The sequence below is a fragment of the Rhinoraja longicauda genome, chromosome 5 (genome assembly GCF_053455715.1).
Source record: "Rhinoraja longicauda isolate Sanriku21f chromosome 5, sRhiLon1.1, whole genome shotgun sequence".
Lineage (NCBI taxonomy): Eukaryota > Metazoa > Chordata > Chondrichthyes > Rajiformes > Arhynchobatidae > Rhinoraja > Rhinoraja longicauda.
The window spans coordinates 51,701,006-52,782,774 of record NC_135957.1 but is presented as its reverse complement, the minus strand read 5'-3'; the positions used below and the strand labels follow the sequence as shown (position 1 = coordinate 52,782,774).

The 1,081,769-nt window shown below is 40.9% G+C and overlaps 6 protein-coding genes and 1 long non-coding RNA gene across 15 annotated transcripts; 3 read left to right on the top strand and 4 right to left on the bottom strand.

Moving 5' to 3' along the window:
- Nucleotides 1-11,865: 11,865 nt before the first annotated feature.
- On the top strand, nucleotides 11,866-24,612 carry LOC144594009 (protein LEG1 homolog). Its single transcript, XM_078400165.1, has 6 exons — nucleotides 11,866-12,193; nucleotides 14,979-15,065; nucleotides 17,229-17,413; nucleotides 18,294-18,430; nucleotides 22,448-22,686; nucleotides 24,440-24,612. Exons 1-6 carry the CDS (start codon nucleotides 11,866-11,868, stop codon nucleotides 24,610-24,612), a joined length of 1,149 nt encoding a protein of 382 aa, XP_078256291.1.
- An 18,252-nt stretch (nucleotides 24,613-42,864) lies between these two features.
- On the bottom strand, nucleotides 42,865-82,669 carry themis (thymocyte selection associated). Its single transcript, XM_078400164.1, has 7 exons — nucleotides 82,546-82,669; nucleotides 59,287-59,445; nucleotides 55,269-55,724; nucleotides 52,331-53,379; nucleotides 50,483-50,642; nucleotides 47,097-47,243; nucleotides 42,865-43,379 (listed from the first exon to the last, which is right to left on the bottom strand). Exons 1-7 carry the CDS (start codon nucleotides 82,634-82,636, stop codon nucleotides 43,369-43,371), a joined length of 2,073 nt encoding a protein of 690 aa, XP_078256290.1. The 5' UTR covers nucleotides 82,637-82,669; the 3' UTR covers nucleotides 42,865-43,368.
- Nucleotides 82,670-109,860: 27,191 nt separating this feature from the next.
- On the bottom strand, nucleotides 109,861-613,425 carry ptprk (protein tyrosine phosphatase receptor type K). 8 transcript variants are annotated; one of them, XM_078399543.1, is made up of 33 exons: nucleotides 613,095-613,425; nucleotides 531,485-531,607; nucleotides 469,914-470,185; nucleotides 422,936-423,017; nucleotides 416,637-416,752; nucleotides 412,381-412,555; nucleotides 353,404-353,697; nucleotides 275,012-275,314; nucleotides 249,775-249,884; nucleotides 242,163-242,364; nucleotides 240,441-240,540; nucleotides 221,718-221,991; nucleotides 219,762-219,798; nucleotides 190,265-190,403; nucleotides 183,302-183,331; nucleotides 180,453-180,613; nucleotides 176,484-176,519; nucleotides 164,826-165,010; nucleotides 154,417-154,504; nucleotides 153,010-153,086; nucleotides 152,838-152,855; nucleotides 147,940-147,976; nucleotides 142,395-142,492; nucleotides 141,147-141,263; nucleotides 136,962-137,116; nucleotides 135,084-135,219; nucleotides 134,573-134,722; nucleotides 132,340-132,513; nucleotides 130,216-130,347; nucleotides 127,454-127,579; nucleotides 117,465-117,628; nucleotides 114,213-114,348; nucleotides 109,861-111,116 (listed from the first exon to the last, which is right to left on the bottom strand). In XM_078399543.1, exons 1-33 carry the CDS (start codon nucleotides 613,168-613,170, stop codon nucleotides 111,063-111,065), a joined length of 4,377 nt encoding a protein of 1,458 aa, XP_078255669.1. In that variant the 5' UTR covers nucleotides 613,171-613,425; the 3' UTR covers nucleotides 109,861-111,062. The 8 variants fall into 8 exon arrangements, with proteins under 8 accessions (XP_078255669.1, XP_078255670.1, XP_078255672.1 ...); XM_078399544.1 differs by lacking the exon at nucleotides 152,838-152,855; XM_078399546.1 differs by lacking the exon at nucleotides 176,484-176,519.
- A 128-nt stretch (nucleotides 613,426-613,553) lies between these two features.
- On the top strand, nucleotides 613,554-648,098 carry LOC144593648 (uncharacterized). Its single transcript, XR_013547275.1, has 3 exons — nucleotides 613,554-613,731; nucleotides 640,878-640,957; nucleotides 647,917-648,098. It is a non-coding gene; the product is annotated as an uncharacterized LOC144593648 (long non-coding RNA).
- Nucleotides 648,099-655,339: 7,241 nt separating this feature from the next.
- LOC144593919 (vesicular inhibitory amino acid transporter) lies at nucleotides 655,340-681,142 on the bottom strand. Its single transcript, XM_078400052.1, has 3 exons — nucleotides 681,066-681,142; nucleotides 675,543-675,822; nucleotides 655,340-656,491 (listed from the first exon to the last, which is right to left on the bottom strand). Exons 1-3 carry the CDS (start codon nucleotides 681,140-681,142, stop codon nucleotides 655,340-655,342), a joined length of 1,509 nt encoding a protein of 502 aa, XP_078256178.1.
- Nucleotides 681,143-703,330: 22,188 nt separating this feature from the next.
- Nucleotides 703,331-995,702, top strand: lama2 (laminin, alpha 2). Its single transcript, XM_078399541.1, has 63 exons — nucleotides 703,331-703,409; nucleotides 775,509-775,679; nucleotides 777,208-777,320; nucleotides 796,852-797,094; nucleotides 800,301-800,480; nucleotides 802,957-803,046; nucleotides 804,553-804,670; nucleotides 812,672-812,850; nucleotides 814,125-814,224; nucleotides 814,315-814,475; nucleotides 815,944-816,084; nucleotides 817,012-817,185; nucleotides 828,202-828,294; nucleotides 830,627-830,841; nucleotides 833,929-834,040; nucleotides 840,171-840,284; nucleotides 846,572-846,699; nucleotides 850,948-851,034; nucleotides 862,160-862,371; nucleotides 870,515-870,621; nucleotides 891,794-891,974; nucleotides 893,462-893,598; nucleotides 896,901-897,134; nucleotides 899,344-899,487; nucleotides 900,392-900,571; nucleotides 905,357-905,542; nucleotides 908,362-908,489; nucleotides 909,342-909,459; nucleotides 910,405-910,539; nucleotides 913,228-913,352; nucleotides 915,338-915,424; nucleotides 918,897-919,090; nucleotides 925,215-925,357; nucleotides 927,972-928,070; nucleotides 928,529-928,640; nucleotides 929,161-929,323; nucleotides 931,208-931,418; nucleotides 932,255-932,371; nucleotides 935,210-935,370; nucleotides 936,965-937,103; nucleotides 941,716-941,818; nucleotides 944,336-944,452; nucleotides 946,603-946,785; nucleotides 950,287-950,441; nucleotides 950,528-950,671; nucleotides 955,611-955,744; nucleotides 962,120-962,279; nucleotides 965,028-965,152; nucleotides 967,909-968,071; nucleotides 968,171-968,315; nucleotides 968,403-968,541; nucleotides 973,968-974,088; nucleotides 974,223-974,399; nucleotides 976,412-976,560; nucleotides 977,057-977,233; nucleotides 979,567-979,741; nucleotides 983,240-983,352; nucleotides 986,676-986,865; nucleotides 990,053-990,208; nucleotides 992,023-992,176; nucleotides 993,200-993,330; nucleotides 993,923-994,145; nucleotides 995,133-995,702. The coding sequence occupies exons 1-63, from the start codon at nucleotides 703,331-703,333 to the stop codon at nucleotides 995,282-995,284; spliced, it is 9,297 nt and encodes a 3,098-aa protein (XP_078255667.1). The 3' UTR covers nucleotides 995,285-995,702.
- Nucleotides 995,703-1,008,064: 12,362 nt separating this feature from the next.
- On the bottom strand, nucleotides 1,008,065-1,073,966 carry arhgap18 (Rho GTPase activating protein 18). 2 transcript variants are annotated; one of them, XM_078400162.1, is made up of 15 exons: nucleotides 1,073,815-1,073,966; nucleotides 1,038,664-1,038,863; nucleotides 1,037,544-1,037,749; nucleotides 1,033,280-1,033,355; nucleotides 1,032,409-1,032,557; nucleotides 1,027,634-1,027,799; nucleotides 1,025,217-1,025,308; nucleotides 1,023,217-1,023,294; nucleotides 1,018,562-1,018,721; nucleotides 1,017,580-1,017,662; nucleotides 1,014,115-1,014,321; nucleotides 1,011,807-1,011,959; nucleotides 1,010,905-1,011,038; nucleotides 1,010,638-1,010,699; nucleotides 1,008,065-1,009,653 (listed from the first exon to the last, which is right to left on the bottom strand). In XM_078400162.1, exons 1-15 carry the CDS (start codon nucleotides 1,073,928-1,073,930, stop codon nucleotides 1,009,562-1,009,564), a joined length of 1,974 nt encoding a protein of 657 aa, XP_078256288.1. In that variant the 5' UTR covers nucleotides 1,073,931-1,073,966; the 3' UTR covers nucleotides 1,008,065-1,009,561. The 2 variants fall into 2 exon arrangements, with proteins under 2 accessions (XP_078256288.1, XP_078256289.1); XM_078400163.1 differs by having other exon boundaries at nucleotides 1,010,638-1,010,696.
- Nucleotides 1,073,967-1,081,769: the final 7,803 nt, after the last annotated feature.

The window sequence follows — 1,081,769 nt, the reverse complement described above, 5'->3', positions numbered from 1 at the left end:
TTCCATCAGGCAAGAGATACAGATGTTTGAAAATGCATACCCCCAGAATCAGGGACAGTTTTCTTATCAGCTGTTATCAGGCAACTGAACAACAGTCTCCACATATTAAGCATTATTATAGACCAGTTGACCCCTGGCCTATTTTCCTCTCCTTTCTTCAATGCTCTTTTTGTTACAGTATATTACTTCTGATACCATGCGTCCTAATCCTATGTAATATTTTTTTTGTGTGGCATCTTATATGTCTTCTGAAAATGAGAATCTATGATATCAACTGATTTCCTCCTTATCTATGATACAATGGTTTCGCTTTTTTGAACCAGTAAAAGATATGTCCAACATGATTTTTCTTGGTGCATTTTCTCTGACCTGACCGATTTTCAAGTGTTTTGTTGCCAAGCTACTAAAATTGGTACCAGCTATTTCTTTATACTGATTGTCCTAATTTGTTTCCCACTCATTGTTTACACAATAGTATTGCATTTGCTACCTTTTGATCCATGGGGACTGTTCCAGTATGTAAGGTATTCTGACAGGTGAAATATTTCATCAGAACTGCCTCTTAATATTCTAAGAGCTATGTCAATTGTTCGAGGGAATTTGTTTGACTCATTAGTCTCATTATTTTCATTTTTTTCTCTTTGCAAATAGGATATAATACAAATGCCTGTCAAATAGTCTTTTTTCCATAGGGAATAAAATGCATGTTGTGATGTTAAATTTTACATCAGTCTTAGTTGTTACAGTTAAGTATTTATGTTCTTTATGGTCATTTCACAATTGGTTATCCACTCACTTTTGCCTTGACGACCAAGTCATGTGAAGAAAAATGGTCCAACGCTGACTTACAAAATGCATAACTGGATGTAAATCAGCAAGTGACATCAATGTAGTGATACCACTCTGTAATACATCTTCAAAATGTATAAAGCTCATGGTTCCACTTCAATAGAAAGAAGTAAATCGTATCCCTGCCACATTCACGAGAATTGCAACAGATGACCAGCACTAGAAGGAAGAGGGAGGTTCCACTAGGAGCCCCATTAGCAAACAAAATGAGCACGGAAACAAGACAAAGATATTCATGAATATATTCGAAAAAAGTATCAAGCTGATGAATGTACTGTTACTCCACGTGATCACTTCACTTCCAATGGTGACAGCGATTAATCAACAGAGCAATTATCATCTCATTTGTTATTTCTTATGCAATTGTGCTGGCTTTATAGGAGTATACATAAACAATCTTAATCTTTTGGGATGAATATTTGCCTATGTATCCATAACCTTCAGTTCATTTTGGTGATTAAACGAGGCAAGACACTTGCCCCTGTTTGTCCCTCCATGAGTATGCTGCTCATTCTAATTATCTTTGCCTGGTGCCTACAGGATTGTAACATTCATAAAATAGATTATTCAGCCTTATCCTCCCTTTATCATTGGAGATGCGACCAGCTCCAATTTGACATCATTGGATGTTCAAAGCACCCTCCTTTTTTCAATGCAAGATCCATTTTTTAAATAATTTACAGCCTAAGAAATGAACATCTCTAATTGCAAATGGATTTACAGGTGCAAGCTGCACCTTATAAGATTAAAAAAATATATAGTCATGGAATTCACACAGAGTTGTGAATTGGTGGAATTCCCTGCCACAAAAGACAGTGGAGGCTAATTCACTGGATGAATTCAAAAGACAGTTAGATAGAGCTCTCAGGGCTAGTGGAATCAAGGGATATGGGGAGAAGGCAGGCACAGGTTACTGATTGTAGATGATCAGCTATGATCACAATGAATGGCGGTGCTGGCCCAAAGGGCCAAATGGCCTCCTCCTGCCCCTATTTTCTATGTTTCTAAGTTAATTCTGAGATCTGTCAGGTTAGAATTGTCATATATACAATGGTGCAATTAAATTTCTGATTTGTACTGGACCAAGTTGGGTCCAAACCTCTCCTCCCTCCCCTCCCTCCCTCCTTCCCCCCCCCCCCCTCCTCCCTCCCCCCCCCCCCCCCCTCCCCGCAGGAGAGATTTGAACGGAGGGTTACCCGGCCCGCAGGTGAGGTTTGGACCCAACGGGGGTTGCCGGGCCTGCAGGAGGGGTTTGGACCCAATGCGGCTTGCCAGGCATGCAGGAGAGGTTTGGACCCAACGGGTCCACGGTCGTCTAGCAAACAATAAATATAACGGGTACAACAACGAAAAATACAATGAAAAATGCAAAACATACAGTGCTACAAAGATTTTAACGCAAACTGAAGTAGTACAAAAAATATGCAGGTTTCAGTTCCATGGCGTACAAAAAATATCCAGGTGCTAGAAAGCACTGGTGACTGGAAGGCTCGACAAATTGAAGAGTTGGAACATAAGAGCTCTTTGAGTGATTTGATACAGGAATGCAGACACCTGTTAATAGTTATGAATATCTTCAGCCAAAAGTGTTGATAGAAGCGATTTGATTTCAATGATCAGAGTTGTCAATAATAAGGGTTAGAACATGGAACAGGGAAAAAAAAATATCTCAGACACTAAATTGTGAGATTGCAAAATGCACTAATGTGCATTTAGTTATTAAAAGGGAGACCACATAAAACATTTAGGAAGAGACTGCATAAGTGCCTGAAGGAAAATATCGTAAACAGATAAAGGGAATAAAACTGACATATGACAGATGATATTAAGACATTGAGGATAACTCCTTGAAGTGGATGAGCCAAATTGTTTCTTACCTTTCGAAGGTATTTATTCACAAAATGCTGTTTATTCATTTATTTATTTCGAAGGTATTTATTCACAAAATTCACAAAATTCACAAAACTCAGCAGGTCGGGCAGCATCTCGGGAAAGAAGGAATGGGAGAGAAGGAGAGAAGCATCCCGAGATGCTGCCCGACCTGCTGAGTTACTCCAGCATTTTGTGAATAAATACCTTCGATTTGTACCAACATCTGCAGTTATTTTCTTATACTATATGTTTCTTACCTTTGTTGCCTTCACTACACAATTCATGGTGATGAAATACTTAAAGTTAGAGATGGAATTTTAAATAGTTTACTAACCAAAGACAATTTGAATGTTATATTGTGGACTACAGTCTCTGCTCAATAATGAACTGAATTTATGCTATAAATGTTTTGGTGCCTACTATAGACAACCATAGAAGAATAAAAGGCAAACCAGGTCATACGCTAAAGTTTTTTTGGGCTACATAAAATATTTGCAAATCTGTATTCATGAGGTATTAACTGTTAAATATTTTATTGTCAAATGATGCATTTTATCAAGTGAAACACAAACAAGAAGTCTATCCAAAATTTATAAAATAATATCTGCTGAATAATAAGACACGAGAACCAAACAAAATTTACATATAAAAGCAATACGCCAAACCAATTCACTTCATACCACATTCTGAAAAAGGTTATGTTTCTCTCGTAACTGTACGTAGAAGTGAAATGTTAAAGTAAGAGTGTAAAACAATTACTATTTTATCGCAGTAGAGATTGCCTGCCATATTGTTAAATCATGGAAAATATACAAATGCTACAGAAGAATTTATGGGTTCATTATATGATATGGCATTAAAAATTATTGCAGATAGTATTTTCTGTAAAAAAGGAATAGACTTTGAGGACCCTGAAGACCTTTCCTAAAATATCTCAGAAATTTAGGAAATGGGCGGCACGGTAGCGCAGCGGTAGAGTTGCTGCTTTACAGCGAATGCAGCGCCGGAGACTCAGGTTCGATCCTGACTACGGGTGCTGCACTGTAAGGAGTTTGTACGTTCTCCCCGTGACCTGCGTGGGTTTTCTCCGAGATCTTCGGTTTCCTCCCACACTCCAAAGACGTACAGGTATGTAGGTTAATTGGCTGGGTAAATGTAAAAATTGTCCCTAGTGGGTGTAGGATAGTGTTAATGTATGGGGATCGCTGGGCGGCACGGACTTGGTGGGCCGAAAAAGGCCTGTTTCCGGCTGTATATATATGATATGATATGATGATAAATTCTTTAGGATGAAATATTTACATTAAATATTACAGCAGCAAAAAAAATCTATAAATTCTATTGAATTTCAATACAGTAAAATGTTTTGCCAGATTAATTATTTTGGAATGTATTTGCAGTTTTAAAGTTTACTTGTAAAGAGTTTTAATGGTATGCTTGTTTTTATAGGTCGGGGTATTGAGTACTAGTCAGGAAGTCATAATGCAGCTTTATTGGACTTTGGTTAAACTACATTTGCAATAATGGCTGCAGTTCTGGTGACCTAATTACAGGAAGGTCATGGAGGATTTAGAAAGAGCGCAGAAGAGATTTACCAGTATGATCAACAGTCAAGAGTATTTTATTGTGATATGTCCCGAAAAGGGAACAATGAAATTCTTACTTGCAGCAGCACAACAGATATGTAAATTTCATACTCTGTAAACACCATAATAAACACCAAAAAGAAGTTCAGGATATAAAAAAACACATAATAATAGTGCAAAGACAAAAACAATGCTCCCAAGTCTATGTAGTTCAGAATTTATTTGGAGGTTTAGTGTTTAAAAGCCTGATGGTTGTAGGGAAGAAGCTACCCCTGAACCCAAATGTTACAATTTTCAGGCCCCTATACTTTCTTTCCGATGGCAAGAATGAAATGAGAGTGGTCAAGGTAATGTGGGTCCTTGATGATGCGAGCTGTCTTTTTGAGGCAACGATTCCTGTAAATCCCTTCGATGGTGGGGAGATCAGTACCTATGATGGACTGGACAGTGTAGGAAGGAACTGCAGATGCTGGTTTAAACTGAAGATAGACACAAAAAGCTGGAGTAACTCAGCGGGGCAGGCAGCATCTCTGGAGAGAAGGAATGGGTGACATTTGAGGTCGAGACCCTTCTTCAGACTGGTTAGGGATAAGGGAAACGAGAGATACCTGTATAGACGATGATGTAGAGAGATAAAGGTGAGATGCTGTTCCTCCAATTTGCATTTAGCCTCACTCTGACAATGGAGGAGACTTAGGACAGAAAGGCCTGTGTGGGAATGGGAAGGCAGAGAGCAGGAGGCATCACAGAGGGGGAGCAGCGAGAGAGGATGTTGCAGATCTCTCGTCGGAGAGAGGAGAACTTCTTCAAAGTAGACACACCTTGAGGAGATTTTGCAGTGGAGCAGACGAAATGTGTAGGAAGGAACTGCTGATGCTGGTTTAAACCATGTGTCTATCTTCGGTTTAAACCAGCATCTGCAGTTCCTTCCTACACATGCCAACTTGTCTACTTTCTTCCTCGACATGTGTAGGAAGGAACTGTATTGGCCGGTTTAAACTGAAGGTAGAAACCTGTAGAAGTTTAACAGTGTATTAATCAATATGTGAAATCTCCTCAATCTTCTAAGTAGAGGCAATGATGGTCTGTCTTTATGATTGAATCAATGTGCTGGGTCCAGGACAGATCTTCAGAGATATCCACACGCAGGAATTTTGATTCTCCCCAAAATGTTGATTCTCCCCACTACAATGAAGACCAGTTTGTGAATCCTCAACCATCCTCTCCTGAAGTGAACAATCAGTTCTGAGGTTTAACTGACGTTGAGAGCAAGGAGGTAGTTCTGGTACCCATTGGTTCTGATTCGCCATCATACTTAATTTGTCCAAAAACGATGATTTCATTGGGGAATTTGGAGATGGAATTGGAACTGATGCCTGGATTAGGGGGTATTAGCTACGGGGAGACACTGGACTGACTCTGGAATACCTGGGATTATGGGGAGATATGATAGAAGTATATAAAATTCTGAGAGACATAGATAGAGAAGACGGTCAGAAACTGTGAGAGGGCGAAAGTTTAAAGGAGATGGATCAAGTCAAGTCAAGTCAATTTTATTTGTATAGCACATTTAAAAACAACCCACGTTAACCAAAGTGCTGTACATCTGATTAGGTACTAAAGAAAAAAATGAAACATACAGTAAGTAGCACGCAAACATAACAGCACATACAAAACAGTTCACAGCACCTCCTCAATGAGCCTCAAACGCTAGGGAGTAGAAATAGGTTTTGAACCTGGACTTAAAGGAGTCGATGGAGGGGGCAGTTCTGATGGGGAGAGGGATGCTGTTCCACAGTCTAGGAGCTGCAACCGCAAAAGCGCGGTCACCCCTGAGCTTAAGCCTAGACCGCGGGATAGTGAGTAGCCCCAAGTCGGCCGACCTGAGGGACCTGGAGTTAGAGAGGTGGGTTAGAAGATTTTTGATGTAGGGGGGGAATGTCCATTTAGGGCTTTATACGTGAATAGGAGGAGCTTGAAGTTGATTCTGTATCGTACAGGGAGCCAGTGGAGAGAGGCCAGAATCGGCATGATGTGGTCCCTTTTACGGGTACCCGTCAGGAGTCTCGCTGCGGCGTTTTGGACCAGTTGCAGGCGGGACAGGGAAGATTGGCTGATCCCAGTGTATAGGGAGTTGCAGTAGTCTAGGCGGGAGGAAATGAAAGCGTGAATGATTTTTTCAGTGTCGTCGAATTGGAGGAAAGGTTTGATTTTAGCTATGGTACGAAGTTGGAAGAAGCTGGCTTTTACCACAGCGTTGACTTGCTTGTCAAATTTTAATGCAGAGTCAAATATCACGCCGAGGTTTTTGACATGCGGTTTGACTAGGCAGGATAGGCTTCCAAGACTGGATGGGCTAAGTATTTTTACACAGAGTGGTAACTGTCTGGAATGTGCTTCCTAGGATGTTGTTATGTGTTGTTATGTTATGTTATGGTTGAGGTAGATACGATAGTGGCATTTAAGAGACATTTGGATTCGATAGTGGCATTTAAGAGACATTTGGATTAGCATATGGATATGCAGGGAATGGAGATGGATTATATGCAGGCATATAATGTCGGTCTTGGCATCATGTTCAGCACCGATGTGTGGACCAAAAAGCCTGTTTTGTTCTGTACTGTTCTATGTTCTAGAAGGTACTAGTGAGCCCTTACCTGTAGCAGTCCTAGTGAAAGTACTCTCAAGTGGCATTGGGTAAGGAGTTCCAGGATTTGTGAATAACGGATGATATATTTTGAATTTAGGATCTTATGCAACCTGAAGGAAACATGTAGATGGTGTTCCTTGTTGCCTTCTGCTGTCCCTGAATCTGGAGGTGTGCATTTTGAAACTCCTGTACTCTTGCCTTGATGGCAGAGGGGCGGAGAAGTAGTGACCGGGATGAGATTGGTCCTTGGTTATGCTGGTGGCCTTGCCGAGGCATTGTGAAGTGTAGATGGAGTCAATGGAAGGGAGGTTGATTTATGTGATGGTCTGGACTATGTCCACAATGCAATTTTTTGTGGTCTTGGATGGAGCTGTTCCCAAACCATGCTATGATGCGCCCTGATAAAATGCTTTCTATGGCGCATCTGTAGAAGTTGGTGAAGGTGTTTGGGACATGCCAAACTTCCTTTAAGTCTTTTAAGGAAGACTTTCTTGGCCATAGCTTTCTTGTGCTTTCTTGGCCATAGCTTCTATAGCTGGTCCAGGATAGGTTGTTGGTGATATTTATTCATGATAACTTGAAGCATTCAATCATCTCTATTTCGGCAGAATGAATGTATACCGAGGTGTGTACTGCTTTACTTACTGGTCAATCTCCTCTCTTGTGGACATTGAGGAAGAGGTTGTTGTCTGGTACCAGGTTATGAGGTTCTCTAACTCCTCTCTGCACTCTCTTGCATCATTATTTGGTATCTGTCCCGCTACAATTTTGTCGTCTGCGAAACTATACATTTCTCAGACTAAAGAAAGCCTGAAACGTCACCCATTCCTTTTCTCCAGAGATGCTGTCTGACCCGCTGAGTTACTCTGGCATTTTACATCTTCGGTGTAAAAAAGCAGCTGCAGTTCCTTCATACACAACCTATAAATTGAGTTGGATTGGTATTTGGTATTTGGCTGCACAGTCATGAGTGTATAAGGAGTTTAGTAGAGAATGCATCCTTGCAGGGCACCAGTGTTGAGGATCATCGTAGAGGATGAGTTGTTATCTACCCTCACAGATTTTAGCGTCATACTCATAGTCATACAGTCTGGAAGCAGACCCTTTGGCCCAACTTGCCCACACTGACCAACATGTCCCATCTACACTAGTTCCACCTGCCTGCAATTGGCCAAAAACCTCTAAACCTGTCCAATCCATGCACCTGTCTAATTGTTTCTTAAATGTTGTAATAGTGGTCTGTTGGTCAAGGATCCAGTTGCAGAGGGGAATTAAGACGGCAGGGAAGAGAAAAGACATTCTGGCCTTCCATCACAGTGAGGAGGTGACTGGAGGAGACTCACTGTGATGGATGTTTCTTTTTTTTGGTTTTGTGTTGGTTTCTGATTGTGTGTGTTATCGCTTATTTTTATTGCTATTATTGTTGGACTGTAGGTAATGGAATTTCGTCCAAAAGACTTGTTTTTTGTGGATGACAATAAAGGCTATTCTGATTCTGACTACAAGTTCCACGAGTTTGGAGATGAGCTTTGTTGGGATAATGGTATTGAAAGCAGAGCTGAAGACAATGAACAGGAGTCTGGCGTAGGTGTCCAGGTGTTCCAGGGATGAGTGTAGGGCCAGGGAGATGGCATCAGCTGTGCTCCTGTTTTAGAGGACAATAATACAATAAATTGTCAGTTCAACTAGGTAACCAAACCATAATAGTGCAAGCTAAAATACACAGTGCAAACTTATACAATTTCCATTTTAGTTAAGTGCTCAGGTTGAGTTCCAGCTATGATGCAGGGCTTCAACCAAAATGTTAATAGTGTTGGACTCCAGAGAGACAGCTTGGCTGACTGAGTCCCTCCAGCAGATTGTTTGTGCTTAAGGTGAAGGGAAGATTTAACATAGAGTCATATAGTCTAGAAACAGGCGTTTCGGCCCAACTTGCCCACACCGACCAACATGATCATGATTTTGTACACCTCCATAAGATCACCCCTCTTCCTCCTGCATCTCCCTATAGCTCAGGCTCTCAAGTCCTGGCGACATCCTTGTAAATCGTCTCTGCACCCTTTCCAGTTTAACAGCATCTTTCCTATAACACAGTACTCAAAATGGAACACAATACTCTAAATGTGGCCTCACCAACATCTTATATAGCTGCAGCTTGATCTCCCAACTTCTATACTCAATATACTGACTGATCAAGGCCAATATGCCTAAGCCTTTTTGACCACTCTATCTACCTGTGACGCCACTTTCAAGGAATATGTTGCCAAATCATGAAAGGTTTTGATAGGGTTAAGGAAGTTTCTAGTGGCACAAGGGTAAGTACCCAATCGATACAGATTTAAGATCATTACCAAAAGAAGCAAAGCCAAAGTGAGGGAAAAGATGCAGTGTGCGCTTACTATGTAGAATGTTTTTGCTGAAAGGTTGTAATAAAAGTTCAAACTGCAGCACTGACTCTGTTTATCTTTCTATTACCAATGCCTGAATATTTACTGCATCTTCTGTTTATATTTCAGCTTTCCAATATCTGCAGTGCTTCTTTTTGGTTCGCAGAAGGAATGATAGAAGCAGGAAAATGAGTAAATGCTGAAAATGAAGCTTGCATTGATGACAAGAGTAGAACAGGGAATTGAGATTGACTGGTGACATTTCTCAATGGGTAGGCATGGGCAAGATGACATATCTCTTTGCTGTATCATCTATGACTATATGAAAACATATCCAAGCAAAATTAATTTATAATAACCTGCTTATTTGTGAATCTATTTATACTATAATTAAAACAAAAACTTAACTGCAAATTTCAATCACAAGGCAGGATTTAACTTTCATTGTTTCATCAATTTAACATATTGCTGCAGATATTTAATTTGCAGAACAAAACTGCCATGCATTCAGCTCCACAAAGTTGAATTTAGGTCAGAAACATAGCAGCTGTTTGATTTCATATCAGTGACCTTCATTTGTACCTAGCAGTTACAGAAAGTTAGGATAAAATTTAGGATAAAGTTTAGCATAAGTGGTATCAGAACAGGAGAGATGAAGGTTATTCATGGCAAAATAACAAGAACACTATGGTGTACAAAAGACTATGTTGAAGAAAAAAAAAGATATTTGCATGGACAGGAATGCTTGAATGTTTCAGTTTAGTTTAGTTTAGAGACACTGTGCGGAAACAGGCCCTTCGACCTACCGAGTCCACACCGTCCAGCAATGCCCGCATATTAACACTATCCTACACACACGAGGGACAATTTACACTTATACCAAGCCAATTAGCCTACAAACCTGTACATCTTTGTAGTATGGGAGAAAACCGAAGATCTTGGAGAAAACCCACGGGGAGGATGTACAAACTCCGTACAGACAAGCACCCATAGTCAGGATCGAACCCGGGTCTCTAGCACTGTAAGGCAGCAACTCTACCACTGTGCTGCCCCTGGTATTTTTTTATTTTTTTTTGTCCTCCTCTCCCCTTTATGGATGATTTTGGAAGCACCTATTTTCAAAAATAAACTTCTAAAATGTCTTGTACAGCTGTAATGTAAAATCCCAATTTCTCTACTCAATTCCCTGACTAATGAAGGACCAGCATACCAAAAGCCCTCTTCATCTCCCTCTTTAACTGCAATGCTACTTTAAAGGAACTATGTACTTGTACTACTAGCTCCATCTTCTCTACCCAGGAACCAATGGCTAATTAAGTTTAATTCAGATAAGAGGTGTTGCTTTCAGGGGAATTGAACCACGACAGTAAAAACAATTATGTATCCAGTTGGCTAGCTCTCCCTGATCAAAGACGTTGCAGAAGTGCACGAGGACTACGTCCAAAATCCTGCCCTCAACCTTCTGGTTGCTTTTTCAAAAAACTCAATCAAGCTTATGAGACCAGATCTTCCATGCACAAACCAAATGTTGGCTATTCCTAATAAACCCCCGTCTTCCCAAATTTCTTATCACAGAATAAGTATCTTTGGAGCTTTTATCCCTAATGTATGTATGTCTCATCCCTCAGAATCCTCTCAAGTAACTTCCCTATCACGGATGTTAGGCTAACTGTCTTTAGTTCCAGATTTGTCTATGCAGCCCTTCTTAAATGAAAGCATAGCATTGGTCACCTCCAGTCTACCATAGTCCACCCATGTTCAACAGTGATTCATTTATCTCGTAGGGCCCTGGTGAGACCACATCTGGAGTAGTGTGTGCAGTTTTGGTCTCCTAATTTGAGGAAGGACGTCCTTGCTATTGAGGTAGTGCAGCGTAGGTTCACAAGGCTAATCCCTGGGATGGAGGGACTGTCATATGAGGAAAGATTGAAAAGACTGGGCTTGTATTCACTGGACCTTAGAAGGATGAGAGGGGATCTTATAGAGACAAATAAAATTATAAAAGGACTGGACAAGCTAGATGCAGGAAAAATGTTCCCAATGTTGGGGGAAGTCCAGAACCAGGGGCCACAGTCTAAGAATAAAGGGGAGGCCATTTAAAACTGTGAGAAGAAACTTTTTCACCCAGAGAGTTGTGAATTTGTGGAATTCTCTGCCACAGAAGGCAGTGGAGGCCAATTCACTAGATGAATTTAAAAGAGAATTAGATAGAGTTCTGGGTGCTAGTGGAATCGGGGGATATGGGGAGAAGGCAGGCACAGGTTACTGATTGTGGTTGATCAACCAAGATCACAATGAATGGCAGTGCTGGAATGGAAGGGCCTATTTTCTATGTTTCTATGCTGATTTTGATTAATTAATCTCTCACATGAATTCGGCTGAAAACTATTACAATCGCTGGGAAATGAAACACTTGTGAACTAGTCTGGTTATCTGATAACTAACTCTATGTCCACGTCTGCAGAGGAGACCTTGGAGTATATATAAAGGGATTTCAGGCTTCTCTGCAAAGCCATCTAAAATGGCAGGATTTATTTTAGCTTGTGAAACATTTGCCATTGTGCTTCTTACTTCACAACTGACAAATTGTCTGACTGCACATGGACAGGAGAGAATGGGAGGAAATAATAATTACCCACCACTTTGGGATGATGTTCCTGATTCACTGGGTGAATTTGATACCATCCATAACAAGACTGTTATCAATCCTTGGAATTACCTCGAACGAATGGGAATGTATAAAACATTACTGAGTGTCACGGCTAAGTACATGAGCAATTTTGGACCCAGCAACACTGGAAATGTGCTATGGGGGCTGCCTCTGCAACATGGCTGGCAGTTTAATACAGGTATGAATTTAATTGCATGGGTCTTGTGCCAAATTCCTGTTCCCTAAGGTAATGTTAATGACTAGTGCATTAACGAATGTTATTTAAAGAATATAATTTTACATTCAAAATATGGATATAACGAATGGCTTGTGCGTATAGTTTACGGTTTTATAGAACATAGAAGAGTACAGTACAGGAACAGACCCTATGGCCCACAATGTGCCAAAATGATGCCATATTAAATGAGCCCCTTCTGCCTGCCCCTGATGACGAACTGTCCCCTGTATATCCATGTGCCTATCTATAAGTATCCTAAGCACCACTATTGTACCTGGCTCCATCACCACCTCTGGCAGCACTTTCCAGGCTCTTACCGCTCTCTGTGTAAGAAACTTGCCCACATTTTGGATTTATTTTTTGAATTTAGAGATACAGCATAGAATCAGGCCCTTCAGCCCACCGGGTTTACACTGACCATCAATCACCCGTTCACACTTGTTCTATCTTATCGCACTTTCACATCCACTCCCTACCTGCTAAAGATCATTTACAGAAGCCAAATAACCTACAAACCTGCATGTCTTTGGGATGTGGGAGGAAGTCGGAGCACCCAGAGGAAATCCACATGATTATAGGAAGAACATGCAAACTCCACACAGTAGCACCTGACGATAGGGGTCAAACCCAGGTCTCTGGTGCTGTGAGGTAACGGCTCTACAAGCTGTGCCACTGTGCCGCCTCTTCTCCTTTAAACTTTCCCCCTCTTATCTTAAAGTTATCCATCCTATGATTTGAAATTTCTACCCTGGGAAAAAGGTTCCGACTACGACCTTATCTATGTCTCCTATAATTTTGTTACATTTTATCAGCTCTCATCTCAATATTAGTTTGTCCAAACTCTCATTATAGTTAATACCTTCTAATCCAGGCAGCATTTTGGTAAATCCCTTCTACAAACGCTCCACATCCTTCATATTATGGAGTGACCATGGCTGCACACACTAATCCTAAACAATTCTTTAAAAGCTGCAACATGACTTTCTAACTCTTGTGCTCAATGCCCTAACCGACGAAGGCAAACATAGAATATAACTACTTTACCATATTCATGTGTTGCTGCTGTCAGGGTGCTATGGATTTGGACCTTAAAATTACTCTGTAAACCTGCTAAGGGTTTTGCCAGTAATGATCTATATTTCCCTTACATTCGATCTCCGAAAGTGCAGCACCTCACACCTGCTCAGCTTAACCCCCATCTGCCATTTTTCTGCTCATATCTGAAACTAATCTAAATCCTGTTAGAGATATTATCGCTATATCCTCTAGGATATAGTAATGTTCCTGTTTTTGTCAGGACAAATATATGCTGTGATTAATGCCTATAGCTGACAAACAGGAAACCAGTTACCACAAACAACATTGCTGCATCATTTATCAAATTTTGGGTAGAACAATATAAAGAAATTATCCTGTTCAGTAATCCACGGGAAAGCTCCATCTGATTGTAAATTCAACCAAACGTGTTTATAATTACAATTGCAACTGATTCCAGACTAGCAACCCTGAGTTATTTAATATTTGCCCCCGAGGAGATGATTAGAGAATGGAAAGACAAAGAAATCAAATAATATTTTTTTCATTCTGCCTCTTTATATCACTGGATTGTTCTATTATAATCCAGAACAAAACGGTTTCAAGTCCTGTAAGTAGGGTCAGAATTTCAGCAGCTGCTCCTAGGCACCACCAGAGTTAATAAGTTCATAAGTTCTAGGAGCGGAATTATGCCATTCGGCCCAACAGGTCTACTCTGCCATTCTATCAGGGCCGATCTATCGTTCCCTCTCAAACCCATTCTCCTATCTTCTCCCCATAACACCTGACTCCCGTAATAATCAATCAGGAGGTACAATTCACAGGGATTTTAGAGGTAAAGATGTGATACCACATCCATCCCACCACCTAATTTTCCCTTTCTGGTTAATCATAAAATGACCACAAATCTTGGAAAACATCTGCCTGAAAGGGATTTCACAAAGGAATTGTTTGTGTGAATCATGTTTTGTTTCCTCCAGTGTTTACACATATTTGTATGCAATCTTTGTCAACATTAATAAGTAACTACATAGAAATTCTATCAGATAGGTTTACCTCTTTAGTCTGTTGGTAAGACCTGCTCCTTCAGCTGTGATAAATTATTTTAGCACATACTGGCTATTCAACAGTTGTGACATCAAATGAGTTAGTGCACAAATAGTTTGTATGAACTGGTGTTCTTTTTTACTTAACAAAGATTAATTTTATTTTTAAATAGTAATTAAAACAAAAATTGAATCATGTAGGACTTTTGCACTTCGTCTATGTAAAACAATAGATTGCCTAATATTTTTAATCTGCTTCAGGAAAATATAACACCATACTCTGATGCGTACATTTTTACCAAACCAAGTCTGTCAACTCTAGTACAGCTCTATAGAGAGAGCATCAAAATTATACAGCAGGCAAGATAATAATTTCTAATTATAAAACATACCATGTTTATGAGATGCCAATGAACACTTTAGTTAGATTATATTGTGCCAAAAAGTAGACTTTATCTGGGCACTCATTCAGGAGCTTTTGCAAAGGGCTCAAAGATAAGGAAGCCACTCTGTTACTTAAAACCAAGTCTCAAAAAGTGTGAATGCTTTACTGTCTGCATTTTCATGAAACTGATAAAATAATTGTTTCATTGTTCCTTCATTTTAAAGATAATGGTTGGAAATACACTCGTTTTAATGACACCATTGAATGTTTGTCTTGTTAGGTAGATTAGCAGATCCATCCAAGGTATCATCCTGTGGCCAAAAAGCTGGTGACCCACTGTGCATCTCTACAAGAAGTTGGTGGTCTTGTAAGTAATATACAAGTGCTGAATGCAGACGTTTGTGGGAGAATTGATTATTCAGTGATGCTAAGACAGTTCTTAGATTATTTCATAATAAAACATTATTACAAATTTAATTTATAATTCTGAGCAACTACATTGCTAGAATTCGTTAAGAGTTTGCTGTGTGCATATATGTTTCCATGACTCTTAAGCAATTTGTTATTTTTAAATTGCTCACAGAAGTTGAATCAGTATAGTTCTGAATGGTTCTATACTTGTTGGATAAACACCCAAGCAGTTTGGATATAAAGATATGCTGACGTGGAGCGTGGAATTGTCAGTGTAAAGGTGGAAATTGATATTGCATTTCCTTTTCCTGAAGAGCAGCATGTATTGTAACTTGATTAAACTAAATTCACATTACAGCCATTAATCCAGTCAATCCTGTAACATATTCACAACAATATCTGGGGATTTGTGCAGAAAGTGGAAGAGATGAACAAGATCACACTTTCAGCCAATGCCTAGAATCCTGCATCACTATCCATGACTCTGACCACTGGTAGAAACAACCCACCTGACAGCGTGGGAGGAATGGAGGAATGGAAGTTCTCAACAATATCATTGAGCCCTGCCATTCACCATAAAGGTCCTGCGTTGATTAAACTTCCCAAAATGCAACACCACACACTTATCAGTGGGAGAGTCTAGGATCAGAGGCCATAGCCTCAGAATAAAAGGACATACCTTTAGAAAGGAGATGAGGAGGAATTCCTTTAGGCAGAGGGTAGTGAATCTGTGGAATTCATTGCAACAGAAGGCTTTGGAGGCCAAGTCAACGGATATTTTTAAAGCGGAGATTGACAGATTCTTGATTAGTACGGGTGTCAAAGGTTATGGTGAGAAGGCAGGTGAATGGGGTTGAGGGAAATATAGATCAGCCAAGATTAAATGGCAGAGTAGACTTGATGGGCTGAATGGCCTAATTCTTCTCCTATCACTTATGAACATTGGAATTAAACTTCATTAGTCATCGCTTGGCTCACTTGCCCGGCTGATCTAGATCCTGCTGTAATTCTTGATATCTATCATCATTGTCTACAATACCTCAATTTTTTTGTGTCATCTGCAAACTTACTGATCATATTCTCACCAAATCATTGTTATAGATGGCAAACAGTAATGGACCCAGCACAGATCCCTGAAGCACAGCACTAGTCACAGGCCTCCTGTCACAAAGAAAATAAACTTCCACCACCACCCTCTTACTGTGTAGATAATTCTATATCTCGTTACCGAGCTCTCCCTGGATCCCATGCAATCTAACTCTCTCAGTAACAATATTTTGAAAATGCTGAAATAAAACACTCTAATCAATCAGAATTTGTTTTTGTTTGATTTAATACACAACGGCATACTAACAGCACATGGATCTGCTAAAAGTTGTGGGATTTACATAGCTCATTAAAACGTAATTGTGTGTAATTGAATCAATTTTCCAAGAGTCCTTGAAAACCTACAAAATATTTTCCATCAGACTTTCGCTAAACTCTTGAGGTTAATGCAATTACTTAAGAGCTGATTTACTTTATACAGTCTTCATGCAGTTTGTTAAGCAATGCAATTAAGCATGCTAATGAAGCAGTCCTTCTCTGTAGCCAAATGCTAGAGCTACTCATTGGTAATTACTTGTAAAAGGGCCAAGTAAGGTCCATCTCCAACAGTAAGAGTCAACTATCCCAATTGACATTTAACTCCATTCCACCTGCCAACTTTTCACCTTTGGTATCTTGGCACCATGGATCAGAAATGTAACTGGATAACTCACATAGGCTTCAAGGGAGGTTGAAATATTCTATATTCCATATTCAATCCCATTACCACCCACATACTGTGCTGCATTATATACTACCTGAACAAGGCAAGATACAGACAGGGTCGTGAAGAAGGCATTTGGCACAATTGTCTTAATCAGTCAGAGCATTGAGTGGAGGATTTGCAAGTAGCTTTTGGAAACCCATCGGATCAAACTTGAACTTGAGTTGATTGTTTTTTTACTACAAAATTTAACAAGACGCATAATACCTGTGTGTGAGGTAATGAGTGTTGACCACTAACCTGAACATTTTTCAAGCTTAAGGGACCACAATGTACCTTTATATAATTTGATATGTATTTTTGTATTAGGTATGAATTACTACTTGGCTACAGTACCCTTTTTGGGAGCAGTTGAAGCAGGCTTCTTTGAGGATTGGCCATTTGAAATAAAAGTCTTGCAACCTGAAGAATACATGGATAATTTTTGTTACACTGCAGCTGACTGCCGTGTACTGAACCCTGCGATGATGGCTACATGGACAACTTTCTTTCAGGTATGCCGATTTACAAACTATTTAAATATTGCACATATTCATATTACCTATATTGATACTGGCATCCTTAAGAAACAGGAAAAGGTGGACATATGATGAGTTTGTATACTGTTCAGAAAGAATATGGCTTGCAGGTTGTATTTCATTGTGTGTGTGTCTTGATGTGAAATGAGTGCCCAGTGAGAAGCATTCTTCCTTTTCCCAATTCCAGATACAAGTTGGATTGGTTGTTCATATGTATGCAGGGCACACCCCAGAGGTAATAAAAAAAACACCATGCAGGTCAGAAGTCTCATAGATCCTTGCTCACTGCTACACCAGTTAGGATATAAAGGCTTTCTATTTCGAGGAGTATACAATAGACAATAGGTGCAGGAGGAGGCCATTCAGCCCTTCGAGCCAGCACCGCCATTCAATGTGATCATGGCTGATCATTCTCAATCAGTACCCCATTCCTGCCTTCTCCCCATACCCCATGCATCCAGAGAATTGGCCTCCACTGCCTTCTGAGGCAGAGAATTCCACAGATTCACAACTCTCTGACTGAAAAAGTTTTTCCTCATCTCAGTTCTAAATGGCCTACCCCTTATTCTTAAACTGTGGCCCCTTGTTCTGGACTCCCCCTTTGGGTTCACAGTAGGAAGTTTAAGGTAATGGTAGTTAGTCATACTTTGTGTGTATAGGGAGAAAGGAGCTACTAGGTTTTAAGGACTACTGTCTCCTTCTTACTTCAAACCCTGAGATATAAGATTAACTTGTAACTGCTCGGCAAAGTGGCCTAATAAACCAATTCACTCAAGGCTTCGTAAACAACGGATTAATTCTGCAAAAATGACACTATAAAACCTGGAATTTAATAATTAATTTATGTGTTTGACAGTTACTGAAAATAACAAAGGAGTATTCCCAAATGGAGATATTACCTATGATGTCATCGGAAGAGGATAATATTTGGCATCATCTGTGGATGGCACATGTTGTATCGATTGAAGCTGCACTTCCAAAATGTTCTGAAAGGTTAATTTAAGTATTTCCCACATTTTCTGTTCCTAATTCAATTTTCTTATTCCTCTCAACGCAATATCATTTTTTTCCTGCTTGATGCATCAGCACTGTGCATGCTGAGCGTAGTGAATCTGTGGAATTCTCTGCCACAGAAGGTAGTTGAGGCCTGTTCATTGGCTATATTTAAGATGGAGTTAGATGTGGCCCTTGTGGCTAAAGGGATCAGGGGGTATGGAGAGAAGGCAGGTACGGGATACTGAGTTGGATGATCAGCCATGATCATATTGAATGGCGGTGCAGGCTCGAAGGGCCGAATGGCCTACTCCTGCACCTATTTTCTATGTTTCTATGAGCTGCACTTATCCCCAGTTTTAAAACTTCCAACCTTATTTTCCAAGCCGTCCAAGCCCTCACTATCCTTAATGTCAGGAAGCACAGTCCTCCAGCTCTACAAACCCAGATATATCTGCACCACTCTAGTTCTGGCCTTCTGCTCACACTAAATGTAATCACTCCATCACCGGCAATCTTACCTTCAGCTGACATGGGTGTAAGTTCCAGCATTCCCTCCCTAATGTCTGCACCCTTCGATCTGTCTTGCCTTCCTTAAATATACTTATAAAAACCTGTATTTTGACCTAGCTTCATGTAATCTGCCTACTTTCCCATGATGCGGTTCATTGTTAATTTTGATTTAATAACAACCCTGTGAAGCACTCTACGATCTTTATGCTATATTACGGGTGCCATAAAAGTGGAAGTTGTTTGTGGAGCAAAGTGCTCAGTGTAATTTAGGGCAAAGGTAGGAGGGTTTGAATGACCGAGAGTTCATGCTTACTAGAGTGGGGGGGGGGGGTCAATCATTAGAAAAGGGATGTCAAGGTTTTCAGTCGTGGATGAGTTAAGGCAGGATTGGAGTTGGACAATAATAATGAGTTGCAAGTAAGCAATCCTACCAATAGTATGAATATGTGTTCCATAACTCAACATGGGATCAAAGATTACAAACATGATCAGCATGGGTATATTATGTCTCACATATTTTATCGTGTTTTGAAAAAGTAAGCCAGAAAGTTGAAGAGGGCATGGCTATAGACATATTTTGTATGGATTTCAGCAAGGCCTTTGATAAGGTTCCGCATGGTAGGCTGCTCTGGAAGGGATCTAGGGAGAGCTAGCTAACTGGATACAGAATTGGCTTCATGGTAGGAAACAGAGGGTGGTGGTGGAAGGTTGCTTTTTGGCTGGAGGTGGCAGTGACTAATGAAGTGGCTCAGGGATCGATGCCGGGCCTATTGTTGTCTGCCATCTAAATAACGACGTACTCCAAAGACGTACAGGTATGTAGGTTAATTGGCTGGGTAAATGTAAAAATTGTCCCTAGTGGGTGTAGGATAGTGTTAATGTACGGGGATCGCTGGGCGGCACGGACTTGGTGGGCCGAAAAGGCCTGTTTCCGGCTGTATATATATGATATTGTAGTGGCCTGGCGGAGGCCAGAGAAAAGGCAAGACGCCAGGCAGTGTTTAGTTAGATTCTTTTATTAGGCTGTGAGCTCCTGCCCACAGCGTAGTTCTCCTAGGGATAAGATACGCCTTCCCTTGGCCTGGCTTTTAACCCCTTTCGCCTGTCCGTCACGTAACGAGGGGGCTGACCCAAGGAGTGGCCTGATCCGCCACAGGATGATATATGATATAAATGGTTTGGATGAGTGTACACAGGGCATGATCAATAAATTTGCAGATGAAACTGAAATAGGTGGTTCCATGGACTGTGAAAATGGTTATCAAGAATTACGTCTGGATTTTGAGTACCTGGGCAAGTGGGCCGAGGAATGGCAAATGGAGTTTACTTCAGGTAGGCTTGAGGTGTGGCATTTTGGGAAGTCAAACTATGGCAGGACCATCAGGGTGAATGATAAGGGTCTAGGGACTGTTGTAGGGCAGGTGAATTTAGCAGTACATGTACATAGTTCCATGAAAATTACATCACAGATAGAGTGGTGAAGACGGCTTTTAATTAATAAGCATCTGCAGTTCCTTGTATCTCGCCTTTTGGTATGTTGGCCTTCATCAATTCTGAGAACAGAAGTTGGGACATTATGTTTCTGTTGTACAAGACATTGGTGAGGCAGCACTTGAAGTATTGTGTTCAGGTTTAGTCACCCTGCTCTTGGAAAGAAGCCATTAAGTCAGAAAGATTCTAGGGAGGATTTACGAGGATGTTACCAGGAAACAAGAAACGGAGCTATAGGTTGGACAGGCTCATCATAGAGCCATACAGCATGGAAACAGGCCCTTCAGCCCAACATTCCCATGCCAACCAAGGTACTCCATCCACACGAGGGCCAACTGCTTGCGTTTGGCCAATATCACTGAACCTTTTCTATACATGTACCTGTCCAAATCTCTTTGCCTTTTATGTCCATTTTGAATAGGCAACCGCAGCTCCATCTTGACATTCACCATTTCCCATTGGTCCTGTCCCATTAATCTTGGTGACAGAATTCAGATCTGCTTTCATGAGGGTGAATGCTCGGAAAGCGGCTGGCCCAGTCAGAGTCCCTGGACACGTTCTGAAATTGTGCAGCAATCAAATGGCCAGTCTTCCCCAACATACTCAACTTCTCACAGAAAAAACATACAATATATCGGGTGCAGAGTGCAGTGGCCTGGAACTCAGTCCCATATCATCAGCGTCCAGAGTAGAGCAAATCCATGGATTTCCTAGTACGTTTCATCAAGAATGGCTACCCTATTTTTTTTGTCTGAAACTACTTTTCTTTTCTGCTTTTTTCCAACCTAACATACCCTGCAAATGAGCATCAATCCAAAACATTTGCAGCTGCAGGTTTGCTGGGCATGTCTAGTTACTAAAGTCCAAGCAACAGTGCAGTTCAGGCTCAACATGAGGCCTGCAGATACCCCACAAGAGAACTAAACACCCCACAGCGAATGTCCCTCAAACAGACCCTTCTGGAAGATGGTTTTGAAATGCATTTTAAAACATCACACTCAAAGATGATGTTGTTAAGCTGGAAAGGCTGCAGAAATTTACAGGGGTGTTGCCAGGACTTGACGGCCTGAGCTTACAGGGAGAGGTTGAGCAGGCTGGGACTTTATTCCTTGGAGCATATGAGGATGAACAGTGATCTTATAGAGGGGTACAAAATAATGAGAGAAATAGATAGGGCAAATGCACAGAGACTGTTACCATGAGTAGGGGAATCAAGAGCCAGAGGGAACAGGCTTAAGGTGAGGAGTGAAAGATATAATAGGAACCCGAGGGGCAACTTTTTTTTTTACACAGTGTGGTAGGTGTATGGAATGAGCTGCCACAGGGGTAGTTGAGGAGGTACTATCTTTTAATGTTTAAAAATATTTGGATAGGGTAGGTTTAGAGGGATATGGGCCAAACACAGGAAGGTGGGACCAGCATGGTGGTTGGAGCTAGCAAGTTGTGTCTAAAGGCACAGGTTTCCATGCTGTATGACTCTGTGATGCCGGAAGCTCAAATATGATTTCATGAACCGAGCTTTATGATGAATGTATGACTGTCAACAACCCCCACTCCAGATAAGAAGCATTTCTCTTCTTGCAATTGCTATGGTGTCGATCAGCATGTCAGCACCCCTCATAGATATGGATTATGTTCCCATTACATTAGTGTTAAAGAAAGATTATTTGGTTGTCAGAAACTCCAGCTAGTTCCAAGGAATTTCGGGATCAGTCTACATGTGCATATGGTATGTGCTTGTAGCCAGGAAGCCAGCAAAGAAATGTGATGTTCAGATATTTCCAGTAATGAGCAGCAGAATTTGCTGCACACAGGATCGGTGAGTTATGTTTTTCTCCTCCATTTGATCATCCCCAGAGGTTTTCGGATGATCAATACTTTTATCCTATATGTTTCCCTGTCCTTTGCACATCCTAAAAAAAAATCAATCATACCAAATAGAAAACAATTGCAGTGGAAATTTGATTGATTTGATTTGGTTTGCATGTTTTATTGGTTTTGTTGTCTTGACAGGTTGACGTACATTTCAGCTCCTGAAGCCCAGTTTGGTGTCAGCTGGGCGAATGCAGTAGAATTTATTGCTCTTACTCATTTTCCCACTAACTTCAATCAAACCAATAGCTTTCAAGTATTTCTGCCCCAACGGATGCTGTTAGCTGGAGATCAGGCACCATCTATTCCTGACCTAAGTAAAGAGGAGAACAGAGTCTTGGTGGGTCTTGACATTTTATACAAAGGAAACCAATTGACAGGTGAGTGGCTAAACACTGAAAGGCTGCTTGACCTGCTGAGAGTTTTCTGTTGTTTCTTTTCCAAATGCATTTTATAAGTGCGGCGGATAATATAAATTCGTATTTACAGCAACATTTTTTCAAGATGTTTTTAAAGCGTTTAAAAAAATATCAATTACAAAGGATACCAACAAGTTAAGATATTTTTGCAGCTACAGAACAAGTAAATGCTGGAAACACTCTACTGATCAAGCAGCATCCGTGGAAAGAGAAACAATGATATCATTTCAGGTTGAGGAGTTCCTCAGATACGGGAATGTGAGAAAACAATAATTGTTTCAGACTCTGAAAGAAGGGTCTTGACCCAAAACGTCACCTATTCCTTTTCTCCAGAGATGCTGCCTGACCCGTTGAGTTAATCCAGAATTTTGTGGCTCTCTTCAGAGTAAACCAGCATCTGTAGTTCCTTCTTGCACATTTTGTCTTTTCTGTGTTGCTTTGTGAATTGCAAAGTGACATTTTCCAAAAAGATAATAAATGGAAAGACTGTGAGTAAAACATATTTTTCTCTTGAAGATCAAGAATAGTATGGATACTCCCAATTGGTTTGAAATTAATCCAGCAGAAATGTTAAAGAACAAAGGAATAAAAGTGACATTAAATTGTTTCTTCTGATGCAGCAGTGCCACTCAGTGGTTACTTGAAGAAAAGCAATGGAATGAAGCAAGCATTGCTCCTTCCAATATTCTAAATCACTTCCATTCTCTTTGTTTATAGCCATGGCAACCTGTGAACTATAATCAAAGGTTGCTATATTTAACGGATTGTTGAAACACATCAAGTAATCCTTTAAGACACTTTTTCTATATCATTTAAGCACATTCAGATTATGAAGAATTAATATTATATCCTACTTGGCGGCACGGTAGCGCAGCGGTAGAGTTGCTGCTTTACAGCGAATGCAGCGCCGGAGACTCAGGTTCGATCCTGACTACGGGTGCTGCACTGTAAGGAGTTTGTACGTTCTCCCCGTGAGTTTTCTCCGAGATCTTCGGTTCCTCCCACACTCCAAAGACGTACAGGTATGTAGGTTAATTGGCTGGGTAAATGTAAAAATTGTCCCTAGTGGGTGTAGGATAGTGTTAATGTACGGGGATCACTGGGCGGCACGGACTTGGTGGGCCGAAAAGGCCTGTTTCCGGCTGTATATATATGATATGATGATATGATATATATTATCTCACTAGGAATATGATTATGTTTTTCAACTGATAATCATATTTATGTCTATTCACAACACTAAACATTAAGAATGGATCACTTTGAATATTTGGGATAATATTTTTTTGCAAACATATTTTGCTATTGTAATCCTAAATTCACAAGAGTACCATCCACTGCCCTTATGTGAATTCATGCAAATCCCATACCTCCAGCTGTGTGGCTTTCATTCTGATTGTGACAAGCTTTTAATGTGTAGATGGTTTGCATTAAGGCCTTACTTGACTAGAATCTGAGATGATATTTAACGTTTCAAAGGAGAGGGGAAAATGCAGCACAACTTTCAAGAAACATAAAGGCACTATTCAAAACAAAATGCAACATCAAATATAGTTTTCCTTTTAGCAGTTAAATTTATTCATATATTTAGAGGATATTGCACTATTTTTAAACATTTTTTGATTTATGTAAAATAGCTTTGTTTACATTTAAAACTGCTTTATTTAAATAAAATCAAGTTTCAATTTTGAGAGTATATCCTTTTTATATTTAGGTGGCTGGTTATTGAAAGTGTGGAGAAGGACCATGTGCTCAGAAAAAGGAAGAGCATTGGGTCGAAACCTTCTGGAAAATGCTGTTGCAAATCCTGACCTCATTTCATCTGGAATATATAATCTTTTTGTGGAATTCATTAAGAATCATCACTGTACTACAATTAATATATAATCTTTATGTTGCCTGATTCTCTGCAAACTAGTAGCTTGCAATAAAGAATACAATTATTCTAAAGAAAAGTTTGAAAGTTAGCAGTTGACCAGTCTAATATACAATAAAATCATAATTTTCACTCCAATATTTGAAACCATTAATGTTAAACTTGGTCACAGGAAACCCATATGTTGATATGTGTGTTCATTCATAAAGAGTTCTGAGCATAGAATTCAAACTTTCTCTTAAATTTAAATGAAAATAGATCTCTTAATGGGGTACAGTAAAGCAATGAATTAAAGGGGAAAAAAAGGAGAGCTGCAGGAGGTACCAATTTCAGATAACCGGAACTTCCTATTCCCTTTCTCTCTACTCCTATCTATCCTGGTCCTCACACACTCCCTTCTTCGCACAATACCCTCCAACCTCACGTCGCCCATTTTCATTCCCCTCCCCCCACCTGCCCCATCTCCCATCACCCATATAGTTTTTCCACTGGATTCTCTCCCCACCCCACTGCCACTCTCCCCTCTTCATCTCTCTCTCTCTCTCTCTCTCTCTCTCTCTCTCTCTCTCTCTCTCTCTCTCTCTCTCTCTCTCTCTCTCTCTCTCTCTCTCTCTCTCTCTCTCTCTCTCTCTCTCTCTCTCTCTCTCTCTCTCTCTCTCTCTCTCTCTCTCTCTCTCTCTCTCTCTCTCTCTCTCTCCCCCTCCCATCTGCCACCATTCCTCCACTCTTTACCTTCCTCTCTTTTGAATTCCAGAATCTGCAGTCTTTGGTCTCCACATCATCTCCCAGCCTCTGTCACTATCCCCACACATCACTCCCAAATCTATTTTGCCAATCAACTCACCGGTATCCACCTATCCCTTGTTAACACTTCCCCCCCCACCCCCTCCTCTTTATACTGGCTACTACCTCTCCATTCTTTCAGTTCAGTAGAAGGGTCTTCACCCATATCCTCCACAGATGCTGCCCGAACTGCAGATTTCCTCCAGCTATTCTTTTTTGCTCCAGATTCCTTAATTCTGGAAACAACAGAGGCAAATACCCAAGACTGCGAGCTCCTCGATGGTGAAATCCACAGACCACGATCCCAGACGTCGATCCCAGGCAAGGGATCGCAGGCTCCGACGGTAAGTCCACGGCCCCACGGTGGGGCTCAAAGTCAGTGTCGAGCAAGGCCGCCAGCTCCATGATGTTAGGCCTTAATTTGGACTTAAATGTAGGAGTCATTGTTAGGAAACTGGTAGATGATACTGTAAGTGATAGTTTGGTAGACAATAGAAAGTTCTAAGTTGCTGGAAAAGATTAGTGGGCACAAAAGTGGCATATGGAAATTAATCTTGAAGAGTACGTGGGAATGGATTTGGGAAAGCAATCAGAGCAGAGAAATACACAATAAATGCCAGACATTGCAATGCTGAGGCATTTTGGATTGCACATCAGAGATCCCCAAAGGTAGCAAAGCAGGCAGAAAAAGTGGTGAAGAATGTACATGGGATACTTCCCTTTATTGATCAATGTACTGAATATTTGAACCATATAGTACCAGGCTGGTCACAGGTAGAGTGCTGAGAAATTGCAGTATCAAAATAGTTTTATTTGTGGCAGTCTGAACACAATAAGCCCATTGGCTTTCTGTGCTGTAAATTTCATTACTTCGATAAAAGGTACAATTTGGATGAGAGAATTTGTTTATTTTACTCTAATACTGTTCACGTAGTACTTTATGTACCTGATTAATTGACTTCTGGAACACCACCTGGTGCTATAAAGGAGTAAGTGTTATTTCACTCCTGTGAATTGTGACTATGTAAACCCTTGGGATGGATGGTGGGCACTGGAATTAAACACCAGCTGCCTGTCATAAACCTCTCAACCAGCCAGGGCTCTTTCAGCTATTCCCCAAAGTACATTTATTGGCATTCAAACATACATTTGTATATTTTAGACAAATATTTCTGTGCAATTAGGAGGTTCTGTTCGGATAACATTTGCAAATTCTGTTGGCGAGCTCTATCTGCTTCCGGATAACTTTTCAAGATTGGTGACAGAGTAATTGCCATGAAATGTAACCCCACAAACAGTACCAAAATATTCTAAAATGACCCTGGATCTTGAGATGTTTTCTCAGAAACCCGCATCCTATGTTCTGTACTATGGACGGTGCCAATGCATTGAATTATGCCTTGTTAGGGCAGAGACATCATAGGTTGATAATGTATGGTGTAACACCGGGTCAGAAAGCAGAGGCAAAAGGGCAAACTTATTTCTGGGTCAAGGTCATCCATTTTGCAATCATAGGCAAAGATAACACAGTTGTCGATAAAATGATCTGTGATGCAACAATCCATCGGGTGGCGCCCTAAGTGCAGCCTCGCCAACAGCCTGTCTTGTCCCTTTCTTCTTTCGTTGTTTTTAGTCTGTTTCACTTGTACGTTTTAGTGTATCTTTAGTTGATGTATTATGTGGGTGGGTGGGGGTTGGGGGAAACTTTTTTTAATCTCTTCCCTCAACGGAGATGCGACTTTTTCCGTATCGTATTTCCATCCGCACTGCGGCCTAACATCATGAAGCTGGCTGTCCCTTTGTTAGGGATCGACTTCAGGAGCTCCAACTGCAGGAACTTCAACCATCCCGATCGCGGGAGCCTCGATCACCCTGTTGCGGGGGCTTCGATGGGGAATTTGAGGTCGTCGAAAAACAAGATGGACGTGCTAACTGTGCTGGTGAGGACTCGGAGGGAATGCCGTGAGTGCAGTGATCTCAGTGTTTGCTGGGACATCGGGCCATGAGAACATCCTGGAGTCTGGTGCGAATGTGGACGGCTTTCTGACTGTTCGGGCGGACAGGGACTGCAGAGAGAGTGACAGCGGTCAGTACAACTCTGGTCACATTATGGTGAAGGAGTGTGTGTGTGGCCCGGACATTGAACTGATGGCTGTGGGTCTCCACCTATGCTATGTGCCCTAGGGATTCTCACACATGTGGTGGCGGTTTATGTTTAATCTTTATGTAGTTTTGTATCTTGTTGTTTTTTTGGTGTGACTGTATGGTAAATCAAATTTCACTGTATATTGGTACACGTGACAATCAAGGATCATTGAACCATTGAACAATCACAAGACGTGGGACCAAATGTATGTCAACGGAAAGTGAAGGTAAGCAAACAGGAAGTGGAGATGTAAGACATTTGATCAGAGAAATGCAGACAGCCATGACCCGATATTCCACCTGTCATTTTGCAAAGTCCAGGAGAGGATACACAAGATGATAGACAATCGATAGGCTTTATTTCATGGCATCACTGAATCTTTGCACTCTTCCCTCTCGTATGGTTAATTCTTGCAGCTCAATCAGTTTTGTAGAATCAAAGGAATCTAAAGAACGTAGTGAGTAAAATGAGTAAAGAACAGAGGTTTCCAACACACGCTGCATCACACTTCTTCCCTCATGTGGCTGATTTGGAAAACCATTTTAACTAACTAGTCTCTTCAGGAGGAAATAGTTTGTTTCTGTGATGCTGTCTTAAATTTGTGCAGAGAACAATGTGTTGCTGTATGGTGCATGTTGTCATGAGGATTGCCTCAGTCAAATCTTGCAGAACTCATATGCCATTTGTGCATCAAATAGCTACATTATGATATGAAACATTTTTGCCCTCTTTCTACCTGCTGTTTTACTGTTACAGAGGACCCCAATTTGACAACTTATGCAAGGTCATTAACTACAATCCTTAACTAGTTTTGAGAATGCACTATTCATTAAACCATATTCAATTACAAATGATGTACTTAAAAGATTAGATATTTGGTAATAGAGCAAACACGGTTTCTTTTTCTTCAAACTTGTGCAGCCATTATTTAATGTCACATTTTTCAATTGTTACGTAATGAGACTAAAGTGTAGGGCACTTGTTAATCATAGAGAAGAACACAATTCTGCTATGTAGAACAGATTCATCCGGAGAATATTTGCACTTCTGTGACATTTTAAGCTTTTGAACTCTCAGATGCTATGTGTACTCTGCTCAAGATGAAACAGGATGAAAAATGACATTTAGGTGTCTAAACACCTAAATGTCATTTTTCATGTACAATCCAAATCAGAGATGTATTTGGTGACTGTAAATGGCATGAGATTAATTTATAATTAAAACCACTAGAAATATGCTGCCTAAATATAATACGAGTTTTCATATTCCACAAAAGCAAAACTGGCAAAAATGCAAACACAGTACGCTCAGCACAGTAGAACAGAACGCTCAATAAAGCTACGCATTGAAAGGTCATTAACCAAAACTATTAACTGAGTTTCTCTTTCTGCAGGTACTTTGGCAAAAGAAATGCAATGCACATGGGCAATAGATTACATTTCTAGAGATAATTTCCTCTTCAGACTGGGACCTAGAAATGAAGGAACAACTTAATTTCGTACGAACTTAAGTACGAACAAAAAGCAGAAATACAACCCCGGGGTTACGCCCAATCAGCTGCTTCCTCTAGTCCGCTTCCACCAATCAGCGGCTTCCTCCAGACCACTTCTTTTAAAGTGTGTGGGAACGTTTTTATCTCCAACCGCCTCCAACCGCTCCTGGGCCTCTGGGTGAACAAGCCCCGCGCTGGGTTTTTAAACCTACCGCCCGGAGGCTGAGGATTGGAGGGTAGCTAATGTAACCCCACTTTTTAAAAAGGGAGGGAGAGAGAAAACGGGGAATTATAGACCAGTTAGCCTAACATCGGTAGTGGGGAAAATGCTAGAGTCAGTTATTAAAGATGTGATAGCATCACATTTGGAAAGTGGTGAAATCATCGGACAAAGTCAGCATGGATTTACCAAAGGCAAATCATGTCTGACGAATCTTATAGAATTTTTCGAGGATGTAACTAGTAGAGTGGATAAGGGAGAACCAGTCGACGTGTTATATCTGGACTTTCAGAAGGCCTTCGACAAGGTCCCACATAGGAGATTGGTGTACAAACTTAAAGCACACGGTATTGAGGGTTCAGTGTTGAGGTGGATAGAAAATTGGTTGGCGGACAGGAAGCAAAGAGTAGGAATGAACGGGTCCTTTTCGGAATGGCAGGCAGTGACTAGTGGGGTACCGCAAGGCTCAGTGCTGGGACCCCAGTTATTTACAGTGTATATTAATGATTTGGACGAGGGAATTGAATGCAACATCTCTAAGTTTGCGGATGACACGAAGCTGGGTGGCACTGTTAGCTGCGAGGAGGATGCTAGGAGGATGCTAGGAGGATGCTAGGAGGCTGCAGAGTGACTTAGATAGATTAGGCGAGTGGGCAAATGCATGGCAGATGCAATATAATGTGGATAAATGTGAGGTTATCCACTTTGGCGGTAAGAACAGGAAAGCAGAGTATTACCTGAATGGTGACCTATTGGGAGAAGGGGAGATGCAACGTGACCTGGGTGTCATGGTGCACCAGTCATTGAAAGCAAGCATGCAGGTGCAGCAGGCAGTGAAGAAAGCGAATGGTATGTTGACATTCATAGCAAGAGGATTTGAGTTTAGGAGCAGGGAGGTTATGCTGCAGTTGTACAGGGCCTTGGTGAGACCGCACCTGCAATATTGTGTGCAGTTTTGGTCTCCTAACCTGAGGAAAGACGTTCTTGCCTTAGAGGGAGTACAGAGAAGGTTCAGCAGATTGATCCCTGGGATGGCAGGACTTACATATGAGGAAAGACTGGATAGACTGGGCTTGTACTCGCTGGAATTTAGAAGACTGAGGGGGGATCTTATAGAAACATATAAAATTCTTAAGGGGTTGGAGAGGCTAGATGCGGGAAGATTGTTCCCGATGTTGGGGGAGTCCAGAACCAGGGGTCACAGCTTAAGGATAAGGGGGAAGTCTTTTAGGACCGAGATGAGAAAACATTTCTTCACACAGAGAGTGGCGAGTCTGTGGAATTCTCTGCCACAGAAGGTAGTTGAGGCCAGTTCATTGGCTATATTTAAGAGGGAGTTAGATGTGGCCCTTTTTGCTAAAGGGATCAGGGGGTATGGAGAGAAGACAGGTACAGGCTACTGAGCTGGATGATCAGCCATGATCATATTGAATGGCGGTGCAGGCTCGAAGGGCCGAATGGCCTACTCCTGCACCTATTTTCTATGTTTCTATAACACTGCTCTATTTTTTCGTATAATAATTTTCCCTGATAGAATCATTGGGCAGATCTATCCCATTTGCACCCACGCATCAAAGTTACCTTGGGAAATCTGACTGATTTGATCTCTTCTTGTTGATCAAAATTAAGTAATGTACTACTCCCTTCAAGCTTCACAGTGCATACTCTCAGCAAGCACAAGACACTTGTGTAAGAAAATAACTGCAGATGCTGGTACAAATCAAAGGTATTTATTCACAAAATGCTGGAGTAACTCAGCAGGTCAGGCAGCATCTCAGGAGAGAAGGAATGGGTGACATTTCGGGTCGAGACCCTTCTTCAGACTGATCAGTATGAAGAAGGGTCTCGACCCGAAACGTCACCCATTCCTTCTCTCCTGAGATGCTGCCTGACCTGCTGACTTACTCCAGCATTTTGTGAATACGCACAAGACAATTAGTGGTTTGGTATAGATAACATACTTTACTGTACAGAAGTGATCTGCTCAAGCATAAAATTAAAGCATAACCTGGCCTGTCCACAGCAAATAGGGAGTCATAGAGTCAGTCATACAGCATAGAAACAGGCCTTTGGTCCAACATGCCCACAACGACCAACATGTCCCATCTACATTAGTCCTCCCACCTGCCGATGTTTGACCCATATCCCTCTAAACCTATCCTAACCATGTACCTGTCTAAATGTTTCTTGAATGTTGCAGTAATGCCTGCCTCAACTATCCTCCAGCACAGGGTTTCTCAACCAGGGTGCCCGGAACCCTCGGATTCCGCGAGAGGTTGCTAGGGGTTCCAAGAGAAATAGTGATAAATAGGCTAATCATACATAAATGCATTTTTTGAGTCATTTTTGTGTTTAATTTCATATTCGTAATTTTATTATACATGTAAGGCATATTCTTGGAAAATTCTAGGGTATTGTAATAAAGTCTTCAACCTGTTATCTATTTACCCTCACCGTCAGCCGCGTTCAACGTCATAATGGGACCCGCCCGAGTGACGGGAGTGGCAGCCAATGGGGGGGGCAAGATGGTGGTGGGTGTGTCGAGTTCGACTTCGCGTTCGCAGTCAGTTGGATGACAATAATCAGAGACGGCACAGACTTTACCTGTTAGTTTATTAGAGATCTCGTGGACAGGTTTCTAAAAGCACACAGAGTTGCGGACTCCGGGGCCAGTGGAAACGTGTCACACCAGCCCCTAGAATTAAGCCCTTTTTATCCCCCAAAACCGCAGAATTCACAGTTATTTACAAGTATCACAACCAATCAATATTGGAATTAAGTCAGTTTTCCCTTATACGGCCGAGTGTTGGAACAGTCAGTTTTCCCATATAAGGTTCTAACATGCTATTGTTCAAGGTTTAGTCGGCGTCTGTTTATTGTTTATGTTCTTTATACATTGTGTTTTTCTCCTCTGAAGACGAGCTGGAACATTCTGCGGTTTGGGCTACTGATTACTACTAGCTTTAGCAAGCTCAGCATTTTTGTGATTACGTAGCCTCAAGCAGGTGTGTGAGAAAGAGAGAGCCTCAAGCATGTGCCTTAACCTAGCACACAATGCTGCAAAACCCATGCGGAGTCTAGTGGCTGAAGCAAAGAAAAAGGACAGATCTCCACAGGTGTATGGAATGAGCTGCGGGAGCGATGTTTCTCAATGCGGGGGTGGGACCTGCCAGAGTGATGGGAATGGCAGCCAATGGGGGGGAGGGGGGGAGGCTGCTGAGCCATCCAGCTGCTGCTGCTGCTGCTGCTGAGCCGTCAAGCTGAAACTTTAATAAATGCACCCCCCGCCCCTGACCTTCCTCCTGTGGTGCAGCGCGGCGGCAGAGGGTCAAACAAGATGGCCAATGCCGCTGAGCTGCCACTGCAGGAGAGGTTTCCACCCAACGGGCCAACGGCTGGCTCTGGCCGACACGATGGCCGCCCGGGTCCGAGGTGAGTGGCTCCCTCTCCCCTTTCCTGTACCCCCTCGCCCGCCCACGTCCCCGGGGGACACTCCCCGGCCGCCAACAGGTCCACGGATCGTCAGTTGGGGGAGGGTTGCCGGGCCAGCAGGCTTTCTCTCCTCCAAGGTTAGTTCTGGTTACCTTTATTTGCTTCAGTTTTATTTGTTTAAGTGTTATTTATCATTAATAAAGATATATAATAATTTTTATGTAGGGGTTCCCTGAGACATGAAAATTATTTCAAGGGTTCCGCAAGGGTAAAAAAGATTGAGAAACATCGCTCCCGCAGCTCATTCCATACACCCACCACCATTTGTGTAGGAAAAACCTTCATGATCAATGTCTGAGGACACATTTGTGTTCTTACTCAACCTTATGCCACCATTACCGTAAATATAATCCTAAATATATCTGCCTTGAGCAGATGACTATTTCTCCCAACACTATAGGGCCTTCTTTTTTAAAAAATCATTCTCGTAAAATCCTGAAATATGTTTCTTAACTTTTCCTCTCATCTTCCAGTCAAACACATCAGCTCTTCGTCATGAGATTCCTGAGCCCAAGCAGTATCTTTTTGGATCTTTCTCTTTCTATCAACAGTACCTCTTCCCAGCATTTGGCTGGAAACAACTGCTCCCGAACTATTCTTTGTCTCCAAGGGAAACCTCTTCATAGTTCCTGCACAGGGACAGACTGCTTGAGGTACAGAACTGGCCTTGAGCAACCAAACTCCCAGGAATTATAATCTTTTCACGCCCAATCAAAAGCAAACTGGATGCATATAGTGCCTGTCAGGCATGAGTCTGGGCAGCTGAAAAAATATTGATTCAGATTTCACTTTTTTCCAAATTACCTCGAGAAAGTATTATTTTGATAGATTCTTGTTGCTCCCTGCCAAAGAGCATTTCACTGATGAAACTTCTGGAATCATCTGCACTTGGGACTCTCACCAGTCAGCTAACGAACAGCTTATCTAACTAAAATCTATTTTTTACTATGAGTAACTGAACCCTCTTCAAATGTTAATACCGTAATGGCTAAAATCACATATTGGAAATTCTTTCAGTTACATCTCTCCTTGCATGGGTATTCTTCACTAATAACAATCTAGGGCACAGGAGAGCTCATTCCCTGTTGCTCTCAGGCATCCTGCTGTTCACCTCATATCCTCAGCAAACCTTTGGCTCTGCAGTCGGTTTTGCTTGCACAATTCAGTTTGCTTATCAGCTCTTAACTATCCACCATGTCCAGTTGAACTCTTACTAGTTAAAGTTAATCTGTTAGCCCCTAATGTTTTTGGCAAACGCACCAATCTTCATGAAAAATTAATCTTGATGGACTTCAATTAACTTAAATCTTAAAACAACATGGGTTTTTGGCTGCTTTTGGCGTGGAGACAACTCTGACTGCTTTTTATTGGAGATCCGAAGGATACTGAGGATACATCAGGTGTAGCAGCAGTGGGCCATGGTGTCCTAGAATCCGGGTGGTGCCTTTGCAGATGCTCGTAGCCAGATCTGACCATTTACATGATGTTGGCTGCAAGTATATCTGGTAATGGATTCCAGGAAGGAAATGGAGAGCTGAATAGCGTGGTGTCGGAACAACAACCTCCCCGTCAACGTTAGAAAGTCTAAGGAGCTGGTCATCAACTTCAGGAAGTGGGGTGGAGGACACACCCTAGTTTGTATTAATGGTGCTGGTTGAGTGCTGAGAACTTCAAAATGTTAGTTATAAATATCACCTTCAATTTGTCCTGTTCCAAATCCATTGATGCTGTGGCCAGGAAAGCACACCAACTTCTCTACTTCCTGAGAAGGCCAAGATAATTTGGCATGTCTCAAATGAGTCTTACCAATATGGTACAGAAACACCATACAAAGCATCCTATTAAGATGCATTACAGTTTGGTATTTGAACTGTACTGCCCATGACCGCAAGAACTTGCAGAGTTGTGATCCATCACATATCAGCCAGTTATCCCTTCATCGACTCAGTCTACTCGCCACTTTGCTTCAGGAGACCATCCAAAATAATCAAGGATCACTCAGAACCCCACTACTCTCCCTTCACCCCTCTCCTGCAAGATGCAAAAGCTTGAAAATATGTGGGGCCACATTTGAGAATAGCTTATTTCCTGCTGTTATCAGACGCTTCAACAGATTTCTTATTTACCAAGGATGAATTTCTGATTTCCCAATTGACCTTGTGCAGCCCTTCCACGTTTTATTAACCAGCACATTTTCTGTAGCTGTAATATTATACTCTGCATTCTGTTTTCTTCTCACTCCTCCACTACCTTGATGTATGATATGATTTGCCCGGATAGCACACCAAGCAAAGTTTTTTGCTATATCTCGGTACCCTTTGCAATAATAAACCAACACCAACAGACCCAAGTTACATCGTTCCTTTGGGTTAATTTTCAACGTTAGGAGAAACTTCAAACTGTCAAAGATGGTACTATATTGTGAAAATTGAAGTGTTTTTTTAAATCAAATTTCTTTCAGTGGATTATATTAATGAAACACCTCTCCTCTGAAGCTTATCTGCACAGCAGAGAGAATCCATCATGAGTTTGGGAATTTTCTGCTATCTATGCTGCTCCACAAGGCGCTAGTCAGACTGCATTTGGAATACTGTAAGCAAATGTGGGCCCAATATCTGAGGAAGGATGTGCTGGCTCTGGAGAGGGTCCAGTGGAGGTTTACAAGAATGATTCCAGGAATGAGCGGGTTAGCACATGATGAGCGTTTGATCGCACTCGGCCTCTGCTCGCTGGAGTTTAGAAGGTTGAGGGAGGACCTCATTGAAACTTACAGACTAATGAAAGGCATAGATAGAGTGGATGTGGAAATGATGTTTCCACTGGTGGGAGAGTCTCGTAGCCTCAGAATTAAAGGGCGCTCTATTATAAAGGAGGTGAGGAGGAACTTCTTTAGTCAAGGTTTTTTCCAAAATCGACGGTACATGGCTACCATCAGATTCCGGTCCACCCGAATGGCATCCCCAAGACGGCTCTCATCACCCTGTTCAGGCTCTTTGAGTTCCTATGGATGCCTTTCAGCCTCAGGATCGCCGCCCAGGCTTTCCAACGGCTTGGACATGGTGACTTTGTGCTTATCGACCTCGACGACCCTCGTCGCCAGCCACTCTCACCAGGAACACCTCGCACACCTCCGGCTGCTCTGCCAGCAATAGCAACTCAATGAGCATGGATTGGCCATCAACCTTGCCAAGTGTCAGTTTGGCCTCCCTTCCATCAGTTTCCTCGGCCACCACATCAACCAGCACAGTGCGGTCGCACTCCCGACCAAGGCTGAGGCCAAAGTTTCCCAAACCCTCTACGACCACATCCACGTCGACATCGTTGGACCGCTGCCTCGATCCAGAAGTGTCATCCACCTTTTCACCATCGTGGACCGATTCACGAGATCGCTAGAAGCCGTCCCGCTCTCGGATACCTCCACTGCGACGTGTGCACGTGCCCTCGCTGCCCACCGGATCGCCCGTTTTGGTGTGCCGGTGGACATCTCCTCCGACAGTGGTGCGCAGTTCACCTCCGAGTTGTGGTCAGCCACGGCCCGGCTGGTTGGCAGGAAGCTGAGCCACACTACGTCCTACCACCCGCAAGTAATCGGCCTCGTGGAGAGTTTTCACCGGCACCTGAAGGCATTTATAAAGGCATGGCTCACGGGCCCGGACTGGATGGACGAGTTGCCGTAGATCCTGCTGGGCATACGCACTGCCCCAAAGGAGGACCTGGCAATTTCCTTGACAGAGTTGATGTACGGCGCCCCGCTTACGGTTCCGGGGGAGTTCATCCCCGTGGCGCGAGGACATCAGAACTGCCCACGATTATGCTGATGAGCCTCCGTGAGAAGGTGGGCACGCTCTCTCCTGTCCCAACATCCCGTCACGGACTAACCACCACGTACGTCCCACCCGCCAGTATGCTTTCCTTCGCCGTGATTCCCACCATATGCCACTGCAAAGGCCTTATAAGGGACCCTTCAAGGTACTGCAATACGGCACCACAACTTTTGTCATCAACATGGGCGGCAGGCACGAGACTGTCTCCAAGGACCGTCTCAAGCCGGCACACTTGGACATTGACCAACCAGTGCAGGTGGCATAACCCCGCCGCAGAGGGCGTCCACCGTTACGACCACACCCGCCCTCAAATCTGCCAGCTGCGACCCCGGACACAGGAAATGCGTACACGAGATCAGGTCACCTCACTCGTCAGCCTAACCGCCTCCATTACTCCGGTTCTGGGGGTGTCATGTGGCGGGCTGAGCCATTTTGGTTTTCGAACTGTCGTTTGTCAGGCTCGAACGCTCGCGTGGACTGGGTGTGTTCTGGGCCGACCAATCACAGGGTCCAGGGGGCGGGCCGTTGTGTGTGCGCGGAGAACAAAAGAAATTGCGGTTGGGATTTGAACTCGGGGATGCACGTGCGAGCGACGGGGCTGTATCGGTTAATGATTAAATGGACTGTTTACACAATGCGTGGACCTCTACAACGTTGAACTTGCAGCAACATTTTCTAAGTAAAATGGTAGAAACAGCATTGAACACGGCAATCTTGGATCTTGATCAGTTGGCCAGGTGGGCTGAAGAATGGTTGATGGCATTTAATACAGAGAAATGTGGGATATTGTATTTTGGGAATTCTAATATGGGCAGGACCTACACAGTGAATAGTGGGACTCTGAGGAGTGTTGTAGAGCAGAGGGGTCTAGGAGTGCAGGTGCATGTTTCCTTTAATGTGGAGTCACAGGTAGATAAGGTGGTCAAAAAGGCTATAGGGGCATTTACCTTTATCAGTCAGAGTATTGAATATAGAAGTTGGGAGGTCATATTGCAGTTGTATAAGACGTTTGTGAGGGTGCATTTATAGTATTGCGTTCAGTTCTTGGCACCATGTTATAGGAAAGGTTGTCATGCTGGAAAGAGTACAGTAAAGATTTACAAGGTTGTTGCCAGGACTAGAGAGTCTGAGCTATAGGGAGAGGTTGAGAGGCTGGGACTCTATTCCTTGGGGCGCAGGAAGATGAGGAGTGATCTTATAGTGGCATATAAAATCATGAAAGGAATAGATCGGCTAGATGCACAGAGTCTCTTACCCAGAGTAGGGGAATCGAGGCCGAAGGTTTAAGGTGAAGGGGAAAATATTTAATAGGAATCTGAGGGGTAACTTTTTCACACAAAGGGTGGTGGGTGTATGGAACAAGTTGTCAGTTGAGGCTGGGACTATCCTAAAGTTTAAAAAACAGTTAGACAGGTACATAGACAGGACAGGTTTGGAGGGACATGAGCCAAACGTGGGCAGGTAGGACTAGTGTAGCTGGAACACGTTAGCCGCTGTGGGCAAGGTTGACCGAAGGGCCTATTTTCAGGCTGTATGACTCTGACTGTAATAATTTCAAAGCATTAATGAACAAATCAAAGAGAATCCTGCATTTCCTGGTCAAACCAATAGAGGATGCAATTGAGACAGCATACTGCAGATCATACCATGAATACCACTCAAAAGGAACCATACAAAATCTAAGAGTTAATATCTGGGTTAAAAGTTTCTGGAAATTTACACATCACTGTGTTGAATTGAAAACAACTCAAAATGTTCCCAAGAATCATTTTAGCCAAATGTTAGTGTTATGTAAACAAATGTAGCAGCCAACCTGCCCATAGCACAGTGTCATCAACAGATATGAATGATTAGTTACTTTGTTTAACTGGCTCTGGCCAAATAATAAATATTGGCTGGAATACTCGGGGAATTCTGTGTTCTTCGCAATATACCATGGAATCCACAGGGGGGCGCCGCGATAGCAGCTTTGCCAACAATTTGTCTGTTTTTTCGTCCTTTTTGTTATTTTTAGTGGATTTTAAAAGTTTGTGTTAATGTTCTCTGGTTTGTTTTATGTGGGGGGGGGGGGGGGGGTGGTGAGGAAGGGGATCGGGGGAAACTGTTTTTCAATCTCTTACCTTGCTGGAGATGCGATTGTTTTCTAGGTCGTATCTCCGGTCGCTCTGCTGCCTAGCATCATAGAGCTGGCGGCCTTGCTCGGGACTTACTTTGAGCCCCACTGCGGGGCCGTGGACTTACCATCAGAGCGTGTGATCCCTTGCCTGGGATCGATGCTCCAACTGCGGCCTGTGGATTTTACCATCGATGAGCTCGCAGTCTCGTGTAGAGATCGATGTCGGGAAGCTCCAGCCGCAAAATATTTCAATAGACAATAGGTGCAGGAGGAGTCCATTCGGCCCTTCGAGCCAGCACCGCCATTCAATGTGATCATGGCTGATCATTCTCAATCAGTACCCCGTTCCTGCCTTCTCCCCATACACCTTGACTCCGCTATCCTTAAGAGCACTATCTAGCTCTCTCTAGAATGCATTCAGAGAACTGGCCTCCACTGCCTTCTGAGGCAGAGAATTCCACAGATTTACAACTCTCTGACTGAAAAAGTTTTTCCTCATCTCTGTTCTAAATGGCCTTCCCCTTATTATTAAACTGTGGCCCCTGGTTCTGGACTCCCCCAACATTGGGAACATGTTTCCTGCCTCTAATGTGTCCAACCCCGTAATAATCTTATACGTTTCAATAAGATCCCCGCTCATCCTTCTAAATTCCAGTGTATACAAGCCTAGTCGCTCCAGTCTTTCAACATATGACAGCCCCGCCATGCCGGGAATTAACGTAGTAAACCTACGCTGCACTCCCTCAATAGCAAGAATATCCTTCCTCAAAACTGCACACAGTACTCCAGGTGCAGTCTCACTAGGGCCCTGTACAACTGCAGAAGGACCTCTTTGCTCCTATACTCACCTCCTCTTGTTATGAAGGCCAATATTCCATTGGCTTTATTCACTGCCTGCTGTACCTGCATGCTTCCTTTCAGTGACTGATGCGCCAGGACATCCAGATCTCGTTGTACGTCCCCCTTCTCCTAACTTGACACCATTCAGATAATAATCTGCCTTCCTATACTTACCACCAAAGTGGATAACCTCACACTTATCCACATTAAACAGCATTTGCCATGCATCCGTCCACTCACACAACTCGTTCAAATCACCCTGCAACCTCATAGCATCTTCCTCACAGTTCACACTGCCACCCAGCTTTGTGTCATCTGCAAATTTGCTAATGGTACTTTTAATCCCTTCATCCAAGTCATTAATGTATATTGTAAATAGCTGCGGTCCCAGCACCGAGCCTTGCGGTACCCCACTGTCTGCCATCCCCACACTTTGCTTTCTGTCTGCCAACCAATTTTCTATCCATGTCAGTACCCTACCCCCAATACCATGTGCTCTAATTTTGCACACCAATCTCCTATATGGGACCTTGTCGAAGGCTTTCTGAAAGTCAAGGTACACTACATCCACCGGCTCTCCCCTGTTCATTTTCCTAGTTACATCCTCAAAAAATTCCAGAAGATTAGTCAAGCATGATTTCCCCTTCGTAAATCCATGCTGACTCGGAACGATCCTGTTACTGCTATCCAAATGCTCCGCAATTTCCTCTTTTATAATTGACTCCAGCATCTTCCCCACCACTGATGTCAGACTAACTGGTCTATAATTTCCTGTTTTCTCTCTCCCTCCTTTCTTAAAAAGTGGGATAACATTAGCTACCCTCCAATCCACAGGAACTGATCCTGAATCTATCAAAACATTAGAAAATGATCACCAATGCATCCACTATTTCTAGAGCCACCTCCTTAAGTACCCTGGGATGCAGACCATCAGGCCCTGGGGATTTATCAGCCTTCAGTCCCATCAGTCTACCCAACAGCATTTCCTGCCTAATGTGAATTTCCTTCAGTTCCTCCATCACCCTAGGATCTCTGGCCACTAGAACATCTGGGAGATTGTTTGTATCTTCGTTAGTGAAGACAGATCCAAAGGACCGGTTCAACTCGTCTGCCATTTCCTTGTTCCCTGTTATAAATTCCCCTGCTTCTGTCTTCAAGGGACCCACATTTGCCTTAACTATTTTTTTTCCTCTTCACATACCTAAAGAAGCTTTTACTATCCTCCTTTATATTATTGGCTAGCTTACCTTCGTACCTCATCTTTTCTCCCCTGTTGCCTTTTTAGTTTTCATCTGTTGCTCTTTAAAAGAGTCCCAATCCTCTGGTTTCCTGCTCTTCTTTGCTATGTTATACTTATTCTCTTTTATTTTTATGCTGTCCTTGACTTCCCTTGTCAGCCACGGGTGCCTCTTACTCCCCTTAGAATCTTTCCTCCTCTTTGGGATGAATTGATCCTGCAACCTGCATTATTCCCAGGAATACCTGCCATTGCTGTTCCACTGTCTTCCCTGCTAGGGTCTCCTTCCAGTCAAATCTGGCCAGCTCCTGCCTCATGCCTCTGTAATCCCCTTTGCTATACTGTAATACTGTAATACTGACACTTCCGATTTTCCCGGTGTCTGATCGCCCGGCGAGGGGGAGCTGAGATCCCCCCCGATGCAGGAGCTTGATCGCCCCGATGCGGAGGGCCCAAACGCCGCCGGCTACGGGAGTCAAGATCGTCCCGTCAATGGAAGGCTCAAGGCCCCTGACTGCAGGAGGACAAAGAAGGGAAGAGATTGAACTTTTTTTCGCCTTCCATCATGGTGAGGAATGTGGAGGAGTCACTGTGGTGGATGTTTATGTTAAAATGTATTTTGTGTGTTCTGTTGCTTTTAATTGGTATGACTGTGTGGCAAAACAAATTCCTTGTATCTTGCAAAACATACTTGGCTAATAAAGTATGATTATGATTATTATGATTATGATTTATTATGTTTCACTAAACAGGAAAGCAGGGCATTAATTTAAAATGCAAACTTTACAAATGCATATCTGATAGTGTGCACTATACTACAATTTTGGTAATCATTGAATTATAGACTAGATACTGCATTCAATTATAAAGAGTTAAGCTTGTATGATCAGTCACAGACCAAAAGTGCTACTAATAAGTATAAACCATGCGTGAATAATGAAAAATTGTGGCTGTGAGTCTCATACATTTCAATAATCTATCAAGTGCACACTTGATTAAGTGTGAATATGTTTCCCTGATCTAACCAACACCTAAAGGTAATTGCACGTAGGTCTGTTATAACATGAGTGTTGCAATCCTAAAAGCTCTTGTGTTATAAAACATTGCATTATAAATACAATCCACGTCAATTCGGGAACGAGGGGTAAGGGCTACAAAGTTTCAGACTTGCAATAACAATGTTATTTTTCCTGCATGATTTTCAAAAATAAAAGGTATTTCAATAGCAATTAGCTTAATTTTGTTACTGCTAGCTAAAAATACTAAAGGCAACATGCTACATTGGTTTATGGAGCATTATTGCACAGGTGTCAATTTCAATGGTCACCCTGTGGATAAAGTGGCAGCTGTGTTCTTAAAAAACACTGGTGTCTGATTACTGACAGGAATGAAAGCAGGTTTTTTTTGGTCCCTAGATTGTTTAAATCCAGGCATGGAGGGCCTGTTCCTGTGCCATACTGTTCTATGGTCTAGAAGAGAGACATTTTTTCCCTGTCAATTTGGTTCAAATGGTTCTCTTGTTCCCAATAGACATGGTGTTATAACTAAGTTGGCCTGCGTAATGGGAATACTGTTCATTTAATCCATCACTTGCGTTATATCCGATAAAAGCATGTGTCATAGCAGAACCACCTATAAAATGTGTACTAATCTGTCACTAATTAATCTACCAGTACAACTTTTACAATCTCAAAAGTTTGTGATCTCAGCCACAACATTTCCTTCTTTGAATTAGGGCAGTACTTGGAATCCTCACGTGACCCAGGGAGTGTCCATATTAAAAATAACAGTTTTTCTGCTCAGAGGAAGGTGAGCAGGTGCAATTTTCTATGGTGTAGCACCAATCAGGTCCCAGGAGTGTTGGACTAGGCTTTCATCCTGCACTTGGTGTTGTTCACATTGTGGGAACAGAGGAATTCCACGAGACAATAACCAACCAATAATCAGTATATATCAGTGATACGATCTGCTCAACTAAGGAAAAAATCTCAAATCATAACGTAATCGTTATTATAGAAATACACAGAAACCTTTTGTTAACAAAAATGATTTACTTTATGTTACATTTACAAAACAATATGAATACAGTTCATGTATTTGAAAGCACTGGTGAAATAAAGATTTACTCAGAAGTAGAAATGCTACAATAACTCACAGCAGGTTCTTGTGGATCATGTATACATTTATGCAAATAAAAATAAATACTTCAATTTTGTTCAATAGAAATCAATAAGTTAATGCTCAAATGTAACATTCAACACATCTATTCTTATTTGGTAAAATCTTCCTAATATTTAGATGAATTACAGTTGTTTGGAATATTTCAGGATCATAAAAATCCAAAGTCAAAAAAGTAACATAACCAAAACTTATCCACTTCCATTTATCCAATGAAGAATGATTTGATTCCTTCAGAATTTCAGCCTGAATAGAAACCATTATCTTCTTTAAACAAGATACATTAAAATATTTGCCCAGGTAACTACAATGTCCTAAGTTTAGCAGAAACATCAATCATATTTTAAAATCAAGTCTGGAGGAAAAATTATTGCAAAGATTCCATGTCTTATACCTAACCTGCTACCTCCATGTTCTCTCAGATGCTAATTCATTCTTCTTATTGGATTTCTAGAATTGAGAAACAAACAGTGTTAGTCAGAACATAAAGTTACCATAAGGCAGAAATTCATATCAGCACATTCTTGACCCCAAATATAAGTCTCCAGAAATGACTAGAGCAGGCAATGGGGAAACTGTGTGGAATATCGAATAATCAGTTGAAGGTTGGGGAATTTTCAACAAACATTCTCGGCTAATTTTTTGTAAATGTTAAGTAAATGTATATTTATGATTTTCTGCTATGTAAACAACTGCAGAGGATTCCAAATTCCTTGCACCTGTACTGACTGCAGCAAGAATGTGAACCAAAATTTGACCAAAAGTGGTGACTGAAAATTTCTATCCAAAGGTGTGGAGTGCCCCAGTGTCAGAGCTCAACCTTTCACTCAGACTGTAAGATGGAGGAAAGGCAATCCTGAAATATTTGAATCCTGAAATATTGTCTATCCTGAAATAGATGTTTATTTAAAAGACAAACTTTGACAGTGCCATCATTGTCACAAGCCACTGCATATATAACAAGCCGACCCCAGGAAACATTTGTTAGCAAGTTATAGACTGCTGATAAATGAAAAAAAAAACTTCTCTCCTTCACAGCATTTTTGTTGTGCTGACTGGACATCAAAGATTGCAACACAGGACATATTGAATGGAGATTGTAAAATCAAAATGGAAGGTTGAGTTAATCAAATTATCACAGGTGTGACTTTTGGATTATAAATAAAGAGTGCTCAGATTGAGAAGGGCAGCTGCAGTTAAAGGTTAAAGTTTAAAGCTGTAAGAGACATTGTGCATGGAGTCAGAGGCAGAATAATCTGAGTGGTCTTCATGAAGTTAATCTAAAGCCATCTAGAGTTAGAGAATAAGTAATGTTGAGAGTTAAAAGGGTATCTTACAAAGCAACTGCAAACAAATTTGACCATCTGTAGGGAGAGAATGACAAAAAGCTGCAATTAAGGCTTAAAGCATAGCATCGAGGACCTGTTACAGTACAATAATTTGCAATGCTTTATATCATAGTTTTTATAATTTCACATAACATCATATGCAATATTGTTTGTAGTGTTTGTAATTATATAATTATTTTGTGTAATTTGATTGGGGTTTAACAGAATTGCCTGTTGCACAGCTCTGTGAATCTTAGTTCATTTCCCCATTGGATGGATTCGGACCAGCCTCAGAATATAGAAACAAATATCTAGCTGTAGGGGAAACCACCTGCACCTGCCTTCCTCACCACTGCCCACACTTCACGAGTGGACCTTGATGCCTGGGCTGGTGTGGTGGAGACATACTGCTGGAGTTGAAGCGAAGCTGTGCAATTTTATCTCAACAACAAGAAGTTTTATTTCCCTTTACGCCTCCACCTGGAAGTAGATCTAAATGAAAGGCATGGTACAGGCAGGGAATGTTGTGGATGAGAAAACAGATCTGACACATGTTTCCTTTTGTAGCTGCGTTGGTGGGAGATTATATGCTAGAGTTGACGTACAAGTTTGCCAAAACATGTAAAACACCATCTGACAGCATGAAGGTGGTGGTCATACTCATGTTGAAGAATATGAGTGTCTTTCACAAGCCTATCTGAGCTGGTCGGCTCCCTTTGCCCCTCCACAAAGTCTCTGGCCATTGTCCTGCTTGTCACAACCACTTTGCCTGCATACCCTCATCCCATATCCATCGCTGCTACCTCAGCATCCTGTGATCATATGACCTCGCATTTCCCCCAACCCATAGGCCCAAATCTCTTGCTTTCTTCCCTCCGAGACACAACAAGAAACTTCCCCAACTGTAATCTTCTGCCATTCCTTCACGACTCTCGTTCTATTTTTTGCCAGATGGATTTTTAGGCATGAAATAGAATTTTAAAAGCCCTGTAATTTGAGGAACTATTACTAAATTGAGCAATACCTTATAAGTCTCCACACCACCCCCCTTCCCTCACCCCATTCTCAGCCATTGTGTTTTCCCCAAAGTGGTGCTCTTTCCTTCTCTACAGATACTGCCTGATCTGCTGAATGTATCCAGCATTTTCTGTTTTAATTTCAGATTTCCAACATCTACAGGCTCTATGGAATATCTATGTCATGCGTAAACAGAGTAAACCATCAAATATGAAAATTAAAACATGTCAGAATAAGAGTATTAATTAAATTAGTAATTGAGGAGCCGATTAACTGTTACAAATATAGTGCACAAGTATAAGGGAACTTAAGGTAAAGGAAGGATTATGAGGTAGCAACTACAATATGATGTTTTAATCTGCAATTTGAGAGGGAGAAGGTGATATCGGATGTGTCGGTGTTGCAGCCGAGCAAAGGGGACGACAGAGGCATGAGAGAGGAGCTGGCCAAAGGTGACTGGAAAGGGAACCTAGTAGGGATGACGGTGGAACAGCAATGGCAGGAATTTCTGGGAATAACCTGGAAGATGCAGAATCTTTTCATTCCAAAGCAGGGACTCTGCAGAAGGACTTGGACAAGCTGGGAGAGTGGGCAGAGAAGTGGCAGATGGAAAGTGTGGAGTCATGCATTTTGGTACTTGGAATAAATGCGTAGTGGGGCGAGAATCCAGAAATCGGAGGTGCAAAGGGACTTGGGAATGCTGGTGTAGGATTACCAAAAAGTTAATCTGCAAGTCGAATCGGTAGTAAAGAAAGCAAACTCAATGCTAGCATTTATTTCACGAGGGCGTGTATACAAAAACAGGGATGTAATGTTGAGGCTCTATAAGGCGCAGGTAAGGCCACATTTGGAATATTGTGAGCAATTTTGGGCACCATATCTGAGGAAGGATGTGCTGGCTCTAGAGAGGGTCAGAGGAGGTTTATAAGAATGATCCCAGAAATGAGTGGGTTAACTTATGATGAGCATTTGTCGGAACTGGGCCTGTACTCGCTGGAGTTTAGAAGAATGAGGGGAGGGGGGGGCTCATTGAAACATACAGAATAGTGAAAAGTGTGGATAGAGTGGAGAGGATGTTAGTGGGAGAGTCTAGGACTAGAGGTCATAGCCTCAGAATTAAAGGACGTTCTTTTTGGAAGGAAATGAGGAGAAATTTATGTAGTCAGATGGTGGTGAATCTGTGGAAGGCTGTGGAGGTCAAGTCTGTGGATATTTTTAAAGTAGATAGATTCTTGATTAGTACAGGTGTCAGAGGTTATGGGGGAGAGATAGATCAGCCATGATTGAATGGTGGAGTAGACTTGACGGGCCGAGTCCCTTATGACCGTATAACTTACACTTCAAATGACAAGGTTTTAGACTTAAGTTTAATATATATCTTCTGCTCAAATATAATGAATACATGCCAATCAATGCCTTGAGTTGTGGTGCAGCTATCAAGATTATTTAAAGGTCAATGCAATGCAACCCAAACTGCAATTTCTGAACATCCATGTTCATCTGCCTTTCACATCAAGTTTCAAGTACCATTTACACATTAAAAAAATATGAGACACAAAGAACTGCAAATGCTAGTTTACAAAAAAACAAAACGCTGAGTAACTCAAGTGGATCAGGCAGCATCTCTGGAACAGATGGACAGGTGATGATTCGGGTCGGGCCCCCTCCTCAGACTGATTGTGGTAGAGGGATTCAAAGTGGGCATAATTTGGAGGAGATTTTGCAGTGGAGCAGTAAAATACCAACAGGAGGAACTGCAGATGTTGGTTTACAAAAACAAAACACAAAGTGCTGGAGGGATAGGAAATATCAAATATAATACCTCTATTTTTCTTGCAATTTTTCTTGCTTAGATGTTCATTTTCATTTAGCTGTTTTCTTAAATCTTCAATTTCATGTTCATTAATATATTCATAGTCATGTTTATCAGAGAAATCCAAGTTTTCAACATCTACAGCAAGGCTTGTGGCTGAAAAAAGATTTATTGCATCGTTTTCAAAGATGACATGAATGGATAATGAAGCATGTGGCAGATAAGTTTCGAATTACATCAACACTTTGCAGCCTACTATTTATAAAGTTGCTTCTACATAATTTCTACTCTTTTAATGTAGGCATAATTTGGCTATTGAATGTAAACAGCAGTTCTCAAACTTTCGAACCTAGGGCTCACCGATAGTATTTCATTCATTTTATCCTATCCGTTTACCTCTACTTCTTCTTCTTAAGCCCCTGGCTCCTCTAAGGAGCATAGGCCATTGACAAATGTCCTCCACCTCACTCGGTTGTTGGCAGTTCTTTCGAGATCTCCCCAGTTGAGCCCACTCCCAGACATTTCTGCCTGGACATCTCTTCTCCAACTGTTCCTGGGGCGACCTCTTTTCCTTTTTCCTTGGGGGTTCCATTTCAGGGTTTGCCGGGTGATGTTTGTGGCATGTTTTCTAAGGGTGTGACCAATCCAACTCCATTTTCTCTTTCGAATTTGTAAGTCAATGGGATCCTGGCTTGTTCTTTTCCACAGGTCCACATTGCTTTTTATTGCTTCCATTTCTTACTCTGCGCTTCCTTCCGCTTGTTCCTGCAACATTATTTCAACTACCTGTGGAATGAAGAGTCCACCAGGGGGCGCCGCACGATGGCTGCCTCGCCTACAGGTCTGTCTGTCCTTTTCAAACTCTTTTTGTTATTTTTGGTAAGTTTTAAAAGTTTGTGTAAATGTTCTCTGGTTCGTTTTATGTGGGGGGTGGGGGAGGGGGGTCGAGGGAAACTTTTTTTCAATACCTTGCCAGAGATGCAATTGCTTTCCGGATCGAATCTCCAGTTGCTCTGCGGCCTAACATCGTGGAGCTGGAGGCCTTGCCTGGGACTGACTTTGAGCCTCCGTGGGGCGTAGACTTAACAACTGAGCATACGATCCCTTGCCTGGGATCGACGCCCCAACGCGGCCTGCAGACTTAACATCAAGGAGCTCGCAGTCTCGGGTTGAGACCAGTTGGGAGCTCCAAAAGCTGCACGAGGTTGGACAAGCCCCGACCCGAGGTAGATCACCAGCGCAAGGATGCAGGAGTTTGATCTCCCCGACGAGGAAGGCCCGCCGCCGGCTATGGGAGTCAAGATCGTCCCGTCAACGGAAGGTTAGAGGCCCCCGACCGCTGGAGGACAAAGAAGGGAGAGATTGAACTTTTTTTTCACCTTCCATCACAGTGAGAAATATGGAGGAATCACTGTGGTGGATGTTCATGTTAAAATGTATTTTATGTGTCCTGTTGCTTTTTATTGTTATGACAGTATGGCAAATGAAGTTCCTCGGATGTTGCAAAACATACTTGGCTAATAAAGTATTATTGTGATTGTGATAGGACAAGTTTGCCAAAGGAGAGGGTAAATTAAGGTGCTCATGGAGATTTGAATAGGGAGATAGAGGGCAGCAATTGATTAACCCCGCAAGCTCTTTAAAGAGCTTACAGAAATGAAAGGCAGTAGGTTACACATAGGCAAATCATAAAGAGTGGACCATAGTTCTCCGGAAGTGAAACAACAGTGCAAGTTGTACAAATGTGCAAGTTTGTAAAACAGATGATCGCATTTAGTGATACGAATTCATCCTCGGACTCGTATATTAAATGTGGACTGTAGTAGTTGCTGCATGTGGAATTCTGCTGCTGAAAATCATATCCACTGAAATAAGAGAACCGCATTCCAGAAACAAAGTACAACAGAAACTGTTGTGTTATGCATTGAGCACATCAAATTTCTATTTCATTGCTTAACAAATAATACATGGCTGTGCCACAATCTTATATCAAATATTCACAACTATTCATCACTTTATAACAACTAAACATAAAATATGCCATTGCTTTCTCACAGCGCAGCTTTTCTACAAAAGTTTGTAAAAAGTTGCTCAAAATCTTTGAAATTGCTGCCCTGCTGATTTTTTCACTACCCAAAGAATAAGAGAAATCTTTAAATAAGTATGCAATAAAGATAGCTATACTCAATTGACATAGTGCTCATTACCAACATATTTAAAAGACCGAGCAATGGTTGACCAGTTAAATATTGAACCAGCTGATTAAGGTGTGTTCATCTTCACTGACATGGTACTTCTGTGAATGCACTTTGGTTGCTTTAGATTTAAATCAGATTTCTACCTTCACACGTCAGATCTTCAAAAGTCAAGAATTGTTCACTGGAGTCACTGAGTCAGATTTTATAGAATAAATATGGGATTAACTCATGGATGCCAGCCATGTGGTATATAAATTCAGGTGAAATTCAAATGAAACTGAAATGCAGAAAACATACAATTTGATCATACCACTTTCCATCTGGACAGGACTCCCACCTACCTTTGGAATGCATTGTGAATGTCCTTACTCTATGTGACATTTGTTGCTGGAAAACAAGCACTAAATAATACTATGTGGCAGTGCAACTATTGGTAAACATTACAGCATTGCTCAAGGGAATAATGAAATGTAACAACTGACAATGGGTGATTTTGCTGTAATGATCATTAGCTGTCTCACAAGACATATTATCATGCTGATATATAAAATGAGAGTACAATGATAATATAATTACAATATGATATTCTTCGCCCTGACCATATTCAAATTTCTAGCAGTTTAATTACTAAAGGAAACCCATTGCGAGATTCAGTGCACATAGATGCCTAAAACACAACAGAATGTTTATGATTGTTCTAAAATTATAAGAAAAAAAGACCATTTCATGAATTTAATGGAATATCACATATAATGAAAAGACCTTAAATATCATGCCCAGAGCAGTCCGAAACTATTTGTTTTAATGGTACAAATAAGGCTTTCATTTTATGCCACAGGAATAAACAGCAATTACAGTGCAAGAAGATTTAATACCTTTAAGAAACATTTGTGGAAATTCACTGAGTTTCTTTTGCATCAACATTTGGCATCTACTGATTGATTTCCAAATTCGGTTAGCCATGGCTGAGATTGCAGTTTCACAATAAATGTAGCACAATTCATGTAATGTGGCACTACCACAAAAGAAGATCTACTCAGAAGTACAGAAACCAAAAGGTAAACCTAAATTCTAGATTTGAGTTCATGTGATAGTGCGCATTTCTAAAAAATAATCTTGTGAGTTCTGACTCTTGAAGATCCAGAAAGTGCAATTGTAATTTAACATTGATAAAAAAGACAATTAGAAAATACAAACCTTTGAGTAGCATTGTGTCTGTTGGCAGTGCACCGGGTTTGGTTCTTTCTTTCACAAGTTCTGTAATTATGGTGGGAGGTATATTCTCTGGTCTTGCAGTGACATCAAGGATGCTTTTTTGACTCTTTCCTTTGTTTCTTGGCATTCCTGTTGGTGAATTCTAATTCAAAAAATAAAAATGGGAAGCAGCACAAAGAAAATCATCATCCAGCATTTAATACTAACATGAAGCATAAGCCCTGAAGTACTTTTGTTAGCTCAGCTTTTTCAATGCTCTCTCTGGAAAGGTCCTGGGTTTTCCCAACACAAAATAGACTAACCATCACATCTGTTCTTGATAATGTCCTTCAAAATCTCTGTCCTCAAATAACCAATTTAACAATAACTATACCAACAGCCTCTCTTACCACATCTTCACAAGTACACTTGTGAGAGGATGTAACTAGGAAAATTGACAGGGGAGAGTCGGTGGATGTGGTGTACCTCGACTTTCAGAAAGCCTTCGACAAGGTCCCACATAGGAGATTAGTGGGCAAAATTAGAGCACATGGTATTGGGGGTAGGGTACTGACATGGATAGAAAATTGGTTGACAGACAGAAAGCAAAGAGTAGGGATAAATGGGTCCCTTTCGGAATGGCAGGCAGTGACCAGTGGGGTACCGCAAGGTTCGGTGCTGGGACCCCAGCTATTTACGATATACATTAATGACTTAGATGAAGGGATTAAAAGTACCATTAGCAAATTTGCAGATGATACTAAGCTGGGGGGTAGTGTGAATTGTGAGGAAGATGCAATAAGGCTGCAGGGTGACTTGGACAGGTTGTGCGAGTGGGCGGATACATGGCAGATGCAGTTTAATGTAGATAAGTGTGAGGTTATTCACTTTGGAAGTAAGAATAGAAAGGCAGATTATTATCTGAATGGTGTCAAGTTAGGAAGAGGGGATGTTCAAGGAGATCTGGGTGTCCTAGTGCATCAGTCACTGAAAGGAAGCATGCAGGTACAGCAGGCAGTGAAGAAAGCCAATGGAATGTTGGCCTTCATAACAAGAGGAGTTGAGTATAGGAGCAAAGAGGTCCTTCTACAGTTGTACCGGGCCCTGGTGAGACCGCACCTGAAGTACTGTGTGCAGTTTTGGTCTCCAAATTTGAGGAAGGATATTCTTGCTATTGAGGGCATGCAGCGTAGGTTCACTAGGTTAATTCCCGGAATGGCGGGACTGTCGTATGTTGAAAGGCTGGAGCAATTAGGCTTGTATACCATGGAATTTAGAAGGATGAGGGGGGATCTTATTGAAACATATAAGATAATTAGGGGATTGGACACATTAGAGTCAGGAAACATGTTCCCAATGTTGGGGGAGTCCGGAACAAGGGGACACAGTTTAAGAATAAGGGGTAGGCCATTTAGAACGGAGATGAGGAAGAACTTTTTCAGTCAGAGAGTGGTGAAGGTGTGGAATTCTCTGCCTCAGAAGGCAGTGGAGGCCAGTTCGTTGGATGCTTTCAAGAGAGAGCTGGATAGAGCTCTTAAGGATAGCGGAGTGAGGGGGTATGGGGAGAAGGCAGGAACGGGGTACTGATTGAGAGTGATCAGCCATGATCGCATTGAATGGCGGTGCTGGCTCGAAGGGCTGAATGGCCTACTCCTGCACCTATTGTCTATTGTCTATTACACTTCTAGAAATGGTTTCCAGGCCTTTCATTTCTTAGTCAAGTAGCAAGCTGTGCTACTTTCATTAACATTCTGGGTGAGCTGACATGACGATGCACTTGCGATCTTCCTTCTCCTTAAGGCTCAGCTACACAATGGACTGTAACACATCTCTTTCACAAGAACGCCTTACCTTCGGAGATTTCGAAGGGTCCTGTTTCCTCGACTGAGGTGGAAGCAGCCTTATGGTTGCTGTCGATGATATAGGTGATTGAGGGTTTTTTGGAGGACGGGGTGGAGGAAGCAAAGTGGAGTTTTCATATCTCCGAAGCATGTAGTATAAGTCTTCACTGATCTCTTCCACAATATGTTTGGGTGCTGGACATGAAACATATTGATCTAGTCCTTCCAAAATCTGAACGGACATGAATACTCTTTTAACTGGAATCTTGAAGCATTCTGATGGATTGTCCAACAGACTAATCAGCAGGCAAGGATCTGTGATTTGCTCTTCAATTCGCAATGAGGGCAAGGCTGCTAAATTGTCATTGATTGACAAATCTCTTATGGATACTTTAACATTAAAGGGAAGACTAAATTCATTACAAATGTCCGAAATATCATACTGCTTTTTATCATGAATGACTTCGACAAAGCTCCCTGCCATGTATGTTGGAAGAATGACTTGTTCATAATCTTTTTCCACAATTCTTTCACAAGCCACAGCTTCAATTAGACACTTCTCTCCATCACGATTGACTTCAATGCTCTGACAATGATGAACAAGAAATTGGTCTCCAAAATAAACATTGGCAAACTCTGCACATTCAGAAGTAAAGCCTTTGGTTGCAATGACATGCAAGGGATCGTTGTTTTTATTGGCAAGCACCAAGTCATGGGCAGTTGGGAACTCTCTTGGTCTTCTTTTAAATCGACCCTTATAGCTTTTGGGGATTAAAAAATGCTTTTTATTTAAATCACTTCTGTTCTCAGAGGCAATTATTGTGTTGGAAATGTCTCTACTGTGAATAACAATTTGTTTTCCTACATTAAGTGAGTTGTAAATGTGCTGGTTGTCAGGCCACTCGATTATTTCAGCCAACAGGGGGAAGTCTTCAATCGGTCTGTTAAAAATATCAATTAAAGACAATGGTTGTACAAATGAACTGAGGTCATGTGTTTCTGTTATGTCTTTAACCTCAACATCGAGGTAGGATGGTATGCGTACTATATCCTTTCGGACTGTAGAAATAAAATACGGAAAAAGCAAATTAGTAATTTTCTTCACTAATGCATAGAACATGTACAGCCCATAATGTCTAAATTGGTCAGAACTGAGAAGATAAGCCAACCACCATTAGAGAGCGGCCTGACAGATCCTTTCTCATGTTGACATATTGCCGATACCGCCTTCCCAAAGATCTACCATCGGATAGCTTGAGTTAGGTTGAAAACACTTTTGTCATGCAGACTGTGGTTTTCTGACATCTATGTGATGTTATGCTATTTCAGAGACACCCCGGACTGACTCGAGACCAGAGTCAATTTTAGCAGTTACAGGCAGTCCCCCGCTTATAACAGAGATCAGTTCCTGAGAACTTTTCATTACTAGAACTATCCTTAAGTTGGAAATCACCAAAGACAGTGTGGGAGAGGATCACAGGAACCGCTTTGACGGGAGGACTAGCAGGCGCGGCCAGAGCCGCCAGTCGGCCTCAATGACTCTGTGACTGAGCGACGAGTCTATTCAGAACTCCCAGCTCTGCTTGGTTTGACCCAAACCACAAGTGTTGCTGCTCGAAGAGGTGGCCGGCGGGATAAGGCACACAGGAATGCCCCATTCCCACACAGCAGAAGATGCCTACAACGGCACAGCAGTCAGCAAATCCATCCTCGTCCTTCTGGCCGGTCTCTCAAATGCTCGTTTGTATGTAAGGGGTTTCTGTGAATTGGCTGTTTGTAACCAGGGAGGCCCTATAGCTATACTAATGAATGGGCCAGTTATTTACTGTGGGGTTATAAAGAGCAGGGTTTTCACTGAGGACTCAACAATTCAACCTGAGCTGCTGGAGAAGCTGCATTGGGACATTATACGCTACAATCAAAATTACTGCAAAGTAGCTCTGCTTTACAGTTGGCCTTGGATGAAAATGTGAATTTTGCAAATTCATTTGTGGGTAAAATTATCGTGATTTTGAAGGATGCACATTCAAAATGGAAATTAATGGTTGGCATGGATCTGGTGGAGCGAAGTGTTGTATAACTATGATTCCACTAGAGTGGAAGAGAATTTTTTTTTTGCATGAGTATTCTGGTTATTAATTTCTTGATTTTTTATTTATTATAAATGATCTATATGTCGTGTTTACAGGCCCCATATGCTGCTACAAGTAGGAATTTCATTGCTCTATGGTCGGGACATACGATAATTAAACACTCTACTCTTGAACAGTGGCATTCCTACTTTACAAAATGCAATGAAAAGGAACTGCCATTGCTGGTTTATGCCACAGATAGACTGGACTAACTCAACGGATCAGGAGGCATACCTGGAGAAAATGGAAACAGGATGAACCTAAGCTCAATTTTTAGTGTCATAGCAAAGGGTCTGAATTCTTATGTAAATGTGATATTTCAGTTATTTCTTTTAAATTGCTTCGCAAAATTTTCTAAACACCTGTTTTCGCTTCTTCATTCTGGGGTATTGTGTGTAGATTGATGATTAAAAAAAAAGAATCCATTTTAAAATAAGGCTGTAACGTGACAAAATGTGGAAAACGTGAAGGGGTCTGAATACTTTCTGAATGCACTGTAGGCGATGTTTCGAGTCAGTGTCTGAAAAAGGGTCCTGACTTGTAAAGTCAACTATCCATTTTCTCCAGAGATGCTGCCTGACCCGCTGAGTTACTCCAGCATTTTGTAATTTTTCCTGCTTTACAGTTGTCTGTTTATTTCAGTCATGGTGAACTATAATTTTGTAATTAATATTCGCAGATATTTTTGTCACTGAGCAATGAATTTCCTCTCAAACATTTTACTGGGCCAACAATCAGTAAAAGAAATGCACAAAAGCAAAAAAAATCTCTAAAACCATGATATTAAATGGTCAAATGCATTTTTGTTCTGCTTACATTTCATCACTGCTTGGATTTCATAGACAGGCAGTAGACACACATCACTTTGGAGATATTCATTGTAAGGATTTTTCTCCCAGGCAGCCAATGTTTTCATAAGCTTCACAACTCGTCTTCTATGCTTGGTGATCTTCCATGCTACGATCTCTTTTAGTGTATAAAACTGGTCATCTTCACATTCATAAAATGTTCCCTCGTACGATAGTGGAATTCTTAATGGTTTGCTTTTGTTACCTTTGATAACTGTACAGTTCACATAATCCACACCATCCGCCTCTTCCAGAGTGTTCAGCACTATATGTTCTCCTTCGTTTATGAAGGTGTCATTCACCTGAATATCTGCATTGCTCCTGAAATGAGGATGACCGAGGCGGTTGTCTCCAATTTTTACTGTTTTGATGATGTCACGAATACTCGTATATGGGCATGGATCAACAAGAAGCTTGAAGAAACCTGATGAAAATAAAATCAGAAGTTAGGTGCTATTCCTCCTGTCAAAAAAAAACTGTATACAAGTAATGCTTTAATTTCTTCTTAGGATTTATAATTTAGCTGTAGATAACATATATTAAATATCCCAGCAATGACAAAATGAATGGCTTCTCCAATTATGTATTTTTACTGAAATTTCCACTTAAACACAGTTCAGATCAATAAAACTGGCAAGGGAAGCTGGCGGAAAAGTTAATGATTAGTGCACTGTAGACCAAAAGTGTACCTATTTTATCATTTGTTAACTTGTCGAAAATAACTTTTAAATCACTGATGTTATAGTGAGATTAACGGCGATGAGTCTTTTAACTTCTTGAATACACACATGTGAAGCTAAGTGCAGAAATCAGAAATTGTTATTATTTATTTCCTGGTCAGCCACTAGGGAATGCTGTTTGTCCACTTTCCTGCATAACCTATAATTGTACAGGGCCCCAGTGAGACCGCATCTGCAGTACTGTGCAGTTTGGGTCTCCAAATTTGAGGAAGGACATTCTTGCTATTGAGGCAGTGCAGCGTAGGTTCACTAGGTTAATTCCTGGTATGGCGAGACTGTCGTATGTTGAAAGACTGGAGCGACTGGGCTTACATACACTGGAATTTAGAAGGATGAGAGGGGATCTTTTTGAAACATATAAGATTATTAAGGGATTGGACACGTTAGAGGCAGGAAACATGTTCCCAATGTTGGAGGAGTCCAGAACCAGGGGCCACAGTTTAAGAATAAGGGGTAGGCCATTTAGAACAGAGATGAGGAAAAACCTTTTCACTCAGAGAGTTGTAAATCTGTGGAATTCTCTGCTTCAGAAGGCAGTGGAGGCCAATTCTCTGGAGGCGTTCAAGAGAGAGCTAGATAGAGCTCTTAATGATAGCGGAGTCAGCGGGTATGGGGAGAAGGCAGGAACGGGGTACTGATTGTGAATGATCAGCCATGATCGCATTGAATGGCGGTGCTGGCTCGAAGGGCTGAATGGCCTACTCCTGCACCTATTGTCTATTATCTATAATGCTCCATGAGTATCAGTGGGTAGAATGCTTTCATTGATTATCAGCATTAAACAGTTCCTTTATTGCTTATTTAGCACAAGCAGCTGAGGACAAATTATTACCCCCCGGTATTTGCAGATTATTCTCAATATAAAATGAGCCCCTAAAAATTATTTTTTCATGTGACATGCAATAGAATTTTATAATACTGTGCACTACATTATAAATCACACTCTTGGATATAACAAAATAATTAATGTATTATTATTCTCTTGTGTAAATATTTCAGAAGTACAGAAATGTTGAAATAATTAATTTTACTTTAATTTACAAGTGTATGTGTATACCATGTTCTCATTTTCATGAAGGGTAGGGACGCAGAATTCAGAAAAAAATCAAACTAATGGCCTTGATTTCAAGAACCACGATGGTCGCTGAAACTTTATGGAGACTTCCCATGGATAAACAGAGATTTTACCAAGGCCACTGACAAAGCCACCAAACCTACAATAACATAGGGAAGACTCAACCCTACATAGATAAAATAACAAGTCGTGCAAGTTTCAGCTTGTACATACACACACCCACATTCCTGAGGCCTGATCCCAACCCCAACCCTGGCTCCAGCCACACACAGAACCCAAATTCCAGACCCCAGCTTCAGACGCAAATCTACCCACATTCTTCACAATGTTCTCACCCCAGCCTTGCAACTTCATGTTCATAGTGATAGGACTAGAATTAGGCCATTCAGCACATCGAGTCTACTCCGCCATTCAATCATGGCGGATCTATCTCTCCCTCCTAACCCCATTCTCCTGCCTTGTTTCCATAATCTCTGACACCCTTACTAATCAAACAACATGAACTAAATAAACTACCCAGATACAAGGTGGTACGTCAGTGGACAACAAAGACATGTGTTATCAGTATTTCAGCTTCTATATATCTGTTGCCTTTAATTCATATGCAGCACTGTTTAATAAAGTAGCTAAGAATAGTGGTTTTCTTTTATTTCTTAGTTTGTTGTACGAAAATTCTTCATTTGGAGTCATCAAGAATTCACTCTACACTCCCATCCCCCACCAGGAAGGTCTTAAAGCCCTCCGTTTCTTCCTCAACATTCACTCTACACCTCCATCCCAACCAGGAGGGCCTTAAAGCTCTCCGTTTCTTCGACAAGACTCTCACTCTGAAGAAGGGTCTTGACCCGAAACATCATCTATTCCTTTTCTCCAGAGATGCTGCGTGACCCGCTGAGTTACTCCAGCATTTTGTGTCTATCTTCAATTCTTCATTGAGCTGGCTGCTCAGCCTGTTTGACCCCTATTTTATTTTTCAATGTGACTGTACACTTGAAATGGCCAAAAGTTACTAAATTCAGAAAAATATCAAACTAATGGTCCTGAAATTTCAAGAACCACAATGGTTGCTAAAACTTTATGGAGAATGTTTGAGGAGGTCAATGAACTAGAAAGTAGCTTCACCACTTTTAACAAATCCTGGACCAATGCATGTACAAAGCACCACTTACATTTCACTGAAAAAAACTGTTGTACTTACAAAACTTTCCATAATACTCTAATTGAACATAGAGCTGAACTGCATAGAAATGGGACCCCCGGCCACAGTGCCTATGCCAACCATTATGCCCATCTATGATAGCAATCTGGAGTTAATTCCATATCGCTCTATGCACTTCCCCTTCAATTATTCATCCAGTTACCTCTTAAATGTCGCTACTGTTGCTGCCTCCACCATCTCCTCTGGCAGCTCATTCAAGACACCAAATGGGTGAAAATTGAGGAATAAATATTGAGCAAAGCACTGCGTATAACAAACTGTTCTTCAAGGTTGTGCTACTTTACTTCCACTGAAGAAGATGGAAGAACTTCACTCTATTACATGTACTCTACCACATAGCTGTCAGAAAGGAAATGGTTTTATAAGCGGTTGCAATTTTTTTTGCAGAAACAAATAAAGATTACATAACTTGTGTTTCCTCATGGGTGAAATGTACAGCATGTTTTATTGTGCACATGTATAATTCTATATGACTTAGTGTTCGGAAAATATGCAACAATAATTTCTACATTTCTAGCAGCTGAAGCAAACTGAAACACCCAAAGGCTCTTTCCAGTAAATTGACAGAAGCACCTATTGGGGCAGATGATGAAATAATTTGTAAAACAAAATGGAAATGGAGGGTTTTCGAGAGGGAATTGCACCATATTAAAGACTCAGCAGCTGAAGGCACAGCTGCCAATAATGGTGTGATTAAAATCAGCAAGTGCAAGAGGTTGTCTGGATGAGTGATAATATCTTAAGGGGTTGTAAGCAGGAAGAGGTTATAGATATAGGAAGGCTTCAGAGTTACCCAGAGAACAAAGGTGACAATTGTAAACTTTTCTTAACCGGAACCCAATGTAGGTCAGTGTGCAGATGGGTAAGGGCAAACGTGACTTAATGTTAGTTGGGAAACAACTGCAAATTTTTAGATGAACTTAAATAATGTTTGATTGATATATAAACGTACCTGGATAATCCAATGGTAACTCCATTGCAGGTGAGGAATTGTTCCCTTCAATCAATTCACATCTCCCCACTTTAACTTTTACTATTTTGAATCCAGTGACCTTAATGATTTCTCCTGTAGACAGGCAACATTCTTGTCCATGCATTTCATATACGGAACCTGGGGAAAACATTTTCAAATAGTTTCAAACTATATCTGGAATTATTATTTTTGCTTACATATTTAATGTGAATAGCTTAAGAAATACAATAGATATTTTAACTAACATGAAATCAAGGAATGGAATTTGTATAAATGATTAACGTTTCAGTTTTTTGCTATTGAATCACAGGTAGATAATAATAAAGTAGAAATTAAAAGTTGTTGCGATAATAAGTCAAAAGCACTATTAAGGTAAAAAAGATCAGAGATGATGGGTAAACAGAACTTTTTGTAAATCAGGTGAAAGAAAGTGGAGTTTTGTATGAGCTCAAGTTAATGGAGGATAAAATGAGTACACTAGAACAGGCCAAATCCCCCATGTTTCAGACACTTGGGTTACAGAAATTCACGTTTACAGAATTCACAAATTGAATCCAAAATTTGACAAATAAAGTTTGCACTCACAGAATTTGTGTCGAGAAAAGTATATAAATCAACACAATTTTTTCTTATATTCACATTTCTTTGCACACCACAGAAGTGGCAAGATTTGACTGTATCTGTTTAGCATTACCCCACAGAGCACTGATTCATTATAATAGAAACATAGAAAATAGGTGCAGGAGTGGGTAATTTGTCCCTTCGAGCCAGCACCGCCATTCAATATGATCATGGCTGATCATCCAAAATCAGTACCCCGTTCCTGCTTTTTCTCCATATCCCTTGATTCCTTTAGCCCTGAGAGCTAAATGGAACTCTCTCTTGAATACATCCAGTGAATTGACCTCCACTGCCTTCTGTGGCACAGAATTCCAGATTCACAACTCTCTGGGGGAAAAAGTTTTTCCTGATCTCAGTCCTAAATGACCTATCCCTTATTCTTATGTTCTAATGTTCTTGGTCCTGGAGTCCAAACATTCAGGAATATTTCCTGCACTTTAAAAAGGACACATACTTGGTTGGGTTGCACATTACTTTGCGGGAAACCTGGTATAAAGCCTGTTCTTCCCAGGTGCTCCAAGACATGTGGAACAAATTATCATTGATGCAGAGGCTGCAGAGGGCCATTTTAGTCAGGCGGGGTGAGTGGTTCAGCCATCAGCACCAATAGGGTGCTCAGACCCACATCCTGGTTGCCAGCGCAGTGAGTATGGGCCATTGGTAGACTGTCTGATTCCTGTGGTCAGTCTTATCATCCCCTGTTGAATGAGATGGAAGCTATTGGAGGGTGGATGTCGACAGCAGAGAACCTGAGACATGGCGGAGTCAGCCCTTGTTATATAGGTGGAAATTGGTAGTCATTGCATATTTGTCAATGGCCTATGCTCCCAAGAGGAGCAACGGGCTTAAGAAGTAAGAAGATAAGTTATTGCATAAATATGTGGTCTGAAGCACATAAAGAATAAAGGCCAGAGATTTGGTACCCTTTTTAACAGTTGCCAGGGAGAAGGACTGAAACTGATTTACGAAATCATGAGAGGAATAGTTCGGGTAGATGCACAGAATCCCTTGCCCAGAGTAGGGGAATCGAGGACCAGAGGACATAGGTTCAAGGTGAAGGGGAAAAGATTTTTAATAGGAATCTGAGAGGTAACTTTTTCACACAAAGGGTGGTGGGTGTATGGAACAAGCTGCCCGAGGAGGTAGTTGAGGCTGAGTATCTCATTGTTTAAGAATTAGTTAGACAGGTACATGGATAGGACAGGTTTGGAGGGATATGGACCAAGCGTAAGCAAGTAGGACTAGTGTAGCTGGGACATTGTTGGCCGGTGTCGGCAAGTTGGGCCGAAGGGCCTGTTTTCACACTGTATCACTCTATGACTCTAAGCAAGATAACTTTACGCTGAAATGCATGCATGAAATGCATTTAAATTTTATAATTAATTGATACAATCTACAACATAATTTGCTATTTATTTAAAACTATAAATGGTTGCACATTCACCCATGTAACATAAAAAAACAAGTGCATTTATGGAAGCCCGTGCATTTTTGCTACATTTTTGGTTTTCCAGCAGATTTAATGTTTCTTGAGTCATCGTTTAATGTTTTTATTTATTTCATTGTCTTTTTAGAATTTTTATTTTGATTCGTATGATAATCGTAAAAGACCGATTAACCTATTCCATTACACCACCTGGCATGTGTCTAAACTCTGGTAATTATTTCAGGTCCAACACTGATTTTCCAGCACCTCCTTTAATCCAGACTAAATTACGAGAGCGCACTTGAAATCCCCCCTGGAAGTCCCCCTAAAAATGTGCCGCCTAGGCCAGGTGAAGTGTCCAATCTTGGCATCATCGGCACTTCCGCGATGGCCGATCGAATTTGATGGCCCAATGCTGATGGGGCACTGGAACACTGGCCCGGCCGGAGATGGCAGATCAGTTTCCATAGCCGACTTCTGCGGCATCGGTGGGTCGCAATTTCCCCCTGCGACCGGGCCTCTGGAACACTGGCTCAGCCGGAGCCGGCAGACCCGTTCCTTGCCAGCAACTTCTGAGGCCTTCTTTGTGGGCTCTTATCTTGGCTTCCCGGCGGCCTAGGCAGAATGTTCCTGTACCCTTCAACTCCTCTTGGAGGTCGTGACCTCTGTTGGTCCGGCAAAGTGGATAACCCAGCAAGGCTCTGGAACCAAGGGTGCCGGAAAATCGATGATGGACCTGTGTCGCCATTTATTGATAAATAATTGCAACATTTTGATCGCCACCATGCTATCCAGAATTCCTAATTCATACTATTTACCATGTAATCAAGTTCTATTGCCTAATCAATCCATCGATAGTTCTCAAATGTAATATTAATAATGTCATGTACATTCTGAAATAAGAAATACAGATTTGTAATATAATTTTCTAAATTAGTCTATTGGAACTTCAGAGTGGTAGGATTTACCATATGATCATAACCATGCCATTATGGGGTAAGAATCGTTCACCAAAGCCAATTTCTTACCCATAGTGAAGAGAGAAAATCAATGGTTTTGGCATATTTTGTGCCTGGTTATACTGCACTAGGGATTAGTGTGCATGTCTGTGTATATATGAGTGAATATGTGCATTTAAATGATTGTGTGTGTGTTAATGTAGGCATACAAATGTCTGTGGGAACGTCTGTGTGCCAACATCAACAAAGGTTTTCAGACTTTAAAATAATTAGAAATGTCCATCTTGCACAACCTTGGATCTTTCATGAATTTTATAATTAGTCACAGGTATTCCCTCTTCACCTACAGAATATTAGTTCTAGAAAGAATTTTAATGGAGTCTCCAGATTTTTCAGAGGAGCTGAGGTCACCAAGAAAAATAGTTAATGAAATCACTGACATAAGAAAGATGAAATTGGTGGCTACATGGATTTTGATTGATCTTTTCATTTCTTACTGTTTTCTACACGTTGCAATGTATTCATTTTTGCTTCTTTAATGTGACAAAACTTAGATGTGGATCCAGACAAGGTTGGAGTTTGGAACCAAATTGTGCAGTCTGTCACAAAAACAGCATAAAGGCAATTTGAATGGCCTGCTGAAGTGTTTGTAACTTAGGAAAGTTAAAAAATGCTGGCTTTATCAGCAATACCCATTTCCTGGAATGTATATAAAAACACAGCTTTAAATATTTATGAAACACTTAATGATTAATTTGAATCAACTGCGCACAGTTGTAGAATAACATGATTATAATATGTGGCTAAATTGATTCTTGACAAAGGGATTTGATGTTGAAACAAGTAGGATAAGCTGAATGACATTTTCTCATTCTTATATTTTTATTGATAAGTGCCTTTTTCCAAAGGATTTCTTATCTAATTTATTCATTAGCTTTTTTCTTTTTACTACTACAGCCCATCTATCGTTTCAAAGATTTTCAATTGCATCGCTTATCTCAGTTAATAATGCTGTTTGATCTCGTGCTCCTTTGATCTAATGATGTAGACTACTGCCATCCAAAAATAAAGGAATTAATTTATATTCTGTTTATGCCTTTTCATTTTTGTGTTTATTCTTTTAACCGTTTCGATATATAATTCCTCCGTCAAGTACATCTCAATTTAACCACAGGCAAAGTATGGAGGAACTTAGCAGGTTAGGCAGCAATTGTGGAGGAAATGTACAGGCAATGTTTTGGCTTGTGACCCTTCTGCCATAGGTCTAGCATCTGCTGTTCCTTGTGTCCCTTTTCACAATACACCATGAAAATCCAAATCCCAATATTAGTATCCACAATTCTACCATATTTAGTTTTATTTCATAGAATTTTTGGTTAATTTATCAGTGTGAATTGTGAGGAAGGCTGCAGGGTGCAATAAGGCTGCAGGGTGACTTGGACAGGTTGTGTGAGTGGGCGGATACATGGCAGATGCAGTTTAATGTAGATAAGTGTGAGGTTATTCACTTTGGAAGTAAGAATAGAAAGGCAGATTATTATCTGAATGGTGTCAAGTTAGGAAGAGGGGATGTTCAACGAGATCTGGGTGTCCTAGTGCATCAGTCACTGAAAGGAAGCATGCAGGTACAGCAGGCAGTGAAGAAATCCAATGGAATGTTGGCCTTCATAACAAGAGGAGTTGAGTATAGGAGCAAAGAGGTCCTTCTACAGTTGTACCGGGCCCTGGTGAGACCGCACCTGGAGTACTGTGTGCAGTTTTGGTCTCCAAATTTGAGGAAGGATATTCTTGCTATTGAGGGCGTGCAGCGTAGGTTCACTATGTTAATTCCCGGAATGGCGGGACTGTCGTATGTTGAAAGGCTGGAGCAATTAGGCTTGTATACACTGGAATTTAGAAGGATGAGGGGGGATCTTATTGAAACATATAAGATAATTAGGGGATTGGACACATTAGAGGCAGGAAACATGTTCCCAATGATGGGGGAGTCCAGAACAAGGGGACACAGTTTAAGAATAAGGGGTAGGCCATTTAGAACGGAGATGAGGAAGAACTTTTTCAGTCAGAGAGTGGTGAAGGTGTGGAATTCTCTGCCTCAGAAGGCAGTGGAGGCCAGTTCGTTGGATGCTTTCAAGAGAGAGCTGGATAGAGCTCTTAAGGATAGCGGAGTGAGGGGGTATGGGGAGAAGGCAGGAACGGGGTAATGATTGAGAGTGATCAGCCATGATCGCATTGAATGGCGGTGCTGGCTCGAAGGGCTGAATGGCCTACTCCTGCACCTATTGTCTATTGTCTATTGTCTAACTCTAAAGTCAACCAATGGAAAAATATTCAGGACAAGATGTGACTTGGCATCACAGACCATTTTCATCTCTGTCCGCACTTTAATTATGTTCCTGAAAAACTCCTCGGGACATTCAATTACTTTGTAAATATATGTTTTTGTATTTCATTTTTCACTTTCTTTTGGTGGATAAAACTGGTGGGTGTAAACTTTAAAGGGAATCAATTAGAAAAATCCATGGCCTCCCCTTCTGCACTGTGGTGCTTCAAATGGGTTTCTACTTTTCCCAAGTCAAACCTAACAAGGGAACGAAGGAACTCAGCACTTGAGTCCAATTCTAATGTGACGGTAATGAATGCCCCACAGCAAACATATATACTGTGCAAATCCTCAAACTTTAACTGTGTATGACACCTGTTCTGCGCCAAGAGAGTTCTTAAATAGTGTTGGTGAGCTGACCTTGCATAACAGGGTACCATCGGCTCATTAGGGAACAGCCACTGACAGAGCCTCTGGAACAGTGTTCCTTACATTGTTTTTTTGGTTGAAAAGAGATTGCAATTGATATTTATTTTGCTCAGTCAGCATGTTCATGGAATTTCTGGAGAGAGCATACTAGTTACAAAATCAGCTTCAATTTCACTGATGAAACTATCAAATGGTTGAAACTAAAGGTGCACAATCTCTGAAGTTTATAATGTAATAAAGAGGAACTAGACTCCATTCCAAGGCGCCATCAGTCCTTCTAGGTGAGTTCATGTGCAGCTCCTCTAACCTCATCTCCTGCATCGGTGTCCTCATTGTGGGCTCCTATATATAGGCGAGATCAAGCGTAGACTCGGCGACTGTTTCACTGAACACTTATGCTTGGTCCGCCAGGGCCGACAGGATCTTCTGGTTGCTAACCACATTCCCATACTGACCTTTCCGTCCTGGGCCTCTTCCATTGCCAGAGTGAGGCCACATGCAAATTGGAGGAACAGCACCTCATATTTCACTAGGGTAGTTTACAACCCAATGGTTTGAACATTCATTTATCCAATTTTAGGTAACTTCTTCAAACACCTCCCTCCTTCCTCTGCTTCCTCCACTAAAAGTCCGTTGACCAGCCCCACAGTTCACAACGATGTATCCTTCTTGGGCTCACACCTCTCTATCCAAAAATCAGCCAATCAGGGAACCTCCTTGCCTGAGGACATCTGTTGCCAGCCCTGATTTTTCCTTTTTTCTTTGCTTCCAGTTTTTTACCCACTCTTCCTACTACAATCAGTCTGAAGAAGGGTACCAACCCAAAACATCACATCCATTTTCTCCAGAGATGCTGCCTGACTGCTGAGTTACCCCAGCATTTTGTATCTATCTCCAAAACAGATCATTGATTGCATTGAGTGTTACAGTTGTAGAGATCTTTAAGCCTGTCCCATTTCAGATGGTGTTGCTGGATAGATTATAGTAACATACTTCATGGTTGGTAAATTCTTTAGCTTCTGTAAATTTCCGCTCATGTAGGTGGGCAGTAGGAGATTTGGGGTGGAGTAAATAGGCATTTGGAGAAAATATGCTTCAGAGAAATATAGGAGGTTGAGATTGTCATGTATTTTGAGGACAAGCATAGTTTTGATGAGCCAAATGGCCTTCATCAATGGCACAAGGAAGATTGGTAATTGTCTTTAACTTATTCAAAACATTTGCTACACATGGATAAAAATGAAAGAAATTGAGGACACAATTGGAGCAAGAATATAAAAGGCAAAGGACAGAACAAATTCAGAAAAGGACACATTGGAAACCTATTTATTCTAACTGCTGAACCGCGATCCATACACAGGAAATATGGTACATGCACAGGTGTCATTTTGAGTGATTCTGAAAAAGCTTGCAAGAAAATATTTCATCCATTGCTTTAGGAGGCTATTCTGGAGATACTGATAACAACTTTTTCCTATTGACGATGTATTACTCCAGTATGATGCATTAACATCTATTAATACATGGATCTATTTGCACAGGTCCTCACTTTCAGTTCTTAATCTCAAGAAGTTTAGATGTTGGCCTTATCTCAGTATAAACAGCTATACTTCAGAATCAAAACTTTGCGGCTTCAAGTCTCAATGCAGAGACCCGAGTACATGACCTGAAATGTCAATCTAACACCGAAGCTGTTGCACAGGCTTCAAAAAAAGAGTTGAATATCAAAACCTACAGCTACTGGAAATGTGAAATAAAACCTGAAAATGCTGGAAACCTCTGCTGAAAGAAAAATATAATTAATATTTCAGGTCAAAGATCCAATACCAGAACTGGGACAGAAGTTGCAGAGAGGATGGGTGAGGGACAGATGGGAATATTTGTGATAGGATGAGGACAGAATTACTAAGTTTTGAAAGAGGGAAAGCAAATAAATGGAAATGTAAAGTTGTGAAATGTACATCGGACAAACTCAATAAAAGATCAAATAATTTCAGGTAACTTGCTTTTTTGGTTTGCATTAGCACTGACTAATTCTGCTGCAAATTTATTAATCTCCAGCATTAACTCCAGTTCTTCCTTTAGTACCTGATGTACAATGCATTTCCAGGATTCTCATTTCATTTCATGTTCATTATTCCTGGTCTCAAGGGGACACACCCTCAAAATGCAATGCTACAAAAGCAGCATCTTGGTTTACTTTGCCTCTAATGTGAGCATGCGAATAATCACTTGAATAATATTATAGTGAGATTCCCATTGGGAGCCATTTCTTTCCACTGCTTTACTGTCCATAATCCCATGAGATACTGCTCACCCATAGAAGGGGAGAGAGGAGAAAGACAATCATAGTGATAAATATGGATAATCTGTCCTGACAGATTTTTGGTTTTGTGTCTACCTCATATTTATCATTATGATTGTCTTCCTCCTCTCTCCCCTTCTAGATAAGAATGGGTGAGCAGTACCTCCTGGGATTATGGGCAGTAAAGCAGTGGAAAGAAATGGCTCTGTATGGCTCACAAGGATGCTAATGTGATCACATAAAGATTCAGTCACTAACTAGTTGCTAGTGAATTACTGATTTCCCTTAAGGAGCTGAGTACTGCATCCCCACATGAATTCTGTGATCTTCTCTTGAAGTAAATAAGGATAGGAATAAGGATCTCTATTCTAATGGTAGCCTACTTGTGGCCATGGTTGTTCTTCAGGAGGATGGATTCAAAGGATATACATGGAAGAGCCAACGTGAAGGAATAGGGATAGCAATCTTTTAGAGTGTATGGAGGAATTGATAGAATTGGATAAGTAACTACTGGAAACATTGCTGGACATTCATTGAGCAAGACATTAAGTTAAAGGCTCCTCATAACTAAGACACACACCATGAAGGATTATTCTATAAAGAGGGTACTCAGAAACCTGAGCTTGTTACTGAAGAAAAGCAAATATGATCATTGTCTTATTTTGCCCATCTGACTAAGATCACTGTTTTATATCACTGATTCTTGCTGGATGCCTGAGTGATATTTCTAAGTGGTCTGGTGGCACCTATAATAGCGTATCTATAGGTCCAGATCTCTGCCTCCTCCAGAATACCTTTGACGTTAGATTCATTGGGCAAAATCTGCCATCAAGTTCAACTTGAGGTCCTGTTTGGCATGGACACTCTCATACATACTGTATAGTATAATGAAGTAAACAAATTCAAGAGAATTAGGTCTGGACTTCTTCCTTTCATATTGGCTTTGTGCAAGTGTGAAGCTAGAGAAACACCTTTTAAAGCAGCAGTGCAGTTTTCATGCAGAAGGTGGCATCAATCGTCAAGGATCTCTACAATCTGGGCCATGCCCTCTTACTGCTACTATCGGGCGGGAGGTAGTAAAGCGCGGTCCCACATCACCAGGCCCGGGAACAGCTGCTTTCCTATAACTATCTGTTTCTTGAACCAACCCACACAAGGCTAATCCAACCTGAACAACGGTACGCCATAGTTTTAATTTCTGGCAATTTGGCCAATTGCCACTATTTGATTATGCTTTATGTGCAGTGGGAGTATTTAACATTTCAACAGCCTTCTTGCAGGATGCAAGGGAAATAAATACTGAATATTAAACATGCAATTGTTAAATAAGTTATTAAATAACTTTGAAGGCTTGGTCCACCGATAAGACAGACCCGGATGGGTGGAGAACCAATCACTGCAACATAGACACGATGAGCAGAGTCCCATTTACAGTCTACCCACATGCACACCTTTTCTACACAAACATGCACACAGGTCACAAAATATATTATTGCCCACTGGCCTACTCCTCAGCAGATCCATCATGGTACAACCTTTCCTCCTCCAGTCTCACCTCCCTCAACCACTTTCCTCAGTAGCCTCCCCCTTCCTCTTCAACTCATTCCTTTCCCCAGTTCCTCTCAGCCAGATCCTCCCACATTTTCCCATTTCCAAATCCATCATTTCCACTCCCCTCCCCTCTCCATCTCTTAATCTCCCTTTCCCATCCACCCCTCTCTTTCCCCATTCTCTATCAGATCTTTTTCACCCACCCTCTGAATTTCCACCCTGGCCCATGTTTAATTCTTCCCCCTTCCCCGCTCTCTACCTTTGTACTCTTCTTTGCCCCATTGCTCTCCAGCCACCATCATTTCTTTAATTCTCCACCCTCCTGGAGTCCTTTAGTCAGAGGGTGGTGATTTTCTGGAATTCATTGCCACTGAAGGCTGTGGATGCCAAGTTAATGGATATTTTTAAGGTGGAGATTGATAGGTTCTTGATTAGGTAGGGTATCAAGGGCTATGGAGAGAAGGCAGGAGAATGGGGTTGAGGGAAGATAGATCAGCCATGATTGAATGGCCTAGGTTTCTTGATGGGCTGAATGGCCTAATTCTGCTCCAACAACTTATGAACTCCTTATCCTCTCCAGCTCTCCACTCTTCTTCACTCTCTCATCTCCATACTCCACCCTCCTTTCCCAACCCACTGCTTCTCCCCTTTCATTCACACTCTCCATTCTCTCTATCTTTCCCACCTTCTCTCATCTCCCTCTCCCTACAATCACCCTGTGCCTCTCCCGTGCTTCTCCCTCTTTCCTCTACGCACCCTATACTCTCTCTCACGATGTCTGTCCTCCTTTTGCCCTCACCCAATTTATTTCCCTTTCACAAACTCACCACTGTACTTCTCCCATCCTCACAGCTGACCTTGAGTCTGCAAGTTATGCCAAAAACAGAGATGTCAGAGAAAGAGGAGTCTGCACTGTGGGAGCATGTGGAGACCGAACACAGTGAAAAGAGCACACACTACACCAAGCAATCCACCCACCAATTCAGCATCACCTGCCCCACCAGGAGTGGATCCTGCAAACTTTCAGCCACCTCAGAACTCAGAGAACTGGGGTAGAAGCAAGCCATCCTCAACTCTGAGGAATGCCTACGAAATGAAAAATTATCTGTCAGGATGGTCTCTGTGTGCTTTTCTTCAATTTGGACCTGGTTACAGCATCACTGGTGGTCTCTAACCCAAATTTATTTTGTACAGTAGCAGGGTTTATACATTTAATCCATGTTGGCAACACAAGTAGATAGAGTGGTAAAGACAGCATATTGTAGGCTTGCCTTCTTTAGTTGGGGCATTGAGTATGAGTCAGGAAATCTTGTTGTAACTCTATAGGACTTGGGTTAGATCAGATTTGGAGTGTTGCATGCAGTTCTGGTCGCCCCATTACAGGAAGGATGCGGAGGCTTGGGAAAGGGTGAGAGGAGGTTTACCAGAATGATGAAGTTTGGGGGAGGGAGTGGAGGAGGGTGAAAAAAACACATAGGTATGATTGAAACAAATTATTATTGTAGCCTTTGAAGCCAAACACTAACTTCCTAAATGAGAGTAACAAATATTCTCATTAATTTAAGTAGAAAAAAATAGAGTTTCAAATTGTCTATTTGATTTTGGATTTCAAGAATATACTTTTTCTGAAGAAGGGTCCCAACCCAAAATGTCACCGATCCACGTTCTCCAGAGATGCTACATGACCCGCTGAGTTACACCAGCACTTTGTGTCTTTTATTGATATAAACAAGCACCGACAGTCCCTTGTTTCTATACTTTGAGTGTGAAAGTCAAATGCAGCCTAAAGGAATGAATTTATTGTGATCACATGTACAATCCACAGGACAAAATGTTGCGTGCGGATAAGGCTGCAAAGAAGCTACCCATTTCAACTGACAGTTCATCAAGTTGTTTCATTTTAAATGGATATTCTTCAGACAGTGACAATTAAACCCTTGGGCTTTTAAGCGAGTCACAATGGATTCTGGTTTTTTTTTAAGAACAGGTGATGATGACCTTTGAGCTGTACAAGATGCAGAAACTCACAAATTTAATAAATTCTTTGCAATCACTAGACATTGCATAATGACAATTTAAATTTAAGACTTTGCCCATCAAGGGATGGATTTGGATCTGTTATTTGTCAGAACAAAATACACAAAGTGAAGTTTACTGTTGTTCTCGGGAATGATCAAATCCTGATGGCAAAAAAGAAAGGCACATTCTGGCATTGTGCACATAATGATTACATTTTTAATTGGGGAAATAAAACTGAACTTGAACAAAACCTGCCAGTCCAATGATAGTGTTTGTTTGTAGAAATGGGGAAAGTGGACAAAGGCACAATATTTCAGGATATGTCAAGACATTAATTGGATTTAAATAATGAAATAACTTAGTAACTTAATATTTTAAAGGTGTTATGGAAATATTGTATTTAATGATAAGTTTATCTCAACAGCAAGTAGGGAAGTTACTCCACCAAATGGAAAGTTTTCCAAAGTTACTTTTGAATGAGGCTACATTAATTCAGTGTAGTTCATTAAAAGATAAAATTTAAATTGGGGAAGGCACAATGAGGAATCATTAATGAATTACTTTCTCTTGGAGAACTTTATATCCTTCTCAATGAACATTTTACGCAAGCTGTATTTGGTGATCTGACCACTGGTTGAAGCATGGTGAGATCTCCAAACACTGTGTTCTTTTCGAGATCTAGAAGTCATATGATGCGCCTTTTAGCATGATATTTAGATACCACAGTGTATCTGCAAATGTGATTTGCTGTTTGTGAGGCAATGACCCTCTGGAAATGCATAGTGAATTTGCACTGAAGAATGGGTCCCAGACATGCCTAGTTACTGGACAATAACATGTTGTTAATGGTGATCAAGAAAGAGCTATATATACCTGTTTAAATCAAGATGTGGACATATACTCCACAGATAAATTAATTTTGGAACGTATCATTGAGACAGATTATAAAATAATAGATATATTTTATCCGGTTGAATCCAACTCTGTTTTAGGCTAGTTAGAGGTCATACTTTTCAATGGTCACCTTCAGGGTGGATTTATTTACAAAGCAACAGTAAAAAAATATTTTATATCCACACTTGCATTGAGGAACTCTGCTTTTCTTGGTCTGCATATTTCATGCGCTAAATTGAGAAACCAAAGAAGCAAGCAGTAACCCAGAAATTGCTAGTAGTAGCAGTATTTGCTGCTATCAGAAACGAACAACTTTGTAGGATTTGTTGTTGATAATTATAACCAATGGGAGATGGACCCTAATGCTGACTACTCAGAACCAGTTTAAAGAAAAGATAGAACATTTACACAGTCAGATTCCATTACTCCTGTTTCAACACAAGTTGGATATTTCTGGATCACACAGAACTATAGAGGTGACAAAAAAATCCACAGAGTTTCTGTTAAAGGTAGTTCCTGCTGGTTAAGTGGTATCTACTTAAATCAGAGAGCGTCTGTCCAGAAGCTAACAAGGATGATATGGAAGATAGACACAAAATGCTGGAGTAACTCAGTGGGACAGGCAGCATCTCTGGAGAGGAATAGGTGACGTTTCAGGTCGAGACCCTTCTTCAGACGGACAACAACCCTGAAAGCTCTGCAGCAACCCTGAAAACCCCTCCTCTTGGACTCTCCCGGATGGCCCTCTACCCTCTTTAGACCTCTTTATTTCCAACTGCCGTCGTGACATATCAACCGTCTCAACTTTTCCACTCCCCTTACCTACTCTAACCTCTCCCCCTCTGAACGTACAGCACTCCACTCAAGTCAAGTCAAGTCAAGTTTATTTGTCACATACACATACACGATGTGCAGTGAAATGAAAGTGGCAATGCCTGTGGATTGTGCACAAAAAAGAATTACAGTTACAGCATATAAATAAAGTTAATAAGTTACTATAGTGTAGACAAAAATGTAGTCTCTGGAGTTATAAAAGTTGACAGTCCTGATGGCCTGTGGGAAGAAACTCCGTCTCATCCTCTCCGTTTTCACAGCGTGACAGCGGAGGCGTTTGCCTGATCGTAGCATCTGGAACAGTCCGTTACTGGGGTGGCAGGGGTCCCTCATGATCTTGCTTGCTCTGGATCTGCACCTCCTGATGTATAGGTCCTGCAGGGGGACGAGTGTAGTTCCCATGGTGCGTTCTGCCGAACGCACTACTCTCTGCTGGGCCATCCTGTCCTGGGCAGAGCTGTTTCCAAACCAGACTGTAATGTTGCCGGACAGGATGCTCTCTACAGCCCCAGAGTAGAAGCAATGAAGGATCCTCAGAGACACTCTGAATTTCCTCAGCTGTCTAAGGTGGTAAAGGCGCTGCTTTGCCTTACCCACCAGTGCAGCTTACCCACTCTGCAGCTACCCCGAAAACCAGCACCTGCAGTTCTTTCTGACAATAGGATGATATGGACATGTACACGGGGTTAATAAGGTTATTAGAAGTTATTTTGTTAATGTCACTGTGTCAAGATTTTAAAAGTTCCTGAAGTTCATTCCAATAAATGTCTCTTGGAATTGGTATTGGTTTATTATTGTCATGTGCACCGAGATGCAGTGAATAGCTGCTAATAGAAAACTAATTTTATTCTCTATATGAAGAAGTGTTATCACAATGCATATATTTTCTGTTGCTTTACTTTAATATTATTAACTCGAATTCCATCAACAGAGAATTCCATCAACTTAATTCTCTAATCCTCTAAATAATTTTCAAATTAATTTGCCAAGTTAAGATGGTGAAACAAAATTTCAGGTGAGGTGCCAATTCTTTAGCAGACTGCCAATTTTGTTCAAATATTTTCTGCCTAGAAACAAAAATAATCTACAAGAGGCGCTGTCTCACAAAGACAGCCAGCATCATCAAGGGCCCACACCACCCTGGCCACACTCTCATTTCACTCCAGCCATCGGGAAGCAGGTATAGGAGTCTGAAGATTGTAAATTCCAGGTTCAGGAACAGTTTCTTCCCAATAACCATCATTCTACTGAACATTACAAACTCCAACTAAACACCAAACTACGAACTGCCTGGGTTCCACTCAGGACTTTGGGCTTTGTATTGTTTTTGCACTACATTGTTTTTTTTGTATTTATTGAACTTTTTGTTTGTTTATTATATTTATTGAGTACGGTGTTTACAAACCTGCCGCTGCTGCAAGTAAGAATTTAATTGTTCCATATCGGTACATATGACAATAAAACACTCTTGACTCTTGCTAAGTGCATTGCACCTAAAACAATTTCTAGGTCTTATTAGAAAGAACAATGGTCAAGAAGTGCTTGGAGTGAATTGGATTTGACTGGTGCATCAAATAACCCTGAAGTACATTTTAAACCAAATAACAAATGGGTTTAAAGCAAGAATTTTATGGATGCACTTGTTGATGATATAGTCATCCAGCACAAAAAAAAGACTCTTTGGCCCAACTTGCCCATGGCAAACAAGATCCCCCAACTAGACTCGTCCGACCTGCCAAATGCCTTTTAACTGGTGTAATTGTAGTTATTATTTGCTTTCCTATCGTTCAAAGCCACATCAGCTTTTCTTCAAAGCTTTATGACTTCAAGTGTTGGAGTGTTTATTTGTCATGAACCAGAACAATTAACTTCCTACTTGCTGTAGCTTTAGACGCATTAGACTCAACAACAACTACAACAAACACATCAGAAATAATCAGTTATTCTATATCCAGTTCCAGTGCAAAAAACTGAAGTACAGTTAACAACCACACTAGTGCAAAGTTGCAAGTAGTTCTGAGTCGAGGTAGGGTTGTGGTCAGGGTTGTGCAGGATCTTTCAAGACCAGATGGTTGATGGAGTGGAGCTGTTCTTGAATCTAATGGTCATGATTCTCACGCTCTTGTACCTTCTTCCTGATGGTGGTAGCAAGAGAGTGTGTGGTCAGATGGTGTGGATCTTTGAAGACATCTGCTGCCTTCTTGAGGCAGTGTTTCCTGTAGATCCCTTTGTTGGAGGGGAAGTCAGTGCCTGTGATGGACGAGGCAACCTTCTGCAGCCTTCTCTTGATCTTGAACTTGGTTTTGATGCAACCAGTCAGTATGCTCTTCACAATACACTTGTATAAGTTCAATTGAGTATTTAACTACATGCCGAATCTCCTCAAACGTCTGAAGAAGTAGAGGCATTGGTGAACTTTCTTTCTGATTGGATCAATGTGCTGGGCCCAGGACAAGTAATCAGAGTTATGTACACCCAGAAACATGAAGCTACTGACTTTCTTCACTGTTGTTCCACCAATGACGACAGGCACATGGTTCGTTGGCTTTCTCTTCCTGAAGTCAACAATCAGCTCCTTGGTCTTGCCAATATTGAGAGCAAGATTGTTGTTCTGGCTCCACTCAACATAACATCGATCACCTTCCTGTACTCTGACTCGTTGTTATCTGTGTTATTCGTCCAATGACGACAGTAACGACGGCAAATTTAAAGATATCACTGGTGTTGTGTCTGGCTCCACAGTTAGGGGGATAGAGAGTGGAGCATGGGATTCAGGATGCAGCCTGAGGTGCCCCTATGCTGATAGTCAGTGAGGAGGAGGCATTTTGCCAATCTGCATTGATTGAAATCTGCTGATGAAGAGGTTGAGGATCCAGTTGCCTAGGAGAAGCAGAGGCTCAATTTCTTGTTTGACGACAAGATGAAAGGGATGATAGTGTTGAAAGCTGGCCTGTAGTTCATGGACAACCATCAACTGCCCCTGCTCCCATTTTCCTGCGTCAATGATTTCCAAAGACTATTGGGCAGTACTCATTTTTTTGAAGGAACATTCTCAAATTTATTCTTCTATCCACTTGATAGTCCCTTGCCATAAGGAAGCTTGGGACAGAATGCATGTTTTAGGAGTCTGGCATTAGGATTACAAACAACCCGGCCTGCCGCTCACAACTGAGTGTAATTCATGCCTCAGTGCTGTGACTTCCTGACTCATACACAATGTCCCGACCAACGAAGGCAAACCTACAATATGCTGCCTTTACCACTCTATCTACTTGTGTTTCCACTTTCAGGGAGTTATGGACTTGGATCCCAAGATCCCTCTGTACATGAATGCTGTTACCATTGTTGTTGCCATTAATTTTAGTTTTCCCCCTTACATTCAACCTCCAAAGTGCCACACAACCCCACACTTGATCGGACTAAACTCCATCTGACATTTCTCTGCCCATTTCTGTAGCTGGTTGAATGTACAAGCCCTGCTTCTGCATAAAAAGATCTGGGTTAGGAACCACCAGTGATGCTGTAACTGGAGGTCTAAATTGAAGAAAAGCACACAGAGACCATTCTGACAGTTAATATTTCATTTCATAGGCATTCCTCAGAGTTGACGATCGCTTGCTTCTACCCCAGTTCTCTGAGTTTGGAGGAGGCTGAAAGTTTTCATGCAGGATCCACTCTTGGTGGGACAAGTGATGCTGAATTGGTCAGTGGGTGGATTGTTTAGTATGGTGTGTGTTCTTTTCACTGTGTTTGGTCTCCGCATGTTCCCACAGTGCAGACTCCTCACTCTCAGACAAAACTGCAGACTCAAAGTCAAAGACCTGAAACATTACTTTTGTTTCTCTCCACAGATGCTTCATGACCTGCTGATTTCTTTCCAGCATTTTCTATTTTTGCTTCAGTCCCAGCACAATTAAGAACTACAAATAATAATTTTTGATAGAAAATTCACCTTTTCAAAATAAACGTTCAGTAATTTTAAACGTTCTCCTGATCTGTCTTGTATACACTGGAATTTAGAAGGATGAGAGGGGATCTTATCGAAACGTATAAGATTATTAAGGGGTTGGACATGTTAGAGGCAGGAAACATGTTCCCAATGTTGGGGGAGTCCAGAACCAGGGGCCACAGTTTAAGAATAAGGGGTGGGCCATTTAGAACAGAGATGAGGAAAAACTTTTTTAGTCAGAGAGTTGTGAATCTGTGGAATTCTCTGCCTCAGAGGGCAGTGGAGGCCAATTCTCTGAATACATTCAAGAGAGAGCTAGATAGAGCTCTTAAGGATAGCGGAGTCAGGGGGTATGGGGAGAAAGCAGGAACAGGGTACTGATTGAGAATGATCAGCCATGATCACATTGAATGGCGGTGCTGGCTCGAAGGGCCGAATGGCCTACTCCTGCACCTATTGTCTATTGTCTATTGTCTCCACTGATCTGTGCTGATTACAATAGCATGGTAGGTCAATGCACCTTTTAAACCTCACAGAAATTACAAACTCTGTTTGTTCCTTGGCAATGCAGTATTTGGCTATTCTCCTACATGCTATTTAAGGACTGCCTGAGAAGCAGGGTGCCAAGATTCCTGAGGTCTTGGGGTAGACGAAACAGCATCTTCTGCAAGCACAGATAATTCTCAGCCCTATATTAATGAGAACACAAGATATGGCCATGCTATTCTAAGTACAATTAGGCTCTCCTGCAGTCCTTTTATTTTGTTTTGAGATGCATCGTGGAAACTTGCATGTCTTTGAAATGTGGGAGAAAACTGGAGAACCCGGAAAAAACCCACGCGGTCACAGGATAAACGTACAAACTCCGCACAGACTACACTTTGTAGTCAAGATCAAACCCGGGTTCAACTACCCAAACCTGGTTCTGGCACTTATATAATGGAGTACACACCTAACCTCACTTGCCGCTCACACATTTCATCTCATCCAAAGCTCGCTAATGATTACACATGAACTGGACCCTAATGATCATCATTTCATCTTAGATGAACAGAAAACGTTGCTTATTTTCCATTTTTATTGGTAATTTAGCTCCAATTTCTACGTTGTGGCAAGATACACAGTGACATAGGATCTGGGATGACAAAATGGGAGTTGAAAATGTCAGCTTGAGTCAGATTTGTGAAGAAGATACTATATCTAGGCTGAAGTAAACTAAAAATAGGATCATTTAAATCACATCAATTTCTGAAATGATGCCTATTTTGCAGTCATTATTTTCCATTTAAAATCAGTAATTGCCCGCATTAACACATTGCAATTCCCTTGCTGTTGGCAGAATAAAACAAGAAAACTTTATAGTTTCCTCAAACGAGACACCAAATCTGAGGATATTACTTGAAACTCACAGGCAAAACACGAACAGCAGATAGATTACAGGAAGGACTCATTGCACAAAGCCAGCACTCAGCTCAGCTTATCAAGAACATGTGCATTTCCATCAAGGGAAATAATGTTGGGGTGCAGCGAGGAGTTGCTAGGAGTTTGTTTGAGGACGCCAGAGGCAAAACATGCACTTACAATGGTACATAACATTAAAAAATATATGTCCCTGCATAAAGTGACCATTCCAGACTATTGGCAGAATTGTCTCTGGATGTTAATTAAATATTTTAGTTTGAACAGAGTAGCTTGAAAAATAAAAGAAAATCATGGGTAGGAAGAAACTGCAGATGCTGGCTTAAACCAAAAATAGACACAAAATGCTGGAGTAACTCAGCGAGTTAGGCAGCATCTCTGGAGAGAAGGAATGGGTGATGTTTCGGGTCGAGATCATTCTTCAGACTGAGAGTCAGGGGAGAGGGAGACATAGAGATATGGAAGGGGAAGGAAGGGTAGGGTAAAGGAAAACACAGATCAAAGCAGACGATGATAAGGAAATGTTGAATGGATCATTGTTAGTTATGGGGAAGGTGACAAGGTGTACAATCAGTAAAATGTAATCAGGAGAACAGCAAAACTAGTTGGAGAACTAGGATTGGGGAGGGAAGGAGAGAGACGGAAAGCAATGGTTACGTGGTTAGAGAAGCCAATATTCGTACTGCTGGGGTGTAAGCTGCCCAAGCGAAATATGAGGTGCTGTTCCTCCAATTTGCATTTTGCCTCAATCAGACAGTGGAGGCCCAGGACAGAAAGATCAGTATTGGAATGGGAAGGGGAGTTAAAGTGTTTGGTAACCGGGAGAACACATATGTCTAGGTGGGTTGAACGAAGTTGTTCAGCGAAACGATCGCCGAGCCTGCGCTTGGTCTCGCCGATATATAGGAGTCCACACCTGGAACAGCGGATACAGTAGCTGAGGTTGTAGGAGGTGCAAGTGAAATTCTGCTTCACCTGAAGGGACTGTCGGGGTCATTGGACGGAGTTGAGGGAGGAGGTTTAGGGACAGGTGTTGCATCTCCTGCGGTTGCAGGGAAAAGTAAACTTTCAATTTGTCATAAGTTAGCCGATTTCAAAAGGGATTACAATTAATCTCAGCACTTTGTATTTAGGAAAGAAAAACTGTCCTGAGTAACCAAAAGAAGGCTGGAATTAACAAAACAGAGAGGACAATCAATATAATTTCTCTAGATACCATAGCTTTCTGATACATACGTTGAGAACTTATACTTGGACAGAGACTAGGGCATCAACAATGGAACTTGCTAACCTGAAGTTAATACATTTAGAAGTGAAATGATGGGTGAGGAAAGGAAACTGGCAAGAAAAACTGGACTGCATTGCTTCACGAAGGGAGATACTTGGGTTACATTTCTACAGCTAACTTTTAGTTTTTACTTTTAGAGATAGAGAGTGGAAAAGGGGCCTTTGGCATTCCGTCCACGCAGAGCATTGATCACCCGTCCATACTAGTTCTGTGTTATCCCACTTTCTCATCCACTCCCTACACACTAGTGGCAATTTCCTGAGGTCAATTAACCCATATGTCTTTGTGATGTGGGAGGAAACCAGAGCACTCAGAGGAAACCCACATGGCCATAGGGAGAACGTGCAAACACACAGACAGCAGCTGAGGTCAGGATCGAATCCAGGTCTCTGGCGCTGAGAGGCATAGAAACATAGAAAAATAGGTGCAGGGTAGGCCATTCGGCCCTTCGAGCCAGCACCACCATTCAATATGATCATGGCTGATCATCTAAAATCAGTACCCTGTTCCTGATTTTTCCCCATATCCCTTGATTCCTTTTGACCTAAGAGCTAAATCTAACTCTCTCTTGAAAACATCCAGTGAAATGGCCTCCACTGCCTTCTGTGGCAGAGAATTTCACAGATTCACAACTCTCTGGGTGAAAAAATGTTTCCTCATCTCAGTCCTAAATGGCCTACCCCTTATATGGCTCCACTAGCTGTGCCACTCTGCCATTACATTCCCGATCTTTTTAAGCAAAGAAAAGTCTGTAATATAATCAAACTAGATTTTTGAAGGGTCACATTGCATTTTACAGAGAAGTATTATGCTATTCAACTTCCCTAGAATAAACCTCCCTCCTTGTGAAAAGATATACATCCTCTGTTACTTCTCAATTCAATAAGACCAATGGAAGGAATATAGCAAAGCAGTAACAATTCTTAGTTAAAGATTAATCCCCATACAAAGACCTGTAATTTTTAACATAATGCAATTTGTATGTACTTCTGTAGGATAATATAATATGGTGCTTCACTACTTAATACTGAATTGTTACACATGTGATTGTTACTTCAAATTACACAAATATTGCTCATATTTGAAAATTGTAAAAAGATATCAGAGCCAAGTCTCCAAAGAAGCTAGTTGAGACTGGGCTGTAAAAAAAATAATTTTAACATTATCTAATATGTTTTAACTGTAAAGTTACAGGCAGTTTCATTTCCAATTGTGTAAGTAGATATTTTACATTTGTTGATTGTGGTAGCTACTTTCCAAACTTCTAAAAACTCAGCTTGTCAGTTCAGTTTAGTTTATTATTACGAGTACTGTGGTGCAGTGAAAAGCTTTTGCTGCTTACATGACATTACACACAGAATACTTATATCAGCTTGAGACAGAAGAAAGTGGCCAATTGAATATTTTAATTCCATGTGAACTATAAGTCAGATAGATATATAAATGTATTCAATCATATAAAATGATAAGTATGGTGTGTGTTGGGAAAAGGCATTGAATTTTTGAGTGATATTTTGAATTCAGGATAAACTCAAAGTTAAATCAAATAGAAAACATTATTTTGAGACAGTAAGATATCTTGGGAATTTATTTTATTTTAACTGTTTTTATTTCCCATTCCCCATATTATTTGTATGTATTTGTTTCCAAATATTGTTATTGATAGAAACATAAATCTGTTTCAACACTTTCATGCGCCCCAAAATTTCAAAATCAATCAAGAATTTTGCAATGGAGGTAATTCAGTAGGCAATTTTTTACAATAGATAGGAAGTTTTGAGTAGGGCCCATCTTCGTACTGATTGTGGAGGGGGTTGGGGAGAAATCTGGAAGAGAGGAGCAGGACAAAACGTGGCAGGTAAAAGCCGTCCTCCATAATGGCCAGGTTATGCCCGTCTTTTAATTATGCTGATTGAGAAATAAATCTCGGCCAGAATGCAAAACTTTTCCCACTCTTTTTCTGAAATAATGTCAGTGAACGTGTGAAAAAGTCGACAGATGTCAGATTTGGTCATTCTGAAACTGAGCAGGGAAAGCTGACAACTGACCTACAGTTGACAGCTCAGTGAGGTTCCGCTGTGGAACGGATAAGTATTGTTCACTTATTAACTGCTTCAGAATCCAGAAGATCTGGATTCTATCTGGTCAAGAATATTCCAAACATCCAGTAATCAATGAAAATAATAGTACAAAGTACAAACGTGAAGAGAATTTACCAAACAATAAGCTAAACAATCGCAATTTACCAAACAATAAGATAAACAATAGCAGGCACAGGCGCCAGGGCGTCAATAAAGGTTTAAAAAGTATGCCATATTATTGGCATGTAATTTTTTTCCCACATAATGACACTGATAGGAAGGAAAATCCCCTCTTGTGATACTTTAAGATCCCATTATTTATTTAACGCGACAAACTCCGGTAAGCAAAAAGCAACCCCCACCCCATCCCGACGGGTCGTTTTTAAGTTACAATGTCACTAAATTTAACAGCAAGGTAAACAATGGAGACGTGGCATCGAAGCGCAATGAAGCAGCGGGACCACTTGACCAGGCACACGATCCACCGATTTTCCAGGGAACTGGAGAGATAACAGAGTCATTCTAGGGACATCTCAGTGCGCGCGGTAAATCCTCTCCTCCAATGGTTCCTCGGATTGCTTTATTTTTGTTTAACTTTTCACAGGTCTATCTTAAATTGATTCATCTGTTAAAGCCCTTTAAAAAAAAAAAGCCCATGCCAAGGGGAAGCACGGATAAATGAAATCACATTGAAACGAAATTAAAAACCCCACACCAAACTGCATTGAGACGTTGCAGAATGGGTGACCCCAATACGAATGCCAACGAGGCAAGACATGTTGTGCTTTGGGTTTTTCTAATATTTCATTCACATCGAATGCATATTTATTTTCAAGAGAAGCAATACTGCTGGAAATTAATGGAAATAACATATTGGGCGAAAGCAGGTGAAAGTTGGTTTAGTTTTAAACGGGGTTTTAGTTCACGTTTAACTTTTTTTTTTAATTCACTGAGGGTTTTCAACGGCTGTGCGTGGAAAACATTCACTCGCGCTAATCTGCCCAACGCGGCGGATTATTAATTAACTGCAGGTAGCAAAGCATAAGCATAGTTAGAAACACCCATGGGAGGTGGGGGTTTTTTTAGGTCAGGGGTGTCAGCGAGCCGGCAACACACACCGTCTAAAATATAAACCTTCACCTTCTGCGTAAATTCCCGACAGGATCTGCAGGACTCTCGGGAGGGTGGAGGGGTCCAGGGCGTCGATGAAGTTCTCCAGGGTCAGAGCCATCCCTGCGCCGCGCCGCGCCGCGCCACTCTCCCCGGGCAACGTTCGATGCAGTGCAGCGCCGGGCGCTGCTCTCGCCCACTCCCGCCCTCGGTGTCTCAGCTCCGCCCTTGTACTCCAGAACGGGGCAACCCTACTACTGACACAACCAGTCTTCCCCGTGCACCTCCCCCCCCCCCCCCCCCCGGCACTTCTGATAGAGACCCGTAACCACGCACAACGTGCTCCTCGTCTTCCCCCACACCCCTCAAATACAAACACCTTCCACCCAGTCAAGCTCTTCTCTCCCCATCTTCCCACCTCCACTTGCCCACCCAATGTTTCCCCAATCCACCCCAGCAAGCTTCTCTCCACCTAAACCATTCTCTCGTGTAGGAAGGAACTGAAGATGTTGGTTTACACCAAAGATAGACATAAAATACTGGAGTAACTCAGCAGGATCGGCAGCATCTCTGGGGAGAAGGAATGGGTGACATTTTGGGTTGAGACCCTTCAGATATTTTCTGAAGAAAGGTCTCGGCCCGAAATGTCACCTAAACCATTCTCTTTCCAGTCCTCCAGTGAATCTACCGCTGCCTGCCGATCTCATTCCACTTCCCCATTCGTGCAGTGTCTATTGGTGGTCTACCCAGCCCAATTCTCCCATCTTCTCTCTGATCAGCACTAGTCTCCTTTACCTCCCAAGGCACTGCACCACCAAATTCATAGACAACTGTCACACCTGAAACTTTGTACAACCATTACCCCACCCCACCTCTCACAAGCATAGGCAGCTCCAGACCACCCACACTGATATACAATCCTCCATCATCCCCAATAAATCTATTTATTCCCTCAACCTCCACAGCTAACTCACCCCTTCAACAAGTATAGCCCCTAATGCCCCTCAAATATTCCACATCCACCCCCATATCTCATGCCTTTGCTTAACCAGTCAGCCTGGTCTCCTGCACAAACAGATTGCCCCTTGGGCTGTGGCTGGTTGCCTGCTGCCCATATCCCTCTGAAGCTATCCTCTCCATATACCTGACTAATTATTTCTTAAATGGTGCGATAGTATCTGCCTCAACTATCTCCTCTGGCAGTTTGTTCCATCCACCCACCACTCTTTGTGCGAAAAAGCTACCCCTCAGGTCCCTAACAAATATTCCCCCCTCACCTAAAACCCATATCTTCGTTCTCAATTCCCCTACCCTGGGCAAAAGACTGTGAGTCTACCCAATCTATTCCTCTCATGATTTTGTGCACCTCTAAGATCACCACTCATTCTCCTGCCCTCCAAGAAATAGAGTCCTTGCCAGCTCAACCTCTGCCTACAGCTCAGATCCTCAAGTCCTGGCAATATCCTCGTAAGTCTTCTCTGTACCCTTTCCAGCTTGACAACACCTTTCCAATAACATGGTGCCCAAAATTTAACATAATACTCTAAATGCGGCCTCACCAACATCTTATACAACTGCAACATGACCTCTCAACCTCTATACTCTTGGAATGGTATAATTATCTTTCTCAGTGTACAGATTATAACTGTTGTGCACTGAAACCTCATCGAGGGTTGGGCTCAGGAACTCATGGAAGAAAAGGCCATTGATTGGCAAGGCTTCCAATTATATGATTTTGTTGACTTGACTTTCTTACCAAGTATAGCATTATGACCATCATAGAGATGGAAACTACAGCAACAAGATAATTAAAGACTTTCAGTCATTGTAGCTGTTGGATGACCATCGAGTTCAATGATGTCAGTGGTGCAACCTGAGTTTGGTTTGAAGACCATCCCTGGAGGCACACACTTAGTGGCAATGGGGGCACATGAAAGATGTTCTGGCAGATGCAGATGCGGAGGACTTTCTGCATTCTCTGGCTCTCGTAACCTGGTCTCGTCGGCAATCTTCAAAGTTGATACAGGCCCTTTTGGTAAAAGCACACCAGCCTGTTCTATCCTGGGACCAGAAGTCCAGCTCTCTTCCAGGAACGCCACTCTGTTTGAGGCTGTGTTTGAAACAATCCTCATATCGCTTTCTCTTTCCTGGACATACTGGTGCCTCTGTACATGAACTCTGTAAAGGATCTGGCCTTATGGATTACGTGGGTTGTCCAGGTAACTGAGTCCTCAGGATCATGGTCTCAATGTTGACCAGGCTGGCTCCATTCAGAACCTCCAAGTCTGTCACACCGTCCTGCCATTTGATGCCCACAGGTGACCTCAGTGATCTCAATCGGCCAACCTGTTTGATGTGTTTCCTGTAAAACATCATGTCACAGCCATCCTGCTTTGCACACTTTGATCTTGTTTGACATAGAAACAGAAACATAGAAAATAGGTGCAGGAGTAGGCCATTCGGCCCTTCGAGCCAGCACTGCCATTCAATATGGTCATGGCTGATCATCCTAAATCAGTACCCCTTTCCTGCTTTTCCCCCATATCCCTTGATTCCGATAGCCCTAAGAGATATATCTATCACTCTGGAAAACATCCAGTGAATTGGCCTCCACTGCCTTCTGTGGCATGTTGATGTTTCTCTGGTTTAGCACACAAGAGTACAGATGACCAAGCGACTGACTGGCATTGCTGAATCAAGCTGCCATCTCCATGCCAAGGCAGCCAGCAAAAGAGGTGCGCCTCCCAAGGTACTTGAAGTGATTGACTGTGCCTGTGAAGCAAGCCCCTAACTCGATATCTCACCAAAGATTGAGACCACCATCAACTACTTTAATTTAGTTTAGCCGGCCTGTCAAAGCCATTGCCTGGAGTGTGGCCAATATCATGTGAAACAGTAGCTTGGAGGCACAGGTGAGAGATGAGTACCAATGCTGGATGAGCAGCCTGATAGGGAGGGGCTTGACAAGCATGCCCTCCAACCAATGTTGCTACTCCTACCTGAGCACCTCATACACCCCAAACCTTCAGTACATTATCTAACATTCAATTTATTAATTATCAAATATAACCACCATCACAACTTCATGCAAACCACAATCTGCACAGCCATCCAATGTCACTATGATTCCATATATAGAATGAGAGAGGGATTCACTGATTACAAGTCTCGACCCGAAACATTACCCATTCCTTGTCTCCAGAGATGCTGCATGTTCCGCTGAGTTACTCCAGCATTTTGTATCAATCTTTGGTTTAAACCAGCATCTGCAGTTCCTTCCTACACAAGAAAAAGACAAATTATTAATGTCAATCTAAGAATGCAAGTCCGTGGAAAAGTAATGTTGTTGCAGGAGACCAGTGTCCAATATAGTTTCCTTTCAACACAAAGTAATACCAATGTGGTAAATCCTGGCAAAAGCCTAGGATGTGGACATCTTGTTTGGTTGTGGTGGTCAGTGTTCAGAAGTCTCTCCATCCCATCAGTATATTCTGATCAATGAGGGATCTTAAGGCTCAAGAACTATACAGCTGAGGAGGAGTATGCCCTCAAATAATAATAATAATAATAATAATATTTTATTAGTACTTTATTCGTCCCACAACGGGGAAATTTGCAGGGTTACAGCAGCAAAGTGGATAGCAAAAATAAATAAGCATTCATTAAAAAATTAAAATAGCAGTAATTATCTTCATTTACTGGTCTGCTGGGAACAGTGCTGATTGTGCAGTCTGACAGCAGCAGGAAGGAAGGACCTTCGATATCTCTCCTTCACACACTTGGGGTGAAGAAGTCTGTCACTGAAGGAGCTGTTCAGTGCAGTGACAGTGTCCTACATGGGGTGGGAGTAGTCGCCCAGCAGTGATGATAGCTTTGCCATCATCCTCCTCTCTCCCACTGCCTGCACTGAGTCGAGGGGGCATCCCAGGACAGAACTGGCCTTCTTGATCAATTTATCCAGTCCCTGTCAGCAGTTGAGATGCTGCTGCTCCAGCAGACCACTCCATAGAAAATGGCTGATGAAGGTCCTCAGGAGTTCCCTCTGCACTCCAAAGGACCTGAATCTCCTCAGCAGGTACAGTCTGCTCTGGCCTTTCTTATACAGTGCATTACTATTATCAGTCCAGTCCAGTTTATTGTTCAGGTAAACACCCAGGTACTTATAAGAGTCCACTCTCTCAATGTCCATTCCCTGGATGTTCACCGGTGTCGAGGGGGTGTGGCTGCGCCTGCGGAAGTCCACCACGATCTCCCTGGTTTTCCCCGCGTTGATCTGGAAGCGTTCCGCTGGCACCAGTCCACAAAGTCCTGGGTCAATTCTCTGTACTCCCTGTCATCGTCATCTGTGATTTGGCCGACGATGGCAGAGTCGTCAGAGAACTTTTAGATTTTTTTTAGATTTAGAGATACAGCGCAGAAACAGGCCCTTCGGCCCACCGGGTCCGTGCCGCCCAGCGATCCCCGCACATTAACTTTTGCAGATAACAGTTGGCTGAGCTGTGCATGAAGTCCGCAGTGTACAGAGTGAACAGGAAAACTACTGAAGGATCAGGTATTCTTTGTACTAACCATTCCTAAGGGGTGAACATCAGCAAGGTCACATGCCTATGCTTAACTAGTCAATTGTGCCAGTACTGAATTACCAATACCAATGTCCAGTAAGGCCACTGTGTGTTGCAACTAGCTATAGTTATAAAACGATAACCAAGCAAATTAATGCTGGGGGGGATGTGGATTTATACAAAATTGCTAGCAAAACCCAACAAATAACATTAATTCACCCTTTGAGGGATCTGAATGTGGTATATAATTCAGTGCCAAACGTCTTTTCCCAGGGTTATTAATTTCTGGTATAAATTGCTTAACTTGTTTTAATTCTTAAAGAATTGCTTAAAGTCCAGAAATTAAAAATGTATCCTTGAGCCTTTGCAAAACATCAATAGCTCATGGATTGACTTTAAAATAAGAATGATTTTGCCCGTGGGCACATTATGCTGTCTAAGATGTGCAAAGTGTATTAGTTTACAATGCTAAAGCCTCACAAATTGAGTTTATTGTATCTGCTGGGATATTAGAGAGTTGTAAAGATGATTTTATTCTGCCGTAGGAAGAAGGTTTTATTCATTTGGGTAGCAAATAGGACTAGAAGATGAAAGAAGTTTGCATGATATCATTTAAAAATAATTTAAACTGGACAATGCATTTGATATGACTGCTTTATATAAATTAATGAGAGAATATATTCAGTTAAAGTTGTGGCCAAATACCAGCAGAACTAAATAGATCAGTTGCTGATTAGGTGGGTGGGGGTGGGTGGGGAAAGAATTGAACTAACAGCCAGCTGATAGTTCATTGAGGAAGTCCCAATGAGGTCTAGCGGGCAGGTCATGAGGTCACAGAATCATAGAGCACAAAAGCAGGCAAAGGTCATTAACCAGCCTTCCTTTATCCTGTTTTGTCCTTCTTTCTAACTGGAATATGCGTAGCCTGAACTCTCGTCATCACATGATTAAGAGCATCTACCTTTATGGTTTACCAGCATGGTGTTCAGTGAACAATCTGGTCCTGAACTCCTCCAAAACAAAGGAACTTATAATTGACTTTAGAAAAACCAGTGGAGATTACGACCCACTCTACATCAATGGGGTCTGTGTGGAAAGGGTACCAGCTTTCAGGTTCCTGGGTACGCACATCGCAGAGGATCTTACCTGGTCTACCAACACCATCACCACAGTAAAGAAGGCACAGCAGAGACTCCACTTCCTGAGGATCCTCAGGAAAACCAACCTGCAGGAGAAGCTCATGTTGTCCTTCTATCGCTGCTCCATCGAGAGTGTGCTGGCATACTGTATAACCACATGGTATGCCAGCTGCTCAGAAAAGGACAGGAAGGCCCTTCAGAGGGTCATCACGACGGCCCAGAAGATCATCGGCTGCTCACTGCCCTCCCTGGAGCACCTGTTCAGCCTACGCTGCCTCAGTAGAGCAGGCAAAATAATAAAAGATCCATCCCACCCCGGCCACCGTCTGTTTGTTCATCTGCCCTCTGGTCGACGTTTCAGGTCGATCAAATCCCGTACAAACAGACTTAAGAACAGTTTTTACCCCAGGGCCATACGAGAACTGAACACTACCTTTGCACTAGGCAACACCGTTAAAAAATCTTGTACTTAATTTAATTGTATTTATGTATTTATTTGTTTTGCATTTATTGCATATATGTTTGTACGCACCGTCAGGATTGGCTATTTTTTAATTTCGTTGTACTCGTTGCAATGACAATAAATGAATATTATTATTATTATTATTATTATTATTATGGATGTCTCTTTTCCCATAAACAACCTATTCCAATCAACTTTAGCAAGTTACTGTCTAATACCATCAAAGTTGATCTTGCTCCAATTCAGAATTTTAACTTGTTGGCCTGCCCTGCCCTGCCTTTATCCTTGACTATCTTGCAGCTAATAGAAGTGTGATCACTGGTCCCAAGACGCTTGCCCACTAAATAGAGTGATCGGATACAATTAATGCCATACCACGCACTTTTATCCAGGCAATGGTACAATGGTTGTCATCTATTTTCGAGAATCCCCTTAGAAAAACCTTTAGACACAGAAACCATTAGGGAAAAATGGAGAGAGAGTGAGAAATGGTATTGAGATAGAAAATCATCCATGATTGAATTGAATGGTGGAGCAGGTTTGAAGTGCTGAATGGCCTAATGTTTCCATATTTCTACATTGGGATATGGACCATTTAGTGCACAATTCTGTCCACTGTTCTGGAGTCATTGAACCATGCAGTGCAGATATAGGCCCTTCAGCCCACCCATCCGTGCCAGCCATCAGGGACTCATCTATATTTTCACCATTTACCAGAAATCGGTCTGTAAGCTTTTTATTCCTCACCTTATCTCCTCTGCCATTTCACTTTTATATACAAGTGGACATGCATGCCACAGGCAATGGGATGAGGGCAGCATTCTCAGTGGAGGTATTCATTTTCGCTCAATGCACGTGAGCTGCATTTTTGATCTGCTGCCATTTCTTCTGGTGAAGATATTCCCACAATACTGATGTGGAGGGTGTTCAAGGATTTAGAGCCAAAAACATCAAGCTATTTTCAAGTCAAAGGGGTGTCATTGAAATATTTAAAAAAAATTTCAGGCATGGCTCAATCTGCCTCATTCAATAACCAATGCAACAAGGCCTCACTGATGTGGGAGTTCAACAGTTTGATGAGGGTGGAGGTAGGGGGATGGTGGGGTGGGTTTTAAGCCAGGTCAAACACACGCTAACCTAATGTTACTTTATTCATTTATGGAAGCGGTTGTACAAAATCTACAGAGTAGAAAGTCAGGTCCTTGACTTTGTTCAACCATGTACAGTACCAGGGGCGAGAATTTTAAATTAAGCCATTGATATGAATTGTCTGTTCTTCATATTTGAGTAATCCATTAAAAGATTCCCATGATGAATTTCATATCTTCAGGCAGGAGCTCAGTGAATTAATTTCCCCCAAAAGACAAAAGTGTGTAGGGTCTTCCAAGACCTATCTGTCTAATCAGATTTCACAACTGCAAGTTTTTAAAAAATGATCATTTTTCAAATTCACTTTTCTCTGTGTATTAGTCTGTTCCATTATGTTTGCATGGGGTAAAGTTTCATTATTCTTTCCGTAGACTGAAAGGCACACTGAATTGAATGCACATCTTTCACAAGCCTGCTTAAACATAACTTGTTTAACAATAACTTCCTGTTCAGATATACATCAGGCCACAAAAATACTGGCAGTGTCAGTGACAAAAAATATCAAAATCTTTGTGGTACGGTAATTCACAGCAGATGCATTATTCTAACAGATACCGGTTGCATCTTTGTTGGGGGATGGCTTCCTCTGTCTCCAAAGCCGCGGAAATGAGAAACTCTTCATCAGTGTCCAGTTGCCTTGCTCAAAATTATTTTTTCAATAATAAGTGCTCCTTAATGCTTTGGTAAGCAATTAAAGAGAGCAAGAGTTGTGCAAGAATGTAATTCGTGAGGAAACCTCATATTAAGTCGTCTCTGAAAATACATAGAAAGAACTGAGGAGTTCCAACAGGCTGCTGGAGGAACTTAGTGCTGAAAAATGAGGTGCCTTCCTAACGAAGGCAGGCATGCTAAATGTCCACTTCACTTCACTGTCCACCTGACCTGCCTGTTTTAGGGAACCATGCACCTGTGCATCCAAATCTCTGTTCTGCAGCATTCTCAATCAAAGTTTCTGGCACTGTAAGGTAGCAACTCTACCGCTGTACTACCATGCCACCCAATATTATTTTACTTTAGTTTAGAGACCTTCAGCCCACTGATTCTGCCCTGACCAGCGATCCCCGTACATTAGCACTATCCTACATACGAGAGACAATTTGTACCAAAGCCAATTAACCTACAAACCTGTTCGTCCTTGGTGTGTGGGAGGAAACCAGAGCACCCGGGGAAAACCCACGCGGTCACAGGAAGAATGTACATACTCCGTAAAGACAGGATCCACAGTCAGGATTGGACCCGGGTCACTGGTGTTGGAGGCAGCAACTCTAGAGCTGCACCACCGTGCCACCCCTACTTTGATTAGGATAAATTCATTGTTTTCTCTTAATTATAGAATTTGACCTCAGTTCAGGTAGTTATAAGAGGATTAGAAAAGAGTGTATCTTTTAACTGAAATGCAAAATATCCTTGCTGCGTGTCTAATTACCCATGGCCAAAGCATTAATGCGAAATTTTGGAAGATGATTCATTTTTCAGAAAGCTACCAACTGTCAGATCTTCCTGAAGGACAGTCTGTCATATTCTTTGGGGAAAACAGTGCAATGACCCCAGAAACCTGAATTATAGCTGCTGTTAATTTTCTAACCTTGGGGTCTGTTCAGAGATATTTGACATTGCATTTTTATCTAGAGGTTGGGAAGTTGGTGCTTTTACAGTCTTGTGCAGTGGCTAACCTAGTTTATCAAAGCTCTGGCTCACAATATTCATCACAGAATAGACAAAGTGTTTCAAGTAGTTATTGGAAATATGCTGAAGGGAATCAATTATCTCCACAAAGCTGTCTGTGTCTCTCTGTCAATGATACAAAAAAAGTAAAATGAAGCAAGACTGCTGAATGAACTGTCAAATGTGCGTTGCCAGGGGCAGGGAGGAGAGAGAGAAACTACTCATCTAGCTGAGGCACAGTCAAAGAGTGTTATGAATAGAAATCTTCATTTTATAGCTTTCCCTGAGGAAACATTTCATTCTTCAATGTTCCCAGTGCAAAGCCTCTCAGAACAGAAGTGCGCACTGGAGATCTGTGAGGGCCACCTGTCATTCACAATCCATTAAATTGAACTGGAAACAGTGCCTGATGCTTGGGTTGGGTTCCTGAAATCACCTTTCTACATGTTTGAGCCCTGTTTCAGCAGCATTTTTGTTGCAGCATGTTCCTATACAATCCCCATACTTCCAGCAAAGAATAACAAGAGGCAGCGTCAGACCCTTCAGCCCACCTAATCCATGCCAACCATCAAGCACCCATTTTCTCCTCACCTACACACCAAAGACAATTTGCAGTGGTCAATTAACTTACCCAACCAGCCTGCCTTTGTGATATGAGAGGAAATTGGAACAGGCAACACACAGGTACAACATGCAAACTTCACAGACAGCACACAAGTCAGGATCATATTGGATCACTGGAACTGTAAGGAAACAGCATAAAAAGTTGCTGCATTGTGCCACTATTATCTTCAATGGTCTTCCTCTCTCCCGATCCTGTGCGCATTTTGGTCAGTTTTGCCCATTAGTGCCGAACAACTTGTACATGCTATATCTCATCATAAAATATAGCTCCGATTTTGCAAGTGTAATGAAATTGTTTGGATTGGTGTCAAATACTACAGGCCAGCAGCGACTGGGATAGGCTGAGGAAGGTAACAGCGAATTTGGAAAGCCTCTTCCTTTCATTCCCATGAGATTGTCAATGGCAAAGTACCAAACTACTGCAGATCAGTGCATTTCTTTGATGGCGGCTGCCTGCTACTAACAGGGATTTCATTAGTGGGTGCCTCCAAAGGGGATGATTAGCGTCAATGCACTGGAGGCCGACCATACAAAGGTGCAGTTCTTTTAATCAAATGTTTGCACAGTGGCCCAAATGACTCTGTGAAAGATACAATGTCAATGAATTTAAAGCATTCAAAAACTGGTATTAGAAAAAAATGTTCATGTGTTAGGTGGATACTTCATTATATAGTTTGCCACACTTAATCTGTGAAAACCATGAAACTAACACAAATGATTCTATCTTGCACTTTTAGACAGCTAACATAATCATATCATTTACATCTTCCTCCAATATGTTTTTGAATGTTAGAATGTGGAGGACATACTTACAGAGGTGCAAAGTAACACTTTGCACAGTTCAACGCAATGTTCAACGATACAAAGTTCAATGCAGCACATCTTCAGCACAGATATCATGATTTTCCACACAGAATCAAGTGAAATCCTTTAAATAACCAAAGAGCATTAATAAAATTTAAGTATAGCAAATTGAGATGTGCCTATAACATTTTTTTGTTTGCAGTCAGATTGAATATAATGCCTTTATGCTTCTAATAAAAAATACCTTTCCACAAAAAGTCATAATGCCCACACTTCACATTTGAGAGATCTCTGGAATCTGTTGAGAGCTGTGCACACTGCAGTTGTAAAATTGTAAAGTTCTTACAAATTGCAAAAGGGCCGATATGAAAGAAACATAGTTAAGATGGAAACACGAACCTTTTTAAAAGTTAATTCCTGCTGCACGAGTTTAACATACGTTTGGAAACCCAGCAACGAAAGGAAGGTCTTTTCTCAGCATGGTTAGTGGGCCAGGAAGAATTAGAATGCTGGGTCTGTAGTCTGGGAATCCTTCCATTTATCTTTGCATCCCAGTCCACTTGCTGAAGGCTCAATTCTACCAGAATAACTGTTCCTAATTCAGATACATTCTGCAGATTGTTTCGTGATGGGTGACACAAGAGCAAGTCTGTCTATCCTGCTGACCACGATTAAGGAAAATCAGGCAAGTTGTGTGATGAGAAATTCTGGCCACAAAATAGCTGCAAGGATTTCTAAAATATTTTCTCTCTTATCAAATCTCTTTTTGGCTAAATATGCGAGCGCCACAGAGGCACAGGTAATAAAAAACACCCTTGGTTACTGTTGCACAAAGTTTGCATCATCTCCTTGTGACCACATGGGGTTTCTCCAGGCACTCCAGTTTCTTTCCATATCTCAAAGACGTGCAGATTGGTAGGCTAAATGGTCACTGTAAATTGCACCTAATGTGTAGGCGAGTAGTGGAATCATGGGAAGAATAATAAAATGGATGAATTTAGGATTACTGTGAATGGGTGATTGCTGTTTGGGCCAGAGAGCCCATTTCCATTTAAACACAAGGAACTGCAGATGGTGGAATCTTGCCTGGAAGCAAAATGCTTGAGTAACTTAGCAGGTCAGGCAGCTTCTCTGGAGGACATGGATAGGCGATATTTAGCTTTGGAACCCTTCTGCTGTCTTTTAGTTTAATTTAGAGATACAGCGCAGATACAGGCCCTTCGGCCCACCGTGTCTGTGCCGACCAGCGACCCCTGCACATTAACACTGTCCTACACCCACTAGGGACAATTTTTACATTTGCCAAGCCAATTAACTGACAAGCCTGTATGTCTTTGGAGCGTGGGATGAAATCGAAGATCTCGGAGAAAACCCATGCAGGTCACGGGGAAAACGTACAAACTCCATACAGACAGCACCCGTAGTCAGGATTGAACCCGGGTCTCCGGCTCTGCATTCGCTGTAAGGCAGCAGCTCCATCGCAGCGCCACCGTGAGGGTCCTGTTTCCATGCTGTATTTCTCTGATTCGAGGACTTTTTCTAAATCTGTAGGAAGGATGTCAACAAAATGGAGAGGGTACAGAGGAGATTTACTAGAATGTTGCCTGGGTTTCAGCACTTAAGCTACAGAGAGAGGTTGAACAGGTTGGGTCTTTATTCTTTGGAGCGTAGAAGGTTGAGGGGGGACTTGATAGAGGTTTTTTAAATTTTAAGAGGGACGGACAGAGTTGACGTGGGTAGGCTTTTCCCTTTGAGAGTGGGGAAGATTCCAACAAGGGGACATAACTTCAGAATTAAGGGACAAAAGTTGAGGGGTAACATGAGGGGTAACTTCTTTCCTCAGAGGGTGGTGGCTGTGTGGAATGAGCTTCTGGTGGAAGTGGTGGAGGCAGGCTCGATTTTATTATTTAAGAGTAAATTGGATAGGTATATGGATGGGAGGGGATTGGAGGGTTATGGTCTGAGAGCAGGTAGATGAGACTAGGTCAGAGAAAGTGGTCGGCATGGACTGGTAGGGCCGAACGGGCCTGTTTCCGTGCTGTAATTGTTATATGGTTATATGGTTATATGTTCATCTCAATTACCTGACACTTTCAGAATCTCCCAAATAAATATGTATCCTCATCTCCAAAAAGAGCAACATAAAATGCAGCATAACCCCCAACAAAAAGCTATATATTCAGGAGAAAAGGAAAAATGAATTGAGAATAAATAATGCATGGATGTAATATTATAAATGGCTGAAAAGAGTCTTCAGGAATATAACATATTCTTATTATAAACCTCCAATGCAATATATTTATCCTGGTCAAGACTGAACCTCCATTTAGTCCAGCAGAAATCTTATTTCAATAAGGTGAATACTTGAAAGAAAAAAAAAAGTAGGAATTTGTATCTAATTCCTAGTACAAAATGTGTACATCTCATAACGATTGCACATGATTTCCTGTTCCCAATATTCAGTGCCATTGCTGGAAAAACTCAGGGTTAGGCTCCAAATCCTGGAGCAGAAAGCAGCCTTTTGTTGCTTCTGAAGCAATGGCACCTAAACACAAATGGGTGCAGATGCTGAACACCGGAGCAAAATGTCCTGGAGGGACTCAGCAATCAGGCTGCATCTGTGGAGGGGAAATGAAGAGTTGACGTTTTGGGTTGAGATCCATCTTATGGACAGAAAGGGTCTGGATGCGAAATGTCAACTGTCCATTTGCCTCTACAGATGTTGCCTAACCTGTTGAGTTCCTGCGGTTTGTTTTCTCACTCCTGATTCCGACTTCTGCAGTCTTTTGTGACTTCTGTGCCATTGCTTCATCTATATACTAAAACTCTTGTTTGTTTGTTCCTGAACTAAAACTAACACGATAGCGGGAGAATTTTAGTCCCACCTTACTCACCGTCGGTGCTAATGGAAGAAGTTTCATTGAAATCGTGTTATATTTTTAAAGTTATTCACATTTTAAAGTTTAAATCTTTCTCCTGGGGAGGGAGGGGGTGGAGGGAGGGGGGAGAGGGGGAGGAGGGAGGATAAAGGTGTTGAGGAGGATGGAGTGTGGAGGTGGGGAAGGGGAGGGGGAGGGAGAGAGAGGGGGAGGGGAGGAGGAGAGGGTGCTACACCAATGCAGGTGAGGTTTGGGCCCAACGGGCCCGTAACTGTTCTAGTAAGCAAGCAAAGGCTGCGTTCTACAGTATTCCTGCATAACCCACATCTTTGCCACTGAGGATGATTCTAATTTGTTGGGAAAGCAATTGCTTCCGATACGAAGCAATTCTTGGATAAAAATGGCATTGAATTTAATAGTTAGGTCTCTCGGTGAAAGAGTCTGCTGAATTACTGCACACTAATGTGCAGACTGCACATTCTTGCAGATTTTTATGATCCATAAATATAGTCAGATGACTTGTGCCACACTGCAATAGTATAGCAGGTAACAAATTAAAAGGGATTTTGTGCAAGGCAATTGCTTCTGCTTGACTAAATCCAGAAACATGGTGCTGACAATCAGTGAACAGTTATAATAATGCTTTTTTAGGTGCTGTTCAGTTTTATTAAAATGTGTTCAACACTGTTAATCCCGTGTGATTGTTTCTGCATCAAACCACTTTCAGATCTTAAACTAAATCCCAATGTTTCATTCAATTACGAGAAAATGCTTAATGAACATCAGTATATCACACAGCGTAACTAACATTGAAGCAGACAATTCAATACATAAATGCATGAAATACATAAACTGCACATTTTTACTCACAGTTAAAATAATACAGAAGGAATTCAGGCTGAATTTGATAGCATCAAAAATCAGGCACAGGAACTGAATGAGTATTTCATCTGAGTGGTGTGATTCCAAAGCTGGCAGTACACCTGGTTTGAATTCTCTGCTACCATTCCTTGATTTCACCCTCCAGCTAGCTTTAACTGCACACTGATTGACTGGACACATCAGCAGTGAGCCAACATCATGGTTGGCACCTGCACATCTTAACAGAGCATGAATTGTGACTGGAGAAAGTGATAGGAGTTATTATATAGAGTCATACAGAAAGGAAAAAGGCCCATCGACCCAACTTATTCATGATGCCTATCTATGATAATCTCATTTACCTGTATTTCACCCATAACCCTCTAAACCTTTCCTGTACATGTATCTGCACATATATCTCTTCATTGTTGTTATTGAACCTTCCACAGGTAGCTCATTGCATATTTATCTACCACTTCTGGTGTTAAAAAGATCCCCCTCAAATTTCTACTAAATCTTTCCCCTCTCACCTTAAACCTATGCCCTCTATTTCTTGACAATCAGCCTGAAGAAAAAGGACTGCATTTACTGTATCTATACCCTTAATGATTTTATAGGCCTTGGTATAATCACCCCTCAGGCTTCTACACAAAGGAATAAAGTTCTAGCCTGCCCAACCTCTCCTTTTAACGTAACAGGTAGACACAAAATGCTGGAGTAACTCAACGAGTCAGGCAGCATCTTGGGAGAGAAGGAATGGGTGACATTTCGGGTCGAGACCCTTCTTCAGACTGATGTCAGGGGAGGGGATGGGACAAAGATAGGATCTAGTCGGAGGCAGGAAGACTAGTGGGGGAACTGGGAAGGGGGAGGGGGTATAAAGGGGAAGCAGGGACTACCTGAAGTTAGAGAAGTCAATGTTCATACCGCTGGGGTGCAAACTGCCCAAGCGAAATATGAGGTGCTGTTCCTCCAATTTTCCTACTTTCCTTATAACTTCATCCCTCGAGTCCTGGCAACATCCTCATATACAGTATCTTTGCACTTTTTCCAGTTTAATGGCATCTTTCCTATAGCAGTTTTACCTAAACCGAGCACAATACTTCATGTACAGCCTCATCAATGTCTTGTACAAGATCAACATAAAACAAGAGGATCTGATTGGGGAAATGGTGAAGTTTGGCACACCACAGGAGTGTGTGAATTACAAAGGTTTCAGACGCTGCAGTGAAATGGTGCAGAGGAGGCAAGATACGAGGAGATAAGTTCATTGTCGAGAGCAGGCGAAAACAATGGACCTGCCAAGGTTAATTGGAAATATCGCAATTTTGCAGACATGTGTCACTCTTGCCTGTATGCAGTTTAAATAAAATTATAATTTTAGCATTTTAGCACAATAAATCCTCTGATTTTTGACTGAATAGTATAGGGTATTCAGCAGGGTTGTACCAATAAAATGGGCGTGGATTTTAATTAGATGCTAGACCAAGTGGACCCATTGGGCCCAAACCTCTCCTGCATTGGTGCAGCACCCTCTCCTCCCCCACTTGGTCTAGTGGAAGTGGCGGCACCTAACGGCTGCGGCTCGCTAGCAGTCTGTTCGTCTTTTCTCCTTTTTTTTTGTTGTGTGTCGGTGTTGGGATGGTTTTTGTTTTTTTTGGTTGTGTATGTGTGGGGGGTGGTGGTGTGGGTGGGGGGGTGGTGGTGTGGGTGGGGGGATGGGGGAAACCTTTCTCTTTTAGGTCTCTTCCTCACGGCGCGGGGTGTGGCTCAGCCGTGGGGCCTTCCATCGCCCGGCGCGGCTCGGCCGCGGGACCTAACATCTTCCGGTGGGGCTTGGCCGCGGGCCCTAACATCGCCCGGCGCGGCTCGGCCGCCGGACTTAACATCGCCCGGTGCGGCTTGGCCGCGGGGCCTTCCATCGCCCGGTGCGGCTCGGCCGCGGGACCTAACATCGCCCGGTGCGGCTCGGCCGCTGGACTTAACAGTGCCCGGTGCGGCTCGGCCGCGGGACCTAACATCGCCCGGTGCGGCTCGGCCGCGGGACTTTTCATCGCTGGTGCGGCTCGGCCGCGGGACTTAACATCGCCTGGTGCGGCTCGGCCTCAGGGCCTTCCATCGCCTGGCGCGGCTCGGCCGCGGGACTTAGCTGCGCACGGCTCGGCTGCGGGGCCTTCCATCGCCCGGCTCGGCCGCGAGACGTTTCAGCGCCTGGTGCGGCTCGGCCGCGGGCCATCCCCTTGCGGGGACTGTGCGGGTCGGTCGGGGACGAGCTGTCTGTCCGTGGGCGTGGGGAAGAGAGTGGAAGTTTTGTTGCCTCCATCACAGTGAGGGGGTGTTTGGAGTCACTGTGATGGATGTTTGTGTTGGGGTCATGTGTCTTGTGTTCTTTCTCTTTTTTTGTGTGACTGCTATGTAGTTTCGTTCGGTACCTTGGTACCGAATGACAAATAAAGCTCTGTTGACTGTTGACTGTTGACTCCCCCTCCCTCCCTCCGCCCCTCCTCCCTCCCTCCTCCTCCCCACCCTTCTTCCCTCCTCCCTCCCTTCCCCCCCTCCCTTCCCCCCTCCGCCCCTCCCTTCTCTCCTCTCCTCCCCTTCCCCTCCCCCCCTCCATCCCCCTCAACCCCCCTTCGCCTCCCCCCTCCCTCCCTCCTCCCTCCCTACCTTCCTAGGAGATAGATTTAAACTTTAAAATGTAAATAACTTTAAAAATATAACACCGATTTCAATGAAACTTCTTCCATTAGCACCAAGGGGACGACGGTGAGTAAGGTGGGCCTAAAATTGTCGCGCAATGGGGTACCGTTTTGGCTGTAGTTCAGGAACAAACAAATAAACAAACGAGAGTTTTAGTATATAGAGTAGGATAACACAAATGCAGGTTGCTCAATCTCTCAGGTGGTAAATTCTAACCGTTTCAAGTCTCAACCTTCTTTAATGTCCTTCTGATATACTGTGCTGGATATGCCTCCTAACCCAGTTAGCAGGGTTTGCAATTCTACAGGTTTGGCCAATTTCAGAAGATGTCAAGACTGATGTCTGATGTCCCTGTGATTTTCAGGAGCCTGGAGCATTCTCTTAATTCACAAAGTCCCACAAAGAAAACTTTGATACATATTTTTCATGTTCTGTTGCAGTACCTTGAGGCTCAACTAAAAAAGTATCCACGGTGCAGGCAAGAGATTAAGATTTTATGAGTATATCCTCACATTTCAATTTACATTAATAAATGGAGGATCGCACAGACTCAAACACATAAAATACAAATATACATCCAAATTAAAGGCAACTTCAAAGTAGAGAACCATTCCCCAAATATTAATTAATAAGCATATTTTGAATTTCAAAGGCCATATAACTGATATACAATAAACCATAATACAATAAATTCTTTGTTGTGTCCTTGTGTTAATGTAAAGTTGCAACAAATAAGAATTTTAATTGTTCCATTCCCAGTGCATACGACAGTTAAACACTTTTGACTCTTGGCATCATTAATTTTGCATGGAAATACAGAGAGTAGAACTACAAATTGCTGGAATAAAATCAATTGGGTTGTGGCAGATATATCATAACTTTCAAAATCTGGCCTCAGTATACCATGCATGTCAAAGAGACCCTTTGGGGGAAAAATAAATGAATAGCTGTTATCAGTTATTACCAACAACATGCCTGTTTGGCTGAAAGTGAAGGAAATGAAATCAGAGTGTTGGCAGATTATCTCTAAACTAAACTAAAACAATGAGATACAAATATAGGTGGCACATTTGAACTGACCAACTTACCTTCCAATCTATAAATTGTACACTGTGAAGTGACATAAAATAAATCCTGCAATCAATGAGATAAATTGGGCACAAAATGCTGGAGTAACTCAGCGGGACAGGCAGCATCTCTGGAGAGAAGGAATGGGTGACATTTCGGTACGAGACCCATCTTCAGACTGATCTGAAGAAGTTACTCCTGTCCTGCTGAGTTACTCCAGCATTTTGTGTCTGCCTTCGATTTAAACCAGCATCTGCAGTTCTTTCCTACACAGTGAGATAAATTGAGTTAATTTTAAGATGCCAGCAATTTTAGAAATTAAAATTAATCTTCCACTTCTTTTATCAACAACAAGCTGTGTTTTTAATCATCTCTTCCATTCCCAGCCTTCTCTCATTTTCATGAAAAACTGCGAGAAACATGTGAATATTTTTGGCTTTGATTAAGGATACCCTCAATTGTCTCTGCTGCACTTTAATTCCCCACTAAGCAAGACCTCCAGTCTCCCCTGATATTAAGCTGAGAACCTCTCCCATCTTTCCTCATTTCCTCTCCAAACTTTTGTTTTTTGATCTAAAACCTTGCTTGGAAATTTAATTAGATTAATATTTTGTCATGATTTTTTGTTGTAATTTCAGGGTTCTTATGCTTTTCTGCTTATGATTCTTTGATTGTTTGTAATCCATCCAGGTCATGACAGGCTCCAGAACTTAATATTTGAGTTTTATTTGGTCTGTAGTGCATACATTTGCCTATTATGACCACAGGCAAAAACAGACACGAGCAGTTGCAGGTTTAATCATCCTCCTTCCTCTACACAGTAATGGAAAGGATCAACAGTCAACAAAATCTTTTTGGGGCCAGTAATGCGCATTTATTTTTTTCCACATACATGAAAATGGAAATCATCATTATGAACTTTTCTAATGACTAATGCCCATGACGAATGGTGTTTTAGCAAGAATCAGTACTGGGACTCTTGCTGTTTGCAATATGTGAATGATTTGGATGTCGATGTAGGAGATACGATCAGTAAGTTTGCAGATGACATGAAGATTGCTGGACTAGTTGATGGTGTTGAGTGTGGAGGCTACAGGGTAATATTGAAGTGTTAATAAAATGGGCCAACACAATGCTGGATGGAGTTTAATCCTGCTAAATGAAAAGTGATGCATTTTGTCAGTACGAATTAAGCTGGAACATATACTGTGAATGGTGGGGTCCCAGGCAGTACTACGGAACAGAAGAAGCTATAAGGAAATGAGAGAGCATGGTGTGCAAGTCTTACTGTACAAGACATTTTAAATAAGTGTTATATTGAAGGTGGCAGATAATGTGGTTAGGTGGCATGTGGGATATTGGCCTTCATTAGTCAGGGCACTGATGGAAAGTTATGTTCCAACTTTGTAACACACTGCTCAGACCTCTTTTGGAGTACCGCATGCAGTTCTGATCATCATATTGTAGGAAAGATGTGATAATGGTGGAGAGGAGATTCGACAGGATGTTGGCTGGGATGGAGCATTTCAGTCGTGAGAAGAGAATGGAGAGGCACGGTTTGATTTCCCTGGAGCAGAGTGTATTAAAAGAGGACGTGATTGAGGTTTATAAAATTGAGAGGTACGAATAGGATAGACTGCAGGAAGCCTTCCCACGTATTAGAGTTATATACAGTGCCTTCAGAAAGTATTCAGACCCCCTTCAGTCTTACTTAAAAATTGATTAAATTCATTTCTATATCATCAATCTACTACACACGACACCCCACAATAAAAAATTGAAAACAGATGTTTAGAAATTTTTGCAAAGTAATTAAAAAGAAATAACTGAAATACCACATTTACATAAGCCTCGTCTTCTTGGGTATCATGCTACAAGCTTGGCACACCTGTTTTGGGGTAATTTCTCCCATTCTTCTCTGCAGATCCTCTCAAGCTCTGTCAGGTTGGATGGGGAGCGTCGATGCACAGCTATTTTCAGGTCCCTCCAGAGATGTTCGATCGGGTTCAAGTCTGGGCTCTGGCTAGGCCACTCAAGGACATTCACAGACTTGTCACGAAGCCACTCCTGCGTTGTCTTGGCTGTGTGCTTAGGGTCGTTGTCCTGTTGGAAGGTGAACCTCTGCCCCAGTCTGAGGTCCAGAACGCTCTGGAGCAGGTTTTCATCAAGGATCTCTCTGTACTTTGCTCTGTTCATCTTTCCCTCGATCCTTACTTGTCTCCTAGTTCCTGCCACTGAAAAACATCCCCACAGCATGATGCTGCCACTATCATGTTTCGCCGTAGGTATGGTATTGGCCAGGTGACGAACGGTGCCTGGTTTCCTCTAGACATGACGCTTGGCATTCAGGCCAAAGTGTTCAATCTTGTTTTCATCAGACCAGAGAATCTCGTTTCTCATGGTCTGAGAGTCCTTTTGGTGCCTTTTGGCAAACTCCAAGTGGGCTGTCATGTGCCTTTTACAGAGGAGTGGTTTCCGTCTGGCCACTCTACCATAAAGGTCTGATTGGTGGAGTGCTGCAGATATAGTTGTCCTTCTGGAAGGTTCTCCAATCTTCACAGAGGGACTCTGGAGATCTGTCAGAGTGACCATCGGGTTCTTGGTCACTTCTCTGACCAAGGCCCTTCTCCCCCGATTGCTCAGTTTGGCCGGACGGCCAGCTCTATGAAGAGTCCTGGTGGTTCCAAAGTTCTTCCATTTAAGAATGATAGAGGCCACTATGCTCTTTGGGACCTGCAGTGCTGCAGAAATTGTTTTATATCCTTCCCCAGATCTGTGGCTCGACACAATCCTGTCTCGGAGGTCTACGGACAATTCTTTCATCTTCATGGCTTGGTTTTTGCTCTGACATGCACTGTCAACTGTGGGACCTTATACAGACAGGTGTGTGCCTTTCCAAATCATGTCCAATCAATTTAATTTAATTTACCACTGGTGGACTTCAATCAAGTTGCAGAAACAACTCAAGGATAATCAAATAATCAAGGATAATCAGGATGAACCTAAGGTCAATTTTGAGTGTCATAGCAAAGGGTCTGAATACTTATGTAAATGTGATATTTCAGTTATTTCTTTTTAATTACTTTGCAAAAATTTATAAACACCTGTTTTCGCTTCTTCATTCTGGGGTATCGTGTGTAGATTGATAATTTAAAAAATGAATTTAATCAATTTTAAAATCAGGCTGTAACATACCAAAATGTGGAAAAAGTGAAGGGGTCAGAATACTTTCTGAATGCACTGTAAAGCCAGAGGGTATAGATTTAGGGTAATGTGTAACAGATTTCGAAGCGAATTACCTTTTTCGTACAGAATGTGACGTGTGCTTGAGAGAGTGGTGGAAGCTGAGTTACTGAAAGCATTCAAGGAATGTCTGAATGCATACTTGAATCACTAAGGCATAGACAGCTATAGACCGAGTACTAAAAATGTTATTAATACAGATGGATGCCCACTGGTGTGATGGGCCAAATGGCCTGTTTCCGCACTTTATGACTAAAACTTTCTACTCAACAGCTATTTACATTGTCTATGTTTAGTTAATTTTTAATTGTTTTCTGCAAATAAAACTGCATAAAAATGCAAGTTTGATTTGCACATTTGAATTCCCATCTCTTCTTTGAATTCGGTTTGACAAAATGAATTAAAAATATATATTTTGCATTGGTTTTAATCAGCATTGTCTAGTCTAACCCCATCTCCTTGTAACATTAAGGACCATCAGCTTATAGTGAGATATATTAATATGCATTTAAATCCTGCAAAAGTAACAATTAATTCACAGCTAACAACTAAACCTCATATATTTCTGAATAACGTTTTTTGATTATATCTCTATGAATAATATAATAGGGTTGTTAAAAAGAATCTGAAAAGGGTGCCATTCCCCTGGTGCATTCCATCCCATTGGGGGAAAATCTTATGAAAATGCTCTGTGAACATTTAAAATCTATTGCTATCTTGGCTTGTAGTAAATGATATAGTGGGAGTATTCAAGGGACAAAAGAGTGGGCCAACAACTCTTCAAAGATAACAGCCTAGAAGGTGTAGAAATTATTGCTGTTGGCTTGTCAATTGAACTTGCAAAGAGATATTTAGTGCGCTTTGGTGAACTTACTCTAGAGAATACTGCTAGTGTATGACCATTAATTACGCATTAAAGTGACAAATGAATTTTGGAGGAAAGAATTTCAGAGCTGCAAAGCCTAGTAAATGTGTCAAACCAATCCTATATGTAATTCAATATTTTTGCAGATAACTATTTTTATAGCATAATCTTGAGGAGGCAATTTGAGGAATCTAATCAAATATTGAGGCCAAAAGCAGCACCATTTCCAAATGTTAAAGGTGACTACACTTGACTCGACATATCGCTACTGTTATATTAAATGTCTTCCTCCCAAAGTACTCCACTCTAAAAAGACTCTAAACAAATATAAACATCCATCAAATTGGTGGTCATGGTCAGAGCAGTGGACCCAACAAAGACGGTTGGAGAACCATAGTTATAGTCCACATTTGTACTTGAACATGAGCCATGCAAATGGCACACTGAATTTTGACTAATGTAGAATAAAACACTGTAATTGTACTTAAAAAACATTGTAATTGTCTCCAAGGTACACTTCCTTTAAAAACATCGAACAGTACAGCACAGGCAAAGGTCCTTAGGCCAACAATGACTGTGCCAAACATGATACCAAGATAAACACATGTCCTCTGTCTGCACATGATTCATATCTTGCCATTCCTATCATATCCATGTGCTTATCCAAAGGCCTTTTAAACGCCAATATCATATTTGGCTCCACCATCACCAGTAGCACATTCCAGGCACCCACCATCCTCTCTGTGAATGGAAGTGTGAAACACACACCTCCAGATTCAAGGACAGTTTATTCCCAACTGTTATCAGGCAACTGAACCCATTATCTCAACAACTAGAGAGCAGTCCTGAGCTACTATCTATCTCACTGGAGACCCTTGGGCAATCTCTAATCGGACTTTCTGGACTTTATCTTTCACTAAACATTATTTCCTTTATCATGTGTCTGTATACTGTGGATGGCTCGATTGTAATCATGTCTAGTCTTTCTGCTGACTGGTTAGCATGCAACAAAAGCTTTTCACTGTACCTCAGTACACGTGACAATAAACTAAACTCAACTTTAAACTTTGCACACTCACCTAAAAGCTATGTCCTCTCGCCTTGACATTTGACGTCTTTAGAAAAAAAAATTGACTCTCTATCTTTGCATTTTATAACATTATATACTTCTATCTGGTATTCCTCAACCTCTGGCATTTTAGAGAAAGCAATCTGATCAGTCCAACCTCTCCTCATAGCGAATACCCTCTAATCCAGGGATCATTCTGGTAAAGAATTTTATATAAAGTGGAAATTGTCCAGATATATATGAGAATGTTACACCATAATGACTTTGTAAACACGATAAGCTGTCAGTATCATACTGAAAGAAATATGGAATTTTTAAAAATAATAATTTTGCATATGGAGAATTTCTTTATAAAAGCTCAATATTTTATTATTTCAGTTCTTGTTTACATTTCCCCTCTCCCAACTGGTTCTTTCCACTCATTATCCCTCCCTTTTCTGGCTCCACGTCAGCTTCCTTCCTTATCAGATTCTAGCATCTGCAACCTCAGGTCTCCATTCGCCATCTTTCGACTCCCCAGTTGGTTCTATTAATCACCGGCAAGCCCTTTTGTCACCTTTCCTTATCACCTCTTTACAGTGGCTATCTCTTAGTCCAGATGCAAAGTCTTAGCACAAAATGTCAACTGTCTCTATGCCTCTGCAGATGCTGCCCGAGTTGTGTTCTTCAAGCAGCTAGTTTCTTGTCCCAGATTACCGTATCAGAAATCTCTTATGTCAAGATTATTTTTGCTCCATTAGCTCATGTCTTTACATTTTATGAAGCCATATTCATCTGTCAGTTTTCCAATTAATTTGCCTGATGTGCCCTTTAGATACTCAGAATATAATGCTGCAAAATTGTTATTAAATTGCCTTTCTCATGATTAAAATAAATGTATGACTTTCATTAACACAAAACTTATATTTTTCAATGGTTTTTTAAATGCCTAGGTCACATGGAGTCAATAGGACTTGAAATGTGATTTAGTTGTTCCAAGGCCCATAATTTGCAAGAGAATTATCACAAGAACATTGTTGATGTTCAATATTATTATATTATTACAATACACAACAGACAATACTCCACATGAATGTGGAAATTTGTGATGTGCTGATAATGATTTTGTGTTATTAGACTGCACTCAGATGCTAGATACCTTTTGAAGATTAACAGGCAGACGGAATGTAGGATATATGCCTTACACTAAGAATTTGAATTCACCAGAGAATACTCATTCAAGGGCATTCTCTTTTTTATTTGATTGAAGGGAAAAGCTTTAAGAGCCTGAATCAGCCATTTAGTAATTTAGAAAGCTTTTTGTAAAGATTAATTCTTTTAAAGTACTCAATGATACAATTTTTTTAAAAACCATCATTAATAATATTCCCAAATTAATTTTTTTGAAGTGTAATATGTTTAGCGGATTAAAAATATCATAGGATTTTAAGTTTTGAAAAGATTCTACAATTTTTTGTTATTGGTTCCCTGCTTTGTCACTTTGAAAGTTTCAAATGACTCAAAAACATTGTGACACATTTGACAGTTCCTGTAAAACATGGGAATGTGGTTTAGCCCATCCTCTTTTTAATCTAATACATAGGTGGAGCTCACTTTACCATTTGGTATATCTCTTTCAATACCAGGACCTTGCCATCAAGAATCCCCATTACAATATCAAACACCTTCCCCACACCATCAGATGGTTCTACATATTCCTGCAGAGTGGTTTGTGACCGATCAGTGCTAAAGATGACCCCAAATCTATTCAGTTGTTGAGGTTTGTCAGAACTCAAATTTAAAATGTTACAACTTAGAAATTTATATCCATATTAATAGTGACCTTAACAATAGTGGTATCACGGTCACCTTAATGCTGTGTCACATGGCCAGATATTGAAACATTGTACCTCCATACCTACAGCATAAATTGATGACTGAGCACTCGTTAAAGACTGTCTGCAACGATGAATATTGTTGGAACAATAAAACTGTAGATGCTAGCCATCCAAAACAGAAGCAAAAAATGCTGGAAGTGCTCAGCAGGCCAGGTAACAATGAGAAAAACAGAATCAACATTTTTAGTCAAGGATCTTTCATCACACAGGAAAAATGAAATGAATGTAAGTGTTAATTTGCAGAGCTAAGGAAAGTCTGTGATAGCGATGCAGTCCAAAGGTCTAATTACTTGATAAACCAATAGGTGTGGAGAGAAGAAAAATAAACCAACGCAGAGTGGCACAACCACATCTGCGGAGAGAGAACAAAAACACGACTATCTGAAATTGGTAAGTTCAATATTAAGTTCTGGGGACTTCAAAGTACCCTGAAAAAAGATGAGGATTTCTTGAGTACACATGACCATCAAGATGCCATTGTGGGATTGGGCAGGGAAGTAAAGTGATTAAAAGCGCAGGTTCACCATAGGGGATTGAAGGGAGCTGTGGTGCTGAGTGGTCATCAAAGATGCATTTTGTTCTTTCACTGCAGAGAAGGATGCATTAAGTGCCCTGAATGTAACACATTAAATTTGAAATGCAAATGAATCACTACATCATTACAAGGAATGGCTTCAACAGTTTTACGGGAAGGTGGTTATAGAATCAACTAAGATGACAACATTCATTGAAATTAACTTAACTTCTTCAGTTGATATCATCTACTGTAATCTAATTTTCATCACTTTCATTGTATTGTTTTATTTTAACACATTGAAGCGAGTGAGAAAACGGGGAATTATAGACCAGTTAGCTTGACATCGGTGGTGGGGAAGATGCTGGAGTCAATTGTTAAAGAGGTAATAATGGCGCATTTAGATAGCAGTAAAAGGATTGGTCCAAGTCAGCATGGATTTATGAAGGGGAAATCCTGCTTGACTAATCTTCTGGAATTTTTAGAGGACGTGACAAGTAAAATGGATGAAGGAGTGCCAGTGGATGTAGTGTATCTATACTTTCAGAAAGCCTTTGATGAGGTCCCACACAGGAGATTGGTGAGCAAAATTAGAGCACATGGTATTGGGGGTAGGGTATTGACATGGATAGAGAATTGGTTGGCAGACAGGAAACAAAGAGTAGGAATAAACGGGTCCTTTTCAGAATGGCAGGCAGTGGAGTGCCGCAAGGCTTGGTCCTGGGGCCGCAACTATTTACAATATATATTAATGATTTGGATGATGGAATTACAAGTAACGCTAGCAAGTCTGCAGATGACACAAAGCTGGGTGGCAGTGTGAACTGCGAAGAGTATGTTAGGAGGTTGCAGGGTGACTTGGGCAGGTTGAGTGAGTGGGCAAATGCAGCATAATGTAGATAAATGTGAGGTTATCCACTTTGGCGGCAAAAACAAAGAGGCAGATTATTATCTCAACAGTGTCAGATTAGGTAAAGGGGTAGTGCAATGAGACCTGGGTATCCTTGTACACCAGTCACTGAAAGCATGCAGGTACAGCAGGCAGTGAAGAAAGCTAATGGCATGTTGGCCTTTATAACGAGAGTATTTGAGTAAAGAGGTCCTTCTGCAGTTGTACAGGGCACTGGTGAGACCACACCTGTATTGTGTGCAATTTTGGTCTCCTAATTTGAGGAATTCTTGCTATTGAGGCAGTGCAGCGTTGGTTCATGAGGTTAATCGCCGGGATGGCGGGACTGTCATATGAGGTAAGATTGGAAAGACTGGGCTTGTATTCACTGGAGAGTGAATGAGAGGGGATCTTATAGAGATGTATAAAATTATAAAAGGACTGGACAAGCTAGATGGAGGAAAAATGTTCCCAATGTTGGGGGAGTCCAGAACCAGGGGCCAGTCTAAGAATAAAGGGGAGGCCATTTAAAACTGAGGTGAGAAGTAACTTTTTCACCCACTTCTCAATCCATGTACTGCATTTGGTGAAAACAATGTGGACTCCTCTACATTGGAGAACCAAATACATATTTTTTTGTCTCCTTTTTAGTTCCGATGAAGGCTCCCTGATATGAAACATTGATTCTGCTTCTCTTCCCACAGATGCAGCGACACCAATGTGGTTTATTGTTCGGGGTTGAAAGTGTCCTCACTCAAAAGAAAGTTCACTTTTTTTTTCCCCAACCAACTACATTTTTACACACTGTACTAAAATTCTAATTAATATTTACTCACCAGGTGTTATTTTTACAAAACACAGTGCCACTTGCATGGAAAAAATTGTCCCCAGCTTTTGCAGTCTACTGAAATAAAGCTTGTGGTGTAAGGTGACATAGGAGCACAAAAATTACCAGAACACTTTCATAAGCCTTCAACACTTCAAATTTCATGATGCCTTTATTTAATCATTTATTCTGCAATAGCCAAATTCATCTTGTTTTTTTTTTACAGCATTTGAATAACTCAGAAAATACATGGCAATCGAATAATTCATTACATCTTTCATACTAAACAGCATTATTCTTGCATTGATTGCCCTGCTAGGTTACCTTTTAGACAGTTTTAGAACATATTGTTTGTTTTTCTAGTAAGTTATCTATAATACTAATAGTTCATATAATCTAATAGTTGAGGCAGTACCTATAATACTGCCTCAACTATTAAAAGTCATGATGTAGGTTTCTAAACAAAGTATAGCTGACAGCAAGTCACATTTAGCTTTCTTTAAACTAGTTTGCTAACACATTGGAGAACAAAACTTCAAGATGTCTGGCATTGGACAAAAACTGCATTTGGTCCCAATTTATAGGCCTCTCAAATATATCAATGTTCTATAATCAAATAGGTTAGCATTTAACCAGCACACAATGTGAACAATTCTAAGCATGAATTAAAATATGACCAGTTACCCACACCAACCACTACATATAAAAGTAAACTACTTAAAAACATTTGAACTTAAAAGCTTTTTAAAAAAAAAAATCTTATTCTGTAAGAAATGATTGTTCAGCTTCCAAATAGGTTTACAAGCAAACAATAAATACAATGTGCTTTCTTCATATAGACATATTTACACTCGTCTTTGGCTTATAATAAAAGTTGCATTACAAATTACCCGGTGTGAACCTGCAGATTCCATTTTAAACTTTAATAAGCCAGCCAGATATTAGCTCATTAACCAGAGCAGTCTGTACATAGTTCTGCTTTTAAATGAGCTTGGTTTTAAACAAGATGTAGCATTACAGCGTACAAATTTGTGCATGCAGAACTACATGATGTTTAATTAGAAAAAAAATCCAAAACCTTTCTGGACTAACACTGAGTTTTTTCTTAATGTATCACTGAGCAATGAAATCTGTAGTCAAACCATATTGTTATGATGGCACCAGATGCTGTCTGGTAATAGTTTGGACACACACAAATACATTGTCATCATGGTGAAGACTCTTTTGTAACAGAATACTTAAGCCAGTTAAAAGAAATCCCTCATTTAAATGTATATGCTTCATGCACAGACTCAGTGATAATTTCCTGTCAAATTTAGCACAACTTTGCACGGATGTAAATGTAATCACTTAAGATGACTCAAGATATTCCAATGCAACATCATAACAGAATCGATATTGATCCTGCAAAAAAAAAGGATAACAACAGTTCAGTTTTTTATTTAAATAAAGTAACCAATAGTTTTTTTGATTATTTTCTATTAATTTTAAGTCACTGAATGAGAATCATCACAGCTATTCTCCTGTAAGTAGTTGATAATTTACACTCCAAGGAGATGCTTCCAACAAAATAGTTTTGTTACTCATTTACAAAAACATTATCAAAAATTACTAATTATGATAGTTAGGCTGATAACAGAAGTAATTAACTTTGTAAATATGTTATGGAAGAAATTAAGGAGAAAACATGCCTACAAACACTCATATAGCTGTTAAATCATTCAATCAAGAATTGACTAAAATGTTGAGATTCATTTTTAATCAAACAATATCCAATCAATGCAATTCAGATGCAACACTGTTATTTGAATTGTATGAATGTACAATAATTAGTCCTTTGGATCAGACAGTGACAACCCATTTCAATATGTTGATTCTTGATTCCTTGGGCTGCGAAGTTAACTTGGGGAATTTTGAGCTGAAAAATATTTCATTCTCAAAAAGCAGTTTTTTTTGCCTAAACATTCCAGCGATTAATTATTAACTGACCATTAACTGGCCAATAATAGCCACATAAGTGTATTTTTAATTATGTGGGGTGGGAGGAGGGGACTTATTTTAATTAAATGAATGGCACAGAAAAGATTGTATGGCTTTAGATGACAGATGAATGGTGGGGATTTAATTTCAGAATAAGGACATAAGACAAATTAATATTAAAATAGAAATGTAACTAAACGAATGAGCCTCAATGATGGGAGGATTTTAAAAAATGATGGTAAGTGGTGTGCAAGATATATAAACTATTCAATAGTAACTTTTATCTAAGCTTAGATATATCTTACTAGCAAGGTATAACCATAGAAGACTATTTTAATAACATCTATGTAATACATGAGGATTTAAACTGCACACTCTCTTAATATATCTACTCTTTATTTTAACTCTATCTTATAGCAGAAAGCAAAAACGTGTACTGTGCATTAATATCATTCTTTAATTTGTGTATTATGAATATTTAGAAAAAACAATTCTGCATAGAATGTATATATAGTTTTATTCAACAGCTTTTCAACTTGACATACAAAAGAACCAAAGTCATCAGAAAGAATAAAGCCATAGATCTAAGGGGGAATCATAAATTGGGTCACAATTTAAATATTTAAACTAGAAGCAGCCTTTATGAATGGGACAATGTAATATTTTAAGAACAGAGAAGAAAGTAATCATATCTTTGTTCATCATAGCAAGCTGAATTTGGTGATAATTCCAGATGCTAAACTTTAACTTACAACAGCATTGTTACGTGATACAAAACATTTCCTGAAAGGATGTGGTTGGGGAAAACCTCTGGGCCAAGTTTGCATGTAGATGTTATCTGATTACTTCTAGATACAGAAAAGCAGCAGACATATCAGTGGTTTTAATCCTTTAGCTATTATTTTTATTGTTTCAGAACTCAGATGCAATGCACAAACTGAAATGAAACCAACAAAAGGCTATTGTGTTTAACAGAACATGTTGGCTGACAGGTCTTGGTTTAGCATTATATGCACCCATAATGCAGCATTTCCAAGTGTTACCGTTACAAATTAAAAAAATCAATAACTTTATTTCAGCATTTCAATTCAAAGCAAACTATGGTAAATATGAAGTTCATTCTAGTCGTGCAACATAACTTGCAACCCCCTTCAGTCCTAGCGTTCTATCTTATTCAAATTACAAACCAAATGCAGAATGTTGTGGTTGAATCCATTAAATGCTAACCAGTGTTGGCAGCTGAACCACAGTTTTTGCAAAACTATTTTGTGCATTTTTTTTAGTATTGATTCTGCAATAAGAGAAATAACTGCAACTAGCGAATATAGACTGTCCATTGAACAAGCTGTAGTTTCTAATTTAAAATTTGTGTGATATGTGAAGAATCTGCCTCGGGGTTAATCTTCAGCACTATTCAAATACTTCTAATCAATAAAACCTCTTAAATGGGTACCTACTTAAATGGGAAATTATGTTCTCATTTTCAGTCTGACCCATAAAAATAGTCATTTTAATAACCTATATTTGAACAAAATTGCAAATAGCATCGATGATTTTGATAGTGTATATAAAGTAACATATTTTAAAACATTTCTAGCATTCCTTTTTATTACCAGAAATTGAAGTATATTGTTCTTTATAATTCCAATATACTTTTATCCTTTGATTTTGTTCCCAATTATCTTCTATTTACAGCTCCTCCATACTGATTAGTTATAATTTTCTTCAAGCTGGCTGCTATTCATTACCCCATCACCCCATCTCCTTCAAATCAATGACATTGCTATTTTATCTTCATACTGCTCCCTGATCCACAACATAAAACTCATTCACCTATTTGTCACCTTCCCCTCAGCTTACATCAACCATTCTACCTTTCAATATCAACAACTGTTTTGATCTGTCGTTTTCACACCCCATCCTTCTGTATCTCTAGACTCCGTCTCCCGACTCAGTCTGAAGAAGGGTCTTGACCCGGAACGTCATCCATTCCTTCTCTCCAGAGATGCTGCATGAGCCCGCTGAGTTACTCCAGCATTTTGTGCCTATCTTCATTCAATTTCTTACTCTTCCTAATTCTTATGTAAGTTTATCACCCTGAAACTACTCTTCTCTCTACAGGTGTTGCTTGACCTAGTTAGTACTTCCGCCATTTTCAGTTTGTATATTTCATCCAAATATGTTTTCAGTCTATGCTGGTTTGCAGTTTTGTGCAGAGGCTGATTATTCTGCTCCCTGGTTCCTTCAATGCTCATTTATCTGGCCATAAGAATAATATTAGTCTGACATGGTATCTTATTAACCAGTACAATGAATTCTTAATCCTTAATCAATTGAAAAAGGCAAGACGGCGACTCTTACATGCAAAGGTACTGCAGAACATTCAACAATGACCCCAATAAAATCTGAATTTTATTTTAATATTATACAAATGGGCAGAAGCTTAAAATGTGATTAATACAGCGTGTTTCATCTATTTTTGTACATTTGGATGAAAATGAAAGGAAAACAACTTCTCACCAAGCTTTCCACCATATTTGGCTTGTTGTTTCGGAGTGTCTTTACTCCGTGGAAAACGTCAACCATACTTTGCCGTTTGATCATTTCACAAATGATGTTAATGGCACTGTACATCCCACTGCGCCCGCCTCCATTTCTGAAATACACAGAACAAATGTACAACCTTCAATCTTCTCAATGTTCCATGTAACTTTCTAGGTATCATGAACCTGCTTTCAAAGAAATATAGAAACATCGAAAATAGGTGCAGGAGGAGGCTATTTGACCCATTGTGATCATGGCTGATCATCCACAATCAGTAACCTGTGCCTGCCTTCTCCCCATATCCCTTGATTCCGCTAGCCCTAAGAGCTCTCTTTTAAACTCTCTTTTAAATTCATCCAGTAAATTGGCCTCTACTGCCTTCTGTGGCAGAGAATTCCACAAATTCACAACTCTCTGGGTGAAAAAGTTTGAATTTGTGCGTGATAAGTTTGCTACAGTTCACTGAGAATGTAATAAACAGCGTAGGCCAATGGAAATGAGATGGAGTCTATCGATTCCCAGAAGGTATTTGATATGGCGCAAAAAAAGATTAATGCATGAGAGGTCTGAGTTTAATATATTGGTGTGAATATATGACTAGCCTTAGAGGAAATGGCGAGAGTCAGAATGACAATCAGTAACCTATGGGGAACCATACAGATCTATGCTGGAGTCTCAGCTAATTAAAACCTATATTGTTGACATGTTTGAAGGGACAGAGTAAATAGCAACCAAGTTTGTGGAGATACAGATTATCTAGTTGTGAGGAGAACACATGGACTTGTGGAGCCCAAGGGTGTGCTGATGAACGGAGGGACCATGGTGGCAGCAGTTGTAGATAGGGCAAGAAGCCAGCATATGTCCCACTTGCATTCATCAGCTGTGGCACAGAATAAACGAGATGTGATATTATATTACACGTTTACAGGTGCACCTGGAGTACTCGAGCAGCTCTGGTTGCCATATTATTAGAATTTAGAGATACAGTGTGGAAAGAGGCCCTTCAACCCACCGAGTCCGCACAGACCAATGATCACTCCGTACTCTAGCACTGTCCTACTGTATCCTACTCCTGAGGGTCAATTTACAATTTACCAATTAACCTACAAACCTGTACGTCTTTGGAATGTGGATGGAAACCAGAGCCCCCAGAGAAAACCCACACAGTTACAGTGAGAAGGTACAAATTGCATACAGATGTCACCCGTAGTCAGGATCGAACCCGGGTCATTGGTGCTGTAAGGAGGCAACTCTCTACTGTGCCGCCCCAATTATTGGAAGGATTTGTTTCACTGGAGGGTGCTGAGGAGATTCACAAGATGCTGCCTGGATTAGAGCATTTCAGTTCTAAGGAAAAACTGGTAATGTTGGGTTTCATTTCCATGGAATGGAAGAACATGAGGGATGACCTGATAGAGGTATAACATTATGAAGGGAATAGCTAGGGTAACAAGCAAGAATCTTTTTTTTCCTTGAGCAAAAACAAAGTGCTGGAGTAACTCAGTGGATCAGGCGGATGCTGCTCAACTCTTTGAGTTCCTTGATGACTTGATCTTTTGCTCATAATTCCAGTATTTGCAGTTTATTGTGTCTCTCTTAATCTTTTCCATTGATAGGGTACCAAAAGCAAAAGAGCATAGGTTTAAGGTGAGAAGTAGTTGATTTAAAAGGGATCTGAGGGGGGATCTTTTCACACGGAGAGTGGTTGGGATCTGGAAATTGCTGGGAGCAGATACTCTCATATCATTTAAAGAGCAGCTAACCAAGCATTTGAATCATGAAAGCAAAGGTGCTTATGGACCAAATGCACGTAAATGGACTAGTGTAGACAAGTACAATAGTCGGCATGGATATGGTAGGTTGAAAGGCATGTTTCAATGACTGGATTGGAGGGATGTGGTACTTGAAGCACAAGTTATCCTATAGGTACAGCAAGTAATTAGGACGACTAATGGACTGTTGACCTTCATTGCAAGAGGTATGTTGTATTAAATAATGATGTTTTCATGCAACTTGAAGGATGTTGGCAATCTACAGCGGGAGAATGGTGGACAGTTTTGTTCTCAATATTTAAGGAAGAATGTACTTACATTAGCGATTCATTTCATTAGGGGATGACATATGAAGGACGGTTTGTCTACACTCGCTTATCAGGTTAGGCCGATACTCATTAGAACGCAGAAGAATAAGAGGGATCTTTAGATTCAAATGGAAATAAAAGGGATCATAAAAGAATGGAAATAAAAGAATAAGAGGGATCTTTAGATTCAAATGGAAATAAAAGTAGAAAATGCTGGGAACACTTTGTTTTGCTGAAGGATCTTCCAAAGATGCTGAATGCTTATAGTTTTTTAAATTTTGGTGCAAGATTCTGAGGGAGATTGACAAGATAGATTCTGAGAGAATGGTTCCCTTGGTCGGAGCATCCAGAACTAGTAGAGCTGGTTTCAGAATAATGGGTCTCCTACCTCAGACTGAGATGAGGAGCATTTTTTTTCCTTTTGAACAGTCATGAATCTTAGTGATTTTTACTCTGGAGAGTTGTGGAGGCCTAGTCATTGAATATATTCAAATTGACAGACATTTAAACCACAAACAGATGAAAGGGTACAGGGAGAATGAGAAAGTGATGTTAAAGCTAAGATTGGATCAACTACGATCTAATAAGTGGCTAAGCAAGCTCAAAGAGCTGATAGTCTTACATCTGTTTTCTGGTCAAATGTGCTTATATATTTTCTAAAGTTTAAAGAAAGCACTCTCCTTGGCTATATCAAATCTGAAGAATAGTTAAATGAATGAATAACAAAGCTTATCACTATGTGTAACTGAAGAAACTTATTCATTCTCAAATCTGTTAGATTAAAAAAAGTTACACTAAACTTGACTGCCCTATGTGCAAATTCCCCTTTCCAAATTTGATGAAATTCACGTAAACTTTTTTTTCGACAAAAGGGATCCTGACACGAAAGTGCTGCTTCTGCTTATTTTTGTGTTTTTTTTCATAACTGTACGAAATTATCTGAGGTTCCCAATTTGAATCTACAAAGAGCTACATACGGAAATATTAACATAAAAATATTAACCACTGCATTAACTTTGTGTAGAAATGACATCCTGTAATTATAAACAGATATTGCAGAGGAAACACAAGCATTGTTCACAGCAGCTTGAAATACTGAACAAATGTAGGAGTCGATAAATAAAAAGCACCCATATGATGTTACTCACAGACAGTGAACAATAGTGCGTCCTTCTCCTTCATCACATTCTTCTTGCCATTTATCAACCTGAAGAATTAACTTCAGAAATGATCGCTTCGAGGAAGGTACTTCCCTATGAGCAGCCCATCCCAAATACTGGAACTGCTGCACCATGAGATAACCTTCTTGAGGCTGAAGGATTAAATAAGGAACAAACATTGATATACCTGCTTCGGTGTAAAAATAATAACTGGCTGTTTTCAGCAAGGCTAATTCATCTTGCTAAAGAAGCTGTAACTGCTGCCAGTGCACAAAATATAGATGGCATTGTATTTATGCACATACATTTCCAACATACCATTCTCCTCCTGCAGCTTTTATTTGTGAAACCATGCTTCACGCATGCTACTGTATTGCAGTGTACCCAGAGAGAGCAAAATCTGTTGCAGGGTGTAATTCCGACTGGGAGAACTACATAAGATGAACTTCAATACGTATTTCCATCCTTACCATCCTTAAGGAACAGTGTGATTACTACTGTCTTCCAATGACTATTCTGTGGTTTGGTAGCCACAACTATACATTTTACTGTCATAATATGAAAATTGCAGCTTTAATTTTCATGAAAGCAGTGAAAGAATCAGTGAAAAAATATCATATTGATATGCATCTAGACAGGATTGAGTTTATATAAAGTTAAAAACCATTAAATTAATTGTGCTACACATACATGTTTCATAACAGTGAAGCAAGATTGCATTTAAAATGAGAAGAGTCAGGGAATGGGATTTTAAAATAAATGATGATATCGAGAGAGTACAACTGTGAATTCTTATGGGATTAATAAACCACAGGCGTAATGGTTTTGACACCGCATAGGCCCAACATTCCTTTCACAATTGATCCCAGTAGCTAACTAACAGCTATTTTCTAATCTTTCAGTTTATTCCTCTGCTCACTGGCTTGTTTTTCTAAAAAGGGCACTGGTATGCTCAGCTGGCCAGTCACAATACCATACACTAGGGCCAATTTTGTAGAAAAAGCCATAGAGTCATACAGCGTCGGTACAAGGCCTTCCGTCCAACTTGCCTACGCTAACCAACATGCCCATCTGCACTAGTCCCACTTGCCTGCATTTGGCCTACATCCCTCTAAATCTTTCCTAGCCATGTACCTGTCTTAATGTTTCTTAAACATTGCGATAGTACCTGCCTCAACTACCTCCTCCGGCAGCTCGTTCCATACACCCAATAACCTTTGTGTATAAAAGTTACCCCCCAGGTTCTTATTAAATCTTTCCCCTCTCTCCTTAAACCTATGTACAGTTACGTATCACTTGAGTTAAGATAGATTTGCAGTGTCAGCTGTGGTTCAACTAATGGCATTTGTTTCTTTGAATCAAAAGTTTAACTCTCGCTTAGGAAGTTGATCAGAAAAAAAAATCGAGACTGATATTACAGGGAAGTACCGCAACATTCTGCATTGTCAGAAACTCCCTCAATTGGATGCAAATGACCACATAAATATTCAGAAGAACTGTGGAACTGCCAGCTTTATTCTTCCCAATATTTAAGTCACTAACTATATTACTGAAATAGATAACATTTACCTTGTTACAATGTCATTTAAAGGATGTTTTTGGGCACACATTTACTGCCAAAGATCTCAGATGCCAACATTGTCAATACTTTTCATTGGCTGTGAAGTGCTTTGAAAAATGACATAAATACAAAAGGGGCTACACAATGGCAACTTGCTGGATGGAAAATATATAACCTATTCAAATGATTCTGAATATGCATAGGTCAGAATCGGCAAAGTCTGGACATAGACACAAAAAGCTGGAGTAACTTAATGGGACAAGCAGCATCTATGGGGAGAAGGAATGGGTGACGTTTCGTGTCGAGACCCTACTTCAGACTAGCTAGGGATAAGGGAAATGCGAGATATTGACGGTGATGTGGAGAGATAAAGAACAATGAATGAAAGATATGCAAAAAAGTAACGATGAGAACGGAAACAGGCCATTGTAAGCAGGTTGTAGGGTGAAAATGAGAAGCTAGAGCAACGGGTGGGGGAGGGATAGAGTGAGAGGGAATGCTGGGGCTACCTGAAGTGAGAGATATCAATATTCATACCACTGGGCTATAAGCTACCCGAGCGAAATAGGAGATGCTGTTCCTCCAATTTGCGTTTAATGTCACTCTGACAATGGAGGAGGCCTTTCTGTCCTCAAAGGTCTGTGTAGGAATGGGAAGGAGAATTAAAGTGTGCAGCAACCAGGAGATCAGGTTGGTTCACATGGGTTGAGCGAAGGTGCTCCGCGAAATGATCGCACAGTCTGCGTTTGGTCTCGCCAATATATAAGAATCCACATCATAAACAACAGATATAGGAGATGAGGTTGGAGGAGGTGCAAATAAACCTCTGCCTAACCTGAAAGGACTGTCGGGATCCCTGGACAGAGTCAAGGGAGGAGGTATAGTCACAGTTGTTGAATCTTCTGTGATTGCAGGGGAAGGTACCTGGGGAGGGGGTAGTTTGGGTAGGAAGGAATGAGTTAGCCAGGGAGTTGCGGCGGAAACGGTCTCTGCAGAAGGCGGAAAAGGGGTGGAGTTGGGAAAATGTGGTGGGATCCCGTTGGAGGTGGCGGAAATTTTGGAGGATTATGTGTTTTATGCGACAGCTGATGGGGTGGAAGGTAAGGACTAGGGCGACTCTGTCTCTGTTGTGACTAGGGGGAGGGGGAGTAAGGGCAGAGCTGCGGGGTATGGAGGAGACACGAGTGAGGGCCTCATTTATGATGGGAAAGGGGAACCCCGCTTCCCTAAAGAATGAAGACATCTCGGATGTTCTAGTATAGAACACCTTATCTTGGGCGTAGAATCGGTGTAGATGGAGGAATTGGGAATAGGGGATAGAGTCTTTGCATGAAGTAGGGTGGGAAGAAGTGTAGTCGAGATAGTTGTGGGAGTCAATGGGTTTGTAATAGACATCAGTCAATAGTTTATTTCTTGTGAAGGTGACTGTGAGATCAGGTGAAGTTGATGAAGTCCATGAGTTCTGCATGGGTGCAAGGGGTAGCACCGATGCAGTCATCAATGTATTAGAGATAGGGCTCGGGGATAGGGCCAGTGTACACCTGGAACAGGGATTGTTCAACTTACCTACAAAGAGGTAGGCATAGCTGGGGCCCATGCGGGTGCCCATAGCTATGCCTTGAACTTGGAGGAAATGGGAGGAGTCAAAGGAGAAGTTATTGAGAGCGAGGACCAGCTCCGCGAGGCGGAGTAGCGTGTTAGTGGAGAGAAATTGGATGGTTCTGCGGTCGGGGAAGAAACGGACGGATTTAAGGCCTTCCTGGTGGGGGATGGAGGTGTGGAGTGACTGAACATCCATAGTAAAGATGAGGGAGTGGGGGCTCAGAAAGCAGAAGCCATAAAAGAGACAAAGGGCATGTGAGGTTTCTTGGACATAGGTCGGAAGAGATTGGACCAGGGGGGATAGGATGGAGTCGAGGTAGGTGTAAATTATTTCTGTGGGACAGGAGCAGGCAGAAACAATGGGTCTTGCCAGGGCAGTTGTGTTTGTGGATTGGATGCCATGTTGTCAATTTGAACTCATCAAATGAAGTTATTCCATTGTTATAGAGTTTATTTACTAGATGTAAAACATGTCACATGTGGCTCAAGTGGTATCATTTGATTTACAAGACATACTCCTTCCCTAAAGGTCATGATTCCTCCAGTAGAAAGAAATCCATGGAAATTATTACAATGGTTTCCACATTAACCAATGTTCTTTCCTGGACAAGACTTGCCTATTGAGACATCACAGTTGATACAGATCTTGTATCTATATCATCCAAATGTGCGCACAATTCTGGTGAGACTCCACCGACACTAAGTTTGTAATCACTTCTTTAATCTTGGCATGTATTTAGGCTACAACTTCCTCAAACTTCCTTTAAATGACAGTGTAACAAAGTAAAAGTTATCTATTTCAGTAATATAGTTAGTTAATTAAATATTTGGAAGGATAGCGCTGACAGTTCCACAGTTCTTACTAATATTTATGTGGTCACTTCTGAGATCAACTGACTACCTGACTGGCTTATTTCTATATCATTCAAGAAATTGAGTGTGTGTGAGGGGGGACATGATGACAGTATAGTGGCACAACTGTAGAGTTGCTACCATGCAGAAATGTAGAGTTGCTACCATGCACCACCAGAAACTCGGGTTCGATCCTGACTGTGGGTGCCATCTGTATGGAGTTCTTATGTTCTCTCTGTGACCACATGGGTTTTCTCTGGGTGCTCCGGCTTCCTTCCACATTCTAAAGACGTGGAGATTTGTTGGTTAACTGGCTTCTGTAAATTGTCTGTAGTGTGCATGTAAGATAGTGCTAATGTACAGGGTGATCACTGGTTGGCAATGACTCGGTGGGCCGAAGAGCATGCTTCCAGGCTGTATCTCTAAACTAAACTATACTCGGATAATACAATTTTGGCTATGAACTGCAAACAACATGCTTGCATGGGGACATGTAAAGGAATACAATATTTATTTAAAATGTTACAGACTTCCACCACAGAATGGATCCAATGAGATAATCTTTCTTCCTTGAGATGTCAATTGGGCATTAGGAAATCACTAAGCAAAATGATGATAACAAGCTGAAATGCACAGAGTTCCAGAGATAATACATCCTTGATTCTGCCCTCTCCCCACTTTAATTTGCCTGTAATGGTCTTGAACCAATTTAAACAAAAATGTTGATCATCCTTGTGTGAAACCTTAAGTGATGGCTACTGTAAATCCACACAGAAAAATGCTATTATATACTGCTGTGATATCCATCTCTACAAAATGTGAAACATAAATCGCACAACAAGGATTCACAGCATTTTCTGCTTCTCCTGAAGACTTCCCCATTTTCCTTCTGTGTAAAGTCAGTTGTGGAAGGCTTGTAGCCGAGGACTTCCATAATCAATAAAGAGTGATTATATCTGTCAAGAATCATATATCCTCATGGCTCACGTATATCAATGGCTCATCTTCTTTCTCTTGTGTTTCTATTCCTGTGGGACTGCTACTTTCTACACTGTCACTTCTTGTACAAAAAAACCTTATTCATCCTTGTTTCAAGGGAGTCAAAGCAATATTTAAAATCTAACCACTCTGGTTTCTAAGCATTTTACCTTAACTTTCTCTTGTGATTTAAAAAGAAATTTATCCTGATAAGCTCCTGCTACACCAATTTTTTAGATCATTGATTATTTTTCGACTGAAAGTAAATGTGCTTCAATGAGGCTTCTCCACCCCCCCCCCCCCCCCCCCCCCAGCCCCTCACTGTAACTTCTTTGTTCTTCTTACACAAAGTTCTATTCTTTCCAAACAAACATTTTGTAAAGTGGATGAGGGACGACATATAATAAAATAATTTATTATGGTTATAAAATCTAATTGTCAGAAAAAAAACAAAATAATCCTTTTCTATGCAAAACTAAACTAAATCTAGATCAACCTTTGTCTGAATAACATTTCCAGGCCCATCCAATTTAAAGAAGCATCCAATTGTCCCACCATAAATTCTGTGCTGTGCATTCACAGCACTTTTAGCTTCGCCTGAAGATTTGCAGAATGCACCATATTTTGTTCTTTATTATTTCAAATATTATTGGCCACTGTTGATATCTTGCATTAGCTATTCTCTACAAGAGTCAGAAGAAGGATGTCAACCTGAAACATCACCCATTCATGCTCTCCAAAGATGCTGCCTGTCCCGCTGAGTTACTCCAGGTTTTAGTGTTTATCTTCGGTTTAAACCAGCATCTGCAGTTCATTCCTACACATCAGCAACTTTTATTTTACTTAATCCAATGTTACTTAATCCAATTAATATAGACCTTACGTGGATATTATGATTATCAATTTGAATGTACCCAATAGCACCGTAAGAGTATTTTCATCCAATGGACTGCAGTGGTTCAAGAAGGTGACCACACATATTAGGTATGAGCAATAAATGCTGACCTTGCCACTGAAAACAAATTTTAACAATCCCTTAGCTCTCTTAGTTTCCAAAGATTTATCAATCTCTGCCTTGAACATACTCAGTGATCAAGCTGCTACAACTCGCTCGAATAAGGAATTCCAATCTTCTATTATAAGAAAATAACTGCAGATACTGGTACAAATCGATTTATTCACAAAATGCTGGAGTAACTCAGCAGGTCAGGCAGCATCTCGGGAGAGAAGGAATGGGTGACGTTTCCGGTCGAGACCCTTCTATTATCTTCTGGATCCTTGGTTATAGACAGTCCACGTAAGGGAAACATTATCACTGCATCGATCCTCTCAACACCTTCCAAACCTCTGACCTCCTTCAGCTCGAAGGTCAGTAAAATTATGAGTACACCACCACTTGGAAGTTGCCATCCAAGTCACACACCCTCCTGACTTGGAAATATAACAATTATCTTAATGTTGTTGGGTCAAAGTCCCAGAACTCACTCTCTAACAGGCTTGTGGTGGCACCCACATCTCAAAGATCGAAACGGTTTAAAAAGGCAGCTCACCAATATGTTAAGGGCTACTAGAGATGGAAAATAAATTGCTGGTTTAGCCGTGAATTAATATAACATCCCATAAATGAATATTAAAAAAACTCCCAAAACAATTTTGCATGTTGCAATGAGACATAGAAACATAGACATAGAAAATAGGTGCAGGAGTAGGCTATTCGGCCCTTCGAGCCTGCACCACCGCCATTCAATATGATCATGGCTGATCATCCAGCTCAATAACCTGTACCTGCCTTCTCTCCATACCCCCTGATCCCTTTAGCCACAAGGGACACATCTAACTCCCTCTTAAATATAGCCAATGAACTGGCCTCAACTACCTTCTGTGGCAGAGAATTCCACAGACTCACCACTCTCTGTGTGAAGAAATGTTTTCTCATCTCGGTCCTAAAAGACTTCCCCCTTATCCTTAAGCTGTGACCCCTGGTTCTGGACTTCCCCAATATCGGGAACAATCTTCCCGCATCTAGCCTCTCCAACCCCTTAAGAATTTTATATGTTTCAATAAGATCCCCCCTCAGTCTTCTAAATTCCAGCGAGTATAAGCCTAGTCTATCCAGTCTTTCTTCATATGAAAGTCCTGCCATCCCAGGGATCAATCTGGTGAACCTTATCTGCACTCCCTCTAAGGCTAGAATGTCTTTCCTCAGATTAGGAGACCAAAACTTTACACAATACTCCAGGTGCGGTCTCACCAAGGCCCTGTACAACTGCAGCAGAACCTCCCTGCTCCTATACTCAAATCCTCTTGCTATGAATGCTAACATACCATTCGCTTTCTTCACTGCCTGCTGCACCTGCATGCTTGCTTTCAATGACTGGTGCACCATGACACCCAGGTCACGTTGCATCTCACTTTTTCCTAATTGGCCACCATTCAGGTAATACTCTGCTTTCCTGTTCTTGCCGCCAAAGTGGATAACCTCACATTTATCCACATTATATTGCATCTGCCATGCATTTGCCCACTCTCCTAATCTATCCAAGTCACTCTGCAGCCTCCTAGCATCCTCCTCGCAGCTAACACTGCCACCCAGCTTCGTGTCATCCACAAACTTAGAGATATTGCATTCAATTCAATTCCCTCGTCCAAATTCTCATTTCTCAGACCACTTCTCATTCCTTGAAACTGAAGAATAATCTTTCCTTGCAGTTCAAGCATCCCATCCTAGGAATCTATTCTTAAATGTTAACTGTATGTTTGTGTTGTCATTTTTTGAGCGGAGCACCAAGGCACATTCCTTGTATATGCATACTTGGCCAATGAACTTATTCATTCATTCATTCAGTTGAACCATCAATCTGTTGAAGTATATCTTTCCTTAGGTAATACACCCAGTACAGTATTCCAAGTGCAGACTCATGAGGTCCCAAATAATTACACGAATTAATTTTTATTCATGTACTCGTATCCTCTTTGAGTAAAGACCAAGAATCTGGTTGCCTTCCTAATGCTTGCTGTACCTGAATGTTGACTTCCATTGATCCATGTATGCTTCTGAACACCAACACCTATCAATCTTCCACAGGCTTACTAGTTTACTCTCAATTTAATTACCTCATTTTCCAGATGAAATTCTACCAGGACTGGGCCTTATTTAACCAATACTTATTTAACCAATATCTCCTTACAGTTTTACAATTTAACAGTTCAAATGCCTCAGCTGGCATAGCATCCAGCAATGCTACAGAGTGAGCTGGGGAACCCATCATGTGGAAACATTCCTACACCAGCAAACCAGGAGGTAAAATGCCCAACTTTTAATTCACTCTTTAAAGGTAGAAACAAACATTCTGGACTAAGGCAGAAGCTAAAATGTTATAAACAAATAGTTTACTTAGACTTAAAGCTTAGAATTTGACAGTGTCACCTGACAGATTTGCTTTAAATACATGTTGTGTCTGTCAAGGTCAAAGTGTTTAAGAAGGAGTAATTCTGGATAAAACCTCATTAGAAAATATAACAATAATATTGTTAATGATATTAAGTTTACTCATTTTGATGGATTTTCTTGATCCTGATGCGGAAAGCCACAAAACAACGGAATAACTGATAGCAACTCGGTATTTCTGGATTAATCTACACACAGACAGAAGCCCCATAGCTATTAATTCCACAGTGTATTGATGGCAAAGTAATGAAGTTTTCTATCATGACAGTGGCAAACCTGACATATGAAACTGATTCACTTGATCTCACTTATTCAGTAATAAGTGGATTGCATTCGTTATTGAATTAACTGGATTCCACATTATAAAAACTTAGTTGCTGGGAAATGAAATACAAAATTAACCTGATGGATCCAAACCACTGCATCACACATGAAGAGATTAATATCTGATTCCAGTGAGTTAAATTAATTCAGTGGATTTGATCCATCTGAATAACAATGGAATAGCTACATGCAGTCATGTAGAATTAAAAGAAGTGGATATATCGCATTTATTCATTGCAAATTAACTTCATTCATTCATTTTTTGGGGATTGAACTTCATAGATAGAGGCTAGACAAACACTGTGCACCTTCAATAAGCAGTGCAAGGATTTTACCCACCCTATTTATTAAGAACATCTTAAGCAAAAATCACAGAATCATCATTAACTTCAGAACATCTTGATGTAGAATACTGATGGAATATCACTAATTATAATTCATATATACAAATCAACATTATTCAGAAGTTTGGTTCGATATAAATTGAAGTGCAGTTGCAACTATGATATTTAATAAGGGTAGATCTGCAAGTTGTAGTTGCATTTGATTTTGAATAAGATCAATGTAATCTGTAATGTAGACAGAGAAGCTCCTGCAAAAACCTTTTAGTAAAATTGCTACTAATAGAATTTTGATATTTTTCTAAATAATGTATGTTAAATTGATAAACTGGGTGACACAAAGGTAGATGGTTACAAAATGTATTCCATTGCTTTAATTTAAAATGCACAAACTTAACACAGTGCTTCCCTTGGGAGACAAGAAAAATAGCTGTGCATCAAAACACATTTAAAGTATGTTTAAAAAATACCATCAGCAGCAGAAATAAATTTTGTTTTATCTTTATCGCTTCCTGTTGTTTGGAAGCTATCAGATGCTTTCAGGGCTAAATCTGAAAAATAGTACTAATTTGTTCAAACTAATAATGGAAAATTCTATCTTGTCCATTTGCCACGACAGACATTTCATATTATCAAAATTAACTGTAAAATGCGTTTGCTTTCAAATAATCTTGATGGGTTTATTATTATCAATAGACAACTGCAAAGAATTAGAGGGGAAAAAGACGGCCATATTATTACTGAACATGCTTGAAATGGAGGAAGAAGAGTGGAGAAGATGTAAAGCCCAAGCAAGTAGAGCAGTTTCCAATATCGAGCAATGAAGGGGAACTTCACAGATTGTTAATAACATTTTCTGCAAAACACTTACCCTTGTAAGATTGCATATCCTGAATAGCCGACTTACTAAATCACAATCCATTGAACAAGATATGCAGTCAACTTGGATTGGCCCATATCGAAGTGTTCCTTCTTCTGGCCAATACTGGGGGCATCCCTAATTTACAAAAACATATTTATGTCTCATGAAATTTTGTGTGCAACAAAATATATGGCAAATATGGACATACAAGGACAATCATCATTTTCAACTCAACCAACATGATAAAGTTAACTTCCATAATATTTTTTACCATACTGGAATTTTGAGATTGTTTTTACAAAATTTTAACAACAGAAATCTAAAAAAATCAATTATATTGGGACCAGGATGGATTTATTGCATGTGTGAACACTCTGTCAATCTCTCAGATGTGCTGCTGTGTGGAATTACCAAAAAGAGGCCACGTATTTTCTCAATGAGCGGCAAAAGACAAGCCAATTTCAACATGCCAAATTAAGACGTATCACAAAATGCTGGAGTAATTCAGCAGGTCAGGCAGCATCTCAGGAGAGAAGGAATGGGTGACGTTTCGGGTGAAGAAGGGTCTCGACCCGAAACGTCACCCATTCCTTCTCTCCTGAGATGCTGCCTGACCTGCTGAGTTACTCCAGCATTTTGTGATTCCTTCGATTTGTACCAGCATCTGCAGTTATTTTCCTACAATGCCAAATTAAGAAATCATCGAGTCCAACTTGAAATGTATACCAGACTAACATGCTGAAAATAGCAGGTAAAATTTCTGCCAGATAATTGACAACAATAAACTTTATAGACACAAAAAAGAGCAATTTTATGTGAACTTGAAATGTATAACACACTAACTTGTGCTGAAAATGGCAGGTGACATTTCTACCATGTAATTGACTACAAATAAACATTATACAACAAAAGTATGTGAGCAATTTTCTGTGAGCTTACATGGTTTTGCCATCACTGAAATCAAACCAGCAACATCTGAGGGGGCATGATTGAATAAGTGGACAAGTCCCATCATCATGGGTAAAAGGGCATGACTGGGCTGAATATCTGGCTTTTAGTGACTTACCACTTGACTCTTCACAAATAACTACTTCAAATGTCAGGCTAGAATTTGAATGGAATACTCAACATGTGTCCAGAAAGCTCAAACTTCACATAATCCAATCCAAAGGTGTAGTGGGATTTTCAATTAACATGATTCATTACCTCACAAAAGGAGTGCTTTGGACTCAATACAATCTACCTATAGAATTCACTCTAACCTACCCATGGTGCCTTTAAAATCTCTGATATTAGAGCCACAACATTATGGGAAAATTATCTTCCAATTTATCAACAATCCGATATTTAAGAGCATACTAGATGGGCGTGGACCCGTTGGGTCCAAATCTCTCCTACGGGCGATTCTGTGGGTGCGGCAACCCCCGTTGGGTGCAAACCTCTCCTGCGGGCCCGGCAACCCTCCCCCAACTGACGATCCATGGACCCGTTGCCGGCCGGGGAGTATCCCCCGGGGCCATGGGCGGGCGAGGGGGGACAGGGAAGGGGAGAGGGAGTATTAATGTATTTTCTGTTTTAGCATGGTGGTTATGATAGATCTGAGAGTCTTGTTCAACAATTGAGAGGGTAGTTAGCGTTAACTACATTGTTGCAGATCTGTGTCTACAAATGGCCGAACCTGGTCAGGACGGCAGACTCCCTCCCTTGAAGAACATTGGCCAAATAGGTGGGCTTTTACGACAGTCCATTTATGGTGATCATCACTGGGACTAATAGCTTTTTAAAAAAAAATCTTAGGTAGGATTTATACTTGTTGGATTGTTAGTCCATGCTTCCAAATCAGTCATCTGTTAATTTAACATAATACCTCATGTCAAAGTTTCAAAGATGTAACACTGTAATTCAATTTGTTCCATTTTGGAAAAAGAAAAGATACATTTCTCACAATGAATAGAGTGCAGTGCAAATGTGAGAAATAACAATCTGGCAGCTACCTACCTATGGTTTACTGAAATGAGCCTTGAGGGACCATGGTTGAGATGCGCATTGTTTATGCTGATGTCAAATGATTAATTGATTATTGACACTTAATGTTGGGCAAGATGATCTGATTTTAGAGCTAATCAAAACTGTACTATAAAATATACTATAAAGTGGACTTCAAACCTGTGGGCAAACAGATTCATGCAAACTTAGTAATTTTGCATGCATGCATATTGCAAGCAAGTTTCATTGTGAGCAATACACTTCCTCTGGAAACAAGTACGTAAATAAGGTGCATAAGTAATAAATTCATATTTCTCCATGAATGAAAATGACAATACAGAAAGTTAATGTAATAAATAAATGATTGGAAATTTACTCAATTCTGGACTAGTTCATGAGGGATTGATTTTGCACGGTTCATTCAAAGAACATTTCATTAAAAATGTGTTCTCCGACTCAAAAGTGCAGATGTTGATAACACGTGGAATCATAACTCCACACAGAAATCACATTTTCATGACTGACCATCCACTATACGAGGCTTGAAACATTAACGGGGCAACAAATGCTGTCCAATAGGACACTTTATTTATGTAAAATAGTTAGCCTTTGCATCGTGAGTTTTATTCATCAAGAAAACTATTCAGCATACAGCCCCAATCCACACATTTATGTGTCAGAAGCCTCTAAATTATACACCAGTAATATTTCAATGACAAAAATCTTAATGGGTGAACATACTAACAATTTAATCATATTCAGATTGTTAACATCACTGTAGGTACCTGAACAAGATCCAGCTCATTCAGCATTACTACCGATGTGCAGCCATAATCATAGACCAGTCTCCAGAAATCTTTGACTGTGTTTGGCAAAGGATGTTGTGTGACTATAAAGGCAGCTGGTTGTCTATAGCTCTGTGAAGATAGGAAGAACAAAAAACAGAATTAAAATGGTTCATAGACACAAAATACGGGAAAGTTTCAGGGATCTAGAGAACATAGATAAGTGACATTTCGGTCGGAAACCTTCTTCAGATCATTAAAATGGATCCGTTTAGTTTTGTGGATGCATTGGTGATCATTTTCCAATGTTCTCTTGACTCTGGATCAGTTCCTGTGAACTGGAGGGTAGCCAATGTAACCCCACTTTTTAAGAAAGGAGGGAGAGAGAAAACGGGGAATTATAGACCAGTTAGCCTGACATCGGTAGTGGGGAAGATGCTTGAGTCGATTGTTAAAGATGTTATTGCAGCACATTTGGAAAGCAGTGACAGGATCGGTCAAAGTCAGCATGATTTATGAAGGGGAAATCATGCCTGACTAATCTTCTGGATTTTTTTGAGGAAGTAACAAGAAGAATGGATAAGGTAGAGCCAGTGGATGTGGTGTATCTGGACTTTCAAAAAGCCTTTGACAAGGTCTCACACAAGAGATTAGTGTGCAACATTAGAGTACATGGTATTGGGAGTAGGGTATTGACATGGATAGAAAACTGGTTGGCAGACAGGAAGCAAAGAGTAGGATTTAACGGGTCTTTTTCAGAATGGCAGGCAGTGAATAGTGGGGTGCCATGAGGCTTGGTGCTGGGAACCTAGTTATTTACAATATATATTAACGATTTAAACAAAGGAATTAAAGGTGATATCTCCAAGTTTGTGGATGACACAAAGCTGAGTGGCAGTGTGAGCTGCGATGAGGATGTAATGAGGCTGCAGGGTGATTTGAATAGGTTGGGTGAGTGGGCAGATGCATGGCAGATGCAGTATAATGTCGATAAATGTGAGGTTATCCACTGGTGGCAAGAACAGGAAGGCAGATTATAATCTGAATTGTGTCAGATTAGGAAAAGGGGAGGTGCAACAAGACCTAGGTGTGCTTGTACATCAGTCACTGAAAGTAAGCATGCAGGTACAGCAAGCAGTGAAGAAAGCTAATGGCATGTTTGCCTTCATTGCAAGAGGATTTGTATTCAGGAGCAAGTAGAGCCTACTGTAGTTGTACAGGGCCCTAGTGAGACCGCACCTGGAGTATTGTGTGCAATTTTGGTCTCCTAATTTGAGGAAGGACATTATTGCTATTGAGGGAATGCAGCGTAAGTTCACCAGGTTAATTCCCGGGATGGCGGAACTGACATATGATGAAAGAATGAGATGACTGGGCTTGTATTCACTGGAATTTAGAAGGATGAGGGGGGATCTTATAGAAACATGTAAAATTCTTAAAGGATTGGACAGGCTGGATGCCGATGTTCCCGATGTTGGGGGGGGGTCCAGAACCAGAGGTCACAGTTTCAGAATAAAGGGTAGGCCATTTAGGACTGAGATGAGGACAAACTTCTTCACCCACAGAGTTGCGAATCTGTGGAATTCTCTGCCACAGAAGGCATTGGAGGCCAATTCACTGGATGTTTTCACGAGGGTTAGATTTTCCTCTTAGGGCTAAATGAATCAAGGGATATGGGGAAAAAGCAGGAATGGGGTACTGATTTTAGATAATAAGCCATGATCATATTGGCTAGAAGGGGCAAATGGCCTACTCCTGCACCTATTTTTCTGTTTTCAACATGTGGGAAGAAAGTTCAAAAGGAATCAATTTTATCAAAAATGTATTGTTCAGTCTATTTTTGCCTAGATTCATTGAAGTACATTCCATGCCCTGCAGCTGGAAGCTGTGCCAGTGCAGCTTGCTATAATTTGCCCTTCAAGTTTTTGTTTTAAATACCTCAGTATCCTGCTCTCCAATTTTGAAAATGGAACCAAAATGCGTTTGGTTGAGGCAATTAGAGGGAAACAAACTTGCTTCTCTCCTTTTCAGTGATGTTGCATTCAAAATGATGATAAAATTAGATTCAAAATACATGGTTCTTATTTATGTTAAATTGAGAGTTAAAATAGATAAACCACATACATCCATAAGGGCAGCATTGATGTAGTTGCTGCTTTCACCATCTATGGTAATTAAAAATGGCAGGCATCTGTCTGGTGGCAGTGCATCCATGTATCGATTCTTCTCGTGATTCCTGGGAAGTAGAGCAATGCTGCAATCTTCAGGTTGTAGTTGTGAAGATACGGAATTGAGAGTCTGTGTGAGAAAAGGAAACAAGAAAATCCATTTGTTTCCATTGTGCAAAATAGCCTTTTAATATGCCTGACCAAAATATTCAGAAGGCAGATACAATTTGCTTCCACATGTATATTAAAAATACAAATACTTTGAGGATAACAGGATAAAAGCCAGAGTTTACTTCAAGTTGAAACTGTTAATTTATTCTTGGAATTTTTGTATTTAATTTTCTACTTAAGTACTGAAAATTAAAGATATTGACATTGATTAAACAGACTAAGGAAGATTTGGAGGAAGTATTATTTTATTTAGTTTGAGATTTTTGAAAAACTAGCCCAAGTTCCCCAAATCATTTTTGGTTGTGTACTGCTGGTAAATTTAACGAAGGAATATGGAAAATCTGTAAACAAATGAACAGGCAATATTGCATCCACCCTCCTTTGGTGTCAGGCGAGTTTGCCACTGCTGGATAAGTACTCTCCAGAGCCACCTCCCCAAAGCACAGCAGCGGTCTTCAAGAGGTTCAGCACTTAAACAGATAATACGACACGATAGAACTTTATTTATCCCTGGAGGGAAATTACAATACATGGGCAACATCTATAATGCTCAGCCCTTTTGACAGACCAGTTAGTTGGAAGGAAATCTGGGCCCCATTTACAAAACATAGAAGGGTACAGCACAAGAACAGGCCTTTCGGCCTGCAATGTCTGCGCCGAACATGATGCCAAGACCAACTCTTATCTGCCTGCATATTATCCATTCCTTACATTCCCGTATGCCTATCTAAAATTCTCTTAAATGCCACTATCGTATCTGCAGCACACTCCAGGCACTCACTATCCTCTGTTAAAAAAAACCTGGCCCTGCACATCTCCTTTAAACATTATCTCTCTCACTTCTAATACTTGATTTTTTCCATCCTGGGGAATAGGTTCTGACTCTCTATCCTATCTATGCCTCTCATAATTTTATACGTTTAAGCTACTTCCTCTCTGTGACATGCTGTTTCTTTCAAATGATGCTGCAGTTTTTGTAAGTAAATAAGTACCACAATGTACTTCCTTCGCAACTCCATCTGGGGACCCCAGCAGTCTTTCCAGGCAGAGGTTCACATGCAATGACGCTGACCTCATCAACTGCATATGGTGCTCATGATGGGGCTCCTGTACATCGGTGAAACCATGCGTAGACTTGGCGTCCATTGCACTGAACACTTATGCTCGGTCCACCAAAACCCACTGGTTCACCTGGTTGCCAGCCATTTTAACTCCCCTTCCCATTCTGACCTGGGCTTCCTCTATTGGCAGAGTGAGGCCACATGCAAACTGTTGGAAAAGCACCTCATATTTTGCTTGGGTAGCTTGCAACGCAATGGTATGAACATTGCATTCTCCAATTTTTGGTGACTTCTACAAACACTTCTTTTCTCCCCTTCAACATTTCACTCTCCTTATTTTGCCCCCCACTCTCTTCCCCTGAACTCTGGCTGACCTTGTACCAGATTTCATCCCCCCCATCCCCACTAGATGTCTGTTAACTACTGTAGCTTATCAGTTCACAACTATGTATCCCTCATGGGTTCACACCTGTTTCTATCCAACAATCGATCAATCAGTGAATCTCCTTGCCCGAAGTCATCTATTGCCATCTGTGATTTGTTTGGCCTCTTTTCACTTCCAATTTTTTCCCCCCTGCTCTCCCTGCTACTATCAGTCCGAAGAAGATCCCAGCTTGAAACATCACCTATCCATTTTCTCCAGAGATGCTGCCTGACCTAGAGTTACTCCAGCATTTTGTGTCTTTTTTTAGTACAAACCAGCATCTGCAATTCCTTTTTATTATTACGAGTATTTTTGTAAATTTTTCAGAATAAGTTCGTACAGATGAGTTCATCCGTTTGATACATTTTTTTTGCAGAACAGTTTGATTAAGCCAATTTGTTAACAGAGATTCATTGAAAATTACTGTCACTGAACATTATCAATGTGATTACTATAAAATAATGGCACACACACACACACACACACAACTGAAAACCACACATATCTATATCTTGTAGCTGAGGCTTGCATACTTGAAATTCATCTTTAAGTTGGGAGGAGTTACTCTGTGAATCAACACGTATCATTTCATAATAAGTTGGCTTGATCTCACAGATTGGTATGGATGTGTCCCCACACAGACAAGCCTCCAAAATAGCATCATGAATGAATATATATTGTTCCTTTAAAACAAAAGCAAATCCAGTGTGAGATTCTGACTTCATGGTTATTAAGTCAGTTAATTGCATACAAGAGGATAACATCCACTGCGGGGTATGGTTACAGGAAAGAGAAATTAAAACAGTTTATCTCCAGCATACTGAAGAGCCTTCAGATCTTGAATTGCTAACACGAAGCAAGTTTTGCCACAGAAATGGCAAGTTAAAAATGCTTGCAAGTTTACTGAAAATAGCTTTCTAAAATTCTATATTAAGCTCGAAGGAAACTATAAACATAAAATAAATTTTTTAAAGGTTTGAACGTTGACACACCACTAACATCTTACCATACCAGGTTCTTTGAATGCAGTAATGTGAATCCTACCTCTGTCTGGACCATATTAATGCGCCTTGATCGTAAAGCCTTAACACAGTTATAGATATCAACAACTCCTTCTCGCTCTGCCATGTCTAACATGATATCTATAACAATGTAACAGCCAGTTCTTCCTGCCCCAGCACTGAAAACAGAAGTTTCACAAGTAGTCAAACACACAGTTATTAGATGATAAACTTCACTTTACTTGATATTATTTGCAATGTTAGTTGGATTCAATTTTTAAAAAATATTCTGCAACATAGATAACTTAATTTCACTGCATTACAAGTATATTATATGCAGTAAATAGTCCATAGCAACTTCCACCAATAAAGCATCTCTAACTTAGTCAAAATAGTAAAAGGAATGCTAATAGTAATGTAGGCAGAGCCACGTGAGAGGCCAGTAAGACTTTGTCCGGGAGGTAGGTTTTAAGGATGAAAGAGAAGCGAGAGAGTGAGGTCAGTTCTTGACAGCTGAGGAATATGGTGACAACTGTGGAGTGATTAAGTTCAAGGATGATAAGGAGGCCAGATTTAGAGATGCACAGACTATTGCAGGGATGGGGGAAAGCATTAGGAAATATAAAAACAAGGAGGATTTGAAAATTATTAGAAGCTACTAGACCAAGTAGACACGTTGGGCCCAAACCTCTCCTGCATTGGTGCAGTACCCTCTCCTCCCCCCTCCCCTTCCCTCCCTCCCTTCCTCATCCCCCCTGCCCCCTTCCTCCCCTACCCACCCTCCTCCCCCTCCCGCCTCCTCTTCCCCCCCTCTCCCTCCACCCCCTCCCCCCTACCTCCCCCTCCCCCTCTTCCCCTCCGCCCCACTCCAACCCCCTCAACCCTCTTATCCTCCCTCCTCCCTCCCTCCCTGCCTAGGAGATAGATTTAAACTTTAAAATGTGAGTAACTTTAAAATGTAAATAACTTAAAAAATATAACACTGATTTCAATGAAACCTCTATTAGCACCAAAGGGACGACGGTGAATAAGGTGGGCCTAAAATTGTCACGCTATCGTGTACTGTTTTGGCTGTAGTTCAGGAACAAACAAACAAACAAACAAGAGTTTTAGTATATAGATGGGTTGCACAGTGCATGCAATGTTGCTGTCTCAGCTCCAACAACACACATCAAACTCCAAAGCTGTCTCTGTTTGCACCCCAACAATGTGTATTCCCCTCTGAATACTCTGGTTTCCTCCCACATCCCAAGGTTATATTAGCTGTTAAGCTAATTGACCACTGTAAATTACTGCAGTGGGAGTGGATGCTGAAAGAAGTGATTGCAGGGAAGTGATTGCACTGAGAAATGATTGTAGTGACTTATGGGCTGAATGGCCTCCTTCTGTGCCATAAGGATATATGAGAGATAAATGAGAAAACATAGATATTAAGATCAAGGCATTATAGGTCAGCAAGCACAGGGCTGGTAAATTAATGCATTTAAACTAGTGTGAGCTGGGTTCTGAAAATGAGAGTTGATCCCGGAAAATGGTTCTCTTCCTTAATGTTGGCGGATTTTGTTTGTTAGGAACAAGACAAGAACCTGTTCACATTGTTTTGATAGGAATTATTACACAACTGTTGGATAATTTACTTTTGAAGGTAAATTATGCAATATTTACCGTGAAGTTTATCACTGAAACAACAATATAAATAAGGGGCAGAGGAATCAACATATTTGTAGAGGATTCAGTGAGTTGACAAGAAGATGGGGGTGACATGAATCATAAAATATTGCTGACTGTGTGAACTGACCGCAATTGGTAAGTTGCCTTCTTGTTCTGTAGTTGTATGTGATGCAGTGATATTGATGCCAGGCACATAAATACACAAAATCAATTTTGCATTGTTGAAATATTTATGCAGAATAGAGCCAACCTGCAATGTACAACTACTGGCCCTGCTCCGGGGGGATTTGAGATTTTCACACGACGAATAAATGCCAGTAGACCAGTTGCATGATAAGGAACACCATGATCAGGCCAGCCAGTGAAATGGAACTGTTTCACTTCCCGAATTTCATCAACTCCTCTCTGAGAAGGAATGAATCCATGTTTAAAAATTGTTTAATTACTGAATTCTTTTGGTAGGTCTGTAAAAAGTATACACTGCTACATTGGCACGGGATGAAACTAAATCTTGGTTTCTAACTAATGATGGTAATCTCAGTGATGCACACAAGATTTTAAACATGGCGGTCTTTGAGGGTGAACATGTCCCCATCACGTTACTGGGTGTCCATGGCCTCACCAGATTACTTTGGGAGGGGGGGGGGGGGGGGGTCATTGCTCCTGTTTTTCTCACCTTGTGCATGGCTCTAGATCCTTGCTTTGATAATAATGAATCCCTATTGTAGTTGACAATTGATCCTCAAACTTTTCCTGTCAACTCAGATTTCATAGAATCGTTGGTGGCACAGGAGAGGTTCACACAGCCCACTGAGTCTATGCTCTTAATACATCAATCATGCTGTCCCATTTTCATACTTCCATACTTTCATAAGTCATAGGAGCAGAATTAGGCCATTCAGCTCAGTCTACTTTGCCATTCAATCATGGCTGATCAATCTTTCCCTCCCACCCCCATTCTCCTGCCTTTTCCCCATAGCCCTTGACACCCTTACAATTCAAGAATCTGTCAATCCCCGCCATGAAAATACCCAGCTACTTGGCCTCGACAGCCGTCAGTGTCAATGAATTCCACAGGTTCACCACCTCTGACCACAGAAATTACTCTTCGTCTCCTTTCAAAAGGTACTTACTTTTATTCTGAGGCTGTGCACTCTTTCCAAGACTCTCCCAGTAGTGGAAATATCCTCCCCATATCCACTTTATCCAGGCCTTTCACTATTTGGTAAGTTTCAATGAGGTCCCCCCACATCCTCAACTTCCTCCCTTTCTCAACATCTTACAACATGGTGAATAACATAGAAAATAGGTGCAGGAGGAGGCCATTCGGCCCTTCGAGCCAGTATAGTGAAGCTGTTCCGTCCAATTGGATTTATGGATATAATTCTTTCCAATCCCTATCCTATTCTACATTCAGCTATTTCCCTCAGATCATGTATCCTGAATGCTTATCTCAAACAATTCTCATGCAGTATTGACAGATGAATGTTATTTGCAATTCCTTCAATAAGGCAATGAAAATCTCATTTATTCAAAGATATAATGTTTCCCAAGATAAGCCAACACCTATGATCTCCTCCAACCCCATCTACTGTATCCACTGTTCCAGGTGTGGACTCTTATATATCGGCGAGACTAAGCGCAGACTCAGCGATCGTTTCGCTGAACACCTTCGCTCAGTCTGCCTCGTCCTACTTGATCTTCAGGTTGCCAAACACGTGCACACCCCTTCCCATTCCCATACTGATCTTTCTGTCCTGGGCCTGCTCCATTGTCAGAGTCAGGCCAAACGTAAATTGGAGGAACAGCATCTCATATTTTGCTTGGGCAGCTTACGACCAATGGTACGAATATTGATTTCTCTAACTTCAAGTAACCCTTGCCTTCCCTCTCTCCTCCTCTCCCCATCCTAGTTATCATACTAGTTTTACTGTCGTTCTGTTGTTCCTCTGTCCGTATACGCATTATCACCTTTCCCACAGCCATATCCTACAGACATATTGTGTAGAGCTCTTAATGATAGCGGTGTCAAGGGATATGGGGAGAAGGCAGGAACGGGGTACTGATTGTGGCTAGCCATGATCACGGTTCACTGGCCCGAAGGGCCGAATGGCCTACTCCTGCACCATTGTCCCACATTTCCTTGATTATCATTGCTTTTTGCATATCTTCCATTCATTTCTCCTGTACTATCTATAAGGATAAGGGGGAAGTCTTTTAGGACCGAGATGAGAAAACATTTCTTCACACAGAGAGTGGTGAGTCTGTGGAATTCTCTGCCACAGAAGGTAGTTGAGGCCAGTTCATTGGCTATATTTAAGAGGGAGTTAGATGTGGCCCTTTTTGCTAAAGGGATCAGGGGGTATAGAGAGAAGGCAGGTACAGGCTACTGAGCTGAATGATCAGCCATGATCATATTGAATGGCGGTGCAGGCTCGAAGGGCCGAATGGCCTACTCCTGCACCTATTTTTTATGTTTCTATGTTTCTATTTCTCATTTCCCTTTCCCTTGACTCTCAATCTGAAGAAGGGTATCAATTATTCCTGTCACCTATTCCTTTTCTCCAGAGATGCTGCCTGACCTGCTGAGTTACTCCAGCCTTTTGTGTCTGCCTATGATCTCCTACGTTGGTTCCAACTTTTAACCATTTTTTCTCTTGGTGTTATTGAAATATATTGCATGGAAACATGTCCTGAAGCCGATGTAACCCTTATTGACCATTAACAATAATTCTATATTAATATATATTATAATATGTAACCTATTATACATATAGAGTACTACTAACAATAATACATTATTCCTATATTTATTTATATATGCTACACACTGGAGGAAAATTTACAGTGGCCAATTAACCAACCAACTAGCATGTCTTTGGATGTGGGTGGAAGCTGAAGCACCCATATGGTCAAAGGTGAACATTCAAACATACAGATAGGATCCAAGATCAGGATTTAATCATCATAAGGTCATGTGATAGGAGCAGAATTAGGCTATTTGAGTCTACTCCGCCATTCAATCATGGCTGATCTATCTCTCCCTCCTAACCCCATTTTCCTGCCTTTCCATAACTCTGATATCCGTACTAATCAAGAATCTCTCTAACTTAGAAATATCAATTGGTTTGTCCTCCACAACCTTCTGAAGCAAAGAATTCCACAGATTCACCACCCTCTAACTAAAGGAATTCCTCCTCATCTTCCTAAAGGAACGTCCTTTAATTCTGAGGCTATGACCTCTAATGCTAGACTCTCCCACCAGTGGAAACATCCTTTCCACATCCACTCTCTCCAAGTCTTTCACTGATCTCTGAAGTTATGAGGCAACAGCTCCACAACTGGGGCAATGTACTGTGTGTTTCCAGATTCCTAACTACGATGAACCCAATGTGAATCCCAATATTGCTGCTGCATTGGCCACTATTATTTTTTTTTCATGTCAAACGTAATGCTGTTCCTTTCAAAAGACCAATCCCTCACATCTGTAGATAGGTTTCTAAGATGTTGGAGCTTCATTTCTGTAGAACTATTTTAGGTACTTCTCATGATCTTTTGGATAAGTTTTAAACAATGTTCACTATCTCGGATGTAATACCATTGGCAATTCTGGACTCCAGAATTTAAAAAAATCAAAGCGTTACTTGCACATTTTTTCATAACATTAAGACCAGTGCTTCATTGCATCTTCCTCCTGCATGCTAGAATTTCAAATCTGTACCCCTATAGGCAATTTATCCTCCCTGCATGCCCACTGTGTGCAGTCAAGACACCCTATTTTAGGATGGAAAAGCTAGACCTTTTCTAATTATCCAATCTATCTATCCTCCTGCATTCTTCATGCTATTTAAAACCTAAATTTAATAATTCCTTTCTAATTTAGATAATTTATTTCAATCTCCTCAAACATGGTTATGCAGCATTTTGGTTTTTAAACATGGTTTTTGAGCAATTAAAAAATATGACTATACATATACACCAAGTAATGTCTTAACCATGATTTTTTTTTGTTATAAACATCTTAATTCCTTTTTTGGAATTTAAATAACCGGTGATTAATGCATTTTTAACAGTCTCCAATTAAATTGTCACAGAAATATAACATCCATTTGGTGCCTAAAGCACACTGCTGACTTGCAAACACATTGGCTGTTCGGAGACCATGGATTAGAATTTAATATATTGAATAGTTACATCCATTAGCATTAAATTGAATTTACCACCATCAACTAGTTTGTTCATAAATTAATTTTCCGGTCTAACAAATAAATGCCTGATAACTGCAGTTATTTCCAGTTCGTACGGTTTAAGTAATGAAGGCAAAACACAATTTGAACTATCAATCTGCCAGAATACCATTTCTCCTAAAAATCATTACGTCAGGGAAATACTAAACAGAAACAGTGAGGGAATTAAGGCTGATAAATCGACTTACCCTTTCTAACGTAAATGTTCGAACAACATATTCTGCAAGTGGCTCATCTTCCACGAATGTAACTTTGAAATCTGCGTAAACTTCGCTATCATCTGGCCAATATTTGTAACACTTCACCTAAGATATAAATGTAAAAAAATCAAGAACTGCAAATAGACATTTATAATGGACCTGGTTCCAAATTGTTATCATAGTCAAACAATAACAATGGAATTGCTTTACACTGCCTTTGCTGAAATACTAAGATGCTTGTGCAGGAATATATTTAGTGTTTGAAAAACAACTCAAAATTATTTCCCATCTCAGTAATTTAAATTTTAAATGATAAGAAAGGTATAAGGGTTTCTAAATATTCAAATTAGGTCAGATTCATTAAAAAAAAGCCTGGGATATCCAAGACACATTTAATAATTTCATATTAGGCACTCCAATGAAGCCCTATTCTGTGTCGGATTAGTTTATAAATATCGTTCAGTACTGATGGACACTATAAAATTACTATTTTCTTCAATTGGCTTGGATAGAGTGGATGTGGAGAGGATGTTTCCACTAGTGGGAGAGATTAGGACTAGAGGTCATCGCCTCAGAATTAAAGGAAATTTAGGAAGGATTTGAGGAGAAATTTCTTCAGTCAGAGGGTGGTGAATCTGTGGAATACTTTGCCACAGAAGGCTGTGGAGGCCAAGTCAATGGATATTTTTAAGGAAGAGATAGATAGATTCTTGATTAGTACAGGTGTCAGAGGTTATGGGGAGAAGGCAAGAGAATGGTGTTAGGAGAGATAGATCAGCCATGATTGAATGGAGACTTGATGGGCCAAATGGCCTCATTCTACTCCTATTCCTTATGACCTAATTGTCTTTTTTGAAGTGAAATTCCTTTCAAAACAGCAAATGAGAACAAATTAATGTGCATGGAAAGGTAAGCTTAAAAGTGGGATTGAAGACAGGGATCAAGGTATGCCAATTGTCTGATCTGTTGGCCAGAGGATATTACTTGATATAATTTACAAGGCACAATAAACTCAAAGTACAAAAAATTGTAATAGTGTTGAATTGTGCAGAGCACCATTAAGATTTAAAAATTAGAAAATTCTGGAAACATTCAGCTGTTTCAACAGCATCATTGGAAAAGGAACTAGAATGAATCCGATTGCCAGAATCGTCTTTTTTTGGCAGTTTCACCTCTTCGATTTATCATCCTTCAAAATATTGAACTATTCTATTTTACTACAAAAACTAGACTTACTCTTCCAACTTCCACCAGATTTGTGACCATGACGATACAAACCGATTGCTCTTGCCACATCATTCTCCAGAAGTCATACACAGTTTCATGTACTGGTCCTGAACGAACAGAATGAGAAAATCAAATAGTTATTTATGTATTATAATAACCAGATTACTGTCTCTTTTGCCTTAACCACATGCACGTTATTCAATTCAAAGTGTTCCCTTAAGGCACAATCCCAGTTCAATAGTACAATAACAATATATGCATCACCTTGCATTTATTCATAAATCGTTGTGGCATTTTGAACATTGAAACTTATTTCAACCAACTTCCACTAAAATATTCATCCTCCATTAATGCTTATTTCCACGTAACACTCATTAAATAATAATGCAGTTTGAAACTCTCCATTTCAGCACCTTTGGGACCCGACTGGTGCGGGACCACAGAAAATCTGGAGCACAGAAGTCGCCTCCAAACATTTTCTTCTGTCATGATCCCCCATTACTCTATTAATATTACTTATAGCTATTATTTATTTATCTTATTACTCTTATTATTTGTATTTTCCTAACTTTTCTCATTGTTCTGTATTTTTTTATGCTCTGTGTAAAGCACTTTGAATTGCCAGTGCTGTATGAAATGTGCTATATAAATAAACTTGCCTTGCCTTGCTTTCCAAGGAGCAGATGGCGGAGATTCTTGATTAGTAAGGGTGTCAGGGGTTACGAGGTGAAGGGAAAGATAGATCAGCCATATTTGAATGGCAGAGTAGACCTGATGGGACGAATAGAAACATAGAAACATAGAAAATAGGTGCAGGAGTAGGCCATTCGGCCCTTCGAGCCTGCACCGCCATTCAATATGATCATGGCTGATCATCCAGCTCAGTAGCCTGTACCTGCCTTCTCTCCATACCCCCTGATCCCTTTAGCAAAAAGGGCCACATCTAACTCCCTCTTAAATATCGCCAATGAACTGGCCTCAACTACCTTCTGTGGCAGAGAATTCCACAGACTCACCACTCTCTGTGTGAAGAAATGTTTTCTCATCTCGGTCCTAAAAGACTTCCCCCTTATCCTTAAGCTGTGACCCCTGGTTCTGGACTCCCCCAACATCGGGAACAATCTTCCCGCATCTAGCCTCTCCAATCCCTTAAGAATTTTATATGTTTCTATAAGATCCCCCCTCAGTCTTCTAAATTCCAGCGAGTACAAGCCCAGTCTATCCAGTCTTTCCTCATATGAAAGTCCCGCCATCCCAGGGATCAATCTGGTGAACCTTCTCTGTACTCCCTCTAAGGCAAGAACGTCTTTCCTCAGGTTAGGAGACCAAAACTGCACACAATACTCCAGGTGCGGTCTCACCAAGGCCCTGTACAACTGCAGCAGAACCTCCCTGCTCCTAAACTCAAATCCTCTTGCTATGAATGCCAACATACCATTCGCTTTCTTCACTGCCTGCTGCACCTGCATGCTTGCTTTCAATGACTGGTGCACCATGACACCCAGGTCACGTTGCATCTCCCCTTCTCCCAATCGGTCACCATTCAGGTAATACTCTGCTTTCCTGTTCTTGCCGCCAAAGTGGATAACCTCACATTTATCCACATTATATTGCATCTGCCATGCATTTGCCCACTCGCCTAATCTATCCAAGTCACTCTGCAGCCTCCTACCATCCTTCTCGCAGCTAACACTGCCACCCAGCTTCGTGTCATCCGCAAACTTAGAGATGTTGCATTCAATTCCTTCGTCCAAATCATTAATATACACTGTAAATAACTGGGGTCCCAGCACTGAGCCTTGCGGTACCCCACTAGTCACTGCCTGCCATTCTGAAAAGGACCCGTTTATTCCTACTCTTTGCTTCCTGTCCGCCAACCAATTTTCTATCCACCTCAACACTGAACCCTCAATACCGTGTGCTTTAAGTTTGTACACCAATCTCCTATGTGGGACCTTGTCGAAGGCCTTCTGAAAGTCCAGATATAACACATCGACTGGTTCTCCCTTATCCACTCTACTAGTTACATCCTCGAAAAATTCTATAAGATTCGTCAGACATGATTTGCCTTTGGTAAATCCATGCTGACTTTGTCTAGAATGGCCTAATACTGCTCCTAGAACATGAATTTATGAGCTGACATATTCTAAGTATGACCTACCTGGGTCAAGCAAGGGTTTCAAGAACTGCTTGCAGCTCAAAGTTTCTCTGAGTCAGAGACATTGTTGGATGAGATCGCAAAGGCTGGTCTGGTAGATTAATTAGCTACAGATTAGCACAAATGCTGGACAACAGGAATTGCCTGATCACAAAATCCTGGACGAGAGTTCAGAGTTGTGCAGATAAAACGAACACAATAGATTCAAACTAATGTTATAATTGTACATGAAATAATTTACCCATGATCACATAACAGACATATTAAATGTTTTCAACTGATCTTGTTTGGAAGGAACTCCAAATGGTTTACACCCAAGATAGACACAAAATGCTGAAGTAATTCAGGGGGAAAGACAGCATCTATGGATAGAAGAAATGGGTGCCCTTTCGGGTCGAGACCCTTCTTCAAGGGTCACCCATTCCTTCTATCCAGAGCTGCTGCCTTTCCCGCTGAGTTACTCCAGCATTTCGTGTCTATGTTCTTGATTGGAATTGACTTGATCTGATACATCTCTCTTTTGTACTCATGACATAGTACTGAGCTAGAATATGCAATTAACAGCAAGGCCCCTCTGTGTGCTGTTTAATTTTGTGCTAGGTTTGAAATTACTTTTTCTGGATTTATCTATGTCAACGTGCCCCTGAAGCAACCTCAATCTAACATAGCCTGTTCAATGCAGCAACACATCCTTTCGTGATCAAATACTTTCACTGTGATGGACTAGAGTTAGTCCTGCCTACCAAGTAACTCAAAAAAGTCTGACAATCAACTAAAGTGAGCCTCCAAATTTAATCTATGCACAACCTCTCAATGACCTTGAAAGTTTCTGAATGCCTCCGATATTTAGAGGTATTTAAAATCTATGAAAACCAATTGCATATTTCAAAAATGAAAATATAAAAATTAAACCTTTAGCTTCGTGCATTTACAACATAGAAGGATATTCAGTCCATTGAGTCTTTATCAATCTGCACCAGAGCAAGGCTATCTGTCCAACTCATATTTCCCAATAACCTATTTCCTCTTGCAGTCCATCAATTCCCTCCTCCATTTTCCTATCACCCACTGTTACGAGGGTGTTAACTTACCTGAAAATCTTTGCAATGTTGGGATTAAATTCCATCTGCCAGTGCTCCGCCTAACTTTCTATTTGATTGATATCCTGCTAAAGCCTTAAAGCACCGTACATGCTATCCACAACATCACCAATTTTCACCACCATCTGCTCCCAAACGGACTATTTTTCTACTTACCCATACAGGGGGTGATTTATAGTAGCCCAATATCCTATTGGCATGTCTACGTAGGGAATGGGAGCAGCCATAGGAAAAGTGCTAACTCCAGACAGATAACACCAGAGATCAGGATCGAACCTGGGTCACTGGAGTTGTGAGGCAGCAGCACCGACTGCTACACTGTGCCACTGATGATGCTGGTTCCACCATCAGATTCTCCCGTTTAAGTGGATGCAAATCCAAGTAAGTTTGTGCTCCACTGCTGAAGTCCATTAGGAGTTCAATGTTGAGACCAAGTGGCTGAATTCCAGAATACAATGTACTACAAGAGGTCATCATTCGCTTAGGATCATTGAACTAAGTGGCAAGCTGCAGGCCTTTAGGATTCCCAGCAAAATCCAGCCTACTTTGTTGCACCTCTAATTCTCAAAAATTTAAAAGCACCAAAACTTTCTTTTAGTAAATTATTAAAAAAACTATTGATACTGTTAAATCATATAGAAATTGTCAACTTCAATGCTTGCCTCTGCATGCCAATGCTCATTCTTTGGTTATTACCCACAAGGAGAGGTTGGACAAACTTAGATTGTTTTGTCCTGAGCACCGGGGCTGCTTGAAGTTTATAAAATTATGAGAGGGATAAATAAGATGGACAACTTTTCCCCAAGGTGGAATTGCCAAATATGAGAGGAAATAGTTATAATGTACGAGGGAGAAAGTACAAAGGAGACGTGTGGGTCAAGTTATGTTTTACACCTAGAAATGTAAGTGCCTGGAATCAGTACCAGGAATAGTTGTGGACGAAGATATAACAGTGATGTTTAAGAAGCTTTTAGGTAGGGATACGAATATGCATACATATTGAATATTGAACACGAATATGTACAAATCATTTTGTTATCCAGTAACAGGCTAAAGATGTACACTTATTTGCTTGACTGTTCTCATAACCTAAAGCAGCGTAGCTTACAATTTTATAAAGTGAGAATAGTCCCATCTTATCAAGCCAACTATAGACAATTCAGGCAACATGGTCATCATTCCATAAAGAAATTAAAAATATTTGCTGTAGTGCCAGCCAAAAATCTGAGTTTTTACCAAATAATATTTGGAACTTGCTGTCTGTATGGAGTTTGTACATTCACCCCGAGACCAGGTGGGTTTTCTCCGAGATCTTCGCTTTCCTCCCACACTCCAAAGACGTACAGGTTTGTAGGTTAATTGGCTTGGTGTAAGTGTAAATTGTCCCTAGTGTGTGTAGGGTTGTGTTAGTGTGTGGGCATCGCTGGTCGGTGCGGACAGTCTCAGAGTCATAATTTCACCTGACTGTAGACTGCATGATATATTTAACAATGTCTAAAGTTATAAAATAAATTCCTATTTAAATAGTGCATGACATGTATAAAGATCATCACCCGTTTATATGCTTTCCTTTTATACTTAACACAAAGCATTGACTTCTAAATTTTTTAACAGAAACAAACTTCACTGACAGAATAAAATGAAGCCTCCATCTCGTGAAATTTACTTCTGCCCGAGCATTTCATCTTAAATATGAAAATAGGTTTCCTTAATATCTGGTAGCTTTTCTTTAGAAGCATTAAAAATTAAAAGGGCAGTTAAATCCGACACTCAAAATGGGTGGTGGCTCAGCAACAACCAGGCCCTTTGCACAGCTCCCAGCCAATCACAGAAGCTCGCGGCGTGCCATAGCCATACCTCGGCGGCAAGCCTGGCTCACCACGGTGGAACCAAGAACCCACCCAGAGTCTTCCAAGGCTTGTCTCCTGCTCGACCCCGAAAACCGGAACCGGTGAGGAGTACGGCAACGGATGCTGGACAATGGGATGGTTTCAAGATGGTGGCAGGCAGACGGAGGAGAGGATCTTTGCCGCTAGGACAATGTGCCATTAAGTCCAAGGCTGCACTCTTAAGAATTTTGAAACTTTCTTGGCACCAGAAACCTGATGAATCTTTTTTGTACTGTCTCGGTGAAGTCTACTATTACACTACAAACATTTAATCAATTCCAAAAAATAACCAAAGCTATTAGGTTACAGAAACTGTTTTAACTATGTTGTGAGATTGTACATGATGCCACTATTTTTTAGAGTCTTAGCTGCACAAAAGTTACACTTTATTAATGAAAGATTCTTACCTTGTGTAGCTATATAATGACTTGGCCTGTGGTACCCCTGAAAGTGAGAAAAAAATCATTCATTCACTTCATTTTACAAAAGGATTGGTCGAGTTTCCACCAGTGCTACTTGAAGAAATGTACAATTAAAAAGCTGACGCTCACCCAGTACCATTGAGATAAAGGCCATACGACTAAATCAAATATGAAAAGTTTTCATCACACAAAAGTTAAATCCAATTAAGAACCACAATTTGAATCATCTGTAATAATTGAAGAGAAACAGATATGGAAAGATAGTTATTTTTATAAAGTTAACTTAAAGAAATAGATTGTAATAATTGCTGCACAATGAGGAGTGGGAATATTTCATTCTAGATTCTCCATAATACTGCAAATTGGCAGCACTGAAGGACCTTAGCAGAATGGCACTTAGGAACAACGTCACCATAAACTTATCACAGGCGGCACGGCACATATGATATTAAAACACAATGACAGTTAAATAACAGTCATGTGACTCTGCATGAATAAAATGATTTAGTTGAAAATGAGAACGTCAAAAGAAAGTTGCGAAAATATAAAAATAATTCTGGTGAGAAAAATGACAACTGGAACTAATGTAACTAATGCAAATAAATTAGAACACGAGATGCTTGCAAATAATAAAACTATATGAACTTCATTGGTGCATTTTTACAGCAACTTTAGCATTGCCATGAAGTAGTTTCAACTTTGTAACAAATTTCAATCTGTAATGTTAATTCCCAGTCAGGCAGGGAGACATTTGCGAGAGCTAATCTTAATCTAGTTTTAAAATGGTCTAATAGATTTGTCATTTTCTAAGTAGAACTGATTTCAGTTTAAATGGTCATAGAAAACCATTTTCATTGGAAGAAATAGTGCATTGTTTTTATTGATATTAACTGTCTTGAGTGTTTTTTCAAGTAACTTTTGCTATTAAAATTTATATCAGTGTCTATAGTTTAGATACTATTAAATATCAGAAATACTTTAAAATGGATCAATAAAGCCGTGGTGAACATTACAGCTTTAGGAGTCTGATGAAAGGGCCCCAACAATAAACATTAAAGTTTATTTTTCCACAGATGCCAACTGACCTGTGACCTGACCTTTTCGAACTCTGTTTTTATTTCCGATTTCTAGCATCTGCTGTCTCGTTAACTAAATGCCTTGCTGGCCTTGACAGGAGACCTCCCCCCATCTTCAAAGAAAGCCAGGGCACTCTGAGGGGGTCAGGGTATTCCGTGAAGGGAGGAAAGGGGGAACAAAACAAGAGGGGCAAAGAGATGGGGGTTGAAGGAAATGTAGAGAGTAAGAAAAGAGGGAAAAGCAAAACGGATGAGGAAAGGGAGAGGGGGGAGTTGAAATGAGAGATTGAGGGAGTGTGTCAAAAGAGAGGGAGAGCAAAGGAAAATAAGGAGAGAGAGAGAGAGAGAGAGAGAGAGAGAGAGGGGGGGGGAAGACGGAGAGGGTAAAAGATAGATAAGGACAAAGTGAGAGTGAAAGGAAAAAGGGAACAATAAAATAAAAGGAGGGGAAAAGGAGAGAGTGAGAGAGGATGGAATGAGGGAAAATACAAAGGGGGAAAAGGAGAGAATGAGAAGCAAAGAAGGGTTGAGGAAGGAAATAGAAAAATAGGAAAGGGGTAAAGAGAGGGGGTATAGGGCGTGTGTGAGAAAGAAAGGGAAAGAAAAAGAGCAAGAAAGGAGAGTGTGAACAAAACAGGAAAAAGCAAGAGAAAAAGGAGTCCGAAATGGCCGACCCCTTATTCTTAAACTGTGCCCCATGGTTCTGGACTCCCCCAACATTGGGAACATTTTTCCTGCATCTAGCCTGTCCAAGGATTTTATATGTTTCTATAAGATCCCCCCTCATCCTTCTAAATTCCAGTGATTACAAGCCCAGTCGACCCATTCTTTCATCATCTGTCAGTCCCGTCATCCCGGGAATTGACCTGGTGAACCTACGCTGCACTCCCTCAATAGCAACAATGCACACAATACACCAGGTGCGGTCTCACCAGGGCCCTGTACAACTGCAGTAGGACCTCCTTGCTCCTAAATTCAAAGCATCTCGCAATGAAGGCCATCATGCCATTAGCTTTCCTCACTGCCTGCTGTACCTGCATGTTTACTTTCAGTGACTGATGTGCAAGCACACCTTGCACCTCCCCTTTTCTTAATCTGACACCATTCAGATAATAATTTGCCTTCCTGTTCTTGCCACCAAAGTGGATAACCTCACATATATCCACATTATACTGCATCTGCCATCCATCTGCCCACTCACCCAACCTATCCAAGTCATCCTGCAGTCTCATAGCATCCTCCTCGCAGCTCACACTGCCATCCAGCTTTGTGTCATCCGCAAACTTGGAGATGTCACCTTTAATTCTCTCATCTAAATCGCTAATATATATTGTAAATAACTGGGGTCCCAGCACCGAGCCTTGCGGCACCGCACTAGTTACTGCCTGCCATTCTGTTAATTCCTACTCTTTGCTTCCTGTCTGCCAACCAGTTCTTTATTCATGTCAATACCCTACCCCCAATACCATGTGCTCTAATTTTGCACACTAATCTCTTGTGTGGGACCTTGTCAAAGGCTTTTTGAAAATCCAGATACACCACATCCTCACACCTTATCCATTCTAATTGTTACACGCTCAAAAAATTCTAGATTAGTCAAGCATGATTTCCCCTTCACAATTCCATGATGACTTTGACCAATCCTGTCACTGCTTTCCAAGGTACATGGATAGGATAGGTTTGGAGGGATATTGATCAAACATAGACAGGTGCAACTAGTGTAGTTGGGACAAGTTGGTCGTTGTGGGCTAGTGGGGGGGGGGGGGAGGGAGGGGGTGATGAGGGGGAGTGGGGCGGGGAAAGGGGGGAGCGGGGCGGGAAGAGGGGGGAGAGGAAAAATAAAAATAAAGGGAAAGAGTGCATAAGGATAAGAAAAGCGACAAAGAATACGAGTATTTCACATAGACACATTTTTTTTCAAATATTCATATCTTTTCCTAATTTTATTTTTCATTTCATTTATAAAAATATTTGAATATTTTTGAATAGCACTGAATAAAATTGAAATCTTTAACAGCTGGGACAAGGCTTTATCATGGAGCAGAAGGATGTCTTAGACAATAAGAAAGCTGGGCTGGTTCTGGCCCACCAGAATAACTCAGTTACAGCATGTAAGCCCCTGATGGTGAGTAGATACCTGCCAATCATATTCACACAGCTTTTGGCTGACAATGTTTCCTGTATAATGACATATATGTGCAGATCTTTGGTGAAGTCAAAATTTAAGTCTGCAACCTTGGCATTGATGAACAGTTTAAACCTTGCTCTGCCATCAAAAATGTTGCGCTTATATACTTTGCATAGGCTTGATACACATGTGCATTTGTTCAATGCTCTGAATTGAAACATTCTGAAATCAGTAGTTTATAATCAATTAAAAGCTGAGAAGATTTTGGATTTCTGGACTGCATCCAAGTTTGCATAAGAAGATAATAAGCAGGTATGGTTTAAATAAAAACTAATACTGAAAAGAATCAGATGACAATCTAGATCCAGAAATAATTATATCCACTTTGAAGAATATAATCTTAATTTCTAATATTTTTCAATTTAAAATGGAGTTTCATTACAAATATAAATGATCATGAAAATGTAATCACAATTACAAAATATAGTAAAATATGAAATAAACTCAATTTTAAATTGAAAATCAAATAGGATTTATACATAACTTCAGTTCAAACAATTATTAAATATTGGACTTGATTAATTGAACTCAGTTGATTGTAGAAATCAACTGCTGGGTTGTCATTTCGATTTGCAATTTATTCACAATTCTCATCTTCACTGATTCTGGAAAAGTTATAGTCCAATGTCGGCGTTGTCTTCAATTTCAATAAGTATTTTTTTCCCCAGCACTAAATTGAATACCAAATTTGTCATGCACCGAAATATTTTGTATAGGCATTGCTTTTCACAGACCCATGTCTTCTTGAGTGTAAATGCATGGATATTTAATTTTGATAAAAGGTGAAAGGAGTTTTTTTTCCTGAGTTTTTTTTCCAATAAACCTCTTACTTGAACAGTTTTTCATTTGACTTCAAGGCAGTGTTAAACAAAAACACACCCACACAAGTGTTTGCACATGTACTTTCAGAATCTAACTTAAAATTAACTAGTTTCTCAACATATGCAAATTTTAATTTAGATTCACATTCACAATGACCATGAAGCCATACAATCATTTCCATTTACACAATAAGCATCAATTTAATAAACCAATGATTTTTGCAATTCACTGTAGATCTGAAAATAGCTACTATATTCACCCGGAACACGTGCAATAGAACAAAATTCTAAGCAGAGCAGAGCAGATAGCCACAGAAAATAGATAAAGATAACTAATTTACATGCATGAGTTCACCACTTGGATCTCTTCATAATGTATGCCTTTGGCCATGGTTCTTTAACAGTATCATTCCAAGTTCAAACATTCTGCGACATCAGCCATCGACACTTTAATAACTAAACCGACTGATGCTTAAAATGTCAGTTTATCCAATAATAAAGCATTACAGAGTTTATTTCAATGTAATGTACTTCAACGACGATATTTTCCTCATTATAAATCAGAATATTGAACTATTTTATGTAATTTATTTTTTGCTATGACTATCCATGCAACACCATGGCGAAGTGTTACGTCATGAGATAATGTGAGGCCAACTGATAATCAAAATTGCTTTTGTATGAAGAGGATCAAAAGGGTTGGCTCCGCTATCTGCTGCAAGTACCGCTTGTTTTAGTAACATATATTTAGAAAAGGTATTAAAATAAAAAAGATCTAGCTTTTTCAGTAATACTCACATCCCTGTACAGCCATATCTATAGCCCAAACCAAAGTCAGATGCGAAAGAAAGCACAACAGTGTCAGTGAGTGCCAGAAAATTTAATATACAGGGTGTAAATTGTAAGAGTTCTAATTTTGAGACAAAAAGAGAAAGAAAAGCTGCAAGTCAAATTGCCGAGTATAACTTACATCAATATAATTTGCATTAATGTAGTCCGATGTCGAATCATCCTCTATAGACTGTAAAATGACTCTGGAATGATCATCTGTTGAAAGAGATTGCAAAATATAAGCTGATGGGCGCAACACTTTATTCAGCAACATAATAAAATGAAAAAATGAAAAATAAACAAAATTAAATGCCCAATATCAATCAGCAATTAATGGCTAATTGGTAATTATCTTCCCTTCCTCAAATGGCTTCAAACATGAGTGTTGGCAATTTTTTAGCTTAAACCATATTACAAGTAAAGAGATGTGTGACAGACTGGAAATATTCAATTGAATGTTCTGCCCATGATAAAAACTTACATTTGAATTATGCTTGACCATACATAAAAATGATCTACTATAATGTGAAATAATTACAATTAAATTACTAACAATTATAATTTTTTATTAAATTAACAGTCTATCTTTTTGCATTTTCCCACCGTGTGTCAGTTTAGATCCATTCAAAATAATCTACATTATTTTGTTTAGAGGGGAACAACATTGACACTTTGAGAGGCGGCTTTTTATATTATTTCTATTCAAAAAGGAAAAAATTTCGGTACCAAGCTGCAGTCAAAAGGAAAGGAATCTGACTTAGTTCCAACAGGTGACCAAGTGGATCAACCACAGCCTGTGGCAGCTGTATGGTGCAGCAGTGGAAGAAGCCCACGGCACCACGTGAGGCCAGGCCAACCCTTATTTAATTGATCTAGTGTATCAGAACACCAGGCTAGGAGTGAGAAGATAAGAAATTGAATATCTCCTCAGGCCAAGATTAGACTTTTCAGAGACTTGGAAGTTGCAAGATAACTTTGGAACATGGTGATTCTCTGTGTGCTGTTCCACAAGAGAGCAGCACACATGCACAGGTACTCATACATAGTATGAGTTGACTGGACTGCATGGAGCATATATATAGATAGAATTAGAAAAGGCATTAAAATACCTTTATTTTCCAACCTCAACACTACTTCCCATTGAAGGAAACGAACACTGACTATGTTGTTATATCAAGTGGTGCTCCCCCAATTATGGGATATTTGTGTTTATTTATTCCATCCTTAATCAGGGATATCTGAATGTATTTGGCAATGGCTAATCATGCTCAACCAGTTTTATGAGACAATCAATAGATTTAGTTAAAGTAAATATGGTAGATATGGATGGATTTTCCAGAACAGTTTGATTTGATGCTACATAAAAGACTGTTGAAATATATTATTAAAGGAAATGCAGAAAAATGAATGTGGAATGCTTCAACGAATAAAAGTAAAACTTCTGAAGGAGCCTAGGTAAAAAAATTAAATGTTTCTAATTGAAACACAAAATTTCAATAACAATAATTTAAATAATGAACCAGAGCAATAATGCAGATCAACTTACAGGCTATAATATTTCCATAGCGATTTTTTGTTCTGTTCTGATCTTTTTTGGCAATGTCCCAAGAAGCAGATTGTCCTTCAAAGAAACTCTGCAAAATAACAATTTATGTTAACTGTAATGACTTTTGCTTTATTATTTAAACTTCAAGCCCAAGTTTTGTGAACTCGTCTAGTTGACAATATGTTCTGACCAAGTTGGTAATAATATAAATTCTACAAAAAGAAAACCTTAAAGTTTATATCTGCTACATGCTTATAATGCAAATGATAAACAACCACATTATGAACTATTATAGATATCTTACTTAAATATTAAATGCGAGGCTCTATCCTACCTGCTAAATCTTACATTTCTGAAACAATGGCTATGACCATTTTAACTTGTTTGTGTCAGTGAATCATAAAAATAATATGATTTTACAATGTGTTAAAATTGGAGAAGCATAATCCCAAGTAGTTGGGAGCATTTTAAGGACTTCCCAAAATCCAGTAAGTGCATACTGTGTAATGCTGAAATATAGAGAATAATAGTGGACATTGTAACTCAGTAAAAGTATATTTAAGATGCTGCATTTTGTAAGTCCAATATATTCAGCAATTTGTCTCCTGTTTTACTTTTCATCATATCATTTTGTGACCAAAACTATACAACAGCTTATAAAGACTAGAATTGCATGCACCATATTTTGATAATATATGTGCCTAAAGCCCTTTAATAACACATGAAACTACCAGGTATTACAATTGTTCCCAATATCTAAAACTTTATTCAGATCCAGATTAGGTTATTGCAATCCCTGCACATAAACACAAACTAGTCTCATTCTTTAATACAACTGCAGTGCAGACAGGAGTTTATTTGTATATCCATGTGATAGTTTAGAAATTGCTCATTAAACATCCAGCATCAGTACGTACTTCCCTTTCTGTGAGACTTTGTGTTTCATTTCCATATTTCATAAATACTTTGTTTAATCTATGTAAACGTGGCCCCAGAATATGATCATTATATTCATAACGAACGTGATTTCTTAAAGTTTTATTTATTCATCAAATGATGTTTAATAACTGCAATTTCTCTGATTCAACAGTTGAAATGAAAGCTTCAAAATGCTTCACATACTTCATGATAACAGTTACATAAATCACCTCTTTATCACTGACTTGTGAAGGTTTTTTCTTCGTAAGCTTCGGAATCAGAAGCAGAATGAGGGAGGTACACCAGGTTTTAGAAAAAAAACAACCCTTGAACCCAAATATTTATTTCACCTTTGTATTTCTGACAAGCTGGAAAAGGTCCCTGATGATGACTTGAGCTGATTGCATCAGATACATGGTAATATTCCTATCAGAAGCTTGTGGTTCACATTCTGCTTCAGAAACTTGACCACGTAGCACAGGCTGACATTTGTGTGCGGAGGGAGTGTTATATTGACAGTGGTTCCATTTTTGACTGACGCATAAATCTAATCTTCTGCTCTCCTAGTTGGACGTGGAGGATTTCAGAAGATTATTCAAAGGAAGGAAGCTCTTCCGATTTAATGTCATTAACCAGACCTCATTGTTAAAACATTGATTATTTGGTCATTGGTATTTCTATGCTTTGACTGCTGTGTTTCTTGTATTCCAACCATGGCTTCAATTGTGCTTCAGTGGTTGTAAATAGTTTGGTGGCATCCATTGAGGGGATGTGGCCAGTGGTTACTGTCTGTCCCCAACACCCCCATGAAGTGGTGGTGATGAATCACTTTATTGAACTGCCGCAAGGGTTCCGGTTAAGATATGCTCACAGTGTTGGTGGGTGGGGAGTTCCAGAATAGGGACAACAGCAATTATTGAGGACAACGATACATTTCCAAGTCATAATGATCAACAAATTTGAATGGAAACCTGCTATTCTTGTTCTTCTTGGTGGCCGAGGTGATGAGTTTAGGAGGTTCTGTTCGATAAGCTCAAGCAAATAATTATTACACATGTAGTGTACTCTTCAGTCCCCTTTATCCCAGATGAAGTTGAGCTTTTTAAAAATGTTGTCAGAGGCGCACCCATCCAGACAAATGCAACAAATTTCTGCACATTCTTGACTTGCCATCATGGTAAAGCTTTTGTTTCATCAGATGGTGAGTCACTCACTACAGGATATCTAGCCTCTGATCATTGATGAAGCATCTATGGATGGTTGGACCCAAGGAGTTCTGATGAACTTCTGCAGTAAAATCCTGGGGCTTAAATGATCACTATGAGTCGAATAAATTTATTCTGAAGTCAGCACTCTGAGGAAAGATCTTGACCTGAAACATCATCTGCCCTTTTCCCCACTCAGGCGTTATCATCATCATATATATACAGCCGGAAACAGGCCTTTTCGGCCCTCCAATTCCGTGCCGCCCAGCGATCCCCGTACATTAACTATCCTACACCCACTAGGGACAATTTTTACATTTACCCAGCCAATTAACCTACATACCTGTACGTCTTTGGAGTGTGGGAGGAAACCGAAGATCGGAGAAAACCCACGCAGGTCACGGGGAGAACGTACAAACTCCTTACAGTGCAGCACCCGTAGTCAGGATCGAACCTGAGTCTCCGGCGCTGCATTCGCTGTAAAGCAGCAACTCTACCGCTGTGCTACCGTGCTCGCTGAGTCCTTCCAACGATTTGTTTAATGCTTCCGCTAGATATATTCCATCCCCCAGATCCACTCATCATCTATTAGTAGGTCTACTCTGCCAGCTGTCAGTTTTGTTGTTGGGGATGCTACCAATCGACTTGTGGTGAATAGTGGTAAAGCTCCCCATAGTACATTCTGTGGCCTTACTATTCTGTGCTCCTTCCAATTGGTGTTCAACATGGAGAATTATTGATTTATTAAATATAATAAGGTGTGCAAACAGCAGGGGTTTATCTGTTCTGTTCTGTGATTGACTTGAAGCCTTGAAATTTAAGGAGTTTAGAGTCACTCCCTCTCATCTGCATATCACTGTGGCACTGTCTCCTGCCCAAACGTTGTAATAGAGGAGTCTTGAACATTCCACAGTTTGATTCTGTGTGTGCAACTATGTTGTTTGACCAGTCAGTGGGGTAACCCTCCAAATTTAGACACACTTTTTAAGAGACAAGCTTTTCAAATGCAACCGTCTTGGGAGCAATTTGAATCTTGCACCTATGCGGACCTTCTTTGGTCCAGCTAGTTTCATACTCACAGGGGGACGTCTCACTAGGAGTTTTGGACTGAGTGTCAGATGATTTCATGTGGAATCGAGTGGTAAAGCATAGCTTCGGTGGGTTTCCCCAGTGTAATTCGAATTTCACTGTACCTTAATTGGTACATGTGACAATAAACTGATCTTGAAACCTTGGTTACAAGGTTATACACAGGTCAAACCTGATGTAGGTCTGGAAACCCCATCTATGAAAGTGGAATTTTCTGGCCAGTTTATAGGAAGCAAAACAGGGGAAATGGATAATTTTAAAAGTTATTTTATTTCAATTCCCTATTTGCAATTATTTGTAGTTTAATTAAAAATGGATAATTAAAAACTTGGTGATTTGCTCATAATTAAAAAAACCCAGTTTTAATAGATATTAAATGTCAGAGTTTAAATCCATGACAGCTTAGACAGATGACACAGATATTGGTCAGCATAGATATTGGCCAAGCCTTTCCCTCGGGCCCAGGTGAGCAAGCATGATGAACTGCAGGTGGTATTCGGGGTGATGGATCAATGGCCTCACATTTCATTGCAAACAGCACTTTACAAGTGAATCCTGTGCTCAGTCAGTTCAGAGGTTAAGAAGTATCTTCCATTGTCAGAGTGAGGCTAAATGCAAATTGGAGGAAGAGCATCTCATATTTTGCTTGGGTAGTTTACAGCCCAGTGGTATGAATATTGATTTCTCTCTCCATTCCCCCCCGCCCCTTCCCAGTTCTCCCACCAGTCTTACTATCTCTGACTACATTCCAACTCTGTCCCACCCACTACCCTGACATCAGTCTGAAGAAGGGCCTCGACCTGAAAAGTCACCCGTTCCTTCTCTCCAGAGATGCTGCCTGTCCCTCTGAGTTACTCCAGCATTTTGTGTTTAAACTGCTAACAATGGCCTGTTCTCTTTATCATTGTTACTTTTTTGCATATTTTTCATTCATTGTTCTTTATCTCTCTACACCATCACCCATATCTATTATTTCCCTTTCCCGTGACATTCAGTACGAAGAAGGGTTTTGAACCGAAACGTCACCCATTCCTTCTCTCCAGAGATGCTGTCTGTCCTGCTGAGTTACTCCAGCTTTTTGTGTCTATCTTCAGAGATTAAGAAGTGTGATTTAGGAGTTACATTTAAGCCCCAAAGTGGATATAGCACTAGATTTCTATTCCAAAAGAATATCTGTGAAATAAATTGTATTTTATAATCCAATAGTTTAATGATCATCATTACAGCGTATATTATTTTGATTATTCCCGACTAGTTTTAACTAACTTAATTTAAATTCCCGCATGCATCGCAGGCATTGGTCACCGAGTAATGGTCAACTGCGAGTCCAAGTCTCTGAATTATTGTTCCATTGAACCCTGTGCCACTGTAACCAATAAGCTCCCAGAGGATTTCAGCTACAAATGAATGGTCAACTAATGCAACACCAAGTACTAAAATTATATGTTTGTTTATCCTTAAAGAAACTTCTAACTTCAAGACCCAGAGGAATGGATCACCCATCCTGTGTGCAAACTGCCTTACAATCTTTCTACCGATGTCACTTAGGCAAACTTCAAGCGACTGCTCAATAGGATAAGGGTTGCCCTTTACTGATAATCACCCAGGTGCCTAAGTTGCAAAGTAAACCAAATATGTGTCATCTAAAAGACAAGTGCTACGCATGACATCAATAATAGACAAAGCACGAGTCTTGATAGAAATAACGCAATCCTTTCTGATGAGCACAATCCTTTCTGATGAAAACAATCCATTTGCCTAGAAAATCCACCTCAGTTAATGACAAGGGTTATGGAAATGGGCACCACGTAATTTGTCCTCATGGTAGCAAAGTGTCGCCAAAGGAAAATGCCAGTGATTGCCTTAGAGCTAATCAATGCATCATAAAATCTCTGCAGTACAGTTAAGGTTAAGGATCAATTACAAATGTTTCAAAATCTATCTAATACAAATCTTGTGAAATCTTACCCCATCATTTTGAACATAAATTATATGTCACCTCTCTGTTTATATTACATTTAATGCTGTTTGAGAAACCTGTTGTGACCTGTGGCTGTCTAACTGCAGGTTTCTCTAGCTTGCAGTACCCTGTAAACAGGAAGCTGCTCAGAAGCAGTACTCTTCGGCACGAAACATTGTCAGTAAAACCACAGTACTGGGTCAATAGTGAATACCATCTCAATTGCTTGAAGTGGAATAATCATGACATAGAAACATAGAAAATAGGTGCAGGAGTAGGCCATTCGGCCCTTCGAGCCTACACCGCCATTCAATATGATCATGGCTGATCATCCAGCTCAGTAACCTGTACCTGCCTTCTCTCCATACCCCCTGATCCCTTTAGCCATAAGGGCCACATCTAAAACTCCCTCTTAAATATAGCCAATGAACTGGCCTCAACTACCTTCTGTGGCAGAGAATTCCACAGACTCACCACTCTCCGTGTGAAGAAATGTTTTCTCATCTCGGTCCTAAAAGACTTCTCCCTTATCCTTAAGCTGTGACCCCTGATTCTGGACTTCCCCAACATCGGGAACAATCTTCCCGCATCTAGCCTCTCCAACCCCTTAAGAATTTTATATGTTTCAATAAGATCCCCCCTCAGTCTTCTAAATTCCAGCGAGTACAAGCCTAGTCTATCCAGTCTTTCTTCATATGAAAGTCCTGCCAACTCAGGGATCAATCTGGTGAACCTTCTCTGTACTCCCTCTAAGGCTAGAATGTCTTTCCTCAGATTAGGAGACCAAAACTGTACACAATACTCCAGGTGCGGTCTCACCAAGGCCCTGTACAACTGCAGCAGAACCTCCCTGCTCCTATACTCAAATCCTCTTGCTATGAATGCTAACATTCAAACATATTAATGTGACAAAAGTCAAAAGTTGTAACTGATTTTAAAAAAGTGCATTTTGGTTTATATTGTTGCCATTGTGTACCATACAGAGAGAAAAAAATGCATTACTAATCCATTCTCAAAGAATTTGACTTCACTTCCAATGATTGCATGAAATTCACGTCTCCTGATGAAAAAGAGCATCATATTTGCGCCCTAACGTTTGTTTTGCTAAATGATTTGTAGCCCTAATAGTTTGTTCATTAAATGTTCTGCACTTTCAGGAGAAACAATTATAGTTGCAATTGTAAATTGTATCCATTGCAATCAACATCATTACCTTAATTAAGAACACATGTAAGAAACAAGTGATTTAGGTAAAATAGATCATTATTTCCCAACTCCCACAGCAGCAGTGATTTTCTGTCATGTGCTGGTATTAATCTGTACTCTATTTGTCTTTCTAGCCATGTAAAACTGAATTTCTTTTGTAACTGCAACTCATTGTTTACGTCCCTTTTGAATTTCATTAATGTCTCATGCTTTAATCTCACAACTTTATCATTAGAATCTCTGTTTTGCCACTCACTGTGACTCATTGTTTTGTGCAGTAGTTTATATAAAATAGATGTTCAGCGAATTCTGTATGATTGGACATCTCCAAAATAGGTGGTAGAAATAAAAGATCCATAAAGCTGAATGTTGAAAAGTGCCCAAGTAGGGCGGCACGGTAGCGCAGCGGTAGAGTTGCTGCTTTACAGCGAATGCAGCGCCGGAGACTCAGGTTCGATCCTGACTACGGGTGCTGCACTGTAAGGAGTTTGTACGTTCTCCCCGTGACCTGCGTGGGTTTTCTCCGAGATCTTCGGTTTCCTCCCACACTCCAAAGACGTACAGGTATGTAGGTTAATTGGCTGGGTAAATGTAAAAATTGTCCCTAGTGGGTGTAGGATAGTGTTAATGTACGGGGATCACTGGGTGGCACGGACTTGGTGGGCCGAAAAGGCCTGTTTCCGGCTGTATATATATGATATGATGATGATATCAAATTCCAAGCTTATGATAGGATATACTTGTAACCTAAAACACATCGGTGAATGAAATGTGAAGCAGTACAGAGCAAATGTAAAGTACTGTATGCCAGAGAACACTATACACAGCACCGGTCCTGGCAAGGAAACTCCGCCACCTTGCAAAATACCCTTGAGGAAGGATCGATGGGGCAAAGGGACAGGTTGAAAAAGAGGAGGGTTGATGGCCGAGCTGCTGGCATTGAGAGATAGTCAATGTTTGGGATGAACAATATCCCCTCTGCACATTTTTAGTTTCTCTTTTCACTTGCTCTCACGTGTCCTCCTGATTCTTGGAACTTCTCACGCAATGTTTCCCCCTCTACCCTCAAGCTTTGTGCCGAACAACTGACACCGGTCGACACAGACATTTTCATCCAGTCCCTGCAAACCTGCACTGTCCCTGCCTGCTTCAAAGTCTCCATTATTGTTCCTCACCCAAAAAGACAAGGATGACTTGTCTTAGTGACTACAGGCCTGTCGCACTGACCTCTGTAGTCATGAAGACCCTTGAAAGACGTGCTGGCCCAGCTGAAAAACATCACAAACCACCTGCTGCACCCTCTGCAGTTTGAATACAGGGTAATAGATCAGTGGATGACGCAGTCAACCTCGGCCTGCACTTCATCCTCCAGCACTTAGACCGCCAGGGGACCTATGCAAGGATTTTGTTTGTGGATTTTAGCTCTGCATTCAACAGCATTGTGCCAGAGCTACAACACTCCAAACTCTCCCAGATGACTGTGCCTGAACCCCTCTGTCAGTGGATCGCCAACTTCCTGACAGACAGGAAGCAGCATGTGAGGCTGGGAAAGCACATCTCGGATCCGCAGATCCTCAGCATAGGAGCACTGCTAGGCTGCGTACTCTCCCCTCTCTTTTACTGTCTACACCAATGACTGCATCTCCACAGACTCCTCTGTCAAGCTTCTCAAGTTTGCGGATGACACAACCCTGATTGGACAGATCCAGGATGAAGATGGATTGGGCCTACAGACGGGAAGTGGCACAGCTGGCGCCTGGTGCCTTCGCAAAAACGTGGAGCTCAATGCTCTTAAGATAGTGGAACTGATAGTAGACTTTAGGAGAGCTCCCCCTCCCCTCCCCCCACTCACCATCAACAACACCACAGTCACGTTTCTGGAGTCATTTAAGTTCCTTGGAACCATCATCTCCAAGGACCTTAAATAGGGTGCACCATTGACTCCACAGTCAAAAAGGCCCAACAGAGGATGTACTTCCTGCGGCAGTTGAGGAAACACAATCTGCCACAGGCAATGATGGTCCAATTCTATACTGCCATCGTAGAGTCTGTCCTCACCTTCTTCATCATGGTCTGGTTTGGCTCAGCCACCAAGCATGACATCCGGAGGCTGCAGCGAATTGTTCGATCAGCCGAGAAGGTTGTTGGCTGCAACCTCCCACCATTGACGAACTGTACACTGTAAGGGCCAGGAAGCGAGCGGGCAAGAGCATCTCTGACCCCTCTCACCCTGGCCACAAACTCTTTGAAGCACTTCCCTCTGGAAGGCGAATCTGGACTGTCAAAGCAGCCTCAGCCAGACATAAAAAGAGCTTTTTTCCACGAGCAGTAGCTCTACTCAATAACCAAAAGTCTGTAGCCTCCTTTTGCTCTGGTATTTTATTTATTTCACATGTTTAAACTATAATGTTTTATTCTTAATGTTTTAATGTTTTATGTTTTATTCTTCTTTTTACCATATGTAGTGTTGTTACTTGCGAGCAGAGCACCAAGGCAAATTCCTTGTATGTGTACTAGGCCAATAAAACGTATTCAACAGTAGCTGACAGAAAACCATGAAAAAAACAGGCAGCTATGTGAACGTTTACTGTTTTATGTTATGACTGTGACGATTGATAAACTGTGACGATTGATAAACTTGAACTGAGGATTTGGGTTCTTTATTTCCCTATGGTGTGAAGTATTAAACTCATTAAGACTCAGGAATGCTAACTAACAGATTGTCCTTTCCAGTCTTTCCTACAGAATGACTGGAAGCTCCAACAAACAATGTTGTAGACAAGTCGACCATTTAATATTGTACTTAATGCTTAACCAGCCTTACAATCAATTAAGGTATTTATTCACAAAATGCTGGAGTAACTCAGCAGGTCAGGCAGCATCTCAGGAGAGAAGGAATGGGCGACGTTTCAGGTCGAGACCCTTCTTCAGACTGATGTCAGGGGGGCGGGACAAAGGAAGGATATAGGTGGAGACAGGAAGACAGTGGGAGATCTGGGAAGGGGGAGGGGAAGAGAGGGACAGAGGAATTATCTAAAGTTGGAGAAGTCAATGTTCATACCACTGGGCTGCAAGCTGCCCAGGCAAAATATGAGGTGCTGTTCCTCCAATTTCCGGTAGGACTCACTATGGCACTGGAGGAGGCCCATGACAGAAAGGTCAGACTGGGAATGGGAGTTAAAGTGTTCAGCCACCGGGAGATCAGATTGGTTAACGCGGACCGAGCGCAGGTGTTGAGCGAGGCAATCGCCGAGCCTGCGTTTGGTTTCGCCGATGTAAATAAGTTGACATCTGGAGCAGCAGATGCAACAGATGAGGTTGGAGGAGGTGCAGGTGAACCTCTGTCTCACCTGGAAAGAATGTTTGGGTCCTTGGATGGAGTTGAGGGGGGAGGTAAAGGGACAGGTGTTGCCTCTCGTGCGGTTGCAGAGGAAAGTGCTCGGGGATGGGGTGGTTTGGGTAGGAAGGGACAAGTGGACCAGGGAGTTACGGAGGGAGCGGTAAACAACCTTCTTTCACATGATCCCAGCACAAAATAGCCAGAGTAGACTTCTCTCTCCACCTGCATGTCAAGTTCAGACTAAATGCCAACAATCCCCCAATGCGGTAACTTAACACCTGTGGGATATAAGCCAATTATGGTTGGGATCTCCAAACACCCAGACTCTGCAATGATCACTCTACTCAGTGCATGCTATCAACGTAGAATGAGCAATAATTTCCTAAACCAAACAAAAAAGATCCTCCGGGATACAATGGAAAATAAACCAAAGAAGTCAGAGAGGTAGAGAGTTCCAGAGGTTGGCAATGATGTCAGGAGAGGCCAAGGAAAGAAAGCAGTACAGGAAGTGCATCCAGCCGTGGGATATTTCACACGTCAAATTTACTGTGTCCATTTTAAAAGGAAGAGTGCTGTTGCAAACTTCATAATTTACATGATTCATTATATCAAGGTGGACAATTGCCAGGTGGTTCTTCTGTTACCTCTAAGATTGAATCATATGGCATCTTCACTTCCTTTGTATCCTTACCTCGTATTCCTCCTTGAAGCCATAGCCCTCTGATGTCTTCATCAAGTTGATATGCTGCAATAAGTCTGCAACCCGAATGGCAGGATGGAGCTGGCCAGTCTGGTATGGAGACTCTGTGGGCTCACCATGAAAACGGGAAACATCCAATAACCTGCTTGACTCTGCTGACACAGTGTGGTTTTCATCTGGGGAAAGGAAATACAAATTTATTCTGTGTTTCTCCATATGTTTCTGACAAAAGATTGCATGGCAGAGATAAATGGTGTAAAATTATAGAGCCTACAAGGACACGTACAAGACCACTTGGAAAGATATTTGTGTTGCTTCGACGCATTTATCATAAGATCCACTCAGCCTTATGATTGTGCAGGGAGCCTAATGCTCTGTCAAGATAATACATAAGACTTATTTTCCTAAAATGTTTAGTGATGATACGGAAAACCAGCCCCTCTCGGTTGCTGCATTTAAACCACTCAAGAACGCAAGGCACAAGGCAATAATGCAGCACTCCATTCCTCGCAAACTAAAGAGCGGTTAAAGCAGCTGGTATGTTTCATTTCGACTTCAATGATAACATGTCAAAATAATCGCAAGTACACTGTCGTCAAATATGACACAAAGATAAACACATTGACAAACTTACACACTGCTGGATCACACCGTCTCTATATATCCTGTTAAGAATAAAATCATTGTTTTCAAATACTCACCAGCAATGGGTACTTTATAGAATAGAGCAGCGGAAAAAAACAAACACGAATTAAGGTTGACAAATATAATTATTTTTAAAATAAGCCCATTAATGCATAAATTTCCATTCTTATTTTAAATGTATGCTTTATAACCAAAGAATAAAATATTTTACATATATGTGCAATGCCTGCCTTATTTGAAACCTTTGAAGTTGAATTGAAAACAAGCTGAAACTGCTTGAAAACTGACTCAAACTTCTATGCTGATTATGAAAATAAAATGACACAAAATAATTTTAAAAATACTCCCTTTAAACAGGGTACAAGATTACATGCCAACATAATTTTGGAAATACTTAACAAATCAGGCAGCATTCACAGAGAAAGAAACAGGGTCATTGTTTCAGGCCGATGGCCTGATGAAAGGTCATTGCTGATTCTTTTTCCAGCAATTTGCCTGGCAGGTTTCTCACATTTTAGGATTTTATTTTAGATCTCCATCAGCTGCAGTTATTTTGGATTTTAGTTCCAACATAATCAAAGACTTCAGGTGACATTACATGGCAACAATATAAATAGATTTCATTCTTCTGACTGGATTTGTCACTTAAATCTGGGGCAATGCATTTCCTTTAAAATACATCTAAATTTTGATTTTGTACTGTGTCTGACCAATGAACAAGAACAGGGATGGAGCTTAGCGTGATAACATAAGACCTAATGTACGTAAACAAAAACAACGATTAATTTTGCCTCTCAGGGCAAGATATTCACTGGACAGAACGTGCAGCGATATCATGCATATATTGTGGATTTCCCACAATAAGGAATTTTCAAATATTGAATGTAATTGCACTTTAATTGCTCTTTATAAAAATCTTTCTCCAAGTAATTACTCAATATAAGCGAGTTAAGTCTCGCTTACTTGGACATCTTCTTCAACTGTAATGTCCTTTGTACATGGCAATTTACAGAGCCACATAGTTCATCTGATTATTACTTACTGCATAGATTTTTCTAATGTATTACCAGCTCAAATAATCAGTAACAAATGCCTGGCATATTTCTGTTCAACTATTTATTTTAGGTGTCCTTCATAAGCCAAGATCACCAATGTTAATAATTAGACAGTAAAACATTGCTTGAGCCACAATGTCCACTTATATCCACAGTTCATCTTTCCACAAAACATGTACCTCATTTTCTCTTTTCCTTGACTAATTATTAAAAGCACAGCAAATAATCGAAAATGTACATTACTGCTGATCAAAATAAAATATAATAGAGGTTATGGGGAGAAGGCAGGAGAATGGTGTTAAGAGGGGAAAATGGATCAGCCATGATTGAATGGTGGGTAAGACTTGATGGGTCGAATGGCCTAATTCTGCTCGTATCGCTTATGACTTATGAACTTATGAAAACAGAAGTCCTCAGCAGTTCCCTCCTTGTACATTGGTCCACTGAGCCTCTGGGTCCTCTGTGCTGGTTCCTGCTGTATGTATTAGAACTGGCCTGATCTACTGTAAGTCATTCATCTGTGACATTAGTGTTTCTCCCTCCACAAATACTTCCTAATGCACTGAGCATTTTCAACCTTTTCCTTTTGGTTTCAATTCTCTGCAAACATTCTCCACCAACTATTACAGGAAGTACAACATAGAGGGCCAAAAATGTTGTACACCATAGTGTGGCAAAAATATCAACTGCAGTGATCGAGTTTGCTTTAAATCAGCCACATTTATAATCATTTCCTGGATGTTAGTCAATGTCATAGTTAATAATAAAAAAAACTTAATGAAACACAAAGTTTATTTATGCAAGTTTGTTAGTTGAGCTGTTGGCTCAAGATTCCAGTGACCTGGTTCAATCCTGACCCTGAGCTCTGTGTCGAGTTCAAATGTTCTAACAGTGACCATATGGGTTTCCTCTGGGTGCACTATTTTCCTCCCACATAGAAACATAGAAAATAAGTGCAGGAGGAGGCCATTTGGCCCTTCGAGCCAGCAGCACCATTCATTGTGATCCTAAAGGCCACCATAAATAGCCTCTAATGAGTAGGTGAGGGAGATAATTGGGTGGGGAGGGGGGATAGATGTGAATGTGGGAAGAAAAATAAATGGATACCGCAGGATTAGTGTAAATGGGTGGCTGATGGTTGCTGCAGACTCTTTGTGCTGAAGGGCCTGTTTCTGTGCTGTATCTCTCTACGGCTTGATGACTCAAATAACTAACATTCTACCAAAGCCTTTTTTTTAAACAGACTTCTCAGTTGGGGATTCTTGAAATGTTTTCAAAGAGGCCGAGCAAAAAAACATAAAATATACCTAGTTTAAGGTTTTGGTTCAGGAGCAAAAAAGATTGTAACTCTAGACTAAAGGGAAATTATTTTGGCAAAGCTAACAGTAACTTAGAAATATCTATATGAAAGTCCAGACTTATTTTTAACCCACTTTAATTTTTAAATCAAAAGAGCAAAGATATAATTAATACCATCATGAATGGGCTACCAGATATCTGGATTCCAATTACGAATACAATGTAAATTTTCAGATAAATCATCTGCTCTTTAATAAAGTATGAGTAAACTTCTTACAATCACAATTAATTGTTCAAAAACCCCATTTTCACTTATGGTTGAATTTCCTTTCCTACCATGTATCATAGAAATTGGCTCCTTGCTTGTGTTTTGTTTGACCATTACTCAAAGGATATAATAACTCATCTAAAATGTTCAGTTAAGAAGAACAAATTTCGAAAATGTCAGCAAGTTATTAGGTTAAAGGTATGAATTTGAATCTGTTCCCAATCCTGCCCTCACCCTGTATGCACATATACTCCCAATGGAATTGGAATTCACAGCAGGCAGAAACGCTGGATCATCCTTGCATCCTTAATGTTGGATCCCAAAAGGAAACGATAAATCTTTACTGAAATCCTGACTAAGAATAATCGAATAATCCAGTAATGCTACCTGATTCACTGACTTACTCCAGCACTTTGTGTTGTTTTTTCCTCAAGAATAACTAGCTTTGTTTGACATGGCATTAAATCAAGATCTGCATGGCTCAACCGAGTTAGTAACTTTTGTATGTAAATTGATGGAAAGCATTGTATTTTAAGGAAGGAAATGAAACGTCACAAATACGCTCATAATTTTGGCTATTTTCCTTAGTTGAGAATGGTAAAAGAATTAAGGGTGTTGGTGACGTCTTCCCCTTTCATAGTTCGTAAGTATCTCCAAAATTAGGAATTGGGGAAACAAAAGAATGAAGTCGTTAGATCAGATCCTCCCGTTCATTTCCCTGTCAGGTTGTCAGGCCAAGAATCCAGTGGACATTGGAAGAATACTTAGGTTTTCTTCCCAGATGTGGCAAAGACGTATACTGATGTTGTAGACCATTGGGCTGCTCCAGATTCTGTGGGCAACCTTCTGAAAATGGATGCACTGAAGCTTAGAGATATTCAAAGCAAGATTAATGATCTGCAACCAGCAACCCAAACTCGCAGCACTCGAGGCAACGGCCATTATGGGAAAGTTGTGGGAAGATGTATCAGTGCCATCATAAGAAAGTAATTCAGTGACTACTGTCATCACACTGAAATGCTTGTGAAAAGTACAAGAGATGCTTCAAATAATAATTTCACAGTTTTGTAATAAACACACTATTAGTAGGCTATTCCGTTCATAAAATATGCAGTGAATAACCACCAAGGGTGTTTTTGATGACAGATTTGCATAACATTTTCTCCCACAGGGAATGGATTATTTTTATTCTAACTGCGTAGAGAACAGTATTCTTATGCAAATGAACAAAACAAAATATTTCTATGAATCAAAAAATATAACAAGATGAAAAATTGATAAAGCCCTAATATTCTGACAAATGGGAGCTCAGCTATAATACTCAGCAAAGACGGCCGAGATATTATAAAAAAAACTTTAAATATCAAATTCACATATGCCTATTACTTGTTTAATTCGCACCAGATTCATATCTCAAAGTTATATACTTAACTATCAAGAGATGCCAACAATTTTTGGACTGCGACAAAAATATGTTGTCGATTTCAGGTGTGATCTTTCAATCAATGTACCATATTTACTTGCATAATCCTTCAAAGATATGGGTTTTCTGGATGCTACCAATGTCATCAAAAGATGCAAGAACATTTATTTTTCCAATATAGCTGTCTCAGTGTCGTATAAAGTACCTTTGGATCATAACACCAAATCGATGTTCAGTAAATCTTATCCATAGGCCACTGATCGATATTAAGAGGGCTAAAAGGCTGCAATAAAATCTACCCAGGGCAATAAAATTTCAAAAATAATCAGCTGTTTAAATCCTATGAAGAACATTGCAAAAGGAGAAACTATCCAGAAACATTTAAGTTTTATCTTTCCTCCAATATCTAGTGGATGAGTTAGAATGTGACAGAAATTAACCTGAAGTCCTTTATATATTCCTTTATTCGTCTCACACCGGGGACATTTTTGGCTTCCACTTTATCACTGACATCTGTCAAAGAATTTCTACACCCTTGTCGTTTTATCTTGTCCTGCGGTAAAGTCGTGACCGGATCTCTGATCCATCCCCAAGAGTTTGCAGCATCAACCAATTACTTCTGGCTCGGACTCCAAATTTACCAATGGTTTTGGAAGGAATAGGTGAATTTCGGGTCGAGACCCTTCTTCAGACAAAGAATCAGGGGAGAGAATGCTCCCCTACATTCTTCGTATAGGCCTGCAAAATTGCAGATGCAGCAGCATTGAATATAGTCATACAGAACAAAAACAGGATCATCGACCCAACGCATCCATGCCGACCAAGGTGCCCCGTAGAGGCATTTGCTCATGGTTGGCCCAGATCACTATGAACCCATATCTGTCCAAATGTCTTTTAAATGTTGTTATTTTATCTGGCAGCTTGTTTCATATACCCACCACCCTCTCTGTGAAAAAGCAGCTCTTCAGATTCCTATTAAAATTTTCCACCTCACCTAAAACCTATTATGCCCTCCAGTTCTTAATTCCCCCATGAGACGTAGTCTTAAAGACTGTACTTTTACCCTATCTATTCCTGCATGATTTTATACACATAAATAAGTTCACTCCTCCCACCCTGCACTAGAAAAAATAAAGACCCAGCTTGCCCAACCTCTCGCTATAACTTGGGCACTCAAGACCTGGAAACATCCTCGTAAATTTTCTGTGGACAATTTCCGGCTTATGGCATCTTTCCGATAACAGGGTGACCAAAACTGAACATAATGCTCCAAATGCAGACTCACCAACAGCTTGTACAACAGTAACATATTGGCCCAACGTCTATACTGTTTCTTCAATGTGCCGAAAAACCTTCTTCACCACCCTATCTACTTGCGACGCTATTTATACAAAACCATGTACGTGCATGCTTAGATCCCTCTGCTCTGCAACAATCCCCAGTATGAAAATCTGGTTTAGACAATAGACAATAGACAATAGGTGTAGGAGTAGGCCATTCAGCCCTTCGAGCCAGCACCGCCATTCAATGCGATCATGGCTGATCACTCTCAATCAGTACCCCGTTCCTGCCTTCTCCCCATACCCCTTCACTCCGCTATCCTTAAGAGCTCTATCCAGCTCTCTCTTGAAAGCATCCAACGAACTGGCCTCCACTGCCTTCTGAGGCAGAGAATTCCACACCTTCACCACTCTCTGACTGAAAATGTTCCTCATCTCCGTTCTAAATGGCCTACCCCTTATTCTTAAACTGTGGCCCCTTGTTCTGGACTCCCCCAACATTGGGAACATGTTTCCTGCCTCTAATGTGTCCAATCCCCTAATTATCTTATATGTTTCAATAAGATCCCCCCTCATCCTTCTAAATTCCAGTGTATACAAGCCTAATTGCTCCAGCCTTTCAACATATGACAGTCCCGCCATTCCGGGAATTAACCTAGTGAACCTACGCCGCACGCCCTCAATAGCAAGAATATCCTTCCTCAAATTTGGAGACCAAAACTGCACACAGTACTCCAGGTGCGGTCTCACCAGGGCCCGGTACAACTGTAGAAGGACCTCTTTGCTCCTATACTCAACTCCTCTTGTTATGAAGGCCAACATTCCATTGGCTTTCTTCACTGCCTGCTGTACCTGCATGCTTCCTTTCAGTGACTGATGCACTAGGACACCCAGATCTCGTTGAACATCCCCTCTTCCTAACTTGACACCATTCAGATAATAATCTGCCTTTCTATTCTTACTTCCAAAGTGAATAACCTCACACTTATCTACATTAAACTGCATCTGCCATGTATCCGCCCACTCACACAACCTGTCCAAGTCACCCTGCAGCCTTATTGCATCTTCCTCACAATTCACGCTACCCCCCAGCTTAGTATCATCTGCAAATTTGCTAATGGTTTGGTTTGACTTTCCCAAAATTCACCACCTCACACTTACCTGAATTAAACTCCACAAGCCATTTCTTTGCCCATGAACCCAGCTGATAAACATCCCGCTGTTACCTTTGATAACTATTTTCACTCTCTACAATACCTCCTATTTTAATGTCACCGGCAAGCTAACTGATCATGCCTTGCACATTCTCATCCAAGTCATTAATGTAGATGCGATGACAAACAGCACTGGTCCCTGAGGCACCCCACTCATCGCAGACTCCAGTCTGGAAAACAACCTGCCAGTACCATGCACTGCTTTCTACTATGAAGCCAATTAAGCATCCAGTTAGCCTGGATCCCATGCAATTTAAAAATTCCAGAGTAGCCCACCATGTGGAGCCTTATTTTTAGTTTAGTTTAGTTTAGTTTAGTGTTACAGCATGAAAACAGTCCCTTTGACCCACCACTTCTGCACCATCCAGCGATCACCTATTCACGCCAGTTCTATCCTACTCATTAGGGACAAATTACAGAAGCCAATTAACCTGCAAACGTGCATGTCTTTGGAAAGTCAGAGGAAACCAGAGCACCAAAGGAAAACCCACGCGGTCACAGGGAGAATGTGCAAACTCTGTAAAGACAGCACATGTAGTCAGGATCAAACCCTGGTCTCTGGCACTGTAAGGCGGCAACTCTACTGTTGCGCCACTGTGCGGCCCTGTTACCAAAAGCCTTGCTGAAGTCCATTTAGACATCGTCTGCAGCCCTGCCCTCATCAACCTTCTTGGTTACCTGTTCAAAAAAACTTAATTGAATTCCCGAGGCACAATCGCCCACATACAAAACCATGTGGGCCATCCCTAATCAACTCATCTATTCAAATCCATGTATGTCTTACCCCTCAGAATCCTCCACTAACTTACCTACCACAGATGTTAGGCTTACTAGATACATAGACACATAGACAATAGGTGCAGGAGTAGGCCATTCGGTCCTTCAAGCCAGCACAGCCATTCAATGTGATCATGGTTGATCATCTAAAATCAGTACCCCGTTCCTGCCTTCTCCCCATACCTCTTGATTCCGCTAGCCCTAAGAGCTCTATTTAACTCTCTTTTGAATGCATCCAGTGAATCGGCCTCCACTGCCTTCTGAGGCAGAGAATTCCATAAATTCACAACTCTGTGTAAATATCTTAAGGGAAACATGACTATCTACATGATCACATTTGCTCTACATTCCCCTTTTAGAAACATACTCCAATCTGTAAGGTGTGGTGCTGAAAGGGGAAAGAGACTGCAGCGACAATCAGGTACCATATTTCCCTTGGGAACACCATCTAAAATCGGTCAATGTCTCTCAGTTGCTGTTGACAGAATGTCACATCCAGACAGAGCTCAGCAGATAACCTTCTAGCTCCAAAGGCAGTTTTCATTTTCACTGCTAGATGAGAAAAGAGGCACTGCACTCCATTGCGATCAGACCAAAATGTAATAATCAAAACACCGCAGACTTTGTAAACAAATACCTAATACTCAAGGAGGTGGCTCTAGAAATTGTGGATGCATTGGTGATCATTTTCCAATGTTCTATAGATTCAGGATCAGTTCCTGTGGATTGGACGGAAGCTAATGTTATCCCACTTTTCAAGAAAGGAGGGAGAGAGAAAACGGGAAATTATAGACCAGTTAGTCTGACATCAGTGGTGGGGAAGATGCTGGAGTAAAATATAAAAGACGAAATTGCGGAGCATTTGGATAGCAGTAACAGAATCGTTCCGAGTCAGCATGGATTTACGAAGGGGAAATCGTGCTTGACTAATCTACTGGAATTTTTTGAGGATGTAACTAGGAAAATTGACTGGGGAGAGCCGGTGGATGTGGTGTACCTCGACTTTCAGAAAGCCTTCGACAAGGTCCCACATAGGAGATTGGTGGGCAAAATTAGAGCACATGGTATTGAAGGTAGGGTACTGACATGGATAGAAAGTTGGTTGACAGACAGAAAGCAAAGAGTGGGGATAAATGGGTCCCTTTCAGAATGGCAGGCAGTGACTAGTGGGGTACCGCAAGGCTCGGTGTTGGGACCGCAGCTATTTACAATATACATTAATGACTTGGATGAAGGGATTAAAAGTACCATTAGCAAATTTGCAGATGATACAAAGCTGGGTGGCAGTGCGAACTGTGAGGAAGATGCTATGAGGTTGCAGGGTGACTTGGACAGGTTGTGTGAGTGGGCGGATGCTTGGCAGATGCAGTTTAATGTGGATAAGTGCGAGGTTATCCACTTTGGTGGTAAGAATAGGAAGGCAGATTATTATCTGAATGGTGTCAAGTTAGGAAAAGGGGACGTACAACGTGATCTGGGTGTCCTAGTGCATCAGTCACTGAAAGGAAGCATGCAGGTACAGCAGGCAGTGAAGAAAGCCAATGGAATGTTGGCCTTCATAACAAGAGGTGTTGAGTATAGGAGCAAAGAGGTCCTTCTGCAGTTGTACAGGGCCCTAGTGAGACCGCACCTGGAGTACTGTGGGCAGTTTTGGTCTCCAAATTTGTGGAAGGATATTCTTGCTATTGAGGGCGTGCAGCGTAGGTTTACTAGGTTAATTCCCGGAATGGCGGGACTATCATATGTTGAAAGACTGGAGCGACTAGGCTTGTATACACTGGAATTTAGAAGGATGAGAGGGGATCTTATCGAAACGTATAAGATTATTAAGGGGTTGGACACGTTAGAGGCAGGAAACATGTTCCCAATGTTGGGGGAGTCCAGAACAAGGGGCCATAGTTTAAGAATAAGGGGTAGGCCATTTAGAACAGAGATGAGGAAAAACTTTTTCAGTCAGAGAGTTGTGAATCTGTGGAATTCTCTGCCTCAGAAGGCAGTGGAGGCCAATTCTCTGAATACATTCAAGAGAGAGCTAGATAGAGCTCTTAAGGATAGCGGAGTCAGGGGGTATGGGGAGAAAGCAAGAACGGGGTACTGATTGAGAATGATCAGCCATGATCACATTAAATGGCGGTGCTGGCTCGAAGGGCCGAATGGCATACTCCTGCACCTATTGTCTATTGTCTATATTAATGATCTGGATGATAGAATTAAAAGTAGCACAAGCAAATTTGCAGATGATACGAAGCTAGGTGGCAGTGTGAACTGCCTTTATAACAAGAGGATTTGAATGTTGGAGTAAAGAGGTCGTTCTGCAGTTGTACAGGGCCCTGGTGAGACCATATCTGGAGTATTGTGTGCAGTTTTGGTCTCCTAATTTGAGGAAGAACATTCTTGCTATTGAGGCAGTGCAGCTTAGGTTCATGAGGTTAATCCCCAGGATGGCAGGACTGTCATATGAGGAAAGATTGGAAAGACTGGGCTTGCATTCACTGGAATTTAGAAGGATGAGAGGGGATCTTATAGAAACATATAAAATTCTAAAACGACTGGACAAGCTAGATGCAGGAAAAATGTTCCCAATGTTGGGGGAGTCCAGAACTAGGGGCCACACTCTAAGAATAAAGGGGAGGGCATTTAAAACTGAGATGAGAAAAAACTTTTTCACCCAGAAAGTTGTGAATTTGTGGAATTCTCTGCCACAGAAGGCAGTGGAGGCCAATTCACTGGATGAATTTAAAAGAGAGTTAGATAGAGGTCTAGGGACTAGCAGAATCAAGGGACATGGGGAGAAGGCAGGCACGGGTTACTGATTGTAGATCAACCATGATCACAATGAATGACGGCGCTGGCTCGGTGCTAAATGGCCTCATTTTCTATGTTTCTAAGCACATGGGAATTCTAAACAGCTCCTTAAGCGCCAAAATCATGGGTTCCCTTGTACAATTGGAGTTGCTATTCAAACAGGAAAGGGGAGGGAGGATGAGAAGATGAAAGAAAGGCAGAGAACAAATGCAATCCATTGATTTCCACTTTTTGTAAATGCAGTTTAAGTTTTCATTCACCTCAAGACTCATCCCTCTTCATTGAAACTCAAATGCAAATACATATGCAATGCCAATTTCAGTCTAACATTGGATAGTCAAAGCATATCCAGTGTTTTGTACAGGTTGCACACATCATTGAAAATGTTCACACATTCGGAGATGCTCTTTTTTGGGAAGATCAGTTAATGGAAACGACAAAAACTAAACTGGAATTATCGGTTAATGTGGTTGAAGAAACAGAGCAAAAATTTAAAAATGTAAATGATAAAAGGAAAGCCTAAAAGAATGGCGATATACGTTAGAATTACTAACAGAAACAGTTATTTTTGTGTCTTTTTTAAATCCTCAATGGGATGAGAGATTTTGTTTTGCATTTTAATGACTATATTAGATACCTACATTGTTACAAAAATGGGTCCGCCCAGCTTAATTTCTCTGGCTCAAGATTCACAAATAAAGCAACAACTAATGGATAACTGCAAATACACTTTGTTCCAAATACACTTGATTCCCAACTGAAGAAAACATGTCTTCCTCATTTGTTTACCCACACACCCATGAACAGTTTGTTTACATAACTATTAAGCATGCAAAACACACAAAGGCATGCAACAGTGGAGGATGTAGTGCTTGGTCCTCACCTAACACTGCAGTCGGTACAAGTGGATCATTAGGCACTGTAGGAAAACATATCTCATGAAGAACACATTTACATAAATTATTTTTAAAGCAAATACAGCATATTACTTCAAAGTGCAAAAAGTACAGGAAGGAGAAAAATCAGAGGCCTTTCATTAATTCAAACTAACCAGTCACAAAAACAAGACTTACAACCTTTTCATCTACAGGTCATATAAAGATTTATTCTTTTGTCTATATTCTGATTACATTTTTAAAAATGAGTGCAATAAAGAAAATGCACACATTAACTGAGGCCATGACAGATGGCCAATTTTCTGGATGATTTAGAAACTAGACAGGTAGTCATTACCAGATGAATTAGGCAAGAAATTACTACAGCTGCAATATCATAATCAACTTATGGTGTCAGATTTGATTTTTTTAAACTGTTTGTTAGAATAGACAAGAAATGCAAATTTAGATTTAAATTAATATGTTCCTCTGTATCTCTTTTTAAAAATAGAAAGTTACTAATTTAGTCGTCACATTTTACTTTGTGAATTTTTTCTCCATGGATTAATTCATTTCTTAAATCATGTAAACCTTTATAGATCGGATCATTCCACGATAAATCATGAACATCACCACCTAGTTTTGAAGCGATTGACACCTTTATCATTACCTATAACTGTGTAAATATCCTCACATTTTCTAAATACCTTGAAATGGTAGCCATGTCAAAATGGGCAGTGATAGCCCTGTTAAAACACTAAATATAATAAGAGACTAACCAATCTCTACCCTTGGCCAGAGGATTGAAAACATCCTTAACTGTTTTGGCTGAGGCAAACAAATACACGTGTATGTGCTGATCAAATGACAATATGGTAACATTGAGATAATAATTTTGAAGAAAATAGTGTATCAGAGCTACCAATAAAAAATGCTTTTTCATTATATACAAAAATGTAAAATTACACTTTCGTCAGATATGTTCTATTCTTCCTAATAATTTAATGAACATAAATAATAAAGTCTGTGTTGCATTCGGCTCTATGATTATAGAAGATTCAGCACTTTTTCTGTTTTGTCAATTGTTTCGCATTTATTCCACTACTCAAATGAAAGCAAAAAAAAACTCCCAACTAATAAAAATAATCTTCCAATCATGGAAAGAACATTACCATTTCAAATATTTCTAAATTAAATAATTTGAAAGTAAACAACATTTTAGAATTAAAGTTATTTTTAATCTTTTTTTACATCAACTTTAACCTAATTGACTTTTTTTCCCATTTTCTACAAAGGGTCAAACAGCTGGAACACACCAAATTCTTTAATCAATTTGTGGCTCTTTGTCTGTGACCTTTGTCACAAATTCAGACTATTTGACACGGGCCAGCATCACCACTAATCTTGATTCCATTTTCATTTGACATCTTCACAAACATATTTTCCAATACCCATGAAGAGATTAACAAATTGACTTTGGCTCATTGTGTTTTCCCAAGTCAAGGACACATAGAAAAGTATTGATTTCTAATTTTGGCTTCAGCCTATATCAGTAACTCAGAACTGAATTCATGTTTGTCTTTGTGAACCAGGTAAGAACTTTGTTTGGGAATCTTGAGCAACGTCTTTCATTTAAGGCTAGGTTGCCCTCTAGGCCCGGCAGTTTCTTAGCCATGTATCCCAGGTCAAAAGTTTCAGCAGTGACGTCAATCATGCACTTGATGATGATTGACATCACCGCAAGGTGTCTAGCATTATGTTATACATGTGCATGTACGTGATCAAGAATAGCAATATACATGGGAGCGATATACCATTGATCTTACACCTTAATTCACTGACAGAACAACAATGCTGAGGAAGCCCTACACAATTTGAGACAAAGCAGTCTGGTTGATTAGCAACCGGTCAACACAAAAAAGTTAATTTCTTCCTTTCCAGGTGCACCCCATAAGTGCCATTCCTTCAGGACTGACAATCATGATGTGTGTTGTCATTCTTTCATTCTAAATGGATCAAAACACTACAACTCCTTGCGCATCTTCCTGTTTGCCCACAATGAAAAGCACCATCAGCAAATAACAGCAACAGAAATATTACACTTTTGTCAGTTACAGAAAATGTCATTTCTAGCTTTGATCAAGATGGATGTTTGCAACATAAGGTTAACTTTTCAGTTTAGCTATTACAACATTAACACTTGAATAGAGAAAAGATCAGTTTTCATGAATAAGTCATAATATCATGTCATATTGTTTGGCACTTGCAACAAGTAATTAAAATACTCTAAAGATAGACACAAAATGCTGGAGTAACTTAGCGGGTCATGCAGCATCTCTGGAGAAAAGAATAGGTGGCATTTAGGGTTGAGATACTTCTTCAGTCTTACCTTCAGTCTAAAGAAGGGCCTTAACCCAAAACGCCAAAGATTCCTTTTCTCCAGAGATGCTGGCTGACCCGCTGAGTTACTCCAGCATTTTGTGTCTATCTTCAGTGTAAACCAGCATCTGTAGTTCCTTCCTACCCAAAAATACTCTAGCTGGATTGATGCAGTTTCTACTGTGCTCTGACTTTTGGTTGAGTCATACACAGTGGCTCATTCTGCCTGTTCAGGTGGATGAAAAAGATGCCAATGGTATAACGTTTTTGAAAAAACCTCAGTGTACTGCTGTTTTAGCGTTGATCAACATCATTCTGAGCCAATGCCAGCAGATAAATAGAAACCACGTTATTTAATGCAGTTATCACAAAATGCTGGAGTAACTCAGCAGGCCAGGCAGCATCTTAGAGAGAAGGAATGGGTGACGTTTCGGGTCGAGACCCTTCTTCAGACTGATGGACATTTCGGGTCGAGACCCTTCTTCAGACTGAATTTAATGCAGTGATAGTTATAAAAACATGGCATCTGTATACTAAGTATTGAATTTAACTTGAGGCAGTGATTGTACTTCAGAAAACACTCAGTGGTTGCCTAATCCGATATACTATGACTAAATAATTTCTTAAATTCAATCAATAGGTCATGATTGTCTCGTCAAATCACTTTGACCAGAAATATGGTCTACTTCAGAGTTCATTTACCTTTGATAAACAATGGATTGGATAAATGAGAATTGGCTTTAGTCAACAGGCAGAGTGAGCAGCAGGGTTACTCCAGTTACTGGAGTTCTTGCTTTGCTGGCTGAGTCTGATGCATTGGAGGCTGATACACCCAGTGAGAAGATGAGAATGGTGGGCCCACTGGGGAAGCGATGGGGAGCTCATGCCAGGCAGAGTGCTGGGACCCCTTAAATGCAGACTAGATGCTCTTCGATATGGTCCACGGTTGATTTAAGGTCCTAGGCACCTTCACCCAAGGCTAGAAGGCACTAGCTCTTTCTAGTTTCTAGCTCTACAGAGTAGTTTACAGTTGAGTTCTTGTATTGACATATTCCTGCTGGCCACAGGAAAATTTGTCTACAGAAAAATATTCCCCTGTTCTATTCACCATGCAAACTGCAGCTGCATGAGGGCTGAAGTCCACAATCTTACTGATATTATTGGAATAGTGAAAACTCTGCTCGTCATATTCATGTCATATAACATGTACCTGTACACTCCGGTTTTGACCATTCTTCAGAACCATTTCAGTGGATAAATTAATGAGATATCATCTGCAACCCTGTTTATTTATCATACTACATTGTTTCTCAAAGATTCATACATTTTGGTAAGGTGCATTTCCGAAGTAAGTTTTAATATATTTTCATAATTTTGATTTTCGAAGGAGAAAATAAATCTCCACCATCTATTGTTTTATATAACCCAAAATGTCACCTATCCATGTCATCCACAGATGCTGCCTGAGTTACTCCAGCAATTTGTGGTCTGTTGAAGATTCCAGCATCTGCAGTTCCTTGTTTCACTATCGTTTTATATGCCTTGAACCGATCCCCAATTTAATGTTTTTAGAAATACTGAGCTTATGTAATACTTACATCTCGGACTGAAGTTGTGCGAGTCCATAAATGTGATGGAAAGGGGCTCATCGGCATGAAGCGTGCTTTGATCAGCATAACTCCTGTCCATTGCATTCACCATATGAGTCATCTCTTGCCGAGCATTTCCTACTGCATCCTTGCGCTTCTTCGCAAGCTTACTGCAATCAGCAGAAGACATGTCATCAAATTGTTCAAGTTATTAGCACAATTTTAGTACGACATGCGTTTAGGATTATCAACAGATATTCTTCGTTAATTTATGCATAAATAGTATTCGCATCTTTTACAAAGACTACTTCGAATGACAAATGCCCGATAAAATTCGCTCTCGCGCTGCTTTATAACATTAGGGCCCATTCACTGTTGATAATTGATAAAACAATTCTTTACAAACAATCTTTTAAACTTAATTTGCAAATAAATGGTCACTGGTGAGAGCAAACTCTAATATAATTATTATAAATCCATAGCTACAGGAATACATAAAAAATTACCAAAGCTATGAACAGCAGACTACTTAGCCAATCGAACTTGTTCTACCATTCAATCAGACCAGATTTTATATGTGCCTCAACACCTAATATACATTACATTTTTAAAGATAAACTATTGTATTTTTCCCCACTCTTGATAGGAATATGGGAAAAATTTAAATTTGTCCTGTACAAATGCCAGAACAGAATTTAGTTTTAATAATTTAGTTTGTGTTGTGCTTCTGGGGAATTTTTAGAATACGATGTACTGTGGTGAAATGTCAGCTTAGTTTTATTTTGAAAGTCGAAGATCTTTAACTTTGAAACTGTGAAGAATTGAATCAGTTCTGTCTAATGTGTTTGCATTTCAACACTCAATTTGCTTCCAATGTAATACATTGATATGCAAATTAAAGCTTCAATAAATCATTTAAAATGAAGTTTAACATTATATTTTGTGATTATGGACTACCATTGATCCATCTTCACACAAAGCAAAAAAAGTGCTGACTATAATTTCAGCACATAGTCAATTTACAACACTGGTTTTGATTTTATTCTTCATTTGATTTTGATTAGGTATGAGTAGGAATTTTATTTTGATTCCAGATGATGTCCGACTGTGCCCAACACTGATCTGATTAATGGAGGAAGATATTTGATTACAGAATGATAAATGCATATTTATAAACAAGTTAACTCGCTTGGATAAGATGAGCCTGCTGTGTTAATATACAGATAATATTATTAACATGAATTGATAAGATTATTTCAGACAATGACAGAGCCCCATATGAATTATTTTGCAATTGTTAATTATTTTACAATTGTTAATAGATTATATTTCTTCAATTCTTAAAAAAATTGATCAATTGCTTTTGTATCTGTAACTCATGTGTCATAACCAAGGTACTAAAATACTGCTAATTGGATATACATTGCCCAGAATAAACATAAATTGTAGTTCTCAAACTTTACAATTTTGTTTTGTACTTTATATTTAGCATGCACGAGTTGTCAAGGGTAAAAGGCCAAATTTATAAGCTTTGACAAAAATTCTGAAAATAATTCAAATGTGTCAAGGTTTCAAATGAAAATTTATATCAGGCAACTTAAAACTGTTCAAACTCCTGACAGTCTCTCTGTATGATTTCAGAGAACATGTGGCATCTTTCAAGCCAAGTACTTTCTATGCATCCTCTCATGATAAATGAAAAGCAATTTAGAAACTATTTGATATTGAATAAACCACAGCCAGTTGTCATTATTTATCAAAACAAAACTCATTTCAATGGAAAAACTGAAGCACATATACAAGCCAGTGGTGCAAGCATTCCAATGGTGAGGGATGGGGATGAAAATCGTTTGATGCAATGACACTGTGCAACTAATCATGCTTTGCTGAATTCAACCTTACTTTATAACCAATTAATATTTTATATTACAGATTATTGCAACAAAGTGCATCTTTATTTTTCGCTCTGCTCACCATTTAAATTTTTTATTTAGGACAAGATGGCATCCCCAAAGCCCAATTATTTTTGGTTATCTTTAGATTTAGATTCTTTTGAGTAACAACATTAACATAGACCTTTGCCATATTGAATAACCAGGTTTATGAGGCAAATGTTCTCTCTCATTAACCTGCAAAATGCATCCAATACATCAGTACATTAAAGTGCAGCTTTGAAAATAAGCACTTTTTTGTGGTGCATATTGTAAACATGGAGCATGTCATGACAATACTTGGAGTCGTCATTGTCTCCTTTAGATGCCATTAATCTGTAAAAGCAGCTTTTTGCGATGGAGTACAAGAAGCCTTTTGCAATTTTATGTGCATAAAAAAATTAATGTAGATTATAGTTATAGTACATCAACTAACTTCATTCAGGTGTTTGTTATACTGTCGAGAATTAGATCCTACAAATATTAGATGCGTTGGATAATAACTTATTAAAATAAAATTTAAGCTAAGCTTCAATATTAATTTAATGCTCCACATTCATATTAGAAAAGCATAAATTTATTACTAAACTGAGAACAGAAAAAACAAAAGCAGAGGTAGGCCAGTCAGCCCCTCATACCAACTCTGCGACACAATGAGATCAGGGCTGTTCTTTTACCTTTTGCGCAATTTCCCTGCACTAGTTCCATATTCTTTGATTCCCTAATATTTTTTACTTTATTTATTAAAATGTTCTGCAAATTTCAAATTTTAAATTAAAACTACAAAGTCAATGTAAAAGGAGTTTTGTGTTTTAACTTTACCAGTGGATTCTTGGATTTGTAAGAGGATTATGTCAAAACTTATCATTTGCACCCCATACCACCCTTTACCTTTAAAATAATAACTTGCTTCTATTGTCTACTTACAGGTAATAAGAATAAGAATAGTAGCTCCTCCTGGCAAGCAAATCAGACAGTGAAGAAAGAATTATTGGTGAATAAAGTGTGGAATCAGTTATAATCAACAAAGCAAATGCTAGCTGGATTTAGATACTGATCAACTTCTGTTAGCATTTTCATGCAAAAATTAATTTTACATTCCATGCAATCATGTGCTGGCAAATAAAATAGAAACAATGTGTACAGAATGACAGTGGACAATTATGCTCCAGATGTTGTTCATTGAACAAAATAAGTGAATAATTAAAATTGATTACACATTTCTTGCATGCACTGTACCATAAGTCAGAATTGCTCATTTTCTTCAATATGTATTTGAAAATAATAACTTCCATTCTATTCAGGTATTTTGCAGAAATATCAGATCAATATAATAATAAACATTCCAGATATTCAATCAAAATTGGAACCATTTTAGCCACATCAATTTATTACAAATGATAAAAGGGCAATGCCAATGATCTGTGGATTAACTTGAAATCAATTGCTGGCTAATGATTTTTATTCAAATTACATTTTCTGAACAAACAGCTATTCCTCTCCTTAATTAACCTGGCACCAGTTTTGATTAATTACATATCATTATAACCCACCCAACAAATTCAAATTACAATTTGCTATCCTGGAAATTTAACAATTCTCTTCTGGTTCTGTTGGGTTTTACTAGTACATAACTCTTTAATAAATTGCTTATTCAGTAAAGATGCTGTTTAGATTTCTTGCCAAAATATCTTGTTCTGACTCTAACCAGGAGTACTGATTAAAGTTTTCTGTTGGTTTATTAACACATCAATATCTTCAGTGCCTTGGTAGATTACATACAATCAGCAGGAACTGTGTGCATAAACTCTCATATTGGCAACTGTGGCACAAATGGTTTGAAGAAATAATCAGATGCAATTGATTTTCCCATATAGTGAAAAGACGTGTGGGGACAACAGACTTTTAAATTGCTGAGGGTATTTTTGGAATCATATTTCTTCAGGAAGTTAAAGCATGAATAGATTACAGGAATACAGTAGATAGTGTATGCATAGATTTCCAAGAGATGTTGATGAAGTGCTTCTTGAAATATTGAAAATATAAAAGCACATATCAGTAAAGATAATATGGCCATCCGCCAAGGGGAATGTCCAGTGGATAAATAGTAAATGTATTTTGAAGTAATAGATTGAGACTTTTTAATTGATGTTAGAGAACATTAAAGAAGGCTCTGTGAAATTTATCACCAGGGGAAAGAATTATACCAAACCACAAAGCCCTTAAATGAGACCCTAGAGAATGCATAACATGCATTACAAGCACTTACAATCCAGCTAGAAATGAAAAGTTGATATTTTCCAGTTATGTGCACACAACTAGAATCAGGGATGAATCTGATGCCTCTTTGGGGAGTTAACATTACTTGCAGATAGCTTCACGGGTTTAAAGGATATGCTCATTAGTAATCGGATCAATAGAGGAGACAGCCTATCGTTAACAGCCACTGCACAAGGTATATAGAAGCACCCAAAAGTCAAGCCACAATATTGGATGGCCAGTAGGTACATGTGGTGAAGTGAAAGAGAGAAGGTAGAAAAAGAGAAATAGCTGTTGAGATTCTTTAGAAGTTCCAAGAATTAATTCCAAACAGTGGCAATAAAGGGGACATTTTCTGGTTGGCTGCCAGTGACTAGCAGAGTTGCGCAGGAGTTGGTGCTGGGACCGCTACTCTTCACTTTGTATTTTAATGATTTGGATGAGGGGACTCAAGGCTTTGTGGCCAAGCTTGCAGATGATACGAAAATAGGTGGAGGGGCAGGTAGTGTAGAGAAAACAGGGACCCTGCTGAAGGACTTGGACAGGTTGGGAGAGTGGGCAGAGAATTGTCAGATGGAATATAGTGTAGCAAAGTGTGGAGACATGCATTTTGGTAGTAGAAATAAAGGCATAGACTATTCTTTAAATTGGGAGAGAATCCAGAAATCGGAGGTGTAAAGGGACTTGGGAGTGCCGGTGCAGGATTCCTAAAAAGTTAATTTGCAAGTCGAATCGGTAGTAAGGAAGGCAAATGCAGTGATAGTATTTATTTCAAGAGGGTTAGGATACAAAAACAGGAATGTAATTCTGAGGCTCTATAAGGTGTTGGTCAGGCCGCATTTGGAGTATTGTGAGCAATTTTGGGCACAATATCTGAGGAAGGATGTGCTGGGTCTGGAGAGGGGCCAGAGGAGATTGGAGAGGATGTTTCCACTAGTGGGTGAGTCTAGGATTAAAGGTCATAGCTTCATAATTAAAGAACATTCTTTTCGGAAGGAGATGCGGAGGAATCTCTATAATCAGAGGGTGGTGAATCAGTGGAATTCTTTGCCAAAGAAGGATGTGGAGGCCAAGTCAATTAATATTTTTAAGGCAGAGACAGATAGATTTGATTAGTATGGGTGTCAGGGGTTATGCGGAGAAGGCAGGAGAATGGGGTAAGGAGGGAGAAATAGATCAGCCATGATTGAATGGTGGAGCAGATCTGATGGGCTGAATGGCCTAATTCTGCTCCGAGCACTTATGACCATTGTGGAGGGTAACATGAGTTTGGAGAAAAAGTTTGCAAGTTTTGGATTGGAAAGTATTATCTAAAAATGGTGCACCAAGGTTCATGGAGCAGATAATATCAGCGAAACAGTGACAGACTGGATCAGATTCAACATGTCTGATCGCAGATTAGTTCAGTCTTTCAGAAGAAATATCCATGAAATTCATCAACACCAAGGGGAACAAGCAACATTTCTATGTGAACAGTGAGCAATATGTAACATCTTCCTTATACAAACTGTCAATATCAATACCATGCCCAAAGTTTAGTTTAGATATACAGCGCGGAAACAGGCCCTTCGGCCCACCGAGTCCGCGCCGACCAGCAATCACTGCACACTAGGGGGTATGGGGAGAAAGCAGGAACGGGGTACTGATTGAGAATGATCAGCCATGATCACATTGAATGGCTGTGCTGGCTCGAAGGGCTGAATGGCCTCCTCCTGCACCTATTGTCTATTATCTATTGTCTAACACTATCCTACACACACTGGGGACAATTTACAATTTTACCAAGCCAATTAGCCTTCAAACCTGTATGTCTTTGGAGTGTGGGAGGAAACCTGAGTACCCAGAGAAAACCCATGCAGGTCGCGGGGAGAACGGACAAACTCCACACAGACAGCACGCATCGTCAGTTTCAACAATAATTTGTAAGGACAGCTTGCTGTTCCTCTATTCTCTCTTTTGGTGAAAATTCAATTTTTCTTCTAATCTCTAATTTCCAGGGCACATTCTACACACTATCTTAAATAAAGACATAATGTATGTCAGTCTTCTGAATTTATACCTCTGCGATTTCTTCTTTGGATTTGTTTACATGTAATCCATTTGGGCACTGAGTTTTATTGAATTATTATTTTTTAAAAATTTTAAATGCACTCACTGCTCAACTCATCATCATCCAATGTCATGCCCACCTGATCTATTATTTATATCCATCCCAACTCTTTATTACTGTCATGACTATCAAACTATTTATGTTCACGGATCATCTAATTTCATGCTTTTGTTTTACTTTCCTTATGACTTTCTTGTTAACTTCTTTCTGAATATCACATTTTATTTATCACGCTCTCCTTTGCTGTCTATATCCTGAATCCTACTCTCTTTCCATTCTCTCTCGTTTCTTTGGCTTTGTTCATCCATAGACTTTCATTGGTGCTATAGACAATAGGTGCAGGAGTAGGCCATTCGGCCCTTCGAGCCAGCACCACCATTCAATGTGATCATGGCTGATCATTCGCAATCAGTACCCCGATCCTGCCTTCTCCCCATACCCCCTGACTCCGCTATCCTTAAGAGCTCTATCTAGCTCTCTCTTGAAAGCATCCAGAGAATTGGCCTCCACTGCCTTCTGAGGCAGAGAATTCCACAGATTTACAACTCTCTGACTGAAAAAGTTTTTCCTCATCTCCGTTCTAAATGGCCTACCCCTTATTCTTAAACTGTGGCCCCTGGTTCTGGACTCCCCCAACATTGTTTCCTTTTTTTTTTGCTGTTTTTGTTTCCTTTTAGAAAAATATAGTTTTCCTACACTTAGTTCACAAAATTTTAAATCTTTCATATTGATACCTATATTGTTGTTTGCCAATATTGTTGCTGCTCAAAATTAATATTTCTTTAATTTATGAATCTGGTTTTCATCACAGTTACATCCTTCTCTATTATAAGCTTGGTGTCTCTTTATAATCCAGATGTTTCCCTTAATTTAATTATCTTACCGTTATAGTTCATTTTCCATTGTTCGATCCAATAGTGAACTGACCATTATTGAGTTACATGGAATATGGGATTATAAAGAAAGAAAGATGCCCTGTATACATTTAAAAAACTCCATTCTCTTACTTCTTCAATCTGTGTCTTTGGTTCATTTAATTGGGGTGCATGAAATCCCTGACTTTTCCATTAAAAAAAAATAATTTCCCTAATTTGTTTGCACATTTTTTCCTCCACCTCTCATTTGTGCAGATAAATTTAATAGTGTTTGATCCCTTGTCCATTGTCTTATTCTATATGGATTATTTTCTGGTATTTATTGCTGGTAGATCCCATTTTGTCACTGCCATTGTTACTCCAAATAACTACTGCTCCTCCACTTTCCAATTTTACCTGTCTTATCTGTTAACATTTATACCCTACTGTGGCCATTCAAAGCAGCCCAATTGTCCATACAAAAACGGGCGCTTGAGCACAACAGCTTCACATCTTTAGTGAAAGATAAGAGCATTCAAAATCAATCTAGATTAATTTACCATGCTTAAGTCAGTTGAGAGTCAGGAGATAACTTTAATCTGAACCACCCAAAAATGAAATCGAGGTGGAGGAGTCTTGTCACGAATTACAGATTCTCAGGAATATAGAACGTCCAGTGTAAACAACATTAAGAAAAATGGCCTACAAGTGCTGCTCAGGTGAGATAGGACACATGACAACAAATTTAGAGACAATGATATACTGTCAATTTGTTTCTTTTCCCAGCAATAACATTTTCATGAACTTTATTTAAATTGTTCTCAAATCTGTTATGGCTTCTGAACCTTTTGGGAGAATCAATGAGTTTCCTCCTATTATGGAAGAGTGCCAAGAGCAGGTTGACAGACAGGTCAGGCTACAGTGTGGCTGCCCTCTGCCCCTCTGCCAGCACGAGTCTTGCACTGACTGTGGTGAATGTCTCTTTTTGGAAGATGACTAATGTTTGTGGAGACTCCTGATCTTAAAAGGGACAGGGATAACAAAGCTGATAGAATGGTAAGATAACAACACTAAGAGATAAACAGATGGCTGCATATTTAAAGCTGCATTGTGTTTATATTTAGGACTGGGATTAGTAGATTTTTGGACCAGAAGAGAATCAAGAGTAATAAAGATTGGTAGGAGTTGAGGCCCAAGATCAGATCATTCTTCAAGAAAGCCTATGGTCTATACCTGCTCCTGTTAGTTCTGATTAAGTGTAAAACTGCCCACTTTTCCAGTAACAGAACATTCCCAGGAAGTCTTGTTTACAGGAACTGACTGAATGACAAGCAGAACCCAAGTGGCTCCAATGGAAAAATAGCACTGAGCATATCTGCAGCCCAGAGCACACCAACAATTAAAGGGATTGCAGATTTTGTGTCCACTACATTTATAAATTCCTTGGTGCTAATTCAAACTGGAGTCTGGGTTCCCATTCCACCAAATTGTACTTTCATGCACAGAAACACTGGTTTGATTCTGGCCCCACATCTTATCCTTCAAACCTGCTCTATGTCAGGGTACATTAACATAAATTGTTCAGTAACTTATAAGAGTTCAACCTGTTGAACAAAAAATGTAATCTTCCTGTTTCGCAACAATATTTAAATCATTTTTGTCCTCTTCATGACCTGTTTGGCTTTTACTTCAAACCCACTTCAATTCCATCTCTCATTCTTGTGACATAGTGCAGATTACAAAGTACTGAACAAAGTAGCCATCCACATTCTGCTCCCAAACCCTTACTTTCTTCCCAAACAGTACTTTTTCCCTTGCTGCTACTAATTATCTTCTTAGTCACTAATGTTGCATACACCACTCTTCCAATATCCTTTAAATTAGATTTCCTCTTAGACAGTTATTCTCCAGTTGATGAGTCAAATCATAATCACTAATTGTTCCTTTCTTGTTAACCTTCAGAATAAATAACAAGGTAGCTACTTAATTCATCTAAAATTCCACATTTTAAAAGTGACTTCACTTGAAAATTACTTCAGTGGGCGTACTAGCTTTCCGACATCATGAAAGGGAATGGAAAGGTGCCATATAAAAGTCGTGTTTGATTCCTTTTTAACTCAGATTTTGTCGAAGTGTCTTGAGTTTCTAACAAGGCACCCTTGATGGGTGACCATATCTACAGTTAAGGCACATTAGAAATTCAACTGAAATGAACGGTGGAAAAAGTATACATCATGCATGCGTATACACATCGCCAGGCACACCACTGCTCCAGCCGCATGAAATCAAGCTCTTGTGGGGCGGAAAGCAAGCCAAGCCCAAATGTGAAACAAGGTGAAACATAATTTGGGATCAGAATTTTTTTACCAAATGTATTTGTTTTATGGTTAATATCTCAAGAACTGGCTGAGAGGATGTCGCTGGTCAATTGACAATTACTCCAATTCCTCTAAAATAAGCAGTTAAGCAGTTAGGCAACATTAGCTAGTTCGTCATTATCCTTTGTGCTACACTGTGATTTTGCCATGTCAAATAATTATAACTTATTTTTCATAGCAAGCCTTTTCAGTGCATAATTACCCTTCAGGTATTTTATGTTGCTTTATTGCCTGATAGTCATTCTGTTACTAGTTAATCAACAGCAGCCAATGTCCATAATTTTTTTACCTTTTCTTAACGACCATTACCACAACAAGGAGAAGTAGGATGAAAACCAGAATTCCGGCACTGATTCCAGCAATTTTCACCACCCGATCACTTTGCTTGACACGATCAGGGATCACCTCAGGTTCTTCAGTTGTGGCTGCTAAATTAATCAGAAGAAGTATTTGCATGAAAGCATGTAATTATTGTTGACAGAGAAATTATATTTAATTTCACTTCATAAATACACCTTGGAAATCCACGTACAGTGCATAAAATAGTTCAACCCGCAATGCGTAATAATTTTACCGTGCTGACTTTTATTAACAGGGTTGAGATAATTTCCGACAGGTAAAGGAGATAAGTAAACGTGTCAGCATTGTTAAAAATCAACAATGCAGTTACAGAAAAATAAAATCACATCTTCTTCAAATTAAACTTACTTAGCTCAATTTCAGACCTGATAATGGGAGCTTACACAAACGTCACACACTTAAAGATAAATTACCTTGCAAATATGTTTTTTAAAATAACCCTCATTTATGAAGAATCTGCTCATCATCTGGATCAAATATCACACCTGAATTGCCAATCTAAGTTATTTGTCAAGTTGACAAACCATCTGTGCTTTTCAATGCTTTTTATTTTTGGTCAGAATAATTCATTGACTGCACTTCAATGACATTGTCAGAATCGGCTATAATGTCGCCATTATGGGAAATCATTTTATGAAGACAAGGTTACCCTGTGGAATTGAATGTTTGGTCTAATCCCTTTAATAACTAACTACTGCAAAACAGTAGCATTCGGTTAAAAATGAGGTATCCTGCATTCATTAATCATCCCTTTATCACTCTTGTTAGTACTTAATGAATCAGGACGATGCTGCTACTTAATCATAAACACATAGTACACAATGAAACAAAAGCGTTACAAAATTAGAAAGTGAATGAAATTTACTGTGGGTGGGAAAATGTAATTTAAATCTCCATTCAATTAATTTAAAAATTAAATTGGCCATTATGGATGGCACCAATTTATCATTTTTTTGAGTAGAATGGTATTAATTACCCCAGCATTTCTGGAGAAGTTTGAATGATCATTGTTTCATTGAATGAAATGCAACCATACCTCATTGCAAATATCATTAATAGCTCTCGCAGAAAAGATATCAAATCAAATTGTCCACGTTCATTTTATAACAACAGAAGTTAATTTAATAATGCTTTACTCATGTAACACAATGGTTATTTGTAACCCTCATTCTCTGCCCATTCACACAAATCATCATTCTATCGTCAATGCAATTCTATCAACTTTGCCAACTGGAGCACACACTACAATTCTTCCAACAAAGGAATAATAATTTTTACAGCTTGGTACATCTATTTTTGGATGTTGAATTTGTAGAAAATATTGTATCTCTAAATTAAAATTGCGATCCTAATCACTTAACTCGATATTTGAGTAACCCTTTAAAGTTGTTTTAGTTGGAGTGGGCTATTGTAATAATTACATTCATTCTTTGGAATGAATAATGTAAATTTTCCAAAATCATTTTCTTTAACTATTCAGCTCACATCAGTCAAGGCCGGTGATTATTGTCCAATCTAAATTCCCCTTTCAGATTTGTTGGTGAGGTAGTCCAAACCACTGAGTCTGCAGGATGAAAGTGCTTCCACTTCTGCTCGGTACAGAATTTCTGGGATTTGATCCAATGGCAAAGAAATTTCATTGAAGACAACTAAAAGGTGCCAGAAATGCTAAGAACTAGGAGTCCAACATGAATGATGAAACTAAGTAAATTATTATTACCATACAATTACTATACGATTGGTGAGATTTAAAGCCAATAAACCCAGAGGACCTGAGATTGACATTCCAATGTTTTGAAAGAGATGAGTACTGAGTTAATGGATGCATTGGTTATCAGCTTTCAAAATGTTATTGACTTTGGAATGGTTCCTGCAGATCAGAGGGCAGCAAATATGACCCTATTCTTTATGAAACAGCGAGAGACAACAATTTATTGTCAGGAAACTGTCAGCCTAACATTTTTTGGCAGGAAACTGCTTGAATCTGTCGTCAAGAATGCAGGACATATAGAAAGGAATAAGCGCATTGTTTCAGCAGCGAGGGGGGGGGGGGGGGGAGAGAGGGGAGGGAAGGGAGACAGGTGGAATATGTTTCCCAAATGTTGAATTTTAATGCTACCAAACAGGTGCAGCAAGCAATAAGGAAGGCAAAATCATTTGTTTGAAGAAGGGTCCCAACATGAAATGTTGTTGAGCTATTTTCTTCCAAGTCTAAGCCACTGAGTTTCTCCAGCATTTTGTTTTTTTTCTCAAGGTAAATAATTTGTTAACTTACATTAAATGAAGTCTAAAATATTTTACTGGATGTCACACAGGGCCTTGTTATGATTGTACCAGCTCCGTCTACAGCTTTGATCTCCTGACCTCATAAAAGAATCCACTGTTTGTAAAAGAATGTCACTGTATATTTGCACTTTGCACATGTGAGAATAAAAGCACCATTGAACCATTGTTCATGTTGTAACAAAGATTCACCATACTGGGTCCTTAGCTGTGGGAGGTGAGATGAACTAAAATAAGCCTAAATATTTTGAAGAATTTAGAAAATTATATGTGCATTTGTACATTTGGGTGTTATTGGCCATGAACCTGGGATGTGCAGTCAATGCAGCCTTGCCTGGAGTCTGCAGTATACTTTGGAGATGGCACACACTGCAGTCACAGTACGACAATGTTAGAGCGAGAGAGCCAGAAGGCAGATCACTTGCCACAGGAAATCAAGGATCTGAATCTGCTCTTTTTGCTGCAATATTTACATGATTTGGGTTATTTCTCTTAAACAAAGGTATTAGAAAAATGTTTATTCACAAAATGCTGGAGTAACTCAGCAGGTCAGGCAGCATCTCGGGAGAGAAAAATGTAATTAGAACAGGCTTGTCGAGATCAGTCACAGATCAACTCTGACCTTACTAGATGTCAGAACAGGCTTGAAGGTCTAAATTATGTATTTCTGTTTTTATTTCTCAGGATTCCATAACTATAGGTTTCATAAGTATACATAAAACAGCAAAAACCTTCCATAGGAATGACTTTATCCATGTCACAATTCTCCTTAAACAGAACTTTTCATCGTCTCTATTACTGTAAATACTACTGACAACAGTTTATAAATATAATTCCTGTAGAGGGCAGCCAACCCTCTCCTCTTACTGTTTGACATTCTGCTTTACACATCACAAGTCTACCAAAAGTGCTTCAAATAATGCAGAGCAAATCATTATCACACGTATAAAAGAACTCTAAAATTACATTTGAAGCTTTCCGAATGGTGCACTTCAGCAAAAGATTACTGCTTATAAAGGCGGCCGTCACAAAGGGTAATCAATCACCTTCAACTGAACGTGATAGAAAAGCTTAACACAACAGAGCATGCAACTACCTTTTAATTTAATGTTAAATCCACCATAAATACTGATAAATAATTTTTAAATGTAACTTTTCAAAGTTCTTCCTGACGGGGCAAATGTGTTCATTCTTTGTTTTCATTTCAGATTTTTGATACCTATATTTCCTTTTAATTAAATTCAAGATTTTCTCTTGATCAAGAACATACCCAAAAACAAAATAATTGCTGGGAAGGAGAATTTTAATCTATTTGCTTTGGAGGTTTCACAGGAAAAGATATTATAACTTTCCCACATCACATAAAGTGTTGTTGAATTTCATTATGTAGTCAATGTCTCCATCAGAACCCAGCTCGGAAGAGAAGCAGTGGTCATATTCACCCATTACAGCATCACAACTTGCACTTTAAAACTAAAATGCACAAAATACATTTTGAGAGAACATTATTATAAACATTTGAAGCAAAGCCCTAGGCTGCAAGTTGCTTAGCAGGAGCTTTGTTCCCAATATATTTCTTTTCAATGAAGCCATAAAACAAGTTTTCATTTATGGAGAAAAGGACACTGATTGCTCTGCAGTGATCATTAGAAGCTTTTATGACCAGATTATAATGTCTCATTGATTGAAATTACATCTTCATGAATTCCATGTTTAAGGTTCTTTATCCTTTCACCATTGGAACATGCATAGATTCCTTCCAGTTTAATCATGAATAAAATTAGTTTTATTTACTAAAATAAATCACTGTTAATATTATGTTTCTCAGTGCAAGTTAGCCAGCTACATAAAACAACAGGACGTTGTTTAGTAACAAAAGCACAGCCAAGACCTTGCCAAAGCTGTAAATGGTTGCCCTCAATGACTGTCATACACAAAATTCTGTTTCTTCCTGTGTCCACCATTACCACCACTTTGATTAAACTGGATGTACACTTGTTTGAAACCCAGTAGTTTCCACAAAAATGAATAGGCATTAAACTTTTCAAACTTGACATAATGGTAACATGGTAATGATCGGATTGCAAATATGAAAGTAGGCTTCAGTTACATATGCTAGAATGAGAGGTTAGTGGAAGCAGTTCTATCCACATACATATTTTTTAATTACCAAGTTTTATCACAAAAATGCAACAGTAATACTGTATCTGTGCTACTGCCAGATGTCCTTTTCTAATGCTCAGGCAAGACAGCTTTTACTGGATTTAAGGCTTGAGGATAGGCAATAAAATGCTATTTCTGGTGTACAAAGAGCTCATCACATTGCAATTCTCACAATGTGAGTTTCTGTTGCAATATATACACAGAATAGATCCTCCTCCTCTAACAAACCTTTTGAATGAAGGCTAAACTTATGAGGCAAACAAGAGACTATATACAACTAACATCTTTTCAGGTCACCGGGGTTTTTGTTTCCATTTTCGCATTGTTTGATAGTTCTTTAATAGTTCCACAAGGCTTTTGAAAAGCAATGTTACCTTTATAATTATCAAATATTTATTTTACGCAATCTAAGCATTTTAGCTGCAAGCAGTTTTACGCCTTAGGAAGTGTAACCATTCTGGGAGATTTTACTCAAAGCTCCAAGGACATTATGACCCTGTTTTCGATGGAAATGAATGGCTGTCATTGACAACTGATTCATTTCTTTTCCATGCTTATCACAATACAAAACAATTCCAGTGATCCTTGAGTAGTAGGAGGTAGATATAGGTTGCGGGAGCATATTGGGAACAAGGCATTGGACCAGAAAGAAAATGCAAGGCGGTCTAATATTACCACTTGGCAATTGTACAAATGGGAAAACTCAATGCAAAAACAGGAGGAATTCCTAAAGGTTTGCAAGGAAAGCAGCAATCTGGCCGATCCTACCATACCTTCCTCCCCTATACTAGATCAATGGAAGATTGTTTTAAAAGGCACTTTCGCTTCCTCCAATCATTATGTTTTCCCATTTTGATGGAAAGGTTTATTCTCTTTTATCCAAAAGAAATCAACTCAGCTCAACTTTGAAATCCGTTTCTCATGTTTATAGTCTCTTTTCAGAAGGATCAATAGATACAACTGTCTACTCTGTAAAATTTGCTTCTTAGTTTACTCTAGTTTATTATTGTCACATGCCAAGGTACAGTGAAAAACTGTTATTTGCGTGCTATCTAGTCAAAAAGGCTATACACCAATGTAATCAAGCCGTCCACAGTGCACAGATAAAAGATACAACATTTAGGGTAAGATATAACATTGCATTCGCAATCCCATAGGGAAAATGATTTCTTCAATTTTACAAAAGATAATTTTTGTATTAAGGTATGTTAATCCTGCACAGGCAATCTTTGGAGCAGTGGCAGTGAATACTGGCAGTGCACCATCACTAAGATTGAATCATCATAAAACTGGAGTAACATGTTGATAAATATCTTTCCCTAAAAGATATTTCTTCATTTTCATAACAGCAGTCATTTGTGATTTTTCTGTAGCTAGTTCATAAACTACCAGATTTATAGATTTAAAATTTTTAACATGTCGTGGCAGGATTTTAACTAATGATCTCCTAATTCATGCCATTTATTCACAAAATGCTGGAGTAACTCAGCAGGTCAGGTCAATCGGCGAAACCAAACGCAGGCTCGGAGATCGGCGAAACCAAACGCAGGCTCGGCGATCGTTTCGCTCAACAGCTGCGCTTGGTCCGCGTTAACCAATCTGATCTCCCGGTGGCCCAGCACTTCAACTCCCCCTCCCATTCCCAGTCTGACCTTTCTGTCATGGGCCTCCTCCAGTGCCACAGTGAGGCCCACCGGAAATTGGAGGAACAGCACCTCATATTTCGCCTGGGTAGCTTGCAGCCCAGTGGTATGAACATCGACTTCTCCAACTTTAGATAGTTCCTCTGTCCCTCTCTTCCCCTCCCCCTTCCCAGATCTCCCTCTATCTTCCTGTCTCCACCTATATCCTTGCTTTGTCCCGCCCCCCTGACATCAGTCTGAAGAAGGGTCTCGACCCGAAACGTCACCCATTCCTGGTCTTGTAGGCTTGAGTCAGAGGGAGAGGTTGAATGGGTTGGGACATTTTTCTTTGGAATGCAGGAGGCTGAGATTTAAGAGTGAGCTAATGGGCAGCTTTTTCACTCTGAGGTAATATGTATCTAGAATGAGCTGCCAGAGGAAGCAATTGAAGCCAAATTTCGAAGACATTTGGACAGATAGGACATTTGCAGGTTTAAAAGCCATCTGCAGGCAAATGGGATTAGCCCAGTATGCCAACTTGGTTGTCATGACCAAGGCTCTGTTTCTGTGCTCTACAACTCCATGATTCTAACATTTGACAGCTCTGTGGGGTAAAAAAGTGCATTGATTGGGTATGCATTTCCTCCTTCTTGCACCTTGCTGACTCCTTACTATCGAAAGCTAAACTTCAAAAAAATCAACAAACTATTGATTTATTTATTGAAAAAGGAAAGAAGCAAGGTTGGAACAGAATTTGATTTCGCTGGTTAGATTCATGCTGCGATAACCAGTAATGTGGCTTAACTGATTTTTGTTTATCTACTTGCCATCCCATTGACAGCTGAGTTATTTCTGTAAGTGGCTTTTACCAGGGATAAGTGCTTTTAATTTGTAACATCTTCCTATGTCTGCACAAATTTAAGATAGGGGGTTGGGGCGGTGGGTTGAACTTTGTACTCGAGCGATCTGTGCATTGTCAAATATAAAAGCCTTTCAATATTTCAGTTATCAGCATCACAGGTTCTGTCAATCTTCCTTTCCGCAGTAAAAAAATGGTTTATTTTAGCTTGCTAAGAAGTGGGTAAATATTTTCAACGGTATGTTTTAGTTCTAAATAACCAGTCAGAAGAGGTACAGGACCACCTCCAACCCCAGAATATGTTATGAAATCCAGCAGCCATCTTGCTCCCTCCACTAAGGAGAAATACTTTGGAAGCAGAAAAGACACAAACTGTGCACAAAGGTAAACAAGAGGATTAAATACACTGAATGTTCCTGCATAGCGTGGAATGAATTAATATAATTTGAGTTCATTAACACTCAACACTCGAGGTTTCTGTTTACTGTGAGGTAAATTAAGTCAAGGACGAAATACTGTCACATTTAATGATCTCAAGTTAGGCTCGAGCCAATGAAGTCACGGTTTTATATTGCCACACTATTAAGTGTTTGTGAAAAGGTACTGGTTACATTTGCAGCTCATTTAACGTTGTCCCCTGTACTGGCCTGACCTTTGCTTTTTGGGCAAGGCTTTTGATACTCAGTCAATGACAATTTTTGTGAATAGTTAATGTTGCATTATGTCTCCTTTGAAAGATACAGCTAAGTAAAATGTAGCGATAAAATGTGACAACCTTTTTTTTCTGGACGACACCTCAACACTGGTCCAGATTGTTTCCATTCTTTTCCCGACAGTGTTCTGGACCCCTACAGCAGCAAGCATGTCATTATTGCCTGTTCCCTAGGGTTTCTTAGTAGGGTGCAGAGGTACAAAAGAACACGCAGAAACAACCAACTCAGTCTATATAACTTCAAAGAACAATCATGGAGTTATACAGCACAGACTTGAACATGATCAATTGGTCCCTGCACTTTATGAAATTATAAAAACACAGGTTCTCTTTTATTGCTGTGCTTTCTTCAGTTGAACTGATATGCATGATGCCAGTACATGTTGCCTTAAATAAAGCATGAGAAAGGTTCACATATCCTGCGCTATGATACACTGCACATTGTGTACTCAGAAAGCCTTCATGTTGAACCCCATAAAATGAATCAAGAAACAGCACAAAAAGCGTAGATCTGAATCCAGTTCACAGATTTCATATTGAAAATAAAGTTATACCTGTTACTATAATTATTTATAAATCCAACAAAGATTTAAACCCAACACAGACCAAAGATGGAAATTCATATTTGCTGCACTTACTAACAATTGTTTGGACTTTTTACTGTACATTTATGTTTTGATACAATGCAATGTGATAAGAATTATTTGCTAATGATTTGACCAGGAATAGTGTATCCTTGGTACTCTGAAAATGCTCGAAGGTACAGAAGTAATTGCAAAGCAAAAGCAATTAACTTTAAATCTATATTGGTTTCCATGCAAGCATAAATAGTTTCCCTGTTGATCTTGCATATCAGTTTATTATTACCCATTTATTATAATGCAGAGCTGTATTAGAAAAAAAGACTTTGAGAGGAGTTACATTTAAATTGCAGAGTCACATCTCAATGAGCAACTGAAAAAAAAAGAAATCCTCTATTCAATCAAGATCACATTCTTTCCAATGGGAAAAAGATAAGAAAATCATTATCAGATACTGTGCTATTCAGAAATGTTTTCCCTCCAGCATCAATTGACCTCTCCCCACTTGTATTCATTGCAGCCTCCCTTAAAGACAGCCACTCAGTTTGCCTTCTCCTTCACTGTGAATGCTGACAATATCTCACACCTAACAATGGAGAAACTGTTTTTTATATTGCCATGCATCCCAAATCTCCAAGGGCCTTTCATTCTTCTGAAAATTAACAAGATGCAAGTTTTCATCAGTTTTCTTATAGTTTAAATCAAAATAATTTTGATCACTATCAACATCACTGTGAAGATACCCTCATTGGTTTGACCTTGATTGCTACAGATATTTTGGGCAAAATTTCCACATTTAAAAACAATATTTCTCCTCAACTCAGCACTAGAGATCACAGATATTGTGTGAATCGGGAGGGAGGGAGGGAGAGGGAGGGAAGAGGGAGGGAGGGGGGAAGAGGGAGGGAGGGGGGAAGAGGGAGGGAGGGGGTGGGAGGGAGAGGGGAGGGAGGGAGGGAGAGAGGGAGGAGAGGGGAAAGAGGAGGGAGGGAGGAGGGGGAGGGGAAAAGGTGGAGTGGGGGAGGGAGGGGGGAAGGAGGGGTGAGTGGGGGGCGGGGGCGGAGGGGAGAGTGGGGGAGGAGAGGGTGCTGCACCAATGCAGGAAAGGTTTGGGCCCAACAGGTCCACTTGGTCTCGTGTTTTACTAATTTAATTGAGTTTTTTTAAGGAGGTGACAAAGGTGATTGATGAAGGTAGGGCAGGGTAAGCCTGGGGTTTTCCATTTCTTATTTGAAACTGAGATTTAAGTAATTCACAGTTATCCTAGTTCTCCTCTGCTTGGCAATGTAATTTCTCATGTTAAAAAATACTTCCATTCACTTCCCCCAACGGAAAGGTGTTGCTGAGGAACCTGGATAGCTCTCAGCTATACATTGTTTATTTATGAAATATGTAGAGTGCTCTATGTTCAATTTCTAAGCAGGTTCCTTCTCGTGTCTCTTTTCCAGTGACCTGATTGATGCAATTTCTTACAATTAATCCTAAACAGGAAAGTGTCATTAATTGCACTTTTAATTTCCAACTTTTTCCTCATCTTCTAGTAGTCTATTCCAGACCCTTTCTTTCATATTCTCAACCCCTCACCAGTCTGCATTACTCTTCCTTACACCCTGAATTATACCAGGATTCAATTCTATTCTTCCTGTGGCATGAGTTCTAAAGATAGTGCTAATGGAAGAAGTTTCATTGAAATCGGTGTTATATTTTTAAAGTTATTCACATTTTAAAAGTTTAAATCTATCTCCTAGGGAGGGAGGGAGGGAGGGAGGGAGGGAGAGAGGGGGGGAGGGGAGGGAGGAAGCGAGCAGCAGGGAGGATAAGGGGGGTTGAGGGGGATGGAGTGAGGGAGAGGGGAGGGGGGGATGGATGGAGAGGAATGGAGGGACGAGGGGAGGGAAGGAGGGGGAGGAGGGTGGGGGGGAAGAAGGGATGGAGGAGGGAGGATAAGGGGGGTTGAGGGGGATGGAGTGGGGATAAGGGGGGTTGAGGGGGATGGAGGGGGGTGGAGGGGAGGAGGGAGGGAGGGGGGAAGAGGGAGGGAGGGGGAGGAGGGAGGGGAGGAGGGAGGAGGGGGAGGGGGGAGAGAGGGAGGAGAGGGTGCTGCAGCAATGCAGGAGAGGATTGGGCCCAATGGGTCCACTTGGTCTATCCCTTCGATAAGTCATCTTTTCTTCTCAATCACGGTGTCTCCTCACCATGTTGACAGAACCCTCAATCTCTTTACTTCATTTCTGCAGCTGCCTTTCTCATCAAGAAATAGGAGAAGCAGCCCACTTAGCCTGTTAAATCTTCTCTACCATTCATCAAAATAATAGCTGATCTTCCGTCACAAGGTCATTTTCCTGAATTAAACGCATATCCTTAAACACTCCATCTGTTCTGAATTGACTTAGGCTTCTCAGTCCTTAGGAGTAAAGAAATCCAAAGATTCACCATCCCAGACCCTTATTCTGAAATCGTGCCTCATGGTCAGAGACTCCAGCGTTCATCCCTTTTCCTGGTAAAGAATTCCATTGGTTCACCTTCGTGAGTGGAGAAATTTCTCTTCTTAGTTTATAAGGTCTGACTCGTATTTTGAGAACATGGCCTTAATCTAGACATGCTATCCAGGAAAAAACCCTTCATCTTATCTGGTTTGCCGACCATATCAGAATTGTGTTTCAATTCGGTCTCTTCTCATTCTTCCAAACCTTAGTGAAAAAAGCCGAGCTAACTCCATTCTCTTCTCATATATCAGACTCACCATCCATCTGATGAACTTTTATTGTACTCCCACCATGATAAATCTATCCATTTTTAAGTAAGGAAAAAGAAAATGCACATAATACTCACTAAGGCCCTACATAACTGCAGAAACAATTCTTGATCCTGCATGTGAAATCTCTTGCAATAAAGAACAACTTACCAATGTATTTTTTAAACGCTTGCTAAACCTGCATGTTTGCTTTTAGTCACTGCTGATAGCTGATCTCGTGCAGTCCCTCAAATCTCTTTATACATTAATATTTTCAATCTATCACCAAGTACATACTCTGCCTTCCGTTTTCTCTCTTCAAGTGGATAATTTCACATTTCACAATCCATATTTTATTGCATCTCCCATGTATTTGTTCACTCACTCAATATATTCAAATTGCCTTGACATCTCGTTGCATCTTCCTCAAAATCTCACCTAGTTTTGTGCCATCAGGATACTCAAAAATATTACAATTACTTCCCTCAATTCAATTATTGATATAAATGTGAATAGTTGGAGCCCTAAGCAGAGATTTCTGCAGTATTCCACAGGTTATTGTCACTTAGGAAAGACACATTCTTTCCTGCTATGTAAACAAATGTTACATGTAAGCCAGTACATACTTCCAATCCCACATGCTTTTAATTTTGTACACTAGTCACTTCTGTGAGACTTATCCATTAAGTCTCCCTTATCGATCAGCTACATCCTTAAAATCTACTACCACTCCCAGTCTGACCTTTCTGTCATGGGCCTCCTCCAGTGCCATAGTGAGGCCCACCGGAAATTGGAGGAACCTCACCTCATATTTCGCTTGGGCAGCTTGCAGTCCAGCGGTATAAACATTGACTTCTCCAACGTTAGATAGTTCCTCTGTCCCTTTCTTCCCCTCCCCCTTTCCAGTGCTCCCTCTATCTTCCTGTCTCCACCTATATCCTTCCTTTGTCCCGCCCCCCTGACATCAGTCTGAAGAAGGGTCTCGACCCGAAACGTCACCCATTCCTTCTCTCCTGAGATGCTGCCTGACCCGCTGAGTTATTCCAGCATTTTGTGAATAAATATCCTCAAAATCTGCAGTAGGTTTGTAAAATACAATTCCTTTTCATAAATTTATGTTGGCTATTGCCATAGATACCTTCTAAGTCTCCAGTTATCACCTCCTTTCTAAGAGAGCTTAATATTTTCCCTCCGACTGACGTGAAACTAATCAGCTGCTTGATTTCTGTCTCCCTGCTTTAAAAATAAATAAATATTGGAATTATATTTGACACTCATCATCCGGCAGAAACTGTTCCATAATTCTATAAGAAAACAGCCGGTGTACGAACTATGTCCGAGGCGATTTCTTTTCAGAGAACTCCTCTCCTTTGTCTAGATAATGCAAGTATTTTCGACACAATGCATTTTCTTGAGGCAAACTACTACCTATGGAAGCAATCACATGAAATTTGCTTTTTTTGGGATGTAAACCAAAGCTGCACATCATTCCAGGTGTAATCTTACCAAGCCATTTTATGAATGTAGTTAGACTTCCTTACGCGTGTATTCAAATCTTGTAATACCAATTAAAATATATCTTTGTCTTCTTAATCACTCACTTGACCTGCACATTAGCTTTTGATGACTCTTGTACAAGCAATGATGGGAGATCACCTCCTGGCTCTTATTTTCTGTGTCACGCCTGACCTTTCATTTCTCCTCCACCACCCAGGTACTCCAATACCCTTTTTTGGTGCAGGGGGTGACTTCTACTTTTACCATGTAGATGATCAGCCATGATCACAATGAATGGCAGTGAAGGCTTGAAGGGCCAAATGGCCTCCTCCTGCACCTATTTTCTATGTTTCTATGTTTTTATTATCCTTCATTGTGCTAACAATGTGGTTTCCTCATCACTGTTCTTACTCTTCCCCTTCAAAATTTTAAATGATTTTTAACAATTTTTCTCATTTGTTTTAAAATGTCCCTTTTCACCTATTTCATTTGCTTCCTCAATCCTGTGACCCTTCTTGGTGTCTGCCTGTCTTTATGTATCAAGCAATGTTCTCCAGCTGCCTCTTCTTTACTGAGGAACACATCCTCCAACCTTTGTTTTTTGTGGATGTTCTCTCCCAATACTCCAACACATCCTGCTTTATTTATGTTCCTGTTTTAATTTCTTTCCAGGGCCACGGGCCAGCCCTCAGGACAAGCAAAGATCTGGCCAGACTTTAATCTGGCATCGGAGCACAAAGGAGATCCAGCAGAAGAAAAATTAAAATGGTCAATGTTATACAAGAATTAATTATTTGATGGGTACAGCCATCTTTAGACTGATTAATTGATACAAATTCTGAAAATCAAGGTTAAATTGCAAAATTTAGAGATGGATAAAAAATGTATTCTTTGCCATTTCCTCTACGATCTGCCTGTGCAAACTATACATGTTGCTACTTTGATTTCAAATCTTCAGGTGCTCACTGGTCATAATTTCATTCTAACAGCAAAAAATTAACAGACTTGAGGGACATTCGGGTGCAGAAAATCAAATACCCTGTTTTACTTCCATTGTGCAATCATGCCATGTGTAAGAAAAAACTACGCCTAGCTGTTAATAAATTGTTTTGCTTAAAATGTTATTAAGATATACATAAAAATATATTTTGGAAATTGTTTTGTTGCTTTGTATCAAAAATGCAATGAAAAGATTATTGCTATTATAATAAAATCTAAAGCTAAAATTACAAAATTAAAGCATTTATGTCAGACAGTTTATCACCTTCAGAGCCATTACATTTTTCTAACCCATTCATTCCAATGGGTTAGAAGACAATTGTGTTTACATTTAACCAGTGGTCCACCCATGTGCCAAGTACTAACCTGCTTTAATGTGAGAAAAAAAACTTCTCGGAAATAAATGCTTGTCGTTTCCTCTCAAATTTAAAAACTAGTCTGACACTATGAAAATTAAAACAAATACTTAGAAATTTACTCAATTTGATAACATTTTCATTTCCACCAATTGCTAAGTAAAAATGTTTTTTTTTTAATATCAATGCAAAATGCACTGACTCTTTTTAAGGTAGATTGCAAGGAAGAACAAGTTATTGAACACTAAATTATACCAATTACCCCGCTAAATTTTCAAATTTGTATAGAAGCTTGGAAAGAGTGGATGTGGAGAGGATGTTTCCACTAGTGGGAGAGTCTAGGATGAGTGGCCTCAGAATTAGCCTCAGAATTAAAGGACGTTCCTTTAGGAAGGAGACAAAGAGGATTTTTTTTCGTCAGGGTGTGGTGAATCTGTGGAATTCTTTGCCACGGAAGGCTGCGGAGGCCAAGTCAATAGATATTTTTTATGGCAGAGATAGATTGATTCTTGATTAGTACGGGTGTCAGGCGTTATAGGGAGAAGGCAGGAGAATGGGGTTAGGAGAGAGCGAAAAATCGACCACAATTGAATGGCAGAATAGACTTGATGGACCGAATGGTCTAATTCTGCCCCTATCACTTATGACCTAATGATTTTGAAAATGCTTCAAAAGGGATCTGTTAGAAAATAGATTATTCAACACAATTTAGCTCATGTATTATTTACAAATTAGTTAGTTTATAAATGTAGTGGCTTGGTATAGCTGCATTACCCTATGATATCTGCATTGAAGGGAGCTATGTAAGATTTTATAAAATTTGATTGTAATCATTGCAAATGTAAAATGTCTATGAGATATATTAAACTGCAAGATTTTTTTCCCTCTTGCACGCCTCAGATATATTCAACAAGCACAAGTTCATTCAGGATTTTTTTGCTAAAGAAAGATTAGCTTTGCTATAAGTCTGAAATATGTTACCGTGCCATTTACATCTTGGTACATATGAAGTAGGCATCACATTAAATATCACACTAAAATTGCCAAAGGTGTTCCACATATATATTTATGAATGTGTATGTATTATATTTACACACACATAAATAAAAACTGCAACACATGGAGAGCACAAGCCTACTCTGCTATGAAAATGTGAAACAGACTTACTGCAATCTAAGGCAAGGCTAAGGCAAAGTAAATTAATATTACATGCACAGCATCTTGATTAAAATAAAACAATTAAATGCACTAACTAAAAAAAATGGGGGGTGTGGCAATTTTAGGTGGGAAGAGGATGTTTGGTAGATAACCTCTAGCATGCACAAGAGAACAAGTTGCCTCATTGTGATCCCTTCATTAAGCCAATAAATGTTCATCTCTCGCATTGGTTCTCAAACAGGCAAGAGCATCATCGAAGAAAATAGATAGATGGGGCCTATTAAAAGCAAAAATTGTGCCAAAATAGAAGCAAGGGATATTTTTGGCCATTATCACTTCCTATTTACTGAATTTTAATGACTGGTGGACCATTTGAGGCCATAATTCTGGGTGTGAATTGATTGAATCTCGACTCTATTCAAGGTTCTAAGTTACATAACCCTCATTGTAACATTTCAGTCATATTCTCCCAAGTGAAAAATAATTTTGTAGTAAATTAACTTCATCTTCATCTGGTTAAAAAATAAATGATTGGTAATAATTATTATGCAGCTTCGGGACGTTCAGAAAGGTCAGTATGGGAATGGAAAAAGTTAAAATGGTAACAACTGGGAGATTCAGCAGGCCTTGGCGGACCAAGTGCAAGTGTTTGGCGAAATGGTCACCGAGTCTATGCTTGGTCTCACTGATGTAAAGCAGGTCAGGTGAGTCAGAGGTTCAAGTGAACATTCTCTAACCTCTACTTCATTCCATTCGGTATTCCTGATGTGGCCCCTTTTACATCGGTGAGACCAAGCGTTGATTAGGTGACCATTCAGCCGAAAACCTTTGCACTCTGTCTACCAAATCTCTTGGTTGCTACCTATTTAATTCCCCTTCTCATTCCCATATTGATCTTTCTATCCTTGGCCTACTCCATTGCCAGATTGAGACCACATGCAAAGTGGAGGATCAACACCTCATATTCCGCTTGCGTAATTTACAACCTAACAATATAAACATTGAATTTTCCAATTTTAGGTAACTAACCTCTCTTCCTTGTGCCCCCCTGGAATCACACCCATTTCCCTTTTCTCCCACTCACCTTCCACCTAAATTCTTTCCTTTAGCTTTACAATTCTCACCTCTTCTATCATATCTCATGCTTATTGTCTTGATCTTTGGCCTTTATCCAACAATCTGCCTATGAAATAGGCTCCCTCACCTGTATCTACTTATCCCTTGCCAAGCTTTGTCCTACCCCCACCTATCTTCCAATTCCTCCCCTCACCACTACAATCAGTCTGGAGAAGGGTTCCGACCCAACATGTCACCCACCTATGTTCACTATAAATAGCTGGAACTTCTGCTTGAACATTGCAACTTTAAATGAATGCCAATAATTCTCAAAAACTAATATTTATTTTAGTTTTTTTAGAGATACAGCATGGGAATACTCCCTGTCGACCCATTCACACCAGTTCTATGTTATCCCACTTTCTCATCCACTCCCTACAATCTGGGGGCAATTTTACAGCGGCCAATGAACCGACAAACCCACACGTCTTTGGGATGTGGGAGGAAACTGGTGCACCTGGATGAAACCAATGTGGTCACGTGGAGAATGTGCAAGTTCCACACAGAGAGCACCTATGGCCAGGATTGAAACCAGGTCTCTGGTGCTGTGATACAGCAGCTCTACCAGCTGCACCACTGTTTCTGTCCTTACTGCGCCACTTTGCAGCCCAGTATCCACCATGTCCAGTTTTATTTAGTCTGTTTCAACAAAACACATTAAGACTAATATAAATAACAGACGACCAGATTTAAAATCATAAACAGCTCAACTACACCAGTACTAACTGAAGATTAGTAATTTTTTAATGCTTACATTGAAATTTGATTTACAGAGTTATATGTAATGGGATTTGCCTATGGTAAAGTCATTGAACATTGCCAGTCCATGATTAAATATTTGTGAAATGGTTTGTAGATACATGTTGAAAATGAAGACTGTGGAGTTCATTTCCTGTGGAGTTATATAAGCATTCTATTCAAATAAGTTTATCAGAGCTTCCAAAATTTTCAATTGAACTGAACTTGTTTTATCAACATTGATTTAGAATAATTAATCTGGAGAGAAGCAGTACAAAAATGAACTTCAATGTTAACAGTGATAATTTGAAGTAAATACATGGGTATTGAGTTTCTGCTTGGTTCTCCTGGTTACATCAAAGTGACTCAGCTGAAGCCGAGCAAAAGGACGGGGAATTTTCTATCTAAGTAAGTTAACCACATATTTTGTGCAATTTTCTGGAATCGTTAAGCAGATTCAAAGTTAATTCATTTGAGTCAAACTATTCCCATAATTGTCTTTGCCCCAAGATGAAAACTCAAAGAATCTGACAATTGTAGTTTAAGCTTCAAACTATGTTCATTTTTGGAGGCATACTAATTGGCAGGTTGCTTTTTATTAAACGGGGGACGGTATTTCCTTCAGCAAGATATAACACCAATTACATAAACATTGCCTTTGCAATAACATTTTATTTTCAGATTGCTTGGAACATACAGGTGGGGGACTGGGCTTCATTGTTCAAGTATCTTTTTGTGCTAAATTCATTTTAAAGTAATAATTTAAAGTAAATGCAAGGGTGTTTAGTTTTTGCTTGGTTCTCCTGGTCACATTGAAGTTCGTCAGCTGAAGATTTGGTGATATAGCTGCAGCAAGTTTCCATACTGAAATACATCAAGTATTACTTTCCAGTATAAAGGAAAAATGGAGCAGTGGTACAACAGGTAATGCTGCTGTCTCACAGCCCCAGCAACAGAGTTCAACCCTAACCTCTGGCATTGAATGGCACTTGTGGTTATTGAACCTGTGACGACAAAGGTTTTGGTTCCAAGATGTGCTGGTCAGTAGATCAATTGACTCCCATACATTACCACTATGGCCCAGTGGTATTTGTGAAGTGTGGAATTACCGCCTTACAGTGCCAGAGACCAGGGTTTGATCATGACTATTTGTGTGTCCGTATGGTATTTGTACTCTCTCCCTGTGACCGTGTGGGTTTTCTCTGGGTTCTCTGGTTTCCTTCCACATTCCAAAGACGTGTAGGTTTGTAGGTTAATTGGCTTCTGTAAATTGAGTATATCGTTGGTCAGCGTAGACTTGGTGGGCCAAAAGGTCTGTCTCCACGGTGTATCTCTAAACTAAAATACCCCAATGTACCACCCAACTAACGTAGTTGGGTGGTAGAAACAAAAAAACTGCAGGTGGAAAGTTAATGAACATGTGAGAAAATGTGTTAAAAGGAAGTGGGGAATAGGATTGATACTATTGTTCTGAGAGCCAGCATAGACTTGGTGGGTTAAATTTCCTCTTTCTATGTTGTACAAAAATGTAAAATAAACTGAAAACAATGATATCCTGATAAGACAGGTTCATGGAATATTTTGGCCTAGAATTTTGGCTGGTAATAACCATGGCATCAACACTGTTAGTAGTAAATTTAGTAGCAACTTCTGGTGACTGCACACAGCAGTTAAATGCAGAGAGGAAGCTGCTGCTTGAGTTGAACACTTCTTTGAAAGCTTTGATCAAACAAGATGATGGATTCAGAAAAAGAAATGGTGAAGCTGTGGCATTTCTTGTTACAAAATACCCGTAAAGTACACGAGGAAAAAAAAAGGTAAAATGGTGTAATTAAATATTTAATGGCAGCATAGTACTTAATTACTGCAAAATACTCCTTCTGGCAAAGAAAAGTTTATTTTAAATATGTGAAAGCTCATTGGTTTATATTTTAATTCTTGTTTGAGACTTAAACACATTTGTTCACCCTCTCTGTTAAAACTCCACTTTCCTTCCCTTGATTTTCTTTTCTCCATATGATTTGATATCAAATTGTCTTCAAATTTGCAATTCCTAATTTAGATTCTACACGTCTCACTGAAGATTCTTCAATCTGATTAGTTCAGGAGACACAGGATCACTTGCCTTCTTCATATGACTCCCTCATCATTAGCAAGGAGCATTGTTTTTTTTTATTTCTCTAATTATTGCAAATTAATGGCCTCCTCCTGCACCTATTTTCTATGTCTCTATGTTTCTAAATCAGTTCAGAAGTTCAATAGAAGTTTCAAAGTGCTGGAGTAACTCAGTGGGATAGACGTTTGAAGGTAAAGTAAAGTTCAATGCTTGAATCAAAATTCCATTTCGTATCTGGTTTGCAAATTTTAGCAGAAACTTGACAAGCAACTTCAAGAGCAAAATTCCAAATTATTTTTTGATCCAATTCCCCAATTGAACCCAAAACAAAAAAATATATTTATTGGTTAGTACTTCTTTATTCTCATCCTCCAATATATGGTGAAAATCATTTGACCGTTAGATATATTGTTTTACTTCCAATACAATTGCATAGTTATGCAGATTGACAGAAGCTCAGCTGGGTTTGAACTATTTCACCTTCCGTCTCATTTAGCAGGCCGGTCATTCCCATTCGCACATCAACAACAATTGTTGGAAGAGAAAGGCAAGATTCTAGTTACTAGACTGAGCAAAAGTCATATTCTTTTTTTCTGAATGGAGGAGGAGAACAGGTTGTACAAAGGTTTGAGAACCCCTAATCTACAGCAACACCAATTTCTAAATTAAATTATTCACGACTCCTTTTAAAAAGGGCATTCTCGACTTCCGGTGGCGCCATGTTGGACTAGACAATCTAAAAAATTAGCTCTCAAAGAAACCAATTAAAACTAGCTCTTTTAAACATTAGTAACAACAGGAAGCGGGCCAATCGCAAGTTATATCGACAACGAAAGTTAACGATAAATAAAAATATGGAGACAAGGTTAAACAAAAAGGATAATGCGGATACTAAAGCTATGGACTCGGCAAAGAGAGCCACGCCAGATAAGGGAACCAGCTGTGGGGAACAAGACTCCGTAATATTGGCGGAGCTACGCAAGTTAAGACAAGAGCACACAGAAGCGGTAAATGACAACAAAAAAGCTCTGGTGAGACTAGAAACTAATTTAAAGGAGCTTTTGGAGAGAACCGCTTCACTGGAGCGACGAACAGTGAACATAGAAGAAAGGTTGGGGGAGACGGAAGACAGGGCAGCGCGGCTGGAAAGATCAGTCGCCTTTCTTCTTCAAAGAGAGGCGGCGTTAGCCGCAAAATGTGACGACTTGGAAGCAAGAGCGAGACGTAATAACATACGGATACATGGGATCCCGGAGGGCGCTGAGAAAGGCGACACCATAGGATTTGTGACTGATTTCATCCGAACAACATTACAAATCTCGGCGGCCGTCGATATCCGCATCGAAAGAGCGCACCGCTCGCTGACTACCAAACCGAAAGAGAGTGCGGCTCCCCCGCGAGCCATCATCGCCCGCTTCATTGACCACCAGGTGAAAGACCGCATCATACAACAAGCATGGAAACAAAAAATAACATATGAGGAACGGACCATTTACTTCAACCATGACTACACTACCGAGATACAGAAGAAGAGGAAACAAGTGCGGGATGTAATAAAAAAGTTGAAGGAGAAAAACATAAAGGCACAGTCCCCATATCCTGCAAGACTGAAGGTGTTTCTGGGAACAGAGACGAAGACATTCAATACACTGATGGAGGCTGCCCCCATGCTGAAGGACATGGGGATCCATGTGGAGGAGGACGAGTGGGAGAAACTACAGAGAGTGAGGATGGAGGGCAGCTGGACTACGGGGACAGGACAGAAGGGAAAGAGGAGACAGCCACCCATCACAGAGGCGGACATACAAGCCCTCGGTCTGTGAAATCTGAGGTTCACAGTGGTAAGGACTAAAAAAAAAAAAAAAACAGCCTGGAACTAAGGGTAAAAAAATAATGACAATCCTGAAGTATATATAATGCGGACAATCTGAATTTATGTTTAATGTTCAAAGAATTGAAAAGGAGCTAGTTATGGGATTTAAGTAACACTTATACTGAATAATGTCAAAATTGGTTGAAGGAGCAAAGCTGGATCTCAATTTGAGCAAGGAGCAACTTAATTCTGAGAAGTTGCAGGTGCACATTGTGCTATTTCCCCAGAGAGATTGCCACACTCTCTGATGACGGGACTTTTGGGAGTCACATGTTATTTTTGTATAGTAGTTCAGAGGGAGATGTGTATTGTTTGTTTGTTTTTTCGCTGTGTATCGTTTTGCACAGTTGTTTTGATTTATAGGAGGAACCGAGTTTATGGCCTACATCTTAAAATGTCATGAATAAGTTGAACCTTGTTTCTTATAATGTGCACGGTCTAAATCACCCTATTAAGAGAAAGAAAATATTGAGTCAGTTGAAGAAACTACAATGTGCCATTGCACTAATCCAAGAAACTCACTTGAGTGAAAATGAACATAAAAAACTGAAAAGGGAATGGGTAAACCAAGTATTCCATGCTTCATATGGCAAGAAAAGGGGGGTGGCCATACTAATTAATAAATCCCTACCATTTTCTGTAGAGAAAGTGATTAAAGGTGATATGGGAAGATATATCATGGTGGTTGGCACAATAGGAGATATGAGTATTTCAATATTAAACATCTATGCCCCAAATGAAGAAAATGAAACATTCTTTAAAAACATAGCCAATATACTTACCAGTAACGGACGAGGGATGATAATTTTGGGAGGGGATTTTAATACCATACAGAATGGTAACTTAGACAGGTTGCCATCTGAGAGGGGACCAAAAACAAAAAAATCCAGAGTCCTAAATAATGTTATAAAAGAATTAGGTCTGGTTGATCCATGGAGACATAATAATCCTAAAGGAAGAGATTTTACCTTTTATTCTAACCCACATGGGAGTTATTCGAGAATAGACTTTTTTTGTGTGTCAAAACAACAGATACATACAGTCAGGGACTGCAGTATAGAATCCATAACTATAAGTGACCACGCCCCTGTCATACTATCCATTGAGCTGGGCAGGGAATCCTTCTTTAAGTACTGGAGACTTAATGTGTCAATCCTATCAGATGAAAAGGTTGTCAAAGAACTAAAACTAAACTTAAAGGAATATTTTCAAATAAATGACAATGGCGAGGTCTCACCATCGACATTATGGGAGGGAGGAAAAGCAGTCATGAGAGGGAAAATAATAGAGATAACTTCCAGATTGAAAAAAACCCGAATGGAAAGGCAAGGAAAGCTAGAAAGTAAAATCAGAGAGTTGGAGTTAGAACATAAAAGAACAAGAAACAACTCTATTCTCGTCGAATTAAAAAAAATGAGACAAGAGTTAGACGAACTTTTAACATATAAAGCAGAAGGAGCTCTTCGTTTTATAAATCAAAGATATTATGAGATGGGTAACAGAGCAAGCCGGTTACTGGCATTCCAACTGCGAAAAGCTCAAACAAATAGAATAGTTACAAAAATAAGACATCCCACTTCCAATTTTATTATGGCTAAGCCAAAAGAGATAGCAAAGGCCTTTGCAGAATATTATAAAAACTTATACAGTGACTCAGAATCTAATCTCACTGAGACCAAAACACAAGAATTTTTCAAAAAACTACATTTACCAGCATTAAAGGTAGAAGAAGCATCTGAAATGATAAAACCAATTTCGTCACAAGAAATAGCCGATACTATAAAAACCCTTAAAAGTAACAAATCCCCAGGTACAGATGGCTTCTCAGGGGAGTATTATAAATGTTTTGCAGAAGACATAACACCAGAATTATGTAAAGTTTTTAATTATGCGCTATCAACAGGAAACCGCCCAGATACTTGGTCAGAAGCCATAATTTCCGTATTACATAAGGAGGGCAAAGATCCGACTTCATGTGAGGGATATAGACCGGTCAGCTTGCTCTGTAATGATTTAAAAATATTAACAAGCATACTAGCACAGAGAATGCAACAACATATAACTAAATTAATCAAGCCAGATCAAACGGGGTTTATCCCGGGGAGACAGGGGGCTAACAATATCAGGAGAACACTAAATCTTATATCATGTGCTAAAAATAATCCCAGACCTACCATGCTGCTTAGCCTAGATGCACAAAAAGCGTTTGACCGTGTGAAATGGAACTTTTTAAATCAAACATTGAAGGTTTTTGGGTTTCACTCAACGTTTATAGACTGGGTAAGAATTGTTTATAAAAATCCCAAATCACGGATCAGAATTAATGGCTGCTGCTCAGACTTCTTCTACCTCAAAAGAGGAGTCAGGCAAGGAGATTGCCTGAGCCCGCTACTGTTTGCTGCAAGTATTGAACCGTTAGCAGAGTCAATAAGACAAAATAAAAACATTAAAGGAATAAAAGATGAAGGGGGCATAGAACACAAGACGTCATTATTTGCGGACGACAAGATAGCGGCGCGCACGGACGCAGCGGCTCACAGCTCTCCCTTTCGGTGCGTTTTATGTGTGTTATCTGTGTTATGTCTGTTAGTCAATTTTAGTCATGCAAACCAGGAAAATCAGGCAAATCCTACCTACAACCGAAAGGACCTTCTGATCATCGGATTCCAGTGCAATCGGGACCTTGTGCGCGAATTTCCACACCCGCGAAATATACCGGAAGAGATAGCCAGGACACCGGGCGCTCCGTGGATAGTTGTCGGCGCGAACAGGCGTCGCAGGCGGAGGAGAAACAGGAAGCAAAAGCGAGGATGCCGGTCCGGTATACTTGCCAAGCTAAAGAGACAGCCACACAAACCACCGCTACCCAGCATGTTCCTCACCAACGCCAGATCCATCATCAACAAAATGGACGAACTAAAACTGCTGATATCAGCAAACAAACTCGTGGAGGACTGTTGCATTCTCTTAGTAACAGAGACATGGCTTCATCCACTTATCCCAGACGGAGCCATTGAGCTAGCCGGGCGTACAGCGTTTCGTTGGGACAGAAACATCGACTCCGGTAAGAGCAAGGGGGGGGGGGTTATGCATTTATGTGCACAACAACTGGTGCACTAACATCCAAATCATAGATAGCCACTGTTCTCCTGATCTGGAGTCCCTAACAGTTAAATGCAGGCCTTTTTACCTTCCTCGCGAATTTACAGGGGTTATAGTAACAGCAGTCTACATCCCACCGAATGCTAACGCTAGCACAGCTTTAGGCTACCTGCTCGGTGCAATAAACTCACAACAGAGCACATATCCAGAAGCAGCCCACATCATAGCCGGGGACTTCAACCATGCAGACCTAAAGTCAGTTCTCCCGAAACTTGAACAACACATAAGATGTGCTACCAGGGGGAAACACACACTAGACAAGGTTTACTCAAATATTAAGAAGGGGTTCAGGTCAGCACCACTACCACACCTGGGGCAGTCAGATCACCTGTCCATATTCCTAACCCCAGCATACACCCCACTCAGGAGGAAAGCTCCAGTCACCATAAAGACTGTTAAGACATGGCCTGAAGGAGCTTCCTCGCAGCTGCAGGATTGCTTCGAAAGGACCAACTGGGATATTTTTGAGGATCAGGACTTGGAGGAGTACACATCAACTGTACTTTGCTACATCCAAAACTGTGTTGACAATGTCACCGTCGACAAACGCATCCGGTTGTACCCAAATCAAAAACCCTGGATGACAAAGGATGTCAGGTCTCTCCTCAAGGACCGTAACACCGCCTTCAGGTCTAGTGATAGAGCTCTATACAGTGCTGCTAGAACCAACCTGAAGAGAGGCATCAAGGATGCCAAAGCGTCCTACAAGAGGAAGATTGAAGACCACTTCTCCAACAATGACCCACGGCGGGTATGGCAAGGCATCCAGCACATCACCAACTACAAGACCAGCAACCGCACGACTGCCGACGGCGACGCCTCGCTGGCTGAGGAACTTAACTGTTTCTTTGCTCGTTTCGAGGTGAAAGCTACAGTGGCAGACATTACACCCTCTCCAGCACCTGACAGCAACACCTTCACTGTGCAGGAGTATGATGTTAAGCGCGTGCTCAGAGCAGTGAATCCCAGGAAAGCTGCAGGCCCCGATGGTGTGACGGGCAGAGTGCTGAGGGAATGTGCAGACCAATTATCTGAGGTCTTCACAAAAATCTTCAACCTGTCCCTTTTAAAATCCACCATCCCTCCCTGCCTGAAGTCCGCCGTAATCATCCCACTGCCGAAAAAGTCTGTCATCAGCAGTCTTAACGACTACCGTCCGGTAGCACTCACACCGGTCATCACAAAGTGCTTCGAGAGACTGGTCCTGCAGCACATCAAAGCCAGCCTCCCACCCACCTTCGACCCACACCAGTTTGCCTACAGAGCAAATAGGTCTACAGGGGATGCCATCGACACTGCTCTTCACACTGCACTGACCCACCTTGAACACCAGGGGAGCTATGTGAGGATGCTCTTCCTCGACTTCAGCTCTGCCTTTAACACGGTCATCCCGAGCAGACTGGTCACCAAACTTTCCGACCTTGGATTTTCCCAAACCATCTGCAAATGGATCAAGGACTTTCTGACCAACCGCCCCCAGACAGTCAAAATAGGCCCTCACCTCTCCTCCACCATTACACTGAGCACCGGCTCACCACAGGGCTGTGTGTTGAGCCCCATCCTTTACTCCCTCTACACTCACGACTGCGCCCCCACCCATCCCACCAACACCATCATCAAGTTCGCGGATGACACGACTGTGGTTGGACTCATCTCAGAAGGAGATGAGACAGCCTATAGGGATGAAATCCAAAGGCTGGCAGCATGGTGTTCAGTGAACAATCTGGTCCTGAACTCCTCCAAAACAAAGGAACTTATAATTGACTTTAGGAAAACCAGTGGAGATTACGACCCACTCTACATCAATGGGGTCTGTGTGGAAAGGGTACCAGCTTTCAGGTTCCTGGGTACGCACATCGCAGAGGATCTCACCTGGTCTACCAACACCATCACCACAGTAAAGAAGGCACAGCAGAGACTCCACTTCCTGAGGATCCTCAGGAAAAAAAACCTGCAGGAGAAGCTCATGTTGTCCTTCTATCGCTGCTCCATCGAGAGTGTGCTGGCATACTGTATAACCACATGGTATGCCAGCTGCTCAGAAAAGGACAGGAAGGCCCTTCAGAGGGTCATCACGACGGCCCAGAAAATCATCGGCTGCTCACTGCCCTCCCTGGAGCACCTGTTCAGCCTACGCTGCCTCAGTAGAGCAGGCAAAATAATAAAAGATCCATCCCACCCCGGCCACCGTCTGTTTGTTCATCTGCCCTCTGGTCGACGTTTCAGGTCGATAAAATCCCGAACAAACAGACTTAAGAACAGTTTTTACCCCAGGGCCATACGAGAACTGAACACTACCTTTGCACTAGGCAACACTAAAAAATCTTTGTACTTAACATAATTGTATTTAATTGTATTTATGTATTTATTTGTTTTTGCATTTATTGCATATATGTTTGTACGCACCGTCAGGATTGGCTATTTTTTAATTTCGTTGTACTCGTTGCAATGACAATAAATGAATATTATTATTATTATTATTATTATACATAGTGGAGCCCTCCACGTCTATACCAGCTCTACTAGATAACCTAAAAGAATATGGTGAAATATCAGGATATTTGACAAATGAAGCCAAATCAATAGCAATGATGCTCTCAGGAGATTGTCCAGTGGAACTTAAAGAAAAAGTCCATTTTAAATGGACCAAAAAAGGGTTTAGATACCTTGGTATAATTATCACTTCGAATACAGCACAGCTATTTGAAGCTAATTATGGGAAACTGATATCTGAGATAAAGGATGATTTGGCTGGATGGGAGATTTTACCGTTGACTCTGGTGGGAAGAGTAGAAACAGTCAGAATGAATATATTGCCAAGACTGTTGTTTTTGTTCCAATCGTTGCCTATTATGATCTCGGGAGCTTTTCTAAAAAAACTGGATAAAATTATATCGAAATTCTTATGGCAAAGTAAAAAAGCAAGAATTAAATACAAGACGCTTCTTAGCAAAAAAGAAAAGGGAGGGTTGAACTTGCCTAATTTAAGAAATTATTATTGGGCAACGCAACTCAGAGCCTTAATCATGTGGACCACTAAAGAGAAAGATTCAATGTGGGTGGAGATGGAGCAAAACGCTTGTAAAAATTTGCCTTTAGAATCACTCCCATTTTTAAACGAGAAGGCCCTGAAGAGGCTCAGGATGGGCAACGAGTGGATTAGGGTAACAATGAAAATCTGGTCAGCAGTAAGAAAGAAGCTGAAGCTGTCAAATTCGGTAAGCAGGGCTACTAGAATAGCAAAAAACCCAGACTTTGTACCATCTACCATGGACTCAGGATTTGACAGATGGGCTGATAAAAGGCTAATATACATAGATCAAATGTTTCAGGGACAAACAATGAAAATATTCACACAACTTCAAAAAGAATTCAATTTACCTGCTCATGACTTTTACAAATTCTTACAGCTAAGAGATTACCTACAGAAACATCAGGAATGGGAGAACATCTGCAAGACTCCATCTAAATTAGAGGAAGTGTTGTGGGGGTTCTCGGAAGACAAGTCAAAAAAAGGGATTATATCAAAAATTTATGAAGCACTACAACATGAATCCAAAGAGAACAACTTACATATCAAAGAAAAATGGGAACTGGAAGCGAATATCATAATATCAGAAGAAGGGTGGGAGGAATCATTTAAAGAGGGACATAAACTAACTAAGAGCCCAACATGGAGGGAATTTGACTGGAAAGTTAAAATGCGTTATTTTTATACTCCATTCATTACATCGAAATATAGTAATACAACTGATTTATGTTGGAGGGAGTGTGGAGAAGTTGGGGACTCCACTCATATATTCTGGGATTGCCCAAAAATACAGGATTTCTGGAAGAATATTCAAAAGGAAATTAAACAGATTATGGGCATTAACTTCCCTCTGGAACCAGCACTTTACATTTTGGGTATAATTCCTGACAGTATGACAGATAAGAGTTCGAAACATTTACTGACAATCCTGCTGCTGATAGCAAAGAAGACGATAACAACTTCGTGGTTGAAACCACAGCCTCCAAGCATAATGCAATGGAGAGATAGGGTAAAAAATGTGTATATAATGGAAAAAATCACAGCAAGGTTACAGTTGACAACAGACATGTTTGATAAAAGATGGTCATTATTAATACAGGCAATGCCGGGACTCGAGTCTCTTCCGTTTTTGGGAACTTAAAGTAAGGGTATTTACATTCAATATGCATCTCCTATGTTTGTTTAGTTTGTGTTTGTATGTATGTAAAAAAAATAAAAATAAAAATAATAAAAATAAAGTAAAAAAAAAAAAAAAAAGGGCATTCTCATCTTGATGGAATTTTAATGAGTAATGTAGAGGCAGGAACAATGCAGCAGTAATAAAGGTATAATCGAATAAAGTGCAAGAATAGATTAATATTCCAGTAAAGTGAAACCATTATTTATCTAATTAAACAGTTTGTATAATATATTTCTGGTAATCATTTAAAATAGAATGCCACGTAAATAATAAGCCTGATATTTGTAGTAATGTGATATCATTGTGTGCAAACATATAACTTGTTTACAAACAATTATCTTGCAAAACGTTCTTGTAAGATGACTACGCTCTTTATTACCAAAGAGAAAAAACAAAAAGGTTTTTTTTGTGGGCAGTGCCCCAGCTAGTGCATCACATCAAAACTTGATGAACAAGTGTTTCCCAATGGCCATGACAGGTAAGATGTGGATGTATTTTTACTTGTCTACAAAATTTGCACTACTCTTTTGACAATTCTTGCATAGCAAACTCAAGCAATAACGACCTAAGGTCAAGATAAAAAATGGAATACTTGGTCTTTGTGCATTCCCGTATCAGAGTACAACAATATTTATTTTGTTTAGCTCTGAATGGAGATTTCAGAACTAGATTTTTTTTTTAATTAGTTTTTTTTTAGTGTGTTGATTGCAATTTGTGAAAATGCAATTTTAAAACAATGATATTTAAACTATCTTACAATCGTAAGCAATTTTCAGACTTCTGATAAGTACATAAAAGCATGATTAAAATATAAATTTAAATCCCAGTGAGATTTAAGAATATTTACTAGGATAACCTCCATGGTTATGTATAATGCGTTTATTCATTAGAGACACCAAAAAATATAATCGCCATTTTTCCACACATGATAACGGTTGAGACAGCTTTATGAATAAAAACTTAAAACCAGCTTTTCACTATTAATACTCCAGCTGTTCAATGTAAAAAAAAAAGGTTTGTAGCAGAAATAATACAAAGTAATCTGCTGTTAATTTCTGTTAAAATCCTGTTTACTAATGCATGGTATTTCTCTGGATGAGGAACACAGTATCAAAGCAAACTCTCAGTCGGATAAGCATATATGAGTCAGAGAAAAAAAATTTTTTTTTATGTACACTTGTTATAAAAGTGTTATATTCAATTAACTTTGAAGTAGGCAAGGATATTAAAACAAGACACATCCTACCTTTTGTTGCAATCCTCACACACTGTGTCTTTGTCTCCTATAAAAGCAAATTTAAATAGTAGTAACTATGAATAATTATAAATTCAGGCAAAAATTATTTAGCAATCCAAAGCCGAACAATCAGTTCATTTAAAAAAAAGTTTCCGCATTGTTTTACTAAATCAGGTATTTGGACCAGCTCTGTGTACATATTTTAGATAAGAGAGTGCATTAGTGATCCAAATGGAAAATCGTATCTGTCAAGTTTTAAGATAAATGAAAATCAGAACAGCATTGAGAAGCTTTAATGAGTCACTATCCTGCTTAGCAACATTGGCTAGGTTGATAGAGTAGCAGCCTAAAGAGTGAAAACAACAGAACTCCAAATTATTAGGTTTGGCAAGACATTGCACCAATGTATGTACACGAGAAACAGTATATATCTATTTTGATGTGTCTGCAGCCATTTGTGGTTTAAATACTACCTGATGGGAACTGGAAGAGGCAACTTCTGTTCAGATCTACTCTAATGCAGATTTAATTTCCTATTTCTTGCATGCAGTATTGTCATAATTGTGGCTTATTACAATAATATGATACAAAAAATCAATACTACAGATGTTAATACATTGTCTTAATAACATGACACCTACATAATGAAAACAAGATGGTAAATGAATTAGCTAGCATGCAACAGGAATATAATTATGGTGCTTAATATCTATAAAATAAAAGCAAAGTCATGCTACTTTCAATGAGCTGCACCAAACCTGAACTCTTGCCCTTTTCTCTGGACATATTAATTTTTATAAAGTATGTGTATGTGTTTAAAATTAAACAGTTGCTTTCGTAATTACATTGTGGAGATCAGGATTAATGTTACATTAAACTTGGGCTGAGCAGTTCTGATCCTATGTTAACAATTGTTTATCGGGTTATATTTCTTCAAGCTGCACGGATGACTGTCATGTTGAAAGCCAGTTGACACACTCTCCAGTTTTTGCTGAAAGTACATTGCCAGATCAAAAAGTCACTTGGGGTGACCATGCTTATCCCCAATCCAAACAAAAATTTATGATGCCATTCTGTGGTTTTTCTCTTTCCTTTAGATCTGCATGCACAAGGAAATTATTAGGAAAATTAGGGATGGAGAAAGTGAGGGAGAGAAAAGTTGCCAATAGGTGTGTTTGAATTCAAACAGAGATATAGGAATCTTCTCTCTCACTTTCCCCTTCCTCTTGAACAAATGTAACAGTTAATGTTTTAAACCCCTCTCCAGCATTGTACAACTTTTTTGCAATTTAAAATACTAACTGAGAGCAAAACATGCGCGGTGTTACATCTGTGCCTTGTTGAATGCAAGATTAATCGTTTGTGACTTATAAAGTCAGTCATGTCTTGAAATATCAAATGATGAAAGGTACTTTCCCATCCAAAGGAACTATAAGTTTGTGTGAAGACATAGGATACATAAAATAAATTATATTGAGAAATGATAAAGTGCCAGAACTTGTCATTTTATGGTAACCAGTGTTGGACAGAATAAATTTGGCTTAAATGAACAAATGAACAGCAAAAGGCCACATTCATTGAGACCCGTTTAATTAGATCGGCATACTTGCTAGTTTGTGGAAGGGGGGAAAACTTTAACCACCAACTATTTCTTTTGATACATTTATAATTTCACTATCAAATATGAGTCTCTGAAGAGAACACAACCATAGGACAAAACATGTTTATTGGCTTCACATTCGCACGGTAAGCAAGCATAGAGAGCAGCCTTGCAAACATTTTCCATATTATCTTGTGAAATGTTGCTTCATCTTTACTGGAGCACTTTCAAGAATGTTCTCACTGGCATTCAAACTGCTGCTCATCATTATGGGCAAGAATGCATGCAGGCACAGAATTCACACTGAAATTCCAGTGAACAATGACACAGGGTTCAAAATTCTCATCACAGAGCACACCACCCACCTTTTCAACACTGCTCACAGCTTGAAAGTGTATGTGATATCCTTTCCTGGGGTCCAAAGGAGGATTCCAAAACCCGTTGTAGGTTTTGTTGTCACCCACTGTAAAAGGGGTTTGTTCAGCAATTCCACTGGGAGGAAGATCTGCAGCGTAATAGTATGGTGAACCTCGAGCTGCGAACGTTTGATAGGTAACTGGAATTTGGAAGCACTCTGCCACTCCTGCCTCCCTTTTAGATCTGTGGGAATTCACTTGTTCGACAACAACTTGGTAGGCACTTTGAAAGAGAAGATGTTTACAAAATTAGTTATTTACAAATTAGTTCAATTTACAAATATAACTGATATTTTTTCAACGTAGAGTCTGAGGGAGATACAGTTTGGAAACAGGTCTTCTGGCCGACTGTGTCTATGCCGATCATAGACAATAGGCAATAGGTGCAGGAGTAGGCCATTCAGCCCTTCGAGCCAGCACCGCCATTCAATGCGATCATGTCTGATCACTCTCAATCAGTACCCCGTTCCTGCCTTCTCCCCATACCCCCTCACTCCGCTATCCTTAAGAGCTCTATCCAGCTCTCTCTTGAAAGCATCCAACGAACTGGCCTCCACTGCCTTCTGAGGCAGAGAATTCCACACCTTCACCACTCTCTGACTGAAAAAGTTCTTCCTCATCTCCGTTCTAAATGGCCTACCTCTTATTCTTAAACTGTGGCCCCTTGTTCAGGACTCCCCCAACATTGGGAACATGTTTTCTGCCTCTAATGTGTCCAATCCCCTAATTATCTTATATGTTTCAATAAGATCCCCCCTCATCCTTCTAAATTCCAGTGTATACAAGCCTAATTGCTCCAGCCTTTCAACATACGACAGTCCCGCCATTCCGGGAATTAACCTAGTGAACCTACGCTGCACGCCCTCAATAGCAAGAATATCCTTCCTCAAATTTGGAGACCAAAACTGCACACAGTACACCAGGTGCGGTCTCACCAGGGCCCGGTACAACTGTAGAAGGACCTCTTTGCTCCTATACTCAACTCCTCTTGTTATGAAGGCCAACATTCCATTGGCTTTCTTCACTGCCTGCTGTACCTGCATGCTTCCTTTCAGTGACTGACGCACTAGGACACCCAGATCTCGTTGAACATCCCCTCTTCCTAACTTGACACCATTCAGATAATAATCTGCCTTTCTATTCTTACTTCCAAAGTGAATAACCTCACACTTATCTACATTAAACTGCATCTGCCATGTATCCGCCCACTCACACAACCTGTCCAAGTCACCCTGCAGCCTTATTGCATCTTCCACACAATTCACACTACCCCCCAGCTTAGTATCATCTGCAAATTTGCTAATGGAACTTTTAATCCCTTCATCTAAGTCATTAATGTATATCGTAAATAGCTGGGGTCCCAGCACCGAACCTTGCGGTACCCCACTGGTCACTGCCTGCCATTCCGAAAGGGACCCATTTACCCTTTCATCATTTTACCCAAACCCATTATATTTTCCTCATATTCCCATCAACACATCCAGATTCTATCACTCATCTATACTCTAGGGTCAATTTACAGTGGCCAAATAACCTTTATGTTGAAGAGACTTTGACCTCAAATATTAATTTTGTTTCTCCACTCACAGATTCTGCCAGATATGCTGCATTTCCAATATTTTTGAAATCACAATTTGACCTTATCCAAATATGCGTACTTTCCCCTATTGCCATTTACCAGGTTTATCAAGAACAGAACCCCCAGTTTATTTATTCCACTATCATAAATCACTTCTCACAAAATGCTCTCAAGGACCCACGTTTGCAAATTTATCTGACATGATAGGTCTGGCATTGTAATTATCAATATATCATTGGCACAATAAGCAATGAATTTCCAATCTTGATATAGATATCTGTTTTGTCAGGTGTGTCAAATTATTTGCTTTTATCCTTCTGGTATGAGGTATCTATTACCATAATTGAACCTCATTATTTAAGATTATTGGTTCATTTATAATCTATACAAAATACAATCACATTGCTATTCAAATGCTGGGTTATAAACGTTATTTGACAACAGAGAGACACTCACTGCTAGCCAACAAAAGTATCAAAAATTGACAGAATTTAAAAAAACTACCATCACAAAAAATCTTTAAAGCATATGAAGAGAATGAAGTTTTGTAGATGAAGCCAACTTGCCTTGAATTGCATTATACCTTAAAAATTTTTTTTAAAATGAAATGCCAAAATTTGAGGAGTGTTTTTAAAGTGGCCCTTGAATATTCTCCCCCCAACTTGGTTTGTATTTAAAATTTACAGAAACTCGTTTAAGTCAAGCAATTTATATTTCATAATAGACACTGATCTTAACAGATATGACTGAACACGAGTTCTCTAACGTTACCTCAATGATTGTGCTCACATATTCAAATTCCAGTACTCTTTGCAGATGCAGTTGAGACAGGAAGTAACCCAGCCATTGCTTCCCTTGTCCCAGCCATCCTTTCTCTTTTATCAGATTTCCATCTGCTTAACTCATTTTTTTTCCGATTCAATTCTGCAGGCTCTGATCTTTTACTCCAACCCCATTCAAAGAGTCATTCCCATCCTTTCTAACACCTTCAAACCCTGGACTTCCGACAACCCCCATTAAATTTATGGTGGGACTTCCTCAACTAAGCAGATCATCTTACCATTCCAGATTTTATGAAAATGGTTTTTCCACCTTTTTCCAGATCTAATGAAAAACTCCTCCTTTTCCCCCTCCAGTTTATTATCAATGATTGCTCTATTTCAATTATCTAATTAAGAATTCTTCCATAGGCCTTCATTTTCCCTATCTTTGCCCATCTTCTACACTAATCCAATGCCCTGGATCATCTTGATTTTGGAATTTGCAGTAGCTTTCTCATTTGCCTCTTGTCATTATTCCATCCCAGGTTGCACGCAGGTCACATTGGAATGTCTGTGTGATGTTCTTGTTTAACCAATATGTTGTGGTTTTGTGCAAGTGTTATCAGTACTCCTATCAAACATACTCTGTTTCAGTTCTGAACTACGTGCCTGGATTGAATGATGCCTCTTTTAGACCACTTGTTTGGATGAGGACACTTCACCAACTGACGTGTGTTGAGCCAATGATATCCCAGCTTGAGTTATTTCTGACTGTCCTTGTTCCCAGTTTCTCGAGCCTATTCATCATAGAGTCATAGAGTGATACGGTGTGGAAACAGGCCCTTTGGGCCAACTTGCCCACACCGGCCAACAATGTCCCAGCTACACTAATCCCACTTGCCTGGGCTTGGTCCACATCCCTCCAAACCTGTCCTTATCCATGCACCTGTCTAACTGTTTCTTAAACGATGGGATAGTGCCAACCTCAACTACCTCCTCTGGCAGCTTGTTCCATACACCCACCACCCTTTGTGTGAAAAAGCTACCCCTCGGATTCCTATTAAATCTTTTCCCCTTCACCTTGAACCTATGTCCTCTGGTCCTCGATTCCCCCACTCTGGGCAAGAGACTGTGCATCTACCCGATCTATTCCTCTCATGATTTTGTACACCTCTATAAGATCCCCGCCTCATCCTCCTACACTCCATGGAATAGAGACCCAGCCTACTCAACCTCTCCCTTTAGCTCACATCATCTAGTCCTGGCAGCATCCTTGTAAATCTTTTCTGAACCCTTTCAAGCTTGACAATATATTTCCTATAACATGGTGCCCAGAACTGAACACCATTCTACTTGTCCTTTCATTGACTCTTAACACAATGTTGAGAAAAGACCACTTTGTCCTTCAAGATGATTTTAATGTTAATTATTGTTAAACTAGTCTCAACTAAGAGCCTGAACTACTTTGGGCATAGGTGACAATTACGATTGAGGTCAGAAGCAAGGACACATAAAACTAGAGCTGATTCAGCATTAAAACTCATTCACTCTATATTGGCAGCACTTTTATCAAATACTCCACTGTAAAAAAGATGTCAAATGTCAAATAAATAATTTGAATCCAGCGATGTCTAAATTTTAAATACATTTACAGTTTTCAGAAACAATTTTCATTACTTGAAATTTATCATGGTGGCCATGAAATCTTGTTAATCGACATGTTTTAAATCAAACTAACAGTTCAGTAATCTTACTCAGTGATGTAGCAGCCAAAACATTCTTTAACGTTAAATTGTTCAAATTGAGATTTTGATTTTATTGATTTTTGAAGTATTCAGTCAATTTTATAGGTATCCTGAGAAACGATTTGCTTCAGTATATTTACTGCACTTAACAGGAACTGCCAAAAATGAGTGAAATGACCTGAATGAATAATGAGGAATTTCAAGGACTTGTTCAGTTACACCATGTTTAAGGTAGCATGAACTTATATCAGTTCTGCAACATTTACAGCGGCATAATTGGATTGTTTGATTCATATGTTGCTAAATCAAAAGTAGAAATGTTAAAGTACACAGACTGCTTTTCATAATGTCTAATCCCCCACTTCCAGTCTTTTGGGAGCAATCGCCGTTTGCAATCAAAAGTGAGAAGGCAGACAACTGTTCCAAGATCAACAAAGGCCTTGAGTCACCTACTGCGAAACAACCACGCTCCAATTTATTCTTGCTGAGATGTGGAGAACCACTTTACAAACGATTTTCAAAGTTTCATTGCTAAAAATAATGTTCTTTTCTACCTACTCAGTGATTTTTCCATCTCTATTTCCTTCACTGCAAAAATGTACAGAATGTCTCGACAAAATACAAGCATCATGTAAAAATGGGATTGATTTTTTACAGCATAGAAGAGACATACGGTGTGGGAACTTTGATGCTATGCTAACTTAAAATAGCATTTATGCATCTAAATCAATGTTCAAGTTAGGCAGGGCCCAGGAGTATTTAAATAGCGTGTTAAAATATTTTTATATGAGTGCAATGTTTGCTGCAGAAATCTTGTATGAGCTGCTCCCTTCAAACTATCAAGCAACATATCACACCAACACATGTACCCTAATGAAATATTATTGAAAGGATTGATCCATTATTAAGGTTCCTTTGATTTATTTTGTTGTTTAACACTGCTGGCTAATTTCAGGAGGTCTGTGGCATTTTCAGAATAGAAGAATTTGTGGTTTCTGAGAATTAGGTTCTTTTGGTACATTACTTGCTTTTCATTCTTCCATCCTATTTTATGAGCATCGTAAGAGCCTTTCGGGCTTGAAGTTTAGGGGGAGCAGCAAGGAAGTTGAGAGAAAGAATAAGCTGCTAACAGAAAAAAGAGCAAACAGCTCTGGAAGCAAGATTAATCGCAGTCCTTCTATGATTGAACTTCATTGAGAAGTAATGGATGGGAGGTTCTCATTTTGTCAAGAAGCTACATCACCTACTGCGGTCAGAACTCGAGTCTCACATAAAGCTATCCACAGCTTTGCCAACATGGTACCAGAGCAAGGCAACTTTGCATGGTGGTGTCAGGAGAGGATTTACAGTAGAGTCTCTCAACCATAACTCTAAACTCCGGCCGTGACTGTTAAGGTCACCGTGATCCTGACCAATAAATGCAATGAACTCTTTCCAGAATGTAGCAGGTGGGATCAGTGTTATCTTAGCATTCTATCAGAGAAATCAGCAAGATTCTCATTGGCAGAAGGAACACCCAAGAATCTTTCCACTTGAAGAGTGGAAGACATCCGTCCTGGGTGTCTGGCTTCCAATGGGCACAAACTTCCCACATTCCCTCATGTGCCTCACACAGCCATGCTTGTGTTTTCTTGACAGAAAGGGATTCTAGCCTCCACCACTTGATTATGCTCTGAACCTGAGCATCATGCAAGTCTGTTCCCAGGTACATGGCAATTGTCACAATTCATTTATTGTGCACCTAGTCTGTACATTTTTCCATTAAAGACTTTTTGGAAAGTCAGGGTGGACAATCTGAAACTAATATTACCTGGTGGTTTCAGCTGCAGATAATTGCCGCTTGGCGTGAATCATGGCAATGTAAACCAGCTGGGCCTGCGGCCTTTCACAAGAACACGGTCAGACTCAGACCAAACAGGTTTTGCTCCACACAAACCACTAACTAAGACCAAACAAAAGGAAAGGTACAAAAAACTGGAGTAACGCAGCAGGTCAGGCAACATTCCTGGAGAACATGGATAGATGATGTTTCAGGTCGGGACACTTCTTCAGACTGATTACAGGGGTGAGGGAAGGAAAGCCAGAAGAGTGGAGAGGCAGGTCAAAGGTGAATGCAGGCGAGGGGGAGTGGGGGTGGAGGGATGATAGGCAGATGGTTGGACAAAGGCCAGAGAAGAATACAAGCAAGATGTGAGACAAAAGGATTAGTTACGAAACGTGAGGCTATAGAATTGATGAGGTGTGGGATAGATGCCAAGTCATCCTGAGCTCAATGGAGGGGGGAGGGAACGAAAGGGTAGTGGGGTTATGGGGGAGAAAGGTAAGGGGGGGGGGGGGGTTGTAGAGGTTATCTAAAGTAGGAGAATTCAATGTTCTGAGAACACACTTTGGTTTGAGATTGTGACTCCACCATGTTCTGAGTGGCTGACAGGTCCTCTTTATGCACCTAACATTTCCTAGCAACTGCCTCCTTAAGTTTGTATGGATGTCTTCAGCAAAAGTTTACAATCTCACCTTCTGATCAACAGCTACTTGTGCTATCTTATTCCCTTACTAAAGGATGTGAAGTCCTTTCTCTAGCTTTGAATATTTGAGCTCCTGTATTACAAAGGTTAGATTTAATGGAGCACATTTTTGAAAAGATTAAAGATACAAGTGACTTGAGTAAAAGACAAACAGCTGGCTGGGATTGAGCTGGACAGGCAGCATGTGTAGAGGGATATGGACAATCAACATTTTCGTCCCAATTTGAAATGTCATCCGACCATTTTGCTCCGCAGATACTACCTGGCCTGCTGAGTTCCTCCGGCAATTGTTTTTTTTCCCAACAAAAAAGACTGGATGGTTCTACCTGAAACAGCATTATCACATCACATGTTTACATGTGAAATAAGACACTGGAACAGTGGTTGGTCTTTACTGTGAAGAGGGAGCAGAGGAGGAGGTTGCTGCTGAAACAGGCAAGATAAGAAAGCAAAAATAGGATATGGTGAGAAAACATCATCCTACATTGCTGGGAGTTAAGCTGTTCCTAAATACCTCCGAATATGATTTCCTCCCATCTGTGTCAAAGATGCTGCCTCCCAGTAGGTTGGGGGAAGTTGAAGTTGAGTTTATTGTCATGTGTACTGTCGTATGTTGAAAGGCTGGAGCGATTGGGCTTGTATACACTGGAATTTAGAAGGATGAGGGGGGATCTTATTGAAACATATAAGATAATTAGGGGATTGGACACATTAGAGGCAGGAAACATGTTCCCAATGTTGGGGGAGTCCAGAACAAGGGGCCACAGTTTAAGAATAAGGGGTAGCCCATTTAGAACGGAGATGAGGAAGAACTTTTTCAGTCAGAGAGTGGTGAAGGTGTGGAATTCTCTGCCTCAGAAGGCAGTGGAGGCCAGTTCGTTGGATGCTTTCAAGAGAGAGCTGGATAGAGCTCTTAAGGATAGCGGAGTGAGGGGGTATGGGGAGAAGGCAGGAACGGGGTACTGATTGAGAGTGATCAGCCATGATTGCATTGAATGGCGGTGCTGGCTCGAAGGGCTGAATGGCCTACTCCTGCACCTATTGTCTATTGTCTATTGTCTATTGTACCGTGAAAAGCTTTTGTTGCGTGCCAGCCAGTCAGCGGAAAGATAATACAGTAACTTATTAACTTATTATATGCTGTAACTGTAATTCTTTTTTGTGCACAATCCGCAGGCATTGCCACTTTCATTTCACTGCACATCGTGTATGTGTATGTGACAAATAAATTTGACTTGACTTGACTTGATTACAATCAAGCCATCCAGAGTATACAGATACAATGCCCTCCATAATGTTTGGGACAAAGACCCATCATTTATTTATTTGACTCTGTACTCCACAATTTGAGATATGTAATAGAAAAAAATCACATGTGGTTAAAGTGCACATTGTCAGATTTTATTAAAGGGTATTTTTATACATTTTGGTTTCACCATGTAGAAATTACAGCTGTGTTTATACATAGCCCCCCCCCCCCCCCATTTCAGGGCACCGTAATATTTGGGACACATGACTTCACGGTGTTTGTAACTGCTCAGGTGTGTTTAAATGCCTCCTTAATGTAGGTATAAGAGAGCTCTCAGCACTCAGTCATTCCTCCAGACTTTCCCATCACCGTTGGAAACTTTCAGTTTCCAAGTTGTGCCAATGAAAGTCAAAGAAGCCATGATGAGTTAGAGAAAAAATAAAACTGTTAGAGACATCAGCCAAACCCTAGGCGTACCAAAATCAACTGTTTGGAACATCATTAAGAAGAAGGAGAGTACTGATGAGCTTACTAATCGCAAAGGGACTGGCAGGCCAAGGAAGACCTCCACAGCTGATGACAGAAGAATTCTCTGTATAATAAAGAAAAATCCCCAAACACCTGTCCGACAGATCAGAAACACTCTTTAGGAGTCAGGTGTGGATTTCTCAATGACCACTGTCTGCAGAAGACTTCATGAACAGAAATACAGAGGCTACACTGCAAGATGCAAAACATTGATTAGCCGCAAAAATTTAATGGCCAGGTTAGTTTGCCAAGAAGTACAGTTCTGGAAAAAAGGTCTTGTGGACAGATGAGATGAAGTTTAACTTGTATCAGAGTGATGGCAAGAGTAAAGTATGAAGGAACAGCCCAAGATCCAAAGCATACCACCTCATCTGTGAGGTGGTGGGGGTGTTACGGCCTGGGCACGCATGGCTGCTGAAGGCACTGGCCCACTTACCTTCATTGATGATATAACTGCTGATGGTAGTAGCGTAATGAATTCTGAAATGTATGTACACATCCTATCTGCTCAAGTTCAGACAAATGCCTCAAAACTGATTGACTGGCAGTTCATTCTACAGCAAGACAATGATCCAAACATACTGCTAAAGCAATAAAGGAGTTTTTCAAAGCTCAAAAATGGTCAATTCTTGAGTGGCCAAGTCAATCACCTGATCTGAAACCAATTGAGCATGCCTTTTATATGCTGAAGAGAAAACTGAAGGGGACTAGCCCCCAAAACAAGCATAAGCTAAAGACGGCTTGGCAGAGCATCAACAGAGAAGACACCCAGCAACTGGTGATGTCTATGAATCGCATGCAATGACTTCAAGCAGTCATTGCATGCAAAGAATATGCAAAAAAATACTACTTTCATTTACATGACATTGCTGTGTCCCAAACATTATGGTGCCCTGAAATGGGGGAACTCTGTATGAACACTGCTGTAATTTCTACATGGTGAAACCAAAATGTATAAAAATGGCATTTATTAAAATCTGACAATGTGCACTTTAACCACATGTGATTTTTTTTCTATTACAAAATCTCAAATTGTGGAGTACAGAGGCAAATAAATAAATGATGGGTCTTTGTCTCAAACATTATGGAGGGCACTGTACATGATGAGGAGCAGAGATATGATTTTCCTTTTTCTCTCTGCCATCTTCTGCCCACTGCATCCAAAACTGCATCTGAAAACTGGGTGGCATGAGACAGAGAGCTGGCTGACCATCAAATGTTCCCTGTAAATTTCAATCAGAATTCACGTTAACAAGTTATAGAAGTAGAAATAAGCCATTCGGCCCATCGAGTCTTCTCTATTTTGAAAATGCTGTTAAAGAATGTCTTGGAAGATGGTTTTCTTAGTAGGTAGAACAGTACAGCACAAGAAGAGGACCTTTGCCCCACAATGTCTGTGCCAAACACGATGTCAAGAGCATCTCTATCTACCTGCACATAATCTATTCCCCTCCATTCCCTGTATATCCATATGTTCACGTTCACAAGTTCAAGGAGCAGAATTAGGCCATTCAGCCCGTCGAGTCTACTCCACCATTCAATCATGGCTTATCTCTGCTACCTAATCCCATTTTCCTGCCTTCTCCACATAACGCTTGACATGCGTTCTAATCAAGAATTTGTCTATCTCTGCCTTAAAAATATCCACTCCACAGCCCTCTGCGGCAATGAGTTCCACAGATTAACTACCCTCTGACTAAAGAAGTTCCTCCTCACCTCCTTTCTAAAAGATCGCCCTTTAATTCTGAGGGTCTGACCCCTGGTCCTAGACGCTGCCACTAGTGGAAACATCCTTTCCACATCCACTCTGTCTATGCACCTCTGTTTAGGAAGTTAATAATAATAATAATAATATTCATTTATTGTCATTGCAACGAGTACAACGAAATTAAAAAATAGCCAATCCTGACGGTGCGTACAAACATATATGCAATAAATGCAAAAACAAATAAATACATAAATACAATTAAATACAATTATGTTAAGTACAAAGATTTTTTAGTGTTGCCTAGTGCAAAGGTAGTGTTCAGTTCTCGTATGGCCCTGGGGTAAAAACTGTTCTTAAGTCTGTTTGTTCGGGATTTTATCGACCTGAAACGTCGACCAGAGGGCAGATGAACAAACAGACGGTGGCCGGGGTGGGATGGATCTTTTATTATTTTGCCTGCTCTACTGAGGCAGCGTAGGCTGAACAGGTGCTCCAGGGAGGGCAGTGAGCAGCCGATGATTTTCTGGGCCGTCGTGATGACCCTCTGAAGGGCCTTCCTGTCCTTTTCTGAGCAGCTGGCATACCATGTGGTTATACAGTATGCCAGCACACTCTCGATGGAGCAGCGATAGAAGGACAACATGAGCTTCTCCTGCAGGTTGGTTTTCCTGAGGATCCTCAGGAAGTGGAGTCTCTGCTGTGCCTTCTTTACTGTGGTGATGGTGTTGGTAGACCAGCTGAGATCCTCTGTGATGTGCGTACCCAGGAACCTGAAAGCTGGTACCCTTTCCACACAGACCCCATTGATGTAGAGTGGGTCGTAATCTCCACTGGTTTTCCTAAAGTCAATTATAAGTTCCTTTGTTTTGGAGGAGTTCAGGACCAGATTGTTCACTGAACACCATGCTGCCAGCCTTTGGATTTCATCCCTATAGGCTGTCTCATCTCCTTCTGAGATGAGTCCAACCACAGTCGTGTCATCCGCGAACTTGATGATGGTGTTGGTGGGATGGGTGGGGGCGCAGTCGTGAGTGTAGAGGGAGTAAAGGATGGGGCTCAACACACAGCCCTGTGGTGAGCCGGTGCTCAGTGTAATGGTGGAGGAGAGGTGAGGGCCTATTTTGACTGTCTGGGGGCGGTTGGTCAGAAAGTCCTTGATCCATTTGCAGATGGTTTGGGAAAATCCAAGGTCGGAAAGTTTGGTGACCAGTCTGCTCGGGATGACCGTGTTAAAGGCAGAGCTGAAGTCGAGGAAGAGCATCCTCACATAGCTCCCCTGGTGTTCAAGGTGGGTCAGTGCAGTGTGAAGAGCAGTGTCGATGGCATCCCCTGTAGACCTATTTGCTCTGTAGGCAAACTGGTGTGGGTCGAAGGTGGGTGGGAGGCTGGCTTTGATGTGCTGCAGGACCAGTCTCTCGAAGCACTTTGTGATGACCGGTGTGAGTGCTACCGGACGGTAGTCGTTAAGACTGCTGATGACAGACTTTTTCGGCAGTGGGATGATTACGGCGGACTTCAGGCAGGGAGGGATGGTGGATTTTAAAAGGGACAGGTTGAAGATTTTTGTGAAGACCTCAGATAATTGGTCTGCACATTCCCTCAGCACTCTGCCCGTCACACCATCGGGGCCTGCAGCTTTCCTGGGATTCACTGCTCTGAGCACGCGCTTAACATCATACTCCTGCACAGTGAAGGTGTTGCTGTCAGGTGCTGGAGAGGGTGTAATGTCTGCCACTGTAGCTTTCACCTCGAAACGAGCAAAGAAACAGTTAAGTTCCTCAGCCAGCGAGGCGTCGCCGTCGGCAGTCGTGCGGTTGCTGGTCTTGTAGTTGGTGATGTGCTGGATGCCTTGCCATACCCGCCGTGGGTCATTGTTGGAGAAGTGGTCTTCAATCTTCCTCTTGTAGGACGCTTTGGCATCCTTGATGCCTCTCTTCAGGTTGGTTCTAGCAGCACTGTATAGAGCTCTATCACTAGACCTGAAGGCGGTGTTACGGTCCTTGAGGAGAGACCTGACATCCTTTGTCATCCAGGGTTTTTGATTTGGGTACAACCGGATGCGTTTGTCGACGGTGACATTGTCAACACAGTTTTGGATGTAGCAAAGTACAGTTGATGTGTACTCCTCCAAGTCCTGATCCTCAAAAATATCCCAGTTGGTCCTTTCGAAGCAATCCTGCAGCTGCGAGGAAGCTCCTTCAGGCCATGTCTTAACAGTCTTTATGGTGACTGGAGCTTTCCTCCTGAGTGGGGTGTATGCTGGGGTTAGGAATATGGACAGGTGATCTGACTGCCCCAGGTGTGGTAGTGGTGCTGACCTGAACCCCTTCTTAATATTTGAGTAAACCTTGTTCTGGCTGTTGTTACATATTCCTAGAGACACCTGAGCTCTGCCCTCATACACTTCAGCAACAAACTGAGCTGACAGCATGGCTAGTACAATGGTTGGGAGGGAAGGAACAGATCTTTAGTTGGCTGCTGAGCTTTTGGGGTTTGCTCTGCTCATGGTTACCTCTAAAGCTGTCAATGCCTCACCCTCAAAAGCTATGGTTTAAAAGATTGATCTTCGCTAATATCCAAAAGCAGTCATGCACTATTCAAATAATACGATCATTAAAATATTTATAATTAAAACTTGATACAATTAGAATAACAAAATGCTTTCACACAATTAATTGAACTCAATTACACCGAATAAAATGGAAATTAAGTTCTAATTACTGCTTTCTCTCCACAGCCTTTTCTCTTGTTGATTTAAATGAGCCCACTGCTGGCTCCATGGTCAGGTTTCCCAGCCAAAGAGTTAGAAAATGGTTGCATTTGAGTCCATGAAGAATCCATCAATGCCACTTTGATGACTAAGATCAGCAGGAGGAAAAGACTGGAGTTTATTTTCCAACCTGTGATCCTGAGCTTCTGTACGGTTACATGGGGAAGAAAAATTAGTAGATCTGCTGGTGTTAAGCAGGAGTACTGGGTCATTTTGACTAGAGGACATCAATTTCACCTGTCCATTATAGTGAAAATAATAATTTAAATCTCAAAGCATAGGCCTGCATACTCTTTATGTTGCATTCAGTGTCACGGATTAGGAATTAATCTACTTGCATTTCTTAGTACACAAAATAAAGCACATCAGATGTCAAGCTCAGTGGAAGCTGCAGTGCCTTTAATGGAAGATCAATATCTGGCTCATTACTGTGTTCTGGCACATTAGTGGATTAAGCCATCCATCCTTTCAACATTGCATTTATAGAGTAGACTCAACATTATAAAACATTCCACATGGGATGAGAAGGCACCGACCGGTATATTTTGGTGAAAATAGATCATGAGAAGCCATTGCAAGCAGAGATGAGATTTAGTGGGAGAGTTGAAAGACTAAGTCGAATTATTGAAGGTTTTACCACTGACGATGCAGCAAAACGGGAGGGATTTGTAGCATCCATACTGGAATATAATTAAGTATGGGTTTATAAATATAACTGGATGAGGATTAATCTTGGGCAAGGTTAAAATTCTTGGGCAAGGTAAACTCAGAGAAAAATGTGCAAATAATGATAACAATGTTAATTCGGTATGTAAAGAGAAACGAATTAGAAGAGGATTAGGGTGGTGTAAATTTGGGACGGTGCGGTCAATAGATTAGTTGATGGAGTTTTCAATACATTGGATTTGTACATGGATAGAGTGCATCAAGAAGGGGACTCAAGACATCTGGAAGCAAGAAAACTTAAGATGCTGCAGAGGAGGCAAGTTAAGGGTGAAGATAGTTTGAGCAATTAGTTGGAATGAGTTTTGAACCCAGCTTAGTGGAGCCAGCTGGAGGGTCATAAAGGAGACCAAGATTGCAATCATCTGTTTCAAACCAAGAGAGATTTTAGTTACAATCTAGTCTTCTTGAAGTCAGTTCAGAGGAAGACCTTACCCATTATCAGGATTCAAAAAAATATTAATTTAATAAAGTGGAGATAAGCAGAGCATTGAAAAACAACAGCGGAGAAATTGAGCCGTATATTGTGTGTAGAAGCAAACTCTGGTTCATGGATTACGTTAATTAGGTAAAAAGGAGGTGGTAACAGATGGAATGTTATCATTTTCTCAACAATAAAGTTGTTGCTTTATTGCTGTTTCTTGATTGACAATTGAAGCAATGCTTCCGGCACTTTGTATTTTACTCAAGATTCCAGCATCTGAAGTTTCGTACGTATCCTACGCCTATCAGATTGAAGAAAGGTTCTGACCGTGAACATCCCCTGTCTATTCCCTTCCCAGATGCTGTTGAACCCGCTGAGTTCCTCCAGCACTTGGTGTTTTGGTCATGCTTGCTGCAACTCATTTGAAGGTAATTAAATTTGCATTTCAAAGCAAAGAGCAGTGAAGAGGTCAATTTAATCCTTCAGCTGAAGTCTATGGTAAATCTGTGTTCAATCGAGTTAATGGGGGCGGTGGATACATTGAAGCGGGACACGAGTGTCAAGCAAAGCCAATGAAGTGGGACACGTGTCAAGCAAAGTTTTCTTTATTATTCAAGCAACAAACAGCTCCCCAAACCTCCAACCAGCTCAACTCCTCCTGGAACTCCATTACCAACTGCTACTCCTCCCCATTCCAAGGTCCGTGACCCCACCCTCCGAGCCGAGGGTTCGCACCACACGTGGCTCACCACCAGGGACCGCCATAACATACATTTTATGAAGAGTGACAAACACCCATCATATCATCAGGGAGGCAGGTTTGACTACCTATTACTTGCAAAGCAAGACCTCAAGTTTGTTTATTGCAATGCTTGTTAAAGTAGTTCTCTTTCATTGAATATTTTGAAATTGATCTGACCCACAAACATGGTCTGATTATAATCAAAAAGTGGCTGAAAGTATGTGACTTTTTTTCTTGCTGCATCAGGTAATGTACCATCTGCTTTAGTAATTTGGGTTGCTTCGTCATTTAGAACCATAGAGCAATGGACAGTCTATTTTAGAGGACTGGACAGATTTCTATCCATCTGTCCCCATGGTACAGTATGTCACTTATATTTTAGATCTAGAGAGCTCCAGGCCAATTTGAATCCAATTCCAAGGTCATGAGTTGGATATGTGTCTCACTGCATTCTGTCTACAGTTTGATGGCAACTCTACATTATTGCTGTAAGCAGCAATTATCTAGTGCCATGTGACAGTGAATTTTATGAAGCAACTTCTGAACCAAACATCCATCTTAAACTATTCACACAAAAGTATTATTAGTGGAAATCAGAAAATGTTGCTGTCGATGAGTATGTGCAAGTAGAATTACAGTAAAATGATGCAGAAATACTGGATTTTGTTGCATCATCAATAGACAATAGACAATAGGTGCAGGAGGAGGCCATTCGGCCCTTCGAGCCAGCACCGCCATTCAATGTGATCATGGCTGAGCATTCTCAATCAGTACCCCGTTCCTGCCTTCTCCCCATACCCCCTGACTCCGCTATCCTTAAGAGCTCTATCTAGCTCTCTCTTGAATGCTCTATCTAGCTCTCTCTTGAATTCAGTGGGCTTTTGCACAATAATTATTTAACCAGCTTCTAATGTAAAGATTGAAATTAGCAATTGTATGATAGCCCTATAGCGATCAAAATCAGCTTTCAATGAATTGTTTCATGATTTTGTGAACATTTCTGTGAATAAATTATTTTCCTTGCCATTCTCACAAATTTCCCCTCATATTTCCTGATATTGCAGCTTTTGATTTAGCTCCACTCGCCCAGTGAGATTGTAACGGCAGGTAGCTTTGGGGTTAATGAACGTTATTTGATGTTCAGTTTTATTCCCCGTTTTGGTCAGTGGATGTTGAATCAGGCGGGTGTGTCGGATTAAAATCAGAGCTTGAGTAGGTGGCTGTCAGTGTTAAGCCATCATTTCCCCAGCCTTCAAAAATTCCATCAGCCCCTTCTCCAGAACTATTCTACCATGACCCCTTGCTCCCTTCAGCTACATATTGATGTTTAACTTTTCCTTTCCCTTCAGTGTATGTTATCCTATTTTTATCAGGAACATGGTCAAATTTCTCTCTGTCCCGGTTTTGTGACTACAGATTGTAATGCTTACACCTTAACCCTCTGCCCTCTCTCCAAGGTATTTCAGCATGATAAATTATGAGTTGCATAAACACCTGGGATTGAAGTAGAAATTGAAATAACAATTTTCCCAAAATGTCTTTACATTTTGAAATATTTGCGTTATATTTAAATATAAATGTTTGCTTGACCGATTGAAAGACAAAGCCTGGAAACAGTCCCTTTGGCCCGCCGAATCCACACTGACCATCGATCACTCGTTCACATTAGTTCTATTTTATCCCTCTTTCACTTCCACTCTCTGCACGCCGGGGGAAATTTACAGAGGCCGATTAACCTACAAACCATGTCTTTGGGACCCGAGTACCCGGAGGAAACCTGAGCGCTCAGAGGAAACCTACGAGATCACAGGAGAATGTACAAACACCACACAGACAGGTCAGGATCAAACTAGTCTCAGGTGATATGAGATAGCAGCTCCGTCAGCCATGCCACCAATGCTACACAAAAAAAGACACAATGTGCTTGAGTAACTCAACGGGTCAGACAGATTCCCCAGAGAACATGGATAAGTGCCATTTTGTGTCAAATCCCATCTCCTCAAGTTAGGAGGAGGGGGAGTTCAACGAGATCTGGGTGTCCTAGTGCATCAGTCAATGAAAGGAAGCATGCAGGTACAGCAGGCAGTGAAGAAAGCCAATGGAATGTTGGCCTTCGTAACAAGAGGAGTTGAGTATAGGAGCAAAGAGGTCCTTCTACAGTTGTACCGGGCCCTGGTGAGACCGCACTTGGAGTACTGTGTGCAGTTTTGGTCTCCAAATTTGAGGAAGGATATTCTTGCTATGGAGGGCGTGCAGCGTAGGTTCACTAGGTTAATTCCCGGAATGGCGGGACTGTCGTATGTTGAAAGGCTGGAGCGATTGGGCTTGTATACACTGGAATTTAGAAGGATGAGGGGGGATCTTATTGAAACATATAAGATAATTAGGGGATTGGACACATTAGAGGCAGGAAACATGTTCCCAATGTTGGGGGAGTCCAGAACAAGGGGCCACAGTTTAAGAATAAGGGGTAGGCCATTTAGAACGGAGATGAGGAAGAACTTTTTCAGTCAGAGAGTGGTGAAGGTGTGGAATTCTCTGCCTCAGAAGGCAGTGGAGGCCAGTTCGTTGGATGCTTTCAAGAGAGAGCTGGATAGAGCTCTTAAGGATAGCGGAGTGAGGGGGTATGGGGAGAAGGCAGGAACAGGGTACTGATTGAGAGTGATCAGCCATGATCGCATTGAATGGCGGTGCTGGCTCGAAGGGCTGAATGGCCTACTCCTGCACCTATTGTCTATTGTCTATTGTCTATTGTCCAGACATAAAGATAGCCTTTTGCGGACAGTTAATTTGCAAAATGATAATATTGGCATTGTGCACTAAGATCTCACTTTGTCAAGCATTAGTTCATAAAAAGTCTAATTTCTGATCATTTAAAATTATTTATTTTATTTGTTGGAACGGTGGCTGCAGCACAGAATGCATAGAAATATTAAATGAAAGACAGAAACTTCTGATATTGCTACATTAAACTATATAGTTTAACTATATAGTTTAATGCAGAAATCGCAGAGGTTTCTGGCTACATATGTCTACGTTAGTATAATAATGTATTATTATTAATTAATTTATTAATAATAATTAATGAAAGGTTAATAATAGTATAATATAAGATATATTTATTTTGAGATTCCTCAACTTCAACTTTGTGGATAACTGAGTGTTTTGCTGTCATTGTTGCACAAAACCCAGACCTCCACAACATGGAGAAAATAATTTTAATCTTTTTTAAATTATAATGCGGCTTCAATTTGGCAACATTCAAGTCAATGAACAAGCAGCCCAGTATCAAGAACTGTTCAGAAAGCAGAGTACAAAGTGGAGTATTCAGATTGCATTAACAGCTGCATGAAAAAAAACTGATCAACAAATTACTCCTCATTAAGATGACAAGTAAATGCCATTCAAAATTAATGTTACAGAGAACGTGAAAGTGAATTGCAGAGACATGCCAAACAAAATGTAATAGGTTTTATAGGATTTCCAGTGGGGGCACTTGTTTTAGATTAGGTCATTTTGTTTCAATTCATCACCATTTTTCTCGTTCCACTTTTAAAGTCCTTTCAAATTCCCCATAAATTACATGAAACCTTAAGCATGATTACTAGTTCATTATTTTGGAGAACTAGAATTAGCTAATCATTCGTATAGAAAAGCTTTGAATTTTTTTTTCCAGTAAAACCACGATGGAATAGAAATAAAATTCTAGTGATAGAATATTGTAACATAGAGCAGGCATATGGAACATTCGGGACTGGAATTTGAAAAATCCCTGAAGACATTCGTCTCATTAACTTCAAGGAGTTTGCTAACGGAGCAAAAAAATCTCTTGATACCAATGTCAAATGAATATTGCTCTAAACTAAAGATCTATATTAATAGTGACCATGCTTCTAATTTGCTGCTGAGAAACTTTACCTGATTGGAGCACCTTTAGCCTGTGCTGGTCTCAGCATGACAGTTATCGTGGTTGCTGTTTCATTAAGAATAGCATCCTCATAATCAGGTAGAGTTGGAGCTGTGGAGTTGAATTAAATAAAAAACAGTTAATTCAACCTTATTCAAGAGAACAAATCCTAAGAATCGTCTAACAGAGGCTGAATAATATGGTCGTTTACATAATAAAAAGTGATAACATTTAACTTCTGATATACAGTAAGGCAATAAAATACCTTTGAAGGCAACATTGTAGGCAAGCTAACATTTTGTTCAGGGAAAGGATGAAAATAATCTGTACTTTCTATTATCACAAAACAGCTGCTTGGAAAAATAACTAAAAACTACTTCCTCTTGGGAATTTTAGCCTTGGTTTGGTGCTTCCCATAAAACTAATGCCAAGACCTGGTCATATTTTGGAACCAGGGCACATCACAGGACATTGATTCCTAAAAATAAGTTGCTAAATTTTAACTGGAGCATGCTTTTTATAAATTAGGGAAATTGGGTTTGAAATGAATATAGTGAAATAAACATACAGATCATAGTTAAAGCTTATTTTTTAAAAAGTGACCATATTTTCCCTTTCACCTTTCACTGCACACTTTCTGCTACCGTTTAGAAGTGTAGAAATGAAGTCAACTTAATACACTCGAGTTATTTTAATATAGATTTTTATAAATTATGTTCTTATGAACTGCACAAATGCAAGATATTACTTTAAAAATATATATAATTAAACAAAGGAAAATATGTAAATTAATGAACATCCTTTGTAGCCTGAGGCTCTTTTAAAAATGTGTCCCCCACGGCAACAATTAAAAATCAGATCATCAATATTTTGTCTTTGTACTGCTGAAAATCGTCAGGTATTCACTGACAGTCACCAATGCTTCTTTTTCAGAAACTAAAGTCCTTTAAAAAAAAATTACAATTAAACAGTTGTGACTTTAGTTCATTTGATCAATGAACATGTATCCCACAGGATACAATGCCTTTCTTTGAAAGCACAGAGGCGATTTTTGACTTGAAGCAAAAATTAGGGGCTTAGTGATCTTATTTGGACTTCAGTGCTCTTACTGAAAAATCAAATTTCCTTACACTCATTAACGTTATCATATTATATTTGAGTTTGTGTATGTTTGTTGAACAGTTTTACATTAAAATATCTTTTAAAATTTAATACACATTTTGATAATGCAAATCAAAACTATACAATTAGCAAGATTGGTTATTATGAGGGGATTCTGAACTTTCTTTAAAGCCTTTGATAAGATTAACAGTTTATATAGGATACAAATTAGAATCCAAAATTCTAATTTGTATCCTATATAAACAAGTGTTTAGTTTAGCTTAAACTAAACAGTTGTTTATATAGGATACAAATTAGAATCAGAAATGACAAATGTATTTCCAAAAAGACAAACTGATTAGGTTAGTCAGTTCGTTAAATTTTGAAAAACAATTGCATAAAAGAGGAAAATACAAATTAAATAATGATAGTGCATGTGTCATGTCACATTGAGTTGAGTTTATTGTCATGTGGACATGTACGGTGAGGTACAGGTACTATGAAAATCTTGTTTGCAGCAGCTTCACTGGCACATAGACATAACACATGGGTTCACAAAATTTAATATGCCAAATCAAATTGCAGTAAAACTGCTATTTCTATTTTATTTTTTACAAACCTTTTTCACTTACCAGATATATTAGTTGTTATGTTGACAACTGTAGCCAGACCAAACCCCTTCACAGTGCTAGCCTTAATGAAGAACTGGTAGGTGGTCCCAGGATGCAGGTGGGTGAAAACATGGTGTGTGCTGTTCCAGAGTTTAGTCACTGTTTGGACAGAACCAGCCACTTGAACAGCAGGGTCAAACGATCTGATGCTGCTGTAAGTGACCTGCCAAAACATGAACAAAATTCTTAAATAGAAGATGGAACAAGTGATTATAGATTTTTGTTTTGTAGATTCATTTAGACTGCAGCCTGAGGTGAAGGTTTTTACATTGATCAGTCCTTGTTAAGTCAGCGTTGCTTATTTGCATTATCTGGAGTTGATTGTAAAGAAGCATTTGATTCTGAAAGAGACAGACAGGGAAATACTGAGGGGTTGTTTCTTCAATACCTCAGTCTCAGAATAATAGATCAGCTTCCAGGTATCAGCGTCAGCTTCTAATCTTGATGAGAAACTGTGGTGGTTCAGACTTTGAATATTAAGAATGAAACTGACTTTTGTCAAAAACGAAAAGGAAGGTATATTGGGAAATGAGCTTGAGTGCAAATAGCAAATGGATTGGCCTTGACAAATGGCCGAAGAGGCTAGAGGGATTGCATGGCCTGCTGCTAATGGTTGCCAGGTTCTTAACATCAATGGATTGATCAAACGCAACTGGTCTCTCACCAAAGTATCATGTAATATTTTTTTTAAACTACAAATAGACAATAGAATGACTGACAGCACATAAATGAATTTTCAGAAAGTGCTACTTTAACAAAATATCAACCATTGCAGAATTGTCAGTAAAAAGAGAGTGGAGGGGGGTGGAGGGTTTAAAGAGGCTTGAACTTAAACATGGCAAAGGGGTGAAAGCAGAGCAATAGTGAACAATTGTTTTACAGAATGTAGAACGTGACAATATTGTCCCCCCTTGTGTCAATATTAGAACCATCGCTCCTTACACTATCCACCAGAATTAGTGTACAAAAGGCATAAAATTAATGTAGTAAACGAAAATTAGAAATATAGTAAATGATGTGAAGCCTCGAGGTGTCTCCGGTGTTTTATGCAGAGACTGGTAAAACAAACAGGCCCATGCAATGTAAAATTTTGTACAGTGAAAAGCTCATGCAGACAATAAATAAAAACAAGGACAAAAGAAAGTAAGAACTGAAAGTCCAGGGATGCACATTGAAGATGGCAGAATGTGTTGGAAAGGTTGTTCAAAGATAAGCAAATTGGATTCTTGGCTTAATTACGATAGAAAGATTAATGCTAAAATTTACTTGCTAAAACTTGTTTAGTTCTGGCTGGAATATTGTCCCCATGTGTAGATATCGCATATTAGAATGGGTCCCTAGAACACTCCCTTAATGTCAGCAAGTCAAAGGAGCTAGTCATTAACTTCAGGAATCAAGGTGGTGCACAAACCCCAATCAGCATCAACAATGTTTACATGGAGATGTCGACAGCTTCTGGTTCCCAGGCGTAAAAACTACCAACAATTTGGCCTCGTCAAACCAAGAAAGCATTCCAACACCTCTACTTCTTTATAAGTTTAAGGAAACTTGACATGTCTCCAACAACTCTGACCAACTTCTATAGAAAACATCCTATTGGGATGCATAAGCGCTTGGCTTGGCGACAGCTCTGCCCAAGACTCAAGAAATTGCAGATTTGGGGATGTCGTCCAGGCTGTCAACACAATCCAGTCTCACTCCTCCTCCTCTGATTCCATCTACACTTTACGCTGCCTCAGGAAAGCAACCAACATATAACAAGAACCATTTTCACCCTGGTCATTCTCTCTTCTCCCCTCTCCTGTCGGGCAGAAGATACAAAAGCTTTGAAGCATGTGCCACCAGATTCAGAGACAGCTTCTTCCTTGTTGTTATTAGATTAATGAATGGGCCCTCCCATAAACTCAGATGTATTCCCAATCTTACACATTGCACTTTTTCCCCTTAACTGTAATGCTATAATGCAATAAAACTATATTCTGCACTGGTATTTTTCTCTTTGTATTACCTGTTGTAATTGTGCGTGGCTTGATTGTACTCATGCAGGGTTTGATTTGATTGAATAGAACACAAAGTAAGCTTTTCAATGTATCTCGGTGCATGTGACAATAATAAATCAATACAAATACTAATAGACCTCTTTGCAGAGAGTGGAGAGGAGATTTATCAGGAGTAAGAACCATCAGTTTTAGCTGAAGGTATTCTCCTCAGTACAAAGGACAAGGAGATAATTATTAGAGGCATTCAAAGCCATGATACAATCAGACAGAACAGTGATGGAAAAAATAGGCACATTAATAAGAGGATTCAAAAGTAGATAGAGCTCTTAAGGATAGCGGAGTCAGGGGGTATGGGGAGAAGGCAGGAACGGGGTACTGATTGAGAATGATCAGCCATGATCACATTGAATGGCGGTGCTGGCTCGAAGGGCCGAATGGCCTCCTCCTGCACCTATTGTCTATTGTCTATTGTCAAAAGCAAAGAGTGTGCATTTCAAGGCATTTGCAAGAGAAGGAGCAGTTGGGTTCTCTTTTCACTCAAAGAGTAGTTAAGATCTGGATTGGGTAAATAATTTAAAAAGAGGTAACAGGGAAACATAGAAACATAGAAAATAGGTGCAGGAGTAGGCCATTCGGCCCTTCGAGCCTGCACCGCCATTCAATATGATCATGGCTGATCATCCAGCTCAGTAGCCTGTACCTGCCTTCTCTCCATACCCCCTGATCCCTTTAGCAAAAAGGGCCACATCTAACTCCCTCTTAAATATAGCCAATGAACTGGCCTCAACTACCTTCTGTGGCAGAGAATTCCACAGACTCACCACTCTCTGTGTGAAGAAATGTTTTCTCATCTCGGTCCTAAAAGACTTCCCCCTTATCCTTAAGCTGTGACCCCTGGTTCTGGACTCCCCCAACATCGGGAACAATCTTCCCGCATCTAGCCTCTCCAACCCGTTAAGAATTTTATATGTTTCTATAAGATCCCCCCTCAGTCAAGTCAAGTCAAGTCAAATTTATTTGTCACATACACATACACGATGTGCAGTGAAATGAAAGTGGCAATGCCTGCGGGTTGTGCACAAAAAGAATTACAGTTACAGCATATAAATAAAGTTAATAAGTTACTATTAGTGTCGACAAAAATTTAGTCTCTGGGGTTATAAAAGTTGACAGTCCTGATGGCCTGCGGGAAGAAGCTCCGTCTCAACCTCTCCGTTTTCACAGCGTGACAGCGGAGGCGTTTGCCTGATCATAGCATCTGGAACAGTCCGTTACTGGGGTGGCAGGGGTCCCTCATGATCTTGCTTGCTCTGGATCTGCACCTCCTGATGTATAGGTCCTGCAGGGGGACGAGTGTAGTTCCCATGGTGCGTTCTGCCGAACGCACTACTCTCTGCAGGGCTATCCTGTCCTGGGCAGAGCTGTTCCCAAACCAGACTGTAATGTTGCCGGACAGGATGCTCTCTACAGCCCCAGAGTAGAAGCAATGAAGGATCCTCAGAGATACTCTGAATTTCCTCAGTTGTCTAAGGTGGTAAAGGCGCTGCTTAGCATTACCCACCAGTGCGGCAATGTGCGTTGCCCACGTCAGATCCTCTGCGATGCGGACTCCCAAGTATTTGAAACTGCTCACCCTATCCACAATAGACCCATTTATCTCCAGTGGCATGTACGTCCTTGGATGTTTAGCCCTTCTGAAGTCCACAATCAGCTCCTTTGTTTTAGTGACATTCAAGAGGAGGCTATTGTCCTGACACCAGAGTGCCAGATCAGCCACCTCCTCCCGGTAGGCCTTCTCATCGTTGTTGGAGATCCGGCCCACCACCACAATGTCATCAGCAAACTTGATGATGGAGTTTGAGCTGAACCTGGCCCCACAGTCATGTGTGTACAGGGAGTACAGTAGGGGGCTAAGGACGCAGCCCTGGGGGGATCCTATGTTCAGGGTGAGGGAGCTAGGTGTGTGTTCCCCCATCCTGACCACTTGGGGCCTGGCAGTGAGAAAGTCCAGGACCCAGGCACACAGAGGGGTGCTAAGCCCCAGTTCCAGCATCTTCTCAACCAGTCTGCTGGGGACTATTGTGTTGAATGCTGAACTAAAGTCAATGAACAGCATCCTCACATAGCCCCCCTGGCTGTCCAGATGAGAGAGAGCGGTGTGTAAAACCTGGGAGACCGCATGATCCTTCTAAATTCCAGCGAGTACAAGCCCAGTCGATCCAGTCTTTCCTCATATGAAAGTCCCGCCATCCCAGGGATCATCCCAGGGATCAAAGGGCAAATGACTGGGATTAATGAGATCATAGGTGGGCACAAAATGATGGAGTAACTCAGTGGGACAAGCAGCTTCACTGGAGAAAAGGAATGGGTGACGTTTTGGGTTGAGACCCTTCTTGAGATCAAATTACTTAAATCCTGGCACAGACATGATGAGCCCTATTTTGCAAGAGGGTTAATCCTTTCAGAACACAACTCGCCTGGGACCTCCACACGTTAGTGGACAAGTTAGAGCTTGGTTGCAGGTGTACCAGGCCGGTTGCCCCAACACTGGACTTGGCAGAATAGAGAGAGGGGCAAGGTGCATCATTTATAGACTCTCACAATTATTCATTTAGTCTAGTTTAGTTTAGAGATCCAGCGTGGAAACAGGCCCTTTGGCCCACCGAGTCCGTGGCAACCTGACATTCCCCACACCCTAACACTATCCTACACACACTAGGGACAATTTTACCAAGCCGATTAACCTACAAACGTGTACGTCTTTGGAATGTGGGAGGAAACCGAAGATCTCAGGGAAAACCCACGCAGTCACAGGGAGAACATACAAACTCCATACAGACAGCCCCCCTAATCAGGATCAAACCCAGGTCTCTAGCGCTGGAAGACAGCAACTGTACTGCTGCGCCACCGTGCTGCACCTTTGGAGTGGCTGATCTTGTAGAAAGTAGGAAAAGTGCAAGGCAGTGTTTGAGTGATTTTATAACCTAACAGTTAACAATAATGCAGATTGCATAGTTAATTATTTTTAAAATTATTTAAATTCATCCAGAGAATTTTTAAATGCCTCTGACAGACATTCAAATTAGAATGTCTTACAAGGACAGAGCTTCGGGATATGCAGTCAGAGGTGAATCACTGCACTGCTCTGCTTCACAGGAGAGGTTTGGCTAAAGTTCAGCTCTTGATGCGCAGATAAGATTAGTTTGGGCAGAAAGAGATGATGGCATGTCCAGGTCGAGTCCAGCAGGATCAGCTTATTTTGTTTTATCAAGGCAATACGGGGAGAAAAGATGAGGTACGAGGGTAAGCTAGCCAATAATATAAAGGAGGATAGTAAAAGCTTTTTGAGGTATGTGAAGAGTAATGAGTTTGGGTTAAAAAGTGGTCAGAGAGTCGGAGGGAAGGAGGAATCACAGAGGGGAGCAGCGAGAGAAGATGTTGCTGAACTCTCGTCGGAGAGAGGAGGAGAACTTCTTCAAAGTAGACATACCTTGAGCAGATTTTGCAGTGGAGCGGACAAAATGTGTCGAAAAGAACTGCAGATACTGGTTTAAATTGAAGGTAGACACAAAATGCTGGAGTAACTGAGCGGGACAAGCATAGAGGGCATAGACCCGAAGTCTAGAGGGCATAGCTTTCAGATGAAAGGGCAAAGTTTAAAGGAGATGTGAGGGCCAAGTATTTTTTTTACAGAGGGTGGTGAGTGTCTGGAACACACTGCCATGGGTGGTGGTGGAGGCAGATATGATGGTGGAGTTTATGAGACTTTTGGATAGGCACATGGATATGCAGGGAATGGAGAGATATGGATCATGTGCAGATAGATCCATATTCGTTTAGCTTGGCATCATGTTTGACACAGACTGTGGGCCAAAGGGCTTGTTCATGTGCTGTACTTTTCTATGAATTATGTAATAGGACTTGCGTAAAGTGGGCATCGACTCTCTGGAAATACCACAATTTGCTATTTCTATGTAATGGTTGAATTAATAACCAGGTGTTTGAGATTGGTCCAATGTAGTAAGAACGCTTCTCTGTCTTTTGCCAATATTTGAAAACCCTAATCCCCATAGGAAAGCAATTATCTCCCTTCTGGTTCTGCAGAAAACAAATATCACATGGAATGTTTACTCTGACATGGCAATTGGAACAAAAGCTAAGTAAAACGTAGTTATCCATCAGAAAATAGTAAAATATCGGATCTGAGAATCTCTTCAGATATTACATTTGAAAAAAAAAGTTATTCAATTCCAAGTATTTTTCTGATCTATTGTACTTGAAGAATAAATCCAGAACTACTGAAAGCTGAAAGGGAGAGCTCTATTTACATTAGCTTTCCTTGTTCTTTTCATTTATTTTGGATTATCCAGTTCCAAAGAGAGGCGCACTTGGGCTTGCTCAAGGCACATATAGTCATAATCATAGAGTCAAAGAGTGAAACAGTGTGGAAACAGGCCCTTCGGCCCAAATTGCCCACACCGGTCAACATGTCGCAGCTATACTAGTCCCACCTATCCGCATTTGATCCATATTCCTCCAAATCTGTCCTATCCATGTACCTGTCTAACTGCTTCTGAAATGTTGGGATAGTCCCTGGCTCCACTACCTCCTCTGGCAGCTCGTTCCATACACCCACCGCCCTTTGCGTGAAAAAGTTACCCCCCAGATTCCTATTAAATCTTTTCCCCTTCACCTAAAACCTATGTCCCCTGGTCCTCAATTCACCTATTCTGGGCAAGAGACTCTGTGCATCTACCTGATCAACCTCTCCCTATAGCTCACACCCGTTAGCCCTGGCAACATCCTCGTAAATCTTCTCTGTACCCTTTCCAGCTTGACAACATCCTTCCTATGCCATGGTGCCTAGAAATGAACACAATACTCTTAAATGCGGCCTCACCAACGTCTTATACAATTGCAACATGACCTTCCAACTTCTATACTAAATACTCTGACTGATGAAGGGCAATGTGCCAAAAGCATTTTTGACCACCTGATCTACCTGCAATTCCTCCTTCAAGGAATCATACACCAGTACTCCTAGATCCCTCTGCTCTACAACGCTCCCCAGAGCCCTACCATTCACTGTGTAGGTCCTGCCCTTGTTAGACTTGCCAAAATGCAACACCTCGCATATCTCACACACCTCAAGTATCTTCCAACATTTTCCTTAATTTGACATCCATAGCATCATGCTGCAACGCGTTTAATCAATGAAAAAATCTGCTAATTACTGCAGAGATAAAACCAGTTCAGAACCAGGTAGAGTTAAAATATTACTACTAACTACTGGAGTTAAGCAAACTGCAGGGGAAAGGAGGTTCTGAGAAGATAGCATAACCCCATTGGAACCTCACTGTGATGTTTGGAAACTGGAAAGATGTTGGTTGCTGTTGGACAACTGATGCTAGAAGGTTTCAAGGATGGCAGTAGATCGCAACGTGTAGCTACCGATAGCACCTGGACTTCAGTACCCTGTATGTCTGGCAAGTTAAACATTCTCAACGTGTGTGCGTCTGAAGGAAGAGTACAAATATCAAACTGACATTGAGCAATTACCAAATATCTATTACCTCATATTGTGTGATGATACCATTTGCTTCGACAGGTTCACTCCAGTGCAGGAAAATTTTGTCCTCAAATGGCGTTCCTTTCAATGAATCACTAGGTATGGGACCAGGTACTGGAAGGCAAAAACACATAATCATTTCAATGTAGATTATGCAGTGAATAAATAAAAACACTCAATAAAGTAAAACATATTTTATCATTTCTCCTGCACAGAACACAACAAATAATTGAAAAAGTTAGAACTGAAATTGATGATGTAAAGCTTTTTGAAAGCCGATGGAACAGTATCAAGCCAGAAAACACCTTATTTGTGCTTTGTAAGGAGTGTAAGTATGTATTTGAGGTGACAGGAGTTGAGTCACTCGCCACAAGAGGTCTAGCCTCTAAACTGGCTCTTGTAACCATAGCGTTTATGCGGTTAGTTTCTGGTTAATGGTCCCCCACAGGGAAGTTTATAAGGTGGAACTCAGTTTGGTCGGCGGGAAGGCTCGGCAGATAGCGTAACCGGGAGGGAGCTGAGACGTCAGACACTAGGAGTGGGCTGGTTTGAGGGTGAACTTGGGTAATTCCTCCAGCGTCTTCAAGGTAGGCTGCAGGAGGCATCCATGGAACACAAAGATAGCTGGACAAGACGAGGGATGCGGGAACTGCTCCAGTACATCGAACACGTGGGCCAACCAGAATTTGGACTTTGAAATATGGTGCCAATAATGGTGGCACCTGCATGTGTAATATATGCAAAAAGAATTTCACTGTGCTGTTCCACATGTGACAAATAACGAACTATTAAACTATTAATAGCAATGCCATTGAACAACGAGGATAGGTGATTAGGCCTTTCTCTTTGAAGGTGGTCATGCCCTGGTATTTCTGAAGTTCAAAGTTTGCTGCCACGTATCATTCCGCATCTGAAGCTGGCCAAATCTTTATATACGCAAATGTGTAATGCTTCATTTGATGAGGAATGCAAATGCAATTGGCCGTATCCATTTTCGACTCATAATCAAAAGGTCATTGATGCAACATCTGAATGTGGTTGGTTTCGGAATTCCTGCAGTAGTGTTCTGGGACGTAGACATTTGGCCTCCAGTGAGTAAAACCATCCTCCAATGTTCAAGGAGCATTCTGAGATTTGACCTCAGCCTGACTTGAAGAGGTCAGTGTTATCTGACCTCAGCAGGCAAGAGAAACAGAGTTAAAGATTCAGACCAACTTCCATTTATTCAGACATCCAGCATTTCTCATATTTCAGATTTCCAGCATCTGAACTTGTTTCTGCTTTTCACCTACTTTTGTGTTTAGTTCTCCTAATAATAAATAATAATAATTGTCATTCTTCCAGATTACTTGCCGCACTTACATACAATCCTTTTGCAAATCATGCACTATGTCACCCACATCATTCCACACTTCAGGGTTCTGCAAACATTCTCTATTCAGGTAAGTGGCTTCTGTTTTATTGTTTCTGTCAAAAAGGAAAGTTTCATTTTCCCTACCTTAGAGAGCAATTGCCAAATTATTACCCACATACTTAATGGAGTTATCTTCCTCCTTTAATTTCCAATGCATGTTTATGCCATTTTTATTTCATCAGAAATGTTAACATAAACAGCACTTTCATTCATTTGTCATTAGAACTGTAAACATTTAAGTAACCTAATGATAGCTCTGTTTTATATTGAACTGAGTATGCCTACACTCTGTTTTATATTAACTAACTAGTCCCCACCACATTTGTGTGTTGTATCCCACATCAAGCTTTTACTTCCTTCAGTAACCTTTGATGTTATCAGGTTAACACATAATAGGTCAACGGCAGATGCTATCTCACTGGCTCTCTACTCTGCTCTGGATCATCTGGATAACAAGAACACATACGTCAGGCTGCTGTTCTTCAACCACAATTCAGTGTTTAATACTATCATCCCTTCCAAACCTATCATCAAGCCCCAAGACCTGGTCCTCGATACCTTCCTTTGCAATTGGATCCTTGACTTCCTCAACAGTAGATTTCTATCAGTATGGATTGGTGAGGATATCTCCGCATTGACCATCAATACAGGTTCTTCTAAAGACTCCATGCTTAACCCCCTGGTCTACTCTCTATATACCTATGACGTGTGGCTAAACAAAGCACCAATACCATCTATAAATTTGCCAACTATACCATTATGCTTGTTCGAATCACCAATGGTGATGTGTCCAACATACAGGAGAGAGATAGAACATGTTCTTGTGCAGTGTCACAATAACAACCTCTTGTTCAATGTCAATAAGACTAAAGAACTGGTCATTGTCTTCAGAAAGGGGAAGTCAAGGGACTACGTGCCAGTTTCCATTGGTTGGTCTGTGATGGAGTGTGTTAGCAGCTTCAAGTTGCTGGGCATTAACATCTCAAATGAGTTGGCCTGGGCCCAGCATACAGATGCAATCATGATGAAGGCATGCCAGTGCCTCTACTTTCTTCAAAGTTTAAAGAGATTCTGCATGTCACCAAATACTCTTAACAAATGTTTATAGATGTATCCTGCATGGTTGTAACATCCCTGGCATGACAATTCCAACGTACAGGAATGTGTGAGGCTGCAGAGAATGGTAAATTCAGCTAATCCATCATGGACAAATCCATCCCCATCATCAGTTGCATCGACATGAAGTGTTGCCTCAAGAAGGCAGCATCTACCATCAAGGATACCCACCATATGGGCCTTGTCCTCTTCTTACTATTACCATTGGGCAGGAAGTACAAAAACCTGAAATCCCACACCACCATGTTCAGGAACAATACAATAGAAAATAGGTGCAGGAGTAGGCCATTCAGCCCTTCGAGCCAGCACCGCCATTCAATGCGATCATGGCTGATCACTCTCAATCAGTACCCCGTTCCTGCCTTCTCCCCATATCCCCTCACTCCGCTATCCTTAAGAGCTCTATCCAGCTCTCTCTTGAAAGCATCCAACGAACTGGCCTCCACTGCCTTCTGAGGCAGAGAATTCCACACCTTCACCACTCTCTGACTGAAAAAGTTCTTCCTCATCTCCGTTCTAAATGGCCTACCCCTTATTCTTAAACTGTGGCCCCTTGTTCTGGACTCCCCCAACATTGGGAACATGTTTCCTGCCTCTAATGTGTCCAATCCCCTAATTATCTTATATGTTTCAATAAGATCCCCCCTCATCCTTCTAAATTCCAGTGTATACAAGCCTAATTGCTCCAGCCTTTCAACATACGACAGTCCCGCCATTCCGGGAATTAACCTAGTGAACCTACGCTGCACGCCCTCAATAGCAAGAATATCCTTCCTCAAATTTGGAGACCAAAACTGCACACAGTACTCCAGGTGCAGTCTCACCAGGGCCCGGTACAACTGTAGAAGGACCTCTTTGCTCCTATACTCAACTCCTCTTGTTACGAAGGCCAACAACTACTTTCCCATAGCAATGAGGTTCTTGAACCAAATTACACAAACTTAATTCTACCTTGACCATGGAAAACTACGATTCACATCTTGCCCCATGATGGGCTTTTTTTTCGAATTATGTTTTTGCACAATGTTCTTTCTTTTAGAAATTGTGATATATGTATATGTATAACTTGTTTGTTGCGTGATTGCCTGAGTCTTTGTGCTGCTTCAAGCAAGATTTTTTCATCCTACCTGTACTTCACTATATTTGTGCCTCTGACAATAAATTCGACTTGATTTACTTATGAAATGCCTTTTAGAAATGTCATAGTACATCCATTGGTTCCATTTTATCTATAGCACGATATATCTTCAAAAAATTCCAATAAATTGATCAAACATAGTATTCCTTTTCTATAACCTTGTAGATTGATTTTTTTTCCAAGACCCTTGCTTTAACAGCTTTAATAATAACGTCCAATTTTTTTCCAATGTCAGGTGTTATTTTAGCAAGCTTGCCTATCCCTGCTTTCTTTTCCCCTCCCTTTTGAATAAACGAATCACTGTTATTTTCTAATCGAATCAGTCTTCAAGACCATCAGATTCTTGAGTCTGAAGAAGGGTTCCAACCTGAAATGTCACCCAACCTTTTTCTCCAGAGATGCTGCCTGACCCACTGAGTTACTCCAGCACTTTGTGTGTCCATCTTCAGATTCTGGGAACTTGTCATTCCACGACTCCAACAATTTGCATAGTACTTCTGCACCGATGATTGTCTTGGTTTCCCCACTCCCTTCCAATTTCTAACTTACAGTCTTTCTTATGATGTTACTTAGATATCGTGGTATGCTTTGGCACGTATCATATTAACTACGGTTTGGCTTTTCCGAAGGATGGGAAATCAGAGGATGAAGTAGCCACTCGGCATTTCTGGCTGAACATGGTTGCAAATGTAGCAACTCGCTGTCATCGTTGTGGACAGGGATGTTCACCATGGTGGCTCCCCCTCTTCTATTTATCAATTTAATTGTCCATTTTAATTATCCTCATTACGAGATATGCCAGGACTGCAGCTTTGATCTGATCAACTTAGCTGTCTATCACATGCTGAATTTGTAGTTTAACATATTGTTTCTCCTATATTGTATGTTCCCCTGATTAGGAACTTGCATTTAGGCACACCTGTTTCTGCATTGTACTATTAAACTTGCTTGAAACATAGCTAGAGGCCTGGTTCTTACAAATGATAGCTTTCCTCCGGTTCTGCTAAATTTTCTTCACTATGCTGTGCAAGCAAGCAGAGTGATTCAAAATTGACAATAGATCAGGCCTTTAGTTCAGGAAGTCAATATTGCCCCACACTAGTACATTTTAGCCGCAGGAGGCATAACTTACAATCAAAAACTTGCCCACCTTGCCTTCATCATTTTTAACCTCTACATATATTTTTATTAGTCCATGTATTGGTGAGCCAAGTGAACCATGTCCAAATCTCTACTAATAACAATGGTGAACTGATCATAGACGATTGGACAGAAACTTTCTACCTTAACTTAATTGTCAAAATATCAACAAACCATTTTTGTTTAAATGGGAAAAATATCCAGTCTCCACTAGGACTGGGTTTTGCTCCCTGTATCAATTAATTTCAACAGGACCTTGGATCTGATGCTCTAGTATGGTACAAATAATTCCAAAAAATATACCATGAAAAATGTCCCCATATCTTTTACACAAGTATCAATGCTTTGTAACTCCTTTGTTCACAAGTATGAATGAATTCTGGGTATTTAAGCTAATAAATGGTACCAGCACATAGTAACACACCATTTATTTCAACAGCGAGGAATGTATTCCAATCCAGGAATAACGCAATTATATATTTTCAGTATGTTTTCCATTAGAAATTCCTTGGCAAAGGTCACTTCTGTACCTATTATGTCATGGGAACTGATTTACTAAGTTCCTCCCAAAGGACCTTCCTCCCTGGGAACTAAAGATTTGTGCGTAAACATTCATTTCCACTGAGGTAAGCAGTCCTTTCTTATTAAAAAGCAACAGCAACAAACTATTTGAAGTAAAATCACTAAAAATAACAGTTAACCATTGGACCATTAACATTAGTTGCAATTAGAAAAAAAAGCTGAAATGAATACAAGATTAATTTGTCAAACTAATAAATAAATGAATTGAATGACATTTACTTAGATTTCCCCAATTGAGAGAAAAGAATGGATAACTACACAATTTAATTTAATTTAATATACTTCTGGTTTCAGCTCCTCCACTATTCGCCAAACCTATTTGGCGACCTTGCTTTGTGAGTCCACTGCACTGTGCAAGCAGCCCCCCCCCCCGGTTGGCCAACTACCCTCACTAGAACTTTTTATCTCCAACTGCCGGCGTGACATTAACCGCCTCAAATTCTCCACTCCCCTGACCTCTCCCCTCCTGAACGTGCAGCCCTCCACTCACCCTGCACCCGGACTTAATCATCAAACCCGCTGACAAGGGAGGTGCTGTGGTAGTCTAGCGTGCTGACCTCAACCGGACCGATGCCAGACGACAACTCTCAGACACCTCTTCCTACTTATCCCTGGACCATGACCCCACCGACAAACACCAGACCTTCATCATCAGCACCATCACAGACCTCACCATCTCCAGCGATCTACCCTCCAATGCCTCCAAACTTATAGTTCCCCAGCCCCGCAAGGCCCGATTCTACCTCCTACCTAAAATCCATAAACAGAACTGTCCCGGCAGACCCATTGTCTCTGCCTGCTCATGTCCCACCGAACTTATTTTCACCTACCTCGACTCCATCCTATCCCCCCTGGTCAAATCCCTCCCCACCTATGTCCAAGACACCTCACACGCTCTCCATCTCCTCGATAACTTCCGGTTCCCAGGCCCCCACTCCCTCATCTTTACCATGGATGTCCAGTCACTCTACACTTCCATTCCCCACAAGGATGGTCTCGAAGCCCTCCGTTTCTTCCTCGACCGTAGAACCAGCCAATCCCCATCTACCAACACTCTCCTCTGCCTAGCAGAGCTGGTTCTTACCCTTAACAACTTCTCCTTTGACTCCTCCCACTTCCTCCAAACCAGAGGCATAGCTATGGGCACTCGCATGGGCCCTAGCTATGCCTGCCTCTTTGTCGGGTACATCGAACAATCCCTGTTCCGGGCGTACACGGGCCCCATCCCCGAACTCTACCTCCGCTACATCGACGACTGCATTGGTGCTACCTCTTGTACCCATGCAGAACTCTCTGACTTCATACACTTCACTTCCAATTTCCATCCTGCCCTTAAATATACCTGGACTATCTCTGACATCTCCCTCCCGTTTCTGGACCTCACCATCTCCATCCCAGGAGACAGACATCTGCTACAAAAACAACCACTGACTCGCACAGCTATCTGGACTACACTTCTTCCCACCCGGTCACCTGCAAAAGGTCTATCTCCTACTCACAATTCCTCCGTCTACGCCACGTCTACGCCCGGGATGAGGTGTTTCACACTAGGGCATCAGAGATGTCCCCATTCTTCAGGAAACGGGGCTTCCCCTCTTCCATTATAGATGAGGCTCTCACTAGGGTCTCTTCTACATCCCACAGCTCCGCTCTTGCTCCCCCTCCCCCCACTCGTAACAATGACAGAATCCCCTTCGTTCTCACCTTCCACCCCACCATCCAGCGTATCCAACAAATCATCCGCCAACATTTCCATCACCTACAACGGGACCCCACCACTGGCCATATCTTCCCATCCCCTCCCCTTTCTGCGTTCCGCAGAGACCGTTCCCTCCATAGCTCCCTGGTCCACTCGTCCCTTCCTACCCAAACCACCCCATCCCCGGGCACTTTCCCCTGCAACCGCAGGAGATGCAACACCTGTCCCTTTATCTCCCCCCTCAACTTCATCCAAGGACCCAAACAGTCTTTCCAGGTGAGACAGAGGTTCACATGCACCTCCTCCAACCTCATCTATTGCATCCGCTGCTCCAGATGTCAACTTATTTGCATCGGCGAAACCAAACGCAGGCTCGGCGATCGCTTCGCTCAACACCTGCGCTCGGTCCGCATCAACCAACCTGATCTCCTGGTGGCTGAGCACTTCAACTCCCCCTCCCACTCTGACCTTTCTGTCATGGGCCTCCTCCAGTGCCATAGTGAGTCCCACTGGAAATTGGAGGAACAGCACCTCATATTTTGCCTGGGCAGCTTGCAGCCCAGTGGAATGAACATTGACTTCTCCAACTTTAGATCGTTCCTCTGTCCCTCTCTTCCCCTCCCCCTTCCCAGATCTCCTTCTATCTTCGTGTCTCCACCTATATCCTTCCTTTGTTCCGCCCCCCTGACATCAGTCTGAAGAAGGGTCTCGACCTGAAACGTCGCCCATTCCTTCTCTCCTGAGATGCTGCCTGACCTGCTGAGTTACTCCATCATTTTGTGAATAAATACCTTCGATTTGTACCAGCATCTGCAGTTATTTTCTTATACTTGCTTTGTGAGTAGATTTGCTTTACTCGTGATTACACTTATATTTATATTATAAGAAAGAGTAGACCATGCTGCCCCTTGAGCCTGATCTGCCATCTATGCGATCTGATATTTGGTCTCAACTTCATTTCCCGTCTGAGGTCCATAATCCCTAATTCCCCGTCAACCAAAAATTTATGTTAGCTTTTTGCGGGAACAACATCTTTGAAGTCCCAGTTTAAATTCTTCTAGCCTTAACTGCATGCTATTTTGCTTCAGCATCTGGTTCAATCAAATTCCCCTAGTCTATTGTAGACTAGAATTCTCAAAGCTTGTACTAATACTATGCAATTTATGTATCAACCAAATTCAGAATGTTACATCGAGAACTGCCAAATTAAAAGGCTGTGGGTTTAAAGAATTTAATATAGAATTTTAGTTGATATATAAGACCACTGTAATTTTGGATGAAAAGTGGGCCAAGGCCCGGTCTCCATTTTTGGATGGGTAAACCAACGTTTACAACACAATTTCAAAAGTAGTATTTCGTATGGTGCGTTGGCCAGCTGGTTCCCACAACCAACATGAGCAGCATCTTGCCAAACAGCCATGCAACATTCGATGTTTGTGTCAACTGGTTGTGTGAAAACATAGCAACACATTTCACCCTACACAATAATGCTTTGAACAGAAAAAAATGAGCTGATGTCAGCGTGATTTTGTGAAAGGGAGAACTTGCCTGACAAGCATGTTGGAATTCTTTAAGGAAGTAAATAGCAGGATAAACAAAGGAGAGTCAGTGGATGTCGTTTACCTGGATTTACAAAAGGCCTTTGATAAGGTGCCGCACATGAGGCTGCTAAAGATGATGAGAGCCCATGGTGTCAGAGGGCAGATACTAGCATGGATAGCAGGTTGTCTTGATGGCGGAAGGTAGAGTGGCATTAAAGGGGGCTTTTTCTGGTTGGCTGCCAGTGACAAGCGGTGTTCCGCAGGGGCTGCAGCTGCGACTGTTGCTATTCACTATGTATATCAATGATTTGGATGAGGGTATTGAGGCTTTGGGGTCAAGTTTGCAGTTGAAACAAAAATAGGTGGAGAGGCAGGTAGTGTAGAGAAAGCGAGGACACTGCAGAAGGACTTGGACGGGTTTGGGGAGTGGGGTAAGAAGTGGCAGATGGAATACAGCAGAGCAAAGTGTGGAGTCATGCATTTGGGTAGTAGGAATAAAGGCGCAGACTATTTTCTAAATGAAGAGAATTTAGAAATCAGACGTGCAAAGGGACTTGGGAGTGCCGGTCGGTGCAAGATTCCCAAAACCAATTTGCAAGTCAAATCTGTAGTAAGGAAGGCAAATACAATGCTAGCATTTATTTTGAGAGGACTAGAATGAAAAAAACAGGGATGTAATGCTGAGGCTTTATAAGGCACGGGTCAGATCGCATTTGGAGTATTGTGAATAGTTTTGGGCCCCATGTCTGAGGAAGGATACGTTGGTGTTGGAGAGGGTCCAGAGGAGGTTTATGAAAATGATCCCAGGAATGATTGGGTTAACAAATGATGAGCGTTTTGACGGCACTGGGCCTGTTCTCCTGAGATTTAGAAAGATTAGGGGAGATCTCAGTGAAACTTACCAAACAGTGAAAGGCCTGGATAGAGTAAATGCGGAGAGGATATTTCCACTATTGGGAGAGTCAAGCATCAGAGGCCATAGCCTTGGAATTAAAAAAATGGCCCTTTAGAAAGGAGATGAGGAAGAATTTCTTTAGTTAGAGGCTGGTGAATCTGTGGAATTTATTGTCACATCCGACTGCAGAGGACAAATTGGATATTTTTAAGGCAGAGATTGACAGATTATTATAAGGGTGTCTGGGGTTATGGAGAGAAGGCAGGAGAATGGGGTTGAGAGAGAAAGATAGATCAGCCATGATTGAATGGCAGAGAAGGTTTGATGGGCCAAATTGCCTAATTCTGTTCCCATAACTTATGAACTTATGAATTGTTAATTTTACATCTTGAGGATATGGCGAGCTGTAAAGAAGAGTATACACTTAATTTAAAAGAAAATGGTTGCTTTTCCTAATATTAAGCTGTAAATCAATCTAAAAGGGATGAGAGTGGGTCAAACTTTGTGTTGAATTTGCATTTGTAGGATGTTTTCAGAATTCTATTTTTGGTGCAGTTACTCAAATTGGTTATATCTTGATCAAAAAACAAAATTGTGGAGGAGACACAAGAAACTGCAGATGCTGGAATCTTGCGCAGAACCTAGGTCATGCTGCCTGACCCGCTGAGTTACTCCAGTACTTTGCGTTCTACATAACATCTGTGGAGGGAAATGGACAAACACCATTTTGCATTGGGACTCTACTTTCCCAATCGGTCTGAAGAAGGGGCATTTATTTTTCTCTCTGTCTCGTGTCTCTGGCTATAACTTGATTTGTTTAACTGGTGCACTGACATGTGTATGTAAATGTGGACTAGAATCTTATTGAGGTCAGATAAGAAAGATGATATGGCAACTCACAAGGAAAAGCTTATTTAGACATTGTCAAAACCTTGCATGGCAATTAATGCTTGAAATCTCTTTCTTTTAATCTTTATCAAATAAGTGGATTTGGCAGTGCAGTTTTTTTTTATTACTAACAGATGTTGGGAGCCAGAATGAGATCCTTGAAGGATCATTAATTGCTTTCTAATCATGCCAGGTTTATTGAGAGATAATCTACAGTTAGTTACCAAAAATCAAAGTGCAATTATTTGACAACACATTTTAAATTATTATAAATCCATTATATTTTGACATTCACTTATGCATTTTGTCTTTTTATCACAGTTTTTACTTAAAAATCAAATTAAAACTTGTTAATTTATACTGCTCTGTAAAACGGAATTGTTTTGCTGTCATTCAGTCCAGCGTTAAATCCAATTCTAAATCTGCAGACATACACCTATCAGCCAAAACATTATGACCACTGACAGGCAAAGTGAATAACATTGATTATCTTGTTACAATGGCACATGTCAAGGGGTGGGATATATTCGGCAGCAAATGAACAGTCAGTTCTTGAAGTTGATGTGTTGGATGCAGGAGAAATGGGCAGGAGTAAAGAGGTGAACGACTTTAACAAAGGCCAAATTGTTATGGGCAGACGACAGTTCGCCGGGGTGTTGCGGGCATGATCGTGAGGGGTCTTCAAAGAATCGTAGTGGATCTCGGTGCGCCGCTGAGAAATCAACCGGATTTAAATTTCTCCGCGACAGCTGGCTTGTCGCCAGGTATCGTTGCTTATTGCGGGCGCTGTCGCATGCTGTCCCCAGGTTTGCTAAGTTGTCTTAGATGCATTTAAAAGCATGTAATATTAAATTAAGTAAAGTCATTTGAAGATACCATAAAATACTTGTGTTCAACCAATTTATTTACCGTCAGGACATTTGACAGGTAGATTGGAGGCGACGACGGTTAGGTAAGCGTGGGAATTTTTGCGATGTTTATGGCCATCAGCGATTATATTTAAAGTAGACTCCCAACCCAGATATGCAACCCAGAAACCAGATATGCATCTCCCGTATATTTTCAAAGAATGCCCACACTCCGCACAAAAATCCATTTAACCACGTTTAAAATTAAATTTCTTAATACTCCTATTAGTAAACTGGAAGTCAATCCAGTTTATGCCTTGTTACCGTGAAGTTTGGTTTTCAAGTAACCCGGGCAAGATGTTATATTTCAAAACTCTCAAGTAATTACAGACTTGTCAGTGATTTCAGCGAAAATTAGTACGCCGGAGAAGCATTGATAAGCGTGGGAATTTCGCTATGATTCCGAAGATGGTGTAATCTCGACCTGGCTCGGCATTGTCGTAGGGTAAAAGAAAATTTTGACGATCTGCCACGACTTTGACAGTCGCCGGCAGTCGCTTAAAAAATCGCCTAAGTGGGACAGGCCCTTATATATACATTTTAACTAGCAGTTCAAACTTAAGCATACAAAGCGTATCAAGAGTGTGTATCTGTCATATGCGCTAGGAGTGGAACAATGAAATTCTTACTTGCTTCAGCTTTACAGACACATTAAATGCAGAATCAAATAAATATAGTGAAATTATCAGATATGGATACATGGGCCTCACAATAATGAGGGTACAATGTGAGATTTGAGGCAGTTACTTCATGATATAGATATTTGTCTGCAAAGGAGCAACTTTGGCAGATCGATTTATTCACAAAATGCTGGAGTAACTCAGCAGGTCAGGCAGCATCTCGGGAGAGAAGGAATGGGTGACGTTTCGGGTCGAGACCCTTCTTCAGACCGAAGCTGAGCTGCTGAGTTACTCCAGCATTTTGTGAATAAATCGATTTGTACCAGCATCTGCAGTTATTTTCTTATACAACTTTGGCAGATCAGTGGATAAATGTACCTTGCGAGATATCTAAGTCGAAGTGAAAACTGGATCTGGATTTGATCAGCACTCTGCTGTTTTCTAAACATTAGATGGGCTTCAATGAAATAGAATGTAAGCTTGGTATGTGGGAGTTGAGCTAGATATACGAGTGAAAAAAGCACGAGCGAAGATGATGTTGGTTGTTCTCTATTTACACCAGCTGGAAGTGCATTGTGCTATCTGATAGGATCAGGCTCAGTTTTGATAGAACTCATGGATATACTTAGGGGCAGCACAGAAGTGTAAGGGCAGGCACAGTGACGCAGCTGGTAGAGCTGCTACCTCACAGAGCCAGAGACTTGGGTTCGATTCTGATCTCAGGTACAAACTAGTGCGAACATGTGATCAATGGACAGCATGGGTTCTGAGGGCTAAAAGGCCTGCTTCCATGATGTTATTGATTCAATGAAATACAGTTGTATCCAGACTCATACAAGGAACAGTCACCTCTATGAAGTAACACAGGCAACTACTTTACTCCCAACACTAAATTAAACAGTAGGCCGGAGTACATATCTTTTCATGAGTTATCTTGTCATGATGGTTGGTAACTGAATCAATGTTTTGACAGAGAAGAACACAATTCTGTAAGAATCTTAAAAGATAGAACAAGACGTTAAAATTGTGCAAAAGTTTTTGAATAAGATCATTATTTTAAAGGTCACCTTGGTGAAATTTCAATTTGGGACTTTTGCATTTTAAGGAGTCTGTAAATCTGTTTTTATTTTTTTAAAACACTGAAATCCAGGAATTTCACTGCTACTGATGTCAGCTTTTTTGGTCTGCATTTGAACTTGATCCTAAAAAACAGCTCATTTAAGTAGAACTCAAATTCAATATGGCTTAACCCATTCTACGTTTTGTTTTCTTTTCTTTTGTTTCTGGTCAGGCTGCCACCTATCTACTTTCTGTTTGTGGAACATGAATTTTATTCAGAACCATCGACTTTCACTCTAAGTTTGAGAGTAATTTGTATTGCAAGAAATCTGCAAACCTGGAGGCTGCTGTTTTTACTCTTGGTGTATCTCTACTCCCCTTGAGGTCTTCCAGTTCAATGAAGTCAAGTTGCATTGTCCTGATATGCTTTCCATGAGCCTTTATTCAGGATCTGGGTGTCACTGGTACTGCCAACATTGATTGACTGACCTCCAACTGCCATTGAAGTAGTGCTGGTGAGCTGCCTTCTTGAGCCATCTTAATCCTTCTGATGGGCACAGCAGTAGAATTGCCTCCTTGCAACGCCAGAGACCCGAGTTCAATCCTGACTACAGGTGCTGTCTGTAACGAGTTTGTACGTTCTCCCTGTGACTGCGTGGGTTTTCTCTGGGTGCTCTGGTTTCCCCCCACACTCCAAATATGTGCAGGTTTATGCTGGTTGACTGATTTCGGTATATTTGTAAATTGTCCCGAACATGTAGGATCATTGGTCGGCGTAGATTCGGTGAGCTGAAGGGTCTGTTTCTGCGCTGTATCTCTAAAGTCTAAAGCTTCTCCCAACAATGCAACTGGGAATGGAATTCCAAGATTTAGACCCAGACACGATAAAGGAAAGATGACACATTTTTAAGACAGGATGGTGTGCAGTGTGGAGAGGAATCTGCAGATGGAGGTCTTCCTGCTGCCCTTTCCCTTATTTGGTGGTGAAGGGTCCAGCTTTTAATTGGTTTGGTGAGTGATTGCAGCCTATTTATTATTCAGATGGCACACACTGGCAAACCACTATTTGTAGGTGGTGGAGGGAATGAATGGCTGGGATCCTAGGGGGTTAGCAATCCAGTAGAATGGTATCAAGCGACTTGAGAGTTGCTGGAGCTGCACACGTCCAGTTTAATGGAGAGCCTTCTATCCCACTTCTGACATGTACCTTGCAGATTGCCGGAAAAGCTTTAGGGCATCCGGTGGTGAATTAGGGTACAGGATTCCAGCCTCCAACCTGCTCCAGTAGTCAATTTATTTATATAGCTGGTCCAGTTGAGGTTTTGGTCAATTATGACCTTCATGATATGGATGATGAGAGAACAAGCGATGATGGTGCTTTTGTCAAGGGTAGCAGGTTAGACTCTCTCTGGTTGGTGAAAGGACATCCCAGGAGGAACCATTACTAGCCTGATCTGCAATTTGTTAAACGCTTGATTGGTTTAAGAGGATGAGCCATAACCCTGCTGCTCCTTGCCTGCTGTTTGCACTGAGCTGGCCATTTTATGTATCTCTCAGAGAGGATTCAGCCAATATTTCTAGACTTGTTCTCGGGGGTCTCCATTTTCAAGTGGCTTCAGAACTTTTTGATTGGTAAACCTCAATCAGTTAGAAATGGCCATAACATTTCTTCCACCCTGACCATCAAAATTAGTGCACCTCAGGGTTGTAAGATCAGTCCTTTGCTCTACTCTCTGTACATAAAATTGTGTGGCCAAGTACAATGCCAACTCAATCTTTGTTTGCGACGATACCAAAGCTGGAAGTACCACAACAATGAGATGAAGTACAGGATAGAGATTGAGAAACTAGTGTCATGAACCTAGTCCTTAACACCAGAAAGACAAATGATTGATTCTACACGATCCTTCTTCCAGTCACATCTACTCATCCTCATCCCATTCTGCTTTCCATGGAGTCCACGCCCTCCGCTACTCCTTGATTCATTCACCCCCTCCCACCCAACCTGCCCCCTCTCCGGGTACTTTCCCTTGCAACTGCCAGCGATGTATCACCTGACCGACAACCACCACGCTCTCATCTAGGGACCTCAGCAGCTCTTCTGAGTGAGACAGAGGTTCGCTTCTACCTCTTCAAACCTGCTCTACTGCTTTCAGAGCTCTTGATGTGGCTTCCTTTACATTGGCAAGATCAAACGTAGACTAGGCAACCATTTGGCCAAGCCCTTGCGCTCTGTCCTTCAACGCCTGCTAGATCTCTCATTTGCTCACCATTTTAACTCCCTTTCCCAATCTCATACCAACCTTGGCCTTCTCCATTGCCAGAGTGAAGCTACATGCAAACTGGAAGAACAGCACCTCATATTCCACTTGGGTAGCTTACAATCCAACGGTATGAACACTGAATTTAAGTAATATCCCTGCCACCCCCACCCTTACCCCGAGGCACTCCCATTTTTCCCCGCAATCTCTCAGCCTCCTGATCACCCTGCTCTTTTCTCTTCCTTCATACACTCATCTCCCATCCCAATATCCCTTTACTCCCTGTTCTTTCCTCTCCCCCTTGTCCCCTTCCACTCAGACCTCTCTCTTTGGCTTCACATTGCATTGGATGAGGAAGGCAGGAAGTATTATCAGGGGTGACTGCCAGCTGGTCATTCCATTTTCACTCTTCTACCCTTTGGGAGAAGGTACACAATCTTGAAAGTTCAACATCTAGAGTTAAAAACAGCTTCATCCCCATTGCTATTTGTCTCCTGAACCAATCACCTCTTGCATACACCCTTTCTACACTTATTCTTAACTCTACCTCATTCACTTTTACCATTATTGCACCCATTTTTTTTGTACCACTTCAGATTGCACTACGATCTTGCTGCTTTGCACTTATCATTCAATTTATTGCTACTGTCTGCATACTGTTTATACTGTGAATTTCTTCTGAATCAGGAATTTCATTGCTCCTTGGTGCATTATGTTTCTGGGCAGTTTAGAAGATGCATTTAGCATGCACAAAGTAAAACTTGACATAAAAAGGTTAGAGTTTAGTTGTATTATTACAGTTGGATTACAGAGATTTCATGCTACAAAGGAATATAACAATTTCTCTAGACTTAATGAACCATTCTAGATTCTACTCTTTTATTGCTGGAATGAAAGAACTACAAATAAAATAATTAACAGGTAAAGCTTTCTCTTTTAAAAAACAAATTCCAATGGATGTAATAACAAAGATAATTTTAAATCTAATTTTTTTGTTGTGGCAGATATGAATTGACATTGGAAAAATTAGCTTTGGCAGTATATTCACCACATTTACACAATAGGCAAAGATTCAGCTGCAGGTTTAAAAAATAAATGAAGTCCCAAATGCTGGTTCTTTGTTACAAGCTTCTAACTACTGGATTTGCCTCTGTATGAAAATGAATGGCATGTAAGCACGGGAGGGCCAATTTTTGCTTTTTACATTTTTCATGCTTGAGGGTCCATGTTTAATCATAAACTCATCAAAAGATTAGCATGAAATTCTTTTGTACACAATTTCAATGGAAGCATCGAATCTTTTCAAATAGCTGGACCAATCATTCTTCAAAATCAGCGAAGGAATTTTACATCAATGCACTGGTGTTTGCTACCAATATTTAATGGTGTAATCTCAACCCATTAATACTGTTCAGCCACCAGAAATTTCATTTATTTGCAACCTTCTGAAACAAACACAAACTGCACATTGTCGCAGAGAAAACTTTCATTATAATTTAATCCAGAAGCTACTTCGAAATTCTTTCTAATCAATATACACTTTAAAAAAAGCAACAATATTTTTTTAGCTATGGAACATCATATAACTGAATTGTGATCTGACAGGCTGGGGAACAAATTAAAATGCCACACTGATTCACATTCAATAAAAGTATGATTAAATTTTTTTGAGGAGAACCAACGTGCCTTCCCAATTGTTGTTTTGTATTATTTGTACCATTACTTTATAAACACAAATTGCAACTTGTGAAAATAGTGATCTAAGCTTTCAAATAGTTTCTCTTGTCCTTTTTGAAAGAAAGTGTTCATTGTTTGAGTCAACGTGGTCACCTGGGTTCCTTAAGTAAACCAATAACCTTCAATGAGAAGCAGAACATTGCAGCTTACAAATAGGGTTCTAGTTTATTGGCCCTCAGTTCTTAACCTGAGTGAGAGTTGAAAGAACAACTTGATTTTAACACTGAAGAGCAACTTTGGATGTTTTTCAGATGCATAATTGGTCAAAAAATGTTTGCAATTCAATGAGCCAATGCTGGGACTGTCATTTTGGAACACCTAAGGAGGCATGTACGAAGGAACAGAGTCCCTGGAGATTTTTTTATTCTTAGAAAAGGTGGGAATGCATGGACGGGTGAGATAATGGAGAGTCATGAATGTGTTAAAATAATAACTTAGATGGTGGATAGGTTGAAGGAAGTCAGCAGAAGATGCTTCTTGCCATGGACAACAATGTGAGCTAAAATAGATGGTAAAATTAAGATGGGGCATTGTTTGTAATAGGAACTGAAAGGATAGTTTCTGAGTTCACTACTTTTAAATGCTACGACTGATTTGGAAATGTACCATTGCAAAGCAAATTTCTACTTTTATATTAAATATTATTTAACTGGTTAGCTTTTTAAATGAAGCTGCTGACTACCATTTCTTGGTGTCTCTCAACAATTGAGCTCTCATTGGCAGGCTGAACATCAATATCAGAAATCCCTTTCATCTGCAACCATGATGGAAATGCTGGAGGAGCGGCACATAGCCGGAATCAGACATCCACCAGTCACTTCCTTAAAGAAAATAACTGCAGATGCTGGTACAAATTGAAGGCATCAGAAAATGCTGGAGTAACTCAGCAGGTCAGGCAGCATCTCTGGAGAGAAGGAATGGGTGACATTTCGGGTCGAGACCCTTCTTCAGACTGATGGACTGGGGAGGGGGTGGTTTGGGTAGGAAGGGACGAGTGGACCAGGGAGTTACGGAGGGAACGGTCTCTGCGGAAAGCAGAAAGGGGAGGAGATGTGAAGATGTGGCCAGTAGTGGGATCCCGTTGAAGGTGACGGAAATGTTGGAGGATAATTTGTTGGAACACCTCCAACGGGATCCCACTACTAGCCACATCTTCCCATCTCCTCCCCTTTCTGCTTTCCGCAGAGACCGTTCCCTCCGTAATTCCCTGGTCCACTCGTCCCTTCCTACCCAAACCACCCCTTCCCCAGGCACTTTCTCCTGCAACCGCAGGAGATGCAACACCTGTCCCTTTACTTCCCCCCTCGACTCCATCCAAGGGCCCAAACAGTCTTTCCAGGTGAGGCAGAGGTTCACCTGCACCTCCTCCAAACTCATCTATTGTATCCGCTGTTCCAGACGTCAACTTCTCTACATCGGCGAGACCAAACGCAGGTTCAGCGATCGTTTCACTCAACACCTTCTCTCAGTCCGCCTTAACCAACCTGATCTCCCGGTGGCTGGGCACTTCAACTCCCCCTCCCTTTCCCAGTCTGACCTTTCTGTCATGGGCCTCCTCCAGTGTCATAGTGAGGCCCACCGCAAATTGGAGGAACAGCACCTCATATTTTGCTTGGGCAGCTTACAGCCCAGCGGTATGAACATTGACTTCTCCAACTTTAGATAGTTCCTCTGTCCCTCTCTTCCCCTCCCCCTTCCCAGTTCTCCCACTGTCTTCTGTCTCCACCTATATCCTTTCTTTGTCCCGCCCCCCCTGACATCAGTCTGAAGAAGGGTCTCGACCCGAAACGTCATCCATTTCTTCTCTCCAGAGATGCTGCCTGACCCGCTGAGTTAATCCAGCATTTTGTGATACCTTCGAGTCACTTCCTGAAGATAGCCACAAAATGCTGGAGTAAATCAGCATCTCTGGAGCAAGCAGCATCTCTGGAGAGAATGGAATGGGTGATGTTTCGGGTCGAGACCCTTCTTCAGACTGAGCGATAGAAGGAATAGGAGATGTTTTGGCTCGCTACCAGAGTCACATCCTGAATAATGGAGACACAAGAAACAGCAGATGCTGCAATCTTGCACAAAGTGGGTTAGGCAGCATTTCCGGAGAGAAGGAATGGATGATGTTTCGGGTCGAGACCCTTCTTCAGACTTCTTCAGAAACATCACCCATTCCTTCTCTCCAGAGATGTGGCCTGTCCCGCTGAGTTATTCCAGCATTTTTTGTCTATCTTTGGTTTAAACCAGCATCTGCAGTTCCTTCCCACACATATAGGTGATGTTTCAGGTCAGGATTTTTTTGCCTGACCCGCTGAGTTACTCCCAGCACTTTTTGTTCTACTTCCTGCGGCAGGATAGTAGTGGAATCCTTGTTTTAATTTTATTGGACATTCACAAACCTATTCACACTTAAGTTTATGGAGAACAAACATGCCAAAGTGGATGGTATTGCAGATAATGAAGATGATTATCAAAGGTTACAGCAGGTTTCTGATCAGTTGAGCAAGTGAGCAGAGCAATGGTTAATGAAGTTTAATGCAGATAAATATGAGATGGTGAATTTTGCGATGTCTAACCTAGGCAGGACCTTTACAATAAATGGCTGGGCTCTGGGAGTGTTGTCGAGCAGAGGGATCTAGGCGTGCATGTACATAGTTCCTTGAAAGAGGTGCCACAGGTAGATAGGGTAGTCAAGAAGGCTTTCGGCACATTGGCCTTCATCAGTCAAGGTTTTGACGTTGGGATATTATATTACAGGAGTACAAGGCGCTGGTGAGACCACATCTGGAGTAATGTGTTCAGTTTTGGTCACCTTGTTATAGGAAAGATGTTAAGGTGGAAAGAGTGCAGAGAAGATTTACGAGGATGCTGCCAGGACTTGAGTGCTTGAACTATCAGGAGATTGGGAAGGCTAGGATGGTATTCCTTGGAGTGTAGGAAGATGAGACATATTCTTATAGACATGTATAAGATCATGAGGGGAATAGATAAGGTAGATGCACAGAGTCTCTTGTCCAGAGTAGGGGAATCAAGAACCAAAGGACATAGGGTAAAAATTTTACATGAAGCTGAGGGTCAACTTTTTCCACACAGAGGTGATGGGTATATGGATTGAGCTGCTGCATGAGGTAGTTGAGGCAGAAACTATAACAGCATTTAAAAGGCATTTGGACAGGCACATAGATAGGAAAAGTTTAGAGGGATATGGGCCAAACATGGACAGGTAGGACTAGAGTAGATGGGGCACCTTGGTCGGTATGGGTAAGTTGGTCCAAATGGCCTGTTTCGGTGCTGTGTGACTATATAAAATTAAACTCAAAAGAGAAAGTTTTAAAGTTAACTTTGGGTAGCTCTGATGCTGTAATCACACTGTCCTGATTCTACAATTCATACTTGCTTTTCTTTTGATCCAGGAAACTAACAAACTTATTAAATACCAACTTCCAACTTCATGGGTCAAAGTAGCCTTTGGATTTGCTTCCAAAACTGTCTGACATTTCTGATTACCATTTGAGTGAAACAGTCTGCAATTTTCATAATGCAGATAGGTTCGGCTGGTTGAGATTGCTATTTGTATCCTCATCCAGTATTTAAAAAGTACATTTAACTCTTCCAAAAGAATGCTGTTAAATGTTGATTTGACTCATCATCCTTCTCATTTTGAAATTGTTTTAAATCACAAGAGAGGGATTGGAATGCAAGAATGGAGATCTAGCTACTGGGAATAGTAACATAGGTTGCAAGCAATTCTTAATTGCTGGTGCATCCTCAGATGAAAAATAACACTCAGCTTCATTGGGCGAGTGCTGAAACACTTGGTTAATTGATCATGGCAATGAATTAGAGCAGGCCATCAAAAGCAATGTAGAATATTCCCTTAAGGAATGAGGATGCTTCTGATGGCAACACTTGCCTGCTGATAGCTTGGTTATTCTCAAGAATTAAAATGGGTATAACCACAAAACAAACAGGTGTGACACAAAGTGTTGAAGCAACTCAGTGGGTTAACCTGCTGAGTAACTCCAGCGCTTTGAAAGACCTTCGTAAACCAGTGTCTGCAGTTCTTTGCTCCGACAAACAGGTGCAATTTATATTCACTGGAAATGGATCGACTGGGCTTATATTCACTGGAATTTGGGATGAGAGGGGATCTTAAAGAAACATATAAAATTTTGGTAGGATTGGGTAGGGTAGATGCAGGAAAAATGTTCCTGATGTTGGGGGAGTCCAGAACCAGCGGTCACAGTTTAAGAATAAGGGGTAGGCCATTTAGGACTGAGATGAGGAAAAACCTTTTCACCCAGAGAGTTGTGAATTTGTGGAATTCTCAGCCACAGAAGGCAGTGGAGGCCAATTCACTACATGTATTCAAGAGAGAGTTAGAGAGAGCTCAGAGCTAACAGAATCAAGGGATATGGGGAAAAAGTAGGAATAGGGTACTGATTCTGGATGATCAGCCACGATCATATTGGCTCGAAGGGCCAAATGGCCTACTCCTGCACCTATTTTCTACGTTTCTATGTGCATTTTGAGCATATTTAATTGAAATGCAATATGACAATGTGTTTAATACCAAAGAACTGAAATAAACTAACAATTTTAAACTAAAAAGGTAACTACAAAGTAAAACTAAAACCAAAATCAAAACGAACAAATTCCTAGAAATTAATAACACAATAAAAAAGAATGTATCAGTATTTATGGTGGAGTAAAAAAATAGCATGCTGGACACCTCAAGGAAATCAATCCTGAGTCAGAGACTGCACTTACCCCAATTTATATGCAAATTAAAAAAGGCAGACAACAATGGCATTCAAGAGCAAAAAATCAACAAAGCTGAATGATTCGCATTACAGGGATTTGAAGGAAGCAGGCAAGAACAGAAGTGATGCCCAACCATAATCTCCAATTTTGTTTATTCAATTCACAAACTATTCTTTTGGAGTAGAAATTTGCATTTATCACGGCTGGTATCTTATTAAAAAAAAGGTGAGAAAGAGAAACTAGGGAATTGTAGACCAGTTGGTCTAACATCTGGTCTCAGGAAATTGTTGGAGTCTATAATTAAGTATGTACTGACTGCACATCTTGATAAATTTCAATTGATCAGAGAGTTGCATTTGATAATCCCACATAACAGACATTTGGCTTAAGTTGAAGCTTTGGAAGCGAGGACAAATTGGTGGACACATGTAGACATTCAGCATCATGAGTACTGTCCTTTGAGACATCACAAAGTTAAAATATGCCTTTGTAACATCAATAGAATTTGTAATGCAGAACCCCCCCCCCCCCACAAATGATTAGCTGAGATGAACTTCAAAACAACTCCACTTGCAATACAGTGTACCACTTCCAGCAAAGATCTTAAACCAGTAAGTCTGAAGAAGGGTCCCAACCCAAAACGTCACCTGTCCATGATCTCCAGAGATGCTGACTAATCTGCTAAGTTACTCCAGCACCTTGTGTCATTTTTTTCAAACCAGAAAGTTGTTCAATTAATTGAACTGTAAAGTGCAATGGAAATATTACAGACAAGTAATTCTCTCTGGGATAAAATGCATCTGTCTCCAGATCCAGCAGAACTCCCCGTCAATTTCATACTTCCTTCCCCCTATCGTTTCCCCCCCCAGTTACAGCATCATTATGACCTCAACCCAAATGTGATCCACTCTTTGCAAATTTTAACTTTATTAATATGTCATTCTGCTTCAGAATTTATCTACTATCTAGCTCAATACAACTGTGTCCATTCTAGTCGATCCAATCAATGACACACACTCACTGATTCTGTGTTATCAGGCTTGATATCCAGACTTTGATCATTCAAACTCTATTGTTTATGTCCTATCTCACAGCAAGTCCTTTGATCCTTGGTTAAACTAACCCACAATGTTAAAATGCCCCAGTTTGTATTCAAGTACCCCTATTATCCATAACTTTCTCCAGCTGCGTAACACTCCAAAACATTTTTGTAATTCTGGTGTCTTGATCATCTTTCGATTAATTGCTCTGTAACTGCTGTATGTAGATTCTGCTGCTGTGCCCCCAAACATTGCCTCTCTTTTTCCTTTCTTTAAAATATTCCATTTAACAAACTTTGACCAGGATTTTGGTCACCTGCTTGAACATCTTTGTTATATGGCTCATGCTATAAGACTGCTTGTGTTTGTGCTGTGACCGGAGTGAGAAGGGAAGGAATGGGCTATATTAAAAGACCACAGGCTAAAGCACCAAACTCCAGTTGAAAATCAAAACCATTTTTAGTTCCTGCCGATAACTACGTATTTGCCAGTTTTCTGTAGCATAAGACCACTTTTCAAATATTCACAATATATAATGAAGTATTCCTGTGGTCAGTTCCCTAACTTCTATAAAGGGTTAGACACAAAAAGCTGGAGTAACTCAGTGAGACTGGCAGCATCTCTGGAGAGAAGGAATGGGTGACGTTTCGGGTCGAGACCTTTCTTCACACTGGTTAGGGATAAGGGAAATGAGAAATATAGACAACGTGGAGAGATAGAGAACAATGACTGAAAGATATGCAAAAAAGTAACGATGATAAAGGAAACAGGCCATTGTAAGCTGTTTTGTAGGGTGAAAATGAGAAGCTAGTGCGACTTGGGTGGGGGAGAGATAGAGAAAGAGGGAATGCCGGGGCTACCTGAAGTGAGAGAAATCAATATTCAAACCACAGGGCTGTGAGCTGTCCAAGCAAAATATGAGATGCTGTTCCTCCAATTTGCATTTAGTCTCACTCTGACAATGAAGGAGACCGAGGACAGAAAGTTCTGTGTAGGAATGGGAAGGAGAATTAAAGTGTCCAGCAACTGGGAGATCAGGTTGGTTCACGCAGGCTGAGCGAGGTGTTCCGTCCGCCCAGTCTGCGTTTGGTCTCGCCGATGTATAAGAGTCCACATCTTGAACAACAACGAATACAGTAGATGAAGTTGGAGGAGGTGCAAGTGAACTTCTGCCTAACCTGAAAGGACTGTCGGGGTCCCTGAGGGAGGAGGTATAGCGACAGGTTCACTAAAGGGTTCACTTAATTCAAATGCTGGTTGGCCATTATTGTATTTCAACATCACCTATTTTTTAAAAATGTTGTCAATAGGTTTTTGTCTATAATTTTAAGCCTTAGCCAATCTAACAAGTAATCACATTTATTGATGACTGCAATGCATCAAATATCCAGAATTCATTTTAAGAATGTCCAGCCTAGAAATTAAATTGTAATACACTTCGCTTCAGAGTCATGTTGCAGAAAATTTTCTTCTGTTGTGTGATACAAAATGATCATTTTAGGATCTTTAAACATCACTCTGGATATTTGGCAATTGTGAGATATCTTTGTACCCCTGAGGTGATTATCCCATCTGCAGTGCAAGGGATACATTCATTTTGCAACAATGCTCATTTTGGAACTTTGCAGGATAACCTGGATCTTGTGATAGTTCTGGGAAAGGCAAACTCAGGCTAATCCCATGCATTCCATACTGAGAACCCTGTCTGCTAATTCCCCACTCTGCCTCAAGACCCAGCTCCCACAATGTCCTGAAAAACTCTCTATCTGACACCCAACGGTCCTAATCCACACCCAACAACTCACTCAAGAAACAATGCTCTGTTTATCTCCATCACCGACTCAAAGGGTCAGTCACTGATCCATTTTCAATAACCCGACCACCCATCTTGACTCAATGAAAAATCATTTGAATCCTCCCACAGGTAGAATGAGACACTGATGGTTTTCTCACCAACTCCAACAATAGACTGATGTTTCTTCCCCCAGTCACCACAGCATTAGGTTTCATGCCTTCCAAAACACTCTGATTTATGATCTCTCTATTAATCCATCCACCCATCATATCCCACTACTGCCCTCCCCTCTCAGTTCCAACCCCCCACCCAATTGAGTAACAGCACAAAGGTCAGCAGCCTGATAGCATGCGTTCATCCAATGTCATCAAACCCAATCTCGCAATACCAAATACCAGTCTGCAGAGTCTGTTCTATTGTGCTCAGAATGTCATTGCTATCCCACTGCCAAGTCTATCTAACATGGCTTTACGGATGCTGTAGAATTTTCAGACCATTATTCTTTTCGCAAGAAAGATTGACGATGCACAATACTGTAAAAACTGCCTCTGAAATTAGTTAATTTCCCAATTCACTGAGCACGACTGAAAGTTAGCAGAATGAACATATTTTTGACTATAACTGTGACAAACGATGTAAGTCATAATATTTACCGTCTTCATCTGTCTGAATGATAACCTCTTCACCTTCTTTTCTTCCTTCTGGATTTGTCAGAATCATTTTGATGTTGATGTTTGTGTACGGTGGCAGATTCCGAATGGTGTGGAGAGATGCCTTTTGATCCATCTCCACGCACCGGGCTTTGCTTTCATTGTGGCCCACGAAGTAGTGATAGCATACAGTGATGTTAAATGTGTGGCAGCGTGTTACATTGTAGCCCAGTGAATCCAACTCAAGAGCAAGATGTCTGGCATATATCTCTGATATTTTTAGGCTTTTTGGTGACTTCATGGGTTCTATTCAGGAAAACAAAATGTATACATTTTAGGAGCCATAAATTAAAATATTCACTTGCATCACATATTCAACGGAAATTTTTTGAAAGACAAGTTTTAAACAAAACACTCATGCTCAAATGCCTGTTAAAGGATAGACAACAGAATGCTCAGGATAACTCATTTCAATAAGTCAATTCAAAACATCATCTATATACAGAAAAACAACAAGCCACTTAAACTCACTATTTGCCCACTGTTGGCAAACAGTTGTGTGATGACACGAATAAATAAATAAACTATGCAAATGTCAGACATGTTTACTGAGCCTGGTCCTCTGATCACGCAAGTCTATTCAGATAGAAGCAAGCAACTGGAGATGCTGGTTTACACAAAAAGACACAAAGTGCTGGAGCAACTCGGCAGGCCAGGTGGTATCTCTGGTGAACATGGATAGGTGACGTTTCGGGTCGGAACCCTTCTTCAGACTAATTGTGGTGGGGGTGTGGTGTGGGGGAGAGACCTGTAAAGCAGGACAAAGCTGGGCAAAATATAGGTGAATACAGGTAAGGGGAGTTTTTGATAGGGAGATGGTTGGACAAAGGCCAGAGGTGAAAAGATAAAAGGTGTGAGATAAGGATAGAAGAAGGGCAAATTGTGAAACCAGAGGAAGGAATATAGGTGAAAGGGGAGCGGGACGGGAGAAATGGGTGCACTTCCAGATGGGCACATGGGGAGGAGAGTCTTTTGGATATTTTGGACAGGTCAATGTTGGGATGAAATTGGATAATTCAATGTTCATATTGTTAAGTTGGAAGCTACCCAAGCGAACCTATTATTTTTGCACTCCCATCAAATGTTATTGAAATGATACTGGATTGAAATATATATCATCCACGAACCTAATAATGTACATGTTGTATTAGGTTTAGGATTTAGAATATTGCAGGACAAAGTGGTATTAGAAATTAAACTAGAAATTTGCTGCAAGGCATGACTGCTGCAGAAGTGACACTATCATATTATTGAAGTACATTCATCTGAGCAAGGCATATCAATTGCATTTCTTTACTGTTCAACAAAATAATCTGACATTCATTATTCTTCAGTTTTTATTCCTGGTCCCTTTACATCATAAAATTGTGGTAAATCTCAGGGTTGCAATCAAATTTCTTGTGTCTCTTGGATCCAAAAACACCCTTTCCCACATCCAACCATTAATAATAATAAACCATATTTTTTCATAACCTGTACTAAACAGGTTATTCCAACATACAAGAAGAAAATAAATATGCCTTCAGATATTGTTTTCCAATTTGGAAAATTAAAATAAAATAGCACAAATATATAAGTTCTTTATTGTTTAAACAGCTTTGTTCAGTGGGGCAAGGTTTTTTCATAGTTGCATCCCATGTGTTGCTTCGGTATAATTTTCACCAGGATTGTTTTAACATTATTTTTATTCAATATGAAGCACCTGACACCACAGGCTTTCAAACAAAGGAATATCTGGATGAATACAGTTCCATCAATTCTTAAAAAGACTGACACTAGGCAGAACAAAACATCTCACTTGATTGGTACCGCATCAATTACTCACTCCCTCCACCATCAGTAAACAGACACTGACTGCATAGTGTGTCTGATCTACAAAGTCATTGCTGAGAGTCACCTGGGCTACCCTAATAGCACCATTTGTACCTACAACCACTTCTCCTAAGGAGGACAAGGCCTGTAGGTACAGGAAAACAGAACCATCCGTGTGATCCTCTCAAGGTGCACATTACAGTGACTTCCTAGTTTGTCTTCGTTGCTTGCTCTCAATCCAGAAGTGTCCTGCACAGCACAGAATGACTTCAGTTGGTTTAACGTGATGACTCACCACCACTTCTTCAATTATGGATGGACAATAAATGCTTGCCTTACCAATGTGTAGGAAGGAACTGCAGGTAATACACAGATTATGGAAACAAATGTATAATTAGCAAAAATAATCGCACTTTACTTTCATGGGAATTCTTTGTGCCGAGCAACTCATTGACTCTTGGGATGCCAGCATTTTTCTTTCAGAAGGTATCAAGGATGGGGAGAGATCCTATGCTATTTAGAAGAACGAAAAGTAATTTCACTGGAAGATCCAACCCTGATGAGTTTGGAAATGGCATGTTTGATTGCCACCAACTGGGGCTGGGTGCGTAGGAGGGTGCCGAGAGATAAGGTTATTCCAGAAGACAAATGAGGAGAAATTTCTTCACTCAGAGTCCTTGCTCATCTTCTATCCTATGAAACTGTGGATACTCAGTCGCTGAATATCTTGCAGGTTGAGAAAAGTGATCCTGGCCTCGAAAACTCTATGTTATCCTAGTTTCACATCCACTTCCAACACACAAGGAGCAATTTATAGAGGCCAATTAACCTACAAAACTGTACGTCTTTGGAATGTGGGAGAAATCTGGAGCACCCGAAGAAAATCCACATGGTCACAGAAAGAATGTGCAAACACCACAGCACCAGAAGTCAGGTTTCTGGCACTGTGAGGCAATAGCTCTCTCATTGCGTCACTGGGAAAATAGGACAGCATGATGAATTAAAATGGTGCTTGAAATCTTTGATGATGAGGTTGCAAATATTTGACTAGATATTTCAAATTTTGCAAGCTGCTGTCAATGTCACATGAAGGGTGAAGCTAAATGCCGGTTGCCTGTCCAATAGTATCTGGAAGACGTACAGGTATGTAGGTTAATTGGCTGGGTAAATGTAAAAATTGTCCCTAGTGTGTGTAGGATAGTGTTGGTGTGCGGGGATCGTTGGGCGGCACGGACTTGGAGGGCCGAAAAGGCCTGTTTCTGGCTGTATATATATGATATGATATGATATGAAGTTCTTACAATTATGTACAGCATTATTTTCATAGAAAAGGAATCTATTTGAAGACAATTTTTTTTTTTTTTTTTTTTTTTTTTTTTTTTTTATTAAAAGTACGGTAAATTACAATAATACAACAGGTATATCTTAATACATTTTTTATACCGCTTCCTTTTTTTGAGCTTTAAGAAAAAGATAGAAGTAAAGAAGTAAAGAAAGAAAGTGCGCAAGAGTCGTGAAGTGCAAGAGAGTGTTGGGAAAAGAAAGCCCCTTGGAAAAGAAGTTAGAGAAGGAAGTAAAGTAAGAAAGTAGACCCTAGAAAAGAAAGAAAAAAAAAAAAAAAAAAAAAGTAGAAACAATCGCTCTATTATAACATTAAACTCCGCAGGAAGGGGACTACCAACCAAGTCTGTTTTGTTGTTTTACCTCCCGTTACCAGGTCCTGATACCATTTATTTATTTATTTCTTTGTAAAATTACTATTGCACCTCATGCTTGTAATAGGTCCTAGTGTGTGTAGGATAGTGTTGGTGTGCGGGGATCGTTGGGCGGCACGGACTTGGAGGGCCGAAAAGGCCTGTTTCTGGCTGTATATATATGATATGATATGATATGAAGTTCTTACAATTATGTACAGCATTATTTTCATAGAAAAGGAATCTATTTGAAGACAATTTTTGAACTTCGTTCCTGCACAGGCTCATAGAAATCTCTACAGACCTCATGATGAAGGCCTCTTCATCAGTTAATTTATCTTAAGTTTCAAAGTGCTTTTTTAATACACCTCCAGCATACCAATGAATACAGTGGCAAGATTTATTAGCCATTAAGGGAAAAATTCTAAATTGAGAGCCCTATCAGTGTTAAACATTTTGAAACTGTGCTGACAGATGCCAAAGACCAAGCATGAGGCCCCCACAGCTGTTGCATATGAAATGTTCAAAGCTGCTAAATTATCCTATACATCATACTAAAAACAAGTCAACAAAATCTGGAGTGTGATCTATCTTGCCAGCTAGCCATACTGGATACTAATTACACTAATTGCACAACTTATCTGCAACTTACAAAACTGACACTAATTATTAATTATTGTTTATCATATGCATTACAGTGCTATTCTTCTCCATAAAAGCACTAACATTTGTACAACCACTTTGACATATTTGCATTAAAATGTCATAATCTTTCCTATAATTATAGACAGATCCTGATTTTTAAGTGACATCATGGTATTAGCGGACATCTGGTCATCACAGTATGAGGGGATGCCACTGTGTTTACACGCATTTCAAATCACCTGGCAAACATAGAAAGCTCCCAGACCTGCTGCTAATCTTTTGAAATCAGAATGATATGCATCTTCATTTAAGCAGAGATAATTCCTGCAACCTGACTCGTTACAAAATCTCATACACTCATTGTTTACATATATTCATGCACTGATGTGAACTGAGAAAAGCACAGAATACACTCTTCTTAATTCTAATGTTATCTCTAATTAAGAAAAATATGTTGGCCCATATCATCTTTTGATCCACTGCGCATCAAACCCATGTCCTTGCTGTGGATGCACAGTGCAAAATAGGCACCTCTAGTTTTGGCTATTGACTTAGCGGGACTAAGCTGGATGGTGGGCAACCGAGGGCAGCTTCCACTTTTCCAATCAGGCATGTGAATTGGAGTGCCACAGGAGTCATTGGATCCACTGCTGTTCATAATGTACATTAATAATCTGGATGAAAAATGTGGTTAACATTGTTTGTGAATTTACAGATAAAATCAAAATTAGTGATTGTAAAAGGATGCCACTCGTAGGCAGAGTCCTTTACTATATATAAGTTTATTCATAACACTGCACATACATTATGCCCTAGCTGTCCGTGGTCATCACTGGCACTAGAGAGCGAGCTGGAGGTGGGGAAGTTACAATTATACCAAAGACAATGGGGAGTGGTTAGTAGTGGTGAGGTCACTATGTTAAAGGAACATGCACTGATCTACATCCTTCCTCTTGGAAACAAAGTGACCACGGCTCATGCGCTAGGCTCAAACTACAAACAGACTACTCGTACACACCGTACCGGACAGGCGGCCTGACCACTCTCCCAGAGCGGGTGCGCAACCCACCATCCCCGCCGGTCGAAGGAGCAGCATGAACGGGTGCGGGTACAGAGGCCGGGGAACCAGGGGAAGGAGGAGGACTGGGAAGCGATGCACGCACAGGCGAGGGAAGGGTAGGTAGCTGGGGCGACTGCGGATGTACCGGAGCAGGAGGCACATCAGGCACCTTGTAGTGGACGGGAGGCGAATACGGGATCGCGGGGGGCGGTGCAGGTTCGTTTACCAGCATCAGGTGCTGGCGGGTACGACGGTACACGGTACCCTCGTAGTTGACCAGGTACGACCGTGGAGAGTCAGCATTGCCGACGACCACGGCCAGCCGGTGGTGGCCGGAGGACGACTCCATCCGGACAACCTGGCCAGCGAACAAAGGTGGAAGGGGACGGGACGATTTGTCGAAGGAGCGCTTCCGAATGAGCTGCTTCTCAGTGATGCGCTCCCTGACAGCGGCAGGGCTCCGAGCCGTGGGTTTCAGGGATTGCTGGGAGACGGGGATGGGGGGTCTAGTGGTGCGGGACAGGAGGCGCTGCGCAGGGGAACCGAGCGCGGGGTCCCGGGAGATGTTGCGGAGGTTGAGGAGGGCAAGGTACAAGTCCGAACTGTCAAGCCGGCAACGTTCCATCAGCTCCTTAGCGCTGCGGACAGCGCGCTCTGCAAGTCCGTTGCTTTGCGGGTACTCGGGGCTGCTGGTGATGTGGCGGAAGTTCCAGCGATTTGCAAAAACAGCAAACTCCGCGCTGGTAAACTGGCTGCCGTTGTCGGACTGGAGAGATGCCGGGGAACCAAAGGTCGAGAAGTGGCGGCGAAGCTTCCCGATGACCGCAGCAGACGTGAGGGACGGCAGCAGGTCCACCTCGAACCAGCTTGAGTAGGAGTCCACCAGGACCAGGTAGTGTTTGCCACGCCACTCGAAAATATCGGCGGCAACAGCCGTCCACGGCAACTCGGGAGCCGGCTGCTGCAGGAGAGGCTGACGCTGCTGATGAGGTAATAGGCTGTTGCAGGCAGCGCAGGCGGAGACCCTGTCCCGGATCTCCTTGACCATGCCAGGCCAGTAAAACTGTGCTTGGGCCTGGGATAACGTGGCCTCCACCCCTGGGTGTCCGTTGTGGGCGGTGTGGAAGTAGTGATCGCGCAGCGCAGCCGGCACCACAACCTTGTGACCCTTCACCACCACACCCGCGTGCAGCACCAGTTCATCCCGAACCAGGAAGTAGGGCACGGCACCAGCCGGCAGGGAAGACCGTCGTTCAGGCCAGCCACGGCGGATGACGCCCGCAAGCTGTTGGAGGTCCGGATCCGCGGCAGTGTGTGTGACCAGGGACTGCAGCTGCCAAGATGGAACAATGTTGACGTTCAACACCATCAGGTCCGCCGATTCGTACGGATGGCGGGAAATGGAAGGTAGTGGGGCGCGGGACAGAGTGTCTGCCACGAACATCTCCTTGCCTTTGCGGTACACGATTTCGAATTGAAAACGCTGCAGCTGCAGCATCATTCGCTGCAGGCGGGACGATGCTGCGTGGATGGGCTTGTTTAAAATCGAGACCAGCGGCTGGTGGTCAGTTTCGATGGTGAAAGTTTTTCCCAGAACGTAGTCTCTGAACTTGGAGCAAGCGAACACCACGGCAAGGAGCTCCTTCTCAATCTGCGCGTAGCGCTGTTCAGCAGGGGTCATTGTTCGAGAGGCATAGGAGACGGGCAGCTGTCGGTCGTCGTAGAGCTGCAGGCAGGCAGCACCCAGGCCGAACCGAGATGCATCGCAGGTGAGGACAATTGGCCTGTTTAAGTCGAAAAACCGCAAAGTCGGGGTCCGCGCGAGTCTGGACCTCAGGGCTACGAAGGCCGATTGGTGGTGAGGGAGCCAGACCCAGGCATTGTCCTTCTTGGTCAGCTCTCTCAGGGGGGCACTTAGTTCGCTGAGGTCGGGTATGAACTTACCCAGGTAGTTGACCATGCCCAGGAAGCGCTGCAGGCCGGGCACGTCAGTGGGAGCGGGCATTTCGGTGATCGCCGCCGTCTTCTCGGGGTCTGGCTTCAGGCCCCCCGCCGTGAAAACGTGGCCTACGTAGGTGACTTCCGCAACGCGGAACCGACACTTCCTTCGATTAAGCTTGAGGTTTATCTCACGAGCCTTGTCCAGGACTTGGCGGAGGTGTCGGTCATGCTCAGCAATGTCCCTCCCGTACACCAGGATGTCATCCACGATGATGGCGCACGGCAACCCAGCAAACAGCTGCTCCATCGTACGCTGAAAAACCTCGCTTGCCGAGTTGATACCAAAAGGCATGCGGAGGAAACGGAACCTGCCGAACGGTGTGCTGAAGGTGGTCAGGAAGGAGGAACGTGCGTCCAGCGGGATCTGCCAAAAGGAGCTCTTGGCATCCAGGACCGAGAAAACTGTGGCTGGACCGACCTGTGCCGCGACGTCCTCCACCGTCCGCATGGGGTAGTGCGGGCGTTTAATAGCCAGGTTCAGGTCCTTGGGGTTGATACAGATCCTGATCTCGCTCGCGTCCTTCTTGGCAGCGACCACCATGGTGGAGACCCACTGGGTGGGGGCACTCACCTCCTTGAGGATGCCCAAGTCCACCATGCCACGTAGTGTGGACTCCACGCGGCCCTTCATGGCAAAAGACACACGGTGGGCCGGTCTGACCACTGGGTCGACCCCCGGGTCCACAACGATCTTGTAGGCACAGGGCAGCTTCCCCAGGACGTCATCAAATCGGTCAGGGTACTCGACCAGGGGGTCCATGGGGGCCTGCACCAGGTGGATGTCGCGGTGAAATGAGACCAAACCAAAGTCCTGGCATGCACGGGCGCCCAGCAGGGTGACGTTTTCAGATGCTAGCAGGAGGAACGTGAGGGGCCGAGAGGTATCCAGAACAGTACAGACAACCGTTGCCTTTCCCACGGCAATCAGAACGCCTCCCCCATAGGCATGGAGGCGGGAGTTGTCAGGAGTAACCCTCTCCCCCGAATTTATCTGCTGGAAGAGGCCCACAGACATAACATTGGCAAACGCCCCAGTGTCGACCTTGGCAGGGAAGGAGTGTCCATTGACTGTAACTTGCACGGATGGATCCGTTATCAATGCAGGTGCTCCCAAGAGCGAAAACACCAGAGAGTCTCCATGGGAGGAAGTCGTATCTGAGCCATCGAGGACCTCATGTTGGTACCGGGAACCGGTTGCGTTATCGCTTGCAAGGTTGTTTAGACTCCCTCTAGGAGCAGGGACAGGTCTCCCACGAGAACGACAGGCTGCAGAAAAATGGTTCTGCTTCCCACATGAATTACAAGTTTTGCCCTGCGCTGGGCAAATGTTATACCTGTGTGACGAGAAGTTGCAGTTTGGGCATCTGCGAGGGGTGGCCATAGTGGGCGCGGAGGGGGCGACCCTGGGCTGTGGGTCATTCAATCGCCGGCGGCTGGTGAAATTTATGTCCTGGGGGGCCGGCCGGGATACTGAGCCAACAGCAGAGGCCATTCGTGCGGCATGTATTGCGTCCGTAAGCGACAGGTCAGGCTTCATTAGGAGCTCATCCCGCAGCCTAGAGTTTAGGAGACCGTTGACCAGGACGTCCCTGATCATCTCGTCGGGTGTAATCGTTTGGAGGCGGCACCGCCGAGCCATATGTCTTAAGGATGCAATAAAGGCGTCAACGTGCTCCCCTGGAGTCTGACGCCGCGAGAAAAATTTAAAACGTTCGATGATATTGTTGGTGGGTATGTCGCACAGGGCAGTGAACTTAGCAATGAGACATACCGGGTCGTTGCGGTCCTCTGGAGGGACGAATTGGAACGACGCATAGCGTTCCATTGCCTCCGGACCAGCCAGGTTGAGGAGCAGGTGGGCTTTTATCGCAGCAGTCGCATCAGGATGGGCAATGGCTATATAGTGTTCGTAGTCCCGCTGGAAGACAGTCCAGCGGTGCACGATGTCCTCATCGAAAACGAGCGTGTCCGGACGACGACACGAGGAAGACATGGCAAAGTGGAAGGAGGGGACACAATTGGGAGAAACAAATAATAAAATAAAAAACCGATAAACAGGAGGCGCAAGTCTACCGATCTGACACCATGTAAAAGGATGCCACTCGTAGGCAGAGTCCTTTACTATATATAAGTTTATTCATAACACTGCACATACATTATGCCCTAGCTGTCCGTGGTCATCACTGGCACTAGAGAGCGAGCTGGAGGTGGGGAAGTTACAATTATACCAAAGACAATGGGGAGTGGTTAGTAGTGGTGAGGTCACTATGTTAAAGGAACATGCACTGATCTACAGTGATAAAGTAGACTGTGATGTTTACAACAACATCTCAATTAGGAAGGTTGGTGAACGGATGGCAAATGCAATTTAACTATGACATAAGTGAGGGGTTACATTTTAGTATGTCAAACAAGGGCAGGATATATACAAGTAAATGGGAGAGCCTTGGAGAGTGTTGCAGAACAGAGGGATCTGGGAAAACTGGTGCATGTTTTACAAAAAAGTGGCTAATCAGGTGGACTGTGTTGCGGGAGGTGTTTGGCACGCTTGCCTTCATTGGAAGGGTACTAAGTACAAAGGTCGTCCCATAATGACGCCGCTGTACAAGTCATTGGTGAGATCACACTTGGAGTAATGTGAGTAGCTGGCCGCCAAACTCTAGGAAGAATGATATTAAGATGGAAAGAATGCAAAAGAGATTCACCAGGATGTAATCTGGGGTTGCAGGTTTCAGTTGTAGGAAGAGGTTGGATAGGAATGGACTTTCATTAAAGTGCAGGAGGTGTGCAGTAACTTTATTAAGGTGCAAAAAGTGATAAGGAACATGGATAAAGTGAACACTCAGTCTTTTTCACAGGGGAGAGGATTCTAATACTAGAGGACATAAACTCAAGGTGAGAGGAGAGGAATTTAAGAAGGGCATTATGGGCAACCATATTATTATGGGCAACCAAGATTATTAAGGGGTTGGACACGTTAGAGGCAGGAAACATGTTCCCAATGTTGGGGGAGTCCGGAACCAGGGGCCACAGTTTAAGAATAAGGGGTAGGCCATTTAGAACGGAGATGAGGAAAAACATTTTCAGTCAGAGAGTTGTAAATCTGTGGAATTCTCTGCCTCAGAAGGCAGTGGAGGCCAGTTCTCTGAATGCATTCAAGAGAGAGCTAGACAGAGCTCTTAAGGATAGCGGAGTCAGGGGGTATGGGGAGAAGGCAGGAACGGGGTACTGATTGAGAATGATCAGCAATGATCACATTGAATGGTGGTGCTGGCTCGAAGGGCCGAATGGCCTCCTCCTGCACCTATTGACTATTGTCTAACCTTTTCACTGCAAGAGGAGTCCGCATCTGCAATGAACTATCAATGGGAGCTATGGAGCTATCTGCCCACATATTATGACTTTTAAAATACATTTGTACAGACAAATGGATGGGAAGGGTTTATTGTGCTCTGGGCCAAATGAGACTTGCCCACTAAGCCAAACTTGGTTAACATGGATAATCACCACTTCACACCTACTCAGAGCCTGACTCCAGTCGGCAAAGACTGGACCCTTCCCCACCCACAACAACCCCACTGCAGGACCCCCTGCAGTTTGCATACCAGGCCAATAGATCAGTGGACCCTAGGCCTGCACTTCATCCTCCAGCACTTAGACTGCGAGGGGACCTATGCAAGGATTTTGTTTGTGGATTTTAGCTCTGCATTCAACACCATTGTGCCAGAGCTACTACACTCCAAACTCCCAGTTGACCATGCCTGAACCCCTCTGTCAGTGGATCACCAACTTCCTGACAGATATCTGTGAAGTCATTTAAGTTCCTTGGAACCATCTTCCCAGGGACCCTAAATGGGAGACCACTATCGACTCCACAGTCAAAAGGCCCAACAGAGGAGGTACTTCCTGCGGCAGCTAAGAAAACACAATCTGCCACAGGCAATGATGGTCCAGTTTTATACTGCCATCATAGTCTGTCCTCACCTTCTCCATCATGGTCTGGTTTGGCTCAGCCACCAGGCATGACATCCGGAGGCTGCAGCGCATCGTTCAATACGCCAATAAGGTTGTTGGCTGCAACCTTCCCCCCATCGACAAACTGTACACTGCAAGGGCCAGGAAGTGAGCGGGTAAGATCATCTCTGACCCCTCTCACCCTGGCCACAAACTCCTTGAAGCACTTCCCTCCTGAAGGCGACTCTGGACTGTCAAAACCGCCACAGGCAGAGACAAAAACAGCTTTTTTTCCACAAACAGTAGCCCTATTCAACAACCGAGTCTGTAGCCTCCTTTTGCTCTGGTATTTTATTTCATTCTTCACATGTTTAAATTATAATGTTTTATTCTTAATTGGTTACTGTATGTCGTGTTGTTACTTGCGAGCTAAACACCAAGGCAAATTCCTTGTATGTATACATACTTGGCTACTAAAATGTATTCAATTCAATTCAATTAGGTGGGCCAAAGGGCCTATCTCCATGCTGCACTGCTCTATGGTTCTGTGGGATCATGCAGCACTTACTCTTCCTTCCCACCAAGGTGGTTAATGTCTAATAGTTTGGGTTTCTAGTTCTGTTGCTTTGACAAACACTGGCACAAAAAAGGTTGAATACCAGTCAACCTTTAGGGCTACTAATGCCTAACCTATGGAAGCCCTGTACATTGGGAGGCCAACGGGATAGATGAGGATGCTTCGGCAGGATTGATTGGGATGGATTTACCTGCTGCCGTGGGGCTCCAGGTATCTTCTCCATCGTGGTAATGGGACATTTCCGTCTGCCTTATCTCCAGCTCCACCCCCAATCTGAGCTTCAATAATTAAGGGCTGGTTCAAGCCGAGCAGACTCACTAACTCAGAGTCAGTGAAGCCGGCTGGCAGCAGCTCCTCCTGTATCTGCTGGCTCTCCTGTCACAGCTGTTTCTGCCACCCTCTCCCACTTACTGCTTTTTGTTCATTTCCAGCTAACTAACTGTTCAGGTTACGAACAGTTTTCAGGACAGGAACCCTATCGTAACCTGGGTACTGCCTCGTGATGGAGAGCAGTTAGGATGGATACTTGACATGAGCTACTGCTTTCAGCAATAACCAACTTCAAGTAAATTACTGTGAATTATACGAGGTTCCTTGAATGTTGACACCGCTTCTCAAGGTAGTGTAAGAAAATATCTGCAGATGCTGGTACAAATCCCAAAGAGGAGGAAAGATTCCAAGGGGAGTAAGAGGCACCCGTGGCTGACAAGGGAAGTCAAGGACAGCATGAAAATAAAAGAGAAGAAGTATAACAAAGCAAAGAAGCGTGGGAAGCCAGAGGATTGGGACTCTTTTAAAGAGCAACAGAAGATGACTAAGAAGGCAATACGGGGAGAAAAGATGAGGTATGAGGGTAAACTAGCCAATAACATAAAGGAGGATAGTAAAAGCTTTTTTAGGTATGTAAAGAGGAAAAAAATAGTCAAGACAAATGTGGGTCCCTTGAAGACAGAAGCAGGGGAATTTATTATGGGGACCAAGGAAATGGCAGACGAGTTGAACCGGTACTTTGGATCTGTCTTCACCAAGGAAGATACAAGCAATCTCCCAGATGTTCTAGTGGCAAGAGATCCTAGGGTGTCGGAGGAACTGAAGGAAATCCACATTAGGCAGGAAATGGTGTTGGGTGGACTGATGGGATTGAAGGCTGATAAATCCCCAGGGCCTGATGATCTGCATCCCAGGGTACTTAAGGAGGTGGCGCTAGAAATTGTGGACGCATAGGTGATCATTTTCCATTGTTCTATAGATTCAGGATCAGTTCCTGTGGATTGGAGGGTAGCTTATGTTGTCCCACTTTTTAAGAAAGGAGGGAGAGAGAAAACGGGAAATTATAGACCAGTTAGTCTTACATCAGTGGTGGGGAAGATGCTGGAGTCAATTATAAAAGACGAAATTGCGGAGCATTTGGATAGTAGTAACAGGATCGTTCCGAGTCAGCATGGATTTACGAAGGGGAAATCATGCTTGACTAATCTTCTGGAATTCTTTGAGGATGTAACTAGGAAAATTGACAGGGGAGAGCCGGTGGATGTGGTGTACCTTGACTTTCAGAAAGCCTTCGACAAGGTTCCATATAGGAGATTAGTGGACAAAATTAGAGCACATGGTATTGGAGGTAGAGTACTGACATGGATAGAAAATTGGTTGACAGACAGAAAGCAAAGAGTGGAGATAAATGGGTCCCTTTCAGAATGGCAGGCAGTAACTAGTGGGGTACCGCAAGACTCAGTGCTGGGACCGCAGCTATTTACAATATACATTAATGACTTGGATGAAGGGATTAAAAGTACCATTAGCAAATTTGCAGATGATACAAAGCTGGGTGGTAGTGTGAACTGTGAGGAAGATGCTATGAGGTTGCAGGGTGACTTGGACAGGTAGTGTGAGTGGGCGGATGCATGGCGGATGCAGTTTAATGTGGATAAGTGTGAGGTTATCCACTTTGGTGGTAAGAATAGGAAGGCAGAGTATTATCTGAATGGTGTCAAGTTAGGAAAAGGGGACGTACAACGAGATCTGGGGGTCCTAGTGCATCAGTCACTGAAAGGAAGCATGCAGGTACAGCAGGCAGTGAAGAAAGCCAATGGAATGTTGGCCTTCATAACAAGAGGAGTTGAGTATAGGAGCAAAGAGGTCCTTCTGCAGTTGTACAGGGCCCTAGTGAGACCGCACCTAGAGTACTGTGTGCAGTTTTGGTCTCCAAATTTGAGGAAGGATATTCTTGCTTTTGAGGGCGTGCAGCGTAGCTTTACTAGGTTAATTCCCGGAATGGCGGGACTGTCCTATGTTGAAAGACTGGAGCGACTAGGCTTGTATACACTGGAATTTAGAAGGATGAGAGGGGATCTTATCGAAACGTATAAGATTATTAAGGGGTTGGACACGTTAGAGGCAGGAAACATGTTCCCAATGTTGGGGGAGTCTAGAACAAGGGGCCACAGTTTCAGAATAAGGGGTAGGCCATTTAGAACGGAGATGAGGAAAAACGTTTTCAGTCAGAGTGTTGTGAATCTGTGAAATTCTCTGCCTCAGAAGGCAGTGGAGGTCAATTAGACAATAGACAATAGACAATAGACAATAGGTGCAGGAGTAGGCCATTCAGCCCTTCGAGCCAGCACCGCCATTCAATGCGATCATGGCTGATCACTATCAATCAGTACCCCGTTCCTGCCTTCTCCCCATACCCCCTCACTCCGCTATCCTTAAGAGCTCTATCCAGCTCTCTCTTGAAAGCATCCAACGAACTGGCCTCCACTGCCTTCTGAGGCAGAGAATTCCACACCTTCACCACCCTCTGACTGAAAAAGTTCTTCCTCATCTCCGTTCTAAATGGCCTACCCCTTATTCTCAAACTGTGGCCCCTTGTTCTGGACTCCCCCAACATTGGGAACATGTTATCTGCCTCTAATGTGTCCAATCCCCTAATTATCTTATATGTTTCAATAAGATCCCCCCTCATCCTTCTAAATTCTAGCATTCAAGAGAGAGCTAGATAGAGCTTTTGATAGCGGAGTCAGGGGGTATGGGGAGAAGGCAGGAACGGGGTACTGATTGAGAATGATCAGCCATGATCATATTGAATGGCGGTGCTGGCTCAAAGGGCCGAATGGCATACTCCTGCACTTATTGTCTATTGTCTAAATCAAAGGTATTTATTCACAAAATGCTGGAGTAACTCAGCAGGTCAGGCAGCATCTTAGGAGAGAAGGAATGGGTGCCGTTTTGGATCGAGACCCTTCTTCAAACTGAAGAAGGGTCTCAACCCGAAACGTCACCCATTCCTTCTCTCCTGAGATGCTGCCTGACCTGCTGAGTTGCTCCAGCATTTTGTGAATAACCACTTCTCAAGGTAGTCAGTGTATTTGGTGAATCCAAATCCTGGAAGCTATGTGAAACAGAAGTGTACACCTGGAACCGATTGCCCAATCTGATAGCAATGTTTATCAAAAAACTTTTTCAATCTTTGCACCAAATAAGAGTGACTGAACCATGTACATAACTTCATATCCCAGCAGCCGATTCAAATTGGCCAAGGCTTTAACCTCATACCTGAACTAACCTGCTCCTGAACACCAGCTTCTCGAGTCATACTTTAGGGGAGGGGAACCTGAATGGGTAATTGCTTACAGCCCCTTCTTTCAGCAGTGGTCGGGCCCCAAGAAGAATAGGGCAAATGGCTGTACAATTTATTGACAGTTTTTTCAATAAGTAATTTTACAGAATTATTGTTGTTCATCAGTAACTTTTTAGAAACATTCATGTGGAAAACAAAGTTGCAGAAACTCAATCTGATTAAAACAGACAAAAAGGCCATATTTGCCAACTGAAATGCAATCAGTCAATATTCTAAATGTGATCATACAGTATATTATGATCATCCAAGTGTATCCATCTTCAATTTTCTATTTCCTTTATTTATCCTTTATCGTGTATATAAAGAAACAGGGTATAATACTGATTCTGTGATGAGGTTCATGAATTCATAAATTCAATTTATGCACATTCTATATTGCTTGATATTCCCTTGATAAAACTGTTGTCTCAAACTGACCCCCACCCCCCACCTCTCTAATGTATTTTTTATTCATAGAATTCTTCGTAGTTTGAGTTGGATTTGGAAAATTTTAATAAACGTGGTGCAACAGCTGAACATCTAGTGCGTAATAACCCTCTGCAGCAAAGGTCATCTTTTAATTAGCATACAAGTTGCAAAATGCCACTGACATTGCTGTAAAAAGCTGTAAGTAGGGAAGCAATGTCCCCAAGCAAGTGTAGGAACATAGCTGCATATAGTACAGGATAGCATTTGATGGATTGAAGGTTATGCAAGTTAAATTGATTTGGCCAGTATGAGTCGGCAGTAGTGGGTATTAATTTATTTAAGACCGTGACTGCAAATCACAAAGTCAGAATCAAATACAAATAGATATTTAACACCCGATTGGGACAATGGTTGGCTTCTCCACAGCGCATATCAAATTGTTTAAACAATTAGTTTCAAACCATTAATCGTTGCTTTACTGCGCAAAGAAAATAAATCCAGTATTTTTCATAGAATGTATGCCAACTATTTCATATTGTCAAAGCATCTTTACTTAATTCTTGGCTAATTGACATTTCCTTTAATGTATGGAATTAGGATTACAGCAGTCTCTGATAATCTTGTATTTTGCTTGAATAAACAAAACATTTCAAAACATGATGCTCTTCTGACAAATTTTGTTAACTGCCAATTGAACTTTCAATTTACATACATTAATGCTGCTTCTCAGTTCCACTGTGGTCCTGGGTTTAGCTAATTAGGGAGACAGAGACCAGCACTACACAAAATAAATCAATGCCAACAGAGAAAATAGGTGATTGGGGAATTTGATCCCAAATAGAAGCACATATATACTTGAATTTGAAATCCAAGTTAAACCATTTTAGCTGTAAGTTTCTAAAAAATGAATGCAGCTTTAAAAATATGTTTCATTAATACAGTTTACAATATATTTTGTGATGGTTTGCGCAACTGTAAATAAAAATCCATAACACCCTTGTGGCTAAAATAAGCAATAGTCTGATGATACTTCATTAATTCAGGAAACTAGATATTGATTGTTTTATCACAGATACATTAATGCTTAACATAAAACTGTCAAAGTCCAGGCTGTTTAGCCAGTGTAGTGGCAAGATACTAATCAGCAGTGTAAAGAGACAGAATTACCACTGCAGTCTTTAAACACTGTGCAGTATTATTTATTGTGCTTGGTCTTTGCTGGATTACCAGTTTGTATGCCTGTCACATTTAATCAATAGTTGCGAAGGCCCAGAATCAGAGGAATTCTGCTCTAATAAATTTGTTTGATTTAAAAAGCTTGACACCTAAAACCACTGACACATGCATCAGAGTTTAAATTAAAAGTTGAAATATGGCACATAACCAAAAAGAAAAGCACAGCAAGGTTGTGTGGAATAATTTCTTTGAGAATGCCTTTGGGAGAAATGAAATCCGGGCAAAATTTTCAAAATTCAGGGTGTGTATCAAACATTATCTTACAATTAAGAAAAAGCTTTTCAAACAATAAAAGAGACAAAGCATTTGTAATAGGTTGAAAAGGGTGCAAGATGTGCAGCACAGATTTTACTTCATCAACTGCACTTTGGAATGGCTAGACAGGACTATTATTACTTAATTTCAATTGAGCACCTCCACACACAATCCCTTGTGGCTCCAATTTGTAATGCATCACCTTCTATACTCCAGGCATAGAAATCACAAACACAGTAAATATTAATCACAAATTGCTACAACTGTCAACATGAGTATGTAAGAATGTACTTTCATCTATCTATCTATCTATCTATCTATCTATCTATCTATCTATCTATCTATCTATCTATCTATCTATCTATCTATCTATCTATCTATCTATCTATCTATCTATCTATCTATCTATCTATCTATCTAATACTAAAACTCAGATCTTGTGTATATATTTTTTTGTGGTTTGGCCTGATATATTCGTAACAGCGCGACGGTTTTCACACCGCCTCAATCGCCAATCTCGCGCTCGCTCGGCCGTGATATTTTCATTTAATTTGGTCGCGTGTTTTTTAAGTTACAGAGGTTTTAAAGCGCTGCCCCCCCCCTTTTTCAGGGGGGCGCTGCGGTGCAGATTTAGTTTTCAGCTTGTGGCTTGTGACGGCTACATTGTTTCGAAAAGTTTCCAGAAAAGGATTTAGTTTTCAGCTTGTGACGGCTACATTGTTTCGAAAAGTTTCCAGAAAAGCACTGATTGTTTTGTTATTGCAAGTCAAGTCAAGTCAAGTCAAGTCAATTATATTTGTATAGCACATTTAAAAACAACCCATGTTGACCAAAGTGCTGCACATCTGATTAGGAAAAAAAAAAAAAAAGAGGGTTATAGTGGTCACTTGACATACACAGATCAGGAGGACGGGCCCAACGGGCACACTTGGAGAGTAAGAGTGGGGCTGGGGGAGGAGAGAATGGGGGGTGTGGGGACGGGCCCAACGGGCCCGCTTTGAACGGGCGCACTTGTTCTAGTCTATATAATACTAAAACTCAGATCTTGTGTATATTTTTTTTTGTGGTTTGGCCTGATATATTCGTAACAGCGATTGCAGCAAAACCGCGGACCGTAGCGCGACGGTTTTCGCACCGCCTCAATCGCCAATCTCGCGCTCGCTCGGCCGTGATATTTTCATTTAATTTGGTCGCGTGTTTTTTAAGTTACAGAGGTTTTAAAGCGCTGCCCCCCCCTTTTTCAGGGGGGCGCTGCGGTGCAGATTTAGTTTTCAGCTTGTGGCTTGTGACGGCTACATTGTTTCGAAAAGTTTCCAGAAAAGGATTTAGTTTTCAGCTTGTGACGGCTACATTGTTTCGAAAAGTTTCCAGAAAAGCACTGATTGTTTTGTTATTGCAAGTCAAGTCAAGTCAAGTCAAGTCAATTATATTTGTATAGCACATTTAAAAACAACCCATGTTGACCAAAGTGCTGCACATCTGATTAGGAAAAAAAAAAAAAAAGAAGGTTATAGTGGTCACTTGACATACACAGATCAGGAGGACGGGCCCAACGGGCACACTTGGAGAGTAAGAGTGGGGCTGGGGGAGGAGAGAATGGGGGGGTGTGGGGACGGGCCCAACGGGCCCGCTTTGAACGGGCACACTTGTTCTAGTATACTACTAAAACTCAGATCTTGTATATATATATTTTTGTGGTTTGGCCTGATATATTCGTAACAGCGATTGCAGCAAAACGGCGAACCGTAGCGCGACGGTTTTCGCACCGCCTCAATCGCCAATCTCGCGCTCGCTCGGCCGTGATATTTTCATTTAATTTGGTCGCGTGTTTTTTAAGTTACAGAGGTTTTAAAGCGCTGCCCCCCCCCACTTTTTCAGGGGGGCGCTGCGGTGCAGATTTAGTTTTCAGCTTGTGACGGCTACATTGTTTCGAAAAGTTTCCAGAAAAGCACTGATTGTTTTGTTATTGCAAGTCAAGTCAAGTCAAGTCAAGTCCATTATATTTGTATAGCACATTTAAAAACAACCCATGTTGACCAAAGTGCTGCACATCTGATTAGGAAAAAAAAAAAAAAGAAAGTTATAGTGGTCACTTGACATACACAGATCAGGAGGACGGGCCCAACGGGCACATTTGGAGAGTAAGAGTGGGGCTGGGGGAGGAGAGAATGGGGGGTGTGGGGACGGGCCCAACGGGCCCGCTTTGCTAGTATACTACTAAAACTCAGATCTTGTATATATATATTTTTTGGGTTTGACCTGAATTATTTGATATATTTGTTCGCGCGTAACAGCGATTGCGGCAAAACGGTGAGCAGTAGCGCGACGGTTTTCGCACCGCCTTAATCGCCAACCTCCCAAACGACCGGCCGTGATATTTTCATTTGATTTAGTCGCATGTTTTTTAAGTTACAGAGGTTTTACTCTACGAGGTGGCCAAGTATGAACTCCGTAAGGCTAAAAGGGATGCTAAGAGAAAATTCCAAGACAATCGCCAAGCTTAATTCAATTAAGCAGACACCAGGCTACTGAGGCAGGGTGTAAATATCATCATGGGCAACGAGCCAAAATCGGGGGCGATCTCTGGCACTGGCACATATCTATCAAACTCTCAAAGGTATTGAGTTCATCTGAGGCACGTCCTCCCATCCTCTGCTCACTTTGTCCACCACATCTTAGCGCAGAAGCAGATTTGCTTTCAAGAGTGTAAACTCTCAGAAAGCAACAGACCCACTAGAAGGGTTCAAATTGTGGTCAATCAACTGGCTACTGTCTTCGCCGATAACTTGATCCTTTTACTGGCAGCTCAATGTTCCGGGGTACAGGAGTGACAGGGGTGAGGGAAAAAGAGGGGGGGGATTGCATTGTTGGTTAAGGAGGATGTCACGGCTGTGTTCAGAGGTGAAATTACGGACGGCTCGTCTAGTGAGGCTATATGGGTGGAGCTGAGGAACAAGAAAGGGATCAGTCTGAAGAAGGGTCTCGACCCCAAACGTCACCCATTCCTCCTCTCCTGAGATGCTGCCTGAACTGCTGAGTTACTCCAACATTTTGTGAAATAAATAACTTCGATTTGTACCAGCATCTGCAGTTATTTTCTTACACAACAAGAAAGGGATGATCACCTTGTTCGGGGTGTACTACAGACACCCGAATAGTCATTGGGAATTAGAAGAACAAATGTGCCAGAAGATTGCAGACAGCTGCAGGTCAAATAAGGTTGTTGTAGTAGGGGATTTTAACTTTCCCAATATAGACTGGGAAAATCATAGCGTGAAGGGTTTAGATGGGGTGCAATTCCTCAAAAGTGTTCAGCAGTTTTCTTAAACAGTATGTGGAGACCCCCACAGGTGAGAGAGCAATGCTGGATCTAGTATTGGGAAATTGGGAAGGTTAAGTTAATGAAATGTGTGTGGAGGAGCCTTTTGGGACCAGTGATCACAGTTCGATTACGTTTAAGATAGTTATGGGTAGGGACGGAGTGGGTCCAACTTTGAGGGCATGAGAGAAGGTCTTGCTCAAGTTGACTGGAGCAGGTTATTTGATGGGAAAGGAACATTGGCCAAGTGGGATGTTTTTAAAAGTGTACTGAAGAAAGCTCAGGATGTGTACGTCCCCATTAGAGTGAAGAGCAAAGCAGGCAAACATAAGGAAGATTGGCTGACGATGGAAATTGAGACGTTAATCAAAAACAAGAAGGATGCATGGGACATGTATAGGCAGCTGGGATCAAGTGCATCCCTGGAGGGAACTAAGCAGTAAACTAAAAAAAGGAAACCAGAAGGGCAGAAAGGGGCCAGGAGATAGCTCTGGCGGGTAGCATTAAGGACAATCCCTAAAGATTTTATAAATACATAAAGGGGAAAAGGGTAACTAGAGATTATTTACCGAGGTAAAAGACAGTAAGACGGAGGAAATTGGAGTAGTCACTGGAAGTGTCTTGAGAGCAGTCAGGGTTACTGTCGAAGAAGTACTGAAGGTACTGTCGTGTATGAAGGTAGACAAATCTCCAGGGCCTGACCGGATATATCCAAGGACATTGCGGGAAACTAGAGAGGAAATTGCGGGAGCCCTGGTTGAAATTTACGAGTCGTCCTTAAGTACAGGAGAGGTGCCGGAAGACTGAAAGGTGGCAAATGTTGTGCCTCATTTCAAGAAGGGCTGCAGGGAAAATGCTGGGAACTATAGGCCGGTGAGCTTAACATCTGTAAGTCACTGGAGAGTATTCCGAGGGATAGGTTATATAGGCATTTGGATGGGCGCGTGGGAGGTCATGTCTCACAAATCTGATTGAATTTTTTGAAGAAGTGACAAAAAGATTGATGAGGGCAGAGCTGTAGATGTTGTGTACATGGACTTCAGTAAGGCATTCAACAAGGTTCCGCATAGTAGGCTGCTCTGGAAGGTTAGATCGCATGGGATCCAAGGAGAGAAAGCTGAATGGATAGCAAATTGGTTCGATGGAAGGAAACAGAGGATGATGCTGGAAGGCTGCTTTTCGGACTGGATGCCTGTGACTAGTGGTGTGCCTCAGAGTTCGGTGTTGAGCCCGTTACTGTTTGTTATCTACATCAATGATTTGGATGAGAACGTACAGGGCAAGATTAGCAAGTTTGCTGATGATACAAAAGTTAGTGGTTTTGCAGATAGTGAAGATGGTTGTGAAAGATTGCAGCAGGATCTGGATCGATTTGCCAGGTAGGCAGAGGAATGGTTGATGGAATTTAATACAGAAAAGTGTGAGGTGTTGCATTTTGGGACGTCGAACAAGGGCAGGACCTACACAGTAAATGGTCATCTGTCCCCATCGGCTTCAAGGAAACCCCAAGGAAACCTCAATTCTTCCAGTCCCCCAAAAAAGAAAAGTGACCTGTCTCAATAATTACCACCCAGTAGCTCTATCTTTGACCACAATTAAGTGCTTTGAAAGAATGGCAATGTGCCAGTCCTCTGAACAATCTAGGCATTGATGGTGATATTTCAAGAATCACTCGAGTCAGGAGTGGTTCCAGATGATTGGAAAATTGCCAATATTACTCCGCTGCACAAGAAGGGAGCAAAGCAGAATAGTGTGAACTATAAGCCGGTTAGTCTGACTCTGGTGGATGGTAAGATTTTAGAGTCCATTATAAAGGATGGGGTTACAGAGTACTTAGAAGTTCACGATAAAATAGGCCGAAGTCAGCATGGCTTTGTGAAGGGGAGGTCTTGCCTGACAATTTGGCTGGAATTCTTTGAAAAAATAAATAGCAGGATAGACAAAAGAGTCAATAGATGTTGTTTACCTTGATTTTCAGAAAGTCTGAGATAAGGTGCCACATGAGAGGCTGCTAAGGAAGATGAGAACCCATGGTATCAAAGAGCAGATGCTAGTATGGAAATCAGGTTGGCTGGATGGCAGAAGGCAAAGTGGCAATAAATGGGGCTTTTTCTGGTTGGCTGCCAGTGACTAGTGGGGTTCCGCAGGGCTTGGTGCTGGGGCTGCTGCTCTTCACGTTGTATATTAATGGGAGGGCGAGGGGATTGAAGGCTTTGTGGCCAAGTTTGCAGATGATATGAAAATAGATGGAGGGGCAGGAAGTGTAGAGAAAGCAAGGACTCTGCAGAAGGACTTGGATAGATTGGGAGAGTGGACAGAGATGTGACAGATGGAATGTAGTGTAGCAAAGTGTGGAGTTATGCATTTTGGTAGTAGGAATAAAGGCGTAGATTATTTTCTAAATTGGGAGAAAATCCAGAAATCGGAGGTGCTAAGGGACTTGGGGGTGCTGGTGCAGGATTCCCAAAAAGTTAATCGGCAAGTCAAATTGGTAGTAAAGAAAACAAACGCAATGCTAGCATTTATTTTGAGAGGGCTTGTATACAAAAACGAATGTAATCCTGAGGCTCTATAAGGTGCTGGTCAGGCTGCTTTTGGAGTATTTTGAGCAATTTTGGGCACTTGGGAGGTGCAAGTGAACCTCTGTCTGAGGACTGTCGGGGTCCCTGGATGGAGTTGAGGGAGAAGGTACAAGGCAGGTGTTGCATTTCCTGTGGTTGCAGGGGAAAGTACCTGGGGATGGGGAAGTTTGGGTGGGAAGGGATGAATGAACTAGGAAGTTGCGGAGGAAACAGTCTCTGCGGAAGGCGGAAAGGGGTGGGTGGAGATGGAAAGATGTGACTAGAGGTGGGTTTCCGTTGGAGGTGGCAAAAATGTAGGAGGATTATGCGACGGTATGCTGCCTGACCCGCTAAATTACTCCAGCATTTTACGTCTTAATCTGAATCTGACATCTGTTAGAAACATAGAAAATAGGTGCAGGAGGAGGCCATTTGGCCCTTTGAGCCAGTACCGCCATTCATTTTGATCATGGGTGATCATCCACAATCAGTAACCTGTGCCTCCCTTCTCCCCATATCCCTTGATTCCACTAGCCCCGAGAGTTCTCCCTTTTAAATTCATCCAGTGAATTGGCCTCCACTGCCTTCTGTGGCAGAGAATTCCACAAATTCACAACTCTGGGTGAAAAAGTTTCTTCTCACCTCAATTTTAAATGGCCTCCCCTTTATTCTTATTCTTAGACTGTGGCCCCTGGTTCTGGACTCCCCCAACATTGAGAACATTTTTCCTGCATCTAGCTTGTCCAGCTTTTATAATGTTATACGTTTCTATGAGATCCCCTGTGAACTACAGTGAAGCCTAGTCTTTCCAATCGTTCCTCATATGACAGTCCCGCCATCCCAGGAATTAACCTCATGAACCTACGCTGCAATGCCTCAATAGCAAAGACGTCCTTCCTCAAATTAGGTGACCAAAACTGCACACAATTCTACAGATGTGGTCTCACCAGGGCCCTATACCACTGCAGAAGGACCTCTGTTCCTATACTCAAATCCTCTCGTTATGAAGGCCAACATGCCATTAGCTTTCTTCACTGTCTGCTGTACCTGCACGCTTACTTTCAGTGACTGGTGTACAAGGACACCCAGGTCTCGTTGCATTTCCCCTTTACCTAATCTGACACCATTGAGATAATAATGTGCCTCTTTGTTTTTTTGCTGCCGAAGTGGATAACCTCACATTTATCTACATTAGCCATGCATCTGCTCACTCACCCAACCTGTCCAAGTCACCCTGCAACCTCCTAACATCCTCTTCACAGTTCACACTGCCACCCAGCTTTGTATCATCTGAAAATCTGCGAGTGTTACATCTAATTCCATCATCCAAATCATTAATCATTAATATATGTTCTGATGACACCAGTTCTTTAGCTACTGTTTCTTGTCTGCTGTAGTTAATTGCTATCTCTATGCATCTATTTGAATTCCAGAAATGTTGCCCTCATCTGTTCTTCTAACCCAGAAGAAGGAAAGGTTACCCTTTCCGCAGGCATTTGTATTACTACGATAAATTGCCTGACCCTTTTATATCCCGGCCCTTTAGCTTAATTTTTTATATGTGTGCAATGATCTAAATATCTTTTTACTTCAATATTCTACATGATTTTCATCATCATAATAACAAAAATCTTCCAATGTATTCTGTATGTGGTGGTGGGTAACGTTATCCAAAAATGGATAAAATTACCCTTAGCTGTGGTGGAAGCCAACTGCCACAGGTTTGTCGAAGCACTTAATCCATCAACGTCTTTTTAGTGATTTACTGCTACCATCCATGGAACATAGCGTGTCAGCAATCTTTGTGTCACGGGAAAATTAGATAGTTCATCTCAAGTTATTAATATAATGTACAGTTGAGACTCCAGCACAAGTCCATGTGGACCGCACCACATTCTTCCAATCAGAGCACTAATGTCTATCTTACAATAATTCATAGGTCAATGATTTCCCTTCACTTTCATGATTTTTAATTTAAACAACCTCTTACCTGGAATTTTATAAAATAACTGTTGATGGTTTATATAAACTACATCCACAGAATTCCATTACCTACAATACTAATAATACAACTAAAACAACCAGGCCTTATAGACAATATCATTAGCTGTTGAATGCTGCGATCCAGATTAAGGACCAGTTGAAAAACAGGCAACAACTGTTCATAGAATTGGCATCCTCTTGTTCAGAAGAATAATTTTCTGTAAGTAACCTCTTCATTGATATCAAAGTATTACCAGTTTAATAATTGCCAATGCAACTATTTTGTTAGTTCAAATATAACAGCACCATTTAAACAAAAAACCCTGCAAGCTTTAACCAAAAACAGCTGTGAATTGATGAAAAAAGACTGGTGACATTACGTAGCTTTTTATTTTACTATTAATCCTGTTTATGTGATTGGTCATTTCCAAAATAAAACTAACTCACAACCTTAATCCCAGGATCAGTCTGAAGAAGGGTCTCGACCCGAAACGTCACCCATTCCTTCTCTCCCGAGATGCTGCCTGACCTGCTGAGTTACTCCAGCATTTTGTGAATAAATCGATTTATACTAACCAACACTGACAACTGCAGTTAAAATTCAGTAATAGTAGATTATATATTTGTAGACACAGTCGGCAGAGTTCATAGAATCTTTTTTTTTTCCTTGGCAGTTAATGGTCTAATTGGTTAAACATTTAGTTAACGTACTATCCACATGTGTACACCCTCCAAAGAAAGCTAGAGTCGCTTATCAGCAGAACACCTGCACTCACAAAAGCATGAATCAAACCAGTCAGAACAGTCAGGGAGGAGACTGAACCATAAATTAACATTTGAAAAGCAAGTTGGCATTTAAGGATTTAATCTGATGCCTTGCAGTTTTTTTCCCCCCACAGTCGTGCAGACCAATGAACTCCCAGCTTCAGCCATCTGCACACGTTTAAATTCCTGACTACTTACTTAATTTCCTGCTGCAAATGAAACACTGGCACTCAGAATTTAATCTTGATACTAAAAAGCATTGCATTTGGGGAAAGAACCATTAGAGATCATTCTGATTATGCACCCACTATAATTATCATCACTGCTATTTCATGCTGGAAAAAAATGGCTTGCAACTCACTGATTGAAGATGATTTGTCGCTTAAATCAGGAAGTGCTGCTCGAAATAAAGTCCACAGGCAACTTCCATTCCATTCATTTCTCCACCTACTCATGAGCTTTCCAACTGTTAGATACTTCTGGTATTTAGTTCAATCTTACTTGCAAAACAACCACTGCATTCGCCCAACAGTTTTCTTAAAAACTCGAGGTTTAAGTATTTTTAAACATTTGTTTGGTAGATGTGTGAATAAATCGGATGCGACTGCAGAGAGATTTTAATTTTAAAATGAGGGCAATGAACCATGTACACAGAGATGACAGTCCTCAATGATGACTGGTTGAGTTAAACTATGTCAATTACAAACAATTATGTATGTTTTGGGCTATAAACCTGCGCATCAGCTGGCATGATTATGTAAATAGTTTCATTTTGCATTCTACTTAAAGCCAAAGTGTCAAAATCTCGCTCTATTTAGTGGAATGTAATGGAGAAGGAGCACTGAGGACGATGGGCACTAGAGGTGGGGAAATCTCAGCGCCTCAGCGAGTGGATTGTGTCTGTGCAGTGGAAGCCAATAGCAGAAATTGTAGGGCAAGGGAGCAAGCTGCAGGACCTGGATGCATTGGTAAACATTGACAGCGATATTGGTGAACAACAGAAACAGAATATAAAATCTGCAGTCAGTGGGAAAGGGACTCAATGGGAAGGCAATAGTAGACTTGAGATAGATTTGTCAGGTTTGTGACGAATCAAGGAATAAAAATAGTGGAAGAGACAGAGAGCATGGTTTGGCTCCTTGGAAACTGGGGGAGATGGAGGCTGGTGAGTGGAAAAAGTTAACAGTGGATAGGCTGTGGGAATGAAGACCACAACATGGAGGATATTTGGTGATCAGATCGAAATGCTGAATCCATGCTCACCAAAACAAAAGAAATCCTGAAAATTATTGCTGCATTTTTCTCTTTGAAGAGTCATGATTAAAAGGAAAAGCAGTAATTCATGTGGATGGGAAAACAAGTTGTCTGGTCATCAAACTTTGTCAAACAAAGGGACATCAACTTCTGACTGCCGTCGTCCTCAAACACAGTGTCTTATCTTTATGCTGACAGTACTGGAAAATATTTTCAATATCAAAAGGAATCTTTTAACAGCTGTCTGCTTCAAGCGAATGGAAAATTTCTGACTTCATTTGTACCTCTAGCGAAATAAAAAATATATAAATCTGAACACAAAGGAAGAAATTGTAAGATCTAATTTACAACTTTTTTCTCGGGCCATTTGGGGTCGCATCATTTTGCATGGTGCTGCACTAAGCAGTGAGGTCGCAAGAAGAGTGATGACTTGGCCAAATTTCATATTACTCATTATAATCAAATCACACTTACTGAAAAATTTCATGTGTATCTGGTGGGCAATAAACAGTCCTATGCCCTTTAAGAGGTGTCTTTTAAGAGATTTATTAATGCAATGCTTTCTTGAAGTATGACCGATTAGGCAAGGTAATACCAGCATCCGTGAGAGGCCAACCAAGCATGATTTAGCATCTCTGGACTGCATCCAGTAATGCACTATGATGAGTTATAAATTCATCCAGCCAGATCCTAGATCTTGGAAGGACACTGTCTTTGGCTCCATTATAAATTCCTTTGTCTCTTCATTCATTATTTTGACTTTCCACCCACTTCCCTCTGGTTGAAGTCTTAAATACCTCTCCTAAACTGTCTTTAGTGATTTTCTGATGCCTCCAGGAACTTCCAAACAATTTCCTCTTAAAAGTAATGATTAATTCTAGGAGTTGTTGTTAATTAAGTTGTTACTATTATCACATGATAGGGAATTATTTTGCTTCCAAATGTTTAATTATGTGGAGATCAGAAGGGATAAAGTAGACGCATGCCAAGGCATTGAGTTGAAGTTTAACTGGATGCATCATAAACAGAGTTAAAGTGCAAAATAGCTCGAGTGAAGGAAGCTGGCACAAAGCCAAGATCACTCATCTTTTTGGTTAAAGTACTTAATATGATTTAAAACAAATTAATTTATTAAAATAAATCTTATTTTTATGGGAAAAAACAAGGTTGCGCGTGGTGAACTGTAGTCTGGTTTGCAAAGACGGTGATACATCAGAGACAGCAAAGAGGAGTCACTCTACTCAGATTAGTTAGTGATCAGGGACTGCTGGATGGAGCCTTTTGATTTGTCGACAAGGTAAAGGATTGCACGTACAGTGGTGGAAGTAATTGGAAAAACACAATCCATGATGAAAATGTTTATTTCAATTTTCTGTATGATACTTTATTCATTAAAAAAAATCAATGTGCTTACATTTTAAAATATAACAAATCTGTGAACTCGGAAAAAAAACACCTTTGGAGTATTTCATGAGAATGCAAAAATGTAATCAGTAAAAGCAACCGAGTGTATCTTAATGGGCCAGATAAGAAACATTACAAATTGGGGAAATGGGTTGGAGATAAGGAAATGGCAAAGACATTAAAGAAATATTTTATGTCTCTCCTCAAAGCAGAGGAAAGTCATGTCAGAAATAATGGAGAAGCAAAGATTTATTGAGACTTGGAAGCCTTAACTAATATTAAAAAGCAGCAGTGGAAAAATAAATTTGATTAAATGCAGACAAATCCCTCAACACATTTGTGTACGTACTAGGTGCAATACTTTTAATCTCCACCATCTCTTGAGGGTCTGGTCCTGTTTCCATGGTAGAAAGTAGTAACCTTAATCTACACCCATGATGCAAGAAAAGAGTGGCTGTTTCACAAGAAACATCATTAACTTAAGATGACATTAATGGAAAAGGAAAACCTGCAATCTATTATTCAAGATGGGAACAGAACACTGCAGATAGAATTAAGTTGTTTCATGGCAGAAAAATAGTATTGAGAATGTTTTTTCAAAGTTTTTTTTAAACAAACTAACTAGCAAGGAAATTAGAGGAAAATAATGATGTACCAGATTTTGGCAGAGAAAAAGCTTGCCGAGATTTACACAAGTTCACAAGTTATATGAGTAGAATTAGACCATTAGGCCCATCGAGTTCACTCTGCCATTTAATCATGGCTGATCTCTGCCACTTAATCTAATTTTCCTGCCTACTCCCCAGAACACTTGACACCTGTTCTAATCAATCTAAGGCAATCTCTGCCTTAAAAATATCCACTGACTTGGCCTCCACAGCCCCCGGTGGCAATGAGTTCCACAGATTAACTGCCGTCTAACTAAACAAGTCCCTCCTCACCTCCTTTCTAAAAGAGGGCTCTTTAATTCTGAAGCTATGACCTCTGGTCCTGGACTCTCCCACCAGTGGAAACATTTTTTTCCGCACCCATGCTATGCCTTTCATTATTCTGTAAGTTTCAATGACGTTCCCCCTCAACCTTCTAAACTCCAACGCTCATCATGTGTGAACCCACTCATTCCTGGAATCATTCTTGTAAACCTCCTCTGGACCCTCTCCAGAGCCAGCACATCTTTCCTCGGACATAGGGCTCAAATTGGCTCACAGTACTCCAAATGCGGCCTGACCAGCGCCTTATAGAACCTCCGCATTACATCTGTTTTTGTATTCTAGTCCTCTTGATGTAAATGCTAGCATTGAATTTGCCTTCCTGACTTCCAATTCGACTTGCAAATTAACTCTTTGGGAGTCCTGCACAGCAATCCCAAGTCCTTTTGGACCTCCGATTTCTGGATTCTCTCTCCCTTCAGAAAATAATCTGCGCCTTTATTCTTATTAGCAAAATGCATGACTCCGCACTTTGCTACACTGAATTTCATCTGCCACTTCTCTGCCCATTCTCCTAACCTGTTTAAGTCCTTCTGCAGATTCCTTGCTTCCTCTACACAGACTGCCCCTCCACCTATCTTTGATTTACATTTGTAAATGAAAATTAATGTAATTTACATTGAGGAATACTCTTCCTGATCCAGCGGCAGATTGGAGCTGCAGCAGAATCTGCAAATCCTTTCATGAGAATGAAAGCAAGAATTTTCTTGTTCCCTTATTGGTACATTATAACAAGTATGTACTCTTGAATGTGAATTTTGTGACTGCAAGATAAACATGATTTACAGTTGTCTAATTATTTGCTTCGTTTAATATATTTTTTATGTTATATAGGCAATTTTCCTACATAATTAACAAATGTTATCTCTTTCCAATAATTAAAAAAATAATTAGTATTTCATTTTGAATAGTTTTATATCCATCTGAACATCCAGAAGTATTTGAAAACATTTGACAAATGAGAAAAATGGGGCAGGACAAGATTTCTCATTGCATTTAATAGATGAGACCGCCTCTAGCCCATCCACATTAACCTTATTACATTGTTTAAACTCCCATCACTAGTTGGGATCTTGCAACTTGACACCATGACCAACATTTGCCAACAGCATTGGCCTGTTGCATCCTGAGCAGGCAATATTGGCAGCAAATGGAACCGTCCAAGTTTTTTTTTCAAGAAGATTATTTCTGCAGTTCCTTGTTTCTATATTGGACAGGTAGATGGGGATGAAGGGTTTAGAGGGATCTGGGCCAAATGTGGGCAGGTGAGACTAGCAGATACATGGTATCTTGTTTGGCTTGGGGAAATTGGGCTGAAGGGCCTGTTTCCATGCTGTATGTATATGACTAAGATACTTGATAAGGTGCCACAAAGAAGGGGGTTATTAAAAGACGAGGGTGCATGGGCCAACAGGTACAACGGTCTGGATTGAGGATTGATTACTGGTCAGAAATGAAAAGGATAAAGTGGGACATTTTTAAGATGTTAGCGCATGTAGTAGACTGTAGCACATTACAATTTATGTCAATGGCAAGTAAGGAAGCTGAGTGCATCCTGCCCAACTTTGTTGGTATTATAAAACCGAGTCAAAATAAATTGTGAGAACGCTAAAAGACTGGGAATGAATGTGACTGGACAACTAAGTGGCATAGGTTATAATGTGGGAAAGATAAATTATCCTCAGTGTGAAAGGTAAAATGGAAAAGATGACAAGACTGGCAAATGTTAGTATTCTAAGCAGTTTGTGGTCCTTGTGCAAAAATTCCAGTAAACCAATCAGCAGGCACAGCAAAACATGAACCAGGAAAATGGGATATAATTCAAACTTGAAGGGTCTTGGGAGTATAAGAATAAAGAAGCCACACTGCAATTAAATACCATATTGTTATGACCACAGTTGAAGTAATATATGAGATTTATTTCCAAGATGAGAAGGCTGACCTCCTCCGTGAAATGGTGTAAAATGCACCTCTAGTCATTTGTAATGTAATTTTGTTGAAACATGCAAAACTCCAAGAGAAAATAAATGACAAGGTAGTTTAGTGCTTGCAAACCACTGTGATCTGCATTTAAACAATGAATATATTTTGTATCATTTTGTCATTATTGTCAGCATGCTATTAATAAAAATCCCCATTTATAGACCATAAAACAATACAGCACAGGTACAAAACCGTCAGGCCATAATGTCTGTGCCAAACATGATGCCAAGATAAATTAATCTCATCTGCCTGAACATGATTCATATCCTTCAATTCTCTGCATATTCACGTGCCAATCTAAAAGCCTCTTAAACGCCACTATATCTGCCACACCACCACTCCCCCCTGGCAGTGTGTCCCAGGCACTCACCACCTCTGTGTAAAAGAAAACTTGCCCATGCATTTCTTTTAAACCTCGCCCCTCTCACCTTAATGACAATAAAGGTTATTCTGATTCTGATCTCTGATTCTGGTCAGTTGTTGCAGTTGAACAAAGGGGACTATGAAGGCATGAGAGAGGAGCTGGCCAAGGTCGACTGGAAAGGGATCCCAGCAGGGATGACGGTGGAACAGCTATGGCAGGAATTTCTGGGCATAATCCGGAAGACTCACGATCATTTCATTCCAAAGAGGAAGAAAGATTTGAAGGGGAGTAGGAGGCAACCGTGGCTGACAAGGGAAGTTAGGGATGGAATAAAACTAAAAGAAAAGATGTATAACACAGCAAAGAGTAGCAGGAAGCCAGAGGATTGAGAAACTTTCATAGGACAGCAGAAGGTAACAAAACGGGCAATACGGGCTGAAAAGATGAAGTATGAGGGGAAGCTGGCCAAGAATCTAAAGGACAGTAAAAGCTTCTTTAGATATGTTAAGAGAAAAAGAGTAGCAAAGTCAAATGTGGGTCCTTTGAAGGCAGACACGGGTGAAATTATTATGGTAACAAGGAAATGGCAGAAGAGTTGAACAGGTACTTCGGATCTGTCTTCACTAAGGAAGACACAATCTCCCAGTTGTACTACAGGACAGAGGATTTAGGGGGGTAGAGGAACTAAAAGAAATTTGCATTAGGCGAGAAATAGACTGATGGGATTGAAGGTTGATAAATCCCCAGGGCATGATGGTCTGCATCCCAGGGTACTCAGGGAGGTGGCTCTAGAAATAGTGGACGCATTGGTGATCATTTTCCAATGTTCAATAGATTCAGGATCAGTTCCTGTGGATTGGAGGATAGCTGATGTTATCCAATTTTTCAAGAAAGGAGCGAGAGAGAAAACGGGGAATTGCAGACCAGTTAGCCTAACATCGGTGGTGGGGAAGATACTGGAGTCAATTATTAAAGAGGTAATAATGGTGAATTTGGATAGCAGTAAAAGGATAAGTCCAAGTCAGCATGGATTTATGAAAGGGAAATCATGCTTGACTAATCTTCTGGAATCTTTTGAGGATGTGACAAGTAAAATCGATGAAGCAGAGCCAGTGGATGTAGTGTATCTAGACTTTCAGAAAGCCTTTGATAAGGTCCCACACGTGAGCAAAATTAGAGCACATGGTATTGGGGATAGGGTGTTGACATGGATAGAGAATTGGTTGGAAGACAGGAAGCAAAGAGTAAGAGTAAACGGGTCCTTTTCAGAATGGCGAGTGGCGTGTCGCAGGGCTCGGTGTTGGGGCCGCAACTGTTTACCATATATATTATTGATTTGGATGAAGGAATTAGAAGTAACACTAGCAAGTTTGCGGATGACATAAAGCTGGGTGGCAGTGTGAACTGCGAAGAGGATGTTAGGAGGTTGCAGGGTGACCTGGACAGGTTGAGTGAGTGGGTAGATACGTGGCAGATGCAGTATAATATAGATAAATGTGAGGTTATCCACTTTGGCGGCAAAAACAAGGAGGCAGATTATTATCTCAATGGTGTCAGGTTAGGTAAGTGGGAAGTGCAGCGAGACCTGGGTGTCCTTGTACAGCAGTCACTAAAAGTTGGCGTGCAGGTACAGCAGGCAGTGAAGAAAGCTAATGGCATGTTGGCCTTCATAACGAGAGGATTTCAGTATAGGAGTAAAGAGGTTCTTCTGCAGTTGTATAGGGCCCTGGTAAGACCACATCTGGAGTATTGTGTACAGTTTTGGTCCCCTAATTTGAGGAAGGACATCCTTATAATTGAGGCAGTGGTTCACAAGATTGATCCCTGGGATGGCGGGACTGTCATATGAGGAAAGATTGAGAAGACTAGGCTTGTATTCACTGGGGTTTAGAAGGATGAGAGGGGATGTTATACAGACATATAAAACTATAAAAGGACTGGACAAGCTAGATGCAGGAAAAATGTTCCCAATGTTGGGCGAGTCCAGAACCACGGGCCACAGCCTTAGAATAAAGGAGAGACCATTTAAAACTGAGGTGAGAAGGAACTTTTTCACCCAAAGAGTTGTGAATTTGTGGAATTCTCTGCCACAGAGGGTAGTGGAGGCCAAATCACTGGATGGATTTAAGAGAGAGTTAGATAGAGCTCTAGGGGCTAGTGGAATCAAGGGATATGGGGAGAAGGCAGGCACGGGTTATTGATTGTGGATGATCAGCCATGATCACAATGAATGGCGGTGCTGGCTCGAAGAGCCGAATGGCCTCCTCCTGCAGCTAGTTTCTATGAATCTTATACTCAATGCCTCGACCGATGAAGGCAAATATACCATACAGCTTTACCATTCTATCTACTTTTGTTGACACTTTCAGTGAGCTGTGGCCTTGGACCCCAAGATCCCTCTATATATCAACGCTGTTGTGTCTTTTCATTAAAAGTATACTTACCCCTTACATTAGACTTCCCAAATAGCAACACTTCACACTTGCTGCAATTAAACTCCAACTCATGATATTCACATTGGTTACGTGGAGATTAATTGTAAGCTTTTATTGAATATATAAGTGAATCAGTTACCCTTCCATGTGGATCAGTTACCTTCCCACGTGAAAAAAAATGAAATGAATATTATATTGTGCACTCAAGACCCCCCTCGTTTACTTTTTTGTTGTCGCCACAGTTGGATTGCAACCTGAAGTTTGGAAGCTGAAATAAAAGCAGAAAATGCTGGAAACGCTTTGGGATTGAGGCAGCATTTCTGCAGAGAGAAACAGATTTTAATGTTTTGGGTCAATAACTGAGAAACTGTTTCCCTTCTGCAGGCGAGAGAATCAAGAGCCAAGGCTCATAGCTTTAGGATAAGGAGTCACCACTTAGAACTGAGCTGAGGAGAAGTAACCCAAGATCTTAACTATTCATTGCTAATCTGTAGCTGCCAATCAACCATGAGTGTGCAAATCTTTGTGTGTCAATGACTGCGTTCAAACGTCAGACTGATTGATTTGTGGATAAGGAGGTTATTACAGAATAATGTGCAGGATGGGAGAGCAAAATTGACGTTAAACCATGAATTTCTTTCTTTGCATTGTAGGTTCATTTAGCCTTATGACTTACTTTGTCTCCTACCTCTTTTGTCATTTTATTCATAACTTAAGAGGGAAATTGTTTTTTTATATAAAATGTCCAATCTAAGACAGTATTTTGGTGTGGCAGTTGTTAAATTTATTGGTTACTTTCCAAACCACCGCAGCATAAATGTTGTGCAGTTTGAATACATATTACATCTTTCATAAAGATGAGGCACAAGGGAAATCATCTTCCAGTACCACAAAACTCAGCTAATGCCCAAAATGTATGTGGATTAGAAACAATGGTTGGGTGAAACCATGCAGTGAACAAAGAGAGGCATGTGAGATTGACAATCTATTTAGAGTGGAATAACTATCTAATAGCTTAAATGTTCAGTTATAATCGGTCACATTGTGAGGTGATTGAACTTTAACCTTTGATAATGACTCGCAAATAGTGTCCAAACTTGAACCGTTACTTAACTGATGGTCACCCATGGTAACTAAAAGTCAAGCTTTGTACGGCACCATAATAGAGGCACTGATATTTATCAATGTGACATTTTTTCATATTTCTTATTTGACTCCCAATTATTTAATAAGCTTGGACAAGCTGTTGTTCATTTTTATACTGTATAAATAGAAGCTGAACAATTCACTGCTAATCTGTTGTTGTCAATCAACCGGAAAGAGGGACTTACACACTAAATAATACTTGGGCACTGATCTAAACGAGGCTTTCATTCCAAAAACACAATTATAAGCAGAAAAAGGGTAAACAAGCAATCAAACCAATGAACCAAAGTCAATATCAAAGGTTTATTACATCAGCTTTGTAGTTCTGAAGATTCTTCTAATTGCAAAAATACACTAACAATGTTCTTGCAACAATAACTAACCGCTGAAATTCTTCAGTGGTTAAGTAAAAGGTAAGTTAAAAATATACATCAGAAAAAAGCTTCAGTCTAAGAGTACACAATTTTTAATAAAAAGCATGAGAACATTTTAAAAAAGTTTTTTTCCCTGTGTTTCACAAATTAAACACTCATGCATTTCTCCAGATATAAAGTAAAATTATATTCAACTGAACTAGTCAACGTAAATAGACATACATCTGAAATTACATATACTCAAAGATCTTAATCAATGCGTCCACAACAGAGCATATTTCAGTAAAGAGTATTGTCAAACAAGTCTATGTCATGGCCCTGAAAACATTTGCATCCTTTCTCGCCGTGGTGCAGCACCTTGGCTCCAATAAACTTCCCATATTTCTAGAAGTACCCTTGAAAACTATTACAAAACCTATTCAATCTATGCTGTTTTTATTCTATAACCAACCTCATTGCAACCTCAGCAATGGAGCTGTGGTATACAGTTAACACCTTTGTAGGCACTTAGAGGCCATGCCGCAAAGATGATAGACTTGCTCAGTGTAACACAAGAGGATGGGCTTTACACTTAACTTGTGCAACAGTAGGTCCTTTACCAACCTGCTTCTCTGCCTAACTTTGTCCTTTGATATTAGAGGCTCAATATGAAACCCCAGAAAGTATATATCATTTTCATGTCTTGGGAACCATCTCTTGCAAAGGTTGAGGAGATCCATAATTGTTTCAATGCCTCAGCATATATTTTAGTCAATTGAGGAAAAAGGCATTTGAAGTCCAAAATCTTAAATCTGGCAGAAAATACTGTCTCCTGCACAGTAATGATCACTGCCCATCTATATGTTGCTACGATCTGGGTTACTTAAAACAATGTATCTCAAAGCACTGGTAAGATATCCACGATGGTGTTCTTTAAAATTCTTCAATTCCACTAAAAGGATAAGTAAACCACCAGATCTCCCAGGCCAGTATTCTAGCAAAGAGCCCTATCTACATCAAGATATTAGGCATTATCTGCATGCCAAATACTAGACCCCCCAAACAGACAATTTTCCCAACTTTGACGGACAGAGTACCAAACAGACCAAGAAAAAGATTCAAGGATGTGTTCAAAGTTTCATTGAAAAATTGCAACATCCTCATTGATTTGTTGAAATCCCTGGTCATAATCAAACTGGAGAAGGAGCATTCCAAGCGGTATTGAGAACCTTGAGCCCGTGCATCAGGAGCTCACAGAAGCACTGCACAACACCTCATAAGCTACCTACCCACCCACTTACCCACCTGGTCAGGTATCTCTAGTTCCCCTCCCACCCATCAGCTTCCATATCATTCACCTCAAAACAGGAATGGATGCAAGTTATCATCAGTCCCAAAACATTCAGTACAGTGGTTTCAATCTTCATTTTATACTTTCTCGAGAACAATCCCATAGGTATTGAGGAACTCCATTCAAATTGCTGTGACACACATTGACACTCATTTTCCACTGATACGATCACCAACAGTACATGAATTCCCAATTGCTCAAATAGTAGACAGCAAGTTTGATTAGAAAAGTTTAAATCTGGAATAGGGGTCAAAGATCTTAAATTGCATTTACTATGCTATTTCCTTTTATGTTCTCCCATGCTGCAAACAACTTGCAGATTTTATTTCATTGGACAGCTGGTTGCCTGGCAAGCACAAATTACTTATTGATGTTGTACAAGTCTCCAAGTCTAATCACTAAGAAAACCACCCAAATCTAGAATTTCTGATTATTCGATGTGGACAGCTGATTTTCAATAGACAATAGACAATAGGTGCAGGAGTAGGCCATTCGGCCCTTCGAGCCAGCACCACCATTCAATGTGATCATGGCTGATCATTCTCAATCAGTACCCCGTTCCTGCCTTTTCCCCATACCCCCTGACTCCGCTATCCTTAAGAGCTCTGTCTAGCTCTCTCTTGAATGCATTCAGAGAATTGGCCTCCACTGCCTTCTGAGGCAGAGAATTCCACAGATTTACAACTCTCTGACTGAAAAAGTTTTTCCTTATCTCCGTTCTAAATGGCCTACGCCTTATTCTTAAACTGTGGCCCCTCTCATCCTTCTAAATTCCAGTGTAAATTTCCCCAGATGATGGCACCTGATTTCTTGAAATCGAACAAACCCTGGCTGAACTTGATCATTTACAGACCCTAACATCCTTTCAAGTATTGTTGTAGGCTAACCAGATCAAAGGAAGCAGCCATCAACACTTAACGTGAACCTATTGGTAATTTTCACTGTTAATTAATATTTTACTCTTCGAATACCCTTGAAAATATGATTGCAAACAATGGAGTATATTTATTTATTTGTTAAAATAAAAGATAACAATTCTGTGGATTTTTTCAGCCTCACTTCAAGTATAGCACATTGAACCATATTTCTGATATCTGGCAGCTGCACCCAGTTTCTCTGAAATGTGAGATTTTGGGCTCTGATAATTATTATGGCTAACAAGGTGAACCGAGTTTATAGTTTGCTTTGATTAACTTTTAATGAAATCAAATAAATAAAATAAAAAAGATGTTTAAACAATTTGTTTTAAATGTATTACTCAAAATGTGTGCTTGATTATCTAAATGAATGGTGTCAGAACAATAACCTTGCTCTCAATGTCAGCAGGACAAAGGAGCTGATTGTTGAGTTTAGAAGAGGGAAGCTGATTATCCACAAACCTGTCTTCATCGACATGGCAGTATTGGAGAGTCAACAACTTTACAATAGACAATAGACAATAGGTGCAGGAGTAGGCCATTCAGCCCTTCGAGCCAGCACCGCCATTCAATGCGATCATGGCTGATCACTATCAATCAGTACCCCGTTCCTGCCTTCTCCCCATACCCCCTCACTCCGCTATCCTTAAGAGCTCTATCCAGCTCTCTCTTGAAAGCATCCAACGAACTGGCCTCCACTGCCTTCTGAGGCAGAGAATTCCACACCTTCACCACCCTCTGACTGAAAAAGTTCTTCCTCATCTCCGTTCTAAATGGCCTACCCCTTATTCTCAAACTGTGGCCCCTTGTTCTGGACTCCCCCAACATTGGGAACATGTTATCTGCCTCTAATGTGTCCAATCCCCTAATTATCTTATATGTTTCAATAAGATCCCCCCTCATCCTTCTAAATTCCAGTGTATACAAGCCCAATCGCTCCAGCCTTTCAACATACGACAGTCCCGCCATTCCGGGAATTAATCTAGTGAACCTACGCTGCACGCCCTCCATAGCAAGAATATCCTTCCTCAAATTTGGAGACCAAAACTGCACACTTTAGGTTCCTGTGCATGCTTATCTCTGAAGATCTGTCCTGGGCCCAGCACATTGATGCAATCATAAAGAAAGCCTATCAATGATTCTACATCCTCAGAAGATTGAGGAGATTCAGTCTATCAATGAACACTGTCCTGAACTTTTATAGGTGTACGGTAAAAGGCATATTGATTAGTTGCATCACTGCCTAATTCGGCAGCTCAAACATCCAGGAATGAAGGAGATTACAAAAAGTGGTCCATCACGATACTATCCTGTCGGGTACTGACCTCCCCACCACGATGAGGCATTGCCTCAAAATGTCAGTCAGCATCAACAAGAGCCCACAACACTCTGGGAACGCTCTTACTTCACTCCTGCCATCGGGAAGGTGGTATGGGAGTCTGAAAACTGTGACCTCCAGGTTCAAGAGCAGCTTCTTCCCAACAACCATTAGGCTCTTGAACACTACAAACACTAATTAAACTATGAATTACAAATTTCTTGGTTGCATTAAGGACTTTGGGCTTTTTGCAGTAATATTGTGATTTTGAAGTTTATGGTATTTTTTGTTTATTATCCTATGATGACTGTTTACTGATTCAGTCTGAAGAAGGGTCTCGACCCGAATCTTCTCTCTAGAGATACTGCCTGACCCGTTGAGTTACTCCAGCATTTTGTGTCTACCTTCGATTTAAACCAGCATCTGCAGTTTTTTTCCCTACACTGTTTACAGCTCTGTTATGTTGTTGCAAGTAAGAATTTCATTGTTCCATTTTAGCCACATATGACAATTAAATACTCGCGACTCCTCATTCAACACAAACAACCTTCTGAACATTTATAATATTCATCATCAAAATTTTCCCAAAGCATGCATTAGTTCATTTAAAAACTTGCTTTTCATTACATTAGTGAGCTTGCTCTTTTGGCTGCATATAAAATTTCCATTTGTTAGGCATAATATGCAAAGCTAATGAATAATCTAAAGCAGGGAAGGTCAGGAGAATGGGGTTGAGAGAGAAAGATAGACCATCCATGATTGAATGGTGGATTTGATGGGCCGAATGGCCTAATTCTGCTCCTAGAACCTATGATCACGTTTCTAATGGTCAATGTAGTGCAGCACATTAATTTCTATAGATGTTAGGTCATTACTGAACACCCCATCATGGTCATACTTGAGCTTCACAAAATGCAAGACATCGTATGGGTTAACACCCATTTTCTGAATTAAAACAAATGTCCCTCATATAGCAAAATATTTGCACATATAACTTGAGATTGCATGTTCTGGAATTGTTGCCGTCATTGCCCCTGGGGTTCAAGTGCCGAGAGCCGAGAAACTATTGTTGAGAATTTAAACTGGTCTCCATGGAAATGATTTTTCACATTTATATTATTAACGTATTACTAATTTTCTGCAGGTGTTTATTAGACTAAAATATTTATGCAGTTATGGGAGCATGCAAAATGTTTTTTGATACTGCATAGAAAATAGAAAAACGGGTAGGGTACAGAGCAGGAACATCTTTGCATAAGATGAGAATCAGTGCATATGCATTAACACTGCATACGTTGGCTCCACTTCTGCAACTGAAGATTGAGGTTTAGGTTTAAACAATATTAAGTATGCTGTAGAGTTAATCCTAAACCCCCCAAATGGATAATTTCATATTTATATCAACAGAATGAAATAATGGAAAATAATAAAAATAAAACAAAAGCACCATGTTCAGACCGATATGTGAGGTAAATCAATTTGCCATGGTGAATAGGCACCACAGCTTGTTGTTCAGCAGGGTGCTAGTTGTTGCAGAAAGGATGAGCATCAAACCTGCATCCTCACAATAGGCAAGGATGCTCAAGTAACACCCTCCCTCTCCTTTTATTGTTACACAATAGTACTGTGGGAGTACCTCCAACAAATGGGCCAAACTAACAGGTGGCCACTTTTGACCAGGCTTGTGAAGAACAATAAACATTGAGCAATAAACACTGGCATTGCTACTGATGTCTACATCCCAAAAACAAATTTTATAAGAGTCAGTTAATATCCCAGTAAAATATGTACAGTTGTGACTTTGATTAATTGTAGATTTAATATTATTTAAAGTTTTGAGTACCAAATTCTCCAAGGTGTCAATACCTATTTTGTTGTGCAAATGTCTGAGATATCTTCAGACTGTTGCACTAAATCTTACAATCTTTCGAGATTCAGAATTCAACCTGCACGACTTTACTTTCTCATGTAAATTATTTTTTTTCACCTATTTATCCAATTATGCTTTTACAAATTTCTAAATCATGAATTAAAACACCCTTATTTTTCTATATTCCAGTGAGTGCAAGCCTTGCTTATGAAATCTCTCCTCGTTATCCTTGATCAATCTATTTTACCGTGATGCACTTCTAAATTCAATCAATTTTACCTAAGGCATGCTAGGCAGAACATAGAACTTTATCAGAACTTCCTCTTCTTTGCATTCTAATTAATAAAGGCTTACTTTCAATTATAAATAAATCAATTTTTGTACCAAGCTGTTACATTTTAGCAATCTGATCACTGTAAAATAATCCTTGGGCTAATCTTGACAACTCATGTAGCTTCCCCCCACTATGTGATATCAGGTGCGAGTTCCGAAACCTTATTTCAATTGTTGCACAGTCTAGTCTAGTTGAGTTATCAAGTCAAATGTATTGCCATATGCACAAAATGAGGTACACAAACATACAAATATGTATTGCCATATGTGTTGCCATATGTGTTGCCATATGTATTGCCATATGTATTGCCATATGTATTGCCATATGTATTGCCATATGTATTGCCATATGTATTGCCATATGTATTGCCATATGTATTGCCATATGTATTGCCATATGTATTGCCATATGCACAAAATGAGGTACACAAACATACAAATCAGTTGCTTGCAGCAACATGCAGGCACAGAAAACTTAGGCGACGCACTTAACAATACATACAGAACAGCGAAAATATAAATACTGCAGAAAAACAAAACATCAGTGCAAAAACACAATTGGAAAGCAAGCCCAATGTAGTGCATGAGGTATTCTGCAGTGTTTTGTTGCTGAGATTAGCGTTGAAACTGATAGTTGTAGGAAAGTAGCTGCCCAGAAACTGGTGGTGTGGGACTTCAGGCTTCTGTATCTCTTTCCAGATGACAGTAACAAGAAGAGGGCGTAGCCCAGGTGCTGATAATCCTTGATGATAAATGCTGCCTTCTAATCGCAGTTTCTCATAGAGATGCATTGTTGGGGTGAGGGCTGTGTCCTTGATGGACCGGCCTGAATCCACCACTCTCTGAAGCCTCTTGCATTTCTGTGCATTGGAATTGCTATACTAAGCCATGATGCAACCATTCTGGATACTTTCTGCAGTGCGACTGTAGAAGTTTGTTGGACTATTCAGTGAAAAGCTGAATCTTAATATACGTCTAAGAAAGTAGAGCTCCTGGCATGCCTTCTTCCTGATTTCATCTATGTGCTGAGCACAGTACAGTTCATTCGAGATGTTAATGCCCAAGCATACAAGCTTGCAAATGCTCTCTACCTCTGATCCACCAATGAAAACTGACATGTGGTCTCCCAACTTCACCTTTCAGAAGTCAACAATTAGTTCCTTGGTTCCGCTGATGCCATGCGAGAGATTATTGCTGTAGCATCACTCAAGCAAGTGTTGCCTCTCTCCAATTTACTCTTAACTAATCGACCTAATTCACTATTGTTCGGAATTTCAATAATAATTGAGACAACCATAAATCTACATAACTTAAAAATCTGAATATTAAATGGAAATACCTTCAGCATTACTTATTGAACTAGATTTTGCTGATCTTGTGCTTTAAACGAATCAAGCTGAAGAACTCTCTGGGTGACAATTATAACATCAGGGAGGACTCCCAGAGGCACAGCAAGGATGGCCCAACTACACGATGTCTAAATACCTGGCTAATTAACAATCAGTTAATTTTTGAGACATTAAAAACCACAACAAACAAGGAATAATTCATTACCTTTATTTTAATTTTTTCATAATGCTTAACTGAAAGCACGTGGATAATTAAAAAGATAAAACCAAGACAAGTAATTTTAAATGAGTAATGTAGTATCTCCCATCTTAATCCATTGCACTACAATCTACATTCTACAGTCTACATCTCCCATCCAAATCCTTTGTGCTACAATCCACAGGGATCAGGCTGCATGCCATCATCACAGATGATGTACACTGGAGTGTATGGTGTAAAGAGGCTTTGCAAGTTTCATCCATAAAACAAAGTTCCCTACTCACATTCTGAGGCTGTAGGCTATCAGCCGTTGGCATTTAAGACCCTCATGGAATTTTCTGCTCCCCTGTGATCAATACAGTAAAGTAAATTCACTACTGCTTTTCATGTGACAGCACAGCCTTGGGAGGAAAAAAATGTACTTGAAGATCATGGGACAGCAACAACCCATGCCCTCTCATCTGCTTCTGAGACTTTGACGATCTATAGAAGGCACCTGAAAGCATTGGAGAGGTTATGCGAAAGTGTGTCCACAAATTAATCCAATTCTAATGAGAAAAAAAGGAAACTAACATGACCCCTCTCCCAGGCCAACATCATTAGTATTGAAGCTCTTGTGATACTCCATTATTGCTGAAGGGCACGGCATGCATACACAAGACCGGACTGCTGAAACTGTCTGAGCACTGCCACAGCAGGAGATTACAAAGTGTTTCAAGCATGATCTCAAGATCTCTTTTTAAAAACTGTGCAATCCTTAGTGACTTGCGGGAAGACTCGCTCAAAATGGTGGGCCATCATTTGGGATGGTTTTAAAATCGAGGGTATTTACGTTGGGAACACACCAACAAAACTGTACAATCAGTACCATGATGCAAACCACCTGCCTGGCAGAGTCTGATGTTCCCACATTGTTCTTATCACACATTACCGTGTTATTGGAAAGATGGAGTCAAGCTGAAAAGGGCACAGAGAAGATTTATTAGGATGTTAGTATTGAGATGTATACAGAGAATTTTGCGCAGAGTAGGTGAATCGAGGACCGGAGGACATAGATTTAAGGTGAAGGGGAAAATATCTAATAGGAATCTGAGGGGTAACTTTTTCTACACAAAGAGTGGTGGGTGTATGGAACAAGCTGCCAGATGAGGTAGTTGAGACAGGGACTATGCCAACATTTAAGAAATAGTTAGACAGCTACATGGATAGGACAGGTTTGGGATATGGACCAAACGCGGGCAAGAGGGACTAGTGTAGCTGGGACATGTTGGCTGGTGTGGTAAGTTGGGTCGAAGGGCCTGTTTCCACGCTGTATCACTCTATGACTCTATCAGAGACCCCAGAAACCACAGAATTGGGGTGGAAGCAAATAATTCAATCCCGCAGGACTGCCTAAGATGATGATCAACCACAAATAGTTTCTAAAATTGGAATGGAGAAATACATTAAATACAAAAAAATAGTGATTAGTGATAAATTGCAATATGGCTTATTAATAGACCCAAATTCATTTTCATTCTTTAAATAACAAGATAAATATGGGCTAAATAATCTTTTACAATGAAAAGCATTTTTGAATGGATTTTCTTGCTACCATTTCCACCACTACATTTCAATTCAGCGACACTACAAAGAGCCCGATTTAATTCAGAGTGAGTGGTTAGTCACTCTTGCGACCTACTTTTTGTGCAATCCAATTATAGATTTGAAGCCTGAAAAAATATCCAAAAGGTTTCGAAACCACTGGAATGTGCAGACTGATTTATGATTGAAGCTCTTCAAAATCAAACCGAGATTCCACAAATTGGGTGCCAGAAGCAAACAGGCTCATCCAAGTCACTGAGATAAAGGACAAGTCATGATACTCTTTTATATTCCAGTTGATTCAGTGGAGTAGTACTGATACTGTGGTCCTTTATATTGATTTCTGTCTAAAGGGATGATGCATCAGTCAAGAAAATAAAGTCAATGCATAGCTGTAGAGTGTCAGAGCAAAAGATGTGTGTCTGTGCCAGTCCTTCTATCCAATTGGAGCTATCCAATTAATCCACCTAATCTTTTTCCATGATACTTCCATTTTCCCCTTAAAGTACTTATCCAGTTTCTAGTTAAGAATGTAGTCAGATGTATTCAGCAAAAATGTATAACTCATGATGAATGAAAAACTGACTGCAATCCTAACCAAGGTTTTGTGGGGAATCTGATGCCAGTGCTGAACTCTCAAACTGGCTGTAAAGTGGAAAGAAAATTCCGAAGGATTTGCTTACACAAAGACAAGTTTTTTTCCTAGACTCCTGCTGTGTGACAATGGCACCAAAGTAACAAATCCTTGCTTCAATAACAAGGAGAACTTGATGTGTCTGGTTCTGTCTTCGGCATTGAATATCAGGAGTTATATCTATGAACAAGTTTTAGACTGCTGAACAACTCAAAACTTTTCTTCATCAAAACATCTTTGTTGTGCTAACAGAGGAATATCAAGCATTCATTTATCGGAGAAAAGGGGGAAAAATGGCACAGGCAAAAGTGAAGTTACATCAAATTGGAGGGATGAGAGAAGTGGTTGCTGCAGTAAATTCTCCCTAAAATAATTTTGAGTTAATAGGATAAGTACACGTTAGAGCTCAAGAGTAGCTTGCAGGGGACTGCAGACAACATTGCTCAGAGCAAGACAGGGCAGGAGATACCAGGAATTACAGCTGGGAGGTTAAAAATCTAAAGTAATAAGTACATAGACCATGTCAGAATTAAAAAAGGAAAGATTTTAAAATATTCAGTAATTTCATTTAACATGTCATGCCATTTTATTTACACTGCTTGTATTTATATTGGTTTATTCATGGTGCTTGATTAGGTTTTAACACATCTTTCAAAAGAGCTTCGTTTTTCTTGCTTTGTGAGCCCTGATTGGATTTTCCTACCCTGATGGGTTCACTCAATAGCAGTAGGAAAAAACACTGACACAAATTATTATTGTATTTACTCTCCCAAGTTTTCAGTCAGTGCCTTCCAAGACCGCAGCAATGCACCATGTAAAATAACTGCTGTCCCCTAGCGATGCTTTGAGTGGTTTTCCTGATGACCACAGATCTATTTGTCCAGCTACTAAACCTTTTGCCTTGGGGTTCAACTTCTCTACTCCATCAATATAATTGAAAACCTCTATCAAATCATTCCTCAAGGTTTTTTTTCAGGCAGTTCCCCACTACAATCAGTCTGGAGAAGGGTCCTGACCCGAAACATCACCTATCCATTTTCTCCAGTGATGTTGCCTGACCTGCTGAGATACGCCAGCATTTTGTATCTATCTTAAAAAGAATCCAGCATCGCCAATATCTTTACATAAATGATATTCCTCATCCCTAATAAATATTCTCTAAGGCTTAGGACCTCCACATCCTTCTCAACGTGTGATACCCATTACAGAACACAGCGCTCCAGTTGATATTTAATTTGGTGTGTTGTGAAGATTCGGTATCTATTCTCTTATTTGAACCCAAAACAGACTGCTGCAGGAAGTCAGCTGGACAGGCAGCATCTGTGGAGAGAAATGGGCAGATGAAGTTTCGGGACAGAACTCTTCTTCAGACTGATGGAATACAGTGGAGATAGCTATTAGAATGAGGTTTCAGAAAAGGACAGTCCAAAAGCTGGCCAGTGTTGATGGAGGTACAAGAGACTACAGATTCTGGAATCTTGAGCTAACAATAAAGTGCAGGAGGAATTCAGCAGGTATGGAAGCATGAATTGATCAGTGGATGGTAAGGACCTGGAGAGTGTTGTAGAGCAGAGGGATCTAGGAGTAAAGGTACACAGATCCCTGAAAGAGGCTTTACATGGAGATAGGGTGATAAAGGCAGTTTTTGGTGCCTTGGCCTTCATCAGTCAGAGTATTGATCCCCCAATATCTACACATCTACATGCTGCTCCTTAACAACAATTGTGAGTTTACTACATAAAGTATCCAGCTCTGACAAGCCTACTGTACTCCAAACATGATGAAACAAGGATGAAATAAGCCATTGTCTTTGTCCCCCAGTATGTGCTCTGTTATCTGAACTTTTCTCCCTAGTCAAATGATGAACGTTTGTTTTACAGATATAGTGTGGAAACATGTCTTTTGGCCCACCGAGTCCATGCCAACCTTCAATCACCCAATAACTAGTTCTATATTATCCCATTTTTGCATCCAGCAGACTAGGAACAACTTACAGAAGCCAATTAACCTACAAAATTGCATGTCTTTGGAATATGGGGGGAAACCTGGAGCACCTGGAGAAAACAGTGGACACAGTGGCAGGGAGAACGTACAAACTCCACACAGATTGCACCTGAGATCAGGATCAAACCTGGGTCTCTGGTGCTGTGAGGCAGCAGTTCTAACGCTGCACCACTGTGCTGCAATTGAACTGGACTGTTTGCATCCTTGGTGTCACATTTGACTAGAGACTTTGCATCTGTGCTCTCACCAAAACTATCTCTGTAAACTGCTGAACCTCATCCAACCTCAGCTATGAAATTCTCTCATCCATTTCCAGATATATGGACTCCAGCAATTTCCTGGCTGGTGTTTTCCTCTCCTTAAATTTGAGGACATCTATACCCAGAATTTATTCCATCCTTAACCAACAAACCATATGGCTGCAGAATTACTGTGGCATCCGGTTAAACAATAGAGCAATTTTAACATTCTTGCAAACGCTGCATTTCACTCCTCCATACCAGCACCAGAACCACTTCCTCCACAGCTTATCACCTGTATTTATTTAATTGACTACCAGTGGCTGTGCCATCAAATGCCAATGACCGCAGTTCTGCAACTGCCTCTAGGAAACTAGAATAGGATAAAGGAAATATGAATTCATAAAAATTGTTGTTTAGAATAAACTTTTTTGCAAAAAAATAGAGCAACCAAGATGAGTGAAGGAAGACAAAATCGGTTTAGTTAAAAAAAGGTTAGCACTTCATTATCCTTCCAATCCAATATTCACAAGCAACAAATATAAAACCTCTGTTGATAGACAAATGTGCAAACAAAATTAAAGCAATGCATCCAGTAATCTGAAAATATGAACAAAGTTAATTCTATTAAATTGCGTCAGCTAAGTCTGGCTACTACAATTTTAAAAGTAATTAAAATCTGTTATAGTGGTTCTGATGATCAATCTGTCCCTCTCTTTCCCCTCCCCCTTCCCAGTTCTCCCACTAGTCTTCCTGTCTCCTACTACATCCTATCTTTGTCCCGCCCCCTCCCCTGACATCAGTCTGAAGAAGGGTCTCGACCCGAAACGTCACTCATTCCTTCTCTCCCGAGTTGCTGCCTGACCCGCTGAGTTACTCCAGCATTGTGTCTAACACATGTAAACATGCATTTTCCATTGCATGCAAAAGTGAAACTTTCTGGGCAAACATGATTCAATAGAGGTTTCATATCTCTGAGAAAAGCCATGAACTAATTGCACCAAACAGCAAAAGACAGCAGGTGCTGGAAAGCTGAAAAAGAAACAAGGATAACAAATTTGTGGGGAGAGAAACCGAGTTAACATTTTAGGTCAATGGCTTTTCACTGTACCAAGCATTGTACCAAAATTATTTCCTACTGAATGGTAAACAGCAACCAAATCTTTTTATTTATTTATTTTTCTTTTTATCGATGATAATTTGGTTTATTTCTGGTCATTGACAGTTAAATTAGATTTCATACGTATACAATAGTAAATGTATTATAATTTATTTTGCAGTTATTTAATGAGCCCAAACTTCTAATTTTCCTGAATAGGATTATGAAAGTTTACCTTCTTCAGTCAGTAAGCCACTTCAAACGTCTTCCCCTACCATATTTTGGTTTAGAAAGAGAAAATACTGGAAACACTGAGCAAGTCAGGGAGCATCTGTGGAGGTATCTTGGGAGCAGAAATAGTTGCTCGGCATGGGAGAGAGAATGCAGGGAATAAGACTAATGAGAATGCTCTATGAGTGGTATATATTCCATGGCTGTAGGGCCTCCTATGTCATGAGAATATATAAGCAATGTCCTGTATTTAGTTTAGGATTCTTACATATCTATGTTTTCTCCATGTACACCCAAGAAAATACTTTCATAATTTCAAACGGCCAGGGTGGGTCAGGGACGCAGCTTGTCGACCTGCTGCCTCGCAGCACGAGAGACCAGAGTTGGATATTGTCCGCGTAGAGTTTGCATGCTCGCCCTGTGACCTTGTGACTTCCTCTAGGTGCTCTGGTTTCCTCCCACATCACAAAGATGCAGGTTTGTCAAATGCTTATTAGTTCTCGTATCATCCAAGTATCCTTGCAAAGGTGCACACCACAATATCCTTCGATACGAGATCAGAACATTTGTAAATCTTCAAATATAATCAATTCATAGTATGGTGAAGATCAAATATGTTTTCTCATTCTTTTAAAATGCCCATATTAGATATTAAACTAATTTTACCTGCTCCATCTGGACCTTTTACTTACCAACGAGTGTATGGTTTTTACCCAAATACATCCACTCATGCTTAGAATGTTGTTTTACTCATCATATTTCTGTTGTGGATTCATTTCAACTTGCTTTTCAGCAGAACACTAGACCAAGTTGGGCCCAAACCTCTCCTGCATTGGTACAGCATCCTCTCCTGCCCCCCTCCCCTCTCCCTCCTTCCCCTCAACCCCCTTATCCTCCCCCTCCCTCCCTCCCCTCCCTCCACCCCCCTCCCTCCCTAGGAGATAGATTTAAACTTTAAAATGTGAATAACAAAAAATATAACACTGATTTCAATGAAACTTCTTCCTTCAGCACCAAAGGGATGACGGTGAGTAACGTGGGCCTAAAATTGTCACGCTATCGTGTACAGTTTTGGCTGTAGTTCAGGAACAAACAAGCAAACGAGTTTTAGTATATAGAGATGTCAGCCAGAAATTTGAAAAAGCATTACAGATCAAGCCCCAGTCATTTCTGTAAATGATAAATAATGGTCTTTTCAGCAACAATCTTTGTGGAGCATCTCTTCCCGCCATTTGCCGGTTTAAATAGTATGTCATTAACACTAAAGCCAACACTACTCCTCCACCCCAGACTAGTCCTGGCCACCCATCCACCTTCACACAAACATTCTGCTTCTATTTCTAAGCAAATAACTACCCGTTTTGGAACTCATCCTTGGATGAGAGTTATCTTGATCATTCAAGGTCTCAGATCCCCATTTTTTTTTTTCCAACACTGCCTGCTGAAACTATCAGCAACTTAGAGGCATAAATAAATTGAGCAGAAGAGTGCAAAATCAAGTCCAATGAATGGTTAGATGCTCTGCCGCATCAAAATCTGGCTCAGTGTATTTTATTTCACGGCAGGTGAAGATTACATAACAGATAATGTCAACTCGAGTTTTATTTTTATAAGCTTAATCTTTCACTGGAATAAACACAGCTTACACTTCAGTTTTCATTTCACTGGAGGTTTGCAGCCTACAAATTGTCAATTTTCATTCCCATGTACTCGTACAAGTGATACATCAATTTGTCATATTCAAGGGCTTGAGAACACAGCTTTTTTGACAATTTCTAGCAGTTTAACATGCATCATTTATTTCATTAATGCACAAAGGAATTGCCATTGCTTAAATAAACAGAAGTGGAACATGTATACAATAAACTGTTGTGTGGTGCTCTGTGTTTTTACACTAGAACTATTCCATCAAATGTTGCCAAGAGTTTGAATAATCTTTAAAATCACCCATATTTTTAGTTTTGATTCTTAGTTTAGAGATACAGTATGGAAACAGACCCTTTGGCCAACCGAATCTGCGCCAACCAGCGATCCCCATACACTAGCACTATCCTACACACCAGGGACAATTTATAACTTTTACCGAAGCCAAGTAACCTACAAACCTATACGTCTTTGGAGTGTGTGATGAAACCAGAGCTCCCAGAGAAAACCCATGTGGTCACAGGATAAACACAGTATAAACTCTGTACAGAGAGCACCCGTAGCCAGGATCAAACTGGGGTCTCTGATGTTGTAAGACAGCAACTATACCATTGTGCCCATATGGTACGAGAAAAATAAATAACAGAGAAAGACTTCCAAATTTCCCATTTCTTTTGTATTTTCCTGTAATCATTTTAATTATGCACAATCAATAGCAAATACAAATCACTTTTCATGTATATCTCGAAGCGCAGTTGCAATGGGACATTTTTCAGGAGAATGTTCACCTATTTTCCAAATATATAATTTTCCCCAATTCCAACTTTAGGGTTTTCAATGTCAAAAGTGAAAATTATGACAAAATTGCAAGAATTAAAGAAAGAGCATACGTCTTAGATTTTCCCCCTCAAGCGTTGAAGGAAAGATAATCTTACAGTATAACGTACCTTTCATGATCTTGTAAAGTCCAGTGTTTTTGTTATATATGCTTCACTATAGAAATAAACAGGATCAACAATTGGCCAGTTTACTTCTCATGTTTGCTCCAACATTTGTCAGTACCATGACTGATCCAGCCTTGTCCTCAACACTATTTTCGCTACTCTCCCCCATCCTCCAGTCTCTCTGATAGTTTGAAGGTCTGTCTAACTCCACCTTGAATATATTCAATAATTCAATCATGGCAGTTCTCTGCGGTAGAGAATTCCTAAGATGCAAGACCTACTGAAGCAGGAAATTTCTTCTTGTCTCCATTTTGTATTCCATACACATTTTAGCCGCCAATCCGCTTGGGTGGCTTACAACCCCACGGTATGATCATTGAATTCTCCAATTTTAAATAATTAACCAACCACCCCACCCCCCTTTCTCCATCTTCCCTGTGCCCCACCTGGGTAGGCACAGTTCTCCCACAAACCTGCCCTGCCTTTCCCCTTACACCGATATCCCTTTGACCGGCTTCACCTTCTCCTTATTTTACAGCCTTTTGTTGTCTTCTCAGCTCTGGCCTTTGTTCACCCATATGCCAATCAAACGTCCCCTCATCTGTAACCACCTATCACTTACAGTTTCTAGTTTAGAGAAGTAGCCTGGCAACAGATCCTTTGGCCCACCAAGCCCATGCTAACCACCTGTCTCCCGGTCACCCGCTATGTTATCCCATTTTCTCATCCACTCCCTACATTCTTGGGGCAACTTAGAGAGACCAATTAACCTGCAAACCCACTTCTTTGGGTTGTTGGAGGATACGGGAGTACTCGGAGGGAATCCACATGACCACAGGGAGAATGTGCAAACTCCACACAGACAGAACCCAAGGTCAGAATCGAACCTGGGTCTCTGACCAGTGAGGCTGTGACTCCACTGGCTGCGGCTCTACTAGCTGCACCACTGTGCTGCCCACTTGCCTGGTTTGTTCCCATCCCAACTCTCTTCCTGAATTCTCCCCACACTACAATCAGTCTGAAGAAGGGTCCTGACCCAAAACATCACCTCCAGCACTTTCTATCTCTCTTTAAGCCTCCAATTGGTTGAATACGACATTCAGGGAGAAATTAGGGTTTAATGGCTGTTCTTTATTGAAGAAAAACATGTTTATACTTAATCATCATTAAATGTTTCAAGCTAATTGGTCCATGATAAATCAATACCTTTTGATGAAAAGGTTCACACAAATCCAATATGCTTCTCAATTTAAAGCAATATTCAAAGCTCATCCATGATAAACCTATTGCTGAAGTTGGGTAAGTTACTTAACATGGCCATAAAACATGCACCAAACAAGTATCAGGGATTATAAATTGATTTGACATGAGCAAACCCTTTTCTGAATCTAGTTTCTTGAGCATATATCAGTAGCCTGGATTTTGAGTGGAAATCACCACAGATTCAGGATTCATTCCAGCATAAGCAAGCATAACAGCAAAGGGAACTTCTGAATTTGCTGGCTGCGTAACAATGCTGGCAGATCACAAGTCGTGAAAACTGCTCAAGATTTATTCCAAGGAATAAATAATGATTATCATGCACTGACTTAGATCTGAAATAGGAATGATAGCATTATAGAAAAGAGGCTTATATTTTATGTTTTGTGATGGTTTTAATTTCAACACCATTTTATTTGTTTAGAAATATCCTGTAGTGTGAAATGTTTCAGTTTTAATTGTTAAACCATTCATTTTATCAAAATTTACTGATTAATTTCAAATAATATTATTGTTTGTGGATACCAAGCATTTGCAAAGACATATCATTTTTTTGACAGTTGGCTAAGAGGTCTACCTGAGCCAGTTGTTATGCCCTGTTCCCACCATCTAGGATTTATTTAAGCAATACCCTGCAACCACAAAAGGATTTGCCAATGAGCAATGCAACAAAATTAGCTGACACAAGCAGATGTTCAAAAGTTAAGTTTTTACTTATTACACAGGTCAGCAGCAAGTGCAACATTCTGCTGTTGCCAGGAAGCTTTGGGCCAAAGTATTTTGTGAATGGTTCAATATTGTAGAAGACAGATGCACCAAAGAAGGCATAAAGTCAATGACTGTCCCACTAAAGTTTCAGGCAGCCACAATAGATGAATGCAACAATGACTGGTGCACTAAATGCTGTGGAAATTTATATCTGCAATCTTGAAGTTCCTACTATTCAATGTACCTGGGGAGATACAACAATGGAATGGCAGGATCTAAAAATAATGGGCACCAGGTCATTTCCTTCAACTGCCTATACCAGGATCAAATGAAATCTGTCACAAATTGGATAAATATACTTGAGGATTGTAACACGAATAGGAGAGTTAAATATTAACTATAAGTTTATCTTTCTTGTCTGAGCATTTAATTCATATTTTACATTAGTCTTAGTCCTGATAGTTTTGTCCTAAATTATGATTTTGGTTGTTGAAGGCAAGAAAAATTGAAGTTGGATTTTAAACTGTTGCCTTGTATTTTTTATTGTATCTGAAGAAATACACCTGAAATGCATTAGAAAAAGACAAAAAGGTATTATCAAAGAATGGAGAATCTACCGGTGCTCTGCAGCAATGATTTTCGATTTCAAATGCAACGTAGCCAAAGAGTCGTCGAGTAAAATTAAATTCTGTTGCATTGACGTGCGTGGAAGTAAGAAAGCTGCAAATTTGTTTCATGATTATTGATTCTCAGCATAAAATCATACCCATTAGAATAAGATAATTAGTTATTTTAATAATTGTAAATCAGATACAGATGCTTTTCTACTTTGCTGTTCTTAAAACATGTCACTCATAAATTAAACTGGAATAATGAAGCATTTCATAATATCTTTGAGAGAAAAAAATGATGTTGCCAATGGTTTGGTGATATGGTGTTTACATGGTAACAGATTTGATAATTAAGTGACAAATTGAAGCTGTTATAATAAAATATTCAAGACAATTTAAACAGCTCTTCATAGATAATTAATTTCCAAAAATACTGGTAAATATCCAAAGCTCTTACTATAAAACTGGACTTAATCATAAATCACTGCAATAAAATTATGCATTTTACTGCACAAGCTGTAACAACCAAGTCACAATACAATAAAGCTTGAATTCACTTAAATTTCCTCTGTTGAGATATTCATTTTTTAAAAGATTAACTGCAATTTGTTTAGCCAAACAAGTTGCAAAGTTAAATTATATATGCCTCTGCAGTTTGAAAAAACGGTGATTTCACTCACATGGACACCTATGAAAAGACAGCCTATCTGACATGCATAATCCAGTGACTTTTCCCTGTGCTGGATAAATGTTGAAGAAAGCACACCAAACTTCAATTAATATCCGTATGTACGTTGCCAGTGGAGCCACAAGGTCAAGAGTAAATCTAAAATACAATTAGCTTTGCTTCATCTTATGGGGAATACCATAATACTTGCAGAAAATTCACCAATAAATCTGCCATTCTTTATTATCTTTATTCTCACATTTTCCCTCATGCAGCAAACTTACAAAATACAATCTCACCAAGTTTTTTTTCCTGTGATAGACCAGATCAAGTCTTTTGTGTCGTATCTCCAATGAATTAGAAATGCCATGTTATGCACTACTTCAAAATATTAAAGCTAATCAATCACATCAAGACCAGATTCCACCTGTGAACAGAGCCTGTATGCAGCAGCAATGAAACTTCATTACAGTGTCACTGTTACTACGCTTCAGCACACAAGGAGCGCAGCAAGCAGCTTCCACAGCTGGCACCAAGCATTCAGCTCTCCGTTTTGAAATTCAAATTAAACAGCATGTGGAGACGCTGATAACAGTGCAGTAAAATTGAAAACAAAAATACCAGCCTCCTCCTTATTAACTGGCACAGGTGGATTTTGTGTAACGAAGCAAAAAGCACAAGGAATAACAGGATGTACAAATGTATCAAAGCACACTGGGAAGAAAACAGTGCCATGCATAAACAGGTTTAAGTGTGAATTAAAAATAAAAGGACACTGATTGTAACAAGTGCCTTTCGGGTGAACTCGGCCGACAATAGGTTGGAATTAATGCACTATTCATTTTCAGTTACCAATGCAAAACATCAGTGATTATTTATTGTTTAATTACAATCCTAAACAGCGAATTAAAAGGTAATTTAAATAAAACTTGTTACTTGGCAATAAATAAAAATAGCTTTCCAGAAACAAGAAAGGAGTCATTCTGGCATCAACTTCAATCATTAAAATGAGGATCAAAGGATGTCATCCCAGATTAGCACGATCCAACATCATGCAAATTTCAAATGTAGCAATTTCCATTAGACAACATGAAAATCATACTTTCCAATTTTCCACTGCTGGGAGTTGGATTTTGCCAATTCGAAAATGTATTTGAAACATCATTGCTCATGAAAGGGATATGGGGAGAAGGCAGGAACGGGGTACTGATTGTGAATGATCAGCCATGATCACATTGAATGGCGGTGCTGGCTCAAAGGGCCGAATGGCCTACTCCTGCACCTATTGTCTATTGAAACAATAGTAAAAAATATGAGAATAGTAACTAATATCAGAATAGTTGCTAAAGTGACTACTTATCAATACTTATTCTTATAATGAATGGAATTTAAGCATAAATTGTTGCAGCTCTTTAACCGCGTGGACTCTATAAATAAAAGTCAAGAAAGGCAAAATTAAGATACAAAATGCTGGTGTAAATCAACGGGTCAGCCAGCATTTTTTTGGAAAAAATGGATAGGTGATGTTTCGGGTTGGGACCCTTCTTCAGACTGATTGTAGTGGGGGTAGAGAACTGGAAGCGAGGAAGAAAAACAGGACAGATCGGGCGGGGCTGATAACAGTTGGAAGTTCCCTGATAGGCTGATTGTTGGCTAGAGACAGTGTGAGCCCAAGCGGGATACATCACTGCGAACTGTACAACTATTTAATGAAGTTTGAGTGATGGAAGAGGGAGGTATTTGCAGAAGTTGTTGAAGACAAATGTAATACATTGTCTGTAGGGGGTGGTATTACTGATCAATATTCTTCAAATTTCATGTACATTTTCAAATTTCATGTAAACTTTCAGGCTGCCATTAAAGATTTTTTGACGTGTTTGACTTTCCCAGGAATATGAACTTCCGATGGAAACCAGTGTGGTCCATAATGAATCCATAATTAAATTATTGATTTCTTCTAATCAAATCGTCTAATGTGGGTTTGAGGCTCTGGATATATGAGAAGTCAATTTCTATCGTAAAATTAATACTCAACCATAAAGAACCTGTGAAGTTCGAATAACCAACACATTCTCCCTGTGACCGCATGGGTTTCCTCCGGGTGCTTCGGTTTCCTCCCATATCTCAAAGATGTGCCATGTTTGTAGGTCAACAGGTTTTTATAAATTGTCCTAATGTTCAGGGAGTAGATAAGTGAGATAACAGAACAAGTGTAAATGGATGATCAATGGTCGGTGTGTACTCAAAGGGTCAAAATGCCTGTTCCCATGCTGTATCTCTAAACTAAACTATTAATTCCTTTGCAAAATTTGAAGATGAATTCAAATGGTTGTAGACAATTGAACCTAGTATTGCTAAAGTGTTGACAGTGTTAATTTGATAAATTTATAACTTATTTTTGTATCAATCATAAAACGCATTTTGGCATTTTCTCAAAATAATAGCCTTAAATTACACCGGTATCAATAAATGGAATACATAAAATGTTTCTCGGGGATATACTTTTTCGGGAAACACTGAAAGAAAATAAGTTCCCAGGCCAGGACCAACCCTGTTCTGGAAATGTTTTTAGTTCAGAAGATTGACCCAAGCCAATTTCCTTACATTTTTCATTCTTGACAGAGACTAGAGTTCAGTATGTGTTCGCACAAAAAAAAATGGTGACTGCTAAGGTGACAGTGCTGAAGAAACAATATTGTACACTCAACATAGTGAATTTTATAGAAACAAGAAATTGCAGATACTGATGAAGGTCAGTCCAAAGAAGGGTCTCGACCGAAAACGTCACCTATCCAAGTTCTCCAGGGATACTGCCTGACCTGCTGAGTTACTCCAGCACTTTGCGTCTACAGTGAATTTTATCCTGCATACCTCTATGACTGCCTATTTACATAGAAAACTAAATTATTGCAGTGTACAAAAAGGAATTGAAAAAACTAATGGAATGTTGTACTTTAAGCTTAAAAAAATTGGAATACTGAAGTAACAAAGTCATCTTTCCATTAATTGTAGCACTGTTTAATGATCACCTGAAGTACTTATTCAGGCTTTACCCTGAACCTAGATATGTTAGCTGGCAGACGATGCATAATTTACTAGAATGCTACCAGGTCTTAAAGGTTTAAATTAGATTGGATGAATTTGAAATTAATTTTCTTGTGTCCAGATGGTAATTTAGTAAAGATCTTAAAAATTATAGCAGAATTTGATAGATACAGATATACAATTTCCCCTACCTTGCAAATCCAGTCAAAATCATAATCTCTAAATTAAGTTCATTTTGGAATTGAATTTAGAAGCATCTCTCCTCACAATGGATAGTATAAATCAAGAATTTTAACCCCCCCAAAATGTTGCCTTAATTGACTTCTTTGGAATGAAATTATTAGACTGTTACATAATGACATCAACTAATATGAGCAAAGGTAAGAAAATGGAGCTCAGGTGCAGATGACCCAACTTAAAAGACAACAATGTTTGACAGGAAATTAATTCTACTTTGCCTAAATTATGTCCTGGTGAAGTGCTATTGACACTTCAAAGACCAAAATATTATGTTTTTTCTAATTGAAGCAAACAAGGCATTTATACTAAAGAGTCCACATAGGCAGGAAAAAAAAGTGATTTTTAAGTACTGGTAATCCCATAGATTTCAATAAGCAAGTTTGAACAAGAAAGTTAGGACATACAATGCAAATTTCACCTCAGGATACCATTGAATTTTGCATTATACATTGATCCTTTAATCGATAAAAGCATTTGGTATTAAAGCATTCCTCAACGGATGTAAAAATAAATTTATTGTATCATTTTATTACAAGACAAATACCAAGAAGAATTAGGAAAACAAGCTGTGAAAAATGCTGCAAGGGATAACAAATCGGAAAGGACTGTTGTAAAACTTCACTCCTGCACACTGCAGTGCTAATAACTTATAAATCATTTATATTGTTTCCATACAGGAGCATTAAAAAGCACTGAAGGAAAAAAAAGTCAAATTCAAAATCTGTCTAGCAAGATTTACTAAGTAATGAATGCTGTAATGAATTTTGAAGCAATATCTTTTTTTTCCACCATCTAGAAATAATTTTCAGTTTAAAATACAAGAATTAATAAATTTCCCATGAAAGGTTGTTGTCAAAATAAAATCACGGAGGTAATACTTAAAATAGGATTGGGTCTCTGACAATTTAGAAAATCTTCACCTCACCTATCATAATGAAATGCAGTGCTTTTTAAAAAATGTTTTACATTAAAATGGTCAAAGTAAAGACTTAAAACAAATCAAACAATAATTCGTTGATATAAGCGACAGAAAATGTTCCATAAACATTGATAGTTCACAGCAATTTTGTACCAAGCCTGAAATCCAGGAAGAATGAACACGTTTTTTTTTTGCTGCATTTCCTGATGGTACCTCAAAATGCCGTGAATTAAGTCCAATACAAGCCATCTTCCAAAATTAGCCTGAAAATTATCTTCCAAGATAAAAATAAAGATAGTCTTTTCATTGTTCCTTTCTCTCTTGCCACAAATAAAGCAACAATGATTTTTCTTCAATTATCTTGCACAATGTGTGACATCTTTCTCACCCAAAAAGGTTTCAGGATTTTTAAATAATAAAATGCAGGTTTGATATTGAACTATTGAACTTTTGTAGTCATTTTCAAAACAAACTTTGAGAGCAATCAATGTTTAGTACTGACATTGAGACCTTTTTATTTTGAAGCCAGCATGTTTCATGGCACCTGACTGTCCACTAATCCAAGATGATGAAAGGATAAAAGTTCCTTTTATGCAACCTCAGGATATCAGACAGCACTTACGATTAATTAATTATGTACAAAATGACAGTTCCTGCATTACAGGCGGTGCTGTAATAAAATTGCATTAAAAAGAAACAAGGTTAAATAATCATATGAAAAGTTAATGTTTTCTTTTGTAGAGTGGAGGAACTACACCTGCAGACGTTCTGCTTTTCAAATGATGCTACGCTATTTATTTCTACTTTCACCGGAACTGGAAGGCAAAGCTTTAGTTAAAAATCACATCTGAAAGACAGGATCTTAAGTACTACTTCACCTCCCCAAATTATGCAAAAAACAATCCATTTCTATGCACTGCAAAGAAATGATAGAACAACATGGATTCATTTGCAGAGCTCAGAAGCAGATCAAAACTGGCTCAGTGGTAATTTTAAAATAAAAGCTGCTCGTCAAAATGTCCAACTTGATGATCTCAGCATGACAATAAGGCTGGAGAAGTATTGAGCGCCTGATCTCTTAAATATACTGTGTAGGAAAACTTAGGATTAATTCAATCTAAAGATTTGTCAGAGCACAGGGGATCCTATCCATTATGTTCTGAAGGTCATTAATGGATTATGTCATCCTTCCTCATAAGAGAGATAAAATGCTCATAAATCTTTAACAATTGAATTCAAATTCAGTCGTGATTCTAGCTGGGATCAATAAATAATCCCATCACTCACCATGAAAGCCCCACTAACAAGACGACTTCCAATTTAGTAAGAGTGAAAAAATTCTTGTACTTTTAGCCAAAACATCCCCCCTTTCATCTCAGTGTAGCTGAACTGCAAGGCATTTGAAAATACACACCTGGGAAACAAAACAAAACTAACTCCATCTGGTTACTGTGCTCAAGTTAGTGCCTAATATTTACTTCAAACATTTAAACAAATGAAAGTATAAAACAGAAACAGTTCACAGACAAACATGTTCAGGGAGCTTCTAATATTGCCATAGTGCAATTGAACACCATGAACCACTGTAGGCAATAAAAGAAATGCAGTGGCACTAGATCTCCATGACAACACATTTAAAGCACGGAGAGTTTAGCAAAGAAATGACTGATTCTTATATTTTCATGTTGAATTGGATGGACACATGTCGTGAAGAATTGTACCCCTGAGGAGTTCAGATGCACAAGGTTTCAATGCCCACATACCGCTCAATTATGTTAATCCAAATATTAATCATATTAACTACTTCTTTCTTGAGTGACTCTACTACAAACTTATTTGACATGGTTGCTTTAGGGCAACAAGATAGAAAGTTAACATACCACAACGGCATAAACCGACATCTAAAATATTAGAGAATTAAGAGCCAAGTTTGTTTAATTATTTTATGCATCGGCAACAGAACAAAGAAATTCTTACTTGCTACAGATTTACCGGCCCATTAATGCAATAATGCACAGATCAAGATACATTAATCAGTAATACAATAAATTAATATTCAGTAATGCCAGACCACAATAGTGCAGAATCATAGTACAAAGTGCAACCAACACACAGTCCATAGTAGATCATAAGGTAAGGTTGTGTTTAGTGTTGTGCAGTATTCAAGAGCCTGATGTCTGCTTGGTAGAAGGTTTCCTTCAACATGGAAGTCACTGTTCTCAGGCTATTGCACATTGTTCCCAATGGCAATAGTGAGATTAGAGCATGGGCAGAGTGGTGTGGCTCTTTGTTTATATTAGCTGTCTTCTTGAGATAGCATCTCCTGTAAATCCATTTGATGGTGGTGAGGACAGGATCCAGGTGGATGGACTGGGCAATGCAGCCTCTTTTGTTCCTGGGTGTTTGAGTTACCAAACTAGGCCGTGATACAACCAGTTAGAATGCTCTCTACTGTACACTTGCAGAAGTTTGAGAGAGTATTCAGTGACACGCCAATGCTCTTCAAAGGAAGTTGTTGAGGTTTCTTTGTGTTTGCATCTATTTGTTGGGCGCGGGACAGATCTTCAAAGATATACACGCCTGGGAATTTGAAGCTTTACAGTTATTGTGTAGATGAAGACAGATTCATGGGTTCTTGATTCTCCCTTCCTGAAATTAACAATCTGCTCCTTGGTCTTGATAACCGAGAGCAAAGTTCTAGCCAGTCATGCAGTTTTTAAGAACATGGCCAGGTGCACCGGGGCCGGATGCTTTCCGGGGGTTCAATCTTGTGAAGGATTCAATCTCAGTGAGATTGTATTAGGGGTATGGGGCCTGAGAAAACACATCAATATTCTCCCTTTCTAAGTGAGCATAGTAAGCATTGAGCTCATCATGGCAGGGGGGGGGGGGGTGATACATTGCTTGACCCTGTAGGAAGTAATGGCGTGCAAGACCTGCCAGAGCTGCCCAATATTCATCTGTCCCTCCAGTTCGGATCAAAGGTGTCTCTCTGCATTCTCGATGGCTTTATTGAGGTTGTACCTCAACTTCTTATATGACCCTGTATCCCAGACCTGAATCCCCAGTCCGATATTTGGTCCCAAGTAGATTGCGGACCTTCTAGTTCATCCAAGGCTTCTGGTTAGCGAACACTCACATGGTTTTGTGGGAACACACGCCGCCACACATTTCCTTATTAAGTTTGTCACAACCATTGCATGCTTTTTCAGGTCCGTTGACAAAACCTTGTACATCGGCCAGTCACCAAGCAGTTGCAAAGTTGCTCTTCTGTCTCCCCCGATCAGCTCTTTAAAATGTTGTACTCCAGTCACTGCTTATATCCAGGAAGAAGCAGCACAGACAGATGGCAGGGATAAGCTGTGCCTCCGTGAAACAGAGTACACAGCATTCGCTGATGTCCCTTTGGCAATGCTGTCTTGCCCTTACGATCCTGAGAAATACAATTAGGAAAAATCCTTTTGCCCTCTCGCCTGCTCTGACATCTAAAATTATAGTGGCTGCTCCGGTACTTGATCCTGTTCTCCTGCCCCAGTTATTTTCAAGAACGCTAAGATGGCCGAGAATGCAGGGGAGGGGGTTTAAACCCCGGTGCCTCATTCACACATGCCCTGACAACCAAATTTCTGGGCACAGTAGATGTCTCCCCAGAAAAACCCACGGTGATATGGTGCTTTTAAAACAATCTTCAATTATTTGGGAGTTATTTTGTATTCTCTATTTCACTGTAACAATTAAATTCCAGACTTTCCATTCACTTTTATCATATTTAGTTCTCCCTAAATCTGCACCTTTCTGACAACTCTGTTCTCAGTATCTCTCAAGTCTTGGTCTGTTCCATATCTAGGTATTGTACTGCTTCTTCATAATGCTCACTGTTCCATAACTGATGATTTAGGCCTGAGAAGTGGAAACATTTCCTCCATGCAAAAAAATATAAATCTTTGAGGCATGTGGAGGCTCAGTCATTAGGTGTATTGAGAATTGAGACATATTGATCTGTGAATCAGCAGACACTGGAATAGGACTGGACTATAGGATCCAGTACAGGAGCAATCGGAAGAGCAGCTAATATAATCAAAGAATTGCCTCACCTAGGTCATTCCTTCTTCTACCCATTCCCATCAGGAAAAGACACAGAAGCTTTAACACATGCATCACCAGACTCAAGAACAGCTTCTTCCCCTCAGTTATCAGGCTTTTGAACAATCTTCCCATAAGCTGGGGTACTGTCCAATATTGCTGGGGTACTGTCCAATACCTAATCTCTAGACCTTTTATGCTATAATGATAAGACCTATATTCTGCACTCTGTATATTCCCCTTTGCTCTATCTATTGTATTTGAGTTTCGCTTGATTGTATTTATGCAAAATATTATCTGATTTGATTGGACAGCATAGAGTTGTTCGCCGTATGTATAGGATAGGGGCATTGAGTGTAAGAGTCATGAAGTGATGCAGGTTCATGGGACTTTGGTTAGGCTATATTTGGGGTATTGTGTGCAGATCTGGTCTCATTACAAGAAGGATGTGGAGGCTTTCAAAATGATGGAGACAGAATAATGCGTGGTAGTTGCTGCACCTTGATTAAATTCTGCACCATGTTTTCAGTTGTGCACCAAATTCATGGGAGTAATTGTGGAGAAGCAAATTATTTAACTGCACTTACAATCCATTTCAAAGGATGAAATAGCAAGGGCAAAAAAATCACAAGTCTGAAAGATGCACTAATTAATGCTGAAAGAGGGCCTCATCTAAGAGACAAACGTAATCATTCCCTGAATTGTGGGCATACTTCTTCAATCTACGCTTATGGTTTGGTTAAAGCAGATTTTGCCTCATTATTTTCAAGTACAGGCACTTCCAGGCAGAGACTGATTTGCAACTGAAAGTCTCTGAAGTCAATTAAATTACACAAACTTGTGCGAGCAACAAAAAGGCACATACGCCACAAAAAAATGTTCTTTTGTATTCAAGCGTATTTGTGCTGGAATTGTGCTACCAATGCAACCTTCGGTCTGAATATATTTGTTATTCCTTAAAAGACAGTCATCTATTTTTTTTAATTTATTAATATCTTTCTACATTCTCATGGAGCCTTTTTCTGCTTAATTACAAGTTTCTATTTAGCATCAGAAGTAGATTTTGAGATTGGACCTCCCAATCTTGAATCCAAATTGTTCATGTAACTTCTGAGCGACAGTGGTCCCAGAGTCAAGCCTGGGGCAAATCTACTTCCCAGTCAAACAGTTGGCATAAGCTTTGGCAGATCTCTGAAAAATCTTACAATAATCCTATTTAGGATCAACATGCATTTAACCGAGTTTATATTTAGTCTTCATTGTATACAAGTATTTTTTTTTAAAGTAGAGAATGATTTTGCATGTAATAGCACAATCTCCTATTGTACAAATGATTATTTTTTCCAAATTCTATGGTCCAATCTATATATAAACATAGCACAAAAAGTAAGGAAATTTGTGTTTGGTAGATTATTTCTTTGTTGTAACAATGCTTCTTGGCAATAAATCTTATACCGTTGGAAAGCCTGTTTATTTCCCTTTTAAATGGTGCCACATTTGTAAGGAACATGCATTTGTGGGATGAGCAGCAGAGCTGAGTATATGGGTTGCGCCCATGAAAAATTTGCCAAATCTTCTCTGCCAATGCCAAACAGCTTATTCTGCCATTGACTCTTGTTCGGTGTTGTTTGGTGGATTGGATGATTGAAGTCTGAAGAAACAAGACATATTGGCAATTTAACAATTTATTCATTTAATAAACAGGAGCCACAGTAGCGTGTGGAAGAACCATACACAGCCATAACAGCCTGGCACCTCCTCCTCATGCTGGTCACCAGCCTGGTCACACACTGTTGTGGGATGGCATCCCATTCTTGTCAGCACCTGGGGGTACCAGAAGCTTAAAACAAGAGTCAATAGCAACAGCAGAATAAGCTGTTTGGCATTGGCAGAGAAGATTTGGCAAATTTTTCATGGGCGCAACCCATATACTCAGCTCTGCTGCTCATCCCACAAATGCATGTTCCTTACAAATGTGGCACCATTTAAAAGGGAAATAAACAGGCTTTCCAACGGTATAAGATTTATTGCCAAGAAGCATTGTTACAACAAAGAAATAATCTACCAAACACAAATTTCCTTACTTTTTGTGCTATGTTTATATTACTAAACCTCTCATCTTGTTTGTCCCATTTGTGCATTTCCTGTTTGTGCGTTTGTTGTACGTTTCTTGTACGCACTCCGTTTGTTTACGTGTGGTTTTCACCCATTTAGCGCAACAATTTTAGGACCACTTTACTCACCATTGTCCTTTCATCCAAGTTTCATTCAAATTGCTCTTATATTTTTAAAGTTAGAGAGATTTTAAAGTTTAAAAATTACCTTATTAAACCGATTGCATGCCATGTTCAATGTGTAACGTCACAATGGGACCTGCCCGAGTGACGGTCAATGAGGGGGGGGGGTCCATGATCACCGCTGGTGGCGGCACCCGCCAGAGTGACGGGAATTTAGATTTTTAAAAACTTTTAGCTTAAAGAATTGATATGATACTTACGTAAGATGGCTGTCAGATCCGCGCAAGCGCAGAACAAACAGGTCCGCGCCTGCGCAGTTGCGGCCCGTTGATCTAATACTTACGTAAGATGGCCGCCAGATCCGCACATGCGCAGAACGCAACGGGTCCGCGCCTGCACAGTTGATGTTGAGGAGTGATGTGGGGGTGGGGGGGAGGGGAGTGGGTGGAGGGGGGAGCGGGGGGGGAGGGTAGGGGGAGTGGGGGGAAGGGAAGGGGAGGGCTATTGGGAGAGGGGAGGATGCTAGAACAATGCAGGAGAGCTTTCGGCGGGGTTGAGGGGGGGAAGGAGTGGGTGAGGGGGAGGAGGTGGGGATAAGGGGGGTTGAGGGGGGATGAAGTGGGTGAGTGGGGTGGGAGAGGGGAGGGTGCTAGACCGATGCAGGAGAGGCTTTGGATGCACGGCCCGCTCTGGCTGCAGCGCTGGCGGCACGGGGCCGAGGTGAGTGGCTCCCTCTCCCCTTCCCTGTCCCCCATCGCCCGCCCACAGCCCCGGGGGACACTCCCCGCCCAGCAACAGGTTTGGTCAGTTGGAGAGGGTTGCCAGGCACACAGGGTCGTCAGTTGGGGGAGGGTTGTCCCAGGAGAGGCCCGCAGGAGAGATTTGGACCCAATGGGACAACCTCAGTCTAGTTAATCATTATAACTGTCATTGTAAATTCATGCCAATATTTAGACAGATATCATCATGCATTAGTGCCAATATTTAGATAGATTTCTGTGTTGACTGCAAATTTGTTTAACATTAAGCAAACTCATTTCTATTTGGTGCCTCATTGGCTGAACTCGCATATTAGTGCAAATTGTTTGAGATTAACATGGCAGTCCACTAAACTTTGCTTGCCAAACTTGTAAATCCTCCTGATTACTTCACTATTTTTAAGAGACAATTAAATCAAATTACACAAGTATTGCTTTTACAGGTTAGTTAACATTCATTTATGGTTAAGGAGGTCAAAATGATAAACGAGGCTTGGAGCTTTTGAGAAATCAAAACACTGCTTGAATAAAATCTGAAGTAAAAATATTAAAACACTGGAAATATTCAGCAAGGTAGCATCTGTGTTAAGTTAAAGGGTTACCCACTCATTCTGAAGATGCTCATTTTTTCTCTCATAGTAACTGATAGTAGGGCAAGGTCACTTGGTCTCTTAAGTCTACTTCACTATTCTGATCTGATTACATCTCAATTATCTTCAAACCTGCACAATAACTTGTCAACCCCTGACAAGAGGTTGTCTTGGGGTTGACAAGTTGAAAAGTTACCTTTCTCATCTTAACTATATTGAAAGACTCTTTCTTTGTCCTTTAAGCAGGAAGGTGCAAAGACTCATTAGCCTCGGAGTAAAACTGTGATGATTCCTTAATGAAACTGTGATGCCTTCATCGAGATACTTTACAAAAGGAAACACCCTGCCCTGTCAAGGCCTCTCAAGATCTTGTGTCTCCATCAGGTCCCTCTCAGCCTTATGAACTGCAAAGGATACAAGCCTAATTTATCATTAGACAACCCTCCAACTCCAAGTGTTGATCCAGCAAACCTTCTATGAACTGATTTCAATTAATTTACCTCCTTGCTTAAATGAGGAGACCAACACAGCACCTGCTATTTCCAGCATTTTTTTATTCTTTAGGTTAGTTTAGTTTAGAGATACAGCGTGGAAACAGGCTCATCGAGTCAGTGCCGATGAACAATCACACATACACTAGTTCTATCCTACACACTAGGGACAATTTACAGAAGCCAATAAACCTAAAACCTGCACGTCTTTGAAATGTGGGAGAAAACCGGGGCACCCGGAGAAAACCCACACGGTCACAGTGAGAACGTACAAGCTCCATACAGACAGCATCTGTAGTCAGAATCTAACCTGGTCTCTGGCACTGTAAGGCAGCAATTCTACCACTGGACCGTTGTGCCGGTCTTCTATTTGATTTTCCACACATGCAGATGTTTGTGTTATATAAAATAGGCTTACAGACGCACCTCAAAAAACCCCACCGATATTTAAGTAAAAGCACAAATAATTTTGTTAAGATTCTTCAGGAACATAGGAGGGACTTTGAAAAATGATGTCTTTCAAGGAACCTGGCAAGAACCATGATCGCATGTCCAGATTGTTTTTGTAAAATTTATCTTCAGCAGCTGCTGTCCAAATTAATAGACTCCAATTATACGTCAATGCATGAACAGATGGACAATGAAGAAGGGTCTCAACCCAAAATATCAACTATTCCTTTTCTCCAGAGATGCTGACTGATCCACTGAGTTACTCCAGCATTTTGTGTATATCTTCAATGCAAGTTATAACACTGGAGAAGGCTTAAAAATAACACGTGGGGTGAAGGAAATAATCTACTTTTCACTGACATTCACTGCAGAAATGTCATTTGTTGCAATGATTATTGAAATTAACTTAGTGCAAGCCCTGAAATGGCTATTTGCATCTTGTCTGTGGCATTGTATTCAATTCAAATTTAAGTAGATCTGAAAATTAAATAGACTGATAATACAAAAGATAGAAGACAAAAAGATGGAGTAACTCAGCGGGTCAGACAGCATTTCTGGAGAAAAGGAACTGGTGGCATTTCAGGTCGAGTCTGAAGAAGGGCTTCGACCCGAAACATCACCTATTCCTTTTCTCCAGAGATGCTGTCTGACCCGTTGAGTTACTCTAGCTTTTTGTGACTATCCTCGGTTTAAACCAGCATCTGCAGTTCCTTTCAACACAGACTGATAATACATGTCCTTATGAACAGGGTGCTGTAGATTCCATTATCTCAGAAATGAATGAAATGGGGATTTTACTTTTCACTGATAAAGTCATGACTTTCAATAGCTTATGCATATGGCCTCGAGGCAACAACACACAATGACTAATGTCACAACAACAGAGGGAGTGCAAAAACAGTTGAGGGAGACACTCACTGAATAAAAGAAAATCTGAGAATTAATTTGGAGAATCAAGGTCAAAAATGTGTCATTTTGACGAGGTCATATTATATTGAGCCTTAGTGCAAAACAGCAATGAAGAAATAATTATTATCTCATAACTCAATTTAGCTCAGGGCAACTTTACAGCAGGGTGTTTAAAGGTCATGTTACAATAAATTAATGAAGTATATTTAAACACTGTGCATGCCAATTTAATATTAAATCATGCAGAACTACAACATGTGAAAGGGAATGTGTGTTTATTTGAAGTACAAGTCCTTTAATTTTGTTTTTTCTCCATGCAGAAAACAAAGATTTAGTATCTGAGATGCCATAGGTCTGTCAGAAGCTAACCAATGTGGTTGACTGAAATACCCTACCAAATCACTCAGCCATACCATTTCTCTGCTGAAGCAGAGAAAGAATAAAATTAAACTGTATTGACTTTGGTGCTAAATTTGGACTCGTCCCAGCTGATCTTGCAAAGGCATCCAGAATAACAAAGCCAAGTGTATCAAAATTAGCAGCAGTCCCACAGACTGCAAGTAACAGTCTGACACAGTCATCCTCAACAAATCAACCCTTACAGACATTTTAGATTCCTCCAACTTCGACTGTCGGTTCTTCTACCTCACTAATATGACAGATCCACTAACCATGAGGGAATAGTTCTGAAAGTTCTCCAGAGGCAATGAAGTCTGATGAAATCAGGTCAGAGGTGGGTATGGAAACCACTTGTTTATCACCTACTGTCCTCCCTCTGCTGATGAATCAGTGCTTCATGCTGTGGTACAGCACTTGGAAGAAGCAATGAATGTAGCTTGGGAAGGTGGGACTATCAATGTCCATTATCAAGAGTGCCTTTGAAGTAACACCATTGATGATGCAGACCAAATCCAGAAGAACACCTGCTTGTTCACTTTCCTCATCATTCTACTTTTAGGTGAGAGGGAAAGAGAAAAACCTGAGGTTCAGTTCCCCCCACCCCCCCACCCCCACACACACACATGTGGTGGTTATGTGGAATGAGCCACCATATGAAGTAGTTGAGGCAAGTAAAATAAGAACATCTTTAAAGACATTTGGACAGGTATATACACCGATGAGCCAAAACATTATGACCACTGACAGGTGAAGTGAATAACATTGAATATCTTGTTACAATGGCACCTGTCAAGGGGTGGGATATATTAGGCAGCAAGTGAACAGTCAGTTCTTGAAGTTGATAGAAACATAGAAACATAGAAAATAGGTGCAGGAGGATGCCATTTGGCCCTTCGAGCCAGCACCGCCATTCATTGTGATCATGGCTGATCATCCACAATCAGTAACCTGTGTCTGCCGTCTCCCCATATCCATTGATTCCACTAGCCCCTAGAGCTCTATCTAACTCTCTTTTAAATTCATCCATTTAATTGGCCTCCACTGCCTTCTGTGGCAGAGAATTTCACAAATTCACAACTCTCTGGGTGAAAAAGTTTCTTCTCAGTTTTAAATGGCCTCCCCTTTATTCTTAGGCTGTGGCCCTTGTTTCAGGATTCCCCCAACATTGGGAACATTTTTCCTGCATCTAGCTTGTCCTGTCCTTTTATAATTTTATATGTCTCTATAAGATCCCCTCTCATCCTTCTAAACTCCATTGAATACAAGCCCAGTCTTTCCAATCTTTCCTCATATGACAGTCCCGCCATCCCAGGGATTAACCTTGTGAACCTACGCTGCACTGCCTCAATAGCAAGGATGTCCTTCCTCAAATTAGGAGACTAAAACTGCACACAATACTCCCGATGTGGTCTCACCATGACCCTATACAACTGAAGAAGGACCTCTGCTCCTATACTCAAATCCTCTCGTTATGAAAGCCAACATGCCATTAGCATTCTTCACTGCCTGCTGTACCTGCATGCTTATTTTCAGTGACTGGTGTACAAGGAACTTCCATGTCTCGTTGCACCTAATCTGACACTGTAGTGGGTGCCGCCACAACACCATTGAGATAATAATCTGCCTCCTTGTTTTTGCTACCAAAGTGGATAACCTCACATTTATCTGTATTATACTGCATCTGCCATGCATCTGCTCACTCACTCAACCTGTTCAAGTCACCCTGCAGCCTCCTAACATCCTCTTCAGGGAAGACGTAACATCCTCTTCAGGGAAGACGTCAAAAGTATTGCCTGATGGCAGTGGCCTCTTTCAGCAGGATATTGTGCCCTGCCACACTGCACACATTTTTCGGGAATGGTTTGAGGAACATGATAAAGTGTTCACGGCATTGCCCTGGCCTCCAAATTCTCCAGATCTCAATCCGTGTGATGTGCTGGATCGACAAGTCCGATCCACGGAGGCTCCACCTCGCGACTTACAGGACTTGAAGGATCTGCTGCTAGTGTTTTGGTGCCAGATACCACAGGACACCTTCAGGGGTCTTGTAGGGTCCATGCCTCGGCGGGTCCGCGCTGTGTTGACGGCACATGGAGGACCAACAGCATATTAGGCAGGTGGTCATAATGTTTTGGCTCATCTGTCTATGTAGGCGAGGTTTAGAAGGATTTGGTGAAGGCACAGGTAAATGGGATTAGCGTGTATTGAGCAACTTAGTCAGCAGCATGGACAAGTTGGGCCAAAGAGTCTGCCCCATGTCTCTATGTTCTATGAAAGCAGTATGAGAAGTGACTACTGCATTGCCCCACTGGAATCAAAGTACTTCTTTTACACCAAGGATACTCATCATTATGGATCTGGAAGCTCAAAGCTGAACATCACACCTCAGTCACTCCTCTTCTCCTCTCGCCCATCAGGCAGACACTTCAAAAGCTTGGCAAATATTCCACCAGATTCATGACCAGCTTCTACCCCACTGTTTTTCAGACTACTGAACAATTCTCCTATGAGCTCAGGTTATTGACACACTCTCTGAACCTGCCACATTTCAGCTCTTATAGACTTTTTACATCTCCACTCTCTGTAGCTGTAACGCTATAACGCAGTTACATTATTTTCTGCACTGTGGTATTTTTCTCTTTGCACTACCCGTTGTACTTGGGTATGGCTTGATTGTGCTCATGTTTAGCATGATTTGACTGGGCAGCATGCAGACAACGTTTCTCCACTGTACTTCTATATATGTGACAATAATAAAACAATACCAATAGCATTGTGGACCATTAGCTATAAATACCACCATAATCTGTAACCTCAGGGCCCTGCCCATTCTCAGCACCACTTCTGTCAAGCCAGGTGATCAACCCTGACTCAGAAATAGCTTACCGTATTAGTAAGCTGAATCATGTGGTAGATGTCATTATACCAGGGGGTATAAATTTAAGGTTCATTCATGAAGGAATTTTTTTTTCATTCAGAAGGCAGTTACAATCTGGAACATGCTGCCTAAGGAGGTGGTGGAGATAACTATTCCCACAACATTTAGAATTATCTGGACAAGCACTTGAATCACCCAGGTATAGTAGGCTAAGGACCAAGTGCTGGAAAATGGGATTAGTAATAGATGGGTACTTGAATAGATGGGTCAGAGATCAATCTTAGTGGTCTAGAAAGCTCCAGAAACAATATTCAGGAAAGAAATAGCAGTCACTTGGAGTAGTGTGGGTAGAATCATAAAAGTTAGCATGCGTTTGATTCCTTGCTAGGTAGGGCTGTTCATATTTTTTTGTTAAGACGTAAAAAGTGAATGTTTTATACAATGCCACCATAATCGACTTGAAGGGACTCTCTTTATTTGAGTACGTATAAACACAAATATGCACATTCTGCATGGCAAGAAAATTTGCTTTGATTCTAATTGAATGACTGATACTGTGGCGGCTCCCAAGGGTCGGGCCATACTACTACCGACCCCTCGGCACGGGAATGGACCAGTCCAGGGAGGCGGTCCGGTACCATGTATATAAGGACAAGGTTTTGGGCGCGAAGCCATTCCGGCAGACTCGACCCATCTGATAACCGAGGTATAATAAAACATAACGCCACCGAAATACCTGGCTCCTTGCCTTTATTTTGGGCCTCTATCGACGCGCCACAATACCACACACACTTTGCGACATTGTCTTAAAATGCAAACACTGTATGTAAACACTGTCAACAGAATCATTGTCTTCAATCCTCAATGGGATATATCATGTACTTTGAATGTGAGATGGACTGTAATTTTACTCTCGGTACCAAAAGACTGACTATAGTTCACAGGTGAACTTGTAGATATGGCCAAAAATCATCTGCAGGTGACTTTATTGCCTCTCTCTTTGGACTACCCATATGAAATTGATCACACTGAAATCATAAAGAAATTCAAAGAACAACACAAAGTGACAAGTTACGATGATTTAATTGGGCACAGTTCTACCAACATTTCATCAGGCGACTCATGGAACATTCAGCACAGGTACAGATAGAACTGCTGATCCATTTGAAGCCACCATTTGTTGATTATCATATTGCTGCTTTTGTGCTAAGTTTGGGTATGAAACAATGATCACAGTATGATTAGTGCAACTGTACCGAGAACTATATCATAAGTTTTCTGCAAAGTTGTGTTTTATATATAAATCTGCACCAGGTCAATAAAACCTTCACTTGAGTTTTTCTTACATCATCTTTCTCATCTTGGTCATTTGTCAGGTTTGACTCTTTCATTTTGCCTTTCATATCTTTTATATCCATTTTACCCCCCCCCCTGCTGATGGGTCACAGTGAGCCACACTACTTCTTTTTAATAATTTAGGACTCTGTTACTACTTTAGACCGAGGAACAAAACCTCAAAGGAATGCAGGAGTCATGGGATGATTCCATACTCTCGCACTCAATATGAAAACTTGGAATGTCCTGAGGATGGAATTTTTCCGTGGAGCAATTTCTCCTTTCAAGGAGTTTTACATTTTTCCCAATTTTTATGGCACTAGATGTTGTCTAACTATAGGTTTCATAAGTTCATAAGTGTAGGAGAAGAATTAGGACATTAGGCTCATCAAGTCTACAACGCTGTTCAATCATGGCTGATCCTTCAGAGAAGGGATGGACTCCTAATCGTCGGTTTCCCAATAACATTTTCCTAATGATCAAATGTGCAGGCAAGTAAGTTCATATCTCAATTATTTGAAAGCCCCCGTTGGTCAAGGAATGCCAGCATTTAACGTCAACATAGCTTTCATAATACAATTGTCACAGGGGAACAAGAAGCAGCTTAACTTGTATAATGTTAGAATGAGGGGAACAGTTGGTCATTGACCTAAGGAAGTGAGGGGGTGAACACAACCCTGTACCCATCAATGAAACTACTGTTGATACCTTCACCCTGATGCAGTAATTAAAAAGTGCATCAGCCTATTTACTTCCTTAGGCATCTTAACATACAGAAAGTGGTAGGCACGGTCCAGTCCATCACAGGCTTATCATTTCCTGATCAGATAGAGCACACTGTGGGAAGCTAGAGAGGAAATTGCAGCGCCTTGGCTAAGATTTACAAGTCGTCACTAAATATGGGGGAGGTGCCGGATGATTGGAGGGTGGCAAATGTTGTGCCACTATTCAAGAAGGGGTTCAGGGAAAAGTCTGGGAACTACATGCCAGTGAATCTAAAATCTATGGTCATAAAGTTACCAGAGAATATTCTGAGAGATAAGGTATACATACATTTAGATGGACAAGGGATGATTAGGAACAATTAGCATATTGTTGCTTCGGAGATCATGTCTCACAAATCTGATTGAGTTTTTTGAAGATTTCTATGCGTCATGGCATCCAGCTAGTTAGTAGCCTGTCTTCTGGTAATGCCCTATTCATTCTGATTTTTGACCGTGCTAACATATTTCCCCAATCCTAAAGGCTCTTATTTTGATCAACATACTTTTTGTGGCATCATATCAAATGTCTCCTGAAAATACAAATGTAACTACATCCACACTGTCAGTGTGCTGAGAAGATATTCTCAACACTTTCCTGTTAAGAATAATTAAGCCAATGTACCATAGATGCAAACAATCCCTCCCTTCCCCCAAATCTTCTCTGCTCCAAAGAAACATTTCCTCATACAATCTTGGCCCAATCGATAAACAGTTAGTCAATTCTTCAGCCAAATTCTGTTCTGCATCAAGCTCTCTTCAGTGCTTCTATTTAAACATTCTTCATTGGCTATATACTATAACTCAGCATCTGTTCTTTTTCCTCTATTCCAGTGTGATATCTGTTTATTTGCATAAATAGTCTAGCTGCTCTTGTGAATCTTTTTCCCCCCACAAATTTACCTCCTCAAAGTCGCCACAACCATTTTGAAGTGCAGATGGGGATGGCAATTGAAATGCTAGGGTAGGAAGGTGGTGCATGGAAGTACCTATCTGACCATCTGTGCACCACATTGTTCCTGTGTCAGCTCTTACTGCTAAACCACTGTATATTGGGTGAAATTAAATGAAAGACTTAAAGGGTCTTACATTTGTGGGCATCCCTCCAAGGCAAGGATGTACAAGGGACCTTACTAGTTTTTAGCATTGTGATATTTTTTAGTTGAATCATGACTATATTCAAAATGGTATAGGCCTGGAAATGCCATGTTATGTTTATCTCAAAATTACATGAACTTAGATAATTTACTTGAAATAGCCTTCCTTGAACTGAAGCAATTTGTTTTTCCTAAGGCAAATTCAATATCACAGTATCTCTGAAATATATTATACCATGGTTGTAATGAGGAACCATGTAGCTTACTGAATTGATAGGTAGTTATTTTAAACCTTTTAAGGCAGCATTTATAATCTGCTACCAGCAAATATATATTATACTTACCAAGATTTTAAGGAACTGTAGCAAGACCAAATTGGATTTCAATGGGCATTTTTTATTTAATTACCTAATTACATGATTACTCAAATCTACTATGACTATCACTTTCCTCAATAAAATTAAACCTTGATATCTCTGTCCTTCTGCATCATCTTTTTAAAAGACCAAACAATCTGAAGACTCATGATGAAAATGGTGAAAAAAACCCACTAAATAAATAATTACACAACCATTCATTGTTTGCATCTATGGTACGTTGGCCTAATTATTCTTAACAGGAAAGTGTTGTGGAGAATCTCTTACGTTTACACTAAGAGTTATGAAGCTTAGAGGGACCTTGAACAAGAATTTTATTTGTGTGAGGTATAGTTGAAATCTGGAAGCTGTTGCTAAAGGAGGTGGTGGAGGCAGGAACGTTCACTATATTAAAGTAGCATTAAGATAAAATGCTCTGGCATTGCAGGCTATGGGTACGTAGGGTATGTGGAATTCTCTGCCTCGGAAGGCAGTGGAGGCCAATTCTGTGAATGCATTCAAGAGAGAGCTAGATAGAGCTCTTAAGGATAATGGTGTCAGGGGGTATGGGGAGAAGGCAGGAACGGGGTACTGATTGAGAATGATCAGCCATGACCACATTGAATGGTGGTGCTGGCTTGAAGGGCCGAATGGCCTACTCCTGCACCTATTGTCTATTGTCTACGTATACGTATAGATGAGTAGCTGATGGCTGGCATGAACAAAACGACCTGTATGGCCCATTGCCATGCTCTATGATTTGGAGGTCATTAATGGTCGATGTCTACAGATAATTCAGCAGTAATAGATAAAACAAAGAAGGGAGACCTAGCAATATTGTGCAGCTGGGATAAGGCAGTCTTTGTGATAGATCAACTGGGGGTCAAGGGAAAAAGAGAAGTTGCACACAACTTAAACAACCAGGTGGGCAGGGAGATGGAGTTGGGTGGAAAAACATTACAATTTTAGCAGGCCCTGAACAGCAATATTCATAACCTTTCAAACATAAGGCAAACTGGAATATATTACCCCGAGCTAGGAAGAATTAAAGTAATAAATAATAAAAAATATATATCAAAAAAGCTCCAAATAAATGGCAGGAATAGCCAGTAAAATAGTGAGTGGGTTTGCAGACCCTGAATGTGCAGTTATGTCTGAGACAGGAAGAATTAGAGGACCTAAGGGATGGCAATGGGGAACTGAGAAGACTTTATTCATCAGAACACTTTTGTTGTGTTATAGCCAGGTTACCTTTCAGCAAATTAATTCTGTGCAGACTTTATGCAGCAACGGAATGTAAAATTAGATCTTCTGTCGCTGACAAATGAGCAAATAAATGACACTTCACATAGAAATTAAAACCACATACTGTATTGGTCGTAGTCAAAATCAGGTTCAATCAAAGTAGTTCAATAGGGCAGGCAACAACCATTGGACTGCCAATGACAAACAAGGCATTGGTTAAAATATTTGCAGCATTCCAAATCCGAACTTGTGCTCTAAACCCACGCCCCACTCATAAAGCTCAACAATATACCATGATTTTTGAAGTAAGAAAGTTTAAAACAAAAAAAATGCAGGAAATGAAACACGTTAAAAAAATTATCTTTGAAAATAATCAGCAATTCATCTCAAAACAAGATTCCATGTTTATCACAGGATGTGCTGCCGGTGGTGGTGGTGGCAGACACAATAATGGTGCTTAAGAGGCTTTTGATGGGCACATGAACATGCAGCGAGTGGAGGGATATGGATTTTATGCAGGCAGATGATACTAGTATATCTTAGCATTATGTACACCACAGACATTGCAAGCCAAATCAGCTGCTCCTGGGGTATACCTTTCTCTATTCAAAGTCTCCCTCAGAGCCAAGAGTAAACAACAAAGTATCTAATAGCTCTCCACACCGTAACTATGGGTATTTTGACAGAGGTAAAGCAGGGATAAAGGACATGTTTGCTCAACATGACATTTTGTGAAAGGAATAATGTCAATAATTGAATTTCTCATCAAAAATGTGAAGCCGAAAAATGCCATTAAAATTATGACGACACACTATTTGGATCAACAAAATTTCAAATGGACATAAATATTCCTCTTTATCTATTCAGGGAAATAAAAGCATTGCTACTTCAAGTTTTTAAATAGAAAATGCTGAAAAATAAAGGCCCAGAATTAAAGCATCAAAGCTTGAAGACTCCAAATATGGATTTAACAGTGCTCCGTGCAGGAAAGAGGAAAGGCTAATGGAGGTGTGGAGATCATTTTTCTGACATTCAAGGAAGTAATTAATTGGAAGAGTATGTTTATTGGAGAGGCGAGGGTGGGGGGATGAAAACTGTGTATTTAAAAGGAACAAAAGCAACTGCATTAACAATAAAATAACAATCAGATAATAGAGGTGAAAGGGGTTGAACTCTTCAAATGCAGCACCAGTGAAGCAAGATAAACCAATAAATCACTTTAGTAACAATATTGAGCACTGATCACTGTGAAAAAGAACAAATAAATTGTGCCAGATTTTGGGAAGGGTGGGGGTCTGGAATCTTTTTTATGTAAATGAATGTAACATTGCCACTGAATGCTTAGATGTATGAGAAGAGCTGAAGTCAAAGGTTTTCAGTGCAGTTAATAAAGCAATCAATATGCACTGACATGAATGGAATCTTTTGCCGCATCAATACAAAGCATTGTTAACTTACCTGTTTGCATATCACAAAATTTCTTAACTGCTCTTTTCATGTTTTCTTAAGCTGATGTTTATTCCTCAAGTTGGTGAGTGGCGTGATTAAATGAACATGATTAAGTGGAATTATCAATTTATCAGATGGACACAAAGAACTGCAGTAACTCAGTAGGTCAGTATAAATATTCATAACAATTTCAGCATTTACCTTATTTGTGAATTATACTCTTCAGTTCTGCTACTAATTTCAAAAGAAACACCATGGGATTAATGTTATGTGGCTGGAAATTGCATTGCACTGACCTGCACATTTGGTTCTGGTGATGAGTGAGGGACCCGGTAGCCCTGTTCCTCCTTCACCTGGCCGCGTCAGCAAGACTTTGATTTCATATTCCGTGTCTGGATCCAAATGCCAGAGCTTGTAATTTGCTGAATTTACAGCATGGATTTCTGTCCAAGATCCACTGGTCATGGAATATTCCACTTCTTTCAGAATGATGGGACCATCGCCAATGATTGAGTTTGCATTGAGCTGCATTAGCAGGTACGTTGGGCCAAAACCAATGAGCTGGGGTGGTGCAATTGGCATGGGTGGCTCTATATGTGGAAAAAATGAAAGTAAGTAACATTCAGCTTCAACTTCTACTATTAACTAACATTCATGTAATCGATGGTTGTTATTTGAAAGAAAGTCATCAGGACTCAAAAGGATTAAAACCCAAGTATTCAGATCAATGCAAATATTGTTTAAATTAGTAATTGTATTTCTGGATTCAAAATGTTTAAAACTTCAGTCATCAAAATGTGGTCTCTATACTGGGAAACCAAATGCAAATTGGGTGACAACTTAGTCAAACTCCTGTTGGACTACAAGGGTGACCTGAGGATACCAGTTCTCTCTATCCCAGACTGACCTCCACATTTGGGCTCTTGCAATGTTCTATTGTAGTCCAGCGTCACCTCAAAGAACAACATGTGACCTTCAAAGATGATACATTATAGCGGCCAGGACTCATCACTGAATTCCGATAATCCAGTTTGACCAGATGTGATGAAGGGTCATCAAACAGTAATACTTTCTCAAATTATTGCCCTGCACAGATGCTGCCTGGCCTGGTGGACATTTCGATCATTCTTTTTTATTTCACATTCCCAACAATTCCAGGGCTGGAATATCATGATATCCAATTTTATTTTGCCTCGCCAATCTCCTTTAAGCTTTCTCACTCTTACCCTCAACCTATGGCTTTTGGTACTTGACATCTCCAGCCAAGGAAAAAGACCCACTATCCACTCTAACTATACATGTCATCATTTTTCTAATTTCTCCAACGTCTTGTTATAGCTACTGCTCTCTAATCCAGGCAACATCCTGTTAAACCTCCTCTGTATTGTCTCCAAAGCCTCCACATCTTTCCTGTAATGTGATGACAGAATGGCATGCAACATTCCAAACATGGTCTACACAAAGCTGCAACATGACTTGCCAGCTTTTATACTCAGTGCTCCACCTAATAAAGGCAAGAAAGTCAAATGCTTTATTTACCACTCTATCTGCTTGTGCTGCCACTTTCACTGAGCTATGGCCTGCATCTCACGATCCATCTTGCAGAAATACAGTCAAGGGTCCAGCCATTTATCACGTACGTTCCTCTTACATATCTAACGTGACCTCAGGATATGATAATCTCATGGATTTTGTTTTTGAAAAGAGCAAACTTTCTTTTTATTTATTGCTTCAGTTTACACATTTCCCATTTCCCAACATCTCTTCCCTTTATTGCTAACTTTATCATACCTTCTTTCTTGCTCTTGCAAAGCCAACATTTAATCTCCATCTAATAACCTGAAATGTTAACCAGTTCTCCTTCCACGGAAGCTCCCAGACCCATTGACTGGCTCCGGCATTTCTGCTCCATATTTCTAGCATTTGGAGTTTTTAAATTTTCATTTAACCTCTAACATACTCAAAGATTACTTTTAGCTTTCATTATCCTCAGGGTTTGCTTCACATGAATACTGACAGTACCCTAGAATACTTCTCTTCCAGCAACCTTGACAAAAAAGCTGCCAACAATGTCTAGATCTGCATTGAATTTGGGCACTCCCGTGTTGACTCTCATTAACCTTCAACAGCGCTGTTATCAGACTCTTGAATGAATCTCTCATATGAATAAGATGTATTCCCAATCTTCAAATGTACCTTTTAGCAGCCCTCACACCTTTTTTCTGTCACTTTTAGTAACACCATATTTTAAGCTACCTGTTGTACTAATGTGTGGCATGGTTGCACTAGTATGGTAATGATCTGCTTGGATAGCTAAAGAAACAAAAGTTTTAATGTATCTTAGTACACATGACAATAATAAGCCAATTACAATACATTAATTGCAGGACACTTGCCTATAGTTTTCTAGTAGTTTTACAATTGTCTTTAAGATACTCAGCCTTTCCATTCTGGCCTTAATACAACTACAGACTCATCAATGCTGTTGATGGGCAAGCATCCGACAAACTGTTCTTAGATCGAGGTCAATTACCCAGTCTGTCAACTATCCATTTCCTCCACAGATGCTACCTGGCCTGCTGAATTACTCCAGCACCATGTGTCTTGTTTAACCAAAATATTATGAAGGCTTGGAACAAAATTGATCTTTTGTCCTAAAAGTAATAGGTAAAAATAAGAAACTGCAGATGCTGGCTTACAAACAATAAGACACAAAGCGCTGGAGTAATTCAGCGAGTCAGGCAGCATCTCTGGAGAACATGGATAGGTGATGTTTCAGGTCGAGACCCTTCTTCAGATGGTCTGAAGAAGGGTCTTGACCCAAAACGTTACCTATCCATGTTCTCCAGGGATATGTCTGACTTGCTATGTTATTCTAGCACTTTGTCTCTTTGATATTTTGTCCATTTCAATTGCAGAACATGCCTACAGTTTAGGAGCATCGGAATTGTATAAGTGAATTTGGATTATTTTACGGGTAAACTAAAAAATCATTGTCGTTGGTAAAACAGTGGTAATTACAAGTAATTGTAAATGGCAGAAAGTTAAGGCTATCCACCTTAATTCTCTTCACATTACAGTACAATAATCTTCTTCTCTTTCTCCTTCTTAGATCGCCGCTTGAGGATGAACTACTTAACTCCATGCTTTTATTTCTGAGGCGGCTGAGGAGACCAATGTGCTGACAATGCACTCTTCCACAGATGGGGCAGGTTCCGCCAGACCCGCCAGCCATGTGGCGTGCACCTTCCACCCTTTACCCCAGAGCTTGTGTGCCACCAATGCATGGACTCAAGGAACTCAATTCCACCCCCAATGCCCCTTTTTCACTTTCAGTGGTCTTTGGCTGGGATTCCCAGGAGTCAGTGAGGATGTTATATTTCCTCAAAGAGACTTTGAGCACTTCCTTGAATTTTTTCCCCATTTCTCTATGGCACTCTTTTTCTCTCAACACCAACACCAATTATTGCTCAAGGCTCAAAAGCAACTAAGCCCTTTGCAGTGCACTGATCAGAATTGTATTGTAATTATTAATGTTTTTAAACTGTTAAAATATATTATTTATATTAATTGCATATTACTTTAATTTTAGTCATGTGCAACATTAGCACCTGGTTTAAAAAGCAGCTGTGTACATAAACCAAAATAGATTTGTATTAATTTTGTAATATTTTCCTGAAAATAGCTCAAAGCCAGTCATCATTATAATAGAATTGCAATGACAAGGGTTGTGAATTAGGATCAGCATTGTCACCATGACTGCAGAAAAGCACTTCCCCAGTTATAAAATAATTGAGAACAAAAAGTCAAAATACTGGATGGCTGTGGCACAACTAGCAGAGCTGTTGCCTGAGAACCGAGTTCAATCCTGACCTTGGGGCTGTCTGTGTGAAGTATGTATGTTTGAGCCCAAAGCCATAAAGATTTCCCCTGATGTTCATATTTCCTTTCACATCCCCAAAAGATGCAGGATGGTCATAAGGAATAGTAGAATTAGACCATTCAGCCCAGCAAGTCAACACCATTCGATCCTGGCTGATCTATCTCTCCCTCCTAACCCCATTTTCCTGCCTTCTCCCCATAACCTTTGACACCTGTACTAATCAAGAATCTATCTATCACTGCCATACAAATATCCACTGACTTGGCCTCCACAGCCTTCTGTGGCAAAGAATTCCACATATTCACTCTGACTAAAGAAATTTCTCCTCATCTCCTCCCTAAAAGAATGTCCTTTAATTCTGAGGCTATGACCTCTAGTCTTAGACTCTCCCACTAGTGGAAACATCCTCTTCACATCCACTCTATCCAAGCCTTTCACTATTATGTATGTTTCAATTAAGTCCCCCCTCGTTATTCTAAACTCCAGCGAGTACCGGCCCAGTGCCGACAAACGCTCATCATAGGTTAACCTACTGATTCCTGGGATCATTCTAGTAAACCTCCTCTGGACCCTCTCCAGAGCCAGCACATCCTTTTGAAATAAATGCTTGCATTGAGTTTGCTTTCTTTACTACCGATTCAACTTGCAGATTAACTTTTTGGGAATCCTGCACCAGCACTCCCAAGTCTCTTTGCAAGTTCAATTTCTGGATTCTCACCACATTTAGAAGAGTTTACACCTTTATTCCTACTACCAAAATACATGACTCCGCACTTTGCTACATCATATTCCATCTGCTACATCTCTGCCCACTCTCCCAACCTGTCCAAGTCCTTCTGCAGAGTCCCTGCTTTCTCTACACTACCTGCCCCTCCATCTATTTTTGTATCATCCGCAAACTTTGCCACAAAGCCATCAATTGGCTTGTCCAAATCATTATGTGCAACGTGAAGAGTAGCGGCCCCAGCACTGACCCTTGCCGAACTCCACTAGATACTGGCAGCCAAGCAGAAAAAACCCCCTCCATTGCCACTCTGTCTTCTGCCATTCAGCCAACCTGCTATCCAACCTGCTAGATTGGTACATTGGTTGGGTTCTGAAACTGCCTCTATTGTGCAGGTGAATGATAGAATCAGGAGGGAGACCTGATTAGAACATCAGGAGACCAAAATAATTTTTAAAAATAGGATTAACAATTAGATTAGTGCTAATGGATGGCTAATGATCAACTAGCATTTTGGATCAAAGGACCAGTTTTCATGTTGTTGACCTATATAACACATTAAGCATTTTATGTGGCCAAACTGCATGTCAGTGATGCACCTAAAGTGAAAAAAACACTGTAGTTCGATGTGCAATAATTTCTCATGACAGTATTGCTCTGAATATGACTATACTCATCTTTAGTAGGAAACCTAACAGTTAATTCACTATTTTAAAATTAATAATATTGAAACATTTCAGTCCCTGCTCTTCTGTCCTCACAGTTAAGGTATTATAAGTAAATAACAAATTCATATGGAGCATTTACCCAAAACAAACATGTCCTTAGTGCTTCAAAGATTGCGGAAAACACAGCTACTGAATAAATTTTCTGCTATTCATTACTTAGTAAGCATAAGCGTTTGTACAATGAGGTTGATTTTAATGATTTTTTTAAAAGGCGTGAAGGCACATAGTATTGCAAACACCAGGTTTAATTAAAATTTAAACTGAAAATGTTGGAAATACTCAGCAAGTTCAGCAGCATTTGTAGAGAGAAAAACAGAATTAATATTTCAATATTTCAAAATGGTAGATGGATCGGTTTAGTGAGAGAATTTACACAAGTTCACAAGTGAGTAGAAGTAGGCCATTCGGCCCATCGAGTCTACGCGATTCAATCATGGCTGATCGCTGCCCCCTAATCCCATCTCCCCATAACCCTTGACACCCGTACTAATTTGTCTTTCTCTACCTTAAAAATAACCACTGACTTGGCCTCCACAGCCCTCTGTGGCAATGAGTTCCACAGATTAACTATCCTCTGACTAAAGAAGTTCCTCCTCACCTCCTTTCCAAAAGAGCGCCCTTTAATTCTAAGGCTATGACCTCTGGTCATAGACTCGCCCACCAGTGGAACATTCCTTTCCAGATCCACTCTATCTATGCCTTTCATTATTCTGTAAGTTTCAATGAGGTCCCCTCCCTTTTAAAGTGCTAAAAACACCATGACCAAGTAATAAGTAGATGTACTTGATTTTGGATTCAGAAAAAGGAGAGACTAACACAGCCTGACAAATACTGCAAATATGGAGAGGAGAAAAGCAAAGAAAAAATTTGAAGACAAGTAATAGAAATGTAAATCTGAGGTACCGAAAATTCAAGCACACTAGCGGCAATGGATGCAGTGGGAAAGCATGCCTTGGTGTGCAAGAGGACATGGCAGCTATGTTTCAATGGGAGGCTGCCACTCACTCAGCATTGACGACAGTTAGCAAATTATTTGAATGGACACAATATAAAGAGGATTTAATCAAATGCGCTTTTTGAGTAACTGTTAAATGTCATGCAGTACATTTAATCCAGGTAAATTTAATCAATGAGCAAAAATGAAGACATTTCCATAAGGCATTCAAAATGACCTTTTTTTAATAGCTGCACTATTAACAGTTGACAGTTGCAACCTTCCATGCCTCATTATAGGCAAATTGTTTATTATAAAGCTTCCGCCTTCCATGGCTTTTGATAAGTTTTCAAAGTTGCAAATACTGTACCAGCAATCCATTACATTATAAAATGTTTTACCAGTGCTTACTGAGCACCACTTTCCTACCTGTAACGGAAAGCATTCTCAGAATTCTTACAAAATTACCAATTTCACCAGATTTTAATGGAGCAATTGAATTGAAACAAGATGGAAAAACAGCATGCAACTTCCCAAATGCAACACTGATAATCAACGTAATACAGGGAATGTGCTCAGAATTTTAAGAAGCAGTTCACTTTTTAAACATATAGTCAACTAATCAAATGCCCAACTGCAAATTAATGAGGATCCACCGTGACTGAGTTCAACATACACGATAATGAAATGCAGACCACGGTCGTCAATTAAATTTGTTGTGCTCGATGATGTAATGATCACGTGATCTTCTTGGTTAAACAGTCATTTAAATAGCTTAGCTATTTTTACAAGTGATGCAACAGCACTATTATATTGAACCATGGGCAATACAAAATATCCATTGACTGGAGCCAGGTGCAACAGCCAGCCTAATGGACACTCGCTTTTATTTTGTAGATGTTGGCAGATAATATTCCTTCACGTTGACAACATTGCCAACCTTACGTTGGTATCCCAGCAAAGCAGGAATAAAGGCCAGCAACTTTTTAACTGGTGAAAATAATTATTCAGATAATATGCCTGTAGCTTCCAGGACCTACTTCAGAATCATATATGCATGAGAAAAAAAGGGTCTCTTATGCATCACCTTTCCACTTATTAAGGATGTTCTAAATTACTTCCCAAAGGATTACATTTAAAATGTTGCCATTTATCAGATAGGAAATCAATTGGAGAATTCAATGTTCCTTGGGTGTAAGCTACCAAGCAGAATGTGAGATGCTGTTCCTCTAGTTTGCGTGTGGCCTCACTGTAACAATGTGGAGGCTCATGACAGAAAGTTCGGGATGGGAATGAGAAGGAGGGGCTAAAATGGTTAACAAGCAGGGAGATCCAGCAAGTCTTGGCGGACTGAGTGTGTGTTCAGTGAAATGGTACCGGTTTACACGGTAGCGCAGCGGTAGAGTTGCTGCTTTACAGCGAATGCAGCGCCGGAGACTCAGGTTCGATCCTGACTACGGGTGCTGCACTGTAAGGAGTTTGTACGTTCTCCCCGTGACCTGCGTGGGTTTACTCCGAGATCTTCGGTTTCCTCCCACACTCCAAAGACGTACAGGTATGTAGGTTAATTGGCTGGGTAAAATGTAAAAATTGTCCCTAGTGGGTGTAGGATAGTGTTAATGTACGGGGATCACTGGGCGGCATGGACTTGGAGGGCCGAAAAGGCCTGTTTCCGGCTGTATGTATATGATATGATATGATATGATACACATGGTCTCACCAATGTACAAGAGGCCACATCAGGAGCAACAAATGCAGATGAGGTTAGAGAAGGTGCATGTGAATCTCTGTCTCATCAGAAAAGGCTGCTAGAGTCCCTGGATGGATGCGGGAGAGAAAAATGTACGAGCAGGTGTTACTTCTCCGGCAGCTGCATGGGAAAGTACCTGGAGAGGGGGTTGTTTGGGTGGGAAGGAATGAGTGAACCACAGAGTTGTGGAGGGAGTCGTCTCTGCAGAAAGCAGAAAGGGATTGGGGATGGGTAGGTGTGATTGGCGTTGGGATTACATTGAAGGTGGCAGAAATGTTGGATAATGATGTGTTGGATGCAGAAGCTGATGGGGTGAAAGGCGAGGATGAGGGGAACTCTAACTTTGTCCCACCTGGGTGGAGTGGAGACATGGGTGAGGGATCCATCTGCTTTACCAGGTGGAAAATCATGTTTACTAAAGAAAGAGGATATCACAAATGGTCTGAAGGATATTTGTAATGATGTTTCCTTCCTTTCCACCACTTGCAACTCAGTCACATTCCATTTATCCTTTCTACTCCAAGACTCCAAAGCCTTGTGAAAGTGATTGGAATGCACAGGAACCAGATGCCACTGAGCCAGTCAGGGTTAAGGGGGAGAAATGAGGCTTGTGTCAGTATAAAATGTGATTGAGATTGTGGTTTGGTGCAAAATAATTGATTATGGTTAGGTACAACTTCAAACTTCATTATTCAATTAGAAAAACATTGTTTGTACTATGAAGGAATTAGGCGAGAACATCAAATATAACAGAAAATTTATCATAGGCTTGGGGTCACATATCATCTTGAACATCATAGAACTTTGCTTAAAAATAAATGTATTACTTCACAACTGGACTCTCCTCAAAGTTTCCCTATTAAGAAGCCCAGAATTATTATGTGCCATGAAAGAAAATGGATGGTCTAATAAAATGTTTCACACAATTTTCTCTCCATTTCAAAACCAGAGAAGCGCACAGCATTTAGCTGAAAAATCTGCTTTCTCCATCCAGTCTAACTTAAAATTTCCCTTCACTCCACAAAATGAGATGCATCACTTAGTTGTTTAAATATAAAATGTAATTGATATAGACCAACTGAATTTCTTTCTTAATTCTGCAATTCTTCCTCTGTCAATAGGCACTGATATGAAAGGAATGCAAGAAAACGACCCCATGAGAACTGAAATCAGGTTTTGCTTTTGTTTCTGAACAACACAACTTAAAACCATCAATCAACTTCTCAGGTTAAATAAAGCAGAGTGATTCACATATCTGGATTCTTATTTGCTCGTAAGATAACAGCACAAAACTGGCCTTTCTGTTACCTGACATGCAACAATTCACAGAGCAAGTCAACTTGATTAACATAAAACATTGATTCGCATTACAATACGAGACAGGAATGAACTTTATCACTCATTTTAATTCAGGGCTTATCACAATGCTGTTATAGCCTTGTCACTATATTTAAAATCCAACTTGCATCGATGATTTATGCACCACAAAAATGGAACAGAAAATGTCCGTATGTGCTATAGGATGCAAAGCACCCTGGAGTCAATCTTGCAGCCTGACTGCAAAGTAACAGTCAAAAGAAAATTTCAGTGCACTGAGTACAAAACATCAATTTCAAAATTGTATCATGCAACAAAGTTCATGAACAAAGTAACATTTTGTCCTCAATGGACAATACGAAAATTAATTGCTTCTATCATGGGAATTATATTAATAACCTATTAAACAGAATGTGTTGGTGGCGCGAGCTGCAGGGTGTTGCATGTGTCTAGTGCCCTGGTATAAATCAGATGCCGCTGGTTCACAATTTTTGCGAAAAAGGGAGCCGAGTGCGTAAGCCTCCCCCTGCCAGTACATAACCTCTGCATCATCAAGACTCTCGCAGTGCCTCCTCATGGCAACACATTGTAACTGGGGCCATCTTCAGTCCCAGGCTAAACTGCGCGGGGATCTCAGAGGAACTCTGGCCCCCAGAGATGCGACGTGCAGGCCCATCTGGACACGTCCCGACATCCATCAACCAGGTCCCAACTATGGGTTAAATAGCACCCCGCTGCCTTGTGGGTAAGGCTCAGGAGAGCCAAAGGCACTGGAGCTGGAGTCCCTAAAGACAGTCAGCTGATCCCTCATGCATCCGCCTTCTGGCAACGCCTGCAACCGAGTAGGCTCCAGACGCAGCAGCCACGCTGTTCCTCTGGAATCAGCCGATCAGGTCGAGAGGGGAATGCAGATGCTGGGCAAGTTTGTATTCACATTTACCTGCCCAGGCTCAGCGGCCAAATCAAATGGAGAGGACACTTCATACTTGCTGGGCACAGTGAGATGTAACCACAGATGAAAAATCCCCCTCTCCAAGCAGGACAATGCCAAGCTGCATCATCATCTCTCACAGATGGACGGATGCCAGTACAGTACAGTATTAAACAAAATAATAAGAAAATTGACTATGCATGGCTATCCAATTATACCCAATTAACAAAGTTAATTGCTTACATGTTAAATTATCAAGATCTATTACACATTCCAGAACATTTAGGGTTATGTTTTAACTTTGATATTCACCTGCAATATAACTTCCAGCATTTATCAAGATCTGTTCTAAAATCTGGTCACCAGATCACATGCTATTCGGATAATTTGGATCTCAGTTGCAAATTAATTACAATTCAAGCCCCTCTTCAATAGTAATAAATTACTATTTTTTTGATTGAATAGCAACAACCTTTCAAGAACATTCCAAATTGATTCTTACACGAAAGAACAAAGCAACTAATAAGTTCTGCAGTTGCAATTATTTGTTTGCTATTTGGTTTTACCAATGGAAAGGCTACTTATTGGAACTATGTATCATTCACACAACTAGACAGCCATTTCACATGCCGATAAAACAACAACCATTGGATTTTAATGATGGTATGTAATGTGAACATATTGGATATATAACTTGTGTTGATTTCCTTTTTTGCTGTACTTTGCTTGGGCAGTATTTATAAAGATGGCAAAGTTAACAAAATCTTTGATGGCACAGAAAAAGATAAGGGAAAAATATGTGGAGATAAAATTACTGAGGGGAAAAACTCAATATTAGCTCATAATGGAGCACACTCTCCCCATTTTGTAATATCTTATTTGAAAATTGAAAGAATGACAAACATCAAGTGAAATTCACCAATTCACACCCTTATTTGCAGGAACACTTAATTTGACATCAACTCTTATTCCCCCTTATTGAATTAGCTTGTTTTAAATAAAAATAAATTCTGTGGTACACACTATGAATGCGTAAAAAAGCAGCAGCATGCCATTGAAAAGAATACAAGCTTGGTAGCTAAAATGTAAGCTCTGGTTTATTCTGATGCAGCATAGGAATGTGGCCACTGTTGTTCTCCGATACTGAACATGTTGCAACCAGAGATTTGTGAAAGGAAATTGGTTCTGTTTAAGGTAGGTGGCCCACGTACAATGAAACACATACAGACAAGATGTCAATTCAGCTGTCTATGTCCTTCGTACTAATAAGCAATAGTTTCATGATAGCTGGATGATAGCTGAAACCTAAGCATGCATTTGCATGTTTCATTTGAGTACAACCAAATATGCAGAAATCCACTGTCCAGTTTTGTACCAATTGAAGCTCTGGTCATAGTCACTGCCCATAGTCATAAGGAATAGGAGTAGTATTAGGCCATTCAGCCCATCAAGTCTACTCTGCCATTCAATCATGGCTGATCTGTCACTCCTTCCTAACCTCATTCTCCTGCCTTCTCCCCATAACCTCTGACACCTGTACTAATCAAGAATCTATCACTGCCTTAAAAGTATTCACTAACTTGGGCTCCACAGCCTTCTGTGGCAAAGAATTCCACAGATTCACCACCCTCTGACAAAATACATTTCTCCTCATCTCCTTCCTAAAAGAACATCCTTTAATTCTGAGGCTATGATCTCTAGTCCAAGACTCTCCCGCTAGTGGAAACATTCTCTCCACACCCACTCTATCCAAGCCTTTCACTATTCTGTACGTTTCAATGAGGTCCCCCCTCATTATTCTAAACTCTAGCGTGTACAGGCCCAGTGCCGACAAACGCTCACATAGGTTAACCTACTCTTTCCTGGGATCATCTTTGTAAACCTCCTCTGGACCGTCTCCAGAGCCAGCACATCCTTCCTCAGATATGGTGCCCAAGATTGCTCATAATATTCCCAATGCGGCCTTACCTGCGCCTTAGGGAGCCTTAACATTACTTCCCTGTTTTTGTATTACAAGCCCTCTTGAAATAAATGTTAGCATTGAGTTTGCTTTCTCTGCTAGTCACTGCTCAACAGATACATACTTTTAACCTGTTAAATTTGCACGCTAGAATTTATTTCTTGAAATGACATCAATTATAGGAAGCTTAATTGATGCTGTGTTGTAAAAACAGATGATCCTCACAAAACATGAAAGAGAACACAATTGTTTTTTTTTGGATGATAGTCTTGAATATGCACAATGACATTTCCATAGTCAGATATAATTTAATCTTTAAAGAATGCAAATACTCCCTGTCCATTCGCATCATTTGTATGGTAAGAAAACCACTGACACCTGCAAGTACCAGCTGCAATACAAGGATTCAGGGACCAAAAACAAGTGATAATTCCAAAACCATACTTTTCCAGATGTTACGTGCAGATCATCCTGCAACAGATGGTACAATTTGGTGACAATCTGCTTGATGACGTTAATACTTAAAGAGAAGTGAACAGCTGACATTTCCAGGTAATTTCTGGTCCCAGTGAAATGATGAATATGGAGAAAATGGCTGGTGTATAAGGGTACCGACAGCACTTAGTTGGTGAATTTCTTCATCTATTTAATGGAGTGTGATTAAAATCATAAAGGTATTAAAATTTTCACCAATTTTTTGAATTATTTAAACTATAGCATTGTAACAACTGGCAGAGGACAAAAAAGCTGGGAAACTACCCTGCAACAGCAACCAATGTAGATACAAAATACCTCAGAGGTTTCTCAGCGAGAAAGAAGTCACAGTAAAGGATGACTCCCTACTTTCTCAACTGTGATTTACATTTGGTCAAAAATGCTAGCCTTGCCAGCAACATCCACTTCCTGTATCAAGTAATTTGAGCTATTTTAGCAACCATTAGAGCCAATGCCAAAGCTGAATATTAATATTAATAAAAATCACTGATAACTGTTGTAAGCTTCATGGAACCCATTATTACATTTGTCATCCTAATATATTGAGCAGAAATCATTTAATGTAACTCACAATTGCTGATTTTTCATATGTTGAGCAAAATTACTTTCATTCAGGGACCTGTCCTTACCTGGCTGTCATCACAAAAGCTCTCTTAAATTACTTACGTTTGCTTTAAAATAAATATCCCCAAGTTTTTCTTGCTCAAGTTAAGGCCTAGTGACTTGAAATGTTAAATCTGTGTCACTATTCACAGATGTGTGCTCCCAGAATATGCTGTTTAGTCTATCCTTCCAGATATTAAAAGAAAGCAAAACACTTCGAAAGCCACGGGATTCCATTCCATCCACCATTGTAGCACAGATTCATTATGGTTCCAGAGATCCTACAAGCACAAGGAGCAGCATTGATATCCATTTAAGAAAGACTTTGATGGTAGAAAGGTTTGACAGAAGACCAGAACAGAAACAGATACATAGACAATAGGTGCAGGAGTAGACTATTCGACCGCCATTCAATGTGATCATGGCTGATCATCCACAATCAGTACTCTGTTCCTGCCTTCTCCCCATCGGGAACATATTTCCTGCATCTAGCATGTCCAATCCCTTAATAATTTTATATGTTTCTATAAGATCTCCTCTCACCCTTCTAAATTCCAGTGAATACAAGCCCAGTCGCTCCATTCTTTCAACATATGACAGCCCCACCATCCCGGGAATTAACTTCGTGAACCTACGCTGCACTACCTCAATAGCAAGAATTTCCTTCCTCAAATTAGGATACCAAAACTGCACACAATACTCCAGGTGTGGTTTCACTAGAGCCCAGTTCAACTGCAGAAGGACCTCTTTGCTCCTATACTCAACTCCTCTCGTTATGAAGGCGAACATGCCATTAGCTTTCTTCACTGCCTGTTGTACCTGCATGCTTCCTTTCAGTGACTGATGTACAAGGACACCCAGGTCTTTTTGTACTTCCCCTTTTCCTAACCGGGGATATAATAATCTGCCTTCCCGTTCTTGCCACCAAAGTGGATAACCTCATATTTATCCACATTATACTGCATCTGCCCACACAGCCAACCTGTCCAATTCGCCCTACATCCTCATATCATCCTCTTCACAGTTCCCACTGCCACCCACCTTTGTGTCATCTGCAAATTTGCTAATGTTACTTTTAATTCCTTCATTTAAATCATTAATGTACATAGTGTAAATATCTGCGATCCCAGCACCGAGCCTTGCGGCACCCCGCTAGTCACTGCCTGCCATTCTGAAAGGGGCCCATTAATCCCTACTCTTTGTTTCCTGTCTGTCAACCAATGTTCTATCCATGTCAATACCCTACCCCCAATACCATGTGCTCAAATTTTGCCCATTAATCTCCTGTGTGGGACCTTATCAAAGGCTTTCAGAAAGTCCAGATACACTGCATCCACTGGCTCTCCCTTATCCATTTTCCTTGTTACATCCTCAAAAAATTCCAGATGATTTGTCAAGCAGGATTTCCCCTCCATAAATCCACGCTGACTTGCACTGATCCTGTTACTCCTATCCAAATGCGCCATTATTACATCTTTATTAATTGACTCCAGCATCTTCCCCACCACTGACGTCAGGCTAACTGGTCTATAATTCCCTGCTTTCTCTCTCCCTCCTTTCCTGAAAAGTGGGATAACATTAGCTACCCTCCAATCCTCAGGAAATGATCCTGAATCTATAGAACATTGGAAAATTATCACCAATGCGTCCACGATTTCTAGAGCCAACTCCTTGAGTACCCTGGGATATAGGCCATCAGGCCCTGGGGATTTATCAGCCTTCATTCTATCCAACACCATTTCCTGACTAATGTGAATTTCCTTCAGTTCCTCCATCACCCCAGGTCCTCTGTCCCCTAGTACATCTTGGAGATTGTTTGTCTTTTTTAGTGAAGCCAGAACCAAAGTACCTGTTCAACTCGTCTGCCATTTCCTTGTTCCCCATAATAAATTCACCTGTTTCTGTCTTCAAGAGATGCACATTTGTCTTAATTAATTTTTTCTTCTTCACATACCTAAAGAAGCTTTCACTATCCTCCTTTATATTCTTGACTAGCTTAACTTCGTACTTCATTTTTTCTCCCCTGCCTTTTTAGTTACCTTCTGTTGATCTTTAAAAGTTTCCCAATCCTCTGGCTTCCCGCTCATCTTGGCTATGTTATATGTCTTCTCTTTTATTTTTTTACTGTCCTTGACTTCCTTTGCCAGCCACAGTCACCTCTTACTCTCCTTGGAATCTTTCTTCCTCTTTGGAATGAAATGATCCAGCATCTTCTGGATTATTTCCAGAAGTAACTGCCATTGCTGTTCCACCGTCATCCCTGCTAGGGTCTCTTTCCAGTCAACTTTGGCCAGCTCCTCCCTCATGCCTCCATAGGCCCCTTTGTTCAACTGCAATGCTGACACTTCCAATTTTACCTTCTCCCTCTCAAATTACAGATTAAAACATCATATTACGGTCACTACCCCATAATGGTTCCCTTACCTTGAGTTCCCTTATCAAATCCTGTTCATTACACAACACTAAATCCAGAATTGCTTTCTCCCTGGTAGATTCCAGTACAAGCTGCTCTAAGAATCCATCTCGGAGGCACTCTCCAAACTCCCTTTCTTGGGGTCCAGTACCAACCTGATTTTCCCATTCTACCTGCATGTTGAAATCTCCCATAACCACCATAGCATTACCGTTGTTACATGCTAATTTTAACTCCTGATGCAACTTGCACCCTATGTCCAGGCTACTGTTTGGGGGCCTGTAGATAACTCCCATTAGAGTCGTTTTACCCTTACAATTTCTCAGTTCTGTCCACAATGACTCTACATCTTCTGATTCTATGTCACCCCTCGCAAGGGACTGAATTTAATTCCTTACCAACAGAGCGACCCCACCCCCTCTGCCCACCTGTCTGTCTTTTCGATAGGACGTATACCCCTGAATATTCAGTTTCTAGCTCTGATCTTCTTGCAGCCATGTTTCTGTAATTCCTATAACATACTTACCAATTTCTAACTGTGCCTCAAGCTCATCCACTTTATTTCTTATACTTCGTGCATTCATATATAACATTTTTAATTTGGTATTCACCTCCCCTCTCACACCGGTTCCTATTTCACCTGACCTTACTCTCTTATCCCTTTGTGAACTTACCGTCCCATTAATTTGGGTGTCTTTCGTAAGAAAGAGGGAGAGGAGAGGAGAGAGGGAGGGGTGGGAGAGGGTGCTGCACCAATGCAGGAGAGGTTTGGATCCAACGGGTCCACTTGGTCTAGTTGATTATACAACTGTTGATGTAGTAGCATAATGAATTCTGAAGTGTATAGACACATCCTATCTGCTCATGTTCAAACAAATGCCTCAAAACCTATTGGCCAGCAGTTCATTTTGTAGCAAGACAATGATCCCAAAATACTGCTTAAGCAACAAAAGGGATTTTCAAAGCTAAAAAATGGTCAATTCTTGAGTGGCCAAGTCAATCACCCGATCTGAACTCAATTGAGCATGCCTGAAGAGAAAACTGAAGGGGACTAGCCCCCAAAACAAACATAAGTTAAAGATGGCTGCATTACAGGCCTGGCAGAGAGAGCATCACCAGAGAAGACACCCAACAACTGGTGATGTCCATGAATCGCAGACTTCAAGCAGTCATTGCATGCAAAGGATATGCAACAAAATACTAAACATGACTACTTTCATTTACATGACATTGCTGTGTCCCAAACATTATGGTGCCCTGAAATGGGGAACTATGTATAAACACTGCTGTAATTTCTACATGGTGAAACCAAAATGTATGAAAATGACCTTGATTAAAATCTGACAATGTGCACTTTAACCACATTGGATTTTTTCTATTATAAATCTCAAATTGTGGAGTACAGAGCAAATAAATAAATGATGGGTCTTTGTCCCAAACATTATCGAGGGCACTGTATATATCACATAGTAGGACAAAATGAATAGCAATTCATAAAGCTGTCTCTGAAAATACTTATGCACAACCTACATGCAGACAGTTGGAAGATTATGACTGTTAACAGACCAACCTTCTCCATCCTGGCAAAGGACTTTTTTAAATTAAAAACCTTCCATCTTTTCCTCAATCTGTGATCTTCCATTCATGTGGCTGGAGAAAATGACGTAAATGCTAAGTTCGAATAAAAAGTGACTGATCTGCAACATTAACTCGCTACCTGCATTATGCCCTGAAGAGAACAGAACTTCACATTCATCATTTGCAAGTACTATTCCCTCATAAATAATACTCACAAATTCTGTGCATAAAAGTAAAGCATTTCAGAGAACAGCAGCTCATGCGGCTTCATCTCAATGTTGTCCGCTGAGCAAATATTCAATACAGCAGGGAGAGCTGGAAAGGGGGAAATCTTGCTGTACAATACTGCAGGGATCAGTAAAATATTCTGCCTGTTGACAATAATTCTACTGAAGCTAAATAATAATGCAACCATTTGGTACAAAAGAACTCTGATGATGACTGTGGAATACTATTAAAACCATCAGTCATATCTTCATGGAATAGATGTGCATGCACGGATATGTATAAAGTGTACCAATATCTGCAAAAGATACATATATTTAATTGCTAAATTAAATATCTTTAAACCTCTCTTGGATAATAACTCAAAGGCCGTCTTATTTCTTATTGTCCATTGAGGACAAAAATTATTTCACTCAATAAATGTAGTGTTTCTGGAATAAACTTGATTAGAAACATAGACATAGAAACATAGAAAATAGGTGCAGGAGTAGGCCATTCGGCCCTTCGAACCTGCACCGCCATTCAATATGATCATGGCTTATCATCCAGCTCAGTAACCTGTACCTGCCTTCTCTCCATACCCCCTGATCCCTTTAGCCATAAGGGCCACATCTAACTCCCTCTTAAATATAGCCAATGAACTGGCCTCAACTACCTTCTGCGGCAGAGAATTCCACAGACTCACCACTCTCTGTGTGAAGAAATGTTTTCTCATCCTGGTCCTAAAAGACTTCCCCCTTATCTTTAAGCTGTGACCCTGGTTCTGGACTTCCCCAACATCGGGAACAATCTTCCCGCATCTAGATTCTCCAGCCCCTTAAGAATTTTATATGTTTCAATAAGATCCCCCCTCTTTCAATAAGATCCCCCCTCATATATCAACAGCAGAACTTTTTTTTAATAAAGTGTCTAGGCCATTTAATCTCACTGACACCTCCAGTTCCATTTGCTGAAAGAATGAAAGGAAGGAATGATCTTCACAGTGCAAACCTTGGCAGAGAATTTAGCAAATGAAGCACTGCAAAATCTTATTCCTTATTCAAAATAAGTTTAGCTTTGAATGACAGGACTCAATAGAAAAATCAGCCTATATACACAAAATACTAGAATTTGACAGACAAAAATCACACACATGGAGCAGGTGGAAATTGAGAGTGATTATTTATCCTACAATTTGAAAGTACTCTAGATAGTCACAGGATAAGTCAGAGCGACATCTTGCAACTGAAATTAGTTTATACTGTAATATATTATGTGAGGGTTGCCTTCGTGGACTAGTTATTATCTTATGTTCCATTAATCTTCTAATTGAACCAGCAGCATCTGGTCTTAAAATATGAATTTAATCAACAGATAGAACATGGAAAGATGAAAATGAGCCCTCTCAGAAAAAAAAATCATTCAAATTTAATAAGCCATAACTTGCCACTGCACCACTTTCAGTGGAGTTTGCCGTTTGTTAGCCTTGCCCTTCCACACTTAAGTCTTTACGTTTTGTGCCTGGCAAGTTGTTGAAAGTGTGAGGTGATAACATTGTGAGAAATATACAGCCATCTGTATTCTTAGTGGATAGAGGGGAAGACAATGGATATATATCCTCAACTAGTCTTTAGACTTTACTTTAGACTTTAGAGATGCAGCATAGAAACAGGCCCGTTGGCCCAACAAGTCCACGCCGACCAGCAATCACCCCATACACTGGCACTACCCTACAAGCATTCTGTTGGGATGCATCAGAGGTTGATTTGGCAACAGCTCTGTGCAAAACAATTGCAGAGTTGTGGATCAACTCTGATCCAACACACAGTCTGGCCTCACCACCATCAACTCCAACTACCCTTTACGCTGCTTCGAAAAGCAGCCAACATAATCAAAGACATTTTTCACTCTGGTAATCTCTCTCTTGTCCTTTCATCCGTCGGGCAGAAGATACAAAAGCATGTAGACCTGATTCAGGAACAATTTGCCCAATGTTATGAGACAACTGCCTGGTCCTCCAATAAGCTTGGGTGTAGTACTGATCTTCCAACCTACCTCACTGTCGATCTTCGATTTTTTTCCTCTATAACTGTAATGCTGTATTGCTGCAACACTATATTCAGAATTCTGGTACTTTTCTCTTTGCACTACCTCTTGTAAGTTCATAAGTCACAGATTTGGGCCTTTCGACCCATCGAGTCTATCCATTATTCAATCGTGGCATTTCTATCTTTCCCTTTCAACCCCATTTGCCTGTCTTCTCCCCATACCCTTTGGCATCATTACTCGTCAAGAACCTGTCAATCTCTGCTTTAAAAATACCCCAAAACTTGGCCTCCACAACCATTTATAGCAATGAATTCCACAGATTCACCACCCTCTGCCTAAAGAAATTCCTTATGTTCTTTCTAAAAGTACTTCCTTTTATTCTGAGGCTGTGGCTTCTGGCCTGGACATTTCCCACTAGTGGAAATATCCTCTCCACATCCACTCTATCCAGGCCTTCTATTATTTGGTAAGTTTCAATGAGGTTCCCCTCATCCTTCTAAATACCAGCGAGTACGGCCCAAAGCCATCAAACCTCATCATATATTAACCCAATCATCCCCCAGGTCATTCTCGTAAACCTCCTCTGGACCCTCTTCCACGCAACACATCCCTCCTCAGATATGGGATCTAAAACTGCTCACAGTACTCCAAATGCCTCATAAAGTCTCAGTATTACATCCCTGCTTTTATATTGTAGTTCTCTCATGATGAATACTAACATTGCATTTGTATTTCTTACTACTGATTCAACTTGCAAACTAACCTTTTGAGAATCCTGCACCAGTACTCCGAATTCCATGCGTACGTCCAATTTCTGAATATTGAATACCATTTAGAAAATAGTTTATGTCTTTGTTCATACTACCAAAGTGCATAACTGCACACTTTACTACACTATATTCCATCTGCCATTTATTCGCCCACTCTCCCAACTTGTCCGTCCTCTGTAGAGTCCCTATTTCATTAACACTACCTGCCTCCCCACCTACCTTCCTATCATCTGCAAACTTGGCCACAAAGTCATTAATTCCAACGTCCAAACCAATATACAATGTTAAAAGTAGAAGGCCCAAAACCAACCGCTGCAGAACACCACTAATCACTGACAACCAACCAGAAAAAGCCTCCTTTATTACCACTCTTTGCTTTCTGCCATTCAACCAATCTACTAAACATGCTAATATCCTCCCTCTAATATCATGGGCTCTCATTTCTTTAGCAGCCTCGCATGTGACCCTTTATCAAAGGCCTTATGAAAATCCAAGTAAACAACATCCACTGACTCTCCTTTATCTATCCTGCTATTTACTTCCTCAAAAAAATCCAACTGATTTGTCAGACAAGACTTCCCCTTCACAAAACCATCCTGACTTCGGCTAATTTTATCAGAACTCTTCAGCCTATTTTATCAGAAGTACTCAGAAACCTCATCCTTAATAATGGACTCTAAAATCTTACACTACAGTCAGGCTAACCGGCCTACAGTTTCCTGTTGTACTTGGCTTGACTGCACTCATGTATAATAAGATTTGAGTAGATAGCATGCAAAGAAAGCTTTTCACTATACCTTAGTACTCACGACTCTAATAAACTAAATTCAATATAATATTAGCAATTTCATTTTGTCTGTAACCTCAAAATAGCAAGTTAACTTAAGTACTATCTTGATCCAGTAGCCAAATAATATAAGAGGATCCAATAGTCCATTGGATAAATTGTTGCAAATACATGCACAATAAACTCCATTCGACACATATTTAAAACCCATTACAGCGTTTCATTGTGGATGAGTTCAATACAAAAATCATGAGGGTTTTATTACTTCCTGCTGCACTTCAGTGCATTAGTACTACATCTAAATTTCTACCTAATGTTGATTAGAAATGCTACTGCAATGTCCATAACTCCATTATTGATTGCATAAAGTTACAAATGAAACAACAAACAGAACGACTGCCAAATAAAACATGACTATATTTCTGTTCAACACAAGATCTCACAACACAAGGTATCAGGGATTATGGGTTAGGAGGGATATAGATCAGCTATGATTGAATGGTGGAGTAGAATTGATGGGCCGAATGGCCTAATTCTTCTCCTATCACTTATGACCGTATAATAATCATAATCATACTTTATTAGCCAAGTATGTTTTGCAACATACAAGGAATTTGTTTTGCCATAGTCATACCAATTAAAAGCAACAGAACACACAAAATACATTTAAAAGTGAACATCCACCACAGTGACTCCTCCACATTCCTCACTGTGATGGAAGGCGAAAAAACAAAGGCCGTTAATTATGATCTTGACATATAAATAATAACCATAAAATAACTGTCTAAGATAATAGTCTGAAAGTTAAGAATAGGAAAAAGTACAAATGATATGCATGTGGGAAATATGAAGGCTTGAATTGAGCTGAGGCAGAAGCACAACCTGCTGTAAAAGGTTTGTTGATGAGCAAAACACAGAGAGATCCAGGTGTACTTGTGCATTTATTGCAAAAGTTGTCAGTAAGTGGTTTGGAAAGCAAATGATATAGAGGCCTTAATTACACAAGAGCTGGAGTTAGAAATAGAGAATGATTTTTTCCTGGATAATCGTGCACAGTTTTGGTCCGCTTATTTAAGAAAGGGCATTGGAATCATTCCAAAAGAGATTCATTAGACTAATTCCTACAATGAAATGGCTTTCTTATCATGAACAGCTAAATAAATTAGATCTACATGTGCTGGAGTTTAGAAGAATGAGGAGTGAACCTTCTGAAAAGGGCTTAACATGTTGAGAGGGTTCCACTATTGGGACACATGTGAACGGAAAGACATAGTTACAAGATTAGGGATATCATTGAAAACTAAGGTGCATAGGATATTTTTTCTCATAGGGTGAGGAATCTCTGTAATTCTCTGCCTAAGGGTTGTGGAGTCTAGATCATGAGGGGCATTTAAAGAGGAAGTAAGTAAATTGTTGGAAGATCAGGGAATTGAGAAATATAAGCACCGAGGATATGAGATTTGGGCGAGATCAATCTGATTATACTGAATGTGAGGGTGGGCTTGAGAGGTTTAATGGCCTGTTACTGCTATTTTCTTACTTTCTTTTATGCAAGTCTTATTTTCCATTTGGATGCTGAACAAAGTGAAATTTTCAGGACTGAGATCGACAAACGCCTATTAGGCAAGGATATCAAGGGACTCGACCTAAAAGGCAGGTAAATAGATTTGAAGTAAACATTAATTTGTACTACAGATAAAGGCAGATGCTTTTGTAAACAATCAATTGTATCGTGAAACTGGTTAATGTCTAAAAGTGGTTTCCTTTTCTATACCTATTTCACCTTATTAAAATTTAAAAAAAGAGAAGCATGGTAACATTTAGTATAAGAAGATAACTGCAGATGCTGGTACAAATCGAAGGTATTTATTCACAAAATGCTGGAGTAACTCAGCAGGTCAGGCAGCATCTCGGGAGAGAAGGAATGGGTGACGTTTCGGGTCGAGACCCTTCTTCAAATGGTAACATTTATCATGATCTCAGCACCTCGCAATTCTACGTTTGTTTGAATAGTTTTGTTGATATCTGAAACATTATCACACAAGCAATCACCACTAACTTTTATTTTTTATCTACTTTTAAAATGAAGAATGGCAAGTATAAAAAGAGTAGTTGAGGTTTTGCAACAACCCCAAAAGAGAAATGCATTGGTAGGATATGTTGAATTTACTTGTCACTTCAGCACTTCAAATAATCAACCTGGGTTTTGGTGGTGGCATTGTGCAGGGGTTAAATGGGAAAGATACCGTTGCAAGTTAGTGAAACATTGCTGGAAATACGTGCAAATGAAGGGTTGACGTTACAATCAGACCACCCATGACCTTACTCAATGGCAACGCAGGTTTGATGAGCAGTGACCATCTATTGCTCTCATGATCGTACAAGATTGGCCGTCATCCTCCTGCACTCCAAGGAATAATATCTTAGCCTACCCAACCTCTACCTACAGTTCAAGCCCTCAAGCCCTGGCAACATATTTGTAAATCTTCTCTGCACCCTTTCCAGCTTAACAACAACTTTCCTATAACAGGGTGACCAAAACTGAACACAATACTCCAGATGTGGTCTCACCAATGTCTTCGACAACTGTAACGTAACCTCCCAACAACTATGCTCTATACTCTGACTGATGGCCAGTGTATTAAAAGCCTTCTTACCCACCTCATCTACCTGTGATGCCTCTTTCAATGAACTATGTACCTACACTCCTAGTTCCCTCTCCAGACCCCTGTCATTCACTGTGTAGGTCTGCCCTGGTTAGACTTCCCAAAATGCCACACCTCACATGTATTTTTATTAAACTCCATTAACTTAGCAGATCTGGCCCAAGCAATCAAGATCCTGCTGGAATTTTTGACAATCATCTTTGCTATCTACAACACCACCCACTTGAGTATCATTGAGTAAACATAGTAACCATGCCTTGTACAGTCCCATCCAAATCATTGATATAGACAACAAACAGCAAAGGGCCCAGCACTGAACCTTGAAGCACACCACGAATCTCCAATCCCCAAAACAACCTTCAGCCTTCCATGAAGCCAATTTTCTATCCAGTCGGCTAGCCCTTCTTGGATCCCATGCTAACAAAATGTTCAGAGCAGCCTACCAAGTGGAACCTTGTCAAATGTTCAAAGCAGCCTGCCAAGTGGGACCTTGTCAAATGCTTGTATTCTAAAAAGCAACATTTTCTATTTCTATGCTTTGGAATGTACTTTACTTTTCCAAATGGTATGCATAACAAACTGCAATTTCTGGGTTATAATACTAAACTAGTATTATGCCCTGCTGACAAGATTGATACACTCTAAAGAGAGAGTTGTTTTTTAGTCCTTGTTTGCTCAACCCATTTGCAACCAGTTTTGTAAAAATATATTGTTTACCAATTTTGTTTATCTTAAATAGGAACAATTTTCATAGCATCCTTCATGAATAAATTACCATCTATTTGTGATTTTTTTATCTAGCTGCTTTACCATATTTAAAATGCAAACTTTTGTTATTAATTGCATTGAAAATGTCATAGATGACACTGTAACAACCACAACACCATTCTGATCAACGCCAAAAATGGGTTGATGCAGAAATACAATTAAAAAACATAGAAAATAGGTGCAGGAGGATGCCATTTGGCCCTTCGAGCCAGCATGCCATTCATTGTGATCATGGCTGATCATCCACAATCAGTAACCTGTGCCTGCCCTCTCCCCATATCCCTTGATTCCACTAACCCCAAGAGCTCTATCTAACTATTTTTTAAAATTCATCCAGTGAATTGGCCTCCACTGCCTCTGTGGAAGGGAATTCCATAAATTCACAACTCCCTGGGTGAAAAAGTTTCTTCTCACCTCTGTTTTAAATGGCCTCCCCTTTTTTCTTAGACTGTGTCCCCTGGCTCTGGACTCCACCAACATTGGGAACATTTTTTCTGCATCTCGCTTGTCCAGTCCTTTTATGATTTTATACGTCTCGATAAGATCCCCTCTCATCCTTCTAAACTACAGTGAATGCAAGCCCAGTCTCTCCAATCTTACCTCATATGACAGTCCCGCCATCCCGGGGATTAACCTCGTGAACCTGCGCTGCACTGCCTCTTTAGCAAGGATGTCCTTCCTCAAATTAGGAGACCAAAACTGCATACAATACTCCAGATGTTGTCTCACCAGGGCCCCATATAACTGCAGAAGGACCTCTTCACTCCTATACTCAAACCCTCCTGTTATGTAGGCCAATATGCCATTAGGTTTCTTCAGTGCCTGCTGTACCTGCATGCTTACTTTCAGTGACTGGTGTACAAGGACACCCAGGTCTCATTGCACTTCCCCTTTACCTAATCTGACACCATTGAGATAATAATCTGCCTCCTTGTTTTTGCCGCCAAATTGGACACCTCACATTTATCTACATTATACTGTATCTGCCATGCATCTGCTCACTCACTCAACCTGTCTAAGTCACCCTGCAACCTCCTAACATCCTCTTCGCAGTTCACACTGCCACCCAGCTTTGTGTCATCCGCAAACTTGCTAGTGTCACTTCTAATTCCATCATCCAAATCATTAATATACTGTAAATAGTTGCGGCCCCAGCAACGAGCCTTGCGGCACTCCACTCGCCACTGCCTGCCATTCTGAAAAGGACCCGTTTATTCCTACTCTTTGCTTCCTGTCTACCAACCAATTCTCGATCGATGTCAATACCCTACCCCCAATACTATGTGCTCTAATTTTGTTCACCAATCCCCTGTGTGGGACCTTATCAAAGACTTTCTGAAAGTCTAGATACACTGCATCCACTGGCTCTCCTTCATCCATTTTACTTGTCACATCCTCAAAAAATTCCAGAAGATTAGTCAAGCAGGATTTCCCCTTCATAACTCCATGCTGACTTGGACCAATCCTTTTACTGCTATCCAAATGCACCATTATTACCTCTTCGATAATTGACTCCAGCATCTTCCCCACCACCCATGTCAGGCTAACTGGTCTATAATTCCCAATTTTCTCTCTCGCTCCTTTCTTGAAAAGTGGGATAACATTAGCTACCCTCCAATCTACAGGAACTGATCCTGAATCTATAGAACATTGGAAAATGATCACCAATGCATCCATGATTTCTAGAGCCACCTCCTTGAGTACCCTGGGATGCAGACCATCAGGCCCTGGGGACTTATCAGCCTTCAGTCCCATCAGTCTACCCAATACTGTTTCTTGCCTAATGCAAATGTCTTGCAGTTCCTCTGTCTCCCTAGATCCTCCGTCCTCTAGCACATCTGGGAGACTATTTGTGTCTTCTTAGTGAAGACAGATCCGAAGAACCTGTTCATCTCTTCTGCCATTTCCTTGTTCCCCATAATAATTTCACCCATTTCTGCCTTCAAGGGACCCACATTTGTCTTTACTAATCTTTTTCTCTTAACATACCTAAAGAAGCTTTTACTATCCTTCTTTATATTCTTGGCCAGCTCACCCTCGTACTTCATCTTTTCAGCCCCTATTGCCCTTTTTTTTAACCTTCTGTTGTCCTTTGAAAGTTACCCAATCCTCTGGCTTCCCACTACTCTTTGCTATGTTACACATCTTTTCTTTTAGTTTTATTCCATCCCTAACTTCCCTTGTCAGCCACGGTTGCCTCTTACTCTCTTTAGAATCTTTCTTCCTCTTTGGAATGAAATGATCCTGCACCTTCTGGATTATGCGCAGAAATTCCTGCCATTGCTGTTCCACTGTCATTCCTGCTAGGATCCTTTTCCAGTCGATCTTGGCCAGCTCCTCTCTCATGCCTTCATAGTCCCCTTTGTTCAACTGCAACACTGACACTTATGATTTAACCTTCTTCCTTTGAAAGTTACCCAATCTTCTGGAATTCTTTGAGGATGTAACTAGGAAAATTTGCAGGGGAGAGCCGGTGGATGTGGTGTACCTTGACTTTCAGAAAGCCTTTGACAAGGTTCCACATAGGAGATTAGTGCGCAAAATTAGAGCACATGATATTGGAGGTAGGGTACTGACATGGATAGAAAATTGGTTGACAGACAGAAAGCAAAGAGTGTGGATAAATGGGTCCCTTTCAGAATGGCAGGCAGTAACTAGTGGGGTACCGCAAGGCTCGGTGCTGGGACCGCAGCTATTTACAATAAAGAATTAATGACTTGGATGAAGGGATTAAAAGTATCATTAGCAAATTTGCAGATGATACAAAGCTAGGTGGTAGTGTGAACTGTGAGGAAGATGTTATGAGGTTGCAGGGTGACTTGGAAAGATTGTGTGAGTGGGGGCGGATGCATGGCAGATGCAGTTTAATGTGGATAAGTGTGGGGTTATCCACTTTGGTGGTAAGAATAGGAAGGCAGAGTATTATCTGAATGGTGTCAAGTTAGGAAAAGGGGACGTACAACGAGATCTGGGTGTCCTAGTGCATCAGTCACTGAAAGGAACCATGCAAGTACAGCAGGCAGTGAAGAAAGCCAATGGAATGTTGGCCTTCATAACAAGAGGAGTTGAGTATAGGAGCAAAGAGGTCCTTCTGCAGTTGTACAGGGCCCAAGTGAGACAATAGACAATAGACAATAGGTGCAGGAGTAGGCCATTCAGCCCTTCGAGCCAGCACCGCCATTCAATGCGATCATGGCTGATCACTCTCAATCAGTACCCCATTCCTGCCTTCTCCCCATACCCCCTCACTCCGCTATCCTTAAGAGCTCTATCCAGCTCTCTCTTGAAAGCATCCAACGAACTGGCCTCCACTGCCTTCTGAGGCAGAGAATTCCACACCTTCACCACTCTCTGACTGAAAAAGTTCTTCCTCATCTCCGTTCTAAATGGCCTACCCCTTATTCTTAAACTGTGGCCCCTTGTTCTGGACTCCCCCAACATTGGGAACATGTTTCCTGCCTCTAATGTGTCCAATCCCCTAATTATCTTATATGTTTCAATAAGATCCCCCCTCATCCTTCTAAATTCCAGTGTATACAAGCCTAATTGCTCCAGCCTTTCAACATACGACAGTCCCGCCATTCCGGGAATTAACCTAGTGAACCTACGCTGCACGCCCTCAATAGCAAGAATATCCTTCCTCAAATTTGGAGACCAAAACTGCACACAGTACTCCAGCTGCGGTCTCACCAGGGCCCGGTACAACCGTAGAAGGACCTCTTTGCTCCTATACTCAACTCATCTTGTTACGAAGGCCAACATTCCAGACCGCACCTGGAGTACTGTGTGCAGTTTTGGTCTCCAAATTTGAGGAAGGATATTCTTGCTATTGATGGTGTGCTAGGTTAATTCCCGGAATGGCGGGACTGTCATATGTTGAAAGACTGGAGCGACTAGGCTTGTATACACTAATTTAGAAGGATAAGAGGAGATCTTATCGAAACGTATAAGATTATTAAGGGGTTGGACACGTTAGAGGCAGGAAACATGTTCCCAATGTTGGGGGAGTCCAGAACAAGGGGCCACAGTTTAAGAATAAGGGGTAGGCCATTTAGAACTGAGATGAGGAAAAACTTTTTTCAGTCAGAGAGTTGTGAATCTTTCAAATTCTCTGCCTCAGAAGGCAGTGGAGGTCAATTCTCTGAATGCTTTCAAGAGAGAGCTAAATAGAGCTCTTAAGGATAGTGGAGTCAGGGGGTATGGGGAGAAGGCAGGAATGAGGTACTGATTGAGAATGATTAGCCATGATCACATTGAATGGCGGTGCTGGCTCGAAGGGCCGAATGGCCTCCTCCTGCACCTATTGTCTATTGTCTATTGTCCTCTCAAATTAGAGATTAAAACTAATCACCACCTCCAAGCGGTTCCTTCACCTTGAGTTTCCTTATTAAATCTGGTTCATTGGACAACACTAAATTCAGAATTGCCTTCTCTCTGGTAGGCTCCAGTACAAGTTGCTCGAAGAATCCATCTCAGAGGCACTCTACAAACTCCCTTTCTTGAGGTCCAGAACCAACCTGATTTCCCCAGCCTACCTGCATATTGAAATCCCCCATAACCACAGTGGCATTACCTTTGTTACATGCCAGTTTTAACTCCTGCTGCAACTTACACCCTATATCCAAGCTACAGTTTGGGGTCTGTAGATAGCTCCCATTAGTGTCTTCTTACCTTTACAATTCCCCAATTCTATCCACAGCGACTCGACATTGTCAGTCCAATTTAGGAGATTAATCCAGCAAGTAAGATTATTTTCAAGAATAACCCAGGAATTTCTGATCAAAATTCAGCCAAGGATCATGTCCTCCACTCACTTTCTGGGCACTTGCTGAAATAAGCTCAGTATTATTAGTTTTGTCATCAAATGTCTTGTCAACAATCATTCTGGGCTCTTGTATTGAGATGAACAGTTGTATAAGTTAATGGAGGTCTAACAACAGTTATGGAATTGTATGTAAACTTGAGCAATATTCAGAATTCAAAGAACGAGAACTTTAAAATTGTTGTTAACCATTTTCAACAAGCAATATTAGGCAGAATGATTTGAAGAATTGAATAACATCCATCACCTAACCATGACAGGTGAAAAATACCCCAAATTAAACAGGTCTGCAAAGTCCTAATTGTCCAGGCAATATTTTAGATGATGTTTTTCTATCTAGCAACTCCTGCATCTCAGACAGATTCATCATTGCTCCTTTGTACTTTCCCCATGCTTTCCCTGACCAATAATTCAAATTTGACCTTTAAATCATCTTTAAAATGATCAACATTAATGTAATTATTCACAAAATGCTGGAGTAACTCAGCAGGTCAGGAGAGAAGGAATGGGTGACGTTTCGTATCGAGACCCTTCTTCAGACTGATGTCAGGGGGGCGGGACAAAGGAAGGATATAGGTGGAGACAGGAAGACAGTGGGAGATCTGGGAAGGGGGAGGGGAAGAGAGGGACAGAGGAACTATCTAAAGTTGGAGAAGTCAATGTTCATACCGCTGGGCTGCAAGCTGCCCAGGCGAAATATGAGGTGCTGTTCCTCCAATTTCTGGTGGGCCTCACTATCGCACTGGAGGAGGCCCATGACAGAAAGGTCAGGCTGGGAGGGGGGGGGGGGGGGGGTTGAAGTGCTCAGCCACCGGGAGATCAGGTTGGTTAAGGCAGACTGAGCGAAGGTGTTGAGCGAAGCGATCGCCGAGCCTGCGTTTGGTTTCGCAATGGTAGTAACTTTTAAAAGTGCAGTTGTCAAAGAGTCCGGTGTGTTTGTCATATGTACTGGGATCAGAACAATGAAATTCTTAATTGCTGCAACTTTACAGACCCTTTAACGCAATAAAACAGAAATGAATATATAATAATTGACCATACAATGAATTAATAGTGCAACATAGGTAAACAGCTTGATGGCTGTGGGAGGAAGCTGTTCTTGAACCTGGAGGTCAAGATTTTCAGATTCCTCAACTTTCTTCCTGATGTAAAACCATTCAATCAGATTATCAATCTCTCTCCTGTACTCTGCCTCATTGTTACACATTATTCGTCCAACAATGGTGGTAATGTCTGTGAATGTGTATGTCCGGCTGCACAGTCATGGGAGTAGCCAGTAGAGCAGGTGACCGAGCACACAGCCTTGAAGTGTTTCGGTGTTGATGGTTATTGTGGAGGAAGCGATGTTGCCAATTTGTGCTGATTGTGATCTGCCAAGAAGGAAGTAGAGAATCCAATTGCACAGGTACAAGCAGAGGCCGAACTATTTTTTACATCTTGTCAAATGATGAGGGGGGTCCATGGCTCCATAGTGTCCAATTAACTACCTTTATGATTAAATAATGAAACTCGTGAACATATCAAATTTTAAATGAAGCGAATTGTGGCACTTTTTGCCATTTCTTAATTCATGGATATCTCACTTGGCTGGTAATCATTTTTTTTAAACTCTAATCATGATTATCATAATTTATATGGCACACCATTTTACATGGATTTTTTAATACTTAAGTATTATCATAATTCAAAGAAATTTCATTGACATTTACTATAAATAGTTAACAGCAGAATATCTTTGAAAGAAGGCTCTGGTTTGTAATTAAGTGCGAAATCTGAACATAACTTTCCTATAGAATGTATCCGTCATTTGGATGAATCAGGCTTCTGCATTATGTGATGCATTGAAATGCGCTGAAATATTACACCAACAAATTATACTGTCATTTACATTCTGATTATAATGTACTATAAATTGATTGAAAGGTCAGTAGATCAACAAGCCACAAATACTTGCACACAACAAATTCAGTTGTAATGTTAAAATAGTTCTTCCATAAATTGTAAATGGAAAACATTATTTCACATTTATTATGGAGTGCATAATTTAACCGCAAAAAGATTACCACCAAATCACATTTTCATAAAGGAACTAAGGCATTACCATGGCTTCCAGAATGTTTATGTAATTAAATGTACCAAGCACAGAGCTATCTGACGATTTAACAGCAGCATGCTACAGTCCATGTCAATGTGGCACAGCTCACCCCAATCCCTCATTTGGGTGCGAAGTACAGCAATTTTGATCTTAATAACATATCAGGAATCATTATGCCAGCGGAGTATCCACAGGTGATAGCATGCAATTGGGTAGAGGGCTAAAGATGAATCTTTCATCATCTAGTGTTATTACTTCTTGCCACCAACACATCCATCACCGAGCTGTGACAGCTTGAAATGATGATGCTGGACCTTCACATTACTGCTCCTTGAACTCTGCCTCATCCATCCTTTACATCACAAGATTTTCTGTTAAATATCATCTTGCCACTGCAAAACAGTGCAACGCTGGACTAGTTTTAACTCCGCAATGATCTAACTGGAATGCATGAAAAACAAGATAATTTTTAGCCTCACTCGTAAAAGTCTATGCAAATGTGACTTGTGGAATTAACTGAAAGAAAACCAGCTGTATAAGCGTTTCATTTATAAACAACATTTCAGATTTGTTCCCACATTTTAACAGCACGACGTACTGTAGGGGTTCTGTCACAATGTTAATATGTTCAAACAGGGATGTCTAGCCTCTATTTCAATTTATTTGGCATTGCATCGTTGAAAATATGCATCCAAAACATTTTCATAGAAAAAAAAGCTGATTATTAACAAAGATTGGCGCAATATATTTTATGTTGAATTTATTTTTCATATATCAATTTTAACAATTTCAACATCAGTGGAGCCACGCAGATTCTCACAAAATGCAGTCTTTTTTGCAGGATAGACATCAAGAGACTAAATACTTTAATTCCACTTCATTTGAATGTGGTTATAAATGTTTAATAAATCAAAATGATCAAAATGTTCCCAGAGGCAGGTAGGATTTCAGTTTCCAATTCAAATTCCCTTTAATATATGGCTTCTCTGACATCTCGTATTTTCTATCATCAACTGTGAATTTCAAATGACTTCTTTTCAATCACTTCCATACTTCACCCAATCCAAACCCATCACCTCAGTTCTTTTCAGCCATCCTTCACTGCAGATATTCACGTCAAATCTTATGCTCTTCCGGTAATAGACAATAGACAATAGGTGCAGGAGTAGGCCATTCAGCCCTTCGAGCCAGCACCGCCATTCAATGCGATCATGGCTGATCACTCTCAATCAGTACCCCGTTCCTGCCTTCTCCCCATACCCCCTCACTCCGCTATCCTTAAGAGCTCTATCCAGCTCTCTCTTGAAAGCATCCAACGAACTGGCCTCCACTGCCTTCTGAGGCAGAGAATTCCACACCTTCACCACCCTCTGACTGAAAAAGTTCTTCCTCATCTCTGTTCTAAATGGCCTACTAATAGCAGTCAGCTATAGTTATACTCACTGTCGGAAAATGTTTGTTAAGACCAGTCACGTTCTGAAAGATTGTTTTAACACACCCACACTTTGGTTGTTTATCTTTATCTCTTAACTAGTTTGTGTGCTTAGATAATGCATTAACTACAGAAAACCTACACCCACTTTTCAATAAACCAACACTCAAAACTGCTGAGAAAGCAACAGGATAATATTCTATAATATGTCCTGATCCTCAAAAGGTAATTTTCTTTGCTAAGAATAGGAAAAGGAAAATGGATTAGTGAGATGGTTGAGAGAATTAATGTTAAGTGTAGCAGAAACCATTAATGAAAATAAATGTTAAACAAATTAGACTCTTGATATATGTAAGCTAAGCAAAACAAATTGCTGAACACGTTGCATATCTCATAAATATATTACCCACATAGGATTACTTAAATTGGAATAAATTTCATACAACTGCCCTTTTTTTGTTGAAAGGATTACTGCTAAAAGACTAGTAAAAGGTAATTCATTCCTTTTAATACTGCACCTGAATTTACATTCTACTTTCCTTCTGCAGGGAAATTTGGGTGAGCGCACTAGCAATAAAATCCTTGAAGCAGAACATGAAAGCAGAAATGTAATGCCAATTTTGTATTCTACCGGTAGTGCCATTAACACAGTCTAGCTATATCGAGAAATCCGTAGACACAAAATGCTGGAGTAACTCAGCGGGACAGGCAGCATCTCTGGAGAGAAGGAATGGATATCTATATATCAGTATATCTATAGTGCGTTTTATATATAACAAGCAAAAAATATACCATGAGCAATAAACGATTGCTCATGTCCACAATGTCCCACTTTGCACTCCAAGTAAAAGTCCCTCCCTGATGAAAGAACAAAATCAGCACTTTAATATAGTCTAGTCTATGCTTCAACCATTTGTCACAAGTCTAAACTTCTTCCCCATGACTCATTGGAATTTTAATCTTTTAGACAGTCTTGAGCTAAAGCTTGAGCAACCTGGCCACAATCTCTGCTGTAGGGCTAATAATCACTGATCACATGTTGGGTGTGTACAATTATTCATCAGTAAACCGGAATATTAAAATGAATTTGTTATTCTAATCTTATATTCACAATGATAACATTTACGAAACCAAATAAGTTCCAACAAACTAATAACATGATTTTAACTAAAGTTAGTAATTAAGGCTAACACCAAAAGCACTTCAAGCCTCCAAAGGCAAATAATATTTATAAGACAGCCTATACTCAAACCAAATTAAATTGTTAAAAAGTTAAATCTATACTTGTGAATGGAAAATTGATAATCCAAATAATCTTGTGAAAGCATTGCTGTAAAACACAAATAAATCATATTCTTAATGCAAAAAGTTGCCTTTTAGTAATTATTATTCTTAACTAATAGATTTCACAAAGAGTCACAGATGTATGCTTTTACAAAACATAATGGTGCTAATGTCAGAAAAGACATAATACCAATGCCAGCACTTAGAGGTGAATAAACAAATCCCAATAATATCAAATATCCTCCTAAGATTTTTAAAGGGAGTCTCGAGATCAAGTAATAGCCCTGTAAAGGATCCCGATTCAAAAAGGCACTTATCCATGTTCTCCAGGGATGCTGCATGACCCGCTGAGTTATTCCAACACTTTTAGTCTTTTGTTGTAAACCAGCATCTGCAGTTCCTTGTTTCTAGAACTTTGAGATGTAGAACACAGCAGTAGCTTAATATCCGAAATAAAAAAAGGACGTTGGGAATATTTACCAGGCCAAATAGCATTTATAGAGAAAGAGAAGTTGGTAAGACTAGTAACTTGAAATTGGTGAATTCAACCAGCAGAAAATTAGATGCTGTTCTTCAACTTTGGATTGGGCTTTATTGGAACAGTGAAAAAAGGTCAAAAGCAGAAGGGTTAAAGAGCAGAATTGGGATGGAGAATTTAAGTGACAGCAAGCAACTGAAACCACAGGATCAGCCTTTCAGATTGAACAAACATGTCCTGCAGAATGGCCCACAATCTGGATTTGGTTTCTTCAATGTAGAAGGAGAGGGAAAATGCAAATGTGCAATGATACTTTCCCATCTGTAATTAGACTTGTCTGTCTTTAAGTGTACAAAATGGCGAGGGGAATAGATTGGGCAAACGCACAGAGTCTCTTGCGCAGAGTAAGGGAATCGAGAACCAGAGGACATAGTTTTGTGAGGGGGGGGAAAGATTTAATAGTGAACCAGAGGGGTAACTTTTTCACACAAAGAGTGGTGGGTGTATGGAACGAGCTGATGAAGGAAGTAGTTGAACCAGTTACTATTGCAACGTTTAAAAAACATTTGGACAGCTACATGGATAGGATAGGTTTAGAGGGATATGGGCCAAGTTCAGGTGGGTGGGACATGTTGTTTGGCGTGGGCAAGTTTCCACGCAGTTTGACTCTATGACTCTAGAGGATACAACATTGTGAGCATCGTCTGTGGTACACAAAATTGGAAGTATCCCAGAGGGAAGCAAATTAGTTGCTGTTTCATCTGAAAGAACCATTTGGATTTCTGGATGATGGAAAGAGAAAAGTTAAAAAGGCAGATGTTACATCTCCAGTAGTTGCATGGAACAATGTTGCGAGGGGAATAGTTGCTGAAGATGGAAGAGCAACCAGGATGGTGTAAAGCAAATGGTCTCTTTGGAATTCTGAAAGAGAAAGGGACTTCCAGTGATGACCTCATTGAAGCTGGGAAAAGATTTCAGAGGATCTTTTCAAACTGGAAGCTGATGGGATTAAAGATGATGACAAAAGAGAATGACGTACAGGTATGTAGGTTAATTGGCTGGGTAAAATGTAAAAATTGTCCCTAGTGGGTGTAGGATAGTGTTAATGTACGGGGATCGCTGGGCGGCACGGACTTGGTGGGCCGAAAAGGCCTGTTTCCGGCTGTATATATATGATATGATATGACATGATCAACCATGATCACATTGAATGGTGGTGCTGGCTCGAAGGGCCGAATGGCCTACTCCTGCACCTATTGCCTATTGTCTATATCCTTTCTTGAGGAGATGGAAGTGAGGGTAGATGTGGGGAAATGGAGCTGGCGTGGTTGAGAGCACTGTAAACTATCCCAGCGGGAAGCCAACTCAAGGGAAAAGCAAGGCACCTCAGAAGCGGTACTCTCATTTTCACAAGGTCCATATCTGACCCTTCCTTGTTGCCAACTTAAAATAACAAGTTGGTGCCAAAAATCTATTAAAACCGATTTCCACAGCTTCTCATTCCAATTTTCCAGTTTCCAATTCAACAATTTCAGATAACAAGAAATTAGATAACAAAGATATCAAGATCACTGACACTATTATCAGTTTTGTGAGCTGTCACCAGTGCTTTTATTTGTTTTTTCCCCCGTCTACCCGTAGTCATTGCTTGTTAATAATGCAATTCAAATAGAGAGCAATCATCTTCTTCTCTGAAAAAGCATCATTTGTGGCACCTGGATTCTCTTGATCGTCATTCTCTGAAAGATATTCCCTCAATTCTCTGCACTTCTCCCTGTCCGTTGCTACTTTAAACTTCTTTGTTCTCTCACTTATCAAGATGTGAGATGGTCACCAATCGGAAACAGTTTCTTTTTCCACAGGTGCTGCCTGGCCTGACTTGCAACATTTTGCATCCATTTCACCAACCTCTACACGTTTTCTTTTCTAGCCTCTAACCCAGAATTCTTGGTCTCATCTATTGCACCTCACAGCACAAAAGGAAAGCACAATAAGTGAACAAATGCCATTACCGCCAAATTCTGGAGATTCAAGTTTCTCTCATTGACCTTGTGGACGTGTGAATGACATACTCAGTATGCACAGATATGTGCAAAAATATACAAGATCAAAATACCAAGCCAAACTGGAGAGGTACAAACTATTTTAAAAAAGAACAACATTTTATAATATATAAAGAATAATTCGGAAAAAAGATGTAAAATTTTGAGTACATTATATTTCTTTCAATTCTAGTTTGCAGATCCGATAGTGAATTCAATTAGAAGAAAATCGTATGTGACATGACTTTAAATAAATAGTTTTATTGGTCCATCAACAAAACCGAGATGGGCCAATTCTAAAATGCTCATTTTAAAATATTTGATTAAAAAGTCCCAATTTGAATGTTTGCACTATAAAACAAAAATGATCAAAGGGCAAGTTAATGGGATATGCAGTGCATGTCACTTACAATTCATCTCCCTAGGATATTGCACATGGACAACCAAGGACACAAGGAGCATTCAGATACCACTAAATGTATTTCAATAACTTGGAAAAGCTGATTAAAACATTTTCCTTTTCCAAAGTGAAAGGGGAACAGCTGGAAAATTGGGGGGAAAAAAATCACTCTGGCAAAAAACGGTGGAGGGTGTACCCAAAATACAATCAATTCCTATCATATCCTCATGTATGACAATAATGCATGGCATGGTCGACAAAATCTTGTTGAAGAGTAAGCACTAATATGAATTCTACCTTTAACTCTATTTACCTTATCTCTTTTAAATGTTAGAAAGTGCCAATACACAGAAAGGCGGGATGCAGGTACATGACCACTAGTTCGATCATTCATATCAAAATTTGCACAAAGTGTCAGTGAACACTCAACATTACATTATCTGAAAAGATAGACACAAAATGCTGGACTAACTCAGCGGGACAGGCAGCATCTCTGGAGAGCAGGAATGGGTGAAGTTTCTGGTCGAGGCCCTTCTTCAAACTTTCGGATCAAGACTGTTCTTCAGAAATTAATTATTTCATTGTTCAATGATTCAAAATGAATTTGTATTCCTTGCTTTTACTTCCTGCTTTGCAGGCTCTGGGTCTCAGTGAGGATTGCCCAGACTGCCTTGACGAACCTTTGGGCCGTTTGTCTGCTCTCAGACATCACAGATTCTTGCCAGAGAGAACTCCATGGGCCCAAATGCATGAGAACTAGAAACCTTCACTCACAAGCCTGCAAATAGTTTCAATTTTAGTTGATAACACAGAGTTAGGTTGGGAAAACAAGCTGTGAAGGGAACATAAAAAATGCCACTTATAGTAAATAGAGAATAATATAGAGAAAAATGAAATGATCCTTTTTGGTAAGGTTTAAAAAAATAGCATATAAATTTAATGGAAATTGATTGCAAGGATTCTGAAAGATTTGTGCCTAATTTGCCGAGGGCTCATATACAAGCCACAAGCAAATAGTTAGGAAAGCTAACAATGATATCATGTTTTGCTCGGAAAAGTGAAATTAAACCTACAAGGTTTGCAATGTTTTGTCTCAGGATGATGCTTCAGACTGAAGGATCCCACCAGAAACGTCACCTGTCCATGTTCTCTAGAGGTGCTGCCTGTTCCGCTTAGTTACTCCAGCACTTTCAGCATCCTTGTGTTTCCATGCAAGCTTATGCTTCAGTTATGTAGTGCACTAGTGTCCATACACCTGGGATGCAGTACACAGCAGTGGTCTATTTAGGCAAAGATATAAACGTGTTGAAAGCAGTTCAGTGAGGGTTGACCAGAAAACAAACATAAAAAATGTTAGAGGCATTAAGGAGATCAGACAGCATCTGTGAAAAGAGAATCAGAATCAGCTGAAACACAAGATGCTGAAGGTGGAGGTGGATATGATGTTTCTGCTTGTGAATGAATCTTGAGCTGTTGGATCACTATTTAAGAGAAGTAGAGACGTGTGATTTTTGTTCCCGATGGAAGGCTGTGAATCTTTCAAATTTTCATCCTCAAAGACAGAGCAGATTCAATAAATACAGTCAAGGAAGAGGTGGATGCATTCATAATAGACAAGGTAGTGTATGCAGCTATGAATTTATTGAATTGAAAGCAGATTAAAGGGGTTCTGTAGTCCAGTCCTACTCTTAATTTGTATGAACGAGAAACCATTCTTTCTTTGCTTACAGAGGACCCCCTCCTCTTGGACCCCCCCGGTTGGCCAACTACCCTCACTAGAACTTTTTATCTCCAACTGCCAGCGTGACATTAACCGCCTCAAATTCTCCACTCCCCTGACTAACTCTAACCTCTCCCCTCCTGAACGTGCAGCCCTCCACTCACTCTGCAACAACCCTGACTTAGTCATCAAACCCGCTGACAAGGGAGGTGCTGTGGTAGTCTGGCGTGCTGACCTCTACCGGACGGACCGAGGCCAGACTACAACTCTCAGACACCTCTTCCTACTTATCCTTGGACCATGACCCCACCAATAAACACCAGACCTTTATCATCAACACCATCACTGCCCTCACCATTTCCGGCGAACTACCCTCTAATGCCTCCAAACTTATAGTTCCCCAGCCGCGCACGGCCCGATTTTACCTCCTACCTAAAATTCATAAACAGAACTGTCCCGGCAGACCCATTGTCTCTGCCTGCTCATGTCCCACCGAACTTATTTCCACCTACCTCAACTCCATCCTATCCCCCCTGGTCAAATCCCTCCCCACCGATGTCCAAGAAAACTCACATGCTCTCCATCTCCTCGATAACTTCCAGTTTCCAGGCCCCCACTCCCTCATCTTTACCATGGATGTCCAGTCACTCTACACTTCCATCCCCCACAAGGATGGTCTCGAAGCCCTCCGTTTCTTCCTCGACCGTAGAACCAGCCAATCCCCATCTACTACCACCCTCCTCCGCCGAGCAGAGCTGGTTCTTACCCTTAACAACTTCTCCTTTGACTCCTCCCATTTCCTCCAAACCAGAGGCGTAGCTATGGGCACTCGCATGGGCCCTAGCTATGCCTGCCTCTTTGTCGGGTACGTCGAACAATCCCTGTTCCGGACGAACACTGGCTCCATCCCCGAACTCTACCTCCGCTACATCGACGACTGCATTGGTGCTACCTCTTGTACCCATGCAGGACTCACTGACTTCATACACTTCACTTCCAATTTCCATCCTGCCCTTAAATATACTTGGACTATTTCCGACATCTCCCTTCCGTTTCTGGACTTCACCATCTCCATCACAGGAGACAGACCAGTGACTGACATCTACTATAAACCCACTGACTCGCACAGCTATCTGGACTACATTTCTTTCCCCCCTGTCTCCTGCAAAAAGTCTATCCCCTACTCCCAATTCCTCCGTCTACGCCGCATCTGCGCCTGGGATGAGGTGTTTCACACTAGGGCATCAGAGATGTCCTAATTCTTCAGGAAACGGGGCTTCCCCGATCCCATTATAGATGAGGCTCTCACTAGGGTCTCTTCTACATCCCGCAGCGCCGTTCTTGCTCCCCCTCCCCCATTCGTAACAAGGACAGAATCCCCCTCATTCTCACCTTCCACCCCACCAGCCAGCGTATCCAACAAATCATCTGCCAACATTTCCGTCACCTACAACGGGACCACACCACTGGCCACATCTTCCCATCCCCTCCCCTTTCTGCGTTCCGCAGAGACCGCTCCCTCCATAACTCCCTGGTCCACTCGTCCCTTCCTACCCAAACCACCCCATCCCCGGGCACTTTCCCATGCAACCGCAGGAGATGCAACACCTGTCCCTTTACCTCCACCCTCAACTCCATCCAAGGACCCAAACAGTCTTTCCAGGTGAGACAGAGGTTCACCTGCACCTCCTCCAACCTCATCTATTGCATCCGCTGCTCTAGATGTCAACTTCTTTACATCGGCGAAACCAAACGCAGGCTCGGCGATCGTATCGCTCAACACCTTCGCTCAGTCCGCCTTAACCAACCTGATCTCCCAGTGGCTGAGCACTTCAACTCCCCCTCCCACTCCCAGTCTGACCTTTCTGTCATGGGCCTCCTCCAGTGTCATAGTGAGGCCCACTGGAAATTGGTGGAACAGCACCTCATATTTCGCTTGGACAGCCTGCAGCCCAGCGGTATGAACATTGACTTCTCCAACTTTAGATAGTTCCTCTGTCCCTCTCTTCCCCTCCCCCTTCCCAGTTCTCCCTCTATCTTCCTGTCTCCACCTATATCCTTCCTTTGTCCCACCCCCCTGACATCAGTCTGAAGAAGGGTCTCGACCCGAAATGTCACCCATTCCTTCTCTCCTGAGATGCTGCCTGACCTGCTGAGTTACTCCAGCATTTTGTAAATAAATGCTGATCACAGTAATCTGATCACTGTGGCTTATTACAAATTGAAATTCTCTGGTCCGCAATTCTGTTGTCTGACAAATGTGATCCAGCATTTTTGAAACTGCAGTACAGGTCTATACTAAATAATTAAGATCTAAAATAAAGAGCTATACTACTTATTTATCTACCAATAACTTTTGAAATCTCAGTCGATAACATTTCCAACTTAAGGAAATTTCAGGTAAACGGACAGTTCCTCGATGTGATTCGGGGAGTGTCTACACTGAAGAACAATTCTGCTGCTCAGAGTAAATAATAGGGGCGATTTCAGTGGTCCAGATTTTTTTGTCGTCGGTACTAGTCAGATCTCAAGAATGCCGTACTGCAGAGTAAAACAGATCAAAAAGCTAAGGTAAAAATTCAAGAGGGAATGTTCAAATCTTTTTTTTTTTCTTTCAATGCAATATGGACAGAGGTTTACTCCATGGCATAAATTTAGAATAATATGGACAGCTAAATAAGACTGTAACAACATTATCAATACTACAGATGATTGAGTAAGGTGCACTTTTATTACATGGTGTTCTGTAGATAAAAATCTTCAATCCAGTTCACTTCCATTTATAATATTTTCTTTTTACTGCACATTCAGTTATTACCCATTGTGTTTCACAAATCCCATTATCTACAGCATTATAGCAGAGATGTGGCTCCAGGCAGCATATTGTTCCATAACCTATATTTCAGATATCTTCAAAGCTTCCCTCTTAAACCTCTCTCATGGGTGACGTTTTACTCCTTACTACAAAGGCACCTTTAACTTGCAATTATCCCGATGATTCATAGCCAGAATGGTATGACAAAAATAACAATTGAGAAGCACTACTACTATACCCGATAGCAAGATCATCTGCCCTCAATTCAGAACACTTCACTGATACTTCCTGAGATACAAAATTAAGCTGTAAGATTTCTTTAGCTCCCATAATAAAACCCTACACCACAAATCTTATGTCAGGTTTGGGATGGATCTATAATAAACTGGACTAAAATCAAAAAGTTATTATGAACTACACTGTCTGTCAGACCTACAAAACTTCTATCAAAAACAAAATAAATTGAAGGTTTCTTTCACAATTACATGCAACCATCAACTCACAAGATGATAAATGATTCCTCAGCTAAACTGACCCTCAAAAGCAAGGCGTTGCGTGAATTCATATTATCTGCCATATACCCATGTCTTCAGCTTCAATAACCTTCCTTCCACCGTAAGACGTGATTGTGCTATGTTCAGATTATCATCAACCAGATACTCAGCTGGAACAGCCACACAAATACTTTGGTTGCAAAGGCAGGTCAGGGACTGGAAACCCTACAACAAGTCACTCTTGCCTTAACATGCCGAGACTCTTTGAGACCAAACAGCTGATCATTGACCTCAGGAAAAGAAAGACAAGAATCTATGGGCATTTCTTCACTGACAGGACGGCGGTAGAGAGAGTCAACAGTTTCAGGTGCATGCAACCTCTCAAGATCAGTCCTGGGCCAAGCACATTGAGACATTCACAAAGAAAACTTAATCATTACCCATACTTCCCAAGATGATTGAGAAGATTCAGTTTGTGGCCCAATACTCCAAATTCCTAGGTGTACGTGTAGGATGGAAATGCAGGTGCTGGTTTAGACCAAAGATAGACACAAAGAGAGAAGGAATGGGTGACACTTTGGAGTCTGAAGGGTCTCAACCCAAAACATCACCCATTCCTTCTCTCCAGAGATGCTGCCTGTCCCTCTGAATTACTCCAGCATTTTTTTGTCTCTCTACAGTTGTATGGTAGGGAGCATATTGACTAGATGCATCATGGCTTGGTTCAATAACTCAAATGCCCAGGAATGAAGAAAGCTGCAGAAAGTGATAGACACTGCCCAGCTGTTCACAGGTATAGACCTCCCCATTATCATAGGGAGGCTGTGTTTAAAAAGAAAGCCAATATCAAAGACCTACACCACTCTGGCCATCTCGCTATTCCCATCAGGAAGACCGCCTGAGAACTGTGACCTCCTGGTTCACGAACAGCTTCTTTCCATCAGCCATCAGGCTCATGAATACTGTACAACGCTAAACACCTTACCTAAGTTGTACTGTGAACATCAGTCTTGCACTATTATGGTCTGACCACCTAGCATTATTGATTATTAATTTATTGTATTATTATTGTTTATTGTACAATGTTTTTGTACCAATTCCAATTGGTTAGGCCAATTTCCCCGGGTAAGTCCTCAAAAGCTGTTGTAGCTAACAACTTCAACGTGGGACTGAATGATGAGCTCGACATCTCAGCACACATCTTGAAAAATATCACAAATCAAGGGACTTTGAGGCTTTTTCCCTGATGCATAAATCCTCAGCTTGCTCTCAGTTACACTGTGAAACATCAACTATTACTGCTAATACTGTCTCAGCAAATACAGGGCATTCTCAAATTCAAGACCGGCTCCATCCCAGCTATCAGATTCATGAATAGTTTCTTCCCTGCTGTTATCAGATTCTTGAAAGGACTTGTCAGAAGCTATGAATGTAGTCCTGATCTTCCAATTTACTTTGTTGCAGCCCTTGGACTTTTTTAATCTGCACTTTCTCTGTAGCTACTGTATAACATTATATTCTACACTCTGTTTCTTTTCTCATTTTGCATTTGTTGTGGTGCTTGTGTAAGGTGTAATTGTATTTGCATGTGGATGATTTACTTCTATATCACACAAAACAAAGTTTTTCACTCGACCTTGGCACATGTGGCAGTAATAACCCGATACAGTCCAGGTGCACATTATTATACTGCAGTACTGGAAGCCTACTCACTTTTACTGACCAATGCACTGGTTGTAACAAGACCACCCGCTGCAACTCGATAACATTGTCATACTATTTTAATAGACCCATAATCTCTACCCTCACAAAACAATGAAATTTGATTACACAGTTGCACTTTGTGATGGAAAGGAATTTGTGGCAAAATTCTTTGTTGTAAATCCCTTCTAATTTAATAGGACAGAGGTTGGTGCCTGGTTCTGCTGGTCTGTACAGTGCATGTTCCTGGCTCTCTGTATCCTGGGACTCAGCAAAGTGTTTGCGGCAAATATAGGTCCCTTGTGGCTTTTGACAATTGTTCTCATTGAGAATGTCAGGCAGGAAGTACAGAAGCCGCAAGTCCCAAACCACCAGGTTCAGGAATAGCTACTTTTCAGCAACCATTCTTGAACCAATCCACACAACCGTAACCTTACTGCAATAATGGAACACCGCGCGCGCACACCTCCTTCCACTACAATGGGCTTGGGGTTTTTTTCTAATTATGTTTGTGAATATTTTCTTTTGATGCAAAATTGTCTTTTTATTCACATCTCCTTTCTCTCAGAATTGTAGGTGTATTTTTTTTGTGTTTTGTTGCGAGTCTGTGCCTGTGACGCTGATGTCAGCTAGATATTTTCACTTATCCTTGTGCCGAGTTCTACTGGTGAATATGACAATAAACTTGCACTTGGACAATCAAGCAAAGTGACAGAAAGGGTTTTGCTGCACGCTAAAGCTGTGTGTGATTTTTAAATTAAAAAAAAAAAACTTCTGACATTCAGAGACATTTAAAGAACCTAATTTATTATTTACTCCAACTTTAAATGATTAAAAATAAAAGAATCAGTGGTTGGGCACTGGAAATACACTGCCAGTTCAGTGGTGGATGCAGATTCAAATGGAATTTTCAAAAGCGAGCTGGATTACAATCTGCCAGGGAGGGATTTGCAGGGCTGCAAGAGGAGGATCATCTGGATTGTTCTTATGAGTGGATACAGATTTGACAGGGGGATTACCCTCTACCCATGCTCCAACCACTCCATGATTACAAAATAAAGCTAACTGTAAAAATGCTTAAAACAGAAACAACTAAAAATATTGAAGTGAAAGAATCAACAAAGTAACTACCCGATTTGCCTTCTAAATCTAGACAATCCACATTGAAATCAAAGGAATTTCTGATCCAGTGTCAAATGTGTCCCGACATTGGATCTGAAAGGTTCTGCTCTGCTATTGGGACTCAGTGGGGACTCAATTGGTGGAATGGGCTGACAGCTTCTAACTTCTAAACTTTTTAATCTCAGTACCTTTTCTTAACAAGTCCACAGCATCAACGTCTAACAGTGCAGACGGATGTTGAGAATCTACTTCAGTTACAGTAGCCAAAAACTGGTGCTTCCAACAATAACGTTAGGCAACAGCCACAGGAAGATCTGGCTCATAGTATAGACATGTCTGACATATAACTCAGTTGAAGGACATAAAATACTTAATGACATATATAACCCAAGTAAAGATTAAAAGGATCTTTAATTAATTATTGTAATTGACCATTTATTGCAACTCCAAAGTAACTTGCCTCATCCTCCCCCAATAAACATGCACACACAAAACAGCACTTTCAGTCCAGTTCAGTTCCTACATTTAAAAGCAACCCAGTGCCAATATGGACATGTGTAATGAATGCGATCTAAATGGTACCTTAACCATATTCCAGTGAAAAGTACTCAGCTCAATCAGATTAAACCCATCAGTATGGTTTCAGATATATATACTCCCCATGTTCCTTTCCCACTCCTACCAGGAGTCCCATCCAGGGTCTCTGTTCAACATTTCCATCCCTTTCCCACCTTGATTACCCATCCCATGATCACTACCTCCCTTCCCTCCCCATACACCCTTCAGCCCACCAATTTCTCATTACCTAAAGATGGCGGCGCGCACGGACGCAGCGGCTCACAGCTCTCCCTTTCGGTGCGTTTTATGTGTGTTATCTGTGTTATGTCTGTTAGTCAATTTTAGTCATGCAAACCAGGAAAATCAGGCAAATCCTACCTACAACCGAAAGGACCTTCTGATCATCGGATTCCAGTGCACTACCTTTGCACTAGGCAACACTAAAAAATCTTTGTACTTAACATAATTGTATTTAATTGTATTTATGTATTTATTTGTTTTTGCATTTATTGCATATATGTTTGTACGCACCGTCAGGATTGGCTATTTTTTAATTTCGTTGTACTCGTTGCAATGACAATAAATGAATATTATTATTATTATTATTCAGCAGAACCCAATAATACTTGGGTTAGCATTTTCTTGAACAAAATGGATATGAAAGTATGTAAGATTGTGTAAGTAGGAACTGCAGATGCTGGTTTACACCAAAGACAGACACAAAATGCTAGAGTAACTCAGCAGGTCAGGCAGCATCTCTGGAGAAAAGGAATAGGTGAAGTTTCAAGTCGAGACCCTTCATCGGACTCCTGGATATGCAAATATGATGCATTGAAACATAGAAACAAAGAAAATAGGTGCAGGAGGAGGCCATTTGGCCCTTTGAGCCAGCACTGCCATTCATTGTGATCATGGCTGATCATCTACAATCAGTAACCTGTGCCTGCCTTCTCCTCATATCCATTAATTCCACTAGCCCCTAGAGCTCTATCTAACTTTCTTTTAAATTCATGCAGTGAATTGGCCTCCACTGCCTTCTGTGGCAGAGAATTCCACAAATTCACAACTCTCTGGGTGAAAAAGTTTCTTCTCACAGTTTTAAATGGCCTCCCTTTTATTCTTAGACTGTGGCCCCTGGTTCTAGACTCCCCCAACATTGGGAACATTTTTCCTGCATCTAGCTTGTCTAATCCTTTTATAATTTTATACATCTCTGTAAGATCCCATCTCATCCTTCTAAACTCCGGTGAATAAAAGCCTAGTCTTTCCAATCTTTCATCCTATGACAGTCTCTCCATCCCAGGGATTAACCTCGTGAACCTACGCTGCACTGCCTCAAAAGCAAGGATGTCCTTCCTCAAATTAGGAGACCAAAACTGCACACAATACTCCAGATCTGGTCTCACAAGAAGCAAAGAAGTCCTTCTGCAGTTGTACCTATACAACTGCAGAAGGATTTCTTTGCTCCTGTACTAAAATCATGTCGTTATGAAGGCCAACATGCCATTAGCTTTCTTCACTTCCTGCTGTACCTACACGCTTACTTTCAGTGACTGGTGTACAAGGACACCAAGGTCTCGTTGCACTTCCCTTTACCTAATCTGACACCATTGAGATAATAATTTGCCTCCTTATTTTTGCCGCCAAAGTGGATAACCTCACATTTATCTACATTATACTGCATCTGCCATGCATCTGCCCACTCACTCAACCTGTCCAAGTCACCCTGCAACCTCCTAACATCCTCTTCGCAGTTCACACTGCCACCCAGCTTTATGTCATCTGCAAACTTATTAGTGTTACTTCTTGTCGTATGTTGAAAGACTGGAGCGACTAGGCTTGTATACACTGGAATTTAGAAGGATGAGAAGGGATCTTATTGAAACATATAGGATTATTAAGGGGTTGGACACGTTAGAGGCAGGAAACATGTTCCCAGTGTTGGGGGAGTCCGGAACCAGGAGCCACAGTTTAAGAATAAGGGGTAGGCCATTTAGAACAGAGATGAGGAAAAACGTTTTCAGTCAGAGAGTTGTAAATCTGTGGAATTCTCTGCCTCAGAAGGCAGTGGAGGCCAGTTCTCTGAATGCTTTCAAGAGAGAGCTAGATAGAGCTCTTAAGGATAGCGGAGTCAGGGGGTATGGGGAGAAGGCAGGAACGGGGTACTGATTGAGAATGATCACCCATGATCACATTGAATGGTGGTGCTGGATCGAAGGGCCGAATAGCCTACTCCTGCTATTGTCTATTGTCTAATTCCATCACCCAAATCATTAATATATATTGTAAATAGTTGCGGCTCCAGCACCGAGCCTTGCGGCACTCCACTATCCACTGCCTACAATTCTGAAAAGGAACCGTTTATTCCTACTCTTTGCTTCCTGTCTGCCAACCAATTCTCTATCCATGTCAATACCCTAACCCAATACCATGTGCTCTACTATTGCTCACCAATCTCCCATGCGGGACCTTATCAAAGGCCTTCTGAAAGTCTAGATACACTACATCCACTGGCTCCCCTTCATCCATTTTACTTGTCACATCCTCAAAATATTCCTGAAGATTAGTCAAACAGGATTTCCCCTTTATAAATCAATGCTGAAGTGGACCAATCCTTTTACTGCTATCCAAATGCGCGGTTATTACCTCTTTAATAATTGACTCCAACATCTCCCCACCACCGATGTTAGGCTAACTGGTCTATAATTCCACACTTTCTCTCTCGCTCCTTCCTTGAAAAGTGGGATAACATTAGCTATCCTCCAATCCACAGGAACTGATCCTGAATCTATTGAACGTTGGAAAATGATCACCAATGCGTCCACGATTTCTTGAGCCACCTCCTTGAGTATCCTGGGATGTAGACCATCAGGCCCTGGGGATTTATCAGTCTTCAGTCCCATCAGTCTTGGAGTGGTTTGTAGGTTAATCACTTTCTGTACAATTGTAAATTGTCCCTGGAGTGTAGGATAGCACTAGTGTACAGGGTGATCAGTGGTTGGTGCGGACTCGGTGGGCCGAAGAGCCTGTTTTCACGCTGTATCTCTAAAGTCTAAAGATCAAGGATGATCTGAATTGAATCTCAACTCTAAATTCCATCTACCACTGGTAAAATATCACCCCTCTGCTTATTTAGAATCTAACTACCCATTTGCAAAAATATTCTAACACTCAACTGCCACTGCCATTTGCATTACAGCATTCTAAAGATTCACAAATCACAGAAATACTTTTGCCCTTTCTTGGTCTTGAATAGACAACCCTTTATTTTTAAACAACTCAAGTTCTAGACTCTCGCACGAGGAAATGTCTTCTCCAAATTCAATTGTCTAACATGTCTCAAATTCTCATACGCTTCTTTTTTCGCTCTATAATTTTCAGCATTTATTAAACCTGTCCAAACACTCCTCAAATGACAACCTGGCCATTCCAGGTGATAGTCTCATATAACATCTTTGAACTGCTTCCAATCTACTTAAAAAAAAACAAAGTACTGGAGTAACTCAGCAGGTCAGGCAGCATCTCTAGGGGTACATGAATATGCAATATTTTGACTTAAAACTTCACCTATCCATGTCCTCCAGACACACTGCCTGAACTGACCTGCAGAGATACTGCAGTAATTTGTGTTTTTCTTTGTAATCATGTATTTGGACTTCAGGAGCAGTGTGGGACTTCAAGCTTCACTACCTCCTGCCCGATTGTGGTTGTGAGAAGAGAACAAGGCATGAATCCTTGGAGATTGATGCCATGTAATTGAGGATGTAGATGTTTTCAATGGAGGGTTGTTCCCGTGGTTGGACCTAAATGAGTCCACCACTCTCTGCAGCCTCTTCTGATCCTGAGAATTTGAATATAATTTTCCTTGACCAATGACATAACTCGTCCCACGACTACCCATTTTCATTTTGAAATATCAATCCTTCCGTTTTCTTACTTTCGTACAATCACATAACATCCTCTTTATTCTCTCCTCTGTTTAGTCCTCATCCTACATGTTTAAATTAATTCAGTTTCACTTTTTCCAAGGTTCTGAAGAAAGATCATTGACCAGCATCTTCAGCTACGTTCCTCTCCACCGATGCTGGAAATACTAATCTGGTCTGGCAGCATTCTCGGTGTTAACTACTGATAAGAACTCAGCTGGTTTGGTGTCAAATTAGAGTCACCGTATAGTCATAGAGTGATACAGCATGGAAACAGGCCCTTTGCCCCAACTTGCTGACACCAGCCAACATGTCCCAGCTATACAAGTCCCACCTGCCCACATTTGGTCCATATCCCACCCAAACCTGTCCTATCCATGTACCTGTCTAACTGTATTTTTGGAAAGATGACAAGGCCTTGGAGTGGGTGTAGAAGAGATTTCCTAGTAATATTATTTGAGATAAATAATGTTTTTGGAATGGCTGTGTTTGTTTACCTTATTGCAGAGACCAAGAGAGTTTTTCTCAATATGCGTAGGTTCACTGAATATACACATTCACGATAGAGGAATATAATAAGCGTGGAGCTCAGAGAAGCAGGTAGTTTGAAAACGGAGAAAAGAGTTCATTGGCTGGAAAGTTTGTTACAAAAGAGGGTGACTCACAGAAATGGATGGCAAGTTGGTGTAGTGCGTTTCCTGCAGGTTGTGGGAAGGCAGGGACACCGCTGGAATTCTGGAAACTACACCTGCAGGAATTGTGTCCAGGTGCAGCTCTTGAATGAACGTGTTGGGGAACTAGAGAAGCAGCTGGATGACCTCAGAGACATCCGGGAAAACGAGAGTTTCCTGGACAGAACCTGCAGTGAGGTTGTCAGGCCAAGAATACAGGAAGAGCGAAGGTGGGTAACTGTGAGAAAGGGGAGTACAAGTGGAGTGCAGGAGGTGGCTGTGCCCAATGAAAGCGGGTACACCCTCTTGGGAGCTGTCGGGGCAGATGATGCTCCCAGTCCGAACGGCGGACAGGTCTGTGGCTCCAATACTAATGATGAGGCTCGACCGGTGAGACCGATGTCGGGCAGAGCCATAGTGGTGGGTAACTCCATTGTCCGAGGTGCAGACAGGAAATTCTGTGGTAGCAGGCGAGACTCAAGGATGGTCTGTTGCCTCCCTGATGCCAAGGGTTCAAGATGTCATGGACCGACTTCAGAACATCCTCGAGAGGGAAGGTGACCAGCCAGAAGTAGTTGTGCATGTAGGCACAAACTACGTCGGGAGGAAGAGGAAGGAGGTTCTGCAACATGAGTTTAAAGAGTTGGGAAGACTGAAAAGCAGGACTTCTAGGGTGGTTATCTCTGGATTGTTTCCTGTACCTCGTGTTGGTGAGGGCAGGAACAAGGAGATCGGGGATATGAATGTATGGCTGAGGGGCTGGTGCAGCGAGCAGGGATTTAGATTTATAGACCATTGAGAACTGTTCTGGGGTAGGGGCGACCTGTACAAAAGGGACGGGTTACACCTTAACTGGAGGGGGACCAATGTTCTGGCAGGCAGGTTTGCTAGTGTTACACGTGTGGGTTTAAACTAAGTAGTGGGGGGGAGGGGTTGACAAATTTGGAACATAAAGATGGAGTTAAAGAGGAAGTGAATACAGGAAAAGTTGCAAAGGACTCCCGAATTAATGGGAAGGAAAGTTCGAGAAGAGATAAGAGAGTAAGGTCAGGGCCAATAATTGTGTAATGAACCGGTGTGAGAGGAGAGGTGAATACCAAAGTTAAAGTGTTGTATTTGAATGCGCGAAGCATAAAAAAATAAAGTGGATGAGCTTGAGGCTCAGTGAGATATTGGCAAGTGTGATGCTGTGGCAATTACAGAGATGGCTGCAAGAGGACCAGGGCTAGGAGCTGAATATTCAGGGGTATACATCCTATCGAAAAGACAGACAGGTGGGCAGAGGAGGTGGGGTCGCTCTGTTGGTAAGGAATGATATTCAGTCCCTTGCAAGAGGTGACATAGAATCAGGAGATGTAGAGTCAGTATGGACAGAACTGAAGAATTGTAAGGGTAAAAAGACCCTAATGGGAGTTATCTACAGGCCCCCCAAACAGTAGCTTGGACATAGGGTGCAAGTTGAATCAAGAGTTAAAATTGGCATGTCGCAAAGGTAATGCTATGGTGGTTATGGGAGATTTTAACATGCAGTAGACTGGGAAAATCAGGTTGGTACTGGACCTCAAGAAAGGGAGTTTGTGGAGTGCCTCCAAGATGGATTCTTAGAGCAGCTTGTACTAGAGCCTACCAGGGAGAAGGCAATTCTGGATTTAGTGTTGTGTAATGAACCAGATCTGATAAGGGAACTCAAGGTAAAAGAGCTATTAGGAGGTAGTGATCATAATATGATAAATTTTAATCTACAATTTGAGAGAGAGAAGGAAAAATCGGAAGTGTCAGCAGTACAGTTGAACAAAGGGGACTATGGAGGCATGAGGGAGGAGCTGGCCAGAGATGACTGGAAAGAGACCCTAGCAGGGAAGACAGAGGAACAACAATGGCAGGTATTTCTGTGAATAATACAGAAGGTGCAGGATCAGTTCATTCCAAAGAGGAAGAAAGATTCTAAGGGGAGTAAGAGGCAACCGTGGCTGACAAGGGAAGTCAAGGACAGTATAAAAATAAAAGAGTAGAAGTAAAACATAGCAAAGATGAGTGGGAAGCCAGAGGATTGGGACTCTTTTAAAGAGCATCAGAAGATAACTAAAAAGGCAATACGGGGAGAAAAAATGAGGTACGAAGGTAAACTAGCCAAGAATATAAAGGAGGATAGTAAAAGCTTCTTTAGGTACGTGAAGAGGAAAAAAATAGTTAAGACAAATGTGGGTCCCTTGAAGACATAAGCAGGTGAATTTATTATGGGGACCAAGGAAATGGCAGACGAGATGAACAGGTACTTTGGATCTGTCTTCACTAAGGAAGACACAAACAATCTCCCAGATGTTCTAGTGGCCAGAGAACCTAGGGTGACAGAGGAACTGAAGGAAAATCACATTAGGCAGGAAATGGTGTTGGGTAGACTGATGGGACTGAAGGCTGATAAATCCCCAGGGCCTGATGGTCTGCATCCCAGGGTACTTAAGGAGGTGGCGCTAGAAATTGTGGATGCATTGGTGATCATTTTCCAATGTTCTATAGATTCAGGATCAGTTCCTGTGGATTGGAGGATAGCTAATGTCATCCCACTTTTTCAGAAAGCAGGGAGGGAGAAAACAGGAAATTATAGACCTGTTAGCCTGACATCGGTGGTGGGGAAGATGCTGGAGTCAATTATAAAAGAAGAAATTGCGGAACATCTGGATAACAGTAACAGGATCATTCCGAGTCAGCATGGATTTACAAAGGGGAAATTGTGTTTGACTAATCTTCTGGAATTTTTTGAGGATGTAACTAGGAAAATGGACAAGGGAGAGCCAGTGGATGTCGTGTACCTAGACTTTCAGAAAGCCTTCGATAAGGTCCCACATAGGAGATTAGTGGGCAAAATTAGAGCACATGGTATTGGGGATAGGGTACTGACATGGATAGAAAATTGGTTGGCAGACAGGAAACAACGAGTAGGGATAAATGAGTCCCTTTCAGAATGGCATGCAGTGACGAGTGAGGCTCCGTGCTGGGACCACAGCTATTTACAATATACATTAATGACTTAGATGAAGGGATTAAAAGTAACATTAGCAAATTTGCAGATGACACAAAGCTGGATGGCAGTGTAAAGTGTGAGGAGGATGCTATGAGGATGCAGGGTGACTTAGACAGGTTGTGTGAGTGGGCAGATGCAAGGCAGAAGCTGTTTAATGTGGATAAATGTGAGGTTATCCAGTTTGGTGGTAAGAACAGGAAGGCAGATTATTATCTGAATGGTGTCAAGTTAGGAAAAGGGGAAGTACAACGAGATCTGGGTGTCCTAGTTCATAAGTCACTGAAAGTAAGCATGCAGGTACAGCAGGCAGTGAAGAAAGCTAATGGAATGTTGGCCTTCATAACAAGAGGAGTTGAGTACAGGAGCAACGATGTCCTTCTGCAGTTGTACAGGGTCCTAATAAGACCACACGTGCAGTATTGTGTGCAGTTTCGGTCTCCAAATTTGAGGAAGGACATTCTTACTATTGAGGGAGTGCAGCGTAGTTTCACTAGGTTAATTCCCGGAATGGCGGGACTGTCGTATGATGAAAGACTGGAGCGACTGGGCTTGTATAGTCTGGAATTTAGGATAAGAGGGGATCTTATTGAAACATATAAGACTATTAAGAGATTGGACACGCTAGAGGCAGGAAACATGTTCCCGATGTGGGGGAGTCCCGAACCAGGGGCCACAGTTTAAGAATAAGAGTTAGGCCATTTAGAATGGAGATGAGGAAAAACCTTTTCACTCAGAGAGTTGTGAAGCTGTGGAACTCTGCCTCAGAAGGCAGTGGAGGCCAATACCCTGGATGCTTTCAAGAGAGAGTTAGATAGAGCTCTTAATGATAGCGGAGTCAAGGGATATGGGGAGAAGGCAGGAACGGGGTACTGAGTGTGGATGATCAGCCATGACCATGCTGGTTCAAAGGGCCGAATGGCCTACTCCTGCAGCTATTGGTTATTGTCTAATGAGACTGACTATTTAGACGTGAAAAACAAAAAAAAAAGCATCAATATACTGTAGATGCTGGAAATCTAAAACAATCGTGTTCTTCCAAATCCAAAATGTTCTGTTGAAGGGTCTCCAACCTGAAACATTAAATGCTTTGTTTCTGTATGAAAAATAAATGTTCCATCTGTTGCACATGGCTGCTTCAGGCGCCAGATTTTGCCTGTTGCATACTATTTCAAGAATATAAAGATTAGTTTTGCTATAAGTAACTGAGAAGTTGGAACTACTTTATTTACAAATGAATAACTTCACTGCAGAAGAGCTTTAGCTCCAAGGTACACGGTTTCGACATTACTTTCCAGATATTGTGAGGCCTCGAAGATACTTTCATACCAATCAGATTTTGGCAAATACAAGACAGTTTCATAACTCAAAATGATCTGTTGTAATATAAAACTTATGGCTTAGAGTACGCTGCTTGATCTAGTTTTTATTTCCTTCAGCACTAAGCATGCAAGATCTGGAACACAAGAAGTCAGTGTAAATTTTTTTGTTTGTTACACACAAAAGCAAAATTGCTTTAAGCATCTCCTGTCACAGTCTGTTAAGAGAAATAGTCACTAATAAAGTGCTGCCCTTTGGTCATCTTGACAATGGGCAATGCTATGCCACCTCTTATTAAATGTAATCCATATCAGTGGACCCAAATTTCTTTTTAAATTATCATCTTCTGACTCTGTATAGCAGGATGTCACTTTTGTAGCACCACTGAGATATCTGACCTGTCAGTGCAGTTAATTTTCAGCTTAGTCTCAACACCAGGGTTCCTTTGCCTTGGGGTATTTTTTACTACACTAACAAGATTTATTTTACAGTTATTCAGATCGGCAAGGAGCTATTATATAGCTGTTGAGACGAAAACCAACCAAGACACACACGTCTTTATTATTTTGCAGTTTTAAGCATTTGTTTAAAATTTTCCAATTTTATGCTGAAGTTATTTAATTAGGTTACTTCATCATACAATCAGGATAAGCTTTCATTCCATTTCACCAGGTCTCCCCAAGACAACTTGCTGCCTTCCTATGCCCCAGGGGTGGATGTTACTGACGTGGGAAGTCTTCAAAGGAGTGAAGCAGACATAATAAAACTGAAAATAAATTGCCACTGTTGTTGCCTAAAGGGCAACCTCGATAATTGCTTATTGTCTCTGGATACAATCATTGATTACCCAAAGCTGCAGTTTAAGTGAATGTGTCATGCTGGTAAGCATTAAAAAACAATCTCTGAATACACTTTGGTTGGCATTTCTTGTAACTAAAAATACTATTATATCCTTTAAATATGCTGCATCTTCCTGAGAGCAGAATAAAAGCTTAGCTATAGAACCTAGCTCAACTGGAAAAACTGTAAACGCATGCAACCTTGTGCTATTATAGAAAGGTGATGCTACATGTTGTTTCCAATTTCCATGATTTGCAAATTCATAGAAATCACACCATTGCAGTAGCTTGTTTTTTTAAAAGAGTGACTAATAAGGGTTAATGCAAACTTCAAAAATCGATATGCTCTGCAGGAAGCTGCAATGTAATGAAGGTGCTTTATCTGTCCAGCTAAATTTAAGTATTCAACAAAACAAGGCTGGCGTAGGCCATGGAGGACACATCTCAATAGCACGTTCCGCTCTGCGATATAGTTCAAATATAGTAGTACAATGTAACCTTTCCCATATTCATCACCAGAATTTCAAAGGTGCTTTTGATAACTCCTCAATCACAGTAATTTTTGTCCATCCATCCTCTCACATACACAGCATGAATTTCAATACAACAAAGCAGGTGTGGCAGATCTAATTTGCAATCAAGCTCCACAGAAAGGGATACAGCACATCCTTAATGTCAAGAGACTCTCACAGACCCTTGGCTACCAGTCATTTAATACCACCGATTCTGACACATGCTGAAATAGAAGTAGAGATCCTCAATGAAAAACAACAAGCAATTTTATTTTAGACTTCAAAAAACGACCCCATGCAGGGAAATAAATTGGTTGCACTTGATTTCAACTTTGCCCCAATTATTGCTTCGAACTCAGGATTCAAACTTTTCCAATTCTTGCTTTGAAACTGGTGCACAGTTTTGTGCATGTGATGGGAGGCCAGCAATCCAGAGACTCCATATTTCATCTTGGCAAATCGAGATAATGGGACAACATGTTGGAAAAAACTCATTTTCTAGGGAGAGAAATTTGTCCTGCATTTCTCGAACCATGGCTAATTCCAGTGACTCTGTGCATGGATGTCTTAGATTTTTCAGGCTTACTGCAACCATGAAATAAACGCCACCTTTCTGGTCTCAGTCACATGACCAATTTCTTTTTCCCCAGTGAACCTTTTAGAATCAAAAAGGGAGTGTTCAGAAGCATTCTACTAAAAATATATTTGAATATAATAGTTAACTACGAACCACTTCATAATAAAGCAGGAGCTGCGACAGTTTTGCATAATGTTTGGGGAACTCATGCGTATTTCTTGATCTCTAGTCAAAACTGAATTTAAAAAAAATAATCTGAAAGAGTGAATTATCAATTCACTTTGTTAAGTCACATGAAAAGAATGAAGGCATGAACTTTATCTATTAAGTTAAGATGGTACTTATGCATGTCCTGTAGAAAATGACTAGTCGAGCCTGTAAGGTCTCAATGGATAGACAGAAGCATGACCCAAAACAACTTGAAATTGGGTGGTGGCAGTAGATGGTTCACTTGCATGGTTTGTACCTCAATAGTTATTTAAGAAAATGGGTGCAAATTGCTTCCCTGTGGCCCGAATTGCTTGCTAATGGAGCCCACCTACACCTTGCTGCAGTATCTATGCATCTGCTCTTCTAATTCACATTGACTATTGAGAGGCCAATAATATTGTCTCATCAATCAGGGAATGATCTGGCATTGACAGTGATATTTCAGGAATCAGTAGAGTCAGGAGTGCCCAGATGATTGGAATATTGCCATTATTATCCCGCTGCACAAAAAGGGAGCAAGGTTGAATAGTGGGAACTATAGGCCGGTGAGTCTGACTTCGGTGGTTGGTAAGATTTTCGAGTCCATTATAAAGGATGAGGTTACGGAGTACTTAGAAATTCACAATAAAATAGGCCGAAGTGAGCATTGTGGAGGTCTTGTCTGACAGATTTGCTGGAATTCTTTGAAGAAATAGCAGGACAGGCAAAGGAGAGTCAGTAGATGTTGTTTACTTAGATTTTCAGAAAACCTTTGATAAGGTGCCACACGTTAGGCTACTTAGGAAGATGAGAGCCCACAGTATCAAAGTGTAGATGCTAGCATGGATAGCAGGTTGGCTTGATGGCAGAAGACAAAGAGTGGCAATAAAGGGGGCTGTTTATGGTTCCGCACGGGTCGGTGCTGGGGCCGCTACTCTTCATGTTGTACGTTAATGATTTGGACAAGGGGATTGAAGGCTTTGTGGGAAAGTTTGCGGATGATAAGAAAGTAGGTGGAGGGGCAGGTAGTGTAGAGAAAGCAGGGACTCTGCAGAAGGACTTGGACAGGTTGGGAGAGTGGGCAGAGAAGTGGCAGATGGAATATAGTGTGGCAAAGTGTGGAGTCATGCATTTTGGTCGGAGGAATATAGGCATAGACTAAATGGGGTGAGAATCCAGAAATCAAAGGTACAAAGGGACTTGGAAGTGCTGGTGCAGGATTCCCAAAAAGTTAATCTGCAAGTCGAATCGGTAGTGAAGAAAGCAAACTCAATGCTAGCATTTATTTCAAGAGGGCTTGTATACAAAAACAGGGATGAAATTTTGAGGCTCTATAAGACGCTGGTAAGCCGCATTTGAAATATTGTGAGCAATTTTGGACACCATATCATAGGAAGGATGTGCTGGCTCTGGAGAGGGTCCAGAGGAGGTTTACAAGAATGATCCCAGGAATGAGTAGGTTCACCTATAATGAGCGTTTGTCGACACTGGGCCTGTACTCGCTGGAGTTTGGAATAATGAGGGGGGACCTCATTGAAACAGACAGAATAGTGAAAGGCTTGGATAGAGTGGATGTGGAGAGGATGTTTCTACTAGTGGGAGAGTCTAGGACTAGTCACAGCTTCAGAATTAAAGGACGTTCTTTTAGGAAGGAGATGAGGAGAAATTTATTTAGTCAGAGGGTGGTGAATCTATGGAATTCCTTGCCACAGAAGGCTGTGGAGCCCAAGTCAGTGGATATTTTTAAGGCAGAGATAGATACATTCTTGATTAGTACAGCAGAGGTTATTGGGAGAAGGCAGGAGAATGGGGTTAGGAGGGAGAGATAGATCAGCCATGATTGAATGGCAGAGTAGACTTGATGGGCCGAATGGCCTAATTCTACTCCTATTCCTTATGACCCCCCCCAACAATATCCTCTCTGCTCTGTAGGTATGTCCTCCCTGATCAAAACAGCAACACCAGTCGTTTCTTACCTGCAACTCTTTCATGCCTCGAGTATCTCTACCATGGACCACTAGTGCTGCCCTTCTGCCCCAGACGAAATCTCAATGATCTAGACACCTGAAACCCGACCCCGACCCTTTAGCCACAGATTAACTTGGCATATCCTTCTATTCCTGCCCTCCCTAACATGTGGCACTGGAATTACCACCTGCTTTTTAATCTCTTTCCTCACTCCCAATATTCGCACTGCACATGATCCATTTTCTTAGGTGTGTCGTTGGCTCTCGCGTGCACAACAGCAACCTCTGGCTTCTCCCTTCCTGCTTGAGACTGTTCTGTATCTGCTCTGTGATGTCCTCCACCATGAAAGCAACACACCATCCTGGAGTCCTGTTTGCTGCCACAGAATCTTCTATCTGTGTGTGCCCTGAACTATCAAGTCTCCTATCACAGTAGCCCTATTCGACAGTAGTCAGACTTCACCCTATTCCACGATGCCTCAGAGCCTGGCCTGGTGCCAATTTCCTTTTAAATGAAGAGATCAAAGAACATTCACAAGACTGTTTAGAAAATCCAAACCCAACAGGGCCAGGTCTCCCTTCTCTGCACATTTCTTCCACCTATCTGCTGATAGAATCACTGGGAATTTTGCAGCCAAGATGCTCCTAAAGTTAAGTATCTTTACACTTTTCAAAATCATTTATTGAGTCAACAGATATACTCTTTATAAATTGTGGCACCAAACAATACCTCGAACAATGAGCTGAGCAAAATTCGATACACCGGAGCCTCTATCCGACTGGGTCGCACAGCGGTACAAATCCCGATCGCTCGTTTTCACTTCTTTCAATTTAAAGGATGCAGCAAACCGCCTGTGATTTATATTCTTCGTTAGAGCAACTGGGATGTCTTCCCCATTGCGCCTCTGAGGGGAAAAAAATGAAATTGTTAGTTACCATTTTAGAACCTGGATCTAAATAGATGATTAAAATTTAAACACTCAGAAAACTTTTATTTTTAAAGATACAGTCAGCTACACAAATTGCTTACATATTCTATATAATAGGTATCCCACAACCCAGTGTTTAAACAGATGTGACAAACCATCACGGCCACTAATGCAAGTTTGCCACTTTAGGTAACGGCTGACCTAATCACATGTACAACGTGAAGAAGCAGCTGGCTCAGAAATACTCAAGTAGATGTATTCAATGCTATGAAAATTTCAGATCAATACACGGATGTATAACACACCATCCCAGCTCCTTATGAAAATAGTTCTCTTTCAGTTCAAAAATCCTGTGCTTTAGGTTCCTCACAATTTTAAACAGTGAACGTTTGCACACAAAATGGGGGAAGCAGCTTTCAGACATTTGTGTTAGAAGAGTTGGAAAGATACCTCAAATTAAGAATAGGCACAGAAATTTACCTTATTGTTTCATGGTGTTTCAGTCGTCTTTGAGAAAGGAAGAGCAAAATTTATATTATATAATCAAACAATTGTCTTCATGCATATTACTGTCCTGATTTAGACACAGTTGAATAGTCCGATGTATCTGATACCTTCCCAAACAAATGAAATTTATCACATCAGGCCTCTTTCATGTCACTCAACTCTTTCAAGTTCCCTTGAAAATACCTTGTGCTTTTATGTCTGTGGCAATTTTACAGTAGGGAAATAACCTCAACTGGTCTTGGCATCATACCTCACAGAATCCTTTGAAACATGACTGACTATTTATGCCCTTAGAACTTGACCACAAAAACCATCCACTGGCAAGTACTCAGGTGGAAATACAACTCTTGGCCAACATCTAAGAGTTGTCGACAACCATTGGAAATACGATGCTACAACTGAAATGTGATCATTTTCATCTAACAGCATTGCCGACGTGCAGGTATCGTGCAAAGATCACTGATTATCAAGAGGATGAGAAGCACTACTTTATCCGAAATTCTCAACCAAAGGTTAAACTGGTCCAAATAAATGTTCAACCTATGTGAAATCAATTGATATTGTTACAGCCAAATGATCAAACAGATAAATAATCTTGACCTGCATGACAAAATAATGCAAATACCAAATGGAAATTTTACCAATCCTTTAAAAAGATTTCTCCCTCCATTTTAGCTCCCAGCAAGCTTTGGGCCGGAATGCCCCTGGCAAGCAGGACTGCCTCACCCGCCACAGAACTACCTTGGAACCCGCAGCAGACTCAGATGGAACCAGGAACCCACCCAAAGGCTTGACAGAGTCTGCCCAAAGGCTCATGGTCGGTGGGGCCATGCTCAAAAACGCAGCGGTCGATGGTATTGGGAACCTGCCCGACTGCTCGGCAGACAGTGTAACTGGGAGGGAGCTGGAAAAGTTGGACGTGAAGAGCAAGCATGGATAGAAGAGTGAACCGGGGTAATGCCTCCAACGCCTTCAGGTCGGCTGCAGGTCGGCTCAATAAGATCACTCCTCATCCTCCTGTGCTCCAAGGAATAGAGTCCCAGTCTACTCAACCTCTCCCTATAGTTCAGACCTCTAGCCCAGGCAACATCCTTGTAAACCTTCTCCACACCCTTCCCAGCTTGACAACATATTTTCTATAACATGGTGCCCAGAACTGAACACAATACTACTATAAACGCAGCCTCACCAACGTCTTCTACAATTGCAACATGACCTCTCAACTTCTATAATCTGATGAAAATATGTACCTTCTATGGAGAGCAGAAAATGTCAAGATGCAAATGATTATGAAAACAATCAATGATACAAAATTACAAATATGATAGAAGTGTGAAAATTATTCAGCATGCAATACCAACTGATATGTATGTTGGATAAATAACACATCCCATGTTTGCATGATTAATCCATTTCAGTATTTCATTACTTTTTAAAATAATGACATTTATGCTGTTAATAAGTAAGTGTGCAGTGTGCAACCATGTGCAATGGTGCAAATGTAGACTTTTAAATGTTCCCATGATCTACCGCAATTCATTTATTTTACCATCAGTAAAAAAAACAAAGAAACAAACTGCAGGACATCGCACACCATGACTGAGATGAAGAGCGGCACGTTCAGTTGAAGGCAAGGCAATTAGCTTTGGCAAACCGTGTAAAACAGACCTTCGTTTATATGGCCTGCCATCAGACAGGATCAGATTAAGAAACATAGGTTAGTACAGCACAGGCAGTGGCCAACTGGCTCATTGAGCCTGCAATTCTTTTGAAAAGTAATCCTGCTTGTCCCACTTGGCTGCAAGTTATTCTTTTTTTCAGAATTCATGCAATTCCCTTTAAACTACCATTTGAATCTACAATCACTACCCAATTTAAATGCCAACAATTGACTGGAGAAAAAAAAATCCTCGAGTCACCTCTGGTTCTGTTGCCAATTACCTTACATCTGGTAATTGACCTTTCTATTATTGGAAACAGATTCTCTCCATTTACTTTATCTAAACCATATATGCTTTTAATCGCCTCTATCAACTCTCCTCACAGCCTCCTCCAAGAATAATCTCAGCTTTTCCACTACATCCGCGTAATAGTAATTCCTAATCGCCTAAACTATTTTACTAAATCTCTCCTTTTCCTACTAAAGCCTTTATAGTAGTCTAGTGCAGATAGGGCACGTTGGTTGGCGTGGGCAAGTTGGGCTGAAGGGCCTGGTTCCATGCTGTGTGACTATGACTTGATGGTCTTTTCAGAGCACAACAGCTGCAGTCAAAGTATTATTTTATATGGAAGATATAAGCATCCAAAGCTTTGAAAAATGAGCAAGCTCCCATCTTAAAATAAGAATTTATCATTTACAAGCAAATTCTGTCAATTTCACACACATAACTCGGCAATATCACAGTAAAAGAAAATTAACCATAGTTTGTAGGACGTTTTTCAATTTGCTGACACAATCAACATATTAAAATATTAACCTGTCATATTTCTCATTGGTATAATAAACACAATATTGAAAAACGTGCTGCAAACACATGCTTGTGCTTTACTGTTCTGTTATAAACAAAACTAAGCACAATCAACATATTACAAAATATTTCTCAAATATTACCCTGTCATATTTCTCATTGATATAATAAACACAATACTATACCAGTTGTGCTTAGGTTTTTTTTATAACATAGAACAGTAATGCACATGAATTGTGCACAAGAATTTGACCCACAATGTTTGTACCGAACATGATACCGAGATAAACTAATCTCATCTACCATTCCCTTTAATCCCTCCATTTTGCTTTGCCAGTGCTTCAAAAAGTCACTTCTGCTCATAACACAGCGATTGTGTATGTTGCAGAATTCAAGAAGAAAAGCAACCAGCACATCACATCTAAAGCAACGCATAAAAGATACCCGAGCAATCTGTAATAAATTGTTGCTTTCCAATCACTCCCCATGCTCAGGCATTATGCAAACATCTCACATTCTGCAGAGTTTTGTGAATGTGCCAAATAAAATCAGCTTTGATGCAGGCATGGTCTACAGCAGCCTTCCTCATTAGAAAAATTCAAGTAATGTATTTCTTGAATTGCGCATCAGTTGGCTGTATCTTTCACATCAGTGGGAAGTATTGTGTGCTACTTCAACTTTATCAATAGAATTTATACATGGGGTTGGCAACAACCACTCCCCTCGCAGCCATGATTGATTCTGCCTCTGGTTTTCTGAAGCCAACAGTCACTTGGGTCTCATTATTAAACCTGAAATAATGTTGCTCCAGGGTAATGTTCCAAGTGTGACCTACTATGTGTGTTAAACTATGTCCCAGATTGCAGATTCACTGAATGTTTGCATGTAAATCATAATTTTATTAAAAATCAAATTGCATGACTGTTTAAACTTCAATGAAAGTAGAACTTGAAAAATAATCTTTTTTCCCCCCCAATATGTATAGTCAGTATTGCATGAAAATTGTTTGATTTCTTTTTTTCTATTTAAGACAGAATGAATTATTACAAGACAGATGGGAATATAACACTGCCAGATCTCACCTGCAGCCACAGCTTGTTATTCACTGTATCCCTGCCTGTAGCGATGCACTGAAATGTAGCATTTTGTCCTGCATTTACTTCCACATCTCCAAGTCGCAAAAAATGAGGAGATTTGTCTGCAAAACATAAACATTTTGACATGTCTGTGACAAAAGTCAATTGATTTAGCGCTGAGCTTAGTGGAACTCAGGATGTGCCAGTATACTGCAGTCACACATATGGTTTCATTTTAAGATGTGTAAAATACTCAGTGATTAGGTAAGACAATAATAACAATTGTTTCTTAATTTGCCAGCATATCTTCTTTGCATCAACAGAACCAATTAAAGTTGTAATGTTGAGTTTTTGAACGGAAGCATTAACTGTGTTTGTCATTTCACTGATGCTGCCTGGACCCGATGTACGGTGGCGCAGCGGTAGAGTTGCTGCCTTACAGCGAATGCAGCGCCGGAGACCCGGGTTCGATCCCGACTACGGTGTTGTCTGTATGGAGTTTGTACGTTCTCCCCGTGACCTGCGTGGATTTTCTCCGAGATCTTCGGTTTCCTCCCGCACTCCAAAGACATACAGGTATGTAGGTTAATTGGCTTGGTAAATGTAAAAATTGTCACTAGTTGGTGTAGGATAGTGTTAATGTGCGGGGATCGCTGGTCGGCACGGACCCAGTGGGCCGAAAGGGCCTGTTTCTGCGCTGTATCTCTAAACTAAATTACTCTGTTTTCATTGCAATTGGAATTATTTTCTGCGGCAAATCACATACATCAGATATAGACCATCTAGCTGTTCACATCAGCACCATCATTCAGGAATATCAAGGCTAGTCTTTTCTCTCAATGTCACTTTCTCGTACAGAATTCGTTTTCCCAAGTCCCCTTAACGTATACAAATTTATCAAGCGATCTTGAATATACTCTGCAATGAGTCTCCACAGCTCCCTTGGGTAAAGAATTCCAACCTCCATGTGGGTGAAGAAAGTGTTTTTTCTCAGTCTGATTCCAGACATAAAGGAAACATCATTCCCGTCTTCACCCTGTCATGCTCCATTAGATTTTTTATATCTTAATGAAATCACCTCTCAATTCAATAACATAGGCTTGTTCAGCTTCGCAATTCACCCATCCCTGGGATCAATCTGGTGAATTTCTATCTTTCAGCATCCAAGCTAATAGCAGAAAAAAATTGTTGTTATCAACAAACTGGAGACAGCCATTCATTGGAGCATCAGTACACGTGACAATAAACTTTAAATGTAGATGTACCTAACCCTCAATCATGCTGGGTAACTCTCACAATCATCTCCAGCAAGCCTCACTGTGACCCATCATCAACACCAGCATTTCCAGATACAATTCCAAACAATGACTGAAACAGAGAGAAAAACAATCACACTGTGTAATTTTCTCTCCTGTCCCATGCTAGCTCAACCTGGCAGAGCAGAAGTTACATCATTCATTGAATAGGAATTTCCAACTCCCAGATGAATTTTTTAAAAAAAACATTATTTTTAAACATCTGTTACTACAGTGCAGTTAATTATTTCTCAGTCTTTTAACAAACTTTAATTATTATTTCCAAATTATTTAAAGTGTACTTAATGATCTTAAACTGTTTCTGAATATCACGGATGTCTGACATCTGTTCACTGCCCTAACAGGTGACAAGATTCCATCCTCAGCTTTGTTAACTGGCACGTGTTCCAGAGACTGTCCTCAGGCCTTCGCCACTCAGGACCAACTTGTCCCCGAGGCCTTGTCATGCGATTAATTTGGATGAACCTTTGCACCATGTCTGGGTGTCAGGTCAAGTCCAGCTCAACTCAACCCTATCTGCCTCGTTCAAATTTACCCAGGTTAATTCTCCACATCCAAACCAGCTGGGGGAACAATTCCTCAACTCAGATTTGTATCAAAGGTATTGTGAATTTATACCAGACGTACCTACAAGTACCAAGTCATCTCCCTTATTTGGAAAAACATTTATTTTGGATGCGGATTGCAAAACTAGGTCATTTGCCCCACAATGTGTCTACATCATCCATCAAGCACTTATCAATACTAATCCCATTTTCCAGCCTTCAGCTTGTCGTCTTCCAAGCCTCTGCAATTCAACTTTTTATCTAAATACTGAGAATCTAAATTGTGAGAATGCTTGCATCTTACAACCCCTCTGGCTGTTCCACCCTTACCAGCTTGACATATGCTCTGTCGACCAGACTGACACAGCTTTCTTTTTATATTTGGATGGTCTTCGCCTCCTCGAGTCCTCAATTCCACTGAAGTTAGCTTAAACAATCCACAACAACACTTGCAACCCCCCCCCCCCCCCCCATACAAGGTTTGGTTCAATCCTCCAGTCCACTTTCCCAGGAAGGAATTCCAGTAATCCAAAAATCTAACGCTTGTCCTCCAGCGCCATCTTTTCAGCCACACATTCTATCTTCCTATTCTTATCATTGCTACCATGTGACTCTGCAAGTTCTTCCTCTTCATCTGCTACTTGGCTTCCTAATTTCAAGTTGCGGGACATAACCATGATGTTGATCGCACCAATGTGAACTATGCCCTCTAAGTTTTTACTATCCTCTTTTAAATAACCATTGCAACTATTTTTAGATTTTTTTTAGATTTAGAGATACAGCGCAAAAACAGGCCCTTCGGCCCACCGGGTCCGCGCCGCCCAGCGATCCCCGCATATTGACACTATCCTACACCCACTAGGGACAAGTTTTACATTTGCCCAGCCAATTAACCTACAAACCTGTACGTCTTTGGAGTGTGGGAGGAAACCAAAAATCTCGGAGAAAACCCACGCAGGTCACAGGGAGAACGTACAAACTCCGTACAGTACAGCACCCGTAGTCAGGATCGAACATGACGCTGCATTCGCTGTAAGGCAGCAACTCTACCGCTGCGCCACCGTGCCTGTGACTTCTTTGCTCCTGGCAGCAAGGAGGCAACATATCATCCTGGATTGATATCTATAATTGCAGAAATATCTGCATTTTCCCTCTGTGCAGGGCTTGCCACTATCATTGTCACTGGACTCTCTCTCTTCCACCAATCCCAACCATTGTTCATTTACCAGCAGGGTAATCACTGTTAAAAATGTTCTGTCTACAAAATTCTCAGCCGAATGAAGCAGTGCTTCCAGCTGGTTCTCAAGCTCGTTGCACATTTTGCAGATGTGCGCATTAAGATCATAAATGCTATTTAGAATTTCAAATAAGCTACAAGTTATACCAAAGATAGGTGGTGTATTCACACGGGAGATTAAGCAATAAATCAGTCTTAGGGAATTGACTAAATGATAAATTATAGATAAAGAATTTTAATTCTATGACTATTGTGTTTTCAAAGCAAAGAAAATCACAGAGAAAAGACCACAGAAAGGGGAATGAGTTGGAGGGAGTTGTAAAGATTGAATTTGCGATGGATATTTACAAAAGCACCACATTCAGTCCTGTTTGGAAAAGCATATTCTAATTAGAGGAATCAATTTCTCAAATTATTGAACGTTGATGAAATTTGACAAGTTGGTGCTGCAGACAAATTGAGTACAAAGCAGTTTTCACTGAGCTAACGTGGAACTGGTGGACAACATTATTCAAAATGTAATTGAAATATTTTTTCATTTTAAAAAGTAATCTGGCATAAGCAGATATTTTAGTTTTATTTTAATGCTTTGTTGAATTGAAATATGGTTCAAAATGCAAAATAAGTCGGCATTTGCCTTCATCAATGTGTAACTATATCTGCTATGTTCATTGTTCTATCTATATCATTTTGAATTAAGGCACAAATGATTTTTTGTTGCAGAGAAAATATAGAAGTCCCATTTGTAAAGATAAGAGCATTCAGTGGTTTGATAGCTGACTGCTACACTATAATAACATTTTGGACTTCAAATTACCGTCTGTCAGAGGCAAGGGAAATATTTAGAAATTAAATTCTGCTGGTTTATGAACTATATGTGGAATGATGAAAATGAGCTTGATTTTCTTCTACGCTTCTTCCTAGGTTCCGTCTGTCTTCGTTTTAGAAGCATAGAAACAGAAAAATAGGTGCAGGAATAGGCCATGTGGCCCTTCGAGTGATTATGGCTGATCATCTAAAATCAGTACACCAGAAGTGCTTTTAGAAGTACTTCACGTTTCCAAACCTTAAACAATGGGTCTGATCATACTGATCTTCAGCCAGCAGTGCACCGATTACCACAGTGCACATGTCATTTTGTTCCTACATGCATGTTTATGAATAACCATCTAGAACTCACAGATGAGTAGAGATTTGTGGAATTTAGAAGGATGAGAGGAGATCTTATCGAAACGTATAAGATTATTAAGGGGTTGGACACGTTAGAGGCAGGAAACATGTTCCCAATGTTAGAGACTCGTTAGAGACTCCCCCACACTCACCACATTCAAAACATCGCTGAAGTCCCACCTGTTCAGTACTGCCTTCAACCACTGAAGGTCACCTCACCTACTGTCTCCTTTCTCTGTTCATTTATTTATTTACTTATTTATCTATTTATTAATCTCCCTATGTTCTCAAAATCTCTGTAAAGCGTCTTTGAGTATATGAAAAGCGCTATATAAATAAAATGTATTATTATTATTATTATTAATGTTGGGGGAGTCCAGAACAAGGGGCCACAGTTTAAGAATAAGGGGTAGGCCATTTAGAACTGAGATGAGGATAAACTTTTTCAGTCAGAGAGTTGTGAATCTGTGGAATTCTCTGCCTCAGAAGACAGTGGAGGCCAATTCTCTGAATGCATTCAAGAGAGAGCTGGATAGAGCTCTTAAGGATAGCTAAGTCAGGGGGTATGGGGAGAAGGCAGGAACGGGGTACTGATTGAGAATGATCAGCCATGATCACATTGAATGGCGGTGCTGGCTCGAAGGGCCGAATGGCCTCCTCCTGCACCTATTGTCTATTGTCTATTGTCTAGATCAGATGACACATTACACTGAATCCTGTGGAGCAGCACTGATATTCTGTGATGAGAAGCTGGGTGCACTTCACATCTGGGACTTCGGTTTTGCAGTGTGATTCAGTGTGGCTGAAAAGATGGTGCTGGAGGACAAGCTTTAGATTTTTGGATTACTGGAAATCCTTCCTGGGAAGGTGGACTGGAGGGTTGAACCAAACCTTGTATGGGGGGGTTTGCAAGTGTTGTTGGGGAGCGTTTAAACTAACTTCAGTGGAATTGAGGACACTTGGAGGCGAAGACCATCCAAATATAAAAGGAAAGCTGTGTTAGTCAGGTAGACAGAGCATATGCCAAGCTGGTAAGGGTGGAACAGCTTGAGGGGTTGTAAGATGCAAACATTCTCACAATTTAAGAATATTATAAAGCTTTAAGAATATTATAAAGAAAGGCAGGTTGGTTGAGATGTGTTAGTTAAGATCTTGGTATGCAAATTGCAGATCTTATGATAACTGAAAGCACGTCTACCAATGATGAAGCAATTAAGTTAGAGATGGAAAAATCCAGATTTCTTAGAAGTTTATAAAATCATGGGATGGTGGCAAAGGTAGAGAGATGAAACTATGAAAAGTGCTTTTTAATAGGTGACTATCGTTGGATTACTTCTCCAGTTTATGGAGAATAGAAGGTTAGATGTGTAATAGACATGAATCGGCAAAGATAATGAGCTACAGACCAGGTGTAGGTAAATGGGATAGTACAGATTGATAGCTTATGGTCAGCATGACGAAAATATATCAATTTAATTTTAAAAGAATGGGTCGACTGGGCTTATATTCACCAGAATTTGGAAGGATGAGAGGAGATCTTATAGAAACATATAAAATTCTTAAGGGATTGAACAGGCTCGATGCAGGAAAAAATGTTCCCAATGTTGGGGGAGTGCAGAACCAGGGGTCACAGTTTAAGAATAAGGGATGGGCTATTTAGGACTGAGATGAGGAAAAACTTTTTCACCCAGAGAGTTGCGAATCTGTGGAATTCTCTAACACAGAAGGCAGTGGTGGCCAATTCACTTGATGTATTCAAGAGAGAGTTAGATATAGTTCTTTGGGCTAATGGAATCAAGGGATATGGGGAGAAAACAGGAACGGGGTACTGATTTGGATGATCAGCCATGATCATATTGAATGACGGTGCTGGCTCGAAGAGCCGAATGGCCTACTCCTGCACCTATTTTCTATGTTTCGATGTAAAATAAATTTCAATGTCTATTGAATATCCAAATTAATGCCAGTTTTCAGTCAAAATTATAACTTCACTCTTCCCTGTATCTGAACAGCAGCATTTTAAGAATATGTACTAACCACATGGGTAGCTCAGCACCTGGACGTCATCAATGGCAATATATCCTCTTTGCTCGCGAGACACATCTGCTTCAAAGATCACCTGTAAAAATAAACAAAAAAATTGTTTTCGTAAAAAAAACATACACCTCCCCACATCAATCCCCAAATTCTGCCGCATATCAGGACACATGAGAAAATGCCCAACCCTATTGCCATTGAGATGGTGGTGATGCGTCAACACTTGAGTTGGTACAGATCCTCTGGTGAAGGTTCTTTCAGGGTTGCTGGGTAGGAAATTTCAGAAGTTAGACCCAGTAATGAAGATTGATCTCCAGGAGATTCTTGGAGTTCTACCAACAAGATGCAATGATCCGACACCCAAAATCAGCAGTAATCCTGCAGTTCCCTTGAATTGAGACCAATTTCTTGCCTGACTTCACTGTAGTTTATTGGTGAAACAATGTCAAGAACTGTTCAAAGACAATTACAGTTGGGCATGAGGCCAGTGGTGTTGTCAATGAAGGCACAATAGAAAGGTAATTTCACATCTTGAATTTTAATGTAACTTTGTTTCACTGCATCAGCAGGAAAATGGCCATATATGCAGCCGCGAGTCTGAGATCTGGACTAAACTTGATCAGAAGTACAGAACAAATAGTAGTGCGTGGCATGTTCCATGCTCCAATCAGTTCTTCATTCCATTGAAAAATTGGTTTGCACCACTGGGAAATGTGCATTTTATTCTCAGTACATCCATAATTGGAGACATGAGCCTATAATGATGTGGAACAGAGTAAGCAAATGTGAAGAGTTTTTACTAAATATGCTGTCCTAGAATTTTTACTTTTAAACAAATTATCTGACTTACAAAAATAATTGCTCACTTAGAGTGACCCTTGAGATACATGAGTTATGCTACAGCACAGGATTCTCAATGCATCTATTTACTGTTATCATAAATAATTTAACTCTGGCAGAATTCTTTGGGGAAATCCTAATTGTTGTCTGTAGCTCGGGAATAAAATGAATATTAGTTCAAACTGTGTAATTCGCAATATATTATTTCCCAGCAAGCAAGTGAAAATTATTTTTCAGTGAAGCTGATTTAACGATTATGACACTATTTCAACTGCATGTAAATGTTACCAGTAAAAAACATTGTCTGCAATGAGAACAAACTAGAAACACACCTGAACACTTCCAAGGTTAATAGTGTCACAGGTTGGTTTAGAAACTGTGACAGAACTGAACATCCCAGAAGATGTCAACCAAACATTGATTGATTGATTCAATACCTTTTCAAATCTGATGTTGATATCAATTCTTTTGCATTAAACTGGAAAAAAGTATTAAAGGAAGCTGCTATATGTACATTTCTTAAAGGGTCAAAAACATTAAGGAAATTACTGTTTTCTCAAAGATTGAGAAAAAGGGCGGCACGGTAGCGCAGCGGTAGAGTTGCTGCTTTACAGCGAATGCAACGCCGGAGACTCAGGTTCGATCCTGACTACGGGTGCTGCACTGTAAGGAGTTTGTACGTTCTCCCCGTGACCTGCGTGGGTTTTCTCCGAGATCTTCGGTTTCCTCCCACACTCCAAAGACGTACAGGTATGTAGGTTAATTGGCTGGGTAAATGTAAAAATTGTCCCTAGTGGGTGTAGGATAGTGTTAATGTACGGGGATCGTTGGGCGGCACGGACTTGGTGGGCCGAAAAGGCCTGTTTCCGGCTGTATATATATGATGATATGATGATATGATATTGCAAGATGATTTTATAGTCGCAAGGAACTGCAAATGCAAGGAACTGCAGGTACTGATTTACAAAAAGATACAAAGCATTGGAGTAACCCAGCAAGTCAGGCAGCAACTGTGGAGGGAATGGACAGATGGTGTTTCAGGTTTGGACACTTTTTCAGACTGAATGTGGTAGGGATGAGAAAGATGAAAGAGAGGTGGAGACAGGACAAAGCCTGGCAAGTGATGGGCGAATACAGGTGAAGGGTGGGGGGGGGGGGTGGGGGTGGGAGAAGGGGGATTGATTGGCAAATGGTTGGACAAAGATAAAAATGTGGGATAAAGAGTGAATGATAGAGGATAGAATAGTGCAGCCAGAGAACAGAATATAGGCACAATATAGATGGGGGGAGGGAAGAGAGGGGCGTAAATGGGTGCATATCCAGGTAGGGCGCAGTGAAAGAGCAGGAAAAGAAGGAGAGGGAGAAAGGGGTGTGTTTATAGGTTAGTTACCAAGAATTGGAGAACCATTGGGTTGTAAGCTGCCCAAGCGGAATACGAGGTGCTGTTCCTCCAGTTTGGCCTCACTCTGGCAATGGAGGCGGCCCATAACAGAAAGGTCAGTGTGGGTAGGGGAGTTAAAAGTTGTTAGCTTCTGGGAGATCCAGCAGGCCTTGGTCGACTGAGTGCAAGTGTCCGGCAATGCTTGTGGTTGAATGAAGCAGAAAAGAAAAGGATAGAGGGGATTATTGTCTACAAAATAAAAGAGCATCTTTTTAGGTTAAGATGAACAATTTAAGAAAAATGTATTTACAACCAATTCATTCTAGGCTTATCATTTATCGTATCGCTCTCGCTCTCTCTCTCTCTGTCTCTCGTATAAGACGGCTCTTATATTTGAAGTACCAGTGACCTTGATAGATTTAAACATTGATTTTTTGAGTTCCCAACAGAGATGTCACTGATTTTCAACAAGTTGAACAGTCTCCAAAAAGCATAATCTGCTGAAACTGGAGAAAATAGCATTAACAATATTGAATTCTAAAAAAAGTTTTCAATTAAAGCGGATTGTAGATTGTCATCTCGAGTACTTAAAAATGTTGACACCAAAAAAAGTGAGTCATTGTAAATAGTTGTTTTTCAGACTGAAGGCTGCACAACAGACTGTGCATGAATAGACAGCAAGACAATCATTGCCTTTGTGAAGGATAGCAAGTTCATGGAGGGGTACATGGATAATCTGGAGCAGGTCAGAGTTAAGAAGATGGAGACGATGGATGTCTTGGAATGCACAGGAGTCGATAAATAGAGAGACATGAAACTGCGGATGCTAGAATATTGATCAAAACATAAGACAGGCTCAATGCTTTCATTGCATGCGTTGATAGGGAGAACACTGATATGCCTTTGCAGGCCCCCAAAATATAACAATCTGAGTTACAGATGCCAATGTTAGAAGATCCTTCAGGAGGGTGAACCCTCAGAATGCGTCTGGACTTGATGGTATGCCTGGTCGCATTCTCAAAATCTGTACGGACCAATTGGCTAGAGTTTATGCGGACATTTTTAACCTCTCATGACTGAGGTTCCCACCTGCTTTCAAAAGGGCATCAATAATACGAGTGCTCAACAAGAGTAATGTGACATGCCTCAATGAACCACACTTCGGAGAGAAAATACTCAATTTGTTGTGGGTCCAGGCTCTTGCTGACATAGGAATTCGATGTCGCTCGGTGTGGATGACCTTTCACCTCCAAGTGGCACTAACATCCGTGGTGATTAAGTGCTTTTAGAGGTTGGTTAAAACACTCTAATTGAAGTGAAAGTTTTGGGAAAAGAAAAAGATTAGCTCGGACGAGAGAGACGGGATCCACAAGGGCAAGCCAAGGAGACAACTGATTACGTGACTGCACTTCGAGCACAGCCAGACGTGAAAGAGAACAGGATTAAAGAACCGGAGGCAGAGTCGGCCAAGGCCAAGCAGTCCCCTGCCACGCTGTCCAACGACGTCGCCAAAAGGCACTCACTGACGATGCAGAGCGAGAGCACGTTAAACGGCAATCAGGAGTAGGTGACGCAGTCAGACCTTCCACTGACCACAGCGATCCGGCAGCGCTAGCAGACATTGTCTCACGCACATCAGCACTCGGTGGACCAGCAAGGAGTGAGAGTCAGTCTCCGTCACTCGAGGCAGCATCTCGGACGCTTCGGTGCTTGAAGGTGCAAGGTCGTCCACACCGAGCGACATCGAATTCTGACATCAGCAAGAACCTGGACCCACAACAAATTGAGTATTTTCTCTCAAGCGTGGTTCAAATCTGGATTACAACGCCAGGACAGTGGAGATTCAAACTTTCACAACATTTCAGTGGTATTGAAATGGTATTGGTCAACATTATGGCACGGAAGACGATTGCAATGTGCTGGTAAATGTCATTAGTACTAGCAGGCACTTTATATTCGGCACAGACAAAGTTGACTGAATGGCCTATTTCCACATTCTCTGACCATGAAAGAACTTTCCAGACTTCACTAGGATGTTCAAATCCTTTATACATAGATTAATTTTCCAATCCAGTCATAACAGTTTATAATATAATGCAGTTCTTTGGAAGCTGAAATCTGTTTGCAGTTCACATAAACTGAGCAGGTCAATTGAACCGTAAAAAGAGATGAATAAGTAACTCAGTACATCAAAACTCAAATCTAATGACCGCACACTGATCACTATGTCAACATTTATCATTCCCAACACAAGGGCAAAGCATACTTTGAAGTTAAAACAACACATCCCAAGTCATTCTTTTTCAGTACCGAATGAAAATATTAAGAATTATATACTTTTATTCAATCCAGATCAATGAAGCAAAAAGCATTTTAACAACTGGAATGCCAGTTTTTTAACTGGAAATTGAAACAAGTATGACAGTGCTCTTAATGGAATAAGCAACAAAAGAGCTATTGTCAAAGATTACCAGTCAGATTTCCACTACATGCAAATGATTAGGAGGGCAAATATATCTCTTGATGCCTGATTTCTCTTTGACATTCTTGCATACCTGACTAAGATAAATGTTAGATTTTATTCAGTGTCATGATTGTCTGATGCAGTAACATAAATGATTCATCTTTGCCATTCTTCTGATCTGAGTCTATACCTGACAAAAAGTAAGCAAATCTGCCTTAGCAGGAGGTTTGATTGCAAAACAGTTCATTCTTATGCAGTGAAAGAGAACAACCTGCAATTACTCAACTGAAAGCTATGCTTTAATCTTGAAATCAGAGTGAACCAAAATCCACTGCATAGTACTGCTTTACAAAAAAAGTCCCAACTTGGACAATTACTTATTTGTTAAGCCCTGGATTTGTTAAACCCTCAAGTGAGTCAAATCCTGTCACTATCACCAAGTAGGACTGATCAACGAAAAATATGTGGATAAAAATACCGAGCAACCCAATCCCAGATAAAGTTCTGACTCTGCAAATGCTGAAAGCTAACCAGAAACCACAAAAATAAAATCAGGATGAAATAAATTAAATTGAAATTACAATCACCTAATTATTATTAAAATTGCTTGATAATCTAGCAATTTAACAATTTTCAATACTAGTTTTAAAGTCAATATGTTATTGACATTTTTATTCGGGTTCACCATGACCTGCAACATCGGTTCTATCTGTTCTTTTTTTTTTTGCACATGCAATGATGAATTGGAGTAATCTATAACTGCAAGAAATACAGATGGAGCTTGGTGGCTACCAGTAACTTAGTAAAAATAACAAGAATAAGAACACATCAGTGAGATGTACAGGGAGAGTAAGACGCAGGTATTGAAAATGTTAAATGGCAAGACTTTGAAAAATAAATCTTGGATGTGCATAATGACATGAAACCGTTGTGTCAGAAAAAAAAATTATTAAAAAACAGTTGCCATCTTTTGACAATTGCAATTGTAAAAAAAATGATGGGTTGAAAGTTCTTTTTTACCGACTTCTTGACTGATTTGAGGTTCTAATTCACTGATACTTTGCAAAGAATTTATAGCAAGGGAACCTGTAGGTGGCATAACATGCTAACTATACCACGCTCAGTAAAATAGCACAACCACCAGTGCAGCAGCCAATGCAACTAGAATGTACAAGAAAGATTAAAAATGGTATCATGATGTCAAGATAATAACCTAACTCTTCATGTCAGCAAGACAAAAATGTTGGTTGGCACAAAATGCTGGAATAACTCAGCGAGTCAGGCAGCATCTCTGGAGAGAAGGAATGGGTGACGTTTTGGGTCGAGACCCTTCTTCAGAAGTGTTGGTTGTTGGCCTAAAGAAGTGAGGGGGTGAACACAATCTTGTTCTCATCAACAAATCAGCTGTAGAGATGACCAACATCTACAAATTCTCTGGCATCCACATCAACATCAGCAATCAAACCCAAACCCTTCACACTGATGTGATCAAGAAAGCGCATTTTTCATAGGTTTAGCATGTCCACAAGGATTCTCTTGAACTTCGTTTAGTTTAGAGATGCAGCAAGGAAACAAGCCCTTCAGTTCACACCAACAATCACCCATTCACTCTAGTTCCAAGTTATAATTCAAGATTCAAGATATCTTCATTTGTCATCCAAAAAACAAGTTTTTTGGACGAAATTTAGTCAACCACAGTCCAATAATAAAAGCAATAAAACAAGCAAATTCCACAACCCCAACCAACACACAAAAAAAAGAAACATCCATCACAGTGAGTCTCCTCCAGTCCCCTCCTCACTGTGATGGAAGGCCAGAATGTCTTTTCCCTTCCCCTGCTGTCTTCTCCCACGGTCAGGCTGTTGTGGTTGCCAAACATGAGGGGCAATTTACAGAGGCCAATTAACTTACAAACCTGCATGTCTTCGGGTTGTAGGAGGGAACCTACACAGTCACAGGGAGAATGTGCAAACTCCACACAGAGAGCACCCAAGGTCAGGATTGAGCCTGGGTCTCTGATGCTATAAGGCAACTCTACCAACTTACTGTGCCACCAAACTTCTACTGATGTATTACAGAAATTATTTGCATGGATGCATCTCAGCCTGATATGGTAACTCCTCGTTTTAGACTGCATGAACCTTCAGAGAGAGTTGAACACAACCCAGTCCATCAGACTCATGATTTTCTCCCGTCCAGTCCACCTTGGCAGTGCATGTACCTGGAAGGCTGGAAGTATCGTAAAGAACAGCATACGACCCCAGCCATTCCCTTTTCTCTCTTTTGAAAATACAGGAGTTTGAAAGCTCAGACAGCTTATCCCCACTGCTATGCAACTCCTGAACTAATCACCTCTGTCATTCCCCATTTAAGGGGGCGCTGCCTCATACTCTTAACTCCACATCATTCTGTCATTCCATTACTGTACTTTAATATCTTTTTGCACAATTTAAATTTTGCACTACAACCTTGCATCATTCTGCTGTTTGTCCTTGTCATTGTTTTTATTATTGCTGTATGTACACTCTTTATTCTGTGAGCTTCATGTGAATAAAGGAATTCATTGTTCCTTGGTTTATATGACAAAAAAAATCTTAATCTGATGCTCAAGAGCTGTTCATCAGAGTACTTTCACAGTATGAAAATCACTGTTCAAGAACTAATCCATAGCAAATTGGTATGTGAGGAACTTAATTCACAAATACTGGCTAAGGAGTAGTAAATAGATGTGTGACCTGTGATATTTTCCCCCTTAGCATATAATGTGGATGCTATGCTTAGCCAGCCAATGAAGCATTCATAAAATCTGGGGCAGCATTTGCGAAAGGGATGTGGTTTTCCATTAAAGATGACAATAAAAGTGATCAGGTCTGAGGAATGAAAGTAGGTTATTCACAATTGCACAGCTTAAATATTTGGGTAAACATACCCTTTCATCTTCAGAGCATGAAGCCTGCTGCAGGAAATGCACTAAAGAGGAGGGAGAGGAGAGTGAAGGCTGAAGATGCACCTCCACTAAAATACAGTTGCATGTATTGAAAACAATTTATCAATCCAGTTAATCAATTTATTCAGTCCCTTTATATCCAGTTGTAAATGTGGTGATGGTAATTTGGTGCCTTACATATTTCACCCCAAATGGGATCTATCTAAATTGTATCTACTGCAAACTGCAGGAAATTTTATTTACAGAAGTAGTCAACAATTGTTCTTCTCTATTCAATTAACTTCCAATAACAGTAAGGAGGGGGGGATAAGGATGGCAAAGCAAGAGAACCATAACAAAGAGGCTCTAAATTTGATCAAAAAGGAAAATGAGATGTGTGCAAGGTTTAACAAGATGGAATCAGACAGGACCTTTGAGGAATATAAAGAAAGGAGGAAAGAACACAAGCGGGCAATTAGAAGGGCCAAAGGGACCACAAAATGGCTTTGGCGATTTGGAATAAAGAAAATCACAATTCTTGTTATACCTAGACAAGAGGGTGACCAGAGAGATGGTAGAACAACTTAAGGATAAAGGGAATTTGTGGTTGGAGTCCGGGTATGTAGGCGAGTTACTAAACAAGCACTTTATATCTGTTTTCACCATGAGGACAGTGAGATCAGTGTGAAGAATACTAATATGCAAGGGCAGTTTGAAATTAAGGTGATGGTGTTGTTGGGGCTCTTGAAGGGCATTAAGGTGGATACATCTCCAGGACCTGATTAAATTTATTGAGAGAGGCAAGAGAGGATATTGCAGGAGCCCTGACAAAGAACTTTGCGTCTTCTCTAGGCACAGGTGAATTTCCTGAGGATTGAAGAGTAGCCAATGTTGTTCCTTTAATTAAAAGGGAAGTAGGGAGAATCCAGGGAATTAAAGGCCGGTGAGCCTCATGTCAGTAATAAGGAATGTGCTGCCAGGGGTGGTGGTTGAGGCATAAACAATAGGGGCACTTAAGAGACTTTTGGATAGGCATATTTGGATGGGTCAAAGGGCCTGTTCTTGCGCTACTATGTTCTATCACTTGATGATAGACTCATGAGAATGATACACCCCAATAACCTAAGGTTGTCGGCACATCTTTCTTGTAGGACAAAATGCTGTTGAAGTAGTACATAGAGGTGTAGGTCTCCAGAGCAATAACTTCAGCGATGTCTTTTTCTCCCACTTATATGTAATATGGGCATCGTGGGCAGCTAGCTATTGAAGACATTATCACTGTTTTATGAGGACAAAGATAAGTTAATTGATTTCATACATGTGGAATCTGGTCATTAGCAGACTATTGATTCCTGTTTCTGAGAGCCATGAGATGTTGAGGACCTTGGATACTTGGGGAAGACAACTTTGCTGAACTAACTTTGCTGAAAATATGCTGCTTGATTAAGTTCTTGATCTTCCTCGTGCTCATACTCTCCATCAGCAAACTGCATCTGCTTGATATATTTGTGCACCGTATTTCATCAGAACTGAAGAATTCCAACAGCACAAAAGCCGTGCATTTCCCTTACTTCAACTACTAAAGGAGAAAGTGTTCCAGACATCGGGTTATTCTGCAGCAAATTACATAATTCTCTCAGTTAACCATTCTGAAGCAGGAAGACAAAGCTTCTGGTTCCCTTTTATTTCCATATCAATTGTGAGGGGTCCGTATGCATCAATAGTGGGACAGTAATAGATGTGGAGAAATTGCTGTCCTGCTGGTTTGGTTGCACCTGGGGTTCTTGCAGGAAATCATCGCAATTGTGCTTCACCATCAGATTTTGAAAATTACCAATGAATTCCCAACCTGGCATTCAAATTTCAACAGCAGTCAATATAAATGAAGGAAGTTAACATGAGAAAATCTCTAAGGGAATAATGATAGGCCAGCTGATGCAAATTAAAATTGCAAACAGTATTCTTTTTAGTAATTTATTGCAGATAACCAGTTTACTGAATCTTCACCTTTCAGCTCTGGAAGCATTGACAACTATATTTTTTTAAAAACTAGTCCTTTTGAGCTTTGAATTTGCACAGATTGAACCACTAACAAAGCTTTTCTGGGTGCATATACATCCTATGGAGTCTTTTTTTCCCATCATAAAATGTGATGTGCTTTGCCCTGAGCACACAGGCTGTCATGCTCCATTTAACAATGTACTATCGCCTCCAGCAAGGTTCTGCTGCTGGCACAGAGATTTGGATTTTTTACTTGTGTGTAATGGAATATCTCAGTGAATTTAGACTTAAGTACTATTTAGCTGAAGATAGACACAAAAAGCTGGAGTAACTCAGTGGGACAGGCAGCATCTCTGGAGAGAAGGAATGGGTGACCCTTTTTCAGACTTGACCCGAGTCTGAGCCTCGACCCGAAACATCACCCATTCCTTCACTCCAGAGATGCTGCCTGTACCGCTGAGTTACTCTAGCTTTTTGTGTCTATTTTTGGTTTAAACCAGCATCTGCAGTTACTTCTTACACAGTACTATTTAGCTGCTTAGGCAACCAAATCCTAGGTTTTCCGACAAATTACGACAGTTCCACATGGAAGTGCCAGCAAGTGCATAAGTCAGAACCTTGCCGGCCAAGCTCCACTGATGAGTTCATGGCTGCAGTCCACCAGTACAGACTCCACGGAGTCCTGCGTCAGAATCCATGAGTGGGTTTCCCCAGTGCACAGAACGTTTCACTTAGAGACTAACAATGATGTCGGAGCTTTCCCAGATGACCCTGAATGTTCACTGGGGAAATCCATTCTTAAATTCTGACATAAGCCCATTCATTTATAGAAACATAGAAAATAGGTGCAGGAGGCGGCCATTTGGCCCTTCGAGCCAGCACCGCCATTCATTGTGGTCATAGCTGATCATCAACAATCAGTAACCTGTGCCTGCCTTCTCCCCATATCCCTTGATTCCACTAGCCCCTAGAGCTCCATCTAACTCTCTTTTAAAATCATCCAGTGAATTGGCCTCCACTGCCCTCTGTGGCAGAGAATTCCACAAATTCACAACTCTCTGGGTGAAAATGTTTCTACTCACCTCGGTTTTAAATGGCCTCCCCTTTATTCTTAGACTATATCCCCTGGGTCTGGACTCCCCCAACATTGGGAACATATTTCCTTTATCCAGCTTGTCTAGTCCTTTTATAATTTTATACGTCTCTATAAAATCCCCTCTCATCCTTCTAAACTCCTGTGAATACAAGCGTAGTCTTTCCAATCTTTCCTCATATGACAGTCCCTCCATCCTAAGGATCAACCTCGTGAACCTACGCTGCACTGCCTCAATAGCAAGGACGTCCTTCCTCAAATTAGGAGACCAAAACTGCACACACTACTCCAGATGTGATCTCACCAGGGCCCTATACAACTGCAGAAGGACTTCTTTGCTCCTGTACTCAAATCCTCTCGTTATGAAGGCCAACATGCCATTAGCTTTCTTCACTGCCTGCTGTACCTGCACGCTTACTTTCAGTGACTGGTGTACAAGAACACCAAGGTCTCGTTGCACTTCCCGTTGACCTAATCTGACACCATTGAGATAATAATCTACCTCCTTATTTTTGCCGCCAAAGTGGATAATTTACATCATACTGCATCTGCCATGCATCTGCCCACTCAGTCAACCTGTCCAAGTCACCCTGCAACCTCCGAACATCCTCTTCGCAGTTCACACTGCCACCCAGCTTTGTGTCATCCGCAAACCTGCTAGTGTTACTTCTAATTCCATCAACCAAATCATTGATATATATTGTAAATAGTTGCGGCCCCAGCACCGAGCCTTGCGGCATTCCACTCTCCACTGCCTGCAATTCTGAAAAGGACCTGTTTATTCCTACTCTTTGCTTCCTGTCTGCCAACCAATTCTCTATCCATGTCAATACCCTACGCCCAATACCATGTGCTCTAATTTTGCTCACCAACCTCCCGTGTGATACCTTATCAAAGGCTTTCTGGAAGTCTAGATACATTACATCCAATTTGAATGGCAATTGAAGGAAAGATGGGTAACAAATTTATTACAAAAAAAAACTTATCATTTAGACACTTAACAAATTGTTTCATTGATATAACATTTCAATTTTGTTTCAAACAATAAAATATGTTTTATTCGGGATACCAGGTGGCACAGCCCCAAATCTCTGGCAACACGGGTTCAACCCTGACCTCCTGTGGAGTCTGTGTGGAGTTTGCACATTCACCTCCATCCGTGTGGGTTTCCTCTGGGTGGTCTGGTTTCATGCCATATCCCAAAGGTGTACAGGTGTACATGCATTAAATTGCCCCATAAATTGCTCCTGGTGTGTCGATGAGTCAAATAATCTGCATAGATTTGATGGGAACGTGGGAAGTATAAGAATGGTATTATTTGAATTACTCAATAGTTCGTGCTGACTCAGTGGACCAGAGGGCCTGATCCCGTGCTATATAACTCTGAGCCCTTAAAAGATCTTAACGACTTTGACAAAGACCATCATTTGAGATGGTCACTGAAAGTTGCACGTCACTGAAAGTTGGTGTGCAGGTACAGCAGGCAGTGAAGAAAGCTAATGGCATGTTGGCCTTCATAACGAGAGGATTTCAGTATAGGAGTAAAGAGGTTCTTCTGCAGTTGTATAGGGCCCTGGTAAGACCACATCTGGAGTATTGTGTACAGTTTTGGTCTCCTAATATGAGGAAGGACATCCTTGTAATTGAGGCAGTGCAGCGTAAGTTCACGAGATTGAAAACAATCTGCAGAATAATTTGCTGCACTCACTTCTATACAACTTCTTTTTTCTCAAAATTCCTGTGTCAACGACCTGCCTGAAAACACCACAAATATTTACTGCCTGGTGGCACGATCAAAATAATGCTGTGATATGATGAAGCGATATGATGAGACCAGCTCACATAACACTGGAAACAAAAACTTGATACATCCACAGGTTTTGCTTGCTGTTAATACTCATCAAGGACTTCAGATGTATGACACATTCAAGATCTTTTGAAAACGATCAGTAAAATTGATGATTAAAACTTTCCGCAACGTTAAAACATTAAGATAAACAATATATTCAAAATTATGAACTGATAAATATTTCTGTCTAGGACGGAACTCCAGATGCTGATATACAGCAAAGATAGGCACAAAATGCTGGAGTAACTCAGCAGGACTGGCAGCATCTCTGGAGAGAAGGAATGGGTGACGTTTTGGATTGAAACCCTTCTTTGGACTGAGCAAGTCTGCCTTTTGCAGCCATACTGACCTAACAAATTAATGGGTTAGCAGTTCCTATGCTGGGGAGGCAGCAGGCAGATTCTCCAGCTTGATATCTACTCTGGACTTCTGAACTCTTGAGAATATTAATCTTGGTGCCAACTGCAAAAAAATGTTCTTGCCGTGGAGCACAGAACTATTAATATTTCCTATTCATTTCTGGTTAATTCTGCCTTTAATATATCCTTCCTTTAACCATCAAATTTACAATTCCCGACACGTCCCGATAGTGGAGATGATGCTTTGGAGGTGGTTCTAAAAGTACTATGTAGATGTGGGAGTGGGAACTGGTGCCAGATGAGTAGTGAGGATGACTGTAGTGAAAAAGTGGAGATAAATCATTAAATTTAGGGAGATACATGAGATAGAGAGCCTGTTTTTCAGTTTTATCTTTTCATTATTTCAGTTTTCTTACTTTGCAGGTTTAAACAAATACACCTTGAAATCCTCAAACCACATGTATATAAATTTTAAATAATGATGTCATTACAATCCATACATGTCCATATTCCGAAAAAAATACTTGAACATTATTCCTGTTCACTCTACCATCAGAGCAGAGGCTGAGGCGAGACCTATTAAAAGTATTTAAAATTTTGAGTGATTTAGGTAGACAGACAGAATCTTTTTCTCTCAGGGTGGAAATGTCAGAAAATAGAGTGTTTTTAACAGAGGGTGGTGAATGTCTGGAACTTGTGGCTAGGAGCAGTGGTGGAGGCAGATTCGAGGCTTTTGGATAGGCACATGGATATGCAGAGAATGGACGATATGGATCACATGCAGGCAGAGGAGATTAGTTTAACTTGGCTGCATGTTCGGCATAGATATTATGAGTCAAAGGATTTGTTCCTGTGCTGCACTGTTCTATCATTTAACTATTGTACCTAGTTATGCATTCGATCATAAATAGAACATAGTACAAGAAAATGTACTTGTTCATAGCACAGTACAAGGAAAAGCCCTTCAGTCCACAAGGTCCATGTCAAACATGTTGTCAAGTTAAACTATACTGTGCTGCCTATATGTGATCTATATCCTTCCATTCTATGCATAGTCATTTGCCTAAGCAAATGCCTCAAATGTCACTATTGTATCCACATTCTTTTTTTTTTAATATCAAAAAATACTTTATTCAAGAAATAAATATATACAAAACATGTTCCTTTCAAAACTCCATCTGACATTCCCGGAGGCTATACATTTATTCAATACAGATATTCAATGCAAAATGTATACAAAATTAACCATCACCATTTCCACTCATGTGGCCCACTGGCATGGAATCCCTTCCCTTATTTGGGGGGGGGGTCTCCAACACACCCTGCCCCCCATGTCCGGCAGTGGAAGGACCCTAGACTGTGGCCCTCCCCCACAGAGCCTTGGCGTTGGCTGCACCAAGCTTCAGTGCGTTCCGCAGCAGGTACTCCTGCAGTCTGCAGCGGGCCAGTCAGCAACATTCCCAGACGGACATCTCGCTCTGCTGGGAGGTCAACAAAGCTCGGACAGACCAAAGAGCGTCTTTCACTGAGTTGATGACCTTCCAGCAGCACTCGACGTCAGTCTCTGAATGCATCCCTGGGAACAGTCCGTAGATCACAGAGTCCTCTGTGACAGAGCTATTCAGAATAAATCGTGACACGGACCCTTGCAAACCTCTCCAGGCTCTCTTGCCAAATCCACACTCTGTGAAGAGGTGGGCCACCGTCTACTCTCCATAGCAGCACATTCACCACCACTCCTGACAGTGCCACACTCTCTGTGCAAAATACTTGCCCTGAACATCTCAGGTACATTTTGCCCCCCTCACCTTAAATCTATGGTGAGAGGGACAAAATGTCTAGTCTTTGCCATTTCCACTTTTTGGAAAAACCTACTGACTGCGCCTGACCTATCTATGCCTCTTATAATTTTATATCGTTCTATCAGGACTTCTATCCTCCAGAGAAAACAATCCAACATTGTTCAACCTCTCCTTTAATCCGGACAGTATTCCAATAAACCTCTTCAGTTTACTCCTCAAGCGAACTACAGTGAAAAGCTTTTGTTGCGTGCTAACCAGTCAGCAGAACGACAACACTTGATTACAATCAATCCATTTACAGTGTATAAATACATGATGAGCGAATAACGTTTAGTGCAAGGTAAAGGCAGCAAAGTCAGATCAAGGATAGTCTGAGGGTCACCAAAGAGGTAGATAGTAGTTCAGTAGTTCAGAGAGCAGTTCTCCAAATGCAGCCAAACCAAAGCCCTAAAGCTGCAACATGACTTCCTGACGAATATACATAGTGCCCCGACCGATTAAGACAAGTATACCTTACACCTTCTTTACCATTCTATCTACTTGTGTTGTCACAATGGACTATTGTTTTACACTACGAAAGCCATGGACTTGGACCCAAGATCCATGTGTACATCTTGCCATGAACTCTACATGCTCCCTTACCCAACATGCAACACCTCGCACCTGCTCGGATTAAACGCCACCTGCCATTTATCTTCCCAGTTCTGTAACTGATCTATATCCTCCTGCACACTTTGACAATCTTCCTCGCTGACTGCAACTCCATCAATGTTGATGTCATCCACAAACTTATTAAACAACCCTTCTATATTTATACTACTGTACAACGGCGAGACCAAGCGCAGGCTCAGCGATTGTTTCGCTGAACATCTCCACTCAGTCCGCCTTAACCTACCTGATCTCCCAGTTGCTCAGCACTTTAACTGCCCCTCCCATTCCCAATCCGACCTTTCTGTCCTGGGCCGCCTCCTTTGGCCCAGCGCAAATTGGAGTAACAGCATCTTATATTTTGCTTGGGTAGCTTACCCCAGCGGTATGAACATTGACTTCTCTAACTGCAAATAGCCCTTGCTTTCCCTCTCTCTTCATCCCCTCTCCCTTCCAAGTTCTCCCACTCATCTTTCTGTCTCTGACTACATCCTATCTCTGTCCTGCCCTCATTGATCACCTTTGTCATGTCCTCAAAAAATCTCAGTCAAGCTTTTAAGATATTACCTGCCGTGAACAAAGCCAAGCTGTCCCAAATTAGCCCATTCTCTTCCAAAGAAAAATAAATCCAATCCCAAAGAATACTCTCCAAGAGCTTCCCAACTGATGTGAGATTCGCCAGCCTCTAATTTCCCTTCTTAAACAAAATAATAGAATTGGCTATTCTCCAGTCCTCCAATACCTCGCCCATGTTTAGAGAAGATACAAAGATCTTTGTCAAAGCTCCTGCAATCTCCTCTCTTGCCTCTTTGCATCAGATCCTGTGGATTTATTCGCCTTAATGATCTTCAAGAGCCCTAACACCACCTTGCATATTAGTATTCCCCACAATGATCTCACTGTCTTCCTTGTTCTTCTCCTTGATGATAATAGATAAAAAGCACTTGTTTAGTACCTCACCTACATCCTCTGCCTCCAAAAATAAATTCCTTCCTTTATCCTTGAGCAGTTCTAGCTTCTCCTTGGTTACCCCTTTTTTTTAATGTACATATAAAAAGCCATGGGATTTTCTACAAACTGACTCACAATGACATTTCATGGCTCATTTGGATCCTTCTGAGTTAACCTAGTTATTTATACAAATATGTGTCTTGGTAGTTAAACATATACAATAGTATCTGGAAATTAATTTGATTTAAAAACCACCGTTTGACAAGCTGTCATGACCCAATCGGGGAATGGAGTCAACATTAAACAATCTGCAATGAATTTCCAATAAAATCGAAGAGCTATTTTTAGAAAATGCACTACATAACTAAAATATGTCCAGTCGGTGCAGCCAATGGAACCTGATATATGGAATATCAATTGTCACTGTTACAAATTCTGTATTTTTGATTTTCAAAACCATATTAATTTACTTTAAAATATCCATTATTTGAGAGAAAACTGTCAAAGCAGTTACATAAAACTATCAAAGCACTGCTACTTCATATCAAAGTGGTGCATTTGGAATGTCATTTGCCAATACGAATTTGATCAGAAATCAAATCATTTCGCAATTTATGAAAATATTCATGAAGTCAATACGGTGAGTAAACAAATCTTTGCTTCTCAGTTATCTTCAAGTCCATAACGGAACTGGGCATTTGTTTTGCCTCTTTTGGTAGATTGTAGTCCAACAGGCCGGGGAGGGGGAGGGGGTGGTTACGGAATGTGTGAGGACAGACTCCATGACTGTTGGTCATATCTTGTCCATCACATTGTTAAATTCAGCAGTATTGCTTAAATAAATAATTACAATCATGTTCTAAAGCTTAACTGTTGGGATGTGTTGGATGTGCTCATCTGAATTTAATTCGAGTGCACATTTATTTTTATGCAATTTTGCAACAATGAATAAAAGCTTTTGATGAAGAAGAGAGAGGAGGGGGAGGGGGAGGGGGAGGGGGAGGAGGAGGGGGAGGAGGAGGAGAGGGTGCTGCACCAATGCAGGAGAGGTTTGGGCCCAACGGGTCCACTTGGTCTGGTAATTTTAAATAGCTCTATCTGATCTCACTGCAACCTCCAGTGTTCCCGAGAAAATAATCCAAGTCTGCCCAACTGCTCCCTGTAGCTAATACCCCCTAATCCGAGCACCATTTTGGGAAACTTCCTCAGCACCCTTTCCGAAGCCCAACGTGCAATCCTTTCAGTAATGGGGCAACTAAAACTGCATGCAATCTAAATGCAACCTTATCAAAGTCCGACAAAGCTGCATCATGACTTCCTGAATCATATTCATTGCCCAACCAATGAAGGCAAGCATACTATGTTTTCCTCCTTTACCACTGTCCACTTGTGTTGCCACTTTCAGGGAGTTTTGAACTTAGACCCCAAGATCACTCTGTATATCAATGCCGTTAAGGGCCATGCCATTAATTATATATTTTCCCCATCCATTTGATCGCCCAAAGTGCAATACAGTGAACCCTTGCAATAAAAAACATCTATGTAACGGATTTCAGTTATAGCAGACTGAGGCTCCCATGGCACCACCCTCCCCAATTCCGCAGAGTTACCTGAAGAGCTGGCGCCCACTGGCGTGCTTCTGGTTGTAGGACCAGAGAGAGTGAGCAGCCTGAAGGTGGAGTGAGTACCGGACCCATCCCTGCTGTTACTCCAGCACCGTCTTTTACTTTGTAAAACCAGTACTGGCAATTTCTGGTGTCTACATGGACAATTTACTGTTCCCAATTGACCCATCTCATGATTGAACCTGGATCTCTGGAGCTGTGAGGTAATAGAGTGATTTGCTGCATCATTCTGTCCTTGATTGGAAAAGCACCCAAGGAGTACACACCATCATTTGTAAAGTATAAGCAAATTGCAATGGATCGCCTGCCATCTGTTAAAGCCTATAAACACAGTCGCACCTCAGTCTCTTGTCACTTTGACAAGCACAGCAGCTGCATTGAAGCACCATTATCTGAAAACTTGACATTATCCATAAGTGAAACATATCACTCATTCTTCGTGGTGGTTGTAAAATACCTGTATAGGATTTGCTGTTGCACAACAATGTGGGAGTACTTTCGCTACACAGACTTATGGTTTAACCACCATGCAATCAAGACCAATTGAGTTGGGTGATAAACGTTGGCCTTGCCAGCTACACCCACATTCTGGAAATGAAATATAAAATTTACATATTATGTATATCCACCACTTAACAATAACTCCCTCAATCACTCTGAATCTATCTCGCTCTGGGTGGAAGTTACGATTTGCAACAAGTATAACCTCAGCACTCCATGCCCTAATCCATTGGAACACTTGTGCTTAACAATATAGAGTGTACTTTATGTTGAACATCTAATAAGATAGTAAAGAACATCACAAAGCTTATCCGACAGAATGAAATTTAGGCATTCTGTCCATTTCGACCCTCTAATTGCTAAAAAAGTTCCAGTCTTCAAACTTGGAAAAGGTTCTGACTTCATAATATAAATTTCCTGATATGAAATGAATGGATAATATGATTGATTAGCAAAGACACTCCTTTGAAATGCATGCTTGTAATTGCAACTTAAGCAGTTAATGCACCGCCATGCTTGCAAGATAACAAACATCAGCAGGCCATGAAATCTGCATGATTCAGTAATCTGATTAGAATTTTAAAACAAAACTGATAATGCATTTTAAGAACAGCTTTGAATTGAATAAACAGCAGGCACTGAATGGGTTCCAGTAGTCATCTCAGGATAGAGAGCAAAATTCAGATCACTAACAAAGGTATTGCACTGGTCATGAAATACATAATCCACTGGAAAGCGGCAGAAGTCCTGTCAAACATCTCCATAAATTATATGTTGTCCTTTATATTTCAATATTGTAGGCCAGAAAATAAATCAGGCTAACTTTTACATTCATTTGGTGTCAAAATCTCGATACATAACTTTTGGTGTTACAGAGAATTAAGAATACAAAAACCTGCATCCTTTTCTCATGATTCAAAAAAGCTTCCTTCCTGAATGAAAAATCTATCAGATTACAAAGAAAAAGAAACAAGGAATGCATCAGCACACAAAGACATAAACTAAAGTATAAAAATATTATTAATTACAAATATCATAGCCCACTAGGTTAATTCCCAGAATGGCGGGACTGTTGTATGTTGAAAGGCTGGAGCAATTAGGCTTGTATACACTGGAATTTAGAAGGATGAGGGGGGATCTTATTGAAACATATAAGATAATTAGGGGATTGGACACATTAGAGGCAGGAAACATGTTCCCAATGTTGGGGAGTCCAGAACAAGGGGCCACAGTTTAAGAATAAGGGGTAGGCCATTTAGAACGGAGATGAGGAAGAACTTTTTCAGTCAGAGAGTGGTGAAGGTATGGAATTCTCTGCCTCAGAAGGCAGTGGAGGCCAGTTCGTTGGATGCTTTCAAGAGAGAGCTGGATAGAGCTCTTAAGGATAGCGGAGTGAGGGGGTATGGGGAGAAGGCAGGAACGGGGTACTGATTGAGAGTGATCAGCCATGATCGCATTGAATGGCGGTGCTGGCTCGAAGGGCTGAATGGCCTACTCCTGCACCTATTGTCTATTGTCTATTGTCTATAAGTAATTTTCCACTAGTTACTGACATTTATATTATTTGAAATTGTGATTCTAAAATGATTAATCTTCAATGTAAAAACAGCCAGAGGACTTTCAAGTAAAGTTCCCCCAATTTCCAACCCATTGTGGCCTTCTTTACAAATACTACAAATTGGCTAAATTGTGATGGAAGTATTATTTGACAAAGAAACATAGAAACAAAGATGAAGAAACATTGCTCATTTAATTTTACGCTTGCAACCACCAATTCAAACACTGATTCGGTATTTTATTCAGACAGTTCAAAGGCAGCAGCGGCTGGAAGTGAGAAGTTCATAAGTCATAGGAGCAGAATTAAGCTATTTGGAACACAGAGTCCACAACAGCATTCAATCATGGTGATCTTTCCCTCAACCCTATTCTCCTGCCTTCTCCCCAAAACTTTTGGCACTCTTACTAACCAGGAAGCTGTCAAACTCTGCTTTAAAAATACCCCCCAAAACTTGGCCTCCACAACCGAATATGGCAATTATTTCCAGAGATTTACCAGCTTCCAGTTAAAGAAATTCCTCCACATCTCCTTTCTAAAGGTACGTCCTTTTATTCTGACACTGTGCCCTCTGGTACTTAACTCTCTGACTAATGGAAACATCCTCTCCACATCCATTCTTTCCAGCCCTTTCATTATTCTGTAAGTTTCAATGATGTCCCCACTTATCCTTCTAAACTCCAGCGAGTGCAGGCCCTCAAAGCCATCAAACATTCATCACACGTTAACCCAATCATCCCCAGGATCGTTCTCGTAAGCCTCCTCTGGACCCTCTCCCACGCCAGCATATCGCACCTCAAATATGGGGCCAAAACTGCTCAAAATAATCCAATTGTGATCTGATCAGTGCCTTTGAAGTCCTGGCATTACATCCCTGCTTTTATATTCTGGTCCTCTCGAAATGAATCGAAGATTGCATTTGCCTTCCTTACTACTGATTCAACTTGCTAACTAACCTTTTGGGAATCCTGCATCAGCATCCCCAAGTCCCTTTGCACTTTTGATTTCTCTGGATCCAATTTCATTGTGGAACTGGAATGTCATGCAGGGTGTCCAAAAGGTTTGCATTACAAACCTGAATTCTGCGACCACTGTTTTCCATAATGAACTGCTCAGAAAAACAAGAGTGCTTGGTAAGTGCAAATGCAGTTTCTCGGTTGCCTATGGAGGGCGTGCAGCGTAGGTTCACTAGGTTAATTCCCGGAATGGCGGGACTGTCGTATGTTGAAAGGCTGGAGCGATTGGGTTTGTATACACTGGAATTTAGAAGGATGAGGGGGGATCTTATTGAAACATATAAGATAATTAGGGGATTGGACACATTAGAGGCAGGAAACATGTTCCCAATGTTGGGGGAGTCCAGAAGGGCTCGAAGGGCTGAATGGCCTACTCCTGCACCTATTGTCTATTGTCTATTATATGCAAATGAATTTTCTTTGACCGGATATTTATTGGTCTCGAAATTTCAGTTGTTATAAATGCGTACATATTGCATGAGCATCATGTGAACTGCTCTTTACATTTTTTTTCCAATAAACATCACGGTGGAAAATCTTTCTTACAAACATAAATGACAAATTAGCAATTGCCACCTATCCATTCTCTCCACAGATGATGCCTGACCCCGAGTTACTCCAGCAATGTGTTTTGCTGAAGATTCCTGAAGGGCAGCTTTTTCACACAGAGGTGTGTTTGATACATGGAATGGGTTGGCAAAGGAAGTAGTTGAGGCAGGTAAAACAGCATTTAAAAGATATTTTGACAGGTAGATAGACAGGAAAAGGTAAGAGGAATATGTACAAACATGGGCAAATAGGACTAGCTTAGTTGGGGCACTTTGGTCAGCATGGATGAGTAGGGCTGAAGGGCCTGTTTCTGTACTGTATGACTCAGAGCTTGACTCCTACCCCACCATTCGCTATACATCTCCTCAACCACTTTCTCTAAATTATCGGTTAACTGTCCAATATCCAGTGAACAATAATTTCCCCCACCAGGTAAAGGGAAAACTTCATTCTCACCAAAATCTATATTTGCCAATCTCATCATATTTTATGACAGCTGTCAGAAACTTAAGCATGATGCTTAAAATTTTGGAGTCACTTATGACCCCAACATGAGCTTTGGACTTCATTTCAATGCCTTCACTAAACCTGGTGAAACAAGAATCTGCAGATGCTGGAAATTTTGAGCAAAACACAAATTGCTGACGGAACTTAGCAGGTCAGACAGCATTTGTGGAGGGAATAAACAGATGATGTTTTCAGTCTTCTTCAGACAGACAAATCTTAAGGGTTCCAACTTGAAACATCAGTCCAGTTTGATTTTTGCATATTACTAAATCTATCACTTCCAACTTTGTAATGTTGCTCCAGTCTACCTATTGCCCCATCTTATTTGCTGAAACACTCCCCTTTGCCTTTGCTGCATATAATTTTGAAAATTTCAATGCACTCCTACCTAGTCTCCATCATCCTATGTTTTTTAAACTTGAAGTCATCTAAACTTTTGCACCCTGTGACCCAAGTTGCCAAGCTAACTCATGCCCCAAATTCTATCTTTGTTTTCAAATCCCATCGTGGGCATTTGCCCTCATACTTTGTAACCTCCTCTAGTTTCTAACATCTTGAACTGTGTTGCTTCAATTCTGGGCAAGATAGACCAAAGCTGGATTAAGCTTTTAATAGCTCATGCAATCCAACTTTGATTAGACTTGTGGTCACATGCCTTTATGTATCACCTTTCTATTTTACTTCAAATGTTATTTCCTATCAAGACATGGATAGGAATGGTTTAAAAGGATATGCAAGCCAAACACAAGAAATTGGGATGAGCATAGAAAGGCTTCTTGGCCAGCATGATTGAGTTGAATTGAAGGGCCCATTTCCATGCTGCATTACTATCAATCTATGAATACAATAATGAATACAAAATTGCATAAAAAACAAATTTACTCTTCAGAGTAACATGAAAATATCTTAAGTATCCTTAAACAGGCTGAAAGCAGGCACCTACCAGTACTTCCTCTTTTCAACCAAACAACTCGTTAACCATGATTAAAACTGAAATGTTTGCCTTCCATGGATTTGGAGCACCTGCATGGGAATCATATCCAAGGTCTTAGCCACGAACTAAAATTAAAGGTGTCCACATGGTCAAAGGCAAATCCTATCACCAGAAATCCTCCCAAACCCAGAATTCCTTCGTCAGTTATCTTAAATCTTTGAAGCTGTCCAGTATTTTTAAAGTCTCAATTCATGGTTCCAGAAATTCACTCATTGATTTTCTTCCCTGAGATGCTTCTTTACTACTTGAAAATAAATGCTACCTCCTTCAATCACATTAGTTTTATGCCATGTCCTTTTAGATGCTTCCAATCCCACAATCACCCTCAAACAGTTCAGGCATAATATTCCTTCTACCTACGAATGCTCCAAATCACATTGTTCGAGACTGGTTACTGACATGAAACTTTCAAGAAAATATGCACGTTACGGTGCCACAAGGTTTCTGTAAAACAATACTACACTCTGCATTGGAAAGCCATAAGTCCTTGCAATTTTACCGGTTGATGTCGAAATGGTTCAAAATAAAGCTATTTGAATTCTGCACAATGAAGTCATTGGGCATCTTGAGACTGACTTCAACTTATTTCTGGCAATCTTTCCACATTTCTATAAAATGACTGATAACATGATCATATCTGGAGCACTTCCCTGTCCTAATGGATTAATGTTCCTGGCCCTCCCATTTAAGCTACATTAATTCTGAGGTTGCATGAATTTCTGACTTGCTGGTGTAAGCACAGCACTGTGAACAAATAAGAGCTATGTGCCAATGTCAATATAATGCATCTTACAGTATTTCAGTGCCTAAAGCTTTATTCCAAAATGTGTCTTTGCATTACAATTTCATTTCTCAGACAGAATATTTTGCAGGTTGCAACCACAAGTGAGCTGTTCAAAGGATTCATGTAAACCAAACAAATTGATTAATCTGCCCAGCAGGTAACACTTAAATTGTAAAAAAAAGTTTCAATAGCCAGTTAGCAAGATTTTAAAGTGCATTTCCATAACTAAGTAAATGACCTGACAAATTATGACTTTTTCACATATAGCTAACTGTATTTATTTTGGCTGGGAGGAACGTTCCCAAGGAAGAATGCTCAACATCCCGCAGCACAAGCTTAACAGTTATTGAAAACTAAATTTGTTGCTGGTGTTTCTGTGTGACTGCATTCAGTGCATTTTCATTTTTTAGAGTCCTACTGTCAAATGGTGTTAAGGGGGGGGACTTCACCTGTGGATTCTAAGGACAGGAGGAGAGAACATAGTGTGGCAAAGAACAGTTAATGACATTGCTGAAGAATCCAGCAAGCTATTACAATGAACTATACTGAATGATTTGATTCTAGAATTAAAAGACCATCTGTGAACTTCTGATAAAAAATAACCTCACGCCTACTGTAGATAGTAACTATGCTGTGAAGTTTGATGGCCCAAACATAATGGCTAACAAGTATTGGCTCTCTAGTTTCTAAACAAGATTCTTCTATTTTGTTTAAGACCTAGTTCTGGACTGCAAAAACACAATCAATGCCATTAGTACAGTCAAGCTATATTTTTGATGTTGCATTCCTCCACATTAGAGAATAAACTGATTATGTCTGCTTTTATTTGATAGTCCAAACAATCTCATTATTTGAAAACAGAAGGGTGGCTCTGTCATGTCCTTGTCATTATGAATTCTTCAAAATAAATTAAATGGTCATTACTCTAATTTGCTGCATGCAGGAAAATCTTGCACACAAACTGGCTGTATTTGCCGACAAAGCACCTGTACATGCATTGTAAAATATAATGAATCAGCTCCGATTCACTTGAATGCTCAGTCATGAAAAAGTCTTATGTCAGTATGCATATCTTTTGTGCAACACTAAATTTTTGCCCTCAGTTGCCACCTCCTTTTAAGGCTGAACAGTTCACAAATCTTTCTCCTATCATCTCAGTTATTAGATGAACATAATTAACCTTTCCTGCAGAGGTTACTGGAATAAAATATTAACTGCTATCTCTTGGTGACCTGATCAGTTATTATGACATTTTTGTGATGGATGATGTTTCCTAATGCAGCTCCGTGATGAAAGGTCTTTAACCAGTTGTTTTTATGTCCCTTCACAACAAATCTTAGATACGTTGCTGCTATCACATCATTTGCATAAAATGAGTACTTTATAATTTGGGGGAGGACTGGAGGTCATATGCATCAATAAGGGGTCTTGGTCCGTGTTGTGATCATTCTTTTTCCCCAGAGGTGGGGAAAGAAAACAAAGCTCAATGAAAGAGAGTTTAGGTTTGGAGTAATTAAACTTGGGCAAACATTTTCATAAATCAGTGGCCTGAAAGTAGGAAGGTCATTGAAGTGACCCATCAATGTGTCAAGCATAACAATATTTGGACTACATTAGTGTAAGATCTTTTAAAGGAACATACATTGCCAATTATTTATTTTCCTTTTCCTAGCATTTTTGTGGGGAAACTTCAAATAAGCCTTTAATCAAAAATAGAAAGAAAGGAAATTGTAGAGATTCTCATAGGACGGATCGCTGCTGTAAGAGGTCCATTGCAATTAAAAATGTCCCTTTATTCCCCAATATCCACCCAAATGATCTTGTGATTCTTTTGTTCAAACAAGCAATAGGCTGTTCTATGGATAGACAACCATGTTGGTTCCCCAAGACTCAAGTCATTTACATTGGTCAAGATCATGCTGACATTAGCCAACCACCTTGAATTAATACCTGTCATCTTGCAGACCTGGCCTTAGCCGAGCCGGGTGCAATGAAGTCCAGGAACAAGGCTGGAACCTAGAACCAAGTCATGGGTACAGGGATACCACGACCAAAATGGAGACACAAGAGAATGAAGATGTGGAAATCTGAAGCAACAAAAGATCTGCTGGAGGAACTCATTGGGTCAGGCAGCATCTGTGAAAGGAAATGGACAATTCATGTTTTGAGTCAGTTCTCTTCACTGTGGATCATGACCTAACATCTCCGACAGGTTGTGATGGAAGGCAAAGCCTGAGATAGAATCTAGTCTTCTATCAACAGTGTTATTTGTGAGTGGAGCACCAAGGCACATTCCTTGTATATGCACATACTTGGCCAATAAACTTATCCATTCATTCATTCATTCATTCATTCATTCATTCATTCATTCATTCATTCAAGTGAGCCAGCACCTTCAGCAGCCATACATGCCCAGGCCATAACAGCCCCACCACCATGTTTCACAGATGAGGTGGTATGCTTTGGATCTTGGGCAGTTCCTTCTCTCCTCCATATTTTGCTCTTGCCATCACTCTGATATAAGTTAATCTTCAAATCATCTGTCCATAAGACCTTTTTCCAGAACTGTGGTTGCCCTTTTAAGTACTTCTTGGCAAACTGTAACCAGCCCATCACTATTCTTATGGCTAACCAGTGGGTTGCATCTTGCAGTGTAGCCTCTGTATTTCTGTTCATGAAGTCTTCTGCGGACAGCTGTCATTGACAAATCCACACCTGACTCATGAAGAGTGTTTCTGATCGGTCAAAGAGATGCTTGGGGATTTTTCTTTATTATAGAGAGAATTATTCTGTCATCGGCTGTGGAGGTCTTCCTTGGCCTGCCAGTCCCTTTGCGATTAGTAAGCTCACCAGTGCTCTCTTTCTTCTTAATGATGTTCCAAACAGTTGATTTTGGTAAGCTTCAGGTTTGGTTGATGTCTCTAACAGTTTTATTCTTGTTTCTCAGTCTCATATTGGCTTCTTTGACTTTCATTAGCACAACTTTGATCCTCGTTAATAAACAGCAATAAAAGTTTCCAAGGTGATGGAAAGACTGGAGAAAAACTGGGTGCTGTGAGCTCTCTTATACCAGCCTTAAGGAGGCAATTAAACACACCTGAGCAATTACAGACACCCTTGAAGCCATGTGTTCCAAACATTATGGTGCCCTGAAATAGAGGGAGTATGTATAAACACAGCTGTAATTTCTACATGGTGAAACCAAAATGTATAAAAATAGCCTTTATTAAAATCTGACAATGTGCAATGTGATTTTTCTCTATTACAAATCTCAAATTGTGGAGTACAGAGGCAAATAAATAAATGATGGGTCTTTGTCCCAAACATTATGGAGGGCACTGTATAACATCTAGCAAAACAAATGGGTAACACTATTTTCCTCCCATCAATTCCCATTCCAAGTGAATTTTAATTGCTCAACATAGGTTTCTTCAGAGATACTGACCAAACGTAAGGAAATTAAATGTTTTGATATATTTTAATAAAGTTGTGAACTGACATCTCCACTTAAGTGGGGGAGAATTATGCTAGCAAAACTGAAATTCTTGTCCAAAATGCTAATTTAATTAGCACTATTTTTGAGCATCTTCAGATAATCAAGTTCATGCATGTCACTATTTATTAGTAAGTAAAGCCACAATGACACCACCATTCCTCAACATGCCGTGGATTTAGCAGCTCAAAAAATTACATGTTACACAACTGTTTCCAGGCTGTGTATGTCACCTCCTGTGTATTTTTTATCAAATTCTATGAACAAATTCTCCTATTTCACTCAATCAAATGCTATTTTGATGCCAATGGTGATCGTATTCACTACACTTCTGAAATTCGCTCTTTGAGCTATGCTCAGAAAAAGGCTGTGAAGAGGTCGATAGTAGAATGGTCCTAGCAAAACCCAGATTGTGCATTGGTGAGCTAATTATTGTACAAGTAGTCGTTCATCCCAAAATCATGCACAGCTGCATAACTTTATTGATGAATGAGAGTAGACTAAATAGGAGGCCATTTAAGTTGTCCTGCTATTTGTTGACTGGTTTTCCTCGTTGCCAAGTAAATGTCAGGGTGCAACTCTTTCAGAATATCTTAGTTAGAGGTGTGACCAATTTAGGAGCACATCAGTACAGCAGCTGATATGCATTAAGGTGCATCTTGGAGCACTTGTTATCATGCGGAGTATATCTAGCTGTTCGAAGACAAGCTCTTTGAATGGCAGGGGCCACAGGAGAAAACTGTTGGATCATCTTTCTCACACTTCTAGCTAACTACGATTGCAACCCCTTTGGTCTTGCATTTGGCTCTGATGTGCCAGAGCTTGACATTGTTCAGGATGGGGTCATCATTACTGCAATTATTATGATTTTGTATTCTAGATCATTTAAAAAAAATTTTTTTTAATTGCTATTGAATTCCCCTCAGATTGTCATCCAGGCTTTGGGGTTATTAGTTCAGTAACTTGACCATCCATGACATATCCAGTGTGATAATAATGGTTAGGTATGAATCCCTCATTATTTAATTAAATAACAGCAATCAGGCTTTTTCTGTCATGAATGAAAGTTCATGAAGCATGACGCTAATCAACATTTCTCAAGTGCAAAACACTATACATCCTTGGAAAAATTGGGGTGGGAAAAATCAAAACATTGAAACCGAGTAAAAAGGGTATCAGTGGATTAAGGGAAGTTAATGGTGAAAAGCAATCTGGAAAATAACAACAAATAGGTGAAGAGATGGAAGGATTAGATTTTGATCAAGTGTACCAGAAAATCTATATTGATTGCTCTAAGAGCTGGTGACTAGAAAGTAGAAAAATATCGTCAAAGGAATTGTGAGTGAAAATAGAGGGAGTGTAAAGCAGGTACCCTATTTTAGTTTTAATGGACAGTCATCGATCCAATATATCACTTTTTTTCTTCTCTTTTTTCGTTGCTGCATTGCCTGTGAATTTCCACCATTTCCTATATTTCACTTTTCCAGCATCAAAATTACTTTTCTTTTTTTTGTGAAAAAGATCCTGACAGAAATACAATAATTTACTCGTATTTACTCTACCAGTGTAATATTCCACTTGCAATATGGTCACAGTCAAGGAGAGTTCTGATCTACATTTGCATCAGCATATTTTAAATTATTTTGGCAGCTGTTGGGAGCTACTTTTAGAGCACAGTTTTCCCTCAGCATGACTGTCAAAACTAATCTACCACATTTGGCATTTATCAAATCTTAGTAGTACTGCAGTAAACTTTAAGTTGCAGCAAGATATAATTATATTAATATTTCTCGACAAATCATTTGACTGCGATTAAGAAGGCTTGCTTATAATACATACAAAACCAAAATGAGTTAAGTGTCAGAAGGGAGAGGAATATATAATTTCTAGGATTAACCTAGTGTTTGGCTGAGGTAGGATTAATCCAGATTGACTGCATTGAGTTATTTGCAAATGACAGCCTTTAACATTCCGACATATATCAAGGGATTAAAAGCTGGTTGGAATTTTGCTGAAGATGGCAAAATAGATGAACAGTTAGCCATCTCAACACATTCCAAGTCAGTATGGAAAACATTGACTTAATAGAAAGACCACTGGATCGTTATCATTGGGTTGTTTTATTTGATCGACACCAATTTTGAAAGCACGGCACGGTATCATCGGTTGAAAATAACGTATTTATATCACACCTGGAGCGGCACAGTGGCGCAGCCGTTCAGTTGCTGCATTACAGCGACAGAGACCCAGGTTTGATCCTCACTATGGGTCCTGACTATGTCTGTTTGGAGTTTGTACATTCTCCTTGTGACCGCATGGGGTTTCTCCTGTGCTGCGATTTCCTCCCACACTCCAAGGTTTAATAATAAGGATACAACATTACGGTCTAAACATGGGGGTGAAAATAAACCAGAGCAAAAAATAAACTACAGACTTTGGTTATTGAGTAGAACTATCACTCGTGGGGAAAAAAGCTGTTTTTATGTCTGGCTGCGGCTGCTTTGACAGTCCGGAGTCGCCTTCCAGAGGGAAGTGCTTCGAAGAGTTTGTGGCCAGGGTGAGAGGGGTCAGAGATGATTTTGCCCGCTCGCTTCCTGGCCCTTGCAGTGTACAGTTCGTCAGTGGGGGGGAAGGCTGCAGCCAACATCCTTCTCAGCTGTGCGAACGATCCGTTGCAGCCTCCGGATGTCGTGCTTGGTGGCTGAGCCAAACCAGACCATGATGGAGAAGGTGAGGACGGACTCAATGATAGCAGTATAGAATTGGACCATCATTGCCTGTGGCAGATTGTGTTTCTTCAGTTGCCACAGGAAGTACATCCTCTGTTGGGCTTTTTTGACTGTGGAGTCGATGGTGCCCCCCATTTAAGGTCCCTGGAGATGATGGTTCCAAGGAACTTAAATGACTCCACAGAGGTGACTATGGTGTTGTTGATGGTGAGTGGGGGGAGGAGAGGGGGATCTCTTCGAAAGTCTACAATTAGTTCCACTGTCTAGAGAGCATTGAGCTCCAGGCTGTTGTGATTGCACCAGGACGCCAGCTGTGTCACTTCCCGTCTGTAGGCAGATTCCTCCCCATCCTGGATCAGTCCAATCAGGGTAGTGTCATCCGCAAACTTGAGGAGCTTGACAGAGGAGTCTGTGGAGGTGCAGTCGTTGGTGTAGAGAGAGTAAATGAGAGGGGAGAGTACGCAGACTTGCGGAACTCCTATGCTGAGGGTCTGCGGGTCCGAGATGTGCTTTCCCAGCCTCTCATGCTGCTTCCTGTCCGTCAGGAAGTTGATGATCCACTGACAGAGGGGTTCAGGCACAGTCAGCTGGGAGAGTTTGTAGTGTAGTAGCTCTGGCACAATGGTGTTAAAAGCAGAGCTAAAGTCCACAAACAGAATCCTGGCATAGGTCCTCTTGCGGTCTAAGTGCTGGAGGATGAAGTGCAGGCCTAGATTGACTGCGTCGTACACCAATCTATTGGCCCTATATGCACACTGCAGGGGGTCCAGCAGGGGGTTTGTGATGTTTTTCAGCTGGGCCAGCACAGCTGGGTCTTTCAAAGGTCTTCATGACTACCGAGGTAAGTGCGACAGGCCTGTAGTCATTAAGACCAGTGATCCTTATCTTTTTTGGTACAGGGACAATAGTGGAGACCTTGAAGCAGGCAGGGACAGTGCAGGTTTGCAGGGACTGGTTGAAAATGTCTTTGTAGATCGGTGCCAGTTGTTCGGCACAGAGCTTGAGGGTAGAGGGGGAAACATTGTCCGGTCCTGGAGATTTCCAGCTTTTCTGTTTTCTGAATAGCCTCTCCACCTCCGCAATTTCTATTGTTAAACTGGAGTCATTCTGTGAGGATGTGCAGTGATGATTTGGGGGGGGGGTCCCTGGGTTATGTTTCTGTTTCTTGAATCTGCAGTAAAACTCGTTCAGGTCGTTGGTCAGCTGACGATTATCCAAGGAGCGGGGGATTTTCCTCGTAGGTGGTGATTTCTTGCAAGCCTTTCCAAACTGAAGAAGCATCATTAGCTGAGAACTTGCTCCTCAGCTTCTCAGAGTACCTTTCCTTGGCAGCTCTGATTCCTCTTCTCAGCTTGTACTTCCTCTTCCCTGCCTGTAGAGGTCTGTATCCCAGCTCCTGTAGGCCTCATCTTTTGACTGGCGAAGCTGTCTGAGTTCTGCTGTGAAACAGGCCTTGTTGTTGTTGAATCAGATCTGGGTCCCAGCTACACTAGTCCCACCTGCTGACTTTTGGTCCATATCCCTCCAAACCTGTCCTATCCATGTATCCTTGATCACAGTCTCCATCACAGGAAATAGACTATTGACTGACGTCTATTACAAACGCCTATTACAGTCTGAAGAAGGGTCTCAACCCGAAACATCACCCATTCGTTCTCTCCAGAGATGCTGCCTGTCAGGATGTGGTGTTCCACACTAGAACATCCGAGATGTTCTAATTCTTTAGGGAACAGGGGTTCCCATCTCCCATCATAGATGAGGCCCTCACTCATGTCTGCTCGGTACCCTGCAGCTCCGTCCTTGCTCCCCCTCCCTCTAGTCGCAACAGAGACAGAGTCCCCCTAGTCCTTACCTTCCACCCCATCAGCAGTGAGTTAACCAGGGAGTTTCGGAGGGAACGGTCTCTGCGGAAGGCGGAAAGGGATGGAGATGGGAAAATGCGGCTAGTGGTAGGATCTCTCTAAATAAATCTCTAAGCAGTGGCATACAACACATAATCCCCCGAAATTTCCGCCACCTCCAACGGGATCCTACCGCTGATAGTGCCAGCCTCAACTACCTCCTCTGGCAGCATGTTCCATACACCCACCACCCTTTGTGTGAAAAAAAAATTCTAGGTATTTGTATGCCTGAAGGGCACATCAGCAAAGTCACCATTCTTGACAAAACCACTGATGTCTAATGTCACTGTAAAGATTTGGCACTAGAGAGATCCCCAGACAGCTTAGGAATCAAAAGCTTTGATTGATTGGTGCATTAAGCTAAACAAGTTAAAAAACAAGTTTTGAGCTGAATAAGCTCAACTCAGCCAAGGTAGCAGTTGGGGCTCTGCCATTAATCTCTGCACGCTGAGATTTAAAACAAAGTGAGAGAGAAAACACAGCTAGCATTCTTGCTTCCAGTTGCTAAAAGCGCACACACATTGTTTTATCTCAATGTGAGATCAAAAGCTATCTGTAAACAAAAAATATAGTTTGAACCAATTTTTTCTGCAAACTCAGAATCGAGTCAGCTAAACCCATTTGGTCATACAATATTCGAGGCCAAACTGGCAATTAAGGCAAAATCAATTGCACCTGAGGCATTTTGGATACATACTGCTCAAGTTATGTATGATTATGTTGTGTACGTGGATTTCAGTAAGGATATCCGACAAGGTTCAGCATGGTAGGCTGCTCTGGAAGGTTAGAACGCATGGGATCCAAGGAGAGATAGCTGAATGGATAGCAAATTTGTTCCATGGCAGGAAGCAGGGGGTGATGGTGGAAGGTTGCTTCTCGGACTGGAGGTCTGTGGCTAGAGGTGTGCCTCAGGATTCGGTGCCGGGCTCGTTACTGTTTGTCATCAACATCAATGATTTCGATGAGAACATACAGGGCAATAATATTGAATTTGCTGATGATACAAAAGTGAGTGGTTTGGCCAGGTGGGCGGAGGAATGGTTGATGGAATTTAATACAGAAAAATGTGAGGTGTTACATTTTGGGACATCAAATAAGGGCAGGACCAACAGTAAATGGTAGGCTTCTGGGTAGTGTTGTAGAGCAGAGGGATCTAGGAGTACAGGTGCATGGTTCCTTGAAGGTCGAGTCGCAGGTAGATAAGGTGGACAAAAAGGTTTTTGGCACTTTGGCCTTCATCAGTCAGAGCATTGAGCATAGAAGTTGGGAGGTCATGTTGCAGTTGTATAAAACATTAGTGAGACCGCATTCAGAATATTGTGTTCAGTTCTGGGCACCATGTTATCGGAAAGATATTGTCAAGCTTGAAAGGGTTCAGAAAAGATTTATGAGGATGCTGCCAGGACTAGAGAGTGTGAGCTATAGGGAGAGGTTGAGTAGGCTGGGTCTCTATTCCATGGAGCGCAGGAGGATGAAGGGGATTTTATAGAGGTGTACAAAATCATGAGAGGAATAAATCAGGTAGATGCACAGAGTCTCTTGCCCAGAGTAGGGAAATCGAGGACCTGAGGACATAGGTTCAAGGTGAAGGGGAAAAGATTTAATAGGAATCCGAGGGGTAACCTTTTCACACAAAGGGTGGTGGGTGTATAGAACTAGCTGCCAGAGGGGGCAGCTGAGGCTGGGACTATCCCATCATTCAAGAAACAGTTAGACAGGTTAGACCTGGATAGGACAGGCTTGGAGGGATATGGACCAAGCGCAGGCATGGGACTAATGTAGTTGGAACATTGTTGACCGGTGTGGGCAAGTTGGGCCGAAGGGCCTGTTTCCACACTGTATCACTCTATGACTGTTGGCATTGACAACTCTGTGTTAACTTACTGCTGGGGGTTAGATTACTTGAAACATTCCCACAGACTACAAATATCATTGCATGTAACATAAAGCTTGTGGTCATGTAATGTGAAGGGATTCAAGCTTCGCTGGCAACATCCGCATATTTTGCTCATCCCTCACTGCCTTTTTATACCACTGCAATCAGTATGTGAAGGTACTCCTACAGAGCGGCAAGGTAGGAAATGCCAGAATTTTGACACAAACAGCTGAAGGAACGGTAGCATATTTACGTTGCAGCATACTAAGCAACTTGAAGGGGGACTCGCAGTTCTCGATGCATAAGCTGTCCTAGAGTGAGAGAATGTGCGGAGTTGTCAATTAACCTTTTATTGACTTGCTCCAATGAATCTCACACCAACACTACAGGCAGATATGAGTCGTGAAGAAAGTGAACATTTAATTGATGGGTGGGCTGTCAATCACACAATATAATTATCCGGGAAGATTTCCTCAGACCCCTGAGAGAATGCTGAGCTTCCTGTGGTGTTCCAGGCCACTTATTTGCTACGTGTGGGATCCATTTATCTCTAAAACAGTTCCAGACATTGTTACAGCTTTGGTCAACCAGGGGTAGAAAGATTAAATTGCAGTGGTGAGATCGGAGTAACTGCCCTCAACATCAAGGCAGCATTAAATTGTACGTAATATCAAGGAACCCCAATTAGATTGAAGCCTATGGCAATCAAAATTCTCCATGGATTTAAAGTCAGACCTGACACAATGGAAGATGGTTATGGCTGCTAGAGGACATTCATCTCCAACGATTCAAACCCAAGACTTCTTTCACCAAGAATAATAAGGGCAGGAGTCGCAGAAGAACATTAATTACAGGTTTCACAAAAAGCCATATACAATTCTGACTTAAAAATATGATACCATTCCTTCACCATACAAATAAGGCTTGCAGTGCCAGAGACCCGGGTTCGATCTCGACTAAGGGTGCTGTCTTCACGGAGATTGTACATTCTCCCTGTGACCTGCGTGGGTATTCTCAGAGATCTTCGGTTTCCTCCCACACTCCAAAGACGTCCAGGTATGTAGGTAAATTGGCTTGGTAAATGTACAAATTATCCCTAGTGACCCACTGACACGCACAGCTATCTGGACTACACTTCCTCCCACCCTGTCTCCTGCAAAAAGTCTATCCCCTACTCCCAATTCCTCCGTCTGCGCCCGGGATGAGGTATTTCACACTAGGGCATCAGAGATGTCGTCATTCTTCAGAAAACGGGGCTTCCCCTCTCCCATTATAGATGAGGCTCTCACTTGGGCCTCTTCTATATCCCGCAACTCCGCTCTTGCTCCCCCTCCCCCCATTCATAACAAGGACAGACTCCCCCTCGTTCTCACCTTCCACCCCATCAACCAGCGTATCCAACAAATCATCCTCCAACATTTCCGTCACCTCCAACGGGACCCCACTACTGGCCATATCTTCGCATCCCCTCCCCTTTCTGCATTCCGCAGAGACCGTTCTCTCCGTAACTCCCTGGTCCACTCGTCCCTTCTTACCCAAACCACCCCATCCCCGGGCACTTTCCCCTACAACCGCAGGAGATGCAACACCTGTCCCTTTACCTCCCCCCTCAACTCCATCCAAGGACCTAAACAGTCTTTCCAGATGAGACAGAGGTTCACCTGCACCTCCTCCAAACTCATTTATTGTATCCGCTGCTCTAGATGTCAACTTATTTACATCGGCGAAACCAAACGCAGGCTCGGCGATCGTTTCGCTCAACACCTTCACTCAATCCGCCTCAACCAACCTGATCTCCCGGTGGCTGAGCACTTCAACTCCCCCTCCCACTCTGACCTTTCTGTTATGGGCCTCCTCCAGTGCCATAGTGAGGCCCACCGGAAATTGGAGGAACAGCACCTCATATTTCGCTTGGGCAGTTTGCAGCCCAGTGGCATAAAACATTGACTTCTCCAACTTTAGATAGTTCCTCTGTCCCTCTCTTCCCCTCCCCCTTCCCAGTTCTCCCTCTATCTTCCTGTCTCCACCTATATCCTTCCTTTGTCCCGCCCACCTGACATTAGTCTGAAGAAGGGTCTCGACCCGAAACGTCACCCATTCCTTCTCTCCTGAGATGCTTCCTGACCTGCTGAGTTACTCCAGCATTTTGTGAAATAAATACCTTCGATTTGTACCAGCATCTGCAGTTATTTTCTTACACTAATTGTCCCTAGTGTGTGATAGTGTTAATATGCGGGGATCGCTGGTCGGCACGGACCCTGTTGGCCGAAGGGCCTGTTTCCGCGCTGTAAATTAATCTAAACAAAATAGTTAAACACCCTTCCCAACAACAGACCAAGAGCATCTTCATCATAAGGTTGGTAGCAGTTCAGGAAGGTGGCTAGCCATCATCTTCACAAGAACAATTAGGTTTAGATTTATTATTGTGAGGAGAACTGAGGTACAGTGAGAAACATGCTATCCAAACAGATCAGATATACTATACATAAATACAATCAAGGTAAATGCCAGTACAATAGAGCACAAGGAAAGATATAGAGTGCAGTATATACTCAGCATTGTAGCATATTCAGTTCCATAGACAAAGTCCAATATCCACATTGGGATCGAGGTGAATCAGACATTACACCAGTTGATCGAAGGACTATTCAGAAGCATGATAATAGAGGGGAAGAGCAAGAAATTAGGGATGAACAAGAAAGGATGGTTACAAGTGATGCTCACGCTCTGGAAAAAAAAAACAAACAAAAAAAACATTGCAGCTCAACACCTCACTGCTGGAACTCCTCAAAGCAATATCCAAGGTTAAACCATCTTCAGCTTCTTCATCCTCTCTATCATTGAATATAAATGGAGTTGTTAGCTGATGCCTAATTTTCAATTCTCGTCATATATCCTCAGGCTGTGCAGCAAGACCAGGCAGATATTCAGGTTTGCCATGGTGTGACAAGGCATAACAAAAAGCAGATAATAATCATTCTTTTTCTTTGACCGAACAATAGAAGGGGCTTAAAGCACCACCCTTTAATACAGCACTGCATTGTCACTGTCTGGACACTACAACTAAGAAACTGAACCGATATAATTAGACAAGACGCCTAAGAATCAGAAGAGTAGGTCCGAGGCTGGATACTGAACAGAAGATAAATTGCTTCCTCAATCCTCAAAGACCTTCCGCAAGGCAGAAGTGTGACTATTCTTGCTATTGAGGGCGTGCAGTGTAGGGTTACTAGGTTAATTCCCAGAATGGCGGGACTGTCGTATGTTGAAAGACTGGAGTGACTAGGCTTGTATACACTGGAATTTAGAAGGATGAGAGGGGATCTTATCGAAACATATAAGATTATTAAGGGGTTGGACACGTTAGAGGCAGGAAACATGTTCCCAATGTTGGGGGAGTCCAGAACCAGGGGCCACAGTTTAAGAACAAGGGGTAGGTCATTTAGAACAGAGATGAAGAAAAACTTTTTCAGTCAGAGAGTTGTGAATCTGTGGAATTCTCTGCCTCAGAAGGCAGTGGAGGCCAATTCTCTGAATGCATTCAAGAGAGAGCTAGATAGAGCTCTTAAGGAGAGCGGAGTCAGGGGGTATGGGGAGAAGGCAGGAACGGGGTACTGATTGAGAATGACCAGCCATGATCACATTGAATGGCGGTGCTGGCTCGAAGGGCCGAATGGCCTAAACCTGCACCTATTGTCGATTGTCTATTGACTAAGTGTAGGTGGGAGGTAGTGAGGAACCCACTAAAGGGCATAGTTATAAGGTGAGAAGGGGAAAATTTATTAGAGATGTGCAGGGTAATTTTTTTTTAAACACAGGGTGAGGGTGGTGGGGGCTTGAAACACATTGCCAGGTGTGGTGGTGGAGGTAGATACCATTGTGGCATTTAAGAAGCTTTTAGATAGGCACGTGGAAGTGCAGGGAATAGAGGGATATGGATCATGTACAGGCCGATGAGATCAGTTTAATGAGGCACCATGTCCCATGTGAACATTGTGGGCTGCAGTGCCTGATCCTGTGTTGTACTGTTCTATGTTCTGTGATCTGAAATCTTGGATGTGCTGGGGAATGCATGTGACCAAGTTTGGATGCCAAACCTAAATCAAACTGGCAACAACTGGACATACCAGAAGGAAGCAAGATAGATGGACCTCAGTTTTGGAAACAACGGGCGAGTTAATTAAAACCAGAGTAAATTAGCAAGGTAACGGGACGGGCAGTGTGGTGTGCACTAGGGCGAAGGGGAGAGGAGCTGACCAGACTAAGAGGAGATGTTTTAAGAGCTGTCCTCATTGTAATCAATTTGACATGTAACATTATCCATAGCACCACCTACAGGAATAAAACTTTTTAATCTTCAAATTATGCATCATATTTAACATGCAATATTGTACCTTATCTTGCCAGCAAAGTATATTTATTAATACTGAATATTTCTTGCTGCGATACTCAGTCAAAGTGCAATAATTTTATGTTGTTACATTTACCACAAGGAACACAATTTTCCCCACCCACCACTTCCAATGAAGACAACACCAACCTTCAATTAATATAGCCATTGTTTTCTCTTCGAGGTTGTATGTAAAATAAGCATACGTAGGTTTCAATCAACTGCACAGAAAGGTATTAACTGGAAAAACCTAAAAAACTGCCTTCAGCTGAAACTAGCAATTAGACCAAAATCTCATTGTAGCTCTGAATATAGCACCATACAATTAACGCTGGTACATATCATCCACCTTCTAGCAGCAGAATCCATCTTAACAAATAAAAATTTGGTCATCGTCCAGGCAGTAAAAATTTGGTTATTCAACCTGCAGGAATTACTAACATAATTATTCTATGTTTTTAATTACTAACTATCTTGACAAGCTTTAGCTATCTGCCCTAAGATCTTCTGCGCTTCTTCAATCGTTGCAAATAAACTGCTCCCCTGGCACTCACTTCATCCTTCTCCCTGCTCGTGAGTCAATCAGTCAATTTAAATCCTCTTTCTTTATGACTGTGCTGCTGCATTATCTCTCCTTGGGCAAGGGTGGCCTTAATGATCTGAATAGGCAATGCAAGGGTGTTGCGAGAGGTTGTGGAATCATCAGGGCAAAGGAGGATAATGCAGGCTGGTCACAGAGCGAGAGAATTTAGTTTGTGACTGCCTGATTCAGTCTCGGGTAGGTGGCTGGGAGAGGTATTAAAGTAAGTGGCATGGGAACAGAGACTGCAGCAAGGATGCAGGGCACGTGCTGAGATCTAATGGCAAACGACCAAATGTTTGACAAAGGTGCGGGTTTAAGGTACAGAGGTGGAGAGGTTTAGAGAGAGATTCCAGAGCTCAGTGCTTTGGATCTTAAGGCCTAGTCACAGGCACTAAAGTTGGAACAATTAAAATTAAAGATGCTTGAGAACACAGATGTAAACAGTGCAGATTTTGAGGCAGTTTGGATGGATCTTTTAACAGATGAAAAGGTAGACAGCTCACAGTGTTCATAAGTTCATCAGTTGTAAGAGCAGAATTAGGCCATTTGGCTAATCAAGTCTACTCCGCCATTCAATCATGGCTGATTATCTTTCCGTCTCAACCACATTCTCCTACCCTCGCTCCATACCCTCTGACTAATCAAGAATCTGTCAATCTCCGCCTTAAAAATATCCATTGATGGCCTCCACAGTCGTCTGTGGCAATGAATTCCACAGATTCAGCAACCTCTGACTAAAGATATTTCTTCTTCTCTCCTTTCTAAAGGTAGGTCTTTTTATTCTGAGGGTATGGCCTCTAGTCCTAGACTCTCCCACTAATGGAAACATCCTCTCCACATTCACTCTATCCAGGTCTTTCACTATTCGGCACATTTCAACGAGGTCTCCCCTCATCGTTGTAAACTCATGGTCAGGTAATCTTCGCAATGGCCAGCAATGTCAGCCAAACCTCACCCTGGGTCCAAAGCAAACACAACCTGTAAGCAGTCTGATTTCAACTGAGGATAGACACATAATGCTGGAGTAACTCAGGACTGAAGAAGGGTCTTGACCCGAAACGTCACCCATTCCTTCTCTCCCGAGATGCTGCCTGACCCACTGAGTTGCTCCAGCATTTTGTGTCTATCTTCGATTTAAACCAGCATCTTCAGGTTTTTTTCCTACTGATTTCAACTGTGTGCGGTTGCAAGATGGTGAATGAGGTTGGTGGCCTATGAATGGAGTTTGGTACAGCAACCAAAGAAAATGTATCTATTTTTTCTGTGATATTTTGTCGTAGCGAATTTCTGATCATCCAGTATTGAATGCTGGACAAACTATTTGAAAACTGTGATACCATGGAACAGGAGTGAGAAGTGGTAGTGAGGAAGTTCCAGGTACCATAGACATACATGTATATGCATGTGCCCATAGGGGAGCGAACAGCCAGAACATGTCCAGCAATTTTCCTTCTTAAAACCCATCTCATAATGTAACCCAGGCGGGTTACCCAGAGTGTTCCCTGCAAGCAAATAATGCCTTGCTCTGAGCTTCACCTTGAGGATTGACTAACATGCAAGCCAGTTTATTAATTCATAATCCTTTCCAGACAATCTGAAGGGGGTAATTCATGCAGCTATATAACATGAGCAGTGGGCCAATATTTCAGTGACAAGAATCTCTCCTTACCCTGACAATTCAGGCAGCGGAAAAATATAGAACTAGGAGCCTTATTCACTCAGATGTTTACTAATAAGTAGATATACAAAAATACAAGAACCTTTGAGGATTTTGTAACCAAGAAAAACTGCTTATTTTGCAGGCAGCTATGGAGCAGCCAAAGAAGCTAGTTGAAATTTTTTTTTCTGCCCTGTGTTGAAAGAGGAACAATTATATTATTGTTTAGCACACAAGTCGGATCTGATGGAAGAGCCAATCCCTTTGACAATAGCCATACAAACAAGCTTCTGGTAACTCCACAAATAAAGGCACCTTCCCAAAAAGAAATCTTCAACTTACTTTCCCATTTATTTTCCCAAAGTAAAACAGTCCCTGGGGGAATTGCACAGAGGGAAAACTAATGGAATTGACTGCTTGTAAACAAAAAATAAGCTGCTGGATGATCAAGATTGATCTGTTTATTTAAAATGCCAAAAACATGTGTTATATTTTGGTGATTCATTTGAAACTTAGCCAAGCATGTTACATACACTTAAAATAATTTTCATTTGTGAGCCAACTCAGATATTAAGCAGAATCCAGACTGAAAATGTATTTTTATAGCAGTGTTAAGGTCAGTTAACGAAGTTTATTATGTGCACTTAGAAATGTATAAAAATGTTAATATTCACCTCTTTGTACATCAGAACATGTCAACTCTGACCTACTCTACCTTCCTTCCTACATTTACTTGGTAGTTTATTTTGTTGCATCTATTTATTTATAGATCCTCTCCATTTAACACTTGTGCTTCAGAATACCCACGTAACCAGAACGAAACATCACCAAATAGTTCAATACTATGTTGCCCTCCCTTATCCAGTCTCTTCTGACCTACATCTGAGATGACCCCAAACACTTCACCATTCCAACAATTTTCAATTCCTACTCATCCATTGCCTCATCTTTACCAATAAAGACCAATCTCTCCACATCTTCATTCCACACCAGGAAGGCCTCAGGACCCTCTGGTTCGTCTCTGAGCAGAAACCTAATTGGTTCCCCTCTGCTAACAATCTCCTTTGCCTGGCAGTTTGTTGATATGCTTAACAAATTATTTTTTGACCCCTCTCACTTTCTTCAAGTCAAAAGTGTAGCAATGAGCATTTTCTTGAGGCCCATCTGTGCTTGTCTTTTTGTTGGGTTACATTGAACACTTGTTATTCCAAATGTAAGCTGCATCATTCCTCAACTCTTTCTCCCGTACATCAATGACTGCACCGGCAATATTTCCTGCACCCATGCCGAACTTGATGTCATCAACTTCACTACTAACTTCCATCCTGCACTTAAATTCACTTGAACTATCTTCAACACCTCTCTACCTTTTTTCAATCTCTTTGTCTCCATCGCAAGGGACAGACACTGATGTTTACTACAAACCGACCAACTCCCACAGTTAACTTGATTAACTTGAGTTAACTTGACGCTGGATAAAGTGTACACCAACGTAAAGGACGCCTACAGAGCTCTTCCGTGCCCACCTCTGGGACAATCCGATCACCTCTCACTGTTTCTACTGCCCGCATACAAACCCCTCATCCGCAACACCAAACCTACAATTAAGACGGTCAAAATATGGCCCGAGGATGCCACCCTACAACTCCAGGACTGCTTTGATCGCACCGACTGAGACCTGTTTGCACAACAGGTGACCCGTGGTTCAGAGGTAGAATTGGAGGAGCACACATCCACTGTGCTCTCCTACATCAACTGCAGTGTGGAGATTGTCACAGTGGCCAAGGAAACAAAGATGTTCCCAAACCGGAAACCATGGATAAACAAGGAGGTATGGAATCTGTTGAGGGCACGCAACAATGCCTTTAAATCTGGTGACACTTCAGCATACAGTGTTGCCAGATCAAACCTGAACAAAGGTATAAAAAGGGCCAAAAACATCCACAGGCAATGGGTGGAAGACCACCTCAATACCACGGACACCACAGAAGCATGTGGCAGGGTGTCAGGGTGACATCACTGACTACAAGAGCAGCCCTGCCTGCCCCCACAGTGATGTCACACTAACCAACGAGCTTAACACTTTCTTTGCCTGCTTCGAAACTGGCAACACCACCATGAGTGGAAGAACCCCAGCCAAGGCGGAGGGACAGGTTTTAACATTGAGCACACAGGAAGTACAGTGCGCTCTGCGAAGGATCAACCCACGCCAGGCTGCAGGCCCGGATGGAGTTCAAGGAAGGGTACTTAGGGACTGTGCTGAACAGCTGGCTGAGGTATTCACCAGGATCATTAACCTGTCGTTATCTCTGGCTACGGTCCCCAAGTGCCTGAAGTCAGCTACCATAGTGCCGGTGCCAAAAAAAGCAAAGATCACCAACCTGAACGACTACCGTCCGGTTGCCCTAACTCCTATAATCATGAAGTGCTTTGAAAGGCTAGTCCTCTCACACATCAAATCCAGCATCCCTGCCTCGCTGGACTCACATCAATTTGCATACAGGGCAAATAGATCCACAGAGGACGCCATCTCTCTGGCTCTTCACACTGTCCTGACTCACCTGGAGAGACAGGGCACGTACGTGAGGATCCTATTCATTGACAATAGCTCTGCCTTCAACATGGTCATCCCCACCAAGCTTATCACCAAACTCCACCAGCTGGGCCTCAGCTCGTCGTTATGCGACTGGATCCTGAATTTCTTGATGGAGCGACCGCAGGCAGTGAGAATGGGCCCGCACCTGTCCTCCACTATCACCCTGAGTACCAGCACACTACAGGGCTGTGTTTTGAGCCCCATGCTCTACTCCCTATTCACACACCATTGTCATGTTTGCAGACGACACAACGGTGATCGGGCTGATCACCAACGGTGATGAAACACACTACAGAGCGGAAGTGCAGAACCTGGCGGACTGGTGCTCAGATAACAACCTGTCCCTAATCACCTCTAAGACCAAGGAACTGATCATCAACTTCCGAAGGTCACATAATGGGGAATATGCTCCGATCTTTATCAACGGGGACAGTGTGGAGAGAGTGTCCAGCTTCAAGTTTCTGGGCACTCACATTTCGGAGGACCTCACATGGTCCACTAACTCCGCTGGTCAAGAAGGCCCAGCAACGACTGTTCTACCTGAGAACACTGAAAAGGACTGGTCTGCCCCAACAGCTGCTGACGACCTTCTACCGCTGCACCATAGAGAGCATCCTAACGCATGGCATCCCTGTGTGGTATCTCAGCTGCACAGAGGCAGAGAGGAGAGCTCTTCAGCGGGTAGTCTACAGAGCTCAGAAGATTATCGGGACACAGCTACCAGCCTTGGAGGGCATCTACAATACACGATGCCTCAGGAAAGCCACCAGCATTCATAAAGACTCCTCACACCCCTACAATAGTCTGTTCGAACTTCTACCATCTGGCAGACGCGACAAGGCCTTCTACGCCCGCACTTCCAGACTCAGGAACAGCTTCATCCCCAGGGCCATAGCTGCTCTGAACCGGTCCTGCTGAGTCGGATGGTCACGTCGCACAGCGACCCGGCACAGACCTATTTGCACTTTATTCTGTTTTAACTGTTTCTAATTTTGTTTCTCTGGGTTGTCTAAATTTCTGTTGATGAGCTAATGAATTTATTGCATCGTATGGAAGTCGCATTTACAATCTCGTTGTACCCCTGTACAATGACAATAAATATATATTGTATTGTATTGTATTGTATTATACCTCCTGCCCTGTCTTTTGCACAGATGTCATATGTTGCTCTCAAAATTCTGTCTCAACCACATCTGGTCCCAAATTGAGTCTTTCCACTCCAGGATATCCAAGGCCTCCTTTTTCGTCAGAACATGTGGATTCCCCCCGCTATTGTGGATGGAGCACGCACCCATGGCCCACTCCCCCTCCCCCCAGATGAAATGAGGATAGAGTTCCCCTGATTTTCACCTTTCATTACAGCATCCTCCACAACCAAAAAACTAATCTCCAACATTTCCCACAATCTTTAATGCAAACACACAACCAGCCACATCTTCCCGTTTCCACCTATATTGACTTTCTGCAGAGACCACTCTCTCTGCAACTCCTTGACTTGCTGATTCCTACCACCCAATCCGCCCTCTCCTGAAGCACTTTCCTCTGCAACCGCAGGAGATGTAACTCCCGCCTCTACACCTCCTCTCTCACTTTATTTCAAGGACCCCAACAGGCATCCAAGTGAGACAGAGATTCACATGTCCCTCCTCCAACCGTATCAATTTTATTTGGTGTTCCCGATGTAGCCTCCTTTAACATTGGCAACACCAGGCATAGAATAGTTGACCGTTTCACCGAACACATGCTCTTTCTGCCAAGGCTCTCTAGATCACTTGGTTGCTAACCATGAACTCCCTTTTCCATTCTCAGACTGACCTTTCTGTCCTTGTCCTTCTCCATTACCAGAGTGAAGACATACACAAACTGGAAGAACATCACCTCATGTTCCACTTGGGTAACTTAAAACTCAGTGGTATGAATACTGAATTCTCCAATTCCAAATAATATCTCCCCAACACCCTCCCCTTTTTCCCCTGTCGTTCCCACCCAGTGCACACTCATCTCTCCCACCACCCCATTCACCTTGCTCTCCCCCCCCCCCAATGATTCTCTCACACCTGCTAGACCTATATTTCTTTTTCTCCCCTCTTTCCCCTCACCCACGTCCCCTTCCACCCGTACCTCTCCTTTTGGGTTTACATTTCACTCTTCCTCATCTTTCTAACCCCCTTTTCATCTCTAGAATTTGCCACTTACTCCACCCACCTGCCAAAGTCTCTTCACTTGTATCCATTTAGCATTTGCCAGGCTTTGCCCCATCCCCAGTTCTATTTTCCTGCATTCCCTCCAAATGCTGCCTGACCTGCTGAGTTCCTCCAGTGCTTTGTGTTTTGCTCAAGATTTCAACCTGCAAATTCTTGCATCGCCTGTGTAATCATTCTAATTTCCACTTTTAGGTTAGACAACTGACAGATTGCATCTCAGCTCAAGAAGAGATGCCTTAGCATCTTCTAAAATGTAATGATTTTGACAGAAGTTAATCAAGTAACTGCACGAAAAAATAAATTGATATCAAGTCACTGAAATGGCACCCATTACCCAAGACCTTAAAATATCTAATTGCAGGATGATCTTCGGTCGAAAAATTACCCCTTGGCACCAAAGGATAAGCATCATTATTTTCAGCCATTATACATTCAGGCACCAGTCGTCACATTTTGTAGCTAAATTAAACACTTTCAATTTGATGACAGAATTATCTCAAGAGCATTTGTGCCTAACATGAATAAGATTTGCCAGCCATGCTTTTGTACATTGCTGCATTCCCAAAGTTAATTTTAAACAGAACATTTAATGCTCCAGTAAATCTCAATCACCCAGGACAAAGCAGCATAATGAGTTGAGAGTAGTGGATTTTAAAGTAACGTTCAAATGGGTTTTACAGAATTCCAGGATTTATAGTTTTGGTACTGATTTGCTTCCTTCTGTTGATCACTGTGTGAACAATATTTCAGGATATTCCCCTTCACAATTTGTAATGTGATATCTTGATCCACTTTATTTAACTAATCCCTATATTTCACCATTTTTTGTGCAGTTACATATATCATACCCTTGTATGATTACTACCCAGACTGTCCATTTAGAGAGTAAATTGATGCTTACAGCCAACTATACCTGTTAATTAAGAGCTCCAAGACTGTGTATGAACCTCACTTATCATCTTCACAAACATCAGACTTTTCCCATACTTTCTACCCATCTTTACACATACTAGTCATGCAACAATTTAACAGATGTATTCTGCAGTTCGACTGAGGTGCAATAAATGTGTTTTTCTCATGTTCTGGCAACAAAACAAAACATGAAGGAAAGCTCTTCAGCGGGTAGTCCATAGAGCTCAGAAGACTATCGGAACACAGCTACCAGCCTTGGAGGGCATCTACAACACACGATGCCTCAGAAAAGCCACCAGCATTCACAAAGACTCCTCACACCCCTGCAATAGTCTGTTCGAACTTCTACCATCGGGCAGACGCTACAAGGCCTTCTACGCCCGCACCTCCAGACTCAGGAACAACTTCATCCCCAGGGCCATAGCTGCTATGAACCGGTCCTGCTGAGCCGGATGGTCACATCGCACAGTGAACCGGCACAGATCTACTTGCACAGATCTATTCTGTTTTAAAACAGTTTCTAATTTGTTTCATTGGGTTGTTTAAATTAATACTGATTAGCTAATTAATTTATTGCATCGTATGGGAGGCGCATTCCCAATCTCGTTGTACCCCTGTACAATGACAATAAAGATATATTGTATTGTATTGGCTCTGCTGACTGGTGCTGTGTATTAGTTGGGGTTTTTGAGCACCTATCTATTAGGGTCAAATGGTATTTCAACACTATTCATGGTGTCTGTGTGTTGTACTCTTGGCTCGTGGCTCTTGGGTACTGGAGATCGTCATTACCTGATACTCATTCGGCCAGAATGTGCTGACCGCCAGCTCAGCCCGGTGCCATTCTTTTCCCTGAGATCCAGTCACATTCCAAATGGGATTTGCAAGAGCTCCTTTGTTCACGCGGACATAAATGTTCAGTGTTCCAGGATTCAAGTAATCTTTACTGTACAACCAGTAACTGAAATCGATGCAGTGAGTGTCGTTTTCTTTCATTAGTGGAAGTAAGAGTCGTGCTTTCTCTCCTGGCAAATGCTGAGAAGCATCTACCATCAAGAAGGAACCTGTCAGAAAACAAAAAAATAGCACCCATTACGCATTTATACAATTCATACTTCGTACATTTCTCTAAGATTCCCATACCATTAAATAAACAGACCTCAACTATCTTTAATTTTATTTCCTAAATGATAGTGGAATCACGATTGAAATAATAGTTTCTTTTACAACATTACAAATCAAGCTGAAAAGTAAATGTGCTTCAATTCTACCAAATCTACCATGTGCCACTTGGAATATGAATCCAAAATTATTATTCTTTCACAGATAAATGAAACTGCTGGTTATACATAACATCCATGCATTTATGTATAAATGCATCTATGCATGTTTCAACAAACTGCAGGATGTAAACAACATGATTAAAATAATAGAAACATTAATATTAATGTTTATATGGAGATTAATTAACACGGAGGTAATTAGCAAACAGAGATCACTAGTATTAACAGCAGAAAAATCTTGCTCTCAAAATTTGAAAAGACCTGAACAGTAAAAAGAAAGCAAGTCTAGAAATGACTCTAAATGATTAAGTTTTTAATGGTGACTGGGAACTCTCGGTTGACCTTTGCCTTCAGAGCTCTATGCTGTCAGTGCAAACAAAGAGTACTTCCAAGTAGAGAAAAGGAGAACTTAATAAACAAGGCCCAATTTTAATTAACCACAATGAAAACTACATTAATATATTCCTTTATTCGTCCCACACCGGGGAAATTTACAGTGTTACAGCAGCAAGGTGGATAGCAAGAGATCATTCATTATAAATAAAAGATACATAAATTGTCATCAGTTTTCTGTGTGTTCTTAGCTGTTATTGTTGACTCGTCTGCTGGGAGCAGTGCTGGTTGTGCAGTCTCACAGCAGCGGGAAGGAAGGACCTCCTATATCTCTCCTTCACACACTTCGGGTGAAGGAATTTGTAACTGAAGGAGCTACAGTGCAGTGACCTGAATGGGGTGGGAGTCATTGTCCAGCAGCGATGTTAGCTTTGCCATCATCCTCCTCTCTCCCACCACCTGCACTGAGTCGAGGGGGCAACCCAGGGCAGAGCTGGCCTTCCTGACCAGCTTGTCGAGTCTCTTCCCTTCCGCCGCTGAGATGCTGTTGCTCCAGCAGACCACTCCATAGAAAATGGCCGATGCAACCACCGTGTTGTAGAAGGTCCTTAGGAATGCCCCCTGCACTCCAATGGACCCGAGTCTCCTTAGCAGATAAAGTCTGCTTTGGCCCTTCCTGTATAGCGCATCGGTGTTTTCAGTCCAGTCCAGTTTATTGCTAAGGTAGACACCCAGGTACTTATAAGAATCCACCCTCTCGATGTCCATTCCCTGGATTTTCACCGGTATCGGGGGGGACCTGGCTGCGCCTGCGGAAATCTACCACCATCTCCCTGGTTTTCCCCGCGTTGATCCGGAGGCAGTTCCGCTGGCACCAGTCCACAAACTCCTTGATCAGTTCTCTGTACGCCCTGTCCTCATCGCCCGTGATGCGGCCGACGATGGCAGAGTCGTCAGAGAACTTCTGTAGATCGGAGTCTGCAGAGCTGTGCCTGAAGTCTGCAGTGCACAGGGTGAACAAGAATGGAGCTAGCACTGTTCCTGGGGCACTACAGGGGGTGAAGGTGGAAAGTAAATTGCACTTATATTCTGATCTAGCATTTATAACATTTTAATTTTTAGACCAGTTCAACACAGTCTCTGTGCATCTCACACCCAAACTTGAGTCACCAGCAACACGTAGAAAACATCTTCAACCTCCATATAAATTGTTTGGAGATTGGACAATTTTGAGGGAGGGTATTGAAATTAGATGCAAATCAATATTTAAGGAACAATAAATTCTTGCAAGAGGATGCAAAACACCAGAAATGAAAGCAACAGTAGGCCATTCAGTCCTTTGTGCCTGCTCCACCATTCAACTAGATTATCAAGAGTCAAAAGTGTTTAATTGTAATATTTATCAAAACAGAAACAATTAAATCCATACTTTCAGCAGCTTAACAGGTCTGAACACACAGTACTCACTAGATAATATAATAAAACAAACAAAAAAGTTCAAAACTTTAAAAAAACCTCATTAGTACAAAACAAAACCAAAGTCCGAAGTCCCAAGTGCAACTAAGACAGTTCATACTTCGGAGTTTAATCGGTATTTGTAATGTTCAATAGCTTGTTGGTTGTTGGGAAGAAGCTGTTCCTGAACCTAGACTATAGTTCTCAGACTCCTCTACTTTCTTCCCAATGGTAGGAGTGAAATACGAATGTGGCCAGGGTGGTGTGAGTCCTTGATGAGGCTGACTGCCTTTTTGAGGCAGCACCTTCTATAGATCCCTTAGATAGTGGGGCAGTCTGTACCTGTGATGGATTGCGTAGTGTCCACCACTTTTGGTATTCTCCTTTGTTCCTGGGCATTTGAGATGCTAAATCAGGCTGTGATACAACCAGTCAATATGCTCTCTTCCTAACACCTGTAGAGGTTTGAGAGTGTATTTGTTGACATACCGAATCTCCTCCATCTTTTAACAAAGTAGAGGTATTGATGCACTTTCTTTATGAGTGCATCAATGTGCTGGCTCCAGGCCAGATCCTCACAGATATGCACGCCCAGAAACTTGAAGTTGATGACTATCCACCACCTATCCATTAATAAAGACTGGTTCGTAGATCCTCGGCCTTCTTTTTATGTTAACAATTACCACATTGGTCTCACTGATGTTAACAGCAAAGTCGTTCCACCACCATTCAATCAGACAACCAATCTCCCTCCTATATTCTGACTCATCATTATCCATAATTCATCAAACAACAGCTGCATCACCAACAAATTAAAAAATTGAGATGGAATTATGTCCGGATGTACAGTTATGGGTATACAATGAGTAGAGCAGGGGACTGACCACACAGCATCCTCGCTGATGGTTATCGAGGAGGAAGTTTTGCCAATTCATACTTATTGTGGTCTGCAGATGAGGAGGTTGAGGATCCACTTGCATAGGAAATGCAGAGACCCAGTTTCCTGAGCTTGTTAACAAGTTGGGAGGAGATGATGGTGTTGAATGCAGAACTGTAGTTGATGAACAACAGCTTGATGTACGTGTTTTTGTTGTCCAAGTGGTCCTGTGCAGAGTGGAGCTAGTGAGATAATGTCCCTTAGGGATCTATCGCAGCAGGAGGCAAATTGCAGTGGGTCTAGATTCTTGCTAAGGTAGGAGTTAAAATGCACTATAACCAACCTCTCAAAGCACTTCATCTCCACAAACCCTTTTTAATCATTGGTGGCATGTTACCTCACTTTCCTTGGGCACCATTGATGCACTCTGCAAAAACTCCAGTCAATTGGACTGCACAAGTTTTGAGAACGTGACCCAGTACACCATCAGGTCCAGATTCTTTCCAAGGATTCACACTTTCTGATGTTGGCCCCCGGTGACTCAGGTTATACCACAGGGGGGGAATGGGACCCCTGAGAAGGCACATTGTGCTCTCCCTATCGAATCATATGTAGGGAGTGATGCCTCGCGATTGCTTGAGCTGCCATTTGGTTTCGCCTTGCAGGAAGTGATAGCGTGCAAGTCCTACCATTAATGCCGAAAGCCTGTCTCATCTTCCATTTTGGAGCTCAAGCCTCTTTTAGCCTTTCTGATGGCATTATCAAGGTCATACCTGGACTTGGACAAATCTGCTTTGCCAGATCGAATGCCCGAGATCTGGTCCTCAGAAGACTGCAGATCTCCTAGTTCACCCAAGACTTCTGTTTGGGGAACATTCAGATGGTTTCGGTGGGAACCCATTCCTCCACACATTTCCTTATGAAGTCAATAACATCCATGGTGTATTCTTTCGCGTGCTTGAATATCACCCATCTATCGACTCCAAGCAATCTCGGAATTGTTCCTCTGCCTTCCCTGACCACTGGGACAGCACTCTTTTACCTCTGTCACTTTGCTGCGTTCATCTTATACTCTGATTCCTTTAATATCTAATAATCTGTTGACCTGTGTTTTTTTAAAAATAGTTATTAACTAAAACATTTCTATTTATTTTTGTACCGCAGTAAAGGCCACACTTTTCCACGTTATATTCCACCATCCCATTCACTCAACCTTTTTGGTTATTCCTGCTTCTCCTGGCCCCCAGGTAATCAATAACTCAGTCAATAAATGGTGGGGGAGGTGGCTCATTATTTCTCACATGCCCAAATGAAGTGCCCCTAAAAATGACATCTGTACACGTGAAGAAAGGGCTCAATGTTTTACCGGAGCCCGAGTCTCTCACCTGCTCAAAATCCTGTGCAATTTGCAACTGATGGCTTGACCTGAATAAGCAGATCATTGAGAGTTGTGAACTGGGCAGGAGCAAGATAAGTTTCATGCACTCCAATCAGTTGCAACCTGGTCCCTGTTCGGCTCTGACAAATCATATCTTAATCCCAATCGTAGATGGGTTTACTGCATGAGCATAGCCATCTCAAATTTCCATACCCATGAAGTGAATGAACATGTGGAATATAATATAGGAACATGTGAAATCATCACAGTAGTAACAAAAATGAAAATGTAGAGTTTCAGCCATTGTGTTTTCAAAATAAAACAGGTCAATAGATTTTTTTGGCTTTAAAAGAATCAAAGGATACGAGATTAGTGCAGGAAAAAGTCACTGAGTGGAATATCAGGTGCAATCTAGTTTCCCAATGGTTTGGCCACATTTGAAAGCTTTTCAAAAAGGCAGTCAACCAAAGCGGTTGGCCGCTGATTGTGTGTGGAACCCAGAACAGCAACTGTATTGGGGAAGGGTGATAGACAGGTAAATAAAGTGCATTGGTCAGGTAGACTTGCAGCCAAACCAATATTTGCAAATGCAAGGTCAGCCCCAATTAACTTATAGACATCCCTGCAACTGACAGGGGAATGTATGCAGATGTTACTAATATGCACTTTCACAAGGACATCTGATAAAGCTTTCATAAAATATTGTGCCAAATGATGAAGAAAAAGCTTTCATCCGGTTAGGAAACTGGCTGAGGAGACAGATGAGGGACAACAGAATACAATTCAGATATCTGTTGATTTCATGCAAAAGTCTGTTTTGGAGCCTCAATAGTTTATCATATTCATACATAACTTGCATGACAGGATATACCAGACCGTCAACAATGCAGGGATAAAGTGTTTAATGGAAGCATAAAATTAATAAATGCAGTAAAAATTTAAAATCTCAACAAACTGAATTAAAATTGATATGGTGACACACTTTGAACCAAGAAAGGAATGAGGATAATGGATTTGCAAAGAGGATAAATTACAAACATAGGAAGTGAAAAGAAACTTGGGGCAGGGTTCACATGGAACATTGTGGACAGCTAAAGGAAATAAGCAGAGACATTAATTCGGGCTTTTATTTGTATGAAATTACAATACAATCTGGTCAAGGTTACAGTTCTATCATTGGTCAGAACACATTTAGGGAAATATATATTGTTCTACAAACTTGTTCAGACAACAAGCAAAAAAGGGCACTGTGATGTTGGGAGACAGTTGGAGAATTGGGTGCGCACCAGTTCAGTTAAGTAATTGTTCAGCCAAAGGTTCAGCTCAAGATATTAAATTACCTACATACATATCTCATTGTTAAAGCAGAGGCATCTTGTTACATCCCATACATTTCAAAGTAGTATTTGCCAGTTGAAAGGAAGTTCCAAATAATGCCAATTGATTCAGGCCACATTATAATTACTGTAAAATAGTACTGGAACTAACATTTCAAAAAGCGGATTAAATCAGTGCAATTTTTCAATAAGCTTCAAGTATTGGCTCAGTTGGATTTCAACATATTCACAGGAATTTGAAAATAGCATTTACTTTATACATCTGTACAATATGTTAGCCATAAAAGCCTTAACATCAGGATAGACCCTAGTTTGCATTTTGAGCAATCTGTCATCACACCAACACATCTGTTCAATATTTAGAATTTCAAACCATGAAGCCAGATACAGTTACACTTGCACTCAGATACAAATACAATCTATCCATTATTTAATGCTCTTCGTCAGTTAAAGTTAGATATATATAGTCCCTTAATTAATTTTCAATTACAAAAGTAAGAAGTAGTTTTTGTAAACCAGCACATGAATTATTTAAACTAGGGAACTGAGGGGTAACTTCTTCACATAAAGGGTGGTGTAAATACGGAACAAGCTGCCAGAGAGAGGATTGAGGCACGTACAATAACATTTAAAATAACATTCTTGATTAGTAAGCGTGTCAAGGGTTATGGGGAGAAGGCAGGAGAATGGGGTTGAGAGGGAAAGGTAGATAGATAGACAATAGACAATAGACAAAAGGTGCAGGAGGAGGCCATTCGGCCCTTCGAGCCAGCACCGCCATTCAATGTGATCATGGCTGATCATTCTCAATCAGTACCCCGTTCCTGCCTTCTCCCCATACCCCCTGACTCCGCTATCCTTAAGAGCTCTATCCAGCTCTCTCTTGAATGCATTCAGAGAATTAGCCTCCACTGCCTTCTGAGGCAGAGAATTCCACAGATTCACAACTCTCTGACTGAAAACTGTTCAGCCATGATTGAATGGCGGAGTAGACTCGATGGGCCACATGGCCTAATTCTGCTACAATCACTTATAAAAATACATTTGGACAGGTACATATGGGCCAAAGGTTTAGATGGGCATCTTGGGCAGCACGGACAATTTTGGGCCAAAGGGCCTGTTTCCATGCTGTATTATTTTATGACTTTAAGTAATCTAATTTACAAGGCAATTGCAGAGCAGTAACAGCAACAGTTAAGCATTGTAATTCATTCAGAAAATATTCATAAAATGTTCATTGTTAATTGCTTCAACATGTTTTTGTTCAGATCCTCATACTTCACATTATAAAACATACATTCAAGTATTAAATATGGTCACACATCAAAAAAAAATGATTCAGACTGTTAAAAATACACATATCTGCATTTGATTACCAGGATCACACCAGAAAATATTAATTTGTCAATAGTTATACACATCATGCACATTCTGTTTTGCTTTATATTCACAGCATAAATATAAAATTAACTTCAGTCCTCATGCCGCAAATTTATTTCCACTTGCACATGGTTAGTTTCGTTTGGAGATACATCGGGGAAACAGGACCTTCGGCCCACTGAGTCCGTGCTGACCAGCGATCCCCTGCACACTAACATTATCCTACGCACACTAGGGACAAAATCACGATTGTACCAAGCCAATTAACCTACAAACCTGTACGTCTTTATAGTGTGGAAGGAAAGCAGAGCTCCCAGAGAAAACCCACACAGGTGACGGGGAGAACGTACAAACTCTGTACAGGCAGCACCCGTAGCCTGGATCGCACCAGAGTCCCTGGTGTTATAAGGCAGCAACTCTACCGCTGCATCAGCGTGCCGCCCTAATCATATCCTTTCTTTTCCTTCTCCAAAATAAAAGATGTGAGGTGTAAAAGCATTCAAAGGCATAAACACGAAAGGCAGGGTGAATTTTATATGTCCATTTGATTAATTATCTATTTTCCACCACATACAAATTGAAAAATTAGTTTACTCTGCCAGGAGCCTAAACCTGAACCTTGGCTTCACACCTCAGTTACATCCAGTTAAAAGCCCCTTCCAATAAACACTAATCATCCATTATTTTTTAATTAATGGTATACAAAGCTCGAGCATATTTGAGAATGTGAATCGCTGCAGTAAGATTTCACAAAACTAGATGATACTGTTCAGAACAGTTCTTTTTTTCTCAGCTCATGGAACTTAAGCAAGCAAAAAGCAACGGAAAATATATTTAATTTCAAGTAAGCAACCATAGGCTTACACCATTTCCCCCTCAAAGTTTATCATTTAGCTCGTGTAATATGCTGTGCTTAAGACAGAAGAGTAAGTAAAACTGCACCAGTTTCCAGTTTCAGTGTAACAACATCTCTGTTTTCTGAGCCAGAGAGCGGAATTCAGTAGCAATATCGGCACCAGCTGAAGACTTGTATAAACTGCTGATTCATTATGAACGGCGTATAGCCCAGCAGCTTTTCTAAAGAACCTAACATCAGAAAAATTCGGAAGACTCAATGTCCTGTATCCCAAGAACGTGCAGACTGGTAAAGAGAGGTAGAGGTGAGGCAGAGTCTGACGTGATAGGTGGATTCAGATGCAGGTGTGGTGGATACAGGTGCAGGGACAGGTACAATCCGGTAAAATCACACAGCAGACCTCACCTAGGCAGTACAAGAGGGTCGCCATGTTTTTGGCACCTACAAAGTTGTAAAATGTTAATGAAACAGTCCAATCTTCTCACAGGACCCATCAACTTTTTGTAACTTTGTCGGCGCCAAAAACATGGTGACACTTTATGAAGGCGATACAGGCCTGTTGCTACGTGGCCGCAGGCAGCCGCTGCCGGGTCCCCCTACAATTTTGGTGCCCTCCCCCCTCCAGGTCTGCCTTCATTCTCGGTGCTTCCCCACCCCGCCGGGCCCCCCCCCTTAGTTCTCGGCAGGTCCCCCCCCCCCCACTCGCGGCACCCCGACCCCCACCACACCAGGTCCCCCTTTGTTCTCGAGGCGCACCCCTCCCGCCAGGTCCCCCTTTGATCTCAGCGGTCTCCCCACCGCATATCCCCCCTTCATTCTTGGTGGTTGGATGATTTACATTGAAATAGGAGAAGTCAATGTTCATGCCTTTGGGTTGCAGGCAACCATGATGAATGTTCTTCCAGCTTGTGGTGGCCTCACTACGGCAGTGGAGGAGTCAGAAGGCAGAAGGTCAGTATCGGAATTGGAAGGGGAATTAAAATGGCTGGGCAATCGGGGGGCTCCAGAAAAGCCTTGGCGGACAGCACAATTTAAATGCTAGTGATTTAAATCTAGATGTGAAAACGAGCTGTGAAGTGGGTGAAAATAATCTGTAACAGAACTTCATTGGGTGAGAAAAGCTGACAGTTGAAATAAATAATTTGACCAAAGGAAAAAAAAGATTGATATTTTTAATAGTTGAAAAACTAATTGAAGTTGGTGTGAAGGTGAAACTTCCTGTGAAACGCCCAATGTGAAAATGCAGGTGCAGTAAGCCATGTGGAAGACAAATAGTTTGTTGACTTTATTGATAAGGATTGAGATACTAAAGTCATTGACAGTTTAGCTGGGACATTGGGAGTGGTATGCGTACTTTCATCTCCAAAACGAAGAAATGACATATAGCGCATAGATTCACAACACCCATTCTTGGGAAGATGGATTATTCTTCGAGAGAATGAGTAGGACTGGCTCTTCTTCGAAACGTTCAGAAGAAAAAGAAGCAATCTCATTGAGGCACGTAGGATTCTGAGAAGGCTTGACAGAGCAGGGTGCCAATTGGATGTTTACACCAGAAGGGAAAGTCTAGAACTTGAGGATATATCTAAATGAAAATGTGCCAACCTTTTAAGGATATATTTCTTAATACAATCTTCAGGATTCTCTATATCTGGTGCTCATTGGGTGTTCATGGCAGAAATTACTTGACTTTTGAATACCATGAGCATCAGAGTATAAAGGATCAGTTGGAAAAAGTAAACTTGAGACAGAAGATCACCCATAATCTTATTAAACAGCACGGCAGATGTAAGGTGCCAAATAGATTCATCCTACTCCGATTTCACATATACTATGCTTTCTACCTTTAGCTGCATTACCTATTTATTCTCAACAAATTCATTACCTATTTGGGAGTGAATCTGTATTTGGAAAGTTCTGAGTATTGGGCAGGTACTAACCCACATGGAATGAGCTTAATTAAAACATCATCCCTGCCACACCCCAACTGCCATGAGATATTAACATTCCAATATTTTCTAATGTGTTGGTTGAGCAAAATATGAGTACCTTTTGGAACAGGCTGACAGAAAAAGAGGAAGATACAGGTGCTGCTGCCTCAAAGGGCCGAATGGCCTACTTCTGCATCTATGTTTCTATGTTTACAGAAAAAGAGGAAGATATGAATTTAACGTAATTTGATTCTGGTTTATTTTACGAGGTTAGAGCCAAATCCTCAACTAATGAAATGACGCAGTGATGCAAACAGCCTATTCTGGATGGTTCCAAGGAGGAACAAAATGAACAAAAAACAATTGGAGTCAACAGCAGAATTAAGATTTAAATATTTACAATGGGTATTATTTTTTTTGATGAAAATGAATTGAACATTAAGTTGAGCACATTTTAGACACATAGAAACATAGAAAATGGGTGCAGGAGTAGGCCATTCGGCCCTACGAGCCAGCACCGCCTTTCAACATGTCTGACCATCCAAAATCCATTCCTGCATTCTCCCTTGCTTCTGTTAGCCCTAAGAACTAATCTATGTCTAACTCTCTCTTGAATACATCCAGTGAATTGGCCTCCACTGCCTTCTGTGGCAGAGAATTCCACAGATTCACAACACTCTGGGTGAAAAAGGTTTTCCTCATCTCAGTCCGAAATGGCCTACCCCTTATTCTTAAACTGTGAACCCTGGTTCTGGACTCCCCCAACATGGGAACATTTTTCCTGCATCTAGCTTGTCCAATCTCTTAAGAATTTTATATGTTTCTATAAGATCCCCTCTCATCCTGAATTCCAGTGAATATAAGCCAGTCGATCCATTCTTTCATCATATGTCAGTCCCGCCACCCCGAGAATTAACCTGGTGAACCTACGCTGCACTCAATAGCAAGAAAGTCCTTCGTCAAATCAGGAAACCAAAACTGCACATAATACTCCAGGTGTGGTCTCGCCAGGACGCTGTACAATTGCAGTTGGACCTCCTTGCTCCTATACTCTAATCATCTTGCTATGAAGGTCAACATGCCGTTTGTTTTCTTCACTGCCTGCTGTACGTGCATACTTACTTTCAGCGACTGATGTACAGGGACACCCAGGTCTCGTTGCACCTCCCCTTTTCCTAATCTGACACCATTCAAATAAAAATCTGCCTTCTTGTTCTTGCCACCAAAGTGGATAATCTCAAATTTATCCACATTATAAGTCACCCTGCAGCCTCATAGCATCCTTGTCACAGCTCACACTGCCACCCAGCTTTGGGTCATCTGCAAACTTGGAGATTTAACATTTAATTCCTTTGTCTAAATCGTTAATATATATTTTAAATAACTGGGGTCCCTGCACTGAGCCTTGCAGCACCCCACTATTCACTGCCTGCCATTCTGAAAAGGACCTGTTAATTCCTACTCTTTGTTTCCTGCCTGCCAACCAGTTCACGATCCATGTCAATACTCTACCCCCAATACCATGTACTCTAATTTTGCACACTAATCTCTTGTGTGGGACCTTGTCAAAGGCTTTTTGAAAGTCCAGATACACCACATCCACTGGCTCTCCTTATCCATTTACCGGTTACATCCTCAAAAACTCCAGTCAAGCATGATTTCCCCTTCATAAATCCAAGCTGACTTTGACCGATCCTGTCACTGCTTTCCAAATGTGCTACTACTGCATCTTTAATAATCAACTCAAGTTTCTTCGCCACTACCGATGTCAGGCTAACTTTTCTATAATTCCTTGTTTCTCTTTCCCTCCTTTCTTAAAAAGTGATGTTATCTTTTAATGTTTTATAAAAAAACATTGTATTTACTGAAGAAGGGTTTTGACCCAAAACGTCACCCATTCCTTCTCTCCAGAGATGCTGCCTGTCCCGCTGAGTTACTCCAACATTTTGTGTCTACCTGCGATTTAAACCAGCATCTGCAGTTCTTTCTTACACATTATATTTAAATAGGAAAATAAGTATGTTAAGAAATTTGATGGAAACATGAAATTCCACTTTGCACCGTATTTGAAATTCAAACATATAATAATCCAGATCACTTGAGCATGGTTTCACGCGCATTTAACTTAGTGTTCTTGTCACATAGATTTACACTCCCTGTAGATTCAATAATACAATTGTGAATTCCAATTGGGTACAGAAATTTCTCAAAGCTGTACATGATCTAATTTATTATGCATTTGCAGAAAGATTAAGTTAAGAATGTGTCCCATTCTAGATGGTAATGAAAAGCACAAACTCAATTTCACTAGTTTATACAAGACTTTTGCAATATTGGTGGAGCTAATCACGTTACATAAACTTATCATTGAACAGAAAATCTGAGCTGTTGAGATTTAAGCACTGTGTGATTAGATTCACCAAGGAAAACAGTTTGTACAATAAACCTGGATTTCTTAAAAATGAGTAAAATCATATAAATTGATTAAAATTGGTGGGCAGCAAGTATAACCAAAAACAGCATCGGAAAATAAAAACAAAGATGATTGCCAGAAATACAAATGCTTCACAGAGATGGTGTCCAACCAGCAATAATTACCATGTCAAAAAATGATACCTGGAATGGTATCATTTAACTTTTTTTGCAGGTTAAATTGTTCAATTTAAACAAGAGAGTGAAAACCAATCTCACACCCTAAGCAACCAAAATGATAAAACAATATGTAGTAGAGAAAATGTACAGAAAAAAAATAATTCCCAGGATGAATTCCAAATCTACCCCATGTTAACTCAAATCAACTTTTTAGGAAGTAGACACAAGAGACTGCAGATGCTGGTTTACAAAAAAGGCACGGACTGCTGGAGCAACTTCATGAGTTAAGCAGCATCTCTGGAGAACATGGATAGTGTCTGAATAAGAGTCCCAACCTGAAATGTCAGCTGTCCAAGTTCCGCAGAGATGTTGCTTGACCCGATGAGTTACTCTAGCACTTTGTGTCTTTTTCCCCCACCTTTTTAACACATTAACACTTCCCACAGGTACCTACAGCGGAGGATGGTTTGATTGCTTTACATCTGTTTTCATATGATGTTACTTTAACAAAGTTTGTAATAGTCATCCAGCGTAAGAACATGAAACAAGTACAACATTTTCACCCAGAGAATTCTGTGCCACAGAAGGCAGTGGAGGCCAATTCACTGGATGTTTTTAAGAGTGCTTTAGATTTAGCTCTTAGGGCTAAGGGAATCAAGGGATGAGAAAAAAGCCAGAACGGGATACTGATTTTGGATGATCAGCCATGATCATATTGAATGGCGGTGCTGGCTCGAAGGGCCGAATGTCCTACTCCTGCACCTATTTTCTATGTTTCTATGTTTATATATCATTTGCATCACATTTACTAATTTAATAGACTTTCATAGATGGAAGCGATTGTTGATCAAAGTCAATACTGGTCTTCTTTATTTATCCATTTGAATGCATAGTTGACAGCAGGTGAGAATGCTGAACCAACATACCTGATATGGGTATCACAAAATGCTGATGTAACTCAGCAGGTCAGGCGGCATCTAGGAGAGAGGGAAAAGGTGGCGTCTCGACCCGAAACGTTGCCCTTTCCCTTTCTCCTAGATGCTGCCTGACCTGCTGAGTTACTCCAGCATTTTGTGATACCTTCGATTTGTACCAGCATCTGCGGTTATTTTTCTACACAACATACCTGATATGATCCTTATCTTTTTGCAAGTACTTTATGTCAGAAAATTCACTCAGAAACACTACTCCATCATTAATGATGGGAGGAGAAATTTCGTTAAAATGACAATAGGTTAAGAACAGGTTTTGAATAAGTGCCAGCAGTAAAAGTGAGAAATGTTAAGAGATTGATTTTGAGACACTTTTCAGCTGCTCAGAAATAAATTATTGATTTGGCCATGAACAATATGCTTCGATGTGTTCTGAAAATCTGGATGCTCATTTTCATGATTTCATAGAGATACTAAATATTTTAAGCTTGGAGAGAGATGATTGGGGAATCACCAATTCATGATACCAGTTCTGAGTAACTGGGGTCACTGAGCAGATAATTTATGGGATGCAACTATCCCCTCCTCATTCCACTTCTATGATAATTTTTTTTAAAGCCATCCACGACTGAATTTTTCAGGAGTTGCTGCAGTTTATGGTACATGGGACAGATTACTCCAGTTCAGAGTGGTTCTCTTTATTCAGTGCTGTAGATTATTTAGAATAGTGCACTGCTTAAAAATGCAATCCACTTACTAATTAAATAAATGTAGTCTGCAATTTACAGCAGTCTGAAGCAGATCAAAATACTGCTCAAGTAACAAAACGGCAGAGTAGGCATTTTGGTGTGAAGGATGTCATTAAACTGGAAAGGGTGCAAATAAGATTTACAAGGACGTTACTGGATCGAGAGGGTTCGAATTATAAGGAGAGGCTGGGTCTTTTTCCCCCTGGATTGTCGGAAGCTGTAAGTGACTTTACAGAGGGTTTGAAAGCCTGAAAGGTACAGATAAGGTGAATAGCCAGTCTTTTCACTTCAGGGGAGTCTAAAACTGAGGGCATAGTTTCAGCAAAAAACAAACCGCTGGACGATCTCAGCAGATCAGGGAGCATCTGTGGAGAGAAATGTACAAAAGATGTTGTGGGTTGGGACCCATATTCAGACTGGACATGGGCCAGGCACAGGTTAGTGGGACTTCCTTGGTGAGGCAACTTGGCTGGCAAGAACGAGTTGGGCCAAAGGGCCTGTTTTCATGCTGCATGGTCCATGTCTCTATGTATTCATGTACTACTCTGGAAGATGAGAGCAGATTGACTAACATGCAAGTTGAGTATAACAAGGCCACTGGACCCTTGGGACCAACTCAGGCAATTAAAAAGTTCATGGCTCATCTGACTGTAATCTCATCTTTATGGTGAGCCTTCACCTGCTTTCCTATCAAGAGTCTATCTACCTATACTCCCACTGCCCTTTGAGAAAGAGATTTCCAAAAACACTCAAACCTGAAAGAAAAAATTAACTTCAACTCACCAAGTTGACTAAGGTAACTACACTTACCAGCACTTGGTAACATTTCCAATCCATGCACTTATCCAAGTTCCTTTCAAATGACAAAACTGTGTTTGCCTCAACACTTCCGCTGGCAACTCATTCAATAAGCGAGCGAATCTTCCCCCAGAGCCCTTTTAAATCTTTCTCCTCTCATCTTAAACCTACCGTCTTAATTTGAAATATGTTCTCCCAGTTCTAGATTATTTTTCAACAGGATACATGCTCCTCATATCTACCCTATTGCGATCCCCTAGGATCTTGTGCTTTAATGCCATCCCCCCCCCCCCCCCCCCACCATTCATTATAATTCCAGTGCATACAATCATAATGTGGCCACTCTAGCTTCATAAGAAATCAAACCCATTCTGGTCTCAAACGATCTCTTCAGGCATCTAAGTAAGGAAATCAATAATGTGCCCAGTACTTCAGATATGGCCTTAATAACTCCCTCTATTTCTGAAAGCTTTGCCTTCATACTCTGTATTCATTTTCCTTAGCGATGAACAATGTGCCTGTACTAGTCTTTAGCCCATCAACTGCAAGAACAACCAGATCACGCCGCACCCTCCAATTTTTAATACAGTTGTTTTTTTATCCTGTCAAAATGGACAATGTCATATTTCCCTTCATTATGCTCCATTTGCCAGATCTCTGCCGCACACATCAGTGGTCTATATCTTTTTGTTGTCTCCTTCCCTGCTGATGACTTTTGCTCCTCATTATCTTTGAACCATCAGCAAACTTCACAATCATACCTTCGATGATTTCAAAGTCATTTGTGCAAATTTGTGCAAATGTCATTGGTGACCTTGCCAAAAAAAGAAAGAAAAAATCCATTTATGCCAATCCTCTGTTTCTGACAGTCAGCCAATCTTCTATCCATGATAATACGTTACTTCTGGCATCTTGAGCTTTTACCTTCAGTCCTTTTTCGTACCTTCCGGAATTTCAAGGGTCCGATTTATTCACAGGATGTGATATTCCATCGAATAAATCCATAGAGCATTATTTCCAACAGTTTTTTTAAAAATTGGTTCACATTGTTCACGTTGACTTTTGCCTAATTATTTTGCCAGATAATGCATTTTAAGCCGACGTTCCTAATTTTGTGCTTTTGACTTCCATCCCTGATTGAGGAAATGAGTTACATTCAATATTTCCCATTCTAACAGAATGTAAGAATCTTCTCTGAATTTAGATAATTTTGAAAAAGTGCATCAACTATCTCATACTTCATTAATAATAAAGTCCACCAGGATCTCAAGGTTTGGCAGTATGCAGCTCCACCAATTTGCTCCATACCATTTCCCTGGTGGATTTAATTTCCCGTTCTCCCTCCCTTCCAATTCCCAATTCACAGCTATTTCTGGAATGCAACACTATACTGCATGCTGATGCAAAATACCTATTTAACTAATCTGCTAGCACTTTGTTCTCCATTAATTCTTCATTTTACAGGAGCAATATCCAATTTGTTATCTTCTTTACATATTGAAACGATCTACTTTTACATTTCTGTTTAGTTTTATATTGTACTATTATTTTGCTTCCTTATTAACCCTATCCTTCATTTTTTTAAAGAAAAAGATTCTGGCTAAACTGACTGCTACCTATATTTGCACAATTCTAAGCATTTTGCTTTATGTTTGATACGACCTTTAATTTTTCCTTCAAGTTGACCACAGATGATGTATTCGCTCCTTGAAATCATTCTTGTTGAAAGCTTAGCTTTCATGCCCTGATAATTGCCATTGTTTTTTTAAATACAAGCCCTGGATCCATTTTTTTCTTCTTAAAACTGAATGTGAAAATCAATCATAGCATCTGAAGGTGTTTTCACTTTGAGGTTGCTGATTAACCCTATTTGTATAATACCAGATCTAATAGTTTGCTCCTTTGCTGCTCCAGACCACATTGTTCTAAGAAACTCTCTCAAAACAGCTCACAAAAAATCATCGAGACCAATTTTATCCATTTGTTTTTACAGTTCTGTGTTGAGCATATTCTCTTCTAACACAGAACATCATTCATCCCATCAAGTCTATGCCAACACTCAGGGCGATTACGATCAATCTCATTCTCCATTTCCCATAACCTATTCTTTCACACATGACTGTTAATGCTCCTCATAATTCTCCCATCATGAACTGATATGTTAGATGTGATTTACAGGAATCAATTAGCCTACCAATTTGGATAATTTTGGGACTTGGGAAGAAATGGGAGCACCTGAGGGAAACATGCAGTCACAGGGAAATGACTGAGAGCACTGGAAGTCGGGATTAAAACAGATCACTGGAGAAGAGGTCCAGAGAAAATTTGAGTAATCCCCAAGGGCCTGAACAATTTACCCATTATATTGGAATCCTGTGAAAATAATTAAACTGTGCTCGACATCAAATTCAAATAAGCCTAAAACTGTTTAAAACAGAACACAATCTTTTAGGATGCTGCCTTTCCAGAGAAAGAACATGCTTGGGAGGGCCCCCCGAGTCTTTGAGGACAAAACACTGAAGATTTTCAAGAAATTCCAATTGTGCACTAAATCCACCAGGGTCCCTTATTAGGAAAACCTGAAAGACTTTGAACAAGAAAGTGGGCTGGTTTCCACTGATTTTCTTGTGGTTGTGATAACTAGCTGTTAACCCATATTAGTGGAATCAAACAGCAATTACTTGTGAAAAAAAAAAAAATCCCATTTACCGCAATAGTTTATATAGTCTTTATACCAGATGAGGATCATGTTGTTAAATTCATTCTCTGCCCCCCACAGCTATTTATAATGCATCTCTGAAATCTAACCTTGAACATAAAATTGGCACAATAGCTTATTTAAACTGTATTTCATTTATGAATCTCTGATTTATTTTTCAACCCTGTTTAAAGTGACTAAAATGTTGCTGCTGCTCGATATTAAGCATTTCATTTGAAAACAACCCTACTTTAAGGAGAAAATACACCTCACTATCAGGAGAGCTGCAAGGGGACATATGGCAACAATAGGCATCACAAAATGGCTTCCCCAGAGAAATGTAAATTAAAATCACCCATGATCTATCTTTCCGAGAAGCTCCCATTGTTCTTTACACTACAATTACTGGAACATCAAAAAGTATAGCACAGAAAACAGGCCATTTAGCCTACAATGCCTATGCTGAACATGATGCCAAGATAACCTAATCTCATCTACCTACACAAAATCCCTCCATTTCTTGCATATTCATATGCCTATCCATAAGTCTCTAAAATGCCATTCTCATATTGGCATCAACCACTACCCCTGGCAGCAGGTTCAGTCACTTAACCCCCTCTGTGTAAAAACACTTGTTGGCACATCTCCTTTAAGCATGCCCCTTTCACCTTAATGTTATGTCCTCTGGTATTTGATATTTCCACCTGACCATCCACCCCTTTCATAATTTTATATCTGTTAGGTCTCCCCCATAACTTTGGCATTTCAGAGTGTGCACACTACTTCTCCAAGTGACCTATTGCTTTCATGGAATGTTAGCTCCACCCAAATAGCTTCCAGATCTTGGTTTCCTCAATTTGGGAATCCCTCTTTGTTGCATTATTATCGGGGGGCAATTCCAACTTTTGCCAGCTTCCTGTCCTGAAATAGCACATATTTTTTTAAATATTCAGGTCACAATTTTTATCTATCTCCTGTCTAACAAATCATATTTATTTCTATTTGTATTCTCAGTTCAATTGTTTGGTTTCAAATGCTCCATGCATTTTGACAGAGTCTTTACTTTGTCTTTTTACTATTTCTGCAGCCTTATCTCTCGCCAATCCCCGACTTATCTTATATTTGAAATCCCTTCCTGTCCAGTCTGTTTATTATTTTCCATATCAATACCTTTCTTTCTGGCCTATCTCTGCCTTTTAATGTACCACATTTTTTGCACTGAGCTCTCTTTCCCCCAACAATTTGGATTATAATCCTATTTCCCTAGTTATACAGCTTGTATAAACCTCGTTTCAAAAGTGTTGAGGTGCAGATAGCCCCCAAAAATCAGCTCCCTTACTTACCCCAGTACTTGTGCCCTGTGCCCAATGAATTGGAACCCATTTTAACCACATCAATATTTGCCACACATTCTTTTATCTAATCTTATTTGCCCCATACCCAATTTTCACTTGGCTAGGGGAATAACATAGACCAATACCTTTAAGCTTGCTTTATTTGCCACCGAACACCTCCTATTGACTGAACAGAACTTTACACTTTGTGCTACCTATGTCGTTATTACCCACGTGTCATTACAATTGGAATCCTCCATGATGCCTGCTCACCCCACCACACAGTAATAGTGGTATTGATTTATTATTGTCACATGTATCAGGAAACAGTGAAAAACAATCCAGTCAAATCATACTACAGATGAACACAACCAAGCTCCATGAAGGTACAACAGGGTAATGCAAAGAGAGAAAAAAATCAGAGCACAGAACATATTGTTACAGCTAAAGAGAAAGTGCAGAGACAAAAAAAAAGTTCAGGGGTTGCAATGAGATAGGTTGGAGATTGGGACTTCACCCTTAGCTTGTGGAACAACAACTCAGTAGTCTGATAACAGCGGGGAAGAAGCTGTCCTTCTGCTATTCTAGTTGCAAATGCAGAATAGGTCGCTCTCCTATGACTGAGCAGATAGACACTCAGGTACAGAATGAATGGAAATGATAAGCAGAATACTGAAATATAGATTTCACACTGCTAACTGGAAGTCTTTTCAGGCAAGTGTGGTAATTTGTGACATGGTGGGTGCCTTCTGGTCATAGGTGTTGCTGTACATTGCAAGACCTTGCCAGCATTACTAATTCCCAACACTGACTTTTCACAAAAGCAGTTATAACCCAAAAGGTAAACCAAGTGCATTCAGTCATGTTTGTCAGAAGGAAAACTTATTTCATATAAGCAAAAATCTTGTTCATGTCACCACTAATGCAGTTTATCATAGAAGATGGGAACAACATCAATAACAGCTAAGAACACTCGGAGAAAAAAAAACTGATGACAATTTATGTATCTTTTATTTATAATGAATGATCTCTTGCTCTCTTGCTATCCACTTTGCCGCTGTAACACTGTAAATTTCACCCGTGTGGGACGAATAAAGGAATATATTATTAAAGTGCAAAGACATTTTTCTGAGGCCAGCGTGGTCCATCCTTTTCCTATTTCCTTATGATAGTGGAGGCCACCTATTTCCCCATTGACCCTATGCCACCTCTCAAAGCAAACTCAATCATTTGCCCCTAATGCACATCAACTGCCTGCATTCTCCCACCAGCTGCCGAGAATAGGAAGTAAATCTCAGCAATTAACCTACCAACAAATATGGGAGAACCCAGAGCGTACAAGGAAAACCCACGCAGTCATAGGGAGAGTATCCACAAAAATAACACTTGAGCGGGAAATTAAACCCTGATCACAGTGGCGGTGAAACAACTGCACTACCCACAGTGCCTACCTTTCTTTAATCAGAACTGCTACAAACAACTGAAATTATGGAAAAGGAAGATTAAGGTGTGATAGTTGCCAAGATTGGAGAGATCACTAGTGCTTTCTTTTTAAAAAGGTGAATGAGATTTAATTGGAAAGCGCACCATACCCAAGTGGAGATAACCATTCGCAATGTCAATCAAAGAAAACAAAAAAATAATTGAGTGGGTTAGCAGCTTAGTAAAGATAGAGTTAGCAGAATAGAAAGTCAGCTCAAAAAGGACATTATACAGCAGGAAAAGATGTCATGACCAAAACTTACAAATCCTGATTTCTCAAGATATGTTAAGAAAATATAAAATGTTCTGTCTGGATAATGAACGAATGCATGCTACAGTCCTTTATAAGATATATCTAAACTTTAGTTGCTATGTTAATTGAAAATCAATTAATATTATTCACCATTAAATAAACTAAATTTATATTAATTTTTGATTAACATATGGTACTTACACCCACCATTTTCTCTTCAGATAACAAATAATGCCAAAATGCTGTGTGAGTTACTGAATTGTCCCAAAACAGCCAATTTCCATGGTGGCTCAGTTGCTATGGAAATGTGTTGTACCACACTGCTTCATTCAGATTTACAAAGTTAATCACCAATCTGTACTGAGTCAGCACATCTGTGATTACATCTGGTTTCCGCATCTCTGATCACATAAAAAGGAAAATAAACCTTGCTGGTTACTGCAAAGAACTTGTGAGCTGTCAATGGACAACAACAGCAGGGTCAGCAGTATAACCACTCCAATAAATTCATCTCCCAAAGTATGTGATGCACCAAAGTAACCACACAAAGCAGAGTGGTGGCAACTTCTGCATCTAAAAAAATAATGAAAACTACAAGTATTTTAGACAATTGAAATAAAATTATATTGTTAAACAACACTTCTTTACACAACTTCCAATTCTTTCACTCTCTTTCCATTCTCCTATTTCTCCACACTTCCTACAGTGGAGTCGGGAGTAAATTATTGTCCTTGATGGACCCAGATTCTAATCTTCAACCAAAGGGACATACAGCATGGAAATGGACCCTTTGGCCCAACTTGTCCATGCCAACCAAGTTTTATAACTGAGATAGTCCCACTTGCCTGTGACCTGGGCCACATCCCTCCAAAACTATCCTACCAATGTACATCCAAATATATTTAAAATAGCACATTTACACCCATTTCTAACACCTTCTCTGGCACTGCATTCCATATAAATACCATCCTGTGTGAAAAATTTGCTCCTCAGGTCTCTTTTAAACCTTTCTCCTCTCACTTTAAACCTATGCCCCTTCATTTTAGACTCCCCCGCACTTGGGCAAAGACAGTGGCTATTCACCTTATCTGTGCCACTCATGATTTTATATACTGCAACGGTCTTCCTCAGCCTCCTACTAATTATTACTGGTCATTACCGCTGATCCTGCTGCTGCCATATGGAGAAAAAGACCCAGCCAATCCAGTCTCTCCTTATAACACAAATCCTTTGAAGCCTGGTTACATCTTGTAAATATTTTTGCCACCTTTTCCAGTTTAATGACATTCTTCCTATAGCAGAATAACCATAAATATAGATAACCCTCATTAGAAGGGATCATGTGGGTGGGGGGGGGGGATGGCATGTTATTACCGGTTGTCCACAATAACCGAGTAAGGAGGGTAAATATGTACAGTATTGGAAAAACGCTAAACAAGAACCACAATAAACAGGAAAGGTAAACACAGTTGGCGACAAGATTCACTCCAACCTCCAAACAAACACCTATGAAACAACAAACTCCGTCCTTTGTTCCCGATACAAACGGATGCCTTGGTTACAACAGATTTTGTCTGCTATTATCGAATTCTGTTATTAAGAAGTCCGTAATAACAAGGGTAGACTGTATACACAATATTCCAAATGTGGCTTTATCAACCTCCTGTGCAGCTCATTCCAAAATTTAATTCATCCACTAGTGATCTTCACTTGACACACTCTAAACCTCTACACTTTTCTTATTTTATTTTAAGACATTTCTGAGAATAAAAGTTTGACCAAGCTTTGGAAGAAATGCCACAAGTTGCTTCATAATAATCCTTAGAACCTTCAACCATTTCTGTTCTCTTAAAATTGCTACATAAATGAAAGTAGCTGGTGTTGTCATCCTGTCAGCTGCAACTTCATTTTGCTTTAACTCAGAGCCAATTACTTCCCAACATCTCCACTACCGTACAAGCCTACATCTTTACAACCCTACTTTGGGAATAAATGATGCAAGATAATTTTACATTACGAGTTAATTTTACATCTTGAGATGTACTTAAAGTGAAGCTTTCCAAATATTTTTTAATGTCTGGCTTATCAAAATAACATTCATTTAATTATCAAAACACCGTTCATTTAAAAGCATATATTGAATTATAAACAAGATCTGTTTTATACCCCAGCCATTAGAGTCTATTTTTTGTACTTGTATAAAATTTGGTGGGAGAGGCATATTCTTGGCTCTCAAAATGGCGTCTGAGAAAGATTGTCTGTGTTAAATTCTGCAGGTAGGTTTAAAATATCCCAGAACCCACTTGGACAGGTACTTGGACAGGAAATGTTTAGAGGTATATGGGCCAAATGCAGGCAAACAAGACTAGCTTAGATGGGGCATCTTGGTCGGCATGGACAAGTTGGGCCGAAGAGCCTGTCTCTGTGCTGTATGGCGCGATGACGTACGGTGCAATGAGATGAAATTTAGCATGTTAGGTCTATTCAATAAATTGCTCAGGAGTAATCCAAAGTCTCAGTTATTTTTAGTAGAGGTTTCCTCAATGTGACATCAGATCAAATTCATGCACGATGAGTTGGCTCAATATATATTCTTTAACGCTTGAAATGACAAAAAGTGAAGAATATGGAGAGTTGGATCTTTATTCGGCATTGATGCTTCCAGTAACTGAAGCAAGATATTTTCCCCTATCTAATCTACAAGCATCGATATTCATCCTCATTTACTTTTCCTCACCATTAAGTTGCCAATCAGATGCTAGGATACAGGATAATATATTCTGTTTAGTGACGCTTGCTTTCACTGGGATAATTTGTTCTATTCAATTAAGGTCAAATTTCCGTACAGGTTTGGAGTTTTTAAACTTGTATAATCAATCTAACTTAAAAATGTTTTAATCAAAAGTGATTGCTGCAAAACCCAATTCGGACAACTCTAGTTTGTTTCATACAATTGCACGCCTAAGGATTCGGTTTAATTCCAGCCATCTTAAAAATAAAATTACTGCATTCTAGGTATAAGCATGTGGACATAGGCATGAAGGAGCCTACAAAGAAGAATGTTTCCTCCTTTTCATCAAACTCACATTACCCTTTAGAGTTCTCTTGGAGTCTATTTTTTTTTTGTGAAAACGCTCCAGCTTTAATTTCCTTTCTTCAGAATGCTGCCTTGATTCCCCAGGATTTGGGCACATGACTGTAGGGACAAAGCTAATGCAAGCCTTCACATCCACTGCAATATTTTAAGATTACTTCCACTGTCAATCAACTGACAACATACAGGAGACAAGAAAGATTTTTTTCATGAAAATATGCAATTAAATAGGTGACGGAGATGTTGATTCCACATTCAAAACTCTGCTCTGAAGCAAACTAGATATGCACCATCTGTATAATAAATCAGTCCTTCAAGGGCTCCATTTGACATTTTCAAACAGGTAACCATTAAAATTAACTGTTTTTTTCCTGTATCGCAAGCTGTATGAATTTGAACGTCAAATGTTTATTCCTTTTTAAATGGTGTTCAGCTACATTATTTTAAAAGTTAAATGAAAGCTTTTATACTTGTATTGTCAGTTTTAGTCCTCTTTTTCTGAACTGACCAATTGTTTTCTGTTTTTCCCCCCCAGATTTACAGTATTTGCAGCAATTTGCTTTTTGTTCATTTTGGGGGATGGGAGCATTTACTCGTTGCCAAATTTAATCTGTCACTTTCATGTAAAAAATAAAGACTAGATATCAGTGCCCATTTACCGGTGCAGAGTTCATGAATGTATTCACCGCAATGATCTAAGCATGAAAAGAGACAAAGTCTAAAATGCATGTCGTGCCTTTTCTACATGCACCTTCTGAGTGGACCATCTCTGAGAGATGATTTAAAAAAATTTAAAGTCAATTGCCACTGAAACTTCAAACCCAGTTGGACCAATACCCATTTTTGAATTCATAGGCCATTATTGTTGGTTATGCTTTCCAATTGATGGCTTCCGATCAGATGCAAATTAGGCTAAAGTTCTGCATTAAGTTCCTTGGAATGGATACCTATGCTTGGTTTAGGTCTTCTATCAGGAACCATTTAGGAATTGAATCAAAGTTCACATGGCACACGTTGTGCATTTTTATTCAATTACCGTTAATGACAGCCCCAAATCATGATTTTAACAATGATTAAATTAGCTTTCAAGAAAGTCCAATAGATTCACATTTAAGCCTTACATTATATTTTGCTTCAAAGATCTGTATGTGTTAAGAACCTGCAACTTGAAATAAAACGTTGATGAGTTGCAGATCGCAGGTTTTGTGGCAGCAAATCATCAATTGTCAGTAACTGTAGCTAATATTCAATGAGAATGAGTAATAATATTCAATTCAGAGATGAGTAAAGCACCAATTTGACCAGTACACCATTTATTGACTCTTTGCCAAATAAATGGTGTGCAGAAACAACTGAAGCAATTCAACATACAATATTTGCATGAATTTTAAAACTTTTCCAATTTAATAAGTAGCTTGACTGCATAGATTACATGATGTAACCTCTGCAAGCAGTTCTGTTCATCTGAACTGAGCATACCTTGAAATGGAACAAATGGATTATCACAAAGGAGACTATTTCTGATTTACATTCCATTTCCTGGAAATATCTGCAATGATTTAAAATCATTTGTATTGCAAATGCAATATTTTCACATATCTGCTCAAATTCAAAGATCTGCAACAAAAAAATGATATGTTGTCCCGATTTGGTAAAAATTATGAAATAGGAGGAATAGGCCACTTGGCCCTTCAAGGCTGCTCTGCCATTCAACATGATCAAGCTGAACTACCTGAAATCTAGTGCCAACTGTTCCCCATCACCCTCAATTCCATTATAAACATAGCACAAAAAGTAAGGAAATTTGTGTTTGGTAGATTATTTCTTTGTTGTAACAATGCTTCTTGGCAATAAATCTTATACCGTTGGAAAGCCTGTTTATTTCCCTTTTAAATGGTGCCACATTTGTAAGGAACATGCATTTGTGGGATGAGCAGCAGAGCTGAGTATGTGGGTTGCGCCCATGAAAAATCTGCCAAATCTTCTCTGCCAATGCCAAACAGCTTATTCTGCCATTGACTCTTGTTCGGTGTTGTTTGGTGGATTGGATGATTGAAGTCTGAAGAAACAAGACATATTGGCAATTTAACAATTTATTCATTTAATAAACAGGAGCCTCAGTAGCGTGTGGAAGAACCATACACAGCCACAACAGCCTGGCACCTCCTCCTCATGCTGGTCACCAGCCTGGTCACACACTGTTGTGGGATGGCATCCCATTCTTCAACCAGCATTTGTCGCAAGTCAGCCAACGTGGTTGTGTTGGTCACTCTGGCACGAACAGCACGCCCAAGCTGATCCCACAAGTGTTCAATGGGGTTGAGGTCAGGACTGCTGGCAGGCCATTCCATCCTCTCCACTCCCAAATTCTGGAGGTAGTCTCTGAGAAACCCTGCTCTGTGGGGGCGAGCATTGTCATCTTGGAGGATAGAGTTCGGTCCCAGACTGTGGAGATATGGGATTGCCACTGGTTGCAGAACCTCATCTCGATATCTCTCTGCATTGAGATTGCCTCCAATGATGACAAGCCTCGTTTTTCCAGTGAGGGAGATGCCGCCCCACACCATCACACTGCCTCCACCAAAAGATGTTACTCTATCGGTGCAGCAATCAGCATAGCGTTCTCCGCGTCTTCTCCACACTTTGACCCTATGATCCAACTGCCGTAGGCAGAATCTGGACTCATCGCTAAACATAACGTTCCTCCACATGTTCAGGTTCCAGTGCACGTGTTGCCGACACCAGCGCAAACGGGCCTGACGGTGAAGGGCAGTCATGGCAGGCCTCCTGGCAGCCCTATGAGACCGGAGATCGGCTGCGTGCAGTCTGTTCCGAATTGTCTGGGCAGAGAGCCGTCGGCCATATCGTCCTGCAAACCTTGACTGCAAATCTGTAGAAGACAGCCTACGGTTCCTAAGTGCTGACAGGGTGAGGAAACGGTCTTCTTCGGGTGTCGTCTTCTTGGGACGCCCACTTCGCGGCCTGTCTCGGACATCCCCCGTTATATGGAACTTGGCCTTCACTTTGGAGATTGTACTAGCTAGGGCTCACTCCAAATAATGCCGCAACTTGGTTTTGCGGAACACCAGCTTGAAGTTGCCCTATCGCACGGGCCCTATCCAGATCAGTCAAACGTGGCATGCCGATTCTTGGAGCAGACACCTACTGACCACTGTAGCAGGGTCCATGCTCACAGATGCTGCCAATCAGGTGCCAATCAGGCACCTGATTGTCAGCACGTGGGTGTACCAGAAGCTCAAAACAAGAGTCAATAGCAACAGCAGAATAAGCTGTTTGGCATTGGCAGAGAAGATTTGGCAAATTTTTCATGGGCGCAACCCATATACTCAGCTCTGCTGCTCATCCCACAAATGCATGTTCCTTACAAATGTGGCACCATTTAAAAGGGAAATAAACAGGCTTTCCAACGGTATAAGATTTATTGCCAAGAAGCATTGTTACAACAAAGAAATAATCTACCAAACACAAATTTCCTTACTTTTTGTGCTATGTTTATATCTAAATCCACATCCTTAAATATTTCTGTTAGATCAGTAAAATAATGAAGGAAAATAACTGCAGATGCTGGTACAAATCAAAGGTATTTATTCACAAAATGCTGGAGTAACTTGGCAGGTCAGGCAGCATCTCAGGAGAGAAGGAATGGGTGACGTTTCGGGTCGAGACCCTTCAGACTGATATCAGGGGGGCGGGACAAAGGAAGGATATAGGTGGAGACTGGAAGACAGTGGGAGAACTGGGAAGGGGAGGGGAAGAGTGTGACATCTAAAGTTGGAGAAATCAATGTTCATACCGCTGGGCTGCAAGCTGCCCAAGCGAAATATGAGGTGCTGTTCCTCCAATTTCCGGTGGGCCTCACTATGGCACTGGAGGAGGCCCATGACAGAAAGGTCAGACTGGGAGTGGAAGGGGGAGTTGAAGTGCTCAGCCACCGGGAGATCAGGTTGGTTAAGGCGGACTGAGCGAAGGCGTTGAGCGAAAAGGTCGCCGAGCCTGCGTTTGGTTTCGCCGATGTAAAGAAGTTGACATCTACAGCAGTGGATACAATAGATGAGGTCGGAGGAGGTGCAGGTGAACCTCTGTCTCACCTGGAAAGACTGTTTGGGTCCTTGGATGGAGTTAAGGGGGGAGGTAAAGGGACAGGTGTTGCATCTCCTACGGTTGCAGGGAAAGTGCCCAGGGATGGGGTGGTTTGGGTAGGAAGGGACGAATGGACCAGGGAGTTACGGAGGGAACGGTCTCTGCGGAACGCAGAAAGGGGAGAGGATGGGAAGATGTGGCCAGTAGTGGGGTCCCATTGGAGGTGACGGAAATGTTGGAGGATGATTTGTTGGATACGCTTGCTGATGGGGTGGAAGGTGAAAACGATGGGGATTCTGTCCTTGTTACGAATGGGGGGAGGGGGAGCAAGAGCGGAGCTGCGGGATATAGAAGAGGCCCTAGTGAGAGCCTCATCTATAATGGAAGAGGGGAAGCCCCGTTTCCTGAAGAATTAGGACATCTCTGATACCCTAGTGTGAAACACCTCATCTCGGGCGCAGATGCGGCATAGACGGAGGAATTGGGTGGAGGGGATAGCCTTTTTGCAGGAGACAGGGTGAGAAGTGTAGTCCAGATAGCTGTGCGAGTCAGTGGGCTTACAGTAGATGTCAGTCACTAGTCTGTCTCCTGTGATGGAGATGGTGAGGTCCAGAAACGGTAGGGAGATGTCGGAGATAGTCCAAGTATTTAAGAGCAGGATGGGAATTGGTAGTGAAGTGTATGAAGTCAGTGAGTTCTGCATGGGTACAAGAGGTAGCACCAATGCAGTCGTCGATGTAGTGGAGGTAGAGTTCGGGGATGGGGGCAGTGTTCGTCCGGAACAGGGATTGTTCGACGTACCCGACAAAGAGGCAGGCATAGCTAGGGCCCATGCGAATACCCATAGCTACACCTCTGGTTTGGAGGAAGTGGGAGGAGTCAAAGGAGAAGTTGTTAAGGGTAAGAACCAGCTCTGCTAGGCGGAGGAGAGTGTTTGGTAGATGGGGATTGGCTGGTTCCAAGGTCGAGGAAGAAACGGAGGGCTTCAAGACCATCCTTGTGGGGGATGGAAGTGTAGAGTGACTGGACATCCATGGTAAAGATGAGGGAGTGGGAGCCTGGAAACCAGAAGTTATCGAGGAGATGGAGAGCATGTGAGGTGTCTTGGACGTGGGTGGGGAGGGATTTGAGCAGGGGGGATAGGATGGAGTCAAGGTAGGTGGAACGATATGTTTGGAGGCATTAGAGGGTAGAGCGCCGGAAATGGTGAGGTCCGTGATGGTGTTGATGATTAAGGTTCGTCGGTGGGGTCATGGTCCAAGGATAAGTAGGAGGAGGTGTCTGAGAGTTGTCGTCTGGCCTCGGTCTGGCAGAGGTCAGCACGCCAGACTACCACAGCACCTCCCTTGTCAGCGGGTTTGATGACTAAGCCAGGGTTGTTGCAGAGTGAGTGGAGGGCTGCACGTTCAGGAGGGGAGAGGTTCGAGTGAGTATAACAGGCCAGCACACAGCTAACAATGGCCTGTTTCCTTTATCATTGTTACGTTTTTGCTTATCTTTCATTCATTTGTTCTGTATCTCTCTACACCACCGTCTATATCTCTCGTTTCCTGTTCCCCGACTCTCAGTCTGAAGAAGGATCTCGACCCGAAACGTCATTTACTCCTTTTCTCTAGGAGTCCGCTGTCTGACCCGCTGAGTTACTCCAGCTTTTTGTGTCTATCTGCGGTTTAAACCAGTATTTGCAGTTCCTTCCTACACATAGTTACAAGTATAGTTTAGAATAGAAATACAGTGCGGAAACATGCCCTATGGCCCACTGAGTCCATGCCAACCAGTGTTTCCCGCACACTAATATTATCCTACATACACAAGGGACAATTAATAATTTTACCAAGCTGATTAGCCTACAAACCTATATGTTTTTGGAATGTGGGAGGAAACCGGAGCACCCGGAGAAAATTCATGCAGGTCATGGGGAGAATGTACAAACTCCGTACAGACAGCACTGATAGTCAAAATTGAACCCTGGTCTCTGGCACTGTAAGACAGCAACTCTACCACTGCGCCACCATGCCACATCAGTTCATAAACATTTGTTCATTTATTTGTCTTTTAACAACCTTTGTACTTTACCGGGAAGTAAAAATCCAAGACATCTTTAAACTGTGTGTTAAAAAAAAAATCAGATCACCCCGTAAACAGAGAGGTCCAAACCTTTCTGGGAAAAGATTAACTGCAGAATTCATGATCAATGCCTTACCAACCAGCAAGTTCAAGCAATTAACACAAGTCCGAAACGTCACCCATTCCTTCTCTCCAGAGATGCTGCCTGACCCGCTGAGTTACTCCAACATTTTGTGTCCACCAAGCAATTATGTATTCAGGTACAAGCTTCAAATTTAAAGACTTGACAATTGATCCCACACTGCTTTGCACAAACAACATTTTGTCATTAATTTTCCCCATTATCTTTCAAAACTTCCTGGATTTACATTTTAATTATTCATGAAACTCAGTGCACAAAGCTTTGTGCATTGATATCTATTCCACAATGTAACAACTGGTCGCACAAGGCTATCAATCTCGTTGAGAAAGAGAATGATTTATATAAACCAAATTTAATTCTTGTAGCAAATTTCTGCTTATAAAAAGGTAACCTCTGCATTAATGTTCATAAAAAAAACACACTATCCATCACAATTTTCTGTAACACAAACCCTATTTTCCCAATGCTATAGGTAGAGAGGTGTTCTTATGGGATATTTTCTCCGGTATTAAGCCATGTTATTGGCGATGACAAAGTAACCCACTGCTTTTATATAACAGCAGAGGCCAACATTAGACTCTGGGGATCATCAAAGTTCATGTGGGAAACAAAGTTCCTTTTTTTATTTGTAGCCACTCAGTACTATGGGGAAATTATATTTGGGGACAGTGTCATTGGATTAATTGGGTTGTCAGTCACAACCGTGTCCCCCCTTTGCCACACATGAATATGCAAGAAATGGTGGAATATGGATCACATGCAGGCAGAGGGGATTAGTTTAATTTGGCATCATGTTTGGCACAGATATCGTAAGCTGAAAGGCTGCATTGTCATGTTTGCATGCTGTACCGTTCTATATTCTCTGTTCCTAGTACCAGGATCACCAGAACAAGATGAAATTCAGAAAAAATAACCTTTACAATTGACTGTAGATTGAGATGACACATTTCAAAACTACTTTGTGAAACACTGTCAGAATAGTTTCTGAATAAAAGCTTTGGAATTAAAGAGGTGGCATTTACATGTTTCTGGAAATGATGCAACTTGTCCGACGGTACTGTTCATGGTGATCTCAGTTCCGAGATGATTAGATCCAATATGATGAACATGCGCATTCTCCAATAAGATAGATTTGCATTAGCACAGAAAAAGAATTTGCTGCTTCACAGACATCTTCAATTATTTACTTTTCTATTACAGCGAAACCTCTCGCAATGGGATTTTGTGAAAAAGGCAAATGACTGTTAAAGTGAGAATATGATTGAGAACAGCACGACATGATCACATTGCATCTTAACAACTATGTTGTTTTATATGCCCAAACACAACATCCCAAATCAGACTGATGGCATCTGTGCTTCCATGTCTTTAGCTAAGAATGATCAACCTGTATTACATGACTCTCAAGTGGATTTTGCACCAAAACAGTGATTACATAGCATTACTGGTGAGTATGTGCTTTCTAATGGGTGGGTGGGGAAATAAGTTAATTTCTCCTAAATCGCTTCCAGTCTTTGGATAAATAAGTAGAATTTTGGAACACAAGATGTTCGAAAGGTACTTTCATAACATTTAAGAGACAGATACAGAGATAAAATAGTTTTTTGGGTTATGGGCCAAGTACGGGCAGCTGTAAACTGCTAAAGTACTAGTGTAAACGGGGTATGTTGATCGGCACGGCAAGTTTGGCCAAAGGACCTGTTTCCACACTGTATGACTATGTAAATTTCAATTAAATGTTCCAATAAATCCAATAAAAGAGAAAATCTTTTTTTTTACAGCAATAATTACCAATCAACATCAAAGGATGGTAATTCATTTCTTAAAGGTTCACTTTCAGTTCTAAATACGACAATCCCTTCATCTGCCATGTTTCAGGTGAATTCTAAGAGAGTTAATGCAGATTTTACATAGTTCCTCAAAACCATAATCTGGTGGGACACAATGAGATGAAGAACGATTCAAATTAACAGTGGAGATTTAATTGCTTTATCATGTCATAGAGTCATTCAGCAGAGAAAAAAGTTCCTCAGCCCTCAACTTCCATGCTGACCACGATCCTGACCAGCTGTTGCTATTCCTTTAATGGTACATGGGATTTTCTTTAAATATGCGTCCAAGAAATAATTAGGTTTTCAGTTTAATATCACAACAAAGTAATGCCTCTGACAATGCAGCACTCTCATTCCTGCAGCAAATCATGAATCTGGATTATGTTACAATTCTTAATCCTAGAAATATTCTAACAGAAAAAAGAACATTGAGCAAATTACTCTGAACGGCAACAATATTTAGATGATGCAAAAATATGAAGTAAATGCACCAAATAAAGTATTTTCCATATTTCCTTGTGACCTGACCAGGGGGCCATTAAGTTCATTGAGTCTATGGCAGCTCACAAAGCAATCCCATTCTTCATAATTTTTTCCTGGAAGCTGCTCCCTAATATTCTCCTCAACTCTAGCCAGATTCAACACCCGCCTACACTAAATGGGCAATTTAAAGTGGACAATTAACTCAATAATCAATGTGTAAGAAAGAACTGCAGATGCTGGTGTAAATCGAAGGTAGACACAAACTGCTGGAGTAACTCAGCAGGACAGGCAGCATCTCTGGAGAGAAGGAGGGTTGAGACCCTTCTTCAGACTTAATAATCAACTTGTCTTTACAGTGTGAGAGGAAACCAGAGCAGACCCACACAGTCAGAGGGGGAATGTACAAACTCCAGTGAGATAGTACCCAAAGTCAGCATGGAACCCAGGTTGGTGAAGCTGTGAGGTAGCAGCTCTTCCAGCTGGGCCACTATGCTGCCCTAGTGTTTGGAAAGTATTCAGAAACCTAAATCTGATGCTAGGTTTTTGAAGGGTTGGGAGAAATAATAAACAAGCTGCCCAAGCAACGTTAAAAGGCAAGGATCACTCCAGATTAATTAATTAGTCTTTTTTAACCCATCAGAGCGGAGTATTTGTACAGGAGCAACTAAAACAGCAAATTGCACGAGGGAGAAACCAGAAAAAAATTGCAAGCATTTCATTTGCATAACTACCAATATGAAATGGGGAGCTTTTATAAAAATATTCTGAATGATATATTACAACTCCCAAATGCAAACATTTTATTCTTCTGCATGGACTTAAAACTTCTACCCAATTAACAGATTGTTCAGCCCTCATATTAATATAATAGAGTATTTCTCCCTTGGGGTCCTCGGTGTGCAGCAAGGTCAGATCAAAATAGGTAGATCCTTAAAGCTTTTTGCTTTGAAGATAACCACACACAAAATAAATGTAGCAGCAAAACATCACATTTATTTTCAAGTATACCACCAAACTTATTTCCCTTCACAGAAATTATTAACAACACATTGAGAAAAATTAAGAAGGACCTTGAATTCCACATAAATTAGCCCACATTTAATTCCATTCCATTCCATTCCAAACCCCTTGTATTCACTGACCAATTAAATTAATTCTTCTTGCGTTTGAGGCAGCAGAATTAAATTAATTAAATCTCATTCTCAATGTGATGCATCTTTCAAAGACCACACACCTGAGCAGTTTGCCTTTCGATATCATGTCTCATTCTGGAATGTCACAGCTCAAATCATCATCATTAAATATGGCAATAAAAACTGATTGGTTGGAATAAGTGCTCGGCTTTAAATTACCAAATGAAAAAAAGCTTGAATAAGCACAAATATGCGGCAACTTAACTTCTCAACTTCTTTGACATAGCTTAACTACAAAAAAAACCTCACTCAATTTATTTTTGCTTCAAAGTTTCAGGTAGTATGAGCTGCGAGGAGTCTACAAAGGAGGATAATGTGAACAGGCAAGGACATGCAGCACTGTGAGAAAAATGAAGTCATTCACCAGGGCAGAAAGAAAAGCAAATTTGGTGAGTGTTCCGAAGCCTGTCCTTCCATACAGGTGACTACAAGTTAACGTGTAGATTCAGCAACCTATTAGGAAATCCTTTATAGCAAAAGAATGTATGTACCAGTGCAAAGACATCTTGCTGCAATTGCACTGTGCCCCACCCAACAAGGCTGAATCTGGAAAACAGTATAAAACATGTTCAATAAATGCCAGGAGCCATGTGATCCAATTAGCCAACAAATGAGACCTTGGTTTGAGCTTCCATTGTGGAATTTTTAACCAACTAAATATTTATCTAAACTAAATGGCATTTAGTATAAATTCAAAATATGGAACAATATTGATTCGAATATTTGGAATTCTCTGAAATTCATAGAATTGCACACACAGAAACAGACCCTTTGGCCTGCCTCACCATCTACTATTTACTCTGATCCCAATTTTCCTGCATTTGGCTCACAAATAGAATAATAAAGAAAGCACTATCGAGAAGTGCTTACTGATCACATCTTACAGGTGAGCCCTGAGACATAATTTGGAGTACTTGTAGTCTGTTATGGCTTGTCATCAGCTGATATAGATTTGTTATAGATTTCAGGTTACATTTTCGTATTTTCAGGTTCGGTTTCTAATTAAATCTACACCATAAAATGATTTTCCGTGATGCCTCTGAAAAAAAGGCGTTGAATGATAAAAATGATTAAAACCACTACTGTTTACTGCATGAAAGGCAGCTGATTACCCTATCATGTCCATCGGCTCTTCATTGCAGCTAAGTGATTTTAAACCCATTGCACCACTCTCTCCTCTTCCCCCAGGGTTATCTTACACTTAAGTATTTATTCAATTGTCCATTGGAACACAAATAATTGCAGCCTCGATCACGAACTGAATCACTGTTGGGGAAATGGAGAGGCAACTGGATGACCTCAGGATCATCCGGGAAAACGTGAGTTTCCTGGACAGGATCAACAGCGAGATTGTTACACCAAAGTTACCGGAAGAGAGAAGGTGGGTGACGATGTGGAAGGGAAGGAAGCTTGGAGTACAGGAGACCCCGGGGGTTGTATCCACGAAGGGATAGGGGACTATGGCTAAGTGAAATAGGAATCGATGTGAAAGGTGAGGTAATAGATTCAAAGTATTATATATGAATGCGCGAAGTATAAGAAGTAAAGTGGATGAGCTCGAGGCGCAGATAGAGATTGGTAGATATGACATTGTGGGGATTACAGAGACATGGCTGCAGGAGGATTGGGTCTGGGAACTGAATATTCAGGGTTATACGTCCTTTCGAAAGGACAGGCAGGTGGGCAGAGGTGGGGGGGAAGCTCTGTTGGTGAGGAATGAAATTCAGTCCCTTGCGAGGGGTGACATAGGGACTAACGATGTAGAGTCGCTGAGGAGAGAATTGAGGAATTGTAAAGAAGATACTAATGGGAGTTATCTACAGGCCCCCAAACAGCAGTCTGGATATAGGGTGCAAAGTTCCAGCAGGAGTTAAAATTGGCATGTAACAAATTATGTGGTTATGGGAGATTTCAATATACAGATAGACTGAGAAAATCATGTTGTTTCTAGACCTCAAGAAAGGGAGTTTGTAGAGTGCCTCCGAGATGGATTCTTGGAGCAGCTTGTACTGGAGCATACCAGAGAGATTTAGTGTTGTCTAAGGAACCAGATTTAATAAGGGAATTCAAGGTAAAGGAACCGCTTGGAGGTAGTGACCATAACTTGATAAGTTTTAATCTGCAATTTGAGAGGGAGAAGGTTAAATCAGAAGTGTCAGTGTTGCAGTTGAACAAAGGGGACTATGAAGGCATGTGAGAGGAGCGGGCCAAAGTCAACTGGAAAAGGATCCTAGCAGGAATGACGGTGGAAAAGCAATGGCAGGAATTTCTGGGTATAATCCAGAAGGTGCAGGATCATTTCATTCCAAAGAGGAAGAAAGATTCTAAGGGGAGTAAGAAGCAACCGTGGCTGACAAGAGAAGTCAGGGACGGTATAAAACTAAAAGAAAAGGTGAATAACACAGCAAAGAGTAGTGGGAAGCCAGAGGATTGGGAAACTTTCAAAGGACATCAGAAAGTAACAACATGGGCAATACAGGGTGAAAAGATGAAGTACGAAGGTAAACTCGCCAAGAATATAAATAAGGATAGTAAAAGCTTCTTTAGGTATGTTAAGAGAAAAAGATTAGTAAAGACAAATGTGGGTTCCTTGAAGGCAGAAATGGGTGAAATGATTATGGGGAACAAGGAAATGGCAGAAGAGTTGAACAGGTACTTTGGTTCTGTCTTCATTAAGGAACACACAAACAATCTCCCAGATGTAGTAGAGGACAGAGGATCGAGGGAGACACAGGAACTGAAAGAAATTTGCATTAGGCGAGAAATAGTATTAGGTAGACTGATGGAACTGAAGGCTGATAAATCCCCAGGGCCTGATGGTCTGCATCCCAGGGTACTCGAGGAGGCGCCTCATGAAATCATGGAAGCATTGGTGATCATTTTCCAATGTTCTATAGATTCAGGATCAGTTCCTGTGGATTGAAGGGTAGTTAATGTTATCTCACTTTTCAAGAAAGGAGCGAGAGAGAAAACGAGGAATTATAGACCAGTTAGCCTGACATTGGTGGTGGGGAAGATGCTGGAATTAATTACTAAAGAAGTAATAACGGCACATTCGGATAGCAGTCAAAGAATTGGTCCAAGTCAGCATGGATTTATGAAGGGGAAATCCTGCTTGACTCGTCTTATGATATTTTTTGAGGATGTGACAAGTAAAATGGATGAAGGAGAGCCAGTGGATGTAGTGTATCTGGACTTTCAGAAAGTCTTTGATAAGGTCCAACACAGGCTATTAATGGGCAAAATTAGAGCACATGGTATTGGGGGTAGGGTATTGACATGGATAGAGAATTGGTTGGCAGATAGGAAACAAAGTCGGAATAAATGGGTCCCTGTCAGAATGGCAGGCATTGGCGAGTGGAGTGCCGCAAGGCTCAGTGCTGGGGCCGCAACTATTCACAATATATATTAATGATTTAGATGATGGAAATTAAAAGTAACACGAGCAAATTTGCAGATGACACAAAGCTGGGTGGCAGTGTGAACTGCGAAGGGGATGCTTGGAGGTTGCAGGGTGACTTGGACAGGTTGAGTGAGTGGGCAGATGCAGTATAATGTAGATAAATGTGAGGTTATCCACGTTGGCGGCATGAACAAGGAGGCAGATTATTATCTCAATCGTGTCAGATTGGGAAAAAGGGAAGTGCAATGAGTCCTGGGTGTCCTTGTACACCAGTCACTAAAAGTTAACATGCAGGTACAGCAGGCAGTGAAGAAAGCTAATGGCATGTTGGCCTTCATAACGAGAGGATATGAGTAGAGGAGTAAAGAGGTCCTTCTGCAGTCGTACAGGGCCTTGGTGAGAGTATCTGGAGTATTGTGTGCAGTTTTGGTCTCCTAATGTGAGGAAGGACATCCTTGCTATTGAGGGAGTGCAGTTTAGGTTCATGAGGTTAATCCCCGATATGGCGGTACTGTCATATGAGAAAAGATTAGAACGACTGGGCTTGCATTCAAGAGAGAGCTGGATAGAGCTCTTAAGGATAGCGGAGTCAGGGAGTATGGGGAGAAGGCAGGAACAGGGTACTGATTGAGAATGATCAGCCATGATCACATTGAATGGCGGTGCTGGCTCGAAGGGCCGAATGGCCTCCTCCTGCACCTATTGTCTATTGTATTCTCTGGAATTTAGAAGGATGAGAGGGGATCTTATAGAAACATATAAAATTATAAAAGGATTGGACAAGCTAGATGCAGGAAAGTTGTTCCCAATGTTGGGGGAGTCCTGAAACAAGGGCCACAGCCTAAGAATAAAGGGGAGGTCATTTTAAAGCTGAGATGAGAAAACACTTTTTCACCCAGAGTTGTGAATTTGTGGAATAATTGCCGCAGAAGGTAGTGGAGGCCGATTCACTGGATGAATTTAAAAGAGAGTTAGATAGCGCTCTTGGGGCTGGCGGAATCAAGGGATATGGGGAGAAGGCAGACACAGGTTACTGATTGTAGATGATCAGCCATGATCACAAAGAATGGCCGTGCTGGCTCGAAGGGCAGAATGGCCTCCTCCTGCACCTATTTTTTATGTTTCTATGATTCGAGATACCAACAACTCAAAAAAGAAACAGAACTTTCTCCTTATTCAAAGAGTATTTAAAATTGATCACTTCATTTCAAAATCACCAACCAATAGAAATGTAGAAACAAAGAACTGCAGATGCTGGTTAATAAACAAAACAGCACAATGTGCTGGAGTAACTCAGCAGGTTAAGCAGCGTCTCTGGAGAACATTGATAGGTGTCATTTCGGGTTGAAATGGAAATTCCCTTTTCCAAGTTAGAAAATTCTATTACCTCAAATGCAGCCAACCCTGAAGTGGATTGGCCAACCTGCTGCCCAGTAACATTTTAATTGGTCCCTGAAATCTCCGGAAACCAATTTGCTGCATGACTGTCATTTGCTGATGAGAGAAAGGTTTGTGATTTGACAAATAAGATACATTTCTTTATATCCAAGCATAAATGGTATTATCACAAAGGACATCCAATGGCATTACCATCACCAAATTCATCGTTATCAATACCTTGGGAAAATGGGGGACTCAGCGATGGGAGATTGAGTGTGGGAAGGAGGCAAATGGAGCAGGAAGAATGGGGCGAGGGTACATAGTTCCATGGAAGTAGTGACAGAGGCAGACAGGGAAGTGATGGTGGTGTTTGGTACACTTGCCTCCGATGGTCAGGTTATTGAATACAAGAGTTGACACTTCATGATACAGCTGTACAATAGACAATAGATGCAGGATGAGGCCATTCGGCCCTTCGAGCCAGCACCGCCATTCAATGTGATCATGGCTGATCATTCTCAATCAGTACCCCGTTCCTGCCTTCTCCCCATATCCCCTGACTCCGCTATCCTTAAGAGCTCTACCCAGCTCTCTCTTGAATGCAAGCCCAGTCGTTCCAATCTTTTCTCATATGACAGTACCGCCATATCGGGGATTAACCTCATGAACCTAAACTGCACTCCCTCAATAGCAAGGATGTCCTTCCTCACATTAGGAGACCAAAACTGCACACAATACTCCAGATGTGGTCTCATCAAGGCCCTGTACAACTGCAGAAGGACCTCTTTACTCCTCTACTCATATCCTCTCGTTATGAAGGCCAACATGCCATTTGCTTTCTTCACTGCCTGCTGTACCTGCATGTTAACTTTTAGTGCCTGGTGTACAAGGACACCCAGGACTCATTGCACTTCCCTTTTTCCCAATCTGACACGATTGAGATAATAATCTGCCTCTTAACCTTCTCTGTTCCAGGGAGAAAAGTCCCAGTGGCTCCAGTCTCTCCTCATAACTGAACTATAGGCAATAGACAACAGGAGGAGGCCATTCGGCCCTTCGAGCCAGCACCACCATTCAATGTGATCATGGCTGATCATTCTCAATTAGTACCCCATTCCTGCCTTCTCCCCATACCCCCTGACTCCGCTATCCTTAAGAGCTCTATCTAGCTCTCTCTTGAATGCATTCAGAGAATTGGCCTCCACTGCCTTGTGAGGCAGAGAATTCCACAGATTCACAACTCTCTGACTGAAAAAGTTGTTCCTCAATTCAGTTCTAAATGGCCTACCCATTCTTAAACTGTGGCCCCTTGTTCTGGACTCCCCCAACATTGGGAACATGTTTCCTGCCTCGAACTTGTCCAACCCCTTAATAATCTTATACATGACTTCCATAAAGCCGTATTTGCAGTACTTGTGCACAGTTCTGATCGCCCTGCTAGGCTACAGTGAAATAAGAAACAATCTATCCGGCCTCTCCTGCTAACTCAAACCTTCAAGATCAGAAAACATCCTCGTAAATCATTTTTACAACCCTTCCAGTCTAATGACATCCTTCCCATAGGAAGCTAGGGGATTTTTAAACTCGTGAGGAGACAGTTTCTTTCTCAAAGGTAAGCCAGTCTAATACTAGAGGTCTTAGGTTTAAGGTGAGAGAAAGATTTATAGTGGACCTGAAGGCCAACGCTTTCAAAGGGCAGTGTATTTAGGCAACGAACTGCAAGAGGAAGTGGTGGAGGGAAGTACAATCATGGCATTTAATGGGTAACTGGATAAGAAAGGTTTGGAGAGATGCAAGCCAGGCACAGGCAAGTGGGATGACCTCGGTTAGGCAATTTTGACAGCATGGACAAGTTGGGCCAAATGGCCACTTCCCATACTGTTCTACTCTATGACTTTCAGCAAAAATCTATCAATTATATTAGACCAATCATAATTTATGCCATGCAAGCTATTAATCTGCACAATATACCTCTCAATGTTAACAAAACCTAGCCTCACCCAAAATTAATTCAATTTCTGTGCATACAAAGTGAAGAGATACAAAGCACATCTGGCCCAAATCACCAAGGAATATAACTCAAGTTAATTGTTTACTTGAATAGGTAAAGAGCATTGTGGCTCAACTCCCAAAAATACAAAACACCCAGATGGCTTTAAGGAAAAAATAGATTCAATAGCTCAGCTGCATAGCTCTCATCTTTTAAAATTAAGTAACTTTATGAAAGCTTATACAATTTCATCTTATACTTGCTAGCTCCCCCGTCCCAACCCTATCCATGTGCCAATTCTTGCCCTACTCCCTGCAGTAAAAGCCATGCCAAGTAGTAGTCCCTGTCGGTCATTCCATCCGAGTTAATGTTGTTATCTTTATTATTGCTGCTATTATTCTTGTACCTTTCTCTGGAATGTCAGTAAAACATTTATGTAAATATTTGTTAACTGGATTTTGATGAACATGCATGACATCAAATAGTGAAGGGCAATTTTTCTTCCGACCTTGTAATTCTATCCCTGCTCTTTCTTGGCCTGGATTATGTGTAAATTTTAATATCTCAACACAAACTTCCATGAATATGCACTTCACCCTGAAATACCATAACTAAGAATATTAGGTTACCAGTCCTGACTGACCCCTGAGACAACTCACTATTATAGCGGTAAAGTTGTTCATTTCCATACACAGCGAGACTCCTCAAACTCATATGTTATACTTAATGTTCTGTTATTTATTTTCAACAACAAAATACAGGTTTATTACAATTTTACCCCAATTATTTTTTACTGGTTTCTCATCTATTCATATATTTTTCTTCTGTGGAAAATGAAGACAAAATTTGCGTCAAGTCGAACTGAATGCCCAAGAAAGGAACAGGCTGCTTGACCAATTGACCTTTGAAAGTATATATGCGTCATACAAGGGCCTTCCCATTTTAATTCATTTGTTCCCAAAAGGATATCCTTTTATTTTCCCTCCTTAAGTTTCCTTTAATTGCATATTTATGTGGGGTGGGTACATTGGTTGATTTATGTAGCCAAGATTTATTTTTCAGGCCTATCTGTCTTTGAATCAGTGCAGTCCTTCTGAAGTCACCTTTACCATTAAGTAAGGAATTCTAGGATTTAGACCCTGCAATATTGCTTAAAGAATGAAATATTTCCATCTGTAGTGCAACTTAGACAGGAGTTTGCAGGTGATTCTGTTGATGCCACTGTGCATTTTCTCCTTTTGTACTTCTGAGTAGGCATTGTGGTCTTGGGAGATGCTTTCAAACTTGCTGAGGTTTTGAGAATAATAGTCACTGGATCCATGAGGCATTGGAGTCAGACTGAATGAATGTTTATGTATGAATGGATGAATGAAGACAAGATGTTTATCAAGTCAAATAGCTGAGAGCTTCAAGTTCTTTGGTATTAATGTTACCAACGATTTGTCATGGACCAAACAATACAACAGCCAAGGCAGCACACCAACACCTCTGCTTCCTTAGGAGATTGAGGAAATTTGGCATGTCTCCAGTGATGCATACAAATTTCAACAGATGCACCATAAAAAGCATACAGTCGGGGTGCATCACAGCTTGGTTGAGGAACAGCTTTACCCAAGTCCGCGGCAAATTGCAGAGTTGTAGATGTAGCCCAATCTATCACAAAGACCAGACTTCCCACCATTGACTCCATCTACACTTTCTGCTGCCTCTGAAAAGCAGCCAACAAAATCAAAGCCTCGTCTCACCTCTCTCATTCCTCGTTCTTCCCGATCCTGTCTGACACAGAAGCTTGAAAAAACACTACCAGACTCGGGAACAGCTTCTACCCCACTTTTATCAGACTTCTGATTGGTCCTTCCATAAGAAAAGGTACTGTCTGATTCACTTCTAACCTATTGAGGACATTGTAGTACATCAATTCCATAGACAAAGTCCAATGTTAAGAATTATATTCTGCACTTTGTTCTTTCCTCGGTGTATTGTACTTGAGTTTGACTTGATTGTCTTTGTGTATGGTATACCTGAACTTTTTGGATGGCATGCAAATAAACGTTTCACTGTACATCAGTTTATGTGTCAATAATGAACCTGAACCCTTAAGCCCATCTGGAATCAATGCTGAAGATTCACAGGACCCTATTACCTGTATACTTTCAAATCCTTCCCTCTTCTGCACCTTCCATGCTTGTGATCACAATGTGCCAAGACACCATTTTGGGGGGGGAGTCCCGGAGATAGATTTCTTAGTGCCTCGTTGAAAGATTTCCAAAAGGACAATGATAAAGGGCTGTTGTCTGACGAGTCTGTGGGCTCCCTCTCCTTATTTAGACACCACTCTCATAAAAGGATAAATAGGATGAAAGGATTGGAAATTTCATGGTTTTATCCAGACTTCACGACTGGGCTGTGTTTTATTCTTATTCTATTTCAGTACAGCAGCTTTAATACAACACCTTTTCAAGTTAGGCGCGGGTGCCAGGCGCGTTCAGGAGGCCGTGATGAAGCCGGCATCAGGGTCCGCATTGTGGAGCCGTCAGGAGAGGACCCGGCCGCAGTCGAAGGGAGGTGACGGAGGTCGGGTTCACGAGCGCCGGTGATCGAGGACGGGTGGTCGTAAGTGCCGGAAGGTTGACAGGCCCCCGTGAGTGCTGGAGGTCTGGTGTGCTGCCAAGAACAAAGGAAGACCCAGCGAGGGGGACCGCAGAGAACAAAGGAGGACCATTTGGGACTAAATTGAATACTTTGTAACCTTGTCAGCACCCTATCTGTGGCGACTCTTTGCAGACCTTGGGCATGCCAAACAAATAATTTCACTGTGACATGTCACATGTGATAATAAAATATCAATCAGTTACTTTGCCGGGCAATACATTAGTCCCACTTGCCTGCGTTTGGTCCATATCCCTCCAAACCTGTCCTATCCATGTACCTGGCTAACTGTGGCATGCTCAATTGGGTTCAGATCGGTGATTGATTTGGCCACTCAAGAATTTACCATTTTTTAGCTTTGAAAAACTCCTTTGTTGCTTTAGCAGTATGTTTGGGATCATTGTCTTGCTGTAGAATGAACTGCCAGCCAATGAGGTTTGAGACATTTGTTTGAACTTGAGCAGATAGGATGTATCTATACACTTCAGAATTCATTATGCTACTACCATCAGCAGTTGTATCATCAATGAAGATAAGTGAGCCAGTACCTTCAGCAGCCATACATACCCCACCACCCACCACCCCCATCACCGTGTTTCACAGATGAGGTGGTATGCTTTGGATCTTGGCCAGTTCCTTCTCTCCTCCATACTTTGCTCTTGCCATCACTCTGATACAAGTTAATCTTTGTCTCATCTGTCCACTAAACCTTTTTCCAGAACTGTGATTGCTCTTTTAAGTACTTCTTGGCAAACTGTAACCTGGCCATCCTATTTTTGTGGCTAACCAGTGGTTTGCATCTTGCAGTATAGCCTCTGTATTTTTGTTCATGAAGTCTTCTGCAGACAGTGGTCATTGACAAATCTACATCTGACTCCTGAAGAGTGTTTTTGATCTGTCGGACAGGTGTTTGGGGATTTTTCTTTATTATAGAGAGAATTCTTCTGTCATCAGCTGTGGAGGTCTTCCTTGACCTACCAGTCCCTTTGCAATTAGTAAGCTTACTAGTGCCCTCTTTCTTAACGATTTTCCAAACAGTTGATTTTGGTAAGCCAAAAGTTTGGCTGATGTCTCTAATAGTTTAATTCTTGTTTCTCAGTTTCATAATGGCTTCTTTGACTTTCATTGGCACAACTTTGGTCCTCATGTTGATAAACAGCAATAAACATTTCCAAAGGTGATGGAAAGACTGGAGGAAAGACTAGGTGCTGAGAGCTCTCTTGTACCTGCATTAAGGAGGCAATTAAACACACCTGAGCAACTACAAACCATGAAACCACGTGTCCCAAACATTATGGTGCCCTGAAATGGGGGGGGGGGGAACTATGTATAAACACAGCTGTAATTTCTACATGGTGAAACCAAAATGTATAAAAATGGCCTTTAATAAAATCTGACAATGTGCACTTTAACTACATGTGATATTTTCTATTACAAATCTCAAATTGTGGAGTACAGAGGCAAATAAATAAATGATGGGTCTTTGTCCCAAACATTATGGAGGGCACTATATGTTGTGCTTGGACCTTATGGAGGACACTGTGTGTGCCAAATGCAAGCAGGTAGGACTACTCCAGGTTGGTTGGCAAGGGCAAGTTGGGCCGAAGGGCCTGTTTCCATGCTGGATGACTAAGAAATGAAGTTGGTTGGGTCTAGGGAATGTTGTGTATAATTCCCACCAAAATACCCGAGTCCTGAGTCACAAATCATCTTGGAAATGCAAGTATGGTGGATTTGTTTCTTAGAAGGAGTGAACAAAGCAGGCAGATGTTTTACACAATCTACTGACTTCACGGTCAATATAAAGAACAATCTTTTGACTCCAGATTTTTTTCATTCCTTAACTTTGAATTCCCCAGCTCTGGTATGATTGGACTAATATCTTTAACTTGATGGCCCAGATGTCTTGATACCAGCCAGTGAAAAGACTGACTGGAATTGGAAAACCTCAGTTTGACTCTGCAAGGTTAGGATGTGTGACAAAAGCATCTACGGAGTAATTTTCAAATAATCAAATTGAGACACTGCCGGATTAATTTATTTCTTTAGGGAAGAACTATTCCTTTTGGGAAGAGTAAATGGAGTTGGGGATTTCAGAACAAAGGATGTAAAAATACTGAATGCAGCACTGATCAAAGGATAAAATATAATTCAAGGCTCAATGAGAGCTGGGATAATATTTACATAATAGATGATATTTAGCCTTACAGATTCAAGCATGGTCACAAAGTTGAAAATAATGTAAGTTATACTGGACTGCCAAGATTCCTGGGAGTGAAACGATGCAAAATAAAAACAGAAAATATTGGAAATGTTCAGCAAATCTGGCAGCACTTGCGGAAAGATAAATTGAGTTCAAAGATCAATGAGCTTTCAGCAGAACAAGATAAAGTTAGAAAACAAGTAGGTTTCTAGTTAGAGTGGAGGAGGGGGATGGAAGGAATTAAGAAGAAAGATTAAAAATCAAAGGAGGCTGATGCCATTACATTCGATCTTTGGAGGAGATGGGAGGATAGAGAGAAAACATCTTGGAACTGACAGATGCAGGTGTATTTACTGGAAATCCAAAATAAAAATAATGAAAATACACAGCAGATCAGACAGCATTCACGGAGAGAAAAATAGAAATAACATTATAGATTGACAACCTACTGCTTTCTGAAGCAAACTAATGCAGTTGTTTTTATTGAATAATTAATGTTTAAATGTGCTGATTTCAACCGTACATACTTTATCGTGTAAAAATAAATTATGAGCAGAAGGAAATGTTCAACAAAAATGAATGAAGGGGAGAAGGTGTTGTAATGTAATTAACACTTTTAACAGTCACGCAAAACAATTTATAATGTAAATTGCTTTAAATCTAATCATAAAGAGGTCAGAATATTCAACTACTTGAATACCTCAAGGAATTCTAGAGTGAGAAAGTTTTAAATGATAATCAATAATTTCAGGTCTTTTAAAGAATCCCAGCAAGTCCAGAGCATCAAGGTTTTAAACAAAAATTAGAATTAACCAGTGTCATTTTCCCCATCATGTTCCTGTGGAGGTCCTTGACTCTGTAAAGTGTTTTGCCAAGAGATAAAAAATCATAAATATTGTCACCATATACCAAAGTGTTAGGTGCGCTTATTTTTAAATATAATTTTTGGATAATGGAGGAAAGAGATATTTTGCTTCTCCTTAGATCAACAGGTTACAAGCTTCAAATAAGCGAACAAATAAATGGGTTTAACTACTCTGTATTCTTCAGTCAGACAATAAAATATATAACTCAGTACCCGGAACAACATAAATCACTATGATGGTCTGTAGTATTACAGGTAACTCAATTGCCTTCACTCAAAAGCAATACAGCTTGTTGCTTTTGACTGGTTTGAAGACGGATAATTTGTGTTACCAACTGCCATAATTCTGCCCAATTCAGGAAATTACAAAGCATACTGGTGGCATTGTGTTATTTTGCACCTGATGTAGTTCATCAAAATTGAATGAAAAAATGTTGGAAATATTGAATAATTTAGAGTTACTCATGCTAAATGGTCCAAAGAGTGCAACATGTACACACTCATCCAATCCAAACTTTTACCATCAAGTGGGAGCGTGGCTGCGTTCTGCAGCTGCGGCTCACCGGCAGTCTCTCTGTCTTTTTTTTTGATTTTGTCTTTGTTATCGTTTAAATGTTTCTTTTGATTTATTTTTAACTCTGTATATGTGGGGGGTGGTGGGGGGGTGGGGGAAACTTTTTTTTCCAATCTCCTCCTCAACGGAGATGCGACCTTTACCGTGTTGTGTCTCCGTTCGTGCTACGGCCTAACACCGTGGAGTCGGCGGCCTCCAGCTGGGATCGACCTTGAAGACTCCGGTCGCAGGGCCTGGACTTACCATCTCGGAGGCTTCGGCCGTGGGCCCTGCAGATCGCAACATCGGGAGCTCGCAGGTCCCTGGCTGGCGACCGGCTTTCGGGAGCTCCAGCCGTAGCAGCTTCGACCACCCCGAAGCGCGAAGTTTGATTGACCCGCTCGCAGGCCCCTCATCGCCCTGCGTGGCCTGGCCGCGGCACTTTCCATCACCCGGTGGGGGCTCAGGACCTTCATCGGCCTGCTCGGCTCGGCCCTGGGACTTTCCATCGCCCGGTGGGGGCTTCAAAAGTCGGGAGCCTCGATCGCCTCGTGGCACCACGGGAGAAGAATGAGGAGGAGATAAGACTTTTCTTTGCCTTCCATCACAGTGAGGGTGTGCCTGGAGCAATCACTGTTAAAAATTGTAATTGTGTGTCGTGTTCTTTATTGTCTACTGCCGGACCCTGACGTGAGAGGATGCTGGCGCTATTTGTTCGCCGCTTCTCCGTCAGGATAGTTTGTCTGTTTGTTTTTATGTCATGACTGTTTTTGTAAAGCGTCTTTGAGCATTTGGAAAAGCGCTATAAAAAATAAATGTTTATTATATATTATAATATCAAATCTGATTTGATAAAATCATATACAGGTTTGTAAGTTAATTGATTGGGTAAATGTAAAATTTGTCCCTAGTGTGTGTAGGATAGTGTTAATGTGCGGGGATCGCTGGGCAGCGCGGACTCGGTGGGCCGAAGGGCCTGTTTCCTCGCTGTATCTCTAAATCTAAAAAGATGCTTTATCTTGAACTAAAAGTTATTCACGTTATTCCCTTTATCATGTATCTGTATATTGTGGATAGCTCCATTGTAATCACGGATTGTCTTTCCGCTGACCGGTTAGCATGCAACAAAAGCTATTCACTGTACCATTGTACAGCTATCCACTGTACACATGACAATAAATTAAACACAAGCATATTAATGTTACTTTACCCCAATACATCGATATATAGAACCAGAGCTGATTAATACATCTCACCCGCCAGTCAAACATAAACTAGTGCAGATATACAAGAACAATCCACTGCCAATACAGGTCAGATGTAATAAACCAGGAATTAAACATGATTAGTTGTGTCATGTACTTGCGAAGTACACCGCCTGTGTTTTAAAAGCATCATTATTTCAATATGAAACTGCCAGCATTTAATTAAAACTTGAGTATTCAAAAATTAAAACAAGTTCCATGGTTTTTTGAATGATTCTGCCTGATTTTAAACAGGGATACTATTAAAAATCAAGAGGAATATAAATGAACTTAGGAAATAAATCAAATAGGCAGCATAGCCTACAATGCTGATAGCAGTTTTGCCCAAATTCTATGATTGACAGCAAATGTAAGCAAAGAGTGGTCGATGGCAATTTATGTAAACTCTTCCACTCTTGATCTTAACCCTATAAGGAAAGAGAAAATGTTGCATTTTCAAAGTGAACTGAATTTGGGAACTGGTCTTGCCAGATAAGCAGCTTTTGCTGGACTTATATAGAAAAAATGGGGCTAGGGGTGGAGACTTGAAATAAAGTTCACGGCAGCTTTACTCCTTCCACCACTCACATTTGCAAAGGAACGTTCAATTATTCTGTCAGCTTTTCAAGTCATTATTTCCATATTTATCATATCTTGTGGTCAAGGTGAAGGTCATAGCACAGAACTTGTATCTTTCTCTTTTGAAGACAAATTTGAGACATCAAAGATTTCAACCAGTAGAAAACCTGCTAAAAACACTGTTGGTAATAAAATGGCCTTGTCACGAACCTTGCAGAATAAAATTTATTCAAGCAGTCTTGCTCTGCCATTTAATACGATCATGGCACAAATCCATTTTCGTGCTTGATCCACATAACCATTAATTCCTCCTTTGCACAGAAATCTGCTGAAGTCCTAAATATACTTGGCATTTCAGCAGCTACAGCTTTCAAAGTTAGTGAATCGAAAATATGCATATATTTTGGAGAAGAAATTACTCCTTTCCTTAATTTTACATGGTCGATCCCCTATTATCACGCTCTGCTCCTAGTTTTGATACCTCAGTGAGGGAAAAACCAGTTCACTCTCAGAATCTTACAAGACTCGATGGAATCACCACTTATTTTTCCAAGCTCTAAAGAATATTTATGAAGTTTTGTTATAATGCCTATTTCCATACCACTCAAGATAGACACAAAATGCCGGAGTGACTCAATGGGTCAGGCAACATCGCTGGCGAAAATGAATAGATTATGTTTTGGGTTGATACCCTTTTTCAGACTGATTGTAGGGGGGACGGGGACGGGGGGGGGGGGCAGAAAGAAACTGGAAGCAACACCAGAACAAATCTGGGCTGGCAACAGATGACATCAGGCAGTGTGGCTCTGATAGGCAGATTGTTAACTGGGGACAGTGTGATCCTAAGAGGGATACATTGGTGCGAACAGTGAAACTGGTTAACTAACATTTAATGGAGGGAGGAGGGAAGGGAGTATTTGCAGAAGATATCTAACTTAGTAAAGTTAAGGCAAGCAGGGAACTGGCAAGCAGAAAAAAAATGTTTCCATGTACCCTTCCCGCAGTAATCAGACACCAATGTCTCTTAAGCAAAGAGTGGGGATTAATGGGTCCCTTTCGGAATGGCAGGCAGTGACCAGTGGGGTACCGCAAGGTTCGGTGCTGGGACCCCAGCTATTTACGATATACATTAATGACTTAGATGAAGGGATTAAAAGTACCATTAGCAAATTTGCAGATGATACTAAGCTGGGGGGTAGTGTGAATTGTGAGGAAGATGCAATAAGGCTGCAGGGTGACTTGGACAGGTTGTGTGAGTGGGCGGATACGTGGCAGATGCAGTTTAATGTAGATAAGTGTGAGGTTATTCACTTTGGAAGTAAGAATAGAAAGGCAGATTATTATCTGAATGGTGTCAAGTTAGGAAGAGGGGATGTTCAACGAGATCTGGGTGTCCTGGTGCATCAGTCACTGAAAGGAAGCATGCAGGTACAGCAGGCAGTGAAGAAAGCCAATGGAATGTTGGCCTTCATAACAAGAGGTGTTGAGTATAGGAGCAAAGAGGTCCTTCTACAGTTGTACCGGGCCTTGGTGAGACCGCACCTGGAGTACTGTGTGCAGTTTTGAGGAAGGATATTCTTGCTATTGAGGGCGTGCAGCGTAGGTTCACTAGGTTAATTCCCGGAATGGCGGGACTGTCGTATGTTGAAAGTCAAGTCAAATCAAGTCAAGTCAATTTTATTTGTATAGCACATTTAAAAACAACCCACGTTGACCAAAGTGCTGTACATCTGAAAGGCTGGAGCAATTAGGCTTGTATACACTGGAATTTAGAAGGATGAGGGGGGATCTTATTGAAACATATAAGATAATTAGGGGATTGGACACATTAGAGGCAGGAAACATGTTCCCAATGTTGGGGGAGTCCAGAACAAGGGGCCACAGTTTAAGAATAAGGGGTAGGCCATTTAGAACGGAGATGAGGAAGAACTTTTTCAGTCAGAGAGTGATGAAGGTGTGGAATTCTCTGCCTCAGAAGGCAGTGGAGGCCAGTTCGTTGGATGCTTTCAAGAGAGAGCTGGATAGAGCTCTTAAGGATAGCGGAGTGAGGGGGTATGGGGAGAAGGCAGGAATGGGGTACTGATTGAGAGTGATCAGCCATGATCGCATTGAATGGCGGTGCTGGCTCGAAGGGCTGAATGGCCTACTCCTGCACCTATTGTCTATTGTCTAAAATGTGGAGAGGATGTTTCCACTAGAGGGAGAGTCTAGGACCAGAGGCCATAGCCTCAGAATAAAAGGACATATCTTTAGAAAGGAGATTAAAGGAATTTCTTTAATCAGAGGGTGGTGAATCTGTGGAATTCATTGCCACAGAAGGCCATGGAAGCCGTCAATGGATATTTTTAGGGGGGATTGATATTGATTAGTATGGGTATCAGGGGTAATGAAGAGAAGGCAGGAAAATGGGGTTGAGAGGGAAAGATAGATCAGCCATGATTGAATGGCAGAGCAGACTTGATGGACGGAATGACCTGATTCTCCTTCTTTAATTTATGAACTTATGAAGACAACTGTTACATTCATTGTGTAGGAAGGAACTACAGATGCTGGTTTAAACCGAAGATAGACACAAAAACCATGAGTAACTCAGCGGGACAGGCAGCATCTCTGGAGAGAAGGAATGGGTGACATTTCGGGTCGAGACCCTTCTTCAGACTGGTTAGGGAAAAGGGAAACGAGAGATATAGATGATATAGAGATGTAGATGTTGTGTAAGTTTGTGTAAGTTTAAATAAGGACCATTCCCACACTTCTTGATTTGAGTGAATACAGGTCTAATCACAGTCAGAAGGGTCTCGACCCAAAACGTCATCCATTTCTTCTCTCCAGAGATGGTGCCTGTCCTGCTGAGTTATTCTAGCATTTTGTGTCTAATCATCTCCATCTCCCTTCATAAGTCAGTCCTGTCAACCTAGAATGAGCATCCTTCCTCATACCAAGAGACCACCACAGCAGACAATACTCAAGGTGTGGTCCCACCAAAGCCCTGTACATATCATTATGGCTTAACATTACATTAAAGTCATATTTTCCACCTCACACAACATTCTCACATTTTTGTGCAGTGAATAGACTTTTGGTTACATGATATTCTTAGACAACAAACGGTGGAGAAAACTGAACGTTCTAAGGAAGAGCAGGCAATAACCAACATGAACTTCTGACTTTACACTTACTTGGAGCACTTTAATTTATTGCATGATGGCAGGAACACGGATGATTTCAACTTCATTACACCAACATTCGTTATGCTTGAATTTATAAAGCCAATGCTATATAGTGAACAAGTAAATTGAAGTCATAACTATGCACTGGAATTTGTGGAATTCTCTGCCACAGAAGGCAGTGGAGGCCAATTCACTGGATGAATTTAAAAGAGAGTTAGATAGAGCTCCAGGGGCTAGTGGAATCAAGGGATATGGGGAGAAGGCAGGCACAAGTTACTGATTGTGGATGATCAGCATGATCAGAATGAATCTATGTTTCTAAAACAAAACAGATGAAATTTCAGATTAACAACCACAACTATGCACTAGAATCAGTTGAATTGCTCATGTTAATCTAAAGCAAAGGGCAAAGGAAATTTGACATACCAAAGGTATTCCAAAAATTAAATTAAATTTACAAAATTCCAGTTCCAATCTAGAGAATAAATTACTTTGTTAGATACTTCATCTGGAGTCATTAGCCAATATTGATCATTACATTTCTTAGCAACCTAACATTCAGTTTGGAAGTGTTTAAAACAAATAAGCAGTTTTTTTAAAAAAATTGCCCCATCAACAATCTTCACCACGTAAATGTTAATCAATGAACCAGTTTTCTTGACACTGCAATAGTCATCATTCATCATTCCTACTGTGAATTGGATCATTCATCATTGTTATTGTGCTTTGCAATTGGATCTTTGACTTTATCTGCAGACCTCAATCACAGCAGATCGGTAACAACATCTCCTCCTCAATGACCGCCAATACAAGTGCACCTCAAGGCTGCGTGCTTATCCCCCTGCTCCTCTCCATGCTTGTGTGTCGAAGCACAGCTCCAATGCCATCTAGAAATTTGCTGCCTACACCACCATTTTTAGTTACATCACAAGTGGTGATGTCAGTATACAGAGAGATAGAACACCTGTTTGAGTAGGGTCATAACACCATCCTCGTGCTCATCATCAATAAGACCAAGGAACTAATTTTTGACCAGAAAGGGAAAATCAGGAGACCATGATTTTCATCTTTTAACGGTGGGCCAGTGGTGGAGAAAGTTAGCGACTTCAAACTCCTGGACATTAATATCGTGGATGACCTGTCCTGGGTACAGCACATTGATGTCATCATGAAGAAGGTGAGCCACTCCCTCGACTTTCTTGGCATGTCACCATATTAACTACCTTCTGCAGATGCACTGATGTGTTTGCATCATGCTTGGTACAGCGGTCCAACACACAAGAATGCAAGAGTCCGCAGAGTGGTGGACTCAGCCTGGTCCATCACAGGCGCAACCCCTTCCCATCATCAAAAGCATCTACACGAGGCGCTGTCTCCAGAAGATGGCATGAATCAAAGTTCCCCACCATCAGGGCCATTCCTAATCGCACTACTACCATGTTCAAGAACAGCTACTTTATTACAATTATCAGTTTCTTGAACCAACTGCACAACCGTAATCCTATCTCAACAAAGGAACACTACAGACCTCCTCTTGCACTATCATGGACATGTTTTATTACCCTAATTGTGTTTTGCACTCGTATCTTGTCTCTTGGAGTCTTATTTTACTTTTTACTGCCTTGCCGAATTGTGTAATTTACATATAATTTACATTTTTGTGTGTTTGCTAAAGTCTATGTGCCACAAATACGAAGATGCTGCAAGCAAGACTTTCATTGTACCTGTGCATCACCATAATTATGCATGTGAGAATAAACTCAACTTGAATAGAACTAAAATCGCTGGTGCTCAACATGCACTAAGTTGGACTTGGAAATCCAGAGGCTGTCGTCAGGAATTACGGAACCTGCCGTTATAATTACTGGTTCTATTTTGATGGATTCTTCATTTTTTGTACACTAAACAGCCAGCAACACCTATTGAATATATGTTGCCTATTTGTATCAAATGAAATTGAATTGTCAATGATACATTAAGCCATAATTATTACTGAGCAATTAAAAAGTAACAAAAAACGGTCCTGTTCCCTTGGAATAAGTTCAGAATTCCATTGATTTCAAAGAAATTCTAAAATATCTAAAGATGGTTGATATTTCTATTTTCACTTTGATTCACCCGAATACCAATCTTTATTTCATTCTGTAAAATTTCAGAAGTTAAACAAAATAAACTGAGATTTATTTTCTAGCTTGCAGTCCATCAGAATCCTTCCATTCAAATGACTGTCAACTTGATGACATTCCCATAAATGAAACACTCCACCCAGTCAACATCCTGGTGCATGTCCTCTGCACATTCTCCAGTGCAATCACATCCTTCTTCTAACATGACAACCAAAATCACACATAGCTGTGGCCTAACCATTAAGGGTACGGCCCCTCTAAGCACCGAGGAGATCTCCAGTGTGCCCGGAAACATGGTCACCGGGGCAACCTGCAAGCAAGACTCCCCTATGAGCTTATCTCCCCATATGTCCCTAGAAAATAATATTGATGACTTAAGGCCAAGACTGCTTTATCAAAGGGGCATGGGGAATACTGTGCGCTGATTCACAGAGACATGGCTCACCCCCAGCTCTCCAGGCCCAGCTTTCCAGTCAGGAGTTTTCTTGATCCATTGTATGGAGGAGACCACATAAACGGGTGAGGTGATGATGTCTGCCTCATAGTAATTTCTTTGTGATGCTCAGATGTACCCGTGTTGTCCATTACCTGCTCGCTATACCTGGAACAACTAGCCATCCCTCCCAAGGGAAATCACCTCCATCATCTTGACCGTGGTCTATATCTCGCACAAGGCAGATGTTCAGTGAACACTGGAAAGGTTGCATCCCACAGTCAACCAACATCAAACTATATACCCCAACTTATTCATAACCAGGGACCTCAAGGCTAATTTGAAAAAAATTCTTCTGAACTACCACCAACATGTTTTCTGCAGCACCAGAGGAGCAAATACCCTCGACCACCGCCACTCCAAAGATGCCCTATCACTCCATCCCTTGTTCCCACTGTGGAAAATGGGACCACTCAGTTGCCCCTTTTTCCTGCATATTATCTGTCACTGAAGAGCATAGCTCCAGTGGTGAGGATTGCACAGAGCTGGTCTGCAGGCAGAGGAATGACTTCACAACTGCTTGGCATCAGTAGACTGGGTGATAGAACATGGAACAGTACAGCACAGGAACAAACTCTTTGGCCCATGTCTATGCTGAACATGATGCCAAAACCAACTCTTATTCGTCTACTGTCTCTTATTCGAATGGTGGTGCTGGCTCGAAGGGCCGAATGGCCTACTCCTGCACCTATTGTCTATTGTCTACATAATCCATATTTCAGCAATCTCCTGCGTTCCAGGGAAACCCCCAATACAAGTATGTCCAACCTCTCCCTGTGGCAAATACCTCCTAATCCAAGCATCATTCTGGTAAACCTTATTTGCACCCTTTCCAAAACCTCCATATTCTTTCCATAATGGGGCGAACAGAACTGCATGCAATATTCCAAATGCAGCCGAACCAAAGTTCTATAAATTTGCATCATGACTTCCTGACTTATATTCAATACCTCGACCTACAAAAGCATGCACACCATATGCCTTCTTTGACACTCCATCTACTTGTGTTGTCAGTTTATATTAACTGCAAAATTACAAATCATTCCTCTGACGCATGTATACAAGTTATGTATATAATAAACAGTAAGAGTATCAACACTGATTGCTGTGGTACACCATGAATGCAGATTTCTGATCATAAAATCGACCCTCCTTTACCAACCTCTGCCTCCCATTAGCAAACCAATTTGCCAACCTGCATATTTTAATTTATATCAACTGCACTATCCTCAACAATACATTTTATTTTATTACCACTTCAAAAATGTTAATCAAATTGATCGTACAAAGCTAAGATATCTTTTATTAATCTCTGCCCTTCTGAGTGTATTTGATATTAATCTTGGATTATATCCAAGTATTAATCCTGTCCACCACTGACATGAGATTCAAGGGTTCATCTCTGCTGTCCTTCTTGAATAAATGTTGCATATTTGTTGTTTTCCAGTCATCTGGTATCGCAGTGCTCAGTGACGACTTAAAAATTTGTCACGGCCTCAGTGATATCCTCCCCATTACCCGCTCGCAGCTGAGGATGTGTCTTATTAGGTCCTGAGGATTTATCCACCTTCAAACTTGCTAATATATCTAACCCTCTTTAATAATAACATATTCTAGATTTTTACTACCCCCCTCCCAGAATTCTTCATCTATAATATCCTTCTCATTCATGAAAACAGTTAAAGTGTGCTCATTTAAGACCTCGCCTACATTTTCCTGTCCCACTCACAAATCGCCTGTTTGGTCCCTAATGAGCCCCACTCTCTCCCGTTAACCCTTTGCTCTCAACATAAAATACTTTTGGATTTACCTTAATCTTTTCTGCAATTTCATTCCTTCTCTCTTCCTTCCTAATTCTCCCCCACAGTCTTGCCCATTTTACAATGTCCCATAGCTTTTACAATGTCCCATGGCTTGGAGTTTAGAAGGGTGAGAGGGGATCTTATAGAGACGTATAAAATCATAAAAGGACTAGACAAGCTAGATGCAGGATTTTTTTCCAATGTTGGGGGAGTCCAGAACCAGGGGACACAGCCTAAGAATAAAGGGGAGGCCAGTTAAAAATGAGGTGAGAAGAAACTTTCTCACCCAGAGAGTTGTGAATTTGTGGAATTCTCTGCCACAGAAGGCAGTGGAGGCAAATTTACTGGATTAATTTAAAACAGAGTTCGATAGAATTCGAGGGGGTAGTGGAATCAATGGATATGGGGAGAAGGCAGGCACAGGTTACTGATTGTAGATGATCAGCCATGATCACAATGAATGGCGGCGTTGGCTAGAAGGACCAAATGGCCTCCTCCTGCACCTATTTTCTATGTTTCTATCTCCCGAAAAGATATTTTACAATTTGAAGCTTGCACCATCTCATTAACCAATGGTTAGAAAAAAATTGGTAAATTTGCAATCAAATGCTTGTAAATGCAAGCTTACCCAATCTACACATCAAGTCCTTCCTCAAACTCCTATTACATTATCTCAGAGCATGCCACAGAACAATGTCTGATTTTCTTTTGTACTATTCATAATTAGTTTTGTTCCATTAACTATAAACTTGTGTCCCAACTAACTAAAATAAGGTGGGGCTTCAAACTTAACTAAAAGTAAAATTGTCGAATCTAGTTGAGAGAATAATCTTTTTAAATGTTTTTTTGCAGTTGCCTGAAGAAATGTACAAAATTAGAAGCAGGCGATCTTGGATCTTATTTAATAAGGCGGATAATAGCTAATCTCACTCACCAGAGAATCTGATCATAATAGGATGCTTTCACAGCATTGAGACGGATATGCTTAGATCTGACATTAAAGTCTTAAACTCAAATAAAGCATTGCATGTGTATGAGGCACGAGTTGAATCCAAGGCATATTGGGAATGTAAAATTAAATATGGCAGATAAATTAAAATTAGTAGTTAACAAAAATATACATTCCACTGAGAAAAGAAAACTCATTAGAAAGTGAGAGATTTGGGAGGAATAATACAGACAATAAGAGCAAACCAATTATCACTGCTCAGCTTTTTCAGATTGCAAATTCAAAAAGATCATTTGGATCTCAGAGCTGCAAACAAGAGGTATGACAAATGAGGAATAACGAAGCAGTCAGAAAGTTTAATCAAACATTTACCTGTTTTTACAGAAGACAAAAGAAATAGTGGGGAACCAATAGGTAGGTCTAAATAGAGTGGGTGATTTGAAATCATTTATATTAGCAAGGAAAATGTGCTAGAAAAATTAAAGGACTTGATGCATTCACAGTGATCTTGCAAAAATCTCCAGATTCTGAAATGGCCTCAATGAATTGAAAGGAAGCAAAGGTAAAATTATTATTCAACAAAGAGGAAGAAAAGAGGAAATGCTACAAAATGTAGCCTGACAGCTGACAGAAAAATGCTGAAATACAATATTAGATAAGCGACAATAGAGCGCTTGTTAAATTATAGCATTAGGCAGTCAACATAATTTTATGAAAAGGAAATTATGCTTGACAAACCTAACAATACATTTTAATGATGTAACTTGCAATAACTCATATTCATATTGCAATTTTAATGCAGCAAAATGTTTAAATGTTTTACAGATTTTGACACAACCTCCACAAGTTATTAATGTAAAAAGAATGCACTGATGGAGAGGAAATTCAAGAATCTTGCAACCGAGTGCACAGGCAGGAACAGTGATTGAATTAATTTCAGCGGCAACCTGGAGGCCAGAGTGAGAGACGTGCCCAGCACAAAGTGAAAAATGTGGGGACATTGAATAGTACAGCACAGGAAAAGGCCCTTCAGCCCATTGTCCATGCCAAACATAATGTCAAGTTAAACCAATCTCCTCAAACTGCCTGTGATCCATATCCCTCCATTCCTTGTTGCCCCTCTCACCTATGCTCCCTCGTCTTTCATTCCCAATCTGGGAAAAAGATTCTGACCATCTACTTTATCTATGCCTCTCACAATCTTATACATTTCTATCAGGTCTCCCCTCAACCTCTGACTTTCCAGAGTAAACAATCTAAGCTTGTCCAACCTCTCCTTTTAGTCAATAGCCTCTAGTCCAGGCAAGATTCTGATAAAGTCTCTTCTGAACCCTCTCCAAAGCGTCCACATCTTCTCTGTAATGGTGGAACCAGAAATGCACATAATAGTCCAAATGTGGCCTAACCAAGTCCTATAAAAGCTGCAACATTACTTATGGACTTTTTTGCTCAATGGCCCAACCAATGAAGACTAGCATAGCAATCACCTTCCTTATCACTTTTCTTCTTTACCACTCTTATCTCGTGTTGCCACTTTCAGTGAGCTATGGACTTGGACCTCAACAAGGGGTACATCAACACTGTTAACGGTCTTGCCATTAACTATATATATTTTCCTTGGATTCACCTTTCAAAGTCCAATACCTCGTACTTGCTCGGGATTAATTCCAATTGCATTTCCAAAAAAGATTACAAAGATTGAGGTTATGCAAGAATTTGAAGATAAGGGTAATTCTTCAAAATTGAGAGATTGCATAGTCAGGACTCTTGCTAGGGCAAGCACAGGTTTGATTAAAGTATGGAACTTTTAGATAACCTCAGAAAGAGCATGGTGGAGAACAATATGATTGTGATAGAATAATCATTCCTGGAGATCTGGTTTAGGATTAACCAGAAAATGAGCCAAGACACAGACAGGATCAAACAATTACTGAGAGTAATTTTCGTGCCTGGTCCAAAGTTATCTTTGTGCTAAATGTACAATACAATACATCTTTATTGTCATTGTACAGGGGTACAACGAGATTGGGAATGCGCCTCCCATACGATGCAATAAATTAATTAGCTAGTCAGTATTAATTTAAACAACCCAATGAAACAAATTAGAACAGTTTTAAAACAGAATAAAGTGCATGTAGATCCGTGCCGGTTCACTGTGCGATGTGACCATCCGGCTCAGCAGGACCGGTTCATAGCAGCTATGGCCCTGGGGATGAAGCTGTTCCTGAGTCTGGAGGTGCGGGCGTAGAAGGCCTTGTATCGTCTGCCCGATGGTAGAAGTTCGAACAGATTGTTGCAGGGGTGTGAAGAGTCTTTGTAGCTGGTGGCTTTTCTGAGGCATCGTGTGTTGTAGATGCCCTCCAAGGCTGGTAGCTGTGTTCCGATGGTCCTTTGAGCTCTATGGACTACCCGCTGAAGAGCTTTCCTCTCTGCCTCCGTGCAGCTGAGATACCACACAGGGATGCCATGTGTTAGGATGCTCTCTATGGTGCAGCGGTAGAAGGTCGTCAGCATCTGTTGGGGTTGACCAGACTTTTTCAGTGTTCTTAGGTAGAACAGTTGTTGCTGTGCCTTCTTGACCAGCGCAGCACTGTTCGTAGACCATGTGAGGTCCTCCAAAATGTGAGTGCCCAGAAACTTGAAGCTGGACACTCTCTCCACATTGTCCCCGTTGATAAAGATCGGGGCGTATTCTCCGTTGTGTGACCTATGGAAGTTGATGATCAGCTCCTTGGTCTTGGTGGAATTTAGGGACAGGTTGTTATCAGAGCACCAGTCGGCCAGGTTCTGCATCTCCGCTCTGTATTTTATTTCATCACCGTTGGTGACACAAAGTTTGAAAATTGTCTGGTTCAATAGTCAGAGAGGTCATGCTTTGGTCTTGAAATATAGAAGAATTATGCTCACTTAGCATTGGATGCTACTGATCGTAATGATGCTCCATATCGTAAAAGACAGTTAGTTACAGTGAAATGTCCAAGAGGGGTGATGATGAAATAACACTGGATTGATGTTGCCAAGGGCCAATATTCTGATGAGAAATAGAAGGGGTCAAGGACAACTCCATCAGAGTCACCAGAGGAAATAAGGTTGAGAGTATGTCAGAGAAGGTGATTTTCCAGTGATGACTGGATGGATTCAATAAAAGCTGTTGGAGATTACGACGATGGAGGGTTTAACAATTTCAAAGTCTGTAAACAGGTTTGTAAGAATGATAGGTGAAGGGTCACCTTTGCCATAAGCACACAAAAGGCCATGCATAAAATTGTGAAAGCCGCTGTGCTGCTGGAAACATGATCAGAGGGATTCATCTGGGGAATTCCAGGTAATGTGGCCATGAATTTTGCAGTGATCAACACACTAGAAAATTCAGATTAAAGATTAAAGTACATTAAAGTTCAGGTTTCCAATCAACTTACAACCTTGGGGGATAAGTACTATAATGCTTCTCCTTTTCGTTATCCTGCCTTGTGTTATCTTACCTTCAAAGTATGTCAGCTGCTGCAAATTATTTTTGTTAGCTTACATTAATTAAACACAAATTAATATTGAAGGTCACATCATAAGGTGTTAAATGCCATTTTGGAAATCACAATATAAATCCATTTAAATATATTTGAGATAACCTCTACTGCAGCACAATTAACTGTGATAGCAAATGGTAAAGGTTCTCTAATTGAAAGTAAAATACTTTTTTAGTTCCTTTGCTGATTGCCTTCATAGAAACAGTCAAATTAAATGTTCACAGAAAAAGTGACAAGATCACTTAACCAGTAACTCTTCAATGATTTTCAGACTGTCTTACTTACGTTTGCCCATGGTTCCATAAAGTTGAAGCTCAAGTTTCAATCTCACTCTGACAGTATGTTCCAAAGAAAATTAATTGTATTTTGATTTACTTCATCCTTTCAGCCAAAATGATTGCCATTATTTAATGTAGACACAAAATGCTGGAGTAACTCAGCAGGACAGGCAGCATCTCTGGAGAGAAGGAATAGGTGATGTTTCGAGTCGAGACCCTTCCGCAGACTGATGTCAGGAGAGTGGGCGGGACAGACCCGTTACCCTGGCATTATCTAATCGTCCTATATTGCCTGCTAAATACTTTAGCTAAAATGTATTTCAGTGAAGCACATTCATGTTTTTATACGTTTCATTTTTGAACTTATTCCTGTCAAATCATAATTAAAATTTGTTTTAGCCAACTGTAGAGTCATGATAATCTCAGCTGCAAGAAGGCTTGCATATTCAGAAATTATCTAATCGTCTTTCAATACAAGACTAATACTGAACATATTTCCTCGCACCCCAGTTCGGCAAAATTGAAATGGGTACAATTTCAGGAGTTAAGCCAAAAGTTGATTTTTTTCCCCTTACCTTGTGGCACATTGGGCTGCAAATGCAATGTATCTTCAGTCCTGACATGCCTCCAATCAAAATCATCGTCCTGATTTTGCGAATATTTACATGCTTCCAAGCCATCATCAAAAGTACAACCTCCTATGACAAAAAAATTCCAACGTTATGAAATGGTTAAAAAAACAAAGCAATCAATAATCTTGTTGCACCTTAAAATTTCCTGTTTGAAGCCTTAATCAATAATGATGTAACGCCAAGTTGGTACAGTTGACTCATACATTTCTTTTTCACTTGGCAGCTCCAACTACAAGACAACGTGATCCCATGAGGGCAACATGATCTGAGAAAGACAATGCGACCTGAAGACAACATGACATGAAGAAGGTAGATACAGGAGTAACTCAGCGGGTCAGGCAGCATCTCCAGAGAGAAAGAATGGGTGGCGTTTCGTGTCGAGACCCTTCTTCAGACTGATTTCAGGAGTGGGCGGGACAAAGATAGAATGTAGTTGGAGACAGCAAGACTAGTGGGAGAACTGGGAAGGGGATGGGATGGAGAGAGAAAGCAAGGGCGATCTGAAATTAGAGAAGTCAATGTTCATTCCTGAAGACAATTTTAACAGGAGGAATATAATTTTACGTGAGGAAAGCAGATACATGGTGGAGGCAGATTACGTGGTGGAGGCAGATACGATACTGGTATTTAAGAGGCAGTTGGATAGGCACATGGATTTGCAGGGAATGGAGGGATATAAATCGTGCAGGCAGATAAGAGTTGGCCTTGGCATCATGTTTGTAAAGGGCCGGTTCCTGTGTTGTTAAGTCTTATTTTCTATGTATGAGCCTCACATGAACCAGATTAAAAATAGCAATTTCCCTATTTTTGAAAGACATAAGTGAAACATTTCATGTTTACCATCGTTGAGAATAGTTTCCTTGCTCAAATTCCAAACCTAATTACTAGAATTTACAATTTGAATCTGTGGATCAGCTCGTTGCTTGCCCAGTAACTTAACCATGACACCACTTTCCCAATTTCTCTCAGTGTACGCAGTTTCAAATCTTTCATATTGTTTCGGTCTAATTTCCAAAATTCATAAGTAAAACTTCAGTAATACTTTGCAGCCTGCTTTTTCTATGTCTCCCTTTAAAAAAAAAAAAGTTTCTATTTGAGGGGGAAAAAAATCAGGCAGCATCTCTGGGGAACATGGATAGGTCACGTTTTGGTTGGGTCACTTCTTTCACGGCTACATTTGAAGATCTTGGGATCATTGACAAGGCCAACGTCTATAGCCTAACACCAATGGCTAGTTAAACGTTGACGTCCTTTTGATAGACAATAGGTGCAGGAGGAGGCCATTCGGCCCTTCGAGCCAGAACCGCCATTCAATGTGATCATGGCTGATCATTCAATGTGATCATGGCAATCAGTACCCCGTTCCCGCCTTCTCCCCATACCCCCTGAAATTACTTCCATGCTGCTATTAGAAATGGACTTCAGAGATTTGGTGCGAGTGTAGAAACCGAATAGTATTATATTCACAGGTCAGGATGGTGTGCAACTTAGACAAAAACCTGCAGGTGGTGTTGTTTGCATGCATCTGAATCCCATGTCTTCCCTGGTAGTAGAGGTCATGAGTTTGGGAGATGATCTCCAAGAAGACTCAGCAAGTAATTGCAGTTCATTTTATCCATTGTACACACTGTAAATTGTACATTGTATGCAGGAACAGAGGGAATGAATGTTTGGGTCGGTGGGTCATGTACCAAGCAAATGGGCTATTTCATCATTGTTCATGTCAAACTTTCATAATGTTACTGAAGCTACACTTATCCAGGCAATGACGTCTTTCATTGCTGTTAGTCTTTACTTATTCTTGACTAAAACAATGGCATTCAGTCTGTAGTGTTGCCACACCACATGGATAGGCTTTGGGTGGTAAGAGGGGAATCAATCACCACAGTACACTCAGCTTCTGACCTTCTTTTAGTATCACAGTATTTATGTAAAATATTTTCTTGTCAGTGGCAGCTCTCAGTATTTTGATGATGGAGGACTTAATGTCACTGAATGTCAAGATTAGGTGGTAGACTCACTGTGTCATCACTGGTTCATGCCCACATATTGCATAGCCCTTGCTATATGCCCACATGGACTGCTTTAGACATTTAGGAGATGCAAAATGGTACTGAACATTGTGCTTCTTCACAGAACAGCCCCACTACTAATCTCATGAAGCAAATCTGAAGAGGTCACTACCCTGAGGAGATCAGGTAGTAATGCCCCAGTTGAAATTAAGCTTGGGTATGTCTCCAAATACTGGTGGTCATCTTCCTTGGCCTCACTGAAACCTATTTTATGAGTCCCTTGCCACAATGCTTGGTCAAATGCTATTTTTAGTTTAGTTTAGTTTATTGTCACGTTTGCCGAGGTACAATGAAAAGCTTTTGTTGCATGCTAACCTGTCAGCGGAAAGGCAATACATGAATACAATCGAGCCACCCACAGTGTACACAGATACAGATCTCGATGTCACTCTCCCTTCACCTCTCAACTCAGGTCCTTGATCCATGTTTGGATGCAATAATGAGGTCTGGAGTCGAGTGGTCCTGTCAACATCCAAACTAGGCATTGATGAGCAGGTTATTGCACAAGCTTTGACCTGCTCTTAATAACACCACAGTTGAATCAATAAATTTTATTCCATTTCTTTCCTTATACCACAGACATCTCGCAATCTGAATTTGTCACATCCATTCATTTTAGACCTGCTGTTTTTGTGGTAATGTCTAACAGGTTTTGCAAGTTTTTCCAGTTTTCATTCTGGCTTAATTTTCATTCCACTGTCACAGCTGTTTAATTCTCTCCCTCTGATTTTGTCTATTTCATAAGATAAATAACAAAGGAAACAGAGGCAAGAGCTGGCCATTCAGTCTTTGTGCTGTTCCACCACTAAATAAGATCATGACAAACTTCATTCCATATACCTCAATCCCCTTAATATCCAAATATCTGTCATGTTCTGTGTTGAATACACGTGTGACTCCAGTTAAAAGTCTCCCTTAGGAAGTGAATTCAAAACATTCATCAGGTTCTGGGTGATTAACTCCTCATCAGTCCTATATGGCCAACCCCTTACTTGAGATAATAACCACTGGATCTAGATATCCCAGTCTAATTTAGTTAAGTTTAGAGGTACAGTGCAGAAACGGGCCCTTCAGCCCACCGAGTCCACGCTGACCAGCAATCCCCGCACACTTACACTATCCTACACACACTAGGGACAATTTACAATTATACCAAGCCAATTAATCTACGTCTTTGGAGGGTAGGTGGAAACCGGAGATTCCGGAGAAAACCCACGCAGGTCACGGGGAGAATGTACAAACTCCATACATTCAGTACTCCTAGCCAGGATTGAATCAGGTCTCTGGTGCTCACGGAAGGCAACAACTCTGCTGCTGCGCCATCTTGTCGCCCCAGTCATCAGAAACATAAACCCATCATCGATCCACTGAAGCCTTGGTACCATTCGTTCAACCATTCAAACATTGCATAGAAAACCCTGCACCACACTGCAGCAAGACACCAATTGCTGGAGGAACTCAACAGGTCAGACAGCATTTGTGGAAGGAATGGACAGACAACATTTTGAGTCTGGACCCTTCCTCTCTTATCTGCCCCCTTCCCATTATTTGATACTTTAACATAGTTTATCTACAGTTTATTCCCATTCTGTGGTATATTTGCTCAAGATTAACTTGTTTATTTCCTCCACAAATGCCTTGTGTTTCCATGAATTCTGTTTCTCATTTGAAATTTTCACCATTTACAAGTTAGATTGTTTCTTTTAACAAATGTTTAAATGGTATAAAACTCCCTCTGGCTGCAAGTTAATTATACAATCTAGTGAATAAAACACAAAGTGAATGAGAATTATTATTATTTCCATGTTTGCATTGAAAGGAAGATAAAATGTCAGGAGAAATGTATTTACAAATTGTGGAGTATGTGCGTGGAATGTGTTTCCACATGGTGTGTTTGCAGCCAAACATACATCCTTTTAGGAAGGAAACAGAATATGGGTGCAGAGCTTTGAGAACTAAATTGAAAGAGGAATGAATGTGGCGGTTAATGCTGCCAGTGACCAACTGGATCAAATAATCTGTTTCTCTTTTTAGGGATAATATGTACTTTTAAGTGATATAATTACACAAAATTCCGATGCAGTACATACAACTCCCTTGAAATGACAGCACAATAGTAGGCCATTCAGTCGAGACCGATATTTTTACACTACAGGAGTCTTCTTGTACACTATCTAGCATAACCCACTTAACATATCAATAGATAATAGGTGCAGGAGTAGGCCATTCGGCCCTTCGAGCCAGCACCACCATTTAATGTGATCATGGCTGATCATTCTCAATCAGTACCCCTTTCCTGCCTTGATCCCTATACCCCCTGACTCCGCTATCCTTAAGAGCTCTATCTAGCTCTCTCTTGAAAGCATTCCGAGAACTGGCCTCCATTGCCTTCTGAGGCAGAGAATTCCACAGATTTACAGCTCTCTGACTGAAAAAGTTTTTCCTCATCTCTGTTCTAAATGGCCTACCCCTTATTTTTAAACTGTGGCCCCTGGTTCTGGACTCCCCCAACATTGGGACCATGTTTCCTGCCTCTAACGTGTCCAACCCCTTAATAATCTTATATGTTTCAGTAAGATCCCCTCTCATCCTTCCAAATTCCAGTGTATACAAGCCTAGTCGCTCCAGTCTTTCAACATACGACAGTCCTATTCCTTTCTCACTTGGGCATTTAACCAATTTCTCTGTAAGGGTGTCTGCACTGTTTGTTTTGATCCCTGCTCAGAGAGACAAAAAACTCCCATTTTCTCACAAATAATTCAATGGTTTCCTCCAAATTCAACGATGGATTTATTATTGGATATCATATTTGCAACCCAGAGATTTCAACTCGCATATGCAAAAACATTTTCTCTCCATCTAACGTTTCCAAATATTATCCCCTTGAAAATCTCTATGCTCTTTTTTTTACTTAAAAATACAAATTCATTTTCAATAGTATTTTGCCAATAGGACACAGTGCTAGAATAACTCAGCAGGTTAGGCAGCATCCCTGGAGAACATGGATAGGTGATGTTTCTGGTTAAGACCCTTCTTCAGAAGGGTCTCAACCTGAAATGTCACCTATCTGAAACGTCATCTGTCCATGTTCTCTAGGCATGCTGCCTTACCTGCTGAGTTACTCCAGCACTGAGTCCTTTTGTGTATTAACCAGCATGTCCTGTCACCTTACATACAAGATCACGCAATGAGTCACATGCTGCATTTAATTACTTCTTCTGCTTACACACAAACCTTTGAGAGATCCTTTCCAGTCATGTTAGGTGAGGAAATTATTTCGCAAAATGAAAGTACCTAACTCATTAGTAAGCCTTTTGTAATGAAACAGTCTACGCGATCTTCCTCATTTTTCAAAACCTTGTCAAACATTGCCTAACATCGGGTTTTACAAGCAACTTGCCTATGCATAGCTTTTCGCAGTGGCCTTTGGCAACTATCCAAGACTAAATCAAGACTCTTTATAACATGTAATCAGAGACAGACAACATGGATCCACATCCTTTGGCTCACCAAGTTCACGTCAACGATCAAAACACCCATTTACACTAATCGTCTGTTCTCACATTCCCATCAACTCTCCCAAGATCATACCCATCAGCTACAGCAATCAACCTACTAAGTCTGGAGGTCTTTGGCACATGGGGGGAAACTGAAGCCCCCGGGTGAAACCCACAGGAAGAACATTCAAGCTCCACAGACAGCAATGATCTGGATAAACCCACATCCCTCGTCCTAAGAGGCAACAGGTCTACTTGCGCAGTCATAAATGGTGTTATTTCAAATGTCGAAACAAGCATCCACTTTGTCACCAAGACTATCTTCCACTTCTGTCAATACAGGAGTGAGGGTTTCAAAAACAAATCTTCATTGATTTACTGTTGAAAACCTCGATGTGTTCATGGTGTTTATACTTTATCTCTCTGATAATCACCTGTCAGGCCTCCCATCTTCTGTCATGTAAATTAGTGCTTCTCATAAGCTTTTCTACCTATATCCTAACTCCCGGCCCCATTTATCCATTACACCAATTTAGCTTGAAAATGCTTTTGTGTTCAAAATGTTCTGTAAATATATTTACACTTCATTTTCTGAATGGTAGACTTCCAAGACACAGATGACATACTAGAAACTCTAGAGAATTCGACATATTCACCACAAATAATGAACTGCAATGATTTAGTTTAGTTTATTGTCACATGTACCGAGAGACAGTGAAAAGCTTTTGTTGCGTACTAACCAGTCAGCGGAAAGACAATACACGATTACAATCAAACTATCCACAGTGTAGATATATGATAAAAGGATTGGTTTTTTATGCAAGTCCAGTAAAGTCAGATAAAAAATAGTCCGAAGGTCTCCAATTAGGTAGATAGTAGTTCACAAACGCTCTCTGGTTGTGATAGGATAGCTCAGTTACCTGATAACAGCGAGGAAGAAACTATTCCTGAATCTGGAGGTGTGCATTTTCACACGTGTTGCCTGATAGGAGAGGGAAGAAGAGAGAGTAGCCGGGGTAAGACTCATCGTTGATTATGTTGGTGGCCTTGCCGTGGCAGCGTGAGATGTTAATGAGCTCAGTGGAATGGAGGATGGTTTGTGTGATGGTCTGGACTGCGCCTACAATTCTCTGCAATTTCTTGCGGTCTTGGATAGAGCGGTTCCCAAACCATGCTGAGGTGCATCCTGATAAAATGCTTTCTTGGGCGTATCTGTAAAATTTGTGAGAGTTGTTAGGGACATGCCGAACTTCTCAAACCTTCTAAGGAAGTAGAGGTGTTGGTGTGCTTTCTTAACAAGCAGCGTGCAGATGTAAAGAAATGTGAACATTTATGAATTTACACAACTCATGCAAAGCTATAATGTTGATTTTTTTGTGCAAATCAAATTATCTTGGGTGGTTGTATTCAAAGTCCAAAATTACATTCTACTGAATTTAATGTAAGCAAATTTTAGAAGCAGGCCAGAACATAAATTAGATTAGAATGAGAATAGTACAGCACTGGAACAGCCCTTCAGTCCATAAAGATGATCTCCTAAGAAACTTCTACACACTGTGGTGGCATCAGCCATTTTCTATGGAGTGGTCTGCTGGAGCAGCAGCATCTCAGCAGCGGGGGGGAAGAGACTTGACAAGCTGGTCAGGAAGGCCAGCTGTCCTGGATTGCCCCCTCGACTCGGTACAGACAGTGGGAAAGGAGGATGATGGCAAAGATAACATCGCTATTGGACAACGACTCCCACCCCATGCAGGACACTCACTGCATTGAGTAGCTCCTTCAGTGACAGACTCCTTCACCCCAAGTGTGTGAAGGAGAGATATCGGAGGTCCTTCCTTCCTGCTGCTGTGAGACTGCACAACCAGCGCTACTCCCAGCAGATCAGTCAACAGACCAGTTAACAGTAACAGTTTAAAAAACAGTAAATGACGACAATTATCCTTATCTTTATTTATAATGAATGTCTCTTGCTATCCACTTTGCTGCTGTAACACTGCAAATTTCCCCGGTGTGGGACAAATAAAGGAATATATTATTATTATTCATCTCCTATGCATGCACATAATCCATATCCCTCCATATCCATGTGCCTACACAAACACCTCTTAACAGCCACTTTCAAGCCTGCCTCTATCACCGCCCCTGACTGCACATTGCATGCAACCATTGCTCTGTGTAAGAGACTTTCTCCGCACATCTCCTTTAAATTATAACCCATTTTAAACACACAAGCAGTATTACAATGCAGGATATGTATGTATGGAATGGAATGGAATACATTATTGTCGCATGTGACTAAGCACAGTGAAATTCTTTGCTTGCATACCCAATATAGACAAATAGCAGCCACCGAGGGGGCTGACAAAGTTACAAGGTCTGGCTCCACCTTTTGTTCTCCCCCCTCCCCCCCACAGCAGTTCCCCCCTATGCTGGGTCTCCATTGTCCCATTTGGCAGATAATCAATTTAGATCACTTGGTGTATTGATATTCCTTTCATTGAAGGACACAGTGGAAATAAACAAGCCAGGTAGATCCAGGAAAATAGACAGATCCATTCTGTTTGCTTTGCATTTCCCCCCTGCAAAAAAGCAAAGTCAGGTAACTGTTCCCAAGAAAAATGCATCAACCTGAACACTAAACTACAGAGATGAGCCATTCTAACTTGATATCCAGCTGGATCAATGTAGGAAATTAAAAGACAGACTCAGTAAAGACCAATTCAAAGTATTCACCAACTGACTTCCACTCAATGTTGGCCAACCTTTGAATGTTCTCCCAAATGTTTTTATCATCGCATATTACCCCGTTCATCCAACTTCTCTTCCACATAAGAATGGCCCACGGTTTGTTGCCATTCCCACTTAATGACTACTTCATTTGAATAATTAAAACAATTTTTCAAATAAATATACATTTAAGAATGAAAGCAGAAATTGTCTGAGGCAAGTGAAATCGAGATAACCTTTTCAGGTCCAAGATATTTCACCACAACTTCGGAAATGACAAAAAAAAAGTTACATTTCGGTTACAAAGAAAATGTGGGAGTGATAAGCAGAATAAAGGCAATATCTCTGGTGAAGCAAGACAAAATCAGTTAAGTGACCGGCAGGACCATATTATGCTTCTTTAGCTGTGTTATGTAACATTGTGAGCAGGGCTGGTGGAATTACACAGGAGGCTAGTCTACAGTGGTGGAGAGAACAGCTGAGCCAAATCACTGATGGATGATAGGCAGAAACAATCAGTACTAGTATAGACCGAAAGAAAGAGCCAAGTTGGAAAATTTGATATCGCGTCTGGAAGGATGCAATATGCCCAGGCAAGAAAGGTTCCTCAAGCTTGCTTTGAGCCTCTTTGTAAAAGTGCAAGAGGCTACAGACATAGAGGTCAGACTAGGAGCACAAATAGCGAATTGAAATGGAAAGCAATCAAAAGCTCAGGTTCACTCCTGCATACTGAATGCAGCTGCTCAGCAAAGCAATCACCAAACCTGTGTTTGCTTTTTCCAAAGTAGAGGGCATATCATGGAATTACACAAGAGCTAGTCTAGAGTAATGGAGACGGGCCAAATTGTTTTTTTAGGCCGAGTATATCAAGTGCAGTATATCAGAATGGAAGTAGATCAATGAATTACTACTTCATCGAGAAAGATTGTTGGGTCCAACAATCCAACAGGATTCCACCAGTGGATGCATATGGCCCACTGGGCATATCAGATAACCCTGCTATTAACAGCACATGACCATGTGCTTCTAATTGGCACATTAACCCATTTGGTTTTCCCCTTTCAAAATTAGTTCCACCAATTCCTCCCCAGCAAGTCAAATGGCAAAGGGACACAAAAAGCTGGAACAACTCAGCAGGACATGCAGCATCGCTGGAGAGAAGGATTTTATTTGTTTAATGGAATCTAACCTCAACAGCCAAGGTGGAATTGAAAGTTGTGCCTCCAGTGCAAGGCCTCCAATCACAGGTCTATGATATTGTTCATTGGTGTTCTTTCTCCTGCAATATTCAATATCTATTCAAGTCATGTTGGAAAATTACTGCTTTCTTCATCTTATTTTTAGAACTAGAAATGCAAGATCGAAGGCCAAGGCTCATTGTGCTATAATCCACCATGGTTGAAAAGATAACTAGTACTTAAGTTAAAAATGTGTAATCAATACAGATCGGAATCAACTGCAATAATGTACATTATGCCACAATGATTTCATTTGCAATTACAGAGCCCAGAACAGTATGAATAAGAATTCTTTGCATGGAGAAGCAGAATTCCTTGGCTCCAAATTAATTTCCTTGAGAGCCACTGTCATCGTCCATTGTGCTCAAGTAGTGGCACTAAAAGAACATTAAATAAGGCATTTCATGAATCTGGATCATAACAGAAGTTACGTTATTGTTTTAAATAGTCAAAAGCAACAATCACATTTTTTCTATGTCACAATACAGACAAAATTATGACAAAAACAGAAAAAATAAACAGCCTCCTCCAGATTGATTTTGGTAACTTCTCATGGCTTTCTTGCACAGAATTTACTGCCGTGGTTTATTCAACAAGGCAGTCAAGGTGAACCAATTCAAAGTCCATGATTAGGTTTTTCAAGCATCCTGGGATATTGCAAATATTGCTCGGCTGGTTTGTCAATGTACAAGAGTACTAAATTGTTCCAGAAGGATCAAACCTCAACTGACATTTTGTTCCAAAAGTCAATCACAAATTAGTCTAGCACCGCAAAGCATTTCCAATATTTTCACGTCAATGCTTCAGAAGCTTTTAATACTGGACATCCATCAACAATTTACGAAGATAAAACATTTCCTTCTCCACATTTCCCAACTCAGATTAAAAAACTCTTTCAATTCAGGTTTCATACCATACCAATCTCTAACCCTGCTCTTGAATATAATTTCTCCTTGTCCCTTTGCCTTTCTTGCGCCACACTTAATACCATCGTCACTAATCATTTGACCAAGGAGTTATTTGTTAACTTCAAGAGGAGAAAGCTGCTTGTCCATGAACCTGTTTTCATAAGGACAGCACAGTAGCAGCGTTGGAGTTGCTACCTTGCAGCTCAAGAGAGCCAGATTCGATCTTGACTACAGTTGCTGCCTGTATGCAGATTGCACGTTCTCCCTGTGACTGCGTAGGTTTTGTCCTGGTGCTCCGGTTGCCTCCCACTTTCCAAAGACATTCAAGTTCCTGGGCAGGACATCTCTGAAGATATTTCCTGGGCCCACAAATGAAACCCAGGAATGTCTCTATTTTCTCAGTGTTTTGAGGATATTCGGTAGATCATCAATCGTCCAGAAGAGACCATACTGACTGGCCTCAACACAGCCTGGTTTGGTCACTGAAATGCCCAAGCATGCAGGCTGCAGCAAGTGGTGGACATTGCCAAGTCCATCACAAGTATTAACCTCATCATCTTCGATGTGGTCTACATCAAGTGTTGCCTTAAAAAGACAGCTAATATCATCAAAGACCACGCCACTTTAGCCACAGTCACGACAACCATACCTCAGAACCTAACTAATATGGACGTTATACAAGGTTAAACTACAAAGCCCACCTGAACCTACCGATCTGTCAGTTGCTGGACACTAATTCTCCTTCCCATTCCTACACAAACCTTTCTGTCTTAGGTCTCCTCCATTGTCAGAGTGGGGCTAAACGTAAATTGGAGGAACAGCATCTCTTATTTCACTTGGACAGCTTACAGCACAGGGGTGGATCTTGATTTCTCTCACTTCAGCCCCGGTATTCCCTCCCTCTCTATCCCTCCACCACCCAAGTCACATTAGCTTCTCACTTTCATTCTACAAACAGCTATCAATGGCCTGTTTCCTTTATCATCGTCACTTTTTTTGCATATCTTTTATTAATTGCACTTTCTCTTTTCTCATCATCGTCTATATCTCTCGTTTCCCTTATCCCTCACCCATTCCTTCTCTCCAGAGAGGCTTCCTGTCCCGCTGAGTTACCCCAGCTTTTTGTGTCTATTTTCAGGTTAAACTAAGTACTTCAGCTTGCACTATTATTGTCTAGTTACCTCACATGTTTTGTATTATTGTTTATTGCATCTATAATTGTTGTGTTACGGCATTAATGTACCAATAAATGTGCAGCAATTAAGAATTTAATTGTTCTGGTCCCGGTGTATATGACAATTAAATGCTCTTGACTCTTTGTCTATATCCTTCCAAATATTTTAATGTTTCTGCCTCTCACTTAGAAGACCATTTCTTTCACCATCTCATTACCAAACTTTTGACCCAACTTGCTAGATTAGCAGCCATCAGATATAATTTCTCTCCAAAATCCTAGCCCCTTTTCTCTCAACTAGGAATGTTGATCTCTCCAACTTGGCTTTAGCTTCTGACAGAGCAGTTAGAGAATTTCTCAGCATAGGTTCTCTTTCTGCTTTGTTAACTTTGGAGACCTGCAAGTATCATTCAGCACTTTCCCACTTTTTCATCCATACACAGATCTGTAGCAACTTCATTTGTAGAGTTACACCATTTAAAAAAAATGTAGTTCTCTACCAATATTCACCTCTCGTCTTACCTATTGCTTCTGTCATCAGGTACCCTGCTCCATTTAAAGAATGGACGTAGAAAGATACAACCTTTGTCACATCAGTAACATATGCAATTATATAAAACACACACAGCAATTCATTCTCTTTATTTTAGACTTGAGTTACATGCCCTCCTGCCCACCAAGTCCGTGCCGACCAGCGGTCACCCCAATACAAGAGCACTCTTATGCACAAGGGACAATTTACAAAAGCCAATTAACCTACAAACCTGCCTTTGGAGTGTGGGTGGAAACCGGAGCACCCAGAGAAAATCCATGCGGTCGGTCACAGGGACAGCACCCGTAGTCAGGATCAAGCCAGGGTCTCTGGCACTGTAAGGCAGCAACTCTACAGCTGTGCCACTCTTGCGCCCTTCTTTAGCCAACTGTATACATCTTGTAATAAAAGGGAACTGCAGATGCTGGTTTATACCAAAGATAGTCACAAAACACTGGAGTAGTGGGTCAGCAGGTCTGACAGCATCTCTGGAGAAAATGGATAGGTGATGTTTCGGGTTGTTAGTGGGGGGACGTCATTTATCATTTTCTTCAGAGACACAGCCTAACCCGCTGAGTTACTCCAGCATTTGGTGCACATCGTGTTATATTTGATGCAATTTGGTGGTAAATTAGTAAAAGTATTAACTTTGAAAAATATAGAAAGAAATCAAACAAAGCACTTTGCTTCTAATTTTAAGCAGACATTCTAGGAAATCATAACATAACATAACATAACATAACATAACAACACTTTATTGTCACTCGGCACAACACCGAGCGAAATTTCAGCAGTCACACAAAATACAGCAAAAAGAAAAGAACACAGGACACCCGACCCCAACACAAACATCCATCACAGTGACTCCAAACACCCCCTCACTGTGATGGAGGCAACAAAACTTCCCCTCTCTTCCCCCCGCACCCACGGACAGGCAGCTCGACCCCTACCGAGGCAAACGACACGCACAGCCCCCGCAAGGGGATGGAAGGCCCCCCGGCCGAGCCGCCCCGGGCACCGAAACGTCCCGCGGCCACACCGGGCGATGTTAAGTCCAACGGCCGAGCCGCACCGGGCACTGAAACGTCCCGCGGCCACACCGGGCGATGTTAAGTCCAGCGGCAAACGTCCCGCGGCCGAACAGCGCTGACGATGTTAAGTCCAGCGGCAAACGTCCCGCGGCCACACCGGGCGATGTTAAGTCCAGCTGCCAAGCCGCACCGGGCACTGAAACGTCCCGCGGCCACACCGGGCGATGTTAAGTCCAGCGGCCGAGCCACACCGGGCACTGAAACGTCCCGCGGCCGAGCCGCACCGGGCACTGAAACGTCCCGCGGCCGCACCGGGCGATGTTAAATCCAGCGGCCAAGCCACACCGGGCACTGAAACGTCCCGCGGCCGAGCTGCGCCGGCAATGTTAAGGCCCGCAGCCGAGCCGCACCGGGCACTGAAACGTCCCGCAGCCGAGCTGCGCCGGCAATGTTAAGGCCCGCAGCCGAGCCGCGCCCCGGGGAAGAGACCTAATAAAATAAAGGTTTCCCCCCGCCCCACCCCCCCACCCCACCCCACACCCCCACCACACACCCCCACCACACATACACAGCCAAAAACAGAAACAAAAACCATCCCAACACCGACACAAACAAAAAAAAAGAAAAAAAGACAACAGACTGCCAGAGAGCCGCAGCCGTTAGGCGCAGCCAACTCCTCCCATTCAGATGTCCACTTAAATAAGTGTCTGCTTTCTTCATTTAGAATCAATTGCCACCAAACCTCACCCTCCTGTGCACACAGGAAGGAGCGTCACCAGTGTCATTATACAACACAATAATGCTGCATGACAATGTATATGTGCATAATAAACATCAGTTTAATCTCACTCACAAAAAGTAAAATTTGTGAACACAATCTGTCATCTAATTTATGCCCCTGAAGTGCATGGAAACAACATTCTTCACTAAATCTTCATCCAAATGGAGCTTCATGTCAATGCAGGCTGATGTGTATAAATCCCTTAGTGCAAAATTTAAACTTATATTTCTTGCAGATTATAAAACTCAGCAGATGAAGCATAGCATAGAATTCTTAATTAACATATTGCTCAATTACATTTATATCATTTCCAAACACGTTTTAATTCAAACTCCGAATCAAAAAATGTACCACAATATTAGTTATCGACGGTTTCAAATTTTGTGCTATTATGCAAAACTAGACTACGTACTGGACAGTTTGCATCAGCAGACAACAATACACAGCAGACAAAACATGCAGTGCTGCAACATCTTTGTCTTTTTGTAGCTAATTCTATGCATTAAAAGATTACTTTGCAGGATCCTTTGACATCTATAATCATAAAAAAGACATGGTAAGTAGATATAAATCTGGTCTTTAGTGGAGATGTGACCAAGGCATTTCCATGCACATTAACACCACTCATCAGTGGGAATAGAAAATGAAAATGTTTTCCCAATTTTGATTTGTAACAGAAGGAATTTCAATTATATGAATGGATTATCATGAAACATATGCCCCATCCATTTACGCAGCCATGTGTCATGCAATATCACTCAATGTTCCATAGAAACACGTCTTCCTAGTCAACCTCATTGCATCTTATCTGATCCAGAGCTAAACTTCTACCCTCACTCTCTCCATCACCATGTTTCTACCTCTGTCACTGCTCATCTTTGTCCCATTCTTAATAAAATCTCTGCTGAAACTCTTACCCATGTGTTTTACTTCTGAACTTCTCTTCTCCAGGTCCCCTGATCCAGCCTTCCATATTATAAAGCACAAGGCCATACTGAACTATGCTACCTATGCCTCAACTTGAAGTAAATCCATTTCATCCATCATTGCCAACTTCAACAATGTACATCACCTCCAATTAAAGAGTGACTCAATTTTAGAATTCTGACACTTCATTTCAAATCTCCAGTGTCCTTGCTAGCCACTCCTATTTCAGTAATCATCTACAGCAGTACAAGATTCAGAGAACACTACATTTCAACACTCAACTGGTTTTAAAATCATTATTAATATGATAAGAATCATTAAATTGATCATTTGTATGGATGTGCTCACTCCATAAATCTCTCCAACTTGCCCTTGGGCAAGCAGCTCTTCATTATTTACCTCTTTAACCCAGATCGTTCATCCTAATACATTTCATGATTCACTGTCTAAATTACCTTGGAGGCAGTCTTGGAAAACCCCCGATTAAGATTCATTAACTGAAGTCATTATAGAAAAATGTTATTGTTCTCCATAATAAACTACCAAGCTCTCATTAAGAATAATCCAGAATTTGCAAGTTTCCATGATATGCCATCAAACTGAATTTAAAGAATACGACTGCTTGCGTGTGAGCTTCTACTAATAATCAGAATGCTAAGTATTCGCAGGTTAAAGGGGGAAAGAATATGACAAAGCAGACTTTAAGATGAGGACGTGGTGTGCCGTGTCCGTAAAGTCGCATCTACCATTCAATTAATTAATCCATGCTTTAAGTAAGGATTTTATAGTTTTCAGTTTTCCAAATCTTTACCTTTTAATCATTGGAAAATATGGTAATGTTTCCAAAGCAATTGAATAGAACAAAGGCAGATCAGGTTCTCAGCCATTTTACAATTCAAGCAAAATTCATTAACCTTCAACTTTTTGTTTGGCAATCAATGTTCTATCCATTGCACCGTTTCATGCACTCAAGCTTTTTAATAGACCGTCAATTTACAATCTGTGATTAGTATGTTAATCCCATCAGGACCACGATGGGGACAAATTGTTTTGTGCCACTGATAGCCACTGAGAAAGTTAATGGAGGGTAACAGGCAATATTGCAGCAAATAAGTTGGAGGAATCAATACTTGAATGGTGGTAAAGATTTATATCTTGTAATGGAAGATTTAGAAACATAATTTTGCTTTGAAGAATGAGGATCAATATTACAGAGTTGTCAAATTTCAGATGACATTATAACGTATTTTGTATAGTCAAATAACCTGCATGCTTGGGGACCATTTTAAAAATGTATACACGTAAATTACCACTGCATTAAAAGTATTATCAGTACAATGGGCACATTTTAACAATAAATAGTTCACGTTCACAAGTTATACGAATAGAATTAAGCCATTTGGCCCATCGAGTCTACTCCGCCGTTCAATCTCTGCCTCCTAATCTAATTTCCCTGCCGTCTCCCCAGTTGCCTTAAAACAGGGGTGAGGCAAGATTTTTTCCTGAATGTTTTGAGCATTGGGAGCTCTCATCAAAAGGGAGATGAAAATACAGTCCGGGTACTTTTAAGGCAGAAATTGACATATTCTTGATGCTGACATGGGCAGGAATGTGCAGGTGAATATAGAATGAGATTAGCAATGATGGAGCATTCTCAAGGGGCCTTCACCTAATTTATATGTCACAAAGCACACCAGATTAATGACGACCATGAAATTACCAGATCATTGCAAAACCCCACCTAATGAACTAATCTCCTTCAGGGGAGGAAATCTGATGGCTTGACTTAATATAGCCCTGAATCCAAACGTAATAATATGATTGACCTGTAAATATGCTCTGAAAAGGCCAACAGGTCACTGTTCAGGACACTTCAATGTGGGTGATTTATGGTGGCATTGCCAGCAATGCCCACAATCCAAAAAAAATCCAAACAAAAGCAAAATGTGACAATTACTTTAAATTGTGTCAATTTGTCCTCCCCTTCCTAGTCTGATCCAGAAATTCTGGTCGTGGATACATTCCTGGCAGACAGTACAAAAAAACCCATCCCTTGTAGTGATTCACATGGTAGTCCATTCAAACAAAACCTGAAATTACTGAGCAACATGGGTGGGACCAACAAGAGTGTTAAACAATAAATTTTGGAAGGTTAATCAATTGAATGGGATTTTTACTCATGCCTGAAGAAAATTATATGGTGATATAATAGTTTAAAAAAGATATAAATGTTCAGCATTACCATCCAAATAGACCATCATACATTGTCAAGCACAGTGATAAAGTAAGCATGATTTATTAGTTGGAATGATTTGAAAAATCTTGAATCACACTGGAAAATTTGAGCTGCTTTACATTAACCTGTCGAGTGAACTACCTGGATATAAAAGGTACCAATACTGCAGAGTGATTTGTGCTGATTAATTCGATTTGGAGAATCCAAAATGTTTGCGTGAAGCCGATTAAGTCTGCCGTAACCATTGTGTTGATTTGTACCAGAAGGGGCATTTAAATAATCAGGTTAATAGTGGTACGTTCCCAGAGTGTTACGACAGAGCAAAAAAGTATACATTTCAAAAATGTCATTTTGTGAAGAATACCATTTGGAAGGTGAATAATTTCAAGCTGAATTTTTTTAATTAAAAAATATATGGTAAATTCATAATATACAAGTAAACATTATCAGTATGCATCTATCTCAATGCTTGATACATTGCCTTACAATGTTTCTTTAAATAGTGCATCAATGAAGTGCTTGAGTGGCTGCTGCACAGGGCTGAGTGTGCACTTTGTCCTTCCCCACAAAGCCGTTTTGGTATTGCATCAAGCTTTAGTGCAACTCATAGCACCTACATCTACACCCCAAATGTTCCAGTCAGCAGCTTGTGCTTGTAAAGTCACATTGATGGTCATTTATGGGTACATGCGAGGATTATAAGAAACAAATTCATTGCAGCGCAAGAGGTAGTCCGTAGTGCTCCGCTGCCAAGGTAGGATTAGGGCTGCATGGGTTAGTTCAAGACCTAATAGCGGGAGGAAAGTAGCTGTTCCTGAACTTAATGAAATGCAACTACAGGCTTCTGTACCTCCTGCTTGACAGTAGCAGCAAGAAGATAGACACAAAGCTGGAGTAACTCAGCGGGTCAGGCAGCATCTCTGAAGAAAAGGAATAGGTGACGTTTCGGGTTGAGTCCCTTCTTCAGATCTGAAACATCACCTATTCCTTTTATCCAGAGATGCTGCCTGACCCGCTGAGTTACTCCAGCTTTTTCTGTCTATCTTTGGTTCAAAACCAGCATCTGCAGTTCCTTCCAACACAGTAGCAGGAAGAAGGCAGGAAGAAGGGGGGTCCCTGATGAGAGATGCCAGCTTCTTGAGGCACAGCACCTTATTTTGATGCTTTTGAAGGTGGGGAGGGCTGTGCCCGTGATGGATTAGGCCTGTAGATTTGGTAGAGGTATGTTTGGGTGTTCGGTGAGATACTGAACCTCTCTGGACTTCTCAGAAAGTAGGTGCTGATGTGCCTTCTTCATGATTACTTCTTTGTGCTTGTCCCAGGACATGTCATCTGAAATGTTAAGACCCAGGAATTTAAAGCTAACTTTCTCAACCGCCAATGAAAACTGGTGCATAATCTCTGAACTTCCCCTTTCCGAAGTCAATTATTAGTCTTTGCTGGCAGTGAGGCAAGAGACTGCTGGTGCAGCACCACTCAACCAAATGTTCGATCTCTCTATTGAATGGTGACTCATTACCTAATGACAGTGTGGTAACCAAAATCACTGAACCCGTGCTAGAGGAGACAAGGATGACTGAAGAACTCACTCCACCTATCCCCAATTGAAAGCACCACACAAGATTGTGAGGCATAGATAAGCGAGCCAACCAAAATTGTATTCACAAAGAGCAGGAGTAAACGGGTCCTTTTCAGAATGGCAGGCAGTGGCGAGTGGAGTGCCGCAAGGCTGGGTGTTGGGGCCACAACTGTTTACCAAATATATTAATGATTTGGAAGAGGGAATTAGAAGCAACACTAGCAAGTTTGGGAAAGCACAAAGCTGGGTGGCAGTGTAAACTGTGAAGAGGATGTTAGGAAGTTGCAGGGTGACCTGGACAGGTTGAGTGAGTGGGCAGATGAGTGGCAGATGCAGTATAATATAGATAAATGTGAGGTTATCCACTTTGGCGGCAGAAACAAGGAGGCAGATTATTATCTCAATGGAGTTAGGTTAGGTAAAGGGGAGGTGCAGCGAGACCTGGGTATCCTTGTGCACCAGTCATTGAAAGTTGGCGTACAGGTACAGCAGGCAGTGAAGAAAGCTAATGGCATGTTGGCCTTCATAACAAGAGGATTTCAGTATAGGAGTAAAGAGGTTCTTCTGCAGTTGTATAGGGCTCTGGTAAGACACATCTGGAGTATTGTGTACAGTTTTGGTCTCCTAATTTGAGGAAGGACATCCTTGTAATTGAGGCAGTGCAGCGTAGGTTCACGAGACAGCGTAGTCGCCGGCAGTCGCCTTAAAATCGTCTAAGTGGGACAGGCCCTTTAGATAGAGCTCTAGGGGCTAGTGGAATCAAGAGATATGGGGAGAAGGCAAGTGGAGCACTTCTAGGCAGGCACGGGTTATTGATTGGGAATGATCAGCCATGATCACAATGAATGGCGGTGCTGGCTCGAAGGGCCGAATGGCCTCCTCCTGCACCTATTTTATATGTTTCTATTCCTACATTCATAGTTTAAGATTACCACCAATTATTCTTAATGAAAATAGCACCAACGAAAAGCATTTTGTTGCCGTGTTATTTTACTTTCTTGGAAATTGCCTGGCCAAGTACATAGATTTCAGCAAGAATGGATGTAGTAGAAATTGGACAAACGCAGAGTGGAAAAGAAAGGAATGTGAATGGTTATATCAAATACATTTTGTATTGCCATTGATATTTGATGCATTGTCGTGGTGCATGAAATTACACCTTTGCTAATAGAAAATTATGTCAGCATCAGAATTTTCAGTTAAGAGGGAAAAATAGAAGATCAAAATGCTTTGAAGTAGAAGTTTTATGTCACCTGGCGACCAGATGGCCTATTGTGTTTGGTGGTGAATATTTATAGGTCTTTTCCATTATAAATTAGGACACAGGAATTTGTGATGTAAAAGGTGGTGAAGCAATGCCATGCAATTGTGGAACAGCGAAAAATACCGTGGATATTATTTTTCGGAAATAATATCCTGCTTTTATTTCTGCCTGAACTGTACTGGAAATGGACAGTACAATCTTAGGACAAGGACGTTATTTGCTTCCTTGAAGGATTGAGAATCTTTGCGGTTCTCTACCCTAGAGTGTTGTAAGTGCAATGGCAGATCAATAGACCTTTGAACACCAAGGAATAGGCATACAGTGAGAAAACAGAATTGAGAGAGATGAACGAGAGCGCAAGCTCAATAGACGACACATGATGATCCGACTTAAAACTCTCAAACAAAAAAGCACATTGAGCCCTTTTTGCCATAATATCATAACTTAGCAAGAATTTCTAGCTTTATTATTCTCTATTATTCTCCCTGGAATTCTCATTATTAAAGAGACCATCTAAACTTTGTTTACCTGTTGCCAAATAATGCAGATGTGGTAATTATTTAAAGCATAAACAAGCTGGAAAACCACAACCATCTATACTTTGATTCTTGTTGCCATTAGATGACATTAATGGGCAATTTTCTGTAACCAACCCTCTTTGGAAGATGGAGGAAATCAGAGCACCCTGATGAAACCCTTAGTCACTTAGAGAATGTGCAATATTGTGAAAATATTTTAAAATGTATTGGGTGGTTCCAAAAATGGAGACATGACTCTCATTACATATCATATGAAGAAACAGAAGCAGGAATAAGCCTTTGTAAGGCCTCATTTCTGCTGCACACCTCAAAGTTAATCTTTTATTGTTGCTTCCCTGCACTATCCACATACCCCTCATTTCATTAACCCTAAAATAATTAAAATGTCAAATAAATTCAGCAACTGAATAAACTGTGTCAAAAGCCGTCTTCCAACTGAAAGTGTGTAGGAGTGTGAGTGTGTGTGCATGGTATAGATGTGCACGTGCCCGTGCATAGGCGTGCGCCTGTGTGTGAGCACGTGAGTGTGCACGCGCATGTGTGAGCATGTAGCAGTGCATATAAAGAGGTGGGGGCATGACAAAGCTTGGTTAGTGAAGTATGGATACAGGTGAGGCGGATTCCATTGGCATTTCGAACCAAAGAGAGGCATAAAGCAGAAGAGTCATAGCAATATAATAAATGCTATTAGCACCAAGGATCAAATTTCTATCCAAGAGTCCGGAGTGATGCATTTCTTCACTACAAATGAATGGGAACTATTTAATACAGCCAAAGCAAAATTCCACATTTAATCTACGTCGGTTGCGAATTCAATGGCCTCAGCCAGTGTGATGATTTGCCTCAATCCTCCTGGAACCCAGCTTTGTGGCTGTTTGATCCAGCAGTTGGAGAAAAACAAAGGTTTCATTGCTGCATGATTGTTATAGCTCCATTTCTTCCAATTAAAATTATGCAACTAACTATTCTGCAGTCAACCACCACAACCATATCTTTGTGAATACAAAGGCTCCTGTACTTTTTTATATTTGTTTCCAAGCTAAACTTCTATTACAAGGATACTAGGTGGGGTGAATTAATATTTGACAACGTGGGTGGAAAATGGATAGCTCGCGACAGTAATTTACAGAACCCAAAGTCCAAAATATCTTAAACCTGGTCTACCTTCCAATAATGGTGTCATTAAGGCAACTCTCTATTCCACTCGCTAAAGGGCCTGTTCCACTTAGGCGATTTTTTAGGCGACTGCCGGCGATTGTCAAAGTCGTAGCAGATCGCCAAAATTTTCTTTTACCCTACGACAATGACCATGACAATGCCAAGTCGTGGCACCACGGGAGAAGAAATCAGGAGGAGATAAGACTTTGCCTTCCATCACAGTGAGGGTATGCCTAGAGCAATCACTGTGATGGCTGTTTGTGTAAAAAATTGTGTAAAAATTGTATCTGTGTGTCCTGTGCTTTTTGTTCTCTACTGCCGGACCCTGACGTGAGAGGACACTGGCGTTGTATATTCGCCGCTTCTCCGTTAGGATAGTTTGTCTGTTTGTTTTTATGTTTGATTGTTTGTGTAAAGCGCTTTGAGCACCTGATAAGGCGCTATATAAAATAAATGCTTATTATTATTATTATTAAGTCAGGTCAATACAAGTTACTTTTTTGTGAAACTAGCACCTGGCTAAGAGATTACACCGTCTTCTGAAACATTGCAAAATTCCCACGCTTATCAATGCTTCTCCGGCGTACTAATTTTCACTGAAATCACTGACAAGTCCGTAATTACTTGAGAGTTTTGAAATATAACATCTTGCTCGGGTTACTTGAAAACCAAGCTTCACGGTAGCAAGGCATAAACTGGATTGACTTCCAGTTCACTAATAGCAGTATTTTAAAAAAATGCTTCTAAATGCTTCTGCGACAACCTAGCAAACCTGGGGACAGCATGCGACAGCGCCCGCAATAAGCAACGATACCTGGCGACAAGCCAGCTGTCGTCGAGAAATTTATATCGGAAAATTTCTCAGGAAGCGCCGAGATCCACTACGATTCTTTGAAGACTCCTCACGATCATGCCCGTGACACCCCGGCGAACGTTCGGCGACAGCCTAGTCAATAGGTGCAGGAGGAGGCCATTCAGCCCTTCGAGCCAGCACCGCCATTCAATGCGATCATGGCTGATCACTCTCAATCAGTACCCCGTTCCTGCCTTCTCCCCATACCCCCTCACTGCGCTATCCTTAAGAGCTCTATCCAGCTCTCTCTTGAAAGCATCCAACGAACTGGCCTCCACTGCCTTCTGAGGCAGAGAATTCCACACCTTCACCACTCTGACTGAAAAAGTTCTTCCTCATCTCCGTTCTAAATGGCCTACCCCTTATTCTTAAATTGTGGCCCCTTGTTCTTGACTCCCCCAACATTGGGAACATGTTTCCTGCCTCTAATGCGTCCAATCCCCTAATTATCTTATATGTTTCAATAAGATCCCCCCTCATCCTTCTAAATTCCAGTGTATACAAGCCTAATTGCTCCAGCCTTTCAACATACGACAGTCCCGCCATTCCGGGAATTAACCTAGTGAACCTACGCACCTTAAAATCGCCTAAGTGGAACAGGCCCTTAAGCGTTTAAAGCTGAGAAAAGTTACAGAAGTATATTTTGATTGGAGATGGAATTTTGCTGAGCTGAAGAGGAAAGTAGATGCCCAGGTAATAGGGTACTGGGAAAGTCAGGTCTGGAAATGAAAAAGCATAAATGAATTAAACCAGTTGCTGGGCTAGGGCAGTGAGCACAGGATATGATGCAGAGCTGAAGTCTGTTAGCATTATGAGTAAGTCTGTGTTATTAAAAAAAATATTCAGCTTTGTATCAAAGACAATGTTAGGCTCGTGGACAATTAGCTTTAACAAATCAAAAGATGGAGTTGATATCAAAGCTGAAAAGAATGTGGCAGAACTAAATGCTATGACCTCGTAACTCCCCGCTTTGGTTGAAACAACTTGCCAAGCTATTGAATCAGTTGGGCAAACATTTCCTCTCGAAGAATTTTGGTTCAAGGCCAACCTTAAGAGTACGAGCTCAATCTTCACCCTGCTGCTATTCCAACAGAACACAGCAAGTATCATTAGTCAGAGAGCCTGTGTCATTCTGTCAACTACCTGCAGCAAACAGTAGTTCAATAAGATGGCTCATCACCGTTGTCATGAATGTAACTAAATAAAAAGCACCTCAGTAACTTCCAGAAGAAGTTCCCTCTTTAAACATGCATTCACTCCGCCACTTGTAGCTGCCACTTACCAAGTCATTTTTTAATACCACATAGACCTGTAGTGGATAGCAATCTGTGACAGCTTCTTTGATACCACCTTTCGGAGGGCACAGACAAAGATGCATAGGAACAACACCTCATTCAAATTCCTCCAAATCATGCAATATATATCACTTGAAGCCTTCAACAGGACCACAACATTTCAAAGCTACAGCTCTCTTGTACCCTACAGATGCTGTGAGAAATATTGATTTTGCCACAGAAAAATAAGAAAGGAGAACTAATATTTCTCAGTTTACTTTTGTGATTTATGACATGAAATTTCAAAATTTGCACCCCGTTAAGCTAATTGATGTAGTTCAAAAGAAACACTTTAGCTCTGAATTCTCCTCTCTCTGGGTCAGTCTTGCATCCATGATTAATCCATGAATTTGATTTAACAAATTTTCAGGACACAAGAAAAACTATGGAATTCATAATGCTGCAAAGGCAATGTAGAAAAGAAAATCCAAAAACTGAAAGGCCGAGCTTTGTTTTTGCATGGAAGTGTGAAGGATCTGCAGCAACATTAATTGTGAATTAGAGTACTCAATGTCTTTTAGTTGATGGACAATTTTTGATCTCAAAATTCCTGGATTGGATAAGTAACAAAAATTTCACACTTTGCTTCAGAAAATGCATTCACCAAAATTATAACTTACTTTTTTTCCCCTTGTTTATGTGTTATATGGCTATATTTAAGAGGGAGTTAGATGTGGCCCTTTTTTGCTAAAGGGATCAGGGGGTATGGAGAGAAGGCAGGTACAGGCTACTGAGCTGGATGATCAGCCATGATCATATTGAATGGCGGTGCAGGCTCGAAGGGCCGAATGGCCTACTCCTGCACCTATTTTCTATGTTTCTATGTTTCCTTTTAGGCTTCATTTTCAAAGGTAATCAGCTTATATAATAAAGACGGGGACATCTATGTCAAGATTCTGTAAAATGATAATCTTTGGAGACATAATGCAGTTTAATGAATCCCTTTTAATTTACAACTTACACACTCAGCCCACTATTTCACCTGTACATTCAGCGCATGTCAAATTCATTTTATACGTAATAAGATTATCCCAACTGTCTGGGTTTTTATTACATTTGCAATGACACATTGTGTCTGGAATAAAAATCAGACTTAAGAGTTTTCAGGTTCCGGTAACTAGGATCAGCAACTGGCAATAAAATAAATGAGCAAAATCCCGTTAGTTAGTAATGACCTCAGAAACTGTCTCATATATTTATTAATTTCTACGTAAAACAAGTATATGAAGAATTCCACTTAATCTAGGATGACTGGAACGAGTCCTGCAATCTGCTTTTATTTCTTGTTTCACAGAAGGTCTGTAATAAATATTCAACCACAAGTGTCAGCCCTGATTCAGCAGCTCATAGGATGAACTCTCATTTTGAAGATTTGAAAAATCAGGATAACATCATACGACAGTTACTTTTGCGTACTTCACCCCCCCCCCCACCCCGCCCCTCCATTTCTCCTGTTCGACTGAACAGTCGTTGATCCAAATCAGCAGCTCTTTCTCTTCCACCAATGCTGTTTACCTGCTGAGCAATTTTGTTTTCCTTTGTTTCAAATTTCCACCTGAATTTCTGCAGATTCTTATCATCCAATGGATGAGGATTTCTCTGCCTCAGAAGGCAGTGGAGGCCAATTCTCTGAATGCATTCAAGAGAGAGCTAGATAGAGCTCTTATGGATAGCAGAGTCAGGGGGTATGGGGAGAAGGCAGGAACGGGGTACTGATTGAGAATGATCAGCCATGATCACATTGAATGGTGGTGCTGACTCGAAGGGCCAAATGGCCTCCTCCTGTACCTATTGTCTAATATGGAATTGAGATTACAACAGATTAGTCAAATGAAAAAATGCATGTTGTGGCTCCGAATTCAAATGCTTGAACACTGACATCAGACTAACCAGTGTATGGTTCACTGTTTTTCTTCTCTCCCTTTTTAAATAACGAGTTCACATTTGCTACCTTTCAATCTGTGGAAACTGCTCAGTACAACCAACTGAAATTTAGGGAGATGACAACCAGTACATCCACCATCAGTGGAGCTAGTTCCTTGCAAAATCTGCAGAGCCCAGTCACTACGTTCTGGGCATTTACTATTTTTCAATCATGTCAATTGCTTAAATACTAATTGCTAATGGATGCTAACTTTTCCTTGTTCCCCAATATAATTTTTGCCTCGGTCTGTACGAGGCCCACATTATTTGCTAATCTTTTCTTTTACATTTCCATAGAGGCTTGAAGTGTGTTTTATGTTTCTTGCAAGTCTGTTCTCATGGCATAACTTTCCTTATCAATGTCTTGGTATTTTGCAAAATCATGAAATTTTCTACAGGCTGACTTATTTTACTTGGCAATATTATGCATTTTTCCTTTGGTCCTTTAACTCTTCTTGATAACAGAAAGCTGTCTAGCCTTGCTATGTTTTATTGCTTTAAAGGGTACAAGTGTTATAGTAAACCATACATTAATTCTCTATATGTTAACCATTGCCTTTTACTATTATAAACTTTTTAATCTGTTATAAACCCACTGACTCCCACAGCCATCTACACTACACCATTTCACCCTGCTTCCTGTAAAGACTCTTTTGACACTAAGATGAGGTATTCCAAATCCGATGTCCTCATTCTTTAGAGAACGGGGGCTCCCCTCTTCCACCACAGATGAGGCCCTCACTCTGGTCTCCTCGATATCCCGTAGTTCCGCTCTTCCTCTCCCTCCCCCCCCCGGTTGCACCAGGGACAGAATTCCCCTAGTCGTCACCTTCCACCCCATCAGCTGTTGCATACAGCACATAATCCCCTGACAATTTTGCCACCTCCAACGGGATCCCAGCACTAGCCACATCTTCCCATCTCCACCCCTTTCTTCAGAGACCGTTCCCTTTGCAACTCCCTCATCAACTCGTCCCTTCCCACCCCAGGTACTTTCCCCAGCAACCGCAGAAGCAACACCTGTCCCTATACCTCCCCCCTCAACTCCGCCCAAGGACCACGACAGTCTTTTCAAGTGAGGCAGAAGTTCACTTGCACCTCCTCCAACCTCATCTACTGTATCCGCTGTTCCAAGTGTGGACTCGTACATATCGTCAAGACCAAGCACAGGCTCGGCGTTCTTTTCACTGAACACCTCTGCTCAGTCTGCCTGAACCTACATGATCCCCCGGTTGCTAAACACTTGAACTCCCCCTCCTATTCCCACACTGACCTTTCTGTCCTGGGTCTCCCCCATTGTCAGAGTGAGGCCCAGCACAAATTGGAGAAACAACATCTAATTTTGCTTGGGCAGCTTACACCCCAGCAGTGTGAACATTGACTTCTCTAACTTCAAGTAACCCTTACTTTCCCTCTCTCTCCATCGCTCCCCCTTCCCAGTTCTCTGACCAGTCTGACTCTCCAATTACATTTTATCTGTTTGCGTTGTTGTTACCTTCTCCCAGCTAACAATGATCTATTCCAAATGGTCCTTGATCTCCATCCACTTTGTCCTGTTTTCAAACCTTAGACTTCCTTATCTATGTAGATCACTCTCCCCTAACATCAGTCTGAGGAAGGGTCTCAACCCGAATCGTCACCCATTCCTTCTCTCCAGCGATGCTGCCTGACCCGCTGAGTTACTCCAGCATTTTGTGTCTATCCTTTCTACTCTCATCCCTTTGAATTTAGTTTCCCAATAGACAACTCATGCCCCACCTTTATGGTTTGCTCTAATGAAATTTAAGAGTGCAGGTTCAGACTGAATTAATTACATTCAATGATTACATAAAACAATCATATTTGATTACATTTCCATTCAGGCTCCTGAAAAGTTATAAATTAATTATTTATCATTTCTCTATACCAGATCAAAAAGAGCCTGAAGCTTGGGTTGAATCACTTGATCATGGGATTGATTGATCTCCAGCCTTTGTCCAATCATCGGCCAATCAAAACCCCTCACCTGCATCCACATCACTTGCCAGGTTTTGTCCCGCCCCCTCCTCCTTTTCAGCTCCACTGCAATTGGTCTGAACAATACTTCCAACCCGAAACGGCACTTATCCACATCCTCCAGAGATAATACCTGACCTGCTTAGTTACACCAGTACTTTGTGTTCGACGCATGTCTGCAAATCGCATTGCTCGCGTTTGGCCTGATGACGAGAATCTTCACGGGTACTCCCTCTCAAGCAGACCACCCCCTCTCAATCGTCACCCCTACTAAGTACAGACTCATTGAATCTTGAGAAAATTCTGTGATAATACTTTCGGTATGATGTTGCTTTCTTTTGTCTGTTGGACAATTTTGGCGTAAACCAGAGGTGCTCATGATTAATTAGTGTTTGGCGCTGTCCCATTCACTGCCGAGTTCAATTTTAGTCTTTAGTTATTACTAATTTTCATCGCAGTTGAATGACATGGTGCATCAAATTAAGTCAATTAAGAGTCAAACACATTTGTGTTTTCCCAGAATCATAAAACTCAGACTGGTTAGAAAGAGCAGATTACCTCCCACAAAGGTACATTAACGAACCAGATGAATTTTTAAGACAATTTGGAAGTTTCAGTTATAATTACATACACTGACATTTTATACTATGTGGATTGGAGGATAGCTAATGTTATCCACTTTTCAAGAAAGGAGCGAGAGAGAAAACAGGGAATTACAGACCAGTTAGCCTGACATCTGTGGTGGGAAAGATGCTGGAGTCAATTATTAAAGAGGTAATAACAGTGCATTTTGATAGCAGTAAAAGGATAAGTCCAAGTCAGCAAGGATTTATGAAAGGGAAATCATGCTTGACTAATCTTCTGGAATTTTTTGAGGATGTGACAAATAAAATGGATGAAGGGGAGCCAGTGGATGTTGTGTATCTAGACTTTCAGAAAGTCTTTGATAAAGTCCCACACAGGAGATTGGTGAGTAAAATTAGAGCACTGGTATTGGGGGTAGGGTGTTGACATGGATGGAGAATTGGTTGGCAGACAGGAAGCATAGAGTAGGAGTAAACGGGTCCTTTTCAGAATGGCCGGCAATGGCGAGTGGAGTGCCGCAAGGCTCGGTGTTGGGGCCGCAACTGTTTACAATATATATTAGTGATTTGGATGAAGAAATTAGAAGTAACACTAGCAAGTTTGCGGATGACACAAAGCTGGGTGGCAGTGTGAACTACGAAGGGGATGTTTGGAGGTTGCAGGGTGACCTGGACAGGTTGAGTGAATGGGCAGATGCATGGCAGATGCAATATAATATAGATAAATGTGAGGTTATCCACTTTGGCGGCAGAAACAAGGAGGCAGATTATTATCTCAATGGTGTCAGGTTAGGTAAGGGGGAAGTGCAGCGAGACCTGGGTGTCCTTGTACACCAGTCACTGAAAGTTGGCGTGCAGGTACAGCAGGCAGTGAAGAAAGCTAATGGCATGTTGGCCTTCATAACGAGGGGATTTCAGTATAGGAATAAAGAGGTTCTTCTGCATTTGTATAGGGCCCTGGTAAGACCACATCGGGAGTATTGTGTACAGTTTTGGTCTTCTAATTTGAGGAAGGACATCCTTGTAATTGAGGCAGTGCAGCGTAGGTTCATGAGAATGATCCCTGGGATGGCGGGACTGTCATATGAGGAAAGATTGAAAAGACAAGGCTTGTATTCACTGGAATTTAGAAGGATGAGAGGGGATCTTATAGAGACATATAAAATTATAAAAGGACTGGACATGCTAGATGCAGGAAAAATGTTCCCAATGTTGGGCGAGTCCAGAACCAGGGGCCACAGTCTTAGAATAAAGGGGAGGCAATTTAAAACTGAGGTGAGAAGGAACTTTTTCACCCAGAGTTGTGAATTTGTGGAATTCTCTGCCACAGAGGGCAATGGAGGCCAAATCATTGGATGAATTTAAGAGAGAGTTAGAGCTCTAGGGACTAGTGGAATCAAGGGACAAGGGGAGAAGGCAGACACGGGTTATTGATTGTGGATGATCAGCCATGATCACAATGAATGGCGGTGCTGGCTCGAAGATCCGAATGGCCTCCTCTTGCACCTTGTTTCTATGTTTATTTAAGTGAATGGCTGCCTCGCCAACAGTCTGTTTGTCCTTTCCTTTGTGTTTTAACAGTACGCGTTAAACGTATGTTTTTAGTGTTCTTTAGCTCGTTTTATGTAGTGGATGGGGGGTATTGGTTGGGGGAAACTTTTTCTAATATCTTACCTCGACGGAGATGCAAATTTTTTCTGTATCATATCTCCATCCGCACTGCGGCCTAACATCGAGGAGTTGGCGGCCTTTGCTGGAGACCGACCTTTGAGAGCTCCACCGGGGGGATCCTACGGGACTTTAACATCGCGGAGCCCGCAATCCCTTTGCCAGGGATCGACCATGGAGCTCCAACTGTGGGTGCTTGCAGACTTCAACATCACGGAGCTCTCGGTCTCTGGTCTGAGACCGACTTTGGGAACTCCAAGCCGCGGGAGTTTCGATCACCTCGACGCGGGAGCTTCGACCGCACCAATGCGGGGAGCTTTGATCGCCCCGATGGATGGTTTGACTGCCCCGAGTGCGGGAGAATAAAGAGGACGAAGATTGGACTTTATTTCCTTCCATTACAGTGAGGAATGTGGGGAATCCGCTGTGGTGGATGTTTATGTTAACTTTTATGTGTGTCTTGGTGCTTTTTTTTCCGTATGGCTGTATGGTAATTTGCATATCACTGTACTTTAATTGGTACACGTGACAATAAAAGACCTTTGAAACCTTTGAATCTAATTTTAATTCCACAGCTGTCATTGGGCATACATTTCCTATTCTTCATGCCATTAGACTACCAGTCCAGTAACATAACCTCTATATTACTACCAACAGTGAGCAGGCTGCTGAATCATCAGTATCATGCAGATTAAATTCCACATGGAAAGGTACAAGCTGGTGATCTTGGCTGGAATTAATACAAGTATGTCATACAATGTGTAAGAGGAAAAGATCTGTTTAAAAACCAGAGTTGTTTTCAGAGAAATCAAAACAGTAGGACAGCTTAACAAAGCAATGAAAAACCACATGGGATCCAGGTTTAATCACTTACAGCACAGTGCTATGCCTGGTCAATACAGAACACTAAAGTAGGTGGAGGACTGTGACTAACTTTCCAAGCCAAGCTCAAGAAGGACACAATGGATTTAGTGAGAGTACAGAGGACAAGAATTGAAATAGTTTCCGAGACTTCAGTTAACTAGACACATTTGATATAACACAGATGCTCTCCAGCAAAACGGACAAGAACCTTGATCAGCATGTTTAAAATCACGACTGAGGGATGGGACAGAAAAATAAGTGCATGGGCAAAGCATGACAACTTGAACCACAAATACCTCATGCAATGTTTATCACAATTGAGTGTAATTGTGTTGTGGGGTACAAAATTTTGCGTGTGCGCGTGCGTGCGTGTGTGTGTTTCTGAGATTGTTTTCTGGTTGTGAACATGTAGATCTATAAACGATAGCGCCGCAATTTTAGCACCACCTTAATCACCATTGTCCTGTCCTTGTTAATGAAAGGCTATTTTAAAAATTGGTCTTATATTTTTAAAGTTAGATTTTAAAGTTTAAAAATTACCTTTCTAACCGACTTCTTAAAGGTACTCAGCGGGTGACGTCACAATGGCACACGTACGACTCTAATTGCGCTTCCCTTCCCACTCCCCCAAACAAGATGGCCACTAGCAGGCCGCCCGGGGTCAGTGGCTCCCTCTCCCCTTTCCTCTCCCCCCTCGCATACTCCCGGCCCCGGGGGAGACTCCGAGCAGGAGGGAGATGGTCGTCCACCCTGCACCCATTTTCTATGTTTCATGTTAATGCTGGTAACTATTTCAGCCAAGCAACAATTTCAGAATGAACTGGATAGCTTGAAACTATGGCATTCCTTGCAGCTATGCTACTCTTCAACTCAATACACTGTCGCTCTGTTCCGCCCCAAGAAATGGATGTAGCGAGGTATAGATCAGTTACAGGCATGGCCAAAGAAATGGAAGAGAGAGTTAAATCAGGACAAATGTGAAATGTTGCACTTTGGGTGATCAATGTAAAGAGAAAGTACACCGTTAATGGCAGGTTTGAGGTCTAAGGATTTGGCAGGACCCTAAACAGCATTGATACGCAGAGAGATCTTGGGGTCAAGGTCCCAGGTTCCCTGAAAGTGGCCACACAAGTAAATAAAGTGGTAAAAACATCATCCAGTATGCTTTCCTTCAACGGTCAAGGCAATGAATACAAGAGTCAGGAAGTCATGATGCAGCTTTAGAGGACTTTGGTTCGGCCACATTTAGAATATTATATGTTGTTCTGGTCATCCTATTATGGTATTGATGTAAAGGATGATGCCTGGATTAGTGTGTTTTAGTTATAATGAGAGGATAGAGAAATTTGGATTGTTTTGTCTGGAGCATCAGAGGCTGAAGGGAGACTTGACAGCATGTTATGAAATATGAGGACTATAAATAAGGGTTCATAGATGGAACTATTCTCCAATGGTGGAAATGTTAACTACCAGAGGGCATAGCGTCAAAGTCAGAAAAGAGTTGTGTGGGGCATTTTTTTTATTTTATCCCAAGTGTTAAGTCCCTGGAACATGCTGCCAGAAGATACAATAATGGTGTTACATAGAAAATAGGTGCAGGAGTAGGCCATTCGGCCCTTCGAGCCTGCACCGCCATTCAATATGATCATGGCTGATCATCCAGCTCAGTAACCTGTACCTGCCTTCTCTCCATACCCCCTGATCCCTTTAACCACAAGGGCCACATCTAACTCCCTCTTAAACATAGCCAATGAACTGGCCTCAATTACCTTCTATGGCAGAGAATTCCACAGACTCACCACTCTCCGTGTGAAGAAATGTTTTCTCATCTCGGTCCTAAAAGACTTCTCCCTTATCCTTAAGCTGTGACCCCTGATTCTGGACTTCCCCAACATCGGGAACAATCTTCCCGCATCTAGCCTATCCAACCCCTTAAGAATTTTATATGTTTCAATAAGATCCCCCCTCAGTCTTCTAAATTCCAGCGAGTATAAGCTTGAGGCTTTTAGATAGCAATGAATATGCAGGGATGTAGGGATAAGAATCACATGCAGACAGAAGGTATTGGCTTAATTTGACATCATGTTCAGCAGACATCAGGGGCGGAAGAGTCTGTTCCTATGCTGTAACATCTATTGACATCATTTTCCTTCCTTCATCACACACAACGACTGCATAAGACGTTTCAGCAAGTTTCATATTGTTCCACACTCAAGAAAATTATGTTTATTCAAGCATTGTCTCACTAATGTATTCCAAAACTACAATAAAAACAGCCATCATACTCATTCTTGCTAATCTCCAAAATACAGCCTGTTAAAAATACTTAGATATGGAAAATTATTTAAATATACCCCATTAACTTTAACCTCCCAAATTTCCTACTAACGTTCTGAATGTTATCTGGTCTTTTGGCAGTTGTGCCTTCAGAAATCATGTCCCATGCTCTGCAATTGTTCCTTGAAATTCACCTCTAGCTTCTCTGAAAGCTCACATTTAACTCTGACTTTTGGTTATCATTTATGCACATTTGCCATGTACAGAAGAATAGTCAAAAGCTGTTGTTTACATGCAATCCAATTAAATCATATCATACTGCCCATAAACACAATCAAGCCATACAACAAAGTGCAGAATGTAGTTTACAATTAGCAGACCAGAGAAAAAGTCCAAAGTCCACAATGCAGTGGGCTAGATGATCAGGACTATGCCCTAGTTTATGGGAGGACTGTTTAGCGGTCTGGTAACAGATGGGAAGAAGCTATTGGTCAGTCTAGTAATACACGCTTTCAAGCCTTTGCATCTTCTGCCCGATGGGAGAAAAACAGGGCTGAAAAAAGACCTCGATTACGTTGGTGCCTTTCCCAAGGCAGCATGAAACATAGGAGTCGTCGATGGCGGGGAGACATCGACAACTCTCCATAATTTCTTGCAGTCTTGGACTGCGCTATTTCCAACCAAGCTGTGATGTGTCTTAATGTGAACATATTTAGCCTCTATGAAGATGCTGGTTGTTTGCCCGTGATATCCAAAATTGCTGGCCAGAGCTACAAGCTACTAATGTGTCAGGCTCCAGAATTATCCCCTACATTTCTCAGACTATCTTGCATTGTTTGATGTTTCTTTAAATCTACTTTAACTTTTCTCATCTTGCTAAATATATAATGCAATTTTTGCATGATCCTGGTCCGATAGAGCACTTATGGAAATTTTATGATGTTAATGGTGTATGTAAATAATCATTGGATTTTTACGCTGCCATGCAAGCAAATTGCAGCGAAATATAACTTCGCATTTTTATGGTGTAGGATATCAATTTCTGGCAAACAATTATTTTTTCCCACAACCAATTTTCAAAAGTCTATGACAAGTCTGTACACTGCAGTTGAATGTGTTTTGTGCTGTAAGAAAACATGCATGACATAAGAATGCTTTCTGAATGTATTTCATAAATGCCTTGTTAAAAATACTAAAACAAAAACAGCAAAATGATCTTATGCTATTTTCGAGTCAGAGCATGGAAACAGGCTCTCTGGTCCAACCTCACCACCCACTGTGCGAACATTTTCCACTGTAACCTTAAACCTATGCCCTCTATAGTTTGATTCCCTTTCCCTGGGGAAAAAAAACCTATGCATTAATTTTATCCATATCCCTCTTGATTTTGTACGTCTCTCTACGAACACCTCGCAATCTCCTTCACTCCAAGGAATTAAGTCCTAGCCCGTCCAATTTCTTATAGCCCTCGAGTATTGGCAACATTTCTTGTAAATGTTCATCACACTTTTCCAGCTTATATCTGATGTCTTTTCTATAGCAGGGTGGCCAAAACTGAACACAATACTCCAAGTGTGGCCTATGTCTTGAGCAACTGCAACATAATGTCCCAACCGCTATACCTTGCCCTGACTAATGAAAACCAGCATGCCAAACACCTTCACCAGCCTAGCTACCAGTGATGCAGCTTTCAGGGATCAATGCACAACATACTCAGAGGTTCCCATGTTCCACAACTTTACTGCAGTACAAGGTCCCTCCATTCTGCAGCTCTACTACTAATGCAAAATACAACTCTGTTCTGTTGTAAAATGAACCTTCACTCTCCTTTTGCTATCACAAGAATTGAAGTTTCTTCCCATTCCATCCCTTTTGATTCTTTTCTATGGAAAACATGGATTTGGCATTTGTCTAATACTCTGATAAATCGCATGCCATTCAAACTGTACCAAATGTTGCCAAATGTACCAAATGTTACCAAATTTGGCACCCCATTCAAATGGGAACTCAAGTTTTCCTTTCCTGTGAACTGCAACATCCAGAAAACAATGCATCAACCACAAAAAATGTTTATTCAACACATCAGATTTTGAACCAGGCTCCTTTTTTAAAGTCGCACTAGCTTCTCAATTTCACCCTACAAAATGGCCCGTTTCCTTTATCATCGTTACTTTTTTGCATATCTTTCATTCATTGTTCACCTCTCCAAATCACTGTCTTTTTCTCTCGTTTCCCTAATCCCTAACCAGTCTTAAGAAGGGTCTCGACCCAAAACGTCACCCATTCCTTCTCCAGAGATGCTGCCTGCCCCGCTGAGTTATCCAGCTTTTTATGTCTATCCTTTTTCTTATAATTCAAGTATCAGCTGCTGTTAATTCACAAATTTCCAAGTATTTGCTACGTGTCTGCTGCTTTTCCCATGTCAATAGATTTGTCATCATACAATCTGATGATCATGATGATGATAGTTTATTATCACATGTACCTATGTACACAGGCACAATTAACATCTTTGCTTTGCATACAATCCAGTAAAATCTCGTTAGTCTAGTTGAGAAAGAAATCAAAATAATCTTAATTTATCAGCTAAAAGTTGCACATCTATAATGTCAGCTACATGATTCAGGAAGGGCAAATTCTGGGCTTGTTTCCTAATTTCTGCTGTAATGCTTTGTGGACTAACTAACAGAAGGCAAACACTTCAGAGAAGTAGTAATTCAGAAATAATTTCCTGTGTTGCACCTTTGCATGTTAGAACTTCTCCCAGAGCACACAGCCAAAACTTCAGAGTGCATGCTTTCTTAAATGGATAACCGGCATGATGAGGCAAGTAAGAAAAAATAGTTTGCATCTATTTTTCAATTTTACCAGAGCAGCTCAAAAAATCTCCAATAAATTGGTGCCTTAATTTCTTGATGATAACCTATGAAAAGTACAGTTAATATCCACAGATCCACTATCTGGTCCTGTGGTCCATGCTGTCCCTGCACCACAAAGTTTTCACAGTTGTGAAAATTTGAGAGGGACATCAGCAGATCTGCAAAGGGCAGTGCCTGAATAGAGAGTGAGTCACCAGCATGCTGGCCCACCTATTAGAATTCGTGCCTCACTGTACCAACGATCCAAGATTTCCAGTGCTGGGTGTGTGGACCTCATCTCTGGTGCTGGTGTGGACTTCTCTCTGCGACCTGGTGCTCAGTTTCACTCCCACATCTCAAAGACCCCTCGGTTGCTAGATTCATTGGCATTAACCTGATGTGTAAATAAAGGAAGAATCCAAGAGAAATATATTGCAATGTGGGGATAATGTAATGGGTGCTCAATAGTTCCTGCAGACATGGAAGGGCCAGATCTACACATAGAATGAGTATACGTCAGAATCATTGTGCACAGTTGACATGGGAGCTAAGTAATGCTTGCCCAGACAATAATTTAATGTAAAGTCTCATGAGCAAGATCAGATAGGATTCAAATAGGGAAAGGATAAAACATTTAGAAAATCTGAGTCTAAGGAAAAGGGGAATCATGACATTTGCTTCAGTATGCTAAAGAAAAGTAGTAGATGGAGCTCTGAGCAACTGAATGCAGAATGTGTGACAAAGTCCATGCAACTTCTCACACGCAAGAATAAATGTGACAGCGTAGGGAAGAGGGGAAAAGTCTTTAAAATGATGATTTGCAGTAAAGAAACGTGTGAACATTTCATGATATCGCTAGAAAAATAAATAGTTGTAAGGCGAGAACAGAATCTGACAGTGGTTTAATGCTTTCCCTGGCTCAACTAGATCTGACAGCACAGCAATAAAATTGCAGATATTGGAAATTCAAAGCAAAAGTCAGAAAATGCTGGAGGCACTTAGCGGGTCAAGCAGCACCAATGGGTAAAGTCAACATTTCAATTCAGGAACCCTCCATCAAAATTGGGGGGGGAAAAGTGAGAAAATAAACTGTGTTAACTTGCAGAGAAGACAAGCTGTGGTGAGAACAGAGATTTCCTCTGTTCTATCAGTGATAGAAAGTAGATCAAAGATGTCAGAGTAACAATTATTTTAAAACTTGCCAGGTGGAAACAGAAGAGAAACACAAAGAAACAAAGCAGCCACATTGGCAGAGAGAAAAAGAGCAATGTCAGAAGCAAAAGACAGGTCAAAGTGGGAGTGGAGAAGAGAAGTAACAGGCGACTGGAAGTTCAAGGTCATCCTTGCGGAGATGTCTTTATCCCAAAATGTAAACTCAGTTTCTTACCCCTCTGATTCTACTGAACCCACTGTGTGCTTCTAGCAAACGAATAGAAAATTCGTTTATGAATTTTCTGTGAATGGCTAAATTCATTCTCCATCCAGTGTATTCAAGAATTTATCTCTTGGACGTTGAGAGAGCAGAGAATAACCAGTCGGAACAAAAGGCCATTCTAAATTTAAGGTGAACTCAGGCATCAATATTAAAGGCGAAGATATGAGCAGATCAAAAGCTGCAGTTAGAAAGGATTAGAAATCGCTAATCCTTCGTATTTTCCCAGAACAGAGGTCGAACAGAGACACATCCCGAGTACATCTAGCTTGAATCGTGCATTTAAAAAAAACACGCTTCTGGAGGAACTCTTGTCAGACCATATCTATGGAGGAAAATAGATAAACGATATTTCAGGTTTAGGGTTGGGTTTAATATTGTCACATGTACAGTGAAAAGTTTTCATTTTGTGTTTTATCCCATATCAGATACTATACATAAATCCAATCAAGTCAAACTCAAGTACAATAGGTAGAATAGAGGGAACGATAAAAAATACAGAATAGCATTCTCAGCATTGTAGTGTAACAGAGCCAGAGACAAAATTCAATGTCCTCACTGAGATGGAGAAGAATCAGACTGTACCTTAGTTTATGGAATGATGCTGTTTGGGCCAGGTACACAGCCATGCTTTCCAAAGTCAACAACTAACTCATTCTTCTTGCTGATGACCCTAAAGAAAGGGTCTGAAGTCTGACCAATACATAATCTGTCCATTTCCTTCCAGCACTTTGTACATTTTTACATAGAGCAGGTAGTTTTGGGAGGGGAAAACTGGGTGGCAAATGATACAAGTATGTAATAAGAGATGGCTCATCAATGAATGAAAAAAATTGAGTGTCGATATCAAAATGATATCCATGAATGAGTTGAAAGATAAGCAACAATGGCATGAATAAGGCATTGAATTTAAAGGAGAAAGAGCATGATGTATCAAAATAGAGGTTAAAGTCAATGAGGATGATGTCATGATGCAAAAATCAACAAAGCAGAGAGTAATGCACAGAGGCAGAGAAGATATATCAAAATAGATATTTTTATAATTAGTTAATGGGTTGTAGAAAGCAAGGATTTTAAAGGAATATAAAAGGGAGGCAGGAAGTGGTGGTTACGGTGGCACAGCGGTAGAGTTGCTGCCTTACAGCGCCAGAGACCCGGGATCGATCCCAAATGTGGGTGCTGAATGTACGGAGTTTGTATGTTCTCCACGTGGGTTTTCTCCAAGATCTTCAGTTTCCTCCCACACTCCAACGACGTACAGGTTTGTAGGTTAATTGGTTTGGTATAAATGGAAAATTGTTGCTAGTGTGTGTAGGATAGTGTTAATGTGCAGGGATCGCTCGTCGATGCGGACTCGGTGGGCCAAAGGGCCTGTTTCCGCACTGTATCTCTAAACTAAACTAAATGATATTCAATAAAGGAGAAAGATGGAAGCTTTGGATAGAGAAGAAGTTTGTTTTAAGAAGGAAGATGTCACTGCCAATTGACCAAGCTCCTGCCAGGGCCACAATGTTGATGTAGTTAGTTACAATTAACTCATGGATGGCAAGAGACATATTAACAAAGGAAGTGAGGTTTTAGATGGCATAAATACATGCAGTGAAAAATATGTGCCTCAAGGGTGTTTTGGAAGATGCCAAGAACCAGGAATGTCAAAACCTATAGCTAGACAAGCCTAAACACAGTTACAGCTGAATTACAACTATTATTAGAACCAACAGTAGAAAGAAACAGATGAGAAAAGGTAAAGCATAGCTTAAAAAGGCAAAGAACAGAGGAGCACCATTTTCCATTGGGAGCTGACCACCCATCAAAACTGCCCAGGACATCTCATCCACAAAATTGATTCATTATTATAATGTTTACTGAAGGAAGAAAATATAATTCCTTGAAGCTTGGGTACAAAATATAAACCTTCTTAACAGATCACTCAATAACCTGTCAGGCACTGACAGAAGTAATTTTTTCCTTCAGACTTCTACTGCCTGGCATTCCGTATCATATTTTTGCAACCAATGCAATTCTTGTACAATAATATTAAATGTCAGCAGCAGCAAACGATGAATAATTCATTGATAAGGAAAATTTAAATCGTACATTGTCAAATTAGTTTAATAAAAAAACCTGTACAATGTTAAAAGCCCAACATATTTTGCAGTTATAAGATACAAAACAGTCACTGCTCCAAAATCAAAAAACCAACTGAAACACCAAAGGCCGAAGCTGTGTTATTGCATTTGCAATTTATTGTGTAATTTGGAAAAGAGTCTGAAATATTTCCTGTTCCTTGGCATTGCATGTTGGCAGTTTTAAAGATTTATGATTAAAAATTCCTTCTTGAAGGAACTCTGGACCCAGTAGCCTTAAAAATACTCCTTTGAAGTCAGTTTCCAACTTACCAAGCGACAACAACACTCTGCAAGGACGTCAAAACAGATCTTTCCGCGCTACAGAAACGGACAGTTTTGAATTTGTAGTGCTCTTATATCAATAAGCACTGAAATGTACCAATGCTTAATCTGTTCAATCTATGGACTGGAAATTCAAAAGCAGTCCCTCCCACTGCTCTTCCCATGGTGACAGTTGACCTACATTCTTATAACATTTTCAAAAGGGAAATATAGTCAAAGTACTTGAAAGCAAGACAGAAAATAGGTATTATCAGAAAAGAAAAGAGGAGCAAGCAGTATAGGTCTAGTTAAACTGTTTTTATTTAAGTAAAAGAAAGTGCAAAGAGATGAGCGAGATGACTGAAATGGGGATCAATGAGAGGAGAATGCCCAAGATAATTCAGAGAAAAAAGTCTCAACAACACTTTTTAGACTTTAAATATAACTTGGAAGTACACCAAACAGTGCAGGAGAGAGCAACAGCGTGCAAGTGGTCATAGTCACGCAAGTGGGATGAAGAGATGAAAGTAAGTAAATGAAAGTTAAACCAGTCCCTTGCAATGTAATACATAAAAATTCAAAGAGGCAATTCACATTCCATCGCACAAACTTATAATGAACACAAGAACACAAATCCATAATCTTGATGTCCAAAATTCAGAATTTTATATCAAAATTCATAATATGGCACGTAATGACTGATGTACAGGCACACCCAAGTCTCGTTGCACCTCCCCATTTCCTAATCTGACACCATTCAGATAATAATCTGCCTTCCTGTTCTTGCCACCAAATTGGATAACCTCACATTTATCCACATCTGCCATGTATCTGCCCACTCACCCAACCTATCCAAGTCACCCTGCAGCCTCATGGCATCCTCATCGCAGCTCACACTGCCACCCAGCTGTGTCATCCGCAAACTTGGAGATGTCACATTTAATCCCCTCACCTAAATCGTTAATATATATATTGTAAATAACTAGGTTCTCAGCACCGAGCCTTGCGGCACACCACTATTCACTGCCTGCCATTCTGAAAAGGACCCGTTAAATCCTACTCTTTGCTTCCTGTCTGCCAACCAGTTCTCTATCCATGTCAATACCCTACCCCCAATACCATGTCCTCTAATTTTGCACACAATCTCTTGCGTGGGACCTTGTCAAAGGCTTTTTGAACGTCCAGATACACCACATCCACTGGCTCTCCATTATCCATTCTACTTGTTACATCCTCAAAAAATTCCAGAAGATTAGTCAAGCATGATTTCCCCATCAAAAATCCATGCTGACTTTGACCGATCCCGTCACTGCTTTCCAAATGCGCTGCTATAACATCCTTAACAATCGACTCAAGCATCTTCCCCACTACCGATGGAAGGCTAACTGGTCTATAATTCCCCATTTTCTCTCTCCCTCCTTTCTTAAAAAGTGGGGTTACATTGGATCAGCTCCTGTGGACTGGAGGGTAGACAGAGTCAAGAGAACATTGGAAAATGATCACCAATGCATCCACGATTTCTAGGACCACCCCCTTGAGTACTCTGGGATGCAGACCATCATGCCCTGGGGATTTATCTGCCTTCAGTCCCAACAGTTTACTAACACCATTTCCTGACTAATGTGGATTCCCTTCAGTTCCTCCCACTAGATCCTCAGTCCCCTAGTATTTCTGGGAGATTGTCTTCCTTGGTGAAGACAGAAAACCACAAACAAAATCATTTAACTGTTCTGCCATTTCCTTGTTTCACATTATAAATTCACCTGTCTCTGAATGCAAGGGACCTACATTTGTCTTCACTATTCTTTTCCTTTTTACATATCTAAAGAAGCTTTTAGAGTCAGTTTTTATATTTCCCGCAAGCTTTCTTTCATGCTCATTTCCCCCCCCTCTTAATTAACCCCTTTGTCCTCCACTGTTGAGTTCTAAATTTCTCCCAGTCCTCTGGTTTGCTGCTTCCTCTGGCCAATGCATATGCCTTTTCCTTGGATTTAACACAATCCTTGATTTCCCTCGTTAGCCACGGTTGAGCCGTCCTCCCCTTTTTTTGGCAAGATAGGGACGAACAATTTTTGGAGTTCATCCATGCGGACTTTAAATCTTTGCCATTGCATCTCCACCGTCAACCCTTTAAGTATAATTTGCCAGTCTATGGTAGCCAATTCCCGTCTCATACCTTCAAAGTTTGCTTTCTTTAAGTTCAGGACCCTAGTCTCTGAATTAACCGTGTCACTTTCCATCCTAATGCAGAATGCCACCATATTATGGTCACTGTTGCCCCAGGGGCCTTGCACAACAAGATCGCTAACTAATCCTTCCTCATTACACAACACCCAGTCTAGGATGGCCTGCACTCTAGTCGGTTCTTCTACATATTTTATTAAAAAGTTATAGGAGTCACAGCACAAGCCTTCATCAACAACAATGGTAGTGCAATTGGAGAGTAATCTCGTGGGACTAATTTTCCTCCACAGGTTATCATGCCAGCAGATAAATGTAGCACCATGGAGAAATTTGGTATGTTATCCATAGACCGTTAAAGTCTGAAATTTCAGGTCATCTAAAGCACCCGGCACAATATCAGAATAAAGAATCTCTAAATTGGAAGTTAACCTATGAGAATGCTAATCAAACAGCAAAATTGAGATTGTCTGAAACAATAGACGAGGATAAGTGAAGCTAAAAAATGAAGTGAATCCATCAACAGCTTCCATCAGAATACTGCAACCTAACAGGTTTCAACTTGCATAAACCAAATTTTCCCGACTGAACAGGTTTCACATTCATAGCATTTGCTTGGATGGCTTTAGGCTAACCAATTAACTGGCCCCAGACAAAACAAGAACGAGATCCTCTCTCTGAAGTTTAATACTCATCTAGTAACTACAAGTAGCTTAGTAAGTTAAAAATTATTGCATTCTTGAACCACAGTTGCACAGAGCAAAGTTTCAAAACCTTTGTGGTCTCAATCAAACAGCTGTTGGTCCGACATGGCTTCTAGTTTTGTGAGTGCTATTGGAGTGCTGCACTCGGTCTGAGGGGGTGACACGGATTCCTGTTGCCTACCAATTGATTTCTCCATCTCATTTCAACTTGTCTGCCTGCGACTTCCTGGATTGTCACAACAAGACCAAACGCAAGCTTGAGGAACATGCCTGTGATGTATATGTAATATAAATGCCAGTGCCCCCTTGAGGCCAAGAGCAGAAGCAGGCCAATGGGCTTGTGCCTTGTGACTGAGGTCAGGTGACCTTCTAGGGCCAATGGGCTTGTGCCTTGTGACTGAGGTCAGGTGACATTCTAGAAGTTTCCTGGTGAAGGATCTGTAATAAAATCTTCTTACAAGATGTCGGGCGTATATTCATTGTGCTAGCCACAACAGGGTCTTACAGAGGGCATTACAATGCCTTCACCTTCCGAATGTGCACATTGCAGCCTCCGAGACTCGATATCGAATTCTGCAGATAATTTGCTGTCTCTTTCTCAAATGGAACTGGACAGCTTTACCATAGATTATCTATCTATAATATTGGCTCTGGTTTCCTTCTCTCCATCAGCAAAACCCACGGTGCAATGCACTTCCTGTAGTTCTACATTTCGCAATATTCACCATTTGTTTGTGTTCTTTCTTTTAACTCTCATGTCAGAGTTTCAATGCTCCCAATGCTTCCATGTGCAAAGCTGCAGATTGGTGTCATACTACCATAAATGGTCAGAAGCCACCATGATTTGAGCTTCATGTTCTGCTTTGAATTAATGCTATTAAACACCGTAGTAGTGAACACACACGAATGGTGTGAGAATGGAAATTGTCCACCATCTGTCCAATACTCCCAATTAAAAAGGTTTATGTACACATTTGATCTGATTGCATTGGCTTCAGTCAATCTTAAGAGTTCCCAAGGCCAGTGGTGAGCATGATATATTTAGGCTTGTAGCTACATTATCTAACATTTTTATATAAGCTAGCATCACACAGAAGATGTGATATGCACTGAGTATTCAGGTTACATGTTTTTTTTCAAATATCTGAAACCAAACCTAAACAATACTTAACCATCAGTGTAGATACAAATTGCAGAATTAGCTCTATTATTTATCCCCAACTTCACACAAAGAGACACAAGGCAATATTTAATGAAGCATAATTTTGTTTTCTTTGCATTTCAGTCTTGCTGAATCATTTACGTTGATAATATTCCAACTCAAACTGACATCAAAGAACTCTTTGTGACAACAACATTTTCTTTCAATTATTACCTCAGTTCTCACACCTATGGCATCTCTGGATATTACTGCCGAGGAGAATCGAGCTGCAAGGTATAAAATGATGCCAGACACTAATTTACAATCTCATTCCATTACTTTCAGACAGCAAGTTCTGACAAAGCATTTTACATGCATATGACTTGAAAATCCCAAATCAGGTTTTTAATAACTCCTCCATGGGGTGTTTAGCATGTGGGAGTTTCTCAACGTAGTTGCTCAAACAGTATTTTCCCCCTGCTTGTGTAACTATGCTAATTCATTTATTGACTGGCTGCAGCAGTTAAAATATGCTAATTTCAGTAATTGGGAAAGGAGGTCTATCAATGTGCAATCAGTGAAACAATGATAACCAGCTAGGTCTAATTGAATCCATTGATTTGCTCTGACAAAATGTACAGCCTCAACAGGTGTTTTGTGCAACTAACCTGTGCAACCCACTACCATTGTGAAAAAGATTACCCATCAATTACCACACTGGTCAAATAGCCAATACTCAGTCAGAAAAAGAGAGCATAATTTAATCTGACTGTTTCTCACTGCGTGGAGTGCATGGATACACTTGGTCCAACCTCATTACAAGACTGCTTGCACCATTCATTTTTTTTTTAGCATCCTGGAAATGGTAAAGATGCCACAGGAAGTAAACAAGATACCAAGGGAGAATTTTGTCTGTACATTTACTTCCATAAATATTGCTTGACCCGCTGAGTTAGCCATAGGATGTTATTTATTGCATGGAAGATATGAAATCCTAGTGGGGTTTGCTAACAATCTAGGGTATGTTGAGATTGAGGTGGTGATGTTTTAACAGCATTAATATACAGAGGGATCCTGGGATGCAAGCCAATAGCTCCCTCAAAGTGTAAACATAAGTAGATAAGGGGGTAAAGGCAGTTATTGCAAACTTGCCCAAAGTCAGGGCATTTAATGCAAGAGAAGTCATGTTGCATCTTTATAACTTTGATTCAACCACATCTAGAGTATTGTTTGCTGCTCTGATCACCACATTCTATGAAGGATATGCAGGCTGTAAAGGTGCAGAAGAGGGCCACCGTGATCTGGCCGAGATTGCAATGTATAACTTGTATAACGTCGGACAAATTTGAATTGTTCATACTGGAAAATCAGAGGCCAGGGAAAGACCTGGTCGAGTATTATAAAATTATGAAGAACATGGATTGGGAAGATCATGACAGTATTTCTTCCAGGGTAGAAATGTCAAGTTGCAATGTTTTGTTTTTACGCAGATGCCTGGAACACAATGACAGGGAAGGTGGTGTATTTAGACAGCCACATGAACATGCAGGGATCTGGATGTGATACAAGCAGATGGGGTTAGTTTAGTTCCTGTGCTGTACGGTTCTATATTTATGGAGGTAATTCCAGATAAATTTGGGAAATTGAGCATTATGCCATTTGTTATTGATCCTCATTGTGCAGCAGTGACCCCTACCTTCTTACATGCTCCAAGACTTCGACAACAATTTCTAGGCACTGGAAAGATACTATCATTACTTTCTTCACAAACCATTAAATTCACTGGAAGGATAAGCAAAGCCACATTGATGAAAGAATGAATCGACTGGGCTTGTATTCACTGGAATTTAGATGAGAGGGCATCTTAAAGGATTGGACAGGCTAGATGCAGGAAAAATGTTCCTGATGTTAGGGGACTCCAGAACCAGGGGTCACAGTGTAAGAATGAAGGGTAGGTCATTTAGGACTGAGATGAGGAAAACCTTTTTCACCCAGAGAGTTGTGAATCTGTGCAATTCTCTGCCACAGAAGGCACTGGAGGCCAATTCACTGGATGTTTTAAAGAGAGTTAAATTTAGCTCTTAGGGCAAGGAATCAGATAAGGGGGGAAAAGCCGGAACGGGGTACTGATTTTGGATGATCATATTGCCGGCTCGAAGGGCCTACTCCTGCAACTATTTTCTATGTTTCATTAGTTACCTCTTACAGGGCGACATCAAAGTCCTTGTTACAATCACTTAGTTCCTTGGATAGGCCATGTCGTTTACACACCCAACAAAACATCCAAAACAAATTATGCATTCAGATTTACATCACAGAAAGAGTCTCTTAAATAAATACATCCCCACTGATACAAATGGATCCTTGGCCCATGCCAAGGATTGAGAAGTATTAACAACAGCAATGAGAACCTTGAATACATGCACCACATACAGAAACCCAGGATTAACATTGAAAGGAGCATACCATCTCCCCAATTACCCATCCAACACCCCTTGGTCTGTCTGAGAAAGAGTCATTGACTTCATTAACTTCCTCAGAATCCCCAGAAAAGCAAGTTGTCCACAATTTAATTTTGTTGGATAATATGGTCAGTCAGATTACAATAGAATGCAGCGACCATTGTGTCTACATTTCCCAACTAAATATAGCACTATTGATCAAGACACTTTCTCTTTTCACTCTGCCTGCACTAAAGAGGCAATTTGCAATGCCTATTCTCAAAATTAAACAATATATAATGGCAGATATGTAAATATGTAAAAACTCACTATCCAAATTACGCATCCAACAATACAAGTGCAATTATTGATTTGGTTCTTCTAAACAGATTTGTGCTTTGCAAAGTGTGCTTAATGTCGTGTGACTAATGAGGCAAATTGTTATTCACTGAATGCCTGCCATTTCGCTGTGTGTAATTTGAAAACAATACAATAATGTTAACGCATCTTCATTGAAATTTTCTCCTTAGGCCCCCTCGGTCATGGCTGACCATGGGTGATGCATCCTAGTTGGCTGCTTGCTCCACACCTCGGCTCGAGCAGCGTTGTTTGTGGCTGAAGAGACCAATGCAGGAGTGACAGTCTCTGTCGCAAAGGTCACATTTGTGTGTGGTCTCTAGTTTGTTGAAGTTGCTGCGCTCCTTTCTGCGCGCCTGCTTTTCTGCCGCTGCGTTCATCAGTTTCTCTTCCCCAATTTTGAGAAGTTGGTTCAGGGTACCTCTCCACCTCGTACGGTCAGCTGCAAGGCTCTCCCAGGACTCCACATCGATGTCGAGCGCCTTCAAATCACTCTTGCAGACATCCTTGTAACGTAGCTGGGGGCAGCCAACGGTTCTCCTCCCAGATGTTAGCTCTCCATAGAGGATGTCTTTTGGAATACGGCCATCCTCCATGCGGTGGACATGGCCCAGCCACCGCAGCCTGCACTGCCTGAGTAGAGTGTACATACTCGGAAGGCCAGCGTGAGACAGAATCTCGGCGTTGGACACTCTGTCTTGCCAGGATATACCCAGGATACGGCAGATGCTTCTAAGGTGGAAGGTATTGAGTCTTCTCTCCAGTCTGGCATATGTAGTTCATGTCTCACTGCCGTACAGCAGCGTGCTGTTGACACAGGCGTTGTAGACTGCTTTCTTCGTCTTCACTGTCAGATTTGGATCGGTCCACACTCGAGTTGTGAGGCGAGCGAGAGTTGTAGCTGCCTTCCCGATCCTCTTGTTAATCTCTATGTCCAAGGAGAGGTTGTTGGTGATGGTGGAGCCGAGGTACGTGAACTGATGGACGGCATCGAGTTCGTAGTCGTCGATGGTGATGACAGGCGGTGCCTCTGTATTCTGTCCCAGGACGTTCATCTTCTTCAGGCTGATGATCAGCCCAAAGTCCTTGCAAGCCCAATAGAAGCGGTCCATCAGCAACTGTAGTTCCTGCTGGGTGTGGGACACAACTGCTGCGTCATCGGCGAACAACATGTCTCAGATGCGAGCTTCACATACTTTTGTCTTGGCTCGGAGGTTGAAGAGCTTGCCGTCTGATCTAGTACGCAGGTAGATCCCCTCTGTTGCGGTGCCGAAGGCATGTTTCAGGAGCAGAACAAAGAAAATCCCAAAAAGTGTGGGAGCAAGGGCGCAGCCCTTTGACGCCACTGCGGATGTCGAAGGGCTCCGAGAAACTGCCGTTGAACTGCACTGTTCCCTTTGTGTTGATGTGGAAGGATTCTATCATGCTCTGCCGTTCTGAAGAAGGATCTCAACCCAATTCCTTCTCTCCTGAGATGCTGCCTGACCTGCTGAGTTTACTCCAGCATTTTGTGAATAAATACCTTCGATTTGTACCAGCATCTGCAGTTATTTTCTTACACATGCTCTGCAGTTCTGGTGGGCAGCCGATCTTTGGGAGAGCTTTGAATAGGCCATCTCTGCTGACGGTCAAACGCCTTGGTGAGGTCAATGAAAGCCATATACTGGGGCATCCGCTGTTCTCTGCACTGCTCCTGGAGCTGGCGAAGGGAGAAGACCATGTCTCTAGCTCGGAAACTGCACTGTGACTCTGGGTAGACACATTCTGCCAGCTTCTGCAGGCAAATCAAGATGACCCGAGCAAAGACCTTGCCGGCGATGTTGAGGGAGATGCCTCTGTAGTTGTTGCAGTCGCTTCTCTTGACCTTGTTCTTGTAGAGGGTAATGATTGTGGCATCCCTCATGTCCTCATTGAAATACTCCCTCCCTAAATTATAATACCAATAAACCTTCATGGCAGAATTGATGGCAAGTAACAAAAGTAGCCCATTTTGTCCTGCTATGAAGACAATAAATTTAAGCCACGCCAATAAGTTGAAAAGATCATCCTGGAATCCTTTGACACCACTGCATAGCTCAGTTGAACGAGTAAAATGTTTGCCTCTCGAGGTTGAATCACAGCACTGAGGATACAGATTTAGGAATATAAAATCATATTCCCAACTCATTACACTGCAGACAATGAAAAAACATTCCAGTTTTATTATTTAAAAATAAATCTAGTTCTCCATATATGATCTAATATCCGAGTTAGAAATGGCCTTCTTTGAAAGCTCTTTGGTTTGCCCCCATTAACTTCCACACAATTCCTTTGCTTGTAATAAAAATGTTTAATGATGCTCCAACTCCCACAATACCTCAATATTTGCTGTCTGCCAGCTACCAGCTTTTTACTTTTGTGTGTATTTCATGTATGCGGGATTCATTCATCCTTTTTGCTCAAATACCAGACAAGAAAACTGTTTTGTTTTCCTTTGTGTTAATAATGGACACCAACTGGTTGTAAGCACTCGCCAGTTCTATATGACTGACACCATGTAGAAATCTATCTCTCAGTCATTTTATATTATCCAACTGGAATGGTAATCTGAAAGCTACTTAATTATAGCAAAGACATTAAAATCATAAGATAGCTAACCAACACTGGGTGAGTTGCCAGATCATAAAAGCAACAGCAAAGAGATAAGATGAATGGAGCTAAAATTGAGTGTTTGGAAAAGACAGGAAAATGAGATTACACTTCCAACAACGTTTAATGGATTTGATTTTGTTTTAAAGGAGCAGGTTAACACAAAAAAATGTAAACTGATTATTTGTTCGCATTGTTGCAGATCTATTCAATTCCTTTTTGGTTCATCAAAAAGATTGACATTGCTCATTTCAAATGCCAACCAACTGTATTTATTTTCCATGTACCAAGTTCATTGAGATGTGGCACAGTGGTGCCACAACTGGGTTCAATCTCTACTGCAAATTAGTTTGCATGTTCTTCCTGAAAAAGTGTGTATTTCTTCTAAATGCTCTGGTTTCCACCCATATCCTAAAGGCCTGTGGGCTGGTAATTGATCTCCGTAAAATGCCCATTATGCCAGTGTGGGGTAGAATTGATGCTACAGAGGAAATCAGTGAATGAGTTTGATTCCTTTGTGAGCTGGCAGATTTAATGGGCAAAACTCCAATATGGAAAATAAGCAATGACCCCTTTCAGGTTAACACCTTGGTCACCCCAGAAAAAAAGGAAGCTCCATTCTGGGCCAAATCATTTAATTTAACCTATTTTGATTTTAGAAATGGACATAAAGAATTTTCAATAGATTAATAACATATATTAACTGGTTAACTGCCTTGCAGCGCAGTTGAATAAATGTTTTTTAACAATCTGACCGTTTTGCAGCTTTCTAAAACGAGGAAAAGAAGCTTCTCATTGCTACAAGGAAAAGAAGTCTGTTTCATTGCCATAAAGCCAGCAATCAACATAGAGCAATAACAGTGCTTCGCTGCCAGAATAGCTTTGCCTTGTCCCCTATACTTGCCAATGCAATGAAGTTTAAACACTGAAGACAGAGAAAACAACTTTCCATAATTTATGTACACTTCAATGCCAATGTATCAGATTTGCAGAGATCAAAACAAATAACATTAATTATACTAGTTCACTTCCATGCAATAAGGCAGATTCCCAAAATTGGGCTATAAAAAAAAATTTGAAACTGGGCCATAGGGAGATCAAAAAAGTTTTAAAATATTTAGAAAATCCTGGCAGAAGTTGATACAAAATTCCAGACAAAGTTGTGCAGCCTTACAACGGTTGTGAAAGTTTCAGCACACAAGGGTAGGTCGGTACACCAGTAAAAGCATTGAATGTCATCACAATATTCATTGAGTCTGAGTGACAGTGACTTAATTATTTCCACCCAGGCTTGTCTAAACCCCTGGACAGAATTCTTTCACCTCGGAAATATTTTAGCTAAGTAGAGCCCACAATTGCTCATTTGTTTTTTAAAATATTTTGCTTTCAACAAATTAATATGACCTTTATTTCATGCTTACATTTTTCATTGATTTAATTTGATTTTTATTTAATGTTTCAATATTGTAAATAATAAGCTGCAATGTTAAATTAAAATGTTTTGAAAACAAAACATTTTGACAGAATTATCAATTCATTTATCATGCCATCTCAAAATAAAGACCACAAGTCCAAATATTAGATCAATTTATTGGCCGTGGATGAAAAAGGATGGTTTCCACTGCCATAGATGAACACTTTACGGTCAGAGAAAATATAGAAGAAAATGCAGAAACATCAGGGACTCAATAGTGAGGAATTGAACAGCAGCAAGGTTAGTCCTTCACAACTATTATTTTGTTAGTTTTAAACCCTTTCCTATATCCTCTCTACTCTGGGCATGTTTCAATTGACATAATGATATATTCCCAGTAGCAGCCAAAAGGAAAGTGGTCCATAAATTTCAAAGAATTTCACCACACGCAGGTGTATATGACTAATCTGAGCATCTGAAGACATTGTTAAAATGAAACGATTCACTTGTCAATCCAAAGACGTACAGGTTTGTAGGTTCATTGGCTTGTGTGTGTGTAAATTGTCCCAAGTGCGTGTAGGATAGTGTTAATGTGTTAGGATCGCTGGTCGGTGCGGACTCGGTCGGCCAAAGTGCCTGTTTCCTCACTGTATTTCTAAACTAAACTAATCAAGGAAATGCTTCAGAAATGGATTCCTTGACATTATTATGCAAAGTCTCCCCATACAATGTATCTGACAATGGAGAACCATATCACTGTTCAGTACACCATTAAAAAAATTACATGGCAGTTTCATATTTAAACTTCTGCTGCACTGAACCTCGACCCATTACAATTTGCCAACCGCCTCAACAGGTCAACGGAGGATGCCATCTCTCTGGCTCTCCATTCTGCACTGGACCATTTGGACAATAAAAGCACAAACGTCAGGCTATCGTGTATAGACTACAGCTCGGTGTTCAATACCATCATCCCCTCCAAGCTGGTTACCAAGGGGGTTGAATGCATCCTTCTATTCAAGGATTGTAACATAGCTGTACAGTAGTTTATTTAGTATGTTTGTCTTGTATTATGGTGGTGCGTTCTGTTTTGTTTTATTGTACTGTTATTTTTAATAATTAATCAGCTCATGGAACTGGGTCTCTGCGCATCTCTCAGCAACTGGATCCTCAGCTTCCTCATCAACAGACCACAGTCTGTTCAAATTGGCAAAAACACTTCTTCCTCAATAACAATTCAGTATGGGAGCAGCTCAAGGCTGTGTTCAGCCTCCTGTTCTACTCACTCGATACTCGCAACTGTGTAGCCGGACACAGTGCCGGACTCCATCTTGAAGTTCGCCGACGGCACCACCGTTTTTGGACGAAATGCAGATGATGATGAGTCAGAGTATAGCAGTGAGATCGATCGACTGACCAAATGAAACCAACACACCAACCTGGCTCTCAATGTCAGTAAGACCTAGGAATTGGTTGTGGACTTTGGAAGAGGACGGATGAGGACCCACAAACCTGTCTATATCAACAGGATGATAGTGGAGAGGATAAAAAGCTTCAAATTCCTGGGCAGTGGAGTGCATATTGACTGGTTGCATCGCGGCCTGGTTCGGCAACTTGAAAGTCCAGGAGTGAAGACTGCAAAAGTTTGTGAGCACTGTCCTGTCCATCACGGGTTTTGATCTCCCCACCATGGAAGGGATTTACCAACATCAGAGACCTACACCACTGTGACCACACACTCATTTGAGCCCTGCCATTGGGAAGGTAGTACAGGAGTCTGAAAATTGTAACGTCCAGGTTCAGGAACAACTTCTTCCTTACAGCCGTTAGGCTATTAAACAAGTAAGCGTGTGCATATGTGTCTATACACACACTGAACTTTTTCTCTCCCGTTTATTATATTGTTTACAGTGCATTATGTTTACATATTCCGTTGTGCTGCAGCGAGTACGAACTTCATTGTTCTATCTGGGACAGATGATAATAAAACACTTGAAAAATCCTGGCAAGTGATAGGTAGATAGTGAAGATATTTAAATTTGGAACAAAAATCCAGTCTGTGTTTTACTTCTCCAGAAATCTTCTAATCATTGATTATTTTATTACTTCATTAGGCTTGGTACAAATTGGGACTCAAATATAAATGTGTGTTTTCCAATTAATTTCATATCAGAAGCTACTACTGTAAATCTTCATCTATATTCAAAAACAGCACCACTGATAAAATTACTTTTGCTCTTCATTACTATACGGAGTCTTCGTTCCCAATTTCTAAGGTCAGCAACTGAGTTTTGTCTAAGCACAAACTTATATATAGTAGAAGAACAGAGACCAGTTGATAGGCCATTGTCAAATTGTGGTACTTAAAGCACACACTGAGATTTCACTAGAATGCAAGTCTAGGTGGCCGAGATCAGGCCAACATAACAGTTAGCGAAAATAAAAAGTTTTGGCAATGGATCAAAATCACAGAAAAATTCAACTCCCTGCCAGAACACAAAGCTACATACATGCTATGGCTTGTGAAATTAACTTAAAACCAAAGAAACACAAGCAGGATGAGGCAATTCTGTGTCTCACACCTGCTCAATTCTGTGTCTCACACCTTCATTGATATCACGACTGATCTTTTATCCAACACTGTGGTTTGGCTGGAAGGCTAGGTTTGTGCAAGGACCCAAGATTATGGCTTCAGTTGTCCCCATAATAAATTGCAGACAAATTTTCCACATCCAATGCTGGACACGAGATAATTAATGTGGCATGCAAGATAACCAAGAGAGTTTTAAGAAGCTTTCCCACCAGTAGAGATGCGAGTAGAACATGGAGAAGTTTGCCCAAGGCCGAAAAATCAGAATCAGAATTCAGAATCAGAATTACCTTTGACATCCAAAATACAAGTCTTTTGGACGAGATTTCAACAATAAGAGCAATAAAATAAGCAATTACACAACCACAACCAACACAAAACACAAAAAAACATCCATCACAGTGAGTCTCCTCCAGTCCCCTCCTCATGGAAGGAATGTGATGGAAGGCCAGAATATCATTTCTCATCCCCTGCCGTCTTCTCCCGCGGTCAGGCTGTTGAAGTTGCCACGTTCCAGGCCGCGCCGGACGGTGAAAGGTCCGCAGCGGGCCGACCCCAGCCCCGCGATCCGGTGCGGGCAAAGCCGCTGCTGCTGCACGTCGGGGCGGTCGTGGCTCCCGACATTGAAGCCGACAGTGAAAAGATAAAAAGCAATTAAGGCAGTTTTTTTGATTAGAAACAACAACTGGTGGATGCCAATTGAAGTAGCTTTAACAGCAGTGGGAAAGAAAGGCAGACTCCAGTATGCTTCATTGCGTCCCCAGTATAAGGTCAAAGATGTCTCTGAGCAAGTCCAGGACATTCTGAAAGGGGCTCGTGAGCAGCCAAAAGTCATGATCCTTATTGGTATTGACATGGCAGGAGGAGGGATCAGATCCTGCATGGCAAATTTAAAGGGGTTAAAGCAGAATCTCCAGGGTTGTAATTTTTAGGTTATTCCTTATGTCATGTGCTAATGAAACATGAAAATGACGAATAACAGGCAACAAAGAGAGAGTGAGTTATTGACAGAGAGAATGGATAAGTTATTGTATATTTATTGGTATTATCTTTAATGTGTCTACAAAACTGTAACACACAAGAATTTTATTGTTCCAGTTTCTAATTTGTGCATATGATAAACAAATACTCTTCAATCTTTTGAATGCATGGCTGAACAGTTGGCGGAGGAGAGGACTCCAGATCCCTGATCATTGAGATCTCTTCCAAGTCAGGTGGGACATGTACACGACAGACAAGATGTACCCAATATTCTTGTGTAGAAATATGCTTGTTCGATTTAGGAGCATTTAAATGGAATGGGAACTGGAGCACCAAGTCATATTGAAGTGATTGAGGAAATGGTGATTAGGTCAAGTGAATCTAAAAACAAAACAGGCAGGGCCAGGATGCAGCAGTCATATATTTACTTACCTTAATGCAAGTGTATTTATTTTTTGAGCACATCCAATTACAATACAGACATGAAGTTGAGAAATCAGGACAGGCAGCTCAACATGATTAGGGAGAAAGTCACAGTTGCACTAAGATAGCATTGAAGGGTTCATTTTGCAAGGCCATATGGATCAAATGCAGAAATATAAAAGGTGTAATAACTGATGGGGTTAAACTATAGGCCTCCAGATAGCCAAAAGGAGTGCAAGGAACATATGCATGCTGATCATGGAAAGATGCAAAAACAGGATTAATGTATTTGGGTGTGTTTAACTTCCCCTCAATATTGACCTGGATTTCCTTAGTGCTAGGGGCTTAGAAGAGACAGAATTTGTTCAGTACATCCAGAAGGGTTTATTAAACTAATTTATAGGTAATCCAATTAGGGATGGGCAGCAATAGACATTATAATCGGGAAAGGAGCCTGGCAAAATGATTAACGTTTCAGTGGGGGAAGCGTTTGGTTAACAGAAATAACGGTTCCTGAAACTTTAAGAATGGCTATGGATATGGATAAGACTGAAGCTTGGATGAAAAGCCTTGGATGAAAAAGGGGACAAAGAAAATCTAGTTGCTTTATTAGGCAAGAACTGGAGGAAGTTGATTAGGAGTGGCTGTTTGAGGGCAAACCCACATCTGACACAGAAACATAGAAAATAGGTGCAGGAGGAGGCCATTCGGCCCTTCGAGCCAGCACCGCCATTCATATGATCATGGCTGATCGTCCCCGATCAATAACCCGTGCCCGCCTTCTCCCCATATCCCTCGATTCCACTAGCCCCTAGAGCTCTAACTCTCTCTTACATTCATCCAGTGATTTGACCTCGACTGCCCTCTGTGGCAGAGGATTCCACAAATTCACAACTCTCTGGGTGAAAAAGTTTTTTCTCACCTCAGTTTTAAATGGCCTCCCCTTTATTCCAAGACTGTGGCCCCTGGTTCTGGACTCGCCCAACATTGGGAACATTTTTCTTGCATCTAGCTTGTCCAGTCCTTTTATAATTTTATATGTTTCTATAAGATCCCCTCTCATCCTTCTAAACTCCAGTGAATACAAGCCCCGTCTTTTCAATCTTTCCTCATATGTCAGTCCCGCCACCCCAGGGATCAATCTCGTGAACCTACGCTGCACTGCCTCAATTACAAGGATGTCCTTCCTTACATTAGGAGACAAAATGTGGAAGTCATTTAAAGACCAGCTGCTTGGAGCTCAAGACCATCATGTTCCCGAGAGGATGGAAGATGAGAAGGGCAAGCTTCAGAAACCTGTTTTGTAAATAATATTGTATGGCTAGTCAAAAAGAAAAAAAAAGCTGAAGTCACACAAGACATTTAAGGAATATAAAGGAAGCAAGAAAGAACTTGCTCAAGGAATTAGAAAGGCCAAAAGAGCCAATAAAATATCCTTGGCAAGTTGGATCAAGAATCAAAAGGCATTTTACAAATACATCAGTAGCAAGAGAGTAGCTAGGAAAAAGGTGGTTCTTTTCAAGAACAAAGGAGGACATTTATGTTTCGAGCCAGAGAAAAGGGACAAGACCCTTAATGAGTACCTCACATTGGTATTCACCAAGGAGAAGAACATAGATGATAGTCTGAAGAAGGGTCTCAACCCAAAACATCACCCATTCCTTCCCTCCCGAGATGCTGCCTGACCTGCTGAGTTACTCCAGCATTTGTGAAATAAATACCTTCCATTTGCACCAGCATCTGCAGTTATTTTCTTATAATAGATGACAGTGAGATTAGAGAGGAGTATATTGATATTCTAGACCATGTGGGTTATTAACAAAGTGGTGTTGGATGTCTTGAAAAACATAAAGGTGGGTAAGGCCCCATGCCCTGATGAGACTCTACCCAGGATTCAGAGGACTGTCTCCGGATGCCTAAGAGCCACCCCAGTAAACCTGCTGCCCGTTCTTGCTGGCATCGCCCCGGCCAACATCCAATGAGAAGCAGCCACGCTGGCCCTTTCTCGAAAGGCACAGACCAGTGATTTCCACCTTCTCCATCAGATCGTCACAGAGAAACCAGGACATGTGCACCTCAAGTCACGGCGCCCCTTTGCCATGCAAGCCCATGAGCTGATCTGTACAACACCGGTTGACACTTCCAAGGCCACCTGGGTCAAGAAGAGATGGAGAGACCAGTGGAAGTCAGCGGAACCATCTAGGCTACACCGCTGCATCGGTGAACCCATGGACGTCCCTGGCCAGGACCTGCCCCGATTAAAGCAGTGGATAACCCTCAATCGCTTGAGGACAGGCGTCGGACGCTATGGAGTAGCGATGAAGAGGTGGGGTCTCGTGGACAGTGGCTCCTGCGAGTGTGGGGACCCAACAGAGACAGTGGAGCACATAGTCACCAGTTGCCCCAAATACCAGCCACCGAATGGTGAACGAGGTCTGATTGACCTGGGCGATGACACGTTGGCCTGGCTCGCCTCAACGGAGCTGCAGATCTAAAAGACATATGACAGAAGAAGAGGAAAGCATGGGAGGAGACTGCTGGGGCTCCGATATTGATCTTTGCATGCTCTTCAAATAGAGAATAATAGGAGAATAATGCATGTTATTCCTTCAAGCCGGCAACAAGGAAAAACCAGCAAATTATAGGCCAGTGATCCTTAGATCAGTGATAGGGTTATTATTTAAGATTCTTGAGAGTTACTCAAGAGATTGTCAGTATGGCTTTGTGCAGGGAAGGTCCTGTCTCACAAATTTAATTGAGCTTTTTGAGGAAACGATGAACCTGGGCAAGGATAGGGCAGGGGATACTGTCTACATGGACTTTCGTAATGTGGCAAGTTGGTACACTGTATCCAAAATTAGCTCAGTCATGGAAGACTGATGGTGGCACGGTTTTTTTTCTGACTTGTGACCAGTGGTTTTCCCGCAAGGATCATTGTTGAAATCTCCAATGTTTATAATGCAAAAAATTTGCATGAAAATATTGATGGCCTGATTAGTAATTTTGCAGATATTAGAAAAATTGGTAGAGTTACAGATAGCGAGCAAGGTTGTCAAAGGACATAGCAAGATATATATCAGGTGGAAATTGGGGTGGAGAGATGGTGGATGGCATTTAATCCAGAAGAGTGTGGTATGATTCACATTTGGAGGTTAAATGCAAGACAAAAGTATACAGAAAATGGCAGGATTCTTAGGAGTATTGATGTACAATAGCTCTGAAAATGACAACAAATTAATGGGTGATTAAGGAGGCATACAGCAAGCTCATCTTCATCTATCATGACATGGAGTTTAAAATTTTAAGTCACGCTGCAGCTGTCTAAAAACTTTGGTTAGGCCACGTCTGTCATATTGTGTGAAATTCTGTTGCCTCAATAATGGACAAATGTAGAGGCTTTAGAGGGTGTAAAACATGTTCACCAGGAGGTTGCCTGGATTGGCATTTATAAGAAATGTTTTCTCTGGAACATCAGAGACTGAGACTGATCTGATAAAAGTACATTAAATTATGAGTATTGATTGGGTTGAAAGTCTTTCTCTCCCCCCCCCCCCCGGATTGAAATGTCAACTGCTAGAGGGCATGGATTTAAGGTAAGAAGGGGAAAATTTAGAGATTTGTTTTTTGAACAGAGTGGTACATGTCTGGAATGGGCTGCCAAGGAAAGTGATAAAAGTGGAATGGGCTGCCAAGGAAAGTGATAAAAGCAGATACAATAACATTCCAGAGGCCTTTAGCCAAATCTGTGAGAAAGCAGGGAATAGAGGGGTGCAGGTGGATGGGATTAGTTCAGATTGGAATCATGGGTGGTGCAGGTGTGGTGGGCTGAACCTGTTGTGACATACTGTTTTATGATTTGTTCGCAAAGTGCTAAAAAACTGAGTATACAACATAGATAAGAGCACATGTTATGAAAAACTGTTTTAAACTAATAGTTAAAGGAAAGTTGAAAACTGTCAATTTCACCAATGAGTTGAGATCAAGATGCAGGGATAGGTTAATGGGTCCAAAAAAAATCAGTGCTCACCAAAATCAAGAAGTTTAAATGAGTTAAAATTTACTGATGTGTAAAAAGATTGATGGTTTTCTATTAATAATTTATTATACCAGTATATTGTATGACAGAAGTAACGGATTAAATTCACCAGCTGTCATTGTCCATTGATCAAGAGTCACTGTTCTCACTGTTGTTTTCCAGCTGCTTCTAAGCAGGACTCCCAGCATGAGCAGATAGCCCAACACTGTGCAACAAGTCCTGCGGCAATATTACAAAATCCCAGCACTGCTATGTGGAATCGAACCAGAGCTGCAGGGGATCAATTATTGGCAGAAGATTATAACCAGTGAACCAGGAAAGCAGCCACAAACAGCCAACAGCAAATGACAACCTTGGAGTCCACAAGGCACCTGAGACAAGTGAGCCAAATAACTCGCACAGCACAACAACCCATGAAACAGCCCAAATACACCCATTTATTTTATCAGATCATATTTACACTGCTTAACCTTCTTATTTCAAAAGCATATCGTAATTCCTTCATTATGCATTTTGAATAACTAGGTCAATAATATCGCAACAGGTTCCATTTACCAAGGGATTTTGGTATTCAGACAAACTTTAAGGATAAATTTTAACTGGATTTAAAATATACATGAATTTCCCACACAACGATGCTTAAGATTGTAAGTCATAAATAAAGTTTAATATTACTTAATTTACCTCTCCATGTGGATAATGTGTATCATATAGAAGATATACAACCAATGATATCAATAAAAATATCCAGAAAAATACTGGCACTTTTCATGATTCTGAAGTTAGACTTTCTACAACCTGACCTATCAATTCCATTTGGAGGAAGTTTCAGAAATTGGAGATGCAAAGGGATTTGCGAATGTTGGTGCAGGATTCCCAAAAAGTTAATTTGCAAGTAGAATCAGTGGTCAGGAAGACAAATGCAATGTTAGCATCTATTTCGAGGGGACTAGAATATAAAAAACAGGGGATTGTGAGATTATGAAAACAGGAGCATTGTGAACAGTTAAAGACATTTTTTTAGAGATACAGCGCAGAAACAGGCCCTTCGGCCCACCAGGTCCGCGCCGCCCAGCGATCCCCGCACATTAACACTATCCTACACCCACTAGGGACAATTTTTACATTTGCCCAGCCAATTACCCTACAAACCTGTACGTCTTTGGAGTGTGGGGGGAAACCGAAGATCTCGGAGAAAACCCACGCATGTCACGGGGAGAACGTACAAACCCCGTACAGTACAGCACCCGTACTCAGGATCGAACCCGAGTCTCCGGCGCTGCATTCGCTGTAAGGCAGCAACTAGAGGTGACTCACCTCCAGTCCATTAGTCTACAGAAGTGTCCTGATGCAAAAGATTTTTTTTGTGTACAAAAGCTTTCCCTCCAGAATACTGCTTATCTGCTGAGTTCCTCCAGCAGTTTGTTTTTTCGCTCAAGATTTCAGTCTCATGTCTCCATTCTAGTAAAGTGCATTTCACTTCAGTCAAAACTTAAGGGCCTTGGATCACAGTTTTATTAGTGACAAATAATAATACTGGGAACATTGGGGACTTTTGTTAAATATTATCACTTTTAGGAAAAAGTGGCCACTGCAGTGTTGTACACAAAGCTGCATGAATTTGCCATACAGTGAAAGTTTCACCAACCACATTCCAGTAACTGACACTTCAGATGCAGAACCCAGACCAATACCCAATTAACCAAGCATACCTGTTTCACCAGCACCTGAAACATTTGCCATGCATGACTTGATAGATTTTTCATTGTAATTATTTTGACAGTGTGCAAGATAAGACTCACGGAACACTTCAAAAATAAGAAACATGTGAAAACTGGTGGGATAAATATCCAGAAAGAGAACGAGACTGCGTAATATTTGTCAATACCATAGTATCTACATTTCTGAAACCAAGTGCCACGCGGCTGAGAAATAAAAACAGATGCAAATGTAATCAATCTGAATGTTAACAGTTTACACTGCTACAAATGTTGCCCATCTATTTTCATATCGTGGTGTTGTTTCCGACTAACAGAACACAATCGGAGAGAATTTATAACCAAAACTCCAATGAACACCCACACCATGGTAAATGCACAAAAGTTTCATACAACTGAAAAATATAATATCGCTGTATAACACTAACATTCAAAATTCCTATTTTGCATGCACAAAAGTAAAAGGGGAAAGTTTTCAGTTATGAAGTCTTTTCTGATTTAAGTGATAAGCCCAACTCAGCCAATTACCATCGTTTTGCTCCAGGGAAGATCTTAATTTATTACAGTATCATTACTAAACATGTGGGTTTGCCTTAATGATTCAATTCTATTTTATTGTCACGCGTACCTAGGTACAGAGAAATGCTTTGTTTTGCATACAACCCGGTAAAATCTTACAGCAGACCTCACCGAGACAATACACCAGAGGCGCCGACAAAGTTACAAAACGTTCATTGAACAGCTTTATCTTCACTCGTAGTGGTGAACCAGGCCTGCTGCTGCACATGGCAGCAGACGGCCCCCCACCAGTTCCCCCCTTGGTTGTCAGCGGTCCCCCCACTGTCGGGTCCTCCTTTTGTTCTTGGCGGCGCGGATCCCCCCTTTGCTCTCAGCCGTCCACCTTGCTCTCGATGCTCCAAAGATGCTGCCTGACCCATTGAGTTACTCCAGCACATTGGGTCTTTTTTTGTTGTAAACCAGCATCTGCAGATCCTGGTGATCCCTTCACTTAGCTTGCTCAGAGTTCACAGTGCTCCCAAGCAATATTTTTTTCTAGAGAAGTAGTCGCTGTTCATGGTTGGGCAATGGAAAGGTACATCTTCTGTGCGACATCTCAATTGTTAACTGGAGCAACACATTTTCTAACTTACATTATAAATAAATATTGAATGTCAGGAGGGTGGTTAGGCTCTTTCCTGTTGGATTGACATGCACTTGTGCTATGAGAATATTACCTGCCACTCATGAATTTAACTGACAGATCTTACAATACCTTGCTATTACTTAGTTTTCAAACCGGATAGCTGCTCAAATATCAAATGGCAAAAATAAATCAAATCACATAATTCTTCCCCAATGCCGTATGAAGATCTGCTCTCTTGCTGTCAATAACATTGCGCCCTATTACCCACCTCTGATCTGTCTCATCACCAACCCTCTCCCAAGCCCTCCCTTCCATTACCCTCTTCTGATCCCATGTCTGGCCACAGCCCCAACCCCTGCCATCGTTTCGCTGTGCTCGCTGACCTCCATTCAGGCAGTCTGTCCTCAGCACAACTATGCCTTTCTACCCTTGTGTCTGTACCTCCCCGCGCTCAGAGCCTGTTTATTTCTTCTTCTGTTGCCTCCACGCCACAACCTCCCATCTATTTCTTTGCCAATGAGTTCTCACCCTTCACTGATTACCCTTTTCCTCCACCTTCAACACTACTATTCCTCTTGGAAAATTACCTCTGACCTGTTACCTAATCTCATCCTTTTCATTATGAACTGCCAAAGTAACATCAACACTTTGACTTCCCCACTCCCCTCATACATTCCAACCTCAACCCATCTGAATGCACAGCTTTCTTCTCTAGCCACAGCAATCGCAATCTAAAAGAAAATGCATCCAGATTAAGGATCGCAATCTGAGATGTTACCTATCCAGTTCTTTCCAGATGCTGCCTGACTTGCTGAGTAGCTAGTTGTTTTGGCTCTAGATTGAGCAGCTCTGTATCTGCATTTTCTTAAGTCTCTATTGCAATTATCTTCATCAATTCCCTTGTCTATTACACATAATGTTTTATGTGTTTTTCAGTTTTTCTGGAAAATACACCATCCTCGGAAAACATGGTCAACTTTTCGTAAGTAGTTTTGATTTGATGAAAATGAAAGACACCAACAGGTTGAAAATGCAATTTAAATACTTGACATTGCATCATATCGTGTGGCATAATATGCTTATTGTGCAACACTCTAAATTGGTCATCATCTCTCACACACACACACAGCCACTCCTACTCACCACTAACCTCCAACAAAAGTAAAGCCAATTTGGATTGATTTTTTCAACAAAAAAATATATTTCCAAGCACACTCGACATTTCCAGCAACAGGATTTATAATTTCTCAAGCTTATTACAGTTCAGATTCATGTTTATATACATGTTCAAGTTTGCCAACAATCACAGACTGACTTTTGAGTCACCGGGAATGGAATGTTATCTGCCAGACATAGCTGCAAACAATCCGGGAGAAAAAGTGGAAGCACTATCATAAGCAGCATCAGTTGTGCACACATGTACAGGCATTCTCCTATAACCACTAACAGAATTTTCTAATTTAGTATGAATAGAAATGTTGGTAAACCTTACAATCTTTGGCGTTATACCATCCAAGATGTTGCAAAACCAGATGGTAATGATTGCAATGAATGGGTTAGATTAAGCAATGAATTTAATTTAAGGTGTGTTACGGTAATTTCATTCTACTCAGAGTTTTAGTTTGGCATAAACTTTAGTTATTCCTTCAGTGCAACATTGGGAGGACCTAGAAGTAGGTTAACATATGCTGAGCATTTAACGGAACTGGGCCTTGTACACGGAGTTTAGAAGAATGAGTGGGCACCTCATTGGAATGTACAGAATAGTGAAAAGGTTGGATAGAGTGGATGTGGAGAGGACGTTTTGATAAGTGGGGGAGTCCAGGACGAGAGGTCAAGACCTCAGAATTAAAAGATGTTCTTTTAGGAAAGGAGACGAGGAGGAATTTCTTTAGTCAGAGGGCAGAGAATGTGCGGAATTCCTAGCCACAGAAGGCTGAGGAGGCAAAGTGAGTGGATATATACAGTCAAATGCTTCCATATTCCATTGTTGACATTGTGATTAATTTACAGTGAAGTTTTCAGACATGCAGGCTATTGGGCTGGTATCCCCAGAACATCCTTTAGCTTGCTTCATGAAATCATGAGTTTGAATCCCATGATGGAAGACGGGTAAATTAACCCCAATATATAATCTGGAATAAGATGAACAATGAAATAATGAACACTATAGAATGTCAAAAATGTCCATTTGGTTCACCATTGTCCTTCACAGAAAGAAACCTGTTTGTATCTACCCTCTCTGACCTCAATGCACCTTCAAACCCAACAATGTAGTTAACTAAGCCGCCCACTGAAAGAGTCAGCCAGGCGGTCACTCATGGTATGGGCAATACATATTAATTGCTGGTCTTGCCAAGAACATATATCTGAATGAATATACAAATCTTCTAAAAAACACCACACACACACACACACAGGAGTCAAAATAGGGACAAGACATTTCATTTCTATGCATCACTTTCCTTGGGAAAATTATTTACAAGGGATTTGAAATCTAGAGCCAAAATCGAAGATTGAAATGCGTTGCAATCAACTATTTCTACTCAATGAATTTACTTTGAGAACTATTCCTGAGAATGCAAAGATAAGTTTCCTCCATTAACATTATGGTTTCCAAACTCTTATTTTTAACAGTACTACATTAATTTATACCAAACTTAGAGCAACCTGTAAACTTTCAAAAATCTCATGTTCCATTTGTGGGCACAAAGTTCTTGCCACCAAAGTGGATAACCTCACATTTATCCACATTATACTGCATCTGCCATGCATCTGCTCACTCACCCAACCTGCCCAAGTCAATCTGCAGCCTCGTAGCATCCTCCTCGCAGCTCACACTGTCACCCAGCTTAGTGTCATCCACAAACTTAGAGCTGTTACATTTAATTCCGTCTAAATCGTTAATATATATAAACAACTGGAGTCCCAGCACCAAGCCTTGCAGCACCCCACTAGTCATTGCCTGCCATTCTGTAAAGGACCCGTTAATTCCTACTCTTTGTTCAATGTTAATACCCTACCCCAATACCATGCGGTCTAATTTTTCACATTAATCTTTTGTGTGGGAACTCGTCAAAGGCTTTTTGAAAGTCCAGATATACCACATCCACTGGCTCGCCCTTTTCCATTCTACTAATTACATCCTCAAAAAATTCCAAAAGATTAGTCAGGCATGATTTCCCCTTCATAAATCCATGCTGACTTTGACCGATCCGTCAATGCTTTCCAAATGCGCTGTTATAACATCTTTAATAATCAACTCCAGAATCTTCCCCACTACCGATGCAAGGCTAACTGGTCTATAATTCCCCATTTTCTCTCTCCCTCCTTTCTTAAAAAGTGGAGTTGCTGCCTCTACTGTCTGTCTGTATGGAGTTCGTACATTCTCCCCATGACTGCGTGGATGTTTGCTGGGTGCTCTGGTGTCCTCCCACACTCCAAAAACGTAGATTTGTAGATCAAATGGCTTCCATAAAGATTTGTAATTGTCCCTCGAGTGTAAGATAGTGCTAGTGTACGGGGATCGCTGGTTGAGTAGACTCTGTGGGCCTAAGGGCCCGTTTCTGTGCTGTATCTCAAACTAAACCAACATATTATACCTGACATATAGGAAAATGTTTGTGCTGGAGACCAGTCTGCATTCTCAGACATCCCTGTAGGAATTTCTCAGGAAAAATATGCAACCAACCATCTTATTTTCTTTCACCAACAACTTTATCTCCATAGGAGATGAAAATATTCAATTGTGGCTTTCATGTTCAGCCACATTCACAATTGTTTTAGTAATCAAGCACCCAACTGATACTTAAAGCAACACTTCCCAGATGCTTGTGAAGTAGAATCCAAACAATAGAAATTAAATTGTTTCAAACAATAGAAATTTCTGCTCCCTGTGATCTTGAAAAGCAAATGATATTTTTGACACAAGCTTAAGTGAAATCAACATTATAGCTGCAACAATACAGAAATCGGGCACAAATAAAGACAGCCTTTGAAATAATCTCTGCCTTTCACATTAGAATTATGAAATATCACTTTCTGGAAGAGATCCAGCAACAACAATACTTCAACATACCATTGCCAAAGACACCCTTTCGATCTAGATGGCACATCTACTCTCACCAACGCAGATTATCTGCACTCTTATAACCAGAGAAGGCATGTGACAAGAATTTGGTTATTTTGACAAATCTCCCTATTTCAACATTGCTACAGTTGAATGGACATGGGAACGCTATTACCTCCAAAGATTCCCTCCAAATTACACAGCATTGCTGTAGGATCTTCTTGGTCTCATGTTCTCGGCTGGACCACAAACACTCCTTCCTCTATGTCAAAAGCAGTGATTATTCATTAATGATTGAAGGGGCAGTGAGAGGCTAGTAGCATTCATGCCCACATCAATAGAAAACAAATGAGCACCTCCAAAAAACAAATCTTCATATCAACTAGCACGGACATCTCAAGTTACCCAACATTAGCTTTGAGCTCTTCGCTGTTCAGAAACCTAACTGGACCAACCACTTTATTATTCTGACAGCTCGTCCTGCAACTAGCAGCATTCCTCCCAAGTTCTCAAACTCTTAAGCATTTACAAGATAGCAGACAAGAAAATAATGAAAAATTTAACAGTTGCCCAAATGAGCTCAGTTCCAACAGTACCGAATCTTATTAACTTTCAAGATAAAGCTTCCCACGCGATTAGTCCCGTATTATCTAATTATTTATTCCCTCAATTACAGGTACACCATGACTTCACTTTGTATCAGATTAAAAAATGCACTGGAGCAATTTTTCCAAGTCCCACCTCCCAACTATGACCTCGTCCATGTAGAATGACAAAGACAGCGTGTGAATTGAAATATTTCCACCAGTAAAGTCCCTCTTCAAGGAGCACATTGATCATTATTGGAATACATTGCCTTCTTCTAACATCTGAAAGCTTGGTCTTCCTACCCCAGAGCCAAGCCCTTCCAAGACCAGGCTCTTCACAGTGTCTTAAAAAGTCTAAATCAGCTTCAAAGGCAACCAGAGTGAGCTTGAAAAAAGTCCACTGTGGACACATTTTGCCATTCATTTGTCATGACACAAATATCCTAAAATGATCTCCGACACCAAATGAGTACTTTTGTAGGCATAAAAAAGAGAGATCCCAAAAGGTGAATATAAGTTTACAAGCTTTTTCCACATAACAGCCATAATTTGACCGTTAGCCAAATACACTGATTAGGAGCTATCAATGCTCTTCAAACATTTCTGGAAAAACAAGTCATTCAAAAGTATGTATGAAACAGGCAGAACTATTTTTTTCATGCACTTTCTGTAAGTGCTGGGAAGCTACTGCTACTTCATGCTCGGCTGCTGAACTCCCACGTGAAGCCCAACGATCAGAGCCAAGTCAGAAAAAAACTAGCAAATAATCATTGAGTTCTGTGCTTCACATTTGTGCACAATGGGCAAGTTTCTTGAACTAGGAGGTTTAAAAAATTTTTAAAAACAGGGGAATACTAATTTCTTTGGAAAACATGGTCCACTTTCTCAGTGATTAGGATCGGACAACCAGGCCAGTTCTACTCGTGTACCAATGAAGTAAAATTGGAAATAAGAATTTTAAAATAAAAATGTGCAATTTTGTTCTCTAGATATAATAACCATCTCAAGGTGCAAGGCTCATTCAGTAATAGGTTTAAAAATTTGCAAAGAAAAACCCTAAATTGATTTTGGAATAACCAATGTAAAATTTAATTGCGATAAAATTTGATAAGATTTATTGCAAGGAGCATATTTCCATTTTTTAATTAAATAAAAACACTAAGCAAATCAAATTAATTATCAGTAGCCATTTCTCTCATTGTAACAAGGTGAATGGTTTACTCATGCTACAGAAGTTGTTACAAAGATTGCTTAAAAGACCATTACAAAAAAAATTACCACGCTCAATTAAATGGGTGAGGTTATAGCAATCATTTCCTGATCACTAATTTGGTTCACATTACATTTTTATCTGGCTTACATGGCAAGATGTTATATTCTGCTGTTTTATGCAGTCGAAGATGAATTGCAACATCCTCCTGATCTTCACCAAGATCACCAGAATTTACCTTCTCACTGATTGCACAAAATCTTCTCTACCATCAGCAGCTTCGCCTCCCGGCTATCATCTCAGGCTAAACTATACTATCGACTTTGACACACTGAACCTTCCATTACAAAGATCATTTGTTCTTCCAATGCATTCCACAGCTCTCTTCACAGAGTGGTCAGGATGTAATGCTGAGGTTTTATAAGGTGCTAATCACGAGACATTTGGAACATTATGAAGAAATTTGGGCCCCATATCAAAGGAGAGGTTCCAGAGGATATTTATGAGAATGTCCCAGGGGTAAATATCAAGTAACACACCAAAAAGCAAAAGAAAATCCATCTCCCTAATCCTTAAACATATTAATTAAATTAAATGTTGCTATCATGTTCTCTTGATCTAAAAAAGTCAAGATAATTTAAATTTATGACTGTTTTTTGTAGTTACTTGGCTCCATGTCCTTGGATCAGTTTCTCCAGTTAGAGTTTCTCATTGGGACCAGTGACCACAATTAGTTTTTAAATTGTTATGGAAAAGGACTTGTGGACTAGCCCACAAGTTCTCAATTGGGGCAAGGTGAATTTTTCTGGTATTAAATAAGAATTTGTAAAAGTCGTTTGGAGTACTGTATTCTGTGCTCTTGATGTGACCTGCTTTACATCAGAGAGATCAAGGATAGACAACATACCTTTTACACTAAACATTTGTGCTTGGTCTGCCTTGGCCTGCTGGATCTCCTAGTTGCTAATCATTTTAACTCCTCCACCCATTTCCATACTGACATTTCTGACTTGGGCCACCTCCAATGCCAGAGTAAGACCACACACAAACTGGAGGACATTCCTCTTGCGTAGCTTACAATCAAATGGTATGAACATTGAATTATCCAATTTTAGGTAACCAACAAACACTCCCCGCTTCCCCACCTGGATGTGCACCCTTTTCTCCTGCGATCCCACCTCCCTTTCTAAGCCCCGCCATCCCCCTTACTCTGGCTTCACATTTCATGTCCCTTATTTCCTGATCTCCCAGCCTTGTCTTTTCATCTTTGCCCTTGTCCAACCATCCACCAAATTGAACCCTCCTGTCTGAAGGGTCCCAACCCAAAACATCACCTGTTCATGTTCTCCAGAAATGCTGCCTGACCTGCTGAGTCATTCCAGCATTGTGTCCTTTTGTGCAAACAAGCATCTGCAGTTCCTTCGGATCCCTCAACTGTATCCACCCATCACTTAGTAGACATACCTTGAGGAGATTTCGTAGTGGATCAGACGAAATGTGTAAGAAGGAACTGTAGATGCTGCTTTAAACTGAAGATAGATACAAAAAGCTGGAGTAACTCAGCGGGTCAGGCAGCATCTCTGGAGAGAAGGAATAGGTGACGTTTTGGGTCGAGACTCTTCAACTGAAGTAACTAGGGAAAGAATAGAACCCCTCAAAGACCAATGTAGATATGTCTACAGCTGTGGGAGATGGAAAGAGGTCCTCAATTAATATTTCTCTTCTGTTCCTACCTCAGAGGAAGACATGTGCATGAGGGGACACGGGAACGTTCATAGGGATGCCTTGTCTGCATTACTGTAGAGGAGGCAGTCAACATCCTAAAACGTGTGAAGGAGGATAAAATTCTGAGGCCTGATCAGGTGCATCGAAGAACACTTTGGGAAGCTAGAGAAAATAATTTAAAGGAACCTTGGCTGAGATGGACCGTGGTGGGGAAGGCAAAGTTCCAGCTGCACTCGGCAGCGGTGAGGCTGTCTTGGCTGGCCCAGGGAGAGAGCGAGCCTGCCGGGGATAACCGTGTTGTGGCCTCCGCCCCCACTCTCCGTGGATGCCAGCAGGTGACTGGAGGATGCCGACCATTTTCAGCCTTCCCAGTTCGCCAGGATAAAGATCAACACCAGTCTGTTGGTTGGGAAGCTGGATGACGAGAAGCGCAGGACAGTGGTGTCCAGCCCAAGAGCGACGTTTAACAGAGAGGAATATAGAAAATTCCGCTGTGCTAGGCATCCCCGGGGCACATAGAAAATTGCTGAATGGCGGCCGGGTGAAGAGAAGGATGACAGTTCGCTGGCCGATGAGAGGATCCGGACTGAGGTGATGGTTGAAGGCCCTGCAGCAGCCTGTGATTCAACTGAATCAGGCCGCGTTCCAAGGACTAGACATGGCCTGCAGCAGCACAGAGTGTTGCAGGACGCCTAAAACATCACTTGGCTAAGCTGACCTTGTAACACAGCCAGGACAGCAGACCTTTATGGCCAGCTGCACCTAAAGCAATTTGGACTTTGAAAATTGTGCGAAAACCTGGTGACTTGTATTTCGTCTCAGTGGACTATTTCTATACGCTTTGTACTTAATCTAAGATTGTGCTTGTGTCTACTTTACTGAACAGTATGCAATTTTTTTTTTAATTGTACCTCAGTACATGTGACAATAAACATAGAAAATAGGTGCAGGAGTAGGCCATTCGGCACTTCGAGTCAGCACTGCCATTCAATATGATCATGGCTGATCATCCAGAATCAGTACCCGGTTCATGCTTTCTCCCCATCTCCCTTGAAAGAACCATTGAGATGTACCATTGTTGGCCACGCTAGTCAGAAAACTGGTGTCAGAAAACTGGTTGCTGAAAACTGACTATCAATTACATCCTATGTTAATATACTTAAGAAGGTTGCACATCCTTCATGACCTGTCTGCTTCTTTTGATGTGATTCACCAAACTATCCCTTGCAAATCTGCCCACTCTCAACGGTAAATGGGACCAAAGCAACTCAATTACCAGATGCAGGGTGAGAATTACTGGAAATGTTTTCTTTTGACATTCTAAGCAGCTGATTGAACCCTTTTTCTCAATTATGCTGTCTTGGATCTCCTCCACATGCAAACTGGAGGAACAGCACATAATGTGCTTGAAGGTAGACACAAAATGCTGGAGTAACTTAGCGGGTCAGGCAGCATCTCAGGAGAGAAGGAATGGGTGACGTTTCCGGTCGAGACCCTTCTTCAGACCTTGGGTAAATGGTAGCTTACAGCCCAATGATATGAACATTGAAACCTCTATTTTTAGTGAACCTCCAACAAACCCCACCTAGACTTGCACCCATTGCTCCCCTCCCCTCCAGTCCTTACACTGGCTTCACAATTCACAAGTCTTCAGTCCTTTTCTCTTACATCTGTCTTTTATCTCTGTCCTTTTGTCCAACCACTTGCATATCAACCCCCCAACACACACACACACCTGTGATCACCCATTTCCTGCCATACTTTGTCCTGCCCCTCCTCATCCAACTTACTTTCCCACCCTACTATCAGTCTGAAGAAGGGCCTCGACCGAAAACATCAATCCATGCTCTCTAGGGATGCTGCCTGGCCTGCTGAGTTACTCCAGCATTCACTGATGAAAGAATGGGTCGACTGGGCTTGTATTCACTGGAATTTAGGATTCACTGGAACTGGATGAGAGGTGATCTTATAGAAACATAAAATTCTTAAATGATTGGACAGGCTAGATGCAGGAAAAATGTTCCCCATGTTAGGGGGAGTCCAGAACCAGGGATCACAATTTAAGAATAAGAGGTAGGCCATTTAGGACTGAGATGAGGAAAAACCTTTTCACTCAGAGAGTTGTGAATCTTTCGAGAGAGTTAGATCTAGCTCTTAGAGCTAAAGGAATCAAGGGATATGGGGAAAATAGCAGGAACGGGGTACTGATTTTAGATGACCAGACATGATCATATTGAATGGCAGTGCTGGCTCGAAGGGCCAAATGGCCAACTCCTGCACCTATTTTTCTATGTCTATTTTTTAAACCTGCATCTGCAGTTACTTGTTTCTACAGCAAGATGGATACAGCTCAGACAGACAGCTTGTTTGGCATGGATGAGTTGGGCCAAAGGACTGGTTTCCATGGTGCATAACTATATGACTGAGACAATTGGGATTCCACATAGGTATTGTATGTTAAACTGCAGCTTTGCCTGTGACAACGTATCCAGTATTCTCATTTCAAGTTAATGCAAAATAAGATTGTTAAACATCATAATTTGCTCTCATCAAGCCACAACTGTAGTTTCACTGAAATTCTGAGCAGATTAAGTGGAATGGAAAACAGCCGTTAATCATTCTTGGGCAGCATGTATGCTCCATGGGTATATGCTAATATTAAAATCTCCAGTTGAACAATTTCCCATTTAACAGTCTCAATGAACCTGAAGATGTTATTATCCACACTAGCCCACCTTTTACTTGACAATAACCGCAAATGTTCAACAGCATCAAGGTGTTCCAATATCCTTGAGTATAAATGACATGTGAGGGTGGAAGTTAACATCATGAAGGATGACATCACTTTATAGATATAATCGCAGTTTATTGGCCTGCTCGCTATTCAACAACAGGTAAATTTAAAGAAAATTGCAAGTCTGCAAATGGTCCATACACGGTGCCAGGAAACTACTGGAAAAGACCAACTATAATGACAGATATTTTTAATTTGAAATAAAACCAGAAAATACTGGAAGTGTTCAGAAAGTGAAGCAGTATATGGAGAGAAAGAGTTCATGAATTGTCATCACAATCGGAAATGTTATCTCTTTCCACAATTGCCGCCTTACCTGTATTTTCTGTTTCTCTGCATGGCATTGCAGGGAAAGATAGTTATGCAATAACATCCAGTATGGTTGTGTTATCACTTGAACTATACATGGACATCATTGCAGTGAAGATGTTACCAGACCAGGAAAGACTACTTGATTTCAAACATGACTACTCATTCCAGACTTGCAAACTATTGCAGTTAGAAGGGACGGTACCGATTAGATCGATCAAAGCCATAGAATTTTCATCCAATGTCGACCAAGCCGAGGGAAATTGCCTGTGTAATCAGTGCCCTTTTTTGTCAAACAGGTGCTGGTACGCATGATTAATACACATACATATCACCAGGCTGGCAAATGGAATAATGACGTTTGATTTTTGAGGTGCCTTTACCAAGGGACATCCATAAAATAAAAGTGCTTGTATAATGCAGTATATTCTAAGTTGAGGCATGGAAAGGCAAGGCATTAATGTAGCATGATTACATCATTAAGTCAGAGAAATATATACAGAGAACATATTTAGAGGAAAAAAAAGTCAGGACTGATTCAGATTTTCTGCAACTGCGGTATTCTTTAAATTTCATGCACCAATTCAATTGTTGTTTAGTTTTACTTCTGATCAATAACGATTAACCGGTTTTTACACTGGGATAATAATGGGTAAGTGCAAAAAAATGAGGCTTCCTGCTCTTGAACACATTCAATGACCTGCATGTGGTCACGAGATGAGGATAAGCTAAAAACCCAATTTAGAGGCAAGTTAAAATTTTGGGGGAAAAGAATCATGCCAATGAACACGTGGACACTGAAAGTAAACACATTTGTGGTTTAATTTAAAACTGCTATAAAGGTGACAATGAAATCATCAGCTAAAAGGCACATCTCATTAACCTTACTCCATAAAACAGTATTCCAACCACTTATTGCCAAAAACATTGGAGAAAGTTAAATACAATGGTATAATCCCCCATTGGGGAAAGTTAAATATTACAGTTTAATTCGCCATTTGAGTCTGTTAAACAACATACATTTACAATGCAAGTCAATGTTGATGTTAACAAAATTAAACAAAAACATACTGTAGACTTGAGGACTTTGAGCTTTCATGTTGTGTGCCTTTTACTTGTAAATATTAGAGAAATGTATTTCTTTTTCTTTCCCTTCTTAATTCACAGGTTGTGGATGTCACTGCTGCCATTTATTATCCACTTCTCAGTTCAGGGGCGTCAAGAGAATGAGTCACATTTAACCCCAACAGGATAAAAATTGCAAATTCCATTCCCTGAAGGATTCCAGTGAACCACAGAAAGTATCTCATCAGGATGCATCATAGCTTGGCTTGGAAAAAGCTTTGCCCAAGACAACAAGAAATGTCAGAGTTGTGGATGTACCCTAGTGTATCACACAAACTAGCCTCTCACTCCCCCACAATTACTCCATCTGCATGTCACACTGTTTCAGAAAAGCAGCCATCATAATTAATGATATTATTTCACTCTGGTCATTCCCTAGTCTCCACTCTGACAGGTAGAAAATACAAAAGCTTGAAAGCAAATTGTGTAGGAAAATAACTGCAGATGCTGGTACAAATCGAAGGTATCACAAAATGCTGGAGTAACTCAGCAGGTAAGGCAGCATCTCTGGAGAGAAGGAATGGGTCACAAATGATGCTGCCTGACCCAATGAGTTACTCAAGCATTTCGTGCTTGAAAGCAGATCAGAAGCAGCTACTACACCACTGTTTGACTACTGACTGCTCCTCCCATGAACTTGGGAATAGTTGCAATCTTCTAACTGACCTCATTACGGAAATGCCAGACTTTTAAATCCACACTTACTCTCTAACTGTACAACTAATGTTATAACACTATTCTGTGCTCTGATATTTTTGCCCTTCTGTATTGCTTGCTTGTGCTCCTGAATAGTAAGATTTGACTGGATAACAGTTTTTCGCTGTATCTCTGTACACGTGTCTATAATAACAAACAAAACCGATATGCCTTTTTTTTAAAGTCCAGTTGTTTCATATTTTACTGGTACAAAGAACAGCTATTTAAAATTCTACATTTTTAATTTATTTGAATTTGAATTCCCCATCAATATTGCAGAATTTGAATCCAAATCAGATTTGGATCACTGACCCAAAAATCTAGCTGCTAGTCCAGTATCTTAACGATAATGCTACCGTATCCAAATAATTTATCCTTATTGCATTTCTTTACATTAAATCAATAAACTATTTTCAAAACTTGTTTCATTTATATTTATATTTTCAATATTTCCACCGCTACATCCATTAGCTGAGATTAATGAGATAAAAGTGGGTTAGAATAAAAAATAAATTACCAGCTTATTGGGCCCAGCTCTTTAATTTTCTCCTTAAGAACTCAGATTCATGTCAAGCCCAAAGATACTAGAGGAACAAGATTGACCACTCCGTTGAAGTCGCCAATACTTAAGTGTAGTATGCAAAGGAGCCATTTATTAGGCAAAACCCGCCGTTCGCTATTCCTCTCGCGGTGTAATCAGTGTTTTAGGGGAACAGTATGTGTGATGATACCATTAAAATGCAGAAGTTATCACAAAATGCTGGAGTAACTCAGCAGGTCAGGCAGCATCTAGGAGAGGGAATGGGTGACATTTTGGATAGGCTTCAGTGACCCGAGTTCAATCCTGATCTCCAATACTGTTACTGTGGAGTTTGTAGTATCTCTGTGCCTAGTTTCCACCCAGGTGCTCTGTTTTCCTTACACATGACAAAGACCTGAAGGTTAATTAACCATTGTAAATTAATCCTGGAGGTACAAGAATAGAGGGGAAAAATGACAATAATATGGAGAGAATAAAATAGAGATGAGATAAATGAGAACTATCTGGTCCACAGAGACTCTGTGGGCTGAAGAACTTATTTCTGCATTGTATGACTCCATTGGCCAATATCTACTTGTAAATCTCTCGCAGCTAGAGTTAAATAGCCCCATTGACTTTGTTCACTATTTGTGTATCAAACAAAAAATCCTGATATTATATAAAATTATAAGAGGCATTGATAGGCTAGACAGCCTTCTGCCCTCCAGCCCCAAGATGGAAATATTACAAACTCTGGGGGCATAGGTTTAAGATGAAAGGGGGAAGATTCACAGGACACATGGCAGCAAGTGTAAGATTAGTTTACTTGAATACTGTACTAGGTCGCTGGCATGGTCCCAGTTGGCTGAAATGCTTGTTTCCATGCTCCATGCCTTTGTGACTCTAAATTAATCACATTCTGTGGTTATCTTTGCTCATTATTTCGAGAGGAAAATTGCAATTTTTTCATGAATTTCCAGTAATAACTTACAAAACAGCTTCAAAGACTGCAGTACACACACTGTAGAATACATGACTAATGTTTCTCTCAGACACGCAAGTAAAGCTACAACATGAAATGCTACCCTATCAGTTGCATGCATTGTCTATCATTGTGTAAATAAAGGCAGAGCACAGAAAACCAGTAACACATTTCTGAAACTCTGTCACAAGTGAGGATTTAAAACAAAGTAATTGACATTGTACACATTGATTACAATTTGAAACTGTGCATTTTAACATCATATGATATGGCTGTTACGGGCACCACCAGCCTTTGTGTCCTCATGTGCGCCTTTCCTCTTGTTCTTCGAGGCAGTAGAGCCTGTATTTTGTCAGTTACTACTATTGACTCCTTGGTTAAAGTGCTTCTGTGAGTCTTGTAATAAGTGCAGAGATCAGCTACAGTAAATAGTTAAGCCGTTGGATAGAGTGCCAATCAAACACTTTGATTAGACTTCGATAGTATCAAAGCTCTTGGATATTACTGGAGTTACATGATGCGAGACAGATATTTTCTTGACTTGAGCCACGTAAATGGCAAAGAGCTCTGGAAAAACGGAACAGATCCTTTCCAGGTAATGATCGCCTGACCCATGTACAGCCTGTATGTATGTACGAGCATTTGGTACATCAGCAGGATAAATTTGCTGGCTATTGCACGCGCAGCTGGTCGATTTGCTGTCTCACAGTGCCAGAGACCTGGGTTCAATCCTGACCTCTGGTGTTGTCTGTGTGGCCTTTCCACATTCTTAGGTGACCAAACAGACTTCCTCCAGGTGCTCCTGTTCCCTCATCCCAAAGACATTCAGGTTTGTAGGTTAATTTACCTCTGTAAATTGCTCCTCGTATGCTGGAAATGGATGCAAACGTGGGATAATGCAAAATCTAGTGCGAACAGGTGATCGGTATTGAGCGGACTCAGTGGGCCGATGGGCCCCATATCCATGCTGTATGTTTCAATCAATCTTCAGTCACGTGTGGGAACGGCTCCCTGCTGCATATCCAACTTCCAAACTGTTCAGGTTACAAACAGTTGTCTCAGGAACAGAACCTTGCCATAACCTTTGGAGGACCAGTACACAAACCTGAGATTCACAGTGGCTAGACACAAAATGTTTGAGTACCTCAGCAGGTTAGGCAGCATCTCTGGAGAGAAGGAATGGGTGACATTTCGGGTCAAGACCCTTCTTCAGATACAGTCACAGTGCCCATGCTCAGCAAAACCCAAAGCCCCATCACCAACAACATCATGGTCTTCTTCACCATTTTAAATAACTCAATTGCAACTTAAGCCCAATTGAAATAATAAATGTGATTAAAAGCACATCGTTTTAAAAAATGAGTGAAATAAACAAAAACATAATTCTCGTGAAAGTCAGTGGCCCATTACAAATGAATGGTGCTGGAACATGTACACCAACCATAGAAGACAAGGGCCAGATTCAAAGTGCATCCATCCTCTAAATTCAGATCAATGAAGGATCAAACAACAGCCCAAATCCACCAGCATCTAAATCTCAGTACATTCCATTCTTCCACAATGCAAAAAGAGAATTCAAAGAGGGGATTAACAGAAGCGGTGGGCTGCAGTTCCCCATGGAGCCGTCTCTTATAATGAAGCATGAACTGGACTATTGTCTCAATTATTTTTTTTTAACAGGGGGGAGACTGGAAGAATGCAACTTCTACTTCTAGCTAGCCATAACCATCTGTACTGATAGGAATGAATTCAAAAATAACTAATAGGAATCCAGTACCACTGGCATCATACAACAACTACCGCATGTACAGCAACTAACATTGTTAATTATTATAAAAGGAGCTCAGTAGGCACTATAATAATACAAAGGTTTACAACAAATCATGTAATGAGACTTTCGGACAAAGATAATAAAAATGAAATCATAAAAAGGAGGAAAGTAGAAGGCAAGGTTTAGGGACAAATTACATTAATTTCTACGTTAGAAGATTGGGGTTAAAAACTTGACCATTAATTCAAATATAATTCTCAAAACGAAATTTGAGATACACCTATCTCATTGAATTAATTCTGCCAAATCAAATCAGTCCTGGAGAGGGTCCAGAGGAGGTTTACAAGAATGATCCCAGGAATGAGTAGGTGAACACATGATGACCATTTGTCAGCACTGGACCTGTACTCGCTGAAGATTAGAAGAATAAGGGGGGACCTAATTGAAACATACAGAACAGTGAAAGGCTCGGATAGAGTGGATATGGAGAGGAAGTTTCCACTAGTGGGAGAGTCTAGGAATACAGGTCATAGCCTCAGAATTAAAGGACATTCTTTTAGGAAGGCGATGAGGAGGAATTTGTTTAGTTAGAGGGTGGTGAATCTGTGGAATTCTTTGCCACAGAAGGCTGTGGAGGCCAAGTCAGTGGATATATTTAAGGCAGAGATAGATTCTTGATTAGTATGGGTACCAGATGTTATGGGAAGAAGGCAGGAAAATAGGGTTAGGAGGGAGAGATAGATCAGCCAAGATTGAAAGGCGGAGTAGACTTGATGGGCCGAATGGCCCAATTCCGCTCCTATCTCTTATGGCCTTATGATCCTCCAGGAACCAGAGTTGGTCAAAATCCACCTCAGAGGCTAAATTATTAAATTGATTGTGGAGCATAGACTACCAACTTCCAGCCTCATATCTTCACCATTTTACCTCTTTCTCCTGCAGCCATTGGTTTAAGGCAAATACAAATCCCATGCATTACTTAATCTATGACCAGTAATGAAGTTAACAAGCAAAGAACCCAATGCTTGAAATACAGTATAGTCAGGTAATTACTATCCTTGCTCTTCAAAAACAAAATAAATTGTCAGTTTCGGAAGTGCAGGGATGTCATGTTAACACAGATCCCCTTAACCTTCGCTTCAAGCACATTACACTAAGATTGTGTTAGAAACAGCATGTTATCTAACTGAATGTTCTCTTAGTATATTAAGTAATGTTAAAAAGTACTGTAAAGATTGAAATAAAAGATATTCAAGATATTGATTCAGCAATATGAAACAACCTGAATGTTATCCTATACTCTGCAATTAAAATATCTATATACATTGTAAATGCAACTTGACATGATTTGTTGTATGTTGAAAATAAGCAGATAAATGTGTCACATTTTTTCTTTGTGTAAATATCACCCTTAATCCCGAGCATTAATGGACAAAATAGTGTTGAAAATACGAGGATGGGATTCATACATTATCTAATAATGATAATTGCTATGCCCGTACGTACGATCACAGGTAATTTGAAATTAAAGTGAAGACTTTACTGCTACCCATTTAGAAAATACTGCATATCAAGTGATTATCTTTGGACTATGATTTTTTTTAAATATTCCTCTCAAAACTATACTTAGAAATGGTACCAACTGCTGATGTGTACATACCAGACATCAAAAAAGCGAATTTATCCTTTAAATCACAAGCAATTTTGAACACTGTGGTCATTATATTGCTCTGAAATACATCTGCAAATGAAACCAAATGTAGTGGTTGAAATAATAACTTTGTTATCTGACAGTATTTTTAAAGGCAATTTAAGAAATAATTGAAAGAGGTTCTCATTAAAAAAAAAAAAAAAACCCTCCCCACCATTGATGACCTCTGGCCTACGAACACTCTGGGAAGGCATTGACCATCTTAGATCTTCGCAATGGGAGGACACAGTAGCCATCCCAAACAACCTACATATATTTTCAAACAGCACCTAAACCACTTGTCGCAGAGCTTGCCAATCCTGCATAGAACCCTTCAGCCATCTCACAACTGAAGAGAAAGTGTTCGCAACCCCAAAGGTCTGTCCGGGAAGAACTAAAAGCACAGTATCTCACTGACTGAAATCAGATTGTAACACATTACAGTACAGTGGAGACAGTGTGATTAATTCACCCAAAATAAATAGTTAATGGGGCAGGCAATATATGTGGAAACACAAACAGTGCTAAGGGTCTTGGATCCTTCATCTGAATAGTTCTAATACAAGGTCTTCAGCCTGAAATGTTAAGTTTCTCTTTCTGCAAATACTGTCTGAACTGCAGAGTGTTACCAGCACTTTGTGTTTTTATTTCATATTTGCAGTTTTTTAAAATTTTTGTTTCATAATCTAGAAACCCATGTTCAAATGCCACCAAGACGGCAGTGGAATTGATATTTGGTTAATGATTTTGAAATTGAGAAAAATAGCATCAACTAGTCTGAGAGATGAGGACAATGAAAAATAACATATGGTCATGGATAAAGGGAATAATTTACCATGCTCACCTGGTCTGACCTGTATTTGACTCTAGACCCACCCCATGTGGTTGACTCTTAAAGCACAGTAAGCAATCAAGCTGATACAACCATCTTCTGAAAAGGGCAATTAAGGATGGATGGGCAATAAATATTGTCCAGGTCGAAAAAATAACTTGCATTTTAAAAAAAATAGTATTTGCCAAAAAAATCTTCAACGTATGCAGACTCTTTCATTTTAAACACCTCAAACATAAAATTTGCAATTTCACTTAAAATAGATGTTCTCTGTAAATGTTAGGATATCCTAGACCCTTATTTAAATCAGAAAATTAAATATTGTTTCAGAAAACAGCCACATTAATTAATCCACTGTTCTCTTTTCAAAAAGAAATGTTCACAATCACTAATTGGGTTTCTCTCAATTAAATGGTGGAAATGTACAAGGGCAATCTCAGTTGTAATCAAACGAGTCTGACACTCATTCAAAAAAAAATCTGACTTCTGCCGTACATTACGAAAAAACTAAATTATTTGTGGCTGCATTTTGGAAACATACATTTAGGCGTGTGAGAACTGGATACTACTATACCCACTGGCTAACTATAAGGTTACAAACAATGAAAGCACTGTATTGTCGGACCAAAAAAAAAACTTGCTTTCTATGGGTGTAAAATTACCAGGAAAACAACGAGTGTCTGCTTGTAATATTTCATTACCAAGGCACTCCATTTTAAATTGTACACAACTGGGACTCAACCATTGTCCGAAAAGACGCCACCTTTAACTCGTTGAAGTAGTCTTCTCAATTCAAACTTAGTTTTACAAAAGAACAACGATGGGCTACATTCAAACATTTGAGTACGAGAGTAAAGCAATTGTTTTCTGTGTTGTTCAAACTCTGAGCTAGGTTGTGTTTTAAACGGAGAGGGTTGTTCATTGGACGGACTGGAACTATTAAAAAAAAACTATGTCGTGCAGCCTGAAGACGCCAAAACAAATACCTGCCCAGCAAACAAAAGAAAGGAGTCATTTTCTTTGGCCGTTTCGACCAGCGAACCTGCTCCACCTAAAGCCCGGGCGAAAAGCTCGGAGCACCGACCGGCTCGTCACCTCTCACGGACTCGCTCACTCGCTGCTGTGACCCACTCTAACTTCCAAACATTCCATTCCCCACCCAACTATCGACACATCTTCCCCCCACTACGAGAGAAAAAAAATGTTAGCAAACAATAATGCGTCGCTTCGTTCGGCTGAAAAGATGTACTTTAAACAAACTTCGCCGAGGAGCGACCGTGCACAGCTGTTGCCTGCCGAATAATTAAAACACCAACTCAACTGATTGCAGTATCTCAGCCCACGCTCCCGGCCACTTTAAACAAATTACCGTGGGTCGCTAAAAAAAATCCTCACTTTGGGGAGGGAGAGTGGAAAATAATAGGGAAACACTATGATTGTGTGGGTTGGGGTTTGTTTAAAAAAAAAGTTAAACAGTGCTTTTGCTATGAACTTGGATTTCAACACGTTTCTTGCAAGGACTGCCCGGAAGCGCGCACCGACACCTTGGAACGATCCGGGCCAGGGGAAAGTTGCAGCTGCCCCCGCGGGGACACAGAGACAGAGACAGAGACAGAGACAGTCAGCACAGCGCAACTCACTTACCCGCAGACAATCCCGCAGCCCCACTCTCACAAGTTTGATACAGGAGCAGCAACAGCGCCCAGGCCACTGCTCTCATGGTCTTGCGGGGTGTTCTTCTGCTTGTTACTTTGTTTGAGTTTTTTTCCCCCTTTTTCCTCTCTCACCCACTCACTCACTCACTCTATCTCTCTCACTCACTCTAACTCTAACACTATCACACTCTCTCTCACTCTCTCTCTACTCCAGTTCGCAGCTCACTCAGCCTGGCCGATACATTTCCTTTCCAGAGCAGCACTTTGCACAACGCTGAGCGGAGTCAACCTAGCCCGTGACGTCAGCCAGCCAACCAGCCACCCATCCACACCGTGTGGACGGCGTCCTCTGCTGGTTCTTATCTCGCTGCCACGCGTAAACCCCTGCTCCAACAATGTGCAATGCCTTCGGGGAGGGGGGGGAGAAAAAAAAACCCACGTCTAGTCTCCCCACACAACGTGTCATTATACTTCAGGAAAACGTTTTACCATTAGAGCAGTGGAATGTAATCAATTTTATGTGAGCAGAGTATAAAACTATGGCACAAGTGTACGAGACTGCAATCTTGTCGCTTTCCCGTGTCTGAAGGAGGAGCTGACTGTTCGCGCCTGACAAAGGCTGTCAGGTAAAGTGTAATACTGGCAACTTTTCGGATAAGCTTTGTGGTTAATTGACGTTTCCCCAAAATACATGTTTAATATTTTTCATACATTTAGAAACTAGAAAATTAATTGTAATGGATCAGCATTTTAGAGTATTAACAACATTGAAGTCAGACAAAGAAGTGTTGCCAGGATAGGTACAAAATGCTGGAGTAACTCAGCGGGCCAGGCAGCATCTCTGGAGAGAAGGAATGGGTGGCGTTTCGGGTCGAGACCCTTCTTCAGACTGAGGATGGGTCTCAATCCGAAACGTCACCCATTCCTTCTCTCCAGAGATGCTGCCTGCGTTACTCCAGCATTTTGTGTCTATCTTCGGTTTAAACCAGCACCTGCAGTACCTTCCTACACAAGTGTTACCAGGATGCGGTTAGTTTTTGATTGGTGAGCGTTTTACTGATGTTTGATTGGCACTAGTCGCCTATCGACAGTGTAGAAAATAATCGGTGTGGCGATGTATCGATTTCGTAAATTACCAAACCGATGTGGGATGTAAAGGTGAATCGCAAAGTGCCCAACAATTAGATCGTAAATCAGGGTCGCGTAACCAATCTGTGACAGCAGAGTAATAATCATCAATTCTCACCACCTAACATAATGCTGAGAGTAATTCAAAACGCGTCAAGCTGAGCTATTGGTCTCATTCCCACAACATGCTCCCCATAGTGTGTTGTAATGTTTTGATGCAAACTGCTGTTTCTGCTCCTTGCGAAAAACCTTACATAAAGTTAGTGGCATTTAGTTTTACCCACCCCGACTAATGCGCCTGGTTCCGACTTTTTTTTCTGCAACATTCTGCACCTCCATAACCCGTGATGAAGAAGAAAGTGACTAACGTGCCCACGCGTTCCCTATCTTGCGCGTTAGGCTTTCGGTATTCAAATTCAAGATAGAAATATGAAGGGCTTCTAAGGAAATAAAAACGAACCAAGTGTAGCTATTTGAAGTTGCTCTTTATTACTCTTTGACATACTCTTCGCCGCTTGAGGCACAAGATAACAGGTAGGCAATTGCAACTTTGTGTGCTGCTGCATAGTAATGAGATGTCCAGGAGATTTGTTGGAGCTTTGTTATTAAGATGGTCCAGTGGAGAATTGCCAACTTCACCCTTAGACGATAACTTCGTGTTTTTGTCACGTTTGAAACCTGACATTTCGTGTTGCATTTATGAACGATGTCAAAGAGGTTCAAGAAAAAGAAGATCTCACTGTATTAAGACAGTTGCTTATTTTCCTTAATTGTATTGCTGGCTATGATGTAACCTTGGGTAAATACATGTGAAGTCGCATCCTCTAGTTACATACTTAAATTCAGATAACTCAAGTTATGAACACTAAACTAAAATCTCTTATAACAACATAGCCATAAAAAACCCCATCATATTGCACTTTTATGCAATCTATTGCCCAGCAAGAAATAAGTTGAGTTAGAGCTGGGAAATCAAGTAAAATAGAAATGATGTATAAACAAATGGATTACTATTCATCACATAGCAATCAACAACCAAATGGAAATTCATATTAAAAACTGCAATCTGTTTGATCTCTAATTTTTGGATTATGGTTAAAGGGATACTGATGTTCAATAAATATGAAACTAATATTTCATAGCTGTACCAAGTAAAAAATAAATTTTGTACTGAATCCTTAAATATTCATTAACTTGTTCTTTATTATTTGTAAGGTCGAGTGTCATGTGTTTATTAAGATATATTTGCCAGGGTGGATAGCAATTCCTAATGGAATACTCAAGCCAGTTAAATACAGGCAATAATCACTAGCGTTTCTTGCACTGATGCCACTAATTTCCCCTGTATAAATTTGAAGCAAATACAAAATTGGATGCACTATTTTGTTTCATTTATGATTCTTCCCCACTAGCCATTCTGCATTAGCATAATGACATGATTTGTTGGGGGATGGATGGATGGATATTGTGAAAACAATAAATATTATCATAGAGGTTAAGTTGGTCCCTTATAAGAGGAATATTTAAACTAAATAGAGTTAGTATTCAAATCAAATTATTTGATCACATCCATTGTTTGCTAGGTTACAAATGTCAAATAGAAATAAAGCAAAGTGAATTTGAATTATATCCCACAGTAAACACCAGCAAATGAATGGTATATTGTAGAAATAAATGTTTAGGCATATAGACGTAGTTTATTTTATTGGTATAATAAACCACCTATGTTTCATTATTGCAATTCTATTTTTAACCAACCATTTAAGTTTTTTTACAATTTGAAATAAACAATCAATATTGTTTATTTTTAAATTTCATATATTTCAAAGGATCATTTCAAAATGTATTTAAAAATTAAGATCTAATAATTTCACAAAGAAATAGATGCTGAATCAAATGGGATACAAATAAAGTTGGCTGATAGTATGGATGTTGGGAAGAGAAATGACCATCTTTAGAGACAGAGAAACAAGGATGAAGGCAATTAAAGGATTTAGCATTTTAGTATTGACTAGTTTTGTTTCTCCAGAAAGTTTGAAGAAAAAGCAGAAGGTATCTCAATCTTTCATATAAATTTGATATGGATCTAAGAAGCAGTCTTGTGGGTGAGAGCAACTGTACAAAGGACCACCAATTAGATCTACAAACTAGTAAATGCATTAAGCTCTCTTCTCATTCTAACAATTTTATTTGTGAAAAATATAAATTTTGAAGGAAACCACTTCTAATTAGCACAGCTAGTGATTACTTATATTTAGTTGGACACACATATCATTTTAGGTAGACAATTAGAAAATGTGAATGTTTGAATTCGTGACAGCTGTCAGAGAAAGCAGGAAAGAGAGCAGATAGGTAATGACATTGAGCCATTCAGGAAGGTACACAGGATTTTGCATAAAAGTTTGCAGTGAGGAATCCTGGAAACACAAGTGCCCTTGTCAAATTTAATGGCAGGACCTCATAAGCAGTCATTTATTCTATTTCCTATCTGTCAGTCAGCTAGATCGTCAGGCTGGTCTGCAGCTAATGGCAGAACCTAGGAGCAGAAACAAGCAACTAAAAGACTGGGGGATGGTGTGGAGTGAGGGATGGCTTATTTTCAAGGCTCCTTCTGGACTAGAAGTTGTGCTGCAAAATAAATTTCTACTTGGTCTGTAGTCTTCTGCCTTCCTTTGACATTCCCGGAACCCTGGAGTACCAAAGACTTAGCCATTCAATGAAGAAACTTCAACCAGCAATGCATCATTTTAATAAGTATCAATGTGGCTCTGGGATTAGGTTTGATAGCTTTGATGAATAGGATGGAGACAATGTAGTAAAATGTCTATGATTTTAACACTTTAGCAATCTGGTTGGTTGACCTCAAACCTGCTATGATAAAGCCAGAAATATTTGAATTGGAGACAGATTTCATCTTTTACAAAGACCCTTCCCCTCATACTAATCAATTTATCACAGAGTGAGGGGAATATATTTCAGCTGAATGCTTCTCTTCAATTTTAAAAAATCCTCTTCTATGTTCTATTGTATGTTAATAAGTAAAGTACTAACCAGACACAAACTAATCTCTTTGATCAGCTTTCACAATTTAGCAGAACCCAAGAAGGTATTGTTTGATCAAAACCTCACTGCCCCACCTTATGCAGTACTCCCAGACTATAAAATACAGAGTAGATAGTCATCATGGGCTCAAATTTCCACAGGACACTCATAGAAAAGCCCAGAAGAAATTTGAACATTTGCATAGTGTTAACATTTTAATTGAAATATAATTTAAATCAAAACAAAAGAAACAAAGATAAAGAAAGTTGGTTGTTGGCCAGAAATTGGAATTTACAAGCAAATTTCATTAACGCAGGGACATTAATAACTTGATACTTTACCAAATAGTTTGTACTGCACAAAAGCGACCCTTCAGTGCAATTCTCTAAGCTGTCACAAGTCCACTGCAGATGCCGTTTCCCTGGCCCGACACTCATCCCTGGGCCATCTGGATGACAAAGAAGTCTCAGCCAAACTCCTATTTATTGACAATAGCTCCACATTCAACACCATAATTATGACCAAATTCATTTCCAAGTTCCTGGATCTTGGACTCCGCAAACCTTTTGCAACTGGATGCTTGACTTCCTGATTCAGCGACCACTCATTCAGGATAGGTAACAAAAAGCATCCTCCACAAGAATTAGTAAAGCTGCACAAGTTTTCAAGTGACACCGCCATAATGGGGCAGAACACAAACAATGATGAGGCCGATTACTGAAAGGCGATAGAGAGCTTCATAGCCTGATGTCAAGACACCAAACTCTCCCTCAATGTCGGCAAAATGAAGTAGCTAGTCATCGACTTCAAGAAGCAAGGCGAAGTACATGCCCTAGCCTGTAACAATAGTGCCGAAGCACCCTTTCCTACAGCAATGTATCACAGCTTGGCTTGACAACAGCTCTACGCTAGATCGCAAGAAATTACAGAGTTGTGGATGTAACTCAGTCCATATCACAGACCAGATTCCTCGCCTTTGACTCCATCTGCGAGCATCGGGAAACCAGCTAACATAATCAAAGTCCTTTTTCACCCCAGTCATTTCCACTGCTCCGCTCTCCTGGAAGCACCTACCACCAGATCCAGGTATGGTTCTTTCCCACTGTTGACAGACTACTGAATGGTCCTCCCATAAACTAGGGCTTAGTTCCTAGGGAGGAATTCCAATCTTACAATCTACTTCATTGTGGAACTTGGAATTGTTCCTCTGAAACTAACGCTATAATACTATAACACTTGTGACAGTGCCTCCTTCCTCGTGTATTGCTTATGCCTGTCACTGGCAGATAGGCCAGGAGAACCCAATGATCAGCACCTCAGTGCCTGGTTGTCGGAAAATACTGGCATCCTAGACAGAGTTCCTGATCGAGCTGAGGCCTCGATTGACCCACCCTTTATCTCATCACCTTCCTCCTTAAAACCCAAGGCAATTTCAGCCAGAAAAGGATGAAAAGGGTTGGTCTGAGAGGTAGACGGAGAGAAAGCGGAACTAAAAGAGAAGAGAGAAAGGAACAAAGAAGAGCGAGGGAAGGGGTGAGAGAGAAAGCAGCAGAGAAAGGAAGACAGAAAGAGAGAGAAAGGGAGGGAGAGAAAGTGGGGTACCTCCCTACCAGTTGTGTTCCCCTTTTACAGGTTTGTTGGAAGACTGAGGCACTGGAACAAACCCAAGACCATCAGCACCTCTTCGAAAAAGGTCAAGACTGAGCTGACAGGACACGCTCTAGACAGCCAGTGTCACCTTTGAGGTCAAGGCTGATCAGCTTGGGCAAGCCTAAGACTTCAAGTGACTCATCACCTGCCCACAGACATTAAGGGACTGCACCTGCACACAGATGCAAAGACTGAGTCATCATGGTAAGCCTGTGACTGCCAGCACTTACTCTTCAAGGCAAAGACTGAGCCACCGGTACAAGCCCGAAACTGGCAGCACTTCCTCCTCAAGGCCAAGGCTGAGCCACTAGAACACATATGAGACAGGCCAGCACCTCCTCTTTTGAGGCAACAGTGAACTGCAGGAACATGCCTGAGATTGCTACACCTACTCCTTCAAGACCAGGACTGAGCCACCGGGATAAGCCCAAAATAGCCAACGCAGCTCTACGCTCCCTTTGAGGCCAAGACTGAGGCCCCTGTGACAAGCCTGAGAATACCATACCCACTTCACATGCACACTGACGATAAGGGACTGCGCCCCAATGTGAACCCAGACCTTCTTGTCGCTATTGTTATTCACTATAAATAAACTATATCCCGTAAGTTCATCCTACTGTGAATGTTGGTGTAGTCATTGTCGACCCGGCGTCTTCCCCAACTCCACACACTATATTCTGCATTTTCCTCTTTGTACCTGTTGTACTTGTGTATGACTTGATTGTACTTATATATAATATAATTTGTTGGGTAGCACTCAAGCAAAGTTTTTCACTGCTTCTCAGTAAATGCAACGATAATAAAACAAAAAGGATCTTTATTAAGGACCACTCGGCGGCGCACACAGTTGCAGCGGCTCGATGTCCTCCCGGTCAGTGCTCGTGTTTTTTGTGTATGTGTATGTGTATGTGTATGTGTGCGTGCTGTTTTGTGCCCTGTGTACTTACTGTCGGGCGAACAACGTCTACGGCCGGCAGGATCTTCTTAGGATTGGAGCCGGTCGCGAATGGGGGGTTACCGCCGAGTTTGTCCGCTCATACAAGATCCCGGCGGACATAGCGAGGAGCCCCGACTCTCCGTGGATCACCATCCACGCGGGGAGGAGGCGAAGGCGGCGCAGAGAGAGAAGGCAAAAGCGAGGCGGCAGGGCCGGCGCTCTGGTCAGGCTACGGAGGCAGCCACTGAAACCACCGCTTCCCAGCCTGTTTCTAACGAACGCCAGATCCCTCGCTAACAAGATGGATGAACTTAGGCTGCAGACTGCAGCTAACAACGCCGTGAAGGACAGCTGTATCCTGTTGATCACGGAGACCTGGCTTCATTCTTTCATTCCGGACTCTGCTATCGAGCTAGCAGGCTACACAGCACAGCGTCATGACAGGACAAGAGACTCTGGTAAGAGCAGAGGTGGAGGGCTCTGTGTGTACGTGAACAACACCTGGTGTACAAACACAGTGATTGTAGACAGTCACTGCTCCCCGGACCTGGAGTATGTGACTGTTAAATGCAGGCCCATTTATCTCCCTAGAGAGTTTACTGTTGTCATGATAACTGCTGTGTACATACCACCGGATGCTAATGCTAACTCGGCTATCGGATATTTGTATGGTAGCACTAGCAGTCAACAGAGCATATATCCTGACGGTGTTCACATCATAGCAGGGGACTTTAACCATGCGGACTTGAAGAAAATGCTCCCCAAATTCTATCAGCATGTTAAATGTGCTACAAGAGGAGCTAACACACTGGACAAGGTCTACTCCAACATCAAGCTGGGCTACAGGGCTAGACAACTACCACACCTGGGTCAGTCGGACCATATGTCCCTGTTTTTAATTCCTGCATATGCCCCCCTCAGGAAAACCGCTCCTACCATCACAAAGACCATCACAACTTGGCCTGATGGTGCATCTCAGCAGCTGCAGGACTGCTTCGACAGGACCAACTGGGATGTGTTTGAACACCGGGACCTGGAGGTGTTCACAGACAGTGTACTATGTTACATTAAAAACTGCATGGACACTGTCACAGTGGACAAACGCATCCGGGTCTACCCCAACCAGAAGCCCTGGATGACCCGGGAGGTCCAGCGGCTGTTAAAAGAGAGGAACACTGCTTTTAGGTCTGGCGATAGGGCTTTATACAGCATGGCCCGAGCTAACCTGAAGAGAGGCATCAGAGAGGCCAAATTAGACTACAGGAGGAAGATAGAGGACCACCTGGACAGTAACAACAGCAGGCAGGTGTGGCAGGGGATCCAGTATCTAACCAACTATAAGACCAACCTTGGAGCTGCTGAAGGTGACGCCTCGTTGGCAGAGGAGCTGAACCTCTTCTTTGCTCGCTTTGAAGTGGAGCCACCCGAGACAGCCATATCACACCACATGGTCCACAGCAGCCTAACCCTCAAGATAGAGGAGCATGAGGTGAGGCGCACGCTGCGGGCCATCAATCCAAGGAAGGCTACTGGACCCGACGGCGTCTCTGGACGCGTGCTGAAGGACTGCGCTGACCAGCTGGCTGGAGTCTGTACGAGGATTTTCAACCAGTCTCTGGCCCAGTCCACTGTTCCATCCTGTCTGAAGTCCGCAATCATAGTCCCCTTGCCCAAAAAACCCCACATTTCCAGCCTCAACGACTACCGGCCAGTCGCACTCACACCAGTGGTGATGAAGTGTTTTGAAAAACTGGTCCGGGGTCATATCACATCACTCCTGCCCCGAAGCTTTGACCCCCACCAGTTTGCGTACAGAGCGAATAGATCCACAGAGGACGCTATAGCCACAGCCCTCCATGCTGCACTGTTCCACCTGGAGCAGCCGGGGAGCTACGTGCGGATGCTCTTTGTGGACTACAGCTCTGCATTTAATACAATCCTTCCCCATAAACTGGTGGACAAACTGGGGGACTTGGGACTTCCACACTCCACCTGCATGTGGATAAATAGCTTCCTGTCAGCTCGCAGCCAGAGAGTCAGAGTGGGCCATCACACATCCACGGCCCTCAGCCTCAGTACCGGCTCTCCACAGGGCTGCGTGCTGAGCCCCCTGCTCTACACCATCTATACACATGACTGCACCCCCGCCCACCACAGCAACACCATTGTCAAATTTGCGGATGACACTACGGTGGTGGGACTCATCACCGGGGGGGACGAGTACGCCTACCGGGATGAGGCGGAGCAGCTGACAGTGTGGTGTGGAGAAAATAACCTGCTCCTCAACACCTTAAAGACAAAGGAAATAATAATAGACTTCAGAAAGAATAAAACGGACATGGTACCATTAACTATCAGAGGGGACTGTGTGGAGAGGGTGGCGGATTTCCGCTTCCTGGGAATCCATATTGAGGAGGACCTGACGTGGAGCGTGAACACCTCTGCGCTGCTGAAAAAGGTCCAGCAGAGACTGCACTTCCTGAGGGTGCTCAGGAAGAATAACATCACTCAGAGACTGCTGTTGTCCTTTTATCGGTGCTACATTGAGAGCATCCTAACATACTGTGTATGCGTATGGTACACCAGCTGCACAGCGGCTCAGAGGAAAGCGCTCCAGAGGGCCATTGACAACGCCCAGAGGATTGTCGGCTGCCCTCTACTTACCTTGGAGGACTTACACAGTTCCCGCTGCATCAAAAAATCCCAGAGTATTATAAAGGACATTTCCCACCCCGGACACTCCCTGTTTGAACTGTTACCGTCAGGCAGACGGTACAGATCTACAAGGACAAGGACAAACAGACTTAAAAATAGTTTTTACCCCACTGCTATAAAGGCACTAAATGTAGCCGCCAAGGAACGCAGGGGCGATACATAATAAGAGACTGTGAAATCGACAGAAGGATGTAGGGTTGGGTGTTTATGCGTGCTATTTTCATGATATTTATTTTAGTTGTTTATCTTTTTTAAAATATTTTACCTTGTATGTATCGTTAGCTTTTAGAAATGTTTGAATGGTGCACTGACTGGCTGACATTTTACAATTTCGTTGTACATGGCTCATGTTACAATGACAATAAAGGAACATTCTATTCATTCTACCTGGTCATTCTCTCTTCTCCCCTCTTCCATCAGTCAGAAGATACAAAAATTTGAAAGTACGTTCCACTAAATTCAAGAATAGCTTTCCCCACTGTTATCCGACACTTCAATTGTCCCAAAGATACATTCATATCTTCCAAATCTATCTAATTGTAAACCATGAACTTTTTTTAATTTGCATTTTCTCTGTAACACTATATTCTGCACTCTGTTTTTTTAAAATTTTACACTACATGTGGTATTCATTTATCGTATGAGTTGGCTGGACAGTAGGCAAAACAAAGTTTTTCACTATATATCAATACATGTGACATGAATAAACCAATGGTCAAGATTCAAGGGGAGACTCTGAGAATATTGATTGCATTGCATATGTCGTGAACCACCCCTCAGCACAGACAGTCATCTTTGATTAAATTTATCACCAATTGAGTAAAGAAGGTATTCCAGGTATTTTGGTAGACACAATGTGTCTATAATGGAAACACGTTTGCAAACAGTATATTATCCCAAACTATCCACCGCTCTCTCAAGCACAACTTGCTTCACACGTGCAGAGCATGTGAAATGCACATGAGCCTTGTCAACGATTGCGAAATTCAGGGAACTGGAATGGAAAGGGCCACTTGAGAAAGAGCTTCATGAGCAATGCTGGGGTATTGTATAGCACAATGAAAGATGCCAGATTTTACACAGCTGTAGATGTAGCATTCACTGCAATCTCATTTATAGAAATTTTGCAAATGTTTTCAGAGTATATATTGAATAACATTGCAAAGATTGATCCAGTGGGGTATCAAGTATCATGCATCTGAATAATCTGTGTGTCGTATCATTGCTACAAATCTTGTTTGATGGTTAAGTTAACAATAGAACACACTGTAAAAACATAATCCAACCTATGCCTTTGATCTTTACAGTTTGCATTGAACTTGTTGATTGGATTAATAGAATTCAGCCAGGCAGGCGTTATTTTTTAATTGAAAAGCATTACAAAGACTACGAAAGCTGTTCTAAATTCTCAAATGAAAGACAAATTTGATCAACAAATAAAGAGAAGTTTTCACATGTCTGTGCCAAGTGCACTGAGAAAAAAGACAGAATGGGATGTGTCTAAAAAGCACTTCATGCATAAGTTTGCAAATATACAAATAAAAGGTGAGCCCCTTGTCCCTTGGGGAATGAGATTAGGGAATTAAAATGGGAAATAATTAAATGCCAGGGACTACATACTGAAAGCAATCCAATTACAAAATCCAGGGGTAAATGGGAGGGATGAATTTAAAACGATCATTATCATGAGCAAAAAAGGTCCTAGGCAAACAAATAGGCACTTAGATTTAAGAGAACGACACATCAAATGGCCTGAATCCTGGATATGATACTGCATACATAGTTGGTACCTTCTTCATGATCTTAGATGTCATCTAAATTCTGGAAAGGTCCCAAAAGAATGAAAACTATCAATGTAACACCAATGTAACTTTCAGGAAAGGAAGAATACAAAAAGAAAGAAACCGTAGATTAATTATTCTAACATCTGTCATCGAGGAAATTACAGCAATCTATTAAGGAAATCACAGCAGGCCATTTAGAAAGTCATAATATAATCAAACAATGTTAGCATGGTTTTACAAATGGAAATTGTATTTGACAAATACTTAGAGATAGAACGTAATGGAGCCAAGTGGATAAAAGGGATTCAGAGGATGCGTTTGGATTTCCAAAAGGCATTCAATAAAGTGCCACGTAAAATATTCATGCGCAAGATAAATGCTCATGGCGTTGTGACTAATATATTAATATGCATAGAGGACTGGAAAACCGATAGATAAATGGACTATTTTCATGTTGGCAAGCTGTAATTCATGAGTGCCCGAGGAAACAGATTTGGGATTTCAACTATTTACAATTCACTTTAATGACTTAGATCAAGTGATCATGTATTTTGTGGACAAATTTGCTGATAATGGAAAGAAATTTCTGATTTAAAGGAGTAATAATTGCCATGAAGTAGTTCAGATAAGTTTTAAAGTTGATACCTGGAATAAAGGGATTGTGTTATCAGGAAAGGTTGAGAGGTTTATTAGAATGAGAGAAGACACTGAAATATAGAAGGTTCTGTGGATGTTTGATGAGATGCATGCTGGGAATGTTCCTTTTCATGGGGAAAATTGAGAATTTCAGAGCACAGTTTCAGAATAAGGCGTCATCGACGTAAAGAAATTAGGAAGAACTTCTTTCAGATGGTCATGAATCTTTGGAATTTCCTGTGTGATTGAGCTGCGAAAAATGAATCATTAAATATATTCAAGAACAAGTTGGATTTTATCGCTGCGTTAAAGGGAATAAAGGGTATGATCAGGTTATTCACGATCTTATTGAATGGGTCATATCATCTATTTCTACTCCTATATTGTTCTTAAGTTCCAATTCTCCCAATGTTACAATATTACCAGTCTCCACATGATCCAGTGCTCAATGGAAATTTCTCTTTAAATTTCCATATATAATTTGTCACAACCAACCGTTACATCGATAACAGAAATCAAAACATGTTTTTGAGATTGTGACTCCTGGTTCTGAACAACCCAAACAAAAAAACAATCCTGCATGTAGTTTGTCAAATCCCATATCCCATAATAAACTAAAAGGTAAATACATAACTAAAAGGTCCCATATCCCACATAAACTAAAAGGCAAATACGTAAATTAAGTGAAAATGGTTGACATGATTAGTGTCTGATATTGCACATAGAAATTTGCAAAAGGTTAATTATTACATTAAAATGTAAATTAATATTTTATACTGATGCACAAACAATAACATACAAATTAAGAAAATATATTTGGTCCTTGAGCTTTCCTTGTTATTCAATAATATTAATACAAGGGCGGCACGGTAGCGCAGCGGTAGAGTTGCTGCCTTACAGCGCTTGCAGCGCATGGAGATCTGGGTTCGATCCCGACTACGGGTGTTGTCTGTATGGAGTTTGTATATTGGGTTTTCTCCGGGATCTTCGGTTTCCTCCCACACTCCAAAGACATACAGGTATGTAGGTTAATTGGCTTGATGTATGTGTACATTGTCCCTGGTGTGCGGAGGATCATGTTAATGTGCGGGGATCACTGGAAAGCACAGATCCGGTGGGCCGAAGGGCCTATTTCCGTGCTGTGTCTCATTTTTCTTTCTTATTAAAAATCTACCTCTGTTAAAATATTTGAAGGCTCACCTTTCTCCACACTTAGAAGATTTCCAAATACTCAGACTCTAAAAAAAAATCACTCATTTGTATTAAACAGGCGACTACATATTTAGAAACCGTGACCTCATGTTCTAGATTCTCCAACAAGAGACAACTTCCTCTCCACATTCATCTTGTCAAGATCCTTCAGGTACTATCTGGAAGATATTATGACCTCAGCATGTGGATAGAAACAAGCACAGGTTTTCAGTACACGCTGTTGCCAGGGTGGGTCTTCTTTATTTTACAAAAGTACACTGTGCATACTCACACATATTCACGAGACTGATAAGCTATTGAATATATCACATGACACAAATCATACTATTCTAGTACTCAGTTCTTAAAGTTACAGTTACCATTATATACACTGCAGTTACGTTTCAATAAAGTTCCAACTCACTGAATTTTAATGGATACAAGCCAAGACTTTCCATCGCTCCCTTAAGACAATCAGTCAATTCCAGCTATTAGTCTGGTAAACCTTTTTCTGAACAGCTCCCAAGTGGTTTTATTAGGTTCAGAGGTGGCTGTTGAAACCAATGTGGGAACCACAGGGATTTTCAACTGTAAGAGAGGTGCGGGCAAGATAAATCTAAACAAGTAATAGGTGGATACAGATGAAAGGCAGATAGTTGAACAAAGGCCACAGATGAAAAGACAAAATATATGAGATAAAGTTAAAGAGAGAAAAGGCGTGAAATGTAAAGGCAGAGGAAGGGATATTGGTGGAAGGGAGCGTCTGTGGCGGGGGACGATAGACAGGGGGAAGAATAAAGGGGAATGGGATTGAAATGGGCATGCATCCAGGTGGGGAACAGGGACGGTGGGGGTGGGTGGGGGGGGGGGGGGCACTGGGGGGGAGAGAGTTTGTTAGTTAATTGCCTAAGATTGGAGAATTCAATGTTCATACTGTTGTGCCATAAACTACCCAAGCAGAACATGGGGTGCAGTTCCTGCAGTTTGTGCGTGGCCTCACTCTAGCTGTGAGGAAGGCCCAGGACAATAAGGTCAGTATGGGAATGGGAAGGCGAGTTAAAATGGTTAACAGCCGTGAGATCCAACAGGTGTTGGCAGACGAGTGCAAGGGTTTGGCAAAACGGTCTCCTCGTTTATGCTTCTCTCGCCGATGTAATTGAGGCCATATTGGTAGCACTGAATGCAGTACCAAGCTTGGATAATGCAAAAGATAGACACAGAATGTTGGATTAACACAGCAGGACAGGCAGCATCTCTGGAGAAAATGAATCGGTGATGGTCCGGGTCAAGACTCTTGTTCAGACATTGCAATTTGGACTATGCAAAACTTGTTGAAATTTAAACGGTGTACTCGTCGATAAAAACAATTATTATAATGGCAAGAATTTAAAAGGTAGCAAGTTTTCTTTCTAGAATAACTGTTCTTAAATTAAAATGATTGTTATTGTTCACAAAAGCAATTAGTTGAAAACAGCTTCATTGCTTGTCCATCGGTTACTAGATGCAAAAGCGGAATAAGCAAGAGACGGAAGAGAAAACATAAAGGACAAAACAGGCCCAGAGTGGAACCCAATGGCTACTCCAAGAAGCAAATCATTCTCCCTGGCATCTGTCACAACCTTGCAGAGCTTGACACCTGATGCTGTAAATATCTAGTCATGTAGGTTCCAAGTTGTACCACTTGCTGTATCCACAACTGCAAGCTTGATCTACCATGGCAACTGTCAGCGGAATTCAAGGTGGTTATTACATTGAGCTATTATGCTACTAATTTCTTAGGCAGAAATTGGATGACATCACAGGGGTCAGTCAGTATGTAAAGAGCGTTGCATTCAGGAATCTCATGTTCCTTTTGGTGTGAGGTTCATTACATTCAGCGGGGAACAGAGCAGAAAGCAACAGCAATTTGTTGGATTGCCAGCTTCCCAATGTGCTGGGGTGATTGATTATATACACATTGTAATTCAAGTTTCCTGTCACAATCCAGATGTGTGAATTGCAAAGGATTTTGTTTCATCAATGTGCAAATTGTATGTGACAGCTCTTACAAGATTTTACATGTTAATACATGTTTCTATTGAAATACAAATGATTCTTTCTTTATGAAGGAATTAAATCTGATGGGATGAAAACACTGAAAAATGGCTCTGCAATGGTATATATGGGCCATTAAATTATAACTTAGCTCATATCAGTTTTTAGGCCATGATTGCTTTGTTTAAACCCCATATTGAGCAGAGGTGCTGACAGAGAAATGTCTCTGGGAGACATTTAAAGCAATTGTCCAAACTCCAAAGAGAGAGATGGGTTCATTATTATACAGACCTGTTAAAATTGGAGAAACTGAACCGACGTTGCATTTCACATAATATATATAGGAACACTTTAGGAAAATGTAAGGGATGAATAGGATGTATATTTGCAAACATGTATAAGAGTGTCATTAATTGTAGGTGGGAAGGAACTGGATAAGAGAAGAATGAATAGTCAAGATAGGAAGAAATAAGTTGCATGGGTGAAGAATGGGTCCGTGAGGATAGCCCTGCTTGTGGATCTTGAAGAGGATGTTGAGGCAGGCTATGCATGGTTGGGGAACCATAAGGCCAGTGTTTAGTTTATCTGTCTGCAAAAGGACTAAACAAAGAATTTATGTTCTCCACCGCCTTACGTCCTTTTGGGCGAGTAAACAAATTCTTCTTTTGTTCCTTACTTCTGTGATTATGAGTGTTCTTCAGTATTGTAATACTACAAGTGTTTGTCCACCACTTTAAAGTCAAAACTGCTCCACCAAATGAAAATCTGCTCAGAAATTGTCGGTCAACCTCTTGAGAAACTCTATGAATCAGCCTACCACAGTAACATGCTAAGGTTGGCCACTACATTGTCTCTGACCCTAACCATGTCCTGAACCGTGAATACGGATTATTACAATCAAATCGGAGGTACAGGGTACCAAGATTTAATAAGGTTAGACTGAAGCACTCTTTTGTGCACCAGTCAATCCTGAAACTAAACATAGAACTTAATTCCAAATCAAATGTATGTTGAAAGGTCTTGAATGTGTCGTGATTTGTGATCGTAATGTTATGGTGAATATATGTATCCCTGCTTCTTGTCTTAGATTCTTTGTCTTTGTTGATGTTGCAAGGGGAGCTGCTGAGATGCAAGAAAAACTTTAGATGATCTGACAATAAAGTATTATCGTATTGTATTTAGTTTGTTCTAGTTTAGTTTCGAGATACAGTACAGAAACTGGCCCGTTGTCCCATCGATCTGTGCCAATCAGAGATCCCCATACGTCAACACTATCTTACACACACTTGGGAAAATTTACAATTATACCAAGCCAATAGCCTACAAACTTGTACGTCTTTGGAGTGTGGAAGGAAACCAAAGATATTGGAGAAAACCCACATGGTTATGGGGAGAACGTACAAACTCCGTACAGACAGCACCCATAGTCGGGATTGAACCCGGGTCTCTGGCGCTATAAGCGCTGTAAGTCAGTGATTCTACTGCTGCGCCACCGTGCTGATGGCTGGAGCAAAAAAACTTCAGCAAAAATGACATGAGTATCTGCTTGGGGGACAATTCATTGGTGGGCCATGGTGAAGAAGGAGGTATTAGAAGGTTTAATAAACCTGGAACTCTGTCGAGTAAAGGTCAATTCACCAATAGTAATAGTACCCTTCTTGACAGGTTTAATGACACTTTTGAGAGGGTTAGCCTTTTTAGAATGAACGCCTTTTTTAGAATGAATTCAGGGGGAGGTGGGCAGGAATCAAGAAGGGCAGTGAAGAACATGCAGTGGTCAAAGTTTTATATGCAATTAGCGAAGAATTGATCTAGAGGGAAGAAGAACCAGAGAGGAGTCAGATGGATTGAGATTTCTGAAGATGGAAGAAAGAGTCTATAGTCTGGGAATGAAGCCACCTCATCAATGAAAGGAGTCTGAAGCGAAGTTGGCAGAGTTGTAATCAAGCTTGGAATTTGCTGAGATGGAGATGTAGGGGTACTGTCGTGTTTGAAGGTAGACAAATCTCCAGGCCTGATCAGATATATCCGCATCTAGAATATTGTGTTCAGTTCTGGGCATCATGTTATAGGAAAGATATTGTCAAGCTTGAAAGGGTTCAGAAAAGATTTATGAGGATGTTGCCAGAACTAGAAGGTGTGAACTATAGGAAGAGGTTGAGTAGACTGGGTCTCTATTCCATGGAGCGCAGGAGGATGAGGGGAGATCTTATAGAGGTATACAAAAACATGAGAGGAATAGATCGGGTAGATGCACAGTCTTTTGCCCAGAGTAGGGGAATTGAGGACCAGAGGACATAGGTTCAAGGTGAAGGGGAAAAAATTTAATAGGAATCGGAGGGGTAACTTTTTCACACAAAGGGTGGTGGGTGTATGGAACAAGCTGCTAGAGGAGGTAGTTGAGGCTGGGACTATCCCATCATTTAAGAAACAATTAGACAGTTACATGGATAGGATAGGTTTCGAGGGACATGTAGTTGGGACATTGTTGGTCAGTGTGGGCAAGATGGGCCAAAGGGCCTGTTTCCACACTGTATCACTCTATGACTCTATGACTCTATGAAACAATGCAAAAGATAAAGTTGAGACCTCTGCTGAGGACCAATCATTCCAGATCAGAGAGCGTAATATGGGAAAGAATAGTGTAAATAAGGCAAGAGGTAACACCAGAGGGAATGGGATCAGAGGAAAATTACGAGCATGCATGAGCAGACTCATGTCATGAAGCGTGTATCTCAAGATGCAGCAAGAACAGTTATTCCAAAAATAGTGAATATCTTCAACACATCTGTAATCAGAGTGGATCTAAACATCTTTAGTGGAATTTCAATTGGAATCCTTGTGGAATAAGTTAGATTAAAAAAAATTCACTGCAATAAGAGATGTGGTTGTGGAATTAAGTTTTGATAAACAACTGGTATTGGTATTGATTTATTATTGTCACATACCAAGATACAGTGAAAAGCTTGTGTGCTTGTCAACCAACTTAACAAAAATTAGAAGGGAAACAGATACCACTGAGGGTGAGAAAGGTAAAAAGAGGCAAACTGAAATCTGGTGAGAGGAACAAAACCTTTTCATGGTGAGCATTGATGGTGAGTGAAGAGAAGTGATGGTAAATTCAAAATTGTTGTAAAGCCAAGAACTGCAGATGTTGCAAATCTGTCATTTTTCAAGCTACATAAATATCATATCTATAAATTCAGGTCACAGGAAGTGTGGTAAATGATTTGCCTTCTGATTTCCAAAGGCCTTTTCATTATAGTAAGCCCTCACAATAATAGGCCACAGGGTCCGGAGGTATGGTGTCCATTATTGCTGATTGTCCGCTATAACCGGGTGTGCGGGGGTTAAATATTCATGTTGAATCCAAGGCCAGGTAGGAAGAAATGTTGTGTCAGATTGCGAGGTTGGTGTTAAACCAGTGGGAATTTACAGGCCGGGGAGCCGCAGTGCCCAAGGCCCTTCACGTGGTGCGCCGGGGTTGGGCCCAGTATTCACGCCACCTACATACTGCTAGATCTCTCTGTTCATGCAACTGGAAGCACGCCACGTGGCGCCTGTTCTTTGGGGAACCTGGTGGAAGATGGCGATGGTGCAATGTTTTGCAGCAGCTGCTGCAAACCTGCGCCCAATGCAACACTCTTCAAGAGTGTTTTACTGCTCCCACTCTCCCTGCTGCTGCTTTTCTGCTGTGCAATACTCTCCAGTTGTTTGGTTGCACCCAGCAAAATCATCTCAAGAAACACATCACCATCCAGGTCAAAGCAGTCAACTGGATCCTTGACTTCCTGACCAACAGACCACAATCAGTGAGGATAGGTGACAAATCATGCCCGACATTAATCCTCAACACTGGTGCCCTGCAAGGATGCATTTTCAGCTCCTTTCAGCTCCTCACACACTCATGACTGTGCTGCCAAATACCAATCCAAGTCAATTTACAAATTGATAGACATAAAATGCTGGTATGACTCAGCAGGTCAGGCAGCATCTCTGGAGAAAGGGAAACGGCGACATTTTGGGTTGGAACCCTTCTTCAGACTGAAAGATAGAGAAAGCCAGAACAAAACAGGGCCAGTTGACCTCAGGAAGGGTGGAGTCCATAATGACCCATTGTTGGCTGGGGAAGAAGTGCAACAGATATCAGTTGCCGATCTGGTTTGTTCTGGCCTTCTCTATCTTTCAGTCTGAAGAATAGTTCCGACCCAAAACATTATCTATCCCTTTTCGCCAGAGATGCTGCCTGACCCGCTGAGTTACCCCAGCATTTTGTGTCTATCTTAGCTATCAACCGGCATCTTCAGTTCCTTCCTACTAAATTTACAAATTTGCAGACAACACCACTGTAGGGTAATAAATGATAATGAGGTCGAGTACAGGAAGGAGATCGAGAACCTTGTAACATGGTGCCATTATAACAACCTCTCCCTCAATGTCAGCAAGACAAAGGAGATTGTGATTGACTTCAGGATGCAAAACAGTACACACCTCCCAGTCTACATAGATGGCGCTGAAGTAGAGATGGTCAAAAGCTTCAAATTCCTTGGAACAAATATCACCAGCAATCTGTCCTGGACCAGCCACATCAAAGCCATGGCAAAAAAGAGCACATTAACACCTCTAATTCCCCATGTCCCCGACAATCCTCAATAACCTCTACCGATCGGCCATCTCATTGTGATGCAACACAGCCTGATTTAGGAATAGCTCCATCCAATACCACAAGAAATTTTGAACAATTGTAGATGTAGCCCAGACCATCACACAATCCAGCCTCCCTTCTATTAACTCAATCTACACTTCACTCTGCTTTGACAGGCTGCCAGCATAATCAAGGACCAGTCTCTTCCCTGGTCACTCCCTATTCTCCCCTCTCCCATCAGGCCAGAGTTAGAGAAGTTTCAGAATGCATACCTCCAGATGCATGGACAGTTTATTTGCTCTTAACAAATGGTCCTTTCATCAACTAGTGTGGTCCTGACCTCCCATCTACCTCATTGGAGAGCCTTGATCTATCTTTAATTTGACTTTATTGGACTTCAATGTTATATCTTTGCACAAAATGCTGTCCTCTTTACCCTTTATCTGTGCAGTGTAGACAGCTTGATTGTATTCATATACAGTCTTTTCTTTGACTGGATAGCATGCAAACAAAATCTTTTCACTGTACCTCAGTTTACGTGACAATAATAATAAACTGCTAAACTAACCTTCAGTCCAACTTATCCATGTTGACCAAGATGTTTACCTGAGCTAGTCCCATTTGCCTGCATTTGGTCCATATTGCATTAAACCTTGACTATCCATATACCTGCCTAACTTTCTTTTAACTAGTACATATCACCTTTACTTGTGAACAGGCAGAGGAGGTGGTTGAGGCAGGGACTATTTGCAAAGTTTAAGAAACAATTAAATGGGTACATGGATAGGATGAGTTTAGAGGGATATGGGCCAAAAGCAGGCAGGTACAACTGGTGTAGAAGGGACATGTTGGTTGGTTTGGGCAAGTTGGGCCGAAGGGCCTGTTTCCACGGTGTATGACTCTATGACTATGACTCTATAAAAGATAGAAAGGCATGAATTGATAGTTAAGTACTGCTGATTTATTCAAAATTGTGTAATTTTTCAAATGTTGGTGTTTGTTTCAATAGAACTTGTGGGACTTAGCTATTTTTATTTGCTATTCCATCCATCACTCAACCAATGCATTTATTTTGTAATAATCATCAATCAATTTGAATGCTTGAGTTATTTTGAAAATGATATCATTTTAGGTTAATCATGTTTACTCAGTTTTCTGTTATTAATGTTATTGAATTTCTACTTCATTAATTCATCTGTGAAAACTGTCCAGTGCATCAATTTTTGAGAGGTAGATATAACAATACATGATTGTACAAACTATAAGCCAGAGCAGGTGACCTGGTCCCACAAGCTTGCTACACAATTTCATATGATCATGGCTGACCTTATTGTAACTTATTTGTGTCCTCCGGTAATTATTCACTTTATATGGCTTATCACGTATTGATCAACCACTGCCTTAAACATTATTTGCAGACTTTATTTCCACCACCTGATAAGGAAGGGTTCCAAAGATTCAGGCCGTTCTGAAAGAAAGTATTTTAGAACATGCAACAGTAAAGCATAAGAACAGGGCCTTATGCCCACAATGTCTGTGCCGAACATGATGCCAAGCCCAACTTTTATTTCCCTGTATATAATCCATCTCTCTCCATTCCCTGCATATCCATATGCCTATTCAAAAGTCTCTGAAAAGCCACTGTCATATCTGCCTCAACCATAGGGTTGCCAACTGTCCCGTATTAGCCGGGACATCCCATATTTTGGGCTAAATTGGTTTGTCCTGTACGGGACCGCCCTTGTCCAGATTAGGCCCGGGAGACGCTGTAGGCCCGGACGCTGTAGGCCCCGACACTGTAGGCCTGAACACTGTAGGCCCCGACACTATAGGCCCTGACGCTAAAGGTCCCGATAGTTTAGGTCCCGACACTCGAGGCTTCCGACATTTTAGCTCGGGACAGTGTAGGCCCGGAGGCCCAGGCGCCGCCTAACGGATGTTGCGTAGCAACCCGCCTCTCGGCCCGGGCGGCCACCATTGGTGGAGCAGGAGCACATGGCCGCTGGCTGGGTGAGGTCACATGGGGTGCGGGGTGGTGAGGTCACCTTGTCCCGTATTTGGGAGTGAGATAGTTGGCACCCCTACTTAACCACCAGCAGCGACAGTATGTTCCAGGCACTCACAAACTTTCTATGTAAAACACTTGTTCCTTGAAACATTGGTCCTCTCACCTTAAAGCCATGCCCTCGAGTAGTGATTATTCCATCCTGGGAAAAAGGTTCTGACTGTCTATCCTATGCCACTCTAATTTTATAAAATTCTATCAGATCTTCCTGCAACCTCCAGCATTCTAAAGAAAACAGGGAGACCTGTCCAACCTCTCCCTGTAGCTAATACACCCTAATCCAGGTATCATTCTGGTAAACCTTCTTTGCACCCTTTCTAAAGCCTCCACATCCTTCCTGTAATAGGGTGGCCAGAACTGTATGCTATACTTCAAATGTGACCTAACTAAAGTCCTATAAAGCTGCATCATGATGCCACATCCCTTCCGAAAGCCTTATTTTTAAACCGTGATCCCTAGTTCTAAATTCTTCCACAAGAGAGAACATCTTCTCACATCTAACATGTTCAATCTTCAATAGATTCAGGATCAGTTCCTGTGGATTGGAGGGTAGCTAATGTGATTCCACGTTTCAAGAAAGGAGTGAGAGAGAAAACCGGGAATTATAGACCAGTTAGCCTGACATTGGTGGTGGGGAAGATGCTGGAGTCAATTATTAAAGAGGTAATAACGGTGCATTTGGATAGCAGTAAAAGGATTGGTCCAAGTCAGCATGGATTTATGAAGGGGAAATCCTGCTTGACTAATCTTCTGGAATTTTTTGAGGATGTGACAATTAAAATGGATGAAGGGGAGCCAGTGGATGTAGTGTATCTAGACTTTCAGAAAGCCTTTGATAAGGTCCCACACGGGAGATTGGTGAGCAAAGTTAGAGCACATGGTATTGGGGGTAGGGTATGGACATGGATAGAGAATTGGTTGGCAGACAGGAAGCAAAGAGTAGGAATAAACGGGTCCTTTTCAGAATGGCAGGCAGTGGCGAATGGAGTGCTGCAAGGCTCGGTGCTGGGGCCGCAACTATTTACAATATATATCAATGATTTGGAAGATGGAATTAGAAGTAACACAAGCAAGTTTGCAGATAACACAATGCTGGGTGGCAGTGTGAACTGCGAAGAGGATGTTAGGAGGTTGCAGGGTGACTTGGACAGGTTGAGTGAGTGGGCAGATGCATGGCAGATGCTGTATAATGTAGATAAATGTGAGGTTATCCACTTTGGCGGCAAAAACAAGGAGGCAGATTATTATCTCAATGGTGTCAGATTAGGTAAAGGGGAAGTGCAACGAGATCTTGGTGTCCTTATACACCAGTCACTGAAAGTAAGCGTGCAGGTACAGCAGGCAGTGAAGAAAGCTAATGGCATGTTGGCCTTTTTTACAAGAGGATTTGAGTATAGGAGCAAAGAGGTCCTTCTCAAGTTGTACAGGGCCCTGGTGAGACCACATCTGGAGTATTGTGTGCAGTTTTGGTCTCCTAATTTGAGGAAGGACGTCCTTGCTATTGAAGCAGTGCAGCGTAGGTTCACAAGGTTAATCCCTGGGATGGAGGGCCTGTCATATGAGGAAAGATTGGAAAGACTGGGCTTGTATTCACTGGAGTTTAGAAGGATGAGAGGGGATCTTATAGAGACGTATAAAATTATAAAAGGACTGGATAAGCTAGATGCAGGAAAAATGTTCCCAATGTTGGGGCAGTCCAGAACCAGGAGCCACAGTCTAAGAATAAAGGGGGGGGTCATTTAAAACTGAGGTGAGAAGAAACTTTTTCACCCAGAGAGTTGTGAATTTGTGGAATTCTCTGCCACAGAAGGCAGTGGAGGCCAATTCATTGGATGAATTTAAAAGAGAGTTTGATAGAGCACTAGGGGCTAGTGGAATCAAGGGATATGGGGAGAAGGAAGGCACAGATTACTGATTGTGGATGATCAACCATGATCACTATGAATGGTGGTACTGGCTCGAAGGACCAAATGGCCTCCTCTTGCACCTATTTTCTATGTTTGTATGTTTCTATGTCAAGGCCCTCAGGATCTTCTATGTTTTAGTTATTCTTCTAAACTCGAGCATGTACAAGAATAACCGTATTCAACTCTCCGCAATGGAATAAACATCCTATTCCAGATATGAGCCAAGTATTTTTTAATGCTTTCAATGCATAAACATTGTTCCATAAGTAAGTAGGCCAATATTATCTGCAATCCTCCAGATGTAGTTTTACCAATTCCCTTTGCCCCTGAAATGTAGTTTCCTTTTTTTATATTCATTTACCTGTCAATAAATGATAACATTCTGTTAAATTTCCTAATTGTGGTGTCTCCAAATGAGCTTTTTGCAAAACTCAGATTTCTCTGCATCTCAGAGCTCTGCTATCACTCACCATTCTGAAGTTAAAGAATTTCTCGGAATACACCTCGTTCCACAAGGGTTGTCTGCTGTTATTGCTCTTTATGGGTATGTGCTTCCACTACCTCTAATTACTTGTCTGGTGGGTATGCAGCTCCCCTGAGGAGATAAGGCAACTTTCCTACACTATCTCTCTTAGTTAAGGCTTGAAATGATGCACCAAAAAAGATTAGTGCCTGCTTCTCCCATTTTATATTACTTTTCAATATATCCTCAGTTCTACACCTGAAAAATTACCACAATTTAAGCAAAGGATTTTCTCAACTTGTACAACTGAAATAAAATAGTTTTTTTCCAGAGGAAAAACAAGGACAATTTATTTTACTTCACATGAATGGTCTGCATTTCAAGGAATTCTGGATATCTCTCTGCAATATTCCAGTACATCAAAACAAAAACAAAGACTTGCTTTACTTAGCCCAGCATTATATCCTCAGCCTAAGTGAGTAGGAAAAGATCTGGCAATTGCACTACTACATAGGAAAATATTGAAATGGGATATCTGGACTCAGGAAAGAAAACTGTAGAGTTGCTAACATATCTGAGTAAGACGAACATCAGATCTTGACTGTATAATAAGATAGCAGGATTAGTTGTACAAATAAGAAACAGTCCACAGGAATGTTTTCTTGAAGATAACCTTACCTTCACCAGAGATCACAGGATGAATTTTTACAGTGATGTCCATGGCAATTGAGAGCCAGGGTTAGCACAAGAACACATTGAACTGAAGGCAACATAAATTGACATATACAGAGTAAAGACATATTCATAATCCAAAAGGGGAAGCCATGCTTTGTGAATAACAAAAGATGTGAATAATCACAAGAACTGAGGCCACTTGATACTAACCATAGGCAGGACCTTCAAGACACATAATGATCATGCAGGAAAATACTAAAGACCATTATCTGAATGATGAGGGATTGCAGAGCTCTGAGAAGGATACACAATAAACTTCAGTTAGCAGTGGTGAGATAAGATCTGGAGTACTGCATACAGTATTTGCCTCTTTATTTAAGGAAGGATATTAATCCATTGAAAACATTGCAGAGGAGACTTACCAGACTAAAAGCTGGAATGAGGAGGTTGTTTTATGAGGAAAGGTTGCATAGGATCGGTTTGCAGCTGTTAGAGTGTAGAAGAGTGAGAGTTGACTTCATTGAAATACAAGATCCTGAGAAGCTTCTTATTACAATAATAAACTAAATTAAGATTCCAAGATACCACATCCAGGTCCACCACAGATTTTCTGGCAACTAATCCGGACAAAATCGCGAGAGTGCACTTGAAATCCCCCCAGAAAATTTGGTGAAAATCGGCGGCACATCTTTACATCATCCTGAGAGGCAAATATGCCCCCTGAGGCCAGGGCTCTGGTACTCTGGCCCGGCCGAAGCCAGCAGATTTATTCTCATAGCCGATCTCCATGGCCGACTTTGCAGGCTGATATCATAACCCTTTGGTGGCCCAGATGGACGGTTTTTGTACCGTTGGACTCCTGCTGGAGGCCGCAACTTCTGTTGATCCAACAAAATGGATAAAGCTCTGGAACCAAGGGTGCCAAAAATCGGTGGAGGACCTGTACTTCAATCTAAAGCATGCAGTCAAGTCTTTATGAGATTCAAATCTGTGCACCTCTAACTCAGAAACAACCAAGCTTTCACTTGAGACGTGTTCACAAGAATACATCAGATCTCTACTGTAATTGGCACAGCAAAATAGCAGTTATCAATTGAGAATGCACAAGATTAGCTATATGAGAACATTTAGAAGAAAAGAAGCAAATGTGGAGGGCTTGAAGCTCATGAGAATTTGTTCAGAAGAAAAATAACATCATTAATATTTTTGCTGTGTTAGGATGTAAAATTTCTGTACAGAGGCATGTAAAATTTCTTCTTGCAATGAGGTGGAGGAAAACAAGAATAAATTGACTCCAGCAGATGATTATAGCATAGAAACCAGATAGACATTGGTTTGAGGCATGGGGATTGAGAGATATATGAACAAAAATTTAAAGGTAAAAAAAAGAAAAATGTGCAGTTTCCACTCAAATTGGGCAGCTATTCACAAGAATGGATTTATTTGTTTCTTGTTCTCAATGGAATACAAAAATCCATTGCACAACTCATTTATTTTGGCATGAGTCATTTGACTCTCATGATTTCTAAAAGTGAAAATCTCCAAGCTGACACCTGAGAGTGTAACTGTAATTGCTCCAGGAAACAGAATAGGTAAGAAAATAACTGATCTTTTCGTTAGTTAATAGTTAGTTCTTTACCTCAATATGCTCTGTTACTAATTCAACTAAGATATCAAATTCAAGAATAAAAGCATGAAATGAGCCTGATCCAAATGTATTCTTCGTTTTGGTTCGGCCAGCTCTCAAGAGAGAGCTGGATAGAGCTCTTAAGGATAGCGGAGTGAGGGGGTATGGGGAGAAGGCAGGAACGGGGTACTGATTGAGAGTGATCAGCCATGATCGCATTGAATGGCGGTGCTGGCTCAAAGGGCTGAATGGCCTACTCCTGCACCTATTGTCTATTGTCTATTGTCTATTGTCTATACGCATCCGGCATTTTATACAAATCACTTTAAGTTTTGATCTCGTCTAATTTCTTGTATTAACAGTTCTGATTTATAAAAAGGGTATGTTCCACTAATATCATTTGCCAAAGGCTGTGACTATTTCCATCTCTTACAATACCATAACATAAAATAATGAATGGCTCACTCACTGACTGACCTTACAACAAGAAAGGGAAAGACAGAATTGTCTTTTTCTTTGGTAAACACTCTGCTTGTGAAGGTTTTCTTCTTTCATTCACTCAGTTAAGTAAACGTTGGGTTATAAGTTCAGTGGTTGCTTTCTTTGGTTACCATAGTTACCACAGGCACTGCAGAGAACATTCATTTTAAGGTGCTAAGTTGTTTTAAGGTGCAAGGTTTCTTGGTACAAAAGAATATTTTTTTGCCGTTAATTCTAATCGTCAGAGAAAAGGAAGAAAATAAAGATGAATTCTAATCAGGACATATTTAGTCATTATTTTGCCATTATATGAGAAAAAGTATTTTATATTTAAAATAGATTTTCAAAATAACTTTACCCCATAAAATATATGATTAGGGTATGAAAAATCAATTTTGGTAGTAAGGGTGCCATATAAAAAAAACTTTTTACATGACACCTCACTTTTTATAATGTAGTAATAGCTGCCATCTTTTGGAAATTTCATTTATTTATTATTTTATTATTTTTAGGAATAATTAATTTATGCTCATTTTCATGAACTGTTAATTTCTTAAAGCCATAGCAGGAGGCTCATTATGTTTTTGCTTGATTTTTGCTGCAATAATCCAGCACTAATTCCAATGTCTTGAATGCTCCCCATCATCTTTTTTTGTGTTGAATATTATTAGGCTATGTGCCTTCAGAATTGAGTAAAATCTAAATTAACTTCGAAACAATGCATTCACGAAGATGTTCTCAGGGGGATTGTTGTACATTTTAAGTGAAATAATTAAAATATTTATTTTGACAGTACTCGTGCTCTCTAAATTGACTTCTTGTCATGGAGACTATTGAAGCAGCCATCGTGAAGTTGAAGCAAAATCTGTGTTGGTGAGTTCATCAAGTCTTCTGAAGTTAGCTCCTGACATCTATGGAATAAATAGTTTAAAATGAGTGGCAGAGTATGAGTAAAATTCTGCAATGATTGAGAAGAAGAAAGTGATATTAGTTTATAGTGATGTCACTGTGAAGTATTGAAGGTTACGTTACCTTTGAAGATATCCGACAAATAAAGCTTTGATGTCCCAGTTAAAAAGGGAGCTTTCTGCACCTAATGACATTTCATTTTATTTAACCGCAAATATAGGCTGTCTTTTACCACAAATCATATATAAAATCTGCACTTATTCTTCAAGAACATGTTTTAGTTCTGTTATAAATCATAATGCATCAGTAATACAAAAGGACAATGATTGGTAATTAATTTTATAAAGCTTGGGAAAAATAACCGCAGAGAATTCTGTGGGGAAAAATAAACAATGAAGAATAGAAATAGTAATGTTTGATACTGAATGAAATCTGTACTAAAATATTCACCTTAAATATATGAATGCACCCATTTATAAAAAAGATTCGATCATATTATGAAACATGTGATTTAATTGATCTAGATGTACCAGAAATTGTGATAAGGTTTAATATTTTTAAATAATTCCAGTATTCAGTGTGTGCATTTTGAAGCATTTCTGGACACATGCAACATTCAATAAATATTAATATAGGTGCAGTTTCAGAAGATAAAATTTGTCCTTGTATATAAAATACTTTTATGTCTTCAACCAAACACTTGCATCCTATGTCATTGATTGAGCTTAGTATTAGGATGTGTGTAGTAATTAACAAACCTCCCATGGTATTTTTCATTATGTGAGTGAGTTCGCATAGAGGTCAATTAAAAGACTATAGATATTCTAGCACCAGTATGATTTGTTCTTGGAAAATGCTTTTTACTTTTGCATTTTTTTAAATACAATATGAGAGCCAACTCATAATGAACATTTAATAAGGAAATCAGCAATCAAGGATTTGTTACTCCAATATTTTTTTTAAACTGTTCTTTCAGAAACTTTACCTAATTCAACAACATGGTATCTACAGAACAATTTAATAACAACAAAAAATAAATATTTGGAATTTTATCATGGGTAACATAGTCCAAATGTCCTGAATTATTTTACATAGATGTTTCAAAGCAATACACAAAATGCTGGAGTAACTCAGCGAGACAGGCAGCTTCTCTGGAGAGAAGGAATGGGTGATGTTTCGGGTCAAGACCCTTCAATTGATTGTTCTGTTGAGAGATTTTTGGACATTTTGAATAATGCAATGGTTACAGCTAAGTGGGAGGGCATTTAGCCGATCATGTCCATGCCACCTCTTTACCCTCATCCCTACCTCCATAGCCTTACACATTTTTCTCTATCATATATTTATCCAATTCCCTCCTAAAAGACACAATGAAACCTGCCCTTACTCCATCTGCAGGCACTGTATTCCCGATTCCAACCAAATTTGTGCAAAATGTCTTTCTCATGTCACTCTTTATTCTTTCCCCCTTCATTTTGTACAGTATCTGTGGCCACAAGTCCACAATCCCACCACCATAGACAATTGTCCAACTGTCAGCTTTGGCTGGACCCGTCATCATTTTACATGCTTCCATCAAATCTCCCCTGAGCCCTCTCCAAAGAAAATAGTCACAGCCTCTCAATTCTGATCTTGTAAATGTGGTGTTTCATGCCTCTGCAATACCCCACATCTTTCTTATGATGTGCCCATGAATTGAACCCAATACTCCAGTTAAAGCTGAACCAACAAACCAATATCAATACCAGCATCTTATAAACATACAACATACTTTCCCTGCTTATGCAAACTGCCTCTATTGATAAAGTTGACCTTGTGCATACCTTATTAAACATTTACTCAATCTTGCTTGCCATTTTCAATGATTTATGCATCTATATTCTTAATTCATAGATACAAAGAACTGTAGATGCCGGTTAATGTGGAAAAGGACACATAGTGCTGGACTCACTCAACGGGTCAGGCAACCCTAACCCCCAAGGCATCTTCTAACTCAACATGGTGTTCAATCTTTTTAAATCCTGATCAATGTGCCCATGTTTGCAGGTGGCAACATTAGGAAATAATTTTGTCATTTACATCTTGTTTTGTGTTCCTTTACTTGTTCCATTACCACTATCTTTCCCTTTTGAGTTTCATTTAATCATAGTCTGTCCCTTTTGTTCTTTCCTTGCTCCTCACAATCCTTATCTTTGGGATTTCTAACTGTTGATAACTGTTGCGTAACTGGTGTCCACAAATGATGGAATCTTAATGTATCCTCGTGTATGTAGCTCTATTTTTTCCATAAGAATTGCTATAGTTCAAAATCTTCCTTATGGGCAATAAATGTAGTCATGACAGAAAGCTTTGAAACCCATGGACAAATAAAAGGAAGAGTCATGATGGAGAAAAGGCTCAACTTTAATCAACCAGTCCTATACTTTTCAAACCAAAACCATTCCATGCATTGGTAATCTTAACAGTTGTTATATACACTAGGTTTTCCTTTGCAAGTTTGCCTGATTGATATAAAATTCTAGAAGTTCATGTGCTTCATAAACTACAGTACAATACCCTATTAGCAGCAGCATAAATTCAGCTGTAGCTGTATCTGCGCCCTGCCTCAAATTATGATCAAGTGCCCTCAAAATAAATATGATCACTAATTTTAGCCTTGGTCATAGCAGTTTCACTTTGATTGAATTATTTCATTGAATGCTAAGCAATCGTGTCATATGAGAGATGACATGGTGGCATGAGCAAGACATATTTATCTGAACTAAAACCATGTTTTGTTTCTTTTTGTAGCCATTGATTTTGTTCAACTGTCTTTGAATGAAATCTCTTTCCCTTTAACTCATATTCTGGTCACATCGTTTGGTGCATTTATCCGATTTAATGACACCACAAGAAAAATATTAAGTTACTGTCGTATTATCTCCCATATTACCAGTATAGATTGTATTAACTATGATTATACAATTTGATTTAGAAGATTAAGAAGATTTAACAAAGTCTTCAAGATTTTAAAGGAGCTCAATATATTGGATAGTAACTATTTCTTCTGGTTGAGGAGTAAAGGAATAGCGGGCATGGTTTAAACATTAGAGCTAAGCCATTCAGGAATATATTTCTATTTGCAGAGAGCAGTAATAATTTGTAAATCTCTGTACTGTAAACAGCCACTCATTCTTGGTCAATTGTTAATTTTAAGTTTGAGGTTGATAGATTTGTGATAAACAAAGCTACAAAGGGATTCAGTACAAAGGTGAGTATATTGAGTTTGTTCTAGATCACCTAGGGTCTCATTGAATGGAAAACCGAGTCCTCCTGTCCATTGGTGTGAACCACAGGGTTGTTGAATAGGTCCTTCCATCATTGTCTCAACAACGTTTTTCTGGTGTGAAGCCAATTTTCCCACTTGTATCTGCCTTCTTGAACAAAGTTAAGCTTTCTGAAAAGATTTTTGAATACCTTATCCAATTGTGTTATCTTTATTATGGAATTAAAGTTTATTTATTAGGCATAATCTATTGCTAAAATGACACTAACCATCTCGTTTGAACCTTCTGTGCTTAATATCAAAAGCACAGAAATTATGGTACATGCAAAGATTTTCTTAAGAAGTACATCTTTTAGGTTACATGAAGTTTTTAATTTTATTTGGCTTTATCATTATTTCTGACCTTTTTATTACAAAAACACACTCATTGAACTTGATTTTACTGGTTTAAGCCCCAAATAGAATAAATCACCAAAATATTAGATTAAAACAAAGATATTTTCTTCAGTTGTCAGGAGATTTTATGTGATACATGTGGAAGCACTTAAATTAGTTTGGCCGTGTTTCCTTTATTGCTTTTTAGAGTCTTGGGATGCAATTTTCGAAAATTCAACGAGAAATTTCCCACCAGACTATTTTCAAAGTAAAATGCTAATCATTGGAGATTGAATGAACTTCTGCTTCCTGCTAACTTTATTAAAACTTGATGTGGAATAATTGCAGTTAAATTAATATAAATAGAAATTAATGTAGCTGCAAAGATGAATATGCCAAATACCTTTATGTTTTACATGGCATTATTGAGTGAAGTACTGAACCTCAATCTTGCTCTTGTAGTTTTATCACTGAGACAATATTAAAAAATAAACAGCTTTAAGCAAGTAAAGAGACTTGGAAAATTGAAGAGGAGAGGTGGGTAGGGAAGGGAAAGAAAAAAACGTTGATATTTGTGCTTAGATGTAATGTTAATGTATAAACATGTTATTAACTGAGAGGAATTGTAAATTATTACAAGAAGTAACATAGAGAGTGGACGCATGTAAAATCTGATAGATCATTAATAGATAGGAATGTTACAGCTAAAGATGCTTATAATCAGTGGTGAAAACTACACTGCCAGCTGCGCACCATTAGGGCAATAGGGCATAGCCATTCTAAATATGAACCAACTCTTCTAATGGGTCTGTAATAGCTATTCCTTTCCTATTCAAACTGATAAGAAGGAATATAAACAGTTATCAAGATTGGAAACAAAAATGAATATGAACAGTTTAGAAACTTTAAAGATCCCTGTGGAAACATGAAGTGCTTAAAGCTTTATTTGTCCATTTTTGGAATCCAAGACAGTAATACTATTTTGTGAGTGGGATAGAGGTTGAAGTGCCACAAAACCAGAATCCAAGTTGCTAACCTAATAGTGGTGCTAGATTATCTAATCTGTTTTTTTGATAAGCATTGATGATTATGCATCAAGAGCAGAAAATGTTATCCGGTTGAAAGATAATCATTGGTTCATTTAAAAAGTCTTCACAGACATGGATAGATGGAAGGATTGGAGTAAACATGTGGTCGTCTGTGTTTGCACACAAAGGTCAGCAAGTGTCAGTTGTGGATCAGAGTGTCAAGCAGAGTAGTCCAAGAATAATAGGAAAAAAAAACTGCAGATGCTGGTTTAAATCAAAGGTAGACACAAAATGCTGGAGTAACTCAGCGGGTCAGGCAGCATCTCAGGAGAGAAGGAATGGGTGACGTTTCGGGTCGAGACCCTTCTTCAGTCTGAAGAAGGGTCTCGACCCGAAACGTCACTCAGTCCTAGAATAATGTTGAAAGAAGGGCTGAGGGAACGTTATGTTCAGTGGGGGCATTGATCTGAAAAGAGTTGAAATGGAAGAAAACGTTGCATTGAGTGCGATAGCATTTGAAAGACAAACACAATAATGTTGACCTTATAGGAGGGAGGCTCGGAGTTGGACATGGAAACGATGGACCTACAAACCAAAAGACATAAAACATAAGTTGAAAAAAAGGAAGACATTTCAAAAGTGTTGTGGAATGTGGCGTTGCAGGGGTGGTTGCAACAAGGACAAAAATTGTGAAAATAGAATTCAATGCTTTCACAAAGTGAGTGATGGCATTATAATTGAAGTATCTGTGGAGGTTTGTGAGCTGGTAGTAGAAACTGGTGAATGATGTATACCCTGAGATTGAGGAAGAGAATGTGGAAAAGGGAAAGTAAGAACTGAAAATATTTAAAAAATAAGAGAAGGATGAAACTTAGAAACAAAGTTAATTATATTTTCGTCTCAGAGCAACAGAAATAAATATTCCCATATGGTCATGTATTAAGAGTGGAATCGTGCTGGCATTAGGATACATTTTTTAGATGTTTGTACTATCTTGAAGTGTTGTTTATTTTTTAGGAGCACAATTTGGAGTATTGTGGAAAAAAACTATTCATTGCTTGGTTTATAACAAAGGTTTAATTATGGTATGACAGATCTCTGGAAACATATTCAATTGAAATAATAACACATTGATACAGAGAGCTACTTTTCAAAAGCTAAATTAAATTCATTTTAAGTGATATAACCCCTTGGACTGCATTTAGCATTGACACAAATGGCTGAAATATAATATCTGCAGAAAGAAAAACAATTTCTTGCCGATTGAATACAAAGTTTTCAGTCCCTAGATTGTAAAGGCCAAATCACAGACTGAATCATTGTTCATAGACACAGTCTATATGCTAGCAAATTCTAATTATGGTACAGGCATAAATTATTTTCTTTACAGCAGTTAAATTGTTCTCCAATCGATATATTTTTTCTTCTATTTCCAGGATTGGTCAGGGTGAAATTATGACAAAGCAAACTAGCTAAACTGAAAGTGTTTTGGGAATGGCTTTGATGTTCAAATTGAGTAGTTTCCAAAAAGATGTTAAACATCCCAATGCCTATGACACTGCCAAGTATCGATCAGATATCAGAGCAACATTTGCATTCATACAGAGTAAGTCTTTATGATGCACCAAAATGCCTTAGAGTTGTTCAGCTGTAATAACTGTAGATATCTTGGTGCATCCTAAAGACTTACATGAGATGAATGCAAATTCTACTCTGATATCTGAGTTAACTTAGGAAAGAGACATTGGGTGGAAGGGGGAAAGAAAGCTTACGTAGAATCGATGAAAAGCAGAAAGGTGCTCTTTCCTTGGAACAAAGAATGATTTCAGTTTGAGATCATGTGCTTGCCAGGGAGATTTTATTCCCGCATCCCCACTGAACAAGTTTTGACATGCTTAGCATGCTTATGATGACATGGAGGCCATTCAGCCCATTTGGTTAATGCCGGCTCCCATCTTTCCCATTCCTGTTGATCTCATGCTCCTGCAGTTGTGGTATTTATTCTCTCTCACATGCGCACCAACTTCATCTTGTTCATTCCTTTGTCATTTAAACTGCACTAAGGGGAAATTTACAATTGCCAATTAACATATCAACATATATTTGGAATATGGGAGGAAACCAGAGCATGCAGATGATTAGCTATTAAGCCATTATGCTACCATGCTAGTTCTATTCGTTGCATCCATCCATTTTTCCTCAGCTCCAACCTTACCTGCTGTCCAACATTTAACAATAACTTATCTTATGTTCAGGATTCAATCCAAGTGCACAACAAAATCTGTCGAAGAAGGATTGAAGAAAGAGCCAAAGTAAACAAAGCTAATGTTAAATGCCGAAATCTTGATGGCCAATGAATTGGAATTAAACAAATTACAAGAAGACCCTCTATCCCTTATCTACTCCCGGCTTTCTGGTGTGATCTACTACTTAAGATGGAAGATGAAACGTCTTTGAAGGTGAAATCTCCAATATGAATTCCTTCCCTTCCACTGACTGCAGTTCATATTATTACCCATTGACAGTCTGTTTTTATGTTCCCTCCCTCATTTTTAACAGATGCAATTCCAATCCCTGTCATTTTCCTTTATCACTCCAAATTTCCCCAAGGTTAAAAGACATTTAGGCAGGTAGATGGATTGGAAAGATTTAGAAGGCTATGGGCCAAACGCAGGCTGGTGGTACTAGTATAGATGGGTCATCTGGGTCAGCATGGGCACATTGGGCCGAATGGTCTATTTCCATGAAGTATAACTATGATTCTATGACTATAAATCTACATAGAAGTTAATAGAAAACCTTAATATCCAGTCAATATCGTTGTTTTTTTCTGGCTTCCCCACACCCCTCTTGTTGAACTCTATACTATCTGTACTTCCTCCTTTCTCCCATTCTCCACTCTATTATCCTATTACCTCCTTCTCCTTTACCTAAGTTGGTAGTCCTCTCTTACTCAACCTTGTCTTCAGAAGGGTCTCGACCCGAAATGTCCCCCATTCCTTCTCTCCAGAGATGCTGCCTGGCCCGCTGAGTTACTCCAGCAGTTGTGTCTACCTTGTCTTCATGACTTTGCTACTCTTGTTCTCAGTAGCATGTCCTTTTCTTCCAATTACTTTACTCCCTCCCATCTCTATGGAAAATAAAACAATACAGCCCAGGAACAGGCCCATCAGTCCATGGTGTCTATGCCAACCGCCATGCCTAATTAAACTAATCACTTACTCATGATCCATATCCCACCATCCCCAACATGTTTATATATCTGCCAAAATGCCTTTTAAACAACACTATTATATCTTCTTCCACTACTTACCAAGGCAATATGTTTCAGATACCAACCACACTGTGTAAAACAACTTGTCTCACACATCTCCTTAAATTTTTCCCATCTCATCTTAAATCCATGCCCTCTAATATTTGCCATTTATATGATCAGAAAAAGACTCTGACTATCTATGAACAAGTGCTTGCTAATCCCAATTTTAAAACCCAAGGCATCTTTTTATTTAAATTCTGTCAATATCTTCCCACCTGCTTCCTGTAAAGACTCTATGCCCTACTCCCAATTCCTCCGTTTATGCCACATCAGTGCCCAACATGAGGTGTTCCACAGCAGGTCATCGGAGATGTCATTCTTTAGGGAATGGGGGTTTCCCTCCTCCATCATAGATGAGGCCCTCACTAGGGTCTCCTCGACATCCCTCAGCTCCGCTCTTGCTCCCCTTCCCCCATTTGTAACAGGGACAGTCCCCCTTATCCTCACCTTCCACCCCATCAGCCATCGCATAAAGCACATAATCCTCCGATATCTTCACCACCTCCAACGGGATCCCACTACTCGCCACATCTTCCCATCCCCTTTCCGCTTTATGCAGAGACTGTTCCCTCCGCAACTCTCTGGTCAACTCGTCCCTTTCCCAACCAAAACACAGGTACTTTCCCCTGCAACCACAGGAGATGCAACACCTGCCTCTATACCTCCCCCCTCGACTGCATCCAAGGACCCCGGCAGAGGTTCACTTGCATCTCCTCCATCCTCATCTACTGTATCCGCTGTTCCAGGTGTGGACTCCTGTATCTCAGCGAGACCAGGTGCAGGCTTGGCGAACGTTTCGCTGAACCCCCCTGCTCAGTCCACCTAAACCTAGCTGACCTCCTGGTTGCTCAACACTTTAACTCCCATTCCCACACTGACCATTCTGTCCTGGGCCTCCACCATTGCCAGGGTGAGGTCCAGTGCAAATTTGAGGAACAGCACCTCATATTTTGCTTTGGCAGCATACACCCACAACAGTATTATAATTGACATCTCTAACTTCAAGTAGCCCTTACTTTCCCTCTCTCTCTCCACCCCCTCCCCTTCCCAGTTCTCCAACTACATTTTATCTTTGTTTGCTTTGTTGTAAACTTCTTCCAACTAACAATGATCTATTCTACATTTTCCTTGATCTCCATTCCCTTTGTCTTGTTTTCACACCTTACGGTTCCTATCAATACACTTCCTTATTTATGTACCACCCACTCCTGTGAAATCGGTCTGAAGAAGGGTCTCAACCCGAAACATCACCCATCCCTTCTCTCCAGAGATGCTGCCTGTCCCGCTGAGTTACTCCAGCATTTTGTGTCTATCTTCGATTTCAGCCCGCATCTAGAGTTCCTTCCTACACAGTTTGACTGCTGAGATGGGTATCTTTTGAAGAAACCCTGGCAAAAATATTGTGAGAGGCAATGTGAAACAATTTCTTAAAATGGGAATGGAAACTCCCATGCAGCTCTGTGTTAGATGGAACCGAAGAATATGGAGAATGTCCAAGTGATTTACATTGAGTATTAAAAATCCATCCTATCTATGTCATAATGTGATAAACTTCAAATAGTTCTCCCCTCAGCCCTCCACACCTGAGAAAACAATTCAAGTTTGATCAACCACTGCTTATACTGTAGTTAACACTCTGCATTCCCGGTAACATCCTGGTGAATCTCTTCTGAACCCTCTGCAAAGCTTACCCACCCTTCTTGTAATGGGGCGGCACAGTGGCATAGCGGTAGAGCTGCTGCTTTACTGCGGCAGAGAACCGGGTTCAATCCTGACTATGGGTGCTGTCTGTACAGAGTTTGCATGTCTCCTTGTGACTGCATGGGTTTTGTCCAGGTGCTTCAGTTTCCTCCCACACTCCAGAGGCAAACAGGTTTGTAGGTTAATTGGCTTTGGTAAAAAGAAATTGTAAATCGTCCCCAGTGTTTAGTATGGTGTTAGTGTACGGAATGCTGGTGCAGACTTCGTGGGCAAAAGGACCTGTTTCCGCACTGTATCGCTAAATTCTAAACCAGAATTGCATACTATATTCCAAATGCAGTCTAACCAAACCTTTGTACAACTGCAAATTGACTTCCTGACTTTCATATTCAATGCCCCAACCAACGAAGGCTTTTTCATCATCCTATCTACTTGTATTGCCACTTTCAGGGACTATGGACTTGCATTCCACTTGTGCAATTCACCTCCACTTGTATATCACTTCCGCTTCCAATTCCCTTGCGCCTATTTCTTCTTTCTTCTCCCATCTGACTTTAGTCATTTTTTCCTATTTCACTCTTTCTTTCCTTTTCAATCTATCTCTTTACTGTCTCCTTGATTCTCTCAGTCACAGCACAGAAACATGCCTTTGGCCCAATTTGCCCATGCTGACAAAGATGCCCCATCTACACGAGTCCCACCTACCCACATTTGGCCCATATCCTGGTAAACCTTCCTGACCATGTACCTATCCAAATCCCTTTGTAATGTTGTTCTTCTCATCCCCACCTCTCTCCCTCCTCCTCCTATTTATTATCTTTGATCTCTCACACGTTATCTCTTCCCAAAGATCCCCTTCTCTTTGATGTCTCCTCATCTTCCAATCATTTTCCCTTTTCTTTCTCCTTTTGTAACTGCTTACTATCTTCCCTCTCTGCCCGTTTTCCAAGAAAAATTCAGGTTAAATTTGATAACAATGGAGATAGATGAGGGTCTAAACATACAAATTGGTTGTGCACTGTGCCTGCAGTTGCTGACTTCTGACTTCTGATACTTTCCCCAAAATATATTTAAATCATGTTTTTGTTATCGTTGTTAGAGAGCTATTCATGCAAAATAATTTGAACACAACATAACAACAGATAGTTTCAGACCTGCAAGAGAATAAACCATATATTCCGCACATGGTATGTGATCGGTGCATTGTTGCGAATTTATTTAAATTCCTTCTCACAAGCATCTAAATTAGGACTTTAGAGTATTATTTATGAGTGCATTTTCATTGTTATGGCAGAACAGTTTTCTTGCATGTTGCAAACCCAACCTAATTTTAATTTGTAAAGGATGGATAGACATCGAATTTTATTAAGGGCAAATAAATTCCTCTGTCAGATTAATTCCCAAGAATGGAAATGAAAATGTAACCCATAGAATCAAAATGTTTCACACAACGTGCAAGCAAATTATTAAAAAAAGGATTATATAATTGTAATTGCATATTTTTAATACCCAAGTCATTCTTGTTCACAGTTCTATTGGTATTGCATTGGGTTCCAATCTTAATATTGTGAAGGTGAAAGATTTTCAAATGTCAGCAGAGTGATATGCTGAGCAAGCATTCTTTTGAAAAATAGTTAGCAAAATGTTACCTCCTTGCAGTTGTCCTAACTAGGCTGCTAGATGAGAGACTGAACTTATGACAGGTGCTTAACAACAGGGAAGGATAGAGCAATTCCAGGGACAGTGGTATAAACCATTCAAGAGCTTACTGGATAGCAAGTTGAATAGAATATAAATAATCAAAATAAGCTTCTGCTTCCAATTATTTGTGATGCTGATGCATCTTTTAAGAAATGACAAATAGATTCAAATCATGCCTTGCAAGTGTCAACAATCTCAAGCAGTTATGCAAAACAACTTCAGAAGAATGTTGACTGATAGAAAATGATAGAATAATGAGAGTTTGGTTCTTATCCCTTTCTCCTTTTTCCTACAGTAAGAGAACAAAGACAGATTTTTCTGTACTTATTATGGTTAAGTAAAATAAACACTTCCATTCATTGGATATTACAGCATTTCACACAGACGACAGTGAGAATTTATTATTCAACAACAGACTAGGTATGAACCCATTGAATGCTGACTATTATTCACAGTTTAATAATGCTTCGTTCCTAATCTATAATATGTATAAACAATTTACCCACAGAGAGGATCCAGACAGGCTTTCGCTGAAAATAGGAGAAAGGAGGATTATAATGATTTGAACAAAGATAATTGTGCAAAGCATATGATGTTGTGCAGTTTTAAGTGGATTGATAACTCAACTAGGATGTTTGGGATTGGTAAATTAAAAAGAACGTGGCAAGTTTTATCTGTCACAGATTAACTGCAGTGGGACAATTTAATTTCCTTCAAATGGTGAAAACTGGAATTTTAATTGCATAGAAACATAGAAACTAGGTGCAGGATGAGGTCATTCGGCCCTTCAAGAAAGCACCGCCATTCATTGTGATCATGGCTGATAATCCACAATCAGTAACCTGTGCCTGCCTTCTCCCTATATCCCTTGATTCCACTGGCCCCTTGAGCTCTATCTAACTCTCTTTTAAATTCATCCAGTGAATTGGCCTCCACTGCCTTCTGTGGCAGAGAATTCCACAAATTCACAACTCTCTGGGTGAAAAAGTTTCTTCCCACCTCAGTTTTAAATGACCTCCCCATTATTCTTAGACTGTGGCCCCTGGTTCTGGACTCCTCCAACATTGGGAACATTTTTCCTGCATCTAGTTTATCCAGCCCTTTTATAATTTTATACGTCTCTATAAGATCCCCTCTCATCTTTCGAAACCCCAGTGAATACAAGCCCAGTTTTCCAATCTTTCCTCATATGACAATCCCGCCATCCCAGGGATTAACCTCGTGAACCTACGCTGCACTGCTTCAATAGCAAGGATGTCCTTCTTCAAATTGGGAGAACAAAACTGCACACAATACTCCAGATGTGGTCTCAGCACCGAGCCTTGCGGCACTCCACTCACCACTGCCTTCCATTCTGACAAGGACCCATATATTTCTACTCTTTCCTTCCTGTCTGCCAACCAATTCTCTATCCATGTCAATACCCTACCCCCAATACCATGTGCTCTAATTTTACTCACCAATCTCCCGTGCGGGACCTTATCAAATGCTCTCTGAAATTCTAGATACACTACATTCTTTGGCTCTCCTTCATTCATTTTACTTGTCACTTCTTCAAAAAATTCCAGACGATTACTCAAGCAGGATTTCCCCTTCATAAATCCATGCTGACTTGGACCAATCCTTTTACTGCTATCCAAATGCGCGGTTATTACCTCTTTAATAATTGACTCCAGCATCTTCCCCACCACCAATGTCAGGCTAACTGGTCTATAATTCTCTGTTTTTTCTCTCGCTCCTTTCTTGAAAAATGGTATATATTAGCTACCCTCCAAACCACAGGAACTGACCCTGAATCTATTGAACATTGGAAAATGATCACCAATGCATCCACGATTTCTAGAGCCACCTCCTTGTGTACCCTGGGATGCAGACCATCATGCCCTGGGGATTTATCAACTTTCAGTCCCATCAGTTTACCCAATACTATTTCTCGCCTAATGCAAATTTATTTCAGTTCCTCTGTCTCCCTAGATCCTCGTCCTCGAGTACATCTGGGAGATTGTTTGTGTCTTCCTTAGTGAAGACAAATCCGAAGTACCTGTTCAATTCTTCTGTCATATCCTTGTTACCCATAATAATTTCACCCGATTCTGCATTCAAGAGACCCACATTTATCTTTACTAATATGTTTTCTCTTAACTTACCTAAAGAAGCTTTTACTGTCCTTCTTTATATTCTTGGCCAGCTTGCCCTCGGACTTCATCTTTTCAGCAAGTATTTCCCTTTTTGTTGTCCTTTGAAAGTTACCCAATCCTCTGGCTTCCAGCTACTCTTTGCTATTTTATACATCTTTTCTTTTAGTTTTATTCCACCCCTAACTTCCCTTGTCAGCCACGGTTGCCTCTTACTCCCCTTAGAATCTTTCTTCCTCTTTGGAATGAAATGATCCTGCATCTTCTGGATTATGCCCAGAAATTGCTGCCCAGAAATTGCAGGTGCAGGTATTTTAATGACACCACTTTCTTGGGTGGTTGAGACCATTTCTGCAATCAAATCTCCATGAATTGTGGGGTCTTTGTGCAATGCAATGAATGACATGAATACTATGATTATTAAGAAACCTATTTGCCATTCAGTCAGTTGTGGGCCAGGGTGTACTTTTCTGGGTTGCACAAAGATACTTTCCATCTCCAGCAACCCTTCATAAAAGGCCATAAAATCATTCCTAGAATCTTCATCTCAGTCCATGCAACTTATCTGACTGCTGCCCAGCCTGCTATGGCCAAGTTATTGTTGCTGGGCTCAAAGCTGGTAAGGGACCATAGGCTGGCTGCCTGTTTATAGCACTTAGTTATTTTGATATGATATGATTGTATTGAACTACAGCCAATAAAATGTTCTCTAACAGCCCATGATAGCTCTCACACATACGGCACGTGCATCCCGCTAGGAAGACAAATGGACATGATAAGGATATGATCCAGATTAAGCAACACTAATCAAATGTTTCCTTGGATTTAGCTGCTTTTGAAAGCACCAATTAACCCCTTCACTGAACAGAAGATCCCAGAAAGGCCACATAGTGATCCAAGGAGAAAAATAGAAATATCCAGGAATCTTTCTAGATTGCCCAGTTTATCCCAGAGGAGCCTCAAGTGAAAAAGTGCAGGAAGGAGAAAAGTCATAACCGCCCCAGTAACACTGCCTGTTAACCCCATTAGGAAGGTGAAATGTGGCATTAACATAGCAATTAGGAGGGTTAACATCAATAAACTGCCTCGTAAAACCAACGGCCAGATGCGAGTGTTTCCATTCATTGATCTTAGATTGAAAATACTAGTTTGCACAACTTGAACAGCTGCATAAAAGGGCAATGGATAGGAAAGGAGGGCCTTGGCCACCAGGCACAAGTTTACCAACATCCGCAAGTTGAATGGCAGATTATCTGTGATTATTTCCTTCATTTCATTTCCCCAGGTTAAAAATGAGACAAGGACAAAAACTGTTTTAAAGATACATGCAGACAAATGAGTCCAGTTCAACATGCAATCAAAGCTACTCTTGTTTCTCATGCTGCCTTCAAGAGTGGGCAGGAAAATCTGTGACGTGTAGCTGAAAATTATCACCCCCACAGAAACCAAAAACTTTTCAAAATCCACTGAAAATGTTACCTTTCTCCAGGACCATTTTCCCATTTGTGTCATACAGTAGGTAATCACAATGCACAGAACAACAAGGTGAACGGCAGAGCAAAGAAGACTTAGCTTTGATACAATTTGAAGATTTTGTATAAAAATACATGGGACCAACATCATGACAGCAATCACAAACCAGGTTTCCTCTGACACTGGTATTTGTGGGAAACTGTGGACCATAAGATTCCCACTCACCACCAAATACAAAATGCAAGTCATTATTAGTTCAGCCACCTGAGCAAAATTAACAATTCTGCCTCCTAGTTTCGGAAATAGTTGCTCACAGCAGGCATTGGCAATGTCTTCATATGATGTCCTCACTCTGACATGCTGTCCCTCTTCATTTTCTTCATACAGGCAGGCGATGAGAATTTTGCCAGTGTAGCAGCAAATAACAGCAGCCAACGTGATGAGAAGCAACCCGACATATCCACTATGCAGAGCAGCATACGGCAAACCCAAGACAAAAATACCCTGTAGAAAACAAAAACAAGAGATCTCAGGCAAAACTGTCCATTAGCAGAAGGTAATATGTAAAACCCCATGTCACAGTTAATAATACATTCATTAATTGGATGATCTTACCTGCCACCATTTAATAGGAAAGGAAGAAATAAATCAACCCGTGAAAACAGGTGGTTGAAACTCTTAATAAATGTAAGAATTCTTAGACTAAAATCACAAACCATAATTTCCAGGTTAATTTCTTTCACATGACAAAGAGTTCCATGATAAGACAACTGTGTGGCATTCTATGAACTGATATCTGAGTGGAATAATAATTAGTTTATTTTAAATGGATTAACATCTCTATTGAAATAACCAAAAGGAAAGTTGCATAAATGCTTGACATTTATATGCTAATACTGCAAGAAGTAATATTGAGGCTGTTTATTTATGAGGAGACAGTTATCCTCTCTCAGGAATAATCAAAGCCTATGAATTATACTAAGCTTAAAAGGAAATATTCCTTTGTCATTTTGGTTCAACCTATAAATAATTGTTAATTCAGTAAATCACGCCTAATGAGGCCACCTAACAAAGATATAGCTTCGAGACTCATGTTCATTAACTTTGCTAGCAAAATGTTCTTACATTTATCCTTTATTAATATGCCCACAAGGAAGCTGCACACAAAAAATGAAATATTAATAAATCATGTCACTGATAAAAATAATTAGCAAGGTCTGGATGAAAGGTTTTCCTTTTGAAATTGTTACTTAAAAGTTGTTTACATTTCTTTAAATTATAGTGCTTCTGAATATTACTTTTACAATAGCTCTGTAAATTGCCTGAAGTTACTGAACCAAAATCATGGAGGTCTTAGTTATGGAAAAAAACCTGAAGACTCTTAATATCAGGATCCTTCCAAGTCATCAAATTATTGTTGACTTAATTAGGGCAATAAAACTTAATTATAAATTGGCATGTTCAGGCTGGTATAAGATAAATTTAGTAGAATATTATTTACAGGTACTTTAAACAACAACAAAAAATCAGTATTAAGGAGTCACTAGCAAAGCCAACTTTATAACCTGGCCTAATTGCCCTTGCCAAGGTAGACATAGACATAGAAAATAGGTGCAGTAGTAGGCCATTTGGCCCTTCGAGCCTGCACCGCCATTCAATATGATCATGGCTGATCATCCAACTCAGTATCCCGTACCTGCCTTCTCTCCATACCCCCTGATCCCTTTAGCCACAAGGGCCACATCTAACTCCCTCTTAAATATAGCCAATGAACTGGCCTCAACTACCTTCTGTGGCGGAGAATTCCACAGATTCACCACTCTCTGTGTGAAAAAAAACGTTCTCATCTCGGTCCTAAAAGACTTCCCCCTTATCCTTAAACTGTGACCCCTTGTTCTGGACTTCCCCAACATCGGGAACAATCTTCCTGCATCTAGCCTGTCCAACCCCTTAAGAATTTTGTAAGTTTCTATAAGATCCCCCCTCAATCTTCTAAATTCCAGCGAGTACAAGCCGAGTCTATCCAGTCTTTCTTCATATGAAAGTCCTGCCATCCCAGGAATCAATCTGGTGAACCTTCTCTGTACTCCCTCTATGGCAAGAATGTTTTTCCTCAGATTAGGTAGAGGTGGGTTACAGTACTTTCTTCAATTTGTGCATCCATTCCAATGAATTATCTACACAAAGCAGAAGTATATGATTTTACTTTAAAATGTTACATGAATTATATTGGAGGCCTAGAAGAGTGGTGTGTGAGAGGAAAAGTTGATGAGTAAGAAGTAGAAAGTACAGATGCTGAAAATTGGCAATAAAAAAAAGAAAATATCAGAAATACACATTAGGTGGATTCCTGTGGATTGGAGGGTAGCTAATGTTGTTCCACTTTTTAAGAAAGGAGGGAGAGAGAAAACGGGAAATTATAGACTAGTTAGTCTTACATCAGTGGTGGGGAAGATGCTGGAGTCAATTATAAAAGACGAAATTGCGGAGCATTTGGATAGTTGTAACAGGGGAGATCATGCTTGACTAATCTTCTGGAATTCTTTGAGGATGTAACTAGGAAAATTGACAGGGGAGAGCCGGTGGATGTGGTGTACCTTGACTTTCAGAAAGCCTTCGACAAGGTTCCACATAGGAGATTACTGGGCAAAATTAGAGCACATGGTATTGGAGGTAGGGTACTGACATGGATAGAAAATTGGTTGACAGACAGAAAGCAAAGAGTGGGGATAAATGGGTCCCTTTCAGAATGGCAGGCAGTGACTAGTGGGGTACCTCAAGGCTCGGTGCTGGGACCGCAGCTATTTACAATATGCCTTGTATGAAGGGATTAAAATTACCATTAGCAAATTTGCAGATGATACAAAGCTGGGTGGTAGTGTGAACTGTGAGGAAGATGCTATGAGGTTGCAGGTTGACTTGGACAGGTTGTGTGAGTGGGCGGATGCATGGCAGATGCAGTTTAATGTGGATAAGTGTGAGGTTATCCACTTTGGTGGTAAGAATAGGAAGGCAGAGTATTATCTGAATGGTGTCAAGTTAGGAAAAGGGGACGTACAACGAGATCTGGGTGTCCTAGTGCATCAGTCACTGAAAGGAAGCATGCAGGTACAGCAGGCAGTGAAGAAAGCCAATGGAATGTTGGCCTTCATAACAAGGGGAGTTGAGTATAGGAGAAAAGAGGTCCTTCTGCAGTTGTATAGGCCCTAGTGAGTTCGCACCTGGAGTACTGTGTGCAGTTTTGGTCTCCAAATTTGAGGAAGGATATTCTTGCTATTGAGGGCGTGCAGCGTAGGTTTACTTGGTTAATTCCCGGAATGGTGGGACTGTCATATGTTGAAAGACTGGAGCGACTAGGCTTGTATACACTGGAATTTAGAAGGATGAAAGGGGATCTTATCGAAACGTATAAGATTATTTAGGGGTTGGACACGTTAGAGGCAGGAAACATGTTCCCAATGTTGGGGGAGTCCAGAACAAGGGGCCACAGTTTAAGAATAAGGGGTAGGACATTTAGAACTGAGATGAGGAAAAAAAAATTCAGTCAGAGAGTTGTGAATCTGTGGAATTTTCTGCCTCAGAAGGCAGTGGAGGCCAATTCTCTGAATGCATTCAAGAGAGAGCTAGATAGAGCTCTTAAGGATAGCGAGTCAGGGGGTATGGGGAGAAGGCAGGAACGGGGTACTGATTGGGAATGATCAGCCATGATCACATTGACTGGTGGTGCTGGCTCGAAGGGCCGAATGGCACTCCTCCTGCACTTATTGTCTATTATCTATAAGGTCATTCATCTTCAACAGCAGATCTTCTGAAAGCTTCTTCTTTCTCATTTATTGTGGTTTTCTCTGCTCCACAGTTGACAGGGTTCTGAGCCACATCTATTCTATTTCCCACTCTTTTAGACAATAGACAACAGACAATAGGTGCAGGAGGAGGCCATTCGGCCCTTCGAGCCAGCACCGCCATTTAATGTGATCATGGCTGATCATTCTCAATCAGTACCCCATTCCTGCCTTCTTCCCATACCCCGATTCCACTAGCCCTAAGAGCTCTATCTAACTGTCTTTTGAATGCATCCAGTGAATTGGCCTCCACTGCCTTCTGAGGCAGAGAATTCCACAAATACACAACTCTGTATGAAAAGTTTTCCTCAGCTCAGTTCTAAATGGCCTACTGCTTATTCTTAAACTGTGGCCCCTGCCTTCTCCCCATACCCCCTGACTCCGCTATCATTAAGAGCTCTATCCAGCTCTCTCTTGAATGCATTCAGATTATTCTCAATATTGTTTCTCTTGCTCAGAAGCAGAGGGTTTCCTTGACATTAACTACCACTTCACCAGCTACTACACTTAACAGATCATTCCTGAAATGGGTTACACCTTCAATACATAGATACAAAGATACATAGAAATTTGGTGCAGGAGTAGGTCATTCGGCCCTTCGAGCCAGCACCATCATTCAATGTGATCATGGCTATTCATCCACAATTAGTACCCCGTTCCTGCCTTCTTCCCATACCCCGATTCCACTAGCCCCAAGAGCTCTATCTAACTGCCTTTTGAATGCATCCAGTGAATCGGCCTCCACTGCCTTCTGAGGCAGAGAATTCCACAAATACACAACTCTCTGTATGAATAAGTTTTCCTCAGCTCAGTTCTAAATGGCCTACTGCTTATTCTTAAACTGTGGCCCCTGGTTCTGGACTCCCCCAACATCGGGAACATGTTTCCTTCATCTAGCGTGTCCAATCCCTTAATAATTTTATATGTTTCTATAAGATCCCCTCTCATCCTTCTAAATTCCAGTGAATACAAGCCCAGTCGCTCCATTCTTTCATCATATGACAGTCCCACAATCCCTGGAATTAACCTCGTGAACCTACGCTGCACTCCATCAATAGCAAGAATGTCCTTCCTCAAATTAGGAGACCAAAATGCATACAATCCTCCAGGTGTGGTCTCACCAGGGCCCAGTACAACTGCAGAAGGACCTGTTTGCTCCTATACTCAACTCCTCTCTTTATGAATGCCAACATGCCATTAGCTTTCTTCACTGCCGGTTGTACCTGTATGCTTACTTTCAGTGACTGGTGTACTAGGACACCCAGGTCTCGTTGTACTTTCCCTTTTCCTAACCTGACACCATTCAGATAATAATCTGCCTTCATGTATGCCTCCAAAGTGGATAACCTTACATTTATCCACATTACACTGCATCTGCCATGCATCTGCCCACTCACCCAACCTGTCCAAGTCACTGCATCTTCATAGCATCCTCTTCACAGTTCACACTGTCACACAGCTTTGTGTCATCTGCAAATTTGCTAATGTTACTTTTAATGCCTTCATCTAAATTATTAATGTATATTGTAAATAGATGCGGTCCCAGCACTGAGCCTTGCGGTACCCCACTAATCACTGTCTGCCATTATGAAAGGGACCCGTTAGTCCCTCCTCTTTGTTTCCTGTCTGCCAACCAATTTTTTATCCATGTAAATACCCTACCCCCAATACCATGAGCTCTAATTTTGCACACTAATCTCTTGTGTGGACCTTGTCAAAGGCTTTTTGAAAGTCCTGATACACCACATCCACTGGCTCTCCATTGTCCATTTTACTTGTCACATCCTCAAAAAATTCCAGAAAATTTGTCAAGCATGATTCCCCCTTCATACATCCATGCTGACTTGGACCGATCCTGTTACTGCTATCCAAATGCGCCACTATTACATCTTTGATAATCAAATCCAGTATCTTCCCCATGACCAATGTCAGGCTAACTGGTCTATAATTCCCTACTTTCTCCCTCCTTTCTTGAAAAGTGGAATAACATTGGCTACCCGCCAATCCACAGGAACTGTTCCACAATCTGTAGAACATTGGAAAATTATCACCAATTCGTCCATGATTTATAGAGCCACCTCGAGTACCCTGGGATGCAGACCATCAGGCCCTGGGGAATTATTAGCCTTCAGTCCCATCAGTCTACCCAATACAATTTCTCGCCTAATGCAAATTTCTTTCAGTTCCTCTGTGTCCCTAGATCCTTGTCCTCTAGTACATCTGTGAGTTTGTTTGTGTCTTCCTTGGTGAAGACAGATCCGAAGTACCTGTTCAACTCTTCTGCCATATCCTTGTTATCCATAATAATTTCACCCGTTTCTGCCTTCAAGGGACCTACATTTGTCTTTACTAATCTTTTTCTCTTAAAATTTGATTACCTTTTTAGTTACCTTCTGTTGATCTTTAAAAGTTGCCCAACCCTCTGGCTTCCCACTCATCTTTGCTATGTTATATGTCTTGTCTTTTATTTTTATACTGTCCTTGACTTTTCTGTCCTTGAATCTTTCTTCCTCTTTGGAATGAAATGACCCAGCATCTTCTGGATTATTCCCAGAAACACCTGCCATTGCTGTTCCACTGTCATCATCCCTCCTGGGGTCCCTTTCCAGTCAACTTTGGCCAGCTCCTCCCTCATGCCAACAAAGTCCCCTTTGTTCAACTGCAATACTGACACTTCTGATTTTACCTTCTCCCTCTCAAATTGCAGATTAAAACTTATCATATTATGGTCACTACCTCCGAATGGTTCCTTTACCTTAAATTCCATTATCAAATCCAGTTCATTACACAACACTAATTCCAGAATTGTCTTCTCCCTGGTTGGATGCAGTGCAAGCTGCTCTAGGAATCCATCTCGGAGGCACTCTACAAACTCCCTTTCTTGGGGTCCTGTACTAACCTGATTTTTCCAGTCTACCTGCATGTTAAAATCTCCCATAACCACCATAGCATTACCTTTGTTAAATGCTAATTTTGGAAACACCTTCTCCTCCACTTCCCTGGCAAGATTACAGAGGGACTGTAATTCGTCTCTGCTAATTCACACACCACAAATTTCCCATGCATTCCCTTCACTTTGCCCAATGCAGTTATTCCAAACAATCCTTTCTGTTTAAACCAGTGATTGACTTGCAATTCCTTGAATTTGCTCTCTTGCATCCAGTGCTCACAATGTGGTCTCCTCCATACAGGAGAAAGCAAATGTAGATTGGACAACTGCTTTGAAGTACATTTTATTCAGTCCACACGGGTACATTGAACTTCCAGCTGCCTGCTCCTTTAATTCTCCATCACATTGCCACTGTGAATTCTCCATCTTTCACCTTTTCCAATCAACCATGAACATCAATGCCAATGTTCCCTCTCCAGAAATGCTGCTTAACCAGTTAAATATTTCTGTACTCCTGATGTATCAGTTATTGTTAAAAATACTTCAGCACTCTTTTTCAGCCAGGAGAACTACCAATTCTGTGTTTAGCTTTTCACTGTGCCCACCCTATCACAAACATCCCCTTTGCTTTCTTCATTTCTCCCCCTTCTCTGTTGATCAAAACATATTTTATTTCTAACTTTTTCTCCCTCTGATGTAATGTTGACTCTGTTTCTGTTTTCACTAATACTGTTGGAACTGTTGAATAGTTCCAGTATTTTCTGCTTTCACTTGAAGAACTAGTGAGAGCTGTTGTAGGAAGAAGACAAGGACAGGGAGGCAGACTGGTAACAGTAAGTAAACATCTCAGAATGAACTATGATTTCCGAGTTTATTTTAATACAACCTTAAAATAAATGCACTCAGAATATTTGTCTTATATTTATTTGTCATTGTCCAGTGATTGGATTGAAGGCCAGGGAACATTGGTTTGCCAAAGGCTCATTCCGGCCAGATGTGTTCAGTAAATTTGAAAATATTTGTCCACATCAATGATTCTCAAATGCCTGTGGGCAGAAAATATTCCTCTCCTTATCCACCATCTCATCTTTCATTCTATCTTTGTTCCATATTCTCTCATGTCTCTTTAAGCACATTTAAATCACTTTCTCTTCACTCACTTCTCCTATATTTCCATTGATTTCTTTCCACATGCAGTACGGTCTTTCTCCTTCTTTAATTCTGTACTTTTCTGGAAAGTGTGCCTTAATGGGCACCAGCAGTCGACTTATTCAAGTGGCCAATGTTCAGATGAGCTTGAATAATGTAAATTTGCAGATTCTTTATCTGACTGCATCAGACAATCCTCGTGGCGTGAAACATCCAAGTAGGATCATTGTCTCTCTTATGTGAGCATATAGAGAGGGCTTGAGAATGGGGAAACAGCAAAAACCTGTGCAAAGCATACTCCCAATGTACATAGAGGACATGCACAGTGAGCCTTTCCAAACAATGGTCAATTATAAGTACCTGCATGCTCTCATGCTGCTGTTCAGCTTGTTCTTCTTCGATCCCAGCACACAACTGTGTCTTGAAATACACCTATTTCCCTTACTCATCTTGCCACCTCCCTGAAGGTGAAGAATGAAATGAGCCAAAGACCAGCCAAAAATATGTTATTTGTGTATTATGTTTGGTATTGCTGTGCTGTGTTCCAAAAGTGGCACCAATAACACCACTGAAATGGTGCAATCTTCCTCCTTAATTCTTACGAGTTTGACCATTTAGTTCCACTGATCATGAGGCCTAAATGTTTCTCCATCATTTGCAGGCTTGAAGCCAAGGAAAGTCCATTTCATTCTTGATAAAAAACAACTGAAACTCATATTAAAGAACTGCACACAAATGTGAAATGTATCAATGTCTAAAACTATGATAATTGAAGTGCTGTGTCTCATATCTTAGAAATTACGAATATTATTATTTTGTAATATCTCAGAAAGACTTCCACCTGCATGAAATTTTGCAAAGAACCAATTAGTCAGTGAAAGCAATACACAGAATACAAATTCACTATCAAACAAAAGAAACTACTTAGTATTCACATTTTCAGAAAAGTAAAAACAATCATTAATTTACATATTTTAAAAAGGCTTGTTAAAAATATTGCAGCTCTCAAATCATTAAGTTGAGGTTAATTTGTTTATTTTGAAGTTTGATTAATTCTACAAGTAAATGCTGCAGTTATGTAAGAAAAAGAAATTTGTTCTCTGTTGATTTGAAAAATGTTTTTTGCGCTATCATGGCTATATTGTAGGAAGAACACATGATTCTTAATGAGTACTTTAGATGTGAAATCAATTCCTGAATAAACTACACAATTCAATATTAATCTTATGCCACTGCTCATAACTTAAGAAAGGCTAGTTTTTAATGTCATTAAACTGTAATATTTTATCTCTTCTAAGTTTAAAAATGGTCTAAGATCGTATTTGATTTGTCTGTTCTTTTTACTTTACAATGTAGTGCTAATGTAATTAACTGTGTTTCAATTTTTATTATATAAAAGGCTAATAAATTGTATTGAATTGTCTCCTATAAAGAAAACTGCCTGTAATTTTATTGATTTTCTTTTTGTCGCATTGGGCCAAATTCTCCAGCAATGGTGAGATTGGTGACTTAAAGTGTAAATTCAGCATTTGGCTGTTAATATGATCATAGTTTTTAATATTGATGGTAATTAAATTCCTTAGCAAGCATGGCTGTGGTTGTCTTTACAGAGTGTCACAGCATCCTTCAATCTGTCCGAGAACATATTACTAAGATTGTTTTATTGCTTCACAATAAATGCTAGAAATCTGAAATACAAACAATCAGTGCTGCAAAAACTCAGCAACTAGCCTCTGATAGTACTGCACTGGAAATGAATCGGAAATCAGATGGTGTGTGTCAGTTGAGCATGCTTAGACAGTTGCCCATCTCCTCTATGCTGCAAATCCTGGACTCCAATCTCTGTGTCAGTGATAGCTGTAAAGATGATAGCTGTAAAGATGACAAGCACTTGCTGCTTTGTTGAGGAAGATGATGTGGTCATACCTGCCAATGCCAGAGAGTTGTGGTGCAACTGGTAGGATATGGCATTTGAAGATATATTCAACCATCATGAGCACTCACATTAGATTACTGAACTTCAGGCAGCATCCCATCCAAGCTCTGGAGTTTGATTTCATTCATTGTCAGATGTATTCTCCCACAACTGGAGAGAGACTTCTGAAATGTTGCAAGATAAAACACCCACTTCTCTGTTAGGGCTTCCAGTGGAGCAAGCGACAATCATGGAGCTTACTCTCGGCCATTGAGTGCCATGAATTCTTTAACAATTATTTTTACAATATATTTCACTACCTACAAGTTATTGCATCCATTACTTCACCATCTCAGCACTCCTTTAAAATGTACCAGCGTTCTTATGATGCCATAGGCTAAGTTTATTTGTTAAAACACATCACAAAAGTGGACCGATTTATGATACAGTAAGGCGGGCTACCGTATGGTTACCGTATCCCTCAGAATCCTCTCAAGTAACTTCCCTACCACAGATTTTAGGCTCACTGGTCTATAGTTCTAAGGCTTTCCCTTGTAGCCCTTCTTAAATAGAAGCACAACATTAGTCACCCTCCAGTCTTCCATCAACTCACCATGTCTAATGATGATTCACATATCTCAGTCAGGGCTCCTGCAATTTATTCTCTAGCTTCCCACTGTGTGCTCAGATATATCTGATCAGGCCCAAGAGACATTCTACCTTCATACGCCTTAAGACATCCAGTACCTCCTCGACCATAATACAAACTTTCCTCAAGACACCTCCATTAACTATCCCAAGCTCTCCAGTCTTCATGCCATTCTCTACAATAAAAACAGAGGAGAAATACTCATTGAGGACTTTCCCCTTCTCCTGCGGTGTCTAAGTATAAAGCTCTGCTTGTATGATATAACAAGTCACTTCACTCTGAGTACATTGTTATACATTAAGTATGTTAACCTGCATATATCCTCCATTATGCCTGACATGCTGAAAATGTTTAAAGATCTAAATTCAAAGTTTAGCAAATGATAGTCATTACATACGTTTGTCCAAATAATTAAAACTGAAACTTACACTGTGGCAATTTGAAAGTAAAATTTGTATCAACAGCATTCTTTGCCAGTCTTTCTATTCAGCAAAAATAGATCATTTCTAATTGTGTGACTATTTTAGATTTTTAGATTTTAGATTTAGAGATGCAGCGCGGAAACAGGCCCTTCGGCCCACCGAGTCTGCGCCGCCCAGCGATCCCTGCACATTAACACTATCCTACACACACTAGGGACAATTTTTACATTTACCCAGTCAATTAACCTACATACCTGCTGCACATCTTTGGAAAACTAATTGGAAATAATAAGTCAAAGACAGACGAAGAACAATTTGAACCAACATTTCTAGTTCTGACATTCTAACTGAAAGTTACTTACGTTTGACAACCCTCTGATGAAACCTTATGATGAGCATTTGTCGGCACTGGGCCTGTACTTGCTGGAGCTTAGAAGAATGAGGGGGGGGGGGTCTCATTGAAACATACAGAATAGTGAAAGGCTTGGATAGAGTGGATATGGAGAGGATGTTTCCACTAGTGGGAGAGACTAGGACTAGAGGTCATAGCATCAGAATTAAAGGACATTCATTTAGGAAGGAGATGAGGAGACATTTCTTTGGTCAGAGGGTGGTGAATCTTTGGAATTCTTTGCCACAGAAGGCTGTGGAGGCCAAGCCAGTGGATATTTTTAAGGCAGAGATAGACAGATTTTTGATTGGGGAGAAGCAGGAGAATGAGGTTAGGAGGGAGAGATAAATCAGCCATGATTGAATGGTGGAGTAGACTTGATGGGCCAAATGACCTAATTCTACTCCGATTCCTTATGACCTTATGACAACGTTAATGATTACATATTCTTTTCAGAAGGAAGCTTTTATTTACAATCCAATTTACATACACAAATGAAAGAGGAGTCCAAATGTAATGATTTACTTTGTTAGCAAGACGTTCCTTTCAGAATTCATCTTTGAATAATTATACAGTCATTTCAGTAAGAATATTGCCCATTGAACACAAGTTGCATGTTTGAATCACTGCTTCAATTAGCATGACCACCAAAATTCCTGAGCAGAATCAACTACCAGTGATAATGTGAACTGAGCAAGTCATGGAAGAAATCCTCCAAGGATTGTTTTAAATGTGTCCTGAGGATCATTTCTGAATACTGGGAATACAGTAGTGCTCATTAAGCAGCAAAATAACTTACAAACAAAGCATTGTTTACAAGTCATAGAACACAAGCCGTCAAAACAGTATGCCTGCAGATAGTTTCATGAAGCCTGCAAAAATGGCCATTGTTAGTTGGACCTGCATGCAAGATGCCTGTGTTAGTAAATGCCTGAGAGGCTAAAAGCAAACAAGTGAACTGGCGCGTCCAAATGTCAATGCTTCATTGACTTGACGATCATTGAAGTTATTAGAATGTCCACAAGAAGTATTTGACAAGAGAAAGGCAGTACTGTATTGAATTGATTGGATTGAATCCCTTATTGTCACATGTGACAAGTCATAGTGAAATGATTTGCTTGCAAGCTTTGCTTGCTTTAAGCTCTTGTAACACTTATGATTCTGACTAAGCCATAGAACTGAAGAAGTTACTCTTGAATTTAAGTATCATAAAGTCTAGTTTATCTGGTATTTATGCATCCAAAATTCTCATGCATGCATCTTTAGTTTTAACTCATTGGTTTAAATCTTACCAGTTGATCCAAGGGCAATTAGTTGTAATTAATTTGATAAAAACTATTTTTTATCAAAATGAGCTCAAACAGTGAATTTTATTTCAAGTATCATGCAAAATAAGTGTGATAAAACATGTTTAGTTTATTTACATTTATACAGAAGAACAGTGCAGTTATAACTGAGTAACACCAACATCTTCTGCAAAGATTTGGTACTTTGTGTGATGGTGAGGGCAGTCATTCATTTGAATTATTTTTGCTGAATGTTACATAAATCCCGTTTAGCCTTAAAATATGGAATTACAATGTAAAAAGAATGTTATTGAACAGGGTATGGAGATGACATAAAGTTCAGCAATTTATTTAAAGGTTTATGTATGGAATACCAATGAGAGTTGCACAGTAATTTTCTTTGAGCAGCTATCGTGGAACTGTCATATTAATGCAACTGCCACCCCACATGGATGCTAATAGTATACTATATAGGATTTTGTTTTGACATTGAAACCTGATGAGAGAGAGAGAGAGAGGGAGGGAGGGGGAGAGAGGGGGAGAGAGGGGGAGAGGGGGAGAGAGAGGGGGAGAGAGGGGGAGAGAGGGGGAGAGAGGGGGAGAGAGGGGGAGAGAGGGGGAGAGAGAGTTTAAAAGGTTAAAAAACATTAAACAATAGACAGATGTAAATGTATCACAAAGATGTGCAAATTGCCCTTGGATCAACTGGGGAAATTTAAACCAATGATTTAAAATTCCGCATTAGTGCAAAAGCTTGAAGCTGAGTATCCAGGAGGAACAGATAGCGCCTCTACAAATGAAGGTTCATCACTCTGACATCTCCCAAGGCTAATATTATACTTTCAGAGGAAGTCAAGGCAACCAGTTCATCCATGTCAGCTCATTAGGACAAGGTTGGATAAATTTCTGGAAACACTAACTGCAAGTATCCATTCAAAAGACCCGTTCTCTAATACTGTTAATTTTTCTGTTAACCATGGAGTCAAATCCTACATTTATATTAATCTCAGATACCACATGCATGCCACTTTGTAATTAGAATATATTTAATGCTGAATTATTATGATATAGTTGAATGAGATAAAATTAGATCTACTTATGGAACAAATTGATGTGTCATTTTCTGAACTGAATGTTAAACATCAGATATCTCCTTGATAAATTAAGGTGAACAGATAATGATTTGTATGGTATGCTTTCTGAACATCCATGTCATGAAATTGGTCCCAATATTCTTATACAGTGCATTCTATCTGTAACATAATAAAAGGTTGTTATAAAGTTAATGGCCCAGTTTGTCTTCATATCATAGAATTGTACAGCATGGAAACGGGCACTTTTTGTCCATCTTGTTTGTGCCACCTATGCTGACCTCTCTGCCCACCTAAGGTCCATATTACTGCATGCCTTTCCTATCCAAATTCCTGTCCAAATACCTATGAAACTTTGTAATTGTTATCTGCCTGCACCACCACCTCCGACAGCTCATCTCATTAAACCACCTTACTCATGTGAAAAAACTTGCACCTCAAATTCCCTATCAATTTTTCCTCCTTACCTTATACCTATACCTTTTATTTCTACCCTATCTATCCCCCTTATAATTTTATAAACCTCTATAAAGTCACCCTTCAGCCTCCTAACTCCAGTGAGAATAAACCAAACCTAACCAATCTAATTTTATAACTACAGGCCTCTAAACCAAGCAACATTCTGACGAATATCTTCTGCACTCTCTCTATTGCTACTACATCTTTCCCATAGTGTGGTGACCAGAACTGTACATAACACTCCAGAGATCTAACCAATGTTTTGCGCAACTGCCACATGGCGTCCCAGCTCTTATGTTTATGAAGGCAAGCATGAAAAATACCACTTTCACTACTGATCCATCTGATTTGTGATTTTTAGCAATATGGGCTCTCACCTCAAGATCAGTGTGTACATCAACACTCCTACCATTGCCCTTACTTGAATTTTATTTCCAAATTCTCATATTTATCCAAATTAAATTCCACCTGCCACTGCTCTGCTCATCTCGACAGATGATCTAAGTCCTACTGTATCTCAGACAAACCTTTTTAGTATCTAAAACTCCACCAATGTCACAAAATCTAAAGAGAAACAAAGGGAGCCATCAGGTTAAAAATTGTATCATGTATGCTGCTTGTACTATTTATGATATGGAATGATTGTTTTATATTAATTCATAAGTGACTTCTTACATAAAGTATGGATTGGTAGAGATCTTGCTTCGTGTTTGATATGCTTGCAGACAAGGAAATATGTCACAGTAAACTAGTTTGTCTTCAGTTTACTTGAAAGGTGTCTCCTTCTATCATCAATCATATTGACTGATATGTCAAAATTATATGTTTCAGATTGATATTTCATACCAGCAGAGGTGAATACTTTTTCTAATTTATTAAATTATGCTTGTTTTATTTGGATTATTAAGCATTTAAACCAAAAGCTTTCAATGATGGTCTCAAAAGGGAATATTCTGCTGCATTGATATTCTCCTTTTATTGAAAGGGGGATGATGAGATTTTATAAATTTCACTTGAATCCAACCAGACATTGATAGTTATTGTTTTAAAATAGTTCCCCATCAGGAGTGGAGCTGAAGGCATCTCATTGAAGGGAATGCAGTGTCAGGACCATAGCACAGAACTCACTTCTTCATCCAATTTGCTCGAGGGTAAAAAAAATCAAATGAAAATTTTATGCTCTCAAATCATCATTTGATGTAATTAAATGGGCAGCTTGATTTGTTCTGTTTCCAGGTTTTTGGCCATGTCACAGGTTCCATTTACAGCTCTGATAAACTGGAATTAATGCAGGACTTGCCAGTGCAGCAAACTGTAGGCGATGAAATCAAATGTCCTGTCATTTTGCCAAATCACAGATCTCCCATTTCAAACACAATTACATCATAACGACAGTAAAATATGTGTCTGAGGATGCTTAGGTTTGACATTGTGGCAGTGCAAGATTGACGCTGCATGAAATTCCCACTCAACAAACAATATGAGCACAGTTTTGTCACTGGCTATTAAGATGGCTGTAATTTTGAATTTTGAAGGCTTCAAATTTGTTTCAGGTGAGCATTTGAATGACTAGGAAGTTATTTAATTCACAAGGTCTCCGCAACCTTTAACCTGATTGCCCACACTGTCATCTTCAAATAATGGGAATTAGAGAAACAAATATGCTGGGAGATTACAGACAGCTGCAAAACGATTAGAATTTTCAAAGAAGGGGATTTCAACTTTCCCAGTGTAGACTGGGACTTTCAAGTGCAAAGGGCTAAGATGTGATGGAATCTATCAAGTGTGTTCAGAAAAGTTTTCTCAGACAATACGTAGAGTGCCCCACAAGGGCGAGGGCAAAGCTTGACCTACTCTTATGGAATTGGGCAGGGCAAGTGACTGACGTGTCAATCAGTGAGCATTATGCACACTGTCTTATGTGCATGCCACATGTACAGTCGGCAAGTCGTTGGTTCCAGCGGCTTTAGGGCTTGTCTACCTAGCACGTGAAGCCTGGGTTCGGTGGATTGCGTGGAGGAAACTACCAGAAGGTTCAACGGGCAGAAAGACGATCCCAGCAAAGCGTCGTGGAGCGCAAACAGGGCAGAGTGAGATACGTAGGACACTTCTGACCATCCACTGCATCCTGACCTGTCCCCAGCCGTCCCGACTATGTCTTGCTGCTGGAACCCGATAGACCAGGACGAGAGAGTGAGGCCGACGATCTGCGCAACTCACTTAAATCCAAGTCAAGCGCAAGTCATGACTTCAACCCCATACCGTGCAACCTCAAGTCTTGTGGCGATGGGAGAGTGGCGAAGCAGCAGATGTGGATATACTGGAAGCTGTAATCACGAACCGGCACACAGGTGGCCCAGGGCATAAGGTCACTCTCTACTGGACCGAAGCAACAGTGGAGTTCGGCAGCCCCCCCGGGTGTCTGAGCAGCCCTCTTTAGGATTCGCACTGCTCACCTCCATGAAGGAAGGGGTTAGAAAAGGTGCCTCAAACATAGCCTGCTTCACTTCACCTTGGCCAGCATACCGCGGCTGGCGGGGATCCCAATCAGCGGTCGAAATAATAAGAAAAACAAGTTGAAGGTGCGAACCTTGATAACATCAAGACAGATAGACACACTGCAGAGGCCCAGAGGAAACGCACTGTGCGCAAGGCCCGGGCTACCTCCACTTCCACTGCAGCACCCATCCACTTGTGTCCTATGTGTAGGCGTGCCTTCCGGGCCCGGATTGGCCTCACCAGTCACTTTCGGACCCACAGTCACCAATCCTCCAACTGAAAGTGAAGGCATGGTCATCTTCGAAGGACGAACTACAACAGTGAGCATTATGAGACCAGTGACCACAGATCCTTTAGTTTTTAAATAGTTACGGATAAGGAACAGACTGGTCGACATGTTAAAGTTCTGTCCTGGTGCGAGGCCATCTTTAATATATTAATAATACATTCCTTTATTCGTCCCACACCGGGGAAATTTACAGTGTTACAGCAGCAGTGGATAGCAAGAGAGCAAGAGATCATTATAAATAAAAGATACATAAATTGTCATCAGTTTTCTGTGTGTTCTTAGCTGATATTGTTGACTCGTCTGCTGGGAGCAGTGCTAGTTGTGCAGTCTCACAGCAGCGGGAAGGAAGGACCTATGTCTCTCCTTCACGCACTTGGGGTGAAGGAGTTGTCAGTGAAGGAGCTACTCAGTGCAGTGACAGTGTCCTGCATGGGGTGGGAGTCGTTGTCCAGCAGCAATGTTAGCTTTGCCATCATCCTCCTCTCTCCCACCACCTGCACTGAGTCGAGGGGCAACCCAGGACAGAGCTGGCGTTCCTGACCAGCTTCTCGAGTCTTTTCCCTTCTGCCGCTAAGATGCTGCTGCTCCAGCAGACCACTCCATAGAAAATGGCCGATGCAACCACTGTGTTGTAGAGGTCCTTAGGAGTGCCCCCTGCACTCCAAAGGACCTGAGTCTCCTTAGCAGATAAAGTCTGCTCTGGCCCTTTCTGTATAGCGCATGGGTGTTTTCAGTCCAATCCAGTTTATTGTTGAGGTAGACACCCAGGTACTTATAAGAATACTTTAATAGTAGTAGACAGGATCTTGTAAAAAATGATTTAAGTAGATTGTTTGCAGACAACCGGATGTCTGGGAAGTGGGATTCTTTTAAAAGTGTGATAGTGAGATTACAAGATATGTACAGTATGTTCCTGTTGGAGGGAAGGGCAAGGCAGGTAGGAGTAAAGAATCCTGAATGAGAGAAATTGGGGCTCTGATCAGGAAAATGAAGGAGGCATGTGTTCAGGTATCGGCAGCTAAGTATGTATCCATGGAGGAGTACAGGGGATCGAGGAGCATACATAAGAAGGAAATAAGGAGGGCAAAAAGAGGGCATGAGATAGGTCTGCCAGGTAAGATTAAGAAGAATCCAAAGAAATTTTATAAATATATTAAGGAAAAAGTGTAACTAGAGAGAGAATAGGGCCCCTCAGAAACCAAAGTGGTCCTCTATACGTGGAGATGCAGAAGATGGGCCAAGGTCCTCATTGAATATTTCTCCTCTGTTTTTACAGTGGAGAAAGAAATGAAGATGGATGAACTTGAGAAAGCTAATAGGGATATATTCAGTATAGCCTGAATTGAGGAGTGCTGGACATACTAAGATAAATCTCCAAGGCCTGGTCAGTTATATCCTAGGATGCTAATGAGAAGAAATTGCAGGAGTCTGGACAGAGATTTATAAATCATTATTATTAGACACAGGTGAGATGCAGGAAGACTGGAGGGTGGCTAATGTTGTGCGTAATGTAAGAAGGACTGCAAAGAAAAGCTTAAGAACTACATATGAGTGAGTCCAACTTTTGTAGTAGGGGAGTTGTGGAGGGGATTCTAATAAGATATACAGGGATTTGGAACGAAATAAATCAACCCAACTCAATACAATTCATTTAATTTATTATACGCATATTATCTCAAGCCAATCCTGACAAGAGTTTGGACAGCCTCCGTGCGTTTAAAACGTTCCAGAAACTCATTTCCAACAGATATGGCTTGCCATCGACATTAAAACTCAAGTCGATAACTGCATTTCTGAGACTGTTGGGATGGGCTACCTGATGAAGAAACTCGGTCAAAAACATAGTAGGAAACTCTTAAAGTGGGAATGTAAACTACCGCACAGGTCAGTGTGAGATGAAACTGGAAAACGTGGAGAATATCAAAGTGATTAGCATCGAGTATTAGAAGTGACGCCTGGTTCCATCTAAACCCACCTCTTTGTTGTTCTTAATATATATATGATATGATAATATCGGATTCATGACATTTATTCTTTGTTTTGCTATCCCCATATATCCTTTATTTTGTTGCCTATAAAACTGTCATTACTGCTGGATTAAGCGAGCGAACTCCCGAGTTTGCCACAAAGTGGCTACAAGTGCAAGGAATACCCTTTCACCGGGTCAGGTAGCATCTCTGTAGAATATGGACAGACAATTTTTCGGGTTGGGACCCATTATCAGACTTTTTTAGTCATCAGTGAAAAAGGGTGCCGACCCGTAACGTCGTCTGTCCATGTCCTCCAGAGATGCTGCCTGACCCGCAAAGTGACTCCAGAACTTTGTGACATTTGGTGTAAACCAGCATCCGAAGTTCCTTTTATCTACCTGTCAATTTGAAGAATTGTGTTTCACTCGCCTTTTAATTACTTTGAGGATCACTTTAAAATTGCCCGCTGACCTCCAACACCCGAGTCATATTTTTCATCTGTTTACATAAGGTGGATACAAAATGCTGGAGTAACTCAGCGGGACAGGCAGCTTCTCATCTTAATAACTCGCCCTTTTTCAGTCATCAGCCTTCACTTGATTCATAACTTCGAAATTAAATTGGTCAGGATTTTAAAGATATATTTGTTGAAAATAATGTTGGCCCGCTTTTATCGAAATGCAAAACGGACCTTTAAACCTACCTGGATCGCATTGGTGACATTCCAACCGGCTTCCCATGTAGTAATGTGAGATGTATCGCCGAGCCCAGGCTGTGGTTGGGCACTTTCCAACTCCCCAGGTTCAGACGGCAGCTCATGCTCCTCCACCCTTTCCTGCAGGTTTTCACTCTGGTCCCTGTTCAATTCGTCCCGCTTGGCAAAACTCAGCCTTTCTTCGTCGACGTGAAATCGGTATCGTTGCCTGTTGAGCAAGTTGGTGATCACGTCTTGAAAGTTCACCATGACCTCGGAGGCAGACATTCTGTAAAGAAGACTTTAAAGAGACGATTAATGAATTTGTCCGATTTGAGAAATAAAACCCCGTAAAGGAGTTTTGTTTTTTTTGCTCCAACAAAAAGCGACAATAATATGAAAGTTTCTCTTGACTTTGACAAAATAGAAGTCGCTGCTCAATTTATTCGACAGTTTGCCGTATCAGGAAAACTAAGCTCCAGAGAAGACAAATTTCACTGGAATCTCTACCACCAGACTTGTGGAGAAGCTGTGAACCATAGACATGAGCCAGCTCACAGCCTTCAAACTTAAATTTGAAATCATATTCTTTTGTCTGTATTTCAACAGCAGCGAAAGTATTTTCACTCTCTGCTATTCATGCACCAGGTGACTAATACATGAATGTATGAAACCATCCTGCATCAATCATATGCATCAAATCAACCAACCGACCATTTTGGCACTTTATTTTACAACAGAAAGTTTTCTTGTTTCAGAAAACAAGACAGTAAATACCTTATTAGAGCAAAGTTTCTTTCCTTCCCATGTTTGAAGGATTCCATTATATCAGTTTGCTGGTGGCAACTTTCAAATCATTATTTCTTTGGAAGAATTTACCCCAAGTGAGAAGGAAATAATTGGTAGTGTCATAATTGCTAACCCCGATTTTGTTTTTAGTAATAAATGTATGAATATAAATCTTGCATAATTTTCAAAATGGCATACCAACTATTTACCACACCACTTGGGAAGGATAATAGCCAATTATGCAGCTATCAGTAAATAAAGGGGGCTTGGCAATCCCCACCTTCAATGGCGTGGTGCCAGCAATGAAGGCAAAGGAAAACAGTGAACATTTTCAACTAGTTACATAGAACGTAGAAACATAGAAAAATAGGTGCAGGAGTAGGCCATTCGGCCCTTCGAGCCAGCACTGCCATTCAATATGATCATGGCTGATCATCCAAAATCGGTACCCCATTCCTGCTTTCTCACCATATCCCTTGATTCCTTTAGCCCTAAGAGCTAAATTTAATTCCCTCTTGAAAACATCCAGTGAATTGGCCTCCACTGCTTTCTGTGGCAGAGAATTCCACAGATTCACAACTCTCTGGGTGAAAAGGTTTTTCCTCATCTTAGTCCTAAATAGCCTAACCCTTATTCTTAAAAGGGAACTTTTCTCTTCCTCACGGCGCGGGGTGCGGCTCGGCTGCGGGGCCTAACATCCCCCGGTGCGGCTCGGCCGCTGGACTTTACATCCCGGTGCGGCTTGGCCGCTGGACTTTACATCCCGGTGCGGCTTGGCCGCTGGACTTACATCGCCCGGTGCAGCTCGGCTGCGGGGCTTAACACCGCCCGGTGCAACTCGGCTGCGGGACTTTACATCGCCCGGTGCAGCTCGGCTGCGGGGCTTAACATCGCCTGGTGCAGCTCGGCTGCGGGGCTTAACACCGCCCGGTGCAACTCGGCTGCGGGACTTAACACCGCCCGGTGCAGCTCGGCTGCGGGGCTTAACACCGCCCGGTGCAACTCGGCTGCGGGACTTAACACCGCCCGGTGCGGCTCGGCTGCGGGACTTTTCACCGCTGGTGCGGCTCGGCTGCGGGACTTAACACCGCCCGGTGCAGCTCGGCTGCGGGACTTAACACCGCCCGGTGCAGCTCGGCTGCGGGACTTAACACCGCCCGGTGCGGCTCGGCTGCGGGACTTTTCACCGCTGGTGCGGCTCGGCTGCGGGACTTAGCTGCGCAAGGCTTGGTCGCGGGCCTTTCATCGCCCGGTTCGGCCGCGAGACATTTCAGCGCCCGGTGCGGGGACTGTGCGGGTCGGTCGGGGACGAGCTGTCTGTCCGTGGGCGTGGGGAAGAGAGGGGAAGTTTTGTTGCCTCCATCACAGTGAGGGGGTGTTTGGAGTCACTGTGATGGACGTTTGTGTTGGGGTTATGTGTCTTGTGTTCTTTTTTTTTTCTATGACGGCTATGTAGTTTCGTTCGGTACTTCGGTACCGAACGACAAATAAAGCTCTGTTATACCTGTTATACCTGTTATACCCCTGGTTCTGGACTCCCCCAACATCAGGACCATTTTTCCTGCATCTAGCCTGTCCAATCCTTTAAGAATTTTATATGTTTCTCTAAGATCTCCTCTCATCCTTCTAAATTCCAGTGAATACAAGCCCAGTCGACCCATTCTTTCATCGTATGTCAGTCCCGCCACCCGGGAAATTAATGTGGTGAACCTACGCTGCACTCCCTCAAAGGCGATAATGTCCTTCCTCAAATTAGGAGACCAAACTTGCACACAATACTCCAGGTGTGGTCTCACCAGGGCCCTCTACAATTGCGGTAGGACCTCCTTGCTCCTAAACTCAAGCGGGCGACATAACCCTGATTGGACAGATCCAGGATGGGGAGGGATCTGCCTACAGACAGGAAGTGACACAACTGGCATCCTGGTGCCATCACAACAACCTGGAGCTCAATGCTCTTAAGACAGTGGAATTGATTGTAGACTTTAGGAGAGCTCCCCCTCCCCCCCCTCCACTCACCATCAACAACACCACAATCACATCTGTGGAGTTATTTAAGTTCCTTGGAACCATCATCTCCAGGGACCTTAAATGGAAGGCCACCATTGACTCCACAGTCAAAAAGGCCCAACTTCCTTCAGCAGCTGAGAAAAGACAATCTGCCGCAGGCAATGATGGTCCAGTTTTATACTGCCATCATAGAGTCTGTCCTCACCTTCTCCATCATGGTTTGGGTTTGGCTCAGCCACCAAGCATGACATCTGGAGGCTGCAGCACATCATTTGATCAGCCGAGAAAGTTGTTGGCTGCAACCTTGCCCCCATCGACGAACTGGACACTGCAAGAGCCAGGAAGAGAGCGGGTAAGATCATCTCTGACCCCACTCACCCTGGCCACAAACTCTTTGAAGCACTTACCTCTGGAAGGCGACTCCGGACTGTCAAAGCCGCCACAGCCAGACATAAAAACAGCTTTTTTCCACAAGCAGTAGCTCGACTCAACAGCCAAAAGTCTCTAGCCTCCTTGTGCTCTGGAATTTTATTTAATTCTTCACATTGTTTACTGTATATTGTGTTGTTACTTGCGAGCAAAACACCAAGGCAAATTCCTTGCATGAAAACATACTTGGCTAATAAAACGTATTCAATTCAATTCAATCCTCTCGCAATGAAGGCCAACATGCCATTAGCTTTCTTCACTGCCTGCTGTAACTGCACGCTTACTTTCAGTGACTGATGTACAAGCACATCCAGATCTCGTTGCACCTCCCCTTTCCTAATCAGACACCATTCAGATAATAATCTGCCTCCCTCACCTGCAATTCCATAAATTTCAGTATCTTATGTTTAACTGTTTGGTAGAGGTGCTAATTTATTCACATGGATAATCAGCATCATCAATATAAATACCACAATTATAACCCTTGTTGATGCCTTATTTATATGCCATTCAGTTATAGCTTGAAAGGGTTGATGGTTCCATAGTCATGAATTCTGCAGTGGATCTCCATTCTGCTTGAGATTCTACTAGCCTAAATTTGGTGAATTAAAATGTATGTTATTGACCATATACTGTCTTAGGTTTAGGTTTATTTTTTGCCACATGTACCGAGGGACAATGGAAAGCTTTGTTTTGCATAGTACCCAATCGGATCAGACATACCCATACATAGATACAATCAGTTCAAACTCAAGTACAATGGATACAGCAAAGGGGAAGGTACAGATTGCTGAATATAGAATGGAGCCAGGTGGATCAATAGCTTTCAAAACTACACGGTTAACATGGTGGTGGGTGGGAATATGTTGGAAACACAACCATAAGAAGAGTACTTCTTTTTTTTAATTAATAAACTGCCTCTCTCATTCTTATTGACCATAGAGAGTTAATTTAGGAATCAAGAAATTTCGACTCTGCGGAATATTTGTTTGCAATATTTTGTCTTTGAGATATCTCTATTTGCTAATCAAAAATACAGTAAAACAAGTGAAAGGAGCAATTCCAGATCTGTTTAATCAAAGAACCATTTTTTATTAAAAACTGAGGTAATACTGGGCTTTGTTGGCATCATTAAATTGAGAAAGGTGATTTCAGTCTCAATGCCTTCAGGACCTGATTGTTCCAAATCTCACCAACAACAATATTTTTTTGTTTTGGGCCATGGTGAATGGCAATTTGGTGCAAAGCATTTATTGTTTAATTCAAATCAAAACAGCTTGAAATATAGCATGAAATATAATGTATGCATGTGAAAATTGAAACAAAATAAATGTTCTTAACTTATTTTGAAATGGTATTGTTCATATAATAAATAAGGTGCAGAATGAATCAGAAACGTGAGCAGTGCTCACTAAGATTCTTCCATAATAACGTTAACAACAGAGATTTTGGAAATTGGCCAAAAACTAATACTGAGGTGATCAGAATAACAATATTTTCAAGCAGCTCTGATTCTCAACATGACATGTTGATTTATTGCTTTTAAGTCTCATTAATATAGTTTCTCAAATGATTTTCTTTGGTGTAAAGGAAAAAATTGTAAACCTAACAAGAGTATTAACAATACATAAAATGGTGAATTTCCTCTTGCCTCAGTTTATGCACAGCCTGTTTTTTTTCTTAAATATCACTAAGTCTAATGATATTGTTCATTACAGATTGTAGAATAGAAGAAATAAATGAGCAGGTAGATAATCAACTTTCTGCTTTGGTCACTGTTATCTTGATGGCTATCGAGAGGCTGGCTGGATTAAGTACATTTCCACCTTAAATGAAAATTGGTTTCAGCAAGGCATTCTCTTTATGCCTATTAGGAGTTGGCTATAAAGAATAAATAGAAGAGTTTTCATGTACTTACAACCTTTTCCTAATGGATACATTTGCTGACAATGAGGCTGCCTGGGGCTGTTTGAAAATTGCAAGCAGCTTATGCATCTTCAGCTTCTTCCCAAGTGCATACGTGTTGGCCTGTTTCATTCAATCTTTTTGCGAGTATTACAGAGAGCGTTTATGCTGTCATTAGTTACATTGAGTCACATCTTTATATTTCTAATGTCATCCAGGGTTACCAGCGCATTAATTTGCGACTGAATATAATCTCAGCTACTTGATTCTGGGTGACGGCTCCTTTGAGTATCACCTCATTCTGGTTCTATTTCCAAATCCGGCTGCAGGAAGGTAAATATTCAAGACTCAGGACACAAAGAATTTGTACAGGAACAGGGTGAGGTGGCACAAACGTACCTGTCGGTCACATTGAAAATCAATATGCGGACACTCTCACAAGTTGTCCATCGAGGACCTGGAGAATAATACGGCATCGAGTATTGACTTTCCCCATTTACACCTTCTTCAAACATGTTTAGCTTCTAAGCTTGTCCTGTTACTATATTCTTTCACTTCAAACATTCATCTCTTTTGTCATTTATTTTCTTTGACATTTGATCTTTTCAAAGACCTAGGCTTTTGTTCCTTGCTTTCCTCCAAATTTTTTCTGCTTCAAAAAAACGTTTCAAGTTTAACTCTTCCCAATTCCAAATAAATGTTAACTCTGTTTCTCTCTCCATACATGTTACTTGACCTCCTGAGTATTTTCAACATTTTGTGTATTTATTATGGAGGAAAAGACGCATCTATACCATGACTGAACTAGCTTTCCCCTGACTCAGTCTGAAGAAGGGTCTCAACCCGAATCGTCACCTATTCCTTTTCTCCATTGATGCTGCCTAACCCGCTCAGTTACTCCAGCTGTTTGTGTCTATCTGAACTAGATGATGGTGTCTCTGAACTGCCGTTATTTGATAACTTTATTCCATGTCCTTCAATATTCTTCCCAACCAAATTCCAAAGATCTTTTAGCCAGAAATATTTAGCTTTCAGGCACATTTAGATTCTAACTCTTTGTCTCTCTAATGGCTAAAACATGAGGGCTAAACTCTAATGGCTAAAATTTGAAGACAGAAGCAGGGGAATTTATCATGGGGAACAAGGAAATGGCAGACGAGTTGAACCGGTACTTTGGATCTGTCTTCACTAAGGAAGATACAAGCAATCTCCCAGATGTTCTAGTGGCAAGAGATCCTAGAGTGACGGAGGAACTGAAGGAAATCCACATTAGGCAGGAAATGGTGTTGGGTAGACTGATGGGACTGAAGGCTGATAAATCCCCAGGGCCTGATGGTCTGCATCCCAGGGTACTTAAGGAGGTGGCGCTAGAAATTGTGGACGCATGGTGATCATTTTCCAATGTTCTATAGATTCAGGATCAGTTCCTGTGGATTGGAGGGTAGCTAATGTTGTCCCACTTTTTAAGAAAGGAGGGAGAGAGAAAACGGGAAATTATAGACCAGTTAGTCTTACATCAGTGGTGGGGAAGATGCTGGAGTCAATTATAAAAAACGAAATTGCGGAGCATTTGGATAGTAGTAACAGGATCATTCCGAGTCAGCATGGATTTACGAAAGGGAAATCATGCTTGACTAATCTTCTGGAATTCTGAGGATGTAACTAGGAAAATTGACAGGGGAAAGCCGGTGGATGTGGTGTACCTTGACTTTCAGAAAGTCTTCGACAAGATTCCACATAGGAGATTAGTGGGCAAAATTAGAGCACATGGTATTGGAGGTAGGGTACTGACATGGATAGAAAATTGGTTGAAAGACAGAAAGCAAAGAGTGGGGATAAATGGGTCCCTTTCAGAATGGCAGGCAGTAACTAGTGGGGTACCGCAAGGCTCGGTGCTGGGACCGCAGCTATTTACAATATACATTAATGTCTTGGATGAAGGGATTAAAAGTACCATTAGCAAATTTGCAGATGATACAAAGCTGGGTGGTAGTGTGAACTGTGAGGAAGATGCTATGAGGTTGCAGGGTGACTTGGACAGGTTGTGTGAGTGGGCGGATGCATGGCAGATGCAGTTTAATGTGGATAAGTGTGAGGTTATCCACTTTGGTGGTAAGAATAGGAAGGCAGAGTATTATCTGAATGGTGTCAAGTTAGGAAAAGGGGACGTACAACGAGATCTGGGTGTCCTAGTGCATCAGTCACTGAAAGGAACCATGCAGGTACAGCAGGCAGTGAAGAAAGCCAATGGAATGATGGCCTTCATAACAAGAGGAGTTGAGTATAGGAGCAAAGAGGTCCTTCTGCAGTTGTACAGGGCCCTAGTGAGACTGCACCTGGAGTACTGTGTGCAGTTTTGGTCTCCAAATTTGAGGAAGGATATTCTTGCTATTGAGGGCATGCAGCGTAGGTTTACTAGGTTAATTCCCGGAATGGCGGGACTGTCATATGTTGAAAGACTGGAGCGACTAGGTTTGTATACACTGGAATTTAGAAGGATGAGAGGAGATCTTATCGAAACGTATGATTATTAAGGGGTTGGACACGTTAGAGGCAGGAAATATGTTCCCAATGTTAGGGGTCTCCAGAACAAGGGGCCACAGTTTAAGAATAAGGGATAGGCCATTTAGAACGGAGATGAGGAAAAACTTTTTCAGTCGGAGAGTTGTGAATCTGTGGAATTCTCTGCCTCAGAAGGCAGTGGAGGCCAATTCTCTGAATGCATGCAAGAGAGAACTAGATAGAGCTCTTAAGGATAGCGGAGTCAGGGGGTATGGGGAGAAGGCAGGAAGGGGTACTGATTGAGAATGATCAGCCATGATCACATTGAATGGCGGTGCTGGCTCGAAGGGCCGAATGGCCTACTCCTGCACCTATTGTCTATTGTCTATTGTCTAACATTGTATCATTTAAGTTGCTCGATACTCTTTTTGAAAATATCTTGCGCCAGACTGCATTGATGGCCAGTCAGCAGTTCTGTTCAGTAGCATTTGGAACCTTCAGTGTCCATGCCAATGCCTTCCTTAAACCAAGTGCACTGTGGAGGACAAAACACACTGGAGGTCAGATGGAGCATGATTGATCATTTACTGCACCCCTGAGCTCACCCCTGTGTCTAGCTATGTTCTGCAATATACTAAGCTAAGGCCCCGAATATACCACAAACCTGTTAATGGACCAATTAATGATCCTTCAATTTTATTTCAGCCATTATTTTTTACTTCTTAATTTTTCTTTGATATTTTATGTTTAAAAGTTATACACGGGTTCTTTAACTGTTTCTTAATTTCTTTGATATCAGAGATGTTAAGAGACAGTAGATTAGGAGACAGTAATTGCCTGCTTGAGTTCTTCCTGGTTGCTTTATATTCCTCATGGGCCCTGTCTGATTTAATTTTCCAGAAACTTACATTGCTTCCTTTCACTTTTCAAACAAATTTAGAACCTACTGTGACTGAATTATATCTTTTTGCCTTCCAAAGGTCAGAGGAATGTGGGAGGGATTCCAACAATTTCAGTGAGAAAATTGTAATGAAGTAAGAATCCTGTTTTAAACACTTCATTACCAGATATCTTAAATGTTGTCTTCGGTGTAAAAGTTATATCTTCTCCTGCACTTCTCCTTCAACCTTTATTATGCTTAGTTCTTCTGAATATGGCCTATTATAGCCATAATTGAAACATGGCTGAGAGAAGGACAGGACTCACAGCACATTGTTCCCAAGTAGATATGTGACAGAGTTGCAGTTAAGAGGGGAACGAGGTTGCCTTTTTGATCAGGTAGGACCAAACTACAGTGGTCAGAGAAGATATTCTTGAGGCATCATCCAGTGAGTCGATATGGATAAAATTTAGAAACAGGAAGGGAATGATTACTTTGATGGGATTATATGATAATCCTCCCAATTGTGGGGGCGTGGCTGCACTCTGCAGCTGCTGCTCATCGGCAGTCTCTCTGTCTTTTTTTGTTTTTGTCTATTGTTATCGTTTAAATGTATGTTTTGATTTATTTTTAGCTCTGTATATGTGGGGGGTGGTGGAGGGGTGGCGGAAACCTTTTTTTCTAATCTCCTCCTTAACAGAGATGCGACCTTTATCGTGTCGTATCTCCGTTCGCGCTACGGCCTAACACTGTGGAGTCGGCGGCCTCCAGCTGGGATTGACCTTGAAGACTCCGGTCGCAGGGCCTGGACTTACCATCTCGGAGGCTTCGGCCGTGGTCCCTGCAGACCGCAACATCGGGAGCTCGCAGGTCCCTGGCTAGTGACCGGTATTCGGGAGCTCCAGCCATAGCAGCTTCGACCGCCCTGAAGCGCGAGATTCGATCGACCCGCTCGCAGGACCTCCATCGCTATGTGTGGCTCGGCCGCGGCACTTTCCATCACCCGGTGGGGGCTCAGGACCTTCATCAGCCTGCTCGGCTCAGCCTGGAACTTTCCATCCCCCGGCGGGGGCTTCAAAAGTCGGGAGCCTCGATCGCCTCGAGGCAGCAGTTTGACTGCCTGACCACGGGAGAAGATTAAGGAGGAGATAAGACTTTTCTTTGCCTTCCATCACAGTGAGGGTGTGCCTGGAGCAATCACTGTGATGGTTGTATGTGTTAAAATTGTAATTCTGTGTCTTATGTTCTTTATTGTTTACTGCGGGACCCTGACGTGAGGGGACGCTGGCGCTGTTTGTTCGCCGCTTCTCCGTCAGGACAAATCTTTTGTTTGTTTGTTTGTTTTTATGTCTTGTTCGCTTTGTAAGGCGTCTTTGAGTATCTTGAAAAGCGCTATATAAAATAAATGTATTATTATTATTATTATTATTATTATTAATTGTCAGCATGGATTAGTGGAGCAGATTGCAGATAGCTGTAAAAATAAAAGGATAGTATCAGTGGGAGCTTTCAACTCCATTAATATTGACTGGGTCTCCAAAAGTGCAAAGAACTTAGATGAAGTGAGATTTGTCACATGTGTCCAAGAAAGCTTCCTTAATCAATATATTCTAGTGGCCAACTAAAGAGTGTGCAACACCGGACCTCCTCTGAGGGAGCAAAAAAGGGCAAATGACCGAAATATCAGCTTGGGAGCACAATGGGGTGACCATTATTCTATTAGTTTTAAAGTTGTTGTGGAGAAGGATAGGACTGCCCCAAAAGTTAAAGTCTTTGATTGGAGCAAGGTGTTAGAGATAAAGGGATGGCTGGCAAGTGAGAGGTTTTCAAAAGTGAGTCAGGAAGAGTACAGGGCAGCATGTTCCTGTTAGGGTGAAGGGCAAAGCTGGCAAGTTTAGGGAAAGCTGGTTAACAAGAGATGTTGAGGCTCTGGCCAGGAAAAAGGAGGAGGCATATGTCAACTTTATACAGTCAGGATCAAGCAAATCACTCTGCTGGCATAAAAAATGCAGGAGTAAACTGAAGAAAGTAATAAAGAGATCAAAATAAGGACATAAAATAGAGCTGGCAGGCAAGGTAAAAAAAAGAAACTCACAGATTCTCCTGATAGATAAAAAGTAAAGGTGGTTTGGGCTGTTTTTGTGCAGAAAGTCAAAAGAGATTGGGGAGATATCAGATGATTGGAGAGATATTACTTCTCATCCATTTTTACTGAGAAGATCCTGGAAATTCAGGAAATGAGGCACAGGAGTTGTGATTCTTAGACATACAAATCATTAAACAGGAGGTTCTGGCAGTTTTAAAGTTCATGATGGTGGATAGTCTGGAAGGTTAGATCACATGGATCTAGGTTGAGCTAACCAATTGGATACGAAATTGGCTTTGTGAAAGGAAGTAGAGCATTGTGGCGGAAGGTTGTTTTTCAAACTGGAAGCTTGTGACTAGTTGTGAGATTCAAGACTCAAGTGCTGGGCCCATTGCTGTTTTTGATTTATATCAATGATTTGAATGAGAATGTACAAGGCATGACACTACAGTAGATGGGTTCATAGACAAAAAAGATTTGCAGTAGGATCTTGATCTGCTGGGCAAGTGAGCTGAGGAATGGTTAATGGAGAGTAATGCAAATAAATGTGAGGTGTTGCATTTTGTGAAGTCAGACCAGGCAGAACCACCACAGCGAATGGTAGGGATCCTGGGGAGTGTTGTAAAGCAGAGGGATCTATGAGTATAGATTCAGAGTTCCCTGAAAATTGTGTCACGAGTAGAAATGGTGGTAAAGAAGGCTTTTGGTGCATTGGCCCTCATCAGTCAGGGTAGTGAGCATAGACGCGGGACATTATGTTGCAGCGGTATATAAGAAGTGTCCGCATCTGGAGTATTGTGTTCAGTTTTGGTCACCCTGCTATAGAAAGGATGTCATTATACAGAAAAGAGTGCAGAGAAGATCTATGAGGATGTTGCAAGGACTTGAGGGTCAGAGCTATAAGGAGAGGTTGGGCAGGGTAGGAGCGCTGAAAGCTGAGGGATGATCTTATAGAGATGTATAAAATCATGTGGGAATAGATAGGGTGAAACTTCTTTGCAGGGTAGGGGAATCAGGAACAAGAGGATGTAGGTTTAAGTTGAGAGGGGAAATATTTAATAGGAACCTGAGGGGCAACTCAGAGAGTGGTGGGTAAATGGAATGAGCTGCCAGATGAGGTAGTTGAGCCAGGTTGAGCCAGGGAACAACATTTAAGAGACATTTGGACAGTTACTTGGATAGGAAATGTTGAGAGGAATACAGGCTAATGGAACTAGCTTAGATAAGGCATCTTGTTCAGCCTGGATGAGCTGGGCCGAAGGGACTGTTTCTGTACTGTATGACTCTGTGACTCTATAACTAATTTTTTTAGATCAGTTGGGAAGGTGGGCTGAGGAATGGCAAATGGAATAACAAATGGAATTTAAATCTGACAAGCTTGAGGCATTGCACTTTGGTTTGTCAACATAGTAAATCATTGACCCTGGAGGCTATTGCAGAATGGAGAGATCAGGGAGTGCAAGTGCATGGTTCCCTAAAAATGGCAAGACAGATGGAAAGGATGGTGAAGAAGGAATTTGGCATGTGTCTTTATTTGGAAGGGTATTGAATACAAAAGTTGGTACATCTTGATTCAGCTGTAAAAGTCATTGGTGAGACCAGACTTGGAGTACTGTATGCAGTTTTGATCACCCAGCTACAGGAAGGATGTAATTAAGTTGGAAAGGGTGCATAAGAGATTCACCAGAATGTAACCTGAGCTTGTGGGCTTTGATTGTAGCACGAGGTAGGATAGGCTGGGACTTTTTCTTTGGAGCGTAGGAGCCTGAAGGGTGATTTTATGGAGGTATCTCAGATCATTAGGTGCACGAATAAAGTGAACATTCACAATGTTTTTTTCCCAGGAGGGCATAGGCTTAAGGTGAGAGGGAAAATATTTAAGAGGGACCTCAGGGGCAGCCTTTTCACCCAGGTGAAAATCCTTGTCTGGAATGAGCTGCCAGAGAATGCTATAGGAGTGGATACAACCACAACTTGTAAAAGACATTTGGACAGATATATGGATAGGAAGGATTTCGAGAAATATGGGCCACACACAGGCAGATGGGATTAGCCTAGTATGCCAACTTGGTTGGTATGGATAAAATAGGCTGAAGGGACTCTTTCCGTGCTGTATAGCTCTATGGTTCTACACTGTTAGAAATGTCTAAATACCTGTTTGTTTATGTAGCTGCTTATTTGATTTCCATATACCTTAGCTCATTAGCTGTGATCTTGTGGTATTTTTATGAAAGCAATTATGATACAATCAGCTGTAACAAATGCAAGAAATGAATGGTTCACCAATCACATTACAGGCATCATGTGTATGATGTCTGTCAAGTGATGGACAAACCATTTATTCTGTTAGAAGACCATGGCATGGTGGTGCAGCAGTAGAGTTGCTGCCTTGCAGCGTCAGAGACCCGGGTTCGATCCCGACTACGGGTGCTAACTGTATGGAGTTTGTACGTTCTCCCCGAGATCACATGGGTTTTCTCCGAGATCTTCGGTTTCCTCCCACACTCCAAAGACATACAGGTTTGTAGGTTAATTGACTTGGGTTTGTGTATTTGGAATAAGTGTAAATTGTCCCTGGCGTGTATAGGGTTGTGTTAATGTGCTGGTCGGTGTGGATTCAGTGGGCTGAAGGACCTGTTTCCGCACTGTATCTCTAAACTAAACTAAACTAAACCATGTTGTTAAGTGGTGTTAGCAGATCTTCCGAGCTAAATTTCTTAAGACACATTCTTTTAAAGAAGTGGGCAGGGAGAATGGAAAATGGTGGGAAGAAGGGCATATTGTTTACAAGGATACTTTTGTGACATTATTTGTGAAAAATATGTTTGAATACAGTGAGGTTAGTGTTTTATTTTGCTTTCCTGCTGGAAATGTGCAGGGCATAAATACATTTGTTCAGTCTGCCTGTGATTATTACATAACCTACTACACGGGAGGTAAAGTGGGTTAGCTGGTTAGAATGGAGGTGGCTCAGGCCCCTGTAATTTCACACTACTTATGTGGAGTAGAGGGGTACTCAGGATGCCAATGTGCTGATGTGTCAAATTGCTGATCAGGCTCAGAGAGACAGGAGAGAGCGATAGCTGAAGTGAGATAACCAAAGTCTGACACCCTGGCCAGACGGAGGAAGCCTAACTAAATACTGCATGAAATATACCATGACATTGCCCTTGTCAAATTTCCAATGTTGGGAAGTACTGAAGTAGGGTGAATTACAGAGAGGTTGAAAAAGCATTTTTTTGGGAGAAAGCAGAAATAATTCCTTTTGATTTTCTTTGGTTTAAAAAAAATAGATTCACTTTCATGCATGTTTTCAATTTACCTCAATAATTATGATAATTCATCCCATGGTACTGAGTGTTGTCAGAGTCCTTAAGCCAGATGTCAAATGAATGAAAGACAGGTCACTTCCTCATCTATTTTAGATGGAGAATTGTTTTCTAATTTTACTGCCTTTCATTTTTAGACCCTTTACTCCAAGACTCTCCCACTGGTCCCTCTCTATTCATCCTATTCGTTCTAATGACGGCTTTGGAGGGAAATTCAAGAGCAGAGAGCAGACTTAGACTGGCCTTTGGTGAGCCATTGTTGGACTTGCAGAAAAGATTCTTGCTTTGACTTGCACCTGCAGGGGCACTGAAACCAACCTGACCGGCTCATACTGAAAAAGCCATCAGTCTGGTAGACTTTCTGATTGATCTACACTCTGTTATGTGGGATGTTTAGCCATTTTGGGTTTGAGGGGAGTCACAAGAATAGTGATAGCATTGAAGGGGAGTTCCATGGGGTTCAGAGAGCAGCATCAGTGGAGTTCTGAGAGATTGGAGAACGTCACAGAAGTCATGAAAGACGGGAACTTTAAACAACGTTCATCTCCTTGTTTGCAAAGTGATGGCTATCATGACATTCCGATATTGCGACACAATACTGTAAATTCACCTCATATCCTGAGAACTTCCCGAAATTGCTCAACCATTTAAATTCCAGGAGCACAACAAAAGAGCATGTAATAACACCCTATAATTTAATCCAAGGGGCAAATCTACATCCCATGGAGTCATAAAAAATATATAGCACAGAAAAAGGCCCTTGGGCCCAACTTGTCTATTCCAACTAAGCTATTCTCATTTATCTGCATTGGACCCATATCCCTCTAAACCGTTCCAATTCATGAACCTGTCCAAATGCTATTTAAATGTGGCAATTGCACCTGCTTCCAGCACTTCATCTGGCAGCTTGTTTCATATAGTCACCACCCACCGTGTGAAAAACGTACACCTCAGGACCCCTTTAAATCTTTCTGATCTCTCATAAACCTATACCCTCTAGATGTAGACTCCCCTACCCTGAGCAAAGGACAGTGTCCATCTACCTTAGCTATGCCCCTCATGATTTTATGTGTCTATCAGCTCAGCTTTCAACCTCCTTTGCTCCAGCAAAAATAGTTCTAGCCTATCCAATTTCTTCTCACAACTCAAGCCCTCTGCTCCTAATGATATCCTTGTGAATCTTTTCTGCACAATCTCTAGCTGGATCATATCCTTCTAATGGTGACCAGAACAGCCAACAATATTCCAGGTGTGGTCTCACAACTTATTTTAGTTATAACATGACTTCCCAACTGTTGTACTCAATGCCCTGTCCATATGCTTTCATCACCACTTGCCTACCTGTGTTGCTACCTTCAGGGAAATACTTATTTGCACTCCTAGGTCTCTCTGTTCTATAACATTCCTCCAGGGCCTTGCAATTTATTCTGCCCTAGTTTAACTTCCTAAAATATATATTTTTGCACTTGTCTGTGTTAAATTCCACTTGTCATTCATTTGTCCACTTTCTCATTTGATAGGGATCCTGTTGTAACATTAGACAACTATCTTCCCCCAAGGCCAATCCATCCTTTATGGGATATGGTGCTTAAAGCACTCAAATTGCTCCAGATAAGATCTGAAAAGGACATTGTAAAGCCGCAGCATTTTTCTATGAATTGAATTTCTGCAAATTTGAGATTTCAAAGTTAAACTACATATCGGAATATAAACATGAGTCGGTTATTTAGGGCTGAATCTGTGCAGAGATTTCACAGGTCACACAATTTTAGCACACAGTGAAGTCAAATGTCAGTAGTTTTGCTCATATTATAATTACTACCCAGTCTAGTCCACTTTCTTCATTGTTTGTCTTATTTTATCAATATTATTTCAGCAGTTCAAAATTCCACATTGGCTTTCTTGGGATAATAATAAGGTTTTCCACTGACTGATATACTAATGCAAATGTAAAACTATTTGATTTAGTCTGTAGGTACCGTCAGTGGATTAATTTATTACCATGGAATAGAATATATCTCAGAGAACTAAATTTAGAAATTGTTGAGATGTTGGCAGTTCTCCACAGGGAACAGGGGACTGGAGGATTGCAATAATTACACCTTTGTTCCAAAAAGGAAGGGAAGGGTAAACATAAGAACATGGAAAAAATGTTCAGTGAGATCTCAGCGGTGATCACTAGTATTAACTTCACTCTCCTGCCTAATCCTCAATGTCCCTTGTATCCACACTAATCCACATAGGTGATGTTATAAGGAGGATAGAGGGCTGTAAAAGGCACAGTTTCAAAATTTGGATAAACTAAACATTGAGTAGACATATGAAAAATAATATTCAACATGGGAAACTATGAAACAATGTTCTAGATGACCGTTACGGCTGTTTGGGTCATGGAAATTCGTCCCGACAGATTTCACAAGTTGAATTTATTGTCATATGCACAAGTATGGTGAGGTGCAGGTGCAGTTAAAATCAAATACACAAAGACTCACGACCTAACAATTTGAAATATTGTATAAAATTCCCCATGGAATTTGTATGAACATGTAAATAAATAAATGCATAATTCATCTTTTTTAACTCAAATTTCATGACACATGCCCAGATGATGTGACTTATTACAGAAAATTGGGATAAAATAAGAATGCAAACTCCCCCACCCCCACTGTCCCCCAAAGCCACTTGTATTTTGTATTCATACGGTCATAAGGTAATAAGTGATAGGAGCAGAATTAGGCCAATTGTCCCATCATGTCTACTCTGCCATTCAATAATGGCTGATCTATCTCTCCCTCCTAACCCCATTCTCCTGCCTTCTCCCCATAACCCCTGAAACCCATACTAATCAAGAATCTATCTATCTTTACCGTTAAAATATCCATTGACTTGGCCTATTCCATGTGGCAGGGGAGGTAATGAGATGGAGAAATTAGTTAGATTTAGCTCCTAGGGGTAAGGGAATCAAGGGATATGGGGAAAAAGCTGGAACGGGCTACTGATTTTGGATGATCGACCATGATCATATTGAATGGTGGTGCAGGCTCAAAGGGCCGAATGGCCAACTCCTGCACCTATTTTCTATGTTTCTAATGGTTGGTCGGGAGGTAATGGGGTAGGAGAATGGTTAAGATGAGGGAAGGAGGTTGATGTAAGTGGATGACATGAATTGCAAGACCTGAGCATGTTTATGTATACATTTTAATGGTTGGTCGGAAACGTTAACAAAACAAACAGTTAATGAATGGATCCTAGTTTTTATAAATAGTGATATACAGCCAAGAGTTTATGCTAAATCTGTATCAAACATTATTTTGCCCTCTCACATCTCCGTTCCATCATAGAATAGTAAAACATAGATTAAGCACACAACAGTTTTGGATGCTACATTTCAGGGAGGACGTGAGACCTTTGGAGACAATACAGAGAGCAGAATGGCTGGAATCATTCCTGGGTTGAGAGATTACAATTACAAGGAGAGACTGTTTTAAAGCTTAGTTCTGTAAAGTCTTGAAAGATATTGACAGAGGTAATGGTGAAAAAAATCCCAATGGCTGGAGGGTTCACGATCAAAGCGCACAGATAAATGGAGACTGCCAAAAGAACCAGAGGCAACATGATGAAAAACCTCTTTATACAATGAGTGCTTAATATTTGGAATGCGTTGCCTGGTACAATGTCAATAGAGATTCACAAACAGCCTTCAGAGAAGAATTAGATAAACACATGCCTAAAATTGCATAGAGTTGGGTAAAAAGCTGGAGAGTGAAACAAATGTAATTGTTCCTTCAAAGCGCCAGTGCAGATTGATGGCATAAACGCATTATTCAATGTTTACTTTTCAGTGATGGAAACAATACACAAACAGTCTTCAGGAGGACACTGAGAGGTTGTCAAAGCGGAGAAAGCCATGACAGATGCAATTCAACACTGAAAATTGTGAAGTGTTTGTTTTTGCTGAGAACAAACAATGGAGATTTTAGTTTCTAAATGTTTTAAACAAGTGCAGGAATACAGAGAAAAGGTGGTTAATGCCATAAAGTGCAATGGTGGAAAAAAATAGGATAAACAGTCACTATTGCAGTAGGGCTGTTAACTGGAGGACAGATTTTAGGTTGTTGGCAACAGAATCAAAGGCAACATGAGACATTTTTAATGATATACATCAGCTTTTGAATGCACCATATTATGCTTCATACTATCTTGGGGTTTTACAAAGAACTGCTAACTAACAGCAGTACACAGGTCAGCTCAATCCTGAATTTAAAGCTTGCACATTGCAAGACAGAGATCAGGAATGAGCTGGAGATTAGATCCTTCTCCATCTGACTTTCAGTTCCACCGCTGGGCTTATCACTGAGCTTTAAGTCAGTCAGGGCCGGCGAATATAGAAGTGCACCTTCACTTGAAAGGGTCACTGACTTTGATTGAAAAGATAAATGCAGGTAAATAGTTGGATTACTTAACCTTATTGATTTAATAAGTTCCATCACTTTAATGTATTTCTATATGATGGAGTATAGAAAAGAGATCGAGAACCTCGCGTCCTGGTGTTGAGACCACAACCTTTCTCTCAATGTCAGCAAGACAAAAGAGATAGTGATCGACTTCAGGAAGCGAAGCAGTGCACATAACTCAGTTTGCATTGAAGGTGCTGAAATAGAGATGGTCAAAAATGTCAAATTCCAAGGAGTCAATATCACCGAAAATTTCTCCTGGATCACCCATGTTGAAGCAATGACCAAGAAAGCACACCAACGCCTCTACTTCCGTAGGAAGTTCGGCATGTCCCCATATAACTCTCACTAACTTCTACAGATGCACCAGAGAAATCATTTTATCAGGATGCATCACAGTTTTGTTTGGGAACAGCTCCATAGAAGACCGCAAGAAATTGCAGCAAATTGTAGACGCAGTCCAGACCGTCACACAAACCAACCTCCCATCTATTGAATGTCTGAAGAAGGGTCTCGTCCTGAAATGTCCCCCATTCCTTCTTTCCAGAGATGCTGCCTGCCCCGTTGAGTTACTCCAGCACTTTGTGTCTGTCTTCCTTCTATTGACTCCATTTATATCTCACATTGCCTTGGCAAAACCAGCAGCATAATCAAGGATGAGTCGCACCCTGGCCACCCCCTCTTCTCCCCTCCCATCAGGCAAAAGGTACATGTGTGAAAACGACACCTCCAGATTCAGGGACAGTTTCTTCCCAGCTGTTGTCAGGCAACTGAATCATCCTATCACAACCAGAGAGCAGTGCTGAACTACTACCTACTTCTTTGATGACTATCGGATTATTCTTGATGGGACTTTGCTCGGTTTACCTTGTTATTCCCTTATCATGTATCTTCACACTGTAAATGGTTCGATTGTAATCATGTATTGTCTTTCTGCTGACTGAGAGCAAGCTTCAAAAGCTTTTCACTGTACCTCAGTACAAATGACAATAAATTAAACTGAACTGAACTGAAACGTCAACCATTCCTTCTCTCCAGATACTGTTGAGTTACTCCAATATTTTGAGTCTTTCTTCTGTGGGACATTTACACCTTAAGCCCCAAAAAAGTAAATATGGCCCTGGGAATGGTGGTAGCAGGCTCAACAATAACATAAAAAATGTTTAACATAAGTATATATGTGAGTAAGTAAGTATAAAGTGAGTCCTACATATGGGGAGAGCATTAGTGTGAGATAATCAGATACTTTTGCAATAAGCAGCAGCTACCTGTAGCTTGATGAACGAAATGGGCACTGACTGCTATGCGGAATAATTCTAGAGTTCAACTAAAGAAAATCAAAATAGTTAAGGCACCAAATAGTAAAATGAAGTCTCATTTATATGTCAAATACCCAGTGAGTATAAAAATTAATTCACTTTTAAGGAAAGTTGGCTCTGGTAATTATACAAGGCAGGGTTTTTTCTTGAATTATGTAAGCAATGTGATTTCGTGCCAAGGATCTGCAATAACATTTCTGAAACTGCTGAATTTCTTTTTTCACTTTTGCCTTGTTTTTCATTGTTAAATGTCAGGTGGGTGGCCAGATTCAGCAGCCTCACACTGGTCACATGCCAGAGTTAATCTCCTAAATTTTAGCTGTAGAAAATGGAAATGCTCTGCAGCGACTCAATTTCAGAACCAGGTTTTGAATTTAAATTGCCCACATCAGCACAGGGAAATGATTGCACCAACAGTAATGGAAAAGGGAGAGATGTTGACAGCTTCAGATTGTGCAAGACACTGGAGACCACTTGGAATGCATTCAGTCACTGCTATCAGGTGTACTGCTCCCGGATTAGATGCATAGATCTGTCAGAGAAACACTACCCAAGAAGGATTAAATTGAGTTAATTTAAGTCTGCTGATGAGATGTACCATTTAAGAAAAAATTAAAAGCACCAGAAATATTTTATAATGAGAATTGCTGTCTGGATGCTAGACAAAGTAACTAATGCATCTGAAGCTCTGCAACAAATTCTCTCCAGCGACTACATGGTTGAAACATTTGGGAATGCTTATGCTAACAACAACTTGTGATAATTTCCTTTGCACCCCAGTAAGCATTCTATGTTTATCTCAAGGTCAAGTTCTTTAAGGTGCAAGTTGTGATATCATAATGCAGTGATCTCACATTTGTAGAAACAATACCAAAGGACAGTATATTGCAATTCAGAATATTTGTGGACTATATGTTTTGACATATAAACACGAGGGATACATTTTCAAAAATGGTTAAGTGGTTCTTTGACTGGTTCGGAATGTTCATAGGAGCAGAATTAGGCCATTTGGACCATCAGGTCATGGCTGATAGATTTTTTCTCTCGCAACCCCATTCGTTTGCCTTCTCCCCATAACCTTTGAATTCAATCCTTGCTTGGCCTATTACATTTTGCTTATTATGTATGGGTCCATGGTAAATTCCTTGCCCTTGTTTGAATATATATATATATTTATACATATATCCAATAGTGTTATCTAATATTGCTTCCTCTACATTTGCCTTTTAAAAAAACCAGGGTGTGCAAAGAGGAAATGGTAATTCACTTGATATTTAATCAAAGCGCAATGCTGGCTGGCTTTAGCCTTTTAAGCTCCTGCTTCCTGTAATTTCTGTGTTAACATCAGTTAGTTGTCTGATATTTCTTGCTAGTTTATTTCACTGCATTACGGAAATAATTTATGGGATTAAGAGCATGAAATAATTGTAGAGTTTATCTATATAATTAAAGGTGTCTAATATCATTTGAAATGGATCTATCCGAGGTTATTCAATTGTTTTGCATGCTGGATATATATTTTTTTAAATGAGTGAGATAATGTCATTACTCAACGAAGCAATTTCAATTAGAAATAGGTTCTGATTTTTTTTTCACACTCCAAGAATAATTTCCAAGCAATTACTTTCAAAGGAAATATTTCTTAGAAAAATACTCCACATTTTCTCGATCCTCAAGGGCAGAGGGCCCTGAAACTCTGCAGGCATTTGATCCTGAAATAAGAACGGAATCTGTCCTTTGGGAACTTCTGTCTCTGGCTGGGTCAGGAATTGCAATATAAGGGAGGAGATTTCTTCATTAGCATGAACATTGCACAGGAGCTGGAGAGCTGTCCCAGAGGCACCTGATGTGACAGGCACAAAAGAATAAAAGTGTGACATTTTAGAAGGGTGTGTTTGTGAAGTGTAATATACGGTAGAAAGTTCAGGTTTTGCAGACCAGCATTCTCTGGTGGATTTTACTCTGCGTGACCCGAAGATCAGACTTCTATATTGTTTGTGGATCTTGGTTCATAAGCATCAGGGGAGCTGGAGCAGAGAAGGCCAAGATGTGAGGCGATTGCTGTTTATAAAAATTCTGAAGGGATTAGATATGGCAGGTTTTAAAATTTTATTTCACCCACAAGAGTAAAATCAAAGTATATGATCCATGCTTAAAGTAGAATAAATTCAAAAACAATTTGTAAAAACAAGCTGGTTTTTAAACCACCTTTCTCCAATATCCCACCCCTTCCTCAACAACCACCAAAAGGCTGAGAGGGATTTGATATGTGATTAATATCCTGGAAATTTAAAAAATCCCTTCAGTTGGTTGCTTCTGACTAGTATAATATTAAGATCCTAAGTGATGCTCCCATTGCAATCATTTGGGGTTTACCAAAGATTTAAAGTCAAAATCTGGCCAAACTGTCTGCACCATTACATAACATTCAGTCCCACATAGTAGAATCTCCACTGCCCATCATTAGCCACACAGCTGGATAAAAAATTGGCCAGAAGGGGGCCCAGTAAGCTTTACAATTTTACATTTTTGAAGTTGTTGTGGTGGAAGTACTGCTGCCCATTACTGGGTTTTCATGGTCTTCCACAGTCTTTGTGGAATCTCTAGCTCTGGATGAACACAATGCACAATAATATCGTAACATTGCATAAACCAGCTCCCCCCCATCCCCTGCCCCTTCACCCCCTCCCCCCCGCCGCCCCCCACCCCAGAAATTCTCAGCAGGTCAGAGACCATCTGTGGAGCAGGAAACAGAATTAATGTTTCGGGTTGATAATTTTTTTCGATTTCCATTGACATTTTAACTCAACGATTCAATGGTACATTATTGTCACATGTACCTAGCTACAGTGAAATTAATTAGCATCGCTGTATCTCTAAACTAAACTAAAACTAAACTACAGTTCAGCATAGTATTACTTTACATGAGCAAAATGTTAGATTAAGTACAAAGTGTATAGAAATAGTACACCGAGACATTATACAAGGGTCACCAGGTTTTGGTGCCATTTCCAAGTCCAAGTTGTTTTAAGTACAGTGATCTCAACCTGGCCATAAAGGCCCATTGTCCAGGAGGCATTGCAGGTTTGGCCTGGCAAAAGCAAAGTTGTTGGTGTCTCCATTGCTGCTCCACCACTGCATGCTGCTGCAGGCTGTGCGATGCTGCAGGGCCTCCAGCGGCCCACTCCACCATCGTCTCGATCACTTTCTCTCTCCATTGTTGGTTCCATTGCCCATTAAGCACTTTCTGTTTTTATTTGAGATTTCCCGCATGTGGACTGTTTTGTGTTTATTCGATGGTATTCCCTGGATTAGTCATTAAGAAGGCCCCAAACATAATGAAATCCCCCCCCCCCCCCCCCCCAGTTACCATATTTTAGGTTTCAGACACCTGTTGCCAATTCCCATTCACACCACCAACCATGTAATCTAATGGACTGGGTGTCTGGCAGAAACCTGAAAATATTTTATATAATTTTATGTATTCCAATCCAAATATATTCCTCCAAGTTCTGAGGAGTTGAGGCCAGCATTGCCAAACACACTGTGCTGGAGGAGCTCAGCGAGTCAAGCAGCATCTGTGGAGGAAATGGACAAGTAACGTTTTGGATTAGGACCCTTCTTCAGGTTAAAGGAACGACCTGCAGCATTGTCCGTCTAATCCCTTTACAGATACTGTTTGATACACTAAGTTCCTCCAGTACTTTGTATTATAAGAGATAGAAGTAGAATTAGGCCATTCAGCCCATCGTCTACTTCGCCATTCAATCATGGCTGATCTATCTCTCCCTCCTAACCCCATTCTCCTGCCTTCTCCCCATAACCTCTGACACCTGTACTAATCAAAAATCTATCTATCTCTGCTTTAAAAATATCCACTGACTTGGTCTACATAGCCTTCTGTGGCAAAGAATTCCATAGATTCACCACCCTCTGACTAACATTTTGCTCAAGATTCCAGCACCTGCAGTTCCTTGTGTCTCCATAGATCACCAGATAGTATTAAATGGCAAGTCAGATTTGAGAGGCTGGCTAAACATGCTAAAATTAAATATGAATAAGGGTCTCAACCTGAAACGTCACCCATTCCTTCTCTCCAGAGATGCTGCCTGTCCTGCTGAGTTACTCCAGCTTTTTGTGTCTATCTCCAAATATGAATAGGCTGCTCTTCACGATGAGAGGGGCTACAGGAGAAAAGTGGACAGAATATGTCTTCATGATGAGAAAAACTACACACCAGACTCAAGAATGGACTGTTCCAAATTTCTGCTCCTGCTCCAAATTTCTTGTGTCCTTGTGCTTCAAGATTGATAAGGTCAGAATGGCCCCAATTTTACCCTTCTTAGTTTTGAGGGCAGCACAGTGCTTCAGCAGTTGAGTTGCTGCCATTCAGCGACAGAGACCTGGGTTCGATGCTGACTATGGGTGCTGTCTGTATGGAGTTTGTACATTCTCCCTGTGACTGCATGGGTTTTCTCTGGGTGCTCCAATTCCCTCCCACACTCCAAAGATGTCCTGATTTATAGCTTAATTGGCTTCTGTTAATTGTAAATTGTCTTAGTGTGTAGGATAGTGCTAGTGTACGGATGATCGCTGGTCAGCTGGACATGATGGGCCGAAGGGTCTGTTTCCATGCTATATCTCTAAAGTCTCAACTCTAAAGTCTAAAGCCTCGTTTTGCCACAACATTCCCATCTTCCCCATTAAATGAATGTCATTATTTCAGTAAGAACGTGGTACATCTATAGAATAAGTTCCCAGGGATGCAGGAAACATTGATTCATTAACACATTTCAGTTTTCTCCTCTGGTCCCACTCATCACGAAGACCAGTCTATTCAATTCTGTCCAAAAGATATCACAAGACAACCAAAGGTAATGCAAAATATGAGAGACCTGTATCCTGGAACTAGATGCATTTATTTCAAATATAACAACAAAGGTGGTAACTAACTGACAACGTGGAAAATTACATCCTTGCCTCAGAAAAGGAGGTAAAATTCAAATCTGGCCAAATATAGCTCTATCAGGTCTATCCTCTCTGCCACTGGCATAGTGATGAAATGTCTAGCAGCATCCCAGCATAATACTTGATTTGTCCACTAATATCTGAGCATGAGCACCAATGCACAAAGTACCGAATGTCTTATTTCCTTGGAGCATAGAAGGATACCAACCAGCCCATTGGGTCTAAGCTGATTCAAAGAGCAAATACATTGCTCCCCATTTTCCCTCTAAACTATTCTCCTCACGTTATGACACATTATGGAAAGTTGTGGGTACCATCAGTTATACTGAAGATTCCTTTAGCAGATGTGATTTAAAATGGGCAGCACAGCAGTTTTGGTATAACCTGGATTTAATCCAGTGCTGTCTGTTTGCATGTTCTCCCTGTATCTATGTGGGTACTGTGGTTTTCTCCTCTATGCCAAAAAAATCAAGTCAGTAGGTTAATTGGCTACTTTAAATTGCCTCCTAGTATGTGGGTGAGTGGCAGACTTTTTGGGGAGAGTTGATGGGAAGAAGGGAAGAATAAAATGGATGAGGGTAGGATTAATATAAGGATTGGTGCTTGAGAGTTTATGATGGTGGGCTGAAGGATCTATTTATGTGTTGTATCTCTATGACTCAATGATTCTAAAATCAAAGATGGAATTTTATACTCAGATTTTTGGAGAAAATTGTTTAATTTTTGTTTCCAGAAAATAAAAATTACTGTTGTCAAAGGGTATTTATTTCATAGGCAGCATGATTTCCCCCATTTTTGCTGGAGAAACAGGTTTAAGAATCTAAATGTTAACTTTGCTTGCTGTTCGAAGATAGCTTCCGCATCTGTCACTCTCTCATCTTGTAACTCTACCTCCTCCCACTGTACATTCACACCAATCTCTTCCTTCCTGCCGACAGACCGCAATCTGCACAAATTGGGCAATAGAGCAGAGACACAAATTCTCTGCCCCTATACTGTTGCCAACTATGTTTGGGTTTATTTTGGGAAGTTTCATTATGTGATATATTGCATCAGACATGATTATACCTTTTCTAATGAAAGTGAACAACTTGCCATGGTCAACTGAGGGGCCCAAGCTGAACTGGAAAAGGCTCCTGCCTTGATTCTCAATTTGAATTAGGCATTGATATCATGCTCTGATTTCATGCTTTGATTTCAGCAAGGGCTATTTCTATCTCCTCCATGAACTACCTTGGCGACAGCCATCCCTGGTCCACCTCACAACCCTGTCTTTGTGGGGGAAGATTATCTCTGGGGAACGTATGATCTCTGAATTCATCAACCAGGATGCTTTAAGCCAATGCTTTTTGTCCTCTGGGGCTGGTTTAACCTGTTTAGTGCTACCCCCGAGTTTACTCAGGTCATGGCCAATAGTGGAAAAAAAACGGCAGTGAACAGGTTAATTAATATATGGCTTGCTTTCCAACGTACTGGCAAATAGGTTTATCTCGTGGTAAATACTCAAAGGTCTTATCATATCATCATATCATATATATACAGCCGGAAACAGGCCTTTTCGGCCCACCAAGTCCGTGCCGCCCAGCGATCCCCGCACATTAACACTATCCTACACCCACTAGGGACAATTTTTACATTTACCCAGCCAATTAACCTACATACCTGTACGTCTTTAGTTAATTCAGGAGACGGGAACAATTTGTGAGGGTATTTTAAAATACATACTTATGCAAGGATTTGCCTCATTGTTCAGGACTCACACTCCAGCCCTCAATAATAATTCTGCTTTCCTATGTTTGATATGAATGTATTCATGGAACATTTTCCAAAAAATTCCAATAATTGTAAGCTTTTCAATGAGAATCTTTTGTATCCGGGGAATATCATTGTACAAACATAAAACACTACAGATGCTGGAAATCTGACAAAAATAAAATAAAATTCAGCAGGTCAGGCAGTATCTGTGGAAAGGGAAACAGAGTTATTGTTTCAGGTCAAAACCTCCATCAGAACTTGGTAAAAGCAAAAAAAGCAAGTCAGTTTTAAATTGCAGAGAGGGCAAGGAAGCAATGGTTGTGATAACTACAGGTAACTCACTTTCTCTGTATCACAATTGGCCAGTTCTGCTGAAGTTCTTTCCATCTGTGATGTTAATTAATTTTATCTTTCTCCATATTCACTACTACATTTGCTGGGTCTGCCTTTCAACTGTGACTTACATTTTACAGCTTTTATGTGTTCCTTTGTTTATTTGCTTGGTTTCTATCTCTGTCTAAATGCCCTCATTAATCTATCAACCAAAAGTCTTCATCAACATCTTATCGTCATTGCTACCCACACCCCACCCCATCATGATGATTCCCTTTGTCCTATCCATTTTGCTCCTACCCGCTCTGCAAATGAAAATAGTTGTTTTCTTTCTTTCCCCAGTTCAGATGAAGGCTGTTTGACCTAAAACATTAACACACTCCTTTTCTCTTTCCACGGATGCTGCAGAGCTGCTAAGTGTAACCTTCATTTTCTGCTGTTATTCCCATTACAGTAACCTCACTTTCAACATCCTCTCTCCCATATTAAAAGACTGCCACTTGGGCTTGTGACCACCCAAGAACTGCATTACCGACGACTCCCCCGTGGCTCCCATGGGCTTTATACCTATGATTACCACAATATCACTCTTTATTTTATAGTCTCAGATGTTGCAAACTTTAATCCAATAACACAGTTTTAGTTTAGGTAGAGCATCACAGACTAAATTCTCACTGGACATCATTAACAAGCATAGAATTCGGCATAGGCATGTAAACATGAAATTCGTTTCGATTAAAATTACACATAATGCAATTCTAAGCTTTTTTTTTGCAAAGTGATTGAAAATTATAATATGCACACGCAGTGAGCAAAGTGGATAACACATGGGTTGTGCTTAGGATTTCCATGACCTGGACGCCAGGCGGCGCCTGCGTCCCTCCCCGCCCGGTTGGCTTGAGCCCCAGAGAGCAGCCCAGACACCAGCTTAATCGCTTCACTCAAAGTCAGTGCAGATCAGTGAGAAGAAAGTTTGCAGCTGAAGTGAGCAAAAGCTCTGGGAATGAAGTAAGAAGAGAAGCGCACAAGTCCACCAGAATGAAAACTTTGTGTTCGTTTTTGTTTGCGTTGACTACACTGTCGTGCTGGAATTACAGCCATGGTCATCAGCAGAAAGGTAAGCGAAAGGTGACATTGAAATTAGTGAACACTCATTGCGGGAGTTAGCCGAATTCTCAAAACTTTAAGATGTGCCTTTGTCCCAACTCCAGAGTGTTGATGTGCGAGGTATTACGTCAAAGTCTCTACATTTTAAAAGTCTATGGGACATTCTTCTCAGCTTAGGATGCCCAAGATTTGAGTTTGTTTTTGTTTTTCGTGTTTGAGTCAGTATGAAACAACGCTGCTTTCTGTTCTTGAATTTAACTTGGAAATTGAGAAGTAATAGAAGATGTAGAGATCTAACGATTTAAAAATAATCCTGGCAATTTATTGTATATTTATTAAGATAATTTGTCTGAGAATATAAGATTGAATTTAAGATTGAAGTTTAAAATCTTGTGGGTTGCAATCACTCAACTCCATACCGAAAAAGTATCATTACAATTTATTAATAACATAAATTATCTAATTACCAATTTGTATGCTATTATGCTGTTAAAAAAAAGATAACTATCACTGTATAAAATACCAATTACAGAACCCTCTGGTCATTTTACAGCCTCTGCATGAATACATTCATGTTAAATCTAAATATCTTTATTACAGGAGAATTTTGAAAGAAAATTATTAACTATTATTGACATTTGCAGCTTGGCTAAGGATATTTTTATTGATGTGATCCAGCTCACCATGGAATTGATCTCATACACACAACAACAGTTCCTCATGGGTCTGTGTAGATTCAGAGCTAAATTTGTCCAGGTTGAATGGTAACTTTGGCCAGAAATTCATCCAGTAAGCAAATACGTGCTCGTATGAGATATGAGAAGTGTGAGACTCTGTGTCTGTATGTGTAGCTCTGAACAGGAATCCGAGAACCGTACTGGAGTTACAAAAGACAATGAATGACTGCAGGAGTCTGTGCAAATATACAAATGCCTTTGTGCATGGAGGGTTGTGAAAGTGAAAATAAGTCATATTTTATAAGTCATAAGTTTATAACTTGGGTCTGAAAAAAGGTCCTGATCAAAAAAGTCACCTGCCATTTCCCTCCCCAGATGCTGCCTGACTGAGTTTCTCCAGTACTTTGAGTTTTGCCAAATTTATAAAGCTCTCTTCTGGAATTGTTGGACCACTATTCATATTTTCCTACATGACAAAGTTTGTCAATGTAAAACCCATCTGTCCTACTTAATAGACAAATCAGATCTAGCTTTTAAGGGTTGTAAATTCACTTTGAGAAAGAAGTTGAATCTAAACAACACTGTTTCACAGGTGTCTGGATATTATGGATAGTTCACAAATTTACTTGTTCTGGATGTGGAGTGCCTATCCTGCTGGCCCAGATTGTTTCTAGTAGGGCAATGACCTAAACTACTCTGTCAGCTTTATCTACTGGCAAAGGCTTATCCATCCCAATGCTATTGCCCAACTTCTCCCAATCATATTGAAAGATTTGGTGCCAACCAAAGATGATTATGTTTCGGACAATGGCATATGACTTGTGCGTGAGCATGTCCCAAAATTGGTGGTGTGTACCACCAAAAATCTTGGCTGAAGACAATAGACAATAGGTGCAGGAGGAGGCCATTCGGTCCTTCGAGCCAGCACTGCCATTCAATGTGATCATGGCTGATCATTCTCAATCAGTACCCCGTTCCTGCCTTCTCCCCATACCCCCTGACTCTGCTATCCTTAAGAGCTCTATCCAGCTCTATCTTGAATGCATTCAGGGAATAAAAACAATGAAACGTTTCCACCACCTCACGGAACACACAATTGAATGTATAAGGCATTACTCTCTACACTTGACTACATGAGTGCAACTCCAGCAAGTCTTGAGAAACTCAATGCAATCCAGCACAAAGTAGTCAAATTGTTTGGAACCCCCATCCACCATTCTGCACATTCATTACTTTCACAAAGCACAGTGTGTACCATCTACAAAGGTTACTGCATTTGCTCATCTTGCCTACTTGACAGCATTTCCCAAACCCACACTACTTTTACCAAGAAGGCCCCTACCTGAAGATTCACACCAGCTTGCGCCATCCTGTCTTGGAATATATCACTGGTTCCAAAAGCATTATGGGAATACCTTAACCAGAAGGGTTGTAGTGGTTTAAGTAGATGGCTCATCACCACCACTTCAAGGACAATTAAGTATGAAAAATAAATTCTGGCTTTGCACATGATGAATAAGATTTAAAAAAATACAAGTAACTGAAGTCATTAGGCCCATTATGTACTCCAGACAGAGAGATCCTAATATTGATCTTTGTAAAATTCCACTGCTTAATAAATGTTTTTTTTTTTGCCGCCATGAGACCACTGGACAGGGTTTGAATAATACTAACATGTATTTCATAGACGTGTTATAAAACAAAATTTGTTTTGGCAGCAAACATCCAGACGAAATAAAATACAAATCAAATTGGAAGACCATAGATATAGTGGAATATCATATAGATGGATTGTGGAGAGGAATTTGAAAGCAGAGATGATTCAAAATATAATTATCACTTAATTTGAGTCAATGGTGGCTTAATGGTTGACACATAGTAGTCAGATATGGCAACAAGAATTTTGGTTGACAGATTGGCAGGGTGAATGATGAAAGGCCAGCCAGCTTTTACACTTATTAAACACAAAAAATGGTGTTCTTCATAATTTGTTAATGGAATATTCTTGCACATTTTGTAAATGGATAACCATTTGTGAGGAATCTTATCTTTTACAAGTTCAAACCCATGACCATAAGTTGCACATTCACAGTTCAAATTATAACCCATTTTATGTTAACCTTTTTATATTTAGGCAGTTTTGCACATTTTCCTTTCTTGTATGTATTTATAGTCTTTCCTCAAAGTGCAATGGTTGTGCTGATGGATAAAATCAAATGTTCTTAGCTTGGTGGATTGTGAAATTAAATTTAGTAAAGCTATTTTTAAAGAGTTTGGATACAGATTGAAATCTTAGTCTGTGATTAGAATTCTGAGTGCACTGAACTCTGGAAAATGTGACAACATTTTGCTATAGACCTGGAAAAATGCTATATAAGTTTAGATCTGATATTTGTACATATAGAGAACTTTACAAGCCTACTGCTGCCACTCGGGTGAATTGCAAGCTGTGCCCATGTTCCAAACTGCTTTTGGTTTATTGCTGTAATCGCAAGTACTGTAAACTTCAAAGTTTTCTGGGTTTGGTCAACTTTGGAGCTTGGGCAAGCAACATTTTCTTTCTTTCATTTTCCAATCGGTTGCTGCTTTCACTAAGCTTTCTTTGAATTTGAGGATTGCTGCCCAATTCTGCTTGTTAAGAGGAGGCGGTGGTGAGCCTTGAGCTATTTATTGGTAACAGTTTGATACAACTGATCTTCTGCCATATTAGAAAGTGATTGCAGGTGAATCATATTGATGTGGAATAATTGGAATCACATGTAACCCAGATTAAGTAACGATGCTGGATTTCTCTTCCTTGTGGTGAAATCATTTGAAGTTTCACACCAATATAAAAACATTGTTGTCTTGTTTAGGCTTTTTCATTTCTAGATTTATAAACTGAATACAGATCCTTAATCTCCTATAGTCTGATGTAAACACCTGCCATCCACTTGGATAACTTGGCACTACCTTGTGATTGAAAGTCAGTGTTTTGAGCAGTTTTCAAGAATTGCCTAATTTAGAACACTTGTTGCACCACTTGTAGTCACAATGCACCACAGTAATTTGTAATTTACGTTTTAACAATAGTAAATTTATGTTATTTAAATAATTCAAATTTAATTTAACCTGTAAAGCAGTAAATATTTTAAGATGAGTGGGTGGGTGCAAAGCCAAGTGTGAAATGCTTCCAGGGCTGACTTAAGAACTGTAAAACCATTTCAAGCGAATTATTTTGTTAACACAAACACTCATCCATCATAATTCTCTGCTTTATAAATAAGGAAACCATTGTTAACCTTCTGTTATTTGAAAGCAACTTGAACAGCAGCTATACTGTTAATAAGCACTAGTACTGATGTAATATTAACCCTCACTAAAAATATCATTATTTGCTTCTGTACCTGTATCAGTTAAGTGGACCTCGGAAATGAATGAATGAATAAGTTTATTGGCCCAGTATGCATATATCGGCTCCGCTCACAAATAACAACACAAATATAGAGTTAACAATTAAGAATAAAGCATAAACACATCAAAACAATAAGGATACACCATTACGGTCTAAACATGTGGGTGAAAATAAACCAGAGCAAAAAAGGGACTACAGACTTTGGTTATTGAGTAGAACTATCACTCGTGGGAAAAAAGCTGTTTTTATGTCTGGCTGTGGCTGCTTTGACAGTCCGGAGTAGCCTTCCAGATGGAAGTGCATCAAAGAGTTTGTGGCCAGGGTGAGAGGGGTCAGAGATGATCTTGCCCGCTCGCTTCCTGGCCCTTGCAGTGTACAGTTCGTCAATGGGGGGAGGGTTGCAGCCAAAATGGCGGCGCTGCCCTAGCAGCTGCGGCTCACCTGCGGTCCATTTGTCTTTGTGTTTTTGTTGTTTTTTTTGTCTTAATTGTAGTTGTGATGTGGTGTTTTTGTGTTTGTGTACTGTGTGTGTATGTGGGGGGGAGGGGGGGAACTGTAACATTGTAAATATGTGTCCCTTCCGAACGGAGACCCAACCTTTGTTTTCTGGGTGTTGTCTCCGTTCCTGCTGCGGCCTACCATCGGCCCAACTCCTGGAGCTGGCGGCCTCCAGGGCTCTGGTTCGCAGAGCCCGCAGATCGGACTTACCATCACCGGAGCCGGCCATCTTCGGAGGCTGCGGGAGCGGCTGCGACTCGCCTTAGGCTCGGGCCGCGTGGATGCCGACATCGGGAGCTCCGGCAGCGGCAGTGGGTTCGCCCGCCCCGGATCGCGGGGCTTGGGTCGAGGACATTTCACCGTCCGGCGCGGCCTAAGATATGCCGCGGGATGTTTCTCTGCTGGGCGGGGGCTTCAATGTCGGGAGCCACGACCGCCCCGACGTGCAGCAACAGTGGCAGCAGCAGCGTGTTCGCCCGCCCCGGATCGGACTTATCATCGGCGGAGCCGGCCGTCTTCGGAGGCTGCGGGTGCGGCTGCGACGCGACGCGCCTTGGGCTTGGCCCGCTGTGGGCCGTCCGGCGCGGCCTGCAACCACAACAGCCTGACTGCGGGAGAAGACGGCAGGAGAAGGGAAAGACATTGTGGCCTTCCATCACAGTGAGGAGAGGACTGGAGGAGACTCACTGTGATGGATGTTTCTTTGATGGATGTTTCTTTTTTGTGTGTTTTTGGGCTTGGGTAATTTGAATGCCTATTTAATGCTTTTATTGTTGGACTGTGTTTTTGGGGGTTTTGGGGTTGTGTAATTTGAATGCCTATTTAATGCTTTTATTGTTGGACTGTGTTTTGGGGGTTTTGGGGTTGTGTAATTTGAATGCCTATTTAATGCTTTTATTGTTGGACTGTGTTTTGGGGGTTTTTTGGGGTTGTGTAATTTTAATGCTTATTTAATGCTTTTATTGTTGGACTGTGGGTGACTGAATTTCGTCCAATATTGGATGACAAATAAAGCTATCTTGAATCTTGAATCTTGAATCTTGAATCTTGAATCTTGAATCTTGAATCTTGAATCTTGAACAACCTTCTCAGCTGTGCGAACAATCCGTTGCAGCCTCCAGATGTCGTGCTTGGTGGCTGAGCCAAACCAGACCATGATGGAGAAGGTGAGGACAGACTCTACGATGGCAGTATAGAATTGGACCATCATTGCCTGTGGCAGATTGTGTTTCTTCAGTTGCCGCAGGAAGTACATCCTCTGTTGGGCCTTTTTGGCTGTGGAGTCGATGGTGGCCTCCCATTTAAGGTCCCTGGAGATGATGGTTCTAAGGAACTTAAATGACTCCACAGATGTGACTATGATGTTGTTGATGGTGAGTGGGGGGAGGGGAGGGGGATCTCTTCGAAAGTCTACAATTAGTTCCACTGTCTTGAGTGCATTGAGCTCCAGGTTGTTGCGATGGCACCAGGACGCCAGCTGTGTCACTTCCCATCTGTAGGTAGATTCCTCCCCATCCTGGATCAGTGCAATCAGGGTAGTGTCATCCACAAACTTGAGGAGCTTGACAGAGGAGTCTGTGGAGGTGCAGTCGTTGGTGTAGAGAGAGTAAAGGAGAGGGGAGAGTACGCAGCCTTGCGGTGCTCCTATGCTGAGGGTTGCAGGTCCGAGACGTGTTTTCCCAGCCTCACATGCTGCTTTCTGTCCGTCAGGAAGTTGATGATCCACTGACAGAGGGGTTCAGGCACAGTCAGCTGTCGTGTAGTAGCTCTGGCACAATGGTGTTAAAAGCAGAGTTAAAATCCACAAACAGAAGTGATTGTCATTCGGGTCCAATATGCTAAAGTGATGCACCACTTGATTAATGGCTAGTTTGTGATGTAAACTTAATGGGTTCCAGCCGAGTCCAATAAACATTTTTGATATTCTGAGGGAGAGCAGCCAACAGGACACAATTCTTGAGATCCATGTGGTGCCTGACAAGGGCAGGAAAAAATATTTTTGAAGACAGTGCCTGGAAATTCATTGTATTCAACAGTTCTAAATGCACTACCTCAGTGTATTATTGTCTCCCTCACATTCATTACCTGGAAATATAGACTAATACAGTGTTATAAAGCAGGGTATATCATGTTAGTGTTGCCATAGAGACTTTGCTTGAACCAAGTGTTGAAAAGCTCATCATTCTTTTAGAAATGTTCCAGGGGGGCGGTGCAGCAGTAATGTTGTTGCATTACAGTGCCAGAGACCCAGGTTTGATCCTGACTATGGGCCCTGACTGCACAAACTTTGTACATTCTCCCTCTGACCATGCAGGTTTTCTCTGGGTTCTCTTGTTTCCTCCCATTCTCCGAAGACGTACAGGTTTGTAGATTGATTGGCCTCTGTAAATTGTAAATTGTCCCTAGTGTGTAGGATAGTGCTAGTGTACGGGGTGATTTCTGGTTGGCGTGGACTCAGTAGGACGAAGAGCCTGTTTCTGCACTGTATCTCTAAAGTAAAGTCTAAAGTTAGAAGAGTCAACGCTTAATCACTCTTGGAAGTTTTATTGGGATTTATCTGATCAAAGGAAATATACAACAACGGCTTACCATTTAGAGAAATCTAATGAGTGTTGTCTTTAACATGTTGCTACTTTAACAATAGAAGGCCAAAATATGCAGAAGGGTTCTGTTTTGTGATTGGTCATTGAATATTGCTTCAGAACTACTCATGATGGAAGTTGCGGTAAAAAAGTGGCCATTTTATCCAAGGATCTTGATGTGTTGAAGCTTTGAACAATTTGGCGCTTCAATTTGGAAAGAATTGGATTCTTTGTGGGATGGATTAATTTAGTTTAGTTTATTGTCTCATGTACCGAGGTACAGTGAAAAGATTTTGTTGCATGCTAACCAGCCAGCGGAAAGACATTGTATGATTACAATCGAGCTATCCACAGTGCACAGATGCATGGTAAAGGGAATAACGTGAATAATGTTTAGTGCAAGGTAAACTGCAGTAAAGTCTGATCAAAGATAGTCTGAGGGTCTCCAATGAGGTAGTTAGTAGCTCAATGAGGTAGTTAGTTAGACTGCCTTCTCTCCTGGATTAAACTTCTCTCTTCATGTTTGCCTTTTAGACAGACTCACTTGGAACCTATGCTTGCTCTCATTGATGGCAGATCTGATGGCGGAGTCCAAAATGCACTCCAAATGTCTCTTGTGAGTTTACAATGTCTCTTGATTGAGATTTGTAAACAGATTATCAAATGGGTAGAAACATGTGCATTGGGGCTAAACATGAACTACTTTCCCTCCTAGTTAGAGACAACCCAAGTTTCATCATTTTCTACTTTGTGAGTTGTCGGGTGTTCTTTTCAAGAGCACCTGCAGTAAAACATTTGTACCGTGACAAATCTGAGTATTTATTTTCATTGTGCTTTGTTGGAAAGTGGGCAAGAAAACTGGAAATATGAAATGAAACAAAAATGCTGGGAACATCCAACCAGTCAGACAGCATCGATCACTAACACAATAATATTTCAGATTGCTAATTTTTCATCAGAACTAGGAAAATAAGTATGTTGTGTGATGCAGAAGAAAATGGAAAGGTTGTAGGTAGGAAATAAAATTTTGCAAATGCCATCTGAAAGGTGTGAAGGGCTTGGTAATTGTGAATAATCTCTCTGAGATTATGGGGGGAGAGGAGAGAGGGAAAACGTGCTGCAACTCTGAGATGTAAAACTGAAGAAAATCTGGAATAAAATAGAACACTGGAAATGCCTTTGATGAGGGGAAAAGCAAAATCGGTATTACAGCTTGATGGCTTTTCATGTACAGCTCCGCCACAAACTGGATTGATTAGCTATCTGCAATTGTCTGATGTGAATGGCCAACTGAAAAAGGAGATTTTGTTGCTTAAACCTGCACTGGGTTTTGTTGAAACCAAATAAGAGATGAACAAAGGCGATCAGAATGGGAGTGGGTACAGAATTAAATGTACAGACAACAAGAAGGTCAGGCTGAACAGTTCTAGACTGAACAGTGATGTTCTGCAAAGTAGTCAGCAAACTACATTTGATCTTGTCCATGTAGAGATCATAGTATGAGCTTCGAATGCAGCACACTAAATTGGAAGCATAAATGAATCACTGCTTCACCTGGAAGGAGTGCTGAGTCTCTGGATGATTAAAGCGAAGAGGTCAAAGGGATTTATAAGAAGCTGCCATTATCCCCAATAGGAAGGATGTTGTTAAGCTGGAAAGAGTGCATAGAAGATTCATAAGTATGTTGCCAGGACTTGAGGTTGCGCATGTTAGGACTTTATTCCTTGGAGTGCTAGAGACAGGGGTGCTCTTGCAGAGGTGTATAAAATTATGAGGGTAATATATAGGGTGAATGCACAGTCTTTTACCCAGCATAAGAGCCAGAAGAGACATAGGTTTAAGGTAAGAAGGAATGTTTTAATAAGTTATTGATCTGTTGATGTGTGGGAAGGACCTTCTGAAGAAGGGTCCCACCCCGAAATGTCACCCATTTCTTCTCTCCAGAGATGTTGCCTGTCTTGCTGAGTTACTCCAGCGTTTTGTGTCCATCTTGATCTGTTGATATTTGATCTACTTTTTTAATAACCTTAATGATATAACCTCCACAGGCTCGGGGTAGTGAATTTCAGATATTCACCGCCCTCTGTAAGGAGTTCAGTTTTAAATGACTGCACCTTAACCTTGTAACTACTGTGTATCCCCTTATTTGAGGTTCTCTTACAAGTGGAAACATCCCAGCATCTATCATGGGATGTCTTCTCTATATCTTGCATGTTTAAATAAGATCTCCCTTGTTCTTCTAAACTCCAAAGACTATTGTTAACTGCTTGTAATAGGACTACCCTTTTTCTCCCTGAAATTTCCCAAGTTTTCAGGATCCCTTCATTGAACTATGTTCTCCTTAGACGTTCAGTTATTTTAATCCAAATATCTAGTTCTCTATCGAATTTTTTTCACATTTTCAGTTTCCTGTATGTTTCTCTCAAAATTTTAGATAGTTATTCTGCTTTTTGTCCATCTCCTTTTTTATTTAATTTTGCTCTGTCTTCCAGTCTTTCACATATTTTCTCCAAGTTCCTCTCATAAAACACCACCCCCCCCCAACTTTCAAACTTGTTTATCTCTATTTTTTCTTTGTTTGTATGAAAGATTATTGTTCTGAAGTCTTAACTCTGATTCTCTCTCCTGAGATGCTGACATGTTTCTAGTATTTTCTGATTTCATTTCAGATTTCCAGCATCCGCAGTTTTGTATTGATTTTCGTACCTAGTCTTTCTTCTTCCTTACAATTCACCCAACCCTGATGACATCACTGAATCTTCTGTGGACCTCCATGGTGATATTTTCCTATAATGTGGTGACCAGAACTATACACAATATTTCAAGATGTGAATATGGTGTTTTATTCAGTTTTATTGACCTGTGCACTCTTATAAGACCATATGACATAGAAGCAGAATTAGGCCATTCGACTTATCGAGTCTGCTGGGCCATTCGATAATGGCTGATCTATCTTTCTCTCTCAAACCCTTTCTCCTGCCTTCTTCCCATAACCTTTGATCCCCTTACTAATCAAGAAACTATCAATATCTGCTTTAAAAATACCCAAATGACTTGGCCTCCACAGCCATCTGTGGCAATGAATTCCACAGATTAAGAAATAAAGAAATATTCTTGAATTGCCACCTGAACCTGTGCTGCTGTCATTAGAGGATTGTGTGGATGCGATTAAATGTTTTTATTTGTATTTCAGTGTTAATAAAGCAAACTCTTAGAAATATGTGAAATAAATAATTGTGATTATTATTTGAATGTGCCAGTGCTCAATATTAGATGTCACTGCATTGCTTCTGATTAAGTCTGGATAACATTGAGCTCAAGGCATATGTAGAATAAAGCTTCTTTTATTTATCTCAAAGAATGTGCTTTGGTTTTATCTTCTTGTAACAGTTCAAACTTTTCATTCTGTACACCAGCCATTCTGGAATTTCTCGGAATGAGATTGGATTGAATTATGTGCAGTTTTGCATAGTAAACTGACACCCACTGAGAACTAGATTGAAACCTCCGAACACATTCATTTCAAGCCTTTACAATAAATATGATTAAAGCCTTCTCCTTCTGTCATTTGGAATTCATCAGAGCCATGAAAGGATGTTATTGTGACCCACCACAGTCTCTAATCACTGCTGCTGATTTATGTTTGTATAATTTTAATCAGCTTGAGCATTTTCTAGGTCAGCGTTAGCATACTTGCTCCTATCAAAAGATTGTCGCTTAAGCCTAGTGAAAAATGTGTATGTCTTCGAGACACTCCTGTTGTTGAAGATGTGCTGTTGTTAGAATGGTATCCCTGTATATCTGCAAAGAACATTTATAAAAGGACAGCATAGACATCTTCCATTTCCCAGCCCAGCTTTATAACTCCATCACAATCGATCAACTCGTCATTCTTCTGATTGTTGTATGTGAAATTTAATTGCATGCAAATATATTTCACAGTCGTATGAGCTGAACTGGGATTGCAAGGAGTTAAACTGCTGATTCATTTTGTAGAGAATATATGAAAGAACAAACATCAGTTTAGAAATCAGTGTAATTTCTTGGCCAAATAACAATAACCAATGCTATTTACTGCTTTCTGGGCAGTTTACTGATGAAGTTTGTGTCTAAACCAGCTGCCATCAAATGCTCTACAATGCCAAATATTCAGAAAATAATCAACTTTTACTTGGCATAGCAACTGAAGATTGTACACGGTATACTGACGAGAGACTGCAGATGCCGATATCGCTTCCTCCAACCCTGTCTCTCGCACCATCGCTTCTACGCAGTTTCTCCATATCCGTCACATCTGGTCTCAAGATGAAACTTTTTACTCTAGGACATCTCACACATCCTCTTTCTTCAGGAAGCATGGATCCTCCCCACAGCTGTGGAGGAAGCCCTCACTCTCATCTCCTCCATTTCCTGCAGTTCTCTCTTCCCACCTTCTCCCCCATCCCCTCTTCCCCAGGCACATTTCTGACAATTGCAGGAGGAGGAACACCTGTTCCTGCAACTCCTCCATTCAGGGACCAAAACAGCCCTGTCTCTCTGAGACAGAGGTTGACTTGCACCTCCACATTCAGTGATCTCGATATGCCTCCTCTACGTCAGTGAGACCAGGTGGATACTAGGCGACTGCTTTGTCGAACACTTGCACTGTTCATCAGGGCGAGATGGAGCTCCCTGTTGCTAGTTACTCCAAACCCCTTCCCATTCTCATATTGACCTCTGCCTCCTCCATTGTCAGAATGAGACTGTCGTGAGTCCGATAGCGGATGGATGTTGCAGACGAAGTTTATTGCATGGTTCTAAAAACTCCGTGACAATCGCAACACTCAAAACTCTAGACAACTACCTAACGTCTTACCTATACAGAGTTCAACGCTAGACTGACTAATCTACCGCGCTAGCACACCTGGTGACATCGCTAGCCAATCCGAGGGTTCGAACTCTTCTAGCCAATCCCTATGTCCCTACATGACCCCCCCCAGAACCCTCGAAACCGTACCTCACGGGCGCCCGGACCGCCCGACCTGAACGCGTATGGAGAGGGGAGGCCGGTACCGCCAGCGACGAAGGAGGCGGGGAGGGCCCCGCCGATGGAGACGATGGGGCGCCGTTGGAGGGGAAGGGAGAGGGGAGCCTGCAGATGTAGGCGATGGGGGCGTGGCTGGAAGGGGCAGAGTGAACACAGCCATGGGCGGCAGGCCCGAGAGGTGAGAGAAGAGACCCAGCTGGGGAAACAGGTGGGCCGGCCAGAGGTCCTGACGGGTTCCTACCTGTAACGTGAAGGTGACCGTCCCCCTTTTCAGCACCTGGTACGGGCCCTGGTAGACCGGCTGTAGAGGGGGGCGGTGGGAATTCCGCCGGAGGAAAACGAACTCGCAGTCCTGCAAGTCCACCGGCACATGCACTGCTGTACTCCCGTGACTGGAGGCCGGGACTGGGGCCAGGGAACCTACCCGCGCCCGTAGAGAAGCCAAAATTGACGGAACGGACGACGGCAAGGGGGAGGACAAGGGAAGAATGTCACCCGGCACCCGCAGGGGTGATCCGTAGACGAGTTCCGCCGAGGAGGTACCCAGCTCAGACTTAGGGGCCGTGCGAATACCGAGGAGAACCCAAGGCAGCTGGTCGGCCCAGTCAGGGCCGGTCAGGCGGGCACAGAGGGACGCCTTCAGCTGTCGGTGGAAGCGCTCTACCATCCCGTTAGCTTGGGGATGATAGGCGATGGTCTGCTGCAAGCGGGACCCATACAGCTGCGCAAGCGCGGCCCAGAGGGACGAGGTGAACTGGGCGACCCGGTCGGTAGTGATGATAGCCGGGACGCCGAAACGGGCAACCCAATGTAACGCCAGGGCCCGTGCACAGGAGGCCGCCGAGGTGTCCGACAACAGAAGAGCCTCCGGCCAACGAGTAAAACGGTCGACCACCGTTAGTAGATGAGTGTAGCCCCTAGAGTAGGGCAATGGACCAAGCAAATCCACGTGGATGTGGTAAAAACGGACGGGCGGAACCACGAAATTCTGGTACGGGGGCTGTACGTGGCGGTGGACCTTGGAGGTCTGGCACGGGACGCAGGCGCGGGCCCAGGCGGCCACCTGCTTCCGCAGGCCGTGCCAGACAAATCGGGCGGCCACCATGGCTGAGGTCGCCCGGATGGACGGGTGTGCCAGGCCATGAATGGCCTCAAAAACCTTACGCTGCAGAGCGGTCGGCACCACCGGGCGAGGGCGGGGAAGGGAAACGTCGCACCAAAGTGTGGTACCTGTGGGGCCGCACGCTACCTGGGCCAACCGCAACCCCGAGGCGGCAGAGGCATATGCTGAGGCAATTCCTTCCAGGTGCTGAGCCTCCGCTAGCTCCTGGAAATCCACCTCGCCCCCCACCGCAGCAACAGAGGACTTGGCCGGCCGGGACAGGGCGTCAGCAACGGCGTTAAGCCTACCCGCGATGTGGCGAACATCAGTGGTGAACTCAGAAATGAGGGTGAGGTGCCGTTGCTGGCGGGTCGACCACGGATCAGAAACCTTAGAAAAAGCAAACGTGAGGGGTTTGCGATCCGTGTAGGCAACAAAAGAGCGGCCCTCCAAAAAATACCGGAAACGGCGAACAGCTAAATAGAGGGCCAGGAGCTCCCTGTCGAACGCACTGTATTTCAGCTCAGGTCGAGTGAGCTGCCGGCTGAAAAATGCCAGAGGCTGCCAGTGACCATTGACCTGCTGCTCTAAGACCCCACCCACCGCCACGTCTGAGGCATCCACCGTCAGGGCCGTGGGGGCAGAGGAGCGGGGGTGCACGAGCATGGTGGCGTTGGCGAGGGCCTGTTTAACCGCGGCGAAAGCCACCTCTGCAGCTGTGGACCAGACCAACTCAGCGGGGTTACCCGCGAGGCATTGAAAAAGGGGGCGCATGATCCGAGCTGCCGCAGGCACGAACCGGTGATAAAAATTCACCATGCCCACGAATTCCTGCAAGCTCTTGATGGTGGTAGGGCGGGGAAAAGAGCGGACGGCGTCCACCTTAGCGGGCAAAAGAGTGGCACCGGCCGGTGTGACCCGGTGACCCATGAAATCCACCGCGGACAGGCCGAATTGGCATTTGGACGGGTGGAGGATCAGGCCGTGGTCCTGCAGCCTTTGGAACACAGTGCGAAGGTGGACCAGGTGCTCTGGGACCGAATGACTAGCAACCAGAATGTCATCGAGATAAATAAACACGAAAGACAATCTGCGACCCACATGATCCATGAGACGCTGGAATGCCTGAGCCACGTTTTTGAGACCGAACAGCATACGCAACCACTCAAATAACCCGAACGGTGTAATCGTAGCCGTCTTGGGAATGTCCAGTGGGTGGACCGGGATCTGATGATATCCCCGCACCAAATCGATTTTCAAAAAAACGTAGCGCCCTCGAGGCTGGCTGAGAAGTCCTGTATGTGAGGGATCGGATAGCGGTCAGGCCGGGTTGCAGCGTTAAGACGCCGGTAATCCCCACATGGTCTCCACCCCCCAGATGCTTTAGAGACAATATGCAAGGGGGAGGCCCACGAACTATTTGAAGGCCGAACAATCCCCAGTCGTTCCAAATTGAGGAACTCCTCCCGAGCCATGGGCAGCTTGTCGGGAGGTAGGCGCCGCGCCCGGGCGAATACAGGCGGCCCTTCGGTAGGGATGAAGTGGACGACACCGTGCTTATCGGAAGGTGCATCGAACCGCTGAACGAGGAACTGCGGGAAGTTGGCGAGGATCGCAGCGAACTGATCGGGAGCCGTGGTGATGGCCTGGATCGATGGGCAGGATGGGGTGGCAGGTGGAGGAGTAGCAGGCTCCATACTGCTAGCCGAGGGTTGTAGCCCCTTCCCGCGGACGTCTGCGACCAACGAAAAAGCCCAGAGGAAATCCTCGCCCAGAATGGCCTGGCCCACGTCGGCAACGATGAAATCCCAATTGTAGGTCCCGGATCCGAAGGACAGGGACATGGCCCTCTTGCCGTAGGTGCGGATGGGACTGCCGTTGACCGCAATGAGGGACGGACCCTTCCTACCTGCTCGAACCGCAGTTGTAGGGAGGCACGATGCTAACGACCGCTCCCGTATCGACCAAAAAAATGGTGCCGGTACCTCGATCTGTGGCGTAGAGGCGGCGGTTGCGGCCGATCGAGACTGCCTCTACATTTCGGGCTTCACTGCCCCACCGCTTGTGAAAAAAACACCAGCTGCGCCTGTGCGGCTCTGTTGCTTGGGCCCGCTGCAAAATGGCGGGTGCTGCAGCCCCGTCTTGGCGGGCTGACTGCAAAATGGCGGCCGATGCGCCGCCATCTTGGCCGCGCGGCCGGCTGCTGTTAGGCCTCGAAACCCGATTTACCGAGTCATCTCGTGTGGAGCCCTCCGTGACGAGCGCGTCGGCTTTTTCTGCGAACGCTACCGGGTCTTCGAAAGAGACGTCCGCCAACACTAACCTGACGTCCCGGGGCAATTTCTGCCGGAATGCCGCTTCGAACATCATGCACGACTGGTGGTCGCCAATCAAGGTTAGCATCTCCGTCATCAAAACCGACGGTAGCCGATCCCCCAGCTCCGGTAAATGTAGGAGCTTCAGTGCCCGCTGGTTCTGGCTAAAGCCAAAAGTCCTCAGCAGGAGCCTCTTGAGCCCCTCGTATTTTTCGGTTTAGGGAGGGTTGGTCAGGTACCGTCCCACCCGCGCGGCCACCTCGGGCTGTAGGCAGCTTACCAGATGGTGGAACTTCTCTTGGTCCTCCTTCACCTTCTTGAGGTGGAACTGGGATTCTGCCTGCACGAACCACAGGTGCGGCTGGTGGGCCCAGACGGGGGTAGGTGAACGCCGCTCGCGTTCTGCTGCCCACTGTTCGCTCCTACCTGCGACATGCTCTTGTGATCTTCGGATCACGTCGGGGTCACCAAAGTAGTGAGTTCGATAGCGGATGGATGTTGCAGACAAAGTTTATTGCATGGTTCTAAAAACTCCGTGACAATCGCAACACTCAAAACTCTAGACAACTACCTAACGTCTTACCTGTACAGAGTTCAACGCTAGACTGACTAATCTACCGTGCTAGCACACCTGGTGACATCGCTAGCCAATCCGAGGGTTCGAACTCTTCTAGCTAATCCCTATGTCCCTACAAGACCATGTATAAAGTGAAAGAACAATGCCTCATGTTCCGTTTGGGGAGCCGACAACTCAATGGCATGAAAAATGACTATTCCAATGTAAAGTACTTCACCACCTCCATCACCCACTTCCTTTCTGCCCAGCATTCCCCCTGCACAACGTTTTAAATTCCCCTCTCCCCATCATCCAGTTTCACCCCCCCCTCCTAAAACTCATCCATCTGCTCATCATCCATCCCTCCCTCCTCTCTAGCATTTTTCTGGTACCCACTTGTTTCCTCTACCCACCATCCCTACCTTTTGTCTTATCATCTTCACTTATCATCTCCACACTTCTCTCCCCACCTGACTGATCTGCCAATAAACCCCTCCTTACTTGAATCCACCTACCTCTTGCCACCGCTTGCCCTACACTTCACCTCACCTCTTTACTCCATTGGTTCAGGGTTAAAAACATATTTAGGATGCGGTGAAGAGGAAGCACTCATCCCTATTAGGTACAAGAACAAAGACTGTAGAGTGACAGGAACGCTGTCAACTCTGAAGCTGTATCAAAGTCTTACATTATTCTGACTTAGATTTCTCACATGGTTCAAACTGCTGGAGGAACTGAGCACTTGGAAGAAGGGTCTCGAATTGAAGCATTAGCTGTCCATTTCCCTCCACGGATGCTGCCTCACTTGCTGAGATCAATAGGTGCAGGAGTAGGCCATTCGGCCCTTCGAGCCAGCACCGCCATTCAATGTGGTCATGGCTGATCATTCTCAATCGGTACCCCGTCCCTGCCTTCTCCCCATACCCCCTGACTCCCCTATCCTTAAGAGCCCTATCTAGTTCTCTCTTGAATACATTCAGAGAATTGGTCCCCACTGCCTTCTGAGGCAGAGAATTCCACACCTTCACCACTCTCTGACTGAAAAAGTTCTTCCTCATCTCCGTTCTAAATGGCCTACCCTTTATTCTTAAACTGTGGCCCCTTGTTCTGGACTCCCCCAGCATTGGGAACATGTTTCCTGCCTCTAATGTGTCCAATCCCCTAATTATCTTATATGTTTCAATAAGATCCCCCCTCATCCTTCTAAATTCCAGTGTGTACAAGCCTAATTGCTCCAGCCTTTCAACATACTCTACTGCCGTAGTTTGTGTAAGTGTAGAGATGAGTGCTTCTTCCACTGCATTCTAAATATTTTTCTTGCACTGAACCGATATTAGAGAAAAACTGATTCACTAATATGGAAAATATGTGTCTGTTTGTCTGTAGAAGATTGGTATGATGACTTAATGTAGAATAAACATCAGCTATAGCTGCGTCAGTCTGACTTAAGGTTTCAAGGTTCAAGATCATTTTATTGTCACATGTACCAATTAAGATACTGTGAAATTTGAGTTACCATACAGCCTTACTAAGTGAAAAGCAACAAGACACAAAACGTCATAAAAGTTAACGTAAACATCCATCACAGTGGATTTCACATTCCTCTCTGAGATGGAAGGCAATAAAGTTCAAACTTCTTCCTCTTTGTTCTACTGTGGTCGGGGCAGTCAAACCATCCACAGTCGGGGCGATCGAAGCCCCCATCGGGATGACCGAAACTCCCGCATCGGGGCGGTTGAAACTCTCTCCGCGGCATGGACCTCCCGAGTCGGCCTCTTCTTACCAGAGACCAGTGACAATAAACTAACCTTGAAACCTTGAGTCTGACTGATGCAGCTATGGTTGATGTTCACGATGTTAAAGTCCACAGGCTTTGGAGGAGCTTCGATCTCTGGCAAAGGGATTGCAAGCTCCGTGATGCTAAAGTCCCACAGACTCCTGCGGCTTGGAGCACCCGTTGGTCTCCCGGGAAAGCCGCCAACTCCTCGATGTTAGCCCGCAGAGGGGACGGAGATACGGTACGGGAAAATAATCGCATCTCCGTCGAGGTAAGAGATTGAAAAAAAGTTTACCCCAACACCCACCCCCCACATAAAACAAACCAAGGAACACTAAAACATACTTTTAACACATACTGAAAATAACAAAGATGAAAAAGAACAGACAGACTGGTGGCGAGGCAGCCACTGCTGGTGGTTCCCCATTGAAGTAAATGGGTGTGTGGTCGTTCCATTCCAAAATCTGGGCTACCAATCCAGTTCATTACTGCTGCTGATGTCATTGTCAGGATTGGATATCAAACTGTGGCTCCATCTACTTTGTCGGGTGTCATGATATTCAGAAGAACTGCAGGTCCTCCATGGATTACGGACACCCTGTGCATATAAACAAGTGTTTTGGAGGAAACCCTTCCCCCCCCCACTGAGCATAGTACTCAGGGTTGAGTTGAGCCGTGCAGAATGTGAAGTACCAAGTAGACTTGCTCAATGAGTTAATGAGTCCGGCTGGCGGCTGCTCTTCCGGCATCTGCATACTCTACCTACACCTACTCGCTCCCCTGTCACAGCTGTTTCTGTGTTCCTCCCACACACTGTTCTTGTTTATTCCTGACTTACTAATATTTCGGGTTATGAGCAGTTACCAGGAATGGAATTTGTTGCAACCTGGGTACTTCTTGTACCTTGATATTTATCCCTCAGTTTAACATTATTAAAAGCAGATTGCCTGATCATTATCACATTGCTGTTAATTAGAGATTGTGCTTAAATTGTGCTTATCGAAACGTATAAAATTATTAAGGGGTTGGACATGTTAGAGGCAGGAAACATGTTCCCAATGTTGAGGGAGTCCAGAACCAGGGGCCACAGTTTAAGAATAAGGGGTAGGCCATTTAGAACAGAGATGAAGAAAAACTTTTTTAGTCAGAGAGTTGTGAATCTGTGGAATTCTCTGCCTCAGAAGGCAGTGGAGGTCAATTCTCTGAATACATTCAAGAGAAAGCTAGATAGAGCTCTTAAGGATAGCGGAGTCAGGGGGTATGGGGAGAAAGCAGGAACGGGGTACTGATTGAGAATGATCAGCCATGATCACATTGAATGGCGGTGCGTACAGGCTCGAAGGGCTGAATGGCCTACTCCTGCACCTATTGTCTATTGTCTATTAGCTGACATGTCAGAGACATGGGGCACTGCAGATGCTGGAATCTTGAGCAAAACACAAAATGCTGGTGTAACTCAACAGTTCAGGCAGCATCAGTGGAAGGAATGGATTGATAATGTTTTGGATTGGACCCTTCAGTCTGCAGAAGGGACTCGACCCGAAGCACCACCTGTCCATTCCCTCCCCAGTTGCTGCCTGACTCGCTGAGTTATTCCAGCACTTTGTGTTTAGTTGCTGGTTTCCTGTTTTATAATAGAGGATGCATTTCAAAAGTACTTAATTGTCTTTAAAATTGTGGGGGGTAAACAAATGGCCAACAAAGGGAGATCGAGAGAAGAGGGTAAGTGGGCAAAATCATGGCAGATGAAATCTCATAATGAGAAGTTATCCACTTTGGTTGGAAAAATGGAAAAGCAGAAAATTGTTTAATGGACAGGGATTACTGAATGCTGCCGTACAGGGAGATCTGGGTGTTATTGTACATGAAATATCAGAAGTTAACCTGTAGGTAGAGCGAGCATTTGGGGAGGCAAATGGAAAGCTGGACTTTATTGGAAGGATGTCTTTGGTTTTCTGTAATGGTGAGCTCTTTTGGTGGAATTAAAAGGCTTGCTCTTCTGATAATTTCAATGGTTAGGACTTCGTTGTTTTGTATTTGAAATAGTGCATACTCCAGTCTTATTCTGTTGTCAAGAAAAAACAAGAAATATTCCCTTCTATCGCTATTCTTTGCACATTCTTCAGTTGTAAACGGTGTGCAAAGCATTTCATACAGGGCTTTAGTAGTATCTGAAAGTGCATGTTGCAATCATACAATCAACCTCTGTAGGTGATTTGCACTACATTCAATAGATAGCATTGTTTTTAATAGTTACTCTGCATAACCTGGTTCAGGATGAGGAGAATTCCTGCTGCCTAAGCCTACCTCATCGTGCACATTGTAGTAAGAGATAGTAGTTCTGTTACCACCAAGTTTCTTCACTTATTTCTCTTCTGCCAATTTCAACATTATTTGGATTATTGTTGCACAGGCATTGGTAAGTTATTACCATAGGCTACACTTTTGCAGTCTTAATCAAAAAAATGTCCTGGGATTATTTAATTTGTCTTGCTTGTACAGGTGCATATAGGGCAGAAGCTATTGTATCATAACCTGAAGCAAGAGCCATTTTCTTCCAACCTTTGCTTGTGATGCTGAGTCCCAGTGAGGGAGACTAACATCACAGATGGGAAACCACACCATGATTTTAGAGCCAAAATGCTTTGTCAAGAAGTAAATTTATTGACTGAGCTTGAAAATTTGCAAACTTGTAACTTGATTCTTCAGTTGGAAAACAGTGAGAGAGAGAGAGAGAGAGAGAGAGTTGCAAAACATCTTTTTTTTCTCCTAGCTGATAACTCATCCAAATAAGTGTTTATGATCTAAAGTGGAAGGCAGTCATTTTGGTGTCTTTCAACACAGCATTAAAAGTAAATGCGTGAGTAATTTATTCATGTAAGTGAGAAAGCCACAAAATGTTGCGACACAGAGGACGTACATTTGCTGGTCAAAAATGGGTTCTTGCTATGTCACTTCCAGCTGCTGGACTGTAGCCCTACAGGTTATAGTTATTATTGGCAGAGAGGAATTTCAGTAATAAATTCACAATCTTGGACGATCAGGACATTGCAGGTGACTTCGGAGAATATGTGGGCCACATTTATGACCACCTTCAAGAAAGGTGACAATTCTAACTACAGTAACTACACAAGTATTTCCTGGCCACAGTGAAAATCATTGCCAGGGTCCACCTCGATTTCCTTTTCCCTGTGGTTGATTCTCTGAATCACAGATTGAATTTTCATTTAAAAATTGGATCTCTTGTGCAAGATCTGGAGCAACAAATCTACAAAATTACATTAACATTTCCAGTGTTTGAATGATTTTCCAGATGTAGTTTTTTTTTGCAGTTGTAATGCATTGGATTCCATAAGGTCCTGGTGGGCCTGGAGAGCTTTCCAAGTAAGGTTGTTTTTTTCACATAACATCTGCAATGATGTTTTTTTTCCAGGCTATTTCTAATGGTCAGTAATGCTGTTTGTTATGAATGGAAATGAATGTCAAGAGGTGAGTACATCTGGTGGCCAATGTTCTTGCATGCCATTAGCACTTGCAACCAAACATGAATATGTCCTCTGCAGTGATTACAATAACATATTTGGAAGCTGTTCTTATCAAGGTTGCAGCAAGGTTTTGTTTTCCAACTGCAAATTTGTCCATAATTAAACGTTTATTAATTTTCTTTCTATAAGAAGTTACAGCCATTATTTTTGTACGAGAGTCAATGCTCATCAAATCCTGATTACCTACTGTTAATGGCTTGGTTATTTTCAACAGTTAAATAAAAATTAATATCCCAAGTCTAAATATTATTATTGAGGTGCCTCACCAATCAATAAGAAGCAAATTTTTAACAGTAGGCATTATTTTTACAATTTTCTTTCTGACAAGTAATTGTACTGACAAAACATTCAAATACATACAGGATGCCAGATTAATGCGAACTACCTTTTGAGACCTTACCAATACAGTAGGTTCTTTGGAATTGCTTAGTTTTTATGTTTAATCAAAGTATGGTACTGTGATTAAAGTATACCTTATTTTCTTTTATCTTTGACAATCAAGTTACACATGACTTATCAAGTTTGTGCATCCATTCAACATTAATGTCTTCATGTATTTTTTTTACTGTTGGATTATACAGCTGATGGTGAAAATACCAAATGAATGTAAAAACAGACATGGCACTTCCATTTGCATATTTGAGCATTAAGTATTTAATCCATGTGGAAATTGGGTTTAATGTAACTAAACACTATAACATTTCAGCGATGCAAAAGTGGCCTAACTTCCTTTTGCATCTGGAATTGAAAGCAGCAAGATGAACACGGAATAGGATGAATAGGATGATAAATTTATTTGCTGTGAAGGAAAAGCAGTTGCTAAGGCAGAGAATTTCCCAGTGAATTAAAATTATCAATGCCATTATTTTGTCAGTCTATGGAATAGATAACTGACTCAAAGAGCATTGGCTGCTCTGGCAGTATATCTTGGAAAAACCTGGATGTTTTGCTTGTAATTGTATATCCTTTAAAATCTCTCAGTGCCACATCAAACAGCTATCCACTCATTTAAAAAAAGGGCCAGTGTTTGTATAGTCACCATAGTTCTATCTTATGTCAGTTAACCTCCTGTGATATTCCATCAAGCACTGGGAAAGTGAAATAACAGTGTGGCAGGTTTACTTTAATGATTCCCATTCAAATTCTTCATAGATAAAGTGACGTAGAATGTGAGCAGAAATAAAATGTCTTAATATAATCAAAAAAAATTATTGACTTGTCAATTATTACTTTTATGATTGCCATTTAAAAAATTATTTTAGTCTCTTTCCATTTGATGAACACGTGCTGTCTTTTTGGAAAAGGAGTGACCCCTTGGAATATGGTATTACTTCCATGGAGTTTCTCATATGTGAGAATTGATTTGGCAAATTACTAATGTTAGTCTATTATAGAACGGAGTGAGGAAAAATTATGTTATGTTTTCCATGCAAATTATAATATTGTGGTGTGTCGATAAACCCAAAATAAACGCGAGGAGCCAGGTATTTCGGGAGGGATTTTATTCGTTGTTGTTCTCTAGTCCAGTCGAGTCTGCAAGAGAGAGATCGCGCCTAAACTCCCGTCCTTTATCCCCGTAGCTAAGGGCCGCCCCCCTGGACTGGCCCATTCCCATGCCGAGGGGTTCGATAGTGGTATGGCCTGACCCTTGGGAGCCGCCACAGCACCCCCTCCCCAGAACCGGAGGCACGAAACGCACCGGCGGGCGCACAACCCGACTGGACCGCGTACAAAAATCAGCCGACAGAGGGGCCGACGAAGGCACATGTGGAGGGAGCCGCGAAGGGGGGCGACCTTGCGGCCGAGGCTGGGCAACCGAGGCTTGGTCAATGTCCAAATGCGGCAGCTTTAAGCGGTCAATTAACACGGCCTCTGGCCGGCCCCCCATGTCCAACACAAAGGTTGACTGTCCGTGCTGCAGCACCCGGTACGGGCCCTTATATGGCCTCTGGAGTGGCGTCCGGTGAGCGTCACAGCGCAGGAACGTAGAGGCGCAGTCCCGGAGGGCCGATGGCACGTGCGGGCGAAATGTCCCGTGGCGGGACGTCGACACGGGCGTGAGCTTCCCCACTCTCTCGCGAAGGTGCTGTTGGGTGGATGAGGGCGGTTCCTGCTGCCCCCGGCGCCGAGGACACGAGGAACTCCCCGGGCACTGTGAGCGGCGACCCGTGCACGAGCTCCGCTGAAGATTAGGCCAAGTCCTCAGGCGCCGTCCGGATGTCCAGCAAGACCCACGGCAGTGCGTCCATCCAGTCCGGGGCGGAGAGTCGCACCTTCAGCGCTGCCTTGAGCTGCCGGTGGAACCTCTCCACCAGGCCGTTTGCCTGCGGGTGATAGGCCTTGGTGTGGTGCAGCCGCACGCCCAACAGGTGAGCCATGGCCGACCACAGCTCAGAGGTGAACTGTGGCCCCCGGTCCGAGGAGATGTCCACCGGCACCCCAAAGCGAGCAATCCAGTGCGCGGATAACGCACGAGCGCATGTAGCTGTGGATGTGTCGGCAAGTGGTATGGCCTCCGGCCACCGTGCAAAGCGGTCCACCACCATGAGGAGGTGGGTGATGCCCCGGGACGGCAGGAGAGGGCCCACAATGTCTACGTGCAGGTGGTCGAAACGCCGGCGGGGTAGACCGATCTCCTGGATTTTCCCCGTCTGGCACGGAATGCAGGTGCAGGCCCAGTGGCCAAACTGCTTGCGCAGACCGTGCCACATGAACCGCACAGCTACAAAAGCCGTCGTCGCCCGGATGGATGGGTGAGCTAGCCATAGGTCACGTCGAAAACCCTCCGGCGCCAGGCGGCAGGGGCGATGGGGCGTGGCTGACCAGACGACACATCACACAGTATTGTCGTCTTGAAAAATAATTAAATTATGAGAATGGGATTGTATTGTTGTTTTGAGTTTGGCACAGTGAGGTGTGATATAAGTAAGGTCTGCAAAATGAAAAGGTGATTCAGTTGAATAGACAGAGAAAATATTTTTTTTTTGGTCCAAGATCCAGGAAGAGGATATGACCTTGGAATTCTGAAATGTTTACTTCTGCAACATAGTTGGTGGAAATCTAAGGCATTCTTGTCCAAAGTGTGATGGCTGAGTTAAGTCAAGTCAAGTCTACTTTATTTGTCACATACACATACAAGATGTGCAGTGAAATGAAAGTGGCAATGCCTGCAGATTGTGCTAAAACTACAAAACAGAATAGATTTTTTTTTTTTTAAAAGACACAACACAAAAAATAAATTAATACAGTAAATTAGTCCCTGGTGATATAAGAGTTAACAGTCCTGATGGCCTGAGGGAAGATACTCCGTCTCATCCTCTCTGTTTTCACAGCGTGACAGCGGAGGCGTTTGCCTGACCATAGCAGCTGGAACAGTCCGTTGCTGGGGTGGTAGGGGTCCCCCATAATGTTGCTGACTCTGGATCTGCACCTCCTGATGTATAGGTCCTGCAGGAGGGCGAGTGTAGTTCCCATGGTGCGTTCAGCCGAACGCACTTCTCCCCGCAGAGCCTTCCTGTCCTGGGCAGAGCTGTTCCCAAACTAGATTGAGATGTTGCCGGACAAGATGCTTTCTACAGCCCCAGAGTAGAAGCAGTGAAGGATCCTCAGAGAGACTCTGAATTTCTTCAGCTGTCTGAGGTGGTAAAGGCGCTGCCTTGCCTTACTCACCAGTGCGGCAATGTGTGTTCTCCATGTCAGATCCTCTGTGATGTGGACTCCCAGGTATTTAAAGCTGCTCACCCTATCCACAGTAATCCCATTTATCTCCAGTGGTGTGCACGTCCTCGGATGTTGAGCCCTTCTAAAGTCGACAATCAGCTCCTTAGTTTTTGTGACATTCAAGAGGAGGCTGCTGTCCTGACACCAGAGTGCCAGATCAGCCACCTCCTCCCGGTAGGCTTTCTTATAGATATCGGAGATCAGGCCCACCACCACAGTGTCATCAGCAAACTTGATGATGGAGTTGGAGCTGAACCTGACCACACAGTCATGTGTGTATAGGGAGTACAGTAGGGGGCTAAGGACGCAACCCTGGGGGGATCCTGTGTTCAGGGTGAGGGAGTTAGATGTATTTCTCCCCATCTTGACCACAGGGCCTGGCGGTGAGAAAGTCCAGGACCCAGGCACACAGGGGAGTGTTAAAGCCCCAGTTTCAGCAGCTTCTCAGCCAGTCTGGTGGGGACTATTGTATTGAAAGCTGAACTAAAATCAATGAACAGCATCCTCACATAGCCCCCCTTCTGGCTGTCAAGATGAGAGAGAGCGGTGTGCAGAACCAGTTAGTTAGAATTATCAAGACCTAAGACTGATAGAATGTAGTTTGCTAAGGTTAAAAACCAAAGATGACTTCTACATGCTCTAATTTAATAGCAGAATAGCTGAGAAAGAAATGGCTTCCCCTTCCCCTGGTCTGTAGTTCAAGGTGGCAGTTGAGGTGATCGTAAGCGAGGTGCAATTGGGGTGAATGCACTTCATTTCGATTTTGAAGATGGGGTTTCAAATTTCATGATTTAAGAAGGTATTGATATTAGCAGTGTTATATTGAATGGATCATTTCACAACACTGTGTAGTTTATCATATAATACTTTATCTGCAATAGAACAGAATGACAAAGCATTTTGGCGAGATCTGCAAAAGCTACACATGCAAACGTATAATATATTTCAATTGTTCCAGATAAATTCCCTTTTGCTAAAGGGATCAGGGGGTATGGAGAGAAGGCAGGTACAGGTTACTGAGCTGGATGATCAGCCATGATCATATTGAATGGCGGTGCGGGCTCGAAGGGCCGAATGGCCTACTCCTGCACCTATTTTCTATGTTTCTATGTTTCTAAATGCTTTATCTACTTTAACTGTACTTTGCTATTTGCAATTGTAAGTACAAGGATCTGCCAAAACGTTAGTGTGGGAGTTGGAGCAAAGTCCAAGTGCTATTCTCAGTCTTTATACTTTAACTAGTCAGGGAGCTCTTATACCTGCATTTAAGTCTGACAGCACAGCATTGCTTCCCACAAGAGGTTCAATTGGAGCTGTTGAAATGGATCAAACACTGACTGGATTGAAAATTACCACCAATCCCAGTGTCAAAATATAAAACCTATGAATTAAATTACCTGCAGACTACCTTTTACAAATGGGTTTTACTATTACCGTTCTTACCAATCGAGCAAACAATGGGAGTAAAGGGTAATTATTGCAGTGGAAAAACACAGTTGGTGTTTCAGTCGATTAAATAATGTGCCCAATGCTGTTCAAAATTTATGTGTATGGTTTAGACTCCGGAATCAAAAACACAATGTATAAATGTGCAAATTATACAAAATTAGGGGAAATCATTAATAATGAGCAGAAAGTCAACTAAAGAATTGAAGATGTGCGCTTTCGAACAAGCTGAGCCTCCAGTAAAGTTGTGCTAATCCACATACAACAATGCTGGGATCCACCCATCAATTACAACAATTGCCCAAGTATGGCCTGTTTTCAAAGAGCAGGACAATCCAGCTAATCACTGGCCAATCATCCTAGACCACTGGTATCTCTTCTGGGGCAGGGGTGACCTGTACAAAAGGGATGGGTAGCACCTTAATTGGAGGGGGACCAACATTCTGGCAGGCAGGTTTGCTGGTACTACACGAATGGGTTTAAACTAAATAGTGGGGGTGGGGTCAACAACTAAATAGTGGAAGCATATGCGTGCAGTTAACGGGAAAGAGAGTGTAGGAAAGGTCATTTTTAAACTAACAGGGCAGGGGGATGGGAACCAATGCAAGGAGACAGAGGGCCATAAAAGGAGGACAGAAGCAAAAGATAGAAGGGAGAAAAGAAAAACAAACCCGAAAACTTTGTGCCTTAATGCGAGGAGCATTCGTAATAAGGTGGACGAGTTGAATGCACAGTTAGTAGTTAAGAAACATGATATCGTTGGAATTACAGAGCCATGGCTCCAGGGTGACCAAGGCTAGGAGCTAAACATGCAGGGGTATTCAAAATTCAGGAAGGATAGACAGAAAGGAAGAGGAGGTGGGGTGGCATTGCTGGTTAAAGAGAAGATTAATGCAATAGTAAGGAGAGACACTAGCTTGGATGCTGTAGAATCGGTAAGGGTAGAACTGCGAAATAGCCAAGGGCAGAAAACGCTTGTTGGAGTGGTATACAGACCACCAAACAGCAGTAGGGAGGTTGGAGATAGCATCAAGCAGGAAATTAGGGATGCGAGTAGCAAAGATACAGCAGTTATCGTGGGTGACTTTAATCTACATATAGATTGGGCCAACAATATTGGTAACCGTGCTGAGGATGAGGATTTCCTGAAATGTTTACGGGATGGTTTCTTAAGCCAATATGTAGAGGAACTGACTAGGGGGCAGGCCATCCTAGACTGGGTATTAAAGACAGGAAGTGGCCGTGCTGCGCAGCAGCTGTGGCTCACCTGCAGTCTGTTATTCACAAAATGCTGGAGTAACTCAGCAGGTCAGGCAGCATCTCAGGAGAGAAGGAATGGGTGACGTTTCGGGTCGAGACCCTTCTTCAGACTGATGTCAGGGGGGGCGGGACAAAGGAAGGATATAGGTGGAGACAGGAAGATAGAGGGAGATCTGGGAAGGAGGAGGGGAAGAGAGGGACAGAGGAACTATCTAAAGTTGGAGAGGTCGATGTTGATACCACTGGGCTGCAAGCTGCCCAGGCGAAATATGAGGTGCTGTTCCTCCAATTTCCGGTGGGCCTCACTGGAGGAGGCCCATGACAGAAAGGTCAGACTGGGAATGGGAGGGGGAGTTGAAGTGCTCGGCCACCGGGAGACCTGTTTGGCCAATGCGGACCGAGCGCAGGTGTTGAGCGAAGCGATCGCCGAGCCTTCGCTTGGTTTCGCCGATGTAAATAAGTTGACATCTGGAGCAGCGGATGCTATAGATGAGGTTGTAGGAGGTGCAGGTGAACCTCTGTCTTATCTGGAACCTGCAGTCTGTTTGTCCTTTGTGTTTTTTGTTGTTTTTTGTCTTAATTGTAGTGTTTAGATGTGATGCAGTGTTTTTTGTGGTTGTGTACTATGTGTGGGGGGGGACGGGACCGTATAATTGTCTCTTCCGAACGGCGACCCGACCTTCGGAGGCCTCGGAGATATCGGAAGCTTGCAGGCCCCTGGGTGTGGGCTGACATCGGGAGCTCCGGCAGCAGCAGCGTCTTCACCCGCCCCGAATCGCGGGGCTTGGGTCGGCCCGCTGCGGACCTTTCACCGTCCAGCGCGGCCTGAAATAGGCCACGGGATTTTTCTCCGCCCGGCGGGGGCTTCAATGTCGGGAGCCCTGACCACCCCGACATGGCAACTTCAACAGCCTGACTGCGGGAGAAGACGGCAGGGGAAGAGAAAAGACATTCTGGCCTTCCATCACAGTGAGGTTGTGATTGGAGGAGACTCACTGTGATGGATGTTTCTTTTCTTTGTTTTGTGTTGGTTTGTTACTGCTTATTTTTATTGCTCTTATTGTTGTACTGTGGGTAACGGAATTTCGTCCAAAAGACTTGTTTTTTTGGATGACAATAAAGGGTAATCTGATTCTGATTCTTCTGATTCTGATGTAATGAGGAAGGATTAGTTGGCGATCTTGTTGTGCAAAGCCCTTTGGGCAACAGAGACTATAATTTGGTGGAATTCTGCATTAGGATGGAGAGTGACACGGTTAATTCAGAGACTCGGGTCCTGAAAACGAAAGGGGACTTCGAAGGTATGAGACAGGAACTGGCTAGGATAGACTGGCAAATTATACTTGAAGGGTTGACGGTGGAGATGCAATGGCAAAGATTTAAAGATCGCATGGGTGAAAGCGGCTCTACCGTGGCTAATGTGGGAAATCAAGGATAGTGTTAAATCCAAGGGGAGAGGCATAGATGAAGCAGTAAACCGGAGGACTGAGAGAAATTTTGAATTCAACAGAGAAGGACAAAGGAGTTAATTAAGAGGGGGAATAAAGAGCATGAAAGAAAGCTTGCAGGGAATATAAAAACTGATTCTAAAAGCTTCAGATATATAAAAAGGAAAGGATTACTGAAGACAAATGTAGGTCCCTTAAAATGAGAGACAGTTGAATTTATAATGGGAGACAAGGAAATGGCAGAACAGTTAAACAAGTATTTTGGTTCTGTCTTAGTGAAGACAGAACAAATCTCCCAGAAATACTAGGGGACAGAGGATCTAGTGGGAGGGAGGAACTGAAGGGAATCCACATTAGACAATAGACAATAGGTGCAGGAGTAGGCCATTCGACCCTTCGAGCCAGCACCAGTCAGGAAATGGTGTTAGGTAAACTGTTGGGACTGAAGGCAGGCAAATCCCCAGGGACTGATGGTCTGCATTCAGAGCACTCAAGGAGGTGGCCCAAGAAATCATGGATGCATTGGTGATCATTTTCCAATGTTCTCTCGACTCTGGATCAGTTCCTGTGGACTGGAGGGTGGCTAATGTAACTCCACTTTTTAAGAAAGGAGGGAGAGAGAAAACGGGGAATTATAGACCAGTTAGCCTTGCATTGGTAGTGGGGAAGATGATTGAGTCGATTATTAAAGATGTAATAGGAGCGCTTTTGGAAAGCAGTGACTGGATCAGTCAAAGTCAGCATGGATTTATGAAGGGGAAATCATGCTTAACTAATCTTGTGAAATTATTTGAGGATGTAACAAGTAGAATGGATAAGGGAGAGCCAGTTGATGTGTATCTGGACTTTCAAAAAACTTTTGACAAGGTCCCACAGTGCTGTGACCCCAGTTATTTACAATATATATTAACGATTTAGATATGGGAATTAAATGTAACATCTCCAAATTTGAGGATGACACAAAGCTGGGTGGCAGTGTGAGCTGCGAGGAGGATGCTATGAGTCTGCAGGGTGACTTGCATAGTTGGGTGAGTGGGCAGATGCATGGCAGATGCAGTATAATGTGAATAAATATGAGGTTATCCACTTTGGTGGCATGAACAGGAAGGCAGATTGTTATCTGAATGGTGTCACATTAGGAAAAGGGGAGGTGCAACCTGACCTGGGTGTGTTTATATACCCGTCAATAGACAATCGACAATAGGTGCAGGAGTAGGCCATTCGGCACTTCTAGCCAGCACCACCATTCAATGTGATCATGGCTGATTATCCACAATCAGTACCTTGTTCCTGACCTCTCCCCATACCCCCTGACTCCGCTATCATTAAGAGCTCCATCTAACTCTCTCTTGAAAGCATCCAAGGAATTGGCCTCCACTGCCTGAGGCAGAGAATTCCACAGATTTACAACTCTCTGAGTGAAAAAGTTTTTCCTCATCGTTCTAAATGGCCTACCCCTTATTCTTAAACTAAGGCCCCTTGTTCTGGATTCCCCCAACATTGGGAACATGTTTCCTGCCTCTAGCGTGGCCAATCCCTTAATAATCTTATATGTTTCAATGATCCCCTCTCATCCTAAATTCCAGTGTATACAAGCCCAGTCGCTCCAGTCTTTCAACATAGAACAGTCCTGCCATTCTGGGAATTAACCTAGTGAACCTACGCTGCACTCCCGCAATGGCAAGAATGTCCTTCCTCAAATTTGGAGACCAAAACTGCACACAGTACTCCAGGTGTGGTCTCACTAGGGCCTTGTACAACTGCAGAAGGACCTCTTTGCTCCTTTTCTCAACTGATCTTGTCATGAAGGCCAACATGCCATTAGCTTTCTTCACTGCCTGCTGTACTTGCATGCTTACTTTCAGTGACTGATGAACAAGGACACCCAGATCTCTTTGTACTTCCCCTTTTCCTAACTTGACACCATTCGGATAATAATCTGCCTTCCTGTTCTTACCACCAAAGTGGATAACCTCACATTTATCCACATTAAACTGCATCTGCCATGGATCTGCCCACTCACAGAACCTGTCCAAGTCACCCTACATGCATCCTCATAGTATCCTCCTCACAGTTCACACTGCCACCCAGCTTGCACTGTCACTGAAAGTAAGCATGCAGGCACGACAGGCAGTGAAGAAAGCTGATGTCATGTTCGCCTTCATTGCGAGAAGGGCAAAAAAAGCAAATAATTAGCAAATGAAGGTCAGTGGAGATAAACATGAGCTGGTGCATTTTGATCAGAAGTAGTGAGTTTACATAGGGTAGGGGAATGAAGGGATATTGGAAAACCAAAACTCTCATTACCAGTAGTTGCTCCATAGGTTAGCAAGGCCATTTAAAAAGATTTGGAGTCCTTGGATTTATTTTCATCAGGACAGAATTGAATCTTTATAATAATATTCATTTATTGTCATTGCAACGAGTACAACGAAATTAAAAAATAGCCAATCCTGACGGTGCGTAAAAACATATATGCAATAAATGCAAAAACAAATAAATACAATTATATTAAGTACAAAAGATTTTTTAACAGTGTTGCCTAGTGCAGAAGGTAGTGTTCAGTTCTCGTATGGCCCTGGGGTAAAAACTGTTCTTAAGTCTGTTTGTTCGGGATTTGATCGACCTGAAACGTCGACCAGAGGGCAGATGAACAAACAGACGGTGGCCGGGGTGGGATGGATCTTTTATTATTTTGCCTGCTCTACTGAGGCAGCGTAGGCTGAACAGGTGCTCCAGGGAGGGCAGTGAGCAGCCGATGATCTTCTGGGCCGTCGTGATGACCCTCTGAAGGGCCTTCCTGTCCTTTTCTGAGCAGCTGGCATACCATGTGGTTATACAGTATGCCAGCACACTCTCGATGGAGCAGCGATAGAAGGACATCATGAGCTTCTCCTGCAGGTTGGTTTTCCTGAGGATCCTCAGGAAGTGGAGTCTCTGCTGTGCCTTCTTCACTGTGGTGATGGTGTTGGTAGACCAGGTAAGATCCTCTGCGATGTGCGTACCCAGGAACCTGAAAGCGGGTACCCTTTCCACACAGACCCCATTGATGTAGAGTGGGTCGTATTCTACACTGGTTTTCCTGAAGTCAATTATAAGTTCCTTTTTGGAGGAGTTCAGGACAAGATTATACACAGAACACCATGCTGCCAGCCTTTGGATTTCATCCCTGTAGGCTGTCTCATCTCCTCCTGAGATGAGTCCAACCACAGTCGTGTCATCCGCGAACTTGATGATGGTGTTGGTGGGATGGGTGGGGGCGCAGTCGTGAGTGTAGAGGGAGTAAAGGATGGGGCTCAACACACAGCCCTGTGGTGAGCCGGTGCTCAGTGTAATGGTGGAGGAGAGGTGAGGGCCTATTTTGACGGTCTGGGGGCGGTTGGTCAGGAAGTCCTTGATCCATTGGCAGATGGTTTGGGAAAATCCAAGGTCAGAAAGTTTGGTGACCAGTCTGCTCGGGATGACCGTGTTAAAGGCAGAGCTGAAGTCGAGGAAGAGCATCCTCACATAGCTCCCCTGGTGTTCAAGGTGGGTCAGTGCAGTGTGAAGAGCAGTGTCGATGGCATCCCCTGTAGACCTATTTGCTCTGTAGGCAAACTGGTATGGGTCGAAGGTGGGTGGGAGGCTGGCTTTGATGTGCTGCAGGACCAGTCTCTCGAAGCACTTTGTGATGACCGGTGTGAGTGCTATAGCAGAACAAACTGCTAGCTTTAAAGCACAGATTTAAATAGGGTCTCGACACGAAACATCACCCATTCCTCCTCTCCAGAGATGCTGCCTGCCTGTCCCGCTGAGTTGCTCTAGCATTTTGTGACTATCTTTGGTGTAAACTAGCATCTGCATTTCCTTACTACAGATGTAAATAGGTATTTGTGATCGTGCTCAACTGATGTAGCCTGTGATCTGCAAACAGTGTTCCCAGCATTACAGCAGAACTGCATATGCTTCTGATTGCCAAACTAGGAGAAATTGGGGATGGACATTAAATATCAGTGTTGTCAATAATATTCCTATGATGAAATTACCTTGATGAAACTATAATTTGGGATGGTCAAAACACAAACAAGAATTCTTTTTGAAGTAAGTCCTTTGGTGACAGCTTTAATAACATTCTAAGTTGTCTTTAGAAAATAAGTATTTCATTTTTGCTAAATTAATTACCAATAAGGGTATCAGCCAACTATGAAAAATAATTAACAAATTAATGATTTAATTTAGGTCCATGTTCACTCGTCTTTGAAGCAGAATGTAGGTTCGACAAGTGACTTGAACTATTATTTGTCACCTGGGGAAATAAATCAAATTATTTTTGTCCTAATCTGCAAACTCACCTGAAATATGTTGGCGCACATCCGAGTACAAATCGTTGGCCATTAGTAGTTCATCATGAGAAAGAGGACATTCTTACAGCTTGAATTCATGAATCACGTTGTAGTATTTTACTCTGGGGATCAATGCTGGGCCCAGTATTGTTTTGGCTGCTGTCCATTTACATTTCTTTGAATGATTTAGCGGATAGTAATCAGTGGCAGCAAACTTAGCCAATTATTTCCATCTTAGTTCCAGTCCACCCCTGATTAAATGTTATTAAACATTAATATCCCAAGGAAGGATCTTGATCAACTTTTTCAAATGGCTTTCATGGCATGGTTATGTGACACACAAAATAATTATTGACATTTAGGCTAATTATTAGAAAGGATAATGAAAAGAATATTAGAAGTGGAAATTAATGCACGTAGTACACATGCCACTGGTTGAATTCCTTTCCTTAATTGATTCATTGTCACAAGGCAGCAAAAGTTAGTGCCAATGGCTGTTAGCGGTGACTAATTGTACCAAAAAGAGGACTGTAACAAATGTTGAACTAAATTGAAGGAAGCCTAAGAAGATCTCCCCTCCATAACCACCCCCACCTTAATTTGGACATCTGGCCGTTTATTGTTGATAGCTCCTGTTAAAGTAGAATCAGACAGCACAGAAGAAGACTGTTATACCAGTCGAGTTTTTTGAAATGATATTCTGATTAACACAATCTCAGGGGGTTTTCCAAAAACATTTAGAATCTTGCTTCCAGCTACCCAGTTCATAGTTTCTGACAATTTGTTTTATCCCTTTTTGAATTTGAATACTTCCATAAAATGTCCTCTTGACCTTCACTGTTCTGATGAATACATTCCCAATTTCCATGTAATTGGAGAATAATTTCTGGTGTCATTCCAGTCAATCCTCACAGCTTATTTTTACTTGAGTTACTAAGAACTGAACACGTGCTACACCCATGCCCTACCCTTTGTTTTCCTATCATACTTTCCTGCCATTGCACTCAGTAATTATGAACCCAATCCTCCTGCCATTTAACCTATCTCTCAATGTTCTTGATGCAGTTTAGATTAAGGCTCAATGATCGGATGAACTCTTCATCTAACCCTTCCATGAGGCATTAGTTTGTGTCTAACATGTTTCACTAGACCATCTATCTATCTATCCATCTATCGCTGAAGTCTCACCTGTTCAGTACTGCCTTCAACCACTGAAGGTCATCTCACCTTCTGTCTCCTTTCTCTGTTCGTTTACTTATTTACTTATTTATCTATTTATTCATTTCCCAATGTTCTCTAAATCTCTGTAAAGCGTCTTTGAGTATATGAAAAGCGCTATATAAATAAAATGCATTATTATTATTATTATTATCTATATATACACACACATATATATATATATATATATATATATATATATATATAAAACTAAAACTCTCATCTTGTATGTATGTTTGAATGTATGTATGTTCCCGAAATACAGCCAAAATGGTACACGATAGCGCAACAATTTTAGGGGCACCTTACTCACAATTTGCCTGCGGTGTGCAATATCAAGTTTTGTTATATTTAAAAAATAATTCACTTTATAAACTTTAATAAACTTTATACTATGAATGGGACAAGTTTCAACTGCCCGGCAGCCACACCTGCGTAGTTGTGGAAGGGTTGCCGGGCCTGGCGGCGGCACGCCCAGAAGGAATGAAGAGACGGAATTTGAAATAACTGAACGTCTCTTGCGTCACAACCTGAACCCAACGGGTCCAACGGTCGTCTAGTTTGTTTATAACTTTATACGAGTCGGTGCTAATCTGATTTTTAATAAAAGTCTGGCTTTCCCATCATGTCACACTGATTCAGTTATTCTAAACAGCTCTCAGATATAGGGGGTTTGATTGACAAGATGCACGATGAGGGAAACTTATCAAGATTATTTTAATCAGAAAACAAGGGCTGCACAGTAGTGCGGCGGTAGAGTTGATGCCTTACAGCGCCAGGGACCCAGGTTTGATCCTGACTACGGGTGCTGTCTGTGTAGAGTTTGTACGTTCTTCCTGTGACTATGTAGGTTTTCTCCGGATCCTCCAGTTTCCTTTCACACTCACCTACATTCAGGTTTGTAGGTTAATTGGCTTCGATAAAATTGTAAATTGTCCCTAATGTGTAGGATAGTGCTAGTGTATGGGCTGATCGCAGGCTGGCGCAGACTTGGTAGGCCGAAAGGCCTGTTTCCGTATAGTATCTAGAAAGTCTAAAGTAAATGTTGCAACCTATTTTTCCTATTATTACGCGGCAAAATAGTCAATACAATAGATTTTGAATGGTTGTTTTACAACATGTAATTTTCCACACTCAAATTCAGAATGTATGACACACAAAAATTCAAGGGTTGGTATTATAACAGTTTAATAGTAACATTGGAGGGGGGAGGGGGGGGGGGGGGTTACTAAACACTGATGCACTCAGCCTAAAATACAGCCAAATATTAGTTCCTTATCTAAATTGTGATCTTGTAGACTTCATTTATAACTAACTATGTAGTCCCATGTCTATTTTCTTTCTCTTCACCCCTCACTGAACTCAGATTTCAGTACATGAAGAAACAGGCGCCAAATGGTTTGCACCAGTGTTGTTATATATAAATTTCTCTCGTCAATGTCAAGAAAATGTCCAAAAGACCTGACCCAAGCCCGGCTAGCTCAGTTGGTAGAACATGAGACGCTTAATCTCAGGGTCGTGGGATTGAGCCCTACATATGGCCGGTACTTCCTTTGGCGCCAAAATATGTTGACGGGTGCAAGAATTTTGCTTTGCAATGCCTCGTTGACGATAAAGAACCATTGAAGAATAATTGTAAATTTCCATAGGAGATGAACGTTGAGCTGCCTGGACCTGATTTCTGACTATGTATCAGCACCCCCCCCCCTCCCCCTCCCATATACTATAAGGCCAGATGTTCACACATCCTTTCCAGTCTCATAACCTTGGGCATGCTCCAGGAAGAATTGTCCCTTGGGTCCTTAGCTACACAACTTCATAAGTACATCTTGTTCCGATATTACATGTTGAGCTGACCTTAGTAAGATATCATTTAATTAAACACAGTCATACAGACAGATTGTTTCCGTACACTGTTGAGTCATTTTATGGCAAGATTGCATTATGCGAAGGAGTCGTTTTTCAATACATTTTCCAGGTGAGGAGTCAACACCTGTTGAAAGTGGCAGAAAGTTAGGCTAAATCTATTGCAGCATTTATACTCTTGGAAGAGTTTGGAAGAATTAAGGTGATCTTATTCCCCTTCTGGGAGCATTTAGAACTAGGGGCATAGCAGAGAACTGCAGAGACTGAATCATTAAAAATATACAAGGTTTGCATCTAATCATAATCATCATAATCATAATCATTGGTAGACACAAAATGCTGGAGTAACTCAGCGGGTCAGGCAGTATCTCGGGAGAGAAGGAATGGGTGATGTTTCCGGTCGAGACCCTTCTTCAGACTGACAAAGATCAGTCTGAAGAAGGGTTCGACCCAAAACGTCACCCATTCCTTCTCTCCCAAGATGCTGCCTGACCCGTTGAGTTACTCCAGCATTTTGTGTCTACCTTCGATTTAAACCAGCATCTGCAGTTTTTTCCTACATAATCAAAATCATACTTTATTAGCCAAGCATGTTTTGCAACATACGAGGAATTTGATTTGTCATAGTTATACCAATAAAAAGCAACAAGACACACAAAATACATTTTAACATAACCATCCTCCACAGTGACTCCTCCACATTCCTCACTGTGATGGAAGGTGAAAAAAAAAGTTTAATCTCGGGGGCCTCAAGCCTTCCGTTGACGGGACGATCTTGGCTCCCGTAGCCCGCAGTCGGGCCCTTCGCATCGGGGCGATCATGCTCCCGCATCGGGGGGATCTCAGCTCCCCGCACTGGGCGATTGGACCCCAGGTCGGGGCTAGTCAAACCTCCTGTGACTTTGGAGCTTCCCAACATCAGTCTCTACCCGAGACTGCGAGCTCCTCGATGTTGGAATCCGCAGGCCACAGTTGGAGTGTTGATCCCAGGCAAGGGATCACATGCTCCGATGGTAAGTCCACAGCCCCGCAATGGGGCTCAAAGTCAGTCTCGAGCAAGGCCGCCAGCTCCATGATGTTAGGCCAGAGACTGACTGGGTCTAAGAGTTTGGCAGTGAATGGTGGCCAGACTACCAAGGTTGGTCAAGGAATGATTGATAAGACTTTTGGTTAGGTTTTTTAAAACATTTGTAAGAAAGGGTTGCCTCCATACAGTAGCTGCAACATAATAAGTCTGCAGGGCTGGAAAGAGGACAAACGTTTGATAAAGAATAGGATCTATACTAACTTAATTTAAATGGAAAATAAAAATCTGAATATTCACATCAGGTCAGGCAGCACCTGTAGAAAGAGTAACTAAGGGCACTTCAGATTGTAGACCTTTCCTCGTGTGTGTGTGTGTATTATTTTATGAAAGATCCACTGTTCTGAAAATTAGCTTCTTTTGAATTCTTTGGCCTCGCCATTTTACCAACTGATGCCCACCATCTCTACTTTCCCTGCGGCCCTAAAATGTATACACTGAATGACTCGCTATCCACAGCTGCCTGGAATATACTTCTCCTCATTTCATGATTCAGCAGGTGTCCTCTTATCCTGAGAACCCGTGCCCTCTGATTCTAGACTCCTTTACCTGGAGAAAGATAAAAGCAAATACTTTGTTGGTGTCAACTTGGCTCCATTTTGGATGTGTAACTTTCGTGAGATAGCAGTGAATGGTTCAAGAGCGGGTCCATGCTTTGTGCTGTCATTCCTCAAATTGTAGTTTCTGGGCATCACTATCAAGGACTAATTTATTGCTTATCCTCAGTTGCCTTGTATGGATACTGTTTGGTCTGCTGGAATTATCTTTATACTTCAATTTCTGAGGCAGCAATGAGTAGATCATTTGAGTGTAGGACTGGGGTCACAGATAGGGCAGATGGAGAAGGGATAACATTGATTTTGTTCCTTCAAGACCGTGACTGAGCCAGTTACATATTTGCAGCAATCAGATTAGCTTTTGGTTATGATCACTGGTATCAGCTTTGTTTTCATATTATGGAGGTAAATTTCTTAAACTGGCATAACAGTATTTTGAGCTCACATTTTCTAGATGATTAGTTTGGAGATATGCGTTTCCAATCCAGCACTTTGATGCCATAACACATACTGCTGACATGGCTATAAGATGTTATCTTGGAAGATGCGTTGTATACATTGTTGTTTTGTTTCATCAATCCTTTAACTTTGATGTGGTTCTTCATTCTTCAGAACTGTTTTGCATTTTCTATCATCTTGCATATGGAAGAATCCATCTGCGACTGAGGCTGTTTCACAGTTGCTTTGTTACAGGAGTGAACATTTCAGGCATCCACTTAGACTTGCATGATTTATGACCAAACCCATTAACCAATAATTGTTCTAATTTCCTTCGATAAATTGTATAAAATTAATTCAAAATGTATAATCCCATTTAAAAATTGTCAATTGACTTGGCAAGAATTGGCATTTGAGAAGAGGTTTCCAAAAATGAAGCACACTTTTTATGTACTAGTATGGCGAGTCCGAAAACTTGTTGGTTGTAGAAGAAGTTTATTGCAGCCGCAATATTCGAATACAAAGTTAAACAACAAGGTAAAGGACAACCATCAAAAACTTACTGTCTTCTTCGAAGACTTCGCCGAACTGAACATTTCGGGCGCCAAAAGCGCACATGACAACGCTGGCCAATCAGCGATGTCGCTCTCTGGACCAATCCCTACGGTCGCGCTCACACGTGACCTTGCTGGCCAATCTGAGGGTTCGACGACCCGGACCATTCTCTATGGTCGCTACATGACCCCCCCCGGAACCCGAGGTACGGAACCTAGCAGGGAGTCGGATTTCGCGACCATAACGAGTACGGAGAGGGGCAGCCTGAACCACAGGAGCCGGGGGTTCCGGACTTGGAGGAACTGCCGGAACGGGCGGTCCTGGAGGAACTGCCGGAACGGGGGGTCCTGGACTGAGCGGAACTGACGGAGGTCGGCCTCTCCTAGGGGTTTGGCCGACCAGGACTGGTTGATCCGGATCCAAGTATGCAGGTTTGAGCCGGGACACCGAGACGAGCTCACTCCTGCCGCACATGTCTAAGGTGAAGGTAGCCGTTCCCTTACGCAAAACCCGGAACGGCCCTTGATAGACCCTCTGCAACGGGGCACGATGGGAATCTTTTCGCAGAAACACAAACTCACAGTCCTTCAGGGAAGGCGGTTCATGTACCATGGGACACCCATGACGTGAAGTCGGAACTGGAGCCAGGGAACCCACCCGTGCCCGGAGAGATGCTAAGACTGATGGGACTGGAGGCAGCTGGTCTGAGGGGTCCGGAAACAAATCTCCGGGTACTCGAAGTGTCGAGCCATATACTAGCTCCGCGGACGACGCACCGAGATCTTGCTTAGGAGCAGTCCGGATGCCCAGAAGAACCCAGGGGAGTTGGTCTACCCAGTCCGGGCCTTCAAGCCTTGCACTGAGGGACGCCTTAAGTTGACGGTGGAACCTTTCTACAAGTCCATTTGCCTGGGGGTGATATGCAGTAGTGGGTTGTAACTTGGAACCGTACAGTTCTGCGAGCGCGGCCCAGAGGGACGAAGTGAACTGCGGCCCCCTGTCAGTGGTAATAACTGCTGGGACCCCGAAACGAGCTACCCAATGGAGGGCCAAAGTCCTGGCACAGGAGGCTGACGAAATATCAGACAATGGGAAAGCCTCTGGCCACCGGGTGAACCGATCCACCACCGTGAGGAGGTGGGTGTAGCCCCGGGAGGAAGGCAAGGGCCCGACCAAATCCACGTGGATGTGGAAAAAACGAACTGCTGGGACCTCGAACTCCTGTACGGGGGGCTGGACATGGCGCTGGACTTTAGCGGTCTGACAGGGAACGCAGGAACGCGCCCAACCCGCTACCTGTTTCCGTAGGCCATGCCAGACAAACCGAGCTGCTACTAAAGCAGAGGTGGAGCGGATGGACGGGTGCGCCAGCCCATGAATGGCATCAAAAACCCGGCGCTGAAGGGAGGGCGGTACTACCGGCCTGGGACGGGGAAGGGAAACATCACACCAGACTTTTGTGCCTTCCGACCCGCAGGCTACCTGAGCCAACTTCAATCCCGAAGTGGTGGACTGGTATGCCGAGGCGGTATCCGCTAGAAGCTGTGCCTCCGCAAGCTCCTGGGGATCCACCTCGCAGTCCACCGCCGAAATAGGGGAAAAAGCAGGTCTAGACAGGGCGTCAGCAACGGCATTAAGCTTACCCGCGACATGACGGACATCGGTGGTAAATTCGGAGATAGCAGTCAGGTGCCGCTGCTGGCGGGCCGACCATGGGTCAGACAATTTGAAAAATGCAAATGTTAATGGTTTGTGGTCCGTAAAGGCCACAAATGGGCGGCCCTCAAGGAAATACCTGAAATGACGAACAGCTAAATAGAGGGCCAGAAGTTCTCGGTCAAATGCGCTATACTTCAGCTCAGCCGAATTTAGTTGCCGGCTGAAAAACGCCAAGGGCTGCCAACGGCCACCGACCTGCTGCTCCAAGACCCCGCCCACCGCCACGTCAGAGGCGTCAACCGTCAGGGCCGTGGGGGCGGAGGGGCTCGGGTGGACCAACATGGTGGCGTCTGCTAATGCTGCCTTAGCTGCTGTAAAAGCCGACTCTGCGGCCGGGGACCACAACAACTCTACCGGTTTTCCCGCAAGGCACTGGAAGAGCGGGCGCATGACCCGCGCAGCTGCCGGAACGAACCTATGGTAGAAGTTAACCATGCCTACGAACTCCTGTAGTCCTTTTACTGTGGTGGGCCTGGGAAATGCCCGGATAGCCTCCACCTTCTCGGGCAAAGGGGAGGCGCCGGCAGGGGTAATTCTGTGCCCTAAAAAATCAAGAGAAGGGAGGCCGAATTGACACTTGGAGGGTTGGATAATGAGCCCGTGGTCTTGGAGCCGCTGGAACACAGTCCGCAAGTGGACCTGGTGTTGCTGCACTGAGGGGCTGGCGACCAGGATGTCGTCTAAATAAATAAACAAAAAGGGTAAACCCCGACCCACACGGTCCATCAGTCGTTGGAAAGCCTGTGCCGCGTTCTTTAAACCGAAAGGCATACGCAACCATTCAAACAACCCGAACGGAGTAATCGTGGCAGTTTTCTGTATGTCCTCCGGACGCACCGGAATCTGGTGGTATCCTCGCACCAAATCGATTTTGGAGAACACCACCGCTCCTTCCAGCCCAGACGAAAAGTCCTGTAGGTGCAGTATGGGGTAGCGATCAGCCGTGGTGACAGCATTGAGACGCCGATAATCGCCACATGGTCTCCACCCCCCAGATGCCTTGGAGACCATATGCAACGGCGAGGCCCACGGGCTGTCGGACTGACGGACAATGCCCATTTCCTCCATCTTCCTAAATTCCGCCCGTGCCACCACCAGTTTGTCTGGCGGTAGTCTCCTGGCCCGAGCGAAAACGGGAGGGCCCTCGGTGCGGATGTGGTGGACCACGCCGTGCTTGGCCGAAGGCGTGTCAAAACGTTGGATGAGCAGCTCTGGAAACTCCGCCAGGATCTCAGCATACGAGTCAGGGGCCGCGACAGTAGGGCTGGGCGGGGAGGCGATTGTCGGAGCGACGGGCTCCTCGCTGGCGGAGGGTCGGAGGTCGTTACCGCGGACATCAGGGACCAGTGAAAAAGCCCAGAGAAAATCTGCGCCTAGGATCGCTTGTCTGACGTCTGCTATGATGAATGGCCATTCGTACGTGCGGAGGCCTAACACAAGGGACATCTTCCGTATACCGAAAGTGCGAATGGGGCTGCCATTAATCGCGATGAGGGTGGGACCTGTCTTACCCGTTCTGGTTTCGAGGTCGGTCGGCGGCACTATACTGACGATGGCTCCCGTGTCTACCAAAAATTCTGTGTCCGTGAATCGATCGTGGACGTAGAGGCGTCGGTTCTGGCCAATCGCAACTGCCCCTATGTACGATCGGCCGAGGCATTTCCCGCGAAGGTACAAGGTGAGCGGCAGTTGCGGGATTCTCTACCCCATCGTAGGTGATAATAGCACCAGCCACGCTTGTGCGGATCTTTTTGGCGGGCTTTCGGAGAACTGGCAGGAGACGCGGCGCCATCTTGATGTCGCTGTGGCGTGGTCACTGATGTCGAGACCTTGTTGATCGAACCGCTTGCCTTGTTTTTAGCCGCTATGAGCGCGTCCGCTTTCGCTGCATATGCTTCGGGGTCCTCAAAAGAACAATCCGTGAGCAGCAGTCGGACATCCTCAGGAAGCTTCTCTCGGAATGCCTGTTCGAACATGAGGCAATCCGTATGCTCACCGGCTAGCATCATCATCTCGGCCATGAGAACGGACGGCCGTCGATCTCCGAGGTCCGGTAGGTGCAGAAGTCTTTCAGCGCAATCATGCCTATTAAACCCGAAGGTTCGCAGTAACAATTTCTTCATTGCCTCGTACTTGCTTTCCGCAGGCGGATTAACGATGAACCGCATCACGCGCGTGGTCGTCTCCGGTGATAGAGCGCTGACGAGGTAGTAATACTTCGTCGAGTCGGCCGATATGTTCTTTATATGAAATTGGGCTTCGGTGTGGACAAACCAAGATTGCGGTGAATGTGTCCAAAACAACGGAAGGTGAACGCTTACCGCGCTTAACTCCGGTGTGCCAGGCACGGCAATCAACAACGAGGCGTCGTGTTCCTGCATAGTCGGTGATCGTCTAGATCACGTCGGGGTCACCAATATGGCGAGTCCGAAAACTTGTTGGTTGTAGAAGAAGTTTATTGCAGCCGCAATATTCGAATACAAAGTTAAACAACAAGGTAAAGGACAACCATCAAAAACTTACTGTCTTCTTCGAAGACTTCGCCGAACTGAACATTTCGGGCGCCAAAAGCGCACATGACAACGCTGGCCAATCAGCGATGTCGCTCTCTGGACCAATCCCTACGGTCGCGCTCACACGTGACCTTGCTGGCCAATCTGAGGGTTCGACGACCCGGACCATTCTCTATGGTCGCTACACTAGCCTCACTCCTGAAAGGCATGGCCCATGATGATGTTCTTGGTGTGGGAACCTCAATCCCACCCATCTCTTACCCCAACTACTGAGATGATAAGAAGTGAGTTGACTTCTTGACCATCTAAATTACAGAGAACTCCAGTCTAGTTTTAGTATTCTCTCCTGAAAATTGAACCATTGGCCTCATTCTGATATTAATTCTCAATGCACCTTCTCCAACTTGTAGAAATATCTATCCCATAGCTCGGAAAGGTTCAGTGTTTCAGGTATGGCTCTTGCTTCAGATTTTTTATGTTGATGTTACACAACTTACTCTCCAGGCCTTTAGATATAAAATCCAGCTTTTAAAGTTTTTGCTTTCCTCTCACCCATCATTATTTAATGGATTATGGACCTGAACAATGGGCCCCGTTAATCGCACACTTCTAGTTTGTTTAAGACAATAACTACAGATGCTGGTACAAATCGAAGGTATTTATTCACAAAATGCTGGAGTAACTCAGCAGGTCAGGCAGCATCTCAGGAGAGAAGGAATGGGTGACGTTTCGGGTCGAGACCCTTTTAGACTAGTTCAGAAATGGAAGACTTCCTAAATTTGTCTCTCTTTTCCTTATTCACATAAATCAAGGAGCATGTTTGTCATATTTCACGATTTAATTGAGTACTCTGCAGCAAAAGTGCTTCAGCATTTCCAGTCATGAATGTGAAAGAATACCCCTTGTATAAATAGAACCAGATGCATCTTTGATCTTGAATTGATAAGATGTTCCTTCCATCTTCAGCAGTTACATTGGGCTGTAGACAGCTTGGAGAAATAGCTTAAACAGCTACAATTAGCTGATTACATTGAATTTCAGAGTGGTAGCACTCTTCTTCTGTGGGAGAGCCTGCATTTGAATTCCAGGTGCTTGATTAAATGACCTGACATCTGGCATTTGCTAACGATTTTCTTTGAAATGAAAAAATGTTCAATCGTATTGCCACAAAATACAGGAGGCTTACAATTCCATGTTCTTAGATTTTCCTCAGTTGCAATTTTATCGTGACAATCAGTATTTTTTTGAATCTGTGCTGTAACCTTGGATTTAAGTATGTAGGCCAAGACATCCGTTTTATTTATTGCCTCAGACATATGAAGAAGAGTTAACAAGCTTGGAGGAGGAAAAACAAAATACGCATTTAAGGAAATGGAACAGAATGTACAGAATTTTCCCTGGAGAGGTGTAGTTTGCTTTAGACTTTTCTCTGATCCATTGCATCTGTGCAATAATTCTTGATGTAAAACTGCTGGATTTTTGTTTTGGTACATGAATTATTAATTTTGCTTTTGTTAGAATTTGTGTTTAATTTTAGTGTTTTGATCGAGGAAGAAGCAATGCAAAGATGTTTTATTTAAAATAAGGATTGGAGTACCAATCGAATACAGATTTATCCAGCAGGGCAGGAATTTGGTGATGTGGGTTACTATAACAAAAGTAGACACAAAATGCTGAAGTAACTCAGCGGGTCAGGCAGCATCTCAGGGGAGTAGGAATGGGTGACGTTTCAGGTCAAGACCCTTCTTCAGACTGAATACTATTCAAAATTACGCACAATTAAAATGAATGTGTGACTCAGTCCATCTTATTTTCATACATGGAGAGTCTACAGGGAGTAATAAGATTGCATCCATCCAAAGGAGTCCACAAACAAGTCAAATTTTGTTAAATGTCGAAAATCTGTTTCAGATCCTAGATATATTTTGAAATGATTCCCATTGGATTCAAGGAATAATTGCAGGACATAGCCACAAATTGGACTGATGTAGGACACATTTATTTCATTAATGCAAGCATAGGATGAAAGTATCAGTTCAGACCCATTAGTTGGTGATTTGGGTGCATCCTGGTTCTGTCAGGCCCTGGAGACCCAAGAAACTGCAGATGCTGGAATTTTAAGCAAAAATACAAACTCTGTGAATCCAATTGATCAGGCAGCATCCTTGGAGGGAAATGGACAGACATTTCAGATTGGGAGCTGACTCAAAGTGCCATTTATCCATTTCTCTCTACAGATGTTGCTTGACCCAGCAATTTGTTTTCATGCTCAAAATTTCAGCATCTGCAGTTTCTTGGGTCTCCAGGTCAATATGTCAACACCATTGTGTTTTTGAAGGGCAGGTAGTTGGAATATTGCTGAACCTTTCATGCATTAGGCTCATTGGGAATTTCTGCAATTGAGTGCTTATGACCTTGATAGGATGAACACCAGTTGATGCAAGTCCCACTGAAGTCCTGTAAATGACCCAAAGACTTAAGCAATGCTTTAGCATATTGATTAATTAAAAATAAAGCTCCCTAGGGAACCATAAAAATAATCCCTTTTCCTTATTTTGCAGATATAATGGTGCCGATTTAGCTCTACTAATAATGTTGTCCCTTCTATTTATAACAGATCTGATTGTTTAGAAATTCTTTACCATTTAAATTTTAAAGGCATACTTTTACAATTGTCTGATCCAAATCTTCAAAAAAAACACTTTTATTTCTACATATTACATATTATTCAGAATGGGTAAAATTATCCTCTGCATAACCTGCACGTGCCTACAAAAATGAAAAATTGATTCATAATTTCATAGTTTGCACCATAATGTGCTAGGAGCCACACCTTTTGCAGACAAGCATCAGTGAAGAACCAGATAAGCTCATGTTCATAAGTGATAGGAGTAGAATTAGGCCATTTGGCCCAAGTCTACCCTGCTATTCAATCAAATCATATCATATCATATCATATATATACAGCGCAGAAACAGGCCTTTTCGGCCCACCAAATCCGCGCCGCCCAGCGATCCCCACACATTAACACTATCCTACACCCACTAGGGACAATTTTTACATTTACCCAGTCAATTAACCTACATACCTGTACGTCTTTGGAGTGTGGGAGGAAACCGAAGATCTCGGAGAAAACCCACGCAGGTCACGGGGAGAACGTACAAACTCCTTACAGTGCAGCACCCGTAGTCAGGATCGAACCTGAGTCTCCGGCTGCATTCGCTGTAAAGCAGCAACTCTACCGCTGCGCTACCGTGCCGCCCATGGCTGATCTATCTCTCCCTCTTAACCCCATTCTGCTGGATTCTCCCCAAAACCCCTGACACCCGGACTAATCAAGAATCTATCTATTTCTGCCTTAAAAATATCCATTCACTTGGCCTCCACAGCCTTAGTATTCCATGTGTCACATGGCATAGTATGGGCATTTTGAAGATGAGTTATTTTGGGTTGTGCAATGGAAGAGGTGTATACATCACCAAGTATTATTGAATACACACACACACACACACACACACACACACACACACACACACACACACACACACACACACACACACACACACACACACACACACACACACACACACACATGTCCACTCTAATGGGAGGTGTGTCCACTCTAATGGGAGGTACGTGGGTGGAACACACATGAGATACTCTAAGTACAGCAGGAAACAGGCCTATTAGCGCACCAAATCCATGGTAATCTTTTTGCCCACTACACTAATCCCATTTGCCTGTATCCTTCGACATCTTGCCCATGTAAGTGCTTGTCCATATGTCTTTTAAGCATAATGTTCCGCTATTGTACAGGTTAAATAATTGTTCCCAGATCCCCTTATGCTCACCATCTGGATAGAGCTGTGTTGAGATGTCTGGTATTGTAGGCTTTATACCTGCTCACCCAGTATTCTGAACAGTTTGCTCAAATGCTCAAATACGAGGCTGTATCCAAGTAACGACGAAATAGAGGGATCTCTCTGTCCTAATGGATTTTCACATCAAATAGATTCTCACACTGTAAAATCTATGAAATTTAAGAAATCTTTCTCCGTTGTGCTCATGTGAAATGTTTTATGTGGAGTGATCATTTGCAACATTTTCAAGTATGTTAGTGCAGCTAGAGAATATTGAATACTTGCATAATTGTTTTAATTATTGTTAATGGGTTGTTTGTGTTACTTAATTTCAACAGTCTTGCTAAATAATTTCAAAGCATGGTGAAGATGTGTTGTTGTTGGCATAAAATTACCATTGCTGCAATAATTATTTCCATTGTTTTATTTCTTGTGACTTGGCAATTACCTGGACAAATTTGGGGTGTCATGAAGCATAATTATTGGGCAATTGTTCCAGATTCTACCATTTAAAGACAAATCTAAACAATTTCCATCCCTTTCTGGTTTGCTAAAATGGGGATTCCTACCCTTTTCTGCCTGTATCTAAATATCATTTTCTTAGTTTCTGCTTTGGCCTGGTGGTATCAGGAGATGCACTCAATTAGATGTAAAGTGATCTAGTGCATCAATAAAGACTCCACCACAAACTTAGGCAGACACTTCAGTGTCGTTTTGAAGCAAAACTGAAATGTTGGATATAAAGTTAAAAGCTCTGTTGTTTGAATTCGAATGAATGTAATGTTGTGGATCTTTCTCATCCAAGAAGAGAAATTCATTTGGCATTCTGGACCACATTTAACTCCCAACCAACATGAACAACCAATTTTGCAATAACCTCCAAGTGATTTACAAGGCACAGACAGGCTGCAGTGTTTCCTTGTATTACAATATTGTTGACAGCTGGAGAGTATTTACTTAGATATAGAACACGTGGAGTCTGAAAGTGGAAGGGGATAAGAAAGTAAGACTAGGTACAAGCTAAATGAAGTGAAGTGGCTTTAATAGGCCAAATGGCGACTTCTGATCCTGCATTTCTATTCTTCTTAGCTGGTTCCCACACCTACATCATGCAAATCTCCAATGCATTAGTTGAATGAATGACAGTGGGTGGAATTCACTGATATATGAATGATGTACAAAATTATTAACATAAACAGACCAGCAACATAATTGAAATTGTCAAGTGTGTTTAATTGTCATATGTACCGACAAAGTGACAATTACATTCTTGCATGCTGCAGATTAATAGGACCATAAATGCAATAAAATGTAGATAAATATGTAATAATTGATAAAACAATGAATTATTAACCTTAATACTAGGTAATCATATTTGTGTAAAGCCTAAGTCCAGGGTACAACCAAAGGCAAAGTTCATATTCCAGATTGGAGTTATGTAGTGTTCCAGAGCCTAATAGTTGCTGGGAGGAAGCTGTCCTTGAACCAGGTGGTCACAGTAGCCAGTAGTGACAGAGGCAAGCAGTGAAATGAGACCGTGGCCAGGTTGTTGTGGGTCTTTGATATTGGCTGCCCTTTTAAGGTTCCTTTAATGGTGATGAGGTCAGTACCTGTGAAGGGCTGGGCAAAGTCAACCACTCTCTGTGGTTGCAGTGTTCGACTTGTTGCGGTGTTTGACTTGTTGAACCAGGCATTGATGCAAAGAATGTTCTCTAGCATACATCTGTGGAAGTTTGCCAGAGTATTCGTTGACATACCAAATCCCTGAATCTTCTAAGGAAGTAGAGGCATTGATGAGCTTTCTTTGTAATTACATCAATGTGCTGGAGCCAGGGCACATCTTCAGAGATATGTACATCCAGGAACTTGAAACTGTTGACTCTCCCCACCTCCACCCCAACGATGAAGATGAGTTCCCAGCTTTCCCCTCCTGGTCAATAATGAGCTCCTTGGTCTTGTTAACATCAAGAGCAAGATTGTTTTTCTGACAATATTGTATTTCAATCAGATTTTCAATCACCTTCCTGTCCTCATCGTTACCCGTTATTCGTCCAACGATGGTGGTATTGTCGGCGAATTTAAAGATAGCATTGGAGCTGTGTCTGGTTACACGGTCATGAGTAGAGTAGGGGACTAAACACACAGCCTTGAGGAGCTCATGTGTTAATTATTATCGAGGAGGAAGTGTTGTTGCCAATTCATACTCATGAATTGGCCCGAGAAGGTACATCGATGTTCTCCCCGCTGAGCAGAGTGTAGAAAACGTCCAGGAATGATGCCTCTCTGTACTTGATCTACTACTTAGCTTTTTTTTTGTAGGAAGTGATGGCTTGCAGGTCCTGACATGGATAGAAAGTTGGTTGACAGACAGAAAGCAAAGAGTGGGGAAAAATGGGTCCCTTTCAGAATGGCAGGCAGTGACTAGTGGGGTACCGCAAGGCTCGGTGTTGGGACCGCAGCTATTTACAATATACATCAATGACTTGGATGAAGGGATTAAAAGTACCATTAGCAAATTTGCTGATGATACAAAGCTAGGTGGCAGTGTGAACTGTGAGGAAGATGCTATGAGGTTGCAGGGTGACTTGGACAGGTTGTGTGAGTGGGCGGATGTATGGCAGATGCAGTTTAATGTAGATAAGTGTGAGGTTATCCACTTTGGTGGTAAGAATAGGAAGGCAGATTATTATCTGAATGGTGTCAAGTTAGGAAAAGGGGACTTACAACGTGATCTGGGTGTCTTAGTGCATCAGTCACTGAAAGGAAGCATGCAGGTTCAGCAGGCAGTGAAGAAAGCCAATGGAATGTTGGCCTTCATAACAAGAGGAGTTGAGTATAGGAGCAAAGAGGTCCTTCTGCAGTTGTACAGGGCCCTAGTGAGACCGCACCTGGAGTACTGTGTGCAGTTTTGGTCTCCAAATTTGAGGAAGGATATTCTTGCTATTGAGGGCGTGCAGCGTAGGTTTACTAGGTTAATTCCCGGAATGGCGGGACTGTCATATGTTGAAAGACTGGAGCGACTAGGTTTGTATACACTGGAATTTAGAAGGATGAGAGGGGATCTTATCGAAACGTATAAAATTATTAAGGGGTTGGATACGTTAGAGGCAGGAAACATGTTTCCAATGTTGGGGGAGTCCAGAACCAGGGGCCACAGTTTAAGAATAAGGGGTAGGCCATTTAGAACAGAGATGAGGAAAAACCTTTTTAGTCAGAGAGTTGTGAATCTGTGGAATTCTCTGCCTCAGAGGGCAGTGGAGGCCAATTCTCTGAATACATTCAAGAGAGAGCTAGATAGAGCTCTTAAGGATAGCGGAGTCAGGGGGTATGGGGAGAAGGCAGGAATGGGGTACTGATTGAGAATGATCAGCCATGATCACATTGAATGGCGGTGCTGGCTCGAAGGGCCGAATGGCCTTCTCCTGCACCTATTTTCTATTGTCTATTGTCTATTGTCTATTGTCTATTGCCGACAAGGAAGTTGAGTATTCAATTACCTAAGAATGAGCGGAGACCCAGTACCTGAGTTTGATGGTATGTCTGGAGTGCATAACGATGTTGAACACTAAGTTGTAGTCGATGAACAACAGCCTGACAATCATGTTCATTTTGGCCAAGTGGTCCGGTGACAAGCCGAGAGAAAATGAGATTGCATCCCCCATTGATTTATTGTCATGATAAATAAATTGGTGTGGATCCAGGTCCTTGCTAAGGCGGGAGTTGATATGTGTCATAAACAACCTCTCAAAGCATGTAATCATAACGGACGTTAGTACCACCAATTAGTAGTCATTGAGGATGTTACCTTACTCTTCTTGGGCACGAGTATTATTGATGTTCTCGAAAGCAGGTTAGGACCTTGGACCTTAGTAATGAGAGGATGGAGATATCTGCATAAACTTCAGCCTGTTGGTTCCCACAGGTTTGAAGAATGTGACCATGTACTCTGTTGGGGCTGGACACTTTCTGAGTTTACCCTTGTGAAAGATATTCTAGCATCAGCCTCAGTGACGGTGATTACAGTATTGCCGGGGGCTATGGGGGCCCGAGAAGGTACATCGATGTTCTCCCCGCTGAGCAGAGTGTAGAAAACGTGGAGCTTGTCCAGGAATGATGCCTCTCTGTACTTGATCTACTACTTAGCTTTTTTTTTGTAGGAAGTGATGGCTTGCAGGTCCTGCCAAAGGTGCCAAACTCCAGTGTAGATTCAAAATGTCACTTCGCTTTTCTGATGGCCTGCTGAGATCAATCCAAGACCTTAATTAGGTACAGATTTAAATGTAAAATTAGGACATTAAATCCAAATGGTATGATTTCAGTTTCTTGACTTATTTCATCTGCCCTTACATTTGTTATTAACCATATCTTCCTAAAGACTGCTTGTAATGCCTATATGGCTGCTCTGATTGATGGATAATGAAAGTATAGATTGGGTAGCAGATGGTGTGTTTAAGCAGCAATTTCCAAAGTCATGAAATATAATCAATATCTGCACAGATCTATTAAAAATGGCTAAAACTTGTAACAAAGTTTAAGCAAACTGAAGCATGAACCAAATAATCATGTTTTCTATGATCAAAGTCAATATGTTGTGAATGTTGCATAATTGTAACATTTCCATGTAGATATGTTGTTCAGAGAAATTTTACAGATGGATGATGAGATAAACGCATTATGTTCATTAAGGTAAGCAAGTTACTCCCTAAATATAGTCCTTTCTGGATCTGCCTAAGCAATGTTTATGACCCCGGTGTGAAGACAAAAATCACAGACCAAATCAATTTTTGTGCTTTATTTTCCCCGATTATAGTGGAAAGATGATAATCTGGTGAAACAGCTGGTAAGCTTGTAAATTGGATTAGCATGTGATAAGTAAACACTGTCAAAAGAAACATGTGCTGCAAACTGTGTAAAACTATCAGGCAATTTACATACTTCATAATCAGTGAGAAACAAAGTAGCACAAAATAGCACAATTGAACCCATGCTCTATTGTTCTTCTAGTTCCGAACCATCTTGAAGCTAAGTGAATTTCAGGCTAGTATGCAGCAGTCTTGCCACAATAGAATGAACTATGTCTGTGGATACAGAAAGTGATTTGAAGATGTACACTGAATTAATACATGCTCCACAGTGGATTGTGATGTTGCAAGATAATCATTATAAGATTAACAAGTCAAGTCAAGTTTATTTGTCACATACACATACACGATGTGCAGTGAAATGAAAGTGGCAATGCCTGCGGATTGTGCACAAAAAAAGAATTACAGTTACAGCATATAAATAAAGTTAATACAGAGAAGACAAAATGTAGTCTCTGGAGTTATAAAAGTTAACAGTTCTGATGGCCTGTGGGAAGAAACTCCGTCTCATCCTCTCCCTTTTCACAGCGTGACAGCGGAGGCGCTTGCCTGACCGTAGCATCTGGAACAGTTCGTTGCTGGGGTGGCAGGGGTCCCTCATAATCTTGCTTGCTCTCGATCTACACCTCCTGATGTATAGGTCCTGCAGGGGGACTAGTGTAGTTACCATGGTGCGTTCTGCCGAACGCACTACTCTCTGCAGGGCAATCCTGTCCTGGGCAGAGCTGTTCCCAAACCAGACTGTAATGTTACCGGACAGGATGCTCTCTACAGCCCCAGAGTAGAAGCAATGAAGGATCCTCAGAGACACTCTGAATTTCCTCAGCTGTCTAAGGTGGTAAAGGCGCTGCTTTGCCTTGCCCACCAGTGCGGAAATGTGCGTTGCCCATGTCAGATCCTCTTTGATGTGGACTCCCAAGTATTTAAAACTGCTCACCCTATCCACAGTAGACCCATTTATCTCCAGTGGCGTGTACGTCTTTGGATGTTGAGCCCTTCTAAAGTCCACAATCAGCTCCTTAGTTTTTTTGACATTCAAGAGGAGGCTATTGTCCTGACACCAGAGTGCCAGATCAGCCACCTCCTCCCGGTGGGCCTTCTCATCGTTGTCGGAGATCCGGCCCACCACCACAGTGTCATCAGCAAACTTGATAATGGAATTTGATCAGTGAATTCATGCATTGGAACCAACATCTTTAATAATCCTTTTGGGTCAAATCGCAATGTCTTTGGTTGGTGATTGGAAAGGGCTTTTAAGAATTCCGATTTGTACCTCCACACTGTTTGTTTCTGACAATGCAGCATGCAAACTATTTCTCTAGACTATACATTACCACCTTATTTCTGGTTTCCTCGCTCTCTTCCTCTTTCATTACGTTCTGTGATTTTGCCAAGTTGGCTACAGGTCAATTTGTGCTTCCTCTTTGTCATTTTTACCTGTGACCAGCCAGAACTAATTGTCAGGCACCAACTGTGAAGGCAGTAAAATTAAGTCTATTAATGTACATTAATCTTACTGCGATTAGTATGGGTGTCAGGGATTACAGGGGGAAAGCCAGGAGAATGGGATTGAGAAGGAAAGATAGATAACCCATGATTGAATGGTGGAGTAGACTTGATGGGCCAAATGGCCTAATTCTGCTCCTATAACTTAGAAACTTATGAACCTCCCTGTGACAGCATGGGTTTTCTTCTGGTTTCCTCACATATTCCGTAGAGGAACAGGTTTGTCGGTTAATTGGCGTCGGTAAAATTGTAAAAATTGTCTCTTGTGTAGGATAGTGTTATTGTACAGTCGCTGGTTGGCATGGACTCGGTGGGCCAAAGGGCCTGTTTCTGCACTGTATCTGTCCCTAAAGTCTAAATGTATTTAAAAAACAAGGATTAGAAAAAATATTGATGCATGGATATATTTCCAGTACATTAGGATTTTCCCGTGACCTTTTACTTACACATGACTGCTTGGAATTTGTCAAGGGATGTATTTAATTATTATGTAAACCAATGTTACAACCTGTAAGCCCACTGTATAACATTTATGACAAAATTGATGGAAATATTATTACTGATGGTAGACAGATACAATTCCAGGGAACGTTGATGGTTTTCTGGATTGGATCCGCTGAAATGTGATGGATTTTATTCATCCTGCCCAAGCATAATTCATATGAATTTTCTTCTCACACGTTGAATAATTCTATGTAAGATAGATAATTTTGTTGCACGTTCAGTGGTTTAAAAATATAAAAAATGATTTAGATATATTTTACTCTATGCTATTTAATTTTGTCATTTCAGACCGAAAACATTACATTAATTACAGATATAAAAAGTAATATCAGGTATAATGGATGATCAGGGGATCCAAATTTATCACTCCATGGCTAAGACAAGCAGATTTGACACTTATTATACAAATGCATCCCTGAAACTTCATAAATGTGCATTAAGAATTTTCAGCACCATTTTCTTGTATTCTTTAATTGTAGAGAAAAAAAAATTGCGTAATAAAGTGACAAATACCTTTGTTTGAATGGAATACCTATTTATTTGGTATGTAGTCAGGGAAACACTTTCGTCAGTGTGATGTGTTGGAATGCTTTTTGGTAGTTTGCCACTGCAGCATCTAAAAGGGGTGGGGGCGTGGAGGGGTGGGGGAGTAGCAGTTAATACTCTGCTCCACTGACTCAAGCTTGATCTTGACTTTGGGTTCTGTGTGTGTGTGTATATTTGTGTGTAGTTTGCATAGACATGCTGGTAGGTTAATTGGTTACTCTAAATTGCCCTTTGTACAGTGGGGAGTAGCAACATTGGGGGACAATAGACAATAGACAATAGACAATAGGTGCAGGAGTAGGCCATTCAGCCCTTCGAGCCAGCACCGCCATTCAATGCGATCATGGCTGATTACTCTCAATCAGTACCCCGTTCCTGCCTTCTCCCCATACCCCCTCACTCCGCTATCCTTAAGAGCTCTATCCAGCTCTCTCTTGAAAGCATCCAACGAACTGGCCTCCACTGCCTTCTGAGGCAGAGAATTCCACACCTTCACCACTCTCTGACTGAAAAAGTTCTTCCTCATCTCCGTTCTAAATGGCCTACCCCTTATTCTTAAACTGTGGCCCCTTGTTCTGGACTCCCCCAACATTGGGAACATGTTTCCTGCCTCTAATGTGTCCAATCCCCTAATTATCTTATATGTTTCAATAAGATCCCCCCTCATCCTTCTAAATTCCAGTGTATACAAGCCCAATCGCTCCAGCCTTTCAACATACGACAGTCCCGCCATTCCGGGAATTAACCTAGTGAACCTACGCTGCACGCCCTCCATAGCAAGAATATCCTTCCTCAAATTTGGAGACCAAAACTGCACACAGTACTCCAGGTGCGGTCTCACCAGGGCCCGGTACAACTGTAGAAGGACCTCTTTGCTCCTATACTCAACTCCTCTTGTTACGAAGGCCAACATTCCATTGGCTTTCTTCACTGCCTGCTGTACCTGCATGCTTCCTTTCATTGACTGATGCACTAGGACACCCAGATCTCGTTGAACTCCCCCTCCTCCTAACTTGACACCATTCAGATAATAATCTGCCTTTCTATTCTTACTTCCAAAGTGAATAACCTCACACTTATCTACATTAAACTGCATCTGCCATGTATCCGCCCACTCACACAACCTGTCCAAGTCACCCTGCAGCCTTATTGCATCTTCCTCACAATTCACACTGCTCCCCAGCTTAGTATCATCTGCAAATTTGCTAATGGTACTTTTAATCCCTTCGTCTAAGTCATTAATGTATATCGTAAATAGCTGGGGTCCCAGCACCGAACCTTGCGGTACCCCACTGGTCACTGCCTCCCATTCCGAAAGGGACCCATTTATCCGCACTCTTTGCTTTCTGTCTGTCAACCAATGTTCTATCCATGTCAGTACCCTACCCCCAATACCATGTGCCCTAATTTTGCCCACTAATCTCCTGTGTGGGACCTTGTCGAAGGCTTTCTGAAAGTCGAGGTACACCACATCCACTGACTCTCCCTTGTCAATTTTCCTAGTTACATCCTCAAAAAATTCCAGTAGATTTGTCAAGCATGATTTCCCCTTCGTAAATCCATGCTGACTCGGAATGATCCCGTTACTGCTATCCAAATGTGAGCACATATGCATGAAAGGGAATGGGCATGGTATAAATGCTATGGGCACTGGCATGGATTCTTGGGACAATAGTCTCTTGTGTGGCAAGGGGGAAAAAAAGGTTCTTACTCCACCGTCTGGAATGCGGGAGTTTTCTCCGGGATCACTGGTTTCCTCCCACATTCTAAAGTCGTACAGCTTTGTAGGTTAATTGGCTCTGGTAAAAATTGTAAATTGTGGCTCGTGTGTAGAGGATAATGCTAGTGAACGGGAATCGGTAGTCGGCTCGGAATCAGTGGGCCAAAGGGCCTGTATCTCTAAACTAAAAAATAAACTAAATCTGACACCTCTAATTATTGGCCTTAATTATAGGTGGCCACTATATCTTGTATCTGCAATACAGGGGAACGTACAAACTCCTTACGACAGCACCTGCACTTGGAATCGAACCCGGGTCTCTGGCGCTGTAAGGCAGCAAACTCTACTGCTGTGTTACTGTGTCGCCCTCTGTTATTGGAAAGATTTCCATTTGATGCACATTGGCATTGGATTTCATGACACATTTGGGTGACAATAAGTATTGTTTTAATATTGAGACATACATTATCTCCTTTTGACGTATATTTTGTGGTTAACTGAAGGATCATGAAGTCGAAAACCAAATAGTTCTTTAAAAATCCCCTACTTTAACATTTGTGATCAATTTAGTAATAGGTAAGATTTCTCAAGATCAATGGCTTGAAAATAAGTTATCTTTTGAAATTATCTGGAAAAACTCAGTAGTCTTCTACATTGTCAGTTTGATAACAGTTTTATAGTTCCAAACAGCCTTTTGGAGCGAGAGCATTGTCTTCTAATTCTTTAATAGACAATAGACAATAGGTGCAGGAGGAGGCCATTCAGCCCTTCGAGCCAGCACCGCCATTCAATGTGATCATGGCTGATCATTCTCAATCAGTACCCCGTTCCTGCCTTCTCCCCATATCCCCTGACTCCACTATCCTTAAGAGCTCTATCCAGCTCTCTCTTGAATGCATTCAGAGAATTGGCCTCCACTGCCTTCTGAGGCAGAGAATTCCACAGATTCACAACTCTCTGACTGAAAAAGTTTTTCCTCATCTCAGTTCTAAATGGCCTACCCCTTATTCTTAAACTGTGGCCGCTTGTTCTGGACTCCCCCAACATTGGGAACATGTTTCCTGCCTCTAACGTGTCCAACCCCTTAATAATCTTATACGTTTCATTGCATTGACTCCAATTGTTGCTTCTGTTTCCAATGATTTGGTCCTCTTGTTCATTATGTTACTGTCACCCGTCTAGTTTGTCCCCACTCCCTCCCACATCCTTGTCCACATCCTTGTCCACTCTTGCTCTTTCTTTCCTTCCTTTGGCTTCTTTGAACACACTATCTTTTCGCTTATTAAGAATGCTTCAGGGCTATTGCCCCCAAGGACTCCTGCTGGTTTCTTTCCAAAATATGTTTCTAATTTCAAGTCTTGAACTGTGTATAAAGCAATTCCATTCTTCTGTGGTGATTGCATCCTTTATCTCTACTTTTCTTTCTCATCTGAATGTGAAACTCCTCCCAAACCATTCCCACCTACCAAACCCATCCACAATCTCAATCACCCCAGACACATCTGATCAATCCCTATTGGCCTCATTAACCAATTGGTCTCATTAACCATCAGTCTGAAGAAGGGTCTCGACCCGGAACATCACCCATTCTTTCTCTCCAGAGATGCTGCCTGACCCGCTGAGTTACTCCAGCATTTTGTGTCTACCTTCTTGGTACCCTGTTGGTCGCACTTCTATAATTTTGCTGAAAAAAAAGTAAACTTGGACACGCACTATGAAAGTCCCAAATGAACAGTCTTTTCATCCTGTCTGGCGAAAAAATAAAACTGGGAAGGCAACTCAACCATGGCTGACGAGGGAAGTCAAAGCTCAAGTTAAAGCCAAGGAAGAGGCATTTAAATTGGCCAGAAGACGCGGCAAACCAGAGGAATGGGAGAAATTTAGAACAACAGAGGAGGACAAAGGGGTTAATTAAGTGGGGGGAAAAAAGAGCATGAAAGAAAGCTTGCGGGGAATATAAAAACTGACTGGAAAAGTTTATTTAGGTATGTGAAAAGGAAAAGATTACTGAAGACAAATGTAGAGCCCTTACAGTCAGAGACAGGTGAATTTGCAATTGGAAACAAGGAAATGGCAGAACAGTGAAGCGAGTACTTTGGTTCTGTCTTCACTAAGGAGACACAAACAATCTCCCGGAAATACTAGGGGCCGAGGATCTAGTGGGAGGAAGGAACTGAAGGAAATCCACATTAGTCAGAAAATGGTGTTAGGTAAACTGCTGGGACTGAAGGCAGATAAATCCCCAGGGCCTGGCGGTCTGCATCTCAGAGTACTCAAGGAGGTGGCCCTAGAAATCGTGGATACATTGGTGATCATTTTTCAATGTTCTCTCGACTCTGGATCAGTTTCTGTGGACTGGAGGGTGGCCAATGTAACTCCACTTTTTAAGAAAGGAGGTAGAGAGAAAACGGAGTTATATACCAGTTAGCCTTACATCGGTAGCAAGGAAGATGCTGGAGTCGATTATTAAAGATGTTATAGCGGCGCATTTGAAAAGCAGAGATGGGATCGGTCAAAGTCTGCATGGATTTATGAAGGGGAAATCATGCGTGACTAATCTTTTGGACTGTTTTGAGGCTGTAACAAGTAGAATGGATAAGGGAGAGCCAGTGGATGTGGTGTATCTGGACTTTCAAAAAGCCTTTGACAAGTTCTCATACAAGAGATTAGTGTGCAAAATTAGAGCACATGGTATTGGGGGTAGGGTATTGACATGGATAGTGAACTGGTTGGCAGACAGGAAGCAAAGAGTAGGAATTAATGGGTCCTTTTCAGAATGGCAGGCAATGAATAATGGGGTGCCGCAAGGCTCGGTGCTGGGAACCCAGTTGTTAATAATATATATTAAGGATTTAGACGATGAAATTAAATGTAACATCTCTAAGTTTGCGGATGACACAAAGCTGGGGGACAGTGTGAGCTGCGAGGAGGATGCTAAGAGGCTGAAGGATGACTTGGATAGGTTGGGTGAGTGGGCAGATGCATGGCAGATGCAGTATAATGTGGATAAATGTGAGGTTATGCACTTTGGTGGAAAGAACAGGAAGGCAGATTTTTATCTGAATGGTGTCAGATTAGGAAAAGGGTGCAACGAGGCCTGGGGGTGCTTGTACATCAGTCACTGAAAGTAAGCATGCAGGTAAAACAGGCAGTGAAGAAAACGAATGGCATGTTGGCCTTCATTGTGAGAGGATTTGAGTTTAGAAGCAAGGAGGTCCTATTGCAGTTGTACAATGCCCTGGTGAGACTGCACCTGGAGTATTGTGTGCAATTTTGGTCTCCTAATTTGAGGAAGGACATTATTGCTATTGAGGGAGTGCACTGTAGGTTCACCAGGTTAATTCCCGGGGTGATGGAACTGACGTGTGATGAAAGAATGGGTCGACTGGGCTAGTATTCACTGGAATTTAGAAGGATGAGAGGGGACCTTAGAGAAACATGTGAAATTCTTCAAGGATTAGACAGGGTGGATGCAGGAAAAATGTTCCTGATGTTGGGGGATTCCAGAACCAGGGGTCACAGTTTAAGAATAAAGGGTAGCTATTTTGGATTGAGATGAGGATAAACTTTTTCATCCAGAGAGTTGTGAATCTGTGGAATTTTCTGCCACAGAAGGCAATGGAGGCCAATTCACTGGATGTTTTCAAGAGAGAGATTTAGCTCTTAGGGCTAAGAGAATTCAGGGATATCGGGAAAAAGCCAGAACGGATTACTGATTTTGGATCATCAGCCATGATCATATTGAATGGCGGTGCTGGCTCGAGGGGCCAAATGGCCTACTCCTGCACCTATTTTCTATGTTTCTATGTAGAGTAGTAGCTTAGCTTGTCAATGTAGAGGTGGACTATTGAATGTCATTCTTGTGAAGTTAACAGTGCTACTCAAAGAACAGCATCTGCTTTCCGTTGTTTACTATTGAATCCACTCTCACTTCAAGGTATTATTGCAAGAATACAGGTCCTATACTGACCCACAAGGACATTTGCAGTCTGATGAAGTGTGGAGCAGGGAGCCAGGAGGGATGAGTTCTTCTCCGCTTAGCCCCTAAGGAAGTTAGAAGTTTCTCCCTAAGGCTGTTAGGCCTGCAGAGAAGGTTACGATAAATTCCGCCATTATGTTACAATTTGTAACTAGCCATCCAGTGATGAGTCGTCTACCTGTCCCTTGTCCCATCTCCACCCAAACTGCACATGGCGAGATTAGAAGGAGGTTGGGTTACAGCTTGAGATTCTCTAAAAATTACATTTAATTTCTCACTCACTCGGCCCATCAGTTTTAGAGGGTAAGAATTTAAACGTCCTTGTCGAGGTGCTCGCATGAAGAATGAACGCTTGAATGAGATTCTGAGAATTGTCAATGGCACTATGCGTGATCCAGTTTATGGTCTGCGCTTTTGATCTAGGAGTGGAGATACAAGGAATAAATGTGAAGTTAGCTTTGTTCGTGTTGAACAGGGAAGCTTGTAACTCTTGACACTGAATGATGCATTGGCTGTGGCTGTGTTTGAACAGATTCATGCAGGTTATGGAACCAAGTTTCTTTAAAGTCTTCCTATTGCACTGCTTGAGGTTCCAAACTCTATGCTCATTCTTTAGCTCTCTTGAACACTACAGCACAGAATATTTTGGAGCAACTCTTTCCTGTTTTTTTCAGTCATTTTTTCTGCACTGATGTATGTGATATCTGCCCTGGAGGCCAAAAGGAATGGGCCAGCAGTCAGTGAAATTTAATAAAAGAGACAGATGTGATTGCTTTCCACCGGATATTTCTCAGCAAGGAAAATATACCACACAGGATGTTAGTTCTAAAATTTATCTTCTCAAACCATGATTCTAGACAAGCTGATCTACCAAATTGAGGAATGTAATCACAAGGGTCTGTTGTGGTTAGATTGGTATGAAAAGCCCATGGAGCAGAGTTTATGCAGCAGAGTTTTTTGCATTTGTGAGCAGTTGATATGGCAAATTATAGTCCCCTTTATATTCAATTACCATCCTTCATCAAAATGCAAGTGCAGATTGAAGGTTAGCTAGACTTTTAAAAAATTTACACAACGTCACATAAATAAATAGAAATGTTGAAGTACATGTTGCAATTTCTCCTTGATCACTGTGGAGGGTTGTAGCTCATCTCACTGACTACTTACATTGTATACATCAGAGTGTGTAACTGTGATAGTATTCCCATAAATCTGTTTGATGACTGCATTAGTACCACATTAGCAGGATGCCTTGTGGAATTAAATTAATAATCATGGTTTCTATTTCGATCCATGTCTTCTGGTAAATTTCAAAGTGTAACATTAAAAAATTCTAGTTCATCTATGAAGCTGAAATATTAATTTTAGTTCCTCGTTGAAATTATATCCATTATCAAAGATATTTCCAAGCTAAGAGAAACTGCTAATAACATCCCATTCCTTGCAAATGAAAAATTTATTGGAACAATGGAGTACTGTGGATAAAAAGTGTGCATATTTAATTTAAAAATGCACAAATAAATATGTTACAATTATTCTGCTTGAAATGTCAGCATTGACTCAATTGGGTATCATGGTCAAGAGTTTCCCATTTGAGCACAATTGGCAATGCGGGAACATAGTTCGTCTAGATTTTGGAATTTGTTTTCCTGAGTTTCTGCCATGAAATGAGCACTCATGTGGGGGTTTAGAATTAATTAATTTTTTAATCAAAATTCAAATCATGCATTTAGAAAAATCCATTAATTACTTTCCACTTGGAATGGAGAAGAGCTTTCAACCACCAGTAGATTATTTTGTTTTCAATATATGAACATGACTTTTAAAAGTGCACAGAAACCTTGACTCATTAGTTTATGATGTTTCATTTCTTTGTGAATTAATAATTAAAACCTTTTAAAGGTATACCTATTTTAATTCTTGGCTTTAATGAAAATGTGTCTTTCCTTTTGTTGTTTTGAATTCTGTAACTCGGCATTATGCAATGGTGATACATTGAAATTGGGGTAAGGCCAGCTTAATTGAAAGACCTAGCTTTGAAACATTGTTTTTTAAAATCAGAACTTGTGATCATGGAGCAAAATATTTACGAAATTGATTTGAATACTTAATGATTGAAATTCAATCCAAAGCATCTGTAGACGGGTAGCACTGATGAATATTGCAACTTTTGTGCACTAGGAGCTGCGGTCTGTGGCTTCCAATGATCAGTTTGGCACCACTGGTCCCAATTGAAATGCTCCATGGCATGAAATGGGGCCTCCGCCGCAATGTTATTGCTCCCTGTCCCCAAGCCCTCACTTCTCCCTTTATTGCTGCATTGGCTTTTATATTTGAATGTGTGCATTTGATGGTTGTTCTCCTCAAAGCCAATGGAGTCATGGTGCTGTTAGAAATTATCTTGTGATACAGCTTTGCTCTTTGCCAGATGCCATTTTGATCTCAGTAACAACTGTGCTTGCAAATGTCAACTCAGCAGGCTTAAATAAAATAAATGTTGTAAAGAATGAAACTTGATCTCCTTTTATGTATGTTAATATTATAACACTTCTCAATTTCTCCACCTCTCCATGATGACGTGTTGAGAGTTCACATTGCTGAAGCTGATCTGCTTTTTGATAGGCAAAGTATGAATGAGCCAACAGTGATGAGCTCGGCAATTGGCTGCCATCTGTAAATGCACAGGTTAGCTACTTGTAAGTGCGAGCAAAACACATTGAAATTTATTAAAGTATGGTATCCTAACTTAAGGTTTAAAAAACACAATGGCACTTAATTTGGATCTCAGCAGAATTTTAACACAGTGAAAATGTGTGAAATTCAATTTCTAGGCTAATTTGCCCCTAAATATAATTTGTTTTCAAAAAGAAAGACAAGTTGGTTAATTCGGAAGTGTGCCAGTCCACACACTGGGGGTCCGGTTGTCTTGACCAATTCATGTGAAAAATTTCTTGTGCTTTTTCAATTGATCATGTGATAAGACTGAATTTTGTTCTCAACAAATTCTGTTCATTTTTTTAAAATGCTTCCTTGTGGCAAAATAAGCAATCTAACTTAAGATCTTGGACTTTTGACATGTTGGGATTTTCATCATGTTAGGTGTATAAACCTGCAATGTAGAATAACCTAGTTTTTCCTTTTGTTCTTTTCAACTGATAATCAAGTATGATGCATAGTAGAAGAACTGTGCCTACTAATGGAATTTCCTCCATGAGACGATGATGTTGATTTCTTTTACTGGAATGCCAATTTTGTTCTTGGTCTGCATGTTCACCAGAGTGTGGGGGAGAGGTGTTTTAAAATATGCCAAGTTAAAGATATTCTAAACTATCTTTCATGGTTATTCCTGCTTCGAGCACCTTCCTTTTGTTACCACAAAACAAGTCTCTCTTTGAGAAGTCCATGCCCCGTTTTAAAAAGTACTTGAGAAATGTAGCCGCACTGGATCCATGATTCAACCCATGTTAATAAAACAATGGACAAAAGGAGAAAAAAAAATCTGTCATCATAACAAGCTGCATAGTCGTACTGTGGAATTGCCTTTGAGATGCCTTGCCATAAGCAACACTGATGCTTTATAGTCATGGCAATTGCTTGTGTGTTTTGGGACAGATGTCGAGGTAATCAATTGTTTCCTTGAACTTTTGCGTAATGCTGAAGACTCATTATTCTAGGGAATTGTTTGACCTGGGTGCACACAAAGGAAATCTAAGGGAGCAGTGATGGTTATTTTTCACAAACAAATCAGTTTATTCAAGGCCTTCACACTATTTACTGGGAAAATCTTTGAGAGAACCGCAAGTGCTTTGATGAGTCACAGCACCCACAGGCATTTTATACTTGGTGACACAATGATTACTTGCAGATTTGACATTTTTGAAATAATTTATCAGCAAACATTTATCTGTACACTTTCATCTTTGTTTTTTCCTCCAGAGTTATCATTAACGTTCTGTTCCCTGTTATTTAGAAAACCATTTGCCTATTTGACAAATGGGTGCAATAAAGGACTTCTGTTACTTCCTGAACTATTTTATTGCCTTTAGCCTGGTTTACAACCTCATTTGTTTATCTTTATTCCAGCTAGTTATGCCTTGGAATCTAAACACATCCTAACTATTTATTCCCTTTCCTAACATAACCTTTAAGTTACCCTCACTACATTAGCATCTCTTCCCATCATGCTTCTCTAATATGTAAGATTTTGCAACCGTATTGCAAACTGCCCAATATTCATATAATTTCCAGAATTTCCTCTTTCACTCAACAAGACCTCTGTCTGCTGGAAATGGAATACAGGTGCACTGTATTTCCCATGAGTATTTTGAATAAGCATGTTCCTTATCTTTCTATTCTGATATGTTGTCTTTCAGTTTAGAGCCAATTAAAACACAAGATAATGGCATGAGTCCAAACTGCAAAAATAAGAGGGGAAGCAACACTACAGGGAATTTGTGCGAAATGCCAAAGGGTACTATGGATGATGTAAATTGCTTGCTTTGAACAATATTCGTTATTAAGTGATTTTTACAAGCAATGGGAAATCGACTGTAAGGAGATAGTGAACTGCATAGGCTGCAATTTTAATAATTGTTAAATATTCAATGATGTTATAAACAAATGAATAAAATCTGTGTATTTGAGAGAGATATGCTGCCTTCGGATGAAATTTGTATTTAAGTGCCGTTAAGTATTACTTTGCTATTACAGAAAGTTAAGAGTAATCAAAACGTGTACCTGTTCCGTTTATTTTAACGCTGCTGCGTACACAACTTTTCCTGCAACTAAAGTTTGAGGTGTGTTGAAAAATTAATAAGTTGTTTGAATTTTTTGACATCTGGAGCTGAATAACAGAGTCTTCTGAGCACAGCTGGGAAAGATTTCCGGCACAACATTTTATTTTTATGTTCTTTAGCCATGATCTTCCCACACATTGTGCTTCTAAAATATAAAACAGATCTTGTTCAAAGAATTTTCTTCATTTTTCTATAATTGGTTCCAAATGAAATAGTTGTACCAGCTGAAAACCAGGAGAAGCATTTTCTAAATTAAATGTTTGTGCAATCTGGCTTGTCTAAATGGTGTATTGTCTAAGCAGTAACGCGTGGTTCTCATACAGATGGAAAGGCTTTTTACCTCTTTCTCTCCGACTATGTTTTTCAGATATTGTTTTTGATGATATGTATTCAGGGAATTTTGGCCCTGAAATGCAGCTGCAAAATGCTGTTTTTGTTTCTTTTTGCCATTTGTTAGAACTGACATATCAAATTTTATTTGTTTTTCATTGCTTCTCGAGTGTAAAATGCAGTAATGATTAGGTAGGGTTCATTTCTTGTCTTCTGGAAAGTTGATGACCCCAACCGGAGGAGCTTGCGTAGATATTCTCTGTACAACGCTTTGTCTGGAACATTGAGAACAAGAAGTAATTGAAGCAAGAGGTTTGGTGCTCCAAGTCTGTTTCTCCATTTCGTAAGATCATGACTGATCTGATTATAATCTTCAGTCCACATTCCAGTCTATCCATGTTAACCTTTCACTCCTTTGCTCATCATGTGTCTATCTTTTGCCTCAACAATATTAAAAGACTTCTTTCACCACCCTTGAAAGAAGAGCATTTTCCCAACTTAAACAGTGACCTTAATCCTGGATTCTCCCAGAAGAGGAAACATCCTCTCTAAATCCTCTCATCCTGCCGAGATCGAAGGGATTTGTATGTTTCAATCAATTTCCCTCGTACCAGTTATAAATAATTATTCCATCTTTATGATTTGTTAACTGGGCTGTCCCTTTGTTAGAGTACCAGTCTTGAGCCATAGTGATACCAAACTTTACACATTCAGACTATAAAATATTCTGTCACTGCTGTTTACTGTTGCTCAACCAATTTCCTTTTCAGATTGTTTTATTTCATTCAATACCAAGTGCATGTATGAATAAGAATCTTCTGTTGCATCTTGCCAAATGTCTTTCAAAAATGTACCAAGAAAAAAAATCCAGAACTGCACTTGACTTAAAGCCTAAAAAGTTTTGGTATGTCGCCGAATTCTCTGATAAATTTCTACAAAGGCACTGTAGAAAATATCCTAATGGTTACATCATGGCCTGTTACAGCTATTCCAACACACAGGAACATGAGAATGCAGAGAGTGGTGGATGCAGCCTGGTCCATCACATCACAGGCTTCCATACCATTGACAGCATCTACACAAGGTTCTGCCTCAAGAATGCAGCATCTATCATCAAGGATCTCACATGCCCCCTTCTCATTACTATTGTTAGGCAGGAGGTAGAGAAGCCTGAAGCCCCACAGCACCAGGTTGTGACACAAAAGCAAGTGATACTTGATGAAATTATTTAGGACTTGGGTAAGACTACTTTTGGTCTCTACATCAGAGGAAGATACTGATATAAATGGAGCCACTGAAACCCTGATATTGAAGATTGATTTCAGAGATGAGTTATTTGTTCGGAGACAAGCAATTAGGAGGCTCGCTGTATGTTTGCCGGCATTCAAAAGGATGAGATCTAATAATTGTGATGATTTGGATTGTGAGAGACATTGGTGCAGAGTCTGGAACTAGATGGCATGGCCAAAGGATAAAGGACAAACTGTTTAAAATTGAGATTGAGATTAATTTCTTAACCCAGGGATTATAAATCTTTTGGAATTCTTCTCGGGCACATGTCCTCACTTGTGAACCGAATACACCCACACATTGGTGTTAAAAAACAAACCACTGCAGGTTCATCTGAAGAAAGTCCTGACCTGAAACATTGTTTGTTCATATTTCTCCACAGATGCTGTCTGACCCAATGAATTACTCTAGCAGTTTGTTTTTGTGCTCAAGTTTCCACCATCTAGAGTCTCTTGTGTTCCACATATGAGTGTTGTGGTTTGTACTTTGCATCTGAAGCTTGACTCTATTGATGGTCATGAAACAGAATTTTTGGAAGTGCAGAACAATGTGCAGGTTATCACAAACTTGCATTAAGCTTAAGTGAATGAGAATTAATTTATGTTCCAGGCTGCATAAAATTTGTCATCTTTGTCTTTATTAACATGTTCAGGCCTTGCGTGTATTATAGCAAAATAAATAACTCTTCCTCCTCTGTCAAGACAGACGGATGTACATGAATAGTTGAGTAGCAATTTTTCCACAACATCGGAAGGCCAGGGGTTCACTCCCCACAGCAGGGGTTTGAGAACATCACCTATGCTGATATTTCCATGCAGTCATATGAGAATATTCCATTGATGCCTCTTTGTGGATGTTCTTAAAATGAAGCCCAGTCTATCTGTTAAAAGTGGACATAAAGTTTCCAATGGACTCTATGAAAAACAACCATAAAACAATTTCTCATAAAACTTGCAAAATATGTTTTTTTATTTTCATCTGGATGTGTGCAAATTAGCGGCTTTATCTGTCGATATTCCAATGGTGAATAAACTTTAATTATTTGTAAAGTGCCTAGAAGATTCCCAAAATAGTAAATGCATGAATGTTATTTTTGTTTTGTTTTGTTTTGAATTGTATACATAAAACTAATATGCATTTTCACAAGAGCTTTCCATAATTTACACCTTCTCCAACCGTCTGGTAAATAAGTTTAACTGTAGCCTCCAAATTGTTTGAAGATACTTCACATTTTCAGAGGTCAGCAGTAATGAATCCCTCAAGTACATTTATTGATGTGCATTTTTTGGTTTAAGTCATTGGGTTTATTTCTATTAGTACTGTGAACTCTGCATATTCATATGTAGTATGTTTGAGAAATACTACATGCAGCTGTCAATGGATTGCAAAACTGTTTTAAAAAAAAAATGTTGACCAAAATATTCTACTCGCTACACCAATAGAAACAACATCTGTTACATCTGTGGTGATGCCATTATTCCTGGCACTATCACAACGCAGCAAGAGCATCGACATCACATTCCACTGCAGTTCTCATTGACTGAAGCCAAATTAGACTTGGCTCCCCCAACAACAAATTCACATTTTTTTCAAGCAGTACAATGAAAATTATTTATTTTAGCTGGAAAATTAAAAAAACAAAATCTTTCTGGTGGGGACTAGAAATTCTGTGATCTATTTTTTTCCCCTATAATTTAAAAAAAATCAATACAAATAGCTACGGATAGCTATACCTGCTTCTTTATAGGGTACAATGCCCTACATTATGTTTGGGACAAAGACCCATCGTTTATTTATTTGCCTCTGTACTCCACAATTTGAGATTTCTAATAGAAAAAGAATCACATGTGGTTAAAGTGCAGATTGTCAGATTTTAATAAAGGCCATTTTTATACATTTTGGTTTCACCATGTAGAAATTACAGCTGTGTTTATACATAGTCTCCCCATTTCAGGGCACCATAATGTTTGGGACACATGGATTCACGGGTGTTTGTGATTGCTCACGTGTGTTTAAATGCCTCCTTAATGCAGGTATAAGAGAGCTCTCAGCACCCAGTCTTTCCTCCAGTCTTTCAATCACCTTTGGAAAATTTTATTGCTGCTTATCAACATGAAAATCAATGTTATGCCAATGAAAGTCAAAGAAGCCATTATGAGACTGAGAAACAAGAATAAAACTGTTAGAGATATCAGCCAAACCTTAGGCTTGCCAAAATCAACTGTTTGGAACATCATTAAGAAGAAAGAGAGCACTGGTGAGCTTACTAATCGCAAAGGGACTGGCAGGCCAAGGAAGACCTCCACAGCTGATGACAGAAGAATTCTCTCTCTAATAAAGAAAAATCCCTAAACACCTGTCCAACAGATCAGAAACACTCTTCAGAAGTCAGGTGTGGATTTGTCAATGACCACTGACCGCAGAAGACTTCATGGACAGAAATACAGAGGCTACATTGCAAGATGCAAACCACTGGTTAGCTGCAAAAATAGGATGGCCAGGTTACAGTTTGCCAAGAAGTACTTAAAAGAGCAACCACAGTTCTGGAAAAAGGTCTTGTGGACAGATGAGACAAAGATGAACTTATATCAGAGTGATGGCAAGAGCAAAATATAGAGGAGAGAAGGTATTGCCCAAGATCCAATAACATACCACCTTGTTTGTGAAACACGGTGGTGGGGGTGTTATGGCCTGGGCATGTATGGCTGCTGAAGGTACTGGCTCACTTATCTTAGTTGATGATACAACTGCTGATGGTAGTAGCATAATGAATCCTGAAGTGTATAGACACATCCTATCTGTTTACATTCAAACAAATGCCTCAAAACTCATTGGCTGGCGGTTCATTCTACAACAAGCCAATGATCCCAAAATATACTGCGAAAGCAACAAAGGAGTTTTTTAAAGCTAAAAATTGGTCAATTTTTGAGTGGCCAAGTCAATCACCTGATCTGAACCCAATTGAGCATGCCTTTTACATGCTGAAGAGAAAACTGAAGGGGACTAGCTCCCAAAACAAGAATAAGATGAAGATGGCTGCAATCCAGGCCTGGCCAAGCATCACCAGAGAAGACACCCAGCAACTGGTGATGTCCATGAATCGCAGATTTCAAGCAGTCATTGCATGCAAAGACATGCAACATAGAAACATAGAAAATAGGTGCAGGAGTAGGCCATTCGGCCCTTCGAGCCTGCACCGCCATTCAATATGATCATGGCTGATCATCCAGCTCAGTAGCCTGTACCTGCCTTCTCTCCATACCCACTGATCCCTTTAGCAAAAAGGGCCACATCTAACAAAATACTAAACATGACTACCTTCATTTACATGACATTGCTGTGTCCCAAACATTATGGTGCCCTGTAATGAGGGCACTACGTATAAACACAGCTGTTATTTCTACATGGTGAAACCAAAATATATTTTAAAAATTGCTTTATTAAAATCTGACAATGTGCACTTTAACCACATGTGATTTTTTTCTATTACAAATCTCAAATTGTGGAGTACAGAGGCAAATAAATGATGGGTTTTTGTCCCAAACATTATGGAGGGCACTGTACATCGAACAATTACTGTTCCAGTCATACACTGGCCCTATCCCAAACTCTACTTTTGCTCATTGATGACTGCATCGGTGCTATCTCCTGCACCTATGTAGAACTCAGTGACTTCATCAACTTCACGACTAATTTCCATCCTGTACTCAAATTCACTTGGACCATCTCCAACATCACCCCACACTTTCCAGATCTCACCGTTTCCATCGCAGGAGACAGACTATTGATTGACTCCCATAGCTATCTAGACTACACTTCTACCCACCCTGCTTCCTGTGAAGATTCTATCCCCTACTCCCAATTCCTCCATCTAGCTGCACCTGCGCACAGGATGAGGTGTTCCATACCAGGTCATCGGAGATGTCCGCATTCTTTAGGGAACAGGGGTTCCCCTCTTCTATTATAGATGAGGCTCTCATTAGGGTCTCCTCGATATCCCCTGCTCCGTTCTTGCTCCCCCTCCCCCCCATTCGTAACAAGGATAGAGTCACCCTTGTCCTCACCTTCCACCCCATCAGCCGTCGCGTACAGCACGTAATCCTCCGACATTTTCGCCACCTCCAATGGGTTCCCACCACTAGCCACATCTTCCCATCTCCACCCCTTTCTGCTTTCTGCAAAGACCGTTCCCTTCGCAACTCCCTGGTCAACTCGTCACTTCCCACCCAAACTCAGGTACTTTCCATTGCAACCACAGGAGATGCAAAACCTGTCCCTTTACCTCCCCCCTCGACTCCGTCCAAGCACACGGCCAGTCTTTTCAGTTGAGGCAGAGGTTCACTTGCACCTCCTCCAACCTCATCTACTGTATCCGCTGTTTCAGGTGTGGGCTCCTGTATGTCGGCGAGACCAAGCACAGGCTCGACGATCGTTTCGCTGAACACCTTCACTCAGTCCACCTAAACCTACCTGATCTCCCAGTTGCAAAACACTTTAACTCCCCCTCCCATCCCCAAACTGACCTTTCTGCCCTGGGTTTCCTCCATTGTCAGAGTGAGCTTGGGAAGCTTACACCCCAGCTGTATGAACATTGACTTCTCTAACTTCAAGTACTCATTGCTTCCACTCTCTCTCCATCCCCTCCCCCTTCTCAGTTCACCTACAATCTTACTGTCTCCTGCTATTTTATCTCTGTACCATGTACTCTCCCGACATCAGTCTGAAGGTCTCGACCCGAAACGTCACCCTTTCCTTCTCTCCAGAGAAGCTGCCTGTCTCGCTGAGTACTCCAGCATTTTGTGTCTACTTATAAATTTATTAACTTGAATGTGGAAAGCATAAATAAAATGTAATTTTGAAATACATAATTTCTTAACTATTTAAGATTACACAGGTATACACTCACTAATTTCCTGCATGTTATATGTCATAAAATGTCTTCTTTTAAAATTAACATTAGAAGAAATTGTATTTCATTCAATACAAATAAATGTTGCTTACTAATTAATTTGTTCTTTTTGATTTGGTAAAAGTGACTTAAATGACAAATGACCATTGAGAAGATGCAGTTAACAGAATGTTTCTTTGTCCTTTTTAGGGTTGTTTCCGGCAGTGCTAAATCTTGCCACCATGGCTGAAATCAGTTCCAACGCCACTTGCGGTCAGAGTGGACCTGAGATGTATTGCAAACTTGTCGAACATGTTCCTGGACGGCCGTTTAGTAACCCACAATGCAGAATCTGTTCCATCAGTAGTAGAAATCCAAGAGGTATGTTGTTAATTCTTTACAGAGACAGAGTTAAATGATGTGTTTGTTTTTCATGTATTATAGTCTGGGATATTTCCTGTTACGTGCACTTCTGGGTGTCCTCAGAAATTGTTTGGAAGAGAGAGAGAGGCTAAGCCTTTTCTTCAACTTTTGCCTGGGAATTTGGCTTGAGAGGCAAAAGTGAAATTACACAGCATTTAACCAGTAAATAGTAATTATTTAGTTTGGATACTTGACAGAATTGCCATTTACGACTGTCTTAGAGTTACAACTCTGAAATAAATCTGTACAACACAGATGGATCAGGAACTGAATCACAGGAGTCCAATATATTTTTATCAGATATTTTCATGCACATTATAATATTTCAGATCATGTTTAGGTTTAGATTTATTATTGTCATGTGTGTCAAGGTGCGTTGAAAAGCTTTGCTTTGCTTACTACTCATTTAGATAAGATAATACTGTACATAAATACAATCAAGTCAAACTCATACAAAAGATAGAGCAAAGTGGAAGACATAGTGCAGAATATAGTTCTCAGCAATGTAGCACTGCATGGTTTTCCTAAATCTGCCACAGGTGTTTGAGCTTCCATTGCTTTACTTCTATTTATGTGAGCCCCTGTTAAATGGTGAATTAGAATAACGCCTTCAAAGAATATATTATTTTTTCTTTTGGTGTTTTACACAACTCTGCGCAAAGTCATGTCCATTTAGATCCCAAAGAACATAGAAAATAGAAATGGGAGTAACCCAATCAGCTCTTTTGTCTGCTGTGGCAATAAATAGAATTATGGCTGATCTTTTACATCCGTGCTGCATACGTACATTAACTTTGTGTCTCTTAATATTTAAAATGAAAATAATGACTGTCATCTCATTATAATACAGTGCCCTCCATAATGTTTGGGACAAAGACCCATCATTTATTTATTTGCCTCTGTACTCCACAATTTGAGATTTGTAATAGAAAAAAAATCACATATGGTTAAAAAGCACATTGTCAGATTTTATTAAAGGCCATTTTTATACATTTTGGAGGGCACTGTAATTGTTGAATTTGAATCTCACACACACACACACACACACGCACACACATGCACACACACCTTTTAAATACTGTATATCAATGATACAACCCCAGTTTAATAACCTTCTCTTGACCTGGGTCCTCCAAACAGCCACCCTATTTTCAATATGCATTTATTTTTTCTCTGAGCTGTTCAACACAGTATCATGCCCCAGATCTGTGCCCATACTATTCATATCTTTGTTTGATTCAGTTTTCCTTTAATCCATTAGCACACAAAAAATCCCGCCAAAATCTTACTGTAGTAACCTTGTTGCTTAACAGGTTTTCCATAACCTGCAAAATAACAATTCACTTCTGTGCTTTGTAATCAACTTTACTGGAATTCAGTTTTGATTAAATATTTTGCCTTGCTTAAATGTGTAATTTACCCATTTGACAGAACTGGCAGATTAGGAACATAAAAATTCTGTTTATTATCCTATTGTATTTTACAGAACGCCATCCAATAACAAATGCAATTGATGGCACAAACCGCTGGTGGCAAAGTCCCAGTACAAAAAATGGAATGGAATACCATTATGTTACTGTCACTCTGGATCTTAAACAGGTAAAACAATAGATCAGGCACTTTTTTATGGTTGGGAAACTGAAAAGTCAATCTCCCAAAAATGAACAATAATGTTGAATTGAGTGCAGAAAAGGAAGATGAGGTCAACTTTGGATGGTCCGTTATCAATTTATTTTCCCCTCCATCTATTAGGGTGATACTTTGTTGGAGGGAATTGCGTGTTTAACCTGAATCCTGAAACTTGTTTTCATGTGGAGTGCAGTTGCCCTGTTAATTGAGATTGTGCGGGCACAAAGAATATTTTGTAGACCAGCGGTGAGTTTCTTGAACAAGTTGGTTTATTCAAAGCCTTAACAATATGCACTGGGAAACATTCTGTGAGAACCCAATCTGTTTCAAAGATTCACAATACCCACAGCCTCTTGTATTCTGTGTTTCAATGGCTTCATGCAGATTTTATATGTTTGAAATAATTCATCAATTATTAATATTCCTTTGTAATCATTCATCCTTGCTTTCTCTCTCTTTGAGTAACCTTCAATTTTCTGTTTCCTCTTAATTAAAAAAAACTATACTCCTATTTGTCTGACAAATGAGTGTGGTAATGGGTTTGTCTCATGATTAATTTTAATGCCCGTAGCATGGTTCACAACATTATGTTTATCTTTACTCCAACTAGCTATGCCTTGTAGTCAAACCATCTTCTTTATTTATCTATTGGCTCTTCAAACATGACCTTGTTATTACCGTCACTGTGTTGGCCCCTTCCAATCATTCTCTTGCATTACACGTATTATAAACCTACTATTTTTCATATGATTTCCAGCATTTGCATTGAACCGTTAATAAAGAATGATTGCCATTGAGAATTTCCTACATCATATTCCCTTGAACATAACAATTGACTTGCCAAGCCAAAATTTACAGTCGTCAACATATTAACAGCAATTGGCACAAAAAAGTCCCCAAGAATCCCTTCAACATCCTTTGAAAGTAAAAAGCACCAAAAAAATAGCAAATGTAACCTGAGAGGGCCCAAGAAAGTATTGAATGTGGCAAACTCCTCCTTCACCTTCTCTGTCCCTTTCTTTTCCCTTGTCTTTTCACACACACCCTTCTTCCCGTCTAAACTCAAGTCCTCTATTTTCCTGATTCTTTATCCACTGTCCCCACCTAGTCCAGCATCCCCACATTCTACCGCTGGATCCCCTTCCCCCAACTGCTCAACCCACCCCCTCCCCTTTACTCCCTTGGTTATTCCCATCTGCCACCATTCCTCCATGTCCACTCTTCACCTTCCTGTCCTATCAGATTCCAAAATTTGCAGCCTTTTGTTCTGCACATCCCAGCCTCTGTATCTCCACCTTTCCTTCTTGCACCAAACTATTATCTGCCAATCAAACCCTGCTCATGTGAATGCAACTATTATCGCTTGCTAACTCTTGCCCTACCCTCTCCTGAGCAGGGAAAAGCAGAGAGCAAATAGGGAAAACATCCTACTGCCATTCACCCTGCAAATCAGAATTGTGTATATTTAAATCAGACCTCCTCCTCTCATTCTGCTAAATTCTAATGAATATGTCCCTGGTGACCAATCTCATTATATGTCAGTCCTGCCAGTCCAAGAATCAGTTTGGTAAACATTCATTGTATTTCCTCCGTGGCAAGTGTATCTTTTCTTAAGTAACAAGATCAAAAGTCCTATAGAGTAATCCAGTTTATTCCTTCAGTAATTTATTATGGTCATGAACTGAGGTCTTGTTTGCATGCTATCCAGTCAAGGAAAAGGCTATAGAAGAACATAATCTAGCCATTCACAGTGCACAGGTAAAGGTACAACATTTAGTGCAGGAATGGTTTCACCAAGGTGTTGTGCAACTATAGTAAACTATCCTTGCTCAGGTACACAGATCATTTTGCAATGAAGATCAATGCACTATTTGGTTTAGAGTCAGAGAGTGATACAGTGTGGAAACAGACCCTTCGGCCTAACTTGCCCACACCGGCCAACATGTCCCAGCTACACTAGTCCTACCTGCCTGCGCTTGGTCCCTATCCCTCCAAACTTGTCCTATCCATGTACCTGCTTAACTGTTTCTTAAACGTTGGGATCGTCCCAGCCTCAATTACCGCCTCTGGCAGCTTGTTCCATACACCCACCCCCCTTTGTGTGAAAAAGTTACCCCTCGGATTCCTATTAAATCTTTTCCCCTTCACCTTGAACCTATGTCCTCTGGTCCTCGATTCCCTTACGCTAGGCGTGAGATTCTGTGCATCTACCCGATCAATTCCTCTCATGATCTTATACACTTCTATAAGATCACCCCTCATCCTCTGACGCTCCAAGGGACGGTGACCAGCCTACTCGACCTTTCCCTATAGCTCACACCCTCTAGTCCTGGCAAGATCCTTGTAAATCTTCTCTGAACCCTTTCAATCTTGACAATATCCTATAACATGATGCCCAGAACTGAACACAATACTCTAAATGCGGTCTTATACAACTGCAAAATGGCCTCCCAACTTCAATACTCAATACTCTGAGTGATGAAAGCCAAAGTGCCAAAAGCCTTTTTGACCACCTTATCTACCTGCGACTAGACCTTCAAGGAACCATACACCTGTACTCCTAGATCCCTCTTGCTCTACAACACCACCCAGATGCCTACCATTCACCGTGTAGGTCCTGCCCTTGTTAGACATCCCAAAATGCAACACCTCACAATTCTCTTTGAAAATCAATTTGAAAAGGACAAAAGATCCAGAAGTGACTGCTTTGGTACGAAGCTGCTAAGAATATGATGTACTCCCCAAGGGTTGCCTCAACTACAATACTCCAATTTTGCTGATAAATTGGATTCCCAACCCACCATTAATATTGGAATAGCAATGAGAAAATTCTTCAAAATTTTCAATATACATAAAAGTAGCATAATTCAGTTTGCAGAGAAATCAACAATTTGGAGTTGTGAACAGAGAGGAAAGCTGTCAAAATATGCAGTGGGATATGGATTAGCTACAAAAAATGAGCAGTGAAATGGTAGATGAAGTTTAATCTGAGGAAGTGTTAGGTGTTGCACATTGGGAGGGTGAATATAAGGTAAAGTATTGTCAATGGTAAGAACCTTAACAGCATTGATGTACAGAGGGATCTTGGGATCCGAGTCCATAGCTCCCAAAAGGTGGTCACACGAGAGAGAGCGGTAAAGAAGGCGTCGGGTATGCTTGCCTTCAGTGGTCAGGGTATTGAATGTGAGTCAGGAAGTGTTGTTGCAACTTCATTGAACTTTGATATTTGGAGCATTGTGCAGTTCTGGTCACTCATTACATAAGGGATGTGGAGGGTTTGGAGAAGGTTCAGAAGATGTTTACCAGAATATTGCCTAGATTAAAGGATATTAGCTATAAGGAGAGGTTGGACAAATTTGGATTGTTTTCTCTACTGTGTCAGAGGCTGACGGGAAACCTGATAAAAATATATAACATTGAGAGGCATTAAAGGCCACATATGGCAGCTATTGTGGACTGGGAACCAGCAGATCTCTGATGACATCTCTAAATAACCATTCCTTATTCATGACCTGGAGATTGAGTGCATGTTGCTTTATTGATTGTGCAAATATTCCACCTATTTTAATACTCCTGATTAATTTTACTGATATTTGACTGATTGTATGCCTCGTGATCACCTTTCCCTCACCTAATAATGTATCATTCCACATTTCCTTGAACATTGTCTGCTTTGATCTGTCGTTTTCACACCTTACCCTACCATATTTCTAGTCTCCACCACTCCTGACGCTCAGTCTGAAGAAGATGCTCGACCTGAAACGTCACCCATTCCTTCTCTCCAGGGATGTAAACCGTCTCGCTGAGTTGCTCCAGCATTTTGTGTCTGTCCATCTAATCCTGCACCCATTTGGAGGCTGTTTTTTTTTCTCGTTGCTTTTATTTACACAATGATCTGGATATTGTGGATCCACTAACAGTGAAACTGTCATTATTGTCATCAGCATGCTGTGAATTTAATTTCTGGAATGCAAAATCATGGGAGTTAAATGTGGAAGCACAGTGGTGATTTTCAGTGAATCCCTGCACCTCACATGGTCCACCTTTTTTCAATCTTCTCTCAGGAAGTCGATAAACTAAGAGCTTAAGGTACTTGCAAGTTTGGTGTGGGGCAAAAAGATATTTTGTTTTGATATTATGTAGATATTATGTTTTGATATTATGTAGATATTATGTTTTGTACTGGATGGAAATGTGTTTTTAAATGGTGCATTTAATTTTAGTAGCTCTCAGACTTTCATCAAGAGAACCATTTTAACCAAGTGATTCACTCAATCAAGTTATTCAGTCCAAATAACAGATTTAAGAGAAGAGCGATAGCAACCAGTTTTTAATAACTCATGTCCAACCCAACTGGAAAATCAGTGTACTCAATTATAATTATTGCTAAAGATAGACACACAAAGCTGGAGTAACTCAGCGGGTCAGGCAGCATCTCTGAAGAGAAGGAATGGGTGATATTTCGGCTCGAGATCCTTCTTCAAACATCACCCATTGCTTCCCTCCAGAGATGCTGCCTGTCCCGCTGAGTTACTCCAGCTTTTTGTGTCTATCTTCGGTTTAAACCAGCATCTGCAGTTCCTTCCTACACATACTATAATTATTGCTATATCTTTCTGGCCCATGAGACTAAGTTTACAATGTTCCCTCAAATGTTTCAAAGGAACAAATTTTAAAATAATTAAAGTAATTTTATTTTATTATGTGAGCACCTGCTTCAACTTAGTATGTTCCCATCTTTATGACCTGTTCTATAGACTGTTTATAATGTTAATTTAAAAACACACGTTTCTTGATATAATGTGAGAATTTCCCAGTGCAGTTGTTTTCTCGGCAAGCTTAATGACATGAGGTGAAGGTAGTTCCCTCAAACTGGGGAAAAACTGATGTAGATTAAACAGGAAATCCATGCGACAGATGTTGCCACGTTCTTTGTCATGGTCAGTGTGTATCATCACCACTGCTGTCTACAAAATCTAGAGCAATAGTTAATGCCTTTATTTCAAATGAAAATACATAGATTTGTTATTTTAATATACACAGAGGTTTCAAATAATTATGTTAATTAAGGTCAAAAGAATAGTACTCCAAGAAATTTGAACACCTTGTTCGTCACATACAGTGGTTAATCTGAAATTCATCAAAAGCAGAGGCTATGGCCATTTTCTTCCCTATTGCTAAGGTCATCTTGATTAATTAAAATCGGAGACTAAAGTGAATTTTCCAAATATCTGTAATATCTGGTGCATTCATCTATTTTGTTGAAGAATTTCACACTATAGTTTTGAGTATGATTCTGGAGCTATTGGTGAAAACAAAAGATGGTGTATAAAACTGAATACATTTCTCATGGCTCGTTTGTTTTCAACAGTAAAGTTGAAAATGAAAACTGTAAGTGTTTGGAAATTGATAGGCAACTGACAGATTTTTCTAGCTGACAAGATGCAATAGAAGTGAAAGCTAAGAAAATTGCATGTCACCTTAAGCATAAATCACTTTTGTATTGACAGCATATGACAACTTGAAACGTCACTCAATCTTTTCTCATCAATACTTTTTTCCTTTGTGCAACTTTAGAAGGGTATTTCTAACTCAAAATTCTTTGAATACCAGTTGCCACTGTAATGAAGTTTAAATTTTTGTATTCAATAATTTGATTTAATCAAAATCTCGTTTATATCATATCAATATGTAACACAATCTAATTTTCAAAGTTTTGTGGTGGCATAATAATTTAGCAGGAAATTATGCATATGTGTGTATTTGTGCAGAATCATTATTTTTTCAACTTCAAATTAATAATTTCTTCTCTCGAATTTAAAAAAAAAAAACTTTCCTGAATTACAGTCCATTAGAACACCATTTTAAAAATAAAGCTGGCAAGTGACTTGCTACCATTCTTTGCCTGGGGTTATTCTGCTATTGATCATGAGAATGATTTTACTGTTGGTTTTTTCCTTGAGCTTTTATTCTTCCATCTGGATACAAGCATTTTCTTCCTAGAGGTTCCGTCCTAATTGATTAACGAAAACTAGAAACTTGCTATGTGGGAGATTCTATGACCAGAGGTCATAGCCTCAGAGTTAAAGGGCATTCTTCTAGAAAGGAGGTGAGAAGGAACTTCTTTAGTCAGAGGGTAGTTAATCTGTGGAACTCATTGCCCCAAAGGGCTGTGGAGGCCAAGTCAGTGCATATTTTTAAGACAGATAGACAAATTCTTGATTAGAACCAGTGTCAGGTGTTACGGGGAGAAGGCTGTAAAATGGGATTAGGGGGCAGAGATCAGCCATGATTGAATGGCAGAGTAGACTCGTTGGGCCAAATGGCCTAATTCTACTCCTGTAACTTGTGAACTTGTGAGCATGTGAATTTGTAAATACAACAAAGCAAAAAGTGAAAATAGGCTAGAATAGATTATTTACCATTACTAATTTGCTGTTTGAGGTTAAAATCCTTAATGATAAACAAACATAAAGGCCAGGAATGTTAATTGACTTCTTGGAATAAGGAGATGATAAATTCTAAATAAAAGTACATTTTTTCTTGGAAATAATTTATCAGAAAATAATCCTCATTGAGAATAAATGCTACAGTATCCAAAAGTTGCCGGAATATGGAACTTTATTTAAAGGAAAATAACATCATACAGTATATTAACATCTTACATTCATGGGCCTCACATATCCCTGTAGAACTTTAACAGTGGGACTTCAGTTATTGTTCCTCAAAAAGAGAATTTAAAATAGAATAGTTTTCTAACTATAGTGGGCATATTGCCCACAGAGCACAAAGCTAAATATTCAGGCAGACAGTGTACATAATTTTCAGACCATTATTTCATGAGCACTGGAATTCAAGCTATGTAGTCCAATTGGAGGAGGTTCAGCTGCAAAATAACCAAAGTTCATAAATTCCTTTTGTGAGCATTTTGCTTTATGAAAGAAAGCTGATGTAATGTTAATTTTAATTTGAAATTTATAGCATGCCAATTAAATCCTTGAATTGTGTGTCTCTACAATTTCTGTAAGGTACAATTGGGATGTAAATCTCCAACAAGAAACAGATGCAAGCACTGAATTGGTTAAAATTTATGTTGGTTTTTGACTGCATAGTTCAGCTAGCTGGACAGAATACTGGGAGCAGAACAGAACAGAATAGGAGCAGGAATTGCCCCTCAAGCCTGCCCACTGATTAATATGATTATGGTTCATCTGTCCCAGGCCTCATTGTTCTGTGCCAGGTATCCATAGCCCATTAATATCAATTACTAAGAATGGAGGGACAAGAATTGATCCAAGTGTTACTTCGTTGGTTAATTCCATCCTAAATGGGGAATGTTGTATCAGCTCTTTGGACTCCATGGATCTGAAAATCTGCTGGTATTCTGAGCCCCTGAAAAGGTGTCAAAGGTAGATAGGTATTTTGGACAGGATGCAAAAGAAGACAATTAAAAACAAAATTGTAGAAACTGGAAATGCTGGATTATCAAATAAAACACAAAGTGCTGGAATAATTTGGTGGCCTGTCAGCATCACTGGAAGATGTGGCTAGGTGACATTTAGGGTTGGGACTCTTATTCAGAGTAATTGTAGTAGTGGGGGAGAAAGCTGAAAAAGAGGTAGGGCAGAACGAAGCCTGGCAGGTGATAGATGGATACAGGTGAGGGGGGGGGGGGGAGGTTATAGCTTCTTCTGTAGTATATTCCACTGTTAATAGTGGGTTTAGAAACTGCAGTATCTACAAAAATGGCTGCATCTAATGCAATGGGTGTTACTGATCCTAAGTGCAATTACAGATGGGCAGGTGTGTGCAAATGAGGCGAGAAGTGATTTAATAATATCGATGCAGATTGCTTCAAGAAGCACAGGGAGGTTGGGAAAACATTTCTGTGGGGACATAAATGTTAAAGTTTTTCTATAAAAGTATTCCTATAGGATACATTTCTCACTTGTTGGTGAGGTTTTAAAACCTGACCTGCTCCCAAGTGGCAATTTCTTTAGTGGAAATATGAACATGCAATTGATTTGACAAATCCAAAATAACAGCTCTTCAGGATTTTTCGAGGTGCTAATTAGCCACTCAACTGGCTTAACTACGGAAATGTTTCTTGAGCAGGCTGTGAATAGTATTTATGTTGTGTATTAATGCAGTAAAATTCCCCAATGCTCTGTGTATAATGAAAGTCTTTGTTGATTTACATTTAGAATTGATAAACGAAAAATTATCATAAATGTTACCAGCCAAATTACTCGAATAACTTCTTCACAGAGTTTCTTTCTGACATATTTCTACATAATTAGAAATAAACTCAACAATGCAAGTGCCTTTTGTAGACTCTGCAGATGCTTGAATCTGGAGAAAAACGCAAACTGCTAGAGGAACTCGCTGGGTCAAGCAGCATCCACAGAGGGAAATAGACGGGCATTGTTTTGGATCATGGCCCTTCCACTTGACTGAAAGAGTGGAGGGTAGATGACCAAAATAAAGAAGTGGGGATGTGGGGCACATGATATGTGGAGGGGTGGAATGGGGAATGGAAGCAGGTGGAGAAAGGGGTGGAGATAACATCAGAGACAGGGATGTGTTTGGTGGAGGTAATCGGGCACTGCAGATGATGGATCCTGAAGGGAAGGGAAGGTGGTGTACGGGACTAAAGAAGGGAGGTGAGGTGGACAGATGGGGACAATAGGGAAAGGGGTATAATAGGCGTGTGTGGGTGATGGGCAGATAGACTGGGACCCCGAAGGCATGAACATTGAATTTTCTCATTTTCAGGTAACCTTCTTCCCCTTTGTCCCTCTTTCCACCCAGATACTCCCATACATAGCCTTCTTTCAATGTATATTTGTATACATTGTGTATGCAAGCAAAGAATCTCACTGTGCCTAGTCACATGTGACAATAAAGTAATCCTATTCCTATTCCTTCCTTTCCCAAAATCACCCACCCCCTCTCACCCAGCTTCTTCCTCACCCATTTTATCCACCCATCACCTACATACTCTTCCCACCTGGTCGCCTCCCCCCAATGTTCCTATCTACCCAGCTGATTTTCTTATTTATTTCCTTCCCCATCAGATTCCATTGGCTCCATCCACCATTCACATCCCAGCCCCTGCTGTCCTCTCTCTCCCCACCTGACCCCATTCACCAATCCACCCCTTCTTACATGGATCCACTTATCCTGTGCTAGCTCTTGTCCAATGCCCTTCTTACCTCTCTATACCGGCTATTTCCTGTCCACTTTTCAGTGCATATGAAAGATCCTGATTGGAAATGTCGACTGTGCGTTTCCCTCCACATATATTGCCTGATTTTGCTCCAGTACTTTTGTTCTGATTAAAGAGAACCGACGAGGATTTGAAAAAGGTACATTACTTCTAATAAACCTAATTAATTATTGGTGCAAGAAATTAAAAGAGCAAAATAGGGTAATGCAGTTGTAAAACATTCCCAATAGCCCTATGTAAGGCTCCAAAGAGGAAATTGGGAGGCTAAAATGAATGCTCATGGAAATTATTGACCAAAATAGGAAGTTAAGGTCAACAAAGTAAGGGTAGTTATAATTTGTTAATGCTTGAGCTTGCAGTGAAGAGTGGCGTCCCTTTGAAGATCCATGCTCACAAAATTGCTCACAATATTCCAAATGCGGCCTGACCAGTGCCTGACAGAGCCTCAGCATTACATCTCTGTTTTTGTATACAAGCTCTCTTGGAATAAATGCTAGCATTATGCTAGAAAGTTTGCTTTCTTTACCACCGATTTGACTTGCAGTTTCACTTTTTGGGAATCCTGCACCAACACTCCCAAGTCCCTTTGCACCTCCGATTTTTGGATTGTCTCCCCATTTAGAAAATAGTCTAGGCCTTTATTCCTACTACCAAAATGCATGACTCCACACTTTGCAACACTATATTCCACCTGCCACTTCTCTGTCCACTCTCCCAACCTGTCCAAATCCTTCCGCAGAGTCCCTGCTTTCTCTACACAACCTGCCCTTCCACCTATTTTTGTATCATCTGCAGACGGCCACAAAGCCTTCAATTCCCTCATCCAAGTCATTAATGTACAATGTGAGGAGCAGCAGCCCCAGCACCGACCCTGCGGAACTCTGCTACTCACTGGCAACCAACCAGAAAAGGCCCCCTTTATTGCCACTCTTTGTCTTCTGCCATCCAGCCAACCTGCTATCCATGCTAGAATCTGCACTTTAAAACCGTGGGCTCTCATCTTCCTTAGCAGCCTCACGTGTGGCATCTTATTAAATGCTTTCTGAAAATCTAAGTAAATAACATCTACTGACTCTCCTCTGTCTGTCCTGCTATTTATTTCTTCAAAGAATTCCAGCAACTTTGTCAAGCAAGACCTCCCCTTCTAAAAGCCATGCTGACTTTGGCCTATTTTATCGTGAACTTCTCAGTACTCCATAACCTTATCCTTTATAATGGACTCTAAAATCTTACCAATCACCAGCCAGACTAACCTGCCTATAGTTCCCACTATTCTGCTTTGCTCCCTTCTTGTGCAGCGGGGTAATATTGGCAATTTTCCAATCATCTGGGTCTTCTCCTGTGTCTAGTGATTGTTGAAATATTACTATCAATGCCTCCACAATCTCTCAAGCCACCTCTTTCAAAACTCTAAGGTGCAGTCCATCTGGTCCAGGTGACTTATCCACCTTCAGCCCTTTCAGCTTCTCATGCACCTTCTCCCTAGTGATAGCCACTCCACTCAATTCTACCCCCTGACTCTCTTGAATTTCAGGCACGTTGCTGGTGTCTTCCACTGTGAAGACTGATGCAAAAAGGTTATTCAATTCTTCTGCCTACTCTTTATTCCCCAAACAATCTCTCAGATGTACTAGAGGACAGAGGATCTAGGAAGACAGAGGAATTGAAAGAAATTTGCATTAGGCAAGAAATATATTGGGTAAACTGATGGGACTGAAGGCGGATAAATCCTCAGGGCCTGATGATCTGCATCCCAGGGTACTCAAGGAGGTGGCTCTAGAAATCGTGGACGCATTGATGATCATTTTCCAATGTTCAATAGGTTCAGGATCAGTTCCTGTGGATTGAAGGGTAGCTAATGGTATCCCACTTTTCAAGAAAGGAGCGAGAGAGAAAACGGGGAATTATAGACCAGTTAGCCTGATGTCGGTGGTGGGGACGATGTTGGAGTCAATTATTAAAGAGGTAATAACGGCACATTTGGACAGCAGTAAAAGGATTGGTCCAAGTCAGAATGGATTTATGAAGGGGAAATCCTGCTTGGCCAATCTTCTGGAATTTTTTGAGGATGTGACAAGTAAAATGGATGAAGGAGAGCCAGTGGATGTAATCATATCATATCATATCATATATATACAGCCGGAAACAGGCCTTTTCGGCCCTCCAAGTCCGTGCCGCCCAGCGATCCCCGTACATTAACACTATCCTACACCCACTAGGGACAATTTAAAAAAAAAACATTTACCCAGCCAATTAACCTACATACCTGTACGTCTTTGGAGTGTGGGAGGAAACCGAAGATCTCGGAGAAAACCCACGCAGGTCACGGGGAGAACGTACAAACTCCTTACAGTGTATCTAGACTTTCAGAAAACCTTTGATAAGGTCCCACACAGGAGGTTGGTGAGCAAAATTAGAGCACATGGTATTGGGGGTAGGGTATTGACATGGATAGAGAATTGATTGGCAGAGAGGAAGCAAAGAGTAGGAATAGCCGGTTCTTTTTCAGAATGGCAGGTAGTGGCGAGTGGAGTGCCGCAAGGCTCGGTGCTGGGGCCGCAACTATTTACAATATATATGGAATGATTTGGATGATGGAATTAGAAGTAACACTAGCTAGTTTGTGGATGACACAAAGCTGGGTGGCAGTGTGAACTGCGAAGAGGATGTTCGGAGGTTGCAGGATGACTTGGACAGGTTGAGTGAATGGGCAGACGCATGGCAGATGCAGTATAATGTAGATACATGTGAGGTTATTCACTTTGGTGGCAAAAACAAGGAGGCAGATTATTATCTCAATGGTGCCAGATTAGGTAAAGGGGAAGTGCAATGAGACCTGGGTGTCCTTGTGCACCAGTCACTGAAAGTAAGCGTGCAGGTACAGCAGGCAGTAAAGAAAGCTAATGGCACGTTGGACTTCATAACGAGAGGATTTGAGTATAGGAGCAAAGAGGTCCGTCTGCAGTTGTATAGGGCCCTGGTGAGGCCACATCTGGAGTATTGTGTACAGTTTTGGTCTCCTAATTTGAGGAAGGACGTCCTTGCTATTGAGGCAGTGCAGCGTAGGTTCACGAGGTTCATATCTGGGATGGCGGGACTGTCATATGAGGAAAGATTGGAAAAACTGGGCTTGTCTTCACTGGAGTTTGAAAGGATGAGAGGGGATATTTTTGAGATGTATAAAATTATAAAAGTACTGGACAAACTAGATGCAGGAAAAAAAATCCCAATATTGTGGGAGTCTAGAACCAGGAGCCACAGGTGTAAGTATGGGTTGATGTTTTTGAGGGATTGAGAGTTTAGCATTTTTCTGGAATTGTGATTAGAGTCGAGCAGACCTGAGCATGAAGAGCACCCAGAAAATGAGACACAGCCATGTTGTTGATTTGATGTGTTCCATTTGGCACCGTTTTCAGAATATTAACAACTATTACACTCCTGTCTTTGTCATTTTGCAGCTCTTTTTGCATTCTCCTGTGCACCCATGTCAATTCCATCATTATCAATGTCTCCAAGCAATTTAGAATTAATTACTTCCTTCTGCATTCGTAGATGAGGCAAACTATCCTTTAGTGCAGTGATACAATTTGTCCAACCTTTACATACAAATTCAGCAAATTACTTTAATAACATTTTCATTTCAATTGTTTAAAACTGTTTAATCACAAAAGAAAAAAATATTGCACATTTGGAATAAAGGCTGAAATGCAGTTTGAACTGTGGAGCATTTTGCATTTTTTATTCAACTATATAGTAGATTATTATCAAAGAAATCATTAACGAAGAATACTTTTATCTGCAATTTTTAAGAGATAAATGAGCATTCAATAGATTCTAAGAAAGATTCATTGGCCTATTCCTTGGAAGCGACAAGGTTTGACATACAATCTCAGTTTACAAACGTCAACAAGAAATCACAGCTGAAGTTGTTACTTATCATAAATGACAAGGGCTGATTAGGGATAGTCAGCAGGGTTTTGTATGTGGGTGATCATAACACACAAATCTGAGTTTTTTTAATTTTATTTTGAGTTTTTTGATTATGTAACCAAAAGGATTGATGAGGGCAGAGCTGTAGACACATATATGGATTTCAACAGGGTATTTGACAAGGTTCCTTATGATCAGCTGCTCTTGAAGGTTAAATCACCTGGGATCCAAGTAGGGTGAGCCAACTGGATAGAAAATTGGCTTGGATGGAAGCAGAGGGTGATGGAGGAAGGTTGCTTTTTCGACGGGGCCTATATCAATGATTTGGATGAGAACGTAAAAGGCATGATTAGTAAGTTTGCAGATGACAGGTGCTATTGTAGATAGTGATGATGATTGTCAAAAATTGCAGCAGAATCTTGTCTGGTTGGGCAGGTGGGTTGAGGAATGGTTAATGGAGTTTAATACAGATAAGGGTGCAGTGTTGCATTTTGGGAAGTCTAACCAGGGCAGGACCTATGCAGTGAATGGCAGGGCTCTGTGGAGTGTTGTAGAGCTGAGGGATCTGGGAATATAGGTACTTAGTTCCTCGAAAGGGGCGACACAGGTAGATATGGTGGTCGAGAAGGCTTTCGGCACAGTGGCCTTCATAGGGAGAGGTTGAGTGGACTCGGACTTTAGGCCTTGGATCACAGTATGATGAGGAGTGATCTTATACAGATGTATAAGATCATGAGAGGAATAGATAGGGTAAATGCACAGTCTTTTACCAAGGGAATCAAGGCTCAGAGGACAGAGGTTTAAGGTAAGATGAAAAAGATTTAACAGGAATCTGAGGGGAAACCTTTTTCCACAAGGTGTGGTGGGTATATGAAATGAGCTGCCAAAAGAGGTAGTTGAGGCAGGTAATATCACAATGTTTAAAAAACATTTGGACAGCCACATGGATGGGATAGGTTTAGAAGGATATGGGTGAAACACAGACAGGTGAGACTAGCGTAGACGGGGCATGTTGGTCGGCATGGGCAAGTGAGGCTCAAGAGCCTGTTTAAAGTCAAGTCAAGTCAAGTCAATTTTATTTGTATAGCACATTTAAAAACAACCCACGTTGACCAAAGTGCTGTACATCTGATTAGGTTCCAATGGGGAAAAAAAATGAAACATACAGTAGCACGCAAACAGTTCACAGCGCCTCCTCAATGAGCCTCAAACGCTAGGGAGTAGAAATAGGTTTTGAGCCTGGACTTAAAGTTGTCGATGGAGGGGGCAGTTCTGATGGGGAGAGGGATGCTGTTCCACAGTCTAGGAGCTGCAACCGCAAAAGCGCGGTCACCCCTGAGCTTAAGCCTAGACCGCGGGATAGTGAGTAGCCCCAAGTCGGCCGACCTGAGGGACCTGGAGTTAGAGAGGGGGGTTAGAAGATTTTTGATGTAGGGGGGGGGAGTGTCCATTTAGGGCTTTATACGTGAATAGGAGGAGCTTGAAGTTGATTCTGTACCGTACAGGGAGCCAGTGGAGAGAGGCCAGAATCGGGGTGATGTGGTCCCTTTTACGGGTACCCGTCAGGAGTCTCGCTGCGGCGTTTTGGACCAGTTGCAGGCGGGACAGGGAAGATTGGCTAAAGGCTGTATGACTATCACTCTATGGAATCTGGTAATCGGACATAGAAGCAGAAAATGCTGCAAATACTGAGTAGGTTAGGCAGAGTCTCTGGGGTGGGAACAGTTAACATCTCAAGTCATTATCCTTTCATCGGAACTTGTCTGAAGTGAAACCTCTTATAATTCAATCCACATTCTGCTCAATCATTTGAAGGAAGCGAGGATGCTCTGAAACCCTCAAGCTGGGGAACCATTAATTCATGCTGTTCATGTAAGCTGCAAAATTCAGTATGCCTTGTATTATTCTTGAAGAGCCCATATGAGCTGGAAATCTCAAATCACAAATATCTGTGAGGTAAACTTATACAATTCAAACTGAAAGCTATGAACCAAGAATGAAGGCCTTGAAATCACAAATTATATCATTGAAATGGGCATGTTTATTGCAATTGTGAAAATGCTATATTTTTTTAACATTTAAAATTTCTGTTTCTAGACACAAAATATTTGAAAAAGTACTTTGATAGGCTAATCAAGAAACATGATGGTGAAATGTTGGTTTTACATTTGATTGTACATTTCATAAATACCTTTCTAATATATAAATTTAACATCAGCGGTATGTTTTACACCACAATTAGCAACACATAACCGTTAAACCGATGTGCATTCTGTGTGGAGTGCAAGATTAATAATAGAAAGACAGGGAAAGATAATATCAACTCCAGAGAGTTAAATATTTGAAACCGACAGCAAAAATTAGAGTCAAGAGTTGCATGTTTTATTGTCATATGTACAGAACGGAACAATAAAGGTCTTATTTGCAGCAGCTAGGTTTGAAGATAGGTTTGAAAACACAGTACTCAACAGATAATATAATAAACAAACAAAAAATATAATAGATATTTATTTTTAAATCTATATATTTTGCACCAATATAGTGCAAAATTAAAGCAATGCCTAAAGTCCCTATTGCAATCCAGGCAGTTCGCAGTTTGGAGTTTAGTTGGAGTTCAGTTGGAGTTCGTAGTATTCAATAGCTTGATGGTTGTTGGGAAGAAGCTGTTCCTGAATCTAGACTTTACAGTTTTTGGAGTCTTATGCCTACAAGAGTGAGAGAGTGGCCAGGGTGGTGTGGGTCCTTGATGATGTTGGCTGTTTTTTAAGACTGAACGGCCAGGATAACGCAGAGACCACCATCGCCATCTCTTCATGCCTTAAGCTGAGCAGCCAGGATAATCCTGAGACCACCTCTTGAGGCAAGGGTAAACTGCAGGGGAAAGCCTGAGATTGCCATGCCTCCTCTTTCGAAGACCAGGACCGAACTGCCGGGACAAGCCTGAGATCGCCAGCATCACCACACATGTTCATTGACAGCAAGGGATAGCGCCCCCATGTGGTTCTGGACTTTCTTACCACTATAAATGAAATATATATGTATATACCCGACTGTGGTTGTCAGTGTGGTCTCTGCCGAATCCGGCATCATCTCCAACGCCACAGGATGTAAGAATAAATAATATAGTGGTAAAGTAAAACAAAGAGATTCAAAATTAGATTTTGACTTTAGAAATACAGCATGGAAACAGGCCCTTTTTTTAGTTTAGTTTTTAGTTTCGAGATACAGCGCGGAAACAGGCCCTTCGGCCCACCGAGTCTGCACCGACCAGTGATCCCCATATGTTAACACTCGCCTATACACACAAGGGACAATTTACACCTATACCAAGTATACATACCCAAGCCAATTAACGTACAAACCTATACGTCTCTGGAGTGTTGGAAGAAACCGAAGATCTCGGAGAAAACCCACGCGGTCACAGGGAGAACATACAAACTCCGTACAGACAGCACCCATAGTTGGGATAGAACCCGGATCTCCGGCCCGACAAGCGCAGTAAGGCATCAACTCTACCACTGAGCCACCATGCCGCCCTATTCTCCAGATACTGCTTAACCCGCTGAGTTACTCCAGCACTTTGTCTTTTTTTTTGTAAATCAGCATCTGCTGTTCCTTGTGTTTCCAAATAAAACTTTCCTGTTCATCACACTTGTGTCTGATACAATATAGTTAATATTACATTTACTCTGCCAATCTAGATCCATGCCAGTTTAGTTTCGTTTAGTGATACAGTATTGAAACAGACCCTTCGGCACACCGTGTCCGCGCTGACCAGTGATCACCGCACACCAGCCATATCCTACACACCAGGGACAAGTCAAGTCAAGTCAAATTTATTTGTCACATACACATACACGATGTGCAGTGAAATGAAAGTGGCAATGCCTGCGGGTTGTGCACAAAAAGAATTACAGTTACAGCATATAAATAAAGTTAATAAGTTACTATTAGTGTCGACAAACATTTAGTCTCTGGGGTTATAAAAGTTGACAGTCCTGATGTAAAAAGATTTACAATTTTTACCGAAGCCAATTAACCTACAAACCCGTATGTCCTTGGAACGTGGGAGGAAATCGGAGCACTCGGATAAAACCCAGGCGCTCACAGGGAGAACGCACAAACTCCGTACAGACAGCACCGGGTCGAACCCGGGTCTCTGGTGCTGTAAGGCAGCACCTCTACCGCTGTTGTGGCTTTGCAAGACACGGGTGGTTTCTTCCTGTCACTGGTTTGTACCTCGGTAGCAAAGCAGTGAGAAGGCAGCAAGTGACTTGCATTCACGTCGTACTCTTCGGCCCACTGATTCCATGCCGACCAGCACTATCCTACAATTTATAAAAGCCAATGAACCGACAAACCTGTACGTCTTTTGAGTATGGGAGGAAACTGGAGCACCCGGAGAAAACCCACATGGTCCATAATTCAATAGTGCTTTATTTGTCACGTATGCAACGGCACAGTGAAATTCATGTTGCATATTACACGCCTGTTTTGGTCGGTCGATCGTCCGACGTCCATCTCCTCTCCTCGCCCGACCATCTTTGTGTCCCGAGGGCACCTCCTGCAGTCGACCTGAAGGCATTACTCTGGTTCACCCTCCTACCGTTTTCAAAGTAAAACTGTGATTCAATTTTCCACTGCAAATAAATGTAGTGGAGGATTTTGCATCTGATTGGTTACACATAGAGTCTCTTATGAGCCATTGAAATCAGATGAAATAATTTTCACAAATCATTGTTTTACTTTTTAATCTCATGTTTTAAAAATAATCTTCCATGAAAATTGGTAGTGTGCAGTTTTATTAATAGACAATAGACAATAGACAATAGGTGCAGGAGTAGGCCATTCAGCCCTTCGAGCCAGCACCGCCATTCAATGCGATCATGGCTGATCACTATCAATCAGTACCCCGTTCCTGCCTTCTCCCCATACCCCCTCACTCCGCTATCCTTAAGAGCTCTATCCAGCTCTCTCTTGAAAGCATCCAACGAACTGGCCTCCACTGCCTTCTGAGGCAGAGAATTCCACACCTTCACCACACTTTCATCCAAAGAAAACATTAGTAAGTGTTGAGACCAATCTTGTATCCTCACAGAAACATGCAACTCCAACTTGTTGATCTTGTAAAGACTCAAATATGCCAGATATGGATTTACCTTCAAACAGTTTAACCTTCCAGTTCATGTCCGTTGTTCATAATTGCTGCTTTAATTAACCTTCCTCAGGGTAACATTTTCACCCGAGGACCACTCATATCCTTATCCATAAATATCTTATGGAATTATTGTCACTGTTCTCAATATGCTTCCCCCGCTTAAACTTCAAGCACCTGGCTAGGTTCCTTCCCCAATACAAGGTCCAGTATGGCCTCTTTTATTGTTGGACTATCTACATATTATTTCAAAATATCCTTCTGAATGCTAAGCCCCTTGCACTAAGGAAGGTGCAGATAGTATCTGGGAAGTCCACAGCTTCCCATAAATGACAAAGCAAATGAATGCAGCATGCAATAACATTTTGTTTTCAAAATGGGTCTTTGAGTTGTGAGTTCTAGAGCTTCAAGATCTTGACTATTAATGTTGGCCTGATTAAATTTGGGGCTGTTCCAAAGGCTTAATATAGAGAGGCCAATTAACTTCAGCTAGCAGGGGCATAAAGTGGCATTTAGTTTATAGCATTGGAATGCAAGTGACTGGCTAGAAATAGGTTGGAGTAATCACGTGTACAGGTAATAAAGGTGTAACTTCTTTTTTTTGGCAGCAGAGGGGTTGAGCAGAGTTGAATTGAGTGATGCTATGGAAGTGGCAGTAGGTACATTTCATGATGATATGGATTGTTCTCAGCTTGGGAATGAAGGCTGACATCGAAGTTTCAAAGACTTTTTTAGTTTCAAACTTACTGGAGAAATGGATGAGTCAGTGACCAGAATACATGGCAAACATTGGCTTTGTTCTTTCATTATTTATATGGTGGGAAATTAAATTGCTTGACAGTTTATAATAATTGGAACTTTTGGAAGTTGATCAGGTGAATTGTAGAATGATAATTTAGACCGTCGCCTGGTAAACAAAAGCCTTGTAAGCTGAATCATAATTATTTACTTCAGTGACAATGCTGTACTCTTTTTTTGATTTTCTTTGTGATAAGTTTCTATACAGAAAAATACTGAAGCAGGCATTTAAAGATTGTCAGAATACCATCAAAAAATGTATTTAAAGAAAGTTAAACAAAAATACAAAATGTTACAATATGTTGTGGAACAAGTCTCAGATCAATGGTTATTGATTGTATAATTATCAATGGGATTTTGATGGTAATTTAGTTGTTCACCTTTAACAGATGTTCCAGATTGCATACATTATAATAAAAGCTGCAAATTCTCCACGACCTGGGAATTGGATTTTGGAACGCTCAACTGATGGGATCACATTCAAACCATGGCAATACTACGCTACAACTGATACAGAGTGTCTGACCCGTTACAACATCATGCCTCGGCGTGGCAACCCAAATTATGTAATGGATGATGAAATTATTTGTACCTCATACTACTCAAAAATCCAACCCCTTGAAAACGGTGAGGTAAGCAAGAAATTAAAAATGAGAATATCCTTTATCACCTCTCATGTAATTTATCTACGGTAATGTGAGGAACAGAGGAGAATTCATTATTCTTGTTGAATTTGCTGTAAGATTAGCAGCGCACATTGAAACACTGCTTGCTTTGTTACCAACATTGTACTGTATGTTGTAATTAAATTTAAATACGTGCGCTGATGAGGCCACATTATGGAATATTCTGAGCAATTTTAGGTCCCATGTCTGAGGAAGGATATGCTGGCATTGGAGAGGTTCCAAAGGAGATTTACAAGAATGATCCAAGGGATTATTAGGTTAATGTCTGAGGAGCATTTGAGGTTTCTGGGCCTGTACTCAATGGTTTAGAAGGATGAGGAGGGATCTCTATATGAGGCCTACCGGATAATGAAAGGCCTAGGTAGAGAGGACGTGCAAAAGATGTTTCCAGTAATGCGAGAGCCCAGAACCCTAAGGCACAGCCTCAGAATAAAAGGTTGTGCCTTCAGAATGGAGATGAGAAGGAATTTCTATAGCCAGAGAGTGATGGATCACTAAGGGCATTAATGAATATGGGGAAAAGACGGGAGAATGTTGAGAGGGAATATCGATCAGCCTTGGTTGAATGGTGGAGTAAGACTCGATAGGTAGAATGGCCTAATTCTGTTCCTATGTCTTATGGTCTGATAATGGTTAAAGAGTATTGGCATTACCAACATTATCACCAATGGGTGAGCCAAATCATTTTAACATTGGATTTGATATTTCGTAGAATAAGACTTTCCCAACCTTTATTCACATGTTGAGAGAAGAACATGACAAATTAAAAGTTTCTTACTGAAAATACTCAGAGCCGGAAAACTCTAGGATAGTACCCTTCAGCATAATGCACTGCTGACCCTTGGCACAGGAGAAGCTTTTCACTGTACCTCAGTACACGTGACAATAAATTAAACGAATCTAAACTAAAAAAAGAACTGGATTTCTGACTCTCCATGTGTGGATTGACCCGAGTTGAATAGGCTGCACTTTGTGGAATGTCTTCAAGAATTCCTACCCTCACCACCCCGCTCATCACCCCGACAAACCAGTAGAAACTTAGATGTGCAGTGTTCAAAGATGGGTTGGGTCATGAGATGCACGTCAGCCCTCCTATCAGTCATATGCCATGTCTTAACCAGGTATCATTGCCTTGACCAAATTTAGCTGTTTTACTGGTGTCCTCTCCATGTGCTATACTGTATTTAGAAGGATGAGAGGGGATCGTATAAGATTATAAAAGGACTGGACAAGCTAGATGCAGGAAAAATTGGGGACGTCTAGAACCAGGGGCCATAGGCTAAGAATAAAGGGAAAGCCATTTAAAACTGAAATGAGAAAAAAACATTTTCACCCAGCGAGTTGTGAATTTGTGGAATTCCCTTCTACAGAAGACAGTAGAGGCCAATTCACTGGATGAATTTAAAAGAGAGTTAGATAGAGCTCTAGGGGCTAGTGAAATCAATGGATGTGGGGGAAAGGCAGGCACGGGTTACTGATTGTGGATGATCTGCAATGATCACAATGAATGGCGGTGCTGGCTCGAAGGGCCAAATGGCCTCCTGCTCGTCCTATTTTCTATGTTTCTATGTATTATAACACTCAGATCTGTAACATCCACCTCACAATTACATTGGTATCATTCTTTTAATTTACAACTTAATAGAATGGTTAGTGCAGTATATTATCAAAAAAGATGCACAAAGAGTGAAATATAACGTTATTCAGGAAGTATAAGAATGTAAGTGCAAAGTGTTCTGGGAGTGTGCCCAGGCAGAATGCATAGCCTGGGGCACAGAGGAAACTGAAAGATTGCATTGATGCAAAGCAACCCTCCCAATTGTTATTGACCACATCCTGACAGAAATTTGGAAAAATAATTACCTTAAACTTCAACCTCCTTCTACCCCCCCCCCCCCCCCCCCCCTCCACACACACACACACATACACACACATACACACACACATCAAATGTTACCTAACAGTCTTTCTTGTGACAGCAAGGTCAGTTCAGGTAGAAGAGGATGAGGGAGTATTTCCCTGTTTATCTGTAACAATCCCTTATTCTGTCAGAAAGCATCTTAGACTGGGCTGATTTATTGCATTTCAGTCACTGTTCCAAAATATCAATAATTTCTCTCAGCTTCTCATCCTCTCCCTTTGAAAATTGGCAGTGAAGTAAGTCAGGAAGCAGATTTGTGATGATTTTGATGGCTGAAGATGAGTTTTCACTATTTTGATGTGATGCTGTGAAGGCAGAATTTTATTTTTTTCCCTTGCTGCTGTCTCGCTTTGTTTATGTGGGGGAAGACTAAGAGCAAACATATCCAAGCTTCCTGTCCCATCAAATCTGACAAAGCAAACCTCATGACATAAAAAATATAAACACAAATTGAAATAGAGTGGCAAATTCAATCAGGCTTGAAGCCCAGCATCAGCAAAGCAATCAGCTGCTCCTCTGCCTCCTCCAAGTAGCTACTTATCAATATGATAATCAACCAGCTGTGTTGGCTGCAAACTGCCAGCTATGCAATAAACTTATGAAACAACATCTGGAAGCATATTATGTTAACATTGCGGTGGTGATATTAAAATGTATAGAGAATATTGGGAACAAAGATGATGTAAATAGACTAAATCCTTTTGTTTTGCATTTGTAAATTAGAACTGTTTCTGGTTGCTCATATTACACAAAAAATATTTACCGAAGCTTCATTACTTTAAAATTAACTCCCTTGTGCAATTTAAATGAAAGAAGGAATCCAAATAAATAATGTCTCCAGTTCCAGACATGTAATCATTTCAACCATCTGTGAACTACTATGCAGTGGTTTGTGTATTCAAGAGCTGTTATTATAACACAATGGTCCAATTTGATATGTGAATTAATATTTAGAAAAATAGACTTGTTTAAAAAATAATACGTAATATGTTGTAAGGTGAAATATGGCCAACATTTATTTTCCATCTATATTATTTTATGTAGACATTTCAATTAGATTTCAATGAACATTTCAGTTTTTACTGTAATGTTCTAATTTAATCACTTAAATGTTAAAAGGTATATAGTAAGTAAAGGTGATGTTGATGCATGAAATGGATATGAAAGCTTACAAAATATAAAGTGTGAATAGACGCTTATGAAAATTAAGGTTCCCCTATGCTGTTTTCAGATCCACACATCTCTCATTAATGGAAGGCCCAGTGCTGAAGATCCATCCCCAACCCTTCTGGAGTTCACCTCTGCTCGCTATATTCGTCTGACGCTTCAGAGAATTAGGACGCTTAATGCTGATCTTATGACTTTGGCACATCATGATGCAAAAGATATTGACCCTATTGTAGCTAGAAGGGTAAGATTTTCTGCTTTATATTAAAAAAAACATATACATTTTAAATTATTCTTAATTCAATGATTTATCTGCTACAGACTTCCTTTGAGACCGGAAGGCTTTTAAGGATTTTGTTTTTATGAAACCTCATATGAAAATAATGCTTAATTAAACCTGCTCTGTTTTATTAAAATATGCTCCCCCATATTTTATATTATAAGCTCTTTTTCATTGATGAGAAGTATACACAATTACAGTTAATCACAAGCACAATATTATAATTTCATTCTCATGGCAATTTTATACTTAAGTTATTTGCTTGAGTCCGTTTGCAAAATGTTGCACAGACAGGATGCTAATTTCACATTGCTCTTTGGGTAATTGGAGTTTAAGATTTAGGATGCAATATGATTGTGTGATGATTACGGTGATTAACCAATAAGCTAAAGGACAACCTTAAATTCTATTATAACTATTGACTAAATTGACGTTAGCAATTTCTGCAACATTTGGGTTACAATCTGACAATGGTTATGAAAGCTGCAGGATTTGTTATAAAAAGACTTGCTGATCTGCAATTACCTGGCAGTTTCTAAGTGACCTACATGTGACTTTTGTCTTTCGGAGAGACAAGGAATCATAAAACTCAGTTTCTTCAGTGATGCCTACAATCCCAAAACCAATTTTTTAAAATGATTAACGTTATGCTACGCTTGGTGGAGTTAAAATATTGTTCAAGCTTGCAATGTTATAGTTTTGTTAAATGGATGCATGAGCATAGAACAATGGAAGTGAATTTAGTAAAATATTCAAAAACTAAGGTTAACTACAAATTGAAAGTTTGCGTAAAAGCATTTTAAATAATATTTTTCCACACTGTATTACTGTACAGGAATTAATGAGTATTGAAACAGCAGTAATTTTTTTTGCTAAAAGCATGTTTATATTGATAAATTTTGATATGATAGGAGATTTTAATGTTGGCCACTTGGGAAAAAGAAAAGTAACTCATTCATTGTTATGATAGAAGCTTAAAATATAAAATATTTAAATTTTGCAAATTCAGTTTCCACTTTACATAATTATTAGTAAGAGAAATATCACAAGATAAATGTTGATTCACTTGAGAGCTATATCTGATCGTCATTAACCAGCAGGATGAGAGTGCAATTCTGTTTTCAATTTCATTGCAAATAGCCAGAAGTGATTTACGATAGGAATAAAACAGAAATGCGAGAATGATATTTATGAAAGGATGTCAAGCACTAGACACAGTTCCTGGGTTGCCATTCCTTCCTGCATTCTTGGAAGTTTAAAAGAAAAAATGCTGTTTAATAAAGCATGATTTAAGATCGAATGAAATATGCCAGCATTGTTTCATTAATTTTTATTGGGATTATTATCCATCTCTCATTGTCCCTGAGAAATAGTGGTGAGTCGTCATCCTGAACTGTTGTTGTCTTGTCATGAATATATTCCCAGAGTAATAATCGGTTTGGAGTTCCTGGATGTGGACCCTGTAATGGTGAAAGATCAAACTCTCCCAAACTATCATCCTTTGGGAAGGTGGGGACACACACACACACACACACACACGCACGCACGCACGCACGCACGCACGCACGCACGCACGCACGCACGCACGCACGCACGCACGCACGCACGCACGCACGCACGCACGCACGCACGCACACACACACACACACACACACACACACACACACACACACACACACACACACACACACACTCTACTAGCTTGGAAAGATATCACTAGTCCTTCATTGTCGCCAAATTGAAATCCTGTAACATCAAATCCAACAGCGCTGTGGGATCATCTTCACCAGAAAGGTTGCAGCAGTTCCATCAAGTGGCGCACCACCGCCTTATAACAATGAATAATAATTGGTGGCCTTGTCTTCCTACCAATATCCAGTTCGAAAAATTAATGATTAATAAAACAAGATGATGCACAATTTGGAGAGGAATCCGTAGATAGTGGTGTCCTCTGCATCTGCTGCATTTGACCTACTTTGGTAGTGCAGGTTAAATTTTTGGAATGTTCTGTGGGAGTAGCTAGGCGAATAATTTCAATGCTTTTGTAGATGGGTCACACTATAATCATGATTTGTTAATGGTAGAGGATAGGAATCCTTAGAGTAGTGTGAGGGATACCATGCATTTCTGAACAGTAGTCATCCAGAATGTATCTATGACTTTCTGATCTCATTGGTGTCAACGGGTTATGGGGAGAAGGCAGAACAATGGGATTAGGATTAGAGATTAGCCATGATTGAATGGTGGAGTAGACTCGATGGGCCGAATGGTCTAATTCTATTCCTATATCATGACTGGTTCTGGTGCTAAAAATTAATAATTACAGTAAAAAGATTGCTCTTATTTGGATTTGGCCATTTTGTTGGTAATATCCAGAGCAACTCGGTTTGGATAATATTATTGTCTTACTGAAAATGTTACTGTTTTTTTCCCCTTTTAGTATTACTACTCTCTGAAAGATATTTCTGTTGGTGGGATGTGCATCTGCTATGGACATGCAGGTGCTTGTCCTCTTGATTTGGTAACAAATGTGCGTATATTCTTCCATTTCACCTACTTTTACAAAGTAACCTTGAAAATAGTTCTACTGTACTTGTTCAGAAAAAAGACAGAAGTCGACAAAGTGGTGTGTGAGCAGAGATGAAACAATTCCTCAATAATGGTATCAGAATGTTCCCTCGGGGAAGCCTATGCAAAAGCTGTAGGCATTTAAGTTCAATTTAACATGAAAACAAAAACAGAAAATGCTGGAAAAACCCAGCAGTTCTGACAGCATCTTTGGAGAGTGAAATGGTTAACATTTTAGGCCCGAAACCTTTCATCAGTACTGAGAAGATGAGAAAAGTTAGTCAATGTGAAGAAGGACATTGGGTGGAAAAAAATAATTACTCAGATCTGGAGAAATAAAGAATTAGGGAATCAACTTCAAAGGGGGAGTTGATATAAAATTAAACTTCTTTGTCTGCATAATATGTCGCTCATGTTGTGCAGTCTATGTAATGTTCTGCAGCATGATTATACCAAAAAAAAGGATAGCTAGCAAATGTGCCCAGTTCTCATACAAACAGAAAAGAAAGAATGAAAAATCAAAAGTTGGAGTATTCACTGAGTTCCACTGGCTGAAATGTGCCTAAACAGAAGATGAGGTGCTGTTTCTCATGCTTACATTGGGCATAGTTTGTAACAGTGCAGGAGGTCTCGGGCAGAGAGATCAGAATGAGAGTGTATTAAAGTGACAGGCTACCACGAGCCTCATGATTGCATTTATCATGGATTAGAGGGAACATGAAGAATCTTTATCACCCAGAGGATAGTAGAGACTGGAACTCACAGCCTGAAATGTTAACAGAGGCAGAGGTCCTCATCACATGTGTGTGTGTGTCAACAACCATGATCTGTAGGCTAGGTGCTGAAAGGAAGGAATAGGTTCATTTGTTCTTTTTTGAACTGCACTGCATTGGGCTGACAGGTCTCTTTTTACTTCAGAAACGTTATTTGTTACCATGATTCTAAATTATTGGTGTGGCTCCAGCTAGTCAATTGGGTCCAATGCAATAGCAAGATTTTCAAGGCCTGAGAGAAAACATTTCTTGAGGTGGTGCTGGGAAAGAAATATGTTAGTTGTAAGGAAAAGCTAAAGAAATTGATGTTCACATTAGAACAGGCATCAAATGAGATTGTTAGAGAGGATTCATTAGGACAATGAAAGTGTTTTAGTGTAGTAACTCAGGAGATACTGTTTACAGGAGCAGAATGGGCAATTTTCACAGATTGTCAGCAGAATCATAGGTAATATAAGGAAATAAGTTTGTAGCTACCCTGTCTAACCATAACCATATGCAGGATGAGTTTTTCTTCAAACAAATTATTTCAAAATTCACTGGATTATAATAAAAGCATTGAGCAGGAAGTAAATATTACATTTTATCCAAAGTTGTCAGCCCTGGGTTAAGGGATTAAAGTAAATGAGGTTTTTATTTCAGTTAACAAATCAATTACGTCTACTTTATTTGAATGTGTACCGTTCATCTGGCAGAAATTTATTTGTGAATGCGAACACAACACCTGTGGTGAAAATTGTAAGCGTTGCTGCCCTGGATTCCATCAGAAAGCATGGGAAGCTGGAACCTTTTACAGTAGCAATTTGTGTGAACGTAAGTAAATTAACAAATAGATAATTCTGCAGATAGAAACATTTATCTGTCATATTTTCTCACATAAACATCGATATCTATATCTCTATATACAGATCTTGTGAATAAATGAATATGTTTATATATATATTTCAGTGATTTCTGCTGATTTCGGCAAAACGGTAAACCGTAACGCCACAATTTTTGCACCGCCTTAATCACCACGCTGAACGCTGCTGGAAAATGATATTTTTATTTAACTTGGTCGTATATCTTTTAAGTTACAGAGGTTTTAAAGTCAAAACCTTTTTTTTCTAAGCCTTTTATTGAAGGCCTTCAGCGTGTGACGTCACAATGCAACTGTGAGATGAGCTCGCGCTGCCCCCCCTCCTACTGATTTATTGAAGGTTTTCAGCGTGGCGTTGCTGTGCGTTTGTGCGCACGCGCGGCCTCTCCTCACTCGCACCAACGACATGGACGCCGTTAGCGGAGCAGCCCGCCCGCCCGCGATCACCGGCTCACTTCTCCTCTCTCCCCTTGCTTCTCTCCTCTCTCCCACACCCGGGAGACCCTCTCCCCGATATCGCCCGGACCAAACGCGCAGCCGCACTATCCGTCTCCAGTAGTCCGGGCTCGGTCACAGTAACGGCCGCGCTCCGCAGCTCCCTCCTCCTCCACGCACGATCCGTAAGTGCTTTTCACAGGGACCACAGGGGGGGGGGGGGGGGGGGGCTGGTAGGGAAAGGGGGGTGGGGGAGAGTAAGGGTGGGGGCGACGGGGAGGGTGGGAGGAGGAGAGAGTGGGGGTGGGAGGAGGCAGAGTGGGACTGGGGAGGGGGACAGCGGGGGTGGGGGGGGTTGGTGCTGGGGGCAAGAGAGAGTAGGGGAAAGGGGTGTGCTGGGGAAAGGGGGGGGTGGGGAAGAGTAAGAGTGTGTCTGGGGGAGAGAGAATGGGGGGAGTCTGAGAATGGGGACTGGGGAGGAGGACAACAGGGGTCGTTGCGGAGGGGGCTTGGTGGTGGGGGAAAGAGGGGTACTGGGAAAAGGGGAGGTCCCCCTTCCTCCCTCAACCCGTTCCTCCCCCCTCCTTCCCACCTCCATCCCCTCTCCCTCCCCCTCCTCCTCCCCCTCCCTCCCCAACTCCCTCCCCCCTCCCTCCCCACCTCCCTCTACCCTCCCTCACCCCCCCCCCCTAATTCTCCCCCTCCCCTCCATCCCTCCCTCCCCCACTGCTATTGTGTGTCTACTCTGCCATGGGGCTGTGAGGTCGTGGGGAAAGGGGGGTTGTGGGGAGAGTAAGAGTGGGGCTGGGGGAGGAGAGAATGGGGTGTGTGGGAATGGGCCCAACCCCCCTCCCTCCCCCCTCCCCCCCCTCCCTCCCACCTCTCCCCTCCCTCCCCCCTCCCCTCCTTCCTCCCCCCTACCCCCTCCCTCCCCCTCCCCCCCTCCCTCCCCCGTCCCACACCCCTCCTCCACTCCCTCCCCCTCCCCCCCTCCCTCCCCCCTCCCCCCTCCCTCCTCCCTCCCTGCAAAAGGATCATAATAATTTATTATTGTTATTATAAATGGGCAGATTGTTTAATTTGCAAGTGATGTTGCACAGAAATCATTTATAAAACCATGAGCTGATAACCCAAGAGTAGAAATATTTCTTGTGGTTCTCTTATGAGGATGCACTTCGCAACACAAAAAGAACAGGATTGCAGGCAGGATTTAATTTGCAGTTAATTAGATCTGTCGTTCCATATTAAGATTTTTTAAATTTTTATGTTGCAATTTGCTGGAAGTGTGAACTGCTAACAAGGCATTGAGAGAAACGAAGTATTTGGACTCAATGAAAAGGGTAAAGAGATTTCTAAGCCAGTCAGATTGAAGAATAAAGGAATTTGCAGTGAAATAAGAAAGGATTAGTGTGAGATAGAGGCAGAAAGGAAACGTACATTTTTAAATGTGTTTTCCAATATACAGTAATCCAGAAGGAATACAAATTTAACTTATGGCAAATATTCCGTGCAAGTCAGGTTGATTGACAGCAATTAATAATTAAAAAGATAATGTTATTTCTGTACGTAATTTACCACACCCACCTGCTTGTGGCACATTCATTTCACAACCACTGAACAAGAGCAAACTCATGCCTCTTAATGTATTTTAATGTTTGCCGCAACCTTAATGTATTTTAAGTTTGAGCCAAACATTTGAGCAATTTTCATAGCTTTACTTCTGTTCATTTTTTCTTGTGATCTGCGTACAAAACCGGCTGTATTTTTAGAATAGGTACATTTTCTACATGGAGTTCACAATGAGCAGGAACGTAAACATTATATGTTACGAATATATCAAAAGCTTTGTATATAGGGTACATGCTTTTCACTTAAAGCATTCAATTCTTTAGTCTCACACTTTTATATTGCCAATAGATTTTTATGTTTCTTTTTTGGCATTACTTTTTTAATATCAGTTTTTAACATATTTAATGGTTCTATAATGATTGTTTCAAATGAACTATGAACAGCAAATTAGAATGTGAGAGATTGGGTTTTATTAATCAAAAATAAGGAATGGATATAACATGCCTAATGAATAAAAATGTCAAGGATCAATGAAGATAACCAAACCTAGATAATCACCCTGAACCTAATTATACCTATAAATTGGATGTGAATCAATTATTCAAAGTGCTTAAAAATATATATTTCATAGTAATTGACATTTGCTAATGTACAGAATGAGGATGCAAACGGGTCAAAGGCAGGTAGATGTGATTACTCTACGAGTGACTCTTGATTTGAACGACTGAATGGGCTGAAGATTTAAAGACCGCATGGAAGATCTCTAAAAATTGTTCATCCCTGTCTGGCGAAAAAATAAAACGGGGAAGACGGCTCAACTATGACTAACGAGGGAAATCAAGGATAGTGTTAAATCCAAGGAAGAGGCATATAAATTGGCCAGAGGAAGCAGCAAACCGGAGGACTGGGAGATATTTAGAACTCAACAGAGGAGGACAAAGAGGTTAATTAAGAGTGGGGAAAAAAAGAGTGTGAAAGAAAGTTTGCAGGGAATATAAAATCTGACTGTAAACACTTCTTTGGATATGTAAAAAGGAAAAGATTAGTGAATACAAATGTAAGTCCCTTACAATCAGAGACAGGCAAATTTATAATGGCAAACAAGGAAATGGCAGAACAGTTAAACAAGTACTTTGTTTCTGCCTTATCATATCATATCATATATATACAGCCGGAAACAGGCTTTTTCGGCCCTCCAAGTCCGTGCCGCCCAGCGATCCCCGTACATTAACACTATCCTACACCCACTAGGGACAATTTTTACATTTACCCAGCCAATTAACCTACATACCTGTACGTCTTTGGAGTGTGGGAGGAAACCGAAGATCTCGGAGAAAACCCACGCAGGTCACGGGGAGAACGTACAAACTCCTTACAGTGCAGCACACTAGTCAGGATCGAACCTGAGTCTCCGGCGCTGCATTTGCTGTAAAGCAGCAACTCTACCACTGCGCTACCGTGCCTTCACTAACGAACACACCAACAATCTTCCAGAAATACTGGGGGACCGAGGAACCAGTGGGAAAGAGGAACTGAAGGGAATCCACATTAGTCAGGCAGTGGTGTTAGGTAAACTGTTGGGACTGAAGGCATATAAATCCCCAGGGCCTGATGGTGTATATCCCAGAGTCCTCAAGGAGGTGGCCCTGGACATCGTGGATGCATTGGTGATTATTTTCCAATGTTCTCTCGACTCTGGATCAGTTCCTGTGGACTGGAGAGGGTGGTCAATGTAACTCTACTTTTCAAGAAAGGAGGGAGAGAGAAAACGGGGAATTATAGACCAGTTAGCCTTACATCGGTAGTGGGGAAGATGCTTGAGTCGATTATTAAAGATGTCATCGCAGCGCATTTGGAAAGCAGTGACAGGATCGGTCAAAGTCAGCATGGATTTATGAAGGGGAAATCATGCTTGACTAATCTTCTGGAATATTTTGAGGATGTAACGTGTAGAATGGATAAGGGAGAGCCAGTGGGTGTGTATCTGGACTTTTAAAAAGCCTTTGAAAGAGATTAGTGTGCAAAATTGGAGCACATAGTATTGGGGGTAGGGTATTGGCATGGATAGAGAACTGGTTGGCAGACAGGAAGCAAAGTCTAGGAATTAACAGATCCTTATCAGAATGGCAGGCAATGACAAGTGGGGTGCTGCAAGGCTCGGTGCTGGGACCTCAATTATTTACAATATATATTAATGATTTAGACGAGGGAATTAAATGTGACATCTCCAAGTTTGTGGATGACACAAAGCTGGGTGGCGGTGTGAGCTGCGATGAGGATGCTATGAGGCTGCAGGGTGACTTGGATAGGTTGGGTGAGTGGGCAGATGCATGGCAGATGCAGTATAATGTGGATAAATGAGAGATAATGTGGATAATGTGCAGAACAGGAGGCAGATTATTATCTGTATTGTGTCAGATTAGGAAAAGGGGAGATGCAATGAGACCTGATTGTGTTTGTCACTGAAAGTAAGCATGCAGCACGCAGTGAAGAAAGCTAATGGCATGTTTACATTCATTGCGAGAGGATTTGAGTTTAGGTGCAAGGAGGTCTTACTGCAGTTGTACATGGCATTGTTGAGACTGCACCTGGAGTATTGTGTGCAATTTTGGTCTCCTAATTTGAGGAAAGACATTATTGCTGGAGTGCAGCATGGGTTCACCAGGTTAAATCCTGGGATGGCGGGGCTGACATGATGAAAGAATGGGTTGACTGGGCTTGCATTCACTGGAATTTAGAAGGCTGAGAGGGGATCTTATGAAAACATATAAAATTCTTCAAGGATTGGACAGGGTCGATGCCGGAAAAAATATTTCCGATGTTGGGGGTCCAGAACCAGGGGTCACAGTTTAAGAATAAAGGGTAGGCCATTTAGGACTAAGATGAGGAAAAACTTTTTTACTCAGAGAGTTGTGAATCTGTGGAATTCTCTGCCACAGAAGGCAGTGGAGGTCAATTCACTGGATGTTTTCGAGAGAGTTAGATTTAGCTCTTAGGGCTAAAGGAATCAGGGGACATGGGGGGAAAAGCAGGAACGGGGTACTGATTTTAGATGATCAGCCAGGATCAAATTGGTGCTGGCTCGAAGGGCCGAATGGTCTACTCCTGCACCATTTTCTGTTTCTATGGTTCTACATCTTTAATTTGCAGGCTCTTTGCAGAATGTGATTGGCAGACGGGTTGAACTGGGGAAATGGCAGACGAGTTGAATGGTACTTTGGATCTGTCTTCACTAAGGAAGCCACAAACAATCTCCCAGATGTTCTAGCGGCCAGAGATCCTAGGGTTACGGAGGAACTGAAGGAAATTCACATTAGGCAGGAAATGGTGATGGGTAGACTGATGGAACTGAAGGCTGATAAATCCCCTGGGGCTGATGGTCTGCATCCCAGGGTACTTAAGGAGGTGGCTCCAGAAATCATGGACACATTGGTGATCATTTTCCAATGTTCGATAGATTCAGGATCAGTTCTTGTGGATTGGAGGTTAGCTAATGATATCCCACTTTTTAAGAGAGGGAGAGAGTAATCGGGAAATTATAGACCAGTTAGTCTGACATTGGTGGAGGGGAAGATGCTGGAGTCAATTATAAAAGACGAAATTGCAGAGCATTTGGATAGCAGTAACAGGATCGTTCCGAGTCAGCATGGATTTACGAAGGGAAATCATGCTTGACTAATCTTCTGGAATCTTTTGAGAATGTAATTAGGAAATTGGACAGGGGAGAGCCGGTGGATGTAGTGTACCTTGACTTTCAGAAAGCCTTCGACAAGATCCCACATAGGAGATTAGTGGGCAAAATTAGAGCACATGGTATTGGGCGTAGGGTACTGACATGGATAGAGAATTGGTTGGCAGACAGAAAGCAAAGAGTGGGGATAAATGGGTCCCTTTCAGAATGGCAGGCAGTGACAAGTGGGGTACCGCAAGGCTCGGTGCTGGGGCGGCAGCTATTTACAATATACATTAATGACTTGGATGAAGGGATTAAAAGTAATATTAGCAGATGACACAAAGCTGGGTGGCAGTTTGAACTGTGAGGAAGATGCAGGGTGACTTGGACAGGTTGTGTGAGTGGGCGGATGCATGGCAGATGCAGTTTAATGTGGATAAATGTGAGGTTATTCATTTTGGTGGTAAGAACAGGAAGGCAGATTATTATCTGAATGGTGTCAAGGTAAGAAAAGGGGAAGTACAACGCGATCTGGGTGTCCTAATGCATCAGTCACTGAAAGGAAGCATGCAGGTACAGCAGGCAGTGAAGAAAGCCAATGGAATGTTGGCCTTCATAACAAGGGGAGTTGAATATAGGAGCAAAGAGGTCCTTCTACCGTGGTACAGGCCCCTAGTGAGACCACACCTGGAGTATTGTGTGCAGTTTTGGTCTCCAAACTTGAGGAAGGACATTCTTGCTATTGAATGAGTGCAGCGTCGGTTCACGAGGTTAATTCCCGGAATGGCGGGACTGTCGTATATTGAAAGACTGGAGCGACTGGGCTTGTACACCTGGAATTTAGAAGGATGAAAGGGGATCTTATTGAAACAAATAAGATCATAAAGGGATTGGACACACTAGAGGCTGGAAACATGTTCTCGATGTTGGGGGAGTTCCGAACCAGGGGCCACAGTTTAAGAATAAGGGGTAGGCCATTTAGAACAGAGATGAGGAAGAACTTTTTCACTCAGAGAGTTGTGAAGCTGTGGAATTCTCTGCCTCAGAAGGCAGTGGAGGCCAATTCTGTTTTCAAGAGAGAGTTAGATAGCGCTCTCAATGATAGCGGAGTCAGGGGGTATGGAGAGAAGGCAGGAACGGGGTACTGATTGCGCATGTTCAGCCATGATCACGGTGAATGGCGGTGCTGGCTCGAAAGGCCGAATGGCCTAAACCTGCACCTATTGTCTATTGTCTATTGTGGTTAATTGGCTGGGTAAATGTAAAAATTGTCCCTAGTGGGTGTAGGATAGTGTTAATGTGCGAGGATCACTGGGCGGCACGGACTTGGAGGGCCGAAAAGGCCTGTTTCCGGCTGTATATATATGATATGATATGATATGATATGATATGATATGATTACTTTCATGATTTGTCGAGTCATGATGAATAACATCTTATAAGTTCTCTCACCCCCAAGTGCCTGACAGCTACCATGATTTTTCTAAATTATCTGTTCCTCCAAACTTTTCTGCACACAAGCTGCTTTGAAACAAAAACCTCTGCTTGTGCACTTGACTCATGGGTTATGTGAGGAATGAAGCTTGGTTGCTAGGATTCCACCATAATAGGTGAGAGAGATCGTGCTCGATCTGACATGTAACCCAGACTTCACTCCCATGTGTTGCCTGCAGAGATACGTTTTGTGGCTTGCTGTCAAGCTTAAAGATGATAAACCTAGAAATGATGGCAAGCGTATTTTTTACAAATAATGGGTGATTAATGTGGAAATTAGATTGAATAGTGAAGGAATAACCCATCGATTATTTGAGAAGCAATTGGAACTTATTCTGGCTTCATGCATGCCTTGATTGGTTGAATGAAGCTGGTCACAAAACCTGCCGCATTTTCATCGATCCTGTAATATGTGCAAAGGAATATATTTTAGTAAGATTTTCTTCCATTGAATGAACCTGAAAATTATTGTTTACTATGACTTGTATAGTGCGTTTAAACCTTGGTGAAGTCCTCGATAGAGCAGAGGAACATTTTTCTCAAGATGGAGTAACAGTAGAAGATGAGCATGCCCTGAATCTCAACCAAAGCTAAATGACTATTCTTACTGCTTGCTGTGGCTGAATAATTCTTTGAGTGAGGTGAATTAATGCTTTGAAACAAAATAACTTACAAAAATAGGGAAAGGGACTTTTGATTATTAATTAACTCTTTTGATTGACTACGTTTTTAAGCAAAATTTCATTCTTTGTTTGCCTTATCACAACAATCGTTACCTTTGCAGAATGTAATTGTCATGGAAAAGCTCAAGATTGTTATTATGACCAGAATGTAGCGAACAGGAGACAGAGTTTGAACATAAAGGGCGAATACAACGGTGGTGGCGTATGCATTAATTGCACCAGCAGTACTAGTGGAATAAATTGTGAATCCTGCATTGATGAATTCTTCCGACATGAATGGGTATGGTGCAGAATGACCTTTTTTATTTATATGTTTATGCATCAAATTGATTAATGCTGACATGGGAGCATAAGAATCAAATAATAATCAAAGGCTTTGATTCAAATTAGTTTCATAAGTTCATCGGTTCATATGTCATAGGAGCAGAATTAGGTCATTTGGCCCATCAAGTCTACTTTGCCATTCAATCATGGCTGATCTATCTTTTCCTCTTGATCCCATTCTCCTACTTTCTCGCCATAACCTATGACACCCTTACCAATCAAGAACCTGTCAATCTCCACTTTAGAATTATCCAATGTCGACCTCCACAGGTGTCTGTGGCAATGGATTCACCACCTTCTGGCTAAATAAATTCCTCCTTATGTCCTTTCTAATGGTATTGCCTTTTAATCTGAGGCTGTTCCCTCTGGTCCAAGACTTCACCACTAATGGAAACATCCTCTCCACATCCACTTTATCCAATCCTTTCTCTAAGTTTAAGAATAAGGGGTAGGCCATTTAGAACGGAGATGAGGAAGAACTTTTTCACTCAGAGGGTTGTGAAGCTGTGGAATTCTCTGCCTCACATTCTGCAGTGAAAAAAAAAACTTTCTACTTTGGTGACCTTTCACCAGAACTATTAACTTGAATTCAATGATTTCAGGTAGCCTGCCTTTGGTGTTCTGGATAGTTCTGATGAAAGGTTGTAACATTAACTCCTTTTGTTCTTTTTCTACAGATGCTGCTTGATTTGCTGAGTATTTCCAGTATTTTTACTTCCAATTTCCTGCAAATGCAATGCTTTACATTTCACAGTTACAATTTTGTTGTCCCGCCTCTCTATTTACATCCATCGCCTGCTATGGACCTTTCCTCTAGGCAGATCAAGTGTCGTCAACAAGATGTTGCCATCTTCACTCAGCCAGTGGCAGCTTTTGGTCTCTACCCATTTCAGTCTCCAACCCTCATTCTCCTCAGCAGCTTAACACTTTTTTCCCAAGTTCTAGTGAAGGATGATTGACCTGAGAAGTAATATCTATATCTACATCCACTACTGCAACCAAATCTGTGACAAATATCCCGCATTTAATTTTTTTCCTTAAAATGTCCAGCATCTGCAGTCTTTTTGCGAGTAAGTCTCTCCCCAAAATCTATTTGTCTGTTAGTTGAATCTTCAAATTTTTGAGATTAGTACATATTCATGGGATAGGAGGGGTAAATTTTTGCTTGAATTATAATGAAGAATTGATGACATTTCAATCTTAGTAAATCATGTGCTTCACTTTTTTCAGGTTTCTCCTTATGATCCAAATCCATGTATTCCTTGCTCATGCAGCTTAATTGGATCTTTGAATAATAATTGCATTAAGGATGTCAAACGGATTGAAAGAGGTAATGTGCTTACTAAATATACATCATCTTTCTACTTACAATGTAGAATTTTTCAGGTTTTGCTATAACAAATTTTCATTATCATTCTAGATCTACTTCCAGGGTACTGTCATTGCAAGCCTGGTTATGGAGGAGATAAGTGTGACAGATGTGCATATGGTTTTAATGGCTATCCTAACTGCATTCCATGTGACTGTAGTGTTGAAGGAAGCTTGAATACTGATCCTTGTCTTGGGAAATGCATTTGTAAGGTAGTAACCTATTAATCTTTTGATAAATTTGTCATGTAACAAGGATCCCATTAAATTTATAAATTAAGAAATAAATAACATACACATAGATCATATTATCAAAAACATTTTTTTAGGGGGCTAAATGTAAATGAGATGGTTTCATATTAATAAAAGGTCAGGAACAGCTGTGCAATTAGCTGAAGTGTACATTTTATTGTACCTGGGCAACTTAAAGAAGACATTCATGTAAGTTATTCAGTGAATTATTCTGTTGATTTAGTGGGTTATATTTTAGTGGTTATATTTTGTTTTGGAACATTGACCAGACCATCCCAGATTTGATTCCCAGCACATACTATTGTTAATCCTGTATTCTGTGGTGGTGTGGCTGCTCTGTGAGAGGCAGCTGGGCAGATGTCTCAGTGCCCAGACAGCATCAGTGGTGTGGCTGCATGTACAATTGAGAGCCCAGAATCCACAATGGTTTGCGCTTCTCCTAACAATGTCATGTTGATGGCATAGTTTTGGCCAGCCAGTTTTGGCTTGTTGATTTTTCTTTAACTGTCCCACCACACTATCTGTGCTGTCAGCAGAAATGGCTCAAGCACTAAAATCCCTTCCCTAACCCTCTTTACTTTGGCATGGTCATTTTGTTAACGAGTGAACCGCTGTCAGACAATGCTCCCCTTGCAGTATATTGCCTGTGTAGCGACTTTATCCCAGAAATTCTTGCTCAGTGATGTGCTGCAGAGCACAAGACCTTTGACAAAAAGTACAAGCCCTCCTTTCTCTCCACAAATGAAAAGTTTAGCTAGATGGCCATGTCTAGGCTGTTGCAGCTTTCACTATTGTCAAAAGTGTCAATGTTTATTAAAGTCCCAGAATTTCACCATTGTAAAATATTCATATTTATGACAAATAAATTGTTACGATTAATTAAAACTGTTAAAAATAGCACAAAACCTTTAAAAATAATGAATACTAAATAAACTACTACAAAACACCAAAAACATTTATTAATTGCATATATTTAAATTGATTAGCTTACTGGAAAAATGTATATTAATTAATTCCTAGAGCATTGCTTTACATTAAAGGATTGAGATGTCGTAGTTGCACTTTATCTATCCGAGCGTTGCTTAACCTTTAGATTTTCATGTATAGTAACTGGGAAAGTGAAGGACATTGGCACTGCTTCAAAGGATTCCATGGAGTCCAACATTAGCATGTGTTTAAAGAGTTGTAAAGAACTCTCAGGATGTTTGGAAAGTTCTCATTTTATATGTTGCTTTCACAAATATTCACAATGCTTCAAAATATTCACAAATGATCTATTAACACTGTTATGCTGTGAATTAAGTCACAATACATACAATGATTTCAAATTGAATTTTTTTGAGTAATGTAGATCTTTTGTTAGTTTAGTATCTTTCTAAATAAATCTTGAGAAAAAGTTATTATAATTTATATGTGGTGCAATTTGCAGGCGAACACTGAAGGAAGGAACTGTGGCCGGTGCAAAAGCGGATTCTTCAATTTGAAGTTAGAGACCTATGAAGGCTGTGACCAATGCTTCTGTTCAGGCGTATCCAGTGTATGCAAAGGCTCTACCTGGGCCTACAATAATGTAGGTATTGTTGCTTGAGAAAATATAGTTTGTTTTTATTTAAGGGCATGTGGTGGTAATTTTTTTTGCATTTTATGCAAGAAGAACGTCCAATGGTTAGAGGGAAATTATGGTTACAGTTTTAAATTGATAAACATCAAAATGAACGGAAAGTTTTGAGCATTGTGACCAGAATTTCCTATTGGACTTGCTGTAATCACTCTTAAAGATCTACCATCTGACTTCACTGTCAAACCATAGTTCAGAGCATGTTTCAAAGTCTAATTACTTTTCCAGTTAGGTTTATCCAATTTTTCCATTTACCCATTGATTACCGCATGACATCAGGTGAACCCGAATGGATACTCAACATGTTGGCTGCCAATTCTTGTTCAATCACCTAAGAATATCTTTCCTAGTACGAGTTCTCCCTTAGCGAGATTCTAAGTAATTTCCGCAAGAAACTGCAATATAACTTTAAATTGAATTCAAAAGTCAGTTGATTAAACATTCTAATTCATTGTCTATGTCGCTACTCTATAGTAATTTGTTTCTAACAAGGAAAATTAAAGACAATTATGATAAACTGTATTTAACATTTGATTAAATTAAAAAAGATATAGGAGCCAAGAAATTCCACGAGGACTCTTTTTGCTGCAGGAAGTTTGGATAGGGGGCAGAATATGATCCCACAGGCAAGCATTGTAAGCAATTGTTTTCAGCCAGCTGTCATTTTCTAATGTAATTTGCCGTATTATGTTGAAACTTGAAGAGCCCTTTAGGGGAAGGTTTGTATTTGATTGTCTGGGAGACTGCTGGTTTTTATTATGAATAGCCTATTTTTGTTCATGTGCCTTTCAAAGTAAAGTCATGATCACAGCCTAAAAGATCTTTTTGTTTATTTGATATAGACAATTAATAGATTTCCTCTTGAATTTTGTTTTTTAGGTGAATGCCATGTCTAATTGGTACCTCAGTGATGTACAAGGTTTTTCAGAATTACATCCCAGGCAGGACATCCAGGGTGGTCAAGTGGAGTTAAGCTTATACAGCCGTGGGGACAGCAATATTTTACCATCAATGTTCTATTGGAGTGCACCGAAAGAATACCTGGGCACAAAGGTATCAAACTTAAAATGATGTTCAACTGTTGATTGGCCATGATAGCTGGAAGGTACTAAGTCTGATGTTGTAACCATTAACGTTGTTATGAATACACAAGAAATAAGAGCAGGGGTAGGTTCCTCAAGACTGTTCTAATTTTCATCAAGAACATATTAGCTGATCCTCAACATGAATATTAACTTCCTACCTACTCACTTATCCAGCAATCTGTCGGTCTCAGTTTTGAATAAAATTAATGGATCAGCCTCCACAATGACCCTGGGGTATAGAAATCCATAGTTTCACCATTTAAACAATAAATAAATTTCCATTAATCTCATTCCTAAACGACCCCTACACCTCTCCCCACTTTATTTTGAGACTGTGACCATTAATTCTAGGCTCCTTAGTCAGCGGTAACATCTTCCTTGTATCCTTCTTGTCAAGTTCTTTAAGAATTTTGAATGTTTCTCTAAATTCTTGACACTAGAAGCATAGTGTGCTCAACCTCTTCTAATGTAACATGCGCAAATCCCATGAGGAAGCCATGTGAACCTTTACTGCACTCCCTGTAAAGGATGTATTTGTCTTTAGCTAAGGAGGTCAAAATTATACATCATATACTCTGGATGTGGGCTCATTAGGGCCCTGTACCATTGATGGATATTTTAATCTTGTATTTGATTCCTCGAGTAATCAAAGCCAAATGCCATTTGCCTTCTTCATCTTCCTCTACACCTGTATAGTAGCTTTCTGTGTATACAAGGATACCCAAAACCCTTTGAACATCAATATTTCTCAATCTCCTACCATTTTAAAAATCACTCACATTTTTCTGCTGTTTTTGCCAAAGTCACTAAGCTCTCAGTTTTCTACATTATCCTGTAAGTGCCATGTTGTTGTCTACTCATTCATTCTGTTTATGTCCTATTAATGTCCTTCACATTTAGTGTCATGTTATCAGCAATGTTACGTTCGATTTCTTCATCCAAATTGTTAACATAGATTGTTGAAGAGTTTTACGAAAATGATGCCAGAGAGGAGAAATTTTATTTCCATGGTTCTTCTTGGAAAAGAGGAGGTTGAGAGAGAATTCATTGAAGGTATTTAAAAGTATGATGATTGTAGTCTGAGTAAGCAAAGAAAGTCTATTGCCAAGGGCAGGGAATCCAAACAGTGCAGGTAGTGTGCAAAAGTAACTGTCAAAAGACTAATGGTTACATAAGGAACATTATTTCATATAGTGAGTTTTCAGGGTCTGCAATGCACTGCAGAAATATTAATAGAAGCAAATTCAATTGTCATATTCAAATGGGAGCTGAATAAGAATCTGAAAGAAAACATTTAGCAAGATTGTGGGAGAGGGCAGGGAAGAGCAACAAGCTGAATTATTCTTATATAATGGCCGCCTTCTGTACTATAACTATTCTGTAATTCTTTCATTGTAATTGCTCCTCATCCAAGCAATTCCACCATTTCTATAATCCCTCCAGTTATTGAACACGTGTTTCACAGAAGCTTGGCCTTTGGGATTTAGGTTCATTTGCACAACTTTCAAATGGGGTGTGTGGACTAGGGATTATGTTAGTTATGTAACTAGTTCTCTGCTGACATTGTGAAGATTGCAATGTTAGGTAAAGATGACACCAACCACTTAATTGTTGGCTTCAGATATGCCTAATCAGGTTACGTTATCTTGGTACAGCTTTTATCGTATCATATGATCAAAATCTCTGCCTCAGAGGGCAGTGGAGGCCAATTCTCTGAATGCATTCAAGAGAGAGCTAGATAGAGCTCTTAAGGATAGCAGATTCAGGGGGTATGGGGAGAAGGCAGGAACGGGATACTGATTGAGAATGATCAGCCATGATCACATTGAATGGCGGTGCTGGCTCGAAGGGCCGAATGGCCTACTCCTGCACCTATTGTCTATTGTCTAAAATTAAGACAGATTCGTATACTTTTGCAGAAATGTCTGACACTGTATTTGTTAGATATTCACTTATTTATGTCATTTGTTCTGTTGTTCAAGAAGGGTTCTGCTCTGCAACACTAATCATTTGGCAGAATTGCTGCATACATTTCAGTCCATTGATATAATTCTGAGCATCAAGCAGAAAATGCCTTATTTACCTGACTTCCTTTTTTGTCCATTACATCGAAGAGTCTTTGTTCCAAACATACTTGGGACCATCCCCCAACTTTGCACTACATCGATGACCGCATTGGGACTGCCTCCTGCATCCGGCACAACTCATTGATCTCATTAACTCTACTACTAGCTTCCACCCTGCCCTCAAATTTCACTTGGACTATTTCTGACATCTCTCTCCCGTTTCCTGATCTCTCTGTCTACATCACAGGGGACAGTCTACTACAAACCCACCAACCCCCAGTTATCTGGACTGCAACTCCTCACATCCTGCCTCTCGCAAAAACACTCCCCGACTCTCAATTTCTCCATCCCTGCCACATTTGCTCCCAAGATGAGACTTTCCATTCTAGGACATCCGAGATGTCCCCTTTCTTTAGAAAATGTAATTCCCCCTGGGCTGTGATAGATGAACCCCTCACCCACATGTCCTCTGTGTCCCGTAGTTCTGTTCTCACTCAGTCTACACCCAATTTGAACAAGGATAGAATTTACTTGGTCTTCAACTTTCACCACACCAGCCTTCGGATCCAACACATCCGATATGTCTGCCTCCTCCAACGTGATCCAGTCACATCTTCCCATCCCCACTGCTTTCCGCCTTCCGCAGAGATCGCTCCCTCTGGTTCACTCCTTAGTTCACTCATCACTCCCCAGGCAAACAACCCCTATCCCAGCTACTTTCCCCAGCGATCACAGGAGATGTAACTATTGTTTCTGCATCTCATCTCTCACTTCTATCCATGGACCTCAGCTGCCCTTAATGTGATAGATTATACATGACATGTCCACAATAATCTTATTCATACTTTAATATTTAAATAAAGTTCATGCTTTTAGGGTAACCTCTCCTGTCCTTGATATTTTTCAAAAGGTGATATATGCTTCAAAAAGACTCATGACAAAAAGTAGGGAAATACTCAGTAACATGTGAAAAACTCATCCTATAAATTTATTATTGAAAAAAAGTCAATAATAAATTAATGACGTGTATTTCAATCCATAAAACACAAGACTGGATTTCAGTTGTTAGTGGAAAAAAATCATAATAAACATCACATTTTTAAGGTTTACTCAGCCAATGAATTGGCTGATCATGTTATTAATTTACAAGTCATTTGATCTTCAAGTTACCTTTAATAATTTAAATGTTTTTCTCCAGAAAATATGTTCTTGAGCATCTTTATTTTCACATGATTAAATTAAAAATCGTGACATGGTAGCTTAATAAGAAATAAAGATAACTAATCATATGGAGATAATATCAGAGGGCGGTTAGGTGATATTAATGATACATTGTGTAAGATTGTTGTAAAATGAGGAAAGGGATCTTCTTGGATATTTTAACAATCCTGGCTAAAATGAAGGAATTTATTGTTCATGTTTGATTGGTACACAAACCAAGGTTTCAAGGTCAGTTTATTGTCACATGTACCAATTAAGATACAGTGAAATTCAAATTACCATACTGCCATACTAAAAAAAAGCAACAAGACACACAACTACATAAAAGTTAACATAAACATCCACCACAGCGATTCCCCACGTTCCTCACTGTGATGGAAGGCAATAAAGTCCAATCCTCTTCCTCTTTTATTCTCCTGCGGTCGGGGCAGTTGAACCATCCGCTGTCGGGGCGATTGAAGATCCCGCGTCGGGGCGGTCGAAGCTCTTTCGACTTGGAGTTCCCGAAGTCGGTCCCTAACCAGAGACCGCGAGCTCCACGATGTTAAAGTCCACAGACTCCCGCGGTTGGAGCCCCAAAGTTGATCCCCGCCAGGAATCGCAAGCTCCATGATGTTAAGTCCGCAGGCTCCCACGGTGGAGCTCTTGAAGACGGCATCCAGCAATGGCTGCCAACTCCTTGATGTTAGGCCGCAGTGCAGACGGAGATATGATATGGAAAAAAATTGCATCGTTGAAGAAAGAGATTAGAAAAAGTTTCCCCCAACTCCAAACCCCCCCCCCACCCCCCACCCCCCACCCCCACATAAAACAAGCTAAAGAACACTAAAAACATACATTTAACACATACAAACAAACAACAAAGAAGGAAAGGACAGACAAACTGTTGGCGAGGGCAGCCATTGGTGGCGCCACCATTATGAATATTTATGAAATAGTTTAAAATTGGCATTACACTGCTTGAGAGAAACCTAATCCATAGTGAAAGGGACCATAGCGTTTATTTGTATCTCCTGTCTCTTGGATGAGTGGTGACTTATTATCAGTAATAACCCATTAGGATGATAAATAACCTATCTTTCAAGATTTTAGTTGAATGCACTCCAATGATTTTACCCAGTCTCGCAACATAACCCATCACCTCTAGATTGACGAGAGTGACAGCAGTCTATGATGTGTCTGCATGGATAGTTGCAGACATTTTATTTTAGCTGACTGAATATAATGTAATTCTCTTGAAAAGCGCAATATTCTTATTTCAAAGTATCTCCCAGTGGACTACTTGACCAACAGTGGCCCTGCAGAATTATGAAAGATATTACAAATCTTATTGGCTTGTAAATAGAAACTATATTTAAAAACTTGCTGACCTTTTTGAAAACTTCCTGTCCATCAGTCTGAAGAAGGGTCCCAGCCCAAAATGCCGTCCACATGCCTAACCCGCTGAGTTACTTTCGCTGTTTGTTTTTTGCTCAAGATTCCACCATCTGTGCTCGTTTAAAGTTCCTGAGTCTTTTTGGAAGGACAGTTTGTTTAATTACACTGTCTTCAGCAGTTATTCACAGTGATGAGCCATTAGCAATATAATACAAATTGAGCAGATATTGAGCAGAGCCCATAATATCTGTGCTGACCATGATGTCAAGACCAACTCTTGCAAGGCCAACAGCCTGCACATAATCCACATCCCTACATTCCCTGCATATATATGGCCCAATGCATTTAATGGGGGTATTGAAAGAACCCTGGATACAGCTGCTGAGATGGCTCTGAATGACAATACATTCCCTTGCATGCAATTACAGTTGAATGATAAAACATTAAGCAATAAGAGAGCTATGACAAGGTTGCAGGTTTGCCTTGTGCTTTGGGCAGGGGTTGATTGGTGGTTCAGTAGAAACAAATTTGTTTTGCTTGTGGATTTGTAATGGATAGACTGTGTTTGTTTTGGAGATACAGCATCGGCCGTCAGCCCACTGAGTCCGCCCAGACCAGCGATCGCCCATACACTAGTTCTACCCCACACATTAGGGGCAATTTACAGAAGCCAATTCACGTGCATACCTGCACATTTCTGGAATGTGGAAGGAAACCGGAGTACCCGGAGAAAACCCACACAGTCACAGGAAGAACGTACAAACTCCATACAGACAGCAACCAAAGTCAGGATTGAACCCAGGTCTCTGTTGCTGTGAATCAGCAACTTTATAGCTGTGGCACTGTGTGACCCTAACTGTTGGAGGAAAAAGTAAATGTAATAATATCCACACTGTCATGTCCATCTTCCTCATTTCCAATTGATATGAATTTGGTTCTTTTGTATTTTTTGTCATCCTCTTCATCAAGACCTTCTTCAATTTTTTTGAAGAAGCTTGCCTCATACCCCTTTCAGGTCATGGACTCGTGTGGCATGGAAACAGACGCTTCGGCCCAACTTTCCCATGCAAACTAAGATGGCCCATCTATACCAGTCCCGCCTGCCAGTGTATGGCTCACATACCTCTAGATCTTTCCAATCCATGTACCTGTCCAAAAGTCTTTTAAATGTTGTTATAGTGCCTGCCTCCATTACTCCCTCTGGCAGCTAATTCCATATACTCACCTCTCTCTGTTTGAAAAATTACCCCTCAAGTTCCTATTAAATCTTTCCCCTCTCATGTTAAACCTATGTCCCCTGGTTCTTAATTCCCCTACACTAGGTAAAAGACTCTGTGCATCTACCCAATCTATGCCCCACATGATCTTATGCACCTCTATAAGATTCCCCCTCATCCTCCTGCATTCCAAGGAATAAAGTTCTCGCCAGCCCAACCTCTCCCTATATCTCAGGCCCTCGAGTCCTGGCACTACCCTCATGAATCTTCTCTGCATTATTTTTTATCTAAACAACATCATTCCCATAGCAGGGTCACCAAACAGAGGTCCTTGCTTTAATTTTGTGCATTATGGAAATCTTGGCTGGTGCACAATAAAAGTTACCTCAACTTATAGTAGTCATCTTAAAGCAGGCGGGAACCTCAGAATGGAGTGGGAAGAGGTTAAAGATGTCCAGACACACAAGAAACTGCAGATGCTCTTATTTGAGCAAAAAAAGATTTGGTTTAACCTTTTTAAAGACATGAATGCCACAGTTCTCACTGTTCTACTCCCTGTCCCTGTGCTGTTTCCTCAATCTACTTGCCACAACCTTCCTTGCTTCTCTTGCTGTTCCAATGAAATCTGTCATAAATCTGCTGCTCAACTTGCTGCCTTGCTCTTCCATTCACCGTATCTCCTGTGCACTTTTCCGTTTTTCCAATGACCTCAATGTTTTGCAAACCATTTTATGAATCAGTGAAGTTTTATTCTGACTGGTGCGTAGAATGGAACTTCTCGAATAAAATCACATAATAAAAAGCAGTAATAACTGGGATGCGGTAGAACACTTGAGATGGCGTATGCTATGCGCTATAATTTTACAGTTGTGGAGCCTCCTCTTGATAGAAACATTCAAATAAAATAGACATTTCTTAAACCAGTCAGCAGTGGAAAGGTAACAGCGCACACAATAAATCTTTGCAAAGTTCAGGCCAGCAGGAAATCTTTACAGAACAGAATGAGTGCCAGAGATGTCTGCCGGGACAGGAGTGAATCTTATTGGGATGTAGAGACGGTGAATGCAGGTGGACTGGATGGAAATTACCCTGGATGGGAATAAAGGTCATAAATTATATTTTGGCCCTATGTTGTGCATGATTGTCCCAGAGGGAGAAAAACAAGATTTAAAAGGAAAATGGCTATAGGTGCTGGAGGTCTGAAATAAAACAGTCAATGCTAAAAAATACTCAATACCCTGCAGCATCTGGGAAGAGAGAAATGGTATTAACATTTCAGGTCTGACTGTACATTCGCATAATGGTTTAGAACATAGAACAGCACAGGTACATGTGCTTGGAATATTCAAATAAGATAAACATAAAATAAACCTTCAGCCCACCATATCTGCACTAACCATGATGCCAATCTAAAGTGATCCCATCTGCCTGCACTTGGTCTATATCTCACTACTTAGTCCAGAAAAATGGTTTGTTCATTTTAGGAATCCATTCAGCCTAATTTCGCACACTCCAATTTCTCATCGAGTCATAGAAAAACATAATACAGAACCTATGGTCCACACCGACCATCAAGCACCAAATTTTACATAACCGATCAGCCATGATCACATTGAATGGCGGTGCTGGTTCGAAGGACCGCATGGCCTACTCCTGCACCTATTGTCTATGTATCTATGTATCCTACCATAGCCCAGATGATTCTCCCCATGCAGCCATCATCTCCCCCACTAGATTATACCATTCAACTATACACTCAAGATAATTTACACTGGCGAGTTGACCTAACAATTTGTTGCATTTTTGGGATGTGGGAGGAAACTAGAGTACTCAGAATAATCCTAGGCAGCTGCAGGGATAACGTGCAAATGCCACTTAGCAGTCTCGGAGTGTTGGATTGAATCCTGGTTGCTAGAGCTGTGAGGCAGCTGCCACAACGGCTGCACCCAGAGCCGCCTTCTCTTTGATGTGACTGTGCTGGTTGATGTTATAAAGTAATTTCTCACTGTTGGTGGTCTTATTCTCTTCAGTGCAACTGTAGTCATTCCACCCTTGAAGAAAAAACATGCTTAATCATTCTGCCTTTGGAATTAATTTGCTCGTTCAACCTTATGTTTTCTTCTCCAGGGATTTTGAATATGTTATCGTCTCCCAGACCTGTGTCACAAGATTTCACCAGACCACTGCAGTTCAAAATTCACAGCAGTTTTAATTGCAAAATAATAAGAGATGTTTCTTCAGGCAATAATCAGGGGTTTTACGAGCACACTTTAATAATAATTGTTCAGTCAACAATTTGAGTGAACGTACCTAATAATTTTTTTCATGAGCAAATGACAGAACAAATGATTTAATTTGGATTGGGTACAGAACTGTAGGTGATGAGGATAAATTAACAGCCCTCGAACGTGAAATTAGAAATGAGAGAACTCCCATGTCCTGCTGCAAGTTCATTGCCTGCACAGAATATGGAAACAGTCAATCAGGCCCTTCAAAGGGGAATTGAATAGGTACTTGAAAGAAAATAATTTCAAGGCCTTGGGGAATGCGCAAGGGAAGAGATTACTCTTTAAAACAATGGTTTCATCATCAAATCTCTTCAACCAGGTTTATATCCATATCACTGCATTGAAATCACCCCAGCTCAAGTAACAAATTACATTTACTGTGGCTTTGAACATGGTGCATTGTCTTGTCCCTTCATTGTGTCGGAATAAAGGGATCATTTTCAGGTTGGGAGGTTGTAACTTCAGAGGTGCTACTGGGACTTGTGCAGAGGCCCCAACTTTTCACAATGATTTGGATACGGGGTTCAAGTGTAATACAACCAAGCTTGCTGAATATACAAAGCTAGGTGGCAGTGTGTGCAGCAAGGGAGATATGGAATGGCTTTAGAGTAAATAGACTGGCTGGGTCAATTGACAATGTTAGGAAATACAGAAAAAACACGCAAATATTAAAACAAATATTAAAATGTGGAAATATTAAAATTTGGGAAAATGCAGTGATTCACTTTGGTTAATAAAAGGGAAGGCACGGATTCTGTAAGTATAGATGAAAATATTAGTGTTCAGAACGACCTGTGTAGTATTGTACGTGAATTACTGAAAGTTAACATTTGAGTTCAGCAAGCAATTAGAAAGGTAAATGGTATGTTGTGCTTTGTGGAAGAGGATTTGTATACATGAGTACAGACATTTAGAAACAGTCTCAAAATAAGGGATTGTCTGTTCAGGATGGATGAGAAGAAATTTCATCACTGAGAGTTCTTTACCCAAGAGGGCAGTATCACAAGGTATGTGGGACAGAGATTGCTGGAGTTTTGAAAAAATAAAGGGAATCAAGGGAAATAGGGTAAGAGCAAGAAAATCATGCTGTGTCAAGAGATCAGCCATGGTGGTATTGAATATTAGTGCAGGAGCAATGGGCCGAATAGTGCACCCTTGCTTCTCCTTGTTACATTATGTTCATATAAATGCATTCTCACGCTATGTCCTTCAGAACCCATCCATCCACATACTGCTCTTCACATCCTGATCTGTACTGCATGCTCCTTTGTCATTCTTAACTTAGCTAACTCACATTAGTTTACCTCACATAGAAATCATTTTGAAACTCTCATCCTTGTGTTGTTTCGCATCCTATCACCTTTTCTCCTTCATCCTGGCAAGCCCCCCCAATAATCTTTTTCTCCTTACCACCGGGGGCTTGATCGCCCCGATGCGAAGGGCTCGACTGCAGGAGCCAAAATCGCCCCGACAGCGGAAGGTTCGAATGCCCCGACCGCAGGAGAACAAAGAAGGGAAGAGGATTGAACTTTTTTTGCCTTCCATCACAGTGAGGAACGTGGGGAGTCGCTGTGGTGGATGTTCATGTTAAAAATGTATTTGGGTGCCTTTGTGCTCTTTATTGGTTTGACTGTATGGCAAATCAAATTCCTCGTATCTTGCAAAACATACTTGGCTAAAGTACTGTATGATTATGATTATGATTATCCCACGCTCCTCGCAAACTACCAAGCCTCACAATGTTTATCCGTGCACTGAATACTTTAGATTCTCAGCCTATATCTTGAGTAGCCTCAATACTGGAACAATACTTGTACAAGTTATAATGACTTTTCAATACATCATTCAATCTTCACATAGTTTTCCTGAGGTCCTCAAGTCTTTGCTATACATCCATCCATCTATGCTTAAAAACGTATTAAATAGTGCAGTAGTGTATGTGTGTACATGATGTGTGCTTGAAACAATGTAGAATGAATGAATCTTATAATCATTACAGAATAAGAAGAGGTCAAATTGGCCCATTGCATCTTTGCAGATTTAAACAGTCAGTCGCAATCTCTGATTGTCCATTTGCCTGTGGCCCTGCAAATAATTTTCCATTTAATTTCCTCTCTGATTCCCTCTTGAAAGCCCTATTTGACTCCTCCATTACAGGCCGCGTGTGAATGTGTGTCTGCGCATTTGAAGCAGGGGTAGGGCTGGGGTTATTGCGTTCTTTACTTTTTGTTTTGAAGGTTGTTCTTTATCCTCGTGACCTTTAGTTTTGTATTCGGACCCAAATTAAAATCATTTTCTTTTGTTAGTTTGCGACAATAAAATAATGAGGCACATTTACTCAAATCTTCAAACTGAACAACCATTGTTAAAGGGACTATTTATAATATTCAGACTTCTTAGTATTGCTCAAAAGAACACTGTCTACAATTTTGTTGAACATCTTTTGACAATTCAGAAACCGAAATGGTCCAGTGATATCTTGTTAATGGAAACTAAATTGTGGTGGTGTACAAGTTATAGTTTGAAATAGAAATTGTAAGGCACATTAATGTGCACAGTTCAGTTCAAGACCTTTACTCTGCCTCATTTATTACAATATGATGAGTTATCATATAACATGATTTAGCAAAGTTATGATTTTACATTAAAATGCTTCAGTAGAGACATTTATATGAAAAATTACAGCAATTTAAAGGTTAATGTGGGTTTTATATTCAGATTTTGAAACGCCCTACAAGAACATCTCAAGTGCGCATTTTAATCAGTTTGAGAGGGAACTTTATGAAAATATATTATTGTGTTTCTCTGACTGCAGCTGACAGCATATGGAGGGAAATTGATTTTCACCATCTCTGAGAACGCCACTGAACACCAGCCACGAAAGCAGAAGTCTCAGGTCTTCTTAGAGGTTGGTATTATTATTTCACTTTGTTTGAATTTCCCAAATTGGAGGACAGCACAATCCTTTTGAAATCTTTGTATGCCTTTTTTAAAAATAAAATAAAAACTTATTCCTCCTTATTCAACATGTCTGAGAAATGTGGGGATGATTTTATGTTTGAGCTTAAAATGGGTGCGGCACTGGTGGTGTCTTCTCAGGAGACATAAACCATTTTCATGTTTTGCCCCCATTAACGACTTAAATTAGAAAGAGGACTAGATCTGTGGGAGGTTAGAATGGGGTGAGTGAAAAATGCTGTGTGAAATGGTGAAAATGACCAGGTGATCTTTGAAAGCACCATAAAAGTCTTTTAGAAATGCTTACTTTCACTGATAGACATCCTGCAGACACATAAAACTGCTATAGAAATGTGAGACCAGCATAAAAACACACCTTTGGACCAATCTTCCGACCTCTGCAACCCGTAATAACCTGCAGACCGCTCTTTATGTAGATATTGTTTGGGGAATAATTATTTATCAGGAATTCCCCTGAATGTCTTCAGAATCGTGAGGCAGGCACCTGACGGGCAGATGGAGCACCAGGTGAATGACTATTTGAAAAGTGGCACCATCGGCACCGCAGTACTCCTTTCGTGCCACGTAGGAATTATGTGTTCCCTTGTCATGGAGATTCTCCATGAAAATTACAGTTGTAATCCTGCTATAACCCCACTTGCATATCTAAACTGTCTCAGCATCATCAACATCCAGCCCCATCTTCCACTTTGAGCAGCAGGACTGGGGCTCATTAAATATCTACCTGAAATTTTTTTTTTCCCAGAAGGCGATTTGTACATCTGGTATGAAACAGGTGGCTGGCATTTGAAGTGCCCCGTGAAATATATTGACTTTTACTGTGCACGAACCAAAGATTACTCAGAAGCATAGAGGAATCACAGTTAATACCACATTCTGTCATTTGGAAGCTTTAATTTGAAGTTAATTCTGTTTGGTGAAGACCATGTGCCAGTCTTAATTATTTTTCACACTAAACGATACGTTCTAATTCGTGTTAATATGGAGTAAACATGAATCATTCAGATTTCATTTCAGATATGGTTCATAACCATTGAGGACTGAACTGGGACGATACTTTGGTATAGCATCGAGAAGTGTGATATTGTTGGAGGTGTAGTTTGGATGGGATGACAACATTAGTTGTCCAAACCACACACCATTCAAAGAAGACTATTAGAATGCAATCAATGCCCTGACCAATGTTTCTCTCTCAACAATACCACAACCTTGGACCAACCATCTGACCTCTGCAAACTGTAATTGTTATCATGCTAATGCTTTCAGACTAGTGTCCCTTTTCCACCCATCCAAATGTTGCATCTCATCTGTGGTTCAATGGCTCACTATTATCCCATGTACAAATCGGCAGTGAAATTCCTTTTTTGCATTGTCCAGTAAAAAGTCTTGCTATACAATTATACTTAAGTACTAGACTGTGAGAATATCAGATTATACTGAGGCAGTACACAAGAGTCTACACATTTCCGTGACATCTTGTATCCTTAAAGTTCAAAGTTGTTAAAGATGAAGAGTCTTAACTTAGCCATGATGCTCGTTGTCCTGGTGGCGGCACTGGGTTGGAGTTGCAGCGGTCAGCCGGGCTAGACGAAGTTGTCAATGTCCTCCGCTGCTCCATGCCGCTGCAGGCCACGTCCATTCTGCGTGTTTGAACTCTTGGACCAGTGCCCGATTGAATCGAGCCCCAGACTGCTGCAGGGCTTCCCGCGGCCCACACTATCCACACCACAATCCAGACACACCGACCCATGATAGTGACATACATCACCCCTTGTGGCTAGCGGGCAGGCTACTTCCCGCAGCCACCCTCAGAACCCCCAGATTGCCTCCGAGTGCATGGGAGGTAATCCCCTAGCTTGCTTACCAGCACCAATCTTCCTCCATTCGCCACCGCCACTATCTTGAAGGTCAGAATCATCTAAACTTTGTGGCCTCTATCCTAGACCCAAAATGTACTGCTCACCCTCCACTTTTGTCATTGCTGCTCTGCACTCCAAATTCCTCAAACTGCAAAATCCACGTTGCTATGTTTTAAACCAACATGTCCCTACCATCACATTTCCTATGATACTCCTCCAAACCTGTTACACCTGAGGCAATTTGTTCCTCTGATATACATTAATTGAACTGATCAATTTCCCTTCACCTTGTTCCCCTTGCCTTTGGCATGTTATCTCAATGCAAAGAATTCGCTTTGGGGAACTTTTTTTTCCCTGCGGGTTTAATAACAATTTAACTCTGTCTTTTATTTTCTTTGTTAGGGTAATGGTATCTACATAACCAGTGATATTAACGGAATTCAAATGGATCGATTGACTGAGCACACTGAAGTGATGATAAGTCTACGACCTGAGAATTTTGTCATTCATACAACCAGGTCGCCTGCGAACAGAAAGGACTTCATGACTGTTTTGGCAAATGTTACCCGTCTTTTAATAAGTGCCACCTATAACAGTGAGCGCACTGCCATCTATAGGTAGATATTATATATTGTTACTACAATACATTTTCCTTGGATTTAGTGAAAGTGTGGTTATTGTTTGTTTGGGTTCAAAGTCTCAATGACTTGCTTAATTAACTGAGAAATTTAGTGGCAGATTTTTTTCACTGACCTGCAGGGTGAGTACAGAAAACTGCTGTGAAAAAAAAGTAACCACAGCCAACGGTTAGCACTCGTGCTCAATGGATGAATAAGCATGGGCAAGAGAGTTGCACTCCTGTGACAAACTGTTAGCCAGGTGCATTATATTAAGAGACTAACAATTCCAAATCCTTGCCCCTTCTTAGGCAGATGTTCCGATGACCTGCCTCTATATCGATGTGTAACCCATGAACTCTGCCACAGGTGACACAGGATGTGTACCATGGGCAGCTAGATGGATAGTTTTGGAGGTGGAGCACCAATTTTATGGTTCTGAGGTTCTGTGTGTTACAAATTCTCAATGCCATCCCAAATACTCCTCTTCCATTTTGAATGCTTGGAGATTTCCAGGTACGATTAATGGCCCTCTGTCCACCTAGTAATGGGTGTAAGGGAACTCAGAGTAGTGCATCTATTTTTGGAGTCTGGTTCTTGGTATGTCAATGACATGACCTGATCATTGAGGCCCACCAAGTGTAATTAGGGATGTTCATATGGGAGAGGAAGCTGAAGTTGATTTACTTATCCTACCCAAGGATTTTGTGGATTTTGCAGAGATATCTCCTCGGTCTTGATCCAAAACATTGACTACCCATTTCTGTTCACTGATGCTGCTTGACCTGCTGAATTCCTCCTGCACTTTGGAGAGCATATTCAGCACAATGGCTTATTTGGTACACAGCCACAAAACCCTTTTCCATTGTTTCTGGTTGAGCAGAAGGAAAATAAAATGTCTGGAGATCTTGTCTATTTTCCATTTGCTTTCTTGGCAATTGCAAATGAAATCACAATGTTAATTAATATTCAGTAGGTTTCACCACAAAGAAACTTTGCATTCTCACCTAGCAACAGAGTCTCAAGTTGTGTCCTTATGCTAAAGGAATGTTATAAAATATGATAGCTATGTTATATTATTTCACCTTAATAAGAAAGCCTCCTTTAAAATATTCTTGCGTGGTTGATTCAGACTTTGACTCCAAATTTTCTCTCCCTGAGGCTAAGATGAGCATACAGTCATGACTAAAACCAGTCAAAAAAATAACCACCTCCTTAGTCTCACCTACTTACAATTTTTTAACCTTAAGAACATTTTCTTCCTTGATAAGTTCTTAAGAAATTAGTTCATAATGCCCCACTACCTTTCCATTCCTCTGCACCCCCAGATCCCTGGTACACACAGATGTCTCCCAACAGCTCCCCCACCCCAATCACCCTGCACATTTCCCCTTCTTTGTATGCTCATCTCTCATCCCGTCCCATATTTCCCTTTTATTCCCCTTTTCCCCCCTCCTCTCCTCTGACTTTACATTTTACCCCTCTTCTTCCCTTATCTGACACACTTTTGTCTCCTTTTCATCTCTAACTGTCGCAAACTCTACCCATCTGCCAATCTCATCTACCATCCACCTATCACTTGCCAGACTTTGTCCTACCTCCACCTCTCTTTTCGATTTTTTTCCCTGCTCCATCAGTCTGAAAATTAAGTATGCCAATAATCAATTCCTGGAATATTTTTCTATATATTTAGAACTTTGATTATTGTACTTCATATTTTCATAATCTCAAATAACAACTCCTTGAAATAAGCTCTGAGTTGAAGTGGAATTAAAGGCTGGGAATATAAATTCCTATGCAAAAAGGAAACCACTGAGTGCCTGTAAGATGCCTGGAGATATTAACTATTCAGCCTATACTGCCAGGAAGTTGGGTCAATCTGAGAGTGGAGATTGGGTTCCTGTGTAGTCAAAGGAGACAATAGACAATAGGTGCAGGAGTAGGCCATTCAGCCCTTTGAGCCAGCACCACCATTCAATGTGATCATGGCTGATCATTCTCAATCAGTACCCCGTTCCTGCCTTCTCCCCATACCCCCTGACTCTGCTATCTTTAAGAGCTCTATCTAGCTCTCTCTTGAAAGCATCCAGAGAATTGGCCTCCATTGCCTTCTGAGAATTCCACAGATTTACAACTCTCTGACTGAGGGGGGGGGGGAGGGAGGGGGAGGAGGGAGGATAAGGGTATTGAGGGAGATGGAGTAAGGGGAGGGGAGGGGGAGGGGATGGGGAGGGGGAGGGGAGGGGGAGGGAGGGGAGGAGAGGGAGGGGGGTGGGAGTGGGGGGGGGGGGGAGGGTGCTGCACCAATGCAGGAGAGGTTTGGGCCCAACGGGTCCACTTGGTCTAGTATTTAATAATGTTCGGATGCAATATTTTGCACATAACTTAATGTTCTGTTCCTTTACCTGCATTAGCACTTCATTCACAATTATTTTCTTTTATTGGCCTGGGGATGTGAAAGATGCCGTAATAACTATTAATTATTTTCTTGTTAATCAAACCAATTACAATAGATTTTCCATTTCAAGCCTTGTGCTTTGGCCATGATGCAGTATGATTGGCTGGTCTAGATATCCAAGATTTAAATTTATTTCAATTATCACAGCCTGCAAATGTAAGTAAGTACAGTGATTTATAAAATGCTAATTGGATGGATCACACTGTATTATTTAAAAGATCTTAATATATTGTCTGAATCATACGTCAATTTGACAAGGCACGGGACAGAACTTACAGGCAATTTATTTTTTTAGGATAAAGCTGTTATTTGGAATTAAGTAAAGATGTTCATTGCGCAGATCTGGTTAAGTGACCTCCTTCTATTAATTTCTGTGATCTTAACATTTTGTGAGGATTATTTACACCAAAGGCAGCAGTGTGTGTTTCCAGCAGTTGTATTCTAATGGACAAGACACTGTCTCGAATAAAATGAGAAGTTGTTGGAAACTATTTCATGGTGACTCATTTGCTATAAATCCACTGAAGAGAAATATAATTAGAGCTGCACTTCTATGATTATTCAAATGTTTAAATTTAATTAAGTTTGATGAAGTAGATATCATTTTGTACTGTTTTCTGTCTGTACAGGTTGAGCTCTGTTGTACTGCAGATAGCTAATCCAAATTCATTGGGCCAATACAAAGCTTCAAGTGTTGAGATTTGTCAGTGTCCCCCAGAGTACCGTGGCACATCTTGTGAAGTAAGTATCGATTGAAAAATATGCACAATGCAGTTTGCTGATTTTTTTTTCTCCATCAACGACACCTTGCTTTATATTATTAATATAATAGGAAGAAAAGTACCCATATCAGTTTTTGTAAATTCTAAGATCTATATTCATCAAACATAAATGTGATGTTTGGAAGGTTAGATCGCATGGGATCCAAGGAGAGATAGCTGAGTGGATAGCAAATTGGCTTCGAGGAAGGAAGTAGACGGTGATGGTGGAAGGTTGCTTCTCGGACTGGAGGCCTGTGACTAGTGGTGTGCCTCAGGGTTTAGTTCTGGGCCCGTTACTGTTTGTCATCTATATCAATGATTTGGATGAGATTAGGGCAAGATTAGCAAATTTGCTGATGATAAATAGTGGGTGGTTTTGCAAATAGTGAAGATGGTTGTGAAAGATTGCAGCAGGATCTTGATCGATTGGCCAGGTGGGCTGAGGAATGGTTGATGGATTTAATACAGAGAAACATGAAGTGTTGCATTTTGGGATGTCTAACAAGGGCAGGATCTACCCAGTGAATGGTAGGCCTCTGGGGAGTGTTGTGGAGCAGAGGGATCTAGGTGCAGGTGCATGGTTCCATGAAGGTCAAGTTGCATGTAGATAAGGTGGTCAAAAAGGTTTTTGGTACATTGGCCTTCATCAGTCAGAGCATTGAGTTCAGAAGTTGGGAGGTCATGTTGCAGTTGTATAAGACGTTGACGCGACCGCATCTAGAATATTGTGTTCAGTTCTGGGCACCATGTTATAGGAAAGATATTGTCCAGTTTGGACGGGTTCAGAGAAGATTTATAAGGATGTTGCCAGGACTGGAGGGTGTGAGCTTTCAGGAGAGGTTGAGCAGGCTATGTCTCTGTTCCTTGGAGCGCAGGAGGATGAGGGGTGATCTTATAGAGGTGTTTAAATCAAGAGAGGAATAGATCGGGTAGATGCACAGAATATCTTGCCCAGAGTAGGGGAATTGTGGACCAGAGGACATAGGTTCAAGGTGAAGGCAAAAAGATTTAATAGGAATCTGAGGGGTACCTTTTTCACACAAAGGGTGGTGAAAACTGCCATGGAACAAGCTGCCAGAGTTGAGGCTGGATAAATCCTAATGTTTAAGAAACAGTTAGACAGGTACATGGATAGGACAGGTTTGGAGGGATATGGACCAAGAACAGGCCGGTGGGACTAGTGAAGCTGGGACATATGGGCCGGTATGGACAAGTTGGGCCAAAGGGCCTGTTTCCACACTGTATCACTCTATGACTCTATGACTCTATATGTATACATGGTCAACTGCCACTGTTTAGTGGTATCTAGTCAAAAAATGTCAAATGCTTGGGATGGCCATTTTGCATCTATTGAATGGAAGTGATTCCTGTAGAGATTTCTAACTTTTGTACCAAGTTCCCATTGAATATACCAAATATTACCTTGAACCAAGAGCACATTTGAAAAATTCAGATCCACTTTTTAAAGGTTACATTACAGGAATCTGGTTCTTGAATGTCCTTCAGAGTAGCAAAGCTGCTGACTTTTCCTGCTGTGGCCCATGTGTGTTTCCAGACCAAGCAGAAATCCAGCACAAATGGCAGAAGGAACGTACCATCTCACAATATACCCACCTGCCTTTCCCATTACTTATCTTGTGCTCCATGTGTGGTAGATTCAGCTGGTCCCACATAGATCTGATTAGCCACTTCAGAACTCACAAATGGAGAGTGGAAGCACGTCAACCCCAATCCCAAATATAAGGTGAAAATTGAAGTGTTCTCAGGGTGCAAGGCATCTTTGCTACACCTTTCATGCATCATTAATCTTTTCCTGAACAGATTCATCCTCAGTGATGGTTGTATGGTAAGAGTAGATGAATAAAGGTTGCACAGAAGATCAGACGGAGAAGAAACACATTTGTGGAATGGTTCTAAGATGATAATGTTGTGAACGAGCCTCACATTAGATATTATGAGATAGCAATGTTATAACATCTACCAGCATGTACCTAGGGATATCTTGAGATTTAATGAATAATATAAAATATTTTGTCTCTTGCTGCCAACGCAATCTTGAACACAGATTAGATCAATATACTAAGCTGTGGCAGATGGAGCTCAATATGCGCGTGTTAGGGCATTCACTGAAGGATTTTGGAAAGATAAATTGGAATATATGTCAAGAGATGAGAAACTGTGGAAGAACATGGCGATATTATTTTTGCTGAATTACCCAAATCAGTAAAAGCTGTGAACCATCACACAGTGTCTAAGATATTTTTGGCTTGACCTCAAGGTGGTGCAGACAAACAAAGAAAATAAGTCTCCTGATGAACAAATATTTCAAATGCCTACTCCTCGAATCAGAACACTGTGTTTGGTTTTCATTTTCACTAAACAGATTTCTCTGGACTGTGACTCCTAAATAAATCCAGGAAGACAATATTCTAGAGATGCAGCCCCAATAACCTGAGGATGGTGTGATTTTGGGTGTTAGCTCATTTGCATAATCTTTCATGGTTAAAATTTCTTTTTTGGTAAATGTATTAGCTCTGACAAAGAAGATCACTTCAAGTCTATAATGATTAATGACTTGTTTGTGTTTTTCATCTATCTGAATGCCAGGCATTAAGGTTCAAACTAATGACTTGACATTGTGTTGATATAGCACATCACTGAATGAGAAATAAACAATTACAATTTTAGTGTTGTCTCCACCTTCATAAATTATTTAGTTTTTGTATTAACAATGTCACCCTCTTTTACCTCAACATTTCTTTCATATCCCCTCCTGTTAGTGAGAACTGTTTTTTTTCTGTAAGAATCATTGACTATAGAATCATGTTTTTACTCTAGAATCAATTAACTATGTTTCTACAACTATCATCTGTTTGCATCAGACATTGTTGTGGCAGTATTGTTGGAGAGAACTGAAAACCTTAATCATATGTATTAAGTAATAAAAAAAATCACATTTTTCAATAATGTATACAAGTTGTGAAACTGCTAACCAGGCTCTGGCAGTTTGAATCATGTAAAGTCTTAAAGATGTTTAACACATATTGTGAAAGGATCACATTGAGATTTTAGAATAGGTTATTATAGGTAGGTTTTATTTGACTGTATTTGAAAATAAATTTAAAATTTGTGATCCATTTTTAAACTTGGATGAATTAATCTAGAATGCTGCCTATTATTTGCAAAGCACAAGTTCAAATCCTTTCTAACGTAATAAGCAGCACTGTTTTAAGCCTGGATTCAGTCATAATTTTGCCTGCATTTTGCACCGCAACTATTTAGTGTATCACTGCTCATGGTTACTATTGAGGAAATTGGAAAACAAATTCCAGCAAGTCCGCATATTCATTTAAGCACGTAAACACGAATTTGCAATTCATGTTCGCTCACTCTTCCAGAAATTGGATATCCAGAACTCCTTGGAGTACTTTAGTGATAGTTGTTCTAAAAATGTTTGTTTCTGCCCATTGCCATTGTCATGGAGTCAAACAGGTCCTTCGCACCAATTTCCCCACAATGACCAACATGTTCCATCTGCACTCGTCCCACTTGCCTGTGTTTGGCTCAAATCCCTCTAAACCTGTCCGAGCCATGTACCTGTCTAATTGCTTGTTAAATTTTGCAATATTCCCTGTCTCAACTACCTTCTCTGGCAGATCGTTCTATACATCCATGACCTTTTCCGTGAGAAAGTTACCCCTCAGATTCCTATAAAATCTTTCCCCCTTCACCTTAATCCTCTGGTTCTCGATTCCCCCACTCTGGGCAAGAGACTCTGTGCATCTACCTGATCTATTCCTCTCATGATTTTATACACCTCTATAAGATCACCCCTCATCCTCCTGGTCTCCAAGGAAAAGAGTCCCAGCCTGCTCAGCCTCTCCCTGTAGCTCAGACCCTCAAGCGCTGGCAATATCCTTGTAAATCCTCTCTGCATCATTTCCAACTTAACACCATATTTTCTATAACATGGTGCCCAAAACTGAGCACAATACTCTAAATGCTATCTCACCAACATCTTACATAACTGCAACATGACCTCCCAACTTTTAGACAATAGACAATAGACAATAGGTGCAGGAGTAGGCCATTCAGCCCTTCGAGCCAGCACCGCCATTCAATGCGATCATGGCTGATCACTCTCAATCAGTACCCCGTTCCTGCCTTCTCCCCATACCCCCTCACTCCGCTATCCTTAAGAGCTCTATCCAGCTCTCTCTTGAAAGCATCCAACGAACTGGCCTCCACTGCCTTCTGAGGCAGAGAATTCCACACCTTCACCATGCTCTGACTGAAAAAGTTCTTCCTCATCTCCGTTCTAAATGGCCTACCCCTTATTCTTAAACTGTGGCCCCTTGTTCTGGACTCCCCCAACATTGGGAACATGTTTCCTGCCTCTACTGTGTCCAATCCCCTAATTATCTTATATGTTTCAATAAGATCCCCCCTCATCCTTCTAAATTCCAGTGTATACAAGCCTAATTGCTCCAGCCTTTCAACAAACGACAGTCCCGCCATTCCGGGAATTAACCTAGTGAACCTACGCTGCACGCCCTCAATAGCAAGAATATCCTTCCTCAAATTTGGAGACCAAAACTGCACACAGTACTCCAGGTGCGGTCTCACCAGGGCCCGGTACAACTGTAGAAGGACCTCTTTGCTCTTATACTCAGTTAATTGTATGCAGTCAATACAGTTAATTATTAATAACCTGAGAAATGTAATTATCTGCCAAACAATTTAACCTCGAGTGGGGAGAATCATTCCACCAGATTCTAATTACTACTAGAGATTCTAAAATAATAGCATTTAATTTCTCGTCTTCTTTGTCTTTGTTTATCTTTTCTCTTAATCTCTTCTATTTTTCTCCCTCCATTTTTGTTTCTTTGTACATTATTCTATAATGAAAAAGAGTGCCCTAATTTAAACTTCATACTTAGATTCTGTGGTGGACAAATTCATCCTGAACTGAATGCGATAAATATATGCAAATTGTAGATTGCTTGTGAAATTCAGTCCCACTAAACTAAAAATAATTAATTTCTAAATTGGACGAAATGCCCAAAAAAGGTTTAGTGCTGGGAGTCATCCAGAGGCCTCGATTAACAATCCAAAGACCGTTTGCAATTGGACTATTGGCAATTTCAATTCAACTGATAATTTGGAAATAAGAAGCATTAGTAACGATGAACACAAAAGAGACTTACTTAACAGTTTATCATAAGAATCAACCTGATTCACTAATGTCCTTCAAAGAAGAAAGCTGTCTTTCTTACCTTGTCTGACCTGTATGTTGCCTTCAGAGGTTGATGCCTAAATGCCCCCTGAAATAGCCTAACAAACCAATCAGGTGAGGGGCAGTTGGGGATGGGCAATGAATACCGGCCTTGCCAGTGAAGCCAAATCTTGATAAATGAATAAATAAAAACAAACTAACTAAATAAAATCTAAATCTGGTGTGTATTGCTCATGCAACCTTGGACAAATTCCAGTCCCTGTCTGCCTCACTAAGGATTCAGCAATCTTTTTGATTGTTCACAAGAATACGAATTCCCTACAGAGGTCACCATGTTTGTTTTTCTAATTAACAAATGCTCTAGTGCAAACATTTTGACTTTTTTGGGAACACAATGGCAATTTCTTTTTTGGACCTAAAAAATCCAGGCCTAAATCAGAAGGAACATTGCCCCGTTTTATCTTTTTATTCAAAATAGAGTTAATTTATAAAAACGTAATACATTACTTTGCATGTTGCCTTTCACAATGTCAGACAAATCATTCTCCATATGGGATTTAGGGTGTATCAGTATAACATCAATTTTCTTATCACAGTTTTACTTATACTTAGCTTGATAAAAGCATTACAAAGATGTTCCTCACCTTTGCTGAGGCACTCATCATCTTTTATCAATACCAAAATCTGATAGTTGTCTCATTCTGTTATTGTATATTCATGAATTAAAGTCCGTCTGGAGAAACCTCAGCTTGTTTGATCACAGAATTATTTTATCATTGTTAAATGTATAACCTATCACATGTCATGAAAGCTATTAAAATAAAATTGGTGCATTTTTCATGAGTCAATTAAAAAGATGTTTTCCTTTCTTTAGTCCTGCGCATCTGGATACAGAAAAATAAATGGCACCCTATATGGAGGAATCTGTGTACCATGTATTTGCTATGGTCATTCTAACTACTGTGATGACGTTACTGGAGAATGTTTGGTATGTATTAAAAAAAATGCAAGATACTTATAATGCCTAAAAAAGCCTTGCTAAAAATCCAACTCCATTTCAGATTTTGATTTGACAAAATAGTTTAAATCATTTTCACAAAGGTGTTTTTATTCCTTTGAATCGTGAAGTCCTATTTAATATGAAAATTAAAAGATTTTCATATTTTCATATGAATCTTCAATCATAGGAATTTTCAAAGGAATCTAGAAAAAGTGATAAAATGCTAAATGATTAAGAGTCTTGGAGCCTAGCCTTTAAGTTAGTTAAATCACAAGTAACATGGATGGTTAATGAGGAGGGACAGTAGAATAAAACCTTTGGTGGATAATCAGTATGAATCTGGTTATGGAGAGACTTGATGTATGGAAAATGGATCACATGGTTATTTTGACATCAATCTTTAATGATCTGGGAACTTTGAAATAACGTGACTACAATCTTAGGTAAAGAAATATGAAAAAATAAATCACAAGTGAAGCATTATAAAGTTTTAATCAACAGTACAAATACATTCTGCAGCATCTCACTGAGTATCTTCTAAGTATCACACTCAACTGAGGAAAATTACAATACAGAATCTATTATGCTAGTGAGAAGTAAGTTGAGTAGGTCATTCGTCAGAAATGATGTTTGTCCACAGAAAATATACTTAGCTGTAATCTATGAAATTCAAGAGAATAATTATGATTTTTTTTCATCCATAATTCAATATGATGAAATAATAATATTCAATCATTTTCAAAACTTGAGTGCAGCAACACTGCATAATAAACCTGCAGCATTAATAGAAACAAATAAGACTGCAAAAATCTGAAATAAAAACTAACAATATTGGAAAAAGTCAACCAGTCAAGTCGCATCTGTGGAAATAGAAATCTTAATGTTTGAGGTCAGAAACCCTTCATCATAAATGGAACATTTTTTTATTCAATACAAGACATCCAAAATTTAATTAAAAGATACATTTTGTGAGGAGGGGCACATATCTGTGTTTATTTAACTGGAAATTGGAGACGCAACCAAAGCCAGAATTAACACAGAAAGTACAACGTAGAACAGTACAGCATTGGAACAAGCCCTTAGGCCCATAATGTCTGTGCCTAACATGATGTCAAATTAAATCAGTCCCTTCTGCCTGCACATGCTCAAAATCCCTTCATAGCCTCTGTAAAAATTTGCCCATCTAAAAGCCTATTAAATGTTGCTATAATATCTGCTTCCATCACCTCCACTGGCTGTATGTCTCAGGCACCTACCATCATTCTGTGTTTGAAAAAAAAAACCTGCCTTGAAAATGTTGTTTAAACTTTCCTCCTCTCACATTAAACCTTCCTGCATTTGTTATTTTCCTATACCCTATTTATGCTTTCAGAATGTTATATACTTGGATTGGGTCACCCCTCAGCCTCCAATGCTCCAGAAAAAACAATCCAAGTTTATCCAACCTTTCCAGGCAACATTGTTGTGAGCCTCTTTTGCATCCTTTCCAAAGCCACTACATCCTTCCTGTAATGCGGCAACCGGAACTGCGCACAAGACTACAAATGTGGTCCAGCAAATTTTTAATACAGCTGCAACACGACTTTCCGACCTTTATACTCAATGCCCCAATTAATGAAGGCAGGAATGTCATAGGCCGTCTTTGCCACCCTATCTACCCGCGTTTCCACTTTGGGGGAGCTATGTATTGCACCCCAAGATTCCTCTGTGAATCAGTGAGTTGCTTCTAAAAGGCTCAGCAATAAATTAGGTATTTCTTAAGTTACACAATGTTATACATGGATAGTTATCAACAGGGTGGTGTCATTAAACATGTGCAAAAAAATTCTTACATTCAGACTTCCTCAAGGATTCTCTGGCATTGTAAATGGCAGAATAAGTCATGCATAATCACATATCCATACAGTAGCACTCTTCGCTTCCAATCAATGAAAAAGAGTGTGTGTGAGAAATCATGTACTTAATTTCCCTGTCCATTCTTTAGCCTCTATCAAGTGAGCCAGAATGCATTTCATACAACACTTGCATCATATATGCATAAAATTAATTTGTTTAAAAAAAGGCCTTAGTTTTATTTTTGCCTTTGCTCCAGCGTAGAATACTGTAGCTTGATTCATTGTGGATATTCAAAATGTCCTTTCTATTAATCCCATAAAAACCTTTAAAAATCTTTTTACATGGTTCCAAGAATTTTTGACAGCTGTTAGAGCTAACTGTTGATCCTAATGTTACTACTGGAATGTACATAACGATTGTTGTGCTTAACTGCATTCCTCTCATAATAAGGACGTTGACATTTCTGATAGTTTTTTGAAATACCTAGTGATGTTAATTCCATGTAAAAATAAGAGTTTTGGAAATCATTTTTTAATACATCTTGTGACACTTCCCTGACTCCTATTCCTCTTCCAATACATATCGATTCTTTCTGCGGGACAGTTGGCTTGTCCCATTTATCATGATTGAGAACTTAGTAGGCAACTCAATTCTGTTTTCACCCTGTTCCCAGAAATATATAATTTTATCATATATAGAGTATCTATCATAGTTATCATTCCCCTCTGCAGTTTCCTTTCCTCTTCCATCAGCTTCTTGCCCCTCAGTTTCCTCCCCTCTAACCCCAGTTTCGTCCTCTCTCCCCTCAGCTTCCTCTCCCATCAGTTTCCTCTCCTCTCCCATCAGTTTCCTCTCCTCTCCCCTCAGTTTTCTCTCCCTTCAGTTTCTGCCTCTCTTATCTCAGTTTCCTCTCCCCTCAGTTTTCTCTCCCCTCAGTTTCTGCCCCTCTCATCTCAGTTTCCTCTCCCCTCAGTTTCCTCCCCTCTCCCTTCACTTTCCTCCCCTCTCCCATCAGTTTCCTTGCCTCTCTCCCCAATTTCTTTCCCTCTCCCAGTTTCTTTCCCTCTCCCCAGTTTCCTCCCCTTAGTTTCCTCTCCTCTCCTTAATGGTTGTAAATTATGATAACGATAGAGCAACAGTACATCTCAAAGGGTTTCGTTTGATCACAGAGAATCAGAATGCAAACATAAATTTAAACTTCCCGTCATGTCAGTCAAGTCAGTCAAATCTGATACTGATCTTTGTTTTGTAAAGGTTATAGAAGGAATGGATTTCCCTTTATGAATATTCATTATTTGGACATCTGGAAGGCATTCATGGGGGACTTATAGTGACATAAAGATGATGACCATGCATCATGGTGTTATTAACCTGTTTAGGAAATGAACTGTGACCATGAGTCTTCCTAACTTTTTTTTAGAGCTGCATTTTTTGCCTTATTATATTCATTCAACCTCTTCGTGTTAATTCACCTAATCTGTCTTAAACGTCACCTCCTCCCACCCAAAGCCTCTCCACAGCTTTCTCACAATCCACACTGGTATCCAACTGCATGTTGTAAGCAGACTTGACTGAGCTGCTTTTTCTTTCCCCCAGGTAGATTATGGTAAGGCAGCACTGAAACCCCAAGATCAAGCTTAGATATCCTTATTTCCTGGCATAGCCTCCCAACCCAAAACCGAAGTCTCTGTTTTCTGTCTGTAACCAATCCTCAGTCCACCCCAGTCCAATGTGCTCTAACTTGAATAAACTCTTGTGTGACACTTTATTAGCTTTCTGAAAGTGCATTGGTTGCCCTGCTGATTGAAAACAATAAATCACTCAAATGTACTTGTCAAACTCGATTCCCTTTCATAAATCTATCCATCTCATTTGAAATGATTCTTGAGCCACAAGATGTACGTGTAGAAAGGGTCTTGTCTCCAAAGAAGTATGTGATGGTCACTTATATCACTACTGTTATGGCAGATGTTATAAGTAATTGGTAAATTGCTGAGGATATGGTCAATTAGTTTATCCTTGTGCTGGTCTACTGGCTGTTGCAGACATAGTCTGGTAGATATGTCTTTCAGGACACAGCTGACTTGGTCAGAGGTGGTACTGTCAAACCTCTCTTGTTGAAGCACGTTAAAGTCTCTGACAGTGTACTTTCTCTATCTCTGCGGCTGTCATTGTTTCTTACAAGTTCGTTGAACACGAGCACTAATTCATCAGCTGAGGGAGGACAGGTTGTAATCAAGTGGGGGTCTCCTTGTTGATGTTTCAGAACCACTCACACCCATCTGTATCGCCACCTCCGATCTGTCGGCCTTGGCAGAGCATTCCATGATTTGTGCCAGAGAATTCTGGTATGGTAGCCACAAACAGTGATTCTACATATACCATTACGCCGTGCTATGAGTAGAAACAAACAAACTGCAGATGCTGATTAACACACAAAAGGACGAAAGTGCTGGAGAATATCCTTGATCAAATTTGAACACATTGTTTATTGAGGGTGTTCAGGTAAGAGAGTTTCACCATAAAGACTTAGGTACATTTTGCCTTCCGCTCAGAGCTCTTTCCTCTTCATCTTTTCAGCAGCTTGTTCTGCTTATAACATGGCGTAATGGTCTACGTAGAATTATTTGATTTTTGTTTGTCGTGCAGAACTCTAGGAGGAACGCCTATTAACTCTCATATAACAAGATTATTACAGAAGTTTTGAAGAGAAGTAAAGCTTCTTTAGTATCTGGTACACCACTGCCTACATGTAGACCAGCAATTTCAAGCAAATTCACAAAGCAGTTAGCAATAGATTTGCGGGTAGTTACAAAATAAAAACTGAAGATGCTGGAAATACTTGGCTATTCAGGCCACATCTATGGGAAGAGAGGGTCTGCAGCCTAAAACATTAAATCTTTTCTCATAGATGTGGTGTGACCTGCTGAGCATTTCTTAAGTTCTAGGAGCCTAATTAGGCCATTTGGCCCATCAAATCTACTCAGCCATTCAATTATGGCTGATCTATCTTTTCCTCTCAACCCCATTAGACTCATGATTTCTGCATGATCAGGCATAGGTTAATATTAATTACGTGCCATACTTTAAAAAAAAAATTGTATGGGAGCAAGTTTTGAGTTGTCCTCGGTATGGCAATTGTTGGCCACTGGGACAAATAGTTCTTCAGAATGAACTGATTGATTAGGATTCATTTAGGTCCCTTACCTTTCCTTCTTCTATCTACTCTCCCACAGGCCCACCTCTGATGTCACTCATAATGCCAAAATGTTCAGACATTCTCCACTCCTACTCCAAGCCCCCTATCAGGATTTTGACATTGCTATTACACTTGATTGCAGCCTGAATTCTTCTCCCTGTGTTCCTTTCTGCACCTGGTCCTTTATTCAATCCACCACCCACCCAGCCATCACCCGTGATTAATCCAGACCCCATTGCCCACCACTTCGTCAACATCTTCCTAGTGGCCACGGGGTCCTCCTCCTTTTGAGATACTTCCCCCTGCCACTTCTATCAGACTTCCACCTAACATCTCATGGTCTCTGATCAATTACATTACCAGTTTTGATCAGTCCAGATTCCCTCTGGACCACAGGCCACAGTCAGTTGCTATTCTGCTGCACTTCCTCTAAAGCTAACTTTGCACCAGAGTACATTTTCAAATACAATTGAATGCATCTTCCAGTGGGGTGGGAGTTGGGGGGATATTGGGAAGGAGGGAGAGATGGTGCAATATATGATAAAAATGTTTTTAAGTGCTCTCTGTGATGCCAGATAAGTGTATGGGAACAGCAAGGCAGGATATTACTGCAGAAACTACAGAAAAATAAAATGTATGCTTTGAACGTCTTGAGCCAGAGTTATGAGCATAATGTCCCTGCAACTCTGAGGTTGTAATACTCACAATAATATATTTTATTACTTGGAAGCTCACAGATTCTATCTATAAAATACCCACTTTATGATCAGAAAATGTTGCTTTTCATAACAAATTCACTTCTATGTATATCTATGTGATGTTCTAAATTATACATCAAAGTACACACTCCTTCCACGTGATAACGATATGGGAATTGTGTGCCTTACATTGTTAAGTTCCAAACTCGAGCATTGCTGCAATTTCAGTGACGATCTGGTTATTCTTCCCAAAAGAGCATTATTGAATCTTGAAGCTTGTCAATTTCTGATGCACAATAGAATTGTGAAGTTTGGCAAAGGAGTCCTATTTTGCTCAATGAGAAGAAGGGAAACAGTATTTAAAAATGGATCAATTGTTTCAGGCAATGCAACTATTTGAGCTCTTTTCAAAATTCATTTTGGTTTACTGGCAACTCTTCCAAGAATTTGGTAAAGAGACACATAATTCAGATGTATTTAGTAAATCAATTAAGTAAATTGTCTGATCAAGAAGGTTTTTAAATAAATTTTATTTATTTTAGAACTGTCAACATGACACAATTGGCTTGTTTTGTGATAAATGTCGTCCTGGGTTTTATGGAAATCCGACTCGAGGAACACCTAATGACTGTCAGCCTTGCAGTTGTCCTTTACTAATTTCTTCAAATAAGTAAGTATGATATAATTTCAACTGTATTTGTAGCACATAACAATAATTTCCTATATTGTAGTCCAAGGCAGTATCTAAATGTGAATGAACAGCTATCACGTTCATTTGTCTGTATTCAGTGTAGCGTTTTCAAATAGAAAAATAAAATCTATGCAGCATGAAAGAAGAACATTCAGTCCATCAGCCCTTCCTTCAGTAGCATTCCAGTTGTCTTTGACGACAACTATTGGATCTGTTTTACACACCTTTTTGACCTGTGGTATACTAAACCTTTTTGATTATTTTACCAAATGCTTTAAATGCTTTACCAAATCCTATGGTTCTTGATCTACTAATGGATCCAATTTCTTTTAATTCTTTTTGTCTGCATCATTGATGTTTGAACACTTTTATCAAATCGCCTCTCGTTCTTCTTTCTGTATGGAGAACATTCCCAGCCTCTTTCGTCTAACCATGTAACTAAAAACCCTTACTTTCCTGTATTGTTTGTCAGGCTCTCACATCCCTCTTGTAGTATTCACAAAATGCTGGAGTAACTCAGCAGGTCAGGCAGCATCTCGGGAGAGAAGGAATGGGTGACGTTTCGGGTCGAGACCCTTCTTCAGACGGACGTCTGTAATAAACTGGTCAGAATTGGCACAACACTATAACAATCTCTTAAGATTTATGGAGGTTCAGTGTAACCTCCTTACTTTTATATTCTGTCTTTCTTTACAAATAATAATTTCCTGTATCATGTTTAATCACTTCCTCCTCCTGAGCTTTCACCTTCAAAGATTTACGCAATGCAAAGTCCAACGCTTACATCTTCAATGGAATTGCATTGTTTATATTAAATTGCACATTTCCTACCCCTTCATTACATTTATCTAGGTTAAATTTAATTGGCCACATGTCTGCCCATCCCTGAGGATCATAGAATTCAAGATGGTGATAGTGTGGAAGAAGACTATTTGGGCTTGAAGACAGCAGCAATATAGAGTAACGCAACTCCCCCACCAATGGCTATGCAATTTCTTTCAGCAATCTCTGAAACCTCTCTTGCTAAGACACACTTGCAAATCCTCGCCTTAATTATTGTTTATGGAACTTACCTGCATACTTACACATTGTCTTGAAACTACTTTCCTGTCCCATCTTGAACCCTTTTGCTATTTTGCTCACTTTTTGTCAAACTTGTTTTGTTCCTAATAAAAAAATATGTCACCTGAAATCCATCATGGTTCAGCAGTCTGATACAGAGGATTTTTTTCATGCAAATATTTGGGTACATGCACATGGGAAACAACATCATGTGCCAGCATAATTAATGTGTATGAAGCATAATTAAAACTGTCCATTAGGAAAATCTCTGAAAGCGCCACATAATTTAATTGTTCTGAAATTATCAAAGGTGCACATTGAGGAATATTATGTGGAGCAGTACACTGTGTGTGTGTGTTGTGTGTATTTGTGTCTGTGTATGTGTACGTGTGTGTCTGTGTCTGTGTGTGTTTATGTGTGTCTAAGTCTGCATATGTGTGAGTGTGTGTGTTTTCTAAAATCACTTCTCTAGGGTTCTAAGAATTCTGTTGCTGCTTTAATGCTTCTTTTGTTGCAGCATGAATCATTATCCCTCACCCCCACCTTAATTCTGTCATGTTGTCAAGATGACAACTGCAGAGACAGTGAATCACTTATTTATTAAGCACAAGGCCTCCTTTAATTAAAAAAAAGAAAATTAAATTTTTATTCAATATTAGAAAACACCTGATAAGTCAAGATTCATGGCTCCAGGATCTAACGTCTATCTAATATATTTTACATGGAGAAGAGTCAGTTGGCAACAACTTAATGGAGCTTACATTTTCAGAATACTTTAGAGGATACAAATGTTCACAGAATCATGAACATTCTCATGCAACGTGATCCTAAAGCCACCGCATAATTCCATGAATTTATTTTAATAAAGTTGCAGTTGAACTGCAAGTCAGTGTCACGGGTTTGTTGACCCTTCTATTATTATAAAACAATTTCCTTTCAATGTGTGAAATGAATGGAAATGAAATGTAGGGAAGTTTCTGTTACAGTGGACCCGGCTACAACACTATTCTCATGCTCAATAATAAATGATAAATAAAAGATGGAATATACATTCCATAAACAACCCTGCAGGGAGCCTTCTGTGACAACTGTTTTTATTGGAGTCATGGAATCATACAATACAGAAACGGCCCTTCAGCCAACTAAGAGGCCCCATCTAAGTTAGTCCCATTTGCCTCTGCATGGCCGATATCTTTCTAAACCTTTTCTATTTATGTTCCAAATGTATTTTAAACATTGTAATTGTAACAGGCTCTGCAGCTGACCAACCATGTTAAAAACATTATCATCCACATTGTTAATACAGATATAAAACAACATTGGAGCCAGTAGCGATTCTGGTCACACACCACTGGTCATCCGCCAATAATTGGAATAACAACCCTCCACAATCACCCTCTATCTCCTTCCATCAAGCCAATTTTGTACCCACTTGGCTATCTCATGCTGGATCCAACCTTCCATACTAGCCCATGTGGGCCCTTGTCAAAGGCCTTGCTAAAGTCCTTTTATTAGCCTTCGTTGATGTCTTTCATAATGTCTTTCCATATTTAGAATTTCTTCCTATCCCACCACCTTCTTCCTTCCAATTATTTTGTGGAAAATGTGGCCATATTTCCTCTTCAAATATATTAATCTTTGGAAATTCATGAAATCCACATAAAGTGCAATTCCATTATCTTTGTTATATCAACAACATAATTAAGACTTTTTTTCCTGAGAAATAATTCCGCAAATCTCCAGCAACATTTCCATTGCCTTCGACTTTTTTCAAGAATTTTAGCCAAACCTGCCCATTTTATTCTGGCTTCTCTTAAAAAAAATATTCAAATATCATTATTCCTAAAATAAATACTTACAAGAACTACATATCCATACATGGCTTTTGGTTTTCTCAGAATATAAAACATAAGATAGCTGATTTCTCTATCTCAAGTTTAAATAATTTCTATAAGATCATGTGGCAGGAGTAGAATTAGGCCATTGGGCCCATCAAGTCTACTCTGCCATTCAATCATGGCTGATCTGTCTCTCCCTCCTAATTCCGGTCTCCTGCCTTCTCCCCATAACCTCTGACAACCGTACTAATCAAGAATCTATCTATCTCTGCCTTAAATATATCCACTGACTTTGTCTCCACAGCCTTCTGTGGCAAAGAATTTCACAGATTCACCACAAGAAATTCCTCCTCATCTCCTTCCTAAAAGAACGTCCTTTAATTCTGAGGTGATGACCTCTAGTCCTATACACTCCCACTAGTGGAAATATCCTCTCCATATCCACTCTATCCAAGCCTAGAGTAAAAATTCTCTTTGAATAACCTTCACTGTTATGGTGCTCGGTTCCCAAATACCTATTCATCAGAAAACTGAGTCGGGACATGTCTAGTATGCCTGTTATTTTCTCATCCGACATTACAAACAGTTCTTGCTTTTTCAACCTACTTTGATCATTCCTAATTTAATTACACAAATATCTATCAATAGTGCTTGAATATTTTCCTATTTTTTTCTGGATTTCTCTTTTAAACTTTTCCGATATTCTTAAAGTCCATTGTTTTTTTTAATTATCTGTTTTGTTAGCTTCCTGAAGGTAAACAATTTGTCCTGCATTCCTGTTGATACTTTCAGTAGGTTTCCAATTGATGTACAAGAACAAAAAGAAATGGTAATATAAATGCAGATCCGCAGGATACAGAAATCATTTTTATATAACACTGATTGAATAGGATATTTTAATGTTTCGACAGACCTGACAAATGTTCTTTAGGAATATGAGCAAATGCCACGTTGTGATGTTTGAGTTAGTTCCAACTTTATGATAATACTTGGATCTAATGCTTTTCCAACCTTGGTGACAAAGGACGGCAGCTGGACATTCCACTTTTTTATAGAGCTGAGTTACCACTGACAGGGAATTCCAGGCTGAGTTACCGTTCAGTTGCTGCCATTCCTTTAGAGTACTCAGTGTTGGCTGAAGTAGTCATTCAGAATGTTGGTGGAATGAGATCCCTGCTCTATCTTTGGTTCCGGAAAGAAAAAATAGTTTTAGTCTGTTGCATGGTGTTGATCTCAGTAAAGGGCACTCGGCAATGCAGCTAATACACCTTTCTTTGGTTTATCTTCTTGTATCTGTCTCTACATCTGCTCACCATGAACAACATAGCTTTAGTCCGACTTGTCACCTGGATACCAGGGGAGAGGTAATATGTGATCAATGTCCTCCTGGTTATACGGGGACACGATGTGACAGGTAAGAATTCATGAACTTTTACCTCAAACTTTATGTAGCAGAGAATGTACACTGTTACTAACCTGGATATTGATTATGAATTAAATGACTAAACCGGATATCTGTTTGTTATGACTGAGGAATCTATAAGAATATAGATATGGTTATCTGTTGGTGGGAGCAATTAAAAGCTTTACTAATGATAAAAAGCCAAAACTGAAATGACTGCAGTGGTAAACCTGTTTCACAGTTTAGCTTCTTGCATGGATTATAATCTAGTGCTTTGCTTAGAAATTATATTTATTTATATCTTCATTTCTTTATGTTACATTTGATAAGAGTACATGCCAGGTTGCATGTTTACTCTAAAGTTTTGTATGACTTTAATAATAGAACATCATTTTATGAACTGTGTTATATATAATTGCTTAATGACATAGAAGCAAAAACCTGTAAAAGTTGAAGCATCTTTACTAATGTTTGAGACATACAGATGCTTTGCATCTGAAAATCAAGAATAAAAATCTTCCTTGTCAGATGCAGTATGCGACTGAACTTCCCAGCTATTTTGAAAGAGAATTACTTTAGTTGACTTCTCTTTTGAATACTCCAGTCTAACCTATTAGGAAAATTTAACCTTCAATGCTTTCTAAATTTACTTGTGCATTAATGAAACACATTTGGTATGGATTAACTCATGAAGTGTTCTACTAAAGAAACAGTACAGGGCTCTTTCACACTGAAACGTAATATTTTGAAATATCAGTGATTTTTCATAATTAGAAAATTAAATGACAATATTCAATTTCCATAATAAAACACAATTATTGATTTTATAAAAAACAATTTTTGATGTTGCATTATTTATGAGTGTGAGAATTAAATCTGCCAGTAATTTATGTAATTGCAGAATTGGAAAGGTGGTGAAGAAGGCATGCTTACTCTTATAAGCTGGGGATTAGAGTTAGGATGTCATGTTGCGGATTTACAAAACGCAATTAGAGCATTGTGTGCTTTTTTGGTCACCACATTGTAGGAAGGCTGTGATTATGCTAGAAACGTGCAGAAGCAATTCACCAAGATGTTGCTTGGATTTGAGAGACTTGGAATTGGTCATGGGGAGAGATTGGATAGGCTAAGCTTATTTTCCTTTGAAAGAAGGAGGCTGAAGAGTGAGCTGAGAGAAGTAAATTGATACGGTAGAAGATGGTCAGAATCATTTTCCCATTGGAGAGGATGCCAAAATCAAGAGGGCATAGTTTTAATTTGAGGATTAGGTTTTTTTTAGACTGAGGATGAAACGTTTTACCACAGAAGGTGTGAAATCAAATACAATTAATATATTTAAGACACATAAGACACAGCGGAAGTGGCGGCGCCTAACGGCTGCGGCTCGCTAGCAGTCTGTTCGTCTTTTTTCCTTTTTTTGTGTGTTGTGTGTTGGGATGGTTTTTGTATTTTTTTTGGTTGTGTATGTGTGGGGGGGGGGGTGGTGGTGTGGGTGGGGGGGGTGGTGGTGTGGGTGGGGGGGTGGTGGGGGGTTGGGGGAAACTTTTCTCTTCCTCACGGCGCGGGGTGCGGCTCGGCTGCGGGGCCTAACATCGCCCGGTGCGGCTTGGCCGCTGGACTTTACATCGCCCGGTGCGGCTTGGCCGCTGGACTTTACATCGCCCGGTGCGGCTTGGCCGCTGGACTTAACAGTGCCCGGTGCAGCTCGGCTGCGGGGCCTAACATCGCCCGGTGCGGCTCGGCCGCGGGACTTTTCATCGCCCGGTGCGGCTTGGCCGCGGGACTTTACATCGCTGGTGCGGCTCGGCCGCTGGACTTAACAGTGCCCGGTGCAGCTCGGCTGCGGGGCCTAACATCGCCCGGTGCGGCTCGGCCGTGGGACTTTACATCGCCGGGTGCAGCTCGGCCGCGGGACTTTTCATCGCTGGTGCGGCTCGGCCGCGGGACTTAACATCGCCCGGTGCGGCTCGACCATGGGACTTAGCTGCGCAAGGCTTGGTCGCGGGGCCTTTCATCGCCCGGCTCGGCCGCGAGACATTTCAGCACCCGGTGCGATTCGGCCGCGGGGACTTCCATCCCCTTGCGGGGACTGTGCGGGTCGGTCGGGGACGAGCTGTCTGTCCGTGGGCGTGGGGAAGAGAGTGGAAGTTTTGTTGCCTCCATCACAGTGAGGGGGTGTTTGGAGTCACTGTGATGGACGTTTGTGTTGGGGTTATGTGTCTTGTGTTCTTTTTTGTATGACTGCTATGTAGTTTCGTTCGGTACCTCGGTACCGAATGACAAATAAAGCTCTGTTATACTGTTATACTGTTATACTGTTATTTTCGCAGACACTTGAATCGGCAAGGCATAGAAGGATATGGTCCTTGTGCGGGAAAATGGGAATAGTGTAAATTGGCAGAAGGTTGGTATGAATGTGGTGAGCCAACGGGCCCATTTCATACTGTACCACTCTATATTAGGAAATGATTCATTTAAAGGGAATACTTTGACATGATACAGCTCATGTAAAGGAAAAATAAACATGTTATATTGGGAATGTCTGCAAGTACTATAGTGGAGGGAGACACCTGTCATTACACATCACGACAGTAATGTGCTATTCTTGCCAAACTAATCACCCGAGACAGTAGGAGCTCGACGCTCAGAAATGGTAACGTTTTCATTTGTTTTAGAAGCAATAAGTGAATTTGCTGTGAATGAGAACATGCAACAGAGCGGTAAAGATGGAGGCAAAAAAGCATAAATGTTTCACTGTCTATTAAAAATAACAGGTATGAAATTGTATAAGCTGGTTGAAATATATTCTGGATCTATTCATAGCGGAATATATTTTGGACTGCTATTTGAGAGTTACAGATAAACTTAATATAGCACCAATTGAGGGTATGAGGCGTGAATTGTCCAAGATAGACTGGCGATTGATGCTGAAAGGGTTGACGGTGGACATGCAATGGAAGGCATTTAAAGGTCGCATGGATGAACTACAACAAGTGTTCATCCCAGTTTGGCAAAAGAACAAACCAGGAAAGGTAGTGCATCCGTGGCTAACAAGGGAAATCAAGGATAGTATTAAAACAAAAGATGAAGCATACAGATTAGCCAGAAAAAGTAGCATACCAGAGGACTGGGAGAAATTCAGAGTCCAGCAGAGGAGGACAAAGGGCTTAATTAGGAAAGGGAAAATAGATTATGAGGGAAAACTGGCAAGGAACATAAAAACAGACTGCAAAAGCTTTTATAGATATGTCAAGAGAAAAAGATTAGTTAAGACAAATGTAGGTCCCTTGCAGTCGGAAACAGGTGAATTGATCATAGGGAACAAGGAGATGGCAGACCAATTGAACAAATACTTTGGTTCTGTCTTCACTAAGGAAGACATAAACCGTCTGCAGGAAATAGCGGGGGACCGGGGGTCTAAAGAGATGGAGGAACTGAGGGAAATCCAGGTTAGTCGGGAAGTGGTGTTAGGTAAATTAAATGGATTAAAGGCAGATAAATCCCCAGGGCCAGATAGGCTGCATCCCAGAGTGCTTAAGGAAGTAGCCTCAGAAATAGTGGATGCATTAGTGATAATTTTTCAAAACTCTTTAGATTCTGGAGTAGTTCCTGAGGACTGGAGGGTAGCTAATGTAACCCCACTTTTTAAAAAGGGAGGGAGAGAGAAAACGGGGAATTATAGACCAGTTAGCCTAACATCGGTAGTGGGGAAAATGCTAGAGTCAGTTATTAAAGATGTGATAGCATTACATTTGGAAAGTGGTGAAATCATCGGACAAAGTCTGCATGGATTTACCAAAGGCAAATCATGTCTGACGAATCTTATAGAATTTTTCGAGGATGTAACTAGTAGAGTGGATAAGGGAGAACCAGTCGATGTGTTATATCTGGACTTTCAGAAGGCCTTCGACAAGGTCCCACATAGGAGATTGGTGTACAAACTTAAAGCACACGGTATTGAGGGTTCAGTGTTGAGGTGGATAGAAAATTGGTTGGCGGACAGGAAGCAAAGAGTAGGAATAAACGGGTCCCTTTCGGAATGGCAGGCAGTGACTAGTGGGGTACCACAAGGCTCAGTGCTGGGACTCCAGTTATTTACAGTGTATATTAATGATTTGGACGAGGGAATTGAATGCAACATCTCTAAGTTTGCGGATGACACGAAGCTGGGTGGCAGTGTTAGCTGCGAGGAGGATGCTAGGAGGCTGCAGAGTGACTTGGATAGATTAGGCGAGTGGGCAAATGCATGGCAGATGCAATATAATGTGGATAAATGTGAGGTTATCCACTTTGGCGGCAAGAACAGGAAAGCAGAGTATTACCTGAATGGTGACCGATTGGGAGAAGGGGAGATGCAACGTGACCTGGGTGTCATGGTGCACCAGTCATTGAAAGCAAGCGTATAGGTGCAACAGGCAGTGAAGAAAGCGAATGGTATGTTGGCATTCATAGCAAGAGGATTTGAGTTTAGGAGCAGGGAGGTTCTGCTGCAGTTGTACAGGGCCTTGGTGAGACCGCACCTGGAGTACTGTGTGCAGTTTTGGTCTCCTAACCTGAGAAAAGACATTCTTGCCTTAGAGGGAGTACAGAGAAGGTTCACCAGATTGATCCCTGGGATGGCGGGACTTGCATATGAGGAAAGACTAGATAGACTGGGATTGTACTCGCTGGAATTTAGAAGACTGAGGGGGGATCTTATAGAAACATATAAAATTCTTAAGGGATTGGAGAGGCTAGATGCGGGAAGATTGTTCCCGATGTTGGGGGAGTCCAGAACCAGGGGTCACAGCTTAAGGATAAGGGGGAAGTCTTTTAGGACCGAGATGAGAAAACATTTCTTCACACAGAGAGTGGTGAGTCTGTGGAATTCTCTGCCACAGAAGGTAGTTGAGGCCAGTTCATTGGCTATATTTAAGAGGGAGTTAGATGTGGCCCTTTTTGCTAAAGGGATCAGGGGGTATGGAGAGAAGGCAGGTACAGGCTACTGAGCTGAATGATCAGCCATGATCATATTGAATGGCGGTGCAGGCTCGAAGGGCCGAATGGCCTACTCCTGCACCTATTTTCTATGTTTCTATGTTAATATAATTTATATTACCTTCAATGAGTCAAAATCCTTTAAATCCCTTGCAGCAATATTCTCAACTTTCAACCTTCCATTTATTTCAAGGCAGTTGATGAAATTATCATTTAGAAACCTAAAATTAAATTAAAAAGTGTACAAAGTAAATATTCTTCATTGTACTTAAAAAAAAATGTTGTTATTTTCAAGATAGCCACTGTAACATAAGTTTACCTGTTACTATGAGCAATGATTTGATGGTAAACAAGTTATCTTATCTTCCAACATGCATCAAATGGAAGAATTGCACGTTCCATATGCAGTTGTTTTAACTCGAGACTAACTGTTAAATATTTCAATGGGAAATTACCGTTTACGTACTATGACTGAAGTACACACATGGCCACTTATCTCCTGAAGATGAAATAAACATTACAGTAATCATTGAAGAGTACTGTGACTATTAAAAAAAAATAGAGTAATAATCAGCCATGATCACATATCTAAGATATGTCTATGTAATATATTCTCAACCCTTCCTGCTCTTAGTTTGGATTACTGAACTATTAGATTCCCTCCACTCCCAAAAAACATTTTATTCACTACAATTTTCTATAAAGAAAAGTGGACATTATGTCTGATCACTAAACCCAGAATTGGCTCTTCTTTTGAAAACCTTTTGTATCCTAAGTTAATCTCCCCTCATCTTATATCATACAACCAGTGGAACAGTAGGATAGACCTTCCAGAAGATCTTAATAATTAGTTGTGTGATCAGCATCTTGGCATTTAGGACGGGTAATAGTGCTTCCCATCAAATTTCACTATAAATCTGTGGATCAGTACTGCACAGGAACAGGCCCTTTGGTCCACAATGTCCATGACGAACATAATGCTACTTAAACTAATTTCTGCCGGCACAGATCTATATCCATGCATTCCCTGCATACACAGGTGCCCTGATTATGGCATTTAAGCCACTTAAATGCCTGCGTTTCAGGCACCAACCACTCTTAGTATAAAAATAGTATATTGTCTATACCTGTCCGAATTAGACTGGCCTCACCAAATATGTCTTCAGTGTTTTCCTTTCTATTTCAATTGTACCAGGAGTTCATTAGGTGAAATGAATTTAAATAAATAGAACCCTACTTTTCTGAATTTGCCTTAAAAACCCCCCCCCCAAAAAAATAATATATATATATATATATATATATATGCCAAAGTAACTTGAACTGCTACTTGTATCACTGGCAAAGAAAATGTACCAATACATTTCGCACAACCATAAAGGACAGATGGCTACAGAGGCTTGTGAAATGAATACAAGGGATGTGATGAAAGCCAGCTTGAAAACATGTTCTTTAAAGAAGGCTTGAAGAGGATGGAAAGTTGCAGAGTTTAGGGATATAAACTTACTGAGTTGCACTATTGATAGACAATAGACGCAGGAGTAGGCCATTTGGCCCTTCGAGCCAACACCACCATTCAATGTGATCATGGCTGATCATTCTCAATCAGTACCCCGTTCCTGCCTTCTCCCCATACCCCCTGACTCCGCTATCCTTAAGAGCTCTATCTAACTCTCTCATGAAAGCATTCAGAGAATTGGCCTCCACTGCCTTCTGAGGCAGAGAATTCCACAGATTTACAACTCTCTGACTGAAAAGGTTTTTCCTCATCTCCTTTTCAAATGTCCTACCCCTTATTCTTAACCTGTGGCTTCTGGTTCTGGACTCACCCAACATTGGGAACATGTTTCCTGCCTCTAACGTGTCCAACCCCTTAATAATCTTATATGTTTCAATAAGATCCCCTCTCATCCTTCTAAATTCCAGTGTATACAAACCTAGGCACTCCATAAACTCCCTTTCCTGGGGTCCAGTTCCAACCTGATTTTCCCAGTATACCTGCATGTTGAAATCTCGCATAACCACCGTAGCATTACATTTGCGACATGCCAATTTTAGCTCTTGATTCAACTTGCACCCTATGTCGAGGCTACTGTTTGGGGGCCTGTAGATAGCTCCCATTAGGATCTTTTTACCCTTACAATTCCTCATTTCTATCCATACTGATTCTACATCTCCTGATTCTATGTCACCCCTTGCAAGGGAGTGAATATCATTCCTTACCAACAGAGCGACTCCACCACCTCTGCCCACCTGTCTGTCTTTTTGATAGGTCGTATACCACTGAATATTAAGTTCCCAGCCCTAGTCCTCTTGTAGCCATGTGTCTGTAATTCCCACGACATCATACTTGCATATGTCTAACTGAGCCTCAAGCTCATCCACTTTATTTACAAAACATAGATACAAAACATATGTGTTGAGATAATATCATGTATGAAAATCATTGGTGATGAACCGAGATACGAGAGAAAACAAGAGAACAAACTTTGCATGAGAAAAATAAGGCCTCAGCAAATTTTCTCAAGATTTAAAAATATTTAAATATTGCTATCCGTTGCCGAAACTAACTAGAAAGCATGCAATGCAAAGGTAATGGAGAATTTGGAAGTGTTTTCAACTTACATACCTTGGGTATCAGTAAATTCGATGTAATCTGAATGTCAGAAAGATGTGACTGCGTTGGGACTTGAACCCGCGGCTGCAGCGCCTTCACCCACTGCTGAATTATCAGTGATACAATCTCCTTCACTGGAGCCTGGGACTCTGCGACCGCTTCCAGTCCCCACAAGAAAACAAAACGCTGGCTCCCTCACACCTTGCTCACTTGCCCGTGAGTAACACAGGAAAATACTTACGGACAAGTACAACACCAAAGTACTCGCCCCCAAACTGTATCTTAAAATAACCGCAAGTATGAAAGTTCATTTGGTGAAATACAATCGCGATGGGTTTCCTTTCAATGTCGCTGAGATTTCAATCAAGGGAAAGTGATCAACAATTTTCAGTTGATGGGGACAGTCTAAGAAGGGCTTTGGTTGTGTAATGTTTGCTTTGATGCATTTATTTTTCATTCCGTGCTGCATTATATATTTTGTTGGTAATATTCTTTTATTGGCAAGGACAAATTCAGTTGGCTCGTTGCCTCGGAGTCAACACAAAGTTTAACTTCCTGACTGTTACCCGTGATTTCCAGGAATACAAACTGATGAATCGATTTTTACATTTCCTGAATAAAATTATTGATGAACCAGATCGATTTTCTAACAATCCACAGACTTTATGGGCATTACATTCACAAGTTGCTTGGCAGTAGAGAGTAGTGGTGAATGAGTTTTTGTTTTGACTGGGGCACTATGACCAGTGTTGTTCCACAGGGATCAGTGCTGGGACGTTTACTGCTTGTGAATATATAAATGATTTGGATATATAAATGATTTGAGTTTATAAGTGATTTGGTGTGTTGATTAGTAAGTTTGCAGGCAACACGAAAAATGGGCAGTTTACAAACCCAGCAGTATGAGTATTTTAATTTAGTTTAGAGATACAGTGCAGAAACAGGTCCTTCGGCCCACTGAGTCCGCGCCGACCAGCGATCCCAGCACATTAACACTACTACACACTAGGGACAATTGGCAATTTTTACCGAAGCCAATTAACTTACAAACCTGTACATCTTTGCAATGTAGGAGGAAACCGGAGCACCTGGAGAAATCCCATGCGGTCATAGGGAGAATGTACAAACCGCACAGACAGAACCCGTAGTCAGTATCAAACCCGGGTCGCTGGCACTGTAAGGCAACAACTGTACCGCTGTGCCACCATGCCGCCCTCTATTAATATTGATTTATCTAATCCGAATGGGTATTTTTAAGGTGGAGAATGGCAGATTGTTGATTAGTACGGGTGTCAGGGGTTTTGGGGAGGAGACAGGAGAATGGGGCCGTGAAAGAAAAGTTGATCAGTCATGATTGAATGGCGGAGTAGTTCAATGGGCCGAATGGCTGAAATCTGCTCCGATAACTTACGAACTTATGAACACCTTTTTCTATTCTAAAATTGTGGTTAGTTTTCTCATTGATCTGTAGTTTAGCTGCCTGGTCAGTCGATGCATGCTGCATTCTGACAAACACCTTTCGCAGTTTACTCAATGGTTACAACTTGTCATCTACACTGTCCTCCACTCCACTCGTTGCAAATCAGTGGTGCAGCAGGTAGACCTGCTGTCGCAGAGTGCCAGAAACCCAGGTTCGACCCTGACCTCGGGTACTGTCTGTGTGGAGTTTGCACAACCACCCTGTGACCACATGACTTTCATCCGGGTGCTCCGGTTTCCTCGCACATCCCAAAGATGCACGGATTTGTGTGTTAAATTGGCCTCGGTAAGTTGCCCCTAATGTTTTGGGAGTGGATAAGAAAGGGGGATAACATAGAACTAGTATGAATGGGTGATCGATGGTCAGCATGGACTAGGTGGGATGAAGAGCCTGTTTCCACACTGAATTTTTAAACATAAATTCAACTAAAGTTCCATAAGACCGTCTGGGATAAAGATTTCACATTGCATCTGACTTACAGGAATTCCAATTTGTGTTCAATTCACAGGAACCCTTACGTAACCCAGGGAACCCCTGTATACAGCAGTGGTACAGCAGTAGAGATGCTGCCTTACAGCGCCTGGGACCCGGGTTCAATCCTGTCTATGGGTGCTATCTGTACAAAGTTTGTAGGTTCTCCCAGTGACTGGAGTGGGATTTCCTCTGGAGCTCCTGTTTCCTCCCACACTCCAAAGACATATAGGTCTGTAGGCAAATTGGCTTTGGTAACATTGTAAATTTTCCATAGTTTGTCTAGGATAATGTTAATGTGCGGAGATTGCTGGTCGGCGTGGACTCGGTGGGCAGGACCTGTTTCCGCATAGTATCTCAAAACTAAACTGAACGAAACTGTAAATGGCATGAATCCTCACGAGCACTGTGATACAGGGAGATCTTGGATTGCAAATCCATTGCATCCTGAATGTAACAACACAAGTGGAGTGGGTCATGAGGAAGGCATAAGGCAAGCTTGCCCATCTGTGGGGGCATTGAGTACAGAAAATTTCAATTCATTTTGTATATGACTCTGTCTTGGCCACATTTAGATTATTGTGTGCATTTCACCACATTACATAAAGGATTTGGAGGCCTTGGAAAAAGTGAAGAGTGCGCTGTGACACGGTATTCTCCTGGAGCTCCATTTTTCTCCACCGCTCCAAATACAGGCTTGTAGCCTAATTGGCTTTGGTTAAAAAAATGTATATTGTCCCGAATGTGTAGGATAATGCTAGTGTATGGGATCTGGGAAGGTTTCCGACCCGAAACGTCACCTAATCTTTTTCTCCAGTGATGCTGCCTGACCCGCTGAGTTACTCCAGTATTTTGTGTCTATCTAGTGTATGGAGTGATCGCTGGTCGGCACGGACTCAGTGGGCCAAAGGGTCTGTTTCCGCGTTGTTTCTCTAAAGTGTAAAGGAGGCTCACGGCGATATTTTATGGCAATAATGGGGTACTGGAACAAAGGCAAACATGCTGACAGATTGAGAGTGAGTTGGCATGATTGACTGGAAGAGAGAATAGTGCAGTAAAGGTCCACACTGTCAGTGAATCCCAAAAGTTTGTGGCCAGATAACCAAAGGTAACCTAATTGTGAATAGCTGTCAGTAAACGTAAGGCATACGTTTAAGTGAAGGTGCTTCAATGTAAACTGTGGTTCAGCAATTCATGATTTTCTTTATAAGAAAAACCGGTGGTTGGGGAGCGGCGTGTGCAACACAGCGCCCCCCAGTGGGATGTCGATTTCAAGCATTTAGCACGGGGCCCTCAAAAGTGCTGGGCCCTTAGCAAATGCTACTTTTGCTACTATGTTTATCCGGCACTGCCTCCATCTACAAATGCCCTCAACATATGGTACCACAATGTATGTACTCACAATGGAAAATATGCTGGACCTAATTCTATCTCAACTTCCTCGGTGCTATATAGATAAATATTCTATGATATATCATTATAACAATACAGTTTTTATTTCTAGAAATAATTGTATTTGAAGTAACTTTTTGCAGCCCACAGCAATATGTTTATCAGTAAATAATTCCTTTTTCAACCTTGTTTTTGTTAACCAGATGCTCTGAAGGGTACTTTGGACGCCCCACTAAACCAGGTGGCTCTTGTCAGCCTTGCCAGTGCAATAATAATCTTGATCTATCAATACCTGGCTGCTGCAATGCATTGACAGGCGAATGCCTACGATGCATTCAGGGAATTACTGGTCGGTTTTGTGATGAATGTGCTGATGGATTTTTCGGAGATGCTGTTATAGCCAGGAGTTGCCAAGGTAATTGTATTGCATTGTTCATTAAGTATTTTCTCTTTAAATGTGATAACCGGAAACAATAGAATGAGACCTTTTTAGCCTATGCACGGTAAAGATTCAAGGTGTTTAGGAAAGTGCTGAAAATGGTAACAGTTTTGAATGTAGAAGTTTTTGCAAAGAAAATTTTCAAGAACATGAAGGTATAACAGTATTATATAATTTGCAAGAGTAAATTGATAAAGATATTTCTTATAATTTGATCATAGACAAGAAGGGACTTAGTCGTAGCAGATGTCTTGCTTCTTGGAGTACAGGAAGCCTGCCTGATAGTAAAAGGCCATCATAACATCTGCTTGCTTTCGGGAGTTTACTGAGAAATTGCTTATCAACATAGTACATGACTTACCCTAAAGTTACATGTGACCTCAGCAGTGAAACCGTTACAAAACATTTTTTTTAACGTCTCAGGCACTTCCTTTTTACCCATTATGATGGGGTTTTTTCCAGCTCTAGCAGTACTGATAAAAGTTCTTAATATGTTATGTTTCTTGCTAGTTTGCTCTCATATGGTTTTATTCACTGTTCATTATTTTTTAGCTCATCTTCCACTGCTTTCAAAAATGCATCCCTATTCTTAGATGTACCACTCTGGTGAGATTTAAAAAATGAATAATCAAATACTATCCTCAACCTTATTAGCTGCCCATAGATAGACTATTTTTCACAATGTTTATATTTCCTAATGTATATTCACTGAGAATCATGAATTATATTTTTAAATCTTAATCTAGTTTCTCAATCTTTCTTATGTAAAATATCTCATACTCACATGTACAATGCTTTATTTAAATTAATGTACATTTATACTAATGAACAGGTCTTCTCAAAGGAATCAAAATATAATTAATTAGCTGTATCTGATTAAGTTCCAAGGTAATATGATCCCTGGTCAGCTTCACCATTTAATTCTTATTGTAATATAAAAGCCATTCAGCTCTTCAGGTCCATGCAAGCTCCCAACATAAGCACACCCAAAGAGTTGTTCCATTCCTCCCATCTTACTTCCTTGTGCCATTACAACTGATTCATTCTCCCATCCCCTTTGATTCTTTTACCCAAACTTAAGTGTTAACCATCCAGCATTTTTGGGAAAAAGTGGAAACATTTGGTAGCAATTCAGATAATCGCAGGAAGAATTTGATGCAGGCAATCATCTTTTGCCCCTGTCTCACTACTGCTTCTCTCCTCTTTACATGGGCACCTTCCTTCTCCAATCTCGTCCTGATGCAGGTTTTTGACCCGAATTGTTGACCATTCCTTTTCCCCCACAGATGCTGCTCCACTACATGAGTTTCTCCAACAGATTATTTGTTGCTCCAGATTCCAGCATCCATAGTTTATGTGTCTCCAAATAACTGCCCTTTCTGCCAATCTTGATCAGCCTGTTTGGTCTTATTTTTTATATTTAAATAAAATCTCCTATTCAACTCCTTTATTTCAAAGAAAACAATACCAACATAGCAAGTTTCCCCTAGTAACTATAATTTTCCAATCCTGACAACCCCTTTGTAGAGGAAGGAACTGCAAATGCTGGTTTAAACAGACGATTGACACAAAATGCTGGAGTAACTCAGCGGGTCAGGCAGCATCTCTGGAGAAAAGGAATAGGTAACATTTCGGGTCGAGACCCTTGTTCAGACTCCTTTGTAGATCTCCTCTTGCATAGGTCCATCACATGTGTATCAGATTTATCTAGTGTGCACTTGTGGTCAGTAATCCCCTCAATCAGAATCACAAAGAAATGAACAAACACGTCATTGTCATTGTGGGAAATCTTACCACAGCTCTGTTTCAAAATGGGCATATCATTAAATGTCCCTTGCAGCTGTCTCTTTTAATTAATATTTTTTTAGTCTGCCATTAGCATAAGATAAAATAGGATTCCTAATGACATTTTAGGTCAGAACTGCTCAAAGAGAGCAGTTTTGTCCAAAGTATAACCTGCTTACTATCTGCTCCTGCAAATTCCCATCAAATTACTAATCTCGCACGTTGTACTGACATTATTCCAATCTTTTGTTTACTTTGCTAATTCATGCCGTCTGTTGAATACCATACATAATTAGTAAATTGTCTTGCCGTCAATTCGTTAAGCATTCAGTTGAAAATACTGACTTATTTTGCAATATTGCAAAGATTTATTTGTTCAAGGTTTCAAGGTCAGTTTATTGCCACATGTACCAATTAAGGTACAGTGAAATTCAAATTACCATACAATCATTCTAAGTAAAAAAGCAACAAGACACACAACTACACAAGATTTAACATAAACATGATCATCCACCACAGCGGATTCCACATGTTCCTCACTGTGATGAAAGGTAATAAAGTCCAAGCTTCTTCCTCTTTATTTTCCTGCGGTTGGGGCAGTTGAACCATACGCAGTCGGGGCGATCGAAACTCCCACAGCCGGCGGTCAAAGCCCCCGCGTCAGGGCGATCGAAGCTCCCGCGTTGGAGCAATCGAAGCTCCTGCGTCAGGGCGGTCGATGCTCCTACGGCTTGGAGTTCCTGAAGTCAGTCTCTAACCAGAGACCGCGAGCTCCACAATGTTAAAGTCTGCAGGCACCCATGGTAGAGCTCAGAGGTCGATCCCTGGCAAAGAGATCACGGGCTCTGCAATGGTAAGTCTGCAGGCACCCACGGTGGAGATCTCAAAGTCGGTCTCCAGCAAAGGCCGCCAGTGCGGACGGAGATATGATACGGAAAAAAATCGCATCTCTGTTGAGGTAAGAGATTAGAAAATGTTTCTCCCAACTCCCCCCCCCCTCCCAACCCCCCACCCCCCACATAAAACAAGCTAAAGAACACTAAAAACATAGATAATGAACACTAAAAACAAACAAACAACAAAAGAAGGAAGAGACAGACAGACTGTTGGTAAGGCAGCCATTGCTGGCGCCACGCAGTGGTTATGTTAAATGCAGTATAATCATTATTATTAACTACTTATGCTGCAGATCATTATGACTCTGAGGTCAGAATAATGCATACCTGTGTGGTAGTTAGAGGCATATGCAAAAATGAAATGTTTTGAATGTGGGTGCTGGAGTCCTGGTGTGGCTCCAGATCATAGAAACATTGAAACATAGAAAATAGGTGCAGGGGGAGGCCATTTGGCCCTTCCAGCCAGCTCTGCCATTCATTGTGATCATCCACAATCAGTAACCTGTGCCCAACTTCTCCCCATATCCCTTGATTCCACTAGCCCCCAGAGGTCTATCTAACTCTCTCTTAAATTCATCCAGTGATTTGGCCTCCACTGCCCTCTGTGGCAGAGAATTCCATAAATTCACAACTCTGTGGGTGAAAAAGTTCTTTCTCACCTCAGTTTTAAAAGGCCTCCCCTTTATTCTGAGACTGTGGCCCCTGTCATGTTGAAATGTTCTATGACAATAAGATCGCACAACTAATCCAAACATTATAGCATATCTTTAGGATACACACAGGATCTGAGCACTTGGAACTATTGGTGCAATTAATTAGTTTGCATCTGGATGAAATAATTTGCTTGTGATGAAATAAAGTTATAAATCAAAAATAAAGTATGCCATATCTCCAGTCTCACTTAAATTAGTGTATACTGAAAAACAGCGTGAATTGATAGAAAGAGTGGCAATCCTGTGTTTCTCTGTTATTTTGAAAGCTATCCTTAAATCGGGACACAACCATTGTGCATTTTCCTTTGTAACATTTCTCTATTGTTGGAAATTTGGAGCCTTCAATTGCCATAAAAAACACAAAAGAAGCCAAACAGTAGCAGTCAAATTGCTTTTTTTTTGTTGTCCTTTTTCTATGTTACCCTGCTTAGAATTTCATTGTATTCAAATCTCAGCAGGATTCACAGTTGCTTGAAAGAAAATGCCTTTGTTATGTTTTAATTGCTGGAGCAATATGAACATTTAAAATGCTAAGAACATTGCTCCATGCCTCAAATTATTCTGTCAAATGTAGCCAACAGAAGCTGGAAGAAATCCATGTTATTAGAACAGAGCAAGTCTGATAGTGCAGAAGCCAGTTTGATTTTGCTCACTACATATATTTACTTTGAAGAAGATGAATAGGACTTTTGAAGTAAGAGGCAAAGCCTTGACAGTAATAGAGCAAGCGACTGGTCATGGATGCCTCTCCCGGTATACATCGTCAGAATCACCCACATTGAATCTGGATTCAGATTGCCACCGATATTCCCAGTTTGGATTTGGAGGAAAGATTCCCCATCTTCGGAATTAGGGCTCTCAGGCAAGCATGAGAAAATCACGAGAAAGTTCAGCTGGAGCTGGCCCGTATACTTGTTCCACCATTTAATAAGATCAAGCAAAATCTGTATCCTTGGAGACATTTTCCTGTATTGCTTGGTTCCATGATTTTGAAAAATCTATCAATTTCTATCCCGAATATATTCAGCAACTACTTCTCCACATCTCTTGTGAGTAGAGAGTTCCATAGGTTCACTACCTTCTATGGGAAGAAATGTTGCCAGTACAGAATTAATGTCTATTTCCTTAACCCGAGAATATGACCGCTGGTCATATGGTAGATCCTTGTGTTGAACTTATCAAGCCCTGTAGAGAAATCATCTCAAACTTATGATCACCAGAGATTTTAGATTCATTTGGGGGAATCTCTCTGATAGAAAAATCCCCCCTGCCAGGGATCTGGTGAACCTCTGCTGAACTCTCCTTCAGAAAGATAGTCTTCCTTCGGTTGGGCAGCCAAATCTATGCACAGTATTTTAGATGCATTCTCATTGGGACCCCATATAATTGCAGGATGATGTCTTTACTCTTGTACTTAAAATATCTTCCATTAAGGTAAGCATACTATTTTTCTCACATTTTTCCACATTATATTCCATGTGCCATACCCTTATCCACTCATGTTTTGTACCTGTATCCCTCTGAAATCTTTCTCCATCCTCTGACAAACAGCACTGCTACCCAGCTTTATATCATCAGCAGACTTGGATATAACATAAATGCTCCTCTCATCCAAGTTCTATGCATAGCTGGAGCTCCAACAATAATCCCCGCTGCACCATTTGTCACCGCCTCTCTAATGCACTACATTCTCTGGGTCCCCCATATTTATTATGTTGATCGTGCCAAAATAAAGTGCTCAAATGGATTTGTCAAACGTGATTTCTCTTTCATAAATCCACATGGACTGTCCAATCCTATTATTATTTTCTTAGTGCCTTCTTTCTTGCATCTTTAATTGCCATCTCTGCTGGCATATTTCTGAGGCCTGAGAATGAAATGGAATCCCAACAGTGATGAACTCTGCCATTTAAGTCCAGCAATGGAGCAGCATGATAATTGTGCAGGAAACTCATACCTAATTAAAACTAAGCTGACGTAAGCCAAATTACATTTACATGTGTGGAAATAAAAATTACTTGTGAATGGCAATGAAAAGATTTTGAAAGTGCATAAGCTTAAATGCATATGCACTTGGGTAGGGAGGTAGAAAGTTAGTTAGATTTTGATTTGTGCATATTTATTATATTGCATTGAATATCACTTTAATCAAATTTCAATTGAGTTTATTAAATATAATGCCTGATCATAAGATCTATGTTAGTTGAGTATCTACTGTTAAACCTGCACTTTCTGAGTTTCATCCTTCATTGCCAATAAAAATGCAGCTGAGAATTATTCGTGGATAAGAGAAATTTCTGCATTTAACACTGAAGTCCCTAATTTTTTTCCAACTTGACTTCTCAGCTGGCATATGTTCGTCATCAACATAGTTTGAGACATTGTTCTACTCTGAAGAAGGGTCCCGACCCAAAATGTCACCTATCCATGTCCTATAGAAATGCTGCCTGACCTACTGACTTTGTGTTTGATGCAAGATTCCAGCATCTGCAGTTCTTTGTGTCTCTAGTTTGAGAATCAGTGGTTTCTATAGATCTTCTCTGGATTATGAATGTTTAAGGCGAAAATATATATCATGATTATGTTTTTTAGCATTCTCTTAAACCACACATGTGCAAGCCAAATTTCCTATTTAGTTTCAAATTTCTGATTATAACTTGTGATGATATTAAATATACCCTTCTCCAGTCCTAAGCTTAAATCAAGATGTTAAGCTCTATCTGTTAAAATAATCTACTAGTCCCCGACTCTTGGGAGATTATATGGTATTGACCTATATTTCAAAGACTAATTTACTTCACTACCTTAATCCCTTTTCTGAATGGGTTTAGCTGTCAATAATCACTATTTCAAGTGGTTGGTACACCCTCCCAGCCAAGGATGAGGTCCTTCCTGCTAATCAAACAGTTCAAATGCAATTATATTTTTAAATTAAGTACTCTGAGGAGTAATTTCTACAATGGGTCATAATTTACTAAGGATTTCCAAAGCACAAGAACAATACTGGAGAAACATACCAATGAGTTGCAGCCTGTCAAAACCTGAGGCTGTGGAATGGATTCTGTGTCTTTTCTCTGTAACTCCTCAACACCCTCACGGGCCTGTCCCACTTAGGCGATTTTAAGGCGACTGCCGGCGACTAGGCTGTCACCGACAGTTCGTCGTGATATCGCGGGTATGATTGTGAGGAGTCTTCCAAAGATCGTAGTGGATCTCGGCGCGTCGCTGAGAAATCAAACGGTTTGTAATTTCTTGGCGACAGCTGGCTTGTCGCCAGGTATCGTAGCTTATTGCGGTCGCTGTCGCATGCTGTCCCCAGGTTTGATAGGTTCTCTTAAGATGCATTTAGAAGCACATAATATTAAAATAAGTAAAGTCATTACAAAATACTATAAAATGCTTGTGTTTAATGAATTTATTTACCGTCAGGCCATTTGACAGGTAGATTGGAGGCGACAGTTTGACGGTCAGGTAAGCGTGGGAATTTTCGCGATGTTTTTGGCCTCAGCCTTTACATTTAAAGTGGGCTCCAAACCCAGATATTCAACCCAGAAACCAGATATATATCTCCCTTACATTTTCAAAGAATGCCCACACACTTTTCACAAAAATCCACTGAACCACTTTTTAAATTTATTTTTTAATACAGCTATTAGTAAACTGGAAGTAAATCTGGTTTGTTCCTTGTTACAGTGAAGCTTGGTTTTTAAGTAACCCAAAGTTCAAAACTCTCAAGTACTTACCGACTTGTCAGTGATTTCAGCCAGAGAAGCATTGACAACGTGGGAATTTTCGTGATGTTTCAGAAGACGCTGTAATCTCAACCTGACTCGGCATTGTCGTGGTCATTGTCGTCGGGTAAAAGAAAAGTTTGGCGATCTGCTACGACTTTGACAGTTGCCGGCAGTCGCCAATAAAATCGCCTAAGTGGGACAGGCCCTTCACACTATCCCAACATTCATGCTGTTTTTCTATGTTGACATCATCTATAAGTTATGATTACATTGTCCAGGCCATGTCGATGTTGTGACTTGATTAAGTCAATGTGAGCCTTCTTTTTCAATTACTAACTTCACAATATTGATAGGGTAACTATCAAAGTGATGGTTCGTTTTACAGTTCTTGCAAACAGTTCTTGTTGCAGGAGGGTCATAATTGTTTCTCTTGATAATGTCAGGAAGTTGTGCAAAGTTTACTGGTCAGAAGCCTATCTTAATCCACAATAAACCTTTTAAACCTCAGTCATTTTCTGCTGCCATGGTAGAAAACGGGTCAGAAGTCAGCCTTTTGGACCTTGATCCTGATTAGCCATCATAAACTCTGGAAAAACATAGATGTGTATAATTTCACATGCCTCGTCCTAGGCTGCTTAGTGGTGGTTACATATTTCCAGCTTTTATGATTCTTAGACCAATTAATTCTTGATTGATCTCATGTACCAGAAGTCACTTTCTAATGATACAAATGCTGCAGCATAACCTGGTCAGAGATGCTGCATGCTTCATTGAAATGCCATTTTCACTCATTTGTAAAAGTGTTTTGACCTTATCCTTAGAACAATGGTGACACAATTTGCATAATTAGAAGGACTTTGTGCAATAGCATTTGAACTTTGATATGTTTATGACAAAATAAATTATGAAAATTTACTACTTTAACATAATTATGAGAAAATAATTTTAAGATGTTATTTTCATCTTGTAAATGATTCCTCTTTATTTCCAGCCTGTGAATGCCATGCCAATGGATCAGTTGCTAACTTGTGTGACAAGCAGACTGGACAATGTGAGTGCAAAGACAATGTTGCAGGAAGACAGTGTGATCATTGCTTGGTACGTATTGGAAAATAAACACTTAAAATTTGGTAACTTTCAAAGAATATTTCTGAGAGCCATGATTTATTTCTGTACTGAAGGTAGACTAAGATAGAATTTCTTGTCCAAGGTTACAGTTAAAGAATCAGAATGAAATTCCCAACTATTATGGCACACATGTTTTGGGCTCAGAGGAGGTCTTAGTTTAGTTTAGATTATTGTCACATGTACCGAGGTACAGTGAAAAGCTTTTGTTGTGTGCTAACCAGTCAGTGCAAAAACGATACATGATTGCAAACGAGCCATCCACAGTGTACAGATACATGATAAGGATACATGATGTCCCCTTTTGTGCCAAGATCCAGCCTTGCATACAAGTTATCTGTAGTCCTTGGAGGCAGCAGATCTTTTGTTGTCATCTCCCAGAACTGTGAAATGGAAAGGGTAGTGTTTTCTCTGACAGGGTTCCCTATAGTGTGAGGCTAGGTGATATTGCATTGTGGAATGCTGCCCATTATTTCCAGAGGGAAGTGGCATACTTAGCTTGTGGGTGGTAAAATTGAAAGTGCACGTTCACTGAGCATTGACATTAGACATGACAGTGCAAGGTCATTTAAAAATGTTCCTTCCTTTTTTTTGTTGGCAGGTTGGGTCTTTTATTTCCCATTCCCAGTTTGGCCCATTTGTCCAGTAACCTATATGACCCTCCTCTCCACTCCCTGGTCTGCTACTATTAAACACAAACATTTTCCCAGGTCTGGTGAGAAGCCAATATAACAGGGACCCCACAAAAACCTGCATACTCCTGTAGCATCTGAGCTAGTTTTAGATCACACTGAATAGAATGTTATTACTTGAATGTAAAACTACATGTTCTATGTTTCTTTTATCTGATATTTTAATTAACATCAGCCGAATGATTCGTTGTGGCTAAGTAGTACTGAGACACATTTGATATGAGTGGTTATCCATTTGTTTGAAATTGCTTGGAGTAATTTTTAGGCCTTTATTACTGTGCAATTGAAACGACAGTGACTGACTATTTAGCAGGTTTGTGTACATTTATGCTTACATTGCAACACTTAAATTGACTGGTATAGAAACCATCTTTAATTGAGTTTAAATCAAATTAATGGCTGTGACCAAAGATAGTAATTTAATATTGGCACCGTCATTCTTTTTCTAACTCTCTTACTTACATTCCTATTGGTGGTGTCTTCTCAACAGAAATATGTGTGTATTTTGTTGGCTCAGCTGAATATGAAAATATTGCTGGGTTTCATTTAAATAGTGCATTTTTAATCAATTTATATTTCATCTCTCGGAGGGTATGAATCTCTGGAATTTTCTGTCCCAGATTGAGATGGTGGCCAGATTATTAGTTGCTTTTTAAGTGGGGATAACTAAATATTTGAAAAATCTAAGAATTGAGGGCTATGGGGAACTGGCATAGAATAGGAGTTGATGGAAGCATAGATCAGCCATGACTATACTTAAATGGCGGAAGAGGCTTCAGGGACCGAGTGCCTTACTACTATCTTGATTATTACTTTGCCTTAAGACTGCAGAGAAGATACCTAAAGATGACATTATTAAAAAATTGTATCAACTACACACACCATTTTATTCTTGACTACGTCATACATTTGGATAATTTTGCACTAAGATATTTAAAAGTTGTTGTGTGAGAAATCAGTACCTTAATTCTAATATTATATTAAAATATTATTTCTTTCCTTAGATAAAATGAATGATTTTTTTCTGATTATATCTTGTGTTGCCTTCAATTTCATAAATGGTAAATCAATATTTTGCTTGTAATTGCCTTAAATTAGGAATGATTGATTTGGGGAAAAGTGATTTGAATTAAAAACAGGAGGAAATCTGTTAGAGCTTTTATAGCTTTGTTAAATTTCATTTTGTTTCCAAGGAAGAATTGCCTTCAACATTGACAAAAAAAACATTGTTTCCAATGGAACTGTTTCTGTTTTCTTATTTCCTGTGGTGGGCATGCCAAATTAAGTAACTTAATCAACCAAGATTCAAATGGGCAACTGGTCCCAGGTTTCTGCCAATGTGGCTGTATGTCCTTGCAGCTTCACAATGACTATTTTCCTTAAATTATTCCATATCCTTATGAAAAGAGTGAAGGGCAAGGCTGGCAGGACGGAGTAGAGAACCCTGAATGGTGAGAGATTTTGAGGCATTGGTCAAGAAAAAGTCATATATCAAGTATAGCCAACTGGAATCAAGTGAATCCCTTGAACAAGGGATGTAAGGAGTGTAGTAGTTCACATCAGGGAAATCAGAACATCAAAAAGGGACCTAAAATTGCTCTGCCAAATAAGATAAAGAAGAATCCAAAGAGATTCCAGAAGTATACAGAGGGCAATAGAGCAACAAAAGGCTTCCTTAAAGATCAACCAGGTCATCTAGGTGTGCAGCGGAGCCACAGCAGAAGGGAAAGAAGTTAAGTGAATATTTCTCATTTGTATTTACCATGCAGCAGAAGGGAAGAATGTTAAGTGAATATTTCTCATTTGCATTTACCGTGGAGAAAGACATGGATATTCGGGAACTCTGTGACATTAATAGTGGTGTCTTGAAGAGAGTCCACTTTACAGAAGAGGAGGTGTTGGAGGTGTTCAAATGCAATAGGGTGTATAAATCCCTGGGACCTGATCAAGTATATCCTGGGACATTGTGGAATCTCGGGAATAAATTGGGAGGCCCCTGATACCTGTATCATCGATGATTGGTTGGATATGGACCAGGCACAGGCAACTGGGACTCAATCGGTTTAGTAACGTGGGTGGCATGGCCAAGTTGTGCTGAAAGGCATGTTCGTTGCCATGCTGTATAGCTTGATGACATGACTCACTGAAAGTGGAGGATTTCATTTTGCATTACTGCAGTAAATTAAGGCGTTCATGAAGAAGGGACTGAATCTGTTTTCCTGTCTCTGCTGGCATGCACATTCATTTAAATTGGGATATATCACAAGTTATGATGTGGCAAGGTTTCTCAGTACAAAATTTTAAGGAAGGTAAATACATTTCCTGTTGTCTCCTGTCCATTTATGCTGAGTTGAAAGGATCCTAACAATATGCACAATCCTGATAGTTTACAATCACTATCTTCAACTTCCCTACTATGCTCAGAAACTAATATCACTGGTGACATCACCACTTACCAATTTATCGTGACCTTTGCAAATAAAAAAATGCATTAACAAAAATCAAATAGGTGTTAGAAAATAATGAGATTCTTGTTGACAGCAAAATACAAATGTTGTGCAAATTGAATGCTAACAATGGAAAATAATGCATATGTGCAAGAAATTAAGTGTTCCTTGACCAAAAAATATGGTAGAATGGTGGCATTGCTTACCAAATAACCATATAACCATATAACAACTACAGCACGGAAACAGGCCCGCTCGGCCCTACCAGTCCACGCCGACCACTCTCTCTGACCTAGTCTCATCTACCTGCTCTCAGACCATAACCCTCTAATCCCCTCTTATCCATATACCTATCCAATTTACTCTTAAATAATAAAATCGAGCCTGCCTCCACCACTTCCACCGGAAGCCCATTCCATACAGCCACCACCCTCTGAGTAAAGAAGTTACCCCTCATGTTACCCCTAAACTTTTGTCCCTCAATTCTGAAGCTATGTCCCCTTGTTGGAATCTTCCCCACTCTCAAAGGGAAAAGCCTACCCACGTCAACTCTGTCCGTCCCTCTTAAATTTTTTAAAACCTCTATCAAGTCCCCCCTCAACCTTCTACGCTCCAAAGAATAAAGACCCAACCTGTTCAACCTCTCTCTGTAGCTTAAGTGCTGAAACCCAGGCAACATTCTAGTAAATCTCCTCTGTACCCTCTCCATTTTGTCGACATCCTTCCTATAATTTGGCGACCAGAACTGCACACCATACTCCAGATTCGGCCTCACCAATGCCTTGTACAATTTTAACATTACATCCCAACTTCTATATTCGATGCTCTGATTTATAAAGGCAAGCATACCAAACGCCTTCTTCACCACCCTATCCACATGAGATTCCACCTTCAGGGAACAATGCACAGTTATTCCCAGATCCCTCTGTTCCACTGCATTCCTCAATTCCCTACCATTTACCCTGTACGTCCTATTTTGATTTGTCCTACCAAAATGCAGCACCTCACACTTATCAGCATTAAACTCCATCTGCCATCTTTCAGCCCACCCTTCCAAAAGGCCCAAGTCTCTCTGTAGACTTTGAAACTCTACTTCATTATTAACTACACCACCTATCTTAGTATCATCTGCATATTTACTAATCCAATTTGCCACACCATCATCCAGATCATTAATGTAAATGACAAACAACAGTGGACCCAACACATATTTACATGGAAATATAGTCAACGTGGAACTTTTCTGGGTTTACAACAACTTATTTGTTTTCAACTGAAGGTATTATAAACTGTAAGAAGGCTAATGAGGATTCATGAATTTACTTATCATGCTTTAAAATAATTACCAGATTTCTTGTTTGTTCCATTTTTGTTGTCTTTTAAAACTGATCATTTTAAACAGGGCATGGAAGAAACACTAGTTTTCTTTTTACAATGCTACAACATAATCACAAATGTTCAATCTGTAACTTGTTTTAAATGGTTTGTTGAGGTCAGTGCCCCTTCTCTCCATGTCTTAACCCAATTTCTGCATACATTAAAGCTATTTTAAATTTACTTCAAACAGAGGTTACTAAATTGCATAGCCTAATTATGACACTTGTGCTCTAAATATGCATGCATTCATAATGTACTTAGTTTTATGGATTTTAAAGAGAGTGTAAGGATATAAGCAAGGCGACCAGAACTGTTTACAGCACTCCATCTGGGTTGGGTCATGAAGGTGTTTTGCCCGCTGTCATGATCCCTATACATTATCTCAGTTAGGGTTTAAGATACAATTAATGTAGGTTCCTGGCAAATTTTCTAAGTGCATTGAGGGAGTCCACCAATATAAATATATAGAGCCCACAGCAATGTGAGAATATGGAGGAGTTGAAGGTATGAAATATCCCCTGCATTCGCTCTCTGTCTATCCCTCCCCCACCCAAGTCGCACCAGCTTCTCGTTCTCACCAAGCAAACAGCTAACAATGGCCTACTTCCCTTATCATCGTTACTTCTTTCGCATATCTTTCATTCATTTGTTCTATATATCTACGTCATCTAAATCTCTAATTTCCCTTACCTGCTCTCAGTCTGAAGAAAGGTTTTGACCCGAAACATCACCCATTCCTTCTCTCCAAAGATACTGCCTGACCCGCTGAGTTACTTCAGCACTTTGTGTCTATCTTTGGGGTAAAGCAGCATCTGCAGTTCCTTCCCACACAGGAACTCTCGCCATCTCAGTTACACTGCTTGAGCAACTGGTGTTACAACTATTTTTATGCGTACTTGGAAGAATGTGGCTCAAAGCCAGGGAAATCTGATATTTTTCTTATTCTTCCCCTTATGATCCCATTGCAGTTTAAATACTGGCCTATGTGCAGATGGTCTATGTAATGGAGAAGGACTGAAAATGAGTGGAGTACAGAGGAATCTAAATGTTATTGTTCATGCACATAAAAACATAGTTAGTTGAGGCAAATAGTTAAAAAGGTAAATAGTATATTGTTGCTAAGGGGTTGGAGATTTGCATAGGGACGTTTTGTTATAGACAATAGACAATAGGTGCAGGAGGAGGCCATTCGGCACTTCGGGCCAGCACCGCCATTCAATGTGATCATGGCTGATCATTCTCAATCAGTACCCCGTTCCTGCCTTCTCCCCATACCCCCTGACTCCGCTATCCTTAAGAGCTCTATCTAGCTCTCTCTTGAATGCATTCAGAGAATTGGCCTCCACTGCCTTCTGAGGCAGAGAATTCCACAGATTCACAACTCTCTAACTGAAAAAGGTTTCCCTCATCTCAGTTCTAAATGGCCTACCCCTTATTCTTAAACTGTGGCCCCTTGTTCTGGACTCCCCCAACATTGGGAACATGTTTCCTGCCTCTAACTTGTCCAACCCCTTAATAATCTTATACGTTTTGATAAGATCTCCTCTCATCCTACCAAATTCCAGTGTATACAAGATAATTGTACAGTGTTGATGAGGCCACACCTGAAGTATTGTGCACAGTTTTGTTATTCTTGCGTAAGAAAGGACAGACTAGGATTGCAAGCAGTCTAGAAATTCACTAGGCCAATCCTGGGATGAGAGGATTTTCCTAGCATGAATAGCAAAAAAAAAAGTTGGATCTATTTCCTTGGAGTTTAGAAGAATGGGGAGCAAACATTGATCTTAGGGAGAAATAACAAAATAGATGTTCTGATGTTTTCACTGGTGTGAGAGTATTGAATAAGAGGGACATGGTTAGAAGATAAGGCACAATTATTGAAAACTGAGATGGTAAAACATTTTTTCTCACTGAGAGTGGTGGATTTGTAGAGTTTTGTACCACGGAGGTTGTTGCGACTTTGATCATTCTGTGGAGATGAGGTTCTGGCTCTGCGTTCCTCATCTCCACAATTCGATATTTAAAGAGGAGCTAAATAGATTCTTGAAAGATTGTGTAGTAGAGTGCTACATGGAACTGGCTTAGAAGAGGTATCAAGATCTGGGGCAGATCAATTGTGATTATATTGTGGCAGTTCACTGGCCTACTGGTGCTCTTATTTTTTTCTGTTGCGTATTTGAAATTTTTGAAAGGTTAAGGAAAATGCAGTAGTGTTTTGTTGATTAACCTGCCACACCAGTTTAGACCAGTTTCCCATGTAGCTGAATTTACACATTAATGCCGAGTCAGCATATTATATATTTAGAAAGCAATTTCAGTGTGAGCTACATGATTGGTTGGCAGACAGGAAGCAAAGAATAGGAGTAAACGGGTCCTTTTCAGAATGGCAGGCAGTGGCGAGTGGAGTGCCGTAAGGCTCGGTGTTGAGGCCTCAACTGTTTACCATGTATATTAATGATTTGGAAGAGGGAATTAGAAGCAACACTAGCAAGTTTGCGGATGACACAAAGTTGGGTGGCAGTGTGAACTGTGAAGAGGATGTTAGGAGGTTGCAGGGTGACCTGGACAGGTTGAGTGAATGGGCAGATGCGTGGCAGATGCAGTATAATATAGATAAATGTGAGGTTATCCACTTTGGCGGCAAAAACAAGGAGGCAGATTATTATCTCAATGGAGTTAGGTTAGGTAAGGGTGAGGTGCAGCGAGACCTGGGTGTCCTTGTACACCAGTCCCTGAAAGTTGGCGTGCAGGTACAGCAGGCAGTGAAGAAAGCTAACGGCATGTTGGCCTTCATATCGAGAGGATTTCAGCATAGGAGTAAAGAGGTTCTTCTGCAGTTGTAGACGGCCTTGGTAAAACCACATCTGGAGAATTGTGTACAGTTTTGGTCTCCTAATTTGAGGAAGGACATCCTTGTAATAGAGGCAGTGCAGCGTAGGTTCACGAGATTGATCCCTGGGATGGCGGGACTGTCATATGAGGAAAGATTGAAAAGACTAGGCTTGTATTGACTGGAGTTTAGAAGGATGCGAGGGGATCTTATAGAAACATATAAAATTATAAAAGGACTGGACAAGCTAGATGCAGGAAAAATGTTCCCAATATTGGGGTAGTCCAGAACCAGGGGCTACAGTCTTAGAATAAAGGGGAGGTCATTTAAAACTGAGGTGAGAAGCAACTTTTTCACCCCGAGAGTTGTGAATTTGTGGAATTCTCTGCCACAGAGGGTAGTGAAAGCCAAATCACTGGATGGATTTAAGAGAGAGTTAGATAGAGATCTAGGGGCTAGTGGAATCAAGGGATATGGGGAGAAGGCAGCTACGGGTTATTGATTGTGGATGATCAGCCATGGTCACAATGAATGGCGGTGCTGGCTCAAAGGGCCGAATGGCCTCCTCCTGCACCTATTTTCTATGTTTCTATGTGATGATTTGAATGTCTTGAGATTGGGACTGTGTTATCAAGCTTAAGCAACTGTTAACAAGCTTCAGTTTAATTGCATTGATTAGTGGCTCACATCATAGCCACTTCCACAAAAATATAAAACAATGTAGAAACAAGGAAGTGCAGATGCTGGTTTCCAAAAATGACACAAAGTACAGGAGTAACTCAGAGGATCAGGCAGCATCTGAGAAGTTAATGGATAGGTGATGTTTGGGTCGGGACCCTTCTTTAGATTGCAAAGCAATGATTGGGTTTTAGAGGCAATAAAGAAAATAATGAGTGTGAGAAAGGGTACCGAGAAGATCAGACATAAATTTTACTGCAGGTTTCTATGATTCCCACTGTAAACTGATAAATCAATGGAGTAGAATGACAAAGGTTCATGTCACAAAAATCAAAAGGACCAGCAATACTCACCCTTTGGTGAATACTGGTGACGACATCTGCAGCAAATGCTGGTTGAATGAAGAACTAAGACTGAAAGTGGATGACCTGGATTTAGTGTTGTGTAATGAACTGGATTTGGTAAAGGAACTCAAGGTAAAGGAACCACAAGGTAGCAACCACAACATGATAAGATTTAACCTGAAATTTGAGAAGGAGAAGGTGAAATTGGATATGTCAGTATTGCAGCTGAGCAAAAGGGCAACAGAGGCATGAGGGAGGAGCCTGCCAAAGTTGACTGGAAAGAGACCCTAGAAGGGATGGCGGTGGAACAGCAATGGCAGGAATTTCTGGGAATAATTCAGAAGATGCAGGATCGTTTCATTCCAAAGAGGAAGAAAGATTTGAAGGGCAGAATGAGGCAACCGTGGCTGACAAGAAAAGTCAAGGACAGTATAAAACTAAAAAAGAAGGCATATAACATTGCAAAGATTAATGAGAAGCCGAAGGATTGGAAAACTTTTAAAGAACAACAGAAGGCAACTAAAAATGCAAAATGGATAGAAAAGATGAAATACGAAGGTAAGCTAGCTAATAATATAAAAGAGGATAGCAAGAGTTTCTTCAGTTATATAAAGAGTAAAAAAGAGGCAAGAATGGACGTTGGACCACTGGAAGATAATGCAGGAGAAGTGATAATGGGGAATAAAGAGATGGCAGAGGAGTTGAATAACGTTTTTTGCTTCAGTTGTCATTCTCAACAAGACCCCAATATACATGCAATATTCTTTCTGTCTTTACATGTGGGAATAAAATAAACGAAGAAATTAAAAGCAAGAAATTCAAAACTGAGGTTATACTTTAATTCTGTAGTTATTACATTTTGAATGAATTAGGAATTAAGAGTCTGTTTGAATCTTTTATTACTTTTGGAATTTATAGCTTTTCTCACCTCTTGGAGGCTTAGCCCAAGATTGGAAATTAATCATTCTATCTGTTTGATAGTAGATTCTTGATTTGATATTTGTGTTTTTTTGATATTTTATCCTGTGCACTGTAAAGCCTAACTGTTGGTGGGATCACAAAAACAAGATCTGCATGTCATGTCAGTGCAGTCCCATTGGTTCCATGGCACTTCGGTGTGACAAAGAAGGAAGCTGCATCTGCAAACCTGGCTTCTTTGGGAAGCAATGTGATCTCAGTGGGCAGGCCCATGAAGAGAACTACCAGGAGGATGTCCAGATAGCAAGACCTGCTGTGGGCCATCGACGAAAGTGGTGGACAACTGGCATTGGTGGATGTCCACGTGGTGCATACAAACCTGCTTCACCCTCTGTCACTGGGGTAAAAATGCATCGTGCATGTGTGCTGTGGTCTTCATACATGTGTGGATTGAAAACTAATCACATCCCCATTTGAGAACTGTAAAGGAGTGTTCTCTGACACACTGTAACCTTTACTGGTAGTTTATTATAGCACATGGTACACACGTCCCAGCACTGACTGCATCCAGCCTTCAGACGTACCGGGACCTAAAAAGGTGGAACAAAGGGAGGAGACTACAGTTGTACTAATAGGATGGGGCGTGGTTAGTGGTGATAAGGTAGCTACAGTATAGGTTGCATGCATAACCATCTACATCCTTCCCCTTACAATTCAAACAAGTTACTACAGTAGCAGGATTATTATACAGTACCTGCAAAGCTAGACATATTCTCCGTAGCGAGCCGGAGGTTTTACAATCCGACCCGAGCGAGTGCGCACAGCACCTTCACCCTCCCCGCCCGAAAGAGTAGGAGGGGGGACAAGAACAGAAACAGGAGGAGAGAAGCTGGGTGGAGAACCCAGCTTGCAGGGGGAACGGAGAGACACAGGAGAGCCAGGCGAAAATGAAGGGGTAGAACGAGTTGAAGTTGGAGAGAGAGAAGATTTTGCAGGGGACAACAGAGCCTGGGGAGCAAGCCCGGGAGGAGCAGGGGGGGCTACCCGAGGCAAAAGGACCGACCGTGGCATGCAGGGAGCAGAGGATACGTTAGTGGAGGAAGGCTCGACACGCGATGGAGGGGTATACGGAACCGCAGGAGGTGGTTTGGGCTCGTTAACCGCCAACAGGTGCTGGCGGCTGCGTCTGTAGACAGTCCCTTCGAAATCCACGAGGTAGGAACGTGGCGCGGTGTCAAACCCGACGACGGTGGCAAGTCGGGAATAGCCGGTGGACGTCTGCAAACGGACGACCTGTCCCGGCATCAGTGGAGAAAGAGGGCGGCAGGATTTATCATGCGACCGTCGCTGGATCTCGTGTTTTTGGGCAATACGTTTCTGGACATCAGCAGGCTGCAGGACTTTAGGCATCAGGGACTGCTGGGCAATAGGCATCGGAGGGCGGACAACTCGGGACATGAGTCGCTGGGCAGGGGATCCCATGGAAATGTCTCGAGAAATGCTGCGAAGGTTCAGGAGACACTGATAGAAATCCCCGTTCGAGAGGCGGGTTTGTTCAAGCAGGTGCTTAGCGCTCCGGACCGCCCGTTCCGCTAGACCATTGCTTTGAGGGTACTCCGGGCTGCTAGTGAAATGATTAAAGTTCCACTTTGTGGCAAACGCTCGAAACTCAGCGCTGGTGAACTGGCGACCGTTGTCTGTCTGCAGCCGGACAGGGGAACCAAACGTGGCAAAGTGGCGGCGAAGCTTGCTGATCACCATCTCGGAGGTGATGGCAGGGAGGAAGTCCACCTCGAACCAATTCGAGTAAGAGTCTACTAGCACAAGGTATTGCTTACCACGCCAGTCGAAAATGTCGGCAGCCAGAGAAGTCCAGGGCATTTCAGGTGCAGGCTGCTGCAAAAGTGGCTGTCTTTGCTGATGCGGGGCAAGCGAGTGACAGTCCGGACAGGAATCGACTCGGGCTTGGATGTATTTAGCCATGGCCGGCCAGTAGTACTGGTCCTGGGCATGTGAGATGGTGGCATCTGCACCGGGATGTCCCATGTGGGCGGCATCAAAATACAAGCCACGCAGTGATTCCGGGATGACAACTTTGTGCCCTTTGATAATAATACCATCCCGGAGGACTAACTCATCGCGGACCAAAAAATAGGGGTGGACGCTGGCAGGCAACGAATTCCGCTTGGTGGGCCACCCGCGCTTGATGACAGCAGCAAGCTGCTGCAGGTCGGGGTCGTTTGCGGTGTGTTCAACCAGGCATTTCAGCTGGTGAGAAGGGACGAAGTTGACGTTCAGTACCTGTAAGTCCGACTGCTCGAAGGGGTGCTGGTCGCAGGAGGTCCGGGGGGCCCGGGACAGTGCATCAGCCACATGCATCTCGGTGCCCCTCTTATATACGATCTTAAAGTCAAAGCGCTGTAGCTGCAGCATCATCCGCTGTAGTCTGGCAGGAGCGCAGTGTATCGGTTTATTAAGTATTGTCACCAGTGGCTGGTGATCCGTTTCAATGGTGAACCTGGTGCCGAATAAGAAGTCTCTAAACTTCGAACACGCGAAAACCACCGCCAGCAGCTCCTTCTCTATCTGAGCATAGCGTTGCTCTGTGGCCGTCATTGTCCTAGAGGCATAGGAGATAGGCTGCAGCGAGTCGTCAGCGTGGAGTTGCAGGCAGGCAGCACCCAGTCCAAATCGGGAGGCGTCGCAGGTGACCACGATTGGAAGCAGCAGATCAAAAAACCTTAGTGTTGGTGTGCTGACCAGCCTCGTCTTCAGCAGGTCGAACGCCTGCTGGTGGTGTGGAAACCATGCCCAGGCAATGTCCTTCTTTGTGAGTTGTCTCAGGGGTGCGCTCAACTCGCTGAGGTCGGGGATAAACTTCCCCAGGTAGTTCACCATGCCCAGGAAGCGCTGCAGACTGACAGCGTCAGTCGGGGCCGGCAGCTCAGAGATGGCGCTGGTCTTTTGCGGGTCTGGCTTTAACCCTTGGGCTGTGAAGATGTGTCCGACGTATGTGACCTCAGGCACCCGGAACTTGCACTTTGACCGATTGAGCTTCAAATTTATCTGCCGGGCACGGTTCAAAATCCGCCGGAGGTTGTGGTCATGTTCGGCCACGTCCCTCCCATAGACCAGAATGTCATCCACAATAATCGCGCAGGGCAGACCTGCAAATAGTTGTTCCATAGAACGCTGAAATACCTCGCTGGCAGAGTTGATGCCGAACGGCATCCGTAAAAACTTAAACCTGCCGAAGGGCGTGCTGAACGTGGTCAGATCCGTGGAGCGTTTGTCCAGGGGTATCTGCCAAAACGAGCTCCTTGCATCGAGGACGGAGAACACAGTAGCTTGTCCCACCTGGGCGGCAACATCTTCGACAGTCCTCATGGGGTAGTGGGGCCGTTTAATTGCCATATTTAAGTCCTTAGGGTTAATGCACACCCGTATCTCATTTTTTCCTTTCTTCAACGTGGCGACCATGGTGGAGACCCATACGGTTGGATCGCTGACAGCCTCCAGCACTCCCATGTTGACCATGTCCTTGAGCATATTCTCCACTTTGCCCTTCATGGCAAAAGACACCCTGTGGGGTGGACGGATCACGGGCTCCACAGATGGGTCTGTCGCGATCTTGTACACCACCGGCAGCTTCCCCAGCTTGTCGTCAAACAGGTCTGGGTACTCACATAGTGGATCCATCACAGGTTGCACCTTGTGGACCGTATGGTTAAACGACACCAGCCCAAGATCCTGGCATGCCCGGTTGCTAAGCAACGTCACACAGTCCCTGTCCAGAATGAAGAAAGACAGGTCCTGGGAACCTTCCTGCAGCACGCAGTGGAAGGTCGCCCTCCCCACAGGTGTTAGTTCCTCTCCCCCATAGGCACGCAAAACAGAGCGGTCGGCAATCAGCAGCTCATTATTCCTTATCCGGTGGAACAGCTTTGTTGACATTACGTTCACCTTCGCCCCCGTGTCAAGTTTAGCAGAGAAACACTTATTGTTGACAGTTATGTTCACAGAAGGATCGGGGAGGCGAGATCGGCTGTGGAGGAGAGTGTAAATACTTACATCTCCCGTGGAAAAGCTGGGCTCAGAGTCCATCTCGCTATCAACCTGCAAAAGATTGTCTAGGAGTTGTCTGGGAGCTGAGGGAACTTTCCCACGGGATCGGCAGGCAGCTGCAAAATGGTTTCTTCTCCCGCAGAAATTGCATGTCTTCCCAAGGGCTGGGCACTGTGATTCTGAGGAGTGTACGTAGCTGCAGTTAGGACACTTGTTAGATCTTGGGTCCCGGGGTGTGCGAACGGGCCGCTGTGGAGGGCGAAAGTTCTCCCTCATCCGTCGTTGTCCAGCAACTCCAGTTAAATTTACGGCTCGGTTGTCAGACCCCCTCTGTCCGTGAGGATGGTGGACCACTTCGGCAATGCGGCACGCATGCATTGCTTGAGTCAGGGTTAGGTCAGGCCGTTGCAGCAGGTCGGCACGCAGCTTCTGATCGACCATACCGGTAACGAGAATGTCTCTGACGAGCTGGTCGCGCATGGTTTCGAATCGGCACCGCTGGGCAAGGTGTCGCAGGTCGGCAATGAAGCATTCAACAGGTTCATCCGGCTGTTGCTTGCGTGAGAAGAACCTGGCCCGCTCCAGTATACGGTTGGAGGGCAGGTCGCATAGCTCCGCGAATTTGCGCAAAAGACATACCGGGTCGTCGGCCGATTCAGCTGGCTCGACCGGCTGGTCGTTGTCATCCAGGACCGCTGGTGCATAGACAAAGGCTTGAGCTCTCTTCATTGCGTCGGGACCGGCCAGGTTGAGCAAAAGTGATGCTTTGACCGCGGCTGGGTCGTTCCGGTTCGCAATATTGACGTAGTGAGTGTAGTCCATCACAAAAGTCGACCATCGTTCCGCAATGTCGGCATCGAAGACAAGGGGAGATGGCTTTCGGCATGAGGACGCCATATCGAGGGAAACCCGAAACTGGGCACTAACGGGAACAAAATAAATGAAAACCGGTAAACGGGAAACGCTCGAATCCCACTTCTGACACCATGTAAAGGAGTGTTCTCTGACACACTGTAACCTTTACTGGTAGTTTATTATAGCACATGGTACACACGTCCCAGCACTGACTGCATCCAGCCTTCAGACGTACCGGGACCTAAAAAGGTGGAACAAAGGGAGGAGACTACAGTTGTACTAATAGGATGGGGCGTGGTTAGTGGTGATAAGGTAGCTACAGTATAGGTTGCATGCATAACCATCTACAAGAACATTCTCATCACAACTTTAAACACAAATGTCAACGCACGTATTATAGGGATATAAGATGTAAATATTTTACATTTGGTTTTGAACCCAGCTCAAACTGATATTGTGAGACAGAAATGGCCATGTGCACTCATCTGGCAATATAGAAACATGCGTGATATGTAATCTGTAGCGAGTTCAGTTATATTGGTTTTAATTGCTGCATAGTATGCACCGAAGGAAAATACGTCTACTGCAGTGCCACATGAAGTGAATTTGCACAAGATTAATACAATCAAGATCAGTACAATTTCTATGGAGTAACCTCCCACAATAGACAATAGACAATAGATAATAGGTGCAGGAGTAGGCCATTCAGCCCTTCGAGCCAGCACCGCCATTCAATGCGATCATGGCTGATCACTCTCAATCAGTACCCCGTTCCTGCCTTCTCCCCATACCCCCTCACTCCGCTATCCTTAAGAACTCTATCCAGCTCTCTCTTGAAAGCATCCAACGAACTGGCCTCCACTGCCTTCTGAGGCAGAGAATTCCACACCTTCACCACTCTCTAACTGAAAAAGTTCTTCCTCATCTCCGTTCTAAATGGCCTACCCCTTATTCTTAAACTGTGGCCCCTTGTTCTGGACTCCCCCAACATTGGGAACATGTTTCCTGCCTCTAATGTGTCCAATCCCCTAATTATCTTATATGTTTCAATAAGATAATTGGTATGTTGTTCCGAAGGCAAGGCTCATGAATGGATACAGAAGTTATAACTTTGTAATTGCTCTCTCAGTAGAGCAATAGATGAACAGGTGCATAAAATAGGTGGCAAAGATCATTCTAGGCATTGTTATTCCATGTCCAAAGTTAGTCTCATTCACTAAATACAGAACAACTCTGTGTGAAATCATTTCAAAACAATGGCCTAAATTTCATTAATTGCCATTTTTCATTAATTACCATTTTATTAACTGTGATATTCTAGACTGAGATTCTGAATGTACGAGTATGCAAGAGTATGGGAGCAGGAGTAATTCATCTGACCCTCAAGCCTATTTCGCCATTCAAAGAGAATATGGCTGATCTTCCCGCGGCCTCATCCCCTCTTCTATATCAGTTGCACAGAGCTCTATATTCTCCATTCTAACAAAGGTTTACCGATGTTATGCTTAAATATCTCTAGAAGATTTTTCCTTTGCAACCCTTGGGGGTTGAGAAATCCAAAGACTTGCAACCTTCTGCAAGAAGAAATTCTTACTTTGTAAATTACTTAGCCATCCCACCCCCCTATCTTGATTATGTGTTGTTTGAAACTCTCCTACAAGTGGAAGTAGTCAACATCTATCTTGCCATGCATCCTTAGGATCTTGTAACAACAAGATCATTCATTATTCTTCCAAATTTTTTTTAAAAACGTGCTTAATTATTTTCAGCATTTATGATAGTTCAACTCTATTGTTTCAGAACTTAGTCTGTTTAATTCTTTCTAGACTGCTATTGCTATGTTATCCTATCATAGAAACCCCATTGCTATTTTATCCTTTGTTAAATAAAACAAGCAGAACAGTATGCAGAATGGCCTCATGAACATCTTTTACAATTTTAAACTCCAAACTCCCCCTAACAGTAATAGCCATTTGATTTCTTAACTAGTTGCACCTGCTTGGTAATATTCATGCACAAGAGCACCTAGATTGCTCTGTACTTTATTCATTTACAGTCTATCCATTTAGTTAAAAGTCTACCCTTTGATTCCTCCCAGTGACGTGCATGACATCACAATTTCCTCTGCTGAAGTTATTTGCCAAGTGTTCAACTTCTCACAACCTAAGTATGTCCAGAGTTCAAATATTGTCAATGCAACATAAATAAAAGCTTCATGGAAATTCCACTAAAATGATTTTGATACTACAATTGCTAATGTTCAGTCAATGAAAGTATGGTGAAAATGCTGATATGAAGCTTAAAATAAAGTAAATTGCCCTGAGAAGGAATAGCAATACATTAAATTTAAAATATCATATTCTCCAATAATATTTGTTGTTTGTGAAGGAAATTGCAGGCTTTGTCATCAAAACAGCAAGTAATAAGTACATTATTATACTCTCGAGAATACATCATATAGGAAGGTCACTAAACCATTCCTGGCTTTAGATAAAATTCTTGCTTTCGAAAGAATCAGAACTTCATCATTATATGTAATTAAGGAGGAAGTTTATACATTTTTGAAAGATCAAGGAACTGATATATGTAAAATTATGAGGCGGATAGAAAGGGTGAATGTATAGAGTCTTGTACTCAGAGTAGGGGAATCAAGAACCAGGGGACTTGAGGTTAAGGTAAGAGGGGAAAGATTTAATAGCAACCTACTGGGCACATTTTCAACAGAGGGTGGTGGGTTGATGGAACAAGCTGCCAGAGGAGGAAATTGAGGCAGGTACTATAGTAACATTTAATAGACTATTGGATAGGTACATGGATAGGAAAGGTTTGGAGAGATGGAGGCCAAATTACAGGCAGGTGGGACTAGCGCAGATGGGGCATCTTAGTTGGAATGGGCAAGTTGGGCCAAAGGGCCTGTATTTGTGCTGTCGGGAAACAGGTAGAACAGAGGATGTGAGGCAAAGATCAAATTAGCCATCATCATGTTCAATGGCGGGCAGGCCTGAGGGGTCAAGTAGCTCCTGCTTTTATTTTCCTGTGTTCCAATGGCTGTTTTCAACCATGGACTAACATCTGCTTGAAAAGGGTGCCTGGACACTTGGCACTTTTAATTGAAATGCGACCACTTTGGGTTCTGAAAGGGACTGCTGGGGTCTCTTTGACAAAAGGGTTGGGAATTATTTTTAGAAATATTTTGATGAGCTTGAATGAGCCCTCACTTGTCAGGACTCTGGTTCCAATCTGTAGGGCGATAGAACAGTTAATTTCATGCCATTCCTTAACCAGCAGTCTGCAACGAGGTGCCCTTTTCTCCACCTTCTGTTTGCAGGCAGCAAGCAAGTGATGTTTGACTCTCAGTAACAACAGGCGAGTGAGTGGTGGTTCTGTTCAGCTTCCCTGTCGTGTGCTTTAAATTAATATTCCCTTGAGAAATAAAGTGCTATCTGAAGCTTGAGTTGTGCTGCTTTCTTTTTGTTTACAATAATTATGGGGAAATACATTTATGTAAAAATGTATCACCTGCCACTAGCTGCTTTTGTAGGAAATTCTATTCAGTCTCACTAGATTGACTAACTAACAAAGCAAATGATTATTGGCGCCCTTTACAATCTAAGCTCTTCTAACATTTGTCACAGAAAGATCTGGTGATAATGAGATTCAAAAATTGTTACATATATATTGTTGAGAGCTCTCTTTTTTAATTCACAATGCACACCATCTGGAGTGGAATGCCTAAGACCTGTGCAGAATTTATTGCTATAAGTTATAAGAGCCATTTAAAGTATTATTTCCTCAGTAAAAGTGATTGTAAAAGCTAAATGTAATATGCACATTTGGATGTTTTATTTAAGTTATATTACTCTATTGAAAAGGTGCATGAGCATTAAAATGTTGTACTGTTGGTTCATTAGTGTGTTTAATTTTTGTTTGGAGAAGCAACTAAACAAATTTGAATGCTTGAAGTTTTTATTGATTGCAGTTTTGGAAAACTAATAATTTTGCATGGTGTGATTTGAATGAACAAATAGAAATCTCAAAGGAATCAGTATGCAGAGTTGAAAACAAATATAATGACATACCAATTAAACAACTATTTAATGATTGATTCTATTATGTAAAAAGTCTTGCAGTTGATAATATACATATTTTAGGTGTGATGTGAGAATAAGTGCAATATGTATGTCAACATGTGTTACCATATCTCCAGTCAAAAATGCAAATTCAATATACTGTAAATTCCATTAATGTACCGTATTAATTTCCAGAGTTACAGTGATACTGGTAACATTGAGCAAGATTGCAATGAACTTGCTCCAGTCCTTTTTATTATTAGTTTTTTATATTTCCTAAGAGACTGCCTTTGTGGAATGGAATTTGAAGGTTGACGAGTCAGAAGTGCACATTGGTCATTTATATCCAGATAAATTTTCACAAATATATATACTTCAATCGCACATCTCTCTTCCATCTGGATCTCCCACATAGGTAATCAAAACTCTTAGTCTTCAAGTGAACCAGCAATAAAAACAACATATATAAACAAACGTAAGATCATACAAATTTGTAGAGAGAGTTGGTGGGGACTACTCAGCCTATTCAAATTGCTCCTTCATTCAATAGGACTATGGCAGATCTGATTGTAATCTCAATTTTGCATTCCTGTTAATCGTTGTAACCCTGCACCTCTTACTTATCAAGAACCAAAAATAAAATATTCAGACTCCGCTTCCATCTAACCTTTGTTACCAAAGGTTTGTCTTCTTCCAAAGACGCAAGACTCCATGCAAGAAAAAAAAATTGTCACCTCATCACTACCTTAACTGGACAGCTCCTTATTTTTATGACTCTTAGTTCTTAGATTTTCCTCCTGGAAGAAACACCCAGCTTCCTCATCAGTTGCAGAGGATAAAACCAGTGGGTGCAAGTGGACAATGACAAGTTTATTTAGACAATGACTTTTAAAACTGGATGCAGGAAGCTGGAATGTCATGAAGAAAACAAAAAGTGTGTTTATGGTTGGATGTCAGGAAAATTCAAACAAGTACCAATCAGTTGTGTATTTTCAGCTTTTCTGTGTGTGTTCATTCATAGTGTCTTTGCATTAAGGAATAGTGCAAAAGCAGTTGTGTATTTTAATTCAACTTCAAAAATGGAATTAAATTGGTGAGATTCAGAAGTTGACAGTTATAATGCGCATTTACCGCAAGTGATATGGGACAAATTTCCTTCTGCCCATTTGTATTGCAGACCCTGATTGCTTAATAATCTCATATTCTGCTAATTTTTTTAAATCTCATTCTAAATTCCAGTATATTCCTTAATATTGAAACTATCATTATGCACTTCAATCAATGGTTTTATATTATGCAACTCATTGCCTTTGTCACAGGTTCGGTTTCTTTGTCTTCCTGTATGGGATATATTTAAAATTATGTGTTTCATCATAATTGAAGTTCCAGACCACAAAAGCAGGTATTTAGTAGGTACAGAAAACTATTGAAAAACATACTTGGGATAAATTGACTGCAGATTCTTAATTGATCTTGTCCATCACTGCAAAAAAATAATTAAAGCCAAATGATGACAGCCTATGTGAACAATAATTTAAATGTTGCCATCCTCCAGTATGATTATTTAACTTTATTATAATCTCTTGCCTTAAATGCACAAGATTCACTATAGAAATTAGATAATACAACTATTTTGTAATGGTGTTTTTCTAAGGGAAAAGCATTATCATCCAACTTGCTTCATGGAATTGCATTGTCAATCCATTAGTACTGTGACAGAAGCTTTATATTGTGTGGATATGCCTATCTGACACAGATCCTTGTGACATTTTAAAAAAACGTAGTGCAATAAAATCAGTCATTTCGTAAATGGAGAGAAGCCGCCTGAGCCATTGGGAAAGGCTTAAGGACTTCTGCATTACCAATCAAAATAAAAAAATGAAATATAATTGTCAGTGAACCCATGAAATCTGGACCTTGCTTTATGTTTGAACTTCGTGGTGTTACATTTCCCCCTAAGAACAGAGTAATACATTACCATGATATAAGGTTCTTATGCAAAAATTATCTTATTCTCAGATTATGTCAGTAGTCAGCTTATGTATTTAAGCTTTTATATCCATCAAGCTTGCAAAGTTGCTGTAAAAAATTGAACTCGTTTTCAAGTCAAGTCGCATTTATTGTCATATGCTCAAGTATGGTGTGATACAGGTGAAATGAAAAGCTTGCTTGCATCAGCAGTACAGGCGCACATAGTCTCCTTCAATGCATAAAACATAAATTTAACATAAATGACACAAATTCTACAAGACAGTGATATGAAAGAGATTTTAAAAAACAAGACATTAGTAAAAACATGCACAATTAAAAAACAAGTCCACGCTTGTGCCAGAGGTGGTCAGCAGTGTTATGTTGCCGAGGTAGGTTTAAGATTCTGCGGGTTCATTCAAGAACCTGAGATAGGAAAGTAGCAGTTCCTGAGCGTGGTGGTGATGGACTTCAAACCTCTGCACTGTTGGTTGCAGTGAACAGGCAATATGGCCCAAATGCTGAATTACTGGTGAAAGATGTTTCTTTCATCTTGACCACATCCCAAGAGCACATTGTGATGATATTAATAAACAGATTAACATCTTGGTTACACTAGTGAGCAGATATTTAAGAAACTCATTATTCCCGCATCTGTCTAAATCACCAGCAGCAATTTTATACAGACTCATTTCCTCCGTGGTTTAAACAAATGCATGCTTCTTAAACAAAATGTTGGGTACCTGTTCATTGCAGTTTCAGTTCAATGCCTTGTTACTTAATTGTGATTGATACTATTGACTAATTTTGCAATTCCATATGGTGAACCGCATATCCCCTTGTACAAAATTACGATTCAGTTTATGCTAATCTTTGATATATTTTTATTTATGTTTTGTAGAGTGAAGCTTATTATCTGCATTCTTCAAGAGGCTGTGTTCCTTGTAATTGCAATTCTTTTGGCTCAAAATCATTTGACTGCAATGATAAAGGACAATGCAAGTGTCAGCCTGGAGTGACAGGTCTGAAATGTGACAGATGTGCTGTTGGCTTTTATAACTTTCAAGAAGGCGGATGCACCCGTATGTATCTTTATTTAATTATGTTTTTAGAAATGCATTATGTATAATTAACATTATAACAGATTTGGAGGTTAACACCTCAACACACCAGTTGTTATTAAAGATAAACACCATTTAACTAAACCAGAGTATTTCAGAATGTGTTTGATAATGCAAAATTTGAGCTAGAAATTAAAGCTGCACGTGAATAAGCTGGCTAGGTAACAGAGAATAATGGAATCTGGGAATAGGAATACTTATTGGATTCAGATCAGTGTTCTTATCGTGGATGAACATGAACACTGAAAGGTTGAACCAAGTATTCTGTTTCCATGGGATTTCCATGCAAATGTACAGGTTTGCTTCAGTGGTTCATGGTTTCTTTATAGACTCAGCTTTTGATCAGGGATTGTTGCCCTGAGAGAGATTATGTAAAAGGTTACAAAAATGTGCCCAATGTTAAGGATTGCTTTAACAACTTAGGATCAGATTGCGGGTATCTCCTTCTGATGAGGGGATAGTAATGGAATCAGGAACCCAAGAAAGAACAAATGTTGGAAAATTTGGAAAATTACACATTTCAATAAATACATTACGAGCTGATCTCTAAAACTTCATGGCATCAGACATTCTGTTCCTTGAAGTTCTGGTTTAGGCTATTAAAATTGTCAAATATAAAATTCATGAATGCGTTGTCTAAATTATCCTTGATGTCATAAGACTGACTGCAAAGGAAAGTAGTAATCCAACAGTTTAAGATAAAAAGGGAAATTTAAATGGGTGTATTTAGCATTTGATTGCAATTAACCAGTACATAAGTTGAAGATCAAGGAATGTGTAACATTGTAGAACAATGGAAGACTGTGCTTCAGGTGTTTGTGGTGCAAAGATAGTGTTAACAGTGTTGAAGTCTCAAGGGCATGTTGGGTGCCTGGAAAAGGTCATATTGAGTTTAATGGATTCCTCTTTGGGTATTGCAGGATTGATGTGCTTCAAGACATTTAGTATCAGATGACTTTAGAAATTAAAATGGTGCAGCATGATGAATAAGTGATACGTCAATTACAGGATTAGATTATTACATGAATTTAATACTCGGATATCTGGTATGACAAGTTATCTGTTATTTAGGTGTTGTATTAAGATTTACCGGCCTTTGCCCCATTTCTATTCTGGTTGCAGCGTTAGCACAGTTGCAAGCAAAGGGCGTGGTTTCCATGTTCTTTGTGTTAGCATTATTACTGCTAGCACAATATTAAAAAAAGATCGATCAGTTATTACTAATAATTTCCCAACTTGATATTAACATAATCTTTCCATTTTGTTGCTTATAATTATTTTGTTCTTGTAAGTAGATCACCTGTGAATTATAAACAGTGATTGTCTTGCAGATTTGAAATGTTTGCAGATTAGCTTTTCTTTGTGTTCTGAAATGCAAATTAAGGTGGAAAAACTGATCTGAATTTTCTTTTTTTTTCTTTTGGTTTGTTTCACATTTCTCCGTGAAGAATGTCAATGTGCCCATGTCGGCAATCACTGTGATTCAGAAACTGGCCAGTGTGTCTGCCCTCCAAACACAGTGGGTGAAAAGTGCGACAAATGTGCTGTGCATTTCTGGGGTCACAGCTTTGTCAGTGGTTGTAAAGTAAGTTCACCAATAAATCCAGTTATCATTATCTATAGATGTTCTTATTGTAAATTATGTAGGCACAATGTTATTTTATTTCTTTTGTTATGTTATTTGCATTAATATTTTTCAATATGGAAAACAAAGATAAAGAATACAAAGAACATGGATTATCAAATCAGAAAAGAAAAAACAAGACTATAAAGTAATAAGCTCCTCATGTCATGTACGTTCTGTGCTGTCACAAGATGTGCTCCGAGTCAATTACTAATTTTGAACAAAAAAATCAGCTGCTATCAAGATTTTGAGTTGCCCCACATAAATTGTCCTCCTCTCCCCCCCCCCCCCCCCCCCACCCTTCCCCACCCCTAACTTGTTATATATCCAATTTCTGCTTAAGGTTTGAAATAAAAATAGAAAATGCTGGAAACATTCAGTACGTTAATGGCTTCTGTGCAAAAAAGAAAATGAGTTACATTTCAGGTCTCAGATCTGTCATCAGAACTGGAAAGAAAGAAAACAAATTAGTTTTGAGTCGCAGAGACAGTGGGAGAGAGGTGATAGATATAATGAAGGGAATATCTCTGAAATATCATCATATCATATCATATATATACAGCCGGAAACAGGCCTTTTCGGCCCTCCAAGTCCGTGCCGCCCAGTGATCCCCGTACATTAACACTATCCTACACCCACTAGGGACAATTTTTACATTTACCCAGCCAATTAACCTACATACCTGTACGTCTTTGGAGTGTGGGAGGAAACCGAAGATCTCGGAGAAAACCCACGCAGGTCACGGGGAGAACGTACAAACTCCTTACAGTGCAGCACCCGTAGTCAGGATCGAACCCGAGTCTCCGGCGCTGCATTCGCTGTAAAGCAGCAACTCTACCGCTGCGCTACCGTGCCGCCCTGGGGAGACCAAATATGTTAATATGTCAGGTAGAATCAGATTCCTCTGTCCATGTGACGTGCTGCTAATAGCGGGATTATGGGAGGTGCCTAGCTCGCCAAACTACAAGCAAGTGTTGGGGCCAGAGATAGATGTGATGCTGCATTAAAGTGGCATGCTCAGTATCATTCCTACAGTCTGAATACATGTGCTCTGTAAAACCCAATCTATTTATTTTCTCCCATATACACCATACCGTGAGCCCTGAATACAGTGCATGAGATTGGAGGAAGTGCTAGTAAATGGCTACTTCAAGAGAGAGCTGGATAGAGCTCTTAAGGATAGCGGAGTGAGGGGGTATGGGGAGAAGGCAGGAACGGGGTACTGATTGATAGTGATCAGCCATGATCGCATTGAATGGCGGTGCTGGCTCGAAGGGCTGAATGGCCTACTCCTGCACCTATTGTCTATTGTCTATTGTCTATTGTCTATTGTCTCTGGTTTCCTGGATGGTGGGAAGGAAATAGGTGAAAGGGCAAGTGTATCTCATGATATCAGTGGACAGTGCCGTGTAATATGGAGTGATTGGTGAAGATGGAAGAGTGAACCAGGGGATTGCTAAAGGAGTGACTCCTTCAAAATGCTGAAAGGGGAGGAGCAGGTGATATGGATCTGGTAATGGAGTTTTGTTGAATTTATTGGAAAATGCAACTACTGATTTGCTAAATGCGGAGTATGGTGGAATGGATGGGAAAAAACAGCAGAGCTTATTCTTGCCCTGTCCAGGAGCAAAGGATTGAGAGCAGAAATGTATGAAATAGATGAGATGTGCCCAAGAGCTCTGTCTGTTTCCATTTTTTTCAGTTTCTATTTCTATTTTTCCAGCACATGTATTTTTTTTAATTCTGCTTAATATTTGCCCATGGTTCCATTGGTGTTGTTGATATTGCCTTTGGGAAGGTGGGACTGGTTGGGTTTAGAAACATGTTTGTATCCTTCATTTCTTTGAATAACACTCCTTAATTCGTCTTTTTATTAAATTGCTCTCTGGTTTGTTATTTTAATTCCGTAGAAGAAATTCATTATGAGCATCTGGAGTTCGAAAACAAAAAGAAAAATATTAAAAATTCATATCAAATTGTGTTTCAAAGCCATCAAAGGACATATAACATTAGAACTGTGCCTGGAATTTCATCCCCTATTGGTAGTACTAAATATGATTATGTAGTTGTGTCAACACATTGCATTCTGCCTCTAAACCTCAGCTGATTATGGTCGCAGGGAGTACGAAATGCTCACATTAGTATAGAAGTTTAACACTATCTACAGAGGTAAAATTCTAGGAAAATATATTCACAAAATTTATTCATACAAATTTCTGAATATTGCGTTGCTTCATGCACAACAACAAAATTTCCCTTGATTAACCTATCCTTACATTTGAAATATATATCATTTAATGTATGTGAGGTTGAGCAGGTGGAGCCTTAATTACTTTAATATGTATTTTAACTACTTATTTTTTGTTATAACATCTGAGGAAATGCTTAATGGTATAATATTTTAAAAAGTGTAAAATAATTAGTTGAAAATTTGAACTGTCTAGCAGAATTTTTAGAGTACATTTTGTGTGCAGAATTAAATTTAGTTTGTTAATCACATTGGTAGATAGAAATTGATAGGCTGTTAAGCAGACATTAATTAATATAATTTCCCAACATAGTTACTATGATAAATAATGTGCGTAACAATAGCTTTGCTCAATCTCATTATAACCTCGGTTCCAGATTGGATCTTGGTCTGAATTTTGGATTTCATATCTTTGGCCATTATTGGTATCACCTAATTCCACCTCTGTAACATACCCTACCTTTGCTTGAATCCTGCTGATATCCTGATTTTCTTCTTGGGTTCTAGATCTGATTATTTCCAATGCAATCCTGGTTGACCTTTTTGTTGTGAATTTGAGATGATTCAGATTCTGTTTGTTGCCCGTCTCTCAACTTGCCATTTCCTGTTCACATATCACCATTGTTGTTCTTTATCTGCATGGCAATCCCTTTCACTAACGTCTTGATCTAAAAAATAATCATCCTCATTTTTAAATCCTACCCTATTTCTGAAATCTCATACCAAGAAACCTCATGTGAAATGAATGGGATTACACTCTGTAAATCATGTCCAACCTAATGCAAAATGTTTGTGGGGATTCCCCATTGTCAATCAGGGAAAAGTTTAGCATGTCATGCTTCCATCGGGACTCTGAGTAGTCAGTAAAAACAGAGCACATTCTGGAAAATAGTAACAAACCGTTGACTGCAACTTCACATTCACAACATATTTTAGATCTTAGATGTTGAAAATACTAAGTGCTTGGTCAACATTTTGCAAGAATATATTACCTTATTTCTTTTCTGTATTTCAGCCCTGCAATTGTACTGCTGGGGGATCTTTAAACCTTCAATGCGATGATGTTACAGGCTGCTGCTTCTGCAGACCAGAGTTCATAGGAGAAAAGTGTAACCAATGCAGGGCAGGTCACTGGGATTATCCACGATGTAGACATTGTAACTGTAACCTGGCCGGGACCGAAAGTCAAACCTGTGATGAGATAGGAATTTGCTCATGTATAGAGCATAGTGGACAGTGTAGCTGTAAGGTGAGTCTTTCTTTCCTAACATAACAATAATTTCAGAACATAACTGACTGCACAGTAAATGATTGCCTTTGGAGTGACAATGGAGTGACAAAATTCATGTTTAGTTGCTTTTATCGCAGAGGATCGAATGTCAATATAATAAAGAAATTAAATTAAAATGACATAGAATTAAAACTTAGAACAATCGCTGAGTGTTGCAGTCCAGATGACATATTTGCCACAATTAATTGAGGGTCTCCTACATATTTAAACACCATAGTCTGATGGCACCAGATAGGTCTTGATGCAACTTTGAATATTAGGTCATTAATATGCCAGCAGTTCTGAATATGTTGAAGAAAACTACTATATATTGCTTCTGGAGCTCGAAGAGGTTATGGGAAAGGTTTTTCCGATTATAATTATTAGCCAGAGGTAACAGATTTGCCTCTGCAGGCCGCACTGGAACTGCACCAAACGTCCACTCTGGCTCCCATTATTCGTATGGACATGATTGGAATTGTCGCTTGTTGGCAGGAGTAGGAGAATCTGAAACGGGAATGAGTTTTAAAGAAGACAAAAGGGAACCTGCAACCTGATAGTGAATAGAAAGCTAGGTATTCAGCCACACCATCTACTGTTCGAATATCCGCTATAGCTACATGCTATGTTCTTCACAATATCCAGACCTCCTCCCATGAGTGAGACGATGAGAGTTATAGAGATGCTGGTGTGCAGTTATAGAAGACTCACTTCATGATACACAAGCCCTTCAGAAAATATCAAATAATGTTAGGCTGCTGTGCTGTTTGCTTCCAGAAAAGGTTACAGGATTATGCATAGACTAGAATAATGCTTCTGCAAACTTTCACCTCAGACAGATATAGTTTTAAAACTGTGCTTTAGATTTTTTGTCACATCTTTATTTTTCATTGCCCAATCCCCTTTTTAAATTGATTAAAGTGATTCGACATCTTTTCTCAGAATTTTTATTGTGTTATCCTGAAACTTCCCTTCACTTAGTCCATTACTTTAAATTTTAGTGCATAGATTGTCATGCCTATCACTATTGTATTATCTATGGGTTTTTTTTGTGAACAATTAAAATTGCGCTATTTGTTCGCCGCTTCTCCGTCAGGACAGTTCGTCTGTTTGTTTTTATGTCTTGACTGTTTTTGTAAAGCGTCTTTGAGCATTTGGAAAAGCGCTATAAAAAATAAATGTTTATTATTATTATTATTATTAAATGATTGACCTAGAAAATAAGAAAATTGATCTGAATCGTGGACACTGATTCTGCATGGATGCGGTTTGATCTGTTGAATATTTCTAACATTTTCTGCTTTTGTTCAGATTTGCAGCATCTCACATTGTCTGTACAATAAAAAAAACCAATGCTGATTATATTCTGTACAATTCTAAAATTTTCATTTGCGTTTTGTACTAAATGGGACAAACTAAACCATTCTTCACCAAATTCCACCCACAGCTTGATTTCAAGCTGCAGTCAAATGCTATTTTTCTTTCTCTTCAATGAGATGTGAACCCATCAAAACTATGTACGATGTTTTTTTAATTAAATTTTCAAAACATGTAGTAAACTGATGGAATGTCTCTTACAGAATGTGTCTGATCAATTTAAAAGTAAATCAAGTAGATTTTATAATGACATGAGTTAATGTGGAATTTATTTGCCGGAAATTGAATTCCTAAGCTTCTGATCATGCAATATTTTTAAAACGTAAAGAGTGATCCATTGACCTTGGCTTTTGCCAGGGAATTTTAGCTCCAAAGAGCACAAAGGGGGAAATTATTTTTGCTTTGGGCTGAGGACAGCATTTGCATTTATTTTAATTGGCTAATATGTTCATAAGTTCTTGGAAAACTAGGCCATTTGGCCCACCAAGTCTACTCCACCATTCAATCATGGCTGATCTATCTTTCCCTCTCAACCCCATTCCCCCATTCTCCTACCTTTTCCCCATAAGCCCACACGACCCAAGTTAGTATGTCTGAATTTCCTGTCTGTGGTTCTGGCTGATGGGTCTCCTTTCTCGAAGTGTAAACTCATAAAATTATCCTTGTATTATTAAAGTTTGGATTATATTTGCAATAATCTTTGTCAGTTCAAGATCATTGCTAAAAATTGAAGCACTCAATTGTATTTTCTAAAATAACATCTTTTAAAAAATGAATTTGAATCTTAAAGCAAAATAATTGTCTTGTGCAGATGAATGTGGAAGGGAATAGTTGTGACAGATGCAAGCCTGGTTCCTTTGCACTCTATTCAAGCAATCCTTATGGATGCAGTACTTGCTACTGCTCAGGTGTAACTTCGCAATGTACTGAGGCAAAAGGACTGATGCGTAAGAGAGTAAGTGATGTGTTAATTATTATTGCAATCGATGTAACATTTGCAGATGGTAATTAAATCCCAGTGACTAATACAGTTGTTTACGATAACTGTAGTATATCCTGGTGCTTACTTTGTAATAATCTATCAGTAGGCAAAAGGATCCCAGAATAATTTGTGAGATTGCTATCTTAATTACAATTGAGCAATCAAAAGGTTGAATTAGCATTACTTAATTTGAGTGGAATAAATTTGATTTCCTTGAATATGCAGATACTAATCCTGTAAATTTGTGACTAATTCTACTTGCAACATTGATTTTAGCCTTGTAATTGTGATTTCGGAATTGAAATACGATGCTCGTTGTTTATCTATGTTTATTGTGAAGATTCTTGTGGAGAGGGCTATTTTCTTATCTAAACTTAACATTCCCCACTGCATGCACCGTTCTATCTCTAAGTGGTATAACTGGTCATAGGTTTGGCACAAGGGATAGATGACAAAAACGGTCTCGCAATTTCTTTGTGATGTGGGAAAATGGTTTGAATTTCTTCACCATCTACTCCAGGTGCAGTTGACTTTGGCATGGATTGGCTGGAACTGTGGCTACAAGTAAATAAATTATAGTTTTGTATGCTATGTTAAGGCATTACTTTGTGAGTTGAAGCGCTATGAAGCTATCATTCAGTTTATCCTTAATAACAAAATAAAAGCCCTGGCATGATCTACACTCACATCGTAAGCATATTTTGTATGAATAAAATATTGAACAATGCCAAATCAATGATTCAGCATCATGAATGTCACCATTGGTTACTTTGCTTTTTTTTTGCATATCTTTGCCATGAATATCTGAATTCAAAATAAGCATTCTGCTCAAATTTTATACTTATCGAACAAATGGCTTGTACTTTTCTTCTTGCAGCTGACTCTTAAACCAGACCAGATTGTCCTGGAAATAGTAAATAAATTCATTGATCGAAAAACAACGGATGGTGTCTTTCATCAGCATCCAGAGATAGTAGCTAATGTTGCTACAGTGATCCAGCATCTTCTCTATGAACCTTTTTATTGGAAACTTCCAGAGCAGTTTGAAGGGGAAAAGGTAATCTTGGATAAGATAAATTTGATTAGAGTTAATTGCCAAATTGGCTGATGAAAACTTTTGACTAGCTCGGCAAATTTAGAAATGAGGTTGAATTGATGCCTTGTTCATGATATATTGTATTATGGTATCAATGTGTTAAAAATGCACTTCTAGTAGTAATAAATGTCTGCTTCTAGCCGTGCAAGTTCAGTGCAGTATTTACATTCTCTAACAAAGCAACTTCAGCGCCGGAGACCCGAGTTCAATCCTGACTATGGATGCTGTCTCTGCAGACATTCTCCCCATGACCTGCCGGTAGGTTTTCTCCAGGTGCTCTGGTTTGCGCTCACACTTCAAAGACGTACAGGTTTGTAAGTGAATTGGTTTGGGTAAAAATTGTAAATTGTCCCGAACAAAACTCTCAACTGCTTCATCATACACAGTCAGTTTAACATCTGGTATTAGTTCAGAGTTGGTCTCAGTCATCTCTGTACTCAGACGAGTATTTTCAGGACCAGATTCTCCAGCCAATGGATCAGCTTGGACTGCTTTGGAGGAGATGCAGGTTTCATCACCAGCCCCAATATGCCCACACATTTGAGATGGAAGAACAGCATCACTCGCAATTGGCTTTTCATTCTGGTTTCTTTCCTTGTTGGTTTCTGTCCTTGTCTTTTTGTTCAATATGAATTATTTCAGAATGATTTTCTTGCACGTGTGCTTTTACAGGTTCTGCAGCCATTGCAAAACTGTTTTTGACTGTTTGCGGCTTTAATTTAGCTGATGTTTCCTTTTGAGCAATTCCTCTTTTCAAATAAGAGTTCATCCCATCAGATACTATCGAGCTGTTTCTTGATTTCATAGCATCAAGTACATTGAGTCTTCTCTTGATTGCTGCCATTGCAGCATCTAGTTCCAATCGTTTCTTCCGTCTTCTCAGCTGTTCCTTCTTTCTCTTCCACTCTTCCTCCATTTCCAATTGTCTTTCTGTATTTCTTCCTCTTCAATCTCACGCTGGCTTTTAAGGGTAGCAACCCATTTCGAGACATGAGAACTTAGAAGTTCCGCATAATGAAGAAAAAATATTTTCCCTTTGAGAATCCATTCTGATGGCGCCACCTTGTGGCTGAACATCAGATCTAAGAACAAGCACACTTGTACATCAATATCCCTTTAAGACGTGTTGACGTAAAATCGTATCTTTCACAAGAATTCAAAACAACTGATATCTTGCGGTGCTCAAGGTCACTTCTTTGTTCTCAGCATTTCCAAAATTTCAGTAGCAGCTTTCCAATACAATTTCTGAAAAACAGCTTTTTCCAATAAAGCTTAATGCTGTACTTACTCCCTGCGTGAAGGCTTTCGAAGTTTCCAATCTCCGTTAGTCAGATTAGTGCAGGTAATGACCCTGGTCCATTTTTCAAAAAGCCTGTTTGCAGGCTTGCAAAACTAAACAATCCCTATTCCGTCCAGTCGATTTCCAAGCTCCAGTCTTCCTCCTAGAGCCAATTATAACTTTAAATGATTCTTTAGAGACAGGTCTACTTTATCTTCACTCACCGAGGATAGCTCTTGATTTATTCACTCCGGCTGAGGTAAATTCTTACTATGAATCACTCATGGAGCACAAATTTCTTACTATATAGCGGCAATTTCGTCCTTCCCAATAAAGTCCTCAAGCTTACCACTTTCACGAAAGGAGTGGAGTGATCATTCTTGACACAAACAACAACAGAGAGATCTTGACGACGTTTCTGTTTAATTAGTCATTTATTGATGTAGTAATACAAACAGATTAGTATATCTCTTGTCATAGATCTGGTAAGAATTTGTATCTTGCCATGGCTCCTTCGTGTCTGAAACATAACGTCACTGCCTTCCCAATTATACTCATAATTATGGCTCCTCCCCTGGCTTCTCCCAGTCCATATATGCACATTTGCCCATATATGTAAGCCAAGTATTCATTTCACAACAGCCCCCAAGTGTCCAAAAATAATGCAGCAGGATACAAAATAATATAATATGCTAAGACAGCTAGTAAACACATATGGCTCCTACAGTGGGCTAGAAAATTATTTGATAATGCACATTTTCCGCATTTGCCACAAGATAATGTGGAGTATCATCTATTGCCAAATGCAATTGAAACTTACAGCATGCAATAATACTTTGGATAATGCACTTTTGTGTACGAACAGGCACATACTCAAAAGACTCTGAGCACACGGTAATGTTGGCGTGCAGCACATATTTGGCACTATTCTGGAAACTATTCTCAGTTTGCACCAAGTGCCAAAACCTAGTCCCTTCATCCAGCCTGCTAGCAAGCTGTTGTTGCTTGCCAAGTTTGTGTAGTCTGCTATAGAAGATGACGCTTTATATCAGAGAGGCTTAATGCTGTCAAGCTCGTAAGCATTTGTTGGCTGCCTCAGTTCCCATTCAAAACACACACTAAGCTACTTCCAGGCCTATTGTTACAAGCACATCTTTCCTTTGCATTTGTCAAGTGCAGAAGCATAGTGTTTAACTTACTTAATGAGCTGCCAAGGGTTTGCACTACTGATCAAAATACATGAGTTAAAATTCCACCAAGGCAGATAAAGAATATCAATCAAGTAAATAAATACATTTTACATTCACTTGAATTTAGAAGGATGAGAGGGGATCTTATAGAAACATATAAAATTCTTAAAAGATTGGATAGGCTAGATACAGGAAAAATGTTCCCGATGTTGGGGAAGTCCAGAACCAGGGGTCACAGTTTAAGAATAAGGGGTAGGCCATTTAGGACTGAGATGAGGAAAAATAATTTCACCCAGAGAGTTGTGAATCTGTGGAATTCTCTGCCATAGAATGCAGTGGAGGCCAATTCACTGGATGTTTTCAAGAGTTAGATTTAGCTCTTCGGGCTAAAGAAATCAAGGGTTATGGGGAAAACGCAGGAACGGGGTACTGATTTTAGATGATCAGCCAGGATCATATTGAATGATGGTGTTGGCTCGAAGGGCTGAATGGCCTACTCCTGCACCTATTTTACTATGTTTCTATTTGGAATTTATAGCAAAATCCCAACTCACCAATGATGACCATTAACCATAATAACCTTGAAAAATCTAATATTCTACAGGCAAGAAAATCTGCCAAGAAAATATGAAGAACCGTCACATATGTGCCTCCAGACCCAACATTGCTGTTGAAGGCTCCTAACTGTGATGGCTGGTTAAACCTGCAGATTATGCCAGCGATGGGGCAATAGAATTAAGCAGGCGAATAGATTGAGAAGGAGCACCTTCCTTCTGCCATTTACAGTGCTCACACATAATCCTGACACATTGTTTAAGATTCTCCATGCTATCCCAAATGATCCTTCCTCATGCAATCTAACTTAGGCCAAGGATTTCCATGAGTTGGTGGGGATGTTGGATGTGAGGTTCTGAGTAAATTTTTAAATTGTCTCATCTTGTCTTTTGTGGATGCGATGGAGCTCAGACTAGAGCAGTCTGCTGTCAGGCATGTGAATGATGTGGTCTGTTCAACTGTCTGTAAACACAGCCTTGGTGCTTGGAATGTAGGCCTGAAAGTCCACACTGATGTTAGTCTGCATCTCCTGCAGTGCTATAAGGAGACTGGTTTAGGTAGTCAATAACTCTGACAGGAGACAGGATTTACTGCCGGAGAATTACATGCCATAGTTTTGAAGAGGATTGCAACATTTTGTACAAGCTTACCCATTTCCATGAAACTTTCTAAGCTCTGGTCTTCCCTCTTTATAATTTAACACTTTTGAATCTATTCCTAATCAATACATTACTTGAATATTAATGTTAAATTATTTTTCATAAATATGGTCTTAAATAAATTTATATTCTTGTTTTATCTATTCCATGGAGAAGTGGAATCCAATTCATTGCAATTAATTTTTCATTTTTTCCCTTGCTGATTGAATCACAGAGGGTAGTCATGTTACATTATAAAAGTGCCTATTGCAAATGTATGTGTACCTTCCTATGATTATAAAGTATTGTTACTTTCCAAGCTCTATCTAGGTGTGGCCTTGAGAATTATAATATGCTCAAACACTGATAAGAGAGATAATTTCCAGTGGTCTTTGATTTAAAATAGTTGCAAGGATTCAGGTAGATCACTTTGAAATACCCAGGTACATATGGCATAAATGGATTACACAACTTTCCCATCTGTCCTAATCCAAAATTGTAGGCACAAAATTGGAAACTAGTTCTGGTTCTCTGAGTTGGGTTACAAATATAACAAATACAGATGCATTAATGTTTGTAAGTCTTACTCCTTATGGTAGGGCAAAGTGGTTGATCGCTCCATGCCATTTTCATTGAAGAATCTTTTTACAGCTCTAAGCAGAGCCATCGTTCTTTCAGAATAATGTGATTGATTATTCCAGCATTGATTGTATGTACCTAGAAAAAATTCAAAATGGTGGACTCTTTTGGTGTGACTTGCACTGTGACCTATTTGGGATCTACTAGGCAGAACCTCTGGCAACCAAGGAACTTCCTTTACTCCTCTTGTCAAAGGGGTTGGATGGAGAATGCATTTCTGGCTATTCCTCCAGAGTTTACAGGTGCTCTGCTGATGGAATTCTGCAATAACTCATCCCAAACTCCTGACCCCTCTAATTGAGACTCTTGCTTTCTGGCCCAAGTTGGTTTAGGGCATCTGTATTTAACAAACAATCACTGCTGTTTGTATGGACAATGCCTAATGAAGTGATAGTGTTTCAACACAATGTATTCAATATACTGATCGTGATATTTTATTTCCTAGCTCTCTGCCTATGGCGGCAAGTTGAGGTACGCCATTTACTTTGAAGCCAGAGAAGAAGTGGGTCAATCAAGCTACGAGCCACAAATTATCCTGAGAGGTGGTTCTACCAAAGAGATTATAATTATGCGGCATTTATCTGCACCTCAAATTGGTCAATTGACCAGACATGAAGTGGAGCTCACCGAGGTACGGTTTCTAAATGCAAAACTTGCAAAGGAAAAACATTAATATTTATTAATTTACAACTTCTCAGAAAGTAAATTGGGTCCATATTGCTGATTTTACTCTCAGAATGGTTGTATCCCCTCAACCTAATCAATTTCCAGACAGAAACCTAATATTTGAAGCTGCTCGATTTTTCCTAAGGAGTAATTTGTTAAAACGATAAATTGTATTTTGCCAAAAATATCCATCAGATTTACTGCCATGATCTGTCCTTTTAGCTATGTGGAAATAAATTAGAATGTATTACTTTATAAAGATACAAATTTAATTATTAAGCAGGTCTTCATAAGAGCAATAAAACTAAAAAGTACTGGAAACTGTTAGAGTTTATGCAGCAACTGTGGAAATATAAACAGTTAACATTTCAGGTAAAGACCTTATGTCTGACCTGCTGAGTGTTTCCACTATTTTATATTTTTATATCAGGATTCCAGCATCTGATTTTTTTTAAATGTCATGAAAATTTTAGGCCAGCTTCATAAACCATCAACTGTTCTGAGCTGAGTTGACATACACTGTAATAAACATTGCCATCCACCTATTGTTCCAATGCTGTTTGCACCAGATCCCTGTGTTGTATTATGTCAGGCACACAGCCCACCCTCATACTAAGTTATCAGCTTTAGACATAATGAAGTATCCACTATTATTGCAATAAAAATATATGAAGTGTGCAGAGTTGCGATGTATAATTACATATGAGAGGAACTGTGGTAATAAGCTAACAATAATTTACATATTTCACAATTAATTACACAGGAACTTAATTTTTAGCAATTCAAACCATTACAGTGCTGCCCAAAATCATACTGATCTTAGTTGTCATGATGAAAAGTGCTTAGCATTAGGTTAGGTGATAATTTGGTGGAGCAGTAACCTGCCCCTTACACACCTAATCATTTTCCAAGATCTGCTGAATAGTTCAAAACTAACCTTTAATTAATTTATGCGCAACATCAATCTATTAATTAGATTGAAGAGAACACAAAAAATGTACTGCTTGCAGTCTCAAAGATGAATTGTTCCTTGATATATGCATTGATGCTTGCCTTTTTATAGGACTTTATTGCATTGAATTATCTGAAAGTACAATATTAGCTGTCACGTAGGAAAATAATGCAGGCAACGAACAAACAATGTCATAATTACAAAATTAATGACTAATTAATTCATTTTTATTTTGTTCATGTACAATTTTGATCAGTATACTAGAAGAATTTTGTTTTCTTCTTCAAAAGTGGTTTGAGTTTAATATATACACTGAATCACCAGGATTAATTCTATTGGATGAATGGTCCTTTATTTTAAGATGTCTCCTTTGTCTCAATAATATAATGCAGCTTGGCACTCCAGGATACAATCAATGTGTTCAATTCCTGTCTTTCTAGTTTCTGGTTGTTAACATTCATTTTTGAACCTCAGACCTTTCTAACTGAATGCTTGTCAAAGATGATGCACACCAGGAATGAAATCTTATAATTTTAATGTCAACATTTCCAATGAAATAATTTATGTCTGACAATGTAGCATTCAATCAATGCTGTACTGAAATCAAAGACCTTGCCAATTCATAAAGCTATGCAGCATGGAAGTTAGTTTTGTTTAGTATCACATGTACCCTAGCTACAATGAAAAGGAAATATGCCTTCCAGCACATCCTGTTCATTACCATCCAAATTGCCATACTGTGCGAGTCTCATTTGCCGCCACCTATCTTGGGGAATAGAATATCTCCCTTCAGCCTCCTGCGCTCCAAAGAAAGATGTATTAGTCTATCCAACCTCTCCGTATAACTCAAGCCCGCAAGCCCAGGTAACATCTTGGTGAATCTCTTCTGCACCTTTTCCAACTTAATGACATCCTTCCTACAGCTAGCTGACCAGAACTGCACACAGTACTCATACCAACAATTTGTGCAACTGCATCATGATGTTCCAACTTTTGTGCCCAAGCTCTTCCCTTAGGGAATTATGTACCTGTACTCTCTGATCTCGCTGTTCTGTAACACTCTCCAGGGCTCTACCATTTACTGTTTATGTCGTGCCCCTTTTTGATATATTAAAGTGCAACACCTCACACCTATCAGAGTTAAATTCCATTTGACATTCCTTCGCCCGCCTTCCTGACTGATCTAGATCATGTTGTAAACTTTGATTCCCTACCCTTAAATATCCTAGTGCATACTACACCACCAATTTTAGTGTCATCTGCAAATTTACTAACAATGTACTATATTGTCAAAACCTTGTACTATAACAGCATTTAAAAAACAGTTGGACAGGTACGTGGATAGAAAAGGTTTGGGTCAAATGGTGGGGCAAATGGGACTAGCTTTGATGGAGCATTTTGGTCGACATGGACAAGTTGGATCGAGGGCCCAGTTGCCGTGCTGCATGACTCCAAGTACTCCATGTACTTACAGGAAATTGTATTATTTTTATTTTTCCTATGGTGGATTATTTAAGTGAAATCACCTTTTATACCTGTATAATAACATGATTTTATAAAATCATTATTGGATGCCTTTACTGATGACACTTTCCTGGTGGAACCATTTTTCAGAACCACATTATTGTACCCTTATCTCTGATAGTTTTTTTCAGGTTCATCAACAACGACGAGAGACTGACTTACTTTATCACATTATACATGTTCATAAGGATTTTTTTCTGCAACTTTTGTATTAAAAGTGATAATTAGTTTAAAAATTGTGTGAATAAAATAGTTTGTTGTACATAATAGTTGACATGAATGTTAACTGCAAAATATTTTTCCATCAGCATGAGTGGAAATATGCCCATTCACCAGATGGCAGACCTGTGTCTCGCAAAGACTTCATGGATGTGCTATTTGATATTGATTCCATCCTCATCAAGGCATCTTATGGGACTTTTATGAGCCAAACCAGGTATTGATATGGGCATTCATTGAAAATAGAATAGAACTTTCATTTGAAAATAAAGTTATAGAATGAAAAGTTCTGTTCAGTGTTTAGATGTTTACGAACAGCTAAATGAAATTTTACTGTTTCTTTTGCAGATCTGGGAAAAATAAATTGCTTTTAATAAGAGTGAATAATGAAGTTCAGCCCAAAAACATACTTTGAAATAGAATTTTAATTCCTAGCAACAAAGGTTTTGCTGTTTAAAGTTTCCTTGTAACATTCTCACACCATCATTGCTGCAACAATTTTTTTCACTCGATTAGATTGTTTTCCGATGTTTTCTTCAAAGTGTATTGTTGCAATTATTTGAAATGTTCACATGTTTAGGGTCTATGTAATTGTTCATGCATTGCAAAGTTTTCTTACGTGAACTATATCAAATTAAAGGACCTTTTGTCAGAAATGTTTACCCATTAAGAAAATCCAACTGTTTTAAGCAATAATTATATCACGTCCTACAAATGACATTAATGGGTGCAGAAAGAATTTATGGAATTATTAATGTGTAATTGTATTACATAAATAAAAAACAAGCAGCTTTTATTTTCATGAACAAACGTCAACTGACTATGTAATACAAGGAAAAGCAGTTTGTGGAACATTACTATTGAAGTTCAGCTTGGCTGATTTAATGCTGAATGAAGAGCCCCATCTCTGACTCCAGCAGCTCATATATTTACCATAAATATACAATTTGACATGAAGATGCATGGTTTAATGACTTTAAAAGCACAATAGAGGAAGTTTCAAATTACAGACACAAATGTTGTTTTGAAGAACTTTACCAAATTCCATTATTTATCATTGCCTACCCAGAATCTCTGAGATCTCTATGGATGGAGCTGAAGCCGGGGACAGCTACAGCATGACTGAAAGTGCCCAACAGATTGAACAATGCATTTGCCCTGAAGGTTATTCTGGTCTCTCATGCCAGGTAATGTCAATAGTTCCAAAGAAATAAACGTGGATCAAAAAATTAAAACTTGTGATAACAAAGACAAAATAAATACTAATAATATAGAAGAACTGATAATGATGTGACACTGTCAGGGACAGTCAGGGTCAGGGACAGGTTCTTCCCAGTTGTTATCAGGCAATTAAACATTCAGAGTAGCCCTGAACTACTATCTACCTCATCGGGGACCCTCGGACTATCTTTGATTGGACTTTACTGGCTTTACCTTGCACTAAACGTTATTCCCTTATGTATCTGTGCACTGTGAATGGCTCGGTTGTAATCGTGTATTGTCTTTCTATTGTCTTGCACGCAACAAAAGCTTTTCACTGTACCTCGGTACACGTGACAACAAACTTGAACTGAAACTGAAACTGATACAATCTTTGCTTCATTCTCACAGTTCGATTTTTGTTCCATTCTGTAAAGCTGGGAGAATTGGATATGCCACATGATTTTTGCATTTAAGGCAATAATATGTCATAGATGGCTGAAAGCCCAGCTCTGCATGTTATGTCATCACTCTAGTAAAATGTACCAACTTGAAATAGATACATTTACTTCTGTTCTCTACTTTCTGTCCTTTAGTCAAGCCTCTGTCCATGCCAATAAATTATCCCCAACCTAGTGCACCTTTATTTTTCTGACAGCCTTTCTGTTGTAATTTTCTGCCATTGTTGCATCCAAATTTGGCTGAGAGTTTCAAAGAATATCCAGTTATATATGTTGGCCTGATATGAAAATATTGCAGTAGATGGAAATTAGGCACAGTTAGAAAAGGATATTACCTGGTTGTTTATAGAATTCTGCTGTCACTGTGGGCACAAAGTTCAACAAAGACATTGTATAAAAAAAATGTAAAGATGAACAAAAAATAATCATGAAAATAACAGACTTATTACTTTGGTTTTCCTTTCACCTCAGGATTGCATTCAGGGTTATTACAGGTTACCACTAAGATCGGCAATCACAGGTTCAAGACCTGTGGTGTGGAGCTGTGTACATTGTCAGTGCAATAGCCACAGTGACATCTGTGATCAGAAGACTTCCATATGCCAGGTAATGTATACCATTATTGCTATATCAACATAGCTTAGGAAGTTAACTTGTGTTGAGAAGTTCTTTGCATGTAAAAACAATATACTTTTGAAATAAAAGCAAAACATGTTAGAAGCACTAATATAGATGGCATTTGTGCAAAGAGTACCAAAGCTACCGTTTCAAGTTAAAGACCTTTGTTGTAATGCATGATGGAAAAGTAATACATCCTGGTTTGGGAACAGCTCCATCCAGCAGTGCAAGAAAGTTGTAGATGTAGCCCAAATCTTCACACAAACCAACCTCCCTTTCATTTACTCCATCTGCATCACTTTTCCTTGGCAAGGCCACCCATTTAATCATGGACCAGTCTCACCTTGGTCATTCCCTCTTCTCCCCTCACCCAACAGGCAGGAGGCACAGAAGTTTGAAAATGCAGATTCAGGGACAGGTTCTTTCAAACTGTAATCAGGCCACTGAACTATCTCCTCATCAGCTAGAGTGCAGTCCTGACCTCCCATCTACCTCATTGGAGACCTTTTGAAATATCTTTAATTTGGCTTTTTGGACTTTATCTTGCACTAAATGTTGTGCCCTTTATCCTTAATCTGTACACTGTGGGCAGCTTGATTGTAATCTTTTGTAGTCTTTGCTTTTACTGGATAGCATGCAAACAAAAGCTGCTCACTGTACCATTAGTACACATGACAATAATACATTAAACTAAAATTAAACTAAACAAAAAAAATTGGAGTGGGGTATTTGTTCTCTGTATGATTGGAAATTGTAGAGACTTATTGATGCTTCAATGCTCAGAGTGTTGGCTGGGACACAACAGTAACATTAAAACATCTACATCTACCCTGTCAATAGATTTGAGGTGATTGCAGTCCAGGTTTTGGTGGTATCTCAACAGTGTTTCGAGGCATCTTCTATAGTTTCTCCATGTCTCCAATGCGCACAAGAGATCAGAAGTGCTGCTGGTTGATTGACCATGAGCCTGGTTGCAGGTTTAAGGCCTTGGTCTTCAAACATGTTTTTCTTGAGGTGGCCAAAAGCTGAGCTGGGGCATTGAAGGCTATGGTGAATTTCACTATTGATGTTCACCTTTGCTGAAAGGTAGCTGAATTGTGGAAAGTGATCCTACATTTCCAGGGTTTGGACACAAACCTCAATTACTGGGGTGGTGCAGTGTGGAAAAGACTGATGATGGAAGACCATTGTCTTTTAGTTATTTAGTATGGGTCCAACCTGTCATGTGGCGCAGTAAAGAAGTTAAGGATGCCCTGGAGTTGGGTTTTGAAAAGTGCCTATCCACAAGAGAATGTTAACTTGATGACTAAGATTAAGATGATCTCAAGAGTTAAAAGTGTTTAATTGTTATAAGAACTGGGAATGGAACAATGAAATTAATACTTGCTGCAGCTTTATAGGCACTTAATGCAACAACACAACAAATAAATATGCCATGAACAATAATATAATAAATTATCAGTAACAAGAATAATAGTGCAAGCCGAAATACATAGTTCAACTTGTACAAAGTCCATAGCAGCTGGGTGCTGTGGTGGGATTCGAGTTAGGTTTATGCAATATTTTTAAGAATAGCTGAGTTTGAGGATTCTCTATAGTCCCTCTCAACAGATGGCGCTGGTTTTTGTAAGGTCACAAATAGCCATGTACAGTAGTTGCTGTTACTGTCCACATTTTCCCCCTGGAGAAGTTTGTGTCTGTTGTAGCTTTGATGGGCAGTATCAGCAATGCAACTATTGGAGGAGGTCACTCGGAGGAGACTATGAATGAGAATCCCTGTGATAACTCTCTCTGTGGCAGGCAGCAGCGAGTCCTCTTTAATAAGTGCAACCAGATACATGGTCTTTCATGGTCACAATTATGAACTTCCTTGATATTCTCTTCTTGGATTTATGGAAGAAATCCTTCTCTATTGTGTTTCAGCACGATTTTCTTTCTGCTCCAGGGCCATTGCTATTGTTAACATTAAAGCAGCTGGTGCAGTTTTGGATGGAGTCAACAACACATACATCAAAGACAGAGTCTTGGTCACAAACAATACACATTCCATCAGAATCCAAAACATTTTGAATAATGTTTCTCTGGGAAGATGTTATCATTACATTGCCGACAAAGAAATTAAATCGCTGGCACTTTTCTCAAAGAGATTTTAATATTAATATAAAGAAACAATTCTTTTAACAATATAATTATCACCTTTCCCCCAAAAAGACTTCTCAAAGCTCTCTAGTTCCTACAGCAATGTCCAATTGAAAGAAACTATAACTTCAAAATAGTAATTTTTCAAAAACACTTTCCATATTTATGTGACTTAAGATATTTAAAGTAGATTTTGAGTACTAGGCTGATGACGGTCATTCAGTGCAAAGCAATAAATCACTGACAACAGAACATGATTATGAATTGGCAAAATATAGCATGCTGAGTTAATAAGGATCTTCTTGGTGCTTAGTGCAATACTGTCTTATAATATCTCTCAAATGGAACGTTCTTAAAGGACTTCACATTTTCCTGTGAATTACTTAGACCTATTCTTAGTTCCAGGGTGACGTGTTTACACATGTATTGCTTTATTAATTGAAAGAGTGATGCAAACATTTCCTTAAGAGATTTATAATGATGGAGTTTGTAGTGGAGTAATAGATCTTTATGAAACGGGAATTTTTCCCCACTCAGAATTGCCATGACAACACAGCTGGTGAGCATTGCGAGCTGTGTGCTCCTGGATACTATGGCATTGTAAGAGGGTCTCCAAATGACTGCCAGCCATGTGCCTGTCCTCTTCAAATTTCTAGTAACAAGTAAGTTTCCAGCATTGCAATTTTTTTAAATGTTAATGGCAGCAATTAAACACGATGGATTGAATTCTTTACTTTTCACGATCACTAGCAATAGCAAGAGATTTGCCAACCACAGGACTATTAGGCATGAACACTGTATCTATGGGGCAAGGTTATTGGTTCAGGTCAGTTGGATATTGGGGCAGTGTCTTCAATTGAACAGCACTCCTGATAATGATTTAATTCTAATTGTAATTAAGAAACTGCTGCATTATGAAAATAAAATGCAGTACTTTCAAATCAATAATTTCAGAACACATTTTTGTCACAAAATCATTTAATTTTTGAAGATCCATCAAGATTTATTTTCCACCCATTCTTCTGTACTTATGTCTCCTGTGATATGGTCCATGAGTGATGGTCACTCTCCAGTATCTTGGCCAAATACACAGTGACTGCCTGCAGCTCATTCAACCCCAAAGAACAGCATGGTTGAATTTGATTATCTAAATTCACTTAACTAGTTGCAAGACTTAACTAAATCTTCAATAGTAAACGATGACAACTACATTATTTACATGTACACATGGCAATAAGTTTATTTTTCATATATAATCCGAAAAGTGAACAGCATTGACTGAATCTAATGCATACTTACCCATCATGGCTTAATTCTTTACTGGCTCAATCAACTGGGAAATTTAATGAGTCCGTGAGATTTGTGGAATAATAACTGACTTCCTGCAGGAGAAATGAAACTTAAATTGGCTCCAGTTACAAGAGCAGGTCAGATGCTGGGTATTCTGTATTTTAGTGCCAGTGAGGCCCACCAGAAATTGGAGGAACAGCACCTCACTTGGGCAGCTTGCAGCCCAATGGTATGAACATTGACTTCTCCAACTTTAGATAGTTCCTCTCTCTCTCTCTTCCCCCCCCCCCCTCCCCTTCACAGTTCTCCCACTGTCATCCTGTCTCCACTTATATTCTTTCTTTGTCCCGCCCCCCTGACAACAGTCTGAAGAAGGGTCTCGACCCGAAAGGTCACCATTCCCTCTCTCCTAGATGCTGCCTGACCTGCTGAGTTACTCCAGCATTTTGTGATACCTTCGATTTGTACCAGCATATGAAGTTATTTTCCTACACTACTGTAATTTAGTGATGAGCTTGGATTTGTCGCAGATATAGGCCCAATTTTGTGACCTCAATCCTACAAAACAGGTTAAATCAGAGACTGTTGGCCTCAATGGAATATTTACAATTCTTATCTACCTGTTGGTAGCTTGTTGGCACTACATAGCAGCCCTGCCCCTGGTGATGTGAAAGGTTTGAATAAGTTTGAATTGGCTGAAATCTAATTCTACCCTCCAACCTGTATTGACTGTCAACATAAGATAAACATGAAATGCTGGAGTAACTCAGTGGGACAGGCAGCATCTCTGGAGAGAAGGAATGGGTGCCATTTTGGGTCGAGACCCTTCTTCAGACTGGAAATCTTCAGACTAACACTCTCCTCCCCCTAGCAGAGCTGGTAAAACATTCCTCTTCAGAGATGCTGCCTGTCTGCTGAGGTACTCCAGCATTTTTTGTCTATCTTCGGTTTAAACTAGCATCTGCAGTTCCTTCCTACACATCTTGACTATCAACATGTTAGTTTAGTTTTAGTTAACAATTCACCACATTGTTTTGTTGAGGATCAAGAACTTATGAAGTCCATTGAGTATTGATGACATTGGCCAGAATGCCCCTCTGAAATATGATGTGTCTTGAAATCTTCACTTGTTTTGAGGACACATGGTGCTATTTCTGCTGTCATAAGAGAAAGGTCATTCCTGCATTATGATGGAATAACTTCTTAGTTGAACCCACTTGAAAATAAATATGAGCATTATGTAATATATGTGTGATCACTCAATAATTTAGCATTATTGCCATTGCTGAAAATTACTGCACAATTTTTTTTAAATCTATTTAGTTGCAGTTAACTATTTGTATTTAATTATTTTTAGCTTCAGTCCCACCTGTACTATGGAAGGGCATAACACTTATCGCTGTAACGCATGTCAAGAAGGATATGAGGGGCAGCACTGTGACAGGTAAAGGCTATTTTCATTATGTCCATATTCATGAATAATCTTTTTTTAAATATGTTAATTATTGAAAACATCATAGTTAAAAAGTTACAGTTCAAGAAATAATTCCATGGTGTTTTACATTTGTATACGTAACATTTAAGTATACGTAATTTTAAATTATAGTAAGTATATGCTGCAACAATAACATAAGCGCTACAAAAGAATCATGCCATAACCATTTCCAAGAATTGATAGTTTGACCAATCACTAACATGGCTGAGTGCCCCCCCCACCATCAATGTCCGGACCTTCATCATCGACCAGAAACACAACTGGACGTAAATACATTGATTATAAGAGAAGGTCAGAGGTTGGATATCCTGTCTCACGTTCTGGCACCCTAAGGCACAAGTCAGGATGGAACTTATTACAATTTCCTGGATGAGTGCAGTACCAACATTTAAAAATCTCTACACCATTCATGAAAAAAGTAAGCTGATTGATCCCGACTACAGATGCTGTCTATACAGAGTTTGTACGTTCTTCCCGTGACCGCGTGAGTTTTCCCCGGGATTTCCGGTTTCCTCCCACACCCCAAAGACATACAGGCTTGTAGGTTCATTGGCTATGGTAAAATCTAAATTATCCCTAGCGTGTAGTTCTAGTGTATGGGGATCGCTGGTCGGCGTGGACTCGGTCGGCTGAAGGGCCTGTTTCCACGCTGTATCTCTGAACTAAACTAATTAATGAGTTGGGCTGAAAAGGGTCTGTTTCCATGCTGCATGCCTTGATGACTCTGGCTCTAAGTCTGGACAGGTTAGCATCAGCTGTGGCACCTGCAGAGTTGGCTGTGATGGGATCCTGATCCTGAGAGAATCCTCCCTGCCAACAGTGCCTTATCTATCAGATAACAAAGACCTCAGAGGTTCCTTATGAGTATTTACACATAGAATAAGAAGTGTAATGTGAATAGGCAGACCAACGTTGCGTATACTAGCAAACTGAGTGTGCAAGGCAGAGGTCCCAGTTTCCACTGTAGTATCCAGCCTTCTGAGTATACCAGGATGATCACAGGCTATATCTCCTCCTCCCCACATACAATTTCAAGATTGAGTATCTTGCTCTTGCAACAACATAGTTAGTCCCTTGATGCTGATATAATAAATATTAGGCAGGCCAAAATTGGTGCAGTAAATATATCAAGTTATTCAGTGTGATGTCTGTTACCAATTTGGGATTGTATCAGTTTCAGCTACTCATGTGTCATGCAATTTGTCATGCAATTACTTGCACCTAGCAATGCTGGATGAAAAACATAGTGTACAAAGCTTCATTCCAATATTCCTAGTGCCCCAGGGAATTAGAATTTAAGACTAGTTTTCAGAAAATATTTAATCACTGAGAGAAACTTGTTTTTTTGGGAATATGGCCAAATGGAAACCTAAAAACATTAAACATTTTTAAATCTTGTCAGGGAGGGTGAGGAAGTTCATTTACGTTATGGCTAGATATGTGGACCTGCGGAAACACTTAAGCACAATACATAGTGCAAGATGTAAATAGCTGTGATCCAAGCTATTGATCTAGGTCATGGGTGGAGCATTGATCCAGGAATACAAGTATAAACACAGCATGGAAGACAGGGGATTTAAATTTAAATAGGTAAATATGTCTGGATTTTTAAATAAAAAGCTAATCTCAGTGACAGCAGCAATGAAATTACCAGATTAAAAACAACATCAGGTTCACTAATATCCTTCAGGGAAGGAAATCTGCTCCCATTAAGACATCATTATTGCTAGCTGGAGTAAAGACCGACAAATCCACTGAGCATGACTTTTGGAAGTGGATGCAGAGACAGTGGATGGAGAGACAGTGGGTGCAGTTGTAGTATTCCAAAGTTCTCTATATTTTGGGAAGGTTCCAGTGCACTGCAAAGTTTTAGAAGTAACACTAATGTTCAAGAATGGAGAAGGAATGAATGGAGAAGGAATGAAGGAATGGTAATAGGCCTTTGAACAAAATATCTGTCCTTTAGAAAATGGTGGGATCCTTCTTTAAAATCATAACAGGACACAGAAAATATTATCAGGCAGAGTTGACAAATTTATGAAGCAAAATAGTATTCAACAAATTTAGCAGAGTTCTTTGAGAATGTAATTAGAAATGTTAAACTGAGGAACTAATAGATGCAGTGTGTTTGGATTATGAAAAACAGCTATGAAGCAGTCGTATGGGTTCTGGGTATTAAGGGTGATATGTTAACATAGTAAGAAGATTGGTTTACTGACTGAAAAGAAAGTAAGGGTGAACAAATTATTTCCAGGTTTGCAAAACGTAACTAGTGGAAATACACATGAATCAATGTTGAGGTCTGCATCTATTTATCTTTAGAGAAAAGACCAGGTGTATTGAAATTTGAAGTTTAGGTAGTTTGGAAAAACTCATAATGTATTCAGTGAGAAATAAGCAGGTTACATGAATAGACAAACTATGACAGAAAGAGCATAATGTGAGGAAATGTAAGATTATCTCAATTGATAAGAATAGAAATATAAATTACCAAGATACCCCATCTAAGCTAGTCCTATTTGCCCACAATTACCCCATATACCTCTAAACCTTTCCTATCCATGTATCTGTCCTAGTATATTTTACATCCTGTTATAGTACTTCTGCCATTTAAGTGGAGAAGGTATTAACTGGAGCCAATCTTACTGAGCATACATCAGCTAACTGTAGCCACAGGCTCAGTGCTGCAAAGAAACACTAAGGTCAACAAAGGCACAAGCTTAACAGGGAATATTGTGCACCAGCAGAAGCTTCAGCCATCTGTTTTAACAAGGATTATAAAAATAGATTACAAGAACCTCTGTGTGTATATAAAAAGGAAAAAAAAGTACAGGTCGATATTGGTCCCTTGGAAGCTGAGATTAGAAAACTAAAGATTGGGAATAATGAAATAGCAGAATTGTTAACAATGTTGCATCTTCATTCACACTAGAGAAAGTAAAAACATATTAAAAAACAATATGTAAATACCTTTGATCCCAGGCTATGGGATATATTCATATCCTGTGAACGAATAAAACAAATCATCTTTCCTTTATGTGCAATAGAAATACAATCCGAGATCGAACCCTCAAGGCAACTGAACCATCCTACCAACAACTAGAGAGCAGTCCTGAACTACTATCTACCTCATTGGAGACCATCGGGCTAACTTTGATCACACTTGACTGGCTTTTTCTGTATCTTGCACTAAACGTTATTCACATTATTTCCTTTATCATGGATCTCTACATTGTGGATGGCTCATTTGTAATCATGTATTGTCTTTCCGCTGACTGGTTAGCACACAACAAAAGCTTTTCACTGTACCTCGGTACACATGATAATAAGCTAAAATCAAACTCAAGCTCAAAGATCCTTCAAAGAAATGACAATTTATGCTTAGTAACGTGTTGACTATAACTTTTTTTGCCATTTTTAGGTGTGCACCTGGTTACTATGGTAATCCACGAATTGAAGGAAGAGGTTGCGTACAATGTGAGTGTGATCCTATTGGTTCGTTACCTGTACCTTGTGACAGAGTCACGGGTCAGTGTAATTGCCGACCTGGAATGAGGGGCTGGACCTGCGATAAATGCATGGAGTGGCATGCACGTGAAGGCATGGAGTGCATCTGTACGTATCTTAACATTATTAGAACAGTGTGGGTTTACATTCTTCCATTTGACAGACTCATAAGGTATATGACTTTGTGTTTCAGCTGAAAGCAAGTTTACTGAGAGTGGAATGATTAAAATCAGGATTGTTTAAGAGAGAGAGATATATCTGAAAGCATTTGAAAAAAAAGATATGGAGGGAGAGAGAGAGAGAGAGAGAGAACTGAAGGGATTTGAAAAACATTTTTTTTTTCAATCTCTGTAGCAATCTGCTCCATTTAAAAAAATAAGTTCAATGAGCCTTATTCATGAAGAATAATTTAAGGCTAGAAGATTTTCTGGATATAATTTTGGTTTTTATCATCATGGATTTTAAAACAAGCTTTCAAATCAATATTTTGGTTTTCAATAGATTGAAAATTCGAAATATCTGTACTGTGAACAAGCTCCACTAAAAATGGAAACAACAGGTGCATAGAGCTCTAGAAATTAAAAAAAGGTCCTAAAATTTGCCCTTATATGTAAAATAAAATGTTAGTTGATTTTAAGAATTCTGTACAAGTGACAACCAGACTCACACTTATTTATTATTACTAAGGCTATTGAAATCCTTTGCAGGAACTACATTTCAGCTTAATTAATTCACCCCTTATCATCACCGCTATTACTCATAAAATAGCGTTAAAAAGAAATAAAGCTTCATCTTTTAGCCTAGCCTATGTTAATCAATAAACCGTTTCTCTTAATTCAAGATTTGTTTCATGTTTTTCATGGAACAATGGGTTAAAGGCTGATACATAAATTGATATTACTATAACACAAGATTAAACCAATTGTGAAACTTCATGGCGTTGACAGGTTTTATAGTCATATGGTGGGAAATTTATTTTATTATGATAGCAATCAATGTTTGTTTAATGCATCAGTCGAGTTATACAGCCTGGAAAAAAGGCCCTTTGGCCCAACGTGTTCATGCTGACCAAGATGCCCCACCTGCCCACGTTCATACAGTCATAGATATGTCCATTTGTCCATTGGTAATTATTTCTTGAATGTATGGAAAGCCTTATGAATGACACTTTCCTGTAAAAAGGTTTACTTTCACCATCTCATTAATACCACTGCAAATTAACAGAGAAAAGTATTCACCCAATAATAAAAATGGCTTCATTTTTGTACATTTATTCAGCATTTGTTTCTGCAAGTGTGTCTGTTGCCTTCATTGTTAGTGACAGGCCTTGAGCAGAAATTCATGAGTATTCCAGAAATGTAATCATTATGTTTCATTACTATGATAGGCAAACTGATTTCCATACAGTGAGAAAGTTACATATTTTGACAAGTTTTTAACCTTGTAGTAATTGAATACTAATTTATCTGGATGTAGGGAAGGTCTCCATGTGGTAAAGCATAAGGAATACTTCATATTGCTTGAATCGCGTGACCTTTGTTTCAGTGCCTTGTTCCCAATGAGCATCAGTCTCTTTTTAACCGTATGATTAAATTGACGATGGCACAACAGGTTTTGTGTTTAGAAACCAAGGTTCAAATTTAAATTATTTAAATATATATTACCCTGCAAGTATAAAAATATTTTTTATGGACATGCACCTCCCTTTATTGAGAGCTGCGTTGAAGATGGCAAATGTATGAGTTGGAGTATGGGCATGGCTTCTGACTAGCACTGTGGTTTTTAATATATTTCCTAATAAATTGTTGGACATGAATTCAATTATTTTAAGAAAAAGTGATTATGAGGTTGGAAAAAGGGTATATCACGCATGAATTATTCCCTTTGAATGGAACTGTCTCTGAACTTATTGCTTTAAATTTGCTTTGAAATGCCTGGTGTTCTTTAACAAAAGTTTGGGGGGTTTTTTACACTAAAAAGTGTTTGGGGTGCTTGGAAAGTGCTGAATGTATTACCATACCAGCAATTATTTCAATGTTGGTCACATTAGAGACATTTGACAGTGTACATGAAAAGATTTGGCTTATTTCAAATCACACACATTCTGCAATGCTAAAGATGGGATGAGGAAAGATTATCAGAATATAGTGTCAGAAGTTATTCAGACTACAGGTTGGACAGTAGGAGAGAAACAGATAACTATCTGCAAGCAAAAGGAGCAAGGAAGGATAGATACATGGGGTAACAGCCAAACTGTAATAAGTAATTCAAGAGATTACATGACATGTATGTAAAGTAGGGCGATGGACAAAAGTTATTTTAATACAGCACTCATATTATTTAACATGTTTTGAGAGATTAAGTAACATTAAGTGGCCAAATCTCATGCTATACTTACAGTAAACATGTCATAATATGCATTTTGAGAGGTGGTTAAGAGGCCAAATCTCATGCTTAACACCAAATATGGAGAGTTCTAGCATTATGCCTGGAAGCTAAATTTCATAGTAGTATTTGTTTTGAGCACCACAGCTGAAAATGGAATTTCTGAAAGCATACATGATGTGGACTATCTGTCATTTCACATCACTCCATAATTTCAATGGACCACTTCCAGTCAGGAATCATCAATTTCATGTCTACCCTCTCTCCTCCATCTACTGGTATGGGTATCATAAATTCCCCATGACTCCAACCATGTATTGGTGGCCTACTTCTGTTCTCCTAGTGCTGAGCTCCTTTCAGGTCTTTCACTTTGCCAGCCTCCAACTAAATATGCAACATGAAGAATAAAGAAGGAAATAACATATTTTTGACCATTAGGGTCCAATAGACAATAGGTGCAGGAGTAGGCCATTCGTCCCTTCGAGCTAGCACCACCATTCCATGTGATCATGGCTGATCAATTTCAATCAGTACCCCGTCCCTGCCTTCTCCCCATATTCCCTGACTCCGCTATCCTTAAGAGCTCTATCTAGCTCTCATTTGAATGCATTCAGAGAATTGGCCTCCACTGCCTTCTGAGGCAGTGAATTCCACTGATTTACAACTCTGACTGAAAAAGTTTTTCCTTATCTCCGTTCTAAATGGCCTACCCCTTATTCTTAAACTGTGGCCCCTGGTTCTGGACTCCCCCAACATTGGGAACATGTTTCCTGCCTCTAATATGTCCAACCCCTTAATAATCTTATATGTTTCGATAAGATCCCCTCTCATCCTTCTAAATTCCAGTGTATACAAGCCTAGCCGCTCCAGTCTTTCAACATATGACAGTCCCGCCATTCCGGGAATTAACCTAGTAAACCTACACTGCACGCCCTCAATAGCAAGAATATCCTTCCTCAAATTTGGAGACCAAAACTGCACACAGTACTCCAGGTGCGGCCTCACTGGGGCCCTATACAACTGCAGAAGGACCTCTTTGCTCCTATACTCAACTCTTGTTATGAAGGCCAACATTCCATTGGCTTTCTTCACTGCCTGCTGTACCTGCTTGCTTCCTTTCAGTGACTTCCTTTCAGTGACTGATGCACCTGGACACCCAGATTTCGTTGTACGTCGCCTTTTCCAAACTTGACACCATTCAGATAAAAGTCTGCCTTCTTATTCTTACCACCAAAGTGGATAACCTCACACTTATCCACATTAAACTGCATTTCCCATGCATCCGCCCACTCACACAACCTGTCCAAGTCACCCTGCAACCTCATAGCATCTTCCTCACAGCTCACACTACCACCCAGCTTTGTATCATCTGCAAATTTGCTAATGGTACTTTTAATCCCTTCATCCAAGTCATTAATGTATAATGTCCAATAGAATATATATATTTTTTTAATACAGAAAATTATTTCAATAGAAAATGGCACTAGTTCTGATTGCTGCTAATAGCAAGAAAATAAAGGGATATTTGATTAAACACCAAGGAAAGATTCGTTTGTAAGAAGATAGGAAAAGTTAACTTTCATACTGTCAGAATGCACTAAAATTTCTCTTTGATAATCAATGTATCTATCACCTCACATTTAATTTGTAATGAAAATATTTTCATGACCTTCCATACATTTTTGCAGCGTTAACACAAGATATAAATTAATGCATAAATAATGGAAAATGTGTTTTTGGGTGAAAGTTAAGCATCATATTGTTATGTTGCATAGATCTGGAAGGTATCGAATGTATGTATACCAGTGTGTTTTCATTCCTCCTAATTCTGTATTTCATTACCAAGTAAACTATTGGCACGTATCATTATTTGATGTGCAAAATAAAATAAATAGCCAAATAAGCTACCACTCATTTAGAATAACAGCTTGAAAAGTGCTATATTGTCATATTCTGCAAATGCGAATAAGATAGAGACAAGCAAGAATCCACATTTGTTCCCATTGCATCTCTTGTTCTATGTGAGAACAACTTCATCAGGTGGAGGAAGGTGGTAATGGATGAAAACTGGTGAGTGAGTTGAGAATGAGATGATTGGATTGATGTATAAAGAGTGTTTGGAGGCTGATTGGAGTTTAGAAGAATGAAGGGGGATCTCATTGAAACCTACAGGACAATGAAAGGTCCTGATAAAGTGGATGTAGAAAGGATGCTTCCAGTAATGGGGCAGTCTAGAACCAGAGGGCACAGCCTCAGAATAAAAGGACATACCTTTAGATGGAGCTAAGGAGCAATCTCTTTAGCCAGAGGGTGGTGAATCAATGGAATTCATTGGCACAGATGGTTGTGGAAGTCAAAACATTGGGTATTTTTAAAGTGGAGATTGATAAGATCTTGATAAGGAAGGGCCCCAAAGGTTACGGGGAGAAGGCAAGAGAATGGGGTCGAGAGGGAAAAATAAATCAGCCATGATTGAATGGGGAGTAGGCTCAAAGAGGCTGAATGTCCTAATTCTGCTCCCATGCCTTATGGCCTATGATCTTAATGTCTGCCTGCTGGGGGTGGAGGTAAATGGAATGAGATATTAGGACTTGGGATCTCTCGAAGTGCAAGATGGGAACAGAAGTGCAGTAAACCCTTGTTTTAACAGACTCTTTTATAATGGATTTTGGTCATAGCGGACAGAGCCCTGACTTGCACCACCTCCCCGGACACTTAGAGCGCAGGCTTCCGAGGGCACCTGCCCGACCTCCACCACTTCTTCCTTCGTTTTGTCCGCTCAACTGCCTCCTCTTTCTCTCATCACTCTGTCCACTCTGCTTCTTACCCACACCACGCCACCCTCGCTACCTCTTCCATCTTCCCCGGAATCGCCGACATCACCTTAAAAACAGCAGCTAGAGAGAGGGGAGGGAGCCTCACGGTGACTGAGTGCATCCTGTCATTGGCAATGGCCTGACGAAAGAGCTAATGGCCAGGGGCTACAAATGAGCTGCAACAACAGCTGTGAACCAGTGAAGAAGGTCTTGCTGGTGCAAATCAGTGGCATCGGTGTTTAGTTTTAAGGTGAAATGACACAAAGTGTGGGAGTAACTCAGTAGACTGAATCAGTCTGAAGAAGTGTCGTGACGTCACCTATCCATGTTCTTCAGCAATACTGCCTGAACTGCCTGAGTTACTCTGGCACATTGTGTCTCTTTTGTGTATTAACCATCATCTGCAGTTCTTTGTTGCAACTATATACAATGATAACATCTTACTCGGTTATAACGGACAATCAGCAATAACAGACATCACCCCCCCCCATATGGTCCATTACAACAAGGGTTTCCTGTATTGTGGATGTAAGTGGCAAGGGAGTGAACAAGAAATGATGGGGGGAAAAGCATGGACATCTTACCCATTGTATATGCTTTGGCAAACCTGTTGAAAGGTTGTAAGAAGAAAGTAGAGTGTGCATGAACGGGGTTTTAGGGTTAGGGGAGGTATTGCAAATTAATTGTCTTAAAAGGGAATGTCCAGGGCGACAAGATTAGAATCCCTGCCAACTGATCTTTGTTGAAAAGTGAAGTTATTTCGCACAGAAGTATGAAGGTCTGTCAGGGTCTGGCCATTTCTTCTTCAAAGGGTAGAAATCAGTTCCCCAAATGACAACAACAATTTAAGGGCCACATTCAAGCTGGAGAGAAAGTTTCCAGTGTATATTTTTTTTAATTTGTGCTTTCATTTCAGATTTACAGATCCTGCAGTATTTTTCTTTTAAATTCCTGTGGCAAATACAAATTGACTTTAATGTTTGTATTAAAATTCTCTTACATTTCTTGATGTTGAATTAATCTTTCGCCAGCTTGTGATGATAAATGCACTGGACTTCTGTTGAGTGACCTCGAACATCTTAACCAAATGATCACAAGGCTGAATCTTTCTGGACCCTTTCCCCCTCCTTACAAGGTGCTTTTTGGATATGAAAATGCGTCGCAAGAATTGAGGGCAAGTACATATTTATCTCAAACTATCCTTTCCAGTTATGATAACAAATCTAAATTAAAAAGAATAAGACATGTGAAGTCCCGTTGTAAAACATTAATGTGCATTTATACCATCTTTTACTAGTATTACAACTGTTGGAAGAGTCGACATGTTTTTATTGTTTATTGTTGGGTTCCAAATATTACTATTGTTACCAAAAAATTGTGAATACATTTTGATGAGCAATAGATTTTTCGATCTGACAAAACTGAAGTCAATGGTTATCAAGGGTATCTAATAATTATGCCCCATGCAACGAAAGATGATTGTGGTTATTGGAGGTCAATCATTCAAGCTGCCATTGTAAGAGTTCTCAAGACAGTGTCATAATTTCAGCCAATTTGTTGAATCCGCTGTGGTGGATGTTTATGTTAAATTTTATTTTATGTGGCTGTGTGTCTTGTTGCTTTTCACTTAGTATGGCTGTATAGCAACTCAAATTTCACTGTACCTTAATTGGTACATGTGACAATAAATTGATCTTGAAATCTTGAACTTCAGCTACTTCATCAACGACTTCTCTTCCATCATCAGGTCAGCACTGGGATTCTTCACTAATGATTGCACAATATTGAGTTCCATTCACTATTTCTAAGGGAATGAAGCAGTATCTGGATGACTTTCAAATATGCTCTGAAGCAGCAAATACCATTCTTGTCAATCGAAACAACATGCAAAGAGTATCACATAAAAATTAGAGATTAACCATTTTCTTTTAGCATTAAATGGTATTAACATTGCCAAGCCCCAGCATCAAATCCTGGTGTTGCCATTAACCAGACATTTTACTTGCATACCCCCTACATAAACACTGGGATTTTAAAGAGAAGGTTACAGTTTGAGCACCCTATTTGACTGACTTGAAATCTCCCGAAACAACTTGGAGGACGATGTGTAATTGAATACTCTCTACTTACTTAGCTCGATGAATGTAGTGCCAAGAAGCGCTAGAAATTCAGTACTATCCAGAAAGAAAAGCAGCTTTGCACGATGGTTGCCCCATCCATTTAATGTCCCCATCACCTCGATACAGTGGCTACAGTTCAGCATTTACAAAATGCACTGTAATTACTTAGCTGGGCTACAGTGACAGAACCCCACCCCCAAACCCATAGTGCCCATCACCACGAGCCGCAGCCAAATGGGAAAACTACTACACACTCAAAGTTGTGCTCAAAGTCACACACAATCCCATCACATCAAGAGTTATTATGAACGTGAATAAACTCTGCATTCCCAAAGTATTCTTTCCCATTTCTTTTTGCATCCCAAACTCTTGTTGACTCATCTGTCCAGCTGGCCAAAAATGAATATTCCACTGCACCTTTTCAATGTTTGTTACATGGAGAAAGAAGAATCAGGTAGTGGGAAGGAAGGCAGGACGAGAATTTAAAAATCGAGCAATTTGGAACCAGGAATCGCTACAGGTTGATAATAGCAGAGAATGATTGAACAGGAAATAGGCAGAGTTTAAGATGTTTAGACAATAGACAATAGGTGCAGGAGTTTATGTTTAGGAACAGCTGCAATAGTCAATTATATAGGTAAAATAGATAAGGATGTTCAGCTGCAGATGAGCAATGGAGAGTGCAATATTGCAGAGGTAAAAGTAAAATATGTTCTGAGTTGAATGGATGTGTGTTCGGAACCTCATTACAGGGTTAAGTTTATCATCAGGGTTGGGAGCCAGCAGACAGTTTCATAGACTTCAATGCATAAAATTATAATTCCTTATCATTCCTTTTCCCTTTTGCGTGTGGCCAGTAAATAAGATGCATATTGGCCTGAATCTTACTGCAATGGTCAGCTGCTCCGAAGTGAACCGCCAACTTCCATCCAAGCAGAATAAAGTAAATCCTGAATTTATATGCAGTTGCTGTGAGTTTGGAAGCAGCTGACAGATTCAGGTGGCCAATTTTATCACTCTAGTCTCTCCCTATCCATGGGGAATATGGCAGTGAAATACCATCTTGTTCGGATTGCCCAGCTGGTCTGGGAGGCGATTAATGTTAATGGAGATTGTTGGATCACAGCATTGACAATTGACAAAGCTTAGGTCTGCCTCCTATCAAATCTGTAGGAAGAATCCTGGTGTGGGTGAGTGGGGTGGGGAGGAGGTGGGAGAAGGGGAGGAGGTGGGAGAAGGGGAGGCCTGCTCTGCATTTCACTGCACAAAGTGTGTCACCATCCAGACTTTGCAATTGACTCTAGTCTCTCCCTATCCACGGGGAATATGGCAGTGAAATACCATCTTGTTCGAATGGAAGGGTTAGTGAGATCAGCACTTCACATTTGGACCAGGTAATTGCCGGGGTACATGGACTCTGGGTGATGATTTTAGATGGTACATCCAACCTACAAATGTGATATTGTTCATCATAACTAATGTGGTGCTCCAAATGTTTAAGTGTTTAATAATCTACAGATTGAATGTATTGTCCAATTAATCCAACTTGCAATTAATATCTAATTTCAAACCAAAAAACTGTAATATAGTAGGTTAGGTAGTTTTGGTGTCATGAATGCTCATTGTGTACGCTTCCTCTAATGAAAAAACTTGTTCATATCTTCACAGTACCTAATGTCACCTCAGAGAGCTCCGGAAAGACTTCTACAGCTGGCTGATAGTAACCTGGATACTTTGATCACAGAGATGGATGAGTTACTGAACAGGGTACAGAAGAGATACAGTAATGTAGTCCTTGCACTAAACATAGCAGAAAATGTTTTACTTCTGTTGGAGGAAACCTGATTTCAGCACCTACAATTTTATCCGATAAAATAAACTAGACCCAGTGCATATCATATTATTATTTGTCACAATAAAAATGTTGTGACACAAAATGTTTCCCCTCTGCATCAGTGAATTTTATTTATTTTTCCAAAATACTTTAACAAATTGAAAATAAAATGTTATAGATTTGTGCTAAGGAAACTAAAAATGATATGTCTTCTCAAGAGTCTGAAAATGAATTGAAGCCTATATTTGATTCATATTGTTATCCCATTCTGAATGTTTTACTTTGTTCAAACACATGAATATAAGTGCCTGTACAATACAGTGTTAAGATTGTATTCATTCTTTTGTTGGTAAAGTCATTTTCAACTGAAATGTTTTATAATTCATATTAGACATCAAAGGTTTCTGCAGATGGTGAGCAAACAGATAAAGACACCGAAAAGACCCTCAAACGAGCAATGGAGTTAGAAAAATCCATCAAATATGTTATGCTGACTTCTCAAGGTAGGCATCATCAACACATTGCATTGGAAAGCTTTCTTCAACCATGTGCATTAGGCATCAGTTTCTTGTCTCTTACATTTTGATATTGTTATGTCTTGATATAATATGACGGAAACTACCTATCTACTGACAAAATAATACATGCCAACTTAATGCAGTACTTAAAATGTTATCTAAGCACAAGTTGTATCTCACATAACTTAGTTTGTGGAAGATTGATAGGTAAGATTTTGTTTTCACATTTACATCAGCTGCCATTATTTCACTACTATTGCATGTAATAAGCACATGTTCATGAAAAATTGGAGTATCTGTATGTAATGTTACAACTAATGCCTGAAGGAGAAGATGTCGAAACAAAGAACTGCAGATGCTGTTTTGTACCAATGATAGAAGCAAGGTGCTGGAGTAACTCAGTGGGTCAGTCAGCATCTCTGGAGTAAAAGGATGAGTGACGTTTTGGGTCGGGACCCTTCCTCAGGCATGCATTATGGTATTTGTTCCCCTTTTCAATTCACAGATTTAAAAGACAAATCTAAAAAGTTAAATGAAACCATTAGAATCAAAGATGGAGTTTCAGAGAAAAACATACAACAAATGCAGAAGGATGTTGAAAATATGATGGCAAAGATGCGAGAGCGATCATTTGATAAGCACGAAGAAGTGGCTAATGATGAACTTGAGTATGCAGTTTTGGTCTTTATATTGTTCATGTACATTGTTTCATCAAAGCACACATGATATTTGGCACAGAAATAGGCCATTTATTCTAACTACTTCACGTTGTTATTAATTGTCCTTTTAATCCTCCTCCGGTCTACTCAACTAAATTTATCTGCAGTAGACTCTATTCCGTTTTTTCTCAGGTGAATCTTCTGCCTCCCCTCACTTTTACTAATCCCTGGGGTACCAAGTTCCACCTGTACACCATTCTTTGAGTAAAAAATCAGATTTCCCATTGGGTTTCTTGGTGACTACTTTATTTTGATGGACATTTGTTATGCAGTTTCTAAACTTCAAAGATTTAAACGATTTCCATAAGATCATCCCTCAGCTTTCATTCTCAGGAGACAATCCTGTCCGTTCATCTGCTTCTGATGTGTATTTTCTCATATTTATGATATAATCCTTGAAAATCATCCCCATTTTCAGTATCTCTACATTTTGTATGGAGTACTCCAACTGTGATTCAATTATATCTCAATGTAGGTTCAGCATAATTCCTTAATTTTTTATTCTATTTGTTTAAAAATAACTGCTTGTGTTTATTGTGCTGTCTTTTATGGTCTTGCCTACTGTGGCTCAACTTTTAGTTGTTGATATATTTGAACTCTAAGATCCCAGAATATATTTTTAAATGAATTATAAATATGAATTAGAAAATTGTTAAAAATCAGCTGTAAATTACATCAATTTGAGGGAAGTGTTGTAAATTGGAAGAAAAGCCATACTATGGATAGTGAAAGATCAAGCAAAAACACTCTGTACATATAGCTTTAAATAGACATAGAAAGAAAATATGGCAACTGGGACAATAACCAATTATAAGACAATTCTTCATAAAGTAACAGAAATGATGATTTGGCTAGATGTTCTTGTCCAAGAATGAACTTCTTAATTGCAATTAGTAAGATTTATATATAGGATTGCAGCCTGATCAATTTCCCAGATTTTGTTGAAGCACCTGTCAATTTAGGATACTCAGTGATCCTCACTAAAGGTGGTTGTGGTGCATATGAATAGCTCACATATTTGGTAACCCAGCTAATCAGCTAACCAGAAGTTGAATCATCCCACCTGTATCAATATCCTGACCCTAATGTTACACAGGAGTAGCATTCTATGTGATGGCATTTATTCTTTTCCAACACTGCTGACATTTCCTATAAACAGCCTTTAACAAACTGAGGCCATCTCCAGTAGACATACTCCTTGGCGAGGTGTATATTGACAGAAGGATCAATGTTTGGAAGCTTTTAGTTGCAGAAAGACTGATCAGCTTGTAAGCCCTTCCTCTATATTTGGGGAAGTGGCCGTTGCAGCAGAAATAGAAGGTTGGGAGGGGTGGACAACAACAACCACCTCAGTTCTATTTAAAGATTTAAGAAGCAGGAGAAGGCCACCCAGCCCCTCAAGCCTGCCTCACCATTCAGTATGATCGTGGCTGATCCATACCATAAACTCGTCTTCTGTACCTCACTTCCTCAATCTTTCAAATATTCATCTACCTTCATCTTAAATATCTTGAATGGTCTGACCTCCACTACCTTCCGGGACAGAGAAGATTTTTTTGCACCTGTTTTAAATGACTGGCCCCTTATTTGATAGTTATGTCGCCTTGTTCATGTCTCACCTACTTGTGGAAATAATTGGGAAGACCTGGAATTTCTGAATTTCAGCAAAACAACCTTTACCGCTGGAGAAGATGTGCATTTCCCGAAGGAATGTTTGAAAAATCAGATCTTTTGGTAGCACAGAGGTCATAATATCATAATGGGACAAGTTTGAGGGACTATCTTGTCTCTTTCTAGTCATCTTTCTTATGCTTCATATGTTTTGGATTTTAGTGCTGCCGTTACACTTTTAGAGAAAGTGAAAAAGATGTTTGGTGATCCCCATAAAACTACTCAAGGCCTTAAGGATGATGTTATGGGCAAAATTGCTGATTACAAAGAAAAATTTGATGAAGCTCAGGAATTGTTGAAAGAAGCACGAGAAAAAATTGAAGAAACTGACCACCTGTATGCTGTTAATCAAAGAAATATGACTGCACTGGAGGTACACATTTATTTCAACCCTTCAATCCTTTTCCTTTCTCAATCCTTTCTAATTTTGTGAACTTCTCCCAACCCCATTAAATATCTTCATTTCCATCATTTTAACCTGATTTTTAGCCACCTAGAGTAACACCTAATGATTTGATATCCGTTTCTTTATCTCTGTTGTGCAGTCTGTTGTAAAGGAAAAAAATATATGCAGGTCTCTGTTGTGACCACTTTGATAAATATTGACCAGTTTGGACTTATAATTTTTGTTTTTATGTTTTCAAGACATTTTAACTTCCTGCCCCTAGATTATGTTGGAATGACTAAATAATTCAGTTTCCATCTAAAATCAAATTTTGAATGCAGTCAAATGGTTTTAGAAGTATCTACTTTTTGTTACCAGCTAAAACTTGGATGGATTCTGGCAATTCCCACTGACAAGAATATATTCTAGCACTGTTGTTCTTTGAGACTGGAGAGTTGGCAGAAGAAAATAACTATATTTTTTTAGATTTAAAATGTAGTTCACTAACCCTTAGTTGCTGGATGGTAGTACGCAGCGATTTAGATTTGGTGATTTTGAAGGGGCACGTATCCATGTCTCCAACATTATAGGGTGAATGAATATGAATGCATTCATCCTTCGCGTGCTAAAGGTTTTTGTTCAGTTGATTACAGGAGCATCCATGCCACTGCTTGTATCCTCCAGCTCCAAAATCTCCCCCGCTCCACCCCCATATTCCCCTCAGCATCAGGAAATTGATAGAGGAGGACCACTTATAATGACATTTATGGTACAAATGATTATTTTGGGAATTGATTCATATTTGTTTTAATGACTTCATTCAGAGAAGGAAGCATGCAGTTGAAGATGGAAAAAAGGATACTGAAGGCATTCTGAAAGATGGACACGACCTTGTTGCTGAAGCCAATAAACATTTGGAAGCTATCTCATTGGGATTGGATGTAAGTAAAACAAATAATAAGTTATCAGAGTGGAGGAATTTCATATGCAGTAAGAGATGAGCCTCTCATTAATTTTGCAAATAAAATTACAGATTTACCTGTGTTGATACTCCAAGTGGTAACTCTTATTTTTCCTCATGACATAGTAGGCCATTCAATCCATCAAGTTTATGCCATCAATTCCATTCCCCCAAAGATAGACACAAAATAATAGAGTAACTCTGCAGGTCAGGCAACATTTCTGGAGAAAATGTTTGAGTCGGGAGCCTTTTTCAGACTGAAGAAGGGTACCGACCAGAAATGTCACCTATCCATTTTCTCCAGATATGCTTCCAGACCCGCTGAGTTACTCCAGTATTTGTGTCAATCATTGGTATAAATCAGCATCTGCAGTTTTTTAATTATTTTTATCAAATTCCATTCCCCCACTTTCCTATAATATTTTTGTCTCTGAGATGCCAAATAACTCTCTTCTGACTCTCCTATCACAGCAGCTGATTTACCTGCAAGCCATTATATCTTTGGCATGCAAGAGATTCTTGTGTGGTGACCTAGCGAATATTCAAACTCCACACAGACAGCATTGGAGATCAGGATTGAATCTTGACTGCTAGAGTCATAGTGATACAGCGTGGAAACAGGCCCTTCGGCCCAACTTGCCCACACTGGCCAACATGTCCCAGCTACACTCGTCCCACCTGTCTGTGTGTGGTCCATATCCCTCCAAACCTGTTCTGTCCATGTACTTGTCTAACTGTTTCTTAAACGTTGGGATAGTCACAGCTTCAACTACGTCCTCTTGCAGCTTGTTCCATACACCCGCCACCCTCTGTGTGAAAATGTTACCCCTCAGATTCCTATTAAATCTTTTCCCCTTCATCTTCAAACCAATGTTTTCTGGTCCTTGATTCACCTACTCTGGTCAAGAGACACTGTGCATCTACACGATCTATTCTTCTCATGATTTTATACACCGCTATAAGACCACCCCTCATCCTCTTGTGCTCCAAGGAATGGTGTCCCAGCCTACTTATCCTCTCCCTCTCGCTGAGACCCTTCATCCAGGCAACATCCTCATAAATCTTCTCTGTAGTCTTTCCAGCTTGTCAACATCTTTCCTATAATGTGGTGCCGAGAACTGAACACAATCCTCTAAATGCGATCTCACCAACATCTTATACAACTGCAACATGACCTCCCAACTTCTATATTCAAGCTCTGAGGCAGTAGCATTACATGCTGCACCAGCATGCCGCCCCTTTTTAGTTGGTTCAGTTCATGTTGCCGAGGCCTTCTGCATGTCGGAGCCTTGGAATGGTGAAAGGGCGACCAGGATAAGCCTGCTGACAAAAAGAAATAAATATTGACAAGTCCCTTGATCACACCTCCTGACTAATCAAAGATTTAATATTTTTCAAACTGTGCCAAGAATTTGAAAACTATCAACTATTATAAAAACAGTATCTAAAAAAAAATAAAGAACTTAATACTTGTATCATATCATCATATATATACAGCCGGAAACAGGCCTTTTCGGCCCTCCAAGTCCGTGCCGCCAGTGATCCCCGTACATTAACACTATCCTACACCCATTAGGGACAATTTTTACATTTACCCAGCCAATTAACCTACATACCTGTACGTCTTTGGAAAATATTTAGAACAGTTGCTTTCAAACCTATTGACAGATTTAATGAATGAATAGACACAAAAAGCTGGAGTAACTCAGCGGGACAGGCAGCATCTCTGGAGAGAAGGAATGGGTGACATTTCGGATCAAGACCCTTCTAAATGAATGTTCCCTCAACAGAATGGAGAACCTGACTTCTGGCCTGGAGCTGGATTTTGGGTGGATTCCTCATCCTCAGTAATGGGGAAATGTCACAACTATCTGGTCCCAGAATGAGCTGCAGTGTTTGAACAAATTGACTGCTCAACAGTAAACTGCTGGTAATAACATCTAGGTTACTGACATCGCAAGCACAGGAGGGGAATTAAGGTAGCTGCTTCCATTGATGTCAGTGATTTCTGATCTCTGAGTTCCATGATTTACATATTACAATATAAATGAGATTTCAGGAGGTTAACCAGATATTCCTCATCATAATTAATTCATATTGTGAGATACAAGAGCTGCCACAGAACTGCAAAAGTGACCTTTGTCAACCAGCTCAGCCACACCTGCTGACTCAGCAGGTTAGTAAACCGCAACCCAGTTAAACTATCCAAATGCTTCTGACTTAGGTATTCAAAAAATTATTGAAATTAATTAAACTTTAAACAAGTTTGAAAATAAAAATGTGAAATAACTATTTTTTAAAGATATTCAAATAGCCCCGATTAAAACAAAGCTGACTTTCAACAACACTCACAGTACCAGTTGTAATTTACCAGAGATTATTTGAAAGGATTACCATGCAGTGGTGAGGAGTTGCTGATTCTTTGCATTCTGCTCCTGGACTCCTTGAGGAGTTACTGGCAACTTCAAAACTTGCAGTTACACACAGATAGGAACATTTCATTCCATCTAACTCAGAGAAATACGAGCAGATCATTGCAAAATCTGGCCTTTTGAATAGTTGGAACTCATAATAGGATTTATATTTTAATAAAGCTATACAAAATCTTCACTTTGACTTAAATAGGTAAACTGAGAGTCCTATCAATCACTAAAATGCACGTGTTCCTTACATACCTACTGTATTTGTGTAATACCTGGCAGATGTTTAATTTTGAAGGTGAAACATCTGTATGTTTACAGTACCTATAAAATCAGTGGGTAAAAGTGAAAATTGTTTATATTCTTTCTTGTGTTGAGCACATTTTTCTTTTTGACAGGAACTGAAAGAGCAAGAGCATATGGAGCCATTAACTACAAAGCTAAAAGACAAACTAGATGAATTGGCAGCAGGTATTCATGATGAGAAGCTTCCAGAACTGGTCCTCCGGGCGGAATATCATGCTGCAGTATTAAATGACTCATCTGGAATCCTGGATGGGTGAGATAATCTGACAGTTTACACTGATACATGTATTTTGATAAATGTGCAAACGTGCTTTCGAGAAGTGCACTCAAACCAAAATTTGATGCCAAGTCAAAGAAGGTGACATTGTGAGATATGATCAACAGGCAACCTTATGAGATAATATTTAAAGGAGAATTATGAAGAGGAATTTGATGGATTAGGGGGAGAATTTTATCTGTAGAGGATAAAATAGGCTGGAAATCATGCAGTAAATTGGGCTCTAAATATAGGATCAACAACAATGATGGAGACAGCTCAAAGGGTGTATGACAGATTCCTGTGAGTTTTTATCTTCATCGCTCAAAATTGTTCCCTTACAGAACCAAGTGAAGCTCATGATGGAAAAATATTTTGAATTATGTTAATTTTCAGTGATAAGAAAACTATTAGGACTGCTCGAAACATGCAATATAAAATAAAACAAGAATTATGGACTTGGCAGTTTATTATATAAATGGTAATGGATTAGTCAGGGAGGGCGTGCAGCGTAGGTTTCTTAGGTTAATTCCTGGAATGGCGGGACTATCATATGTTGAAAGACTGGAGCGACTAGGCTTGTATACACTGGAATATAGAAGGATGAGAGGAGATCTTATCGAAACGTATAAGATTATTAAGGGGTTGGACACGTTAGAGGCAGGAAACATGTTCCCAATGTTGGGGGAGTCCAGAACAAGGGGCCACAGTTTAAGAATAAGGGGTAGGCCATTTAGAACTGAGATGAGGAAAAACTTTTTCAGTCAGAGAGTTGTGAATCTGTGGAATTCTCTGCCTCAGAAGGCAGTGGAGGCCAATTCTCTGAATGCATTCAAGAGAGAGCTGGATAGAGCTCCTAAGGATAGCGGAGTCAAGGGGTATGGGAAGAAGGCAGGAACGGGGTACTGATTGAGAATGATCAGCCATGATCACATTGAATGGCGGTGCTGGCTCGAAGGGCCGAATGGCCTCCTCCTGCACCTATTGTCTATTGTCTATTGAGAGGTGTTGTTATCCAGAGGGTCCTGGGTGTCTTTGTACACAGATTATTGAAAGTTAGCTCATAGTACAACAGATAATTAAGAAGGCAAATGGTATTTTGGCTGCTCTTACATGATATTTCACTACAATTACAAAGGGCCTTGAGTACACTTTTGATCCCCTTACCTAAACAATGATACACTTGTAATACAGGGAGTGCAGTGACGATTCATCAGAGCGGCAGGTCTGTCACATGAAGAGACTTTGCCACTGTGGAGGCCAAGTCTGGATATTTTTAAGGTAGAGATAGATAGATTTTTGATTAGCACAGGTGTTAGAAGTTATGGGGAGAAGGCAGGAGAATGGGGTTAGGAAGAAGAGATAGATCGCCCATGATTGAATGGCGTAGTAGACTTGATGGGCCGAATGGCCTAATTTTACTCCTATCACATGACGTTAAAGACATAAAAAGAAAACCAAATTACACCAAGCCACCTCATTTCCTTGATAGTAGGCGAGTTGTTCAATATTTAATCAAAGTACATCAGCTCTAAAAATGTTATTATTAATGTTGTTGACTGGATTAATAAATAGTTTTCTGTACAAATAGCATCCTTGCAGAAGCCAAGAACTTGTCCTTGAATGCAACTGCTGCCTTCAGAGCTTACACTAATATCAAAGAAAACATTGATGAAGCTGAAAAAATTGCAAAAGAAGCCAAGAATATAGCCAATCAAGCTGTGAGACAGGTAAGAAGGACAGGTCTCTTGTTCTTGAAAAATATTTGTATGAATTCTGGTTATTAGAGTTATTATAGCTCATTAAACTATTTTGCATTCATTTATATTTTTCACTATAACTTATGTGAATATTCAAACACAAAATTAAATATATTTGCTTGGAGGTTAAAGTTTACAAAGCACAGCATTGATTTAGTCAGGGAGGGCTTCAGGATTATGTTAAATTATGTGGAGCAACAAGTAGGAGAAGCAGGTATCATAACAGTGGGGCTGTGGCCAAAGTAACACGAGGAATAGTGGCAGTGAATTCTAACTAAACACGAAAGGTGAAAATCAGCACATTTAACCAGAGGGTGAAAAGCCGTTGGAATGGAAGTGAGACCCAGCCAAGGGGAAAACACACAAGGTAAAACTGGCTTGTGGAATCATATGAAAGGGGGCCATTCATTCAATCACGATTTTTGCTGGACCTTTGAAAGAGCAGACCTATTGGCCAAGTCAGCAACCAAGAGACATAGATTTTGTGTAATTAGCAGAAGGATCAGCGAAAGAATTTTTAAAAATAACCCAGAGGGGTGGGAGGGATTTGAATATCCTTGACTGACTAGGCAGTGGAGGCAGAAATCCTCACCTCATTTAAAAGTTACAGGTAGTTCTGCTATAACAGGTGTTTCCATAATGTGAGTTAGTTATCACGTGATTGATGAGTTGAGAACACTATATGCATCACACAGGTTGTAGTGCAGTCGTGATTGGGAAAACTTGTTTCAATCTGTACTTTGCAGGCATCTATCTAGTTATGTTAAAATGAGACTTTCAATAATGTGAGGTTTCTTTACTTCTTGTTGTTTGAGGCAGCAGAAATTACGTAACGCCCTCCAGGCGCTGTAGCCAGTACAATGTGCTGTTGTCGAGGGCCGTGAGGTCTACCCCTCCACCAGGGGGACGGAGGACAGTGCAGTCGAAAATGCTCCACACACACAGGCTACTGATGAACGCAACCCCCAACGATGCATGTTGGCGTTGAACCGGCCGACCCCTGTACGGAGCCAGTTCAGGGCGACCCACTCTTTGCGGGGCATGTCCGAGCTGGGTGGGGCTGTGGTGTTCGGTGCGACAGTGAATTGAGGAGGTCGCGATGTCTGTTCCCAGCTGGTTCTCCATGCTCCTAGTATGTTGAAACTGGAGCCACAGAGGGTCGCTGCATGACGGGAGAAAGCGTGACGAGATGACAGGCATTAAGGTCCCAGTTGCTGTGAATCCTGGGCGAGGTGGTGCAAAGGATGTTTGGCGTCCGATGGGGCCTTGCACAACAGCCTATGAGTGAAGAACTCTCTGAAAAGCTTGGCGGGTACGATACCTGCAAGCACCGGCAGGAGATCCGTCGGAGTAGGGCGTAGACAGCCAGTGATGATCCGCATGGTGTCGTTGAGGGTGGCGTCTAGCTTGCTGGGATGAGCGCTGCGGCACCATGCTGGGGCTGCGTACTCAGCGGCGCTGTACACGAGAGCAAGAGCACTGGTTCGAAGAGTAGATGTCCTGGTGCCCCATGACGATCCGGCCAAGCAACGCAGGAGGTTGTTCCGTGCCGAGACTTTAGCACGAAGAACTTCAAGGTGTTGCTTGTAGGTTAGCTGCCGATCTAGTTTCACCCCAAGGTATGTAGGAAATGGTTGTAATGTAGGGGTGACCCATTGAGGGTGACGGTTAGCTGGCGTTGAGCTTCCTTGTTGTTCAGGTGAAAGGCCGTTGTGGTGGTTTTTGTCATACTCACTTTTAGTCTCCAGGTCTTAAGGTAGCCCGCGACAAGTTCCATATCCGCCAAGAGCACATCCTCAACATTTGACCAACTCTTGCCCGAGTGCAGTAGGGCCAAGTCATCTGCGTATCCATACTGGCGCGAGGTTGTGCATGGCAGATCGCTAATATAGAGGTTGAAGAGCATGGGGGCCAGTACCGAGCCTTGGGGGACTCCGTTTCTTGGGCGTCGCAGTCGGCTAGATTGTCCGTCACTGGTCTTGAGTACAAAACTGCGGTTGGCAAGGATGTTGGCAAGGAACCGCACTAAATGACAGTCAGGGATGGTTCAGAGGAGCTTCAAGATCAAGCCCTGGTGCCACACAGTATCACATGCAGGGGTGAGGTCCACCAGTGTGATGCCTGCCTGGTGACCCTTTTCAAAACTTACTTCGATGTCATTGGTCAGCTACTATTTGGTGGGTGGTGCAGCGTCCACACCAAAATCCGGCTTGTACAGCGGGTAGTTGAGGGTCAACGATTGGATCGAGCCGGGCCAGGAGAAGCCGTTCGAGGAGCTTGTATGGGACACAGAGTAGTGAGATGGGCCGATAGTTCCTTGGGTCGTTCGCAGGCTTGTTTGGTTTTTGGTAGCGCAATGACGGTGGCTTTCCGCCAGATCTTTGGAATGGACTGACCAATGAGGCAAGAGGAGTAAAACTCATGGAGCCAGACCAGGCATTTCGGACCGCAGTGTTTCAGGAATTCTGGGTGGATGTTTTCAGGAGCCTGAGCTTTTCCACATTTCACTTGAGAGATGACAGAAGAAAGTTCTGCAGAGGAAAAAGGTGCTGACACGTGCCCATCAGCGCCTGGTTTCTTTAGACCACAACTATCACATTACAGCAGAACTACCAGGATTTTGTTGAATACTGTGAGCTGTGGGCTTGCCGATCAAGTAAAGATGGGTGGGAGAGGTTGTGTAGCTCTTTTTTAACCAGCATAGCTATGATGTGCTGAATGATCGCCTTCTGTATTGTACGATCTTTATGATTCTATCCAATTAGTCCCATTTCACTGCACCTTTCCAATAGTCTTGAAAGTGATTCTTTTTCAATGACAGCACTGGGCAAAATAAGTGAAGCAGTAAAGTTAGATAATTGATACAAATAAATATTGTTAAAATAGCTCACTGTTCCTCTGGAATGCACTGACTCAGTAGTTACTAATATCACTGAGAGCATGTTTTTAAATTGGGTAATATCTAAAATAGACCAGTAAATTGAGTGGAACGAAGACTCAAATTTCTTTCATCGTTGCACTCTTAATGCTATTCATCAGTTTGGATTATGAGATGTGGATGAATTATTGTATGTTACAGAAGTGTATTGGATGATATCTTTAGAGTCCGCTGCAGCCAAATTTATGGTTTAAAGTTCCTGATCCTGCTGTCAGCATCAGTCTATTTTAGTTTGACATCATGGTTGACATGAACTATTTTAGTGTGACATCATAGTGAGCCGAAAGGCCTGTTCTTGTGCTGTACTGTTCTGTGCTCTGTGCTTCACAACTGAGGGGTATAAAGGCATAAGGCAAATAGGTAGGGTGAATACACAGAGTCATTTACCCAGGGTAAGGAAATCAAGAACCAGAGAACATAAGTTTAAGGTGAGAGTGGAAAGATTAAATAGGAACATGGGGGGCAACTTGTTTTTTTGAGTTGCCAGAGGATGTGGTTGAGCGAAATATTAAAACAGCTTTAAATGACCCTTGGCTAGGTGCATGGATAGGAAAAGTTTAGAGGGATATGGGATGAAAGCGGGATCTTATCGAAACATATAAGATTATTAAGGGGTTGGACACGTTAGAGGCAGGAAACATGTTCCCAATGTTGGGGGAGTTCAAAACCAGGGGCCACAGTTTAAGAATAAGGGGTAGGCCATTTAGAACGGAGATGAGGAAAAACTTTTTCAGTCAGAGAGTTGTAAATCTGTGGAATTCTCTGCCTCAGAAGGCAGTGGAGGCCAATTCTCTGAATGCATTCAAGAGAGAGCTAGATAGAGCTCTTAAGGATAGCAGAGTCAGGGGGTATGGGGAGAAGGCAGGAACGGGGTACTGATTGAGAATGATCAGCCATGATCACATTGAATGGTGGTGCTGGCTCAAAGGGCCGAATGGCCTACTCCTGCACCTATTGTCTATTGTCTATTAAATGGGACTAGGTTAGATGAGGTATCTTGGTCGACATGGATGAGCTGTGCCGAAGGGCCTGTATTCCGTGCTTTTAAGACTCTATGACCTATCCGAAATTGCTAAATGGAATTCTTCACCAAACCAAACCAGGGAGAGATGAATTGCCCAATCAAATTAGAAAAAGAGAAGATCAGATAGAGAAAATTAACAAATACAGCATCAACAACATGCAAAGACAGAAAAAGAAAGAGGTGCTTAGAGAGGAAAGTTCATCAGGAAAGATACAAGCACTTTTAGAAAAAGAAAATTCAAATAACCAGTCAGATGTTCAGTGAGAGAAACCTAAATCCAGGGAGTTAGACGCAGAATGAAACCTTGATTGCGAACAATAGATACATTCTGGAGAGGGAAAATAAGCTAAAGACACCTGAAGCTAGATGAAACAGAATAAGATATTTAATGAAGAGTAAAAAGAGAACCACAGTTAAACATCAAAGCAATGAATATTGTGAACTGTAACGTGTACTCGCTAAAATCTAGAAATACTACATGTCAGAATTTTGCTCTTCAAAAAATCACCAATGCCACCCAGAAATGTTGCTAGACAATGTCCTAAAAGTGATTTTAATGCCTGCAGTCATTGTCCTGCTTAAGTAATGCTGGTTGCACTGATTTTTGTTTCTGTAATCAGGCATCTGGTCCAGATGGATCTTTAAAGGATACTGCCAAGAGCTCTCTACAGATGAGCTTTAAACAGTTGAATGAAGTCAAACGATTGGGGGCAGATGTAAAGGGTAAGCAAAGGGTAGATGTGTACTTGTAAAATTATATAAGCATGCTGATTTATTAGGTCACATTGTGTTATATATTTCAACACTACTTGTGTGAAAATCTGCTCACCACAATGGAATTTTGTTTGACATATTTCTGAGCACAAGCCAAACTGCTGGAGGAACTTGGTGGGCCAGGCAGCATCTGTGGAGGAAAATCGACTGACAACATTTCGGATTGTGACCCTTCTTAAGACTGCCTTAAGAAGAATCCCTTTTTAAAAATTCTCATCAACACTTCCCCAGATTCTGCCATTGACCAACACACTGGGGGGTGAATAACTGTGGCCAATTATCCCACTGACCAGCACATTTTTAGGATGTGGGAGGAAACCAGAGCATTAAGAGGATACTCAGGTGGTCACAGGAAGAATATACATACTCCACATGGACAACACTCAACTTTCTGCAATGAGCTAGTTGTAATGATAGTTTAATCTCTAGTATTATTCCATTAAAATGTTTTGGGCAGGTAAGAATACATCAGAGTATAAGATAGACACAAAATGCTGGAGTGCCTCAGCGGGTCAGGCAGCATCTCTGGAGAGAAGGAATGGGTGATGTTTTGGGTCGAGACCCTTCTTCAGAGTGTGGGGTTACTATCTGAGTGAGCTTCCAAACTAAGAGAAATAATTGAGTTATAAGTAAAAAGTGTTGCCATCATGTTCTTTCACCATATCGACAAAGCACAGTTACTTACAGCAGTTGTATCTGTTGTCAGATTTCTTGTCAGGCATTTTAAAGCTCATACAGAACCATGAATGTTCATAGCACCTGATGTGATTGGGTGATTATCATTGCTGGTGATGAAAATGATTCCCTTCATTCATCAGTTATGATATCTTGTAGGCGTATAAGATGATGATGGCCCTTGGCAATGAAATATCTATTAAAAAAATCTAAAGTAGTTAATAGCTTAAAAATTAAAGTTTTTTTGATGATGTAATGTATTTCTCTGAAGTACCTGAATATGTTGGATTCTAAGGTATGGACTTCAGCAGTCATCATAATAGCTTATTCCAGAGACTTTGAAGGACCTTCAATATATTGCCAATAGAGATAATGAAAGGGAACCTGCAGGTGGTAGCATTTATATGAACTTGCTTTGAGGAGACACAGCCTCTTGGCATCTATCCTGTCATTCCACATCAAAATCTTGTATGTTTTAATGAGATCATATCTCATTCTTCTAAATGCCATTGGCTATAAACCTGTCCTATTCAATCCTTCCTCATCTCAGCAATCAAAGTAGTGAATCAATCTTGCACTGACTCCAAGGCAAACACATTCTCCTAAAAATAGAGAAACCTAAGCTGCATCAAGTAGACAATAGACAATAGGAGCAGGAGTAGGCCATTCGGCCCTTCGAGCCAGCACCGCCAATTAAAGTTTTCTTGATGATGTAATAATCTCTGCAGGACAACTACAACAAATTGAAAGAAGATGTTGCCAAAGCAAAAGTACTCCAGAGTGGTCTCACAATGTAGAAACAAAGAACTGAGGATGCTGGTTTACAAAAAAAGGCAAAGTGTTGGATTATGAAGGAACTACAGATGCTGGTTTATGCCTGAGATAGACACAAAATGATGGAGTAACTCAGCGATCAGGCAGCTTTCCTGGAAAGCATGGATAGGTTATGTTTTGGGTTGGGACCTGGGGGGTGGGGGGAAGAAAGCTGGAAGAGAAGAGGAGCAGGACAAAGTGTGGCAGGAAATGTGTGAACATAGTCGAAGGGAGGTGGAGGGTGGGGGGGGGGGGGGGGTTCGATAGGCAAATGGTTGGACAAAGAGCAGAGATGAGAAATCAAGGTGTGACACCAAAAGATTGAAGAGTTGCAAATTGTGAAGCCAAAGGAAGGAATGTACATGGAAATGTGGGGGGGGGGGGGTGAGGAAATAGGTGTGTGCTCAGGGGAGGGATGAGGGGGAAGAATGGGGGGGGATGTGGTTAAACTCCCACCACATTGTGGTGGTTTCACAATGTCCTGTGCTAATCGCGGTCCAACACAATTCCGTCGTAACCTATCCTGTCATCACTCAAAATTCAAGTTGGACACTTTTCAGCAATGTTATGGAGAAGTAATGCGAGGTTAGGACATATTGATTTTTTTCCGTTTCATTGCTGAATGCTTCTTTGCTCATTCCATTTGAGATCTCAAACTCAGTACTGGACATGGCTTCAAATTGCTGCTGGTCTTGTCCAAATGGCCCAATAATGGGCACTAAAGGTATGTAGGTTAATTGGCTGGGTAAATGTAAAAATTGTCCCTAGTGGGTGTAGGATAGTGTTAATGTACGGGGATCGCTGGGCGGCACGGACTTGGAGGGCCGAAAAGGCCTGTTTCCGGCTGTATATATATGATATGATATGATATGATAAACCAATAGCATGAATAGCTCATAAGTGTTGAAGGCAAGCACTTTAGTTAGTTCAATACATATGATGGATGCTATTTTTAAAAAATGTGCTTTTGCTTTTCAGAAAAGGAAGACGACTTGAATAATTTACAAAATAGGCTGGAGAATGGTGCAACAAAAAATAATAACTTGCTGAAAGCCTTGAACAATACTCTTGCAAAACTCCAAGCCATTCCCAACGGTATGTCTTTCAGATGTGTGGTTTCAGCCATGGGGTGTTCTTTAGGATGAGATTTACTACGCTCATCTGCATTCAAAACCTATTCACAAATTATTGACAAAATGCTGCTGAGTTAGCTGACATGTTCACAAACATCTTCGATCTATCCCTGGCACAGTGCATTGTCCCCACTTACCTAAAAACATCCAAAATAGTGCCCGTTCCAAAGCAGACAGCCATAACCTGCCTCTACGGCTACAGGCCAGTGGCACTAACACCAATAATCATGAAGTACCTGGAGAGACTGGTCCTTAAGCACATCAAGGCTGCTCTCCCACCCACCCTGGATCCACACCAATACGCATACAGAGCCAACAGATCAACAGATGATGCCATTGCCACTGCCCTCCATATTGTATTGCTTCATCTAGAACAACGGGAAGCATATACACAACTGCTGTTTGTTGATTACAGTTCTGCATTTAATACAATCATACCCAGCAGGCTGGTCTCCAGGCTGTCCGACCTCGGCATCGGCCAAAGGCATCGAACGCACCATCTGCCTTTGGATTAGGACTTCCTAACAGACCGGCCGCAGTCAGTTAGGGTGGGCCCCCACCACTCTCCCACTCTGTCACTCAGCACAGGGGCTCCACAAGGCTGTGTGCTGAGCCGCCTCCTCTACTCTCTCTATACCTACGATTGTATACCAACACGAACAAGATTATATACAACACGAACACAATCATTAAATTTGCAGATGACACGACAGTGGCAGGGCTGATCACTGAGGGTGATGACGGAGGAGGTACAGAGGCTAACAGGCTGGTGCTCAGAAAACAACTTGGCACTCAACACCAAACAAAACAAAAGAGCTCATCATTGACTTCAGGAAGAAACATTAATGATCTGGATGTCAACGTACAGGGCATGATCAGCAAGTTTGCAGATGACACAAAGTTAGGGAGGGTGGTGAATAGCGAGGAAGGGATCTGCAAGCTGCAGGAAGATATAGATGAGATGGTCAGATGGGCGGAGCAGTGGCAGATGGAATTTAATTCTGAAAAGTGCGAGGTGATGCACTTTGGCAGGAATAACTTGGAGAGGGAGTACACCATGAATGGAAGGACCCTAGGGAAGACAGGGGTACAGAGGGACCTTGGAGTGCAGGTACACAAGTCCTTGAAGGCAGCAGGACAGGTGGACAGGGTGGTCAAAAAGGCATATGGGGTACTGGCCTTCATTAGCCGGGGCATCGAATATAAAAGTAGGGGGGTAATGATGGAATTGTACAGAACACTGGTGAGGCCACAGCTGGAGTATTGTGTACAGTTCTGGTCACCACATTATAGAAAGGATGTGATAGCTTTGGAGAGGGTGCAGAGGAGATTCACCAGGATGCTGCCAGGGATGAAGGGCCTCGGCTATGAGGAGAGACTGAGCATACTGGGGTTGTTTTCCCTGGAGCAGAGAAGGCTGAGAGGGGACATGATTGAGGTGTACAAGATCATGAGGGGCTTAGATAAGGTAGATGGCAGGGAACTTCTTCCACTGGTGGAAGGTTCAACAACGAGGGGACATAGATACAGGGTAAGGGGAGGGAGGTTTCGGGGGGATGTGAGAAAGAACTTTTTCACCCAGAGGGTGGTTGGAGTCTGGAACTCACTGCCTGGGGTGGTGGTGGAGGCGGGAACACTCACAACGTTTAAGAGGCATTTGGATGGGCACTTGAAATGCTACAACATTCAGGGCTACGGTCCAAATGCGGGAAAATGGGATTAAAATTAGACTATGTTTGGTAACGGGCGGCGTGGACACGATGGGCCGAAGGGTCTCTTTCTGTGCTGTAGGACTCTATGACTCTATGACTCTATGAGGGTGACCATCCCCCACTGCACATAAACAGAGAAAGAGTGGATAGAGTCTCCAGTTTCAGGTTCCTGGGCACCCTCATGTGCCATAACCGTATATTGACAGAATATATATGATAGCAGTGTGCACAATCTTGGATGAATCCTCCCAACAATATGACAAACACAGAAAATCATCCCTTTAATGCCTCTTTTCTGTTATTTGTTTTCTAAATAGTATTCATTCTTTGTCTGTGCTAATATTGTCATCAACCCAAGCAATTGCGGCTAAGAAATATGTATATTTCTTTTGAACAATAGATGCAAGCATCAAGATACTAGCGGCTAAAGATAAAGCAAAACAGGCAAATGATACTGCCAATGCAGTGCTGGCAGAAATAAAAGACTTGAACCAGAATTTACTTGGACTGCAGGATAACTGCAGCAAATTGAAAGAAGATGTTGCCAAAGCAAATGCTGCCATTAATACTCCTGCTAAAACAAGTAAGATTCCATTCCATTTTTCGGTGTATCAGCAAAAGACGCATAATTTCACAATCACAATTACATCCATCTCCAAGATTGTTTTGTCTGAATTTTGTTAAAATAATTTTGTTAAAATAATTCGCTTTCTCAATTTTTTTCATCCTTAAGATTAGTGCAGTTTGCATTTTCAGGTTTTCAGTCAGCCCTCCAAAGACGTACAGGTATGTAGGTTAATTGGCTGGGTAAATGTAAAAAATTGTCCCTAGTGGGTGTAGGATAGTGTTAATGTACGGGGATCACTGGGCGGCACGGACTTGGAGGGCCGAAAAGGCCTGTTTCTGGCTGTATATATATGATATGATATGATATGATTGTCCAGTTGTTTGTGAGGATGATTATTATGTTAAAATAAGAGTTTGCCTGGGTTTGTTGCACCAACAGCTTCCCCGAAGGGATAGGCAAGAGGAAATAAAGGCACTCTCAGATCACCCAAGTGTTTTCACCATTCACAAGAGCATCCATTCCATAAAAGTTTCTGTTGCACTTGTCACAGTATCCCAACCCCAATCCCTTTCTTTCATGTTCCTCTTGAGATCACGCAATTTCAAGAGTTTCCTGCACTTCACTATGATCATTTTGCTGCAGATCTGTGGTCATTACAAATCACAGAGTACCGTGAATCTATGTAATTCCACATCCATAGCTTAATGCTTCCTTTTTAATGATAATATGCTCTGGAATATCATGATCTTCTCTAAAATCTGCAGCTATAACATATTTGGCTTTGGTGAATATGGATGAGACGTATTCATTTAAGATCTTGTCCCTTTTATTCCTAATGGGCCTGGCTATCCTCATATACAACTCGGGACAGGCACTTCGGCCCAACCTGTCCATGCCTATCTATGTTAATTCCATGTGCATGCATTGTCCCATATCCCTCTCATCCTTTCCTATTGATGTACCTTACCAAATATCTTTTAAACATTGTAATTTTACCTGTCTCTATCATTCTCTCCAGCTGCTCATTCCATATCGAAGGTATTTATTCACAAAGTGCTGGAGTAACTCAGCAGGTCAGGCAGCATCTCGGGAGAGAAGGAATGGGTGACGTTTCGGGTCGAGACGTCTCGACCCAAAACGTCACCATTCCTTCTCTCCCGAGATGCTGCCTGACCTGCTGAGTTACTCCAGCACTTTGTGAATAAATACCTTCGATTTGTACCAGCATCTGCAGTTATTTTCTTATACTGCTCATTCCATATACCCGTCACCCTATCTGTTGTAAAACCTGCCCCTCAGATCTTCATTATATCTTTCCCCTCTCACCATAAAACCCATTCCCTTTAGTTTTGGACTTCTCTACCTTGGGAAAAAGACTGTCTATTTATGCCTCTCATCATTTTATAAACTCCTCTGATGTTAACCTCCTTTGCTCCAGGGAGAACACTCAGCCTATCTAACTGCTTCTTATAATTCAAGCCTTCCAATCCAAGCAACATTCCTGTGAAACCTTTCCACGCCATTCTCTTGCTTATTCATTCCTTTCTTATAGTGTGCAGACTAGAACAGCACCCAATACTCCAAGTGCAACTGAATCAACAATTTGTACAACTGTATCAAGGGCTTCCAGCTCTACTTTATGACACAGCTGATGAAGGCAAGCATGCCATATGCCTTCTTCATCATGCTGTCTATGCTACTTTATTATGTGTTGATACTTTGAAAAAAACTATATACTCATCAGGACTCTCTACATATCACGATTCCTTTTTTTCCCTGAATTAAATCTTTAATGTCGTTCTCCGAAATTGCTGATCTTGACTTTCAACCTCATGGGAACAGGTTAGCCACAAACTCTCACTATTTTACCTTTAAAATATTCCCATGCAGGATGTAGATTAATTTGCATGTAACATCTATGTTTGCCAGGTTATCCTAATGATGTTGAAATACTCAGTTCAAATTTTTTATTTCCACACCATTATTTCTTTCCACAATTAACTTAAAAAATACAGAGTAGTAATCACTATCTCCAACACAGTTGACCACTGACTTTCCAACCACTGGCCCAGCTTCATTCCGCTGGATTAGCTCTAGCACCATCCTATCGTATTCAGACTCCTGAAATACTGACAATGAAGCCCTCCTGGATACATTACAACATTCCTATCCCATTTAAATCTTATACGCCAAGTGTGTCTATCTTTACTCATTTAAAAAAAAGACACCTGTAGATTTTTTGGTTCATAATTTTACTACATTTCCCATATCTCAGGGAAAATTAAAAACAACCTTTGTTGTTTCGAAATGCATGAGATTGACTGCAACTTGAAGGCCTAAAGTGAAGAACGCAGCTATATTGTCCTTTACAGTCTCATTAAATAGCAACCTCTATGCCTCACATGTATATCATAAGCTTCATCATCCATATTTCAAGGCCTTTAAAAGTTATGTAATATTTCATCTGTTTTTCTCACTTGATATTCCGAACATCACTTCATTTACATCATCTTATCTCATGTCAACCTAGACCGAATCATCCTCTTATTTTTTTAGGATCCTTAGTGGTCATCAAAAATATAGTTTTACAAATCCATGCTGCCATCACAGCTTATCTCGGCTGCCAGCAGAACAAATCAGAAATGTGACTTTCTGTGTCTTAAATTCAGTGGATGGCAAAATCTAACAGCATCTCTGCCCCAAAACATAATCTGTGTTCCCAAAGGATGAAACTGAGCGAATTCGCTAAGTTTTATTTCACATTCAGAATTTAGTATTGCTGTAAAACCAGTGATAGATTCCACACTATCCATTTTAATTAATGATTTGTTTAAAAAAAAACAATGGTTGCAAATTCATGAGCAAGCAGGCAAGGCAAACCAAATATACGCTGCAAGATATTATCAGATGCAATAAAAAACATTTATTTATATTTCCCATGAGAATTTGCCAAACACTTATTTTCAGATCATATTTTCCATCCAGTAGGGAACAAAATTATTTCTCTGCCACCAAAAGAGATGAGAACGCTTGTGTATATTTCACAGAATGCTCTTGTCACAACAATGATAATTGTTCATTGTTCAAATGGATTTTCAGGAAATGAGAAAACAGTGCATTTTTTGGAGGAGATACGGCTATGAGAAAGAAAATTGAGATATTAATCTTCCACCACTCTTGCAGCTGAGCCCCGATGAAGTTGGTATTTTCTGAATGTTTAGCTAAGATTTTGTTCAATTACATGACATGGATATTGGGTACCTTCTGCAGAATTGATCTGATGGTTCTGGTTTTCCAGAAGGTGAAGTGATAAGTAATGGACATATCTGAGAGAAAGTGTAGCATAGGGAAAGGCACAGGAAAATAAGTAAAGTGTTAAATTGGATTAATGTCATTGGATCCCTAGAGCCAGTATGACCTTGATGGGACAAATGGCCTGCTTCTGCCTTGACAAGTATAAAATAATCCTGACAAGATGGTAAAACTGTACATTAATTTTTTTCTTATTGTGTGCAGTTGCTGACGCTGATATGAAAGTTAAAGAGTTGGAAGAGAAAACAGATAGTTTACTGGATAAACTGAAACCTATCAAAAATCTACAGGACACTCTGGGAAAGAATATCTCTCACATCAAAGAGCTAATAAATCAAGCTCGAAAACATGCCAACTCTGTGAGTAACAGGATATGTACCATCCCTGTCTTTCTGTATTTTTTTCCAGCACTTTTTCACTATGTCATTGTTCTCATTTATTTTAGATTAAAGTTTCGGTATCATCCGGTGGAGACTGTATCCGCACTTACAGGCCAGACATAAAAAAGGGCACCTACAATTCAATAGTTCTGAATGTGAAGACTTCGGAGCTCGAGAATCTGCTATTTTACCTTGGAAGTGCCAAATATGTGAGTGTGTCACTGCAGGACCCATTGCCCAACATATTGTCTGGAAAGTAAATGTTAATAATAATAATAATAATAATAATGCATTACATTTGTATAGCGCTTTTCTCCCTCACCCTGAACATAGGATCCCACCAGGGCTGCGTCCTTAGCCCCCTACTGTACTCCCTGTACACACATGACTGTGGGGCCAGGTTCAGCTCAAACTCCATCATCAAGTTTGCTGATGACACTGTGGTGGTGGGCCGGATCTCCAACAACGATGAGAAGGCCTACCGGGAGGAGGTGGCTGATCTGGCACTCTGGTGTCAGGACAATAGCCTCCTCTTGAATGTCACTAAAACAAAGGAGCTGATTGTGGACTTCAGAAGGGCTAAACATCCAAGGACGTACACGCCACTGGAGATAAATGGGTCTACTGTGGATAGGGTGAGCAGTTTTAAATACTTGGGAGTCCGCATCACAGAGGATCTGACGTGGGCAACGCACATTGCCGCACTGGTGGGTAAGGCTAAGCAGCGCCTTTACCACCTTAGACAACTGAGGAAATTCAGAGTGTCTCTGAGGATCCTTCATTGCTTCTACTCTGGGGCTGTAGAGAGCATCCTGTCCGGCAACATTACAGTCTGGTTTGGGAACAGCTCTGCCCAGGACAGGATGGCCCTGCAGAGAGTAGTGCGTTCGGCAGAACGCACCATGGGAACTACACTCATCCCCCTGCAGGACCTATACATCAGTAGGTGCGGATCCAGAGCAAGCAAGATCATGAGGGACCCCTGCCACCCCAGTAACGGACTGTTCCAGATGCTACGATCAGGCAAACGCCTCCGCTGTCATGCTGCGAAAACGGAGAGGATGAGACGGAGCTTCTTCCCACAGGCCATCAGGACTGTCAACTTTTATAACCCCAGAGACTAAATTTTTGTCGACACTAATAGTAACTTATTAACTTTATTTATATGCTGTAACTGTAATTCTTTTTTGTGCACAACCCGCAGGCATTGCCCCTTTCATTTCACTGCACAGTATGTGTATGTGACAAATAAATTTGACTTGACTTGACTTGACAGGAGGTTAGCAGCAGCAGAGCGGAGGGTGCGGGTGGGAGTGTGTCTGTGGAGGAGGTCAGTCAGGTAGGATGGGGCCAGGTTATGGAGGGCTTTGTAGGTCATGAGGAGGATTTTGTACTGGATTCTCTGGGGGATGGGGAGCCAGTGGAGCTTGTAGAGGACGGGGGTGATATGGTCACGGGTCGGGGAGTGGGTGAGTGGACGGGCAGCGGAGTTCTGGATGTATTGGAGTTTATTGATGACTTTTGAGGGTGAACCATAGAGGAGGCTGTTACAGTAGTCCAGACGGGAGGTGATGAAGGCGTGGATGAGGGCTAACACTAAATGTAATTTAGTTAACACTAAATGTAATGTTAACACTAAATGTAATTTTCTGGTTGATAGCTTGAGTCCATGTGCTGTGTTTCCAGTATTGTCACTGTTCATGACAACTACATTTATGCAGAATAGCGCGACATGCCAAATAATGGAAGATTTGTTTATTTGAATTTTTATTTGGTGCTTCGGCTGTATCTGAACCAGGGGCGGCACAGAGACGGAGCTGGTAGAGCCACTGCTTCACAGCACCTGACCTTGTGTGGTGTTTGTGTGCTGTTTGTGTGCTGTTCCCCTGTGACCACATGGGTTTCCTCTGGGTGCTCTGGATTCCTCTCACGTCCCAAAGACTTGCCTCTGTAAATGTTCCTCAGTAAATTGCCCCGAGTGTGTAGGGAGAGGATGAGAAAGTGAGATAACATAGAACTAGTTTGAGTGGGTGATTGATGGTCGGCATGGACTTGGTGGGCTGAAGGGCCTGTTTCCATTGCTGCTTCTCTAAAACTAAAAAGTACTTTTTGATCTGGCAGCAACGAGTACTTCCCTCTGAGTATTGATAATATGTTGGATTTTCTAAGCTGTATGAGTGTCGGCCAGAAGTTATAATTGAGTGAGAATGCACTTCATATCAATGGAAAAGGAATTAATGGAAGTACCACTTTCAGCACTAATTCCAGAATGAGTGTATGCAGTCAGTGTTCTCCAGATTCTCCTACATGAAGACATTATTATTCAGGTTTTTAATTGAACTTGAAATGCACGGTGTCTGTGGGCGATAGTAAACCTGAATTGTTCATACTAGTTCATACATGTGAAGCCTAATATCAGGTTACCAGTCTAGCTAGTTATTATCATTGGCTTTATTTGATTGGTCATGCATTTCCAATGTGAAACCTCATCATGGAAATTAACTACTGAAAAAATAAAGTGTTCAGTTTCCCAGTTAAAAAAAAATTGATATAAGAGATAAATATAGTATAGAATGCAGGAAGAAATAAAGAATATTAATCGATGAGCTACACATTGTATCTTTCACAACCATATCTCAAAGTTCATTATTGGCAGTGAAATAATGTTAATCCGAGTCTCTGTTGTAAAACTAGAACATGGCATTTTCTGTAGTTAATTTTTAAATTGACACACAAAAAGATACCCCGTTTGAATGATGGTGACCAGATATTGCTCAGGACTTCTTTGATATTCAAAATAATTCCATGGTATGTTTTATGCTCACTGAACTGAGCAGAAATGACTTTGAATTAACATTCAACCTAAAGGACCCCACCTCTATAAGAACCTCACACATTCAGTGCTGGGATTGTGTCACCTAGATTCATCTACTGAACCTGAACAGATTGGTCAAGAAATCTGGCATTAGTTTGCAATCATCACCTGATCCTGTAAATTCAATTGAGTTTTTGAAATTTGGTTTCAAATCGATTGGACCAAGTTTGAGAAGAAAAATCCAAAGTGCACACTTACAACTTCTCATATTAGAGCTTGGAACAGAGGATGAGAGTCGATTTCAACCTACTTTCAACATTGGAGTAGAGAGTGCTACAATTTCTCAGAAATTATCTTTGTTATGTGATAAATAAATAAATAAACTGAAAAAGAAAAGTGGCACTATATAAAATGAGGTCAAGGGACATTAGACGTCAATTGGGTTAGTAAAATGTTAGAGTAATGTATTTTGTGAATCTAATTAAGAACAGGCGAATAAACTCATTAGGAAGATTTTGGAGACCATCAATGGAAAGATTTCTAAAGAATCAAATATATAATTTCCTGGAAATCTGAGTGCAAGGTAGAGAGAGTAATAGTTGGTTAGATTTGTATAAATTGTGAGGATAAGAAAACTAAAGAATTTGTAGTTTTTTTTATAAAGCAATTCAGTATAATTTTAGGTGTCATATTATAGAGATGACTTTAGGTTGGTTGAAAGTGTGCAATATCGATTCACCAAGACAATATCACAGCTGGAAAACTAGACTTAGGACCAGTTGTCATTCTGCAACTTTTACGCTCAATGCAGGGAAAGCCAAGTAGATTTAACACAGTTATTTTTTTTAATCATAAATTGATTCGACAAGCTGAATAAGGAAGGATTATATCCTTCAGTTACAAAGTCAGTCACAGTGGGCCATCAATTTGAAACTTTTACTTTCAGTAGAGAGCAGAGAAGTAGGAAACATTTATGGGAAAACTAGTATTCAATTTTTTTATCACTTTAGCAGTGAGTTTGTCTCCCCCTTTTGACTGAACAATCAAATTGCAATGTATTTTTTTGTTGACATCTGAAGTGAATGAAGGGGTGGGACATGCTGCTTTAAAGCTGCACCATTGTGAGCTCAGCAGCATATATATTGCAGTGTTGATGATCAGTGGGGGAATTAAGTCTGAGACCACCAATGTACAAGTACTGTATTTATTATATCCAAATAATGGAACATAGAAACTAACAATTCCTACAGTTCCTACTAAAAGCTAGTTCCAACAAATCAAAATGGCATACCACAATCCAACTGGGAAACCTTTCAAATGCTTTGATCAATCTATGAAAAAGCATCGTCCTTTAGATTTTATTGAGAAAACAGAATGACCTGAGAAATTCCAATGACCCTCCAAATTTTACTTTTAAAGCATAAATAGGACATCATGGTAGAGTGAGCAGAATATAATGGAATTAATGTAAATAGATGCATGATGGTCAGCACATATTGGGTGGGACCAAGAGACTCTATTTCCATGCCCATGATCTCATGACGCTAATGTATGATACTCATAGAATACAATGGCAATGTGGTAGGTCATTTTCATTATTGCGCACTAGCAACAGAGTCAGGAAAAAAGCCACAGCAATTTCTTGCTAAATCTCAAATTACTCCGATTATAATTTTTATATTTTTACTGTGTCTTTCCCATCTGCAAGTTGAGCAAAATATTTCAGTGCCAATAAATTACATTGATAGTGTCAATGCAGTGTTAATGTAATAGTGGTGACGAGTTTTCATTAATCCAAGAATCACAAACAGCAATGACTCCGTTTGAGACTGAAATATTAGCTGTGAGGAGGATGCTAAAATCTTCCATATTCTTTTTTTTTTTTTCAGGCATTGAGAGGGTGGATACATTCTTGGTTTTAAGTCTTTTAAAAAGACTTGAACCTTCAACAGTGACACATTTAGTTATCAAATCTCTACCATATGTTCCAAGTGAGGTTTAATCCTCAACTTCTTAACCGTATGAATGAATTCTTACATATTTCCACAGTTTAAGGCTGAGGAGAGAAATTAGTAAATATTAGAAAATATATGTTTTTAACTCATTCCGTTTAAATGGTTAGTGTTAATATTTATACTGAGATTTCTAAATAAGAATGGCTGAATGGCTTTGAACTGAGGTTGAGTGAGTGTACGTTTTAAAAAGCAATTTGCATCTCCTTTGCTAAATATTCTTTACAGTATACCTTCTGCCTCCTTTGAAGGTCAGTTAATGAAAATTTTAGTGTGATTTCTAAATTATCCCTCAATTTTGATTCTATTGTTACTCAACAGACTGATTTCTTAGCGATTGAGATGCGTAAAGGTAAAGTCAACTTCCTATGGGATGTGGGATCTGGTATTGGACGTGTTGAATATCCCGATTTGATCATTAATGACCAGTACTGGTATAGAATTGAAGCCTCAAGGTAAGAATTATGGTTGTGTATGGACGTTTTTGTTCTCATCTGAGTGGAAACATATAATTTTGATTGGGCCCTTAGGGTAAGAAACCAAATTCTCAAATACTGATGCTGTTGGTTGTTGAACAGTCCAATAACTGTTCCATAACTAGACTGCTGGAAGTTACTGCAGAGTATTTTTTTTAGGCTTTGCAGGACAGGAAGGAACATTTCTACTTCATTCCTGAAAAAATGGACCCGTGTGATTAACGGGTCCTCTTCAGAATGGCAGGCAGTGAATAGTGGGGTATTGCAAGGCTCGGTGCTGGGACCGCAGCTATTGACAATATACATAATGACTTAGATATAGGGATTAAAAGTAACATTTGCAAATTTGCAGATGACTAAAAGCTGGGTGGTAGTGTGAACTGTGAGGAGGATGCTATGAGGATGCAGGGTGACTTGGACAGGTTGTGTGAGTGGGCAGATGCTTGGCAGATGCAATTTAATGTGGATAAATGTGAGGTTATCCACGTTGGTGGTAAGAACAGGAAGGCAGATTCTTATCTGAAAGGAGTCAAGTTAGGAAAAGAGGAAATACAAAGAGATCTGGGTGTCCTTGTTCATTAGTCACTGAAAGTAAACGTGCTGGTACAGCAGGCAGTGAAGAAAGCTAATGGCATGTAGGCCTTCATAACAAGAGGAGTTGAGTATAGGAGCAAAGAGGTCCTTCTGCAGTTGTACAGGGCCCTAGTGAGACCACACCTGGAGTATTGTGTGCAGTTTTGTTCCCCAGATTTGAGAAAGGACATTCTTGCTATTGAGGAAGTGCAGCGTAGGTTCACGAGGTTAATTCCCAGAATGGCGAGACTGTCGTATGTTGAAACACTGGAGTGACTGGGCTTGTATACATTGGAATTTAGAAGGATGAGAGGGGATCTTATTGAAACATAAGATTATTAAGAGATTGGACATGCGAGAGGCAGGAAACATGTTCCCGATGTTGGGGGAGTCCAGAACCAGGGCCCACAGTTTATGAATAAGGGGTAGGCCATTTAGAAAGGAGATGAGGAAAAACATTTTACTCAGAGGGTTGTGAATCTGTGGAATTCTCTGCCTCAGAAGCAGTGGAGGCCAATTCTCTGGATGCTTTCAAGAGAGAGTTATATAGAGCTCTCAAAGATAGTGGAGTCAAGGGGTGTGGGGAGAAGGCAGGAACGGTTACTGATTGTGGATGATCAGTCATGATCACAGTGAATGGCAGTGCTGGCTCGAAGGGCCGAATGGCCTATTCCTGCACCTATTGTCTATTGTGATGCCCCAATGTCTCTTGGACTCATCTGCCTCCTTTAATCAAAGGAGCCTGTTTAGCTTCAATTAAGAGTTGCTGGATTTCTTGCCTCCTCCTCCCAACCTGTCTCAATTGACAGCAATTGTCAAGCTTCCCAATTTAAGAAAAACATAGAAACTAGGTGTAGGAGTGGGTCATTCGGCCCAAGCCAGCACCACCATTTAATATGATCAAGTCTGATCATCTAATATCATGCTTTTCCCCCCATATCCCTTGATTCTGTTAGCCCTGAGCTAAATCTAACTCTCTCTTGAAAACATCCAGTGAATTGGCCTCCACTGCCTTCTCTGTCAGAGATTTCCACAGATTCACAACTCTCTGGATGAAAAAGTTATTCCGCATCCCAGTCCTAAATGGCCTACCTCTTATTCTTAAACTGTGACCCCTGGCTCTGGATTCCCCCCAACATCGGAAACATTTTTCCTGCATCTAACCTGTCCAATCCTTTAAGAATTGTATATGTTTCTATAAGATCCCCTCTCATCCTTCTAAGTTCCAGTAAATACAAGCCCAGACGACCCCTCACACCATCCACACAATGAGTGCACACATGAAAAATATTGTCGCAATTGCAACAATGGGTTAATTGGCTTTTCTTTCTAAATTTATATTTCATTTTATGAATTGGCTGCTTGTCTTTAAATGAGCCTCTTTTGTGGAGATAATTATGTTCCATGTATTATAAAGTGACTTGTGAGTCACGTACTCTATTGATTCTGTATTGGCAAATCAATTCAGCAGAGACTTAAGTGAGATGTTTTGTTAGAAAGGATAAAGATATTATTCCTCATAATATAAATGGGATAGAGGAGGAGAGCGATGTGGGGGAACATACATAAATCACCAACACTAGTATAAAGCCCAAAAACAAAAGAATAACATCAACCAAAATGTGTAAAATTGAAAATTGCATTTGTAGTACCGTTAACACTTCTAACGTCCATAGTATGTTCATAGAAAGCTGAGCGTTCATTTTAGTTCATTACCTGCCCCATAAATCTACTTCCAATCATAAGGAAAGTGGCGTTAATTGCTGGGGATAATATGATCAAGAGGCACTTCTTCACCACTAGCCTGCTCACAGTTGCCACATTTTGGGTCTCAACCAGATTATTACAGTATCTCTCCAAGTGCTTTTTTATATGCTGCTCTAGTACCTGCCTCAACTACCTCCTCCGGCAGCTTGTTCCATATACCCACCACCTTGTCTGTGGAAAAAATGCTCAGATTCCAATAATAACGCCCCTCTTGCCTCATTCCTCAGATATTCCTCAGCATCCGGACAATATTCTAGCATTGGCTGATAATCAGCAAGTAACACAATGCCATGCGAATACAAATAATGGCCATATCCAAGAAGGCAGTATAACCACAATCAATGCATTACCATTGATGGGGAACATGAATCAAACCACGGAACAAAAGCTCAATTGTAGGGTTGCACGAATATTATGACTGCAAACGCATGTCAGAGGCTGGGTATTCTGTCACAACAAAGTATTTCCACCATCAGTCACAAATCCGGAATGTGATGGAATATTCTCCACTTGGCTCGATGAGTGCAGCTGCATAAATATTCAAGAAGCTTATCATCATCCTGGACAAAGTAACCTATTTGATTACCACCCAATCCATTGCATTAAATATTCACTCACCCCATCATTAACGCACATGGCTGTTGTAACCAATATATATAAAACATCAAGGCATATCTAAAACTGTGGCTTCTACCAACTGGGACGACAGCAAAAGGAACATATACACTGATGAGCCAAAACATTATGACCTGATGAGCCAAATCAGTATGACCACCTGCCTAATATGACGTTGGTCCTCCATGTGCAACCCCAAATGCAGCAGGGTGCGACACACTGTGTATTGTGACACATTCCTCCCGTGACCACCATTAAAATTCTCTGTCACTTGTGCCACAGTAGACCTTCTGTCGGTTCGGACCAGACGGATAACCTTCAATGTCCTTGTGCATCGATGAGCTTTGGGAGCCCAACACCCTGTCGCCGGTTTGTGGTTTGTCCCTCCTTGGACCACTGTCGGTAGGTACCACTGCTGACTGGCCGGGAGCACCTGACAAGCCTTGCCGTTTCAGAGATGCTCTGACCCAGTTGTCTGGCCATAACAATTTGGCCCTTGTCAAAGTCGCTCAGGTCTTTACTCCTGCCCATTTCTCCTGCATCCAACACATCAACTTCAAGAACTCACTGTTCACTTGCTGCCTAATATATCCCACCCCTTGACAGGTGCCATTGTAACAAGATAATCAATGTTATTCATCTCACCTGTCAGTGGTCATAATGTTTTGGCTCATCAGTGTATAGACACAATATAGGAACACTACCACCTGCAAATTTTTTCCTGCCTGTGTTCTGCCCTAACTTAGAAAGTATACTACCTTTACTCAAGAAAATCATAAAATGCTGGTTGAATTCAATGGGTCATGCAGCATTAGAGTCATACAGCATGGTAACAGGCCCTTCGGCATAACTTGCCTATGCCAACCAAGGTGTCCCATCTACACCAGTCCTACCTGCCCATGTTTGGCCCAAATAACTCTAAACCTTTCCTATCCATGTATGTCCAAATGCCTTTTAAATGTTGTTATAGTTTTTGTCTCAACTACCTCTTCCAGCAGCTAATTCCATATACCCACTACCCACTGTGTGAAAATGTTGCCCCTCAGATTCCAATGAAATCTTTCCCCTCTCACCTTAAACCTATGTTGTATGGTTCTTGATTCCTCTACTCTGGATAAAAGACAGTGCATCTACCATGTCTATTCCCTTCAGGATCTTCTACACCTCTATAAGATCACCTCTCATTCTACTACGCTCTAAGAAATACTGTCCTAGCCTGCCCAACCTCTACCCATAGATCAGGCCCTCAAGTCCTAGCAACAGCCTCGTAAATCTTCTCTGCACTCTTTCCAGTTTAACAACATCCTTCATATAACAGGGTGACAATAACTGAACACAATATTCCAACTGTGGCCTGACCAGCCTTTTGTACAGCTGTAACATAACATCCCAACTTCTAAACTCAAAACCCAGTTTGATGAAGGCCAATGTGCCAAAAGCCTTCTTGACCATCTTATCTACCTTTGACACCACTTTCAAGAAAATATGTACCTGCACTCCTAGATGCCTCTGCTCTCCAACACTTCCCGGAGCCATGCTATTTACTGTGAAGGTTCTGCCCTGGTTAGATTTCCCAAAATGCAACACTTCACATTAATCTGCATTAAACTCCATTAACCATTTTTCTGCCCAACTGACCAAGGTTTTGCAGTAACCTTTGATAACCATCTTCGCAATCTACAATACCACCCACTTTAGTGTCATCTGCAAACTTACTATCTAGAGAGAATGGATAGGCAATGTTTTGGATCAGGATCCCTTTTCAGACTCATTAATTAATTCAATAATTACCAATTACTATTACTTCCTTGTCACTGGGCAAGGAAGTAATTGTGGAGCTCCTTACCCAACAACTCCTTTACGGTACTTTCACATGTAGTATAGCAGTTCAAGAAAGTAGCTGCCCCCTCAAGGGTAGTTAAGGATGAAAAGTGAATGCTGGATTTTCTAGCAGTATCTACAATCTTTAGAAAATGAATAATGAATAGGAAACAAAATAACGATAAAAAATGATTGACAAGGTAAAAGATACCAGAATATTACCAAAACCGCGAGGTTAATCCCCTCAGGAAAGTCTGAGCAAACTCTGATTCTTTTCTCATGAAAAGAGAAACAAAGTGAAATCTTTAGAATTATGTAAGACTTAGACAGGCTGGAGAAAACATTTTCATTTGCAGGAGAAACGAGACTGGGGCTACAAATAAAAGGTTGACACAAAGGTTGATCCGATAGAGATTTCAGGAAAACCATTTGTTACTCTGAAGACGGTTTGGGTGAGTAATTCAGTACCATAAGAAGCATTTATGTTTATTAGATGGATTGTACACCGATCAGCCAAAACATTATGACCACTGACAGGTAAAGTGAATAGCATTGATTACCTTGTTACAATGGAACCTGTCAAGGGGTGGGGTATATTAGGCAGCAAGTGAACAGTCAGTTCTTGAAGTTGATGTGTTGGATGCAGGAGAAATGGGCAGGAATAAAGACCTGAGTGACTTTGCCAAGGGCCAAATTGTTATGGCCAGACGACTGGGTCAGAGCATCTCTGAAACGGCAAGGCTTGTGGGGTGCTCCCGGTCAGCAGTGGTGAGTACCAACCGACAGTGGTCCAAGGAGGGACAAACCACAAACCACAAACCGGCGACAGGGTGTTGGGGACCCAAGGCTCATCGATGCGCGAAGGCAGCGAAGGCTTTCCAATATGTTCAAACCGACAGGTCTACTGTGGCACGTCACAGAAATTTGTAATGGTGGTCATGGGAGGGATGTGTCATAACACACAGTGCATCGCACCCTGCTGCCTATGGGGCTGCACACGGAGGACTAACAGCATATCAGGCAGGTGGTCATAATGTTTTGGCTCATCAGGTCACAATGTTTTGGCTGATTGGTGTACAGTTATAAGGCAGAAAAGAATAGCAGGGTTTTTCAAGAGTGTGAAATGCAAAGTTGGGGAGACTCCTGCAGAATGTTGAGCTAGATGTCTGTTTCTTTTATGCATCTACATAATTGAACTCCATATTCTTATACAGACAAAACATAGGAAGTTTAGATTAATGATTTTAAAAAGGGCCTGTTAGACTCCTCTTGTTCAGAAACAGTGTATTGGAGGAACTGAAGAAATAGAGAAATGCCATGTAATGGAGTATGAAAAGAAAAATATTCATTTCTCATGAGGTTCACTGACTTTATGCTTAACTTCCCATTTTTGTTGTCTCCATCTTTATAATCTCACCTCAGTCTTGATGACGTTGTATGGAACAGTTTCTACTGAAACTTCCTTGCACTAATGAATTACATTTGAGCAAAATTTAATGTAATTGGTTAACATTTGATTTTACTTCCTACTTAATGTTTAAACATGGGCAGTAATTGACTGTTTCTTACAAAAAAAAGGTTTAGAAGAAATGGTACCATTTCTGTACACGCTCTGGATGGCCCAAGAGCAAGCATCATGCCAACTATGTACAGCGCAGTGTCACCTGAAGGCTACACAATACTTGACGTGGATTCAAATGCTTATCTCTTTGTCGGTGGTTTGACTGGTGATGTAAAGGTACAGCGTTTTTTATCATGTGGTTCTTGCAAACGATGTGGATGATGATTTACCATATTAATTTATCAATGATTAATTTGAAGATTTTAACTACCCTCTATGTGGTGGTCAATTTATTTTCAAAATCTGCATGCTTTAAAACTAATCCGATAACTTAACGAGACAGAATTAACTCTATATAGAACTATGGGGTGGCACAGTGGTGCAGCAGTCAATTAGCTGCCTTACAATGCCAGAGACCCAGGTCGATCCTGACCAAGGGCGCTGTCCGTACGGAGTGTGTATGTTCTCCTGTTCTCCTGTGGGGTTTCTCTGAGTGCTCCAGTTTCCTCACACATTCTAAAGATATGCAGATTTGTGGGTTAATTCGCTTCTGTAAATTGCCCTTAGTGTGTAGGATAGCTTATGGGTGATCGATGATCGGCACAGACTCAGTGGGCCAAAGAGCCTTTTTCCTATCTCTAAAACTAAAAACATCATTACATTAGGACATTTCAAAGCACTTAAGAGTTGACTTTTTGAACTGTTGTTCGTGTTGCACTGTAAAAAAACAATTCCAACTATTTTCTCTCACTTGCTCTGATGTTCTCAGTTTGTACATAGCAAGGCTCTATAATGCCCCCTGGTTATAGGAATAACACTGACCAAGAGAGCAGGGGAACCTATTTGTTGTTCCTTAACTAAGCTCGCATGGAACTGAGAGGTAGACAGGTGCTCTAATGGCATTTACAAATTGGCATCATCTCTTGATGTGCATTAGTGTGTCATCTTGGATTTTGAGCTGGTCTCTGTAGCAGGCTCAAGTACACCATCTCTGGTGCAGAGATGAGAGTGTTCCTCAGTGCACCGTAACCGGCACTATGGTGCATGGTATTTTTAAATTATTTTTCTTACGGGGCCTTTTACAGCATTTCTTATTGGAACTCTGGTCTACAGTAGCACGGTGACATTGCTGTGTGGATTCATAAATATCAGTGATGAAATGTTGATTGGAGCAAATTTCCTATTGAAAAGAGAAAAAGAACAGATAGAAAACACTGGATAACTAAGATTACTCATTATAGCACAAAAGGGACCTATTAAACCCCTCAACTCTTGCCAGCTCTCAACAGAGCAATCTCATCAGTCTCATTACACTTTCCTTATTCCCCCATCACAGTAACTCAGCCAACTTTGGAAGGCGGTTTGATGAATTCAGGGCTGAAGATCTGCATTGTCATCAATTATGAGGCACAGAAGACGGAGCAAGCGAAAATAAATTAAATATTTAGTTCAGTCTGTTACAATTAAACTTACTTTCTAATACTCTCATATTTGCAACAATGATGCAGTTTCCATCAACACATAAAATATTCATAGTAGTGTCTGGGTTTTATTGCTTAACAAGGCTAAATGAATTGTTGGAAAAAATGTATGATGTCCACCAGATTCTCTGATATCTTTCACAGAGGAAAGTTTAAAAAAAAATGCTGTTGCAATGCGCACCATTTAAAACTGCCTGCTCAAATATTATTTCAGTCATTTTCAGTTGCTTTTCTGCTTCTCTATTGTACTTTAAGTGCTAAGGTACTTAAACACCACAGATCTTAAATTAATAATATCGTAGCAATTCCGCAATGAGCCAATTTAACCTTTTTTAGAGCCTATTTTTCTGACAGTTTCTGACAGTGCTGATCAGACATTATCTAATAGAAAAGTTGAATGGCCAATTTTCATTTATAACATTCATGTGAAATTTCAAAAAAGAAAAAGCATACGATTGAAAGAGGCATGTAATAAATCCAGTTAAACCTCAGGGATATGAATTAAAAAACCTTCGGGTTCTCAAGTACATTGTGAGGAAGTTGATTGTAACAGACTGGATTCATTTTTTGGAGACATGATCAGCACATAGAAACATAGAAAATAGGTGCAGGAGGAGGCCATTTGGCCCTTCGAGCCAGCACCGCCATTCATTGTGATCATGGCTGATCATCCACAATCAGTAACCCGTGCCTGCCTTCTCCCCATATCCCTTGATTCCGCTAGCCCCTAGAGCTCTATCTAACTCTCTTTTAAATTCATCCAGTGAATTAGCCTCTACTGCCTTCTGTGGCAGAGAATTCCTCAAATTCACAACTCTCTGGGTGAAAACGTTTTTTCTCATCTCAGTTTTAAATGGCCTCCCCTTTATTCTTAGACTGTGGCCCTTGATTCTGGACTCCCCCAACATTGGAACATTTTTACTGCATCTAGCTTGTCCAGTCCTTTTATAATTTTATACGTTTCTATAAGATCCCCTCTCATCCTTCTAAATTCCAGTGACTACAAGCCCAGTCTTTCCAATCTTTCCTCGTATGACAGTCCCGCCATCTCGGGGATTAACCTCGTGAACCTATGCTGCACTGCCTCAATAGCAAGGATGTCCTTCCTCAAATTAGGAGTCCAAAACTGCACACAATGCTCCAGATGTGGTCTCACCAGGGCCCTGTACAACCTCCTAACATCCTCTTTGCAGTTCACACTGCCACCCAGCTTTGTGTCATCTGCAAATTTGCTAGTGTTACTTTTAAATTCCATCATCCAAATCATTAATACATATTGTAAATAGTTGCGGCCCCAGCACCGAGCCTTGCGGCACTCCACTCGCTACTGCCTTGAGAAATGCAGTGGCTTTGCAGACATTTAATGACTGTTACCCTTTAAGTTTCCTGGTTCAGCATTATAGAAAGTAATGTAATTTTATCTTCTCTCTTTAATTCAATCAAGAAATCAGATGTAGTCAAAACAACTACATTCACTGGTTGTATGGGAGAAACTTCGTTGGATCGTAAACCTATTGGATTGTGGAATTACAGGGACAGGCAGGGAGAATGCAAAGGCTGTGTTGTGAGGTATGTGCTTCTATCTTATTGAACTCTAGATTCCAGATTCAACACTATCACTTAAATTTGGTTGCTTTGAAAGCAGGAGGATAGAAATGGTAAAAGAAAATTACCCACCGAGAAAACACGTAAGAGATTCAGAAAATCATTTTTGAGTTTGAGTTTAGTTATTGTCACGTCTACCGAGGTACAGTAAAAAGGTTTTGTTGCTAATTGTGTGAACCAGTCAGTGGAAAGACAATGCATGATTATAGTTGAGCCATCCAAATACATGATAAAGGGAATAACATGAATAACGTTCAGTGCTAGATAAAGTCCAGTAATATCCCATCAAAGATAGTCTGAAGATCTCCAATGAGGTAGATAGTAGCTCAGGACTGCTCTCTAGTTGTTGGTAAGATGGTTCAGTTGCTTGATAACAGCTGGGAAGAAACTGTTCCTAAATATGGAGGTGGGCATTTTCACATTTCTATAGCTCTTGCCTGATGGGAAAGGGAGTGGCTGGGGTGCGACTCATTCTTGATTATGCTAGTGGCCTTGTCAAGGCAGCGTGAGGTGTAAATGGAGTCAATGGAATGGTGGTTGGGTTTTTTGACGGTCTGGTCTGCGTCCATAATTCTCAGCAATTTCTTGCAGCCTTGAATGGAGCTATTCCCAAACCACCCCGATTAAAAATGATTTATTTGACGCAATTTGGTGAGGGTTGTTGGGAACATGCCGAACTTCCATTTTTTCCCTTTTTTTTCCACCAATTAATTCATTTCAGGTGCCAGACTTCTTCATGAGAGCAGACTTCTTAATAGAGCAATAGTACTCTTAAAAAAACCAACTGATTCCACTCTTGCAACAAAGGAGCTGAATTTGACTAGAGAAGAACCACATTATAGCTCAATTTTCTAGTTCTGCACCAAAGAAGAGATTTACCCATGAGATATGCATTAGTTCTGTGAAGCAGCTTCACAATTATTATCATTCCTCTGCTCTTTCACTAAAGTCCTGCTTTTTATGCCCATTCCTTTTAATGAAGTTAATATTGAAAATACTTTTGCCACCTTTTCCAGGAGTGTGCATAAGCCCACAATTCAGAGTATGTAAACATTTCTACTCATCTCCCTTCTATTTTTTCTATATGTTTTTAATGTGTGATTACCTGTGACCTCGCATAGGTATGTAAATATTACAAAGATAGATGAGAATTAAAAATTAAATGTGTGGGGATTAATAATTTTATTACGCTGCCATATGATTTCATAAAAGTGGATGGAAAATGGAATGTGTGGTATTTGAGGAGAATTAAAGAAAATATATTTATTAAATAGAAGGGTAGGTGTCAAAAATCTAGTGTTCCATGGATACCCCACGTAACATATTTGACGATAATGTTAAAAAGAATGCATGTCAGGACAGGTTTAGGGAGGGCAAGGGTGCAGAGGTGAAATTAAAAGGTAAAGTGGAAAAGAGTGCATGTTACCAAGTAAAATCAAATAAAATACAAAAGTGCTTTATAAATACATGAAGAGTATAACTAAGAAATGGCAAAAGCTGTTGGATAGCAAAAGGATGACTGGTGTGTGACAGCAGAAAATGAGGTTTGAACTCAATAATTATTTCACATGTCTTCACAAAAAACAAGTAAGTAATGATATTTGCCTAGAAATGTATTGAAGAAAAATGTAGAGGAATAGATATGCTAAACAATGAGTAAAATTATAACTGAATTTGCAATAAACTAGATAAATGGAAACATTTGAGAGGTTATATCAATCAATATGGTAGTGTCTGTCGAATAATTGAATATCTTGAAGCCTAGAATGTGAATGAAAATAGCGTATCCGTGACTCTATTGGGAAGGTGCTCATTATGGTCCTATATATGAAAGTAATGAAAAAGGGAATGGAATTAAAGGAAAGTGTGAAGTGCATGTCTTGACTGGAAGAGTACCTGACAAAGCAAAAAAAGATTGAGAACAAACATGAGGATTTTGAATTTGAATTATTGCGAGACTGATCCAATATAATTCAGAAGAGAGTAGATGTGGACTTAATTTGTAAAGTTCTGGATGAGCTGAACCTTATGGACGGTACAGAACAAGGCACTGGCCAGGAGAGTATTTAAATGTTTGAGTCAGGAAGTGATTTATACATCACTTGGGTGTTCAGTGGTACATGGGTGAGACAATTGCAGATTATCTAAATTATCTAAAATTATCTAATTAAAAATAAACATTCTTTCTGATGTGGAGAATAAGGGGTCAGAAATGTAATTTGGACCTGATTTAACAATCAATGAAGACAGAATACGTGGTAAGGATACAGTGTTTGCTGCAGGGGAAGACATTCTAAAATCTAGTGGAGGCAATTGTTGTGTTTCTGGGTTAAATAGTATATGAGCATGGTGGTGCAGAGGTAAATTGTCTGTCATGTGATTGATAAGCATTTTATCATCGAGGAAGATGAGAAAGCTGGAAAGACATCTTGGTTGATTCAAGAGATAAAGAGTAATGCTGCTTGAAATGCAATAGCAATAATTGGAAAATAAAGAGTTGAAAATAATGCAGACGGTCTCTCTGAATTTGAAAAAGACATAACATCATCAAGAGAAAAGGAACATCTGACCTCAAATGGAGGACTTAATTGCAGTGTTCACTTCACCAATAGTAAAGCTTTTTGCAGATCTTTCAGTAACTCCCTGACCAATTTATTCCTGTTGACATTAGCAGTTCCAAATAAATAATAACATTCTCTATGTCTCCCCCTTTTTTTAAGCCCACAATCCACTGAAACTGAAGAAACAGTGCAGTTTGATGGTGAAGGTTACGCAGGTGTTAGTCGACCAACTCGCTGGAATCCGAATGTGTCAGCAATTGCTTTCAAATTTAGGACATTTTCTTCAGATGCACTTCTTATGTATCTTGCCACAGAGGACTTGGTAAATGTCAAGTCAATACATTCTAAACAATCTACTCACATTTTACATGACCGAGCAGAATTCCAATAATTAACTTTAAATGTTTCTTCATTTTCATAGAAAGATTTCATGAGCATTGAAATGAGTGATGGGCGAATAAAGGTCAGCTATGACCTAGGCTCAGGTACAGTTAATGTCATCAGTAAAGCCCGTCACAATGATGGAAAATGGAAGTCATTCACATTATCAAGAATTCTGAAACAAGGTATTCTTTTTTTTATAGCAATGTTTTCAATTTGTTTTGCATTTTAATTGGATTTTATAATTAATCAAATATTTCCCATTTTGGCAGCAAATATTTCCATACATGATGCAGTAAGCAACACAGAAGAAAGTCTGCACATGAGTTCTCCAGGAACCAACTACGGTCTCAATCTGAAAAATAACGGGAAGATATATTTTGGTGGCTTGCCTCTTTTACAAAATTTAAGGTACAACTTTCTGTCATAGTACAATTTTAGTGAGGGAGTTTTCAGCTCCTTGCCAATTGAAGCTAAAACATTTACATTTGTGTCTGCTTAGTTATATCTGTCCAGGACAGCTTACAATATACGTAGTACTAAAATGGAATGGAGTCCAATAAGGCTGTAACAAAATAAAATCAATCATAAGGTGTTGTAAAATCTGGCAGGTAGTTTCGGGCTAGGATGTCAGGTACTTTGTGTCAGGAAAGTAATCATGAAATGTACAAAAATAGGATTAATTAGGTCATCTTCTTTCTTTCTCCTTGAAATTCTGCTGCCACAATTTCAAGGGCAATCATCTCTGATGGTCTTAGGAGTGGACCTGGCCAATGTTGGTAACAGAGATGAACAGAGGAAAATCTTCCAGACTTATTGTCCATTTCCCACAGAATATTTATTGAATGAAGGTAGAAAACTGGGCAGATACATAAAGATAAATCCAGCCCTGTGTACTTCGAGGAGACAACGGAAGCCAGCCAGGGGTCCATGGGGTAGTCAAATCTTGAGGCAACAATGGCATAATTGAGTGTTTCAACAGCAGTTAAGCTGATGTGTAAATTGAGTGATATTAGGGAGATAGAAATAGTATTGGCTTGTATTTGGCATCAGTTATGACACCAAAATCATCGTTATCATTTGGATTTGTTTCTGAGAGCTGCGGAGAGATAGGTGGAATCAGTGACCAGGAATGAAATGTGTAGTACATCAAATAAGTTTGCTTCCCTTTATTTAATTGGAGAAAATATCTGATCATCCAGTGCTAGATGGTAGTTAAATTAGAGATAATGTACATGGCAAGAGAGGTGTTGGTGATATGAAACTGGGCTAAGAATAATGATAATAATAATTGAGAAATGAAAAATAATTCTGATTACTTCTGCATCCAAAACAAAATTTATGAACATCGTTGCTTCCAAAAATAATCTGAAATATATGAGTTCTCTGTCAGTTTATTGTGATTTTCAGCTACAAATATAGTGTATTAACATCGTCATTTTATTTTCCCTTTGTGTGTTTTATTTAGCATGAAGGCCAGGTAAAAGTATTTCAATGCATGATATTTTTTTAAAGTACACAATGTAAATATTGACATCTACGTCACTTTGCGGTTTACTTATCTGTACATCTATGCAATGTGAGAAACTGTGCCATAGCTGCAAGCTTTATTGCTGCTTGCCATCCAAGCTGCTTCCTGCTGTATTGCTCTGGCATAGTATGTACAGCAAATGTTGCAATGCGCAGAATGCTTGTGCAAAACCATGATGATGGTGTATTTAAATGGCACACTGCTGCTCAGCCAGAAGTTTGGTCTGTTCCTTGAATAGAGACAATAGACAATAGGTGCAGGAGGAGGCCATTCGGCCCTTCAAGCCAGCACCGCCATTCAATGTGACCATGGCTGATCATTCTCAATCAGTACCCCGTTCCTGCCTTCTCCCCATACCCCCTGACTCCCCTATCCTTAAGAGCTCTATCTAGCTCTCTCTTGAATGCATTGCCAATATCACAGTCTGATAAGATGTTACTTTCTACGTATTGTGAATGTTTTCGAAATACATGTATGGCTCCTACCTTTACCTTATAAACTATGCTAGAAATGGAGTGAAAATACAATGGAAGTGAGAATTGCAGCATGCAGACCTGCGTTGGTTGTGAATAGAAATTAGAGAAGAGGGGACCAAAACATTGTCTGTAATTTCCCTCCACGGATGCTGCTTGACCAATGTGAATTGGCTAGATTACTAATATCATCTGGATTACATGAACTGTATATTTATCGGTATGAAAGATTTTCTGAATCTGAGATATGACAAAGGATCCATTAGTGCCTTTCGGAGTGGTAATTCTCCATGCACTAGATACAGTGACTTGTAACATCTGTCAATGACTGACATTAGTAAAATGCATAAGGGAGGCTTGGCACACCTTTCATGAGATAATAGACATATAGAGTATTGGAGAAACACAGCGCAGATACAGGGACTTCAGCAACTGAGTGTACACTGCCTTCAATAACTTATTTACACTGATCCCACATTCACCCCATAATTAATTCTTCTCGCATTCTCATCAACTTCCCTCAGATTAGGTCTGGACCCTGCAGCAATTGGCAGTTAAGTAATGTTCCTTTGAAGACGGCACCATAGTCAAAGACCTCCTTTAAAGTTCCTTTCTTTGAGTGATGCACCCCTTGGTGAGGGATGTACCAGAGTTCTCCATCACTTTGATTTAGCTGGTCCACTTTCAGCATAACTATTGTCAATCATTTCTGTGAGGAATGATGTATATTCCATCATAAAACTTCTCATTCTTGCTGAACTTGCATTTCAAGCTCTGGATGTGTTGCTCTGCAATGCAACGGTTATTTGGCATGCTGGTGTTTTCTTGCTTGAAAGGTAAGTCTAGACAATAGTATCCATCTGTCATCCTTGCTGAACGATTCATGGTACCCAGGAAAACTTTGGTCCTTGGTCCTGAAATGTTCAGCCATCTCGTCAAGCTTTCTGTGCAGAAGGTACATGAACTTCCATGATCCAAAAATGCGTATGTTTGCAACACTGTACTCCCCTTGTGGTTCTTTACTTGTACTAGTACAATCGAGAAGATGCAAGTTTCATCACCGGCCCCAATATGCCCACACATTTGAGATGGGAGAACAGCATCACTCGCAATTGGCTTTTCATTCTGTTCTGTATGCTGGTTTCTTTTCTTTGTCCTTTTGTTCAATGTGAAGTATTTCAGGATGATTTTCTTTGCACACATCACAAGCCAAACGACTCTTGCAGCCTTTGCTCGTGTGACCTATTTTCAAACATCCAAAGCAGATTCCCTTCTCCTTTAAGAAATCTATCCTTTCTTTATGCTCTTTCCTCTTGATCTACCAACACCGCCCCATGTGTGGCCACTTTTGTTACAGAACAAACAGGAACCTTGTTGCTTGGCGGTAGGTATGTTGGCTTTCATTCCCTTCGTTGTCAAATTTTCTCGCACCTGTGCTTCTACAGTTTTGCAGTTGCAGCAAAGTTGCTTCCTCTTCGTTTCCTCATCTTTTCAAGGAACAATTCCCAGCCTTTCAATTGTTCACCTAGTCTCTTCTGGTCTTCTTCTTCTTCCTCAATCTCACGCTGGCTTTTCAGGGTGGCAACCGGCCCCTAATTGTTCTATGTATATAACAAAACAATTACCAATAAACATTACAAGGAGCCATAAAAACTTTACACATAATCAAAATAAAGCACGCACGATATGTTGGCATCTAATCTACTTTAGTGATTCTTCAATCTTTAAGGCCATCAGTCTTTGCTGTACTCAGGTATCAGCTTCTCGGAGCAGACATATCTTCGTTATCGTTTTTTCCAAGATGTTGGCTTGTATTCACTGGAGTTTAGAAGGATGAGAGGGGACCTTATAGAAACATATAAATTTTTAAAAGGACTGGACAAGCTTGATGTTCGCAATGTTGGACGAGTCCAGAACCAGGGGCCACAGTCTTAGAATAATGGGGATGCCGTTTAAAACTGACGTGAGAAGAAATTTTTTCAGCCAGATAGTTGTGAATTTGTGGAATTCTCTGCCACAGAGGGCAGTGGAAGCCAAATCACTGGATGGATTTAAGAGAGAGATCTAGGGGCTAGTGGAATCAAGAGATATGGGGAGAAGGCAGGCACGGGTTATTGATTGTGGACGATCAGCCATGATCACCATGAATCGAGGTGCTGGCTCGAAGGACCGAATGGCCTCCTCCTGCTCCTATTTTTTTTGTTTCTATGTTGCTCTTAGTCTGAAGTCGAACTGTGCGCACAAGATATTGTGCATCTGGTATGGTCTCCAATATTCTGCCCATTAGCCAGGAGCTTCATGGAGCAGTGGAATCAGCCACTAGAACAATGTCACCTGTAGCAAAGCTTCTTTTCACCTTTGACCATTGTTGGCGTTCTTGGATCAGAGGCAAATATTCTCATATCCACCGTTTCCAAACGAGATCTGCCATATATTGGGAACGATTGATCCACATGGTTCGAAATGTGCTGCGCTCTGTTCTAAGCCAACAAGTTCTGGACGATGAAGGATTACAAACTTTAATTTGTGAAGTTGAAGGAATTTTAAATGATTGACCGATCCATTACCAGGAATTCTGATGCTCCAATGGACATGGAAGCACTCACCCCAAACTATCTTCTTCAGTTGAAAGCCAAACCAATACTATCATCTGGGCACTTTGTAAAGGAAGATTTATACATCAGACGCAGATGGAGACAGGTACAATATATGGCAGATCTCTTTTGGAAACGGTGGATACCAGAATATTTGCCTCTGATCCAAGATTGGCAATGGTGGTCAAAGGTTAAAAGAAGCTTTGCTATGGGTGACATTGTTTTAGTGGCCAATTCCACTGCCCCACGAAGCTCCTGGCTAATGGGCAAAATATTGGAGACCATACCAGATGCATGACGTCTAGTGCACACAGTTCGACTTCAGACATAGAGCAACATCTTGGAAAGACCGATAATGAAGATATGTCTGCTCCTAGAAGCTGATACCTGAGTACTGCAAAGACTGGTGGCCTTAGAGATTGAAAAATCACTTAAGTAGATTAGATGCCAACATATAGTGCATACTTTTTTTTGATTAGGTGTAAAGTTTTTATGGCTCCTTTTAATGTTTATTAGTAATTGTTTTGTTATATACGTAGAACAATTAGGGGCCGGTGTGTAAGAGCCATTTGTGTTTGTGCTAGCTGTTTAGCATATTATATTATTTTGTATCTTGTTGTATTATGTTTGGACACTTGGGGGTTGTCGTGAGATGAATACATAAATGAGAATAATGGACTGGGAGGAGCCAGAACTAGCTACAATATCTGGAGATGCAGAGATGGGAGGGGCTGACACAGGGAGTATGGCAAGATATAATTCTTAACAGACCTGCGACAAGAGAAATGTTTGGAGAGATACAGATCTGTTTGTATTACTACTTCAGTAAACAACTAATTAAACTGAAAATACGTTTGAAGATCTCTCTGTTGGGGCTCTGCGTCAAGATTGATCACTCCTGCCCCTGTGAAGTAAGGCAATCGGAAAGGACTTTATTGGAAAAGGACTGAAGTTGCCATTACACAGTCCATCGAGTCTACTCCACCGTACTACCTGATTAATACAGGTGTCAGAGGTTATGGGGAGAAGGCAGGAGAATGGGGCTAGGAGGGAGGGATAGATCAGCCGTGATTGAATGGCGGAGTAGACGATGGGCCGAATAGCTTAATTCTACTCCTATCACTTATGGCTTTATGACCATTTTCCCTATTTAATTATTTTTATGATTTTAGGAATGTGTCTTGATGTTTATCAAAGACTGTGAAAACTGTAATGACAAAATGTTCTTTCTTATTACAGGCCAGAAGTCAGTTTGAAGAAATACGGTGGTTGTCTCAGAGATATAGAAATTTCACAGTCACCATACAATTTATTGAGTGGCATAGATTACCTGGGCTTGACCAAAGGCTGTACATTGGAGGTTTGTTATTAAAACCTGAATATATAATATTTTTGTGTAATCATTTTGTTTGGTGTCAAATATTGAGTTTGTATTCACTATATTCATGTGTCCCTGAAATGGGTGTGACGATCCCTTGTACTTTTTTTTGACAGAATGTATACACTGTTAGCTTCCATAAACCTGGATATGTCGAGCTTCAACCACATTCATTGAATGTGGGCACAGAAATATCTTTTTCTTTCAGTACCAAAAATGAGACTGGAATGATACTTTTTGGAAGTGGAAGGAATTCAGCTCCGCTTGGGCGAAAACGTCGCCAAACTGGACAGGTATTTCAAAAGTTCTCTTGTTTGTTGTATGTTTAATCATCCTTTTTATTGTTGGCATTAAAACATTCCTGAAAAATAAAATTGAGAGATCTTTACAATTTGAGCCAGTGAAGATACGGAACTTTGAAATGCAACAGCATAAAACCACAAGTCATTGGAGCAGAATTCGGCCATTCAGCCCTTTGAGTCTACTCCTCTATTCAAACATTACTGATCTATTTTTCCCTCTCAAACCCATTCTCCTGCTTTCTCCCCATAATCTTTGACACCCTTCCTTATCAAAAACCTATCAATTTCCACCTTTAAAAAATCCAATGTTTTGGTCTCCACAGCTATCGGTGGCAACGAATTCCACAGATTCATCTCCCACTATCCAAAGAAATTTGATTTACGATTGTCCAGTCCTCCGGAATGATTGAAGGCTTTAAGAATGAGGTTTTGGGGTACCTGGAAGCCCATGATAAAATCAGCCAAAGTCAACATGGTTTTGTTCAGAGGAGTTCTTGTCTGACAAATCTGTTAGTCTTTTTGTGGCGGTAACAGCAGGATAGACAAAGGAGACTCAGTTAATGTTGTTTACTTGGATTTTCAGCAGCCCTTTGATAAGGTACCACAGTGAGGCTGCTAAACAAGACTCTAAAATTTTGCCAACCACAGAAGTCAGACTAATTGGTCCATAATCTGTAGTTACTTCCTACACTATAATTTCCGTTCTTTTGCCTCACTTCCTCCTTAAACAGTAGAGTTACATTTACGATTTTTCAGTCCTCTGAAATGATTCCTAATTCGAGTGATTCTTGAAAGATCACTTCTAATGCTTCCACAGTCTCTACGTCTACCTTTCTCAGAACCCTGGGGTCTAGTCCATCTGATCCAGGTGACCTATCCACCTTTAGACCTTTCAGCTTCCCAAACACCTTCTCTTTAATAATAGTGACTGCATTCACTTCTACCCTCTGACTATCTTGAATTTCTGGCACATTGCTGGTGTCTTCCTCTGTGATGACTGAAGCACAAAACGTATTCAGTTCATCCGCCATTTCTCTGTTCCCCATTACTACGTCGCCAGTGTAATTTTCCAGCAATCCAATGTCCACTCTTGCATCTCTATTATTTTTTATATATCTGTAAAAAAAATTGGTATCCTTTAGTTTAGTTTAGAGATACTGTGCGAAACAGGCCCTTTGGCCCACCGAGTCCACACCAACCAGCAATCTCCACACATTAACACTATCCTACACACACTAGGGACAATTTTTGCATTTATACAATTATATCAAGCCAATAAACGTACATACCTGCATGTCTTTGGAGTGTGGGTGAAAACCAAAGATATCGGGGGGAAACCCATGCTGGTCATGAGGAGAACGTACAAACTCCGTGCAGACAGCACCCACAGACAGGATTGAACCCGGGCCTCTGGTGCTGTAAGGCAGTAGCTCTATCGCTGCACCATCATGCTGCCCCTCAATATATTGTCTAGCCAACCTTCATATTTCATCTTTTCTCCCCTTATTGGTTTTTTAAGTTGCCTTCGGTTGGGTTTTAAAAGCTTCCCAATCCTCCAATGTCCTACTAATCTTTGTCATATTATATGCCTTCTCTTGTGTTTATGCTATCTTTGACTTCCTTTGTCAGCCATGGTGGCCTCATTCTTCGCTTGGTATGGTTCTTCCTCTTTGGAATGAAAGGATCCTGCATCTTCAGAATTATTCTCAGAAACACCTGCCATTTCTGCTCCACCATCAAATCAACTTTAGCCAGCTCCCCCCCTCATACCTCTGTAGTTACCTTTGCCCAACAGTAATACTGAAACATCCGATTTCAATACATTTAAAATGTTTTGCCTTATTATTCCCTATATAGTTTTGAAATAATCTTGTTATATTATGTTTCTAATGGGAGATATATTCTTCAACTAGGTTTAGGTTGACATTTTCATGTTTGAGCAATAATGTTCATGCAGTCTGCACTGAAAGTCTTTACTCAAACTCTCTGCTTTATAAAAATAGGTCTACTATGCAGTTTTCCTAAACAGAGGGCGCTTGGAGGTGCATCTTGCCACTGGGACTCGAGAACCTCGACGTGTTACAGTCAAAACAGAATCTGAACTGTTCAGTGATGGAAAGGAACATAGTGTTCGACTGCATAGATTGAAGGGGTATGGCAGTCACTAAACTTTACTAACCTTGCTAATGATACTTCATGGGCTAGATGCATTGCTGATGAAACTCCAATGCGGTCACTGCTGAATGTAGCAATTTCTTAATCTTGACACCGTTGCCTGTTAGATACCCCACTGTTGTCCTGGCTGCCTGCTATGTTACACCAACGTGTCCCAGCAGACTGTTATATTACCACAATGTTGTCTCAGTCGACTGCTCAGTTCTCTTAACATTGTCCCAGCTGACAGCTATGTGCCCCTAGTTCCTACACTGTGGACACTTTGGCAGATTTGTGGAAAGATAATGATTATTATTTTATAAACCTGATGAACTTTTCCTCTCCATTAGCATTAATATAATTATGTTTTCAAAATATTTTTCAAAAGTAGTACAATGTTGGTATTCACTTAAATGTGAATTTGTTATGTTTATTGTTTGAAAGCCTAAGTCAAAGTGAGCATGGTACTAACACAATATTCCATTTGCTGTCAGATCCCTCACTGTACAGGTGAATGAAGAAAGAGCTCAAAAACTACGACTATCCAACGATCAACCTCTCAGCATTAAAAGACTATTTGTTGGAGGAGTTCCTACCTCATTCCTACCGAGCTCATTAAGAAATATCATCCATTTTGAAGGTTGCATATGGAACTTAGTAGTTAATTCAGTGTGAGTAAAATTTGATTGTCGTTATAAGTAACATTAAGATAAAATAAACTATAATATGGTGTTTCCTCATTTAGGCCTATGAGAAGTGCGTACTGCAGAATTATAACAATAATTTAAATTTGTATCTATATGGTGCTCTAAGACATCCCATAATACCACACAAGTTACTAAACAAACCATGAAGAAAAAAAAAGAATAAAATCATAGATTCTTTGACTTGGCACCGCATGTAGGAATCTACAGTACAGAAGTGAGGCATTCACCCACCCGATCCAGGTTACTTTTTGCAGAATAAAGCCATTTGTCTCATTGTTGCATTTTCTCTATAACCTGCCCATTAATTTCTCTCAAGAGCCCATCCAATTCCCTTTTTAAAAACTCTCCTCTTGATATTTCAAAATTTTCAGGGATAATAATTCCCTTCATAAAAAGATACTTTACTTATGAAGGTTTGAAGAGGAGTCCCAACCTGAAATGTTACCCATCCATTCCTCCACAGATAATGCCTGACCTGCTGAATTACTCCAGCACTTTGTGTTCCAGAATGCTGCCTGGACTAGAGGGGTATTAACTATAAGGGGAAGTTGGACATGTATTGTTTTCTCTGGAGTGTCAGAAACTGAGGGGAGACATGATAAAAATGAAATTATGAGAGACATATCTCAAAGGTGAGAGAAGGAAAAATTAAAGGAGATGTGTGGGGCAGGTTTTTTTACACAGAATGGTGGGTGCCTGGAATCCTTTGTTGGCGTTAGTGATGGAGGTAGATACAATAGGAGGATTTAATAGGCTTTTAGATGGGCACATAAATATGCAGGAATGGAGAATTATGGATCGCATGTAGGCAGAGGAAATTAGTTTAACTGTGTTAAGGACTGATATTGTGTGCTACAGAATCTGTTCCCATGCTATGCTGTTCTATGTTCTTTGTTCTTGAGTGTTTTGGATCAGTGCCAGTTCGCAGAGAATAGAATGGGTGAAGTCAGTTAAGAGTGGATTATAAATGGGGGATAATAAAGGCATGGCCCAACAAATTTTCTCAACTGTCCAAGAAATGGAAGAAAAATCTCATGCCCTTGTTAGGAAATATCCTATTGATGTATTACATGATTTCAAAATCCCAACTTGATCAATCATCTCTCATTTATTATGCAGAATGGCAAGAAAATCTCTGAATGCTTGCTAATATAATCTATTTTTAAATGATTACTTTCAAATTGAATTATTTTAGTGTATTGAATGGCTGTCATATAAACCTGTGATCTTAAAGCCTGGTGTGATCTTACTATAGCCACTGAGGGATGCAAATTCAGTTAATTAAATAAACTATTAAAGACTAGAACATGAAATGACCATATTATCATAACTGCTTCGGTGAAGTGTCTTGGGAAGGAAATCCACTCGTCCTGCTTATAAATATTTTAGAGTCAGAGCAATATAGTTTGATTCTTAACTACTCTTTAAACAGGTTCAGTATGCCATTTGACTTGAAAAGAATTAAAGGATGTGCATTGTGAATGAAGAAATTTGTTAAATTAACAGGAATTAAGTTTCCTTCATTGTTTGACTTCACCATAGAAGATAATGCACTGAAATACATGTTAATAATACAAGACCGTGATTTCAGCAGATTTATTGGATTAATACTAAATCTATTTAAAATACTTTGGAGCTGAGCTTTCGTTGTTTTTCTGAATATCTCCCATAAATCTCATTGACCAACCGCAGAAATGCCATCACTGTTGTAATGATGTATTTTCATACAGTTTCACTCTCTTTCTCATCCAGTCTAACCCATTCAGACTGGTTATTTAGTCAATCCCCAAAAATGCAAACCGTTTTGCAGTGGTTGAAAACTATATCTAAATGAAAGTATTTAATCAAACTAGCTGAGATATTAACTGGCTTAATGACAGCATCAGAAATATTTTAATACTTCTAAAGCTATGAACCAAATGTCCTAGTAACTGGAACCCAAAATTCTCAGATGATCAGGCAATGAAATTTGTTCATAAAACTGGATATGAAATTTTGTACATCATTTATATCGTTATTCTTAATAATGTATATTTAAAAATAAGTGTAGAAATTGTATGATAGAAATCTCTCTTTTTTCTTGATACATTTGTTGCTCTTATTTAGGATTATTTCACAAAAGCATTCTTGAGAATAACAATTGCACTTATCTTGATGATACCAATTATAGCAGATTTGTGATAATTTATCTGATCAGAAAACCTTTATGAATAGCTGTTATTTTCGTATTATCTCTGTACTTGAGGGTATACATTAAGCATATACCTGTTCTTCCACTCATTTGCTTTGTCCCTTAGACCTCTGGATTTCGCTCAACCGGTGTCTTTTGAGCATGCAGACATTGGCAGGTGCCCAATTCTAAAACCTTCAAAACTACATCCCAAAGAAGATGAGACCGAAACATCAACCAAAATCCCAGCTGAAATCTCTCCAAAACCTATCCCAGAAACGAGAATTCCTACAGCTGCTCCTGTGAGTTTCTTTTCATCAAATAGGTATAGCTTGTGTGGTGTTAGAAAAATGATACATACTTGCAAATCGAAGGAAGTTCACTTATTGTTTTAATAATAGTTTGTGGGATGTGGGCATCATTGGGAAGACCATTGCTTACCCTCATTGAAATTGAAGGGGAGTCACTGACTTGAACCATTGCAGCTTGTGAAACACTCCCAGTGTGCTGCTTAGTTAGCTATGTAGCACAAGGAATTTGCTCCATAGACAATGAAGAAACACCAACGAATGGTGTAGGACTTGCAAGGCCACTGGCAAGTAATAGTTTTCCTATGATTGATGCACTATCTTTCACAGATGATCTATTAATTCAATGCATCCTTTACAACAGATTCAGTTACAACTCAAATGGACGTATGAACAAAAAGATCTGAAAATCAAATGCAATTGCTCTCATATTTCTCATAACACAAGACGGATGCCAGAAGGCCTATCAAGTCTATGCCAACTCCCAGAACAATCTCTTTCCTCACTTATTGCAATGTAATCCATTATCTCTCAGATGCCCATCAAGTCCACTTGATAATTCTATCAGTTTCTTACATTAGAGTACAGTCATGAATTAATCTACCAGTCGATGCATGTTCAGGATGTAGAGGAAACCAGAACACTTGGGCAAAACCCATGTTGTCACATTCAAACTCCACCCGGACAGTACCAGACTTTAAATTTAAAACTAAAATTGTGACCCTGGAGCTGTAAGGCAACACTTATCAAGTACATTTCTTTTCAGTTTGAAGCATTCAAAACATATGCCAACTGCTGTTTGCAATTTCCTGCAAAATCCACATCTTAACATTTGGTGTTACACGATTACGGAGAGAGGCTGAAACAAATAACATAGATGCATTTAGTGGGAAGCTACATAAACACAGGAAGGAGAAGTGAATACTTTATCACATCTAATGGAGAACATTTCTGATGTGTGCATCATGAACAACTTTAAAAATATTTTTTAGAGATGATTGTCAAGATTTATTCTGAGCATAATTTTCTAACATATTTTAATGTTTTGTTGCATGTGCTACTGATCATAGCTCCATTTCACTTTCCTCTACCATTTAATAATTGAACTTGAACATATTTCACCAACCCTAGAAAATGCTAACATTGCTTTCAGTATCCTATGTATCACAAATCAGTACCTTAAAATATATATTTTCTTTTATCGTCATGAACAATATTCAAACTCAAAAGTCTCTTTCATCGGGCTTACAGCAAAAAAAAAGTTAATTTAATAGAATCAGAATGGTGTCGTGAGGTAAAGGTAAATAAATAGTCTAACTTCCACCTTGCCCTTAAATTGACTAGGAAAATCTCTGGCATCTCTCTCCCTTTTCTTGAACTCTGTCTCCATCACAGGGGAAAGACTATTGACTGACGTCTGCTACAAACCCCCTAACTCCCAGTTATCTGGACTAGACCTCCTACCAATTGTGTCTCTCAATTTCTCCTTCTCCACCACATCTGCTCCCATGATGAGGCTTTCCATTCTAGGAGATCTGAGATGTCCTCGTTCTTTAGTAAAAGTAGTTTTTCCTCCTGCTGTCATAGATAGAACCCTCGCCCACGCCTCCTCTGTGTCCGATAGGTGTGTTCTTGCTCCCCCTCCCTCCCTCCAGACAGAACAAGGATAGAGTTCCCCTGGTCGTCACCTTTCATCCAACCAGCCTCCGCAAGTAATGCATCATTCTCTGAAATTTTCGCCACCTTCAATGTGATCCCATCACCAGTCACATCTTCCCATCCCTACCCCTTTCCGCCTTCACAGAGGCCAACCACTCCCTTCACATCTCTGTGGTTCCCTCATCCTTTCCCATCCAAATCATCCCCTCCCCAGCTAATTTTCCCTGCATCTGCAGGTGATGTAACACGTCCCTTTACCTCCTCCCTCACATCCATCCAGGGACCCCAGAGGTCCTTCCAGGTGAGACAGAGGTTCATGTGCAGCTGTTCTAACCTTATCTACTGAATATGGTGTTCCCGATGTGGCCGCCTTTACATTGGTGAGACCAAGTGTAGAATTGCCGACCATTTTATCGGAGGCTGACACTCAAATTGCCAAAGAATGCTGGAGCGCCCAGTTGATAACCATGTTACCTTCCTTTCTCATTTTCATACTAATCTTTTTGTCCTGGGCCTCCTTCATTGCCAAAGTGAGCCCAAGCACAAAATGGAGGAACAGCAGCTTTTATTCCGCTTGGGCTGCTTACAGCTTAATGGTATGAACATTGAATTCTCCATTTTAAGGTAACTTTCTACAAACCCCATCCATTCTCCATCCCTTTCTCCTGTTCTCCCCAACTCCCTCTCCTGGACATGCACCGATTTCTACCCTCCCCCTCCCTTCCACCAAAACTCCTTCCTCTGGCTTTGCAATTTGCACTTCTTTCCTTATCTCACACCTTTTGCTTTTTGACTCTGTCCAAATATCTTCCCCCTCCACCATCTGTATTTACCTGCCATTCACTAGGCTTTGTCCTGCCCCCACCTTTCTTTTAGTTTTCTCCTCGCTCTCCCCCACAAAAATCACTCTGAAGAAGGGTCCCTACCCTAAACATCACCTATCCATGTTTTCAGAGATAATGCATGACTCGTTGAGTTACTCCAGTACTTTCCGTCTTTTTAAAGAAATAGTCCCTTCTTGGTTATTCACATACTGTGCTATGTACATTGAAGAACATTGAATTTTTCACATTCAGCATTTGGTCATGGAATCTAAAATGTCCAGCAGACAGGAATGTGAACAGTGCCTATACCAGGCTTTAAAATAATTTCTTCCATCCCATTTCCATGACCTTGCCTCATATTTTATACCATATCCCTTCTAAAATTATTGAACCTGTTTCGACTACTCTTTCAGACAATTCATTCCAGATCATAAACATAATCTCTTGTTATTTTCACAGCTATCTTAAAAATGGCTACCATCCCATCTCCCTTAAAGCCTTCTCCTTTCACCTATCAATACCCTTCCTGATCTTGAATGAACCTTTCACATTTTTCCTTAACCTTCATTGGTTCTTGGTTCTTGGTCCTCCAAAATATTCCAAATGGAATTTAAACTGAATGTGGTTCTTCTAAGATGACATCGAACCATAGGCTCACTTTTGTCAAGAACTACCTTATACATGGGACTGGAAACAATTCCAATGAAATATAATAATAACTTCATTTAGCTTAAATTACATGGAGAGAGAGGAAGATGAAAGAATCAGTGTAGTAGTGCTTCATTTAAGTACTCTGAAATGGATAGGTGAATGAATATTTGATTATTTGAAGGGATATTTAAAACATATAATTAGTATCCATTATTACTCTGTTTTGTCACCAGGTTAAGTTGTGGTACTGACTGATCATGTTTTTATACTCATCATTTTTCACATTACGTTGGCGATGTTGATGTTGTAATGATGAACTGCTTCTGTGGTCTGATTTTTAAATCTCGTTTGTATGTAGACATCATGTGCTGCTGACCTTCTTCCTGTCATGCTGGCAAAAGCCAAGTACTTTGGCCTATCCAAAAACAGTCATGTTGCCATGGAATTTGATGGTACCAAAGTCAAATCTAGGTAATTGTTGAAATTTAACTTAAGAGTGTCACAAGTGATTATGTTATTTCCTAACAACAAAATTAATTAGTATCTTCTCAGGGTTGAAGGACGACTGAAAGCATCGTCTCATACAACATTCCCATTTATGTAATATAAAACTAATTAACACATTTTGCTCTGGTAATAAATTGGTAAATACAAAGAGTGCAGAAGAGTTATCATTTGTCCAAAGAAATAAATACTAAATGCTATTGAGAACTGGGCAACATAAACCTCTTGGAGTTCTAACCTTTATTTATTGAGCTTGAAAAACCTATAACGTTTTTAGAATTAGCTTTTGAAGTGACGTATTTGATTAAAAAAATATAAGATGCTCTGTTGCTTCTTAAATTATTTGGTAAAAAGGTACTTGTGATTTGATCATGATGACCAAAACATTGCCAGCAGTAAGCTGCTTATACTTGCTGATGTCCACGTAGTATGAATGAGCTTACCGTTTCCTGAATGCCGTAATATTGATCTTCTGATCATAAACTGGTAGGCTTTGTATCGTTGCAGGACTTTACATGGTGTAAGGCCACCAAAATAAGATCAACTACACAAACCACTGAAAATAGCATTCCATACCCCGAGGCTATCAAACCTGTCACGGACTTAGAAAACTTATAAAATTCACTGTCAATTCAGAAATGTTAAACAAAATAAATAATTAACAACTACTTTTAAAATAAATTATCTATAAGAATTAAAATCGTTAATACATAATACTGTTAAACAATTAAAATTGTTTCAGTGTTTGAATTCAATTAATTCATAAATTTGAGAATTACCTTGCATCTTCCCTTCTCCCTCTCAGCTGTTGCTAATTAACTTCAAAATAAATTAATTTAATGGTTCACTGGTACTTTATTGTCACGTGGACCTATGTACATTGAAATTCCTTTTTTTGCATACTTGCCGTTTCTGTTTATATTGACACTGGTTCAGTGGGCAAGTTTTCTTAAGATAAGCGTTAGAAAACTACAGGAAATTTTCTTTCCACCATTGGATTCTGTGAGATCCAATATCAGTAGCAGCCAGTAAATTTGTGATTTCAAAAATTCAGATGGGTGTTCTGAACAATGGAACTTAAGTGGAAAAATGCCAGCAATTCAGCATGTCATTTCATAGTAAGTTCTGGCCCAATAGTTTGATGATATTAGAGGAAACTGGACCAAGTGAAACCTCTCCTGCATTGGTGCAGCCCCGTCTCCTCCCTCCCTCCCTTCATCCCCTCCTCCCCTTCCCCAACTCCCCTTCCCCACCTCCCCTTCCCCTCCTCCCCTTCCCTTCCTCCCCTTCCCCTCCTCCCCTTCCCCTCCCCTTCCCCTCCTCCCCTTCCCCTCCTCCCCTTCCCCTCCTCCCCTTCCCCTCCTCCCCTTCCCCACCTCCCCTTCCCCACCTCCCCTTCCCCACCTCCCCTTCCCCACCTCCCCTTCCCCACCTCCCCTTCCCCACCTCCCCTTCCCCACCTCCCCTTCCCCACCTCCCCTTCCCCTCCACCCCTTCCCCTCCACCCCTTCCCCTCCACCCCTTCCCCTCCACCCCTTCCCCTCCACCCCTTCCCCTCCACCCCTTCCCCTCCACCCCTTCCCCTCCACCCCTTCCCCTCCACCCCTTCCCCTCCACCCCTTCCCCTCCACCCCTTCCCCTCCACCCCTTCCCCTCCACATTTCCCCTCCACACTTCCCCTCCACCCCTTCCCCTCCACCCCTTCCCCTCCTCCCCTTCCCCACCTCCCCTTCCCCACCTCCCCTTCCCCACCTCCCCTTCCCCACCTCCCCTTCCCCACCTCCCCTTCCCCACCTCCCCTTCCCCACCTCCCCTTCCCCACCTCCCCTTCCCCACCTCCCCTTCCCCACCTCCCCTTCCCCACCTCCCCTTCCCCACCTCCCCTTCCCCACCTCCCCTTCCCCACCTCCCCTTCCCCACCTCCCCTTCCCCACCTCCCCTTCCCCCCCTCCCCTTCCCCCCCTCCCCTTCCCCACCTCCCCTTCCCCACCTCCCCTTCCCCACCTCCCCTTCCCCACCTCCCCTTCCCCACCTCCCCTTCCCCACCTCCCCTTCCCCACCTCCCCTTCCCCACCTCCACCTCCCCCCCTCCACCTCCCCCCCTCCACCTCCCCCCCTCCACCTCCCCCCCTCCACCTCCCCCCCTCCACCTCCCCCCCTCCACCTCCCCCCCTCCACCTCCCCCCCTCCACCTCCCCCCCTCCACCTCCTCCCCTCCACCTCCCCCCCTCCACCTCCCCCCCTCCACCTCCCCCCCTCCACCTCCCCCCCTCCACCTCCCCCCCTCCACCTCCCCCCCTCCACCTCCCCCCCTCCACCTCCCCCCCTCCACCTCCCCCCTCCACCTCCCCCCCTCCACCTCCCCCCCTCCACCTCCCCCCCTCCACCTCCCCCCCCCACCTCCCCCCCCCCACCTCCCCCCCCCCACCTCCCCCCCTCCACCTCCCCCCCTCCACCTCCCCCCCTCCACCTCCCCCCCCTCCACCTCCCCCCCCTCCACCTCCCCCCCCTCCACCTCCCCCCCCTCCCCCCCTTCCCCCCTCCCCTCACCTACCTCCCCCCCTCACCTCCCCCCCCTCCACCCCCTTATCCTCCCCTCCCCCCTCCCTCCTTAGGAGATAGATTTAAACTTTTAAATGTGAATAACTTTAAATATATAACACCGATTTCAAACTTCTTCCATTAGATGGTGAGTAAGGTGGGCCTAAAATTGTCACGCTGTTGTGTACCGTTTTGGCTGTAATTCAGGAACAAACAAACAAACGAGTTTCAGTATATAGATGCCACTATTCTAAATATACTAAATATTTAGCCTCTCAGGTAATGCTTTGAAGAAAAAGAAATGTATGTAGATTTCTTTTTCAATCTTCACTCGCAAATTAGTTCATTAAAGGTGAATCTGTTTAGGTAGTATCTCCTTCATTAAAAATATCACTTCTTACTGAGGCAAATAATGAAAGATAAATCTGACAGATTCTGTTAAAGATTTACAATTCCATTCACAGATTTTCTTTGCTGCATTGGAACAATTCATTGTTTAAGGAGTTTTAAAGATTTATATATTTAAAATACCCTATCGTATCAGTGGTGCTGTTAATTAAATTAAAAAACTGCTTAATGTAACCATTTGTTTAAGATATGCCATTTTATACTTTTCTACAACTGAAATGCTATTTTAAATTACCTGTGGCTGTGTGATAATACCAAGCAAGAAAATAACTCTTCAGCGGTTTTTAATTCTATACTCATTGCAAGATACTGAGTGATTAATGATTCTGGTTTATTTGCAGCCTCATAATTGAGTTTGAAATACGAACAGTAGCGGAATCTGGTCTTGTATTTTATATGGCCAGAATTAACCATGCAGATTTTGCAACCATTCAAATAAAAGATGGAAAGGCTCATTTCAGCTATGACCTTGGAAGTGGAAACATGAGCACAGTTCTTCAAAAGAAGATAAATGATGGGGAATGGCATAAGGTAATAAAAGCAAATTAAAGTCCATTACTAATTTACCATTTTAAAATAGATACGAAGATTCAACCTTTTGAATTGTGCACAGGTGGAAACATTATACCCTCTCAAAGGTAAATATCAAATAAAACAAAGTAGTGGAAATATTCAGCAGGTTGGGCATTATCAGTGAAAAGAGAAAAACAGAAAGCGAATAGTGCCATAAAATTGGGTGGAATATTTTTAAAGGCCAACATATGACTTTAGAAAAAGGCAGAACATATTTCTCTTCATACCAGGAACATTGTTTGAATAATGACAGGAAAGTTGAGAGAAAATAAAATTAATTCATAATAGAAGTGGGAGTCTGAAGCACATTGGCTGAAATGATGATGGAAGCAGAAACTCTCACAATATTTCAAAGTTATCTGGATGAGTACTTGGAAAACCCACAATGTCACATTTTGAGAGCCTAGGGATTGGACGTAATTTGATTACTGCCTTGTGTCTCACATTGGTATGGTAAACCAAACGGCCTCTTTCTCTTTTGTAATTTTATGAATGGAGAATGCGGCATGGGGAAGTTCGAGCATTGAAGGGCAGGTATTCATTTGGTAGTCATGGATTAGTCTTACAATTGGGAATGTTGAATTGGTAGGGGCATCACTGTATTTCTGCAACTGGATTAATGTCTCCAGATATGACTTGCCCCGTGATAAGTAATACATGTTGATTTAAGTCTTGAATGCATAACAGAATTTTACGAGTAGCAGAAAGCTCTTTGCCAAGTATCTGCCAAGCGCCGTTCAATTCTGGATCAACAAGAAGCCAAAGTGGAAGCCCTGAGATAAAACAGAAGCCCAATGTTTGAAAACAGATCATAAAGATATGGCAGGCTGACATTAGTGAGATTATTTGAAAATATGCATGAATTGTAAAATGGAGGCATTGTTCAATTGAGATCCAGTGTGGTGAATATGAGGATGATGGATGAATGGTTGGCAGTCTGAATTAGGATAAGTAAACAGAGTTTTGAATGTTCCCAAGTTTACAGTAAACGGGGAGCCCATAGTGATGCATATGCAGCTATGAACTCTAGTGGTAGGCAAAGCATAAACAAGAGTGTAATTAAGGCTGGTGTTGTTATGTGGCCTGAGCAGGAATGCAGAAATATCGCCCAAAGCTCATCACAGTGATCATGTTTGCAAAAAGTTATGTTCAGCTATACTCAGTTGTCAGATTGTGTGGCCTGGCCTCATCCAACTGGAAAACTGCGAGGATTCTTGAGCATGTAGCCAGGACTCGAGGGCTTGAACTATAGGGAGAGGTTGAGCAGGCTAGGACTTTATTCCTTGGAGTACAAGAGGATGAGGGGTGATCTAATAGAGGTGTGTAAGAGGCAAAGGTAGCATAAACACAATCTTTTACCCAGAGTAGGGGAATCAAGAACCAGAGGACATAGGTATAAGAGGACGGAAAGATTTAATAGAATCCTGAGGAGCAACTTTTTTTACGCAAAAAGTAGTAGGTATATGGAGCCAGCTAATGCAGATGGGCATGGGCAGGTTGGTATGGGCAGGTTGGGCTAAAGGCTGTTTCCACGCTGTATGACACTATGTCTGCAGTGCTTGGCCTGTGGTCAGCAGCCTGACCAGCTTGGATTCTCCCCGTTCTCTTTGGGCTAATGAATTCTCCCAAGCTTACAGTGGAAAGTCGTGTTACTGCCAAGACAAGGCAGTGCAAGGCAGAAAACAATCTCCAGCTGGTTGAGGCTGGATTATCATTTCTGCTGGAGCATTTCCTGAGCACTGTTGCAACCCAGCTGGTTATTCCGCTTCTGTTCCTAGCAGTGGTCAGTTAATGAAGCCTCTATAAGTCAAATTGCTGCCATGGTGTTTTGGTTACCGAATTAGTAAAGGGGTTGCATTCTCCCCAAGCTTAGGTAGTCAGCTGAAGAGGAGTCCTGACCCAAAATGTCTTCTGTCCATTTCCCTGCACAGGTGCTGCCTGATCCATCAAGTTCCTCTAGCACTTTCTTTTTTACTTAGGAACACGGGCTTTCCATGTGCCTCTTCAGCAAATTCTGGTTAACAGGTTGCTTTTTCACATTTAGTCTACGGGTTAAGGAGGTGACCATTCAATTTTTCTCACCAGTACGCACTATCACTGGGGTTTAGTAGGTGGCTCGGGGGATAAACTTAAAGTGTGGGAGGCATTGATTTCAGAGGTGAATCAAGTACGAGTGTATTATGAGCAGGATACAGAATGAAGGATGGATTTGAAAATGCTGTGGAACTGGAGGAGTTATTCTTGTGCACGTGTAGTATTTCCCCAGGTGTGAAGGAAGAATTTCTTTAGTCAGAGGGTGGTGAATCTGTGGAATTCATTGCCACAGAAGGCAGAGAAAGCCAAGTCATTGGGTATTTTTAAAGCAGAGATTGATAGGGTCTTGATTAGTAAAGGTGTTCAAGGTTACAGGGAGGAGGCAGGAAAATTGGTTTGAGAGGGAAAAATGGATCAGCAATGATCAAATGGCAAAATAGACTTGATGAACCGAATGGTCTAATTCTGCTCCTCTGTCTTATGATGTGTCAAGACATTGTTCTAGCCACCCAGTTTCTCCTGGTGGAGTGAGACTGGCAAGAAAAAGATCAGAAATCCATTGTGGATTAGGCAATGTTAGCGGGGCTGGATGAAGTATTCATTCATTCATAAAGTATTCATCCATTCATTCATACTGCTTTCTTGGCATTGATAATGTATTTTTCCAGTGGAAGGGGGTGGCTGTGTGGGGAGAAAGCAGGGGATGGAAGTAAAATGGCTTGGGGATTGGGAAGTGCCCTTTTTTAAGGCACGACAGAGTGTTTCTTCATGAGGGTGGTATGTGGAGGCAGGTGGTAGGAGATCGTGGAGATGGAAGAGAAAGAACTTGTGAGGCTGGGAAGTGCTGTTTCTCAGGCAGTTCAGAGGTATACTGTACATACATCATAAATGTGAAAGTGACACTGTACTTTCAGATGACATTACCATGAACAAATGAATTAAAAAGGGGTAGGTAAGGAATTTTTTGACAGTTCTGTGGGGAAAAATTCATTATAAAAAATGTCAATGTTAGTTATTTTTATTTGATGATATCACATACTGTATGGCAACATTTAGCTAAGTGGAATAGAACTTAGAATTATTTAAATCAATTAACATTTATTTTTTGCAGATCAGTATTGAACGGAATAATAAGAGAGTAACAGTTACATCTGACCTTATTGTGGCAACTGCAGTCAGTCCTAAAAGTGCAACCATACTGGATGTTGAGGGGATGATTTATATCGGAGGATTGCCTAAGAGCTACACAACAAGAAGAATTGGCCGTGTAAGATGTGAAGCATAATTTTTTTCTTAAAAAATAAATATATATTAGTCTCTACCCCAAACCCTCTTTATTGCATGGCACCTTCTCTCCTGCATAACCAGTTTAAATTGACTTTACCTCCGTTACCAACACCAAAGCTAAGGGATTATTCCCGACTGTTCACATGATCTAAATTCTTCAGAAATTTAAACGCATCAAATGAATCTCATTTCTAATTTCTTTTGATGTAGTAGAAATAGTCCTGATATCTCAAGTCTCACCTCATAACTATAGTTGCGATCCCGGGTATCATTCAGGGTTTCTCATGGCTTTGGTGCATTTCTTTACCAGGATATCCAAAACTCTCTCGAGTGACCCAGTTAAAGTTTTGTTTCATATATTTCTCACTCTTTCACACAAAATCTTTATACACAATGATCAAATGTAATGGGTTTTTTCATCCTTTAGTTAACTATGTTAACTAAAAAGCACTTTAGTGCACATGTGTTTACTGTCCTCAGTATCTTAAACTACTTCTGGTTTTTGGTGATATCTGCTAAAAATTAAGTGAACATTGTTATACACAAAATTGTATTTATCCTATTTTATCCATTCATGAATTCCTTATTTTCCAAAAAAAACAACTTTATTTCCCTCATATTTTAGGTTTGTGTTTAGCATTTAGAAATACAATGTTTAGAGATACAGCTCGGAAACAGGCCCATCAGCCCACCAAGTCTGCGCCGACCTGTGATCACCTCATACACTAGCACTATCCTACATACTAGGGACAATTTACAATTTTACCAAAGCCAATTTACCTACAAACCCGTACGTCATTGGATGGTGGGAAGAAACCGGAACATCTGGAGAAAACTCCATACAGATAGCACCCGTAGTCAGGATCAAACCTTAGTCAAACCTTAGTCTCTGGCGTTGTGAGGTAGCAACTCTACTGCTACACTACCGTGCTGCCCCTAATGTGGCTCCCCATGGCCAAAAATAGATCCGATGAAAACAAGCAGTCTCTTTATTGACTCTGCAATATATACCAGCAATCATTTCCTTTAACTACTAGTTTTCTGAGCATTAGTGCTCCTGCATTTTCAGTTTTGTCATGTGTAAATTATTCTATGGGGCAAACACTTTTGTCAGTTCCTTCTGAAAATCCATGTGCACTCCAATTACTGAAGGCGCTGTACCTTTCTGCAAAAAAAATTCATTATTTTTCAGACACATTTAGCCTGCAAATATCACAGTCCTCAAACACAAGTAATTGGTATATTTCAGAAAATTGGAAAAATTTATGTCTGAATGTGTTCTATCATCTGTTCAAGTAGTCAGCAATATTTCCATAGCCTACACATTTAAATTTAACAGGAGAGGTTTTGCCTTGTACCAATCTGAAATGAAAATCCGGATCCTAGCATTGTAATGGCAAAGCCATTTCCACATCAAGAGTGGGTTCAGTGTTTTTAATGGGTGAATGTTTTGAAGCACCTCCTTACTGGGTCCCTTCACTGGCTGCATCCGAGTATTTAAAGGGGGAGTAGAGCTATTATCATATTTTGAAACTATTGAAATCATATTTGAAACTCTAATACACAGGGAAAAAATTATCAAAAAATTAGACCACTTTAAAAATAGCCGAACTTCACTCAGAATTGTTCATACCATTTCAGCCTACACTACAAATGAATATAGTTACATAGATGTCTTCCCCCCTTCGTTCCCAACAGTAGTCTGAAGAGGACTCCAAAGTTATTTTAAATCCTGATCATCTCAACATACATTGGTAGTTAATGGTCTGTTTATTCTTTTTTTTTTCAACACAGGTGGTCTACAGTATAAATGCTTGCATTCGTAACTTTAGATTGAATGACAAAACCTTTAACTTGGATAATCCAGCATCCAGCCTAGATGTTGGCACCTGTTTTCTCAACAGTCAGAAAGGAACTTATTTTGATGGAACAGGATTTGCTAAGACAGGTATAAATATTAAATTCATATTTCTTCCATTTGTTTTACGCTCATGTTAATCAGTTATCATTTGAAAACACTGCCCTTGCAAATACAGTTGCTATGCACTCTTTCAGATTACGTATGCAGTATACACAATCTCCAAAGTGTGCCTCCCATTCACAAGTCTATTGCAATTTAAGGGCAGAACTGCAGAGTTTCTGTCACCAGTGTATTTATCAACTATTCATCTGATGATATTTAAATACCAACCCTACTTCCCAGCCCAACTCCATCTTCCGATTTGTACTTGCCACAATGTACTTTAAATTGAGTTTTAAAAAATCAGTCTGCATAGGGGTCCTGACCCAAAATGTCATGTCCATTTCCCTCCACAAGTGCTCCCTGACCCATTGAATTCCTCCAGCACTTTGCTTTTATACTCAAAATTCCAGCATATGCAGTCTCTTGTGTCTCCACTGTACTTCGAATTGACATTGACATTAGGAGCTTGAAACAAAGTTAGGACAGAAAGTCATTTCTGAAATATCTCAGCATTGCCAAACATAATATAGTGGCAGATTCTCGGTTTCTTGAGAATGTTATGTGAAGGGAGTTCTGGTTGAAGTACTCAAGGCTCTGTTGGAGGTAAATGTGCTGGAGATAAACTTTCCAGATTAAGTTGCAGAGATCATCTTATTCAGTGTCATCTCCAAATTTATGTTCTGTAATGAAATTTATTTTCTTTAAGACTCCTATCAACATTTTGTTGCTCTTTTCTGATGTATTTGTAATGCACCACTATTCATGAGATTGAATATGATTCAATAATTTTGCATTTGGGACAGAATCCATGATTTGCCTTCACATATATTTTAAATACATGCCAATGCATAGAGGGCAGTAGGTGGTGCTTACAAAATAATTATTGGAGACCGTTTATATTTGACTATGATGCATTGAAACTAAGTGATCAATTTGATTCATTACTTCATTTTAACTTCATACATAGAGTCTCTTACAACCATTGTATGTTCTCTTGTGCCAATTCAGTTCAGCGTTATAGAGTTGGAACAGATTTACAAATCGAGTTTGATTTCCGCACATCTCAAAGAGATGCCGTCCTGTTGGGAATCAGCAGTCAGAGAGTAGATGGACTTGGTATTGAACTAGTCAATGGAAAAGTAAGTTATTGTCATGTATAATGGAAATCATTTGATTTGCAAGCAGCAACAACTTGTATTTGTATAACATATTTAGTGTAAAAATACAAGCCAAAAAGCTTTGCAGGACAGCCTTCAAGGGACCACGTCTAAGACCAGATTATGGTTGGTTACAGAAAATAGAGGTGTTTATAAAGATAATTAATGAATTTAAAGTCTTGGCAGCTGAAGACACAGTTAAATGTGGGATGATTAAAATTGGGGAAGCACAAGAGCACAGAATTGGACGAGTGCAAATATATGTCCAAGTACTGGAGAAAGCTTAAACCAGAGGGAGGTGTGTGATCATGGAGAAGTTTGGAGCAAGGAAAATAACTTTAAAATTGAGGTGTTAATAATTCATGCTAATATAGGTTAGTGAGCAATTTTTCTATTGGATGGTTCATAACTGTGCATAAGAAGGGATATATGGATGCCACCTGTTAGAGTGCAAAATAGGAAATCTTTACAAAAAGAAATGTTCAGGTATTTATATATCTTTTCATGATTATTTCAATAAGATCTCAACAATGCTTTCCCTAATACTTTTTCTTTCCTTTCATATTTATGTTAGATATTTGTTCACAATGATAATGGAGCTGGTATATTTACAGCCGTCTATGAGCCTTTGCAGTTCAATGAGTTGTGTCGTGGACAGTGGCACAATGTGGTAGTCAACAAAATTAAACACATTTTGGAACTGACAGTGGATGGAAAGAAAGTAGAAAGCAGAAGTCCAAGTGTAACCTCCACAGCAACTGACACCAATGATCCAGTCTTTATTGGAGGATATCCAGGTATGCACAAATTCATTCCAAACTGTTTTCATTGTGATGCTTCATGACCAATTGCTACCATGAAGTTGTCAAGTTCTTGAAATTTTGCCCATCTGTGTGGAAAAAATGCCCCCACATTTTAAAGACTTTGATGCAACTGGATGATTTACTGAACCATTTCAGGGCCAGTTGAGAATCCACTACATTTCTGAACATCAGGGTTCACAATGTTCCCAGATCAAGTCTAATCTGTGAAGATATCGCTGTTATAAAAGAGTTTTTTTTTTTTTACAACAATCGAATAGCTTATTTAATCGACTAAGATGCATTTCCTAATGATCAAAGAGAAACAGAAATATAAATATTGTAATAACTTACAGGTACAGTGTTGTGCCATATTACTAATTTATAATATTGCAAGAGCTATCCTTCATTTTTATGAACTAGCATAATACAGTGAACAAACAAATTGTATTTAAATGTCCTATAATTAGTACTTTACAGGGCAGTTCAAGAGCAGCAGCATCAATTTTTAAATGTTCAGTGCTTAACGTTTGACAACAGTTCATGTGAGATATATTTACTGAATACATAGGGTTTTGACTGTGCTGGATATGAAGAGTTGAATAAGCCAGGTTTAAGTGATCATTTAGTTACTCCCTAGAATAATATATTCAACCACGTCAACAGATTCTGAAACTATGTAAGAGTAAAATAAATATACTATTGTACCCGCTTGCTCATAGGTCTGCTGAAAGGTTTACAACGTTAAATATCTCCCGAGATGCTGCCTGACCTGCTGAGTTACTCCAGCATTTTGTGAATAAATCGATTTGTACCAGCATCTGCAGTTATTTTCTTAAATAAATATTAACTTTTCTCATCAAATAAGCTGATTAAATCACTGAGTACTCCACTGTTACTGCAGATTTTCTGCAATTGCACCTCTGTTGCCCTTGTCTATAATAACTCAATGGTGGAAATAATATATATATTTTTTTATTTCAGGTGACATGAGACAGTTAGCACTGACCATTAATACTCCTTTCAAAGGCTGCATTCGTAACCTGAAACTAATGAAGCCAACTCAGACAATTGAAGTGGACTTCAGCAAATCAGAGGAGCTCAAGGGTGTCCAACCGCACACATGTCCTGCATAATGAATTACCCAGGATGCTTTAAACAAAGATTAAATGTTACGGTTCAGAATAAGCCTGCACACAGCAAAAATAATTTTGGAGACTTAAATTAAAGAATATCTTCATGTTACTTCACTGTAATTCTTTATTTTCTCTTTGCTAAACATTACGGGATAGAACAGTACAGAAAACAGCAATATCACCTGCCTGTTGTATGACACCCCTGATACTTAATTGCATTGTTGCCAGTGAAATTAAACACCAGGCACAGCATTGAATAATTCTGAGTTTTCATTTATTCAGTAAAATTAAAAATAAGTACTTTTTATCCTATAGATGCCCTTTGCCTATTCATTATTTGCATTATGTAGTCTCCCATTAATTTTGCTGCTTGTCTGTGTGCAAGAATGTAATCTGCAGTGTGGAATATGATATAACTATTTCAGTAAACATTGTTAAAGCAGAACTCGTAGTTTTGTGTTTAAGTGAGGGTTGGCAATTGCAAAACCTATTCTTGATTTCAAGGAATTTTGAAGAAACTGGTTCTGTAAAAATAGAAAAATATAATTCAAATGAAACCAAGTCAAATCATCCCCATTGATACGTTTGGAAAACCTAATATCTAAACAGTAGACATTACCATTACCTATTAATATCTTGCAGTTCTGGTGGCGAGGAATATAGGACTAAAACTTCAGTTTAATATAACTTAATTTAAAATAACACTGAACAGAGACATCAGCAACTTCATTTTGAGATCACTCATAAAATGACTGAATTTTTGATTATTCCGCAGTCTCAAAAATAAATATGTTAAAAAATAAAATAGCCTGGTCTTCCTGGAAAGTGCCTTTTGAGTATGGGGCGTACTGGCCCATATGTCTCAATCACTAAATGAACTAATCAAAATAAAACCTAGAACTCAAACTCAAAAGACATTATATTAAAAACATTCACTGATAAACAACCACTGGACAACCTCAAAAGCAGAAAGTTGGGAGGAGAAGATATAAAGAGGGGAGGAAGAAAAGGAGGCGGTGCATCTTAGGCAGAAGGTGTAGACAGAGTACACATGGCTGGAAGCAAGTGAGATCAATCATGGACATCTTGACCATTGGGGGATGCCTAGAGTAACTAGCAGCAAGAGAAGGCGGGATAATGTAGAGGCAATGGAACTAACTGGCTCAGAAACCAACACCAGAGTGACATGAGTATAGTGTTGTCTCAGACCACTAGGGATCCACTTAAATCCTGACCGCTAATGGTGTTTGTGTGGAATTTGCACTTTCTTCCAGTTACCACATTGGTATGGGGAGAAGGCAGGAATGGGGTACTGATTGAGAATGATTAGCCATGATCACATTGAATGGTGGTGCTGGCTCGAAGGGCCAATTGGCCTACTCCTGCACCTATTGTCTATTGGTTCGCTCCAGGGGCTGCAGTTTTCTCTCACATCCCAAAAATCTGCTGGTAGATTAATTGTACATTAAATTACCCATTTATGTCGAGAAATAGCAAAAATAAGATATCAAATAGGTGTTGAATGACATGTAAGCGAGAACAAGTTACTGGACCTCACGGAAATAAGAAAAGGGAATGAGAAATTGAATGATTGCTCCTCTGGAAGCTGGCCTGGACCAGATGATGAGATGGGATATGAGTTGTATGTACCGCAGCCATAAAGACCCAGGGAGGGCCACTGTTCTCCAGATTCATGGAACGGTGTATGGCATGTTAAGGAAGGAGCTGCACTTCTATGGTTGGAGCAATGTTTCTGACAAACAGAAAAGCCAGGGAGTCTCAGCAATCCATGTTGTTGAAAGCTGGTAGAGGAATTTATAACCTTTCCAAGGTAAGTTTGGTGTTTTTTCTTCTCTGAGATATATATTTTTAAAGAATATACAAGGCCATCAGGAGCATCACTAATATCACTGGCTATGTATCGTGGTGAAATTTCACAAACATTCACTATATACATTTTACTCTTTTCTCTGAGAACATTGAATAAAGGATTTCCGATCGGTTTTAAACGTACCCAGGCTTACTTTGGTGGGGAATTTTGCCAACCTATTTAAAAGCCTGCCAGAAAACACAGTCAGGCTGGCAAAGAGTGTACAAAGCCACTGCTACTCTTTGGCTTGTCATTTCCCATTTAAGGAGACCTCAGTTTCGGTAATAGAAACTAGTTAAAGACATTCAGCAAAATAAATATTTTTCACATGCTAGCACTTAATTTTTCAGACAAAATCAGAGCTCTCGTTCATTTGAATGGGATTGTATTAATTGTCACTGCAGGTCCAAAGTTGACCCTTTTTCAGACTGTTCATTTTGCTTCTAGACTGAGCTTAAACTTGCATTGTTTTTGTGCGTGTTTACAGACAATAGACAATAGGTGCAGGAGTAGGCCATTCGGCCCTTCGAGCCAGCACCGCCATTCAATGTGATCATGGCTGATCATTCTCAATCAGTACCCCGTTCCTGCTTTCTCCCCATACCCCCTGACTCCGCTATCCTTAAGAGCTCTATCTAGCTCTCTCTTGAATGTATTCAGAGAATTGGCCTCCACTGCCCTCTGAGGCAGAGAATTCCACAGATTCACAACTTTCTGACTAAAAAAGTTTTTCCTCATCTCTGTTCTAAATGGCCTACCCCTTATTCTTAAACTGTGGCCCCTGGTTCTGGACTCCCCCAACATTGGGAACATGTTTCCTGCCTCTAACATGTCCAACCCCTTAATAATCTTATACGTGTGGCGGCTCCCGAGGGTCGGGCCATACCACTCACGACCCCTCGGCACGGGAATGGGTCGAGCCAAGGAGGCGGACTTCGGCCGGGAGTATAAAGGTCAAGGACCGCATGACTCTCATTCCCTTTTGGAGTTCCAGAGATACAGTAAACACGCTTTCGTTAACCTTGCCTACTTGTCGTTATTTTGGCCTACTTGGCCCACTACAAACCTAGTCGCTCCAGTCTTTCAACATATGACAGTCCCGCCATTCCGGGAATTAACCTAGTAAACCTACGCTGCACGCCCTCAATAGCGAGAATATCCTTCCTCAAATTTGGAGACCAAAACTGCACACAGTACTCCAGGTGCGGTCTCACCAGGGCCCTGTACAACTGCAGAAGGACCTCTTTGCTCCTATACTCAACTCCTCTTGTTATAAAGGCCAACATTCCATTGGCTTTCTTCACTGCCTGCTGTACCTGCATGCTTCCTTTCAGTGACTGATGCACTAGAACACCCAGATCATGTTGTATGTCCCCTTTTCCTAACTTGACACCATTCAAATAATAATCTGCCTTCCTATTCTTACCACCAAAGTGGATAACCTCACACTTATCTACATTAAACTGCATCTGCCATGCATCCGCCCACTCACACAACCTGTCCAAGTCACCCTGCAACCTCATAGCATCTTCCTCACAGTTCACACTGCCACCTAGCTTTGTATCATCGGCAAATTTGCTAATGGTACTTTTAATCCCTTCATCCAAGTCATTGATATATATTGTAAATAGCTGCGGTCTCAACACCGAGCCTTGCGGTACCCCACTAGTCACTGCCTGCCATTCTGAAAGGGACCCATTTATCCCCACTCTTTGCTTTCTGTCTGTCAACCAATTTTCTATCCATGTCAGTACCCTACCTCCAATACCATGTGCTCTAATTTTGCCCACTAATCTCCTATGTGGGACCTTGTCGAAGGCTTTCTGAAAGGTTTATCTGAAGAAACTGTGACATTTCACCATTTTTTAATATGGCCAATTGTTACATTTGGGAACATCCTTGAGGTGCAGATAATTGTTCTTTTGGTCAATGTAAGAAATACTAAGGAGATGGTTCGAAAGAATTGATCAATATCGCTGTAACAGTATAGTTAAACAATCACATCAAAATTAATCTTCTGACTTTAATGTTATAATTTCAAAATGATTATGTTTGCTACATAGTAATTTCAAATTCTGACTGCAACACAGTTCAGTTTTAGACCCTTTATATTTGTCAGGCACTGTGGGACTGATTTTGAATAAAAATGTCAAAATGAGGTCAGAGGTCAGACAGTGCTTCACCAATGCTTGCTGGAGCATCGTTTGTGTTTTCACTGCAACACCTGGCCCACTCCATATTCAGTTGGCAGTTTTCTGACGTAAGTAATATCCCTCATAGGAAACTTACCTGTGTGCCGAAGAAACTCCCTCATCACAGCACTGCACAGTTTAAGCATTGACAAATAAAACGGTATAAATATCTCAATCATATGATTGAATGGTGGATTAGGCATGAAGACTGATTGTATGACCTTCTCTTGCTTACATATTCCTTTATCACAATAGGAATTATATAGCAAGACTTTTCAGTGGAGCAGTTGGTGTTTGTGTAAGTATTGCATGACTTTGACAACAAAGAAAGGAAATAAAGAGGCAGGTGAGGCCATAAAGCAATACATTGTTGAGCTTATCCTTTTGTATTCCCCTATGGATCTGACATTGTTCAAGACTTCATTACTAGGATTGTTTAAGGAATCATGCAGGAATAAAGTAAGTTGGTGGATTACTATTTCTGTGCACTTTTTGATCGATTTTAGCATTGTTAAAAGTTTATTTTGTGTGACTGTCTGACTGATCTTGTAGTCATGTAACTTAAATTAGCTGTGTTGAAAAATGGGTGGGCTAATAGGAATAGAATATGGGGAGCATGAAAGAACTAGCTGCAGGGCAGGGTGAAAAGATGGTCTTGAGTTCATTTTCTAGCATTCATGGTAGTGTTGGGATGGGATCTCTGGAATGTGAGGGGAGCTCTGTGGAAGAAGCAATGTTATAACTGTTTGGCAAGTATGGAGGGGGAATTATGAGGAGTTCATGTTCCTATTTGCCTGTTGACCTTGCCTTTCTTGGTGGCAGTGGTTACATGTTAAGATAAGACTGGATGTGGAAAGAATAAGCAACCACAACACATTCTGTAGACTGTGCACAGCCTCCATGTATTAGTGATGGAGGAAATGAATGTTTACATTGATGGTTGGGTGCCAAACTAAGGATACAAAGTTGTTGACATCAGGTTCTTGAGAACAGTACTCATCTAGGCAAGTAAATATTACTGCACTCCTGGCATATGGTGGAAAATAATCAGGGCGTGCTGTTCACTTCAGCACACCACTAGCTGGGCTGTTATAAAAGTTACAGTACTTGTCGATCTATGGAGCTCCTAACCATGTAAATGATGGGGAATCTAACAAGAACTAGACCAAGTGGACCTGTTGGGCCCAAACCTGCATTGGTACAGCACCCTCTCCTCCCCCTCCCGTTTCCTCCCCCTCCTCCCACCCTTTATCCTCCCCCCTTCCCCCCCCCCCCCCCCCCCATTCCATCCCCCTCAATGAAACTTCTCCCATTAGCACCAAAGGGACGACGGTGAGCAAGGTGGGCCTAACATTGTTGCGCTATCGTGTACCATTTTGGCTGTAGTTCAGGAACAAACAAACAAACAAACGAGAGTTTTAGTATATAGATAATAATGCAGTAAAAAGAGTATGATTTGGGAATGTGTTATCTAAAGTGACCATAGTCCAGTATGATTGTGACTTGCCACGTCACAGCAATTTCGTATTCTGTGAATGTGATTGAATATCAAATCAAATCAAATCAAATCAAATCAAATTGCTTTTATTGTCATTCAAAAATAAATTTGAACGAAATTGTCGTTACCATGCAGTCACAAACAATAAAGAGCACAAGACACACAACCACACAAGTTTAACACAGACAACCATCACAGCGATTCCTCCAGGCACACCCTCACTGTGATGGAAGGCAAGAAAAGTCTTATCTCCTCCTCCGTTCCTCTCCCGCGGTCAGGCAGTCAAACTGCTGCCTCGAGGCAATCGAGGCTCCTGACTCCCGAAGCCCCCGCCGGGCGATGGAAGGTCCCAGGCCGAGCCGAGCAAGCCGATGAAGGTCCTGAGCCCCCACCGGGCGATGGAAAGTGCCGCGGCCGACCCACGCATGGCGATGAAGGTCCTGCGAACGGGTCGATCGAGCCTTGCGATTCGGGGCGGTCGAAGCTGCTACGGCTGGAGCTCCTGAAAGCCGGTCGCCAGCCAGGGACCTGCGAGCTCCCCATGTTGCGGTCCACAGGGCCTGCGGCCGAATCCTCCGAGATGGTAAGTCCAGGCCCTGCGACCGGAGCCTTCAAGGTCGATCCCAGCTGGAGGCCGCCAACTCCACGGTGTTAGGCCGTAGTGCGAACGGAGATACATGGAAAAAGGTCGCATCTCCGTTGAGGACGAAATTTAGGGAAAAAAAGGTTTCCCCCATAACCCCCCACAGATACACGGCTAAAAATAGGTCATTACATTACATACATCTAAACACTAACAATAGACAAAGAAAGAAAAAGACAGACAGACTGCTGGTGAGCCACAGCCGCAAGGCGCAGCTACTTCCAGAATATGGTCCAATTACCAGCAAATATTCCCACCTGACCATCTGATAGAAGGAACATCATTGATGATGTAGTTAAAATTGACGAAGATTAGGTTTTAGGAAACAGCGTTGGGCCTTCTGCAGCTATGTTCCAGGCTGGGGTCTACAAAGTGCACAGCCATCTTACTTTGTGACACCAACAAGTAAAGAATAACACCAGCAAGTAAAGTATTTTCCTGCAAATGAACAAGATCTGGAAGCTGGAAAGGGTACAAGGATGAGAAGATTTACAAGGATGTTGCCAGGGCTAGAGGGTCTGAGCTATATGGAGAGGTTAAGTAGATTGGGTTAAGTAGATAGAATTAAGTAGATTCCTTGGAGTGCATGAGGATGAGCGGTAATCTTACAGAAGTGTATAAGATCATGAGAGGAATAGATCGTGTAGATGTACAGAATCTCGCCCAGCGTAGGTGAATCGAGGACCAGAAGACATAGGTTTAAGGTGAAGAGGAAAAGATTTAATAGGGATCTGAGGGGTAACTTTTTCACACAAAGTGTGGTTTGTGTATGGAACAGGCTGCAAAAGGAGGTAATTGAGGCAGGGTCTATCCAAACATTTAAGAAACAGCTAGACAAGTACATGGATAGGACAGGTTTGGAGGGATATGGACCAAACACGGGCAGGTGGGACTAGTGTAGCTGGGGCACGTTGGCCGGTGTGGGAAAGTTGGGCTGAAGGGCCTGTTTCCACACTGTATATCACTCTATGACTCTATCTGGCTTGTGGTGTGCTGCAAAGCTTAGTCTGAAAGGCTGACAGAAGCATGTTTAGTAGTGACATTCTAAAATACCTGAATGAATTAGCACTCATGCCATGCCCCAAAAGGCAAATACCACCTTTTGCTGCTTATAGCTCTATGATTGTTAAAGATGGAAATAAGAAAATATACAGAAAAATTCTGTCTGAAGTAGTAATTATTTTTTAGTGTGTTTGAATTAGTTTATTACAAAAAAAATCAAATTAATGCATTTTGTGGAATATATTTCTGGATAAAATGTTACCTGCAAAGTGGGATCCACTGCCAATGTAAATGTTATTTTTACAAAATTAAATCAGCTGGGTGCAGGTGCTTTATATTCAAAGGTGCAGAGTGATTCATTGTCATGTGCACCTGGAACAGAACAATGCAATTCATTCTTGATACAGACATAATAACACAGTACTACAAATAAATACAGGCATCTTGCATTTTATGCTTTTTTAGAATCATGCGCTTGTCTAATTACTACCAACGTTTAATTGATGCGCTCCCATTTTCGGAATAACATGCTTAAGTTTATGTCTGGCAATCTTACACATCAGCTTTCAAATTTATCTCGTAAGTTCAGTTTTCCTTAACAGATAGAAAACTGAAATGATTGCATGCATGTGTTAGGTTATATTTTTAAATACATCTGCCCTTGGGATATGTTTTTCCAGTTATGGAGCATAAACAGGTAATTGTCTCAGTTTTATACTCGGATATCATCATGTATTTCATGTAAAGCATTGTACAGATGGAAGGGAAAGCCTTATCATAGAGTCAGAGAGTGATACAGTGTGGAAACAGGCCCTTCAGCCCAACTTGCCTACATGTCCCAGCTACACTAGTCCCACCTGCCTGCGCTTGGTCCACATCCCTCCAAACCTGTCCTATCGATGTACTTTCTAACTGTTTCTTAAACGTTGGGATAGTCCCAGCCTCAACTACCTCATCTGGCAACTTGTTCCTTACACTCACCACCCTTTGTGTGAAAACGTTACCCCTCAGATTCCTATTAAATCTTTTCTTTCACCTTGAACCTATGTCCTCTGGTCCTCAATTCCCCTACTCTAGGCAAGGGACTGTGCATCTACCCGATCAATTCCTCTCATGATTTTATACACCTCTATAAGATCACTCCTCATCCTCCTGTGTTCCAAGGAATAGAGACCCATCCTACTCAACCTCTCCCTATAGCTCAGACCCTCTAGTCCTGGCAACACCCTTGTAAATCCTTGTATAACATGATTCACCTACTTTATTTCAATTGGCAGCGTAGTTGTGTGAGGTGCTTCGCATGTTTGATTTGCCCACTTTTTGATTTATGCGTTGCTCTTCAAGCTCAAAATCTTCACGTAAAATACAAGGTGCCTATGTACAATAAACAGCAGATTATCAGTTACACCAGGTAACTAGACCATAATAGTGCAAACCAATGTTGTTGGTGCAACCTATAAAAAGTCCATAGAAGTTTGAACCACACTGCACAACCTAACCACACCTCTATCTCAGGAACAAAGGCTTGATGGTTGATGGGAAGAAGCTGTTCTTGACCCTGGAGGTAACTGGTCTCAGGCTGCTGCTGTACCTTCTTCCTGATGATAGCATTGAAAAGAGTGTGGTAAGGGTGGCATGGACCTTTGATGATATTTGCTGCCTGAGTATTTGCAACATGCCAAATCTCCACAAACATCTCAAGAAATTGAGGTGTTGAAGAGCTTTCTCAGTGATTGCATCAAAGTGCTGGGCCTAGGACAGATCTTCAGAGATGTACACACCCACGAACTTGAAGCTATTGACTCTTCCCACTGCCAACCTGCTGATGAAAAGAGTTTCATGGAGCCTCGACTTTTTCCTTTGCAAAGTCAACAATCAGCTCCTTCATCTTACATGTATGAAGAGCAAGATTGTTGATCTTCCTCCTGACTTTGATTTAACATTACCCATTATTCGTCCAATCACAGTGGTATCATCGGTGAATTTAAAGAAAGTGTTGGACCTGTGTGTGGCTACACAGTAATGGATGAAGAGGGAGTAAAGCAGGAGATTGTACACATAGATTAGAGATGCCCCTGTACTTACGAGGCAGTGTTGCCAATTTGTACTAATTTATGTCTGCAGATGCAGAAGTCATGGTTCCAGTCAGATCGGGATGAGTAGATACCCAGTTGCCAGAGTTTGAAGATTTACTTTGGGAATGATGGTGTTAAACACTGAGCTGTAGTTGGTGAAGAGCAGCTGGACAAGTGTGTTCTTGTTGTTCAAGTAATGGAGTGCAGAGTGGAGAGCCAGCAAGATCATACTTGCTGTTGGTCTGTTGTGGTGGGTAAATTGCAGTGGGTCCAGGATTGATAATGAATTGATCCATATAACTGATGGCCTAAAGTTGGAGAAGATGAATGTGGAATTTTGTGACATAGTTTAAAGGTAATCATTAGTGTCTAGATTAGGGTTAAAATATATATATATAATTGCTAAGATCTACAGCCAGAATAAAGGTGTGCATTTTTAAAGATTTTGGACTCTTTAGACCAAGATCAGAAGAAGGATCGCGACCATGAACATCAGCTGTCTATTTCTCTCCAAAAATAATGCCTGACCCACTGAATTCCTCCAGTGGTCTGTTTTTTGATCCAGATTCCAGTATCTTTTGTGTCGCAAATATTGACATTGTAATACATTGAGAGACCACACTTGGACAATGCTAGAGCTGGTAATTGTGCTCCAAGAAATATTGCAGACAGTGCATAGAAGAGAAACAAAAACAATCTCCATTCTGAAATTAACACACTGCATGAGGTAATTAGAAATGGTTAAATCCTACAAAGGCATGGTAAATGTTAAATAAAATGAAGCGAATCCCTAAAAAAACTGCTTGCTTGAATATAAATCATCATCAGGCTTAGAAGACAAATTTGTGAAAGCAACACTTTAATCAGGTGCATTTGAGAACAACTTATCCCAAGGGTAATCAAGGTTTCAAATTATCCATCAGGCAGGGTAACAGAGGAAAGTAATTAGAGAAATTCAAACAAAATTTGATTGAAAAAACTAGGGACTCATTGTAGTGAAAAATGCCCTTGCAGACCACATTGCTGAAATCATAGGATTGCAGCACATAATTTTTCATTCACAGTGAACTTGAAGCACTCCCTTCTCCTGTGGGGAATTCTGCATCATGGGATTACTGACAATTTATAGTTTTTAAACAATGTTTTTCGTAAAACCTTTTGGAGTAGTTAAGTAAGGCTGTGTCTATGAGTATTTAATATCTTAGTAATTGCTCTTGGGGGGATGATAAAAGCCAACAGTGCAATATGTTAGAGCCGAAAGTTTTAGAATGATAATGTTCTACAGAAAGATTCAAACTCTATCACTTCAATTCATTTAGTATCGTGCCATTCCAGCAACAATAATTTACATTTAGATTTTCAGTTATCACAATCTATCTAAATTTGTTGCATATTGAATTTAATAGTGCTAACATTGAAGGTACTGGAATTTTACAGCATCTAAGTAATTGCTTTGGGCCTTCTTGTGAAAAATGCAACTCCAATTGACCTTGCATCATTTGCAGTAAAGTGTCGTATTAATTCTGAAGAAAATGGAGTCCATTGTGAAACATCAGTGACAGGTGATTACATTCTAGTAACTAAATAATAGCAGTTAGTTTGTATTTGCTGTGGCCTAGAGAGTTTCTATTGCTACACTAGCAACCAAACTTGAGGTTGCAACATAAAATAACTGATAAGAATAGTTTTGATACATTTGAGAGGTAGTTGAACAAGTGTATGAAAGAGAAAGAGTATTGTGTTCAGTTCTGGGCGCCATGTTATAGGAAAGATATTGTCAAGCTTGAAAGGGTTCAGAGAAGATTTACGAGGATGTTGCCAGAACTAGAGGGTCTGAGCTATAGGGAGAGATTGAATAGGCTGGGTCTCTATTCCTTGGAATGTAGGGGGATGATCTTATAGAGGTGTATAAGATCATGAGAGGAATAGATCAGGTAGATGTACAGAATTTCTTGCCAAGAGTGGGGGAATCGAGGACCAGAGGACATCGGTTCAAGGTGAAGGGGAAAAGATTTAATAGGAATGTGAGGGGTAACTTTTTCACACAATGGGTGTTGGGTGTATGGCTGAGTTGAGGCTGGGACTATCCCAACGTTTAAGGAACAGTTAGACAGGTGCATAGATAGGACAAGTTTGGAGGGATATGGACCAAACACAAGCAGGTGAGACGTCTAGCTGGGACATGTTGGACGGTGTGGGCAAGTTGGGCCGAAGGGCCCGTTTCCACACTGTATCACTCTATGACTCTATCTATGACTCTGTGCACGAGCAGCTAAATCGCCGATTATAAATTACACTTAATGTGGGTTAAAGGTAAAAAGAATGAAAGGATTGTTGGTGAGATTTGTAAGAGAAAATAAATATGAGGGGTACAAGAAAAGGAGTGGGGAAATGAGATTGTTCCCCTGGAAATTAGCATGCATCCATTGGCTGATTAATCTTTTATACTTAACTAAAATTATGTATTCTCTTGTACTTTAAGGTATTTTAATTTGATTTATCTTTTTATGTTATTATTTAATTGTTTCTGACAGTCAGAATTTACAGACAGTTCATAACCTTTTGACAATGGTGAATTGTTGTAGTAATGTAGCATCAAAGTACACAATTGGACATTTACATCATATAGGATTTGCTTTTTTTAGTAAAACAAATCAGGTCCAGAATAAAAGCTGGAAATAAAGAAAAATTGCAGATGTTAGAAATCTGAAACAAAAACAGAAAGTGCTGAAATGAAGGTCACAAACCAGAAATTTGACTTTTTCTCTTTGTCTGACCTGGTGAATGTTTCAAGATTTTCCGTTTTTATTTTTGAGTGAAGCTGAAACTGAATTGCAGTTGACAAGGAACCAATTCTAACAGTCACATAGAAGTCACTATGTCAGACTGGAAATGCAAAGGTGAGTGAATGAAAAAGATTTAAATTTATTTGGTGTCTTTCATAGTCTCGGCTTGTCCCAGAGTACTTTATAACCAATGAAGCACATCTGAAGTGTTAATGTTGTTGCCACTGTTGTAACACAGGAAGTAGCACAATCATTCAGCACAAAAGACACCTTCATTAACAACAATGTGATATTGGGCAGAAAATCTATTTTAAATGATGCTGATCATGGAATTGTGCTTTATACTATGCACAAAGTGTCAATGACTAAATTACAATTAGATGTTTTTCCGATAAGCATTGTTTATATTTCTTGGATGATATAACCATTGTTATTTTTTAATATATTATTCCAGCTGTAAAGTTTCAGTAAATGGCACATACCATTGGTTGATTGTGTCAATTGTGTCCATAAACATCAATCACACACACCATTACAACATTTAAATGTTAAATTTAGGAGAGCCAATACAACATGTGGAATATATACATGTTTTTTATTTATAAGACTAGAAAATGTGACTACAGTTTAAAAACTGAGTGGAAACATTAAAACAGAATAGACATTCTAATATTAAATAGCAATTAAATATTGAATGTATTCAATATGAGACAACCTAGAACAAGTGGTTTAAATTAAACATTCAAATCTTTTTAAAACAATGCATTTTGAAATAAGCAGTATGTAGCCTGTTTAGAGCCTGCATATAGTTTTGTCAGAAATATCCTTAAAGTTTTGAGATTAAATGAAAAGGATGTAGTAAATGCTATTTGAATATTTCAGCCTAGGACACTATATCAACAAATCTATTGAGTTGTTTCATATTTAATGTCATTGCTAAACTTTTTCAAAACCATCTATTCCATTTTGAATTTGCTGTGAATGATTCATCAAAGAATTATAATTAAGTCTTGTTAGATTACAACCTGGATATTTACAATTGCAGATGAGCAGAACATATTTTGTATTATATTATCTTAATCCAGATAAAATTAAAATTCTAAGAGTGCTTGATGGAGTAGATAGAAGGAGAAAGGGGCTCGAGCTACAAGTCACAGTCTCAAAATAATGGATTGGACTGAAATAAGAAGAAATGGGTTTGGAGAGAGTGATGAATCTTTGGAATTATCTACCCAGAGGTCTGTGGTGCCCCTGTCATTGATTTTGTTCAAAACAGAGATTGATTGATTTCTGCATTGAAATCAAGGGATTTGGGAATAGGGCAGGAAAATAGTGGTTGAGGTAAAAGATCAGCCACAATCTTGCTGATTGAAAGCAGGTAGAAAAAGTTGATTAACTTACTCCTGCTCCATTTTATATGCTTTTATAATAATATACTCTTTGTTGGACGAATGCTTCAACTCGGATGATAGCGGAAGTGTGTATAATGCCATTTTGGAGTAGACTATAGTGGCTGGCGCTTGGTGGCTGCGGACACCAAGTTACTTGTTTCTGCAAATAAATCACTTGTCCAGCTTTGCATTCACAAAACCAGACCAACAGTGCCTCTCCTGGTGTCATTGTTGGCACAACTGATATCCATAACCTGTATGAACCAGTGTGATGAGACCTTAAACTTACAATAAATTCTACCTTGCCTTCATCTTAAGAATCTCCATTTGTATGATTTTTGGTTAATTCTTCTTAATTTGTGATACATCTTGTAAATTATTTTCCAGTCAGTTCTTTAAAATCTAAAAATAAATTTATTCTATGTGTTGTTCTGCTGCATGTGTTTTATTGGGTTGCTATGTTTTGCTCTTAATGGTTTATGTCCCATTAAATCTCTGGACTGCCAAAATAATTTTTTTTAAAGGACTATCTATATCAAAACATGTTTACTTCTAATACATGAAATGTACATATTGCATAAATATTTTAAGCATCCTGATGTATGCAGTTAATTTTTCATTATTTATCCCCTTTTGAAGGGCAAAATAACTCTTGAATTTGAATCTTCATAGCAATGTTGGTTCTCTTTTACTTCTGCATATATCAAGATTCATGTACAGGGACAGGTTTGACAGATTGACATTGTATTTCCTTTGCTGCACAGAACCATTAATGCTTGGTTTAACAGAATCATGTTGCCCATCTGTTGTTGAAACAATGTCATTGGCACCGAGGCTTTATAACCCACTCTGCTTTTGGATTAAGTTGGTATAGGTCTTTCATATACGTGTCATCATCCAAACAACGTTCACCTGCAAACAATTTACACAAAAACTACATTAGTACAAATATTTCTCCATCAGCTATAATTTCACTTTAAATTTGCTGATCTTCTGATTTACATTCAATATTAAAAAAGAAGCCCTTGCAATGTTTATGCAGTGACCTAATTGAAAGAGGCATTGTTTTGTGTTCATCAGGATAATGGATATCCTAATGACAGAAAATGCCCCACCGAAGATGAATTTCTCCCTGTATTTTTGTTCAGTGAACCAAATAACATTAAGCACCATGATAATCAGTTCATGAACTAGTTCTGAAGCAGGATGGTGAAAATGCTGGAAATAGTGGCATTAGTTCTTGGCCTTAATGAGGCCATTGATAAATTTGTCCTTCAACTTGAGTTGTTTAGATTATCCTCAGACAAACCAAATAATCTGTTATGCAAATAATTAGTTCATGCACATTTGACATGTGACAATGCAAGTTTTATATTAGAGTTCAGTTCCAGAAAATTGTAAGTTGGATGTCTCAATGTGTATAAATCAGAATGACAGAAACTGATGGAACAAAACAATAGCTCTTAAACTTGTAGTCAAACATAAATCGATTTATTCACAAAATGCTGGAGTAACTCAGCAGGTCAGGCAGCATCTCGGGAGAGAAGGAATGGCTGACGTTTCGGGTCGAGACCCTTCTTCAGACTGATGTCGGGGGTGGGTCAAACATAAATCATTGCTACTTCCAACAATAATTGGTATTGTCCTAAGGGAAGATCACATGTGAGAAATTGAAGTATTATATTTTTAGGGGAGGTAATAAACTTTTGATAGGAATTGGAGAGTATCGAGGAAGCTTTAATCTATATCTAATATATAGCTATAAAGGAGCTGACATTAGGTGCAAAAGATTCTATTGCTGAAAACTAATATCTCATAATAAAAAACAACATTCATTTTGCCCTGCAGCTGAATTGTACATATCTCATATCACATGCAACTGATAATATATCTCACCAATATTTCCTCCAATTTCATATAAGCAAACTTCCTCTTTACTGGAAGATTCAGGTATACTGCTGAGAACAAAATATAGTTATTGCAGAGATACAGGGAGATGATATATTTTAGTTTAAAATTTACCATTTTTGTTCAGTGTAAACTTAATGATTAAGTATGGAAATGCAATTCTACATATATATATCAGTTGTTTTTTGTATCAGAATGTGTAATTCAGATAACAAAATAGATGACTTAGCAAGGAAATCTGAAAATTTGCCTTACCTGGTCTTGCCAAGACATTGTTGGAAACGTGCTAAAATATCACCAGCTTTCAGCTCTTCTGTAAGTTGAATCGCCATGGAAACTTTGGAAAGTGATGGTGCCTGAACCCGTATTGCACCCTGAAGTGTGACTGGCTATAAGAAAACATTACCATTGGAATATTGCATGTGTTGCTTTAATCCCTGGATAAGAATTATCAATCAAAAATATAAATACAGTTTGTTAGCTACAGAAAGCTATCCAGAGATAACTATCTGTATTCAACAAACTAGCGGCAATGTCCGCTAATCATCCATTGTACCGATGAAGTTTAAGTAATTTTAAGACTCAGATTTAATCTAAAGGCCAATCTAAGTGATCTAAGGCACCTTCTGTGAGCTAACCAACAATGAGAGCAGAAAGGAGAAAGGGAAGATCCAAAGGGTTACTGGCTTGCTGACAACATTTCTATGTAGTCTGTTGGCCCTTCGCAATTGAGTGTATTTACCATTAACTAATATAAGGTTGACTGATGCAATATAATATTGCACTGTTTTGGGGCAGCAGAGTGATACAGCTGGTAGAGCTGCTGCCTCGCAGTCCCACAGACCCCAGTTCACTCCTGATCTCAGGTTCTCCCTAAGACTGTATGGGTTTCTTCTAAATACTCCGGCTTTCTCCTACATCCCAAAGGTGTGCGAGTTTGTAAGTTAATTGGCCTCTGTAAATTGCCCCTAGCATGTACGGAGACTGGGATAACATAGAACTAATGTGATGGGAGATTAGGAAGCCAAAGGGCCTGTTTCCATTCTGTATATTTCAATCAATTTATAAATTGCGACTGGCCAAAGATGCATCATCTAGACAAGGGATAATTATTAAAAACCCCAACTATTTAAAAAGAGGTCCATGTAGTTACGCACATCTGTTAGATTCCTTTCGGTGTGATTCCGGTCATGCTTATCTTTATCATGTGACATCTTTTTCAGCAACTTTTTCATAGCTTTTTCCTTGGACTGCTTTTTATGACCTTCAATGTTTTGTTGTCGAACTTGATTCATAATGAATTTTGGGACCTGAGAAATATTGAAAGAAAATATTAATATTCATTTATATAAATAACTTGAATGTAAATGGAGATGGGTTGTTGAGTAAGGACTAGACACCTCGCTGTCTGAAACTCCTCCAATTTTGGTAAGTTGTCAGAAGATACAGTGGGATATAGATTAGCAGCAGAAATGCGTGAAGTAATGACAGATGGAATTTAACCTGAGCAGGTGTGAAGTATTACACTTTGGGAGGTTGAATGCAAGGAGAGTATACAGTAAACACTCATTATAACAGACCATAGGAGGAGAGGTGGTGTTCATTGTTGCCAATTGCCCACTACAACCAAGTAAGAGATTATCATTGTAATCATTGAAACAAACAACTACAGTTGCAATTTGCACACAAAAGGACACAAATTGCTGGAGCAACTCAATGGGTTAAGCAGCAACTCAGAAGAACGTGACCCTTCTTCAGACTGTTGGTCTGGAACTCGACCTGGAATCCATGAATTGATTGCCGGGGGACAGGTAAAGAACCACGTAGTCATTGGTTGCGGCCCGCAGGTGGCTGGAGTGCAGGTAAGGGACAGCTGCAGCAGTGGTGGCAGCGGTCGCCGTGGAGGTGGTGGAAGCAGCGGTGACTGTGGTGGAGGTGGTGACAGCAACGGTGACTGCAGTGGAGGTGGTGACAGCAGCGGTGACTGTGGTGGAGGTGGTGACAGCAGCGGTGACTGTGGTGACAGCAGCTGTGACTGCGGTGGAGGTGGTGACAGCAGCGGTAACTGTGGTGGAGGTGGTGACAGCAGCGGTGACTGCAGCGGTGACTGCGGTGGAGGTGGTGACAGACATCTGCAGTGACTGCAGCGGTGGTGGTGTGGTGATTGTGGCCATGGTGGTGGCCGGGTGGTGTGACGGCTAGAGAGGTGGCACAGGCCGCATTGGCATCAGCAGCCCAGCCTGGCAGTGAAGGCCAGTAGGTCAGTTTGCTATAACTGAAATCTTTTATAAAAAGATATGGTTTAAAAAAAAAAAAAGTTTACTGTATACAATTAATGGAAAGACCCTTAACTGCATTAATGTGCAGAGGGATCTTGGAGTCCAGGTTCATAGCTCACGAAAGATGACAACACAAGTAGATAGGGTAGTAATGAGGGCATATTCTAAGGTTGATGTATTTCTATACATTGGTGCTAATGAGTGGCACAGAGAGGACCAGTGGACTCTGGAGATAAATAATGGTGTAGTAGAGGAATGATAAACCATTGAATGACATTCTTTGGTTGTAGCTTGATTAGGAAAGAACAGGGAGAATACAATTCCACCTACCTGGTCAGTGTGCAGAAGCATTAAATTGGTGTGGTCAATTTTATCAGATTAAGCAAAGTTGTATAATACATTGAAAGAATAAAATGTAGCATCAGGAATGCACTTATCAAGTCATCGTCTCTGGGCAAGACAATTGGAAGGCCTCACCTATAGACTTCAATAGTTTATTACTTAAATGAAATGGGAATTCATGTATGCCTGTGGGGATGATCATAAAGCCGGTAACAACCCCACTGCTTCCCATTTCGTGATGGAGGACAGGAGAGTGGGTTAGAAGCAGATTAAGGTCAAGGTCAGTTTATCGACACACGTACCAATTAAGGTACAGTAAAATTCAAATTACCATACAGCCATACTAAAAAAAAGCAACAAGACACAACTACATAAAAGTTAACAAACATCCACCACAGCGGGATTCCCATGTTCCTCACTGTGATGGAAGGCAATAAAGTCCAATCTCCTTCCTCTTTAAGATCAGCATCTCAATATTTTCCCTCATACACAAATTTAACTTTTAAGTGCGTACTTTTCATTGGCCATTAGGCCAAGGTGTGTCTTTGATTACAGTCACAGTAGTAGCTTTGGGCTAACAGCTTAAGACTATACAGTTTTAACTTTCTTAAAGTCTTGCTTTTTATTGCCAGTAGCGACATTTCATAGCGACATATATTTATAAAAATATGGATGTGCAGGAGGAACAACTTTCTAATATTGCAGAGTATCAAATATTACACAATAGAGCAAAGGAGTGGCTGAATTATCAATTTGTGTTAACTCACAGAACAGCGTGGCATTTCATTACCCTAAAGAAACTTTTTTTTCCAAAGGATAGGTAATGCACAGTGATTGTTCTTACCGTCCAAAGCAGGTCTTGGTATTTAATTAGGTAACGCATTATGTTGCTTGTCCCAGTTGCCATTGCAAACTGTGTCTTTGCACTTGACTTTGAGCAATATCCTTTAAACATAAACAGGTTGGGTGCCATGACAACAGAAACATTGTTTAGGGTCATTTTGTTGCTCTCCCTGTTGTCAATTAATCTCTGAAGAAATTCAAGCAATGCCTGTAAAAAGATATTAATTACATGATCAAAGCCCATAGGCTTTTACTGAACTTAAGAAAGGTATAATTTAAAAAATAAATAAAAAACATACTGAATAGCTTGAATAAATTCTGCATTGGTTCCTTCTAGCTTATTTGAAAGAGATTTGCTTGAAGGGATGTCTGCTATTTGTATTCTTCAGGCTATAATGCAAACAAGCATTCTGATTCCCTTGGGATAACCAATAATGCAATTCCAGTTTTGCCGACGATAAATCTGATTCAGTCACAGGCCACTGGGCCTTAAAGTGAGAAAATAAGAAATGCATATCTCCTAAGGCCAAGACAAAGACTTGAGATTTGAAAGGTGCAAGATGGGGCCAGAGTGTGGTGACTTTTGCAAGCTGTCAGTACAATCATTCTACTCTTTTTCTAGTCAACAATTGTACTCTTGGTATCATTGTATTTTTAACAAATATTGTGCAAGATAATATTCTTCAGTTTCTAATAGGATAACTTCAGTGAGTGATTGACCACGTAGCAAACATATATATTTTCTTTTAAAAATACACCTGATTGCTGGATGATTTATCCCCTATCCTCACTGATTGTGGTTTGTTAGTCTGGAAGTCAAGGATCCAATTGCAGCTGTTTGATGCTGGTGATGAGCTTGGATGGGATAATGATATTAAAAGCAGAAATACAGTCTGTAAATAGTTGGATTTTGGTGTCTCTCTTATCCAGGTGCTCCAGAGATGAGTGTAGGGCCAGGGAGATGGCATCAGCAGTTGACCTGTTGTGGCAGGAGGTGAAATGGGTCAAGCCTGCTTGCTGGAACTGGATTTAATACGTTCCATAACCAGACTCTCAAAGCACTTCATGATGGGGGCGATCAGGGCCACTGGACGGTAGTTGTTCAGGCATGAAATCTTGTTTTTCTTCGGCACCGGGATGATAGTGGTCTTCTTGAAGCAGGTGGATTCTTTAGAATAGAGTAGGGTGAGATTAATGATGTCAGTGAATACTACCGTTAGTTGGTTCACACAGTTTCTAAGGACACGGCCTGGGATTCCGTCCTGGCCAGTTGCTTTCCATGGATTCACCCTCAGGAAGGCCGATCTAACTTCTGCAACAGTGACCCTGAGTAGAGGCACACTTGAGTCTGATGGAACGGATGTCATCATCCCATTGGCCTTCTGCTCAAATCCAACATAGAACACATTAAGTTTGATCAGGTCGGGCCGCACTATCACTAGTGATGTTGCCTGACTTCACTTTGCAGCCAGTTATAGTATTCAGACCTTGCCCCATTCTGCAAGTGTACGAATGATTATTCTGAGACTCGCGCTTGTCCTGATATTGCCTCCTGGCATCCTTGATGGTTTTGCGAAGATCATAGCAGGCTTTCTTGTATCGCTCAGGTACATCACCTCACAGTTCATCCATGGTTTCCAGTTGGGGAACACTCGGATAGTCTTCGTCGGTACGCACTTGCTGATGAAGTCGGTCATGGCAGCGGCTCACTCATTCAGGTTGGCTGCAAAATCCATGAATATGTACCAGTCCACTGCCTCAAAGCAGTTGTGTAGGATGTTATCCATGTCTGCCGAGCAGCAATCAACAACTCTCTGTACTGGATCCTCCTGCTTCAGCTTTAGTTTGTAGGCAGGGAGCAGAAGCATGACTAGGAGATTAGATTTCCCGAAACATGGCAGAGGAACAGAGTGGTAGGCATTTTTTAATCGATGTGTAGCAGTGGTCGAGGGTGTTGGTAGTATGCCCCTGAGGTTGGCTTGATTGAGGTCTCCCGATACAATGACCAGGGCTTTGGGGTGTTCCAAGGCAGTTAATAGTGGAGTACAGTTCATTCAGAGCTAGCTTGGCATCTGCATGGGGAGGGTTGTAGGATGCTGTCAGGATAACTGAGGTGAATTCCCTCAGCAGGGAGTAAGGAGATATTCAGTCAGATATTCCATGTCCAGGGGGCTAGAGCTTGCCAGGACTGCCAAGTCTGAGCACCACAAGGTATTAATTAGAAAGCAGACCCCACCGCCCCAAACCTTGGCCAAAGATGCCGTATGGTCCATCTGATAAAGGCAGAAGCCCTCGGGCTCAATAACACAGTCAGGTATGTCTGGGGTGAGCCATGTCTCTGTGAAGGGATGAAGGTACACGAGGAGGTATATTGGAGTAGGTGATCAGCCATGATTCTGTTGAATGGTGGATCAGGCCAGAAGGTCGAAATACTCATCTCTTGTTCTTATTTTCTATGTTACTATGCAGCTGGGGCAGATACTACTAACAACTTCTTTAACGCTCCACAGTTTACACCCACTTTCCATGTAGGTATTTACCACAAACACTAAACAGTCCTTACTAAAACTGTCCTTTATCTTGGAAATCCTGGCGAGCCCTACTTCAATTGGATAGATGACATCACACCAAGGTGCACATGGTCTATTGCAGAAAGATGCTAAGCATTTCATGAACATTTCTTACTCAATGTAATGTCAAGCACACTGGGGCAAATTTGACTCTGTGTGATATTATAAATGAATCGATGGTCTCACTGTATGACAGAAAGAGTTACAAGCCTCATAGCCCATGCAAGGTGTGATTTTCTGCTTTTAATATGACTATATAACTAATGGACAAGGGTGCCACAATTGAATAACAGTCACATCACCATTAAACATACCAAACTAAGCATAAAGCAGTAGCACAGTTTCAATGACTTAGACATTTTAAAAAATTGCTTAGTTAAAGTCTTACGAGAACACTTCAATGTATTGAGTTGCTTTACTTCTACATGCATCCTCTGCAAGCCCTGGAGCTAAAATTGGTCTTGGATGGTCATGAAAACGAATTGCCTGAAGCCTGCCCAAAAATCTTTTCCATTCTGGTTAATGGCCTGGATTTTGCAATTACCAGTCTCAACATTGCTTTGCTTCCAGCATCAAAAAAAGATATTCACCAAAAAATTAGCAATCAAGCCAGGATAAGGGTTTAGGTCACTAAAAACTGAAACATTGTTTTCAAGAGAGAGTTAGATTTAGCTCTTAGGGCTGACGGAATCAAGGTATGTGTGGAAAGAGCAGGAACGGGGTATTGATTTTGGATGATCAGCCCTGATCATATTGAATGGCGGTGCTGACTCAAAGGGCCGAATGACCTACTCCTGCACCTATATCCTATGTTTCTATTTTTTTTAAAGTAGCAACATTTTAAAATGCAGTTTTGTAAAGATAAAAAATAAAAACACATGCAATGCAATCTGTACCTTCAGTGTGTCCCTATTCTGATCTGGGAGGAGAAGCACCAGCAAATTAAGAGCTTGCAGTTGAAGTTTTCTGCTGGATAGATCTATGAATCAAATATTCACATTATATTATTAAAAATCATCACACTCAGGGTTTTCAAATCATATGAATGAAGGAGAAATGTATCCACCATGATGGTCAATTCTAAATACAGTCCAAGGTTAAGCCATGAAATGCATTAATATTTTGCAGGAGCTAATGGCACCTGTTGCCTCTCCACAGGCAGCTCAAATACTATCACTGGACAAAAATCAGCCCAATTACTGTCAATGCAGAAACTATGGGAGGGTACAGTATAGTTGGCCATGTGGGTGTGGTGAGTGAACAGTAACAACTTTGGAGTCAAGGTAATACTCTTTTTGCTTCCACTTAAAAGTTTTTAAATCAAAGTTTGATTTGAACAAGGACATTTGTGTTCTGTTTACATATTTAATTTTAAGACATCTTTAAGTATATTTGCAATGGGCATAGCTATATGCAAAGAGTACGTGTCCAATTTCCCAATTGACCGCATTTTGCAGGAATTACAGAGCCAGGGGGAGCTGCCTGCTGGCAAAGCAACGGCTTATACTCTGATGGCGAGAAATCTGGAATTTTGAACACAATATATCTTCCCTGGTGCCCATGCAAGCATGAATCCTCCACGAGTGTGACATCAGGTAGTTCGGGCTACTGACCATTTGAATCTGACACACCACACATCTTGCATGACTTTCAATTCACTAAAATATGTCATAAATGTGCCTATTTTCCTGCTGATTTATGCATTTCCACATATATGCTATATTCTTAATTCCAACAAATGGAATATCAACTTACTACATTAAAAACACCTTACATTAAAATTTTGAATAATTTATGTATACAGCACGCACAAACGATGAACTTGTTTGCCATTTTTATCATCATGAGTATAAATAGCAGAGAAGATTAATAACTTACTTTGTACAGCTAGGAATGTATCGAGGTACTCAAGAGTGACAAGAGGATGTGGCAGTTCTCTTACAAAGAGCTTCAGTATACTTGCTGCATCATGTTGACGAACATTTTCCCAATTCAAGGTTCCTTCGTAGAACTTTGCTTCTAGCTCCTCACATAGACTCTGGAAACATATAGAGCAGGAAATTCAATGCAACATCTTAGCTTGCAACAGGTCCTGCATGCTCCCTTTTCACTCACTGTGTGGTTGTTCACTCCCCCTGTATATAGTATGTGTAAGAATCTTAAGGGTAACATAGTTTCTTCACGTTTTAAAAATTTTGCTGTTCTATTATTAAACAATTTATTGATTCATTCAATTGTTATCACATGACTTACACTGGGGATACTAAAGTAAAAGAGCTAAATTCAAACTCTGGGTAGGAATCTGACAAGCAAAAGGCTGGGAAAGAAGCAAGCTCCTAAAATATCACCAGCATCAAACTAGTGAGAGCTTGAATATAATTGATTTGCTTTTCACATTAGAAAATCTGCCTACTAATTTTCTCTGCATGATGGGGCCTAAAGGGGGAATATGTTCCCCACTAAAAGGTTTCACTGCAATGCTTTAGAAATTTGTTCATAAAACCCTGACCAAATTGAGTTGTTGAAATTCAGGTTAACCGGGAGCACTGATGGGACAAGTTCTTCAAAGAACACCAAGGTATACAAATATTTCTGATCAGGCTCCACATGTCTGAATCCATTCTTTGCACCTAGGACACTGAAACTTTTTGTGGTACTAAAATATGGCAAAGCATCTTCTATCATCTCAGTAGGGTAGTAGATGATCTTCAAAGTTCCATGAAAATGTTCTTGATTTGGATGTATTTGAGCCTTGCCAACACACCAAGCTGGATGCCTCTGGACAAGCACGGCTGATGGGATTACTAGTTTAGTTTAGTTTATCGTCACATGTACTGAGATACAGTGAAAAGCTTTTGTTGTGTGCTAACCAATCAGTGAAAAAACAATATATGATTACAATCGAGGCACCCCCAGTGTACAGATGCATGATAAACGTGAATAACGTTTAGTGCAAGCTAAAGCCAGTAAAGTCCGATCAAAGATAGTCTGAGGCTCTCCAATGAGGTAGATAGTAGTTTAGGACTGCTGTCTAGTTGTGGTAGGATAAGAGCTAACATTGCCTATGGCTGCCTTGACATTTGATGAATGCAGCTTTTCGTTTGAGGGTATTATAGTTTGTTTCAACTCTCTCGCTGTACAAACAAAAGAGAGAAAGTAACATCCAGTTTGTTCTGAGTTATCTGCCACAGCCTTCGCAATATACGGAGTAAATGCTTCATTCCGTTCTCACCATTCTTGAGACAGACATTTGCCTGGAAATTAATTTCTTCTATAAAATAAATTGGCATTTCTCAGCAAATTCACCTGTTATCTCATTGGGGGGATCATGCTTGGGGTTTTATATTCCAATTCAAGTGGAAAATTTCAGCATTTTATAAACCAATACTTAGATACATAGATACATAGCCATTCAGCCTTCGAGCCAGCACCGCCATTCAATGTGATCATGGCTGATCATCCACAATCAGTAACCCCCACCGTTCCTGCCTTCCCCACATACCCCTTGATTCCGCTATCCCTACTCCTTGTTTACTGTCTGCCAACCAATTTTCTATCCATTTCAATACCCTACCCCCAATACGGCATGCTCTAATTTTGCCCACTAATCTCCTATGTGGGACCTTATCAAAGGCTTTCTGAAAGTCCAGGTACACTACATCCACTGGCTCTCCCTTGTCCATTTTACTTATTACATCCTCAAAAAATTCTAGAAGATGAATCAAGCATGATTTCCTCTTCGTAAATCCATGCTGACTTGGACCGATCCAGTTACTGCTATCCAAATGCGCCGCTAGTACATCTTTAATAGTCGACTCAAGCATCGTCCCCACGACTGATGTCAGGCTAACTGGTCTATAATTCCCTGCTTTCTCTCTCCCTCCTTTCTTGAAAAGTGAGATAACATTAGCTACCCTCCAATCCTCAGGAACTTTATCCAGAATCTATAGGACATTGGAAAATTATCACTAATGCGTCCACGATTTCTAGAGCCACCTCCTTAAGTACCCTGGGATGCAGACCTTCAGGCCCTGGGGATTTATCAGCCTTCAGTCCCATCAGTCCACCCAACACCATTTCCTGACTAATGTGAATTTGCTTCAGTTCCTCCATCATCCTCGGTCCTCTGTCCCTTAGTACATCTGGGAGATTGGTTCTGTCTTCACTGAGGAAGACACAAACAAAGTACCCGTTCAACTCGTCTGCCATTTAATTGGCCCCCATGTTTCTGTGTTCAAGGGACCCACATTTGTCTTAACTAATCTTTTCCTCTTCACATACCTAAAGAAGCTTTTACTATCCTCCTTTATATTCTTGGCTAGCTTACCTTTATACTTCATCTTTTCTCCCTGTATTGCCTTTTTAGTTACCTTCTGTTGTTATTTAAAAGTTTACCAATCCTCTGGCTTCCCGCTCATCTTTGCTATGTTATACGACTTCTCTTTTATTTTTATACTGTCCTTGACTTCTCTTTTCAGCCACAGTCGCCTCTTACTCCCCTTGGAATCTTTCTTCCTCTTTGGAATGAAATGATCCTGTATCTTCTGGCATCATGTCTCATAAACCTGCCTTTTCCATCTGCTAAGTTATTGAAAGTAATCAGTAAATTGAACCATCAACAATAGTTCATTAAACAGTTCATCAAAGCCAGTTGACAGCTCTATAGTTGCTTTCTTTTCAATGGGGTCCTTCTGAAACCCTGTAACCCAACCGTACTGATGGGACTGAAGGCTGATAAATCCCCAGGGCCTGATGGTCTGCATCCCAGGGTACTCAAGGAGGAGGCTCTAGAAATCGTGGACGCATCAGTGATTATTTTACAATGTTCAATAGATTCAGGATCAGTTCCTATGGATTGGACGGTAGCTAATGTTATCCCACTTTTCAAGAAAGGAGCGAGAGAGAAAAAATGGGGAATTATAGACTAGTTAGCCTGACGTCGGTGGTGAGGAAGATGCTGGAGTCAATTATTAAAGAGGTAATAACGGCACATTTGGATAGCGGTAAAAAGATTGGTCCAAGTCAGCATGGATTTATGAAGGGGAAAGGGATCAGGGGGTATGGAGAGAAGGCAAGTACGGGATACTGAGTTGGATGATCAGCCATTATCATATTGAATGGCGGTGCAGGCTCGAATGGCCTACTCCTGCACCTATTTTCTATGTTTCTATGTTTCTAAATCCTGCTTGACTAATCTTCTGGAATTTTTTTGAGGATGTGACAATTAAAATGGATGAAGGAGAGCCAGTGGATGTAGTGTATCTAGACTTCCAGGAAGCCTTTGATAAGGTCCCACACTGGATGTTGGTGAGCAAAATTAGAGCACACGGTATTGGGGGTAGGGTTTTGACGTAGATAGAGAATTGCTGGCAGACAGGAAGCAAAGAGTAGGAATAAACGGGTCCTTTTCAGAATGGCAGGCAGTGGCGATTGGAGTGCAGCAAGGCTCGGTGCTGGGGGCCTCAACTATTTACAACATATATTAATGATTTGGATGATGGAATTAGAACACCAGCAAGTTTGCAGATGACACAAAGCTGGGTGGCAGTGTGAACTGTGAAGAGGATGTTAGGAGGTTACAGGGTGACTTGGATAGGTTCAGTGAGTGGCACAAGCAGTATAATGTAGATAAATGTGAGGTTATCCACTTTGGCGGCAAAAACAAGGAGTCAGATTATTATCTCAATGATGTCAGATTAGATAAAGGGGAAGTGCAATGAGACCTTGGTGTCCTTGTACACCAGTCACTGAAAGTAAGTGTGCAGGTACAGCAGGCAGTGAAGAAAGCTAATTGCATGTTGGCCTTCATAACGAGAGGATTTGAGTATAGGAGCAAAGAAGTCCTTCTGCAGTTGTATAGGGCCCTGGTGGGACCACATCTGGAGTAATGTGTGCAGTTTTGGTCTCCTAATTTGAGGAAGGATGTCCTTGCTATTGAGGCAGTGCAGCGTAGGTTCACAAGGTTAATTCCTGGGATGGAGGGACTGTCATACGAGGAAACATTGGAAAGACTGGGCTTGTATTAACTGGAGTTTAGAAGGATGAGAGGGGAATCATGCAGAGATGTATAAAATTATAAAAGGACTGGACAAGCTAGATGCAGGAAAAATGTTCCCAATGTTGGGGAGTCCAGAACCGGGGGCCACAATCTAAGAATAAAGGGACGGCCATTTAAAACTGAGGTGAGAAGAAACTTTTTCACCCAGAGAGTTTTGAATTTGTGGAATTCTCTGCCTGAGAAGGCAATGGAGGCCAATTCACTGGATGGATTTAAAAGAGAGTTAGGTAGAGCTTTAGGGGCTAGTGGAATCAAGGGATATGGGGAGAAGGCAGGCTGATTGTGGATGATCAGCTATGATCACAATGAATGGTGGTGCTGGCTCGAAGGGCCAATTGGCCTGCTCCTGCACCTATTTTCTATGTTTCTAGTACAGTGCAACAGTAGAGACAGTTAACCACACGAAATAATCTTTTACAGGTGTGACTAGGCCAAGGTACAATTATTGTCCTCAGACCATTATTACATAATGTACCTTAATTCTCGTTGCAAGTCCTGGGATTCGTAGAATTCCTTCTGTGTTTAACCCTTCTTCCTCGATGTGGGAAATGAGCTGCAAAAGTATTTTGTTTTATTTTTATTAACAATGCTTAATAAAATGCAACCAAAAAAGATTAGATAGGTAGAGACAAGAGACTGCTGTTGCTGGAATATTGCTTAAAAAAACCCCAAACTATCAATAGACAATTGGTGCAGGAGTAGGCCATTCGGCCCTTCGAGCCAGCACCGCCATTCAATGTGATCATGGCTGATCATTCTCAATCAGTACCCCGTTCCTGCCTTCTCCCCATAGCCCCTGACTCCGCTATCCTTAAGAGCTCTATCTAGCTCTCTCTTGAATGCATTCAGAGAATTGGCCTCCACTGCCTTCTGAGGCAGAGAATTCCACAGATTCACAACTCTCTGACTGAAAAAGTTTTTCCTCATCTCCGTTCTAAATGGCCTACCACTTATTCTTAAACTGTGGCCCCTGGTGCTGGACTCCCCCAACATTGGGAACATGTTTCCTGCCTCTAACGTGTCCAACCCCTTAATAATCTTATATGTTTCGATAAGATCCCCTCTCATCCTTCTAAATTCCAGTGTATATAACCCTAGTCGCTCCCGTCTTTCAACATACGACAGTCCCGCCATTCTGGGAATTAACCTAGCAAATCTAAGCTGCACGCCCTCAATAGCAAGAAGATCCCTCCTCAAATTTGGAGCCCAAAACTGCACACAGTACTCCAGGTGCGGTCTCACTAGGGCCCTGTACAACTGCGGAAGGACCTCTTTGCTCCTATACTCAACTCCTCTTCTTATGAAGGCCAACATTCCATTGGCTTTCTTCACTGCCTGCTGTACCTGCATGCTTCCTTGCAGTGACTGATGCACCAGGACACCCAGATCTCGTTGTACGTCCCCGTTTCCTAACTTGACACCATTCAGATAATAATCTGCCTTCCTATTCTTACCACCAAAGTGGATAACCTCACACTTATCCACATTAAACTGCATCTGCCATGCATCCGCCCACTCACACAACCAGTCCAAGTCACCCTGCAACCTCATAGCATCTTCCTCACAGTTCACATTACCACCCAGCTTTGTATCATCTGCAAATTTGCTAATGGCACTTTTAATCCCTTCATCCAAGTCATTAATGTATATTGTAAATAGCTGCGGTCCCAGCACCGAGCCTTGGCGGAGGAACTTGAATGGCATCTGTGAAGGGAAATGGACTGCTAATGATTTGGGTTGGAACTTTTCTTCACACTGATGAATTAGACACAAGAAAGCTGGTAGCGAGGTAAGGGGAAGAGGTGGGGCAAGAGTTCGCAAGTGTTATGTGGATCCAGGTAAGGGGCAGTTGATGAGCAACTCCTGAGTCAAGTTGTGGAGAGAAGGTGGATATAGTAACCAAGAGGTGATAAAGTGGAGAAGACAATAGATAGAAACAGCAGTCTGGTCTCTATTATAAGTACACAAAGTGCTACAAAGAAAAGGTGCACAGGGGCGATATTAGATACAAGAGGAAATAAGAAAGGGAGACAAATTGGACTTTTTTCTCCTAGAAAACAAAAGGTTGAATGGATGACTTGATCTGGGCTTTAAGATTATTTGATTTGATGTAAAAATTGGAGAGAAACTGTTGCACTTCTGGGGAGTCCGGAGGCTGTAAGTATAGAGAAACTGGATAAGTATTGAAGGAGGGTGGGGTGAAGGAAATTGTGAGGAAACATGTGGGCTGGCATAGATAACTAAAATGTTTCTGTACTGGACATTCTATGTAACTCATCATCATCAAACTCTCTGTGACTGCGATACCACATTAAAACCCGGTCTTCCATTTCTAACGTAGTGCTAATGATTTTATTTCGGGATTGTACAAAATAGGCTGTTTAACAAAGTACTAAAACAAGATGTGTCATCAAATTGTAAAAGTGTTCAGTAATTTGAACTTTGAACTCAAGATACATTGAATCCTGTACTTACTTTCTGAATTATAAGTGGAACCTTGGTTCCAGGTACTTTTTTGTGGTCCTGTTCCAATAGTAATGAAAGTGGAACACCAAACAATCCAGTTTCTGAAAATAAACATTGAAAATTCAACATTCACTGGACTATGAAACAAACAGTGCTGCGCAACTATAGAAATATGTCACTGTGACTGGTTTATTTTTATGACAGATCATAATAAAACATTGATTCTATTATTTTAAACAAATAGGGAAGCAAGACTTCAATACCTGAAATAAAGCTTAATATATTCTAATGATTTTCTGTGAATGTTTTTAACCTAAAATGAGACAGAAGACGAAAGATTGGCTTTGAATGAGCAGGAAGAGCACAGGATGATGATTAGTTGCTGATCTTTTCCAATGTTCCTGCATATATTATCCCTGAGTGGTTGTCCTAGAAGAAATGATCCATGACCAATCCAGAATATCTGGCTAGAATTCCTATTGGGGCCTCTAAGTGGATATTATGCATATTTTCCTGATCATTTGTCAAATGGATATGTTTGATTTTGCAAATTTTGATTCATTTGTATCTGCAGCTTGCTGCTCACTGAATATTTTGGGGAACACAGGCCAAAAATAATTTTAATTGTCCTAAAATTGGAAAATAATAAACATATCTCATAAAATTATTATGTTTGGGTTGCTCCTGGACTGAAGATGAGAAATTGCTCATTGTGATACTGAATATGAAGATTTACTCATAGATTAATTGAAAATTTACAACACAAAATGAAGCTATTTGGCTCAACCTGTCAAACAAAAGAGTTCTCCTGACTAGTTCTATCTTCCAGCCCTTCTCTGTGACCCTGCAGATCATGGCCCTGCAAATACACATCCAAGTAATATTTATATATAATGAGATTTTCTGTAGACACAAGGAACTGCAGCTGCTGGTTTACAAAAAAAGACACAAAGTACTAGAGTAACTCAGTGGGTCAGGCAGCATCTCTGGGGAACATAGATAGGTGACATTTTGGGTCAGGATCCTCTGACCTCTGGCAAACTTCTGCCTTTAGCAACAGATCAAGCAACGAGTTCCAGATCCCTATCAACCTATGGGTGAAAACCTCTTTCCTCATCTCCCCTCTAATCCCACCAACCACTACTGTTGTATTTGTCCCGTATTTTGACAATTCAGCAAAGAGAAATAGGATATTTCTATTTACTCTGAATCATTACTCTAAACCATCCTCATTTGTTTTGCTGTTGCAAAGAAAACACCAAGTTTATCCAATCTTTCAACGTTGATATAATTTTCCTCATAAATCTCCAGTGCTCCTCCTCCAGTACAATTAAGTCCTTTCTGTAATGTACTGATCAGTACCCAAGCTCTGGATAACAAAATCATTTTAAAGTTCTAGCATTCCGTTCCTGCTCTTTCATTTAGGCCTTAACTAACAGAGGAAAGAATTCTGCATTGTTTTTTAACTCCACTTTCGACCTGTTTAGATTCTTCTAATAATTTGTGGATGTTCAGTTAAAAGTCTTTTTGTTCCTTCACATTGCTCAATATCCTTTTATGGTATATATTTGCTTGCTTTTGTGCACCATCAAAAATGTATTGATTGTTTCATGATCACCATTACAAATACTAACTTCATATTCCTGGCTTTTAATGAAGAGAAATTAAATTTTCCCATCATTATAATGTGATTTGAACTCATGTCTCCAGGTAACTAATCTCAGTCCATTTATCAATGCAGATTTTATCCATGGCCAATTTCTATCTTTATCAGAAAAATCTAATTTTGCATTGTTGCAGAAAATACTGGACATGAAACATTATTTTTCTTACTAACGTATCTACACATATAGTTAGAATTCATTTTAATGGATCAGCGTACAAGATATCCATATTTGATTTGAGAAATGTTAGTCTAAAATATAGTTTTATTGCATAATTTTACAGTATGTTAAACTAATATTTGTCAAATCAAATATGGATATCTTGTACACCGATCCACCAAAATACAAAATCATTGTTTGAAATTTGAATACACATTTTCATCTATATACTAAAACTCTTGTTTGTTTGTTTGTTCCTGAACTACAGCCAAAACGATACACGATAGTGTGACAATTTTAGGCCCACCTTACTCACCGTCGTCCCTTTGGAGCTAATAGAAGAAGTTTAATTGAAATCGGTATTTATTTTTTAAGTTATTCATATTTTAAAGTTTAAATCTATCTCCTAGGGAGGGAGGGGGGGAAGTAGGGAGGGTGGGAAGTAGGGAGGATAAGGGGGGTTGAGGGGGATGGAGTGGGGGAGAGGGGGAGGGGATGGAGGTTGGGAGGGAGAGGGAGGAGGGAGGGAGGGGAGGGGGGCGAAAGGGTGCTGCACCAATGTAGGAGAGGTTTGGGCCCAACGGGTCCACGTGGTCTAGTTACCTTTAATTTTAACTTTTATTGCTTTATGATGTTTGAAATTTATACCAAGTGTGTCAAAAAGTGCAGCCATTTCGATCAGAGCCAATGAGCGCACTTTCTTCATGTCTTGAGGTGCAAGGGCTCCCGCTTTTGTTGTTCCTGTTTTATCCTTTGGGAGCCGGTAGTTCTTATAAAAGAAAAGTATAGTCACAGTCTCAAGACATCCAAAAGATCTTTGTAGACAATTAAATATTATTCTAGAGTAACAGTCGGATTGTATGGAAAATTCTACTATTTCTATGCAGCAAGTCCCCAAAGTGATAGGGATTACTTAAATCATCTGTTTAATTTGGAATGATATTCCTGAATGGATAAATGTTTATCCATATTGTGGGTGAACTCCCTAGCTCCCTGAATAGTGTTGGAGCTCTTTTTATCCTTACAGGACAACAACCCTGATATAAGATTTTGCTTATTTGAAAGGCGAAAGACTATGCATTGCGTGATTATTGGGTATGTTCAGTTTAGAGATACAGCATGGAAACAGTCCCTTCGGCTCACCGAGTCCACACTGACCATCGATCACGCGTTCCATATTAATCCACATTATCATATCATATCATATACATACAGCCGGAAACAGGCCTTTTCGGCCCTCCAAGTCCGTGCCGCCCAGTGATCCCCGTACATTAACACTATCCTACACCCACTAGGGACAATTTTTACATTTACCCAGCCAATTAACCTACATACCTGTACGTCTTTGGAGTGTGGGAGGAAACCGAAGATCTCGGAGTAAACCCACGCAGGTCACGGGGAGAACGTACAAACTCCTTACAGTGCAGCACCCGTAGTCAGGATCGAACCTGAGTCTCCGGCGCTGCATTCGCTGTAAAGCAGCAACTCTACCGCTGCGCTACCGTGCCTCCTCATCCACTCCCTGCCCACGAGGAGCAATTTACAGATGCCAATTCTTTGGAATGTGGGAAGAAACAGGAGCGCCCGGAGGCAATCCATGCGATCACAGGGAGAATGTTCAAACTCCAAAGAGACAGCACCAGAGGTCAGGATCAACCCAGGTGTTTGGCGGTGTGAGGCAGTAGCTCTACTAGCTGCACCACTGTGCTGCCCTTATATGAACAGTACAAAAGTGTTTCAGATTTGAAACTCTTTATCAGACCTTTAAACCTGATGTGTTAACTCAGTTTCTCTTTCAACGATGTTGTCCAATTTGGTGAATCTTTAATGAATTTTGTGTTTTATTTCATATTTCTGGAAAAAGCTTTTTAAAAAAAAATGTTTTGCTGTAGTTCACCATGTTCTCACAACTGTCAAGAACATCAGGCATAAATGTTTTATTTTTGTTAGGTTAATGGGCTGGGTGTATACGTAAATTGTCCCTAGTGTGTGTAGGATAGTGTTAATGTGCGGGGATCGCTAGTCGGCGCAGACTTGATGGGCCGAAGGACCTGTTTCGCCGCTGTATCTCTAAACTAAACTAAGAATAATAGAGCTTATTTTGCATTTGGCAACTGTTGTGAATTTATTGTTGTGTGGCTTTTTCCATTTAGTTCTCCTTTTCTATCAGTTTTCCCCCCATTTTATTTCCCCTGAAGACACAAAGGCAATTAAAAAAATGTCAACGTTTTTTGCTTCTACCGAAAGTATTTGACTCCAGGCTAATGAACGAGTCTATTAGCATTAGTTATCCTTGTCTTTGGTACCTTGTCTTATTGTTCTTATCTACCCTATCCTTGATCAATGCTCATACATTGGGCTGGATAACACTATTTAGGGCAGAGGCAGTGATGGCTAACTTATAGGAGTAATCAATGGTTGCAACTCCCTAAATACTTTTTCACTTGGTGATGTCATTTATGCAGTAGAACAACTTCCAAAACTGTATACATGACAGATAAGCAACTAACAAAATATTGGACATGAACAGCACAGTGCGACAGTGGTAGAGTTGCTGCCTTACATCGCCAGAGACCCAGGTTCAATCCTCTCTACGAGTGTTATCTGTATGGAATTTGTACGTTCTTCCTGTGACTGCTTTTTATCAGGGTGCTCTGGTTTCCTCCCACACTTCAAAAACGTACAAGTTTGTAGGTTAATTCGTTTTGGTAAAAAAAACTGTAAATTATCCCTAATGTGTAGGATAGTGCTAGAGTATGGTGATCACTGGTCGGTGCAGACTCGATGGACCAAAGGGCCTGATATCTCTAAAATCTAAAGTACAGCACAGCAAAAGGTCCTTCAGCCAAGAATATCTGTGCTGAACATGCTGCCAAGTTAATTTCATCTGCCTACACATGATCCATATCCCTCCATTCCTTGCATACCCATGCGCCTATTCAGAGCCTCTGAAACACCATTAATGTATCTGCTTCTATCACTACCCCTGGCATCACTATCCAGCAATACACCAATCTCTGGGTTTAAAAACAAACTTTCATATGATCCAAAACTTGCACTACACATCGCTTTTAAACTTTCTCCATCTGATCTTAAAGCCGTGCCCTGTAGACTTTGACATTTCCACTCTGGTTAAAAGGTTCTGCCTCTCTAACCTATCTATGTGTCTCAAATTTGTATTCATCTCTCAGGTCTTCCCTCAGTCTCCAATGTTCCAGCAGAAACAATCCAAGTTTGCCCAATCTCTTTTTATAGCTAATACCTTCTAATCCAGGCAGCATTCTGGTAAACCTCTCCTGAAGCCATCCAAAGCTTCCATATCCTTCTTGAAATGAGGCTTCCAGACTGCGCACAATACTCTAAGTGCAGCCTTATCAAAGTTTTATAAAGCTGCGCCATGACTTCCTGACTCTTACACTCAAGGCCTTGACCGATTAAGGCAAGCACATCATATGCCTCTTTATCACCCCATCAATTTGTGTTACTACTTTCAGTTATGAACTTGGACCCAAGATCTTTCTGTGCATCAATATTGTTAAGGATTTTGCTGCTGTATTCTTTGACAGCCTTTGATGGTTTATAAATGGGGAAGTCACACTTACTAAATCAAGTAGAGTTTTTGAGGATAAATATAGAATTGACAAGGAGAACACATGAAAGTGATTCATTTGGACTTAGAGGGCTTTTAATAAGTTCTCATGCAAGAGGTTAGGTTGCAAAATGAATGCACATGGGATTCAGAATAAGATCGTGGCATAAATTCACAATTAGTTAACAGACAGAAAACAAAAGGTAGGTCTTTTTACAGGTGGCATAGGGTGATGTGGACGTCAGCTACTTTCAATACATATTAATGATATATTAATGAGGCGATGAAGGGAGGGGAGAGAGTGAGAGCTATGAGGTGGATGCAGTGAAGCTCCAGTGTGATTTTGACAAAACTGAGGGAGTAAACGATGGCAGATGCTGTTTAATGTAGATAAATTTGAGGGTGTTCGCATTATTCTGCAATCAGTGAAACTGATTATTATCTGAATGGTTATTGAGTAGGAAAAGGGAAGGTAATGATACCTGGATGTATTTGCACAGCTGTCACTGAGACCAAGCGCTAAGCTGCAGCATGCCATTAGGGAGGCAATTGGTATGTTCACGTTAATTGCAAAAGTGTTTGAGAACAGGAGAAAGGATGCCTTGTTACATCTGCAGGGGACTTGGTGAGATCACATCAGGAAGGGTGTGTGTAGAATTGGTCTCCTAATCTGCACAAGGATATTCTTGCTATGGAGTGCGGGTAACACCAATTTACCGGACTGTTTCCTGGAAGGGCAGGATTCATGAATGCTGAGAGAATGGGTAGGTTAGGCCTCATTTCAGTTTGGATGAATGAGAATCTCATAGAAACCTTCAAATTCTAGCAGGGTCTGATAGATTAGAAATAGGGTGGATGTTCCTAATTACTGGAGCAAAAAGAATTGTGGGTCATAGCCTCAGGATATAGGTAACAGATTGGAAATTTGTTTCCCCCCCCCCCCCCCTCCAGATAAATATGTGTTATTCCCCACCACAGGAGGTTGTGCAGGCCAAGTCTTAAATATGCATAAAATATGTCCAAGGAAGACCTTAATACCGAAAGGATCAAACATAATGGGGAGAAGGCAGGAACCAGGTACCATGGATGATCAGTCATGATCATGTTGAACAGTGAAGCAGACTTCCAGGGATAAATGGCCCAGCGTGCTCTTATTTTCTATGTCCTTATATATTTTTTGGTAATAGGTGCAGAATTATTATTAAATACAACACCAGAGTTGTAGAGATGGGAAAATCCGGAACGGGATTGTCTTAAGAGGATAGAAACTTAAGGGGATTTTTGATAGATGTGTTTAAAATTATGGAAAGATTTAAAAGAACAAAGATAGGAAAAAAACAATTTAATTGGGGAAAAAAATGATAAGCAAAGGTCAAAATTTAAGAAAGCAGCAAAACTCCAGAGGCAGCCTGAAAACAAAGTGAAGCATTGAATCACGATCTGAATAAACTATCCAAAGGAGTGATAGAAGCATGTTCTAAAATAATGTTCTGAAGTGAATTAGATATATAGTTGGAGGAAAGAATAGTCTTGCAGGCTACAGGAGAGAGCAGTAATGTAAAATTAAAACACAAAAGAATGCAGATGTTGGAAATTTTGAAATAAAAAGAAAATTGAGGAAACATTCAATAGGTCAAATGAAAAGAGAAACAGAGTTAATATTTTTGGTTCAAGACTCAAAGAGTATTCAGCCTGATTTGTAGAGTATTTCATTAGTTTCTTGAACAATGTAATTAATTGTGCATTGCTGAATAGACCCTGTTCAGTATTATTCTTTGATACTACTTACAGGTAGGGATCCATCATCCTCGCCCTTGAGCTTTATGGTGTTTAATTTTTCCTTCATGTTTGCAGCCTGTTCAGAGTATGATATTTCTAGATTTATATCGGCTGTCTGTTGAGTGCCTTCATCCTTTGTCTTCAGGCTAATCAGTTGATCTGAAAAGAAAAGAGCAGCATATTACAGATCAAACTGAGCCTCTTTCCCAATGATGATATCCAGCTGAGGTGAATTGCAAGACTTAAACTTCAATATCATCCTCTGCAAGCTACAAAGAACAGACAGGCCTTTGCAAGTGAAAAGATATCAGAAAGATGTAGTTCATCTGAAATTTGACATTCCACATATAAACCTTCCATTTTGTCACATGCCCACAAAAATAAGTAAGTTTTGAACTGTGGAAATTTAGAAACTACCTCCTCTGGCAGCTTGTTCCATACATCCACCACACTTTATGTGAAAAAGTCATGCCTCAGGTTCCTATTAAATCTTTCCCCTCTCACCTTAAACCTACGTCCTCTTAGGATCACCCTATGTGTAGTGTGTACTGTGTTCAGTTCTGGTCACCCAGCTGTAGGAAGGATGTAATTGAGCTGATAAGAATGCAGAAGCAATTCACCAGGATGGTAGGCAGGTGGGACTAGTGTAGATGGGACATGTTGGTCAGTGTGGGCAAGTTGGGCCGAGGAGTCCATGCTGTAGGACTCTATATATGTTTGGGATTTATGACATTTTAGTAGAACAATGGTAGATCAACTCTGAATTGGTGGATGAAGTATTTTTGCATTTTGTTAAGAAATTGTAACTGTAAAACAAGTGACACAAACAGCTAAAGTAGTGGATACGAATGCACTTTTATCCTGTAAAACATATTTCATACCTTTAAGTTTCTCAGTGGCATCATTCAATTCACTTTCATCAGCTGTAGCACCTGAAGCTTCATTTGTTCTTGAGACCTACAAGTCAACAGAGAGAGCGAGTCCATAATATCATGTATAACTCAGTTGCAGATGTTTGACATGTCAATATTCATAAGTTCACTATATTCCCTTGCCAGCTGAAGGACACTAAAGGAGAAAATTAGGTGTTTGGGGCAACAGTGCAGAAATGTAGTGTAATGGGGGAAATAAAGGAGGAGGGTTCCCTGGCATATTCAAAATGAAATTAAATAATCTCTACAAGACGAGCTAATGGCTGAGTTGTTTATGACAAGGAGTGGGATGCTCCATGGCGCTGTTACGACAGTGGGTAGAAATGGGGGCAGAGGGGAGCTTGAGAGGTGGGTAGTTTAAGAAGAATGGAGTGGTGTTTGGCGTAAAATTGGAAGAGGGCTAGTAAATAAATGAAAGACCTCATAACAGACTTAGGATCCCAGTGAATGGCAATGCATTCATCACGTGGGCTGAGGAAGGCAGCTCCTACAGGAGAGAGCTATGGACAATAGAAGACATGACAAGCTGAACAAAACTTATGAAAGAGGGCACTCCATGTCATTGGATATGGCAATGGTCTTCTGAGATCCTTCATGGTTTATGATGCATGAATAAAGTGGAAAGAAAATTGAAGACTTTGCTCAAGTCCACGATTTTCAGTTCATAACGTCATAAATTCAAGGGGCAGAATTAGGCCATTCGGCCCATCAGATCTACTCCACCATTCAATCATGGCTGATCTATCTTTCACTCTCAACCCCATTCTCCTGCCTTCTCCCCATAACCCCTGACACCCTTACTAATCAAGAATCTGTCAGTTTCTGCTTTAAAAACATCCATTGACTTGGCCTCCACAGTCGTCTGTGGCTATAAAGGCTATATTATAGATTAAATTGAACTTGAACCTGATATTGTGGGAAATGTAGCACTGTGCAAACTAGGTGGGAGTTTTATAAACTTTCCCCTAACTTCATCTTCTTCTTTCTTGTCCGTCATCTATGGTTCAAATGTTACATCACTGTCTTCCTCCATCCTGAAAAGGACACGACAATGTCACTGAAAGTTGGTTTGCAGGTACACAGTCACTGAAAGTTGGCGTGCAGGTACAGCAGGCAGTGAAGAAAGCTAATAGCATGTTGGCCTTCATAACGAGAGGATTTCAGTATAGGAGTAAAGAGGTTCTTCTGCAGTTGTATCGGGCCCTGGTGAGACCACATCTGGAGTATTGTGTACAGTTTTGGTCTCCTAATTTGAGGAAGGACATCCTTGTAAGTGAGGCAGTGCAGCGTAGGTTAACGATATTGATCCCTGGGATGGCGGGACTGTCATATGAGGAAAGATTGAAAAGACTAGGCTTGTATTCACTGGAGTTTAGAAGGATGAGAGGGGATCTTGTAGAGACATATAAAATTATAAAAGGACTGGACAAGCTAGATGCAGGAAAAATGTTCCCAATGTTGGGGAGTCCAAAACCAGGGGTCACAGTCTTAGAATAAAGGGGAGGCCATTTAAAGTGAGAAGGAACTTTTTCACCCAGAGAGTTGTGAATTTGTGGAATTCTCTGCCACAGAGGGCAGTGGAGACCAAATCATTGGATGAATTTAAGAGAGAGTTAGATAGAGATCTAGGGGGCTAGTGGAATCAAGGGATATGGGGAGAAGACAGGCACGGGTTACTGATTGTGGATGATCAGCCATGATCACAATGAATGACGTAGCCGGCTCGAAGGGCCAAATGGCCTCGTCCTGCACCTATTTTCTATGTTTCTATGTTTCTAATGTAGGGATTCTTAAATATCCACAATAATATGTTTACATCATCAAAACATTTTTAGAGATAAGCCTTCAAATTTAAATCTATAACATTGACAATAGTGCACATTTCACTTTTTGCTGAGCAACTTTCACACAGTGCCACATTTGATGTTTTTCATAGAGACTGAGAAACACTCATCTGTAATTCTATTTTACAACATTGGTTCCTCAGCTTATTTTGAAAGCTTGAGTTCAGATGTTGGGAACACAGAACCTTGCCCAATGACCATGCAACTCAAATAGTGAGCCTACCTGTTAACAGATAGTGAACCCATGGTTCTCCACATACAAATAGTCAGTGGGCATGTATGCACAATCATATGTTTTACTCACAGTTTTCATCATCAATGTGCACAGAACCCATAGCCCGGAGGTGAACCTTGCCTTTTTAAAATAATCCCTCTTCTTGAAGTGTTGTAAGATGGTAGTAGTTTGGGGCCTGGGACAAGTCAGGATGTAGGGTACATGGGTTTCAAGTGGTTGCCGAGGGAAAGAGTGTAGTTTCAGTGTGTGGACTGGTTGTTGGTTGATACTCCAGTGAAATCGCTGGGTGGGCAGAGTATTTGTGGTGAAGGTTAGGGTGCAGTTTGATCATTGAGGGAAAATGCTGCAAGAATTGCTTTTAACAACTTGGATCAACCTGAAGCAGTTTTCCGGTGCAGAACATCACGGACTGGTTCACGTTAACATATAAGGTGGATCCCACATGTTTTCTTGGGCCTACTCTTGAGTGTTGGGTCTTTGGTCATGTACATATAATGGGAATTATAAAAATGGTGTCTGTGCATTTCTTTGTTTTTGCTCTTCATTCATGGAAATTAACTCATTATATTTTACACATATTAATCTTTCTACTTAAATCACCAACAGCAGAGCTGCATTTCACCAGAGTATTGCTTTTGACTGCTTTATGCTGTAAGTGTGTTTTATATTACAGATGTGGATCTCATAAGTAACATGATTAAAACTATGAACTTATGGCGTCACAAGAATTCCAATGGATTATCTCTATTACTTGGCAATACATTAAACTGTTATACAATCCATTACTGTTTATTTAAAAGATAAATAATCAATTTTCATACTCTTTATTTAAGGCGTTGTTTTATAAATTGTTGTCTACTCTTGACGCCATTACGTGCAATTAAACCACACATACAATTAGCAGAAGGAAACAAAGCGTGTCTGCCCAGAACTGTCTCCTCTCCCCACCTCCAATGTTCTAGCTGTTTTACATGTCTTTCTTTCTAAAATGTGAACACGTTGTTATGGAGACTAGGTCACAAAATAATATTCTGTGCATATGCATGTTCTCTCTATCTTTGATCAAACCCTCTCCTTCGACAAACACATCACAAAGACAGCCTTCTTCCACCTCAAAAACATTGCCCGTCTCCGTCCATCCCTCTCCTCCACAGCTGCAGAAACCCTCATCCACGCCTTCATCACCTCCCGTCTGGACTACTGCAACAGCCTCCTCTATGGCGCACCCTCAAAAATCATCAGTAAACTTCAATACATTCAAAACTCCGCTGCCCGTCTACTCACCCACACCCCGATCCATGACCATATCACCCCCGTCCTTTACAAACTCCACTGGCTCCCCATCCCCCAGAGAATCCAGTACAAAATCCTCCTCATGACCTACAAAGCCCTCCATAACCTGGCCCCATCCTACCTGACCTCCTCCACAGGCACACTCCCACCTGCACCCTCCGCTCTGCTGCTGCCAATCTCCTATCCCCCCACATCCGGACCAAACTCAGATCCTGGGGGGACAGGGCTTTCTCCATCGCTGCTCCCACCCTATGGAACTCACTACCCCAAACCGTCAGAGACTCCTCCACACTCACCACATTCAAAACATCACTGAAGTCTCACCTGTTCAGTACTGCCTTCAACCACTGAAGGTCACCTCACCTTCTGTCTCCTTTGTTCGTTTACTTATTTATCTATTTATTCACTTCCCTATGTTCTCTAAATCCCTGTAAAGCGTCTTTGAGTATATGAAAAGCGCTATATAAATGTAATGCATTATTATTATTATTATTATTATTATCTGCTTCAGTAGAAAGCTGAAATCTGCAAATGGCTGATAATGCTCACCTTTTGGGAACTCTAAAGGTATTTGCTCAAGGTGAAGAATTATGAAAACCCCTTTGTGCTCTCAGTCAAGCAATGAGAATCAGTATTGCAAATACTTTTCTGTATATCCACCCCACACCATTTCCCCATCCATGCAAACTACAAAGCTTACATAACTATCCTGTCTTTTTTATAGAAGTGGAGAGATACCAGTATTAGACTTATTAAACGAACCTTCCATATACAATGCAAACCTTAAAATAATCTAATGCCCATTGCCCTGGTCTCTTCTAAAGTATATGTACTCTCCTACCTGTTGACTAAAGATGTCCCTGACATCAGGGATTGGTTGCTTATTTTTTTTCCTCATTGTCATTGTAAATGTTTCTACTCTTCTCTGAACAGCCTCTGCCTGGGTACGGGTCAAGGTGGACAGTAACGTTATGCTCTCATGTGTGTCTCCATTGACCAAACCTGAAAGGCCTGCATCCTTCAGCCACTTCGCTTCCACCTCCCCTTCTGTACAAAAACAAGGCAAAAAAAAGGATGAAAGACAAACAATAGTAACAACAAATAAATTCATCTTCCTGTAAAAAAAGTCTTCACAGCCTTATTAATTAGAGCTAGTTTCTACAGTGTAATTGGAACTGGGATTCTTGGCAATGAGGCATTTATCGATTTATTGCTGTACTTCTAGCTGAATACTCTGAAGAAAACCATGATCTGTTAGGTTCTCTAATCCAAACATTTCAACCTTTTAAATTTTAAGCATATCATTGTGTAAGCTGCAGACTTTAACATTCCCCTGTACACTGTGTTGGAACTCCTAGAGAAATGATGGCAAATAGTGATAAGTTCAAGCTGCAATGTATATTGATGTATCCCTTCACAAATTAGGTTCTGTTCTATTTAAATATAAAAAAGACAAAATACATAAATATCCTGCTGGGTATATCCTGCTTGTAATCAGGGAATGGGCTTTCAAGGGATCTTAAGACCAAGATTTTATATAATTTGTTAAAATTTTAGTCAAATGGACACTGCTTATAGCAAGAAAAAAACCTGTTGAAACCCAGTGAGTCATTCAGCATCTGCAAAATGAAATGGACAGACAACATTTCTGGTAGGGATTTTGCTTCGATCTGGAAGAAGGATCCCAAACATAATTATCATCTGTCATTTTCCCCCTCAGATGCTGCCTGACCTCCTGAGTTCCTCCAGTAGTTATTTTTTACTCAAGCTTCCAGCATCTGTAGTTTCTTGTGTCTCGATACTTACATATATGTAATATGATTAATTTTATTGTTTTAGTGGTCTTTTATTCCCTGGTTACTTTCAAATTCATCAAATATGATCTGCAATGTAGTTATTTTTCTAAAAAAATAATAATCATTTGGGTACACAATAGAAATTCCATAAATAATCTCACAAACCATCAGGCACTTTGACAGACACATCTTCTTGCTCTTCATGAGCATTTTCCTGGGTTTTCTGGATGTGTTCTACTTCACTCCAGTAGTCATCCATGGAAAGTTCATCCAGAGAATCTTGGGAAAAGGACCGTTCATAATGAGGCTTCCCCATATTGTTCTTAGAATGCATCTGGTTCATGCTATACTGCCCACATCTTCTGCTGTAAAACAAAGAATACGAGACTTCAAAGAGCTGTTTCCTAGACCATCATTACTTAACTCAGTATGTCCTTTGTTTTGGTTATTCACTTTAAGGAAATGTAGTTGAAATTAAATGAAGTTAATTTTGGCAAAAGCATTACAAATTTGTTTCTTGTGCATTGAAGTTTTTTTTTCTCGCAGTATAACTATGAATTAATAAATGATATTAGACATCTTTCGATCTATATACTACAAAAACTCTCGGTTTGTTTGTGTTTATGTGTGTACCATGCCATCTACACAGCCAAAACGGTACACGATAGCGCCACAATTTTAGGCCCACCCTACTCACCATTCCCCTGGTGTGAATAAACCCACTTTTGTTACTTTTTAAAAACAATTTACCTTATAAACTTTAATAAATGTGCCCCCCCCCCCGGAGGACCAGCGGAGAGGGCGGGAGGGGAGTGGTGGAGCGGGAGGAGGGGGGTTGGGGGGAGAGGGGGAGTGAGGGAGGGAGGGATGAAGGGGATGGGGGGGTGTGGGGGATGGGGGGAGGGAGGGGGAGGGATGGGAAAGGGGTGAAGGGGATGGGGATGGGGAGAGGAAGGGATGAAGGGGAGGGGGTGCTGCACCAATGCGGGAGAGGTTTGGACCCAATGGGTCCATTTGGTCTAGTAATATATAAAACACATACATATACACACAGCAAAATGACAACATTCCTTCCACCTAAAATGATTAACATCTCAAAATCCTGTCTGGCTGCTTAGCCACAATGAAGCTGTTGTTTAAATGTAATTATCTTCCTTTTTCAGAGCAAAGTTATCTACTTTGATTTGCATGTGCACCATGCATTTTGTCATGAATCCAATCACATATCTGTTGACGAGCGCTTCAGCTCTAACCTTAAGGGTATCAGGGGTCGTGGGGAGAAGGCAGGAGAATGGGGTTGAGAGGGAAAGATAGATCAGCCATGATTGAATGGCAAAGTAGACATGATGGACAGAATGGCCTAATTCTGCTCCTATAACTTATGAACATGTGCAAGACCATATGTTAACTACGTTAACAATATTGTAAATCAACTGTTTCCCTGTTATAAATTCATATAAAGCAGAGATTTTTGGGCAGTGGACAGAGGTCACTAAAACCACTAACTTCCAGAAATTCTCTAAGGCCAAATATGCATGGTTCAAAAATATGCATTATTTCCTCTTAAAGTATAGTGTTCCAACAGCATAAATATTATTGGAATTTGTTTGTGAATTCAGGGCACAAGGGATTGAGAAGAATAATAGAGTGCTAAAATGTAATATTGGCAGAAAATGAAAGTAAAAGTTAACCATTACCAGTCTTTGGTAAAAATGAAAGGAATGTGGAACTCCAAGTTCAAGCTTCATTCACAGTCTATCATTCAGATTTCACTTCCATGAATGGAATGATTTTGAGGTTTTGAAAGAAATTAAGTGGTTTGGGGAGGGTGCCACTTAAAATATGGAAAACCTGAAATTTCACCTGGTTTAAAAAGAGGCAGGAGAAAGAAATGTTGACAAAGAGGCATTTCAGTTATTGAAAAATTATAACAATGCTGTGTGTCTCATTTAAAATGTAATCTTTGATTTAAATTGAAAACAATGGGTCCTCTATGCATTCTATGCCTGCTCTGAACAGAAGGGCAGTGGATGAACGCCACCCATCCTGCCAGCCTCAAGTGCACCTGTGTCAATGATTAGTGTGGCATATGCAAAATCGGCCTTCATGAGAGTGAATCGTTGGAAAGCAACTAGCCCAGATGGTGTGTAAGAAGGAATGGCAGATGCTGGTTTAAACCGGTATAGACACAAAAAGCTGCAGTAACTCAGCGGGACAGGCAGCATCTCTGGAGAGAAGGAAAGGGTGATGTTTCAGGTCGAGACCCTTTGGACATCTCGGATGTCCTAGTATGGAGCACCTCATCTTGGGCGCAGATGCGGCATAGACGGAGGAATTGGGAGTAGAGGATAGAGTCTTTGCAGGAAGCAGGGTGGGAAGAAGTGTAGTCGAGATAGCTGTGGGAGTCAGTGGGTTTGTAATAGACATCAATCATTTGCCTATTTCCTGTGATGGAGACTGTGAGATCAAGAAAGGGGAGGGAGGTGTCGGGGATGGTCCAGATAAATTTGAGTGCAGGATGAAAATTGGTGGTGAAGTTGATGAAGTCCATGAGTTCTGCATGGGTGCAGGAGGTAACACCAATGCAGTCATCAATGTAACGGAGATAGAGTTCCGGGATAGGGCCAGTGTACACCTGGAATAGGGATTGTTCAACGTATCTTACAAGGAGGGAGGCCGTGGACAGAGGAAGTGGGAAGAGTCAAAGGAGAAGTTGTTAAGGGTGAGGACCAGCTCCGCTAGGCAGAGTAGGGTGTAAGTAAAGGGAAATTGGATGGTTTTGCAGTCGAGGAAAAAATGGAGGGCTTTAAGGCTTTCCTGGTGGGGGATGGAGGTGTAGAGTGACTGAACGTCCATAGTAAAGATGACGGAGTGGGGGCTCGGAAAAGCGGAAGTCATTAAAGAGACGAAGGGCATGTGAGGTATCTTGGATATAGATCGGGAGAGATTGGACCAGGGGGGATAGGATGGAGTCGAGGTACGTGAAAATCATTTCCGTGGGACAGGAGCAGGCAGAAACAATGGCCATGTTATCAGGACGTGCGGATCAGTTGGCAGAGATATTCACAGACATCTTTAACATAGAAAACAGGTGCAGGAGTAGGCCATTCGGCCCTTCGAGCCAGCACCACCATTCAATATGAAATAGGCTGATCATCCAAAATCAGTACCCCGTTTCTGCCTTCTCCCCATATCCCTTGATTCCATTAGCCCGAAGCACTAAATCTAACTCTCTCTTGAAAACATCCAGTTTGTTGGCCTCCACTGCCTTCTGTGACAGAGAATTCCACTGATTCACAACTCTGGGTGAAAAGGTTTTTCCTCATCTCAGTCCTAAATGGCCTATCATATCATATCATATCATATCATATATATACAGCGCGGAAACAGGCCTTTTCGGCCCACCAAGTCCGCGCCGCCCAGCGATCCCCGTACATTAACACTACCCTACACCCACTAGGGACAATTTTTACATTTACCCAGCCAATTAACCTACAAACCTGTACGTCTTTGGAGTGTGGGAGGAAACCGAAGATCTCGGAGAAAACCCACGCAGGTCACGGGGAGAACGTACAAACTCCTTACAGTGCAGCACCCGTAGTCAGGATCGAACCTGAGTCTCCGGAGCTGCATTCGCTGTAAAGCAGCAACTCTACCGCTGCGCTACCGTGCCGCCCTATTGTTAAACTGTGACCCCTGCTTCTGGACTCCCCCAACATCGGGAACATTTTTTCTGCATCTAGCCTGTCCAATCCCTTAAGAATTTTATATGTTTCTATAAGATTATAAGTTTACGATAAGATTATAAGATTCCATAAGGTCAGTTAACCTCTCACTGCTACCATATTGAAATCTCCAGATGCTTCAAGAAGACCACTTTCAGCCTGGTGCCAAAGAAAAGGAAGGTAGCATGCCTTAGTGACTACTGTCCGGTGACTCTGACATCCACCATCGTGAAGTATTTGAGAGACTGGTGATGGCGCATATTAATTCCAGCCACTCAGCCATCATTGATTCACTGAAGTTAACATCACAACATATGCCATCTCCCTGGCCTCAAACTCATTTCTGGAACAACTAGACATCAAGGACTCCTGCGTGCCTTCAACACTATAATTCCATCCAAACACCTGGACCTAGGAATTTGCCACTAGATCCTCAACATTTTGACTAACAGACCACTACCAGTGAGGAAAGGTGACATCACCTCCTCCATAATAATTCTACACTGGATACGCACAAGGATGTATTCTCTGTTCCCTACTATATTCCCTATGCACTCATCTCTGCGCCACCAATTCTGCTCTAACTCCATCTCTAAGTTTGCAGATGACACCACTGTGGCATCATGAACAATCACGAAGGAGATAGAGAACTTTGTACATGTTAGCAATTTGAGAGGGAGAAGGTTAAATCAGAAGTGTCAGTGTTGCAGTTGAACAAAGGGGACTATGAAGGCATGAGAGAGGAGCTGGCCAAGGTCGACTGGAAAAGAATCCTAGCAAGAATGACAGTGGAACAGCAATGGCAGGAATTTCTGGGCGTAATCCAGAAGATGCAGGATCATTTCATTCAAAAGAGGAAGGAAGATTCTAAGGGGAGCAAGAGGCAACCGTGGCTGACAAGGGAAGTTAGGGATGGAATAAGACTAAAAGAAAAGATGTATAACACAGCAAAGAATAGCGGGAAGCCAGAGGATTGGGTAACTTTCAAAGGACAACACAAGGTAACAAAAAGGGCAAAACGGGCTGAAAAAATGAAGTACGAGAGTAAGTTGGCCAAGAATATAAAGAAGGATAGTAATAGCTTCTTTAGGTATGTTAAGAGAAAAAGATTAGTAAAGACAAATGTGGGCCCTTTGAAGGCAGAAACAGGTGAAATTATTGTGGAGAACAAGGAAATGGCAGAAGACTTGAACAGGTACTTTGGTTCTGTCTTCACTAAGGAAGACACAAACAATCTCCCAGATGTACTAGTGGACAGAGGATCAAGGGAGACAGAGGAACTGAAAAAATTTGCATTAGGCGAGAAATAGTATTGGGTAGACTGTTTGGACTGAAGGCTAATAAATCCCCAGGGCCTGATGGTCCACATCCCAGGGGACTAGCAAAGTAACACTGGCAAATTTGCAGATGATACAAAGCTGGCTGTGAAGAGGATGCTAGGAGGTTGCAGGGTGACTTGGACAGGTTGAGTGAGTGGGCAGATGCATGGCAGATGCAGTAAAATGTAGATAAATGTGAGGTTATCCACTTTGGCGGCAAAAACAAGGAGGCAGATTATTATCTAAATGGTGTCAGATTAGGTAAAATGGAAAACCTGTGTCCTTGTTCACCAGTCACTGAAAGTAAATATGCAGGTACAGCAGGAAGTGAAGAAAGCTAATGGCATGTTGGCCTTCATAACGAGAGGAATTGAGTATAGGAGTAAAGAGGTCCTTCTGCAGTTGTATAGGGACCACATCTGGAGTATTGTGTGCAGTTTTGGTCTCCTAATTTGAGGAAGGATATTTGAGGCAGTGCAGTGTAGGTTCACGAGGTTAATCCCCGGGATGGCGGGACTGTCATATAAGGAAAGATTGGAAAAACTGGGTTTGTATTCACTGGAATTTAGAAGGATGAGAGGGGATCTTATTGAAATGTATAAAATTATAAAAGGACTAGACAAGCTAGATGCAGGAAAAATGTTCCAAATGTTGAGGGAGTCCAGAACCAGGGGCCACAGTCCAAGAATAAAGGGGAGGCATTTAAAACTGAGATGAGAAAAACTTTTTCACCCAGAGAATTGTGAATTTATGGAATTCTCTGCCACAGAAGGCAGTAGAGGCCAATTCACTGGATGAATTTAAAAGAGAGTTAGATAGAACTCCAGGGGCCAGCAGAATCAAGAGATATGGGGAGAAGGCAGGCACAGGTTACTGATTGTGGATGATCAGCCATGATCACAATGAATGGCGGTGCTGGCTCGAAGGACCAAATGGCCTCCTCCTGCACCTATTTTCTATGTTTCTATGTGTCAGGACAATAGCCTCTCGCTGAATGTCAACAAGACAAAGAAGCTAGGTATTGACTTCAGAAAGCATGGTGGAGTACATGCCCTAATCAGCATCAATGGTATTGAAATGGAAATGGTTGAGAGTTTCAGGTTCCTTGGTGTTAATATTACCAACAATCTGTCCTGGACCAACAACATTGATGTGACAGCCAAAAAGAAACACCCACACCTCTACTTCCTGAGGAGAATGGGTAAATTCAGCACGTCTCCAATGACCCATACAAACGTCTATGGATGCACCATTGAAAACGTATTGTAGGGTTGCATCACAGCTTGCCTTGGGATCAACTTTGACCAAGACCACAAGAAATTTTAGAGTTGCAGATGTAACCCAATCCATCACACAGAACAGACTTCCCACCATTGACTCCATTAACACTCCACCCCAATCATTCCTTCTTCTCACTGCTCCCAACTGACAGAATGCACAAAAGCTTGAAAGCATGCACCATCAAAGTCACACATAGTTTCTTCCCTTTTTAATCGGACTTCTGAACGATCCCTCCATAAGTTAGTGTACTGTCCGATTCACCTCTACCCCATGTGTGGATGGATGGTGGTTAAAAAACTCAGATGCTGGTTTAAACTATAGACACATAAAGCTGGAGTAACAGCGCATCAAGCAGTATCTCTGGACAAAAGGAATAGGTGACGTTTCGGGTCATGACCCTTCTTCAGACTGAGAGTCAGAGGAAAGGGAAATGAGAGATATAGAAGGTGATATAGAACAAATGAATGAAAGTTATGCAAAAAAATGATGATGATCAAGGGTCCATTGTTGGCTGTGGACTTGGTGATAATGAGTTATACAGACAAAGAAACTCAACAGGATGACAATGAAACTAGTACAACGACTAGGATGGGGGAGGGATGAAGAGGGAATGCAAGGGTTACTTGAAATTAGAGAAATCAAATTGACATAGAAGGGAACACTTAAAGATTCAACCTAAAGAAATTGGTGAGGCAACAGGACAGGATGCAAGTACAGTACCTAATCCCAAGAAAATCTATTGATGTGACAGGAAAAGCATTGCAAGCCAAAGTTAGAGAAACCCCAAGAGCACAACAGTGTCAATATTGTGGGAGGAAAAATGAGCTTCACAGGATAGAATTGCTTCTTGCTTTTGGTATAATATCTAACAAATGTAGAAAGACTAAACACTTTGCAAATAAATGCCATGCAAAGGAATCAGCAGCACATAAACAGACAGAACAATTAATGAGCAATTGGGAATGGGGTTTTTTCTTGTCATTGAGGTCAATATTACCCTGTGACCAACATTTACTACAAAACTACTGACTCCCATAGCTATCTTGACTACACTTCTTCTCACCCTGTTTCTTGTAAAAACTCTATCCCCATCTCCCAATTCCTCCGTCTACGCTGCATCTGCGCACGGGATGAGGTGTTCCATGCAAGGGCATCGGAGATGTCTTCATTCTTTAGGAAATGGGCTTCCCCTCTTCCATTATAGATGAGGCTCTCACTAGGGTCTCCTCTATATCCCGCAGCTCCACTCTTGCTCCCCCTGCCCCTCCCCTTATTCTAACAAGGACAGAGTCCACCTTCCACCCCATCAGCCGTTGCATACAACATATTATCCTCCAACATTTCCGCCACTTCCAACGGGATCCCACTACTGGCCACATCTTCCCTTCTCCACCCCTTTCTGCTTTCCACAGAGACCGTTCCCTCCGAAACTCCCTGGTCCACTCGTCCCTTCCCACCCAAACCACCCCCTCCCCAGGTACTTTCACCTGCAAACACAGATGCACACCTGTCTCTTTACCTCCCCCTTCGACTCCATCCAAGGACCCAAACAGTCTTTCCAAGTGAGGCAGAGGTTCACCTGCACCTCCTCCAACCTCATCTACTGTATCCATTGTTCGAGGTGTCAACTTCTCTACATCAGTGAGACCAAGCGCAGGCTCGGCGATCGTTTCGCTGAGCACCTCTGCTCAGTCCATCTTAACCAACCTGATTTCCCGGTGGCTCAGCACAACTCCCCCTCCTATTCCCAATCTGACCTTTCTGTCCTGGGCCTCCTCCATTGCCAGTGTGAGGCCCAGTGCAAATTGGAGGAACAGCACCTCATATTTCGCTTGGGTAGTTTACACCCCAGCGGTATGAACATTGACTTCTCTAACTTCATATAGTCCCTGCTCTCCCTGTTTATCCCCCCCCCCCCCTTCCCAGTTCTCCAACGAGTCTTCCGGTCTCCGCCCCCTCCCCTGACATCAGTCTGAAGAAGAGTCTCGACCCAAAACGTCACCCATTCCTTCTCTCCAGAGATGCTGCCTGACCCGCTGAGTTAATCCAGCATTTTGTGTCTACCTTCAATATTAATGAGTTGGATGATGAGGTGCATGTCACACTTAAATTAGAATCAGGGAACTACCTAAGATTTTAAACAGATAAGAGAAAGCCAGTGTAATGAAATTCATAGATTATGATGGAGCTTGTGCCCCTGTTAAAGTACAATTGTTGGTTCACTAAGATGGAATTTTAGCTGTGGATAAAATGATCTTCAGACTGTTGCTTGACAGCCATACATGGGTGAGTAATAGATATTAGCAAGTATAATGATATTGATGTATTTAATATAACAGCATCTGCTGGGATGACATGTAAAATGTACATAGGCCAGTAAAATTAGAATGTTTAATGCCCAGATGCTTAGAGATAGAACTAGACAATTTAAAAAGCATTAAATTTGGCATGATTAAACAGTAAATTTAGTGCCAATGTGTACCTCATAGGGTTTCGATAGCTTTAAGGGACAATTGAGATAGTCTTGTTCTAGTAAGACAAAATACCTTAGATCCTGTTGCAACTCCCTTGCTCGGATTAGTTCAGTAGAAGTAATATCTAACAAGGATGAATCATTGGTACATGTTTAGATCCTACAATAAAAAGACCTTGAAAAGAAGAGCATTAGAAAGAAAATAGTATATATACCTGCACAGTGCTAAAGTTCAAAATTAGGTTTCAGCATGCGCGTTTGTCATATTTAAAATAGCTTTCCATTTAGCTTGTGCGAGGAACCACTGGAAATGATTGTCATTTGGCATTTGTTCTGCAGCCCCAGAAGATTTCCAAAGAATTGTGTTGAGTTTGTGAATGGATGTCAGGGCCATGAAATACTCGTTGATGATTTGGTTGCTGTAGGTTTTGGGTTTGATTTGAGGGAAGTCCAGATTTGAAGGAAGTCTGTTCCTGCACATTTTCCAATCTCAGAAATGTATTTTTCACCTCACATCAACTTCCCCCACTCACCCCTCCTTCACGTCATCCCATACAGCCTTTTTCTTCTCCTAACAAATGACAAGGCTGTGGAATTAACTTATGTGGCAAGATTAGAAGGCACAGAGTTGTTACCTCTCACTTATAGAAAAGATCAATGCTTGAATGCTTAAAATCAGCTTCCTGAAAAAACTCCTGCACTGTAAATAATTTTACTTGCCGAGCAGTGCAGCTTGGACAATGGGCTTGAGAGCAGGCGACAAACTTTTTTCTTAAGTGTAGAAGTGTAGTTTTGACAATTCGCCTGCAATTGATTCCTCTTCTTGTAACCATTAATATTTAATTGTCCCGCCCCACATGATTGTGACTGTGGGCATTAGTACCGCACATGTCTTCTTAGTGACCAGCATTACTTTGATATAAAGGCCAGTTGTATATATTGTGCACAGCCTCATGCTTGAAAAAGCTTGCAATATGTTCGTCCATACAGACCTTCTCCAGTTAACAAACAGATTCTGTTTTTACGAACATCTGTAAATCCTTTTTGTCATCAGATAGAATACACACACGACAAAAAATTACTATATGGTCAGCATACCTTCACTGTATTGTAAAAAGCACTCTAGACAGATAGGAAAGGATAATTATTACAGAGAGACAGCACCAATTCTGTCATTTATAGGAATTAATGTAGGTACACTGGACCTAATAATATTATGGAAACTCATTCTTATGTAGGGCTCTCTATTAATTGGTTGTTGTAGTCTGGGGATGGCCTGTACTTTCAATCCTGTCATGGTCGTTATATTAGCCAAATCTAGTCACAAGCACACCCTTGGAACTTATACCGAGGTCTAATTTCAGAAACTTAGAAGTTTCAAAATATCTTGTGAATTTATTAGATGTGAGCCCTGACGACGAGGGGCTTAGAAAGCAAGGCAATCCTCCTTCTGACACATGCACTTTGATGAAGGAGCTGTTCGGTAACTAATATTTTGTGACTTCTCTTACACTCCCAACCCAAGAATATGGAAGCCAACTGAGCTCATCACTGCTGATCTAATGGCCCTTGTGATCAGGTCACATCAATTAGTGCATAATAGGGGAAATATATCACTTCATTTCATTTTGGATGTTGTAATCAATATAATGGAATACATACAGTGTGATATTAAATGTTGAATAACAATATTTTGAGTCACTTTCAGTTTTGATTTACAGACATCAATGACAATGATTCACCAACACCCATTGTACTCAAAGCTAAGCACAATACATTGAATTTAATTTTACTAAGTAAAACATCTGGTGATGAGCAACACAAAATGAGTTCAACATTTTCCCCCTCAATTTGCTTGGTCAGTCAGTTTTGATTTCCCACATGCAATACTGCGGGAGGCTGAGGATAGTGAGGATTTTCCTGGGAAAAATCCTTTAATATAAATAAATCATATTTTAAAAGTCCTCAAAGTCACATACAAATCTTGTTAAAGGTATCATGACAGGATTTCCAATATCAGTGATGCCTTTATCTTCCTTTTTCGGGGGGTGCTGTTAGTCACATCATTTGCTTTAAAATGCTTTGAACCTGCATGGATTACAAGCTCATGCCACTGGGTGGCTCCTCAGAGTATACAACCAAGATATTTCTTCCCTTGTTCTCTTCTGAACATTTTCTTCATGTCAGTGCATTTTGAACTACTACGATTGTATTTTTATTATTTCTTCTCTTTAAGTATTCAATTTAATTATTTATGCCTGTAACTGTCTCTGTGATGTGTACGTTCACTGACGGTACTCTGCTCCTTGGTAGGATTGCCCTTTATGTTCCCCAGGGTGTTCTTTCATTTAACTGTTACCACTATTCTGGCTATTATGGCCTTTGTTTCAACTCTTTGCTTTGGCTTCCTTGCGACCCTCATAACCTATTGTTCATAGAATAAAGCTTTGTTAATGAAGCACGTTATGGGCTTGTATTCACTGGAGTTTAGAAAGATGAGATCTTATCGAAACTTATATAAAATTATAAAAGGACTGGACAAGCTAGATGCAGGAAAAATGTTCCCAATTTTGGGGGAGTCCAGAACCAGGGGTCACAGTCTAAGAATAAAGGGGAGCCATTTAAAACCGAGGTGAGAAGTAACTTTTAAACCCAGAGAATAGTGCATTTGTGGAATTCTCTGCCACAGAAAGCAAAGGAGGCCAATTCACTGGATGAATTTAAAAAAGAGTTAGATAGAATTCTCGGGGCTAGTGCAATCAAGGGATATGGGGAGAAGGCAGGCACAGGTTCATGATTGTGGATGATCAGCCATGATCACAATGAATGACGGTGCTGGCTCGAAGAGCCAAATGGCCTCCTTCTGCACATATTTTCTATGTTTCTGTTATGGACTTTGATGGTGCCAGATTGGCAGATTTTCTAGACTAATGAATGTTATTACTATTTAGGGCCTGAAGAAGGATCTCTACCCAAAACGGCATTTGTCTATTTCCCTCCACACATGCTGCCTGACCACCGAATTCCTCCAGCCATTTATTTTTTCACTCTGGATTCCAACATCTGCAGTATCTTGTGTCTCCATTACTATACTTATAATTCACCTTTTTATAAAAGCCCAATAGAATATTATATTTTTTCCTAAACCCATTAAGTTTCCAGGAAGTCTGGGAACCGGAGTGCTAATGAGCATGGAAACTGAGATTCCAGTAAGGGGAAGAGTGTATGGGAACCGGAGAGCCAGTGAGGGAAAGCGAGCAAGGAAACCGGGGTCAAACTATGTTAAAGGGACTGCAGAAAAGAGCACCCAGTGTGTCAAATGCTAGACCATTTGTATTTTTTCACCATGGATTATCACATTTTTTTCTACTTGACCATTATAGGCTCTTCACAATAAACAGCCAAACTTCAAGCACTACCACCAATAACCCTAAATTGCCATCAAACCGATTACTGGAACATTATTGGCTTTAGGCATTCTTGGTCTATGGTTCTCTTCTTCAGCACACCTCCATCATTCCATGTGTTGTGTGGCACTGGTGCATCTTCCTTGGACTTGGCCTCATCCTCATCTCTGACAGCACCATGAAGATATGAGGCTCTTCAGTGTTGATAGAAACATAGAAAATAGGTGCAGGAGTAGGCCATTCGGCCCTTCGAGCCTGCACCGCCATTCAATATGATCATGGCTGATCATCCACCTCAGTAACCTGTACCTGCCTTCTCTCCATACCCCCTGATCCCTTTAGCCACAAGGGCCACATCTAACTCCCTCTTAAATATAGCCAATGAACTGGCCTCAACTACCTTCTGTGGCAGAGAATTCCACAGACTCACCACTCTCTGTGTGAAGAAATGTTTTCTCATCTCAGTCCTAAAAGACTTCCCCCTTATCCTTAAGCTGTGACCCCTAGTTCTGGACTTCCCCAACATCGGGGACAATCTTCCCACATCTAGCCTCTCCAACCCCTTAAGAATTTTATGTGTTTCTATAAGATCCCCCTCAGTCTTCTAAATTCCAGCGAGTATAAGCGTAGTCTATCCAGTCTTTCTTCATATGAAAGTCCTGCCATCCCAGGGATCAATCTGGTGAACCTTCTCTGTACTCCCTCTAAGGCTAGAATGATGCATTATTCTGATCCACATCTCCCTCCTGCTAAACAATGGGATAGCAATGATAGACACAAAATGCTGGAGTAACTCAGCGGGACAGACAGCATCCCTGTATAGAGAGAATGGGTGACGTTTCAGGTCGAGACCCTTCATCATAGCAATTGCCCCCACCCACTTAATACTCCCACCACATTCTTTCTTAATGCTTTGTGATATTTTCCTATATTAAAATGTGATTAAAAATATGGGTGGTTGTTGTTGAGCTGGCTCTAGATGTTAGCATTTGGCTTTAGACAAGAACCATTTCAAAAAAAGCTTTAGATCCATTTGCTTGAGTCTCATACAACACGTTGAAACCTCAATGAGAAGCAACTTCCATTTATAACGAGGCGCCCCAGTAGAGTTGCTGCCTCACAACGCCAGAGAGCTGGGTTTGATCCTGACCACAGATTTTGTCTGAACGGAGTTTGTACGTTGTCCATGTGACCTTGTGGGTTTCCCCCATGTGCTCCCGTGTCCTCCCACGTTCCAAAGACGTGCAGGAATTGGCTTCTGTAAATTATTCCCAGTGTGTAGCATAGAACTAGTGCAAAGGTGATCGTGAGTCAGTGTGGACTCGGTGGCTTATTTCCACGCTGCATCTCTGAACTAAACTAACAGAGGATGTGTTGATGATTGCCAGTTTATGCTGGAATCTGCTTGAGGTTGTCACAACCTGTATACTAATTTCAACTCTTCCTGGTACAGCTGACATTTTTCCCCGAAGACATCAAAACATTTTAGGTGACACAACTGCCAAAAATAGAGTTGTAGCTTAGTGCAATTGTTTGGCATCTGGTGTGATGTTGTTATTTTACCAGCTCTTGTAAAGGAGTTCAGGGCAGTATTTTTTTTCCATTCAATCTACAACTCAGATCAACAAACAACATCTCTGTGGATATCCCCAGCATCTTTGGTAAAGAGAATGAACAATGGAAGATAAACAAAACAAGGGATAAAGGGGTTGTATCAAATCACCTGAATTAGCTTTTGGTTATATGATTTAAATAAAACAAACTAATCACATCTCAAGGTTCGGGCAGCTGTTTTTTCATTGAAATGGTGTGACCATCTGGAGGCTATGACATTGTTCCAGCTGGTATTGTTCCAGCCCCCTCCAAACTGCCAGAACAGGACTTTCTGGCTGTGGATGATGATGAAACAAGGTAATCTATAAAATTACACTGCAGAGTGCCTCCACACTCATTAGAGAAAATGATCACGGCTTACTTAAATAAAGATTAAAGCATTCACTTTACAGCGTGTCCTTCCACACAGGGCAAGGACAGTGTTCCTTACAGCAATGTTTGATTTTACAAAAGGTCACATTGGGCAAAGCGTCAAGTAAAGACCAAAGTAAGACCAAATTTCCCCCAGATGTAGAATTTGCAGGGTGCAGAGGGATGGGGAAAGAGAGAAATGGGTGTGCAGCCAGGTGGAGCAGAGGGAAGAGAGGGGGAGAAAAAAAGGGGCTGGGTTGTTTACCTAAAATTGAAAAATGTCATGTTCATACCACTGAGTTGGAAAACAGCCCAAATGGAAGTAGGGTCTCGACCCAAAAAGCACCCATTCCTTCTCTCCAGAGATGCTGCCTGTCCCACTAAGTTACTCCACCATTCTGTGTATATCTTTGGGATATGAGGTGTTGTTCCTCCAGTTTGCATGTGGCCTCACTCTGGTGAAAGAGGCCCAGGACAGCAATGTCAGTCTGAGAATCTGAAGAGGAGTTAAAATATTTAAACAAACTTGGATTAACTTAGAGATCCAGCAGACCTTTGAGGACAAAACACAAGTGTTTGGCGAAAGTGTTGCTTTGTCTATGTTTGGTCTCACTGATGTAAAGGCGGCCACATCAGGAACACCAAATGCAGTAGCTGAGGTTATAGGAGGTGGACCTCCGTCTCACCTGGAAGGCCTGCTGGGGTCCCTAGATGGCTGTGAGGGAGTAAACAGCGATAGGTGTTACATGCGAGGATGGAAAGATGTGACTGGTAGTGGGATCATGTTGAAGGTTGCAGAGAGTTCACAAGAACCTGTCTCACCTGGAAGAACTTCAGTGTGTTTGAGAAAGTACCTTTACGAAACAGACGGCAGCTATTCAAGGAATTGCCTTTTAAAGTATAATTAATGATGAGCAAGAATTAATGATGAGCATCATCTTTTAAAGTATAATTAATGATGAGCAAGAATTGCTGGGTTTACTAGATTTTAAGATATGAATAAATAAAGATATGAACAAAGTAGAATAGTTTGGGGACACATTGAATGAACTTCATTTTTATAGTATTTATTATTTCTCTTTGCATAAAGGGTGGCACAGTGGCGCAGCAGTAGAGTTGCTGCCTCACAACGCCCGAGACCTAGGTTCGATCCTGACTATGGGCGCTATCTGTGCAGAGCTTACACGTTCTCCCTGTAACCACATGGGTTTTCTCTGGGTGCTCAAGTTTCCTCCCACACTCCAATGCAGGTTTGTAGGTTAATTGGCTTATGTAAATTGCCGCTAGAATGTAGGATGCAAAGGTGAGATAACATAGAACTAGTGCATGGGTGATCGATGATCGTGGACTCAGTGGACCGAAAGGCCCGTTTCCACGCTGTATCTCTAAAACTAAAAAAATGCGGGCAACCCACAAACATCTGAAATGAGCTAATGCTAGTGACTACTATTGCATCACAATATTCCCAATGTGCGTCACAATGTTCACGAGGAGGATCAATCTAGCTCCTCAACTTTCTTTAAACAAAATAATTCAGAGAACAGAAGGAATAATTTCTTGACACTTTTAGCCTCGTTTTTCAGTGTCCCACTTGTTTTCAATAGACAGCAAAATCTGTGTTTCAGAAAGCCTGCTGTACATATGAGGAGGGTGGGCACTGGACTGTATTCCAAAATGCTCTCTGTTTTTGTATTTCACATGTTATTGGATCAAGGATGGGTTATGGTCCATAACACCTAATGACTTAATGCAGTATATTGCATATTGATAGTGTTTTGTGCTGTGCCCCGATTTTGCTTTGGTTGGTGTCTAGGGCCTGAAAAGCACTGTATTTTATTGAAATGTATAACCTGGTCAAAGTGCTACACACTCCCATAATATGCCATATCCTTAATGCATTAGTGAGCTGGGATTTGTCCAATGCAATATCATCTCAGAAGACCCGAATAGATCCGGTGTCATTACTGCAGTGATTTCCAAGGCAATGGAGAGAACAGTCTCTTTTCGAAACCGGTATTTTGCAATGAACGATACAACTACATGTTCTTTCTCAAAGAGTTGAAATATCACGTCTAGCCTGATATCACTGCCTTTGACTTTTTTCCAGGTGGCTATAATGCATAGTTCTCTTTGCTTGGAGAGCAACCTATCATTTGACAGTTCCATGGCAATGGTTGATCAGCCTGCTGGACTAGTTATACTGTACTGAGCAATGAAGATAGTTGGCAAAGAGAGATTGTGGAAAACATCCAGTAATCATTATCATACTTTATTAGCCAAGTATGTTTTGCAATTTACGAGGAAATTTATTTACGATACAGTCATACCAATAAAAAGCAACAGAACACACAAAATAAATTTTAACATGAACATCCACCACAGTGACTCCTCACTGTGATGGAAGGCGAAAAATGTCGGTCTCGATCCAGGACTGCGAGCTACTTGATGTTAAAATCCGCAGGTCGCGGTTGGAGAGTCATTCCCAGGCATGGGATCACATGCTCTGATGGTAAGTCCACGCTCCACATTGGGGCTCAAAGCCAGTCCCGAGCAAGACCTCCAGCTTGGTACAATGTTAGGCCGCAGAGTGACCGGAGATATGATCCGGAAAACAATCGCATCTCCAGCGAGATAAGAGATTGAAAAAAAACTTTCCCCCGATCCCCACCCCTCACATAAAACAAACCAGAGAACATTAACATATACTTTTTAAACACACCAAAAAAAAGCAAAAAAAAGACAAAAGAGACAGACAGACAGTAGGCGAGGCTGCCATCGAAATGCCACCCGGTGGAAGAAATAAAATATTATAAAAGATGAGATTCCCCTCGAGATAGATTACTGACAGATGGTGTGAGAAGTCTGACAATAAGTCACCTGCTTGTCTTTTTGCACAAAATTGTAAGATTTTGAGAATGAAATACATGCAATTTGTGAAGTGCTGCTTTGTTTTTACAGGAAGAGAAACACATGTCTTCATTGTGACCCCCTTTAGGAACGATTCCCAGAAATTCACCCCAGTCAACAGCATTGGACATACAATCAAAGGAAGGAATTGTAATGGCAGAGTACAACCCACTGGCATGTATAAGTAATACCACTGTTTGGAGAGTGATTTCTGGACTAACTATTCCAAATTTGTGTTGCCAGTCTTACCGAGAATACACATCAGAAGGTCAACCAAGCTGCATGCCATTTTCTAATCATTAAACTTTCCTGTTACTGGTACGAATTCAGGGAATTATACGTCATGCCTATATAAACTTCAAGAGTACTTCATTGGTTCATCTACTTCAAGACCATTTGGGAGTAACCCAGGACATTAAATGCAAATTAAATCAATTGCATTCCTTTCCGTGTGACAGAGGTGATGTTTCCGTGTCATATTGTCGGGTTTTTTTCTACGAGTGATAATCCAGGATTGTCTACCCAAACTTCAATGACAAAAAGATGGCAGACAGGAAATGTAGGAGCAGAGAACTGTAACCCGATCTGTTTCAAACAACGTTTACATGCTTAATGTTGCATTCCAATTGTATTTAATTTCCAGGTATTTCTGTTCCAAGGGGGTAATTAAAGGTTACATTTTATCATAGGATTATTGCGAAAAACAATCTGCACTCTCTTAGACTGTTGCCAAGGTCACCTGGGAACACACAACTCTTTCTCTATATTCAGCTGCCAGAAAAGTGTTGTTTATGTAGGACAAGGGCTTATTCTGCAAGACAAAAATAAAACATAGTCGTCTGTGACTTTGAGTCCATTCTTTCAAAGAACGGAACAAAATGGCAGATATTGGCATGGCACTTCAAGCCTAACCTGTTATGAAAGAAATATAAAAGGGGAAAAGCACAGTTAGCTAAATATTGAACTACTTTGTGCCAACTGGAGCCTTGTTTGCTGATACCATGGGTTCCAGGCACCGAGTCCATTACAAGCAGATGCAAAGAACAACAAGTAATTTAAAAATAATTTGGGTGCAAATGATCTCGCTGGAAATTGAGGTTGTAAATTTAAATCTCACAACAGAAGTTTATGAATTTGTCATTGGTTTATTTATTTTTTTAATCAAATAATACTGGAATAAAATGTTTAAGAGTACTGATGTCCACAGGATTATGGAACAAACACAATTATTTATTGCAAATATTCTTTAGGAAGGAAAGCTGTCTGAATTCAGAGACTCCAAATCTACAAACATTCTTAAACTCACTCCAAAGTGACCTGGCAAGTCACTTTGCAGCATCAGACTGGTACTAAGAACAATTATACAAATAAAGCTAGATAGACTGCTCAACCTTGAGTTAGGTATCATATTCAAACATGATAAAGTTACATACCTCCCACACACCTCCCAACATTTGATTTTACAAATTCATAATTTTGATGTCCAAAATTCAGAATTTTACATCAAAATACATAAGCAGAAAAAGTATACACGCCAAATGCGTTTACGTGTTGCGCTACAGTCATGTGTGAAAAATGACTATTATTTTCAACAGTCTGTAGTTCTTGGACTACATGTACAATGTCAGACCTATCATGAGTATATTCTGCTATTTATAGAAAGGTTATTGAACAGAAATACTTTTTACAACACAAAGAAAAAATTGTTTTGTTTTGTCTTTTCGATTCTGCTTTTTCCTTACACATCCCAATTCTCTTGGTACTGAATAAAAGAACAATGGTCATAAAATGTATGAATAAGTTATGAAGAAAGAGTTTCATTTAAAACTGTATATACCTAATTTCATTGAAGACATACTTGCTCCAGTGGTCTTCAACAGCAAATCACAACGGTCCACTCCCCTCACCCCCCACTCTACCCCCACTCTTCCCCCCCTACCCCCCCTCACCACCACCCTCCCCTCCCACCCCCACTCCCCTCCCTACCTTCACTCCCCTCCCTACCTTCACTCCCCTCCCTACCCCCACTCCCCCCCTCCCTTTCTCCCCCACCCACCCCATCCCCTCTCAACATCAACCGGCCTCACACTACGGGGCGAGGCCAGGCCAGGCGACCGGGGCCAGGCCAGACCAGGCGACCGGGGTGAGGCGAGGCCAGGCGACCGGGGCAAGGCGAGCGGTGGGGCGAGCAGCGGGGCGAGCGGCAAGGCATGTGTTTTGCGGAAAAATGTGAGGTGGAATCAGAATGACAGAAATGAAATAAGCGGAAACTTTCCGCCAAATTTGGAAGGGTTGGGAGGTCTACTCCCAGTCAATCCTGCTAAGTTAAGAGAACACGAGTAAATTTACAGCACAGAAGGGCTATTGCACCCATGCCAGTCAAAAGGAACTATTCCACTGAATCTCACATTTCAAAAGCCTGATCAAAAGCCATTAACACAGTAGGATGAGCTATCTTAAAAAATATGGTAAATAATTATCTAATATATTCATGCTCACCTTTCAAACAATGTCTAAGATTCTTCCATCGTAACAGTCTCGTACAGTCTTATTGTCTGCACAGAGCCATAGGTGGTGACGGAATGATTACGCACTTAGACTAGCTTAGATCTCAACTCTGATGCCATGAAATACTGAGGCACAGGTTTAACATGGGCAAGGAAGCCTCCCATTGAAGTTTCTCATTACTTGATTTGTGGAGGGATGACAGGTTAAAAGGCAAGAGATTTAGGGATGAGACGAGGAGAAATTTCTTCACTCAAAGGCTGGTGAACTTATCAGCACAGAGTTGACAAAGTCTAGCTCCAAAACAGATGGATACATTTCTGAAAGCAATGGCATCACGAGAAACGAGGAGAGCACAATATGGTTTTGAGATAGAGAATCGGCTATGGTCGAGCAGGCTCAAGGAACAAAGAATCTCCTCCTGTTCCTTTCTTCTATGTTTTCATGATGATTATCTGCCGTTCTAATTCAGCTCTTGAATTAGTAATGTCCCAGATTCAACACCAGTTGGAAAAAGCAGAGAAGACAAAGACACAGAATTTATTCTTAGTGGCACGACTTGAATGTTTATGTGCATCAGCGACTCACTTTGTCTCTGCTAGTTGTTCCTGAACGGTGTAACTATTAGTGTATGAAGGAACTGCAGATGCTGGTTTAAACCGAAGATAGACACAAAATGCTGGAGTCACTCAGCGGGACAGGCAGCATCTCTGGAGAGAAGGATTGGGTGGCGTTTCGGGTCGAGACCCTTTATTAGACTGTTAGGTAATCATGTATTAATTAGGTATTATGTACCTATTAGGCTGAGCTTGAGGCAGGAGTGACGAAACTATGTCATTTATTTTGCAATATGCATCTAATCCAGCATTGAAGTGACAATCATATAGACCATTGGACACGGTCATCTTATTTTGAGTCACTTCCACAGTGGCAAATCAAGAAAAGATCCAGCATTTCAATATGTGGTATCTTTGAACCTCTGTGGGCCAGTAGCAGAGGAATTAAATTCAACTGTAGACGAGCAGGCTAGCAGCAGCACCCTTGAAACATCACATTAGTGAAACATCAGCGACTTCTTCTTTAGCAGTCCCTCAGAACTGTGGGGTAAATGAATGAATCCTATGCGGAATATTCTGCCACCGGGAATACATGTGCGGCTTGACAGGACAGGTGGATGAGTTATTTTTCATTCCTTCCATCATTTGATATAAAACCACGGGACAAACTCAGTGCTTGGCGCCATCCTTGAGGATCCTGCCACAGAGGTTCCTATGAATCAGTGAGGATATTACTTAATTTAGAGGTTTTGAAATTATCTGCACAAAGTTACTTGCTTGGACAGAGGACAGATTGAATTCAAGAGTCTGGTGTCAAACATCGAATCCACCTATTAAAGTTTGCTGAGCTTTATGAAAGTGTTGACATGGGGATGCTCGTGTGATGGACTATATCGTATTCCACCAGAAGACCATAATGCTCACTTGCCTATCATTCAAATGAAAATCCTGGAAAGGTTATGGACCCAAAAATGACACTGCTATAATTCTAAAGGTTTGCACTAGGAGTGGCTGTGCCTCTTGCCAAGCTGCCAATATAGCCACAACTATACTGGCATTTCCTCAAAAAATGAAAAGTTGTCCACCAGGTTACACTTTATCCACAAAAAGAGACTGAATCAAGTTTGGTCTGCCACCAACTCAACTACACACTGGTACATTGCTCTGTCCTGTGTCCAGGAGCTCTTGTTTGTGACAATGTTTTTGGTCCCCCAGTCCAAATACTCGCATGTATGTGCTCTTTCACTTAAAAACAAATATTTTCAGGCTATACACTACTGTTCTTGAAACTTGACACAAAACCTTCAACAGATGCACCTCAAAAAGCATCACATTGGGATATATCACAGCTGGGTTTGGCAACTGCTCTACCCAACACTGCAAGAAATTGCAAGGAGTCGAGGATACGATATAGTCCATCACACGAACCAGCCTGGTAAATCATTCAGGTAAACCTCCTCTGCATCCTTTCCAAAGCCTCCACATCCTTCCTGTGTTAGGATAAAAATATTGGCAATACTAACCAAAGTCCTATAAAGCTGCATCATGATTTTCTGACTCTTATACTCATTGCCCCAGACAAAGCAGGGAAGCACACCATGGGTATTCTTTACCACTGTTTATTTGTGCTGCCGCTTTCAGGGTGGTATGGACTTGGACCCCAAGATCCCTCTGTACATTAATGCCGATAAAGTCTTGCTATTAATTGTCCATTTTCCCCTCACTTTCAACCTCTCAAAGTGTAACATCTCACACTTGCTCAGATTAAACTCCATCTGCCATTTCTGTAGCTGATCTATATCCCACTATATACTTTGACAGCCTTCCTCACAATCCACGACCTCAGCAATCTTGGTGTCATCTGCAAACTGACTAACCAACCAACCTATGTTTACATCCTTAACACCATTAAGGAAACCATTGTACTGCTAACCACACCTGCATCGAGTCAGACAGATAATATCCAGGCTTGGACTGATAAATTTAAAATTACAGTTATACTATCTATACAAATGCGAGTTAATAACCATCCCCAGGAAGAGATGGTTTGCCCAACTACCCGTACAATGCCATTACCATCTCTGAGCTGCATCATGAGCATCCCCATGATGAATACGGAATACAGGTCAGCTTCTGGAGGCGCCCCCCCCCCCCCCCCCCCCGGGGAACAAGGGCCGAAGAGGGCCGTAAAAGGAGAAGGAAGACAGTTCACAGACAACTGGAATGGAGGCAATGGCTGCAATTGGTCTTCGTGTCCAGCTGCAGCTGGGACTATAAAAAGGCACCAAAATGGCACCTCTTGCATATGGACTCAGTAGATTGTTGTATCCATTCTGTACTAACCGGGGATGGTGCTAGTCTTGCTGATCTGTATGCAAAAAAAGTTTTTCACTGTATCTTGATACACGTGATAATAAAACCATTGAACAGCTACTACGAAAAGATATGGCGAGTTACTTTCTCTTACCCTCCTGTCTCCACAAGTTCTTCCCACTAGCAACACAAGGAAAATGACAGAATATTCTCCACTTGTCGGGAGGAGTGCGGCACCCATGAGTACAACACTCAAGAAGCTCAACTCTAGTGTAGGAATTTGACAAGAAGCCTGATATTGCAGCTCCTTATTGCGGCAATCAGTGAAACGTGGTTGCAGGATGGTTGTGATTGGCAATTAAATATTCCAGGATTTCATTGCTTCAGATGTGATAGAATCGGAGGGGCAAGAGGTGGAGGTGTTGCATTGCTTGTCAGGGAAGATATCACAGCAATGCTCTGGCAGGATAGATTTGAAGGCTCGACTAGGGAGGCTGTTTGGGTGGAACTCAGAAATGAGAAAGGCTTAGCAACACTTATTGGGGTGTATTATAGACCGCCAAATGGGGAACGAGAATTGGAAGAGCAAATATGTAAGGAGATAGCAGATATTAGTAGTAAGCACAGAGTAGTGATTGTGGGTGATTTCAATTTTCCGCACATAGACTGGGAATCACATTCTGTAAAAGGGCTGGATGGTTTGGAGTTTGTAAAATGTGTGCAGGATAGTTTTTTGCAGCAATACGTAGAGGTACCTACCAGAGAAGGGGCAGTGTTGGACCTCCTGTTAGGAAATGAGACGGGTCAGGTGACGGAGGTATGTGTTGAGGAGCACTTTGGGTCCAGTGATCACAATGCCATTAGTTTCAATATAATTATGGAGAAGGTCAGAACTGGACCAAGGGTTGAGATTTTGGATTGGAGAAAGGCTAACTTTGAGGAGATGAGACAGGATTTAAAAGGAGTGAAATGGGACATTTTGTTTTATGAGAAGGATATAATAGAGAAATGGAGGACATTTAAAGGTGAAATTTTGAGAGTACAGAGTCTTTATGTCCCTGTTCGATGGAAAGGAAAGAATAATAAGTTGAAAGAGCCGTGGTTTTCTAGGGAAATTGGACACTTGGTTTGGAAAAAGAGGGAGATATACAATAAATATAAGCGGCAGGGAGTAAATAAGGTTCTTGATGAATATAAAGAATGTAAAAGGAATCTTAAGAAGGAAATTAGAAAAGCAAAAAAAAGATACGAGGTTGCTTTGGCAAGTAATGTAAAAGTAAACCCCAAGGGGTTCTAAAGATATGTCAATAGCAAAAGGATAGCGAGGGACAAAATTGGTCCATTAGAGAGTCAGAGTGGACAGCTATGTGCTGAGCCGGAAGAAATGGGGGAGATATTAAACAATTTCTTTTCTTCGGTATTCACCAAGGAGAAGGATATTGAATTATGCGAGGTAAGCAAAACAAGTAGAGTAGTGATGGAAACCATGAGGATCAAAGACGAGGAGGTACGGACACTTTAAAAATATATAAAAGTGGATAAGTCTCCAGGTCCTGACAGGATATTCCCTAGGACATTGAGGGAAGTTAGTGCAGAAATAGCAGGGGCTATGACGGAAATATTTCAAACGTCATTAGAAACGGGGATGGTGCCGGAAGATTGGCGCATTGCGCATGTTGTGCCCTTGTTTAAAAAAGGTTCTAAAAGTAAACCTAGCAATTATAGACCTGTTAGTTTGACGTCTGTGGTGGGAAAATTAATGAAAAAGATACTTAGGGACAATATATATAAACATATGGATAAACAAGGCCTGATTAGGAACAGTCAACATGGATTTGTGCCTGGAAGGTCATGTTTGACTAATCTTCTTGAATTTTTTGAGGAGGTTACCAGGGAAATTGATGAGGGCAAGGCTGTGGATGTTGTCTATATGGACTTCAGTAAGGCATTTGACAAAGTTCCACATGGAAGGTTGATTAAGAAGGTTAAATCGTTGGGTATTAATAGTGAAGTTGCAAGATGGATTCAACAATGGCTGAATGGGAGATACCAGAGGGTAATGGTTGACAACGGTATGTCAGGTTGGAGGCCAGTGTCTAGTGGAGTACCCCAAGGATCTGTGTTGTGTCCGCTGTTGTTTGTCATTTACATCAATGATCTGGATGATGGTGTGGCAAATTGGATTAGTAAGTATGCAGATGATACGAAGATAGGTGGTGTAGTTAATAATGAAGTAGATTTTCAAAGTCTACAGAGAGACTTGGGCCTTTTGGAAGGGTGGGCTGAAAGATGGCAGATGGAGTTTAATGCTGATAAGTGTGAGGTGCTGCATTTTGGTAGGACAAATCAAAATAGGACGTACAGGGTAAATGGTAGGGAATTGAGGAATGCAGTGGAACAGAGGGATCTGGGAATAACTGTGCATTGTTCCCTGAAGGTGGAATCTCATGTGGATAGGGTGGTGAAGAAGGCATTTGGTATGCTTGCCTTTATAAATCAGAGCATCGAATATAGAAGTTGGGACGTAATGTTAAAATTGTACAAGGCATTGGTGAGGCCGAATCTGGAATATGGTGTGCAGTTCTGGTCGCCAAATTATAGGAAGGATGTCAACAAAATAGAGAGAGTACAGAGGAGATTTACTAGAATGTTGCCTGGGTTTCAGCACTTAAGCTACAGAGAGAGATTGAACAGGTTGGGTCTTTATTCTTTGGAGCGCAGAAGGTTAAGGGGGGACTTGATAGAGGTTTTTAAAATTTTAAGAGGGACGGACAGAGTTGACGTGGGTAAGCTTTTCCCTTTGAGAGTGGGGAAGATTCAAACAAGGGGGCATAACTTCAGAATTAAGGGACAAAAGGTTAGGGGTAACATGAGGGGTAACTTTTTTACTCAGAGGGTGGTGGCTGTATGGAATGAGCTTCCGGTGGAAGTGGTGGAGGCAGGCTCGATTTTATTATTTAAGAGTAAATTAGATAGGTATATGGATGGGAAGGGATTGGAGGGTTATGGTCTGAGAGCAGGTAGATGGGACTAGGTCGGATAATTGGTTCGGCATGGACTAGAAGGGCCAAACTGGCCTGTTTCCGTGCTGTAATTGTTATATGGTTATATGGTTATCTTACAATCTCTACCATCATGCAGGGCACGAAAAGCAAATGTTGGGGAATACCCCTGCTGGCAAATTCCCTTCCAAGTCACAACCTATTCCAATGTTTCCAAATACACAGGACAAGATGTTAGAAATCCAAAGTGCCAAATGTCAATTTGCTCCCGGTGGTGATGGGAGGCTTATGCACTCACCTATGCTCCTCCGATGTTGAGAAAGGGTAGGCAGACACGTCATTGGGGTTATCAAGTGGGTACCTACTTTCATCAACGTTTCGCTGATTGGACCCACGACATCTCCAATAGACTCAGCAGTGCATTCTGGCATCCCAGAACCACCCCCCTCACCAGTTCTTCTTTCTCATCAAGATAAAATGTTGATATTCTCAATCTAAAAGCTTTACAATCATGAACACATAGACACGTGTCCATGCATGAAAACATTTTCAGCAACATTTTAGATAGACTGCAAAATCCCACAAGACCTCATAAAAACAAACACATTAATTCCCTAGAAAGTGGTGACGCATATATTATTTTCTATGAGGAACATTTAATAATAATAATAATAATAATGCATTACATTTATATAGCGCTTTTCAAACACTCAAAGACGCTTTACAGGAATTACTAGAACATAGAGAAGAAAATAAATAGATAAATAAGTAAACGAACAGAAAAAGGAGACAGAAGGTGAGGTGACGGTCAGTGGTTGAAGGCAGTGCTGAACAGGTGAGACTTCAGTGATGTTTTGAATGTGGTGAGTGAGGAGGAGTCTCTGACGGTTTGGGGTAGTGAGTTCCAGAGGGTGGGAGCAGCGATTGAGAAAGACCTGTCCCCCCAGGATCTTAGTTTGGTCCGGATGGGGGGGGACAGGAGGTTGGCAGCAGCAGAGCGGAGGGTGTAGGTGGGAGTGTGTCTGTGGAGTAGGTCAGTCAGGTAGGATGGGGCTAGGTTATGGAGGGCTTTGTAGGTCATGAGGAGGATTTTGTACTGGATTCTCTGGGGGATGGGGAGCCAGTGGAGCTTGTAAAGGACGGGGGTGATATGGTCACGGATCAGGGAGTGGGTGAGTAGACGGCAGCGGAGTTTTGAATGTATTGAAGTTTACTGATGATTTTTGAGGGTGAGCCATAGAGGAGGCTGTTGCAGTAGTCCAGACGGGAGGTGATGAAGGCGTGGATGAGGGTTTCTGCAGCTGTGGAGGAGAGGGATGGACGGAGACGGGCGATGTTTTTGAGGTGGAAGAAGGCTGTCTTGGTGATGTGTTTGATGTGTTTGTCGAAGGAGAGGGTTTGATCAAAGATGATTCCAAGATTCTGGATGTGAGGGGAGGTGGATACTGGGAGACCATCAATATTGAGGATGAAGTTTTGGGTGGATTTGGTGAGCGTTTTTGGACCAATGATGATGATTTCGGATTTGTTGCAGTTGAGTTTGAGGAAATTTGATTGAAGCCAAGATTTTATTTCAGTGATGCAGTTTGTCAGTGTAGAGTGTGTGGTGGTGGAGATTGACTTGGTGGAGATGAGGAGCTGGATATCATTGGCGAAGCAGTGGAAGTTGAGACCATGACGGCGGATTAATTGACCAAGAAGGAACAAGTAGAGGATGAAGAGGAGGGGGCCAAGGACTGAGCCTGTTATTTTAAGTCTGACTGCAATTATCAAAGCATTGACTATCGTCCAAAGTTGTGAAATACTGAGTATTGCAACGCAGAAAACATATTGTCACTGATAGGACTAAGACAGTTGAATATTAGAATATTAACCAAAGATACTTTTCAATTAAAACCATTTTCTGAAATACATTTTGACATTAAATTCATTTTTCATTCATTTATAGACTGTTGGAATTGCTTGTTTAGCTCAGATACAATTAGGAATGGAAAATGACAGGGAAGTGAATCACGTTAACAAAGTTAACTATTTATGAGACTGCCATATATTATGAATTTACACCACGTTAAAAAGGCACATGATCGGAGAATTGCTTTAGCACGGTAACTTGGCAATCTTAAAATTTTCAACATACTGCCATTTGGATATTTTTTTTAAAAATCCCATTTGCTCATCTGAGTGAGCATAAAAGTTGCCATTACACTCACTGAAGAAAAGTTGGCATTACGTTCACTGCTAAGCTGTAAATTACCAATAAGCAAAATCAGATGAACTGGTACTTCATCTGATATACTGCTTGCAAGATCTGATGAACCAAATTAGCTTCTATATTTGCCTGGATAACATGATTGCATTCCAATATAATTTATTAGATGCAAAGAGCTTTAGGAAGTCCTGAAAACATGATAAAGTGCAATAGAAATTCAAGCCATATTTTCCTGTTGGCATTAAGCCAATAACAGGAATATTGACAATTTAAAAAACAGGACCAACAATGTGAAATACATTTTGAAGGCAATTTGCAGATAAATTTCTGTTTTATATTTTACAGCATCTGGCATATTGTATTAAATGACGATCTGAAGAGTTACTGCTCATTAAAGAACGCACACACAAAATAATGGCCTAACAGATACTGTTACAATGATAAAGATAGCACAAATTACATGATGTCATGGAAATTTCAAAATGAAAACTGAAAAAATCTGAGAATTATACTTTATATATATATATATATATATATATATATATATATATATATATAATAGATATAATATTTGATATAATAATAATATTATATATATATATATATATATATATATATATATATATATATATATCATATATAGATAGTATATATATAATATAGATATTACAATAAAGATATAATATATAATATAGATAACATAGATAATACATATTATATAATATATATAACAGGCTTTAGGCTAGAAATTTATTTACAGAACACCTGAACAAAGGGACTACTCTGGAAAATTGACAACCTAGACCACGGCACTGTTGCACACATTTCTGGATAATTTACCAGCTGCCAGGGAATAAGAAACCTCATCTCTCAGATGAGGTTTCTTTCTTCTTGTTATGAATTCTACAGTGTAAAACACCTCCATAAATGACATTAGAACCAATGCAAAACACAGAATTAATCAGAATTAATCTCCCCCCCCCCCCAACCACCGTTGTTATTATCTCACAGAACAGAGTTTTACAAACACCATTGCTCCTGAAACAATGCGCCTCTGATTGCCTACATTCTCTGTCTTCACTGAAATCTGTGACCTCATAGTACAGTATCTCAAATGCAACCTCACTCCTGTGCATTGACTGCTTTACCCAGGGATGATGGTGGTGGGAGGGTCAAAACCACATTTACGGTCAGCTTCCAGACATAGAAACGTTCCAGGCTGCTACTGCATGCATTTTGCTATTCACTGCCACATAAGGGAAGTCACGCAAATGACATACTATTCCCCTTTCCCCATGGGAGCAGGCAGAGCAAGAATGGGCATTTGCCTGCATAGTAGGCTTTCCCAAAGTGCAATCATTCTTTGATTGCATTCATTTTCTTAAAGGGACTTTCCTGAAGAGATCTTCATGACCTTTTTGCACAAAGGACGTCAGCAGTATGCATGTTTTCACAGCCTGTGCTGTTATCCTGGGATCACACTCCCACATTGCTCTCCATCACTGCGGCACTCACTTTTTCAGTTGCAACAAACCCATGAAACTGGAAGAGTCGGCTGCAAAGAATGCAATGTGAAGAGAAGGCAGAAGGGACAGTGAATTATCATCCCCATGACAACATATCGACACAATTCCACAATCTAATTTTGCTGCTATCACTGGGAAGGCACAGGAGCCTGTGAACCATGACCTCAAGTTTGAAAAGCCTTGTAACCATCAGGCTCTTGAACCAACATGCACAATCCTAAGCACAAACCTACCTCAAAAACAATCTGTGGAGTTTGTTTTGGTTGCACTACAATCTGTTGTTCTTTTGCACTATTATGTCTTATTGTTCATTATTAATTTATTCTATTATTAATTTTTCTATATTTATTTTTGTTATTGCATTAATGAGTGTGTAAAAGCTGCAGAAAGTAAGAATTGCATTGTTCCATTCACAGCACATCTGACAATTAAACACTCTTGACTTGACTCTTGATAAAGGAAACATTATCCCTGCTCCAGATAAGATGAGAGAGGAGGAGAGCAGAAGTGTAGGAGAGAGTACAGATATGATTAAGAGCCCCTGTCAGCTATGATGGAGAGGAAAACAGTTTTGCACAAAGATAGACATTTGGACGTATTGTAGAAAGCCACACAAAGAAGACAGATGTGACAAAGGGAGAGAAACTGGGAAAATTGAATGCAGACCTTAAAAGAAGTAGGTTGGGAGGATAGTGTGGATGTCAGTTGGCTCGTAATGAATATTGGAAACTCAACTTATCCCCTGAGATGATGCAACTGGAGGTCAAGAAAGGGGAAGAGCCAAGTTTGAATCATGAGAAGGTGAGAGCAGGGTGGAAAGTGGCAGCAAAGGTAAAGAAATGTTCAAGTCCTCTGAATACAGGAAAGTAACACCAATGCTGTCATTACTAGAAAAAAATAGGCAAGGGAGGCGGCCTAAGGAGGACTGTTGATTTCACAGATCAATATTGAATTCAAAATTTTCAGATGACTGGGCCAGTTCTGATGCAGGTCACCTATTGTAACATCAACTCAGATTTTTCACCCTCTGCATTTTCTACCTACACTACTCATTACTTCCAGCATTCAGTTATCAGCATTGTGTGTTTTGCATCTCACTCAGTTTAGTTTAGAGATACAGTGAGAAAATAGGCCCTTCAGCTCACTGTATCTACGCCAACCAACGATCACCTTTTACACCACTTCTACCTGATATTCTGAGGACAAATTTACAGAAACGAATTAACCTACAAACCTGCATGTCTTTGCAATGTCTTTGGAGTCCCTCAAGTATTGTTCTTCTTCTCTCTGTTGTCGTCATTCATCTCGTCTATTTACTTTTCTCCTGACACATGAGCATTCTTCACCTTCCCTTCCCTTCCCTTGGAGAGCATATGCCCTACGGTGGTGTACAGGGCATCCAGACCATCTTGATCTGCACTCCAGCATCACACTCCCACTGTTCTCTACTCCCTCCTCCTCCTCCACAATCTCTACTACCAAGAAGGATCCAAGATCCCTCTGCACATCAATGATCCTGGTGGTTCTCTGATTTATTGTATACTTCCCTCAAACAATTGACCTCCTAAAGTGCAACACCTCTTACTGCCTGAATTAACTCCAGCTGCCAATTCTCTGTCCTTATTTCAATTGATCTATTTTCTGATGCATCATATCTTGTTGAAAGCTTTACTAAAATGCATGTATACTACATTCCCTGCACGATCCTCAACAATCTTCTTTGTCACCTCCTCAAAAAACGTAAGTAATTTCATAAGACACAATCTCTCCTGCACAAAACATGCTGCTTCTATATTCCAGAGGTGAAATGAGAGTGACTGCATATGACATTAAGAATGCATTTGATTGAGTGTGTTAAAATTGAAGTCACTGAGCATCATGGGGATGCAGTCCAATGATTAAAGCCATACATCTCTTAAAGGAAAATGGTGGTGGTCAATATCCCACACTTGGGAGATCACAATGGGTTTCCTTTAGAGCAATGTCCAAGGTTCAATCATCTTCAACTGCTTTATTAATAACCTTTCTTCCATCACAACCTATGAGCAAATGAAGTTGTTTGTGTTTGCAAGGCCTAGAGCATTTCTCTCGAATCCCCTCCCTCATTTCTTAAACTTCTGCTCTCATCCACTTCCTCCAAACAGAATATAGGGTTCCTCGAGTCCTCAACATTCACTCAACAAGCCTCTGCATCCAGCAAATCATTTCTGCCACTGTAACAGCATCCCACATCTTCCTCTCCCCACTTTTATTGGGACCACTTGCTCCATGATTTCCTTGTCCACTCATCCCTCCATGGCCACTGGCACTTTCCCTGCAACTGCAAGGGCTGCAATATTGGCTCTTACACATCCTCTTTCACAACAACACTAAACAGTCTTCCAGGTGACACAAGGATTCCCATGCACCTCCTCCAACCTCATCTGTTGAATTAGGTGCTCCCAATGTGGTCTCCTCTAAATTGGGGAGACAAAACAGACTAGGTGGCTAATTGACATTAGTAGGACTTTTAAATGTTGTTATAGTTTCTGCCTCAACTACCTCCTCTGACAGCTCATTCCATCGTAGGAGTCTTTGTTACACTGGCTCCACTTTCAGTCCCAAAGGATGGTAATGACTCAAAATGATGACAATTTGGGGATTCTAACTACTTAGTCGTGCTGCTGCATGATAGTTCTATACACCAGGATTTAATTCTGATCTGAGATACTGTTTGGTGAGAATTTTAAAATTCTCCCTATGCCTTTGTTGGTTCCTCTGAGGTGTTCTGCTTTCTGCCCACATCCCAAACATGTGTTGGTTGGGTGGTTAACTCATTGCTAAAAATTATCCCTTGGCTAATTGTAGGTGGTGGTGTTCCTCCAAGAGTATAGAAGCACCACCATCTGCAATTAGATGACCGTGCAGAGAATCAAGGTGGAGTTCACTGAGATGGAATATATTATAGAAAAATAAGATTGACGGACTTACTCAGAGAGCTGGCACAGAATCAATGGGTTAGACAATCTCTTCCCATGTCATCAACAGTTACATATTCAATATAGCTGTCATTTCTCAGGCCAAATGAAGTGAAAATCATACCATAGATAAACTTTGCACCTTACACAACTATTAATTTCTTTTGGTGCTTGTCACTCAATAGGAATTAGAGGTTTCTTTGACAATAACCAACAATTTAAAAAATCAGTTTTGATACTAATGTTTTAGTTCTTGCATTCAACTTTGTTCTGTGCTTCCTTGTGTAACGTGTGTAGTAGAAAGTGTTCAGAAATTAGAATCCATCAGTTCACTCTGTCATTGTACCACATGAACTGTCTTGCAAAGGTTCCTCGAGCATTACCCTGATGAAAAGCTTCTCAGATCCTATCAGACTTGGTGCCACATTCACATTCCCATTGATTTTAAAGGAGATTGTGAAGTGAGAATGAAGATAAAATGTGGAAGGCAAATTATTCTAATAGAATTATTTCACTGGTCTGTTTTAATTATTTATCTATACTTCAGATGTTTTTATTTTAAAATACATGTCGTACTTGACCAGGCCCACAATCAACACACGCGATTTCTCCTCTCAGATGTACACCAGCCACAGAAGGCTGTGGAGGCCAAATCAACGGATATTTTTAAGATAGATTGATTCTTGATTAGTACGAGTGTCTGGGGTTTTGGGGAGGAGGCAGGAGAATGGGGTTGACAGGGAAAGATAGATCAGCCATGATTGAATGGCAGAACAGACTTGATGGGTTGAATGGCCTATCTATCACTTATGACCACAGGCAATGGAAAGTTAACATTGGCCCCGATGCTCAATCTGTCAATGCTTGTGGTTTGTTCCTCATCAAAAAGTCTTGTGTCGATGTGCTTAACTCTTAATTGTTTATCCACACATATTATTTGGACATCCAAATAGTGTGATGCCACTGCCGATTCCAGACACAATCCACACACAGTGGGGTTTTTTTACAGTAAATTATTGATAGCTTATAACCTCGCTGTTTGATTGCTTTGATTACTAATATGAAACTGTTAGCTCATTCAGACAGTGCTGATTGTGTAAATGCAATGCTGGTGGTAAAAAAATGTTAATGTAATCTGAATGTTTTGCTTTAAAACATCTTTGTGAACTGAATTTAAGCAACATACATGAACTGCAAAATAAATGTTTAGCAAAATAGTTTGTGTGAAAACCACATTGCAACAATTGAATTGGTAGGTCAATTTTGAAGAAAGAAAGGTATGGCACAAAGGAATGATGGTAGACAAAGATCTTAGTGCTCAAATCCACAGTTCCCTGAAAGTGGCAACACAGGTCAATAGGGTAATGACGGTTACATATGGTATGCTATACTTCATAGACCAGGGCACAGAATATAAAAGTTGGGATGTAAAGTTATAATTTTACAAAAAAACTGGTTAGACCACAGGAAGTATTATGTGCAGTTCTGGTAGTCATACTGTTGAAAAGATCCGATTGGGGTGGAGAGAGTGCAAGTGATTTTTTTTATGCTGGCTGGACTGGAGGATTTTACACATGGGGAGAGATTGGATCGCCTGGGCTTGTTTTTTTCTGGAGCGAAGGAGTCTGAGGGGTAACCTGATAGAGGTTCAAGAAATTATATGGAGGCTCAAAAAGAGTAGATAGTCAGAATTATTTTCCCACAGTAGATGTATCAAAAATAAGAAGGTATTGATACAAGATGGGAGGAAGGAATTTTCAAGGGAACCACCTATTCATTCCCTCCACAGTTGGTGCCTGACGGGATGGGTTACTCAAAACATTTTCTGTTTTGCAGGGATTGGTTATTTTCAGACCAAAGGTGGTTAATATCTGAAACTTACTGCCAGAGGAGGTGATGAGTTAGATGCAATCACATTTTGAGATATATTTAGAGACACTTAAATTAGCAAGTCATAAAAAGAAATGGACCTTAAGCTGGCAAATGGGATTGATCTACATGGGCACAAAGGGAGGGGTTGAAGGGCCGATTCCTATATTGTACAAATCAATGACCCCTTGAAAATAAGTCAAATTACAACACATCCTATAAGTAAAGCGCAAATCTATATGTAAAGTCGTATACTGGTTGTTAGATTTCCTTTACATGATCAAGCTTTTAAATATTTTTTGTCATGCTGTTTGTGACACAGCAAGAAAAGCTGGTTATCTAGAACTTTATTGGACAGGACATCGAACAATTGTTCAACTCACGAGCTAATATGATTGAACGATTGCAAAAACAAGCAGTGCAATAACTGCGAAGAAGATATAAATTAAAGTAAATTAAATCAAATGCAAACATATGAAAGAAAGAGAATTACAAAGACTGCAAAGGGAAAAAAACAAACCATTATTAATGTAACTTTTTAAATGACAGAATGAGACTTCACACATGCAATAGGTAACTGTTCAACCTGGAGCGAATATTTGACATTAAAAAGCATTGTTAAAAAGGTACTTAGTCTTTAAACATTAGGACATTCTGTGGCAAAATGAGTTTGTATCCATTGTGCAATGTTGAGGCAGGCAATGCAATACCATACAGCATGCATCACCTTTAGTTTGTAAATGAAATACTAAACCACCAGCAAATCAATGCTAATTTAATACTATAATCAACCCAAAATAAAAGTGACCAATATTTGAAATTAATCCAAACTGTAATTGCAAGTATCGCAACAGTCAATATAACTTGAACCCCAATATTACTTAAAATGTGGAAACATTTAATATTTTGAAAAAACTATAATAAATGTATCCTCAGTGGATACATTTCCATATTTCTGCAAGAAATTCTAACTGAGCATTTTGTAGAAATCACAATCTAAAGACTTTATAAAGATAAATAATCTAGCCAAGCAAAACATATTCATGTTTAATAGAAACTCAAGATTGTGTAAGTGTCCAAAATCCAAAGAGCAATTTGTTTCATACTATGTGCTGTTGCACATTTTCTGAACAAATACTAGAAAAGTTTTTTTTAATGCTTTGCATCATTGATCAACAGTAATCAGCCACAGCAGCTGAAACCTTTGCACCGCCCTGACATTTTGAAATATGATTAACTTAGAGCTATATTTTAAAGTGTTAAGTGACTTTCCAGCCGTCCAGGGCTGGTTTAATTCCTACCCCAGTGAAGAAAGATCTGCCTCCTCCTTTGTACTGGTCGCAACACCGTCAGTTGTCTCATCGTTTAAATAATATCCCGTTAAAACTACGCTCTTGGAAGGAGACAGTAGATTCATTCTGCGAGAGGCATAATTTCCACTAGTTATTGTTTAACCGGGCAGTGCATGAAGCCGAGAAGCATAATACAAAAAAAAAAACCTCCTTGCCTGGCAACGTGAGTTATTTCCATATTTCGACTCCACCCCTACAATTCTGGCAGAGTAGGTGGGGCAAATGTCGGGCAAAAGGCGTTTGTTGTCAAACGACGAACCTTGACGATAAAGGTCCTGGCCGGGCCTCTCACTATTCTGCACACTTGCTACTTTCCAACATTGGTGTCAGTTGTCATTCGCGTGCTTTATAATGCAGAGTTTGGGAGGGAGGGAGGAGAGAATACCATGTTAAAATTGCAACGTCATGCCGATGTTTCCCCCTTCCAAAAAACAAGGTTTTTCCAGTAGTAAATAATACAATTATTCAGCATTTTTGTGATTCAATTGTTTTTGAGCTGCAGCCGAGGGAATTTGTCAACATGTGCCGTTGCGCTGTTAGCGACTGGGGACGAATCTTAGGCTGCCACTCCGACCAGCACTCGGCTGGTTGAACTTTAGTGAGCGCCGGTCTTCCTCACTGACATTGCGGAGCGCAAAGCCCGAGCCTTCCCGAGGGACAGATGGTGCTGCTGCGCTTGTAGCCCCACTCTGTGCCCTCAACATTGATCCTGTACAAACATGCACATCACTTCAAAGACTTGAGATAGTGCATGTTTTAACAGCTGCTAAATCCGATTTTTACCCTCTTGGTAAGTGTCACTCCGCACTTGCTGGGGTTTCCCAGCCTTAGGTCGGGATCAGACCTCAAATAGGGAGACCCATTGATTTTAAAAGTTATTCCTGGCCTGCCGAATAGGAGGCAAATGAGAAGGTAAACTTTTTTTTAAATTGCTCCCTGTTTTAAATATATATATTATTTAACCTTTTTTCAGATTTAAATTTGTTTTCAACATTTGCATATGTTTCAACAGTTATATCTTTTATTGTCAAAGACATTCAAAGACCAGCTGAACTATTCTAAAAGCAACTAAACCTCCACTGCAACTTTACCCTCTGTTGAAATCTAGTGTGGTGTTCCAGGGACAGGGCTTCTGCACCTATGTCACCTATGGTGCATGGATGGGATAGGTTTGGAGGGATATGGTCCAAACCCAAGCAGTGTGGGAGCAGGTTAGTCAGCATAGACAAGTTGGGCCGATGGGCCTTTTTCCATGCCATATGATTCTATGATTATGATCTGAGGCCTAGTCATTATATGGACCCCTCTGGCCAAATTGGGGATGCAACAAAGCAGTGAAATCAACCATCTGCTTTTATCACAGGTGTGGGTAGGCATTCTCAGTGGCAGGGCAACTCTAGCATGATCCCATCCACTGTTTTTTTCATAAATTATACTGTACATTTCACAAACTAGTATCTGCAAATGAAAAAGTTTAGACACCATTCATCATATAGGTTCTTTTACATTGACCAATATCTTATTTAAATACTTCCACTGTATAGAAACTCTTCTCATCACATCTTTTATATACTATGTTTAATCACGGACTTCCCTTCACCAAACTAATTTAGTGGGAGAACTATTTTCAACAAATCTTTGTTTTTTTTCCTATCATCTCCCACCATCCTACCAAATTCTTAAATGGAGCAGTTTTAACCTTTTCGCCTATGCTAGAAATCTTACCCCAGCTGCCCTACTTGGCATCATGCAATAGCTGTTCAAATTTCACACAAAATATAATTATATCTACCTCACTTTATTACTACAGACCTCAGATCAGATTTGTTCAATGCTTTTAATAATATAAGTAATTTATATATTGCTATGGTTATGAATTAATTAGTACAATGCTAACTATTTTATTTGAGAATCTATATACCTCAAACAATTTATAACATAAATCATCCCAAACTCAATTTAATTTAGCTTAATCATTTTATACGAGTGACCTCTAGTTCAACATTTATAACATATTACAAACGATCTATATTAACTATGTGATCAAATTGAAGAGAAAATATGTTATCTATTCAATTGACTGAGTAGAACAATAAATTTCAGTATTTGTTTTATCAAGTGCTCAATTGTCCCATTTGAATTTTTATTCAGATTTATTTATTTACATGTGCGCCATTTCTCTTATGTGGACATAATCTTCTATTTTACTGTATTATACCAGTTTCTTTTCTTGTATGTGAATGATTTAACTGCTTACAAATCCTGGCCACAATATTCCCAGTTAAAATAATGAAGATAATAAAATAGTAATCAACTTGGTTGCAGATTTTCCAAGGTTAACTCCTGGGATGGAATGGAAGAGTAAAGACTTGGTGTTGAAACTATTTGAAAGTAGGTTTGTTTTATTTAATTATCGGGAATTTGAGCCAAAGTAAATATTTTGGTGACAGAATCTGTACCCATCCCCATCACCTTTGTGCACCCATTCTGGTTTCAATAAAGATGGGGTTTGAAATGCTGGGTTTCTAGATGTCACATATTTAGTTATACTAATGAGGCTACACATTTCAAAATGTAAGTTGTATTTATTAATTCTGAGATTTTAGATAGGTTCAATTCACTGCACAAAATTTCTCCAACAAAATTGTAAGTTAGAATGATATTACTCAGTGTATTTGTGGTTTCTGATGACAAATCACAATTTCCATTTCCATGTTCTTTATTTAGGAAGAAATTCAAACTGGCTCCTGAAAGGATTGGCAAACTGCTCCTTCACAATACTGCATGATCAAGTGTATGTTAATTAACAAATTTTGTGCAGAGCATACTGTGTTCATACAACATTTAGATCATTCAGACTGCTGTACACTCCCCCCTGAACTTTTAAAACATTATGCTCCCTGCTGCTTGATGCGTATTTAGGTTTCAATCCTCCACTGGAAAATACCTGGGAGGTGCAGGATTATATTTTGAGTGTCAGACTTTTGAATGGATTGCTGTTACGACAGTGGAACTTGAAAATCTAGTAGGGGTTTGCAAAAATCTGGTGGCAATAAAAACGCGGTTTGGAGAGTTGGAACAGAAAGGATGATAGCTAAAACCTTTGAGTGATGGTCAAAATCCTTGTGATGGATCAATTCTGAGCAGGGACTTTGTGATTACAACTGAATTATGGTTATAAAAGCATTCCTGAAGGAGGCATGAGATCAGGCACAAAGACCCAATATTGTTTTGGGCATCGGCAAGATTTCAGTCTTAGCAGTGTTGAAATCCAGAATAACGTGACAGGCAGATTTTTAACGCACTTGAGATCATGAGCAACAGTAGAGAAGCAAGACCCTTGGACTCTCTTTGATCAAACTTTACTGGCAATAAAGGTTATTCAAGCAATAAAGGTTATTCATGTTATTCCCTTTATCATATCTGTACACTGTTAATGGCTCGACTGTAATCATGTATTATCTTTCCGCTGACTGGTTAGCTTTTGTTGTGTGCTAACCTCGGTACATGTGATAATAAACTAAACTAAATTGTGATAGACACAAAATGCTGGGGTAATTCAGTGGGTCAGGCAGCATCTCTGGAGAAAAGGAATAAGTGACGTTTAGTCTGACTTCATCAGACTAAGAGTCGGGGGGGGGGGCAGGAGCGCTGGAGGTATAGGAGGGTACAGAACAAAGAAGAGCTGCATCGATGACTCATAAAGGTGGACCCCACAATGGTCCATTGTTGGCTGGGGACGAGATGATAACAAAGGAATGCAAATGGTGAAATTAGCAAGTGGACGAGGGTGGACGAGGGACGGAGAGAGAGGGAATGCAAGGGTTTGTTTCTCTTCATTAAAAGTCTGGAATATGAATTTAGTATTTGTAATGGTGATCATGAAACAATCAATACATTTTTGATGATGCACAAAAGCAAGCAAATATATAATATGAAAGGAGATGGAGTGTTTTGAAGGAACAAAAATACTTTTACTGGACAGCCACAAATTATTAGAATAATTTGAACAGGTCAAAAGTGGAGTTAAAATGCAATGCAAGATTCTTTCCTCTGTTAGTTAAGGCCTTAAATGAAAGAGCAGGAAGGGAATGCTCGGACTATATATGATTCTGTTAACCAGAGCTTGAGTACTGATCAGTACATTACAGAAAGGACTTAATTGTACTGGAGGAGGTGCACTGGAGATTTGAGGATGTTCCCATGACAGGAAAATTATATCAACAAGACAACTTCGAAGCTGGTATGACTTGGGTGGGGGAGGGATGGAGAGAGAGGGGATGTTAGAGAAATCAAACTTGATTCTGCTGGGTTGCAAACTGCCAAAGTGAAATCTGAGGTGCTGTTCCTCCAATTTGTGCGTGGCTTCACTCTAACGGTGGAGGGGGCCCAGCATAGAAAGGTCCTCATGTACACTAAATTAAATTACTCTGGCCAATTTTAAGGGAGTATTCCTAAAGTACATTAAGTCTGTTCTTTGCAGCTTTACATCCAATGATGGTGACTTAAAACACTGGACTGATCCTCCAGTTCTAATCATCTGTTGCAGAAGTTTTTATTTGGTCTGGTTCCAGCTACTTAAATCAAGAACAAACTGAAACACCATGTAAATACTTCTTCAATGCCTGTCACAAACGTAAAGTGAGTTACACTCAGCTGATCACCAACCCTATAATATTATTAATAATAGTGTCCATTTCAGCAAGAGACATTAGTGTAACGTCATAACAAGCTTTGTTTTTGGGCTCAAATATTGCTGCTGTATTATAATGACGTTGAATCTCACTTAAAACTCAATTTATATGCAGACCATTTTTCTACTTTGCATTCCATTTCAGTCCAGCATGAGCTGTGCACTTCCACTTTTTTTTTAGATGAAAGAATACGTTCATGTACTTGGACAAACCACAAAATAGTAAAATTTAATTAATAACCTCAGTACCAGAAATGTGTGTATGGTTGATGACATCCTATGTGACTAAATCTGTTCAAGTGAATTCCTGAAATTCATGAATAATGTCATAAAATGACAGCTAAACTCTACAATTTGCCTCTCAGTCAAAGGATTGAAACTCCAAATCAGCAATCCTTTTGATATAGGAATGGCTTCTGCACCACTCCTTTTGCCTTTTATTTCTGGTAAGTCTACCTATGCCTTGAGGTCATATATTTCTTAATTAAGGAGCTGTAAAGGCACATATATGCCTCAACAGCAGAAGGAGGTGCACTGCAAGTGAAGTTCAAATCTGCTGATGCCCTATCTTGTCTCGGAGTCTCCAATGGCCCTAATAAGGCCTTTAAAATAGGACAGCACATGAATCTCCAAAATGTACAATTCAAAGCTCTTGGCTTAATAAAAGTCGTGAGAGGCTTTGTAACATACTGGACCACAACCATATTTGGTACATCAATTTTTAGGTAGTTAGGTTCTCCACAAAGAAAACGTCTCCTGTATTCCTGAAGTATGACCTCCGCCATTGCCCTCCAGACCATCGGTCTTTGTTTGGAGTTTCCACAAGCAACTACCCATATCTGTATAGTGATGTTAGTGCCCCATCTTTGGAATAGCCACAGAAGGCAGTGGAGGCCAATTCACTGGACTTTTTCAAGAGAGAGTTAGATTTTAGCTCTTAGGGCTATCGGAATCAAGGGATATGGGGAGAAAGCAGGAACGGGGTAGACATAGAAAATAGGTGCAGGAGTAGGCCATTCGGCCCTTCGAGCCTGCACCGCCATTCAATATGATCATGGCTGATCATCCAGCTCAGTAACCTGTACCTGCCTTCTCTCCATACCCCCTGATTCCTTTAGCCACAAGGGCCACATCTAACTCCCTCTTAAATATAGCCAATGAACTGGTACTGCTTTTGGATGATCAGCCATGATCTTATTGAATGGCGGTGTTGGCTCAAAGGGCCGAATGGCCTTCTCCTGCACCTAATTTTATGTTTCTATGTAAGAACCTTTTCAGACCATGCAAAAATCTGCTCAGTCAGAGGTTTTAGTTTTAGTCGTAGAGGTACAGCCTGGTCACCAGAACCACGCCAATCATAGATCACCTGATTAAGTGTTAGAATTATTGACCTATGGATTTCTGATCCAATTCCTTTAGATTCAGTCCATTCATGCAAAATGGTGGCTATCAAAACAATGACTTTTAAAACTTCCATTGCAGTAAGGGAACATTGTCCCCACATTGTGGAAATACTATTAGAGCGTAGAACAGTTCAGGAACACGAACAATCCCTTTGGCCCAGAGTGTTTGTGCTGAATAGGATGCTAGGTTAAACTAAACACCTCTAGCTGCTTGTGTTCAAGGAGTCATACAGCACGGAAACATGCCTTTTGGTCCAACTTCCCCATGCCAACCAAGCTGCCCCATCCAAGCTAGTTCCGTTTGCCTCCAAACCTTCCCTATTCACATAACCTGCCCAAATGGCTTTTAAATGTTGTTATTGCACCTGCCTCAATGACTTCATCCGGAAGCATGTTGCATATCCCCACAATCCTCTCCATGACAAGGTTGCCCTGCTGGTTCCTATTAAATCCTTTCCCTCTCACTTTAAATCTCACCCTCTTTGTCTTGATTCACCTACCATGAGAAAAAGTGCATTCACCCTATCCCACATGATTTTATTTTCAGTGCCCTCCATAATGTTTTCGACATTTACCCATCATTTATTTATTTGCCTCTGTACTCCACCATTTTAGATTTGAGGAAAAAAATGTGGTTAAAGTGCACATTGTCAGATTTTAATAAAGACCATTTTTATACATTTTGGTTTCATCATGTCAAAATTATAGCTGTGTTTATACATAGTCCCCCCCCCCCCCCCCCCCCCCCATTTCAGGGCACCATAATGTTTGGGACACAGCAAATATCATTTTGTTGCATATCGTTTGCATGCAATGACTGCTTGAAGTCTGCGATTCATAGACATCACCAGTTGCTGGGTATCTTCTCTGGTGATGCTCTGCCAGGCCTGTATTTCAGCCATCTTTAGCTTATGCTTGTTTTGGGGGCTAGTACCCTTCAGTTTTCTCTTCAGCATATAAAAGGCATGCTCAACTGGGTTCAGATCGGATGATTGACTTGGCCACTCAAGAATTGACCAATTTTTAGCTTTGAAAAGCTCCTTTGTTGCTTTATCAGTATGTTTGGGACCATTGCCTTGCTGTAAAATGAACTGCCGGCCAATGAGTTTAGAGGTATTTGTTTGAACCTGAGCAGATAGGATGTGTCTATACACTTCAGAATTTATTATGCTACTACCATCAGCAGTTATATCATCAATGAAGATAAGTGAGCCAGTATCTTCAGCAGCCATATATGCCCAGGCCATAATACCCCCACCACCGTCTGTGTGTTTCACAGACGAGGTGGTATGCTTTGGATCTTAGGCAGTTCCTTCTCTCCTGTATACTTTGCTCTTCCCATCACTCTGATATTAGTTAATCTTCATCTCATCTGTCCACAAGACCTTTTTCCAGAACTGTGGTTGCTCTTTTAAGTACTTCTTGGCAAACTGTAACGTGGCCATCCTATTTTTGTGGCTAACCAGTGGTTTGCATCTTGCAGTGTAGCCTCTGTATTTCAGTTCATGAAGTCTTCTGCGGGTAGTGGTCATTGACAAATCCACACCTGACTCCTGAAGATTGTTTCAGATCTGTCGGACAGGTGTTTGGGGATTTTTCTTTATTATAGAGAGAATTCTTCTGTCATCAGCTATGGAGTTCTTCCTTGGCCTGCCAGTCCTTTTGCGATTAGTTAGCACACCAGTGCTATCTTTCTTCTTAATGATGTTCCAAACAGTTTATTTTGGTAAGCCTAAGGTTTGGCTGATGTCTCAGGTGAAATATGAGGTGCTGTTCCTCCAATTTCCCCCTCCCATTCCCAGTCTGAC

Bases quoted from the DNA above. Each gene is read 5' to 3' on its own strand.
- LOC144594009 (XM_078400165.1), top strand. From the start codon at position 11,866: ATGGCAGGATTTATTTTAGCTTGTGAAACATTTGCCATTGTGCTTCTT. The intron at 15,066-17,228 runs GTAAGTAATATA...TTTTTGTATTAG, and splicing joins TACAAGAAGTTGGTGGTCTT to GTATGAATTACTACTTGGCT. The intron at 17,414-18,293 runs GTATGCCGATTT...TGTGTTTGACAG, and splicing joins CATGGACAACTTTCTTTCAG to TTACTGAAAATAACAAAGGA.
- themis (XM_078400164.1), bottom strand. From the start codon at position 82,636: ATGGCTCTGACCCTGGAGAACTTCATCGACGCCCTGGACCCCTCCACC. The intron at 55,725-59,286 runs GTACGTTTATAT...TATTTTCATCAG, and splicing joins GTTACCATTGGATTATCCAG to GTTTCTTCAAGCTTCTTGTT. The intron at 53,380-55,268 runs GTAAGCAGAACA...TTATTTCTACAG, and splicing joins AATCCAAGCAGTGATGAAAT to TCCGAAAGGATATAGTACGC.
- ptprk (XM_078399543.1), bottom strand. From the start codon at position 613,170: ATGAGAGCAGTGGCCTGGGCGCTGTTGCTGCTCCTGTATCAAACTTGT. The intron at 412,556-416,636 runs GTGAGATCTGGC...TTTTCCCCTCAG, and splicing joins ATAACAAGCTGTGGCTGCAG to AGGCGCAATGGGGAAGACAT. The intron at 240,541-242,162 runs GTAAGTGAAAAA...TCAACTCCACAG, and splicing joins CATAACAACTAATATATCTG to CTCCAACTCTACCTGATTAT.
- LOC144593919 (XM_078400052.1), bottom strand. From the start codon at position 681,142: ATGCCGTATTATTCTCCAGGTCCTCGATGGACAACTTGTGAGAGTGTC. The intron at 675,823-681,065 runs GTACGTTTGTGC...TCTTCTTTACAG, and splicing joins ATTTTCAATGTGACCGACAG to AATGTCTGCCTCCGAGGTCA. The intron at 656,492-675,542 runs GTAGGTTTAAAG...TGTTTTCTACAG, and splicing joins ATGTCACCAATGCGATCCAG to GGTATTTTTGTCTTGGGTTT.
- lama2 (XM_078399541.1), top strand. From the start codon at position 703,331: ATGAAAACTTTGTGTTCGTTTTTGTTTGCGTTGACTACACTGTCGTGC. The intron at 846,700-850,947 runs GTAAGTATGATA...TGAACAACATAG, and splicing joins TTACTAATTTCTTCAAATAA to CTTTAGTCCGACTTGTCACC. The intron at 993,331-993,922 runs GTAAGTTATTGT...TATTTATGTTAG, and splicing joins TTGAACTAGTCAATGGAAAA to ATATTTGTTCACAATGATAA.
- arhgap18 (XM_078400162.1), bottom strand. From the start codon at position 1,073,930: ATGAATCTACTGTCTCCTTCCAAGAGCGTAGTTTTAACGGGATATTAT. The intron at 1,025,309-1,027,633 runs GTAACTAGACCA...GTTTATTTTCAG, and splicing joins AATAAAAGTTAAAATTAAAG to AAACTGGATTGTTTGGTGTT. The intron at 1,011,960-1,014,114 runs GTAAGAACAATC...AATATTTCTCAG, and splicing joins ACCAAGACCTGCTTTGGACG to GTCCCAAAATTCATTATGAA.